The sequence below is a fragment of the Schistocerca americana genome, chromosome 2 (assembly GCF_021461395.2).
Source record: "Schistocerca americana isolate TAMUIC-IGC-003095 chromosome 2, iqSchAmer2.1, whole genome shotgun sequence".
NCBI classification, from domain to species: Eukaryota; Metazoa; Arthropoda; class Insecta; order Orthoptera; family Acrididae; genus Schistocerca; species Schistocerca americana.
The window spans coordinates 159,534,995-160,627,347 of NC_060120.1; the positions used below are offsets into that span (position 1 = coordinate 159,534,995).

General features: G+C 42.5%; 1 protein-coding gene and 1 non-coding gene across 2 annotated transcripts; one reads left to right on the plus strand and one right to left on the minus strand.

The window, feature by feature from the left end:
- The first annotated feature begins 389,310 nt into the window (after positions 1–389,310).
- LOC124593848 lies at positions 389,311–931,434 on the plus strand. The gene is made up of 12 exons (XM_047132196.1): positions 389,311–389,422; positions 513,185–513,337; positions 589,295–589,486; positions 669,410–669,689; positions 760,444–760,573; positions 785,765–785,989; positions 801,450–801,607; positions 867,220–867,308; positions 901,107–901,234; positions 901,355–901,535; positions 913,077–913,396; positions 925,672–931,434. Exons 1-12 carry the CDS (start codon positions 389,311–389,313, stop codon positions 928,006–928,008), a joined length of 4,305 nt encoding a protein of 1,434 aa, XP_046988152.1. The 3' UTR covers positions 928,009–931,434.
- LOC124596736 lies at positions 647,786–647,892 on the minus strand. The gene has a single exon (XR_006978376.1). It is a non-coding gene; the product is annotated as a U6 spliceosomal RNA (small nuclear RNA).
- Positions 931,435–1,092,353: the final 160,919 nt, after the last annotated feature.

The window sequence follows — 1,092,353 nt, forward strand, 5'->3', positions numbered from 1 at the left end:
TCCAGACATTTGTAATAGTAAGGATAGGCAACTTCGTTTTCTAATAACCCTTCTCTAAAATATAAATAAATGAGTCATATGCAATTTTACGTGTCAACTACATCAACTGCAGACGTCTGGAGCGGGATAAATTATATTTTCGTCATTAAATTAAAAAGAATATATTAACTCAGTATCCTAACCATACATAGTGTAATTTGTATGGGCACGTTTTCAAGTTGCATTACTTTTGACAGTTACGTAAACGTCAAAATTTAAGTACTAAGCACTTTCATTTGTTAGTCTCAACATAGGCTTTGCTAGTCAAGCGATGTTAGGTATTATCAGTGTTTCATAGCTAGCTATTTCGTTTTGCATAAAACAGAACAATTATTATTTCTTCCCCTTTTAATCATTTTCTGTAAAAATTATTGATCTAGCTGCAATAAAATGTTTCGAGCACAACTTACTTTCTTTAAAGCAAGGATGATGTGGTTAGAAGGTCTGAAATATCACTTTGTCTAAATCATAGATTTTCTTCTATTATATATTTGGGACTAGCCTGTGTCAAAAATGTCTCAGCCTATCTGGTAACATTACGATATTATTCATTCATCAGTTATATAAATTGTAATCATCTTTGTTATCTGAATCATTTTTTCTTCAATACAAAAACTGTTTACATTGCCTTTATTCAAAGCAATACTCTTAGATGGTTATGAATCGGATAATGATAGGTAAAATTATAGCTAACTTCTGTTCCCTATTCCGCAAGAGACATTACAAAACTCATGAGTATGGAGCATATTATCATTAACTACAGAACATCATGCATAAACTGAAACTGGGCTCAATTATATCGTCCAGTGAAATCTACGAAAATCACTTACTGCTCTAGAATGTATTATCTTCTTGATCTAACTTTAACTGTACTTGTAATTCCCTTAACACATCCACTGAGGGAACACCTGCCCAACCAACCGCAGTATTTCGCAGAGGAATATCTGAATAGAAAGACAGATGAGTAAATGAACAGTGTTCTTTCTCTCATTTTAACAAGTCATTATCGTTATTAGTTACGGCAAAGTAAGCTTTGCATTTTATTTGGAGTCTGCAATAATTCTGGATCTGAACTATCCATATAGATGATATCTTTATTATTTCAAGGAAATTTATTTTGACACGTTGTAACGCTGCGCTTTGTGCACACACGATACCCTTTAAAGCCTGTACTATGGTAAGTTGACGGGCTTCACCTTGTGAGAAAGGATTTTTGTATAGACTTACATCCACTCTGTAATAACAATGATACGTCAAGCAAGTCCGAAATGCAACTACATGTCAGGACGGACAAGAAACAACACAGAAGATGATACCAATTTGCTAACAATACGGTCGCCAGCCTAATTAGGCATTAACCGAGTTTCTTCCCTGTACAAGTTGATGTACGTTCATGCAAAACCACACGTAATAACACTGCATAATATGGTAAATTTTAGAACCAGAAAATCTACTGAACTGATAATTTCACTTTCTGTACTAATATGGATAAACCATAAATACATAACATTACACTATAATGTTTACTATAAAACTTCGTACTGTCTATATATCTGATTAAAATCGGGCATAGGTTACCCTAGAAATAGCACTTTCGAAACACACACACAATGTCAATTTTGATAAAGGTAAAACACTGATAAATTTTGGCCTTTATATTGGCTTTAACTTTGCTGGTCAAATCAGTTTAGAACACTTCAGAATTCAAATGAATAAAAAAGAGGGGGGGGGACCCTGAAACTGTTATGATCACTGTATAAAAAAAATTTAATTACTGAAATCATAGTGTGCTCAAACTTTCCACTATATGAGTTACTACTCTTTTTATCTTATTTCCTGCTCATTTAAATACCATTATATCTGTCTCGAAATAATTAAACTTCATTACTAAACCAATTTCAAAATTATCTTCCAACTTTGTCAGACCTTTGTTATTCGTCTATCAGTTCATTAACAACAAAGTTCTTTAAGCATCATTCTAACATAGCTAGGTCTGCAGGTAATTATTATTAACAACAACTTTAATTCTTCATTTCGGGACACTCGGATTGCACAACATTTGGAAAGGACCCTGGCTAGGTTAGTTGTGAGGATAATTAAATGATAGGACAGTTCTGGTAAAATTTAAGTTGTTATTGAACAGTATGGAACATAAGTAGCACTGGTCCACACGAATACAGTACCAAAAGTTTCAACCTGTTCATATCGATGCGGCGGTTGGCGAGCGGCGAGATGGCGAGGCACAGAGCACACATACAACCACAGCAATGGCTCTTGTTGTATCGGCACTTTATTTCTTCATAGCGTCGCAATACTTTTCCATTTAGTGCCTATGGAATTTTGCCATGCTGTATAGGCGTCGGAACGGCATATCCGAGGCTCAATGAAACCACGTCTTCCAGGAGAGCCTCCTCGATCCAGAACGTGTTGTTCAGACCAATGCCCAACTCCGACTACTACTGCTGAGCCCGTTATGCCGTGCAGCGCCCGTGTGCATTTTCCCGCGTTCGCCTGCCATCCACCTTTTACCGCTCCCTTACAGACAGGGTATTCACCAGAGGTTTTGCATTCTACATATCCTAATACATTGCCTACGTATGGACCAGACGCACAATTACAACTTTAACATCTTACAACAGTTTCTACATTTGTTACAGTTCAATTCTATTACAATAATGCTTGAAATTTGACATAAACATTAATATCCACATTGAAAATTGTTTACAGTTTTCTTAACACAATGACATGAAACAAAAAAGAAATGAAATCAGAACATCGATTACACTAATTTATCGAAAATCAGAAGAAAAAATTATGATATGTACAATAGTACAGCGTTGTTGTTGTTACAACGTCTAGCCGTAGTCATGGAGAAGTCACTGACGTCTGAATTTCTGAACTTATATGCATTCTAATGTTACAGAATAAAAACACACACGCAGAGTAAAGGGAGAATTCACATTCCAGTTTGCTGAGACTAAAAATACAAATCAATGGTGGTTTGCAGTTAGCAATGTTACCACACTTACCCCACTCATAGAATATAAGGAGGGATAATTATCACTTATTAACTAGCAGAGAAAGCATTTTGTTAATATTCTTACTAACGAAATGTCCAAAAAAGAATAACGTACTTTTGATTTTCTAGGTATTTATTTATCTGATTCTCTGTTCACCGAGGCACATAGTGAGATCCAAACCAATATGGAATTACGATAGTTCAACAGAAACTTTAGTGAAGTATAAAATGAGCATCTAATTCTGTGTTTGGAATTCTTAACCTAAATATATTTTGAGGCAACCTTTGGTCACCAGTTCAAACAGTTTCTGCTCTATTACTTACCGGTCCTATTTTCCCATAATATGTGCTTCAAATAGTACTACAGTGACACATTAACATGTGCGATACACTTGCAAATTGGGTGATCCGTTCTGCAATTTGCAAATGATGGTGTTAGTATTATTATTAAAAACTAAACTAAACACCTCCCGAATAGCCCATGAAGGCCCAACGGTACCGACCGGCCGCAGCGTCACTGAATGCATGTGTGGAGGGTCATGTGGTCAACACAACGCTCTCCCGGCCGTATGTCAGTTTACGAGACCGGAGCCGCTACTTCTCAATCAAGTAGCTCCTCAGTTCGTCTCAGAAGGACTGAGAGCACCCCGCTGGCCAACAGCGCTCGGCAGACCGGATGGTCACCCATCCAAGTGCTGTGCCAGCCCGACAGCGCTGAACTTCAGTGATCTGATGGGAACCGGTGTTACCACTGCAGCAAGTCCGTCGGCAGTATTAATATTCGAAAGGGTAAATAATAGTGAACAGGCTTAGAACGCCCAGAGTTAACTGTGCTATTGTGGTGCTATCTGAAACTGCGATTCAAATTCTTTCTTAGATAACTTTTATGGCTCTTACTAAATATTACACGAGGCTACGATACACCTCCCCTACAATACGTTTATCTCCTGTAACATATTCTCATAGTAAATATTGAAAAAGGATGCGAGTGCGTGCCCAGATTTTCCTACGTTTTGCACATTACGTCACGTCGAGAACTCCATTCAACTCGCGCCATGAAGCGAGTAAGTTTTGTATTGTTATTCTTTATTTACATGTCTTGTCGATTTTGTTAGTTGCGTTTGATATTAATAGTGTCGAATTTTGACGTAGTTGTATTTGAAAAATATAATCAGAAAGTAATGGTAGTAATATTACGTATTCCAATTTACCCAAAGATCCAGAAACAAGTGATCGATGAGTCCTACAGAAGACGTGATGACAGCAATATTCAGATTAAAACTATTGTCTGTAGCGTTCATTTTAAAGGGATAGTACTGCGTCTCCCACAACAGATTCTAAAGCTGAACGTGGTGCCTATTTTCACCTTATTAAACCAAGTCTTCGGCTGTTCCATTCTCTAACCAACAGGTATAACAATGCCCACAGGAATGCCCAACAAACTCGAAAACGTGAGCTTAAGACACTAACTTCGCTGTCACCGACGAAGAAACATGTGGATCAAAGTAATGCAACAGAAAACTGCCGTTTCCACGACAAAATTACAAGAGAAACTGAAATAGATCTAATGCTATTGAGAGAAAAAAATCAGAGTTTCATAACAGGAAACAGTACGCAGAGAACGAAAACACGAAGACAGGAGAAGCAATGCCGAAGTCCTCAATTTCTACACAGCTTCCAACTAATGACTAAAGTACACCAGATCTTACAGATACAAAAATTAAACGTCTGGTGAAATTCAAGAAGAGTGCCCATTGGAGTCGCAGAGTTTAAGTAAACCCCTGCTTCTACGCTCATTGTCCAGCAAAACTAATATCAATGTAAGGCACATAAAGATAGGGATATATTCCTTTTCCGTGTCATTCTGTCATATTGATTAATGCGTGTCGAATAATCTCAGGCTTCTGCACAGATATGCCTGTGTCAGGTAGTTGGATTTGTGTCCTCTTCAGGGAAAAGATTTCATACATTATTTCCGATTGCGACTCATAAATCGTCTTTATTGCACAAAAACCTTACTGCTGCGTATGTTTTACTACTGAATATGAAAGTGGGCAAGTTAGAAGTAATGCAACAGAAAATACTAGGTAATAGAATAAACAAAGGATCGTAGGTAAAATGGTCAGTATTCAGGGATATGAACGATAATTCGAAATACAGAATTCTAATAAATATGGGCTCTAAAATCAGACCATGCTGTGACCACTTCATCTTCGATACTATGAAGCAAATTTCTTCTGCTGCAAGTTCTTTGCTTTCAGTATTTTGGAGGGTGGTAATATTGGTCAAAACAAGAAAAAGTTGTCTAGAAAGCATAGGCTCTAAATACACGTCTTTGGAGCTGTGAGTCCTCGTTCAGCAGAAGAGACGTGTTTCACAGTAGATGTGTTTCACAGGGATGTGTTTCACATAGCTCTTCAGGCATGTACTTTAAGGCCCATCTCTACTGGTGTTTTTTTCTTGTTTTCGTGCACACTACCACCTCTGAAAATATGGGAAGTAACCAGCTGGCAGTAGAAGAAATTAGTTTCACAGAAGCGATGGTGAAGAACTGCTCATATCGCATAAGGTAAAGTTTTTGAAACCATGTTTACCAGACGTTTTTTCTTCGATTATTTGTCGCTGTCATATCCCTTAATATTGAACATTGCTACAAGGAAACCCTGTCTACGTCTAGAAGAGTCGTAGTTTCACTGTTGTCATTACAGGAAAGGAAGTATATTAGTGTCACGGCAGTAGAAAGCGGAGTAGTTATGTATGTTTCCATACTTCCCATAATCCATTGCATTGCCCTCCAGTTTTCGTCTAAGCGGAGTAGTACCGTGCCCGAACTTGATAGATAATACAACTCTGCTTGTTACCACTTCTAGACATCACTTCAAGCGGAAATTCCAGATCGCTGTCGAAAACATTGACCCAAACCTATAGGCTATATAGTAATCTCGGCCAACAGCTGTGGACTGCTGTAACAATGACTGCCAGCCCTATGCCAGACCGAAAAGTACTTGCACGCCACATACGCTGTGATGATGATTTACAAATAAGGTAAAACTCCTCGGTTAATGCGAATTGTCGGTCTTTATTAGTACGTTTGATGCGAATCGTCTTTCTTTATTGACTAAATGTTCGAATCAAGCACATTTTCTTCTTTCTTTCGATTCGTAAATTTTCAGCTGTGTTGCATACATGTCTGACATTGCTTCCGGTCATTTGTAACAAAACCAGTTATAGTTCCACCAAATTCGACAGATCACTACAGAACACTTTGCTTCATCTTACAATGGTCCTGTTCGGTTTCAAATCATGATTACACGTGGAAGAAAGTCCCAGTGTGTCCTGATTTGACTATGCCCTCCCACATACAAAGTTTTGACCCTACATCAACTTTAGGAACGAAATCTGACTACAGAACTTTTCAAGAAAATTAGCTAAGCAGTGAACACTTACTTCATGAGCGCAAAGATTCTTTTAGCAAAAAGAAACTGAACAATCATGTATCGTATCTTAAGTAGGATGAAAGTGTTGAAGCCACGTGGCTTAAAGCCATTTGTTGTGCTAGTGGACTGTACTCCCAATATGTTATAATGGTACACAAAAAGCATGCATGTAAATGTGATGTATAATATTCTTAAGGATTGCTACTGTTAATGATGAAAACAGCTATGAGGAAATCAAAGTATTCAAACGTCTGAAGTAGCTAAGTAACATGTGTAAGACCAAACTTTTATTAACTTACGAACAAATCTAGCTACTTCATTTAAACTGAAAGTTTAAGTGCAAACTCATACAACTTATCGCAGAAGGTGAGCAACTCACGACACAGACACTACTCGCATCGAAAGAATATGTGGCGTGTTAGTAGAAAGTATGATCAAACTGATTATATCGGCGATCGGCTTAATTGATTGCAAGCAGATTCTGTACGAAGCCTCGTAACATAGCAGCCTCACAAAGACACATAGAACCAGTAAACACATGTGGGACACTAGCCCAACACGCGGAAGTCTTAAAAAATTTCACACTGCAAATCAGAAGAAACGTTAAGTATGAAACACGCACATGTACGTCGTGAATAACTAACGAAATCGCATTGCATCCCTGCATTGTCTACACGAAATACATCTACATTTCACCATCTCACAAAGTAGGAAACTCATCGACCAGCGGTATCCAACGTCAAAGACGTCTTCTCCACGCGACAAAACAAGAGCGAGAGCTATTCAAAAGCAGACTCCCAGCATTCCCTGTGAGCGAGCTGCGATCTCATTGTTTCGTATACCAGGAAACCCAAAGACGATTTCTAGAGTATCTCTACAGGCATCTCGCAGGCTAATCCCCAATGATAGCAAACTTGTTTCGAGTCGATACTAGTTACAGAATCGCATCTTCGCAGCAATCCTGAGATACCTAGTACGTTAAAACAAATTAACTGTAAGAAAATGAAAGTGAGTATGGCAAGTTGCAATTCAGCACCGAACATAAAATCGTAGTGTGTTTGATACTACGTGCCGCTTTCTAGTGCACATCTTCTTGTACACACACGTGTTCAGTTTTGGAGCAAGTTTTCATGGTGCAGTCACCATGAACTTTTCATTCACATGTCATTTTGGTACCTTATTTTCTCACTGCTTTCTATTACATGTTTTCCTTTACTTAAATGTAAAGCTGCTAAGATGTTTTCAAATGTTTTCATGCTGGCTGAAGTGTCAGTTTTCAGTTTTTTTCTTGTACTGCTGCATAATTTCTGTCTTAGTTAACTTTCCATTAGTATACACCTAAAAATTATCTATGGACTTGAAAATAACCTAAAGTAGAATTTGTGTAACACAACAACAAAAAAACTGGTAACAGCAGGTGCCATGTAGTTATTTTAAAAAAGTCATTCTGTTCGTTTTTTCACTTGTGAGGCCCTAATAACAACACGAGATCGCTCGAATTGTTACGCTGCTGTGGCGTATTGGAACACAATGGTTTTTAGATCATGAACTGTTTGTTTACAACATTGCAAGATTCACCAAATTCGATTCACTGAGCGGTGCACGAAAATTTTCTCAACATGTGTTCTAGCACTTCACCTAAAAACCTCATGCGCCAGGTCAAACACAAAAGAAATAGACTGGTGCAGCACACGAGTTGGTGGTGATCGCCAGCAAAATACATCTAATTGGATTCTCCATATGTCTGTATTTACGTTTATTGTTCTATAAAATAGCTGCATACATGGAAATCTCCAGTGACCATCAAAGCTGAAATCCCAGTAAGAGTGCTAGTTTTCATTTCACAAAGATATTGTTAATGAAGTGTGGAAACATTGAGAATCAACTTTCTGTGTAGCCAAAGCTATTCACGTAATGTAGATCTATTCCTTAATTTCATGTATCCCACCTTTTGGCACAAATTATTGCAATAACACTCTACCTCTCTTTATAACGATTTACATGATAAATTTTAGCTCTAATGAAAATATAGTCTTTGATAACAATTTTGTTTATCCAATTTATGTTATACAGGATGAACCAGAACTACACCCACAAACTTCCGAGGACCAAAACAAGAAAAAAGTGTCGAGTAAACACAGGCTCTGAAATACATACGTTAAAAGCTATGACTGCTTGTTTAGTAGAAGGGATGCGTTTCACCCGTAGCGATGATGACCACTACGAAGATTAACAAGTGCTAATTTTTTTCTTGATTTGGTCCATGCTACCATCTCTGAAAGTTTGTAGGTGGAGCTACGACTCTCCCTGCACATACAGATCCGTTGGTTTATTTTGGGGGAGGGGACCAAACAGTGATGTCATCGGATAAGGAAAGGATGGAGAAGGAGGTCGGCCTTGCCCTTTCAAAGGAATCAGCCAGGAATTTGCCTGAAGCTATTTATGAAAACCACGGAAAACATAAATCAGGATGGCCGGACACTGGTTTGAACAGTCGTCCTCCCGAAATAGGCTCAAGTGTGCTAACACCTGCGCCAACTCGCTGAGTGCACGTAGAGAATAAAACTACAGTACTCTGGGAAAATATTGTCTGTCGTAGAGGATGCTTGAACTCTATGTTATTTAGTATGTTTACAATATATTTGTGTAAAAATCAAAAATTATAGAGTAATTTCAGCATAGATCAAGAGTGAAACGGGGTCTCGCAACGTGCGGGTACTTCAGAGGGCTATAGTTCTTTTTTTTCCTAGCTGTCATACTTTTTGCTGTTTGTGCAGCAACATAACTTTCATGTGGTGCGTTTGTCTTGAAACGTCGTGATTAAAACCCTCGAGTCAGTCTTGAAACCCGGCCGAAATGGCCGAGTGGTTCTAGGCGCATCAGTCCTGAACCGCGCGACTGCTACGGTCGCAGGTTCGAATCCTGCCTGGGGCATGGATGTGTGTGTTGTCTTTAGGTTAATTAGGTTTAAGTAGTTCTACGTTCTAGGGGACTGATGACCTCAGATGTCAAGTCCCATAGAGCTCAGAGCCATGTCAGTCTTGAAAACCCTCGCAGTTGTGATTTTACAAGGAAATAGGTATCGTAAACAAAAATATGAAAAACTGAAATACAGGTCGGCGATGGAATTTTAATAATAAAGGACTTAGGGACTTTAGACAGAAAGGCACACATGTCGTCCCACGCTAAGACCACTGCACATGAAGAGTGGCGCATTGTCAGATGAGAGCATACGCTCAGGGTTTTCTGCAGGCACATCTCTGCCGCAGTACTAGTAATAGCATCACAGCCTGCGACTGAAAGGGCCTCGTAACTGGAAACGTAATCCAAAGGCGAAGTACGCATGACAGTACGATTCTTGTGAACCAAACGTCTAAGATGCACACAGATTCTTGGTGATATTCTGGCGGTGTGGGGACCAAATACAGTGTTGCGTTCTGCCGTGCGAAATGCTGCCAACTATTTAATGAAGAACACACAGAAGTGAGTGATTCTGATCCGCCATGCGGTTCAGATCTCGAAGGATTCGACTTTCATTTTACGGCAAGGTGCAAAAACGTCTTGGAGGATAGAGATTTTCCAACAATGAAGACGTTCACACAGGGATTCTCGAATGGTTCCGCAACCAAGGAGCGGATTTCGATAGTCGAAAAACTGAATGACTGATGATTCCGCCTGTTGTTTATAGAGGCTTGGTGACTATGATGAAAAATATTTAGATGTGCTTGTGTCCCTATGAAGTGCAGTTTAGCGTTCAATGAAAGCTACGTGGCCTGCATGATAATGTGTAACTTCTTATTTGTAGTCCTCGTATGTTAATGTGTCTGTGTGCAAAGGGAAATCATTAATCATTCGTGAAAGAGAAACGCTTGTATTTGTTCCCTCCTCTGCCCGAAACTGCAATGGATGTTCTTTCTGTAGTGCTGCGAAAAGGTTCATAGTTTTACGTTGTAGCTATAGTGTCGTTCAAGATAATGCCTGTGTCCAGTGAGAGAAGCGCAGTAATAGGTCAAGACATGTAGTTCACTGTCTGGAGGTGCTTCGTTTCTTTACTGTCAGAATCAGTGTGGGATAAAATTACTGTTATTACTTACTAACTTTTTCCACTCGATATTTTTTCAGCCTGTACTGACAGTGCATGAGTAATACCTGCAGCTAAAATAATCTCTATTACACACAATCAAATTAAAGCCTAGGATAACTATATACTAAACAATGAAACATGTTTCATATACGTTATGACACTGAAAATGTCATGTTTTGTCTTTCATTTCATGTATTTCATCACTTAGGGCCTATATTGCTTCAAGGCGTGGTACTTTTGAAAACATTCACTCTGTTGAAGTTCTGGTTTTTCGGAAAATGTGTTGTAGTAGTAAACAGTTTCCCTTCCACCACGTTTTTCCCTGGTTTTAGCCGCGCGGGGTAGCCTCGTGGCCTGGGGCGTCTTGTACGGTTCGTGCGCCCCCCTCCCTCCGCCCCCCTTGGAGGTTAGAGCCCTCCAGCCGGCCAGAGTGGCCATGCTGTTCTAGGCGCTACAGTCTGGAACCGCGAGACCGCTGCAGTCGCAGGTTCGAATCCTGCCTCGGGCATGGATGCGTGTGGTGTCCTTAGGTTAGTTACGTTTAAGTAGTTCTAAGTTCTAGGGGACTTACGACATGAGATGTTAAGTCCCATAGTGCTCAGAGCCATTTGAACCATTTAGAGCCCTCCTTCGGGCATGGGTGTGTGTGTTGTCCTTAGCGTAAGTTAGTTTACGTTAAATAACATAGTGTGTAAGCGCAGGGACCGATGACCTCAGCAGTTTGATTCCACAGGATCTTACCACAAATTTAGAAGTTTCCTCCTTTTACTGCAAACAACACAGTCCTTACTGTTACCCATTAGTATAACTGAAATGTGGCTGCTTAGACAGTCGATCCTCGTCATCGAAAGTAAATAGCCTCCCCTCTTTCTTCCGTTTGCTTTCCTTACACTTCCAGCCAAAACTTTTGATTTTCTGATGGAGCAGTACGATGAACAATACTGATCGGATATATCTACTTCTACCATGTTTTTATTGTAGTCACACATGACTTTCGGCTTTAGAATTTGCTCCAGACAATACCGATATGCGGCCGACAAATGCGTTTCCTCGTAACTATATCGCTTACCGACAGATGTCAGAAAATTTTAGGGCAATAAGTACGACTGTGAGAGCCCAAGTAGACCAGTCATAGCGAATTTAAGTTTGTGTCGCGCGACCTCCGACAAGCGAATGAATTGCTCTATTTACGCGACCAGGTCTGCCCCGCCTGCAGAGCGCTGAGTATTAACCTCTATGATAATCGACAGAAATTTCTCATTATGAGAGATTAGAAATAGTGATCTATTATACTCGGTAAAAACATTCTAAAACCAAGATCTCTATTTACAAGCAATCTGTTTCGGCAGACTTTGCTGTCATCTTCAAATCTTAAAAAAATTATGTTATAAAACGTGTTCATTTTTATTTGGACCTCACATGAAGTTTCCATGTAGATAAAATGTAGGACATAGTATAAAGGTTTGTCGTAAATAAAACACTGAAAATGAAGAGGGGCCTTCTGCACATGGCCGAGTCCATATACGTTGCTCTCGCAGACTGTTACGTCAAAGAAAACACAGTATACAATTTAATAGACAATATCACATGTGTTAAAGTCACTGAAGATCCACCTGAACGGCGAATAAGGTAAAACACCTTATTGTTGGATTTGTTCCTTATACGTCGTTTAATGTGGGTCTTCAGTGATTAGAACGTGGTCCACTAACTTTAACAGTTGGCTACTGTTTATTAAATTATTAAATTGTGTAATGTGTTCTTTATGACGAAACAGTCATCTGACTGTCTGCGCTTAACTGGCATCAGTCTTGTGTACTCTGCTGCCGAGTACTGTGCGCCTGTCTGGTTGGAAAGTGTACATGTGAAGAAGGTAGACACAAAACTTAACGACACAATGCGCTGCATTACTGGCTCCATCAAATGAACCCCATGCCACTGGTTACCTGTACTGAGTCACATCCCTCCATCTCAGTTAAGGTGGAAACAAGCTCTACTGAAGGAGGCCAAGAAAATCTCTGCATCACCCTCTCTACCACTGCACCACTGCACCAGGAATTCTGTCATCCGCCACAGCAACGATTGCGATCAAGAAGACCAGCAAGTGTTACTGCAGGACAACTCATTGCGGATGATTTTGATCTAAATGAAAGCTGGAAGCATGAATGGTCAACAAAAACACTGGGATCGAGAGCCCATCATCTTGATCCCACAAAGAAGCCAAAAGGTTTTGACCTACCGAGGAACCTTTGGTGCCGCCTCAACAGGTTAAGGACTGGACATGGTTGTTGTAGGTACTTCAGCTACAAATGGGGCTGGATCAGTTCAGAAAAGTGTGAATGTAATCAAGAAGAGGAGACAATTGAACATTTAGTCCAACGCTGTCCACTTCATTCATACCCTGGAATTCCCGATGACTTGTTCACTCTCACACCCAGCTTAATTAACTGGTTGAAAAACACGGACTTTAAGGTTTAATCTCGTCTAATATCATATGTATATTGCATAAACTCATTTGCCTAATATCAACTGTATATTGTATAAAATCACCATACGATTAAATAAATAAGTCGTCTGTGAGCTCTACGTATACGGACATGCTCACGTGCTCAAAGCGCCTCTGGATTTTAAATGTTTTGTTCACGACTAACCTTTACACTAAGTGCTACATTTTATCTACATGACATCGTGGCGCGAAGTCCAACTAAAAATCAGTACATTTTATAATATAAATTTTTGAAGACCTGAAGGTAACAGTAAAGTATGTTGTAATCGGTCGTTTGTAAATAAAGAAATATTTCTGCGATCTTGGCTTTAGAAAGTTTTCACCTATTATATTTACCAAACTCATGAGCAGACTATAAAAAGGAGATGGCTAAGAAGTTACGTTGTGGCTAAGAAGTTACGTTGTTGTGAGCTCATGGTAACCGGTTACGACCCTAGCTCGCGGCAAAGGACTAAATTTTTTCCAAGGTGGCCAATGCCGTGTTAGTAAGTTCGGTAAAAGCAAACAATAGAGCCTTTCTAAAATTCAATTTGGCACAGCAGGCAACGGGGACCGTCAGCATAAATGTCCTCGAGGATACGGAGATAGTGTCCGTAGCGGAGCGGAGGATAATGGGGTAGCGCGAGGATCGTGCAGGATGGGCCCCGCAGAAGCGGATTAAGGCCAGGGATAGCCATGACATTGTCCGCTGCATTATTAACGACGCGGCTGCGGGAAGTTGCCGGGGCGAGCAGTCCGCCGGCGAAATTAAACTGCACGACATGCGCGCACGTCGCGGCCCGCGCGGCCGCCGGGTAGGGCCTGCCTGTGCTGGGAAGGGCAGGTCCTCAGGGCGGCCACTGGCGCCAGTTCACTGGACTCGACTGGGCTGCTCAGCCGCATAAACTCAGTTACACGGGGAGCCACTCGGCCAGTGGATTCATTCCGCGGAACGGGAGACTAGGCTCCCGTGGAGTACCAAGGACTGTATCGCAGCTGCTCAATCCGTTCCGGAAAGATACGGCAGAGAAGTACCAACAGTTTGCCTTCCTCTCCACGTAGATACTTACTATTTAGGGCTCCTTACGTCAGTCGATAAAAGTGGATTCCGTATAAGATCCTTTTTGTCCTTTGGGGTTTACAGTGTTAAATATGTCGTCTAGTAACATGATTGCTACGATGACATACCAGCTACACTGCTCTTTATACAAATTTTATGGAATAAATCATAATGAACTCATTTCGGCATATTGCCATCATCAGGTGTTCTGCAAATAATACGTGATAGTCCTGATATTGTTTACTGTGCTATGTTCGTAAAGATACTGCACATTCGGTTGAGGTTTTTGCCTTACATGTAATATCTACGCTACCACATGCTGTTATATCTGATTTTTAGACAAAGATTAGTGAATCTTTGACAGCTTGGATGATAGTGGATTAGCGATATTACGTGTATAAAAATTAGCACTGGAAGCAGGTCATGTGTGGAAATTATTACGTTTGGATTATTACGTTTGGATTATTTTCTTACGTTTGACTCTGATTATGGTTTTTACCCGAAATTTCGTCTAATTGGAGCTGAGATTATTATGTTTTATTTTTGTATTTTATTTTTTAATTATAATTCGGTTTTGTTTAATGGGTTATGATGCTTTCTTCGTGTTATATATTTGGTTTTTGGTGTTTATACCGTTACTCTGGATATGTGTAGGTACGAACCAGAGACTCAAAAAGGGTTCAAATGGCTCTGAGCACTATGGGACTTAACATCTGAGGTCATCAGTCCCCTAGAACTTAGAACCACTTAAACCTAACTAACCTAAGGACATCACACACATCCATGCCCGAGGGAGGATTCGAACCTGCGACCGTAGCGGTCGCGTGGTTCCAGACTGTAGCACCTAGAACCGCTCGGCCACTCTGGCCGGCCGAACCAGAGATACTACGTAACACCTGGCCTGGCGCCGAGGAGTCGCTTCGATAGCTACATGGAGAATAGGCAGGGACAATGCCTTCCGGGTACCTGCGGGTTAGCCGCGTGGGATTAGCCGAGCGGTCTACGGCACTGCAGTCATGGACTGTGCGGCCTGTCCCGGCGGAGGTTCGAGTCCTCCCTCGGGCATGGGTGTGTGTGTTTGTCCTTAGGATAATTTAGGTTAAGTAGTGTGTAAGCTTAGGGACTGATGACCTTAGCAGTTAAGTCCATAAGATTTCACACACATTCGTACCTGTGGGCTATGTGTCCACGTCCCCAACACAGCTATTCGCTACCCAGCCTCATCGGAAAGTTTCTCCGTTTGTTTCCCAGGCAGTCAACATCAGCCTGGGCTTCCTTCACACAACTCATATGCAACGAAATTCACAACAGTTAGCATAAACACACAGAAAGATGTTATTATCCAGTTTCCACTCCAGTGTACTCGCTGCTGTTACTGCAGTTCGAAAGCTTAACAAATAGGTAAAAGCTCAAGCAGAAAGAAAGAGAAAACTTCTATATAAAATATGAAGTAAATATGAAAATCAGGTGGCAAAACCCAGGCGCCTTTCACCCTTTTTACCAGGAATGGGTAGAGGTAATAAATTGAAATTTATGTAGAATATTAGGGGCTACAGTCCCTTGGTGGGCTATGTAATATAAGCTTGTAAGTCAAAGCAATCAAAGTATGCGGCCATATACATATCACAGAAGGTCAAGCCTAATTGCAAAATGATTTAGCCAAGATATCTGTATCGCGCAAAAACCGGCAATTGATCATAAATACCGGTAATGAAAAGTATGGTTTCATTCACATGATTACTAAAAGGAATTTCAGTTACACGATAAATCACACAAATCTAAGAGCTGTCAGAGAATTAGACCTACAGCTACTAACCGCCGGAAAGCAGTTGGCTCCGTATTACGTTCCTTGTGGGTTTATTCGCCTTATGACGGAAGGGCGACGTTCGCTTGCAATTTTTATCTTAATTCCATATGCTGGCGTTAAAGGACGGATGTTGGCTCACAACATTACTTCTTACGTTACTCTTACGATAGCCCACAAGGGCGAAAGATGCCATTAGCAATAAACAGGTAAACACAACTTTGAACCAAGATTGTCTTATTTCAAGAAATTCATAAATGGTTGCTGTACCAGGCATGCACTGTAACCAGTTTTATATAGATAACGTGTGGCAAACCAACATCTGCCTTTTTTTGGCGGAACACGTAGAAGGTGCAACAGTTCTACTACAGAGACTGCGTGCACTATGATCATCGGTCCTCTGCTAGAGTGTTGCTGTGCATTACGGGATCCATAGCGCTGACTGAGGACATCGAAAAAGTTCAGAGAACGGCAGCTCATAACGTATTATCACCACACAGCCATGGATATGCTAGGCGAGTTGGGATGGCGATCATGAACAAAGCCGTTCTTCGTTGCGGCGATATCTTGTCACGAAATTTCCATCTCCAACTCTCTATTCCGAACAGTAAAATACACTCCTGGAAATGGAAAAAAGAACACATTGACACCGGTGTGTCAGACCCACCATACTTGCTCCGGACACTGCGAGAGGGCTGTACAAGCAATGATCACACGCACGGCACAGCGGACACACCAGGAACCGCGGTGTTGGCCGTCGAATGGCGCTAGCTGCGCAGCATTTGTGCACCGCCGCCGTCAGTGTCAGCCAGTTTGCCGTGGCATACGGAGCTCCATCGCAGTCTTTAACACTGGTAGCATGCCGCGACAGCGTGGACGTGAACCGTATGTGCAGTTGACGGACTTTGAGCGAGGGCGTACAGTGGGCATGCGGGAGGCCGGGTGGACGTACCGCCGAATTGCTCAACACGTGGGGCGTGAGGTCTCCACAGTACATTGATGTTGTCGCCAGTGGTAGGCGGAAGGTGCACGTGCCCGTCGACCTGGGACCGGACCGCAGCGACGCACGGATGCACGCCAAGACCGTAGGATCCTACGCAGTGCCGTAGGGGACCGCACCGCCACTTCCCAGCAAATTAGGGACACTGTTGCTCCTGGGGTATCGGCGAGGACCATTCGCAACCGTCTCCATGAAGCTGGGCTACGGTCCCGCACACCGTTAGGCCGTCTTCCGCTCGCGCCCCAACATCGTGCAGCCCGCCTCCAGTGGTGTCGCGACAGGCGTGAATGGAGGGACGAATGGAGACGTGTCGTCTTCAGCGATGAGAGTCGCTTCTGCCTTGGTGCCAATGATGGTCGTATGCGTGTTTGGCGCCGTGCAGGTGAGCGCCACAATCAGGACTGCATACGACCGAGGCACACAGGGCCAACACCCGGCATCATGGTGTGGGGAGCGATCTCCTACACTGGCCGTACACCACTGGTGATCGTCGAGGGGACACTGAATAGTGCACGGTACATCCAAACCGTCATCGAACCCATCGTTCTACCATTCCTAGACCGGCAAGGGAACTTGCTGTTCCAACAGGACAATGCACGTCCGCATGTATCCCGTGCCACCCAACGTGCTCTAGAAGGTGTAAGTCAACTACCCTGGCCAGCAAGATCTCCGGATCTGTCTCCCATTGAGCATGTTTGGGACTGGATGAAGCGTCGTCTCACGCGGCGTGCACGTCCAGCACGAACGCTGGTCCAACTGAGGCGCCAGGTGGAAATGGCATGGCAAGCCGTTCCACAGGACTACATCCAGCATCTCTACGATCGTCTCCATGGGAGAATAGCAGCCTGCATTGCTGCGAAAGGTGGATATACACTGTACTAGTGCCGACATTGTGCATGCTCTGTTGCCTGTGTCTATGTGCCTGTGGTTCTGTCAGTGTGATCATGTGATGTATCTGACCCCAGGAATGTGTCAATAAAGTTTCCCCTTCCTGGGACAATGACTTCACGGTGTTCTTATTTCAATTTCCAGGAGTGTATTTTGTTGACACCCACCTACTTATGAAGATATTATCATTGTAATAAAATAAAGGAAATCAGAGCTCGCACGGAAAGATTTAAGTGTTCGTTTTTCCTGCGAGCTGTTAGACAGTGGAACGGTAGAGAAATAGTGCGAAAGTGGTTCGATTAATCCTCTGCCAGGCACTTAAGCGTGATTTTCAGGGTAGTGATGTAAATGTAGGTACAGATGTAGATGCTTAGATACTTGGAAACTCATCAAAAACTACTGATGAACTATTTATCCACATGGTGGCCCTTTGGGTTTAGCTGTAACGCGCGTGTCTGGAAATTGAGATATCAAAGGGTCGAATCTCGGTCTGGCCGTGGATTTTGTAGTGTTCGTCGTAACCCAGACTTCATTTCTCGAAGATGTGAGGAGTCGCCAGAAACAACACGTGGTTCGGGTGCGTTATTAAATTTTAGGACCCCTTTCCCCGGTTGGATAACAGGGTTAGATTAAGGAAACACAAGTCGTCGAAGTAGCGTTCAATAGAAAGAGCTGCACCAGACCATTGAGCCACACGAAATAATTATGTTTATATTATGTTTATTATGTGTGTCCGGCGCTTTTCTCTTCTTTGTCTGGTTTGAAGCCGTCTTTTCGTTTCTTGTGCCTACACTTGCAACAAGCATCCTCGATTATTAGATGGACGTGTTGCTGCCACACTCTACGGAACCCTCTACTACCATGAAAGCTATTCCCTGATATATCAAGACATTTCTTATCAGCCTGTACCTCCTTCTCGTCGGTGTTTTTCGCATATGTTTTTCCTCCCCTATTCTATGCAGGACTCCCTATTAATTTACAGCATCCTTCTGCTACATCATATCTCAAACTTTTCGATTCACTTCTTTTCCGGTTACGCAAAACTCATGACACACTTACTACAGTGCTGTGCTTCAGACTATAACGCTGCGTATTGCTCGCTAATCTACTGCCAGTTTCTTTAGTAAACAGATGTACTGATTATTCACTGTCTCCACAGAATTCAATCTGAGGCGGACAGATTTCACTTACTCCTCTACGCACAGAAAGCTAACTAAAATCAACATGTATTAGATGACCAGCTTGTGTCACAAATCTTGCTTCTTGCTTGTAATACATAGATCGCATGTACACATCTACACACGCATACACTAGTGTCCAAACTCAAAAAACACGCGAAAACTTTGCACATTTGCATTTATTTTGCCAAAAAGCAGTACAAGTGGGTGATAGTAAAGTATAAACCAATGTAGAGAGTACAGAAATTAAACAACTGCAACATGCACAACGGTAGACAAAAATGTTCTTCGGTTTTACGAACCTAAAGAATTTGCACACACATTTCGACAACTGGTTAATGTGCTCATTATGGAGTGTGACCATCTCTGGCAGCAGTGCAGGCCTGACAACGACGGGACATGGTGTGTATGATGTCATTAATCTCATGCCGAAACAGCAAGACCCATTCTTCCTGCAGAGCTGCTCGGAAGTCTTGTGGAGTGATTGGCGTATGCTGACGTGATGCTACCCCTCTCCCTAGTGCACCACAGACATGCTCTGTTGGTTTCAAATCGGGAGAACTGGCAATCTGCACGATGTGTGTAGTATTTTCCATTTCCAAGAAAACACCAACCAGCCGTGCTCCGAGAGGTCGAGCACTATCGTCCATCAGTACGTAGTATGGGTCCACAGCACCCTGCAACAACCACACATGAGGTCCCAAGATCTCGTCACGGTACCTCATAGCAGTGAAACGTTGCCAGTTCGCCTGCACAGTTTCATGAAAAGGTGTTCGAATGATCAACATAATCCACGCCCACACCATTGGGGATCCTCCTGATCACTCTCCAGACCAAATGAGGACTCAACTGTGAAAGGAACACTGGCTCACTGTTCGACCATCCCGGTGGCACGTTGATGACTCCACTCTAGACGTTCCCTTTTGTGAATCTGTCTCACCGGTACACACACAGCAGGTCTCTGACTGTAAAGCCCACTCTTCCGAAGCCTTCTGAACACCGTTTGCCTCGATACAACACGTCCAGTGGAAGCTGCGAGCTCACATGCCAGTTGCCGTGCAGTATCAAAGCTGTAACGTCGTGCCCTTACAACAAAATAACGGTTCTCTCTTTCAGGGATACAGTTTCATGGAGGGGACTGACACCCCATGTTGTTTTGGGTGGCACTATCACAGCAAATGCCTACATTGATATTTTATGTACCTTCTTGGTTCCCATTGTTGAAGAGCAATTCGAGGATGGCGATTGCATCTTTTAACACGATCGATCACCTGTTCATAATGCATTGCCTGTGGCTGAGTGATTACACGACTATAACATCCCTGTAATACACTGGCCTGCACAGAGTCCTGACCTGAATCCTATAGAATACCTTTGGGATGTTTTGCAACGCCGACTTCGTGCCAGGCCTCACCAGCCAATATCGATACCTCCCCTCTGTGCAGCACTCCGTGAAGAATGGGCTACCATTCCCCAAGAAACCTTCCAGCACCTGATTGAACGTATGCTTGCGAGAGTGGAAGCTGTCATTAAGGCTATGGATGGACCAACACCATACTGAATTCCAGCATTACCGACGGATGGCGCCACGAACTTGTAAGCCATTTTCGGCCCTGTGTCCGGATAGCTCTCATAACATAGTGTATATTACGCCATTATCATCTGCAACTGCTGTGTGTTAGTACATAATATGACGGGCACCTAGATACTTATATATGAAATATATATAAGAGGAGATGAGAGATAATGTTTGCGCATGTACAGTAGGAGTGTACGAATAACATTCAACGTTGTAGAGAGGCAACGTCAAATAATTGAAACAGTAAAAATAAAGTGGGTTTAAGAAAGTTGCGTGCCCAATGACATCATGAGAAAAATGAGAAATGGGCGTGTCGTATTTATAAAAACAGTACAATCCGATACTTTAAAATCGTTACATGGTTTAGTATTTTAAACATAGCTGCGCAACAGCAACGGTTCCACGTAATAGGATTAAAAACAGCCGACCAGTTGCAAAGGATAAAGTAATCTTTACCTAGGTTTCGATAGATTTAAATCTATCTTCTTCAGAAGGCGGCAGTATTACATTAACATGGAGTGATATGTCATTGTCGTTTTTACAAACATCTGCATAGCTCCATTAGTCCAGTCGCTTATGCGCTCTCCAACTTCCATGTACTTATTTTTATTTGTCTGACAAACCCTATTCCCAGGGCTATATTTTATTTGGACTAATGGAGCTATGCAGATGTTTGTAAAAACGACAATGACATATCACTCCATGTTAATGTAATACTGCCGCCTTCTGAAGAAGATAGATTTAAATCTATCGAAACCTAGGTAAAGATTACTTTATCCTTTGCAACTGGTCGGCTGTTTTTAATCCTATTACATGGTTTAGGTAAAGCTAATTATCTGGTGTGTTTTAGAATTACGTTGCACGCTTATCAGATAAAATGCTAAAAGTAAACGATAAAACAGCAAAGTCAAGTAGATTTAAAGAAAAACTAATTTTTTTTCTTTCGATGGCCAGGTCTCATACAGACTAAGAAACATATTTCATAGTCTGATGTACAAATCACACTTAAATTTCAACCATTACTTCTTCGCCTTTTAATTCACGACAACAGCACTACGTATGATGTACACCAAAACAGTGGCATGTACAAAATTCAATGATCTGACTGTAAGCCGAGGTCCATCGGGGAAACTGGCAAAAATTTCAGAACGCTATATAAAGAACACAAGCAATAAAAAAGAAAAAAAACACAGTATCGAAAGCAACCTTAAATTCTTCAAAGAATGACGCAGGGCTACTTTACGGACGTTTATGAAGAGATGGAAATTTACGCTCACAGGAAAAAAGCCAAGGAAAATTTTAATTAGCAATGTACATTAAGGAGCAGCAGTTTTCTCAGAAATGTGCCGCCGAGGTATTGATGGTTACCTTGAAACACCTTCCTCAGGTTCGAAGTTGCAGCTAGTTGATTGTAAAATACTTCTGCGAGCAATTGACGATGCATCGAAGATATGCGAGAGCCCTCAGTTGTTCCTGGTAATTCTAATTTTACTCGTCAGAGGTCGTACGTTTACGCTGGGCTAGGGCGCATTGTCCCTTGCAACTATTTTACACTTAATTTTGAAATACGTCAGGATATAACTGTTTTAAACTAAGTACGTTAAAAAATTGTCGGACTGTACAGATTTTTCCGGCCTGGGTGGCCGAGCGGTTCTAGGCCCTACAGTCTGGAACCGCGCGACTGCCACGGTCGCAGGTTCGAATACTGCCTCGGGCATGGATGTGTGTGATGTCCTTAGGTTAGTTAGGTTTAAGTAGTTCTAAGTCCCATAGTGTTCAGAGCCATTTGTACAGATTTTATAATTACGACACGCCCATTTTTCTCATGACGTCATCGGGCACGAAACTTTCTTAAATCCACTTGACTTTTATTGTTTTTATCATTTGATGCTGTTTCTCCACAGCGTAACTTAAGCTGTATATTATTTGTGTACGTCTACTGTTCAATCATATGTAAGCATTGTTTTTCTTCTCCTTTTTTTTAAAAAAAGTAAAAATATCTAGATGCTCATCATATTAGGTACTAACATGTGCAGTTTTAGATGCACTTGATAATGGCCTAATACAAGTGCCAAAACCGGTCGTTCAAAATGGTTCAAATGGCTCTGAGCACTATGGGGCTCAACTGCTGAGGTCATTAGTCCCCTAGAACTTAGAACTAGTTAAACCTAACTAACCTAAGGACATCACAAACATCCATGCCCGAGGCAGGATTCGAACCTGCGACCGTAGCGGTCTTGCGGTTCCAGACTGCAGCGCCTTTAACCGAAACCGGTCGTGTGAACTTAATAAAGTTCTAAAACAGAGCAACTGTAGCAGTAATTAAACATCAGTTGTGGAATCAGTAGCGTAATCGTCCTGACCTGGAGAAACTAAAAATATGAAGTAACGAGGCAGTGGATGTACAAAAAGGTTGTGGTATATGTTGCAGTTTCATTGGAAGTTTCACGGTTGTGTTCAAAAAGTTTGAGGTGAAGATGTGTCTCTCTCTCTCTCTCTCTCTCTCTCCTCCTAGAATGCGGTAAGCTGCGAATCGCTGAATACCTCGCAGACGCTGCGGAGAGTTGTCGCACCCGCCGGTAGTGAACCCTACGGCACGAGGGGGCGGAAGGTGGCAGCAAAGTTGAAATGTGGGCCTGCTTCCGGCAGAGCGAGGATTAGAGCACGGCGCCGCCCTGAGCGATGGGCGGTGGTGGGCGGCGGTGGGCGGCGGTGGGCGGTAGCTTCCTGGCCCGCTAACCGGCCATCGGCACGCATCCCTCACCGCCGCCGCCTGGCTCCGGGAACTGCCCGCAAATCCCGGCCCGGGGCGTCACGTACCACACAGTGTCTCTCGCCTTCCTGAATGGTTGCACAGTAAACTCTGCTAGATAGCCGGAATGGCTTTAAAGCACTGTAGGTGCAACCTAATCTATGGAATGGGGCTACTGACTTACTGAACTCTTTCTTCTTCTTATTCCTTTCATTCTTCCCTTCAAGTATTAAGCGTCTGCCTGTTACAGTGCCCATTCTTCAGTTCAGTGTTTATTCTGTCTAGCTGTTCACTCCCTTTCCCTCTGTTGCCTCCAATTTTTTCTTACTTTCGTTCCTAATGTAATAGTTTCATAGTCTGTGTACTCTGGTACATAGAAATAAAATAGTTTCCGGGTTAGTCACTTGTTTGTATTGCCATTACGCGCTACGATGGTTCACACCATCATCTTCAGGTGCAGAGTTGTTTATTTACCTTGTTGGTGTTGGTGAAGGGTACAGACTTCTTTTCACACTAGCCGAGCGGGCTCAGTGTAGGTTACGTCGTGTCTTTTGCTAATGATAAAAATTATGTATTTGGGAAAGACAATTTGGACGTTAAAACATGTATTTCTGACAGTTAAAACCTCAAAAGTTCCTTTTCTAAGTGATCGATTTTTATTGATAGCAAAAGACGGAAGTAACCTACGCTACCCTTGGTCTGCTGCTGTGAAAAGACGTTATACACTTCACCAACACTAGCTACGTAACTAGACTGTTCTGCGACTGAGGATAATGGTGTGAACCGTTGAATCGCGTAGTGGCAAAATAAACAAGTGGCTGACGCACAAACTGTTTTATTTATGTTTATCAACTGTAACGGCCCTCATAATACGGTCCCTTACGGACGAAATATTCGTACTCAGGTATAGCCTTTGACGGCCGCAAGAATTCTTATTTCAGCTGCCTGGATCTTACTTTCCTGTAGTTTGTAGAGGACTCGATGCACTTACGTAGAGTAATGTGGGTACGGTTATTACAAAGGGCAGCCAAATGAAAAACATACACTCACCATAACGGGACCATGGAATGATTCTGTTCAGAAGTAAACACCAACGGCGTTAAGAGATGTATTCCTCTCGGAGATGAGGCGATCAATTTCTATTTCGTAGAAAGCAGTCGGCAGCTGACGGTTCCACAATCTCACCCATTCTTACACTTCGTCGTCCGACTGAAGCCATATCTTCGTCAGGTCGCCACGGATGTGAAAATCACACGCTGTCGGACGAATTCATCGTGTCTCACGGTAACGCCCGCCCCACCCTGCCAATCGGACGAAGGCTATGCTTCAGTGATTTGGTTGGGAAACTCTCTAACATTCTCCGTATTGCCTGGACCTTTCACCGTGAGATTTTCATATCCTTGGCCATCAAAAGAGAGACTACGTGGACGTCGATTTTCGTACGATGAGGAAGTGAAAGAGCGGGTGCTGTTCTTGATTCGTTAGCGGTAGATTGCGTCCTGTGAAACGGAATTGATTATCTCGTTTCTTCGTGGGATAAATGTCTTAACGAATGTGGTGATTACTTTTTAATTGTCTATTTCATGAGCCCGTTGTGACCGGTGTCGGTTTTCATTTGACTGTCCTCATATTTTGTAAATTTACATTATTGTTGTTTTTGTACGTTTTTTCTCTGTACCTATACATGGTTCCACATATGTTTCTAAATTTTGCTACCTTCTGGTATGCGTATGTGGTAGGTAATTAATATGCCTGACCTGTCCTATTACGGTATAGTTCAGCACTGTTTTTGCTCCTTTGGAGTCCCTTGTTGGAAAAGCCATTGTTTTAGGTTTCTTCGTAGATGTAGTCTCATATAGCAGTCCTAGGATTTTCCATAGAAAGTAAATTCCTTGTGCTGTAGTATTCTGTGTACTTCATATGTTATTTTCGATAATTTATCGGGTCATATGAGACTATTCGATCAAAAGCTATGTGACCGTATAATGAGACACTACATAATTTACGAAGTCCTGCTTATAAAACTTAGAAAGAAACCAAATAATTAATAACTCATGATACAAAAATTGTGAGGGAGGTAACGAATGTCTTTCACTACAAAGTTATCGGCTGTCGTGAAGAACTCCTATACATCTTGTACCACAGAATGAGATGGCACTTTACAACAGCTTGCACAATGCCTTACGAAGCCCATTGATCACCCAGAGGAGGTTCCAGGGGAAAGGATACTGCGTCGAGGACCCAAAATGGCTACAAAAGAGCAAATCGCTTCTCGGCTTCTGACAAGATCAATTGTGTTTTATTCCTTGGCAAGATTAATACCTAGTGCAATCAACCATTCGTGAAGAAGGAAGAGGATAAACTAAAGAAGAGAGAAAAGATAAAAAGAAAGCGATACAGCATAAAGAGTGTAAGTGGGTTTTGAGAGATTTGGCAACAGTATTGGTCTAGCAGATTATAGCGTACATGAATTCAGCGAGAAACAAGTTAATTCAATTTTAAGACCGAGAGTTTCTCATATAATTTTTGTCAGTCCTGCTGGAAACTAGCTGGAAATGAAACCTACTCTCTACAATATTCAAACAACTTATTCAGATAGCATTTCCAAAAGGATCGGTCGTATTCTTCGGAAACAGACAATCAGCGTCGCAGAGGTCCAGTGTATTGAGCATAAGCGTCACACAGGCGCACAACAGCCGAGCAAACTGCTATTCCATGAACGCTGCCTTGGTCCCTTTCGCCTTGTGTAACATAACAATACAAATATTATGGCGTCCATGTCCAGCATGAGGTAGTGTTATTAACGAAAAATTTGAGATTAGATTAGCAAGTGAACTCATTTATACGTATGGAGGTGTAAATACCGCTTACCTGCTCTCGCCCCGGTCAAACAGTTGAGAAGAGTTAATGCTACTTAGTCACCTGTTTTTAATTAATATTCAGTATGGATAATTTCTGACATTTGCTATCTTTAACTGCACAGTGGCTCTAACTTCCTTCATTGCAAATCAAGTAGCTAAATAATTGATTCTCATTGTTAGTTTTTTTTTATTTTCCTCTCACGGTCTCGGGCTACGTTGTTGTTGTTGTTGTTGTGGTCTTCAGTCCTGAGACTGGTTTGATGCAGCTCTCCATGCTACTCTATCCTGTGCAAGCTTTTTCATCTCCCAGTACCTACTGCAACCTACATCCTTTTGAATCTGCTTAGTGTATTCATCTCTTGGTCTCCCTCTACGATTTTTACCCTCCACGCTGCCCTCCAATACTAAATTGGTGATCCCTTGATGCCTCAGAACATGTCCTACCAACCGATCCCTTCTTCTGGTCAAGTTGTGCCACAAACTTCTCTTCTCCCCAACCCTATTCAATACTTCCTCATTAGTTATGTGATCTACCCATCTAATCTTCAGCATTCGTCTGTAGCACCACATTTCGAAAGCCTCTATTCTCTTCTTGTCCAAACTATTTATCGTCCATGTTTCACTTCCCTACATGGCTACACTCTATACAAATACTTTCAGAAATGACTTCCTGACACTTAAATCTATACTCGATGATAACAAATTTCTCTTCTTGAGAAACGCTTTCCTTGCCATTGCCAGTCTACATTTTATATCCTCTCTACTTTGACCATCATCAGTTATTTTGCTCCCCAAATAGCAAAACTCCTTTACTACTTTAAGTGTCTCATTTCCTAATCTAATACCCTCAGCATCACCCGACTTAATTAGACTACATTCCATTATTCTTGCTACGTAGTATGTGTTAACACTCTTTCGTAGAAAACAGTCGCATCGTGAAACTGTAATGTAAAAAATTCTATTGAAAAATGAGTTGTTGCTGGGAATAGACATACGAGTACATTGAGAAAAAGTATTACCATGCTGTTAATGAAGAGAAAATGTCCATTTCCATCTAAAAGTAGCCGATAGGTGCAGCTGAATTCCCTAAATTTACATCATTTACACCCTAAATTTCCAAGGAAATGAGAATACTAGCAACACGAAACGAGTGAAAAACATGGAAAACAAACGCGCATGAAGTAAAATGATTCAAATGAGATGTACATAGAAAAAAAAATGCAGTCAGTAAGTGCATTTCACATTTATAGAGGAATAGTTGAATTTCGTGTCATAGTGTGGGTGTAATTCATCAGTTGATGTTGCAGGGGCAGACAAATCCTAGAATATGTTAATATCGTTCTTTGGAGAGGCTATTATGTGTAGCGGTAGGTACAAGGCATACCACTATCATTTCGCCTTTCTTCTCTTTCCATCTTCTCTCGCTCCAATGGTTAAGGTTGTGAAAGAACCAAGGAGTGTCGATAATGCTCCGTATGAGCCACATTTTCGGTGATTTTAAAGTCACGTTGGGATATATATGTGAGACGAAGTAATGCGTTATCTTATAGTATGCTGTCTTTTGAATTTCTGGATGGCAATTCAGAAACTATGTAACAATTTAGCAATACGCATGCCGATACTGTGCGACACAAAATCGAAATTACATCTCGGGCACTAGATGATTCGTTGAACATTACAGGTTTATAACAGAGTCGCTTTCAGTCATGAATACCGATGGAATTCCATTCCTCAGGATAAGTATTTTCTCCAGGGTGACGTACAAACTGTAGTTAATTCACTGAAAAGCAGACCTGGAACATGTAATTGACACAACAGCAGTTATTTGCAAAAACGTATTTACTATCAACCCCAGGTAGGGTTGGGAGGTGTCCGCCTGTAGCTGGAGTTTTCCAGCTTCGTACGGTCGTGTCCACCCAAATATATACAGTTCTGGCGTGTGCGGTTGTTGTTAGGCTTTTTAGCAACTAAGGCCCAGTCCCAGCCTACGAAGTTCCACGAAATGATTTCTAAGGAAACCAACCTTCTTCATAATAAAAAAGCACTCCGTCTTCAGGTCACGAGTGGCCTACCGGGACATCCGACCGCCTTGTCATCCTCAGGGGAGGATGCGGATAGGAGGGGCGTGGGGTCAGCACACCGCTCTCCCGGTCGTTATGATGGTATTCTTGACCGAAGCGGCTTTTTACTGATTGTACTTTCTTAATTTAAGCACTTTTAAGAACGATCTCGATAACAGCTGACTGCAATTGATTTTTAATAAGCGATAGTGAGTACCCAACTGACTTTATTTTCATTTAAAATCGAATATCTGGCTTTCAGGGCAAAATATCTGGCTACATATAACATGCACAGCTCCTCCATTTTTGGATCTAGCTACTCAAACCCCTCGGTCATTAATGTCTCTAATGACCCAGTCATTAGTGTCTCTAACTTGACCAGCACAATATCCTCCACAATAACACATACGCCAAGAGTCTATTCACAAGGGAAAAATAGCTGAAGTATATTTCATTCCGTCGAATATTTTGGGCTTCGTTTATGGATGTAAGACAGACATTGCCAGATGCTACGGTAGTGCAACGTCTTACGCTTCGATGAAAAAACTGGTACATTTCAGTTAGTAGTGTTGGCCCTTCGTGACGGAGGAGGTAGCTCATCGTAATTCCTTGCACGCGATTCCCATTTCATTTTGAAGATAGGTGGCGGAGATCAGGTATCCTCTAGGTAGGTTAGTGGGCGTCTGCAGCGGCGGGATAAATTCATGATCAAGAATAATTTGAAAACCAAACTGGAGACCTTAAGGTCTGCCTTCGTTACCAGGTTGTGTGATTCTGGAATTTCATGCGTGATGCAGAATTATCAAAAAACCTTTCATCCAAAAAATTTTGATCAGTTGTCTTATATAATTTCCTCGTGTGAAATGAGACGAATACGTGAGCAACTTTCCAACACACACAACTATACAATAGGCAGTAGCAGCAGAGGGGAAACTCAGATTCAATGTACCTTGTGGGACTAATACATTTTGGAAGAGGGGACACAAAATAACGTTGTACTGCGTGGTAAGATCCTGAGTATTTCAGATGTATCAGTTTCACACTCACGAGGAAAACGATTTGCCAGCGAAGTGTTGGTTCAACCAGTGTTCATTCTTCAGCATATAATTAACAAGTTAGTAAAGCAAGTGTATTACAAAACGACTTACATGTCTCCATCCTGGTTTAAAAAACTTGGTAATACCAGGCATCTCTACGGGAGCTATATAATACGATGAGGTAGATAGACATGATTGGTCGCTTTTGCCACCCATAGAAACAGCTATATTAACACCTGAGTTATGGGGGTAAACCTGAATTTCTCCCGGCGTATACAATATTCATATTACTTACTGAAATTCAGCCGGGTGCCGTCGTCGACAACCGCTGGTACTTCGACAGGTGACCTCCCTGTTATTTTCAAAGGAAAACTGCAGAAAGTAAGTGCTGTACAAGGGACTTTAAACACACACGCCCACAACTTTAAGCACAAGTGCCACCACACGACCAAAGATGACTGACGCAATAAATTATCGATACTGGAAACTGCTCCTAAGTTAACACAACAGGTGAGACAGCATTGCCCCCTCTACCCAACTCGTGCCCTCCGCTTTTTTTTTTTTTTTTTTTTTTATAGAAGAAAGTGAGCAGAATTTAAGAAAAACCCTTCGTCTCTATTTACCAGGTCGCTTGCTAATTCAGCTACAGCTGCTTCTTTAGTAATACTATCTCAATAACTTGAAGTGCATAACAGAATCTTTATGTTGTTTCATTCGGTACGATGAGCGGTGAAAAAAGAAGTTCTGCAACGGCCAATTTCCTCAGCTGTTGTAAGCGTTTGTGATGCTTATGCTCGTTAGACCGGTCCTCCACGGTCCTAATAGTCTGACCAATACACGACATGCCATAAGTGCTAGGAATACTCTACACAACCGTCTTTCGCAAACCAAGATCATGCTTAATGAAGTCTAAAGGGAACCTAATTTTATATAGTGATCGGAAACACATTTTATGTCATATTTCCACAAAATACGGCCAGTCCTGTTAGAAATACTCCTTCCGTAAGGGAAAAAGGCCGTAGAACTATGTACCAACTCGCTATATTCATCACTCACCCGGTACATGGTTGGCAATAGCGTAACGAACGTCTGATCTGTCTTTCATTACATTTATTATCACGAAGGGTGACCATAAGATGAGCTAAAGTAGCTGACAGTCTCTCTGGGTTGGAAATGACGTGGGCCGTGGGAATCAAGGACGGGAAGACAACCATCATTTTCCACCTCTATCGTCAAATTAATATTCAGGTGTTCTGAAAAATTAATTCGAAATCTCACTGCCACGACGCCAAACGACACATATGTGGAAAAAACACGCAGTTTCCAAAGCAAAAACTCCAAAGCACGTTCCCAGAAGTCTTCCATAAATTAACGAACCTGCTTGAACATGTGACGCCTTCCACTTACTTTTTATTCAGTGACCAGTACTATGAGCAGTCAGCTGGAATTCCGTTAGGAATCCCATTGTCACCTATTATGGCTAATTTGTTTATGGAAGACTTCGAGGAATGTGCCTTGGAGTCTGCGACTTTGAAACCAAAGTGGTATTTTTCTGATAAATAGAAGACTTTTTTTGTTTGGCCTCGGGTCAATGAGGATTTGAAACGACTTTTTAGAACAGCTGAATTCAGTCTACTCAAATATTCGTTCCAGATGAAGGTGGAAAAGGATGGCTGACTTCCTTCCCTGGATGTCTTGGTCGGGAGGAAGGTTGCAGATACGATGGGACCTGTTGTACGTAGGGAGCCTACTCACACTGTCTTGTATCTATAGGCAGACAGTTGTCACCATCCAGCTCAGCGTTACGGGGCACTTTGTACTTTGGTTCACAAGGCCCACGTCATTTGAGACACTGAGAGTTCGTCGATGTGCCGTCGATGATCCGTGCGCCGGCCGCTGTGACCGAGCGGTTCTAGGCGCTTCAGTCTGGAACCTCGCGACCGCTACGGTCGCAGGTTCGAATCCTGCCTCGGGCATGGGTGTGTGTGATGTCCTTACGTTAATTAGTTTTAAGTAGTTCTAAGTTCTAGAGGACTGATGGCCTCACATGTTAAGTCCCATATTGCTCAGAGTTAGTTAAACCATTTGAACGAAGCGTGCACCGAATGAGTGGTGATAATACGGATTTGGTCTACAGTCTTTGTGCCTCACGCCGGGAGCGTTTCCAACAAAATTGGTCATATTTTGTGAAAATATGATGCGAAATGTGTTTTAGGATCTGAATCTACTCCCTTGCGGCATATATATGAGACTGTTCCAATATTCACTGTTCATTAAATGCGGATCTACCACAGATGGAGAAGAAAGCAGTTACAGACAACGACACAGCCTTAGGAGATAGGAGGTAAGCAAACTTCCTCCTGTTGAGCTAGGGAAGAGAAACGGAAAACTGATACACCTTTTCATCATATATAAATGTGTGTTGCCGGCCGGAGTGGCCGTGCGGTTCTAGGCGCTACAGTCTGGAACCGAGCGGCCGCTACGGCCGCAGGTTCGAATCCTGCCTCGGGCATGGATGTGTGTGATGTCATTAGGTTAGTTAGGTTTAATTAGTTCTAAGTTCTTGGCGACTGATGACCTCCGAAGTTCAGTCGCATAGTGCTCCGAGCCATTTGAACCATTTGAACATGTGTGTTGGTCAGAGTATCAGGACCTTGGAGGATCGGTGTACTTAGCATAAGCGCCACAAGCGATTACAACAACCGAGAAAAGCAGCTGTTGCAGTACTCTGTCTTGGGATCGGTTAACCTATTGAATATAACAGCACGGAAATTCTGGCATGAGCTTCGAGCTAATAGGATAGTGTTATTATAAATTAAATTAGCAAGTTTTTGCTTAAATTCTGAGTGAAATATTGCTCTCTCCAATTTCAAAAAATAATAAAAATAAAAAGAATTAGGTAAGTTATGGCGTCTGTCATCTTTCTTTGTGTGCTGGGTTGTGCTTACACTGTGTGTGTGTGTGTGTGTGTGTGTTATCTTTCAGTAATTTCACTGATAACTGATATTTTAAATTCACTCGCACAGCGCCTACTTTATGACAGAGTGGTCACCTGTCGAAGTATAGATGGTTGACGACTAGGTCACCCTGCTGCATTCCCAGAAATTATTGGAGCTGAGTTATTTCCTATTTCACAGACCATACTAAACGTTACAAGGCTACAAATCGGTTATTGATATTTGCCGCCTCCACGAGGGCTCTTTTGCCCTTGCAAGAGTAGCTTCGGGGGAAACAGTAAATCACTTAGACCAAGGAATCTTAAAATACCTTACGGGATCTGTTGGTTTCCATTGGATACCAGGATATATTGGCATAAGAGTTAACGTGCTGACCTGTTTGCTAAACAACAGTTCGGACAAAAGCAAAAGAAGAATAATCATATTCTTGTAATTCGGAACCTTAAATTCAGAGGAACTGGATACTGGACTATCCAATTACACATATTGTGACCCTTATGTCACATGCATTCCGACGCTTTACCAATCACTATATGAAGGCTAACCATTCCACAAAGCGACAGATGATCATGAATCGTGGAAACGGTTTTATGCGTAGAAACGGTGTCGTGCTGGAGTGTTTAGACAGTGGTGATACACTTACTGGGCTTTCCACTAAGCGCATGACTTTATCTGTATTTCCTGTGGATATGTTTGTAAAGGGCTCGAACAACACGAAAGCCCTTACCCACACTAACAGCTGTTTAACTATAATTTCAATAATTCTAAACTCAAGTGCAAATCAGAATTAGGAATTTTAGATAATAATATCAGTCATTGCCGGACACAACCAACCAAACACAGAAGCTCCCTGACAGACTAGGCAGGCGCCAAACAGGTAGACGCCTCACTGGGAAATCTTCGGCTATCATTCTGAGAGGCAGCATATGTGTGGCATGTAAGGTTCGTAACCTCACGTAAAAATTAATTAATTTCTGACAATGTAGAATCCAGGATGGAATAATGAAAATATTATGAAAGGAGTAGTTGCTAATCACCTTGCAGGGGAGATTCTGAGTCGGAGATAGGCACAACAAAAGGACTATGAACAAATACGCTTTTAGCCGGAAAAGCCTTCATCAGAAATGGACAACTTACCCACACTTTTGCAAACACAACTCTCTAACACATGACCATATTCTCTGGCTACTGAGACCAGACAGCAGCGTCGTATGATTAGAGGAGATACTGAGTGGTGGGGTTAAGATGGATGCTGGGGATAGGAGGGGGAGAAATAGTATGATAGGGGTGGGGGCCGTAAAATGCTGCTTGTGGGAGCATACGGGTATGAGGTGGGAAGAGGGTAGGGTAGCTAGCTGCAGTTGGGAGGTTAAATAGAGGGCACGGAGTGAGGACAGGGGAAAAGGAGAGAAATAAAATGACTGTAGTGCGTTGGCAGAATGAGGGCTGCTTAGTGCTGGAATGGAAGCAGGAAACAGCGAAGTGGATAGGTGGGTTAAGGGAAACGACTAACAGAGGTTGTGGCTAGGAGGGTTACAGTAATGTAGGATATATTAAAGGGAGAGTTCCCACCTGTACATTTTAGAAAAGGTGGTTTCGTTGGAAGGATCCATATGGCACAGGCTGTGAAGCAGTAATTCAAATGAAGAACGTTGTGTTGGACTGCATGCTCAGCAACTGGGTAGTCCAGTTGTTTCTTGGCCACTGTTTGTCGGTGGTCTTTCATGCACACAGCTTTTTGGTTGTCATGCCCATGTAGAATGCAAAACTGTGGTTGCAGTTTAGCTTGTAGATCACAGGACTGGTTTCACAGATAGCCTTTGATGGGGTAGGTGATGCTTGTGACCAGCGAAGCCACAGTCTTTTTATTTCTCTACTTTTCCTCCCGACTGCATCTAGCTACCCTACCCTCTTCCCGCCTCACACCCGTATGCTCTTACAAGCAGCATTTTACGGTCCGCCATCACTACCATGCTACCTTCCCTACCCAAACCTCTTCCATAACACAACCATACAGTTGCTTCTCCCATCACACACTGCTGTTCAGTCCCACTAGCTGTTGAAATATTCACTGTTCGTTGGATGTAGTATCTGCCACCAATGCAGAAAAAAGCGTCGTATAGGGACAACGAGACAGCCTTAGGAGATAGGAGGTAAGAAAAACTCCCGATGAGCTAGGAAAGAGAAAGGGAAAACTGATACATCTCTTCATCACGAATTGGTCAACGTAGAAGTCTGTATGCAACAAATCGTAAAGCAAAGTTTGCGCAGTTATTATGTATGGCACAGTGTCGTGTAATGGCTGGAACATTCCTTCTCTCATCCTAATTAATTAATGAAGTGGTTACTTAGGAAGAGGTAGTGACGGAAGTGCTACAATACCTATTGCTCTATGGTTCCTTGATTTTAGTCACTAGCACCGTTAATAGTGTAAGACCAGGGCACATGGGTATCAACAAAACGAAATATCCGTGTAAGGTTACACCACCTCGAAAGTGCGTTCACTGGACAACTGAAGATGGCTTCCTGCATATTTTGTTGGAGTGTGTCAAATTTAAAACAAAAGGGCGAAGAGGGACTTACAATTATATCTTCTTGTATTTGCTACATGATTTGTTTCTGTAATTTGATTTCGTCATGAAAGAGTTTTAATTTAAGTGATACAGTGTTAAATTACCTACATTCACGGTAACGGAGCGTACACATATCAACTTCAAAATGCAGTATGTTTGTCCTGAGGATAAGTTAACAACAGTTTAATTACGTCTGATACATTTTGTATTACGTGGTTGTAGGAAGACATTAGGTGTAAAACAAACAAATGATTAAAGGGGTGCTGAGCATGTGGATGCCCTCTTGACAGATATCGTGTTAAATTCTGTCCGATTTGCGTCTTGATTCGTCAAAATCTCGAGGCAGCTGCAGCAGAGATCCGGCGACCTTGCTGGCCAGTGCAGTGATTGGTATGCACGAAGATAAGCAGTAGATGCTGTGGTCGTATTCGGGTGGGCATTATCTTGCTGAAATGTAAGTCCAGGATGGTCTGTCACGAAGGGTAACAAAATGAGGCCTGGAATATCGCTACACAGCAGTACGTCGACGACATTCTACGCCCAGTTTTGCTACCTGGGCCTACAGTTCAGCTAGATAAAGCTCGCCAGCACAAGGCTAGAGTTTCTACTGCTTGTCGTTGTGTTTCCCAATCCCCATTTTGACCAACAACGCCGCCAAATCTCTCCTCAATTGAGAACGTTTGGGGCATTACGGGCAGCGTCCTCCAACCATCTCGGGATGTTGCCTATCTAATCCAGCAACTCCATTAATCAATGCCCACTTGGCCAACTGCTTGCGTAGACGACAAAGGTGGACCAACCCGTTATTGACTTGCTCAATTTGTGAAGCTCTTTCTCTTGACTAGCGGTTTCTCTGTTATTGCTGTCATTCGTTTGTCTATTGAGTCACTGTTTGTGTCTCAATAACAAAAATTCTGACGGGTAACATTTTCGTACTCACATGTGATACTTTGCTTCGTCGTCAGTTTCTTTTTACTGGTTCGATGAGCCTCCTGGAGTTCCTCTCCTGGCCAACCTCTTCATATCAGAGTAGCACTTGCAAAAACCTCCTTTTTTTTGGGCGGTGGGGGGGTGGGGGGGTGTGAGGGGGGGTATCCTCCAATCTCTGTCCTCCCCAAAAGCGTTCGCCTTCTGCACCTCCATAAAGTCACTTGGACTTTTTACTTGACTTCTTAACCAAAGTCCGAACATCCTGTCTCTTTTCTTATCAGCGTTCTCCACGAGTTCCTGTCCTCGCCGATTCTGGGGAGAACGTCGTCGTTCATCTTAACAGGCCATCTAATTTTCAACATATTTCTGTTGCATCACACCTCAAACACTTCGAGTCTCCAACTGAGCCACGTGGCGCAGTGGTTAACACACTGGTCTCGTATTCTGGAAGACGACGGTTGAAATCCAGGGATATTCCGGGATGGTTCCTCTGAAAGGACACGGCCCATTTCCTTCCCCATCGTCCAACAGTCCGAGCTTGTGCTCCGTATCTAATGGAATTCTTCTCCAAACGTTTTTATCAGAGTAGCATTTGCAACCAACGTATCCAATCCTTATCTAGATGTATCCCAGTCTCTTCCTGTACACTTTTTACTCTCTTCAACTTCCTGTAGTGCCCACGAAGTTATTCTTTGATGTCTTAATAGAAGTCCTGTCATACTGACCCTTATTCTTGTCAGTGTTTCACATGTGTTTCTTTCCTCGTCGATTCTGTGGAGAACCTGTTCATTCCTTACCTTAGCACTCCACCTAATTTTCAATGTCACAATGCTTATGTTCTCTTCTGTTGCGGCTTTCCCACAGTCCTTGCCTCACTACCACATGCTGGTGTGCTCCAAACGTATAGTATAAGAAATTTCTTCCTCAAAGTAAGGTCTATAGTTGTTACTAGTAGAATTCTCTTGGCCAGGAATGCCCTTTTTGCTAGTGCTAGTAACATTTTTGTGTCCTCCATGCTACGTCCGTTATGAGTTATCTTGCTGCCAAGGTAGCGGAATTACTTAACATCATCTACTGCGTAATCAACAATTACGATGTTAAATTTGTTGCTGTTATCATTTCTACTATTTCTAATTTCTCTCGTTTTTCATCGATCTACCCTCAATCCATATTCTGTACTCATTACACTGTTCATTTCATTGAGCAGATTCTGTAATACTCCTTCATTTACTTTCAGGACAGCAATGTCATCAGCTAATCTTAACATTAATATTCTTTCATCGTGTATTTTAATGCCACTCTCGCTTCTTCGACGTATAGGTTGAACAGGAGGAGTGAAAAACTACTTCCCACTCTTACACCCTTTTTAATCCGTCCACTTCGTTCTTGGTCTTCCAGTCTTATTGTTCTCTCTCGTTTCTTGCACATATTGTAAATTACCCGCATTTTCCTACAGCCTACCACTATTTTTCTCGGGATTTCGAACATCTTGAACGTCTTGGCACTGTCGAACGCTTTTCCAGGATGACAAATCCTATGAACGTTTTCAAATGGCTCAAATTGCTCTGAGCACTATGAGACTTAACATCTGTGGTCATCAGTCCCCTAGAACTTAGAACTACTTAAACCTAACTAACCTGAGGACATCACACACATCCATGCCCTAGGCAGGATTCGAACCTGCGACCGTAGCGGTTGCGCGGTTCCAGACTGAAGCGCCTAGGACGGCACGGCCACACCCGCCGGCGATGAACGTGTCTTGGTTTTTCTGTAATCTTGCTCCCAATATCAATTGCAGAATCAGAACTGCCTCTCTGGTGCCTTTACCTGTCTCAAGGCCAAACTGATCGTCATCTAAAAAATCCTCAGTATTATTTTCCATTCTTCTATGCACTACTCTTGTCAACAACTTGGGTGTGTGAGCTGTTAAGCTGGTTCAAATGGCTCTGAGCACAATGGCACTTAACATCTGTGGTCATCAGTCCCCTAGAACTTAGAACTACTTAAACCTTACTAACCTAAGAACATCACACACATCCATGCCCGAGGCAGGATTCTAACCTGCGACCGTAGCGGCCATGCGGTTCCAAACTGAAGCGCCTAGAACCGCTCGGCCACACCGGCCGGCTGTTAAGCTGATTGAGCGATAATTATCGCATTTGTCGGCTTTTCCAATTTTGGAAATTATGTTGATGATGTTTCTCCGAAAGTCTGACGGTACTGCGTCAGTCTCATACACCCCACACAAACGTGAATAACTGAATTGTTGCCACTCCCTCCAATGATTTTAGAAATTCCGATGGAGTGTTACGCTTCGCTTCTGCCTTCTTTGATTTTAAGTCTTCCAAAGCTCTTCTAAATTATCATTGACGACAGTACTTGCGCTAAACAAAATAACTTATACGATTATATGCAAGTGATTTCTCTCTCTCTCCCCCCCCCCCCCTCTATCTCTCTCTCACTCTGTCTCTCTCTCTCTCTCTCTCCCCCCCCCCCTCTATCTCTCTCTCTCTCTCTCTCTCTCTCTCTCTCTCTCTCTCTCACACACACACACACACACACACACACACACACACACACAATACATACATATAGTATTACAAATAATGTAATGGAGTATGGACAAAAAAGAAAGTGTACGAGTGGATACGTGAAACTGTGATAGACTCGATCTGTGAAGAAGGTACGTTACAGTTCTGTTGATGGCGCCAAACACTTTTATCTTTTTTCCGATGTCATCACTTGATGCTTGAGGAAGATCAGTGCTCCATGATAAGAGCAACACTGGTGCAGTAGCTGGATTAAAGTATCTTGTAATTTAGCATTCACTACTGCGCTTTCTTGATGTTGTACGAATTCGTTTATTGGTCTCCCTAGAATATACGAAGGCTTTCAGTAAGTAATGTAACGCATATTTCTTAAAGGAAGTCGGTTTTATTCGCCTTTCCAGTACACCAAATTATATCCCATTCTTCCAGCTTTAATATCCTATTTTTCAACATAATATCAGTTCAATACGACGGCTTTTCGCCATCTTAAAAATGGTTCAAATGGCTCTGAGCACTATGGGACTTAACTTCTAAGATCATCAGTCCCCTAGAACTTAGAACTACATAAACCTAACTAGCCTAAGGACATCACACACATCCATGCCCGAGGCAGGATTGGAACCTGCGACCGTAGCGGTCGCGCGGTTCCAGACTGTAGCGCCTAGAACCGTTTGGCCACCCCGGCCGGCCCGCCATCTTACCTGGAGGACCTGTGTACCCCTCTACTGGTCGATGTCAGAGCCAATGTCCTGCTGCATCAGTCTCTCCGTCATTCGCTTACTGTTTCCCGCGGAGTGCCTCCGTCAATGGGCCAAATGGACGGAAGTCGAAAGGTTGCGCAGACTTGTGTGAGGTCTCGAGTTGTAACGGAGAAGGAGAAGTTCATTTGCTTTTATGCAACAACTAACACTCTGAAGTCATTTCTTCAATTTCCTAAGCGTAGCAAAATATACTATAGAATTGATCGTTACGCTGTGAGCGGCGAACAGAATAGTCCCTTGAGATCACAGAAGACCGTCGGCATGACTTTTTCTTTGAAGGAGATGTGGTGGGGCACCACGATGTGGATTGTCATTTTGATTTCGGTTCAGAGTGACGAACCTATATTTCATCGTCTGTGACGATGTTCAGCAAAAAATTACCACGATCAGCCTCGTAACATGCAAGCACCTCCACGCAGATGGTCCTTCGCTGCCCTTCGCAGTCTTCTGCTTGGCGACGAAGAACCCAGTGAACACACACCTCTGAGTAATCCATGTGGTGGACGACTGCGTCAGCAGTATCGACGGGGACGTCTAGTTGAGCAGTTAGATGTTTGACTGTGATCCGTCGATCATCTAGAATGAGAGTGTTCGACGTTCCAACACTGCAGGAGTCACAATTATGTGCGGCCTGCCGGCACGCATGAGGTCGGATAGGTTCGTGTGGCCTTGCGATAATGACAGGCGCCTCGCCCAGTGACTTATCATGCTTTTGTCCACTGTCTGGTCTCCGTAGACATTCTGCAAGCGCCTATTAATATCTGCGATGTTCTGGTTTTCCGCCAAAAGAAACTCAGTAACCGCCCTCTGCTTGGAAGGCACCTCCGTCACAGATGCCATTTTGAAGGCTACATATTTTGCCGCCACCTACCAGACCTTCATGAAACTATAGGGGCTGAAGCGGGAATAACTCACGATGTCCCAAAAAAATTGCGCATTTTGCATCTGATAGTGGCCGAGAAAAAGAAATTGTAGCATTGCCTACTGAACTCCCCCCGTATTTTTTTTTTTTTTTTCGCTTTCTGGTTTGAAGCAGTAATAGCTTTTCTTCCTTTGAGCGAAGCTGCCGTAGGACATTTTTAGCACGGCACGAGTGGCTAGCGAACAAGGTTTCTTTGCTCTTTCCTAACACTGAATGTCCCGTTTTCCCGAACAACCAGGAGGCGTGAGACCTACATACCGTGAGGGTGCTCCAAGCTCTCCTCAGAAAGCGAATCGAATCCAGAGCTCTTGGTTTCCTATTCACGACGAGAATGATTGCTCCCAGTGATCATCTAGAACCGACCAAATCCATTACAGCGGACTTTCGTTATTCCAGAAGCCAGTGGTGCACTTTCTTACAAATTTTACTACTGATAATAATTTTTTGGCGCCGAATGGCGTCGCCCAAGTCTTTCTGTTCTAGACCATCTTTTTTTCGTGTCCCTCACCTGCCCTAACGATCGTATTCTTTGGAGGAGCCTACAGCTTAACACGGAATTCGAACCAAGTGGCACACCTAGGAAGTTTTCAGATTGTTAAGAGTTGAAATCTACGTTAAAGAAGAACTGTAAAACTCCGTGCTCCGACCAGGATTGGATCTTGTGACCTTTCCGTTTCCAGACACACGCTTTGCCGCTAGGCCATTACCCACGGAACCAGCTTTACTCAACTTCATCAGTCACGAGTAAAGTCACTCACACTTCTCCAGTCAATTTCTATCAGCTCTTTTTCTTCTCTCGATAACGGCTATCATGTTCGGCCTCTCATTTCAGACTCAAGAGGCCCTGCTTGCCGAAGTTCCCCTTGGTCAGTAAACCAGTCAGTAAACGGTATACTATGCGGCAACACGATGGAAGCCTTCGAGCTTGGCAAATGTCTGGAAAACGTTACGTGTCATAATGAGTACTGCCACTAGTGAAGTATGGAGCAGGTGGTATTATTGTATGGGTGTATTTTTCTGTGCTTCCTTTTTGTGCTTAAGAAAACGCTAAGTGTGGGAGTACATGAACACCTATTACATCATTAGTTACTGCTTATCGCAGAGTAACAATTGGGCACAATGACTGCATCAGCATGACAATGCACCCTGCCGCAAACCAGCATATGTTAGGAAATTTTTTGTGTACAAAAACATTCCTGAAATAAACAGAACTGCCTGGAGTCCGAACCTGGACCCTAAGGAACACCTCTGTGATGAGTTTGTCGACTGCGCTCCGTATCGCAATGTCCTATGACACTACCTTTTTTGTTTCGGTTCTTCAGGGATAATGGCCTGCCATCGTTCCAGGAAAATCGAGACATCTTTTTGAAAGTGTCCCCAGGAGCCGTCATATAGGCGACAGGGGGACGCATCCCATATTAATGTCCACTAAAAGGTTCCGGGATACTTTTGATACAACAGTGTATGTGGATTTGATACATGGATCTGGAATTAAGCGCTCTAGAACAGCAGTGATGTAGCACCACATTCAGAAATGTGACTTGTATTAGACAATGTGTTACATCACATGTGTCATGTCTCTAATATGGTGTCCAGTCAACTGCTTCCTTTATTTTTTTCTTTTGCTTTTACCCTAGTTTGTGCGTTTGATGGCCTATATTACACTGTCAACTGGAAATGGCTACACAGTCAAAACAGCACAGCAGTGAATGCAAAATAGGTGCGTATTTTAATCCAGCCATTGTAGAAAATTTGTTAGCGGCTGTTCACCCTGCTGCAATAAAATAGTGGGCATAACACCTCATCGTTCAAATGAATCTTCTGAACAGCTGTTTGCACATTTTGTGGGACACAGTCCTTGCATGTAGTATCTTTGTTGATTCCTGCATCGAGTGCACCTCACCAGTCCGAATGAAATCACTTTGCCTTCTGCTATCTGAGCAGCATTTTATAGAAAGTGATTCAACTGCCTCTGCCTTTGGCTTTCATACAACCAGCTACGCCTTCAAAACCACATGTGAGATTTTCAGATTTTCTTGGTCTTTACGCGCAAACTGCTAGACCTACAGAAAATAAATGAACAGGAACTTATTTGAAGGAAATTCAACGAAGTTCATTTCGTATTGCAATACGTTTTCGCTGGAGGCCACGGTTTTCGAATGCCATCTTTCTAAGTTTCCTCGAATAATTCGAAAACTACGGCCTGTAGCGAAAACGCACGCATGTACAAAATTTAACTACATTAAATTTCCTGCAGAAATGTCATGTTAATTTTTTCTGTGGGACTAGTAGTTTGCGGGAATCTACCGAAAGAATAGGAAAATCATGTACAGGGTCTTAAATGCATTGCGGGGTGCATAAAATCTATAGAGGGAGTCAGATGAATCACGATGTATGTCAGTAACTTACAATGACAAAAACCTAACGACGGAAACTTGCCTCCAAGACCTTGTACTATATTGCTCCAAGGAAAACAAGACACAGAAATGTTTTGGTAGATGGAAATTTCCAGTACATCGGCTTTGAAAAACATTCTTCCGATGTCACCACACTATTTCTTCCAGAAGAATAAAGTTAGAAACTTGGGGGAAATTAAATGTTTGCCTTGGCGATAGGTGTAAGTTCTTGGTCCAAGCTATTGCCGGTAGTGGTCTCTCTCGCACACCTAGCTCTATCGCTCGTTCAGTACTAGTGCCCAGACGGTGATTACGCAACAACAAAATGCGTCAACACAATGAAGCACCACCGTACTGGCACTTGCGTGTGCATTAAGAATGAGCTGTAGGGAAAGACTTCATGTCTGTGCCTCTCCTTGTGAAGGATACACATACTCGCAGCAATGTGTTAAGTGTTCCACTCTCGTCTCGAGGAGGACATTTCCGAAAGGTAGTTGAAAACTTTGGTGGGACACGTAATTGTGAAAAGAATCTCAAAGTTGTACTTGCATACATGTAAGTCGGCTAATTTTTCCCAAATAAAGCAATTGTGAAGAGAGAAAGGAAAATTGGAGTTTAATTTCCCGTCGACAGCGAGATCTTTAGAGACGGAGCACGAGATCTCGTTACAAAAGGAAATCGGCCACGCCCCTTTCTAATGGAAGATCCCGGTACTTGCCGGCAGCAAATGAGGTTAATCACGGAAATCTGGATGTCCGGACGGAGGTCTGAGCCGTGTTCTTTCCGAATTAGAGTCCAGTGTCCTAACTACTGCACCACCTTGCTGGTGCTCATCGAACGACACACGTCCTCTACGAGCTGTGTGACACGTTGCACTGTCCTGCTATGCCATCAAATCGAGGAGAACAAATTGCATGTAGGGGTCGACATGGTCTCCAAGGATGAACGCAAACTTCTTTTGAGCCATCAGGGTTCCAGAATGACGGTATCACGCAGAGAATGCCACAAGAATATTCCTCAGACCGCAAAGCTCTCTCCTCTGGCATGGAACCCTCCGACGATTGCTGCAGGGTATTTGCCGTCAGACGTTTCAAGCCAACGGCCATCTGTCGTCTGGAATGGACACCTATCTCCACTCGGCGGACGTCCAGTTGAGGTATTGGCATGCAAATTCCAGCCTTCGTCGCCGGTGAAATCTGTAGTGGGTGCTTGAAACAGGCGCTTACAGCGGAGGCCCTTACGCAGCAATGTTAGCTGACCGGTCGTTAGCGAGACACTGTTGGTAGCGCCTTGGTTCATCTGGGCAGTCATTTTCTCTACAATTGCCCATCTATTCGCTCGTACACATCTCTCCAGCCGTCGTTCACCCCTGCCATCTATTGCCCGTGGTGCACCAGTTGCCTTAACACTGATTTTGGATAGCGGCATTTTGCAATGCGCGGTGTACTTTGAAACTTCCTGACAGATTAAAACTGTGTGCCGCACCGAGACTCGATATCGGGACCTTTGTTTGGAAGGTAGGAGAGGAGGTACTGACAGAATTGAAGGTGTGAGGATGGGTCGTGAGTCGTGCTTGGGTAGCTCAGCTGGTAGAGCACTTGCCCGCGAAAGGCAAAGGTCCCGAGTTCGAGTCTCGGTCGGGCACACAGTTATAATCTATCATGAAGTTTCATATCTACGCACACTCCGCTGCAGAGTGAAAAATCTCCTTCTGGAGACAGTGTACTTTAACCACGCTGGCGCACTAACAGATTAAAAACTTAGTTGTTTGTGAAATGCTTCCACCCATGACCCGAAAGCCAATGATCAGGTGCTTGCTGACGTCAGATATATCGCTCCGTTTCCGCATTACGACGACTTCCGTTCCTTTTCCTCGTCTCCCGGCACCCTTTGAATATCCTAGACTGTTAGTGCTGCCACGTGCAATCTGTGAGAGTTTATCGCACGTTGAAGTCTAACATAATGTGACTGGACCTTCTATTTGTTACAGTCCAAGTTCCTATCTTCATTCATGTAGAAGATACAGTCTTATGAAATCAGATGGGTCTTGGTGGAACAATTACTTTATTCCACGTAAAAGCAACGATAAGTACTACAAACTTTCTACAGATATCACATTTCATCATCTATACACATTCTACCGCTTACACGCCATTGATTTATTTCATGTGTTTCGTACATCTCACTTCCAGAGAGACTCAACATTCTACGTGCGTATATCTAGACGCAGTATTGGAAATGCTCTTGCGGCGCTTGTGGCAGTAAACCGAGTTTACTTTCGCATGCGGACCCAGTCACAAAAGCGGACCTCCCATCTTCACTTGGCCCCACACACCTAAATCCAATACACTACCAGTTGGCTAGAATACCCCGGGGCGCGAGGTTGCCCGTGACGCGAGAGGATCACGCCAGGACACTTGTCGCCCGCACTATACACGTCTGTGTGGCCTCGTACGTCTGTGTGCGGTCGAGAAGTGTGGGGCGCCGAACACAATTGCGTTCGACAAGGCAAACAGGCGAGCCCTGGCGGGCGCCGTCCCAGCTGCGCCCTCGCCGCGGGCGACCAATCTCTCGTCGCTTCCTCACCCCCACCCCCTACTGCCCCCCACCACCCCGTAGCACCGGTCACCACGCAGAACGACCGCTGTGTCGGCAATCACAGTGGCGTCTCCAGGGAGACCCGTCTGACAGCCGCATGAGAGGCTATCTTGGTTCGAGGCGAACCCAAATAAACACTTGTCTTATTCAGCTGCTTTAAACATAGCGTGCCAATATCGACAGTGTGCAGTGGAATGAAAATAAGAGTTCTAAAACAAAGGATCTAGACTCAGACACAGTAGACTTGGTTCTATATTTCTCTCTCTCCTACCCCTTCACCCGCTCTCAACCCCAGTCCCCTGCCGCTCCACTAAAGGAATTCTGCATGTCGAATGTAGCTAAAATATCGTCACGTCTTTGTGCTCTGAAAGACATCCTCATGATAAACACGCACAATTATTCCAAACCTGTAGGCATAACCCACATGGCACTGAGGTTAATAAGTAGACCTGGTAGTTGCATGATATTAACGTAACCAACACCAACATACTAAACAAGACCCCTGAGCTGTGTACAAAATAAATTTAACACCACACGGCATTACGTGAATGGATAAAGGATATTATAGCGCCATCAAGCGTGGAAAAGACTTTCTTATGAACAACAATAAATCAGTACAATATTTAAAATTTATAATAAAAAGAGACAACAATATTCAGAGCAAAAATGGTTTTGATTTGATTACTGTTGTCTCGTTCTATTATTATTCGTAATAAAGTTGTCGTCAAGCTTGACAACACTGTAATACCCCTTGGCCATTCACGCAACGCCATATGATGTTAAAATTTATTTACTTTGTGCACATTTCTGGATTCTTGTTTATCTGTTCATGTTGGTTACGTTAATATCACGTAACTATCAGGCAGACTGATTACCTTCAGTGCCACGGTATGTGGCTTATGTCTACACGTTTAGAAGAATTGTATAATTTAGTTGTGTAACTTTTTTTATTTCACGTATAGTTACGTGTAATGTTCTATTTTTGACAGATTAACGCAGAAACGCATCATTTAGGATCAAAAAAGTCTTTAGTATTCAGTTAATGACTCATAACCTTGCGACCTACTCGGCGTTCTATAGACTGTAAATACACCCTCATGAGTGTAATATTCGTAAATTTTCATTAGTTTTCATCAAATTTGGTCCTTTCTCAAGATGGTACAATATCTAATATATCACTATCCGAGATTTGTGTTCTGAAGCAATTCCCGTCTGCAGCGGCGCGGTGCTGTGCTGCTGCGAATGATGTTCCACTCAACTTGAGGTGAATCTCTTCTCACACGCATGCCTCCTTGACGTTGCTGAAATGCAACTCTCAGCCTGGAAAAGCTGTAGAAAAAGCAGCTGTACACCTCGTAACCACTAGAAACACTAAAAATAGTTTGGTCGGTGAAAGGTTAATAATTCTAAAATGAAAATATTTGTGTGCGTAAAATTTCTCTGTGTTACGGTAAGCTTGCATGCACCAACTACTACCAAGTCTTAATGTAAGCTATACAATATCTGAAAAGTCCATCCTCACACATCATTCATAACCGTAGCCAGTTTATGGTAATTATTAGTTAATCTTCACAGAGAGCTCACAAACGGATTGTTTCTTGTAGAACAGCTCGCTCAAATGTTGCTCTAATACCTCACGCAACCATATGTTCACGTTCGCCAGGAAGCAGCACACGGCGCAGAATTTCGTTATTTAAAATGTTGCCATAAGTTCTGATTTTCACACCGTGCATTAAATTGAACTCTCTTCCACCCTTTACGGCATTTCTCAAACAATTTGGTACCGAAATATCATAATATTAATAATTTTCGTTGGAGCCCCTTCCAAAAAGTCTAATCACTATGAGACCCAAGCCCAGACTCTGCTCATTTCTCTACAAGAAAGAAGTTTCTGATCCAAAAATACGCGCGAATATGCTGATTTCTGTCTGAAAAACCTCACAACCAATCGGAAAGCAGCATCAAACCTGCTCATCCCCGCACATATATACAGAACCAATCAAAATTTGTCACTGAATCGGAACAGTAAATTAACATAAACGAATTTTGAAACCCCACAAATATAAAATTAACTCCTTATAAACAAAACTACTTTACCGAAACCGTACTCAAATTTTCCCAGTACCATAAACTGACAAAATAGTTTATAACAAATTCCTCAGTACGAATGACTAACATACATGCCATTCCCGAAAATTCTTAACGAGACCACTTACTTTAAGGTCTAGAGTAAAAACTTAACATAAAACGTTATTTCACATTCACACTTTCATTCACTCTCATAACTAAGCACAATTATAATAGTAAGTAATAAACAATTAGAAAATTAAACAAAAAGAACTGCAAATAAAAATGACAATATTTTGATTGCAGCTCAAACAGTTTACGTCAGCTAGAGACCTCTACCAGATAACATCTCGGGTATCTGACGTCACCTGTCCTGCACGTGACTCATGCTGTACATCTGTTCACTGCTGTCACTATCTCAATAGGCACGATGTAAGGCGTTGCGCCTCACGTCGAATGCCAGAGAGTGTAACTTTAACAAACGTTCCTTACCTTCAACTGATGTTTCTGCTGTTAAATAGTGGGTGCAATCCGAGTGTCTTCACATCTGAGTAGGTGCCATGAGCGTTCTGAGTTTGACGCATGGAGAGGGTAATTTTTATTTTATTTTTATTTTATTTACTTTTTATTTCTTAAAAACTTTCACCATATGTCATAAAATAGTAACTATCCACTCTATGTCTCTGCCCCATAACTTTATGGGCTCTAATACAGATATGAGGTTTCTTGAAATGTCCCTACCATCTTCGCAGAAACAAGATGAGATATATAATTAACGAAAATCTAAAACAGTAACTTCCAGGATTTGGACCGCACTTCTGGAAGACAGAAAGACAGTATTCATGACAAGTTGTCTTCTCCTTTATCTTGGCAAAGAACAAAGAAATTTCTGTTAATCTTCTTTTCTTTTTCTTCTTTTGATTGTGCCTTTATCCCGCGGTTCCGCAGGGTCGGCACGGTTAGGGTCGGATGTGCCAAGGTTAATGTTAAGGGGTGGCCGGATGCCTTTCCTGTCGCCACCCCATAGCTCCCAGGATGGAATTAGCGTACACCAGCTGTCCGCATTCAGTGTAATCCATGGAATAGTGTGAACTTGTACAGATGTCTGCGAGTCATATAAGTGAGGCGGGACATGGGGACCAGCAGGGTAACCACATAGTAGGATGTGGAAAACCGCCTAAAAACCACATCCAGGCTGGCCAGCACGCTGGTTCTTGTCGTTAATCTGCTGGGCGCCAGGGCGCCTACCAGAGTCCAGGAAGCAGCGCATTAGCGCTCTCGGCTAACCTGGCGGATAAAGAAATTTCTATTGATGTATAACAAAAATTTACGAATGTTGTACTTCACTGGACTCGAAAGCACTGCTTCAAGGCGCAATTACACACTTGAGCCCGCTTGAGCTACATCCACCGTATTGAAATTCTTCAGAGGAGCAGTGCTAGGTAGTGAATTAGAAGAAGGGTGGGTGGTTAATTTCAGTTGTATCTGAGCTGTAATCTGCAAAATGCAGTCTGGAACTCCAATAGTAAGTGCATAACTTGTACACAGTTTTCAATTTGAAATTTAGAAAAGAAACGGCAGGAGGTTTAGCATTTGACGTCACACCGATGACGGGTTCATTGTAGACGAAGCACGAGAATGGATTTTCGCTTTGGGATGGACAGGGAATGAAAACAGATTTCTCAAAGTACCTTGCCTTAGTGCCTAAGAGAAACCTTGGAGAGTACCAATATACGTAAAATAGTGATTGTTCATGCAGATGAAGATTTTGAGGTAAGTACAACCATTCGGAGTTATATCCCCCACACCATAACAACTGGACCACCAGTACAATCATTATCGACAATATTTCTGCGTGCGTTGTATGTCCCACCTCTCCTCATGTGAGGGCGCTTGCAGAATCACTAATAACACTGAACATGGTCTCTTCCAAGAAGGGCACAAGTCTCCACTCACCATTCGTCCACTACCTTTGCTCTCAGCACCGTCCCAAATCACTGAAAACTGTACACACACCGCCGACGTCATTGCGACACTGTGTCCCACCTCTTGCGCCTCTTGTACCCATCAAAGTGTACATTCAGAGCTGATTTCATTTTTGTGATTGACAACGCTCGTCCGCATCGAACACTACACGTAGAGGAGCTCTTGGAACGAAAGAATATCGGCTAGTGGACTGACTTGCCAGTTCAACCGAATTAAATCCAATTAGTCACATGTGGGAAGCGTTTAGGGAACTTCCTGCAGCTCTTCCACAGACAAAAATGACCGCAAAGTAGAAGTAATCCGTGTTCTTGGAGGAATGGAGCACCCTACCACGAAAACTCCTTAACAATCTTGTGGTCAGTATGGGAGCAGAGCATGCACTACGGTCCGTGATGATCACACGCCCTGTTAAGAACCATTGCTATGTCCAGGGGAGTAGCACCAGTCTAGGTGACTTCAATGTATTTATTGCCTTTGAATAAAATGTCTTTTCTGTTCGTCTCATTGCGTCTTTCTTCCAGCTGCATCATGAACTTTACTGTAGCAGTGTTTTCCATGTATGTCCAAGTTTCATCAAGCTATGTCAGTTGGTAATGACACATTAAGCGAAAGTTATTTTCATCCTTAAGTTTTGCACACCAGTGTAATTATTTGCTCGTTAAAAATTAAATTACGATTTTAGTCTACTTACATTCCGTGCGAGTGACAAGAATTATCATTGTTGAATGCTTGAAACTTCACTGATTTGAAGATAAAATATGCGTTGCTGATATCTATAAGGGCCTTGTGACATGTCCCTCCTCCAGATTTTTCCGCACATTTTGTAGGTGTATCCTGCTTCCATCGTACCAGCAGCAGCCTTGTATTTCAGCCTTTTCTGTTTCTTTTTACAACTACCGAAAGCTGCCGCAAACGGACGTGAGAGCTGTTCTAGGGCACTGTCTCCGTTGTCTTTGTATCATATACTGTGCTGACTGCAATCCTTTTGATATTGCGAAGGCAGCAGGCACAAAATACAGGTAGTGAAAGGTTGAAAGGTATTTGCTTGGAGCGAAAACCTTTCATACCGCAAATTCATGCCTGTCACTTGTTAAGCGCAAATGATCGACAGTCACCTGCCTGTGTGCTAGTGCAGAGCATCTCTGGGTAAATATTGCAGGGTATGTTGCGACCGTACGAGCAAGCTTTGACAAGCTCCAGGCAGGCAGAATGTTGAACGGCGCACTACGGATTGCAAAGCCTCGTGGTCACAGCACAAAGGGACTTCTTCTGATTGTGCTACCATGAGCCTGCCCGCGCCTATGTTCCTTGTAGTACAGGCGCTCTGTCCTGTAATCGAAAAGTGGGTTGCATTCAATAGCCTTCTGGTTTGTGATGAGATTGTTGCATCCTTTTCATATTTGCGCGAAATTATGTGATTATAAATTACCTGCCCTATCAGATCATACAGAACTGTGTTTCTTTTCGCGACATACACTACAATCCTATTTGGCGTGGAAAAGTTAGTCTTTGTACAGTTTTCAACTTCTTTAGAATACGCGTGGGATCAGTATTCATTTCTAATTTATCCATCCAAGGTTTCAAGTGGCTTATCTTAATCTTCCTCCACAATGTTTAGAAATAAATACTAAGAACTTCATATCGTTCTTTCTCATATGTGCTGACGATGTAAAGCATATGGTCTGTTGAATTTTGTTTATCCTTCTATATTTACATTTACATCCATACTCCGCAAGCCACCAGACGGTGTGTGGCGGAGGGTACTTTGAGTACCTCTATCGGTTCTCCCTTCTATTCCAGTCTCGTATTGTTCGTGGAAAGAAAGATTGTCGGTATGCCTCTGTGTGGGCTCTAATCACTCTCATTTTATCCTCATGGTCTCTTCATGAGATATAAGTAGCAGGGAGCAATATACTGCTTGATTCCTCGGTGAACGTATGTTCTCGAAACTTGAACAAAAACCCGTACCGAGCTACTGAGCGTCTCTCTTGCATAATCTTCCACTGCAGTTTATCTATCATCTCCGTAACGCTTTCGCGATTACTAAATGATCCTGTAACGAAGCGCGCTTCTCTCCATTGGATCTTCACTATCTCTTCTATCAACCCTATCTGGTATAGATCCCACACTGGTGAGCAGTATTCAAGCAGTGGGCGAACAAGTGTACTGTAACCTACTTCCTTTGTTTTCGGATTGCATTTCCTTAGAATTCTTCCAAAGAATCTCAGTCTGGCATCTGCTTTACCAATGACTAATTTTATATGGTCATTCCATTTTAAATCACTCCTGATGCCTACTCCCCGATAATTTATGGAACTAATTGCTTCCAGTTGCTGACCTGCTATATTGTAGCTAAATGATGAAGGACCTTCCTCTCTATGTATTCGCAGCACATTACACTTGTCTACATTGAGATTCCTTGAGGCCTGTTATCCTGTGCATGAACTTTGATTACTGTACTGTATTGAGTACAGGTGAGATTTAACCAATTTATAATCCTCCTGCCTGGTCTTTGTTCACTGAAGCTTTGCATGTGTTCCATACATCCAAATGCGTTCACTATGGAACTACGTTCTCGAAATGTACACCCATTCATTTTAATTCTGCCTCAAGCTGAAGTGAAGCAGCCCCAATTGAGCAACGCTCTCTATCACATAATGTAAGAATGTTCAGCTACATTGTTCATTGTTCTGTTTCGTTGTTGACGACGGAGTCATCCAGATGTTTCTGCTACCACATAGGCTCACGGTTTTTTTATTAATTATTTGGCAGCGTAGGGCACTGATAGCAAAAAATTTGTTCTGCAGAAACTGTACAGCACACTCAATATATGCTGGAGGTTTACAGTGAAGGCTCCCATTTCAGTCTTGACTTGGTACTGTCCTCCGTTGCGTTTTAAGAAAGTTCTTGCCACACAGTAACTTTAGTCATCACACAAAGAATGTGTTTATTTACAGTATGGTTCAAATGGCTTTGAGCACTATGGGATTTAACATCTGAGGTCATCAGTCCCCTAGAACTTAGAACTACTTAAACCTAGCTAACCTAAGGACATCACACACATCCATGCCCGAGGCAGGATTCGAACCTGCGACCGTAGCAGTTGCGAGGTTCCGGACTGAAGCGCCTAGAACCGCTCGGCCACATCGGCCGGCTATTTACAGTGTGGAATTCAGGCCATAAAGGAAGGGTCGTAATCTCATAAAAATTTGAAGGTTACCTGTTCATTCCGTAATTTAATTTTTACTCACTACATTTTGTTTTTAGTAGATCGCGACTGTTGAATTTTTCGGTCTTTACGAATCAATTTGTCTTTTTACCAATGAGAAGCTTTCACAGCCTGCAACCCACGCGGCCGTCTTCTTTTGAAATAGCAGTCGCCATTCTAGTTCCGGATGCCTTATTTGGAAGAGTTCTGTTCTGTGCTCTGACTTGGGAAGAAGACTGTTTTGTCTGGTGATGATCTGTGCTGGCGTGGAGATTCTACAATGATGAAAGCACTGAGTGAGACATTTTCAGATAACTTCCATAATGTAATCGAAGTGGTTAGGTTACTTCGGGACTGTTTGCTAAACCTCTAGCGAGAGAACGTAACATTCTTATCGTTCCTTGTTAACGTCTATTTTATATATGTTTTTGTAGACATTGTGCTTCTTTTTCAGAATTATTTCCGTCCAATCCTACTTATCTCCTTGTTACTTATGCATTATGTAGCACAACATTGCATGAACCCCGTAGTGCTGCACCTTTCCAATCACGGCCAGTGAGTATCCTAATGTTTCAGAGGCCACACACTGAACTGCATCACCAAAAATTGGTTCTTACTTCCTCTTTGCATGCCATCAAGCTACAGACGCAGAAGCATTTGTCGTCTAGCGCTGTTTTGTCGATCGCTTCTTGCTGTATTTGCTGATTAGTGATCTTACACATGTCGCTGGTATTAGATATAAATTATATTCACAATTTATGTGTTAATCCTGATGGCTCAATTACTCTTTCGCGCTTAGAGTCAATGACAAAAAAACAGGAGAATCATCCTCATGACCACTGTTTGACGCTATATGCATAACGAAACAAAAACTATTCAGTTCTTAAGCACGTTTTGATGAATCATTATTCGCTACTCAATTTTCAAACGGTAGCAATGCAGAGTCTATCCATCTGAGCTAGGCTATATATGCGCGTGCATGTGTGACTACCTGTATAAACGTAACGAGTTAAATTGTGATTCAGAATTTTTTTCTGGGGCATGATGATGCACGCTTACTGTGTAGCTTAAAAGTTCAGGGCTGTCTGTCAACCGTTTCCAGTATTAGATTAGGGAACTAGTTTCAAACCTTACAAGTCCATTTTCAAATCTGATCTACTGAGGTCCCAAATAAAAAAAAATAAGAAAAATAAAAAAAATTAAAAATACGTAGTTGTCAGCGCACAGCGAATACAAAAATGGAATTACGTTATAAATTTTCAAATGTAACAGAGATCAATTATTCTGAATATGAACATACCTGTAGTGACAGTGACCGGACTTAAACATCAAAGAACGTACTGTCAATTATTTTGAATACGAACATACCTGTAGGGACAGTGACTGGACTTAAACATTAAAGAACGTGCTGTTGCCATGCATGCACTAAGACTGGCGGCCGTCACTTCGGAGCTACGTTTCCGTTATGCTGTGTACGCTGTGTATGTCTATAACATAATAACTATGATGCTGCATCCAAGTGTGAGACATCGGTATCAGCACCTAAGTTGTACGTCTCCATTTGGCTGGCTGGTCAAGTGTTAAATTCGGATCGGATGTGACAGTGGCGCTCTGTTGGACCGCATGGGCAAATGAGGGCAGGCATACTCTTCCTTTGTGGGTCTGGTCCACAAGTTTGCCCACCACAGTGGAGGGTCACTACTCTGTTCATAAGGTACATCGGCACCCGTGCATGTCACCCCTCCACATTTCCGACTGCCATTAGGGAACACGCAATGGAACCTCTGCAACAGTCTTTGTCATCCCGCACCCATGTTCGGCAACTAGCAGCAGCCAGATTAGTGAGTTACCATCCCATGCGAAGGCTACCAGTAAGACCACAAGTGGCTGCAATTGATCTGATGCTATGATCGTGAAGCGTAGACTGATAGTGTATAATGTAGCTGGTATTCAGCGATGAATATCAGTTTGGCACAACCCTGGATGATCAACGACGGCGAGTATGGTGACGATCTGTGAAGAGGTTACATTCTTCTTTGCAGGGGCACAGCTGTGTGACTCCTGATATTATAGTGTCTGGAGCCGTCGGGTACGACTTCAGGTTTCACCTGGAAGCTGCTCTGACGGTACAAATGTATGGCAGGGACTTGTACTCATGTGTTATTTCCCATGCAGCAGAATCGTGGTGCCATTTTCAACAGAACAATGCAAGTCCACAAACGATGTGTGGTTCTATGAATTGCTGCGTGATGTTGTGGTACTCCCACGGCCAGGAAGATACACAGGTATGTCCACGATAGAACCTGCTGGACCAGCTCGGCCGCCAACCTAATCACAGTGCTACTCCACAGGGTATCAAAGATCAGTTACAACGTGGTCCTCTTTGCCGCAGGAGAGGGTACAACGGGCTTAAGATATCATTCCGCACTGTATCAGTGCTTGGATCCAGGCAGGAGGGGGTTAAGTGTCGCACTGATAAGTCGGCTCACATTACCAAATTCTTATAATTATTGTAAACACGGAAATAATATTACATTCCTTCTGAAACTATAAATTCTCATCCCCATTTGGGCGCTTCACTTTTTCTGTCAGTCCGTGTCTGTTCGATCGTGTTCAGTAGTTTTCAAAGCAGCTTTCGGTTGTAGTGTTATTTCGAAACTCGCGGGATTAGTGAGCGTCGCTGGACTAACAGTTCAGCCGTGCCGTTGTCTATGTGCAGCGTGTGAGTTCGCAGCTGCGTCGCACTGCGGAAACGCTTGTGAGCATTCACTGCTTTTGGTGATGTACTCTTATTGTCACACCAGGTGCGGCAATGCAGGGAATAGTGCGTTTCACACAAGCGTAATCTGCAAATGAAACGCAACGCTATGTTATGTGACCTGTAAATTCTCGCCTAGCGGATTATAGCTGTTCGCTGAATAATAAACCGACCATGTGCCCAGAGCACGAGGCAATTGTCACCACGTTTTGACGCATTCATTACTGTAGGCCGGTTCGTAGCGCCGTATATGAAAGGTACCGCGTCACTGCAGTCCTCATTGCTTCCATTGCAGATGGCCGGCTGTATTCTCGTGCGGAGTACGACCCAGCCTTTTTCCACACCGTCTCCTTATAGTTAAACTTCGTTTCGAATTCCAAACAATGGTAGAACAAGAGTTTCATAATCGATGACTTATTACTGTACTTGAAAACATTTTACCTGTTAATCTGATGGTAGACAGGATATAAAACGTAGACTGGCGATGGCAAGGAAAGCATACCTGAAGAAATTTGTTAAGGTCGACTATAGATTTAAGTGTCATCGAATATTTTCTAAAAGTATTTGTATGGAGCGTAGCCATGTATGGAAGTGAAACATGGACGATAAACTTTTTAGACAAGAAGAGAATAGAAGCACTTGGGTGGTGCTACAAAAGAATGCTGAAGATTAGATGGGTACATCATCTAACTAATGAGGAGGTAGTGAATAGAATTGGGGAGGGGGGGAGGGAGGGGAAGGATCTTGTGGCACAACATGACTAGAAAAAAGGATCGGTTGGTAGGACACGTTCTGAGGCATCGAGTGATCACGAATTTAGTACTGGAGAGAAGCGTGGAGGGTAAAAATCGTAGAGGAGACCAAGGCATGAATGGACTAAACACATTCAGAAGGATGTAGGTTGCAGTAGTTATTCGGAGATGAAGAGGCTTGCACAAGATAGAGTAGCACAGAGAACTGCATCAAACCAGTCTTTAGAAGGAATACCACATCAACAACAAATCTGATAGTAGAGAAATCACTAGAATGGAACACGGTAAAAGTAATAGTTGTATGGTCATAAGAAAAACACAGTTTCATTAAAACTAGCTCGGCCACATTACATATATTTATCTAATAACGGTTCTAGGCTCACGTCCCGTTACACAGAGGAGCATTCCACATATGATCTCACAAGGAAACATCACCAAGTTGACCTCATATTTCAAACAGAAGAAAGCTCGAAGAGTAAAAAAGCACACTTGCGTGGAATCATCTCCTGCAATCAATACTACACGGATATTCGAGCCATAATTCTGATAATATGCTATTTTGACTTTCTCAAAGTACAGGTTTTATACTTGCACGGACAACGGTTATTTCTCACCCTCTCCGCCTCCTACAGCCGCCTTATGCCGGAGTGCGAAGTACTGTATAGGGTGGCGAGGAGGAGAATTGTGTTTACAATATCGGTGAACCATCAAACGGTTGTGTGCCACTTCCAGGTGTGGTATGGAATGATAGTCGGTTTGTTGCGTTAAAGGTCGAAGGTCGAGAGCACCTGAAAGTCGTGACTAGTAAACTTCACTTTATGCAGCTATTCGACTAGCTTTTATGCAAGCCAAAAGAAAGCATACGGGATTTTCTTTATGTTATTTTCTACCTGCCAGGTTTTTATAGATATCATAGACAACTTTGAGAATGAAGACCTGCTAGATATAGAGCAAAGTAATGGACTGACGTTCGATGCTTATTTACAGAAGCTGACGGTGATAAAGAGGTGCCCTTTCGCAAAGACATATTCTTCAAACAGTTTCATTGATAAAACGGGACAACGATGTAAAAACGAAGAGATAAGATGTATGTAACAACGTCGTGTACCACTTTGCTCTGGTCTGTAAGTGGGGATAGCATGAAACCCGCTGTCGCCTTGTGGCACACAGGAAAGAAGTGAAATCTGTCTTGCAGGATATACAAAGGGTTTTTAAAACAAAAAGGGGAACTGTACAGAAGACATTACCAGAAATTTTCCAAGGTCCAAAAGAATCTGTCCGTATAAATTTAACAATGCATTAAGAAAAGAGATGCCTATTCAAAACATTAAAGCCCCTGCTGGGGGGATCTATACTTTCAAGACGAACCGTGGCATTGTGTCGGAAAAAAAAAGCCCATGTTAATACAACTAGATGGAAACTTGTGGAAAGTTCCTATGGAACCAAACTGCTGAGGTCGTCGGTCCCTTGGCTTGCACACTACTTTACCTAATTTAAACTAACTTACGCTAAGGACAGCACACACACCCAAGCTCGAGGGAGGACTCGAACCTCCGACGTGACGAGCCGCGCGAACCTTGGGAAGGCCGCGCGACTATCCCGCGCGGCAACACGACTAAAAGGCTGGATGAAGAGACAACGATACTGACTGCAAGTGAACTGTTTCTCGCTAATCCCAGAGACATTACGGAAGAGGACGGTAAACTGTGTACGACGTGGATCAGACAGACTATCACCGAGAAATCACGTCCCATCGAATTCTTGCTGAGGAAAGTGACGAAAGACGTTTATAAAGTGGTGCAGCCCATCGGTAACACGTCTCACAGCTACATAGTAATACCAACGGTATCTGCGGATGGACACTTGCTGTCACCTTTGTAGTTTAAAAAGAGTCGACCGGAACGTTTGGACTTCGAATCAGACAAAGTTTCTTTCATGGACTCAATATTGTAGCAGTCGCCTCGTCTACGGGAAAAATGAACAACGAACATTTATCAATGTTGCGACAGGAGACGTTTTCTAAACTGTACAAGATGAGAGCAAAAAATTTTAACTGTGGACTCGTTTTTCCACACAAATTCTTGTCAATGCATGAGAATCAAGGGGCACAAAACTCTGCAGTGTCTCAATTGTCAATTGATGCCACCTGGGGGAAAAAGATTGTGACAACCGTTGGATGTACTTGGCTTCCGCTATTTCATGAGTTTTGTCCACAGGTTTTCGAAATCGGCTAGACTTTTGGGCGTCGACGTGAACTCCGGTCAGTGTAATGACAGACTTCAAATGCAGTCTCATCTTTCCAGGCAGTTTCGTGCACCAGTTTTTCGGTCAGTCTTCCAGCGCGTGTGGTATGGGAACTGCTGTATCAGCGACCGGACCGGACTCTTTGAACATCCACTGAAATACTGTTTTGACATTGGTAACGTGCATTGTTAAGTGTGTCAAAGTGCGTGGTTTCTAACCTGTGTCTGGTGCCAGAGATCTCTTTGCTCTGAACACCTCTATCTTCTTGAAGAAATAATAAGCGTTCGCTCAGTTACAAACTGGATGGTTTCAATCTTTATAAAATCTTCTTCAACTTCTTCAGAAGGATTAAGTGGCAGCCTAAACCCTAAACAGGTTAACAGTGAGGACACACACAACATACAATTATCGATTTTCTCTAGATTTCAGTGATGTCTCGAAAGAGCCACGGACCGTTGAGATTAAAGAAGTAAATCCATGCATGTCTCATTGGTTGATTACCTCTGTGTCATAACGAACCTGCAACTAATATTGAGATATGGGGACCACCAGACAGTGGTGACTAATTGATTTCTTAAATGAAGGTGGCAGTAGAGGAAAAATACGAGGTGGGAAAGAACAGGCGTATTACTCGTTGCTGTGAAAAGGCCATATTGAATGGAGAGGTCTAAAGGAAGACTTCTTAGGTCAGATGGCTGATGACCATAACCATAGGATGGAAACATCAACTGTTTACTTTTACCACTACCAGCTATATTCAGTGTAATTTACGTTTATTTATATCGATTCCCTACATATTTTGAAACCTTTAGTAATATTGCATCCTTCAACTACTCGTGTTTGACGTTTGTCAAATTATGAACATCACATGATCAACAATGTGTCAGATATCGAAAATGAGCAGTGCTGATACATCCACTGTTCTTCATTTCAGGTATATTCTCTTCTACATTTCATAGGACAAATTGAACTCCTACCTTAAATCCGTTGTTAGATAATCAGTCTTTCTCTGCACAATTACGATCTATAGTAAACTGAGATCTCTTTAATTTTCCTGTAGGCATTATCTATCTTACCTCCCATTATATATGCCTCTACATCCTCACACTTGTCCTCTACACATTCCTGCTCAGCGACTTTTGAGACGTTTGTATTCCCTTTCGCCTGCTTAATTTACTGCATTTTTATATTTTTTCCTTTCATCAGTTAAATCCAATACCTCTTGTTACCCCTAGGATTTCTACTAGCCCTTGCCTTTTTACATACTTGATCCTCCGCTGCCTTCAGTACTTCATCTCTCAAAGCTACCCATTCTTCCTCTACTGTATTCCTGTCCCCTGTTCTTGTCAGTCGTTCTCTAATCAGTCGTTCTCTAATGGCCATTCTGAAACTATCTAGAACCTCTGGTTCTTTCAATTTATCGAGGTCCCGTCTCCTGGTATTCCTGCCTTGTTCTCAGTTTATTCAGTTTTAATCTACAACCTATAAATTGTGGTCAGAGTCCACATCTGCCCTGGAAATGTCTTACAATTCATAACCTGGTTCCTAAATCTCTGTCTAAACATTATATAATCAGTCTATAGCCTTCCGATGTCTTAAGGTCTCTTCCCTGTATAGAACCTTCTTTCATGATTCTTAAGCCAAGGGTTGGCTATAATTAAGTTATACTCTGTGCAAAATTCTACCAGGTGGCTTTCTCTTTCATTCATTTGGCCCAGTCTATATTCACGACAACTTTTCCTTCTCTTCCTTTTCCTACTATCGAATTTCAGTCCCCCACTAGTATTCAATTTTCGTCTCCCTTAACTGTCTGAATAATTCATTTCATCTCATCGTACATCGCTTTAGTCTTATCATCACTTACAGATCTGGTCGGCATATGAACATGTCCTAGTTTGATGGGTGCCGGCTTTGTGCCTATCTTGGCTACAAGAATGCATTCACTATGCCGTTCGTAAGAGCTTATCGGTGTTTCCAGTTTTTATTCATTATTAGTTCTATTCCTATTCATTACTAATCCCATTCCTGCATTAACCCATTTTGATTTTGTGCAGATATGTAAATGAAATACCAGAACATGAGCATTTAAAAGATTATAACTTCTGAACATACGGTACACACATATGTAATATATGTATGATACTTATTGTGAAATTCAATTGCAATTTTACAATTAATAAAACGCCCTTGCATCCACTGGTTTGATAAGAAACACTCGTATAGCAGTAACCTTCCACGGACATGGGTAGGTAAATTAAATCAATAAAAATATGATAAAATATGTAGAAACAATAATCGGGTTTCCAAGATAAGACTCAAAATTAAAAAATGCCGAGATTTAACCACTGTGTCACCATTTCGACGCAGGCTGTCACAGGGTAAAAGGCACATAAAACACCTCGAGAACACCTCGGGAACTTTGACCGTTGTTTCTTCAGAAACGGTCGAGTATCTACGGATAAGCCGAGAAACATGTTCGCTTGTTTTGACTCTTCGTCGAATGAGCGAAGTTCCTGGGAAATCAGGTTGTGGCACTTGTCGGGTCTCCTCGTCAGTATAAGCAAGCTGTGAGCAAGTTATATTCCGTGCGAATGAAGTAGCAAGAGTTTATCCGCTTACCGCGCCGTGGAAAACTTCGTCAGCCTGCGAAATATAAGAAAAATTTCTGCCAGATGACTGAGCAGGATGTAAACGGTCAGCCAGTATCTCTCGCTCCGCAACCTACGAGATCTCATTTGTGACAGTTGAAGCGACAACAACACATCATAAACTATGTAGTACTGCGTTTCTCATAGATTCATCTTTAGCGAGATATTGCGAATCACTTGGTGCGTTACTTCGTGCTTGGACACAATGTAGAACTGAACAGAAAATTCGACCACGTCAGGCATTACGCTCTTACAGGACTCTCGTTGTTTTGCAAACAACAGTGTCAGTTGATACTGAATGGATACTCTTTAATGAATTTCCCGCTTTTCGTATTTTCTTTCCGGGGCGCTGATTTGCCCTGCGGGCGTGTTTTGTTTCTAATTATCTCAGGGCTGTTTGCGACTGGCGCAGTTGGTTTCTGTTCTCGTGCAAGACGGTGTGGACGGGAAGGGGAGGGATGGGTGGAGACGGCTCCAGCGGCACGATATTTCAATGAAGCGAAAGACAGTTCATTAAGGCCGCGCAGGAACAGGAACGTCTTGTGTTTGCCTGGAGAGCCCTCTGTTGCAGCTCTGCTGAGTCGCCTGTCCGTTCGCTTGTTGCCTTTCCTGCTCTTACGAACTCTGTCGGCTGTAACCCCTCCCCCGCCCCCTCCCCCACCACCCTAGCCCTACCTCCCCCTCCAAACCGACGCTTTCTACGGAGGAAACTCGTGGGCGGAGGGCGGCGACACAATTAAGGAGGCTACCCGCTTTTGTTTACGCAAGTCGCACGTCGCCCAGAAGCGTCCTCCCAGGTGCTGGCGCCCGCCCAGTAGTGCCGAGTGGAGAAACTACAGGCCGCTTCTTCCGCTGGCGCCATTGGAAGCTGCGCCAGGAGAGAGAGCGCAACTAAGTGCTGTTGCGCCAGCAAACGCCATTTGGGTCCCAGCACTGCCGCTCTCGTACTAAAGCGACTTTCGCCCTCCCGCCGTCAAGACAAGCTCTAGCGGCGTCGGTCGTGGAGTGGGATTTGACGTTTGCTGCATTTCTATTCTCAGTAGGTAACTGGTGAACGTGGGGCATAGGAGTAGAAACAATACTTAGAACATCAACGACTGTACACGCTGCCTTTCCGTAGATCACCTCAAAGTCTTCATAGCATCTTGTGGTTATGTGATAGTGAACCAGTTTCGCGTTTTTAATGACCAGGGTTGGACCTAGAAAATTTTTCCATACATTTTGCGTTATTTTGGGTGCACCATTCTCTGACACATAGACTCTTTATAAGATCTAAGAAAACAATTTTAATATCAGTGATCTTCAAAATGGTTTTTTTTTTCCTTTCAACATCAGTACTGTGTAGACATTTGTCCGTAAGGGTAATGAACTTACGAATCTTAATTCTGTGACAGTGACTGAAACAAATTACAATTAATTTCCATTAAGGTAATTCCTGTGACTCTATGTTGTCAGTAACTCTATCGCCGATTGACGTTTGGAGTCAACAGTCAGTTCCCGCACCCGTAGTCAATCCCCTGCAGCTCCGTTTGCATTTTACTGAAGCATTCAGCCGCTGTTTCTTTCTTATACAGAACTACATACCGCATGATCTGCGAACAGCTTCGTGGTCGGTTCGGCGTCGTGCACTAGATCGTGTATACATTTAATTAGTATCGCTCCTATCACTCTTTCTTGGCGTACTCCTAAAATTTCCTTTACATCAGTCGATTTTGTCCTGTAAAGAGCAGGTATGGAATTCCACCTTCAAGAAATTACTTAAATCTGTCACAAATTTAGTTCGATACTGGGCAAGCTCTTTTTTTTTCTCTAAACAACAATGCGGAACTGTCCATAGCGCTATATATTCTTCTAAAGACTGCTTGCTCTTTATTCTAATCAAATCAAATGATGTTAGTCAACAGTTTGGGGAATATCTTCTATAGGCTATTTCTGAGAGTGTGTGACTGGTTTATAATCTCTTATACTGGGTGCATTGAACTCCAACGATAAGATTCCAAAGGTTCAAAAAAATGGCTCTGAGCACTATGGGACTTAACTGCTGTGGTCATCATTTATCGCCGGCCGCGGTGGCCGTGCGGTTCTAGGCGCTCCAGTCCGGAGCCGCGCTGCTGCTACGGTCGCAGGTTCGAATCCTACCTGGGGCATGGGTATGTGTGATGTCCTTAGGTTAGTTAGGTTTAAGTAGTTCTAAGTTCTAGGGGACTGATGACCACAGCAGATGTGCTCAGAGCCATTTTCATCATTTATCAACAGCCGTACAAGTTCTCCGTCTGCTTCCCGGTACACCAGCATGGGGGTCAGGGTCAGCTACACACTCACTGTCACCCATCTTAAGCCGGCTGGAGGCCCCGTTACCGATTTCTCAGAGTTTGAGCCACCCTAAGCTGCCTATTGTCGCTTCCCTTAGCCGCTCCTCCAGCGGCCACGGTCAGTTCTGAGTACTTCCCTGGGATAAACTAGCCTCCAGTAAATCGACGCATTTCCACAAAGTTTTCATGTCGTGTGAATTACTTTAAAACCGTCACCTGACATTAATTATTTCAATACATCCATACTATACCCTCTACAAGATGCATTGTGCCTTGTCAGTCATTTTTGTTCAGCCCTACTGTTCGCTCAACGTGAGTTAGGTGATCTTTAATGACTTCATGTAAGGGGCATAGTTCTTGCCATCTTACACCATAAATGTTCGATGGGATTCATGTCGGTTGATCTGGGTGGCCAGATCATTCGCCCAGAGCGCCCAGAACGTCCTTCAAACCAATCTTGAACGTGGTCCGGTAAAAATGGAAATGAGGGTATGGCGTCATTGGCCGGGAGGCCCGTTGTGGGGCAGGTCCGGATGCCTTGGCGCAGGTCTTATTACATTCGACACCACATTGGGAGACCTGCGCGCCGGATGCAGATGAAATGATGACGACGACAACACAACGCCCAGTTCCAGAGCGAAGAAAATCCCCGACCCAGCCGGGAATCGAACCCGGGCCCGTAGGAGAGCAATCCGTCACGCTGACCACTCAGGTATCAGGGTGGACAACATGGCCCGATGACAAGGCATATTGTCATCCACAAAAATTCCCTCGTTGTTCGGGAATTTGCAGTCCACAATGGCTGCAAACGGTTACCAGGCACCCGAAAATAATCATTTCCAGAAAATGATCGGTTCAGTTGGACCAGAGAACCCAGTCCATTCCATGTAAACACTGCCCACACCATTATGGAGCCATAAACAGCTTGCACAGTGCCTTGTTGACAACTTGGGTCCATGACTTCGTGTGATTTGCGCCACACTCGGACCTTTCCATAACCTCTTGGCAAATGAAATCGTGACATCTGATCAAGCCACGGTTTTGGCATACGTCATGTGCTATCATAATCCATTAACGCCAAATTTCGCCTCACTGTGTTAACGGAGACGTCTGTCGTACGTCTCACATTGAATTCTGAGGTTATTTCAAGCAGTGGTGCTTGTCTGTTAGCAATGACGGCCCTACGGAAACGCTGCAGCACTCGATCGTTAAATGAACGCCGTCGGTGAGAGGTAATGCCTGAAATTTGATCTGAGACTGTGGACCTCGGAATATTGAAGTCCCTAACGATATCCGAAATGGAATGTCCCATGCGTCCAGCTCCACTACCATTACGGTTCAAAGTCTATTAATTCGAGTCATTCGGCTGTAATCACGTCAGAAACCCTTTCACATGAATGAACTGAGTACAAATGGCAACTCCGCCCGAGAACTCCACTTTTATACCTTGTGTATGCGATACTAGCGCCATCTGTATATATGTGTATCGCTGTCTCACCTCTTTTGCCACCTCAATGTATACGAACAAGTCGGTGCCATCCTTCCCCACAGACTACTGGCTTATTGATTAGATTAATGTGTGATAAGAAATCAATTGTAACATGTAACGTGATGAATCGAACTCCAACGATAAGATTCCGAAGGTTTTTTCACGCTTATTTTGTAAGAGTTTTGGTAGAAAGAGCTCTATGGCCTCCTTTTGCAGGTTGCAGAGTAATAATGCAGTCATTATTTATTCGGTTTCTTACCCAGCTACCTCTGTTTCTGTGAAAGTACGTTCATAGCGTTGAGTAAGTTGGTAATATTAGTCACCAAAACTTGCAAAACAAAATACAGGGTAATGCGATAGACACTCTTTCGACAACACTTATACCACCGTGCAATCGTTGAATCCAAACACGTGGTACATGTCGCTGAAGTCCTCATGAGAGAACCTACCCAAACTGCTGTGTATCATGACTGACGTAGAACTAACTTTGTAAACCCGGCAGAGATCCGTTTGAGTGATATCTGTAAAGCTGGCATTATTTTCGTCAACAGAAAGTAGCAGGAGTGAATGGAACAAATTTGTTTGCCAATAAGATACACGTCGCCTGTCATCGAAATTTTCATTGTTGTGCCGATTTTTCCAGCATAGTAAAAGGTAATTTGAGGGTAAGAAAGCGAATAAAATGCTGTTACCCTGTAATCAGCCATTTGGAAATTTTTGTTGTGGAGGTCGCGTTCCGTACTCAGAGATCTTTCCTGGTCAAATGTTTGAGCGGGGCGAAAATAATACTTCTTAGAAGGTATGCTATGGAGTTTCATACGAAGTTTATACCTAAACGGTAGGAAATGTACAAAGTGATTATGACATTGATCAGCCTGAGATCTAATTGAGAAATAAAGGTTTGATTGCTTGAAAGTAACCAGGGTTAATAGAAAAAAACTGAAGTGAGCACATCGGGTGTAGACAATGGTAAGGGATAGACGATGAGAAACAGAACTACTGCATCTAAAACACGTTAACCGTTGTGCTGTAGAAAGTTCCGCGATAAACCGAGAAGTGTCAGCTCTATCTCTAGTTTCAGTTTCTCGCTAATGGCAGTTTTGTCTGGGTGAGTGCATGTAATCAGTGGTAAGTACCAAACCCATAATTGCCAGTTGTAGTAGCATGTGCGGCGTTCGCGCCAGGAATTTGCTTTCCAGCAACGATTTGTACGAATCTGAGGATAATGTGCGTAACTTTGACTCAGGTACACGTCCTGAATATGTTCCTGAACACGAATGTGCCTCATAAATTGTTGCTGAAGTTGGTAAATGATAACATTTATTTAAGGATGTAACAAAGGTAAGTGGTGTCCCTTACCATTGCTTAAGTGAACCCACGTGATGGTGTGAAGACGGACGTATGAAGGCCCATCTTCAACATCATTTATGTGCTGTAACGAGGTGCTTCCCAAAATTGATTTTCTATTGTGCTGAATCATAAATTAAATTTTGACTTTTTTACGCTTCATTATTGCAAAATGTTTAACCTATATCTTAGTGTCAGAAACAGAAACAATTCGGGAATTTATATTTGTATTTTAGAAAGGTTTGTAGTAATGGTGCGTTCTTCGTCCAGTAAGTTAACAGTGATAAGACAATACTAAGCCATCTTGAGCGCAATCAGTTTTCAAGTAAATAATTTTAAGTACCCACTAACATAATTGTATAAAACTGGCAGTAGAATTATCATTTTAAAAATATGCCGCTATATACAGATTGTTACAAAAAGGTACGGCCAAACTTTCAGGAAACATTCCTCACACACAAAGCGAGAAAATATGTTATGTGGACATGTGTCCGGAAACGCTTACTTTTAGAGCTCATTTTATTACTTCTCTTCAAATCACATTAATCATGGAATGGAAACACACAGCAACAGAACGTACCAGCGTGACTTCAAACACTTTGTTACAGGAAATGTTCAAAATGTCCTCCGTTAGCGAGGATACATGCATCCACCCTCCATCGCATGGAATCCCTGATGAGCTGATGCAGCCCTGGAGAATGGCGTATTGTATCACAGCCGTCCACAATACGAGCACGAAGAACCTCTACATTTGGTACCGGGGTTGCGTAGACAAGAGCTTTCAAATGCCCCCATAAATGAAAGTCAAGTGGGTTGAGGTCAGGAGAGCGTGGACGCCATGGAATTGGTCCGCCTCTACCAATCCATCGGTCACCGAATCTGTTGTTGAGAAGCGTACGAACACTTCGACTGAAATGCGCAAGAGCTCCATCGTGCACGATCCACATGTTGTGTCGTACTTGTAAAGGCACATGTTCTAGCAGCACAGGTAGAATATACCGTATGAAATCATGATAACGTGCTCCATTGAGCGTAGGTGGACGAAACTAAAATGTGCTCTAACATGGAAATTAAGCGTTTCCGGACACATTTCCACATAACATCTTTTCTTTCTTTGTGTGTGAGGAATGTTTCCTGAAAGTTTGGCCGTACCTTTTTGTAACACCCTGTATATATAAGAACAATGACTTACCTAATTAAAAAATTATATATCTGAAACATCTTACTTATGAAAGTTTATTGAAGCCTTACTTCGCAATTCGCCAGAACACCCACTTGTCGCTTACCAATGAGTACAGAAAAAATTTTCAGTTACTGAGTGGAAGAAAAACTTTTCTTCGAATTTGTATAACCAAACTAAAAGTGTTAAATTGACAAATGGCGTATCAAACTGTCCAGTACAGGATCTAGTACTGTGACAGAAAACAAACAACAAATCAGGGGTAGTATTGAAAAAAAAAAACAAGTCAGAGTAATTAAGAAAAATTTGTTTAGTGATTTGAGGAAAACTGAAATATTTCAAAAAGAGCTCCTGCTAGCTTTGTAACGGACTGTGAAAAAGTTAAGCTCTTTAACACCAAGCTATTTTGCGGTAAAAAGCTCCATTGGCGCGATATTTAAATGTCACAAAAATTGTGAATAGAAAAATTGACAAATTGTTCAAATACCCTGTGGAAACGATATGTCTAAAAGTAAGAGATAAAATAGATTGCAGAAGCATTTGAGGCATCTTTGAATGGCGCCACACAACAGCAACTGCACAAAATCCACCACACAAATATCCCCTAGTATACCTTAAAATTCTAAGACTCTAAGTTAAACATTAAACTTTAAAGTTTCAATCAATATTTTATTTGCTGTACGTGAATTCGAGCATAATTCAAAGGAGCATCAAATGTTCCTCCATTTTATTTTATTTGTTATTTCTCAGAAAAATCGTTTCACAAGATATTTGACGTTTTTTTCCCTTTTTTTAATGCTGGTTTCTCAGGTTTCTTATGTTGTGCTAATCTCTTGTTTCAGATGTTCAATGTATGCCGTCTATGCGAAGATTTCATCTTCGCTTGAGTGTAACGTGCGCCGCCTGTACGTCTTTTTCTTTTTTTGCGCCATGTGTTGAGAAAGTAGTAACCCCTGACAAAAGAGACGCTGGGTGCCCCTGACAGGAGGGCAGACCCGCGTGACCCGACGCGCGGTGGGATATAAGCCGCAGCGCAGCCGCACAGAAAACATAAGCGGCTTTTTCTGCGGGGCGGAAAGCGCGAGTGCGCGAGCGGCCGGGTCGGCGGCTCGCACAGTGGCGGCAGCGGCACAATGGCGGGACGCGTGGGCTCGCGCGCCACTGGCCGCCGGCCTGCTAAGCCCGGCTTTGTAGCCGCGCGATCGCCGATCATCCGACCGGGAACAATGGTCGCGGGACGCGTAATTAAAACGCGCGCGCATTGTGCCCGCCTGTCTTTTACTGCAACCGCCAGCCGGCGAACGTCACTTGATTAAAAAAGTATACGCTCGAGTCCGACTCGTCTGTTTGGCTGTCGACTCCCGCACTGCAGCCGAGTGCCGCGAACGTCAGAAAGGGGGCCCACACGCCACTGTGATGCAGCCTCACTTCGCAGTGGTCACGTATCTCATGTCGTTTAAAACCCACTTAAACATCCAGTTTGTTCGACCCGGTGTACCTGAACATTTCGTTTCATTCGCTCCACTACATCTAAGTACACACACAGCAAGCCACTATACAGAGGATACCTTGTATCACTACTAGTCATTGTCTTAACCGTTCCACACCCAAATGGAGCTAGGAAAATACGTCTATCTAAACGTCTAGGTAGAGCCCTAACTTCTCCCGCCTCGCCTTCCGTGTACACCTCCCGTCCCCCACGCGGATCCTCTATGACCTCATTCCTTTCCCCCATCTGCTCCTATTTCTCGAACATATCCGCATACTCTACACCTCCCGCCGCCTTGGTCCCCCTCACCCTCTCCCGCCTTGCTCCTCTCCTCTCCCATCCCTGCCCCCTGCCATGCCTTCACTGTTGTGTCCCCCCTACCCCCCATCTCTACACCCTTCATCTCCTTTCTCAAGATGGCTTCCATCAACTCCCCATCCCGGATGATGCCCTCTCTCCCTCCATTTATCCCTCCTATCAACTCGGATCTTAACCCCCCAATCTTTCCTCTATCCTTTTCCTGGGCTCCCTCTCGCCCCCCCCCCTCCATCCTCTTTCTTCCCCACCTACCCTCTCTCTGCCCCCCTTCTGTCCCCCAAGGCCGCTTACATTTCCCTCCTCTGCCATTTCCCATTCCCTCTCGCGTCTGCCCTGCCTCTCCCCCCCCCCCCCCCCCTTTATGAGTCCTCACCCTCCTTCGGTTCCCCCCCTTTCGTTTTTCCTCTCCTCCCTCTTTGTTTTCCCCCTCATCTGTCCAGGTCCCCTCCCCCCCCCCCCATCTCCCTTGGCTATGGTGTGTCATCTTTATGCCGACATTTTAGTGCAGTGTTTGCAGTGAGTGCTCAGTGTTGTGTGTCTTTTCCGAAGTGTTGCGAACGGACATCATACTGTCGCTGGGTATGACTTTTATATCTCTTGCGAACACAAACCAGACTGTCGCCATGATTTTTAATTGTCTGTCTACTATGTTACCTGTCTGCTTCCTGTGTCTTTTATTAGCATTGCCAACCCTTTGCTTTATGTTTTAACTTTCCACAATTTTCCGCCGTTTTACAATTTAGGTCATCGTTTTATCGCCTGCTTTTATTGTTTCTTACCTTCTTCCTACGTTTTAAAAGGTCAGTAGGCTGCAGAGCAGCGTACTAAGCTGCTGCCAGCCCGCTCCCTTCGGAGGGAATTGAAATTCAATAAAGGAAAAAAAAAGCCCTAACTTCTCTTCACTTACGGTCCTTACTTGAACTGTACGTTGGCAGCAGTTACGTCCTGTAGTTCTACACTGAGTCATGGTATAGGGATATACACATATGCAGTTGGCGGTACTATCGCGTACACAAGATATGAAAGGGCATTTCATTGGCGGAGCAGTCATTTGTAGTCACGCGAATGATATGAAAAGATTTCTGACGTGATTATGGCCCTACGAAGGGATTAACTGAGTTTGAACGCGGAATGGTTATTGGAGCTAGATGCAGAGGACATTCCATTTCGGAAATCGTTAGGGAATTCAATATTACACAGTGTCAAGAGTGTGCTGAAAATACCAAATTTCTGGCATTACCTCTCACCACAGATAATGTAGTGGCCGACGGCCTTCACCACTACTAAGCTCGAAAGCTAGAATTGTCAGTGCTAGCAGACAAGCAGCGCTGCGTGAAATAATTGCAGGGATTAATATGCGACATATACAGAACGTATCTCTCGGAACACAGCAACGACCTTTGACTGTAATGAGCTACAGCAGCAGACGACCGACGAAAGTATCACTGTTAATAACACGATATCGTCTGCAGCGCCTCTCCTGGGCTCGTGACCATATCGGTTGAACAATGAACGACTGTTTATTAGTGACCTGAACTAATGAGTCCCAATTTCAGTTGGTAAGTGCTGATCGAAGGGCTCGAATGTGGGTGAGACCCCACGAAGCCATGCATCCAAGTTGTCAAAAGGCACTGGTCAAATAGGTGACGGCTCAGTATTGATGTAGGCTGGTTTACATGGGATAGGATCCGTTCTCTGGTCCAAGGAGATCGCTGGCTGGAAATGCTTATGTTAGGCTACTGGAGACTATAGACTTCATATTCTCAAATCGCGATGGAGTTTTTATCGATGTCAAGGCGCCTTGTCACCCGGCCACAGCTGTTCATGACTGGTTTGAAGAACATTCTCTTATGCGACTGGTACGAAATCGGAATAGACATCATCTCTCAGATGTAGGAACACGCCAAGCAACTTTCGTTTATGTCGCCCAACTCTTTCTTGGTGCTGTATTTTTTATCTCGTCAGTGTTTAATCACTGAGACATAAAGTGCTGTAATATCTCCAAATTTCTTATAAAAAACTGTTTTTAATTTTGATGAATCGCTTCCACCAACTGGAGTCACGTAATAACTTAAAGTTCTCTTCCTTCTTTGTTGTTGTTTCCTGTTTTGCCAGTACTACTTCTGCTCCCAGTGTTGTGTTTTCATTTTTCCTGTCTATTTTGTTTGCTACCTCGAATTTTTATGCCTTGGAAACATATCAAATTTAGTATTTTACTCTTATAAAACTTTTACTGTCTTATTTGCTGTTCTTTGATTTTGTTTCTCCCTAGTTATTTCCTCATTTTTGTAATCCATGGTATTGTTGATTCTTTTTCGACATATACATGAATATTTGTCTCGTTAGCGTGTTCTCGGCCATTCGGTAGTAGTGGCCAAAGAAGATTAATTTCCCCTTTGTAATTACTTCCGGTAATTTCTAGAGTTTCTAGATGCCATTATTTCCCATTTTTAAACCATCTGTCATTAGCAGTACACCCATTATTTTTCTAATAACTGAACTTTCAGGTATCTCTGTTGTCCAGCTAATAGTAAATTTTTAAATATTCTGGTCTTACCACTGCGGTGTGCTTCTGTTTTTATTTGTAGAGGTGCGTTTTTAGAAGTAGACATTGTAGTCAAACCATTTACTCTCTTCATTACACGATCTATGGAAATATTTTTAGTCCGTTCTGCTCTATGGTTCTTTCAGAATATTCATATTTACAAACCTGTTTTATCTATCTACGTTTCTTTATATTTTACCGTATTTTATTGAATTTAACTTGAAATTTTTGTCAGCTACAACTGTGAGTCCAGTTACTGGCTAGTGTTTCTGAATGTAGCCGGAACTGTGAGATTTTCGGGAAGCAAAAAGGCTGCAAAAATTATGGAGTTTGTTTTAGTTCCATTCGAGTTGACTCCTACAATTCCTGGTTCAGTTTTGTGAATTTTAACCTTCAAATTCCTGATATTTACGATATTCTTCTGAATAAACAATGAAGGTTATAAGCTGCCGCCGTGGTTTTCACTAATTTTTATTTCTGATGGCTAAGAAATTTTTTACAAAACTATCATGTGACCTGCTTTTAAAGTATTCATTAAGAAATAATATCTTACAAGAAGTATTAATGAAATTGTTGTAATGAACATTAACCTTATTAAACCGACATGTTATGTAGAATAATCATTCGCTAATGGAGACATACCACGTTGCACGCTATGGGCGATAAATACGGAGAGATCTAAGACTTGTTGATTACGTTTAGGACCTCCAACAGCTGGGTGATCAACGCATGTGAAGAACTAAAATGAAAAATCTACAAAACTGATCCGAATGAATACAGAATGGGTCGGCATGCTTCTACGATGTGTATGTTCATACGTCTATTTCTAACACATCTGCGAAATTGAGTCGAAGCAGTTTTTCTCCTTTCCTCTTCTGCTGTTCGCAGCTGTTGTTTAAAAGCTCCTGAAACACAAGTAGAGGGAAAAAATCAAAATTGGTTGGCTCTGAGCACTATGGGACTCAACTGCTGAGGTCATTAGTCCCCTAGAACTTAGAACTAGTTAAACCTAACTAACCTAAGGACATCACAAACATCCATGCCCGAGGCAGGATTCGAACCTGCGACCGTAGCGGTCTTGCGGTTCCAGACTGCAGCGCCTTTAACCGCACGGCCACTTCAGCCGGCCAAAATTAATGAATCCAAATTCTGATTTCATTGCATTGCTAGAAGTGTGGTGTCGACAAGTCTGATGATATCGGCTTTATAAGAGGTGGTCGTTGGCCTAGTAAAGGATCTTCATCAGAATTATTCTGACAACAATGGAATATGAGGCGCATTCATTCCACGACTTATGTTCATATGTTAAACACTATAGATCAAATGAATATTGCAATGAAGATATACCTATGCGTTTTATGTGTGATCATAGACTTCCGAAAGATATTTTGTGAAATTATCGTCAACAAACTATCCTCAAGGGCGAATTTTCAGCGACACACCATCGAAGTCACACATTGGTGAACAATTGCGAAGATAAATACTGGTGTGTGGCGAAAAGAATAACTATTCTTATTTCATTAGTTTACGAAACGTGTTATTAATGGAGAGTTTCTTTTCATTTATTACTGCGTTACTACAACGCGAACTGTTTCATGATAACTTTTGTTCTGGTCTTAAGGTCTCTAAAGTGTGTTTCCTTAACACTGGCTACATTGCGATCTGAATACATTACATATCACAAAAAATCATTTATTTATGTTTGTGTGTGCCACTGCCGTTCGTAGATTGTGACAGACATTCTGGCAGGGCCAAATAAAACAGCTAGAACGCTACAACGCTTTATAACCGTTTACAGACACCAAGATGCCAGTCAAAGCATGCATGATAATTTACACCCGAAAAGGTGGGAAAAACATGAATTATACTGTGACCTATGGCCTGAAACTGGATAGTAGCAGAGTATACAAAGAGTAATTAAGGATGTAACAGCCAATGCAGTTACATTCAACGTATTTTACTGCTACTAAGAACTAAACTGCGCAACAGAATTAAAGGATCAGTTTTTCGAAACCCCGTAAATGACTCCCAATCCGACGCATAAATTTGACATTTGGCACAGAGGTTTCTACATCCTTTCTCCGATATGCGAAAGCATGACACCCTGCGACGCCACCCTTAGGCTCGACGACGCTTTAGACGATAAGTTTTCGACACACGCAAAAGATAAGCTCAGAGCTTAGAAATTCATGTAACGTGTAAAGTGGGTTAATGACGTCACACTGGAACTTAATTTCACCATAATTCTGACTTAGTGCCACTGTGGACATGTCACAAGATGTGGAGGTCGTTACAGCCCCATCTACCAACAACTCATCCCTTCCAGAATGAGATTTTCACTCTGCAGCAGTGTGTGCGCTGATATGAAACTTCATGGCAGATTAAAACTGTGTGCCGGACCGAGACTCAAACTCGGGACCTTTGCCTTCCGCGGGAAGTGCTCTACCAACTGAACTACCCAAGCACGACTCACGCCCCTTCCTCACAGCTTTACTTCTGCCAGTACCTCGCCTCCTACCTTCCAAACTTTACAGAAGCTCCTGCGAACCTAGAGCACTTGCCCGCGAAAGGCAAAGGTCCCGAATTCGAGTCTCGGTCCGGCACACAGTTTTAATCTGCTAGGAAGTTTCAACTCATCGCTTGTTTCCACGCCTCAGCGATGGATGTCAGAACCGCGACGCCTAGGATTGAAGCCTACGGCTGGCCGAGACAAACATTTTAGAATGACCGCCATTCAGAATCGACACGAAATGCCCTAAGTGGATGGCATAGAGGGCGTCAATGAAACCATCCCTTTCCTGGGACGTTGGTTCCCACATATTTCCTGGAAAGCAATGATATTTCGCAGTGCGAAGAGCAACAGGAAGTCATTCTTGACAACCTTTGAAACTGCTGACACCCTCGGGCGTTCAACTATTCTCGGTGGACATTGGGGGGAGGGAGGGGGGCCGGGTGCTCCATCTCAGTTGAATGTGATCGCACTCCTTTGGACTGTATTGCAACTGCAGCAGTTTTTCCCTCGTGTACAGATCGGAACCTTCAAGCACCATTCAAGACCATTCGATGATATTTTAAAGCAGGGCATCCCAACCTTTTCAGCTAGTGGACCGCTTCTTCAGTCGAAAATCCATGGCAGACCCCTAGTCAGTCAAGAGCACAGTAACTTTAAATTTCAGAGCAAAACCCATGGGAACTGAAAGCTCCTTAATGCAAGTTCCATGTTCCCAATGACCCCCCCCCCCCCCCCCCAAGTATCAATAGTCTTTGGTTTAGAGACGAATGAAAACAACTTTCAAAAATTGACTGACAAAGCAAGTTTAACATTTAATGATGCCTGGGGCCGCATACGTGCCAGCGAGCGCTGTGATTGGTCGACAAAGCTCGCTCCGCGCATGCGTAAAAGGTATCAGCGCATCTAGCGCCGTGAGCCAGCGCACAAACAACCCCATATTGTTGCGAAACAGTCGATCAGAGAAGCCGCATTCTCCGGCACTAAACTGTGTATGCGTTGTCACTTAGGAACTGCAATCGCACAATCAGCTTAACAGCTCATGCATCGAAGCTGCTTACGAGAATAATATACAGAAGAATGGAAAAGAAAATTGTGCTAGGTGACGATCAGTTTGGCTTTAGGAAAAGTAAAGCGACGAGAGAGGCAATTCAGACGTTACGGCTAATAATGGAAGCAAGGATAGAGAAAAATCAAGACACTTTCATAGGATTTGTCAACATGGAAAAAGAAGGGTGTAAGACAAGGCTGTAGACTTTCGCCCCTACTCTTCAATCTGTACATCGAGGAAGCAATGATGGAAATAAAAGAAAGGTTCAGGAGTGGAATTAAAATACAAGGTGAAAGGATATCAATGATACGATTCGCTGATGACATTGCTATCCTGATTGATGAAGAATTAAATGATCTGCAGAACGGAATGAACAGTCTAATGAGTACACAGTATGGTTTGAGAGTAAATCGGAGGAAGACGAAGGTAATGAGAAGTAGTAGAAATGAGAACAGCGAGAAATTTAACATCAGGATTGATGGTCATGAAGTCAATGAAGTTAAGGAATTCTGCTACCTTGGGAGTAAAATAACCAATGACGGACGGAGCAATGAGGACATCAAAAGCAGACTAGCTATGGCAAAAAAGGCATTTCTGGCCAAGAGAAGTCTACTAATATCGAATACCGGCCTTAATTTGAAGAAGAAATTTCTGAGGATGTACGTCTGGAGTACAGCATTGTATGGTAGTGAAACATGGACCGTGGGAAAACCGGAACAGGAGAGAATCGAAGCATTTGAGATGTGGTGCTACAGACGAATGTTGAAAATTAGGTGGACTGATAAGGTAAGGAATGAGGAGGTTCTACGCAGAATCGGAGAGGAAAGGAATATGTGGAAAACACTGATAAGGAGAAGGGACAGGATGATAGGACATCTGCTAAGACATGAAGGAATGGCTTCCATGGTACTAGAGGGAGCTGTAGAGAGCAAAAACTATAGAGGAAGACAGAGATTGGAATACGTCAAGCAAATAATTGAGGACGTAGGTTGCAAGAGCTACTCTGAGATGAAGAGGTTAGCACAGGAAAGGAATTCGTGGCGGGACGCATCAAACCAGGCAGTAGACTGATGACCAAAAAAAATATCTGAATTTTTCCTGTCTTGTGTAATGAAAATACGACAGAAATTCTCGGCAGCCAAAATAATCGACTAAAAAACTGCTGTTCGTAATATTAGGACTTGTTGTATGTAGGAATCATTTATATCTCTGAAATCAAAAACTTCATTTAGTTACCGTTTTTATAAAAATGATTTCTTAATTTCGGGGTGACGCTTTAACTGCTGCTCGTTGCTGACTAAAGCATTTAATTAGCTGTTATACTCTGACAGCATGAAACGTCCTATGAATGAAGGCCATTACTAACCTAAAACATATGCCGTATCTTATTTCCAACGAAATGATACAGCAGCTTCCACCTTAGTTGCTTTTAAAGTAAAGAAAGTCGATTAAAAAATGTAAAATTGAACGATAAAAGGATGTACATTTTGATTTCCGGATATAATTCGAAAAGCTTCTGGTGAAAAATATTTCTCCTCTTGAAACATAAGCATATAATGCACTTACAGTAAATCATGTTCCCCTACACGGGTACTGGGATAGACGAAAGAATTTGAGATGTTCTTTGCAGCATCCGGGGTGGAAGAGCGGGAAAGAAACGACATAAAAGCCCCCTTAAGGCAAAAGTAATGACGTGGCATTAAATTCCATTGTTGTCACTTCAAAGCAAATGCAGTCTCCACATAAAAGCAACGTTCCTTTGCGTCGCGGATTCGCGTGATGGAATTTTCCCCCGCTCTGTTGTGCGGGAGACAGAAAGACGCTCCAGAAGACAGGGTCTAATGTTTCCATCTCGGAGACATTATCCCGTACTACATGCTTGTCGGCACCCAATTGTGCCCAGCGAAGGAAGGAAACCCCCGTCGCAAAGGGTGCTTTCGTAGAAACTTCTGTTAACTCTTTTTCTGCTTCTTTCGCGCCACAGCAAGCAAGACTCTCTTCTATAGCGCGCTTTAACTAGGATACTAGCGGCGACAGTTATGTTCGCTTTAAAATCATATTACTGTACGTACTGCATTTTCTTTGATCACGCTAGCTGACAAAGAAAAATAAATAAGACTACTGAAAGTGAAGAAGACACCACGCCCTGACGGATTTTCAATTAGAGTATACTCCGAATATGCCGCCGTATTAGTTACTTTCCTAGCTCCTGTTTCCAGGGAAACTCTTGCGCAGCAAACAGCCTTGCGTGACTGGAGAGGGATGCAGGTCTTGATTCAAATGGCTCTGAGCGCTATGGGACTTAACATCTCAGGTCATCAATCCCCTAGAACTACTTAAACCTAACTAACCTAAGGACATCACACACATCCAAGCCCGAGGCAGGATTCGAACCTGCGACCGTAGCGGTCGCGCGGTTCCAGACTGAAGCGCCTAGAACCACTCGGCCACAACGGCCGGCTGATGCAGGTCTCGTTAGTTTACAAACAGGATAAAATATCGATGCACAAATTTACAGACCAATTCAGTTGGCGTCGGTCTGCTCCAGGATCCTAGAGCATATTCCAAGCTCAAACGCTGTCATGTTCCTGGCTGGAAAACAAACTTGTCTCAAACAGACAGCGCTCATTCAGAAAATAGCCACTTCTGTGAGGTACGGAAACAGGTAGATTACGTCTTACCAGACTTCAGAAAGGCATTCGACACTATACCCGTTGGAGAAAGACTTCTGTTGCCGCGGGTTGCACCCTTCTTGGAAGTCACAGATAGCTTTAGTGATGGGTAATATACGTTATTTTTGTTTCTGCTATTTTCAGATTTCTGTTATTCATGGGCAACATTATCCACGAGAGTTTGAAAAGAATGTACACTGCCTGGCAAAAAGATCGAAGTATCCAGTACACCCCATCGACCGTAACGGACGAGTACATGACTGGAGTTGCGATTCTCTGTGACAAGCAGAAAAGCTACCAGAGTGCATTGTCCTTCTTCGTGTTTAGTTTTGTTACAAGGCTTGTCTAGTTGTATAATGGACCTGAACGCTGTCAGATATTGAGAGGTCACTGCGCGAGGGGGGTGGGGGAGCGATCATTATGTGTCTCAAACTGGCCGTCAAGTTAACACACGGAGTGCTTCATTCATACACAACATCCTGCAAACGAAGGATACCGGAAACAGGTAGATTACGTATTACCAGACTTCAGAAAGGCATTCGAAACTGTAACTGTTGGAGAAAGACTTCTTTTGCCGCGAGTTGTACCCTTCTTGGAAGTCACAGATAGCTTTAGTGGTGGGTAATATACGTTATTTTTGTTTCTAGTTGTGTGAGTAAATGACTGCTATTTTGAGATTTCTGTTATTCATGGGCAACATTATCCACGAGAGTTTGAAAAGAATGTACACTGCCTGGCAAAAAGATCGAAGTATCCAGTACACCCCCAACGACCGTAACGGACGAGTACATGACTGGAGTTGCGATTCTCTGTGACAAGCAGAACAGCCTCTAGAATGCATTGTCCTTCTTCGTATTTAGTTTTGTTACAAGACTTGTCTGGTTGTATAATGGACCTGAACGCCGTCAGATATTGAGAGATCACTGCGCGAGGGGGGTGAGGGAGCGATCATTATGTGTCTCAAACTGGCCTTCAGGTTACAGGTATTTGTTTGGAATTCTGATGTGACAGTGGACCGATGCTAGAATGCTTGGGAACGAAAGGGAAAGCAATCTTGTGGTCAAGGTTGCTGTTTGATCGTTATAACGGAGGATCGCCGTATTGTGCACGACGCATATTGTAATCCCTTCGTATCTGCGCGTACCATCCAAGAACAAATAACAGGCTCCCTACAACATTCTTTGTCATCCCGAACCACTGGTTCGATCCTAGTAGCAGCAGGACGAAGAAACTACTTTCCCATGCATAGGTTGCTGTCAAAACCACAAAACAAACGACTGCGTTTGGAGTGGTGCCGTACCGCGAAGCATGTACTATTGACGAATGGCGTCGCATTCCGTTCAGCAATAAATTGCGGTTCAGCACTACCCGAAATGAACATCGTGTATGACGGCAACCTAGGTAGAGTTCCCATTTCTCCAATGTTTGGAGCGACATAGTGGTGCTACTCCTGCCATCATGGCGTTGGGAGCCATCGCCTATGACTTCCGGCAACAGTTGGTAGTAATTGAGGGAACGCTGACGGCAGAACGATACGTCACTGATGTACTGCTTCGCTGTGTTTTACATATCATGTGATCGTACTGTGGTGCCGTTATTTAACAGGTTCGTCCTCATATAGCGTGATTCTCTATGAACTTTCTTCGTAACTGTGACATACACCCAGGGTCAGCAAGTTCCCTGGATCTGACCGTTATACAACAAGTGGGGGACCAGCTCGGACAACAAACCCACGGTAGTGTCAGTATACAGGAAATCAAGGACCAGTTACAATAGTTGTAATAGTTGTGCGCCATCTTACCGCAGGACAGGGTATAAAGGCTTAATGACACGTTTCACAACCGAATCAGTGCAATATCCATGGTGCAACGTCATAGTGACAAGCACGCTCATACTGCCAAGTTCTTTGACAATATGACTCGATTTGATGGTCAAATACTCTCTCAATCAGTTAAGTTTCATTTCTTCCCCCCCCCCCCCCCCCCACTCCCCAACACGCCACCCCCTCCATCTTTCTGGGTGCTTCACTTTTCTTGACAGGCATTGTATAGTCTGAAAGTTCGGATACAGCAGTTATTTCTTTATAGCCAGCCTAAAACATGGACATGGTTAAACGTCGTCTATTATTCTCACTGATTGCGTTTTACAAAGTCTAAATATGTTAGCGGCTCCTATCACTCCGCTGTAGAGGTCGGTCAAGCAGATTTACCTGAGACTTTCGAGCCACTGTCCAACTGAAAGAGACTGACAGAAAAAAAAGTGTGCTGAACCAGGACTCGAACTCAGAACCTAGCCATTCCCGGGTGACATTCACTCAGATCCTAGCCATTCCCGGATAATATTCTTCTTTGGAACTAACCTGTATGCTGTGGGAAGTCTTTGGTAAAGCCTGTTCTCCGCAACAACCTTTGTATCGGGAGTTCTAGTCCAGAAAACTGTGTGGAAGTGCTTCTGGAAAGTGTGTAAAATAGGAGAAACTTGTTGACCAAATTAAAGATGTGGGGACGCGTTGTGGGTCGTATCTGAATACCTCATTCACTATGGGCACCGCCTGCAAAAGTCAAGGTTCTGGGTTTGATTAACAGTTTGGCGCACAGTTTTAATCTCTTAGGAAGCTTCAAGACACTGCAAGCTCCGTTGCAAAAGGAACTCGTCACTTGTTGCGGTTTGGAATTGATGTACAATGCCGGTACATAAAATATTTCACCTCAAGCTCTGTCAAGTATACTGTTGTCGAAGCTATTTTCATAAACACTCACGTTCATATATGAATGAGTTTCATTCCGAACGTTCGGACTGTCACATCATATGCCGCAAATTTCCATGTAACCGTACGTTAACAAGTTGCCTTGTTAGTCAATACTGCCACTTATACCAACCAGTGTGCAAGTGTGCCTTATCGTTTAGCGTGACTCAGCACTTCTTGGATCTGCACTACTCTGTTTCACAGGCCAAGGACGGTTTCATTTGTATCGCCATAAATCAATTATTCTGGCTCTTCTGTGCAACAGAATACCACCGAAACCATGTCCTACCGACGGATCATAAGCTTTATGATCTCTGTAAATAAAACGCAGTGCAATTTAGCCCTTTGCAAGTATTGTGCGATTTAGTATTTTTTGTCTGCAACAAAGTTCTGTTTTACTTAATGTCGTAATATCGTATTACAATATTTCTCTGTCATATTTTCTCTAATACCCTTAAGAAAGTTCAAAATTTGGTAAAGTGGTAAATTTTGATCTGTTGTACCTCCATAGCAGTAATTTGTAGACAAATTAAATTTTTAGACCAAATCATTAGCCACGTAATACCCTATCCGTGACTAATTTTTGTTTCTTCTCTTTTTTTCAGGTAAGTCAAGATGGAAGATCTACTTCGTACGATTCTCCTCCAACCTATGGTAATCGAAATCTCCTACAAATATGAAAAAGACGTTGGTATCTACTAAGGTACAATAAACGCAATCCTAATATTATGAAAGTGGATAACACAGAGCATCATAATCCCATGTAAAAGAAAGCAACATTTTTATCACTGCATGTAACACTATTAAGCGCCTCGTCGCAAAATACTATTAGAGAGGCTAACAGAGTCTCTTTGCAAGTAGGGCTGATAAATTTCTGAATGATATAAAATGAATATCAGATGCAGCGACAACAGTATCAGGCAAGGAAAATAGTTACCTTGGCACTTAAATGGGTTAATGAATATATTACTAAGATTAATAGCAAATGATAAATATTCGATACCTGCTTCATTGTAGTGAGCAAATATAGCAACAAACATTCTTACCCGATGTATTACATAGATTTCATACAGAGTGCCTCTTAAGACAGCTGCAGATATGGGGGTTACTGGGGATAACAAAAAGCTGGAACACATAATACTTTATTCTCTGAAGTACAACCATTCATGTAGTTATTACCAGCTAACAAATGAAATATAGAAATTTCGCACAGTACAGGAAACAGAATCGTAACATTTCTGACACTGAAACGTGTTTTATGATTTTCTTGTTTTTCTAAAAAGTGATGAAGGGTACAGTTTGCTTTAGCTCTGAACACAAATTATTAGCAGATGTTTCAATACGATTATACAGATAGCTCTTCAGATGACTTGAAAATTAATTCACTCCTGCACGAGACTGTAGAGATTACTTGATTGAAAAACATTTCACACAATAGACTAAGACGTATTATTAAATAAACTAGAGCACTATTTAGGTAAGGATACGGCATGTGGTTGGTTCCAGTCTTAACTGAGTGTTGAGAATTAGTACGTTCCCTACACTCCTCAGTAGTAGGAATTGTGCTGGAATCGAGAGTTCCAAAACCCGTACATAAAATTGGAACAGAGATAAACATAAACATCATGGTTGAAATGGATCTGAGCACTATGGGACAACTTCTAAGGTCATCAGTCCCCTAGAACTTAGAACTACTTGAACCTAACTAACCTAAGGACATCACACCCATCCATGCCAGAGACAGGATTCGAACCTACGACCGTAGCGGTTGCGCGGTTCCAGACTGTAGCGCCTAGAGCCACTCGGCCACCCCGGCCGGCAGTCTTAACTGAGTGTTGAGAATTAGTACGTTCCTTACACTCCTACGTAGTAGGAAATGTGCTGGAATCGAGAGTTCCAAAACCCGTACATAAAATTGGAATAGAGATCAACATAAACATCATGGTTGAAATGGATCTGAGCACTATGGGACAGCTTCTAAGGACATCAGTCCCCTAGAACTTAGAACTACTTAAACCTAAGTAACCTAAGGACATCACACCCATCCATGCCAGAGACAGGATTCGAACCTACGACCGTAACGGTCGCGCGGTTCCAGACTGTAGCGCCTAGAGCCGCTCGGCCACCTCGGCCGGCATAAACATCATTTCCGCCCTTTTTATTGCTCGTGAAAACCATACACTGCATGTTGTACCACCATGCAGCGAGACCTTCAGAGGCGGTGGTCCAGATTACTGTACACACCAATACGCCTAATACCCAGAAGCCCATTCTCTTGCATTGATGCAAGTCTGTATACGTCATGGCATACTATCTTCAAGCTGATCAAGGCACTGTTGGTCCACATTGCCCCACTCCTCAACGGCGATTCGACGTAGATCCCTCAGAGTGGTTGGTGGGTCACGTCGTCCATAAAAAGCCCTTTTAAGTCTATCTCAGGCACGTCCGATAGGGTTCATGTCTGGATAACATGCTGGCTACTCTGCTAGAGCGATGTCGTTATCCTGAAGGAAGTCACTCACAAGATGTGCACGATGAGGGCGCGAATTGCCATCCATGAAAACGATTGCCTCGCCAATATGCTGCTGATATGGTTGACTGTCGGTCAGAGGATGCCATTCACGTATCGTACAGCCGTTACAGCGCCTTCCGTAATCACCAGCGGCGTACGTCAGCCCCACATAATGCCACCCCAAAACAGCAGGGAACCTCCATCTAGCTGCACTCGCTGGACAGTGTGTCTAAGACGTCCAACCTGACCCGGTTGTCTCCAAACACGTCTCCGACGATCGTCTGGTTGAAGGCAAAGGACGTCGTGCTACGACTCAAATTAAGCGTAATAGGCTGCATGACGAACAAATTCACTCCCGACGTCCATGGCGAGGTCCATTTTTGCAACCACGACACCATGCAGCGCGGTACAGATTGGCCCAAGAACATGCTGAATGGACCGCTCAGGATTGGCATCACGGTCTCTTCATCGATGAGAGTAGCGTATGCCTTCAACCAGACAATCGTCGGAGACGATTTGGTCAGGCTGAACGCCTTAGACACACTGTCCAACGAGTGCAGCTAGGTGGAGGTTCCCTGCTGTTTTGGGGTGGCATTACGTGGGGCCGACGTACACCGCTGGTGGTCATGGAAGGCACTCTAACGGCTGTACGATACCTGAATGCCATCCTCCGACCGATAGTGCAACCCTGTCGACAGCATATTAGCAAGGCATTCGTCTTTATGGATGACAATTCGCGCACCCATCGTGCACATCTTGTGAATGACTTCCTTCAGAATAACGACATCGCTCTACTAGAGTGGCCAGCGTATTCTCCAGAGATGAACTCTATCGAATGTGCCTGAGATAGACTTAAAAGGGCTTTTTATGGACGACGTGACCCACCAACCACTCTGAGGGATCTACGCCGAATCACCGTTGAGGAGTGGGCCAATCTGGAGCAACAGTGCCTTGATGAACTTGTGAATAGTATGCCACGACGAATACAGGCATGCATCAATGCAGGAGGACGTGATACTGGGTATTAGACGAACCGGTGTGTACAGCAATCTAGACCACCACCTCTGAAGGTCGCGCTGCATAGTGGTACAACATGTAATGTGTGGTTTCCATGAGCAAAAGAAGACCGAAATGCTTTTTATGCTGATCTCTATTCCAATTTTCTGTACAGGTCCCGGAACTCTTGGAACCGAAATGATAAAAAATTTTCTTGATGTGTGTACAATGTAGTCTTATCATAATCTTTTATATTTTTACCGTTATCTACTCAGGCACAAATATGAACATTTTTAACCTATTCTGTAAGCGAGTTGTAAGGTCGAATTAGCGTACTGTACTCTCGGAAACTTGCAGTAGTAGATGGCGTGCATGCTTAGTACGCTTATTGTCATCCACGCAACACGCTGGTCTACAGTGTTTTGGTGTTCAGCTGTAACATGAACTCCACCTGTTCGACAGGGATGGTGTCGTCTTTTAATCCAGGAAGCCAATTTTGGAGGCTCTACTACTATGCGGAATCGATGTTCATTCCACATATACATGTATAGCATCACTTTCTGGTAAGTGCCGCCCTTAGATCCTGTTTCCTTTGTATTATTTAGAATGGTGAGAAATTTTACCTAAGAAAGACTTTCATCTTAGGAGGACACCTACCATTTTTGATGATATATAGGTGTTATCAAAATGGGAGTGGTGGACGCTGATGCAGTCTTCATATTCAGATGTTCATCAGTGTAGCCTATTTTACGTCACCACATCTGAGTCCGATATTATTACTTTAATTATTCTTCCATTTGGGTCTACTTATACTCTTAGTTGCATCTTCCATGCCGTTAGTTTTATAACACTTTTATTTTAAGTATGTCGGCGTTCTGCGAACGTAAATTGACAGTGACAATTGGCTTTATTAAGTCTGACTTTCATTGGTGGCTGCATCAGTAGTGGTCCTCATTACACCATAGAACACACGTCAAGCCATTTAGATAACATGGGACATTAGACCTTGCAAGTAAATTCATGACAGCGGCTCATACCGTTTGTTAATAGTTCGTATGCCAAGATTTTAATTTTGTAGTATTAAGATTTCTGAACTTAGTAAATCAGTAGTACGGTTCTTATAAAGTTTTGTATAAAAATTTTATTTAGAAATACACCTAGGGTTGTACCTTCATCGTACGAAACCAGTCTCTGAGAGACTTCAGCCAAACAGCTAACGCGCCAAAATGGTCTCTCAATCAGTTCTACCAGCATATCAACTATTCAGTATACTTTAATTTGTTTGGCTGTTGCTTCCAGTATGTATTATTATTTTAAATGTGGATGCCCTACTTACAAGAGTGTACTTACAAAATTGCTACAAAACGCTTCTGCTTCGCCGCTGTATGAACCATTACTCCACTAACGTACAGCCACCTACCCATACCATCTTTCCACTGGCAACTGCCTCGTTCTTCACTTAAAGAAGATGGATAATTGAAATCTAACAGGCACAGTACTTCACCACACAAACCACTCCAATTACATTGCATTATTCGGTACGTTAATGCTACAGAAAAGAATACTAAAAGGAATGCGTTTACATATAATGTTTCCGACATTCTGATTATATCTGCCGTGTGTATTAAAAATTTGGTATACATGTATGTACTAATTTGACACTGGTGCGAAAAATAAGTAATAAAACAGAGATTAACGTCAAATTGACTAGATATTATATGATCCGAACATTCTGCTCGCAGTGTAGTGCTGAATATCTCGCACTAAATTGGGAAATTACTGTATGCATAAACAAAGTTAGATACGTTTCACACAACGGCGAGAAACAACGGTCATGGCAATCGTTCTTGAACTCCATCTCCACTAGTTCTACGAAAGTATGGGAAGCCATCAGGAGGATTTCCGGTTCAAAATATGGTTCAAATGGCTCTGAGCACTATGGGACCGTAGCGGTCGTGCGGTTCCCGACTGTAGCGCCTTTAACCGCTCGGCCACTCTGGCCGGCCAGGATTTCCGGGAAACTCAGCCAACTACCTGTCACGGCATTGCTGCATCAGGGTTGTCCACTCACGGCGCCGATAGACATTGCCCAGACACTGGCCATGTATTTTGCCGAATCTACTGCCACTATTAACTGTGATCCAGATTTCTGCCGCTACCGCACTGCCATCGAGAGGGATCACTTGGACTTCCGGTCTCCAAATTCTGAACCCTACAAATGCCCCTTCACAATGTGGGAACTGGATTCGGCGCTGTCTGTGGCTCATGATACTGCGCCAGGTGATGATCAAATCCTGTACAGCATGCTGCAGCACTTGTTGCTGCCATCCAAGGAAGTTCTCCTGAATTAATATGATATGGTCATCCGGCACGTTCCCTGACTCGTTTAGGGAGGCGATTTTGATTCCCCTCCTCAAACCGGGGAAGGACCGAATGCATCTCAGTAGTTATCGGAGTATTGCTTTGACGAGCTGTGTCGGGAAGACATTGGAACGCATGGTCAACCGTCGCCTGGTTTGGCTGCTCGAGACCAGGCAGCTCCTTAGCCACTCTCAGTGTGGCTTTCGGACATGTCGTTCAACTATAGACAACTTGACCCTGCTTGAGGCGGCCATCCAGCAGGCCTTCCTACGTAACCAGCATTGTCTAGGTGTATTCTTTGACATTAATAAGGCGTATGACACTACTTGGCGCCGCCTTATCCTCAATCAACTCCATCAGTGGGGCTTTCGTGGCCATCTCTCCATCTTCATTCGGTCCTTTCTTTCCCGCCGCCTCTTTCGATATCGGGTTGGTAATGTGCTATCTGATTTGTACGTGCAGGAGAATGGTGTTCCTCAGGGCAGCGTTTTAAGTGTCATCCTCTTTGCCATCGCCATTATCACGTCCACTATCCGGAGTCCTGCCCAGTGCTCCTTGTTTCTGGACGATTTTGCTGTTTTCTGTTCGTCCTCCAGTCTTGTCACTGCTAGTCGGCAGCTGGAGCTTACGATAAAGCGATTAGAGGCATGGACTGCGAAGACGGGTTTTACCTTTTCTGCGGACAAATGTGTGTGTGTTCATTTTAATTGTTCTCGACGTGCTTTTACCTCCCCTGAATTGCGTCTGAAGGACACCATTCTTCCTTTTAGAGACACTGTGAGGTTCCTGGGCCTCACTTTTGATTCCAAGTTGTCGTGGTTGCCGCACCTTAAAGAACTCAAGGTGTGGGCCCTGAAGCCGCTGAATATTTTGAAGTGTCTGAGCCATCGGTCCTGGGGAGCAGATCGGGCGCGTCTGCTGCAGTTTTATAGGGCTTTCGTCCGATCGCGTCTTGACTGTGGATACATCGTGTATGGGTCAGCGAGGCCTTCGTATCTGAAAATTCTTGACGCAGTACACCATGAAGGTATCAGGCTGGCTACTGGTGCCTTCCGTACCAGTCCCATCCCCAGCCTGTGTGCTGAGGCAGGGGAACCGCCGCTCGCCATCCGGCGGAAACTCCTCATGGTGCGACGGGTGTGTCAATTGCTTGCCTGTCCTACCTCCCCTACGTACCCTACTGTTATCCGACCGCCTATGGAACGTCTCTTTTCCAGTCGTCCAACGGCAACGAGACCATTTGGGATTCGTGCCAAGCATTTGCTTGAGTCCCTTGGTGTGGAGCGTGTGGCATCCCAACTCCAGGGTTTTACCCACCTGCCTCCCTGGTTGCTCCAGAGGCCCAGCGTCCTTTTAGACTTGTCAGAGTACCGGAGGAGCTGCACTCCTGCGTTTGTTTTTAACTCCTTATTTTACGATATTTTAAACCAGCATCCTGACCATGTACCAGTATTTACGGATGGCTCTGAACTGGGGGACTCTGTAGGTTGTGCTGTTGTTTTCCGTGATCGAGTCGTCAAGTTACGGCTTCCTGCGGCGTTTACCATCTTTGATGCCGAATTGTTTGCGATCTAGCGTGCATTGGAGCAGATGAGATGTGTTCCCAGTCTTAAGTTTCTCATCTGTTCTGACTCCCTGAGTGCCCTTCAGACCATGCAACACTTGTACCCAGCGGATACGGTCGTCCAGAACATCCACGATGCCCTACTCCACCTGCAACGGCAGGGGAAGGAGGTTTCCTTCTGCTGGGTGCCGGGGCACGTGGGTATTAGGGGAAACGAACTGGCGGATGTGGCTGCCAAAGATGCATGTTCCCTCCCTCACGTTGTTGAATGTGACGTCCCCCTCCATGCTGTTATCTCCCTTTTGCGTTTTCGTGTTATGCGTCAATGGGAAGAGGAGTGGCTGGCAGTCGGTGAAAATAAGCTGTGTTTGGTCAAGGCCACTACGCGGCCATGGCGTACGTCCTACCAGTCGTGCAGGCGGGATGAGGTTCTCCTCACCCGCCTCCGCATCGGGCACAGTCCCTTAACGCATGGTTTTTTACTCCGGCGGGAGGACCCCCCAATCTGCAGTGCTTGTGGCGTCCAGATTACCGTTCGCCACATTTTACTTGACTGTCCTTTATTCTCTGACCAGAGGGTGGTGGTTTCCTTGCCACCGGATTTGCCCTCTATTTTGCAAGACGATGCAACGACTGTGGTTGGGGTCTTACGGTTTTGTGTCCTGTCTAATTTGTTGCCTCGGATTTTAGGGAGAGGATTTTAATGTGCTGCTGGGTGACTGGCTCACCCAGGTTTTAGGTAAGAGGTCCGCCAGTCACGATTACCTAATGGTTTCACTTCGATTTCTGTTCTCTTTTCCTTGTGTTTCCTTTCCTTTTTTAGTGCGTTTATTTTCCTCTTGTTTTGCCTCTGCATAAGAGGATTTGGAACTGCGTCAGGCCTGTGTCCTTTAGCCGTCCTCCCTGTTCGCTGTCCGTCTTCGTCCCTTCACCGCATGTGTTCCTGTTTATATGCGTTTGGGTGCTGATGACCACGCTGTTTAGCGCCCGAAAACCTCAAACCACACACACACACACACACACACACACACACACACACACACGCACACACACACCGCTTATCTCGCGCCTTTGACAAAGTTTATGTTCATCCCGGGTGAAGCTCAGAACATGCCCAACAAGCAGGTAGCAGACGAATATAAGCGGCATGGGTCTGTAATTCTGTGCACCTTTTCTTTTATCCTTACAGAACAGATTTGTGGTTTTTTTCAGTGAGTCAGAGCTATTCACTGCGAGAAAGATTATCAATAAACATTAACTTTGCGTGGGATTAACTCCGGAGCGTATTCAAAGTAGAATCTAACACGAATTTTATCACGTATGCCAGGAGAGGCTGAGTGGAAGTATAATTTCGGTGTCACACATTTTAGTGGTTTCGCTCCACATTAATTGTCACGCAGCAGATGTTCTTCTTACCTGTTTCACCCTTTCGTGCAGATATCTCACCTTCCGGATGTATAGTGCGTAGTGCTGCATTGAGATCTGACGACCAAAAGAGTTAATAAAGTAAAAACAAAACAAAATCAAGATTAGAATAAATTTCTTTTATTTCCACCCATGATCACAAAATTATTAGGTCCTTGGACTACCGGTTTCGGCCAGCCACAAACATCTTCAGATACGCAGAAAAACATGCGAAAACTAGATACAATTAGAGGACTGTCCAATTTTGAAGCAATAAAATAGGCCATAATGAAAAGTGACATGTATGTGGAAACCATGCGCTTAAAATATGACGAGATATAGCTGTTTTCAAATTTGTCCCAATATAATGAAACCTTAATGGCATCGTCAGAAGATACACACAAAATCAACATACTTTCGTCGCACGTATATAAAGCGTAGTATGTACTAAGCCACAATATTGGTGGAATCATCTTGTTAACAGCGCTACTGTTAATGAGAAAATGCACTACACCAGCCAAAAAATGTTTAATGTTTGTTTCGTAAGCTCGTTAGATGTCACTACTGCAAGCCTACACATTTTCGCCAATTATAGAATTATACAAAATGCAATAAACAGAAGAATAAAATAGGTAAAGTTAATTCAGTGACAAAATGCGATAAATTAAAAATATCGCTGAACTTAAGTTTAGATTGTTTAAAGGAAATGGTAATGCTGATAAAAAAATACAAATTATTGTTTTGAGTCATAAGTCTTTTGACTGGTTTGGTGCAACTCGCCATGAAATAAAGGTAATAAGGTACATAAGAACGAGCCAACAGACTAACATAAAAATGATAAAATAAATAGAGAGAATCCAAATAGAGGAAACAACAGATTGTAGTAAGCAATCAGCGCCCTCTGTTGACGTGGCTTCCGGAATGTAGCATAGGCGAGAAGTGGTCACAGGTACTTCACCGGCACAGGGTCTCTCGTACCCTGCGGCACGCCATTCCTAGAAAAGATTGACAAACACCGTATCAGTCAATTAATAAGATTGCCTAGTAAATGAACTGCACTATAAAACTGAGCAGGAACAAGTAAACACGAGAGTAATACGCTCAACGTAGTAAAGTAAAACCAAGTATGAAATCCACTCCATAATAGGTAAAGACAAAGACCAGATACACATAACAGAAGTGTTCGATGATTAAAACAAGGTTCAAATGTGTGTGAATTCCTAAGGGACTAAACTGTTGAGGTCATCGATCCCTAGACTTACTTAAACTAACTTAAACAAACTTATTGTAAGAACAACACACACAACCATGGCCGAGGGAGGACTCGAACCTCCGGTGGGAGGGCCGCGCACTCCGTGACATGGCGCCTCAAACCGCACGACCACTCCGCGCGGCTGATAATTAAAACCTACCAGCAGGCCGAACCTATGGATTACACTCCACTATTCTCTACGCCTACAAAACCCTGATCCAACTCATGCTCTGCTATGCAAATGCTGCGTTTATCTCCACCCCACCGAAATTCTATAAGTCTGTCCAAACACTCGAACGCCACCTGTACACCGTCTCGCTTTCCACATCCTTTTACCTTCCCCCACCTGGATACTCCACCATTTAATCAAATTGCCACCCCTACTCATCCACATGGAACAATTCCGTATCTCCTATACTATGAGCAAACTAGATTGTGATTACCCCATTGTCAAGCCTGAAATCATCAACCCTAGCATGTTACCGCGCCTTCATAAACACATTCCTCCATCCATACACCTACACACACACTCCACAGCCTATCCCAATGCAACTTCAACCAACTCCATCTCCCGCCTCGATATTTACCCTTCCTGCGAACTTTAAATACCCCTCTCCCCTATCCCATTCCACATCACGGCTACGCTCTCCTTTCCCTCTCCATCCATCTCCATCCCTTTCTTCTTGTAACCGCTGCCCTACCCACACAACACATTACTCCTCATTCTCTTGCTTTCCTACCGACTGCATTTCCCACTGTCCACCTCAACTGCTACCTGTAATATCCACAGTTTTTCCTTCCTAACAGACACCTATCTTTCTACCAACACCCCTCAACCGTATGGAACGTATTCTCTCCTCCGGCAATATTTCTCACCCTAGTGCAGACCCTTCAGAATAATTTCACCTTCCTGGGCATGTTTTTAAAATGTATATATTTTCCTTTTTTTAGCTCTCGGTCTTTGAATTTTAATTTAAAATAGAAAAGTACAGCAAATTTTTCTACTATTTCTTATTATACTTCCTTTTTTTTAATTAGCTTGGCTAAAGGGCAGAGACCTGTACCGCTGAAAGTCAAACCCCGTCCATATGCGGCCAAGGTATGAAATAACGATTAACAACAGTCAATGGTTAAAACAGAACTTTGTCAGAGAAAGCTAATGAAATTTCGGTGGAAGTTAGAGTATGCACAAAGTATCTTTCGTTTGGTGCTTTAGTCATTTTCATTTAAAACTTCATTACTCGTCTCAGTGATGATATATCATTCGATATATTGAGCTCCTATACCTCTGTTTGTGGCATGCATATACGTAGCACAGTCATTGAGTTTTGAAATTGGGCCTATGGCGGCGGTGTAGTGCAATAGAGCGAATAGGGAACCCTGGGGTTGGTACCATGTCAGCTTCTCGTCCCAGCAAGAGAAAGTTGAGTGCATGCATAATGAGCAGAATTAGGGTTGCTCTTGTGAGTGATTTGACTGGGTCTGTCGGAACTCGAGTACGCCGCAACGGACACACATAACGTTCTGCCAGAAATTGGGCAAAACCGCTGCTGAACTGGTTCAAATGATGCAGAGAGCTTACAGCGACGACGCGTTGAGTGGCAGTTTTATGGTTAGGTGGCACCAAAGTTTTTCACAGTTTTTCACGAGGGAAAGACAGTTTAGAGGACGATGTGCGTGCTGGGCGGCCACACACTGCTGCAGCTGAAAACGAAGAGGTTGCTATGTTGATGGGTGCCGGCCGCTCTCAAACGGTAGACAGTCTGGCAGCAGCATTAGGTGTCAGCCGGGTACGTGCTACAGAACTTCGACTGATGACTGGAAAATGTCGCATGTTACCCAGCACAGTGTGCCACGTAGCCTGACGCAAGGCGAACCTGATGATAGTACAATGGTATCTCAGGACCTGATGATAGTACAATGGTATCTCAGGACCTGATGATAGTACAATGGTACCTCAGGACCTGATGATAGTACAATGGTGTCTCAGGACCTGATCCGTAGTGCTGACTGTGGTCCGACTTCTTTCAGCCGCATCATAACTGGAGACGAAACATGTTATTACCTCTACGAACAGCAAGTGAAGCGACAGTCCATCATCTCGACACGGAGGCCCAATTAAAAAAAAATGGTTTCCACTGTGGTTGTATAGCCTTCAGACCAAAATCCAATAAAAATAAATGAAAATGTGTACGCCACAATACGCGATATCTTGTGAGACATCAAGGTTGTTATGGATGTCTACTTCATAGGCGTCAGTTTCACAATTTAATAACCGTGGTAGTATTGTTTACTTGACAAACAAGGAAAATACGCTCCGATCACTCACAATCAGTCAACCATCTTCAGTAGAAGGTATGTATCAGTAAAACGCACACCAACGAAAAGACAGGGCAGCTTGTGTGTTCTTTTGCTTGCTTTTCACTCGTGTAATTGGACGAGGTTCATTACCGAAGGTGTCTGCTCTGTGTGCTAGAACAGGCATATCTAAGTCGATTTTGTGTTACGCTTTTAATAATCTTATGGCGAAATATCGAGCTAGTGGTACAGTGAAAGTCAAAAGAAACTTTGGTATTTTATTGACACTTAGTAGTCCGATACACAGAAACAACATTAGTTGAATAGTCATATCGCGCTTTATCAAGGTAACTGATAACCATAATTGAAATAAACATTTCATAGACATACTTTGAGGAAACGTCTCATAACATGAACCAGTTTATCTCATATTGCCAATAACATGTGCGCTGTCGAATAATACTCTACAGACCTTTAAAATTGCTACAACAAGAAGAAATGCAGATGATAAACGGGTATTCATTGGACAAATATATTATACTATAACTGACATGAGATTACATTTCCACGCAGTATGGGTGCATAGATCCTCAAAAATCAGTACCCAGAACAACCACATCTGGCTACGGCCTTGATACACCTGGGCATTGAGCTTGGATGGCGCGTACAGGTACAGCTGCCCATGCAGCTTTAACACGATACCACAGTTCATCAAGAGTAGTGACTGGCGTATTGTGATGAGCCAGTTGTTGGCCCACCATTGGCCAGACGTTTACAATTGGTGAGAGATCTGGAGAATGTGCTGGCCAGGGAAGCACTCGAACATTTTCTGTATCTAGAAAGGCATATACAGGACCTGCAACATCCGGTCGTGCATTATCCTGCTGAAATGTAGGGTTTCGCAGGGATCGAATGAAGGGTAGAGCCACGGGTCGTAACACATCTGAAATGTAACGTCCACTGTTCAAAGTGCCGTCAGTACGAACAAGAAGTGACCGAGACGTGTAACCAATGGCACCCCATACCATCACGCTGGGTGATACGCCAGTATGGCGATGACGAATACACGCTTCCAATGTGCGTTCACCGCGATGTCACCAAACACGGATGCCACGATCATGATGCTGAAAAAAGAACCTGGATTAATCAGAAAAAATGATGTTTTGCCATTCGTGCACCCAGGTTCGTCGTTGAGTACACCATCCCGGGCGCTCCTGTCTGTGATGCAGCGTCAAGGGTAACCGCAGCCATGGTCTCCGAGCTGATAGTCAACGCTGCTGCAAACCTCGTCGAACTGTTCGTGCAGATGGTATTTGTCTTGCAAATGTCCCCATCTGTTGACTCAGGGATCGAGATGTGGCTGCACGATCCGTTACAGCCATGCGGATACGATGCCTGTCATCTCGACTGCTAGTGATACGAGGCCGTTGAGATCCAGGACGGCGTTCCGTATTACCCTTCTGAACCCACCGATTCATATTCTGCTAACAGTCATTGGATATCGACCAATGCGAGCGGCAATGTCGCGATACGATAAACCGCAATGGCGATAGGCTACAATCTGACCTTTCTCAAAGTCGAAAACGTGGTGGTACACCTTTCTCCTCCTTACACGAGGCGTCACAACAACGTTTCACCAGGGAACGCCGGTCAACTGCTGTTTGTGTATGAGAAATCGGTTGGAAATTTTCCTCATGTCAGCACGTTGTAAGTGTCGCCACCGACGCAAACCTTGTGTGAATGCTCTGAAAAGCTATCATTTGCATACTACAGCATCTTCTTCCTGTTACTTAAATTTCCCGTCTGTAGCACGGTATCTTCGTGGTGCAGCAATGTTAATGGCCAGTAGTGTACCTGCTGCTACGACTGACACGCTTGTCGTAAGATTATACCAGGTTTCCAATACCCTCGTCATAGAAGGCAGACGCCTGCGCTTTCTGCCAATTCTCTACGCTGACATGCAGCTTGTTGTAATGACGTCTTCACGTCCTCGTGCTTAACTGAGTGATACCTCTGTAATAATGTGTATACTCTTTTTAAAATAAAAGAAGTTCTTCACATTATAAATCATAGTTTGACGAAAATTTCCTAAATTAGAAGACGGTCTTCATCAAACACATACATCAGTATCTCTTTGAGAATTACTACAAGTGAACAAACAACACATACACAGCTTTTTACATTCTCCGCTTTTCGTCTCCCACAACTTTTATGTTCATATACCCGGGATGAACAAGTAATTACCCATCCCCCTTGACCAGTCAGTTTCGCAAAATTACTCATACCACTTCTGTCTGGGCTCAACATCGATAAAAAGAAAAATACAAGTCAACACAGCGTACCTCAAACAGTGATCAGATTGAAAGTTGTTCAATCGATCGCACCAGGTCATTGAATCACCTTTTTCAAGAGTGTTTCTGTCAGCGGTTTTCTCAACATCCTATCCTGCTTCTGGAAGTGTCACGTTCGTAACACTGTTCTACCGCGCTGTTCAATGACCACTTCCTTTGGCTGCTCTCGGACATCACAATGCCCCAGAGGTTCCAAATGTCGGCGCACAGTGCGTCTGTCCAACGTAGTCGACCTCCACTTCACGTGCTTTGTATTTACGGTGGCAACCGTCAGTCCTTTTGCATTCCTTGGCACACCTCGGATCCGATGTCGTCACCTGTGTAGAGTCCGAATACTACACCGTTCCGTTCGTCCCGCCTGCAGGCCCACTCAACACTCTTCTGTCGTGCGTCCTCAGTGGTACTCTCCGCCACCGATCACAGGCCGATTTCCAACAAAACTCAATAATTTCTCTTCCGTTCGAGCGTTAATCCGGCGGTTATATTCTGCATACCAAAGTGAATGTCTTGGGACACTTCTCAGATATGATCAGAAAATAGTCGGCCATGTAACATGATTCACTTCACGTGAATATATTTCTGAACAGTTCTTAAGGAGAATAAGAGCATTATGGAATAAGAAATTGAGAGTGCTGCTTAAAAATAGACGTATCGCTGTTCATATCTTCTTAGCGAATGAAGTTACAAGAAAGACTATCATGCTGATTAATGTCCATCTGGTAGCTAAACAACATGTGCTTGACATACTTTTTATTTCGCCTCTGGAGAAAACGGTTTTCGAGGGGTCTAGATACGGGGCCTGTGGAAAAACAATGAGACTGACAATTGACTGATCTGCGAGCGAACTGGTAACCATAGGATGTTCTACTTCTGTAGACCGGTGTGTTCATTCCTTCCAGATGTTCAGTCCGAGTTTCAGCTCCGTACAGCCATCACGTGATTTTTGAGAATGTCATCAGTGAAGCTGTGCTTTTGTTGTGTGTCACGAAAATGGAACAGAGGAATTTAGTTTATGACAAAGTTTTGTGTTCAGCTAGGGGAATACACGAGTGTGACCTTCGTAAAGTTGAGACAGGCCTATGGGGAACAATCCTTATCAAGAGCACAACAGTTAGTTGGTAGAAATCAGTTTCGGAAGGACGAGAACACGTTGGAGATGAAACTCGCTAAGGGAGACCTTCAAAGATGTGCGTGCTCCTGTGAGATCAGACCGACGTTTAACAGTAAGGACCAACTGCCAACCAGGTGTTTTATAAAGATGTCCGTGAACGGCTCAGGAGAAGGTTGATCGAGTGGGACCCCAGACTGTAGACAAGTGGGTGCTGTACCAAGACAACGCCTCATGTCACACGGCCACTTCCATCACGGATTTTTTGAGCTCAAAAGGTATTCCTCTTGTTCCACAGCCTCACTATTCACCTGATGTGAGTCCGTGTGACCTTTCTTTTCCAGAACTTGAAAAATGTCTTAAGAGGACGGCACTTTGGGACTACGGAGAACGTTCAAAAGGCCCTACAAGCTCTTTTATTAAGCCCCGAGATGTGAGTCAGTGAGACAATTGGTATCGATTAATTCTAACAACATTTTACTTATATTTACAGAAAGATGAATTAATTTTCAGTACGTCACGAGTGCTACCTACTACAACTCCTCCTCACGAAAGAAAGCTAATAATACACATTGATGGTAGATACTTATTACAAAACATGCTATCTCTGCATCACTCCTCTCCCTAGTGAAATTTGCTTCACTGACATCTGCAGCCACATCTTAAAATCAACCAAATCAAAGCGCGTACACTAAACCTACAGTTTGTGTAGCAGTAGATTCCTGGACTCTTTACCCCCGAAATGGTGGAAATTGTAAGACTTTAGGCTGGCAATGCTTTGCGTCTGACCACTGCGGCACAGCAGTGTAGTAGCCATTACATAATTACAGCCGTGTTCTGACATCAATTGGACCGCTTATTGTAACGAAGTGAATAATGAAGCAATTTTTGAAAGTCTCTACGGGTTTGCTGTCGGATTCTAAAATCAACTTCACTCGATATTTCGGCTATCCAACTGTTCGCCATCTTCAGGAAAATGCTGCTTCTGCTGATGAGTTCCGCTGAGAACTGACGCCAGGCTGCAAATCGCCGTCCTATACAGGCCACCGTTCAGTACACGGCGCATGCGCCGCCCATCACGGTTGATGCCCTCCAAGACTGGAAGGTGGCGCCGCTCTTAGTGGAACACTGCTGCCAACGATATATCGCACTCAGGGCCGCACCGAAGAACGAGATAATACAGGATTCCACGTCTTGCTAAGAGGAAACCCTTTCAAAAATGGTTCAAATGGCCCTGGGCACTATGGGATTTAACTTCTGAGGTCATCAGTCCCCTAGAACTTAGAACTACTTAAACATAACTAACATAAGGGCATCATACACATCCATGCCCGAGGCAGTATTCGAACCTGCGACCGTAGCGGTTGCGCGGTTCCAGACTATAGCGCCTAGAACCACTCGGCCACTCCGGCCGGCTTGGAAACCCATTGTCTCTGTTGGTTAAATTATCCGCCAACCTAATTTCAATCGCCTATTTATAGACACTGTTCCAGAAACCGGAAATATTGGCCACTACCACAGTTCCATCAAATTTCATACTGTTTCCCTCATTTAAGCAGTGTTCTGCTACTGCCGATTTTTCCGGCTGTTGTAGCCTCGTATGACGGCGATGTTCCACACATCTGTCATGCACTGTGCGAATCGAACGGCCAATGTAAGCCTTCCCACAAATATCGAGTCAAGTTAATTTTAAGATCCGGCAGCAAACCTGTAGAGACTTTCAAGACTTATTACGCCGGGAAAGCCTACGTAATCACAATCAAGCGATTTCCGGCCCATTGTGAGAGCTAAATGCATGCGGGAGAAGACATTTCATGAGGTATTTAAGCATATACGTATCATTTGTACTGCCACACATGTATAATGGGACGTATACTTGCAGTAGGTGGACTATTTGATGCACAAGAAAGATGATCATACATTCGTTTCACAAGTCTCCAAAGTTAATGCAAGTATTTGAATGTAATTCAAATGGTTCAAATGGCTCTGAGCGCTATGGGACTTAACATCGGAGGTCATGAGTCCCCTAGAACTTAGAACTACTTAAACCTAACTAACCTAAGGACATCACACACGTCCATGCCCGAGGCAGGATTCGAACCTGCGACAGTAGCGGTCGTGCGGTCACAGACTGAAGCGCCTAGAACTGCTCGGCCACACCAGCCGGCCAAATAATGTAATAACTGGAAACTTATTTATGTAATCAGTATTACAGTTTAACTAAATAATGATGATAATAACAACGATCTTCTGAAAATAGTTCAGTTTACAGACCCAAGCACCAATGAACCTTTTTTTTTCTTTACGCCTAAAAAAATTTCCTTTTACCGTTCAAGGGGTAATCACCCTCAGGTTGGGAATCGCTGGTGTAGATCCATGAGAGTAGTAGGCACCTGTAACATATGCAGAGCACATATACAAAAATAGCCTGATCTCCATCTCGTAGTTGAAGCCGTGTTCCTGATTCAGACGCTGTTCTCAGATTATGGAGACGGCACCGCGGCAACTGCGTGTGGCAGCCCGGTGTGGCCGCAGTTTTAATCGAAAGTAGCATCTGGCAGCAGAAGTGAGAGACAGCGCAGGCCGGGGGCGACCCGAGATTAGGAGCGGGGGCGGCAGAAAAAGGGGGGCGGAACGCAATTGCCTGTCAGGCTGGCAGGCGCGGTGGTCTGCATTCGCATGCAGCGCGCGCGCCGCCGCCGCAATGAGTTCTGGATTGTACCCGCTCACCCATCCCCCCCGCCAACCCCCACCGCCCACCACGACCACCCCACTACCCTCTCTCTCTCTTTCTCTCTCTCTACCAGACAACCCTCGCTGTCCGTATTATACCGCGGCGCCCTCGCACCGCGGTCTTCAGATTCGAGGACGGGCTGCGAGCCGGCCTGCCGGTTTTTCTCCGCTCGTTACGCCCCCACCCTGCGGTGCAACTCTGGCGGTGGTAATCTGGAGCCTCTGGCCGCCAGGCTGCGGGGGCGGCATGTGGTCAGCGGCGGCTGTGGCTTCGCCAGAAGTCATTACGGCGCGAGCGCCGCCCCGACTGCAAAGTGTCGCCTAATGTTCCGAGCGCGCCTACCCCCCCACTTGCGCGCAGTTCCCAACTCGGGCGGAAATATTTGTAGCGGCGGTGCCGCGCTGGAAGGCGGGCAACTTCATTCGCAGCGCCGCTCGGCCGCAGCCTTTCCCAGGGCGCCAGCGAGTCGGATATGGCGCACGCACGTCATAACGCTCGGAGTTATGAATGTGGTGCTCCAGTGCGGTATCATACCCGTCCCTGTGCAAGCGCAGCAATGTCAACTGCGGGGAAAATCAACGCAAGAAGGGCACCATGAATCAGTAACTGGGACAGGGTGCATCATTTAATTCAATACCTTCTCTTGCTGACAGTACGGGTAATGTAACTGATGAAGATAAACAGAAGGCCGAAATTCTAAACCTAGCTTTCAAAAACTCGTTTACGATAGAGGACTGCAGCACCATTCCCCTTTTCAACAAACGAAAGGATGGCTGACATAGGGTTTAGGGTATCTGGGACTGTAAAACAGTTAAGATCCTTAGACGCCAGAAAGGCATCTGGACCAGACGGTATCCCCGTAAGATTTTATGTTGACTATGCTACAAATATAGCACCATTCTTATCCGTCACCTATCAGAGATCATTGGAACGGCGGGAAGTTCCACGGGACTGGAAGAAGGCCCAGATCATAAAAATCTATAAAAAGAGTAAAAAATCAGATGCACATAATTACCGGCCAATTTCCCTGACATCGATTTGTTGTAGAATCATGGAACATATTTTGTGTTCAGTCATAATGACCTTTCTAGACTCTGAGAAGCTCATCTGCAGAAACCAGCACGGTTTTAGGTTCAAATGGTTCAAATGGCTCTGAGCACTATGGGACTCAACATCTTAGGTCATAAGTCCCCTAGAACTTAGAACTTCTTAAACCTAACTAACCTAAGGACATCACACACACCCATGCCCGAGGCAGGATTCGAACCTGCGACCGTAGCAGTCCCGCGGTTCCGGACTGCAGCGCCAGAACCGTTAGACCACCGCGGCCGGCACGGTTTTAGGAAACAGCGGTCTTGCGAGACACAGCTGGCCCTATTTGTGCATGATATACAACAGGCTCTAGATATCGGCTCCCAGGTAGATACCATATTTCTCGACTTTCGCCGGCCGTAGTGGCCGTGCGGTTCTAGGCGCTACAGTCTAGAACCGAGCTACCGCTAAGGTCGCAGGTTCGAATCCTGCCTCGGGCATGGATCTGTGTGATGTCCTTAGGTTGGTTAGGTTTAATTAGTTCTAAGTCCTAGGCGACTGATGACGTCAGAAGTTAAGTCGCATAGTGCTCAGAGCCATTTGAACCATTTTCTCGATTTTCGAAAGGCGTTCGACTCAGTTCCGCACTGTCACTTGCTACAAAAAGCGCGCGCGTACGGTCTATATGCGGTTGGACAGAAAGTTTTCTAATAGACAGGGAGCAGTATGTCGTCCTGAACGGGGTAACTTCAACAGAAACAAGAGTACCTTCAGGTGTGCCCCAGGGCAGCGTAATAGGTCCTCTGCCTTTTACGATTTGCATAAACGATCTGGTTGATGGTATTGACGGCGGCCTTAGACTATTTGCCGATGATGCCGTAGTCTACAGGAAAGTAGTACCACACGAAAGTTGTGAATAAATCAATGAGGATTTGCAGAAAATAAATCCTTCGTGTAATGACTGGCAGTTATCTCTCAATATTAGTAAGTGTAACCTACTGCGTATAACAAGGCGAAAATCCCCATTAATGTATGAGTACAAAATAAATGATCAGTATTTGGAAGCGGTAATATCAAGTATCTGGGTGTGACTATTCGAAATGATCTCAAATGGAATGATCAGATTACACAAGTAACAGGTAAGGCGAACTCTAGATGGCGGTTTATTGGTAGAATCCTGAAGCGATGCAGTCCTTCAACAAAGGAAATAGCATACAATACGTTAGTTCGTCCAGTCTTAGAGTATTGTTCGTCTGTATGGGACCCTTACCAGTTGGGTCTCATTAAAGAGATTGAGAAGGTCCAAACAAGACCGGCAAGATTCGTGACTGGTACATTTAGTCGTGGCGAGAGCGTTACAAATCTCACAGGAAGTTTGAAGTTGGACACATTTGCCGATAGATGACGCGCTAAACAGAAGGGGCTGCTCACTATATTCAGAAATGCAGTCTTCACCGAGGATTTAGAGCATATTATTACCACCAACTTTCAAATCGCGTAATGATCATCATTCAAAGATAAGGGAAATTAGAGCTTGTACTGAGGCGTTCAGACAGTCGTTTTTCCCTCGCGCGATCCGCGAGTGGAACAGAGGGGAGGGGGGGGGGGGGGAATATGACTTTGGCGCGAATTGTGCCCTCCGCCACACGCCGCTTGGTGGCTAGTGGAGTATATATATAGATGTAGATGTAGATTTATTCTACTTTTGTACTACATATTCACTGATTTAAGGACGAAAGTGTCACTGCCAACTAACAATTCGACGAAACGGACCATACGTAGGCAGGACTGCTACGGTATAGAACGGAAGGCAATGAAAGAAATACAGAATGAGCTTGGCGGAAATGACACTATTCAAGATGAAAGGCAGCTAGCCCTAAATGTGGAAAAATGTAAGTTAACGTGGATGAGTAGGAAGATAAAACCTGTAATGTTCCGACACAATATTGCTTTTGTCCTATTTGACATTGTCATGTTGTTTAAACATCTGGGCATAACGCTGCAAAGCGGTATGAGGTGGAACGGGTATGTGAGAACTGTGGTAGGGGAGGTGAACGATCGACTTCGGTTAACTGGGAAAAATTTAGGAAACAGTGGTTCACCTGTAAACAAGACTGCATGTAGGAGGCTGGTGCGACCTTCTTTTGAGTACTGCTTGAGTGTTTGGGATCTGTACCAGGTTGGACTCAGGGAAGACATCGACGTAATTCAGAGACGGGCTCCCGGATTTATTACCGGTAGGTTCAAACAACACTTAAGTGTTACGGAGATGCTTCGGGAATTGAAATGGGAAAGTGACTTTCTTTTCGAGATACACTATTGAGAAAATTTAGACAACCGGCATTTGAAGCTGACTGCCGAACGATTCTAGTGTCACCAACATACATTGCGGGTAAGGACCACGATGATAAGATACGAGAAATTAGAGCTCTTACGGAGGCATACAGATAATCGTTTTTCCCTTGCTCCATTTGTTAGTGAAACAGGAATGGAAATGACAAGCAGTGCTACACGGTACTCTCCGCCATGCATGTTCGGTGGTTTGTGGAGTATATATGTTGATGTAGAGGTAGAATATTAAAATAGCCGTCAGCTGTAAGTTAATCTCCAATTCATTTTATAGGCTACCAGTTTCGGCGATACAATATGGCATCATGAAGGTCCTCTTTTCTATATACATAGCGTGTGACAGATGATGATGGTGTTTGGTAGATGATGGTGCATTAGATCACTGAAACCGGTAGCCTGTAACATAAATTGGATGTTAACTTACAGCTGACTGTTTTCTTGATATTTATTACATATGTATCGGCGGCTATGCCAACGTCCAACATGGATGTACCTATGATACGATGGTAAGAAGTTCTTCTACTCGAGAAAAGCATAACATTCACCAAACCTGCTTGACTTTAATAATGCTCCTTCTTTACATATGCGGATGAAGTGTATTGTCAGTGCCTCCGTCAAGATCTCCAGACTATGTTTTCTCTTCAGAATCCCCAGACAAAATGATGCCTCCAGAATTCCTTGACCAACTGCTCTCTACCAAGAAAAGACTTCTCTCTCCTCTCTACAAGCGCACCAATGAAAAAAGGCTCTGCGGAATGGTTGTTAGTGATATCATTGTTATGACAGTGACTAGCTCGCTGCCTAGCAAAATTTCTGCAATTTTAACCGATCGCCTAATTCCCACGTACGTAGAACATTTCTGTGTTACACTCCCACTCTTCAGTTGAGTTTTTTTAATTTCAAATAGCACACTAGTTTCCATGTTCGAATTTCTAGGAAACTGGTGTCCTTATTTTCCTTTTTCCCTTCTTATGTTATTTTTTAAGAGTAACCAATGAGGAGCCCATTTATAACGTTTTAGACAAGAAGGTGTTCACGCCACGTAAGGTGGCGCCAAAAAGTCGGCACACTGCTTTACCAAGACAGAAAAGAGTTCCTGAGCACACTGAAACTATGCCGCTTCACGGAACACAGGGCTGACATTCCGTTCCATAGCATTCTAGGAAGGTCAACCGTCGCATCGCGTCGGCGAAAACAAAAGGAATTCTTTGAAATGTATTTCGGCCGAATGGGACAGCTCGTAAAACCAAGATTCTTTTCTAGCGCAGCTGCTCTTCATGGCACGTTATATTTCTTTGAAGGGTGGTCAGGACCCATATTGTGCAGGGCACATCATGCGGAAAACTCGCAGGATGCGACTCCCAGGCAGCCGGGCTAAACAGTTCTTGGACAGTAGCTTGTGACTGCTGTGAGCCGACACTTCACATCATCCACCTCGCATTCTCCTCCAAAAGGTGACGCTAAGCTACAGAAAATACCAACGAAGACCGCTACCAAACTGAGAATGAATTGTTATAAATGTATATGGTTTAATTCTAGCGATAGCTGAAGTTCTTTAGTACAAGTGCCAAATATTTATTAACCGGCATGGATAGAAATCACACGGCGATGATGTTAAATCAGTTATGTATGAAACATGAGACATGCCAGTCCTGCAATGGGTTGATACGTATCACTACCATCAGTTGATGATGACTTCACCTGATATTTTCCAACTCCCTAGATAATGGTGGCAATAAGATCCCTCATTTCTAGCACGGATTTCAATTTCCAATTGCAGTTAACTGAATGATAAAGAGAACAGGGGGAGACTACAGACCAGTGACAGACAGCTCAAGTAAAACTGAATACATTCTAGAAAACATATAGAAATGCGGGGCAGTCTCGTTATAGAAAATGGTGTGAACTTGACAGTCCACAAAGTCTGGCTGCTCAGGCTATCGCCAGCCTTGCTATGGGCCAAGTCAAAAGTACATGAAAACACATAAAATACGAGAGGAATAATGATAACAAAGCCAGCATCTAGAGACGATATTGATCCAAGAAGTTAGAGAAGAATCTGCGGAATAAAAATAACAAACGAAGGTAATGAACCATGAGTAGGTACTTGCTGCGAGAACACAAGCAGGATCTGTACAGGAGATGTCACTTCTCTAGCATTGTAGAGAGCGTGAAGCTTCTTTCTCGCTGTGCCTACTGCGTATCTGCAGTTTAGTGGTGGGCGAACGTGCTACTCAGGACCTCGCTCACTGTGTGCTTCCTCCGACAGCAAAAAAGTCCCCTGCAGCTGACTAAATTGGGGTTAATGTGTTGATAGTCACGTAGGCTTTCTGCTGAGGTCAGTTTGGCCCACCTACATGCAGGTTGGCGCTCTTAGGGACGGCGCCATCTCTGTCTGAGGAGAAGGATTGACATCTCTCCACGAAACTGTTGCGTCCACTTGAATTTGAACTAAAGGCCACTGCTACTTCAGTAGATTTATACCATCTTGTGTATTTTAAGAATTAAATGATTGGTGATCACTGTAGACCTCTACTTAGGCAAGGTTTCGGTTGGTTTGGGAAAATTACTTTTAATGCATTAATAAGCTGATTAAATTCATCGTGTTTTAAGAATTAATAGAAATGTTTATCTGGAGAATTAGAAAATCATCCATATCCGATAGGAAATCCAATCAATAATTTCGAAAAGAACTTGACAAAGTATATTTTCATCATATGTTGAATGAAGTGGGCCTCTATCACCGTGAATATTTCATAAAGAAGTTCTTTGAGGGCAGTGTACTGCCATCCTTTCCCTGATCCAATTTTTTCCCTATCTTTCCTATCAGTTCCTGACAGACATCTCCTCATTTCTTGTTGAGCGTTCGAAGTTTGTGATTCATTAGTACACTGAACGAAAAAGTACCACTTTGTCGTAAGCCAGGAAATGTCCCCATTGCTACGCTTGCGTTTAAAATTTGGCTCAAAGAAGTTTACAATATACTTTGGGCAAATGCGTGGCAGCCTGCGACGTCTCTCTGAGTTACAGGATATCGAAAAAGTGATACTTTTTATGCCCGGTGTGTAAGTCAAAACTGACTTTACACTCCGACTGTAAGTTTTTCTTTCCACACACAACAGAAGTTTAACTGTAGAAACCCTATTTATTTAACACTCTGTTTATTTCTATCGACGGAAAAGGGAAAGTAATAGAACTGTGATCCGGGAGAAGAGGCTCATAAGCTCCAGTCAGTGATAGCAAGTCTAACCAGCAATTTCGAACAAATTTTTAAAAAAGACGCATTACAGCCATTCAATAAAATCGAAAATGGAGAAGGCATTTAATGCTATGATAATCTCTTATCGAATACAATCGAGAATAAAATCCTGAGATGATGATAATGTGACAAACCTAGAACACCCTTATTGCTACGTGTAATGAGTGGTGTAAACAGCAGCAGCAATTAATACTGAACGCTTTCGTTGGTGAGGGAGAGGCAGGCTTGTTTCTATCAAGCGGTAGTGGTGATTACGAACCGATGATTTGATATTTCATAAACTGACTCTTCACAAAAATTCAACAAGTTTGTAAGATTAAGCATGCTGTAATAGCACCAAGGGCAATTTCCGTGCGCACACCAATACATTACTATTTTCAGTAAACGGCATCTTGCACACGCTGACTGAACTAGGCAATTACTCGTGAACACACAAGTGAATTATGACATGCTGGCCACCTGCCATCCATTCTTGATATACGAGTGACATGAAGCACTACGGTATCTATAGTATGCCGAACGCGTGTACTGAACGAGGTGTGACCACTGAGAGCCAGTCTGAATGCAGACTCGTAAATTTATGCACAAGCATGACAAGCTCAGTGAATACGTAAGCAAATAACCATTTGCAGTAAACTTTAATACTTCTGTCGTACGTTCTAAACTAAGAAAATGTCCGCGAACACACCACAAAACTATGTTTACCGTCCATCTTCCTTGAGTTCGTGACTCTGCATGACCTATGGATTGAATACGTCAATGATGTATCCACAAAACGTACTTAATACTGGTCACCAAAATACAGGGTGATAATTATTTAACTACATGAAAAAATTTAGTTACAAAATATGGCGTGCACACACTTTATTTAACATGTAAACGTCACTACAGGTATTCTAACTCAGGTTCTGACATGTTCGCTTTGTCTGCCATCACTGGATCAAACGAATAGGGAAATTCTGCATGACCTGCTGAAGTGTCGGGACATCGATGCTGTCGATGACCTCCTGAATATCTGTTTTCACCTCAGAAATGGTGTTGGGGGCGAATCGAGGCACATGCCAGTGGCCTCTTGGTACCCCAGAGTCAGAATGCTGTCTCCAAAATGCTCCTCCAGAACATGAAACACTCTCCAGCTTCGATGGGGTCGAGCTCTGTCTTGTATGAAGCACATATTGTCGAAATCAGAGTCACTTTGGATATTGTGGAAGGAATCATCTTCCAAAATCTTCACGTACCCATCGGTAGTCACCGTACAATCAAGGAATATCGTACAGATTATTCCGTGACTGGGCATTGCACATCACACAGTCACACGTTGAGGGTGAAGAGACTTCTCGATCGCGAAATGCGGATTCTCAATCCCCAAAAGCGCCAATTTTGCTTATTGACGAACACACGTTGCTAAACCAAACAATGCATGCTCATACTAATTCAATCACGCCCCGCGGCCAACCGTGCAGTTTGAACATCCTAAAGCAAACTGCTCAGAAGATATGACGATTTTATTTCATATCGTTTATAATTGTCACCCTATTCATGAAGAATTAAATGGATATTAAAGTTACAAACAAGTAACTGGAGAGACTTGTTTCACTGAAATAAACCTTTCCTCATTTTTATGCTTAGAAAAGTTGGTATATTCCATAGAGAACGGTACTAACCAATATATACAAGAGCAGAGAGCGGACAGTAAGAATGCGAAACAAAGACAAAGTGATTTCATTAAGGTGGCAAGAACACAGTATTTTTCCTGTCCTGATCAACTTATGCTGCAAAGAAGAAATGAAGAATGTAAAAGAACGATTCCGGGTGAAAATATGTCAATGAAAAATTCACTAATGCCATAACTGTTCTGTGTGAAAATAAAGAACACTTACAGGATTTGCTGAGTGAGATAAACAATGTACCGGACACAGAATAGATACTGGGGGTAAATCAGTAAGATACAAGGAACTTTTTCAGATGAAGAGTTTGGCACTGGATAGGACGTAGAGGCCGGCCACTGGATGTGAGATGACAGAGAAGATGAATTCGAGATGGGCCTCATCATACCAATCAAAAAGACTGATCATCCAAAACAAGTAAAACAAAAAAACAAAAAGAGCGAACAGTTACTAAATGTCGAGGTATGTCGTGCTCGCTCATACAGCAAGTGATATCAACTGCTGCTTAATGAGAGCAATCAATCTGTACCGCAGGCAATGTTGAAAGTACTACTGCACAGAATTTCAAAATTTACGAGAACTCACGTGGCGTTGAATTGCGGTGATGCTCTCTTCGCGACACTCGAAAGCGGTCTCCGTCCAGAGAACCGAGTGAGAGACTACTTTATCTCCAGGATATACCACTCAAAAGGGAGCTATGCCTTCGGAAAGTATAACGACTGTAGTTTCTCCTTGCTTTCAGCCGTTCGCAGTACGAACACAGTAATGAAATGTCGGCTAACGCTACAAGACCAAAAAGTTTTCTGGCCTTCTTCAGAAACCATATACTAGTCTGGCCTCTCCACAAAAACCCTTCCGTTGTGCTTACGGCTGTCTGTACAGTTGAAGAACGTAACACACCCTATCTTCGCAAAGACCATGGTTCCTCCTGTATGTAAGTCTGTATGTATGTATGTAGTAAACCGGGGACCTGGAATTGACGGAGAGACTTCGTCCTGCCGTAGCCATCAGTGGTTCAGAACCGAACAACAGGTCACAGCGGTCCACCCACCCCACCACCACCCCACATCGAACCCAGGGTTATTGTGCGGTTCGGTCCCCAGTGGACCGCCCTGGGGACGTTTGATACCAGACGAGTGTAACCCCAAAACTTTAAGTCGTAGAATAATTATGGTGTACTCGTACGTGGAAACGGTGTTTGCGTAGCAATGTCCGACACAGTGTAACGGAAGTGGAATAAGGGAAACCAGCCTGCATTCGCCGAGGTAGATGGGAAACCTCCTGGAAAGCCATCCATAGGCTGGCCAGCACACCGGACCTCGACACTAATAATCCGGGTGAATTCGTGTCTGGAACCTCACGCCTTCCCGCTCGGTAAGCAGAGCGTTATACCGCGCGGCTAGCCGGGCGGGCTTCCTCCTGTAAGTCATCTACTGCACCATTATATTATGATTTCGCCTTCCTCTTGATACTAGGAATCCAGATATGAGCTTCACTGGTCTATCTATCACTTTCTGTATGGCATGAGTCAGTCGTTTCTTTTTCTCTCTCACTTCATAATCCTATCCCATTTAACTTTCGAGTCACCTACTCTATGTGATCAAAAGTATCCGGACCCCCCCCCCCCCCCCACCCTAAAATATACATTTTTCATATTAGGTGCATTGTGTTGCACCTAATGCCAGGTACTCCGTATCAGCGACCTCAGTAGTCATTAGACATCGTGAGAGAGCCGAATGAGGCGCCCCACAGAACCCACGGACTTCGAATTTAGTCAGGCGATTGGGTGTCACTTGCCTCATACGTCTGTACGCCAGATTTCCACCCTCCTAAACATCCCTAGGTCCATTGTTTCCGATGTGATAGTGAAGTGGGAACATGAAGGGACACGAACAGCACAGGCCGGCCGAAGTGGCCGTGCGGTTAAAGGCGCTGCAGTCTGGAACCGCAAGACCGCTACGGTCGCAGTTTCGAATCCTGCCTCGGGCATGGATGTTTGTGATGTCCTTAGGTTAGTTAGGTTTAACTAGTTCTAAGTTCTAGGGGACTAATGACCTCAGCAGTTGAGTCCCATAGTGCTCAGAGCCATTTGAACCAGCCAACGAACAGCACAAAAGAGTACAGGCCGATCTCGTCTGTTGACTGACAGAGACCGCCGACAGTTGAAGAGGTTCGTAATGTGTAATAGGCAGACATCTATCCAGACCATCAAACAGGAATTCCAATCTGCACCAGGATCCACTGCAAGTACTATGACAGTTAGGCAGAAGGTGAGAAAACTTGAATTTCATGGTCGAGTGGCTGCTCATAAGCCACACATAACGCCTGTAAATGCCTAACGACGCCTCGCTTGGCGTAAGGAGAGTAAACATTGGACGACTGAACAGTGGAATAACGTTGTGTGTGGTGACGAATCACGGTACACAACGTGGCGATCCGATGGCAGGGTGTGGGTATGGCCAATGCCCGGTGAACGTCATCTACCAGCGGGTGTAGTGTCAACAATAAAATTCGAAGGCGGTGGTGTAATGGTGTGGTCGTGTTTTTCTTGGAGGGGTCTTGCACCCCTTGTTGTTTTGCGTAGCACTACCACAGCACAGGCCTACACTGATGTTGCAAAAAGCACCTTCTTGCTTCCCATTGTTGAAGAACAATTTGGGGATGGCGATTGCACCTTTCAACACGATCGAGCACCTGTTCATAGTGCACGGTCTTTGGCGGTGTGGTTACACGACAATAACATCCCTGTAATGGACTGACCTGTATAGAGACCTGACCTGAATACGACACAACACTTTGGGGATGTTTTGGAACGCCGATTTCGTGCCAGGTCTCACCGACCAACATCGATACCTCTCCTCAGTACAGCACTCCGTGAAGAATGGGCTGCCATTCCCCAAGAAACCTTCCAGCACCTGACTGAATGTATGCCTGCGAGAGTGGTTCAAATGGCTCTGAGCACTATGGGACTTAACATCTGAGGTCTTAATTCCCCTAGAACTTAGAACTACTTAAACCTAAGTAACTTAAGGACATCACACACTTCCATGCCCGAGGCAGGATTCTAACCTGCGACCGTAACGGAAGCGCAGTTCCAGACTGAAGCGCCTAGAACCTCTCGGCCACACCAGCCTGCCTGCGAGAGTGGAAGCTGTCATCAAAGCTAAGGGTGGGCCAACACCATACCCAATTCCAGCATTGCCGATGGAGGGCGCCACGTACTTGTAAGTCATTTTCACCCAGGAGTCCGGATACTTTTGATCACATAGTGTATTTCTGACTAGTTTTCACATGAAAAGTAGAAGTTTCCCGGTTATGAATAAAAACCAGTATTACTACCAGACTGAAACGCTCTCTTCCTACACTAATTTAAACTTTACTTTAGAAAACACTATTCAGCTATCCAGAGCAATTTCTATTGTTCTGCCTATTTCCATTCATATCCTTGCAGCCTTCGTTTTCAACTCTCACAAAAACACAGTCTCTTCTCTTGGTTCTACGACTTCGTTGGTAATTTGTACCTTCTTTTCGGTCAGCTGTTTGTAAATTAGGTCAGTCGTATTCATTATCACACCTGCTTTTAATCTTGCTCTGCTAAGTAATTCTGTTCGTTGATGAAATTCACTTCCTCTATAGAATAACGTTAGTATTAATGCAATTTCCTATTACCGTTTCAGATTAGCCGTTTAAAAGTTCTCGGACAGTTGTTTCCGCTGCATGTTTTCCCTTCCGCAATCGATATACGCTCCTCTGTAACATCTTAACCGTTTTTGAAGCGTGCTTGGGTTGAGAGCTCGTGTTGTCATACAAAATTACTGTTTAATGTGGACATAGCGATTTTATATCGAATGAAGTAAAATGCGGAGTAGCCTGTTGACCAAAACGTTGTTAATTTCTTTGATTTTATTGAAGACAACCACATTTTATCTGGATTTATGGGTAGAGCTTCCGTGATGATTTAAATACAGCATTACAAATATCTCATTGCCAGTAATCTAATACTCTGCACTGCTGCATGATTTGTAACGTTCTATAGCCTCTCTCTTCTACACACTGCGCTGGTGATAAAACATAAGCGAGTTATGGACGCAGGAATATGGATGTATTTGTAATTACTCCTGAGTTTTTTTTTCTAGCTACTACAAGTCTTCAAAACGTTAGAACAGTGCCGTTTCGCAATATTTTCCATGACGTGCGTTATTTAGATGGGTAAATAAAACAGCACATAAATTATTATTTGCCATGTGTAATATTTTTAAACATCTGTTCTGGAAAAATTTACTCTTCGTCCTACGCTGCGTGAACTCATACCGGTAAAAAAAGCTTGCTCTATCTTTATCTGAAATATTACGAAAGTACTGCTAGCCTCTATTCATAGTGTAGATGGGATCTGACAGTAGATTGGCAAACACCATTCATGTAAAGCAACTGACTAACGGAAAAACTATGCTTGATCGAGATAGCTGATTCAAGTCCAGCCTATCATATAAACACGGCAGTGAAACATCGGTTTTCGACATTTGGTTTTCGTCCGCGTCATATAAAAATCGTGCACGCCATCATCAAAACCAAGATGCTTCAGATGTGTTTCGGAAACATGTATCTATTCCTGTCCCTGTTTAAGGATCTGAAACTATTCTCTAGGACTCGCTGAGTAATGTTCAAACTGTGAATTACTGACTACTATTATGAAATTTAGTGTACAACTGTTAGCTCAGTGACATGTTTGTTGATTTGCCACTATAAATTAAGGCAGCTCACACTGAGTTTGTGCAATAAGGACTGTCCCATTAGAATCTTTCGCTGTACATGAACGGATATACGTTAAGTAGTTTCTGCATAGTGTAGGTATGACAGGTACACGTATGGCCTCATTTATTTCAGTGCCCGAAGCGTTGTAATGTCTTTCTCACTGATGAATGTTACATACATTCGATAGTATTTCTTGTTCCAACAAATGGCTTGCTGCAACTATACACCGGAAGAAATGTCATAGTGACCCAGGCGGTGATTATTTTCAGTGATTGCATATTCCATGGAACATCATTTACTTACTTATAAAGTATTTCAAACCTTGACGCTATCGCACATGCGAAATCTATTTTTTATAAACTAATGTAATATTTCCAGTCCTGTGCCTAATGTTTGTTAATCTATATTAATTTCCTGTCATTTAGCAAGCTTCAAATTGCAAGAAGCACAAGAACTTTCCACTGTCGCTTACGAAACAACAATTCTTCTTGTATTAGAAAAGTATATATCATCTCTCCTACTAGAGGGGCCACGAATGAAAGAAGGCAGCTTTCCCCTTAGATCAAAGAGAGAGAAAAGTACACATTAATGTCTCATAATTTCTCTGTAATGTGTTCCGCAGCTAACAGGAAACAGCAAAACCCGAGACTCAGCTGTGTGTAAAATATCAGCGCTTCAGTTCAGATCTTAAATGCGAACAAAGTTCTACAAAAATACTAACGAGATCAAAGCAGCTGCTCCTAATGTAGTAAATTAATGCACCATTCTCAAATAATCGGACGACCTTTGAAACATAAGAACGAGCCGTCCCTTTTATTTCATACGCGTGGCATCCACCAAGTATAATTTAGGTTCTTCATCGTACAGCTTAAGATGAGCTTCATTGAGCGAAATTTAGCGCTAAATGCGTTTGGTTAAATGACATTAAGTGGACGTTAAGCATGTTTCTCGAACACAAACTTTGTTTAATACTTTCCGTTTCATAGTATGTCTGTAGAAGCTTTGTGGTTGACAGTCATATTTTAAAAGAGAGAGCGTAAGGAGACAATTTTCATGTAATGTTTCAGGTTTCGAAACAGTTTATTCAGATTCATTCAATTTTGTTCCAACATGCCTTAAAATACACTTTTCCATTTAAAAAGTTGTTAATTCTTCACAATGATCACATCTGTTTGTGATGTGAAACATTGTTTCGGTGGTGTCTCATATTTAATACTTTGTTCAAGTTGACAGCAAAATAACAATATGCTCTCCATCCGTCACATCTCTAAATATATGGACAAAGGCTATGATTACAGATCTGATAGAAAGGCATCATGGTGATGATTAATACGTGATGTTGTAATTCAGTGCAGTATAAATTAATTTAAGGTCATGTGTCAACGTATTCTTTCCATCTTTTCTTGTTTCCCAGTACCAACTGCCCTCTCCCCCCCCCCGCCCATTCCCGCTCACAAAGATAAATGAAACAATAAAAGCTTGTATCTATAGTTTTCTAACATCTTGTACATACCGGAACATTTCACAGCCTTATAATTCAGCCAGTCGTGTGCATATTTCAAGTGCAGTAAAATCTGCATTGAATAATTCCGTTATTCCAACATCTGGTAAAATGTTAGGGAATGAAACGAAATGTCTGGGGCGAGGGCCTCCCGGCGGGTAGACCTGATCGCTTGGTGCAAGTCTTTTGAGGTGGCGCCGATGAGGATGGTACGATGATGATGAAGACGACACAAACACCCAGTCCCTTCGTTCGTTACGTAGCTCTTGTTTGTAGTGCCATTTATTTTTGTTATAGGAGTTCACGTATTTGTTGATGGTTTGCGTTGTATGAGTTCAATTTCCTGGTTTAGGTTATACTACCTGTCGTTATGATTAAAAATGAACAGGGACTGTGCCTCTCGTGTACAGATGATGGGAGGACTGGCCATTGTTTGTAAACAGGTGGAAGCTGTGTTGGCCATAGTCAACATTCTTCACGTTGCTACTCTGGACGGCGGTGCGGTCGGGGCATCTGAGACGAATGCCTGGGCACCTCTGGAGCCTACGGAGTCGCCTGGGATCCCTGATGGTGCTGCGTCTCGAATTCACGAGTACCGGACGGTCGAAACGTACCTGTGGGTGACTGACGAACAGTGGCGGGGTCGCGAAACTGTGGGAGGATGGTTAAAGTAGGTACCAGTCGCACGGATGTCCCCTTACGTCTTAAAAAAGCGAGGGACACTCAATAAGTAATGCAACATATGTTTTTTGAGAGCAGGTTCTTTTTATTCCGGATTACAGTATACGATATTACTCCCCACTCTTTTCGCTGCAAAACCCTATTTTTTACGTAATTTCCGCTCAATACTACGGCCTCACACAATTTTACTGGGAGGTCGTGTATCCCGCATGGTACCACTCGATTTGTTGACGTCGGAGCCAACGTCTTGATGCACTAACAACCTCCGCATCATCCACGTACTGTTTCCGGCGGAGTTCATCCTTCACTATGCCAAACTGATGGTCGTTGGTGGCTCTATATGGTCTTGTGTTAGGCAGCGAGGAACCGAGCGTGTACACGCCTTCGAGTACTCCAACTGGTGGACGAGTGTGTCAGCTCTTCTAAAAAAAAGACGTCCAGTTGAACAGATAGGTGTCTAATTCTGATGCGTCGGTCACGCAGGAGTCAAAGCTGTGTGCGCCATCCCGGCACCCGACCTTGTTGCGATAATGAACGAAACCTCGCCCAACGTATCACTGTGCTTTTGTTCACTGTCAGGTCTTCACCGAAATTCTGAAAGCTTCTATGAACATGCTCTGATTTTCCGCCAAAGGAGACTCAGTTCTGTGCTTTGAATGCACCTCTGATACGGACGCTATTTTGATGGGTGCTCCTAGCGTCGCCACCTATCGGAATTTCATCACACTGTAGAGGCTGAATAGGGAATAATCCACAATATCCCACAACAAATTCCGCATTTTTTCAGCCAAAATCCTGCGAGAAAAAATTTGTTACATTAGGTATTGAACGCCCCATTTAGGTTTGAGGCACTGCCTGCTGCTGGCAGTACATTTCAACCAGCAACAGACGCTTCAACTGGTGGCACCTTGACCGGTGTTACTCAGAGGTCCGGACAAGTGCACAAGGTGAGATTGCTTTGTCACTGGGAGCTCCACTGTTAGATGGATGATGGAGCCAGTTAAGAAAGTACCATGCAGACAGGTTGGGAAAGAAGGTAGTGTGTACACTGTTTCTCTATTGGGCGGTTGGGAGGAGGCTCTGCGAGCGGTCATTGAGCATATTTGCCACATCTGGCAACAAATCGTGGCTGTTGTAACCAAGTTACGCCCCTTCTGCTACGGTTCAGACGCCATACTCGGGTGCTAGAGGTGGCTGGCTGATTTGGTGAAGACAGCTAGACTCGCCTGAAAGGTGGAGGCTGCATCGTTCCCAGAACCAATTGCGGTCATGTTGTTTGGAGCAAAGGTTGAAACCAGAGGCCTAGACGATTCTACGGTACTGGAAGCACCTCCGCTATCAGGTGGGTGACAATAGGTGTAAAAAAAATGGTTCAAATGGCTCTGAGCACTATGGGACTTAGCTGCTGTGGTCGTCAGTCCCCTATAACTTAGAACTACTTAAACCTAACTAACCTAAGGACATCACACGCATCCATGCCCGAGGCAGGATTCGAACCTGCGACCGTAGCGGTCACGCGGTTCCAGACTGTAGCGCCTAGAACCGCACGGCCACACGCAGTGCGCACCACACGCAAGAAGCGGACACTGTGGTAGTAGAGTTCGTTTTGTGTGCACATGTTGGCTTTTTAAGAAAGAGAAATCTCACTGTCAATCCAGACAGAGAGGCATTCGTCATAGCAGGTCGGAGAATGAAAATGTAAATAAATTATGAGTTAACTACAAGGGTGTCTGTAGAACCCGGAACAGATCTCTTTTGTAAACGGCAACAGTTCGTAGTTTTAGGCAGAGATTTTAACTTACCAGCTATAGGCTGTGATACTCAAGTGATTAGGTCGGGCTGTAGGTGTAATGGACAGAGAGCTAGGTGCTTGGGGTGTGGTAGATGGTAGGCAAGAACGACTCATACCCAGCACAGCTTCACAGTACTGGACGTGCCGTTCTACAGGATCCAAGTGAATAGCACACTCACTGGTACTTCCAAAACATGTAAATAAAATAAATTTAACTAACGCACAGTAATCAATTCACAAAGCGAACAGGTCTTTCAGATTCCACAAATTACAAAACGGTTCAAATGGCTCTAAGCACTACGGGACTTAGCATCTGAGGTCATCAGTCTACTACACTTGGAAAAGGACATCACACACATCCATGACCGAGGCTGGATTCGAACCTGCGACCGTAGCAGCAGCGCGGTTTCTGACTGATGCGCCTAGAACCGCTCGGTCACATCGGCCGGAACACAAATTACACATTGCATGACCAGCCCCGAGACTTTCATTTAAAATGAGGTTTCGGGGTACTGATAAATAATATAAACCCCACAATTAAGAAGAAGAACAAATCAAGACAATGGTACTTGTGCCTGGTGGCAACAGCTATTAATCCTCCAATAAAAAACCACCAATAACAGGTCCTGGTAAAACTGGTACAAGGTACAAGTGTAATACAGCTAGGTTGAAACTTCAAAGAAACAGATCATGTAAGCCTACACAAATAGAATCAAACAAATGTACAGCATCTACTAAAACAGGTCACAAAAAACTCACATAAAAAACTTTAAACCAGACTAGTTCTCCCAGCTAAATCAAACCAGCTGTGCCGCTCAAATCTATTCTATCCATTAATACCAATAATCAACTGCTAAATGCGCAGTTTAAACCTTAATATAAAAATATTTCATTCCGATCCATGTACAAATTACTGTCAGAAGCCACGTAACATAAAATACCGAATAAGCAAGACTTATAGAATGTGTCGGAATCAATTACGAACACCTACTAAGTAAACCGACTGCCAGTCAATGGGAAGTCAAATCAGATAATAATACTAAACATATTAGACTGTATGTTTAAGTCAACTGAGAAGGAAAGGTGCACTGAAACATGCTCACCAGGTTTAGTTCTTTTAGGTTCAACAGGGACCGTCCCAAGTGGCAACCGGTTCACCAGTCTATGCCCGCGCACCGCAGCCTCGCGATTACTTTTCCCAATGTACAGCTCCCCAATTCGCCTCCTGTCCGCACGCTCACTTAGGCCCCGAAGCGGACGCCGTGCAATCGGCCTTGAGTTGCTCTGAAGGTTCCCACCCAGCTCAGCTGCTGGTAGTGGAGACGGTGCACTTGTAGCCAACCAGAAACTTGACCACCAGCCCGAAAGTACCTTAAGTGAGTACGGCTTTAAACAGTTCGGAACTCGCCGAATATGCAATCTGCGGCGCTACGACAGAGAGTGAGCACTCACAATATCGATAACAGACGACATGACTCAGCAGGGACAGAGAATCGCCTGGAATGTTGTAAGTTCTTTAACCGAAAATTACCCTCAGCAGTTGAAAAGTGACTTGTGAATATAACATCTTAGACATGCAGCTGATCTGAAATTTTCGACTCAATTAGCCTGCAGTAGGGAATCGAGAATGATAAGGCAGTTACAGCACCACACAATGTGGCAATAACTACGAATGTACAGAAAGGCAGGGAGATAATGTAAGAAGAGCATCAAGAAATAGAGTTCAGATTACCTTAGCGGTTAGCACGAAAATTTCATTTCCAGCACTAACAAGAGGAAGGAGAGCTTCATTGCAAATTCAAACGTACCCGAAGCCACACAGGTAAGCAGAAAGTAAACGAAGCAAAAATTAGCGCAAGGAGAGGCATGCGGGAAGTATTCAACGAATTCGAAAGTGAAATACTGTCTGCTGACAAAAAAGTCAAGTTTTTGTCTTATGTTAAATCAGTAAACTGACCAAAGCCCTGTGTCCAGACACTCTGTGACCATAATGGCACTGAAACGAAGGACGACTTAGAAAAGGTCGAAATAGTAAATGGTGTAACACTGCCCGGGGCTACAAATGGCAGGGGACCCTTAAACTGTTTTCCCACTCCGGATCGTGCACCCTGTGCACACCACGTTCCTGATAATCCCGCGGCGGTCGTATTGTTCTGGTCCACACTGTTGCTGGCTTGCCTGGAATAATAAATCTACTTATGCAATCGTGTTTAGGGGAGCCAATCAACGTCAAACACAACACTGTCCTACGTATGGTATGGACATCTATATACTGAGACGATAAGAAATCGCAGGTTGCACTGCTTACATAAGTTTGATGTCTTTTTTCTAGATGGTTATGTGTCCACAAAATCACTTGGACGAGCGTACGCGTAATCGAGCACGGAGCGGATGATTGTTGATGATGCGAAATCCGAATGTTCGAACGAAGGTTCTTATGCTGGTCACACGTATGGATATCTGGTGCCAGTCCTCCTTGACACTGCACATAAAGTTAATTTAGAGTTCTCAGTTCTCAACTGTACGAGCCTGCGCGTAACCGTCGCGGGGCGGCTGATTGTCGATACGCAGAAACGCGATGACCGAACGCACGTTATCACACTCACTACAAGACACTGGCACTTAAATACTCTCTTTTTTTGGTAAATAGCATTACTGATCTTTCAGATTCCACAAATTACAAAACGGTTCAAATGGCTCTAAGCACTACGGGACTTAGCATCTGAGGTCATCAGTCTCCTACACTTGGAAAAGGACATCACACACATCCATGACCGAGGCTGGATTCGAACCTGCGACCGTAGCAGCAGCGCGGTTTCTGACTGATGCGCCTAGAACCGCTCGGTCACATCGGCCGGAACACAAATTACACATTGCATGACCAGCCCCGAGACTTTCATTTAAAATGAGGTTTCGGGGTACTGATAAATAATATAAACCCCACAATTAAGAAGAAGAACAAATCAAGACAATGGTACTTGTGCCTGGTGGCAACAGCTATTAATCCTCCAATAAAAAACCACCAATAACAGGTCCTGGTAAAACTGGTACAAGGTACAAGTGTAATACAGCTAGGTTGAAACTTCAAAGAAACAGATCATGTAAGCCTACACAAATAGAATCAAACAAATGTACAGCATCTACTAAAACAGGTCACAAAAAACTCACATAAAAAACTTTAAACCAGACTAGTTCTCCCAGCTAAATCAAACCAGCTGTGCCGCTCAAATCTATTCTATCCATTAATACCAATAATCAACTGCTAAATGCGCAGTTTAAACCTTAATATAAAAATATTTCATTCCGATCCATGTACAAATTACTGTCAGAAGCCACGTAACATAAAATACCGAATAAGCAAGACTTATAGAATGTGTCGGAATGAATTACGAACACCTACTAAGTAAACCGACTGCCAGTCAATGGGAAGTCAAATCAGATAATAATACTAAACATATTAGACTGTATGTTTAAGTCAGCTGAGAAGGATATCACTACGTCTCTACCTACAATATGCAAAAGAACTTGCCCCTCGTCTAGCAGCAGTGTATTGTCGGGCTTTCGAGGAATGAAGTGTTCCTGATGATATGAAAAGAGCCTTTTCAAAAAGTATCTACCAATATACTCACGAAACTGTAGTCCTAAACGTCAGACGTCGGTTTGTTGTAAAACTTTGGAATGTATTTTATGCTTGCGCGGTATGACATTACTGGTGGTGGAAAAATCTCCTCGGTAGGAACCAACATGTCTTTTGGAGACTACGATAGTCTACAACCCAGCTCGTTATTTTCGTCCACGAGACCCAAAAAGCAGTAGATACAGGCACCCAGGTGGATGCCGTGTTCCTTGACTTCCAGAAACCATTGGATACAGTTCCATACTGCAGCCTAATGAACAAAGTACGACCGTGTGGAACATTAGACCAACTATGTGATCGGCTTGAAGAGTCTATAGCAAACAGAACACAGCATGTCATTCTGAACGACAGAAGTCTTCGGACGTAGAAGTACCTTCGGGCGTGCGCGAGGGAAGAGTTACAGGATCATTGATTTACACTGCGTATATATGACCTAGAGCATAACATCCAGTTCCATGAGGCTTTTCACGGATGATGCTGTTGTATACAGAGAAGTCAGGACGTTAAAAACTGGAAAGAAATGCAGGAAGATCTGCAGAGGACCAACGCATGGAGCATGGGGTGCCAACTGACTCAATAGAATCAGACGTAACGAATACATAAAGAGACACGTTGTTTTATGATTACACAAATACAGAAGAATCACAGGAAGCAGTTACTGCCATTAGACATCTAGGATTATGTGTGCGGAAGGATACGAAATGAAACTACCACATTAAGTTAATCGCGAGTAAAGCTGATGCCAGACTGAGATTCTTTGCAAGAATGCTCAGGAAATGTAGTCTGTCAACAATGGAAGTAGGTAACAAAACACTGGTTCGAACAATACTTGAATATTGCTCGTCAGTGTGGGATCTGTACCGGATAGGACTGCCAGAGGAAACAGAGAAGAATCAAAGAAGAGCAGCGCGTTTCGTTACAGGTTCATTCAGGAAGCACGATAGCGTGACAGGTAAGGTCAACCAACTAAAGTGAGAGGGGCGTTATGCATCACAGCGAGGTTTATTGTTAAGGTTCCGAGTTCTTACGTTCCAAGAAGAGTCAACCAATGCATTGCCTCCTCTTACGTATATCTCCCGAAAAGGTCATGAATATAAGACTAGAGAGCTCGTACAACTTTATGATATGGGCAGCCACGGCCATTGGAATTAATGGCAAATATAACTTGAATAAAACCGGAAATAGCCGGTCTAGCTGTGTTAAAACAGCATCCTCAGAATTGTCCGTCTCTGTGGCCTAATCTACATCACACTACTAACCACCTGAAGATGCTGCTTTTAATTAAGTGAAACCGGTCGTGAATAAATAGTCAGTTAACTGCTGTTTCCAGTTTTATTCAAGCTATATTTATCAAAAATTAGAGAGATTCGAACAAACGCATAGGCGTACCGGAGTCTTTCTTACCGTGAAACATTAGCGACTGGATCGGGAAAGGGTGAAGTTGCAGTGAAGCACAAAATACCTTCCCTCACAAATCGCAAAGTGGCTTGCGCAATATAGATGTAGAATTGCAGAGAGCACGTAAGGTCGGTAGTAGGGAAAGCGAATGGTCGATTTACAGGGAGAAATCTAGGAAAGTGAAGCTCATCTATAAAGAGACCGCATATTTGACACAACTGGAACAATCACTTGAGTAATACTCGAGTGTTTTGGATCCTCACCTGGTTGGATTAAAGAAAGGCGACACAGCAGTTTAGAGGTGGGCTGCTGTATTTGCTACAAGTAAGTTCGATCACTACGCTACTGTTACAGAAATGCTTCGTAAACTCAAATGGGAATCCTTGGACGGAAGACAACGTTCGTTTCGCGAAACACTACAGAGAAAATCTGCAGAACTGGCATTTACGGCTAACTGCAGAACGATTCTATTGCTGCCAACGTTCATATCGCGTAAGAACAGCGAAGACAAACTAAGGGAAATACGCGCTCGTACAGAGGCATATACTGTAGACAGTCGGTTTTTCCTCGCTCGATTTGCAAGTGGAAGAGGAAGGAGATTGAAAAGCAGTGGTACAAAGTACCCTATGCTATGCAACCCGTTACGGTACCTATCGGAGTACGTATGTGGAAGTAATTGTAAATATTTAGCAGAAAAAACCCGAAGATCTACAACAGCCCTCCCTAGTCCCACGGGTTGGAAGTGAAAGAATTAAAAAAGTTTCGTCTGCAACGTAACCTGTTACAGAACGTTTTGTTCCATTATGAGATGGAAACCATCAAGTTTAATGTTGTCTTAAAATCTAGGTCAACTCCGATTTTCTCACCACTGGATAATTTCTCTGCTTACTGCTTGTAAAACATTCTGTAATATTTTACTTGGCCGTATTTAACCCGGTGGCTTGCTTTTGCTAGTGGAAGAGTGTGTTGCGAAACTAGTTATACTACAGTAAATGACAAAGTAAAGTTTTTATTTCTTTGTGTCTTCACTCTGGCTGGTTTGGTGTGCACGCCATGTTTTCCCCTCCTGTGACAACTTCTTCATTTTAGAGTGGCACATATACCTAAATTCAATTATATGTGGTGTTTATTCCAGTCTATGTCATTCGCTGCAATTTTTCTCTTTTGTGCGAAATCATTTCCTAATATCCTAGATTCTTTTCTTACCGGCTGTCCCTGTTAGATTAATTTATACAATTTTCTGTGTTCAGAACCTGTGTTCAGTTTCAATACGGATGCAGGTCGACGTAAAAGCACACCCGAAAATGCAGGAAATTCATCCAAAGTTAATCTACTGAATTCCAGTAAGATCTGACAAGTTGACCACTATCCTTCTGGATGGTTAACCGATACGATAAAAAAAATTGAACAATATGTATGTAGTTTTGCAGGAGAACGTCATCTGACACTGCAAGATACGGTCACTTGCAGTAAGATATCCATTTGTCCTCCAACTGTCCTCTTCCACCGCACAGTCACATTTCTTCTCTTTTCTCAGCTTCTTCTGCCATTTAATTCGCTTTAGTTTTCTTCGTCTTTTCAATTACTGTATTCCACATTTTTTTTTTTCAAATTTTTCCTTCAATTCCTTTCACATCTCTCACGGCGTGCAGTGAAAATGTATCTTTATGATACTTGTTAAGTGTTAAGTGTCATATAATACCAGGTTAGCACATGTGTCATCATTAACAAAATACCCAAACGAGTGCCTGGTTGGATGTAAGATAAGCTATAAAACCCCTTTACATGCAGGAATAAATATATCTACAAATAAAATTAAATAAATAGGTGACCTGAAACGACCTACAACTTCATATTCCGCAAGGAAATTAAGTTTAATGTTAAATAGGACTGCCAAAAGGTATTACTGATCGTGTTGCATATGAGTGCAGGATATTAGGCGGGCTGCCTCATCGCAAAGTTCTCTGTGGTTTTAAATTGTGGATTTGTTGAAGGCTGACAGAGACAGTTTGCGGCAGTAATTGAGAATCCCTGTTCCCTTTCCGTAACTCGCATTTCCTTCAAGTACGGCAGTAATGATCGAGATTTTGCTACCTCACATCCTGAAATGAATAACGGAAGAAGTAGTAAATCGCAGTCGTGCTCCGACATACAGCCCCCATCACCCACTTGGGTCTATGACAAGCACAAATTCTTCCTTTAACATCAAGTCATTGGAATGGTTCACTAATTGCCTACGTCGTTAAAGAAAATTTCACTTCTTTTTAAAACTGCAGCGTTTTGTTAGCACACAAAATAGACAACTTCATCTCTGGTCTGTTTTAAATCATCATTAACAAAATGCGAGAGCTTATCTTAAATTACACATCGCTTATAATAATAAGAAAAGGAAATAACAGAATTGATTTTCTCAGGATACGAGATAGGCCGTGTTCGATGAAGTTTCACTTTAAAATTATACTCCTTAGAATATATTCTGTAGAATATTATTAGTATTGAAAGTTAGAGTTATAACCACTCCAAGTAAGTAACAAATGAAATGCCTCAGTTATAATATGATGCAAGTAACGTGCAGTGAATGAACGTGTTTTTCAGCATTTCATCACATGTTTCTTGCTTATTATTTTTGACGTTGTCCTGCAATTTCATCGTGATGAAATGTGTTCACCGTTTTCGTAAGACTCCCTTAGGATATTTCTGTCTGTCTTTCCAGTATTACAAAGATTACCATACATATGCATTAGTTAACGAGCATTGTGAAACTGCTCCCAGTCACGACAAAGCCAGCGTGGTGGATATATGGCCTATTATTTTCGGTTCCCTCGAGGAACCGTGTGACTTTCGCATACGTGACAGCGGTCAGTTTAGGCACTGAGAAGGTTTTTTTCCCTAGCGAACGCAGGGAGAAGCGGTCACCAAAATTCAGGAAAACACGAACTGCGTAGTTTATTAAATAGCACTACATATTTATAAATAGAAGTGCTAAACAATAAAGTTATTAAGGAAACCAGTTTTGGGCTTTACAAGGCCGACATCAGATCCAACAGACTGGTGTCATCAAATAGAATATATTAGCAATGAAAATTTTTGGGAAAAATATTACACACGATTAGTGAGGTGCAGAATGCGTAGCTGTAAGATAACTGAAAGTATTTCAGCCAAACTGTACGTTAATATGAAAGGAACATACCAGAAAACGTAATTAAACAATATATATATGAGAGAGGAAAAAAGAGAGAGAGAGAGAGAATATTAACGATCTTGTGCTTTTCTGTGGTACATCTGAAGTGCTTCTACTAAGCTAGAATCGGTTACAAGAAAACTCTACTTGTATGGCTCGGTGATTCACAAAAACCTGTCTTCTAAAGGTTTACTTTTGCAGTTTTGTAGATTGAGACAATGGTTCTGAAATCTCACACTGCAGCCGTCTTTTAGAACCTAAATCAAATAGCTTACTTCGTGGAAAACTAATGTCTGATCATTGAGCTGTATAAGCGTTCTTTCGGAATTTACTGCACAACTCAATGGGGGTGGACTTCCTATGTATGAATAATCCCGTATTATTGCAACGGTAGCGAAGAAAACTATGTCATAACAGTAATCCATCTCTCCTCTCCCTCCTCTCTCCACCCACCCCCTCTCCCTCTCTCTTTTCTCATAAACTTATATCTGACATATAATTGTTTGGTGATGACAACAGCGATAGGCAGGCTTTGCACGTTGTGAGCAATGCGTTTTGAATTTGTATTGCACACAATATGCAAAGCTCCTCTCTCGTTGTTGAGGTCTTTCTTCAGTTTTGTTTTCGGTCAATCTACGCTTCGTTACGAAATAAACCTGACCATGTATCTAATATGAATACGTGTCTCTTTTACTTTCCAAATATTGAAGTTACTAAATTAACGAATGAACAATGTCACCTTAAATAATAACACTACAAGTCAAAACACTTTCTTTTAGTTTCCCATTTGCACGTAACAAGTTTCCCCAACAGCCTTTAAGCTCGTCCAGACTCGTTTAACATTTATGTTTGTTTCACAATCACAGTGAGGTAATATTTTCCACGTTGCTTTTCCACATTAATAGAGCAGATAACCACGGCTCACGGAAGCCTTTTCATTTACGTTTTACTGTCAATACTTTTCTCTTCGACAATTATTGATTCTCATACACAGCACCGTATCAACCACAACGCTCATAATTATTAATCACGCGCGCCTTTCCGCGTTGAGTCCATACACCCGTTTTTTGAACCTTTCCCACTGCATGCAAAACGTTGGACGATAGTGGAATGATCGCAGTTTATCCAGTTTGCCGGTGCTGGAGTACACTGACTTGGATCATTGTGAATTAATGAGTTTAAACGAAATTCATCGAACTCCGGATGTCTCCCTAAACGTGGAGAGACACTAATGTCAAAACGATCCTCTTTTAAACGAGAAAATCAACTTCTTCCCGCGCTCTGTTCAACGGTGTTATCCCTATACACGGTGCAGATGTTTCTGGCTGGCTTCGCTGCTGTCACCCCTTTATTGAACTCAGGCAGAAGAATATGAAGAAACGTTCAGATTTCTCCACTTAGCACTCCATTTTTTAGCATTCACAGCTGCACTCACTATCTCAAAATGACAATATGTAAACTCTGAAACGTCCCCTTTCAACAATTTATACAGGACTGTGCTTAACCTGACATACAATATTTTTAGCGCAACGCAATCTGACTTTCAAAATTCCCTACAAAAGAATGGCCCTGACTAACATTAAACTATACCTTTCACAAATTACTTACCTCACAAAAATCTTCGCTGCTCAAGCTACTGCAATACAGCGAGCGCCACTACTGCCAGCTAAATAAAAGATTCAAACTATGGAAGGCACTAACTACTGATAGGGATAGTTAGCAAATGAAAGATATTAATAGAGAACGAACAATGTATTTACCTTGATATCATCACAAGTCATAATATATATATCAGTTCATGACAAATTACAAACCTCCGCCATCTCTCTCCCCACATCCACCACTGCTGGCGGCTCACCTCCAACTGCGCAACGCTACACGCTGTTCACAGCCAGCTGCCTAACACTACAATGGCAGACAACAATGCAAACTAGCCACAGACTGCACACAGCACAGCCAGTGATTTTCATATTGAGCGCTACGTAACGTTGCCAATAAGAAAACATAAACAGCCTACTTACATAGAGAAAACATAAACAGCCTATAAACAGCCTACTTACATAAAGAAAACATAAACAGCCTACTTACATAGCCCCCATGCTCCCCACAAAAAATTTTTACAAATGGTGTTGGGCACTGGCCAATACAGATTTGACAAAAATTTTTCACAATTACAGTAACAAAGATATAAAATGCACACACTTACTAATATTATGTTGGTCAAAAGATCAAAATTTCTCACAGTCCATAAAGACAGTCCTGATCATTCATTACGGTAATCACAGGTTTTTTTTTCACAAAGTCTCATTAGTAAAAGAAATTGCACACAGAAGTAGTGGATTTCCATGCAGTCTTGAAGAAGTAGTGTTGTCCTTCCAACGGAAAGACAGTGCTGGCTCTTGACATGCTGACAGGTAATGGGCCACAATGGAGCAAACCCACAGCAGAGTCATTCGAAGTTTTGAAGAGTATTGGTAGGTAAGTCATCACAGAGCAGACCCACTGTAGTCCTGGTAGAGATTACGGTATTGGTGGGCCACCAGAGGTGCAGACCCACTGCAGTCCTTGTAGAAATAATGGTATTGATGGATCATCAAAGATGTAGACCCACTGTAGTCCTTGAAGAGATGGCCAGCAGCCATCTGTTGTGACTGTGCAGGTGCACAATCACCATTGAAGAGTCTTGCGGATAATATAGCAAGTCCATAAACCACCACTTGTGCACTCACAAAGTTTTTGGAATTGTCCTTAGATCCAGCAATGCTGTTATCCAGTCCCTTGCTGAGTTATTAACACACGTGCAAACACTAACAGTCCCTACTTCTCACATATTGTCCACATACTATGACCAACAGAAACGTGTGCAGTGAAAGGAATGCTTACAAGTTACTTAATTTGATGAACTGGTGTCAATTACAATATTATAACATGAGAATACAATTACAAAGGTACAAAATACACCATTAAAGAACATAACAATACAGATAACATTTGTAGTAAAACAGGCGTTACAAATGAATAGAAATAAACATATACATCAGTGTTACAAAAATAGTGGCATAAGTACATACATAAAATAATGAGAATAGTTTTCGAAACATTAATTTCACACATGAACATTGAAACAGAACAGAATTGTAAACAACTTTACAAAGAAAATAACATATTATTAATGCAACTTATATTTGAGGATAACAGTATTCCTCCTCATAGTGAATGTAGCTTAATATTAAAAGAGAAAAAAATTCTATGAAACTACACAGAGACAGGAAGAAAACAAATACACAAGGGTACACAAACATATAGTGGGATAACACCAATAGGAAAGGACAGGGTTCGTTTTCAGTGTAACATTTGGTACTGCAGTCCAACCCAAAACTTCATATATCTTTCCTCTTATTTCATCCTTTGTTTCCACCAAAAAAATTCTATCTAAGCATGCTTTCTGTATTTATATGTTCACACATTTCTTACCTCATTTATATTTTCCATTATCTTACCTCATCATTTATTTCCAAGAAAATCCTACCTAAACCTGTTTTCTCAATGCATTTCTTCCAATTCATCGCAACTCATTCTCTTAGAGGCTACCCCCTCTTAAGCTAACTTAAATCTACTGAGCTCAGATGCTAAACTAAGGGACGAGGCAATGCAGCATCACATAACAAATCAACACAAACAGCAATGCAAAAAATGCAAATTGGCAAAGCTAGCAGCATAAATGAGCAAAAGTCAAATTCAATAACACTATGCCTGGCAAACAGCAGCAACTTATACCTAAACATGACATAGCGCAAGCAGAAAAAATATTACACTAAACAACAATGCAGATAAGGGAAATGTATCATCTTAATGTCTATGTAATTAAAGTGGTGCACCACAAGAAGTTATTCTACCAAAAAGTTACCAATTACTTGAAAAGAAAATTATGAATGCAGTTATGTGGCATTTCGTAAGTCAGTAGCTCTCAATTCTCGTAGAAAGACACTTGTCATTATCAGGTTTGCAGATGTAAGAATATTTCCGAGGATAATGGCCTTCCCTTTTTTTTTGTTCTACCTGTGCCGCTGAAAAGGGCTCGCAATAATGGCTTTTTCTCCAGGCGTCTGACACAGCTGGGTGCCCGCGACGCATTACGTGCAGGTGGTCACTTAACTTTCGTACGGAAATATTTACGACAGGAGATTCTGCTACCGTGGTAGTCTCATATAAAAATATTTCACAGGTCAAGAATTAGCGTTGCAAATCTGTAGAAACAAAACCCTATAAATATAACAGTGTCCAAAAAAATTTTCAGTGGCATTGTGATACATTCATGCATATACACACACATTTCATAACTCTTAAAGTACGTTTCTTGGTTTCCAACATCCTTTTCATAAATCAGAGTCCCTAAACACTACTCATTATTCCTTACCTCATTATACATATACATATTCGTCGACACTTCTTCAATATTTCATCATGAGAAATACGTAGCATAATAAACATTCCTCAACAACATAATACACATCATCGTCGTAATAATAACATCATAACACCTCAGTCAAATCTCAAAATCGTCGTAACTTCCTCCAATAATTTCAAAACGTAAAAAAAATTCTCTGTTCATTTCAATAGTGTCATCTACCTCAAACGTACTTTAAAATCATGCTCCCTTACCAAATATATCATTCAAATCTCTCATAGTATCACAATGGTTCCGAAAAATGTGAGCATTTCTCAAAGTACAGACAAAATACAATTTCGTAAGTGTGAAGTTATCCAACTGTGTAATTACGTAAACATCTGTCACTGATGGAGTAAAATAAATGTTTATCTCTCAGTTAAATGATCAGATAGCTGTGTAATTTGTGTGTTAGAGAAATATGGTACCGATGTGTAAAGTTGTATAAGCAAATACCATATTAGCTAGGGTTCCTTGTGCTTGCCAAACACATGGTACACAAAGTAAGCGTGTACCCCCCTGAGGATTAATGTAATTATACCCTCAGGTGTTACAGATTACACCAATGGAATGAAATATATCACGGAAAACTTTCTTTGTAATTCAAAAATCTTTAAAAATAAATGTTTTAAGTATAAAATTGATCACTGAAATGCGTGTCCTGTAGCGCTAAATGTGCATCTTGTTGTAAGATAATCTCTGTGGAAGTGTCGTAGTTATTTTCCTCCAAAAGCTAAGTTCTGCAGAAGCCAATGTACTTACCTCATGATAAACAAAAGTGAAATGCTTTGCGTATAGATATCGTAGTTATTATGCTTATTGGCGTGATGAAGAAAGTACTGTACAGTAACGTAATGTTGTGCCACGAAAAAGGGTGTCTCATTGTTGCTATACCACAAAAGTTACTACTAAAACATGTTTTACTTTCGAGAATAATGCAGAAAACTGTGCAGATATAAAACAGATACACCGCGAAAGCAACATTGTAAATTGTCACTCATTAGTAGCGTCGTGATAAAAATCGTGTAGCTGTCACATAAACTAACCTCTGTGTCATCTGGTATCTCTCAGAAAGCACTTTAAATTCAGAATGTATTTTCAAATAAACCAAAATGTTGCATTAAAATCTCATTAGCAGTACTGGTAAATGTTCTAATCGTACAACTAACAAGCAAGAATGTACACACACAATTACACTGTGTCGTCTGTTCGCAATAACAATGCATTCGTAATTTCTGTTTAAATAATTTCTCTTGGTTCTTGGCTGGATATTGAACTTCAAACATTGTTGCATGGTAACAGTTTCTAAAGCATACTAGTAACGTGAAGTGAAACGTTTTATGGCAAAGACAAAGTTAAAAGGCAGATTATCTGTCAATAAATGGTTTTACATGAGAAATGTGGTGTAAACCTTTACTCTTCCTAGTACGCAGAGTTTCAACTTCAATGCAATTATCATGTGGTATACGTCGGTAAAGAATGCTAAATCTTTTCTCAAGGCTAGCGTCTTTGTTATTTTTCCCTGAGCCAGCGGGCGCACGCGGCTGCCTGCTGTGCGAGTCATTGTCTGTCTCTTTGTTGGCGCGCGCCGTTATTCGGGTTCGGAGACCTAACTTCTACAAATTCACCGTGACGAGAGGGCCCTGCTCTGTTTGAATCCCGCCAGTTCTGATGCAATTGACGTCTGTCGTTATGATCATATCGTCTGTCGTCATTTCGGTAGAATCCGTAGTTTCTTCCTTGTCGGTCACGTGGTGGAGAATTTCTCCCTGAATCGTAACTCCGCGCTGAACTGTTGCGTCTGAAGTTATTCTGTCTCCCCTGGTAATAATTGTTTTGGTTCCCATATTGTCTGTTTCTCTGATTGTCTCTGTGATAGTCATTACCATGGAGCGGTGATCTTTCCCTGTAGTTATTACTACTCTGCCAACGGTTGTCATACGGGTGGTGTCTATTTTGGTCACGATTTGTGTTGTGAGAATAGCCTTGTCGTGTCCAGTTATTACTTCTTTCATCGCGGATTTGCGACGGATGTGACCTGTAATTGTTGTGTTCCTGGTTTTGCGTTCCGCGATTGTCAGTGTCAATTTGTAATTCTTGTAACAGTCCCTGAAAAGCTTCAATGTCGTCTTTGCAACGTCCTGCTAAAATAATATGTCGTAAATGTTTAGGCATTTTGATTAAGCAAATGCGGATGAGTTCTGAGGGGCTGTATGGGTTTGACAGGTATTGATTCTTGTGGAACATGTCTTCAAAATATTTCACAAGACTGGAAAATTCAGATTGTTCGAAGTGTTTCATCATTATGATGTTATGTTTTACACGGTCTTGTGTAGCTTGAGACCAATATGCTGAGAGGAAGGCATGGTAAAATTCTCCTTCACTGTGGCAATCGTGAATGACCGATCGCATTCTTACAGCTGGTTCATTCTCTAAATAGCCACACATGAATTCTAATCTGTGTTCTAACGACCAGTTGGGAGGAAAACAATGAGAGAATTGATGGAGCCATGCTTGTGGATGAATGTCGTTGCCAGAATTCTTAAATGTTTTGAATTTACGTGTAGTAATGAACAGCTTATAGTCAAAATCATCATGTCGGCAAGTCGCATGTCGGTCATTGTTACGTCGTTTCGGCGGTTCCATCTCAAAATTCGGCGTACCTTGCCAACTTCTTTCACAATTTCCGAAGTGCCCTGTGTTGTTATTTTGTGTCTGTTCCGTATTTGTATGTACCTCTTCCCGTATTGGGGCGCGAGTGTCCTCTGAAATACGTAATTCTTGTACTACTTGTGCCAACTGATCTTGCACTTCCCGGATTTCTCTTTTGTACTGTGTATTGATTTGATTTTGATTTTGTTTGAATTTTCTAATTTGTTCATACTCTTCTGTGTCAGTGAAGGCTACAGGTGTTGTGTCATTCAGATCATCATCTACCTTTGTAGATAAGTTAGTGAACTGATCTGAAAGTTCGGCTACTTTATCCGATAGTGAAATCATTTCCTCTGTATGTTTTTCTGAACCAAGTTTCAGAGTGTCCATTTGTGTTGCAATCGTGTCTACTGTGTCTTTTAAGTTTTCTTGACTTTTTGCAAGTTGCGTAACCGAATCGGTAGATGCAACTGCGTCAATTTTAGCTTGCAAGGTGTTGTGATTTTCATGAACAATAGTTTGCAGTTCTTTTATGGCTGCTTCGTGATTCTGTAATGCATTTTCATGACGCGAAAAAATAGGTTGGAAATGCTCACAAATTTGTGTTTTTACGTCGTTACAGACTTTTTGACATTTCGATTCAATGTGATGTAACTCAGCAGTTAAATCCTCACGTGTTCGTTCAAGAGTTTGCTCCAATGAGTCTAACTTTTTAAGATTTTGTTCCATTGTGTCTAACTTTTGAAGCTTTTGCTGTGTTTGTCTCTGATTTTGTTCCATTGTGTCTAACTTTTCAAGCTTTTGCTGTGTTTGTCTCTGATTTTGCTCCATTTGTTGCATTAATTGCAATAATAATGTATTAGTGTCTGGAATCTGTTTCTCTACGCTTTTCGGCAGTGCATTTGCACCGACAACATTCACATTTTGACAAGCAGAAAATGTATCTTGACTTATTTGAGAAAACGGTGATGACCCAAAACCTGAATCTACAGTATTTGCGAAATTGTGTCCTGTTATTTCTGATTCCTGAGGCGAGCTGTTGCCGACCGATCGATCGATAATGCTTCCCTCTTCACTAATTGTTTCACTGTCCACGCCATTGTTTGTCGCCCGCTCCATTTCCCTATGCACAATTACCAAATTACTACTTTGAACATCAGTTAATTCATTACTCGGTGGCGCTAACATACTGCTTTCATTTTCACTGTCATTTCTCAGTTTACTTTGGAGCCTAGTATTACGTTTTTCACACGCCATTATTGTCACAGTATTTCACACGACAACACAGAAAAACACAATTTGAAGAGCAAAAATAAGAGAACACATTAACATAACACTGAAAATAATATCTAGTTAATTACAGCTGCGAAATACTTGGTGCAGATCTATATGCATGCCACAACTGTTTTACTGTACAACAATGAAAGGCTACAACTACAAAGGAGATTCTCTCTACAATTACGCGCTAGCAATAAACAAAAGCTACACTAAATACACAAACTACAAGAAAAATCAGAAGATTCCAGTGAGGTATCCTAGGCTAAGGGTCGACATATGAAACGTCCCCTTTCAACAATTTATACAGGACTGTGCTTAACCTGACATACAATATTTTTAGCGCAACGCAATCTGACTTTCAAAATTCCCTACAAAAGAATGGCCCTGACTAACATTAAACTATACCTTTCACAAATTACTTACCTCACAAAAATCTTCGCTGCTCAAGCTACTGCAATACAGCGAGCGCCACTACTGCCAGCTAAATAAAAGATTCAAACTATGGAAGGCACTAACTACTGATAGGGATAGTTAGCAAATGAAAGATATTAATAGAGAACGAACAATGTATTTACCTTGATATCATCACAAGTCATAATATATATATCAGTTCATGACAAATTACAAACCTCCGCCATCTCTCTCCCCACATCCACCACTGCTGGCGGCTCACCTCCAACTGCGCAACGCTACACGCTGTTCACAGCCAGCTGCCTAACACTACAATGGCAGACAACAATGCAAACTAGCCACAGACTGCACACAGCACAGCCAGTGATTTTCATATTGAGCGCTACGTAACGTTGCCAATAAGAAAACATAAACAGCCTACTTACATAGAGAAAACATAAACAGCCTATAAACAGCCTACTTACATAAAGAAAACATAAACAGCCTACTTACAACTCAAAGAGCAAAAGTGAACTACAAATCAAAAATAACAATCGATAAATAAACCCATAATAGCCGGATGGCCAATGCGCAAGACTAAAACGCTACTAAAACGCTCCAACCCGACAGTTGCGGCTGCACACGACCGCTCCGAGCAGGAGCTCAACAACGACTCTTTCTTCACACACCAAGACGGCGCGTGACCATTAGCGCTGGGGCGTTGTCACTATATAATGCTTCCTCAGATAAAAGGTGCTCCCGGATTCGAAAGTTCCAGAAACCAGCGATAAGTAAGGAATACAGCATCGATACGTCATGACTTCAAAGATAGCAGTCCTCCTCAGTAAGGGGAGGTGGCGCTCCAGCCTTACTTTGTTTTGAATCTGGCGCCGCCATGTTAGTTTGTCCAAAACATCAGCAGATGATTGCTTGTTGTTCTTAATTTATGTCGCGTGCACCCAACAGTTGTTTTAAACAGTGTGTGTTACATTGCTTTTGTGAATAATACAGCATCAGGAAGACATTTTCAGAAGATTTTCTGGTCTTAACTTTAAGTGACGAGTGTCAGCCGAATGACGTACCGTTGAGCCTTCCGAGCCCTGTTCGGACTTAGTTCTAGTCTTAAGCGCCTACCTGATCAATTAACACGACGCCTTTCGCCTCGTTAATGTAACTTTCTATCTGTTATACGTTTAGAACAACCGAGAAATGGAACATTTTCCTTAATACAGACTGACGAAACTGATGTACGGTCAGTTTACCTTTCACGACAAAGATGATATATTTTCGGTCTTTGGTCGGTTTCCAGTCTTTCCTTCACACAGCGTTCATAAGAAAGATTTTGTAGTTGGATTGCTAGGAAATGTAAATAACACAAATAAAACATTACAGTAAAATAAGCTGTTGTGATTGTGGTCCTCAGTCCAAAGACTGGTTTGATGCAGCTCTTGATGCTACACTATCCTGTGCAAGACTCTTCATCTTCGAGAAACTACTGCAAAATGCATCCCTCTTAATCAGCTTAATGTAGTCTTCACTTGATCTACCTCTACTATTTTTAGCCCCAATGCTTCCCTCCAGTACTAAAATGATGATCCCTTGACGCCTCAGAATGTGTCCTACCAACCGATCCCTTCTTTTAGTCAGGTTGTACCACAAATTTCTCTTCTTCCCAGTACTGTTCAGTACCTCCTCAATAGTTATGTGATCTATCCATCCAATCTTCAGCGTTCTACTGTAGCACCACATTTCAAAAGCTTTTATTCTCTTCTTGTCTAAACTGTTTATTGTCCGTATTTCACTTCTGTAAATGGTTACACTCCATACAAATACTTTCAGAAAGGACTTCCTGATACTTAAATCTATACTCGATGTTAGCAAATTTCTCTCCTTCAGAAACGCTTTTCTTGCCATTGCCGGTCTACATTTTATATCCTCTCTACTTCGACCATCATCAGTTATTTTGCTTCCCAAATAGCAAAACTCATTTACTACTTTAAGTGTTTCATTTCCTAATCCACGAGTAATTCCCTCAGCATCACCCGATTGATTCGACTGCATTCAATTATCTTCCTTTTGCTTTTGTATCCTTTCAGGATACTGTCCATTACTTTCAACTGCTCTTCCAAGTCCTTTGCTGTTCCCGACAGAATTACAATGTCATCGGCAAACTTCAAAGTTTTCAATTTTTCTCCCTGGATTTTAATTCCTACCCCAAATTTTTCTTTGCTTTCCTTTACTGCCTGCTCAACGTACAGACTGAATAACATCGGGATAGGCTAAACCCTGTCTAACTCCCTTGGCGACCACTGCATCCCTTTCGTGCGGCTCGACTCAAGTAATTACCATCTGGTTAGTGTACAAATTGTAAATAGCCTTTCGCTCCTTGTATTTTACCCCTGCCACCTTTAGAATTCAAAAGAGAGTATTCCAATCAACAGTGTCAAAAGGTTTCTCTGTTCTTGTTGTTGTGGTCTTCAGACCAGAGACTGGTTTGATGCAACTTTCCATGCTACTCTAATCTGTGCAAGCTTCTTCATCTCCCAGTACCTACTGCAACCTACATCCTTCTGTATCTGTTTAGCGTATTCATCTCTTGGTCTCCCTCTACGATTTTTAGTCTCCGCGCTGCCCTCCAATACTAAATTGGTGATCCCTTGATGCCTCAGAATATATCCTACCAATCGATCCCTTCTTCTAGTCAAGTTGTGCCACAAATTTCTATTCTCCCCAATTCTATTCAGTACTTCCTCATTAGTTATGTGATCTACCCATCTAATCTTCAGCATCCTTCTGTAGCACCACATTTCGAAAGGTTCTATTCTCTTTTTGTCCAAACTATTTATCGTCCACGTTTCACTTCCATACATGGCTACTCTCCATACAAATACTTTCAGAAAAAACTTCCTGACATTTAAATCTATACTCCATGTCAACAAATTTCTCTTCTTCAGAAACGCTTTCCTTGCCATTGTCAGTCTACATTTTATATCCTCTCTACTTCGACCATCATTAGTTACTTTGCTCCTCAAATAGCAAAACTCATTTACTGCTTTAAGTGTCTCATTTCCTAATTTAATACCCTCCGCATCACCCGATTAATTTGACTCCATTCCATTACCCTCGTTTTGCTTTTGTTGATGTTCATCTTATATCCTCCTTTCAAGACACTGCCCATTCCGTTCAGCTGCTCTTCCAGGTCCTTTGCTGTCTCTGACAGAATTACAATGTCATCGGCCAACCTCAAAGGTTTCTCTATGTCTACAAATTATATAAACGTATGTTTGCCTTTCCTTAACGTATCTTCTATGAGAAGTCATAGGGTCAGTATTGTCTCGTGTTCCAATATTTCCCCGGAATCCAAACTGATCTTCCCCAATGTCGGCTTCTACCACTTTTTTTCCATTCTTCTGTAAAGAATTCGTGTTAGTAATTTGCAGCCGTGACTTATTAAACTGACAGTTTGTAATTTTCGTACCTGTCAGCAGCTGCTTTCTTTATTATTGTTATTATTACATTATTTTTGAAGTATGAGAGTATTTCGCCTGTTTCATACATGTTGCTCACCAGATGGAAGAGTTTTGTCACAGCTGGCTCTCCCAAGGCTATCGGTAGTTGTGTCGAAATGTTGTCTATTCCCGGGGCCGTGTTTCGACTTAATTCTTTCAGTGCTTTATGAAATTCTTCACTCAGCATAATATCTCGCTTCTCATCTTCATCCACGACCTTTTACATTTCCATAATATTGCCCTCAAGTACATATCTCTTGTATAACCCTCTACATACGCCTTCCACCTTTCTGCTTTCCTTCTTTGCTTTGGAATGATTTTCCATCTGAGCTCTTTATATTCATATAAGAAGTTCTCTTTAGTTCTCTTTTCTCCAAGGGTCTCCTTAATTTTCCTGTAGGCAGTATCTACCTTACACCTAGTGATATATGCTTCCAAATCCTTACGCTTTTTCTTCTAGCCATTCCTCCTTAGCAATTTCTCTCTTCTTGGCTATCTCATTTTTTAGACTTTTGCATTCCCTGTTGCCTGCTTCATTTATTGCATTTTTATGTTTTCTCTTTTCCTCGATTAATTCAATATCTCCTGTGTTACCCACTGATTTCCACTACCCGTCCCTAATGGATCCACTGCTGCCTTCACTATTTCATCTCTCAAAGCTACCCATTCTTCGTCTGTTGTATTACTTTCCCCTGTTCTTGTTAATCGTTCCCTAATTCTCCTTCTGGAACCTTTTACAACGTCTGGTTCTTTCAGTTTATCCAGGACCCATCTCCTTAAATTGCTGCCTTTTTGCAGTTTCTTCAGTTTTAATGTAAAGTTCATAACCAATAAATTGTGGTCAGAGTGCACATCCGCCACTGGAAATGTCTTACAATTTAAAATCTGGTTGCTGTATCTCTGTCTAACTATTATATAATCAATCTGAGACCTTCCGGTGTCTCCAGGTCTCTTCCACGTATACAACCTTCTCTCATGATTCTTAAACCATGTGTTAGCTATTGTGAAATTATACCCTGTGCAAAATTCTGCCAGGAGGCTTTTTAACTTCTTTCCCCCACTATATGTTGCCCTACCGTTTTTCCTTCTCTTCCTATTCCGACTATCGAATTCCAGTCCCCCATGACTATTAAATCTTGGGCTCTCTCAACCATCTGAATAATTTCTTTTATCATATCATGCATTTCTTCAATCTCCCCGTTATTTGCGGAACTCGTTGGTATATCAACTTGCACTACTGCGGTGGATGTGGGTTTCGTGTGTATCTTGTCTACAATAATGCGTTCACTTTGCTGTTCATAGTAGCTTACCAGCGTTCCCATTTTTTTACTCATTACTAGACCTACTTCTGCATTACCTATATTTGATTTTGTTTTTATAACACCGTATTCAACTGACCAGAAGTCCTGTTCGTCTTGCCACCGAACTTCACTAATTCCCACTATATCTAAATTTCACCTATCGATTTCCCTTTCTAAATTTTCTTTCCAACCTGCCTGATAAGGGGTCTGAAGTTCCGCACTCCGCTCCTTAGAACGCCAGTTTTGTTTCTCCTGATAACAACGTCCTCTTGAGTAGTCCACACCCGGAGATGCAAATGGGAGATTATTTTCCTTTCGGAATATTTTACCCAAGAGGATGCCATCATCATTTAACCATACAGTAGAGCTGCATGACCTCGGGAAGAATCACAGCTGTAGTTTAACCTTGGTTTCAGTAGTTACCAGTACCAGCACAGCAAGGCCGCTTTAGCTGATCTTACAAGGCCAAATCAGTCAATCATCCAGACTGTTGCCCCTGCAACTACCGAAAAGGCTGGTGCCCCTTTTCAGGAACCACACATTTGTCTGGCCTCTCAACAAGTGCCCCTCCGTTGTGATTGTACCTACGGTACGGCTTTCTGTGTCGCTGAGGCACGCAAACCTTTGCACCAACAGGAAGGTCCATGGTTCATTGGCGGGACAAGTAACTAGCGCAGCTAAAATTCATCTATAAGGAAATTATATCTTGAACGATTCCCACTTGTGAATGATCAGAAAGATTAGAACACCTTTAAATTGTGTGATCTGGTATTATTTATGAAAACATTTCCACCTGAAGCTGATGTTCTGGCAAACTAACAGGGGACGGATGATTTAAGTTGGTGACGTCATGACACCTCGCCTGACCTCCAAGTTCCAAACAGCATAAATTTCTTTGCAAACACTGGGTCTCTCTCTCTCTCTCTCTCTCTCTCTCTCTCTCTCGCTCTCCCTCCCTCTCTCTCACTACCTTCCTTTCGCTGTCAGTCATTTTCGTCCAAGCTTTTGAGATGAGAGTGTCTTGGTTGCGAATTATTTTTATCTATTTATTGGCAATGAGACGTTTCACCCTTGTGGGGCACCTTCAGATTAACCCAGAGATGTAAAATAACATTGTGAGGGCGACGTTTCGTTACAATTTTTGTCTTAATGCCATATGCCGGCATTAAAGGACTGTTGTTGGCTCGCGACATTACTTCTTACGTAAGTTCACAGTTATTATTAGTTGCAGAGATGGCTACACAGCCTTGTGAACCTTGCCTCATACTACCTCCATCCCCCCATTTTTATTGTACGTATGCCACACAGTATAATTATACTGCTCTAAGTTAATCTCGAGCTGACCCACAAGGGCGAAACGCGTCATTGCCAATAAATAGATGAAAGCAGTTTGCAAAGTTCAAATGGCTCTGAGCACTATGGGACTTAACTTCTGAGGTCATCAGTCCCCTAGAACCTAGAACTACTTAAACCTAACTAACCTAAGGACATCACACACATCCACGTCCGAGGCAGGATTCGAACCTGCGACCGTAGCGGTCACGCGGTTCCAGAGTGTAGCGCCTAGAACCGCTCGGCCACCCCGGCCGGAGATAGCAGTTTGCAACTAAGACTCTCTGGTTTCACAAAATTCATAGCCGATTGCTGTACCAGGCGCACAGCATGGAATGGAATCAATTTCACTTTTCATGTAAGTGTTTGTATTAGATATCGTATAATAATTTAGTATCTATCGTTCTAGAAGTCTGATTTACTAATCCCTAGAAAGCGCTTCTTCCACATCCAGCTGAGACAATTTGTTGTGAATTATGTCACGGATAACCACTGGACAGGACGTTACGAAAATTAAAAAGAATATTTTGTTAAATCGTTTGCTGGAAGTAATGCAAAAAGTTTAGAATTTTTTGGAGCCGTCAGTGATGGAATTGTGAACCGCTGTTACGCATATTTAGTTGGCAAAGTAAATTTACTCAAAAATTTGTAGCTGTACTAAAGGAAGAAGAAATTTTTCTCGAACGATTCAAGAGTTGCACGAAAATCTCTCGTTTTTCTTCTTGTAGCTGTCAATATGTCACACGTAGATTTGTTGATATTTACCTGTGTTAACACGTGAAATTATATGAAATGATTATCTTTTTGATATATTAGTTACATATTATCTTAGTTTTATTATGACGGTATTTCACCACCTTTTCAGTCACGCTTTTAGGCTGGACCGTATTTTCCCGAAGGTTATCACCTTTGGACGTCAATAAAATATTTTCCAGTAGCAAAGCGGCGTACATCAAGTATATCAGCATAACATGTTTTACTCCTTCTTTTTTCCATTTTATGGACCTGCAGACTTCTTCTACGACTGCTGAGAATAGATTTCCTGCCACGAACTCTTGTAAGATTCTCCTTTCAGTTGTCTATTTTTGTTCATCACATTTATGAAATACACTCATCAAAATATCCACGGGTGTACTGCCGGTCTACAGTGTCCAACGGGCACAATATTTCGACGACCATACATGTCGCCATCATCAGGTGAACTGACGGACTGAGCTCCTGTGAACGTGCCGGTACGGAGATCCGTATGGTATGGCTGCTCAGGGGGAACTGGGTTCGGTCGCGGCGGCGGCCGATTTAAATACCCTCGGCCCGCGGCGCACTCCCTCCGCCGTTCGCGCCCCGCGCCAGAGTCGCGCGGTGGAACAGATTGCGACGGCGTCTGAGATGACGTCGGTGTGATGGCTCTGTCCGCCATGGTCGTCACAACTATACGTTTGCTCGATTTACTCTTGATTAACCCAATCGCTGTTTCCCAAGCATTGCTAAGATTATAGCTACAGTCACGGTTTATGAGGTCGTCATTGGTGCGAATTTCGATGGCCTCTCTAACAACGCTGTCCCAGTATCTCGACGTCTGTACCAGAATCCTCGTGCGTTCATACTCCATAGCGTGATTGTCCGACAAACAATGTTCAGCGACCGCCGACTTGCTCGGATACATCTGTCGAGTGTGCCTCTGGTGTTCACGGCATCGACCCTCGACGGTACGCATCGTCTGACCAAGATAAGACTTGCCACACTGCCACGGAATCTGGTACACGCCGGCCTTCCTCAAACCGAGGTCATCTTTGGCGCCCCCCCCCCCCTTCCCCCAGTGCACGAGTTTTATTCGGAGGACAAAACACAGTTCCGATCCGGTGTTTCTTCAAATTGCGGGCGATTTTCCCCGAGAGTGCGCCTGTATATGGAATAAACGGAGTGCCTACCTCCTCCCTCGGATTTCATCCATCTCCACAGGTTGTGCTGTAGTGGTTGGGCGGAGAGCACGTTGAATCTGCCAGTCTGAGTCCCCATTTTTTTGAAATACGGTTCTGAGATGTTCCAATTCCTGGGGTACACTCGCTGCGTCAGAGATGGTGCGTGCCCTATGTACTAGAGTTTTAAGTACCCCATTCCTCTGTGAAGGGTGGTGGCAGCTGTCTCCGTGCAAATACAGATCAGTGTGCATTGTCTTCCGATTCACCCCATGACCTAGGGTGCCGTCAGCCCTTCTCTTGACCAAGACGTCAAGGAAAGGTAGTTTACCCTCTGTTTCAGTCTCCATAATGAATTTGATGTTGGGGTGTATAGAGTTTATATGTGTAAGGAAGTCAAGGAGTTTATCCATACCATGTGGCCAGATGACGAACGTGTCGTCCACGTAACGGAAACGTTACGTAGGTTTCCATTTGGATGACGACAGGGCTTCCTTCTCGAAGTTCTCCATGTACAAATTCGCTACTACCGGTGAGAGTGGGCTACCCATGGCGACTCCCTCCGTTTGTTCGTAGTATTCTCCATTAAGAAGAAAATACGTGGAAGTCAAGACATGCCTAAAACGTTCAGTGGTCTTCTCGTCAAACTTCTGATTAATCAATTCTAGTGACTCTCGTAGGGGTACCCTCGTAAACAAGGAAACGACGTCAAAACTCAGCATGATATATGACTCATCCAACCTGAAGCTGTCAAGGCGTTTAACAAAATCCACAGAATTACGGATGTGATGAGGGCATTTACCTACATAAGGATTTTATATTCCCGTCAGGTATTTGGCCAACCAATATGTAGGTGCCCTGATGGGGCGTAATGGTACCCCCTCTTTGTGAACCTTCGGGAGTCCATATAGTCTAGGCGGTACCGGACCTTGGGGTAACAATTTCTTAGCGTCACCCTCCGGTAAATCTGCGTCCTCGAGAAGCGACCTCGTCTTGTTCTCAACCTGCTTTGTAGGGTCAAAGCTGATCTTCCGGTAGGAATCGTCATTTAGCAGGCTCTGCATCTTATCAGTATAGTCCTTGTGGGAGACAACAACTGTAGCATTGCCTTTGTCAGCCGGTAAGACAACAATTTCAGAGCGCTCCCTCGGATCACGAATGGCCACCCTCTCTTTACTGGTGATATTTGACTTCATCGGCTTGGGTATCGTCAACGCACGACAAGTTTCATGACGCATTTCCTCAGCTGATTCAGGCGGAAGTCGAGCTGCAACCTGTTTAACAGCACTAACAATTTCTGCGACCGGAGTGAACTTGGGGGTGGGAGCGAAGTTGAGACCTTTCTGCAAAACCGAGACTGCATCATCACTCAACACCATGCCACTCAAATTGATGACAGTCTTGAACGGAACCTGCAGAGATGGTTTGTCAAGGAGACGTGAGAACTTAGCTGTTTGACGTCCCGTAGCCTTCTTATGGGCGGAATCAGCTGACACCCAGGTGGCACCATCAATCCAATCCCAGGAAAAAGAAGTGAAATTACTAGCCAGTTGCAAATGTAGTTTGAGTAATTCCTGTGAGATAAACTCAAGGCTCCGGCGGGTGAATTGCACTCTCTCACGTACCAATGCGAGGCTGGCTCGTTTCTTGATTCTCTTAGATGCTGCAGAATCGGTGTGATGCATAACCTTAGCTAAATTTAGAACAACATTCTCGCAACGACATCTCTTTAGAAAGGCAAGAGTACTTAGCAAACGACATCTACGGTGGCGCAAATTTCTTCATGCTGCGGTACATCTCCTGCCCGTAAAGGTGTATGATGTGATTCTTGTGTTTCTCCCGGCGTATATTGTGCCTGTTGGACACTGCGGACCGGCGGTACAGCCGTGGATATTTTGGTTATCAAATACGCCGGGAAAAACTCAAGAATCACAAATACACTCATGCTCATAAATTAACGATAGTTGCAGAATGTGGTGCCACACAACGCGGCACTACAAAAAACTGGCGCTAATAGCATAGGGACATAGGGAACACACACAACACAGATCTGTAAGACCACGGTAATGGTGATAAGTTGAGAAAACCGTCCCAAAACACATGTGCTACAAAACGCCACTTTTTCCTGCGCATGTACCCCGACATCATAATGGGATATGATCACCATGCACACGTACACAGGCCGCACAACGCGTTGGCATACTCTGGATCAGGTGGTCGAGCAGCTGCTAGGGTATAGCCTCCCATTCTGGCACCAGCGCCTGTCGGAGCTCCTGAAGTGTCGTAGGGATCTGAAGACGTGCAGCGATACGTCGACCGAGAGCATCCCAGACGTGCTCGATGGGGTTTAGGTCTGGAGAACAGGGAGGCCACTCCATTAGCCTGGTATCTCCTGTATCAAGGTACTCCTCCACGATGGCAGCTCGGTGGAACCATGCGTTATCATCCATCAGGAAGAAGGTGGCACCCACTGCACCCCTGAAAAGCGGACATAGTGGTGCAAAATGACGTACCGATACACCTGACCTGTTACAGTTCCTCGGTCAAAGACATGCAGGATGTACGTGCACCAATCATAATCCCACCCCACACCATCAAATCACGACCTCCATACAGGTCCCTTTCAAGGACATTAAGAGATTGGTATCTGGTTCCCGGTTCACGCCACGTGATAACCCGGCGAGAATCACTGTTCAGACTATACCTGAACTTGTCCGTGAACATAACCTGGGACCACTGTTCTTGACACCAGGCTTTACGGGCTCTCCCAGTGACCAGAGGTCAGTGGAATGAGCCGGCCGAAGTGGCCGTGCGGTTCTGGGCGCTGCAGTCCGGAACCGCGAGACCGCTACGGTCGCAGGTTCGAATCCTGCCTCGGGCATGTATGTGTGTGATGTCCTTAGGTTAGTTAGGTTTAACTAGTTCTAAGTTCTAGGGGACTAATGACCTAAGCCGTTGAGTTCCATACTGCTCAGAGCCATTTTCAGTGGAATGAACCTCACAGGCATCCGGGCGAATAAACCATGTCTGTTCAGTCGTCTGTAGCCTATGGGTCTGGAGACAACTGTTCCAGTAGCCGCAGTAAGGTCCCGAGCAAGGCTACCTGCAGTACTCCGTAGCCGTTTGCAGGCACTGATGCTGAGATATCGGTCTTCTTGTGGTGTTGTACACAGTGAACGTCCCGTATTGTAGCGTCTGGACACGTTTGCTGTCTGTAGGAATTGTTGCCATAATCTTGAGATCACACTTTGTGGCTCATGAAGGGCCCGTGCTACGACCTGCTGTGTTTGACCAGCCTCCAGTCGCCCTAGTATTCTACCCCTCATAACGTCATCAATATGTGTTCTTTGAGCCATTTTCAACACACGGTCACCATTAGCACATCTGAAAACGTCTGCACACTTCCTCACTGCACCGTACCCTGACATGCACCAACACACCTCGGCTGCCAGCGCCACCGTGCGACGACCGCAGATCAAAGGCACAGTATGGTCATACCCGGAGGAGATTTAAACCCGCAAGCCGCCCACCAGAGTGTTGTTTCACTACGTATCAGCATTATCCTTAATTTATGAGCATGAGTGTATAATGGAAAGTACAGCATCCAGGCATGTATCCGTAGCACAAGATGACTTCTTTAGTTCTGGCAATGTCAAGCAAAGAACGTTGGGCTCCACTGTTGTTCGTAGTCAAAATTAAAAAAGATGACGCGGTTTCGATTGGACTATGGAAGAGGCAGTTACTGTGGAAAATGAAAATTCAGTATCTCGTTAACACACAAAATTATTATGCACAAATATAAACTGCGTTTCTGTGTTTTTTATCTGTAACTTAATGTTTCGGTTTTTAGCCATAAACGGGTCAATTGGGCCCGACCGATCGCCACGCCACCCTCTGCCAGTGGTGCCACTGGATACGGAATTGAGGGGCATGTGGTCAGCAACAAGCTCTTCGTGTCATTTTGTGTTTCGTGACTGTGGGGTCGCTACTAGTCGTTCGAGTGAACATTTACGTTTGTTGCTGTGTCATGTTTACTTGAAATTATATATAACTATGACCTGCAAACCTTTAATTTGCCCTGCTGAGACAGCTGAACTTTGGATAAACACAACTTGTCAACCTATCCGCCCATTTGGCTGGGAAAGACGCGACGCCTCTACCATTTTGGTAATTGCCAGTGCTCTTTTCCTTCTATTCTCGATCGTAGTTTCCGCGACTGTAGAAACACACGATGCAGTGAGATAAACTGTAATAAAAATTCTACCTCATTAACGACATTTTCCTGTCACGTCAAACGCAATCTGTATTTGGAAAACTACGTCAAAAGAAAACCGCACACTGCCAAAGAATTTGATAAAACTAGTGAAGTTTGAAAAAGGTATTGGTTAAAGGGGCTTTATGCTATGTAACAGACAGTAAAGCTATGAACTTTAGCATAATGAAAAGGTGAGTGATCTCACGAATTCCATCCCCTGTCGTACACATTTAGCGTAGCAGTCATAGACTGTGGAACGAACGAAAAAGAAGATATTCAGTACGTTTGAAATGTGATGTTACATAATAATATTGAAAATTAAGTGGAGTAATAAGAATTGAGCATTTTCTCCACAGAAACCACGAACAAGGGCAAACGAGGAAAAATAATGTTCTAATGTGTGTGAAATCTTATTGGACTTAACTGCTGTAAGTAGGCTGTTTAGGTTTTTTTATTGGTAACGCCACCTCTGTATGAAAATCACTGGCTGTGCTGTGTGCAGTCTGTGGCTGCTTTGCATTGTTGTAATACTCGCCATTGTAGTGTTAGACAGCTGGCTGTGAACAGCGCGTAGCGTTGCGCAGTTGGAGGTGAGCCGCCAGCAGTGGTGGATGTGGGGAGAGAGAGAGATGGTGGAGATTTGAAATTTGTCATGAACTGCTATATTTATATATGATGATATCTAGGTAAATACATTGTTTGTTCTCTATTAATCTCTTTCATTTGCTAACTATCCCTATCAGTAGTTAGTGCCTTCCATAGTTTGAATCTTTTATTTAGCTGGCAGTAGTGGCGCTCGCTGTATTGCAGTAGCTTGAGCAGCGAAGATTTTTGTGAGGTAAGTGATTTGTGAAAGGTATAGTTTAATGTTAGTCAGGGCCATTATTTTGTAGGGATTTTTGAAAGTCAGATTGCGTTGCGCTAAAATAATATTGTGTATCAGTTTAAGGACAGTCGTGTATAATTGTTCAAAGGGGACGTTTCATATGTCGACCCTTAGCCTAGGATACCTCACTGGAATCTTCTGATTTTTTTCTTGTAGTTTGTGTAATTAGTGTAGCTATTGTTTATTGCTAGCGCGTAATTATAGAGAGAATTTCCTTTGTAGTTGCAGTTTTTCATTGTTGTACAGTAAAACAGTTGTGGCATGCATGTAGATTTGCAGCAAGTTTTTCGCAGCTGCGCTTGCAATTAACTAAATATTATTTTCAGTGCTATGTTAATGTGTTCTCTTATTTTTGCTCTTCAAATTGTGCTTTTCTGTGTTGTCGTGTGAAATATTGTGACAGTAATGGCGTGTGAAAAACGTAATACTAGGCTCCAAAGTAAACTGAGAAATGACAGTGAAGACGAAAGCAGTGTGATAGCGCCGCAGAGTAATGAATTAACAGACATTCAAAGTAGTAATTTGGTAACTGTGCATAGGGAAATGGAGCAGGCGGCAAACAATAGCGTGGACAGTGAAACAATTAGTGAAGAGGGACGCATTATCGATCGATCGGTCGGCAACAGCTTGCCTCAGGAATCGGGAATGACAGGACACAATTTTGCAAATACTGTAGACTCAGGTTTTGGGTTCTCACCGTTTTCTCAAATGAGTCAAGACACATTTTCTGCTTGTCAAAATGTGAATGTTGCCGGTGCAACTTCACTGCCGAAAAGCACTGAGGAACATGTTTCAGACACCAGTGCATTGTTATTACAATTAATGCAACAAATGGGACAAAAGCTTGAAAAGTTAGACACAATGGAACAACACCAGAGACAAACACAGCAACAGTTAGACACAGTGGAACAAAATCTCAAAAAGTTAGACACAGTGGAACAAAATCTCAAAAAGTTAGACACTACACTTGAACAAACACGTGAAGATTTAACCACTGAGTTACATAACATCGAATCGAAATGTCAAAAGGTCTGTAATGACGTAAAAACACAAATTTGTGAGCATTTCCAACCTATTTTTTCGCGTCATGAAAATGTATTACAGAATCACGAAGCAGCCATAAAAGAACTGCAAACTATTGTTCATGAAAATCATGAGACCTTGCAAGCTAAAATTGACTCAGTTGCATCTACCGATTCGGTTACGCAACTTGCAAGAACTCAGGAAAACTTAAAGGACACAGTAGATACCCTGAAAATTGGTTCAGCAAGACACATGGAGGAAATAAGTACACTATCGGAGAAAGTAGCCGAACTTTCGGATCAGGTCACTAACTTATCTACAAAGGTAGATGATGATCTGAATGACACAAGACCCGTAGCCTTCACTGACACAGAAGAGTATGAACAAATAAGAAAATTCAAACAAAATCAAAATCAAATCAATACACAGTACAAAAGAGAAATCCGGGAAGTACAAGATCAGTTGACGCAGGTAATACAAGAATTACGTATTTCAGAGGACACTCGCGCTCCAATACGGGAAGAGGGACATAGAAATACGGAACAAACACAAAATAATAACACAGGACACTTCGGAAATTATGAAAGAAATTGGCAAGGCGCAATGGATTTTGAGATGGAACCGCCGAAACGAAGTAACAATGACCGACATGCGACTCACCGACGTGACGATTTTGACTATAAGCTGTTCATTACTACACGTAAATTCAAAACATTTAAGAATTCTGGCAACGACATTCATCCACAAGCATGGCTCCATCAATTCTCTCATTGTTTTCCTCCCAACTGGTCATTAGAACACAGATTAGAATTTATGTGTGGCTACTTAGAGAATGAACCAGCTGTAAGAATGTGATCGGTCATTCACGATTGCCACAGTGAAGGAGAATTTTACCATGCCTTCCTCTCAGCATATTGGTCTCAAGCCACACAAGACCGAGTAAAACATGGCATCATAATGATGAAACATTTCGAACAATCTGAATTTTCCAGTCTTTTGAAATATTTTGAAGACATGTTGCATAAGAATCAGTATCTTTCAAACCCATACAGCCCCTCAGAACTCATCCGCATTTGCTTACTCAAATTGCCTGAACATTTACGACATATTATTTTAGCAGGACGTTGCAAAGAAGACATTGAGGCTTTTCAGGGACTGTTACAAGAACTGGAAATTGACACAGACAGTCGCGGGATGCGAAAACAGGAAAACAATCACTACAGGTCACATCCGTCACAATTCCGTGATGACAGAAACAATAACTGGACACGACAGGTCTATTCTTACAACGCAAATCGTGACCAAAATAGACACCACCCGTACGACAACCGTTGGCAGAGTAGTAATAATTACAGGGAAAGATCACCTCTCCGCGGTAGTGACTATTACAGAGACAATCAGAGAAACAGACAATATGGGAACCAAAATAATTATTATTACGGGAGACAGAATAACTTTAGACGCAACGGTCCAGCGTGCAGTTACGATTCAGGGAGAAATTCTTCACCACTTAACCGACAAGAAAGAAACTACAGGAACTACCGACATGACGACAGACGATGTGATCGTAACGACAGACCTGAATTGCATCAGAACTGGCGGGATTCAAACAGAGCAGGGCCTTCTCATCACGGTGAATTTGTAGAAGTTAGGTCTCCAAATCCCAATAACGACGCGCGCTAACAAAGAGACAGAAAATGACTCGCACAGCAGGCAGCCACGTGCCCCGGCTGGCTCAGAGAAAAATAACAGTATTCTTTACCGACGTATACCGCATGACAATTGCATTCAAGTTCAAACTCTGATTGCTATGAAGAGTAAAGGATTTTACCACATTTCACATGTAAAACCGTTTATTGAAAGATAATCTGCTTTTTAACTTTGTCTTTGCCATAAAACGTTTCACTTCACGTTACTAGTATGCTTTAGAAACTGTTACCATGCAACAATGTTTGAAGTTAAATATCCAGTCAAGCACCAAGATAACTTATTTAAACAGAAATTACGAATGCATTGTTATTGTGAACAGACGACACAGTGTTATTGTGTGTGTACATTTTTGCTTGGTAGTTGCACGATTACGTAACGACTATAAGGCTCACATACTTAGAACATATACCGGCACTGCTAATGAGATTTTCATGTAACATTTTGGTTTACTTGAAAAGATATTCTTTATTTGAAGTACTTTCTGTGGAATTAATGATGACTTAGCATTTGGTTTCTTTGACAGCTACACGATTATATCACGACGCTACTAATGAATGACAATTTACAATGTTGTTTTTGCGGTGTATCTGTTTTATATCTGCACAGTTTTACTGAATTCTTCTGGAAAGTAAAACAGGTTTTAGTAGTAACTTTTGTGGTATAGCTACAATGTGAGGGCCTTTTTCGTAGCACAACAATACTTTACAGTATAGTATTTTCATGATCACAGTAATGTACATAATAATTACGATATCTATACACAAAGCATTTCACTTTCGTTTATGATGGGGTAAGTACATTGACTTCTGCAGAACTTAGCTTTCGGAGGACGATAATTACGACACTTCCACAGAATTATCTTACAGCAAGACGCACATTTAGCGCTACAGGACACGCATTTGAGTGATTAGTTTTGTACTTAAAACATTTATTTTTAAAGATATTTGAAGTACAATGATACGAAGTTTTTCCATGATACATTTCATTCCATTGCTGTAATCTGTAACACCTGAGGGTATAATTACATTAATCCTCAGGGGGGTACATGCTTACTTTGTGTACCATGTGTGTGGCAACCACAAGGAACCCTAGCTAATATGGTATTTGCTTATACAACTTTACAAATCGGTACCATATTTCTCTAACACACAAATTACACAGCTATCTGATCATTTAACTGAGAGATAAACATTTTTTTTACTACATCATTGACAGATGTTTACGCAATTACACAGTTGGATAACTTCACACTTATGAAATTGTATTTTTTCTGTACTTTGTAAACTGTTCATATTTTTTTTGGAACCATTGTGATACTATGAGAGCTTTGAATGATGTATTTGGTATGGATTCATGATTTTTAAAGTACGTTTGAGGCAGATGACACTTTTGACATGAGCAGAGAATTTTTTTAATTATTGGAGGAAGCTACGACGATTTTGAGATTTGACTGAGGTGTTATGATGTTATTTTTTACGACGACGATGTGTATTATGCTGCTGAGGTATGTTTATGATTAATAGGCTGAGGCTATATGAGTTATTTGATTATGCTTCATATTTATAATGACGAAATATTGACGAGTGTCGATGGATACGTATATGTGTAATAAGGTAAGGAGTAATGAATAGTGATTAGGGACTCTGACTTATGGAAAAGGATGTTGGAAACCAAGAATCATACTTTAGAATTATGAAATGTGTGTACATGTGTGAATCATGTGTGAATGTATCACAATGCCACTGAAAATTTTTTTGGACACTGTTATATTCATAGGATTTTGTTTCTACACATTTGCAACGTAAATTCTCGACCTGTGAAATTTTGTATATATGACTGTCACTGTAGCGGAAACTGCTGTCGTAAATATTTCCGTAAGAAAGTTAAGTGACCACCTGCACGTAATGCGTCGCGGGCACCCACCTGGGCGACAGCCGCCCGAAAAAAAGCCATTAGCCTTTCAGCGGCACAGGTAAAAAAAAAAAAAAAAAAAAAAAAAAAAAGGGGGGGGGCCATTATACTCGCTATTGACATTTCCTTGTCGAAAGCATACTGTGGAGCTCGTAATTTATGATATTTACTGAAATGCTTATAAACTGATGGGAAATATTCTTACATCTACAAACCTGATAATGACAATTGTCTTTCTATGAGAGTTGAGAGCTACTGACTTACAAAATGCCACATAGCTATTAATGATGTTTTTATGCTTTGGTTTGCGTAATTGCTTATTTCATTTGACATCTGTTTTCCAGCTGTGTTGCAGCATTGGTTTCATAAAATAAAATTAAATGCATTTGCTAATATGAACACTTTCTGTCAACAGATCTATTAAATAATAATTTTGTGATCCACATTCTTCAAAAAAGGAGCACTTGGAAAGGAAAGAACAATAAGAAGGGACTAGTAACAGTAACTGCATACATAATATTCTTTTCAAGTACATGGTAATATTTCCTTTTACAATCAGTTGTTGTGGTGCACCACTTTAATTACATAGACATTAAGGTGTAATTATACATTTCCCTTATCTGCATTGTTATCTTTAGTGTACTATTTTTTCTGCTTGAGCTATGTCATGTTTAGATATAAGCTGCTGTTTGCCAGGCATAGTGCTACTGAACTTTAATTTGTGTTACTCTGCTAAGCCAGATTAATTTTTTTGTTTGCTGCGCATTGCCTCATATTAGTTGTAATGTTGAATTGCTTGGTAATTTAGATTTACTGTAGCTTGCTTTGCGATTTTCCATTTTTTTCATTGCTGTTTATATTACTTATTATGTGCTGCTGCATTGCCTCGTTCCTTAGTTTAGCATCTGAGCTCAGTAGATTTAAGTTAGCTTAAGAGGGGGTAGCCTCTAAGAGAATGAGTTTCGATGAATTGGAAGAAATGCATTGAGAAGTTATACAGAAAAAAAGTACAGAAAACAGGTTTAGGTAGGATTTTCTTGGAAATAAATGTTGAGGTAAGAAATGTGTGAACATATAAATACAGAAAGCATGCTTAGATAGAATTTTTTTTGGTGGGAACAAAGGATGAAATAAGAGGAAAGATATATGAAGTTTTGGGTTGGACTGCAGTACCACATGTTACACTGAAAACGAACCCTGTCCTTTCCTATTGGTGTTATCCCACTATGTGTTTGTGTACCCTTGTGTATTTGTTTTCTTCCTGTCTCTGTGTAATTTCATAGAATTTTTTTCTTCTTTTAATATTAAGCTACATTCACTATGATGAGGAATACTGTTATCCTCGAATATAATTGGCATTAATAATATGTTATTTACTTTGTAAAGATGTTAGATATTATTAATTCTGTTCTGTTTAATGCTCATGTGTGAAGTTGATGTTTCGAAAGTTACTCTGATCTTTTATGTATGTACTCATGTCATAATTCCTGTAACACTGATGTATATGTTTATTTCTATTCTTTTGTAAAGCCCCTATTACTACAAATGTTATCTGTATTATTATGTTTTTAATGATGTGTTTTGTACCTTTGTTATTGTATTCTTATGTTATAAAATTGTAATTGTCACCAGTTCATGATATTATTAACTTGTCAGTTACATTTCACTGCACACGTTTCTGTTGGTCATAGTATATGGACAATATGTGAGAAGTAGGGACTGATAGTGTTTGCACGTGTGTTAATGATTCAGCAAGGGACTGGATAACAGCATTTATGGTTCTAAGGACAATTCCAAAAACTTTGTGAGTGCACAAGTGGTGGTTATGGACTTGCTATATGTGTCCGCAAGACTCTTCAGTGGTGATTGTGCACCTGCACAGTCACAACAGATGGCTGCTGGCCATCTCTTCAAGGACTACAGTGGGTCTACATCTTTGATGATCCATCAATACCATTATTTCTACAAGGACTGCAGTGGGTCTGCACCTCTGGTGGCCCACCAATACCGTAATCTCTACCAGGACTACAGTGGGTCTGCTCTGTGATGACCTACCTACCAATATTCTTCAAAACTTCGAATGACTCTGCTGTGGGTTTGCTCTGTTGTGACCCATTACTTGTCTGTATGTCGAGAGTCAGCACTGTCTTTCCGTTGGAAGGACAACACTACATCTTCAAGACTGCATGGAAATCCACTACTTCCGTGTGCCTTTTCTTCTACTGCTCAGACTTTGAGAAAAACACTACTATTTTACCGTAATGAACGATCAGGACTGTCTTTATGGACTGTGAGAAAATTTGAGCTTTTGACCAACATTGTATCAATAAGTGTGTGCACTCTGTGAGAAAATTTGAGCTTTTGACCAACATTGTATCAATAAGTGTGTGCACTCTGTGAGAAAATTTGAGCTTTTGACCAACATTGTATCAATAAGTGTGTGCATTTGATTTCTTTGTTATTGTAATTATGAAAATTTTTTCAAATCTGTATTGGCCACTGCCCAATCCAATTTGTAAAATTTTTTGTGGGGAGCATGGGGGCTATGTAAGTAGGCTGTTTAGGTTTTTTTATTGGTAACGCCACCTCTGTATGAAAATCACTGGCTGTGCTGTGTGCAGTCTGTGGCTGCTTTGCATTGTTGTAATACTCGCCATTGTAGTGTTAGGCAGCTGGCTGTGAACAGCGCGTAGCGTTGCGCAGTTGGAGGTGAGCCGCCAGCAGTGGTGGATGTGGGGAGAGAGATGGCGGAGATTTGAAATTTGTCATGAACTGCTATATTTATATATGCTGATATCAAGGTAAATACATTGTTTGTTCTCTATTAATATCTTTCATTTGCTAACTATCCCTATCAGTAGTTAGTGCCTTCCATAGTTTGAATCTTTTATTTAGCTGGCAGTAGTGGCGCTCGCTGTATTGCAGTAGCTTGAGCAGCGAAGATTTTTGTGAGGTAAGTGATTTGTGAAAGGTATAGTTTAATGTTAGTCAGGGCCATTCTTTTGTAGGGATTTTTGAAAGTCAGACTGCGTTGCGCTAAAAAAAATATTGTGTATCAGTTTAAGGACAGTCGTGTATAATTGTTCAAAGGGGACGTTTCACTGCTAAGGTCATCAGTCCCTACGCTTAAACACTACTTAACATAAATTATCCTAAGGACAAACACACACACCCATGCCCGAGGGAGGACTCGAACCTCCGCTGGGACCAGCCGTACAATCCATGACTGCAGCGCCTGAGACCGCTCGGCTAATCCCGCGCGGCGCAAACGAGGAAAAACTGACTAGAAAGAAAAACGTGGTGTTAACAGAGAATAACTTACTTGGTGATGGAGAGAGCGGTAGAAGGAGATTTTGGTATAACGTCCAAGTAATGGAGGTGGTTGGCTATCAATAGAAATCTGAGATTATTAAAAAAACAAAAACTTTGCAACATTGAACCGTGATTTTACTTTCAAAATCTTTTCTTAAAGAATTTACTTTATTTCCTAGCGATTCATCAAGAACATTAACACATTTAATCACACTATGTGAGCGTGGAAGTAGTTGCCAGTGGGTAACTGATGAAAACAAATTTCTTTCAACAAATGGAAATTTTATTCCTAAAAACCCTTTTTAAAAAAAGAAAACAAAAAAAACAGATTTAAAAATTATAATCAGAAAGCACCATCTAAATATCAAGTTACAATTTATTCTAAGGCAGAAAGAAACAGTTTTTTGACTGTATGAGCTTTCGGACTGAGAACCTTGCCGCTCCCTTTTGACACGGCCGTAGCGCCGACTGCTCACGACAACCTCTGAAAGACTACACTGGTGCAAATCTGCAGCACACCAGATTACTTTAAACTAAAAATTTTAACAACTCACGCAAACACATAAACTACGCACTACAAAACACTCACATTAAAAAACAATTACTTACCACCGAAAGTGCAACTTGTTTTTAAAAGAAACCTCTTACAGTGCCAGGGTGGCAACTTTATATACTAAAATGACCATATAAATAAAAACCCATGAAATGCAGTCTTACATAATATGTACAACATGCTCTACATTACACATATACCGCCTCTCAAGATGATAGGCACGATAAAAACATATTACTGGAATTCGGCCTTTACACCTTAAGTAATAAATTCGTTAACACCGAATCCGACAAACATGACAGAGGCAGCTATCAACGTATGGCAGACAGACAGAAAGACAGACACTAACTGCCTAACAAATGCGGACGAGAGGCAGACAAGCAAGCTGGGGACGAGACACTGACCAAGAAAACCAGTAGACTTTAACAAGTAAATGAAACAACATATCACGAATAACTTAACTTCTAATAAACCGCGAATTCTGGCGAAGACCTCGCGCAGCACCCCAAAACGCTCTCCCGAACCGTCCGCTGCCAGCCGCTTCAACGGACGCAGGAAGGTGCGCCGATCTCGCGTCTTACGGCGTCGCAGCTCGCGCCGGCCAGACCGATGTCGTGGGTTGACTCCTGTTGCTCTCGTGTCGGCCGCGAAGCCACTGCCCCTCGCTATACGGCGCGGCCCACTGGACTGACGTGGCGACCTCACATGCGCCGACGCTCAAGACGGACAAGTCATCATGTGTCCCAGTGCGGGACCGACCAACCGATCGATCCAACCTCCAATGACCATTGCCTGAACAAACTCGAGCAGACTGGCGGCCTAACACATACTAGCACTCCGGACGACAGACAGACACTGACTGCCCCACACTGTCCCGGCTGACCAACTGACCAGACTCACCCTCAGCGAGCTCATCGCGCCGCTTAAATGCACGTGAACAGGCTACCTTATCCCTTTCACAGCAGAGGGAGACACCAAAGCCGCGATTTCCACAGTGGCGCCACCGCCAGAAACGGACGGCGACTGCTTTACACTACGCGCTGCGGCACGCTCTCCAAAACAGCAAATTTTACCACTGCTCAAACATGTCCACTGATCTTGTCGACGTTCATAGACCCCTGCAGTACTACCGCAGTGTCTATACTTTATTACTTCTTTACTGCTTTACTGACATTCCCTCACTCCAAAGTCCTCAGTAAGCCCCACGATAATATGCTTTTGCTCGCGTATCATGTCATTTCTGGAAACCCAGAATCTACTATGTAGGAATCAACATGGATTCCGGAAACAGCGATCGTGTGAGACCCAACTCGCCTTATTTGTTCATGAGACCCAGAAAATATTAGATACTGGCTCCCAGGTAGATGCTATTTTTCTTGACTTCCGGAAGGCGTTCGATACAGTTCCGCACTGTCGCCTGATAAACAAAGTAAGAGCCTACGGAATATCAGACCAGCTGTGTGGCTGGATTGAAGAGTTTTTAGCAAACAGAACACAGCATGTTGTTATCAATGGAGAGACGTCTACAGACGTTAAAGTAACCTCTGGCGTGCCACAGGGGAGTGTTATGGGACCATTGCTTTTCACAATATATATAAATGACTTAGTAGATAGTGTCGGAAGTTCCATGCGGCTTTTCGCGGATGATGCTGTAGTATACAGAGAAGTTGCTGCATTAGAAAATTGTAGCGAAATACAGGAAGATCTGCAGCGGATAGGCACTTGGTGCAGGGAGTGGCAACTGACCCTTAACATAGACAAATGTAATGTATTGCGAATACATAGAAAGAAGGATCCTTTATTGTATGATTATATGATAGCGGAACAAACACTGGTAGCAGTTACTTCCGTAAAATATCTGGGAGTATGCGTACGGAACGATTTGAAGTGGAATGATCATATAAAATTAATTGTTGGTAAGGCGGGTACCAGGTTGAGATTCATTGGGAGAGTGCTTAGAAAATGTGGTCCATCAACAAAGGAGGTGGCTTACAAAACACTCGTTCGACCTATACTTGAGTATTGCTCATCAGTGTGGGATCCGTACCAGATCGGTCTGACGGAGGAGATAGAGAAGATCCAAAGAAGAGCGGCGCGTTTCGTCACTGGGTTAATTGGTAACCGTGATAGCGTTACGGAGATGTTTAATAAACTCAAGTGGCAGACTCTGCAAGAGAGGCGCTCTGCATCGCGGTGTAGCTTGCTGTCCAGGTTTCGAGAGGGTGCGTTTCTGGATGAGGTATCGAATATATTGCTTCCCCCTACTTATACCTCCCGAGGAGATCACGAATGTAAAATTAGAGAGATTAGAGCGCGCACGGAGGCTTTCAGACAGTCGTTCTTCCCGCGAACCATACGCGACTGGAACAGGAAAGGGAGGTAATGACAGTGGCACGTAAAGTGCCCTCCGCCACACACCGTTGGGTGGCTTGCGGAGTATCAATGTAGATGTAGATGTAGATGTAGATCAGACTGGTCGCCGTGGCTTGATGACATCTGTTGTGGAAACGTGCCTGCCAAGAGCAACAAAGAGCGCAGGCACAGCCGCCTCAGAAAGGCCTGTACCGTAGGGGACAGCCCGTTAAAACAGAAAAAAGCTCTGTAATGGGCAACGACCCTCCCGTCTGCGGTGCCAGACCGGAAGGCGTCGAGCCGGGTGCAGGAAATGGAAGCGGCCCCGGCAGACGAACGGACGAGACGGCGGCGCCGGGCCTGCCACCTAGCGCCCCGCCCGATAATTAAAACGCAGCCCACTCCCGGCGTGCCTCGCGGTCGCTCTCCCTTTATCCGGCAAGACGGCCCGCTAAAACCTGGCAGGCGCGCGCCAGAACTTCATTGTGGGCTTTAATAACTAAATACGAGTACGCGACCCGGCTGCCGCTGCCCGCAGACCGCCAGTCTGCCGAAACAAAAAAGGAGTCTGGCCGGCCGAGGCGAATATTTACGGCGCGGTTACCGGACCCCCCGCGAGGCCCCGTTATCGTCGTTTTATGCAAATTCGAACGGACTCCCCGCTTGTTCGAGCCAGCTTAATGATCGTTTTAAATAGGAATTTGGATTCCGTTCATTGTAAACAGTGTTGTTAACAGTGTCGACTTTTTTTTTCATTCTCGCTCGATACCGAAAAAAGCGCCAATTTACATAGGCTCAACAAGGTCGTTGCGATCTGGTACAGAATCGTCGTAAGACTGTCAGTACATGTATTTCCATTTTTATGTCTGATGTACTTCGACGAATTCTGCATAGAAATTAAATTCCTGGCCAGTGTACATTGGCGAAACTGGCTGAAATGGGCGCGGGGATCCTGGTATCACCCACGATTAAACATGAGTTACAATCGTGTGACGTAACTTACTAAGCATGTCACGTTGCTGTAACTGAGAAAGGATAAAACAGACTTTCACCCATTATCTTCTCCTTTTTCATAAGGAGAAATGTGTAGATGTATAACTGACAAAGTATTTTTTTGGAGACGGGATTTCCGCACTTACACTGTTTTTCTCTTATTTATTTATTCGCTGCTAGTTTCAGGATCGCAGGACAACTCTTATGCGCTTCTCAGTTTCGGCAGAAAGCAACAAATTTGAGAAAATTAGAAGAGAAGTACAGATACTACACTGAGAGAAATGTTAAAATTCCTGAACCAAGATGGAATAAGAGAAATATGGAGATTATACAATAAAATATATGACAGTGGTGAATGGCCTGAGGACTTTCTGACAACAGTAATGGTTCCATTACCGAAAAAACAAGGAACCAAGAAATGCAGTGAGCACAGGACAATCAGCCCCATTTCACATGCAGCCAAAGTGATGTTACGAATAATTAATAAAATACTTGAAAAAGTAATGGAGGAGAATCTTGGCGAGGAGCAGTTTGGCCTTAGACGGAATACGGGCGCCAAGATTGTACGTTTCTAACGCAAAACTAGCAAAATGAATACTCACGCAATTCCAGGTTTGTCAGCTGGTACTATATAATACACGACAACTGATAACAACTTATGTCTTTACTCTTTTCCACACACCGGTGTGCGTCAACAGGAAGTTTATGGGCAGTAAATAGTCTAATGCTGTTGTCTCCGTTCTTTTGCGATTTATATGGAAGTGGCTGTTATCTAATTCGAAATTTATAACATCTACTCTGGAGTTTTTCAGCATATCTTAACAAGACGTTAGGTGTCATCTTTCGAGCTGCAATGGAACGAACGTTCGCGGGATAGCCACATGGCATGACGTATGCACGGGCGGCCGCAAAAGTACACAAGGGAAGGTTCTAGTTGGAAGTAATAAGCAGTCAATCAGATGATGGATGTGCTGATATGTACCGATATATTGAGGAACCAAAATCTAGAAAGAGATTTGGGTTGCGGTCATTTTGAGAGATGTTAATAATTTTATCCAAAGACTTGCAACGGTTAAAGGAGGTTTTAATTGGTCATCCCTCTTCCTCGAGGAGCTATAGAGATACAGTGATAACTTCGTTTTCAACTGAGCATGGGTAGGAAACCTCTCTCCGCAAAAATACATGGACAGCTCTTACGTCTCAATAAATGGGCTTGACCGCTGTGCTCCCATATAGCTTGCATGTCGGAGATTTACTAGTGTTTTTCGCCTGTAAATGACAAAGTCCTACCCATTCAGCTTCGAGATGGATCAGCACTGAACCCTCGTCATCGTCGTGAACCCATCTTACGGCAGGCACTTACCGCCTTGCGGTTAGTAACATTTTAACAGTTCACCACCATGAACAGAACACTGCAATGTCACTCACGTTCGCACGCCATTTCGTTCGCCCAGCCAGTGCAAGAATCTTGTCAACGCATGAATCAACCTGGTAAGATTCATTGGATTCCCCCGTCTCTCCCTTTTGTCATCTTGCTCTGTACTTTTGGTTCATTACTCTCCTTCAGACTTGATAGAACTGGCGTGTGCTTAGTTGCTGTTGTAGTTCATGAGCTCTGTGTCGTTTATCATTGTGTAAGGTCAGTGAAGCTTGTCATCTGCTAAATATTGTGATTTTCTTAATTTTAATCTCAGAATGTATCAATATTTTTGATACTCCTTCCTTAGGACCAAACACATTGGAGGCCTCCTGGAAGAACAAACGTAGTCGACGCCCTATACAGCCGAATACTAGATAACAAATGAATTTAAAATATGATGGCCCGTTAATACATACCGCGTCCGCAAACGTGGCGCAAGCACAGTTAATTCTCGCCGCCTAGGATTGTAGGAGCCCAGGAGAACCGTGAAGTTCAGGTAGCCACATAAGGCCTACCAATGCGCCGACCAGTTATCTTACGGGCGCTTAGTCTAGGAACTATCTGGGCCAACTAGCATTTAGACACTTTCTACCTACAGTTACTGGAATTGAACCACTGTCGGAAAATGAAACAGTAGTCACCCAGTTCAGACCAGAATAACTGTTGGTATTTTACAGTGAGATTACAAAAGTCACGGGATACGGACTAATGAAGCAGCCAGATGTGGCGTGGACTCAGTAACTCGTTGTAAGTCCCCTGCAGAAATACTGAGCCATGCTGCTCTTGTAATCCTCCACAGTTACGAAAGAATTGCCGGTGCAATATTTTGTGCTCGAACTGACCTTTCGGTTACGTCTGGCAAATTCTCGATGGGATCCATGTCATGAAATCATGGTGGCCAAATCTTTCGCTCGAACTGTCCAGAATACTCTTCAGACTAATCGCGAACAAATGTGGTCCCATGAATTCTCATCCAAAAGAAAATCAATGGTTGTTTGGGAGTATGAAGTCCACGAATGATTGCAGATGTTCTTCATCTAGCTGAACATAACCATTTCGAATCAATGAGCGGTTCAGTTGGACCAAAGAAGCCAGTCTATCCCACTTAAACGAAGCCCACACGGTAATGGAGCCACCCCCCAGCTTGTACAGTGTATTGTTAACAACATCGGTCTATGGCTTCGTGGGGTCTGCACCACACTCGACCCATACCATCAGCTCTCGCCAACTGAAATCTGGGCTCATCTCACCAGGCCACGGTTTTCCAGTCGTCTAGGGTGCAACACGTATTGTCACGAGCCCAGAAGAGGCGCTTCAGCCGATGTCGTGCTGTCAGCAAACGCACTCGCGTGGGTCGTCTGCTACCATACCCCAATAACGAAAAATTTTGCAGCACTATCCTAACGGATTCGTTAGTGGTACGTTCTGCATCGATTTCTGCGGTTCTTCCACGCAGTGTTTCTTGTCTACTAGCAGTGACAGTTCTACGCAAATGTTGCTGCTCTCGGTGTTAAGATAAGGCCGACGGCCACTGTGCTCTCTGTGGTGAGAGGCAATGCCTGAAATTGGGCATTCTCGTCAGACTCTTAACACTCTGGATCTCGGATTGTGGAAATCCCTAACCATTTCCGAAATGGACTGTCCCATGCATCTAGCTCCAGTTACCAATCCGCGTTCAGAGTCTGTTAAATCTCGTCGTGCGACCATAATCCCGTCGTAAACCTTTTCAAGTTAATCACCTGAGTACAAACGACTTCCGCCAATGCACTGCCGTTTTATACTGTCTCAACGCAATAGTAGTTCCACCTGTATGTGTGTACACAGCTTTTCCATGACTTTTAAGGCTCTTTGTAAGGCTGTTAAGAAGTTCTTATGACACTCTAAGGAACACAACTAATAATATACTTATGGACATAGTGAAGCATTTAAGTCATCAGCAGCATGAATTATTTCTCACTGGCAACATTTCTTTTAAACAGAATTAAAATGAAATGATACGCATAAACTAATTAGTAGTCCACTGTAAGCATTTGAACGTCATGCTAAGACGGAACTAACGTGATCTTAAAAAGTTACTATTTGACGCCAGTTGCAAGTTAGCGGAGCCGAACAAAGTGGTAAATCCACTTGCCATCGAAGAATCTAGAAGATGCTAATGATTTCTTGCCGGGTATTCGTTAATTACTCCCTCAGACTCATTATCAGATTCTAATTTAATCTCTGATCATTAACGATTAGTGCTGATTATTCCGGACAGGATGAGTTAATTAGCAGCCCCGGCTCGCAAAGATAAATGACCTGTCTCTTGCCGTCCTGGTAGCCTCTATCCGAACAACGCTGAAGATTACTCTAGGCTGCCAGTTTGGGAGCAAGATATTTGCTTTAATGAAGGTAATCCTGATATCGCATTACGGCGTCCGCTAGTGAAATATTACAGTCGAAAATCGTAAAAATCCATCATTGTCCTATGTAATGCCCGAAGACGGAGTTGCACGAACAAACTCCACTAAGGCTGCTGATAAATTACTAGCGTTTCGGAGCTAGTAACTAATTATGCGCTGTCTACTCGCTTCTAATATCCTTCTTTTTAACCAGTCCTGCTTCCTAACTGCTTCAGTACCATACATGATGGTGTTCCCGGGTGCAAACCGGTAACGACGTGTGCCACCCAAATATTCTGTAAATATTTTGTTGTTGTCGTCTTCAGCAGGAAGACTGGTTTGATGTGGCTCTCCACGCTATCCTATCCCATGCAAGCCTCTTCACTGCCAACTGACTACAATCCTGCTTCCATCCGTTTGAACCAACTTGCTGTATTCACCCCTTGGTCTCTCTACAATTTTCGCTCCTCATATAAAAATTAAATATAAACTTATTATTATTTATAGAATTTTCCGTCCATACTTTAAGGAACATAGACATATTAGGAACTGATGTATCACTCTAATATTTATTAAATTAAGTTAGTTGTTTAGTATTAAGTTGGCCTAGAAATCCGAAAGCCGGTTCATAACGAACTATTAAGTAAATATTATTGTTGAACATCAATGCGGTCTATCAAGTCTTTGATGAAGTTATTAATTTACAAAGAATAATTGAAGATCACAGAACTCCCTTATAATGATGATAAATTAGTAAGATTGATGTGTGAAAGGTAAATACGTGCGATGAGATCAAATAGTCTATAAAAATATCATTTTTCGGGTTCCATAACTGAGTCGGTAAAAACGCAACCCTTGTTGGATCCTATTGTTGTGTGTTTGTCTGTTTCTCCGTTCGACTGTTAAGATATCTTTTTCATAGGAATTGATGAAGATATAAAGTAGAAATTTATATTACCTAGGAAGATAGTTGGTCCCTTGACGATGTGAAAAATTTAAGCTTCTTCGTCAACGTAATCAAAAGATGCGACCGTTTATCTCCCACATTTCGATACTCGCATACGGACTCGTCAAAACCCTTAGGGCACCTCCCGTTGACGTAAAATCATGATATTTGACAGGAAGCAAGATTTCACAGTACAAGTACAGGATAAAACGTAATTATATGACATAACAAGGTATCAAGTTGAAATTTATGTCACGTACTACGGTCCCTAGGTGCTGTACATAATTTACGTTTCTAAATCAACGCAATGAAAAGATACGGCCATATATGTCACATATTTTGATATTCGCTAGCTCGCTCAGTAAAACCCTTCGGTGCACTACCTCAGTACGTTTTGGGCCTGGTGGTCTCACAGAAAGGAAAGGGTGAAGCGCGTCCCTGGAAACCGAGAGGTTTGGGGGATCGAATCCAATGAATTTTTCAGTCTTAGTTTTAATCTCTCAATGAAGAGTCGCCAGAAACAAAACGTGTTTCGAATTCCACATTAAACTGTTGGCCCCATATCCCCAGTTGGATAACTGGGGTAGGATAGGCACAACGCATGTCGCCGAAGTTGCGTTCAATAGAGACTTGCACCAGGCAGTTGAGCCACACGAAATCATCATTGTTATCTATATAAATAATTACGTTTGTATACAACCCTTAGACCGCGAGTACTGCTGGCAACTGTCCGGTTTTTTTCTTCTATTCTTGCGGTGATTCGAATATTATGCTTCTCAAGATGGAAGTACTTTTTCCTTTACCCTGCCTGTGATTTCCAAAAGATCGTCCATTCCGTTGCTGAGTGAAGATTAATTGTGGCTGATGGAGAGACTGCTTAGAATTCACCTGTATATTGGAATGGTGTGCCATTTCCACCATATTGGCTGGTGGTAGCATCCTAAGCTTGACATGACGTTACTGGAAATGCTCGGTTGGTTGGTTTCTTTGAGGAAGGAGACCGGACAGCGAGGTCATGGGTCCCGTCGGTATAGGGAAGGATGGGGAAGGAAGTTGGCCGTACCATTTCAAAGGAACCATCCCTGTACTGGTGCTAGAAAATCTTCTCTGCAAAAATCAACATGGGTTCCGTAAACATGGATCTTGCGAAAGACGGTTGTCCCTGCAAACGACCTTGTTCTCGGGGCATTCGCAGACAATTTACTCCCTCCTCTCTTCTGCTGGGAATGTAGACGCACATAGTTGTGGCACGTTACCTTGGCTGTAGCACAGGTCGTAATTTTAACCTTCGCAAAAGCTGTCAGCGTACACAAAAGATTCGCCCTATCACTCACTGGAGAATTTGCACTGTATTTATTTGGGCAACTAACAATATTACTACCTTTATTTACAAACTGAACCATGTACGTAGTAAATAGAATGTTGTTAACTCTGCTGTTCTGTTTACTTTTAGTGCACAAGTGTACTGTTCGGGTCAGTATGAAAGACATAATAAAATGCTCCAAGAGACTTCTATTTGTGGTACAGTTGCAAGCTGTAAGTCTTCGACCTTGTTGTTATATTACAATATGTTGTTAATAATAATAGTGGTGATGACAATAATAACATTAATAATAATAATACACAGAACTTCACTAAAGAAAATTTATTATTTTAATATTCACGCAGGGTAAATCAGAAACAAGAGATGGATCCATTAAAGACTCATTCTGAATATCCATCCGTCCGACCGTTCGTTCATATCAGTTTCACTCCTTCTTATTCGTTGCAGTTTGGACACAAGCCGGTGACATGTGTTTTGCATACATGTTTAATAGAATTTTCACATAATACGTTCGCTTTATTGTCGTGCACGTTTAGTAACACTTCTTATTGTTATTGATTTGTGCACACCTGCCACTGTTTCGGGGTCTTGGATGCTCCTAACCATTCTCAGAGAATTTTCTGTTTTTGGAAAATGATTCTTTGATGCAGTCTACTCTGCCGCTAAGGACTTTCCAAGTTCCTCCAAAAAACATGTTCTCCTTCTAGTGAATTTTCTATATATATACCCATTTGGTGACAGAGGGTACCTGCAACTCATTTTGTTGAATTGTAATCTAAAATCACTTTCGTCTTCTTATCAGCCCTGTCACTAATTTCCCCATCATGGTGGAGAGTTCTTGTTTCTCTTAAAAATATAACTACCCACCGCAGAGTCATATGTGAAGTAAAATGAAGGACTATGAACGTCCTTGTTGGTGTTCCTGTCGTTGTCAATTTCCTTCAGGAGGTGCTGTCCCAAATTGTATGGCGTAAAATGTTATTACATGTTATATTCTGACCTCGCAAATCAGAGATGGTATCAGCAACTTCTCTCATTCCCAGACTTTTTTTCTGATGCCGACCCGCTCTCCTTTCCTGCATTAATATGGGCTTTCAGTACATTTGCATATCTGATACCACATATTTTGAACCCATATTTTGCTGGTTTCCTTGGGATGTACTCAAATGGTTCAAAAAATGGTTCAAATGACTCTGAGTACTATGGGACTTAACATCTGAGGTCATCAGTCCCCTAGAACTTAGAACTACTTAAACCTAACTAACCTAAGGACATCACACACATCCATGCCCGAGGCAGGATTCGAACCTGCGACCGTAGCGGTCGCGCGGTTCCAGACTGAAGCGCCTAGAACCGTTCCGCCACCGGCGGCCGGCTGGGATGTATTGCTTGAATGGACAGCGGCCTCTGAATGCTACAAACTGCTAGTCGACGGTCACATTTCCTCGTAGATTATACAGTTTAGGAAGGGCTTTTAAACACTTCACCCAGATACTAGGAACTGATGAAAGTCTATCAGTATGTCGTCTTTTCTATCGTTTTATCTAATCGCAAGACACGTGACATTTTACGGAATGTTTCAAGGGTATGGTTGTTCAAAATATGTTCCACCCAGTATCCTTATCCAACAATCTTTTTGTAGATTTCCCATGTGATCGATACACACCTGCAAAGAATAATAGTCTTAGAATACGTGAAAAACAGAATGATCAACGCTTGTCTGTTGTTCGTCATAAACTCGTAGCCAATCAGTATTTGACATCTCAATTATTTCATTCATTCACAAAATACTACTTCAAATTAATTTTTTATTCTGCTGCTTGTGCATCTGGTAACTCCCAAAGTGCACTTGATGACGTTAGAAGCTGGTAGACGGACGTGTTGCGCTGGTGGCTGCAACTGCCGTTCTATGCTCCAGTTTTTAGAAATAGAAGTATGTACACTACTTTGAACAGGTTGTGGACTAGAAAGAGATTTTCACGCTACAGCGGAGTGTTCGATGATATGAAGCTTCCTGGCAGATTAAAACTGTGTGCCGGACCGACACCCGGACTCGCGGGAAAGTGCTATACCAACTGAGCTACCCAAGCACGACTAACAACCCGTCCTCTCAGCTGCCAGTGCCAACGTCTCCTACCTGCCAAACTTCACAGAAGCTTTTCTGCGAATGTTGCAGTACTAGCACTCCTGCAAGTTTGAGAGAGAAATTATGAATAATGAAATTCATTACTACTATAAAATGTAATAGACAACCAGAAAGTATTTGGCATTAGAGAAATCACATTTATGTCAGGCCAATATCACCCTAACGTTACAAACGTGACTATTAACGTTTATGACCAAACGACTTAAAATATTTTAAAACATTTTTAAACACGTACTGCCCTTGAATTTTCAGACAGTGTAACCTACTTTCGTAAAATCATACTGATATTTAAATAATAAGAAAAATTTATAACCACTTCAGGCCATGTAGACCCGAAAAAAACAGCAGAGTTAACAATTAAGGGCACTGACTTATAATTCTGAAGTAACTGATAGATGTAGGGGCAAGATCGTAAAGTTCACTTCCTACGACAAGAAAATTGCCGTAATCATAGCACTGTCCACCTTCAGTATCGTTTTGACACTGTGAATACTACCATCCTTTGAACAGTCAGAGTAACAGGTGCACAGAAAGATAAGTTGTGTCTTACCTTACTAAGTCTTCTGACAAAAAATTTATGTCTAGGTTCTTACGGTCGCAAAACTCTGAAGGAGTTAATATGTTTGTATTCAAAATTATAAGGGTGAAGCAAGCCAAAGTGATTCTAATGCCATATTATGGTAGCCATATTTAGTGTATTTTAGATAATTAATAATTGAAATTATTAATTGAATTATGAATTTTCAGTAGGGAATATGCTTCAGCAAACGTAAAAATAAAAGCAACCAATTCATAGGCACTTAAAATTCCTGTTTCAAAAAGGTATTGTTAACATTGTATTCTGGGAATACTATTACAATTTATAAATTGTAATTTTTATTCAAGTTATCATCTTAAATAAAATGGCAAAGGATTAAGGATAGACCATGATGTAATTATCAAATGAAAGTCCAAACACTTTTGCTAACAAACTATAATGTTCATATTAATTGTTGTTCCACTTTGACATAACCTGACTAGTATCCTTTACATCATGCTACTGAGAAAACTTGGAGTCTTGCGTTGACATGGTTTGTGCCAACGGAGGTGCGACTGTGGTCGCATCATCATAACTGTGGTGGACGATTATCTCACACATGTTCCACACTAGCCTCAGGCCCACAAGTGTGCGTCCACGATTCACATACAGACAGAACTTACAATCACGGAAGACAACACAGCGCCATTCAACTCTCCATTTAATTCGTTCACGACACCACAGTAGCCACTTTGCGTGTCGTCGTCTCAGAGCTAACCTACCCAGAGGCAAATGTGATCTTAATCCTCTTGTAGGCAGACAGTTTCCAGTCGTCGCTGATACAGAAGGTACAAAATGAGCCGGGCTGGATGAGAACTTAATGCACGCCAAGCAATATGATGCGCCTCTAAGCCATTGTTCCAGTGTCAGCTATGTCTTACGAAACTTTAGAGTGTTATAAATCGGGAAATTCTTGCATCCGCAAATAGATCATTGCAGGGGACTTAACGGCGCTTAAGTAAGAAGCCACACCACTCTAATGAATATTCGACGCACTTTAAGCATCACAATAATTTTACATTCGCAGCCATCAACGGGCCTCTAAGCCTTACAAAGCCTAGCCACTGTTTTTGTTTTTTTATGGCCACGCACAGCACCATCGAGCGCGCCAAGCCAATCATCCAATCCGATTCCTAGATCTTCGCGCTTTAATTTTTCTCTTAAAAAACATCAATTAAATCTTTGGAGTAGAGCAGTCATTATAATTTGTGAAATTATATGTTGCATCCTTCCATACATTTTAAATAATGGGGATATAAATAGTAATAGATTTTACAAGTTTACAAAGATATCTCCATTTCCTACCTTTATGTATTGTTTCGAGACTAATCGATCTATATTGTATTGAAAGTGATTTTTTTTCCACTTAAGTGTTTGGTTGTACGGTATAGTAGTTTCGTTACAACCTCTAAATTCAGTACATTTACAGCCAGCAGAGTCAAAACAGAGAACACACAGACAGGTCTCCAGAGCGTCATTTTCTCGATGACAGCGATGAGTGAATCACTGACATTAGAACACCTCACTACGCATGTATTATACTCCGGTGCAACTGAACACTGTTCTTGAGGGTGCTGCATTTATTTTTCCGCCAGTGTAGATCCCACGTCGATGAATTCCGTCCGAACAGGCCTCGAAAGACCCAATGGTACAGACCTACCGTCGTGTTATCCTCAGTCGACAGATGTTAGTGTATGTGCATACGGCCAGCAAACCGCTCTCCTAGTCGTCGTAAATTTTCGTGACCAGAACGTGTACTTCTCAATCAAGTTTCCCTCAGGAGGGTTGAGTGAACGACGTTTTCCAACATAGCCGGGCAGACTCGGGCGGTCACCCATCCAAGCGCTAGCCAACTCGACAGCGCTTCACTTCAATGATCTGACGAGTACTGGTATTACCATTGCGGCAAGGCCGTTGTCCGCATGGCTGTGCACTAAGAAAAAAAAACCACTGGTCTGTTATTTGTGGAATTGTGGCACTATATATAACATTAAATACAGGAGTTCGGCTGAAGCTATAAATATTAGTTCTGATCGCTGTAAGCACATCACCCGCCCACTGGCATCAGAAGCCACAAAGCACCGAATAACACGCATTTATACGAATGCATAGAAAACTTGAATTAATAATTGCGGTGGCTGTGTGTGTTTGTGCGATACGGCGGTGCCGCGCTATCAATTTGCCGACAGTAAACGGTTGTCCGCGCTCACAACAAAGCATAACCGCCGGAGGGCGGCAATTTGTGGCTACCGCAGGCGCTGCCTCGGCAGCCCCGCACAGCTGTGGTCGATTAGCCGTATTTTTGGTGGCGCTGGTGGGGTATATTCGTTATAAGCGCTCTCGCTAGCTGGCTTACGTACCAGGTGACAAGTGACGGTAACGGGATATGAGGACGCTGTGACAGTTTTTTGTCCAGTAACGACGTCAATAGCGGACAAGTTCAAAAATATCCGTGCTGTAACCGTAAGAGGAACGGCTATTAAAATAACGCTGCAACATATTGCTGTAGCTTACGTACCACCCCAACAAGTTCACCTGAGCGGGCTATTAGCCACCATCTTCAAAGAGCACACTGTCCATTTCGTAGCGTTGCAGATGGTGTTGAATTTGCACCAGGCGGTCACGTGACTCTCCACCTCTGACGTGAGTCATGGAAGTGGAGTGGTGTTTAAGCGCCATTATGTTTTATGTTCACAAGTTAACAGACATCTAAAATGCCGAGAAGACGTTACGCTCGTCGTCGCTAATATATACTGTGGCTTAAGGGCCATTGATCCTGAGCTTTCTGTCGTGAAAAATAAACAACAGATTATAGTATATCAAAATATTGGATGTCAGTTTGACACACACACACACACACACACAGAGAGAGAGAGAGAGAGAGAGAGAGAGAGAGAGAGAGAGACAACACGCACACACCTGAATTTTGCATAATGTTTAGGAGAATCCGAAGTACCAGAATTTTTGCAAAATGTTCAAAAATATCTGAACTATTTCAATTATATGCCACACTCAAAAGTGACTGAACAATCATAATTTTGCGCCATGTTTAAAATACTACAGTATATCCATGTCAAAAATAATTAAGAATCACATAAATTGTGTAAATAGGCACTATCTAAAAACTATCTGAACGATTTGAATTGTGCGCCATGCTCAAAAGTGTGCAAACGGCCATTACTCTCTATAAGAAATACGAAAAAATGTTTACCTCAAATGCCATACCTGCCGTCTCATATGTGCACACACAACATCAGAAAATGTGGAATGGGTGTAACTTCAAAAATAGATAACCACCTAAATTTCTCTCTTATCAGGAAACACACTCTCTCTCTCTCTCTCTCTCTCTCTCTCTCTCTCTTTCTCTGTCTCTCTTTCTCTCTCAGCCCCCCCCCCTCTCTCTCTCTCTCTCTCTCTCTCTCTCTCTCTCTCTCTCCCTCTCTCTGCAAAACGCATAATGCTAAGAATAAGATGCCAAGAGACAGCAGTCACTTCATTTTTACGCCTAAATGAGGCTATGTACAAAAATTGGACAGGTGCGAGTAGCACTCTAGCATTAAGGGTTCCGTACGAACTTATTTATGAATATAGCCAGTTTATCGATCCGGGAATCGAATATCATGACGATTTTTGCCTGTTGTCGACGTTCATAAGGGCAAGATATGGGTCCCACGGATTCCAAGACGTTCGAGAATGTTGTAATTTCAAGTTTGAAGTCGGATAACTAATGACAAAAGACATATAAAAGACATCATATTTACGTCAGTAACTGTAACATTTTCTTTGTTTCACGATTGTAATTTCGGCCTTAGGTCATATCAACGGCATATAAATGTGTCAGGTCGCTTTATGTTGACATGGCCTAATAGCCATAACATCTTCACTTGATAATGGCCTAACGCCGAAATTGCAGTCGTGAAATAAAGAAAGTGTTACAGTCACTGGCGTAAATATGATGTCTTTTATAAAGTTCTACATGACTGTGGATCCCAGGTATAAAAAGTTAATGACAAAAGACATATTTTTTCGTATCATGTAATTATAAAGTAACAATAACTAGATTCTTTCGCTTTGCTTTTTATCTGAAACGTTTCTTATTGCCAAATTTCGCACTTCTAGACTTACGAGAAGTACCCTATAGGTTTTGATGCGTGAGTTTGTAACAGAAGCTGTGACGCAAATGGCCATATCTTTTGATTGCATTGACATACAAGTTTAAATTTTGTACAACGCCTACGGTCTGTAGACGTCAAGATAAGAGACAGATTTCAGCGTGATACGTCAACCCATCCCTGAGAAAAGAATTCTTAACAGACACAGACACAGACACAGACAGTCTAACAAACAACAGCAAACTTTTAGTGTGATATTGTTGCAGATTCAAAATTTTGGGATTTGGTCTTTTCCTTGTATTTTGAAGCCATGTTTCTCGCAAAGTTTCATCATTCTAGGTCAAAGGCAAGTAGCCTCTAGGTTTTGATGAGTAAGTCTGCGAGTATCAGAATTTGTGACATAAATGGCCGTGTCTTTTGACTGTACTGACTTAGAAGCTTCGCCTTTTTACTTCGCCAAGGGCCAGTAGACCTTAATGTGTGATACAAATCTCAACTTAATACACTTGCCCGTTCATGAGAAAAAGTGTTATGGATGGTCGGACAGATAGACAGACAGAAAGACAAATGGACGGACGGACTATAACGTGTATCTACAATGATTCCGTTTCTACAGACTGAGGTACGGAACTCAGAAAACGAACTTTCGAGGAAGCTGCAATATTTGCTGATCACAGGTATGGTTCCAAGGTTCTAAAGTGTCTGGAACATTTATCAAAATACGTTCCAGTCCGAGCTAAATTCTTCTGCCCACTACATCACGTATCTGCCTTCTTTAAATCTTTTTCGATAACAGAAACGCGACTTTGGAATAGCTTCTACCATGTATTCGAGGACTAATTCACATCTCGAATTTAAAAGACGGCTACTGACGTATTTGAAACAACAACATTCTTGACCAAATATTTCTCCTCTTCATGATTGGAAAGCTGAATTCTCATATTCATTCTTGATTTTACTTTCTTCACTCTCGGCCAAAGAAATGATTTCTTTCAACAAGCATTGATTTCATTTGCTGGACTTGATTTCGAGAAAAATTGGAAGCGTTTGCCGAAAATGTGCAGAAGGTGTAAATAGTATATCTCCCAATATTTCCCGGTTTCCTCGGAGATATAGAACATTGTCAAATCTTATGGAAAATTCTAGAACATTTTGGAACATTCTACAACATTCTCCAAAATTTTTGAACATTAAAGAAGGAACATTCTGGCCAGTCTCGGCCACTTCGACACTCGATTTCGAGCTGCTTCACAGTCTTCCCGTTAGTCCATTGGTGCGATGTCCTGTTTAGACACCCATGTGTTTGAACCCAACCCCTGCAGTATCAAATCAAACCTTTTTCATGAATGGGGGATTAAGGGCTACCATAGCATAAAATTCCCACAGGGCTGTGAAATTCCCCTCCGAAGTTTTGGCGACATGCACAGACAAACCACACACATCATATGGGGTATCCTAGATACTTTGCGACAAACTTCCAGGCGTTGTAGAGGGTGTCTTGAGGAACAAATCGAGGATAGGAACCTGTGCCCGGGAATGCCAACCTACTACGCGACAGAGCATCGAAATTATAGGCTCCAGCACCTTGCACTAGTCCACCCCTTACGTATCAGACGTGACTATCTACGCTGATGGAACATAGGTGAAATGTCTGGCTATGCTGGTCATTATTCAATAATCGCGACTGATTGCCAAAATCGACAGAGGAGAAAATGGAGCTTGCTGCTGCTAAGAAAGGCCCTGTCTCTATGAATTTGATTCTCTGGTTCCACTGTCGATGACAGTTTAGGACCAAGGATTCCATCTCTAGATTATTTTTCTCCTTTATGTACAAAACATCGGAGATTTCAAAGGAGTCCACGAGAAAAATAAGATGGTAAACCTGTGTCTGAAACTGTCATCGACCTAAAGCAACAGAGCATCACATTCGGAGGAGACATGGCCTATCTACGCAACATTTAGCTCTACCTTTCCACTGATGATCGTGACAATCACTCGCAATCACTGAATAACTAACAACATTGAGAGACGTTCCGCCTGCAGCTGTAAGTGTAGAAAGTCACATCTGCTGCTGAAGGGCTGGCCTAGTGGCACGCGCTGTGGCATATAACTTCGATGTTCTGTAGTGTCGTTGGATGATGTGTCGCGACACGTGTTCACATCCACAATATGTTCCTCAAAGTCTGATGCAACATCTCTAGGACACCCTGTACATTCTGGTTATTATTATTATTATTATTATTAGTAGTAGTAGTAGTAGTAGAAGTATTAGTAGTAGCAGCAGCAGTAGTAATAGCAGTAGTAGTAGTAGCAGCAGTAGTAATAGCAGTAATAATGCAATTATTAATGCTATAATACCCACTAGTTTCTAGCAACAATTTTTCTAAATAGGATTATTTATATGTATATCACTCTTCTTCTTTTATTACCACCATTATTAGTACCATATATAGTGTGATAATTTCCATTAATTAAGGAAATTATGATGTAAACAATTATATAAGCATAAATTCCCAGTTTTTTGTAAGACACGGCCGGAAGACCCTTGTCTCATCAGGTTAAATAAATGAATAACAGAATGGTATGTGACTCGCATGGCTATACAGGATCATCTCACAGTAGGTGTGCGACATACTTACAATTGTGTCATCAGCTGGTAGGGCCTGTTACCACGTTGGCAGGGGTATAAACTGTCACCAGGGCTTCTCAGGTGAACAAATATTGATATTCACCGTCCAGACTAAACCATAACTCATTCATGAACTGTCGAGGAACGCTGTGCATGCGTGATGGGGACGCATTGGCCTGATTCGTCAGCATACAGACAAACACCTCTAAGTTGACCTTGCAGAGTGTGCTCAGAGAACTAACAAAAAGCCTCTAGATATTTCTTGTCATTGGTTGGTTGGGCTTCTTGAAGTACTTACGTCTGTCCTGGTGAATCCCACATCAAGGTGAGTAAAATCACGGCCTCTTAATGTTTCATTGTACACGAAGGACGATTGTTGGTAAGCCTCCACACTCCCTAATTTTACCTTCACGTCTTTTCGTAAGGTGTGAAAGGGACACTACATTGCTTGATTCTAGGAACGTATACCCTTCAAGCAGTTAATCGCATCTCGAAGCACTTCCCCTCCCAGGTAGCGTCTGCCAGCATCTCAGCGACTCTTCCCACTTACTAAGAGAACCTGTGACGAAACGTGCTGGTCTTTTTCAATCCTTGCAAGATGTGTTGATACTCTGCAGGTCTCCTTGCGTGTCGCTACAGTTTTCTAGCATTTCGATGTCCAAGTATACAACTGCATCACCCATACACTGCGCCATGGAGCTTCCGACGTTTTCGACTTAGCACACTTAGCTCATAAAACTCGGTAACGTTAAATATTATTCACAAAGAATAGTGTATTGCCTTAATTATGGGCCGGCCGCTGTGGCCGAGCGCTTCTAGAGGCTTCAGTCTGGAACCGCGCTGCTGCTACTGTCGCAGGTTCGAATCCTGCCTCGGGTATGGATGTGTGTGATGTCCTTAGGTTAGTTAGGTTTAAGTAGTTTCTAAGTCTAGGGGACTGATGACCTCAGATGTTAAGTCCCATAGTGCTTAGAACCATTTGAACCTTAATTATGTTTATGTGAGTGTCTGTGCTCAACCAGACCTGTTTGAGTGTACATCTATCCAGTGAACATTAAGAGACAAGTGCCAACTGAAACGCTGGCGAGTGAATGCGGGGCAAAGTGAGTGAGAAACCAGTGTTAAAGATCACACAGTGGACTTCTTTTTCCCGCCACCTGGGAAGGGTAGAAAATATGGCATGCTGACCCCAGTCGAGATATGGTACAGTTTTTAACAGAACACGGACGCTATGCACCTTCATCAAGTCCGCCTCGGACAGGGAAAAGGATCCCCTGAGCATATACGTCAACACTGTGCAGCACACATGCAAACCTTATAAACATTTTTCACACAGTGAATCTACGAACGCGTTAGAAACGCTGACGAATGACAAGACCTGAACAGCGCCACTGACGCACCAAATACACTACACAACGAATACATAGACACAGAACTGTATGGACGAATCAGACATTTATCCGAAATGAACATTTCACAGGTGAAGTATCAGACACAGAACAGAACGCAACAAATTCTGATTATGGCAATTTATGATTAACGAACGACGCAGTGGAAGTGAATTTGGCACACAACATCACATCAGTAGCTGAGAGATTGACAGCTAATGCTCCCGATCAGGAGACATCAAGAAGTAGCATCGGTAAACTACAGCTAGCTGTAACCATGCTCGATTGTGTCCCATATAAGCACGTTCGACTTGTGATATGTAGAGTGTACAAGTAGTACGAATAGAGTATTACATCGCATGTAAATCAAATGTACTAGCCCTACACTTGGAACGATATAAGGAGTTTGTTTAAATGAGAAAATAAAATACAATATGATGTAGATATGTGATTACAAGCCGAATCGATGAATAAAAATTTGTACCAAGAGCGAGATTCGAAACCTGGGGTCTTCCGCTCACTATGTAGATGTTCTAATCACTACGCCATCCTGGCAGACTGACTTTGCGAAGCTGTTTCAGTGTCTATATACGTCTTAAATGTTCCAGGCTTCAGAAAGTCTCTGCCTGGGTTTCATGCAGGACCCCTCATTTCTTTCGATGTTGAGGTTCTATTCCAGTTCAGCTGTAAAGCCTGTGCAATCCTGTTCGAGTCTGGGGCGAGTAGTAAGTGGTTTGAGGCGTGAGTAGAAATTGAGGGAGGTGTGCTAGGGTAGTCCATGTAGTTGTGCAGTGCTATTGTGCCAGGGTGGTGTAGTGATTAATGCGTCTGCCTAGTGAGCGGGAGACCTAAGTTCTAAACCTGGTCCACTTACAAATTTTCGTTTGTCGCTTCAGTCTGCATATATACGTCTTACACATTTGAGATTTGAAAAGGTCTCTGGAACCATTAGTGCCGTTATTAGCATTACTGGTGGCTCCACGATAATTTAGAGATGCTTCTCAACAGTCAGTATAGGTTTAAAAATCAGTATGCCATACAGAGACCAGTGATTCCAAGTGTACCACCGAGACCTTCGCATTTTGAATGGCACTGATGATGGCTCAAATGGTGCAAATGGCTCTGAGCACCATGGGAGTCAACTTCTGAGGTCATCAGTCCCCTAGAACTTAGAACTACTTAAACCTAACTAACCTAGGGACATCACATACATCCATGCCCGAGGCAGGGTTCGAACCTGCGACCGCAGTGGTCTCGCGGTTCCAGACTGTAGCGCCTAGAACCGCTCGGCCACTCTGGCCGGACACTGATGGCAGGATCGTAAACATACTATCCTGTCTTGTCTCTTAAAAATGAACAGTCAGAACCGTAAGAACTTTTTTTTTTTCAAGAGGTTGCCGTTTCGGTCTGTTTTAGACTATCTGCAGACGTCGCACCATGATGGTATACGGTGGCTGTGAACGGATCAGGCGCTACGATTCGACAAGCGCTAACTGCTGATGTGAGGTCTGAAGATGGTCTAAAACAGACCGAAACTGATAACCTCATAAAAAAGAAGTTCTTTTGTTTGTGACTGTTCACGTTCATTTTTAAGTAATAAAAAAAACCGCATTGAGCTCCAAGAGAAATGTTCTCAAAAATTACTTATCTTGTTTACTTTTTCTCCCTTGCCACTAAAATAATCTTAATTTCTTCCAATTTCTCAGAATGATGATATTTATTTGTTTTTATTTCATTGTTAAGATTATAAGTATGTACCAGGTGGTTATAATTAAAGTGCAGATACTCATCGAGATCCAGTGTGAGTGTAGTTATCGTATGGAAGCAAAACTTGATAGATATTCTAACACGTTAATGCAGAACCTCTTTAGGCTGAGAAAAAAGTAGTTCAAATGTTGGCCATTGGGTGCAAATCTGGTTCTATGAATGCAAGAAAGAGGTATAGGAATATTTCTATGTGTAATGGATTAGAAACGTTACATGCTCAGAAAAGGTCACTCGGTTACAACAAACGTATCATTTGCACAAGCTGTAAAAAGTATGTCATGCAAAAAAGGTCCACTTAATTAGCTACGTGATGGACTATCAGTAAGGATGCTGGTTACTGTAAACAGCTATCCACCGCAAAGATTGATTGTCCGAGTTTCAGCTGTCGTCAGCGCTGCAACGCAGTCCTACTTGCGGGGAGTGAGCCAGTGCAGGAGAGTGTCCAGTAAAAAAAACCACGTGAGGGAGAGGAGCCAGAGGACTCGCCACTTTGGTGCGGCGCGACCGCCACCGTATTGGCGCGGACAGTGGTCCCATTGGGCGCGAGCCGCGCCGCGCGCCCCTGCAGCGCCGCCGTGCCGTTGGCCTGCGACCAGGCAATCCCTCGTTCAATTTCTGCGATGGGCGTCCCTGGCAACCCGCGCTCTCCATCAAAGACGACCCCGGCGCGCCGCCCCTTTAATCTCTACCGCCCCCCCCCCCCCCCCAGAAGCACCACACAGCCCGATTCCCAGCGATCCGCGGCGTTCCCACTCGCCTTTCTCCTCCGCCTTTTCCTTCTGATTCAGGTAATCCATCCTCTGCGCCGTCCGCCATTCATCTCTCATTGTTCGTGTCACACTCTTAGCCCTTTCCTCTTTTTTCATTTCCCTAGAGGAGGGATTCCTCTTTATGACGTAATCCACGCGTCGTGCTTAATTTCCAGGAGTGGCAGTTTCCGCGTCCCCTTGCTCGCCTTTCGAAGCTGAAGGGAATGTAAGGCACCTTAGCGTGGAACGTATTCCCCTGTTGCACTTTTTTGGTAGCAGTGATAATAATCACACGGAATTATAATATTTATAAAACATGTGGCAGGGATATGTTTTCTAATACATATCCATAGCTAATATTATGATAGCTGTCTACATAGCAGCAGTTTCGGAACGTTTGCTCTTCAAAATATACAGGAATTTACAGATATCACGCATCTACGGACGGAGGTCAAGCACATGTTATGCCACTGTGGCATTATATTCCCGCAGACAACCTTGTTGGTGGGGCAACCACAGGTATGAGTATTCATCTTGGGTATAAATAGCCACTTTCGTGGAGTTAAAACTACTTCTTCAGGTGACAGATGATTAAAATATTAGAGCGGGAAATCTCGGAATCTTTCTTCCCCAACATTCGTTGTCCGTCAAATACAAAACACTGCTAAAAGACGGTATCTCACGGATTACAAACTGCCAAATTCCTAATTAGTGGATGGGTCCAAAACAAGTCGCATCACAGTGATCGCTTCTCCAATCTACTCTCACGCTCATAAATCAAGGATAATTGCAGAATGTGGTGCCACACAACGTGGCACTACACAAAACTGGCGCTAATAGCATAGGCACATAGGGAAGACACACGACACAGATCTGTAAGTCCACAGTGTTGGTGATAAGTTGAGAAAACCGTCCCGGAACACATGTGCTATCTACTTGTTTGTCCAACATAAACTGAATTACTTTCTTGACACATGAGCTGGTAGATCCCAAGCGTGTTGTGTTTGTCTGTGTAAAGACTAACACTAACGTAGACACAACACATCTGGGATCTGCTAATTCATGTGTCCAGACTACAACTCATTTAATATTATAATGCATAAATTCTTTGCACACTATTCAACGTATAGTAATACCCACTGAAGATAAAGAAACTTCTCCGAAATATGCATCGTCAGTAAAGCAAGAAAAATTGTGTTTGCTGGATGCACAACCATATTCCTTTATTAGTTATTCCCATCAGTAAAAAAACACGATCAAGAAAGAGCTTCTCCCATAAAGCCTTGATGATGAAACTGTCCCTTCGAAATAGTGTATTAAAGATGCAGTAAATACAGAACGCGGATTTTGTCAATAAGGTTCCAAATTTTTTAATATTATGGTGATTCATAAAGTTCACTCTTTTCTCGAGCGGCAGCTGACAAGCCGGAGAGTGCTTGAACAGGGCAGATTAATTTGTCGCTATGAATGGCCATTACAGCCGGTCGTTGATGTGCAGAATTGCACGCTACGCGAAAATTTACCTTGTATGGTGACGTGTAGATCAAGGAGAACCCGGAGTCTGTTCGCGAAACGGTTAGGGAAAGTATCAGGGAAGCCTCTCAGTCATGGAGTGTAATTGTGGCATTACTGCTGAGCAGAAAACCTCGAGTTTGCTTAAAAAAACCTAGGAGCCCAATAACCCCGGTGTATACAAGGAAGTATGAAACAGTACGATGTTGCAGAATAGTTTCTGTACCGCAACAAGTCAGTCATTCGGCGCTTAGACATGAATCAACCGAGCTGTCTGTGTAGGATATGAGCTGAATACAATGTGAGACAGTCAAACGGGACGATTTGAGGACTGGTTGCCGTGATGGTGTGCGGCTGACATCAACTTGCGAATCTACTAATCTCAAGGTTACAGTAACTGCAAACTCTTTTTGTCCACGCTCTCCAACAATGTGTGTAGAGCCAACGATACCATCTGGCAAGGGGAGGCCAAGACTTTCGGATCAAAGAGTTACTTCAAACTTTGTACAGTTTTAGTGGTCCGTTATGACAACATAACTGGTGGTGAGGCGTTCTACTTAGACGATTTCCAGAATATCGCAAGAGAAGCTTTAAGGGTCACTGATGTACTGTACCAATACGTTGCTATCCTGTGCACAAGCTGGAAGCGGTCATATGGTTAGCATTCATGGTCTGTAATTTTTTTTTTTTTTTTTGACTGTATGTTTTTCAACACTAGTCATATTACTTCATACATTACACATTGGAAAGATAATATGATGAAAACACAAGAGTATTTCATTGCATGAACTTTTATTGAATTTCCTATGTTACTTGGATGTTTGCTCATTTTATTATGCCTACAGATATTATATTTATAATTACCTACAAATAAACGACCAAACGCATAAATCTTTCCTGAAAACGTATGCATGTCGTGATTCCCGAAATCCCTTACACCTGCAGTAGTGTAAGGTACAGAGAACTGATTTGCATGTGGACGCTTCTATCTGAAGACACAGATTTCCCGGACGAGTAAGAAGCTCGGATGTCCCTAGTCGAACACAGATAAATAAGAGCGTAAGTAACTGTATTCATTAATACAATGAGTTACAAAGTGCCAGAGTATGAGGGTAATTTACCACTAATCGTCCGATTGCTTTCAACGTTACAAGCTGCAGAATGTTATTTTTTCATGCAGACACAGAGAAAATAAATTACAACGTCATCTACTACATGGAATGAATGCAGTTTTCCCGCATGCACAAAGAATCTTCAGAGTTTCTAAGAAAAAACAAAGCATGATGACATTTTGAAAAATTTTTCTTCCTTCCGATAATTTGTACGCAAACCACGCGTAAAGCTACATTTTCGTAAGCATAGGTGCCGAAAATCGGCGATGTACGTTTGAATGATCTTAATAGTATGTTCAAGACAAGCAGTTTCTCATTCGTGGTCAATCACATGTGAACAAGTGTAAAGGCGCCTGAGAAAATTTTAAACTTTCCTACAGAATAAAAGTCGCAAATATTCGTTAAAATAACAAAAATAATTAAACAGATGAATAACATTGGAAATTCAGCAAATGTTCGTGGAAATACACGCGCCTTTTCATCATGTTACCTTCCAGATGTAATATGTATGAAATAATACGACTGGTGTTGAAAAAAAAATAATTAAAAAAGTGAAATCAGCGGCATTCAATCCAGCGATCCATAGACTACTGAGCTTGAACGTTAACCACAAGACCGCTCGTACTCAGGGTGGCAACAGCCTGTACGAATACGTCATTGAGGCGAAAAACTTCTCATGCGATTATTTCGAAATCGCCTAGGCAGTACCGCTTAATACTTGCTCATTATTTTGTCCTACTGCGCTATTAAAAGTGTACGAAGTTTGAGGTAAATCTGTGATCCGAACTTTGTGGTCTCTCCTCGCAGTGATACTGAGATGCTACATGCCGCCACTGATTACGCGAAACATTAAAAACAGACAAGAGGGTGCACATGCGTTCTGTTGAGACGTTAGCAGCGGCTGATTTGACAGTGAAGAGGTTGTGAAGGCTTGGCTGGACCGCAGGAGCTTGGCGGTGCCATCAGTAGCTTGCGGCAGCCTTTGAAGCACACTGATTGACGGACGCTCTGAGTTGAGAAATTTAGACCGCCAGTCAGGTAAAAGCCGCCTTTAACAGTTTTAACCACGTGGTCGGAAAACTCCCGTCATCAACGTCAGACTTGGAAAGGTATCCGCCCTGGCCGACTTGACATACTAGAACAAATGTCAGATAAGGCTAAATCTAATAAAATGTAATCTCACCTAACGACAGACACGCCAGTAACTTTTCTTTTTTAAGTCATCAGTCTTCTGACTTTAATGATGCGCCCCCCCCCCCCCCCCCACCCCAAGAATTCTTGTCCTGTGCCAGTCTCTTCCTCTCAGAGTAGCACTTGCTACCTCCGTCCTCAATTATTTACTTACTGGATGTATTCCAATCTCTGTTTTCCTCTACTGTGTTTACGCTCTACAGCTACCTCTAGTACCATGGAAGTTATTCCTTGATGTCTTAACAAATCTGCTATTATTCTGTTCCTTATTCTTATCAGTGTATTCCATATATAGCGTTCATCTCCTATTCTGCGAAAACCTTCTCTTTCCTTACCTTATCAATCCACCTAATTTTCAGTATCTCAGATGCTTCGATTCGCTTCTGTTCCAGGTTTCGCACAATCCAAGTTTCACTATCATAAAACGCTGTGCTCCACACGCATGTTCTCAGAAACTTAATCCTCAAATTAAAACCTATTTGGCACAGGAATCATCTTTTTGCCAGTGCTCGCCTGCTTTTGATGCACTCCTTGTTACGTCCGTCACCGGTTATTTTTCTGTATACATAGCAGAATTGTTTAACTCCATCTACTTCGTGACCATGAATCCTGATATTAAGTTTCTCTCTGTTCTCATTTCTGTTACTTCTTATACTTTCGCCTTTCCTCCATTTCCCCTCAATCAGTGTTCTGTACTCATTATTCATTCTATTCAGCATATCCTATTATTCTTCTTGAATTTTTCTTTTATTTTCGTCATTTCTTCTTCGTTGTATAAATTCAATAGTAGGGGTGAAAGACTACTTAACTGTCATACACCCTTATTAATCCGAGCACTTCGTTCTTTGCCTTCCGTACTTGTTGTTCTCTCTTGGCTCTTGTACATGTTGTACATTACCCGTCTCTCCCTGTAACTTACTCCTATTTTCCTCAAGATTTTGAACATCTTGCACCATTTGACGTCGTCGAACGCTTTCTCCAGTCGAGAAATTCAACTAACATGTTATTTCTTCTTTCATCTTGCTTCCGTTATCACCTGCAAAAACACAAGTACCATCAGGGATAGGATGGGAAGTAATAGTTTTCACCTTCATTTCATTTTTCTCCTCGACCCCAAAACTGATTTCAATATTGTAAATGTCAGGTGAATAAGATAGCAAAGTAGTTGAAATAAATCGTGATATTCAGTTATCCTTAATCATTCTTTCAACGCATTTAAGCGCGTCTTCTTCAGAAGGATAGGAAACAAACTTCACATTAGCAAGCAGTCAGTTAGTAAAGAAATCTAGCATCCGCACATGAGATGTGTCAGATACCTTCTGTTCACCCATTTCTAAAAGTTAAGGCTGCTAAAATCAAGGGCACGTCACATAAGTAAAACAAGTAAAGTAAAATTCTGGATCACATTAGAGGTACATGATGACTAAATGTCAAGTCTTTCTCTTGACTCTTTGAAGAAGACGTGTTTAAATTCATTGGAATCCTGGTTAACGTTAATTGCATACCACCATTCATTGCAACTGTTTGGCTGTCTTATTCACCTTCTGTTCTGTAACCGTTGCTGAATTGCAGCCAATGTTCAACATATTATCAATTTTCTTGTTGAATAAACTGGTTTCTACCGGTTATTCGCGTCTGGAGGGAACGGCTTCGGACGGAACGCCTAACACGGCACACCATGGTAACAGAGCGTCCTAAATTACAGAAGGACTTAAAGGACGACAGTCGGAAGATAAAACGTCTAGCACGGCATGTAAGTCATTCAGAACTTAATTCAGCAATGCGGACAACGAATAGTAACCACAAAACAGGCGCACGGCGTTCGTAACAGCTTCTGCTATTGGTCGGCGCACACAACGGAGAGAGCCCCGGACGCGGCGTGGACCGCAGAGGGAGCGCCTAGCACAGCAGAGATGTAAATACCAGACACATTCCACACTGTAATCAGTATGAGACAGCACCTGAAGAGGACTGCGAGTCACGAAGTTGAAATATAGTGAAGGAAAGACTCCAATAACCGCCAGAAAGCCTCACCAGGTTAGCCTGAAGAACATTACATCAGTTTTCTTGTAAACAACAGCGCGTGAGCGCCGAAAACGTGTAGAACGAAGCATATCTGTGAGTCGTTCAAAGAAGTTACTTGCCTGTGCAGCAGCCCGATCCAGACTGGCAATGCGACCAGATGAGGTCGCGCTTATATATGCTCGACGTTATCAAAGCATCGTTTTTCGGCTTTTGGTAAGATCAATATTTTTGTGGGTGTGGAATCAGAGTTCTTTATTTATGATAATATACAAGTTAGGTACATAGTCAAGTGTGAGTGAAAATGAAACTTTGATATAAAGTGTAATTTTTTAGTTATTGATTTTTTAATATTTTATGTGTACATAATGATCTTTAAAAATTATTGTCTCCTTAACGCCTTAAGCGATTGTTACAGACACAGTGTCTGTGAATAGGACGGAATGAGCACTATCAAACGATCGCAGTAGTAAATATCACCTATTTTAAATAATTGGCCAGAATGTACAATCCGAGCATAAAAATCTCAATTTTCTCATGAATAAGACATGAAACACTGAAGGTGGCAGCATTACTAAGTGGATTTAATTACTGGTAAACGAGTGTAATTAGTTTTAACTGTTTACATGAATTGATAACATATCAACACAAAGTAGCTTTTAGATGGACGAAAGCATTATTTGTGATTAAACTATTTAAATTACGGGCAAACTTAGAATACCACCAAAAAACGGAGGAAAATTACCTGAAAATTTATTTATTATGAATATATATTAAAACGAACTCATCGACTAAATTTATCCAAACATGCTTCACAACTAAACCAATCTGAACTGAGTATTTGAAACGGCAATCTTGGCAACTAAAAATAATATTGCCGACGATATCAACTAAAATATTCAAAACAAAATTCCCGGTGAAGAGAGAATGTACAAATCGATTTACACGATGGTAAACGTTGAAGAAAGTTTTATTCCAACTACCACATAGTCTTATATCAGCTAGTTATATTACATAGAAGCTACAAAAATTTATAGCTTATGGCTGTCCAAACATTCATTAGACTGTCGTGTGAAAATTGGAAATAAAACGGTCAAGACATTTTCGAGACTTCTGGTAGCAACACACACACACACACACACACACACACACACACACACACACACACACACACAAAATGATGAGCCAAAACTTTGGAGTCGACAGGTACTTGATATATTTCCAAAGGTTTGTGGTACCAGATGCCTACTCACAGGTCACAAAGTACCCTTAATTTGTAGGTTGTTGAATTGTGGGCGCAGAGCTGGCACCTGATAGCGACCCAATTGGATTTCATCGTATTTAGATAAAGCGAATTTGATTGCCAGGACATCAACTTGAGTTCACTTTCATGCTCCTCAAACCATTCCAGCACGATTCTGGCCTTGTGACACGGACAGTTGTCCTGCTGGAAGATGCCACCGCTGTTGGGGTAGACATGAAACGTAAAGGGTTACAGGTGTTCCCTAATAATGTTCAGGTGCCTTCGATTACTACCGCAAGTTCCATGGAACCCAGGTGAATGTCCGTGTCGGGCATCCATTCGTCTGGATGACGGGGTATCTTGGCACGACCGTCGGCCTGGATTAAGAATAAACGGGATTCATGCGACCAGGCGACACGATTCCATTGATTCGCGGTCCAATCTCAATGATCCTGTACCGACTGCAATCATGTTTGACGATGTTGTTGGGTGAACATGGAAATACGTAGGAGTTATCTGCTGCAGAACACCATCCTCAACAAGGTGCGCTGAACGGTGCTCAAAAACACTGCAGTCTGTTTGTCGGATTTGCCACAGATCGAAGTCTATCCTGCTTTAGAGAGCGGGTAAACCTCCGTGGCGAGTTATGGAAGTCCTACGTCCTGTCGCCTACCCGTGGTTTCAGCATTCTTCAACCAATTTCCATACATGATCACGGCAGAAACACGCGAACAACCTAGCAGCTTCGTCGTTTCCGAGATGCTCGCTCCCAAGCATTTAGTCACAACAATCCGGCTTTTGTCAAAGTCACTCAGGTCAACTGATTTCCACATTTGCTAGAATGACCCTCCAATGGTCTGTACTCCGCTCATATACTTCTTTTACCACGTCACGTGCCATCAGCGCCACCAGGCAAAATACAACTTTGCGGTGGGCAATGGTCGCAATGTTTGGATCATCACGGATCCTAATCTTAATTATAGTTTTATGGAAAAACTTGAAGTAAGTCGGTCAGGAACCTTACGAGATTTTTGGTAGCACCGAATCCCATTTCTATAATACAAGTATTATTTTGCAAAAACAGACATAATGTCTTATGGGATAACAGCAATCAGTGATTTTATAATGTTACTTTAAATCCGTCTTGATTGCAATCAAGGCGGATTTAAAGTAACATTACAAGTATTATTATACCTATGTGTGCCGTGGGCGGCTCGTGTTCATGCCATTTGTTGTTTGTCATCTTCTCTTCAGTTACTGCCGCCTCGTTCGCTTATTCCATTTACTGGCGTCACTAAATTCCTGCCTTACCTGCCCGTGAATTGCAGCAGCAGCGCTTATCGATAAGTGCATTATTGTACCATCTCTGGAGCGACAGATAGTATGTTCGGGTCGTCGTGTGTCGGGAGCTGAGTTGCGGACGGACCAGCACTGGAGTAAGTCAGGGAGACGGACCAGCAGTGAAGTCGGGGACTGAGCGCCAGTGAGGTGCGGACAGCCAGTGCTCACCGACCGCTGGCGACACACATGAACTGTCCGACAGAAGGAGACTGGAGCGGGACGACCGTTGGTTGGTCGTTCGGTTTGTTGTCTCATCGGGCGACGTGTATTTGGTCCTTTGACCGTTTCTGGGACTCGTCAGTTGGTCATCTTGCCGGACGTGTGTCGGTTCCTTCTTTTTGTGCAGAGATGTCGTGGCCAATGAGCAAGACTTACCTCTGCATGGTTGGGTAACGGGCCAGTGTTCCCGGGTCCGAACAGACATCGAGTTGAGTCGGGTTGGAGCTGCAGTCGGCTTCGGATAGCCAAGACTCGCCCGACCGTTTCCGGCACACGTAACTTCAGTGGGAACGACCTGCGTTGGTCGTTCGGTCCGTCGTCTCTTCGGACGACGTATATTTGGTCGCCGACTGCTTGTGAAAACTCTCTGTGTGTTGAATTGATACGTCCTTGTTGTTCCACAGTGGTTGCTTTTACGATTGTTCGAGATCTTGTGCAAGTGTGTTTACGTGAAACTGTGTGTAGCTTCTGTATTTTCCACTGAGCAATTGAATCTTGTCTGCGGACTGGAGTAGGCAGTTGGTCGGTTGCCACAGAGGGAATTGATTAGGTAGTTGGTTGGTTCTTCAGCCGTCCCTGGGTCCTGTTGCCACCTGATTATTTAGTGTTACGCTTGGCTGCCTGTCTCATCTAAACTGTTGTTAGAGTTTCCTCCCCAGGCCGACCCTTGGAACACTTCTGAGCACCACTGTTTGTTGTTTGTGATTGTCATTTTATTTGGCTGAATTCTTGAAACGGCCTTCAGCCGTGTTCTGTAAATGTTTATCATAGGGTGGTCTGTAATTATTCTTGAGTAGTTGTTTGGGCCTTCAGCCGACAAGATACTTCAAGTTTTCTTAAGATGTTTTTGTTGTACTGTGTAAAAGCTTATCTTTAAAGCCTCTCTTTTATTATGTAACAAATTTTTTGTTGGGCGTCAGCCGAAGAATTTATTTGAATTTTCCTCAATATGGCCTTTAGCCGAAAACTGTAAATGCTTGGCTTCTAAAGAATTTCCTTAGCTGATCTGAAATATTATTTCGCCCTTTAGCTGAGAATCGTTCGAGACTCGAAAAGGTCTGTGGAACCACATAGTTTCATTTTATTAAGAAGCATCTGTACTTGGGTTTCAGCCAGGATCTTCGGTTTCCTTAGATGCTGAGGGCCATTACATTTGAAGAGCCTCTGGAATGCCGTTAGAGTTTAGCGGTAATACCAAGTGAGGTGAGGCATGAATAGGAATTTTGATTGACGAGGGAGGCTTACTAAGGTAGTCCGTGCACCTGTGTAAAGCCACTCTGCCAGAGTGGCGCAGTGGTCAGCGCATCTGCCGTGTGAGCAGGAGACCCGAGTTCGAATCCTTGGCTTCGTACATGATTCCATTTGTCGCTTCAGGCTGCATATATACTTCACAGATGTTTGAAGCTTGGTGCTATAGTCCGTAGCTATTGCAATTTTACTTAAGTAAGGCCTTCAGCCGTTACTCTAAATCCTGGTGTTTTGAAAGGAATCATTTAAACTTATTCTGGAGTAGTTACTTGGTCCTTAGCCGTGAAGTGATCTTTGTTGGTTTAAAGAGAAAATTGTGCATTGGTACGAGGAATAAAGTTGTGCTTTCTTGTGTAACTAACAGTAATTGACATTGGCCACTTTTCACAACTTGATCCGCTCTGTCCTGCGAAACCGGCTTTGACTATATGCATTAGATATACTGCAAATACCATGTAGCTTACGCCCGTTCGAATATTCTATAGAATGTCATGTAAAATTCTGAAGCTCAAGAATTTTTCGAGATTTTTGGTACCAACATTTCCCCTTTGTGTTACATATATATTTGTAAGTTAGATACATTACAAAAATATATAGCCTGTGTCTGTCCAAATGTTCATTATAGAAACGTGTACAAAATTTCAAGTAAATGCCTCAAGTATTTTTCGTGAGTTTTGCTAACAACTTTCAACAACTACTTGTCTTTGTATAGTGGTATAGATGTAACTTGAGAAAAAAATTACCAGCTCGCAACTAGAAGGACGGAACTGCGATGCACACGTCTCGTCAATCACGATGTTGCATTCATGAAGCTTCCCAAGAACGTACAATAAGCATAGTTTTGCGGCCGCCTTGTGCGCAGTTCTTACTTAGTTCTGATTTTTACCTATAGTGGTATTTAAAAGTGGAAGTGCACGAAAATATCCCCGACCAGGTAGACCATGTGAGGGAGGACATGATGTTATAGTTCCGTGTAATATTATTTTCAGAACGTAATTTCAGCAGCACAAATATGCAGAGCGATGCGGTGAAGGGAATAACGTAAAGTCACGAGAGAAAGTACACAGACCTGTCTGCGACTCCAAAAATTTCTCATTAGCAGCTACTCACGGCTAATAAAATATCGCTGGCCATATCGGTGTCCCGTTCTCAAATATTTCCCGCTGCACTCGGGTTCTGGAGGACGACGGTTTAACTTCCTTTCCAGCCATACTGAATTAGGTTTCCAGTGATTTCCATAGATCACTCCAGGCGAATGCTCAGGGGTTAATATAAAACACATGGACAATTTCCTTCCCCACTGGTTGGTTGGTTGGTTGGTTGGTTGGTTTGGGGGAGGGCACCAAACAGTGAGGTCATCGTTCCCATCGGATTAGGGAAGAATGCGGAAGGAAGTCGGTCATGCCCTTTCAAAGTAACCATCCAGGCATTTGCCCGAAGCGTTTTCAGGAAATCATAAAAAACCTAAATCAGGATGGCCGGACACGGATTTCAACCGTCCTTCTGCCGAATGCGAATCCAGTGTGGTAACCGCTGCTCCACCTCGCTCGATCGTTCCCCATTCTTTATTGATCAAAGCTTGTACCCACTGAGCAGACTGACGGTGAGCTTAGAACAGTGGATTTACATTCGGGTTAATGAAGCTATTGCGAGGTGCCCAATGACTCGACTTGGAATCCCGTCTCAGTTGAGCGTGCTTTACTTTTACTCCACGTCTTTGGGCTTCAAGTAACGCACATACCCTTTTCCACGAGAATCCAGATAGTGCTTACATATAACATTAAGGTCAGAGTTTTAAATATTGCCGGCCTGTGTGGCCAAGAAGTACTAGGCGCTACAATCTGGAACCGCGAGCCCGCTGCGGTCGCAGGTTCGAATCCTGCTTCGGGCATGGATGTGAGTGATGTCCTTAGGTTATTTAGGTTTAAGTAGTTCTAAGTTCTAGGTTGTTTTTTTTAGGAAAAAAGTTTTTTTAGGAAAAAAAGAAAAAAAGAAAAAAAAAGAAAAAAGTTCTTGGGGACTGATGACCTCAGATGTTAAGTCCCATAGTGCTCAGAGCCATTTGATTTTTGTTTTTAAATATTATGCGGAAGACAGACGGAAGTGTTTTCGCAGAATGCATGTCGATGCAAGGGTTTAAATAGCAGCGGTCATTTTCGTGCATGGCTTTTACACACTCAAAAAAAGTTTTGCATCACCTCGGTTCCTAGAGTTCGGGAACCTGTACAGAAAATTGGAATAGAGATCTACATAAACATCATTTCCCGCATTTTTATTGCTCATGAAAACTACGTATTACATGTTGTACCGCCATACAGCGAGATCTTCAGAGGGGGAGGTCCAGATTCCTGTGCACACCGGTACCTCTAATACCCAGTAGCACGTCCTCTTGCATTGATGTATGCCTGTATTCGTCGTAGCATACTATCCACAAGTTCATCAAGGCACTATTGGTCTACACTGTCCCATTCCTGAACGGCGATTCGGCGTAGATCCCTCAGGTGAGTTGGTGGGTCACGTCGCCCATAAACAGCCCTTTTCAACCTATCCCAGGCACGTGTCGATACGGTTCGTGTCTGGAGAACGTGCTGACCACTCTAGTGGAGCCATGTCGCTATCCTGAAGGAAGTCATTCACAAGATGTGCACGATGGGGCCACCAATTACGGCCCATGAAGACGAATGTCTCGCCAATATGTTTCCGATATTTTTGCACTATCAGTCGGAGGATGGCATTCACCTATCGTACAGCCGTTACGGCGCCTTCCTAGACTACCAGCGGCGTACGTTGGCCACCCCAAAAACAGCAGGGACTCTCCACCTTGCTGCACTCTCTGGACAGTGTGCCTAGGGCGTCCAGCCTGACCGCGCTGCCTTCAAACACGTCTCCAACGATTGTCTGGTTGAAGGAATATGCGACACTCCTCAGTGAAGACAACGTGATGCCAATCCTGAGCGGTCCATTGAGCATGTTGCTGGGCTCATCTATACCGCGCTGCATGGTGTCGTGGTTACAAAGATGGACCTCGCCACGGACGTCGGGAGTGAAGTTGCGCATCAAGCAGCCTATTCCGCACAGTTTGAGTCGTTCAAAAATGGTTCAAATGGCTCTGAGCACTATGGGACTTAACATATACTGGCATCAGTCCCCTAGAACTTAGAATTACTTAAACCTAACTAACCTAAGAACATCACACAACACCCAGTCATCAAGAGGCAGAGAAAATCCCTGACCCCGTCGGGAATCGAACCAGGGAACACGGGCGTGGGAAGCGAGAACGCTACCGCACGACCAGGAGCTGCGGACAGTTTGAGTCGTAACACGACGTAGTGTGGCTGCATGAAAAGCATTATTCAACATGGTGGGGTTTCTGTCAGGGTCCCTCCGAGCCATAATTCGTAGGTCGCAGTCATCCACTGCACTAGTAGTCCTTGGGCAGCCTGAGAGAGGCATGTCATCGACAGTTCCTGTCGATGTATCTTCTCCATATCCAAGCAACGCTACTTTGGTTCACGCCGAGACTCCTGGACACTTCCCTTGTTGAGAGCACTTCCTGGCACAAAGTCACATCGCGGACACGATCGAACAGCGGTATTGACCGTCTAGGCATAGTTGAAGTTCAGACAACGATAGTCGTGTACCTCCTTCCTCGTGGAATGACTGGAACTGATAGGCTATCGGACCCACTCCGTCTAATAGGCGCTGCTCATGCATGTTTTTTTTATGTCTTTGGGCGGGTTTACTGACATCTCTGAACAGTGCTGTGATACAATATCAATATCCAACGTCTATCTTCAGGATTTCCGGGAACGGGGGTGATGCGAAACGTTTTTTGATGTGTGTATATTTCGTGCTTCAGTTGGTACCGAAATCTCGAGGAGACAGGAGTCGCCTTACGAATGAGTCGGAAGATCTGTAAGCATCTGGTTGTGGTCTTGTGATTTTCAGATATGTCGACAGTGAGAACACTGAAATATTTCAAATTGGGGGACTTACAAAATGATTTGGCTGACAGGTTTGGCAGCAATCTGTAGTTGTTTGCTGATGATGCCATGATGTACGGTAATGTGTCGAGGCTTTGTGACTGACGGAGGATACAGGAAGACTTACATAAAATTACTTCAATTATTACTTCAATAATTAATAATTGTGATAAGTTGAGATATATTTTTGAAATAAACTTAGTTCGTTAAAATTTAAAACACTCTGATAACTGAACATCATTTCACCGCAAATTCTGCCTGCTTATGTTGAACTTGTGACTGATGTGACAGATGGTTTGGTTGGTCCATGGACAGTAAAGTAGCCAAGACTTAGATAATGCAACCATTCATTAAAAAGACCTTACCAGCAGTGTTTTCTTGATCGCATAATTTTTTATTCATGTTGATGCACGTGAGATCTCATAGGTCACTGAATGAACAATGATTTGGTACAGTACGAATAAAGGACATCCAGCCAGTTGCAAAAATGGTGGTTTTCAAATAACCCTGACCACGGTTTCGATGGATCTAAATCCGTCTTCTTAGGACAGGCAAGCTCACTTTAGCAATTCGCTCAGTAAAAGCTGTTTACACGTGACATGTATTGGCAACGGTCTGCATGTCCATATGTAAAAATTATGGCTCCCAGAAACAAGGGCTTGTCACATTAGGAAAAACCATCACTTACAATAACAGACCATTTAAGTAGGTACGTGCAGACATGCTGGTTATCTGGAAACCACCATTTTTTTGCAACTGGTTGGCTGTTCTTTATTCCTGCGTTCCGTAACCGTTTCTATAGTGCAGCCAAGTTCAAAATAATGAATTGGTGGAAGTAACTGGATTTAGATTATCCATTCTTCATTCTTTGATTATTTATCCACCAAGGATCAGCAAAAAGAACATTTATATATTATTCTATCCGTACAGTCGCATATATTGTGCTAGTCTGTGATCAACAAGATTTATCTAGGGGAACATATTTACAATATTTATTTTGTCCCTAAAGTCGCAACGTCTTTTCAAGGTAATTATTAATTTCCTCTCATGTGTTCTATATTCGTGAATAATTTAATTCTCAAGTTTGTGAGAAATTTTTTTAATTTTTCCACTTGACTGCCTCACCCTGTACTTTTTTTCGAATTAATTATGTTCGAAAATATCAAAAAGTGAAACTGTGTTTTTCTGATATAAACTCATTTTGACAGTATTTCGATATTCAGTCAGTGTAGTAGTGCCATGAGAATCCATATTTTATATGTTTACAGTATGATAGCGCTAACAGCTGTGAGAGATATTATCATAAGTACTGAAACTTTGAGAATATTGTCTAAACTGAAAAACGAATATGGACAGGAAAGACTTTTACAGAGACAGTGAACTTTTCTTAATGAGGATCACACGCTAAACTGAAAAATGACCTGTAGATGACTGATACAATTTTAATGTAACATTTCACGTAAAAATAAAAATGTTTTTGTGGCAAGAAATAAACAGCTTTCTCAATACAGAAAAATATTAGAAATTAAAGCACATGAAACAACACCCAATGATGTGTTGAACCTGGCGTTGGGTGGGTATGTGTTTCTTCCAATCTTCTATTATTTCTTCCTCAATCCCTCTCTCTCTTCCATCTCCTCCTTCCTCCTATCCGTGTCCACTTCATATTCCGCTCTCTCTGTCTGTCTGCTCCTCCTCCCTCCCCGTCTGACCACCTTACTTATCCCTCTGTCCATTTCCGCCTTTTTCCTTCCTCTGTCCTTCTCTCTCTCTCTCTTTCCATCTCCTCCTAACATTTCCTCCTCCTCCTTCTGATCCTTCCCGTCTGACCATCTCCTTCCCCCCCTGTGCAATCTTCTCTTCCCCATTTATCTGCTCCTGTCGTCTCTTCGTACCCCCTCTCTCTGTTCATTTCTTTCTCCCTTCTCTCTGTCAGCTTACAACTCCTCGCTTTCCCAATCTCCATCTCCTCCTCTTTCCTTTATATCATCCTCTACCCTCTTTCTCCCCTACTCGCCCACTAGTTAAAACATCTAGATTAAAATGCATATAATCAAATCCCAATAAATAACTAAAATAACAAAAGCATATCAAATTAAATAAAACCAGATATATGTGAAATTGCCTGTATATGAAGCAAAGTATTGAAGTATTGATAGCTTGCTATATAGCGAATCAAATATTCCGTCAAGGCCTCATAACGTGCAATAAATTGACTAAAATTTAAAGTGCATGAACAGCACATGCTCTCAGTAATCAATCAGTACAAACATCAAAGCACTAGAAACAGGAATCGTGATAAAACGTGGAGATCGCATACAATGTCCAGTCTTTATACACTAAAAAAAGCAATATAAATAAACAGATACAAAAAAAACAGATAAAAATAAGCCAACTACAATAAAATAAAGTCCTTGAACGCCCCATATCAGTCATCCTCCTATCTTCTCAATATACCAGAAGGTCAATGCTAAAACAGAAAGCCGCGCTGGGTAGCCGTGCGTTCGAAGGCGTTTTGCCACGGTTCGCGGCTGCCCCCGTCGGAGGTTCGAGTCCACCCTCGGGCGTGGGTGTGTGTGTTGTCCATAGCGTAAGTTAGTTTAAGTTAGATTAAGTAGTGTGTAAGCCTAGAGACCGATGACCTCAGCAGTTTGGTCCCATAGGAACTTACCACAAATTTCCAAATTTTCCTAAAACAGATAACAATGCGTGTCAGTCACCTGTATTCTAAGAAGCGGTAACAATGAGTATTAATAGATTTGATATTTTACGGATCAGTTGATCTTCCAGCACATTATCCTTATCAGAATGCAGGTGTTTAGCAACTTCCAACTCCTGCTGAGCACCCTGTAGTATTCTCAAGTTTTCCAGAATGAGAGAGTAGTGCTTGCTTCACTTAAGATTCTCGGCAAAAGCTCAATGCTGTTTACGCTGGCCATATGTAGTTAATAAACGCTCACTAAAGCTCGTTGAAATGTGTTTCTTATAGGACAACTATCCGAGGAGTTCCACCCAATAATATCCAAACAGCAGACTCTGTACACAATTTATTAAATTGCCAATACTAAACTCTTTTAAATAACAACAAATTCATATAACTTACAGAACTTAACAAGTGATTAAAAGACTGAGCTTTAAAAACAATAACGGCGGCTTGCCACCATAAAATCAAACAACCTTTTACAATAGTGCTTTTAGAGTTTACCCAAGAGACAAAATCCAATAATAAGTAAACTTGGCATTACAATTTAAAATGATTTATATAAAAAAAACTTTGAGAAAGATAATAGCGCTTGACACCATAAAATGAAAGAAGCGCAGCACACAACCAATAAATATAATAACAAAATAATAATTTGATACAACCAAAGGGTGAGGGCAACTCCCAACGTAATCACAGACGAGCAAGCTCTCAACACTTCGGAGCCTTTCCACTAGAAACGGTCCCCGAAATAAACCGCTGAGAGCTCCCCGACTTGCCTCCCACAACTGCCCATCACTTATGCGCCTTGGTTATGTTCTGTAACACACGGCAGATAATATCAACACAAGATAAAATTAAAAAATACAGTATAACATCGCGACGGCACTTGATAGCCACGGCGCCGTTAAGTCGGGCGCTCTTGATAAGTGCCGGAAGCCAACACACACAAATCTCAATAAACAATTTTCGCTTCTTAAAAGGAAACAATAGAAGTCAAGCGCACATGCATAGTCCAATCACAGTCTTAGAAGTGCCTTAACGACAACCAAGGCGACTATTCCACCAAGTTAATAATAACACAGTGAGAAAAATACAGAACACACCACTAAATGCTGTTACACAACCAAATAGAGGAGATCGTGTTGTTCAGGTCCCTGAAGACCAGATATACCAAGCGGCAGTAATTTACTATGTATATACTGTACAAAACCGCCCTTCTTAGGAAGACTTTACCTAACACATGGAATGCCAAAATACATGAACGCAACTCCAGGCACGACTCCAGTTGATCAAACAAATTAGTACCAACAAATATCATAAAGAGCCACGCACACACAGCAAAAAGTTCCAACAACGCCGTCCCACATTAGAATGAAGTTCAGAAACCGCTGCTGGAGCTTCCAGGGGAAAATCTGACGAGCCAACCGAGCCCACACCCTAACCTGGCAGACGACTCCAAAATTCAGCAACTAGTTGTCTTCGGGTCAGCGTATCACAGGATGCCACTGGACCTCCGCATCAGACAGGTAGGCAGAACAAGTACGCCGACTCCAATTAATCACCACCGCATGGGCAGCACAGCCGCGAGTCACCTCCGCCCCGGACCACTCTGCTCATATTGCGAGGCACAACAACCTTAGCGCTAGTCACTAGCAGATATGGCAGAACGAACTTCACGTTCCGTGCAATCCCCGGAAACCAACCACCCTCTCGCTTTCCGCCGGCCACCGAAACACACGCCAGCGACGTCATAGCAAATCACCACCGGAGCGCCACCCGCACCAGGACAGCGAACTGTAATCGATTACAGTGCGCGCTCTGAACAAGTTCACAGGATAGCGGCGCGCGGCATATCACTCGTCTTATAGATTCTGCCGGTCTGGGTTATTTAAAGCCACTTCGCAGTCACTGAATTCTAATTTATAAGTACCAGATCTTGCAAACTTATCTCTGTGGAGGCAGAATATAATTGTGCTGAATTTTAGTTCCGGTAGTGAAAACAGAACGCTTGTTTCTTTTTTTTTTTTTTTTTTTTTTTTTTTTTAAGAGGTTAGCCGGATCATAGTAACGATTACCCCCGAACGGGATCGTCACAAATTTGCATTCTAGTTCCAGGTTTGTTATACACTTTATCAACTATTTCAGGATTGTAAGCATTGTTCACAGCGATGTGTTTCAAATTCTTAATTATTTTTCTATGGAATATGGGCTGAGTGGTATGTCAAAATGTTCCATACGTTACATGGTCATTTATATATCTTCAGTTTGTAGACGGTTCACCGCTTCCTGTTTCTGTGGGAACCTAACTGATTGCGTACGCAAACGTAATGATCGAAATGAGGTACGCCCAATATATATGCAACACACCCAACCTACAGGTAACGAGGTCACAATCTTAACTGACTAAAGCTGCCAGGAAAACTACTCTAGTATACGCTTACTTATGGCAGGCTCCAGTAGTTTTTAATCTCTAGTAGTCAATACATAGTTAGGGATCAGTCTGTTTGACAGGCATCATTAAATCTTCAGAGAGGAATTACTGGTGTTTGCGTTAATACCTACATATTTGAGTCTCTTTCCATTTGTTTAAGAGGTTATAGATCTGTGCTGTATCATTTGCCAACGAAATACTCAGACAAAAGTCACGACCCCTCTCGATCGTTCACCGTAAATCCCTTTCAGTGAGATAGGGGTGCCGTTCGGCGTCGACGGCGGAGTGCCATGAATTTAGTTCCCATCGAGGCGCGCGCGGGCCCGCAGGAAGTGCTACGACGGCGGCAAAGCGATACTTGCAGCGGCCGTAAAAGAGATGTGCCGCCGCCAGCCCTCTCTGGGGGCGGGCTGAGCGTTTTATGCCCGGGGCGGGGAGCGAGATGGCCGTTTGAGGGATTTGCGGCACGTCGCGAGAAAGCTCTGGAAATGGCGTCGGCTTTCTCCTACCGTGTCCAGCTGCCATCCGGCGGGCGACCGCATGACCTCGCCATATCGCCTCCGACAGATTCCTTGTTCACCTTGAACCCAAAGGTGTCTCAAACGGCACCTAAAAACACGTCGCTGAGCAGTCTCAAACGTTGCTGACTCAACATATTGGGAACGGAATACAGAAAGATTGCCAATTTATTTTTTCTGCAATCCTCATGAGATCACGTTCGTGTTATAATTTATGTCGACAATACAACATGGTTTTCTTGTAGTAATACTGGTCTTCTTTCTTCTTCGATGATTTTGGAGTGAGTAAGAATCCATCTAGTTTAAGGTTCTCGAAACAAATGGTAATTTAGATTATAAGTGACCTGTGCGTGTAATTGATCAGAAGGATAGCAGATATTCCAACTGATGAGAAACTTCCTGGCAGATTAAAACTGTGTGCCGGACAGAGACTCGAACTCGGGACCTTTGCCTTTCGCGGTAGGAGGTAGGAGACGAGGTACTGGCGGAATTAAAGCTGTGAGGACGGGGCGTGAGTCGTGCACGGGTAGCACAGTTGGTAGAGCACTTGCCCGCGAAAGGCAAAGGTCCTGAGTTCGAGTCTCGGTCCGGTACACAGTTTTTATCTCCCAGGAAGTTTCATATCAGTGCACACTCCGCTGTAGAGTGAAAATTTCATTCTAGAAACATCCCTCAGGCTGCGGCTAAGCCATGTCTCCACAATATCCTTTTTCCAGGAGTGCTAGTTCTGCTAGGTTCGCAGGAGAGCTTCTGCGAAGTTTGGAAGGTAGGAGACGAAGTACTGGCGGAATTAAAGCTGTGAAGACGGGGCGTGAGTCATGCGCGGGTAGCACAATTGGTAGAGTACTTGCCCACGAAAGGCAAAGGTCCCGAGTTCTAGTCTCGGTCCGGCACACAGTTTTAATCTGCCAGGAAGTTTCATATCAGCGCACACTCCGCTGTAGAGTGAAAATTTAATTCTAGATTCCAACTGATATTTGTGTTGATTACGAGTAAAACGCCCCTTTTTTTCTTTATGAATTTTGACTCAAAGAAATAATACGATAACTCAGTCTGACCTAACAACTGAATAGCGTAACACTCGGAGCAGTTATTTCATGCAAGGGTTAACAGAGCATAGGGAAACATTACTTCAGTTTAATGACTAAATTCTGTATCAGAGGAATTACCATTTGATTTCGTAAAAGTTTAATGTATTCTACACTATAGGCTAAAAGCGAGCAGTGAGGACACTTGGCTCTTAAATGTGATTTATGTTCATACATGAACCTAAAAATACTGAACGTTCGAAGAAGATTGTCTGTAACATAACATAGCAATATAGCATCTTCTGCTCAAGAAATCTCAACAGAACTCTGAAACTATAACGATATTACTGAAGATACTGCAAGTAATTTTAGGCTAACTGAATGACAGCTGCGCATGAAAAATAACTGTTCATGAACAGAATGCGACCATAGCCTCATGGTTAATTTACGAGAACTGTACGGACCATTGCGAAATCGTACCCCAGTACAAAATTTAATTACATTAAATTTCTTACAAAAGTGCCCTGCTCATTTCTTTCTGTAGAAAATATATTTTGCACATTGTGAGCAAGAGAATACGAAAATCTTACTCTTGCTATTTGAAGGTAATGCGGGTTGCATAAATGCCATGGGTGTGGGGAGCTGAATCATCTTGCATGTACGTGGAGAGAGGTCATAAATGGTCTAAAAGGCTCGTAAGGGTGTTACATAGTAATTTGTGCAGAGAAACAATTGTTAAGAAAAACAAATTCGTTACATTGCACCGTTTCAGATTTAATTAGCCAATCAGATCGTTGTTTGTGCAAATTCAAACAGCCTGCGAGAGACTCTGTCGCCAAATCTCCTCTTCATTCGGTTTCCTCAAACCGAACAAACGTAGCTTTTCATCACCTAGCTTAAATTTGTCACCTCTGAAAAACGCACACTTAGATGGTAATGAGGATCTGAACAGCCGCGCGGGATTAGCCGAGCGGTCTGGGGCGCTGCAGTTATGGACTGTACGGCTGGTCCCGGCGGAAGTTCGAGTCCTCCCTCGGGCATGGGTTTGTGTGTTTGTCCTTCGGATAATTTAGGTTAAGTAGTGTGTAAGCTCAGGGACTGATGACCTTCGCAGTTAAGTCCCATAAGATTTCACACACATTTGAACATTTTTGATCTGAACTAGTGATAACTCTCGGACTCATTGACGTCTGTGCGTTACCGCATTTTAGCGCGTGCAACTGCTTGAAACTCCGGCGCAACGACATGATTGGCTAAGATCAGTGCTAATTTAATCGGAAACAGCACAACGTATCGAATTTGTTTCTTAGCAGTTATAACAATTAATCCTCAGCACAACCATACCTGGAATATTCTTAAAAGCTTTGCAGACTCTTTATGAGTACCCTGTACATGTTAAATTTTGTACTGAGATGCGTTTTATACTTATTGAAGATGAAAGAGGAAAAGTTAACGCGTTTTTCCTTAATAACTCCAAAACCGTGGTATCCACTAGAAACTTATCCAGTCCAAAATTTAACTAGATGAATTTCCCTACAAAGAGGCCCCAGTCATTATCTGTGTGGGACTAACAGTATGCGCTTAGTGAGCATGATATTTGAAGGCGTTGCAGGCTGCGTAAAACCCAGCAGTTGGCACAGCTGAGTGACTCTGTCACAATAGTTTCCATTTGCTGCTGCACAATCTGTGGGCTTTTCTCAATGGAATTCCGCTTGGCTATCGCACCGTTCTGCTCTGCCTTTTGTGTAGCCAAAGAAGGTCTTTCATATTTTTCTGGGTACAGTATGGATACACTGTGCAACAATATATATACATAAACAAAGAAGCAATTCTGACAGCTCGAATGAACGGGGCATCTATCCGAGAGAGAGACGTCATCATAATGGTGACCGCATAAAGTTTCATAACCAAACCCATGGCGGAAGCAGGAGTAACTATTCTGATACATTGAAGTTTATTTACCATGGTAGTAACTGCGTGGAGCAGGGAGCGGAAGTACTGGCTTCTAGCAGAGTAATGTATTAATGCAGTAATTGCTCTCATTTCCCAGAGACCTCCAGAAAGGACATCTGACGCGATCATTTAAAAGATAAATTCCAGATACTTTAATGCAGTTTCAACAAAACACTCTGAGCTAACCACCAATTGAAATCAAATAAAACACATTATTATAGTTCGAAGTAAGCAATTACAGGTATCAAACTGGTTTTAAACCCAATGGAAGTATAAAGTAACACATTTCAATTACAGCTTTAAATACTTAGTTACCAGCAGACTGGTTTTAAAAGAAATAACTGATTGAAATGCTTGGTTAATAGCAAGGCTGACAGGGAGATTTCAAAGGAAACAACAGTTTGTTATCAGCTCCTCCATAGCAAGGGCACCCAATCAACTTACTAAATAAGCTTGGCTCTGTACAGGACGTGTGTATGCCTCACAAGTAACGAATACCACTAGCGCCAATAGACCAGCTGATTGCAACGTACAGATAGGAAACTTATGGAGCTGACACACATGTTAATGTACGTAAAAAGCACAACCACTCAATGGATATTCAAATAACAATTACTTTCCAGGAATAATTACTATTAAAGCTGTCGTTCGTAGTTCACTAGAGTTAATAGTTGGCTCGTACTTTACGTTAACAGACTTCCGGGAACTAACCCAAATACAAACTGATTTCACTACAAGAAAATGCGCTCAAACCAATGTTCAACGGGAATACTCCAAATAGACCAAAGTATGGCCAGGAAAAGTACAGGTGAGATGGATCCCCCACGGAACGAAACACACTAGCGCAGATTAACAAATGAAACCTCACCAGATTCAATACAATACTACTGCGCAGATGAGATGGCCCGCAATTCACCAGTGAGTAACCTCCGTGACCTGCGGCCTTGCCTGGCTGAGAACTCCAGTTCAAGCAAAGCAACACGCTATCGGACGACCCAGCTCGACAACACTTCTCCTCACGGTTCACCATACACCGACAAACAGTCGGTACAAACTGGCCACTGCGAAACGTGGCGCCGCTGCACTCTTCCGCACAAGGCGGCGTACCAAAGAAGAGCTCTAGTGCAACATCCAGGTGAGCAAGACTTCTTTCGCTCTTCGCCGTGCGGCGTTAAATCCTCACTTTTCCTCTTCGCGCGCCTCCTGTCGGACCGCGCTTAAGACCATCGCACCGTGGTGCAGCAATACGGTCTTCGGCCGCTTCCATGAGATATCGATAGGAGTTGTCGACAGGCTCATATTCACTATGCTGATACTGCAGAACAGTATCTGAAAGGTAAACTTGTTAAACCCTGATGTAACAAGAGAGGTGACGAGACGAGAAATGTAGGACAACTAAAGTAATTGTTGCCTCACAGAAGTACATTAGATGAGCCCAGAGGAACTGTGATTGGTGTTTTTACGGTAGATAATACGGTGAAAGGACTTGAAGCTCTCAATGAAGTTAGTTGCGTTGCGCGTGTTGTGAATTATGAAATACGGCCGCATTTACCTCTGAAGGTTCAATGACACTTGGGGTGGTGCAGCCTTCTCGAATGGGAGAGGAAAGAAGAGAGGAAAGAGAAAAACTGTAAGGCTAATGATCGAGCTGACAAAACTGAATACTTTTCTGAAAGTATGTCTGAGAACCAGGGTATGTTTGACGATGTTCGCAATGTTGTAGGAAAATAAAAAAATCGTGTAATTGATCCAGAAAACTCAGCCAAATGTTTGTTGACATCGTGGTAGCGGAAGGAGTCAGAGGCAAGGGTGTGTTATCATGAAAGCAGAACCCCCTGAACTGCTTGTGGCATCATTATGATGCAACACACATCTATTAAAAGACCAGGTGAAAGGATATCAGTAATAAGTATCACTGATGGTATTGCTATCCTCATTAAAATGATGAAGAATTACAGGATCTGCTGATTGGAATGAATAGTCTAATGCATATAGAGTGCAGATTGAGAGTACATCGAAGAAAGACGAAAGTAATGAGAAGTAACAGAAATGAGAACAGTGAGAAACTAAACATCAGGATCGGTGATCAAAAAGCAGATGAAGTAAGGAATTCTGCTACCGAGGCAGAAAAATAACCCTTGATGGACGGAGCAAGGAGGACATCAAAAGCAGACTAGCACAGGAAGAAAATAGTATTCCTGGCCAAGAGAAGTCTACTAGCCTCAAACATAGGCCTCATTTTGAGGAAGGAATTTTCGAGAATATACATTTGATGCACAGCATTGTGTGGCAGTGAATCATGAATTGCTGGAAAACTGGAATAGAAGAGTATCGAGCTATCTGACATATGGTGTTACAAAGTTGAAAATTGGGTGGCATCACAGATACTGAATGAGGAGGTTGTCCGCAGTTTGGAAGAGAAAGGAAGATAAGGGGCGCACTGACAAGAAGAAGGGACAGGACGACAGAACATGTGCTAAGACATCAGGGTATAGCTCCTGCGTTACAAGAGGGGGCAGTAAAGGGAAAACAGAGATTAGAATATATCTAGCAAATAATTGAGAACGTTGATTACAAGTGCTACACTGAGATGAAAAGTGTGGTCACTTCAAACCAGTCACAACACTGTTGGCTAAAAAAGAAGAAAGGTGGGGGTCAAGTGCTGACGAGCACAATGAAGTTGTTTGTAAAGATGTAAGAAAGCATGGAGCATGGCATTGCAAGGTGAAGTCAGTGAGTAAGTAACTGCAAAATGAGAGAGATAACTGGAGCTGCTGACCAGTTTGTTCTATGTCGGAGCGCCGTAATACACTCAAGAGTCAAGGAATGGCCTAATATCGTGTAGAGCCCCCGCGAGCTCTCATAAGTGCAGCAACACGACGTGGCATGGACTCGACTAATGTCTGAAGTAATGCTGGAGGGAACTGACACCATGAAACCTGCAGGACTGTCCATAAACCCGTAAGAGCACGAGGCGATGGAGATCTCCTCTGAATATCACATTGCAAGGCAAGGCAAGGACACGCTCAATAACGTTCATGTCTGGGGAGTTTGGTGGCTAGCGGAAGTGTTTGCACTTAGAAGAGTGTTCCTGGAGCCGCTCTGTAGCAATTCTGAATGTAGGGTGTCGCATTGTCCTGCTGGAATTGACCAACTCCGTCGGAATGTACAACGGACATGAAAGGATGCAGGCGATTAGGCAAGATGGTTGCATACGTGTCACCTGACAGAGCTGTATCTAGACGTATTATGTGTCTCATAACACTCCAACTGCAGACGGCCCATACCATTACAGAGCCTCCATCAGTTTGAACAGTCACCTGCTAACATGCAGGTTCCATGGTTTCATGAGATTGTGTCCATACCCGTACACTCTATCCGCTCTATACAATTTGAAATGAGGCTCATCCGACCAGGCAACATGTTTCCAGTGATCAACAGTCCAACGTCGGTGTGGACGGGCCCAGGCGAGGCGTAAAGCTATGTGTCGTGCGGTCATCAAGTGTACACGAATGGGTCTTTTCTCCGAGAGCCTATGTCGATGATGTTTCGTTGAATGGTTCACTCGCTGACACTTGTTACTGGTTGATGGCTCAGCATTGAAATCTGTAGCAATTCAGACGGGTTGCACATCTGACACTTCGAAGGATTCTCTTCAGCCGTCGTTGGTCTCGTTTTTGTAGGATCTTTTTCTGGCCGCAGCGATGTTGGAGATTTAATGTTTTACCGGATTCCTGATATTCACGGTACATTGTGAAACGATCGTACGGGAAAATCCCCACTTCATCGCTACCTCGGATATGCTGCGTTCCATCGCTCGTGATCCGGCTACAACATCACGTTCAAACTCACTTAAATCTTGATAACCTCCCATTGTAGCAGCAGTAACCGATCGAAAAACTGCGCCAGATACTTGTTATCTTATATAGGCTCCGCCGACCGCAGCGCCGTATTCTTCCTGTTTACGTATCTCTGCATTTGAATTCGCATGCCTATACCAGTTTCTTTGACGCTTCAATGTTGTTTTTGGGTAAGCTTAGTTCTAAAAATTTATATTTCAGGGATAAAGTGTAGATGAAGTATTCGGTGTGCTGAGAGCCCACCGGATGGACAAAGAAAAAGGCCGACCATTAGAAAATGCTAGTGGAAACGTTTTCTGTAGAGGAAGAGATTTTGTAATTTTACTTTACTAGCTTTTGATATGATGATTTGATGGGGTAGTGTTTATGTTAAAAATGACAGATGCTCACTGGTTTATAAAGAGAAGGCAGCCCGCATCTCGTGGTCGTGCGGTAGCGTTCTCGCTTCCCACGCCCGGGTTCCCGGGTTCGATTCCCGGCGGGGTCAGGGATTTTCTCTGCCTCGTGATGGCTGGGTGTTGTGTGCTGTCCTTAGGTTAGTTAGGTTTAAGTAGTTCTAAGTTCTAGCGGACTGATGACCATAGATGTTAAGTCCCATAGTGCTCAGAGCCATTTGCAAGAGAAGGAAGAACAGTTCAGAAAACATTAGAGTAATGATTTACCTGTTAAGTGACGAAGAGACCATACGATTCTGAATTACAGAGTGTTGGTGAAGCTATGTGAGAAACGATTGTATTGGTGTATAAGTAATAATTTAGACGAAACGTGTACATATAATAATCTGCGTTAGCTGGACTAAGTTTAAGAAAACTTGCTTTTAGTATTAAGAGCATAATTGAGGAACCATGTGATTCGAATAAGACGGAATGAGAGAGGAATCAGGAACATTACATATAATTATATTCTGCTCATGTATGTCAAGTGTATTTCAGAGGCGCCTAAGGCAAATCAGAGATAGCACCAAAGACCGTTATTAAACAAACACAAGAAAAAAGGTTCAAATGGCTCTGAGCACTATGGAACTTAACTACTGTGGTCAAGAGTCCCCTAGAACTTAGAACTACTCAAACCTAACTAACCTAAGGACATCACACACATCCATGTCCGAGGCAGGATTCAAACCTGCGACCGTCGCGTTCGCGAGGTTCCAAACTGTAGCGCCTAGAACCGCTCGGCCACTTCGGCCGGCAAACAAACACAGATAACCACGGAGTGACTGCTCCAAGGATATCGCCCAGAAGGCACAGATTATCACATCAAAGCCTGCTCACGATATAACGGACACTTAATCATCAGAAATTTGAAGCTGGCAAATTTAACGGGTGACTTCCAAGGCAGAAGGACCAAAATGAGTTTCTAGGTGACGTCATGTTTCTCTTCATGCGTGTTTTTCAGTAGTCAGTGGTTCGACTCCTTTGCTGGTAGTGAATTCCTGTGCGCAGTTCATGTTACCTTCCCACTTATAAAATTATCTAAAGGCAGATGAGAACCTTACTTTGTAAATAATATGTCTGTCACACCACAAATACTTGTCTGCCTTCCTTGTGATTTATAGGGACGCAAGGAAACTCAAATACTTTTGCACTGATTAATTTCCTCATTTATCGGTGAAGAATTGTTTTAATTCATGAGTTCCGCTTCAAAATGAACCCCGATGACAAATGAAGACATGTCTGGGGACGCCCTGGACAGAAGTGGGATACCAGGAACCAATCTGACTGTTGCCCACCGTAAGGTACGACAACCAGGAGCGGTTGTCTGGGTGCCATTTCTTTTAATAGCAGGACCACTTTGGTTGTCGTATGCTCCACTCTTACAGCACAACGGTATGTCGAAGATATTCTAGGCCTCGTTTTGTTGCCCTTCATGACAAACCATCCTGCGCTTCAGTTCAGCAAGTTAATGCCCGCCCGCAAACGGCGGAAGTTTCTACTGCTTGTCTTCGTGCTCGCAAAAACCATATATTTTACAGATAGGTCACCGAATCTCTCCCCAGTTGAGAACGTTTGGAGCATTACAGGTGGAGCCCTCCAATCAGTTCGAGATTTTTAGAATCTGACGCCCCAATTGGACAGAATTCGGCAAGGTATCGCTCAGCAGAACATCTAGAAAACTTGTCAGTCCATCCCAAGCAGAGTAACTGCTTGCATAAGGGCCAAAGGCGGGACAAAGTGTTATTGACTTGCTAAATTTATGAAACTCTTCCTCTTGAATGAATTATCCAATTTTTCTGAAATTACAATCATTTGTTTGTCTCTGCATGTACTATACGTTTACTTTCCGACCCCTTCGGATAATTTCTTCGTGATGAGTCGTTGTTTCGTCTTAGAGTGTATATGATGCGAGCGTAATTCTCTTTCTATATGCTAATTTTGTTTTTCCTTATTTTTACCTGCCACGAAGTTAAAAGATATCAGTTTGGAACTTTTGGTAGTAAGAAATAATAAGTAATTTCCACTGTTACCAAATGATTTGCTTGTAGGCAACAGGGCTACAAAATGTAGTCGATGACGTCACTGTTGTCGCTGTCGTGTACGAGCAGTTACTTGCCCGGTGCTGGCTTGTGTGCACAGGCGTCGATTAAATATGGGCCGGCAAAGCGGGGATAATGCAAATTTGACGCGCTCGCTCATAGAGATTAATACGTCATGGGTGCAGAGTAGGCCAGCGCACGCAAACAGGAGAGATGTGTGTGTGTGCATGTGTGTGTGTGTGTGTGTGTGTGTGTGATATGAAGAGACAGTGAGAGAGAGAGGTGGGAGTAGGTGAAATAGAGATGGGAGGCAGATGAAGCACACTGTGCTGTGACCAAGGTGAAGATAATTTATTAATGCGTCTGCGAGGAACAAGCGCGCTGGTTAAGACAACATCATCAGTTGTCTAGCTGTTATAATCGTATTAGAGAACACGTCTTTTGTGTACCGTAACGATTTATCGAAGTTACGAATGAAAATGAAGAAGGAATGGTAACAGTGAGGGATGGCAGGAGTGAAGTAACGGCCAATTAAAAAGGATACCGTTCTTGTTCCAAGCACTGATCATAGCTTTTGATTGCAACTGTCTAAACGACGTTGTACAGTCACATTAAAAAACTTGAATAACCACGTTTCGCAGCGCGAACTGCTGCGAGAGATGCAGGAAGAGAAGCCACGCCGACTCCGTTGTGGGGTGCGGCACTAGGTTCAAAATGGTGCAAATGGCTCTGAGCACTATGGGACTTAATTCGAAGGTCATCAGTCGCCTAGAACTTACAACTACTTAAACCTAACTAACCTAAGGACATCACACACATCCATGCCCGAGGCAGGATTCGAACCTGCGACCGTAGCGGTCGCGCGGTTCCAGACTGTAGCGCCTAGAATAGCTCGGCCACTCCAGCCGGCTACGGCACTAGGTTTCTGGGTTGAGGATTCATGGCACGAAGAGGTCGTCCCACAAATTCTCGACAGGGTTTAAACACGGAGAACTTGGTGGCCACAGAAGTATGGTAAACTCATCCTGATGCTCTCCGAACCATGCACGTAAACTGTGAGCTGCGTGACACTTTGAATTGTCCTGTTGACAGATACCATCGTGCCAAGAGAAAACGGACTGCACGTTGGTGTCGACTTGGTTCCCAAGGAGAAATGCATACTTGCGTTGATCCACTGTGTCTTCCACAATGATGAGATCACCCAGGGAATGCCTTCCGGCCTGACTCGTGCGTCGATTGTTGCAGGCTGTTTGCTTTCAGACGTTTCACGCTGTACACACTAATTGCCGTCCGTCAGATGGAGCATAAAACGTGAGTCATCTGAAAAGACCTCCTATCGCCACTACACTGACGTTCAGTTGCGGCAGTGGCGTGGAAATCCTAGACTTCATCCCCTATGAACACCAGACAGCATTTCAACATGCGCCTGCTGCAGAGATCCGTACGGAGCGACGTTCGCAAGACGTTCGTTGAAGACATAATGCCCCCTGGTTTATTTGGACAGTCAGTTACTCAACAGCTGTGCTTCTGTTAGCCCATACCCACTTCACAGCCGTCGTACCCCTGTTTTCCATGGGTTTTGGGTAGCTCCAATTTGCCATCCATGATATGCTTCAACCACGGTGGCACTCAAACAGTTTCCAAATGCTTCCACCCTTGGCCCGAAAGCAAATGACCGTGTCCTTTCGGACGTCAAATAAAGGGCTCCATTGGCGTATTACGACAATGGCTGCAATGTTTTCCGCCCCCCCCCCCCCCCTACACGCTTTATATACCGTCCACAACCAGTACTACCAACTGCCGTCTGTGAGCGGTTATTGCACGTTGACGTCGACCACAGGGTGTCCTCAAATTAACTGACTGGTTCTTGCTCATGTCAATAATTAATGCCAGCCGCAGTGGCCGAGCGGTTCTAGGTGCTTCAGTCCGGAACCGCGCGACTGCTACGGTCGCAGGATCGAATCCTGCCTCGGGCATGGGTGTGTGTGGTGACCTTAGGTTAGTTAGGTTGAAGTAGTTCTAAGTCCCATAGTGCTCAGAGCCATTTGAACCATTCAATAATTAATATTCATTAAACCTCGTTTACTACGTAGTTAGTCTCATATTTACAATGCCTTCATTTCAATTGTCGGCAGATGCATTGCATACTATTTCCTTTTCTGGTCATATACCAGGGACGATGCCATATCTCGGCTTAAAAACCGCATATGACATGGTAAGCAAATGAAAATATCTGCCGCGCGGGATTAGCCGTGCGGTCTTGGGCACTGCAGTCATGGACTGTGCGGCTGATACCGGCGGAGGTTCGAGTCCTCCCTTGGGCATGGGTGTGTGTGTTTGTCCTTAGGATAATTTAGGTTAAGTAGTGTGTAAGCTTAGGGACTGATGACCATCAGAGACAGTAAATTTGTAAGACTGGATGTCATTAAATGATATATATAATGACTTATGAACACATTGTTTGTTCGCAATCAAAATCTTTCATTTGCTAAGTATAGCTATCAATAGTTAGTGCCTTCAGTAGCTAGAATCTTTTATTTAGCTGGCAGTATTGGCGCTCGCTGTATTGTGGTAGTTCGAGTAACGAAGATTTTTGTGAGGTAAGTGATTCATGAAAGGTATAGGTTATTGTTAGTCAGGGCCATTCTTTTGTAGGGATTATTGAACGTCAGATTGTGTTGCGCTAAAAATATTGTTTGTCAGTTTAGTGTTGGTCAGAATAAGTAAAGAGAGAAATGTCTGAGTACGTTCAGTTCTGCTCAGCTGTTTGAAAATCAAATAATGTGAGTGGTTTATCAGCACAGTCATTTATAAATTTTTCTAAGGGGTGTTTCAAATTATCAGGCTTAAAAACCGCATATGACAGGGTAAGCAAATGAAAATATTTGATGTATCATATACAGGTGATAACCGAGAGATTATCTTTCACTGAGATTGGAAAATAGCTCATTATTCTTCTATTTCTGCATTTCTGTTTCCAATTTCGTTACGATTTTTCTTTTTTAATTAGATAATAGAATAAGTTCTATTTTTCTCTTGAATTTCTACTGTAATATGTTCCATCATCCCCTTTAAGGATAAATTCAATGATGTTCTCGAAACATGCAAATAAATAATCGAACAATTGCTTTGCTAGCCTGGTATATCAATTCGTTATCAATTATAACTGGATCCAGCCCTTTGTGACTCTTCTTTTATCATTTCTAACTACTGAGTACTTTCTGGTTACTTTTCGCCCACAGGTTGTGTGAGCGCCACACAACATTTTGAAGTAAGACCGAGATGAGGGATGTTATAAGTAGTTGTCAACTACTTCCTTAACTAATCGTGTAATTTTTTCCATAAGTATTATTTATATCACAACCAATTACTTCCACAGGCAAGTGGAATATTGAGTTCACCAAGAACCTATATGTGCACTAGATTTGTTGGTAATCAGTACTAGGATATCACGTTTAAACATCATTAGGGTACAATACTTTTTCAGTGACATGTCTTAGACAGCGGTTTTATTCTTAGCTCCACACTGAGCAACTACACTGCGCAACAAAAGTAAAGGATCACGTTTTCGAAGCCTCGTAACTGTCTCCCCCTAAGAAGCACAAGTCTGAAATTTCGCTTATTGCCTGCAAACTTCCTCTGTAATGGTTCAAAACCACGGCCACCTGCGACCTCACCCTCGAGGTCGGTGACGCTTCAAATATCGAAGTGCCGATACATGCGAAAAAAAAAGAACACGGCTCAGAGGTTCACGTGAGCTGCAAGGTGGATTAATGATGTCACATTGGCACCGAATTTCACTACAATTCTGACCAACGACCCGGAGGAAACCCCATATTTCAACACTTCTTTTGACGTCTCTGCGATGGAGGTCATAACGGCGAAACCGAGCGTTTAAACCACGCGGTTTTCCTATGTACGGCCGAGAATAACATTTTAGATCCATTGCCGCTCGGAATCGACGCGAAGAGGCCTCAGGAGTGGCAAAAAGGGCGTCAATGAAACCATCCCTTTCCCTGAAGCGTTGATATACATTCATCTGGCGGTCAGAGACGACGGTTCGTAGAGTGATGAGCAGTAGGGAGATGTTCCTGAAATCCATTGACACTCCTTACACTCAATGACATTCCGATCCTTCTCAGTGGATATTATCGGGCTGCATCCCCATTGAACGTGACAGCATACTTTTGGAGCGTGACCGCAGTTTTTGTTGTAACCACTAGGGAACTTTCCAAACCACTCGACGAAATGTTAACGTGATCCAAAGGAGTAGAGGGTACTTACACTTTCTCAGCCTTCCTGTTTTCCACCCTCCTGTGACGCGAGCGCCTGCCGCTGTGGCCGAGCAGTTCCAGGCGCTTCAGTCCGGAACCGCACTACTGCTACAGTCGCACGTTCGAATCCTGCCTCGGGCATGGCTGTGTGTGGTCTCCTTAGGTTAATTAGGTTTAAGTAGTTCTAAGCCTAGAGGACTGATGACCTCAGATGTTAACTCCCATAGTGCTTTAAGCCATTTGAACCATTTTTTTTTCTTTGTGACGCGATCACGCAGGAGATCAGCTTCAAGATTTGTGTGAATAAAACGGTCAAGGCTCCCTTTAGGACCACTAGTTCGGGAGCACCCTCGGAGTCGCCTACACAACTTTCATGGGTACGTTAGAAACGTACCTGTCAGAAATTTCTAAATCAAACCAACTTGGCGACCGTTCTGGCACCTGAGTATTCGGCAACTCCGTCGACACACTGGGGTGAGGTTTTTCAGGCGATAGAGTAGCCGCCAGGCAGAGTTAGAGTCGAAGTTTCTGGCAGTTCAGTTGCAAAAATTTGGAAATGTGTGGTAAGGTCTTATGGGACCAAACTGCTGAGGTCATCGGTCCCTAAGCTTACACACTGCTTAATCTAACTTAAACCATCATACGCTAAGGACAACACACACACCCATGCCCGATGGAGGACTCGAACCCCTGACGGGGGAAGCCGAGTAAAGTTGCGTTGAGTTCTCTGTGTTGCAGAACTGCGGTCTTAGAGGGATCCTTTGCTATTTTTGAATGGTTTTCAACGGTCTTCAGTGGTTCCAACCTTTACACGAGAGCAAGAATTGCTGTCTCGCTCACTCCAAACGGTTGCCATTACGTTCAAAGGGGATTCAGTCTCACTATGTCCTGGTTGAAATGTTCTAGGGCATCAGCAGTGCCAACAAATTTCGGGAACCTCTTCCTATTGCTCATCGCGCTGCGAGCAGTCCTTTTCGACCGCCAAGTGTGTGGGAATCAATGTCCCAGGGAAATGGTTAGTTTCATTCACACAATTTTTGCCACCCCTGTGGCATTTTCGGGCCGATTCTGAGCAGCGGTATGTCTGAAATGTTTTCCTCGGTCAAGCATAAGATAACTGCGTAATTTCAACGCTGGGTGCCTCGGTTCTGACTTCCATAGCAAGAGTGTCAAACGAAGAGGTGAAACAGGGGCACGGGGGACTGTGACGAACTTCTTATCGTGTAACACATCCACAGTGAAGTTGGGCAAAGCTGTGGTCAAATTTGTTGCCAATGTAACATCATTAAGCCATTGAATTATCTCATTTTGAGAAGGCAGAAGGAGCGATTTGTTTTACTTGCTAAAAATAATGTAAATCTAAGTGCGCATAAAAATCTTGGCATTAGATTGTTTTTACCATTCACTCACTTGAAAGCTTACATGAACGCCCAAGCTATGGCCTTTTTTCTGGCATATGACGACACCTTGCAACTTGAAGCATCACCGAGCCCGATGGTGACGTCGCAGGGCGTCACACATTTGCGCAGTCACAGAGGAAGATAGTAGACACCTTTGAGCGAAAGTTCAAACTTACACTTTGCAATGAGAGGCAATTCTGGGGTTTCGAAAAGTGATACTTTAATTCTTTTGCAGTGTGTACTTTTATGTAATGCTGCTTTGCCTCAAGTTGAATAATGTTGTGAAAAATAAGTTGTTAGCCCAGTATGGAAGGTAGTTGTTTATGGGCATTATTTTATTAAATTATGCACCTTCAGAAACATCTACACCTACATCATACACCGCAAGCCACCTAGTGGTGTGTGACGGAGGGTACTTTTGGTACCACTTTCTGATCCCTCCAACCCTGTTCCACTCGCGACTAGTGCGTGGGAAGAGTGATTGTCGGTAAGCCTCTGTATTGGCTCTAATTTCTCGAGTTTTCTCGTCGTGGTCAATACGCGAGATGTATGTGGGGTGAAGTAATATGTTGTCCGACTCCTCCTGCAAAGTGCTGTCCCGAAATTTCAGTAGTGAATCTCTCCGTGATGTACAACGTCTCTCTTGTAACGTCTGCCAGTGGAGTTTATTTAGCATCACCGTTACGCTCTCTCGCCAGCTAAACGATCTCCTGACGAAACGCGCCGCTCTTCGTTTGATCTTCTCTATCTCCTCTGTCAGTCCTACCTGATACAGATCCCAGATAGATGAACAATACTCAAGAATCGGGAGAACAAGAGCCCTATAAGCCACTTCTTTCGTGGATTAGTTACATTTCCTTAATATTCTTCCTATGAACCTGAATTTAGTGTCTGCTTTCCCCACTATCTCTTTTACATGATCATTCTACTTAAGGTCGCTCTGGATAGTTACGCCTCGATATATTACGGAAGACGCTGTCTCCAACTGTTTGTCATCAATAGTGTAGCTGTATAGTAGTGGATTTAGTTTCCTATGTATGTGCAATATGTTACATTTATTTTCGTTCAGAGTCAACTGCCAGAGTCTGCACCATTCATCAATTCTCTGCAGGTCGTTCTGCAAATTCTTACTAACTTCTTGCGTTGCTACTTTGGTATAAACTACTGCATCATCAGGGAAAGCCTTAAAGAACATGCGACGCTTTCTACTAGATCATTTATATATATTGTAAACAGCGACGGTCCTACCACACTTCCCTGTGGTACTCCGGACATTACCTTCAAATCTGTCGATTTAGTTCAGTTAACAGCGACGTGTTGAGTTCTATCTGCAAGAAAGTGCTGAATCCAGTCTCAGGTCTGCTCCGATACTCCGTATGCTGGTACATTTTTCATTAAACGGCAGTACCGGTCGGTGTGAAATGCCTTACTGAAATCAAGGAACACGGCATCAACCTGAACGCCGTTGTCCACTGCGCTGTGGATCTCATGGAGAAAGAGAGCGAGCTGAGTTTCTAGGATCTCTGTTTGCGGAATACATGTTGATTTTTATAGAGGAGACTTTCATTTTCCAAGAACGCCATAATTCTTGAGCACTAAACATGTTCCATAATTCTACAACAGTTGATGTCAACGATATAGGTCTGTAATTGTATGGATCTGTCTTACGGCCTTTCTTAAAAACGGGAATGACCTGCATTTTTTCCAGTTGTTAGGTACCTTTCATTGCTCAAACTATCTGCGATAAAATACTACTAGAAGGGGAGCAAGTTCTTTCGCATAATCTTTATAGAATTTTATAGGTCTCTCATCTGGTCCTGAAGCCTTTTCACTACTAAGCGATTGTAGCTGCTTTTCAGTTCCGCGATCGGTTTTCTCAATATCTGCCATTTCGACGTTCGCACGACGATTGAAAGGAGAGACAGAGTTACGATCTTCAGCGGTGAAACAACTTCGAAAGACTAAAGTCAATATTTCGGCCTGCTCTCTGTTACCTTCCGTTTCGGTGCCGGTGTGGTCGCTGAGAGGATGAATAGATGATTCTGACCCACTTACTGATTTTATATACGACCAAAATCTCTTACGGTCGGTTGACAACGTCTTACTTTCGAAATCATTGAGCTCTTCTCTCATTGCTCTCCTCACGCTCATTTTCGCTTCATGCAGCTTTTGTTTGCAGTTAGGTTTTTGGTTTTTACTTCTCTTGAATTTGAGATGAAGTGCTCTTTGTTTACATAGCGCTTCTCTGACACGGCTATTAAACCATGGTGGATCTTTCCCACGCCTTAAACATTACTCGGAACATACTTCTCTAGGGAATATTGAACGATGCATTTGAATTTTTTCCATTTGTTCTCCACATCTTCATCTTCATTACCTGATCCTGGCTGTTGAGATATTCTGAAATTTGTGTCCTGTCACCCTTGCTGAGCAAATATATCTTCCTACCTTTCTTAATATTCCTTGTAGGACCCGTCGTCATAATGCTGTCATTGCCTTATGATCACTGATACCGTCCTCTACGTTAAGTGATTGGATAAGTTCAGGTCTGTTTGTTGCTAGGAGGTTTAAGACGTTACCCTCACGAGTTGGTTCTCTAACTATCTGCTCAAGGTAATTTTCTGACAAGACATCTTGAGCAATGCCACACGATACCCTGGATCTGACACCATATACTGTGACCACGTTACCACTTAAAAAACAAAACAAAAAAAGAGGGGGCAGGGGTCGAAGTATTAAATGGAACAGACGTTACCCACGCGGAAAGGAAACAGAAGACTGTGTAAAACAAAAGAAAAATAAATAAAATTCTTGCATTTACGCTGGGCACTCCCATCCGCGGAGGTGCGACAAGTGCCCTCAACTACAAGCACTCGAAGGTAGTTGGCAAATAATGTTCGCCATGCAAGTAGGTGCAGAAGTCGAGGCGGGATTTTCGTCCATCACGGAATAGGTAGCCGACTACCCACCCCTTTACCGAAGTAATGGCATGATATTTGGCGGAGGGAAAATGTTAATGGCATGATTTTTGGCGGAGGGAAAATGTTTGTCCTCTGGGTGTAGAAACGTTCGCGGTTCGATTGTGTCTGGTGGCACTCGGATACAGCAGGCACTCATCTGCTGCGCGAATCGCCAGACGCCGTGCGAAGAGGCGTGAGCCAGATGGTGGTCATCAGTGTAGAGTTTCTGGCAAAGACGACAAAGAGGGGAATTCGACAAACCAATGTTGTGCAGCCGCTGTTGTGTGACAAATGTCCTGTTGACTATGTGACACCACATCGCCCTGACATCCGTATGGAGGAAGGGCCAGTGGATGGTACTCCACACTATTACGGGCCAACGGGTGGAGGGATATTTGATCTCTATGACATTACGGAGAACACGTCGCAATAGTGGGTTGTAAAAATCCTTAGTCCTGGGCGGACGCCTATCTGGGAGGCTGGAATGTGTGTAACTGTAGTCAACTAAAAAAACCGAAATGTGAGACCAATAAGGGGCGATATGGCCGACAGACATCGGTGGTAAGGTGGACGTAGGCAGGAGGACCTCAAGTAAACTGCGCGTTAGGGATGTGCCGGTCCAGTTCATTGCCTTCTCATAGTACTCACATACAAGGCATCAGCTTGCGTACGGACGTCGACCACCGCGTTGACCATCCCGTGGGGGCAGTGGCTACGGAGGCGGACGCTATTTAGGGCTGTAATTTCTCTTTTGGAGTGCAAATTCTATAGTCGTGCTTCAGTTTTTCAGCTATGGTTGTGATTGTGATTTTGCAGCCAATTCTACTATATCTATTCAGCGTATTGCACATATTTATGAATGCTGAGTACGCCTATGGTATTTCTGAATGGTATTTGTAGAAAATAGGGTAGATTACCAGATTTTCGACGTTTACTCGTGTTTTGACGAAACTGAGTGAGACTGGTGTAGTGCCCAACGGTCTTATTTCATCCGAACGTGCAAATGAACTGGGCCTGGATGAGGTATGAAACGTTTCTCAACTGTTAGAGCGTAGTCCATTAACAAGTTCGCACACAATAGCTACACGTATAAGTGTTCCACACACAAGAATGAATCAACTGATCGTATGGACCATTTATAGCGGATTAAATATATTCGAGAAAGAGATGAAGACAGATGAGCCGGCCGGTGTGGCCAAGCGGTTAAAGGCGTTACAGTCTGGAACCGCGTGACCGCTACGGTCGCAGGTTCGAATCCTGCCTCGGGCATGGATGTGTGTGATGTCCTTAGGTTAGTTAGGTTTAAGTAGTTCTAAGTTCTAGGGGACTGATGACCTTAGAAGTTAAGTCCCATAGTGCTCAGAGCCATTTGAACCAGCCAAGACAGATGATGGGAACTTTTCGTTAAAATCACCCAACAGTCACATTAGTTTGTTGGTTGCCCTTCATCGCATATGTTACGCAGTATTTGCGAGGTGACAATCCGTTTGTTGCTACTCATCACATTTTTCTTCTTTGCAATCTGGCACTGTGCTGTCTCTTTAATGAAAGACGTCTTTTAATCGGGCGATCCTTATTTGACGTCGACTTACGCATGATTTACGCCTGTATCAAACTTCTAAAGACAAAAGATTAATCTACTGAGACCGGTAAACATAAATAAAAATGTTTGTGCAGCTGACGACAGATTTTTACCTTAAATTAATTCTGTTTATTGATGAAGACGTTTTTACTCTTGGCATCAGTGGTTCCGACGAGAGCCGTCGTGCCTTTGTGGAGAGACAAGTTGTGGAACTCTTCTCTGTAAAATAATCGTGTGGTATCGTAGACAGTCAGTTGATTTGCCCTTTTATTTTACTGAATCGTCTAGATTTTCTTCAAAAAGGGCTTCCAGAATTACTGGGAGAGGTTTCTTTGGCTACTCGGATGGTTATGTTCTTCCAATATGACGGTGCATGTAAAAATCCATGCCAACGGTGACATATCATCTAAACATAACATTCCCTGGCAGATGGATCGCCAGAAATTGTCACGTTTCTTGGACACGATGATCCCGTCGGAAGAGAAAAGGAAAAGGCTAAGAAAAAAAAACTGCACAAAGAAGACAAACTGAGCTGACTATGAACCTTGCTGCCCTCGTAAAATACCCTATTAGGTCCTCAAGAGAGCGATATGTAGTGCTATGAAAAGAATTCTAAGGAGCTTCAAGTCGAACATGAAATTTGTTACAAGCAACTTAGAGCTTAATCATTTTGCTTAACAGCTTCTTTGGGTATTTTTTTAGTTACATTCCAACAGCTGTAACTTTGTAGCCGATATTAAATGGACAGACGCTATACGGAGTGTTCTATACTAACACAGGAAAACCCTGCACAGCTGTTGAGCCATACCCATAATACTGAGCGCTTCAGTTTATTATGGCCTGTAGATGACACTGACGTACGAAATAGTTCACGGATAAACATATGAACTGATTACCAGTCCAACAGTGCGCCTGATGATGGTAATATGGTCAGTTGCCTAAATGTTGTGCCTTTTGGACACTGCTAGCCATCCGTTCACCCGTGAACTATTTTGTCATGAAGTACACCGGGAGAAGCTGAAGAATCACACGACACTTGCTTCAACAATTTCTGATTGTGTATGCGTGTTTAAGTCGCTCGCTTTTACTAAGGCACCTAAACCTGGACATTTCATGATCTTCATCGAGTTCACTTAGACAGAATGTTCAAGAAAACGGAGACGTTTACCAACAAACTAGCGCAAAGCTTCAGTTATTGACTTTATACATCATTCCCCTTTTGGAATATCAAAACAAAATCTTTTTGTTAATGCGCGGACAATTATGTGTTTATTTATTTGATTATTTAGGAAAGTTTCTTTCCTTCATGACATTAGAATCTTCACACACACCCTTACATCAGGCCAGGACCTTTACGTATTGATCATATCTTTATGGGAAGAAATGAAAGTACTTTTTTAATTGTAAAAACAGTAGCCTAACATGAATTTTACAGCAAAGGACGAAAAAAAAAGGAATAAGAGAAAGAGATTAAAGTAGAAACCAACTGAATCTGAGACTGCAAATTTTGGTATGCATCGTCGTAGTGTGAAGTAAAGGTAGTAACAACATTAAGAGACAGTCCCTCCACATACCTTTCAAACTTGGTTAACGCATAATAGTGGCAATTGTGTCTACGTGCCAGTAACAAATATACTACCTTATAGGACGGCGTAGGGAGTCATATAGTTACGAGTCTGTTGCCTATGTAACACAGAATTTCAGATCGAGGTCAAAGGAGTTGGGAAGAATCCTGATCCACAACTGAAACGACACTCCACAGGAACGCAATTTGATTAATAGCCGCGTATGAGGAACGGCGTCAAAAACCTTCTGGAAATCTAGAAATGCGAAACAAGTGTTAAATCCCCTATCAATAATACTCACTCCACGATTTGGAATTTGTCATCACTCTGCTGATAAGCTTTCTGTGTCTACAGATAACTCACCCTCAGCAACGCACATTTCTTGTTTTCGTTGGGTGAGGCTAGGTTAGGTTAGGTTAGGTTAGCTTAGGTTACACATCCTATCCATAAACAGGAAAATTTCTCTGTTAAAGTTCATGGCTACATTTCTATCTTCTGGTCTAGCACTCCGCTACAGTTTAAAGTCCTTCATATTGTCACAGTAGCTGCGATGACAGTATACAGAGGTATCATCGTTTGAATATTTCGAATCTTACTACTTCAAAGATTGATAAAAAACCAGAACACACACAGACACACACAAGCGCCCGCACGCGTTTGTGTGTATGTGTGTGTGTGTGTGTGTGTGTGTGTGCGCACGCGCGCGCGCGCGTGTGTGTGTGTGCGTGTGTGTGTGTGTTTGTGTGTGTGTGTGTGTGAGTTGCGTGTGCGTGTGTTTGTGTGTGTGTCTGTGTCTGTGTGTATGCATGTTGCCTGATTTGTAAAAAGAGATTCGTGTACTGTGACTATCCTGGAGGTGATTGGAAATTTAGCCGTCTTAAAACTTTGCTTCATCACTTTTCTGAGTATTTTATAAGTGTGAATACAACATTCCAACTGGTAAAAAATAAAACGTCCATGTGCACCAACAATTAATTATTACAAGTTTTACTAATTCAGTTAAATATTATTTCTCATTAGGTGATTACACCTAAATTTCTATTACAAGGTACTGAAAAAGGGAAAAAATCATAATAGATTCAACTTACAGTTTATAAAAATGTCCATAGCCGTCCACTAATTACCATATTCATTTGCGGATACTCTCTCTCTCTCTCTCTCTCTCTATTTCTCTCTCTATACACACATACACACACACACACACATACACACACATTCACACACACACACACACACACACACACACACATACATACATACACACACAGATTCACTTGATGAGACTGGAAATGTCTTGGTAGTAGTTGCCAATGGAAGCAAATGTGTGACATACTTTCTTTTTTTTTCACAATTTGCCTCAAAGTCCTTTCAGGTGCCAAAAACATACTAAATGCTTTAATCGTAGCTCCTTTGTTCATCTGAAAGCGAACTGTAACTGACTGAACCACTTCTCCTCCAAATGTATTGTCTATAATGTCTGTGGACACAGGGCTGAACTGGCCAAAGCTGCATCTTCCCCACTCAACATTCTCTTTTCAACCTCTTGTGGAAGGTTGTCATAAAAATCAACAGGGGTAATGGGCAATTCTTCAGTTTTTTTCATTCAGTTTTATTTCCACAAATCTTTTGTTGTTGACACGTGTCACAGCCCGCTCATAATAATTTCATTGGCTGCCTTACCGAACAATAAATGCGATAACCAACATCAGGAGATTTTTATTGGCCCGAAATATGTCTACATCTTGGTGTTGCAGGTCCTCGTTAACGTCTGATAGTTCATGAAGTGCATTACTTATCCACGTTAAATATAAAACATCGATGATAATTTCCTGAATAGGTCTTTACGTGTGCATTTGTCCGAAGCATCACGTGTTGGGTCTTCTTTAGCTGTTACAAAATGGTTTTTAAGAACGTCATATTTTCCCAAACTGGTGAAACTGTACGAAAACTGGGCAAAACACATATTGTGTCTAACACCCTATCAGTTTTCAACGGCTGCTAACAATGCAATTTTCGGCTTTGTGTGGAGAGGCGTGGTGTAGAACAAAGTTTTTCAATGAATACTTTAAATAGATTCAAACTTCTCATTTTCTTTACCACGTCACTTACGAAAGTTCCATTGTACCACATCTCGAAATCTAAGGTTCTGATTGTTTTTCGTCAGAGGTTTCTTAGGCATACAAGTTAAGCACTACATAAATGAGAGAGAGAGAGAGAGAGACAGAGAAAGAATAGAGTAATGTCGTACTTGATATCTTAGAGGGGCGTATTAGTGGAAGCAGTGAAGGAATTCTCTTACCATGTAGGTAAATTTGCGCAAAATGGCCGAAGCATAGAAATTAGTAGAATTAGATAGTTACAGGCTATGAAAGCATTCTTTAATAACAGAAATCTATTGCTCTAACATATGGATGTGTAACTGAGGAAGAATTTCCTGAAAGTAAACTTCTGGAGCAGAGTACTGAACAGAACTTTAAAATGGGTATCGAAAATATGCCAAGAAGAAAGGAGAGTGTTTGAATGCAATGTTATCAAAGAATTTTAAATATTTAATGAGTGGATAAAGTACAAAATGAAGCTGTGCTAAAACGAATAAGTGGTATTAGAAGTCTATGGAAGACTCTCACCCAAAAATTGGAAAGGTTAATTGAACATCTGCTAAGGCGTCCAAGAATAATTAACCTGTTGTTGTAAGGGCAACAGAATGGAAAAGCAGCAGAAGAATACCTGTATTTACGATAAATTATAGGAATAATTGAGTGGATAGTTACCTAGAGATGAAAATATTGGTAGAATGGAGATGGAGGGCAGGATCAAATCCGTCGAAATACTTCTGATTAAAGCAAAAGATGCCTAATTTGCAGATCCCATAATAAACAGATGGGAGAACTTCACTAACAAGGTTCATGGCTACTTGTCGATTATCTGGTCTATCACTCAACTATAACTGAAGCCCGTTCATATTTCGGCAGTAGTTATGGTGACGAAATACAGACGATACACCGTTTGAAAATCAGGTAAATAGCAGTGGCATTAGTAATAATTCTTGAGGAAGACTTATATCCTTAGATTTTGCTACTTGTAATACGTATTAGAACCATTGCTGATCCTTGTGACAGAATCGTAAATTATTCATTTTTGCTGTTAGTGTATCGGATCTCTAATTCTTGTCGACTTTAACGATTGTCGACTTTAATTTCATATTGGCTATCTCTTTGAAGAGCCAAGTTGTTCCTAATAGATGCGTCATTATTGCTAAATAAATTAGTATTTATTTAACTGATCGTGTGTTATGTACGTGCATTTGACAAAACTGGAAGAGTAGGTATTATTAGATAACGAGAGGGAAAACTCGTTCTGTGATTATTAGGTAGAGGCTGTCTTAGGCAATGCTTACAAACTGATAGAAATATAAGGGAGGGCATGTAGAAATATAGTGCTAGCGGGCAGTGGAGCAAGATGTGAACAGGCAACAAGACCGTATTAAAGCATCTACGCTGCCACCATCGTAAGTCTTGTTATGCTATTTCAGTCGCAGACTGATTGGGGATGTTTGTTTATGTAGTACATCGCTATTTTAGAATTATCTGGTCTAGAACTCTGATATAGTTAGATTTCTTTCATGTTAATGCAGTAACTACAGTGTAAGAGTACAGAAGAAGCAGACTAATGTGATAACCTGTGCAAACGCTGAGTAACCACCTTGCACAGTGCGAACCACTGCGAGGCGTGCAAGAAAAGATTCAGTGAGATTCTGGAACGTACGTACAGGGATGTTGATCCATAGTGACTCCAGCGTCATGGCCAGCTGTGCTAGGTTTCTCGCTTAATGATCCACGGAGCGAACAACCTGATCGAATGGTCTCAAAGATTCTCGACTTGGTTTAAATCCTGGGAGTTCAGTGTCTAGTGGAATATGGAAGTCCTGGTGTTTTTCGAACCACGCTTTTGCAACTGACACCTGTGTGACAAGTTCTATTTTCCTATTGGTAGATGCCATCGTGCCGAGGAAAAAAGAACCACATCTAGCGGTGGACATTGTCACCAAGTAGAGATGCGTACTTGTGTTAAATGACGAGATCACTCAATAAGCACGCAAACATTCCTCACACGCCAACGTTCCCCTCTCTGACCAGGATCATTCCAACGATTGTTGCGGGAAGTTTGCTTTTAGACTTTTCACGCCGATGAAGCATAACATGCGGTTCATCTGGAAAGACCACCTATCGCCACCCATTCGACGTAACTACGGTACAGGCGTGCAAATTCCAGCCTTCGTCGCAAATGAACAGCGATCAGCATTTGTACAAGGACCAGGTGCCTGTTACGGAGGCACACACGCAAGAACGTTCGCTGAACGATCATTGAAGAACCCATTGGTTCATCTGGGCGGTCAATTGCTCAACAGTTCCACGTTTATTTGCCTGTACACATCTCTGTAGCCGTCCATCGCTCCTGTTATCCATGACCCATGGTGTACCATAGCTTCCTCGGCGCCGGTTTTAGATACCATTGCTTTGCCATGCACAGTATACTTCAACCACGGTGGAATGCGAACACATTATAAACTTAGCCGTTTCGAAAATGCTTACCTTCTTGCCCCGAAAGCCTATCATCATACCCTTTTGAACGTCGGATAATTCGCTCCTTTCTACACTACTGGCCATTAAAATTGCTACACTTCGAAGATGACGTGCTAGAGACGCGACATTTAACCGACAGGAAGGAGACGCTGTGATATGCAAATGTTTAGCTTCTCAGAGCATTCACACAACGCTGGCACCGGTGGCGACACCTACAACCTGCTGACATGAGGAAAGTTTCCAACCGATTTCTCGTACACAAACAGCAGTTCACCGGCGTTGCCTGGTGAAACGTTGTTGTGATGCCTAGGGTAAGGAGTAGAAATGCGTACCATCAGGTTTCCGACTTTGATAAAGGTCGGGTTGTAGCCTATCCCGATTGCGGTTTATCGTTTCGTGACATTGCTGCTCGCGTTGGTCGAGATCCAATGACTCTTAGCAGAATATGGAATCGTTGGGTAATACGGAACGCCGTGCTGGATCCCAACGGCCTCGTACCACTAGCAGTCGAGATGACAGGCTTCTTATCCGCATGGCTGTAACGGATCGTGCAGCCACATCTCGATCCCTGAGTCAACAGATGGGGACGTTTTCAAGACAACAACCATCTGCACGAACAGTTCGACGACGTTTGCAGCAGCATGGACTATCAGCTCGGAGATCATGGCTGCGGTTACCCTTGACGCTGCATCACAGACAGGAGCGCCCGAGATGGTGTACTCAACGACGAACCAGGGTGCAAGAATGGCAAAACGTCTATTTTTGGGATGAATCTAGGCTCTGTTTATAGCATCATGATGGTCGCATCCGTGTTTGGCGATACCGCGGTGAACGCACTTTGGAAGCTTGTATTCGTTATCGCCATACTAGGGGAATCACCCGGCGTGATGGTATGGAGTGCCATTGGTTACATGTCTCGGTCACCTCTTGCTCTGATTGGCTGCACTTTGAACAGTGGACGTTACATTTCAGATTTGTTACGACCCGTGGCTCTACCCTCAATTCGATGCCTGCGAAACCGTACATTTCAGTAGGATAATGCATGACCGCATGTTGAAGGTCCTGCACGGGCCTTTCTGGATACAGAAAATGTTCGACTGCTGCCTTGGCCGGCACATTCTCCAGATCTCTCACCAACTGAAAACGTCTGGTCAATGGTGGCCGAGCAGTTGGCTCGTCACAATACGCCAGCCACTACTCTTGATGAACTGTGGTATCGTGTTGAAGCTGCATGCGTAGCTGTACCTGTACACGCCATCCAAGCTCTGTTTGACTCAATGCCCAGGCGTGTCAAGGCCGTTATTACGGCCAGTGGTGGTTGTTCTGGCTACTGATTTCTCTGTATCTATGCACCAAAATTACGTGAAAATGTAATCACATGTCAGTTCTAGTATAATATGTTTGTCCAATGAATACCCGTTTATCATCTGCATTTCTTCTTGGTGTAGCAATTTTAATGGGCAGTAGTGTACATTACGACAACGACTGCGTCCCCTGGACAGGCTTTATATGCTCTGCACTGCTAGTACTACCAACCCTGTCTGTGAGTGGTTATTGCACATTGAGGTCAAACATAGGCGGTGGTCACGTGGATGTGACGAGACCGTGTATATTGGTTAAGTGTAATAAAATATTGTAGACGTAGCAATGACAATTGAGCGATATGTGTGTTATATACTGCGGTTTCAACTTTTCCTAGTTGTGAGATGTGATAAAAACCATAACTGCCAGAGTTACAGAGTTCAATTTTTTTTATTTCGGCAAATAGTATCTCGAATCCGATGCTGAAAGTTGTAATGAAATACGGAATTACTGTCGGTTCTTAGTAATTTACTATAGCTCATGTGCTTCCGTAGCCTAGTTCTCTATTTGTTCGTGAGCCGCAACGGTGGAGGAAAAAGTATTATGACGCAATTACAGGGGAAACTTCATCTGTGCGCGTTCGTGATTTAATAAGCTACGCTCACAATCAGCTGGGAATGTTCACATCTTAAGAGGATGACTGAAACTATGCCTGGCTACAATGAGGCATTAGCAGTAGGACTGGTCCTTTCCCGAAAACATCGACCGGCAGTGTAGGAGAGGAAATGTAGTGATGCAGTGCCAGTGGTGAGTGCGGGTAGGAGGTGGACAGGCAATAATTCCGTATTAAAGCGATTCCAGCTGCGCTGCGAATAAATAAAGGCGCAAGGCTCAGCGGGCGGCGAGCGACGCTGGCCACTAGCCAGAACCAACCCACCCACTTAAAAAGGCAGGCGCGGGAGGAGCGAAAGAGAGGGGAAGGAGAGCAGCAGCAAAGGGGACAAAAAAGACGGCCGCGTGCGCTTATTGTGTGCGCAATCGCGCGCGCCGCACCAGCTGGAGAGGATAATACACCCACTCGGGCGCCACCGTTCGAAACTCGGCGTCTGGCATCCGACTGCGGTTACCGAAAAACAAGATACACTACTGCGAGGTCTTGTGAACTCTTGCTGGGTTGTTATTGTTGTGGTCGTGAATCCGAAGACTTGTTTCATGCATTTTTCGTACATAGTGTATCCTGTGCAAATCTCCTCATCTCAGTATAACGCCTGCAACCTATATCCGTTTGAATCAGGTTACTATTGTCAGGCCTTGGCCTCTCGCTACAATTTTTACCTTCCACATTTCCCCTTATTGCTAAACTGATATTTTATTGATCTCGTAGCGTGAGTCGTATCAACCGATCATTTCTTTTACTCAAGTTGTGTCATAAATTTCTTCAGCTCCCTAATCTGATTCAGTATCATTTCATTAATTTTACGATCTACCTATCTAATTTTCAGTAATCTTCTTCGGCGCCTCATTTCAAAGGCTCCCATTCCCTTCATGTCTGCATTCTTATCGTTAATGTTTCTCTTAAGGCTACACTACACACATAAACTTTTAGAAAAGACTCCCTAACATATAAATTTATATTCGACGTTAACATATGTCTTTTGCTAGGGGACCGGTTCATGATGTGATCAGTCTGCATTTCATATTCTCTTTACTTCTACTATCGCTTGCCGTTTTACTACCCAAATATCAAAAAACCGTTTAAAATGTTTAAAGTCTCATTTGTTACATTAAATCCGTCAGCATAGCCTGCTCGACTACACTTCGTTATCCATGTTTTCCATTTGCTGATATTAACCTCATAACATCTTTTTAACACACGATGAATTACATTCAAATGTTCTCCCAAGTGTTTGGCTCCTCTGACTAATTATAAAGTCATCTGTAAAGCTAAATGTTTTGTTCTTGGACTTCCTTTCGCCTTCCAAGTTTCTCCTCCCTTTACGGTCTGTTTAATGTACAGATTACCTAACAAGGAGGATACGCTACAGGCCTTTCTCACTCCCTTTTCAATCACAGTCTCACACTTATCATTTGGTATTTTTAGAATTGTAGTCTGCTCTCTATAAAAGTTGTAGAAAAATGCTTCCTGCATTTCATCTCTGATACATTCAGAATTCCAAACAATGTCTCCCAGTTATCATTATCAAAAGCTTTTTCTAATTCTTTAAAATCTTTAAATATGGATTTCATATCTTCAAATGCCGGCCGCGGTGGTCTAGCGGTTCAGGCGCTCAGTCCGGAACCGCACGACTGCTACGGTCGCAGGTTCGAATCCTGCCTCGGGCATGGATGTGTGTGATGTCCTTAGGTTAGTTAAGTTTAAGTAGTTATAAGTTCTAGCTGACTAATGACCTCAGCAGTTGAGTCCCATAGTGCTCAGAGCCATATCTTCAATGCATTTCCTGTGAGAAGTTTCATGTGTTCCTGGATTTTATCGGAATAGGGAGACAGCATCAAAACAACTGAAAGACTGAGGAATTAAAAAAGAATCCTGCTTTGTTGGTTCAGCCTTAAACAGAAGACAGAAGTTCGCTAATTAGGTTCGTGGGCGCATTCAGATTTTGTGGCCTAGCACACAGCTACTGTTGATGGTCGTTTAAATTGCGAAACCGAAATTGATCCTCCCCAAGATCGACATCTACTACGGGTTCGATGCATGTATAACTAATTTCAATTGGTATTATGCAACCATGACGTACTACACTAATAGTTCAGCACTGTGTATAGTTCCTCTACCAGCCTTCTTTGGTTTTGGTATTATTTCGCAATGAATATCCTCCATATATTTACTGGCGTTCATTCATCACAGTATAAAATTTGTTTAGGCAATGAATGTATTCTGTTAAATGTAACAAGCACCTCTATGGCAACAAACGTCCCAGTTATTTTTTAATTTCATTTCCATCCTTTAAACCATTTCAACGTAAGATCTCTTTAGACACACAAGACAATTTTAATGATCACAGCCACCCTATAGCATTAAGTCAAGCAGTAAAATTATAATGTTTCTAGCTACATGGTACTAACATTAAGTTCAGTATTAATGTAGATTTATAGAGTGAGGTGGCGTTCTTGTAAAACACTAGATCAGTGTTCAGGGTGAGTGGGTTTCAAACACACGTCTGGTCATTCTTATGTCAAGGTCTACCTAAATTTAGTTAAACAGAAGCTGGGATGGTTGCTCTCGAAAGATACAATTTTTCTCGTTCTTTTGTTTCATCTGAGCTTATGTGTCATCTCTAATGACCTCATCTTCGACTAGATGTTCATCTTCTTTCATTCTTCTTTGATATTACTGAGATACAAGGCATACGACCATGTATTCTCTGAGACATTTTAATTAAACAGTATCTGCCAACGATCAAAAGTCCTTTCTCTCACACTGTGAACGAGATTTCAACTTTAATGTAGACTACAGAAAATTATTACTTTTTTCATTAGGAACATAATTGTTGACTATCTTGTTCATGATAATCTTTTTTATGACGGATTTCGGCTGCTAACCGACGTAGCATTCTCATGAATCTGTACTGTAATGACTTTAAGCCCAAGAGGAACCACACTCGTCGCTAAAATTTTATTATTTCACAAAAATGAAAATAGTAGCTAACAGGCATTGTAACACGTCTGTAAAAGTATAGACTGAAGTCAGTTAACGCAATTACTCAATCGTCGAGGTTATGCGGTTAGTGGGACACTGTAGCAGATTGGTTGTCACACAAAACTAAACAATTACAACTCATAAATCTATTGAGAGTTTTGGTAATTACTTTGGTAATTAATCTAAAGTAATTACCAAAACTCTCAATAGATTTATGAGTTGTAACTGTTATTTAGAATTACCTACATTTTTCTTAATCTTAGTCGTCTGGAGTATCAAACGACATTCATAACTGAATTTAGGATTTCTTCGTATGGAGTACCCAGCAGTATCGAAGCGCCTTAGGAAAATGTTTTGGGACCTTTATTGTTCATAATATATATTAACTGGCTAATATGCAATACTAAAAATAACCTCAAAGATTTTGTAGATGATGCAGTTATCTTTAATGGAGTACAATCCAACAAATGCTTCAGAGATGTTCAGTCACACCTTGAAAAGGTTTCAATGCGGTTCAAGGGTTGGCAACTTGCTTTAACTGTTCATAAATGTAAAACTGTGCACTTCACAAAACATAGAAATGCGAATCTCAGCTAGCAGTTATTCATACTTCAGGACAGATGCGTCATAAAAGTATTGGTGATTTACTGAGGATAATTAAGTCGACCCCAGACAGCATGTTTGCAAATTGTAAAACTCTGTGGATTTATATTGATTTTTCGTGCATCCATTGCTTCAGTTGAGAGAAACGTCTTGGGACTAAAATGGATATAGATCAATGTACGTAGTTCCTACACTCAAGAACATGTTACAGACGTAGATCTGTTACCAATGAAAAAAGATTTCTAACTCCAGGTAATTAAGAATTCGTCAAAAAGGAGAGAATAATTCATTTGCGTTACATATAAGATAGTTTCACATACGAAAATAAAATAGTAGTCTTTGTAGCTGTTTACCTTAACGAAAATTTCTGTATACGCCACTGCCTCCAGTGTCTTGTGTTACCCTTATTTCATACTATCATTTCATATTACTTCACCGTGTTTTCAAGATTGTTTTGAGAACGTAGCAGAAGTTTCAATGGAAAGCTGTTACACATACTCCACACAGAACCAATCTCTCCACGTGTAATTTCCATATTTTTCGGGCCCTGAAGACGAAGAGGTGCACACCTGTGTATAACCATAGTTCCGTGAGCAAACGCCTACATTTTCTATGAAAGCATTAACCATGTTGTCTCACAGAAGGGTAAATGTATTACATTATGGCGATTACTTTTGCAGTATTAAACAGTTTGTTTATTATTTTTCCATTTGTCTCATTTTCGTCTGACTGTCCCTTATGTACAGGGTGTAAGGAGCAGAAGTGCAGCTACTTTTATTAATGATTGATGGCAGTGTACTGAACAACAATACAGGAATATTAACTTAGTTTTTCAGATAAATAATTTTAGCTATTATGAGTATTAAGTTTTTAGATTGATTAATAGCTACAAGTACATAAGGAATTAGTAAGCCATTAATGTTTATTTTTACCCTCGGAGGCAGGTCCAGTATTGAAGTGTAGGTGCGCGGAAGCAACACGGAAAGTCTATTCTAAGAGGTGTAGTCCACTTCATGCTTCAGTTATGACCATGCAGAATGCATTAGGTAGAAGATTATGTGACAAGTCTGCGGTAAAACTATTTGACACAAAGAAAAAACAACTATCACAGTGTATTGGGTATATATTATGGTACCTATGATTGCACCTACACACCCAAGATCCTGTATAGTTGGATGCAGTGATGTGGAAGCTATAGTGAGATCTGTGCAAATGGATTTCCTTTAAATGCAGAATTTGTGTGTACTACCTTCATTTGTGACATTTAAGCCAAGGAAATTATTACCCCTTCACATTAATGTTCAACTGCATATTTTAGTTTGGAACAAAAACCAATAAGCTTTGTAGCAACATTCTTCCTTTTTTTCTTTCTTAGGGCCTTGTCCCGCCTCACGCAGGGTCGGCCGTGTTATTACGGATTTGGCAGTGTTAGTTGCAGAGGGTGGCCAGATGCGCTTCCTGCGGCCACCTCGAACCACCTGGGACAGAATTAGTTTCCCCCATCTGCCTGCGTCTAGTGTAAGCCATGAAACAGTGCGAACGTTTTCAGATCTCTGTGAGTCGTGTAACTGAGACGGAACATGGGGACAAGCCCCGTATTCATCTAGCAGGATGTGGGAAACCGCCTAAAAACCACATCGAAGCTGGCCGGCATACCGGCCCTCGTCGTTAATCCACCGGGCGGATTCGATCCAGGGCTGGAGCTCCTATCCGAGTCCAGGAAGCAGCGAGTTAGCGCTCTCGGCTACACTGGTGGGTAAGCTTTGTAGCAACATCACTGATTTAATTTACTTTTCGTTTGAATAACAAAAATTAATCATCAGCATATCGGTAATAATACAGGGTGATTGATGAAGATATGCAAATATTTTAGTATGTTATTCTAAAAGTAAAAGTAAAGAAATAAGTTCATATGAACATAGGACCGCAAATGTTTAGTTACGGTGTTACGCCTAACAACAGATTTTGCCTGAAATTTAGCAACTTCGCTAATATGAAGCCATCGTAAAATTGTACAACGTTATTTTGTTGCTACTGATCCGGTAAATCTAATAAAACATATTCCAGACGTGTATCTGCAGAAGTTTTCCCAAACATCCAGACAAGCAAAAAAGTAATTTTTAATTTATTAACTACTTGGTCCAATTTGTTTTTTTTTTTTTTTTATAATTGCTGTAAATTGTACAAAGTTTCCAGCAGGAGTTGTAGAGAATTTAATTTTGGAAAAGTGATGGTAATACCGTTAACTGATACTGTATGTAAATGTCAGATAATCTGCTTTTATTAATACTATAGCACACCTGAATGCATATTAAACCGGAAAAAGAAAGCTCAGTGTTAAGGAAGTTGTACAGTGTACATACAATTTCACAATACATTCACAATAAATGTTCAAAAATGTCTTCACCAATTTCAATGCATTTAGCTGCAAGTGTATGAACAGACTTGGTTGCTCGTTTCAGTTTCACAGGGTTGTTCTTAATTTCGTCTATTGCATTCATAATGCAAGCAAGTAATGCCTCACCTGTATTGCTTTGTCTTCATAAATTGTATCTTTCAGCCATTCTCATACATAAAAATCCCTTGGTGTTAAATTGGGCGATCTGGAGTGCCACAGACGTATAGCACCACGACAAATCATTTCTAGGGAAAATGTTCATTTAAATGTGTAATAACGGCGCTGGTGAAATGTGTAGGCGTGGCGTCATGTTGAAAATGCATTTTCAATCACGTAGTAAATGGAACATCTTTGAGCAAGCGGAGCACTTCATCTTGAAGGAGTTGTAAGTACGTCTCGCCAGTTAGACGTCCTGGGAAAATGAATGGTCCAATAAGGTTTATGTCGATTATACCTCACCACACATTTACGCTAAATCGCTGATGGAAATTGCGCTGCGCTCTTGCATGTGGGTTTGCTTCAGACGATACGAGCTCGTTATGTAAATTGTTTATATCATCTCAAGTAAACTGTGCCTCATCAGTAAATAAAATGTATTTGTGCAACTGCCGATTTTTACTCGTATTTAACCAGTTGCACAACTCAAAGCGAAGGACAGGAGCTCCCGGATGTAAGTGATGCACTTTTTGTTTATGGTAAGGATACAGTGTACGCCGTACCTCAAATTATGGAATGCCTAATCGTTGAGAGATACTTCGTGTACTGGTACCCGTTGAACAGCATCCATAATATCATCATCATCGTCTTCACATATCGAGCGAGCGCTCGAAATGATTATGCACGCTTGATACAGAACTTGTCCTCCGTAACATTCGAAAAACTCCACTAATGGTTCCTCCTAGTCGGATCACGTACGCGATATTCGTTAACTGCAGCCGTAGAATTACCACCACATTTGCCATAAATAAACACCATCTCGGCGTATTCCTCTGTCGTAAATTTGAAAGGCATCCCTATTTCATAAGTAATCTACAAATTATAACAGTTACCATGTTGTTTGACTTAAATACTCTGTTGTTATTATGTTCTTTCACTGTAAAATACAGAAAACTAACTTGTTTGAAGGTTAGGAAAATACTGAAACAACTTACTAACGGTTGAAAACATTGACATAAGCGTTTCTACATTCTTAATGAAAAGTAAACAGATTTACTTGTATAATAATCTTTGCTTCTCTTGATGTTCTGGAAAATTACTGGAGATACACTCCATAACTAAACATTTGCGGACCTATTTTTATTTTAACTTTTTTCTTAAGTTTTACTTGTAGAATGACATATTGTAATATTTGCATATCTGTGTGAATTACGCTGCTTATTATTTTCTTAGCTAACTGAGAAATCGCGTTGGTTCATGAATATTTGAGCCGTGATACCTGCGAAGGCCTTATCCATTGCTCAACCTTCTGTCAATAGAGAATTAATTGTAAGTCTACAACTATTAATTGTGTATTACCGTCCGGAAAGAGGAGTGGCTGAGCACTTTCTGCTGCAGAGATAACAAAAGTTCTCAAAATTATTCATCGTTTAACAATGAAAACAGACGATCGACGGCGGCGACTGGGGACAGGCAATGTCTCCGCCAGCCAGACGCACTGGTATTAATGTGCTTCTCAAGCAGACAGCACAGTAGCAAGTGGCCTTGGCTACAACCACACCCCAAGCAGCTGGCTGTTGCTGCTCAGGAACGGTTTACATAGGCCCAGCTCGGGTAGCTAGAGCGAGACAAGCTGGTGACTTCCCTACCGAGAGATGATGAACCTTGGACCAATAGCTGGGACGTTCCAACTCAACCATTACACATCAAAGCTGCTGAGCTGAGAGAACCTCAGACTTGTACCTCTCACCATGAAGCAGCAACAGGATGCCCAGCTTCCATTCCCATGGTGTTGGCAAAGTGAAGGCAGTGGTCGTTGGCTGGCAACCTAGCTGCGTCAATGACAGCGGCGTCAGAAGTGTGTTGGCAACCGCTGGCCGGGCTGGCCGAGCGGTTCTAGGCGCTACAGTCTGGAACCGCGCGACCGCTACGGTCGCAGTTTCGAGTCCTGCCTCGGGCATGGGTGTGTGTGATGTCCTTAGTTAGGTTTAAGTAGTTCTAAGTTCTAGGGGACTGATGACCTCAGATGCTAGGTCCCATAGTGCTCAGAGCCATTTGAACCATTTTTTTGTGTTGGCGACCTCATGGCAGAATCAGACACAAGGGGGAGCGGGGTGTCAATCCATAGCTCAATGGTACTGACGACCTCCTTAGCTGCTCAGGCTTGTATATGGAGCCAAAGGGGTACTGTTAACGTGGAGGATATTACTGTGGCATACTTCAGCTCTGTCAAAATTACCTGAAGGCTGGTCATTGCCCAGAGAACTGAATCATTGTTGACGAAACTGCAGCTATAACGAAATGTTGCAGTGGCTGGCCAGAACACACGCCCTTAATGACAATGCGTGTCTTACAGTCGAGTTAAAAGTGGCTGCAATTGCACCGGTTGTCTGACGCGTGTCCTGTCTTGCCTGTTACACAATGTAGCGATCATCTGCTACTGTTGCTGATCATCGTCGACCATCTGTTGTCCTTCTGACAGCTGTACCTGTGATTCTAAACATTCCCCATTCATGTGCAGATATGTTTTGAGCAGTACCAAGCTCCTGGGCTATACTCAACACAATTTGTCCTTGTTCTTGTTTCCCGATGAGTCTTCCCCATATGAAGTCACCCAAATGTTGTCTCCGAGGCATGATCTAATGAATACAACCTGCCCAGAACAGCGTAATTCGTTACTGATTGGCACGCGATGTGTTTTTTTGCATCTTGAACTGCCTCGTTTAGTGGGGCCAGCCCCATTTGCTGCTACAGTTACACTGACCTGACGGTAACATCAAGCCATGTTCCGCCCAGCTATCCTTACAGACGTCTGGCAACATACTCCCGCACTGTCGTTCATTTCACTGTTATTGCCTTATTTTGCTTTATCGATCTCTTCCTTTGGCTTTGTTGAGCCGTGTACGTGGACATCGCCTGCAAATCGTGGCCCGCATCTCGTGGTCGTGCGGTAGCGATCTCGCTTCCCACGCCCGGGTTCCCGGGTTCGATTCCCGGCGGGGTCAGGGATTTTCTCTGCCTCGTGATGGCTGGGTGTTGTGTGCTGTCCTTAGGTTAGATAGGTTTAAGTAGTTCTAAGTCCTAGGGGACTGATGACCATCGATGTTAAGTCCCATAGTGCTCAGAGCCATTTTGCAAATCGTGAAATGTCACTTGAGATAATCAGATAAAGTACCCTATCTCCTATGTGCGCTTCAGTCATTAGCGACATGACACGTTTGCAACAGCCCCACTGAAAAAAAGGCAGTCTCAGCAGCCCGCACACTGGCTGGCAGCGTGCCAGGGCGAAAGCGTGGCAGCAAACCCGCAGGAAGACTGCACCCACTGTAAATAAGGAGGAAAAGCGCCTCAGATGCCTACTGGTGAAAAATTCGTGTGCTCAGTGTTTTAGTCCAGAATCAAGAATCTGAAAAAAATATTTCATATTTCAGTGTTAGGTTCATTATCTAAATTGATTCTAAGTTCTAAATTAAGAAAACTCATCAAAACAGTTTTGCATCACCCCAGTTCCCAGATCTCCTGAAGACAGACGTTGACTGTGGATATTGTATCACAGACACAATGCGTTAGACTGTTCAGAGATGTCACTTAACCCACCCAAATATGTAAACAACCATACATGAGCAGCGCCTATTAGACGGAGGTATCCGACAGCAGATCTTTCTAGTCGTTCCACCAGGAAGAAGGTACACGGCACGTCTTGTCTGAAGTTCAACCATGACTGAGACAAATGTAAAAGGGCTGTTTAAGGACGACGTGAACCACCAACCACTCTGAGGGATCTATGTCGAATCTCCGTTGAGGAGTGAGACAATCTGAACCAACAGTGCCTTTATGAAACGTCCCCTTAGAAAAATTAATGAATTTCTGTGCTGATAAACCTCTTACATTATTTGATTTTCAAACAGCTGAGAAGAACTGAACGTAATCAGACGTTTCGCTCTTTACTTATTCTGATCCTCACTAAACTGACACACAATACTTTTAGCGCAACGCAATCTGACTTTAAAAAATCCCTACAAAAGAATGGCCCTGACTAACATTAACCTATACGTTTCACAAATCACTTACCTCACCGAGCGAGGTGGCGCAGTGGTTAGCACACTGGACTCGCATTCGGGAGGACGACGGTTCAATCCCGTCTCCGGCCATCCTGATTTAGGTTTTCCGTGATTTCCCTAAAATCGTTTCAGGCAAATGCCGGTATGGTTCCATTGAAAGGGCACGGCCGATTTCCTTCCCAATCCTTCCCTAACCCGAGCTTGCGCTCCGTCTCTAATGACCTCGTTGTCGACGGGACGTTAAACACTAACCACCACCACCACTTACCTCAGAGAAATCTTCGTCACTCGAACTGCTGCAATACAGCGAGCGCCACTACTGCCAGCTAAATAAAAGATTCAAACTACTGAAGGCACTAACTACTGATAGGCATTGTTAGCAAATGAAAGATTTTGATAGAGAACAAACAATGTATTTACCTCAATATATATATATATATATCAGTCCATGATATCCAATATTACAAATTTACTCTTTATGATGGACGCACGTCCAGATCGTCCGCTCTCAAAATTCCGCCATCTCTCTCCCCGCATCCACCACTGCTGGCGGCTCACCTCCAACTGCGCAACGCTACGCGCTGTTAACAGCCAAGAGCCCAACACTACAATAGCGAATATTACAACAATGCCACCCAGCCACAGACTGCACACAGCATAGCTAGTGATTTTCATACGGAGCGCTACATGGCGTTACCAATATAAAAACCTAAACAGCCTACTTACACCTTGATGAATTTGAGTATGCCACGACTAATACAGGCCAGCATCAATGCAAGAGGACGTGCTGCTGGGTATTAGAGGTACCGGTGTGGACAGCAGTATGGACCACCACCTCTGAAGGTCTCGCTGTATGGTGGTACAACATGCAATGTGTGGTTTTCATGAGCAATAAAAAGGGCGGAAATGATGTTTATATTGATCTCTATTCCAATTTTCTGTACGGAGGTGATGTAGTACTTTTTATGTGTGTATATTTGAACTGGGGTTAGGTTCAAGGATTTACAACAAGAGTCACTTGCAGTTCTGTCCAGTCTCTTTAGACTTTGGACTGGGCGAGAAATTTACGATAAATGCAAGCTGAGTAAAGAACTAACCTTCCCTAGTGTTCCCATGCAGTCCAACCTAGAGTCACTGTTCCGTCCGGAAGCCTCCCAAATCTGCATACTGCCGATTTAAGCAGCCGGCTACAATGTTTCATATTTATGACGTCATATCTCGTGAACTAGGAATCGTACAGTCATAAAATGTTTCAGGTATTTTCAGTGGTGCACGTGGATGCCGTCTGAAAATTCTTTGCTCCGAGAAATAATTTGAAATGTCATACCTGATGCTGTTTTACAGCGTGAACACCGAAAATGTAGTAAGAGTCAAACTTTGTTTCCTTTCTTCATTTCGTAAGGGTTATCAGCGAGAAAACGTTTCCAAAAAGTTTGAAATTATGTTCAGAGTAACCAAGTGCTATCTTTCTCAGACATCGGATGAATATAGTGTGGGTGATTTTTGCGCACTACGTTAAACTGCCTCAAGGCTTATACACAGTTAAATATTTGACTGTACGGTTTTGGTGCCGTCGGAAGAATGAGGCACCAAAGAAACGTTAGCGTCTCGGGTCAGAACCACAGAAAATTATATTCGCTGCATTCCGCATCGACGAGAAACCACGCTAACTGGAACTTCCTTACGGCAGCACAGTCGATTGTCTAGTTACGGGTGAGCAGTGGAACGCTCGGCCCAATTCGCAGCCACTAATCAAGACACAGATTCGTCTTAAAGAGGCCACCAGTGTTATAACTATCTTAGGCAGAGCTTACTATGAACATTATGCCAATTTCTCTTCAAGTGAAGAATCTTCTAAATTTGTCTATGTCAAGTGACGCTTTAATATTCAAAGACAGTGGTAACTACTCAGAATATTCCTGTGGAAATGGGTTGCACAGATTTAAGTGATTCTTCATATCTATATTGTGATAAAACGAACTCATTTTTTCTACTATAGTCTCGTTGTGACAACCAATTTATCTGCCAAGGTCGCTGTGCTAACACAGTTACTAGATTACTAGTCTCCCTAATATGTATTGCCATCTTTAGAGCTATAACTAGAAAATATACCGAAGGTGCAGGTTTACAGCCACATAAAGCATGTAGAATCTCAAATAAAACAGCTAAATGACAGATATTACATACCCATTAAACCATGCAGTGGTTGGCACATCTCACAATGTTTAAACCACTGTGTCAAATTAGGGATACACAATAGGCTTTAAAATAACAGTCGTAAAATTCTGCTTATGTGAACCGATATAGTCCACAATGAAAATACATTAATGAATATTTCTAAAAAGTAAAATGTAACTAAAGACATACCTTTAGAAGGTCGAGGCATTACAATGACGTACCAGTTGTCGTATGGTAATGTATGTTCAACGTTCGGCTACGAATGGCACGAACAGGATACACATGCCACATCTTGTCTCTTCATGTTGGCTGCCAGAGAGTAACGTCTGGAACTGGAGTATAGGAGAAACTGGTGCTGAGAGGTACCATCAGGTGGTATATTGCACTGCATGTCGTCATGTCAACTAATGTAACTGCGTCACACTTTTGTTTAACAAGGGAATTAATAGAATGAATGAAGTATAATAGTTGTTCCCACTGTGTAATGTTACAGGCAAAGATTACACTAACTGTATATAAAAGTCGCAGCTTGCTGTAAATTGTCGTAAATTGCTGCCTACGCCATCAGGTAAAAATTATAAGCACGTTGTAAAGTAAAAGTGACATAATATGTTTAAAAATTTCTATCATACAATATGCGTAATAGAATTAGTTTTAGGGACAAGACATGCAGTAGACATTTATAGAATTATGAAACTATTAGCTGGTTTCAATGCAGAAGTAGGCTGACAGTTAAGAATTATGTAATAGAAAACTGTAAAACTCGCCTCTACGCAATAAAATTCAGTTCAAGTACAAAATATTATTAGTAAAAACGTGTTGCAGTATAAAATTACGCATAAAATATACCTTCCTTTTTTTAATATTCATCTTTATATCAACGCGCCATCGCTGTATGAGTGGAACTGTAGTTGGTTTATGACCGTTGAACATCATTTCTTAGGTTACATCGTAGGACTATTTATGAGGCAAGTCAACATTATGTTACACTTACCGGCAGACTACTTTATGTAACTGTGGACATACCTTTTTTCACATCACGAATCTCTCAGCATGAAAAGCAAAATAGTTCTTTTTTTTTTTTTTACTTTAATATTCGTATTGTATCGGTGAAGTACTTGTGGATTTATGGATTACGTATATACCAGTAACCTGCATTATAAGTATTATGCTATTCTTATTGTCACAAGATCTACGACACATGCGATGTGAGAATCTCTTTTAGTAGTGCTTAGGCGTGACGTACATCACAGATTACCTTCTTGTAGCAGGCTGACGATTTTGACGGAATGGGAGTGATACTCGCCAGCTTAAGCTTCATATATGAAGCAATCTCAACACCAGCTTCCGTTATTCTCTGAATCCAGTCGTCAGTTACCTTGTCGTAGCCAACATGACATTATGGCACGAAGAGGTAAGATGTGGTGAGTATCAAACTTGTTCGTGCCATTCATATTCCAAGTTGTACACGCATTTTTATAGCACTCCCGCCTTGTCTTTGTAATGCCTCGACTTTGTTACGGCACGTTTGGTTTTAAATTTTACTTGTTAGAGTATTCGGTATTACACACTCCTGGAAATGGAAAAAAGAACACATTGACACCGGTGTGTCAGACCCACCATACTTGCTCCGGACACTGCGAGAGGGCTGTACAAGCAATGATCACACGCACGGCACAGCGGACACACCAGGAACCGCGGTGTTGGCCGTCGAATGGCGCTAGCTGCGCAGCATTTGTGCACCGCCGCCGTCAGTGTCAGCCAGTTTGCCGTGGCATACGGAGCTCCATCGCAGCCTTTAACACTGGTAGCATGCCGCGACAGCGTGGACGTGACCCGTATGTGCAGTTGACGGACTTTGAGCGAGAGCGTATAGTGGGCATGCGGGAGGCCGGGTGGACGTACCGCCGAATTGCTCAACACGTGGGGCGTGAGGTCTCCACAGTACATCGATGTTGTCGCCAGTGGTCGGCGGAAGGTGCACGTGCCCGTCGACCTGGGACCGGACCGGACCGCAGCGACGCACGGATGCACGCCAAGACCGTAGGATCCTACGCAGTGCCGTAGGGGACCGCACCGCCACTTCCCAGCAAATTAGGGACACTGTTGCTCCTGGGGTATCGGCGAGGACCATTCGCAACCGTCTCCATGAAACTGGGCTACGGTCCCGCACACCGTTGGGCCGTCTTCCGCTCACGCCCCAACATCGTGCAGCCCGCCTCCAGTGGTGTCGCGACAGGCGTGAATGGAGGGACGAATGGAGACGTGTCGTCTTCAGCGATGAGAGTCGCTTCTGCCTTGGTGCCAATGATGGTCGTATGCGTGTTTGGCGCCGTGCAGGTGAGCGCCACAATCAGGACTGCATACGACCGAGGCACACAGAGCCAACACCCGGCATCATGGTGTGGGGAGCGATTTCCTACACTGGCCGTACACCACTGGTGATCGTCGAGGGGACACTGAATAGTGCACGGTACATCCAAACCGTCATCGAACCCATCGTTCTACCATTCCTAGACCGGCAAGGGAACTTGCTGTTCCAACAGGACAATGCACGTCCGCATGTATCCCGTGCCACCCAACGTGCTCTAGAAGGAGTAAGTCAACTACCCTGGCCAGCAAGATCTCAAGATCTGTCCCCCATTGAGCATGTTTGGGACTGGATGAAGCGTCGTCTCACGCGGTCTGCACGTCCAGCACGAACGCTGGTCCAACTGAGGCGCCAGGTGGAAATGGCATGGCAAGCCGTTCCACAGGACTACATCCAGCATCTCTACGATCGTCTCCATGGGAGAATAGCAGCCTGCATTGCTGCGAAAGGTGGATATACACTGTACTAGTGCCGACATTGTGCATGCTCTGTTGCCTGTGTTTATGTGCCTGTGGTTCTGTCAGTGTGATCATGTGATGTATCTGACCCCAGGAATGTGTCAATAAAGTTTCCCCTTCCTGGGACAATGAATTCACGGTGTTCTTATTTCAATTTCCAGGAGTGTATTTTGACTGTGAATTTTATCCGACCATGTGAACAGAATTGTACGTCAGTTGTTTTATTTTACAGTAAACTATACAGTGCTGATGTAATAGAGTGGTTTAAGCGTTTATATGATGCAACTGCCCTTATATGATGCAACTACCCCTGCCCGATTTTATGGGTATGTAATTTTTGTCATTTTACTGTTGTGTTAAGCTTATTACCTTTTTATGTCAGCTTAAGCTCGTAAACTCGGCATTTTTATAGCTCTGAAGATGGCAATACATATTTCCGAAACAAGCAATCCGGTAACTGCGTTAATATAGTGATCTTGGAAATAAATTGGTTTCCATAAGAAGTTTACAGTACATACTTATAGATAGCCTTCTGCACGAAAAGATCATTCCAGGTAAACAAAATATTTTATGTGTTATTTTACAGCGAACTGTACAGTGCTGATGAAATAGAGTGGTTTAAGCGTTTATATGATGCAACTGCCCTTATATGATGCAACTACCCCTGCCTGATTTTATGGGTATGTAATTTTTGTCATTTTACTGTTGTGTTAAGCTTATTACCTTTTTATGTCAGCTTAAGCTCGTAAACTCGGCATTTTTATAGCTCTGAAGATGGCGATACATATTGCCGAAACAACAGTCCTCTCCGGGAGAAAACCGAAGAACCGACCTTTGTACCGGTGAGCGTAATTTCGGTTGGTTGGTTGGTGTTTGGGGAAGGAGACCAGACAGCGTGGTCATCGGTCTCATCGGATTAGGGAAGAATGGGGAAGGAAGGCGGCCGTGCCCTTTCAGAGGAACCATCCCGGCATTTGCCTGGAGTGATTTAGGGAAATCACGGAAAACCTAAATCAGGATGGCCGGACGCGGGATTGAACCGTCGTCCTCCCGAATGCGCGTAATTTCGGCCGGCACAACAAATGTAAAGTATATTAAGAGAGTATTTTAAATTTTTGATATCTGTCAATAATTATATGGAATCCTGAATATCAGATACTGTTATTGCCGAAAGATGTTAGAAAGCTGACCTGTAACTAGCAGCGGGTGATACCTTCAGCTGTTTAGTAAAATAAATATAATACACTAATGGCCATTGAAATTGCTACACCAAGAAGAAATGCAGATGATAAACGGGTATTCACTGGACAGATATATTATACTAGAACTGACATGTGATTACATTTTCACGCAATTTGGGTGCACAGATCCTGAGAAATCAGTACTCAGAACAACCACCTCTGGCCGTAATAACGGCCTTGATACGCCTGGGCATTGAGTCAAACAGAGCTTGGATGGCGTGTATTGGTACAGCTGCCCATGTAGCTTCAACACGATACCTCAGTTCATCAAGAGTAGTGACTGGTGTATGGTGACCAGCCAGTTGCTCGGCCACCATTGACCAGAGGTATTCAGTTGGTAAGAGATCTGGAGAAAGTGCTGGTCAGGGGAGCAGTCGAACATTTTCTGTATCCAGAAACGCCCGTACAGGACCTGCAACATGCGGTCGTGCATTATCCTGCTGAAATGTAGGGTTTCGCAGGGATCGAATGAAGGGTAGAGCCATGGGTCGTAACAGATCTGAAATGTAACGTCCACTGTTCAAAGTGCCGTCAACGCGAACAAGAGTGACCGAGACGCGTAACCAATGGCACCCCATACCATCAAGTCGGGTGATACGCCAGTATGGCGATGACGTAAACACGCTTCCAATGTGTGTTCACCACGATGTCGCCAAACAGGGATGCGACCATCATGATGCTGTAAACAGAACCTGGATTCATCCGAAAAAATGAGATTTTGCCCTTCATGCACCCAGGTTTGTCGTTGAGTACACTAACGCAGACGCTCCTGTCTGTGATGCAGCGTCAAGGGGAACCGCAGCCATGGTCTCCGAGCTGATAGTCCATGCTGCTGCAAACGTCGTCGAACTGTTCGTGCAGATGGTTGTTGTCTTGCAAACGTCCCCATCCGTTGACTCAGGGATCGACACGTGGCTGCACGATCCGTTACAGCCATGCGGATAAGATGCCTGTCATCTTGACTGCTAGTCATACGAGGCCGTTGGGATCCAGCACGGCGTTCCGTATTACCCTCCGAAACGCACCGATTCTATATTCTGCTAACAGTCATTGGATCTCGACCAACGCGAGCAGCAATATCGCGATACGATAAACCGCAATCGCGATAGGCTACAATCCGTCCTTTATCAAAGTCGAAAACGTGATGGTACGCATTTTTCCTCCTTACACGAGGCATCACAACAACGTATCACCAGGCAACGCCGGTCAACTGCTGCTTGTGTATGAGAAATCGGTTGAAAACTTTCCTCATGTCAGCACGTTGTAGGTGTCGCCAACGGCGCCAACCTTGTGCGAATGCTCTGAAAAGCTAATCATTTGCATATCGCAGCATCTTCTTCCTGTGGCTTAAATTTCGCGTCTGTAGCACGTCATCTTCGTGCTGTAGCAATTTTAACGGCCAGTAGTGTATTTCCGCTCGCCTTGATAGTTGCGTTAACAGTCACTGAAATAGCGTTAGAAACTAATACACTTTTAATAGCTCTACTGGCAAAGGGTTAAAATATGACAGCATCTATGTTGCTAGCACAGTAACCATAGATTTTATTGAGCGAAGTGCCAGATGTTTGTAGTATCAGAAATTCTTTACGCATTTGCTCCGCCGACCTTGGTGATACATCTTTAAGTCCATTTCATAAAAGAGTAATCTTTTAATCTGTCTGCAGAGCAATCTGGCGTGGCATTAGCTTTTTGCGAGCGCTAATCTGGGTTCGCGTGATAATCCCCTCTCGCACATAACCAGCCCAGCCAGACCCTCAGAAGACAGCGCGGAGCAGCTGAGCTGGGCGGCGGTCTGGCGAGCGCCTGGACACGCTTGCTGCATTAAGGGATTACCCCCCGAGCAGCTAACTGCCTCACCAAAATCTCTTTGTCAAACGCTGCGAAATTGCACCGGAATCCAAACAGCGAGAACCGGGAAGCGCTTAAGAGCTTGTGCACACCAGACTTGGTGCTGGTTTCTATTTCCTTTGCAGCGAAAGAAACAACGGAACGACAAATGTAACTAACCTAAATATTATTGGCGTGACGCTCAAGACACAATATTCATTGGTGGTTATTAACAAAGGATATAAATTCCCGGATGGACCGATAAGACACCTGAACGGTACCAAATCTGTGTTAGTAAATAAAGTGAGGTAATAAACTAAAAAAACTTAAATTTTATAAGCTTTGGCTTGCCGGCCGGAATGTCCGAGTGGTTCTAGGCGATACAGTCTGGAACCGCGCGACCGCTACTGTGGCAGGTTCGAATTCTGCCTCGGGCATGGATGTGTGTGATGTCCTTAGGTTAGTTAGGTTTAAGTAGTTCTAAGTTCTAGGGGACTGATGACCTCCAGTCCCATAGTGCCAAGAACCATTTTTTTTTGTTTCCGCACTTATCTACGGTGGTGTGATCTTGACTTACAGAAAATGACAGAAAAAGAAAAATTCGAATATATGTAGTGAGATTCCTAAGAGGCATAATAGAATGTACGAAACAGAATAAATTAGAAAAACCACAAAATTCCGAAAGGGTTAAAACATTAACCAGCAGACGACATAACAAAATGACGAAAGAAGAATTTAATAGCCAGAGCGGACACAGCCATTAAATTTGTATCACATTAAAAAAGAAGTTGAATAAAGATACGGTACGAAGAAGAGACAGTCATCATACCTAAGTCCTGGAAGAGCAGAAGAATTTTTGGGAATAATATTGTCTTACTGTAAAACTGTTTTGCTATTTTTGCAACTACGCAACTGACGAAGGTGTTAGTCTATATATAAAATGCAGACTGACAACAGCAATGAAAACTTTTCTGAAAAACTGGATTTTATTAACATTCTTTATGTGCGAGAAAAAATTTAAAAGTATTTCTCTTAAGTGAGTCCTATGGCGACTTAAAACGTGTTTGATAAACAACAGAGACATGAAGAGAAAACAAGTTTTTGAAACGCGGTGTTACAGCAGAATGAAGAAAATTGGGAACATCGAGTAAAAATAATGAAGACCCTATAAAATACTTATTGTAACACAGTTGCAAATAGACGTACTTTCTAACTGGATTAGGTCGCACTTAATTACCGTCTTCAGATTTAAAAACAAAACAACATCCAATAGCAATTTCTGCAGACAACGGAGACTGAAATCATTGAAAATCTGAAATTACTGAAACAGTACCTGTTTAATCACCGAGCAGTGAAAAGCAAAAATTCTTTTAGAAGATCATGGTCATAAGATAGAACATAAAACGAACAGCGCTACACCTCATAGCGACTAGCATTTTACTAAACCCACTACGCATCTTACAGACCTATGCGTCATGGATGGTGCGTAAGGGAGAGAGGAAGGTAGGACAGGGAGAGGAGAAGCACTGGTACCGTGCCCTATTAAAATGAAACATATATGTTGTTTACAAGATATAATATACACACATAAAAAAAAGTTATGTATCACCTCGGTTCCGAGAGTTCCGGAACCTCTCCAGAAAATTGGAATAGAGATCAATATAAACATCATTTCCGCCCTTTTTATTGCTCATGGAAACCACACATTACATGTTGTACCACCATACAGCGAGACCTTCTTTTTCCTGACAGCCGAGAATTAATTACTGTTTCAGGTACTGCATTTTCATTCATTCTTGTAGCATGATCGCTCCAGTTGCTTCAATTCTCTTCCATCTATACATTTACTTTTGAACTGTCATTTATTAAAGACTGTTGTATTATTTATCATATAAGATAGTCTACAGCCATCTGCTCTTTTCAAAAACCTAATTTCTAAAGTAGAAGCCAAATTATTTTTTAAAAAGTCTTACCAGAGTTTTCAGCACATTGTGTGAAACAGATATTCTTCCAAGATCCCATTTTTCTTCTGAACGTGTTGTTCAAGAACCTGTGCAGCAACAGTAATACTTCGTTAATAAGGTGCACTGTAGTCCTACACACTGTGACTTTCTTCACGTATCAGTTTCCCATGAGCACGTGCATGGCGAACAATACCAGCGGAAAATTTGTATCTATTTCACACACAGCATGTCTACAATCATCAAATTGGCGACAGTGCCACACGACATATTTTTTATCATTGATTAAATAACAATTGTCATTTGCTTCCATTAATGATATTCACTGATAAATCCGTGACTCCGCGGATTTGAATAAACAACACAAGTAAGGATCATCGACAGTTGCACGAAAATCTACACACTAATTTCCGAGTTCGTGTTTGGATCACTGTTTGGTGCAGCATGATCAGAAAAACTTTGATCGGTCTAGTCATTTTAGAAGAACGAATGATGGGACAATATTACATGCATTTTTTTCTTTTCTTTTTTGAAATCACCTTTGTTGAACACCTTGGCGACATTCCTTTGGCCACATGGACGGTGGGTGCGTGTGTGTGAATTCCTAAGGGACCAAATGCTGAAGTCATCAGTCGCTATACTTACACTCTACTTAAACTAACTCTTGCTAAGAACAACACACACACACACACACACACACACACACACATACACACACATACACTATGAAACGTCCCCTTAGAAAAATTATACATGACTGTGCTTAAACTGACAACAATATTTTTTTGTAGCGCAACGCAATCTGAGTTTCAATAATCCCTACAAAAGAATGGCCCTGACTAACATTAACCTATACCTTTCACAAATCACTTACCTCACAAAAATCTTCGTTACTCGAACTACTGCAATACAGCGAGCGCCACTACTGCCAGCTAAATAAAAAATTCAAACTACTGAAGGCACTAACTACTGATAGGCACAGTTAGCAAATGAAAGATTTTAATAGAGAAAAAACAATGTATTTACCTTAATAGTGTTCAAAAGTCATAATATATAAAGCAGTTCATGACATCCAATAATACAAATTTACTCTTTCTGATGGACACACGTCCAGATCGTCCGCTCTCAAAATTCTGATATCTCTCTCCCCACATCCACCACTGCTGGCGGCTCACCTCCAACTGCGCAACGCTACGCACTGTTAACAGCCAACAGCCCAACACTTCAATAGCAAACAACAATGCAAACCAGCCACAGACTGCACACAGCACAGCCAGTGATTTTCATACAGAGCGCTACGTGGCGTTACCAATATAAAAACCTAAACAGCCTACTTACAACACACACACACCATACACACACACACACACACACACACACACACACACACACACACACACCCCCATGCCCGAGAGCGGACTCGAATCTCCGGCGGGAGGGGCCGCTTACCACAGTGTACTTTATTCATGACTGAGCTCCTCCACGTATTATCATACATACGAGAAAACATTTCAGTTGCACTTACTGAATTGTTGGATTCATCATGGTGGTACCACTAACTAGCTTCCATGATCGGCAGATATCACGCCATTACATTTTTGTTTATGGGTGTACGAACGAAGGGTGAATACTTGAGTTGAACAGTTTGGTCGTATCATGAACGCCGCAGCCCTCTTTAGGGAAACTGAAGAAGCACTCAGACCAGCAACTCAACATGTCATTCTGGAAGTGTATATGTTCTTTGAAATGTAAAGAAATTTTCATAGCCAAGATATGGGTCAAAACTATTTTTATTGACTGTTCTTGACAGGTAAGACTGTCATCTTCAAATCTTTAAAAACTTTTTTACTGTACGTTATGTTCCAGTGCGTATTCAGTGCTTATGCCATATTAACATCGTCGTGGAAGTACATTGCATATCCCTCACAAGGTTTGTTAAAAATGAAATTGAAACAGATACATTGCTAGTAAAAATATACACAGTTACAATGCACCTAGTGGGACATGGCGTGTCTACATATGAAGCACTCCTTTGATGTTTGTCAGTTCTTAAAATACACAGTAGGTAGTAAAAGTACACATTTCTTCCAGTGTTTACATTTACATGAAGAGTGAAGCACATGTTAGAATCTTCTCGCTCAAAATACGCAGTGTAACAATGTTAACGTGGCATGAGTAATGAAATCACAATGGAGGATAACGTACAACCACAAAAGTTTTTAAACATCTGAAGATGACAGTCTTACCTCTCGAAACCACTCAATAAAAAATAGTTTTGATCGCGATCTTGGCTATAAAAACTTTCTTTCGAGTACGTATAGATTGCTCCTTCTCATTACTCATTATGAGAAACTTCAATCACATTCTGTGACGTGCCTTGTACGATAATGCTTAGGGGGAATACTTAAAAACATGCATGTTTCAGCTGATACTCTGTAAAACGCATGTTGTAATATTTACAAACTGTTGTACATGAATGCCTGGGTAAATCTGAAAGTGAATTGAAGAATACAGAAAATTAATAACAATATCCATTAAATATGTTCTATCTTGATAACAATTTGGAATAGGGCACATTTCCGTATGAAGCTTTTTTGCTAGAAATGATCGTTCCTCTCGCATCCCTGAATATTGACCATTCCTCCTGGAACACTCTGCATATGGGTCAGAAGTTTAGAAAATAAGAGAGAAAATGACCAACTGCTATCAATGGAAATGGATTACTGGAGATGAAGTGATGAGGGCTCAAGGTTGTACCACATTAGAAATGAATATAATCAGAAATATTATGGAAATTAAAGCTACTGAGATAAAGAGGTCACTATAGTTTGGCCATTTATAACTGATTGTAAGGGCCAAAGATGGCATGGAAGTTGATACGTTAAGGAAAATGGAAAATGATGTCAACCACCTAGAAAATAGGTGACAGATTGTAAGGAAGTTACGAATTGAGGACTCTCCAAGAAGTGCATTGAGAAGACAGTAAAATAAGGAGCTTGAAATGGAGACACGGCACCCACATTGTCTTTTATATGAAGTTGAGAAGGGGGTGCATTGTAGAATAACATCTCACCTTAGCAACAATAATATCATCAGCAAATTACAACTTAAGTTTCAGAAGAGAGACTCTACTGAGAGCACCTTTTACATGTTCACTCACCAAATTATACAAGCACTAAATAATAAGATAGTGCCAGTTGGTATTTTCTGTGACCTGTCTAAGGCATTTCAGTGGATGAGTCACAACAATCTCCTACACAAATTGGTTTATGGGTCTGATGGTATGACCAATCAGTGGATAATGATATAGCTAATCAAAAAGAATGTAGAAATTTGTATTTATTAATTCACCCAACATAGTCTGGGGATGTCATCCTGACTGGGGGAGCAATCACGAATGGTTTCCCCAAAACTCAGTCTTAGATCCACTATTGCTCCTCATAAACGTAAATGATCTTACATAGAAGAAGAATTAGTTCTTTTTGCAGGTGACACTGTTATTGTAGTCAATCCATCCGTACATCCAGTAACAGAAGAAATGGTAAACAAATTACTTAAAAGTATGATCCACAGGTTTTCTGCTTATGGCCTCATACTCAATTACAAAAAGGTACGAAAGATTCACATCCGCATATCTAGGAGTAGTAAAGCAATGATAAATGTAAAGGATGGTGAGGCCATAATTGATCGGGTGGAAACATCTAAATTCCTAGACGTACATACAGTTGAGAATTTAAACTGAAAAAAAAAAAACAATTCTGAACTCCTCAATAAACTTAATTCAGCCACATTGAAAACCTTGGAGGCGGAGGGGGGTTACGAATCAGGAAGTTGACATACTTTGGCATATTTACATTCAGTGATGTCATATGGAATAATGTTCTGGGGTAACTTATCTTTAAGAAAGGAAGCCTTCCTTGCTGAAAAACATTCCACGAGAATGGCGTGTGGTGCTCTCCTACGATCATCTTGTAGACATCTGTTTAGGGGGTAGGACGTCAAACTGGCCAACTTGGAGCAGGAGAGGCACCACAGGACATTTTAATTTCCACAGTCTATACTTTTACAAATAAATTCATAAAACTTTGTCAGCATGACCAGGAAGGGTTAAGGATTCACGCTCATAGCAGTGGAGTTCAAAAATATAACAAAATACATATTTTTTACATGTGAAATGTAAGGCTGCATTCGTTGCTATAGGTACACTTTTTTTCATAAGTAAGGGAGATTCTTCGATGAATTTTGCACAGCATACAAACCATACTTACAGGTGTATGAAACTCTAGTATATTCCAAATTTATTAAAAACTATGCTAAAAATTGAGATAATTAACCATAAAATTTGAGTTTTTTCTAAACATGAAGTTTAAAATGTAACAGCTCATTCATTTTTTTCATTTATTAAATAAATTCTAGAGTTTCGTACACCTGTGAGTAGGGTTTGTATACTGTGTAAAGTTCATCGAAGAATCTCTCTTACTTGTGAAGAAAAGTGTACCTATAGCAACAAATGCAGCCAATAGTAAGTGAAAAAAAGTGATGAAATTTCACATGTAAAAAAAAATTATTTTGTTATACTTTTGAACTTACATTGCTATGAGTTTGAATCCTGAATCCTTCCTGGTCGTGTTGAGAAAGTTTTATGAATTTATTTGTAAAAGTATAGACTGTGAAAATTAAAATGTCATGTGGTGCCTCTCCTGCTCGAAGTCGGCCCGTTTGACGTCCTACCCCCCCTTAAGGAGCTCGTCATTCTGACTACTACTTCACAGTATACTTATTCGCTCATGAAGTTTGTTCTAAGTAATCCACTCCAGTTCAAAAGGATCAAAGATGTACATAATTACGACACTAGAAGGAAAATGACTTTAGTACTCCACATTTAGGTAGTTTTTAGCAATAAAAGGGGTGCAGAATACTGCAAGAAAAATGTTTAATCACATACCCACTGATTTAACATGTCCGACGGACACAAAAGCAAAATTTGAAAACAAACTTAAAAGGGTTCTCCTCGATAACTCCTTGTAATCTGTAGACGAATTTCTATTATTATAATGTGTAAAAGGGAGTGGGTAGGAATTAATAACTCATATTTGCTGTTAAAAAAAGAGTCTTAGAAATGTTTACCACGTAACCATATTTACAAATTAATTTGTGATATGAAGGTAAATTGACTCTATCCACATCATTTCGATTTATCTCCCAAAACGATCGGTGGAACGTGAAACTTAGTACCTAACCAACTACAACTGTAACAGTTTCGATATTACGATCTAACGTGGAGGAGATAACATGAAGTATTGCCGAGTTGCATTTGGTAGCATCGTCCTGCCTCCTTTCCGCTTCCTCATGGCGCTGCTTGTGCTCGGGACGGGTGAACGAGAAGGCCGTTGGCGGCGGCGTTCGGCCAGGTGAGACGCGCGACAATAGAGGTATCTGGTGTCACTGCCGAAGCTATACTGCTGGCGCCGCAGGAGGACAGGGCACTGCGTGTGACGTAGGGCGACACGGACGGCCAATCAGAGGCCGGTCCGCCCGTATCAGGTGACCGCCAGCGCCTGGCGTACCCCTCATTACAGACAGCCCGCCGCACCCATTGTACCACAGCCGACAACAATGACGGCTGCGGCTGCTGCGACAAAAGGCGCGGCTGCACCTCAGCCACAGGTAACATTCTCTCCCCAGTCCGGCCTCGTTACCAAAGACGTCTAGTCTCTCCCACTGCCCCCGCGGCGATGAGGAAACCCGTGTCAGCACTGCAAGGCTGTGTTCGCTCCTATTCTACCTTCCTGCTGGACACGGGGGGTGGAGGGGGATAGTTTCTTAGACGCGCTCTGTTGAAACATGCTGTTCGAAACAGTGGTGATTTTACAAATTGAAGCCTCATTGACTTAACTGATCGTGATCGTTTCAAAAAAATAAAAATATGCAGATGTTGTTCAGAAATGGTTACCACCCACCAATTTTTCTTGCTTTGCCCAAATCCACACACATTTAAAAAATGCATAAATGTGTGTGTGTCGTCGTAAACTACAGGACAGATTCCAACCGAACTTGGTACACATTTCTCTTATTATCGGGTAGTAATCACTGTCAAGGTAAAATCCACCTACCTGTCACAGTTCACTAGATATGACGTCCTAAAGAGTGCAGTGCGTGAAAACCTGCCGCGTCATGCATGACATTTAAATTTATTACTTGTGTGTTACTATCCTGATTAGAAATAAATTTCGCAGACAGTATCCACGTATGCCGCTAAACGCACCTACAAAATTATATCATGATACCATACACAGTTCAGGAAATATGATTTCATAAACAACACAGTGAGTACAAAGCTGCTTCATTGTGCATGATGTTTAAATTTATTACTTTTTGCTAGTTACTTTATTCGCAACATATTTCGCAAACAGTATACACATGTGCTGGTGAATGTATCGACGCAAATAAATCATTGTACGACGCATAATTCGAGAGATACGACTTCGTAAACACTGAGATGGGTGAAAAAATGTCATATCATACGTGAAGTCTTAATACATTTATTTGGTACCATAGCATTCCAACAGTCGAGTCAACTTAAGGAAATCCCTTATATCTGGTAGTGCTTTTGACAGCTTTCAACTGCGAAGCCCATACGGCTGTGGGCGTAAATAGTAGACATCTATACAGCAATAAGAGGCGTTACGAAATAACGTTGTTGCCACGCGAAGCAGCTTAGGTGCACGTTTGAAGATTATGCATATTTATTTGCATGACTGCTTCATAATTTGAAAGGTGTTACATTTTTTCGTTATTCCACTACAAACACAGTTAATTTTTTGTTTCTGTTTCTAATAGAAAATCAGCAAAATGAATATCCAGACAATTCCGGATTTGCAGCTAGTTATTTAAAGAAACAACCTTATTTTCATCTACAATGGAAGTACAAAAACCATATAATAAAAGTATATCAATATTGTTCTTTACAGTTTTCCATATGCTGTAGCAACTTTTGTGCATATACCACAATAAGACTGCCGTTTCATATGATCGAAGATGGATCTGGCACATTCCACGACCATTCGGAAGAGCTTAATTACCTTTTTATACTTTCGTTAAACATTTTGCATTGGTATTATGGCCTGAAGATGGAGTCTGCACCTTGAATCACATTATTTTATTAAATAATTTAATAAATTAACACAACTTCGTGACTCATAGCGGTCCCTGAAGAGCCCTTTCATAGTGATTCTATCTACACTGTGTGATTAAGTTTACCTGTCAGTTGTCTACACCAAATATGACACTGATGATTACTGTACAAACATCTTTGTGAGCGAGAACTATGGAACAGGATGTAGAAAGAACTTACATTTACCAAGGAACTCATAACCGCATTTTGTACCATGAAATGTAGCTTTACAATGAACTGCCCAAGAAAATAAAAGATATTACCAAAACGAACTTTTTTAAAAAAGGCTTTTAAAATGTGCGTGTCAAGCAATACATTGTATAGAATGAAGCATAAATTAGGTAACAACGAGTAGGAGGTTGGTAAAACATATTATGCAGTAAAACAATAACAATGATAATTATAATAAAACATCTACCTTTTTATGTAACACATTCATATTACGTTTTTTATTCTTTTTATTTTATTTTATTTTCTGTAAAAACTTACTCCGAAAACTACGGGACGTACAATATTGACAGTAATGGCAATTCATTCTCTTCTGAGTTCAGAGGGATGCTGACTCGGTTTCTTCAGGCTAGCAAATGTTGTTGTTGTTGTTGTGGTCTTCAGTCCTGAGACTGGTTTGATGCAGCTCTCCATGCTACTCTATCCTGTGCAAGCTTCTTCATCTCCCAGTACCTACTGCAGCCTACATCCTTCTGAATCTGCTTAGTGTATTCATCTCTTGGTCTCCCTCTACGATTTTTACCCTCCATGCTGCCTTCCAATACTAAATTAGTGATCCCCTGATGCCTCAGAACATGTCCTACCAACCGGTCCCTTCTTCTTGTCAAGTTGTGCCACAAACTCCTCTTCTCCCCAATTCTATTGAATACCTCCTCATTAGTTATGTGATCTACCCATCTAATCTTCAGAATTCTTCCTTAGCACCACATTTCGAAAGCTTCTACTCTCTTCTTGTCCAAATAATTTATCGTCCACGTTTCACTCCCATACATGGGTACACTCCATACAAATACTTTCATAAACGACTTCCTAACACTTAAATCAATACTCGATGTTAACAAATTTCTCTTCTTCAGCCATTGCCAGTCTACATTTTATATCCTCTCCTTCGACCATCATCAGTTATTTTGCTCCCCAAATAGCAAAACTCCTTTACTACTTTAAGTGTCTCATTTCCTAATCTAATTCCCTCGGCAGCCTGGTAGTGCGTGAAAGCGTGGAGTGACTTGGACACAACTCACAGTGACCCCTCCCCTTCCCCCATGTAATTTAGAGTGAACGTGAAGGACGCACACCATAGCAACTTCCCCTCCTCTACCCTTGTGAATGGGAGTGTAGACCGAAAGCCACAGCGGCTACAACCACGTGTGTAAAAATGAAATTGTCATATTTTGTGAAATTCTCTTTCAGGTTTAGAAAAGACTGCTAAGATATAATCATCTGTTTATGTATTATGAATAACTGTGTTATTTTCTTTGAATTTGTGTATGTAAAAATGTATTTAATGGATTTAAGATATTCATAATTTTACATATTTTATGTGTTTGTTCGTCTAAGGCAATATGTATGCCAAAGTGTTTCATTGATTTTGCTTAGATTTTGAGGGATAATGTTGCTTAAGAGGCAGTGAACATGCCAGCAATTTAAATAATTGAAGTAGGTAATCAGTTTTCTTTTAATATTTCTATATGTTTATATTTAAATTTTAATTTCCATAGGGAGTTAAGCTGTACTCTTGCTTCCCTTTCTATAATTAAATTTTTTTTCGTTCATTAACATTGAAAAAAAAGAATAAGTAGAGGGTGATGTAGGGAAGCAGCCTACTCACGCCGTATAAAATTCACCTCAGTCTTTCCATTGTTTGCCAGCCTAGCTCTGACGTCATAAATGTAGTGCAGTACTTTTAAAGTCAAGTAAATAACGTGTCTAGCATGTAAGGAGTAATACTAAAGTAATATGTGTTGAATATCAGTTCAATAACTTTAACCTTTTTCGAAATTTGGACGTTTTTCTGTAATAATCATTGGCGCAGCAGAAAAGAGCTAGAAACTTAAAAATGTATATTAAGATTCCTTTTTCATAATAATTTAGTAAAAACAATATTTTGGATCTCACAAATTAAAATTTTAGTTGAAAGTCATGATTTTCTGGTTTTTGTCTTAAAAATTAAGGAAGCAAGATAGATTAAGTAAGTGATTAAATAAGGCTAAGATGTTTAAATTTAAGTACAATAGAGATCCGCTATAATCATAAAGATGTGAGAAATTTCAATTGAATAACTATAAAACTACAGCGATAGCGAATCTCCAAAGGGCAAGTTCAGAGCTCGTCTACTGCGTGTAGTGTAATTAAATTAATTCTCTCGCCCAAAATATTTGACTTAGCCACGTCAGACTTTTATTATTATTACTTACCTGTGTGCTGAATGCACATTTAAATTGAGAGCTTCATCGGCCATCAGCAAAGGAAGCGATGATTTATTCAATAACTTAATGTGGTGCATTACTAGCCCAGCGGCTGGTTGGGAGAGCCGATTTGATCAGGCGTTCCCTTAGCCGTCCGCACCGCGGCTTTATATATAAGAACGCTGCGCGAGGAAGTAATGCCCAGTTCTCTCCAGACGCTGAATAGCACACAACCTGTGCCTGGAGTCGCGTCACGTCGGTATCATTGTATAAACAGCCTCGGATGCCGTAATAAGTTACTCGGGATACGTGTAACCATGAAATCGTTTTCGAGTGAAGTGTTAATTCTGGGATAACTTCAATGATCTATCTTCAGTTTGTGTATGTCGTATTTTCTCGTGCCGCCGCGGGACAGACATTCTACCATTATTTAGCGTGGCGTTTGATGAACATTATCATCAAATTATGGCGAGCATTGACTTAAACATTTAATTTGGACAGTTATAGTTGCATCAGCGCATTAGACTCTGAACTGCTCTGGTATTTGGATTGCGTGGATCCTTTTTTTTTTCATCTGTGGCTTTCAGAATATAGCGAACGTTTTTACAGGATCGTTTTTGATTATGAGTCCCAGACAATCTCCTAATTCCTCAGAGCTATAAGCTGTAGGTTTAAGTGTATTTCTCAGATGTAGTGGGCACTAGGAATTCTAATTACAGGCTTCGCGTTTTGCTAATCACTTTCTGGTTTCCAATATTGTAGTTAGAGAGCCAGTGTTGAGAACGGCAAAAGGCAGCATAAATAATAGGAACATTTATATAACAATTAATTCCACCCGCCGCCCCACAGATGGTTAACAGACCGGGAAATGCATCTTTTCTACATTACAAACACAAAATATTACTAACAACATACATTCAACCAGCCGCCCCACAAAGTGTTAGCTATGATTAAGTTATGCTCTGTGCAAAATTCTACCAGGCGGCTTCCTCTTTCATTTCTTAGCCCCAATCCATATTCACCTACTATGTTTCCTTCTCTCCCTTTTCCTACGCTTGAATTCCAGTCACCCATGACTATTAAATTTTCGTCTCCCTTCACAACCTGAATAATTTCTTTTATATCATCATACATTTCATCAATTTCTTCGTCGTCTGCAGAGCTAGTTGGAATATAAACTTGTACTACTGTAGTAGGCGTGGGCTTCGTGTCTATCTTGGCCACAATAATGCGTTCACTATGCTGTTTGTAGTAGCTTCCCCGTACTCCTATTTTTTATTCATTATTAAACCTACTCCTGCATTACCCCTATTTGATTTTGTATTTATAACCCTGTATTCACCTGACCAAAAGTCTTGTTCCTCCTGCCACCGAACTTCACTAATTCCCACTATATCTAACTTTAACCTATCCATTTCCCTTTTTCAATTTTCTAACCTACCTGCCCAATTAAAGGCGATCCGTAGAACGCCAGTTTTTTTTCTCCTAATATCAATGTCCTCCTGAGTAGTCCCCACCCATAGATCCGAATGGGTGACTATTTTACCTCCGGAATATTTTACCCAAGAGGACGCCATCATCATTTAATCATACAGTAAAGCTGCATGCCCTCGGGAAAAATTACGGCCGTAGTTTCCCCTTGCTTTCAGCCGTTCGCAGTACCAGAACAGCAAGGCTATTTTGGTTAGTGTTACAAGGCCAGATCAGTCAATCATCCAGACTGTTGCCCCTGCAATTACTGAAAAGGCTGCTGCCCCTCTTCAGGAACCACACGTTTGTCTGGGCTCTCAACAGATACCCCTCCGTTTTGGTTCCACCTACGGTACGGCTATCTGTATCGTTGAGGCACGCAAGCCTCCCCACCAACGCGAAGGTCCGTGGTTCATGAGGGGGGGGCTAGCAAATAGGAAATTTGAAATACACAGAACGGAAGCCAAACATCATTTCTGTGGTCGATATGTCTGCTGATAGTGGATGTAGTGATTCATTACGAAATAATGTGTGCACAGTCACTGGGACTGAGAAATGAATGAACAATGTGGCACTAGCCTTCTTCATTATTAAATGACTTCTTCACAGAACAATATTGTACCTAGGTATGAACCGAAGGAAATATCGTTGTTTTAAACAGAATATAACAAACTGTGTTACCCTTCCAGAACTGAAGCTCGTAGTGACATATTAACTATAGTATCTGTATTTTCAAAGGGATTTGATTGTTTCATTTGCATTACTGGTTGCAACTGCAATTTGTTTAATGCTTGTTGTCATTTTAATAAAAAAACGATCGAGAGAATAATACCAAGAAATATCTCTATTTTTTCGTCTTTCGGATGAAAATCGAAACAGACAGAAAGTCACTAATACTTATAAGAAATACCTGCCACCATAACTTGCACAGAAACTTGCCGAGTATTTATGGGCCTTTGAGTAAGAAAGTAGACAATGTCCGATATTGCCATTAATTTGGCATTGATTCCTATTAAAGAAAAGCAGCATACGACCAGGAATGTATACTTCGCCTCAATAGATTAAGGGATTTGACCATTTCCAGGAAATTATATACCTTGGCTCAGTAATATAGTGGGCCCTGTCCATCAGCTGTTGAATGTGGTGCATTATCACTGTAAATCAGAAAGCCAATTTCCAGTTTACAGTGATAACTGGGTCGAAATAAAATAGTATACCCTCAGAACTGTGTTGCCTATTTTTACATTCTATGATTTAAGTAACTTCTTTTGTACCAGAATACGAGATAACATACAAAAATGTTCAAATGTGTGTGAATTCCTAAGGGACCAAACTGCTGAGGTCATCGGTCCCTAGACTTACACACTACTGAAACTAACTAAACGCTAAGGACGACACTCATATCCATGCCTGAGGGAGGTCTCGAACCTCCGGCGGGAGGGGCGGCAGTTAACATAGAAACTTCAGCATTTCGCTTTAAGTTAAAATGACCTGTGTCACGGTCTTCTGGTTGGAAATATAGTGGTGACTGTTAATGAATGGGACATAGTGAGGAAGAGAATAATTAAAGATCTTAATCACTCTTCCCACATTCCAAAAATGTGGCACTTGCCAACTATGTCATACAGGTAACATTAATAACCAGGTAGCAAACGAAGGACGAGGGGATACACCAAAGAATACTCATGGGCTTGTGTGTGTTAAAAAAATGAACTAATCCCTTGATTTGCGAAAGTAACGTCCAGAACTTTTAAGTTACGCAGAGAGGATGAATCTTTATGCCCCAAAAAACAATTTAAAAACGCAGTCTGAACTCCCACTTTTAACTGAATAAATACCGCAAACACACATTTACAAAACCTAACCACGGCGAAAATTTATTTTGCGTAACTTCTGTTCAAACATGAAATGATAAATGATGCATTAAGAACTTGAGAAGAGTTTAGTAATGTGTTTGTTTTTGGCCTATAGCTGCCAACAGTGCACTGATGATGTCGCCTAAGGTACGTAATCATTTATTCCAAGCATGAAAGAACAACTGAAGCACCAAGATCACAGAAAGTTTCGCCTCACTCTGTAGTACACCTTTCTGCATCTGGAACATACATTCATTGAAAGAGAAAATACGCATTGTCAATTTTTTTGCAGTTGCAGCCTTAACTGAGTGGATCGCCTCTGATGCATCAGAATATTTACGTGGAAAAGTTGGCAACATGAGTAGTAGCAATATGGCGGCTTGGCGGCGTGCAGCTGCTTCTCGTATGCGTAACACAGAAATGATAATACAGAAATGATATCCAGAATGAGATTTTCACTCTACAGCGGAGTGTGCGCTGATATGAAACTTCCTGGCAGATTAATACTGTGTGCCGGACCGAGACTCGAACTCGGACCTTTGCCTTTCGAGGGCAAGTGCTCTACCATCTGAGCTACCGAAGCACGACTCACGCCCGGTCCTAACAGCTTTACTTCTGCCAGTATTACAGAAGCTCTCCTGCGAACCATGTAGAACTATTTTTTTTTTTTTTTTTTTTTTTTTGGTCATCAGTCTACTGACTGGTTTGATGCGGCCCGTCACGAATTCCTTTCCTGTGCTAACCTCTTCCTCTCAGAGTAGCACTTGCAACCTACGTCCTCAATTATTTGCTTGACGTATTTCAATCTCTGTCTTCCTCTACCGTTTTTGCCCTCTACAGCTCCCTCTAGTACCATGGAAGTCATTCCCTCATGTCTTAGCAGATGTCCTATCATCCTGGTCCTTCTCCTTTTCAGTGTTTTCGACATATTACTTTCCTCTCCGATTCTGCGTAGAACCTCCTCATTCCTTACCTTATCAGTCCGCCTAATTTTCGTCTATAGCACCACATCTCAAATGCTTCGATTCTCTTCTGTTCCGGTTTTCCCACCGCCCATGTTTCACTACTCTGTAGTGTACATGCTGTACTCCAGACGTACATGCTCAGAAATTTATTCCTCAAATTAAGGCCGGTATTTGATATTAGTAGACTTCTCTTGGCCAGAAATGCCTTTTTTGCCATAGCGAGTCTGCTTTTGATGTCCTCCTTGCTCCGTCCGTCATTTGTTATTTTACTACCTAGGTAGCAGAATTCCTTAACTTCCATTGACTTCGTGACCATCAATCCTGATGTTAAGTTTCTCGCTGTTCTCATTTCTACTACTTCTCATTACCTTCGTCTTTCTCCGATTTACTCTCAAACCATACTGTGTACTCATTAGACTGTTCATTCCGTTCAGCAGATCATTTAATTCTTCTTCACTTTCTCTCAGGATAGCAATGTCATCAGCGAATCGTATCATTGATATCCTTTCACCTTGTATTTTAATTCCACTCCTGAACCTTTCTTTTATTTCCATCATTGCTTCCTCGATGTACAGATTGAAGAGTAGGGGCGAAAGGCTACAGCCTTGTCTTACACCCTTCTTAATACGAGCACTTCGTTCTTGATCGCCCACTCTTATTATTCCCTCTTGGTTGATGTACATATTGTATATGACCCGTCTGTCCCTATAGCTTACCTCTACTTTTTTCAGAATCTCGAACAGCTTGCACCATTTTATATTGTCGAACGCTTTTTCCAGGTCGACAAATCCTATGAAAGTGTCTTGATTTTTCTTTAGCCTTGCTTCCAGTATTAGCCGTAACGTCAGAATTGCCTCTCTCGTCCCTTTTCCTAAAGCCAAACTGATCGTCACCTAGCGCATTCTCAATTTTCTTTTCCATTCTTCTCTATATTATTCTTGTAAGCAGCTTCGATGCATGAGCTGTTAAGCTGATTGTGCGATAATTCTCGCACTTGTCAGCTCTTGCCGTCTTCGGAATTGTGTGGATGATGCTTTTCCGAAAGTCAGATGGTATGTCGCCAGACTCATGTATTCTACACACCAACGTGAATAGTCGTTTTGTTGCCACTTCCCCCAATGATTTTAGAAATTCTGATGGAATGTTATCTATCCCTTCTGCCTTATTTGACCGTAAGTCCTCCAAAGCTCTTTCAAATTCCGATTCTAATACTGGGTCCCCTATCTCTTCTAAATCGACTCCTGTTTCTTCTTCTATCACATCAGACAAATCTTCACCCTCATAGAGGCTTTCAGTCTATTCTTTCCACCTATCTGCTTTCTTCTCTGCATTTAACAGTGGAATTCCCGTTGCACTCTTAATGTTACCACCGTTGCTTTTAATGTCACCAAAGGTTGTTTTGACTTTCCTGCATGCTGAGTCTGTGCTTCCCAACTTCTGTGATGGCCCTTTTTAGAGATGTCCATTCCTCTTCAGCTGTACTGCCTACTGCGCTATTCCTTATTGCTGTATCTATAACGTTAGAGAACTTCAAACGTATCTCGTTATTCCTTAGTACTTCCGTATCCCACTTCTTTGCGTATTGATTCTTCCTGACTAATGTCTTGAACTTCAGCCTACTCTTCATCACTACTATATTGTGATCTCAGTCTAGATCTGCTCCTGGGTACGCCTTACAATCCAGTATCTAATTTCGGAATCTATGTCTGACCATGATGTAATCTAATTGAAATCTTCCCGTATCTCCTGGCCTTTTCCAAGTATACCTCCTCCTCTTGTGATTCTTGAACAGGGTATTCGCTATTACTAGCTGAAACTTGTTACAGAACTCAATTAGTCTTTCTCCTCTTTCATTGCTTGTCCCAAGCCCATATTCTCCTGTAACCTTTTCTTCTACTCCTTCCCCTACAACTGCATTCCAATCGCCCATGACTATTAGGTTTTCGTCCCCCTTTACATACAGCATTACCCTTTCAATGTACTCATACACTTTCTCTATCTGTTCATCTTCAGATTGCGACGTCGGCATGTATACCTGAACTATCGTTGTCGGTGTTGGTCTGCTGTCGATTCTGATTAGAACAACCCGGTCATTGAACTGTTCACAGTAACACACCCTCTGCCCTACCTTCCTATTCATAACTAATCCTACACCTGTTATACCATTTTCTGGTGCTGTTGAAATTACCCGATACTCATTTGACCAGAAATCCTTGTCTTCTTTCCACTTCACTTCACTGACCCCTACTATATCTAGATTGAGCCTTTGCATTTCCCTTTTCAGATTTTGTAGTTTCCCTACCAGGTTCAAGCTTCTGAAATTCCACGCCCCGACTCGTAGAACGTTATCCTTTCGTTGTTTATTCAATATTTTCTCATGGTAACCTCCCCCTTGGCAGTCCCCTCCCGGAGATCCGAATGGGGGACTATTCTGGAATCTTTTGCCAATGGAGAGATCATCATGACACTTCTTCAATTACAGGCCACATGTCTTGTGGATACACGTTACGTGTCTTTAATGCAGTGGTTTCCATTGCTGACTTCTTATGCCGGAAGTCTTCGGCCGCCAATGCTGATTATCTATCAAAATTTAGGTAGTGGCTGGGATCGAACCCGGGACCGAAGGCGTTTTGATTATGAATCAAAGACGCTACCCCTGAAAGAAAGGAGTTCGAGTCTCGGTCCGGCACACAGTTTTAATCTGCCAGGTAGTTTCATATCAGCGCACACTCCGCTGCAGAGTGAAAATCTCATTCTTGAAACATCCCCCAGGCTGTGGCTAAGCCATGTCTCCGCAATATCCTTTCTTTCAGGAGTGCTAGTTCTGCAAGTTTCGCAGGAGAGCTTCTGCAAAGTTTGGAAGGTAGGAGACGAGGTACTGGCAGAAGTAAAACTGTGAAGACGGAGCGTCAGTCGTGCTTGGGTAGCTCAGTTGGTAGAGCAATTGCCCGCGAAAGGCAAAGGTCCGAGTTCGAGTCTCGGTCCAGCACACAGTTTTAATCTGCCAGGAAGTTTCAGAAATGATTTGTTTTTAACGTAAATAATTCAGAAAAGGAGTCATTAATATACAGATATATTTTCACCAGTTTAGGTAAAGAAGGTGCTTCTTTCCAGCTCCTGAAACAAATCAGCAGTAGAAGAAAGCTTGTACGCGAAAGCCTGCCTATGAAAGTAGCAAAGCAGATTTTCTTCTTATACAAGAAAACTTCATCACGTAATCTTACAGGTGGTGATCTGCTCAGACCAAATAACTTTTTTCGAGCGATGAAACCGTTAGGCAAACACGAGGTATAGATGATTTATTAAATTCTTTTGGTCGAGGTTAACAGTCGTGTAGAACTTTTTAAAGAACTTAATCCTTGCCATTGACTGAGAAATTATTTATATCACAATCGCGATTTCCACCTTTGGGCCATTTTTAAGTGGTAATGCAAAAGATTCTGCTTCTGAACATGTGAAACTTTAAAGTCCCCCGATGTGTATACATGTCATCGTCAAAAACAGGCCTCTGATACTACTGTAACTCTACAGCGAAAAGGGCCATTTTTGTCGATGACGTGTATACATGTCGGAGAATTTTAAAATCTGATATGCGCCGAAACAAAATCTATTGAAGCATCACTTGCAAATGGTTCAAATGGCCGAAACTATAATAGTGAGATAAACAATTTCTACAGTCAACGGCGTGTTTCATGTCCTTCAAAAAACTAGTAAAGAGAATGTCAAGTCTACTGCACACCCAACAGTCGGGAAACTAGTTACCTTACGGAAACTTCATATAAAATAAACAGTAAAGGAGAATTTGTTTCACTGTTTTACGCAAGAACATATAAATATTGCAAAAAGATATCGAAATTTTACGAATTGCTCCCTGTATACGTCCTTGTGACCTCTGGAATGCCTCACAATGCATGGTGTGCAAATATCATGCTAACATCAACTTCCTCATTGGTGCTACTCACCATTATCCTAAAATTAACTGAATTTCTATAACTGGTGCGTTAGACAGTAAACTTTTTCGTGTTTTTTGTCACGGTGGGCCACTAAATGCATAGTTACATCGTGAATTAGCTGCGTGCTTAACAGCTTACCTTTCTTCAAAAGCCGGCCGGTGTGGCCGTGCGGTTGTAGGCGCTTCAGTCTGGAACCGCGTGACCGCTACGGTCGCAGGTTCGAATCCTGACTCGGGCATGGATGTGTGTGCTGTCTATAGGTTAGTTAGTTTTAAGTAGTTCTAAATTCTAGGGGACTGATGTCCACAGATGTTCAGTCCTATAGTGCTCAGAGCCATTTGAACCATTTTCTTTCTTCAAAAACAAGTTTATCTGAATATACGTTTCTCCTCTTCAAACTCAAAAACTAAATCAACATCCATAGTAGCAAAGAAATTTAAATCGCTGTCTACATAAAAGGCAAACCCATCGTTCTCCATCCTCATCTGCACAAGTGCCAACTTCGGATAATGATTTTCCTTCAAGTAATTTTGTAACTCCGGTAATTTTGCAGGGCGCTAAAATTTATTTTCTGTATATTCAGAAGGCTATGAAATATATTACATTTAAAAAATGATAAGCCTTAGACTGAGTTTCACATTAAATCCCTAATTTCAAATGAAAAGCACAAATACGTTTATCTGCTTTGTACGTTAGTACAGCCATAACGCTTACGAAAGATTTTTTCCCAGCCATAATGATGGGAGCAAACAGCGTGAGTGGGGGACTGCATACTCTGCCCGACAGCCCCTGGGGCCCTGCGCTGCTGCTATTAGTGGTTCGCGGACGGAGCCCTGCGGAACGCAGCATCGACCGGCCGGCGGGCCCCGTTTTAATAAGCCATTCAGCGACTCTGATGAGGCGGACCGCCGGCCGCGTATTTGGGCAACCTGTTACCGTCGCTGCCGCCGCCCCCTGCGCCGTCCATCGCCGCCCACGCTCCGGCGGTCTGTTATATTTCACCCGCGGACACGGGCGCACGCGACGTGCCCGCACTAGCCTCGTATCGGCCACTCTGGCGACGAAAACAGTGCCGCCAAAATTACATGCATCGGCACTGGTGATAACGAGTTATCTCGCGCTGCTTAATTCGCTTCAATTGGATTGTTGGCAGGCGCTGTGGGTTGGGTAATGGTCGCCACTCCCCCTCCCCCCCCACCCCACCCTTTCCCCTGCTCGCGGCAAGCAGCTGTCCGCTCGTACAAGCACGTACGTATTCCCTCCACCAGCGACAGAGATTTTGTACTTTATGCAGACAATCGTGACCAGTATTGTGATTAATTTCGTAAAGGGAATCCCATGCACATATACTTCAGCTGAGTAGCTAGTGCAGCCGAGATAACAAAGCTCATTGAATTCACGCTGTGTGCTGATAAAACTACTCCAGCTTGGGAAGAGGAGGTAATGACAGTAATGAATATACTACTGCCGCCGCATGAGGCGCAATTATCTGAAAACATATCCACGTGTAGTCAAAGGTGTGGCTAACACACCAGCGACATGTATGTAAGTCGTGCAGGGGTTCAACAATTACTGTTTTATATCACTACTTAAACACGTAGTCTGTCGACAGTTCAGCGCTTTCACCTGACTATAGCAACGACAGTGTCCCCCCCCCCCCCCCCTCCCCGAAGTGGTGGGTCACCCTCCATGTTGTTAAGCTGTTACGCTACGGCCTTGGTGTGGTGATTCACTGAAGCATTATTCTGCGCTTTCTGTGTCGTTTGTCACGGAATTGGTAGAGTCAACTAATAACACAGGGTTTCAGTCACATGAAGTCCATCTTCAGACCAGGAGGTAATTTTGAAATCAACAACGTAGGCGATGAATAATTCTGCTATTCAGGTTCATAGCCATAGAGAAGTACCATAGTTACAAAATTTAAAAAAAATATTTAAGTAGCACGCATCACCAATGGGTTTTGACCAGTACTACCATCTGTACGAATATGTGACTCTTTCTTAACAGACTCTATACCTCGTTTAGTGAGAACTTCCTCGTCTTTCATCTGTATGAACGCACTATTACCATATGTTAAACAGTTCTGGAAATATTTTAGGTGAGCATGTTAGCAGAATCGCCCCGTATACAGGGAGTCCCAGGAGGAATGGTCATTATTCGGTGAGATGACAGGAACGCTCGTTTGAAGCAAAAAACTTCGGAGAGAGATATGTCCTATTCCGAATGGTTTTCGAGATGGTACACATTTAAAGTTCATTTGTTTTTGGGCTGGTGGTGAGCACATATGTGTCTTACCCCCCCCCCCCCCCCCAACTTCTTTGACGTTTTACTCCAGCCAAACTTGCCTCGTTGCTCTGAGCATCTTTGCCCGGAATGTCTTTCTATCATTAAACTAGCTTGTCCAACACACTGCGGCCCATGGTGTGTTGTGCCTGAAGTAGTACGAGGTGTTGAGAACGTATGAGAAACAACGGTTAACTATGTTTCACACGCGTTGGCTAAAACGCCACACTCCTAAGTAAAGGAAGAATATGCATATACGGTGTACAATTACTGTTTTTGCGATGGTAGTGATTTCGCTGCTCTCGAAGAATACCGTCGGCTGTTTTCGACACGTCGGATTCCTAATCGTAGAGTGTTACCGGAGTTTTCAGCACATTGCATAAAACATATATTCTTTGTTGTTCTCATTCTTCTTGCTACACGTATCATTGCTCCACAAAGTCGAGTGTGGCGAAACAACACACTTGGAAAACTTTTACCCATTTCACATACATCGTGTCCACAATCATCACACTGGCGAAAATGGTACACAACTCGAATTTTGTCATTGTTACACTGAAAACTGTTGTTTGCTTCCATTAATACTATTCGCTGATGATGCCACGTTTATAAGGAATGGAATCAAGAACACATGTAACAGTCAGCGATGGCATGAAAATCCCATTGCTACAGAGAATACAAATTTCCGAGCTCTTTTTTCGACGAACGTTTGGTGCGTCATAATCTGCGACATGTTGCTAGCTCCAATCATCTTAAGACAACGAAAGACCGGACACAATTACTAGCACTTTTTCGAAGATTCGTCTGTTGAACGCCCTGACGACGTTTCTGTGACTACGCACACTGCAATGTCCTAACAGAATGACAGAGCCCCTCCACGTTTTACCAGACGTCTGGGAGACAAATGAAACTAATCGCTGGTTGTTCGTGGTAGTACGGCTGGATGCCTAGATAACGGGGAGTGCTTGCCTGATGATGTGATAGGAGAAGCAGGTATCGATCGGGATCAGATGGGGGATCCAGTATTAGAATAAGAACTTATAAGGGCTTTTGAAGCCCTAAAATCAAATATGGCAGAAATAATAGATAACACTCCACCGGGATTTCTAAAATCATTCTATGAAGTGACAAAAAAGTGGTGTGTAGAATGTATGAGGCAGACAATACACGCCGGCCGCAGTGGCCGAGTAGTTCTAGACGCTTCAATCTGGAACTGCGCGACCGACACGGTCGCAGATTCGAATCCTGCCTCGGGTATGGATATGTGTGATGTCCTTAGGTTAGTTAGGTTTAAGTAGTTCTAAGTTCTAGGGGACTGATGACCTTAGATGTTAAGTCCCATAGTGTTCAGAGCCATTTGAACCATTTTGAGCAGACAATAAATCATCATATTTTCCGAAAAACAACGTCCCCACAAATCCCAAGGCTGTACAAGCAGCTTATCTGCTCATGCATTATTCAAATTGAGTAGGTGTGGCTCTCAGCCATTCTTCTGAGTAAATAACATTCTTAAAGAAAGATGATAAAAGTGCTTTCCCACACTTTGTATATAAATGTCATTAACAGGGTTCCTATCCATAAAAGGTAACATCCTATTCTGAAAAGGTCCCGAAAATTTGTGTATCAGTTAATAAATAAAAGTTTCACTTGATTTTCTTAAATTTTGCAATAATAATATTTTCCATTCGTTTAATGTTTTTCTTACACTAACAAAGAATACTCCAGTACCCAAGTATCCCACTAGGTACGTAAGAAAATAGAATATTTTTGTGTCTTTTCCTTACAGCAGACGACTCCAGAAGATATTTATTGCTGAAAGTTTTTCAGGCATTTCTTTTTAGTAAGTTGGGATCGTCTGTCTGACTTCTGAAGTAGTATGGGGTAGAAATTGCTTCTTGCAGGAGCCAAAGGGTACTTGTCAGATCAATCCCTTGTACAACTCGTCATTATAACACCCACACACTAACATGGCTACAGTATTAATAACTATCAGTTAACTATACCCATCAAAGTTTGAGAAAGTAGCTATTCTTTCATCGTATACTCGACGTCTTTTTTTTCCTTTCTTCAGGTTCTGGAGAAGGTGTCTGTTATTAACTTCATATTAACTTCACTACTCACCAATAATTTTCATTTTTGTTTTCCTGGAGAGAATTGATGCTTCTAGAGGTGGAGATGTTTGCGACGGCTTAAGGATCCATCAAGAAGAGGTTCCCTGGCACCTACGCGGGCAGATCTGCCCTCTGATTACAGAAGGAAGTCTGTGCTAAGCTCCCAGCAGAGTGAATGTCTTATCGTAGAGCTCGTCTGAGGCTTCTGCTGGGAAGCCCACGCTAGTCCCTGGGAATCCTCCTGATTGCTGCTGGGTAGATAACAATCACTCGAAGCAAGTGCTCCACGGCTAAACTCCGAACCAGATCGAACAGGTGTTTAGCTACAGCACTACTGGCAATGACAGCGTGAAAGCAGATAACAATGATATGATCAGAGCTGAGTACATTTTGACACAATCGGGTCAGTAAGACTCGTACCTTCAGAGCTAATAAAAGCTTGAAGCTATAGAAAATTAATAGCAGTTTTCATTTTTCCCCTTAGTTGCTTCTGTGTTATTATTATTATTGTAGTCTTCACGTGTTTGCCAGCGGATCACGTTGTGCAAATCTTCAGGTGATTCCTGGCGATACCTAGCCACCAGCAAGGTTGAAAAACCTGAAAATGTCGGACAGCTGCTCCGAGGAAATATTGTTGAATTTGCACAGCGCGATCCGGCGGCAAACCCGTAAAGACTATTTACAACACATCCGCCGGGAAAATTTGAAGAGTCACATTACTATTATTATTATTGTTGTTGTTGTTATTACCGTTTTAGAGATGTGCTCTAACCTGTGCAACTAAATAGGGGTCTGTTTTATGTCACATTCGTTTCTCTTTCTTGTTGGCGCAAAAACAACGCTGAATTCCAATCTGTTATGAGTAGGTTTACTTTGATCTCATGCAACTTGTCCACAGATGTGATAAAAGTCATGGGATAGCGACATTCACATAACACACAGAAGGAGGTAGCTTTGTATACAGAACGTGTAAAATTGCAGTGTATTGCCAGAGCAGTCATTTGTACTTGGGTTATTCACGTAAAAAGGTTTCCGACAAGATTATGACCGCACGACGGGAATTAATACATTTTGACCGTGGGTTGGTAGTTGGAGCTAGACGGAAGGTCCAGAGATCCAGAGTGTCAAGACTGTGCCGAGAATACCACATTTAGAGCATCACCTCCCATCACAGGAACCGCTGTGACCATAACTGCCAAAGGGTTCCTGGTGCAGTAGTTGTGCACGAACTGATCTCTCGATTTTGTCCCATACATGTTCGACAGGATTCATGACGAGTGATATGCGTGACCTTCACTTAATGACCTAGAGCAACAGTGCCTGAGTAGTGTTGTCAGTGCTAACAGACAAGCACCACTACGTGAAATAACCGCAGAAGTGAAACCTGAACCAACGATAAACATATCCGTTAGGACAGTGCGGCGAAATTTGGCTGTATTGGGCTGTGGCAGCAGACGACCGTCGCCAATGCCTTTGCTAAGATCACGCCATCACCTGCAGCACCTCTCTTGGGCTCGTGAGCGAATCGCTTGGACCCTAGGTGACTGAAAAACCGTGACCTGGTCAGGTGAGTCCAGATTTCTGTCTGTAAGAGCTGATAGTAGGGTTCAAGTGTGGTACAGATCCAACGAAGCTGTGGCCCCAAGTTGTCGACAAGTCTGGTGGTGGCTCCATAATGGTGTGGGCTGCATTTACAGGGAATGGACTAGGTCCTCTGGTCCAACTGAACCGATCATTGACTGGAAATAATATCTTCGACAACTGGGAGACCATTTGCAGCCATTCATTGACTTCATGTTCCCAGACAACGATACAATTTTTATGTAAGACATGGCACAGAGTCAATGCCCACAATTGTTCGCGAATAGTTTGAAGAACGTTCTGAACACGTCGAACGAATGATTTGGTCACCCAGATCACTCGTCATGAATCCTGTCGAACATGTATGGGACATAATTGAGAAATCAATTCGTGCGCAACTCGTGCACCAGCAACATTTTGGCAGTTACGGAACGGCTACAGGGGCAGCATGGCTCAATATTTATGCAGGGCGCTTCCAACGGCTTGTTGAGTCTATGTCACTGCGAGTCGCTGCACTTCAACCGGGCAAAACGAGATCCGACACGACGTTACGATGTATCTCATGACTTTTGTCACCTCTGTGTATGTTCACCAATACAACGTGTCAGTTACCTAGTTTAAGAACTGCAATTATTTTTTACAGGTAACATCGAAAGATGGTGTCGTTCTTCGTGCATACACATTAAAATTCTTCATTAAAGTTCTGCGTAATTTTTGTCAAAGTGTCCTGTGAAACAGCAGCAATTTCTTCATGTATTACAACCTTCAGATCGTTGTGTGAACGAGGGCTGTGGCAATAACTTCTGCATTTTAAATGCCCTTCCTCTTAAGAAGAAGTCGCAAAACTGAAATATCTGGCAAGTGCGCAGGATACTGGAGATCACCGAAACGTGAGATCAGCGGTTGAGGAAACATTTCTCGAAGAGCTGCCATCGACACATAACAGTATGGTCTGTGGCTCCATCTTATTGAAACTATGTTTTGTCATTTTGATCAGCAAAGACCCAAAACCTGCATAGCATTGTAACCTAATGTTTTTAATTTACTCCACACCACACGGTCTTTTTGGAACTGTATAGTGGTTTATAATGTATGTGGGTCGCTCTACTGCCCAATAGCAGCAGTATCGCTTATTTACAAAACCGTCCAACTGAAACTGACCTTCATCGCACATCATTAACAAAACATTATCAAGAGCATCAAGCATTCTCTCACTAACAGATCCATTCTTCAAAATCACTTCCGTAAAATTTCTGTACGATCATAATTTTATAGGATTGAAACTGTAAGTCACAGTTCAGGAGCGAGCGACGAGACATGCCCAAGCTCGGAGCACGCCTTCCAGTCGAGCAGCGAGGACTTTCAAGGAGAAACAATCCTATTTTGTCGACATTTTCTGGAAATCATGGCATATCAGAACCACCAGTCGACTTTTTCTTCGTATCTGATCATTTGTGCGAAAAGAGTTAATCCAACGAAGTGTTGTGTTCCTGTTAGATATCGAACCGTTACGCTCAACATTGCACTGTGTACAGAAAAACAGTTTAACGGTGATAACAGATTCATTAGTTTTGAAATAATATTCAACAAAGACTCCATGATGCTGAAGGGTCCGCTGCTCCTTTGTTGCTGAAAGTGGATGCTCTATACGACGGAACAATGGCGCTAGAAGTTGACTGACCGCTTTCCTCAACTTTCACTACTCAACTCAAATCCATTCGTTCACTTACCTTATACCGCCCCCTCCTCCCCCCCCCCCCCCCTTGCACATATCTGTTGTATGCGCATAAACAACATGAGTTTTAGTGTTCACGGATATATTGATATATTATTATATTTTCGTTACTCTTTTATTGTTAGGTAATAAACACCTACTGGAGCGTAATTTCGTAAAGTAAAGCTATGGTTCAGTTTCTGAGTTTTGGGATCTTATTATCACATATGTGTCGTCCATAAATTGTACCTCTTTGTCACGCGTACACCAGGATGTCCCATTTTAAACGTTTGTAAGCGCATTTCATTCACACTCTTCAATTGCTATGTGTCGTTTCTTTTTAACGTGTGTTGGTTATGTGTTTTTATTGTTTATAGTGTTGTCAATAGTCACAGATACCACAAAGTGAGCAAGATGCAACTGAAAAACATACAGAGCCATTTGGTAACACTATAAACGGTAAAAAGGGAAAACCAACACAAGTTTTTTAAATAATTATTGAATGAAAGAGAAGTATTCACGTGAAATATGTTCGCAAACGCCGACAGTCTACCACCTTAAGCGAAGCAGGATAACGACTTACAATTACTGGGGGGCAAATATGTAGTAAAAAATTCTAAAAAGATCGTATGTAGAATCTAATAGTCGTTAGACATTACGAGAATGGCACTTCAAAAATTCCTTTCTTACATAACAATAAGAGAACAACGAATATAGAAAATGTATCTGTAAACATTGTATAACACATTTATTATATGCATATAACAAACATGTATTACAAGCCTCTGTAGACGCTTCGTTTATAAAAGGAAGCGAAACGTGTATGATATAAAACCAAACAGTCTTTTATTTAATTATGTCAAACAAGCTGCAGTCAAAAGATATTTACAAACCCTAGTCAGTTGTTGGTAACTTAATGTTACCTTAACTAGTGTTAATGGTACCTTAATGTGACATTACTCTCACTGACTGATGTGCGAGGCGTGCACACAAACCGCAAAAAGATTATTTAATTACTATTTCATAATTAGTAGAAATTGTGCCCGTTATAGTGAGATGTGTGAATACTTACTATGGTTTTACCGTTTTTCTGGTCAAGTAGTTTCAAGTAAATTTTGATTGTATAAATGGTCGTTGCGATTTTACTTCTTCACGGTTAATAAATTGCCAGTAAATCGAAAGTTTAAAAGGAAAGAGTTCCGGCAAATTGTTTAGCTGAAAGTTATTTGTTAGAGCATATAGTCCTCTAAAGGTGTACCCACAAAGGAAGATTGTGATTAACGATTTAATAATTTTTAAATGTTTAATTTTAACGAAAATTTCGGAATCTCAGTCTGTATTGCTAGTACCCAGTCCTCGCTCCAGTTACCTTCTGGTACGACAGAGAGACTGGTCTCCCCCCAGATAATCTTTTTAAACAATAACATGGTGGTCACACGCTATAATTTAGTCAATAATACAGAACTAGAAATGTACATTAGTCTCAGATACGCCTGAACACAGGATTAGCTCAAACACTGTTTGCTAATAGTGTGAGTAAAACAACAACAACCCCCCCCCCCTTTTTTTTTAGAATACCCCTTTAGCATGCTTAAATACGTTTATATACATCTGTATTTGAATGTTTGTCACTGTAATGCAAACCTTAAAATAGCTCTACTTGTATCACACACAAACACTGTAAGCAGGCTGTTTAGGTTTTTATATTGGTAACGCCACGTAGCGCTCTATATGAAAATCAATGGCTGTGCTGCGTGCAGTCTGTGGCTCGGTGGCTTTGTTGTAATATTCGCTATTGTAGCGTTGGGCAGTTGGCTGTTAACAGCGCATAGCGATACGCAGTTGGAGGTGAGCACCCAGCAGTGGTGGATGTGGGGAGAGAAATGGCGGAGTTTTGAGAGCGGATGATCTGGACGTGTGTCCATCAGAAAGAGTAAATTTGTAATACTGGACATCATGGACTGATATTATGACTTTTGAACACTATTAAGGAAAATACATTGTTTGTTCTCTATCAAAATCTTCCATTTGCTAACTATGCCTATCGGTAATTAGTGCCTTCAGTAGTTAGAATATTTTGTTTAGCTGGCAGCAGTGGCGCCCGCTATATTGCAGTAGTTTAAGTAACGAAGATTTTTGTGATGTAAGTGATTCATGAAAGGTATAGGTTATTATTACTCAGGGCCATTCTTTCGTAGGGATTTTTGAAACTCAGATACCGTTGCGCTAAAAATTATGTGTGTCAGTTTAAGCTCAGTCATGTATAATTTTTCTAAGGGGACATTTCAACACTTCATTCCACATCCGTCGTTAGCAGCAAAATGTTTAGAGAATGCTTATTTGTGATCATTAGTGTCCACACAATCAATACGCAAAGAAGTGGGATACGGAAGTGCTAAGGAATGACGAGATACGTTTGAAGTTCTCTAACGCTATGGATACAGCAATAAGGAATAGCGCAGTAGGCAGTACACTTGAAGAGGAATGGACATCTCTAAAAAGGGCCATCACAGAAGTTGGGAAGGAAATCACAGGTACAAAGAAGGTAGCTGCGAAGAAACTATGGGTAACAGAAGAAATACTTCAGCTGATTGATGAAAGGAGGAAGTACAAACATGTTCCGGGAAAATCAGGAATACAGAAATACAAGTCGCTGAGGAATGAAATAAATAGGAAGTGCAGGGAAGCTAAGACGAAATGGCTGCAGGAAAAATGTGAAGACATCGAAAAAGATATGATTGTCGAAAGGACAGACTCAGCATACAGGTAAGTCAAAACAACCTTTGGTGACATTAAAAGCAACGGTGGTAAAATTAAGAGTGCAACGGGAATTCCACTGTTAAATGCAGAGAAGAGAGCAGATAGGTGGAAAGAATAGACTGAAAGCCTCTATGAGGGTGAAGATTTGTCTAATGTGGTAGAAGAAGAAACAGGAGTCGATTTAGAAGAGATAGGGGATCCAGTATTAGAATCGGAATTTAAAAGAGCTTTGGAGGACTCACGGTCAAGTAAGGCAGAAGGGATGGATAACATTCCATCAGAAAATCTAAAATCATTGGGGGAAGTGGCAACAAAACGACTATTCATGTTGGTGTGTAGAATATATGAGTTGGCGATATACCATCTGACTTTCGGAAAAGCTTCAGCCACACAATTCCGAAGACGGCAAGAGCTGACAAGTGCGAGAATTATCGCACAATCAGCTTAACAGCTCATGCATCGAAGCTGCTTACAAGAATAATATACAGAAGAATGGAAAAGAAAATTGAGAATGCGCTAGGTGACGATCAGTTTGGCTTTAGGAAAAGTAAAGGGACGAGAGAGGCAATTCTGACGTTACGGCTAATAATGGAAGCAAGGCTAAAGAAAAATAAAGACACTTTCATAGGATTTGTCGACCTGGAAAAAGCGTTCGACAATATAAAATGGTGCAAGCTGTTCGAGATTCTGAAAAAAGTAGGGGAAAGCTATAGGGAGAGACGGGTCATATTCAATATGTACAACAACCAAGAGGGTATAATAAGAGCGGACGATCAAGAACGAAGTGCTCGTATTAAGAAGGGTGTAAGACAAGGCTGTAGCCTTTCGCCTCTACTCTTCAATCTGTACATCGAGGAAGCAATGATGGAAATAAAGGAAAGGTTCAGGAGTGGAATTAAAATACAAGGTGAAAGGATATCAATGATACGATTCGCTGATGACATTGCTATCCTGAGTGAAAGTGAAGAAGAATTAAATGATCTGCTGAACGGAATGAACAGTATAATGAGTACACAGTATGGTTTGAGAGTAAATCGGAGAAAGACGAAGATAATGAGAAGCAGTAGAAATGAGAACAGCGAGAAACTTAACATCAGGATTGATGGTCACGAAGTCAATGAAGTTAAGGAATTCTGCTACCTAGGTAGTAAAACAACCAATGACGGACGGAGCAAGGAGGACATCAAAAGCAGACTCGCTATGGCAAAAAAGGCATTTCTGGCCAAGAGAAGTCTACTAATATCAAATACCGGCCTTAATTTGAGGAAGAAATTTCTGAGCATGTACGCCTGGAGTACAGCATTGTATGGTAGTGAAACATGGACTGTGGGAAAACCGGAACAGAAGAGAATCGAAGCATTTGAGATGTGGTGCTATAGACGAATGTTGAAAATTAGGTGGACTGATAAGGAAAGGAATGAGGAGGTTCTACGCAGAATCGGAGGGGAAAGGAATATGTGGAAAACACTGATAAGCGGAAGGGACAGGATGATAGGACATCTGCTAAGACATGAGGGAATGACTTCCATGACACTAGAAGGAGCTGTAGAGGGCAAAAACTGCAGAGGAAGACAGAGATTGGAATACGTCAAGCAAATAATTGAGGACGTAGGTTGCAAGTGCTACTCTGAGATGAAGAGGTTAGCACAGGAAAGGAATTTGTGGCGGGCCGCATCAAACCAGTCAGTAGACTGATGACCAAAAAAAAAGTGTCCACGTCGGCCCCTGGTATCTGAGTGGTCAGCGCGACAGAATGTCATACCTAACGGTCCGGGTTCGATTCCCGACTGGGTCGGAGATTTTCTCCGTCAGCCGGCCTCTGTGACCGAGCTGTTCTAGACGCTTCAGTCCGGGACCGCGCTGCTGCTACGGTCGCAGGTTGGAATCCTGCCTCGGGCATGAATGTGTGTGGTGTCCTTAGGTTAGTTAGGTTTAAGTAGTTCTAAGTCTAGGAGACTGATGACCTCAGATGTTAAGCCATTTGAACCATTTGAACTTCCTCCGCTCAGGGACTGGGTGTTGTCCTTATTATCGTCATTTCATCCCCATCGACACTTAAGTCACCGAAGTGGTGTTAACTCGAAAGACTTGCACCAGGCGAACGGTCTACCCGACGGGAGGCCCTAGCCACACACATTTCCATTTTATTAGTGTCCACAACAAGATCCGTAACCAGAAATGTAGGCATGCGTCATACAGCAGAAATATAGGCGTAGAACACCCGATTAGACGTATCGCCTTAATCCTTTGCTGTCCATTGGTTACCCAGCTTACTATTTCGTACCAAAATCAACAATATCTGCCTAAGGCCACAGTTGCAAGACAACCGCATATGCTTACCCGACAGACAAATTCGAAAATACATGTCACCATTGGATTTTGTATGAATCTCATGTTTTCACATTTCCCTACTTCACGGATGAAAACCACTTTTAAACATGAGGTAGTCCATATACAATAATTTTCCTTGTCCCTAACTAGTCCCAAAGATTTCAGGACCAACACAGACAGCACCTAGCATACACCAAGTAACATAATAATAAAACATTTTATTTGTACACTGTATGAATTCGTATGATGAATATTAATCTAAATGTCATGTCACCCACTGACTAGGTGAAAATTAGTAAATTTAAAATGTGACTGTCAGATAGCTGTAGGTGATATTGTCACTTAAGGCAGTCACAAACATTCTAAGGCTGATTATGTAGCATGACACTTACGGTCCAGAGGAAGCTATAATTTGTAACCTGCACCTCATCGAATAACCATGAGCCTCGCTACCCTACGCAATGTATTATTTAAATGATTATCTGCCCCTATATAAAAGTTTGTATATTGACAGCTATTGCTAAGGTACAATCTTTATAAAATGTCTCTAATTGCCGGCCGAAGTTGCCGAGCGGTTCTAGGCGCTACAGTCTGGAATCGCGAGACCGCTACGGTCGCAGTTTCGAATCCTGCCTCTGGTATGGATGTGTGTGACGTCCTTGGTTTAGTTAGGTTTAAGTATTTCTACGTTCTAGGGGACTGATGACCTCAGAAGTTAAGTCCCATAGTGCTCAGAGCCGTTTGAACCATTTTTTGTCTCTAATTTTCGTAGCTTCGGATCTCGACAGTACAAATTTCAACAAACCGAATGGTACAATATATCTAATGTAAACGTGAACTGTAACATCTGCGCCACTCTGCCTCTAGCGGGTATAACAGGTTGCTTGCCTATCACAGTGCCCGACTTAAATGGTTCAAATGGCTCTGAGTACTATGGGACTCAACTGCTGAGGTCATTAGTCCCCTAGAACTTAGAACTAGTTAAACCGAACTAACCTAAGGACATCACAAACATCCATGCCCGAGGCAGGATTCGAACCTGCGACCGTAGCGGTCTTGCGGTTCCAGACTGCAGCGCCTTTAACCGCACGGCCACTTCGGCCGGCTGCCCGACTTAGTGCAGCTCCAGATGAGCCTTTGTGCTGTCGCACGTAATTGGCGAAAGTCGCATGGCACCATGACTGTAAACAGTATCTAACGACATGCTGATGACGTGCGATCTGCCTGCTGGTTGACCCTGCATTTCCAAGCTATTGAAATTTTCAACATTTACAAAATATATGGCATAATTTAGCAATAGATGAGTATGTTACCTATGTGTAAAATGTTATGTATTTCTTTACTACTGGCATAGAAAATTTGTTTACATGTGCAGTGTGTGTCTATGTCGTATTGCAGATCTGAGGATGACAGGAAAGTTCTGTTGAAACTGGTCATCAACACAAAATAAATGTTTAAATGCTATCTTGGCTCTGAAGTATTTCTTCAAGTATTACACTCTGCAGATCTCCTCCTGATCAGAATATCTGTAATACAGTCAGTTACATTAGAAACTGTAAACCATAATTTTAAATGTAACATATGCAGCTACATCCCTGCTAGTGGTCTCGAATCTGTGACCAATGCGCTTTTGCGTAGTGTACAGATAAACAGTATGAGAGTTGAATGTTATCTTTTGTGGGTTGCAGTTTAAAATCAGTTCAAAGTATCTGAAGCCTCACGAGGCAGTTTACCTTGTAAATCGTCCAAGGGGACTAGACCTTTCATATGGAGCTGCTGCTAAAATTCTTAAAAAGTCAAAGACATTCGTTGCGTAGTGGCTCACACGATTTTTAGGGTTTGGAAACGTGGATGATTTACAGGAGAGAGGGCTAAGATGTCCAGCTATAATCGAGAATGACGGCGATTGGATTAACTATTAGGCAATAGTGCTATTTGTAATAACATGTATTTTCATATAAACATTATTTATAGTAGTGTATTTCATTTCATACAGATAATGGCTTACACTTTCTTGTGGAACTGCCTGGATACTGGGTACGAAGTCTCTTGTACGTAGATGAAACCACGACGGGGACCTAATTGCTGCAGAGTAAAGGCAGCATCGTGCTACAGCTGCTAAGCACGCCAGCGTATTTGGTTTATTACTGTTCCGCGGGACAGCAGGGGCGTAAAGCCGCAACCACTGGCGGACTGTCCTCGGTGGAAGGCAGAAGGCTGCGACGTAGCTTGCCCGGGCTGCGAAGGCCGGCTTTTCCTCTCGAGGAGGCACCGCGGCCGAAAGAGATTCAAATTTCACACGTCGATAGCGCAATTAACATGCAGATTCATGCAAAACACCAACGGCGACGTTGCCTCAGGGCCCCTAGGTGCTGGCCGGCCCGCCACGGTCCGAATATAATTTAGTGCCCGCCCGCGTCCGGCGCTGGACGGACTCGCCAAAGGACCAAAGAGACCGCGACGTGCTAACAAGGCCCGGCCAGTCCGCTCTCTGCCGCGTCGCCCCGCTCTGTCCACACCACCCTCCGCCCCCCACCACCTTCTCCACCGCCGCCCCTTCACCTCGACTCTTCCCACCCACTCGTTCTCCTCTGGCTTTTCTCCACTTCCGTCCGTACTCAAGGACGCAGAACGGGCTGTCCCCTCTGATTGCCTTACAGATGCTAAGCGAGTCGTGTAGTCGGGATTAATTGCCACTGTACGCCAATAAAATTTTACGAGCAAGGTGTAAACCTGACTTAACGAACTCGGCGCAAAAGCTTCGGGATGGGCGTTGCCTTTCGTCCAGTGACTGGAAGAAACGAGTGAGTGAAATTACAATTCGATTGCCTGCCTGGAAGAACAACACAAAGAGAGAATTAACTGATGTGTTTTATTCAAGATTTCATTTTTAACTCGGCCTTTACATTATCCCCTGTTGAAACACACGAGTCCACCTACGCTCTTATTTCTAACATAAACGTACATAAGTCTTCTCCTCTTGATTCGCTATATTGCAATAAATGCGAATTCGAAACGCTGTTTAGTAGTTTACGTGCTACCGTTTCCAGTGTAGTAAATTGAACTTTAATAAAACAGCTGTTAAGCAATGATTTATTCACGTCCCGTGTCGCTGCATTAAAGCAGCATCTTCAAGTGGCTCTACATGGAAAGAAAAGCATCCTTGTAATCTATATACGTAAAAAATTAATTAAGCACAGCCAGTAAAAGTAAACCTAAATAAATGCACTTTGTGCATTGTCTCAAGGATTAGCACATGGAGATACCCCAAAGTTGCTAGTCACAGAATCCAACATCGCGAAGAAGGGATGTTGACAACAAACGTCATAATAATCTCCAGAGCACCGATGCGAATAGTGCAGGGGATGAGGCACCTGTAGATGGTTGCCGCTGTATACAGCTGACTGACTTTACCTCGCGGCAACCAACTCCACGTCCTTATCCCATGCACTATTCACCCTAATGTCATGCCGGTTATTGTTTGTTGAAGACTTCCCCTCTTCATGAGGTTGGATTCTGTGACTATGAACGTTGGCGGAATCTCTGTGTGCTATTGGGTTGGATTGGGTTGTTTGGGGAAGGAGACAAAACAGCGAGGTCATCGGTCTCATAGGATTAGGGAAGGATGGGGAAAGAAGTCGGCCGTGCCCTTTAAAAGGAACCATCCCGGCATTTGCCTGGAGCGATTTAGGGAAATCACGGAAAACTTAAATCAGGATGGCCGGACGAGGGATTGAACCGTCGTCCTCCAGAATGCGAGTCCAGCGTCTAACCAATGCGCCACGTCGCTCGGTCTGTGTGCTATTCTCTGCGACACTATTGTTAAGTGATTTATTGTCTGTCCTTAATTAATTTCTTAAATATGCAGATTAAAGAGCGCTTTTCTTTCCACGCAGTACCACCTGAAGATGTTGTTTTAACGCAGCTAAACCAGTCCTGAATAAATCATCACTTAACAACTGTTAGCGGTTTTATTCAAGTTCGATTTGTCATGAGTTTCAACGGCTCTAGCTGCCAACATTATGAAACTGCTTGCATTTCTAGTGTATTCAAACTTGTATTGAACCATCAACGGTCATAACACGTACGGTACATTTTTTCCCTATCAGTATTTATGTGTGGTTACAAATATGACGCTTACGAATACTCAGCTGCAACAACATGTATTGGTAATGTGAGACAGTAGTAATCTTGATTTTTAAGAGGGAAGCATACAAAAGTCAAGATTACATTTGCCAAAAATGTCTGATATTCCTGTAGCACAATATTTGTGAACGTTTCGGTCATAACAGTACACAAAAGCTGAGACAATGAAAAAAAAATTGTGCTAATGGTATTGTGTAACGACCGAAAGAAATTATAAAATAAAATATTTGGAGGATTCGTTGCTGGTTCATTGCGACTTACAACAAATACTTAGCGAAATGCGGCTGGTCCCGGCGGAGGTTAGAGTCCTCCCTCGGGCATGTGTGTGTGTGTTTGTCCTTAGGATAATTAGGTTACGTAGTGTATAAGCTTAGGGACTGATGACCTTAGCAGTTATGTCCCATAAGATGTCACACACATTGGAACAATTGGATCTTAGCGAAAAATTTTCAGTGCCTCGTTTCTTGGAAACTTGTTGTTATGCGGATGCACAGCCTCCAAATATCTCGTACAAGAAAACATTAATCACTGTAGGCTGTGTATCCTTATCGTTTATATTGTACTATTGGCCAGTTTCGACTAGTACGTCATTGCCAATCATTTATACAGTAACATAATGCACTATGACACACGAGCTGTTGCATTCAAATCAAATTATCGATCCACCTGTGAAGCTACATGTGAATAACAGCATGCTGTTTATGTAACACCATCGAAAGGACAGTAAAATATGTAAAAATTATCCATGTGCAGCGTAACTTGAGATCAAAAACTCTGTCCATTCGCTACAGAATCACGTCATATCATGTGTGAACCACGAAAGATACAGTAGTAAGAACAGTCTGCAGATTGAAGTAGTCGTCATCAACACGAACAACAAGCAGTCTGGCATTTTCTTGTTGATACAAGTTGCAGAAGTCCCGAAGGAAAGCTACTGCGAGTGGTGTTACAATGTGGGAAATCTAATGGCAGCTGTCCGAACTACTAACAATTAAAACCAAAGGTGATACTGTTATGTACAAAGAAATCCAGAGCAACAAGCGCTCTTGTTGACACAGTTCGCAAAAATCCAGAAGGAAATGTAACTTTAGCGGCGTTAGAACGTCATAAATGCGACAGCAGCTATACAAACTACGAGTACTAAGAGTTCAAATCAAAGATGATTTTGTTATGCACTCATTAGTACCCCATACCTTCAGCCTAGGCTTTTGTCCCGTAGGGCGATGACATCTACACCTTAGTATACACATATACTCAGGAAGCCATCGTATGGTGCATGGTGGAGAGTACCTTGCACCACTGCTAACCATCTCATCTCCCGCTCCATTATAAAATTGAACGAGAGAAAAATAACTGCATACTTGCCTCACTACGAGCTCTAACTTCTCTCACATATTGTCTTCACGGTCCTGACACGAGCTGTACATCGGCGGCCGTGGAATCGTTCTGCACTCAACTGCGAATGCAAGATCTCTAATTTTTTTAATTATTGTTCCGCTTAAACCCCTTCGTGTTTTAAAGTTTTATTTTTGTTTCCAGAATGAAAATATGGCCCAGATGTGCTGTATTACTTTTACTGTCCATGCGGTTGTATGTTAACATATAGCGTATGTACGTGTGGTTGCCTAATTTTGTCCCTGCACCGAAATTCTCACGCCTACAAATGATAGAATCGACCTCACCGCTGACCAACTACACCTACAGATTTCCATAAAAATAGTATCGAGTTGTGGTTTTCCTTCACTCCACTTTAGCAAATGAAACCAGTTATTCCTATTGGGATGCTACTAGAATGAATCACGACTTGGACACCCTAAGTGATTCATTCTCAGAAAAAAATATAGAGTGCTGTAGTTGTAAAAATATAAGATACACACTGTCAGATTCTATCCTATATGTAATTTCGAAATTGGCAGAACATATGTTTGAGTATCTTTAGACCGCGTCCGGTTTTATTAGATGTAATCCTACTTGGCTGATACTGATTGACGGCGAGAAGAGAAGACCTGCGCCCTGGATGGCACTTTCAGGAAAAGCTCAGTGGACAAGCAAATTGGAAATCAACACATTTTCTGTGAGAGTTTCCGTATCCACCAAACCAAAGTGCACATACCATTTACTGAAGTACAGACTGCAGTTATATTGCATTCATGATCTGCTCGTTTGAGCATTGATCAATGAGCAGCTGATGTACGTGTGTATCTAGAATTCTCTGCCTACATATTGGACACAATATACCGATTGCAAACTCCTAGGGCTGAAAGTACATCAGTATGAAACAAAATACGAGTTAATGTTTCTGTTTACTCACTAGCCAGGAAAAGAAAATCGTCTCAAGCATTCTTCCGGAGCACTTCAGTGAGTTTCAGACGCCAAAGAAAGCTAGAGAATCGTCTCTCGAGTAAACAGAATAAGAACTCTGTTGACATAGGATCTACCTCATGTGCTTCTTAAATCTAACTACCAGATTCTCCACTCTGGCTCTAGCCAGAGAAGTCTCTAGGACTATCTTAGGAGGGATTGATCCCCACAAGTGTCTCCGCGCCATGCATCCATTTCCTCTTGGACATGTGGCATTAACGTTTCCACTCAGATGACGAATTCCAACGGCTATTACAAAACTATTACCTCCCACTGCAGGGGTCGTCAATCTTCCAGTCAATAGCCTGAAGGTAATCAAATGGTTCAAATGGCTCTGAGCACTATGGGACTCAACTGCTGAGGTCATTAGTTCCCTAGAACTTAGAACTAGTTAAACCTAACTAACCTAAGGACAGCACAAACATCCATGCCGGAGGCAGGATTCGAACCTGCGGCCGTAGCGGTCTTGCGGTTCCCGGCTGCAGCGCCTGTAACCGCACGGCCACTTCGGCCGGCGCCTGAAGGTAATACTCCTTTCCAAAGATTATCTGAAAGTTCCCATTTCCCCTCCTACATCCTTGCCACTTTGCCAATCAGATTTATTATATACTATCAGGAAAATAGTATGACGTTGTTGGCTGAGATTTTGGAGAACTCCCCTTAGTTAAACTGGATTTGTTTGTTCCACTGTTATATTGCCTGTAAAGTGATGTAAGGGACAGCAAGTCATATCTTTTTAGTTTGATTTGGTATATAACGTATTCCCTCAAGGATTTTCTTGAGTATTCTTCTCGTGATCTTTGCATTCCATTTTACACTTAATATGTTGGTTTTTGACGCTGTGACAGCCAGTTATATCACCTGTAGTGATAATACTTAGGCTGTAGGTACGCACAATATTGTGTACTTGGATGAGGATAGCATAGGAGTTTTTCTCGTATGTAAAAATTATGCAGGATTTTTAAACAAAAAAAGAAAAAAATTGACAAGCTTCGTTCAACGGAGCTTCTGCTTGTATATTGTCTGTTTCTTGTCTTTTTGAAGTTCAGCATGTTCTCTTACAAATCCGTGACGTTAAAATAGTTTCAAGGCTAACAACTATGTACACATATTTCATCCTCTTGTGCTGTATGTATATGGGAATTTGTCTTAATGCTGCTAATGTCATTTTGTAGTTTTAAGTGTTTTTAATACTACTCACCGCTTTCTGTAAACCTTGCTGTGGTACACCTTGAGGCACACTACATGTATACTCTTTTTATTACGTAGGGGCCCTAGGAAGGTATAATGAATAGCCGAAACTGGTAGCGAAAATAAAATAAAATAACTTTTCAGTTGCATGGCTGTTTGGCGGATTTCATTGTTAAATATTTGACCAGCCGCTTTCCCATGTCCACAACGGATCAACAGGTCCTGCCCACATTGTCCACGCCACAGAGGTTCTGCGGCCTCCAGCATTGTAAAACACCACCTTCTGCTCTTCTCTCTCTCTCAGAACAGTAAATGTTCACCACTTCAGAACACAGATGTCGCCCTTCCTGTCAGAGCTCAGCTGCAATTAACTCCCAGACGTTCAGTACTACAAAAAGCTACTGAAATGATTAATAATCCAACTGTGCATCATGAACAGTGATCTAACATACGAGGGATGGAACTTTAATAGTGGCAACTATTTATTTACAGCTCGTACAAAATAGATACGTGTTTCAATGTTTTACTGAACTTCAAAGTAGTCACCAGCATTGTGTATAAGCCGTTGTCAGCGATGTGAAAGTCGTAGGATACTCTTAGCAGTTCCATTTGTGTTGACATTTAGAATGGCGCCGTCTATAGCCCGACGAATTTGCAGCAGTTCTAAAGCGAATGCCGTGAAGTGTTTCCTTCAGTTTAGAAATCGAGTTGAACTTGCGAGGGCTTAAGTCAGGGGAATGCAGTAGGTGGTACAGCACTTCGCAGCACCATCAGTCAAACTAATCAGTAACAGCTTGAACTGTACGTGCTTCAGCATTGTCCTGCAAAATGATGGTCAGGTCCTGCAGAAAGTGGCATCACTTCTGTCTCTAAGCTGATCGTAGGTTGTGTTCCAAAAATGAATAGCATAAAGACAGAAGTGATGACACTTTCTGCAGGACCTGACCATCATTTTGCAGGACAATGCTCAAGCACGTACAGTGCAAGCTCTTACTGATTTGTTTGACTGATGTTGGTGCTAAGTGCTATACCACCTACTGACTCCTCAGACTTAAGTCCTCGTGAGTTCAACTCGGTTGCTAAACTGAAGGAAACACTTCACACCATTCGCTTCAGAACTGCTACAAATTCATCAGGCAACTGACCTCGCCGCTCGAACTGTCAACACAACTGGCACTGCTAAGAGTATCCTACGACTTTCACATCGCTGGCATCAGGTTATAAACAATACTGGTGACCACTTTGAATGTCAGCAAAACTTTGAAACAGGTATTCATTTTGTACGAGCTGTAAGTAAATAGTTGCCACTATTAAAATTCCACCCCTCGTAAATATAAATGGAAAAGAATTTACAGGTTATTAAATGTGTGGTGGCAAAATGTCGTCACTCCACATCGTCTTACCTCCAGGGATTGATACTTGAGTACACGAAACATGTTTGTAATACTCGCTTACTGATCGAACCTACCTGTAACAAGTCCAGCAGCACGCCTCTGAAATTGCTTCAATTTCATCCTTTAATTTGTCCTTGTGGAGATCCCAAACACTAGAGCCAAGTCAAGAATGGGTTATATGCAACCTGTCAATATTTCTATCCTTGGAGCCTCTACACACGGGTAGTTTAATGATGGAGCTGTATGCAGAACTGCGTCTCGTCTGAAAAATTATGTGTCCAGTTTTGTCGTAGTTGCCCCAATGTCGACACACCTATCTCTGCTACAGCCCCAAGGGACGGAGCTATAATGGCAGCCAATTTGACAATTCGTGGTGCTCGTCGCACTGTCCCGTTGGATATTTTCTGCAATCAAGGTACTTGACGTGGCTGTAAAAACCTTCAAGCTGATAAACCAAAACATCTGTCTTTCCTCACACTAGTCGTATGGGGCCGCTGAGAATGGAGAATGGCACTCCTGAAAATATGAATTCCGCATTCATATAACTATTCTAAGGCACTGACCAACGTGAGGAACAATGACGTGGTAAACTGTGGTCTAAGTATACCAAGATCCGGCCGCCGTTCAGCTTGAATTGAACTGCTACTAAATTAGTGATTCGAGGGGTTAAGCTATAACATTGGAACTCAGGTCACAGATAAGTATTAACTTCCGACGAAACTGTTTAAAAGTTACGCAAAGCTTGCCACGGTCAAGAATGAGGAAAGCAATCTTAATTTTGAATGCAACCTTTGCCTATGTATATAGTAAGTTCATAAAATTATATGATCAGTTTCGATTACAATGTTGTACAATCAAGTACTGAGTCATTGTCATTTGGTTTACCAGCGATCTTGCAAACCAAAATTATATTGAAACTGATATCACTTTAATTAGCAGTAGATCTAAGTCAGGCACTTTAATTTCCGAAGTATTTAGCACCCACCAGTTGTAGCGCCGAAATATTGTAACATTAGTACTGAGAAATAGAGAGACGCTGTATAGAAAGAGATATCCGTTAGCGCAATCACTTAGCTGAATAAATGTGTAATAACCAATGTCTGTAAAAGCCACTTCGTCCCAACGTCTACTTTAATTTCATTTTAGAGAAAGAGAATCTTCTGGGACCCCTCTCTTTACAGAAATACACACCTGCCGAAAAAAGCTGCCTAACCTTACCTCTGTATTAAGGTGCAGCTTAAATTCAGCGACTCGGCACAGACAAACCAGTGGAACTATAGCTCTGAAAATGCTGGAGCCACTATATGAAACCTCCCTCATTTACGTACCTCGGCGTCTTTTATTTCTCCGTGCAGCCGGAGAGATGTTTTTTCCAGACATCTCTGAAACGTTCCCCTAGGAAAATAATGAAAGGCGGTATAAAACTGCCAGCAGAACTGCAGCTAACTACATCTGTGACGTTCTCACTTCTTTCGTCACCTGTGAGCATCACAACCACGTGCTTTCTTATCAACTACTGCTTCTCCCATTTTGTTTTTAAGTGTAAACCAATTTCATCAGTCTCACTGGAATTGATCTTTTGAGGAAGAATCCGAAACAGTTTATGATGAACAATATGGAACACAAAAGAGGAGACAGGGGAGTGAGGAGGAAGATAGTTGGCGCAAACAATAATAGCAGTTGTTTCAGTTTGGTGTCTGGAGATGAGCAAAGATAATATGAAAGAGGAAAGTACAACTCCCATATAAATAGGGAAATATGGCGAGCTGTGTAGGAACGGACGCCACGGCTCTCCAGGAAGGAGACAAGTTTACCATGAAGAAATGGAAGAAAGTAAACAAAAATTTGCGATAACCGCAGTTCATACAATTTGATGATGGTGAATGATAATGTGAATCCGCTGATTTCAAAATGGTTATTATCAGTGGTTAAACCTTCCGCACCGCCAGTGGGTTAGTAACCAATCTCTGAGTATCTTTATAAGAACGTAGGCTTCCGCGGCCGGTGTCATAGTGATTAAAATTCTTCTGGGTATTATGCCTCGTCATTGCTAAAAACTAACGACAATAATAAACCAAAACCGACGTTTCGGCCGAATTGCAACGGTCTTCCTCAGGGCACGACTGGTTTTGCATGCGGATATGTGCTTCTGTTTATTACAGTCTATCGATGTCTAACGTCACTGTTGTAAAACTTGTAATTGGCCCTCTAATATGATTGGCTAGTCGTGACGTAAGGGGAGATGTAAGGAAAGAGGTTATTCGTGGATGTCCATGTCGTCAACGACTGGTAGCTGTCCGCCAATCAGCGTTCGGCTTCTGGTCGGCAAGTTTTCCTCCGGGTGTTCGCGGAAGTGGACTGACAGTTACTCTACAGCTGTTTGTGCAGATACGTCCGTGTCCCGTGTAGCTTCTGCCCCCGACCGCTCGCGGCCCGTTGGACTGGGTTGGCCGGCAGCCACGACGCCGGGAGTTTGTAGCCATCTTCTCTGTTGATAATGTCAGGCTGCTTCATAATTTCGATCACCTGTCGTATTTTGTGTTCTCGCATCCACGATTCTTTCGCCAGTACTCGGGCTTCCTGGATCCTGATAGGATGTCAACAGTCACGGTGGTGTTCCGCTATCGCCGACTTATTATGTTATTGTAATCGTACATAGCGTTCGTGTTCTGCTGCTCGTTAGCTGACAGGTCTCCCTGTTTCTCCTATGTAGGCAGCTCCGCGCTCACACCGGAGTTCGTAAACACCTGCAGTGTTAAGATTGTTCACTTCATCCTTGGTGGAATCTATCATTTCGTGGATCCTGTGACTGCTTCGAAAAATCGGTTTGAAACCTCGTCGGCGGAGGACGTTGCCTTGCCGTTCACTGACGCCTTTTACATATTATAAGTGTAAGCCGGCCGAAGTGGCCGTGCGGTTAAAGGCGCTGCAGTCTGGAACCGCAAGACCGCTACGGTCGCAGGTTCGAATCCTGCCTCGGGCATGGATGTTTGTGATGTCCTTAGGTTAGTTAGGTTTAACTAGTTCTAAGTTCTAGGGGACTAATGACCTCAGCAGTTGAGTCCCATAGTGCTCAGAGCCATTTGAACCATTTTTTGATAAGTGTACCAGTGGAAGCTTCTCTTCTTTGCCTTCTTCTCGTGTTCTGCTCCCTTTGGTTTTAGCTACCTTGTCATCATAGCCGTTGGCACGAAACGTGTGTTGTAGCTCCTTTAATTCTCTATTAGAGGGCCAATTAAAAGTCTTACAACAGAGACGTCAGACATCGAGAGACTGCAATAAATAGAAGTACATATCCCCATGCAAAACCAGTCGTGCCCTGAGGAAGGCCGTTGCAATTCGGCCGAAACGTCGGTTTTAGTTTGTTATTGTTGTTAGTTTTTAGCAATGATGCGGCGTAATACCCAGAAGAATTTTAATCACTCTAAGGTGTTTAGGTACCTTTGTTTACCTTTGACAGTGTATCTGAAAACATTTCTTTTTCTTCATTTTTGTAAGATTCACCAAGTTCTTCAGCTAAACAGTGAAATAGTGTTGAAATATCGACGGTGGGTCAGGCACAAGATTATTCAGGTGTAATAGCCGTAGAGGAACCACTCTTTCCTGGTAAAGGCGTGTTATTTGCTGTTTGTTGTCAGCACAATGCTTTCGGTGTGAAGGAAGGACACTTCTAATTAAACTCGTAAGAAAAGGAAAGGCGTATTTAGCGGCCACCAGCAGCCTGAGTGAGGTCTGACAGCCTTATTTAAGGACAGGAGCCAGAGCAGTGTCTCCAGAGTACACAGAGGGCTGCGGTGGTGAGTTAGTGGGAAGAGGAGCGTGTGGAGTTTAGGGGCGATACTGTCCCCGGGGGCGTGGTTGTTTGCACAGCGCAGGGACCTGCGGCCGGTCACGCGCAGGACGCAATCAGCCGGTGCTTTGTCAGCACAGTGGCGGGCGATGGGGGAGGGAGAGAGAGGGGGGAGGACCAGCCCCGTCCTCCGTGGCCAAGTCCTCCTTCCTGCGGACACCGCCTCCGTCCTCTAAACAACGTTTGAGTTCGTGGCTAACTTCCTTCAAAGAGCCGAAACTCCTTGGCCAGTTCGGGAAGAGAACTGGCGGAGGACGCGCTGGTAACCGAAACCAACCTTTCAAAGCTTACGTAATCTTGTGAACTTGCACTTTTACTCCGGTCCGGATTCGCTGTGGCAAATTTGCTGTGGCACGAGTAGATCTGACCGTGACTGCACTTTGTCCTTCGGAGTTTTCCACCGGTAATTTAAAGAACTCTGACAAGTTCACGTACGCAAGAAACTTTATTTTGTCCACAGTGTCGGTAGCAGGACCACCTTGACGACTGTAAGTGTTGTCGCCATCGAGTGAATTAGTTTCATAGAAAAGAAAACAAACTGCCATAAGTCATTAATCGCGACATTTTATTTCAATAGGCGATGAATTTCGAGCCATAAGGGCTCATCTTTGGTTGCTTGATTAGTTTTTTTTTTTTTTTTAACCGGTTACTATTGGTCGGTTTCAAGAGTTGTTGCATAACTTCATAGGTGCAGCTTGGGTAAACATGTTCGCATCCATAGAGACACATAGTACCACCACCCCCCCCCCCCCCCCCCCCCCGGTTATTGCTATTGATTTGAAATTTACGGTAGCTCTGGTTCAAAAAGCAACACGCAAGTCCCGGTAGTAATTTTTTTTTTTTTTTTTGCCGTAGTTAAAACGTTCAAATGGTTCAAGGGGCTCTGAGCACTATAGGACTTAACATCAGTCCCCTAGAACTTAGAACTACTTAAACCTAACTAACCTAAAGACATCTCACACATCCATGCCCGAGGCAGGATTCGAACCTGCGACCGTAGCGGTCGCGTGGTTCCAGACTGAAGCGCCTAGAACTGCTCGGTCACATCGGCCGGCTGAAACGTTCACCGTTGCACCGCAAGGTTCGACAGGCAACATCCGAGCACTACGTCAGTAATATGGTAATAATGAAGAAGAGCTCCCAGTCCTTACGATTAGCTAGAAAGATAATACTTTATGTTGCAGGTACGAGCAACCTTTCGCAGTTCGTAGGACAAGTTGTAATTCCGCCTTTGAGTAAGCGTTGGGCTAAATTATTAAATAAATTAAATTAATATTAACTGGAATAAGAAAAGTCTATGCTTTAATTTCATTTATTTATTGTGTAACGTTTTGACATCTACATAATTTTTTAAATCTAATGATTGAACAAAAAATGGCAACTCATCGGTAGTGGCTACATTACTTAAGATAATCGTAGGTTTTCATCCATTAATGTGGATCGATTTCTTCATTTATTGCTTCCACTAAAACCCTTCGTAGTTACGTGCTCTCAAAAGAACAGACGAGTTTTCCAGAAAAAATTAGATATATTTTAAGTGATACACAAATGTTCGAATGGAATCTGGTGGTGCGAGGAGTCATCTTTTCTCCTTGTGAAACCTGTTTTTCCTTGACTTCAACCTGTAAGTGCGTAAGACACTATAAGCTGAATTTTAATGACCTGATACATTCCTCTTTTTAAATGAAATCTGACCCATAAGAGAACGGCAGCCCGATACGACTAACTTGTACCTAATGTGGTGTAGTGACCTGAAACTTTCTCATGGAGCAACGGAGTAGTGAAAGGTGTTCTAACACAACATGAACGAAGGTAATTTGACACAGTGATCTTTCTAGCAAATTTCATGTAGTTATTCCATATCTATGCTGCTGACTCCCTCCTTGCATTTGTACAATGCAAATGCAGTCGCACATCGTATCCTCCAACACTTGATAAATTGAAAACGAGCTCATATGGTAGCTAAATATCGACTACTTCACTGAAAACACGGGCTTGAAAGCTACACTGGAACATACACTTACTTTCTTAACTGAAAACTGCATTGAAAATTTGAATACTCTGCCGGCTGAAGGGAGATCAACCACTTTTTCCGAGAAATAATATGAAACTGAATACAATTCGTTCGTGAACGACGTTTGTAAGGCATCAAATCTCAGAATATGAGAAAGATCAGAGAGTTGAAAATTAGTTCGTGGGAGCCGTGCATTCGCGAAAACTGAATAAGTATTTATAAATTATCCAGAAAATGAATAAAGTCTCACACGTTACATATAAGGACACTTTAACGGACCACATGACTTTATATCGTACATTTACGAAAGCCAGAAAAACAATTCTGTATTCTAACTAACGGCCTTAGTATTATTGAGTCGAAAACCAATGCGATATACTCCTTGCAGATTCAGATCTGTGAACAGGAAACGGAAATCAGTTCCCACGTGTTCAAATAATTCGTAAAGCTGAACAAAGTAACTAACATTGCTCACGTGAAATGTGGTTCAAAATTAGCTCGTGTGAATAAATCTGAAAACAACGCAACAGAATTATGAATAGGCAGCACAAGAAACCATGCGTCTCACCACAAGTCTGGCTGATGTCGCTTCATTGTGTCCATTTCAGTATCACAAGAGAAGTGTCTATACTAAATAGTTAGGCACGCCCTAGAAGCAGGGAAAACAGTACTTTTTCACGGCCGCAGGAGGAAGTCTAGTGTGTCCGTTTGTCCCATACGCCAAGCGGGGCTCTGTTTCTGATTCTCTGCGCTAATCAATACTACTGGCTGACTAACCTCAGAACTTAAAGGGGCCTCCTCTCTTTCAATATTTATTGACAATTCTTGTCTGTCAAACTTTCAATATACTGAAGCGACCTCACAATATCAATAACACTGACAAAAACTGTCAGTTGACGATGTGGTTTTACGAGATTAAAATGTTGAATACTGGAAAGAAGGGATGTGCTGCAGTTACATTAGCTACAGCTTGCAAGCGACAGAAAACAACGAAAAAGACGAAATGTATCCGGGAATGGTTGAGAAAAACTGAAAAGACTGGTCACGCGTTAATTTACTGACTGAGGACAGAACTAAGTACCCGAAACATTTCATAAATTACTTTCCAATGAGCCCTGCATCGAATTCAAGTTATCAGTGTTGATACGAGATACAATAGAGAAGCAAAAGACACTAATGGAAGAAGCAGTCGCAGACGGCAAGACATTAGGAGTCACTCAGAGATTTCTGACGATAGACAGCTCATTTTAATGTTCGAAGTTTAGTTCCGTAGTATCAGCTGCCGCACTTAGTAAAATTCTATGGAAACCTGGGAAGCAGTTAGATCTGCCTGGCAAGGACCTGTTTGAGCAATCAAAGTAAAACAGTTTTTTTAACGATTTGTGCATTTGTGCATTTCGCAGACCTCGAACTGGTCACTGTAGATATATGGCGTATTTTTCGAACTGGGAGCGTTTTTCCAAACTGCTATGTAATGCATCAGTCTGTACTACATTTTCAAATTGGTTGGGCGAGGGGAACAAACAGCGATCGTTTTCAAATTAATGGTGTAAGCATTGTCGTAGGGCATCTACCGTTAACCGCCTTAAACGGGTATATGCCTTGGTTATCCTTGAATAGGCCTATTAAATTTCTTTTGTATTAAAAGCCTTCTTAAAAATTGAATCTTCGGTATGATAACCACGACAACGTGTTGAAAAATAAAGAGTCCAGATGAAGCCAGGTAGATGGTTCCTGAAGCTCAGTCAACATCTGAATGGAGAATATTGTCAAACTGACGATACCTAACCTAACACGTTCTGCATGTACTGACAATTCTGAGAATATTCTGAGGTCAATCAGTACTGCTCCTCACTGTTTCTAGTATTGACAATACTCAATACGCGTTCTCAGATGGTCAATATATTGACAGTTTGACAATATTATTGAACGTATTACGTTTTCTTACGGTTCTTAATCAAAGATGAAATTATTTTAGCAGTCAGAAGACTTTCATATATTCTATAAAACGTGGAAGTGCTTATCGATATCCGTAAGAATACAATTGCTGTATAAAAAGTGTCTGTAACAGACAGCTTTAACTTGCTTTTACAACATGCAGCGTTTGTATATGGATACACTCAGAAACTTACGGATACGACAACTTAGTACCATCACCTAACCGCTAGAATAATCCATTAAAATATCATCACTGAACTGTGGTTCCAGTATCAAATTTACCTGAGGTTCAATACATTCCACCTGTTTTATGGTGCTTTAGTTGCAACATCCTTTAGAGGAACATGTATTGAGAATTAATAAAAAGTATGAACCTATCAGTACTGGAACTACGAGGGTTGTTTTTTAAGTAAGGGCCTTTTTTATTTTTAAAAAAAGATACAAATACTTTTGTAAAAAAAATTTATTTTCTGATTCTACACACTTTTACCTATTTTTCTACATAGTTGCCTTGTTTATTTAAGCACTTGTCATACCGTACAACTAAGTTTTTAATTCCCTCTTCAAAGAATTCGGCCGCCTGCTCCGACAGCCAAGAGTTCATGGCCGCTTTCACTTCATCGTCGTCATTGAAGCGCTGCCCGCCAAGATGGTGTTTCAGGTACCGGAAAAGGTGAAAATCACTAGGAGCAAGGTCGGGGCTGTATGGTGCAGCCAAAAGAATCAATCAAATCCCGAGTCTTTTGAGAGGTGTGAGGCTTAGCGTTATCGTGCAGGAGCAAAACTCCTTTTGTCAGCATGCCGCGCCTTTTGTTTTGAATTGCTCTGCGGAGCTTCTTTAGAGTTGCACAGTAGGCGTCTGAGTTGATTGTCGTTCCTCGTGGCATTAAGTCCACTAGTAAAACACCGCGCCGGTCCCAGAACACAGTTGCCATAATCTTGCGCTTTGACAGCGTCTGTTTGGTTTTGACCTTGACAGGTGAGGTTGTGTGTCGCCATTCCATCGATTGTCGCTTGCTTTCGGGAGTGATATGGGATACCCATGTTTCATCTCCAGTGACAATTTGACTCAACATGTCATCCCCTTCTTCCCCGTAACGAATCAAAAAGTCCAATGAAGTGACAAATCTCTTCCCTTTGTGGTCCTTTGTGAGGAGTCTGGGTACCCACCGAGAACACAGTTTCTTAAAGTTTAGGTTTTCAGACACAATTTTGTACAAAACCGATTTTGAAACTTGTGGAAATTCCAAAGAAAGAGTGGAAATTGTGAATCTTCTCTCCTCACGAATCTTTGTTTCGACTGCAGCCACCAAATCATCAGTGATCACAGAGGGCCGGCCTGAGCGTTCTTCGTCATTGACGTTTTGACGGCCATTTTTAAACTCTCTAACCCATTGACGCACTTTACCTTCACTCATTGCATTCAAGCCATAAACTTCTGTTAACTGACGATGAATTTCTGCAGCTGATAGGCTTCTCGCGGTCAAAAAACGTATCACTGACCGTATTTCACACGCGGCCGGCGCTTCAATAATCGTAAACATTATAAAGTAGCACAGCACAATGATGATCCCGTATTGACAGCTATGCTGCAATCCCTGAACTAGTCAAGAGAAAATGAAAAATAAATAAATAAAATAAGAATATGTAAAGTATATCTGAGCGTATTCTGTCTCGTAAAAAAACACTTTATAACCAACCAATTAGCCAACATGGTCCTTCTTATAAAGTAATGGAGATACTGATGGGAAAAAAACTGGTAATACTATCAATATGGACTTTCTCTAAAGTGCTTTTCGTAACGTTAGCATTCAGACGACAGCATGTGCGGAAAAATAAATTTTTCGTTCTTTTTTATTTTTGGAACGAATGATACCTATCACAGACAACAAAAATTCTTATGAATTACTTTTTGTTGTATATTAGTTATTGGCTGTACAAGTTCTGTTTCAGTCTACTCACGTCGTATCCACTGTAAGTGAATATAAATTCGTAGCACATCAGATATACGTGTTGATTTTTGTTCAAGACAAAATGATAATTCTCGGTCTCCTTGTGTTGAGACTGATGATTCTGAACCTTAAAAAACAACTCTCTGACGTCCTGAATCTAAAATTATAAGCTATTTTCACAATTATACAAGAAACAGTCTCCTACGTCACAGGTATAAGGTATGGTGTCACCAAGAACCAGTTCAGTAGCTCCATCACTTCTGTTCTTTGTTCTGTGAAGACAATAATAAAGTGATAAATTTATGATCTCTACCTTCGACAATGATAGATGTTGGCTAGTGGAAATGTATGTTTTACGCTTAATGGTTTTTTAGATTAATGAAATCTCCGTCCACGCTGTTTTCAAGAGTGTTGATAGTATGTCCCTATGGAGAAAAAGTTTAAAGGAGATTTTGTATGAGCTCACATCCATTCATACGAACATCCAGTTTATCTTGGAAACATAAAAGATAGTTACCAGCCGTTGGTGGATATTCTGGTTTGACAGAAGAATGAGTCATTCTTTTAGCTTAAGTTCAAACACTCTGTTTTACATTTACAGTTAACGGATTGCTATCACAAGTTACAAACCATGAGCGTACATAAAACATTTGCACATACGGCACGCACAGTTTCTGGTTCTGTGAATCTACCTCGGAAGCTCGCCCGTCTAAGAGCAATCTACAAAGAAAATGAATACTCCACCCGGGGAGACCAATATGGTGTTATTAGTTACAGCAAAAGATCAACAATCCGTCTGATGTCAATACAAACTCGTTCAGCAATCTATCACAATGCTGCAGTACACTGGATGATCATAGCGATTATGGCGGAGACTTGGGAAGAGGTCTCATTCTTCCAATGTTTTGGAGAGGCACAGCGTTGTTGATCCTGGCTTCATGGTGTGAGGAGCCATCGGGTACGACTTCAGCTCACTGCTGGTGGTGGTTCAGGGGTCTCTGACGGGAGAACAGCACGTGTAAGACACCCTGCTTCCTCATATATTGCCTCTCATGCGATAGTATCATGATGCCATTTTTCAATACGACAACGCTCGTCCGCATGGCACGTATCTCTATGTAGTCTCTACGTGATGTTAAGATACTTTTGTCGCAAGCTAGATCCACAGATCTGTCCCCAATAGAACATGGGTAGCACCAGCTTGGATGTGAACTCTGTCCCAATACCATCATCCAGGATCTCAGTGACCAAACATTTAGGGCCACCTTGCCTCAGTAAAGAATACATTGGCCCAACGACACCATTCTCTACTGAATCCCCGCCCGCGCCGAAGCGAGAGAGGCCGTGACGTCATACTGATAAGAGCACTCATACTGCCAAGGTGCGAAAATTACTGGTTTAATAAGTCATGGCTGCAAAATACTAACACGAATTCTTTACAGACGAATGGAAAAATTGGTAGAAGCCGCCCACAGGGAAGATCAGTTTGGATTCGTAGGAATGCTGGAAAACGTGAGGAAATACTGACCCTTCGACTCATCTTAGAAGATAAATTAAGAAAAGACAAACCTACATTTACAGCAATTGTAGACTTAGAGAAAGCTTTCGACAGTGTTGAAAGGAATAGTCTCTTTCAAATTCTGAAGCTGGCAGGAAGCGAAAGGCTATTTACGATTTGTACAGAAACCAGATGGCAGTTAAGAGAGTCGAGGCCCGCGAAAGGGAAGCAGTGGTTGGGAATAAAGTGAGACAGGGTTGTAGCCTATCCCCGGTTTTATCCAGTCTCTATATTGAGCAAGCAGTAAAGGAAACAAAAGAAAAATTTGGAGTAGGAATTAAAATGCTTGGGAAAGTAATATACTCTTTGAGATTTGCCGATGACATCGTAATTCTGTCAGAGAGGGCAGAGGAGCTGAACGGAATGGACAGTGTCTTGAAAGGAGGATGTAAGATGAACATCAACAAAAGCAAAACGAGGATAATGGAATGTAGTGTAATTAAATCAAGTGATGCTGAGGAAATTAAGAAAATGAGACACATAAAGCAGTAGATGAGTTTTGCAATTTGGGGAGCTAAATGACTGATGATGGTCGAAGTGGAGAGGATATTAAATGTAGACTGGGGATGCCAAGGAAAGCGTTTCTGAAGAAGAGAAATTTGTTAATATCGAGTATAATTTTAAGTGTCAGGAAGTCTTTTCTGAAAGTATTTGTATGGAATGCAGCCATGTATGGAAGTGAAACATTCGCACAGAAGAAGAAGATGGTCAAAAGGCCGGTGAGCCTTAACTATATATATATTGAGATGCTCAAACAGTGCCCGAACTCTTACGGGAATTGGCAACGGAGCCGCGAGTAATGAGTATAATGGGCGGGGGCACTACGAATGTAGTGCGGGACAGTACATTGAGAATGTGGGTTTCGCGGGAGGCGTGCTAGAGATAAATCCCTGCAGTCACGCTATGCTCTGTGTCCTCGGTGGCTCAGATGGCTAGAACGTCTGCCATGTAAGCGGGAGATCCCGGGTTCGAGTCCCGGTCGGGGCACACATTTTCATCTGTCTCCGTTGACGTATGTTAACGCCTGTAAGCAGCTAAGGGTGTTCATTTCATTGTAATTTCATTAGAATTTACGATCTACTCTCAGCAAAGGAAACAGGGTACACCGAAAACCACGATGAGTGGTGACGCACCAGACAGTAGAGATTTTAGTTTTCGCCGTCGAATGCGCTGCCTTCTGGTAATTGCAATGACACAAACACAAAAGGCCTACAGATGCTAACAATTTATGTAACGTGTGTAGCTGATGTCAAGTCTTGGATGTATCATCTAATATTTTCTGGCATGCGAACGATAACAACGTCCTCAGGGCTTGGCGGAGCCATCGGTCACCCTCCCCAGTTCCGTTACTGGATGGAGTGTGGAGGGGCATGGGGTTAGCACATCGTTCTGCAGGCCGCTGTCAGTATTCGCGACCTGGAGCCACTACTACGCTCATGTTCAGAATGAAAACAGAACGCCTTGAACGACTAGAGGTGGCACTTCATATTCACGGGATATGTACAGTATTACGTTCTCCAAAAACTATTAGTATTTGAACCATGTCTCCCTGAGGATTCAAAGTCAACATCGACATTGGGGCGCAACACCACCTATTGGTAAAATGTGCCTGCGTCTCTTGTCGTCGCTATAAACTGAAGGCAATGGATCAGTGTGACTTGAGCAGACATGCAGGGTGCCTGGAAAATGTACGAGGGAACATTACTGTCACATCAGTGAGTAGTGCAACGAGTGTGTGCAGAATGGTTCACAGAAAGTCATGGAACACGACAAAACCCGAGAAGATCGACACCTCAACTGCATATCATTGTAGGACATACCTGCGTCCTTCTCGGCTCAGGCGCGACAGTGGAACAGTGGAACACATGATAGTCTGTCGCTATTTATTACGGCAGGGGTTAGGTGCTCGTCATCTACCTCTGCGCTCACTTTTCACCAAAGTGTTTTAGGACGAATCCAGGTTCCGTTTGTCTGAAAATGATGCCCGCACTTCGGTTCGCGGCACACAGGGAGAGCGGCATCACAGTGACTGCATATGCAGGAGACATACAGCACCAACTCAAGGCCTTATGGTGTGGCGTGTTGTTGGGTACAAACACAAATCACAGTTGGTGCGTGTCCACAGCACTGTGACCATTGTGACCTACATTAATGACGTCCTGTGACCTTTAGCCATTACAGTTCCTGCACAACACACCATACGCTATTTTTCAGCAAGACAATGCACGACCACATGTACGACACGTGCAGTGCTGTGACCCAGTACCATTTTCACAGACGAACTTTGGAACCAGGTGAATGCAGCATGGATGGCTACACCAGACGACACCATTCGCACCTTACACAAGTCAATGCCATCACGCATGGAAGAAGTTATCAGAGCCCATTGCGGATCCTGTGCCTACCAGGCACAGGACACACACTCAACCGAGGTGACTGAAATGCTAATCATTTCTGCATAACATACTCATGTCCTGTGACATACTAATGTCCTGTGAATACGAACGTACTATCTCTATTCGTTCAAACTGTTCTGTTTTTCCTAGACATGAGTGTACTTGATCCTCAATTGGCATAACGAAACTGAATGCTCTCCTTTCCAGTCCTCCTGCCAAGGAAAACCCTCCTGGAGCACCAGGAATCGAACCCATATTCTCTGCATGACAGTCAGCCGTACTGAACACTCAGCTATGGACATGGATATTTCTAGCAGGTTCCCAAATAAATAAAAGTGAATAGCGACAGGCTGCAATCCTGAAACCTTATCCGGTATTCAGTACGCCGGGGTATTTCAAGATTCAATCGCTAATTTAGGTTTCTCCATAATTGCTTCTAGCAAATTTCGGGATGGTTCCATAAAAGGATAGTCTTATTTCTAACCCGTCCTTGTCCAGTCCCGAATTGTGCTCTCTATTTAATGATAACGACATAGACAATACGTAAAACCACAAATCGCCTTCTTTCAAATCCCTGTTATAGTAGAGATGCTACACAGAAAATGCTTCCTTCCATTGCGTCATGCTTTTTTTTTTTTTTAGCGTGTTCATTCGTTCAGGTCTCTATCCAATAGACAACTATTTTCTAAGTGTTGCAGTTCTTTTCTTTATTTTACTGGGTTTTTCGTGGTAAAGATACGTTGTATTCAGTTAATACAAATGGACAGGTAATCCTAATAACTGCAGCTTGTTAATGGTCACCATTAGCATTATGTTATGCTGTAGATTGCAGCATGGTCCTTTACGACCCAATCCATAATCATGTTTTGTTTCCTGTTGTACCTAACCGATAACGGCTTTTTTCCGTTGTTCCAGGTAAGCCACCACGGATGTTGCACAAAAGTGCAGTCGTCGAATTCCACCACAAAAGAGAGACTAACGCAGCAACACCGATTCACAGTAAGCAATGAGCATTCCATGGAACATTTTACAAGGATTAATTCCTCTAAATGTGTGCAATGATTGACGTACATTTAGCTTAAATGTAGAAAAGATACAGCAAGGAGAACCTCAGTGAATGAGGTATCAATACATGTAAACACACAATTTTGCACTTTTAATAATATTAACAGAGATGCGATTCTGGGATGAAGATACTCGCCTCCTTTCTCTTAAAATTTAAATCTCTGTATACGCGATCGTCAAGGTAAGTGACGCTGATGTAAAGATTGAGAGTGCTATATAAGATCAACGTCGTACTACATATTTCGGACAGAACAGTAGTTGCTCGAGAAAGTATAAGGCACATTACATTATCGTATTTTTCTCTGTTTTCCGTCTTTCCCTTATTGCTCTAAATTCATAGAGTTATGTACCATCTATGCAACTAATTGACGGCAGTTTATTGCCATAAAGGTTTCGCTTCTTTTATTTGGGAAGAGTAATCAGTGGCCTGAAATCCATGTTTCCTTTAATACATACAACAAACGTATTATTTCATAGATATTATATTTTGTCATGTTTTTATCTTGTTTACTAATTTAGAACCCACTTTTGTAGCACAAATTCCGTAATGTGCACTTATCGGTCTTTGGTGGTGGAGGTGTATTCGTTAGTTTCCATTCTCCAGTTGGCCAATTTCTGGCGTCCTTTCACCCACATTTGTCACATCGCATATATCACTTGCACTTTCCATTTTTGTCATCAACGTACATATGTGTGTTTTCGGTAAGTAGTGTTGCCAACTGTTATTGTGTGTTTTGTCTCCTGTTAGTGTTGTGTTGTGGTTTGATATGTTTCATTTGTTGTGTGAGTGTATTTTGCTATGTGTAAATGGTTTTCTTTATTTTGTTTAATAAATGTGAGTTTATGTGTGTGTGTCTGTGGGAGAGAGAGAGGAGAGAGAGAGAGGGAGGGAGAGAGAGAGAGAGAGAGAGAGAGAGAGAGAGAGAGAAAGGGGGGGGGGCAGAAGGGGACTCATTAATTATTTATCCTGGTTAAACTTCGGTTTGTTACAGTTTTGGTGACTAGCGCGATCAGTGGAACGGAAAGGATGGCACCCAACGACCAAATCCATACAAGCAATCACTATCTGATCATATTAGCCACCAAAACAATAAAAAAACCGAAGTGTAACCAGGATAAATAATTAATGAATCCCCTTCCCTCCCCCTAGTCCCCAATTCTCTCTCTCACTCTCTCTCTCTCTCTCTCTCTCTCCCCCCCCCCCCCCGCCCACACACACACAGACAGACAGACAGACACAGAAACTCATATTTATAAAATAAAATAAGAACCTATTTACACACAGTAAAATACACACACACAAACAAACAAACACAAGACAAGAAAAATATCAACCCACAATGCAACACAAACAGAAGACAAACACACAACAACAGTTATCAACACTATACACCGAAAACACACAAACAACAAAATGGAAAATGCAAGTGATGTATGCCATGTGGCAAATGTGGGTGAAATAACGCCAGAAATCGGCCACCTGGAGTACGGAAACTAACGAAGACATCTCCAACACCACACACTTGAGTTAACAGCGCTGGAAATCGTAAGTAACACTGAACAATAAGTTCACATCACGGAATTTGTGCTAGAAAAATTGGTTCTAACTAAAAAAAAACAAGATAGAAACACTATAAAATGTAATATAGCAGCATATTGTATCTACCACATGATACATTTATTGTATGTATAAAAGGAAACATGTATTTCAGGCCCCTGATGAACTTCCCAAAGAAATGAAGCGAAACGCGTATGGCATTAAACAAACTGCCTTCAATTAGTTGCATATTTGGTACATACCTCAGACATTATATTAGTTTATTTTTTGTTGCTTTCTGAAACCATGCCCTTCATTGTGTTTAAAACTGATTAAATTCATTATATATTATGAAAACTTTCTATAATGTAAGGTTCCCCGCCACTTCTAGGATTTAAGGACACTATATAAACTAGCCACTGTTTTAGAAACTGGCCTACTGTAGCAAGTAGTTTCTTTCGGGCATAATTTAGCGAAGTTATACCGTGTAAACAGTAAACTCATTACCGCAGTTTTTCTTCGCGAATAGAAAAAGGAATGGTCACAGTAGCACACACTTACAACTATACACATAGCTACTAAGTTTCAGGTACAGCGTATCTAAATGAACGTATACTACTGTGAAAGTCACTCATAAAATTTGATCACAGCTGTATAGGGTAAAAGCGATGAACTTGCAGCTGAACACGCAGCAATGGGATCGTGGTCCTCGGTTGTGATCATAAAGCTTGAAATGAAAGTGACTAAATGTCGATAATGCCTAACCAAATCAATTGAATAATGATCTGCCTCGAAAGTGAATTTGTATGACCTATTAAGACATATTAGGGATCAGTGCCATATTTTGTGCAAGTTATTTTTTCGAGACATTAAAAAACACACACTGTGCAGAAATCTGCTACTACAACTCAACTTCCAGGAACCATTATCGAACTATAACTGAAGTTTATAGGATCTTAAAACGGGATATTTATCGTTATTAATGTAGGAAAACTGTATACGAATTGAATTACGTCATGTCGGCACTATTTGTAACCTCTGACAAGGAAAGATGGGAATGCTTGCAGCGGGTGTGTACAAGATATCGTCATATACAGAGAGGAAATGTACCATAAATACGTGGAAATAAGCCATCGGCACACGGACCGTGCATCAGAACGCTGAGCGTTGAGCTTGCCGAGTTTCTGACGTCATAGCGTGGTTTTGCACGTTCGGCAGACTTTCCGAACGTGCAGAGCAATATCTAGCATGTCAGATATTGTGAGTGTGCGTCTGAGCGTTGACCAATGGGATGGCACAACGCCACCTACGTCACATGCATGCCATCTCCCTTCAGCACAGAGCTGTGAGGCGACATATTGGCGTTCAGTTCAAGCCCATACGTATATATGCCGTTTCTGAGCACCAGTAAATTGAGAATCACTCGAAAACCCGTTGTTAACTGTGTTATTCGTTGCAATAAAATAATGAAAAACATCATATTCGTGGCAAAAGAATTATTGTAATGTGCGTATTATGGGAGTTTGTCATTTGAAGGTAGCGACACACTGAGGATCCACCAAAAACACATTTTTCTTGGTACAGTTTAAATTTTTGTCCCCTCATGTTCGCATATTTAATAGTTTCTGATGCTTTATTATTAGTTTAATGTAAGTGTATAATAGAATATTTGATGTTATGTAAATATAAGTTCACCCTATTTAGGAGTTTCATCGATAGGCTTAATCTACAGGACAGCTTGGGCTACTTGGATAAAGATATCTTGTTCCTATTTCTTTTGAGTTTCGTAATTCACATGTTGTATAGATTCTGCTTATGGGTAGGAACAGTGATCAAGTAAGAATTACCTTAGGGTTTTACTAAAACGTGGAAAAGATAAAATAATGTTTATCTTGTGTGGAGAACTATTGCAAATTTGTGTCGCACAATTTGTAATGGAATTCTTATAAGCCACTGTCCTTATTGATTGGACATGGTAGTTTCCTTTTTGTCTTAAAAGATGTACATCGATATTGAAGTTTTTATTTGTGTATATTACATATAGAATAACGTGACTAGGATACGGACAATGAAGGAAATGAGCGTTTTAATAGAGTTAACGTGGGAATTTTACTCGCGGCCGTTGAGTAAACAGTGTGATTTGCGAACTAGAAACATCCCACAACTGTCGCTGAAGTGCTTTGCAATCGCGTATACCACGTTGGGGACCACTTACCGTATGCACAAGTCGCATCGTTCCTGAGCATTCAGCAGCACGTTGAACTCAGCACGCTCAAGGTTGACGTTCGACAGCATGGTCCATGCGCCGACGGCTTTACACACACATTGTCGACATAACACTTGCAATATTGTTAACGTAGTGGTAATCCATTATTGTGCTGCATGAAATACATCAAACCATTGTTATTCTCATCATTCAAGCCTTCGCCGTTGTTCAGTCAATGTGTTTACATAGTGAGAAAAATTCGTAATTTTTAGATGAATCAAAAGTGTACTATGGGAGGAAATTCAAGTTCATTTACCGTTCACAATGTGCTTTCATCATGAGGCAGCAATGCTTTTGGAGGCTGTGGTAAGTTACCTTTCATTACTCACAGTAAAATGAGTCATCTGGATATTTGTGTGGGTGTACTCAATCGCAAGTTAAGCCCATTCACTTAGGCGTAATTTCGTAAATGTACTGCAAAAAATGACAACCGTATTAATGAAATCAATTATGTGGCAACTGAGGATGCCGAAAAACTGTTGAACTCCGTCAGTGATTCAGAATTGGATTTCTAATCTGTTGACTCCATAAAAGATCCTAATAAGCAGTCACCAACAAAGGACAATAATGATGGTGAGGGCACGTACAACTCGGCAGTGTTAATGCAGCGGAATCGGAGATTACGAATGACAATACAGTTATTTATGCAACAATAACACCCAAAAAATTTCTGTTTGACTATTAACGCTTATTTCGCATTGTTGTATAAGAGTATACAAGTGAATAATGTAGACAGCAAACAGTTAGTAATTAGTTTTGCTTCTCTAAAAAAATGCACAAATACCTTATAAATTTAAGAATATTTATTTTGTAAATTTGTCGCCCCCACAACACATACCGTCGGTAAATTATGCTTTTAACATTTTTTGGACACTCTGCGGCTTCTCTTCATAAATCATCAAACATTCTACCTCCATCCAAATACTGACGTACAAACCAGTGCTACTGGCAATCAAAATGTCATCTTGGAAGAGGGAATGAATCTGAATGAAATGTTAGATCTGGATATTTGAGAAACTTTCAGTAACGGTCGAAAGATGTTATTAAATGAAAAATGAGACGAAGTGAATGAGCCAAAGATAAACATCAGGAGAATTTCCCAATCTGAATAAAGGAAGAGAAACGACAGGAAGACGAAAGGGAAATCAGGGAAATCATATATTTCTTCCAAAGCAAAATTGATCCCTGGACAGTCAATTAAACTAAAGGGAATGCAACTGTAACTTCAGCGAGGCTGATAGACTGAACATTCTTGAAAGGTTTTGGAATTTAGGTGATGCAGACAAGCACCGGTTATACATCAGATCACTTTTAGAAAAGGTGGATAAGTGCTGTAATACGACCTCTACAGGCTTGTCGGGGAGGAACCTCCACAATAAACATATTTTGAACAAAAATTGTCAAAAGGTACACGTTTGTCAATCTTTCATTCTTGTGACATTGGATCTGACTGAATAATGCACGTAAAAAGTAATGAGTAGAACATAACTCCCAGAAATGAAAGAGAACAGAACAAACCAGTTGTAGCTACACTCCTGGAAATTGAAATAAGAACACCGTGAATTCATTGTCCCAGGAAGGGGAAACTTTATTGACACATTCCTGGGGTCAGATACATCACATGATCACACTGACAGAACCACAGGCACATAGACACAGGCAACAGAGCATGCACAATGTCGGCACTAGTAAAGTGTATATACCACCTTTCGCAGCAATGCAGGCTGCTATTCTCCCATGGAGACGATCGTAGAGATGCTGGATGTAGTCCTGTGGAACGGCTTGCCATGCCATTTCCACCTGGCGCCTCAGTTGGACCAGCGTTCGTGCTGGACGTGCAGACCGCGTGAGACGACGCTTCATCCAGTACCAAACATGCTCAATGGGGGACAGATCCGGAGATCTTGCTGGCCAGGGTAGTTGACTTACGCCTTCTAGAGCACGTTGGGTGGCACGTGATACATGCGGACGTGCATTGTCCTGTTGGAACAGCAAGTTCCCTTGCCGGTCTAGGAATGGTAGGACGATGGGTTCGATGACGGTTTGGATGTACCGAGCACTATTCAGTGTCCCCTCGACGATCACCAGTGGTGTACGACCAGTGTAGGAGATCGCTCCCCACACCATGATGCCGGGTGTTGGCCCTGTGTGCCTCGGTCGTACGCAGTCCTGATTGTGGCGCTCACCTGCACGGCGCCAAACACGCATACGACCATCATTGGCACCAAGGCATAAGCGACTCTCATCGCTGAAGACGACACGTCTCCATTCGTCCCTTCATTCACGCCTGTCGCTACACCACTGGAGGCGGGCTGCACGATGTTGGGGCGTGAGCGGAAGACGGCCTAACGGTGTGCGGGACCGTAGCCCAGCTTCATGGAGACGGTTGCGAATGGTCCTCGCCGATACCCCAGGAGCAACAGTGTCCCTAATTTGCTGGGAAGTGGCGGTGCGGTCCCCTACGGCACTGCGTAGGATCCTACGGTCTTGGCGTGCATCCGTGCGTCGCTGCGGTCCGGTCCCAGGTCGACGGGCACGTGCACCTTCCGCCGACCACTGGCGACAACATCGATGTACTATGGAGACCTCACGCCCCACGTGTTGAGCAATTCGGTGGTACGTCCACCCGGCCTCCCGCATGCCCACTATACGCCCTCGCTCAAAGTCCGTCAGCTGCACATACGGTTCATGTCCACGCTGTCGCGGCATGCTACCAGTGTTAAAGACTGCGATGGAGCTCCGTATGCCACGGCAAACTGGCTGACACTGATGGCGGCGGTGCAGAAATGCTGCGCAGCTAGCGCCATTCGACGGCCAACACCGCGGTTCCTGGTGTGTCCGCTGTGCCGTGCGTGTGATCATTGCTTGTACAGCCCTCTCGCAGTGTCCGAAGCAAGTATGGTGGGTCTGACACACCGGTGTCAATGTGTTCTTTTTTCCATTTCCAGGAGTGTATATCGATATTGTGAAAGAAGGAATTAGACACCATATCAAAAGCATAAAAAACTCCCTGCCCATTATGCTAGGAAGGATCTGGAGAAGGAGTACTTGTCTGACGAGTGAAATCTTTGAAAAATGTACCAAGTACCTTTTGGAACTTGCGAAAAGAATCACATCACCCATGAAAAGTGATCTTGTTATAGAAACATTTAATATTGAATGTAGCCTGTCCTTCCATGTACTTAACAATAACATGTGTGACACAAGCTATAGGTTCTCTCACATGAATGCCACAGATAAATAAATTCCCCGCTCAGAGCAGGATGGTCACATTGATCTAAAGTGTTTATCTAAGACCAACAAAGATAGCATAAAGTTGGAAGCTGCATCAGGAAAAAAAAACCTTTTAGCCGAATTTGATCAGGAGGCTGTCTGCTACTGGCGACAGGCAAATGCTAAGACATTGTTAAGGTGTGTACAACCCAACTGTATACAATAAAGTTTCAAGAGAAGCTACATGCTACATGTGAATTGAAATGGCAGCCAAACTTGCATCTTCAGAAAGTGCTTCACGATTGTTTAACTTCCTAGAAACAAATGCAGATGGCAACGACTGGAATTTCTTTTCTGATGCATATGAACGACAAAACATAAACTCAAATATGTATGCTAAATTCCTGTATGCTGTTAATCATCTTGATATACCTGTAATAACCATATGTTCTTTGCTCCAGATCATTCTAAAGTAGAGTACGACTCAGTTCGTGCCCCAATAGACAAAAAGACAAAATTGCCTGATACATCCGATCCATCAGGATGATTCTCTGCCGTCATAATGACAAATAAAAAATACCGTGTTACTGAAGTTCGGCAGAAAATTCTACTGGCTTTCCCAGAAGCGAGACGCTACAAAATAAAGAACAGGAAAGTTGACACTTACGGAAAAAATGTCAACTGGCTCAAGATTTTGTGGTTTCAATATCAAAAAGAGAAATCAGAACACATTTATTTTAAATACAGCAACAGTACTTCTGAAGAAGTTAAACGAGTGGAAATCTTCCGCAGAGCTAAAGCGAGGTTGCAAGGGTCTTTCACACTTCAGTCTTTGTAAAGTGTGCAGTTCCCATACATGCACATCGTATTAGAAGGTATTATCATTTTACAGGCCCTTAATTGCAGATACAACAGCTCAAGAGGAAACAGAAATTAATGTTGATGATAATGATGGTTCAAGTATTTTCAGCTTTCCTTAAGTCTACTTTACTGTTTCTTTGACATCTTTACAAATAAATGCTATAATTACGTTGTGTTTCACATATATTTTGTCATTTCCTCATGGTGATTACGATTTGAGTTGTTTAAAGTCAAATGGCAATATAATTATAAGCTATGTAATTTGTGAAGCAGTATTAAACACTTATAAATCTTTAAAACAAATTGTTTGGAGTTTTTAACAGACTTAAACATAATAAAATTTGAGCACGAGTGCATTCTATTTCCACTATACCAAATGTAATTACCCTAAGAACCAAGACGTTTAATGTCAAACAACGTATGTACAACAGTGCCTACGTTTTTATTGTATAGCACTTAATTGAAAAGATGTTGAATGAGTGTAAACACTCTCTAACACCCTTGAGGTAGCGTGAACTTAAGTGGTAAAGATGATAGTGTTTCCACTGCTGAACAACTTCTTTTGCCTTTATGTCAAAACGCACATTTTGTAAATGCGTCGTTTTGACTCAAAGACCCTGGAACAGAAAGTGCCGTTTAACATTTAACTTTCAAATTTTCACTTCTTTCGCCTTTGGCAGTGTTCGTTAACGTGAAAAATGTAGAGTTATTCCAACGTTCGGAATCTTCATAAGCTTTAAGTTCCTCGTGGTAAGTCAGAAGGTCGGAGGAAAGCAACTGTATACTACCTCCAACAGGACCTCGTCTAGCGTAGCACTGCGGTGTTCAAACCAACCCTCGGGTTGATAACATGTTTGCCATCTCTTTCCACTACAATGAGAACACATAAACATAGCAATTAATTAGAAAGTATATGAAACGAAAAGAAGAATCATGAAACAGAAATGCATGTATTAAGTTGCTTCTAATGTTTCTACAGAGCGCAACTCGAAGAATGAGGTGCTCGGATCAAAATAAGATGTAAGACAGGCATGTATTCTTCCACCTATACTGTTCAATCTATATATGGAAGGAGCAATGACGGAAATAAAAGAAAGGTTCAAGAGTGAGATTAAGAGGATATCAGTGAGAAGATTGGTGGCATTGCTATCCTCCGCAAAAGTGAAGAAGAATTATAGGATCTGTTGAATGGAATGAACAAACTAATGACCACAGAATAAGAATTCAGAGTAAATCGAAGAAAGACTGGACTAATGAGGATTAGCAGAAATGAGAACATTCAGAAACTTAAGATCGGAATTCGAGATCACTAAATTTGGAAATTTGTGATAAGTTCTATGTGACCAAACTGCTGAGGTCATCGGTCCCTAGGCTTACACACTACTTAATCTAACTTAAACTAACTTACGCCAAGGACAACACACACACCCATGCCCAAGGGAGGACTCGAACCTCCGACGGGGGCAGCCGCGCGCACCGTGGCAAGGCGCCCTAGACCGCACGGCTACCCCGCGCGGCTCGGGATCACTAAGCAGATGTAGTTAGGGAACTCTACTACCTAGGTAGGAAAGTAAACCATGATGGACGGAGCAAGGAGGACATAAAAGTCAGACTAGCGCTGGCAAAAAGGCATTCCTCGCCAAGAGAAGTCCACTAGTATCAAACATAGGCGTTAAACTGAGGAAGAAATTTCTGAAAATGTACGTTTGGAACAGAGCGTTGTACCGAACTGTAACATGAACTGTATGAAAACTGGAACAGAAGAGATTAAAAGCGTTTGAGATGCGACGCTACAGAAGAATGTTGAAAATTAGGTGGGCTGATAAAGTAATGAATGAAGAGGTTCTCCGAGGAATCAGTGAGGAAAGGAAAATGTGGAAAACCCGGCCAAGAAGGAGGGATAAGATGAGAGAACATCTGTTAAGACGTCAGGGAATAACCACCAGGGTACTAGAAGGAGCCGTAGAGGTAAAACGGGAGGAAGGCAGAGATTGGAATATATCCGCCAAATAATTGAGAACGTAGGTTGCAATTGCTGCTATAAGATGAAACGATTGGCACAGGAGAGGAATTAGTGACGGGCCGCCTCAAACCACTCAGAAGACTGATGACAAAATAAATAAATAAATCGACAACGTGCTCGATGGCTATCAGCTCACCTCGGTATAGAGATTCACGGTAGTGAGTATCAGCTGGGAGCCAAATTAGTCACTTTATGTTATATTTCCATTATGACTCCAGTTCTTCCAACGTGATTGTTCCAGAAGTTCTATTATTTTGATGTGAATTTGGCTTAAACTTTTGGTTTCGATAAAGATACCTTCATAGTTTCATCTACATACTGTCTAAGCTGCCTAAATGCTTTACTTCAGTTTTTCTGAAGGCTATTAATGAGGAAAGAAATTTCTTAAACATGTCGGCGGTAATGAGTAAAACAGTCAAAAAAATGGCTCTGAGCACTATGGGACTTAACATCTTAGGTTATCAGTCCCCTAGAACTTAGAACTACTTAAACCTAACTAACCTAAGGACAGCACACAACACCCAGCCATCACGAGGCAGAGAAAATCCCTGACCCTGCCGGGAATCGATCCCGGGAACCCGGGCATGGGAAGCGAGAACGCTGCCGCACGACCACGAGATGCGGGCGTAAAACAGTCCATATAGTGTTACGTCTTTATATTTATTTCTTTTCAGCTTCTGCTATAATCGTATATAATTACATCTCTACATCTACCTCTACATTTACACACCGCAAACCACATTGTGGTGTAACGTAGAAGGCACTCTGTGTACCACTGTCACTTCCGCCCTTTCTCGTTCGAGTCGTGAATACTACCCGTGCAGAAGTGTTGTTAGTCTACCTCCGTACGAGCTCAAAATAACTCTACTTTTACCTCCATGATCTATTCACGAGTTGTACTTAGATGCAAGTTACACGTTTGCTGACTCATCTGGGAACGCAACTTCTCGAAATTTTAGCAGCAGACATATCGGTGATTACAACCCATCTATCGTAGTGTGTGCCACTGCAGTTAAATGAACTCGTCAGTGGTGGCTTCATTCTTACTAAGTGAACCTGTGATGAAACGCACTACTTCTCTGGAACTTCTCTATTTCTTCCATCAGTCTCACCTAGTAAGAGGCCCAAGGTAATGAGTAATACTCAACTATCGGTCGAACGATGGTGATGATTTTTTCCAAGTAACTTTGTCGTTCGACTTTAAATCGCTCCTACGAATACTGACAGATGTTCAATGTACATTACGGCGTCCAATGATTATTCGTCAATCTTGTAATCATATAATAGTCTTACTTTCCTCCTACTTATTCGTAATACTTATATTTGTATATGTTGTTAACCGGTAAGTCCCTGCATCAAGCGTCTATCATCTACAGATTATTCAGCATGTCGCACTAATTTTCTGCGTTGCAGCTTTTCTATGTACAACAGGATCATCCCCGAGAAGACTCGTGTTCTTGAGTGGGTCAGTTATAAAATCTGTTGAACGTAATGGTCCTAAAACACATTCAGTGGGTACTGCGTAAGTTACTTTCACGCCTTAGTTACTAGTTCCATGCATCATATTCGCGATAAACGTTTTGAGGTGAAACATGTCATCAGGAAAAATGACACACACACACACATATACACACACACACACACACACACACACACACACACACACACATACATACCCACATTATATGAATATCAAAATAAAACTGTCCTGGAAAATATTTATAACACCGACACGGACCAGTCGGTTAGTGACCATGCGCACCTCGCGACCCCCTCAAACTCCATCCTTAGTGCTTGGTTAGGCTATAACGTTTGAGTGGAGAGAGCAAATATGTTTAACGACCTGTTGAATGTGACACAAAGCGGTGCTCACGATGTTCATTTCTGAGGCTTACTCGAGCACAATTGGCTCAAAATGGTTCAAATGGCTCTGAGCACTATGGAACTTAACTGCTGTGGTCATCATGAAAGGGTACAGTACCGCCCGACATTGAAAATAGGTACAAAATACTTCATTATTCTTGTATGAACAACATATTTCTTGTAAAAATAACTCAATTTCAATTAATACAGCGAAGTCGGATACCAGTGTGGGAAAGAATGACAATTTAATTATTTAATTGATCACATGTGCACTCCTACAAAATAAATCCCTACATCCAGTTTGGTGAGATCTGTGAAATGAATGAATGTATGGTCGTCTGCTAACCGCAGATAGTGAATGTGAATATATGATCATCTTTGAGACGATCCTTTGGCCACCTTTGGTGGGACAAAGAGATGAAATTTACCTGAGCTTTGACCGCCTGAAATGTGGCTGACCAATACGATAGCAAGGTGCTCCCCCACTTCGACAGAGGTGCGAGAGGACCTGAAGAACGGCCATGTTTCAGCACTCTGCCGCTGGATCTTGTGCTGTTAAGACCTGTCTTAGTTGTGCTCCGTAAAGACAAAAGAGTGGAGACATGGTATGCATGTGGAATATTTAAGAGTAGTTGGAAATAATAATTTCTCTGTTTCAGGAACTTTATGTGGGGAGAATTAAATATGAGGCAGGTAATATTAATGGGATCGTAGTAATCTTCGGAAGTGACCAACGGTCACAATGAAACCACGTGTAGCAATAAGTTGAAATACTTCCGTGTGCTTAAGTTAAGCTGAATTACTAGCGTATGTACTATAAGTTGAAATATTTAAGAAATAGCGTGTGCACGACTTGAAATTGGAGGCGAGTACTTCCACGTGGTGAGTACTGTGTGAGTCTCAATCTGTGTATGAGACAAAGGATAAAGAGAAGTACTCGTCCATGGTATCAGTTGAGGACTCGTGGGTGTGATGGATATGTTCTTAATATTACTTTGCGTAATATGTTTCCGTGTGACGCTTGATTCAAACTATAATACTCTGAGAGAGAAGCAAGGTGAGTCAGCCGTCTATCCAGCAACGCCACTTGGCTTGCATTGCATGGGAAGACGTGCATATATCTCCAGAGTTCATAGTAGGAAAGTAGAATTACGAAGTGGGGCAGTGTCGTGTGAAACTGGGATAAATATTAATTGAAGTGGGAAAGCTGAAAGTGATAATGTTGTGACTATTCCCTGTGTTATATTTCATGTTGTAGTGTGGTGTATGTCATCTAATTTCAGTATGTGTGGTTTGCATGGAAGAGTAGCAAGGTAGTTTCAGAGGTAGTGGGTTATGCGTGTTCCTTTTGTACCGCTAGGTCTGGAGGAAAGTTTCGAGATGATGATTGTGAGAGTCGAAGTGTGAGATATAATGAAAGATCCACCATCCTATCCAGAAAGTGCACTGTAGCGTTAAATAATTACGATACCATAAGATAGAGAATCACCAAAGTAAAGCCATGCCTACTGGGCGGAATTTCTCATGTGTTATTGTTGTAGGTTATAGAATTTGTGTGTTTAGGTTATAGAATTTATCGGAATAAATAAGATAGTGAAAAGAAAAAGATTGGTGGCCTTTTCCTTCGAATTGTATGTTGCCATGATATCCAGAATTTATAATGTGTGCGCCACTCATATTCAGTGCGATGGCCACGTGTTGATAAAAGCCGTTAAATAAAAAAAAGAAAATGTGGTATTGCCAGTGCGTAGTGAACACTCAGAGTTCTGTAAATTACTCATAGTCAGATGTGCGTTTACGTTGCGTATTATTTTTACAGGAGGACAATTTGTAACTTAATTGTGAGTACGAGAGTTCATGTTACTCGATAAATAAGAATGAATCCACTCGCTTGGCAGACCACTCATCTTGCAGGCCTGACTGCTTGATGCCACAGTATGAGCAAGGCATGTGGGTGCCTCTCAATCAGTCCCCTAGAACGTCAAACTACTTAAACCTAACTAACCTAAGGACATCACACACATCCATGCCAGAGGCAGGATTCGAACCTGCGACCGTAGCGGTCGCTCGGTTCCGGACTGTAGCGCCTAGAACCGCTCGGCCACTTCGGCCTTACAGACTTTAAGTATTTTATGTATTTTGGCAAAACGCCGAGTGAAGTCTGCATTGCAAAACTTAGTGACAAAATGATGTGGAACGGCCTCTGTATCGAATGAAAGCTGTAACTCAACGAAAAAAGATCGTACACCAGAGAATACCGCTCAAGTGAAGGAAAGCCTGCCGTTTATCAGTGCAAGTGGGAATTAAGAGATCGTTGTGTGACTTTTGCCGGTAGTTTCTGACTTTTGTATCTGCCGCTTTTCATTTCTCCAAATGAGGCCTTGTTGCGCATGTCATGGTATGTAAATTACCACAACATGCGCCACAGTGCATAAGAAACTCAAGATTGGTGTTTGGTGTGCAATGTCTGGTGTCCATACCATAACACCAAATTGTTAAAGCCAGCCAACAACGTTGTCAGGTGTGGATGAAATCAAATGTACTCAAACAGTCGTCGTACATAGAAGCAGATACAGCACAACAGTGAAAACATTAATGCTCTCACAAAAGACGAAAGAGTCTTTGGATATTTTCAGTAAGACCCATCGCTTAGACAACATTGTCGAGAGTAGATGAGGACAGAAGTACTCACACAGTCCTCAGACACTAGAAGAGCTACAGCATGACATTGAAAACACTAGCGCTCTATCTCTCAGGCAGAGCTGCTACTCATGTCTCACAGTCTGATACATCGAATGTGGCACTGAATCAATAAAATTATACGTAATGTATGTTCATAAATTCCTCTGTGGTACACAAGGGATTGTTAAAGAGGAGCATCTTCAATCTACGTCTTAAAACGCTTCATAACTGTCATTATATTTCCTTGAGTAGTTTATCAAAGAGGTTCACTGCTGCACGTTTCATCCATTTCTGTGCAAATGTTAGGTCATTAAACGATAATACAGATTATTTTCTTTGTAGTATTCCATTTGTGAATATCTCTGTCACTCTTAAACTCATATGAATTGTTGATTGCCAATTTCATAAGTGAACAAATTTACTATGGGGAGTACCCGTGGTCTAGGGGTAGCGTCTTTGATTCATAATCAAAACGTCTTCGGTCCCGGGTCCGATCCCCGCCACTACCTAAATTTTGATAAATAATCAGCATTGGCGGCCGAATACTTCCAGCATAAGAAGTCAGCCTCATTCTGCCAACGGCCTTGTCAAAGAGGGAGGAGGAGCGGATAGAGGTTCAGGGCACTCTCTTGTCCTAGGGGTGGGAAATTGCCACTAAAGGCGGAAGAATCAGCAATGATCAACGACATGAGGATGTAGAAGGCAATGGAAACCACTGCATGAAAGACACGTAACGTGTATCCACAGGACATGTGGCCTGTAATTGAAGAAGTGTCATGTTCATCTCTCCATTGGCAAAGGATTCCGGAATAGTCCCCCATTCGGATCTCCGGGAGGGGACTGCCAAGGGGGAGGCTACCATGAGAAAAAGATTGAATAATCTATGAAAGGATAACGTTCTACGAGTCGGGGCGTGGAATGTCAGAAGCTTGAACGTGGTAGGGAAACTAGAAAATCTGAAAAGGGAAATGCAAAGGCTCAATCTAGATATAGTAGGGGTCAGTGAAGTGAAGTGGAAGGAAGACAAGGATTTCTGGTCGGATGAGTATCGGGTAGAATCAACAGCAGCAGAAAATGGTATAACAGGTGTAGGATTCCTTATGAATAGGAAGGTAGGGCAGAGGCTGTGTTACTGTGAACAGTTCAGTGACCGGGTTGTTCTAATCAGAATCGACAGCAGACCAACACCGACAACGATAGTTCAGGTATACATGCCGACGTCGCAAGCTGAAGATGAACAGATAGAGACAGTGTATGAGGATATTGAAAGGGTAATTCAATATGTAAAGAGGGGGCGAAAATCTAATAGTCATGGGCGACTGGAATGTAGTAGGGAAAGGAGTAGAAGAAAAGGTTACAGGAGAATATGGACTTGGGACAAGGAATGAAAGAGGAGAAAGACTAATTGAGTTCTGTAACAAGCTTCAGCTAGTAATAGCGAATACCCTGTTCAAGAATCACAAGAGGAGGAGGTATACTTGGAAAAGGCCGGGAGATACGGGAAGATTTCAATTAGATTACATCATGGTCAGACAGAGATTCCGAAATCAGATACTGGATTGTAAGGCGTACCCAGGAGCAGATATAGACTCAGATCACAATATAGTAGTGGTGAAGAGTAGGCTGAAGTTCATGACATTAGTCAGGAAGAATCAATACGCAAAGAAGTGGGATACGGAATTACTAAGGAAAGACGAGATACGTTTGAAGTTCTCTAACGCTATAGATACAGCAATAAGGAATAGCGCAGTAGGCAGTACAGTTGAAGAGGAATGGACATCTCTAAAAAGGCCCATCACAGAAGTTGGGAAGGAAAACATAGGTACAAAGAAGGTAGCTGCAAAGAAACCGTGGGTAACAGAAAAAATACTTCAGTTGATTGATGAAAGGAGGCAGTACAAACACGTTCCGAGAAAATCAGGAATACAGAAATACAAGTCGCTGAGGAATGAAATAAATAGAAAGTGCAGGGAAGCTAAGACGAAATGGCTGCTGGAAAATGGCATATGGTTCAAATGGCTCTGAGCACTATGGGACTCAACTGCTGTGGTCATCAGTCCAACAGAACTTAGAACTACTTAAAGCTAACTAACCTAAGGACATCACACACATCCATGCCCGAGGCAGGATTCGAACCTGCGACCGCAGCGGTCGCACGGTTCCGGACTGCGCGCCTAGAACCGCGAGACCACCGCGGCCGGCGGCTGCAGGAAAAATGTGAAGACATCGAAAAAGATATGATTGTCGGAAGGACAGACTCAGCATACAGGAAAGTCAAAACAACCTTTGATGACATTAAAAGCAACGGTGGTAACATTAAGAGTGCAACGGGAATTCCACTGTTAAATGCAGAGGAGAGAGCAGATAGGTGGAAAGAATACATTGAAAGCCTCTATGAGGGTGAAGATTTGTCTGATGTGATAGAAGAAGAAACAGGAGCCGATTTCGAAGAGATAGGGGATCCAGTATTAGAATCGGAATTTAAAAGAGCTTTGGAGGACTTACGGTCAAATAAGGCAGAAGGGATAGATAACATTCCATCAGAATTTCTAAAATCATTGGGGGAAGTGGCAACAAAACGACTATTCACGTTGGTGTGTAGAATACATGAGTCTGGCGATATACCATCTGACTTTCGGAAAAGCATCATCAACACAATTCCGAAGACGGCAAGATCTGACAAGCGCGAGAATTATCGCACAATCAGCTTAACAGCTCATGCATCGAAGCTGCTTACAAGAATAATATACAGAAAAATTCAAAAGGAAATTGAGAATGCGCTAGGTGACGATCAGTTTGGCTTTAGGAAAAGTAAAGGGACGAGAGAGGCAATTCTGACGTTACGGCTAATAATGGAAGCAAGGCTAATGGAAAATCAAGACACTTTCATAGGATTTGTCGACCTGAAAAAAGTGTTCGACAATATAAAATGGTGCAAGCTGCTCGAGATTCTGAAAAAAGTAGGGGTAAGCTATAGGGAGAGACGGGTCATATACAATATGTACAACAACCAAGAGGGAATAATAAGAGTGGACGATCAAGAACGAAGTGCGCATATTAAGAAGGGTGTAAGACAAGGCTGTAGCCTTTCGCCCCTACTCTTCAATCTGTACACCGAGGAAGCAATGACGGAAATAAAAGAAAGGTTCAGGAGTGGAATTAAAATACAAGGTGAAAGGATATCAATGATACGATTCGCTGATGACATTTCTATCCTGAGTGAAATGGTATGCTGAACGGAATGAACAGTCTAATGAGTACACAGCATGGTTTGAGAGTAAATCGGAGAAAGACGAAGGTAATGAGAAGTAGTAGAAATGAGAACAGCGAGAAACTTAACTTCAGGGAAGTTAAGGAATTCTGCTACCTAGGCAGTAAAATAACCAATGACGGATGGAGCAAGGAGGACATCAAAACCAGACTCGCTATGGTAAAAAAGGCATTTCTGGCCAAGAGAAGTCTACTAATATCAACTACCGGCCTTAATTTGAGGAAGAAATTTCTGAGGATGTACGTCTGGAGTACAGCATTGTATGGTAGTGAAACATGGACTGTGGGAAAACCGGAACAGAAGAGAATCGAAGCATTTGAGATGTGGTGCTATAGACGAGTGTTGAAAATTAGGTGGACTGATAAGGTAAGGAATGTGGAGGTTCTACGCAGAATCGGAGAGGAAAGAAATATATGGAAATCACTGATAAGGAGAAGGGACAGGATGATAAGATATCTGCTAAGACATGAGGGAATGACTTCCATGGTACTATAGGGAGCTGTAGAGGGCAAAAGCTGTAGAGGAAGACAGAGATTTGAATATGTCAAGCAAATGATTGAGGACGTAGGTTGCAAGTGCTACTCTGAGATGAAGAGGTTGGAACAGGAAAGGAATTCGTGGCGGGCTGCGTCAAACCAGTCAGTAGACTGATGGCCAAAAAAAAAAAATTGATTAGTATTCCCAGTTGTTTGAAGAGATGGCTGCAAGATGTATGTCTGCGAAACTCATGAATAATTCTAATTAATTTCCTTTTGTGCAATGAATGCTTTTTCCCTAAAATCAGGCGCGTCCGGCCATCCTGATTTAGGTTTTCTGTGATTTGCCTAAATCGCTCCAGGCAAATGCCGGGGTGGTTCCTTTGAAAGGGCACAGCCGAATTCCTTTTCCGTCCTTCCATAATCCGATGAGACCGATGACCTCGCTGTTTAGTCTCTTCCCCCAAACAGTCCAATCCCGAAAATCAGGAAACTGTGTGACAAGCTCCCAACTTTGAACTGCACATAGTTGTTCTGGAAACGACGTATTACATGAAAATATATTGATCTATCTACATTCATATTTTCGTAAAAGGTTTAAAATATTGATGGTAAAGTAATCAAGCAGAGTAATTCATTATAAACCCTTCCTCTGGCATGTTTTTAAGAGTACCCCATGGGCTCTGATTTATATTCGCTCTGGTTTTAGAAATTCTTAGGTCTTCTTTTAACCTTTCGGCAAAGCACCTCTCATAAGTCTTACTGTCGCAACCTTTGTCACAAATATCTCAAAGTTTTGATCCTTATACTTCAGTCGGTAAAGGAAAAGCCTTATAGGATCTATTTGTTGTCCGCCTACTTGTCCCTATATTAAGACCGTTTTATTCAGGCATGGGAAGAGGTACTAAGCTGAAATATATAGCAAATGTTAAGGTCTACGACACCTTGGCAGTATAAAAAATTTAAGCTTCTAAGTTAGTTCACTCAAACGATGCGGCCATTTATGTCGCATATTTTAATGGAAATTCATTCATCGAAAGCTATAGATGAACTATCTGTGTACATAATTACGTGTGTACGGAACCCACATAGCGCGAATTCTATTCGCAGTTCTCTGGTTTTTTGTGCCAAAGGCTACTCTCCATTTAATATTTTGCCAGTCTTGCTCTGTATCTATATTCTTATGGCAACTGAACGATGGCCGGTCTTCTCAGTATGGTCTGGCATGTCCATTTCGTAAACTAATTGAAAGGGTTCCTTCATTTTTGTGTTTACAAAAATTATGATTTTGGTTTCGTCAGCTCTGTTGTACACTAAAACTATCAAAATATTTGTAATACTTAAGTCAGTTTTTGTATATATTTTCTGTTAACATTATTCTGCATTAGTATTATATGACTGATATTGTTTCCTGGCTGTACGAGTAGTATTGGTGCTGTTAAATTACTTTTAATTGTGACCAGGTACTTGTCGCATTATTCTATTGTATTTTTCTGACTTCCAGAACATAAATGCTGTGTGTGTCAAGTTTCTTGGCGAAATTAATTGACGAAAGGACTGTGTCAACGGCGAAATGGTAGTCGTACTCGTTCGTATTGCCAGCATTTCCGGCACTGGCACTAATTTCTGCGGAAACCCAAAGCTCCACTGAGAGAAGCCGCAGTGGCCGCTGAAAACGACGCAGTCATCAGCGGGCCCGCACCGGCGAGTGAGGGATTAGGAAGGCGGCGGCGTGGCGGACGTGGTATGAGTTCGTCGCCCGCCGCGCAGCCAAACCCTGTCCATGCCGCTGGGATTACTGGCGGAGCGGATTAATGCGCGCCCGGCTGCCTACCGCGCAGGCGCCGGCGACTCGCTGCCAGCCCCGTCCCCAGGCGTACCAGTAACGCAGCTCCCCCACCTCGCATCGCGTTGACGCGCTTTCGTTTCAGCGGTTAATGCTACTACCAATGTTGTATAGTGTTCATGCGTGAAACAGAGCTTCCTGGTGAAATCCGAGTAGAGAGTGCCGAAATTATAACTGGCAAAGGTATCTTACAAATGTAGCTCCTACATCTATCAAAGTTACAGGACCTTAATGTCAGTGCTACAACATCAACGTCTGAAAGCAGTGCGCTACGATAGTAAAATAAATAAACATCCGATCAATCGTATGTGGAAATTAAATTAGAAGACTTTCATCAGCCGTTTAGGAGGGAATGTATGAGGTACTTAACACTGTTGTCTGTAGCTAAGTGTGTAAAACGTGAACTAACAGCAAAGTGGTAAGTTCTAATTTCGATGCTACTTTTCTTTTTACTTTTATTTAAGTTCCACGCTATTAACAAACAGAAATGTTAGTTAACTAATTCTGCATTATACTTTTTTTAATAAAAGAACATATTTAAATATTTAATGATTTGTTGCATGAAAGTAAAATAAAGTTTCATAGATATGGGTTAATGTGAATTGTGAAATGATCGAATATACTTTATATAAATTAGAATGTTCTATTTTTTATTTCATGTTTCTCAATTTGTAACAAATTTTAGTAGTAAATGAAAAGCACAATATTGTGTATGGTCTACAGAATTCATTTAGCTAAGCAATCTTAGACTTAATGGCCAGTATGAGACCCAATTACTAGCCAACAGTGGGGTATACAAATTTTTTTGTCTTGCTAGTCATAGGTTTATGTTGATTGTGATGTTCAGGCAAAGACTTTCATCTTTTGTAAGAATGAAGAAAGCTGAAGAGAGCACAGCAGTCCGAAGGGTGACCTTGTGTCGTACTATCAACAACAACGAAGCTTGACAGATCAGCAAATTCTTGGTTCTAATGTGTGGGACGACTCTAAGAAACAGAGCTCATTTTTTTTCCCTTTCTTTTCTTTTTTTCCCCCCTAAATGGAGCCATTTTGTCGCTTTTCTTTATTACATATCGTCCAAAGGGTGCGGGAGGGGTGGGGGGTGGGGGTATCTGCCCTTCAGCCATACCGATGCTGAACCCACTACAACCGAATATAAATATACAAATTCGTAAAAACAGAACGAATTTCATCAACTGAAACACGTGGCAACGGATTTCAGCGGATAGTTAAACCGTCGTTGTAATGCTGTTGTCGATGTTAGAATAGTGAAGTTTCATTGAAGGTCGTCTTTCGTGGTGGATGGCCATCTCTTGGTAAGAAAACTCGAATTGAATGGAAGAGCGAGTGGTATTGGTGGAACGCTGAAATGTGGGTGTTTGAAACACGTCTTTCTGCAGTTGGGGTGATGTAATATAATTTATGCTTATGGTGGCGAGGGAGTGCAGGGCGAGATGGGACTGATATTAGACAATGGTATCTGGAGAGGAGAAAGCCATCTGCGCGTGATTCTGGATGTAGGTGGCTGTGATATTAAGGTGAAATACGGAGGAGACTGCTAGTGTAATTTGTTGGAGGATATGATACAGCTCAAAGCAATGGATATTTCGGGGAATTGTGGCTACAAAACGGATGCGTGGATGCGGTTCGTATGGAACTGCCTGGATAAGGAGGGAAGGTTTATCTTTGTATTTATTCGAAAACTTTGGGTAGGATGTGTAGCAGATGATACAAAGAGGTAAAAACTTTTGTAAAAGACGCCGGCTTTGGTACAAAACACGTATTACGCAGCATATAGAGCTGCAGTCACCTCTTGTCTGCTAAAGCAGCACTCCTCTCGAGGGAAACTGGAACGTACCCTGCCAGACCGTAGAGTTTCCAGGGTGGATTAATAAAAAGTACATAGAAGTTAAGATGATAGTTTTAATACTTCAGGTGTTCTTCACGGTCTTTTTCCACTTGAGTACAACTCACAGAATGTTCATACATTCACATGAAACTGTTACAAAAGTCCTTCTTTGGAATGTTGTCCAATTCGCACGTCACGTTGGCTTCATTGTCGCTTATGTCGTCAAAGCGTTGACCCTTCATGTGAAATTCTGCACTTTTTAATTTTGTGGCAGCTTCATATCGGTAACATCAAATCTCATCACTCGTGATGATTATTTCCAGAAAAAAATTTCCACTTTTCGCGTTTCAGTCAAGTCGTGGCGGGTGTCCTTAAGTCACTGCTTTTGTTCGGGGGTCAAGTGTCTGGGACGTTCTCTTCTTCAGGACAGTCTGGAGAATGGAATGAAAAGTTCTCGGTTTACCTGCCGTGTCAAATAAGGATCCCGAGTCTTCGATGACAGCCTCCATCATTGTCGTCTGGGACTAAGTCGACTTGTCGTGTAACTTGTGAGGCTCCACATTTGTGCCAGAGGACAGCGTCTTATTGGCTGGATTACGCCTTGATGACATCACAGAAATGGCACGTCCAGTGGTGGCGCTACCTAGACAATGTTTGTGCTCTCTGTCCAGCATCGCTGGCAACAATATCTCTCACGTCGGAAGACAAACTACGACAAATCTTCCTCTGTGCTCTTTCTTTACCAACTGCATGGTTCAATCCGTTGCTAAGTGTATAGTCGGTGTCTCTATTGTTGGGATTAGACTGTATGTTTTAATAGAGACACCATACGAATGGAAGCGTGAAGAAAGCGTGACTTGATAAAGCAGAGCAGATAGGAAGGTTTCTCGTAGTTTACCAACCGAAACGTTTGATGGTGCTGCAAGCAACGCTGAGTAGAAAGCTCAAAGTCTATGGCTGTAGTGAGTGCCACTACTTGGAGTACGCGCCATGTCTGATATGTCGTCATGACGTAATCAAACTAGCAGGCAGAGGCCGTCCCCTGGGCATTAAGGCGAGACCTTCGCCAGTTACACGACAGTGAGGCCTGGCCTCTGACGAAGATGATGGAGGCAGTCATCGAAAGCTCGGGATTTCACCCGCATTTTACACTGCAGGTAAACCGAGAATTTTTCATCAAGGGACTCCGTCGTGAAGGATTTCGTAGCCAGACTGTAGAATTTCTTGAACCTCTAATTTAGTGTCGTTGCTCCATTGGATTCGTGACACAACAGCTGTGAGGTACTTCTGCCACACGTGCTCTACTAAACAATGGACACAGCTGATTGGTCGAAGGTAAATCCGTTATTTAAAGTTTTTAGTTCAAGTAGCCACCAGAGTTACTGTGCTGAAGCCGCTTGTGCACCAGGAACAAAATCAGTATCAAAACTTTCTGGACGGAGAGGGTAAGTCTTGATCGGTTGTGTGAATCCGACAGGAGCCAACCAATAGGAATGCTAGGCATCAGAATTCTGGAGGCCTCCTAACCCGCACAAATAGGCATTCTACCTCTTTGGTGAGTAGACGTGAAATAGAAGCTTTGTCTTGCGGTGGTGGTATAAACACTTTCACCTAACTTCGTTTTAACTACTGTTGCTGGCCTTGCACATTGGCACTACGTTTACGTAATTTTGGAATATGAGTGCTTTCAGAGCATGGAGAATTATTTATCCATTTGTGATAAACACTAGTGGCCATTAAAATTGCTACACCAAGAATAAATGCAGATGATAAACGGGTATTCATTCAACAAATGTATTATACTAGAACTGACATGTGATTACATTTTCACGCAATTTGGGTTCATAGATCCTGAGAAATCAGTACCCAGAACAACTACCTCTGACCGTAATAACGGCCTTGATAAGCCTGGGCATTGAGTCAAACATAGTTTGGATGGCTACCCATGCAGCTTCAACACGATATCACAGTTCATCAAGAGTAGTGACTGGCGTATTGTAACGAGCCAGTTGCTCGGCCACCTTTGACCAGACGTTTTCAGTTGGTGAGAGAATGTGCTGGCCAGTGCAGCAGTCGAACATTTTCTGTATCCAGAAAGGCCCGTACAGGACCTGCAACATACGGTCGTGCATTATCCTGCTGAAATGTAGGGTTTCGCAGGGATCGAATGAAGGGTAGAGCAACGGGTCGTAACACATGTGAAATGTAGCGTCAACTGTTCAAAGTGCGATCAATTCAAACAAGAGGTGACCGAGACGTGTATCCAATGGCACTCCATACCATCACGCCGGGTGATACGCCAGTATGGCGATGACGAATACACGCTTCCAATGTGCGTTCACCGCGATGTCGCCAATCACGGATGCGACCATCATGATGCTGTAAACAGAACCTGGATTCATCCGAAAACATGACGTTTTACCATTCGTGCACCCAGGTTCGTCGTTGAGTACACCATCGCAGGCGCTCCTGTCTTTGATGCAGCGTCAAGGGTAACTGCAGCCATGGTCTCCGAGCTGATAGTCCATGCTGCTGCAACCGTCGTCGAACTGTTCGTGGATTTGGTTGTTGTCCTGTAAACGTCCCCATTTGTTAACTCAGGGATCGAGACGTGGCTGCACGATCCGTTACAGCCATGTCATCTCCACTGCTCGTGATACGAGGCAGTTAGGATCCAGCACGGCGTTCCGTATTACCCTCCTAAACCCACCGATTCTATATTCTGCTAACAGTCATTGGATCTCGACCAACGCGAGCAGCAATGTCGCGATACGATAAACCGCAATCGAGATAGGCGCCTATCCGACGTTTATCAAAGTCGGAATGGTGATGGTACGCATTTCTCCTCCTTACACGAGGCATCACAACAACGTTTCACCAGGTAACACCGGTCAACTGCTGTTTGTGTATGAGGAATCGGTTGGAAACTTTCCTTATGTCAGCACGTTGTACGTGGCGCCACTGGCGCCAACCTTGTGTGAATGCTCTGAAAAGCTAATCATTTGAATATCACAGCATCTTCTTCCTGCCGGTTAAATTTCGCGTCTGTAGCACCTCACCTTCGTGGTGTACCAATTTTAATGGCCAGTAGTGTATTATGCAGTCGTATTTGTTACAGACAATGTTATGTCTTCTCTTGTGTTTTCAAGCTCCACAGAATACATGTTACGGGCATGTTTTGGAAACGATAACTTCGAGCGCACAGGACAGACCAGAAAACTCTTTCAGCATGAAGACAATGGGATTCGGTATGCAAGGGCAGACACTGCACGTCAAAGCTTCTTTAGTTGAAATATAGTCTATGGCAACAAAAACATTAAATCGTTATTACGTGGCTACAAGCACTAAATAGACAGTTTTATACTCTAGACTTAATAATCAACAGTAGTTCAGTTAATATATGTTTGGCTTTCGGTGGCAGAATAAAACCAGATGTTTAATTTCAAGTGTATTATATGCAGGATACGGTAGCTAAATTTTAAATTCACTGTAAATAGTGGTATTATAAATTGCACACATTTCTGGCTACGGTGTGCAGATGAATGACACTGACGAGAAGCAAGCTAGACAATAAAAATGAAAAGTGAGACGAGCGTAACAAGGAGAGCTATGTGCTGGCGCACGTTCAAATGAAGTCTGGAAGTAAATTCCACGCTGTACGCCAAACAAAAACTAGACGCGTGCTTTGTCCGCTCTACATGTGTACGGCCCCAGTGCAGGCGGCGCTGGCGTGCAGATGTAGCTGCAGCGGGAGGATCCGCGTGCCCACAATGACACGCACTCGCCGTTCCCAGAGGGCTGACATGGCATCGCTGTTATCGCGTTCTGCACTGCAGCTCGTAAAACGCCACTCCAGCCGTTTGACAGCATAATTAGTGCCGTGACGTCGGCGACAGCGAGCAGCGCTAATTAGTACGACTGCTCGAAAACCTTTTTGTTATTTACGAAATGCCATCCTCCTTCATTTTCAGTGATTTATAAAACGAACGAATCGCCGTTACAAAAGATTTGCTTTCGATCAGCAACGTTTCGAAAAGTGCAATTAACAAGGTGAACTCCGTAATTGCGTTTAAGTACTAACGGGAAATTTCGCGTCATGCATTCCATTACGTAAAAAATACGTAGTCTCACTCACGACTTCTCCTGTCTATGTAAACCAAGGCAATTTTATGCAACACTTTAGTTTTTTCAAGAGTAGTTCGACTGCATCTACAGATACAAAAAAATGGCTCGGAGCACTATGGGACTAACTTCTGAGGTCATCAGTCCCCTAGAACTTAGAACTACTTAAACCTAACCAACTTAACGACATCACACAGATCCATGCCCGAGGCAGGATTCAAACCTGCGACCGTAGCGGTCGCGCGGTTCCAGACTGTAGCTCCTAGAACCGCTCAGTCACTCCAGTCGGCCCTCTACAGATACATCCACACTATGCAGTTAACTTCAAGGTATGGCTGAGAAATGCTTTTCATTTAAACATGTGCTCAATTTATTTCACTATTCCATTAGTATTGGGCCAAGGAGGGTTCTGCACATTGTTGCCAGATGTATCCAAGAGGGCCATAATGACGTCATCCAAAATGGCGGCATGCAGACATGGTAACAGCACATGACATCATCCAAGCTGGTGGCGATAACGTCGTCCAAGATGGCGGCTTTTGGTAGGAAGTTTGAATTTTGACACTATGATAGGCCAATTGGGCAACGTACGCTACCCTAAGTCACCTGACCGCCACCTCTTTCTAGGAATTGGCGGTAAGTTTGAATTTTGGAGGGAAGATGGGTCAATTGGCCTACCTCTACCTGCCTACCTAAGAAAATGGTGAGAAAGAAAGGGTACTGGGATTATCTCTATTAACCTAATAAAATGATGGGGACGGAATTTCACTTGCGCTACCTCCACTAACCTGTCACCTGACTGCCACCTCTTCCTATGGATTGGCGAAGAGAGGACTCGACCTGTGCTGGACGTAAGTCCTTATTTTGCAAGCACAAGTCTTTATTTAAACAATTTGATATGGTACAGACATCCAGTGTGTTCATCACGAGGTCTGGACTCTGGACTCCAACTGGCCTAGTACACAGTACCACAACCAGAGGGCACTGTCATCAGTTCCGTGGCATAACCCAAGATGGTGGGGGGGAGTGGTGAGAAACAGCGAGTCACCATGAGGTATGGACCGAGTACACAGTACTGTCACCAGAGGGCATAGTGATCCATTCTGTGATGTAACCCAAGATGGCTGTCTGGAGGGGAAAATGACTCAGCCTGCGCTGGATTGCTGAAGAGAGTGTAGAGGGAGTGTACTTTATTTATTTTGCAATAATTTATATAGGAGAAAACTGTGAGATAGTTTTATCACACTGATACAAAACACACGCTATGACATACTTGGGGTCATGCCACACAGCCTACAGACTTGTAAACTACTCCTAAATAACGCTCTGCAGACACGCACACATGCAAACTTCTTCTAAATAATGCAGTACACTGATGTGTAGACATGCTCAGTACTCATAAACTGTCCAAATAGCGCATAGCACAGCCTACAGACCTGCTCACAAAATAATGCAACAGACACACACAGGCACTGCCCACCACCCCCTATCCAATGGACCACACACTCTCCAAGAAGTCGAGATGCACCAACAGTCCTGCAAAGTGACGCAGCCACCAGCTGCCAAGCCATGCACAGGTGCCTTTTCAGATCACTCAAGCATGAGGTGGCGACGTGCCTTTCAGACTTGGTACCTGAGAAATTTCTATCGAAATACGTGTTCACCTATGCATTATTGCTGACACAACCAGACAGGAGCGAATGCCTATTTGAAAAGTGCGTTGACGCCGGACACAAGCCAGCGTGAGCCATCACTCTCACTCCACTGCCAATGGCATGTCAAAGTTCTTTGAATATTATACTGACTCCACATGTCTATCTAAATAAGCACCAAGTCATCCTCTGGACCGCACGTCCATATGTTTACCATTGCTGGCACAATGACGCATAGCTGTGGTGCGGGTCCAGTGGGAGCACCATTCGCCATTGTTTTCTGCAGATGAGACTTTCAGCAGTAAAATTATTTTGCACAGATCGCTAAATTGCACTCACAGTTAAACCCACAAAATTTGTCTACAGATTATCAAATACACACAAGACACTCAAGAATATTGGAAGCCAGGAACATATTTACCAGTGTAACTACAATTAAATATTACGATTGGTGCTACAGTCTAACACCGATCAATGTTCAGGTAATTTCTCCTCTTGACGGCTGAGGTTCTGGAACAAATCTAAGTATCTATAGCGCACATAATTTTCCAAGTAAAAAATCTCATACCCTCACAGTTATTGATGTGCTGAATCTATACATCCCTCACAAAACGACACACACTCATCTTCTCTACTCATGCCACAACATAAGCCACAGTAACTTTACAATGCAATATATACACATTTTACACAAACTGTGCAGTTATCTTTTATATCTGTATAGCACTCAAAAAATTATGGTAGACATACACTCACACCGGCTATATGTCTTGATTCTACTCAGTCCTTGGAAATTATGTAACAAAATTATACAATCAGCGCTTCTGGAAGGTGCTGTATCCTGCCAAGAATCTTTCAAACGAGTGTTATGAAGCACAGGCATCAGGCACTATGAGTGGTAATGAATACTACACCTGTGGACGTAATGCTTGGAAATACATCACCGACATGGGTTGGTGTACTGTAATCATCATCATCATTATCGATAGAACAACAAGGAAAATGCGAATTCGTTCTTCCTCATAGTCCTAACGTGGCTCCCCATCCATCACGTGTTACTCTTGCTGCTTTCAACACACGCAAATGTTCTCACAGCTATGCAGAGACTCCTATGTCCCACCACAAAGGACGTCTTGTCAATCAATGGGGGATTATGATTTGCTCTTATCGAATTTACCTGCTGAATTACTTGTGCCATCAGTGTGGAAGCACCATCTGCCTTTCTTTTTCTTTCTGCAGACGAGACTTTCTGTGGCAAAAAACTATTTTACACTGATCGTCATATTGCACCAACCAAAAAGGGGGCTCTGAGCACTATGTGACTTAACTTCTGAGGTCATCAGTTGCCTAGAACGTAGAACTAATTAAACCTAACTAACCTAAGGACATCACACACATCCATGCCCAAGGCAGGAATCGAACCTGCGACCGGAGTTGTCACTCAGCTCCAGACTGCAGTGCCTAGAACCACACAGCCACTCCGGCCGACTTGCACTGACAACTAATCCTTGCAATGTGCTCTACATATAGTAAAATAAAGAAAGACTCTTCTTCAGTTACACTGCTCTCCCACTGAGGACAGGAGCTTGAATATTAGAGCATGAAACCAATCTCCAAACCAGCAATATATCACCCACATGCCATGTCGATGTAGTAAACAATTTGTATCCTGCACATACAAAATCAGCCCTCTAACATCATTCGTACATATGCCATGAAGACAGACAGCACCACATGTACCCCTCAGAGCACTAGATGTTTCCCCGCGAGGTCTGCAGTCATCTATTCCTGACGGGTGTCCAGAGTACCCTCTGTGGACCGAACTCACAGAATAGTTCTACAAATTTAGGCTCATTCCCTCTGGACACAATCGTGTTTGTGTTTCTGGTCTGGACCTGCTTATCTGCTTGCGTTTTTCTACACCCCTCTCCAGACTCTGGGATTACAAGAACAAATATATTTTCGCTTTGTTTGCACACAGCAGTATACTACCGACTGCTTGCACAACATAATTCCAAAGATGCAGATTGGGAATGACTTCTCTACAAACCCAAATCTTTAGCTAGGTGGAGTGTGCTCTAGACCAGTGAGTAACTAAAAACTTATCCTGTCTGCAAAGACCTTTACGTGAGAACTCGAAACGCATAGAGGAAATAGATATATCCACTCACAAATACCGATGTCGGTGATGTAACAGATTCCAAATCATCCCTGTGATATACAAAGTCAACTGAGGTGTTTCTCATATTTAGAGAACTGGCAAATGTGTCTTCCACCCACTAGATGCACACACCACAATCGATGTTCTCTCAACTGATGGGAAATGTGAAGAAACAGTCAACTGAGCAATTTACATGGGAGGGAATACTGGCCCTGCGCAAACCCATGTCCACATTGAATCTTCTCATATTCTCATTTGATAACGAAAGCTATCCAACACATATTAAGTTTTAGTTTGGTATTTGGCTGCCCCCATTCAGACGGCCTCTGCCGTTAGCTGGAAACGTGAATCATCCCCACCACAGGCCATGCATAGATGGAATAATCCTACGAAATCGGTCACATATATATTTGATCGCTATACTTACAATTAAATGTTACATTAGCGGTCTCAGGTGAATGACATTCGACAACAAGCGAAGTATTGGAAATACACCCTGCTGATGGCTGTGTCTATGGAACTAGAAATATCTGCAACATCTGTATCACTTTACATACTCTTTACTCTGCTATCACAGTATCACATGTCAAATCCACACCTTCCACATGTCTGACCACAAACACATACTTTATAAGCCCGATGCTCAAGCTGAACCTTTCACCCATCACCTACTACTACTAGGTATAATATTTCACCAATAAATGATTGACAACGATATGAAATAATACTGAAGGAAAACCAGCGATGGACATGTCTCATAAGTTTTTCTTGAGAATAGTACCACTCTGTCGTAGATAGATAGGCATAATCGGCCAGATGTTAAAACACCTGATCGCAACAACTACTGCATGTTACTGTCACAAGCAGTCTTGGTTCTACAGTTGCACACGCCAGTACCCATGTTAAAGCTATACTTGCTTTATAAATCTAGGTATGACATTATCTCTGAATGAGGTGGTTTTTCTACCAAGACAAATACAGAGATGGTGATCACTGGAGTGTATATTATCAGACCAGTCTGATTACATGTAGCCCAGGATGCAACCACATGATAAAATCTCTGAATTTTGAAAGTGATTTGGCTAAGGAACGTGGTATGTTACCGGTATTCGGAACTCCCTCACGCTGCTAGATATTTCTCCAGTATGTGTCTCAATACCATGTCAGAGGTTCTGCGATACATCCACTGAGTTATAGGCGATGACTGATTGAGAAGGATGACAAAAAGTAGTAGATGGTGTGTTGATTGAGGACATAAGAAATGCACACTAGCTTTTCAGATGTCTAGTGTTACGCTGACCGCTTGAAATGATGTCTATGCTTTGGAATCAAGTCCTCCCATTCAACCACATACCTGTGTTGTATCACAGCCACAAGTTTTCTGGCAAGATTTCTGGTACTCTCATATCTCAAAACGAGTCACCTTTCTCTAACCTATCTGCTACAGTCAAAATCCAACATGGTTTTAGTCAGTCCCTATAAATCATGCAACTGCCCCCTTTTCTGCAGCTTTATCCCAGTTTAAGTCGGCACTGATCAAAAGTCGGAGAAAGCTATATGCACCACCTTCTGCAATCTATGTAGAAACAGAACGACCTGAGTTAGTGCAACAGGATTGTGTTTTGACCATTCGGTGGAAATGCCCGCATTGAAGTGTGTCTCCAAACCAGATACAGATACTACAGTCTGAAGCAGATCCGTGTCCATTCACATCTATCGCCCCAACATGCTATCATCATTATTCTGTACCATCCAACAGAGAAAAATTACTAATTATAAAAGCTGCACTAACTTCATCCGATATAGAACTCACCCAGGCACCGATGCTGGCACAATGACTCATAGCTGCGGCTGGGATCCAGTGCAGAGAGAGAGATGTCGCAATGCTTCCCCGAATAGTGCAGGGTACATTCCTTCTAGCAATTCTAACGGGCCGGATTTGAACACTAACTCGCTGTTAGTAGTAGTTAATCCTGTAGTGAAATACAAGTGGATAGTTCCTGTGAATTATTATGGGTGGAGGTTATACTCAACAACCGAGCTATGGTAATAATTGGCTCCTTTTACCGACCTCCAGACTCAGCAGCATTAGTGGCAGAGCAACTGAGAGAAAATCTGGAATACATTTCACATAAATTTCCTCCGCATCTTATATTCGTAGGGGGAGATTTCAATTTACCAGATATAGACTGGGACAATCAGATGTTTGGGACGGGTGGTAGGGACAGAGCATCGAGTGACATTATACTGACTGCACTATCCGAAAATTACCTCGAGCAATTAAATAGAGAACCGACTCGTGGAGGTAACATCTTGGACCTACTGATAACCAACAGACCCGAACTTTTCGACTCTCTAAGAGCAAAACAGGGAATCACTGATCATAAGGCCGTTGCAACATCCCTGAATATGGAAGTAAATAGGAATATTAAAAATGGCAGGTAGATTTATCTGTTTAGCAAGAGTAATAGGAGACAGATGTCAGACTACCTAACAGATCGAAACAAGAAAAGAAAATGTGATGTGGAAAATCTGCTTTCGCTATCCAGAATTTTCCTTATAATGGACTGACGAAACTGATGCTAAGTCTATGTCATCTTCTGGAAAATGTTGAGATCATACTTGGTTACGTTTCGTCAGCTCCCAATCATTCCTTCTCACAGCGTTCACCCGGAGAAATTTTCGAGTTGTACTGTTGGGTAACCTACGGCCAAATGGCAGAAATAAAATCAGTACAGTAAAAGTACACTGCTCAGCCAACATTGGTGTATATAAAAGAAAATATCACTTGAATCAGTCCACTTACAAGTTGAATGTAATTCCTTTACACTTTTAACTATAATCAGAATGATTAGTAAACCCGTAAATGTCACTAGCTGGCTATTTTGGTCAAAACCCTTCCACCAGAATCTAATGTTTGTGCATCTAACTTGGCGGACGTCGACCTGAAGTTTGTGTCGTCATGACACCTCCCTTTATTATATCTATTCGTACATGGGTAAATAACATGTCGTTTTATCTCTGAGATCGTAGTCATTCGCGACTGCACTGTCGTATAAAAGATTATCGTACTTAAAAAATCAATAAAAACAGTCTCGATCGCGTTTTCAAATTTTTTTATTTGTTCGAAACGGTACTTCTACAGATATCGCTCCGTCTGTTGCCACTAGCAGCCATAATGGCGGTGTACACCTGAAGATGGTCCGAGGAAAGGGCCTAAACCGGTTGCCAACAAAAAATCTGAAAACGCGATCGAGACTGTTTTTATTGATTTTAACGCTTTATATCGATAACTGTGCTCCAGTCCAGAATGCTCACTAAAATTTTAAATTCTCGGTCCTCTTGCTGCGTCAGTTACCTCCGCCGTCTTTGTCAAAAGAACATTTGACGTCAAAACTGCTGCTGTGGTGCCCTTGTACAGACGATAGACGGCTTCTGGTCCCTCGGTAATTACGTCGCAAGTGGTGTCAACGTCTGCGAAGCTGGCGCCACCGTTCGCGCCGTAGCGTAAACATTGCGGCGAATATCTCTGTCTCTTGAAGAATGAGATTTTCACTCTGCAGCGGAGTGTGCGCTGATATGATACTTCCTGGCAGATTAAAACTGTGTGCCCGACCGAGACTCGAACTCGGGCCCCGAGTTCGAGTCTCGGTCGGGCACACAGTTTTAATCTGCCAGGAAGTTTCATCTCTGGCTCTTCTTTGCATCGAGAGCTCGCTTCTATGCACCGATAAGATTATATTCGCTGTCACGGTTGAAGACTTTCTCACGCATTCTAAAGTGCCGATGCAAACTGATTTGTATCTTAACACCCAGAGTATTCACCAGGTAGTCCAGGAGACAGCAGCTTTAAATACACTGGTACATAGAGCAAAATTATTCCTGACGACGACTATTTGGATTCTGAAATTCATCGTGTGAAATACGTGTTGCGATACGACGGCTATGGTTCACGTGATATGAAGTCAGCGTTCTCCAAGAAAAGGAAACGTGAAAATATTGAACATTCGCGTGATCCACCGATTGCACTTCTTCCTTTCTGCTGCGCTACATCCAACAAAATATGCAGAATCCTGAGATGGCGAGGTATAAGAACTGTTTTTCGACCTTCTGAGAAGAGAACGGAGGTGCAACGCCCGCTTAACGACAGTGTCGGCCTCAGGATCCCTGGGATTTACAACGTCCTCTGTGAGCACGGGCACCAAATACATCGGTCAGTCCATCTGCACCGTTTCCAGTCGCTGTGCAGATCAGCAGCATTTTAAGAATCGAGAACTCGAGAAATATGCAGTTGCTCGACGGAGCCTCACATACTGTCTGATGACACAAAAGTTTTGTCACAGGCTCCTACATACTGAGGCTCTGTAATTAACGTGGCTGTAAAAATAAGAATGAGTGAGAAATTTTCAACCATGATGGCGGATATAATCTTAGCTGTACGAGGGAGCGACCTCTCGATGCAGAGAAGAGCCACAGATATTAATAGCAATGTTTACGCTACGGCGGTAGCAGTGGCGCCACTAGCGGACACGTTCACACTATCTGCAGCAGCATTACGTAACTACCGAACATCCAGAAGTCGTTTATGAGCTATATGAGGCCACCCTAGTAGCCGTTTCATTTTATCTGTGGTTACCACTTTCATTTGTCACATGACGGGTAGCCCAAGAAGCTCTTTTTTAATATTATTGTAATTTTTTGTGAATTACCGACAGAAAATTCAGTTAAACATTCAGCTGTTGAGCGACTCGCTTAGATTTTGTGACATTCATAGTCTTTACGGAAGTTGGCGTTCGTGTCATATGCACGCCCGGGTTCCCGGGTTCGATTCCCGGCGGGGTCAGGGATTTTCTCTGCCTCGTGATGGCTGGGTGTTGTGTGCTGTCCTTAGGTTAGTTAGGTTTAAGTAGTTCTAAGTTCTAGGGGACTTATGACCACAGCAGTTGAGTCCCATAGTGCTCAGAGCCATTTGAACGTGTCATATGCTTTACGGAAGTTGGCGTTCGTGTAACGCAGCACTCTGTTGTCTCTAAGATTCACACCTATCAAAATTACGGTCCCGGGAGTGGCTTTAGTGTAATGAGGTAATTGTTTTAATGGCTCTTTTGTCCACTAGTGGCTCAAGTGGTTTTAGGGCGGGGCGTCGAAGAATTACCAAGCGGCCGCTGTAAATCGACGCCCACCTCGGCCGCGGACCGGCGCCGCGGCTATTCTATTCGCCTGATTGCCCACGCCGACCTGACGGCTGTCTCGCCGGAATGGCGATTTCCAGCAGCGGGTAACAAATGGGAGCGCCGGGCCATCGCGATTTGCCATTCATTTGGCTGATGGACGGCCGCAATGGCAATAGCAACGGCGGCGCCATTCTACCTGTTACTGCCGCAGTCACCGGAATGCTGTGACAAGTAGCTCCCTCCAGCGGCCTGTTCCCGACAACACGGGGCCGGCGACCTCGGACTCAGCTAGTTAAAATGAACTTTTACCTCGATTTCCGTAATTAAAGTTTGCAGAGCACACTGCTTTCGACGATTTAGGGGACAGCGGACCTGCGAGCAGGAGGATAGTACAGACATGTCATCGTAGGTCCAACGCACAGACCACCGTACTAAGAATATAGACGGAAAGAATTGAAATAATAAGTCGTCAGGGCTGAACGGAACATCATTTCGTTGTTACAGAGAGCACTCTTCGGCCTTTCGGCACTCTTTGGCTCTTCGGCACTCTTTGACCCCTTACTTAGCTTGTACGAGGGCTTGTACGAGGGTTGCTCAGAAATCAGTGCTCCGCTTTTCTTTTTTTCTCAGCAGAAAACCATGCTACGAATGCAAAACGTTACGTATGTATTATTTTTAAGTCTCCTGAGTGAGACCGCCAAGTTTTCGTCACTTCCGAGAGATAGCGTAGCTGCAGGACGGTTTCAAAATGGCTTCTGTAGGTAATGTACGTTACAAACAACGTGCCGTAGTTGAATTTCTCACTGCAAAGTCTATGGTGCACCTGATGGCGACGGATGTGCAGTTAGTCGCTGGGCACAGACAGTGAGGTCATCAGAAGCGGTTCTGCGGAGCTACACGGTTTGCAGCGATCGGAGAGACCATCCACGGCTGTCACTCCTGACAGCTCTGACCTAGCCCCCTCGGACTTCCACTTGTTTGGGCCATTAGAGGATACCTTTCGTGGAAGCCATTTTGATGAGGAGGTGATTCACACAGTGAAGCACTGCCTCCGCCAACAGCACAAGGATTGGTACTGACAGGGCATACATGCCCATCTTTCGCGCTGGAGGAAGGCCATAGAACGGAATGGAGATTACGTGAAAAAATAGGGTGTGTAGATAAAACACCATTCTTTCGTGTGTGTAATTATCATTATGTTCAATATAGAATTGTTAAAGAACAAAGTGCGGTGTATTTATTTCTGAGAAACCCTCGTATTTATCGTGAATCACTCATCCAAAGTGAAGTCTTAAGCATACAGAAAAATGCGCAGGCAATTCCCGAATATGAGAAGGCAAAGGAGCGGATCCGCAAATTGGAAACCAATATCCTTTACTTCGGTTTCTAAGTTGGAATTAAATAAATTTTCCCATGTCCACATATCATCTTGTATTTTGACGTCATCGTACCTGTGAAACACAGCGTCCCCCCCCCCCCCCCTTTTTTTTCATGATTTCCTACAAACCATGGTTGAAGAGAAAGGAGACATTACACATTTATACATTTCCGGACACCGTTTGACACAATGCCACACTGCAAACTGTTAACGGAGGCCTGATGATACGGAGTAAATTTTAAGTTGCTTGTACTGGACGGCAGGTATTCATCCGACACAAAGATATCCTTGGGTGTACCCCATGAAAGTGTTGTGGGGTAGCTCTTGGTCTCTACGCAATCAAGATATCGGCTAAAGAGAGCAGCAATCTGCTACTGCCTCCCGATTGTGCTGTATTGTAGATGAGCGACTGTAAGCTGACACAGGATTAACTGGATGGAATTCGTGGTTGGATTAAATCAGCCGGAAAGAACAATTGAACTATAAAGTTCCAATTAAAAATAATCTTACAGTTTTCGAAAACAGTATTAGTTTTGTGCAGCTTCAGACAGTCACGTCAATTAAATATCTAGGCTCAACGTTCCAAAGTGAATTGAAATGGAACCAACACGTAATGTCGCTTCTAGGGAAGGAGAATGACTTTGCTTCATTGGGAAAATTCTAGGGAAGTGTAATTCAACCAGAAAGCAGGCCACGTAAAGAACATGCGTGCGACCCATTCTCGAAAACTGGTCGATTGTTTGGAGTCCCCGCCTGCTCAGATTAGGCATCAAAGCACTTCAGAGGCGTCCTTTCCGCGAAACACTGTTGATAAATATTAGGAAACCAGAATTCGCGATGTACTGCAGAACGATTCTGCTGCCACCAAAGTATATCTTTGTTCAGGATCGCGGAGACAAGGGGAATCGGGGCTGCTACGGAAGCATATAGATAGTGGTTTTGCCCTCGCCCATTCACGAGATGGAGAGGATAATGAATGACTTGGCAGTAGTACAAATTACTCTCCGCCGTGTACCAAATTATGCCTTGTCGAGTATGTATGTAGATGTATATTTATATGTAGAAGAAGAATACGTACACCACCTTCAGTGGATACGTTCCCGAAAGTGTGTGAGACACACATACTCCTGAGAAAAATGCTCTCGACGGGAAAGCGGCAGTCAGTATGGGTGTACATTGGGGTATATCACACTGCGGAACAGTACGTGTCAGCGATACGATCACCTTGTAAATATCATAAATCAGAACACCTTTTGAACATACTTATCCTTCGGCAATAACATCTACATTCATACAAATTCTCCGCAAGCCACTGTTGAGTATGGTGGAAGATACATCGTACCAACATTATGAGCTTTATTTCCTATTCTGTTCGCACGTTGAATGATGTAGAAAAGGCTGTCTAAATGCCTTTGTACATCCCCTAATCTCTCTTCTCTTTTTCTCATGTAACCACGCGAGATATACATTGACTGTATGGTAAAAATAGTACACCCATTATAAAATACAGCTTCTATTTGAATTTTCAAAATGTTCAAATGTGTGTGAAATCTTATGGAACTTAACTGCTAAGTTTATCAGTCCTTAAACTTACACACTACTTAACCTAAAATATCCTATGGACAAACACACACACCTATGCCAGAGGGAGGACTCGAATCTCCGCTGGGATCAGCCGCACAGTCTATGACTGCAGCGCCCCAGACCGCTCGGCTAATCCCGCGCGGCATTTGAGTTTTTCTCTCTCACCTACACCGATCCTAGTAATCGCTGTCTGTTATCATGTAGGCTGCTCAACAGAGTATTCAGAAAACTTTACTACCATCACGGTGACAAAAATTTCTTTGAATTAAATATAGTTGTCATTCAGTAAACTTGTGGAGTTTTCGCGACACAATTGCAAGTTCCTTCACTAATGTTAAGTTCACTTCAGATGTTAACAACGTATGAGGCATACCATGCCACAATCTCTACCTGCTGGAAGATTTCGATGGCTGCCTGACAAGGAAATCCACAGATTTGATAAATTCTCAGATGAACCAGCAAAAAAGTGCAATAGGATGCATTTTAGAGGTGGTTTTTGATGTAACCTAATACTTTTCTTGATATGCATAGAGATTTGCCACCATGTACAGAGCACTGAGTTCCATAAAATAGTTCCCACATCAAGCTGGTGGGAAAAACAAATTACGTAACACATTATCACAATCTCCAGCAAGGTCTCAAACTGGGGATGGAACTAGGTAGAGTGGTAGAGTCAATCGTCTTATTTCCTTCAAGGAGTACCGCTGGTTGAAGGAATACATATACGTAAATACCAGAAACTGAGATTCTGTGATACGTTCATTTAAGAAAGATGTATACAAATTTATGAATAACGAATTTTCGGTAAAACTAAGGCGAATTTTTGAGACCACTGTAAAACTCACGCAGTTACCAGCTGGAAGAGTCGTTATAGAGCAGTAGGTGAAAATTTCAAATGCATCACAGTCTTCAGGTTACAGTAGAGTTCACGAATCCTGTTTATCTAGGTATGTGTGTATTACACGTTTCTAAACTCCACATGTACCAGCTCATTATAAGTATGCGAAAACTCACTCAGGAGATCCTAAATTTCGTTATGTGGATACAGATAGCTTCATCTATTTACTTATATAGATATGGTGTCTGTTCTTTCGGACATGTCCGAAAGAACACACCATTGGTAACTTGCAGCCGCTAGAACGAAATTAGAATTACATTGACGGGCATTGATATTTCAACGGGGACAGGTCATAATGTGTACCCGACAGGGACTCGAACTCGGGATCTCCTGCTTATATGACAGAAGCTCTATCCATCTCAGCCACCGAGGGCACAGACGATAGTGTGACTGCAAGGACTACCTCACGTACGCTTCCCACGAGACCCACATTCTCACCATATATGTCCCCACACTACATTCGATGTGTCCCTACCCAACACACTCATTACTCGTGGAAGACGTTCTTACCTCCCTCGGTGGCTGAGATGGATAGGGCGTCTGCCATGTAAGCAAGAGATCCCGCTTTCGAGTCCCGGTCGGGGCACACATTTTCACATATCCCCGTTGATATATTTCAACACCCGTCAGCAGCTGAAGGTATTAATATATGATCCTAATTTCGTTCTAGACAGCTGCAGGTCACCAATGGTGTCTGTTCTTTCAGACATGTCCGAAAGAACAGACGCCATATAAGTATATAGTTCTGGCAACACCGGAGATGACCTTCCTCTTCTGTGCGCATGCTCACATATTACCCGAACTCTTATGAGACTTAGTAAGAATGTCTTCCACGAGCTATGAGAGTGTTGGGTAGCAACACTAAGAATGTAGTGTGTGGACTTATATGGTGACAATGTGGGTCTCGCGGGAAGCGTACGATAGATAGTCCCTGCAGTCGCACTATCCTCTGTTCCCTCGGTGGCTCAGATGTATAGATCGTCTGCCATCTAAACAGGAGATCCCGGGTTCGAGTCCTGGTCGGGGCACACATTTTCACCTGTCCCCATTGATATATATCAATGCCCCTCAGCAGTTGAAGGTATTAATATATAATTCTAATTTCGCTTCATCTTTTGGTGAAAATTGCTGAAAGATTACGTGAATGGGTCTTCGATTGTGCCATTTGTAGGTCTCCGCTCAAAAATATACATGGGATGGATAGGCTAAAGGGCGCGGAACACATTGTTGAAGACTACTTGATGTGGCAGCGTTGGGAGTTCTCCATTTCCCCTTCCGCATTTGGTGGGTCATGTTAGCATTCAATGACACAAACACTGGGCACGTAGACATGAGTATCATACAGTATCACGACTACGAATTTGGTATTGGTGCCACGACGACAACCAGAACATTTGTGTTGATGGTATCGGAGCCCTACCGCGAGCCCACTATTGATTTAAGTGGTACAGTGTATGTATGTCTGAAAAATTTGTAAACATACGTGAGTATATATATATATATATATATATATATATATATATATATATATATGTATGTATGTATGTCTGGGTGTGTGTGTGTGTGTGTGTGTGTGTGTGTGTGTGTGTGTGTGTGTGTGTGTGTGAGTGTATGCATGTAGGTATGTGTGTGTGTGGAACAGTATGACCCGAATGTTTCCAGAAGGCGGTGTGGACAGGACCACTCGTTCTTCAGGTGCTCCTAGCGTATGTGGATTAGATTAATGCTAAATGTGTCTCCCCAGATCAAGTAATATGACATATTTCCCCTTGAAGTCAACAGCCTACTAGAAAAATTAACTGCCACGCGCACACGGAAACCTTATTTGATAAGATCCTGAACTCGTCTGGGGCCTTGCCTGTTGCTTATGGACTGCGGGAAAATCCGAACAGAAGAGAATCGAAGCGTTTGAGATGTGGTGCTACAGACGAATGTTGAAAATTAAGTGGACTGATAAGGTAAGGAATGAGGAGGTTCTGTGCAGAATCGGAGATAAAATGGATATGTGGAAAACACTGATAAGGAGAAGAGACAGGATGATTGGACATTCGTTAAGACACGAGGGATTGGCTTCCATGGTACTAGAGGGAGCTGTAGAAGGCAAAAACTGTAGAGGAAGATGGAGATTCGAATACATACAGCAAATAATAGGGGATGTAGGTTGCAAGTGCTACTCTTAGAGGAAGAGGTTAGCACAGGAAAGAATTCGTGGCGAGCCGCATCAAATGAGTCAGAAGACTGATGACCCAAAAAAAAAAAAAAAAAAAAAAAAATGCAGTCTCTGTGTTGTACTCAAGCAGGTGGAGACAACGTAGGAAACCTGAATTTTTAAAATACCCATTTGAGCGTGAGTTTTTGGAGTGCCAGGGTGTCCTCGGTAGCCACCTTGCTGTGTGTGGTGGACAGTACTTCCTTCCACCATCTGTTGCCCCTCCCCCGTTCCATTCGCGAATGGCGAGTGGCAAGAATGTTTGTCAATAAACCTCGGTATCAGGTGTTATTACTCGGTTTTAGGGTCTTTTAGCAAGACGTATGTACGTATGTGGAACGAAGTAATATGTTGCGCGACTCATTCCAAAACGTACTTTCTCGGAACTTCAATCACAAACGCCTTCGTGATACACATTTGGTGTGAATCACCGTACTACTTCTAAAATAGTGGAATCACTAGTGAACAGTAGTTTATATTATTGAGCTGTGTTTGTATGGTTTGTCGATGCCTGCTGTTCCGAGGTCATAACGAATGATTATCACGCTGTGTCAAACTGTCCATAGGGGGTAATTTTCCCCATGAGTTATGCACTTGAGAAAGATCACGCACTCAAAACTAGGTAGTGTGTTTAACAAAGTTCCCTTTAAGATATAATCTTTGTGGTATCGGTGTTGTTCATGGAATTTATCGAAGATATTGTGAATACCCAGAAAATATCACATTTCAGTGATGTATCATCGAAGTGATTGCTATGTAAGAGTCATACTCGCATCTGCATCGATTTGGACTCTACTAATTACTTGTATGTCTTTGTAACAAAGCTGTATTCTCTCTAGTTGAAAAAAAAAACGGAATCAAGCGGAAAAGAAAGAAAATTCGGGCTCAGCCAACACCATAGGCGGCTTTGGAAAGAAGAATAATATGGAGGGTAAAGCACGGCTATTGAAATATCCAGTCTCCGCACGTGGTTTACGATCTGTTTGTACCCTTTGTTACGTCCCTAGGCCCAGCGGCATTAAACGTCTCCTTTTAGGGATAATAAATGTACTTTGTGTGCTGCCCCAGGCAAACTTTCAGCTTTGCGTTGTTTCTCTCGTGCGTGCAGCGCCGTAGCAAATGGGGGTAGGCGCAGGGTGGGGTTGTCGGCGTGCTTTGTAGATGGCAGCTGCGGCTTCCGTCGAGGGCGGAGGAGGTGGTTGGAGGGCCGGAGTGAGGGAGGGAGGAAGCCTGTGGTCGGAGGAAAAAGAGTGCTGTGCTCTGCCTGCCCCGCCGAAGTCTGCCGGAGGGGCGTCGACGGCGTCGTTGTCGGCGGCCATAAACGGGCCAGCACCGCGCTGCCGGTGACACAGTCTGGTAATCGCGGCCATTTTGCGTCACTGAGGGCCTGATTGATGTCCCGCCGAGGGGCAGCAGGGCCAACGGAGCCGAGCCCTGCCGGCGGGGTGCACACACACACACACACACACACACACACACACACACACACAGATGTGCGGCACGAGTGCCTTCCATTATGGTGAAGGATGACCGACGAAAGATTGTAGTTCGATAGCGTACTCGAGGAAGTACACACACACACACACACACGCCAATGTTTGAGGATGCACGAGAGCGGAAGGGAATGGAGGAGTTCTGTGTGCTTGGGTGACAAGGATTGGGCACTGTTTGCGTGTGAGCTCAGGGCGAGCAAGCGTGCTGTAGGGTTGGACGATAACTGTCAGGCACGGACATACGAATCATTCGGCGACAGTCGGCAAACCTCGTCAACGTGCCAGGTTATTGTGGAGATGGGCAATTCTACAGAACTGCGCAGCGAGCGATACGGAGTTGAAGGAGGCATCTGTCGCATCAAGATTACATTATTTCCTATTATACTTATTTCTTGAAAGGTGGACATCGATAACCACAAGAATTATTCCTACTGAATGCCAGTTCTTCTTGTATTACCTTCTCTGTATCATTTACTCTACTGCATTATAATTTGAATTTAAAATACGGAATTGAACATCTGTTTGTACCGATGTGCTCTTTAGGTTGACTTTCCCAGTGTGTGCTACTTTCTGCTCTTACTCCGTTTCGTCCTTATAACTTTGCAACAGTTTCTTTCGTCACTCCACTATGTCCTGAGAGTTCTAATTTACAAAACCGCTCCTGTTTAACAGGCTATATTTTACTAATACCTAATTGGACATGTGGTTTACTTCGAGGTGCAATACAACTGTATTCATAGATACTCTATGTGTAGTTGCTACAGCCTTTTGTTTCGATACTTGTCGAATATCGTTTATAGTCAATCGTCGATGCCTGAAATTAGCCTAAGCGCTGGCGATGATCATGTAAATTTTTTTGGTGCAAGTGCAGCTGCTATTCCATAAACCTACGTTAATTTTCATGGTGAGAACATTCAGTGAGTGAATTTGACAGCCATATCGTTCACTGACTGTGACAATTGCAGTGACTAAAATCTATTGCCGAAGAACTTGTTATTATTGAGTTTCAGAAGGTATGGAAATGCCTGTCAGATTTATACAAAAAATTAACGATTATGATATAACCTACCGTCGGCAACATGGTCATTGACAATACGTAAAAGACACATCTGGGTGATTGCCTGGGTCTTTCGGATCCAACTCCTCCAAACCTGTATGTTGTAATGTAATAAAAATCCACAACCGACAGCAATGGTGCGTACTACAACATGAAAAAATTCAATAATGCAGAACATTTAAGTTCGCCTTCTTCACTGACTAATATTTAGTATTTTTCGGCAGTACAAGGGGGTACCAATCATGTTATGGAGCAGATAAAACATTGAAATCTGTCTGAAATTCGTGTGGCCATCCTGCTTCAATTAACGACTGTGCCACTCATAAGTGGAGCTCGATGTCGTGATGGGTGATACGACAAATAAGATACTATGGCAGATATTTTAACTTCTGTGCTCCCAAGAACGGCTCTACGTTCAGGCCATATATGTTTGTGGGTTAGTTTTTCTGGAATTCTCCCATCACAACATACAGTTATAGAGTGAATACTTCCCTCTGTAGTCGAGTACACATTGTTATACAACTTCCTGTCCGAATAAAACTTACCGGCCGAAGACACGGTAACTACACAAATGATAACTAATTTCCATAGTTCTATCAAAGTTTCTGTTGTACAGATGCCCGACTTGTAAGAATACTATTAATAAAACAGATTGTAAACGAAAATTCTATGGAAAATCAGTGGCCCAGCTTGTTACAAAGAGATATTGAAAGACTTCATCCCGTACCGTGTCCTAATGTGATCACTTGTTGCACTGAAATGCCTGGCCTTATGTACAGAATAGTTGCACCTACATTGGAACGTCGCTTCTCATGCAAACGGGTTCAGCATTTCGATAACTGTCCCTGTCTGTGGCTTATAGAAGCTCTTCCATGCTTTTCTAGTAAAATTCAGGGCTAGATTCTCCATGGCGTATAAAATTTATATTTCATGTAGACAAACAACGGTTTTCTTATTGTTGTTGTGGGCTTCAGTACGAAGACTAGTTAGATGCAGCTCTCTAAGCTACTCTGTCCTCTGCAAGCATATTCATCTCCGCATAACGACTGCAAACTGCATCCCTCTTAATGTGCTTACTGCATTCGTCTCTTGGTCTCCCCCTACAATTTCGTAATTTCACTCCCACATTTCCCTCCAGTGCTAAAATGGTGATCGCTTGTTGTCTCAGATTGTGTCCTATCAACCGACCCCCTTTTTTTTTTTTTTTTTTTTTTTTTTTTTTTTTTTTTTTTTTTTTTTTTTTTTTTTTTTGTCCTATAGTGCCACAAATTTCTTCACTCTCCAACTCTATACAATACCTGCTAGTTTCATGATCTACCCATCTAATCTACAACTTTTGTCTGTAGCACCACGTATCAGAAGCTTCTATTTTATTCTTGTCTGAACTGTTTTTCTTCAATATTTCACTTCTATACATGGGTACACTCCAGACACATACCTTCAGAAAAGTCTTCCTAACAATTAAGTTTATATTCGATTTCAGCTTGTAACACTGCGCTAATGCACACGATACTCTTTAAAGCCTGTACTATGGTAAGTTGACGGGCTTCACCTTAAGAGAAATGATTTTTGTATAGATATTGACCGCGTGTACCTAAATGGAGGCAAAATCAGACTTACACCCATTCAGTAATAACAATGATACGTCAAGCAATTTCGGAGTGCAACAACACGTTAGTACGGACAAGAAACAACACAGCAGATGCTACCCAAGTTTTTGATAATACGGTCGCCAGCCTAATTAGGCTTTAACTGAGTTTCTTCCCTGTACAAGTTGATGTACGTGCATGCAAAACAACATGTAATAACACTGCATAATATGGTACATTTTAGAACCAGAAAATCTACTGATCTAATACTTTCACTTTCTATACTAACATGGACAAGCCATAAGTACACAACAAAACACTATAATGTTTACTACAAACTTCGTACTGTCTATTGATATGATTAAAATCGGGCATAGGTTACCCTAGAAATAGCACTATCGAAACACACATACAATGTCAATTTTGAAAAAGGTAAAACACTGATAAATTTTGGTTTTATATTGACTTCAACTTTGCTGGTCAAATCAGTTCAGTACACTTCAGAATTCAAATGAGTAGAAAAGAAAAGAGGGGGGGGGGGGGGGGGAGGGGGACCCTGAAACTGTTATGATCACTGTATTGAAAATTTTGATTATTGAAATCATTAAGCACTCAAGATTTCCAATATATGAGTTACTACTATTTTTAGCTTATTTCCTGCTCATTTAACTACCATTATTTTTTGTCTCAAATTAATTAAACTTCATTACTAAACTAATTTCAACATTATCTTCCAACTTTGTCATACCTTTGTTATTCACCTATATATTCATTAACAACAAAGTTCTTTAAACATCAATCTAACATAGATAGGTCTGCATATAATTATTATTAACATAAATTTTAATTCTTCATCTCGGGACACTCGGATTGCACAACATGTGGAAAGGACCCTGTCTAGGTTAGTTGTGAGGATAATTAACTGATAGTACAGTTCTGGTAAAATTTAAGTTCTTATTGAACAGTATGGAAGGAAAATAACACTGGTCCACACGAATACAGTACTAAAAGTTTCAACCTGTTCGTATCGCTGCGGCGGTCGGCAGGCGGCGAAATGGCGAGGCACAGAGCACACATACAATCACAGCAATGGCTCTTGATGTATCGGCACTTTTGCTTCTTCTTAGCGTCGCCATACTTTTCCGTTTAGTGCCTATGGAATATTGCCATGCTGTATAGGCGTCGGAAACGGCACATCCGAGGCTCAACGAAATCACGTTTTCCTGGAGAGCCTCCTCGATCCAGAACGTGTTTCTCAGACCGATGCCCAATTACGACTACTACTGCTGAGCCCGTTATGCCGTGCAGTGCCCGTGTGTATTTTCCCGCGCTCGCCTGCCATCCACCTTTTACCGCTCCCCTACAGACAGGGTATTCACCCGAGGTTTTGCATTCTACATATCCTAATACATTGCCTACGTATGGTCCAGACGCACAATTACAAAATTAACATCTTACAATAGTTTCAACGTTTCTTACATTTCAATTCTGTTATAATATTGCTTGAAATTTGACATAACCATTTAGATTCACCTCGAAAATCGTTTACAGTTTCTTTAACATAATGGCATGAAACAAAAAAGAAATGAAATCAGAACATCGATTACACTAATTTATCGAAAATCATAAGAAAAAATTATTATATGTACAATAGTATAGCGTTGGTGTTGTTACAAGCTAATTTCTCTTCTACAGAAATGCTTTTCTTGCCATTGCCGGTCTAAATTTTATATCCTCTCTACTTTCAACAGCATCAGTTATTTTAGTGCCCAAATAGAAAAACTCACCCACTACTTTAAGAGTCTCATTTCCTAATATGATTCCGTCAGCATCATGTGATTTCATTCAGCTACATTCGATTATCCTTGTTTTGCTTCTGTTATTGTTCATCGTATATCCTCCATTCAACACACTGTCCATTCCGTTGAACTACTCTTCCAAGTCCTTTGCTCTCCGACAGAATTACAATGTTATCGGCAAACCTCGAAGTCTTTATTTCTTTCCCATGAACTTTAATTCAAAACTCCGAACTTTATCTTCTGTTTTCTACTAGCTCACTCAACAGATTGAATAGCATCGCGGATAGGCTACAACCCTATCTCATTCCCTTCTCAACCATTGCTTCCCCTTCGTGCCCCTTGACTCCTACAACTCCCGTCTGGTTTCTATACAAGTTGTAAATAGCCTTTCGCTCCTTGTATTTGATCGTTGTTACCTTCAGAACTTCAAAGAGAATATTCCTGGTATCTCCAAGTCTATAAAGCTATAAACGTAGGTTTCCCTTTCCTTAAATAGAAGATATAATACTCCGTGAAGAGTTTGACAGAGCACTGAAAGACCTAAGTCGAAAAAAGGCCCCGGGAGTACACAACATTCCATTAGAACTACCGACAGCCTTGGGAGAGCCAGGCCAAACAGAGCTCTACCATTTGGTGAGCCAGATGTATGAGACAAGCGTAATACCCTCAGACTTCAAGAAGAATATAATAATTCCAATCCCAAGGAAAGCAGATGTTGACAGATGTGTAAATTACCGAACTATCAGTTTAATAAGTCACAGCTGCGAAATACTAACGCGCATTCTTTATAGACGAATGGAAAAACTTGTAGAAGTCGACCTTGGGGAAGATCAGTTTGGATTCCGTAGAAATATTGGAACGCGTGAGACGATACTGACCCTACGACGTATCTTAAAAATAGATTAAGGAAAGGCAAACCTACGTTTCTAGCATTTGTAGACTTAGAGAAAGCTTTTGACAATGTTAGCTAGAATACTCTCTTTCAAATTCTGAAGATGGCAGGGGTAAAATACAGGGAGCGAAAGGATATTTACAATTTGTACAGAAATCAGATGGCCGTTATAAGAGTCGAGGGGCACGAAAGGGAAGCAGTGGTTGGGAAGGGAGTGAGACGAGTTGGAACGATCATAGATTGTTAGCTGAAGTCGCATACACAGAGACTGATAGAGAAGGCAATACACAGGGTACTAAATTTCTCACGCCTAATGGGAACGGAATGGCGGGATTGTTGTTGACACTCATGTTGAAGAGGTACTTGGTACATCTCAAGCGGGCACAAAGGGGACTAAGGCACCATTGCGGCCGCACGTAATCCCTTAGGTCTGGAAACCACAACTTCAGAATACGCCGAGCAGCTCCTGAGAGCTGCCCCAAGAATGCCATCCAACTAGAGGAAAGATATTCTGCTGCACCTCCACTGTATACACGGGTTGCCCGGGAATCCGCTTGATAACTTGAGAACCTTTCAGTCACCAACCACCAGATAATAACGCTACCATTATTCATGGCGAACATTAATAAAACCGACAATCAGCAAGGACTGATTCCTTACTGGAAACAGAGGAAAAAAGATCATTTGAACATGTGACCGGAAATGGACGGTGTGCGTGCAACAACAGATCTTCCCGGAACACGGAATAGAGCTGCATCGCATCCATGTCACAACAGAGGTTCAAAAAGTGCCCTCCATGGGGCGCAATGCGCGAGTTCACACGTCGCATCATGGATTGCGGCACTGTTGCGCACGTCCCAGCCTCTCTCCGAATAGCGTCACAGACGTTGTAAACACGCTGTTGAAGGGTCTGCATATCAGGAACTGATTCAACTTCAGGAATGCTTTTCAGATGCCCCAGAGGTAGAAATTCAGTGGGTTTAAGTCCGGTGATCTAGCAGGCTATGCTTAGGGGCCTCCATGGCCAATCCAACGTCCAGGCCAAATGTTGTTGAGGTGACGGTGAACTGTAATGCGAAAGTGGGGTGATGCTCCGACATAAACTGTCATCTTACCAAAGGCACATTCTCAAGCAGAACCAGGCAGAGCATTTCGCAGGAAATCCAGGTACGTTCCTCCGTCAAGATGTACGGAATAATAACCGGTCCAAGGATGCTGATAATCCTTACACTCTTTGTATGGTTGGGATAGCAGCGGTTTTCATAATCGTACTTTGGATTACACCATGTTGGCGGGCCACTTGCGTGGAGCTTGTATGAGGGTTGTCTCAATAGCCCGTAGAACCCGCTCCTCCAAATCTGGTGTACGCGTAGTCCGCCGCCTGCACCTTCGTCTGTCTAAAGCAGCCTGCATCACAAAACCGCCCCAAAGGGCTTGAAATGTGTGATGTGTTTGGTGTCTGTGAGGGTGCTTGTTTTAGTACAGTTATGCTGCTCTCGACCGTTTCCAGCTACTTGGCCGTACATAAACACCATCTCGGCTTGTTCCCAACAAGAATACCGAATCATTCTACTGGTTACAATCACACAGCCTTCAACACACAAAGAACATGTCGCTCGTGGTCAAAGGAACTTTAATTCGTCAGCGCCATTTACCGCGGCAACGATGCATTTCCGGACACATGGGACTTTTTTCCTCAATTTCCGGTCATGAATCCGTCCCTGCAGGTTGTTAGTTTTACTAACGTTTACGCTGTATTGCGATGGGATCGTGAACGATGTGTACCAGTGTTGTTACAAGCCGAAACTAGAGAACGTAGTTACTTCGGACGCTAATCCTGAAACGACGTATCTATTCTAATTTATCCCGAAAGCGTTCCACGTTCAGTTCTGGGAACGTTATTGCCTCACCCATGCTGTTTTATAACAGGGTGCCTTGTCATGATCATACAATTAATCATTGTTTCCCAAGTGTTCCTCTACGCTGTAATGTTGTAAAATGTGTTTATATCTACAATATTTAGCGTTTTCTTAAGTGCAATAAGGGGACCACACCACAACTACAAATATAACCCAATACCATAGCCGCATCTCCTTCTCACTTAACTCTTGGCACTGCACTTGATAGCAGATAAGCTTCTTCAAGCATTCGCGAAACCCAACACTTTCCATCGAATTTCCATAGCGGATATGATATTTCATCAATCCATATCGCTAGTTCCCGGTCATTCACTGTGTAGTGGCAGCGTCCATTACACCACCTCCAGCGTCTCTTGGGAATCACTACAGAAATGTGTGGCTTATGGGGCGATACTCGAACACTTTACCCCGTTATTTGCAACTTTCTGCTCACTGTCATTGTGGTAGCTAGGCTACAAGTAGTAAACTGGAACACTCGAGTGATACTTTCCGCTGATTTTATGTAATTTTTACAATGCTCCGTCTGTACAAGAGGTCTGGCTGGTCCTTGTTTAGCTGCGGTTGTTCCTTCACGTTTCCACTTCAGAATCACATCACCAATAGGCGACTTGGACAGCTTTAGAACAGTTGAAATGTCGCTGATGAATTTGTTACTCAGGTGACACCCAGTGAATAATATTAAAAGACAGTCCTAGGATGCAGAATGCTTTTTATTGGCTCAAATACGACGCGCCTCACCTGGATATGGCAGTTTCAGGTTATCCAGCACAATCTGCAGCTGCATGTACATAGATACTCCGCATGCCGCCGTGCCTATGGGCCATCAATCCCAGTGGCTTGTTCACGTCTGAAAGTCACTGAACTCTCTTGACGGAACCATTCTGAGCCATTCTGCTGTTACTGTTTGTCTGCTGACAACACAATATTCCCCCGCCTCCTTTCGTACTTGTGGGTCCACCTTTCATGACATCTAGTGACCAGTTCTGCATTAATAGGGGTGTCCGAACACTTTTGAACACATCTTGTTGTGATTGTGTAAGGACACTTCGGTTGCCCAGAAACGACAGCTAGTCTGAGCTTTTTCAAGAGTGTTTTATTTTCAAGCTTCATAATGTCCTTGGAAATTAAATTTGGTTCAAATGACTCAAATGGCTCTGAGCACTATGGGACTTAACATCTGAGGTCATCAGTCCCCTAGAACTTATAATTACTTAAACCTAACTAACCTAAGGACATCACGCACATCCATGCCCGAGGCAGGATTCGAACCTGCGACCGTAGCGGTCGCACGATTCGAGACTGAAGCGCCTAGAACCACTCGGTCGCACTGGCCGGCATTAAATTTGGACTCGCTTCTGTCGTATTGAGCTAATGGCTCATGTGAAACAAAAGTAAATACTAATTAAAACGACTCAAATGGCTCTGAGCACTATGGGACTTAACATCTGAGGTCATCAGTCCCCTAGAACTTAGAATTACGTAAACCTAACTAACCTAAGGACGTCAGACGCATCCATGGTCGAGGCTGTATTCGAACCTGCGACCATAGCGGTCACGCGGTTCCGGTCTGAAGCGCCTAGAACGGCTCGGTGACAACGGCTGGCTAAATAGTAACTATTTCTATTTCATTCCTGCAAGTAGCATTTTTATATTTGTATAACTGCACATGTTGTTCTCAAGAGCTTGTATATGTCTAACAGCTAATTAATTGTCTGCCTGCTTAGCTGTGTGGTTACGTGCTTGCCTCGCATGCAGCGGGCACGGGTTCGATTCCCGGCCGGGTTGGGGATTTTCTCCACTCATGGACTGGGTGTTTTGTTGTCCTCGCCATCGTTTCATCCTCATCACCGGCACGCGAGCTGTCCAGTTTCGCGTCGACTGTGGTAAGACTCGCACTCAACAGCCGAACTTCCCGGATGGGGTCTCCTGGGCGGAATTGTCTTACGATCATTTCATTTTTTACTAATTAACTAGCAAGTAATTTTCTACTCAAAAAGACACAGAATGAAACACCAAACAACTGAAATTTATCTTAGCTACGGAGGCCGACTGCATTAACATGGTCAGAAGCAGTGCACGATCAGCTGCACATCTCGTTTCTGTCATATTCCCGCTGGTAAACTCAGGTGAATCATCAGGCGTACTCCTAGGTACTATTATAGATATTGTGCGGTGCATGTGTGTAACTGCGGCTCCGCGTCTTTGTGGCAAAAGAGATGGCAAATTTTAAGCCTCTCGGACTTTCATGTCTGAAGATCACTGCGGGTCTTGCGGAAACTTACGTTTCTCTTTTGCGCAACTGGATGTAACACGAGTAATATGCCCCAAAGCAAAAGCCTTTGGTATAAAACTTAGGAGTTGGCAAGCCTGTTGTACACGTGTATGTTATCACAGTTGCCCATGCTGTGAGGAAAGACGTCTCAGCCAATGGGCGCTGTCCCTCAGTCCGCCTTGTCTTGGCACTGGTTGCGCTGCCAACATCTGCTCCCGCGGATCACCGAGAACCACAAATAAACACGGAGGTTTTTACTCTGACGTTAACTGACACGCAGTCTGCCAGACTGCTAAGTTCGAACACATTAGGGAGGACAAGACGGGCTCGATTAAATAAAACAGCAATCACTAACTGCCAAATTTAATTGAGAACATTTGCATCTTGTCACTTCCTTCAAAGACATTTCCCCAGGCCCTAACTAACCAAACTTCAGTGGTTTCTACAGTTTATGAGGGATTCTTGTCCCTGCACTCCGTTAGTAGGTTTATACCAGTCAGATTTGTGAGACACATCATCTGCTGCAGTGCGTGTGATAGACACTTTGAATTTATTACCAGTAAGGATCACATCTACTTATTTTCGCTATCGTCAATTATCAGATCATGTCCTACAACAGTAGTACCAATCCTGGTTTCGAAGTATCTTCAGATTGTGCACTACGACAGTAGCGCATTTAATCAATAAGCATACCGTATGGTATGTTGTGTCATAGTTAAAAATTTTTAAATAGCTTGTAACGCAGCGTATTTTACGGACTATAAGACACTACGGACTGTACGACGCACCTCCATTTTCAAGCAATTTTTTTTAAAAAAAGTATTTTACCAAAAATTCTCAGTTTATAAAACCGAAATAAACTTTAAAATCCCTGACAATCTTCATCTTCTGGTTTTGGCCATTTTTCATTCTCTCCTAGATTTACACATTTCGTCTTCCTCGTTTTTTTTTCAGTTCTTCGTTACTAGCCCACCAATTGCGAATGGTTTTTTTCTGTTGGTGGAGCGCCGAAAAGCCACTCAGCTACTCTGTACCTATGCTCTTCTGCATATGCTATTACTTTCAATTTATAGCCCGCATCATATGAGTACTCTTTACTTTTTCTTTTTTCTATTACGAAACTGTGCGACCCGGTAGCTGAGTGGTCAGCGTGACAGACTGTCAATCCTAAGGACCCGGGTTCGATTCCCGGGGGTCGGAAATTTTCTCCGCTCGGGGACTGGGTGTTGTGTTGACCTAATCATCATCATTTCATCCCCATCGACGCGCAGGTCGCCGAAGTGGCGTCAAATCGAAAGACCTGCACCAGGCGAACGGTCTACCCGACAGGAGGCCCGAGCCACACGACATCTCTCTCCATTACGAAACTAGCTACTGACAAAAATATTGTACTGTTACCAATAACACAAAATCACTTTCAATTCAAGCCCACTGGCAATGCAGTGGCGTGTCATAGGCTAGACAGACTTCTGGGTTTGTGATTGGCGGGGCGAGAGGGGGACAGTGTTAGCACTCTTTTCAATTCCCGTTAACTCACGTTCGTCGCATCGATACGCTGCTGCTACCAGTTGAATCCAGTGCTGTCAGACAAAGATAGGTATCCCGCGGCATCGAATATATGGCCATTTTTAAGATTGGAGGTAATTTTAAATCAAACGCTTTACATCCTAATATTAATTTCGAGTTTAGATGCACCTGAATTTTGGTGGCAATTTTTCGAAGAAAATAGTTCGTCTTGCAGTCCTCAAAATACGATAATAAGCTTAATGGTTACACCTGCTGCCGTAGTAGTGAAACCTGTGAAGATGCTATACATATGGGGTGTCTGTTCTGTTGGAGATATGCGACGGAACAGGCACCATTGTTTTCCATATAGCGGTCGTAAATATCAATATTTTGAGGTCAGCCGCAACTGAGCATTGAAATAATTCAGTGACGAGAGCTGAAAATTTGTACCCGGAAATCCCGGTTTATGCAAGCGGTCGCCTAACCTCTTCAGACATCCGGACACGCTTCACGTCCGACCCAGATTCTCAACTTGTCACACGAGACTAGCCTGCACTGTCCATTCACCTAACTGCTCGCAGCGAGTTCTCTATTCCGGATAGAGGTTTGGACCCTAATGTGCATCTGCACTGAGGATATCGTAGCAGTCAAGCTTACAGACATGCCATATATATCGATGGTGTGTGTTCTGTTGGACATGTCCGACAGACCACACACCACGCATAAATACAATAGGGGCCGAAACTCTTGTAGGAGTATAGGAAACGCTGCAAGCAACTGAGATAAATGAACATTCAGGTTTGAGATCTGGTCCGACACAAATTTTTGACTTTCGCCATTGAACCTCCCACGAAATATTGTGAAGATCGTTTGTTATACAAGTCGAAACGGCATTCAGAAGTTGTAAAGGATAGCGAGGAAAATTAATTATGCTGCAGAAACAAAAACTATTGTCTCAGACATCATGTCCGCTAACAACTGAACTTCGTACACGTACAGCCCATCGGCGGATATGTACACGATTAGAGTTGCAATTACCTATGGCAGGCAAAATTGCTACAAGAGTGCATTAGAGTTATCCATGTTTTGTATTCATATGAGGCCTGTTGAGGTATATGAGGGGTGTGAATATCGACAGATGTTGAGTGGTCACTGTGAAATACACAGAGATGTGGTGTACTCGTTTGTGACAGCGCTATCAGCACTTGAAAGAGATTGGAGGTGGTCTCATTGTGAGTCACCAACTGGCCGGCTGGTCGAAACGTGGACATTTGTGAGGCAGTCGTATGTGAAAGTGGCCGGACATTGGCTTGCATGACAGCGTCAGAGGAGGCATACTCATCGTTGAGATTACGGTCAACTACGTCTAAAAATCACAAGGGTGGATCGCCATATTGAGCACAGATGACATCGTAGCCGTGTAATGTTCCTGCTAGGTTTCAAATACGTATTACGTATGAAAGTATGAAAGCAACATACCATGCAAAATACAGTTCTTACATCCACGATTCAGATAGTAACGCGATCTGGCTGCAAAGTGTTGTAAAAAATTACCTAGACAGTAAACACTTACTTTTTTGCGCAACGATTTAAAGAGGGCATAGCAAAAGGAAATTCAATTTATATGAATATGAACTATACCACCAGACATCTCACCAACCATAAATATGTATAAAGCAACGTTGCTTACAGCCCCATGATGCGCAGTGAGCACAGTCTCTTATAATAAAGCACAGATACATGGCATCAGATGACTAAATTGTATAGTCAAAAAAAAAAAATGGTTCAAATGGCTCTGAGCACTATGGGACTTAACTTCTGAGGTCATCAGTCCCCTAGAACTTAGAACTACTTAAACCCAACTAACCTAAGGACATCACACACATCCATGCCCGAGTCAGGATTCCAACCTGCGACCGTAGCGGTCTCGCGGTTCCAGACTGTAGCGCCTAGAACCGCTCGGCCACTCTGGCCGGCACGCACTGTTCCTCTGCTATCTCCAACATGCAGCTGTGGCTTGAGGTGAAGAGTGTTGAATTCTGTACTACAGTAGTGTGCTGGGTGACTTACGGACAACAAAGGATTAAGACGAAACGTCAAATAGTGTGTTCTGCGCCTTTATTACTGCTGTATAGCATGTGCCTACATTTATAGTTAGGCAGCCTCTGTAGATACTAGTGATAACAAATTAGTATTCTGTTATTATTTTTCTACGAACGGTTGTGCTTACATCACCAGATTGACTCTTTCTTACTCTGCCGTAACCTTCAAGGTTATATGTATGTCACATGCCACGCCTGAGCAGATGGATGCGGAATGAGATAATTCTATATGATATAAGCAGAGTGAGTTTAAAGATTCGCATTCCACTTGAAAACATTCAAATATAGATTAATATAGAATTAGATTTATGTAGACTCTGGTACTGAAGTATGCTGAGAGTGTATTCTTCGATTTAAAAAAATTAAAGAGGCGCTAGTTGTTTTGACGAAATTATAACGTGAGACAACTATGATATCGTGAAAAAATTCAGGAGGAGGCTAGTCTCCCAGTGATGACATTAATTTTTTCGCAACGGTAAAATCTTGTAGGTATGTGCCCTTGTGGTACTGCTTGTTTTCAGATTACCTGATGAAATGTTTAATTTAATGTTCCATTCTTGGACCTCCAGTGAATATTGTCACTAATACTAGACTGGATCTTATGCTGCCGCATGCTGCATGACAATAGTCTATAAAGCTTGTCTGAATCAAGTGAGGTGTCTGTATTGTCAACCGAGCTGCGGTCAAAAGAAATTCACTAATCCTAGTAAAGTGTTGGTAATTAATGTAACATTAAGGGTTGGTCAACCCTAGCTAATTATGAAAGTGCGTGAGATGCTTCCATTGTCTGGTGTATGAGTCATGGGCATAATTTTGTAAATAAAAAAGAGGTTTCTTAATTGTTATTTCATAGTTACTATAAACTTGTTCCTTTTATATTGAGCTGTGTAAATAATTATTATGGTTTTACGGTTCTTTGCTCAAGCAGTTTCTAGTAATTTTTCATTGTGTAAATGGTCTTATACCTTACAGTTTTTGCGTGTGTACAGGGTAATGTCAACAGGAACAGAAAACGAGGAGAACCCGTTATGCACGGGAAGGTATTACTGTGAAGAGTTGAGTGATAGCGTTGTTCTCATCAGAATCGACGACAAACCAACACCGACAACGATGGTTCAGGTATACATGCTGACGTCTAAAATTGAAGATGAAGAGATACTGCATATGAGTAAACTGAACTTGTAACGCAGTAAGTAAAGGGCGATGAAAATCTAATACTCGTGGGGGGACTGAAATGCTGTTGTAGGCGAAGGAGCAGAAGAAAGGCATATGGGACAACATGGGCTTGGTACTACCAATGAGAGAGGAGAAAAATTAATCGAGTTCTGTAACAAATTTCAGCTAGTAACAGCAGTACTCTGTTCAAGAATCACAAGAGGAGGGATACTTGGAAGAGACCGGGTGATACTGGAAGATTTCAATTATATTACAGCATGGCCAGACAGAGATTCCGAAAACAAATACTAGATTGTAAGGTGCATCCAGGAGCAGATGCAGACTCAGATCAGAATGTAGTAGTGATAAAGAGTAGGGTGAAGTTTAAGAGATTAGTGAGGAAAATTCAATGCACAAAGAAGTGGGATATGGAAGTACTAAGGAATGAAGAGATACACTTGAAGTTCTCGGAGGGTGCGATGAGGAATAGCTCAGTCGGGAGTTCAGCTGAAGGGGAATGGACAACTGTAAAAAGGGTAGTCACAGATGTTGGAAATAAAAACATAGGTGCGAAGAAAATAACTGCAAAGAAAGCTTGGGTAACAAAAGAAACACCTCAATTGATCGAAGGAAGAAGGAAGTACAAAAACGTTCAGGAAAATTCAAGTGTACTGAAATACAAGCCGTCGAGGAATACTATAAATAAGATATGCAGGAAGCTCTTGCGAAAAATATGAAGAAATCGAAAAAGAAATGACTGCCGGAAAGACTGACTGAGCATAGAGAGAAGTCAAAACAAGCACCGGTGAAATTTAATGGTTCAAATGGCTCTGAACACTATGGGACTTAACATCTGAGGTCATCAGTCCCCTAGAACACAGGGCTACTTAAACCTAACTACCCTAAGGCCATCACATACATCCATGCCCGAGGCAGGATTCGAACCTGCGAACGTAGCAGCAGCGCGGTTCTGGACTGAAGAGCCTCGAAGCACTCGGCCACCGCGGCCGGCTGATGAAATTGAAAGCAATGGTGGTAACATTAAAAATGCAACGGGACTTCCACTGTGAAATTCAGATGGGAGAGTGGATAGGCTCAAATGGCTCTGAGCACTATGGGACTTAACTACTGAGGTCATCAGTCCCCTAGAACTTAGAACTACTTAAACCTAACTAACCTAAGGACATCACACGCATCCATGCCCGAGGCAGGATTCGAACCTGCGACCGTAGCGTCCCGCGGTTCCAAACTGACGCGCTTAGAACCGCACGGCCACACCGGCCGGCAGTGGATAGGTGGAAAGAGGACACTGAAGGCTATGATGGGGAAGATTTGTCTGAAGTGATAAAAGACGAAATAGGAGTCGATTTAGATAACATAGGGGATCCGGTATTTGAATCAGAATTTAATAGAGCTGTGGAAGACTTAACTCCAATTAAGGCAGAAGGGACAGACAATATTCCATCAAAATTTCTAAAATCATTTGGGGGTGGGGGGTGGGGGAAGGGGGTTGAGTGGCAACAAAACGACTGTTCACGTTGGTGTGTAGAATATCATCCACACATTCCCGAAAATTGCAAGAGCTTACAAATGCGAGAATTATCGCACAGTCAGCTTAGTAGCTCATGCATCCTAGTAGCTAATAAGAATTATGTATAAAAAAAAGGGAAAAGAAACTTGAGGATGTGTTAGATGACGATCTCTTTGGCTTTAAGAAAGGTAAAGACACCAGTGAGGTAATTCTGACGTTGCGGTTCATAATGAAAGCAAGAGTAAGGAAAAATCAACACGCATTCATTGGATTTGTCGACCTTGAAGAAGCGTTCGATAATTGCCAATGGCGCAAGGTGTTCGAAATTCTGAGGAAAATAGGGGTAAGCTATATAGAGAGATTGGTAGTATACAACATGTACAGGAGCCAAGAGAGAATAATAACAGTGGAAGACCGAGAATGAAGTGCTCGGATTATAAAGGGTGTAAGACAGGGACATTGTCTTTAGGCCCTAATGTTCAGTCTGTACATCGAAGAAGCAATGATGAAAATTAAAGAAACGTTCAAGAGTGAAATTAAAATTCAAGGTGACAGGATAACAATGATATGGCTCGTTGATGGGTGATGACATTGCTATCCTCAGTGGAAGTAGAGAAGAATTACATAATCACCTGAGTGGAATGAAGAGTCTAATGAGTACAGAATATGAACTGAGAGTAGACGGAAGTAATGAGAAGTAGCAGTAATGAGTACAAAGAGAAACTTAACATTAGGATTGACGGTCACGAAGTAGATGAAGTTAAGGAATTCTGCTACGCAGGCAGTAAAATAACTATTGACAGACAAAGCAAGAAGGACATGAAAAGCAGACTAGACTGACAAAAAGGCATTCCTGACCAAGAGAAGCCTAGTACTATCAAACATAGTCCGTAATTTGAGGAGGGATTTTCTGAGAATGTAAGTTTGGATCACAGCGTTGTGTGATAGTGAAACATGGACTATGGGAAAGTCAGAACAGAACAGAATCCAAGCGTTTGAGATGTGTTGCTACAGACGTATGTTGAAAATTAGGTAGAGTTATAAGGTAAGGAATGAGGAGGTTTGGCTCAAAATTGGAGAGGAAAAGAATATGTATGTGTAAAACACATACAACAAGAAAGGACGGAATGATAGCACATCTGTTAAGAGATCATGGAATGACTTCCATGTTACTAAAGGGAGCTGTAAAGGGCAAAAACTGTAGAGGAAGAGAGAGATTGGAATACATCCAGCAAATAGTTGAAGAGGTATATTGCAATTGCTACTCCAAGATGAAGAGATTGACACATACTACTAATTTGTGGCTGGCCGCATCAAACCCGTCCAAAACTAATAACCCAAAACAATCAAGTAAATTAAAATCTTTAAAAAAAAGTAGTTTACTTAGTTGAGAGTTGTATTTAACTGGAAGGTATCTGCTAAATGTCCACAGGGGTAAATAATCCACGGAACGCGTACCCAAAAGGGAAGATTGAGATTAACGATTTAATGATTTGTATGGATGTTTAGTTTTAATAAATATTTGGAATTTTTAGTCCGCCTTTCTAACACCCAATTCTCGGTCCGTATTTCCTTTGTTATATAATGGTAACTTAGTGTGGCTGTGATCCATGGACTTCTGGGTTATAGGCCGAGCAGGGTCCCACTGGCCACAGTCGCACGACATTTCCATATACATACCCGACCTTGAAATCTGGATAAATACCACTCTCTCTCAAGGTCCGCTGAGTGCCTTTAAGCAGACAGTTTCCACGCCATCCATACAGAAAGTGCCCAGAAGAATCCCGCTTCCTCCTTGTACCAACTTACAATGACTCCACTCTTCCTTCTAGCTCTAGTTTTCACCCCAGGATGGCGATACCGCCACGTGTTAAAACGGCACCACAAATGTGCCTCTCCACACTACACTATGTTTCCCAGAAACGTAAATGTGTTTTAGCAGTGTTCCTACAACTATTACTTGTGAACAGGACATTATCTGAAACCGTAATCGTAAATAAATAAACACATAGTACAGGAGGCAGAAACGTCATTTCCTTAATACTGCATGACTTACAGAAGGCAATCGAATTGTACCCTTCATTTTACGCTAAAAGTATTCACACTTTATCCGTCGGGAAAATATGAATGTACATCTACATCTACATGGATACTGAAAATCACATTTAAGCGCCTGGCACAGGGTTCATCGAATCACCTTCACAATTCTCTATTATTCCAATCTCGTATAGCGCGCCGAAAATATGAACATCTATATCTTTCCGTACGGGCTCTGATTTCCCTTACTTCATCTTGGTGACCGTTCCTCCCTATGTAAGTCGATGTCAACAAAATATTTTCGGATTTGGAGGAGAAAGTTGGTCATTGGAATTTCGTGAGAAGATTCCGTCGCAACGAAAAACGCCTTTCTTTTAATGATGTCCATCCCAAATCCTGTATCATTTCTGTGACACATACTCCCATATTTCGCGATAATACAAAACGTGCTGCCTTTCTATAATCTTTTTCGATGTACTCCGTCAGTCCTATCTGGTAAGGATCCCACACCTCGCAGCAGTATTCTAAAAGAGGACGGACAAGCATAGTGTAGGCATTCTCCTCAGTAGTTCTGTTACATTATCTAAGTGTCCTGCCAATAAAACGCAGTGTGTGGTGAGCCTCCCCCACAACATTTTTTATGTGTTCCTTGCAATTTAAGTTGTTCGTAATTGTAATACCTAGGTGTTTAGTTGAATTTACGGCTTTTAGATTAGACTGATTTACCGTGTAACCGACGTTTAACGAGTTCCTTTTAGCACTCATGTGGATGACCTCACACCTTTCGTTATTTAAGGTCAACTGTCAATTTTCACACCATTCAAACATTTTTTCTAAATCGTTTTGCAGTTTATATTGATCTTCTGATGAATTTATTAATCGATAAACGACAGTGTCATCTGCAAACAACCGAAGACGGCTGAATATCTCACACGGCAGGTGATTTTACTTGTGAAAAGCTACATGGATATTTGTCGTTCAATGCAGAACTGTTGTTCCTGTTACTACAGTTTTATTGACGCAAACCCATGCGTTGATTATTGCGATGCGCCGGTGGAGACTTTCTTCGTTGCAGCAGTACGTTTCAGATAAGAGAGTAGGTAAGGTAATTATCTCGCATCTCCCCGGATGCTGTAACGTTTTTGCTTCCCAGCGAGGTAGCGACCGCCTTACTAAATGTGTACCCCTCGGGTCGAGACGGGGAACCTTTTTTTGCACATTTTCATACCTGCAAAAACCTCCTTTAATTACTTTTCTCGGGAGCGGCGGTCTTTGCCAGGTTTCCAGCTGCGAAGGCTTTTAATTTCGTTTCCGGACCCGTGAGGAGGACAAAAAAAAAAGACATTCGCGGGGCGTGGTCTGTGACCCCGGCCATATACCAGCAGCAGTGCTGCCTCGGCCACCACCGTTACAGTGCATCAGCGCGCTTCATTTGTTACGCGAGAGCCGGAGCTGCGAACAGAGCGCAGGTCGCCTGCCGTAATGAGATCAAGACGGATGCAGCCGCTATCCGATTGTGGCGCCGCCATCGTTCAGGACCCGGACAGCCCGACAAACGACGAGCGCGACGCCTGCATCCATCGTCCATTTCTCTGCGCCGTGTCAGCACTCACTAATTCACTAACAGCAACCTGCGGGTAGCGAACGATACGCATCGGCGGTTCCATCCGTCTATGTCGTGGTTCTGTCCTTTCACACAATCACGATGAATGTCTTAGTTTGAGAGAGGAAAGAACGCTGCTGTTTCCAGTCATGTTGAACGAGTACAGGCACTACAAGGAGTGGTTATAACGTTTTACTTATCAGGTCGAATAATTCAAAATACTGAAATAACTTTTTGTTTGTGTACAGATGAAAGTCTATAGTTCTGATGCACATTGAAATTCGGATGCCATAGTACCGTAGCAAGCCAATGGAAGAAGAAAAATAGATGTCACAGGCCATCTCTATTTTATGAATGGGCTGCACTATTTTGCTTTCGCTTTTCTAGCTGCAAGAAAAGATATCAATGATAATACTCGCCTATCTTCGGTGAAAGTGAGGATCAACTGCAAAAACTATTGAATGGACTGAACAGCCTAACAGGCAGGTAGTATGGATCGAAAAAAGTACGATGACCAACAACTCGTTCCCCATTTTTACAACCGTTTCAGTTAAGAAAAAAATGTGTAGCACTACTTATCGAACGCCCCTGTTGGAAGATAATGAGGAGGAGATGAAATGAGTACAACGGTAAACCTTACATCAAAATAAATGGTTCAAATGGCTCTGAGCACTATGGGACTTAACATCTGAGGTCATCAGTCCCCTAGAACTTAGTACTTAAACCTAAGTAACCTAAGGACAGCACACACACACATCCATGCCCGAGGCAGGATTCGAACCGGCGACCATAGCGGTCGCGCGGTTCCAGACTGAAGCGCCTAGAACCGCTGGGCCACATCGGCCGGCCTTACATCAAAATTGTGGGCGTAGTCCAGAACCCATACGCTGGTTAGAATGGAAGTACGTAGCAGAGCTGTAGAGGCTTGCATATCATTGATTCGCGTGGACAACTACATCCAACCAGTCATCGGACTGAAGACCATAATAGAGTAGTACGTCAGTATCAAAAGACTAAGAGTTCACCACGGCTTCCCAGCTCCTTATCGTGTTACACATGTATATTTGGAGTTGTAAATGAAACGACACACTTTCAGAAACTTGACTGTTCTCATACAGATATGATTTTATGCATATAGATTGTAGCCGCGCGGGATTAGCCGAGCGGTCTTAGGCGCTGCAGTCATGGACTGTGCGGCTGGTCCCGGCGGAGGTTCGAGTCCTCCCTCAGCCAGGTGAGTGTGTGTTTTTACTTAGGATAATTTAGGTTAAGTAGTGTGTAAGCTTAGGGACCGATGACCTTAGCAGTTAAGTCCCATAAGATTTCACACACATTTGAATATTTGAACTCATATAGATTGTACTGGCAAGTGAAAATTTGTGCCAAGGCGAGAAATCGGACCCGGATCTCCTGTTTACTAGGCAGTGCGTTAGACACTAGGCCACCTTGGAAAAGCGGTTCAGACAACTGCACGCATTACCCTGACGTGCCTCCCTCCTCAGTCCAAATTACCCCATACACACGAACAGAATTGCCGAGACTCTCAACTTTCTGGAGTAGGCCCTCAATATCGAACATAAATGAGGAATACAGCCTGCTTTGTGACTAACGCACCTGCCTAGTGTGCAAGTCATCTAGGTATGTGTCCCGGTATATAAAATCTGTATTAGAACAGTAAAGTCTCTGATACTTGCCATTTCATTTCTATAAACAACTGTTCCCGGGTTCCAGGTTGGATTCCCCATTTAGGTTCGATGTTGAAGTGCTATTCTGGGAAATGGAGAACCTCAGCAATCCTGTTCGTCTGTTAAGACGGCTGTGAGAAATTGAATCTGGGAGGGAGGCTTGCCAGGTTAATGCATGTTGCCTAGTATCCAGAACTGGGTTCGTTCCTGACCTTGGCACAAATTTTCCCTCGCCGCTTCAGTCTACATATAGAAAATATTTTGAGCCACACCATGTTGCTATTCGCATCGCTATTCTGATTCTTGACATAAACACAAAATCTTTGCCACTGCAGCTGTTGCACCATCTACAAAAAACACATTTTGTAGTTCACAAACTTGAGCCCTTAGGAGCACGCACTCGTGATACATAATACAGTACCACACGGCTGACATTTAGCAGCTGACTGTAATAGTACATTCTACAGTTACCGCAATGATACAGACACGCGACTCACAAAACATGGAGATCCATCGAGAGCTTAGCGGTTTGAGACCACCTTGAGACCGTTTAAAGAACTGTAGGCTGTTTCCTTTCAAACGTCCAATGGTGCTGTTTGCCATACTGAGCCATTACTCAGTCTCTGACGCATCATCGCAGGCTACACACATCACACCTCTTTCGTCCTTGCGAAAGTTTATCGTGGCACATATAATTCACCAGCTCCACCACCGCATCGGGCAGTACATATTTCCTACCCTCCCAAACTCTACATACAATTTCACGCAATAGCCGGCCGGTGTGGCCGAGCGGTTCTAGGCGCTTCAGTCTGGAACCGCGAGACCGCTACGGTCGCAGGTTCGAATCCTGGCTCGGGCATGGATGTGTGTGATGTCCTTAGGTTAGTTAGGTTTAAGTAGTTCTAAGTTCTAGGGGACTGATGACTTCAAATATTAAGTCCCATAGTGCTCAGAGCCATGTGAACCATTTTTTCACGCAATACTTCCCTAAATCATAATCTCCTTATGATGAGAAGCGGTTGATTCTTAACGTGGTATTTGTCTCCAAACTGAAAAAGGAATTCACAATTCAGCAAGTTGTATACCGTTATGCAACTCTGTGGTAAGTTAAAATTTTACTGTGGAGAGTATCTGAGTGCAAACTGGGTTCACGGTTAGAATCCCCCAGAGAGTTTAAAATTACAAATAAATCATGTTCTTATTACTATTTCCACAGATCTACACTGAAAATAACAGAATTTGCTTTAGAGTAAAGCTCCTGCTTTTCTCGACCGCATTTATATTTCTTCGCATTGTCTGTATACTCGTTATTCTGTTGTGTGTTTTACGTGTCGTATGAACTGTAAGTGAACTTAGACGCAATAATGTAATTACAGTTCAATACATAGCGTGAGCAGGCATGATGGACCCCATGGAAAGTAAAACATGATATTTCTACATAGATGTATTAAATTATGATGAATTATGCTGTACTACACTGTATCATCTATAAACCTGCAGTATCTGTTTCAGTAACTAGCCCATCTAAAACTACTGTATCATTGTTTATGGTGCTCTAGAGCTATGGATTAAAGGTTTTAATTGTTCCCCTATTTTAATGCAGTTACGTTATCTGTATTAATAATATCTCTATACAACGACTGCAGACGCTACTGCTACTACAGTCTCCAGTTAAGCTCAGAACAAAAACAAAGAGCCAATAACTTTTTGTTAATAAAGACACTTCAAATCAAATCAAATGTATGTTGACTTGTAGGCCATGTAAAACATATGAATGAGTGGATTTAAGATAATTACTATACAATTGTAGTCTGAGAAGGAATACCCACCCAATGACGGGAACAACGAAATCTCGCACCACTGTAAAAATTTCTTACAAACATGTTAAGGGAGACGATGATAAATGTCTGTAAAATTGCTCAGCAGAATGTCACACGAAAAGAGAAGGTTCCAGAAACGTATACACAGATATACATGAAGTGCACAGCATGAGACAATGTATGGAAATTTATGTAGTGGTCGCTGCAATATTTCTCATGTACGTTTTGAGGATATCGACTTATCAGTGCAGGATATCTGGGAAGAACGAGGAATCAATTAACAACGAAACAGGTCACATATCGTTTTGCTCCATATCTAATGCACTAGCTGTCGGCGGTCTGCTAAATCGTAATTTTACTTCGCAATTTCACATCTGCGTTGTTTCTGCACTCCATTACCGACACAATTTTGCTAGTGTACCACTATGTTTCGCACTATTGACATATTAAGTTACAATACGATATCTAAGATGATATTTACTGACATACTCATCAGAAGCCTGAAATGTTCACTAAAGCAGTGTCTGAATGTATAGATGATATACGTAGAAGCTGAAATGACTTCAATATTTTACTTGGACAAGTACGTTCGTAGTCGAAATGAAAATTTTATCAATGAAGGGGGCTGCACGGCAGCGCTATTGGGCCATTATGTAAGACAAACTTTCAGCAATCCAGAACGTCGCTCTGGTTGTTCGCGTCCTCATAACAGAAATAATTTTGTCACTACAAGCCCATTTAGATGATAAACTCAAATATAAAGCACCTCTTATTTTGAAGGCGGTGCCTTGGCCGTAAATCCAGCAGTTTATGTGTTTTCGTGTTATTTATTAGCTGCTAGCGGACAGAAACTGTCTCCGCTATATGTGGTGCGTTCTCGTCCGTTGGTAGGCGTATCATTTACGACGGCCACTGGAGCGGAACACCTATTTATAAATGGCTAGAAAGGTTATGCGCAATGGCTTTATTTGACGCAAGTAATACACTTTCCGTAACCTATGAATGATTACTAGCCACAATATTAAATAGTCAGTAAACAGGGAAGCAAATGAAGCTGTTAAAACGGTTGGTTGCATATGAACGAAAGTGATGCCATGACGGACTGTGATTTTCATGTGGTATCCTCGTAAAAGTTTTGAAAGCAACTGTTATCCTTTGACGAATATTCGCGACGATATAGCTGGCAGACTGTGCGTATTAGTTCATTTGGTCAAAGAAGGAACGTAAAACAGAGCAGAAACAGTGACAAGGAAAACAGCACGTCCCCTGCTTGAAGCAAAAAAGTGTTTCCAGGCTAATTTGAATCTGGATACTTTCATACGATTTTGTGATGACTTCATTTAAGTTTTCTTTATTTAATGCACGGTAATACAATTCGACCTCTGGTCATTTTCAAATATCTAAAAGTAAGGCATTGTTCAGTACATTCGATGCATTAGTATCTCAAGAATTTAGCATAGGAACAAGTTACATTCTACGGCATATTAGGAGGATTATAACTTACCTTCTACAGGACTCGTTAATGGTATATTATGCCACGTACATCTTTCGTTTTATGACTGCATGTAATTCTTATACGATAAATTGGAAACAGCTTTTCGTATTCTTAGCAGCATGTTGATATTGAGCAGTTGCTGCTAATCTCCTATGTATAAGATCATTGTTTTTAACGAAGATTACAATTGCTTTTTTAAATTAGTGAATTAAGCCATGTAGGTCCTTGATCTTTTGTATAAGTACTCATCATTCATTTTTGGCTTCAATATGATTGCATGTAATTTCCATAAATTAAGTCGGAAATATTTGTTCTACTATCACTTATTAACGAATGTTACATATGTGAGGAAGAATACACTACAAATAGCTCTTATGATTCGTCAATAAAATTAAAAATATAAAAATAACAGGAAAATAGAATATTCTAATCGCTTGGCACTGTAAAATGTATATAAACATGTAATAACAGAGACAATGGAAGTTCCTAAAAACAACGATCTCAAATATAAGAAAATCACCCAGGCAGAAGTTTATGAAATACCGGAACTCCTACAATAAATTACTCGTTACAATTACTTTCGATTGAAGAACAAAAATTATCTCCAATTGGATGGGGTTTCAATGGGTTCATACCTACAGGGGACATTTCATTTACACTTTAGAAGAAAAACCGTAAGAAGTGAACTTGAATAGTCGAAAATGTGCTTTGTTATTATGGATTAGTCGACGACACGTTAATCCTAATCGATAACAAAACAGAACACAGTAACGTCATGTATTCACAGTCCTATAGTTTACATCATAAGATTACATTCAATATGGAAAGAAAGAAAAGTATCAGCATAGACATTTTAGTTTTAAAAACTCCAAAAGAGAAATCTGAATACGCATTCGACATTTTTTACAAACTATCCACAACCAATCATGGTACACGAGAACGTAAGAATATGCACTGTATGATACGTACACTGGTCCACTCACAACTGGAAAAAGAAGTAATTGAAAAGGGGACAGACATTCTCCGAAACTTGGCTATAAATAACAGTTATCCTACAAATTCAGTGCACACATTATTCGGAAAGAAAACCAGTAAAACACGCCACAAACAGATTAAAGAGATTTAATCACAGACAAAAGTGCGTAATAGAAAAAAAAGAGGTTTCGTGTGGCCGTATTCATGCATTGCTTCCGTCAAAAGTACTAGATGTTTCAAGAAAACTAAAAACTAGTTAAATTAACTTTAACAATCCACAACGATTATTGAGACATATAAGAAATAATAGCCCTTTTCACAGTCAGGAATATACAAAATTAATTGTAAAGAACGCTCAAAATTTTATATTTTACATACTGAATGGAAAGTATGAACACGATTTAAAAAAACTCGCGACAATAGCTGACAACAGGCCAACCACCTATGCTGCACACTTAAAGGATGCCAACAACAATTTCTCTAATATTCATTAACCGCTACAAATATTACATAAGTTACAGAATGGTAAAGTCACTGAAATGATGGAATAAACTGAAACCTATATGCATCTAAAAGACCAATCGAACTTAGTTCAAAATGAACAAAAAAGAGTTGCGAAGTGAAAACTTTCTAGTCACCTTTTCTCCAGTTTTACGTTCAAGCATTATAGAACCATAGAATGCATGGTTATCTCTATGCTCTAACAAATGTGACCGTAATACGAAATATCATGTAACGATAAAGTAGATCATGAAAAGTTTAATTCGATTTTCATGTTTCCATTGCTGTTTCATTTCACTATTGTGATTGATTTTGTGTTATATATTATCTTTGTAACAACTGATTGAAAATGTCGTGCTCCCATAAGAGCGGAACAAATATTTCCAAATTATTTTATGGAAATTACTCGCTGCCATATTTACACCAAACACAAACGAATCTGCAAAATGATTTAAAGAAGATATCGGGATGGTGCGAAAAGTGGCAATCGAATCTAAATGATGATAAGTGTGACGTCATCCCAATGAGTACTAAAGGCAATCTGCTAAATTTCGGCTACACGATAAATCACATGAATCTGAAGGCTGTAAATTGGATGAAATATTTAGGTATTGCGAATAACTTCAATTGGAACGATCATGTAGATGATCGCTGTGTGGGATGACACCGAAAGAGTTCAAAGAAGGCAGCTTGTTTTGCTTTGTCGCTAAATAGGAGAGAGAGTGAATTGAGGTAGCAATCATTAAAACAGGCGTTTCTCACTGCAGCGGGATCTTTTCACCAAAATTCAAGCAACAGCTTTCTCCTCCGAAGGCGAAAGTATTTTGTTAGCACCCAGCTACATACGGAAGTATTATCACGGTAATTAAAATAAGATAAATTAGAGATCACTCGAAAAGACTTCAGTGGTCGATTTTTTCTGCCCGCTAGTCGAGAGTGGGACGATGGAGAAATAGCTTCAGTGTGATTCTGTGAGCGCTCTGCCAAGTATTTAATTGTAAATCACGGAATAGAATGTAGATGTTGATGAAGATAAGCAAAGTAAGAAAAGTTGAGTTTCAGTTGGAGATTCGCTTATCCTCTTTAATCCGAGTGGTAAAATAAGTAATGAAAAATATTTTCATCATTTGTTTTACTGTTGGTACACACAGTTGCATTCTAAATTGTACTGTTTCAATTATTATTTCTTTTCAAAATTATGTGAGGTACGCACATGTGACTTAAGCTCTTAAGTAGTAGAAGAAAAAAATTATTTTATAAAACATATTAAGATTTTTTCTAGGAATTTTAAAAAGTGATTGTTTTAAAAACAAACAAATATGTATTTCACTCTCGTACATGGTTCTAGTGCATGAGCTACACCATTCATAGCTACAATTGAAGGCATTCTTCGCCAGTCATCTTGAAAAAATCTTATGTGATGCTGCACGCCGAGACTGGTGCGATCTGGCAGAAAAACTGAAACGACGTAACCTGCAAAAAGGTATTTAGCTGGTAAAAACGGTTTATTAATTTTACGACGCGAATTATCGAAATTCATACAAGCTCGTCAGACAAGGCTTAACAACTCAGCTGTGCGTGCGCACTCAGTGCAGTGCACACGCACAGCTGAATTCTTAACCGTTTACACAGGGCACAAGGATAGCGTCACGTGCTCAGGCGCGCACGCACACCGCCTCTGTGTGAGCATAAGAAGCTGCGATCAGTGACACATTTATGTAAAAGTGGGTAAATGTCAGGACTCGATAGAATGGCAAAAAGGGGCGATAATGTTTGCCCGTGCTCTTGGCCATATGGTGGTCGAAGTTTCTGGATTTGTTGGTGGTGGATCGTTCAGAGTGGTGTAACTCAGGTGGCCACGAAACACGATGCCAGAACTGTGACCGGAAAAACATCGTGACTGAGAGGGACCGGAGGAGTATTTCACGGATTGTAAAACAAAATCGCTTCAAAACCGGCCAGGAATTGTTGCAGACAGTGAAGGAAGATCCATCCCCAAGGCTGCGACGGGAAGAGTGTGCGATCAACAGTAGAAGGGGGGTCACCTCGCAAGAGGCCATTGCTCACACAGGCACATAAAAGTGCGAGCTTTCAGGGGCTAGAAATCATTGACAATAGCTGACTGGCGGAACCTAACGTGGTATGTCGAATCACGTTTTTGCCTATATTCAGATGAGTGCCGGAGGCTGTGTGAAGCATTTCGTCCTGAACGTGTGTAACTTCAGGTTCAAGCTGGAGGTGTTTTTCTTATCATTGGGCCCTCTCACTGAGGTGACAACTAATATGTTTACCGAAACGTTCTGAATGATCAGGTGCTGCCTTACAGACAACACCTGAATGATGTGGATGCTACTGATACTACTACTTTTTTTGACGATAACGGTAGAGTTCAATGGGCTGGAATATCATATGTCTGGTTTTTTGGACACTGCCCCAGTTTATTATGTTTCGGTTGCTCTGTAAAAACGTAAATGAACGCCATAAAAATGTGTGGGATATGTTGTAACAGTGGCTAAAATGTCAACATCAACATCCCGCATCAACATCCACACAGTTTGGTGGAACTGCACTATCTAATACTTAACCTGCATGCGACGTACCTGTACAACCTTCTAGATTCACGTCCTAACCGAATCAAAGCGATATGAAGTTGTAACGGGACAAGTTCATGAATGCTTCGACACCATTAACAGCTTAGCAGATTGTATACTACATGATCCACAATATTTAATGGACAAATGTTAGAAAGTATGATTTCTCTTAATTTCCACCAGCAAAGTAAACTATATGGTTCACTTATACAGGGTGTTACAAAAAGGTACGGCCAAACTTTCAGGAAACATTCCTCACACACAAAGAAAGAAAATATGTTATGTGAACATGTGTCCGGAAACGCTTACTTTCATGTTAGAGCTCATTTTATTACTTCTCTTCAAATCACATTAATCATGGAATGGAAACACACAACAACAGAACGTACCAGCGTGACTTAAAACACTTTCTTACAGGAAATGTTCAAAATGTCCTTCGTTAGCGAGGATACATGCATCCACCCTCCGTCGCATGGAATCCCTGATGCGCTGATGCTGCCCTGGAGAATGGCGTATTGTATCACAGCCGTCCACAATACGAGCACGAAGAGTCTCTACATTTGGTACCGGGGTTGCGTAGACAAGAGCTTTCAAATGTCCCCATAAATGAAAGTCAAGAGGGTTGAGGTCAGGACAGCGTGGAGGCCATGGAATTGGTCCGCCTCTACCAATCCATCGGTCAATCTGTTGTTGAGAAGCGTACGAACACTTCGACTGAAATATGCAGGAGCTCCATCGTGTAAGAACCACATATTGTGTCGTACTTGTAAAGGCACATGTTCTAGTAGCACGGGTAGAGTATCCCGTATGAAATCATGATAACGTGCTCCATTGAGCGTAGGTGGAAGAACATGGGGCCCAATCAAGACATCACCAACAATGCCTGTCCAAACGTTCACAGAAAATCTGTGTTGATGACGTGATTGCACAATTGCGTGCTGATTCTCGACAGCCCACACATGTTGATTGTGAAAATTTACAATTTGATCACGTTGGAATGAAGCCTCATCCGTAAAGAGAACATTTGCACTGATATGAGGATTGACACATTGTTGGAGGAACCATTCGCAGAAGTGTACCCGTGGAGGCCAATCAGCTGTTGATAGTGCCTGCACACGCTGTACATGGTACGGAAACAACTGGTTCTCCCATTGCACTCTCCATACAGTGACGTGGTCAACGTTACCTTGTACAGCAGCAACTTCTCTGACGCTGACATTAGGGTTATCGCCAACTGCACGAAGAATTGCATCGTCCATTGCAGGTGTCCTCGTCGTTCTACGTCTTCCCCAGTACTGAGTCATAGGCAGGAATGTTCCGTGCTCCCTAAGACGCCTATCAATTGCTTCGAACGTCTTCCTGTCGAGACACCTTCGTTCTGGAAATCTGTCGCGATACAAACGTACCGCGCCACGCCTATTGCCCCGTGCTATTCCATACATCAAATGGGCATCTGCCAACTCCGCATTTGTAAACATTGCACTGACTGCAAAACCACGTTCGTGATGAACACTAACCTGTTGATGCTACGTACTGATGTGCTTGATACTAGTACTGTAGAGCAATGAGTCGCATGTCAACACAAACACCGAAGTCAACATTACCTTCCTTCAATTGGGCCAACTGGCGGTGAATCGAGGAAATACAGTACATACTGACGAAACTAAAATGAGCTCTAACATGGAAATTAAGCGTTTCCGGACACATGTCCACATAACATCTTTTCTTTATTTGTGTGTGAGGAATGTTTCCTGAAAGTTTGGCCGTACCTTTTTGTAACACCCTGTATAGCAATTCGACATCATCAATATTATTTCAGATCATTTAAGTGTTATTAATAGAAAGTTATACTTAGTTAGGAAACCAGATGCTGTGAATGAACATAGTGTCAAGAGTATCAGAAAAATTTATAATTCCATTCTCGTGATTGCAGTATTACATTTCCATAGAAATGTTAGTAGAAATATTTGTGTTGTAAATAAACCAATAATCAATTAGCAGTATTCGTAAATTTCAAAATAACCTAGAATACAGACTTTTGGAATATTTATCAATCATCTGACACATTTAATGTGACTTGGACACTTTATATAACGAAAAACCAATTTGACCAGTTGTAATTAGATTCTTGAACATTCTATTAAGTTTCATTGCTTTTGATGCTACGAAATTATCATACCGAACTTTAACCACAAATTGTGCGTCAATTAATGTTATGAATGAATTTAGAAAGGTATTCACAATGAATCACCATTTATTGTCCTTAAAACCGTACTAACAATTTCTTGTAAATCGTTATCTTTTCATTATAAATCGTTAAATGTAATTGTTTTTGACAATAGACCAAATAATATACATTGTTAAGATAGGATATGCATTGAGCGGTGCAAGGCACTTGAAGTCAGCTTGGCTAATGTAATGATGCAAAGTATGTTACAGTTGTTGTGTGTGCAACTTTGTAAATACTTACGGAAATATATCTCTGTTAAAGGGATTCATGAGTGTGTTGTAAAACATTATTTTAACATTCAAGTTATTCTTCTGGTATCTAAACTGAAAGCAGAATACATTGGACGCTTTAGTAACATTTATGAATTTAACATAAGAAGAAGTTATATCCCGTGATATAGTAAGAATATTAGACCTTACTTCTTAGTATATTCATTAATAGTGTATCATTCCAGGTACGTCTTTTGCCTTATGACTGCATGTAATTGTAACAGCTTTTCGTAATTTTACGAATATGTTGCTTTTGAAATGTTACTGCATAGTTCTTAAATATTAGTTCACTGTTTATAACGAAGATTATAATTATGTTACAGAAATTACTCAATTAAGCTATATAAATCTATGTTTTTATGTATATTTAATGCAAACAATATACGAGGACTGCTCAGGTTGTCTCCTAAATCGTTCATATAGATTAGGAACTGCAAGGAACTGCAGAAGGCCTGTAATACTTCCTAGGGGAACGGGATGTCACTTCCGTTTTACTCGATGATTTTCCGTCGATTACAACGTACTGTGACCTTTCTCACAGGAAATCAAGCATTTAGTAGCACAACTGAAGCGACGCCCCGTAGATACGAAATTTGATTAGACGTTCCTTGTGAGAAGCGGTGTGAAAAGCCTTCTGGAAATCGAAATCATGTAATCGATTTGAGAACCCCTGCGATAGTACTCATTACTTTGTGTGTTTCACAAAAACCATTTTTGCTAAATACATGCTGAATGTGTATCAGTAGACCACTACTTTCGACGTGATTCACAATGTTCGAACATAGGATTTGTTCCAAATTCTATGACAAATCGACGTAGCTTCTGTTTCTTGTCTTGAGTATTGGTATGACCTGTGCAACTTCACCGTCTTAAGAGACGTCATGAGAGAGGTTGAGAAAGATTGCTAAGCTTGGAGCTTTTGTATCATCATAGTCTGAAAGGAACCTAATTGAACAGGGGGGCTGCCTTTTATTAAGTAATTCAAGGAAACTGCCTACACTACGCTTGTCCGTCCTCTTTTAGAATACTGCTGCGCAGTGTGGGATCCTTACCAGATAGGACTGACGGAGTATATCGAGAAAGTTCAAAGAAAGGCAGCACATTATGTATTATGGCGAAATATTGGAGAGAGTGTCACAGAAATGATACAGGATTTCGGCTGGAAATCATTAAAAGAAAGACTTTATCGTTGCGACGGAGTCTCCTCACGAAATTCTAATCACCAACTTTCTGCTCCGGATGCCAAAATATTTTCTCGACACCGACCTACATGGGAAGGAACGATCACCACGATAAAATAAGGGAAATCAAAGCTCGCATGGAAAGATATAGGTGTTCATTCTTTCCACGCTGTACGGGATTGGAATAATAGAGATTTGTGAAGGTGGTTCGATGAACCCTCTACCAGGCACTTGAATGTGATTTTCAGAGTATCCATGCAGACGTAGATGTAGGCTCCTCCGCTACACCAGGGGGTATATACTTACGTTTGCACTTGTTCTTGTTTCGATATCTGGAACTTTTACTTCGTCTTCCATGATTACGAAATTTCGGGAAACCGTGTTTGGTAACACCGCTTTAGTGGCACTATCATTGGTAATACTGTTAGGTGGTGAAGGTATTGATTGTGTCATACCGCTGGTGTACTTGAAATATGGCCAGAATCACTTTGGATTTTCTGCCAGATTGCGAGACAGAGTTTTTTGCAGAAACTATTAAAAGCATGTCGTATTGAATACTGCGCAATTTCGAGCTTCAGCAAAACATCGCCAAACATGGAGATTTTGCTCTCTTAAATGTGGCATGATTTTTTCGTTCCTTCGGCAACAGTCTTCTGTTTACCTGTTTCGTTCACTATGTATGGCCAGTATCATTTCTTCTTTTTTTGTATACAGTTGTCAATTTCCGTTGATACTATTACTCTGAAAGTAAGCCACATGTGATCAATGTTTGCAAAGTCAGCTTAGAAGGAATGGAGACGGTCTCTTAGGTAGACGACGAGCGAATTTTTATCTGCTTTTATTTTTGATGGATTTGGCTGTTACATTATTCAGTCCTGCTACCATGATGTTCTGCTCTTATTCGTCATGATGCTCCCTATTTGATCCTTTGTAAAAATAGATCTTTTGGAAAAATTGAGGTCTAACTTACCTCCAGCTTTCAGTAGCTATAACGATTTGAACTTCAGTGCTTCTATTAGCGCTGGAAGCTCAGTTCTTTCCCAACACAGCTACGACAATTTACAGCTGTTGCCAGGTCTGCCATCTCCCTGTGTTTGCCCTGCAACTTTTTAAATTGACGCACTTTCTGTAGTTTCCCGAGATACTCTAACGTGAAACACCGCCCAGTCCTCTCCACTCCGCCCACGCCAGCCTGTGCAGCCGCTTCGTGTGCGTAATTGACCCCTGACCTATTAAGCAGAACACTAAAACCCACCATCCTATGCAGCAAGTCGAGGAGTCTGCAGCCTAAACGGCTGCAGAACCATCTGGGCCTCTGACCCAGACCCTGCGCTCGGCTCTGTACCAAAGGTCCGCAATCGGTTCTGTCGGCGATGCTACAGGTGCCGGGCTGTGGCCTCATTTCGCAAGCAAAATAGACAGCTCTTAACACTTCAGGTAGCCGCCCGAAATCAAAGAGAATCCCTTCGGACCAAAAGCTTCACACTCTATAGGTCCTCCAAAGGCATCACATTTTGGGGAAACGTTATGCACTCGAGGAGAATACTCACTGCCTAGGATCAGTTGTTGACAGTAATTTTGACTCGTTAAAAAGGAAGTGTAAGATGCATTCAGTGAACACTTGACGGGAGAACTATTTGCACTTTGATGAAGTTTCCTCAGTCTTTATACAGAAAGTCGTAAAATAATCGTGAGGTTTTATTTGCAATAGGTTCCCAGCAGAACAGAAAAACTTGAGTGAGGAACTGCAAGTCTCCAAATCTAGGGTAAATTGTATCATTATGGCGCACTTCTTTTGTTCTGTATAAGAGCTCCAGCTGAGAATTTTGCTCTGTAATGTGTTATTTGTTCGTGTATTCTCTCACAAATAATTCTCTTGTTGTATTCATTCTTCAGTTCTTTATTAATAAATTTTCTATTCGGCTTCGTGTAAATTCTGTATAGACACATTCCACCGCTTTGGCTCGCACGTCCCACGGCACCTGAGAAATAAGTAGAAACAACGTAACCTCGTTTGTTCAAAGGCACATTTCTTTTGCCTTTTGTCTGCTCCAGTGGGAATAATGTCTTTCTCATGAAATTTCAGTTTGAAGATAGAGAGGATATGGGTAACAGTTGCCTGGGTTTTGTCATACTCGGCTTTCCTTAGACCACGGGCAACTGAATGTTTTGAGTTGTGTCCTTACGCAAAGCATATTTACTGTCTACCTTCACTGCATCAAGCTGTTTCACAGATGGAGTATTTACAACCTTTCTTAAGTATGCACATACCTTTTACTGCGTTTCGTATTTCTTTGGTGACTTCACCAATTTATTATTGACAGATTACAATGCAGGCCATATATTTCAAAATTCGAAATCAGTTCATTATACAAATGTGATTTCGTCGTGGCTGTACATACAACTGCACTAACAGATCTTAAACACATCCTTCACTAATACCAACTCATTACGTCCAAACTCAAAGGTAACAAACGCTCATGGCCGTGCGTATTTTAAGCCATCCTGTTCTGCATTCTGATAGTGGTACCACTAGCGTCAATCTTATCCGACTGGCGCCAAATTTCAATGGACGTCATCTTTTGGATGTAGAAACATACCTACCAACTTTAGTTTATCTCGCACAACTGCTTCTTGGAGCTGCGATTTTTTCCGTCAGCGTATTCATTTATTTGTATCTCTTTAATAATAAGCAACGGCATCCGGACACAGTTGGACTGCATTGGTTGACTGCGCCATTGGCTGCAAGTTCCCCCGTCTTATAAACGGCACCAAACAGCGCCAAAAGATTCCTACAATGATCTCAGGGCTCATTGTGGTACATAAAAGAAACAAAAATAGCTTATATGCTTTGTGGCGTTTGCAAGATACAGTTAATGTAAAACAATCGTCAATCATATATTGAATAAAATAAAATAAACTACTGTACCATGTAATATGATTGAGGCGAAATTCATAGAGACCATTTTACAAGCTGAAAAATTTTACGGTGGTGGTGTGTGCCACATCCATTACTTTCCTCATTTCATTTTGGCGTTTAGTCTTCCTCTCGACCATCAATTCGTGGCTTGATCATCTAAAACGAAGGGATTAGTTTAGCCTTGATTTTTTTTACCGTCACCCAACGGCTTCGCTGTTTTAAGTTCTTTCATACATTTTAACTTATGCGTGTTAAATAGTTACTATAGGATTTTTATTGGCGACTCTCTAAGGCAGTTCTAAATGGAGCATGTTCATAGCAATAAAATCTAGTTATCTTAACTGTGATGCACATAGTTCGGGGTTGTTAACCGCTGGTTACCTTGGCCGTTTGATAGCCACTCCTACTGTTGTGCACTTGTTACACACAGAATGTTAAGTGTGTCCGTTGAGTGAAAGGGCACGGATGTGAATGGAAGGGTTGGGAGCAGTTGTGTTAGGTCGTTATAAAGCAGATCTCGGTCTGCCGGATTCCATAGGTAACGGTATTCTGCACCATCTAGCACGGCAATGTCGAGGCATTGCACCCTAGTAATGGAAGTCACACCATATACCATTCTTACGTCGCTACCCGGACTGTTTTGCCACACATTCTACGCCGATCTCCCTTCACACATGACGACCCAGAGCCGGATTTTCTTCGCCACCACACTTATTCCTTTATAATACGTGTAATGGTTGTTATGAAACGTCTGCTATTATTCCAGTTAGTAAGCCGTGGACGTAATGCTAATTTAGGTTGCAGTGAGCTGTAGTGTGCTCCGTTTGAGATCTTGGTGCAGTCCCATTGCGTTTGTCAATCGTTTCTCTCCGTTTCATTCATTAACTTCAGAATTTCAGGAACTCTCTCATATACGATTTCGCTTCACTGTGCTGTCTACAGTGTCATTATGAAAGATCCCACTGTGAGTGTTCTAAGGCTTGTTGGCGACTGGTATCCCACTAGGAATCAGCGTCCAGCTTGTGGGGGCCGAGTTTTCGCGCTGTTTGTTGCCGAGAAACTATCACCAGTGCTCTCTCCGCTGTTGTTTAGATAGTCGTGGCATTTGTGGGGTGGCGGATAAATATTAATCATTTGTTTGTTCGCCGTTTTTCTCACGCCAGCCTGGCAACTAATTTTGTAGTCAGCCAGAAAGCGAAGGGAAACATACAGACCTTAGCTTCCAGTCTGCACGGCCACATTCTGGTCCAGCTCACTGAAAGATAAGTTTCTATTCTCTCATTTCTTTGCGGAATCAGGACTATGATTTTAAATTATAGTATAAAGTTCCAATCAAAATTGTATTGCGTAAAGTTTCTAACATACAACACTTGGAAATTCGCTATTGGCAATTGAAAGCAAGTCTTTCTATTCTAACAGCACATTTAGCAGTTCAGAGGCGACCTCTACGGTACGTGCCTACCAGATTGTGTTTCGCCCTGACTAAAATTACTCAATTAAAGTTTGCAATAAGTGTTCCAAATTAATGCTCGCCGTAAAAGTGGAAATAAAGTCACCACTTGCCACGCGGAATGGTAATTCACAAGGACGACACACCGTTACACTGTTATTCTATGCGATCCAGGACGGTGTACAGTCCTCGCGAGTTCACTATCCGTTTTACCGCAAAATACGCGCTTTGACACAGTTTGGCTCTGAAGTCATCAGAGGCAGAGCGATATCCGACGTTTAATAGACGTGGATCTTACCGTAGCTGCGTGCGAAGTGAATCTTACTGCTGCCTCTCGGGCTGCATTTATGTAAGTGCCCGAGCGGACGGCCGCGAGAACATCTTTTGTCTACAGCTGCCTGCATACTGCAGTAGCCTCCGAACGACCGCTTTCTCGGGCACATAAGCTTTAATAATATAGTTACAAATTACTTCCGAAATGTGACTACGAAGGCTTTCCCGGCGTAATAATTGATAATATTTTTCTCGGGTATGCAGCCGGATCATAACGTCTTCATGACACAATATTTCCGCGGTCCAACTGGCCGCCATCTTCAGGTGAGAGTGCTGGTGCACAATCTCGCCGGAACTGACTTCCCAGCGCAAGTGGCGGCCCCTATATAGGCCGCAGAAGACCCACAACGCGTGCGCGAGAAGGTGCCGTAACTGCCGTCTAGCGCAGTAGACATACCCCGCCGCCAGTGGTGGAAAAAGGCGAAATCGAGATATCGCTGTCAAAAATTAAAAATATTTATTCCGACGATCGAACCACAGATCGTTGTTTTTTAATGTCAGGTAACACCGGGTCCCAAGTCTTACTTAAAAGGTAACCCTTGTCTCTATTAATAAGATTGTCAGATGAACGAATCTCTATGGATTCTTTTAAAACACAGTCCCAATAGCGAGATGCAGGGGCAACCATTTGTGTCTCGTCATATAGCATTCTGTGTCCCTCGGTGAGACAGTGTTCCGCCACAGCAGATTTCTCAAGTTGAAGCAGCCGTGTGTGCCGCTGATGCTCAACACGTCGGTCCTGAATGGTCCGGATTGTCTGTCCAATATAAGCCTTCCCACAGTGGCAAGGGATCTTGTACACACCGGGCTTCCTCAAACCCAAGTCATCCTTAACAGAGCCAAGGACCGCTCTAATCTTGGCTAGCGGACGGAAAATACTTTTGATATGATATCTTTTCAGAATCCTTCCTATCCTCGAGGAAATGCTCCCAGCAAAAGGCAGAAAAGCCACCGATTTGCACGTATCTTCTGGTGGTTAAGGCGAAGGTCCAAACTGGAAAGCACGACGAATCTGATTATCTGTATAGCCAATCTGCTTATCACAATCTTAAGATGGTCCAATTCTTGTGTCAAACTTTCTCCATCTGAAATGGCATAAGCTCTTCTCGCCAACGTCCGCAGGACCCCCGTACGCTGAAACGATGGATGACAGCTAGAAGCATGTAGGTAACGGTCCGTGAGCGTGTGCTATCGATAAACACTGTGTCCCAGTGCCCCATCATCCTTTCTGTACACCAGAACATCCAGAAACGGAAGCTTCCCATCACTTTCCACCTCCATGGTAAACTTGATGCTAGGATGCAGGGAATTAAAATGATCTAGGAGGCGGTCAAGAGCTTCTCTCCCATGAGGCCACACCATAAACGTATCATCAACGTACCTCCAAAAACAGGTTCGTTTTAAGAACGCCGTTTTCAGCGCCATGTCCTCAAAATCTTCCATAAAAAGATTGGCGATTATTGGGAACATTGGGTTCCCCATAGCCACTCCGTCAGTCTGTTCAAAATATTTGTCATTGAATAAAAAGTACGTCAACGTCATCACGTGGTGACACAGCCTGGTTGTTTCCTCATCCAGTTTCTCACCAATTAATTGCAAGGATTCTTCCAGAGGAACCCGGGTAAAAAGCGACACGACATCAAAGCTCACAAGCAAATCCCAGGGACTAAGTGTTGTGGACTGGCCGGAGACCAACCCATTAAATTGAGAGGAAGCCGAAAGGCACGCGTTTTAAGCTCACGCAGGCTGGCGTGAGGTCTGGAACAGGACAAGGAATTTAGACTAGCAAAAAACGTACGTAACTGGTGGAATACTTAACTTTAATCCATTAATGTTGAACGTAGCTCTTGTCTGTACATTATTTACAATATCAATAGCAACTGAACATGGCGCCTTGCTAGGTCGTAGCAAATGACGTAGCTGTCTCGGCAAATGAGAGCGTATTTTGTCAGTGAACCATCGCTAGCAAAGTCGGTTGTACACCTGGGGCGAGTGCTAGGAAGTCTCTCTAGACCTGCCGTGTGGCGGCGCTCGGTCTGCAATCACTGATAGTGGCGACACGCGGGTCCGACGTATACTAACGGACCGCGGCCGATTTAAAGGCTACCACCTAGCAAGTGTGGTGTCTGGCGGTGACATTACACTAAGAGACAAGGACTTCAATCTCTGAATAAACACCATAGAACTGGAAATGTGATGTTCGCATTTACCGACGTGAGGGCCAAGAACAGATGCTAAATACTTGGCTAGATTGTAGGTTGTTGTTGTTGTTGTGGTCTTCAGTCCTGAGACTGGTTTGATGCAGCTCTCCATGCTACTCTATCCTGTGCAAGCTTCTTCATCTCCCAGTACCTACTGCAACCTACATCCTTCTGAATCTGCTTGGTGTATTCATCCCTTGGTCTCCCTCTACGATTTTTACCCTCCACGCTGCCCTGCAATACTAAATTGGTGATCCCTTGATGCCTCAGAACATGTCCTACCAACCGATCCCTTCTTCTGGTCAAGTTGTGCCACAAACTTCTCTTCTCCCCAATCCTATTCAATACTTCCTCATTAGTTATGTGATCTACCCATCTAATCTTCAGCATTCTTCTGTAGCACCACTTTTCGAAAGCTTCTATTCTCTTCTTGTCCAGACTATTTATCGTCCATGTTTCACTTCCATACATGGCTACACTCCATACAAATACTTTCAGAAATGACTTCCTGACACTTAAATCTATACTCGATGTTAACAAATTTCGCTTCTTCAGAAACGCTTTCCTTGCCATTGCCAGTCTACATTTTATATCCTCTCTACTTCGACCATCATCAGTTATTTTGCTCCCCAAATAGCAAAACTCCTTTACTACTTTAAGTGTCTCATTTCCTAATCTAATTCCCTCAGCATCACCTGACTTAATTCGGCTACATTCCATTATCCTCGTTTTGCTTTTGTTGATGTTCATCTTATATCCTCCTTTCAAGACACTATCCATTCCGTTCAACTGCTCTTCCATGTCCTTTGCTGTCTCTGACAGAATTACAATGTCATCCGCGAACCTCAAAGTTTTTATTTCTTCTCCGAGGATTTTAATACCTACTCCGAATTTTTCTTTTGTTTCCTTTACTGCTTGCTCAATATACAGATTGAATAACATCGGGGAGAGACTACAACCCTGTCTCACTCCCTTCCCAACCACTGCTTCCCTTTCATGCCCCTCGACTCTAATAACTGCCATCTGGTTTCTGTACAAATTGTTAATAGCCTTTCTGTCCCTGTATTTTACCCCTGCCACCTTCAGAATTTGAAAGAGAGTATTCCAGTCAATATTGTCAAAAGCTTTCTCTAAGTCTACAAATGCTAGAAACGTAGGTTTGCCCTTCCTTAATCTCGCTTCTAAGATAAGTCGTAGGGTCAGTATTGCCTCACGTGTTCCAACATTTCTACAGAATCCAAACTGATCTTCCCCGCGGTCGGCTTATACTAGATTTTCCATTCGTCTGTAAAGAATTCGCGTTAGTATTTTGCAGCTGTGGCTTATTAAACTGATTGTTCGGTAATTTTCACATTTATCAACACCTGCTTTCTTTGGGATTGGAATTATTATATTCTTCTTGAAGTCTGAGGGTATTTCGCCTGTTTCATGCATCTTGCTCACCAGATGGTAGAGTTTTGTCAGGACTGGCTCTCCCAAGGCCGTTAGTAGTTCCAATGGAATGTTGTCTACTCCGGGGGCCTTGTTTCGACTCAGGTCTTTCAGTGCTCTGTCAAACTCTTCAGGCAGTAACGTATCTCCCATTTCATCTTCATCTACATCCTCTTCCATTTCCATAATAATAAAATCGCCCTTGTATAGACCCTCTATACACTCCTGCCACCTTTCTGCTTTCCCTTCTTTGCTTAGAACTGGGTTTCCATCTGAGCGCTTGATGTTCATACAAGTGGTTCTCTTATCTCCAAAGGTCTCTTTAATTTTCCTGTAGGCAGTATCTATCTTACCCCTAGTGAGGTAAGCCTCTACATCCTTACATTTGTCCTCTAGCCATCCCTGCTTAGCCATTTTGCACTTCCTGTCGATCTCATTTTTGATACGTTTGTATTCCTTTTTGCCTGCTTCATTTACTGCATTTTTATATTTTCTCCTTTCATCAATTAAATTCAGTATTTCTTCCGTTACCCAAGGATTTCTACAAGCCCTCGTCTTTTTACCTACTTGATCCTCTGCTGCCTTCACTACTTCATCCCTCAAAGCTACCCATTCTTCCTCTACCGCATTTCTTTCCCCCATTCCTGTCAATTGTTCCCTTATGCTCTCCCTGAAACTCTGTACAACCTCTGGTTTAGTCAGTTTATCCAGTTCCCATCTACTTAAATTCTCACCTTTTTGCAGTTTCTTCAGTTTTAATCTACAGTTCATAACCAATAGATTGTGGTCAGAGTCCACATCTGCCCCTGGAAATGTCTTACAATTTAAATCCTGGTTCCTAAATCTCTGTCTTACCATTATATAATCTACCTGAAACCTGTCACTATCTCCAGGCTTCTTCCATGTATACAGCCTTCTTTTAAGATTCTTGAACCAAGTGTTAGCTATGATTAAGTTATGCTCTGTGCAAAATTCTACCAGGCGGCTTCCTCTTTCATTTCTTAGCCCCAATCCATAATCGCCTACTACGTTTCCTTCTCTCCCATTTCCTACTACCGAATTCCAGTCACCCATGACTATTAAAATTTTCGTCACCCTTCACTATCTGAATAATTTCTTTTATTTCATCATACATTTCTTCAATTTCTTCGTCATCTACAGAGCTAGTTGGCATATAAACTTGTACTACTGTAGTAGGTGTAGGCTTCGTATCTATCTTGGCCACAATAATGCGTTCACTATGCTGTTTGTAGTAGCTTACCCGCATTCCTATTTTCCTATTCATTATTAAACCTACTCCTGCATTACCCCTATTTGATTTTGTGTTTATAACCCTGTAGTCACCTGACCAGAAGTCTTGTTCCTCCTGCCACCGAACTTCACCAATTCCCACTATATCTAACTTCAACCTATCCATTTCCCTTTTTAAATTATCTAACCTACCTGCCCGATTAAGGGATCTGACATTCCACACTCCGATCCGTAGAACGCCAGTTTTCTTTCTCCTGGTAACGACATTCTCTTGAGTAGTCCCCGCCCGGAAATCCGAATGGGGGACTATTTTACCTCCGGAATATTTTACCCAAGAGGACGCCATCATCATTTAAACATACAGTAAAGCTGCATGCCCTCGGGAAAAATTACGGCCGTAGTTTCCCCTTGCTTTCAGCCGTTCGCAGTATCAGCACAGCAAGGCCGTTTTGGTTATTGTTACAAGGCCAGATCAGTCAATCATCCAGACTGTTGCCCTTGCAACTACTGAAAAGGCTGTTGCCCCTCTTCAGGAACCACACGTTTGCCTGGCCTGTCAACAGATACCCCTCCGTTGTGGTTGCACCTACGGTACGGCCATCTGTATCGCTGAGGCACGCAAGGAGCACCCAAATTACTCACGGTCGGACGAAGCGGGACCCCTTTCTTATGAATCTTCGGTAGACCGTATAATCTCGGTGGCACGGCAGCACCAGGACGAAGTTTTTTCAGAAAGTCGTCAGGTAAAGAACTCTTCTTCAGCAGTGAAAGCGTCTTCCGTTTTATCCGTTCAGTTGGGTCGTCCTGCAATGTTCCGTATGCTGAGTCTTCAAGTAAGAGATCCATCTTTCCCAGATAGTCATCACGTGACAGAAGAACCGTTGCGTTCCCTTTGTCCGCTGGTAGAACTATCAGATCTTCGTCTTCTCTAATGGACCGGACGGCTGCCCGTTCGAGAGAGGAGATGTTGCTCCGTGGAGGCGGCGCCCGTTTGATAAACTTCTTAAGAAGAAAGGCAAGTTGCTGAGTGCCCTCACCTTTTTGCTGAGATGCCGCGATGGAAGAGTAATACCTAAGTTTGCTAGCTTTGTGCATTTTATTGATACGAAACATCAAGAAGCGTGCCAGTTTCGCCTTAGTCAATGAACATTATAACACAAAACTATATTTTAACAAAGTTTAAACTTATATTTTGATTTTTAATTTCATACTTAATTGTGGTGCAATACTTCCGCGCTACGCGCAGTCGCTTTAAGGTGACGTGGCGCTACTAGCAGTGAACTGGGGTAAGTCGCGGCACATTGCTCGCCTGTGTATCTCACACACGATACAGCGCTTGCTTTGCTTCACAGTGGCCTTTAGGACGCAGCCCTGCGATCACACGCGACCCGTCTTATGAGGAGACCGGGGCGTGTTAACGAGTATTTCTTTCTGGATTTTTTAATTTTCTTTTGACAGATATATCATGTGTAAAGTTGTTTACTCTTATAATACGTTCTTAAACTACAACTTCGTACATTTGGCTCTAACTCAACAGTACATTTAAGAGAGCAAAATAGCTGTATATGGCCTCAAATAGCGATCGTAAACGTGCCCCGGGTAAGCGGCAAGCCTATGCACCCATGAAAGCACGGTTTACGCATATAATAGAACACAGTAATGAATAAACAAAACACACTGCTAAAATTTTCAAAAGAAGTTTTACTGGCAGTAAACAAATTTACAGGTTTACTTCCACTCATTAAGACGGTAAAACACAAGAGTTTTACTGGCATTGAGCTAATAATTCGGTGAACTTTCACCTGTTAGCATAATATAGCCTAATAGTAGTTTTAATGTTGATTAAAGATTTCCTCATTATCACTGTGTGAGTTGCAATTCAAGCAGATAAAAAATAGCGTGTTTTCTCTGGCAGAGTCGTCGTGAGCCCACCTTTTACACCTAAGGCGCTGGACCCAATTTTGATTTCTTTTTGAAAGGTTGTATCGTTTCAAGCAGTAAATCCAAAGGTAGTTTTCACGTGAAAATGCACTTCTCATCTCTCTTACTATGTGATGGGCATCCACGGTTGTCTTGCAAGTATCTGTGCTTCTTGAAATTTGATAGCCTGTCGTAATGGTGGTTCGCTAGTACCGATCCGTTGTGCTGTCCCAATCGAACTCTACCGGTTGTGGCATTACTTTCGGACGTTGGCTTTACATGGACGGAGATAACCTCTGGTGTCTGACAGTTACTATGTTTTCGTCGGCGGAAAACTGCCAGAATATTTTATTCAAGACTTTCAGTTTTGAAAAGTCAAAATATTGTCTTATTGTATGTAGCAGGGCTTGCTTTAATTGTAAAGAAAAAAGACAAGATTTGCTACAATGCAGAGTCAATGTGGGGAATGCATTTGTTAAGAAGTAGCAGTTAAGGATTGGATATTTCTTGAAACCAAAGAATATTTTCCTTTCTGGATTCTATTGGACTGGTTTTTCTAAGTTTTGGTGTAAAAATAACTTTGATCAATTACATATACATCAAATGATCAAATTACAGTTGTACGTTCTGTTTTGCTCCAGCTATAGACACCATTGGGTTTAATGTCCAGTGCCGTCACAGAACACAGCGCTATGCAAGGGCTAACAAGCCACTTTCTCCAATGCCGGCAGCAAGTCACCCACACTGTGTCTCGTATGCAGAGTCGCAAAAAACAAAATTGGTTGCACGGGAAATCTTTATGTCCCACACTGGACAATCTCTGCGAGAACAGCCACGTCACTATTTGTGGCAACACTTTCGCCCCGTTAATGCCTTCTTCTTCTTCTCCTTCCTCTTCTTGCGGATTATCTACGGCCGGTGCCGCTTCTTCACCCTCAGTCGCCATCGTCTTCTGTCTTGCCTTTCCTCAACGTTCGTATTCCGTGCTTCCATTGCCTTTTCCACATCATTTTGCCAATTGCGTCGTGAGCGACATTTTTTCATCCACCGGGATCGTATCCATCTTATTATCCTATTTGGTATACTGTCTTCATTCCTCCTACTCACATGGCCAAACCTCATCAGCTGTTTTTGTTGGATGTCGTCACAAATATTCCTTTATATTTTCATCCTTTGTTGGATTACGTCACATCAGCTGATTTCGTTTTTATGTTGTCACAGATATTCCTTTACATATTCATACTTTGTCGGATTACGTCATTTCTTATCCTATTCATCCTAGTACAGGATGAGCTTCGTCTTAAATAATCCGTCTCAGTGACAAGCAGTTTATTTCTTTTGCTAACGTCCTAGGCTACTGCTCCGCACAAAACTACTCTCTGGACTATAGTCTTACATATTCTCTTCTTCATTGTTCTTCTTATCTTTTTGTTCCACAGAACAGAGTTCGTTACCCCTGTTACAGCTCGTCATTTATTAATCGTACTATTGGTTTCATAATCACGTGTGTCCTATTTAAAATAGGTATTCCAAATAACGTTGGAAACTAGACGGCTGAAATGTGTTTCAGTTGATAATCCTGACCATTTCTATCCTATATACTGGTGACGAAAAAAGATAATTTTATGTTGACATAAGGAAAAGAAAGGACAGGATCAGCCCAAACAAAGAGGTAACTTATCTGTACAAAGACGTTGGAGTATTCACGAGAGGTACTGCTATGCGTCTGGTGGAACAGTGACGGTATGGTGTACCACGATTTGCTTCTCCGACGTGTAACCACCACTGCTGATGCTAACTGCCAACAACTAAAAGGTATTGGCGGATATGGTGCAAGAACAGTGACCAGGAAGAATGCATGGAGTGATGCTACCCCACGATAATGCAAGCCCGTATTCTGCTAGATTGACAAGAAACACTAACCTCATTCATCTGATCTTGTACCCTCAGATTTTCACCTATCCCACTCCCAATCGAACAACCTTCAACGTTGCCTGAAAACCATGTGATTTCTAGAGTCGCAGACTGTTGTAAATAATGAAGGAGAATATATGATTGATGACTAAAGTGTCTGTTACGTGTATTTATTGGAAAACATCGTTCCTGTGAAACGCAAATAGCTCTTTATTCACGTGAAGTGCTGAGTGCTATTGACAAGGGATTTCAGATCAATTCCGTATTTCTGGATTGTCAGAAGGCTTTTGACACTGTACCACACAAGCGGCTCGTAGTGAAATTGCGTGCTTATGGAATATCATCTCAGTTATGTGACTGGATTCGTGATTTCGTGTCAGAGAGGTCGCAGTTCGTTGCAATTGACGGAAAGTCATCGAGTAAAACAGAAGTGATTTCTGGCGTTTCCCAAGGTAGTGTTATAGGCCCCTTGCTGTTCCTTATATATATAAACGATTTGGGAGACAATCTGAGCAGCCGTCTTCGGTTGTTTGCAGATGACGCTGTCGTTTATCGAGTAATAAAGTCATCAGAAGATAAACTGCAGAACGATTTAGAAGAAATATCGGAATGGTACGAAAAGTGGCAGGTGACCTTAAATGACGAAAAGTGTGAGGTCATCCACATCAGTGCTAAAAGGAAAGCCTTATACTTCGGTTACACGATAAATCAGTCTATTCTAAAGGCCGTAAATTCAACTAAATACCTAGGTATTACAATTACGATCAATTTAAATGGGAAGAAAAACACAGAAAATGTTGTGGGGATGGGTAACAAAAGACTGCGTTTTAGTGGCAGGACACTTAGAAAATGTAACAGACCTGCCTACACTACGCTTGTCCGTCCTCTTTTAGAATACTGCTGCGCGATGTGGGATCCTTGCCAGGTAGGAGTGACGGAGTACATCGAAAAAGTTCAAAGGAAGGCAGCACGTTTTGTATTATGGCGAAATGTGGCAGAGAGTGTCACAGAAATGATACAGGATTTGTGTTGGAAATCATTAAAAGAAAGGCGGTTTTCGTTGCGACGGAATCTTCTCAGGAAATTCCGATCACCAACTTGCTCCTCCGAATGCGAAAATATTTTGTTGACACCGACCTACATAGGGAGGAACGATCACCACGATAAAATAAGGGAAGTCAGAGCTCGTACGGAAAGATATACGGGTTTATTCTTCCCACGCACTATACGAGATTGGAATAATAGAGAATTGTGAAGGTGGTTCGATGAACCCTCTGCCAGGCACTTAAATGTGATTTGCAGTGTATCCATGTAGATGTAGATGTAGATGTATTAAAATTATGGAAAATCGTTACGATTTTATACATCAACCTAACAGATTCACTCAACCCATAAGCTGGAGTTAAAAATCCTGTCTCTGCCGCTCGTACATTTCGTACAACCCACACGCTGAATCTTGCTGCTGCGAGTGGCGGACAAGCTGCAGAGTGATCGGTGTTACGAACGACCCGCAGCAGAGTTAGAAAGTTATTACGAGCCGAGAATGATTGGACAAGTTTCGCAGGGTCCGCGTCCGCGTACGGGGGATTAATGCGTGAAAATCAGAACGCAGCCTGCGCGGCCGCTGCGGGCGGCCAGTCGCACTGCGCGTCAGGAAATCCGGGCCGGGCCGGCGCGGGGCAGCCCCGGCGTGACGTATCACCTGGCAGCGGCGCGTCACGGCGCGCCCAGGCGCGGCCCAATCGTAAATCGCTCAGGCGCGGGGCGCGGCGGCGCCGCCGACGGCCCGCCCGCGGCATCTGCCGGTGACGTCATGTTTCGTGTGGGTGGGAGGCGGCGCGCGTGTCGCCGACACATGACTGACGCCGGCGCGCCTGACGCGCCGCCCTGCGACGGCGGCGGCAGTTACTGCCGGTCTGCGGCCACCGCAGCGCAGCGCCGCGCGGAGCGGCGGAGGAACCTCGCCGGTGACAGCGCGCGACCGCCGACTGCCGCTAGCGTCACTGATTAATGGGCGTGGTCGGCGGTCACTAGTGGAAGGGGGCTAGTCCAGCCTTGTACCTCGTCCCACAACAACCAGCATCCTCAATCTTATATGACGCCGCCGGTAAAGACAGAGTTTACAACGACACCGCTTTTAACGACGTATTGGCGAAAACAACGAAGTCTGAGACAGGTTACTCACTATTACATAAAATAGAGCAATTTTTATCTGAGAGATATGTATAGACACGCTTCTGCAACAAAATCGCAGAACTTTTGACTCCCGTTTGAAATGGCTGACACGAGACAATTTTTGGACAAAGTTGCTCAACATTTCGTAGTGTGGACGTGTTGTTAGACATGGCCGCCAGTTATTCTCTCCGCGACATGGAGAAAGTGTCGTCGGATTTTTATAATTTTTGTTTTTCTTATTGCCAGACATCACTTATCAAGAAACGGCCAACGGAGGAAGTGTTGTACGTAGCTGAGCATTTTCACACAGCATCATATTTTGTGGGATGAATATGAAAATCATAACAAGGAAAAGTTGACCATCGAAGAGCTGGCCAAAAACAAAACAAAAAAGAAAAATGTTTTACCAGTGAGTGCTGTTGAAAAAACATGCTATCTTGTACTTCAGATTAGTATGTAAATTACAGCCGAAACAATGGCCCTCCACAAACCGTTTGCATTTTACAAGCGTCTCTTTCAAAAATGGTTCAAATGGCTCTGAGCACTATGGGACTTAACTGCTGTGGTCATCAGTCCCCTAGAACTTAGAACTACCTAAACCTAACTAACCTAAGGATATTACACACATCCATGCCCGAGGCAGGATTCGAACCTGCGACCGTAGCGGTCGCGCGGTTCCAGACTGAAGCGCCTAGAACTGCTCGGCCACACCGGCCGGCACGTCTCTTTCGATTTCTTTCAGTATTCATTATCATTACTGCACAAGCCGCGATCCCAGCAAGGTCACCCATATTTAACAAAATCAAGAAACAAGGCATTCAGGTGTGTACATGAAACGAAGTACTTAAACTGTCTATATACACAGTCTAGCAACATGTCTATAGACAGTCCCTCTACAATGTCTATACACAATCGCTCGATTTTATGTATAAGTGTGTACTTATCCGTAATGGTTTCGTCTAAAACCTATATAAAAGCTACGTTTAAAAAATCGCTTAGCACGACATCTCTTACTGCGAATTATCGCATGGAATGACATATTTTGTATTACATTTTCGGAGAAATATATCAGCTGTTATGTCCAGTGTTCATTTTTATTTGTTAGGGGATTACTAACAACAATGTAACTTTTTTTTCAACCTCCAGTATTCTGGAGATGGGTATTAAAACGAATGCATTGTCAAACACAAAATGTATACGAACATTTCAAATGCAAAAAGCAAACAGAGATAACTGATTACCTTAAGTAGGACAGCATGCTACAGCATGCGTTACTGTATTGAATTTTAAATTTAAAGCAACTGGTTACAAAACTAAACGACTCTACCATTGACGTGACTGTAGAAAGTTAGAAAACCGAATTCCAATATGTGTTCTTTCTTTAGAGTACAGACGTGGAATAATAGTGTGTTCGTTTTCGATGCTTCGTGGTTGTCTATGTCAGATCTTTTTAGTGTTTTATGTGCAATACATCACGTCTGAGATGCTGAATTTAAATGATGAAAAGAGAGAATTTAAAAATGCCGCAAAAGAAGCAGGCGAAAGGGAATACAAACGTTTAAAACATGAGGCTGACAGGAAGCGCAAAATGGCTAAGCAGGAATGGTTAGGCGACAAATTTAAGGATATAGAAGCATATCTCACTAAGAGAAATATAGATACTGCTTACAGGAATATTAAAGAGGCCTTTGGGAAAAAAAGAGGCAGCTGTATGATTATCAACAGCTCGGATAGGAAACCAGTCATAAGCAAATAACGGAAAGCTGGAAGTTGGAAGGATTACATAGAGGGACTATACAATGGAGATGAAGTTGAGGGCAATATTGTAGAAAGTGACGCGGACGTAGACAAAGATGAAATGCACGATTTGATACTCCGAGAAGAATTTGACAGAGCTTCGGAAGACCTACTGATAGCCTTGCGAGAGCTGTCCATAGCAAAACTCTTCTGTCTGGTGCGCAAGATGCCTGAGACAGGTGAAATAACCCCAGACTTAAAGAAGAATGTAGTAATTCCTATTCCAAAGAAAGCAGTTGCTAAGAGGTGAGTGAATTAGCGAACTGTCAGTTTAATGAACCGTGGTTGCAGGATACCAGCACGAATACTTTATAGAAGAATGAAAAAACTATGGGAAGCAGACCTCGGGGAAGATCAGTTTGGATTCCGGAGAAATGTAGGAACACACGAGGCAATACTGACCCTACGACTTTTCATGGAAGATATGTTAAGGAAAAACAAACCTATGTTTATAGCACTTGTAGACTGAGAGAAAGCTTTTGGAAATGTTGACTGGAATACTCTCTTTGAAATCTTGAAGGTAGCAAGGGTAAAATACAGGGAGCGAAAGGGTATTTCCAACTTGTACAGAAAACAGACGGCAGTTACGAGAGTCGAGGGGCGTGGAAGGGAAGCAGTGGTTGAGAAGGGAGTGCGACAGGGCTGCAGCCAATCCGAGATGTTATTCAGTCTGAACATTGAACACGCAGTAAAAGAAACTAAAGAAAAATTTCGGTTAGGAATTACAGTTCAGGGTGAAGAAATAAAAACTTTAAGGTTAGCCGACGACACTGTTAAGAGACAGCTACAGACTTGGTAGAGCAGTTGAACGGAATGGACATTGTCTTGAAAGGAAAATATAAGATGAACATGCAATAGAGCAAAACAAGAATAATGGCATGTAGTCGAAGTAATCAGGGTATACTAAGGGAATCAGATTAGGAAACGAGACAATGTAGTAGATGAGTTTTGTAGACAGCAAAATAACTAATGTTGGCCGAAGTGGAGAGGATATAAAATGTAGACTGGGCACTGACAAGAAAAGCATTTCTGAAACAGAGAAATTTGTTAACATCGAATATAGATTTAAGTGTTGGGAAGTCTTTTCTGCAGTTATTTGTACGGAGTGTTACCATATATTGAAGTGAAACAAGGACAGTAAAAAGTTCAAACAAAAGAGAATGGAAGCTGTCGATACGCGGTGCTACAAAGGATTGTCGAAGATTAAATGGGTCGACCACGTAGGTAATGAGGAGGTACTGAATAGAATTGGGGAGGCACGAAATTTGTGGCACAACTTGACCAAAATAACGGATCATTTGATAGGGCATACTCTGAAACATCAAGGAATCACCATTTTAGTAGTGGAGGGAAGTATGGGGGATACTACGAGATGAATACAGGAAGCAGATTCAGAAGGATGTAGGTTGCAGTAGTTATTGGGAGATGAAGAGGCCCGCACAGGATAGAGTAGCATGGAGAGCTACATAAAACCAGTCTTCAGACTGAAGACCACCGCAAAAACAATGATGTTACATCTGTACAACATTTTAAAGAAAAACGTAGGTGGAAGTGTAGGCTTTCGTGTAACTGATGAAGAGAATACTGCTTTTCATTTTGTTAATGTTGATTAGTTTTTGTAATACAGTAACTGGAACGAAGCTACGTCATTCATGACTATTGTTCTATAAGACGCGTACAGTAAGTTTTAAACATGCTCAACATTTTATCTTATTCATTATCCACGATCGTTTCCAATATTACCGAAAAAATTTCATTGTTGCTACTTCTCTATTCACACATTAAAGGTTCTTATGTTTTGGTAACATTTTATTTCTGTACGTACTGCATAAACAAAGGAAAAGGTCCTCTTCAGTCCCTCTCTACAAATACCTTTTTGTAACTACTGTAGGTGTACCATGTTTCTGTTGCATTTTCAAGTGTTAATTCCGAGGGACCCTAAAATAAACACACATGAAACTTTTATCAAAAAACGAAGTGAAAACTCTGTTTGTCCGACTATCGACTATAACGATCATAAACGGTCAGACCCTTCGACGTCGTTATAACCATTTTCTACGGCGTTTTGCTCATTCTATGTCTGTACCCCCCTGTCAACGTATACAGTAAAAAGTGAAGAGGGGCATCGTTTTGTCGCGGCTGTTATCACAAAACAGTACGTTATCAAACCGTTTTCAGTAACAAAATCATGCCCAACTGGCGTTCCTTCATACATACTAAGACGCTTTTCAAGAATTTATAGCCATTTCCATTTGCTACGGGAGTTTAGACATCTATTATACTTAATATCTTTGTGTATGTGTGTTGGTCTGCTTTTCTTGCCCAGCTTATCAGTTCTTTCGAGTCGTAATTTCATCATTTGATGATTTCGCACCGCACTCGGTAAAAACGGAACCCTTATAGGATCAAATATTTACTATCAAAAAATCACAAATTATTTATTCCCGTGACCCGATTCGACCACAACTGTGGTCATCTTCAGACCTACAAGTATTATACAAAGCTTTGATTACAGGTCTAAATACATTAAAGGAAATACATAAAGCTACAAAGCTATAAAACAATGAGTTACCAGCGAGTAACAACCTCCTTCTGGCGGTACAACACTAATGGAGAAACCAGTGCACGTCTTACTATATATACTGTAGGCTCCACCCACTTCTGACAGAATGAAGTCATTTCTAACCAACGGCTTAAAGGTCGAATAACAACGTATATTTTTTTACTTAAAAGAACGTTGACAAGAACGGAAAATAAACACACATAAAACTTAGCTTGTGCAACAACTATTTTCAGTTAAGAAGACTTAAAAATATTTAAACATCTAGGATAAATGAACAGCGTTTTGACACTACATGGGTTGCCCTCTCAAGGTCTGTTAGTGAACAATTTGGAGCCACTGGTTGCCATGGTGAAGTTAGACGCCGTTCAAAAGATGTGGCAGCAGGCTTCTTTCCACTGAAGTTGTTGTAGAGTCGATAGGCAAACCAGTGGTTGCCATGGTGCGGATGGGCGCCTTCCCAAAGATGTGGTAGCAGGTTTCTTTCTAACGAAGTTGTTGTGAAAGTGAAATGGCAAACATTATCACGTCAGAAGATGTACTATTAAGCAGCAACAAGTCTTTATTGAAACGACAGACGCTCTATCAGGGCGCTTTTCAATGAGGCGGCTGCAAAAATCGTTAACTGACATGTATAGTACCTGCTACACAGACACGATTTACTAGTGTAATAAGAGACTTCCATTTACATAGACTACCCGGTACATTATAATTAATTCTTACACATCAATACTAAAAAAAAGAATCGAGAGGGCACAGTAATTGTGCATATTTATGAAATATTGTCTATGAAGCTCCTTATGTACATTCAAATTTTTTTTCAATTTTTTTACATGTGACTATTTTTAAAAGGCATTGATATGTCTTATGTTGCGTGCCAGTCTTATAAACAAATAAAAATAGTGAAAATGGAAGGAATTTTAAATTATAATACTACAAACTGTAGTGTCAGAAATAAAAGGATGTGCATTAGCAATATTCAGTCTTAAAGCATATAAGCAAACATTCCAAAAACCAATAGTCAGTCATAAAATAATATTTGACAAAAGAAAATTACAAAGTAAAAATAAAATATTTCATAAAGGCATCAATAATTTAAAAAAAAACGAGGGACTGAGTGAACATTCTAAAGCAGATCGTCAAAAAGCTCTATGAAATGTTTGTCTAAGGCCTCAATAATCTAAAAAAAAACGAGGGACTGAGTGAACATTCTAAAGCAGATCGTCAAAAAGCTCAATGAAATATTTGTCTTTAAATTCAAGATGCTCATTTAAAACAGATAACGGTTTGCTTTTATAAAGTGTATAGATTTCAATTTTTCTAAAGTCCCTTTGGCACAGTATGTAATATTTCAAATTGTTAAAGATGCAACCCTCAGAATGTTTGTATTCATCAAGATGTGGAACAAATATTGATTTGGTTCGTCCAGTACCAGTAGTATGTTCCTTACAACTTGTTAGAAAGTTATGGCCAGTTTGGCTAATATACTGTTTCTCACAGTCATTACTTAGTATTTTGTAAATACGTGATTTTTGGTATATCTTTGATTTCCCAATTGTGTGATTAAGTTTAGTCTGTAGTGGGTTATTGGTTTCGAATGCTATTGTCACACTTTTATTCTTAAATAATTTAAATAATTCTTATTTGAAATCTTGAATTTGGGTCTTTATTAACCTCAGTTATTCGATTGGTGTTAAAACTTCAAACAAAAATCTGATTGATGATAGTGACTTTTTATTTCAACCTAAAGAGAAAATGACACTTAAGGTTGTCAGTCCCACTTTACCTAAGTTGAGATCACAAATAAAATTACACACACCAAATTTACCAATTCGTCCAATTGTTAACAATATCAAGATCCCTCTTATAACCTGAACAAAAAGCTTAATCAAATCTTAAAATCTTTTAAATTTGTGACCAAAATTATAGCATTAAAACAGGTTTGAGTTAGCTAAATTAATTTATAATGTGGAAATTCCAAAAAATGCAAGGTTCGCATCGTTGGCCATCACCAAACTTTATACAAACATACCTATTCAAGAGCCTATCTCTATTATTAAATATAACTCAATGCATCATAAAATCATGAGCCCCAAATAGATAGTAGAGTTCACTAAACTGTTAAGAATTACTCTGGATTTCAATTTTTTTCATTTAATAATAAAATACGTATTCAGAAAGATGAACTTCCAATGGGGAATTCCCTGGCTACCACTGTAGCAGGTACCATCGTCAATTACGTTGAAATATAATTTTTCAAAAATAATCGAGAAATAACGAGTAAAATTATATACTACAAAAGATATGTTGTTGACACATTGCTAGTATATAAAGGTTATAAGGAAGAAACTAATGCTTTCACTAACAACATAAATAATTTACATCCAAACTTGTATTTACAGTGGAACATGAAAGTAACAATAGTATTAATTTCATAGACCTCACAATTGCAAACAGGAATGGAAAACATGATATTTCTGTTTACAGAAAACCCACATACACCGTAATAAAAATAAATGCTACATCATGCCGTCCATTAAAATACAAAACGGCATTTTTTAAAACACTGATACATAGGATATTGAGATGACCTCTTAAAACTGAAGCAATCCAGAAGGAAATTGATACCATAAAACAGATAGCAGTTGCGAACAATTGTAATGCCCATTAGGTTGATCTGTTACATCAAAAATTACAAAGAACTAATGATGCTTTTATAAATTCCAAGAAATGATTTATTAAAATGACATAAATGGTATCTATTTCAGATAAAATAAATAAATTATTTAAGAATACAAGTGTGACAATAGCATTCAAAACCAATAACCCACTGCAGATGAAACTGAAACACACAACTAGGGAATCAAACATATACCAAAAGTCAGCGTTTACAAAATACTATTTAATGAACAGTTTATTGGCCAAACCAGCCGTAACTTTCTAACACATTTTAAGGAACATACTTTTGGTACTGCACGTACCAAATCAATATTTGGTCCACAACTTGATGGAGACAATCATTCTGAGGGTAGCATTGCTAACAATTTCAAAATATTACATACTGTAACCAAAAGGACTACTGCAAAATACTTCAGAAGAAATTAAATTCTCTACACATTACAAAAGTAAACCGTTATCGGTCTTAAATCAGCAACTTGAATTCAAAGACAAACATTTCTTTGAGCTTTTTGACGATCTGTTTTATAATTGTCACTCTGTCCCTCGTTTTTTTTAAATTATTAAACCTTTATGAAATATATTATTTTTACTTTGTAATTTTATTTTGCCAAATATTATTTTGTGATTGGCTATTTGTTTTTAGAATATTTGCTTATATTCTTTAAGACTGCGTATTGCTAATGCACAACCTTTTATTTCTGACACTACGGTTTATAGTATTATAATTTGAAATTCCTTCCATTTTCACTATTTTTATTTGTTTATAAAACTGGCATGCAACATAAGACATATCAATGCCTTTTAAAGATTGTCACATGTAAAAAAAAAAAAGAAAAAAATTGGAATGTACATAGGAGCTTCATAGACAATATTTCATAAATATGCACAACTACTGTGCCCTCTCGATTCTTTTTTTTTAGTATTGATGTGTAAGAATTAATTATTATGTATCGGGTAGTCTTTGTAAATGGAAGTCTCTTATTACACTAGTAAATCGTGTCTGTGTAGCAGGCACTATACATATCAGTTGAGGATTTTTGCAGCCGCCTCATTGAAAAGCGCCCTGATAGAGCGTCTGTCGTTTCAATAAAGACTTGTTGCTGCTCAATAGTACATCGTCTGACGTGACAGTGTTTGCCATTCCACTTTCACAACAACTTTGTTTGAAAGAAGCCTGCTGCCACATCTTTGGGAAGGTGCCCATCCTCACCATGGCAACCACTGGTTTGCCTATCGACTTTACAACAACTTCAGTGGAAAGAAGTCTGCTGCCACATCTTTGGAATAGCGTCCATCCTCACCATGAGAACCACTGGTTAACCTATCGACTCTTCAACAACTTCAGGGGAAAGAAGCCAGCTGCCACCGCTTTGGAACGTCGTCTAGCTTCACAATGGCAACCTGTGGTTCCAAATGGTTCACTAACAGTTCTTGAGAGGGCAGCCCATGTACTGTCAAAACGGTGTTCATTTATCCTACATGTTTAAATATTTTTAACGCTTCTTAACTGACAATAGCTGTTCAACAAGCTAAGTTTTATGTGAGTTTATTTTCCGTTGCTGTCAATGTTCTTTTAAGTAAAAAAAATTTACGTTGTTATTTGACCTATAACCCATTGGTTAGCAATGACTTCATTCTGTCAAAAGTGGGTGGAGCCTCCAGTATATATGGTAAAACGTGCACTGTTTTCTCCATTAGTGTTTTACCACCAGAAGGAGGTTCTTACTCGTTGGTAATTCATAATTTTACTAGCTTTGGAACTTTATCTATTTTCTTTAATGTATTTAGCCCTATAATCAAAGCTTTGTATAAGACTTGTATGTCTGAAGATGACCACAGTGGTGGTCGAACAGGTCACCGGAATAAATAATTTGTAATCAAGACTGTTTTTGATAGTAAATATTTGTAACAACATTGATCACTGTTCACTCCTACAATGCATTCAAAAGTAATATAATAGGATCAATTTGTTGCCTTTATCTCTGTACCCCTTTTCTCAGGGGCGGATGCAGGTATCAAGCTGGAATTTATATCGTTTGCGGTTCCTTGGCTGTGTGAAAAATAGAAGCTTTTACGTCACTCCAATCAAAAGATTGGAGTTACGTATTTTGACACTCGCAGACTCACTCTTCAACACCTGTAGGGTATTTTCCATTGACCTAGAATCATAATATTCGGCAAGAAGCAAGGTTTCACAATACAAGTACAGCAAAATATCTGACAAATGGTTAATTTATAATTATACTATATAAATGTTTCCATTTCTTATCCATCTGCTAGTCAGTCCGACTGTTAAGACCTCTTTCCCTCAGGTAACAGTACAGGTACAGAATTGAAATTTATGTAACACACGGACGTCTATGCTCGCTTGGTGGCATAAAATATTTCAACTTCTGAGTCAATGCAGTCAACAGATGAGGCCCTAGGTTAAAGTGCTGGTACACTGTCCGTGAATTTTTACGTAACCTGCACATGTTGGTAAACGTCAGAATAAATCATGGGAAGTGGAAGGTGGCCAATCAGCAGTGAAATTCAGGTAGCCTATGAGATTCTAGGTTTTCATTAGTTCGCGGCTGTAGGCTGTTCGTTATATCAGCAACATGTTGCTTTGGACACTGTGTTCTTTTTGATACGAACACGATTGCTATTTAGATCATGCGTAATAGTGTAGGCTATTGCATTAGGTTTCTGCCTAATGGCAAACTCCAAAATCATCATGTTATTAGAAGACAATGAAGTAGTTAGCCACGCCAGATTACAATTATATGTTGGTTTCACTCGCAGTAATGGATGCAATGCTATTAGGTTTCTGCTCAACCACATACTCGAAGATCGTCATATGTTGCAGTTTCTCATTTATTTCACACCGTAAACAATACTGCTATCGTCCAGTGCTTTCAGCAATGTTGCGTAGGACACAGTGAATGGAGTTCCAAGCAAGTATGTTTTGTGTATGTTTTACTTGCAGTAATTTAAGCTGTGTTATTAGGTTCCTGTCCAACCACAACCTCGAAAATCGTCATATATTCATAGAAACAAGAGAACTATTTGTGACAAAGAAGACCCTAAGAAATTCGATTGCTGTTCGTCTCACTTGCAGTTATTTTTAGCTGAACTATTGGATTGCGGCCTAAGCACAACCTCGAAAATCGTCATATACTCTTTGAAAACGGTGAAGCATTTTTAGCAAGCAAGACTGCAAATATGAAAGAAGCTCGTTTCACCCGGAGTAGATACGGCAGTTGTTTAGAAAAACGATGCAATGTTTCTTCAGACATGCATGCAGACCTTGGACTATCACGTTTATCCTCCGATACCAGACAGCAACTATAGCTTAAAATATCCTTCCTTTTTAACGGGAATTATGTAACGTGTGTACGATTACAGGCTGTGACGCATCAATGACTATGTATGGAAGCTTGAGTCTGGGCCACATGCGTAAACGAATAGCCAAAGCGTTTAAGGCGACCGCTCTTGTATAGTGGGAAATACAGATTCTACTCCTGGTCCGGCACAAAAGTTCACTTTCATCATTCCATTGTACACATGATAGTTTTTCGTATTTGCAATTGCGAATACATGTCATGTATCACTGGGAGTAATTTCAACTGTACTGCTATGTTCATGCATAGCCATATCCTCGAAAATCATCATATTTTCTTAAAAAACATTGAAGCACTTTTGACAAGCAAGATATGCCATAAAATTCCAGCCTAACCACAGAATCCTACATCGTTATGTAAATGTCAGTTTCAAAATATCAGCAACTGATAGTCGGCCGCCAGAAAACCAACTTTGATCGTGTATACTAAGACGAGAGACGTATGAAACTTCTTTTCAGCAACACCAGTGAATGCCATCCGAAGGAGGTTTTATACTTCACGTTTTTTGCATATTCCTTTCGTACCCTGCAGCCCTCCTTGGAAACACCATCCTACATTTCATCCTGCAAATTAAATTCAATATGAGTTACCATTAACTACAGAATTTCTAAAATAGTGCCACAAATACACAGCACAACGACTTATACGTAAATATCCGGCCGACATTGTAGTCCATAATAACCGATTTCGCTCACGTAATTTGGAAAAAGTCATGTCGAGAGACTTTAAACAAAAATTTAATAAGCTATGATCTTCTGCAAAAAAAATTATAAAAAAATGGAAGATGTTTTAAACTACTACAGACTACCACGACATCAGAATAAATAACATCTAAAAGATGATGTTTGTTCAGGTTTCACGGTAGCCGCGTAAGAATGCTTCTAGTAGCGACACTTACTCTTGTGACCATAATAAGAGTCCAGGCTCCATAGGCAAACAGCCAGCCGACATTAAGAAATAGTCCACCAGGACGTAGGGACAAGATAAGCGGCGGAGGCTGCCAAGTATGGCTTGTTGATCAAATAACTTAATGTTTGACTTCCTGCCAGAGAGAGTTGCGTAAATCACACTTGCGCAATGGAAGACGCAATCACCAGGGCGATAAATGAGAGAGAGAGTCAGTCACGTGCGGAAAAGACTCGTGTGGAACCAAATTAAGTTGTGTGCAGCTAGAAACGAAAGTGTCGTGTGGAACCGAAGGCATTCTTGCGCAAGCCGACCAATTAGAAACGCGAGTGTCGTGTGGAACCATAGGCATTCTTGTGCAATCCGATCACTTAGAAATGAAAGGGTCGTGTGAAACAAATTAACTCGTGCGCACCCAAGTACATGAGAAACGAAATAAAAAGCCAGGCAGCGGAATAGCTAGAAGCAGAGATTCAGATGCAGATTCAGAGCCAGTGCCGGCAGTTTGGAGATTCCGCAGCGAGACGCCAGCGCGGCCGGGTAGGCCCACAGCAGCCGATACAGCTGATAAAGACTTCAACTATGAGAAGACGGTGACAGAGTCTGGTGGACACTCAGGAACTGCAGGTCAAGTAGGATTTTTAGAGTTTCATTGGAACAGTGTTGAACAGAGGCTGTCAGTGTTTGTCTCAATTACTTAGAGAGATTTCACTGCTATCCAAGAACAAGTGATTGCTTTGTACTTGTTTCTTATATGTACTGGCAATTAGCTTTGAAGTAGCAAGTCCGAATATATAGACTGAATCTTACTAAGGGGTTTATGGTCAAACACCTCACATAAGTATGTGTGAGAATAAACTTGATGGAAACTAACCAATCTTTTCTGCCTATTGCAATTCTGTAACATGTTTTCAGCAAACTTATTTGCTTCAAACCAAGGAGATTCTCTCCCTCTCATCTCTGATATAGAGGCTGACAGCAATTTATAACTAACCCATTGTCGTTAACGTCCAAATTGCTCTACGCAGTTCGCACTTACTTCATTCTGGTATAGTGAGGCTGTGCCAGTACGCGACGGAATGCCAATACCTGTAAGACGAGAAAGATGCCATTGCCAGCATCTCACTGAGTTTGAACGAGGTCGCATAACAGGGCTACGAGAATATGGATGTTCCTTCTGCCATACTGCAGAAAGACTTGGCAGGAAAGTGACCACAACATGTGATTGCTGGCAGCAGCGGTCTTGAGAAGAACTGTCGCAAGAAGACCGGTCTTGGGACAGCCACGTGGCAATACAGGGAGGGAAGACCATCGTGTTCGGCTTATACCTCTGGAGCACCTGCAACGGCAACAGCAAACTGAGCTTCAGTTGGCACCACAGTGACCAATCGAACAGGGAAAATTCGAAACCAGACGCCCTGCAGCGTGCATTCCACCAACCGCAAATCACCGCCATTTGCGACTTCAGAGGTGTCAGCAGAGAGTTCACTGGAGGGCAGGGTGGAGGTCGTGTTTTCTGATGAAAGCAGGTTCTGCCTCGGTGAAAGTCATGGCTGTATGCTGTTTAGGAAGGGGCCAGCTCAGGGCTTGCAACCAATCTGTTTGCACACCAGATCCTCTGGGCCTACGTCTGGAGCTGTGATCCGCGTTGCGATCTCGTCTGACAGCAGGAGCACAATCGTGGTTATCCCGCGCACATTGAATGCAGGTTAGTACGTCAGTCTGGTGACTTGTTCCGTTGTGCTGCAATTCATGAAAAGCAGTCCTGGGGGTGTTTTGCAATAGGATAACGCTTGCCCAAATACCGCTGTTGTCACCACATATGCTACATAGGGCGTCAATATGTTGCCTTGCCTACTCATTCATCACCATACCTGTCTCCAGTCGAGCACATATGGGACATCATCAGACAACTCCAGCGTCATCCACAAACAGCATTAATTGTCCCTGTAGGGACCAACCAAATCGAATAAGCATGGAGCTCCATCCCACAAACTGACATCCGGTAGCCGTACAACACAATGCATGTAAGTTAGCATGCTTGCATTCAGCACTCTCGCAGTCATACCGGTTATTAAAGTACCAATATTTCATGCAGGCAAAGGCTTACTTCGGGCTGACATTAAACTATGATCTTGGCAATGTTAACCGCTTAAAAGTGTTACCTAGACGAGTGTATTCCAGAAATTACATTACTCTGCAATAATGATATTTGGTGTTACGATCTTTTTCCGTCAGTGATACAACTATCATTCTAATCCGCTATCTGCATCGGACTCGTGATTGGTCGTCTCATCGCCGTGCTGTTACGAACATCTAAGCTTGATACAGAAAACCTCGACACCGTAACTACATTTTAATCAGGCCGTCTTTTTGTCAGGAACAGATGGAAGCATCAAGCTGAAATTAATGTCAAATACTAAGCTATACGGTCCCTTGACTGTGTAAAGAATTTAAGCTTGTAAAGTAATGCAGTCAAAAGACACGACCATTTATGTCTCACGTTTTTATACTCGCAAACTTATTCTTAAAAACCTGTAAATGTACTCGTATTGTCTACAGACTTGTCTACTCTTGTGGTCTAGAAGTGCCAACACGGTAGCTTATTGTGTTTGGTCAAAGATCTGGCTGCTCTCTAATACATTTAAAAAAAGAAGAAAAAAGTAAATTCAGCGTTCAACAATGGAACTTGGACGGTTGTCGTGTGACGTCCGCCTAGACTAAATGATGAGAACAGTGATGAACAAAATGAAGAATTAAAAAGGGTCGAGAGAGAGAGAGAGAGAGAGACAGAGAGAGAGAGAGAGAGAGAGAGAGAGAGAGTGCTAAAGCGCGAGCTTGCAAGCCATGAGGTCGCGGGATCGTGTCTCGGTTGGACCACGGCTTTTTAAGCCTTCGTTTTAACTTAGCCTTCACCTCTCAACGATGTAAGCAGTAGCCAGAAACAGTAAGTGGTTCGGATCCCACGTTAAACTGTAGGTCTCGTTTTACCAGTTGGATGACTGGCGTAGTTTGGGGACACGCAAGTTGCAGATGAGAATGACTCTACGGCAGCTCGCGGAGAACGTGTGTAGATGCAGTTGCAGACTGTTTGAAACTTAAGACTCATGAAGATGCTGAAACTGAGAAGTCCCGCGAATCCTGCTGCTCTCATGTTCACCGCTATTGCCTTTATGCCTGTTCCCTTCCCCGTGCCCTACACTTATCCTTTCAGTAGAAAGAGTTGGACCAGGACACTGAGCCGCACGAAATTTTTATTATTATTATTATTATTATTATCTTTAAATATATAAATAATTATGTTTATACAGAATCGTCAGATAGTGGGTCCTCGCACTTGTCCATATTCTTTCTTCCCTTTTTTTCTAGTTACCTTCGACAATGTAGAGTTATCAGTGCCATACCGTAAGCCTTCCCATTTTAATTTTCAGCTTAATAACGCTTTGTTTTCTTCCTGGTTTCTCTGTTAAAATATTCAATAAATAAATTTACAGTACCTATGTCTATATATACAGGGTGAGTCACCTAACATTACCGCTGGATATATTTCGTAAACCACATCTAATACTGACGAACTGATTCCACAGACCGAACGTGAGGAGAGGGGCTAGTGTAATTGTTTAATACAAACCATACAAAAATGCACGGAAGTATGTTTTTTAACACAAGCCTACGTTTTTTAAATGGAACCACGTTAGTTTTGTTAGCACATCTGAATATATAAGCAAATACGTTATCAGTGCCGTTTGTTGCATTGTAAAATGTTAATTACATCCGGAGATATTGTAACCTAAAGTTGACGCTTGAGTACCACTTCTCCGCTGTTCGATCGTGTGTATCGGAAAGCACCGAATTACGTAGGGATCCAAAGGGAAGAGTGATGGACCTTAGGTGCAGAAGAGACTGGAACAGCACATTACGTCCACATGGTAACACCTTTTTCTTGGTCTTTTTCACTGACGCACATGTACATTACCGTGAGGGGTGAGGTACACGTACACACGTGGTTTCCGTTTTCAATTACGGAGAGGAATAGAGTGTGTCCCGACATGTCAGGCCAATAGATGTTCAATGTCGTGGCCATCATTTGCTGCACACAATTGCAATCTCTGGCGTAATGAATGTCGTACACACCGCAGTACATCTGGTGTAATGTCGCCGCAGGCTGCCACAATACGTTGTTTCATATCCTCTGGGGTTGTAGGCACATCACGGTACACATTCTCCTTTGACGTACCCCACAGAAAGAAGTCGAGAGGTGTAAGATCAGGAGAACTGGCTGGCCAATTTATGCGTTCTCCACGTCCTATGAAACGCCCGTCGAACATCTTGTCAAGGGTCAGCCTAGTATTAATTGCGGAATGTGCAGGTGCACCATCATGCTGGTACCACATACGTCGACGCGTTTCCAGTGGGACATTTTCGAGCAACGGTGGCAGCTCATTCTGTAGAAACGCGATGTATGTTGCAGCTGTTTGGGCCCCGGAACGTCGGAGGTTTCAAGCGTCAACTTTAGGTTACACTATCTCCGGATGTAATTAACATTTTACAATGCAACAAACGGCACTGATTACGTATTTGTTTATATATTCAGATGTGCTAACAAAACTAACGTGGTTCCATTTAAAAAAACGTAGGCTTGTGTTAAAAAACATACTTCCGTGCCATTTTTGTATAGTTTGTATTAAACAATTACACTAGCCCCTCTCCTCTCGTTCGATCTGTGGAATCGGTTCGTCAGTATTTGATGTGGTTTACGAAATATATCCAGCGGTAACGTTAGGTGACTCGCCCTGTATTAAAGAAAGTCGTGTTAGTTACACTATTTATAACTCAAGAACTGCTGGACCGTTTTCGCTGAAAATTGGTGGAGAAGTAGCTTAGAACCAGGAGACGGACATAGGATACTTTTTATCTCGTTCGACCGCTATAAAACGTGGTATAACAAAAACGCATCTGGCATTGCGGTTGCAGTTGCTTCCTCTGGAATAGCAGCCACATTGTTAGAAGGATGGCGTACGGCTCATTCAGCATTAAAATTACCTTTAAATCTTCAAGCTATTGAAGAACCAACATGTAATATTACAAAAGACTCAGCAATGGCCAAAGTGTTATCAGCATCCAAGATCATCATCTGGGACGAATGCACAGTGGCGCATAAACGTGCATTAGAGGCACTTAACCGAACACTGAAAGATCTACGCAATGACTCGAGATGTTTTGGAGGAGCAATGATTTTACTGTGTGGCGATTTCCGCCAAACACTGCCAGTACTTCCAAGATCAGCGTCTGCAGACGAAATAAATGCTTGCCTCAAATCATCGAATCTATTGCGCTATGTGAAGAAACTTCAGCTGACAACAAACATGAGAGTAGCATTGCTTAATGATACATCTGCTGAAGATTTCTCTGTGCAATTGCTATCGGTATTGGTCGAGTACCTGTCGAAGAATCGAGCGGATTGATTTCATTTCCTCATAATTACTGTAACTTTGTCTCATCGAAAGACGAACTTATCAACAAAGTATTCCCAAACATCATTACTAACTACAAAAGTAATGAATGGTTGAGTGAGCGAGCAGTTATAACGGCTAAGAATAAAGATGTAGATGACATAAACTACATAATTCAGAATGAGATCATTGGTAAAATGCATTCATTCAAAACTATTGACTGTATAACAAATGAAGATGAAGCCACCAACTATCCAATGGAATTTTCGAACTCCTTGGATGTGCCTGGCTTACCAACGCACAGTTTAAGTCTAAAAGTTGGCTCCGTAGTAATCATGCTTCGAAACATAAATCAACCAAAACTGTGCAACGGTACGCGTTTGGTGGTAAGTAAATTGATGAACAATGTTATTTGCCCGACGATACTCAAAGGAAAATTCGAAGGTAAGGAAGTTCTCATTCCGAGGATCCCGTTGATCCCAACCGATATGTCGTTTGAGTTTAAAAGACTTCAATTTCCGATCCGTCGTGCATTCGCCATGACCATTAACAAATCACAAGGCCAATACTTGAAAGTTTGTGGTTTAAATCTGGAATATCCATGTTTTTCACATGGTCAATTATATGTGGCATGTTCACGAGTCGGAAGACCATCTGCGTTGTTTATTCTTGCGCCTTATAGTAAAACAAAATATGTCGTGTATCACAAGATACTTAATTGAAGAGTGGAAGCTATGCACCAGAAAACATAAAGAATAAAGAGTCATTAACATACTTAATTTTTTTATTTGTATTGCCTAATAAAAAAATTTAACTGAATATCCAAAATCTGATTTGGCTTTAAGGCGGAACAGAGTTCACCGGGTCAGCTAGTTTAAAAATAAACACAAGCAAAGGTTTCGACAAAAAATTTGCCTATTTCGGCTTCTGGAACTGCTATTATATGACAAGTGAATTGTTGGCACCACAGATAAAATGACGTGCGATTTTCACAGATGTTACTGATGCAGATACAGGGTGGACATAAAATGTTAAGATAAAAAGTGTTTAGTTTCTTTTATGTAGTTCAGAAATTGTTAGTTTTAACGAAAACGAAAATTAAGCTTTTATGGCATGTTCCGAAAAATTACATTTTTCAAGATATTATATGTTTCTAGTCCTTCTTCTTTCCTATCTGACACTGAGGCTGATATGCAGCAGTACGCCATTCCACTCTATGTCTGCCTTCCTCTTTGTTTCCGCATGCGTAGCGCATCCCGCATCATTTATAATGTGCTGCACCTTTAACATCCATGGTCGTCCTCGGCGATTCCTTCTCTCAGTAGCCCCGTGTGCTATTGTTCCAAAAATGTTATTGTGTCTTGAACTGTCTCCTACGAGTTTGTCTCTTTTGTTTGGATGTGCCTCCACAGAGACCAGTGATCTGGTTTCTTGCACTGTTGTCATCACCTTTTCATCGGTAGCTCAATCTCTCCCGCCGTGCTGTTCTAGGCGCTGCAGTCTGGAGCCGAGCGACCGCTCCGGTGGCAGGTTCGAATCCTGTCTCGGGCATGGATGTCTGTGATGTCCTTAGGTTAGTTAGGTGTAAGTAGTTCTACGTTCTAGGCGACTGATGACCTCAGAAGCTAAGTCCCATAGTGCTCAGAGCCATTTGAACCATTTTTCTATCTCTCCCGCTGACCTTCGTCAGCCTTCTGTAGCATCAAACCAGCAGGAATTGCAGCCGTCTTCTCTCTTTTTTACCTGCTGCCCAAGGATCACATACATACAGGGCCACACTCCAAGAAAATGCTTGGTTGAACCGTTTTCCTTATTTCCAATTCACTCAACTGATAATTTTTTTACTATCATGCATCCAGCACACGCATAAGACTTGATATTCGCCCATAAGAAAATATGAAGGAGAGACTCATGAGAATCTTTCGAAGAAAGTCGACGTTATTCCTGTTGGTTATAACACAGCTCAAAAATACAGCGCAGTTCACTATACATTCATTTTATGACTACCAATCGAAAGTAATTCACTTCATTGACAAAGGTATAGACTAATTCGTCTACGCTAAGGTAACGACTACCTCCACCGTGCTTATTGTGTAGATAACATGACAAGATAATGAGGGTTAGACCTGTATCTAATCACTTAGGAACTCACAGCATGCTGGAGTAGCTTGGATCAGCAACATCTGGTAATTGGTAGAACGAAAAACAAGACCAAGTTGCCATTTTTTCTTTTTATTCATTCGATGACTAGTTTCGGGCCGAGACCCATTTTCAAATCATCTTCATATAGTCGAAGCCAACGGCCTTGCCGCAGTGGTGACACGGGGTCCCGTCAGATGACCGAAGTTAAGCGCTCTCGGGCTGGCTTAGCAATTGGATGGGAGACCATCTGGTCTGCCGAGCGCTGTTGGCAAGTGGGGCGCATTCAGCCCTTCTGAGACGAACTGAGGAGCTACTTGATTGAGAAGTAGCGGCTCCGGTGTCGTAAACTGACATACGGCCGGGAGAGCGGTGTGATGGGCACAAGCCCCTCCATATCTGCATCCAGTGACGCCTGTGGGCTGATGACACGCCGGTCGGTCGGTACCGTTGGGCTTTCCAAGGCCTGTTCGGAGTTTTGCCATAGTCGAAGATGGCATTTCCAAAGATATAAAAAATGAGCAATGAACATTTACAGTGCATACACATAACAGTTACCTGTATGCACTGTAAATGTTCGATACACGTTTTTGACATCTTCGGATATGCCATTTTCTGCTACGTTATGATGATCTGAAAATGGGTCTCGGTCCGAAACTAGTCGTCGAATGAATAAAAAGTAAAAATTTGCAACTTGGACTGGTTTTTCGTTCTACTACATTTAATCAGTTGAGTGGGCGATGAATCTGATGATACCTTGGTATTTAATTTTTTATTTATGCCATTAGTATACATGACACTTAACAAAACAATGTCAGGTTACCTTCCATTCAGAAAACTGTTGCGACTGTTATATTGACTTGTAAATTATAGATTGCAGTGGTCAGTCGTCCTTTTTAAATTTTATTGTTCAGATCTAGATTTCGGCTAGAAGCTAGCCATTCTCAATGCACTATTATTTTCGCTCAATGCATGTACTGCCTGTTGGTCGGGCTTCACCCATAATTCAATGAATTTTCAAGACTTAACTATTAATTTACAAGACTTAACAATGTGCTAAAGTTGGCCAAAAATAAAAATAAAAATTTTAGTAACTTGAGGCAGCCTCAGGAGAACAACGGCGTCTTTTAACAGAATAGCTTGTTTATTGGAAATGTCTGCGTACTGTGGAAAACAGATTTCAAAAAGAAATTACATATAAATATTTGTTATACTTTCCCTCGGAATCTTTACAACTACATTCTTGTTATGAATCAGTCGTACCGTAAGAGTATGACAAATGAATGATGAGAACCTCTTTGAGTTTTAGGTTCCTAGTTCTCTTCAAATTCAAAAAATGTCTCTGAGCACTATGGGACTTAACTTCTGAGGTCATCAGTTCCCTAGAACTTAAAACTACTTAAACCAAACTGACATAAGGACATCACACTCATCCATGCCCGAGGCAGGATTCGAACCTGCGACCGTAGCGGTCGCGCGGTTCCAGACTGTAGCGCCTAGAATCGCTCGGCCACCCCGGCCGGCTCTCTTCAAATTCTTTAGTTTTAACATCACATCAGTAAGCGTGAGTCCTGGGACCAAATTGCTGGCTGCTTCCTAATACAGGTTTCTAACGGCCACTAGAGTGATAGTTGTAAATCAAGAGCCACAATAATGAGTCTTGTAAAGGTAAAGCATTTATGAGATACGACTAACATTGAAACAGAGCTGCGAAACGCAGAGGATACAGATAAGCACTGAAAACTATACTCTCAAACAGAAGTAGCAGAAGAGAATCACTCTACGGCAGCTCTCGGTGTACGTGTGTAGATGCAGTTGCAGACTATTTGAAACTTAAGACTCATGAAGATGCTGAAACTGAGAAGTTCCGCGAACCCTGCGGCTCCCATGTTCACCACTATTGCGTTTATGCCTGTTGCTTTCCCCTTGCCCTACACTTATCCTTTCATCTCCCATCCCTCCCATGCGACAAGCTGGGGGGGGGGGGAGGGGGGGTTGCTCCATTCCCAGTGAGACCAACGCCATCGACGCAATTCTCCTGCAGCAAACAGTGACAGATATAATTTAGTCTCAACGGCCGCCTGGGAAATTAGGAGCCGAGCGGTGTTCATTGGTACGAGTCCACGCACCCAATCTGCTCTGTACTCGTTTCTGATCGTATTTGTATTTACTCTTCCACACCGTTCCAATACATCACTCCGATGCCGTTGCTTGGATACAGGTGTTTGCTGGAGCAGGAATGATCTGTTCTGCAGTATCTCAATAACAAGCACACCGGGTCGATCTTCTCACATAGCCAGATTTCCAGCATATAATGGAAGAAAAAGGAATAAGACTTACTAATTAATCCGAATACTCGGTAAAGAAACGAGAAAATAGGCTAACAAGTGTCATCTTACACTTAAATAATCTTTCTGTTTAGAGTTTAACGAAAAACAGTGTACATTCTGTGACTGAATGACTGTTCATAAAAAAACTTGGGGGGACGTTCTTCAGTTCCACAACAAGATAAAATGTCAGCTTTACAACGTGCCACATTTAGGTAAACTTGTTTGCAGAACGTCGCAACATACATGATTTAAGTAGTGATGTGATGAACCTGAAAAACGATGAACACAGTATACATACTCTTTAACTGTAACAAAACGTACATCTCATTACAAAACGATCATATTGAGCAGGTAATTCGAAATCGTCAGTACAAGTATAGCCTTACTCTCCTTGAACAGTTGACATGGCAGAAGATAAGGTAGCAGATAATGAAGTGAAATTAGAAATAATTCAGTATCCAGCCTCCGAGGACTTACTAATTCGCAAATTCGCCAATACCAGTGCGCTGAGCAACACGAATTAACAAACACAGAAATCTCACCCTGTAAACTGCACTTCAGTACAAAATTTAAAGTGGACTGATATTACCTCACATCTCTCACACTATTCAGTAACATGGTTCAACACCAAACAGAAGTAACTTCGCCAGAACAGCATGCACCCTCAGAAACAACCGAACCAAAGGCGCCTTAAATCTGCAATGTACTGTACAGCAGAAACACAACGAGAATAATGGCTGACTTCTTTCGAACAAGGCACTCACACTGCTTGCTAGCCACCAAAGAATAATCAAATGATATGGGCTGATGGCCAACCTACACTCCAAAGACCTACTACTGATGCAGTGGTTTAGCAAACTATTAGCATCGAAACATTGAAAATGGTTATTGCAAGACCTCAAAGATATTAGTAAAATAAATATTAAAAATCATGAAAACCAAGTAAAAACTGTTGAGAGGAAATGAAAGGGCCATCAAGCAGGCACCTTTTAGAATAGCACATTGTTTACAGTACGCCTCTGAGTCACTTCTTTGGGGTACTTGCGAAATTTCTTGTACACCTTTTAAGAATAACGATTTAAGTTCGATTCGTAGGAAGTTCAGAATATAATGATAGTGTTTTAAGAAGTACATGTTATGTTGTGCATGAACTAGATGTGGTACTGTTGTTAATTGGTGGAATGTTCTCTCCATTTGGTGCATTCTGTTTATGTTCCCACTGCTAGTCCAAAAAGTTCACGTTGAACCGACTGTTTCATCGATTCTGCCATGTAACCTGCGGTAAGAAAAGACACACTTGTGAACTGGTGCTTTCAGTACCCTGTACCGAAGAACTGGTTTTGAATGCTCACCAGTTGTTACTGCCCAGCACTGAATAGCAAGAGACTTTTTGTGGACAATTATAACACTCGAAGGCCAACTGAGAACCATACTACCAACACCTTTTCTTCCATGAGCGTGCACTTGGTCAGTGGTGCTTTTCCTCAGACTAATGTAACGATGGGACCTTTACACACAGTAGCATGTGAAACGTCTGTACGGCATCAGAAGTAACAAATGGGCACTAGCTAACAGATAATGATCAGTTGCATTGATATCGTGAGAAATTATTGCAGGACCTGTTGAATGGATAGAATAGTCTATTGAGCACTGAATATGGACTGATTGAAGTGAAAAAGGACTAAAGTACTGAGAAATAACCGACATGAGACTGATAAACTTAACAACCAAACTGAGAACCACACAGCAGAAGAAATAAGAGACCACTGCTACCTTGGAGAAAATAATGCATGACGAACAAGAACGTAAGAAGCAAACTGTAACGGTAGGCAGTTACTTTCACATGCTGCTATGTGATACTTTTTTCATTTTTCTGCCACGGTTTCGTTTTTATTTTATTGAGAGTACTAGGCATGTTTACTTGGGGGATGGTTCGCGTTTTCCTTATTGGTAACGTGCGATTTCAGTGTGACCTCTAGTTTCCGTTTGACAACAGAAAGCAATGAATGAGTTTCATTAGGAAGTGTAAACATCCCCGGAGAGCTGGGCAGTTTCTCAGAAGTGGGGATGTGGCCTGATTTATGCTTTTGTTTGCTAGAGCAGGCGTCTCAGTGAATGCAAAAACTGCTATACCACCACTGCTGTCCCCAGAGAATAACTGAGGATGACATTTTTGCGATTGCTGTGTGGACGTGAAAGGACAGGTTGCCGCTGCCTGAGCAGCGTGAGAAGTCCAGTTGCTTTTGCTACAGTTTTTTGGTGTATACTGTCGAAAGAGTCACCTCTGCCACTGAGCTTCGCACAGTGAGATTGAGCAGTCGCTGGGATACTGCTCCAGGCCAGTATCAACCTCTTGCTTCTTAATGTGCATTTTGTATGTCAAGAGTGAGAAGTTTCTTCTGTGTTCCACGCTTTGTTTTTTCCGTGAAGTAACCAATATTCTTAGTCATCACATTGACAACTGAACTGGATCCGACCCTCCATGTGGCTATTTTTTAGTTAGGAGGTAGGTGTCCCCCATCTGATGCTATATGGCGCACATGAACAGAATTTGAGAAAACGTAAGCGATCCAAGTGTGATAGCGCGATCTATATTCTTAACACTTCACAACTTACTTGTTCTGTCATGCATCTTGTGTGGCCTATTTGATTACAATTGTAGTTTCCGTAAATTTTATGTGGAATGTGTACATCACAAAAAGGAAACAACAATCTATTAGTTCTCACTTAGAATTCAAGATCCCTTAAGTGTTCTACAACGTTTCCATAATCAGGCGACCCACAATTAACTTGGATCATCTGCTTATACCGAAGCTGTTGTTCTCACTGTAACTGTGCTTCCACTGTGTATAGAAGCCAAACACAGCCAACAGCTCTTCAGAGATAAAGAAAGGATCATCAAGTCTGAACTCGAGAAGAGGCCGTGCTTAGCTATAACAAGTCTGCTAGTATTAAATACAGGCCTTAATTCGAGGAAGTAGTTTCTAAGAGTGTACGTCTCAAGAACACATCACTACGTGGAAGCGAATCAAGTGCTGTGTGAAAACGGAAGGATAACAGAATCAGGGAGCTTTTAGATGTGGTGCTACAGAAGAATGTCGAAAATTAAGTGAGATGGTAAGAAATGAGGATGTCCTCTTCAGAATCGGTGAGAACAGTAATTTGAGAGAAAGACTAGAAGTTGTAGGATGATACGGCACTTGTTAAGACTACGATAATGTTGGGCAACGATCTGTCATATCCATTAAATACTCAAAAGGACGCTGAGTGTTAGTACTCTGCGATGAAGACGTTGGCACAGGAAAGTAAGTCGTGGTGGGCCACGTCAAAGCCATCAGAAGGCAGTGGAGAGAGACGAATAAATAAAAGTAAATAGAACAGAGGTTTATAGTAAAATACATTTCTGAAGGTCATTACAGAGTACATTGTAAAACCACAGGCACAAGTATTTCATTCCAAGACAAGCCCGCGACAGTAATCGTAAGTCTCTCCCGTAGGCGAATCATAGCAATACTGCCGTTACAGGACGTAGATACATTGGGATGTATGGAAGTTTCGGTCCTGAAGGAGTATTCAGATGATCAAGGTGGTTAAGGCGGCCGCTCACTTTAAGTGGGAAATTCTGCTTCGAGTATCGTCCGGCACAAATTACGTCACCATTGTAGCTGGCGTCCGATCATATTCACAACTGGGAATAAATTCGTGGTATTTCATACAGTAGTTGCTTGGAGCAATGCCTGCTCCTTCAGACGTGCATGCATGCCTGAAGGAATTGCAGAGTACATCATAAAACACTGGAATTGGAATATCTACATCTACATCTACATCTACAATTATACTCCGCAAGCCACCCGACGGTGTGTGGCGGAGGGCACTTTACGTGCCACTGTCATTACCTCCCTTTCCTGTTCCAGTCGCGTATGGTTCGCGGGAAGAACGACTATCTGAAAGCCTCCGTGGGTGCTCTAATCTCTCTAATTTTACATTCGTGTTCTCCTCGGAAGGTATAAGTAGGGGGAAGCAATATATTCGATACCTCATCCAGAAACGCACCCTCTCGAAACCTGGCGAGCAAGCTACACCGCGATGCAGAGCGCCTCTCTTGAAGAGTCTGCCACTTGAGTTTGTTAAACATCTCTGTAACGCTATCACGGTTACCAAATAACCCTGTGACGAAACGCACCGCTCTTCTTTGGATCTTCTCTATCTCCTCCGTCAACCTGATCTTGTACGGATCCCACACTGATGAGCAATACTCAAGTATAGGTCGAAGGAGTGTTTTGTAAGCCACCTCTTTTGTTGATGGACTACATTTTCTAAGGACTCTCCCAATGAATCTCAACCTGGTACCCGCCTTACCAACAATTAATTTTATATGATCATTCCACTTCAACTCGTTCCGCACGCATACTCCCAGATATTTTACAGAAGTAACTGCTACCAGTGTTTCTTCCGCTATCATATAATCATACAATAAAGGATCCTTCTTTCTATGTATTCGCAATACATTACATTTGTCTATGTTAAGGGTCAGTTGCCACTCCCTGCACCAAGTGCCTATCCGCTGCAGATCTTCCTGCATTTCGCTACAATTTTCTAATGCTGCAACTTCTCTGTATACTACAGCATCATCCGCGAAAAGCCGCATGGGACTTTCGACACTATCTACTAGGTCATTTATACGTATTGTGAAAAGCAGTGGTCCCATAACACTCCCCTGTGGCACGCCAGAGGTTACTTTAACGTCTGTAGACGTTTCTCCAATGATAACAACATGCTGTGTTCTGTTTGCTAAAAACTCTTCAATCCACCCACACAGCTGGTCTGATATTCCGTAGGCTCTTACTTTGTTTATCAGGCGACAGTGCGGAACTGTATCGAACGCCTTCCGGAAGTCAAGAAAAATAGCATCTACCTGGGAGCCTGTATCTAATATTTTCTGGGTCTCATGAACAAATAAAGCGAGTTGGATCTCACACGATCGCTGTTTCCGGAATCCATGTTGATTCCTACATAGTAGATTCTGGGTTTCCAAAAACGACATGATACTCGAGCAAAAAACATGTTCTAAAATTCTACAACAGATCGACGTCAGAGATATAGGTCTATAGTTTTGCGCATCTGCTCGACGACCCTTCTTGAAGACTGGGACTACCTGTGCTCTTTTCCAATCATTTGGAACCTTCCGTTCATCTAGAGACTTGCGGTACACGGCTGTTAGAAGGGGGGCAAGTTCTTTCGCGTACTCTGTGTAGAATCGAATTGGTATTCCGTCAGGTCCAGTGGACTTTCCTCTGTTGAGTGATTCCAGTTGCTTTTCTATTCCTTGGACACTTATTTCGATGTCAGCCATTTTTTCGTTTGTGCGAGGATTTAGAGAAGGAACTGCAGTGCGGTCTTCCTCTGTGAAACAGCTTTGGAAAAAGGTGTTTAGTATTTCAGCTTTACGCGTGTCATCCTCTGTTTCAATGCCATCATCATCCCGGAGTGTCTGGATGTGCTGTTTCGAGACACTTACTGATTTAACGTAAGACCAGAACTTCCGAGGATATTCTGTCAAGTCGGTACATAGAATTTTACTTTCGAATTCACTGAACGCTTCACGCATAGCCCTCCTTACGCTAACTTCGACATCGTTTAGCTTCAGTTTGTCTCAGAGGTTTTGGTAGCGTTTAAACTTAGAGTGAAGCTCTCTTTGCTTTCGCAGTAGTTTCCTAACTTTGTTGTTGTACCACGGTGGGTTTTTCCCGTCCCTCGCAGTTTTACTCGGCACGTACCTGTCTAAAACGCATTTTACGATTGCCTTGAACTTTTTCCATAAACACTCAACATTGTCAGTGTCGGAACAGAAATTTTCGTTTTGATCTGTTAGGTGGTCTCAAATCTGCCTTCTATTACTCTTGCTAAACAGATAAACCTTCCTCCCCTTTTTTATATTCCTATTAACTTCCATATTCAGGGATGCTGCAACGGCCTTATGATCACTGATTCCCTGTTCTGTACATACAGAGTGGAGAAGTTCGGGTCTGTTTGTTATCAGTAGGTCCAAGATGTTATCTCCACGAGTCGGTTCTCTGTTTAATTGCTGGAGGTAATTTTCGGATAGTGCACTCAGTATAATGTCACTCGATGCTCTGTCCCTACAACCCGTCCTAAACATCAGAGTGTCCCAGCCTATATCTGGTAAATTGAAATCTCCACCTAACACTATAACATGCTGAGAAAATTTATGTGAAATGTATTCCAAATTTTCTCTCAGTTGTTCTGTCACTAATGCTGCTGAGTCGGGAGGTCGGTAAAATGCGCCAATTATTAACCTAGCTCGGTTGTTGAGTGTAACCTCTACCCATAATAATTCACAGGAACTATCCATTTCTATTTCACTACAGGATAAACTACTACTAACAGCGACGAACACTCCACCACCGGTTGCATGCAATCTATCCTTTCCAAACACCGTCTGTACCTTTGTAAAAATTTCGGCAGAATTTATCTCTGGCTTCAACCAGCTTTCTGTACCTATAACGATTTCGGGTTCGGTGCTTTTTATCAGCGCTTGAAGTTCCAGTACTTTACCAACGCAGCTTTGACAGTTTACAATTACAATACCGATTGCTGCTTGTTCCCCGCATGTCCTGACTTTGCTCTGCACCCGTTGAGGCTGTTACCCTTTCTGTACTTGCCCAGGGCCATCTAACCTAAAAAACCGCCCAGCCCACGCCACACAACCCCTGCGACCCGTGTAGCCGCTTGTTGCGTGTAGTGGACTCCTGACCTATCCAGCGGAACCCGAAACCCCACCACCCTATGGCGCAAGTCGAGGAATCTGCAGCCCACACGGTCGCAGAACCGTCTCAGCCTCTGATTCAGACCCTCCACTCGGCTCTGTACCAAAGGTCCGCAGTCAGTCCTGTCAACGATCCTGCAGATGGTGAGCTCTGCTTTCATCCCGCTAGCGAGACTGGCAGTCTTCACCAAATCAGATAGCCGCCGGAAGCCAGAGAGGATTTCCTCGGATCTATAGCGACACACATCATTGGTTCCGACATGAGCGACCACCTTCAGATGGGTGCACCCTGTACCCTTCATGGCATCCGGAAGGACCCTTTCCACATCTGGAATGACTCCCCCCGGTATGCACACGGAGTGCACATTGGTTTTCTTCCCCTCTTTTGCTGCCATATCCCTAAGGGGCCCCATTACGCGCCTGACGTTGGAGCTCCCAACTACCAGTAAGCCCACCCTCTGCGACCGCCCGGATCTTGCAGACTGAGGGGCAACCTCTGGAACAGGACAAGCAGCCATGTCAGGCCGAAGATCAGTATCAGCCTGAGACAGAGCCTGAAACCGGTTCGTCAGACAAACTGGAGAGGCCTTCCGTTCAGCCCTACGGAATGTCTTTCGTCCCCTGCCACACCTTGAGACGACCTCCCACTCTACCACAGGTGAGGGATCAGCCTCAATGCGGGCAGTATCCCGGGCAACCACAGTCTAGTCCGATCGGGGGATGCGTGGGACGAGCTGGCCGTCCCCGACAAACCCCCATCCGGAACCCCACAGTGATGCCCATTTGCTACAGCCTCAAGCTGTGTGACCGAAGCCAACACTGCCTGAAGCTGGGAGCGAAGGGATGCCAACTCAGCCTGCATCCGAACACAGCAGTTGCAGTCCCTATCCATGCTAAAAACTGTTGTGCAAAGAACGTCTGAACTAATCTACAGAGAGCGCAAACAAATCAACACAAAATTTAAACGGTTATTAAAATACAAGATTGCCTAGTAAACGCAGTAATGCTGCTACTTGCGCGCTGCTGACACACTGCTCGGCTGCGGAAGGAGACTATGCGATTTTACACTATTCAGGTACTAAAACGCGATGCTACAGCTCTCAAATACTATAATACGCCAGAAATTTATGAATTAGACAATGCAAGTACCAAAAACACGCAAAGAAATTAAGAATTAAACTATGTAGCAAATGAGTGAGCTAGGAGTATACGACTTGCTGCTGCAGCTGCTTATCCAACGACGGCAGGGAGCACAGTGACTGTGACCAACCGACACTGGTCGTTCAAAACAAAAACAGAAGACAAACGGCTACGCGAATTTACACTATTCAGGTACTAAAAACGCGATGCTGCAACTCTCAAATACTATAATACGCCAGAAATTAATGAATTAGACAATGCAAGTACCAAAAACACGCAAAGAAATTAAGAATTAAACTATGTAGCAAATGAGTGAGCTAGGAGTATACGACTTGCTGCTGCAGCTGCTTATCCAACAACGGCAGGGAGCACACTCAAAGACTGAATAGTCCAGAACATAAGTTCGAACACTTCACTAAAAAACAGAAGGAGAATCTTGCTATTCAGTACAGCAGTCAAGTAAAACGTGTAACGATAGAAAAATTATAACCTCGGATAAGGAAACTGATCATATGCGGCTCTGCCGATCTTTCGCGCCTGTTGTCACTGAAGCTAAAATCTCATTACTTTTGACATAAAATCCTACACATGTTCTGTTCAAATAATTTAGTCTTGCCTTAGTCACTAAAATTGTTATACTTTTACCTCTGACGTGTTTCGCTATAAATTACTCTCAGATATGTGGTACAAGAAATAAGATAAGAATGGGGTGGAAAACAGACTTTATACATTAACAAGATGTGGCGTAAGACTTGGTGATGCGTTAAGTTGAGTTAATGAAACTGGTGTACAGGATCTAGTCATAACTGAACATCTTTACTTAAGATCAGAGGTCAAACTGTCTCACGAAGTGAGGCGTATTAGAAAGTATACACACTAACTCACCAAGTGGCGTTAGAGCCAATCGAAATACATCAAATTATGATCTCTGTGGCACGTACATTTTTAATTATGAACGAGTTGTATAATTTTCTTAAATATTTCAATAACTTACCAAACTTTATCTAGCATGGCTTGTTCATAATTTCCACAAGTTGTCATAGTACGTTAGCACTGCACAAGGTCAAGGATGCTAGCATAGTTTTCAGCCACAACTACAGGCTAGAGCCATATTGCATATACTGATTATTGCCATCATCTACTTCACGTTAAGTTAGTTACTGTAATCATCTTGCGTTCACCTAAATAAAAATTATAGTGTGATTCGCATTTTTGTGTAATATATTTAAGGAAGGTTTATACATTGTAATATATTTAAGGTACGTTTATAAATTGTCCATACTCAAAAAATCTGCATGTAATAATTAGTTGTATGACGGTTGCCTCTAACTCGATCTGGTGGCTTAATATATTTACTTATTACCACGATGCGCGTTGTGAACCAGTTCGGCCTCTGACGTTAAGTACACACATGTCCGGGAGAACAGACAGCACACATTCATATAATCCGATAGGCCTAGCTGGGCAATGAATCCACCTTCTTCAGTCCGCATGCACAAATACGTCCGACCTGCTGTGGGAATCTCAGAAGAGCGAATATGGGGGAAATGGTCAGCGGCTGCGGATAGGTGGCGCTCGATGGGAGTGTGGGCTGACCGTGAGGCGAACCGAGATAGTCCGTGCAGTTGCGATCAACACTGTGTCCCGGGTGGTGCAGTGGTTACTGCACCTGCCTGGTAAACAGGAGATCTGGGTTCCAATCCCGGTCCGATAAACATTTTCGCTCGTCGCCGACGACTCCGAATAATGTCCCACTGCAGCTGACAGCTGTGATCGCTCTCCTTTCCAGTCTTCCCCTCTCTGCCTTGAATTTACGTATGAAATCTTATAGGTTCTTAGGCCATGTCATGTTCATCTTCAGATTTCTTCTTACCCACACGACGTTTCGACTTCCGTGCTGGTATCTTCTTCAATCTCCGATTGTTCCCGGTAATTGAACACTATGTTCAGCTTCTGCAGTTACCGTAAGATACAGAAGGAAGTCCTCAAAATGCGTGTGTGAATTCCTAAGGGACCAAACTGCTGAAGTCATCGATTCCTAGAGTTAGACACTACTTAAACTAACTTATGGTAAGAACAACACACACATCCATGCCCGAGGGAGGACTCGAACTTACGGCTGGAGAGGCGGCGCAATCCGTGACAAGGCGCCTCAAACGGCGAGTCCACACCGCGCGGCAAAGAAGTCTTCATCGAAGTGGTCTGAACGTTGTAACACCTCCCTTTTTATCCTAACTTGATGTGATCGAATAGCGGTCCAATATTTATTATTAACATGACCGTGAACCTAATGGGGCTAGTGATCGGAATTGACTGCTACGGAAGTTTTTACTTTCCAGTTCGTCCTGTTCAATACCATAATACTGAATGTATGGTAATAAGGAACACCAACACAGTTTTACTAATTACGAACTTATATTCTTCTCAAAACACAAAAAGGAGACAGCCACTGCCATCGTCATACATATCTAATTACGGCTAATCTCAGCACAGGCTTTTTTCATTTGCCATTATCGTCACACGCTAATCCATCACTGCATCCAACACTGCAATCCAAGGTTAGGTCAGCGCGGTAGACGCGAAACTAAATATCTACATCTACATCCATACTCCGCAAGCCACCTGACGGTGTGTGTTGGAGGGTACCTTGAGTACCTCTATCGGTTCTCCCTTCTATTCCAGTCTCGTATTGTTCGTGGAAAGAAGGATTGTCGGTATGCTTCTGTGTGGGCTCTAATCTCACTGATTTTATCCTCATGGTCTCTTCGCGAGATATACATAGGAGGGAGCAATATACTGCTTGACTCTTCGGTGAAGATATGTTCTCGAAACTTTAACAAAAGCCCGTACCGAGCTACTGAGCGTCTCTCCTGCAGAGTCTTCCACTGGAGTTTATCTATCATCTCCGTAACGCTTTCGCGATTACTAAATGATCCTGTAACGAAGCGCGCTGCTCACCGTTGAATCTTCTCTATCTCTTCTGTCAACCCTATCTGGTACGGATCCCACACTGCTGAGCAGTATTCAAGCAGTGGGCGAACAAGCGTACTGTAACGTACCTCCTTTGTTTTCGGATTGCATTTCCTTAGGATTCTTCCAATGAATCTCAGTCTGGCATCTGCTTTACCGACGATCAACTTTGTATGATCACTCCATTTTAAATCACTCCTAATGCCTACTCCCAGATAATTTATGGAATTAACTGCTTCCACTTGCTGACCTGCTATTTTGTTGCTAAATGATAAGGGATCTATCTTTCTATGCATTCGCAGCACATTACACTTGTCTACATTGAGATTCAATTGCCATTCCCTGCACCATGCGTCAATTAGCTGCAGATCCTCCTGCATTTCAGTACAATTTTCCAATGTTACATCCTCTCGAACACCACAGCATCATCTGCAAAAGTCTCAGTGAACTTCCGATGTCATCCACAAGGTCATTTATTTATATTTTGAATAGCAACGGTCCTCTGACACTCCCCTGCGGCACACCTGAAATCACTCTTACTTCTCTCCATTGAGAATGACATGCTGAGTTCGGTTATTTAGGAACTCTTCAATCCAATAACACAATTGGTATGATAGACCATACGCTCTTACTATGTTCATTAAACGACTGTGGGGAACTGTATCGAACGCCTTGCGGAAGTCAAGAAACACGACATGTACTTGGGAACCTGTCTATGGCCCTTTCAGCCTCGTGGACGAATAGCGCGAGCTGGGTTTCACACGACCGTCTTTTTCGAAACCCATGCTGATTCCTACAGAGTAGATTTCTAGTCTCCAGAAAAGTCATTATACTCCAACACGTGTTCAAAAATTCTACAACTGATTGACGTTAGAGATATAGGTCTATAGTTCTGCACATCTGTTCGACGTCCCTTCTTGAAAACGGGGATGAGCTGTGCCCTTTTCCAATCCTTTGGAACGCTACGCTATTCTAGAGACGTACAGTACACCGCTGCAAGAAGGGGTGTAACGCCGGAAATGCATATCCTCCTATTTCCATCAATTGTACTATAAATTTTTTTCCTCATTTTGTTACCTGGAGATATGACATTTCTGTGTCTTTATATATTGTAATTGTTCTACTATTTGTATATATATTTACGCATTTATGTCGATGTATAATTGGTTTGTTTTGTAAATATTATTTGTATTTTTACGCTGGGTCTGGCCTAGCTATCTAACGATTACATCGATAGGTCGTGTGGAGAACCAAAGTGTTTAGGATCTTTGGTAGTGTTAACTCTGCCGCATGGAGTGCGGGCAGAGAGGGTCTGGCTGGAGTAGGGCGGTGGAGCAGATGTGTTGTGTGACGCTCCCGCGAGTTGCCGCGCTTTCGGGGTTTGGCAGCATGTAATTGCGCTCGACTTGCTATGATAGTTTTTGATACGGTTTCGCGGAAGGGAAGCATTAGCTGGCGCACGTCAAGAGCCCGTTTCGCCTGGTGACCGTGTCGAGAAGAAGGCGCGCCAACATCCAGCTTCTGCAACAGCGACGACCGACAATGAGTGACCGTCGCCACCTCCTCGATCGACGACTTCAAACCTTCAATCAACCAACAAGGAAGACTGGAAGCACGTAATGTTTTAGAACTGTATGGCAGACCTCAGCCTTTCAAACTGTTCAATGTACTTCAAAAATTACAGTAACGTAGCATGAACATTTGTTGCTCATTGTCCCAATTGCATTACCAAGCAGGGTCTCTTCCTTTTCCGGAATGAACCCGATTGTCGTTGAAATTCAAACGCCAGCAGTAAAGTAATATCATTCCATTTCACTGCTTTAATTTCAAAGTTCAGTTAAAGTATTCGTAGCTGGATACAATATTTAGATTACACAAGCACAAATTAAGAGTGCGAGTTTTGTTACCATATTTTAGCTTACCTGTGACTGCAGCTCAGCTTGGTACGTACTAAATTTTACTATTGTTAATTGTTCAGAATCATTTAATTCAAGTTCAAAGTTAAATCTCTTATTTCTAAATTGCGTAGATTCAGGTAGCTTTTGAAATAATTGTTGAGGTAGCCCAAGACTAACCTTATTTTACTGAATTTCGTAGTGCTTCAGAAACAAAGTTCACTATTAATTTCAGTCACTAAATTAACTTTCAATTTTCCGGTTTTATTAATTCTTTAGGTAAATTAAGTCAGAGTGTAGCGAAATTTATTACTTCTGACAAACATTCAGTTTCCACACAACAGGTGTCAACCTTCAGTTGCCACGCTTTTAGTGCATATTATTTCTTTTTCAGTTATTATAGTAGTTGTCCATAGGACTGGCGACCGTAATTTTCCCCAAATCTCAAATATCTAATTAACGCCAGTTAACTGTTAACGTAACGACCGCACGTTTACTTTCTTTATTAACTGTACCCCTTTTCAAAATTAATTTCCACCAGTTTCATTTGTATTTTTCCTTTCATTTAGATGTAACCCTTTCCTCCCTCTTTACCGACAGATTAACTTCGGTGACGATTGCTTTTCCCAAATTTCCATTAGGTACACGCGGTTTAATTTTTCACTGTCATTAACGTCGATAAGAGGGGGGGGGGGGAGGTTACAGGGGGGCAAGTTCCTTCGCGTACTCTGTGTAAAATCGAACTGGTATCCCATCAGGTCCAGCGGCCTTTCCTCTTTTGAGCGATTTGAATTGTTTCTCTATCCCTCTGTCGTCTATTTCGATATCTACCATTTTGTCATCTGTGCGAAAATCTAGAGAAGGAACTACGGTGCAGTTTTCCTCGGTGAAACAGCTTTGGAAAAAGACATTTAGTATTTTGGCCTTTAGTCTGTCATCCTCTGTTTCAGTACCATTTTGGCCACAGAGTGTCTGGACATTTTGTTTTGATCCACCTACCGCTTTGACATAAGACCAAAATTTCTTAGGATTTTCTGCCAAGTCAATACATAGAACTTTACTTTCGAATTCATTGAACGCCTCTCGCATAGCCCTCCTCACACTACATTTCGCTTGGCGTAATTTTTGTTTGTCTGCAAGGCTTTGGCTATGTTGATGTTTGCTGTGAAGTTCCCTTTGCTTCCGCAGCGGTTTTCTAACTCAGTTGTTGTAGCACGGTGGCTCTTTCCATCTCTTACGATCTTGCATGGCACATACTCATCTAACGCATATTGTACGATGGTTTTGAACATTGTCCACTGATCTTCAACACTATCTGTAATTGAGACAAATTTTTGAGTTGAGCCGTCAGGTACTCTGAAATCTGCTTTTTCTCACTTTTGCTAAACAGAAACATCTTCCTACCTTTCTTGATATTTCTATTTACGGCTGAAATCAGTAACCGCTTTATGATCGCTGATTCCCTGTTCTGCGTTAACTGTTTCAAATAGTTCGGGTCTGTTTGTCACCAGAAGGTCTAATATGTTATCGCCACGAGTCGGTTCTCTATTTAACTGCTCAAGGTAGTTTTCAGATAAAGCACTTAAAAAAATTTCACTGGATTCTTTGTCCCTGCCATCCGTTATGAACGTTTAAGTCTCCCAGTCTATATCCGGCAAATTAAACTCCACCCAGAACTATAACATGGAGGGGAAATCTACTCGAAATATTTTACAAATTATCCTTCAGGTGCTCAGCCACAACAGCTGCTGAGCCAGGGGGCCTATAGAGACATCCAATTACCATGTCTGAGACTGCTTTAACCGTGATCCTCACCCAAATTATTTCACATTTCGGATCTCCGTCAATTTCCTCCGATACTATTACACTTCTAATCGCTGTAAACACGCCTCCCCCTTCGCTGTCCAGCCTGTCTCTGCGGTATACATTCCAATCTGAGTTTAGGATTACATTACTGTTTACGTCTGGTTTCAGCCAACTCTCTGTCCCTGGTACTATATGGGCATTTGGCCATGTATTAATGAGAGCAGTTCCGGGACCTTCCTATAGACGCTCCTGCAGTTTACTATTAGCACATTAATATTGTTATTCCCTGTTGCGTTTTGCCTACTCCTAACTTGCCGCGTCTCAGGAGGCGTCTTGTCGGGCCTAGGGAGGGAATTCCCTAACCTAAAAAACCCACATGTGCACTCCACACGTACTCTGCTACCCTTGTAGCCGCTTTCTGCGTGTAGTGCACGCCTGACCTATTCAGGGGGACCCTACATTTCTCCACCCGATAGCGGAGGTTGAGAAATTTGCACCCCAGATCTCCGCAGAATCGTCTGAGCCTCTGGCTTAAGCCTTCTACTCGGTTCCAAACCTGAGGACCGCGATCGGTTCTGGGAACGATGCTACAAATAGTTAGCTCAGATTTCATCCCGCGAGCGAGGCTTTCCGCCTTCACCAATTCCGCCAACCGCCTGTACGAACTGAGGATGACCTCTGAACCCAAACGGCAGGAATCGTTGGTGCCGACATGAGCAACAATTTGCAGTCGGGTGCACCCAGTGCTCTCTATCGCCGCCAGCAGGGCCTCCTCCACATCTCGGATGAGACCCCACGGCAAGCAGACAGAGTGAACACTGGCCTTCTTCCCCGACCTTTCCGTATTTTCCTAAGGAGCTCCATCACCCGCCTAACGTTGGAGCTCCCAATAACTAATACACCCCTCGCCCCCTGTGCCTGCTCGGACCTTGCTGAAGGAGCGGCCACATGTCCACTCACAGGCAGAGCGGGCGATGCCACACGGCCAGCCTCCACATTGACCCTCCGTCTCGTGCGCCGCGAACGCCGCTGAACCCGCCACTCCCCATGGGGAAGTATCTTTTATAAAGATATTTCATCACTTTCCCGGTATTTATTTATTATTTAGGGGTCTAACCACGGCGATGGTGACACCCTTCTCGGTTAAAAACCTTGTATTCCAATAATGGCCTCCAAACACACACCAGTCCCGCCAACCACTCTGGCGCATCTCGACACTCGCTCTCGCAACACGTCACAATCGATTGTTCGCCCTATCGACCTGTGCCGAGTGCAAAGTTATAGTAAGAGCCTACGGACCCCTTACAACGTCGATAGTGTAAGAAGAAATGTGAAGAGGAACATGTCGCGGCCTGACAACTTGGAACGCTTTAATGTAATTTCTATAACTGGAGCGAATATCAGAACAAATTTTTCACAAATAATCTGACATCATACGCAGTTATCTGTCTCAGATTATGATGTCGCCTGCACGGTAAACAGTAACATATAATTAAGATACAGCATTTCCTGAAGAAAGATGAAAATACTGGCCTTTTTTTATGTGTGTGCGACGGTGTCCTAAATTTCCCACAGGCAACATAACTGACGCTGCACTGCCACTGAAATGCGTTAAAACTATTATTTCGTTTGAAATCTGTTCCTTCCTTCTCCTCAGTTTAGATTCAGTGATAAATCATAATATGTGGCTTGTAATGTAATCATTCGACATCATTAGCAGTAACAGTATATAACTTCCTTGTGCGAGACCGGATCCTCACTCACAGACGAAAATCAGTTCAAATCTTTTGTGTGATTTTTCAACATCATTGCTACAGTTGTCAACAAAACTTGTTTCCATTTCAGTTACAATTATTTACCATTAAGAATCATTTGAGAACACAACACATGTATAAGGGAATAAAGAGGAAGCGACATAAATTCCAACAAGATAAAATATGCCTCAAATAGTACACTAAATAGGTGTTGTGACACGCGCAAATAGTGCTATAAGGAAACTGCGAGGGTCTAATCTCAAACATTGGCAGCATAAATTAAGGTACAACAGTAAACACAAATGTAGGTGAAACTCCAAACCACAAATGAGAACGTGTGCTACCAGGAACGCGAGACGTAATTTGTACCAGTAATGTACACCAGTTTGGTATTGTTTACAAAATAAAATACTAAAATCGCAGGAACTGCGGAAGTTCTAAATATATAACGGTATAATCTAGTGCTGCGATCACAATCTATAATAAAACCAATACCTCACTGGAAAGCCATGTGTGTAACTTAAACGCATGATTCTCGAGGCCAAACGCGCCATGTGATGTAATACTGTCTATCTAATACTGTCTATCCTAGCAGGCCCAGCATGAAACCATGAAGTAAATTTCAAATATGTTGCATCAGAAAAATACAGCTTGAAAATAGGCATATTCAACTTCTCCTGCAAGATGTATGTGAACATAAAGACACGAACAGCACTACATGAGGAATGTGACCTGTTTGAATAGGTGTAATTGAGAACCGTTTTTAAGGTGTTATGGTACTTTAATTTGAGCTTCACACAATGGCTAAAAGAAAGTACGGCAAAATGGGGTTTCCACCGTTGTAAAGTTAGCTTTAATATACCAAATTTTCACAAAACTTGACATTACATTTTTCAAGATTACACGAAACTCCACTAATCCTTCTTTTACACTACATGGTAGAAAATTTAGAAAATTAAATTCAAAATTTAAATCTATCACCCTTTACACTCGCATGTGTTTATTGTTGGGCAGTCGCACAACATCCTGCAATGTTTGTTAAGCATTCTTTTAACAACAATGCATACTGTCCCGCTTAATTCACTTTTATATTCAGTCACTATTTTAGTACAACATTAGTAGCCCTTGTAGCGCGTTCTTGTTGGAACTTCATTATTACTATAAGAGTAAATTCAAAATGTTATGAAGTAATTCAGGAGGTGAAAAATGCAGGAAAAAGAAGTAGTGGTCAACGTCGGAAGAGTGAGAACTCTACGATTACACCCTCGAATGAACATATGAATACACACTGTAACCAACTGAAACAACAAAGAAAAGAGATTGCAAAGCAGGAATTTTTTTCTTCCATATCTTCATTTTAAAGAGCCTATATATTAATAAAACAAAGTTGAACAGAGGAATTTCTTGCTACGATTAGTGTATGTAAATTAACATTCGCTGGCCGGCAAATATGAACAAGCTGGAAATAATTTTAATCGACGCTGAGTATCCCGAATACAGATTAAACGAGTTCGCCATGGTTTTTGGGCTTGCTAAGCTTTTGGTGGCCGAAAAACTACAATTTTTTTAATTCTTCAGGTTTTTGCTTATAACACTAGAACAATACAGCGAACAGAAACTTCCGGTAACACCACAACGAAAGACCATATAGTTTCACGTAGAACGACCCACTTAAGGGCAAAAATCGTTTCAGCAGTCCGGCCGTAATCGATCGTCAAGAGCCGACAACTTTTACCAGATTGTCGGAAAAATGGGTTATACTCACTTTCCAACGCCTGTAACTCAAACACGGCGACCCCACATGAAAAGTGCCTTGAATGAAAGTTGTAGAGCATCAATTTCTGTGTAAAACGAGCTTTTACATTTTGGAATTCACTCTCTGATTTGCAAAGATACAAATAAAATTGTAAAAGCATACGTAGCGCTAAAGAAGAAACACGCATGAAAACGTGCATACTTCGAGTTTTGTAAAAATTTTGTAATTTCTAACATTTTTTTCTCAATAAAGGAGGTCAGTGATGAAATTCAAATTTTTCGTTCGTCGTTCCCTGTCTACATTGATGACCGGTGTTACATTTTTGTAATTTTTTTACTCAACCATATTGAGAACAAGTAAAAATACTTATCCTACAAAATTCTACTAACGGCGTTTGTTGAGTTTTGTTAAGAGGATCCCTAGTTAGTCCCTAGCTAAAAGTATTGCTTAAGAGCTTCAAATATCTCTTTATTCTCTTTTCTTGTTTTATCCCCTGTTCCCACGAGGTCGGCATGTTAATCAGGATTTGGCAGTATTCGTAATAGAGGGTAACCGGATGTAATTCCTGACGCCACCCATACTCCACAACTGGGACGGAGTTTGTGTACCTCATCTGTCTGCGTCTTGTGTTATCTCACTCATCTCAAGGTTTTTGAACGTTTTGTAATTTTTTGCGAATCGTGTGACTGAGGCAAGACATGGGCATCAGCTGGTATTAAACTGGCCAGATGCGCGAAACCGCCTAAAACCACATCCATGCTGGCCCGTAGAACGGTTATCGTCGTCAATCCACCCGTCGGATTCGACCACGGGCCTGCGTGCCTCCCCGGATCCCGGAAGCAACATGCTAACGCACTTGGCTATCCCGGTTGACTGATCATTTAGAATCACTAAACGAATGTAAAAAGGAACAAATATAATTTCCGTTATCACTTAGGGCAAAGTAATTTAAAAAAAGGTCGAGAAACGTCTCGTGCTGTCCACATAGTAACTGCAGAGAAGAGTGATCTACCTATGGACTAGTGTACCTAGGATCACATGATATTTTTCTTGGTACTTTAGTACAGTGACTGACTTTACAATCTCATTAAGGAATGCACAGTAGAAACTGCCATAGGCAATTTCCGTAATTTTCTACGGTTTTTTCTTCTTGTTAGCATTTGTAAACATTTCACTACCACACGTTTAAGTGCTGTACAATCTATTAAAGATATTTTAATATACCGATAATTTTTTCCGGTACAGAATGTTACGATGAACAAAATACTATATTAGGTATACAACTTTCTTTTCGCCGTTTTGCAGCAGATGGCAGTAGCGGCAAGTAGTGATGAAGGTGATAGGCCCTAAGTGTCGTACTATACGTTTAGCCATTTGTGAACATATCGCCATCAAAATACTAGTCGATTTGTGACAGCATCATAAAGTTATTCTTCATTTATTATGCTAACTTATGAGCCCACTTCTCGTCATTAGCGGGAAGCTTTCATTTTCTGTCTTAACATGAAGAAATCTGCGGCTGCGGCTTGGAAATGCTGAATAACACCTATGGTGAGACACATATTACAGAAAGAACGTGTAGATAATGGTTCCAATGTTTCCGGAACAGTGATATTAAAATCGAAAGCCGGTATGGCGGTGGAAGACAGGTTTGAGAATCTACCGAAACCGACGGAAGCAGTCACAGGAGCCCATATACGGGATTGGTATGCTGCCCAAGAGATAGAAGAAAGTAGTGGCCAATGATGGCCAACACTTTAAACCGTAAACTTTATGTAAGTTTTTCATAATAAAGCCTCGAGCTTCCAGATAAAACGCAGGAAGTAAAGTTGTATACTTTATACATTTTTAGAAATATTTGTGGAATATGTGCAAAATTAAGCCCTACTTCGAGGGTCGTGCCCCATTTTGTACCTTGAAAGCGAAGAAGTAATTTCACCATAGAACATGTGATATTTGAACCTAAACTGAGTTTTCTTGAAAATGGACATTTGCGTTAATTTCCAATAGCTCATACATCAAAATGTATTTACTCTATAACTGGTTGTTGATAATATCTCTGCTTAATTTAATTTCACTTACTCATTATTGCTGGTAGCCTAGCAATAATGTAACAGTACTGACAAGATTTTTTTTCTATTGCTACGCTTTTAACTTTCAATAGAATATTTTCTCCTGGTTACATGACCATGTTGTACCTTGGAACATATTTTCACATTAGGTGGAGTCTTAATTTTCCTCAATATTTATATTGAAATGTCGGAAAAATCGCAGCACATAAATAGTGGACGTTATAATTTAAACATGGAATAAGAAAGCACATTTATTAAGCCTCTTTTACATGGCTGGCAGGAGAATAAATTCTCAGAAGTGAACCAGGGTACAACACTCTTCCCTACTATAAATTATTCTTGATGAAAACTAGGTATCTATTATATGTTGTATCAGTAAGCTCATTGAAAATATGTTACAGTTTATCTCTAAATGCTCCGTACATTTCGATCTTCCTAGGGTACTCTGCAGGTTTCAAACGAGGAATTTGTAGCGGACTCCACCTTCGATTTGTGACTGCTCGTGCGAATATGTTTGCTAAATAAGGATGTATAATTTTCTCTAGTATTAATATGCTCTTTTTGTAAGAGATGTGCTTTTACCACACCGCAACACGCACATGAATCGAACAGAAAGGAAACTACAATGGAGTAGCGATTTCTTCTATAAACACACCCATGCTAGCCCGTAGAACGGTTATCGTCGTCAACCCACCCGTCGGATTTCACCACGGGCCTGCGTGCCTCCCAGGATCCCGGAAGCAGCATGCTAACGCACTTGGCTATTCCGGTTGGCTAATAATTTAGAATCACTAAACGGATGCAATTAGGAACAAATATAATTTCTGTTACCACTTAGGGCAAAGTAATTTAAAAAACGGTCGAGAAACGTCTCGTGCTGCCCACATAATAACTACAGAGGAGAGTGATCCACCTATGAACTAGTGTACCTGGGCAGCATTGAATTCTGACTGCCATAGCTACCGCTCGTCCCAAAGTGCATAGTTAATACACAGCTAGGAGCGTCTACACAGATGAATAATTTTCTCTAGTGTTAATATGCTCTTTTTGTAAGAGATGATACGTGCAACGTGTAGGTTACTCCAGGAATTAGGTTAAACGGAGAGTCACGTAATTTTCCACAAGGCGGAACTATTTTCTTTTTTCCAAATGACGCATCCAATTTTGTTAGTTTCATCACTCGATGTCAGTGCTAGCTAAAGGGAGAGAACCTGCGGCTATTGGGATGAAAGGCGCTTGTAGTTCGATTTATGCTCCCAAAGGACCTAGTGACATTTTCAATATGCCGGCAATTTATCATTCGCGGGTTTTTTTTAAACTTGCTACGACGCGGCGCGCTCATCAATCACTGGTGCCAGTGCCTGCTTGTTCGTCAAAGCCCGCCGACAATGGCCGAAGGATCGTCACAGCGTCAGGCAAGATTGCCAAGAACGCATGAGGCGTTACAGTAGCACAGTAGTCCGGCGTAAACGAAAGGGGGTCAGCGTCAACTGTGCAGCGCGTAGTTATCTATAGCAGAAGCTGAGGCGACAGCGGCGGTGTTGGCGCTTTCCAAGCCGTCCCACTGTTTGTTCGAATGCGTCATTCAGAGCGACGCTTTCTTCGCATCGACCTCTTAGCTGGCGCTAATTCTGACGAACGCCCCGGCAAACAGGCTTTAGGCGCACCCCCAGGGATCACAGAACGGAAAGGTCTTTTATCAACGGCGGAGACATTCAGAAGTTCGGCAAGCAAGGCAAAGTTTGGGATGGCTCGTTCACAACTCAAACAGCGGTGGGAGTGTTGAAATACATTTGCGTAGCTGCCGAGACGTCACAAAAGAAGTCAGCGTACACGTACCGACACACAAAATTTCTCCTTCACCATCCCTAGGCCTACATACGATGTCGTCTTGATGCTCACAGTTATTGAATGCGTATTCCGACTTACATTTAGGACAGCGCACAGGATGAACCAACTAAGGCCATCCTATATGCATCGACAATGACATAACTGTATCTACTTCTAAATCTATGTCTACATCTGCATGATTACTCTGCAACTCACAATTTTTGTTTCTCAGGGTGATCATCGAACCACCTTCAAGCAATTTCTCTATCCTTCCATTCTCGAACAGCACGCGGCAAAATCGCGCACTTAAATCTTTCTGCTCGAGCTCAGATTTGTCTTATTTTCTTACAAGGATCATTTCTCGCTATGGAATTTCGCGTCTACAGAATATTTTCGCAGTAGGAGGAGAAAGTTGGAAGCTGGAACATCACGAGAAATCTTGCCGAAACGAGAAAAGTCTTTGTTCTAATGTTCATTTCTCCAATTCACGTATCATGTCCAAGGCATTGTCTACTTTATTTCGCGATAATACAAAACGAGCTGCGCTTCTTTGAACTTTTTCAATGTCCTCCGTCAGTCTCATCTGCTGCGAATCCCACACCGCATAGCAGTATTTCAGAAGAAGGAGGATAACTGTAGTGCAAGCAGTTTCTTTAGTAGAGCTGTTGCACTTTCTAAACTCTGCCAATATACTGTAGTCTTTGATTATCATTACCCACAACATTATCTATTTGACAGTTCCAATTTAAATTGGAATGGTTTTCGCTAAGTTATAGCGGACAGTGCGGCAAAATTGACACCGTAGTGCAAAGAAACTGGTAGTGGCATGCGTATTCAAATACAGAGATGTGTAAACAGGCAGAATATGACGCTGCGGTCGGAAACGCCTATATAAGACAACAATTGTCTGGCTCAGTTGCTAGATCGGCTACTGCTGCTAAAATGGCAGGTTATCAAGATTTAAGTGAGTTTGAACGTGATGTTACAGTCGGTGCACGAGCGGTGGGACACAGCATCTGCGAGGTAGCGATGAAGTGGGGATTTTTCCGTATGGCCATTTCACGAGTGTACAATGCATATCAGGAATCCGGTAAAACATCAAATCTCAGACATCGCTGCAGCCGGAAAAAGATCCTGCAAGAACAGAACGAACGACGACTGAAGAGAATCGTTCATTGTGACAGAAGTGCAATCCCTCCGGAAACTGCTGCCGATTTCAGTTCTGAGCTATCAACAAGTGTTAGCGTGCGAACCATTCAACGAAACATCGTTGATATGGGATTTCAGAGCCGAAGGCCTACTCGTGTATTCTTGATGACTGCACGACACATAGCTTTACGCCTCGCCTGCGTGCGTCAGCACCGGCATTTGACTGTTGATGACTGGAAACATGTTGTCTGGTCGGACGTGTCTCGCGTCAAATTGTGTCCAGCGGATGGTCGTGTACGGGTAAGGAGCCAACCTCATGAATCCATGGACCGTGGCCGCCCGGTGTGGCCGAGTGGTTCTAAGCGCTTCAGTCTGGAACCGCACGACGGCTACGGTCGCAGGTTCGAATCTTGCCTCGGGCATGGATGCGTGTGATGTCGTTAGGTTAGTTAGGTTTAAGTCGTTCTAAGTGCTACGGGACTGATTACCTCAAATGTTAAGTCTCATAGTGCTCAGAGCCATTTGAACCATGGACCATGAATGTCACCAGGCGACTGTTCAAGCTGGTAGAGACTGTTATCGTGTGGGGTGTGTGCATTTGGTGTGTTGATGAGGGACCCCTGATACACCTTGATACGACTCTGATAGGTTTCACGTTCGTAAGCATTGTGTATGAGCACCTGCATCCATTCATGTCATTGTGCATACCGACGGACTTGGGTAATTCCAGAAGGGCAATGCCACACCCCAAACATCCAGAATTGCTGCAGAGTGGCTCCATGAACACTCTTGTGACTTAAAACACTTCCGCTGACCGTCAAACTCCCCATACATGATCATTATTGAGCATATCTGCGATGCCTTGCGACGTGCTGTTCAGAAGAGATCTCCACCCTCTCGTAGTCACGGATTTATGGACTGCCCTGCTGGATTCATGTTGCAGATTCCCTCCAGCACTTCTTCAGACATAAAACGAGTCCATTCCATGTCTTGTTGTGGCACTTCTGCGTGCTCGTGGGGCGCTGCACGATATTAGGCAGGTGTACCAGTTTCTTTGGCTCTTCAGTGTATGACGTACGCATGTAGCTTTTAGTGTATGTATTTGTCGAATGATGCCACTGACTTCTTTTTAATGAGATTATATTTTGAAAGTAGCCCGTTAAAATTGCCAACTTTCAGTTTACCATACTTTAAGCGTCTGAAATCTTGCAACTAGTCTTTGCTAAAGATATCTGTGCCCTCTAGTCGATATCTGTGTAGTCGCTCCTAGCTCTGTATAAACTATGCACTTTGGGGCGTGCGGTAGCTCAGTCAGTGAGAATTCGATGCTGACAGAGGAGAAGGCATACATAGCCTCTGTCTTTGAAGAAGAAATCGTTACTCCGTTGTAGTTTCCTTTCTACTCGATTCACGTGCGTGCTGCGGTGTGGTAAAAGCGTGGATGTTCTGACATGTGTTGAGAAGGAAGGAGAACGATGTGTGACTGCAGTTTATATAACTAAAATTGTAAAAAACGTTTCTCTTTGGCCAAGCAACAGCAACAAGGTAATATTTGCTTGGCGAGAGCAATGTAAAAAAGGTGTAAGAGTCTGTACTGGTCCACTATGAATAGCAAAACAGGACTTTCGGTTAGTGTGGGTTGAGTAAATATGTCCTTCATTCACCTTATACACTAAGAAGAATGAAAATCACCACGTAGGCATTATATGTATTGCTCGCAGATTCCTTTTTTGTCATCAGCCGTCTCACTGGTTCGTTACAGCCCGCCATGAATTCCTCATCTGTACCAACCTCCTCATCTCAGGGTAGGACTTGCAAATCTAGGTCCTCGATTATTTGCTGGATGTATCAGTCTCCCTCTACAGTTTTTGCCCTCTACAGTTCCCTCTACCTCTAGAACCTGTCCCTTCTTCTTGTCACCGTTTTCCATGTATTCCTTTCCTCTCCGATTCTGCCCAGAACCTCTTCATTCCTTATCTTTTCAGTCCCCTTATTTTCAACATTCGTCCGTAGCACCACTTCTAAAATTTTTCGATTCACTTCTGTTCCGGTTTTCCACAGTCCGTGTTTCACTAGCATACAATGCTGAGATCCAAACGTACATTCTCAGAAATTTCCTCCCAAATTAAGGCCTATGGTTGATACTAGTAGACTTCTGTTTCCCAAGAATGGTTTTTATGCCAGTGCTATTATGCTTTTGATGTCCTCCTTCCATCGACCGTCACTGGTTATTTTGCTGCCTAGGTACTAGAATTCCAAACTCCATTTTTTTCATGACCATCAATCCTCATGTTAAGTTTCTCACTGTTATCATTTCTGCTACTCCTCAATACTTCCGCCTTTCTTCGATTTACACTTGATACACATTCTGTATTCATTAGACTGTTCATTCCATTCAGCAGATCATGTAATCTTCTTCACTTTCACTCATGACAGCAATGTCATCAGTGAATCGTATAATTGATATCCTTTCACCTAGAATTTTAATTTCACTTCTGAACATTTATTTTATTTACTGTCGAACGCTTTTGCCAGGTCAGCAAACCGCATGAACGTGATTGATTTTTATTTTTTTCGTCTCACTTCCATTATCAACAGCAACGTCAGAATTGCCTTTCTGGTGCCATTGCCTTTCCTAAAGCCAAATTGATCGTCATCTAACGCATCCTCAGTTTCCTTTTCCATTCTTCTGTATATTATTCTTGTCAGCAGCTTGGAAGCATGAGCTGTTGATTGTGCGATAATTCTCATATTTGTCAGCCCATGCTATTTTGTCCGCAGCTCGTGATCTAGTGGTTAGGGTTGCAGCCTCTGTATCACGGGGGTTCCGTGTTCTATTCCCGGCCGGGTTGGGGATTTTCTCTCCCCTGGGACATGGTGTTTGTGCTGTCCTCATCATTTCATCATCATCCTCATCATTTGTGTCAGTGGCTAGAGAGGGCTGTGAAAAAACTGGACTGTGAAACAATTGGAACTTTGTACGGGCGCTGATGACTGCACAGTTCAGCGCCCCATAAACCAACCATTATCATCATCTTGCAGTCTTCGGAATTGTGTGGATGGTATTTTTCCGAAAGTCAGACGGTATATTGCCAGACTCATTCATTCTACAGACCAACTTGAATAGTAGTTTTCTTATGACTTCCCCCCAATGATTTCAGAGATTCTGATGAATGTTATCTATCCCTTCTGCCTTATTTGATGCTAAGTCCTCCAAAGCTCTCTTAAACTTTGATTCTAATTTCTTCTATCACATCAGACATATTTTCTCCTTCGTAGAGGTCTGCAGTATACTCTTTCCACGTATCCGCTCTTTCCTCTGCATTTAACAGTGGAATTCCCGTTACACTCTTAATGCTACCAACCTTGCTTTTAATTTCATCAGAGTTTGTTTTGACTTTCTATCATGCACAGTCTGTCCTTTCAACAATCTCTTTTTTTCGATTTCTTCACATTTTCCTTGCAGCCATTTTGTCTTAGCTTCCCTGCACTTCCTAGTTATTTCATACCTAAGTGACTTCCATTTCTGTATTCCCTTGTATTTCCCTGAATATTTCTGTACTTACTTTTTTCATTGATAAATTGAAGTATTTCTTCTGTTACCCACGGTTTCTTCGCAGTTACCTTCTTTGTACCTATGTTTTCCTTTCGAGCTTCTGTGACGGCCATTTCTAGAGATGTCCATTCCTCTTCAACTCTACTACCTGCTGAGTTATTCCTCACTGCTGTATCTACTCTTAGAGAATGTCAACCGTTTTTCGTCATTCCCTAGTACTTCCATATCCCACTTCTTTGCGTACTCTTCATGGTCTGAGTCTATATCTGCTCCTGGGTACGCATTACAATCGAGTACTTCCATGATGCAATCTAACTGAAATCGTCCCGTATCACCCGGCGTATTCCAAGTATAGCTCCTCCTCTTCTGATTCTTGAACAGAGTATTCACTATTACTAGCTGTAATTTATTACAGATCTCAAATAGTCTTTCTGCTCCCTCTTTCCTTGTCCCAAGCCCATATTCCCCTGTAACTTTTTCTTCTACTCCTTCCTTCCCTTACAACTGCATTCTAGTACCACATGACTATTAGATTTTCAACTCCCTTTACTTCCTGTATTACCCTTTCAGTGACGTCGGCATGTAAACCTGAACTGTCGTTGTCGGTGTTGGTTTTCTGTCGATTCTGATAAGAACAACCCTGTCACTGATCTGTTCGCAGTAACACACACTCTCTCGTACCTTCCCCTTCATAACGAATCCTACACTCGTTATACCTTTTTCTGCTACTGTTTACATTTCCCTATACCCATCTGACCAGAAATCCTTGCCTTCTTGCCATTTCACTACACTGACCCCTACTATATCTAAATTGAGGCTTTGTATTTCCCTTTTCAGATTTTCGTGTTTCACTACCACGTTTGAGCTTCTGACATTCCGCGATCCAATTCGTAGAGCTTTATTCTTTCGCTGATCAGTCAATCTTGGCAGTCTCGTCCCAGAGATCCGAATGGGGACTAGGGACTATTCCGGAATCTTTTGTCAATGGGGAGATCATCATGACACTTTTTCAATTACAGGCCACACGTCCTGTAGATACACGATATGTATCTTCAGTGCTTTGGTTTCCTTTGCCTTCTTCATCCTCATGGCGTTGATCAATGCTGATTCTTCCGTCTTAAGGGGCAATTTCCCAACCCTAGGACAAGAGAGTGCCCTGCAGTCTGCATGATATCTAGCGCATATGGAACGGAGTCCATGATGTTATGGTGTGCGACGTTCTGCTCACCACGGTCATCTGGAATGGAGACTCGCATTATGCAACTGTCTCGTAACACACTGGCGCAACACATAGCGTCCTTTAGCCTGTTCCAAGGCTGAATTCAATACTGAAGCTCACAGCCACTATAATTTTAACTCAAACGTGGTCTAACGAGGGCGGCCTTGCAGTGTAAGTCCTCAACACTCACTGTCGGTAGGAACAGCTTCTACACTCATACCGCACCACTTTGACTCGGGTGTAAACGTCGACTAACTTCCAAGTTACCACGACTACTGCACGTAATGTCATGGCGCGGACCCGGTTATCGATCGCCATTTCTTTTATGGCAGGTTGCATGTTCACTCTACTGTCCCACAGACGACACTAATGCGTCCGTACTATTACTTTACTTTCAATTGAAATGCTGCAATCCATCTGAGTGTGGCGTTCTACCCGTAGGTATCTCTAATGGTGTGTGTAACGCTCAGATCGAAACAGGACTCATCACTGACAACAATTCTACTCCAGAGCTGAGATTTTCACTCTGTAGCGCAGAGTGCGCTGATGTGAAACTTCCTGTCGGATTAACTGTGTGCCGGACCGACACTCGAACTCGGGAGCTTTGCCTTTCACGGGCAAGTGGTCTGCAATGTGAGCTACTGAATCACGACTCACGACCCGTCGCAGAAGAGCTTCTGTGAGGTTTGGAAGCTAGGAGACGAGGTACTGGCAGAATTGAAGTTGTGAAGACGGGTCGTGAATCGTGCTTGAGTAGCTGAGGTAGTAGAGCACTTGCCCGCGAAAGGCAAAGGTCCGGCACACAGTTTTAATCTGCCAGGAAGTTTCACATCAGAGCACACTCCGCTGCAGAGTGAAAAATCTTATTCTGGGAACATCCCCCAGGCTGTGGCCAAGCCATGTCTGCGCAATATCCTTTGTTCCAGGAGTGATAGTTCTGCAAGGTTCGCAGAAGAGCTTCTGTGAGGTTTGGAAGGTAGGAGACGAGGTACTGGCAGAATTGAAGCTGTGAAGTCAGGTTGTGAGTCGTGCTTGGGTAGCTCAGATGGCAGAGCAGTTGTTCGCGAGAGGCAAAGGTCCCGAGTTCCAGGCCGGCCGCGGTGGTCTAGCGGTTCTAGGCGCTCAGTCCGGAACCGCACGAGTGCTACGGTCGCAGGTTCGAATCCTGTCTCGGGCATGGATGTGTGTGATGTCCTTAGGTTAGCTAGGTTTAAGTAGTTCTAAGTTCTAGGGGACTGATGACCACAGATGTTAAGTCCCATAGTGCTCAGAGCCATTTGAACCATTTTTGAACCGAGTTCCAGTCTCGGTCTGGTACACAGTTTTAATCTGCCAGGAAGTTTCAGTTCTACTCCAGTCAATGAGATTGCACACCTAAGAAGATGGTACGCAGAAGACATGTTTGGATACGCCAGGGACACCGGTGGGGTACCAACCCGCCACACGACCCGACAGCGGGGGCTGACGGTCTGCAGTACCATTTCTTTTCATAGCAGGACCCCCTTGGTTGTCATCCGCGGCACCTTTACAGCACAGCGGTACGTCGAAGATTTTATACGACCCGTTTTGCTGCCCTTCACGACAGTCAATCCTCGAATTACATGTAACCAAGGTAACGCCCGCACACGGCGAGATATTTTATTACTTGTCTTCGTGATTGCCAAAACCTACCTTGCCCAGCAAGATCGCCAGATCATTCCCTCAACTTAGAATATTTGGAGTTTTATGGGTAGGGACCTCTTACCAGTTCGGGTTTAACGATCCAAGCACCAATTGGGCTGACTTTGGCATTTGATGAAATGTAGCACTATGTCCCTCAGGACGACATACAGCAACGCTACCGGTCACGAATAATTGCTTGTATAAGGGCCAAAGGTGGACCAGTGCGTTATAGACTTGTGACACCTTAACTTTTCCCGGAGAATTGAATGTTCAAATAGCTTACGGGTTTGCTGCCGGGTGACGTCGTCGACCACCGCCGATATTTCGACAGGAGCACACCCTGCACAGCTGCAAGGAGGAAGCAATGTGCAAGGAAATTTAATACCTCGGTTCAAAGAGTAGAAACAAGGAAGATACCACACACAGAACAAGTAACCGCAGAGTCAACACAAAAACAAAGAAAACCAACATCATAAATATCGATACTGACTTAATCAACAGGTGAGGTAGCACTAATCCTGTCCCTCTGTTTTTTGATGAGAGACAGAGCTGGATTCCGACCAGCATTAATCAGAATCCACCATCTCTGTTTATGAGGTTGCTTGATAGTTTGATTTCAACAGCTTCCTTAATAACACTATCCCAATCGCTGGACGTGCAAGCCAGAATCTCCGTGTTATTGTATTCCATAGGATGACCGGTGTCAAGGCAATGTTCTGCAGAACATTTAATGCAAGATGTCATGCCATATGCAAGTGAAAATCATTTTGGCACGATTTTAATTTTATTGTACTGCAGCACAGCCGTGACAAATGGACTTCCTATCATTGTAGGAGTAATAACAGTAAGACTCCGTGATAGTGGATCCCAGTAGAAGACGAAATTCTCATTTGTACATACACACGCATTTACGAGTTACCAGATGTAGAAATGCAGTTTGTCTCCTTAGTTGAGCGAGCGAGCGAGCGAGCTCGGCCTGCCTTCTTTACGTACGCACCGCGGCCTGTCTTTCCCGTAGGCCTCGGGAGACATCAGTGTCACCGACTTAAATACTCTATTGTGCTCAGCAGTAAGAGTGATGTTGTTTTTAGCTCTGGTTCATTTTAAAACTACTACTGTGCTCATCAGTGAATTTAAAACAATTGCGTAGCAACTTAAGACTGCTCAAATTTAGCGATTAAATAAATTATCAGATCAACATAAAAACAATTTTCACCATATAATTGTTTCACGCCAGATATTCTGCACAAAGAAACGCGGGTTTAAACTAGGGGTAGTCAACCTTTCGTACCTCCCAGCCACTTTCGTATTTCTTTTAGTAGCAAAATTTTCTAACTGTTTACCGGCTCCACAGTACTAATGATCTATGAAGTAGTGAAGTAATGTTTCTCCATAAAAATTTGAAACAAAGTTACAGCAAATTAAAGTACATATATTTACCAAATATTCTATGTCAAATTTTTATAAAAACCTAATGAAAATGATTTGAAAACATCTACCGCCTACCGCCAGCCATGAAAGCTGGAACGCCCAATAGTGGAGGGTAGGGACCAGTTGGACAATGATTAGGAGAGACGCAGTCAAGACCTGATTTCTACTTGTTACATTCCGCTTAACAGCTGACAAGAATACTATACGGAAGAATGGAAAATAAAATTGAGGATGTGTTAGATGACGATCAGCTTGGCTTTAGGAAAGGAAAAGCCAGCAGAGAGGTGCGGTTGGTAATGGAAGCAAGACTAAAGAAAAAACAAGACACGTTCATACGATTTGTTGGCCTGGAAAAAGCTTTCCCCAGTGTAAAATGGTGCAAAATGTTCGAGATTCTGAAAAAATAGGAGCAAGCTACAAGGAGAGTATGGTAATATACAAAATATACGAGAGCCAAGAGGGAATAATAAGCGTGGACGAACAAGAACGAAGAGCAAGGATTAAAAAGGGTGTAAGACAGAGATATAGTCTGTTGTCCCTACTGTTAAATCTGTACATCGAAGAAGCAGTGATGGAAATAAGAGACGGATTCAGGAGTGGAATTAAAATTAAGGGTAAAAGGATATCAATGATACGATTCGCTGGTGACATTGCTATTCTGAGCGGTAGTGAAGTATAATTACACGATCTGCTGAATGGAATGAACAATCTGATGAATATAGAATATGCATTGAGAGTAAACCGAAGAAAGACCGCAGATATGAGAACAGCGATAAACATAACATGGTTAATGGTCACGAAGTAGACGAAGGTAAGGAATTCTGCTACCTACGCAGTAAAATAACCAGTGACGGAGAGAGCAAGAAAGACAAGGCGGAATAGCTTTCACAAAAAAAAGGCATTTCTGGCCAAGGGAATTCCACTAGAGTCAATCATAAGCCTTAATTTGAGGAAGAAATTTCTGAGAATGTACGTATGGAGCACAGCATTGTAGGGTAATGAAACACCGATTGTGGGAAAACGGGAACAGAAGAGAATCGAAGCATTTGAGATGTGGTGCTACAGACGGAAGTTGAAAATTAGGTGGCTGATACGGTAAGGAATGAGGAGGTTCTGCACAGAATCGGAGAGGAAAGGAATGTGTGGGAAACACTGACAAGGAGATGGGACAGGATAATAGGATGTCTTTTAAGACATTAGAGAATGACATGATGCTAGAAGGAGCTGTAGAGGGCAAAACCTGTAGAGAAAGACAGTGATTGAAACAATGCAGCAAATAATTGAGGAGGTAGGTTGCAAGTGCTACTCTTAGATGTATTCGTGGCGGGTCGCATCAAACCAGTCTAATGACTCAAAAAAAAAATATATATTCAACTCTCAACGAAGGACGAAGCAACCTCAGTATATTCAGGCAGGTAAGAATCTTTAACAGAACTCGAGTAGACCTGTTTAAAATTTTCGATATCTATTCTTATTTTCGAAAAGAATACTACTGATAGATGAATAAGTAGCATCTACAGGCGTAATATTTCAGGAAAGATGATCTTCAGCTTACCTGTAACAGAAAAGTAAGCAGCATATTACGGTATCGACGTAAGAATGACTAGCGAGCTCTTAGGAAGGAGGGTGTAAGACAGGAAATTAGTTTTCACCTGTAATATTTACATGGAAGAGGCAATGACGGAAATATAAGGAAAATTCAAGCATGGGATTCAAGTTTGTGGTGAAAGGATATGAATGATAAGATACGTTGACGATATTGTTACTTTCAGTGAAAATAAAGAAAAACTCGAGGGCTTGTTGAGCGTAATGGAGTACAGAGTATAAAAATAATTATGAGTAGCAGTATTGATATTAGCTATAAAATTGGCAACACTGGGAACCACGAAGTAGATGATGAAATTCGGCTGCCTTGGATGCAAAATAACACATGACGGTCGGAGTGAAGTTGACATAAAAAGCAGATTAGAGCAGGTAAATAAGACTTTCCTGGCCAAAAGAAGTCTACCAGTATCGAACTTCGGCCTTGATCTGAGGAAAAAAATTACTAGAATGTACGTTTGGAGCATATCATTGTGTGGTAATGAATTATTGACTGTGAGAAAACCGGAAAAGAAGAGAATCAAAGCATTTGACATATAGTTCTACAGAAGGATGTTGAAGATTAGGTGGACTGATAAGATAAGGGATTCGGAGGTTCTCAGGTGACTCGGCAAAGAACGGAATAGATGGAAGACTATGACAAGAAGATGGAACAGGATTATGGAATAAGTGTTAAAATATCAGGGAATTACTTCAATCGTATTAGAGGGAACTGTTGAGGATAAAAACTGTGGGGAAAACAGAGACTGTACAAACCCCAACAAATGAATGAGGATGTAGGATGCGACTGCTACTATGAGGGTCTATTGTAACCAGTGAGAACCCTGATGATTCAATAAAGGAATAATAATAAAAAGAGCTGGAAGGAGCTGGAATAGGCATTGTAGTTTTTGTTTGCGATTTTGTTATTGTGGTCTTCAGTGAAAACACTGGTTTGATGCACCTCTCCAAGCTATTCACCCAGGTGCAAGCGTCTTAATGACCATGCCCTTTTGCTAATTGATTGGTTTCCTGTTTTTACAATCTGATGAAGTCTAAAAATGGGAAAAGACGTCATTGACCTTAAATAATTTCGCAACGAAAACTGTTTTTTATTCTGAAATGAAAGCCTGTATTTTATTAACTACCTCCCACCACCCCCACCCCCACCCCCAATTCGTGTCTAATATCTGTGGCACACACTTCTCTATTTCGCGATAATACAAAACGAGCTGCCATCTTTGGACTTTTCCGATGGTCTCCTTCAGTCCCATCTGACAACGCACAGCAATACTTCAGAAGAGGGCGGACAAGCGTGCTGCAAGCTATCTCTTTAGTAGACCTGTTACTTTTTCTATGTGTTCTGCCTATAAATCGCAGTCTTTGGTTTGCCTTCACCACAGCATTATCTATGTGATCATTCCAGTTTAAGTTATTGTTAATTGTAACCACTAAGCCCTTTGTTGAATTCACTGCCTTTAGATTCGTGTGATTTAGTAGAAGGCGCCTGGTAGAATTTTGCACAGAGCATAACTTAATCATAGCTAACACTTGGTTCAAAAATCATAAAAGAAGGTTGCGTACATGGAAGAGGCCTGGAGATACTGGAAGGTTTCAGGTAGATTATATAATGGTAAGACAGAGATTCAGGAACCAGGTTTTAAATTGTAAGACATTTCCAGGGGCAGATGTGGACTCTGACCACAGTCTATTGGTTATGAACTGTGGATTAAAACTGAAGAAATTGCAAAAAGGTGGGAAATTGAGGAGATGGGACCTGGATAAACTGAAAGAACCAGAGGTTGTAGAGAGGTTCAGGGAGAGCATTAGGGAACGATTGACAAGAACTGGGGAAAGAAATACAGTAGAAGAAGAATGGATAGCTTTAAGAGATGAAATAGTGAAGGTAGCAGAGGATCAGGTACGTAAAAAGAAGAGGTCTAGTAGAAATCCTTGGGTAACAGAAGAGATATTGAATGTAATTGATGAAAGGGGAAAATTAAAAAATGCAGTAAATGAAGCAGGCAATAAGGAATACAAACGTCTCAAAAATGAGATCGACAGGAAGTGCAAAATGGCTAAGCAGCGATGGCTAGAGGACAAATGTAAGGATGTAGAGGCACATATCACTAAAGGTAAGATAGATACTGCCTACAGGAAAATTGAAGAGAGGTTTGGAGAAAAGAGGACGACTTGCATGAATATCAAGAGCACAGAGGGAAACCCAGTATTAAGCAGAGAATGGAAAGCAGAAAGGTGGAAGGAATATATAGAGGGTTTATACAAGTGCATTGTTCTTGAGGACAATATTATAGAAATGGAAGAGAATGTAGATGGGTTCCCGGGTTCGATTCCCGGCGGGGTCAGGGATTTTCTCTGCCTCGTGATGACTGGGTGCTGTGTGTGTCCTTAGGTTAGTTAGGTTTAAGTAGTTCTAAGTTCTAGGGGACTGATGACCATAGATAGAAAGAGTAATAGAAGGCAGATTTCAGACTACCTAACAGATCAAAACGAAAATTTCTGTTCCGACACTAACAATGATGAGTGTTTATGGAAAAAGTTCAAGGCAATCGTAAAATGCGTTTTAGACAGGTACGTGCCGAGTAAAACTGTGAGGGACGGGAAGAACCCACCGTGGTACAACAACAAAGTTAGGAAACTACTGCGAAAGCAAAGAGAGCTTCACTCCAAGTTTAAACGCAGCCAAAACCTCTCAGGCAAACAGAAGCTAAACGATGTCAAAGTTAGCGTAAGGAGGGCTATGCGTGAAGCGTTCACTGAATTCGAAAGTAAAATTCTATGTACCGACTTGACAGAAAATCCTAGGAAGTTCTGGTCTTACGTTAAATCAGTAAGTGGCTCGAAACAGCAATTCCAGACACTGCGGGATGATGATTGCATTGAAACAGAGGATGACACCCGTAAAGCTGAAATACTAAACACCTTTTTCCAAAGCTGTTTCACAGAGGAAGACCGCACTGCAGTTCCTTCTCTAAATCCTCGCACAAACGAAAAAATGGCTGACATCGAAATAAGTGTCCAAGGAATAGAAAAGCAACTGGAATTACTCAACAGAGGAAAGTCCACTGGACCTGACGGGGTACCAATTCGATTCTACACAGAGTACGCGAAAGAACTTGCCCCCCTTCTAACAGCCGTGTACCGCAAGTCTCTAGAGGAACGGAAGGTTCCAAATGATTGGAAAAGAGCACAGGTAGTCCCAGTCTTCAAGAAGGGTTGTCGAGCAGATGCGCAAAACTATAGACCTATATCTTTGACGTCGATCTGTTGTAGAATTTTAGAACATGTTTTTTGCTCGAGTATCATGTCGTTTTTGGAAACCCAGAATCTACTATGTAGAAATCAACATGGATTCCGGAAACAGCGATCGTGTGAGACCCAACTCGCTTTATTTGTTCATGAGACCCAGAAAATATTAGATACAGGCTCCCAGGTAGATGCTATTTTCCTTGCCTTCCGGAGGGCGTTCGATACAGTTCCGCACTGTCGCCTGATAAACAAAGTAAGAGCCTACGGAATATCAGACCAGCTGTGTGGCTGGATTGAAGAGTTTTTAGCAAACAGAACACAGCATGTTGTTATCAATGGAGAGACGTCTGCAGACGTTAGAGTAACCTCTGGCGTGCCACAGGGGAGTGTTATGGGACCATTGCTTTTCACAATATATATAAATGACCTACTAGATAGTGTCGGAAGTTCCATGCGGCTTTTCGCGGATGATGCTGTAGTATACAGAGAAGTTGCAGCATTAGAAAATTGTAGCGAAATGCAGGAAGATCTGCAGCGGATAGGCACTTGGTGCAGGGAGTGGCAACTGACCCTTAACATAGACAAATGTAATGTATTGCGAATACATAGAAAGAAGGATCCTTTATTGTATAATTATATGATAGCGGAACAAACACTGGTAGCAGTTACTTCTGTAAAATATCTGGGAGTATGCTTATGGAACGATTTGAAGTGGAATGAACATATAAAATTAATTGTTGGTAAGGCGGGTACCAGGTTGAGATTCATTGGGAGAGTCCTTAGAAAATGTAGTCCATCAACAAAGGAGGTGGCTTACAAAACACTCGTTCGACCTATACTTGACTATTGCTCATCAGTGTGGGATCCGTACCAGATCGGGTTGACGGAGAAGATAGAGAAGATCCAAAGAAGAGCCGCGCGTTTCGTCACATGGTTATTTGGTAACCGTGATAGCGTTAAGGAGATGTTTAACAAACTCAAGTGACAGATTCTGCAAGAGAGGCGCTCTGCATCGCGGTGTAGCTTGCTCGCCAGGTTTCGAGAGGGTGCGTTTCTGGATGAGGTATCGAATATATTGCTTCCCCCTACTTATACCTCCAGAGAGATCACGAATGTAAAATTAGAGAGATTAGAGCGCGCACGGCGGCTTTCAGACAGTCGTTCTTCCCGCGAACCATACGCGACTGGAACAGGAAAGGGAGTTAATGACAGTAGCACGTAAAGTGCCCTCCGCCACACACCGTTGGGTGGCTTGCGGAGTATAAATGTAGATGTACATGTAGATGTTAAGTCCCATAGTGCTCAGAGCCATTTGAACGTAGATGAAGATGAAATGGGAGATATGATACTGCGTGAAGAGTTTGACAGAGCACTGAAAGATCTAAGTCGAAACAAGGCCCCGGGAGTAGACAACATCCCATTAGAACTAATGACAGCTTTGGGAGAGCCAGGCCTAACAAAACTCTATCTTTTGAGTGAGCAAGATGTATGAGACAGGCTAAATACCCTCAGACTTCAAGAAGAATATAATAATTCCAATCGCAAAGGAAGCAAGTGTTGACAGATGTGAAAATTACCGAACTATCAGTTTAATAAGCCACGGCTGCAAAATACTAACACGAATTCTTTACAGGCGAATGGAAAAACTGGTAGAAGTCGACCTCGGGGAAGATCAGTTTGGATTCCGCAGAAATGCTGGAACACGTGAGGCAATACTGACCCTACGACTTCTCTTAGAAAATAGATTGAGGAAAGGCAAACCGACGTTTCTAGCATTTGTAGACTTAGAGAAAGCTTTTGACAATGTTGACTGGAATACTCTCTTTCAAATTCTGAAGGTGGCACGGGTAAAATACAGGGTGCGAAAGGCTATCTACAATTCGTACAGAAACCAGATGGCAGTTATTAGAGTCGAGGGGCATGAAAGGGAAGCAGTGGTTGTAAAGGGAGTGAGACAGGGTTGTAGCCTCTCCCCGATGTTATTCAATCTGTATATTGAGCGAGCAGCAAAGGAAACAAAAGAAAAATACGGAGTAGGTATTGAAATCCATGGAGAAGAAATAAAAATTTTGAGGATCGCCGATGACATTGTAATTCTGTCACAGCAAAGGACCTGGAAGAGCAGTTTAACGGAATGGACAATGTCTTGAAAGGAGGATATAGGATGAACATCAACAAAAGCAAAGCGAGGATAATGGAATGTAGTCTAATTAAATCGGGTGATGCTGAGGGAATTAGATTAGGAAATGAGACAAAGTAGTAAAGGAGTTTTGCTATTTGGGGAGCAAGATAACTGATGATAGTCGAAGTGGAGAAGATATAAAATGTAGACTGGCAATGGTAAGGAAAGCGTTTCTGAAGAAGAGAAATTTCCTAACATCGTGTATAGATTTAAGTGTCAGGAAGTCTTCTCTGAAAGTATTTGTGTGAAGTGTAACTATGTATGGAAGTGAAACATGGACGATAAATCGTTTATACAGGAAGAGAATAGAAGCTTCCGAAATATTTTGCTACAGAAGAATGCTGAAGATTAGTTGGGTAGATCACATAACTCATGAGGAGGTATTGAATAAAATTAGAGAGAAGAGAAATACGTGGCACAACTTGACTAGAAGAAGGGATCGGTTGGGAGGGCATATTCTGAGGCATCAAGGGATCACCAATTTAGTGTTGTAGGTCAGCGTGGAGGGTGAAAATCGTAGAGGGAGACCAAGGGATGAGTACACTAAACAGATTCAGAAGGATGTAGGTTGCAGGTGTTACTGGTCGGATGGCTCTGAGCACTATGGTACTTAACATCTATGGTCATCAGTCCCCTAGAACTCAGAACTACTTAAACCAAACTAACCTAGGGACATCACACAACACCCAGTCATCACGAGGCAGAGGAAATCCCTGACACCGGGAATCGAACCCGAGAACCCAGGCGCGGGAAGCGAGAACGCCACCGCACGACCACGAGCTGCGGACAGGTACTGGGAGATGAAGAAGCTTGCGCAGGATAGAGTAGCATGGAGAGCTGCATCAAACCAGTCTCTCGATTGAAGACCACAACAACAACAACAACAGTACTCACGTGGATGACTTCACACTTTTCATTATTTAGAGTCAACTGCCACTTTTCGCACAATACGAATGTGTTGTCTAAATCATTTTGCAGTTGATTTTGACTATCTGATTACTTTACAAGAAGGCAAACGACAGCGCTATCGGTAAACAGTCAAAGAGTTGCTCAGATTGTCTCCTATGTCGATTAGTTATATCAGGAGCAGCAGAGGGCCTATAAGATTTCCTTGGGGAGCGCTAGATATAACGTTTTACAGTATGACTTCCCGTCAGTCTCTAAGAACTGTGACCTTTCTGAGAGGAACTCACGATTCCAGTCGCACAGCTTACTCGATACTCCACAGGAAAACAATTTGATTTTAAGTCCGTTGTGAAGGACGGTATCAAAAGCCTTCTAGACATTTAAAAAGTATGTAATCAGTTTGACATCCCATGTCGATCACACTCATTATATCATGTGAATAAAGAGCCAGTTGTGTTTAAAAGCACAATATTTTCTGAATCCGTGTTGTCTATTTGTCAATCAATTGTTTTCTTCTTGGTAATTCATAATGTTCAGGCATAGTATATGTTTGAAAACCCTGCTACAAATCGACGTTCGTAATATGGATGTGTACTTCAGCGGATTATTCCTATTTTCTTTCATGGGTATCTGTGTGTCCTGTGCAACTATCCAATCCTTACATACTGAATTGTAACAGTAAATTGTTTATTTTGTAATGCTATCAGTCGCATTCTTATTGTTTTTAATACGTTGGCACACGTTTAAACTTCTTTCGCTAATCACCAGCACGCAAAATTGAAACAGAAATTACTGTAATTATTTGAAATTAAATATTTGATAACTCACAAACTAGGTGTAATCTTCATGTAGATGTTTCTAGAGGGGAAATGGGGTGGGAAGAGATTTCGTGGAGGGTAGCTGAAATATTCGGAACACCTTACCTTGCCGCCAGTGCAATTGCTTGTGTTGGGCCCTTGATAAAGTTTTCATGACAGTTACTTCGTTACACTATTAAAGATTATCACTGCTTGTCAGAGGTTTTCCTTTCGATTTTTGCGTTTCAAACATGGAGGAACAATAAGGAGAGAATGCCCAATGGGCTAACGCTGTACGTTGCTTTAAACCGGCGCCTCCATATATAATGCCCCAAAACGTTAACAGACTACGGTTCAAAATCGTTTCTTGTTCTTAATTTCTGTAGGTGTGCATAAGCGGTTGTTTTAAATAGTAACTGTTGGACTGCTTTCGTGATTAGCATTGTTGCAGGAAGACATTTTTATTAGTTTCTTGGTCTTAAATGCATATCTGATCCAGTAAAACGACGCATTTGGTCTCCTTGATCTAACTTTCTTTTTGTTATACGTTCCAAATAACGAGGAAGAGAAGAATGTGACGGTAGAAGGCTATTTTCGCGACCCAGCATTTTCCTTGACGTGGACTGACAAAACATTTCTGTCTGTGTCCTTTTGCCTAAAATGCTGAGAACGTAATGTTCTATGTTTGAACGGTTTTCAATCTTTCATTCTCCAAGAGTTTTCCCTGAGACGTTTTCGAGTTGGACTAAGAGTAAATCTTAAATCAAATGACAGAAATAGAATCACCACCGTAAAAGTAAACAGTACAACAACAACTTCCGTATATACAAGGAAACATCGTTTGAATGAGTCCACTTGCTAAACAAGTACAATTCATTTACAATTTGCGCTGCAGTCAGGACGGTTTGTACACCCATAAATGAGGCAAGCGGCCATTTTTTTCTCAAAACTACCAGAAGTTATCATTTGGGGCAACTCACATGGCAGATATCGGCTTCAAATTTGTGACGCCATAACAAATACCCTTATTATACTTCCGAGCTTCCAAATTTCTGCGTGACAAAGTCCGAAGTAAAACCTCTGCCATGCAAAGAGAATACTACATAAGTAGTGCAACATTCATTTCCTAAATACACAAAATGCATCCCAACACCATACCAACAGTAGTCGATAACACCATTCCGTCCGTATCCTCCAATCCTCAGCCATCAGCATCAAGATTACATTACACAGTTATCAAATAGTTAATTTCGGATTACTTCGGTACATTGAATTTAAAATAAAAAAATAAATAAATTAAAAGCTAAAATTTTCTGCTCCTCAGTACGTCTTTCTTTGGTTGGTTCTCAACCCACTTATCAACCTTTCTTTTAATTTCTTCATTGTCTCTTTGAATACAGAGTGCACAGTAGAGGAGAAACACTGCACCCCTGCCTTAAATTCTTTTTAATTCTAGTTATTTTCTCGTGCCCTTCCATTACTATTGTCTCATCCTGACTGTTGTAGGTAGTAGTTTCATATAGTGGAAAAATATCTTAAGTGGCGATATTTTTACTTATTATTCATCGCAAAACTTGGAAATAAATATGAGTTTCGTATGCGTGAACAGCTTGTAACAACAAATGTACATATAATAATTTTTTTCTGATTTTCGATAAATTAGTGTAAGCAATGTTTTAATTTCATTTCTTTTTCTTTTCGTGTCATTATGTTAAAGAAACTGTAAGCAACTTTCGAGGTGAATATTAATGTTTATGTCAAATTTCAAGCTATGCTATAACAGAATTGAAGTTTAACACATGTTGAATCTATTGTAACATGTTTAAAATTGTAATTCTGCGCCTGGTCCATACGTAGGCAATGTATTAGGATATGTGGAATGTAAAACCTTTGGTGAATACCCTATCTGTAGGGGAGCGCTAAAGGGTGGATGGCAGGCGAGCGCGGGAAAATGCACACGGACGCGGCACGGCATAACGGGCTCAGCAATACAGTCGGAGTTGGGCATCGGTCTGAGGAACACGTTCCGGATCGAGGAGGCTGTCCTGGAAAAAGTGGTTTCATTGAGCCTCGGATGTGCCGTTTCCGACGACTATCCAGCATGGCTATATTCTATAGGCACTGAATTGAAAAGGATTGCGACGCTAAGAAGAAGCAAAGTGCCGATACAGCAAGAGCCATAGCTGCGATTGTATGTGTGCTGTGCGCCTCGCCATCTCGCTGCCCGCCAACCGCCGCATCGACTCGAACAGGTTGAATCTTTAGAATTGTATTCGTGTGGACCAGTACCAGTGTTAATTTTGTTCCTGACTATTCAATAATAACTTAACTTTTACCAGAATTACCCTATCAATTAATTATCCTCATCACTAACCGAGACAGGGTCCTTTCCACATGTTGTGCAATCCGAGTGTCCCGAATTGAAGATGTAAAGTTTATGTTAATAAGAATTACCTCCAGACCTGTCTATGCTAGAAAGATGTTTAAGGAGCTTTATTGTTAATGAAAATATAAGCAAAGAACAAAGGTCTGACAAAGTTGGAAGATAATTTTGGAATTGGTTTAGTAATGAAGCTTAAATAATTTGAGACAAAAGTAATGGTAGTTGAAAGAGGAAGTAATAAGACTAAATGTGTAGTAACTCATATTTTGTAAATCTTGGGTGCTTAATGTTTCCAATAGTTAATTGTTTCAACACAGTGATCATAACAGTTTCAGGGTCCCCCCCCCCCCCCCCTTCCACTCTTTTCTTTTCTATTCATTTAAATTCTGGAGTGTACTGAACTGATTTGACCTGCAAAGTTAAAGTCAATATAAAACCTAAATTTATCAGTGTTTTATTAAAATTGACATTGTATGTGTGTTTCAAAAGTGCTATTTCTAGGGTAATCTATGCCCGATTTCAGTCGGATCAATAGACAAAATGCAGTTTGTAGTAATCATTGTAGTGTAATGTTGTGTATTTACAGCTTGTCCAAATTAGTACAGAAAGGGACAATATTAGTTCAGTAGATTTTTCTGGTTCTAAAATTTACCATATAATGCAGTATTACTACGTGTTGTTATGCTTGTACGTACATCCACTTGTACAAGGAAAAAGCTCACTTAATGCCTAATTAGGCTGGCGACCGTATTATTAACAATTGGTAGCATCTGCTTTGTATGTTTCTTGCCCGTCCCAACGTGTAGTTGCACTCTATACTTGCTTGACGTATTATTGTTGTTACTGAGTAGGTGAAAGCCTGATTTTGCCTCCATTCAGATACACGCGGTCAACATATTTACTAAAATCCTTTATTATAAGGTGAAGCCCGTCAACTTATCATAGTACAGGCTTTAAAGAGTTAACGTACGCCAGAGCGGAGACGTTACAAGCTGTCGTAGCTAAAGTATAGTGTGTTCAGTCATGCGCCGAATACATCTCACTTAAAATGGTAAGTAACAGCTAAAACAGTGTTGATTTTTTCCATTAGTATTACAGCCTCATGTGAAATGATAACTGAGTTTAGCGTTGCAATTTAATACAGAGCTAGATTAATAGTACAATGCAAAGAACGCACATCGTGTTACAAACGATAACATCTCGTAAGCGCGAAATACTACCTTTAAATCAGTATGATTGTTACTCTGTACAACTTTGTTTATCTTTCTGTGACGGACAAATTTCGTTAAACTGTTATCATGAAGTAGACGTTAAAATTATGAAAAAGCACAGTGTTTCTGAAAGAGAACACGAATAGTTAAAGAAATTCCAAAATGCGACTCACTTCGCGTCATTAGGAAAATCTGGATAATTGTGGTAATATCCGCAATAGACGCTTATATTTAAGTAATTTTTGTCTGTTATACAACAAATAACGTGGTGTATCGCTCAGGTAAATTTTGAAAATACAGAATGCTAAACATTTGTATAATTCAGTTACAGGAGTATGCAGGTAAGCAATTTGTCATTATAGAATTTTTCCAGATTGTTCACTTTTAAATACGAGGATGTCAGGAATTTTTCATTTCGTCGTTTTGAGCGATTGCCGCATTCCTGCCCCAATATATCCTTTTTTTTATTTTTTTAAGCAGATCTTTATTCGGTTCGGCGAGAAGCAGCAGCTAGTTCAACGCGCTGCCGCAACGAGCGCTACATGTCAGTATCTGTTGCAGGATCCATCTACCGGAGGGAAGGCGAACTTTTTATTATGTGCCGCACTTTGCAAATAAAGCTGCGCCCATGCTATAATTTCTCTTTTTTCGGAATAATAACACTGCTATATAAATAAACTTCTCACAATGGTTAATATACACAATACTCTGCCCCAGAGAGAACGTACATCTCTCCTGCGGTGACTGAACATGATGGCCGGAATCGAAAATCATTTATTTCATGCGTCATCGCTTGCTGACCATTTGTTACTGTCAAGGTAATTTATAACGATCGTGGGCACAACTCATTTTACCGATAATTTATAGTACCGCATTTTCCTGGTGACTTTTATTGCCCTATTTTGCCGGTAGAAGGTCAGCGAAACCACAGAAACGAAACAGATTTTGATATGTACAACGCGCTTGCAAAATAAAGCGTAATGGAGCTGTTGGCCACTGGTAGCCTTGCAATCCCGGTCTTGTATCAGTACTTTTTTCACGAAACGTTATACGTTTATGAACAAAATACACAAAGAAGGTAACAGATATGCTAATATAGTGCATAATTAATTCCTTATGGCAACGTAACATCAGACGCTCCCGAGGAATGCATGATAGGACTGCTACCCTCCTCAAGGCGATTAGTACAATGATAAATGTGAAAAACAATTTTTTTAAATCTTTGTCTTAAAAATTCTTCGTAGTTTTCTGAGCAATAAAAAAGTTTACTTCGAGGAAATAGTACCCGAAATTAGAGGAATTTAAAAGTGTCTGCACATATGACGACGCCCCCATGTCACGCAGACACTTCAGTTAAAAACGAAATTTTGTTCTCATTTGTTTGTTTTCTATGACATTTTAGGCTCGAATGCCATAGTGACAAGAGTATTAGGGAATTAATTATCGGGTGTACTCAAAACCCAAATGAGAGTGTTAACAATTGTACGTGGGAACGCATACTAAAATCTGTTCCGGTAGGACTAAATGATTTGAAAATAGATGTGCTCTGCTATGTTTCAGTGATGGTGCAGAGTCAAGATTTAAGGTTACGGAATTGGTGGGAGTCCCTGGTGGACTAAATGAATAAAGATCTTTAAATGACATTGGCTGCAGTAGACTCTTCGAAGCGGAGAAAGAAGTGTTGGAACTCACCACAGAAGCAAGAATAAGATTAAGACTGAAAAAGAAAAGGGAGGGAGAACAACACTAGATACAGGATTATCATGGATCTTGGATGCATTAGTGTTATGTAGGGTAGCTTTAATTTGAGTTTCTCGGAAGTTCCCTTTTATGATGTTCTGGTACACAACTGTAAAAACTATTAAACTTAGCTAAAACGAAGACTACTCTTCTGAGTTAAACATGAAAATTAAAGCCATTTTTAAAGAAAAATCATGAGTCAGTACTGAAATTTTTGATAACCATTATTAACAATTTTCTGAGCCTAATTTATGGAAGCAACATTTTCTTAAAAGTTGTTTTAAACATAACAGCGTATAGAACTTCCAGTATAAAAATCAAGCTTTCTAGATATGTGTACCTATGTTGCAAGTAATTAAAATGCTTTATTTCACTTGCAGTACGAAATACAGGGTGTTACAAAAAGGTACGGCCTAACTTTCAGGAAACATTCCTCACACACAAAGAAAGAAAATATGTTATGTGGACATGTGTCCGGAAACGCTTACTTTCCATGTTAGAGCTCATTTTATTACTTCTCCTCAAATCACGTTAATCATGGAATGCAAACACACAGCAACAGAACGTACCAGCGTGACTTCAAACACTTTCTTACAGGAAATGTTCAAAATGTCCTCCGTCAGCGAGGATACATGCATCCACCCTCCGTCGCATGGGATCCCTGATGCGCTGATGCAGCCCTGGAGAATGGCGTATTGTATCACAGCTGTCCACAATACGAGCACGAAGAGTCTCAACAGTACATTTGGTACCGGGGTTGCGTAGACAAGAGCTTTCAAATGCCCCCATAAATGGAAGTCAAGATGGTTGAAGTCAGGAGAGCGTGAAGGTCATGGAATTGGTCCGCCTCTACCAATCCATCGGTCACCGAATCTGTTGTTGAGAAGCGTACGAACACTTCGACTGAAATGTGCAGGAGCTCCATCGTACATGAACCACGTGGTGTGTCGTACTTGTAAAGGCACATGTTCTAGCAGCACAGGTAGAGTATCCCGTATGAAATCATGATAACGTGCTCCATACTGACGAAACTAAAATTAGCTCTAACATGGAAATTAAGCGTTTCCGGACACATGCCCACATAACATCTTTTCTCTATTTGTGTGTGAGGAATGTTTCCTGAAAGTTTGGCCGTACCTTTTTGTAACACCTTGTATAATCCATATAAGAGTGTGAGATCAAAAGCTCTGGTTCATACATCAAATACTTCCCAAAAGATCCGTTGAAAAACAGTAAGCATTACGTGGGCTTGCAACTCTTATTCTTTGAGCAGCACTATTTAGAAAAAGCAAAATTTTAAATGCCCTCTGTTCACAAACCAGTACCCTTAAGGTGTTTGGGGACATGATCTTATTCACTAACTGTGTGCTATGCATGACTGCAAGAAAGGAGGTAGCGTTGCAGTCAGTCCGGTAACACCACATAACTCGGTTAACCCACAGTAGCTGTCATATAACATCAGAAAATCTACCACTTCAACCGAATTTCGGTTAATCAGATTTACAAATTGAAACACAGGTTCCAAAACACTGTCAGATCCTAAAGTTACTCTCTTATCGATAATATGTTTAAGTCAGAAAATTAAGACGAGTATAGCAAGCTGTTCATTTAGCGACAATAGCAGGCACATGAGGCCAACTGAATATGAAGATGAAAAACTGTGAGTAGCCAAGATCGTATGAATTCGTCTTTTATTTTAGAGAAACGCTATTGACAGGTGCAATTGTTGTTCTCTTGTCTCCAGAAGTAATGAATGTGTTCATTGTGAGTTAGAGTCTAATGCCACGTTGTCATTATGGTGGATAAAATGTATAGCACCTCACACAAATGTTTGTCAGAAACGCAACATTTGCAGTTAAAAAGCAGCTTGTGTTCAAAGCCGTGTCCGTACACTTACTGCTCACAGACGATGATTAATTCAGAAACATCACAAAACACAGGGAAGTGCCACCTTTTATCCACCGTTATGACAGGGTGTCGTGAAGCTCCAACTCACAATGAACACCTTTACGCTGTCTTGTTTACTGAATGTTTTTTAACAAGTACAACAGACCGCTCCTTCTGTAACACTTTTTCCACCAAATGTAACTGGGTTTTCTCTTTTCATGCTAGTCAATTGTGAGGATGAGCATTACTGCAAAGGGCGTTTGATTCTAAAGCATTATGTCAGGGTGAAAATACTAAATAAATTAATTTTTGTCTCTTAACAACATGTGGGCAGGGTGGGTTCTTCCTTGGCTCGGGTATGAGGTAGAATCAAACAGCATTTTTACATAAGATAACTTTTATTGAAAGTTTTGTACAACTGTTTCCTTACTGGATATTCTGGCTCGGAGAGCGGCAGCTGTGTCGTTTGTGAAGCCTTCTGCTGCGGCAGCGGCGGCGTCTGATTACGCGTGGCGGTGTGTATCTCGTGTCGCCGTCTCGCCCAGTTGACTCGAGACGCGCATCGTACTGTGGCCCGTTTAATTATTGAGAGCGAAGTCGTGCATCTGATGGTGATACCTTGGATGTGGCGTCCCAGTGTTTCTCTTCTCTAAGCGGCCACGTGTGTCAATGTTGGGCGTCGGCCAGCGGAGCGGCAAGACGGGGATGGCCAGTGTCCCGAAATCGAACAACAGACTCCCACTTGCCAGTCTTCGGCTGTCAGACCTTCATCCCAGCTCACAGGTGACTGCTGTTGCGAGGCCGTCTCCTTCCCGTCCTCACGAGTCACCGGGGTACGTAAAATCAGTCTTCAAGTACCTTTTACTTCTGTCTGCTAGTGGCGAGGCTGAGACTTGCTATTCCATCACAGCGGCGGACTTGGTGCGTCTGTGTATGATGTAGTCTCTTCTTGCATGACGGTCTTCAGCACCGAAACTGACTGAAAACTACTGCTACTCTTGTCGGGCCCATTGCGTCTCGCGAATTTATTCACTTCAGTTCAATGGAGGTGAACGACTTCACGGTCATTGCCTCTTCTGTCACGTTGAAAAGCTTCTCGAAGAATCTTCTTAACGTAGGTCATTGGCTCTTGGAATGTAGGCGAGGGCCTTTGATCACATGTGACAATTGAGAAACACGTGAGCCGGTCATTGCCTCTTCTGTCACGTTGAAAAGCTTCTCGAAGAATCTTCTTGACGTGAGCCAGTCGGGCGATGCCCTGACGGCTGAATCGACAGCTTCCACTTATGTGGGGAGGGCGATGGCTTCTCCAGAACGTGCTGACTTCACGGTCATTGGCTCTTCTGTCACTGCTGCTCTGCCCGCTGTTTGCCAGTGTGTAATTCTTCTAAACTAAACTGTTTTTCATTTATTTTCTAATTTCTACTTCGCTTCACATTGATTTCACTAATTTATCTAACTATCTTAAGTACCACTCAACACTTCTAATTTCGCGGCCGGCCGGTGTGGCCGAGCGGTTCTAGGCGCTTCAGTCTGCAACTGCGCCACCGCTACGGTCGCAGGTTCGAATCCTGCCTGGGGCATGGATGTGTGGGATGTCCTTAGGTTAGTTAGGTTTAAGTAGTTCTAAGTTTTAGGGGACTGATGATCTCAGCTGTTAAGTCCCATAGTACTCAGAGCCATTTGAATTTCTAATTTCGCAATATGAGAAATTTCAATTTAACGTGTAGTGATTGAATAGTTACAAGACAGGCGCACGCAGAAAATTCCATTGTCCAGCTCCATGCTTTAAGAAAATGCTCGTGAAATCGCCCATTAAAAGGGAATTTATGGGGTGTGTGTTCTGATGGCTGACAATGACGTTCTCAGAAGAGAAATAGAATCAATATTTTCGGTATCTGCGGGGAAACACATAGAGCAAACGAGGAAGATGGCAATGGGTGGGAGCGGGAACTTCAGTCGAAGCCCTCTGATTTGTGTCATCCAAGATATGTGCTTAATATGGATAAGCCGGCGTTTTCTACAACTTGATGCTTGAAAAACACTACATGTCCAAGGCGGTAAATGCCATAGAGGAAGACGAAGCAAGGAGAGATTGACCGTGGTCACGATGATCTTGTCTGGAAGTTCAGATGGTTCTGAGAAGCTAAAACCATTCGTGATTGGAAAATACATAAATCGACGTTATTTTAGAAATGTCAGTCTGTTCAATCTGCCACGCTACTACGGGAATAACAATAAACCTTGGATGATCAAATCTCTGTTACGCAGCTGGCTCTTGAAGGTTCTTCTACAAATGGCTGCGAGGAAGAGAAATGTTTTGCTAACTCTGAAACACTGCTCGACAGGTCAGTTCGATGTTTTGAGACTTGCGAACACAGTCGTTTGAAACCATGAGCAGTTTTCAGCCAATGGATCAAGGAATAATAGCTTCGATGAAGCGTAACTACAGACGCCGACTGGTTAAGGCTGCCATCAGACAAATCAAAGTAAAAGAGACAATTCTACATTGGGACGTACGGTAGGCTACCTGTATTATATCTCTTGTTTGGGAAACAGTTATATTAGAGACTATACATAACTGTTTTAGGAAGGCCTGGAGAACAACTGATAACGCCGCAGAAAATGAAGAGGAATCCGATGACACAACATCTGAACTTACAAATGTGGATACAGCTGTGCATTGCGATACTGCTCCTTCTACAAGCTTACACCAGTTTGGTGCGCTCTTGTAGCGCCAGAATGGAACGGTGTACGCAGACAGACAGCAACATCTGTGTTGCTATAGAACCAGTCATCAGTTCTGCTGATAATGCGGAACAGAATGACAATATATTCTGAGGAGGAACATGAAGATTGCCACCCCGCGCTGAGTTGCAGCTGCAATTGCCGTTCCTGCGAGATGTGCTGCCTCTTCTGATGTCTCCATGCCATTTCAGGCTCTTCTGGGTATGGTATCTACAAACAGTGCCATAATATTACTAACAAAAGTCCTAAATACAACAATTAATGACTTTTTCAAATGATAGTATGGAATTAAAATGTGGAAAGGATTAGAATTGCTGTTGACTATGAAGTGTATTCTCATTAAAACTTAGTACTCTTAAGAAGGGTACATCAAAGTGTTCTGTTAGATTATCGTTTGTTGTATTACCTGACGCACTAAGTAAATGGGTACAGTACTGCTCCACAATATGTATGTAACAGTAATCTTTGCCGGCCGCGGTGGCCGAGCGGCTCTAGGCGCTTCAGTCCGGAACCGCGCTGCTGCTACGGTCGCAGGTTCGAATCCTGCCTCGCGCATGGATGTGTGTGATGTCCTTAGGTTAGTTAGGTTTAAGTAGTTCTAAGTCTAGGGGATTGATGACCTCAGATGTTAAGTCCCATAGTGCTTTGAGTCATTTGAACCATTTTTGAACAGTACTCTTTGAAAACAAATTATCACAAGCATTTGAACAACATGTACATATCCTATCTCTATTAAACAAATATCATAAATGCGTTATACATATACAGTGAAGTTATTTTTATTTTTTCTTAGAGGTGATGAAAACAGATCGTCCTCACTGGCTAGTACCCTCAACAAGAGTAAAAGTGAACTCAGCAGCCTAAATTTTTACAACGAAACCCGTTAATTCAGGCACTTTACAAATTGCTCCATTCCACATAGACCTCCTAAAGGGAAAAATTAACTCTGTTGGAGAACTTTGAATTAACGAAACACTTTAGATCATCGGGTCACTTAAAGCTTAATGACCAATTGGTCAGTAAATATCAAATTCCCTATCATACCATGATCTCCTCATTGCCAAAGTTTGCTTCATTTACTTTCGGATTTATCCCATGCTTGGTTTTGTGTCTCTCATGTACCTGGCTCCCACCACTGTGTTTCGGTGTTCACTTACGTTTGTCCCCTGAATCTAACCAGTTGCTTCCCCGTCCCCCTTTCCACCTACAGAGGATAGGCAAAATAATGTGAATAATGGTAGTAATGGGGTAGTTATGTTTGACAATCAACAACGCAGGTAAGGCACGTGTCGCGCTGGACTGCGAGTGTTCAATACGAACTAGGCAACAGTGCCGGTGGTTTACGAGTAGTGCGCACTTTGTACTTGCATTCAGAGGCCGAGGTCGACGTGCAATGAAAGACCTAACTGAGTTCCAAAGACGACAGATTGTGGGGGCCCGATTAGCTGGAGCATCAGCAACCAAGACAGCCAAGTAATTGCATGTTCCAAGAGCAACTGTTTCAACAGTCATGACAGCCTACACAAAACATGGAAATACATCATCGTGTAAACGTAACAGTTGGCGTAAATGAAAACTAAATGACAGAGATCGTCGTGCGATAACACGAATTGTGTCAAAACTACACTCAACTTACAGCGGCTAAAGTGACTGCAAAGCTCAATACCCATCTTAGAGACCCCGTATCTATCGACAATGTCCGCCGGGAACTCCATAAAGCGAATATTCATGGACGAGCTGCTACACCGAAACCATTAGTGGACGACAACCAACGCAAAGAACGTAGCGTAAATCCTGGACGGCTGATCGGAAAAACATCGGATTGTCCTACGAGTCAACGTTTTCGTTATCTCCAACTTCGGGCCGGGTTAGCGTCTGGAGAACGCCAAAAGAAGCTTATAATCATGATTGCTTGATTCCAACGGTTAAGCATGGAGATGGATGTGTGATGGTATGGGTAGCCATATCATAGCATTCTGCTGGTCCCATCATTACTACCAAAGGCCGTGTTACAGCCAACGATAATATGAACATTTTAGGAGATCAGGTGCACCCCACGACTCAAACGTTGTTCCCCAGCAATTATGCCATATTCCAAGACGATAATGCACCAATTCACACAGCCAGGACAATACAACCGTGGTACGAGGAGCATGTAATTGAACTGCAGCGTCTTCCCCGGCCAACACAGTCCCCTAAAGTGAACATTATCGAACACTTGTGGGCGGTATTGGAGTTCAAACTCCGCAGCAGATTTCCGCCACACTCGTCATTCATAGAAGAGTGGCATAACATGCCACTGGAGACTCTACAATCAGTATATGGCAGTATTCCAAGAAGAATCGCAGTTGTATTATGGACAAATGGAGGTCCATCTCCTTATTAATAAACCATTACCAAGTAAGTGCAGGTGTTCACATCATTTTGCCTATCCCCTGTACCTATGTCATATACCAAACCGTCTTTCCCCTCCCGTCTATACCCTCCTACCTTTCCTATCCTCATCAAACCAGCTTTCGCCTCCCCTCATCCCCTTCTGCTACCACCTTTCCCCTCTCTTCCCACCCTCCCTCCTCCCCTCTCCCCTTCTTTTCTCCATCATTCTTTTTTCACAATTTTCGTTTTCCTGGGTTTTTTCTATTCCATTTTATTCCTTTACTCGAAGATTTACGCATTCGATTACTATTTTGTTATTGACCATTGTAATTGTCGTTTTATTCTTGTTTACATCATAGCCATCACTGTTCTCACTCTGACTCACATGTTATAACTCACACTGTTTTTCATTTTTTGCTTATTTATAAGAATTATTCCTATAGGCTAACTTCCTAACTTCTCGATTTTATATCACTTACTGATGTGTATTTTATTATTTTAATATCATCAGCCTACATAAGTCATTTAATTCATTTTACGCTCACTACTAGCACCGCCACTCGTCGCTTCCCATCAACTTCCGCTCTCACCTCGCTTTACCCCGCATCCTCCATGCCTTATTGTTCTTTCCATCGTCTATAGTACTCGTAGTGAAACATGTGCGTATGTGCCTGTGAACGCGGGCCTAGCAACACCGTTTGCTACTGGTGCTTGCTAAGTGCATGTTGAATACTCGGCTTCGCGTGTATTTCGTGGTTTGTCGTTCCTGCATGGTCTTCTTTTTTTGTCGTTTCAGAATTTTTATCTTCAGTCTGATGATTTCCTTTACGCTTCAACTATTTTTTCCACGGTTTTAATAATGACTAAAGTCACTACCACCTTGTTTTTTAATTCTGATTACTGCGGTCTCCGCTGCCTTTTTAAGGTATGTTTTCATCCTCGTACGATTAGATTATTCTGCCATTTAATAGATTAGATAGGTTCGCCTATCAAAACTTTTACGTAATAATGTAATAACTACGTTGTCAGGTTTTTCTGTTAATCTTATGATGCGCTGTTAATCATAAATTTTGTAACAGAGTCTGTCTTTCATTTGCAACATCGTTAATTGAGACTTCGCTAAGCTGAAATACCTTTCTTTCGGTCCCTCGAAATTCGGTCAAACGAGGATCTACTGTGCGATGAACAAAAGAAAGAAATCAGTCCTCTGAGATTGTAGTGTTATTATTAAGCTCGTAAAGCTTGTCACGTTGTTTAGATTTTTGGGAGAAGCTTTTCGAAAACAGCATCGATTGGAACGCATACATTTGGGAAGCGATAGTTGAGTAAAACTGTGTGACAGTTCCGTCATATACCTCGTGTAGCTATGAAATGAATAGGAAATATTGGGAAAAGTACTTACGCGTACCGACAGTAATTTTCCTGCAGTCTCAAATGCGAAGTGAACAGGATATGGAGTGTCTAATACATATTGGCGTGTACTGCATGTACATTTATATGTAAATACAGATTTATAGCGGGTGATTCAAAATAGCGATTACAAACGGATATGCCACATCGGACATACAGCAAGATAAGCAATCACACAGGGACTGGCGATCGCATGGGCAATCCTGGGCTACGTGCAATGATTTAATCACGTGCTACAAATGGACGCGCACTACAAGAGAAGCTCAAACTTTTGTCCGAATGCATCGAGATACGCCTGTCATCAAGCAGCATTGAACGACCCACACTTTCAAAGATACATGATGTATCTCAAAAATATCGTGCTGCCGCAACATCTGTGACCATAAGGTCGTCCTGCGATGTAATAGGTTTTCGCAGACAAGGATTATCAGATACTGCCACAGAAAGGAACCAATTGGGGACAGATCGGGTGATGGTGGTGACCATGGGACCTGCCGACCGCAACCAATCCAGTGGCCGGAAAAGCTTACCTGCAGATGTGCCCTCACTTGTCTGGTGAAATGTGCGAGGGCTCCGACGTGCTCAAATCGAATTCGGCCACGAATAAGCATGGGAACATCATTCAGCACGTCCGGCAGAATGCGACCTTCAAGTCAGTCCTGGAGATTGTCCGGCCCAATTAAACAATCTCCTACAATGCCAGCCTACAAGTGAAGGATACGTTTGTGTTGTGAGGTATACACAGCACGAGGGTTCATATCCGCCCTCGTGTGCAGGTTGCGAACGTTCATCACATCCTCGAGAGAGAACGCAGCCCCGCAGTTGAAGAGGGCACTCGCTGTAAAGCTTTGATCTGCAGCGGATCCCTGGAGAAACCTAGTTGCAATACCCGGACGCCTTGGAAATGAAACGGCTGCAGTGTTTCGTCATGTAGAGCACGGAGGTCAAGGGAACATTAGTGGCACGGGACAAACCTCGTCACTTGTTGACTGCGTACACGGCATGCTTTCGAGAAAGCTTTCTTCCGCTGCAACTGTCCGTGTAATTACTGATCCTTGTTGTATGCCTGATGTGCCATGTCAGTTTGTAAAGATTTTTTCAATCACCCTGTATCTAGACACACAAACAGCATTTCAGGCACTGAAATCATTGGGTCCAAATTCAATAGCCAGAGTAGCTGAGATAGTAAACAGAATTTATGACACACAAATTTGCCCCAAAGGTGTACCGTCTTTACTTAAGAAGTGAAACTCAAAAGAATGCAAAGAATATAATTAATTAGATTTATGAGTGAATTTCTAAAGGCAGGTACGAGAGGCATAATTACGAGAGCTGAAGAGAAAATTGAGAGACACGTTTGAGAAGACCAGTTCGTGTTCAGAAAGTCTAATGGAACAAGAGATGCTTTAAGTTGTCTCAGGATGACTGTATAAATAATGATAAAAATTAATAAGTAAGTAGGTATATATTAATTTTATCGAATAGGAGAAGGCATTCCAAAGTATCAATCGGAGTACACTGCTGACAATTTTAAAATATTTTGGTGTAAAATGGCAAGAAGATTAATAAAGGACGTGTACACTAAGCAGAAAATGACAGAGTAGGGAAGGAGGAGACAGAAGAGATGACCAGTGGAACGGATGTAAGGCAATCATGCTCACTGACGCCGAAGTTGTTCAACATACACGTGAAGAACTGGTATGTAGGGTAATAAAGGACGCAAGCAGTACTGTGATTTGAGGATAAATGATAAAGACTGTAAGATTTCAGCAGTAAATAGAAATATTAAAAAAGATAGGATGATTTTTCTATTTAGCAAAAGTGACAAAAAGCAGATTTCAGAGTACCTGACGGCTCAACACAAAAGTTTTGTCTCAAGTACAGACAGTGTTGAGGATCAGTGGACGAAGTTCAAAACCATCGTACAATATGTGTTAGATGAGTATGGGCCAAGAAAGATCGTAAGAGATAGAAAAGAGCCCCCGTGGTACAACAACCGAGTTATAAAACTGCTGCTGAAGCAAAGGGAACTTCACAGCAAACATAAACATAGTCAAAGCCTTGCAGACAAACAAAAATTACGCGAAGCGAAATGTAGTGTGAGGACGGCTATGCGAGAGGCGTTCAATGAATTCGAAAGTAAAGTTCTATGTACTGACTTGGCAGAAAATCCTAAGAAATTTTGGTCTTATGTCAAAGCGGTACGTGGATCAAAACAAAATGTCCAGACACTCTGTGACCAAAATGGTACTGAAACAGAGGATGACAGACTAAGGGCCGAAATACTAAATGTCTTTTTCCAAAGCTGTTTCACCGAGGAAGACTGCACTGTAGTTCCTTCTCTAGATTGTCGCACAGATGACAAAATGCTAGATATCCAAATAGACGACAGAGGGATAGAGAAACAATTAAAATCGCTCAAAAGAGGAAAGGCCGCTGGACCTGATGGGATACCAGTTTGATTTTACACAGAGTACGCTGAGGAACTTGCCCCCCTTCTTGCAGCGGTGTACCGTAGGGCTCTAGAAAAGCGTAGCATTCCAAAGGATTGGAAAAGGGCTCAGGTCATCCCCGTTTTCAAGAGGGGACGTCGAATAGATGTTCAGAACTTTAGACCTATATCTCTAACGTCGATCAGTTGAAGAGTTTTGGAACACGTATTATGTTCGAGTATAATGACTTTTCTGGAGAATAGAAATCTACTCTGTAGGAATCAGCATGGGTTTCGAAAAAGACTATCGTGTGAAACCCAGCTCGCGCTATTCGTCCACGAGACTCAGAGGGCCATAGACACGGGTTCCCAGGTAGATACCGTGTTTCTTGACTTCCGCAAGGCGTTCGATACAGTTCCCCACAGTCGTATACTGAAAAAAGTAAGAGCATATGGACTATCAGACCAATTGTGTGATTAAATTGAAGAGTTCCTAGATAACAGAACGCAGCATGTCATTCTCAATGGAGAGAAGTCTTCCGAAGTAAGAGTGATTTCAGGTGTGCCGCAGGGGAGTGTCGTAGGACCGTTGCTGTTCACAATATACATAAATGACCTTGTGGATAACATTGGAAGTTCACTGAGGCTTTTTGCACATGATGCTGTGATGTATCGAGAGGTTGTAACAATGGAAAATTGTACTGAAATGCAGGAGGATCTGCAGCTAATTGACGCATGGTGCAGGGAATGGCAATTCAATCTCAATGTAGAAAAGTGTAATGTGCTGCGAATACATAGAAAGAAAGATCCCTTATCATTTAGCTACAAAATAGCAGGTTAGCAACTGGAAGCAGTTAATTCCATAAATTATCTGGGAGTGCGCATTAGGAGTGATTTAAAATGGAATGATCATATAAAGTTGATCGTCGGTAAAGCAGATGCCAGACAGAGATTCATTGGAAGAATCCTAAGGAAATGCAATCCGAAAACAAAGGAAGTAGGTTACAGTACGCGTGTTCGCCCACTGCTTGAATACTGCTCAGCAGAGTGGGATTCGTACCAGATAGGGTTGATAGGAGAGATAGAGAAGATCCAAAGGAGAGCAGCGCGCTTCGTTACAGGATCATTCAGTAATCGCGAAAGCGTTACGGAGATGATAGATAAACTCCAGTGGAGGACTCTGCAGGAGAGACGCTCAGTATCTCGGTACGGGCTTTTGTTAAAGTTTCGAGAACATACCTTCACCGAAGACTCAAGCGGTATGTTGCTCCCTCCTACGTATATCTCGCGAAGAGACCATGAGGATAAAATCATAGAGATTAGAGCCCACACAGAGGCATACCGACAATCCTTCTTTCCACGAACAATACGAGACTGGAATAGAAGGGAGAACCGATAGAGGTACTCAGGGTACCCTCCGCCACACACCGTCAGGTGGCTTGCGGAGTATGGATATAGATGTAGATGTAGAAATGAAAAGGGACCCACGTCAAAGGGCAGGTGCCATTGCAATCACATTCTATAGGACTGTGGGGCACTCAGCATTACCGGATTCCTGGGCCAGTGTGCGCACACTATAACATGGCCGGTAGATGCGTTACCGGCAGGGCACAACATGGGAAGAGACAAAGTGTGCGAGTTACAGGCAGGCGCTGTAGGGGGAATGCCGAGCGCTGGAGGGGAATTCCGTTCTAAACTGAAGCGTATCTAACACATTTTTGCAAATATTAAGCGGAACCCACCCTCGCCCACACTTCAGCGGTCACCATTCAAACGTCACCTCTGCTTTGGTTAGTATATAAAAAGGATTGCACTGAAAATGCAACAAAAGCAGCGACACATTTTCGCGTGACTTGTCACCCATTTGTAACATTCAGAGAAATGTTATGAGGGGAGAATTTTGAGTAAAACATACATTTTTCTCGTTGCCATGTGAAAATTGCCTTCTGTTGCCAAAACGCAGCGGAGCTTACACAGTATCACTTCACTGACGTGTTGTGCAGACGCAACTGTGAGAGACTTCTGAAAGAGTTGTTTATCAAGTTTATTAAGTGAGGAACTGAGGAAAGTAAGGTCAAAATGGTTCAAATGGGTCTGATCACTATGGGACTCAACGTCTGAGGTCATCAGTCCCCTAGAACGTAGTACTACTTAAACCTAACTAACTTAAGGACATCACACACATCCATGCCCGAGGCAGGATTCGAACCTGCGACCGTAGCGGTCGCGCGGTTCCAGTACGTAGCGCCTAGAACCGCTCGGCCGCTCCGGCCGGCAAAAGTAAGGTCAATAGTTCATGAAAAAGCACATCCTCAGTACAAAAATAAGTGTTTAATGTTTTCACCCGTGTTGTTCCAAAACCCATAGCATACCTAATTTAGGCAGCTATCGATTGCCCTTAAAAATTACGTTTTTTTTTATCTATGAAGTCCGTATGTAGTGGAATAATGTGGTAGATAATGAAGTTTTGTGTAACAACCGTGGCGCAAAATTTGTGTGGCATCATTTGCGAAAATGTCATTTCAATATTTCAAACAGTTTTTGAAACATGAGGAATGTTGTGGGTATTTCACTCTGGCTTTATCGCTGGCGCATACGATCGCAAATGAGTGTGCTACAACAGATCAATTTTCTCAGACTGGTGACAAATACAGACCTTCACCCTAGCCTAAAGAAAAATTCAATATGTTAACTGTATTTCATTCGCATGTAATAAGCACCAAACGAAAAATCATGGTGACATCTGTTCTTCATTGCAAACTTTTTGACGTTTCACTCAGTGACTTACTTCAACGTAAATATCACAATAACTATGAGCATTAATGAAATGAGGGGCACATTATCGTGAAACTGACAATTAAAACTATAAGCAAAGTAAAAATGAGTTTTATCTACAGAGTAGTTTCTGTAAAATCGTTTCAGAAAGACTGGAGGGTGCACGTCAGGATAGCGTCGAAATCCTGCGCGGGCTCTACTCATGTCACACATCGTCCTCCTTCCAGTTACCCGATGACACTCGTGTGAAGCCGTTCAGATGTTGTCTCCAGGCCATGTTGTAACGAAGAACGCCATCACATTTAATAGTCTCTGCTCGCTGATTGACACACACACACACACACACACACACACACACACACACGCAAACACACAGTCTTTTCCAGTTCCTTCAAATGCCTAGTGTTACGAGGCCAGCCCCATTTGGCACTTTCCACGCTCACCTCACGCTAAGTGACGTCCAGCTTTCTGTGCATGATTGCGAGACTTCTGGCAACATGCTACCACTCTTTCATTCATTTCCACCGAGTTGTTAATGTGATACCTTACTTTATCTCGTTCTTAAATTCTGCAGGGCACTGTAGAATACTTACCGTTCATACCAACCATAACTATTTTCTTTTTCGGTTCTTCTGAAATTTAATAAGTTACTGGTCGTTTCCTTCACATGTAGCATAAAACTTATTCTGTTAAGCAGTGACGTACAGCTAACATGTCAATATAAACTTATGCGATATGTTATGCATTTCTCTCCCGCTTTTTCCAATGGAAAGTGAAAAAACTTGTAAAGTATTGCTAAACTTTTATATTTTCCTCTTAGTTTGATAATGGCCCATTTTTATTGAAGCTAGAATAATACAGTAGATCTAGTTCCTGTTAGATTTGTGGAGAGCACACACTATTCGAAAGACTTCTACGGATGCAGTTATTATAGGGGGCCTGGATTAGGGGGCCTGGATTATGTTAACATAGTACTGGAGTATTTCAGACGTTCCCCAGCGTTGAAACTAGTAGCCTAAAAACTTTATTTAGGCTACTAGTTTCAACTACTGATAGTATATGTTTCTGCAAGAGTAGGACCGGCCGCTGTTCCTCACTTCATATACTTTTATGATAGATTTACGATTAACTAAATCAGGCGCCTTTGCAGATGTTAAGTGAATATGATTAGTGAACTCATCACCACCGGCTACAAATGGTTTACATTGTTTGCATACTTTAACGAATTTTAGTAAAGAATGTGACAACTCCTACACAGAACATTCTGAGCGGTTCCTTTTTTACTTGCAAGTTCATGAACGTGCTCTACATGCCTAATAGACACTTGTTCAACAGCAGTTTCCACAGCACTCTATTTTAGGTCTGTTGGATACAAGTCCCCAAACAATACATATAAAATTTCTAATACACTCATTACTCTCATCTTATTTTGAGAGCCTAAGATTTGCGAAACTGAAACATGGTAACACACACTACACATTCTTCTGAGGCGAATTACTTTACTCCCAAGAAAATCTACCTAAAATGCACCAAAAAAACTAACATTTGCAGCCTACACACGTTTAAGTAAATTCTGCCTGCTGCTCTTTGGGTCAGTTTTCTGATACGAGTACAGACAAGTCTAGAAACAAACTCAACTCTAACAAAGCTCAAACGCAACACATTATCCTCACAGAAAAGTTAAACGCATACTGAAAGCATCGAGCCCACAAACACAGCCTATGCTGTTAGGACTTGCCTCCATCCTAGGAGATTTAACTCTCACAGGCTCGGCACCTATTTTGTGACGTCACATACGCTTCGTGGCAGCTGTCGGAGACAACGTGTTGTCTCATTGAATACCCGCTCCCCGTCATATTATTGAAGTTAGGTAACGCCTAATGTGCCCGAAATTTCGATAGGTAAACCGCTGGGTACGTCAGGCGCTGTTGGCAGTTTCCCTTTGACTTTCCAGCAAAGGGGAGTTCCTGATTATCAGATTTCACGCCAGTGTCATGGATTAAACACCAAACCTCTCCGCCTTGTCTCGTGAAGTACGAATGCGATACTGTCGACGGGCACCTTCCACCGGAGGGGATATTAAGGTCGGTGGCATCCTTGGTGCTCTTCGAGAGAAGCAGGCTATGTGCCAGCACCAGGTTTCACGCTCTCCCTTTTCTCATCATCATACAACTCAAACAAGACGAAACACTACACATCCGTCCATTACAGTAGTCTACACGTATCAGATACACTTAAAAGACACTCCTTGCACTTAACGAAGTAAAGGTGCCAGTGTGCACCAGGAACAGGAAAAACCGTTCCAATTAAGCAGCTTAACCTGCCCTTCGAGGTCTCCCAGCCTACCGTAACGTACAATTTTTAAAACTCTTCCCTCCTACTTTCTACAAATGTTCATTACAAGAGGGTTGGAACTTTAATAGTAGCAACTATTTGTTTACAGCTCGTACAAAATAGATAATTGTTTTAAAGTTTTACTGGCCTGCAAGGTAGTTACCATCATTGTGTATAACCCGCTGCCAGCGATGTGGAAGTCGTAGGATACTCTTAGCAGTGCCAGTTGTGTTGACAGTTCGAGCGGTGCGGTGTTATTGCCCGACGAATTTGTATCAGTTCTGAACCGTGTCAAGTGAAGTGTTTCCTTCAGTTTAGAAATCGAGTTAAACTTACGAAAGCTTAAGTCAGGGGAGTGCAGTAAATGGTACAGTATTTAGGAGCCCCATCAGTCAAACAAATCAGTAACAGCTTTCACTGTACGTGGCTGAGCATTGTCCTGCAAAATGCAAGAAAAGGCACGAACGGGTGAGACATTGTTGAAATTAAAGAGAACATTTTTAACCGCTTCAAGAAGAGAGTGCCAACGGAGGCTACAATAGAGGCTACTCTTCGGAAACTGGGAAGAAAGGCCTTTTCAACTAGGTCTCTGACAGATGTAACAAGCAGTGGAAGACCCGAGACATATGACAATGACACTGAAGTCACTGAAAGCTTAAACGCATCATTGCTTCGTTCGCCAGCTGACGCTGCGATTTAACTGAGGAGATAGACTAAAAAACAGAATTTACAGATTTAGTACATGCCTTAGCCTGTCTTGACTGTGACACACTCTTTGGAATTAAGAACTTAGCAGGAGTAAACCACAAGGAATAAAAAGTTATGTGCAGGATGTATAGAAACCATACTGCACTCATAAGTATCGAAGGACATTAAAGGGAATCAGTGGTGGAGAAGAGACTCAGACGTAGCCTGTCCCTATCATTCGCAAGCTGTAAAGGAGACCAGGAGAAAATTGGCCACGTGATTTAAGTACAGACAGAAGAAGTAACAACTTCAAGGTTTACGGATAACTCGTAATTTTGTCAGAGACGAGAAAGGGCCTGGGAGACGGAATGGATCGTGACTTGAGTAGAAGTTATCTGGTGAACATCAAGAAAACTAACTCAAGAGTAATGGAGAGCAGTAAAATTGTGTTAGGTGATTCAGAGGGAATCACATTAGGAAATGGTGCACTGAAAGTGGTGCACGTGTATTGCCCTTTGAGTAGCAAAATAGACGATGTTCATAGTAAAGAGGATATAAATAACAAGCTCGCAATAAAAAGACACACATTTCTGAGAGACAGAAATATTGTAACATCTGATATAAATGTTAGGAAGTCTTTTCTGAAATTATAGTTATTTATCTTGAGTGTTTTATGGATGGGAACGATGAGTAGAATAAAAGGTTTCGAAATGTGGGGCTACAAAAGATTGCTGAAAATAAGATGAGGCAATTCTGAAGAGGCTGAATTACAGAATTGGGTGAAATCGCTTGACCGAAACGTCCTGAGGCACCAAGGTGCAGTAAATTTGTTTATCGAGGCGAGTGTGGATGATAAAAACAGTGGAAAGACACTACATAGTGACTACAGCAAATAGGTACGAGTTGATTTGGAGATGAAGAGGCTTCTACAGGAAAATTAGCACTGAAAACTGCATCGAATAAGTCATCGAGCTGAAGGCCACAACAACAATCGAAGCGATTACACGGGAATTCTCAAAAGGTGGCATTACGTACAGATAAATACATTAGATAAAAACCTCTTCTGTTTTCTGATAATGGGCTCAAGTGTTTACGCAGATCTACTAAAAAAAGACGATCGGAATACTTTGTTTCACGAGCAGCTGCGCGTTCGTAATCCTGATTCAAACTGTGACGTCGCACTGCTGTGGGAGGCACACCGGAACCGTAATTATGCAGCTATGGCGGGGAATAACCTCGAGACTCGTAAACACATGCACACCCACGCACGCAAAAACACGCACACATACAGAGCAGTGTTTGGAGCTTACCGCCCCGCGAGTGCTGCTCAACTTAGAAAAGAGGCTTACCACAGCTTAGGTTGGCAAGTGGGTAACTACTTCTGCAGCGCCCCAGACGCCAACTAGTCCAGACCGTGTAGCACCCCCGCTACCCACCCGCCTCCCGCCCCCTCTGACCAGATTTACCTCCTGCGCGGTGCATTTAACTTGCAGGAGAACAGGTGGGCGTAGCGAGCGCTGTAGCTGCGCTGCAGCAGCAACGCTACATGAAAAACTCGTAGCGACATGGCCATTCTTTTCTTTTTTTTTTACTTGACTTTGCAAGCAACGAGGTCAGGTGTTTTATTTTCTTGCAAATAAAAATTACATTTTCGCTACGGATGGGAAAGTAAATCAGTTGTGTGTCGCATCTGGGCACACATTTAACAAGAAATATTTGTATATGTGGTGAAAATCTTCCACGGTTCGCAATCTAAACGTCTGCTTGTGGTATCGAAGCATTCAGCTTAGAAAGTAACTCACGTATCAACTACTGTAGATGGAGGTTCTACCTCTGTCGTATCTCTGTGAACTACCAGCGAGTACTGTGGTGTCCCACTAAAGCGCCCCGTCGCCCGCCTTTTAGAATGCTGTCCGCACTGTCTTACTCTCACAAACAGAGATCCTTAGCAGTGGGATCGACTTTTTGAAATCAGCTATGCGGTGACGTACACTCAAGTGCATAAGATACTGGTACAGGCATGCGTATTCAAATACAGAGATATGTAAACAGGCAGAATGCGGCATTACGGTCAGCATTGCGCATATGAAAGCAAGTGTCTGGCGCAGTTGTTAAATCGATTACTGCTGCTGAAATGACAGGTTATAGAGATTTAAGTGAGTTTGAACTTGGTGTTATGCGTGGCGCACGAGCAATGGGACACGACATCTCCGCGGTAGCGATGAAGTGGGGATATTCCCGTGCGACCTTTTCACGAGTGTACCGTAAATGTCAGGAATCCTGTAAAACATCAAATCTCCGACATCACTGCGACCGGAAAAAGATCCTGCAAGAATGGGACCAACGACGACTGAAGAGAATCGTTAAACGTAAAAGAACTGCATCCCTTCCACAAATTGCTGCAGATCCAATGTTGGGCAATAAGTCTCAGCATGCAGACCATTCAAAGAAACATCATCGATGTGGGCTTTCGGAGCCGAAGGCCCACTCGTGTACCCTTGATGACTGCACGACACAAAGCTTCACTCTTCGCCTGGGCCCGTCAACATCGGCATTGGACTGTTGATGCCTGGAAATATGTTGCCTGGTTGGACGAGTCTCGTTCCACATTGTATCGAGTGGATGGACGTGTGCGGGTATGGATTCCATGGACCCTGTATGTCAGCAGAGGACTGTACAGGCTGTTGTAGGCTCTGTAATGGTGTGGGGCGTGTGCAGTTGGAGTTATATGGGATCCCTGATACGTCTAGATACGACTCTGATAGGTGACATGTACGTAAGCATCCTGTCTGATCACCTACATCCATTCATGTCCATGGTGCATTAGGACGGACATGGGCGATTCCAGTAGGACAATGCGACATCCCTCACGTCCAGAATTGCTACAGAGGGGCTCCAGGAACACTGTTCTGAGTTGAAACACTTCCGCTGGCCACCAGACTACCCAGACATGAACAATAATAATGAGCAATCTGAGATATCTTGCGACGTCCTCTTCAGAAGAGACCTCCACTCCCCTGCATTCTTACGGATTTATGGACACGCTGGAGGATTGACGATCTCAGTTCCCTCCAGCACCACTTCAGACCTTAGTCTAGACCGTTCCACGTCGTGCTGCGACATTTCTGCGTGCTCGCGGGGGCCCCATATGATTCTAGGCATGTGTACCTCTTTCTTACGCTCTTCAGCATAGATTAAAGTACCAAGTTTCACACCCTCCAGTCATTCGTGCTGCTGTGCTCTTGTTTGCGAGTAATCAACGAAAAAAAATTCTGTAATTTGGCGTTATTCTCTTCAGCTTCGAAAAATGTGCGTTAAATAGCTTACTTGAGCAGCATAACAATTCATGTACAGGCCTCATGTGCCAGAGGTTGAGGTATCCGATCTCATCAGAAGCTCTGGAATTTTTTATTTTTAAATCTTTATCATCATGTAAATTTGCTTATCATTTTTATTCAGTTAATTGAATTAAATGTAATTTTATATGTGATTTGTTTTGCCGGATCGTTTTAATCAGAGTGCTCTCATTTTTCTTCCTATAATTCTATTTCCACTTGGAATATTTGTGTATGTGATTTTAATTATTTTTGTGTATAACTTCGATTTAATTTCTTCCGTTTTATCCCCCTACATTTTTGCCTACGTTATTCCATCCACTATTACGTCCTTCATTTTGGCTGAATTTCGTTTTATGTATAGCCCCTTCTTTCGTTTAAATCTTTATCTGCGTAACTTTGTCAGTAGTGGAATAAGAATTAATATTTTAAATATTTTTTTGACGTTAAACACCCAAAAAACTATATCTTGTAACGGGAAATGCACAGTTGCACAGGCTTTTGATTTTTAACCTATTAATCGGTAGTTTCAAATGTTTGAATATTATGGTAGATAAATGGAAATAGCTACATGCACATGCACAAGGATCCCAAGTGCAAACTAATGTATGGAAAAAAAATTAGAGCAGTTGTAAACGTCAATACATCGATGAAAATGGTGTGTCAAAGCAATAAAAATTTAAAAAAATACATTTTGCCAATTAATTGAATGGAAATAATGGTCAAAGTCATTTCAGTAAAGACTAAAAAATAAAACACTACAAAGCATTTGATGAGATGTTAACCGACAACTTCTTGTACTTGTGGGTTGTGCCTTCACCATCAACACTACGCATCCAGTCTGCTTAACAGTCCTTCTTTTAAAGCTGCAGTGCATCATGCGAAATTCCAAAAGTTTTTTCGTCTATTCCTGGTAAACGAGGGCCCATCAGGGAGAATAGCTGCATTGTACGAAACTTGGGAACTTAACTTACATCACCCTGTACATGATTTAGAAACCTCGATACCACCGATGGGTACCTCACCTTGTGAGTCGGTGTTCGTCGCCAAGTACATTTGAGTGTCCCTGTAGCTATCCAGTGGCCACTCCGAGCCCCTGTTGTGTGTCGCGCTGTTCACTCTAGCCCGTTAGAAGAGGCGCACCCGCTGCACTGCATTTTGAGGAAACTTCCTGCTGGTGACGGACCGAGGCGAGCTGCGTCTAAGGAACTAGATGTTTGCGACTTAGTCCAATGCACAGCCAGCGGACCGCCGAAGACAATTGATTTGGTGAGAAGCTTAGCTTAAAACATTGTCGTTCGGCCATTCTGTGTCCCACAGCCAATTACTGGTGAATTGGCAGAAGACAAATCTTGTGTAAATTTATTTAAGTTGTAAGGTTGCAGATCACTGCCATTAGGTTTGATATTCGTACATCCATCGTAGGTTATGTCTTATGTTTTATTTATGCTCTGGATTCCGCACTGTTTGTTGCCCCTTCTACGTTTTTCAGAAAGTGAATAGCTTTTATTGAGTAATTACAGACTTCCGTAAATATTTACTTAGAGCACCGAAACTTTTGTCGGCTCGTATGTTCTGTACGTAATCTGAACTCTGTTCCCACATCGTTATTATTTGTTATTTTTCATCCATCCGGATTGTTTTATGAGAACTGCGTTATAAATTATATAGCTGGCGTGTACGGCAAGTTGCTGAGTGGAATTCTCGCCTGCATTAGGTGGGGTGCACGTCCAGTCCCGGTGACAGTGAATGGCTAATGATTTCACTAAAAACACTGCCATAAATTAAAGTAGCGTTTTCGAGCCTATCAGCAACTGAACTGTGCAGTTTTATTTGTTTGTGCAGTACTGGCTTCAAGAAATAATTTTTTTTTAATAAATATTTTCCTGCTACTGTTAAACCTTTCGGAGTGTAAGGTCGTGGTCCACGAGATTCTTCTGATCCTAACGTTTCGTCCGGAACTGCGCTAAACTTCTTCAGAGGCGTTGCTTCTCCGTTGAGTCGGCAAGACTCAGCGGTGGAGCGACGCCTCTGAAGATGTCCAGCTCAATTCTGGACGAAACATTAGGATCAGAAGAGTTTCGCAGACCACGACCCTATAACCCAAATGGCTTACCAGTAGCAACGTCATCCGGTGGCGAAATCCTTCAATCAAAATATTTTCTTGGCCTGGCAACTTCAAAAATGGTTCAAATGGCTCTGAGCACTATGGGACTTAACTGTTGAGGTCATCAGTCCCCTATAACTTAGAACTACTTAAACCTAACTAACCTAAGGACATCACACACATCCATGCCCGAGGCAGGGTTCGAACCTGCGACCGTAGCGGTCGCGCGGTTCCGGACTGTAGCGCCTAGAACCGCTCGACCACTCCGGCCGGCTGGCAACTTCCATTCTAGCTTCTCGCTCTCAACCTTGCAGAAAGCCTTTTCTTTTTTGTATCCGACTGTGATTCGAATTCCTCACCCAACCCGAGGATCGATACAAAAGACAGGTCAGAGATATTCAGCCAATACCGCAGAAACAAAATAAAGCAGTGAGTGAACTGAAGTCTATTGAATGGAAAAAGGCAGAGGCAAACATTTTATTTTTTTTCCTGCCACTATGGATTATAAAGGTATTCAGCTCTTCATCCTGTGCCCTCTCTCCATTTTGCACTTCATTTAGACACTGTTATCTGCAAGGTATTGCATTCCAAGACACTGAAACTCAGAATTTCGCAAGTAGAGGCACAGTCTCTAGTCTTCGCTGTCGCCTCGCGTAATGCGGCTGTCAGACATATTTAATTAAAGATGCTGCAGTCTTCCACATGAAACCTGGAATTTACCTACATCAATACTGTAAAAGGTATTCTCTGTTACCTCTGAAGCCTAAGAATATCAGAATTGTTCTATACTGGTTTTGCAGAGGAAAATTATGTATGTAAAAATTGGTAAAGAGAGAATATGCACTTAATCCTAAACTCAACCAGTTAAAACAACGACCTCCAGTGTACGATAAACGCACCATTGCCCACTTACATGCTTCTCTTCTTACTCAGTTATTCATTACTATTCATTAATTACAGAAGTCACAATAGATAAAAGTACAGTTGAAGATACAGAAAACGCTAAGAGCAAATGTCAGGCTACCAGAAAAGAACTGTTGCGCGTCCACATCTCTATAGCGGATACTTTCCAGTCAGGACGAAGGATGGGAGCTCTGGAGCAGAGTCGATGTTCCCCATTTGTATTTCTCATATACGGTAATCCATCTGCTCCCTGATATGGGCGTTTACACACATTGCAGTTATAGATGAGCGACGTAAACAGATGACGAGTAGCTTAAGAGCTCTGGTTCAAAGCGATAGGATTCTCATCAGGACTGAGAACAAACCAATATACGGAAGCCAGAATCCATAGTTCACACATACATGATGATGTCACACGTAGGAGAGTTAGAGCAAAGGAGTTGAACGACTAATAATTAAGAGGGAACTGGAATTCGTTAGTACGCTGTTTTTCTTTCAAAGCATCAGAATTTCTTCCTTTCGTCTACTACGTGGTCTCCAATTGCTGATTTTCCTCATTTCTGTAGTCTTTCATCAGCTTCTTCTCAGTCCATTTTCTGTGCTCATCAGATCGTTGACTGCATTCAACAGGTCCTGAAATTATTCCTCATTTTCACTGGTAGCATTGTTATCAGTGAATCATGTATCCCGGCGGAGGTTCGATTCCTCCCTCGGGCATGGGTGTGTGTGTGTGTTTGTCCTTAGGATAATTTAGGTTAAGTAGTGTGTAAGCTTAAGGACTGATGACCTTAGCAGTTAAGTCCCATAAGACTTCATACATTTGAACATCTGAATCTTATAACTGAGATCCTCTCACATAGACCTTTAATCCCACTCGTAAACCTTTCATTTATGACTATCATTACTTCTTCGATCTGTAGACTGGACGGTGCAGAAAAAGAGACTGGAGTGGTGCCGTAATACCCTTTCAAAATAAAAAACTGTCTGTTTGTTTTTCATTCTTATAATTCTGTGTTCGATCTTATGCAAAAAATGAACTCTATGTGTCACATTTTTGGCCGGGAGTCCCCTTCCACGGAGACTGGCCACGTGATCAAAGTTTCTTTGCGAGGGGTGTTCAATAACTAAGGCAATACTTTTTTATCGGCATATTTCAGTCGAAAAAATGCGGGATCTGCCGTGGAAAGTCGTGGAATATTCCTGCTTCAGCCCCTATAACTTCAAAAGTTCCGGTAGTTGGCGGCCCTGTAGGTACCTTTCAAAATGGCTTCTGCAACGGAGGTGCGTGGCAAGCAGACATCAGTCCTTGAATTCCAGAGTATGACAGATATTCATAGGCGTTTTCACAGTGTCTGCGGAGACCTAGCAGTGAACAAAAGCACGGTGAGTCGTTGGGCGCGGCGCCTTTCATCACCGAAACGAGGTTACACCGACGTGTCAGATCTCACACGTAGGTGGTCAGCCGTAGACAGCTGTGACTCCTGCAGTGTTGGGACTTGCGGACGCTATCATTCAAGTTGCTCGACAGATCGCAATCAAACACCCCAATGCACAACTGTACGTCTCTGTTGGCTTGCGCACCCCAGCGTGACTCACAAAACTTCATCGGTCTGTTTTTCTTCATTCACCCTTCGCCTTGGTCTCGCATTCTCGGACTTCCATCTGTTTGGCCCAATGAGTGATGCACTCCACGTGGACGATGGAGAGGTTACTGATGCGGCAAGACGTTGGCTCCGACATCGACCATCAGAGTGGTACCATGCGGGCGTACGGGCCCTCCCAGTAACATGGTGTAAAGCCGTCGCGTGGAAGAGGTTATGTTGAGAAACAGAGTTTTGTAGCCAAAAGAGTGGGGAACAATACGGTAAATCGGAATACTGAATAAAACCAATCAGCTTTCAGAAGGCTTACTGAAGGCCGCTCTTATTTGACGCTGATACGTGATTCCTTAATCGTACCACACTTACACACCATATCTTAAATACCATAAAAGAAGAAGCGGGATGGAATCGTGGTTGGCAGTCACAATTTATAATTAAGACAATTTATTGACATTACCCTTTTAAAAAATTTGACAATTACAAATTGTGGACGAGCCACTGGATAAAACTTTGCAAATACAGTTAGAAACCAACGTACTCAGTACTCTAACATACAATTCCAAATTAAGATAACAGGGTTACTGACATACTCCCAAATATAACTTCCCTCAAAATAGATATAATGAAACAATTAGAAGTAAATGGCGACTTAATAACACTAGAACATTAGTGCCAAGCTAAGATGTCATTACATAACATGAAAGAACCACTTAAATCAAGAAACTACAACAGAAACACTGATCTTAGAAACATAAATATTCACGTACTCAGACGTGTTTAAAAATTTATTAGAAAAAGCTGCACAAGGAACTCAGCAGATGTTATGCAGTTTATTGTTTACCCAGTTGCCAGTCCCTAATATTTAAGAAAACAAGTTCATACACAAACAGGTTGCATACAATATATATCTATACATATACCAGCTGGGGATTTTCACTGCCTCGGGATGGCTAGGTGTTGTGTGATGTCCTTAGGTTAGTTAGGTTTAAGTAGCTCTAAGTTCTAGCTGTTAAGTCCCATAGTGCTCAGAGCCTTTGGAACCATATATACCAGCTTAACCCGCCTTGACGGAAGGAAGATAAATACTAAACCTAGAAGGGCGATATGTGAACAACTCCGGTAGTGGCCAGGTTCTTCAACACTGCCAGGCCTAGACCTCGGATGACATTTCACTCCCCGCCAAGGCGCTGGCACAATCAAAAGTTTCTGCCCGAATCACAAAGACATTCCAATGACTCTGAAGCATAGTAAAACTCGGGAGAACCTTTGACTCACTTACACAAGGACAACTGTATTAGTAGAATGCAGGCCTTAAAAACGGAAACATAAAATAATTTGATTGCAAGAGATACAAAGCACTAGTAAAACTCCTGAGAAGATTTAAAATATCTGCCACCATTTAACTAGACCAACTGAACTCTTCCACACCGTCTTAAGGTTCAGCTAAGAAAGTCTCACCATAATAATAAGTTTAAAATCTCTGAATGCGTCGGTGAACAAACAATTAAGATGACTTACTCCATATCAGGTACACAATACGAGGGAGCGGGTTCCACAGCTTCACCGTTTCCCTTCAAATTTTGTTCCCAGCGAAGTCACAGAACTTTTACCTCCAAGCAAAACGCCCAACCAATTTCACACCACAACGTGTAACGGCCATCACGCTCGTTCGGCAGCCGTTGACACTCGTCTCCCCGCAATTGTCACGAGATCTCGAGGGTTACCCGTCGAAGGCTAACAACCAACTCGCTTCGCCTGCCAAGCCACAAGATAAGACACGCGAAAAGCAAAGATAACTTACCTCAACCAAAATCGATCTCAACGACACGTGAACAAAATAAGACTGGAGCCACCACGCCACGGCTCAGACGTGACTTCGGAGAATTGCGTCCACAATGATGAAAGGACACACACAAACACACACACACACACACACACACACACACACACACACACACACGCACGCACGCACGCACGCACACGAGACGAGCTTGCGCGCACACATTCCAGAGTGGAGGTAAGTCCTGACTGGGCTGGGAATCGAACCCGGGGTACGGCAAGAAAAAAGGAATAAAAGTGAGATAGTGTTAATACTTTCATCCATCTTTATCTCCTCTGCAGTACATGCAGTACACGCGAGGTGCCTAGTTGTTTCCACTGCCATGTGTGGAATACATAAGTTCTTGTACACTTCACCAACCTGCTGTCTTCATGATGATGATGTCCCCACTGCAGAAAACAGCACGCAGGTCGTGGATTCTTTTTCGTGAGGCTGAAATTGACTTCACAAGGAACTGCTGCTACGAATAAACTATAACTCATTTGGGATGCCACTCGCGTTTTTATTGATGTAGACACGAGAAACTATTCTTGATCTCAACGTAATGAACATATCTTTCCACAGTCATTATATCTGGCTAAAATAACATGAAATACATCCCGCCACAGACAACATGTCTGTCTACTGGAACCGTCAGAACTGGAGAATAAAATTACATGAATCAAATACTTCTATTACAGACAACATGTCTGTAACTAGCGACGGTCGGAACTGTAGTAAATAAAACTGCATGAAACAAATACTGCTATAATAGACTACATGTCTGTCTACTGGAACGGTCAGAACCGGAGAGCCGGACTGCCCGAGACACTTCGCGCGCCAAGCGAGCAAGGCGTGACCCGAACGCCACAGAAGTGCTTCGGCAGTAGTATCGTCAGTCTTTTGTTTTAGTAATACTTCGATTTTAATAATTTTGAAATGACTGATTGATAGCTGGCTGTTGAGAGATGTTTATTTAAAAAAATGAAGTAATTTGGATGACAGGTTTAATTAATAATAGCAACTAAAGTTGAACGTTTAGGCGCCCTACCGCCGAACACAGCGGCCAAGCACAGAGCAGCAGTATCATGCAGGCGGTCTTCTCACGGGAATGGTACCGAATCTAACATCTGTCACCGGTACCTCATCCCACATTGCCTCATCTCTATGCTTCTTGCATCTCCACTGCCCTGGGAATAGCTTCCTGGAGCCTAATAAGATGGGTCAATAAGCCAGAAATATTACAGGGGTCCTCTGGTGCAGAGTCATCAACGCTAACCCCAAGACCAATAAATGCTGACTGTATTTGTACAAACAATATATTACCCGTATTTCCTTATAATGTACATCTATTTTTCCAAGAATTTCAACACCCCGCGCTATTTTACGTCGTCGAAGTCATTTTCTTGGACGTCACATCCTGTGTGAGTGTCCCGTTTTTCTTCAGACCTGTCCAGTATTATGAAACGTAACGTCATGAGAGCCTCTTTGGTGACTTCACCTTTCTTGAAGCCAGACCGACCGCCATCCAACATATCATGAATTCCCTTTTCCGTTCTTCTGTATACGATTCATGTCAGCAACTTGTTTCGAGCGATCTGAAACAGGGAAAATATAGTTCCCAAGTGCTACGATGTAGCTTACCGCCTCTTGCGTATCTCAGAGCCAGAGTGCGCTGTGACCTCCGCACTGCCAGAGTGCAGCAGCTCCTGGGAGGCCTGGTAAGTGCAGAGCGGGCCCGCGCAGCGGCTAACAGCCCCCCCCCCTCCCCCCGCCCCCATGCTCCTACCCCGCTCCAGTTGCTGCGCAGACCGCCACCATCCCTCTCTGGCCAGAGGGCGCAAAGTATGGCAACTAATCGGCGGCGGTGCCGTGTTAGGCTTATCGCACTGCTACTTGTACATTAACTGATACATTGTATTTAACCTTTGTTAGTCCCTGACGCGAACAAAAAATGGTTCAAATGGCTCTGAGCACTATGCGACTTAACTTCTGAGGTCATCAGTCGCCTAGAACAGAACTAATTAAACCTAACTAACCTAAGGACATCACACACATCCATGCCCGAGTGACGCGAACAGAGGGGTGTTACAAGCTTAACGTCTGTATCAGTCTGTCTTTGTGTGGTATCATAGTTCACAGAAGAAAAGTCAGATTTTAATTCTATTTTTTAATATGACAGGTGTTTTAATCGGGATGGCTCTTAGCTATGTCCCAAGAAAGTCTGTTCAGCTGTTTAAATTTCATCAGCTAAATTAAGTAACAATGCTTTCCCTTCAGCACGCCGTTTTCTTACGCGCAACGTAATACGTAAGAGCTACATCAGGTTACGTAGTAACATACTGTAGAACTCAAAAACGTCCAAATAAAAGCCCAGGACAACATATGTTTATCTTTTACGGCTCGCCAAGAATGATTATTTTTTGCTTTAAAAGTCGCCATTTTATCACCTAAAAAGCAGACGTTTGGATAAAAATACTGTAACCTTCATGTATAAATAAAAATGAAAATAATTAAATTAGGATAATTATATTTTGACCTATGGGAACTGATAAATCTTACATCATGAAAAACTGAAAAATTTTGACGTAAGCAGCGCTACGCCATGGCCCTGTGAAATCAATCTGACTCTGTCCGCCGGCCAGAGTGGCCGTGCGGCTCTAGGCTCTTCAGTTTGGAACCGCGTGACCGCTACGGTCACAGGCTCGAGTCCTGCCTCGGCCATGGATGTGTGTGATGTCCTTAGGTTAGTTAGGTTTAAGTAGTTCTAAGTTCTAGGGGACTGGTGACCTCAGATGTTAAGTCCCATAGTGCTCAGAGCCATTTTTTTTTTTTTTTTACTCTGTCCGTGAGAAATAAAATGAAAAATTCTTACCTCGTGATGGTGTCTCCGGATGACGCTGTCTGTACATCTGCTCGTAAATGGCACTGCTTAGTGCAATGCTGGCCGATCTACTAACAGTGGATAACATTTGTCTGATATCTGAATTACAAGAAAAACTGACCCTACTTAGTGACACAGCTGGTCGTCTGATTACCTAAGAGCACATGACTATGGTCTGACAAAATTTCTGGAATATTTTAATTTGGATAAACGACTTGATCGGGACTGGCAATGACTTAGGAGAAATTATACTATTATAGTTGACTGGTAGAAACAATTACATTCTGCAAATTTTTTACTTTATTGATAAAGATCTACAATTCATTACACGGGAAAATTGAATATTTTTACAAATCTGGGTCAATGGTGCTGGCGAATGACAAAAGAAAAGATTGAACCAAACTCATATTAACATCTCAAACAAGTGACTTAACTACGCGCATACCAACAAAAATAATAAAATTTACATTACAATAGATTGTTGACTTAATTACACTGTTGATTTTTCATTATATTAACAATTGGTTCACATGGCTCTGAGCACTATGTGACTTAACTTCTGAGGTCATCAGTCGTCTAGAACTTAGAACTAATTAAACCTAACTAACCTAAGGATATCACATACATCCATGCCCGAGACAGGATTCGAACCTGCGACCGTAGCGATCGCTAAGCTGCAGACTGTAGCGCCTAGAACCGCACGGCCACTCCGGCCGGCTATTAACAATTATCCATTTGTTCATCCTTATCTCATTCCATGGTATCATTTAGCTCTGGGGCTGATCAAAGTTATTATTCAGTTCCATATAATAAAATTTTACGATTTGTTCTTCACTGTGACTTTAACAACTACTAACTGTAAACTGCGCTGTACCAGCTACAGACAACGACTACACTGTAACAGCGAGTGACTACAACTGCCGCAGAGACTGCTCTGACCTGCGACTCAATTGCAGCTCTCTTTTAACAGGGCAAAGATATTTTGTGTCTGAGGCAGCGCCTGTGAATTGTCGTTCCAGCAAGTGAGCAATACATCGAGATTACATTTGCTCCAGCAGGGTGGTGAACCCTTACAATACTACCACTTATATTAAAGTAAAATGGGCATTACATATTATTTTTTACTTCTTAGAGGGTTTTTGTGTCAGAGCTTTCTTTTTAATTTTTAATTTAAGTTTTCTGATTAGAGACGCGAGCTTAGGTGCCTCATGTGTTGCTAACTGAACTATGACTCGATTGCAGCCGATGAAGAACTGCAGATGGCGACAAGCGTTGGGTAAGAAAGTCGTACGACGTTAATACTCTGCATTTAATGTGACAAAGGGGCAAACATACGGCTCTGAACAAAGCTAGGACCGTAAAAATCCTAGGGACGAGCCGTACGACGTTTGTTTACGCCCTGTACCAGTGTTAGTAAAATAATTTACTAAAAGATGATCATGCGGTCGAACAGCTAATAATAGTTATGCGGATTACAAATTAATGGACACAAACAGAGAAATATTTGAAATAAACGTATAGCAACACTGCAGACTGAAATTTCAAAAACAGATAGCCTATTCAGTACGAAGTAAACTCTTTCTGTTCCTGTGTTAGTAAAATGATTAACTAAAAGGTGATCATGTGATCGAACAGTTAATGGTAGACAAGTTATGCGAATTATAAATTAATGAACATAAACAGAGAAACATTTCTAATAAACGTAGGCAACACTGCAGACTGAAATTTCAAGAACAGATGACCTATTCAATACGGTGCAAACTCCTGCTGAATGGCGGTCCTACGAGCAGTTGCCGGCCGGAGTGGCCGAGCGGTTCTAGGCGCTACAGTCTGGAACCGCGCGACCGCTACGGTCGCAGGTTCGAATCCTGCCTCGGGCATGGATGTGTGTGATGTCCTTAGGTTAGTTAGGTTTAAGTAGTTCTAAGTTCTAGGGGACTGATGACCTCCGAAGTTAAGTCCCATAGTGCTCAGAGCCACTTTACGAGCAGCTCTTTTATATGTAAATAAAGCTAATTACTGAAATATATCAACAGTACTGAAATCAAAGTGTGACATTTGATCGATACACAAGTTCCTTCACCCGCATTCTTAGATGCCCGTAACCAAGAACCGATAAGTGATCCGGACTGTCTCTACCTGAATAAAATCCACACCACTCTGCCGTATTCTCCGATGGCAGAAAGCTATTGCCTCTCATTTTCGCTCAGTGTCCTGAACTGCTCTCTTTCCTCTTCCTCCCTCCTGCTGCCAGGAGCACCTTTTTCCCCCTCAACATCCACCAACGTCATCACACCTCTGCAGCTCCGTACCAGGTTACACACTTCGTACAACGCTTTGACATACATACAAACTGCACTAATGGTCAGGTTATGTCATGATGTGTCTGCTGACAGCAGTTTTTACCGTTTTTACTTGCAGATTTGTGCTTCTGCCGCACCCTCATTTATACTGTTATGTGCCTGCTAATTATCATTTGTTATCATTTTTAATTGCATATCCCATTAACAATGACATACTTGCACATTGACTACAACATTGACTACAGATTAAAAAATCGATTCACTAATAACTGAATACTGCTTCATTTTTTCAGTGTCGGTGTAGAGAACGGTCTGCTTCGATACCCTTATATACAGGGTGTAAATTCTAAGTTGACAAACCAGAATAACTTGAAGAATAAGCTTCTCACGAAAAAATGTGTAGAATCCAAAGTTGATTATTTTTGAGGGGGGACATCTGCTGGTGCTAAAGTTAGCCCGCCACCCCAGCCCCCTGGGAGTGGGGCGGAAGGCAACTTAAAAATTTCAAATGGGACTCCCATTTTTTATTGCAGAATCAGATTCTACATAATAAACTACGTACGTTTTGTCTTAAACATTTGTTTTGATTCTTGGTAGTTGGCGCTGTAATTCAAGAAAATCCATGTTCTCATTGTTGGGTGGAAAATGATTGCGGATAAATAAAAAGTACTTATTTACTTCCTAAATTTTGAATCGCTAAAACTAAAACTCTCCCTCTCTGCCCATAGGGTGAGGTTTGAGAGTGAGGAATTAGGGAGTTACAAACGTTGAAACCAGGGGGCAGGGGTGGCAGTCTAATTTTAGTACCCGCAGATCTCCCCGTCGAAAATAATCAACTTTGGATTGTACACATTTTTTCGTGTGAAGCTTATTCTTCGAGTCATTCTGGTTTGTCAACTTAAAATTTACATCCTGTATGTAAACTCACTATTATATAATTTTTTATATTCGTTGTTTGTACATGGTGATGGCTTCTTTGCATTCCAGTTACCGGACATAAGGTTTATTGTGTATCATAAAATCATTTATCACCAAGTGTTTGTAAAGATTTGCGGTGGAATGAGTGGTTTGATTGTGAATATTTTCATGAGCGCCCTTGGTAATTTTATATACAATGTATTCCATTCGTTTGACTGACTCATTGCTCTATCATTTGCTGTACCAGCCTTCCTGGCTCATTTCAGTTTGTTAAAGTGTCTGCTATGTCTGTCATAAGCCAGCTAATGCTCTCTTGTCCGTGGGCCCTCTCATTACCTGCTCAGCGGATACCATTTCCAACCTCCTTCTACTCAGCGGACTTAAAATCCACATAAGTATGTGTTATGTTCCTCTGCAATTCAGGGATTCTCCTAACACCCATTAAGTTAAGGTCTTCTATTGTAAGCGCTGCCCAGTCGCACTTGCTGGGCGGACAATATATCTTGACCTTTCAACACAGATTAACTACTTGTTATGGTCAGTTACATCCTAGGGCTTCTTCCTAGAGTAGGTACTTGATAGTGGGTCACACTTACTGGGCGGACACTATATCTTGACCTCTCAACACAGATTAACTACTTGTTATGGTCAGTTACATCCTAGGGCTTCTTCCTAGAGTAGGTACTTGATAGTGGGTCACACATACTGGGCGGACAATATATCCTGATCTCTCAACACAGATTAACTACTTGTTACGGTCAGTTACATCCTAGGGCTTCTTCCTAGAGTAGGTACTTGATAGTGGGTCACACTTACTGGGCGGACAATATATCTTGACCTCTCAACACATATTAACTACTTGTTATGGTCAGTTACATTCTAGGGCTTCTTCCTAGAGTAGGTACTTGATAGTGGGTCACACTTACTGGGCGGACACTATATCTTGACCTCTCAACACAGATTAACTACTTGTTATGGTCAGTTACATCCTAGGGCTTCTTCCTAGAGTAGGTACTTGATAGTGGGTCACACTTACTGGGCGGACAATATATCTTGACCTCTCAACACAGATTAACTACTTGTTATGGTCAGTTACATCCTAGGGCTTCTTCCTAGAGTAGGTACTTGATAGTGCGTCACACTTACTGGGCGGACGATATATCTTGACCTCTCAACACAGATTAACTACTTGTTATGGTCAGTTACATCCTAGGGCTTCTTCCTAGAGTAGGTACTTGATAGTGGGTCACACTTACTGGGCGGACAATATATCTTGACCTCTCAACACAGATTAACTACTTGTTATGGTCAGTTACATCCTAGGGCTTCTTCCTAGAGTAGGTACTTGATAGTGGGTCACACTTACTGGGCGGACACTATACCTTGACCTCTCAACACAGATTAACTGCTTGTTATGGTCAGTTACATCCTAGGGCTTCTTCCTAGAGTAGGTACTTGATAGTGGGTCACACTTACTGGGCGGACACTATATCTTGACCTCTCAACACAGATTAACTACTTGTTATGGTCAGTTACATCCTAGGGCTTCTTCCTAGAGTAGGTACTTGATAGTGGGTCACACTTACTGGGCGGACAATATATCTTGACCTCTCAACACAGATTAACTACTTGTTATGGTCAGTTACATCCTAGGGCTTCTTCCTAGAGTCGGTACTTGATAGTGGGTCACACTTACTGGGCGGACAATATATCTTGACTTCTCAACACAGATTAACTACTTGTTATGGTCAGTTACATCCTAGGGCTTCTTCCTAGAGTAGGTGCTTGATAGTGGGTCACACTTACTGGGCGGACAATATATCTTGACCTCTCAACACAGATTAGCTACTTGTTATGGTCAGTTACATCCTAGGGCTTCTTCCTAGAGTGGGTACTTGATAGTGGGTCACACTTACTGGGCGGACGCTATATCTTGACCTCTCAACACAAATTAACTACTTGTTATGGTCAGTTACATCCTAGGGCTTCTTCCTAGAGTAGGTACTTGATAGTGGGTCACACTTACTGGGCGGACAATATATCTTGACCTCTCAACACAGATTAACTACTTGTTATGGTCAGTTACATCCTAGGGCTTCTTCCTAGAGTAGGTACTTGATAGTGGGTCACACTTACTGGGCGGGCAATATATCTTGACCTCTCAACACAGATTAACTACTTGTTATGGTCAGTTACATCCTAGGGCTTCTTCCTAGAGTAGGTACTAGATAGTGGGTCACACTTACTGGGCGGACAATATATCTTGACCTCTCAACACAGATTAGCTACTTGTTATGGTCAGTTACATCCTAGGGCTTCTTCCTAGAGTGGGTACTTGATAGTGGGTCACACTTACTGGGCGGACGCTATATCTTGACCTCTCAACACAGATTAACTACTTGTTATGGTCAGTTACATCCTAGGGCTTCTTCCTAGAGTAGGTACTTGATAGTGGGTCACACTTACTGGGCGGACAATATATCTTGACCTCTCAACACAGATTAACTACTTGTTATGGTCAGTTACATCCTAGGGCTTCTTCCTAGAGTAGGTACTTGATAGTGGGTCACACTTACTGGGCGGACAATATATCTTGACCTCTCAACACAGATTAACTACTTGTTATGGTCAGTTACATCCTAGGGCTTCTTCCTAGAGTAGGTACTTGATAGTGCGTCACACTTACTGGGCGGACACTATATCTTGACTTCTCAACACAGATTAACTACTTGTTATGGTCAGTTACATCCTAGGGCTTCTTCCTAGAGTAGGTACTTGATAGTGGGTCACACTTACTGGGCGGACAATATATCTTGACCTCTCAACAGAGATTAACTACTTGTCAGGAATAGAAAAGCAACTGGAATCACTCAATAGAGGAAAGTCCACCGGACCTGGCGGGATACCAATTCGAATCTACACAGAGTACGCGAGAGAACTTGCCCCCCTTCTAACAGCCGTGTACCGCAAGTCTCTAGAGGAACGGAGGGTTCCAAATGATTGGAAAAGAGCACAGATAGTCCCAGTCTTCAAGAAGGGTCGTCGAGCAGATGCGCAAAACTATAGACCTATATCTCTTACGTCGATCTCTTGTAGAATTTTAGAACATGTTTTTTGCTCGCGTATCATGTCATTTCTGGAAACCCAGAATCTACTATGTAGGAATCAACATGGATTCCGGAAACAGCGATCGTGTGAGACCCAACTCGCCTTATTTGTTCATGAGACCCAGAAAATGTTAGATACAGGCTCCCAGGTAGATGCTATTTTTCTTGACTTCCGGAAGGCGTTCGATACAGTTCCGCACTGTCGCCTGATAAACAAAGTAAGAGCCTACGGAATATCAGACCAGCTGTGTGGCTGGATTGAAGAGTTTTTAGCAAACACAACACAGCATGTTGTTATCAATGGAGAGACGTCTACAGACGTTAAAGTAACCTCTGGCGTGCCACAGGGGAGTGTTATGGGACCATTGCTTTTCACAATATATATAAATGACTTAGTAGATAGTGTCGGAAGTTCCATGCGGCTTTTCGCGGATGATGCTGTAGTATACAGAGAAGTTGCAGCATTAGAACACTGTAGCGAAATGCAGGAAGATCTGCAGCGGATAGGCACTTCGTGCAGGGAGTGGCAACTGACCCTTAATATAGACAAATGTAATGTATTGCGAATACATAGAAAGGAGGATCCTTTATTGTATGATTATATGATAGCGGAACAAACACTGGTAGCAGTTACTTCTGTAAAATATCTGGGAGTATGCGTGCGGAACGATTTGAAGTGGAATGATCATATAAAATTAATTGTTGGTAAGGCGGGTACCAGGTTGAGATTCATTGGGAGAGTGCTTAGAAAATGTAGTCCATCAACAAAGGAGGTGGCTTACAAAACACTCGTTCGACCTATACTTGAGTATTGCTCATCAGTGTGGGATCCGTACCAGATCGGTCTGACGGAGGAGATAGAGAAGATCCAAAGAAGAGCGGCGCGTTTCGTCACAGGGGTATTTGGTAACCGTGATAGCGTTACGGAGATGTTTAATAAACTCAAGTGGCAGACTCTGCAAGAGAGGCGCTCTGCATCGCGGTGTAGCTTGCTCGCCAGGTTTCGAGAGGGTGCGTTTCTGGATGAGGTATCGAATATATTGCTTCCCCCTACTTATACCTCCCGAGGAGATCACAAATTTAAAATTAGAGAGATTAGAGCGCGCACGGAGGCTTTCAGACAGTCGTTCTTCCCGCGAACCATACGCGACTGGAACAGGAAAGGGAGGTAATGACAGTGGCACGTAAAGTGCCCTCCGCCACACACCGTTGGGTGGCTTGCGGAGTATCAATGTAGATGTAGATGTAGACGTAGATGTCATGGTCAGTTACATCCTAGGGCTTCTTCCTAGAGTAGGTACTTGATAGTATCCGTACTTCCAGCCAACACACGATCTGCAGAAAGTGAGCTCGCGTGTGGGACAACTCGAAGCTTTCCCCCCATTGTGGTGACATTCGCTGATGCCACTGCGTCGACTTTCACGTAGAAGCGCCGTCTTTAAAGATTTTATAGACATGATGAAAGAAATTATGTTAGTGCAGATTGTTCTAGGAAATGGCTCTGAGCACTATGGGACTCAACTGCTGAGGTCATTAGCCCCCTAGAACTTAGAACTAGTTAAACCTAACTAACCTAAGGACATCACAAACATCTATGCCCGAGGCAGGATTCGAACCTGCGACCGTAGCGGTCTTGCGGTTCCAGACTGCAGCGCCTTTAACCGCACGGCCACTTCGGCCGGCGCAGATTGTTCTATTGTTTCCGAAAATACACTCAACTCAAAATTATGTTGGAAGTGTTTCAACAATTACTCGAAATAAATGTCTACATTTTTATAGTTGTACTTCAAGAACATGGTCTAGGAAGCATGCAACAGTTCCTCGAAGTGATGAAAACTGCAGCAGATGAATTTTAGTTTTTTGTTTGCAAGAGAAGGGATAGGGGCCGTTAGGTGATTTACTGGATAAATACGGACAATGAGACATTAATCTGACACACGTACATAGAACTTCTCATGCTACAGTAATAAATTATTTAGACCATGTGTGTTTAACTTTTTTCAAAGCATCTTCTGTAATTACATTAGCAATGTCGTTGTTCTTAAAAATCTTTTTGTCAAGATCGAAAAAAGTTATCATATTCTAATTTACTATTGTTTATTGGTAAACAATAGTAAATTAGAATACTGTCCTGGTCATTAGTCTTCAGACTGGTTTGATGCGCCCGCCACGAATTCCCCTCCTGTTGCAACCTCTTCATCTCAGAGTAGCATTTGTATTCCAATCTCTGTTGTATTATATTTAAAAAATTACTTGAAATTTTTTGTTTCCTACGCCATCACTAATGTTCTGCTGCATATATGAGTTCGATTTTAGTACACGGCACTTCCACTGACACTGAATATACTTCCACTGTCATGTTGTGTAGATTCACTTGCGACTCGTTACATTTTTGATATTGTTGCAACCGAGTCTTTTCTTGTGATTTTGTAGTTGTGGAAGCGTCTGCTACTCCTCTGAGTGTATGTTTATATCTTTCTATTGGTATGTGTGTGTGTGTGTGTGTGTTTTCGTGATACACCAGCCTGGCACCGGATCCGTTTTTCTAAGAAAAGCATTTCCCGCGAAAAACGGCGTTTCATCCAGGTTTTTGTTTGAGCAGAGAGACCGCTCTGCAAAAAAAAAAAATACTTATTCTGCGCTGGCCAGATGCCTGGCACCGTTAACTGTACTGACTCTTTTCAGACTCTGGGGCCCACGGCTAGTGGGATCTCGACCGCTTGCCGGACAACACAGGGTCATGCAAAGGTCTAACTGCCACTGTCCTGGTCACTCCACCTGCTCCGAGAGGAAGGACTCGCCCACTCCCCTTGCCATATTGTTTTCGTGCCTACTCTTCCTGCTACATTGCTGTCGTAGGTACTTTTCGTCACCGCTCGTCCTGTAGTCATCGCATTGCCGCTTTGCAATTGGTCCTTACGATGTTGCCGTCATCCCAGGTATTCCATATTTCTCAAAGTTCGAAATTTGCAATAAGCTGAACTTGTAACACTTCTGGAGAAGATGTTCTGAGATCCCCATCTGGAAAGTTGCAGTAACTTTACAAAAACCCAACAGTGATCATATTCTCACCCAGTCTTCATACGGAGGAATTGCTTTTTTCTCTTCTGAAATTCAGAATACAAAAGGCTCAAAGTTTTTCCATTACATCCCACTCGAGCATATCTTTGGTAACCTTGGGTCAATTTCAGCCAGTGAAGTATAAAATCTTAACAAGAAATTTTTGTTAGGAAACTGTTTAAGATTTCTATGTTTTAGTTAAAACATTTGACAGACAAGACTTTCCATGTCTTAAGGACAATAATGTTGAGTGGTGCTGCGTCTTATATGCGCACTACACATGAATCCTAACTATTATACCAGTACAATGCATCTCTACATAATTAACCGTCATTTATCGGAGACTAGTACTTTGAGACAATATATATGATAGGTAGCTTTTCGTGTTTCTCTCTATTCCTTAACAAGCCATCCACACACATTATAAAAATGGAAGCACATATATGTATGTATGATCCACATCTCCTCTTAAACTACTTGTCCGCTTTCAAGCTAGCTTGGTATGCATATTACTTACTGTGTGGAAAGAAACGCTGTGGCGGTAAGACCACGTACCTATCAAAGGAGCGCAAGTTGGTGTGGAAGAGCAGTATAGCTCATGACACTCGAATTCGTAGACCTCATTCATCCAATATTTGACAATGAGAGAGCTTGGCGACTTGCAACGAATTACACATAATATCAGACCATTACAAAACTTTTCCTCGTGGAGAACCGCTACATAATGATGACAAGAAAGAAGGTAATCACTCACTACGTTTTGCTCGTTCAAGCAGTAAAACTGCAATATTTTTGCTACTAACTGATTGACGACGCATTTTGCAGGCAATATTCACATGTAGCCTTAAATGGACCTGCAAAATTTTATCACTGCACGACAAAAAGTTCAGGACAAAAACGTTATAAACGCTGAGGTGCGTGAAAAAAACTACCGCATTGGGTTTAAATTAATTACTACCTTGATATTAACTCTTCTCACAACAAATTCCTTAAAATGTATCCAAGTATTCCGGTAAATGCTCTACGAAGTTATATCATTGTACGATACATAGTACAGGAGATATGGGGTCGTAATTAAAGAGACGCGTGACAAACTGCCACTTCATTCATGATTTTTAAATTTATTACATCTTTACAACTTACTCTGTTCGCATCAAATTTCGCAGATAGTATCCAAATATACCACTGAAAGTACCTGCGAAGTTATGTGGTTGTATCACACCGTTTTCCAGAGATATGACGTCATAGAGATTGAGCTGCGTGCAAACGAAACCGCAGGTCGAAATTAGCTACAGATACCGGTGAAATACGTGTACTAATACGCGTTAAATAAGTTGAACACATGTGACAAATGCGCACCCTAGCAAAGCCGCAGGTAGCTAGCTCCTCCTAAACACCTGAGCCGATTTCTTACCAAATTTGGTACACATATTATTTACTATCTGGAATGAAATAATGTGGGTGAAGGAACCAACAGCCTCCTATTGTTGTGGGGGTGGGGAGGTGGAGAGAGAAGGGGGGAAGAAATAGATGCATACACAGAGAGAGGGAAGTAAGTCATGACACGGATATGAGAGAGGTGGAGATGTTCTGACTGAGAGGGAGGTGGGGGGGGAAGTACAGAATAAAAGGAGGTATACAGAATAAGAGAAGGAGATTGTCAGAGAGGGGGGAGGTGGGTACGGAAAGGGGAAGGAAAGAGGAGAATATGGACAGAAGTAGGAGAGGAGAAGATAGAGAATGTGGAGCAGTGATGGACATAGATAAGGGGAGGAGGACATAAATAGAGAAAGGAAGGAGGAATGGGAGGAGGCAGAGGGGACACGGAAAGGAGAGGAGGAAATGGACAGGGGGAGGAGATAAAGGGAGTGAGAAGAAGGTAGAGGGGCAGGAAATGGACATTGAGGACTTAGAGAAGGGTAAGAGGAGATGGGCAGAGGTTGCAGGAGTAGTTGGACAGGGGAGGAGTAAGTGGACAGAGTGGTGAGTAGCAGATGGACAGAGTAGCAGGAGGAGATTAGGCTGTGTCGGGGATGAACAGAGAAAAAAGAGAAAAGGAAATGGGCAGAGAGGGGGAGTCAGAAAATTAAGATGTGACGGAGATGAACAGAGGAAAAGAAGATGGACGTAGAGGGTGGCAGTGGAGATGGAGATAGAGAGAGGAAGGAGGAGATGGGCCTATAGAACTGGAGTAAAGACTCGCTCGAAAACGTCGGCTACTCTGGTAGTTTATCCAGTAATACAGACGATCCCTAAATGCAATACTTTTTTGTGGCTTCTAGTTCTGTTGTGGTTGAAATTGCTATTGGTGCTTATTTTATCCGTTCCTTGAATTTCCTCTAGAATTTTTATCCCCACACTTCCCTCTATTACACTCTTCCCTCTGTTACCAAGTTCACGATTCATTCATTAGGATGTGTCATTTTTCTAATCAAGCTTTGCCATAAATTTTTTCTATAGACAATTCGATTCAGTATCTCATTAGTTATTCGATCTACCCATCTAATCTTCAACATTCTACTGTAGAACCACGTTGAAAAATCTTCTATTCTCTTTATGTCTGAACTGCATATCGTCCACTTCCATTTCTGTACAACGCCACATCCCTGACAACTCAGAAAACTCACTTGTGCTGTATGTTTCTCACTTCACAACCGCACAAACAACACTTCGTACAGTATTTTCAAAACTTCTGTTGATCGCAACCGATGCAATCCTGGGGAGACCACATCTGTATAACTTAATGTTATGTTAGTTCGGAAGAGATCCTTATAGTATCCAAAGGTACTCCATGGTTTACTTTTGAAGAACTATGGGAACAAATATTTGTTTCAGTCATGGACAGATACTTCTGCAAATAACTTTTTCCTGTAAATATTTTCAATATTATTTATTTTATGGAAAGTAACAACATTTCTACTAGATGCTAGCATTTATTTCATCGACCAGTTTTTAATCACGCCAACTGAATGTATTAAGGATTATTCTATCTGGCTGACAATAATGCCAAAATTCATTACTCGTACAGAGCGAAATGGCGCAGTGATTGCCACATAGGACTCGAATTCGGGAGGGCGGAGGTTCAATTCACGATCTCGACATCCAGACTTAGGTTTACCACGACTTTCCTAAGTCGTGATCCAAATATGGGGATAGTTTCTTCGGAAAGAGTACGGCCAATTTGCTTCTCTGTCCCTTCGTAACCCGTACTTCTGCTTCGTCCCTAATGACGGCACTGTCGATGGGACGTTAAATTCTAATGTTCCTTCATTCCTTTTTATTATGTGTACATAATTCCTATCCTTAAGATAATGAGAAACCACATAACGAATGTTTGTAAAGACAATTTTCTGCAATGAACATTTTAAATAGAATAGCTAGTGAACAGTTTGTAGCCGGGCACATACTTCTATACTTAAGCAAAAATTACGAAATGTATTTGTAGTTACAGAAATAATGGATAATTTTAAGGGAGAGTGTTTTAGTAACGGAATAAAAATTAATACAGCTTGTCATTTATAAAACTCTTTGAATGTGGACTTAACGGTCTTATACGTCCATTTATCTCTATTTCGTTTGATCTCTAACAATGGAGGCTTTTAGTTTCTCCGCTCCTGTGACTTTGCATCAGCATCGCCTTCTCGCTCGAATATTTCACATGCAGAAATTTGTCTTTCATATGATGTGCGAAAATTGGAAGTTCAATGAAAACTGGGAACAGCGCTATTAAGGAAGAACTGAGCGCAAAGTAAACTGTAGGTGACAGAGGCGGAAATATATGGCCAAGGTATTCAAATTTATTCGAGAGGGGGGGAAACGATTTTCTGGAAATACTTCTTAGACTTTGCCATTTAAATTGGGAAAACATTATAGCCTTCTCCACTTCCGTGGTAGCTTCCTTCTGCATATTCTCATATTCTCGCTTTAACTTCATAGAAAGGATTTCATTTTGAAGAATTTGCTGCTCTCAAGCAAATATTTGCGGTCGCCCTGTTCCTTCTGCTTTATACGAATACTTCTTGCTGTCGTCTGCTGGCATTATACCGTCTGTTCCCCGCAACTGATCTTTCTTATCAGGAAGTACTTGAATAAAAGAAAAAAATGGGATGACTTAGAATTATTTTTTACACCTGCCAAGGGACCAAAGACATAAATTAATAAATTCTACCCGATCCTGAGAAAAAGGGGTCTTTACAGACTGGCAGACAAACAGATAACCTTTTACATATAAATATATCGTGTGGTATAATTATAAATTAACAATTTTCTGATTTATTCCTTTGGTTGTACTTTGGAATCTTGTTTTGTGCCGAATTTCATGATTCTAGATCAACGAGAAGTGCCCTGGAGGTTCTGGTGAGTGAGTTTGTCAGAATGAAAATATGTGACGTAAATAGCCGTACCTCAGAAGCTTACATTTATTGTGCCGTCAAGGGACATAAATTTCAACTTTGTACTTTTACCCGTTCTGTCAGGCAGACAAACAGACCAACAACAAGAAAGACGGACAAGAAGGTGATCGTATAAAGGTTCTGTTTTACCGATTCAGGCACAGAACTCTAAAAATGAACTGTCGTACGGTGTTATTGGCCGGGAAACCCCTTCGGAGGTAGTTCGGCTACCTAGTGCATGTCATTTTATCTGACGATAATTAGGCCCATCCCTTTCAAAAAGTATTCTTATTTATTGCCCTCGGCACTCTGAATTCTTCTGCGGCCTACGACTTCCTCTGGCCCATATGTTCTGCCCAGGCTTTATTTCCACTTTTAGTATGTGTTCATTTGCAATATGCTACACGCAATCTTCATTACACAATAGTTCCTAGAAGACGGTTCTTTTATATATATATATATATATATATATATATATATATATATATATACTGTGCCTGCACTCGCACCATACGTAACACCCAACACTCTGCTAACCTACGAGGCACATCCTCCAGTACGCGACTCTTCCCATTACGTTTAACCACTCATTTTATTTGGGGTATGTTTCTTTTTGAAACATATTTTGATCTACTTTCTGACCCTAATTGAAACGTACACTTCACAGCACATTACAAGAAATGTTTCTTTTACCTTGAAAATCGGCAGCTTGTATTCATTTCACAGTTTCGTGACGTGGTATATCGTTGTGGACATAGGAAAATTAGTCTCAATCGCCTTATAAATTTATATTTTTGCTGTAATTACTTGCAGTTCATACATTCCAAAGAACTGCGAGACAGTCGGCTGTCCCGCATATTGGGAGATCCGTCGGATGTCATCGCTATAATTCACTAACATCAGAAATGTGACTCTCTGGAACCGTTATAAAATGAACCTGGGTCTCTGATCTACACTATTCTGCGAAACTTATGGGCGAAAGTCAACTTCGCATGATGTGTCACTGCCAAGTAACGTTGTTTCATGAAATATATCCCATAAATAGATAGAACTACTACAGAGTTCTACAAAAAGTAACTGAAAGAAATACGCGGTGACACGAACAGAAATGACACTTTTATTCAAAGACAATAATTACCATTAAGAAACTTTTCTGGCAGAGTAAAACTGTGTGCCGGACCGAGATTCGAACTGGGGACCTTTGCCTTTCACGGGCAAGTGCTCTTCCAACTGAGCTACACAAACAGGACTCGTACCCCGCCCTAACAGCTTTACTTCTGCCAGTACCTTGTCTCCTACCTTCCAAACTTTACAGAAGCTCTCCTGCGAATCTTGCAGAACTAGCATTCCTCAAAGAAAGGATATTGCGGAAACATGGCTTAGCCACAGCCTGGGGGATGTTTCCGGGATGAGATTTTCACTCTGCAGCGGAGTGTGCGCTGATATGAAACTTTTCTGCCAGATTAAAATTGTATGCCGGACCGGGAATCGAACTCGGGACCTTTGCCTTTCGCGGAAACATCCCGAGTTCGAGTCTCGGTCCGGCACACAGTTTTAATCTGCCAGAAAAGTGTCATATCAGCGCACCATCCGCTGCAGAGTGAAAAATCTCATTCTGGAATTACCATTAAGTCACCGCAATTTTTGATAATGTCTTGGATATTAAAAACGGTGGGACTTGGCTCTTAATACGTTGTATGATCACCACACACAGCAGTGTATCCTCTGCAACGTGCTCGTATGCTGTCCACAAAGTTGACACGGAGTTCTTGTGGTAGGGCGTTCCATTACTCCATCGGCGTGGGTGAAAACTGCTATATGGTTGTAGATGCATGGGGACGTTCTGCAATACGTCTCTCCAATGGCTCCCAACTGTGTTCGATGGGATTTAAGACGAGAGGGAGGGTCAGGCTAGTCCAATCGCCGAGTATCTTCTCATTGCAATAGCTGCTCCATATGCACAGTTCGATGCGGTGACGAATTGTTATCCACCTGGACCACCAGAGGGATCATGTTCGATAATGTTGGAGGTATCTTGAAATGGCGAGAAGTGCGACCACGTAATGCAACCAGGAGCGTTGTCAAACATATTCGCTCTAATGGTCCTTGTGTTTTGGCGTGAGGACGAATAAGGTTGTATGACCGTACTGACATCCAAATCTGTGAACACAGCACATCAACCGGTCAACCTTATTGCGACACTGCACGCCTGCTCTATGTGCGTCTTTCCAGGGCCGCATCCGCTCCTGACTTGATATTTATGGGTGACAGATAATTCGCGACCACTCTGAACAGCGCAGGTGTAGGAGCTCTTGAAACGGGAGCATATCCAACGACGGACTAGCCTGCACATTCCCCCATCTCAAATCCCTTCCAGCACAAGTGCGATGCGTTGCAGATACGTGTAGCAGCACGTTCACATGCACCAACGACAGCACTGGCGGAGGAATGGAAAGCACAACTTCAGTGCGGTAGAATGAGTATGATACATAGGCTTTAAGTGAAACGAAATCACAAAACACACACACACAGCCGGCCGCTGGTGGCCGAGCGGTTCTGGCGCTACAGTCTGGAACCGTGCGACCACTACGGTCGCAGGTTCGAATCCTGCCTCAGGCATGGATGTGTGTGTTGTCTTTAGGTTAGTTAGGTTTAAGTAGTTCTAAGTTCTAGGGGACTGATGACCTCAGCAGTTGAGTCCCATAGTTCTCAGAGACATTTGAACCATTTGAACACACACACACACACACACACACACACAAAACACAACTCACAACGAATCAGCAGACAGTAAGAAACTAATGGCGTATTAATGAGTTACAACAACAAAGTTACACAAAATGTGGGAAATTAACTTAAGAGACACGGGCTCAATATAGCACACAGAACCAACAACACAATACGGTAGAGACTTGGAAGAAACACAATCAACACTAACAAATACAGCCAGTCTGGGATATATCAACTAGCTTGCAACTGCTGTCAATCTGTATACGTGAGTCAAACACGCAGGCATTTTAGAACGAGGTATGCAGAACACCCCAGAGCACTGAAAAGCAATAGCTCAAACTCAACGTTTGCAGATCACGTAATGGCACCGAATCACCACCCAACTAACACTGAAACCGACTTAAAAATCCTTAAACCTAGTATTAAACTTCTTAAAATAGAAGAAAACTATCATGACCAAAAATCAATAACTCAGGGTAATGAAATACTAAAGGAATATACAACACTGTGAAATAAAAACCTCTATAAGAGCTGTATAAGTAACACCCACCTCAAAACTGCACATCATCAACCTCTAAAATTAAATTCCCTCTACCCCACACTGCACACCATTCACACCACAAGCCTATCCACACTTACCTTCTTATATCTCTCTCTCTCTCTCTCTCTCTCTCTGTCTCTCTCACTCTCTCTCTCTCTCTCTCTCACTCCCTCTGACTTGGAAACACGCACACACGCACGCGTATATATATATGTCTGGGTGAAAACAAAGCTGTACAGATGTCTTGCATAAGGCCGAATTCTTCTACAATTGTGACGTATGTATTGTGACGGTGCAATTAAAATTCCTAGCTTCTTGATGAAATACTTGCATAACGAATGCAGGTGAACACTACATGTAGTTCTTGCTGATCGCTTTTGTGCAATTAATACCTTCTTTATGAGCGGTGAGTTAACCCGAAAAATTGTTCTGTAAGACATTACTGAATGGAAATGTGCAAAGTATGTCAGGAGGTTATTTGTATATTTCAAATACTAGCAGTTATAATACCAACAGCAAAAGTCACAGAACTTAATTGTTTGAGAACCTCACTAGTACGCTTCTTCCTGTTCAAATTTTCATCAATATATTCACCCAGACATTTACCCTATTTACTGATTTCTGTTCATGTGCGACATCGATTGCTGGTATGACTCAAATTGTGGTTCAGAACTGAATGCAGTAAGATATATGAAAATGTAGGAATACACCATCTTCGATTAGGATTTTTCTTTTAGAAAATATCATCAATAATCTCTTCTTTGGCTTTCTCTCTTATGGAATTTGTTATAACACTAGTATAATCTGCAAAAATACCGACAGTTGAATGTTATTTGGAAGATCATTCACATACACAAGTGGATCGAAAATTGAACCCTATGGGAGTTCCTTTGCAATTTCTCTCTAGTCTAAAATTTTCTACTATTCCCTGTTTGAATTATTCAGCGTAACGTTTTACGTTCTGTTTGTAAAGTATGGTTCAAACTAGTGGGGTGCAAAGCTACCAAAACCATTAAACTTAAGTTTTTCTGAGAGCGTATCGTGATTTGCACCAGTGGTCACGAAACTTATAAAGCTTTCGAGCTGTCGTTCCGTTTTTGAATCCTACTGTGAGCCGCCAATAGAAACGACAGAAATAATAACTTAAAAAAATATCTTACAGTTGTTTATTGCCTGTACACTTACATTTCCAGTACGGTTAACAATGAATAAAATTTAATGAAATCAGATATGAGAAAAATAAATTGAAATCGAATTGTAACTAACAAGGAAACTGAAGTATACTTAGTAATAAATTACAAATGTAAGAATCAATTTTTACAAGATATTAATTTCGATGAGAGGGATGGCAGAAGTCATCAAAACGTTTTCTAACACTGGGAGACCAGCTAGTGACTGTGCGGATGAAATAAGCAGTTATTAGCGCGGTACGAGTTCAATGGAGCAATCCAGGTTATCTAACGTGACCGTTCATGCGATCTACCGAAAACGACTGAACTGTGCCGTCCATCGCCTTCACAAGATCACAATAAATTCTAGCTGGCGTATTTTATTACTAGCTGTTACTCGCAGCTTTACTCACATGACAGTAAAATTAAATGCAGTGTGCTTACGGCTTTATTGCCGAGGAGACCCCATTTGGGACTTGCTACCGCTTGCTGCAAGTAAGTCTTTTTATTTGACGCCCGTTCGGCGACGCTGTGAAAAATACGAACTACCAGTTTAATAAGTCACGGCTGCAAACTACTTACACGAATTCTTTAGAGACGACTGCAAAAACTGGTAGAAGCCGACCTCGGGGAAGATCAGTTTGGATTCCATAGAAATGTTGGAACACATAATACAGACCCTACGAATTATCTAAGAAGATAGATTAAGGAAAGGCAAACCTACGTTTCCAGTATTTGTAAACTTACAGAAATCTTTTGAGAATGTTGACTGGAATACTCTTTTTCAAATTCTAAAGGCGAAAGGGGTAAAATACAGGGAACGAAAGGCTATTTACAATTTGTACAGAAACCAGATGGCAGTTATAAGATTCGAGAGGCATTAAAGGGACGCAGTAGTTGGGAAGGGAGTGAAACCAGGTTGTAGTCTATCCTCGATGTTATTCAATCTGTACATTGAGCAAGCAGTAAAGGAAACAAAAGAAAAATTTGGAGTAGGAATTAAAATCCATGGAGAAGAAATAAAAACTTTGAAGACTGCTGACGACATTGTAATTATGTCGGAGACAAGAAAGGACGTGGAAGAGCAGTTCTACGGAATGAAAAGTGTCTTGAAAGGAGGATATAATATGAACATCAACGAAAATAAAACAAGGATAATGGTATGTGGTCAAATTGAATCAGTTTTGCTGAGGGAATTAGATTTGGAAATGAGACTTCTCAAGCAGTAAATGACTTTTGCTATTTGGGAAACTAAATAACTGATGGTGGTCGAAGTAGAGAAGATATAAAATGTAGACTGGCAATGGCAAGGAAAGCGTTTCTGCATAAGAGAAATTTTTTTAATATCGAATATAGATTTAAGTGTCAGGAAGTCTTCTCTGAGAGTATTTGTATGGAGTGCAGCCTTGTATGGAAGTGAAACATGGACGATAAATAGTTTAGACAAGACGAGAATAGAAGCTTTCGAAACGAAGTGCTACAGAAGAATGTGAGGATCGTAGATAACATAATTAATGAGGAGGTACTGAACATAATTGGAGAGAAGAGGAATTAGCAGCACAACTTGACTAGAAGAAGGGATCGGTAGGTAGGACATGTTCTGAGCGATCAAGGGATCACCGATTTAGTACTGCAGGGCAGCGTGGAGGGTAAAAATCGTAGAAGGAGACGAAGGGATGAATACACTAAGCAGATTCAGAAGGTTGTGGGTTATAGTAGTTTCTGAGAGATGAAGAACCTTCCACAGGATAGAGTAGCATGAAGAGCTACATCAAACCAGTCTCTGGATCGAAGACGAGAACAACAACTACCTGAAGCCACGAATTGTTGACTCTTAGCAGTAGTTTTGTTACGATGAGTGATGATGATGGTACTAAAATAAAATGTGGACTTCCTAAAATTAATAAATAGCTTAAAATGACGAAGAAAGGAAATAAAAAAATGGTAGTTCAATGCAGCGCAAATTTGCTAGCATTTGTATGTGCAGTAAGGTCACATGCCCTCACGTATCTGCCTATCAACCAAGGCTACATATTATCACTTGCATATTGTCTTCAAATGCAGCCTCACTAAAAGCCTCCCATGATCTACATGTAGAGGTACGACTTCTCTCTGTATCTCGTGCGGCTTTAAAGGACTTAGTTGTTGTTAGTCTTCAAGTGTCTCCGAAACTATGAGAGACGCGTGAAGTTCAGCGGCTAAAATGCGACGTGCTTGTGTCTGAAATTAGAACAGAAGTATGGATTAAACACGTTGAGGCTTGTACAATCGTTGTATTCGTTACGTTTAAGCGTTTTCTAAGTAGCGTACAAAACAATAAAATTTGTAAACGTGACGAAGTTCAAAAGTCAAAGTGTAAGTAGCTTTTTTCGAAGAGTAATTATTGTTCCATATTTCACGTTATACCCTTCAGATGTATAAATACCTTGTACTACCAACTTTCTAAAGTAGCCTGTGCCCTTCCCCAGGGTTGAAGCTATTTGCATTTTGCGCACCAAATTTCATCAAAATCGGTTCAGCGGTTTAGCCGTGAAAGCGTAACAGACAGAGTTACATTCGTATATATATCAGTATGGATTCAAGGCTTGTAATATTTGGTGAATAAATGTATAATTAGTATTCTCAATCGAGATAACCTCTGGAAATCAAACTGAGACATGCTAAGAAATTCTCCCTACTTAAATGTGTGGGCATTACTTTTTCGAATATTTTCAAAAATGGTTCAAATGGCTCTGAGCACTATGGGACTTAACATCTGTGGTCATCAGTCCCCTAGAACTTAGAACTACTTAAACCTAACTAACCTAAGGACATGACACACATCCATGCCCGAGGCAGGATTCGAACCTGCGACCGTAGCAGTCCCGCGGTTCCGGACTGAGCGCCTAGAACCGCTAGACCACCGCGGCCGGCTCGAATATTTTCGAAAAAAATGTTAGTATGGAAATAAAACGATGATTAGGTAAGTCCTTTTGATATATATATATATATATATATATATATATATATATATATATATATATATAGAGAGAGAGAGAGAGAGAGAGAGAGAGAGAGAGAGAGAGAGTACTATTCACTTCAGTGACGGATCTTAGTGCTCCTTCTAGTTGCTTAAAGTTTTGTGGAATGACGTTTTTAATATATTCTCTTCAACTGAACGATATAATCGTATTTCTGCTGCTGCATTTAGAAAGTGATGGTTAAAAGTTCTCGCAGGTTGCGAGCTATCGGTCACAACATTGTCATATTATTTAATTATTATGTTATTTTGTACACTGACTAGTTGTCCTGTCTCAGAATATCCCGTACAATTTTAATGTTATTCTGTGCGTCATTAATTTGTATTAGGACGTACATTTTCATCGCAATATTTACACTTTCCAACCCTTTATTCGTAGTAATTTTGCTTTAGCGTTTTAAATCAGCTGTTCATTATAGTCGCGTACTTCATTTCATGTTTTTCGTAGTATTTTCATCTCTTTCTGTGTTACACTAACCCTCGTTTCAGTTGCCTCTTTTTACCTCTTTAATATTAACCTGTGTTAAGTTTGGTTAGGGGTGCCCAAAGATTTATTTGTTTACCTGAATTTTAAAAATGATTTATTTGTTTACTTGAATTTTAAAAATGAACGGTATCTATTAGATGAATTACTCAAATTTATCTTGTGTTGTGCTGTGGATAAAGAGCCGTTAAGCCCTGAAAATTCATTCCCATGGTGGCAGGGGGGGGGGGGGGGGTGGTCGCGAAGTTATCTTTGGGATAGCAGAGTTGTTTCTGGTACCCTGTGTTGTGCCGTAAGCCCTCCATTGCGTGCAGTCCAGTGACTGCTTACGGAAGCGAATGGAGGTGTGGACGAGTGCCGTCAGTTGGTGGAGAACCAAGAACAGAACGCCTTCTCCGAGCTGGGACACCAAGGAGCTGTCTACTGGACCTCTTTTGATAGTCAGCGAGGGGCATGGCCGCAGTGTGGACACAAACGACCCAGTGGGGTGGCTGGTGTCTTTTCCCGGGCAGAGGACCGCGATTCCAATGGAAACAGAGACAAGGGCTTCCAGATTGCAAGAGTAGTGCTAACTGGGTAGTTCAGTGACCTATAGCAATATTTTAGTCGGCTTAGTGTTGTAACCTAAAGTACTGTAAATACAGGTTGTGCATTGAGGGTATTGGGTGATCAGCATTATTGCACTTGGGAAGTCCGACGGCGCAGTGCGGTGCGTTATGATTGTTGTGGGGTGGCACGCTGGGCGTACGGATCTTTTCTCTAACAGCAAGAGCCGCATTGATTTTCTTATTTATGCACCATGACCATGATTGACATCGTACCTGTCATTGTGGAGAAGGTGATCACATTATTATTATGCTGTCAACAAGACTGATTTTGTTTATGCCATTTTACAGAAAATTATCTTGTTATTTTACCCTGTGAGAGCGATCTGTTCTGTATGTCATATTGTACATGAAACAGCATTGAGAAATTTGCCTAGACAGTCCGATAGAAGCTTGAATGTAGCTTCGCTTCAGTTACTTCTTAGTGACAGGAATGGGCGTAGATCTTTATTTAGCTGAGTTCTAATGTAATTATCCTTAGTTAAGACAGAGAGTTGCCTACTAGTTTGTTGTCTTGCGGTTAATTCCCGAGGCCACGGACCAGATATTGTGAAGTATTATCGGCTCACTTAAAGCTGGGGAAAAGTCGATTTGAATTTGTTTTTATTATGTTAACGGTTTTTTATGAAGAGTTTTTCTTGTTGAGTCCTGCCCTCAAGAATCGATTGAACTGTGAGTTAAGTTCTGTTTTGTTATCATTTCTTTTTTGTCGAGAAGAATATTTTCTGTTCAAGAAGTTCTTTGTAAAATTGAGCCCAAGGCTGCACAACCCCCAGCCCAAACCCTGTTCCACCCACATCCTACGTTATTTCGGTGTAGGATAAAGAACTAACAGCTGCTTCGCGTAATCTTCTGCAGCACTTTTACGAATATTAACCCAAACTAACGCTAATTGTAGCATACAAAATCGATCTGTGGTTAATTTTCTTTTCGGTCTGTTCGGCATCTAAGCAATTACAGTATGTGTTTTACGATGATGCCGTGTACTGTTATAAGTCGAGCCTCCGCTGGGACTTTCACGATGAAATTTAAAAGCCCTCCCTGCTGCTCGGAGACTTTGCAAATCACGGAGGGGTAATTCATGTTCGAGGTGAAAGGGGAGGGGGCTGTGGAGTAAGGGTGGGAGGGGGAGGGGGGAGGGTGGCAGGAAGAAGACTTTTTCGAAAGTAAACAGCCGTTTTGATATTTATAAAGGGCTGCCCCCGATGCGACGGAGCTGATAAATGGGCGATTTCTCGCTCAGCAAGTTTTTAAATTTCAGCTTCTTAATCGAGTTTCAACCGCAGTTCCGTGTTCCTTGACGGGTTTAATTTCCTGGTGACGCATTACTTAATCTTTGAAACATATTTCTCGATTAAAAAGTTCCTCAAATGGGATGAAATACTGCCAAAAGTCTTATTTAGAATTACTTGATAATCAGGTACTTAGTGACCTGCCGAGCTGAGCTTTCAGAGATTGTGCTAAATGTGAAGCCTTACTAGACAACATTATTCCGCTTTCGTCTTTAGAAACTACTGACTATTAGTTTTTGTTAAAATCCTTCCTGATACTCGTAATTTGGTCTCTAGTAGAAGTTGCAGCTGCTCGTGCAAACTTACCACATTTCGAACACGCTTGTTAACTAAAAACCGGTTCCAGATAAAAAGGATAAAACACGCCTGGTAATTTTTAAAGACAAGTATCTTTGTGTAGGACCTATCATAAACGCAGAGGATCAGGCTGTAAAAACTATATAACGTAACCTGAAATACTATAAACCCTATCCTCGTGTGATGCGTAGTCAAGATTTAATCATAGTACATCATCAAGCAAAACTGTTTCCATTATTTTGCAAGGTATCATACGAAATCTCTTTATCTTGTAACTAGTAGGTCCCGTACACACTGAAACTGAGATGTAAATTCAGGACTAATCTGAAATTTAAGAAATGATATATAGTAATGTGAGTTGAACCTGTCTAAAATCTGATATTCATATACTGAAACAAGCTGTTTGTTTCGTTTAGTATAAATATAATTTATTTGCTTTGTCATCAGCCTGCTACTTTTTAGTACACTTTCATCCTGTGCTTAGAGAAAGGAAGGCCTCGTCGCCTGTGAACGCGATGCTCTGTCGCGTTGGTGGATGACTCTTTTGTACTTGCGTTTCCATTTGCAGTCTATTTTTCTACCGTATATTGGCGATTTTAGAAGGTTCAAGGAGAAAATTAAACTGCAAATGGAAACCCTTGTATGAAACCGTCATCCATCGAGGCAACAGAGCAACGCATTCGTTGGAGACAAGGCCTTTCTATGCACCAGCCAGCTCCTTCTTCTCCACTGGCAATTGTGATAATCAGAGCGCAATAACTGAATAACATGCAACGTGGCGAGACGTTGCGCCTACTATCAGTCAGCGTACAAAGTCACGTTTGCTGCCGAAGGGGTCACGTAGTGGCAGACGCCGGCACCTACGACTAGGACACTCTGTATCGTCGTTGGATGACGTTTCCGGACACGGGTTCTTACCCTTGATATCTGCCTCAAGACATCCTCTACAATCCTTCGGACAAGGGCTCCATTTATGGATTTGTTCCTCAAGACATCCTCTACATTCCCTCGTAGTCTGTCACAACATCTCTGGGACATCCTGTATATGGACAAAGCTGCTTGACCCTTTTTTTCTGCCGGCTACAAATTTTACACTCTACAGGCCTGTCACTTGATGTAGTCGTGTACAGCATATACTACTGATGATAAGCAATGTGGCGCTATACCAGCTTGGAAAACAAATTCTTTAAAGTGCAACTGATGATGTACCACAAGATGTGCTTTATAAAATTCAATTTTTTGTGTTTTCTATGTGTCTTGTATATTTAAGACCGCTTACGAGTACGAGGATTTTATTTCATTATTTAGAGATCTGAAAAAAACTTCTATTTATTTGTGTAAGATCTACGTACTAACAAAAACATATGTTCAGTATTATCTTGAAAATTTCCGATACCAAAGCCTTTGACACATGTGTTCCATATTTGACTGCTGTAGACAATTCTTTGTTGTTACGTAGAAATATTGGTCAGTATTCCACATATTTCAGACATTGAAAGATGGTCCACACCTCTACCGACTCTCAGAAGGAATGAACGTCGTCTCAAATTGTGTTTCCGAGTTCCGTTTGCCTCTTTCCGGTGGGTATGAAGTGTTAAGAATTTCAATGTACAGTGAAGTGCTTTTCCAGTTATTTTATCATCGGCTATCCGATTTTCTCGATTTCAGGCCATTCACGTCAGTACCAAAAAAACAAACATAAAGAGTGTAGGTTGACTACATCTATGGTCTCATAAAAGATTATTCGTACATACATTATACACGTATTATGTACATACACTGTGTCACGTAATTATATAAAAAATACGCTTTCAAAAACTGTTTTACTGCCTATTCTACAGTTGAAACGCTTAGACATTCTAATAGGTTCTGCTATCGCATAGTATGCTTTATATATAATATGATGTGTCCTAGCTTTAATTCGTCTTCCTGTTACTATTCCCTTATTCTAGTTCAATGGAGAAAAAGCAGCTTATTTGGTCGGTTGAGCGTATCTACTTAAAGCTGCTGCAACCTCTACTCTACAAATGCTTCAGCGTGAAATGTAGCCCAAATTCACCTCCCAATCTATGAAAAATCTACCTACTACCAAAACTATGTATCCACAAACTGTTATTCAGCTCAAACTCGTATACTAACCTTTGACTACACAGAACGTAATCTGCATTGAACTTTAACTGGTCTGAATACCATTTGTCTTTATATTAAATGCGCAAATGAAGTAAAACAACTAGCTGGCTCTAATCAAAATTTTCACTTACCTCTCGTCTTGACAATATTGTTGCAGATTTATCGAAAGCACAACAGAGAACAGCAAGCAGGCAGCGACTAAGTTAGATTTCTATTTTTATGTAAAATTTCAAGTCAATATTCAAACTGTTGCATGCCGTATGGTGCAATGTGGTAATGCGTAAAGATAAACCAGCTATCAACAGTGAGATGGGGACAGCAAGACAGCAAGTATTCCTACGAAAGGATACTCCAAGAAAATTAATTTAGAATGAAGAACGTATTCAAGAAGACAGAGTAAATTTCGCGTGATCTTCACACATCACGATGGTCTGAACGATAATATGCTTGACAAAGTGAACAATGATTTGAAAATGATGCAATGTTAACAGAGAATTTCTTTAAACACCAGACAGCTTAATGAGTTGGTATCTCAACGCATGATTCAGTGAAGTGGGGTGACCTTTCTCTTAGTTCTGAGCAAGTTAACCAGCCGCCAATAACCATTCGACAAAGTAGCTGCCCAGTGCTGCAGTATTACCTCAAACTTAAACTCTTCAAAAAATAATAACATTATTCAAAATTTGTATTCTTGTCGCCTTCCAGTTTATACATCATATTCATCCTTTCTATCCTTCACAATAAAATTTTCTTCATCTAACAGATATAATCACAAGCCAACACAGCACTACTGAAGACGTCCATCACCTACCACTTTTCAACTAAGACTGCACAGAGAATGTGTCTCAAGAAGACCAAAGATTTTTTAACAGTAACAGAACTTGCTCTCTCTCTCTCTCTCTCTCTCTCTCTCTCTCTCTCTCTAACGTGCATATCGGTAACTTACAAAAGTCAAAATGACATGCCCATCTTACACTGTTTCTGGTGACGTGAAGCACTGCGCGTAATGTAACAAGTTTCCAGAATGAGATTTTCACTCTGCAGCGGAGTGTGCGCTGATATGAAACTTCCTGGTAGATTAAAAGTGTGTGCCGGACCGAGACTCGAAGTCGGGACCTTTGCCTTACGTTGGCAAGTGCTCTACCATCTAAGCTACCCACCCACTACTCACTCCCTGTCCTCAGAGCTTTACTTCTGCCAGTACCTCGTCTCCTACCTTCCAAACTTTACAGAAGCTCTCCTGTGAACCTTCGCAGACTGAAAATCTCATTCAGGAAACATCCCCCAGGCTGTGGCTAAGCCATGTCTCCACAATATCCTTTCTATCAGGAGCACTAGTTCTACAGAAGAGTGAAACTCTCATTCAGAAACATCTACCAGGCTGTGGCTAAGCCATGTCTCCACAATATCCTTTCTATCACGAGTGTTAGTTCTGCAAGGTTCACAGAAGAGCTTCTGTAAAGTTTGGAAGGTAAGAGGCGAGATACTGGCAGATGTAAAGCTGCCAGGATGGGGCATGGATCGTGCTTGGGTAGCTCAGATGGTAGAGTACTTGCCCGCGAAAGGCAAAGGTCCCGAGCTCCGGTGCGGCACGCATTTTTAATCCGCCAGGAAGTTTCATGTAACAAGTTGTTGTCCTTCTACAATGTACAATAGCATAATGAAAAAGAAATAGGACATTTAGATTCGTTAAGTGCTTATTTTAAGCAAATCATTTCACAACAATATTTAGCAGACGCGGGCAATCACGTCTTAAGGCTTAAGAGATTTTGGAGGTGGATAATAATTGTGTCACGTTGAGAACAACGTACACAGCATGTAAGACTGTACCGAGTGGTTAGCCGTACGCGTGCCTTTCTCTGTGCAGTGTCGCCGCGAGTGCGGGAGAAGTTCCCCGTACTGGTGTTCATCCACGGCGAGTCGTACGAATGGAACTCGGGCAACCCGTACGACGGCACCACGCTCGCCAGCTTCGGCCGCATCATCGTCATCACGCTCAACTTCCGGCTCGGCATCCTCGGTAAGTACTGTGCAAGTACGCGTGAGTGACTTCCTATACGGTTGTCGACAAAGAGTGTGTTCATCCTGAACCAGCTCTCACTTCCTTCCCTTCCTGCAAATATTCCTTTACTTAGACGTGCAAAATTACCTCTTTCGCAAAATCATCGATATTGCGCAACTCATAAACAACAGTTTCTCGTGGAATAATATGGTACGTACAAGACAAACGCGGCCCAATGCAGTAAGCAACCCACTGTGGTTTTACAAACAGTCCTGTTGGAGGAACATCCGCAACTGAGCATTATACCAGAGGTTGAAATCACAGCTACAGTTGTAAGGTTCGTTTATTACACACATGACCGGTTTCGTGTTCTTATACGCTCATCTTCAGGTATCTCATGCTCTGCGCTCGCTGGTAGAGCACCGCATCTTGTAGGCGTCCACCGCGGCGCTCGGGGTCACAGCACCAAGTCACGACACCTGAAGATGGACGTATAAGAACCCGAAACCAGCCGTGTGTGTTTCATGAAACAACCTTACAACTGTAGCGGTATTTTCAACCTCTGACACTGTGATTTTACTTTTTCACACTCACCCGAACTTCCAATTACGTGGCCGGCATGCCATTTGTCGCAGCAACTGTTGTTATTTATTCCTTGACAGCGCTGTGACAGTCTTTACAATAATTTAACTGTCCGGCACAATCACATTTACAACATCTGATCAAAGTATCCATACAATTCTGCGTAATGCGGAATTGACTACTACAGTGGTGTCCTAAATCAAAGCAACAAACGGAAATTTATCAAGTTTGCAATTATTTTGCCACGAAAAGGTATAAAAAGGCGACAGTAAAATAGAAACAATGTTAAGAATACATAACGTTCTGGCTGTAGAGAAGCACTATCACACGCGCTTGTTCAGAGAAGCTGTAGAAATACAAAAACACGCGAACAGTTTCAACAAGAAAGAGGAAAGCCTTAAGGTAAACGGGTCCTGGCTTCCCGTACTGCAGCGAACGACCGTCGCAGGTAGCAAGAGGAGAACCGCACCGGAAATGACCGCGGAAAAGCCCTCGGACGTTGGCGCGCCAGGTACATATAGTCTGCGGCCGCGAGCTCGCCTCCAGTTCACCACCGGCAATGGAGGGTGAAGCTTTGACAATGCCAGCCACTCGTGCTGGCGAAACGTCAGAAAAATCATTAGATGAACGTCGGCCGAAGAACCCGAGACAGAAGCCAATAGGCAGTTTGTCAACAAGTGGCTACGAAAGCCTTAACAATTTTGTATAACGTAAATAATTGCAACATGCATAACAGTAGACAAAACTGTTTTCCGTTTTTTTGTTTTTTCAACTTAACGGATTTGCACACGCATTCCAACAACTGGTTAATGTGCTCAGTACGTGGTATGGCCACATATGGGAGCAATACAGGTCTGAGAACAACGGGACATGCTGTGAATAATGTCATCAATCTCAATTTGAGGAAATAACGCCCATTCTCAGTGGAGAGTTATACACCGTCTTGGGGTGTGGTTGGTGGCTCCAACCCGTGTCCCTAGCGCATCTAAGAGGTGCTCTACGGGATTAAAATCGGAAGAGCGTGCAGACCACGACATCAGTTCAGTATCTTCCGTTTCAAACAAAACATGGGTCATCTTTTCTCTATTAGATCCAGCATTATTCTCCATCATTAGGAAGTCTAGGGCGCATGAGCTCCCAAGATCTCGTCACGATACTTGACAGCAGTTAAACCTTGCCGATTCACCGTTACAGTTTCATGAAGAGGTCTTCGTGTGTTCAACATAATCCGTGCGCACACCATTAGGGATCTCCTCGATATTGTTTGCTTTCCACAATGTTTGGATCCAGAAAGATCCACGTTCCCTCCACATGAGAATCCATCGAGAATCATTCTCCGGACGAAACTGGGACTCATCTGCGAAAAGTACATTGGTTCACTATTCGACCGTCCAAGTAGGATGTTGATGACTCAGTTATAAAGTTTTCTTCTGCGAAGACACATCAGAGGTACACATGCAGCAGGTCTCCAATAATAAAGGCCACTCTGCCGAAGCCTACTGTACATCGTTTGCCACGATACAACGCATCCAGTGAATGCTGCGAGGTAAGATGGCAGTAGCCGTGAAGTACTAAGGGCGAACCGTCTTGCCTTTACAGCTATCGTCAAACGTGGTCGGCCCTGCCCTAGTCTTCGCGATACAGTCTCGGTCTCTCTAAACTGTCGCCACACCCGGGAAACAACTGAACGATTCAGATTAAGCCAGCGGTCCACAAAGGGTTCGGGACTGTCCTGCTTCCATTCTTCCTAGATCCTTCACCTCAGAGAATCAGGTAGACGTCTTCTCTGTGCCATGCTGCATCGTCTGTGACTGTGTACACAGCGATTGTGGATGTGGGACTACCCGGCGATCACTATCCAGTTTGATAAGCGCGCTAATGTCATCGTGGGCGTGTTTGTCCGTTGCCCGGTTCAAAATGACTCTAAGCACTATGGGACTTAACTGCTGTGGTCATCAGTCCCCTAGAACTTAGAACTACTTAACCTAACTAACCTAAAGACCTCACACACATCCATGCCCGAGGCAGGATTCGAACCTGCTACCGTAGCGGTCGCGCGGCTCCAGACTGTAGCGCCTAGAACCGCTCGGCCACTCAGGCTGACAGACAATCATCGTTTCCTAACTGTTCCTCTCCTATACTCAGTATACTATGCCGCAAAATATATTCATATTCTTCCACATTTGACATTTTCTTAAAGGCAATAATGAAGCCATTTTAACCTCTAAAAAACACCCCCCCCCCCACACACACACACACACCGTAACAACATCTATTCTCCACGTAAAGTTCGTCAGGAACTCGTCATACTCGAACCCTTCGATCGGATTGCTACAGGATGCAGCGTGATTCATCACGCCAAACCACTAGTTACCAGACATCTGCCGCGCGGGGTAGCCGCGCATTCTTAGTCGTCCTGTCACTGTTCGCGCTGCTGCCCCTGTCGGAGGTTCGAGTCCTCCATCGTGCATGGGTGTGTGTGTTGTCCTTAGCGTAAGTTAGTCTAAGTTAGACTAAGTAGCGTGTAAGATTAGGGTCCTACCACAAATTTACAAATTTTTCGGTCATCTACTGTGCAGTGACGTCGTTGTTGACACCATCTCAAGTATAGCATAGCATTGGCTACAGAAATGTGTGGCTCATGAGGATCTACTCGACCACTGATCCATTCTATTTAACTCGCTACGCACAGTCATAGTGCCAGCTGGACTGGTAACAGTACCTTGAAACTCAGGAATGATTTCACGCCATTTTTTACAACCAACCTCCGCACTGTTCGACGGTCCTTGACCATCCGTTCAGTGAGGTCTTCCTGGGCTTAGTTTAACTATGTCTGTTTCTTCTCGTCTAAGTTTTACAAGCACATCACCAACAGTCATTCTGGGCAGTTTTAGAAGGGTTGAAATGTCTCTGATGGATTGTTTACTCAGGTGATATCCAGTGGCTCGTACACGTTCGAAGTAAGGGAGCTCTCCTGACCAACGCTCTCCGCTCTTACTGCTTCCCTTCTGGCAACACAATACGGCACGCCTGATTTTATAAGGAAGAAAAATTAAGGAATTCGATGAATGAGCGACACAGCACTAATCTGAACTGTTGGCGCAACGACGGTAACAGGAATTGCGGGTCTGTCTGAAGGCTGTTGCATATTTTGTGTTTTGTGTTGTACGTTTCGGCGATTACGTATTACAAAGTGTTTTCTGTTGAGAATGTATTTTTGTGCAAACATAGGTAACTGATGTAACAAATCGAGTAAATCATGATTAACATTATTGTTCTCTAACGTTCGTCTGGAGACGAAGGGTTCCTTTTACCACAATACTCAGAAGTATCTCTTAACCTGCTCCGGACATTTGTCGATCGATTTCGGGTTCATTTTACACAACTTACCTAATGGCTTGCATCTATGATTCTCAGCATATCATGTGTAATAACGGCCTAGTTTGTTCCATGGGAGCAGTGCTTTCTGAATCAAAACTGAATGAGAGACAGCAATTATTATCCAGTTAGTGGAAAATAAAACACTGACAACTCTTTTAAAGAGACGAATAATATCGACCGGTAAAAAGTATAAATTAGTTTCAGGACCTGAAGCCTACGAAACGTTCATAAGTATCAACGCTGGTGGAAGAGTCCTCTGGGGCCGCATCGCTTAAGTACTACGTTTACCCTGGGGAGTTTGTTTATTACCTGTCTTTTTCTCTACATTTTTCTCCGCGCTCTCTACACATCCGGTGACCACGGACATACGTAACAGCATTAAGCCTACCTCAGTGATACGCTTTCAGGTGCTCTCCGGTGACGGCTTTGAACGCATGCAGTATTCATCGCGGTGTCAGCGAGTGCAGGAACTGACGGCATGTTCGGCCGCCACGGAATTGGTGGCGCCGCGGCGCGGCGGTCGTGAAAGCGGCGGTGCGCCTTGAAACTCAATCCGCAGCGGTCGGCCGGTCCATTAGTTCCCTACCCCCTCCCCCCTCCCTCCAGCCCTGGCCACCCAGGCGTCGATAAACGTGGTTCCCGGGGGTACAGCGGTCAGCGCCGGCGATCAGAATGACTGCCTGCCTCGTCAGCCACTTGACCGCATCACTCTGCTATTGGGTGGGAGTGGGGGTGCCGGTCGGCGAGCTAACGCGATTGGCTTGGCTGGAGCACAATCAGACACCCCACTAATAGATCTGAACCTCCCTCCTCCACCTCCTCTCCCCAGCCTTTCCACACAACTTGTATAAGTCCCCCGTCTAGGTTTAGAATTTTTTACAATTTGCTCTACAATCAGTTTACCTTTAGTTTACTCACTATGTTTTATTTCCCACAGCAGATTACCTTTCATTATGTCCACGGCAGACATCGAATGCTGTTGCAGTTTTTATGCGAGGGTGAGTCAAATGAAAACCTTAAATTTGTAATAACAAATCGAAATTTCGGGCCGTTATCCTATATGTTGGTAAGCGTGCTACAAACAGCGTGCAAAATGGCCTGTAGGTGGCAGCATAGTGCAGATGCACACATACCATCGCAGTGTCAGTATGAAGATGGCTGCCCCACTTGCGACTTGCACCAGGGAAGAACAGCGTTCTGTTATTCGGTTTTTGCGTAGTGATGCTGTGAAACCTATTGAAATTCATCGACGAATGAAGGTTCAGTACGGTGATGCATGTTTGTCACAGCAGCAAGACTACGAATGGAGTAGGAAGTTCGCAAATGGTGTGACTTCAGTGGAAGATGCTCCTCGTCCAGGTCAGGCACAACGAGTTGTGACTCCACAGAACATTGCAGCAGTTGAAGCCATAGAGAAGGAAAACCGCCGAGTGACGCTGTATGACATTGCAGCACGTTTACAGATTAGTCATGGGTCAGCACACCACACTGTGCATGATGTGCTCCAGTTTCACAAAGTGTCTGCAAGATGGGCGCCACGGCAGCTGACTCCTGAAATGAGAGAACGACGTGTTGATGCTTGTGAAGAACTTCTTCGGCACTTTGAACGAGAGGGTGATGGCTTCCTTGCAAGAATCGTTACTGGGGACGAAACCTGTGTTCACTTCCACCAACCGGAAACGAAGAGAGCGAGCAAGGAATGGCGCCATTCCTCATCACCAAAACCAAAGAAGTTTCGAGCAGAACCATCGGCAGGGAAGGTTATGATGACTCTCTTTTGGGACGAAGAAGACGTCATTTTGGAGCATTAAATGCCTAGAGGGACCACTGTCACTAGTGCATCATACACATATCTCCTAAAAAATCTTCTGCGGCCTGCAATCAAATCAAAGCGACGTGGATTGCTGTCAGCAGGTGTCCTTTTGTAACATGACAATGTAAGGCCCCACACTGACCGTACAACAGTTGCAACAATCACAGACCTGCATTTTGAGTGTCTTCCTCATCCACCATACTCACCAGACCTTGCCCCAAGTAATTTCCATATGTTTGGACCACTCAAAGACGCAATGGGAGGAAACAGGTTCCGTTCTGATGAAGAGGTACGCCACGCGGTGTATAAGTGGTTGCGCAGACTAGGAAAAGAATTTTTTTCTAAAGGAATTTATGCCCTTTGTAAGTGCTGGACGACTTGCATTGAGCGTGGGAGAGATTATGTTGAAAAATGATACAGCTTTGTACCTCTTCTGCACAATAAATAATATTTTACAAATATTTTAGGTTTTCATTTGACTCACCCTCTTACAATAGCTACCTGTCTGGCAGTGCTTGAAAGAGAATCCTTAGAAGAAAGACAACGTTCAGATCTCAAGGGTATCCAGCCATCTGTTAGCGGACATTAGTATGGGGTGTGTCCATCATTCACCTTAACGACCACTTGAACTTTCCTGGAGACATGTTAAGTGTGTGTGTGAGAGTGCCTGTGAAGGAATGCAGCCTATTATTTCCCAGGAGCAAAACCAGACAAGGTATTGTCCACTGGTGTTGACAATCCATTACATCAACAAAGTTTCCAGCTGGGTTCATTTCAGGATTCTGGGCAGGCTAGCCTATTTGAAAAATGTTATTTTCCACAGACCTTAGGCTAGCAGACGCTGCTTTACGAAAGGGTGCATTGTCATGGTGATACAATCATCATCCCCAAATTGTTCCTTTTCTCAGTACACAACGCAGTAAAATGTATTTATATGCTTCCACCTTAGTGTCTTCTTAAGTGCAATTAAAGGGCCAAACCCTACCCATGAAGGAACACCCTCATAACATAGCACCACATCTTCGGTGTGTTACTCTTGACACTACAAGTGGTAGCAGATAACGTTCCCCAACATTCACCAAACTCAAACTCTTCCATAGGACTGCCACAGGGTGAAGGCTGATTCATCACACCGTATCACTCGTTTTCAGTGATGCATTGTCCAGTGGCTTTGCTCTTTACATAGCTTTAAGCCTCACTTAGTATCGACTACAGAAATGCTCGACCATTCCACGCCATTCTTTTCAAGACTTTTTTTAACTGCCTATAGGCAGTCACTGTACTTTCTGGACTGTTTCGGGTTTTTAAAACCACACCTCCGCAATGCCTTACGGCCCCTGTGTGTCTGTACACGAGGCCTCCTTGGTCGTGGTCCTGCAGCGGTTGTTCCTTCACGATTCTTCACAACTACTTCGCAGACAGTCTACTTTGGCAACTTAGAAGGGTTGAAACGTTCCGGATGGGTCTGTTACTCAGACGCCATCGAGTCACTAAGTTCAAACTTACTGAGATCTCCTAAACAACCAGTTCTGCTTTTCTACTGACAAGATAATACTCTCTGCCTCATTTCATATTGGCTTGCTTGAATCTCGTGACATCTGGTTGTCAGTTCCGCCTTACAGGGAGGTGTCCGGAAACTTTTGATCAGACAGTTTAGTTATGACGAAAGGTTGTGCGACAAATGTAGAGAACTTGTGTTCGAAGTAGACTGTACGACCAGTACCTGGCAGCAGCTAACATTATGATCATGAGAATATGGTAAAGTAGATTAGGACATACGAAAAGAAACTTCCCCCTTTCCCTTTAATCAAATGGAGTAGTTACACTACTGCCCATTAAAATTGCTGCACCAGGAAGATGATGTACTACAGATGGGAAATTTAACCGACAGGAAGAAGATGCTGTGATATGCCAATGATTAGCCTTTCAGAGAATTCACACAAGGTTGGCGCCGGTGGCGACACCTACAACGTGCTGACATGAGGAAAGTTTCCAATCGACTTCTCATACACACAGAGCAGTTGACCGGCGTTGCCTGGTGAAACGTTGTTGTGATGAATCGTGTAAGGAGGAGAAATGCGTGCCATCATGCTTCCAATTTTGATAAAGGTCGGATTGTAGCCCATCGCAATTGCGGTTTATCGTACCGCGACATTGCTGCTCTCGTTGGTCGAGATCCAATGACTGTTAGCAGAATATGGAATCGGTGAGTTCAGGGGGGTAATACGGAACGCCGTGCTGGATCTCAACGGCCTCGTATCACTAGCAGTCGAGATGATAGGCATCTAATCCGCATGGCTGTAACGGTTCGTGCAGCCACGTCTCGGTCCCTGAGTCAACAGATGGGGACGTTAGCAAGAGAACAACCATCTGCACGAACAGTTCGACGACGTTTGCAGCAGCATGGACTATCAGCTAGGAGACTATGGCTGCGGTTACCCTTGACGCTGCATCCCAGACAGGAGCGCCTGCGATGGTGTACTCAACGACGAACCTGGGTGCACGAATGGCAAAACGTCATTTTTTCGGATGAATCCAGGTTCCGTTTACAGCATCATGATGATCGCATCCGTGTTTGGCGACATCATGGTGAACGCACATTGGAAGCGTGTATTCGTCATCGCCATACTGGCGTATCATCCGGCGTGATGGTATGGGGTGCCACTGGTTACACATCTGGGTCACCTCTTGTTCGCATTGACGGCACTTTGAACAGTGGACGTTACATTTCAGGTGTGTTACGACCCATGGCTCTACCCTTCATTCGATCCCTGCGAAACCTTACATTTTAGCAGGATAATGCACGACCGCATGTTGCAGGTCCTGTACGGGCCTATCTGGATACCGTGGCCAGCACTTTCTCCAGATCTGTCACCAATCGAAAACGTCTGGTCAATGGTGGCCGAGCAACTGGCTCGACACAATACGCCCGTCACTACTCTTGATGAACTGTGGTATCGTATTGAAGCTGCATGGGCAGCTGTACCTTTACAAGCCGTCCAAGCTCTGACTCAATGCCCAGGCGTATCAAGGCCTTTATTTCAGCCAGAGGTGGTTGTTCTGGGTACTGATTTCTCAAGATCTATGCACCCAAATTGCGTGAAAATGTAATCACATGTCAGTCCTAGTGTAGTATAGTTGCCCAATGAATACCCGTTTATCATCTGCATTTCTTCTTGGTGTAGCAATTTTAATGGCCAGTAGTGTACTTACTCTTACTCTCCTGGCCCTAATAACCGCAGTCGGTTTTTGGCTTCGTCAAGTAGCCTCTCCTACGGTATTCTGTCTTCGGCATCTTCTTTTCTTGCTCTCAGGACCTCAAGATCCTTGGCAACCGGGTCTCCTAGAGTCTTCGTCCTTCCGGCTTATTTTCTGAGACTTCTCTCAGTAATGATCCCTGCTCTCTTCTATAGACGTGGCCGGCACGTCTTAGTCTTCTTGGAAAGCGGAAATGAATACGAAAGAAATATAATATTGACACGAAGCACCTTCGGTCATGTTCTGTACAGTGTCTTGCGGAGTGCTTGCGCTCATTGTCGTGACTTTTACTAGATTCTTGTTTTCTTATTACACATTTGCCGTGGCGCCCTAGGCGGGAGGCGCCGACGACACCACGCGCAACACATACAGGGTGGTCAGAAACTGTTTGAAACACTTGTATGAATATTGCATGGCAGCTTGTACTGAAACGTAACTGCTGAGAAAAAAATGCGATACGTTGCGCATCTTCAGAGTTATTAGAATTGAAATTAGCCAACCGAGACTTCGCGCGCTGACATTCATGCAGCCTGCCAGGGGCGGTGTTGCCCAACGAATGCGTTGTTTGATCAGCTGAAACCTTCATTTGCGCGCGACGGCCTCGCTGTCTAATTTTTCTTGACATTTATGACTCAGTACAACCTACATCCCTACAAGCGTTTCCTTTCTGACGACCCTCTACATAGTGCGGAGTAGTAAGCTGACCTCCTGCAGTTCAAACGATGTGGGACTTTGCAGCCTCAGAACTCAGCGTATAGGCCAGCATACGGAATCAACTACAGTCCAGTCAGGCCACCATGCGGCGTACACGGTGATGACAGAAGTCGTCGCCAGACACACATGTCTTCATGAATCCGTCGTGTCACGTGCTGAAAATAGACACGCAAGTATCCCTCCACGAGGGCCTTGAGCTCCGGACAGAAGTTCCGTTGCAGCCAGCAGCTGGATGACATTCACCTTCGCCGTTCCAAAGACTCAGCCGCCGCATTAGAAAACACTCCGCTTCCACGACCACGGGACTCTTACGTGATCGGCAGCGAGCCATCTGCGACTAGGAATCATTTGTGCTGTTGTTCTACTGACGAACAAAATAGTTGCAGACTTCAAGTTCTCTATCCCCGTTGGACTTAAAAAGTTTTCGTGACTGTTGTAGCCGGCCAGTGTAGCCGAGTGTTCTAGGCGCTGTAGTCTGGAACCGCGCGACCGTTACGGTCTCAGGTTCGAATCCCGCCTCGGGCATGGATGTGTGTGATGTCCTTATGTTAATTTGAACATACTAAAAGATTTTACCTTTAGAACTGCGGTATCTCAAACGGTTCCTTAAATATATGAGGAGAACAGTTTAACTGAATCGCCTTGTATGAGGAAAACATCGTCTGAAAGACAGGACAGGACTACAGTACAGGTGTTACGACGTCGGAGAACATCTTCCACGACCGCAGAAGACAGAAACTTTAGTGGAAGACAGATATTGGAATTTATACAACAAATGATTTGGGACTACTGGTATTAGTGTCAGTCTGAGATAATCTTGGCACAAGAGAGGCAGTTGTGGCGGGCTAGATCAAACAAGTGAGGAAACTGATGAACAGAGCAAAATCAATAGCGAGTAAAGTGTCCCAATGTGTACTTTATGGGCTTGGATGACTCATCAGTTTCATTAGGAAAAATATGCGAAAACTGGGTGTGTGATGAGTGCGTTGAGAACAGAGCAGAGTGGGGGGTTTGTAACGCGTAGGACGCACGGCCGGAAATGGCGTGTCAGATCACAGAGCGCTGCTCATGCGAACGCCCGGTCGTCATTAATCCCGCAGCTGTCGACATGCAAATAGTCTGCGGCTACGCGGCACTTACCCCGGCGCGGGCATTCCCAACTAGTGTTGCATAATTTCGCGCACTGCCCGCTGTTCCTGCCTGCGTCTAGCACGCGCTAGTCGCCCTAGCAAGCTGTTGACGAGGCAGCTTAAGCGCTGTGTCGCAGCACGTCATCTAGCTGGCGCACTAAACATCAAGTACTGAACGTACAGCACGAGCCGCTGTTTGCTTCTCATATCAAGTCACCACTCAGTCTATACTTCCTAATGCACCACATAAATGTCTGCTTGCAGACTCATTCCTGAATGTTTCCTCACTCTTACTGCGATCCATTACTACTGAATGTAAATCTCTTCCTGTTTATATTAGGCCTGTTACCCTATTGTCTCGTGTTTCTCGCTTTCTGATGGGCTGTTACTCATATAATTTTAATTGTCTCATACAATAACTTTCGCATGCTTTTCCATTGCATCACTGTTTTACCAATACAGAACAGATATTAATTCTTAGTTCGTCTAACATCTTCCTTATCGGAGACATTACGTAACCGTAACTGTGACCATCACTTTTGATGCTATAGCTCCAGTTCCTCAAAAAATTATATATTTACAAGACCGGTTTCGACCCCAAGGCTTTTATCAAATGCTCACTTACAAGAGGAGTAGTTTTGTGAATTGACGACAAACTGCACATGGTTCTATGTCTTACATTGGCGCGAAGTATTCCATCGTATATTAAATGTTTTTCTAGTTTGTACTAATCTTTCCATCTTGCACATAAAAGAGATCAAATTAATACTCCAAAACGCTTTACTAAAATTTATTCTACTAATTTTGTGAAATTCTTGGATAACAACAATCTAAATATTATTATTTTTACGGACTCCTTTTGACTAAAAGCAACAATAGCGGTAAAAACGTTTAATCAACGCAGTTCCCAAACAGGAGTTGGTTACCCTGACCACATCTTCATATTTTATTGCTTGAGTGATTTTGTTTACTTATTTTATTTCTTAAAAGTGACTGGTTCCTGAATTGTACTTGAGATATCAAGTGCATTTCTGACACAGCTTCCAGTCTTGAACCTTCAGGGCCCCAATACGTTCGATTGGGTTCAAGCTTTGAGATTTTGTGGGCCATTCGAAGACCAGTACCTCCTGGTATTTGTTCAGCCAATTTTATATTTTCGATGTGGGCACGATGATGTTGTCGTAAACGAAAACAGGCATCTCTTCTGTTGGATAAAGAGTTTCAGTAGTTATCAGCATACATTCCTCCAAAACGCGCGGGCTACGTGTGTGCGATGCATTTAGTGTTTGCAAGTTACGTGCTCATCGTGCCGTCTCCCGCTGCGTGACGCGGATAATGACAATCTTTAGATCTTCGTAACTGTGTGAAAAGGTATAAAAAACTATGGATACCCATCCGCGAAAGAATATTTTCATATTTTCTAGATTGGCCAAATGCTCTAGAAAAACAGTACTGTATAACTAACATCCTACATCAAAGTAAGAAGAGAGCAAGTAGAAAATCTACAATTTAATCATATCTTTGCTCTTACTCACTTGTTAGTGTGCCAGCAAGTAATCTGTGAGTGTGCTGGTAGCTTTGAGTTAACATTAGCGACAGGTTCTATCTCAAAGTTTATCGTTAGTCCAGTGGAAGGAAACTTGACGAATATGAGTGTTTTTAACATTCCTACGAAAGTTCGCAAAGAAGCAATAAAATATGGAACCTAAAATATCTATCAACCCGTAATTACAATAGTATTAGGGGCTATCAGGTATAAATTACATACTATCAGTACGCTATACATGTAATAAAACACTATTCGTCAAACAGGACTGTCCTAGACGAGAATTTCGTCTTGAACTATAATTAATTGTAAATCTTTGTTTCCTGACCGTAAGAAATAAGTAGAGAACCGGTAGGACATGTTGCCACATCAGTTGAAAGTAATTCAGTTGTTATTAACAACCCCGAAACTAAATAATAATCTTGAACACAGTGGAGGCGTCCAAAATGCTTTAAAACAATGTGCATTTCCACCTTTGGGAGTACGCAGAGAGAGCAGTGAGAATTTAAGAACGTGGGATAATGATTCATTACCTAACAGTCAAGGCCGGCTAGTAGTATAACTGCAGTAATACTGGGGCAAAAAACTGTAGAAGTCCCAACCATTAAAGGGTCATTACAGTCACTGTCGGACAGTTTACACCAAACAACTCAGAAACATCCGCGATAGAGGTCGTTCAGGGTAACGCGATTGCAGTGCTACGGTGATAAGTCTTGAAATTCGATCGATGGAAGATCCGGTGGAAATTTCTGGAAATTGGCTATCTGGAAGAACAGAACATCTGCTGACGGACACAACGGAGTCTGTTGGCACAGAAAAGCCGAGTCAAGTTCTGACTGAAGTCTAAAAGGAATATGCCTGCAAGTAGAAACGAGGAGTGACAAAGCAACGTAAACAAAGAGCCAAGAACTTCTAACAGCGCGACTCAAGATATAACAGTATGTGACTCGGAAGCGAACGCCCATGCCGATCACCATTGGTTCGAGGGCAGTAGTAAAGGAGTAAAGAAAAGGACAGAAGCTGGGGATTGCAGAGTCAATTAGAACCAAGCGGAAATACAGGAAAAGAGAGGCGAAGCTTCCAATCATTCCTGAAACCAGACTTATTAAAATATCAGGAACAACAAGTACAGACTACGGAACTGAAAAGAAGTAATTTACACTCACAAAGGACCGTATTGATTGATCAAAGTTATAAAATTTGCGCTTCAAGTGACAACAAAATATCAGTTAAGCTAAAACCGACGTGTCTAAAAAGACTCTTGTAGTGGCGTGTAGAGCCCTCAGACTTTCCTTTTTTATTAATTTTGGGGGCTATTGGACAAGAGTAGGTGAAGCTAATGCCCACCCGGTTAGCCGTCGGTCTAAGGCACTGCTTCACGGGCGGGAAGACGTCACAGTCCCCGGCACTAATCCGCAGGGCGGATTAGCGTTGAGGTACGGTGTGCCGGCCAGTCTGTGGATGGTTTTTAAGGCGGTTTCCCATCTGCCTCGGCGAATGAAGGCTGGTTCCCCTTATTCCGCCTCAGTTACACTATGTTGGCGATTGCTGCACAAACACTTTCTCCACGTACGCGTACACTACCATTACTCTACCACGCAAACATTGGGGTTAGACTCGTCTGGTGTGAGACGTTACCGGGGGGGGGGGGGGGGGGGGGGGGAGGGGGGAGAGGTCTACCGGGAGCCGAACCGCACGATAACTGTGGGTTCGGTGTGGGACGGCGGTGGGGTGAGTGATCTGCTGCAGCCTGTTGTGGGGCTGTGAACCACTGAGGACTACGGAGGGGACGAAGCCTCTCCGTCATTTGTAGGTCCCCAGTTCAGTACAATACAATGGGAAGCGATATGGAGGAACATTCTTTGTTGCTGAATGAACCTGACAGTGTTGCCTAATATGAGCATGTGGTCTCTTTTACTTTGAAAATATTAATGATCCTCAGTAAAAACGGAAAAATTTGACTATGAAACAATAACAGTGCTAATCATATTATTTCGTTCTATTGACCTTTTGGCACGTAAAACACTTCCAAACAATGGCTAGGTCAACCACGCTTGTATTACCTGTAAAGCATGTTCCACTTTTAAGCTAAAGTTGCAGTTGCTGTAATGGGTTTCCGAATTAATCTATCACTTTATCACTTTTAACAGCTGCCTTTTTATGATATTTGATAATGTTTCCCATCAGCCTAAGATACAGAGCAACTACGACCAAACGATTTCATCAACAGATTTCATAAATACTTGCTTAAAGCTTTCATGAATAAACTGAATAACTAATTAACGTTTCCTTACCAACCGAAGTAATACTTTCAGTTTCGTAGTTGCTCACTTCAGCAAATTATTCATAGAAGCTTTTGCTCCTTACGAGCCGTGAACGATGACTCTGGTCACATAACTGCGTGTGACCAGTAGTGCTTGGGCACTGTTGGCGTGAAGAGCAAGACAATGTCCCCCACCAGGGAAAAGGCATGCTCAGGTCCAAAAGTTCCAGAAACCGGTGATGTGTGAGGGAACTATTTACTTCTTTAGCTCACCAAAGATACATCATGCTTTACATCCACCACAATATATTTTTTTTCAAAAAAAAACAGAAAATTTTGACCCAACAAGAAGATTACCAGAAAAAGAAATAACTGCACACTCACGAAAAGTCCAGTGCAGTGTCGTCACAGTCTGGTACACTGCTTTGCGAAACTTAAGGACGACGTGGATAAAAGAACGTAACACAGTATTTGCTTGGTGACAATGAATGGAACTGCTGTAGCATGTTGCCAAAGGTCATCAAACTCGCACGTCACACGACGTGAGTTGAGCTCGACTAAGGAGCCAAATGCCCCCCCCCCCCCCCCCCCCCACTCCTCCGCCCACCAGATACGAAGCAGTTGAAGGGACGGGAAAAGACAGCGCGTGCCAGACAGCGAGCAGGTATGGTGCAAATGTGGCTGTGTTCTTCATTATGACATGCCCAGTGACAACACCTCGATGACAACATTTAAATGACGCCACACGTCGAAGAATAATCGAGAATCTAGAAGAAGGACGAAGTGTTGTAAGTGCAACCCGGGGCTTTGGTATTGCTCATAACACTGTTTTACGTTCATGGGGATAGTTCCAAACCATAAACACAGCTTCTCGAAAAGAACGGAGATGGTTGAACACGGTCAGCTACAGCCTTATATGACCGCAACACAGCGTAACAGACGAGACGGGACCCACGTAAAACAGCGGGTGCAATGGAAACCACATTTAACAGGACAGCAAGGTACACAATCTCACGATGCACAATGATATGGCCACTGCATGGGGGTGGCCTCTGTGCCCGGTGACCAACATGTTGTGTTGATTTACGTTGACAGTCGCTTATCGATGGCCTCGTTTGCGATGGAGCCAAGAGCATAGAAACTGGTTCAATCAGGAGTGCAGTCACGAGCTCTTCTCGGGTGAGAGGAGATTTATTCTGTACAGCGAATCTGGACTACCATTTCTTTAGATGCACTAGTTACAATCTTTGACCCTACAGATGTTTCAAGGCGCGCGTATTTACGAACTTTGCACCTGAAGATGGCGGGACAGTGGAAAATCGGTGTGTAAAACGGAATAATAAATATTGTAGAATTTTATAGAAATGTCGAGTCTGTTTTCATTCATAAAAGTAAATAGCTCATGAAAGAAATATGTGGCGATTTTCTAACAATAAGCAGCCGAAAAAGTACCCTCTGGCCTACATTTGGCGCACATAACGAAACTTGAGGACTCTTTTTCCTCCTCCTCGAATGGTCATCATCAAAGCGAGAGACGGCGTTACGTGATGGTAACGTGATGTTCCCTGGTAGACAGTGTGCTTATACACCTTGATACAGTTCATCCGTTGCACATGAGGCAGTCTCTCATTCCAGTGCCAAAAGTAATGGGCGAACGAGGAACACTTTTATTGATGAATAATAGAAGAAAAAAGCTCTGTTTACCGGTACTATCCCAGCCAGTCCTAGGCGGAAGAAAGTTTTCGGTATGACTGTACGAGCATCGTTCACATATTATTTATGTAGCAGTGCGACCCACTCGTGTATGGTATAGGTAACAGAGATGTGAGCCGGACCTGGATCGATACTACGCCACAAAGGAATGACCGTTATCCTGCGAGACAACGGCCACCCTGGTTACGAATTTACTCGGCTTTTCACGCCCACTCACCCTAACACGGTGGCTGTTGTTCTTCACGACCCACGCGGGTTGCGTTCGCAACCAGTTCAAACATCGAAATGCACTTTGCAAATGCTAAATAAAGCTACAGAAGTCAGGGATATCCAACTTTAAGCAAATTTTAAGGCCATTTTGTGGTTCCGAAAAGGTCGGTCACCTACGGATATAGATTTCAAACTCAAAAATAAATGGCTTTTCTTCATTTGGTAACTGAGCATGGGATATTGGATACGTAATGAGATCATCGAATTTAAACACCACAGCAGGCACGCACATGCAACTCCATCATTAGCAAAAAGAAAAAACAACGGTCGGGGGGGGGGGGGGAGGGGGATCGATTATGAAAACAACCCTAACTATTAGATCATAGTCTGGTTTTCGTGACAGGCTAAATGTTTTGCCTCCATCGGTGGAGGATATCTGTAAACAGTTCGTGGCTTTTATTTTCTCGGATCACAGTAGTTAGTTGCCAGCTGAAGTGTCTCGTGTTAGCCGTGATCGTTGTGCCTGCTCTTCACATGTCAGAAGCCGGATATCATTAAACGTAACGCCACCCTTATTCCAATAGACTCTGCAATCGTGTTTAGCAAATTCAGTTGCCTCTCTGTAGTTCGTGGATTTTCAGCTAACATTTATTAAACACAGTTCTGACTTTGGCAAATTCTACTCTCTCAAATGTGCCGAAGCTCAAGCAGAAAAATATTCACATTGACAACGGAGTAATTTTTGGAACTAGTTCTCTGTGGCTATAAAAAAGATCGCTAAATATCTATGAAAAAGTCGTGATTTGTGTAATTGATTAAATACTGCTGTATAAATCATTGATTACTGACAGACTTGTTGTCTGTGTGGATGCTGACTTTGCCGTCATCCTAACTTGTAATCTTTTCCTTAAAATGTGAATAACTGATATACGAGTATGTATAAGACTGCTCGTCTTAGCTTGTGATTCACCCTCTGTCATTTTATCTGGTTATGTGTTCCATTTATCGTGTTTTCTGCCATGCTGCAGGATGGCTAGACGACAAATGTGAGGATGCAGAAGCATATATCACGAAGGGTCAGATAGGTACGGCCTACAGGAAAATTAAAGAGACATTTGGAGAAAAGAGAACCATCTTTACTTATATCAAGAGCTCAGATGGAAAACCGGTTCTAAGCAAAAAAGGGAAAACAGAAAGGTGGAAGGAGTATAAAGAGGGTCTATAGAAGGGCGATGTACCTGAGGGCAGTGTTATTGAAATGGAAGAGGATGTAGATGGAGATGAAATGGGATAATGATATTGCGTGAAGAATTTGACAGAGCACTGAAAGACATAATTCGAAACAAGGCCCCGGGAATAGGCAACATTACATTAGAACCATTCATGGCTTTGGGGGAGCCAGCCAAGACAAAACACTTCCATATGGTGAGCATGATGTATGAGACAGGCAAAATACCCTCAGAAATTCAAGAAGAATATAATTATTCCAATCCCAAAGAAAGCAGGTGTTGACAGGTGTGAAAATTACCGAAGTGTCGTTGCAAATACTAACACCAGTTCTTCACAAACGAATGTAAAAAGCCGGCCGAAGTGGCCGTGCGGTTAAAGGCGCTGCAGTCTGGAACCGCAAGACCGCTACGGTTGCAGGTTCGAATCCTGCCTCGGGCATGGATGTTTGTGATGTCCTTAGGTTAGTTAGGTTTAACTAGTTCTAAGTTCTAGGGGACTAATGACCTCAGCAGTTGAGTCCCATAGTGCTCAGAGCCATTTGAACCATTTTTGAACGTAAAAACGGGCTAGCTCTTCTGGTGCTCCGTTTGGCGGCTGCGGTTCTGATATGATGTGTGACATTCGCAAAAGATGGTATGATTCGGTCCTCTCGGCATCTCGTTAGAAAGACAAGGGTGGCCAAAATGCGCATCTTCCTGCTCCGAAGCTTGTCCAGCTTCTTGATTTTGGTGTGCATCTGCTCCTCGTAGAGGTGCTTGAGGTGTGGTCTAAGGTTTTCCCAGCGTACAGAAATCTTGAAAATTTCTGGGGTATTCAGCCAGGTAGCGTCGTCCAATTGGCGCGATATTTCGGCAAGCTGACTTCTTGCAATGTCAGGCATTCTTAGAGTCTGATTGATCTCTGACGGATGCTGACTTTATATAATCTCGGCCTCCCTCGGACTGTGAAGACTAGCAGCTGAATTGTAGCTCTTGCAGGCCGTGTTCGGCACGAACGGTTATAACAATCGGCAGATAAAACGCTCCTTAAGACCGGAGAAGCCGAGACCGCAGCCTTCCGAGGACGAAGACAAACCGGTTGCGACGGCGATAATACCATATGTTGGGAACACATCGGCAAAGATGGGCAGAATACTAAGAAAATATAATGTGAAGTAGGTGTTTCGCTCTCCATCCAAAACGAAAACATTATTAGGATCTGTTAAGGACGACTTAGGACTCCGATAACCGGGAGTTTACAGCATCCATTGCCAGTGCGGGTAAATGTATATAGGCCAGACCATCCGGACGGTACAGGAGAGATGTAGTGAACATAAACGCTACACAGACAACGCACAGCCGATCAAGTCCGCCGTGTCAGAGGACTGCATCTCACACGGACATGACATGAACTACGATGGCACACAGGTTTTACAGCAATCGAACACCTTCTGGGATTGTATCCTTAAAGAGGCAGTGGAGATCTGGTTGCATGAGGAACTAGTAAATAAAGACAGCGGTTTCCAGTTACGCAAAGCCTGGGATTCAGCTTTGAGTAAGATGAAACACAACGACAGACTACATGGAAATCCGCTCGTGCCAGGACATCTGAAGAAGAAGCATTGTCACCACGACGGCGGAGTTCTGCAAGCGGCCGTAGCCGCGGAAGGACTGCGGCCCATGATCTGTCGCTTGTTCGCCGCGCTTCCCCCACCACCGAGCGTAGTCCCTCCCCCACCACCGGCCGCGGACCGCTCGGAAGCGCCCAGAAGGAGGCTGTGAGAGAGGGGTCGAGATTGTATAAAGTCGGCAGACTCCAATAACGCCTGAATATGGCAAGAGTCGGCTTGCCGAAATATCGCTCCTTTTGGACGAAGCTACCCAGCTGAATACCCGAGAAATTTTCAAGATTTCTGTACGCTGGGAAAACCTCAGATCACAAATCTACTACTGTCAAACATAGACCTTAATTTGAAGAAGAAATGTGTGAGAATGTACGTTTCGTGCACAGCATTGTATGGTAGTGAAACATCGACGGCGGGGCAAGCGGAACAGAAGAGAAATGAAGTATTTGTGATGTGGCGCTAACGACGGATGTTGAAAAGTAAGTGGACTGTTAAGTGTAGGTGTGAGGAGAGGAATATGTGGAATACACTGGCAATGAGAATGGACAGGATGAGAGGACATCAGTTGGGACATCAGGGAATGACTTACATGGTAATAGGAGCAGCTGTAGAGGGCAAAAACTGTAGAGACAGACAGAGATTGCAATACACCCAGCAAATAACTGAGTACGTAGGTCGCAAGTGCCACTCTGAGATGAAGAAGTTGACACAGGAGAGGAATTCGTGGCAGGCCACATTGAACAAGTCAGAAGACTGATGACTCAGAAAAAAAAAATGAAAAAACAAGAAAAGAAACGACCGGCCAGCTGAAACAGGCATGGGACTCCGCCCCACAATCTGTCATCGGCTACCTGCACAACACAATGCATGCACGTTTGCGTACTTTCATTTAATATTCTGTCGGTTACATCGATTATTAATGTTTCGGCATTTCACATTTGCACTGACCTACCTTGCGCTTAAATTAAGGTGCGACCTTACAACTTTAATCCTCTAAATATGTCCCAAAAATTCACAGCTCTACGTTAATTATTTTTCTGGTGTTGCGATTTTTTTCGTCAGTGTAGTTCTATTATATACTGTACCCGACTGTCAAATTACCGTATCATTGTAGACTTCTAGGCTTTCAAGCGTGCATGGCCCGCTGTTGCTCTAGGAGAATCACGACGCTCAGTCGATGTTACGTCAGTGCAACGGATGAACCTGCAAGATCAAGCAAAAGCGGAGAGTGCAGATTTCAATTTCTATTTACAAGAAAGTTTACCTTCGATAACTTAGTACGTTTGTTTCGCGAGCGGAAAAATGAAAGGACAAGCGTTTCATAGACCTGCCTTGGGTAAATGTTACAAAACGTGAGTAACCACAGGAAAACACCTACACAGTTAATCATTTTATCTGTAGCGTGGACATGAAAATATGAGTGTTCAGAAACAAACAGACAAAACGTTTAGCAAATAGGCAAAAGGATTTTATACCATAATTTCTTTCTTTTCCTCCTCCCAGAGCTGCGTTTTCCATGAATACGTTTAATTAAGCTGTCCTTTCCCCTCGTCACACCTTACCTAGAATGTTTCACTCTTTTTTTCTTTCTAGTACTGCTTCGCTTCATTCTTCAAAGGCCAAACACTTCTTTATGCAACGGAAATTGTTTCCTCTAGTTTCACCTAAGCTACGAGTACGCAGTGCTAATCTCGCTTGATGCAATCTCAGCCAGGGAAATAATTTGATAGTAACAGTATTGAAATCCTGAATGCTGACTTCAGATGTCAATGGTACTGCATCCCATTACTTATTAGAATAATCTCATGAACCATCAACACTGGCCCTCACTTCTAAAATAATAAAATATGGACTCTACTTGCGACTGTCACTTTAGCTACCAAATAACCTTCTCCCTCAATCACTTGGCGTGTGAAATATTTAAGACACTATACTCTTTTCATATGTTATATAACACGTATAATTACTGTTATAAATGTGTGGAATAGAAGAAAAAAATTATCAAGACTATACTGTGAAACATGAGGAAAGGCAAGATGATATACATAGACGACGTACGCTCTTATGCTGATAAGTTCCCAGGGGAGCAGAATCCGATACTGTTTGAAAGGTAAGAGAGTTAGGTGATCGTAAACCTATATAAATATAATGTAAAGAGTGTGAATATCGTTTGCTGGTCAGTCAGTGGAATCACCCACAACCTACAAGTACCTAGGAGTTTCTGTTCGAAGTAATTTAAGGTTTAAAGACGTCTAGGAGTGTGTAAGGTCGGTAACAGACTCAAATCCATTGGAAGATAAGGAACCGTCGCTCAACTGGCTACTATTGTTTATCGATCGAGTACACTTTCCATACGTGGTTAAAATATTCAATGAGGATTCGCATGATTCGACAGCGGTTTAATTAGCTGACGTGGGAGTCATTGAAATGTATAACGAGCTGCAGTGGAAGACATTCGAAGGACAAATATTTTTCCATTAGTCTTCTGACTAGATTCTAGATTAGTGCAGCTCGCTACAACTCCCTCTGCTGTGCCAATCTTTTCATCTCGCAAGGGACATCTCTCGGTACGAACAGGAATTTGTATTTAAACATTCGTATGCAGACGCATCTCACACTCCTAACCAAGCCTGCGATGGAGTGTAATTGTGTTTCGCTCTTGGGCTGTACACATCAGCCCTAGCAGTCTTTGATAAGGAGCGGGGGTGGGGGGGGGGGGGTGGATTCACGCTTACAGGCTATCAGCTACCACAGGAAATAGTTGTCGTGTTTAGTATACTTGTGTCTGTACTGTCGTATACATATACAGCAAAATGGAACGAAATCGTGAATGTCTGGAACGTTTTAAATATTTTGGTATCGAAGTTAAGAAGGCGGTATCCAACGGAAGAACAGGAGAACTACACTTTCGCAAATCTTTTGGTGGATCGAATTATTCAAAAAAATGAATATTCATTTCACCGTTCAGCTGAAGTGACGTTGGATAGGAAAGCGGATGACGAAAACGACTTTATAGACGATAACGTGAATAACAGTTGTAATGGAAATGGAAATGCCGTGTTGCTAGGGCCTCCCGTCGGGTAGACCGTTAGCCTGGTGCAAGTCTTTTGAGGTGAAGCCACTTCGGCGACTTGCGTGTCGATGGGGATGAAATGATGATGATTAGGAAAACACAACACCCAGTCCCTGAGCGGAGAAAATCTCCGACCCAGCCGGGAATCGAACCCGTGCCGTTAGGTATGACATTCCGTCGTTCTGACAACTCAGCTACCAGGGGCGGACAAGATTGTAATGCTAGTGGCAGTGGCGAAAAAATACTTGTCTTAGAGAAGCTAACAGTTCTGGCGAGTATGAACCTTCATAAGAACATACTGTTAACACTTAAACAAAATTTTCAGAAGAACGTGTTGAATGTATTTATGGTGTTTTGTGATGAATAACATACGCCTCCACGTACAGTTGCGACCTAATTCTCGTCTCTGAAGATACATCCTTCTATTAAAATCACATCGGAAAACTAGTATTTGATTATGGAGGAAAAAAGACGTAATGATTATCCATTTCAAAGAAATAAGGTGATCAAAGAACTAGAGGTAAAACAACACATTATATCCCAGTTTGACAAGAAATGAGGCAAACGCGTCAATTAAAGGGACCTGAAATTTTGGGCAATGCAAAAAGCAAGAGAAATTGGGCACATAAAGTTTCAATGTTCTTCAGCTTTCCAGAATGAGATTTTCACTCTGCAGCGGAGTGTGCGCTGATATGAAACTTCCTGGCAGATTAAAACTGTGTGCCCGACCGAGACTCGAACTCGGGACCTTCGCCCTTCGCGGGCAAGTGCTCTACCATCTGAGCCACGAAGCACAACTCACGCCCGGTATTCACAGCTGTACTTCTGCCAGTATCTCGTCTCCTACTTTCCAAACTTTACGGAAGCTCTCCTGCGAACCATGCAGAACTAGCACTCCTGAAAGAAAGGATATTGCCGAGACATGGCTTAGCCACAGCCTGGGGGATGTTTCCAGAATGAGATTTTCTCTCTGCATCGGAGTGTGCGCTGATATGAAACTTCCTGGCAGATTAAAACTGTGTGCCCGACCGAGACTCCAACTCGGGACCTTTGCCTTTCGCGGGCAAGTTCGAGTCTCGGTCGGGCAAAGAGTTTAATCTGCCAGGAAGTTTTCTTCAGCTTTCATAGTACGTCTCAAGAAAGAACACAGAATGTGTTGTAGATACATCATTGTTTTCATGACAGCCAGAGACGTGTTGGAAGACCAAGATATTCGACAGACTGGGGCTCGTTTCGTCGAAGAAGTAAACCAGAAATCTGCAATGCATTTGGACCAGTGATCAAAGTGGATTTAAATATGAACTAGGTTTTGATGCGACACTATCTAGAAATGGGAATAATCAACAGTTACCTCGGTCCAATCTGCACACAATAAAACTCATAGCTATATTGTAGATGTTAATGACATAATAAATGTTGTGCTTTCAGTGAGTGGGCGCCTGACAAAAATGTATATTTGTTTTCAGGAAAAAAAATTCGGCCCGAAATTTGAAAAGGCTACTGAAGACAAGTCTTCAACCAAACATACATTTGGGGGCTAACGAAAGTGGAAAACTGTCGAAAGATACTTAAATGATATTTCGTGAATGCTGTTAATGACAATGTCGCAAATAACCAGAAGTGTATACTGTTTTGTGATTTTTGGAATACTCACAAGGACACATTAATAGTAAATGATTCATTTGCGGGTAAAGGCATTGAATGCATGCTCATTCCGCCAAAAACAACAACTTACGTACAGTCTACGGAGGTATATTTCTTTCGCCAACGCAAAATATATGGAAAAAGTATAACAGACTCCGTAAGGACTCTCTGCAGTGATTTCCGCACTAAATTAGGAAGCAGAATTTTGACAACGAACATACATTGTATTATTACTAACGAGCTGTCTGCTCTAGTGTATCAGCCGATGATTCAATATTTTTAGCAAGCGGTTGGGTACACTATTCCCGCAAATACTGCTGAATTCAGGAATGTGATTCAAGTGACGTTTGACTTTGCATATCAAGAATGTTATTCTGACGACTGTTCAGGTACTGCTTTCGCCAAATATATTGTTCCATGCATTTTGTTGACGAACCTCACGTACATATTTAAAGTCCAACAACGAGCAAACTAAGAATGACGAAGGCAATGCTTTCACTTTTCTCATTACAGTGACACATAAACCTTCTAAAGACAACTGGAACACCGAATTCGTGTTCGAGCCTAAAGACTTCCCTTGTCGGAGCAGCATTTACACGCAACGTCCTACGTTATTTATCGGATGTATTCTTCTACGATTTTCCCCTGTCCTTCTAGCATCATAGAAAGTATTCCTTTATATCTTAACACGTGGCCTACCATGCTGTTCCATCTTCTTGTCAGTATTTTCCATATGGTCCCTTCTTAGTGAACTGTGGAGGAGCTCCTCATTGTCCAACTTAGCAGTCCGCCTGATTTTCAACATCCTTCCATAGCACAACATATCAAATACATCAGTTCCCTTCCTCTCCGGTTTTCGAACTGCCCCTGATTCACTACCATACATTGCTGTGCACCTAATGTACATTCTCAGAAATTTCTTCCTCAAATTATAAACCTGTGACTTTTCCTAAATATTTTACATACACGTGGAGAAGCCATAGTGAACGCTTCGTTGCGTCCTTACAAAGAAAGATGACGCAATTATTAAATTAATATAATATCCACTAACAGATTCGTACAGCATGGGAAATAACGAGTCCAATGAGCGCAATCATGAGTCGACTGCGTGCACATTAAATGAGTTGTAAAACTAAATACGCAAAGTTCTTGAAGAAAATCAATTTTGTTTGGGTTTCTGGACCCGCCGATGTGTTGCTGCTGTGCAGGACTATCGAATTATAAGATCAGAATAATTTTGATACCCACCAAGCATGTTGAAAAAAAGGCTCAAGATGGCGTGGACCATTGAAGGAAAAAGAGCTTTTTAGTTCAAACTGGCTTTGCGACCACCCTAGCCGGAGGAAGACCTTTTTTCTAAGTGTGCCCGAGTGGTGCCATCTCGAAACGGACAACTTAACAGCCTGGAAGTCGTTCTTGACCCGCCGCACAGAAAGCCGTAGGAGTGACCAACGCAGCCTCCCCTGTAAGGTTGGCTGCGGGAACTACGTTTTACTGGGAAATGCACACCGTCAACGCAGTAAAAATAACGAAAATTGTTCTTCCACGCACTTTGATAGTCTGTTGTCGATGCATTTCGTTTTTGAGTCGTTCGTGGATGGTTCAAATGGCTCTGAGCACTATGGGACTCAACTGCTGAGGTCATTAGTCCCCTAGAACTTAGAACTAGTTAAACCTAACTAACCTAAGGACATCACAAACAGCCATGCCCGAGGCAGGATTCGAACCTGCGACCGTAGTGGTCTTGCGGTTCCAGACTGCAGCGCCTTTAACCGCACGGCCACTTCGGCCGGCTGAGTCGTTCGTGGAAATTGGCACTGAAGTCTGTCGGCATTTTAGCTAGCAACATGTTCTGGATTCCATAACCTTGGAGTCAGTTGTCTATAGAGTGATCACCGTAGGATCCAGTCTCCCTGTGAGGGGAGGTACGCGGGAACGACTATCACCAAAGCTACGCCCGCAAGCAGTCCGCTCTGAGAGCCCACTGCACACCATACTCCGGCGCTACTTTGGTAAAAGATGCTGTAGATGCCGTCCTTTGCATACGAATGTTATTAATCCGCATGGTCAAACAAGGTCTCTCCACTTTACCTCACAGCTCTTCTCTGGTTTTTTGCTAACTTTGGCTCCCCGGGGGCTGGACGAGCTTCTTATCCATCTTCTGGATTTTTATTTTATAAATATATGGCACATGGGACGCAGGAGATTAGTGCAGAAAATCCGGCATTGTGGGCTAATGTGGTCCCATCTTGCAAAGACTACTTCGATTTTCTTCTTTTATACGCAAAAATTAATTGACACTCAGCCTCTTTATTACTTGTTCGTGGCCTTGCCCTGTTCCCACTTCTGCAACTCTTTTTGGTCGAAATATCTGCTGTAGCTTTCGTTCTACGATGTTACCACTGTCAAGCAGACAGGAAGATCTTTCAGCTAAGCTATCACGTATCTGGAGGTAGTGGGAGGAAGTTACAACTGGGGCAGCAGGTCTGATAGTTACGACCAACAGCATTAGACCATTTCATTTGCTACCATATGTCGTGATTTTTTAGACTAATTTCATTTAATAGTCACCTCTAGAGTTGCTAACGCAATGGAGAGAAATTAATAAATTGTCCATTGTTGTATATAAAATGTCCTCCGAAAGGTCAGCGCTGCTGACTGCCATGCGGAGGAGCCGGGTTCGATTACTGGTACTGTTAGACATTTCTTCCTTTGTGAGAGGACTGGTTCAGGATGCACTCAGCCTCGTGTGGCCACCTGAGGAGCAACCGGACCGAGTAGTAGCGATTCAAACGCCAAGAAACCCGACAACGACCGAGCGTGCGGTGTCCTGACCAGACGCCCTTTCCCCTACCCCCCCCCCCCTTTCCAAATACCGCATCCAGGGACGCCAGTGGCAGAAAATGATACGGCAGTCGGTCGGGTCCAATTGGACTGTCTAGAACCACAGCCATAAAAATAAGACCTGTGGCTGATACTAGAAGACTTCTTTCAGCGAGTTATGTCCTCTTTGTGAATCTTAGTCTACTTCTTGTACCATATTTTCTTCGTCCTTCGATCCTTACTTGTTTCCATTGTAACAGAATTCCTTCATTACATCATCAACGTTATCCCCCAAATGTGATGTTAGGTTTATAATTTGCCTCATAATTAGTCTCTAATAAGTCGCACTGCTCTCCTCTCTCTTAAAGGGTTCATCTCAATCCATTTTACCTGTTCATTCCATTCAACCAGTCTTGTAATTCTTCCCCAGGTATCCGCGGATGTGCTCTCGTGCCACCGTGAATTTTAATGCCTCTCCCCAACTTTCCATTTACTTTCGTCATTGCTTGTTCGATGTGAGGTGTTAAACAGTAGCAGAGAAATATACCTCTACTATTTGTTCCACATAATACGTCCCCTTAGAAAGAATTGTGTATTACTGTACTGGTAAACTTCCTGCGTTATTTGATTTTCAAACAGGTGAGCAAAACTGAACGTACTCAGACATTTCTTTCTTTACTTATTCTGATCGTCACTAAACTGACACACAATATTTTTAGCGCAACGCAAAATGACTTTCAATAATCCCTACAAAAGAATGGCCCTGACTAACAATAACCTATACCTTTCATGAATCACTTACCTCCCGAAAATCTTCGTTACTCGATCTACTGCAACACAGCGAGCGCCACTACTGCCAGCTAAATAAAAGATTCAAACTACAGAACTGACAGTCATAATTAGCAAATGAAAGATTTTGATAGAGAACAAACAATGTACTTATATATCAATTCATGACCTCCATCTTTACAAATTTCCGTTTTCTGGGTGACACACGTCCAGATCGTCCGCTTATAGTAACCTCTCAAAACTCTGGCATCTCTGTCTCCACATCCACCACTACTGGCAGCTCACCTCCAACTGCGCAACGCTACGCGCTGTTCACATCCAACTGCCCAACACTATATAAGCGAATATTCCAACAATGAGTCCAACCAGCCACAGACTACACACAGCACAGTCAGTGATTTTCAGAGCACTACGTCTCGTTACCAACATAAAAACGTAAACAGCCTACTTACACACAGTGAAAACGGTACAATTCAAACAGACTTGTACCGGCAATCTCCGTTCCCTTGTACCTTTCTCTACTGGAATGGGAGTGAGGCGTGAAACGGGGAAGGGGCAGGCAGGGACAGGGGCAATGATACTAGAACGCTGAGTATGTTCAGTTTACATCATGTACATCATGCGGACGGAGCCTTGTGGATTACATGTCCAGATCTGATTACGTAAGATAGGTTGCCTATCCTAAGGTGCTTGGAATACTTTCCGAGTTAGTTTCCTTACGCCCAGTCTGTACTAAATTACCGAAAGCTTTTCCTAGGAAAAAGAAAAAACTTAATGAAAATGAGAGTAAGTGTGCAATGTTCGTTAATGGACGACTTGACGAGCATTATAAAAATGAATTAATAACTCGTAAATATGTGAATTCGGTACAATAGAATCGAAGGAATATGTGTAATGTGTGAGGTGCCCTTATGATTACATCGAGGCCAAGCACTCATTTTAAGCCCACACTTACAATAAGATAAACGGTAAATCATACACTCAGTGAAACTCGTCTATAAATTAGAACATCTGGAGGACTTTTAGTGTTACATAATGGTTGGTCCTCTTTCAGCTACGTTCATATTGGCGGAGAACGGTAAATTAATATGGATAACGTACAGATACACTGTCTGATACAAAAGTAAAGCACCCAAGGGTGAAAGGGAAACAAAATGTAACTTCACGTGTTGAGAGTGTATGTGATGTTGTTGCAGTGTTCAAAATGTTCAAATGTGTGTGAAATCTTATGGGAATTAACTGCTAAGGTCATCAGTCCCTAAGCTTCCACACTACTTAACCTAAATTATCCTAAGGACAAACACACACACCCATGCCCGAGGGAGGACTCGAACCTCCGCCGGGATCAGCCGCACAGTCCATGACTGCAGCGCCTTAAACCGCTCGACTAATCCCGCGCGGCGTTGTTGCAGTGTTTACAACATCAAGTCGATTTGACAAGTAACCTGACTGGGTGGTCTATCTATCAGTATGACGTTGTAACCTCCTCTGTCCTGGATGGTGTACTCTGATACTCGAGGGAAGTATGTCATAGTGCCTTTGACCTACAACTGCTGTAACTGGCCCTACATACACTGCGACAGAACTGGTCCCACACATATTCTATCACTGACAGATTTGGAGATCTCGCCGGCCTCGGGAGTGTCTCAGCATATGCACACAGTTCACACTGACATGTGTCATCCATGGACGGATATAATCCTGTGCCGGCCGGAGTGGCCGAGCGGTTCTAGGCGCTACAGTCTGGAACCGCACGACCGCTACAGTCGCGGGTTCGAATCCTGCCTCGGGCATGGATGTATGTGATGTCCTTAGGTTAGTTAGGTTTAAGTAGTTCTAAGTTCTAGGGGACTGATGACCTCAGAAGTTAAGTCCCATAGTGCTTAGAGCCATTAGAACCATTTATTATGCTGTTGAAAAATGCCACCAAGATACTATTGCATGAGACGCAACACTACCAGCCGTAAGCTGAAGACATACTGGATGGGTCCCGACAGGATGACGCCAGGATTAACACCGTTCTTCCTCGCCAAAGCACTGGAAAAATGGCATCTTCCCCATGTCGTCGCCATTCTTGACGACGAGGGTCATCCAGGATAGTAATGAACCGTGCTTCACCACTGAATCACGAATTCATAATTCCCACTCACGGCACCTCACCAAATAAAGCCGTTTGTGTTTTATTGTTAACGGTAGTTTGCGCATTGGACAGTAATTCTAACCCGGCTGCTGACAGTCTCCAATAATGGCGTGGGATGATACAGTTCGATGCAGGGAGACCATTACTTGTTTTCGGAAGGCAGGCGCTCATGTGAAGGGTATAATGTTATTGGAGCATAATACAGCGATACTCGCCTGTGATTGTCAGACGTAGTGGACTGTGGTGCTTCAAAAGTGAGGATATTGCACGAATCGACCAACCGGCCACATGGTGCAGACCGTCGATGATGCTCCTTTCAAACTCTATCAGTTACAAACAACGCTTTCTTACTCGAGTGCGCAGCATCTCCTTATCACCACAATGATAAAAAAAATGGTTCAAATGGCTCTGAGCACTATGGGACTCGATATCTGATGTCATCAGTCCCTTAGAACTTAGAACTACTTAAACCTAACTAACCTAAGCACATCACACACATCCATGCCCAAATCAGGATTCGAACCTGCGACCGTAGCGGTCGCGCGGTTCCAGACTGAAGCGCCTAGAACCACTCGGCCACAGCGGCCGGCCCACAATGATCACACGACAAGTGACGTATGCCCTGTCAGACCTGGTAACAACTCCAATGCTCTCTGTTGGTCGTTCTATCTGTCACTGAGAAATGCTGCTCTAATCATTCACATACCCGCCGACTGTTTGTTCGTGTACGAACTTATATTGACGTGGACAGTATCTTCTGGTCGCGTCACGTTTTCTAACAGGCAATGTATAATTATTATTCACTCTTATTAACTTTTCTAGTAGTGAAAAGGAACCAAGTGCTATTCTACGGTGTTGTGTGAACATAGATATCTATAATTTAGCGTCACATTTTTCTTGTTTTTATCCCAGTGGTACAATCTTTAGCATTTCTTAATTTAAGTGGAAATGAACATAAAGAACATGTAGCACTCTCAATTAAAACACGCATATTATCATTATACTCTGAAAGCAGTTAGTGGCGAACTGTCGTAGTTCCTCAGATTTAATATTTATTTCATCGAAATCTGAGAATATGACATTTATATTAGAGTAACTGTTCACCTGTACCAGTTCTTTTATTCTTTTAAATTAATATTTTCCACAAGTTTTTAAGTAACTTCTTTTTAATAGCCGTCCTTGACAGTCTAATTTATAAGATGTTAGAAGGTAAACGTTAAAATTGATATCCACGAAGAAAATATTAATATTAAGAGAGGGTTCTACATGTTTTTGGAAATATTAACCGGCGTGAAAGCAGCGGAAAAGTTATTACGTGGCCTGGGAGCTTGAGTACAAGCGTTTAGTGGGAACTGAAAAGCTTTGAAAACCGCCTGTTATTTAAAGATAACATATAAACCGCAACAATAACGCGTTCCGCATGGGACCGCTCGCAGATACACGTGTATCGGCACGTACGTAAAAGAGAAAAAGATCACACGTCAAATGCTGAAATAATGATTGTTTTCTCTGAAAGTAAATTACTTTCGCTGCTCCGCGAAAGGTCGAAACAATGGCACGAAATCGGATTTCGCGGGCAAGTTCAGAGAGTTTGAACCGTCAGTGAGTGCTTTCACAATGTCATATCCAAGCCGAATATTGTTCGTGCGCCATTTATGCAGCCGTACCTCCTTTATTTCTTTTTTCCTTTTATTTTCGTCGAAAACGGGGAGTTTCAAAAACTCTGCACGCTCGATAATGAACAATGCAGTTGGCGTAGTGTGGTGGTGAGGGCAGTGCGGCGATCAGACCAGGGGGCTGCGGGGGAGGGGGGAGGGGGGAGGGGGGGGAGAGTGGTGGCTGAGTCCGAGAACAAGTGAAAAGCTGCAAAATGTTGGCCACGGTGCTTTCGAGGGGCGGTGCGGTAACGGGGCGAGTTTGTGGCGAGCGTATATAACAACGCTTCCCGATCGCTGGATTTCATCAGGGCCCATACGTGTGTCTAACGCAGCAGGTGGGACAATTTTAGAGGCTTTCTGAATCGCTCTGACGTCTGGCGGACGTCACAGGACGTATGTTCGTAGCCGCCATGTCGTCACGTTTCCGACGCGCCACAACAATACACAGTGGCGTGTAGTGCGTGTCGAGTGCAGCGTAAATCACGAGATGGAAATAGGCGGTCTGTGTCCTGAATCCAGAGTTCGCCCGAGTGAAAAGGGCCCGGAAGGCTCGCACAGTCGCGGGCGTGAACGACAGGGCGGTGTGGTCAGCGCAGTTCGTCGCGAACGCTACGGTGCGTGTAAGCCCGGCAAAGAGCGTTCTGTCACGCAGGAGCGGCTCCGAATGTCGTCGCTGTATTCACTAGCGTGTAACCGCAGGGCTGCCGCGTGTCAGTGACCTCTGAATTAATGGCCGAGTTTTCCTAGAACGTATGTCGTTGAGCAGACCCACCACTCTGGCAGAATGGGCACCAGGCAACAGTGGATCTCCATGACCGCACCATGGTTTGGCGGAACTCACTCGTCTGCAGTGCAGGCATCCCGCTGGTAATTTCAGTATTTTCACTGTAGCACTAATAGTGAATAGTGGGGTATTGGGACAGTTTTTGAAAGACTAATCAATTGGTGTGCAGAAAAACTAACGATAACAGAACACAAAACAGTTTATATGTTAGTAAAAGGAACATTATCAAGGACGAGAAATCCCACAATCAGAATAAATGACCACCCTGTGAAAAGAAAAGATGTAGGTATCTTGGAATTAACATCGACGGAGAGCAAAATTTTCGTACACATGTAGAAAGAGCGTGCCAGAGACGAAAGCGTTACGGAGATGATAGATAAACTCTAGCGGAAGACTCTGCAGAAAAGTTTCGAGAACATACCTTCACCGAAGAGTCAAGCAGTATATTGCTCCCTCCTACGTATGTGTCGCGAAGAGACCATGAGGATAAAATCAGAGAGATTAGAGCCCACACAGAAGCATACCGACAATCCTTCTTTCCACGAACAATACGAGACTAGAATAGAAGGGAGAGCAGATAGATGTACTCAAGGTACCCTCCGCCACACACCGTCAGGTGTCTTGCGGAGTATGGATGTAGATGTAGATGTAGAATTAAAACCCTGAAAAAAGAAACAGGAGCACTTGGCCAAAGAGGATTTCAGCTGCCACTAAGCGCAATTAAAAAGCACCACAACGCTTACTTATTCGATATTGTGGGCTGTTGGTCACACGTTTGGACTTATAGTCACGAAGGTAAGGATAGTACAGGATCTACGGCGAGCACAGAGACGTGTACTCCTGCGCCTTACAGACGCATACGGAACAACACCGACCGAGGCGCTGTTCGTAATATTAGGCCCATAGACATAGCCGTAATAAAGAGACGTGCACAATATTGGCTCAAAAGAAGCGAATATGATAAGCTACCGGAGACATAGAGCCGTGTCGTATTAGGAGATAAAGGTATGCATTGATAGAGAGTGACAAGAAATATGGGACAGGGCAGAACAGGGAGCACAGCCTGTAATTTCCTTCCTAACATAAAAGAAAGAACCAGAACGTGTGACGCTGTTCTCTCTAGACTCGATAGTGATGGGTGTGCCAGTCGATATGACGTGGAACGGCGTCCGTCGATCAAAACGCCAATCTGTAACTATTAAAAAAAACTTCTCGCGTGGTTTGGTTACTTTCAGATACTGTACCTCGAAAATGATATCACTGTCTCGATGGAGCAGCGCGCCGAAGTGTGTGCACCGCCCTTTCTTGTAACGAAAGCAGTTGCGTTCGTTGTCTGTCGATGTTCGTCACTTATAAATCTAGCAACTGCACCACTCAATAACGCGATGCCTCCATTGATCTGAAATAACCAAAAGCCCCTTGCGTGTTCGCGACAGACCCTTCAGTTTACGCGAACTTGCTGACTATAGTTCTTATGCCCGGTTTGAGAATGGTTATTCAAACGTTGAAAAACAGTGTCTTGAATCAGCATTCTATCACCCGAGCCGAGGCCACATTATGAATTTTGCGAGGATATTAGATGGGTTAATTATTATTCCGTCGTCAAGGCGTCGCTACGTCGCGTATTCAACAACTGCATGACGTCACTCCAGAGTTAACATACCCTCGAGCAATGTTCAGAATGCGTCGTAATTTTGGTGTACAGCTATTGCTGTTCACATTTCAATTATCACTAATTCACTTGGCACTTTATGTTATCAGAATAATCAGTTAATTTCACGAATACATTTTAAATGTCCGTGAAATGATGTAGGCGACACGGATAATTAAAGTTGAATTTAGGTTTATTGTTCTTCGTAATTACTGTCTGTCCCTACGCTGAGCACACACACCGATGTGTCATTTAGGGAATTATGTCCGTTAACATCAGTAATCCTGACTTTGACGATAACTTCTGACAATACGGCGAAATTGTAATCTCTTCGTGATTGCGTTTAGTTGTGGCCTACTCAAGTCTAATAATCGAGTTTAAGTCGGCGATCAGTCTCTTTCGATGTCCTTTGATGTTCTTGACTATTAAGTATCACGAAGGCTAAGTCCCATCACAAATCGATAATCACACGATTTACTTTTCTGTCACATACATCAAAATCCCGTTATTTGTCTAACGGGAAACATGATCCTATTCTAGTCCGTCTTCTGACTAATATTGACAGGCTAAATCGTATAACTTTATACTTCAAGTCAGTTTTAAAACAATCTAGCAACGCTTAAAATGCGTGCTACTGTTGCAGAATACAAGAGAGAAGTGAAGTTAACATATTCATTGCCGAGTTACATTGTAGTCTCAGAGAACTTAATGCGGCTACAACTCTCTTCTAGGATAAATGTTATCTTTGGCCGATTTATGGTCTGGATATAAACCTTCGTCAATAATAATTTTTGAATTCTTTCTTTAAAGTTTCTGTTTTGTATCACATGGTATTCTTTCAGTCAGTCCTTTCTTCATGATAATCAGTAGTATTTATATAACTTCCCTATTACTCAAACTCTCAAGAGTGTAACTTTTGTTGTCAGAAGCTGCTGTCACTGTGAGGATGACTAATTTTGCTATTTCTTTTGCAACAAAAGGGTGGTCATTATGGGTTCTGTATTTGGTGTGTTACATACTTCCTTCTGGGTTAAGGGAGCTATACACTATTTTTCGGGACATGTTCCGTATCATAGCTGCTTTCTAAAAATACGACATCACCCTACACACTCTGTAAGGCTCCGCATTTTATGGACGTCTTACATGAAGTAATTAAAACAGCACTTGTATTTAAATTTTGGTTAAAGATCGAGTACAAGTTATTTAGAACATGGACATGTGTGGGCAATGAGGATGATGTTATTAATCCTCCATATTGCATGCTGAAGGGATAATTGCAAGCCAGAAGACGGCACAATATTTCTGCTGTGAAACCACAGGAAACAAAAACGGGTATTGTGAACTTGTAGGCTGCTCTGCGCTGTGTGGCAGGGACGGTAGCATCTCTGTATGGGCTGCCTCATGACAGTGTCGCTGCGGACGGCCACGTTCCGTAGTCAGTGACACTGCAGCCTGCCGGCTGAAAGCCAACTCTTAGCAGTACACGTTAGTATGGGCTCGGGCCGTGAGAGTTTGCGGAAGGTGGAGTGGGAAGCGAAGGCTGTTGCGGCTCCAGCCACCTGCAATCCATTGGCCACAATTTAAATTTAAAAAAAAAATACAACAGCCATCGTCTCTTCTACAAACTAGGCCGGAGTGGGAGTTTTGCTGGAAATTTCCACTGAACTGCTACGTGGACTAGCACGGATTGGCGGAAGCTGTATGTCTCAAAGTAGGAAGGGGGAAATGGCTTACAGACGAGCCCTATGATTGAACAGGCAACATCTGTCCTTCTGCTGTTCATTTTCAACAGTAGAGAAGTGTTCTGTGTCAAAGGGAGTCGGGTCTGAGCGTTCTCGGTTAGCGGAAAGGACGTGTCTGTGTGTGCGCCATTTCGTGCACAGTAGAGGCACCTAGCGTCCGATTGATTATTGAGTGGATGTACCAGCGCGTCTCTGTGAGCTGTATATTCGACTCTCTGTAAGCAGATTGGGGGAATTAAGGAACTCTAAGAGCAGTTGGACGTTTGAAGTACCATTTATCCTCGCGTGCCTGTAGTGAGACTATATCTAGTCAGTATGTAAGCAGCTGATCTCACTTGTACATGGCACGATACCAGAGCTTTCAAAGGGAGGAGTATTACCGATAATATTAGATCAAGTGAGTGGGCACCTTTCAGAGCTGCAGCGAGTGTCAGCCGATGGTGCGCGAGTCGCTTTCACTGTTGTTCGTTCAAAAAATGGTTGAAATGGCTCTGAGCAATATGGGACTTAACATCTGAGGTCATCAGTCCCCTAGAACTTAGAACTACTTAAACCTAACTAACCTAAGGACATCACATACATCCATGCCCGAGGCAGGATTCGAACCTGCGACCGTAGCGGTAGCGCGTTTCCTGACTGTAGCGCCTAGAACCGCTCGGCCAACCCGGCCGGCCACTGTTGTTCGTTTTGGATATCGTGATACCGCAGCTCGGTAGAATATAGGGCATTAATTTAATAAATTTGTTGAGTTACATGCCATTGTGCCGTATTCCAAAGCTGTCAGATACATTTAGGCGTTGGTTACTTTTCTTGCTATAACTCGGAGTCGTCCTTTTTTGTCAATATTTAGTCAGATCTCGCAATTTATTTAAGAGGGCCAATGAGTTCAATATGTATTAATACTAGGGCAAACTTAGAGTGTATTTAAGGATCGGAGATATTCTTGTCAATCGAAACTTTCAAGTGAATACAAAAAATGATTTTGACAATACTTCTTTTGCACATTTATAATAGGTGGTTATAATTAAACTTGTCTGTAACACGTTATAACATGGAAACTAATCACTGTACACGTACCAAACTAGGTAGCATTAATGTGCAGAGTATGGGAAGCATGATTTCCGTGCGTCACAGCGCCACCGTCCAATTTCAACTATGCCCACCAAGTGCCTTCATCAGTCATCGTGATTCATAGTCTCAGTCGCACTAAGCTGACCAGTCCAAGTGCACTTGCTGACATGTCAACATGAGATTGGACACAAGGAGCAGGGCATTATTGGTGAAGCTCTGTTATCAGAACAACAGTAATATTGCGGCTGCACTTCGAGAGTATCACTGGCTGAAGGGTTACGTAAGGGTCCTCTTTCTCCACCTGCTGTGTGGAGCATGACGAAGACGTTCGAATCAACTGGAGAACTTGGCATCGCTCTGGGAAAAGGCCGATGACCGGTTGCACCACAAATGGTGATGAAATAACCGCTGCTACGGCAGACAATGCTGCACGAAGTTCCTGATCATCAGGCAGTACGTGTGCTGTGTCGTGGCAGTTGAACATCCCATGGTCCACTGTACGGAAGGTGCTTCGAACCATTCTCAAATGATATCCAAACAAGATCCGTATCATACAGCAGTTTTGACCACATAACGACATGTTGACTTCGCTCTCCACTTTCTCGCAACGATAAAAGTTGACGAGGGCTGTCCATGGACCATCTTATGGACAGACGAAGGTCGTTTTTCTTTGATAGCTGAGGTGAACACACAGAATTGGTGAGTGTGGTGATCTTCACCTCAGTCACTAAACATGAAGTTCCTCTGCGTGGTGAACATGTCACCATATGGTTGGGCTTCACAGTTACGTTCATCATTGGCCCATTCTTTTTTCAGTAGTCTATCACTTGTGAGACAGGTTCAGATCTGTCTTCCTAACGCAGTTGTGCAAGGGCGCTCTGTGAGTGTTTTAGGAATTTGGTGTTGACCCTACGGCATGCAGGGTAGGAAGGTACTATCTCTTGCATGTAGAGTTCAGAAGAGAGCAGCAGTACAGACAGTCTTGTAATCAGACAGTGATCTCAATGTTGGTTCCGCTACACTTCCTGTAAAGAAAATGTTATCACTAACAGAAATTAGTATGTGCATTCAGGTGTAACTATATGTCAGCAAAAAATGAAAACCTTAGATAATCGTTATTAAGGTTTATTTTTACTGTTAAGTATGACTTTATGACATAGCAATGTTGGCAAAATTACGTGCAGGATGGTAAAATATTGATACAGGGTGTTCACAACTGTGAAGCCAAATTCCTAACTGTTATAAGGTTCTTTAATGGTAAGATGGTTAATGACCATGTCTAGGTGTCGATAAAAATACAAGCAAATTAAATAAATTGTGGCCAGAGAATCAATTACGCTAAAATGCACAATGAAAATACCCAAAATTGTATGGGGGTCGGTAAAGAGCATTCAAAAAGAAGTACACAATTAAAATCATTCCGTAATCTAAGAGTATAAAGCATTCTACAGTGGCTGATCAATGCTTTTCATTAGATCAGATATCTCGTGTTTCTGCTTCAGTTAAGCCCGACAATCATGAATATGTTTAACTACAGTTCATACGAGAGCTGTTAATCTAAGAATGTATTCTAAATCTCTCTCAACTGTTAAACACCAGTCTGATACATTTCCTACAGCTTCTGTGAAGCCGAGTATCCTGTTTACACCCTAGGCAAAATAACTGGCATAGTACACGCTATTTGGTTAAATAGTGCATACATCATTGCCCTCAAATCGCTCGCAAGCGTTAACTGTCAGTGCTGCGATTCTCCATGCTAGGAAGCTTTGCAGTTTAACTCCTTACAAGACGAGCCTGTGAACAAGTGTTCACGTAAGTACTCTCGCAATCGCCTCAGGGCAGTGCGAGTAGCCTTGCTGAAACACTCGACTTTTTTCTGCAAGAGAAGTAGCAAATTGCTCTGTCTACAATTTGCCTGTATCAAAGCTTGTAGCCACGTGTTTTCTTTCTGGCCAATCAGGGCGCTTGTACTTATCATATCTCTACCCACTAGAGTTTTTGTAGCCAATCACAGATGTCGTTTCTTTCGTAGGGCACAGTTTAACATCTGCTACGTAATACTGAGATAAACAGCTATTTCTTTCGTGAGAGTTTTAACGTACGTGGCTACAGTTAGTCACCAATGTTTTGAGTTGGGTTTCTCCGGATGTTTATCTGTGATCTCTGGCCATGTACCTGTAGAAAGGCTTTCCAAATGGTCGTCATTACAAGCAGGGACTTGGGCTGCTTTGCCAGTGACCTACGCAGGGGCTGCGGTGCCTCATTGTGTCCACTAGGTGTCCCGTGGCGAAGGTGACACCACCGAAAAATTCTCCTTCCGCCTCAGAACTGCATCTCGTAGATCAGGTCAGGGAAATTACTTGCGTGTAATTACCAGTATGAGTGTTAGTGGTTTATACTCACGAAATGACAGTTTGTTAATTTGCTTTGCTTTGCCTATCAATAAAATTCGTACATTTTCACGTAATTATGTCGTGTGACATATTGAGTTAGCTGGAACTGTTTCAGGAATTCAGTGTAAGGTATAATATTTATTTGACACCTTAGAATAGCTTCGCGCTCAAGGGCCAAAGACGTCCTATGTGACTGGCCAGCGTTACTGCTATATGCATCTTCAGCACATCATTCCCGCCCTACAGGAGAGAGATGCATTGAACTCAACAGTTTTCATGCAAGATGTGGCCCCACTGCACATCACCAATGAAGTTCACCTGCTTCTACCGAACACATTTGGAAACGATCGAATTAGCAGCCGATCGTTTCCAAATGCTTGGCCAGCATGATCATCTGATCTCACGCCCTGTGATTTCTGATTGTGGGGCTACTTGAAGGACAGGGCTTACCAAGGGAACATTCACACATGTGCTCATCTGAAGCGCAGTGTATCAAGAGAGGTAGCCAGCATACCTATGGACATGCTTTGTTCTGCTGCGCAGATAGATGCTATACTGAGCCCCTTTTGTAACAGTAACGGGACTGGTATGTAATAGTGTGATGTACCATAGCAACACATTAAAAGTTTTTCAGTTGAATTGGTTCTGCATTATTTCCCTGTCCCATGTGGCTCTGAGCACTATGGGACTCAACATCTTAGGTCATAAGTCCCCTAGAACTTAGAACTACTTAAACCTAACTAACCTAAGGACATCACACACATCCATGCCCGAGGCAGGATTCGAACCTGCGACCGTAGCAGTCCCGCGGTTCCGGACTGCAGCGCCAGAACCGCACGGCCACCGCGGCCGGCCCCTGTCCCATGTCCTTGACATTAATGCACTAAGCTTGGTACTTGTAATTAGTTTACGTGTTATAACTTGTTAAATAGGGAAAGTTTAATAATAACCACCCAGTATATAAATTCTTTTCTCTCTTGATCATTTCCCACCATCCCCTTCCAACTTGTGAATGTGAAGCAGTCGGCACGACTGCTTCACATTCACAAGTTGGAAGGGGATGGTGGGAAATGATCAAGAGAGAAAAGAATTTATATACTGGGTGGATCACATCGTCTGGGAAAAGTATTATTAGACAACGTGTTAGAGACAAGGACAGGAAAGCATTTGGTAATACGACAGTCCGTAACAAAATAAGGAGTGAGGAGCCATGGCATAAGTTGAACTCGCTGACAGCTAAAATACCGGCTTATGAACTGCAGGCCTACATGACTGAGAGACCACCAAGAAGAGGCCAGGGCAGAACATCAATCTACAACAATCTTCTGGAAGCAGTGAGAAAATAAACCTCGAGGAGGACCAGGAGAGATGTCCTGAGACCCTGACAGCAGCGCAATCCATGTGATTCCTTAGTTACACCTCAGCGCGCTGGGGGCTAACCATCCCGACAAATGAGAAATACAACTTGGTTCTGTTGCCAATTACAGCAGTGTATGGCTGGCTGTGAGCACTATGGGACTCTACTTCTGAGGTCATTAGTCCCCTAGAACTTAGAACTAGTTAAACCTAAGGACATCACAAACATCCATGCCCGAGGCAGGATTCGAACCTGCGACCGTAGCGGTCTTGCGGTTCCAGACTGCAGCGCCTTTAACCGCACGGCCACTTCGGCCGGCACAGCAGTGTAATGCAGCGTTGTGTAGTGTAGTGCTTTGTATGTAGTGTTGTGTAGTACTGTAGTCCAGAATTATAAACTACAAAATTTGTGATCTGCCAGTGCTGCAGCAGCGTGTGCCTTCAGGATTCTGGATGAACAAACGAGGCGTATTCGGAAAATAAGGCCCAATTAAGCGCGAAATGGAAACCACTGATGAAAATCCGATGAAACTTCGCACAGATGTGTTGCGCAGTGTCATTAGTGTGCCTGTCGATCGCTTCACATAGAAGCGTTTCCCGCCAAGGATGGGGATATAGTGAAAGATTTTGCCTGGAGCTATGCTGCCCACATAACATAAATGTCATGCGTTTCTTTCTTCAAGACAATTTTCAGCTGCATTTTGCCAGGGCAATGAAGATGCTTCTGCATCGTTTTCGTTGGAAAGTGTTTGATCACCCACAATAAAGCTCTTAATTTGGTCCCTCCGTTGTTCATCTCTGCTGACATGAACCGCTGGCTATGAAGACAACACTTTGATACAAACAACGAAAGGCAGATACGGGGAGAGAAATGATGGAAAGCACAGGCGGCTGCTTTTTGTGACGAGGGTACTACAAAGTTTGTACAACGCCACGACGTATGTCTAAGTCGGATCGGCGAACATTTAGAGAGGTAGCTGGAAGGTGTGGCTAACAGTTGCAAATAATTTTTTTTTTTTTTCTCTGTGGTTTTCATTTCGCGACCAATCGGATGTCCTATATCTATGCGATAGATGGCCAAATAGTAGTAAGTAGACTCGTTTCTTAGTTGTTATTATTTCTCTTTTATGTAGATATTCTATACATATTTTTTCCTTTAAACAGCATAATGCTTAGTTATTGGCTGGTTTGGTTCAAATGGCTCTGAGCACTATGCGACTTAACTTCTGAGGTCATCAGTCGCGTAGAACTTAGAACTAATTAAACCGAACTAACCTAAGGACATCACACACATCCATGCCCGAGGCAGGATTCGAACCTGCCACCGTAGCGGTCGCCCAGCTACAGACTGTAGCGCCTAGAATCGCACGGCCACTCCGGCCGGCTTTGTTACTACTAACTCATTTCTAATTAATTATGTCAAATTATTATGTACTATATTCATGCCAATTCATGTGCAACGTTCGGTCTGTTCTTTTATGTAGATAACAGACTAAAATTCGGAGTGAGTGGAGGGAGGTGTTACTGCAAACAACAGCTGAAGGCACCAAGCCTACTTACGGCGCATCATCATTATCGGGCCGTCAGTGAAGCATTTATAACGTGGTCGCGGTTGTGTTGACCGCTATGCCGATACTAGTGGCGCAGCGGAGCCTCTTCTGCCTCCAGAATGTCCTGTGCGGCAAGCTGTGTGGATGGGATCTTCCAGTACCACGGTGTGTGTCGATTTAAGAAAGTTTTCGACACTCCTCACACAATAGGAAGGTTGAGGCCCACGTGATGATCGTGGCACATAGTCAGTCAAAGTAACAGCGGCTGACAGCGATGGTAGACCTGTTGACGGATGGCGGTTGTCCCATTCGCAGCACTGCGAGCTTACGACCGAACTTTCTTATTAGGACCGCGGCCAAAGGAGTGTGTGCAGACGCCCAGAGTCGAACCTAGGTCGTCTGAACAGTCAGGCTGTGGCACCCAGTGAGAGATCTCGCAGAGCCATAATAACTAGCTTACAGCTCGTTGACCGACGTCGTCATTCAGATAAGGGTAGGCCACGGCATGCGAAAACACAAGCGAGGATGTTGAGCTGCATGAGTGGAAGCCAAAGCACGGACTGTCTCAACTTTTCTCGGAAGTACTCGGTACAGCATGTCATTTCATTTAGCACTGCGAAGAGGAATTTTTCGGTCGGCACGACTTTCTTCACTTCGTCAGAATTGCGGTGTCTGCTCTGTTTATTCTTCCCTATTCCTTCGTGGTATAATGGGATAGGCAAACTGGCTGTCTGCACCAAAGGTGACACTATAATCAACTGTTATCCCAAGCTTTTAAAAATGACCAGGAATGACAGAAGAATTATTCAGTAGCATAATCAAAGGGTACCGCAGATTAGCTATGAAACAGCATTGCAGCACCCCTCAGAACATATTTAAAGGTTTAGATGAAAGAGGAACAGTAAAATGTCACAGGGATCGACAGAATGGGTTCATTGTTATGATTATCAAGAAAGAATTAGAGCTAAATTTGCGGGTATGAAGTACATGATGAGATTGATGGTACAAAAGGTAAATTTTCAGAAGTCAAATGGTTCAAATGGCTCTAAGCAATATGGGACTCAAAATCTAAGGTCATCAGCCCCCTAGACTCAGAACTATTTAAACCTAACTAACGTAAGGACATCACACACATCCATGTCCGAGGCAGGATTCGAGCCTGCGACCGTAGCAGCCGCGTGGTTCCGGACTGATGCGCCTAGAACCGTTCGGCTACAACGACCGGCCTTCAGAAGTCACAAGTACTATAACAACTGCTACAGTTTTCGATTGCAATGAATGAGGAATATGGAGACTTTATGTAGTAATGAAAGGTACACTGGTTAAATCAAGGAGCATGCCTGGAGCTACTTCGCCACCTACAACCCACTATTGCTTAATTTACAAGGGAAAAATGAAAGCAGGAACGACCATTACAACGTCTAGAATGGATTGCAGACCTCTCGTTTTAAGCAGACTTCGCTGCCCATTCCCTGCAGTAAGACGCCTCAAAGACCGACCTTAGATGCAATAGGGCAACGAAATAACTCGATGGTGAAAATTTGTGCCGGACTGGGACTCGAATGCAGTTCTCCCGCTTGATGCGAGTGGTTTTCCTTAACCACCTCGGCCATCCGGACACACTTTCTGTCTGACAAGAATTCTCAACTTGATACGCACTAGTAACGTCCTCTATCTATTCAGCTACTTGCTCGTAGCGAGTGCCATACTCCTGGCCATGACTGCCTTGGTAACTTCAGTGCGGATGCACAACACGGTCCGAGATGCTCGTGGGAACGCAGGGCTCGCTGCAAGCAAGTAAGTGAATGGCAAGTAAGTGTGACACGTTAAGAATTTGGGACAGGTGGGAAGTGTGTCCAGCCGAGGTGCTAAAGACAGTTGCTTGCATTAAGCGGGAGATCCGCGTTCGAGTCCTCGTCCACCGCAAATTTTCACCTTTTCTCCAACGAATTACTTCGATGTCCGATTGCGACAGGCGTCAGTCCCTCCTTCAAATTCTGATGTATACGGCCGCTGTATAAAAAAAACAGTACGATATCTGTTCCGTCGGGCAAGTCTGACAGGAAAGACACCATATTTATTTTTGATTTGATAGGAATGCATTTAAAAAGTAACCGCACTGAGGAAGGAATAAATTCTGACTGTCACTCATATGTACATTTTTGAGCATTTTTCGCGGCATTTGCCACTGTATATGTGCAAATGTAAAAAAAAAAAAAAATGGATCGTCAGTGTAATTCTGGCTAAATAAAACAAATCCTCTTACTTTAACACTGTTCAGTACGCTTAAGTTGTTTTCCTCGGGACGAGTTTCCCCATCTCCATAAAGAAGGTGCAGACGTTGTAAGATATTTCGATGAACATGTTGTTGTTGTTGTGGTCTTCAGTCCAGAGACTGGTTTGATGCAGCTCTCCATGCTAATCTATCCTGTACAAGCCTCTTCATCTCCCAGTACCTACTGCAGTCTACATCCTTCTGAATCTGCTTAGTGTATTCATCTCTTGGTCTCCCTCTACGATTTTTACCCTCCACGCTGCCCTCCAGTACTAAATTGGTAATTCCTTGATGCCTCAGAACATGTCATACCAACCGATCCCTTCGTCTAGTCAAGTTGTGCCACAAACTCCTCTTCTCCCCAATTCTATTCAATACCTCCTCATTAGTTATGTGATCTACCCATCTAATCTTCAACATTCTTCTGTAGCACCACGTTTCGAATGCTTCTATTCTGTTCTTGTCTAAACTATTTATCGTCAATGTTTCACTTCCATACAAATACTTTCAGAAACGACTTCCTTACGCTTAAATCAATACTCGATGTTAACAAATTTCTCTTCTTCAGAAACGCTTTCCTTTCCATTGCCAGTGTACATTTGATATCCTCTCTACTTCGATCATCATCAGGTATTTTGCTCCCCAAATAGCAAAACTCCTTTACTACTTTAAGTGTCTCATTTCCTAATCAAATTCCCGCATCATCAACCGACTTAAATCGAGTACATTCCATTATCCTCGTTTTGCTTTTGTTGATGTTCATCTTATATCCTCCTTTCAAGACACTGTCCATTCCATTCAACTGCTCTTCCAAGTCCTTTGCTGTCTCTGACAGAATTACAATGTCTTCGGCAAACCTCAAAGTTTTTATTTCCTCTCCAAGGATTTTAATACCTACTCCGAACTATTCTTTCGTTTCCTTTACTGCTTGCTCAATATACAGATTGAATATCATCGGGGAGAGGCTACAATCCCTGTCTCACTCCCTTCCCAACCACTGCTTCCCTTTCAAGTCCCTCGACTCTAATAAACTGCCATCTGCTTTCTGTACAAATTGTAAACAGCCTTTTGCTCCCTGTATTTTACCCCTGCCACCTTCAGAATTTGAAAGAGAGTATTCCAGTCAACATTGTCAAATGCTTTCGGTAAGTCTACAATGCTAGAAACGTAGGTTTACCTTTCCTTAATCTTTCTTCTAAGATAAGTCGTAGGGTCAGTATTGCCTCACGTGTTCCAACATTTCTACGGAATCCAAACTGATTTTTCCCGAGGTCGGCCCGAGGTCCGTCTGTAAAGTATTTCTCAGCTGTGACTTATTAAACCGATAGTTCGGTAATTTTCACATCTGTCGACACCTGCATTCTTTGAGATTGAAATTATTATATTCTTCTTGATGTCTGAGGGAATTTCGCCTGTCTCATACAACTTGCTCACCAGATGGTAGAGTTATGTCGGGACTGGCTCTCCTAAGGCTGTCAGCAGTTCTAATGGAATGTTGTCTACTCCCGAGGCCTTGTTTCGACTTAGGTCTTTCAGTGCTCTGTCAAATTCTTCTCGCAGTATCATATATCCCATTTCATCTTCATCTACATTCTCTTCCATTTCCATAATATTGTCCTCAAGAACATCGGCCCTGTATAGACCCTCTATATACTCCTTCCACCTTTCTGCTTTCCCTTCTTTGCTTGTAACTGGGTTTCCATCTGAGCTCTTGATATTCATGCAAGTGGTTCTCTTTTCTCCAAAGGTCTCTTTAATTTTCCTGTAGGTAGTATCTATCTTACCCCTCATGAGATAAGCCTCTACATCCTTACGTTTGTCCTCTAGCCTTTCCTGCTTAGCCATTTTGCACTTCCAGTCGATCTCATTTCTGATACCTTTGTATTCCTTTTTGCCTGCTTCACTTGCTGCAGTTTCGTATTTTCTCCTTTCATCAATAATATTCAGTATCTCTTCTGTTACCCCATGATTTCTACTAGCCCTCGTCTTTTTACCTACTTAATCCTTTGCTGCCTTCACTATTTCATCCCTCAAAGCTGCCCATTCTTCTTCTACTGTATTTCTTTCCCCCATTCCTGTCAATTGTTCTCTTATGCTCTCCCTGAAACTCTGTACAACCTCTGGTTTAGTCAGTTTATCCACGTCCCATCTCCTTAAATTCACACGTTTTTGCAGTTTCTTCAGTTTTAATCTACAGTTCATAACCAATAGATTGTAGGCAGAGTCCACATCTGCCCCTGGAAATGTCTTACAATTTAAAATCTGGTTCCTAAATCTCTGTCTTACCATTATATAATCTATCTGAAACCTTTTAGAGTCTCCAGGGTTCTTCCATGTATACAACCTTCTTTCATGATTCTTGAACCAAGTGATAGCTATGATTAAGTTATGCTCTGTGCAAAATTCTACCAGGCGGCTTCCTCTTTCATTTCTTAGCCCCAATCCATATTCACCTACTACGTTTCCTTCTCTTCCTTTTCCTACTGTCGAATTCCAGTCACCCATGATTATTAAATATTCATCTCCCTTCACTACCTGAATAATTTGTTTTATCTCATCATACATTTCATCAACTTCTTCATCATCTGCAGAGCTAGTTGCCATATAAACTTGTGCTACTGTAGTAGGCGTGGGCTTCGTATCTATCTTGGCCACAATAATGTGCCGGCCGCGGTGGTCTAGCGGTTCAGGCGCTCAGTCCGGAACCGCGGGACTGCTACGGTCGCAGGTTCGAATCCTGCCTCGGGCATGGATGTGTGTGATGTCCTTAGGTTAGTTAGGTTTAAGTAGTTCTGAGTTCTAGGGGACTGATGACCATAGATGTTAAGTCCCATAGTGCTCAGAGCCATTTGAACCATTTGAACCACAATAATGCGTTCACTATGCTGTTTGTAGTAGCTTACCCGCATTCCTATTTTTTTAATTCATTACTAAACCTACTCCTGCATTACCCCTATTTGATTTTGTATTTATAACCCTGTATTCACCTGACCAAAAGTCTTGTTCCTCCTGCCACCGAACTTAACTAATTCTCACTACATCTAAATTTAACCTATCCATTTCCCTTTTCAAAATTTCTAACCTACCTACCCGATTAAGGGATCTGACATTCCACGCTCCGATCCGTAAAATGCCAGTTTTCTTTCTCCTGATAACGATGTCCTCTTGAGTAGTCCTCGCCCGGAGATCCGAATGGGGGACTATTTTACCTCCGGAATATTTTACCCAAGAGGATGCCATCATACAGCAAAGCTGCATGCCCTCGGGAAAAACTACGGCCGTAGGTTCCCCTTGCTTTCAGCCGTTCGCAGTACCAAAACAGCAAGGCCGTTTTGGTTAGTGTTACAGGGCCAGATCAGTCAATCCAGACTGTTGCTCCTGCAACTGCTGAAAAGGCTGTTGCCCCTCTTCAGGAACCACACGTTTGTCTGGCCTCTCAACAGATACCCCTCCGTTGTGGTTGCACCTACGTACGGCTATTTGTATCGTTGAGGCACGCAAGCCCCACCAACGGCAAGGTCCATGGTTCATGAGGGGGGGGGGGGGGGGGGGGGGGGAGTGTCGATGAACATATGTGATTGAAAGCCATTTTTAGATTTTGGAAATCACTATAAAATGGCAACCTGAAAGAGAATGTCTGCATCTGTCCATATGCCCACAATTTGTACCTGATAAAAATTATATTACGTCTTCAGTGCGCCAAGAGTAATTAATTAATACTGAAAATGTGATCTGATTGAGATCTACGTTGTTGAGATATTTGAAATATAAAAGTAAGTCGTAGGCAGTGTGAGAGCATTGCCATCTAAATGCGGCACGTTTGCTCGATCCCCGTATTCCCTCTCCTCATTCTTAGACATCCTGGAATGTCAATGTGGAAATGTGTAGCCAGGCAAGAGAGCCACGCACGCATGCAAGAGCACACATTGCTCGCATGCTGCATTCTCGGCGGCCCTGTCCTGGACGAAATACTTATTGAAGAAGCTACTTGGCTGCCTATCCGACTGATATGACTGGTTCTCAAACTGCACCATACAAGATAACAGTGCCAGTGGAATTAAACTACTGGCTGAACTAGGAGATGTATATACTTACCATGCGCAGGTGTGTTATGAGAGGGGCTCGGCTCCTATCACGTGACTGCGTATGAAACATTGCTTTACGGTACAGCATGTAACATTCCAGCTCACCGCTACTGTAGACTTCAACTTTGACGAGCGCTATTCCAACATCATTGTAGTGCACAACTGCCCAGTTAGGTAGTTGGCTGGACTGTGTAACCCTTGGCTAGTCACTATGGTCTGCCTAAGGCTGATGCTGCGTAATATACTTCTGGCCATTAAAATTGCTACACCAAGAAGAAATGCAGATGATAAACCGATATTCATTGGACAAATATATTATACTAGAACTGACATGTGATTACATTTTCACGCAATTGGGGCTGCATAGAGACTGAGAAATCAGTACCCAGAACAACCACCTCTGGCCGTAACAACGGCCTTGATATGCCTGGGCATTGAGCCAAACAGAGCTTGCGTGGCATGTACAGGTACAGCTGCCCATGCAGCTACAACACGATACCATAGTTCATCAAGAGTGGTGACTGGCGTATTGTGACGAGCCAGTCGCTCGGCCACCATTGACCGGAAGTTTTCAATTGGTGAGAGATCTGGAAATGTGCTGGCCAGGGCAGCAGTCGAACATTTTCCGTATCCTGGAAGGCCCGTACAGGACATGCAACATGCAGTCGTGCATTATACTGCTGAAATGTAGGGTTTCGCAGGAATCGAATGAAGGGTAGAGCCACGGGTCGTAATACATCTGAAATGTAACGTCCACTGTTCAAAGTGCCGTCAATGCGAACAAGAGGTGACCGAGACGGGTAACCAATGGCACCCCGTACCATCACGCCGGGTGATACGCCACTATGGCGATGACAAATACACGCTTCCAATGTGCGTTCAAGGATGCGATCATCATGATGCTGTAAACAGAACCTGGATTCATCCGAAAAAATGACGATTTGCCATCCGTGCACCCAGGTTCGTCGTTGAGTACCCCATCGCATGCGCTCCTGTCTGTGATGCAGCGTCAGGGTTAACCGCAGCCAAGGTCTCCGAGCTGCTAGTCCATCCTGCTGCAAACATCGTCGAACTGTTCGTGCAGATGGTTGTTGTCTTGCAAACGTCCCCATCTGTTGACTCAGGGATCGAGACGTGGCTGCACGATCTGTTACAGCCATGCGGATAAGACGCCTGTCATCTCGACTGCTAGTGATACGAGGCCGTTGGGACCCAGCACGACGTTCCGTATTACCCTCCTGAACCCACCGATTCCATATTCTGCTAACAGTCATTGGATCTCGTCCACCGCGAGCAGCAATGTCGCGATACGGTAAAGCGCAATCGCGATAGGCTACAACCCGACCTTTATCAAAGTCGGAAACATGATGGTACGCATTTCTCCTCCTCACACGAGGCATCACAACAACGATTCACTAGGCAACTCCGGTCAACTGCTGTTTGTGTATGAGAAATCGGTTGGAAACTTTCCTCATGTCAGCACGTTGTAGGTGTCGCCACCACCGCCAGCCTTGTGTGAATGCTCTGAAAAGCTAATCGTTTGCATATCACAGCATCTTCCTCCTGTCGGTTAAATTTTGCGTCTATAGTACGTCATCTTCCTGGTGTAGCAATTTTAATGGCCAGTAGTGTATTAAGTAACTTACGTCAATGAATGTTTCATAAATACTATTACGGTGTAAGCAGTTCGACACCAAGGAAAAGTTCATCACTGTCGTCGTTGAAGATGGAACTAGTGCTGCAGCCGACAGAAGTTACTATTCTTTCAGAGGTCCAACAATTTGTGGTTTCTTAGGACGTTTATATGAAAGTGTTGTTCATCTGTAAAGGTGAGAGTGTATAGAACTTGTGTGACCTATTCTTGAGTACAGCTCGAGTTTTTTCGATCCCCTCGGCACATATTAAAGGCAGGCATCGGAGTAATTCCGAGGTGTTACCAGGAGATTCGATCAACACGCGAGTATTATGGAAATACTCCGTTAACTCATGTGGGAATTCCTGGAGGGAAGTAGTTCTTTCCATGAATCATTACAAGTTTAGAGAACCGAAATTTGTGACTGACTGTAGAACAAATCAACTGGCACCATCGTACATATCTGGTATGGATCGTGAAGACGAAAATAAAATGAGTAGTAGTAGTACCTTATACACTGTGTGGTAGCTTCCGTATTATACCGGCTGTAAACGGCACGAGCTACCAAAATTATAAAGACGGTACATCTCGACATGATTGACAGAAAAGTCTAATGAAATATCGTTGTAGCATGTTCCTTATTTTCGTATTTCTAAAAGAGATATATTTGTAGGGTAGATAGTAGACGCATTTCTGTTTACATTTACAACCGTCGGTACACGACGTGGCTTGTGGATTATCGACATCGACACGGCGGTCAGAGGAAGGTAATGGACGAACCAGATCAATGTAAAAGGTGGACGTGCACAAATGGTTAAAATGGAACTCAGCAGTGTGGTACCTAACATCTGAGGTCATCAGTCCCCTACAACTTAGAACTACTTAAACCCAACTAACTTAAGGATATCACACACATCCATACCCGAGGCAGCATTCGAACCTGCGACGGTAGCAGTCGCGTGGTTCCGGACTGAAGCGCCTAGAACCGCCCGGTCACCGCGGCCTGCTGGACGTGCACAACGACGCGGCGTGGCGGTCAGCTGCTGCCGAAACAAGCAACGTAAACAGTCAGTGGGTTGTCAAAAGCGTGTATTTCGGTTTACATAAACAACAAATTAAGTACAACCAGACGTTTTCTCTTTTACAACATTACCATAAAGAAGGGCGTCGTAGTAAAGAAAATCTGACATTAAATAATATGTGTACAAAATCAACCAGTACCACGTCATTCTTTGTTCAGTAATTACAATGAATTGTTTCCTCTTTTACAAAAATACTATAAAGTTAATTAAATTCAGATTGTGTTCCTTTTTTACAATAGTACCGTAACTAAAATGAGACCCACATTCTTTTGCATCCTCTTTCACCCGTACTACAATAAGTATTCAAAATGCGCAATATACTATTGACAAAGGCTTCATTACGGCGAACCCAGCTGCGTCGCACTCCTTCAAAAATGGTTCAAATGGCTCTGAGCACTATGGGACTTAACTTCTGAGGTCATCAGTCCCCTAGAACTTAGAACTACTTAAACCTAAGTACCCTAAGGGCATCACACACATCCTTGCCCGAGGCAGGATTCGAACCTGATACCGTAGCGGTCGCACGGTTCCAGACTGTAGCGCCTAGAACCGCTCGGCCACTCCGGCCGGCCGCACTCGTTCAAACACATGCAACATCGAAAATCCTCTGTGTAAGTTTGTCCACATTATTTATTTGTCGAGTGTAAGTTTGTTTCTTCATATGGCCCACAAAGGTTAAAATTCCGTGGATTTAAATCAGAACTGCCTGCCGGCCATCGACATGGATCAAAACGTCCTATCCATTGTCCTGAAAATCGTCTACTCGAAAATCTTCGTACACTGTGATCAATATGGGTTGAAACACCATCGTGAAGGACCCACATGTTATGACGCATGGCTGACGGATTGTCTTCTAATAATGTTGGTAGCAATGTTTCCTCTACAAAGGTTCGGTAATTTGTACCAGTCAGTCGTGCAGGTAATACCAAGGCGAAATAATGTAATCATCGATGACAGCCGCCCCTACATATCCGGAAAAGAGATGCTGAAAATGTGTTGTTACTACTTGTCGCGGACTGTGTACACTCCACGTGTGCACGTTATGGAAATTAATTATTCTGTCGCGATTGAAACATACTTCATCTGTTACGAGCATTTTATTTACAAAATCATGCTGCGCACTTTGTAACAAAAAACCACTCTGAGAACTGTCGTTGCGGAGGGAAATCATTCTCTTCCAACGCGTGTGCACGTAGATGAAAATCGTTTGGGTTTCCAGTTGTGTGGCAGTACTATAAAACCACGACGTTGCTATGAGTGACATACTCATCATCTTCTGACGAACTATCGACATTTTGCTGATGCAATGTACGTGTTAAATGTGGTAAGGCCGCAGACGTTCCTCTGTGAAAGTGCGGTGAAAGATTGCGAGCGACGCTTCCAGTACTCTGGCTGTGGTCTTTGTTCCTCAGCTTCCAATGCACGTTCTTCGCGTTATTGGCCTCTGCCATCTGCGCAGGACAGTAAAGCGCCAGTATCTCTCAGAATATTCAAATTAAATACGTACTCTTAAGTTGTATTCCCTCTCGTTATATTTAACAATAAAATGAAAGCGTATCAGAACAGACAATACATTTCACATACATTAAATGTAAAACGGTTAAGGTAACTATTGTACTTCGTTACGAATGAATTAGAAAGTAATGGAGTAAAAGTAGAGAATTATGGTGATACAAACTTTTGCTGGAAAACCAAGAAATGTCGATCGTGCAGGAATTTTTCGTTGTGGGAAGCCTTCTTGATAAATTCGTACAGCTGGCTTCACAATACTTTTTACCTTGCCATAAATCAAATGAATGATGCTCAAACAGCGATGTTAAACCTCCATTCCGTCCCAATGTTTAACGGAATTGCAATAACGTCTGCACAGGTAACTCGACTACTGTCGACGATCGGCTTACTACAATGACTCAATACGCAGGCCGTAGTTGCCCCAGTGTTTGCGAGGCACGCTGACGATATTAATACGCGCAGCAGTAACTAAGACGAACCAACTGCTTAGATAATTGGACCTGTGTTGGAAAAGAGCGGAGCAGGTGCCCTGTTGTGTTTTAATCCTATTTGATGAATTCTCCCAGTCCACTGTGCATAATGTTTACACAAGTCACGTCAAACCCGGGTGCACAGTCCATTGTCTACTTGTGCGAAACCGTTGTCCCGCAAGGAAGTATTTTTTTTTGAGACAAACGTAGGAAATACCATACTGCTGTGTCTGTGTTTTTCTGAATTACGATGTAAAGTTTCTTTTGTAGACGCATGGTTGACGACATATAGAAGTTTGGATTTCACCGTGAGTCGTGCACGGATAGCCGAATGGTAAGGCGACCGCTCGCGATGAGCGAGAAATCTGGGTTCGAGTCCCGGTCTGGCACAAATTTTCACTGTCGTCATTCCGATCTGCAGCCGATGGTTGTCCATATTCACAGTTTCAAATACATAACTTCTGTTCTATTAATAGAATTTTTGGGCCCCATATATCGTATATCCTGTATACTCGTATTTGGACTCAGATGTAGATGTGCTGCGCACAACTCGCAAGCTGTTCTTCCATCAGCACTTACACGTCACTGAGCTTATCTTTTTCTTGCCACGTAAACTTTCACCTGTGCTCGTATGAGTTCAATAGAACTGAAAAGAGCATGATGTGGTGGACGACTGATAATACGCTCTGTCCTTTCGCCACGGTCAGTTCTTCGACATACTAGCGTGGGGATTTTGGGTTGTACAGTTTTACAGGATCCATTAATTTCAACTTATTCAACGCGGGTTCGGTTTTGAGGATTCTGGTTTGTACAGCTTTTCACGTTCTATTAACATTTTGCAGTCCGCACGTCTCGTACAAATTTATTCGCTTGGCGCTGGCAGCCCTAATTTGGATTACTTGTTTTGTAGCCGGCCGCTTGTCACCTTTCCGCTGATGACAAGTTTCAAACACATTGACTGCTGCGCGCTTTAATTTTCCCGGAAATCCTCTATTTTGCCGTTTCGTTCCACAAACTCAAATTTTCATTTCAAGTAACTTCTCTGCAAGTTCTACTCTGTTATAATAATTATCAATGTATAGGTGATGCCACTTTCCATAAGAAGGTGTCAATAGTTCCCTCACTTTTTTAGCTAAAGGTTGTCCAGCGCTGGAATATATCTTGAATGAGGAAATGTATCCCGTACTTGAATCACACAGCATCAGAATGAGTATGCCGTATTTCGTTATTTTCAACGGATTGTAAACTCTAAAATTTAACTGTCCACGCCACGGTATCATTCTTTCATCAACTGAAATTTTTTGACTTGGATTACACTTTTCTTTAACCTTTATCGAAAAGTGATCAATTATGAATTGCACAGTCTGTCTTCTTCGTCTGATTCGTCCGAATCAGTTGGGAACCGTAGCGTTCGCCGAATTCTTCTTGGACGTATTTCACTATCTTCCGACGACTCTGCTTCATTTTCATTTTTGATATCCAGTGTCTTCTTCCCAATCGCTCAAGTTGTCCGGAACGTCAGACAAGCCGTCCGCGCGTTAATCGTAAATAATCGTACCGTCTCATTCGTCTGAAATGTGCACAAGCATTTATAAAAAAATGTCTTGTTGACGTGTGTAACTTATTTTTACCACAACAAAACACGAACAGAATGAAAACGATACTAAGTGCTGTCACCGGCCACTGCGCGGTACTATGCACACGACACCAATGCGGTGTCGCCGGACGGCAAAGTGTTAATTTCACCTTGTTGATTGCAGGTTCAGTTTTGGGGATTTTGGCTTACACAGATTTATAGTTTCTATTAATTTCATCTTGTTCATCGCGGGTTCGGTTTTGAGGATTTCGGCTTGTACAGCTTTACAGAGTCTATTAATTTCTCCTTGTTCATGTTAGTTCAATTTTCTCCGGCGGAGTACTCCTATGCGCCCAGAGCAAAATAGCCCCTTTCCTCAACTGCATTGTCGGAACCACGACTCGTACAAGGAAGAGGTATGGTTCATTGTCCGTTACTGTCATTTGAAAGGTTACTGCTTTTTACTTAATTAATTTTGATTGGCGTGCTCCGTGTAATTCTGTTCGTTACGTTTCATCGTAAAGCTCAGCTTTAATGTATTTTTATGGAAATGTTCATTAACAATCTTACACGTTGCTCAAGAAGAAAACAATGTAAACTGATATTGAAATTCATTAAGATCAAAAACGCGTAACGCAAGAATGAAACACCACGTACTGTTGACGGAACAAGTACGTCTTTCTTTTATCATCATTTATTTGCTCTTTGCTTTGCTACGTTCTTAGGCTCTCTCGACAAAAAAGTAAATATTCCTGGGTACAGTATTATCTTTATGGGTCAATAAAGAATGGGGATAATTGCAGTGAAAGAGGAGATATTTCACAAAAATGCACATTTATTCCTTACACTGACTGTCAGAAAGCATTTTAACTGACAATAATATTCATGTCCACTGAAGATGTAAATGGTAATGGCTTTCACTAATCTTTATATTGGTCTCCTAACACATAAGGGAAAACGTCACACAAAATTTGAAAGTGAAGTTAGGACGGGATCTGTTTACTACATTCATCATTATAGAAGACGTGGAGTCTCACAAACATTCACATGCGATTAGTGCGACACTGGGTGTGTATCCAGAGCTACGTGATATCGCCACAACGTAAGCAAAGTTATAAACTGTCAAAGCAAACAGATACTCACTGCCCCTTGACTGCAGCCTCTGATGTTCCACATGCAGTTGACAACATGTACTTGAATGAATTTAGTCTGGCGCTTCACGTTAACCCATTCATTTATCAGCATACAGAAAAAGATGATGCGTAAATCTTGGACATAAGGTCACATGTCTGACACTACCATACGGGGGAGGGGGGTGGAGATGTGGTACATTGAACGCTATCGAAAGTGCATGGAATTATTTTGAAGAACTATTTTCGCTAAAGTTTGAACTTTGTAACAACAGATACTTCGTACAAGAATATTTATAGTACTGACACGATTAGCACGAAGCAGATACCTGCACAGCAATGGTGGAAACATGGTCACACACCAGTTACCATGAATCTCATTAAAACTGCTAAAATCTTTCTTGAAATGGGGCCAGATCCATATTCCTTGAATCTAACTCTTGATGGAATTAAACTCACTCAGTTAGTTCATTAGGACCCAATTAATTCACAGCACAGAAAAATGACGGTTGCGGAGGAACGGGGGAAGGATTATCCCAAATATCATTAATATTAACAGACAAACTCATTACAGCCTCATTGATTTCAAATTAACAAGCCTCTAACGTATGAAGGACCACACGAAAGCGTATTCTTGACACTAGGCAATCTAGAACATAGGTGATGGCGGAAACATGTGGTTTAATGCCACTCACCAAGAAATTTCCCTTAAATTACTGTGTGTTACTGTGAACAGTTCAGTGATAGGGTTGTTCTTATCAGACCGACACCGATAGTTGAGGTATACATGCCGACGTCCCAAGCTGAAGATGAAGAGATACAGAAACTATACGAGGATATTAAAAGGGTAATACAGTAGGTAAGGGCACACGAAAATATAATAGTCATGCAGGACTGGAATGCAGTTATAGCTGAAGGAATAGACGGAAAGGTTACAGGAGAACATGGGAGTGGGACAAGGAACGAGAGACGAAAAAGACTAACTGAGTACTGTAATAAATTTCAGCTGTTAGTAACGAATTCTCTGTTGAAGAATCACAAGGGAAGGAGGTGTCCTTGGAAAAGTCCGGCTGACACGGAAATATTTCAGTTAGATTAAATTATGGTTTGAAGAGATTCCGAAATGAGATACTAGATTTTAGGGCCTACCCAAGAGCAGATCAGACTCAGATCACAATTTAATAATGATGAAGAGTAGGCTGAAGTTGAAGAGATTAGTCAGCAAGAATCAATACGCAAAGAAGCGGGATACGAAAGTACTAAGGAATGTCGAGATACGCATGAAGTTCTCTAAAGAATAACCCAGTAGACAGTACAGTTGAGGGCGAATGGACATGTAAGAAGGGCAATCATAGAATTAGTTACAAAGAAGGTAGCTGCGAGGAAGCCAAGGGTTACAGAAGAAATACTTTAGTTGATCGATGAAAGAGAAAAGTACAAAGGGAAATTCAGGTATACAGAAACAATTAGGAAGTGCATGGAAACCAGGAGGAAATGCCTGCATGAAAACTGTGAAGAAATCGGAAAGGTAATGATAGTCGGAAGGACTGACCCAGCATATAGGAAAGTCAAAACAAGCTTCGCTGACATTAATAGCAAGCGTGGTAGCATAAAGCGTGCAACGGAATTTCCACTGTTAAATGCAGACGAGAGAACGGATAGTTGGCAAGAGTACATTGAAGGCCACCATGAGGGGGAAGATTTATCTGATGTGATCGAAGAAGAAACAGGAGTCAATGTAGAAGAAATAGGGGATCGAGTATTAGAATCAGAGTTCCAGAAAGCTTTGAAGGACTTACGATTACAACAGGCAGAACGGATAGATAACTTTCACTAAGAATTTCTAAAATCATTGGGGCAAGAGGAAGCTTAACCACTATCCACGTTGGTGTGTAGAATGTTAGACTCTGGGGACATACCCTATGACTTTCGGAAAAATATCATCCACACAATTATGAAGACTACAAGAGCTCAGAAGTGAAAGTATTATCGTACTATCAGCTTAACAGCTCATGTATCAAAGTTATTTACAAGAATAATATACAGAAGAATGGAAAATAAAATTGAGGATGTGTTAGATGACGGTGAGTTTGGTTATAGGAAAGGTAAAGGCAACATTCTGGCCTTGCGGTTGATAATGGAAGCAAGACTGAAGAAAAATCAAGACACGTTCATAGCATTTATCGACCTGGAAAGAGCGTTCGATAATGGAAAATGGTGGAAGATATTCGGAAGTTTGAGAGAAATAGGGGCAAGCTATAGGGAGAGACGGGTTATGCGCAGTATGTAGAAGGACCAAGACGAAATAACAAGAGTGGACGACCAAGAACGAAGTGCCCTGATTAAGAGAGGTGTACCCAGGGATGTAGTCTTTCGTCGCTACTTTTCAATCTCTACAACGAAGAAGCAATGATGGAAATAAAAGAAAGGTTCACGAGTGGAATTAAAATTCAAGGTGGAAGGATATCAATGATACGGTTCGCTGATTTCTATCCCGAGTGAAAGTGAAAGAGAATTAAATGATCTGGTGAATGGAATGAACAGTATAATGAGTACAGAATATATATTGAGAGTAAATCGAAGAAGGACAAAGTAATGGGAAGTACCAGAAATGAGAACAATGTTAAAATTTAACCTCAGGATTGATGGTCACAAAGTAGATGAAGTTAATGAATTCTACTACCTTGGCAGCAAAATAACTAATGACGTAAGGAACAAGGAGGGTATCGAAAGCAGACCAGCACTGGCAGAAAGGGAATTCCTGGCCAAGAGAAATCTACTATTACCACACATAGTCCTTAATTTGAGGAATAAATTTCCGAGAATTTACGTTTGGGGCACAGTATTGTATGGTAGTGAAACATGGGCTGTAGGAAAACCGGAACACACGAAAATCTATACATTTGAGATGAGGTGCTATAGACGAATGTGGAAAATTAGGTGGACTGATAAGGTAAGGAATCTGGAGGTTCTGCATAGAATCGGAGAAGAAAAGAATACGTGGAAAACAATGGATGAGAGGCCATCTGTTAAGACATCAGGGAATGACTTCCATGGTACCAGAGAGGGCTGTAGAAGGCAAAAACTGTAGAGGAAGGCAAAGATTGTAATACATTCAGCGAATAATTGATGACGTAGGTTACAAGTGCTACTCTGATGTGAAGAGGTTGGCACGGGCGAGAATCTCGTTCCATGCCGCATCAAACAAACTCAGAAGAAAACAACAATTAAATCTTCCCTGTATTTTATCTGCTTAAACTAATGCTGAAAATTAGTCATTATCGTTTTCTGTCACTAACCAGCGCTTTTTAATGCCTTTCCTTTTACCTTTACCCAGGAACCTTACGGCACGCCCGCCCTCTACACCCCCCAGTAAAGTAACTTCAGTATGGTCGAATCGCAGAGACAACGTTTCCCTATTCAAACTCCTTGGAGGGGTAGGTTCTTATGGGCTCCCTTATCTTTTGTGTAAAGTTCAATTTGCTGGAGTTAACTACTTAGGCTAGGTTGGTACTATTTCATTCTATTCCCACTATCTACGGTTAGCTCTAAGCTTTCCTGTCTTTACCTCATTGTAGCCCAAATACTTGCATACACAAACACACTGGAGTGGAAATGGATAAAAGGAAATGGAGTGACACATTATAGAAATGGCTTCATATTTCTGTCAACTGAGCATAGTACATAGGGTGTTACAAAAAGGTACGGCCAAACTTTCAGGAAACATTCCTCTCACACAAATAAAGAAAATATGATATGTGGACATGTGTCCGGAAACGCTTACTTTTCACGTTAGAGCTCATTTTAGTTTCGTCGTCCACCTACGCTCAATGGAGCACGTTATCATGGTTTCATACGGGATACTCTACCTGTGCTGCAAGAACATGTGCATTTACAAGTACGACACAACATGTGGTTAATGCACGATGGAGCTCCTGCACATTTCAGTCGAAGTGTTCGTACGCTTCTCAACAACAGATTCGGTGACCGATGGATTGGTAGAGGCGGACCAATTCCATGGCCTCCACGCTCTCCTGACCTCAACCTTCTTGACTTTCATTTATGGGGGCATTTGAAAGCTCTTGTCTACGCAACCCCGGTACCAAATGTACAGTTGAGACTCTTCGTGCTCCTATTGTGGACGGCTGTGATACAATACGCCATTCTCCAGGGCTTCATCTGCGCATCAGGGATTCCATGCGACGGAGGGTGGATGCATGTATCCTCGCTAACGGAGGACATTTTGAACATTTCCTGTAACAAAGTGTTTGAAGTCACGCTGGTACGTTCTGTTGCTGTGTGTTTCCATTCCATGATTAATGTGATTTGAAGAGAAGTAATAAAATGAGCTCTAACATGGAAATGGCTCTGAGCACTATGGGACTTAACATCTGTGGTCATCAGTGCCCTAGAACTTAGAACTACTTAAACCTAACTAAACTAAGGACATCACACACATCCATGCCCGAGGCAGGATTCGAACCTGCGACCGTAGCAGCCAGGCGGTTCCGGACTGCGCGCCTAGAACCGCTAGACCACCGCGTCCGGCTAACATGGAAAGTAAGCGTTTCCGGACACATGTCCACATAACATATTTTCTTTCTTTGTGTGTGAAAGTTTGGCCGTACCTTTTTGTAACGCCCTGTATAAAGGTAATTAGAGTTTATCATTCAGATACCATTTAATCATATTAACTTAGGATCATTTGAAACTAACAAGCCCGCTCTGCGTTGTATTCAGCGAAACATTTAGGAGCAGTGATTTGGAAATCGGTTCCGTGAAACCTGCAGAGTTCGTTTCGTCATGATTGTCGTTTAGCTTCCTGGAACGAAAGAGCAATAAGCTGTTCAGGAAGCAGCAGCTCACCGAGCCGGCATGGACAACGACTGAACTGCCAGATTTTCTTTCCAATGCATATTGATTTTGCTGTTTGTTAAACTGTGCGCTCCGTTCAGCCTTATGTCAGAGTATTAAGTCCGTGAGAGAATGTAATGCTCCTCATAGCACACAGATAGCGGCATTTCCTCTCTATCAAACTTGTAATAGATAAATTTTTATTACTGGAAAGCAAGGTCATCGAGACAGTTTCGAACACGCTACTTACTCCCATTAAATAACTTCGTTTCCTTCAGACTGAAAAGATATTTGTTTAACATATGGTGCCCCTTGCGCTAATAATAAACATACACATGCATTGAGATGAAATGTGTCCACATTGGTTATCTAGTCTGTCGCGTTTCTTCTTGCCCGATGTTCCTCACGTTGCATCTTTTATTTCTGCCGTACAATTAACAGCACCGTAGGCCTGTAAAAGTATAGTGCGGAAGCTGTTCAGTGCATCACTTTTAAAAAATCTAAAATCGGGTTCCCAATATTGCACTCCACTTCAAAGTACTCTACTAGAGATCATACAAATTTCCTTTCCAACTTTCGATACCTGTGGAGCTGGCGAACGGAATCTCCGCTGTTTATTTATTTATTTACTGCAGTCATAAAATCTGCTCTCCTTTGTATCTGACCAGGTCGCACAGTATATCAGCACACTGTAAAGATAGACGCCTGTTTTTACGATTTTCAATTTCAATTATGACAAAACGTATTGGCACCAAGGCATGATAGAATGCAAAACGTAAGTTGTGACTTTTTTTTAATAACTTTTGGCTTTTTAGAAATCTATCAGTACCCATTTAGGCACTTAGATAGTCGGCCATTCTGTAGTGTTTTGAACATGGCCATTCACTTTGCATTTGTGATAACAAGTGGAAATACTTTTATTGCACATTGTAATAATGTCTACTGTATTTACACTGTCTTTTTATAAAATGTTAGTAAGGTAATCCTAGGTAATAAGACCTGTCAAGGAGGAACACTTATATGGATTGAAACCTAGGTCAAAAGCTTTTAACTACTATCTTTCGCAGCTGGTGGCTGTTTTTACTAAATATATTACATTTGCACAGTTGCTACTGCAGCCATGCTTGAGATTCTGGACATGGATTCGATGATTTCCATTAATCTGACCTGGTGGGAATCCCAAACACTCCAGCAGTACTCAAGAATTGGTCGCAAATTATCTCTCTATAAACCGGCGCTCACAAATCGGCTTCCCTACACCCGATTTTTCGCGCTCATGATACTTCGTTGCACTTTGCAACAATGCGCTTAGATATTTGATCGATCTAATTGTCTACAACTGCCCTCAACTAACAGTGTATCTGAGTATTAAAGGATTGTTTTCCCCTACTCAACTACATTAACCCACAATTTTACGCATTTACAGCAGGCTGCAATCCATCACACTAAATCGAAATTCTGTCCAACTCATCTTATATCGTAGAGTAACTTAATGTGACCCTTTCCTATAGACTAGAGCGTTATTAGCAAACTGTCAGAGTCTGCTGCCCAATGTACCGACAGATCATTTGTGCATATAGAGAACAAGAGATGCCCTACCATACTTCCCTGAGGCACTAAAGACGATACTCCTATCCAGGACAAAGTACGGAGCTCTATTTTAAAAAAGAAGTCTTCAAGACACTCGCCTATGTGAGAACCTTTTCTGTATTCTCTTTGACATTCTGTAGTGAGGCAACTTGTCGAACGCTTTCGGGAAATCTAGGTCAATGGAAGCTGCTTGCTTGCCTTCATCCAAGATTCGCAGGATATCGTGCCAGAAAGGGATCAGTCGAGTTTCGCACCAGCAGTAATGCCTGCTGATAAGTGAAGAGAACATTTTCTCTCTCAAAAAAATTTATTGTATTCGAAGTTGGAATACAGCGATGAATTCTCACGGAACGTGTCAGTACATGAAATTACAATATAAAAGTAATAACAGATAAAAGTGAAATGTTTATGAACCCGAAAAAGCCAAGCTATAAGAGTAAGTGAACATAATCAACAATACAAGAAGAATCACCTTAATTTTTCTAGGAACTCGTTGACAGAGTAGAAGGAGCGACCCATGAGGAAACTCTTCAGTTTCAGTTTGAAAGCGCGTCGATTAAAGAGGGACAAGATTGCGCACTTAAGGTTTAAATAGCGATATACTGAAGGAAACGTCACAAATTACAGTTACATTTTTACTGTCATTTCATCTGAATTTTGCCTGTTATATGAGAGAGTCTGAAAGTCGTAGAAACAATTTAAACTGTAATTCGCACTTAGTAAAAAAAGTGAAGCAAATGCGCAATCTTACCCGACCGTGGGGTAAGAGTGCGTTTCTAGTGGGGTAAATCTGCCCATCATTATCAGATGAGAAAACCATACGTATCATTTAGTTCTTCGTCTTTTATTTAATTTATAGCGTACATAAACGTAATATACCTTGTTTCTCAGCATATAACAGTTACTGTTGATAGAATATTTGACCTAATGAACAAATTTAGGCCTGTCATCAAAAAAATGCAGAAATATTCCTGTCGCACGAAAATATTTTTAACAGAGATCACAAATGAAGTGTCCAGAACCTTAATAACAAGAGCAGGTTTCATGCCACCACTCCTCGCGCTTGAGACATTGACTCCAGTCTTCTGTTCGTGGATTATTGTATTTTTCATTACAGCCTGAACAGTGAAACGTTTGTGAGTTTTGTGAGTTTCTCTGTTGGTTTCCGATATATTTTCATGCCAGTAGCTGCCAACACCCTTCACAGACCATAGGTGTCCTTAAGACCTCAGTGCATCGGGCGCACTGTATATCCGATAAAGGCAATTTGCAAGAAGAGCTCACAAACCTCAAGAACATTTTTAAATCGAATGGATTTTCTCCGTAACTAATTCGTAGAGCTTTCGATGCAAAACCTAAAATGCAGGTATGTGATGGGGAAGAAGATAGTACTTCCTTCAGATCTAGTGCGTTTTTGCCCTATGTGGATGCTCTTTCCTTGAAGATAGGCCGTATTCTTGAGAAACACTGTGTTAAGGTGATCTTCCGGACCCCACGAAGATTGCAGCTTTACTCGGCTCTGTGAAGGACGATTTACAGCTTCGTAAAGCGGATGTGTATCAGATTCCTTGCGGAAATTGTGAGAAGTCGTACATAGGTCAAACAACACGCACCGTTCATGAGAGGTGTGAGGAGCATCGAAGATGCGCACGCTTATTACAGCCAGACAAATCAGCTGTGGCCGAACATTGTATTGATACAGGGCATTCCCTGAATTACAGTGACGTGAAGATTTTAACATCCTCCTCTAATTTTTGGGAATCTGTCCAAGGAAGCTATAGAGATTAGATTAGCTAATAATTTAACAAATAGAGATAAAGGCGTAATTTGGACAAAGCATGGAATCCGGCTCTTGGGGTAATTAAACTGCAGAGGAGCCGTCATGGTGACACCACCGCCGATCATACATCCATAAGCGAATCGAATGTCTGTACGCATTCGTCACAGGCGGCGCATGTGTAAGCGTATTTCTCTGCCACCGACCAGCATCTGTGACCCGCATGCGCAGTACCGCCGCGATGGGGCATATAAGGCCGCGCTTGGCATCTTGTCGTCGGTCTTGTGACTCACTCTGAAGATGGCCGGACGATACGCGGCCGAAATATCAGTGGAGGAAATTATACACTCCTGGAAATTGAAATAAGAACACCGTGAATTCATTGTCCCAGGAAGGGGAAACTTTATTGACACATTCCTGGGGTCAGATACATCACATGATCACACTGACAGAACCACAGGCACATAGACACAGGCAACAGAGCATGCACAATGTCGGCACTAGTACAGTGTATATCCACCTTTCGCAGCAATGCAGGCTGCTATTCTCCCATGGAGACGATCGTAGAGATGCTGGATGTAGTCCTGTGGAACGGCTTGCCATGCCATTTCCACCTGGCGCCTCAGTTGGACCAGCGTTCGTGCTGGACGTGCAGACCGCGTGAGACGACGCTTCATCCAGTCCCAAACATGCTCAATGGGGGACAGATCCGGAGATCTTGCTGGCCAGGGTAGTTGACTTACACCTTCTAGAGCACGTTGGGTGGCACGGGATACATGCGGACGTGCATTGTCCTGTTGGAACTGCAAGTTCCCTTGCCGGTCTAGGAATGGTAGAACGATGGGTTCGATGACGGTTTGGATGTACCGTGCACTATTCAGTGTCCCCTCGACGATCACCAGTGGTGTACGGCCAGTGTAGGAGATCGCTCCCCACACCATGATGCCGGGTGTTGGCCCTGTGTGCCTCGGTCGTATGCAGTCCTGATTGTGGCGCTCACCTGCACGGCGCCAAACACGCATACGACCATCATTGGCACCAAGGCAGAAGCGACTCTCATCGCTAAAGACGACACGTCTCCATTCGTCCCTCCATTCACGCCTGTCGCGACACCACTGGAGGCGGGCTGCACGATGTTGGGGCGTGAGCAGAAGACGGCCTAACGGTGTGCGGGACCGTAGCCCAGCTTCATGGAGACGGTTGCTTATGGTCCTCGCCGATACCCCAGGAGCAACAGTGTCCCTAATTTGCTGGGAAGTGGCGGTGCGGTCCCCTACGGCACTGCGTAGGATCCTACGGTCTTGGCGTGCATCCGTGCGACGCTGCGGTCCGGTCCCAGGTCGACGGGCACGTGCACCTTCCGCCGACCACTGGCGACAACATCGATGTACTGTGGAGACCTCACGCCCCACGTGTTGAGCAATTCGGCGGTACGTCCACCCGGCCTCCCGCATGCCCACTATACGTCCTTGCTCAAAGTCCGTCAGCTGCACATACGGTTCACGTCCACGCTGTCGCGGCATGCTACCAGTGTTAAAGACTGCGATGGAGCTCCGTATGCCACGGCAAACTGGTTGACACTGACGGCGGCGGCGCACAAATGCTGCGCAGCTAGCGCCATTCGACGGCCAACACCGCGGTTCCTGGTGTGTCCGCTGTGCCGTGCGTGTGATCATTGCTTGTACAGCCCTCTCGCAGTGTCCGGAGCAAGTATGGTGGGTCTGACACACCGGTGTCAATGTGTTCTTTTTTCCATTTCCAGGAGTGTATTTGCGTGGCTAAGTGACCGAAATTTAATGGACTCTTCATTACGCCACGACAAGTTGAAAATAAACAACAGTTAGAAGTTTAGTTTCACTAAATTCAACTGCGCCTGCACAACATTCAAACATCTGTTCAATGCAGTGTCGTGATACGTCTATCGACTCAAATGGAATACTGTTTTTTACTCCCCCACCCCGCAAGGAACTTCTTGAAAAACAGCCGGCTGAACCGTATCCTAGTAAAGGAAGCCTCTGAACTGTCGAATTTTTTAAGTGGTGCTCCTACATACCAATAATTTCGCAGTCAACATCTATAATCATTTCACTAACTTTATCTCTAATACCTCTTATATTTGATGAAATGTGCTAATTCCTTCTCTACTTGGAAAGATGACATCCTCTGAAGGTGAGCCCTTAGTTCGAGGGACTTCCTTTAAGCAGGTGTACCTATCAGGTGACATCAATCTAAAAAATTGCAGCTCCAACACGAACTACTACAGGAATTTTTGTTATCTGAATAAACATAAATGTTGTTTTTCTGCTCAGTACTAATGTGATTATTTTGCAGATATACTTGTTTAATAAAATATTTGGTTTGGAACCGTTTTATTTGAGCAAAACAACGAGAGAACGATGCTCGACAGAAGGTTGAGCACTTACGAATGATAACACGTGCACCAGTAGAGATGGACGATCGATGCACCAGCTGGCAGGCACCGAGTAAAACCGACGGCCGTAGGGGACGAGGCATCTCATCCATCCTCAGAAGAGAAATGTAAATTGGCCGCCTGAAGCCACGAAACTTCGCGTAAGTTTCCCTGCATCCAACGCGAATACTCTGGACACGGTCGGTTGTACCGATTTTGCCGCCCCTACAGAATTTTCAAGCGCCGCCTTCCCCCTCTCCCCCACTATACCCCCTCCCGTTCTAACCCCTACTTGTATTACCAGATATAATGAACTTTTTTCACAATGTCATTCATCCATGACCTCTTATTCCCACGTATCACACTTACTCATTCGTCTATTTGACGTTTACACGCCCATAAGACCAGAGCCAGGTATGGGGAATCACTCAGTGAAGCAGAAGTGAAAATTTGCAGTGTCTTGCATCTTCAAAAATGGTTCAAATGGCTCTGAGCACTATGGGACTTAACATCTATGGTCATCAGTCCCCTAGAACTTAGAACTACTTAAACCTAACTAACCTAAGGACATCACACACATCCATGCCCGAGGCAGGATTCGAACCTGCGACCGTAGCAGTCCCGCGGCTGCGGACTGAGCGCCTAGAACCGCAAGACCACCGCGGCCGGCTTCCATCTTCAGTTATAACTGCAAAATTAATCATGGAACGAAAACAGTGTCCCTCTGAGAACACAGAACTAAAATCCGTTCACTTTTTCTCGATCCCTGAGCAGATGGTAGCGTGGGATGTGGGACCTGTTACAACCAGCACAGCCGAGTACCGTATCTTCGATAGTATCGTCTTCAGCCGTTCAAAGTTGAACATCACAATATAGCGCGTTCCTTAGATATAAACGCCCAGTTTGTTGAAAGAAGTATATAATTCACCAGTGACCGTTTACTGTGTCCGTAGTGCATAAAGGAAAAACGGCTAAATTCGATCGAGATAGAGAACTTTTCGTCATACTACGACCGTGATTCACTGCACAAAACAAGCAGTTTTGAAAGCACTTTACTGTATGGAAAATTAATAATTATGTAAACAGTTCGTGCAGGTAATTTTAGTTGCCTTAGCTCCAAAATAAGCTCTGACAGTTTTCCGTATTATTTTAAACACTTAGGAAGAAAAGGAATCAGGGAAAAGTTAAAAGAAGATACAGACTAAACAGAAAAAACTAATTAGGGAACTTGATGATGATGATGATGATGACGATGATCACGATGGTGTTTGGTTATGCGACGCTCAACTGCGCTGTTATCAGCGCCCGCACTATATCCGAATCTTTTATCAGTCCAATCTCGCCACTTTCATGGATGATGGTGATGATGAAATGATGAGGACAACACAAACATCCAGTTCCCGGGCTTAGATCGGGGGCAGTGGCAAGAACAAGAGCAATGTAAGTGGTATTAATGGCAGATTGAAAGGAGAGGAAATGCTGGGGAGAGAATGGCACACATCTTTCCACGTGTAAAAGCCCCTTAATCACAATGTTTGGATTCAGAAGGCTGTGGCTTCTCAATTTATTACAAAGTGTTTTTTTGACGACAGCGCTATAGGTATTTACGGAATATGTTATACTGACATTTACCTTTATTTCTTTATTATGAAGTTTTTCGCATCCGCAGGGGTTTACAAGCTGACGTGTTGTGTAGGAGTGGGGCAGCAATATAATTGCCAACACTGCGAGTTGCAATCTTTACTGTCTGAAAGACGCAGCCAAGCAGACCAACTCCAGCTCATCCTTTGTCAACTGTTTCCCAATACCATAGACAATTTCCAATAGGGCACTCTATTTTATGACTGATTTGTATTTACAACTTATTCTCAAACTTCTTCTTTTATACAAAACTTCCGGTGTTTAATACATTCTTTTGTAACCATATTAAAATTTACGATTTCCCCCAAAAACCTGCTGCCTTGGAAGGTGGCACGATTTGAGCCTCCTACCTTTATCCCTCGAGCCGGCCCTTCTTCTGTAAGAAAGGAGAGGGAGGAGATTATGGGAAAGTTATCGGTGGAATCAAAGCTGTGAAGACGGTACGTGAACCGAGCATGGATAGCTCAAAAGCTAGAGAAATTGCCCTCGAAAGCCGAAGGTATCGAATTCCAGACTCGGTCCGGCACACAGTTTTAATGTCTCAGGAGATTATATAAAGTCATCCGGGGAGAGCTTCTCTTATTGTGTGTGTTCTTTATCATCTATCACTTCCATGTAATGCTACACGACAGTGTTAGTTCTAGCTGCAAATACCCCTATAACTGACGTAAGTACTGTCACACTTTCCAGTATGACCCTGATGTTCATGTATCGTGATTCTGTTGCCCACTGCGTGACATAATTATCCTAATCACCTTCTTACTTGAGCAGATGGCTTTAATTATTGCGCTTCGCCCAGATGGCTTAACTGTAAAGTAGACTCATGTGTCTCTACCGGTATGAAATAGACATTCGGCCAAAGGTATGATTATTCACTCCATTCAAACGATGCTGTTATTGTTCCTCACATTCAGAAACACCGCACACGATTAATGAATGAGGGGAAAACTGTGAACGTCTTAAAAAGATACTCTATTTACAACTAACGTAGGCTGTAGACAATCTTTCAACTGTAATAAAAGTCTTATTTAGACCAAGCGTGTTTCGCTCTCTTTCAAAGTATCTTCAGGGGTCACTCACTATAAGAGTGAGGTTTCTCTTATAAATCCGTTTGCAAAGATCGTAAACAGTTCTTATGCCTCAAATTACACCTATTAAACAGTATTAAAATGATATTACAATTTATGGTTTTTCTCTAACTTTCTTCAACACGTTTCGGGTTTTACTGCATTGCGTTTCGTTGACATGGAATATATATTCATTTGCAGAGAGAGAGAGAGAGAGAGTTCGCCTGTGGGCTCGTTTATGTACCTCACAGAGGAATAGCAGGTGCTTTCACAACCACAAAAACAAAAGACGACCACATTCCGCAACATCAAAACAAAGCACACTAGCTGACATTCTCTTTATCTCATGTACGATTGTACAACTTTGGTCTTAGGCCGTTTTCAAGTATTTTATGGATTCCCTAATTGTATATTGCTCCTATCACTCCAGGTAATTGTCATAAAGGAGTTGGAAATAACTTTTCGTTATTTTAGGAACACGTTATCTTCGTCCGTAAAATTTTTGAAAATGTTCAATCATACGACAAATAAAGAGAATGTCAGCTGAAGGCATCATAAAATAGTTCTAGAAATTCATCGCAGCTGGAGGTACTGCCACAGTGAAGATTATAAAACACTAGGTTTAAGCTGTCTCCATACCAAATTTCATGGAAATCGGTTCATTGTGTTAGTTGTGAACGCATAACAGACAGAGTTACCTTCGCATTTATAAAATTAGTATGGACGGTGCTATATATCTTGTTCAAAGTGAAACCTACATAGTAAAAAATTACTGGTGCAAGTAAGCTAGAAGCCGGACGAAGTGGCCGTGCGGTTAAAAGCGCTGCAGTCTGGAACCGCAAGACCGCTACGGTCGCAGGTTCGAATCCTGCCTCGGGCATGGATGTTTGTGATGTCCTTAGGTTAGTTAGGTTTAACTAGTTCTAAGTTCTAGGGGACTAATAACCTCAGCAGTTGAGTCCCATAGTGCTCAGAGCCATTTGAACCATTTTTTGAAGTAAGCTAGACAAACTAGAGGTCGCTTAAGTGACTCCCAACTACAGATACGATTCGTTAGTTACTAACTGCTCACTGGCGGTCGCAAATATCGGTAAATAACCAGTGTGACAGTGAAACTAATAATGGACAACCTCTGTGGCCTGCTCTCGTGGTCTGTTCAGCAAACACATCGACGAATTCACGTACGATGTATCAACTGTGTATAGCTGTGTGTTGAAGTTGGTTTGACTTTGTAATTGAGTTTCCTAGTATGTAGTATTCCCCATTTTCCCTTTCTCTTTAGACGACTCATTTGATGGTTACTTCCCATGAAATCGACTACGGTAGTGATATCAGATGAACGAAATGACTTTTGTGCATTAGGACTAGGATTTTAAAAAATTTTTACTACGAACTTCATTTTAAGTATACAGCGGTTTATTCTAAAGACTGGCCGAAAATTCATGAACTCCGACGGCACAGAAGAGAGCCCTCTGACCGAACAGGCTGAGCTACCATGCCGCGCCGTTTGGCTCTCCGTCCTCGGCTCACGACCAAACCCCAACTTTCATATGTTGTCAGCCATGCTTGTACAGCATGTACTCGTACATCCATTATATGTTTTCCAGTACAGGCGAGACATTTTACTTGAAAGTTGCTTGCCCTATTTCGACGGACAAATACGATATTGCATGCATGTCCAATGGAACTTGACGACGTAATTCAGAATAATACAGGCACTGCAATATCGTATAGTAAAAACGGGGTGAAAGAAGCATTGATAGGACGAGAAGGAGAGGGATGGAGTCTGTCTGATTCTTTTTCTTTTACTTTGGGGGAAGGGCTGTAACGAAACTCAAGTGAAACAATGAACAGGAAAATAGAAGCAAATATACACGTAGATCCATGAACTCAAATATTCCAATACTTAAACCTCTAGTCAGTGCACTTAACTTGACAGAGCAGCTAGACAGTACTCACAGTCAAACAAGTGACTACGGTGTTGCTAATTTTTTTTTTTTTTACGTTCGCTTTCTACCAAAAATATTGACGGGAGAGTTGTACTGTTAGTGCACGAATTCTGGATCAGTCTATGTACACTGATATAAATAAATATCCCAACCACAACAAGGAATTGTGCGTAGTAAAGAAAAGCTGGTAGGCGCGTTCCTACATCATAAAATTGACGTCTAATCAGATTTTACGGTAATCCCATAAGAGTGGCGCAAGTAGCACCACTATGAGGATGCAAATCAGATTGGCTGTAAATAAACGCTGTGACGGTCGGTGAACCATAGTTAGCCGGCCGGGGTGGACGAGCGGTTCTAGGCACTGCAGTCTGGAACCGCGCGACCGTTACGGTCGCAGGTTCGAATCCTGCCTCGGGCATGAATGTGTGTGATGTCCTTAGCTTAGTTAGGTTTAAGTAGTACTAAGTTCTAGGGCACTGATGACATCAGATGTTAAGTCCCATAGTGCTCAGAGCAATTTGAACCATTTTTGTTAAACAGTGAATGTACATAGTTTTGTACCAATCTTGCTTCTAAAATCATTAAAAAGTCACCTAAGAGCATTACAGCATAAAGAATAAATTTCCTTCAACAGAAAATAATTTCAGATCTGACATGAATATAAACAGACGGAAAAAATCCCATCATCAAGCAATATTTAATGTAGAGCAATAAATTTCGGCAAAACATTTGTCTTGGAAATATATTAACATCGTAAGATCACTAGCTAAGGGGTACACGAGAAAAGCCATTGTAAATGTAAATGCTAGTATACACAACTGGACATTAAAATTGCTACACCAAGAAGAAATGCAGATGATAAACGGGTATTCATTGGACAAATGACATGTGATTACATTTTTACGCAATTTGGGTGCATAGATCCTGAGAAATCTGGCAGTAATAACGGCCTTGATTCACCTGGGCATTGAGTTAAACAGAGCTTGGATGGCGTGTACAGGTACAGCTGCCCATGCAGCTTCAACACGATACCACAGTTCATCAAGAGTAGTGACTGGCGTATTAGGACGAACCAGTTGCTCGGCCACCATTGACCAGACTTTTTCAATTGGTGAGCGATCTGGAGAATGTGCTGGCCAGGGCAGCAGACGAACATTTTCTGTATCCAGAAAGGTCCGTACAGGACCTGCAACACGCGGTCGTGCATTATCCTGCTGAAATGTTGGGTTTGGCAGGAATCGAATGAAGGGTAGAACCACGGGTCGTAACACACCTGAAATGTATCGTTCACTGTTCAAAGTGCCGTGAATGCGAACAAGAGGTGACCGAGACGTGTAACCAATGGCACCCCATACCATCGCGCCGGGTGACACGCCAGTATGGCGATGACGAATACACGCTTCCAATGTGCGTCCACCCCGATGTCGCCAAACACGGATGCCACCATCATGATGCAGTAAACAGAACCTGGAGTCATCCGAAAAAATGACGTTTTACCATTCGTGCACCCAGGTTCTTCGTTGAGTACACCATCGCAGGCCCTCCTGTCTGTGATGCAGCGTCAAGGGTAACCACAGCCATGGCCTCCGAGCTGATGGTCCATGCTGCTGCAGACGTCCTCGAACTGCTCGTTCAGATGGTTGCTGTCTTAAAAAGTCCCCATCTGTTGACTCAGGGATCGAGACGTGGCTGCACGATCCGTTACAGCCATGCGGATAAGATGCCTGTCATTTCGACTGATAGTGATACGAGGCCGTTGGGATCCAGCACGGCGTTCTGTATTACCTCCTGAACCCACTGATTCCATATTCTGCTAACAGTTATTGGATCTCGACCAATGCGAGCAGCAATGTCGCGATACGATAAACCGCAATCGCGATAGGCTACAATCCGACCTTTATCAAAGGTACGCGTTTTTCTTCCTTATACGAGGCATTTCAACAACATTTCATCAGTCAACGCCGGTCAACTGCTGTTTGTGTATGAGAAATCGGAGAGTTTCCTCATGTCAGCACGTTGTAGGTGTCGCCACCGGCGCCAACCTTGTGTGAATGCTCTGAAAAGCTAATTATTTGCATATCACAGCATCTTCTTCCTGTCGGTTAAATTTCTTGTCTGTAGCACGTCATCTTCGTGGTGCAGCAATTTTAATGGCCAGTAGTGTATTAAGAGCCAGAGTAACCGCCAGAATGTTGAATGCAAGCATTCAAACTTCCATGCACTGTGTTTTAGAGTGCTGGACGTCAGTGGAATGGAGTTCCTTGCCTGTTGCACTTGGTCGGTCAATACAAGGACGGTTAATACCAGTTGTGATTAACGCTGAAGCTATCGTCCGATGTTGTCCTATACGAGCCTGATTCGAGACAGACCTGCTGATGGAATAGGGCAAGGCAACACGTCGACACTCTGTAGAGGGTGTTGGGTTGCAACAGCTGTATGTCGGCAAGCGTTATCCTGTTGGACAACATCACCTTGAATGCTGCTCATGAACGGCAGCACAACATATCGACCCACCAGACGGAAATACAGATTTGCTGTCAATATGCGTGGAATAACGACTAGAGTGCTCCTGCTGTCATACGAAATCGTACCCCAGACCACAGCTTTAGATGGAGTCAAGCGTGTTTAGTACGCAGACAGGTTGGTCGCAGGCCTTCACCCATTCTCCTTCTAACCAACATATTGTCATCACTGGCACCGCGTCGGAATCAGCTTTCAGCAGAAAACATAACTAATCTCCACTCTGTCTTCCAGTAACTTCTCGCTTGTCACCACAGAAGTGCAAACGGCGGCTGTTTGAGGTCAGCTTCCTTGAAGTAACCGAGTAATAAAAGTTCGTTGTGTCAATGTGGTGTAAACTGCCTCTCGAATTGCTGCTGAACACGCAGTATGATGCGCCCACACCCATGCGTCGAAACCGACGGGCTTTCCTCTCCGTAGTGTCACGTGGCCGACCGGAGCCCGGTCTTCTTGCGACCCTACCTTCCCGTGACCACCGCTGTTAGCAGTCAAGCACAGCCGATACATCTCTCTCAAGTCTTTCCGTAGTATCGCGGAAGGGACATCCAGATTCTCGTAGCCCTGTTACGCGAGGTCGTTCAAACTGAGTGATCTGTTGATAATGGTGACTTTGTTGTTTTAAAGGCATTCCTCACTAACATCAACTCACCATGTCCAATCTCAAAGGTAGCGGTCGCGCGGTTCCAGACCGTAGCGCCTACAACCGCTTGCCCATCACTGTTGTGACAAATTGACTGATCATTCACTAACTACCAAGCAAAATGGCAACAATAATATTCAGTTATACTGTGGAGTATAACTAATCAACTACTTACATGTATTCTGGCACAAGCTGCTGGAAACCTGCTACATTGACTTAATATACACTCCTGGAAATTGAAATAAGAACACCGTGAATTCATTGTCCCAGGAAGGGGAAACTTTATTGACACATTCCTGGGGTCAGATACATCACATGATCACACTGACAGAACCACAGGCACATAGACACAGGCAACAGAGCATACACAATGTCGGCACTAGTACAGTGTATATCCACCTTTCGCAGCAATGCAGGCTGCTATTCTCCCATGGAGACGATCGTAGAGATGCTGGATGTAGTCCTGTGGAACGGCTTGCCATGCTATTTCCACCTGGCGCCTCAGGACCAGCGTTCGTGCTGGACGTGCAGACCGCGTGAGACGACGCTTCATCCAGTCCCAAACATGCTCAATGGGGGACAGATCCGGAGATCTTGCTGGCCAGGGTAGTTGACTTACACCTTCTAGAGCACGTTTGGTGGCATGGGATACATGCGGACGTGCATTGTCCTGTTGGAACAGCAAGGTCCCTTGCCGGTCTAGGAATGGTAGAACGATGGGTTCGATGACGGTTTGGATGTACCGTGCACTATTCAGTGTCCCCTCGACGACCACCAGTGGTGTACGGGCAGTGTAGGAGATCGCTCCCCACACCATGATGCCGGGTGTTGGCCCTGTGTGCCTCGGTCGTATGCAGTCCTGATTGTGGCGCTCACCTGCACGACGCCAAACACGCATACGACCATCATTGGCACCAAGGCAGAAGCGACTCTCATCGCTGAAGACGACACGTCTCCATTCGTCCCTCCATTCACGCCTGTCGCGACACCACTGGAGGCGGGCTGCACGATGTTGGGGCGTGAGCGGACACTTGACACTGACGGCGGCGGTGCACAAATGCTGCGCAGCTAGCGCCATTCGACGGCCAACACCGCGGTTCCTGGTGTGTCCGCTGTGCCGTGCGTGTGATCATTGCTTGTACAGCCCTCTCGCAGTGTCCGGAGCAAGTATGGTGGGTCTGACACACCGGTGTCAATGTGTTGCCGGCCGCGGTGGTCTCGCGGTTCTAGGCGCGCAGTCCGGAATCGCGCGACTGCTACGGTCGCAGGTTCGAATCCTGCCTCGGGCATGGATGTGTGTGATGTCCTTAGGTTAGTTAGGTTTAAGTAGGTCTAAGTTCTAGGGGACTGATGACCACAGATGTTCAGTCCCATAGTGCTCAGAGCCATTTGAACCATTTTGTCAATGTGTTCTTTTTTCCATTTCCAGGAGTGTATCTTTATAGTGATACCCAACGGTTGCTAGCACTTGTATATTATGAAATGACTGAACATTCACAAATGTGTATATGAGGTTTCCGTTGTGGAATCATATTTCTGTTGCAGCTAAGACACACTAAAAGACGATGTATACAATTGTAGCCAGAAGATCTTGAAGAGTTAAGGAATTTGTATAGGTGTGTAACGTGGAGTATCGCGCTGTTGCAGGTTTCCTGCGCCCGGAGTTCGGTCCGGACTCAGCGAGCAACCTGGGGCTGCTGGACCAGATAGCGGCGCTGCAGTGGATCAAGGACAACATCGCCGCCTTCGACGGCGACCCGACCAACGTGACGCTCATGGGCCACGACACGGGCGCCGCCTGCGTCAACCTGCTGCTCGTCTCGCCCATCACGGAGCAAGGTAAGCGCCCAGGCGGTCAAGTCCGAGGGAGCAGTGCCGAGGATTTGGGAGCAGCCAGCGCAAGGTCGGACCGTAAGCCCCAAGGAGTCAGCGCGTTGATTAGTTTGGACTACACTAGGAGCTACAGTGTCTCGTTCTTTGATAGTGCGAGGGTTGTTCAGTATGTAACCTAACAAGATGTTAAATCTTCCAGCTTGTTAGACCGCATCCTGTTGGTCTTCAGTTTCTTCTTACACAGTCCACGTTTGAACCCTGTGCTGGAATACGAAAGAAGAGGAACCGCCTTCTCTCTCTGTTATATTACCGTTAATTTCTGGATTTGCTGACCGCAGAATTCATTGGAAAAATTGGTATGAAGGCACATTTTTCAGTCATAGAAAAATAAAGAAACCTTTTACTCAATCACTTCCTCACTACGGATGTCTGTAAAGCGAAGTGTGGCTGTTACTAAGTGCACATTATATGACCAAAAGTGTGGGGACCCCCTTATAATGTGGAACTGATCGTTGCATATCGTGAGCGGTAGATCCACCAGTATAAAAGGATGCGAGGGTTATTATGTTGTCAGTAGGGATGTGGTAGCAGCAGAAAGATTCGATCAGCAGAGCTCAGTGACTCTGAACGTGGAGTAGTCATTAGATGTCATCTGAATAACAAATACATCGGCAACATTTCAGTCGTTCCAAAGCTGTCCAAATTGAATGTTGGTAATGTGACTGTGAAAGAATGACCACAACTAAACCAAGACCAGGTAGACTACATGGAAGAGATAGCGGGGCAAAAATGGTCATTGCGGCAAAGTAGTCATAGGGGTTCTAACAACCCTACCGCAACAAAGGTCAAAAATTAATTAAGATTGTAGTGTTGCTCACGCTGCTAAATATTGCATTTTCGGGCAAAAACAAAGTTATATTATGTGGCAGGTGTCATTAGAGCATAGTTAATAAAGTCATTTCATGAAATGATGGATAAACTAGGCACTCATCTTTACGTGTTTCCCACGCTGGTCTCGTTGTGAACTCATGGCTCAATCGTCGAAAATATAGGTGGTAATGATTCCAAGCTCGGATGCAAAGAGGCCTAGGTGTTATTCTGCGATATTCAAAAGTTTTATAGATGTGTTTCATAAACCATTCTTGAAGATTAAACTTTTGCAAGTTAGCACAATGGTAATGTAAAATAGTAATCAGCCCTCCGAATTTTAGTTACACTTCTTCTATATTACTTTTGTTGCAATATCACGTAACTCACAAAACATCACTTCAAAATATAAAACATACTTGAAAATATCTTACCCACTGTTAAAGTTCACATTTTATAAACTGACTAGAATTTGCGTCTTTTCAACATGACGACCAAGACTTGACTCTCTAATAACAGCTTACGCGCCCAAAAATCAGAGTTACAAGTACGATAAACATCATAGTGACAAACGAAAGAATACACATAAGAATAATATCATTGCAACATAAACATATCGATGTATCAAAGTACCTCTACATTAATGAAATCAAATCTGAATGCTGTCTCAGAAATATGTTAACTACTTTACAGAAACACGGTAGAACATTGCTGGTATCGAGAGGTTGAGGTGAGGTGCCGCAATGGTTACGTAATTCAAGTACCATTACAGGGTGGTGGTGGTAAGTTCTTATGAGACCAAACTGCTGAGGTCGTCAGTCCCTGGGTTTACACACTACTTTATCTAACTTAGACTTACGCTAAGGACAACACACACACCTATGCCCGAGGAAGGACTCGAACCTCCGACGGGGGTAGCCGCGCGAACCATGGCAAGCCGCCCTACGCAGCACGGCTACCCCGCGCTGTTGGTCGTGGGAGTACTGGGGGCTAGATGGTGCTCACGGGGTGTGGGAATTTCTATAACTTATTCTACCTGGAGGATCAAATCACCCTATGAAGCCTAAATCTTCTGCTGTGTTACTCCTTTGAGTTGTGGATTTCAGTTACCCTTATGTAAGGTAATTGGTTAATTTTATTGCTGTGGAGAGGAAATGTGCATGTCTTTTTTAACGAAATTGTTGACTCCATAATCGTACCTTAATTACTGAAAGTTCGGTCATGGTATTAGAGGGTATAAAGCTTTTATGTAAAGGCTTCATTGCTGGCAAAGTGGCCTCTCGACGACGGCTTCTGGCTACTTTGTATAACGGGAAAAGTAAAAGCAGGGGCCGAAAGGAGGGCTCCGCAGCCATACTTATAGCAGGTCCTTATAAAAGTGTATTAGAAAAGAGAGGGAAAGGAAAATAAAAGGAAGAAAAAACGGAAAACAGTTGCAGAGAAGAAAGATAGTAAAAGGAAGACTGTGAAGAGCAGGAAAACCAACCCCAGAAGAGCTATTTTTCACGACAACGACCAAGACAGAGAGTGCATGTACTGCAGAAAAATGTTTTCAAATTCAAGGCCAAAAGTGCAGTGGATTTAACACCGATTGTACTCCCTCTGATCCCCCAAACTTTCTTCAGGAGTTCAGGGACGCAGTTTGACTTTCTTGTATAATTAGAATCAAATTTCACATTGAAATATACACTGAAGCGCCAAAGAAACTGGAACAGGCACACGTATTCAAATACAGAGATTTGTAAACAGGCAGAATGCGTCCCTGCGGTCACCAACGCCTATATAAACCAACAAGTGTCTGACGCAGTCGTTAGATCGGTTACTGCTGCTACAACGGCAGGTCATCATGACTTAAGCGAATCTGAACTTGGTGTTAATAGTCGGCGCACGAGTGATAGGGCACAACATCTCCGAGGCAGCGATGTAGTGTGGATTTTTCCGTACGATCATTTCACGAGAATATCGTGAATATCAGGAAGCCGGTAAAATGTTAAATCTCCGACATCTCTACGGTCGGAAAAAGATCCTTCAAGAAGGGGATAAATGACAACTGAAGAGTATCTTTGAATGTGACAGAAGTGCAGCCCTTTCGCACATTGCTGCAGATTTCGATGCTGGCCGTCAACATCGACGCGCAAGTCGCCGAAGTGGCGTCAAATCGAAAGACTTGCACCAGACGGGCGGTCTACCCGACGGGAGGCCCTCGTCACACCCCATTATTATTATAACAAGTGTCAGAGTGGGAACCATTCAAAGGCCAACTCGTGTACCCTTGACTATTGGACGACACAAAGCTTTGCTACTCGCCTGGGCCCGTCAACACCGACATTGGACTACTGATGACTGGAAACATGTTGACTGTTCGGACGAGTTCGTTTCAAATTCTATTGAGCGGAGGACATCTACGGGTATGGAGATAACCTCATGAATCGATGAACCCTGCATGTCAGCAGGGGACTGCTCAAGCTCGTGGAGGCTCTGTGATGGTGTGGGACGTGTGCAGTTGGAATGATTAGGACCTCTGATATGTCTAGATACGTATTTAAGCATCCTGTCTTATCATCTGCCTCCATTCACGTCCATTGTGCATTCCGATAGGCCTGGGCAATTCCAGCAGGACAATGCGACACCACACACGTCTAGAATTCCTACAGAGTGGCTCCAGCTACACTCTTCTGAGTTAAAACACCTCAGCTGACCACGAAACTCCCGAGACATGAACTTTATTGAGTTTATCTGCGACGCCTTGCAACGTGCTGTTCAGAAGACATCTCCACCACCTCGTACTCTGACGGATTTAAGGAAAGCCCTGCAGGATTCATGGTGTCAATTCCCTCCAGCACTACTCCAGACATTAGTCGAGTCTACGCCACGTCCTGCTGCGGCGCTTCTACGTGCTACACAATATTAGGCAGGTGTACGACTTCCTTCGGCTCTTCAGTGTATCTAGTTCTGCTTAAAGCAGTTTTTATATTTAGTTTTTTTTAAATTTAAGGCTTAGTAGTAGCTTTGCCCGCTTATTTCTGGCAATGTGTCCATTTTGCCACTTTGTGAAAAATGAATTGTCTACGTACTTAATTTGATCCTAAGCTTGTTAAACTAGCCGATAATACGCTTCAGTGGTGGCGGATTATAATCGCTCTTTTCTGTGCATTGCCGTCTATTGCTGCTTTGCTTAAAATACGGGAATATCTTAGCCTTGACACTCTGGCTCGCTCTCCTTACTGACAGACAGTGATCGTCAAGAATTGCGGATGATGACGATGACGTTTGGTTTGTGGAGCGCTCAACTGCGCGGTCATCAGCGCCTGTACAAATTCCCAATTTTTACACATTCCAATTTTTTCGCAGTCCACTCTACCCACTCACGAACGATGATGAACATCATGATGATGATGATGGAATGATGGGGACAACACAAACACCCAGTCCCCGGGAAGAGAAAAATCCCCAAACTTGCGGGGAATCAAACTCGGGACCCCGTGATCCAGACCACGAGCTGCGAACAAGAGAATTGTGGAGGATGCTCGTAAATAGCCGTATGAAGTGAGGGGAAGGAATCAATCCTTAGTCCCAAAGTTCTACCAGCAGTCCCTCTAGCATAATGACTGTGCAGAGGGAATTAAAAAGTATGGGCTACAGTGGTCGAGCAGATCTTTGTAAGACACTGATTTCGGTAGTCAGCGCTAAGCGACACTTGACGTGGTGTTGACAGCATTGCCACTGGAGCCAGTTACTGGAAACCAGTGATTTGGAGTGACGAATCACTTTATATTTTGCAAAATCCGTTGGTAGGGGTTTGATTTAGCGAGTGCCAGGAGAACTGTAGGGGTCTCGTGTTTAGTGCAAACAGTGAAGTACGGAGGAATTGGTTTTAAAGAATGGAATTGTTTTTCTTGGTTAACACGTGATCGCATTGATGCGCTTGAGAAATCGCTAGGTATGGAAGGACTTGACTATTGCGTGCTGCATACAGTAGAGGTACAGTTCGAAGACGATGATTGTATCAGCGTGATAGCACACTCTGCAATTAAGCAGTTTCTGTGAGGCTACGGTTTGTGGACAATATTATTCCTAAAATGGCACTGGTCTGCTCAGTGCTCAGTCACGACATACCTTTGTGATGAGTTAGAACGTGGACTTCGCTCTAGATCCCAGCATTACTAACTTCTCTCGTTTCCGTTCTTGAAGAAGACTGGCAAAAACACATTTAAAGAATGCGAGAAGTGAGAATACCTAAAATAATGTACAAAAACGCACATCAAGGAAAAAGGAACGTCGGGATTCCTAAGAAGAGCTGAAAACGTAGCTGCAGTTTAAATTGGAACCGGTAAGGACGCCGAAAAGAAACTGGATATGATAATGATGCGGAAATGGAAAGGGCGATCTCAGTCTTAAAAAGCTGTAGGCACACGATGGCAGCTGTCCCGTTCATGAAACGCCATTAACGGGTAAGCTTGCGCTGCCGTGCGCCTCAGTACCTAGAACACTATACGGGGTTATTACAAATGATTGAAGCGATTTCACAGCTCTACAATATCTTTATTATTTGAGATATTTTCACAATGCTTTGCACACACATACAAAAACTCAAAAAGTTTTTTAGGCATTCACAAATGTTCGATATGTGCCCCTTTAGTGATTCGGCAGACATCAAGCCGATAATCAAGATCCTCCCACACACGGCGCAGCATGTCCCCATCAATGAGTTCGAAAGCATCGTTGATGCGAGCTCGCAGTTCTGGCACGTTTCTTGGTAGAGGAGGTTTAAACACTGAATCTTTCACATAACCCCACAGAAAGAAATCGCATGGGGTTAAGTCGGGAGAGCGTGGAGGCCATGACATGAATTGCTGATCATGATCTCCACCACGACCGATCCATCGGTTTTCCAATCTCCTGTATAAGAAATGCCGAACATCATGATGGAAGTGCGGTGGATCACCATCCTGTTGAAAGATGAAGTCGGCGCTGTCGGTCTCCAGTTGTGGCATGAGGCAATTTTCCAGCATGTCCAGATACATGTGTCCTGTAACGTTTTTCTCGCAGAAGAAAAAGGGGCCGTAAACTTTAAATCGTGAGATTGCACAAAACACGTTAACGTTTGGTGAAATGCGAATATGCTGCACGAATGCTTGAGGATTCTCAACCGCCCAGATTCACACATTGTGTCTGTTCACTTCACCATTACGAAATAATGTTGCTTCATCACTGAAAACAAGTTTCGCACTGAACGCATCCTCTCCCATGAACTGTTGCAAGCGCGCCGAAAATTCAAAGCGTTTGACTTTGTCATCGGGTGTCAGGGCTTGTAGCAATTGTAAACGGTAAGGCTTCTGCTTTAGCCTTTTCCGTAAGATTTTCCAAACCGTCGGCTGTGGTACGTTTAGCTCCATGCTTGCTTTATTCGTCGACTTCCGCGATCTACGCGTGAAACTTGCCCGCACGCGTTCAACCGTTTCTTCGCTCACTGCAGGCCGACCCGTTGATTTCCCCTTACAGAGGCATCCAGAAGCTTTAAACTGCGCATACCATCGCCGAATGGAGTTAGCAGTTGGTGGATCTTTGTTGAACTTCGTCCTGAAGTGTCGTTGCACTGTTATGACTGACTGATGTGAGTGCATTTCAAGCACGACATACGCTTTCTCGGCTCCTGGCGCCATTTTGTCTCACTGCGCTCTCGAGCGCTCTAGAGACAGAGACCTGAAAGCGGCTTCAGCCGAACAAAACATTATGAGTTTTTCTACGTATCTGTAGTGTGTCGTGACCATATGTCAATGAATGGAGCTACAGTGAATTTATGAAATCGCTCCAATCATTTGTAATAGCCCTGTATAACACAGCGAAACCAGACGTCTTAGACTTGTAGCGTGGAAGGTAGAAGTTCTCAGAACCGGCCATGGTGGGGGTTAACATTGAAGTGCAGCTGCCTTCGCTGAATTCTAAGTAGCGGGACCCATGTGGGAGGAAGCATCGAGGTCCGGGCGGAGGACAACTGAGATACCTGCAGAACTGACAGAGTAAATCTGGCACTAAAGTCACCACCATTCCGTGCTCAGTTACACAGGGTGAGTCTTACCGGCTAAATAGAAAAGTTGCCTTCATTTATTGTAAGATTTCCTCTCTTTTCGCAGTCGCATTTATACAAGTAATGTACAGGCGTAGCAAAAGATGTGGAAACACGAAAAACACACACATTACTGTGTCTAATACAACGTAGAAAAATCGTTGACATTGAAACCGGTTTCCAGACATCACGGAACGGATAAATGCAAGTCCTGTATGATATTGAGCGTACTAAATAATGGCAATTCCAGGTAACGACGATGGAGGTGGGTATCGGTATGCATCCTTCTCTCCAAATTACACCACAAACACTCAATGTTACTGAAATCTGGAGACTGTTGTGGTCAGGGGTGACGTGACGATTCATCCCAAAAACAGTGCTGGAAGAGGCTTGCTGTGTGGACAAGGACCGTGTCATCTTGGAACACAGCATCAGCAATGGGGAACAAATATTATTCTGTGGGAAGCACCTGATCTGCCAAATGTTTGACAGTAATGCGACTCTGCAAAGTAACCATGGAGCATACGGAATACCGATATGGTTGCCCAAATTATCACCGAACCCCCACTATGTTTAGGGACGTAAACACTGCCACAATTTGGAAATAATGTGAAACAAGGCTCATCCGAACTGTCACTTTCCTCCATTTCTCCAAGGTCCAGTCCAGTTTATATGACTACGGCACCATATTTGCCAGTTACGGACTCCTATACCACTGATGAGTGGTTTTGGACTTCCAGCACGCAGTTTAGTACGCCTTTTGACTTAGCGGATAATGTTTTTCCGGGTTGCCCGTGTGCGATATAAATCTTCGATACAGTGCCTTTTGAAAGTCCAGACACTTCAGCTCCAGTGGGTGCGGAAGCACTCAGCATACGAACGCTAACGATTTGCACACGTCCCCATTAACTTAGCTTCGACATACGCACCCACTGCACGGAAATCTTTTCTGACGACGACTGACACTTGAAGAGTATTGAGGACATTGTTCTGGCCTTCGCAGTCAAATATAACAGCACAACCCTCAGGCTTGGGTCGTATCTGCATTTATGCTCAAGCATGCATTTCTCGCGGTTTTTCCTTGTCAAAATCCTGTAGGTTAAAACAGTCTTTTGGAACCGTAGTAAGAGTCATGTTTGGACCACGGCCTAAATAAGACTTTAACTACAATCGCAAAAGATTGCTATAATCTATATTTCTTGCATCCGAATACGTCTAGAAAGGGTAATTATATATCCTGCGGATTTCACTAAGTTATATCGGACGATGAGGAAGTTTGTGTAATTTATGATGTTTATAATTCCCCAATTATGACACCGGCAATGGTTTTTTTCTTCTTTTTCTGTGGAAATACTCGATTTTATTCTGACACTAAAAAGAGCTTTAAGATTTAAAAATACAGAAAGCGTAGAACTCAATCAAATAGGAGCAACGAACGCCGCAAACCTGTCTTGCCGTCAGGAGGAGCAGTCCGTACCACATGTGAGCAAACCCGTGCCTCAGGCACGGTTTCTTGTTTGTATCATCGTGACTGCAATATCACGTGTTCACAATACTGACGTAAGAGTTGACAGCCTTCACGCTACAAAGCGATTCTGGGCCGACGTTACTGCACGCGGAATTTCATCCGGATTTATCGGAGCGCAGACAGGTGCTGCACGGCAAGTGATGTCTTCTGGAAACGTGTTTCCTTTTGACATCTTCATTTAAATTTATCCACACAGAAAATGCCAGATATGCACGCACAGAGGACGCAGGCCATTTTGTGTTTCGCGAAGACAGATCCATTTCCCTCAAAATGTTTTGTTGAGATGGTTTGTAATTACCTACGTGAAGTGGACCGGACATCCGTCTTGGGTGGTACCACACGGATGTCTTATGTTCCGTAGAGTACCTTGTTGGTGAATGCAGTTACTTGTGCCTTCTAGATGGGATCAATGATACGACTGCTCAAAATCCCACACCATGCGTTAACCACTATTGTAATTTACCGGCTTCTCTCAGCCAACGTGAATTTACTACTGACCAGTAGTGCATATTGCGAATGTTCATTTGTCCATGTAAACACTGCTGCACTCGTAGACATAATCTAGCATAGAGTCACAGCATGACTTTGCAGTTTTGTATTCGCTATTCGTATGATTTTAACCAGTATGAATATCGTTGCCTTGAAGGTTTTGCTGGAGTGAAATGCTTTGCAATGTACTAGTACTCGCTGAGCACCCCTTCGGATTATCCATTCAGCACAACAAAGCTATCTCATAGTGACATGTGCCATATATATTACCACTGATAAGTATAAGGGTCCTTTTATAAACTTAAATAATTGCCTCCTTATGTCAGAAAAATCGGCACATTTGCCGCTACACGTTAGCGAAAACAACACCCCTATATATCTTGGTCTGCATATGTTTAAGGTACTCTGCCTTAGCTGTGGTACTGACAACGACGTCACTGTGAAAGCCTCCTACTTATTTTGTGAACTAAAACGAGTACATAAAAGATGTAACTTCAACAAAATACCCTGAAAGTATTCCCCTTATTTAAGATTTGACCCAAGAATAACCATTAACACTATATAACCTCACTTTAATTGAAATATTCAGCAGTAAAGAATGCTTTCGTTGCACACCGGAGAGTAAAAGTAGAGCGTGCACGAACATTTAAAAGAACGTAGTACGTAAAAGTACACCCTCTAACTTCCTGGCACTGCCTACAAGTTCCATTATGGGTCGCCCTGTAGGCAGATCACGTGAAGTGAGGATTTTGGACTACAGTTTGTAAGCCTAACGCCTGTCCATCACAAACGACATGAAATATAATAGCCAAGTCAAACACAGTCTGGATCAGTTTCAACTCTCAAAGTCTTTCCAATACTGATTTACCGCGCTGGCTGTAATATACATACAAAGAATTCAAAATATTTGTGTTTGATGGCAACTCGCTTTTGAATTATGATTCCGCGGAAGGCAGAATATTTGTGGTAGGTTGTTCTCAGGTCCAATAGCGCTTCACATAAAAATATACGAGCACATAGAAACAGTTTTATCAGTTATTGTGGGGTGAAAATAAATCGGAAGCACTAATAGAATTGCTTGTTGTTAACCATTAATAAGCAGTGAAAACAACAAAGCTACATTTGACCTATGGTGGACCTCGTGTACTACTATTCCGAGGAACCAGAATAAAAGTAATCTAGAATAATCGGAACAGTATTAAAATAGTGGAATGCTATGAATTCGTTAGGCTACTGTCATGGGTAGACAATTGAAACATAGATGTTGCTCCGTGAACGTTGAACCTAAACTCTCTCTCCTTGAAGAGAGAATATGTCTCGACACGACGGAACTTACATCCGTAACCTTGAAACCACTGCTCACCAAATGTTAGGCCAACGTTCACTAGCAAAGCCACGATCTCACCATAGTTCTTGCAGGTTACAGCGTGGAAGTGAGCATCGAAAAGTAACATCGACTTAATACAGGCAGCGTCATCACGGCGCACGTGGCCTCAACGACTCTACCAAAGAAAGCCAGCTCCGAATAATGCGCAGACCTAACACCACCAAAAAGAAGAAACTGTCTCTGTCTGGCGATCACAGGAGCATGCTGCCACCGAACTTTACCACAAGGATATATGGCTAGTCAATCAACTATCCTTCCAAAGCTATCGACTAGAGGTACACCTTCACTTAAGTAGCAAAAAACTGTAGTATGTGTAGCAGTCGAGGACCAGAGTACTGAATGTACTTGCATTAGTTTCGCCACCTATAACCCAGGTAAAAATAAATTATGTGAAAACAGACTTTTAATGAACGGCCTTCAGCAGGTCCTCAGTACAATGGGATACAAGACAATGTTTTCGTCCCACACCTACCAAACCAGCTTCGATTTCGCGATGGCCTGTTTCTATGCTGAGTTTGCAGTCGCAGTCTTTACTGAGGGTGTTACCAGACATTTCGACCATCTATAGTTTCTCATATTCAGCTAAAAACAGAAATCAGAAGTCTCAGAAAAAAGCCGGGATAAATACATTGCAAAACACTTGCCAGCTCTGAAGATCGGCAGGTCTCATTACTACCAGATGCATCCGTATTCAAGAAAGAGGTTGAATTAATAGTAGAAAGACGGCGCAGAGATTACATCGCTATAGTGCGTCCTTCGTTTGCTAATGGTTCCAGTGTGATCACAGCCGATAGTGACGTATCCTGATGTAGCTCACTGAGAGAGAAAATCACAATATTAAAATTTATATGCAAATGATCAACGGAGATCAAAAGATGTGGAAGCGTAACAGATTCCTTAATATGATGACTAGGAAAACAAGTCTCGAACAAAGAAGAAACACGAATATATGTTCGATGAGCTACTATCATAACTTACCAAAACTCAATGAGAAATGCTTCGCATGCACATTACATTTTTACACATGATGAAATGCAGACTGAAGAGCATGAGAACAACTTCAATCATGATCTAAAGAAATATCGGCAAAAACAACTTAGTTGGTAAGGAAAATTATAATTGATGTTTCCGTTGGAGATCTCATGAACAATTTCAAAATACACTCCTGGAAATGGAAAAAAGAACACATTGACACCTGTGTGTCAGACCCACCATACTTGCTCCGGACACTGCGAGAGGGCTGTACAAGCAGTGATCACACGCACGGCACAGCGGACACACCAGGAACCGCGGTGTTGGCCGTCGAATGGCGCTAACTGCGCAGCATTTGTGCACCGCCGCCGTCAGTGTCAGCCAGTTTGCCGTGGCATACGGAGCTCCATCGCAGTCTTTAACACTGGTAGCATGCCGCGACAGCGTGGACGTGAACCGTATGTGCAGTTGACGGACTTTGAGCGAGGGCGTATAGTGGGCATGCGGGAGGCCGGGTGGACGTACCGCCGAATTGCTCAACACGTGGGGCGTGAGGTCTCCTCAGTACATCGATGTTGCCGACAGTGGTCGGCGGAAGGTGCGCGTGCCCGTCGACCTGGGACCGGACCGCAGCGACGCACGGATGCACGCCAAGACCGTAGGATCCTACGCAGTGCCGTAGGGGACCGCACCGCCACTTCCCAGCAAATTAGGGACACTGTTGCTCCTGGGGTATCGGCGAGGACCATTCGCAACCGTCTCCATGAAGCTGGGCTACGGTCCCGCACACCGTTAGGCCGTCTTCCGCTCACGCCCCAACATCGTGCAGCCCGCCTCCAGTGGTGTCGCGACAGGCGTGAATGGAGGGACGAATGGAGACGTGTCGTCTTCAGCGATGAGAGTCGCTTCTGCCTTGGTGCCAAGGATGGTCGTATGCGTGTTTGGCGCCGTGCAGGTGAGCGCCACAATCAGGACTGCATACGACCGAGGCACACAGGTCCAACACCCAGCATCATGGTGTGGGGAGCGATCTCCTACACTGGCCGTACACCACTGGTGATCGTCGAGGGGACACTGAATAGTGCACGGTACATCCAAACCGTCATCGAACCCATCGTTCTACCATTCCTAGACCGGCAAGGGAACTTGCTGTTCCAACAGGACAATGCACGTCCGCATGTATCCCGTGCCACCCAACGTGCTCTAGAAGGTGTACGTCAACTACTCTGGCCAGCAAGATCTCCGGATCTGTCCCCCATTGAGCATGTTTGGGACTGGATGAAGCGTCGTCTCACGCGGTCTGCACGTCCAGCACGAACGCTGGTCCAACTGAGGCGCCAGGTGGAAATGGCATGGCAAGCCGTTCCACAGGACTACATCCAGCATCTCTACGATCGTCTCCATGGGAGAATAGCAGCCTGCATTGCTGCGAATGGTGGATATACACTGTACTAGTGCCGACATTGTGCATGCTCTGTTGCCTGTGTCTATGTGCCTGTGGTTCTGTCAGTGTGATCATGTGATGTATCTGACCCCAGGAATGTGTCAATAAAGTTTCCCCTTCCTGGGACAATGAATTCACGGTGTTCTTATTTCGATTTCCAGGAGTGTATATAAAAGCGCTCCGGCAGCTGTATACAATCTTCATGACGAAACCACTGCCCATTTTTAAGTATTGTAACACTGAACATATTGCGTCAAAATACTCAAAAACTACATGACGCTAGGTGTATTAATATCATATGCATAACAAAAAAATTGACGCGTTATTGAGAGTGCTATGCTTTCATTTGGTGCATGAAGTAATAGTAAAATTCATTCCTTTAATCGTCTGAAAGTTATATTATTTGTTAGCTTACCGTCTCTGATGGAAATGTCACACGTTTTTATACTATAATACGTAAATACAGCTAGACAATAACTCTCGCTGCTGACACGGGTAACCGCATCATGGTGTAAGGTGAGAGCCTAGCCGACGTCGCATATAGTGGCACGTGGGTACGTCACTGATGATCTGTCCATGAAATAATGCTCTGAAATATCCTGCCTTCCACATTCAGTCTTCGTCTATCATTTACAATGCCTGATGACTTCTCCAGTACGATTCAATTCAACTACCTCTCATGACGGGCTGGGAGGAAGTGCCTAGTCTTTAACGAGATGAGTAACTCTAATTGAATTTTTTACATATGGAACTGTATTAATAATTAACATCTCTCACAGCTTCATACGATTCATACGAACTCACCTGTCCCGTGAGTCAGCTCCCCTTGTACTCTGGTGATACTAGTAGATATGTGCCTGGGTTTGTATTACGTGTATACAATCTGTGTGCAACAGCAGCTGATGTTACAGTAGAGAAAGTTTATCTGCAGCCGAGGTCGCCAAATTAGATTATTTTAGGCTTTATTGTGTTCCAAATCAGAGTGTAGTGTCTGCCGACAAACTGAATGCTGGAAAAATTTGCGTAAGTTCCTAACACAAGTGTAGTTACCAAAGACATCGGTACAGCATTCTCATGTACTGGGGTATTTTAGGTGTAGAAATTGTGAGTTACTAGTACTAATACTTTGTACGAAATAAAGTTTAAGCACTAGTGACAATGGGTGATGCATGACTCAGTTTATAACTCTGGCTTGATAAAGGGTCGAGCAACACATCACTGCTTTCATGCCCAGCAGCTAAACTCGCAGCAGGAAATATTTGTAAACTGTGTTCTTCAGTGTAATTATCCAAGCATTTTCATGCAATTCGAATTTTTAAATAAAAACGAGTTGTAATAAAATAGAATAGTAATAATAACAACAATGACGGAATTGTATCCTGCTGAATAAATCATTAGTACACACAAAAGTATTTAAAGTTGAATGAACTGATCATTTATTCAGTCACAAAAAGCAATGAAATCGTTAAAATGGTGCTCCTTCAGTAAGTCACTAACATGAAAATAAAAAAAAATATTTTCAAATGCAATAAAGTTTCCATGTATATGTAATTAGAATGGTAGAAGATTCATCAAATATTGTTTAAGTATCCCTCGTATGCAAAAGACAGTCCCATTCAGTTAAATACAAAATATTGCTGATAAATACATAAAGTGTACTATTTGCCATCAGCATATCAAAACTCGCGAAATCATTAGCAGATTTCGCATTCTGTCCAGTATCAGTTCCAAAATCCAACCTGGATAATTGATTCCTCATGAAATCTTAAAAGTCCTAGCCATCTCCCAATGTTTGAAGCCCACCTGGCTGGGGATTTTTCAAAATATGAACCAACAAGTAGAAATTTAAGACTAATCAATTAAAACATGAATGTAGTTAATGCATGCTTATGAAAGAAAAATTTGTTAAAATACGTAGAACAGTAAAGTTGGCCAGTTCTATAGATAGATCTCTTTATGCTTTATTCAGTGTTGGTATCAAATATTACACAAATTACCACTTTCAAATTACGAATGTCCTTAGCACAGGCCAGATTAAAATTTCATTAAATAAACTAGAAATCAAGTAACACTCTAGATGTATGTAGCGATAGGTATAAGGATTGCCATGCTGTATTCATTCTTATGTATCTCTGGAGAATATGATGATCTGATGCACTCACATAACTAAAAACATATAAAATATGTATTAACTCAATAAATAAAATAAGTGTAATAGTGTTTCTTTCAGGCATGATAGCCAGTGTCCTAAGACATCATCCAAAATTAATAACTGTATTAATTTTTAACAGTTTTTGGAAGATTATTCGTTTATTGTAGTTTTCGTGATATTTGAAAATTAACATTTCAATGCATGCACCTCAGTGCGGTGTACATGCTGCTGTGATCGGTTGTGTCTTGCAATGAAGCTGTGGATTACTACTGAATTTCGAAATATTTAAAAGCAGTCATATTCTGCCATGTTGTGAACACCGCCATCTTTGGAGCCACATACACTTGGACCACGCTGTCCAGATGGCTAAACACGGTCCTCCGGAGGTCATAGGGGTTGAGGCCCCTATGACCTCCGGAAGACCGCCGATTACCTGCCGCTGGGTGTTCCCTTGCCGGCAAATCTGTGGTTTAGCATGACAATCCAATGGCTCCCCTCACCTTTGTCTCACCAGCCGAACAAATACTTACAATACCATGACTTAATAACTTTTATTTGATTTAATTCTCGCTTATTGTGCAGTATCACTCGAATTTTTTGAAAATTGTATGACATGTTTCGATCACTGTGGATCGTCTTCAGATCTAAATAGTCAAACAGACAAGACACGTTGCAGACACATCTACTGAGATCTGAAGACGATCCAGAGATCTCGCAACATGTATACAGTTAAACTTTTGAAACTGAAACTGAACAGTAATTGCAAATAACGAGTATTTAAAATATCTGTACAGTTGCTGTTTCGCTCGAGACGAATAGTTCGGCTACATTGAGACGTTTTATTTGGTTGATAGCTCGCCAGCATATGGATTATGATCCAAGTCTATTACGAAGGTATGGAAGGATTTAGCATTCCATTGATGAAGAGATATTTAATGACGAGTAATTGTATCTGACTGTCGCCACTCTTTCACAAGTAATCTGGACTACTGGTTTCTAATCAGCTAATTACTGTGTGAGATCTTTGGTTGTCGATCTTGTACCCTGTGAATCCGAAGTAGCAGACTGAGAATAAAATCTTCTCGGTTTTCAAGCGGCCTGAATTCGAATAAAATTCTGGAGCTTTCGATGGCCATCTCCGCTATCGAAAGCTCAAGAATATTATTCGAACTGATGCGTCTTGAAAATCGAGAAGATTTAATTCAGACACGCCGCCGTGAAAGACTCCAAGGACAAGACACTGAGATTCCCAAAACCGAATTATACAGAGGACATATCGCACTCGTGAAGTAGTTCTTCTCAAATCATTTGGAAGGAGCATTACACGTAGAGATGAGTAATGGCAGAGATAGAGAATCGGATTAGAGGCTGATCATCAAACACAGGTTGTCTTATAACTGATAAATAACCATATTGGTTTTTTTATACTGTAGCCTCGTACTTATATATTACGATACATCATACTTTTCTTTATTCTATTGGTATTACTGATGCACGTCAAAGTGTGGCGTTACGGTTGTGCCAATTGAAGACTCTTTCGTGCAGCATTACGAACTGTTACAATTGTGAACTATTCTTTTGCTTTTCACAAGCTGCACATTTAAAAATGAAAATGTAAAGACCTCGGATCCCGAAATCTCCACAACATATTTTCCTTCTTGCTGAATTATTGTGCTTTTACTCTTTCCGAGTATTTTAGTTTTTTCCCTCCCGACGTCCATTTCCAGAGAAACACAAAATTTGCTCTTAATCCGGGCTCCTGAAACGCACAAAACCGCGGCCACGGGGTGGAGCTTTATCAGATGATTTTTATCCTCTCGGCACGGAGAGCTCTCCACAGTGGCCTAGCTCGAGCCGTTCTTTTTTCCTTGAGATAATGTCCATTAAAACGTACATCACAATGTGAAAAAAATATTTTTAATGGCCGTGCATTCTTGTACAAAAGTCCCTCATTTGCATAGGCGTAAACTCCGCTCATAAAAAACCGCTCAGGCGTTGCTCGTTAAATACAGGCATCTTTTACCGGATTCACAGATCTGAGGAAGGAATCTGGATCGCTGTTTCCTGTGAAGTCTTCTGAAATTAATAGGAAGCAGGTATATTTTACTACGTCACCTCATTTAGCCTGTATTCCGGTGTAATCGCCGTATGCTCTATTAATGATTCTCACCGTTCTTCCGTCCCCTTTCCAACACCATCCAACAACTTTTTTCTCATTTTTCTCCACCCTTTCCATCCACATTCGTATTCTGCAACCCACTGTTAAGTGCATGGCAGAGGGTACTTCCAACTGTACTAGCAATAGGACTTTTTCTGTTCCTTACGACGCGTAGGAAAAATGTTGGAATGTTTATGTGCGCGCCTTAATTGGCCTAACCTTGGCCTCGCCTCTGCTGCAGAACCGATACGTAAGGGGTTATAGTAAGAGGATGGTTTTATAAGTCCGATAAAAAAGAAAGAAAATATGTTTAAATGATAATTAATTGAAACCCTCAGCTGCCGACTAGTGTTGTTAATATACCTCGATGGGGACAGCTGAAAATGTGTACCCCGACCAGGACTCGAACCCGTGATCTCCCGCTTACATGGCAGACGCTCTATCCAGCTTTTTTTTCACAGCTTTTTTTTTTACCCCTAGACCCCCCTTTTTTTTATAAGACTCCAATTCTACTGGTATCTCCGTCCAGTAAACAAAAATGAGTCTCCTTCGTCTTGTTGGCGAAGAAGCAATCTTTTGGAACAAATTTTTTTTTTCCAAAGCCAAACTCAAATTTCTTTTTTCCTTTAAGAACAAATTGTGAGGAATAAATAAGGAAAAGTTTTTTTTCCCAAAAGAAAACAAAGACTCCAATTCTACTGGTTTCTCCGTCCAGTAAACAAAAATGAGTCCTTCGTCTTGTTGGCGAAGAAACAATCTTTTGGAACAAAAAAAAGTTTCTCAAAGCCAAAATCAAATTTCTTTTTCCTTTAAGAACAAATTATGAGGAATAAATAAGGAAAAGCTTTTTAAGTCGTCGTGCCACTTGTAGTTAAAGTCCAGTTCTTACAGGAGCTCCTGAAGTGTATCCGCCTACAGCATGCCAGCTCGTCCAAACGTGTCTTCTCATAGCGTAGGCGTGGGTTCTGGGTAGCAGATCTATTCAGTTCGGTTCGTTTTATACAGTTTTCAGCTTCTCAGGGCTTGGACGTTCCAGCTACTAGGTGGGTCATCGAAAGTGCTCCGTAAGAAATTGGAAAAATATTGTTTATAGCGTGGGTTGCGTATCAGGACGCAGTGTCGTTCGTTGAGATAAGTCCAATATCCTAGCGTAGACTTGTCGCCAGAAGTAAAAAGATAGCGGATCGTGTGGCCACAGATCCAATTCACAGAGTTAGTTTTGGCGGAGGGGTAGAAAGTCTTATCGGGGTACAAAAGCATGTGGACGTCGATCTGAGCCGGTGTCTGGCGAGTAAGAAACGCCAAAATTCGCCGCGCAAGGGTCCAGACGTCTAGCGCTGTGCCACAGTGGAACCGGTGGACATCCGTGTCATCCACTCCACAGTGGGTGCAGAGGGATGAATCGGCGAGATGGATGCGGTGCAGACGATTTCGGTTAACTTGTTTGCCATTCACGGTGATGTACCATGCTGGTTGAACGTCTGATTCGACAAAACGCGCATGGATCGCCTTCCATATGTGGCGCCACACGTACTGTGGATACTTAAGTTCCATGGGGTTGGACGGGCGGCACCGTTGTAACAATTCGGAGACTGATTTCGTGAGGTACAAACGTGTAAGTGGTAAGGACCGGTAGATATAACTGAACTCCAGGAAAAATCGTTGGATGTAATAAAAGGGGGTTGGAACGGTCGATACCAGTACTGGGGCGGACAAGGAGGTCAGTGCAAAGTTGTGAAGCAGGAGGCTAGTAAGGCTCTGCGGGCAACGATGCCAAAGTTTTAGTTGGGAGCTGACGTATAGTGCCTTGACACGAGTCGGCACGTGGATGAGTCCCACCCCGCCACGATCTCGTGACAGTGCAAGGGATTCATACTGCCCCTTGAATAACATCCCCGAGCTGACGAAGGAGCCGAAAGCCATCAACAGTCGTCGCGCCAGGAGATTTGGGACTGGTAATACTTGAGTCACGTGTGGTATACGGGAAGCATGATACATGTTCACGTACTGCGCGCGTTGGATAACGTCGAGAGCTCGTAGCCGGTGATCTGCGAGATTTGCTCTGATTGTCTGTAGCAAGCGTCTACCATTGATAGTCGCTGAGCGGCGCAGGTCTGCTGTGAAATCAAGTCCAAGACACCGTATGGTGGCGGCGACACTAAGGGGGGCAGCGCATCTCTCCGGCAAGCCCTCACCAATGAGCAGGACTTTGGATTTGGACACGTTGAGGCAGCTCCCCGACGCTTCTCCGTAAGTCGCCACCCATGTCAGTGCTGCTCGTACTTCATCTTCACTGCGCAGATATAGTACTATGTTGTCTGCGTAGGCTGTACAACAGAAAAGGTGGCCTTGCACAGCCATGCCTTCCAAACGTTGGCGCATGCCCTGGAGCAGGGGTTCCAAGGCGAAAGCATACAAAATTGTGGAAAGAGGGCATCCTTGTCGTACAGATCGTGCGATGACCAGGGACGGTGTAAGACGACCAATGTACATGATTTTAGAGGTTGCACTACTCAACAGGCGCATAACCACTGTGACAATACCGCCAGGAAAACCCATATGCTGAAGAACTGTCCGTAAATAGAAGTGGTCAACACGGTCGAAAGCCTGGCTAAAGTCCAGTGAAGCCAAGGCGCCAGGGAGACGCTGATGATGCGCTAATGCTATCATGTCTCTGTAACGGCAAAGGGCCGTACGGATGTTGTTGTCGCCTCGTAGGGAAGTCTGGTCGCAGGATGTGACGTAACGTGCGACCTTGTTGAGTCGCGATGCCAGTAGCCGTGTGAATATTTTCATGTCGCTGTTGAGCAAAGTAATAGGTCGATAGTCCTGGACCCTCGATAACCCGCGCGGTTTATGTACGGGGATAATAATTCCTTCTAGAAAGGCGCTCGGGACCACTGTCATCGGTGACATCAGCTCTTGTGCGATTGCCGCCCACGTGGAAGCCAAAAAATAGTGAAAACTTTTATAAAATTCGATGGGTATACCGTCAGGTCCAGGAGATCTGTTATCGGAACCCGCCTTGATAGCGTCTACCACTTCATCTGTGGTTACGTCATCTTGGAGGTCATGCACTGCATCCTCCGGAAGAGTGTTCGTAGTAAGCTGAGCGACTTCTGTGACCAGTGCTGCAGAATGCGGTACGGCTGCGTAGAGCCCGGCAAAATGAGCATGGAGAGCATGACCGATGCTTTGTTGGGTGTCGTGCCGGCGCCCTTCCACGTCAGTGAGGACTTGGATCAGAGCTCGTCGTCGTCGTTGTCTTTCCTGAAGGAGGTGCTACATCGACGGACGTTCTTGAGGGATTCGATTAGAAGCTCGGGAACGGACTACAGTGCCTTCCAAGTTACGCCGCATGATCAAGGAGATCTGCGCCTTCGTGCGATGGACCATCGACTGCCGGGCTGGCGAGAAAGGCATCGTCGCACAGTCACGTAGAATGGTGTAGTAGAAGTGCAGGGTATTAGTTTGCCACGCCTTTAATTCCTTCCCATAACTCATCAGAGTCTTCCTGAGGGTCGGCTTTGCACAGGAGAGCCACCATGATAAGGTGGAGCCATAGGGTTCTCGACGATGGTGGCAGCGTGCCCACGCTTCTTCGACCATACGGCGACAGTCTGAGGAGGTCAGGTGAGTAACATTGAGTTTCCACAGACCACGACTATGCCACACTTGCTGTCGGGCGAGAGCGACGTCACAGAGGTACGCATCATGGTCTGAAAAGGCCAAGGGCCAGACTTCCGCATGACGTGTGCCATCAGCAAGGGAGCGGGTGACGTAGATGCAATCTATGCGGCTTGACGAGTGAGAGGTGTAGAATGTATAGTCCGGTTGAATTCCGTGGAGCTTCTTCCATGTGTCAACAAGTCGGAGACGATGACCACTGAGAGAGATGCACAAGGGGAATGTCGCGGGAGTTGGTCCGCGGGCTCTTGTGTCGAGTTAAAATCCCCACCGAGTACCAAATCGTTCTGCGGACCGGTGAAGAGGGGTGTGACGCTTTCGGCAAAAAAAGGTTTGTCGGTCATGACGGCGGCCAGTGCCGGACGGAGCGTAGATATTAATAATACGCACGTCGAACAGTGTGAGGGCCATACCTCGCGCAGTGGGGAGGTAGATGACGTCCTCTGCAGGGAGTCCGTCGCATAGCAGGATGGCGACGCCGCTACCGGTATCGGATGAGGGGGAAACATGGGCGTTGTATCCGGTGGGAACTAGGAAGTCAGCCACAAACACCTCTTGTAAGAGTGCTATATCCACATCCGCAGAGTAAATAGTGTCTCTGAACATGGCCAGTTTATGGGGGGCACGAATGGTGGCAAGATTCATCGTGGCGATACGATATTGCTGTGTGCGGCCACCCTCAGTATTTGCAGAACGTGCAGTAGATGTAGCCGGCAGGTGGAGACCCGCCGGTGGTCCCGCCGTGGTGATAATTACTGGCGGGGCGCCAGCCCCAGTGTCGCCGAGGTGGACTCCTGTGCAGACACGCTGGCAGTCTGTTCCACTTCTTCTTCAACGTCATCGGCCCAGGAAGCTGACGACGTGGACATGTGACGGTCACGTACTTCCGGAACGGGTGTTGTGGATTCCGCAACATGAGTGGCGGGGGGACCGCCGTCATCATTCGTTGACAACGGCGAGGACACGTCCCTGGCTGGGAGAGTAGGCGTCACAGGAGGGGTCCCTGTTGCTGCCACATCGCGTGACTGGACGCAATGTGGGAGATCACCGTCAGACATCAGGTCGACATCTCGTGGGGCCGTCTGAGAAAGGGCGTCATCGGAAGGCGTTCGTCGTCGTTTCCTGTGTTTGCGAGGCGACCGCTGTTTTCTGATGTGGCCTTCTGAATCAGAATGTGATCGCCCGTCGTCTGACGCCGAACCCGTCTGGACAAAGGCAGACGTCGGCACGACACCGAGGTCGACGTCCATGGTTCCAACAGGAACATCGGTTTCGGTCTGCAAACCGGACGGTCTTGAAGCGAGCACTGGAGGCGACGCCGTGCTTGTGTCCTCGGCGCGTTGTGCTGCGGCGGGTGGCGTTGACGATACTGCTGGCGCAATCGAGATTGGTACGACGGGGTCCTGTGCAACCTTGACGTAGGTGATGGGTAAGGACGTGACCGTCGAAGCCTGGGTCTCTTCACGTAACGGCGTCTATATTAAACGGCGGTGTAAGCATTCGGAACGTACATGTCCCTCCTGGCCCCATCCTGCGCACGTTCGTGGCTGTCCATCATACATGACGATGGCCCTCACACCGCCAATCAGCAAGTACGATGGGACATGTTTCGTCAGCTCAATTTTTATTTGCCGGACGCCATTTAATACGGGGTAGGTCGTAAATGTTTGCCACTTCTCCGCGACGTGACCCAAGACGGTGCCATATGGTTGGAAAGCGGCAATGGCCACATCCTGAGGCACCTCGAACGGGAGCCCAAACACCCGCAATGTTCGGAGACCGAATCCAGCATGGGCGACCGTCACAGCTCCCATTTGTCCATCAGAGTGTTTAAATTTCAGTCCGGTGGCATGACGGTGAATTTTGTCATTGCAAATTTCCTCCGTCGACATCTTGATGTAGACAACACTTCCAGTGATGGAAAAATGTATGCCGATTACGTCTTGGGGGTTCAAACGTAGATCCTCACGTAATAGCTGTTCGACTTCGAAAGCTCTGGGTCGTGGATGTTCGGCCTGAAACGTTACTTTGATCGTTGCACGGCGGTACGAGTGCGCCATGGTGTACTTTAGTACAGGACTCGATAGACACAAACACCGCAACGCGGAAGTAAACACAGCCGAGAGCGGAGCGTAGGACGGCGCGCGGAGCAGCTCCGCACGCTAGCACGGCTGAGAGCCGACTGACGATCCAGCTGAGCCACCGAGGACACTGATAAATAGCACGACTGCAGGGACTTATCCCTTGCACGCTTCCCGTGAGACCCACATTCCCAACTGTCCACAATCTACGTACGTAATTTACCTAATAGGTATTTGCCCATCCACTCGTTACTCGCGTACACTAAGGTAACGATTCCCGAAAGAGTTGGGGCAACCTGTGCGCGTTCACCCATACGAAGGTCAATGGCTGGGTAGCCTTTAACTATGTATATGAAGATAGTAACTGTTCTCGAAAGAACAGATACCATTGATGACCTTGCAGCTTCTCTAGAATAAATGAGGGTTTCAATTAATTACCATTTATTCTAGAGAAGCTGCACGGTTATCAATGGTATCTGTTCTTTCGAGAACAGTTACTATGTTCGAAAACATGTTTGTTTCTTAAACAACTAACCTTAATTTCGACATAGTCTCCTTTGACGGACGTACACTTGGTCCAGCGAGCCTATATAGTTTTTTCGGTCCATCTGAAAAACTGGTTCCGTCAAACTCTGCAAAGTACTCGTTGACTCCAACTTTCACTTCCTCATTTGCTGAAAATTTCTTCCCAGCAAGTCAAGGTTCCAATTTACGCAACAGAAACAAGTCACTTGGGGCTTCGTCGAGTGAATGGGGTGGATGGGAAACTCATTTAAAGCCGATTTCATGAACTTTCGCCACTGTTATCGCGCCTGTGTGGGTTGGTGCATTGTTCTGGTGAAAGAGCTCTTTTTTGCGTGCCACCCTCGATCTTTTTTCAGCTAACTCTAGTTTCAAACGATCCAACAGTGAACCATGCTAGGATCCAGTTACGGTTCTGCCTTTTTCCAAGTAATCTGTGTTGATTATTCACTGGAATTCCAAAAAGCGGTGGCCTTTGCCTTACTCGTTGACAAAATAGGCATATTTCTTCTTCGGTGCACTTTCACCTGCCTCAGTCCATTGTTTAGACTGGCGTTTTTGGCATGTATTGACAGAACCAGGTTTCATCAACATCGTCCAAGAAATTCTTGCCGATTGTGATTTAATATCGCTAACCACTGTGTTGAAATTTTTTGCCGGATAGGCTTTATGTCGACTGTGAGCAGTCACAGCATCGACTTTGCACCCAATTTCTTCATTGTCTGTTTTCGGTGAAGGGTATAATGCACTCACTCAGTTGGGGTGCCAACGGTCTAATTAATCTCTCGAATCTTTATTCGGCAGTCTTGTACTGTCATATCATGGACTTGGTTAATGGTTTCCTTTGCAATAACCTCAAGTGGACAGCTGGAAAGCGCTTCGTCTTTGGTGCTTGCCCGACTACGTATAAATTCAATAATTGGCAAGTAAATGGCCTTCAATAATGGTGCACAGCCCAAGTGAACTTCACACAATTCTGTTTTGATTTGTGCGGCAGTCCAACCCTTCAAATGAAAATGTCTAACGAAAGCACAGAACTTATTTTCCTCCATTTTCAATGTCAGTTGACACACTGGCCAGTTCAGACGGCTGTCAACAATAAATTTCACGACGTACATTGTTGAAACTCTTTTATACGATACTTGGAATAATCAAGCTTACGGACCATGAAGCTGCAACAAAAATGTTCCAGTTTTTAATGGAAATTTACCAAACTTATGAAGCCACTCTCGTATATTTCTCGATTCATCACAGCTGATTCTTGAAATTTTGTAAGTAGGCTTTCTCGCGATAACATCTCCCTCCATGCGTCTGCCAGTTTATTGAATAAAGCATCTCTCTGACACTCTACTAATTGTTCAACAAACCTTTAAACGTTCGTGCTGCCCTTCTTTCTACACGTTTACAACACACTACCAGTACAATTTGATTCGGGTTCCACACACTTCGGAAACAGTGTAAGATGTATCGCATAAGTATTTCATTAGAAAGTCCCTGCATGTAACGAAGTCTGCCACCTGCTTTATTTACGACTTCGCCCATACCACCATTCCGTTTCAAATCCCTACAAATTGCTACGTCCAGGCATGAGTTGATCGATTCCAGTTGTGACTCATCCACACTGTACTCGCAAGATACTTAATCTTTTCTGTGTTAACTATTCTATTTTATATTCCTGAACATTTAAAGTAAGTTGTAAATACTTCAGCCACTTTGAAATCTTATCAGTATCCGACTGAGTATTTGTACTGTTTTTTTTTTTTAAGACAGGAAAATAATATCATCTTCTGTGGAAAGTCTGAGACTGCTGTTAATTACAAACATTAAGTGATCAGGAAGAAAAGAGAAGGTGTGGACTTTCACGAAGCTGGAACTTAGACATCATCAACTGTGCAGTGTGATAGTTTCGGCAGTCTGTGGTGCTAGCGGTACGTTCCTTTTGTTTTTTTTTTGTCTTTTTTTTTTGTTTTTTTGTGGACACAATGTGCTTACAGTAAACAGAAAACGAGAACGAAACCTTCCGAGGCCTTCAGCCGCATCAGATAGTTATATATCTACGAGCCTTCGGCCGAGTGCTTCTCAGGTGCCTAATTGCTTTGTTCTCTATCTCTCTCTCTCTCTCTCGCTCTCTGTCTCACTCTCTCTCTCTCTCTCTCTCTCTTACTAATTATGGGGTCGGAGGGCCCAACCATGCTACGGATAAAACAAGTGCCGCAGACACGGAATGGGCACATTGCCTTATTCGGCGATGGACTGAGCAAGTGGCGTCACATCCGGTATCCTAGCTGTATAAGGACGAGGCGAGTAAACGTACGGCATTATTTTTAACCTATTTTCCTTACGGACTGACGAAAAAAACGGCTCTGTAAGTTCTCAGTATTACTATCACACCCGCTTCCACAGTTCATCCAATTCAGTTGTAAACTGCATTGAGCTGTAACAGTCGATTTTTTCTCAAAGAAAGCGTAGTTCAGTAATTACTGCACACCTTCACTCTTTTGGGGGTTTCTTGGTGTCTTTAGGAATGCAGTACTTGATTTGTAGGTCCATCTTGATGCGAACACTTTTTTGTTATCCCCGAAAAGGGCGACATGAACTATTACGCTTTATCAGAGTTGTACATATTCGTCACTGTTAAGCTATCATATAATTATAGTGCGGAGAGTTAAGTGCGTAAGATATAAACTTTCACGGCAGAAAATGTCACAGTAAAATATTCCGGGCTGTCATGCAGTCTTCGAACAGATTTCACATTGTAACCAACCGTTTCGTCCCCATTTGAGGGGACATTTTCAAGGGAAATCGTAACTTCTTTAAGTGTCCGTTCCACACCCTGGACCGCTACCAACTGCAGAAAAATTCCGTTTGCGAGTGCTGCTGCGCAGTGGTGTGACGTCAGATTCTTTGCTACCCGAGCTCAATTGACCGTTGTTTGTTGTCAACCTCCGCTGTTGCTATCACCCTGGTACACATCTTCTTCAGCACCAGGATCCAGATGTCAAGAGGAGGGCGTAAATCGCACACTTAAAGTAGCTACGACCACCCTGGAAATTTCATGAGCAGATGGAGATGAAACGATGGGTTTTAATGTGAAATGAATTCGACCAGAGCATAATAGCCCGGAATATTTTATTCATTTTGATTTAAATGTGTTTTCCAGAACTAAGGAGGTAAGATTAGGATATACGGTCCCGTCGACGACTTAACTAGAGACGCATTAGGGGAGGACGGGAAGGAAATCGACCTTGCCCATGCAAAGGAACCATCCCAACATTTGCCTTCAGCCATTTGGGAAAGGCATGGAAACATAAATCTGTATAGCTGAACTGTGGGTCTGCATCGTCATCTTCTTGAGTACGAGTGCAGTGACTATTCACTGCACCAAATCGCTCTGTCTTTTTTCTATAACGATGAGGACTCAAAGTATACATTAAGGTACTCGAGGACAACTCTTGAAGTACTGTATGAGGAATCACAACACGCTAAAGACGTTGTAATGTGTGAGTAAACCAAGTTCCGAATTCGATGAGTTCGGCCGGTTATGGAGCATATTCTCTTTCAGCGCGACCTTCCCAGACCATACATGCGCACTGCGACATCTGCAACAGTCCATCGCCTTGGGTTAACTGCCATCGACCCGGTCTGGCCCCATCCGACTTTTATCTGTTTACAAAACCTAAAGAACATCGTAGAGGACTTCACTTTCATAGTGATGAGGCAATGCAAGCAGAGATGAGGCTGTAACTCAAACTGGTCTCTCGTTGAGAGAACTGTGTTCGTTATCAAGGAGGTTATGTTGAGAAATGGAACGTACCGGGTGTTTTCTTAAGAGAGTGCAAAAATTTAACAGGACATAGTGGAAGCTCCTCTGAACATCTTGAGGTAGGGAACCTTGGGTGCCGGCCGAAGTGGCCGTGCGGTTAAAGGCGCTGCAGTCTGGAACCGCAAGACCGCTACGGTCGCAGGTTCGAATCCTGCCTCGGGCATGGATGTTTGTGATGTCCTTAGGTTAGTTAGGTTTAACTAGTTCTAAGTTCTAGGGGACTAATGACCTCAGCAGTTGAGTCCCATAGTGCTCAGAGCCATTTGAACCATTTTTGAACCTTGGGTCAGAGAAGCCAGCTTAAGGAGGTAATGGGAATAAAATCACATTAGCGTACCTTTACGTTAATTACAGCTAACTGTATATACAATCATTGACACAACGAACATACCGTTTGCACTGTATCTCACAAAATATGCTGAAACTGACGGCCGTCAATCTAAATGCTAGCATGACATTGGCGAACAAGATTCTGACGCACCCTAACAAATGCCCATGGTGTGTTTCGAATCACATCACAGGCAGCTAAAATTCGGGCAACTAATTTCATCTCCGGATCCACTAGGTCCCGTACACAAGTGCCTTTGATATCCCCATAGGAACTAATCAAGGAGACTGAGGTTAGGTGACGTGGTAGGCCATGAAATAGGACCGCCCCTTCCTATCCAGCGACTGGGAAATACAGCGTTGTTATGGTTGCGGATATCCACACTGAAGTGAGCACGTTCACTCTCTTGTGGTGCCCACACGAACAGCCAAGGATAAGTTGTCCAACAAGTCAGTTAGAACTCTTTGTACCTACCTCAAGTCCGCAGCTCGTGGTCGTGCGGTAGCGTTCTCGCTTCCCACGCCCGGGTTCCCGGGTTCGATTCCCGGCGGGGTCAGGGATTTTCTCTGTTTCGTGATGACTGGGTGTTGTGTGCTGTCCTTAGGTTAGTTAGGTTTAAGTAGTTCTAAGTTCTAGGGGACTGATGACCATAGATGTTAAGTCCCATAGTGTTCAGAGCCACCTACCTCAAGTACTGGGCCAATGAGATTCTCGCCTACAATGCCGACCCAGATATCCATAGCAAAACGTACTTGATGATTCCGTCATGGGACAATGTAAATACGATACAACAGCGCCACCTTGTGGACAAGTAAAGTAAACAAAACCTGCATCATGGCTTCTTAGTAGTCTGGCTCGTCCTCCTTGTTTCCTTGTGGGGCATAAATAGTGTACATGTAACCTTGTACGCGTGTTAGTTGTACATAAGCTGGAAAACAGTATTCCTAGACAAATCGGTATACAAGTGTACGTCCATAGCTCCCTAAGCTGTCTTCCCCCTGCATCCCCCCCCCCCCCCCTTCCCAGGTTCCCCATTTTCGAACTGTTCAGGGGAGCATTCTGTATGTCCTGTTACATTTTTTGCACTATCTTACGGAAACACCATGCATAGACCTGAAGAATAAATATCTAATATTCTTCCGGAATGAGATTTTCACTCTGCAGCGGAGTGTGTGCTGATATTAAACTTCCTAGCAGATTAAAACTGTGTGCCAGACCGAGACTCGAACTCGGGACCTCTGACTTTCGCGGGCAAGTGCTTTAGCATCTGAGTTACCCAATCACGACTCAGAAAAGCTTCTGTGACGCATACGCAGACGGATAAAAGCTTCTGTGACGCATACGCAGACGGATAAAAGCTTCTGTGAAGTTTGGAAGGTAGGAGACGAGGTATTGGCAGAACTGAAGCTGTGAGGACGGTTCGTGAGTCGTGTTTGAGTAGCTCAGAGACAGTCTGGCTTTAGCTGTCGCAGCGGTCGCACGCTCCTCAAGTTTGCTCCGTGAACGTTCAGTGTTTACGCCAGTGTTTTCGTGTTTCGTGACCGCTTATTGACGTTTTGCACGTGAATTAAGCGCTATCAACTGAGCGTTTGGTCTTCGTTCGTGTCGTCTTTCTACGTAGTGCCGTTGGGATTTCGGCGTTGTCTGGGATTTCTTCGCTGCAGAACACCATGGCAAACTTCGTGAGAAAAAAACACCGTGATTTTCACCTTCGACAAGTACACCCGTCGAGTACAGCCCTCTGCACTTGAAATTCACGACTGGGTAACCGAGGTAATTGGCCTCCATTCTGAATCTGCTCATACGATGCAGCTAGACTGTGATGAATACTGCATTTTTTAAAGTTTAACGATTCTGTGAGTGTAGACCGCTTTCTGGCAAAATTTGGTTATGAATCGGAATTTATACACCGTGATGGTACTAAAAGTACTGTCAAACTCTGGAATCCCGAGTCTGTAATTAGGAATGTTAGGGTTTTGAATATTCCCATAGACAACTCGAAAATTAAAGACGTCCTTTCAAAGTATGGGGTTGTTAGGCAAATAGTCAACGAAAGGTGGGCTTCGCATTTCAAGCTGCAGTGCTTTAACGGCATTCGTTCCGTGGAGATGGAAGCGAAGGCAAACATTCCCTCCCACATCTTTGTTGACGGGCACAAGGCGCATGTTATGTACTCAGGACAAACCCCTACATGTCATGTATGTAACGAGTCTGGTCACCTCCGTCAGGACTGCCCTCGCCGTGTTTTTGTGCTAACAAATAACCTTACGCAACGCCGGAAATTAACACTCAATGATTTGTTGCCAGCCAGTAATACAACAGAGCCGGCGGCTATCGCGGATCCTGTTACTACCTCTGAAAATGTTTCACTTAATATTAATGACTTTCCGTCTTTAAAACCTGCATTAACTGCTGAAATTCCGTCCCGTGACAGCGAGATTCCCACTAAAAAGCGTCCTCTAGAGGACACTGAAAAAAATTGTTGAAGAGGACTCTTCCTGTGAAACACCCGTTGCCAGGAAGCCGAAGCCCATTCCTGCAGATCTGTTGGAAGTGGAAAAAGGAGATGAAATGCAGGTCGATATGCCTCCCACTTCCGCACAAGGACTTATACCGCCACGAACAGATAGTGACGCAGCTGGTAGTGACCTTTCACGGAAATGTGACCCTGAGCCTGAGGTCACAGCTGCAATAACCGCATCAACTGCATAGTCCATACAGTGCGAACAGTACGAGGAAGTACCAAGTAAACAACCTGCTGACTCCGAAGCGCAACGCCGCGCCGAAGGAGGAAATAAACAAGCATTACCGCCTCGCCAGCAAGACAACACAACAGACACCACGCCAGAAAGATCAACAACCCAATTTCAACTACTCGCCCCAATTAAAAAAGTTAGTAAGTGATCTACACCTTCAGGATGTGTGGGAACTTCAGCACCCGACGTTAGTCGGGTTCACGTATATAACCAGCCACTCCCGCAGCAGACTAGATAGAATTTACGTGTCACCAAATTTGCACAATTATTTATTAAACGTTAAAACTATTCCCGTGTATTTTAGCGATCACAGTACACTTTTAACTTGCTTTAATTTAAGTGTACAGCCAACCCGTCGATTCAGAGGCCAATGGAATTTAAATATCTCTGTTTTAACTGTCGAAGAACTGGAACAGGAAATAAGAGTAGCGTGGACTATGTGCCTCCGCACGGTAGACAAGCACCCAAGAGTCATTGACTGGTGGACTAGGAGGGCTAAACCAAGGCTGCGGAAAGTGGTCATGCAGTTTAGTGCAGCGAGGCACAGGGAGTTGCGGAATACAATGGAGTTTTATTATAAAGTTTTAAGAGACTTACATCAACAGGCCCATGATGACGTAATTCGTCTGAATGATATCAAAAGAAATAAAAGCCAGTTTATTAAGCATTAAACGGCAACAGATGGTGGGACTAAAAATTAAATCGAAAGCCACATCAGTCGTAGCAGATGAAACAGCTTCTCTGTATCACTTGGTGCGGCATGCTAAAAACAGAAGTCAAACTTTTATTCATGAAGTCCAGATGCATACTACGAGGCTCACATGCCAGACAGAAATACTGGACGAAGTCCACAGGTACTATGAAACCTAATATGCCACGGCCACAATGGAAGATGCAGCTCTCGAGGACTTTCTCACTATTTTAGGTCCACAATTGTCGGGAACAGACAACACTGACATCTTGTCACCTATTACTAAAGATGAAGTGCATGAGGCAGTGCGTAACTCACCTCTCTAAAAATCTCCGGGACTTGATGGCCTCCCTGTGGAGTTTTATGCCCGCTACTGGTCTATAATTGGGAACAAGATCACATCCATGGCAAATGAGGTCCTCAACGGAAAAACGGTCCTTGCGGAGTTTAAGGAAAGCAAAATCGTACTTATTCCTAAGAGTAAATGCAAAACCAACTTAAACAATTTTCGGCCTCTTTCGCTACTAAATTCTGATTACAAAATAATTTCGCTTATTACGAGTATCAACAAAACACTCACTGCCTTTTCCAACAAAATATTGAGTCATCATCAATCTTGTTCTGCGACCAGAACGATATTCGAAAGTCTATCTGCATACAGAGAGGCCATTGCAATTACCACAGTGACAAGTATAAAATGTGCTTTAATCTTTACAGATTTCAACAGAACATTTGACCGCGTTAGTCATAGATACCTCTTTGCGACGCTGTCAAGAATGGCTTTCCACCCCCAGATCGTCAACATGCTAAGAAATATTGCAACAGGTGTAAATGCGAAAATAGCAATCAATGGCCAAACTTCTAAACCCATACGGATAAGGCGAGGGTTTCTTTAGAGCCCTTCCTCCGCACTGTCCAAGCAAGATTGACAGGCATAACATTGAGTGGTGAGAAAACTTGTCATTCGAGCTTATGCTGATGACGTGGGCGTTGTAATAAGGAATAAGGAGGAGACAGTTACACTGGAAAGACAAATCCAAAGGTATTGTCTAGCGTCGGGAGCGACAACAAATGAAAACAAAAGTAAAATATTGAATCTACGGGGCCTAGATCACCTTCGACTGGCATGGGCAAAACAAGACAACAAACATAACTCTTTGGGAATAACCTTAATGGCATATCCGATGAGGATGGCTGCTTTTAACTGGACGGAAACTAGGAGGAAAGTTCATGGTGCTGTAATGGAGAACATCCATCGAACTATGGACCTTTTGCAAAAAGTCAGATTCATCAACTCCTGCGTTTTGTCTAAAGCGTATTTCACTGCACAGGTATTTCCAATCCCTAAACTAGTATCGAAAGGGATCATGTCCACTGTTACCAATTATTTATGGCGAGGAGACATATTCAGGGTTGGTGCGACTACCGTTGTACTGGATGTCAGAAACGGGGGCCTTGTTTTGGTGGATATTCGCAATAAAGCGTCTGCTCTGTTCCTCAAACGGATTTTCCATATACTCAGAGAACTTCCACACTGTATAACCGCAAAGCTCTTTGAGGCTGTGACACCCCATAGCCTGCAAGCACCGATTGATGAGCGAAAGGATTAATGCCCGTCTGCAGTGTGTGAGGAAATTTTTCCTCGAAGCAAGTTATCTTAGTGACGAAATCAGAAGCAACACATTTATCACGGCGCGATACATCATACTTGAAAGGAAGTAAAATGAGGGCAGAAACAAAATTGAAACGAAATTCCCAGATTGTAACTGGAAAGCTGTAAGCGGAACATAAACTATGCCGGGCTATCTACAGACGCTATTTCCGCATGGTACAAAACAGTTAACAATGTCATCAGCACCAACGAGAGACTATATGGGATCGGTTTAAACCACACACACCTTTGTGGAAAATGCAATCTGGTGGACACACTCATCCACAGATTCACGTGTGGTGGCAATGTGCATAACTGGAATTGGATCAGGCAACAAATCGCCCTTCTCACCAGATCTTCTACGAACTATATATAACGCTATCGCTCCTCCTGAGACCAGACATGACATACTTTCCGAAATTAAAAACCAACGCCATTAGCTGGTTACTGGGAAAAATATCCACAAACTTGGGTCGGACAACGAGATAGAATTCCGCGTTTACATGAAGTGTGAATATGCAAAAATCAGCACGTATCGCAACCACAAGAAGCACTACGGCAACATGCTGAAGCTCATTTTTGAAAGAATGAGTGTTGGTTAAATATGTGGAACCACTACAACACCTTGAACGAGAACGAATAGAAGAAAATTAAAAGTCACTTGGGTTCTTATTATTATTTTTTGCTATTGCCTTGCTTCAGGAACTTCAAAACATTTTGTTCAGAATTACTCGTGTTCGACTTCCAAAGTATTTGTGTGATTCAAGAAGAATTGTTAAGTTTTTGTCAGTGTTCGTTTTCTACTCAGAGAAGAGGTTTCTTTGTCTTTCTTACATCGGAGAATGGGAATTTTGTGTTTCCATTTCTGCACACTTAGTGCTATGACCTAACAGGGAACATGAAAAAAGGGGTGGGAGGGGTTTGGGCCTCGAAGCACTGGCAGTGCCGAGAAGAGACCCCACTGATAGTGCGGCGTGTACCACGCCCTGACCATCCTGGAAAAAAAATTTAAAAATAATAAATTAAAGTGGTTAAAACAAATTGGATTGCTGGAAAAAAAGGATGGATAGCGCGTCTGCAAAAAAAAAAAAAAAAAAAAAAAGTGATAAAGCACCTGCCCGCGAAAGGCAAAGGTCCCGAGTTCGAGTCTCGGTACGGCACAGTTTTAATCTGCTAGGAAGTTTCATCTAGAATGTTAATAATGTTTGTTTTGTGTAAAGACTTTAGGAGTTTTCGCCTAAAATATTCGGAGACAGTACTTTTCAGCACGCCCTTGTAGAAGAAAACCTTACTGCTGAGTTCAATGATACACTTTTGCCGCTTGTACTGCCGTCTAGCGTAGACATCGCCAATGGTCAGGTCAGTTTCTCCAGTATAGACTGTTCCCTGTCGACGACTGTGTAACTGCATTTCGGTGTGCCTATCTGGACCATCAGTCTCCTTTGTTCAGGGCGTGCCGGTAGTTGCGAGACACCGCAGAGAGCAGACAATTGATTCAGCCGGGCAAGCTCCGTGGTGAACGGAGTGCATATTATTGTTTCTTGACATTTCCTACATTAAAAGTGTTGTACGTCTAAAAAACATTGTGTTCTGTTTAAAAATGTGAGTGGAAATAAGTGAAGACTGGAGACCAGTGAGTACTGCTGCACCATACACTACTAAATTAGTTGTAAGAACGCAGGAAAAAAATGTTCAAATGTGTGTGAAATCTTATGGGACGTAACTGCTAAGGTCATCAGTCCTCTAGCTTACACACCACTTAACCTAAATTATCCCAAGGACAAACACACACGCCCATGCTCGAGGGAGGACTCGAACCTCCGCCAGGACCAGCAGCACAGTCCATGACTGCAGCGCCATAGACCGCTCGGCTAGTCCCGCGCGGCACGAACGCAGGAGCCACAGACCTGCGGCAGAAGAGGTGCGTGCACTTACTAAACGTTGAGAAACAGTCACCAATACTAGTTCGGGTGTGAGAAAGAAAGCGCGTACATCAAGGCAGACCCCAAAGGCCGCGTTTTGTTTTAGCAAGGCATTAGAGCGTATGAGATGGGGAAACATGCGAGTTAAGAAGAAAAAACATGGATCATTGGAAGGCAAAACTTCATTCATACGTGTGCAGTGTTTCGTATGATTCCTGCGCGCAACTACTTTAAAGTGTGAGTAAAATGTAAGTGACGGTGAATCTTGGTTAAATTTCGACTTCCCTTACCAACTCATGTCATAAATGACTCTGCTGTACTTCATTGCACTAAGCAGTGTGTTGTGATGCGCAGTACTCTTCAGTTACCAGTAATTGCTGTTTATTGCACGATCGGTTTCGATGGCTAAGCTTGATCTTCAGGTGCCACCCGATAATTATATAATCATAAATGTATAGTGGTCGAGACAGTCAATCACCAACGTCAAAGTAAAGCATGATAAGGCATGACCAGCAAACGAGGCCCCTGTCTCGACAGGAATAGACGACACGACACGAAATGAGGAAATTAAAAGCTCCAGCAAGGCGTATTGGCGGGTGCCTGCAAACGCACTATTCTGCACTTCTGCCTCGTCTCTCCCTCCCGCTCTCTCTCTCTCTCTCTCTCTCTCTCTCTCTCTCTCTCTCTCTCACACACACACACACACACACACACACACACACACACACAAACACTTTCGAAAGTGGCAATACTGAGCGATCATAGCTGCCTAGTTCGAACGCTATCAGAGCGTCAGTAGCGAGACAGTGTGTAGATCTTCGCGTAACTCTTTACAATTCCTTACTGAGTTTCTAGTTTCGGCAGTTTGAGTAAGAATATGTATTTTGCGATGTTATTTGCGCAATTTATTTAGTGAGTGGAAGCGGTCGAGAACTTGAAAATGGAAAAGCGGGATGAAAGAGAGACTTCCTCTGTGCCAACTGGCCGGCCGGAGTGACCGAGCGGTTCTAGGCGCTACAGTCTGGAACCGCGCACCCACTACGGTCGCAGGTTCGAATCCTGCCTCGGGCATGGATGTCTGTGATGTCCTTAGGTTAGTTAGGTTCCAGTAGTTCTAAGCTCTAGGGGACTGATGACCTCAGAAGTTAAGTCCTATAGTGCTCAGAGCCATTTTTTTGTGCCAAGTGGGTCGAGTTTCAAAACAACTACAGCAAGATACACTTCGACGGGAAGAAGACGGCGACTGAAAAAGGCAACTGATTTTAGGCGGCAAAGTAAATCTGTAATGCACAGTGTTTATGAATAATTAAAACTAATTGTGGACAACGGTGGTGAAATGTTGGCATCTGTATGCAATCTCATTGCGGAAGGCAGACGTAACGAATAATGATGATATCAAGAAATACAATGATATGTTACCGAAAAAAACAATTACTATAAGAAAAAAAGCATTGCTGCCGACCAGGCTGTTTGTGACGTTGGCTTAAGAACCATGCTGCGTGCATGACGTGAGGGACAATCCCCGACGTTCAGTTCTGCAAGGAAAAATATTTAACAACACAGCACTTAACCAAACCAAGCGATTTTGATAAACACGTTGTCAGTCGGACAGTCTATGAGTTTTACGACAGTGGCGAATACTCGATATCAGAAATATTTCGAGAAAATTTAATTGAAAAATAAATTTTACCGGCTCTCCTGGCTCTATGAGAAACGTATTAAACGATGTAGGTTTTAAATACAAGCATCCGAATGACGATAGACGGTTTCTACTTGAACGCAACGACATAGTGGCATCCAGAACTAAATTTTTGCGGAAGATGGATTCGCTGGGTACTTCAGGTGACATGCGACCTATATTCTATTTGGATGGTTACTCACAAACATTCACTAAAGCTCTTGTGGCAGAATCCCAGCCAAAGTGGCGGTCTGTAGGCACGTGTTGAGAAAGCGCCCACACAGATTTTCTTAATGGAAGTAAACTAGTTTACAGATGTTGCAAAAGGAACATGTTAGGAAATTACCATCCGGGAATGAACATAACTAAGTTTGACCAATTGTGCATTCTCGTTAGCATGTTACTTCGGTCGATATTGGGGTTGTTATATTTTTCACTCTAATATGCGTTTTTGTCAATGGTTCACATCCATTTACACTTCACATGAACATATAATACCTAATGTCGTCTATAATAATCGTGTTGTGAATTTTCCATTACTTCTTATTTCCATGCTCGCTCTCCGGCTGTCTATAGTAATTTTATGCGTTGTAGACTGCAAATATGAATCGAATAACCAGGCTTTTAAAATGTTCAAATAACGTCCATGTACATTGCTTCCATAACGATATGATTGACACAGCGTAAATCAATATTTTACCGCAAAAACATAGTTATATTGATTTTGACCAAAGCAGGAACTATTGTAATGAGTAACAGAGGGGCATGTGACTGTCAAATGCTTGTGACACACGGCCTGGCAACATGGTACTAACAGCCACTTGCCAATATGTTGCCAGAGCTATAGTCACATCTGTGTCGTGCCGTCAAGTCGGGTATCGCGACTCGTAGTCCTATGCTCCACGCTGTTGTTTGATGCGAATGAGTAACTGGCCCGACCCCCACACATTTATGTTTCCACAGTTACGAGTACTTGGTGGCACCTGAAGATGAAGCTTTAGGTCTCTAAGCCGGTCAAGCGTAAATAGAAATTACTGGCAATATATGTTCCTCAGTTGCGGATATTCCTCAGATCAAATATTTCCTGCTTCACAAGAGTATTATAGTATACGTTACATGAATGACATAACTTATAATAAGACTATGAAGTATTTTACTTTCAAATTAATCATCTGTCTGCATCTACGTGTGTATGCATACTCTGCAATTCACAATTAAGTACCTGCCAGAGAGTTCATCGAACCACATTCACACTATCGTTCAACTCTCGAAGAGCTCTTTCATGCTGAACGAATATACCCATCCTTGCAGCCTAAAGATCCTCTTCTACAATAATAATGCTAGAAGCCCGTTCTCCAGGAAGTGTAGATAGGGGTTCGCTATAAGACGTTGCGTTAGCACAACAATTCCAATGAACTGTCGAAATGTAATAACTCACCAGACCTTTACACAGAAGCGTTCTTGAAAGTGTGTATCGACGAAAACGTGTGGGTTTTCGTTGGACCACCGATGAGATTTACTAGATATACTGATAAGGTCATGAGCGAAAGTACTTCATCAGTATTAATGGAATAACATGGCGATTCGCAATTAGCCAAGAGCGTAATTCCAATGGGGACAGTACATTACAAATGCTGAATAGGTCGCTTAGTAAAACGGCTGTGCCGGTGAATGAATGACTAATATTACGCGTTTCAGGATGTCGCATCATCAAATATTAGTCAGATATGAAGTCATTAATGCGTCAGTTGTTGACGTTTTACTAAGTGACCTATTCAGCATATGTGCAGCATTGTATCAGGTATACATATCTTGTGGTCGTATGCTTTCTGCTCGGCTTCTTGTCGCATCTCCAAATAATTCCTGCCGTCTGCATTCATTTCGTTCTGGAAGATGTTTAAGTCGATGTAAATAAGCATAGGTACTGCTTACGTAACGGCCATCATATGCACGTAAGTGAAATATCCATAGGTTTATAATTTCTGCGTCTGCTTGTTGAAGGAATACGCTCTATCATCTGAATAATGCTTCCTTCTTCATTCACACTCCGTCCTTCTGCATGTTCAGATTATATACGACTCCTCCACACAGCACTAGTTTCACTCAGATTAGCGACAACACGAATACACACTCTAAATCTGGAGTGTTAATTTCTCTGTATGCTATTGGACAAATATTATTAGTAATTCCAGAATCAGCAGTTGTAATAGTTCAAACTTAAGTCTTCTCTACTCTAAGAACACTTTATTCTGGAGAAGCATAATAATCAACAAACAACTCGATCAAATCACCCATTTCACTTGCTAGATTATAGACATCGTTCTACCTCAGTGGTTTCCAAGCTTTCTGGGTCCACGGCTGATTTGATCTGAACATAAACACACGCCTACTGAAAAGATCTTTGATCAAGCTTTGTTCATCAACATGGTCTGGAAAGTACTTCTGATAGTAATCACTGAGCTCAATTAAATGATCCTAAATATAAACTTCAATTCTTCACTCAACTGAAAGACAATGTCTTCCCAAACAGCGTGAGGAGTAGGGAAAACACATGTGCTCTTGCTTTGCTTGCGCCGTTTTTCCCGCGGATACAAAGGGTCGGCATGGTTAATCGGATGTGGCAATGTTAGTTGAAGGGGTGGCCGGATGCACCTCCTGCCGCCACCCCGTACCCCCTGGGAAGGGATTAGTGTACACCAAATGTCTGCGACTAGTGTAATCCATGGAATAGTGCGAAAGATGTTCAGATGTCTGCGAGCCGTGTAACTGAGGCGGGACGTGGGGACCAGCCCGTTCTTCATATAGTGGGATGTGAAAAACCGCATAAAAACCATATCCAGGCTGGCCAGCACACCGGCCCTCGTCGTCCATCCGCTGGGCGGATTCGATCCGTGGCCGGCGCGCCTACCCGAGTCCAGGAAGTAACGCGTTAGCGCGCTTTTTTTTTTTTTTCATTTTTGTTCATTATTGATCGTTGCGTTCGGTCGTTGCGGACGTCGCAAGACATCCTGTTCAAGTTCGGAGGTTGATCCTTCCACTCAGTTTTTTTATTGCAGAGGTCAACTGGCTCTCTGGCCGAACACGCTGAGCTACCGTGCCGGCTGCAAAACGCGCTCGGCTAACCTGTCGGGTGTAGAGAAAACGCATGTATATACGAGTATTTATCGTTTAACATTTTCTTCCACAATAGCAATTTCCTTCTCGAGGGTGAAATTCTTCTGCCAATTGTAGAATGGTGGCCTCATTACCTTGAAACCATATATTCGAATAATAGAGTTCTTCAAAGATGTCACAAAAGCTACTTCAGCTTCAAAACAAAATCACTGTCTATGAACTTTTCGGAATTCATATGTTTCTTTCACACAAGGAAAGAACAAAATACAGTCCTGAGTACATACACCAATTTCTAGCCATTTACACATGAAAGTGAGTGAGAGTTACTGAAATAAATTGAGGGTAAACTCACATTTTCTGAAAATGCACTGCGACAGAACGTTAGTACACTCTATAAGAGGTTTCCCATTGACTCAAGATTTAATTTTGCAGGAGTATATATAGAGTATACGAATGAGTACATTTACAGATCAATAGCCCAAGCAGTTCTGAGACACCGGTATCGACCCATGCTGAAACACCCATACTGTAACATGATGTAGCCTCCACGGGCGGCAGTGCAGGTGCTGACTCTGGCAACCAGTCGATCGTACAGATGACAAATACTGTCCTTGGATACGTTATACCAATGTAGCTCGATCTGTTCACGTAGTTGTGGAAGATTTGAAGGTTGACGACTCGTACGAGTCACTTCTCGTCCCCTCATATCCTGCATGCGCTCAACAGGAGGTAAGTTCAGAGATCGTGCTGGCCAGGGAAGTTGCTATACATCTTTCAGAGCACGTTGAGTCTCATGGGCAGTGTATAGGCAAGCAGTATCCTGTTGAAACAACACATTACCTCCCTGTTACGATAACGGTGAAAGGACGGGTATAACAACTTTCTATACGCACCGAGCGCTGTTTAGCGTCCCGCCCCCCCCCCCCCCCCCCCCCCAGAAACAACAATAGTGATCGAGAGTTGTAGCTTATAGCACCCCGGACCATAAGGCCTGGGTAGGGGCCAGTGTGGCTTGGACGATTGCACTCTAAGAGACAGTCGTCATCAGGTCTGCATCGTAAGCCCAGATGACCATCTAACAAAACTAAACTCTTGCCGCACAGGCCATGAAGACCCAAAGGCACCGACTGGCCGCCGTGTCATCCTCAGCCCACAGGCGTCACTGGATGCGGATATGGCGGGGCATGTGGTCAGCACACCGCTCTCCCTGCCGTATGTCAGTTTCCGAGACCGGAGCCGCTACTTCTCAGTCAAGTAGCTCCTCAGTTTTCCTCACAAGGGTTGAGTGCACCCCGCTTGCCAACAGCACTCGGCAGACCGGATGGTCACCCATCCAAGTGCTAGCCCAGCCCGACAGTGGATAACTTGGGTGATCTGACGGGAACCGGTGTTACCTCTGCGGCAAGGCCGTTGGCAGACGACGATTACTTGCATGCAAACAGAATCTGCTTTCATCGCTGCGGATCACGGCATGGTCGAGCCGCGCGTCGATGCTGCTGCGTGACTGGAAGACGGAGGTGAACATGTCTCTAGTCCCACTGCTAATAACCGATTCGTGCCGATACGTCTGAGCCCACAACCCCTCTTATCTGTGCTGTGGTAGCCATTGCTGTACGATCTGCCAGTGCTGCCCTTACAGTACGACGATCATAGCGGGTCTCTGTGCACCATGGACGTCGAGAACTTCATCTACAGGTGTGAGAATGTTCACGTGACCACAGACACAGCGTGTGTAGCTTATGTGGCAATTCTCCGAAAGGACCATATCACAATTTGACCCGTTTACAACTCGCTCAGCCGGCTGTAGGAAGCACGAATTTGTCTCCTTGGCCTGCTTGCTTCACACGTTTGCACAACACTGAGCCTTCGGGCTGTGAGCATTCCCTGTTACAGTGTGGTTACACATGACGCTCTGTTAGCTATCCCACTACGATGTCTGTTGGCGAACGACGATGAAACCGTTGTCAGTACATCTACTATACCCCAGACGGCACATGCCGTATTCGGATAAAAACTGACGTTTTCTTTCCACGTGTATTACTTTTTTCCGGCAACGTATCTCGATTTAAATGGCCCCTTTTTAATAAAGTCTACCACCTCGAGCGCAGATTAGAGGATCTCATGAAGGGCAGAAGCAAGCTTTTTGCTCTCATTGATCCTCGGTGAATAAATCAGTGTGTACAAATAGCGACAGGAACGTCTTCACAAATCAGAGCTTACAATTTAGTGTAACAGCCACCCATAGTAACCTCCTTCTGTACACACACCATCACGAGTTTGCAGTTAGTATTGTTTACTTGCACAAAAAGTGTACTATTTGAAAGATATCTGTTGTTTTAGTTCCAAGTGTTATTTTTCGTAGAAAAGAAGAAGTTCATGAGATTTGTTGTTATATATAAGCCGCTCGTAAGTAATTAGATGCGCTCGTCCTGGCTGTCTGCAGCTTCATCAAAGTGATAGCGAAGCCACCAATACCTTCGAATTTTTCAAGCAACTGGTCTTTACTGTTGTCAACCATATCGAATATTCGACTAATAATGTCTGGTAAACGCCAACTTGTTGGTAGCTTGTCAGTTGACTCAAAGACCATGTCCAGAGTAGCTAGTAAAATATGGAGGCTTCTTGCTCTTTGCTGTACGGTAGGAAACTTTGTAAGCAGGAAAAAATGCCTTTGTAGGAAACGTAGCTTGTTTAGTGAAAGGTTGTTTTCTTTCTTCTATTACTTTTAGCTTATGAGAGAAATATTGTTGTGGTTTGCTTACCAGACTACTGAGATTCGACTACAAAGGTAGTTTTATTTCTTTAGGAAGCATGCTCTTAGTAACTAGTACATTTAATGCGAGCTGTGGTCCTTCTTCATTTCGAATAGTAGTATACTCATAATCGAACTACCGTCGTACACCTGCAGTTTGGCTATTCGTGTCTCTAAAACAACTTGACACTATTGAAATATCACTTTTCTTAATCACATTAAAAAAAATATGATCCCTGTTGGCAAAGATACACAAGTCACAGATGACAAAGAACAATTATAAGCGATCTGCCTTCGACAAAACTCATCTTCACACTGATTGTTAATAAAAACAAACAAGTCACGTAGTAAGTTTCGGCTACCGTAATAACAACCTTTACTTGCCAGCCCGTTAGACGTCACTTCTAGCGCGCACTTAGTTCCTTGCTTCAGAAAGGAAAATAAACTAAATTACCATTTTCCTGAAATCACCGTGACGCTCCTAATGCAAGAGCACATGACCCACGGTCTGAAAACTCATGTTTACCATAAATTCTCTACAGCCTCGTTTCCGTTACAAAACCCGTACACAAGTTCCTTATCTTCATACTCAGCATGTGAAAATAAATACGGCATACTTGAAGCGATAGTCTAGAATTATCCAGGAAACCCCGATCAAAGTCAAAAATTTTAGTTGTATAATCGCAAGCACCACTTCACGGTTTGAGTAAACCCATAGCAACTTGGGTAACAACATGAGGAATGAAAACTTATCTCTGTTATCAGCTGTATCTCAGAAAAGAATAAAAATTGAATAAGCTATGTTGAAGGTTTGGTTCAGATTTCTTGATCCTACCTTCTTCTAAGATATCTATTATTCCTCCTTCATTTCGACAGCCTAATTACACCCCTAACACAGATCATCTTCAAATACGCGTGAATAACATTGCGAAGCGCAGCTTGGCAGTGGAACGAGGATTCACACAAAACTCTGAATTCTTCCCCTATTCAGAAGCTACGCTTCGCAGTAATACTCATATATATCTGAAGATTACCTATGTTGTGGGCAAAGGTGAATTTAGGCCTAGGCAGTCTAGGCGGCTGCCTAGGGCTAGTGATGGGGCGATTGGCTGTTTTTAACAAACGATTGGTTAGTCGATTGTTTTTTTCATTCAGCCGGTTTTTGCAGTCGAATTTCACAAGCGTATGAAACTAATCTTAGCTGCCATGTCAGTTATATAAATATTTTCACTCACTCATCGTGTCTGAGTGGTTTCATTCACTGCGAGACAACCGACTGAAACAAGTCTCCGTCGGTTGCGTCCGTTATATGAAAGTTTTCACTCACTCACGGGATCTGAATGATTTTATTTAATACTTTTTCAGTCTTTAAGTTATACCTGAAACATGACAAGTGTTGATAGCTTTTTTAAAGACAAATAAATTATCTTATTTCACGGAGATATGAATAAAGAGTATATTTCTAAAACTAAAGTAAATCCCAAATATGTCTATTTACTTAATGAAATATGAATTTTCGTACTTGTGGGATTAAATATAAATTTTTTGTTGCTTTTAAGAGTTTAATATCTGGTGCTGCATTGTACGTTTGTGTATATATAAATGAACAATCATTTTTTAACATGCTTTTATTAGGTCAGTTTCTTGTCCTTTTTTCGGTACAAATTTTCAATTGATTTTAAACTAGTTTGCCGATAAGCTAGCGACTTCCAACTTTCAAAGTAGCTCTGAACTGGATGATACTGTAATAATAATTTGCTTTCGAATCTGGTGTGTCGCGGATGGTGCTTTGTTTTTCGGTCTGTCTGTCCCTGTTGCTAATAATTTGGCAATTGATTTTAAATTGACTTACTGATAAGCTATAGACCTGAAACTCTCAGCTCGGAACTGGATGACAATGCAATCGCTTTCTTCTCTGGTTTGTGGCGGAGAGTTGGTACTTGCTGTGAGAATTAGGTTTGACTGCCTTATTAATTCTCTTTCGAATCTGGTGTGTAGCGGAAGGTACCTCATCTGCTCGGTACAAATTTTGCAACTGATTTTAAACCAACTTTGTCATAAGCTATAGACTTGAAACTTTCAATTTGGCTTATAACTAGATGACAATGCAATATTAACACGTTTTTTCTGGTGCATCATGGAGAGTACGTGATTGGTGTACCACTGCCATTTCCCTGTTGTCTTGTCCCAATGGCGGATGTTTCGCACTTAAGAACCACTGCTGCTAAGCTTCCCTGTCAGCTCTATTCTCTCTTGTTTTTACATTCGCGATCTTTTCGCGAGATATGCCTATGAGGAAGCAATACACTGATTTGAACATAAACTGAAATAAACCTTAAGTTTGCCGTATATCTTGCTGTTATCTCATCACAATGTTTGAAATCAACTGAAAAATTTAACACAAACAAGACTAAAAAGCAGAGAATAGCTATTCAAATAGAAAAACTCTTTAATATAACATGGTTTTAAAACGGACTAATAAAATTAAATAATCTCTCCTAGCGTGATACAGATTCCTAACGCCGTACAGAAACCCCAGAAAATCTGTGCTTGTGAATTTTTAATAGCTATGACATTAGCTGTAAAACTGAAAACGAGCGGCGTGAATATGTAGCTACTGACGTAGATTTCTGTATAACATATTTACCTTCCATACATATAAATTGCTGAATATTCAAATGATATTGCGTTGGTGCTCATCATCATATGTTGCCTATAAAATGGAAAGCAAACTGTCGCTAAAAGGAGGCAAGGTTCCCTTCTTCTTCATATAACCTTAAGGGATCCATTGTGCTCACCTTTGCACCCTCAACTAGGCTGAAATACGTCCGGATTTCCCCGGTTTGGTCCTACTTTTGAAGTCGTGCAGAGACGTGCTGTATGGATTTTTATACAACTGCCCGAGGTAAACCTGGACCTTTTCTCGTGCCTGCGGAAATTCGATTGATTTGAAATGGATTGTAATAAACCTTGATTAAAATTCATTGAAGGAAGACTTAACTATAGATAGTTTCTTCGTTTTAGTCTACTAGAAACGCAATGGCAAGCACGCTTAGCCACTGTCCTATGCACATACCACTTTGATCACGTATGTGTTAGAAACGTGAATAGATAGAAAGGTCCGGTTTGCGGCGTAAGGTTCACGCACACTTGAAGCTGTTTTTTTTTCTTATTTTTCCCATGTTAGCTATTCACTGACCACCCTCCAGCAGTTGGTACACTGCGTGGAATGGTTTGTACAGACCAGGTCTGACACCCAGGTCCTGTGGAATGACATTACATTTTTTTCTTCGGCCGGGGCTCGTATTAACTGTGAGCTCGCATCAGAGCAGCAACAGCACACTTTAATGAGGACATCCTACGCTGGACGTGGAATATCGCTTAGATAACCTGTGTGCTACAGACGGCGCACACATTTAAGTTGACCATCCGTCCCCCCGTCCTTCCGTCCCCCTTTTCTCGTGACAGTCACGACTTTTCTAGCTCTGCCCCGAATTTTTTCAACAGCATCTCAGGTCTCCTATTTGTCCCGGAATGAACAATTATGAAACGATTTATCTCCAGTTGTATGTTCATCTCGCCTGCATCAGTATGCTGTTACTGCAAGCGTGTTTTCCCAAATGAGTATTATACGGAGCAGTGATAAAACACAATTTTTTAAAGAAACAGTGAAAGCAACTTTAGTGGCTAGAGTGAATTATTATGAAACTTGAGTTCAACATTTTCGTAAGGCAGTTGAAGAATACAGACATGCTGAAGAAAATGCACCGCATTCATAAACATTAAATGGCTGCTCGCACTCCTTCGTGTTAGAATGTACTAATAAAATATAAAGTAATGGACTTTTGTGACGAATTAAAGTAATAGTTGGGACTGGTAATAAATTTTTTTTGTGTGTGTGTTAGCAATGCACTGCGTTGGGATCGATAATTACTGGGGCATGAAAATATATGCTTTTGACCTATTGCTGGAAATAAGGATTAATAACGTCATTCGTCATGAGTCAGCTGTAGCAAGGTTATGAAACAAGTAGAGTATATGTGATCACATTCATAAATGATAGACACAACTGGGTAAAAAGAAATGCAAATACTATAACAGGTTTAATGACTAATTGCTTACAGCACATTAATTCCATGAATAGCTTCTCCTGAAAAAAAAAATACAAAATGGATTATTGAGCTGAAAGAAGAAACGCATATTATGCTGAAAAGTAGTGAACTTCGAATTAACAGGTAATGAAACGTGTACTCAATATGTATGTACTGTAGCTGTCTTTTCCAAAATATTCAGTCATTATACCATGCGACATAAGACATACTGTCAAAAGGAACTGCAACAAATACTTAAATAACTACATAGCATTTCTTAAGTAATAGTAAATATATAAACCTCATCATTATTCTCATCTGCAAAGAAAAACTTCATTATTCATATTACCATATTCTTCATATAACTATTCATCATCATTTATTATCATCTACAAAAAATAGACACTTCTTTATTCATATTCATATTACCATTTACTTCATACAACTATCCATTGTATAGAGTTTCTTATTTCTAGCATATTTCATCACTAAAACTAAGATGTGTGGTTCTGTCTGACAGCCTGCATCAATCGCCTCGTATTCTGAAAAAAAAAAATAGTCAAGACTGCTATCATACGATGTGTATAGTATATTCTGGTTAATGCTTGTTAATTCTGAGCCATTTACTCTTCATGACAAGTTATTGCATTTTCTTTCGTTCAATCCGAAGGTGAAATTCCCATTTCATAGTAAACCACTGTGGTTTGTTTAATTTACTTCTTTTACACGTCATTGCTTTCTGAAAATGATGAATATGGATTAATATCTTGCATTTCTGTCAGATACTCCTTAAATAAAAACTTGTTTCTAGTGATATAATTAAGCGTACAGCATAGCATGACACAAAACGTATTAGGCCAAAAACATAGGCAGTTTTCAATTGAAAATATGTACACACAGTATCATAATGTAGTAGCAAAAAATGTAAAATAGTCACGATGTTGAGATATCATAAGGCAAAATATCAATGTCAACTGGTGTTTGTTATATCTTAAAGATTACATTGTGCATACAGACAAAAATTCTACTTTCGATAGGAAAACAATCATACATACACAAAAAATGGAAAATGTGCACGGTCTGATATATAACGACAAGAAAAGCGACCTGCTAACCTTACCTTGCCGGGCACTTGCCAAGAAAAAATATGATAATCATCAGTAAGTGTTCATATAAATATAATTGCATAAGTGGTCATATAAAATTCAGGAAATGGCATTACAGTGTGATAAATCATAAAGTATATTCATTCAATAAAGGGTTTAATATTGGACACAAGATGATTGCCCTTGCTTTTTCTGGTTCTCAAAGTTTCAACATGTACTACATTGGGGTGAGGAATGCTGCGAATTCTGTATGGACCTGCGTATAGAAGCTCAAATTTACTGCATCTACTCTTTTCTCTGTTGGATAAATAGTGTGTACGTACTAATATCTTCTGTCCTATGTGAAAGTCACGGCGTGTACAAACCTGTTTTTGCTGTCTTCTCCGGCGCTCTGCGGCACGTTTGATGTTGTTGAGCGCAATGTCAATTATTTCATGGTGGCGTAGTCGACGAGATGTAGGAAAGGATACTAATTCTTTAATTTTGTTGGGTGGTTCAACATTTTTCAATATAACAGTCGGAGGTAGCATAGTAGATTCATTTGGTATGGAGTTAATTACGTCCTGGAATGAGAGTATGTGTGCGTCCCAATCAATATGTTTTTATGGCAGTATATTCTACATAGTTTACCAATTTCTTTCATCCGTCGTTCGAAGATGCATGATACCTGGATGTACAGATCGGAGAAATCTGATGACAGATTGCGACTTGCAAATGCGATGTTTTTAATTACTGTAGTACTGTCTTCTTCAATTTCCTGAAAAATGTGTACGCCTAAAGCGGTGTTACAACTGTCGGTGGCAATGGAAAAATTTCTAGTTAGATCTGGGTGTGATGAAATTGGTGCATTCAACAAAGCTTGTTTCAGATTGACAAATTCAGACTGTGCTTGGCTATCCCAGTACCAAATAGTGTTTTTACCCGTCAACTGGCATAATCTAGGGGTGTCTAAAGCAGAGTAATGAATAAATTTGCGGAAAAAGTTAATTAAACCCAAAAAGCAGCGTAGTGGTTTCTTCGTCGTAGGAACAGTAATGTCACGTAAAGCTTGAAGTTTTTCCGGGTCAGGCGAAATACCTTCTGCTGAAATTACATGTCCAAGAAATTTTATGGAAGTTTTGCCAAAGTGCGATTTGCTAAGATTAACTGTGAGTCCTTGTGAACTAAAAGTTTGCAACAATTGTTCAAGAATCAGATTGTGTTCAGACCAGTTAGCTTCTGCAATAAGAATGTCGTCTACATACGTTGTGATTCTGTCTTTAAGTTCTTTCAGAAGTATACTATTCAAACTGCGAATAAATGCTGCTGAAGAAATAGTTAAACCGAACGGTAATTTGCAAAACTGATAACAGTCACCAAAACAGAGAAATGCTGTGTACTTTCTGCAGTTCGGATGGAGCTGGATTTGCCAAAATCCCAATTTCAAATCTAATGTGGAATAAATAGCAGTACCATGAAATTTCTGTAAAAGTTCTTCTAGTGTCTGTGGGCGATCTGTTTCATTAATAATAATGTCATTGATGTGACGCGAATCAAGCACGAGGCGAAGTGAGCCATCCTTTTTCTTAACAATATGGAGAGGGTTTATGTACGGGCTAACTGTTGGTTCAATAATTCCTTGGTCAAGCATAGCTTGCAATTCTTTCTTACTTGTTCTCTGTGAATCTATGGAATGGGATAATGGTTGGCTTTAAACGTGTCGTGCTGTTTAACTTGAAATTCATGCATAAAACCGGATAGACTACCAGGGATGTTGTCAAAAACTGAAGCTTGCTGTAAAAGAATTTTGCGTAGCTCTGTACGCTCGTCGTCTGTATTTGCACTGCTTTGCTTTGCTTTATCAGAAATCATTTGCATAACGTCATAGTCGGCTTCGTCTGGAGTATTATAGTTGTGTACGTACGTATCTGTGAACAATGTCAAATGACAGTCTATGTAACGCTATGTAGAAATGACCTCTGTTCGATTAATTGTTATTTCTTCTACAGATAAAGAGTGCTGACATTCTAATGCCACTTATACATTTTCATCCTTTAACATTAAATAGGAGTTTTGAAAGTTAATAATAGCGTCACGTTGTACCAGAAAATTCGTACCTAAAATAACGTCTGTTCTCAATAAGGGAACAATCCAAAAATTTGAGTGAAACGTATGACCTGCAATACAAAATGATAAGTGTGTCTCTAACTTTACATCTACTCCTTTACCAGATATTGCTCCTTTTACTTTATTTTTGCCTAATGGTAAAGTAGGATAGGTATTCTCTTTGTTACATTCGTTGAAAGTTTCTTCATTTATAACTGACATAGGTGATCCAGAATCGATTACTGCTGAAAATTTGGATGATCCAATCTTTACTTCAATGGCAGGGTGGAAAATGGTTTTTTGAATAACTGGTTTTTCATGCAGAAGTGTGTCTCGTATGTCGTCCAAAATAATAACATTTTCGTGAACATGATTCTCTGTGTCAAATGTATTGCTTGCGTTGCTGGAAGATGCAACCTGTACTGTATCTAGTCAAATTCTTTCTGACGTGCTGTTATTTGCGGGAGGATGCTGTGGCATTTCAACTATTTGTACTGTTCTGTTATTTCCTCCTGACGTATTAGGTTCGGGATGATACCGACTATCCGGTTCATTCATAATAATCTGTTGTTGAGGTTGACTCTGCTGCTGATAAAACCTACTGATGTTATATGTGCGCTGAAAACAGTGTGTCTGTCATGATAGTCATTACTATACGGCGCATTGTGATAGAAGTTGAAATGGTGTGTTTTCTGTACGTAGTGATTTCCTTGTTGCTGTGCGTTACTATTTGGTGGAGACGACGCTACACGTGTAGGCGGCGAAACATTAAAGCTTGGTTGACCGTGCAGATTACATTGTTGGTTAGGTATGCTAACTGGCTGGTTTTGTTGCTCTTGTGGTGAAAAACCTCTATTATTGCCAAATGTGTCTGCGATTGCTGAAAATTTTCTACATACCGATGATTAAAATTTTGTCTGATATTAAAATTACGCTGGTAGTTCTTATCATTTCGGGAGTGTCTAATCAAAACTGTCACTTTCAGGTAAAACTTGTCATATCAGGTTTTCTTTACTCATTCTTAATCCTAGATAGATCGATAGTTGAAGAGTTGTTTTGACAGATATAAAGGATAGTAAAAGAGAAGGCAGCAGTGCAGAAAACTAAAGACGAAATAGCACTACTACGGCTCGGGGCCCTGTGCATGCTACGGCACATATTCATCGAAGTGTAAGGAATCCCCTGAGGTCACTTACGCGCTGCAAATAAAATTTAGTTTCTGCGTTACAGGCAATGCCGATGAAAATTCGAAAGAAAATTGTTGCATCCAGTCCCAAGGGTGAATCTGTGTTTTGTCATTATTTAATAACTTTAATTTTCTCACTGATAGAAAGTGCTTATAATCAAAAATATCATCTCTGAGTGTCTGAGTAGGTTTACGATTGCATGAGAATCTGTTTGTCTGTGTCTCTTCGGATTCTAAGTCACGTAGTCTCTGCAAATATCCTAAATTATACTGGCTGTGTGAGTCTGACAAATGTTCAGAGAGTGACGTATGCTGTGATGTGTTAAAGGCTGAAATATTTTTCATCTCCGTCACTTCTTGCTGTAAAGATGACAATTTTCTACGTGATGTATTATTGGACGAACCTATCTCACTGATCGTCTGCTGTAAATTTTGGAATTCGGGTGTTTGATTAAGCGAAACTGGTGACGTATCGTCTGATTTGGTGTCATCATTATTTTCGCTAACATCAATACGACTGGCCAATTCATCATATTTTTCAGTCAGTGCTTTTACCTGATCATCGTTTTTAGTATCACAAGCATTAATTTGTTTTTGTATTTTACGTGTGGTTTTGTTCAATTTCTTAACATCTGCTTTGATGGCATCGGGATCCTGTATTAGTTCCAACTTTTCAAGTCTGTTGGTCATTGTCTGGAAGTCTAATGTGTGTGTGTCTGTTTTTGTTTTAAGATCGGAGATTTCTCCATGCAACTCGGTGTTCAACTGTTTGATTTCGTCTAATACTGTAGCAATATTGTTGTCTACGTATGTTTTAGCTTTCGTAAATAACTTACACTTGTCTTCCTGTCTCTGTGCCGTAATTGTTTCCATGACTTGTTGCTTTACTTTATTCTGTTCCTGTATAAATTTACTGTAACGCGTTTCATTGTTTTGTAGGTGGTGATTAAAACGTTCGTCAATTTGGCTGTTCTGTTGGTCAAATTTCGCGTCTACTTTCGCATCCAGTGTGCGTGAAAGTTCTGCTGACATTAATTTAAACTCGTCGCGTAACTGTGTTGCGGTTTCAGAACATTGTTTAGCGACTGCACTAATTTCATCTCTAAGTAATTTCGTTGTGGCTGCATGTGTATTACTTAAGTCTTGTGCCACAGATCTAATTCCTTCACTACTGTTCCTAGCACCAGCCTTAATTTCCTCACGTAATTGTTCTTCAGTTTCATGACATTGCGCGGCAACGGCTGTAATCTGTTCACTAAGTTGTTTGTTCTGTTCATTAAGTTGTTTGAAATTGTTGTCTTGTTTATCATTAAGTTGTTTGTAATTGCTGGCTAGTTTTTCATTCAACTGTTTGGAATTGTTGTCTAGTTTTTCATTCAACTGTTTGGAATTGTTGTCTAGTTTTTCATTAAGTTGTTTGTTCGATTCATTAAGGTTGTCATGTTTTTCATTAAGTTGTAGCACTAATGCCATAACTTGATCCATGCCAAAATTAGTTGCTCTATTCTCTGTGCTGTGTGATGGTGTATGTGCATTTGTCACGTTTTGTGTACCGGTAACCATTTGGTCATTGTCTGCTTCACAAAAAGGTTTGCTAATCGAATGTTCTCTGTTGGTCACTACATTGGAATCAAATAAATCTGACGTATTCTGACTACATTGTTCATCTTCGTGAGAAAAATTTATCTGTTCACAATGCATTTTTGTAAATCGGGTGTGTTAAACTGGGCAGCGTTCATTATATCGGAACATGCCGCGTCATCAATTGTTACATTTACTGTGGTCATAAATGAATTTGTTTGTTCATCATTAGAATTAAAATCATTACTAGTGGTCGGTACGCACTGATTATCAGTAATTAGAAGATTATCACTATTACACTGACTGTCGCTAGTATGACCGGTCAAATTACTCGAGTCGGCTATTTCACTCATTGCACATCGCAATCTACTGTTAACAGTTTTTCGCGGAATTTTCACAAATCAAAATTAAGCACAAAATAAAACAAAGACGAAGCAAAAATGGAACAAATACAATTACAAACAAGAGCAATAAATTGCCGATGATCAAGTGACAAGTTAGTAAATCCGTTGCGCCAGATGCAAACTACATTTAAGTAAATAAGAGCACATATATAACTGACTACTTCTCAGAAATTCCCAAAGAAATACGATCCTGGCCGGTTGTCGCCAAGTGTAACTTCCCCACAAAAATATTATATAAATAATATTCACATTTAGCGTAACTTCCCCACAAAAATAATTCACATTTAGTGTAACCTCAAAACAGAAATATTCCTAAACTTCTCAACAGTAAAAATTATAATTATGTCGTTCACATTCAGTATAACGTCCCAACAAAAAATAAATTCACTAACCTGGTAATAATACAATGTAACTAACCTCTCAATTAAATTGTCGCTCACTTATAATTTTTCAATAATTGTCTGTGAATTTAACCGGGTAAATTTTGGACGTCAGCAGTGCTGCGTCATGGCCCTGAAAGATCATTCTAAATAAAAAAAAGAAAAACTCTTACCTCAATGAAGTCGCCGGATAACACATATATATCTGCTCCTATAATAAATTTTTCTGGCACAGCCCTGTGCAATGCTGGCCGATAGATTTGTCATTTATGAAAAGAAACAACTGATTTTTCTTTTGCAATAATCGGGATGATCATGGATTGGACAAAATTAGTAAATTCTTTAACTTGTAATGAATGGTTGTTAAAAGTTACTTTTTATGAGAAAGATTTTTATTAGGAGATTTTTTCAAACATTTACATGGGACTTGAGATAACAATACTACATATGCGCGAAGCTGCTTTTTACCTTATACAATAATGCTCAGGCTGCGGCATCGCTGCACCACGACCGGCCCAGCCAACACGATACACCAGACCAGACTAGACTGCTCGCTAGCAACAACTTACTCCTACAGCTACACAGTTCCTACTGCAGTCAACATTGCTCTCTGGTCTGAAATTCTCTTATACCTTACATATCGCAGGCAGCGCGTGGGCAATACATCGAAATTTCATCTGCTCGGACCTCTTACAGGGTGTGAGGTCCATTGCATAGTTTAACACTAGTACTCAACAAAGTACGAATATTGAGTCACTTATCATTCTGCCTTTTGCGATATTAAATCAAACTGTTTAACAATCCGAAATAATCCGTCACTGCACTGTTCTAATATGCTGTTTTAGAAAATGTTGCTCTGTTGTAAATACAAACCTGAATCATGCACCAAGAATTTATATCAACTGTACGCACAAATCTGTCCTCTAGTGGGTCCAACACTCATCTGCCATAACAATACTCGAGGCCGAGTATTTGTGCTCTTCCTACAATGTACTACTGGTTATAATAATGTGAAACATAATTTATAACATTGAAAAGTTTAACAACATTATCAAACACTCTATAATATTCCCTACTTTGCTAGAACAAGTTTAAGACATTTTCTAAACATAAAAATCACATTAATATTGAAATAATAGAAACAAGCATTATAACAATGCTAAACGATAAGTTATGTGTATTTTTTTAATTAGGCCCGAGAGTTCATTCCTACCATTTACAGATGATGAGAACGAAATATATTATTCTTTTATATAAACATTTTCCATATACTAATTTCCTGAATCTGATTTTGATTGTTTATGGTACAAATGGTATTGTAACTACTATTGTTTGGTATTGCTATTATTCTTCTAAGAGACTTTTTCCTCTTATCGAAAAGTGAGTATAATTTTAGCCGGAGATATAAGAGTATTGAGCTAGTAATACATAACTCTGCGGCGGTAACCACAAGCCTGGAATGTTACAAACCTTAGATGTGTACAAATAATATGCCAAAAACCGAACTTTTCTATTTATCCCCGTTTCTGTAATATATTTGATAAAGACAGTTTGGGAACATCCTGTATTTTCCATCCTTCTTTCTTGAGACAATGGGAGGCCGACGACAGTGGGTGATCGCACATACCGCGACACCACATCGCCCGCCAGGGTACTGAATATCTTAAATGTCATTTGCCTTCTACTCATTGAGCTGTATAAAACTTTCATTTACGTTCAATTTCGTTACTACAAATTAGTACTACATCTGAATATGAACGTCTCTATAACGCGCTTTCACAAATCCTTGTTACTCTCATGTGTAATTTATATCTCCTGTTCTGCAGGAGGCGCGCACCCGCTGTCATTGTTAGCACTGAAACACGAGCAAGGAAACATCGCCCCCCTCCCCCCCCCCCCCCCACTCGCATGTCACTGCTCCCCGCGGAACATCGTGCCCATCGGCCGACTTATGGTATGCAGACTGTTTGTGTCCGGGAAAGTAATCCGATTTGACCCACATGTCACGGTTTTCCAAGTTTTTGCCTGGGGTCGGCAATTTATGTGATGGCAGGCCTACCGCAGTGATACGTCAGGTTAATTAGTCACGAATTCATGGCAAAGTTTAACCCTCAACAGTATATGAATCAGTTTTTAATGATGAAAAGAAAAATTAGTCCACTCAGTTCATAATTAAATGAACATGTATACTGCTTATGTTAACTTCGGCATATCTTCACTTAGGACCACCCTCTGTCAGTATGATGTAGCATTTTTTTAGTTCTGCTGATTAAAGTATTGCAGGCTGGTTTCAGTCAGAAAAATGAGTGGATAGCTCGGTCAGCTAGAAAACTAAAGAGCAGTTTCAGTTAAAAGAATGAGTAAGTGATTCAACCAACAGAAAAATTAATCTCTGTTTTCACTTCAAAAGAAAGAATGAATTTTTCAGTCACTATGCAAAGCTACAACGGTGTCGAAACTTTTCATTCGATTGCTCCCACTGACTGCTTACACTCTAAAAAACTAAATAAATAATAATCCAACCGACACGTAAAACAACAATCAACTGACAGATTGTTTTCATGCGTGTGCTCCCGCAGACTGGTTTCACTCGAAACAACGAATGAGTAGTCCAGCAGACTAAATCGATTGTGTTAATTCGGTTGCTCTCACAGATGAGTTTCACTCAAAAGAATGAATGAATAATTCAACCGATTTAGAGAGTGATCCATTGATAGTGACCGGGGCAAATATCTCACGAAATAAACATCAAACGAAAAAAATACAAAGAACGAAACTCGTCTATCTTGGAGGGGGAAGCCAGATGGCGCTATGGTTGGCCCGCTAGATGGCACTGCCGTAGGTCAAACTGATTTCAACTGCGTTTTTTAAAAAATGGAACCCACTTTTTATTACATATTCGTTTAGTACGTAAAGAAATATGAATGTTTTAGTTGGACCACTTTTTTCGCTTCGTCATAGATGGCGCTGTAATAGTCACAAACGTATAAGTACGTGGTATCACGTACCATTCCGCCAGCGCGGACGGTATTTGCCTCGTGATACATTATCCCGTGTTAAAATGGATCGTTTACCAATTGTGGAAAAGGTCGACATCGTGTTGATGTATGGATATTGTGATCAAAATGCCCAACGGGCGTGTGCTATGTATGCTGCTCGGTATCCTGGACGACATCATCCAAGTGTCCGGATCGTTCGCTGGATAGTAACGTTATTTAAGGAAACAGGAAGTGTTCAACCATGTGTGAAACGTCAACCACGATCTTCAACAAATGATGATGAACAAGTAGGTGTTTTAGCTTCTGTCGCGGCTAATCCGCACATCAGTTGCAGACAAATTGCACGGGATCAGGAATCTCAAAAATGTCGGTGTTGAGAATGCTACATCAACATCGATGCCCCCGTACCATATTTCTATGCACCAGAAATTGCATGGCGACGACGACTTTGAACGTCGTGTACAGTTCTGCCACTGGGCACAAGTGAAATTACGGGACGATGACAGATTTTTTACATGCGTTCTTTTTAGCGACGAAGCGTTATTCACCAACAGCGGTAACGTAAACCGGCATAATATGCACTATTGGGCGGGCAACGGAAAATCCACGATGGCTGCGACAAGTGGAACATTAGCAACCTTCGCGGGTTAATGTATGGTGCCGTATTATGGGAGGAAGGATAATTGGGCCCCATTTATTGATGGCAATATAAATGGTGCAATGTATGATGATTTCCTACGTAATGTTCTACCGATGTTAGTAAAAGATGGCTCACTGCATGACAGAATGGCGATGTACTTCCAATATGATGAACGTCCGGCACATACCCCCCCCTGCTGTTGAAGCACACCCTGTATACCTGTATAACTACAAAGGAATGAGTCGACTCTTTTCAAACAAACAAATTAATCGATTGCGTTCATTCGGTTGTTCCCATCACTAACTATGGGGCGGTTCGTAACCCTACAAGTGTGGCCTGGGTCAGTCAGACCCTGCAGATTTTTGTTTGCCACAACAAATGTAAATTCAGTCCTGAATGATACCCAGCAGATGGTGGATGTTCGAAGTTGTGAGACACTGATGTCGAATTAATGTGGCAGAAATCGGTAGGTGGTATACGGGAAGCATTGTCAGCAGAACCCAATAGTGAAGGCGACATAAGTGACTCTCCTAATGAAAGTAATTCTGAAAGTGATGCTCCGCAGCATTTATGCACAACACTGAAACTGATCAGTCTGCCGAATTTTCTGACAGCGATGAAGAAAATACGATTGTCCACGATGAGAAAGGACACTGTTAAAACACAACACTCCCTAACAGAAGAGGCCGGCCAGCTCTTAATAACTTTGTGGTCCATTGTTCAAGAGTATGGAAACAATGAATGAATGGATTTATGAATAACTGAGAACATCTCAATGTGTGTAATATATGCAGTTCATTAAAAAATGGTTCAAATGGCTCTGAGCACTATGGGACTTAACATCTGAGGTCATCAGTCCCCGAGAACTTAGGACTACTTAAACCTAACTAACCTAAGGACATTACACACATCCATACCCGAGGCAGGATTCGAACCTGCGACCGTAGCGGTCACGCGGTTCCAGAATGAAGTGCCTAGAACCGCTCGGCCACAACAGCCAGCTGCATTTCATTAAAGGAACTGCATCTTCACCTAATTAAACTGCAACTAAAATCATTAAAGCCGTGTCAGTTTCAAGTTTCAACACTGAAAAGCTTCCAAGACAGTTTTATCTTTACCTCGAATTCTGGATGCTTTAATACTAATATTGATTGAAAAAGCACATACCAGACGTGAAACAAAATGAGTTTCACATATGAGAGTCTAATTTCGTCAGAAAATATTGTACATTCAGGCAGTTTCTCCAGGAAATAATTGAGTGTCACTGTGGTCTTGTGTACTGTTCATGTGACAATTTCAGAGATGTATACTTCTAGGGTTAAGAGGTGGCAGATTTTAAGGGGGGGGGGGGGCTTATAAGCTGTTACTGTTCCTTTAAAAAAAGAAAAGAGAATGCGAACTTAACTCTCAATGAAATGGATATGAATAACATTGGCGCCAGTCAGCTCCAATTTCATGACCGGTCGGTCAGGCGACGGGAAAAGCACAGAAATTAGAATTATATTATACCTTCAGCTGCTCACGGGCGTTGATATATATCAACGGGGACAGGTGAAAATGTGTGACCGGGCCAGGGATCGAACCCGGGATCTCCTGCTTACATGGCCATTTTTTCTTCCATTTTGTTCGTTGTTGATCGTTATGTTAGGTATTTGCGGACGTCACACGACATCCGTTGAAGTTTGTTGTTGATCCTTTTACTCAGTTTCTCTTATTACAGAGGCCAACCACCTCTCTGGCCGAACACGCTGAGCTACCGTGCCGGCGAATGTGGAAAGCTTCACGATTTTGCGTGTCATCGTCGCGCAGGAGCCGTGCTAATCTTCTCTGTATCGTTCCAATTTTAGTATATGTACCGCCGAAGCGAGTACATCCATCTCAGCCAACGAAGGCACAGTGGTTAGTGTGACTGCAGGGAGTATTTTGCGCACGCTTCCCGCCAGACCCACATTCTTACCTTGTATGTCCACACACTACATTCGTAGTGTCCCACCCCAACACACTCATTACTCGTGAAAGACATTCTTGCCAAGTCGCGTAAGAGTTCGGGGAATATGTATGCATCCGCACAGAAGAAGAAGGTCAAGGCCGGTATTGTCAGAACTATATACTTATATGGATATGGTGTCTGTTCTTTCGGACATGTCCGAAAGAGCAGACTACATATCCATATAAGGAAAAGCATAGGTTTAGTGTAAGTAATGACGCTATGTCGTGTCAATGTGACCATTATTCGCCTTATTCAATGCCGTGCCTTCTCCTCTGGTATACGTTAGGAAGGCAAATCTCATTGATCGCATCTAAGCTTTGTGATGAGAGATGCCGTTAGAAATATCATAGCAGCAGCCAGTGTCGACACTCAACAATGACTACTCGAAACTTCAAATTCAAAGAAAATGCCACCAGTCAATCTAACAACAAGCTACCCTAGTGTCAGTTTAGTTTAATTTGTGAAGAGTGCTGTTGTCTAGTTTTAGTTTCTGATTCATATTTTATGCGTTACGAAATGAATCACACACAACAGTGGCGTAATATACTACAGTATTTATTATTTATTTCACAAACCGATTTTCGGCCATTACGCCATCATCAGGTACAAAGATAAGTATCGAATTATTTTAGTATTACTTAAAATTAATGACATTTGGAGAACAGTAAGATGTTCTCGGTACCGGAAACTCGCGAAATAGGAAGCAAAAAAGAAAGCGAAAATTGTGAAAATGAATGCAAAACTCGCTGTCCTATCTAAAAATGAAACACAGCACTTAGTTACAGCTCGAACTCGAGTCTGTAAACGTCAGGGTGTAGTACTGTGGAGTATGATAACGCGGTGAACGATTTCTAAAATAGTGCAGCGTTTGGTTTACCTGAGTCAGGCGTTTCCGATGTTAAAAACAGTAATAATGACGGAAAAAAATAATTTCAGTTAACCGAAATGACGTGTATAATGCAATGATGATAGTAATTCAACGTAATGGATAATAAATGAATTCCTTCGAGATCATATCAGTAAACATGGTGGCACAGAATACGGATTGTGATTACAGTGATTCATGATGCAGGCAATATAATTACTGACTTTACAAGGTAAATAAAGGCTGGTTTAACAGAACCAAAAAGAATGGCGAAAAACAACTAAGTCCGTTTTAGTTTACTCTCAAAGCAGGGATAGAGTACTTTGTTTCACGTGTTTATTGTTTATTGCAACATCACAGTTTGCGAAACTGAACTTGGGACTTAATGTCTGGAAAAACGATCAGTCCCGATTAGCTGCCCATGAAAATTCAGCTGAATGTAGGAAATGTCCGTTAACTTTAAAAATAGAGGACAAATCACGGAGAGAATAGGTAGGATATTAACATCTCAGCTTGAGACAGAAGTAAAGTATTGGATGGACCTGTTGAAACGAGTTGTTACTATGGTCAAAAACTTTTTCATACAAGGCCTGTTTTTTAAGGATCAAAACCTTGGATCTGCGACAGCAAATTTCGGAAATCAGAGGCGGCACTACAGCTAATGGCAGAATTCGGTGCTTTTCTAGGGAAACAAATACAAGGGCAGCAAATCGTATCTTTCCTTTCAAACGTGTTAGGTATTTGTGTCAATTCTGGTAGGAAGGGTACTGAAATACATTTTAGAAAATGTGAAGGAAACTAATCATTTTTCCACTCCACCTACGGGATTACACATGTTAATCAGCTGTCTTTTATTATTCCTGCGATATTACGGTCCACAACCAAGCTTGCTGGAGGCCATGTTTTTAAACTACGTATTCTACATCTACATCTACATACATACTCCTCAATTCACCATGCGGTGCTTGGCGGAGGGTACCTCGTACCACAATTAGCATCTTCTCCCCCTGTTCCACTCCCAAACAGAACGAGGGAAAAATGACTGCCTATACGCCTCTGTAAGAACCCTAATCTCTCTTATCTTATCTTTGTGGTCTTTCCGCGAAATGTAAGTTGGCGGCAGTAAAATTGTACTGCAGTCAGCCGCAAATGCTGGTTCTCTAAATTTCCTCAGTAGCGATTCACGAAAAGAATGCCTCCTTTCCTATAGAGACTCCCATCCGAGTTGCTGAAGCATTTCCGTAACACTCGCGTAATGATCAAACCTACCATTAACAAATCTAGCAGCCCGCCTCTGAGTTGCTTCTATGTCCTCCCTCAATCGGACCTGACGGGGATCACATACGCTCGAGCAGTACTCAAGAATACGTCGCACCAGCGTTGTATAAGCGGTCTCCTTTACAGATGAACCACATCTTTTCAGAATTCTACCAATGAACCGACGACGACCATCCGCCTTCCCCACAACTACCATTACATGCTTGTCTCACTTCATATCGCTCTGCAATGTTACGCCAAAATATTTAATCGACGTGACTGTGTCAAACGCTACACTACTAATGGAGTATTCAAACATTACAGGATTCTTTTTCCTATTCATCTGCATTAATTTACATTTATCTACATTTATAGTTAGTTGCCATTCTTTACACCAATCACAGATCCTGTCCAAGTCATCTTGTATCCTCCTAGAGTCACTCAACGACGACACCTTCCCGTACACCACACCATCGTCAGCAAACAGCCGCACATTGCTATCCACCCTATCCAAAAGATCATTTATGTAGATAGAAAACAACAGCGGACCTACCGCGCTTCACTGGGGCACTCCAGATGATACCTACACCTCCGATTGTTATTGTTTTGGTATATGTGAATGCATATAATTGCTTTCCAATGCTAATTCTCTGTTTTTCACAACTACTTGAAGATGAATGCAGAAAGCAACTGAAACTAGTTTTTTTTTTTTTTTTTTTTTTTTTGAGCATTAATAAATCCATAGCATGCTGCTACAGCTTGCGGAATACAAATTCTCCTGTTAAAATAAACATACTATTGTACATATACGCCTGTAGTGACAGTTCGTCACGCAGTACAAGTTCGGAAGCAGCTGATTCCAGCGCACGCGCAGTGGAAGGCAGGCACTGCGGCGGCTCGGCGCCTTCCAGCACCGGCGACGGCGCAGTTTCCGCACGCTGCCGCTAGAGTGTGCCACCCGCAGTTGCCGGCGCCTCCTCCACGTCGCCGCCGCCCCCGACGCCGCCGACGCCGCCGCTGCCGCCGCCGCCGCCACGCAGCCGAGTTAATGTCAATAATGGCCCGCAGATTGGTTTCATGCCCGCGGCTGTACTTCAGCGACAAAAAGCTGCCTCCGCCTCTCGCAAATACACGCGAAATGAAAAAAATCTGCACCGAGGAGGACCAGTTCCATTAGACACTGCGGTGGGAGCGGGCTACGGCCCGGTGACGTCGGCATGAGGGCGGGGGGGGGGGGGGCAGGAAGTGAGTGGTATGTGGCGGGGGGAGGCAGAGGCGGGCCTCCCATGTCCAGCCGGCGTTCTTCTGCCGCTGGCGACTTGCGACCCTCGTCCACATACCACCCAGATAGCCGCCACTGGCTATAGATATCAACTTTATCCATTAGCTCTCAGAGTCATTATTGAAATGAGAATCGGTCGTTGGTTTGGAGTGAGGATAAATATCGCAAGAGTACCTGCCGTCGGGGCGGTACGAGAGAGAACTCTGGAGGCAAGGAAAGAGGAAATGTGTGTGTGTGTGTGTGAGAGAGAGAGAGAGAGAGAGAGAGAGAGGGGCAGGGAGAGATAGAGAGTATGAGAGGTGTTTGAAAGGAAGGGAGAGGGACTGTTCAGTGATGAAGAAGTGGTGTAGGTGATGTGAATTGCCTCTGATGATAAAACTGCCGGAGCAATGTTTGGTTTCTTCCCTTCCAGGGGTAGCATGCACCCTTCTGTTTTTATGTTCCCAGGCAATTTGTGGGTGAAACTTATGTAACTGATTTTTTTCATCTGTCCCCTAAATGGTTTCATACTGCCGGCGAACGCTTCCTCTCCTGTGCTAATCATTCCACATCGGAGTAGGATTATTGGCTGGATATATTTAACACCTTGTTTTGCTTGTGATTTAACCTGTGTCTCATCATCTCATACCATCTTTTATTTACTTATGTATTTATTACCCTGAGCTGATTAGCGCCATCTAGCCCTCTCTTCCAACGGACCGGGGTTTCACACATACAGTATCTATTACATCACAGTTACGTCAGAAAATAACGATTTTAGTAGAACTAGTATTAAAATGATTTGAGTATCTGAAGTGGCGGTATGAGTAAATTATACCGATTATGAACTAACAAAGTTAATGCTGGCATTTCTTGTGCTACTGCAGCTGCAGCGACTAATAGTGATAATATTAATAATAACAATAATAGTAATAACTGTGACATTAACAACGACAATGACATTGCCTGACATAAGATGAATTTATAGGACTGCAATATAGAGGTTTTCTGATGTAGCAAGATCTGGGAAAAGGAAATTTAAGGACAATAGCAAGTTCTGGGAAAAGGAAATCTAAGGAGACTACTTCGGCTAAGAATACTGGGAAACGAGGAAGATTACGCTGGAAAGGGGGATGTACAGGGGTAAAGAGTGCGTAAGAGGACAATGGTAGTCTTAGTGTTGCTTTAGTAGATTAGATATTTCCTGTCTTCTGAAGCAGGAGAAGTTATTTTGTACTCTAATGTGATGCGGGAGGTTGTTAGAGAGTCACGTTCCTGGTACTGAGAAAGACTCCGAGAAACTGGCTGAATGATGGAGTGGGTCAGAAAGAATTTTGCTCTGATGAGAACGGATGTTTCTGTTGTGTTGAACATAAAAGAGCTTTTAAGTCGAGGAGAGATATAAAGGACAGTGCTCACTGGGCAAGACAGCAGAGAAGACAGAGGATATGCAAATCTCTGCGCCTGTCTGCACGCACCCAGGATATCTGTGAATATAAAGGTTAAATATGAGCAAAGAGTCGAACATGATAGATATAACGAACACATGCAGTCATAACCACATTCATAGGCATTATCCACCTAGACTATAACAAAAACAATTACATATGAACAGAGTTATGATCCTGTGAAAGCAGTTTTAATTAAATGTTTGTTTTACAGGGTAAATCATGTAACCCTTTTATTTCGTGAACGCTTACTCATTTTCGGCAAATGTTACAGCGTCGAGAGGCACGTATTTCTTTTTTTTTGGTTAATGTTTTTAGCGCCTGTATCATCGGAGGTCCTGAAGCAAGTACGTTTAAATGGAACCGTATATTTTTTATTTATGTTATTTATAACTGTATGCGATAGTTCTTGAGAAGTTACAGTGATATAACGTTTGTTAATGTTGATGTTGAAACCTGTCGTAAAAAATTCGAGAAATATCCTAGAATATGAAAGCATGGCAGCCGGAAACGGCATTTGCGGTACAAACACTGCCAAGCAGACGTCTCGAACCACGCTGTTTAGTTGTATGCCTTAAGGTAGAACTGCGCTACGAGAATGAAGCTCTACTTTCCCTTAAACCACCTTACGACCAAGATGCAAGTTCACCTACGAAAGCAGTGTATGAAAATACCACATAGGCTGGAATCTGGCGTATCACAAAGGGCTTAGGAAAACTATTTCACATTTGTGTATCCCCCAAATTTACTTGAGCTGAAACAGAGAAATCAAGTATATTCGATAGATAGTGTAAGATACTGGAAATTCTCATGCAAATCGTTATAAGCTGTAAAAAAAAAAAACACACAAGTAACACAATGTACATATGCACACGACCGACGATGGATGAATAAGAATGGAATACCAAGTGCTTGGATTAACTAGGACGCAAGACAGAAAGCAGTCTTACTCTCTTATTGTTCAAATCGCTTTACGCAAATGCCGGGATGGTTCCTTTGAAAGGGCAACGCCGACTTCCTTCCCCATCCTTCCCTAATCCGATGGGACTGATGACCTCACTGTTGGTCCCATTCCCAGAAATCAGCAAACCAACCAACCAGGCCTACTGTTCAACCTGCTCATCGAATAAATAATCGCGGAATGAAAGGGAAGTTTTAGGAATATAATCAACATTAAGGCTGGAAAGATATGATGGTACTGCTATCCTCAGCAGAACCTGTTGTACTTTATTACCAGTGAAACTTTAACTGGTTGGTGACATGCTATTGAAATAGTGTACTGCTAAAAAATGGAAACCTTTTTGGATCAGAGAAAGTGACCTTCAGTCACTGATACTCTTCGTATTCCAGGTATCTTGATCTTTTTTTTTATTATTATTATGGGGTCGTCCGTCTTCTGAATAGTTTGCTCAGACAATCATTATGACCAGTGCCCGCGGGACTAACTTCTACGTGGTGGCGTTGCGGGCGGTGGGCGTGAGAGAAACATGGGCCCTGCAACGAACATGTGACGTCACACTAGTCGGCTTGCCCGCCAGACTTGCGAAAGCTCGACTCCGTGCAGGGCTCACGGGAAACTGATGTGATATTAAAAGGTACCCACGAAAGGTGTAATAGTCTGCGCACGAGCGAGGGGACACGGCATCTCCAAGGTAGCGATGATGTGGCTACTTTCTCTACGACCATTTCAGGAGTGTATCGTGAATATCAGGTATCCAGTAAAACTTCAAATCTCCGACATCGCTTCGTCCGGAAAAAGATCCATCAAGAACGGGACCAACGGCGAGTTAAGAGAATTGTTCAACGTGACAGAAGCGCAATCCTTTCGCAAACTGCTGCAGATTTCAGTGCTGGAACATCGCAAACTGCTGCAGATTTCAGTGCTGGAACATCAATAAATGACGACGTGCGCACCATTCAACGAAACATCATCGATATGGGCTTTCGGAGCCGAAGCCCCACTCGTGTACCCTTAATGACTGCATGACCCAATGCTATATACCTGGCCCTGGCCCATCAACACCGACATTGGACAGTTGATGACCGGAAAAATTATGCCGGGTCGGACGAGTCTCGTTTCAAGTTGTACCGAGCGGATGGACGTGTACGGTTATGGAGGCAACCTCATGAATCCATGGACCCTGCACGTTAGCAGGGGACTGTTCAAGCTGGTGGAAGATCTGTAATGGTGTGGGGAGTGTGCAGTTGAAGTAATACGGGACCCCTGATACGTCTTGACGAGATCACCTGCATCAATTCATGTCTATTCTGCATTCCGACGGACTTCGGCAATTCCAGCAGGACAACGCGGCACCCCACAAGTCTAGAATTGCTACAGAGTGGCTCCATTAACAGACTACTGAGTTTAAACACTTCCACTGGCCACCGTACTCTCCAGACATGAACATTACTGAGCATCCAGAAGGCAAAAGGTCCCGAGTTCGAGTCTCGGTCGGGCACACAGTTTTAATCTGCCAGGAAGTTTCATTACTGAGCATGTCTGCGATGCCTTGCAACGTGCTGTTAATAAGAAATCTCCACCCCCTCGTACTCTTACGGATTTAAGGACACCCTGCAGGATTCATAGTGTCACTTCCTCCCAGATTTACTTCAGACAATAGTCGTGATCATGCCACGTCGTGTTGCGGCACTTCCGCGTGCTCGCAAGGCTCTACACCAGGTGTACCAGTTTCTTTGTTTCTTCAGTGTATTCATATAATGTGCTTTAGGACGGAGAAACCACAAGTACACGAGTAGGGGACAAGTTGATGGACTTCCACATCTCGTCACAAAATGTGATTAGGACAGACAGCAACCTGTGGAAGAAGCGACGACAGCTTGTGCAGAGACAAGTGTTTCGTAGCACACTGTAGAGCGCACTTTGTTGAAGATGGGGCTCCGCAGCAGAGTACCCGTACGTGTTACCATGTTGACCCTATGACATTCCCAATTACGATTGCAGTGGGCACGGGTGCATCGGTATTGGCACGTGGATCGATGAAAACGTATCACCTACTCGGGTGAATCACATATGTTGTCACACCAGGTCGTTAGTCGTATCCGAATAAGACGGCCGCTGGAAACATTCGCCCTGGACTCAGGCGGTTGAGTATATTATGCTATGGGGAACATACATTTGTTGTTCATGGGACTTGTGGTAGTAATTGAAGACGCCATAAGAGGGTAGGATTACGTGAATAACACTCGGTTTAAGCATATAGGCAAACGAAAGAAAAATTCTATTTAAAAACATATTTCTAACTTGTTGCCTTAACTCTCTGGAAGGTAACTAAATACACAATGTTCACAACTCTGGAGAAAGACAGAGGTTTCTTTCGATTTTATATCAGAATAAATACTCTTTCATTCATTATTTTGTAAGAAATAAGAATTATTTTGTAAGAAATACAACTAATATGAAACAATTTTTTATTTATGTAGCTAGAAAATACACTATGTGATCAAAAGAATCCGGATACATGGCTGAAAATGACTTAGAAGTTCGTGGCAACCACCATCGCTAATGCTGGAAGTCAGTATGGTGTAGGCCCACCCCTAGACTTGATGACAACTTCCACTCTCGCAGGCATACGTTCAATCGGGTGTTGGAAGGTTTCTTGGGGAATGGCAGCCCATTCGTCACGGAGTGCTGCACTGAGAAGAGGTATAGATGTCAGTCAGTGACGCCTAGCACAAAGTCTCCGTTCCAAAACATCTCAAAGGCGTTCTTTAGGTTTCAGGTCAGGACTCTCTGCAGGCCAGTCCATTACAGGGATCTTTACTGTCGTGTAACCACTCCGCCACCGGCTGTGCATTATTAACAGATGCTCGATCGTGTTGAAAGATGCAATCGCCATCCCCGAATTGCTCTTCAACAGTGGGAGGTAAAAAGGTGCTTAAAACATCAATGTAGGCTGTGCTGTAATTGCGCCACGCAAAACAACAAGGGATGCAAGCCCTTCCATCAAAACCACCACCGTAACACGACCGCCTCCGAATTTTACTGTTGGCACTAAACACTCTGGCAGATGACGTTCACAGGGCATTCGCCATACCCACACCCTGCCATCGGACTTCCACATTGTGTACCGTGATTTGTCACTCCACACAACGTTTTTCCACTGTTCAATCGTCCAATGTTTGCGGCCCTTACACCAAGCGAGGCGTCGTTTGGCATTTACCAGCGTGATGTGTGGCTTATGAGCAGCCGCTCGACCATGAAATCCAAGTTTTATCACCTCCCGCCTTACTGTCATAGTACTTGCAGTGGATCCTGATGCAGTTTGGATTTCTTGTGTGGATATTACACATTGCGACCCTCTTCGGCTGTTGGCGGTCTCTGTCAGTCAACAGACGAGGTCGGCCTGAATGCTGTTGTGCTGTACGTGTCTCTTCACGTTTCCACTTCACTATCACATCGGAAACAGTGGACCTAGGGATGTTTAGGAGTGTGGAAATCTCGCGTACAGAATTATGACACAGGTGACACCCAATCACCTGACTATGTTCGAAATGCATGAGTTCCGCGGAGCGCCACGTACTACTCTCAATGTTTAATGACTACTGAGGCAACTGATATCGAATACCTGGCAGTAGGTGGCAGCACAATGCACCTAATATGAAGAACGTATGTTTTTGGGTGTGTCCGGATACTTTTGATCACATAGTGTATATTACGTGTGCGACCACGAGACACAGCAGACAAAAATATATTCAAAGAGAACAGTTTGTCAAACAAATATGAAACTGCGGAATTGAACAGTAATGCGCATCCCCTTTACAGGTAACCATCCATAGTCCCCCAATATAAAACGAGACCAAGTAACACAAAAGATTTGCGAATATGAACACCGGCAATGCGCCGTCCGGTAAGTTTGAAATTTGAGTCGTTCACGGGCCGTGTCCGGATGGCTGAAGAGGTTAACGCAACTGCTCATGAGAAGCTGTATATCCGGCTTTGAGGTCTGGTCTGGCACAAAGTTTCAGCTTTCGCAGTTCCACTAGCAAAGTGCACTGTTTAGATGGAAGTCACGAATACCCACCAATCCCTCCCTTTCTTTCCCCATTCCTGATTCGTATAAATTACATGTGATATACAACTCAACATTTAGAAATACTTCATTCCAAAAAATGATCACAGAAATACAGCAACAAAGACAAGTTTCAGGCAAACAGATCTAAACCATGAGCTAGATATGAGGGAAGCGTTTCATATGGTGTCACACTGCAAGCTGTTAACGACGGTACGAGCGTATGGAACAGTTTCACAGATATGTGAGTGGCTGGAAGACTTCTTAAGTTACAGAATCCAGGGTGTCGTCATCGACTGCGAGTGTTCATCAGAGACGCGGGTATAATCAGGAGTGCCCCAAGGAAGTGTGGTAGGACCGCTATTATTCTCTATATGCAAAAATTATTTGGAGGACAGTGTGGGCAGCAATCTGCGGTTGTTTGCTGATGATGTTGCGATGTTCGGCAAGGTGTCGAAGTTGAGTGACTGCAGGAGGATACAGGATGACTCAGACAAAATTTGTAGTAGGTGTAATGAATGGCAGCTTCTCTAAATGTAGAAAAATGCAAATTAATGCGAATGAGCAAGATGAACGAATCCGTTACATTCGGATACAGCATTAATAGTGTCGTTTAAATATCTGGGTGTAACGTTGCAAAGCAATTGAAATGGAACGAGCATGTAAGGTGTGTGGTAGGAAAGGTGAATGGTTGACTTCGGTTTATTGGGAGAATTCTAGAAAGTGTGGTTCAGCTCCAAGGGAGATTACATGTAGGACGCAAGTACCACCTATCCTTGAGTACTGCTCAAGTGTTCGGGATGCGTACCAGGTCGGATTAAAGGAAGACATCGAAGCAATTCGGCGGCGAGTTGCTGGATTTATTACTGGTAGCTTCGCACAACACGCAAGTGCTACGGTGATGCTTCGGGAACTAAAATTCTAAGTAGGCTGTTTAGGTTTCTTTATTGGTAACGCCACGTAGCGGTCTATATGAAAATCACTGACTGTTACAGCGAGCGCCACTACTGCCAGCTAAATGAAAGATTCAAATTACTGAAGGCACTAACTACTGATAGGCATAGTTAGCAAATGAAAGATTTTGATAGAGAACAAACAATGTATTCACCTTAATAGTGTTCAAAAGTCATAATATATATAGCAATTCATGACATCCAGTCTTACAAATTTCAAAACTCCGCCATTTCACTTCCACACATCCACCACTGCTGGCGGCTCACCTCCAACTGCGCAACGCTACGCGCTGTTAACAGCCAACTGCCCAACACTACAATAGCGACTATTGCAACAATGCGGACCAGCCTCAGACTGCACACAGCACAGTCTGTGATTTTCATATGGAGCGCTACGTGGCGTTACCAATAAAGAAACCTAAACAGCCTACTTACAAAATGGGAATCCCCGGAGGGAAGGCGACATTCTTTTCGAGGGAATAGTATTGTGAAAATTTAGAGAACCGGTATCTGAAGCTGAATGCCGATCGGTTCTGTTGCCTCCAACATATACTGCTCTTAAGGACCATGAAGATAACATACGAGAAATTAGGGTTAATACGGAGGCATAGAGACAGTCATTTTTCCCTCGCTCTGTTTACGAGTGGAACAGGAAAGGAGGGGGCTAGTAATGGTACTGGGTACCCTCCGCCAGCTCGATTGCGGAGTATCACCGTAGATGTAGATGTATCAGCGATAGACATGAGAGAAGCGATCGAAGTGGAAGACAAAGAGTAACACAGTGATTAAAGATGGGTGAGACGGTGGCTTATTGGTTATGTTGCAGCCTATGAGCGCAAAGTAATTGAATTTAATACAAGATCAGTTCTATGATTTCTGTACGTTACTACACTTCTTTCACAACACGTCTGCTAATGTGAAAAATGGTAAGCTGCACCGTAGTTCGAGTGGACGTTAGATTGTACAGCTCTCTATAACTGGTTGGCTAACTCAGTTCGGTCAACGGCATACCACCTTCAACAGGACCACGTCTAGTGAAGCACTCATGGTTTCAGACCAACCTTTCGGCTAACATAAGCTTTATTTTTAGGGGCAAAGGGATCTGGGAAATGAAAATAGGAAGAACTGTAACTGGGTGAAGTTGGGAACATGTGTTTTGCTATTTGACGCAGGGGAAATTGGCTGTATATGTTGATTTGTGGGGAAACCTTATGAGGGTGACATTAGGAGGTGCCTCTGCTCTTTCTTAAACACGACAGGGCATTGAATTGTGCGCAGAGGTCACGATAGCTTGTTCCAGAGGTGGAGATCAGTAACAGAGAAAGAATTCGTGAATGTTTTCGTTTTGTACATGGACACGGGATACTAGGTGTCTGTGAGGAAAATTTTAATATGGTCAGGTGTGTATAGAGAAGCGTTATACTAAAACTGTCCGTCCCTGAGCAAGAATCCACTCTGGATGGGAAGTAATTTCACTGCGATGTGTTCACTTCGTTATTTCGAAACCCATAGATTCAAGGCTGAGCTGACCGTTAGAGCCGGTCAGCCTACCCTTTGCACTCGCCCGTAAGATCTAGCGAAAGAAGAAATAAAGTAATTCCTGTAATCGGAAAATTTTGTTCAGGGGTATGAAGGCGTGTCAAGAACAACATATTAAATATCACGATTGGTGGGGGCTGAGCGCAGTGGTAAGAGAGCGTTTGAAAGGATTTTTTTTACATTTTTCTTGAATAACTCGACAGACGGCCTCTAGCGGAAGCGTAATCCCAGCATAAATTTAAGCTACATTTAATGTACATGTGATATGAAGTTATACAGAGGCGGATGACCATTATATAATTCAGTCAGACTAGGTTGCAAAGGTAAAAGTCAGACATCAGGCAAGAAAGGACTTCGCTTCTCATAAGACGCGTTATTAATTTATCCATCACCAGATATCTACAAATATCAAATCGAAAAATAATTTACAAAACACAATAATAAATATCTACAGAAAACCACATTTATTTAAATCAATTGGCACAAACTGTACTACACCTACCCAGGAGCGATAGCTGCACGTAGGTATGGTATTTCAGGTTGTATGGTTCAAATGGCTCTGAGCACTATGGGACTCAACTGCTGAGGTCATAAGTCCCCTAGAACTTAGAACTACTTAAACCTAACTAACCTAAGGACAACACACACATCCATGCCCGAGGCAGGATTCGAACCTGCGACCGTAGCGGTCGCGCGGTTCCAGACGGTAGCGCCAGAACCGCTCGGCCACCAGCGGCCGGCTCAGGTTGTATGGGAAATAAGCATTCGCAGACTAAGATACAACTCTGGAGAATACACACCGAGAAGATATTTTTGCCATCAGGTGGCATTACAAAATATATAATGGCACAAAGGCGCTTCAACAAATGTACATTTATTACACCGTCTGTCTGATGTACAGAACAACTGTGTGATAGGTCAAGGAACATAAAATCAGAATATAAAATTGGAGCACAAGCATATGTTCCAAAGTTAGATAAAGGAGGCAGAAAATGGCAAGGAGAATACAATATTTTCTATGAAACTAGGGCAGAACTTCGATATAACTCAAGTCCGATAGTAGAAAGTACCCAATAAGCGCCACTCCTCTCACATAAAATCGAAAAACCAATTTCTGCTAATGATTACTATCAGTTTATTATAGAACATGGGAAATATTTTTGTATAAAAAGCCGGCCGAGGTGGTCTATCGGTTCTAGGCGCTCAGTCCGGAATCGCGCGACTGCTACGGTCGCAGGTTCGAATCCTGCCTCGGGCATGGATGTGTGTGATGACCTTAGGTTAGTTAGGTTTAAGTAGTTCTAAGTTATAGGGGACTGATGACCTCAGATGTTCAGTCCCATAGTGCTCAGAGCAATTTGAACCATTTTGTATAAAAAATAATTAGTGGTGGAAGATTATACGTCATGATTTTAACGTTTCACTATGCAATGCACCAATTAATAATTCCTATTTTTAAATGAACGTGTCGTGTATTCTCCCCCCCCCCCCCACCCCTTTCATCCGTTTAAACAAACAATTTGTGTCACTGTAATTTCGTCATTACTATCTGTATAAATAAAATATTTATTTTATGTCTATTGTAATAAGTTGGTTCACAGCCATAAGTTGCATTGTATAACATTAGTTGACGCATCTTGATGTAGGTACACATTTTGCAATGGCACCTATTGGCAAAAATATCTTCTTCGCCCTCACTCTGCAGAATTGTGTCTGTTGGCTGCCAATGACTATTTCCCATAAAACTTGTAACACCATATAAACGTACAGTAGTAGCTCTTGGGTAGGTGCAGTACAGTTTGTGCCAAATGATTTAAATTAATGTGATTTAGCTATCCATTGCTGTGTTTTATAAAACATTCTTTTATTTAATTTTTTGTAGATATCTGATAATGGATAAATTCCGAAACGCGTCATATGAGTCTGATTTTAGTCTCTTATCTTTGCGACCCAGTCAGCCTGGATGCAGAACTAATGATTAAACTACATTTAATTTCCTACAAAAGAGGATCTATTCATCTTTTCTGTAGAAGTAATAGTTTGTGGGGTGCAGAGTAAAGAAAAATCGCAAGTTATTGAATGTGTTATTTAATGCAACAGAATTTATGTTTATTGTTAAATGAAGTTGGGATAGTACTAATGTCAACTATGTTTCCCCACATGTAATTCCAGCAGAGCCATCTTAGGGGATAAGTTGTTTTTTCTGGGAGTGTGCTGAGGTGGCGGAAGGACGGAGATGGGATATTGGTGGCTAGAAACGGAGGGAAGGTAGGAAGTCGGAATGTGGTCATGCACGTCCCTACTTTGCACGTATGTATACTGAAGAGCTACCAGGCGGGTCCGTGATTATTCTACACCACTACATCACAACAAGCAACGCGGGTGTTTCACAAAGTTATATCGACCCTTCCGCAGCAGCAATGATTTGTGCCAATTTGCTCACTCTTACTACTGTAAGCAAAATTTCGACCACACGATTTATCTCTGATATTCGAACTTTCTTGGTCTTCGTTGAGTGGGAAATCGCTGCAGCGGTCATATTCACAGCCACGAGGTGGAGTGGGGCTAGAGGTGGCGATGGACATTTGGCACAGCGACCCTTCAAGTTCTACTATGCTCGTAAAACTCGTCAACACCCGTCTACCGTTTGTCGCAAAGCTATGGAGGCGAAGGGGCCCGTACTAAGAAAGCTGACAGACAGGTTGCACTTTCTAGTGGACGAATTCGGAATAAGCCATGGTAGCTAGAGCTAATATTATTCGAAGCTACTATTTGTTTAATTTTATTAGGAATTTGCATCACTTGATGTTAGATGAACAAGATGCCCAAGCCTACGTTTTTTTTTTCTGAAGATTTTCTTATTCATTAGTACAACCATTTGAAACAACAGTACCTAAATTTTCATACAGTTTTTATTTGCGGAATAGTATTCGGTTAAAGTTATGAAGTCTGGTGCAATTCTTTCGCTCATTAGCTTCACTTATCTCGAGTCCACAAAACAGCTAATAATCATCTAATAAAGATTAATACAACCAGATGTCGGAGTAAAAGAACTTAAAATGGAAATTAGAATGTAAAATAAAATTTTATAAAGAATTTAATGAAAAGAGTAACTTTGATTTCGCCAAAAAGATTCCCAAACTTTTTTTTCTTTTTTTTTTTTTACTGAAGGAGTCGTCCATCAAGTTTCAGCTCGAAATTATTATGGAAATGATCGTTACAATGTTTTCGTCTCTGTATTTTTTCTTGTCCTCAGCTATTCTTATCAACATCCTGAAGAGCACTGTTTGTTTTACTGAACAGACATGAGACTATAGCAGACATATATCTTGCTTCTAGGCACATGCTCAACGAACATAAAATTATAATAGTTTGATCTTCCAGGCAGAAGGTCAAAAAAACGTAGAAACTGAAACACAATTATTATGAACTAATACATTTATTAAAGGTGTACTTATCATGCATGCAGTTGTCACTGCAGGTAAAATCATTCATTGTCGCACTTTACTGATTTCCCTTCCGATACAGCCGGCCGCTGTGACCGAGCGGTTCCAGACGCGTCAGCCCGCGACCGCACTGCTGCTACGGTCGCAGGTTCGAATCCTGCCTCGGGCATGGATGTGCATGATGTGCTTAGGTTAGTTAGGTTTAAGAAGTTCTAAGTCTAGCGGACTGATGACCTCAGAAGTTAAGTCCCATAGTGCTTAGAGCCATTTGAACCATTTTGAACTTTCCGTTACAACAATGCTCGAGTGCCGCACTCATAAAGCTCTTGCATTTGGAGCGACGAGTTTTCTCACAACCTCACTCCCGAGCAGCTGCCAAGGTCGCTAGAAACGAAAAGGTTGGATGTATGGAAACTGTGCCCAGTGAACATTGCGCCCAGTGAAATTTTCATGCATCAAAAAATCTGTGAAATTTGCATTTAGCGTTCCTGGAAACTACCTGCTCACTACGTGACGGCTTACCTGTACCCTTTGCGTTGGCCACCGGAAACACGCTCTAAGCCCCACAGTGAGGTGCTGAACGACGAGCAGCTTATATATCCTTTAGCCAGAAGAAAAGCGTCACGAATGGTCGAAGTAACACTCTACGATCAGCGCACTTAGATATGCATATTGAAGAATACGGATGTTCTATTTGTTTAATCCTAGCAGTAACAAGAAATTTTCGACAATGGGCAGTACCAAGGATGGAGGGGGAGGAGTTACTTTAAGTGCGACCGAAAGAAATATTAAAAGAACATAATTCGTTAACTGCTGTTGAATCATATAGAAAGCATACTTCTTGAAGAAGTACCGATGTGTAATTAGAGTCCAGAACATGATAATACCTTCTAGCACTCTCTTAGCAATATTAATAACGGCCTTGCCGCAGTGGATACACAGGTTCCCGTGAGATCACCGAAGTTAAGCACTGTCGGGCGTCGTCTGCGCTTGGATGGGTGACCATCCAGGTCGCCATGCGCTGTTGCCATTTTTCGGGGTGCACTCAGCCTCGTGATGCCAATTGAGGGGCTACACGACCGATTAATAACGGCTTCGGTCAAGAATACCATCATAACGACCGGGAGAGCGGTGTGCTGACCCTCCGCCCCTCCTATCCGCATCCTGCACTGAGGATGACACGGCTGTCGGATGGTCCCGGTAGGCCACTCGTGGCCCAAGACGGAGTGCTCATTAATATTAATACCCGTTCAGTAACGTGTACTGCTGGCTTTATGACCACCACAAAAACAATTTAAAAATGAATTTCGTTCATTGTCGTTCACTTTTACTGTCAACATACTTTCTAAAGAGATATTAATGTGTAAGTAAGCTCCGAACCTGAAAATACAGAATACAACTTTCATTGGGGAAAATTAATTTATGATTTATTCTCTAACTCTTCAAAGTATGTCTTACAATAGAATTTGGCAAGGCTCGCATATCTTAAACTTGGCAGTCCTGGTAAGGATATGCTAATCATAATTATCAAGATAATTCCTACCATGTTTTGAAGTCAAATGCAGAGGGAGCAACAATGTAATGGAACGAGTAGGATAAGAAGCCCTGTACAAGTTACACTGAGGTGCGAGCGTCATGGAGTAGTGATGTGCACACATACAGATGGCGGTAGTATCACATATACAAGGTATAAAAGGGCAGTGCACTGGCAAAGCTTTAATTTGTGCTCAGGTGATTCACACCAAATGTTTCCAACGTGATTATGGCCGCACCGCGGGAGTTAACTGTCTATGAACGCGGAATGGCACTTGGAGCTGGAGGTGTAGGACATTCCATTTCGGAAATCGTTAGGGAATGCAGTATCCCGAGATCCACAGTGTCAAGAGCGTGCCGAGAATACCAGATTTTTAGGCGTTACCTCTCGCCGCGGACAACGCAATGGCCACACAGCCTTCACTTAACGACCTACAGCAGCTGCGTATCCGTAAAGTTGTCAGTGCTAATAGACGAGCAACACTGCGTTAAATAAGCTTATAAATCATGGTGTGATGTAGGACGAACGTATCCGTTAGGCGTTAATGAGCCATGGCAGCAGACGACCGATGCGAATGCCTTTGCTAACAGCACAACATTGCCTGCAGCATCTCTCTTGGGCTCATTATTGGTTGTCCCTTACACAACTGGAAGAATTGTTTCCCCGTCAGTTGAGTCCCGATTTTATTTATTAAGCGCTGATGGCAGGGTTCGGTTGTGATGCAGACTCCACGACCCATTGGCCCAAGTTGTCACAAGGCATTGTGCAAGCTGATGGTGACCCCAAAATGGTACGGTTTAATTTACTTGGAATGGACTGGGTTCTCTGCTCAGACTGAACGAGTTAGTGACTGGAAATGGTTATTTTTAGCTACTTGGAGACCATTCGCAGCCATTCATGGACTTCATACTCCCAAATAACGATTGTGAATTATGCGACTGGTCTGAAGAATACTCTGATCAATTCGATGCGAGTGATTTGGTCACACAGATCGCCCGACATCAATCACCGTGCACAAATTCCTACAGAGGGAACGGCTATAGAGGCAGCGTGGCTAAATATTTCTGCAGCGGACTTCCAGCGGCATGTTGAGTCCATGTCACACGCCGAGTTGCCGCACTAAGCCCGGAAAATGTAGATCCGACACGATCTTAGGAGGTATCCCATAACTTTTGTCACCTCAGTGCGTGTTACCTGCGTGCATGAATAATCCTGGGCCTTCAGTAAGCATGAGGCCACATATCATGTACAAAGCACGTACATTACGCTGCTACACAGCTATAGACCACTTTTAATTTTACGCTGCTACATGGCTATACATCATTTTTAATTTTAAAGTATGCTTTGTCAAGTAGAAAAATACGACATTTGAATTCCCTGTCTGTAACTTGGTCATTGCGTTTTCAATAGTAGTTTCAAGATTCCGCTGAGAAGTTTTGTGATTCTATTATATCAAAAATAAATCTGGCTAGAGGACAAATGTAAGGATGTAGAGGCATGTATCATTAGCGGGAAGATAGAAACAGCCCCCAGGAAAATTGAAGAGACCTTTGGAGAAAAGAGAGCCACTTGTATCAATATCAAGAGCTCAGATGGAAACCCAGTCCTAAGCAAAGAAGGGAAAGCAGAAGGGTGGAAGGAGTATATAGAGGGTCTATACAAGAGCGATGTACTTGAGGACAATATTATGGAAATGGAAGAGGATGTAGATGAAGATGAATTGGGAGATACGATGTTGCGTGAAGAGTTTGACAGAGCACTGAAAGACCTAAGTCGAAACAAGGCCCCGGGAGTAGACAACATTCCATTGGAACTACTGACGGCCTTGGGAGAGCCAGTTCTGACAAAACTCTACCATCTGGTGAGCAAGATGTATGAGACAGGCGAAATACCCTCAGACTTCAAGAAGAATATAATAATTCCAATCCCAAAAAAGCAGGTGTTGACAGATGTGAAAATTACCGAACTATCAGTTTAATAAGCCACAGCTGCAAAATACTAACGCGAATTATTTACATGCGAATGGAAAAACTGGTGGAAGCCAACCTCAGGGATGATCAGCTTGGGTTCCGTAGAAATGTTGGAACACGTGAGGCAATACTGACCCTACGACGTATCTTAGAAGTTAGATTAAGGAAGGGCAAAGCTACGTTTCTAGCATTTGTAGACAGAGAAAGCTTTTGACAGTGTCGACTGGAATACTCTCTTTCAAATTCTGAAGGTGTCAGGGCTCAAACACAGGGAGCGAAAGGCTATTTACAATTTGTACAGAAACCTGATGGCAGTTATAAGAGTCGAGGAGCATGAAAGGAAAGCAGTGGTTCGGAAGGGAGTGAGAGAGGGTTGTGGACTATCCCGATGTTATTCTATCTATGTATTGAGCATGCAGTAAAGGAAACAAAAGAAAAATTCGGAGTAGGAATTAAAATCAGTGGAGAAGAAATAAAAACTTTGAGGTTCGCCGATGACATTGTAATTCTGTCAGAGACAGCAAGCAACCTGGAAGAGCAGTTGAACGGAATGGACAGTGTCTTCAAAGGAGGATATGAGATGAAAATCAACAAGAGCAAAGCGTGGATAATGGATTGTAATATAATTAAATCGGGTGATGCTGAGGGAATTGGAGTAGGAAATGAGACACTTAAAGTAGTAAAGGAGTTTTGCTATTTGGGGAGCAAAATAACTGATGATGGTCGAAGTAGAGAGGATATAAAGCGCAGACAGGCAGTGGCAAGGAAAGCGATTCTGAAGAAGAGAAATTTTTTAACATCCATTGTAGATTTCAGGAAGTCTTTTCTGAAAGTGTTTGTGTGGAGTATTTGTATGGAGTGAAACATGAGCGATAAATCGTTTCGACAGAAAGAGAATAGAGGCTTGCGAAATGTGGTGCTGCAGAAGAATGCTGAAGATCAGCTGGGTAGATCACGTAACTAATGAGGAAACTGTGGTGTCACCGCCAGACACCACACTTGCTAGGTGGTAGCTTTTAAATCGGCCGCGGTCCGCTAGTATGCGTCGGACCCGCGTGTCGCCACTATCAGTGATTGCAGACCGAGCGCCGCCACACTGCAGGTCTAGAGAGACTTACTAGCACTCGCCCCAATTGTACAGCCGACGTTGCTAGGAAAGGTTCACTGAGAATTACGCTATCATTTGCCGAGACGATAGCACAGCCTTCAGCTAAGTCAATTGCTACGACCTAGCAAGGCGCCATTTATCCTTTGCTATGTATCTAATGAAGCATGTACAGTAACAAGACCAATGTTCACCAATTGTGGATTAAAGTTAAGTATTCCAGCAGCTACGTACTTTTCTTTATAGCATTCATTACGTATCCTGTTTCAGACCTCACGCCAACCTACGTGAGTTTAAGCGCGTGCCTTTCGGTTACCCGTCACTGTGGATTGGCTGCCTTGCCAGTCCACAACAGAAACAATGAATAGAACTGAGAGAAGAGGAATTTATGGCACAACTTGACTAGAAGGGACCGCTTCTTAGAACATATCTGAGGCATCAAGGGATCACGAATTTAATATTGGAGGGCAGCATGGAGGGTAAAAATTGTAGAGGGAGACCAGGTGATGAATGCACTAAGCAGATTCAGAAGGATGTAGGCTGCAGTAGGTGCTTGGAGATTAAGCTAGCACAGGCTAGAAAAGCATGGAGAGCTGCATCAAACCAGTCTCTCGACGGAAGATCACAACAACAACAATATAATAAAAAGATTGCCATTTCGGTACGAGCACTCCTGTCCTGATCGTCAGCAGCTTCTGTGCAGTTAAACACCGCCTAAGAGACCTAGCCTCTTCTACCAGCGGGATAAGTTGCGGAATTCAGATAAGGGGATTAGCCGACTTTCCTCGACTTTTTTATGGGCGCTGATTTCACTGACCGAAGTTCACAGGATGTCGAGTGAGCTTGATGTGCGTGCTGCTCGCTCCCGCTGGCCTTCTCTGACAAAATGTAATGTACTTTGTACCCAGATAGCGGTATTTGTAGCGGTACACTTGCTTGTAACTAGCGTAGCGCTTCTGCAGAACGTAACGGCGCGCCGCTTCCCGCCAGGGCTGTTCCAGCGCGCCATCCTGATGAGCGGCTCTGCGCTGTCCGACTGGGCGCTGACGGCGAACCCGCGGCCGGTGACGATCCAGGTGGCGGACGCGCTCAACTGCCCCACGCAGAACGAGCTGCTGGCCTGCCTGCGCCGCCAGAGCCTCGAGGACCTGATGGCCGTCCAGGTGAAGGCGGCGCCCTTCGTCTCGCCCTTCGCGCCCGTCGTCGACGGCACCTCCGTCCCCAACGACCCCGAGCAGATCATGGGCGTCTACCATAGCCTCTTCAGCAGGTACCGCCGTCCTACTCCATTTACTTTACTACTGTCACATCTGTTTCGTAAGTCTCTTTCTTCAGAACGAAATTTTCACTCTGCGGTTGAGTGTGCGCCGATATGAAACTTCCTGGCACATTAAAACTGTGTGCACGAGCGAGACTCGAACCCAGGACCTGATACTGGCGGGACCATAATTGTGAGGACGGGTCGCGGATGGTTCTTGGGTAGCTCAGTCGGTAGAACACTAGCCTGATAAAGGTTCCGAGCTCGAGTTTTCTTCCGACTCATACTCTATGTGATCAAAATTATCCGGACACCCAACCAAAACTTACGATTTTCATATTAGGTGAATTGTGCTGCCACTTGCTGCCAGGTACTCCATGTCAGCGACGTCAGTAGTCATTACACATCGCGAAAGAGCACAGTGGAACGCTCCGCGAAACTTCGAACGTGGTCAGGTGATTGGGTGTCACACGTGTCATACGTCTGTACGCGATTTTTCCACACTCCTAAACATCCCTAGGTCCTCTGTTTCCGATATGATGGTAGAGTGCAAACGTGAAGGGACACAGACAGCACAAAAGCGCACAGGCCGACCTCGTCTGTTGGCTGACAGAGACCGCCGACAGCTGAAGAGGGTTGTAATGTCTAATAGGCAGACATCTTGATTTCATGGTAGAGCGGCTGCTCATAAGCCACACATCTGGACTGTTGATGCCAAACGACGCCTCGCTTGCTGTAAGGAACTTAAAGGTTGGACGATTGAACAGTGGTAAAACGTCGTGTGGAGTTACGAATCACGGTACACAGTGTGATGATACGATGGCAGGGTGTAGGTATGACGAGTGCCCGGTGGATGTATGTCAGCGTGATTATTGCCAACAGTAATATTCAGAGGCGGTGCCGCTACGGTGTGGTCGTGTTTTCCATGGAGAGGGCACACCCCCCCCCCCCCCCCCCCTTGTTGTTTTGAGTGGCACTATCACAGCATACGCATAATTGAATGTTTTAAGCACCTTCTTGCTTACCACTGTTGAAGAGCAATTCGGGGATTGCAAATTGCAACACGATCGAGCACCTGTTCAAAAAGCACGGCCTGTGGCGGAGTTGCTACACGACAATAACATCCCGGTAATGGACTGGCCTGCATAGAGTCCTGTCCTGAATCCTATAGAACACATTTGGGATGTTTTGGAATGCCAACTTCATGCCAGGCCTCACCGACCGACATCGATACCTCTCCTCAGCGCAGCACTTCGTGAAGGATGGGCTGCCATTCCCCAAGCAGCCTTCTAGTACCTGACTGAACGTATGCCTGCGAGAGTGGAAGCTGTTATCAAAGCTAAGAGTGGGCCAACACCATACTGAATTGTAACACTACCGATGGAGGGCGCCACGAACAGGTAAGTCATTTTCATCTAGGTGTCCTGACACTTTTGATCGCATAGTGTATCAGGGTACACTCCGATGTAGAGAGAAAATTTCATTCAGGATGCATCACAGGTCTGGCTAATTCAGATTTCCTCAATATCCCTCGATAGCCTTTTTTCAAGAGGTGCTAACCATGCAAGTTCCGCAGAAGAGTTTCTGTGGACTTCGGGAACTAGCAGATGAGGGACTGGTTTGGGTAGCTCAGTCGGTAAAGCAGTTGAACGCGAAAGACCACGAGTTCACGTATTGGTCCATCACACTGTTTTTATCTGCCAGTAAGTTTGAAGTCTCTTTCTTACTTATAAGGAACTGTGAACTGAAAACCGAACACCCTCACAACGAGATCATGGGATGACTGCATTCAATAGTATTCACGACACGCGTTCTAAGACATTTGCCCCACTGGGAAACAACAGGACCAACTCCGGTTTCGTACAACGCGGTCGGTCGCTGATGGACCCACAACTCCACCCGCTTTTGCACTACCTCGTCCGAGTGAAAGCGCCTTCCACGTGTGTCGCCAAGGATGTGGAAATCACACGGTGAAAGATCCGAACTGCAGGGAGAATGTCTTAGCGTTTCCCAACCAAATCGATGTAGCATAGCCCTCGTCCGATTGGCACTGTGAGAGCGGGCGTTGTCGAGCAATGAGATGCTCCCCTGCTCGTCGACTTCCTCGGGCGAGAAACCACAATCAACTTGCCGCACTATGAGGACGCTTTGCAGTGACTGTGACAAGCCATGAAATCAAAACGCCCAGAAATGCTGTCGGACGGAACAATAATGTACGATAACGCGCGCCCTCACACTGCCAATCGGACCAAGGCTACGCTTCAGCGATTTGGTTGAGAAACGCTGAAACATCCTCCATACAGCCCGGATCCAACTTCTAGTGATTTTCACCTCAGTGGTGACCTGAAGGCTTCCTTCGATGTTAGTCGTAGTCGGACGAGAGAGTGCTAGAGTGGATGCAAAGTGCAAGGGTGGATGTCATTGTGTATCAATCAGCGGCCGACCACGTTCTACGAAACAGGAATTTATCATCTTGTCTCCCACTGGGGTAAATGTCGTAACACGTGCTGTGCTTACTTTTGGAAGGAACCATTCCATTGTACAGTTGTGGCAGGTGTTCGGTTTTAGTTTGACTACCCCTGACATTAGGTAAGCACTTTTAACATTTTTTGACAATTATTTGGTTCCATTCCAGGCAAAAATGAGCTTTGAGAAATTAGGGGTCAGCAGGGTAAAGGGAAAGAGTGACCTTGTGCTTTAAACACGGATAAATCAGGAGAAAAAATACCATCAACTTTGCAATATATGACTCATGCATCATAAACCCATTCATTACTTAATGTAGGGCAGTATTCACCCTATTTTCGTTGAATGTGCTCTCATTTTACATATCACGTTTGTTTAGTGATGTGACACGTCAATGACCCAAGGACAGGTAGAGAGAGAGTGAGGAAGGTGGTTGTGAAAAATCGGATGAAATCAGCGCAAGGAATCACTCGCAAATTCCAAACAGCTGCCAGGAATCCAATTAGCACAATGACTTTGCGTATTGAGTACAGTCTGCAGCAGCTCCACATAAGCCATACATTTCTTCAGTAATTGCTAAGCGACGGTTAAACTGATGTAAAAGCGATTCCACAGGACAGTGAATGAACGGAAAAAGAGTGATTTGGGTAACCCAGTGGCAATCCGAAGTAAGGATTTATGTTTGGCGAATGCCCGGGGAAAATTATCTGCCATCATATGTAATGCCCATAGTGCAGTACAGAGGAGTTAATGTTACGGCATGTGGGTTTTTCTCGTGGTTAGAGTGTGATCCTTGTATTGCGCTAAATTCTAAAGGATATGAAAACGTTCTACAGCATGACGTACTCCGTACAGTACAGAAACAGTTCGGAGACTACAACTGTCATTAAACAGCATCTGCGACTGAGTCGTTTGTGGACACTAACACTCAAGAAATGAACTAATCTGTTCGGTATGCCGAACTGAACATAGAGTATCATCTTTGGGATGAGTTAGAATGTTGACTTCACTACAGACCCCAGAGTTCAGCATCGCTACCTCACGTGTTTCGGACTCTTGAGAAAGAAGCGGGTGCTGTTCCTCCACAGATTTTTAGTGGTATTACTGAAAATGTTTGCAGCAGTGTTCAAGCTGCCTTAAAGTGTCCGGACACTTTTAATCACAGAGTTTATTTACTTTGTTATTGTTTGCGTGAAGTAACTAGAAATAAGCGACATTTGTGAAATAAACGTCTACATTCTGCAGATGGGTAGATTAACTGTGCATCAAAGTTGAACACTAGAAGAGTGGGAAGAGATGATTTTCTGGGGAGGAGTACGCTTCCTGCCACAGAAGCAGCGAAGCTGCATACCAAAATTAGAAGCTTTGTGTCAAAAGTATAGGGAATTATGGAATTACGTTGGAAGATCATAATAGGTTCATATGCGAAAGGAAACTGAGGAAGTGGCACACGCCAATTCTTTGATTATAATTACTGCTATACAAGATGGCCACATCAACGACAGAAAAGAAGACCAGGCTCGATGATCATGATATCTCCAATGCGACTTTAAAAAAACTGAAGAATGTATTATGTTGTGTCTTGTTCTGTCCCCGTGGTCACTTTTTATTCTAATTATTCTCCTGAATAAAAAATGAAACTTGTCCTTAAGTCCTCTAAGAACGACTCCACATCCTCAAATGACCTTCCAGAAAAGTTAACGATCACGATTCGTCCTTAGCTGTCAACTGTCCGTGAAGCTGAGTCAGACTCCGCTGTCAGCTGCGTCACTATTTCTAACGCGCTGCTTTTGACACAACACAGATTGCGTCTCTCACTGCCACTGCGGTGCTCTTACACTCCATTACACGTAGTAATACAAAAATAAATTACAATACTAAAAGATCGTTACAAATTAGTTCTTACGTCATCTCATGAGCTCTCTATTCTCCACACTGCCCAGCGATACACCCACATCGACGACACATGTAACTAGTTAGAAGTACTAACGCTGTGCGTGGCGGAGTATATGAAATTACGTTACATTGTTTACATCCTACAGACAAGAAGTAAAGCAATCTGCAAAATGATGCTGCAGTGCCGGTGTCGTTCAGAAGTGCGATACATGTCAGAAGGAAATTTTCATCCTACTTCTGAATAACACAGACACTCCTGTATCGTATTTATCGGCTGACACCGAGCAAGCGTCTTTCATTAAATTGTCTCCCCTGCATGGGAATATACAATGCATATATGGGTGTAGGTTGCACACACATGTCTGTAGACATATGGAAGTTTAAGTCGTGCTCGGATAGCGTAATGGTAAGACAACCACTCGCGATAAGTAGAAAATCCGGGTTCGATTCCTAGTCCGCCACAAGTTTTCATTGTCGTCATTCGATTATACAACCAATGGTCGTCCATATTCGCAACTGTGAAAGCATTTAACGAATTACCCTTAAGGATACAGAGTACTTATAAATGGTGGAAAAATCGAATTTTTTTATGACTTTATTAAATTTTGTAGTCTTTCCTGATTACATTGATATATACAATATAGGGTTTCAAATGAGAAATGACCTATATATACCAAATTTTTAAGTTACGGTCATGCATACCGCCATGCCCTCTTTATTTCTGTTACAGAAACCAGTACTGTTTCGAAAAGAACTGTGAGCTTTCTGTCCCCAGCGATTGTACGTATGATACAGTGTATATGTTGGTAACAGTGCAGGTTTCTAGTGTCTGTAAATGATTATCTTTGCTAGTATTCACTTTTGTTTCGCTGAAGCAGTTTACTCACGCGTTATTGAATATTTGTTGCCCAAGTGCTACATATATTTGTGGAAGTACATATCCTTTAGTGTGCAATAAGTACGAACTATGCCACGCATCATGAAATTCGATAAAAGGAAATTCCGTGGTAACCAGTTCACAAACAGAGCAAGCCACACTGTTGAAAGTAAGCTATGTATCAGTTCTTCAGCGAAGAAACTCCCACATGGCACGCCTCCTGATGATTCAGTTTTTTGTGTTAACAATGGCACTGTTTGTAGTGGATCTGTTGTTGTTGATGTGGGCATTTTATCTTCTTTGGTAAAGGATGTGGCGAAATGTAAATAGTGTGATAGGGTAGGCTGTTGGAAATAACTGGACAACAAAGTAGCAGGAAGGGTTTTGCGCCAAAATTAGTTGTTCTGTGTATATCCTGCAATAAATTTACCTCGAAAATGACTTCGAACATTGTGCATAATTCATATAATGTGAATTTGAAGTTAGTGTATGCAACGTGTGCAATAGGAAAATGGCAGCTCAAACGTTCTGTGGTTTGATAGACCTTCCTCTCCTCCCAGTAGGTTTAGCAAGTACATAAAAATACTTTTAGCTACCTTGACGGTTGTGCCTAAAGCATCTACGAAACGTGCACTAGAAGAAACTGTAAATATTGATGGAACCAGAGACATTCTCTTCTGGAGCCTGTTATGAATGAAATAAAACCAATTCTTAGAGACCTGAGTGACCCTGTTTTGCTTAGTAAATGTCTTCATGGGGGCACCCAGAATACAAATGAAAGTTTCAAACATTACATATCGGAAAGATAACCTAAGAATGTTTTTGTAGGTCTAAAATCATTACAAGTTGGTGTACTAGATGCAGTGATATCTTTCAATGATGGAGTGATAGGAAGCTTGAAAGTCCTGAGAAATTTATTCATAAAATGTGGCTCTGGTATGGAAGATTAATTGCTTGCGTGTGACAGATAGTGGGTGCATGAAGCTGAAAGATTCGCTCTTCAATTTACCAAAGAAGCAAGAAGTGCTAAAAGGAATGCCAAGGGGAAGCTTGAAGATGAAGAAATGCCACAGGATCAAGAATATGCTTCAGGAATGTTCTGAGGCACAGTTTCGCTATTTCCCTGAAGCTGTATTTTTCAGAATTCAGGTACAAATATATCCTAAAGTTTATAAAGCATTGCTCCAATTTATTTCTGAAACTTTCAATAGTGCATACATATGTAGTAGACCTAAGCTTTATTGCAGAATGAACTAAATTATAGAAATAATAACATATTTATTAGAAAAAAATTATAAAAATTTAAATGTAGGATGTGATATTTTTTGACTCTTATGATATACATAATACGTCGAATTAAATATATGTAGTGCCTCAGCCATTATGTCATTAATATCTGGTAAAAATTTGATCTCCTTCAAATGTATAACATTGGATTAAATGGTACCTCAATTTGAGGAAGCATTCTGGGAAAAAAATGCATCAATTTCCTTGTAATTTTTTTGATAACCCTAAGCAGGTTCAAATATATTCAAATACTTCTCATTCGTTTAGAAAGTGTGCTGCATTACCTGATATCAACAAAAAATCTGTAAAACATATACATTATAAACAGTGCCTGAAAGAAGTAGATGTTGAATTTTACGTAATATTGAGCCGGAAAAGCACCCTGTAGCCTTAAATTCAGATAAGCCAGTCGGCACCTCCAGCCTGAACAATGTAACCTTCTAGTTACGATGGCCGTCACGTGTCACTTCCATTTCTGTAACACCTTCCAAAACATAACCAAATGTTTCAACACTCATACACCTTGTTGGCACCGTAAATCACTCTCCAGACTCTGTGCTGCAAGAGGACGTTGACGTAAATTCTGAGGCCGAACTACAGCACTTCCGGTGAGGGGTGGGGCCGCTATCAGCCAGGATGGTGCGAGCGGGTGTTGGAGGCGGCGTGGGAGCCCAGGAGGCCCTAGAGAAAAGTAGCTGCAAACGAAAACAGCTCTTGTACTGACGCGTCTGCGCTGCTTCAGACCGGCCACTGAATTCTGCTGGGCTGGCTGCATGCACGCCCTGTGATGCTGACGCCAATACTACACCGTCTGCAGATGGCTCACTGCATAAGCTGGCGGTGCGGTTGCCGCGCCGGTGGCGTTTGCTCGACGATGGCGTATCTACCTGCTAAGGCCCCGTGTTACACTTGGCTGGGTCATGATAGGGGGATGCATACCACCTGCAGACACCTGTCTGGCGATGGTGGTGTACTCGGGGCGCAGCCCGCTGCCCCTGGACAGGAATTGTCCGTGCTGCTGGAGGTGACCTGGGGCGCCAGCTGTGCCATGGTACTAAGTCTGAAGAGGAAATTAGTGCAGAGAGCTGTTACCCTGCCATGACCTGAAAATAATGACTTCTTGTGGTGTGTATACTGTGAGACCTTCGGTACACACACCATCAGATTATTTGACTTGTCGCTCTAACGAAGTAGGCGAGTGTCAGCAATATGTCTCGTGGTCTTACCGTGGCGTGTTTATCTTCTGCCGTTAGGTCAGATTATAGAAATGCCACTTGCAGGCTTAGAGTAGCAGATTGACGGTGACCAACTTTCAACAGAACTTGATTAATTTTCACACACATTGATTAAAATGATAACAAGCATAAACATTACGTAACTTGATTCTGGATGCTATTTACAATTGACAATCTGAAGTTCCTTTGGTCTTGGTACGTTAATCTTATTCTCACATATCTCTGATACTTGACAAAGTGTCTATACATTTATCTTCATGGCTATGTACAGGAATATGGTAATCTTATTAGGCGCAGACTGAAACTTGACTATAGACTGGTACAGACTAATGTAGACTGGTACAGACAAATGCAGACTGACTAATCGGATGTCTGTACACTCGTTATAATACCTCGCGCTTTCAGGTATCACTGCGCGAGTGTGATCCGCGAGGAGAAAAGGTTCTACGTTACCAGCAATCTCATTGGCTGCGTTACATATTAATACCCGGATCGACGGAAGCAGAATTTGGTCCATCTCTAAGGCAGAGCCATCTCGTAGTGCGGAGACGGACGAGCGCTGCGCCTGCGCTGTTGTGCTTAGCGGGGCGCGCTCTAGTGGGAAAGTTGTGTACGCGCTGACTACACGGAACTATGTACACAACACTTCTCGTGACAGATCCACGTAGCTTCCTCGTACGACAGAGTCCCGTGGTCCTGTTAGGGCTAAGAATAATTCCATTGCAAAAATGTACAGTACAGTACTTTTCGGAGGAATATTAGGTTAAGTGATATGACAGCTGGCGACTAGAATGTGCTCTGCGCCCACCATGCTGGAATAAAATAACGGGCCTCTTAACCAAAGGAACGTCTACCCTTAATGCTCGAAGTACTTTTCGACGAAAGTTCGGACAACAGTGCGCTGGCAGACGATGTCACACAACAGGCCAAAGCAACTGATTGCCCGTCTCCTCAAAGGCATGTCGGCTTTCATTGCACCACGAACGTGAATATGCGTCACTACAGAAAGTAGGATTGCTTGGCGATTTGCAATTAGCAATCGACAAAATTTTAATTGTGTACTCTCATCTCCATCTCCAACGTACTGATAAGGGCAGAGGCCGTCCATACGTAATACCAGCAATATCCTTGTCATATAGAAAGAAACGTGGTGAAATTGAGTGTGTACTTGTTGGAGAAACTATCTTCTACAAACTCAATAATTTGCTTCACTTCATCCACCCTACGTTCATTTAAACGTTGGAAGAGATATGACTTCTGCGTGAAGCATCAGTTTAGTAGATACTCTTGAATCTGGCGTCCTACGGTTAGGAAATCATTTTTCGTATTCTCTACAGGCAGCAGACGTTTTCATTGCAAATGCCGTACACCAGTGACATATCGACACACTCAGTTTTTTAGACACGTGCAGCATGTTTAAACATTAGAAATAGCCAAGAAATTACATTAACAATTGAAAAATTCGATTATATGAACTCAGTCACAACTTCACTTCTTGAACGTAAAACGAAAATGCCGATCTATAAATCATCCCATGGCAACATGCTCGCCAACACGTGGAACTAAATTCTGTAACCACCTGTATCTACTTATTAAATAAAAACTGGACTCATTTGTATGAAATTTTTTATTCAGATTTGTCTATACATCCACCTCCTAAAATATTTACCATTCCTCGTGAAGCAGCCTGTGTATTAGAAGTACAAAGTCTTCTGGGAATGCTGGTATTGAATACAGTGATTGTAACATGTTGAAGTTGCAATGAATTTTCGTTAAGGCACAAATACTCTATTCACAGTTAGCTGTCCAAAATATAGCCAATAAAATTAGTTTTCCGGTTAAGCTAATGGAGGACGTGCCAGTTCTAAAAATAAAGCACAATGTTTTTGGTAGCTATCAATATATTTCGGGTAAATTTTATTGCTTATAAATCGTTACTGCTTATAGAATTACTTCTGAGAATATTTCACAGCTGATAAATGAATACATTATTTGAAATTACTAACTAAGGGAGTATATTTTACATTTGTGGAGAGCAAGTTCGTGGAAACTACATCCTTGGAGGAAGCGAAGTAAGTAAGTTGACCTGTTTTAGATACTATCATTCACACTTTTCTATAAGATGTCATTTTAGGATAACCGTTCATTTTGATGAGAAATGTTTATTGAGGGAAAAAAATTCATGTTATTATGTGTAGTGTTAACATAAATATTATACTTTGAGAGTAACATTGAAATACAAATGCAGCACTAGAAGCAAAAATTATCTGTACTTCAATTAGTCAATTTGAGTACCCATCAGAAATGACTGAAATGCAGAGGTATAAAATGCGTTGACACCCTGTCCAAAAGAAATAAATCGTAAGAGAGCTGTGGTGATTTAAATGCATTTTGGTATCTCCACTACAACTCATTCTGCGCTAGGGATGGGCTGCACTAATGATTACGAGTAATAGGTTAGAATATTCCAGTTTCAGTCAGGCAGTTTGAGATTCCTAAAGCTACAATTTATTTAACAGGTTCGCATGTTGGGCATGAGGTATGCTGAAACCATCGAAATGCTTCACATTGCAGTAGCATTGTTTCCTAAGTGTTTGATAACTTTATGGTTAAGAAATCATTTTGAATTTAGGTTGATGCCAGATTTATTTGAGAGTGTGAGCGATGTGTTCATGTTTCATTAAATAAGCAAGACCTCAAAGTTCCAGACAAGATTATTTCCACACGCAATATAGGTTGTAAAACTACGACAATTGCCATAGCGTATCAGGTCTGCATTACAAGCCAGTGCAGGACTGCTCTCAGGAACGCACGGAATAATTTTCTCCCGACATCCTCAAAGGAACGCTGGCGTGGCTAGGAACTCAGCACCTGCAGTGCCTAACTGTTAGCGAGGAAACGAATACATTTTCACTGCGAGTAACATCCCGTCTGCGCCGAACTACTTGCGTAATATTCTACGGGGTGGAACTCAGAGATTATCTTATACAGTAACGGGCAACGAATTTGACTGCTTTGCTCAATATTACTGAAAATCTTGCGACTGAAAGAAAATTAGTCTAACAGACATTGACGGTTTCTCATAGTTATCCAAACCATGGCGAATGGCGAAGTCGCGCCTTACTATTGGTGAATCCTAACACATTAATTTTGTTTCTATTGCAAAGCGTAGAACGAATTACTCATTCAGTTGGTACGATTCAGCAGCAATATTGTTTTAGTAAGAACGATAAACATCACATATCTCTAGTCTGTACAGCACAATAACTTTCATTAGGTGCGAAAGATTTTACGTGATCAGGAAGTAAACACATAGACATAAGCTGAAGGGAGCAAAAAATTAGTCACCTCTAGAGAAATCTTTATAAGCATCATTTTATATCGTGTAATTCCGCCTCTGGACTTAATAACCGCCGGCCGCTGTGGCCGAGCGGTTCTTGGCGCTTCAGTTCAGAACCGCGCTGCTGCTCAGGTCGCAGGTCCGAATCCTGCCTCGGGCATGGATGTGTGTGATACCCTTAGCCTAGTTAGGTTTATGTAGTTCTAAGTCTAGGGGACTGATGGCCTCAGATGTTAAGTCCCATAGTGCTTAGAGCCATCTGAACTTAATAACCACCTGTATTTGGTTAGGAAGTGAGTCCAGTCGGACGTGCAGGTACGTCACTTCCAGGTTGAATCACTCGCTGAGTTTCTTTCATCACGCAAATCCACCAAACTGAGGGGATACTGACGTCCGCGTTTTAGCAGCTGTCCCAACATGTACCATAGATATTTATCAGGTTCGAGTCAGCTAATTTTGCAAGCCAATCGCGATGTTGCGGGAGTGTTCAGAAAAACAGTCATATATTCTTCCAGCGCGATGGGATTCTCTGTTGTCATCTTTATGTGCTTGTGTAAGCAATGTCCTCTTACGAGGTGCCTGACTCCAAATGTTCACTGCAAGCGGTTTCTGTCGCAATGTTATCTCATTAACAGGTTGAGATGGACCTGCGTTCACTGTCTGGAGCAATTCCTGTCAGGTTTGGAAGCGAGTTTGATCCACAAGGCGTGAAACGCGTCTCAGGTCCCTCTGAGTCAGGATATTTTTCCGACCGCAATTCTGAGGTCTAGTTTCGTGACTAAGTGCGTTACACCACTGTCGTTAGACACGTCGAACAGTTAACCGTGGAACACCAACAAATCGAAGAACATCTCACACCGTATAGCAATGGCCACGGCCAAAGGCGGTTGCACCTTTTTGCCGCTCTGTCACGTCTTTGATTTTACCTATGTTTACGTACAAGTCCGCTTGAAACATGAATGTCTCACTGATCGTTCCTGCCTTATGGTCACGTAGAGGCAGAGCACCTGAGTTTGAGCACATTACTCCTTCACTGTGCCACCTGTGAATGCTTAACGATTCAACTGCTCGTGCGCACTCCGGTGTCTGTTTCTTTTTTTCTTTTTGTGCTGTGAGCTTATTTTTTGTTTTGTATAGATGGTAAACTACGAAGGGCATAATGAAGTTACTATTAACACTTCGAAAAAAGTCAAGTTGCATTCACAAAACTTGGTTTAAGCTCTTCTCCCGATATTCACCTCCAATGCGACTAACTTTTCCAACGATGACTGACGTGGTGCATAACTTAGTCTTCGAAGTCTGCATTTTGTCGGTCCAGGTAACGTTCAGCATCGTTAGTCATATCGTCGTCAATCTGGAAATACCCGCCACATTATCATTTCTTCTTCCAAAAACACATTAAGAAGCTTTTTTCTTTTAATTTTCGTGGTAGAAGTCTTTGTTGTCGAGTTCGCTTGTAGGTGCTAATCCTCGTTCATTGTGGAATCAAGGTTTCGCGATAGTGAATCGCATCTTCAGATTAAATATATATCAACATACTTACGAATTCGAGGCCAACAATTGAAGAAAATAATAGACCCTACAATGAAGGAACAGAAAAGTACTCACTTGGTTGGACTGCATTAAGCCATTAAATCATTACGATCTCCCAACGTTGAGTAAGGCACATATCCTTTTGTCACAAACAGCAGTGGGTATTGAAAGATCCATCGATAATCTTAGATAATTGTGGGTAAGCACTGAAGGATTTTCTAATTTGGATCTGGAAAATAGGTGGGATAATCTGAAGAAACCGAGACCATGATATCAGAATATCGTAAATATAGTACGGTAGCAACTTGCCAGTGTTGAACTCCTGATAGTGCTTAGAAACACACCTGCAGCGAGAAATGACAAGACAGTATGCAGACGCAGCCGCTGGCAGTGGGCCATACCTACCGCACTAGTGCTAGTAGATACCGGTCGGGGCATAAGTGGTGTACCTTATTTTCCGATGGGCGAGAGTCGTTTTACAAATGAAATTGAGAACAGAAGATAAAATATACAATAACAATGGATGTAGCTTATCGTTGGTAATACGTATTAGTAATACTTTCAACAAGGAAAAATTCTATGTAGTGTGCTTTCTTTAGGTGTAGTACAGATCGTACTAATTAAAAACTAGAACTGGTGAAAAAAGAGTTATTAAAATTAGTTTTGGGTCCCAGGAACAACGGCGTCAGATAAAATTAATGATTTCGATTGCTAGGTACATTAGGAAAAAAGTTAAATTTTACAAACGGGTCGCACTTCATAACGATATATGGTAAAACAAGGTAAAGAGAACCAAACATCAAAATGCAGTGAATCTGATATACTGCAATTGTTACTGTAAAGGAGCTACTGCTGAAGTAGGGCATAAGCAATTCAAATTTGAGAGAGTAACTCTGTACCCCAGGAATTAGCGTTCTGTTTGGGAGTAGTCTTAGGGAGTGCGCGATACGGATTTCTTCGAGAACATAGAGAATATTGCCCTTGCTTCAGTTACATACTGTCTTTAAGTTGGTTGGTGGATCCGTAAGCGCATGCCCAGTATCACGCAGTAAGAAGACACCGAGACGGGATCAAATTTGATACCCCAAAGGAGCAGCATGTGAGACTATCCTGCGCAGCAAAGGCTGTGACATTTTTGTGTAGCAAAAACACGATCTTGGACAGCTTTTCGTCAAGTTTCGTCCTGACAACTTCCCGTAATCTCGTCAGGAGTTTTCGGGATGATTCTCCCGTGACGGTTTGCTCCTTACAAGCATAATCCACACCATCATCCATCAAAAAAAAAAAAAAAAGCCCAGTGTGCCCCATGACTATTAGGTCTTCATGTTTTTAAGCGATGATCAGTCGATATATTTCCCATCGTTTGCTTTGCTCCTCTGGTCTCGCAGTCAAAATGACACTTATCCATGGTGATCAGGCAACTAAAGACGTCGTCTGGGTGCTCGTCACACAGATGAAACATTTCCACTGTCAATGATCTTTTCTTCGTAAGGAACCACAGCAATATAGAATTTTTTGAAGGAAATTTCCGCCTTTTAAGGCTTAATTGTTCATTTATTTTACATAATAATTATTTCGGCTTTACAGTAATTCTGAAGTGCATGTTGAAATGTTAAAATACACCTGATATATCTGAGACATGTCATCGTCGAAACAATAAATTTCTGGTTTTATCGACCAGTTGTCGTATTGCATTATGTGAATAGATATCGAAGATGCATAATGTAATTGACATTGTACACACTGAGAAACCATTAACACCCAGTATGGTGTTTTTAACAGCCGATATACTCCTGTGATATGCGTTCGTCACTTCTGTTCATCAAATGACATAAAGTGACGAACTGCAGAGATGATATGCGCGTCACAGGGGCATATCGGCTGTTAAATAAGCCGTACTGGGTGTTAATGGTTTCTTAATGTGCACGATGTCAACCATACTATGTATCTTCGATATGTGCTTACATTTCGAAATATGACAACTAGTCTATAAGACCAGAAATATGTTCTAATTTAGCATTTAAACATTCACTTGAGAATCGCTGTAAAGCCAAAATTATGACTGTGTAAAATAAATGAACAATTAACAATCAAATAGAGAAATTTCTTTCGAAAAAAAGAAAATGTCCACTGCTACCGCCAGGACGCGGGCTTGTCAAATGGGTGTAGGTCCTCACGGAAACCAGCGCCCGATGACGCACGCTGTATTCAAAATGTTGCACAAGATTCTGAAAACTGAATCGGGAATGATTTTCACTTTTTCTACAATCGCCTATATTGTTATGCGCCAGTCATCATCAGGACCTTGTAACGTGCGCGTGAGGCACACAATACTCGTTAAAGCCTGTACTATGGTAAGTGAGCGGGATTCACCTTATGAGAAAGGATTTTTGTATAGATATCGACCGCGTGTACCTGAATGGTGGCAAATCAGACTTACACCCACTCTGTAATAACAATGATCCGTCAAGTAAGTCCAAAATGCAATTACACGTCAAGATGGACCAAAAGCAACACTGAAGATGCTACCAATTTGATAATAATACGGTCGCCAGCCTAATTAGGCATTAACTGAGTTTCTTCCCTGTACAAGTTGGAGTATATTCATGCAAAACAACACGTAGTAACACTGCATAATATAGTAAAATTTTAGAACCACAAAATCTATTGAACTGATAGTTTCATGTTCTGTACTGATATGCAAAAACCATGAACACATAACGCTACACTATAATGTTACTACAAAACTTCGTACTGTCTGTTGATCTGATTAAAATCGGGCATAGGTTACCATAGAAATAGCACTTTCGAGCCACACACAAAATGTCAATTTTGATAAAGGTAAAACACTGATAAATTTTGGCTTTTATATTGACTTTAACTTTTTGCCAGTCAAATCAATTTAGAACACTTCAGAATTCAAATGAATAAAAGGGCGGGGGGCGGACTTTGAAACTGCATAAAAAAATTGATTACTGAAATTATTATGCGTTCAAGATTTCCAGTATATGAGTTACTACTCTTTTTTTTCCTGTTCATTTAAATACCTTTCTATCTGTCTCGAAATAATTAAACTTCATTACTATATCAATATTAAAGTTACCTTTCAACTTCGTTAGACCTTCGTTATCCATTTACTGGTTCATTAACAAAACAGTTCTTTAAACACCATTCTAACATAACTAGGTCTGCAAGTAATTATTATGAACACAAAATTTAATTTTTCATTTCGGGACACTCGGATTGAACAACATTTGGAAAGGACCCTGTCTGGGTTAGTTGTGAGGATAATTAAATGAGGGGAAAGTTCTGGTAAAATTTAGGTTATTATTGAACAGTTCACTCTATGGTCCATACGAATACAGTACTAAAAGTTTCAACCTGCTTGTATCGATGCGGCGGTTGGCGAGCGGCGAGATGGCAAGGCACAGAGCACACATACAACCACAGCTATGGCTCTTGACGTATCGGCACTTTAATTCTTCTTAGCGTCGCAATACTTTTCCATTTAGTGCCCATGGAATTTAGCCATGCTGTGTGGGCGTTGGAACAGCATACCCGAGACTCAGTGAAACTACGTCTTCCAGGAGAGCCTCCTCGCTCCAGAAGGTGTTGCTCAGACCAATGCCAAACTCCAACTACTACTGCTGAGCCCGTTGTGTCGTGCAGTGCCCGTGCGCATTTTCCCGCGCTCGCCTGCCATCCACCTTTTACCGCTCCCTTACAGACAAGGTATTCACCCGAGGTTTTGCATTCTACATATCCTAACACATTGCCTACATATGGACCAGACGCACAGTTACAATTTTAAACATCTTACAACAGTTTCAACATTTACATTTCAATTCTGTTACAATATTGCTTGACATTTGACGTAAACATTAATATTCACATTGAATTGTTTACAGTTTTCTTAACACAATGGCATGAAACAAAAAAGAAATGAAATCAGAAAATCAATTACACTAGTTTATCGTAAAATCAGATGGAAAAAAAATACTTTTATGTCAATAGTGCAGCGTCTTTGTTGTTACACATGCCCCTGTTTCCAGTAAATTTCACTAAGTGCAAATTTGATGGGAACACTGAACTTTATATTTATACAGGGGATCTGAATCTTTGTGTGAATTTGCCATCATAAAATTTTGTATCACTAAACTTCCTTTCACTTAAATTGTAGAGGTCTATACTTTTTAATATATCGAGAACATTTACCTGTTATTTACTTAAGTGCCTTTGGCACAGTCCAAGCTCCTATCACAACATGATTTAAATAGCAAATTACTTATCATTATTACATTTCTCAGAGAAATAAAATCAAAGTCTGGAACACAAACACTTAACTACAAAGGAGATACAAATACCTATATACAGTATAAAACAATTTTTTGCTGCTTGCATTGAATGGCAGTCATTTCCTTTTTTTACTAATAAACACACAATACTATTTAGAAAAATCACTGCATATATTTGCTGCCTATTATTCAGATTTGTGCAGTCCATTTAGCATCATTTTATCACATCACCTGTACCACACTTACAATTCTCCTTTGACTATTTATCTGCCTTCTTTGGTGTTTGGCAGTCCTTTATATCACGACTCACATACTGCCCACTTTGATGTTTGGCAGTCCCATCTGTTATTTGGCTTGTGGCATTTGCTTTTTCTTTTCAGCCCTTTTTTCCATACACCTTTACATTTATAGTACATTTGGTAATCTGAAACTTACATAAGTACATTAGCACACTGACATTAGTAAACATACATTTACAAAGATTTGTTACATTTAGAATAAAATAGTTTCATCGTAAGATACGGCACATTTACTGCAGATTGCTTTCTGAGTGTACTTAGGTCACTCACTCCTAGGAACATACAGTTTCAGGTCCACAACGTTTCTTACACCTAAAGGTCTTTTGGATTTTGGGTAGATCAGTAGTAAGCATTATCGTGTGGAATGTTCTGTTTTATATACAGTCCATTACAAATATATTTAAATTTGGAAATTTCGTGGTTCAGTTCACTAGATTTTTCGTGGGTTTTTAAAAGAACATAATCCCCAATTTTAAATTTTGAAACTTTCAGGTTTTTATCATGTCTTTTAGATCTAGATTCAGCTTTTTGCTTTGCCCTTTTTCTGACTAATTCTTTCTTTTGACTAAACCCCAAGCTTGTACAAGGCGGAAACTCTAGTTTTTCCTCAATTAAACTTTTACTTCTGCTGCTTAACTAAATTTCTTCCGGTGGGAACCCAGTAGTTTCATGATGTAAGGTGTTCATAACATTCTCAAAGTCCAATATATATCTGCCCCAGGTTCTAAATCATGCCTCTTCCTGTTTTTTCCACAACACACCTTGGTCGACTGTGACTTAGTCCCAAGATACGTTCCTGACCTGTGAACCATTTATATCTGGTGGCTGTCTAGGTTTCTGGAGTTCAAAGTCTTTCCTTACTCCAACTCTTTTCAAAATAGTCACTGAGTCGTCAGGTGGCTCTTTCTTTCTGTGTTCGGTCTCAATATCTGGGTTTTGTTTCGAAACTTCGTCATCATTAGGTACAATATCGCATGTAGCTGTATTCCCATTATTTTCGCTAGTATCGACATACTCGTCATCTGAACTATCGTCAGAATCCGACCATTCTGGATCGCTTTCAGGTTCTAACATAAAAGCTTTTCTGAGACAGGCACTAAGTTCTTCCTCTGCATTTTCATCAGGCTTTGATTTTAACCCAATATCCTCTTTAGGCAAATCGACCTCATTATCAGCTTTACTCACACCCAATGTTACTTCATATTTAGTGTAATCCTCGTGAACTTCAGTTACTCGTAGGTAATTACCTGCCCCTTCCCCAAGGTGCCTTTCGGTAACAGCTTGTATTGTTGGCGGATCGTTAACAGAAGTTACTTCCTCGTCAATGCTTAGGATTCCATCCTCCAATATCTTCCTATCTTTAACCATCGTTCTATCGGCAGCACGCGTACTTTGCGCGGCGCTATTTACTCTCTCCTCTTTAAATTCGGGCCACGACACGTTATCGACGTCCCTACTATTTCCTTTTTCACTAATTAACCTCCTTGCCTCATATTCCTTCTTAAAATCCTCCCACTCACATTGCTTGAGGCCCTTGTACAGATCATCGATCTGCACACACCAATCAGTTACTTCTACGAATTCATTCTCGCTATTTACTTCATTGCTAACACTGCTAACCGCACTTCTCTGTGTATCCACTGTTCCATCTACTATTTCCTTCGCCACGGAATTACCACTCGTAATGTATTCACCAACTCTTACGGCAATGTTCGTGCCTGATTCTGCCGCTTTGCTAGCGGCTTCTCTCTGAACAGCTGATCTGCTAGGCTGGGCCGTTGCCCTCTGATGCTCCACTCGCCTGTTAACATGTAGCACTCTGCGCAGCGAAGATGAATCATCTGCGCACGCACCTGACGCTTGTTTCGCAACGACACGCTGCGTCATTCCACGCCTGTCTCTAAGCTGTCTCATAACTTTACTGCCATTCCGGTAATGTTTCTTAAATCGGGGCCCGTTTGTTCTGTCCGCTTCCGTTAGGCCCGCAACGTTCGTGGAAATCAGTTTCCCGCATCGTTATTATTTTGCGCGGTGTACCCTCTACCGCGACCTGTATAACTCCCTCTTCCTCTTCCTCAGCCACTAACTCTCTGTATCATGTTGACGCAAAAACCATCGCCGTCATTCCTCTCGTCATTATTACGATTATTCCTGTTATTAAAATTCTGATAATTGGCATGACTTTCGCGCCAGTGGTCTTCGTCTTCGACCCTTTCGAGAAACGCTTGGAAGCTGCGATGATAGCTTCCCATATATCTCTTCGAATCTTCTGGAAGCTTTTTAAATAGCTCCCATACGATTTCAGAATCGGATCTTCTCGCTCTGAAGTGTGGCAACTTTCGGTACCAATATTCGCAGAAATCTTTCAAAGAATTCCTGCCCCTGTTATCATGAAGTTTGGCCATGATAAACTAGCGCCACAAATGATCCTGTTTTTGTTCGGACCAGTATTCTTCTGTAAACTTTTGTTTAAACTCTTCGAACGTCACTAGTTCGGTATTCAAGTTAATTCCCCAGCGCTTAGCGTCACCTGCTAAGGCGCTAATTACTACGTTTGTTTTCTCCTGACCAGATAAGTGTTAGGAAACATTCTCTCGCAATTTTTGATGAAATCCAACGGATGCCATCCGTTATGTTTTTTGGCGGGATTGAAGCGTTCCTCACCTTCCAACAGCTTCGTAAGTGGCGTGCCATTACAGACAACACCAGGCCTATTTTTGATTTTATTCTCGAGATCGAAAATTTTGCCTTGAATTTTCGATGTATTTTGTTCACACTTTTGTACACATCCAGTAACTTTTTCGTCTAAATCTCTTTCAGCATATGAAACGGGCTTTTTCAACTGTGATATTCCATGTTGGCATTCGTTTACGATCTCAGTTTTAAGACCGAAAACTTTTTCGTCTACTTTTGTTTCAACTAGAGGCTCTACTTTCTCTTAGATGTTGAGAATTTCAACAACAAACCTACTGTTAATGTCGTCAATTTCCCCCTGCATAGTATTCATATATTTATTAATTGTGTCAATTTCAGACTTCATAGTATTTACTGCAGAACTTAAATTACCCACTTTTTGTTCTACCTGTTCTATTTGTTTACTAATTTTAATTCCTTGTTCTTTGACCCGTGCTTTAAGCTGACCAACTTGTGTTTTAAGCTGCTCGTCAATGTGTGTGGTAAGCTGACTAACCTGATTACTAACTTGTTTTTGAAGCTAATCATTCTGTGTTTTGAGCTGCTCACTCTGTCCTGCAATTTGTTTGGTTAATCGTTCAAATAAATCGTTCATGCTTAAAATTTTTACACTGTTTTGTTCTACGGAATCGGTGTATTCCGATCCTACTTCAAAATTTTCTTTCGGTTCTTTCTTTATCTGTGGTGAATCAAACTTCTAAGTGGATTGGTGCACGGACCCACTATCATCTACAAAGTCATCCTCTACTTCCTGTTTCATTCCTTGCTGTATTCGAGGCGATCTCGACACTTCAATCTGTTTGTTAACATGTTCGTGGTATTGTATGTACGCCAATTGTCTTCCGCTAACGCCATCTGTTATCTGGCCGCGTAAACTCCTGTCATTGCCAGCGGCATCTTCCATTACGCTCGGCACATCTACCGTGTCTACGTTCTTGTCCATACTGAACGCAAATTACACATCATTACCGTACTTGACGTTCACTGCTATTTACTTTACTGAATAATATTGCAATTCGTGCCACTGAACATCCACTGTTCGGTATTCACGTTAATTTGTGACCGACAACAACTGGATGTCCTGTCACCGGGAGCCACTTGTAACGTGCGCATGGGGCACACAATATTCGTTAAAGCCTGTACTATGGTAAGTGAGCGGGATTCACCTTATGAGAAAGGATTTTTGTATAGATATCGACCGCATGTACCTGAAAGGTGGCAAATCAGACTTACACCCACTCTGTAATAACAATGATCCGTCAAGTAAGTCCAAAACGCAATTACACGTCAAGATGGACCAAAAGCAACACTGAAGATGCTACCAATTTGATAATAATACGGTCGCCAGCCTAATTAGGCATTAACTGAGTTTCTTCCCTGTACAAGTTGGTGTATATTCATGCAAAACAACACGTAGTAACACTGCATAATATAGTAAAATTTTAGAACCACAAAATCTATTGAACTGATAGTTTCACGTTCTGTACTGATATGCAAAAACCATGAACACATAACGCTACACTATAATGTTACTACAAAACTTTGTACTGTCTGTTGATCTGATTAAAATCGGGCATAGGTTACCATAGAAATAGCACTTTCGAGCCACACACAAAATGTCAATTTTGATAAAGATAAAACACTGATAAATTTTGGCTTTTATATTGACTCTAACTTTTGCCGGTCAAATCAATTTAGAACACTTCAGAATTCAAATGAATAAAAGGGGGGGGGGGGGACGGACTTTGAAACTGCATAAAAAAATTGATTACTGAAATTATTATGCGTTCAAGATTTCCAGTATATGAGTTACTACTCTTTTTTTTCCTGTTCATTTAAATACCTTTCTATCTGTCTCGAAATAATTAAACTTCATTACTATATCAATATTAAAGTTATCTTTCAACTTCGTTAGACCTTCGTTATTCATTTACTGGTTCATTAACAAAACAGTTCTTTAAACACCATTCTAACATGGGCATGGATGTGTGTGACGTCATTAGGTTAGTTAGGTTTAAGTAGTTCTAAGTTCTAGGGGAATGATGGCCTCAGATGTTAAGCCCCATAGTGCTCAGAGCCATCTGAACCATTTCGAAGCGTGAAGGATATATGTCTCACAGAAGGAAGTTGTCTTAAAAAAGACTCTAACCTCCGCCATCAGCATCATAATCGAGTAATTGAATGTGGCAATTTTTCTTGTAAAAATGTACATTACACCCAGGACACTAAAAAATGTACATTAAGCCCAGGACATAGGTAAGATGGTTTTATGGTATTAAGTATGTTATATATAGTCTAAATTTAGTGTAGACCAACCTAATCTCTGTTTTTAGATATAGGCATTCAAAAATATCCGTAACAGAAAATTGGAGGATGATAGCGAAAATCTAGCTGTATTCTTAGATTCCAAATTTGTTAGGTCCACCATGTTTTATCTCTGTACCTGAAAAAGGTTGTTGTTGTTGTTGTATAGTGTCATTTTTACTTGCTCATATTTTCCGTTCTGTCAATATCGCGTACCCAATTTAATGACCATACTTAATAGCTTCAAGTATCTCTGGCAAATTTACGTAGTTCTCTTTCATAGTCACAAAGTACCCTACTGGTAGAGATGGAAACGTATTACCATTATGCAATATTACAGCCTTCAGACTAGTCTTGGAAGCGTCAATAAATAAGTGCCACTCAGCAGCATTGTATGGAATGTTTAACTGTTTCAGTATGCCCTACTACATCACTACAAGCACAAACGTTGCCCATCATATGGTAATATGTCATCCTATCTTTATTACGTTGATTAAAGTGAGTAAATCTTGTTTCTTCATGAAGGAAGTTCCATTCCTTAAGACGTGAAGATAAAATTTCTGCATGCTCCTAGGATAAGTATAAATCACGAACTACTGTAGGTCATTCAAGTCGGCTTGTGTAATGAAATGTGGTATTTGTTCTGGAAAGTGCTCCTCTTCACTCGATTGGAATTGTGCTTCCTCAGCGTTTGTAGATTCATGATCAGAATTAGGAACTTCTTCCCACACTAGTGGAGGAGTAGGAACAGGCAGGTCTTCACCGGGGGGAACAGGTCTAATCGCTGAGAGCGGTTAACGGTACATACTATTCTTCTTATTCTTTGATGAACAGCCAGTTACATCAGTCAAACCGAGGTAGCAATCATCAACATGATTTTGAGTCACTCGCCAGATCATTGGTATGCCAAATGGTACGTGTTCATTTTTTCTTTCAGCCATTGTGTTAGTTTAGAATTATGCACCTAGCGCAAGTTATGTAAGGTGTCCAATCTTCATCCTGATCTCCCAGTTGACATTTGGAGTAAAAATGATACGACATCTTCAGTAAGTTAGAAATTGGTCGTCTTTTTTTCCTTGTCGTGAATTCACCACATATATAACAGAATGAATCTGGATGGTTTGTACATCCACGGTTTGATTGCTTCATGTTGTATATACAACGCCTACAAAACACTTTTCTGTCTAATGAACTCAGCCAGATCAGTTTCTGAAAAAAGAAAAGAAAACTTCAAAGACTTGAGATAATATAGAAGGGAGAGTAAGCAAATGTATGTGACTGGAGGGTTTAAGTACGCAATGTAAAATACAATAATGTTACATATTACATTTAAAAAGTAGTTCACATTAAAGTTAAGAACAAAAAAGGTCACTGCATTAACTTTTATCACACTCCTTTCAAACACAAAGAACTTAAAAATTATACTGTTAATTCAACTATGTTATATAAATTGCAGGCCATAGTCTTTAATCCTGACGCGATGGAGACTTTGTGATTTCACATTTTATGTCTCATTACAATATAGAATTAAGTTTTATTGTACTTTGTCTGTACCAAAACCACTGTTGACTGGTGAATTATCTGAGGCTGCGAAATGGTTACTTTTGTGCAAATCTGGGACCACAGACCTTTATTCTACTCAACCTTTTGCCGGTTTACAGCTTCCAATGGGTGCTACACGTGTAAGGCGTATTTTGTCACACGGTAAACAACGCAGATTCTAGAAACGACTTCAGAAGCCTGCTCTAAGACCCAGGCATAAACAGGCAAGATTGGAGTTTGCTGAAAAACATATGTCTTTGACTTTGACTTCAGAATGAGAAAAATAATCTTCAATGATGAGAAGAAGTTTAATTTAAATGGTGCAGATGAATTTCAATACTATTCGCATGATCTGACACAAGAGCAGCAGTTAAGAACGAGCAGAAATTTTGGTGGAGGAAGTGTTGTGATTTGGGCAGCTTTCTGCGCTGTAGGTAAATCACGCATTGCTTGGCTGAACACTAGAATGAACTCTAACATGTACAGTGAGATGCTAGAGACAGGACTGATTAGAATGTACGAAGAGGTAGGCGACAAAAGTCTAATGTTTCAAAGACATAATGCATCTGTACACTTTTCTGTTATAACCAAACAGTGGTTGAAGATAAAGATATCGATGTCTAGCCTGGGTCTGCATCTAACCCGGGTTTGAACACCATGGAAAAACTTTGGGAAATACTTAAAGACTTGTTTGTAGCATGGAAAGCAATTTGAGGCCATATGCGAGCTGAAAAGTGTGATACGAGAATGGTTGGCAACAGTTCCACCGCAAGAACTACAAAGCCTTAAAAAATCAATGCAAAAGGGAATTTGGTAGGTAATTAGGAAGAACGGAGGACAAAGTACTAACAGTGCAATAACAAAACAGGACAGTTAGTGCCTTTGTACCAATTTTATCCAGGAAATAAAAAGCCTTATTTTGTTATTCATGTTGTGAAAGAAACTACATAATTCCGTCTGCTATTTACTAACTTATTTAATAATAAATTCAAAATAAGTGGCTCTATGCTTCAGACATTGTACTAATACTTTCGTAGGAGCCCCGCCTTCATAGTGATTTCCACTACTATACCTCCTTGAAACTAAAAATTAAACATGTAACTTTGATTTCTCGTGGAGACTGCTAGAATTCTGTGATTACGCTTCGTATAGGTTGAAGACCGCCCCTACGTTATAAGTTTTATGACGTGTATGATACCTGAAACTTGCAACTAGCCACTTTCTTCTAGCGCCAAGCATATGCCAAACACTCTTCTTCCGGCACTGGTCACCCTTTTGTTGTTCTGTGCGTTGTAAGGAACTAGATAATAAGCTGCTGGGTTATCGACTGGATCGCTGCTCTAAATTCCCGAGCCGCCCGTATGAACGTGTGTGACGCAAATTGCTCGCGAGCTCTGGGTCGCTATAGCGAGGCAATAGAATGCTCGTTAATAATGCGTCCATCGCCGTTGTAACAATTCAGTGATGTTTTGCAAAGCCTGTGTCACGGCGGCAGATTGATTTACGACCGTTCGAAATAATTGGACCGGAGGTTGATTACTCTCTAGCGCGTAAATTATGGCAAAATGGTGCATTTTGTATGAACGGGAGATTAACGGAGAAAGAAAGGAACGACTGCTCGTCATAAATTTATCCACAAGTTGTGCAATGGTTCCCAGAATTCGGAGTGCGCTACTGAGTGAAATTTTGCGTTATTTCAGAACCAAACATATACAGCCTTTTAGTAGCACTTATTGTTGATCGTGTTCGGTTTGAACTGACGCTTGCAGCCCAAATAGGAAGAAGTATTCGGAGGGTGGCGTCAGCGTCAAATAATAACCGTACATGACGGACGATGTTCCCGATTTTCTTCTTATGTATGTATGTATTTCATGGTATTGGTTTATTTGTTTTTGATTTCGACGCTATAATGCACAACCTTCAGGCCCCTCTATGATAAACTTGATGATTACTGCTAGCAGGAGGTCTTGTGGATATATTGGCGCTGTCGGTACCGTAAGCTGGAAGGAGGAAATTCATCCTCGCGCACATCTGTCTGTCTGTACCCTATGTCAAGGTGTGTTACGGTGGCTACCCGATTATCCACATATTACCAGGTTTATCGTAGAGGGGCGTGGAGATGGTGGCACATGGTAGCGTCGAAGAGGTATGCAAAGAAGGTGAGACCTTTCCAAAAGAGCTCAGGGGTTCATTCATTTTAAAAAAAGAAAAAGAAAAAAGAATCATAGTACCTTCAGGCATCCTCCGATCTATCTGAAGATGGATATGCGCAGAGTATGATTCTGGTATTTAAATACCATTCATAGCGGAATTTGAGACTCGATTCAGCATGGCGACTTTTAAATTCGACTAAGTGAGATGATGATCATCAATTCATAGAAAACTTCTCGTACTCCCCAGTATCGTTCTCTGTAGACTCGCCCCTTTCTTTATGGAGGCTTTTATGCAGGGGGAATATTGTGTAAGGGGACCAAATGGTGTTTCCCGACAGCAAAATGGACGAATAAGTTCGTATCTCTGTATGTCCGGTAAAGCACAGTGAATCTAAATGAAGCAAGTAGTAAGTCCTGCTGGTACATTAGATAGCACTTTACGCGTTTCAAAAGATATTCGAAGGGGTGCAATACGAGCGTTCATACGCGCATCAAGGATTGCTTCACTCTTTCAAATGTTCTAGGCTACAACCGAATAGCGTCAGAGGCTACCCGAACTATTGTTTTAATAATCCGCTCGTCAGCAAGTGGTTGAACTTACCAATACTTTCCTGGTGCTCCCACAAGCCAAAAATCAAAGGGTTTGGTCTCAAAGTCGTGCAGAATCTGTTGTTCTACAAATGGTGTACGAACATCTTGCAGTCACCCAGGCCGTTCATCTGTCTGAAAGCACCCATTCCCACAGAAACATCGATAAATGGTTGCAAGATTTTGTGAGTTGGCCAAGCTACGTGACTTCTAATTAGCCGAAATCACCCAACCTAAAACACAGAGAAAAACTGCTTCATGAATGCCATCTACACTGAAATATGTATTAATTAAATGATCAATTAATGCATTCCATAGTGTAATGTAATGTACCAGTAATAACTGCTTTGTCGCAGACTTAGTGCTCGTTTCCAGACCTATTGTGAGACAACCTTTTTCCCTTTCCAGTCGAGAATAACCTCCTACAGTCTTTTCCCTTGATTAATATTGGTCTATATAAAACATCAAATCAAAAAGACTTCGTTTAATGTGACATATGTCGTTGCTCATGGTACATCGTATGAAAGTGCAGAATGTTACATTGACACAAAAAGAACTCGAGAATTTTCAGATTGGTAAGGAATTCTTTATCATGATGTGTAGTGCGCATCTTCTTACCATTCGTGAATTGTACCCAAGTGCATTCATGTATCACAGTAAAGATGACTGACGCTGCCAATTTACGTACTTCCTCAATATACTCCACTGATGGTAGGGGACATTCGAGTCCTCCCACTTCTCAAAACAGGCAAACCAGGCAAAATATTTTTCACCCTAGGGAGGCATCAGGCTAATACATTGTAACCACGTCACTATCTCTGCCAATGGGCTCAATGAAGTTAGAAAGAGTATCCACCACGTCATTAGAGGGCCTGAAGATGGCGTAATATATCGCCGAAAGTAGTAGCCCATTTAATAACAGTTTGGAAATTGGACGGCTGAAACGCGTCTAATTTGACATTCTGAGTATCCGTAAGTTTGTCATGTCCAAATGGAGCTACTGCTTGCTCATTAGATCCAAAAGTGCTACCAGATTGAGAGAATGTTGCCAGATTTCCGCTTTTATTTATGACATCACACACCTATGTACAAAACGGAGGGAAATTCATAAAATACTGGGAACATAAATAATGTCGGTAAATTCAATTGTGTTCTATAGGGTTTTCCCCTTCACTCCTACGACCTCACTTTGGGAGTAGGGCCGTTGTCCTAAGCATAAACTGACCAAAAATTTAAAAAAAATTTCATGCTGGCATACAAGATGGTTAACCAGCCTGCTGTCCGATTTTATGTTTTCCCCTGATTGCACTCACCTGAAACAAATTACATTTTTATCCCTTTCTAGTCCAATCCTGCCTGCTAGACAAAAGTTGTTTTTCTCATGCCAGCCTGTGCCTGGAACGTGGGGACCAGCACTGTTGTCTCCCGCTGTACCACATCTAGAACAAAGAGCATTAACTCACTCAAGACAATGAAATCCAATATCCACTGACATAATGGCAAGCAAGATGGCTACTGGTTTATTATTTTTTTTTTTTTTTTTTTGCCGCCCTCCTACAAGGAATATTCGTTTCCCTGGTGCAGTTGCAAATCAAAAGGTGTTTATTTTCCCTGTAGGTTAAAGCCTCTCCATTAAACAAAGAATGCCAGTCTGAGCCTATGGAAATGTAAAAATATTTTCTTTGTATACGCTGACAGTAACTGGTCTGCAGACCTACTTTCAGTGACATCAGAAACCACTTAGTTTCCCAAAATTATTATACATTCAATCCGACAGGGCTGTTTATGTAACAGTCAGGTCACTTGTATATTTCAAGATCACATTAACATATTGCTTTTCCTAAGTTAAACTCCAATTCTCCTATGTGGACATATCCACTTATGGTGTACTGGGAAAGGTTGAGTCTCTACACCAAACCAAGCTCCCCCCCACCCCCCCACCCCACCCCACCCCACTTCTCTTGCCACCCCAAACAGGGCTGGGATGCTGGACCAGGCTGTATGTTACCGATGGTGGCCAGAGATCTCTGTAGGGTCAGTCTCAGCTGTGGTACCAAGCGCCACGGGTTTCGAAACCTCGCCAGGCGGCATGGACCTCGATTACCACTAGAGGTCTCTGTAGCCGTCGCGCCGTAAGCCGTGGCTGTGCGCGCTACTGGCCGGCGTGTAATGTGAGGGCCCCACGGTGGAGCACGTGGTCCCAGCGGCCAATAGAGATGTACCCTATCATATATTTAAGCGCCTGCCTTTCACTCAGCGAGGCTGGCATCCCGGTCTCCTGTTTAAACTCCAAACTTACGCCCATCCTGTCAGCTACACCTGTCTTATGGCCTCCTTCCATTACCGCCGCCCCTCCTATGTTACCATCCATAATGCCAATTCCCACACCTTCCACCCCTCTGCAGGTGTGCCCCAGGGCTCTGTCCTCTCCCCTCTCCTCTACCTCCTGTACACAGCAGATATGCCCCAACCCCCCCCCCCCCCCCCAGTACACCTCTTGCAATATGCCGATGACACCGTGTTCCTCGCCCTCGCTCCTACCCTCCAACAGTCCCAACGCCTTCTCCAGAATCATCTTCACTTTTTTGCTGCATGGTGTAACCAGTGGCTCCTGACAATCAATCCTTCCCAAGCAATCATCATAGGTCATACCACTCACTCCTTCCAGCTCCTGGATTTCTCCCTTACCATCTGAACCCATCCAGTCCGCCTCCTCCCCCCCCCCCCCCCCGCTCTCACCTACCTTAGCCTCACTATTGATTGTCACCTCACATGGATCCCTCATCTCCACTCCATCCAATCCAAAGCCCACAACTACGTCCAACTCCTCAAACTCCTCTCTGGCCGGATACGGGGGTTGCACCCCTCTACCATCCTCCACACCTACAAATCCTTAATCCATCCCATCCTCTGTTATGCCAGTCCCGCCTGGATATCTCCCCCACCCCCCCAAATTCTATAAGTCCCTCCAGCCAGATCCTTGAGTGTCATGCACTCCGCCTTGCCTTCCATATATGCCTCCCCCACATGGATCCTCTATGACCTCCTTCCTTTCCCCCATCTGCTCCTATTTCTCAAACATATCCACATACTCTACACCTCCCGCCACCTTGATCCCCCACACCCCATGGCTGCTCCTCTCCCATCCCCTGCCACGCCTTCACTGTTGTGTTCCCCCTACCCTCCATCTCTACACCCTTCATCACCTTTCCAAAGGTGGCTTCCATCAACTCCCCATCCCAGATGATGCCCTCTCTCCCTTCATCTATCCCTCCCATCAACTCTGATCCTCCTTTCCTCCGTCCTTTCCCTGGGCTCCCTCTTCCCCCCCTTTCACCCTGTTTTCTCCCTGCCAAACTTGTCCCTACCTCCCTTCTCCCCCCCCCCCGAGTCCATTTGTATTCTCCTCCTCTGCCTTCCCCACTCCCTGTCGCGTCTGCCCAGCACCCCCCCCCCCACCCCTCTTATGGGTCCTCATCCTCCATCGGCTTCTTTCCCTGCTCCCCCCTTCACTTTTCCTCTCCTTCCCCCCTTTTTTACTTTTCCATTATCTGTCCAGTTTCCCCCCACCTGCTCTCGGCTGTGGTATGTCACATTTGCCAACTTTTTAGTGCGGTGTTCCTGTGAATGTTCAGAGTTGTTCGTCTTTCTAGTGTTGCAAACTTTTTAGTGCAGTGTTCCAGTGAATGTTCAGTGTTGTTCGTCTTTCTAGTGTTGCGAACAGTAACCATGTTGTCGCTGGGTGTGAATTTTATGTCTTTTGCGAATAGCAACCAGACTGTCGCCGTGTTTTTTTAACTGTCCGTCCATTATTTTACCTGTCTATTTCGTACGTATTATATTAGCATCATCTCCCCTTTGTTCTAGGTTTTAAGTTCCACAATTTTTTATCCATGTTACTATTTAAGTCTTCGATTTTATCACCTGTTTTTATTATTTATTCTCTTCATCTTATTAAAAAAAAAGTCTGTAGGCTGAAGAGCGGCATACTAAGCTGCTGCCATCCCGCCCCCTTCGGGGGGAATCGAAATTCAATAAAGGAGAAAAAAAAAAAGCTCAGCGAGGCAGGGTGACATCCGCGTGAGTCTATCGACATCTCGCCTAAAGACAGCGTGTTAACATTACTTTGTTTCAGTGTACGAGTGGACGTTGTTGATTCGTGAGGTTTCCCCTTGTGATTCCGTTGCTTTTTGGGTGTGGTTGTTCGTAAGGTCTTGCTCGGACGTCCGTCATTGTTCGTTTTCGTCCTTTCCCGTTCGTTTTGTTTGTTCGCGTGCCGCTTCCGTTTGGTCCCGCCGCGCTTTCGTTCTCGGTAACCCTGCGACCGTTCCGGTCATGGTTACATCAGCCATGCCAGCCGGACCCCGACAGCGGTAGTACCCACACCAACTGATGCGTACGCTACTCTCGTACCGCTGGTATCGCCCCACAGCACGCAAGCCCACCATGCACAAGCATATAGACTTGAAAGTGAACCAGGTCAATTTGTTGTAACCATTCCTTGGTTTAGTTGCCCGAGTATGTGGTAAATTTTAACTTCTAATGCAAGTACTGTTCATGAATGTAGAACATCTGAAGCTCTAGTCAGTACCTGTACTTCTATATTTATTTGTAGAACTGATTGGATATCTTCACCTAGTAATCAAGGTACAGGCATGGCGTGTGACATCACACCAATGGCAGACCGGCCAGCAGCTCCCACTTTCCCCATCGCTCAACCAAATACGGGACTCTCTGCACTGAATTCACCTGCAGTGTGACCGTGCGAGAGAGATACGATCGCCAATGTGACTGGTTCTGCCATATTCTATTCAAAGCTGAATGGGTTGTCATTGATTGCCAGTAAAAAAGATCTTTCTTTTCCGATATGGGTAGCAATCTCCCTGCTAGCCAAAGGTGTGCGAGGGTGATTTTGTGATTTTTCCCCAACCTGTACAACATTCCAGCACGGAAACGAATGGCTGCGATTTGTAGTCAACATTATGGATGTTTGCCTAAACCCAATGGGCATTTCCACGTATGGTCACTCTGCTGTCTGCTATATGGGGTGTTATAAAATTATGCTGACTAAATTCTAGGGGTTGTAGAGAGTGTCTTGAGGAATAAATTGAGGATAGGCGTCAGTGTCCAGACAAATCATCTAGTGACGCTACAGAGCGTCGAAGTTATGTGTGCTGGCCCGTGCCGCTACGCCATCCCTTACGCAGCAAACCAGACTGCGTATGTGGACGGACTGTAGGCAGAAAGGCTCGCAATGTTGTCTGTTATTCACTGTTCGCGATTGAATGCCACAGTCGATAGTGGAGAAGATGGAGCTAGCCACTGCTTGGACGGGACTTGTCTTCTATGAATTCGATTATCTGTTGCCTCAGTGGATGGCGGTTTTGAACACAAGTTTCCCTTTGCTGTTTATTTTTCTTCTGAAACCCTTTCACAACTTTTTCGGTGTACAGGAGAAAAATAAACTGAGCTTGAAAACTTGATTCAGAAACCATCATTCATTAAGGCAACAGAGCATCACGTTCATAGGAGACAAGGCCTGCCTCTGCAGTGCTTATCTCCATCTTCCCGACTGGCGATGGTAACAATTACTTGCAGTCACTGAATAAGTACAAAACTGCAAGACTTCCACCTATGGTCCGTCACATCACGAAGTCACGTTTGCTACTGAAGGGCTGGACTAGCAGCAGATGCCGGCACTTGTAACATCAATGCTGTGTATATGGCTAACGTAATATTCAACAAGGAGTGCTAGTTCTACAAGTTTCGCAGGAGAGCTTCTGTGAAGTTTGGAAGGTAGGAGACGAGTTACTGGCGGAATTAAAGCTGTGAGGACGGGGCGTGAGTCGTACTTGGGTAGCTCAGTTAGTACAGCACTTGCCCGCGAGAGGCAAAGGTCCCGAGTTCGAGTCTCGGTCCGGCACACAGTTTTAATCTGCCAGGAAGTTTCATATCAGCGCACACTCCGCTGTAGAGTGAAAAATTCATTCTAATATTCAACAACATGGCGAAAAACTAACGTAGGTACGATCGAGGCTTTCTGTGCCTTAAAATACACACTTTCATCTACTTTCCTCTGTCACACAACTACCCAATTTCAACTACTTCGCAAAGTAAACATAGAGGTTAGATGTAGATTATCGTAAATATGAGACTTCAAATGAAACCATTACTGCTATGTGTGTGTGTGTGTGTGTGTGTGTGTGTGAGAGAGAGAGAGAGAGAGAGAGAGAGAGAGAGAGAGAGAGAGAGTGAATGTATTTGCATGTGTGTATTTTGTAGGGTAGATGCCCAAAATTAAAGCAACAAACAGAAATTTTACAAGGTTACACATCTTCTTCCACAAAACAGTATAAACAGGTGATAGTAAAGAAGAAACCATGCCAATAATATAGAAACTGATCAGCTGCAACATGTATGACCATAGACAAAAGTGTTCTTAATTTTTCCAACTTAACGGATTTGTACACACATTCTGCAAACTGCTTAATGTACTCAATGTACTGAGTATGGGGCGTGACCACTCCTGGCACCAAAACAGGCCTGACAACGACGGGGCATGCTGTGAATGATGTCATCAACCTCATGTTGAGGTAATAACTCCCAATCATCCTGCAGAGCTGTTCACAAGTCTTTGACAGCGGCTGGTGGATGTTGACGTGGTTCAACCCGTCTCCCTAGTGCATCCCAGTATGATCTACGGGATTCAAATCGGGAGAGCGAGCAGGCCACACCATGTGTGAAATATCTTCCGTTTCCGAAAAAAAAAAAAAATCAGCCACCTGTTCAATGTGATGTCCAGCATTATCGTCCATTAATACGAATTCTGGGTCCACAGCATCTCGCAACAATCGCCCATGAGATCCCGAGATCTCCTCATGGTACCCGACAGCAGTAAATCTTGCTGATTCACCTGTACAGTTTCGTGAAGAATTGTTCGTGTGGCCAACATAATCCCTGCCCACTCCATGAGGAATCCTCCTCGGTTTTGGTCCCTTTTCACAATTTTTATGTCCAGAAATCGTGTTCCACGTGCCCTCCTGATGCGCGTCCGTGGAGAATCACTCTCTATGCCAAATCAGAACTTATCTGTGAAAAGAAAATTGGCCCACTGTTCGACAGTTCAGGTGGCATGTTGACAGCTTCACTCTAGACGTTCCCTTCTGTGAAGACACCTCAGCGGTAGGCAGACAGCGGGTCCCCATCAATGAAGGCCAGTCTGCCGAAGCTTTCTTTACAACGTTTGTCTCGATACAACACGTCCAGGAGATGCTGCGAGGTCAGATACTAGTTGCAGTGCAGTAGTAAGGCGGCACCGTCGTACTGTGAAAGCTCTTTTTCGCATGTGTGTAGTAGTGTAGGGACGCATTTTAGTTTATTTAAACAACAGAAAAGCACATCAACAGACCACAGCAGCCACTGATGCACAGATGCGAGGATACCATGACTGTCTGCAGATGTGACCATGCCTCAACGCAACTTGAGATGATTACTGTTGCATACTGAAAGTCTATAGGATACGCCCTCTCCATAATCACACGAAATGGTAAACATCATTTGGTGCAACACATACTTCTGCACTAGCTATGTGTCTTATTAACATTCCTATGCCATCATTATCGTTACTTCAAAGCTGTAGGCGTACCACAGCCATCCCACGAAAGATCTGCGTCGCTGATGTTCCAGTCGCATAGAGATGGGGCTATTAATAACTCCCAGCTGCAGCAGCACACACCGTGCCATCAGGCAACAGTTGCACTACAAAGTGCCACAGTGTGGATCAAAAAGTTTTGGCGTTTCATACCTTGTCAGTCAGTGTAGAATTTTTATCTGTTACTTACGAGTTCTTTCGACTGTGTTATTATCTATTCATATAGAGTGAAACACTATGGTTATAGATAATAGCCTAATACCATCTTATTTTAGGGGAATTTATAATTTGATAAGATGGCAATAGAATTATTGAAAGTGTTGGACCACATATAACCGATCTTCATGTAGTCAGCAACCTGTATAGCAAATATAGTAAACGAACTGTAGTTTTAAAAACTTGTCAAACTGATTTCCATCTTCCATGTGCGCAGTGTGATCTTCTTAAAACCCAGTGGACAGATCGCACAATACTCTTTTCTAGTGTGATAAATACCTAGCAGCACCGAATAATTAGAAACATCAGGTTAATACTATGTTCCTTAGCCAGAAATGTGTATCTTCCTTGGCCAGAGAACATAGTATTACCAGACTGGAAGCTGCGATTTGTAACTATAGAATCGATGGTGTATTTAACCATAAGAAATATTGCCTCATGTATCAAAACCACCAAACATTATTTACGAAGTGCTTCACTGTATTCTGTGATAATCTCTTCTATGTACTGCAATCAAGTCGACAGCCTACAGAAGAGTTGTTGCCTTGTGTTTAGCAGTGTTCTGCAATTTGTCTATTGGGATAATAACAATACTCGAAACTTAACTGGAGTACAAGTAAACTTTTCAGTAAGTCAAAGCTGAAAAAATAACTACGTTGTTTGTGTCTGTAGCTTTAATCATTTGCCTGCAGAGTATGTGGAGGTTGTTAACACAGTCGCGAACCAAGACGTAGCAGCATCATACGAAGTGTTGTTACTAATCTGGAGTTACATATTTTTCTAAAATGCACTGTTCTCTAGAATAGCGCTTAATTTAGATATTGCAGAATTAGGATTGGTTCCCACACATAAAGTAATTCAACAAATCTTAAGGAAAATAACTAATGTATGAAACAGTCTTAAGCCACTCCCTATTAAAGAAATTACTTCTTTAAGAGCATTGAATGTGTTGCACACAAACACAAAAACTTTGAAAGGAAAACATTGAAGTCAACAAAAGATAAATAAAGTATTTGATGAGAATAACTGCCTTGAAGGAAGACAATAATCTGCTACTGGAAAAAGAAAAATCCATTGCCAGTGTGTAAGCAAGTCCTACAAGTTATTTTATACACAGTATGTGGAAAAAAACTGGAGATTAATTGGGAATGCTAAATTACAGTGTTTACTGTAAATTACAATGGAAAGTGGCCACATGTTGGTGTAGCTTGCCAAAAACGATGGATTTATGGGCTTTTACAACATTAGAGGGTACACAAAATCTGTTTATAAATCTCCATTTGCATTTGAATTTGCTTCAGTAGGATTGTTATATTGCATCAACATGTGATGGACTGGACATCGTGCATCTAGCAACCGAAGAGACTTTAGCAGAGTTTAAAACTGTGGAATAGCTGTAGTTAATGATCATTAATTTCTTTAAAGTGACCAACGTAAAGTTTTGTATGCCACAAGACCTCCACAAGAACGTGTAGAAGAAGAGTTGTCAATGTACATCAAAGAAGATGGTAAAATGGAAAAACTACAAGGCAAAATTAAAATTCACAGATGCTGTAACTTAGAAGAATTGCAAGAAAGAATGGAGCTAATTTTTAGAACCATATGAGAGGTGGTTTGTAGGAATACAATTAGATATGTATTAGAATTTTAAAACTTAATTTCTTTTTATCTATCGAATTACAGGCTGGGAAAGATTTAAATGATTCATATGTAAATTTAAACTATAACTTAAATATTAGGTCAGATGCTGTTAAGGACACACCATCAAAAATGGGGAGAGAGAGAGAGAGAGAGAGTCTTGGTGTATATGGTATGTTCAAAATTTAGTGAAGATTTTGTGTAGGAATATCTTTTTTCTTGTTCATCAGCCTGTCAAAAGACGGAAAAAAGTATAATTTTACAAATTGTTATCCACCTTCCAGTCTAATAAAGTCCTGTGATATTCCTTATTTTCTTGACTAAAGAAAATGGTATTACCAAACTGAGAGCTACGATTTATAGTTTCAGTGATTGACCCCACACATGGAACCATTGTCTACAATGCACTGCATGTTTCCATGTGGTATAAACTATTGAACAATGTTCTGGAATGCATCCACTGGGCCATGGCCTTAGAAATACGTCTGTGTTCTAACGCAAATGGTATCTTAAATGTAAACTTAGCGCATCAGAAACTGTACAGCTTTTGAATAGTTGCTTGTAACTATCTGTTGTACCCAAGTGCATTGACCAGAGGGACTGTTATCCTCTCCTAAGTTCAGCCTCGGTAGATGTAGTATTAAAGCTGATAGTTGTAACTTCTCATACTGCTAGGTATTTATCACAGCAAAAACGTAGATTGCGTAAGAGTGTTCTGCGATATATCCACTATAAGAACACCTAATTGTGCAAATAGGAGGTGGAAAGTACTTTGCAGAGTTTTTAGACCTGAAGAATAGGTACATTTAGCGACGAGTCGTTTTCTATAGTGATGAATTGACATTTAGACTGCGTGGCAATCAGTAACAAAGAATTTAATATCATCATTCAATCTATCGCCATCTTATCGAATTTGAAAGTACAATGATTACAGAAATGGATGTTATTAGGCTAATACGTTGTTTGCTGCAGATATTAAGAGAGTCTAAAGAAATGGCAAATAACAGGTGCAAATCCTATGACTGACTGATAGTGTACTGAATATCGAGACTTTTCAATCCATTTGCAATTTCTAGCACAGTAATATAATAATATACACCAACAGCTGTTATATTGTTATTATTTTATTAGGAGACCAGTTTCGACGCTCCAGTCACGTCATCTTCAGGCCCATCGCATAAACAACACCAAGTACTACTCATGTATGTATAAGACAAGGCACCACTATTCATATCTGTTTCGGTAGACGTCGGAACTTCATGAACATGTGTGAAGAGCACAGATCACAGATGGTAACACCTGCCCGTGGTAATAGTGTAACTTTTTAACAGAAAACTTTGTATCACCTGCAAGAGCTAATTAGCATCCCTCTACTGACCAATGATGGTCATGAAACAAGCGAAGACAATTGTCTACAGCATACTTTCACATATGGTAATGTTTGTGATATGTCTGCAGACCCTAATAGCTTATCTTCTTAACAGGGTACTTGGTATCAATTACAAAGAGCTACTGACCAAAGTCGTCAGTTTAGATATTCTACTAAGCTCTTTGCAGTTGAAAGAGAAATCTATGTTAGAAAGATACTCTTTTACAGCCAGCAGATGTATCACAGGCATTATCATATGTGAGGTAGTGGTACAGACAATTGTCTTTGGTAGTTCCAGGTATGTATTTTTCATGACGTTTGCCCCTTCGACATTAATTATTGTGAAGCATGTTTTCGCTTTATAAATACATATATGTATGTCATTTCCGAATCCTTGTTTTATATTATTATTTTTGTGTAAATTTGAGAGTGTTAACAGATGTCCCATGATTATGGTCTATGACTGAAACGAGAAGACATGTAGATTTTTGAAATAAACAGCTGATGGTTAAAAATGCATTTTGTCATACAAAGGTTGTTAGGTTTCAACAGTACAATTGTCTCATTGGTTCATTAGTCTCTGCATTAATGAAGCACCCACAAAAACTGAAAATCGATCAATCGATCATCTTTCGTAATTTTAAAAGTATAAGTGTCCAAACAAATTCTTGTTATTTTAAAGTTTAGTTCTATGTTGAGGTTGGTCATCATTGGGGGAGTGGTGGTGGGGGGTCGGAGAGGAGAGAGGCGGTGGGTGTGAGGGGACAGGTAACAGCTAATATCTGACTGCACTCAGGGATAATGGTCTAAGAAAGGTTGGCAACCACCACCCTATAAAGTTACTGCACGGGAATTTTATCCTCGTAAGGTTTGTGACACTAGTGTGTGGAATGCTACAGAGGCAAACCTTGATTGGAGAATTTATACATTGGAATGTTATTAGCGTTCAGATGACTAAGAAGCCAGAAACCGCACATTTCTAAAAATTACACTAGGTTTAAGGGCAAAATCATGTAGTTTTAGAAATACATCTGAAAGCACACCAGCCATTGTGGGGACGGTACACCGTTCATAGCTAACACTCAGCATTTGCCTACATTCCTGCCCGATGACATGGCATTGGTATGTCCACATACATGTAGTGCAGGTAGAAGTTGGGCCACTTGACTGTGTGGTTTGGTTGGAGAGTACTACATGGTCATGCCCAAACTGTCTCTGCAGCACATGAGCTCTTGATGTCGGGAGTCAGCGTGCAGTGCATAGCTGTGATTTTCCTATCATCAAGTGGATTCAGCCTCTGTTGGCGTTTGGCGCATGCACACTCCTCATGGGGGGCTGCGGCGTTGGCAAGGGCAGCATGGAAGAGACCTCCCTGTGTGGTATCTGTTTCAACAACCAAATGTTCTTGCCCTGTTCTATCCTGTAATAAAACACAAACACACACACACTTTCAGCACTAATCGCTAAAACATTAAAAATCTCGTATTTATGTTAATTTACATATGTCTTTGGATGGTTATCTAGAAAAGTGGTTTATACTGTGTAATTAGACAACACTGAAAAGCAGTCACAAATGGGTGGTTGAATACACTGCATGGCTTGTTTCTTCCCTATATGACCGAATAATAGCTTGGGGAATACACGCTAATTGATTTTTCATGTCACTGAAAGACTGAGACTGGGGAAATCACCCTTTGTCCAGGTAAGGGATATCCTTTATCTGATAACTGCTACAAGGAGGGAGAGAGTGAAATTTAGAGATTACATTCTTTTTCACAGAACCATAGGCACAGATTGGCATGAGAAAAAAAATCTTTCGTTAAAAGGCACTCTTGAATATGCAGGGAAACAAAGGTCACAAGAGAATTATGTCATGGGAAAACTATAAAATCTGGCAACAATACACAGCATGTCAATACCCCAAGTCAGTCATTTTCAATTCCAGCAGGACGATGCCCCATCTTGCATTTTTGAATTTCCCTTCAATTTATACTTAGAACAACTCTACTTCCAAAGTGTCATTATAGGAGTTGGAGCGAATCCTATTATCACAATTGGTCAGTTTTTGAATTTCCCATCAAATTATGAATTTCCTGCCATTTTGTATATAGGTTAATTTTCCTATTATGAAAAATGCACCAAAAATGCATGAAGTCATCGACGACTTCATTATGGGAAAGTGAGAGGGCTGGGGGAGGGAAGGTTGGAGAGGTGGTAACAATACAAAGCGTGCCAGAACCATCACTGCCTATCTACTAGGCTACATGCTAGAAATATTCAACAGACTAGACCACACGAAATATTTCTTTATTTAAGGTAACTGTTTTCAACAGACTTTGCTGTCATCTTGTGGTCGTTTTGTGGTCTTAAAAATCTTTTTTTTACGTACATACGTAAACTTGTTTATTTCACGTTGGACCTCACAACCGTATGACAACTTGGAGTGAGGTCCAATGTAAAATTAACACGTTTCACAAAGAAGAGAGATTTAAGAATTGAAGATGACAGCAAAGTCTGTCGAAACCGGTTGTCTTAAATAAAGAAATATTTTATGCCACCTAGGCTGCTGAATATTTTTAGCAAGTAAAACAGATTGCTCCTTCAGTATTCACAAGATGAGAAAATTCTTCTACTAAGCTATATTCGGCTGCTGCAAAACTTTCCAAATACCTGCTTCAACTTTGATGCTGATCCTCAACACGGCTTTCGGTAACAGTCCGTGTAAATGGTCTATGTAACATCTGCCACTCATTCAAGGAATATTATAGGGACCTGATACTCTCAAGTCGAGATCAATTTTAAGGAGTAGCAACATTTCTTTAAATATCCTTGCTTGTTTAGATCTTACTAGCTGCTGTACCCATGCGGCGGTGGCAGTTTCTAATCACATCCCACACACAACATTAAATATAGTCTAATCAGATCTGTTAAAGAAGGAGTCTTATATTCTCTTTCAGTTTTACTGACAAGAGAATATAGGGTGCATTAAAAAGACTTTACAAGAGAAAATGCATATCGATGTATTCATTATACATACAGACATTGTTTTGGTGTCATTTCATAGAAAAATACGTCAATTGCTTCAGCATATACCTAAAAACAGTTAAAAGTGCTTCCATTGGTTATGTGGCACACATCCCATCTGAAGTCGATTTCTTGACAAATTAGCTGCAGCATGTCACGCGTGACGTGTTCGCTAGGGAGGTAGATTCTGACTCTGAGCTCTGACAGAGAACCTGGTAAGGATGGGACACACACGGTGCCCTTAATCATTCCCCGAAATAAAAAGTCGAGAGGTGTCAGATCTAGTGAATGTGAGGAACATGGAACTGACACATCTTTGCTCATTCGCGTGTGTGGAAAGAAGACATTTATGAAAACTCAGACGTCTTACCAAACAGTAATAATTGGGTCTGTTATCCTTTAAGATGACACCAAGACTAGTCTGTAAGTCGTATGAATAAATTTGTGCAAGTTTTCGAAGGTGTAAAGTCATTTTTGATATATCCTATATATGTGATAACTTGGCCAAGACGAGGCTTTAAGCAATTCTGAAAATGTTTCAAAAACAGAACTTAACATTTATGACCTGTCAAACATTTCAAATGATTTGTTAGAGTGCTATAAATATTACTGTCTTCTTTTACACTAAGGTAAGCTTGTTAAATTTGCTTAAGTTTCACACACGACAGCAGTGCCAGGACCCATGAAGAATCGTGCAACAATTTTACCAAACGTTCTGAGCATCGACCAATTGCGTGCTAATACGAGTCATGTTTATTGAGCTCAATACATCAGGTTAATGTGCCAGTAACGACTCAATAGGTTTCATTAAACATTATACAATTAATTTCAACACAGGGAGTTATAACAACTTTCATGGTATACGCCAAATAATTTAAAAGAAAAATCGATTGAACTATAACACTGACAGGCTAATCAGAATACAAAGGAGCTAATCGCTCTTCCAGAGCTGCAACCGTGTGCCACCGAGACTCAGATTGTTTGCAATCATTCTACCAGTAATGATAACAATAAACCATAGAATATCGCCAGTACAGAACGTGGGCAAAAAGAGACAAAACGGGCATACAGCAGTCACGGGCAACGTCCAAAGTTAAAGCCTAAAGCAGGATGGCGAAGTTCAACCAAGAAATCTGTCACCTTTACATTCTGTTATTCTGCATCCTTATGGAGCTCTGCCCTGCACCATATTACGTAATACAGACTACAGGGCAGGTCGGGGGGCTGACAACACACCCTACCCCTTCCGTCACGGCCGCAGGCCCACTGCCAATGTGGGCCGAAGTAGCCGAGCGGTTCTAGGCGCTTTAGTCTTGAACCGCGCGACCGCTACGGTCGCAGGTTCAAATCCTGCTTCGGGCGTGGAGGTGTGTGATGCCCTTAGTTTAGTTAGGTTTAAGTAGTTCTAAGTTCTAGGGGACTGATGACCTCAGAAGTTAAGTCCCATAGTGCTCAGAGCCATTTGAACCCACTGTCAATATCAATAAGCCACGGACAGCCAGGGTCCCCACATCGCACTCGCGCTTCCTCGTCCAGGCTACTCTCCACTGTACTGTCTATAACATTCCTTAAAAACCCGTTCCTTAAAGGCCGCCAGTACCTAGAAACCCAGAAGGTTGTTTCGACAGAAGCGATCAAAAAGAACAAGCTAAGAAGGATTGATACTAGAGGACAAGTCGAAATGATTACTGGCGCAAGGCACCAGCCCATGACGATGATGCGGGAAGTAATCACCGAAAGCTTGGCATTTTACTTGAAATTGACTCGGCAAATAAACGAAGAAGCTTCTGTCCAAAGTTCAGACTGCTTGAAATCTATAAGTAGCCCACTAAGTGAAGACTTCAGTGGAAAAAGCAATGTAAGGATAATGTGCCTCCACATAAACGTTTATGTTCAATTTGTGTATTACCTCGATAAGTACATGTTTCTCAAGTTAGTTGCGAAACATGTAACAGATAATTTCACTTGATCTAGAGAATGACATCTTGTCAGAACTGAGAATAAGTGCATGAAGAACGATATTTCTGGCACCTTTGAACAGGCCTTCCACAGGAAGATAGTTAATGGATACACTACATGAAGCTTTAAAATGAATCTTTCACTCTGCAGCGGAGTGAACGCTGCTTAGAATCAACGTGACGGACTAAAACTGTATAATGGACTGACATTCGAATCTGCGATTTTTGCCTTTCATAGCTAATACTATACCGACTGATATACCGACTGTTGTCTTCCAACTGCATTCCTCCCCCACTTTCTAAACTTGACAATAGTTCTACACCATAAGCTAGACTAGCCCTCCTGGGAGAATGAGTATCACGGATAAATGTAGTGACTTCCTATAAAGGCAGGTCTTGAGTCAGATTTGTATAGCTCAGCCAGTAGATCATTCCTCGCTAAAGGTTTGGTTCTGGGTTCGAGTTCCAGTCCAGAACACAGTTTTAATCTGCCAGGAACGTTAAATGTGTGTTGCCATTCGCAGGCAGAAACGCATTACTTAGTATGACCAAGAGTTCCTCTGTTCTCGATACTTTAAACTTCGTTTCTTTCTACGCTGCCTGACAAGTAAAGTGAAGACACGATCGGAAAACAATATACATCCTACACGTAAACGCCATCGGCGGATACGTAAATGATTAGAATTGTAGTTTTCTGTGACAGGCAGAACTGCCAGTAGGATGTATTACTGCTTTTCGTGTTTAGTGCTGTTACCAGACCTATTAGGATATATAAGGGCCCGAACAGCAGCAGATGAAAGACACCTAGATACTGCGTACTCGTTTGAGAAGCGTTATCAGCACCTGACAGAGTTTGAAAGGGGCCTCATAGTGGCTCCTGACTTGACCATCTGCTCAAATCGTGCAATATACAGATTTGTGGGGCATTTACATATGCCACTGATGAAATTTTGTAATGCATGAGAACACGAGGGCAGGCGTATTTTTCGTCAAGATTCCAGTCGACCACGTCTGACCACCAAGGAAGGTTCGCCGTACTGCACACAGAACACATCGTAACTCCACCACGCCTGTGCCAGCCATCCGAGAACTAGAAATGAGCTCTCTGCAACATAGTGTCATCTGCCATCCTGATGATAATGATGTTTTTTTTTTTTTTTTTTTTTTTTGTGGGGCGCTCAACTGCGCGGTCATCAACGCTCGTACAAAGTCCCAATTTCACCCAGTCCAGTTCTGACACAATCCAATCTACCACTGTCAGGAATGGTCATGATGATGAAATGGTGAGGACAACACAAATACACAGTACCCAGGCCGAGAAAATCCCCAACCCGACCGGGAATCGAACCCGGGACCTCGTGATCCAGACGCCACAATGCTAGCCACTAGACAACTAGCTGCATGTGGTCTGTCATCCTGTACCATCAATCGGAGACTAGCAGTAGCCATACTGTGGGATTATTGTCCCACGCATAGGCTGCCGTTAATACCACAGCACAAATGTCTACGCTTGGAGTGGCTATGTGGTGTTGGATGAGCAATTTGGCATACCCCTGTGCTGCTACAGAATCTGTTCCCAGTGTCCTGCTTTGATAGATTGCGCCCATTAGATGTTGCGCATTAAAAGGAAACAAGGTGATGTGATAAATAACGGCTTACATGATTAAATATCCAGGGGTGGTCCAATTAAATGAAACATGAAACCTCACTCAGAGATTTTGATCTTTGGATCAATCAATGTACGAAAATACGAGAATAGCCTTTTTTATTACTAAAAAAATAAAAATTGTTTTATGCACCTAATCAAGGATACAGTCCTCAACAATTCAATGAGTCCGCAATTCGTGGTTTAGTGGCTAGCGTTGCTGCCTCTGGATCAAGGAGTCCTGGGTTCGAATCACGTTCGGGTTGGGGGTTTCTCTGCCCGGGGACTGGGTGTTTGTGTTGTCCTCATCACCACCGTCATCATCATCATCATCATATGTGACAGTGGCTAGATTGGACTGTGTAAATGAAATTGGACTGTGTAAACATTGGGACTTTGTATAGGCGCTGATGACTATGCAGTTGAGCGCCCCACAAATCAAACATCATCATCATCAATTGAATGAGGGATTGCAAACACTTACGAAAGCCTTGGCCCAGGTGGGTGGATGCACAATAGAAATGATATAAAACTGTGCTCACACATATGACCAGTGACTGTGGGAAAAGTTAAGGAGTTAAAGGAAAGTCCCAGAAAAGCATGAACGAACAGCAGTAATCTCTTTCAAGTGCAGAGTCGGTGCAGCTTGCTGGTTGTTAGAATTAGATCAGCAAAACGAAATCCTGATGCAAGATAATTCGCTTCGCACTCGCCTCATCTCTGTGGACGTAATATGGCCCATTGTTACCACTCTAATGATGTCCAAGATCAGAAGATGGAGGCAGTAATGGCCACGAATTTTAAGTTCATCCCCAGCATCTGAGTACTACTCTAAGTTGATTTCGCTCTGCAGCTCCGTGATGTCCCCAGAAGAAGGGTTCTCTCCAGTGTACCCGCAGCAAGTGCTTTCTTACTCTCCTCTGCCAAACTTAGCTGGTTCTCCCAGGATCAGCATCTCAACAACCTACTGCAACAGACCTCTTGAGTTCCAACCAATGGTAGTTTAATAAACATGTTAACAAATACCCTACTGTTATGGATTAACCGATGAGGAATGAGAGCACGCGGGGGAGTAAGGCCTCCGATTTTCTTACGCGAAAACTCTCAAGCTTTTTAAGCGAAACAACCGTTATCAATGTTTATTCTTCACGTCTATATATTTGCAGCCCTCTGCCGATGGAGGGCTCTGAATTGTGGCCTATATTTACACGTTAGCATGCTACAATCGAGTTTCGGTTCGAAGAATTCATCCACACATGGAGCACCCTCTCGTTCTGCATGACAGTGACGTGTCGCACACAAACGCTGCGACATCTGCGGCAATTCGATGCCTTGGATTCATGTCGTCGATGATCCACCGTACAGTCCCGACTTGGCTCCTACCGATTTTCATCTGTTTCCAAAACGTAAACCTTCGAGGACTTCAATTAGATAATGATGAAGTGTTGCAACCAGAGGTGAAGTTCCGACTACACCAACAGACTCAATCATTCTACGGCGACAGTATCAAAAAACTGATCTCTCGTTGGGAGAATTGTGTTCGTCGCCAGGGTGACTGTGTTGAGAAATAACTATGTAAACATGAAGAATAAAGGTGTAGACTGCTAATAACGTTTGTTTTTGTGGTGTCACCGCCAGACACCACACTTGCTAGGTGGTAGCTTTAAATCGGCGTCCATTAGTACATGTCGGACCCGCGTGTCGCCATTGTTAGTGATCGCAGACCGAGCGCCACCACACGGCAGGTCTCGAGAGACAGACTAGCACTCGCCCCAGTTGTACGGACGACGTAGCTAGCGATGCACACTGACGAATCCTCGCTCATTTGCAGAGCAGATAGTTAGAATAGCCTTCAGCTAAGTCAATGGCTACGACCTAGCAAGGCGCCATTAGTAGTTTATTGCCTGAATCTACAGAGTCTCACTTGTATCGTCAATAGCGATGTACAACAAGGATGGATTAAAGTTAAGTATTCCAGCAGCTACGTACTTTTCTTTATAGCATTCATTACGTATCCTGTTTCAGACCTATCTCTAGCCTACGTGAGTTAACGCGTGCCTTTCGGCTACTTCCGAGTGGCGTGGCTGTTAACCTACGCCACAACAGTTTTTTTTAAAGAAAAGCTTTCAGAGGTTTCACATAACATTTCGGAGGCATTACTTTTCAGGCACATCGTCGTATATTCCACTCTTCGAGCAGGGTAGAAGGGAAAAAATCTAGTTATAGCCAGTGAGAAGTTGTTCGCATGCGTGCATGCGGAAACTCTCCCCCATCGCTAAAATAATTACTGTGAGCGATTCAGAGATCATGTTACTAAATTTTCAACAAACTCTCCAGCTAGCCTCCTAAGGGCATAACAGCTGTTTCCTTGCTAACAGCATTGTATTTTCTTTTGTCCTTCAGATTCTTATCTTTGCTAAAAGCAATTCATTTCACTTCATGCACAATGAAGATTTACAACAGGCTCTTCCCGCTCGCTAATAACGCCTGAAACATTCGGTAATCAGACTTTGTTTTTCAGCAGAAACGTCCTTACAACCCACGTTGGTCCCAGTGACGCTCAACAGCCACCAACCAGGTAAAGAACCCAGGTTGCTGCACTTTACAAGATTCTTACAGCATACCGAAAACAAAAGAGATTTTGAGTTAACTATAACTGCAATTTTTGACATTTGGTATTACTGCCTGCAGTTTTCAGGCAGCATTAGTGTCTTGATTTAGTAGTCGAATATTCATTTTGGACCTTTAATAATGTTATGGGACAGTGCCCTACTGGGAAGCATGGGCTGTTGATGAATGACTTCACATTGTATTCACTGATGACTTCACTACCCGAGATGACTATTATAGGTCAGTATGGGGCGACCTGGATAGTTGTCCAACCTTCCAATGTTTTGGAGGGACACAACGGTGTTACTCCTGTCAAGTAGTGTGCGGAGTCTTCGAATATGACTTCGGGTCACAGCTGGTAGCGACTGACGGATTTCTGATGGCGCAGCTGAAAGTGACAAACATCCTATCTACTTATTTGTTACCTGACGTGTGACAGTATAATGGTACCATTTGTTAACAGGACAATGCTTGCCCACACATTGCACGCAGTTGCATGAACTGTCTGCATGACGTTGACATACTACCTTGCCTAGCAAGATCCCGAGACTTTTACCCGATGGAACGTGTGTGCGACCAGGTCGGATGTCAGCGCCATACCAGTGGCAGTATTCAGGAAGTCAAGGACTAGTTACAAAAGCAGCGGATCCGCTAGAGTCAGGAGAGGAGATTACGTCTTTATGACTCTCTTCTCAGGCAAGTCAGTGCATGCATCTGGACCACACTGCAAGTTCGTTGTAAATTTTAGTCGATTCTGTAATCACTGAAATTACATCTCTCACTTTCTTAATAGGTGAAATTTAATTTCGATTCCTCCTCCGGTTCTGGGTGCTCCACTTTTTTTTGGTCAAGCAGTGTGTGTTTACGATGTCTTTGCCGGTGTTATGAACAGATTTGGGGGCCAACTGGAGCACTGCACTTTAGTTCGGCGATGTGATTGCTACAAGGTGAGAACGCGTGCCGACATATAGGGGACTCAGGCAGTTACCAGGGATATTTACGAGCTTCTCACAGGAGAGCGACGAAAGCCGCGACACAGTTTCCGATGAAGCGCTCCAGCGCCGGGTGTGTCGCCATCTGCGGCCACCCGACGGACGGGGACCGCCACGTAACACGTATCTAATATAGCGTCGCACGAGCCCGGCCAATTTATGTGTGCGCGGCTGCGGGCGGCGGCGGCGGCGTCGCGGCGGCCAGCTGCCGCGGCATATTGCGGCGGCGCCGGGCCAGGGGTCAGCCGGCGGAGCGGCTCATCTACATATCTGGGGCCGCTCCTGCCTCTCTGTCTGCCTGTGCACGCCGTGCTTCCGACTAGCCAGGGGAAACACCACGCAGGCAGCTCTGGGCGCTCTCTGATCAACTTGGCAGCACGCGACTGTGCTTTCTGACTAGAGCACAGACAGAACGTAAACACACACACACACACATATTTTGGTGTGCGTACTGTAAGACCTTCGGTACACACACCATCAGATTATTTGACTTGTCGCTCTAGCGAAGTAGGCGAGTGTCAGCAATACGTCTCGTGGTCTTATCGTGGCGTGTTTATCTTCTGCCGTTAGGTCAGATGATAGAAATGCCACTTGCACTATTAGAGTAGCAGATTGACGGTGACCAACTTAAAACAGATTAATTTTCACCTTACTTAACTTGATTCTCGATGCTATTTACAATTAACAATCTGAAGTTCCTTTGGTCTTGGTACATTAATCTTATTCTCACATATCTCTGATACTTGATAAAGTGTCTATACATTTCTCTTCTTGGCTATGTACAGGAATATGGTAATCTTATTAGGCGCAGAATGAAACTTGACTATAGACTGGTACAGACTAATGCAGACTAATGCAGACTGACTAATCGGAGGTCTGTACACTCGTTGTAATACCTCGACCGTTCAGGTATCGTTGCGCGAGTGTGATCCATGAGGAGAAAAAGTTCTACGTTAGCAGCAATCTCATTGGCTGCGTTACGTATTAATACGCGAATCGGCAGAAGCAGAATTTGGTCCGTCTCTAAGACAGCGCCATCTCGTAGTGCGGAGACGGACGAGCGCTGCGCCTGCGCTGTTGTGCTTAGCGGGGCGCGCTCCATTGGGAAAGTTGTGTACGCGCAGACTACGCGGAACTGTGTACACAACACACACACACACACACACACACACACGCACACGCACACACACACACATATATATATATATATATATATATATATATATATATATATATATATATATATATATATAGGGTGGTCCATTGATCGTGACCAAGCCAAATATCTCACGAAATAAGCATCAAACGAAAAAACTACAAAGAACGAAACTCATTTAGCTTGAAGGAGGAAACCAGATGGCGCTATGGTTGGCGCGCTAGATGGCGCTGCCATTGGTCAAACGGATATCAACTGCGTTTTTTTAAATAGGAACCCCCATTGTTTTATTACATATTCGTGTAGTACGTAATGAAATATGAATGTTTTAGTTGGACCGCTTTTTTCGCTTTGTGATAGATGGCGCTGTAATAGTCACAAACATATAGTTCACAATTTTAGACGAACAGTAGGTAACAGGTACGTTTTTCAAATTACAATACAGAACGTAGGTACGTTTGAACATATTATTTCGGTTGTTCCAATGTGATACACGTACATTTGTAAACATATCATTTCTGAGAACGCATGCTGTTACAGCGTGATTACCTGTAAATACCACATTAATGCATTAAATGCTCAACCTCAATGCATTTGGCAATACGTGTAACGACATTCCTCTCAACAGCGAGTAGTTCGCCTTCCGTAATGTTCGCACATGCATTGACAATGCGCTGACGCACGTTGTCAGGCGTTGTCCGGTGGATCACGATAGCAAATATCCTTCAACTTTCCCCACAGAAAGAAATCTGGGTATGTCAGATCCGGTGAATGTGCGGGCCATGGTATGGTGCTTCGCCGACCAATCCACCTGTCATGAAATATGCTATTCAATACCTCTTCAACCGCATGTGAGCTATGTGCCGGACATCCATCATGTTGGAAGTACATAGCCATTCTGTCATGCAGCGAAATATCTTGTAGTAACATCGGTAGAACATTACGTAGGTGATCAGCTTACATTGCACCATTTAGATTGCCACCGTTAAAATGGGGGCCAATTATCCTTCCTCCCATAATGCCGCACCATACATTAACCCGCCAAGGTCACTGATGTTCCACTTGTCGCAGCCATCGTGGATTTTCCGTAGCCCAATAGTGCATATTATGCCGTTTTACGTTACCGCTGTTGGTGAATTTCGCTTCGTGGCTAAATAGAACGCGTGCAAAATATCTGTAATTGTCCCGTAATTTCCCTTGTGTCCAGTGGCAGAACTGTACACGACATTCAAAGTCGTCGCCATGCAATTCCTGGTGCATAGAAATATGGTACGGGTGCAATCGATGTTGATGTAGCATTTTCAACACCGACGTTTTTGAGATTCCCGATTCTCGCGCAATTTGTCTGCTACTGACGTACGGATTAGCCGCGAAAGCAGCTAAAATACCTACTCGGTCATCATCATTTGTTGCAGGTCGTGGTTGACGTTTCACATGTGGCTGTACACTTCCTGTTTCCTTAAATCACGTAACTATCCGGCGACGGTCCGGACACTTGGATGATGTCGTCCAGGATACCGAGCAGCAAAATGCCCAACGCCCGTTGGGCATTTTGATCACAATAGCCATACATCAACACGATATCGACCTCTTCCGCAATTGGTAAACGGTCCATTTTAACACGGGTAATGTATCACGAAGCAATTACCGTCCGCAGAGGCGGAATGTTACGTGATACCACGCAGTTATACGTTTGTTAGTATTACAGCGCCATCCATCACAAAGCGAAAAAAGTGGTCCAAATAAAACATTCATATTTCTTTACGTACTACACTAATATGTAATAAAAAATGGGGGACCCTATCTAAAAAATCACCGTTTATATCCGTTTGACCTATGGCAGCGCCATCTAGCGGGCCAACCGTAGTGCCATCTCGTTTCCCCCTACAAGCTAGACGAGTTTCGTTCTTTGTAGTTTTTTCGTTTGATGCTTATTTCGTGAGATATTTGGCTCGGTCACTATCAATGGACCACCCTATATATATATATAATGTTAACGCCTGAGCAGTGTAACAACGGATGGAATCTTTGCGTACGAGGGATGCGGACTGAATTCCTGGTTTACGTCAGATCGAAAATGGCTGAAGTCGGGTGTTCCTTATTCGCGGCACTCCATTGTCTGATACACCAGGAGGCACATTGTGCGAAGATTGTCAACATAAAAACAATAATCCCTACAAAAGAATGGCCCTGACTAACATTAACCTATACCTTTCACAAATCACTTACCTCACAAAAATCTTCGTTACTCGACCTACTGCAATACAGCAAGCGCCACTACTGCCAGCTAAATAAAAGATTCGAACTACGGAAGGCACTAACTACTGATAGTCATAGTTTGCAAATGGAAGATTTTAATAGAGAACAAACAATATATTTACCTTAATAGTCATTATATATATAGCAGTTCGTGACATCCAGTCTTACAAATTTCAAAACTCCGCCATCTCTCTCCCCACATCCACCACTGCTGGCGCCTCACCTCCAACTGCACAACGCTATGCGCTGTTCACATCCAGCTGCTGCTGCCCATCACCACAATGGCAGACAACAATGCAAACTAGCCACAGACTGCACACAGCACCGCCAGTGATTTTGACAGAGCGCTACGTAACATTGCCAGTAAGAAAACATAAACAGCCTACTTACATAGCCCCCATGCTCCCCACAAAAAATTTTACAAATTGTTTTGGACAGTGGCCAATAATGATTTGATAAAATTTTTCATAATTACAATAACAAAGACATCAGATGCACACACTTATTGATACAATGTTGGTCAAAAGCTAAAATTTTCTCACAGTCCATAAAGACAGTCCTGATCATTCATCACAGCAAAATTGCAGTGTTTTTCTCAAAGTCTGAGCAGTAAAAGAAAATGCACACGGAAGTTGTGGATTTCCATGCGGGCTTGAAGAAGTAGCGTTTTCCTTCCAACGGAAAGACAGTGCTGACCCTTGACATGCAGACAGGTAATGGGCCACAACAGAGCAAACCCACTGCAGAGTCAGTCGAAGTTTTGAAGCAGACCAACTGTATTCCTCGTAGAGATTATGGTATTGGTGGGCCACCAGAGGTGCAGACCCACTGAAATCCTTGTAGAAATAATGGTATTGGTGAGTCATCAAAGGTGTATACCCACTGTAGTCCTTGTAGAGATGGCTAGCAGCCATCTGCTGTGACTGTGCAGGTGCACAATCACCATTGAAGAGTCTTGCGGAGAATATAAGAAGTCCATGAACCACCACTTGTGCACTCACAAATAATTTTTTTGAAATGTCCTTAGAACCAGCAATGCTGTTATCCAGTCCCTTGCTGAATTATTAACACACGTGCAAACACTAACAATCCTCTTTTTTTCACATATTGTGCATATACTATGACCAACAGAGATGTGTGTAGTGAAACGAATGCTTACAAGTTACTTAATATGATAAACTGGTGTCAATTACAATTTTATAACCTGAGAATACAATTACGGAGATACAGAAAACATCATTAAAACATAATAATACAGATAACATTTGTAGTAATACAGGCTTTACAAATGAATAGAAATAAACGCGTACATCAGTGTTACAAGAATCATGACATAGGTACATCCATAATAGATCAGAATAACTTTTGAAACATCAACTTCACACATGAGCATTAAAACAAAACAGAATAAATAATGTCTAAACATCTTTACAAAGTAAATAACATATTATCAGAAACATTCTACAATGTAAATATTATTAGCTAAACACATAAAGACAGGAAAAACACAAATACACAAGAGTACACAAACACATAGCAGAATAACACAGGAGGAATGGACACGGTTTGTTTTCAGTGTAACGCATGGTACTGCAGTCCAACCCAAAACTTCATTCCATAGATCTTTCGTCTTATTTCAACATTTGTTTCCACCAAAAAATCCTATCCAAGCATGCTTTCTGTATTTATATGTTCATATATTTCTTACCTCATTATTTATTTTCCATTATCTTACCTCATCATTTATTTCCTAGAATATCCTACCTAAACCTGTTGTCCCTAAACCCTACTTTCTTTGTTCATATCTACTTTCAAAATACTTTTTTGGCCAAACCATTTTCTTATAGCTTCTTAATGCATTTCTTCCAAGTCATCACAACTCGTTCTCTTATATAGCCTACCCCATCTTAAGCTAACTTAAATCTACTGAGGTCAGATGCTAACCTAAGGGACGATGCAATGCAGCAGCACATAACAATTAACGCAAACAGCAATGACAAAAAAATGCAAATTGGCATAGCAAGCAGCAAAAAATATAAATTAGCAAGGCAATATGCAGCAAACAAGAAAAATAAATCAGTAGTAAAACTGGCTTAACAGAGTAATACAAAGCGAAATTCTGTAGCACTATGCCTGACACACAGCAGCAGCAAATGCAACATCTTATATCTAATCATGACAAAGCTCAAGCAGAAAAAATATTACAGTAAAGATGGACATGTCTAATACTTATGTCACAACTTAACACTAGAGTGATGCATCACGAGAACTTACTCTAGCAGACAAGCTACCAAACCGCTAAAAAAATTATTTATGCAGTTCCTGTAAAGGGAAACGTCTATTTGCGCTCTCTTTTCTAAGAAAGTACATCGTATTCTTTACTGGGTCTGTAGACAGAAAATAGTGATATTAGTACATCTATTAAATTTCATTTTAACCAATGCTGCAGTGTAGCTAGAAACCAGATATTAAACAAATTGAGCAATCTCTCAACTAGAAAAACAATAGACGTAAAAATGTTTCTCATCATTTCATTAGGCATTTTAGTGAATATCATAAATTAAGAGCTCCACAGTGTAATAATATGATTTCAAGTTTGAGCGTGTCGTATTTGCGATGCTTTCTACAAAGGAATGCCAATAGCAAGGATAATGGCCCCTTTTTTTTTTCTCCACCTGTGCCTCTGAAAGGCACACACTAATGGCTTTTTTCCAGGCGACTGTCGCGCAGCTGGGTGCCCACGACTCATAACGTGAAGGTGGTCACTTAACTTTCTTACTGAAATATTTACGACACCAGTTTGCATTACAGTGACAGTCTCATATAAAAAATTTCACAGGTCGAGAATTTGCATTGCAAATGTGTAGAAACAAAATCCTATGTATATAACAGTGATCAGAAAGTTTTCGTTTGTGATACATTCACGCATTTACACACATTTCGTAACTCTTAAAGTACGATTCTTGGTTTCCAACATCCTTTTCCACAAATCAGAGACCCTAACCACTACTCATTATTCATATATGTATTTGTCGACACTTCTTTAATATTTCATCATAATAAATAAGTAGCATAATCAAATTCCTCATATACAGTAGCATCATATTATTGATCATAAAGATACCTCAACAGCATAATACATATCGTTGTCGTAATAATATCATAACATCTCAGTCAATTCTCAAAATCGTCGAAGCTTCTTCCAATAATTTCAAAACCTAAAATAAATTCTCTGCTCATTTCAATAGTGTCATCTACGTCAAAAGTACTTTAAAATCGTGATCCCATACCAAATACATCATTCTAAGCTCTCATACTATCACAATGGCTCCGAAAAAATATGAACAGTTCACAAAGTACAGACAAAATACAATTTCATAAGTGTGAAATTATCCAACTGTGTAATTGCGTAAACATGTGTCACTGACATAAAAAAAAAATGTTGATTCTCTGTTAAACAATCAGATAGATGTGTAATTCTGTGTTGGAGAAATATGGTACCGATGTGTAAAGTTGTATAAGCAAATACCATATTAGCTAGGGCTCATTGTGCTTGCCACACACATGGTACACAAATTAAGCGTGTACCCCCCTGAGGATTAATGTAATTATACCCTTAGGTGTTACAGATTATTCCAATGGAATGAAATGTATCACAGAAAAACTTTGTATCATTGTACTTCAAATGTCTTTAAAAATAAATGTTTTAAGTACAAAATTAACCACTCAAATACGTGTACTGTAGCGCTAAACTGTGTGTCTTGTTGTAAGATAATCTCTGAGGAAGTGTCATAGTTATCGTCCTCCGAAAGCTAAGTTCTGCAGAAGTCAATGTACTTACCTCATGATAAACAAAAATGAAATGCTTTGCGTATAGATATCTTAGTTATTACGCTTATTGCTGTGATGAAGAAAGTACTGTGCTGTAACGTATTGTTGTGCTACGGAAAAGGCTGTCACCTTGTAGCTATACCACAAAAGTTACTACTAAAACATGTTTTACTTTCCAGAAGAATTCAGAAAAACTGTGCAGATATAAAACAGATACACCCCAAAAGCAACATTGTAAATTGTCACTCATTAGTAGTGTCGTGATAAAATCGTGTAGCTGTCACATAAACTAACCACTGTGTCATCTGGTATCTCAGAGAAAGTACTTTAAATCCAGAATGTATTTTCAAGTAAACCAAAATGTTGCATTAAAATCTCATTAGGAGTACTGGTAAATGTTCTAAGTATGTGAGCCCTATAGTCGTTATATAACCATGCAACTAACAAGCAAGAATGTACACACACCATAACATTGTGTCGTCTGTTCACAATAACAATGCATTCGTAATTTCTGTTTAAATAAGTTCTCTTGGTTCTTGACTGGATATTTAACTTCAAACATTGTTGCATATTAACAGATTCTAAGTCTGACAAAGCATACTAACAACGTAAAGTGAAATGTTATATAGCAAAGACAAAGTTAAAAAGCAGATTATCTTTCAATAAACGGTTTTACATGTGAAATGTGGTGTAAACCTTTGCTCTTCCTAGTACGCAGAGTTTCAACTTCAACGCAATTATCATGTGGTATACGTCGGATTCTGTAAGGTCCATTATAAACTAGAAAGAATTTGTGACTCAAGTGTTTCTTCTTATGTGACAATGAATGAGCTTTAATGAGAACTTTCTGACCAACATATAATTTCTTTGCATTTGCTTTACCGTGTAGTTTTCTCCTTTTGTCTGCTGTAGATTTTATATTTATAATAGCCAAATCAATTATGTCTTTGTGGCGAAGTTTACGTGTATTCGGGAAAGGTAGAAGCTCTCTGATTCTGTTCGGTGGTTCTTCATTCTTCAGTACAAGAGTAGGTGGTAAAGCAGTGGAGTCATGAGGCATTTCATTCAGCACGTTTTGAAATAAGTGTAAATATCTGTCCCAATGCTGATGCTTTCTGTAACAATAAAGTCTGCAAAGCTTATTGATTTCTTTCATAATCCGTTCGGAGGGGTTACAATGTGGTGAGTACAATGAAATAAAAACAGGTTTGATTTTATGATTCCGAAGCATGATAAAATTCTCCTTCACTGTGACAATCGTGAATGACCGATCGCATTCTTACTGCTGGTTCATTCTCCAAGTAGCCACACATAAATTCTAACCTGTGCTCCAATGACCAGCTGCGAGGAAAACAATGAGAGAATTGATGAAGCCATGCTTGTGGATGAATGTCGTTGTCAGAATTCTTAAATGATTTGAATTTACGTGTCGGCGAGTCGCACATCGCTCATTGTTACTTCGTTTCGGCGGTTCCATCTCAAAATCCAATGGTCCTTGCCAATTTCTTTCATAATTTCCGAAGTGCCCTGTGTTATTATTTTGTGGTTGTTCCGTATTTCTATGTCCCTCTTCCCGTACTGGAGCGCGAGTGTCCTCTGAAATATGTAATTCTTGTATTACTTGTGCCAACTGATCTTGTACTTCCCGGATTTCGCTTTTGTACTGTGTATTGAGTTGATTTTGATTTTGTTTGAATTTTCTAATTTGTTCCTAGTCTTCAGTGTCCGTGAAGGCTACAGGTCTTGTGTCATTTAGATCATCATCTATCTTTGTAGATAAGTTAGTGAACTGATCCGAAGGTTCGACTACTTTATCCATTAGTGAAATTATTTCCTCTGTGTGTTTTTCTGAACCAAGTTTCAGAGTGTCCATTTGTGTTGACATCTTATCTACTGTGTCCTTTAAGTTTTCCAGAGTTTTTGCAAGTTGCGTAACCGAATCGGTAGATGCAACTAAGTCAATTTCAGCTTGCAAGGTGTCGTGATTTTCATGAACAATAGTTTGCAGTTCTTTTATGGCTGCTTCGTGATTCTGTAATGCATTTTCATGACGCGAAAAAATAGGTTGAAAATGCTCACAAATTTGTGTTTTTACGTCATTACAGACTTTTTGACATTTCGATTCAATGTTATGTAACTCAGTAGTTAAATCTTCACGTGTTTGTTCAAGTGTGGTGTCTAACTTCCGAAGATTTTATTCCATTGTGTCTAACTGTTGCTGTGTTTGTCTCTGGTGTTGTTCCATTGTGTCTAACTTTTGAGGATTTTGTTCCATTGTGTCTAACTGTTGCTGTGTTTGTCTCTGGTGTTGTTCCATTGTGTCTAACTTTTGAAGATTTTGTCCCATTTGTTTCTGATTTTTTTCAAGCGTTGTGTCTAACTTTTGTAGCCTTTTTCCCATTTGTTGCATTAACTGTAATAACAGTGCACTGGTGTCTGAAACATGTTCCTCCGTGCTATTCGGCAGTGCATTTCAACCTGCAATATTCGCATTTTGAAAAGCAGAAAATGTGTCTTGATTTATTTGAGAAAACGGTGAGAACGCAAAAGCGGCATCTACAGTATTTGCAAGATTGTGTCCTGTCATTTCGGAATCCTGAGGCGAGCTGTTGCCGACCGATCGATCGATAATGCTTCCCTATTCACTAATTGTTTCACTGCCTACACCATTATTTGCAGCTCGCTACATTTCCCTATGCACAATTACCAAATTACTACTTTGAACATTAGTTAATTCATTACATGGTGGCCCTAACACACTGCTTTCGTCTTCACTGTCATTTCTCAGTTTACGTTGGAGCCTAGTATTACGTTTTTCACACGCCATTATTGTCACAATATTTCATACGACAACACATAAAAACACAATTTGAAGAGCAAAAATAAGAGAACACATTAACATAGCACTGAAAATAACATCTAGTTAATTGCAAGCGCAGCTGCGAAATACTTGGTGCAAATTTACATGCGTGCCACAACTGTTTTGATGTACAACAATGAAAGACTGCAACTACAAAGGAGATTCTCTCTACAATTACGCGCTAGCAATAAACAAAATCTACTCTAATTACACAAACTACAAGAAAAAATCAGAAGATTCCAGTGAGGTATCCTCGGCTAGGGGTCGACATATGAAACGTCCCCTTTGAACAATTATACATGACTGTGCTTAAACTGACACACAATATTGTTTAGCGCAATCGGACTTTCAATAATCCCTACAAAAGAATGGCCCTGACTAACATTAACCTATACCTTTCACAAATCACTTACCTCACAAAAATCTTCGTTACTTGAACTACTGCAATACATCGAGCGCCACTACTGCCAGCTAAGTAAATAAAAGATTCGAACTACGGAAGGCACTAACTACTGATAGGCATAGTTAGCAAATGAAAGATTTTAATTGAGAACCAACAATGTATTTACCTTAATAGTCATAATATATATAGCAGTTCATGACATCCAGTCTTACAAATTTCAAAACTTCGCCATCTCTCTCCCCACATCCACCACTGCTGGCGGCTCACCTCCAACTGCGCAGCGCTATGCGCTGTTCACATCCAGCTGCCGCTGCCCAACACTACAATGGCAGACAACAATGCAAACTAGCCACAGACTGCACACAGCACAGCCAGTGATTTTCATACATTGCGCTACGTAACGTTCCCAATAAGCAAACATAAACAGCCTACTTACGACGGGTTTGGATATTTTTCTAGTCGTGGAAATCGTGTTCAAGTCAGTGGGTTTAAAATGTTAACGCCTGAGCAGTGTAACAACGGATGGAACCCTTGCGTACGAGGGATTCGGACTGAATTCCTGGTTTACGTCAGATCGAAAATGGCTGAAGTCGGGTGTTCCTTATTCGCAGCAGTCCATTGTCTGACACACCAGGAGGCACATTGTGCGAAGATTGTCAACATAAATAACGTTATGGACACAGTTATTCGAACGGTTAATTATCTTCGGTCGCATGGACTCACATATTCCCAGTTCTAAGAATTTCTGGCTGATATCGAAGCGGAATACCCGGACGTCCCTTATCACGCCAAAGTAAGATGGCTGAGCAGAGGGAAGGTGCATCATCGGTTTTTCTCCTTGAGGGACGGAATCAATACCTTTTTTGGCAATGAAAGGACGTCCAGAAGAATTATTTCGTGATCCTAATTGAGTGGCGAATTTGGCTTTCCTGAGTGACCCAACTAGTGAACTTTGAACATTTCACTCCAGGGCCAAAATCACTATGCTGTTGATTTAGTGAAGACGATTCAAGCACTTAAAAATACTTGTTTTGTGGGAAATACAGCTGCGTGAGGAGAATTGTGGACACTTCCCTGTATTAGGCAGTGTTAAGGAAGATGTGGATTTTTCAGATTATGTTCAAATCATTTGAAATCATTTGAGAGTTACAAGAAGAGTTGGAAAACAGATTTTTGGAGATAAGTGAGCTTCAACCGACCTTAGATATATCTCTTCGCCCGTGTTCCCTTCGGGCAGAGGATGTCTCACAAGTGTTTCACCTAGAGCTGATGGATCTGAAGTGCGATATCCGTCTGAAGGATCGCTTTTTTATGTGTAAAAGTTTGGATGACCTGTACAGCTGTTTTACACGAGAGAAGTATCCTCTTTTTCACGGGAGTGCGGCCAAAGTTCTCTCACGAACAGTAATTGTTACCTAAAGAGTAGATGGTTTGCTTGTTTTACGCTTCCTCGACCTCTTTTACAGAGCTGCGCTTCCTCTGTTATTTTGTTTACGTTGGATCTGACCGCGGGGCAGTCCAGCGCAGAGCAGTGCTGTGCGGCCTCTCTCTCTCTCTCTCTCTCTTTCTCTCTCTCGCTCCTATGCCGACACTAGCGACACACGGTCGCGTACGGGGCGCTGAACTACACTGCCTTGCGCGCTCGGAGCGTGGCCACGCCCGCCGAGCGCAATTCTTGGATAAGCTTGATACAGATTCAAGATAAAGCACCGTAAAGCACTATCCCCCCTTATGAGAGCGTACACAGACGTCTGCCGCTTCTAACAATACCATCACTTGCAAGGTAGGTTACAAATCAGATTAATAGTGTTGCTCACGCAGCATATGTTCGTTTTATCGGGCAACAACAAAGTTATTGACTGTGGATGGTATCGTCAGAATGGAAATAATGAAGTCACTGTAATAAAGTCATTAATTTTGGCATTTATCTTGAATACAGCCTGGAACCGCGCGACCGCTATGGTCGCAGGTTCGAATCCTGCCTCTGGCATGGATGTGTGTGATGTCCTGAGGTTAGTTAGGTTGAAGTAGTTCTAAGTTCTAGGGGACTGATGACCTTAGATATTGATTCCCATAGTGCTCAGAGCGTTTTGAACCATTTTTGACTGGATTCCCACGTAGATATCGTCGAAGTTGTTATGGCTCATCTTGTTGATTCTAGGGTGATTCCACTTTGACTGCTAGAAGGTCCAGATCTGGATTTTAGCAATATTTGAAGACCTAACAACTGCGTTTTTCAGGAAATTCTTAATGATCAAACAATCCCAGATCAGAACAATGGTATCGTAGAAATAAATTTTGGCTTGGTGTTCAAGATCCACATTTTTATTAAACTTCTTGTAAATTCACATATACTTCTTCTTAATTGTCACATCATCAAGAAAACAGTTTTGTATCAATCTTCATATATTTAATTTGCACTTTAACCAAACACAAGACTTGACTGTTCTTTTAAAAAGCGAAATAACAACTTAACTTCTGCAAAGTGAAACAAAAACTGGTCTGTGCGCATTCGCGCCAAAACGGTTACAAGTAAGACAAAGATTATGACAGTCTCACAGAAATGAATACACACAAGAACCATATCACTATAATATAATGATACATCTGACTACCTACACATTAATAAAACCAAATGTGAATATTGTCACAAAAATATGTCTGTTACTTCGCAGAAAAGTAGTGCGATATTACCGGTATCGAGAACTGGGGTTGGAGTGCCGTAATGGTCACGCAAATAAAGAACTATTACACGCTCCTAGGAGTTATAACAGCTTTTGCGGTTTTTAATTATCTTGATGTACTGCGCGTGATGACTTTGTGTGTTTGTCATTGAGAGGAGAATTCACTAAGGTCTGTATAATGAAATTGTGATGAAAGCGTCATTTCTTGACTCCATAATCCTGTTTTAGTTCTCGAAAGTTCGGTCATCCTCGTGACGTATATATAGCTTTTGCGTTCAGGCGTCAGTGTGGGTTAAAGTGGCCGCCTCGGCGGTGGCTTCTGGCCTCTTTGTGCACAGGGAAAACGTAACAGCAGCGGCAGAAAGAAATGTTCCGAGGCGATACTTACAGGAAGTCCATATCGGAATGATCTAGACGCTTCAAAGAAATTAAAAGGAGAAAGGGAAAGTAAAAAGAAGGGAAAGCGGAAAGCAGCAGAAGAGATGAAAGGTAGTAAAAAGAAGAGTGCGAATATCATAAAACCCAACCTTAGAAAAACTCATTTTGGTGATAACAATGAAGACACACAGTGTATGTACTAAACAGAAACATTTTCAAATTTAGAGCCAGAAGAACAGTGGATTAAGTACCAGTTGCGCTCTCTCTGGTCTCACGAATGTTGTACGGGAGCTGAGGAATACAGTTTGACTTTTATTTGTGAAAAAGTATAATTAGATTCTTGTTGTACGGTAACATATGTTTAGTTCTTTGTCACAACACTTTTATATCTCTTATCTTTGACTTTAAAGCTAAGTAGCCAATTTTGCCCGCTTATATCGGGCAACGTGGCCGTTTTGCCCCTTTGTGTAAACTGAATTGTTTAAAGTACTTAATCTGAGTCTAAAGTGATTAAATTATTCTGTATTTTACTTCAATAGCAGTAGATTATAATCACTGATATCTAATGCATTTCCGTCCATTGCTACTCAGTTTAGGAAATAGGGATACCTTAGCCTGGGCCCTTAGCCCAGCTCTCCCCTATCTAAACTGGCAGGCGCTTGAAGGCAGACGCCAACATTACCGTGAAAATGCACTTAAATGTATCAGAAAAGAGTAAGTACTCCGCTCTTGGAGATGATAGTCAAGGACAGAAATCTGTTGTATAAAACTGTGGTCGATAACTGGAAGAGAGAGATAATCTACTAAAACAGTCTCAGGAACCAGAATGAAGTGAGGAATGAAGGATCGTATTACAAACGCCTACTTATCTCTCCAGCAGTAGTTACAGCGCGCTCAGAGACATTTAAGCAGTCGCTCTTTCCACGCTATAATTATGAATGTAATGGGAGGTTGACCTACTAACTGCCGGCCGCTGTGGCCAAGCGGTTCTAGGCGCTTCACTCCGGAACCGCGCTACTGCTGCGGTCGCAGGTTCGAATCCTGCCTCGGGCATGGGTGTATGTGATGTCCTTAGGTTAGTTAGATTTAAGTAGTTCTAAGTCTAGGGGACTGCCATTTGAACCTACTAACTGATTCTATGTCAAGTAACCTCTGTCATGCACTTTAATGTGGTTTGTAGAGTACTGATGCAAATGCAGAGGATCATCTAAACTAAATGGAATTCATTGCGAAAGTCAGTACCCCATCCTTAAACATATTATGCCAATTCCTTCGACTCAGCAAACAGTGGTGAGACGGCGTTTTCCTCTTTCGTAGTCTGCTGGCTCCCTGATTACAGGAGACGACACGGCGCCCCTGTTCCGAGGCAACATTTTTCGTTGCCGATGAGGTGTGCAGCCGCTGGTTGGCCCGCGTCACCAAGGGACTGGCTCCCTAGTTCCATAGGTGGCGAAATATGAGCCTACAGCTACGCTTCCGCTTGATGTTGCAGCTATGTTCGCCGCTGGAGGGCTGTTGGATGTTCATCCGCAACAGGTGCCCTCGCTGCAACTCCAACTGACGTGTGTTGAAGCGGGGTTGATTGATAATGTGGCGAACGGCTGAAGCCGTTCTAGGAATGGCGTCGGCGATATTGGTTCAAAATGGTTCAAATGGCTCTGAGCACTATGCGACTTAACTTCGGAGGTCATCAGTCGCCTAGAACTTAGAAATGATTAAACCTAACTAACCTAAGGACATCACACACATCCATGCCCGAGGCAGGATTCAGTAAAGAATTTTTTAGTAGATTATCTCTCTCTTCCAGTTATCGACCACAGTTTTATACAACAGATTTCAGTCCATGACTGTCATCTTCAAGAGCGGAGAATTTATTCTTTTCTAACATATTCAAGTGCCTTTTCACGGTAAAGATGGCGTCTGTCTTCAAGCGTCTGCCAGTTTAGATAGGGGAGAGCTGGGCTAAAGGGCCAGGCTAAGGTATCCATATTTCCTAATGGACGGAAATGAATAGAAATCAGTACTTTAAACAATTCAGTTCACACAAAGGGGCAAAACGGTCACGTTGCCCGATATAAGCGGGCAAAGTGGCTACTTAGCTTTAAAGTCAAAGATAAGAGATATAAAAGTGTTGTGACAAAGAACTAAACATATGTTACCGTACAACATGAATCAGACTTTTTCACAAAAAAATCAAACTGTATTCCTGAGCTCCCGTACAACTTTCGTGAGTCCAGACAGAGTACAACTGGTACTTAATCCACTGTTCTTCTGGCTCTAAATTTGAAAATGTTTCTGTTTAGTACATACACTCTGTGTCTTCATCGTTATCACGAAAATGAGTTTTTCTAGGGTTGGGTTCTATGCTATTCTCACGCTTCTTTTTACTGCCTTTCTTCTCTTCGGCTGCTTTCCGGTTTTCCCCTGTTTTACTTTCCTTTTCTTCTTTTTATCTCTTTGAAGCATCTAGATGATTCTGACAATTACCAAATATAGATCACATCCGATTCTATAAAGAACAGTTAGTAGAGGATCTGAACACTCTTCTTTTATGAATAGTAAGAGGATCAACAGCTTGACTATAATTTACAAATTTCGTGTGTTAATCCCGCTAAGCTCCACAGCCTACAACCCTGGCGCTGCAGTCGCTGCATCCAGGTATAGCTCCAAGGAACAAGAGAACTACACAACTTTTGCTAGGTATGACAGACGACGCGGCAAGGCGCTCCTATATATATATAAGGCTCCAGATCAGGGGAAACGCTCTAAGATTGATAGAGATAATTTTAATGGTCTTTGTCGTACACAATAAATGCACACGCCTCTGTCTAGGTAAGATGATAAGCGAGTACATGTAACTGACAAGGTGCAGGTACACACAGAGCATTTGCAGTTAAACCCCCTGAGGTGCGAGTAAGTATTGCTAAAACGCCTTAAGAAACACCAGTTAAGGTGAGCTTAAGCAAAGCAGAATATTTCACTCAGTAATAGCCCTTCGTAATTGAGTTATGACTAAAACACATTAGTGAAGGTTAGAAAAAATACATTTTACTTAATTACAATTACATTTCAAATTCATACCCAGTACCTGATACAGTACGATGACATTGCCACCGGGTACAGTGCCACTCACCGGTGTTGCCACTTCAATTCATAACATCGCACCACAAGGGGTTCACATAAGCGGTTTACCAATTAACAGAATCACGTGGCTTTGAGGAAGACGAACTATAAACTATTGGCCACTCTCAAGCCAAGGCAAAATCCAGAACCAATAAATACATGTTATTCGCTGAAGAAGAGACAATAATATTGTACCAATTTTCCCCTGTGGTTTTCTTGTTTACGGTGCACTCTCCCAACGTCAATTATTCCTTCAAAATGGTGCAAATGGCTCTGAGCACTACGGGACTCAACTGCTGAGGTCATTAGTCCCCTAGAACTTAGAACTAGTTAAACCTAACTAACCTAAGGACATCACAAACATCCATGCCCGAGGCAGGATTCGAACCTGCGACCGTAGCGGTCTTGCGGTTCCAGACTGCAGCGCCTTTAACCGCACGGCCACTTCGGCCAGCTAATTATTCCTTCAACTGCTTTTCAAATAACAGAAGCAGGCCCCCGTCACTAGATTTCCAGAGCACGATCCCTGTCACTTTCCTTAGGGGCTACCCAACATTCGACAAGTCACTCGGCTATCCGGCTGGGCACATGCGTTGGCAAACCAAATCGACCCAACCAAACCCCGCCGCCAGGCACTGCTGCTCCTGCCCTCCTTCTTCCGTCACGTGCCGTTCACAACTCACTCCGCCGTGCCAGGCCTCCAAACCTCAACCAGGAAAACCGAAGATAAGTCACGAGGGAGGTGACTATAGATACCGATGCCAGAGGTAGTTAGGCCTGCAAACCGAGCCACCACGGCTCACCCATTACCGTCAAAAAGTATGAGTTCCCTATAGCTACAGTTCATATGGGAATAAAGAATAGGATTTAACGTCCAGACCCTCTCGCGATCATTTTGAGCGGTTAGCAGTTCAGGATGGTCCAGGATGTTTGGTTCTCTCCCAACCTCACCGTAGGAGCAGTACTGTATAAGGATATGACAAGATTCTGCTTCGGAGATTGCGGATGACAGTAATAGGGAGGGAGATGGCGCCTAGAACTATTTCCTGCGGTTCCAACCAAGTGTTTCCCCCCCCCCCCCCCCCCACCCCCGACGACTGTGACCAAAATGAGCAATGCTGTATACATAAGCACTACAGCCGAAACAGTTATGACATTTTGTTATTAACCAGCTACCTCCGTCTCTCATTCAGTCCTGCAGTTGTACCGTACTGGTATTTTCAGAAGATAGTGCCCCACAGCCAAGAGCTGCTGGTTCAGTTTCGGTCTTCGGACTATCATCAGATTCGTAAAAGCATTTACATAATGACACGGTAAGCGATATAAAATCATTGTCGGCAGATAATAAAATCGAAGAATTCTTCACTGTTGTCACATAGTAACATAAACAACATCGTCAGTCATGTGCCAGACAGTGCAGTCTTTCGTGTTATATCGACAGTCAGCATTAACGTTGAGAACGGTTACATTCTACGTACATAGAATACGCCTTTGTTCCTAACATTAATACTGATATTGCATGAATGAGTGCACTGCTGGCACGTTTTATGATTGACGACGTGCTTAATTATACCATGCGACAATAGCGACGAATTCATGGATTTTATACCTGATACCATTGATTTTATGTCGACTTGTGGGATGTTATAGGATGATGGTCCGCCGGTCGGTGTGGCCGTGTGGTTCTAGGCGCTTCAGTCTGGAACAGCGTGACCGCTACGGTCGCAGGTTCAAGTCCTGCCTCGGGCATGGATGTGTGTGACGTCCTTAGGTTAGTTAGATTTAAGTCGTTCTAAGTTCTAGGGGACTGATGACCACAGATGTTAAGTCCCGTAGTGCTCAGGGCCATTTGAATTTGATGATGGTCCGTGGATTTGTTCAACAAATAAATTTTATCAGCAGCTCTTGGCAGCAAATCGTGACGTTCCTCAAAGTATTGCAGTATCTTTGTAAATCACTTCATATTCATTTGTAACGATTCTTTTTTATTTACTTTCGCAATCTCGGATTTGTACCTTTTTAAAGCATCTATGAAATACCACACAACGTACTGATAAAAAAGGTGGGTTTGGCGGTACCCACAACCACATTTTGTAGTTTGTTGAGATTTATACACTTACAAGATTTGATACTATAGCATTTCATAGAAATGGGACTATGTTACTCTTAATGATAGTATAGTCATTGATATTTACTAATGACATTGCTAGGTTTGTTACTGACATGGTGGTTGTAGTTGCGAGAGGTAATAACGTAAGACGTTGAATATCAAAGAGCAGCTACTAATAGTAAATTACCGATCAAGGTTCTCCATTTTATTTATTGTAATCTTGAGTTGACTTTGTAGCTATATCACCTTGTGGTTTACGTATCTAAAATAGTATGCTTATATTACATTACAGTAAATGCCTAGAAATTTTTTCACTCTGAGGTCCAATCGTTCATCCAGTATGTATTTCGTTGTTTTTCGAGTGCACTATAAATCTCAGTTTCTTCTACAGAATCCATTAATCTGACATACTCAACCCTATGCTATGCAATACTTTCAACGATTCCTCTCGGCATAAGAGGACTCTTAACGCACTCAGGGACGTTGTAGAACATGATCGTTTTGCTGGTCCAGGTGTGGCGGTGTGGGGTGGCATAATGTTGCATAGGAGCTGTACGGCTACTATCTTCTTTTCACGTTCAATGAAAGTGATGCGAGCTCCCTTTTTATTGGATCTGAGCAGTATGGGACTTAACACCTGAGGTCATCAGTCCCCTAGAACTTAGAACTAGTTAAACCTAACTAACCTAAAGACATCACACACATCCATCCCCGAACCTGCGACCGTAGCGGTCGCGCGGTAACAGACTGAAGCGCTTATAACCGCTCGGCCACTCCGGCCGGCCGCTCCATTTTTACATTATATTTCATATTTGTACACTGGATATTTTTCAAACAGAAGTCTTCAATAGTCAATATCTTACGCCACGGAGCTTCTGAGAACAAGGAAAGTAATCCTTGGATGTCAGCGACATTGTTATTTCCAGTAACATTCAGTGAGAAGTAATTGAGGGAGTTGGGTGATCGTAACGCTGCAGTGCGCTTTGGAAGTAATCAGCTTAGCACAGATATGTAAATGCTATTTAGATGGCAAAATATAATTTGGTACAGATTGGTTTGAGTACTGTGAAGATACTTATGTAAAGTTGTCGCTGTATTGCTTGCTCGTGCGTAATTTATGATGAGTTTAGGGTGATTTTCTCTTTGTTGGTTCGAGTCACTTAGGTTATTATTCAGACGTGATCAGATAAAAGTACGTGTTCACATGGTTTTTGCTCAGCGTTGTAGACGCACCAGTGCTTTACCATTCTGTTAACTAATTTCAGGGAAAAGTAATATTTTTAATAAGAAGTATTTTTTGTGAAGATGATTGTAATTGTTAAGGAATGAAATTAGCAGTGTAGTTTTTGAGTGCTAATCTCTTCTGCATCATTCAGGCATTCAGTATATGCAGTTTCTACCACTATCCCGTCACGCAAGTTTTATCCTCTAACTGTGTTTTGGCGCATTGCACGCAGTAGAATACAGTCATTAAAAGATATGTGTAGTGTGCTTAACATAGCTGTACATTCTTGCATTGAACTTGTGAAGGACTTTCTTATGTTTAGCTGGTTTGCTGCAGGGCTCCATTTTAATGTTAACTACTTTATAGCAGAACCTAATTTCTGTTGACCCAGGTAAGTCACAAAATTTGTTTGGGACTGTTTAACACCAGTCTGGACAGAGTAAGCTCATTCACAGTTAATCTTTGCATTTCAAAATTATTAAGTTCAGTTTAATATACCTGTACATCTCAGACATTAGCAGTGAAGTGCTACATTCCCTGGTGTGTCGCCTAATGTCTGCAATTTTATTTAGTCAGTTTTGGTACGTAGATGAAAAGGCCACTTCTATAGCAGAATTTTGTAGAGTTATTATTTCAGAATTCATTTTGCAATTTCATGTTGAATTTTTGCTCTGTTTGTTTTGTGTGTTGAAGCCGCAAGTCATGTACTGTGGCGTCACATATTGCAGCACTGTTCACTGCACTGTGCAATACACAATTCCACGGGACACCTTAGTTAATATGCAGTTTTACTTTTTGTAAAAGATAATTGCAATACAGTTATACAATTTCAGACATTTGGCGACTTTTATCAGACAGCGCTTACGTAAGCAAACCAGTTGCATTGTTCAGTGTAACAATACTGACATGCGCTGAAATTTTGAAGAATAGGAAACCAGTCCAGTATAGTTCACAACAACAAAACAACATAAAACATGAACACTTACCGAGTACTGACCTCCAAATCGTCGAACTGGGCACACTCACTGGTCGGCGTTATTGTGGTACTGTATTCGTTCCCTGTGTGCGTCTTTTTATGGGTGCATTCGGCCCTCTCTTCATTTTTATGAATGGCAGTGTGTGACGGCATCAAAATGTACAGGTGAAGGAGCCCTTGAGACGAGATGATATTCGACTGCTGGACTAGCTTGTTCCTTACCTCGACTTAAATCCCATCGAGCACGTGTGGGATGCGTTATGGGGACGTACTACTGCACGGTTACACGCAACAATGACCATACAGCTGCTGTCAACCATGCTGGTGGAGGAATGGAATGTCGTTCCGCAAGAACTCATAACGAACTTTGGAACCATCATGAGAGCACGTTACAGAGCATGCAGGTGGAGACCATACACCCTATTAAGAAACACTTCCCGTCATCTGCAGTGTTCAGGGAACCATCATTTTTGGCAGTAGCTTTAGTGTAATTATTGTCTTTGAATAAAAGTGCCATTTCTGTTGGTATCATTTCTCATTTCTTTCACTTAATATACTGTAGCAGTTATTTCTATAAACGGTCCAAATTTCATACATCTACGTTATTCGGCAGTGACACTACATGCGGAAGTTGTTACGCCATCGCCAAGGTAGCCCCTGCGGGCCGGCAACACAACTAACACCACACGGGACGGAGGTTGTCTATGCCCAAGGCGTAAGCAGTGGTAAACATCGGCTGTTTTGGAAACAGACATTCCGTGTACTACTTCCTGCAGCGGGAGGTCGAGATGGCCTGCAGGAAGTATTACTACACCAACATCTGATTGACTGGCCAATACTATTCAGAGGCTAGAACCAGCACCGAACGTCTACACCTCCTTCCACCTTGATCCCCCTCACCCCCTGGTTGCTCCTCTCCACTACCATCCCCGCCCCCTGCCACGTCTTCACTGTTGTGTCCCCCCTACCCTCCATCTCTACACCCGTCATCTCCTATCCCAAGGTGGCTTCCATCAACTCCCCCTCCCGGATGATGCCCTCTCTCCCTCCATTTATCCCTCCTATTAACTCTGATCCTCACTCCCCCTCCTTTCTTCCTCTGTACTTTTCCCGGGCTCCCTCCCCCCCCTTCCATCCTCTTTTTTCCCCACCTTCCCTCTCTCAGCCCCCCTTCTCTCCCCCAAGTCCTTTTGCATTTCCCTCCTCTGCCTCCTCTCATTCCCTCGTGCGTCTGCCCTGCCCCTCTCCCCTTTATTAGTCCTCTCCCTCCTTGGTTCCCCCCCCCCTTTTTCGTTTTTTTCCTTCCTCCCTCCTTGTTCTTCCCCCTCCCCCAGGTCCCCCTCCCCCCTCTGCCTTTAGCTCGGGAGTGTCATCTTTGTGCCGCCATTTTTGTACAGTGTTTTACAGTGAATGTTTTACAGTGAGTGTTCTGTGTTGTGTTTTTTTTGGAAGTGTTGCGAACGGCCATCATACTGTCGCTGGGTGTGCTTTTTATCTCTTGTGAACGAAAACCAAACTGTCGCCGTGTTTTTTAATTGTGTGTGTACTATGTTATTTGTCTGATTCCTGTGTCTTTTATTAACATTGCCAACCCCTTTTGCTTTCTGTTTTAACTTTCCGCATTGTTCCGCCATTTTGCACTTTACGTCACCGTTTTATCGCCTGTTTTTCTTGTTATATAGCTAGGGAAGGCAGAAATGCACGCTATAAGCTCAAGCAGGATGGCGTGAGGTCTGAAACAGGGTACGTAATGAATGCTATAAAGAAAAGTACGTAGCTGCTGGAATACTTAACTTTAATCCATCATTTGTATACATCGTTCTTGATAACTATCAATTGCTATGGCGCCTTGCTAGGTCGTAGCCATTGTCTTAGCTGAAGGCTATTCTAATCTTCTCCGCAAATAAACGAGGCTTCGTCAGTGTTGCATCGCTAGCTAAGTCGTCCGTACAACTGGGGCGAGTGCTAGTAAGTCTCTCGAGACCTGCCGTGTGGTGGCGCTCGGTCTGCGATCACTGACAGTGGCGACACGCGGGTCCGACATGTACTAATGGACCGCGGCCGATTTAAAGCTACCACCTAGCAAGTGAGGTGTCTGGCGGTGACACCACATTTCTTGTTTCATTTCTTCTTCCATTTTTAATATAAAAGTCTGTAGGCTGTAGAGCAGCGTACTAAGCTGCTGCCAGCCCGCCCCCCTTTGTGGGGAATTGAAAATCAATAAAGGAAAAAAAAAAAAAACACCGAACGTCAATTCACGCCGAATACCGACCTTAAGGACTTCTCCGCGGAAGACTACCTCTTCGCCATCGGAATAGGACTTGTAATTAAGTGTATGTGTGTCACCAGGGACTCTTGTGGGGAAGTTGCCTCTAGTAGGAACTTCTTACTGGCTTTGTGATTGACTTTTCATTGTTATTCAGTCATTTCCATGTAGACTTACATAAATAAAAGTTGTGTTGTAAAACTTTGAAATTGTAAGTTACAACAGAAGTTATTTTCGTCTTTATGTTTTGTTTCACTTATCGATCTGGTTCGACTAATATAAAATACGTAGTCGGCTGTGGCCTTACGGAAGGAAACATCGCTGCATCTTCCTCAATAAATTTAGTACAATCGTGAAAAACCTAATTCATTGTGGTCGTGTTGGGATTAGAGCGTCCATCCTCTCGAATACTAAGCGAGTCTGATAACAATAGGACAACTTCGATCGGTTCATCCCTAATGTACAATACTGTCTCGTTTATACAGAGATGCAAAGAAAATTTCGTATTGTAAAAAGACCGTGTCACACCATTCCTTTGTTTCACAAGATCGTTCACTGCACATACGCGACACACATCATTCACACACTATCAGATAACACTGACTGCCTGTCCGCCCCCGGTAGCTAAGTGGTCAGGGAGACAGAATGTCAATCCTAAGGGTCCGGGTTGGAGGGTTCGATTCCCGGCTGGGTCGGAGATTTTCTCCGGTCAGGGACTGGATGTTGTGTTATCATTATTATCCATCCCCATCGACGCGCAAGTCGCCGAAGTTGCATCAAATCGAAAGACTTGCACCCGGCGAACGGTCTGCCCGACTGATTATTGCATAAAGATGATGTTTGGTTTCCTTTTTGCATATCGCTAAGTCCTATGAGAATGCCTTTAGGGCTATCATTTTAAAATTTCAGAAAATAGTACCTAAAGTTTCTAGGTAAACAACATCTTCAGCAGTCGTCAGTTTAAAGTACAGCAAGGTGAAAAGAAGAGCAGATGTCATTGACTCAGTGATGGCTTGCTTCAAGGCTCCTTTCTTGCTCCAGTGCTATCCAGTCTACACACAGCAGGTCTGCCGAACCTCATCTGCCGCAAATTCCAATTTGCAGATGGACCTTGCAAATTCAAATCAGAGAGAAGTTCTTTCTGATTGCGAAGAATCCCTAACAAAATGCCTCACTATACTTTATGCGGTTTTTCAAGACCGGACGACTTAGATTTAATGCTTGTACAACAGAAGTATGTCTTTTCCGCCTCTCGTACCCTCTATCATCAGCAAAGATCAGCCCACGGATCGGTCCTCTTATCATAAATACAACGAGAAGCTAAGGTACGATGATTTAATATTAGCCAGAAAGATGAAAACGCGTTAACAGCTCTTCAACACAGCGAAGAAGGCACCTAGTGGATGATAGTACGCAAGGAACAAATTCATCAGTTCTCTGCGGAGCATCCGTTTTGTTGGTATTCTCTGCAGCAATACACTGTGCACTCCGCAGCGCCCATGTGAAGAAAGTTGACTTTCATTTGAATGCAGCGATGTGAACCTTTAGTGGTACATCAGACTCACAACTAAATGCTGACTAACAATACCGTCGAACATATATCCAGCTCATCTTCGTCGAAAAGTGGCACTCCAGAACCTCTGTCAAGAAACTACTAAAAATGTATCAATCCCTCTTCACAAATATTTATTTACACTGTCTGGAAAATGCCTCAAATCCAGACGACTGTCGTATGAATTAGTAGTCCAAATGCTTTCCACTGGATTCAACAGGGACGTTGAATGGATACGTGAGTGCCAAGCTACGGGAACTCGGAACCACGAACATCTTGACAAATCAGCTGCTTAAGTTCCAGGCTTTCATCAGCGTGTAGAGGTGTGGGTACAGCTTAATAGACTCCGTACTGGAGAAGGTATGCGCAAAAACAGCATGCACTAGTTGGGCTTTTGCATTGACATTGCAAGTGACCGTGGTGACATTCAGACAATGAAACACATTGTAAACGGGTGCCCTAACAGACGTTTCTCTGATGTTCTCAAGAGTCCACGTGAAGCATTCGATGAACCTCTCCACAGGATGCACTATTTCAATATTAGTATGTTGTCTGAGCCGTTGAATGTTTATACACTACAAACAATTGTACATATGTACTTTATGTTGTAGGACCGTTCAGTTGTTATAAAATGCATACAATACCACTACTAATGATAATAATAAATATGGGTGCCTCTAACATCGAATCATTATTCCTCCAATGAGTGACATGTTCAAGTACAGAGGTGTGATGTAAAGGATTCCAGGGAAAAAAATATAGTGTTCAACGTGTTCTATTTTTATTTATTTGTGTTACATTATTTTAATGAACATTTAACCTGTGCCATGTATATAATCATTCACCGTATACAATATATTGCTCGAAATTTAATTTTTAAGTATTTAAGTAAGTTTATCTTAGTAATCCTTTTAGTCTCCTTAAGAGACTAATTCTACAACTTTATACCATGGTATGAAATGCTATTTTTATCAGTAACTATCAAGGCTTTTTGGTGCTTGCATGTGCTACGCAGAAGTAATCCATTTAAAATGCTCAGTGTCTTAAAAAGATCTTTACGATGAGCAGGATTACTGCTTTTGGGACTTATTCTTAATGTCTTTTCGTGGTGGGCGTTTGTTTCTTCGAAAACAATAATCGAAGAATTGACGGTATGTACGACTAACATCAAGGTGCGCTAGATACATACACTAATAACACGTTCAAATGGTTCAAATGGCTCTGAGCACTATGGGACTTAACTTCGCAGGTCATTAGTCCCCTAGAACTTAGAACTACTTAAACCTAACTAACCTAAGGACATCACACACATCGTTGCCCGAGGCAGGATTCGAACCTGCGATCGTAGTGGTCACGCGGTTCCAGACTGCAGCGCATAGAACCGCTCGGCCACCACGGCCGGCTATTACACGCATCTTAGAGCATAATATACTGATGAATTTGCAACTATGTATATGTTTTCGTTTCGCCTACATTCATATGTAAAAGTTAAGTGTTTAATAAGCAGTCTATAGAGATTATAATTAAGAGTCTCATTTTTTCCTGATTAAAGCTGAAGATCATGTCATTTGTTCCGTGGCACACAAAGGGCATTCGGAAAATAAGGCCAAATGTGGCTGGAATTGGAAATCACAGTGAAAATCCGATGGAGATTTGAACAGATGTTTTGGGCAGTGTGTCTGGGATGCCCGTTGAGCACGTCACCTCGCACTTCTTACTTCTGAGCGCATAGTGATGACATAAAGATGCCCGCATGGTACCACTCTGATGGCCTACATCTGATCCTGCATCTTACTGGGTCAATTACTTCCACATCATTCGCGTCCTGCTTCTCCGCGGAGTGCATCTTTCATTGGGCCAAACAGATAGAAGTTGGAAGGTTCGATATCCGGACTGTAGGGTTAATGCAGAAGTACAGTCAAAAGTAGTTCCATGAACTCGTCCAGGTTGCACAAACTTGCGGGTTCATGGAGAAGGAGAAGTACAGCGTTTCCGATAGGAAGTGTTTCATAAACCTCAATACAGATCGTAACTGGCTCATCCTCAATTCCGTTTCTTTTCACATGAAATGTCGGTTATCAGGTCAACATTTTGGCACATATGAGCTGTAGACGACCGTAGAGAATTGGAGAAAGCAATGGCGGCTACGTTGTATGACGAAGGTATTGGAAAGTTGTACAACGCTACGACAAATATCTAAGTCAGAGCGGTGACTACGTAAAGAACCAGCTGTGGGTGTAGGTAACTATACGAAATAAAACATTTTTGATTTTGACAGTGTCTTCCATTTCGCAACCGATCAACGTTACTTTGCAAATAGCTCTCATATTCAATGTGAAGATTCAGTTATTCTTTGCTTGAATATCACAGAATGTATATCATTAGTTTACGTTTAGTAGGATGAAATTATTTGCAATCACTTTCATGAAAGAGAACGATGTGTCAAGTTCCGTGTGAGATGAAACCTAGTCGACAAGAGATGGATCAGATATATTCCATAGTGGAAGGAAACACCTACCTACGGCAGTAACTGAAAAAGTAGAATTTTGGACCGAATTATTCTTAAGTAGAATATTACTTATTACATTCGCTTTTTCCGAACGTTTATTTGCAATAACTTCCTGTAAACGTACTCTCTGCATTCTTTTGGCACTTGTTGCCATTTGAAGATGTCAAGCAATGCCTATTGACCTTAATATTGCGACTATATCCTTTTCGTACTCTCTGGTCTAGTAAGGAGAAATGCTTCACAGACGACGGGTGTTTGCCATGGTGAAATCTGCAGCGACCTGGAACATACCGAAAGACCGTAAGAGGAAGAGAAGTGAGTGGCGAGCGCGCAAATTCTAGCACTAACGTAGAGGGCCATTAATTCTCGTTTGCGTCTCGGTACCTAAGAGCGTTCTGGCAGGTATTTGGAAAGGATTAACTGGCTGTCAGTGTAAATACTCATCTGCTGCTGCCATAGGTGACAGATTTATGCACAGTAGCCTCGCGTCGCCGAGCTAGTAGTGCATAAATAAATTTAGATCGTAGGTTCGAGAATAATTCATACCAACGTCCAATCTGCGTTCTGATTTTGTTACTGTTTCCACTCGTAGCGTTTGTTGATTTTCTGCTTTACATGTTTCACGACTCATACATGCTTCTGCAGGATGACGTATCTGAATTGTTTGATTTCTTCGTAAGATTTCTGTAATGAATAGAGCTAATAGCAGATATAGCAAACCTGCGTATGATAAGGCTATCCTCTGAAGGGAAAAATGGATGAATATCGCGATGTTTCTCATGTTGAATGTAGTAATAATCTTTACGAAGCCTACAATGTCTTGTTATTAATCAGTATGCGTAAAGAAACACTTGAGATCCTTGAAATTAGAAAAAATTGTTTTTAGCTAAACGTGATGCAAAGAATTTAATTGATACCACAAAATAAAAAACACAGTTTGGTCAAAAACCATATGTACACGATTATAAGCAATATACAAATTCATACTTACTTTTATGTAAATACAGCCGTTTCCACTTGTAATTACATATTTCTTAATTTTATTCTGGAGTCGAATAGTCCAGGACTCTGTCTGAGCCAAAGGCAGATGCATAAACGCATGTGTAATTAACAACGAATATAAAAAGTGAGGTTGATGGTGTGTGACACGGAGTACAAATAGATGGAAGTCGTAAAGTGCATGACTCAAACAAAACAAGCATGCGAATAGCTACTGTACATAAGTAACGTGCTGCCTTTCGGCGTTCGTCGTGGGATATTCAGCAGATGGTCGTGTATTGGTTTTCTGGCGTTTCCTCAGCACGAATGGCTGGCAGTGTTTAAGGGCTGCTGGCGGGCGTCTGGGATCGAGCTCGCAGCCACAGGTTACTATGCACAACGGGCGTTCAATAAGTAATGCTACACATTGTTTTTCTAAGACAGTTCTGTTTGAACAACGCAGAATTTATTATGAGAAATTGTGCAATATTCCCGCTTCAGCCCGTATTTTCATGAAGTTCCGATAGGTGTGGGCGCTATACGTAGTGCCGGCCGCTGTGGGCGAGCGGTCCTAGGCGCTTCAGTCCGGAACCAAGCGGCTACTACGGTCGCAGGTTCGAATCCTGCCTCAGGCATCGATGTGTGTGATGTCCTTAGGTTAGTTAGGATTACGCAGTTTTATGTGTAGGGGACTGATGACCTCAGATGTTAAGTCCCATAGTGCTTAGAGCCATTTGAACCATTTTTTAAGCTATACGTAGCCTTCAAAAATGGTTCAAATGGCTCTGAGCACTATGGGACTTAACATCTATGGTCATCAGTCCCCTAGAACTTAGAACTACTTAAACCTAACTAACCTAAGGACAGCACACAATACCCAGCCATCACGAGGCAGAGAAAATCCCTGACCCCGCCGGGAATCGAACCCGGGAACCCGGGCGTGGGAAGTGAGAACGCTACCGCACGACCGCGAGATGCGGGCACGTAGCCTTCAAAACGGCGTCTGTACAGGAGGAGCTTCCAAGCAGACAGCTGTCACTGGATTTCTTTCGGCGGAAAACCAGATCATCGCATTCACAGGCGCTTGCAGAATGTCAACAGGGACCTAACAGTGAACAGAAGCACGGTGAGCTGTTCAGCGAGGCGTCTGTCGTCATCACAACAAGGTCGCGCCCTTCCTGTCCGGTCTCCCGCGTGCCGATTGGCCGCACAGCTGTGACTCTTGCAATGTTGGGACGTGCGGACACTCTCGTTCGAAGTGATTAAAGGATAACAATCAAACACCTCGCTGCGAACCTGGATGTCTCTGTTGGCATTGCTGATCACACTCGTTCACCTTTTGGGGTACTCAAAGATGAGGGCCTGTTGGGCTCCTCGGCGACTAATAGAAGGCCACAAAGAGCAACGAAGGACCATCTCCGCGCAACTCTTCGCGCGTTACGAGGCTGATCGTGACAATATTTTGTCAAAAATCGTCACAGGCGGTGAAACATGGGTTCATCAGATGGAACCGAAACAAACCGGCAATTCAATTCCTCCGAAGAAGAAGTTCAAAGCCGCACCCTCAGCCGGTAAAATCATGGCGAAGGTCTTCTGAGTCTCTGAAGGGGTTATGCCGTTTGACTTCCTCCCTCGTGGTGCAATGAAAAATTAAAGTAACCACTTCAGAGTCCTCGTCACCACAACAATGCAAACGAAGTTTTCCTTTTCCATGATAACGCAAGACCAACTCACCCACCCGAGATGAGTTCACTAAACTTCATTGGACTATTCTTACTCATCCATCATACAGCCTTGATCTCGTACCAAAACAATGGTTCAAATTGCACTGAGCATTATGGGACTCAACTTCTGATGTCAGTAGTCCCCTAGAACTTAGAACTAGTTATGCCTAACTAACCTAAGGATTCGAACCTTCGATCGTAACGGTCTCGCGGTGCCAGACTGCAGCGCCTAGAACCGCTCGGCCACTTCGGCCGGAAAACGGATCTCGTACCTTCCGACGTCCAGCGTTGCGCACCGCGGGAAGCAGTAGGTGGATGATAGGGAGGTTATTAGTGCAGCAAAACCAGTAGTTTGGTGCCACGGTGGTATACAGGCCCTCTCAGTAACATGTCGTATGTCAGTCGCATTGAAAATAAGATTTGTAGCCAAAAGAGAGGTGAATAATACGTTGCATTGGAATGCTGAATAAATCCAACCTGTTATCAGTAAAACATACATTTTGCATTATTTATTGAACACCCCACGTGCTTGCCGCGCTGACATCTGTGGACCCTTATCAAGTCATTAATATTGTCGTTCACTTCTAATTACCAGCAATGGTGGTTCATTGGAGAGAGGCAGTGCAGGCACCGTTTATCTTGAGAGTTTTCTGTTTCTAGTTGAAACTGTACTTCTGCTTGTGAATTCCGACAGCTGTCCAAAGCAAATGGAGTGTCAGACCTCCTCTGCAGCGAGAACCAGCGTATAGGCGTCTCTTATTACATGGTTGTTGTTGTTGTTGTTGTTGTGGTTTTCAGTCCAGAGACTGGTTTGATGCAGCTCTCCATGCTACTCTATCCTGTGCAAGCTTCTTCATCTCCCAGTACCTTCTGCAACCTGCATCCTTCTGAATCCGTTTAGTGTATTCATCTCTTGGTCTCCCTCTACAATTTTTACCCTCCACGCTGCCCTCCAATACCAAATTGGTGATCCCTTGATGCCTCAGAATATGCCCTACCAACCAATCCCTTCTTCTAGTCAAGTTGTGCCACAAATTTCTCTTCTCTCCAATTCTATTCAATACCTCCTCGTTCGTTATGTGATCTACCCATCTAATGTTCAGCATTCTTCTGTAGCACCACATTTCGAAAGCTTCTATTCTCTTCTTGTCCAAACTGTTTATCGTCCACGTTTCACTTCCATACATGGCTACACTCCATACACATACTTTCAGAAACGGCTACCTGACAAATGTATACTCGATGTTAACAAATTTTTCTTCTTCAGAAACGCTTTCCTCTCTACTTCGACTATCATCAGTTATTTTGCTCCCCAAATAGCAAAACTCCTTTACTACTTTATGTGTCTCATTTCCTACTCTAATACCCTCAGCATCACCCGACTTAATTCGACTATATTCCATTATCCTCGTTTTGCTTTTTTGGATGTTCATCTTATATCCTCCTTTCAAGATACTCTTCATTCCTTTCAGCTATTCTTCCAAGTCCTTTGCTGTCTCTGACAGCATTACAATGTCATCGGCGAACCTCAAAGTTTTCATTTCTTCTCCATGGATTTTAATTCCTACACCGAATTTTCATTTTGTTTCCTTTACTGCTTGCTCAATATACAGATTGAATAACATCGGGGACAGGCTACAACCATGTCTCACTCCCGTCCCGATGACTGCTGCCCTTTCGTGTCCCTCGACTCTTATAACTGCCATCTTTACCCCTGCCACCTTCAAAATTTGAAAGAGAGTATTCCTGTCAACATTGTCAAAAGCTTTCTCTATGTCTCTTACGTGGTATGACTCAAATACTACGTGCTCAGCAAAGGCCGATTTCTCCATATACTGGAACCAGCAACGCCGTTTATATTCGATGATCCTGGTACTGAGGGATCGTCCGCCCGTTCCAGAACAGCCTTATCCACACGTACTTGATTTCAGGTAAACTCCCGTCATTGTTAGTGGGGCTCGTTTGTACTTCGATGGTAGCAAGAGTGCCTGACGTTGCGAAGGACCAAAGATGAAGCAAGGAACTCGCCATAAATTTATACACAAGTATCCAACCATTTTATTTCAAGTGACGAAAGCGGTTATTAAGATAGTTTACGAGGAACTTAGGAGATAATTGCATATTTTTGTTAATGCTAATACTGTAGGATTTAGATTCATTTACGAGAAGCTCAGTTAGAGCATCCTGTTTGCCACAGTCGCCACAGCTACTGAGGAATTGTTCTGAAGATAAGTGCACAAAAAGGAGAAAAAATTTGAAATGCTCAAGAAATTTACTAGCTACGTGTCCGACTAGAACGTACCTTTAGCTGTAACCGCCACAGATATTCCTACGTTTTGCATACCACGGTTTGTTCTGTTTTTAATGTCGTAGAAGTGCTTTTCCTGTTTTCTCACCTACTTAATCAGTGCTTTTGAACCTCATCGAATTCTGTCGTACTTAACACCAAGATTTATCTCCAACTCAACCAAACAGTGAACGTATTTTGGTAAAAAATCTCGACAACAGGATGGATGGTGAAAAATACTTGGTCGAAAGGTGCTATATACAATGCACTGGCAGATTTATCCTAGTTACTGATTGCGAATAACTGCTGAAGCCATATCAACTATTCGTAGTACACTTATTTTTGGCACGCTATTTTCTAAGTAACTAATTACATGTTTACAAGGTACATCTGAACACAATCAACACATATTTGTATATCGTTCACGGACATTGATGTAAGAGACCAGTAGTCTCCGATTGCTCGTTTCACAGTAATAAAGTAATTACATGAATATAATAATTCCAATCCCAAAGAAAGCAGGTGTTGACAGATGTGAAAATTACCAAACTATCAGTTTAATAAGTCACAGCTGGAAAATACTAACGCGAATTCTTTACAGGCGAATGGAAAAACTGGTAGAAGCGGACCTCGGGGAAGATCAGTTTGGATTCCGTAGAAATGTTGGAACACGTGAGGCAATACTAACCTTACGACTTATCTTAGAAGAAAGATTAAGAAAAGGCAAACCTACGTTTCTAGCATTTGTAGACTTAGAGAAAGCTTTTGACAACGTTAACTGGAATACTCTCTTTCAAATTCTGAAGGTGGCAGGGGTCAAATACAGGGAGCGAAAGGCTATTTACAATTTGTACAGAAACCAGATGGCAGTTATAGGAGTCGAGGGGCATGAAAGGGAAGCAGTGGTTGGGAAAGGAGTGAGACAGGGTTGTAGCCCCTCCCCGATGTTATTCAATCTGTATATTGAGCAAGCAGTAAAGGAAACAAAAGAAAAATTCGGAGTAGGTACTAAAATTCATGGAGAAGAAGTAAAAACTTTGAGATTTGCCGATGACATTGTAATTCTGTCAGAGACAGCAAAGGACTTGGAAGAGCAGTTGAACGGAATGGACAGTGTCTTGAAAGGAGGATATAAGATGAACATCAACAAAAGCAAAACGAGGATAATGGAATGTAGTCAAATTAAATCGGGTGATGCTGAGGGGATTAGATTAGGAAATGAGACACTTAAAGCAGTAAAGGAGTTTTGCTATTTAGGGAGTAAAATAACTGATGATGGTCGAAGTAGAGAGGATATAAAATGTAGACTGGCAATGGCAAGGAAATCGTTTCTGAAGAAGAGAAATTTGTTAACATCGAGTATAGATTTAAGTGTCAGAAACTCGTTTCTGAAAGTATTTGTATGGAGTGTAGCCATGTATGGAAGTGAAACATGGACGATAACCAGTTTGGACAAGAAGAGAATAGAAGCTTTTGAAATGTGGTGCTACAGAAGAATGCTGAAGATAAGGTGGGTAGATCACGTAACTAATGGGGAGGTATTGAATAGGATTGGGGAGAAGAGAAGTTTGTGGCACAACTTGACTAGAAGAAGGGATCGGTTGGTAGGACATGTTTTGAGGCGTCAAGGGATCACAAATTTAGCATTGGAGGGCAGCGTGGAGGGTAAAAATCGAAGAGGGAGACCAAGAGATCAATACACTAAGCAGATTCAGAAGGATGTAGGTTGCAGTAGGAACTGGGAGATGAAGAAGCTTGCACAGGATAGAGTAGCATGGAGAGCTGCATCAAACCAGTCTCAGGACTGAAGACCACAACAACAACAATAAACAAAGTAATTACACCGACTGAACAAAGATTGTAGCGGCCGCAAGGGGAGGAGTAATCAAAATGAAACTTCACAGTTTTAGAAGGTCTGTCACGTTATTTCAGTGATCACAAAATCGAGTCATCAGGAGGAAACTACATGTAACATCTTGACTCGAGGGATTATGTGAAGTTGCTGCAGTGAGTAAGTAATCGAGAGAATATTACAGAAAAAGTTGCCAATATTATCCAACTATGTAGTATGACGTTGCAGCCCCTCCACCTGGGATGCATGTGCTCGTTTGGTGTGGCGAAATGGACCCGTTTTACCCGAGCTTGAGGATAGCTGGCGCCCAACTGGTGTAACTGATCCTTGATGTCTTGTATTCGACACTGGGACTAAGGGGACATCGGAGCTGTTACCGACACGTTCTGTCGTGGACAGAAATGAGGTTCTAGCGGTCACAGGAATACCTCACTATCACGCAGGCAATTCGTGGAGACAAGTACCATGCGTGGACGAGCATCGTGCTGTTGAGAAATGGCACCACGATACTGTTGCATGACAGGTGACACATGAGGACACAGAAAGTTCGTGACGTGTCGTTGTGCCTTCAGAACCCCGACAATCGCTACCGGCCGTGACCTGATATCATAACCGACGGCTTCCTATGCACCATGGCACCACGTACCTCTCCAAACCATTGGAAGGATGGGATCTCAACCGAAGGGTTAAAATGTACCTCGTGCACAATATGGTACTTGTCTCTTTTGGTGCTCATACGTGGTGGAGGACAGTCTTAATGGCTAGCACACCACCCCCAGTTTCCCATGCAGTCCAAAATCGGGCCATTGTCAAATCCGAATGCTCCAGAAATCTGAATAATGCACTAATCCACCTTTTGACCTGGGGAAGACCCACAATGAGGCATCTCCCAAAATCTGTCAGATGCTCATACAACTCTCTCTCCAGTACGCGGTACCTCAGTGACTTTTACACTGATCACCTGTCATGTAACGCTGTTCAAACCCCTGATACACTGGGGTGACAAAAGTCATGGGATAGCATATGCAGATATAAAGACGACGGTAGTGTCTCATTCCCAAGGCGTAAAATGGCAGTGTATTGGCGGTGCTGTCATTTTTATTCACGTGATGCACGTGAAAAATTTCCGACGGAAATTAACACACTTTGAAAGTGGATTGGTAGTTGGAGTTGGACGTATGAGACATTCCATTTCGGAAACTCCAATATTACAAGATCCACAGTGTCAAGAGTGTGCCGATAATACCAAATTTGAGGCATTACTCTCATCTCAGACAACCCAGTGGTCGATGGCCTTCACTTAACGACCGAGAGCAGAGGCATTTGCGTAGAGTTGCCAGTGCTAACAAATTGGTATATCGGAGCGCCACTTAAATAATTTGACAATTCAGAGGCTTCCTTTACCAGGATATAGATTATCTGGCTGTTTATCAAGGAGTTCCTTGCCGGGTGTGGGAGTGGCCATGTACGTAAAAACAGTATTCCATTTGAGTCCATAGACGTATCACGGCACTGCACTGAACAGATATTTGAATGTTGTGCAGGGACAGTCGAATGTAGTGAAACTAAACTTCTAATTGTTGTTGTTTATAGGTCCACTAACTCTGACTCCAGAGCATCTCTGCTCAACTTAGAGAGGGTTCTTGATTCACTTTGTAGGAAGTACCAGAAATTAGTTATATGTGGTGACTTCTATGTTAATTTCGTATATGACTGTGCTAGGAAAAGTATGTTGGTAGATCTCCTAAATTCATATGATCTGACGCAGACTGTGTTTTTTCCAGCTAGGGTGCAGGGGAACAGCAGCACAGCCACAAACAATATTTTTATTCATTCTTCATTCCTAGATTGGTATTCTGTTAGTAAAAGGGTGAATGGCCTTTCAGACCATAATGCAAAAATTGTAACACTAGAAGGCTTTTGTACACAAATAAATGTCACATATATACACAAACTATGTAGGGAAGTTAATCCAACAGCAACAGAGAATTGTGTAAACCTCGCCAAAGAACGAGAGTGCAGGATGTTTAGGTGGCGATAACACAGATGACAAATACAATGCTTTCCTTAACAAATTTCTTATGCTCCTTGAGAGTTGCTTTCCTTTAGAACGTTCTAAACGGAGTACTAGTAGTAAAAGGAAGCCTGGGTGGCTGACTAGTGGTATATGGACATAATATAGAACAAAGTGGGAATTATATCAAAATGCTACTAGAAGTAGTCACAATCAAGCAACAGTGACCCATTACGAACAGTACTGTAAGGTGCTTAAAAGTGTTATTAGGAAGGCAAAGCGTATGTGGTACGCAAATAGAATAGCTAATTCACAGGATAAAATTAAGACCATACCGTCAGTTATGAAGGAAGTGTCTGGTCAGCAGCACAACGTCGACGATATAAAGTCAGTTACTGATAAATCAGATATATGTACAGTATTTAACAATCATTTTCTGAGCACTGCTGCTGAATGAAATAAAAATTTAATTTCTACAGGGAATCATGTAACTCTCTTGGCAAATGCCTTTCCGTGTTTGATGTCTGAAATACTCCTCTATAGGGTGAGATTCAGTCAATAATTAAATCACTGAAGACTAAGGACTCTCATGGACATGACGGAGTGCCTAGCAGAATATTAAAATACTGTGCTGCACATGTCAGCCTTGTATTTAGCCATATCTGTAAGTTTTCCTTTAGAAATGGTCAGTTTCCTGAACTATGAAAGTACTCAGCAGTAAAGCCGCTTTATAAAAAGGGGTAATGGGATAATGTGGACAATTTTAGATCTATTTCTATGCCATTAGTGTCTGCTAAAGTTATAGAAAAGGCTGTGTATTTAAGGATAATTGATCATTTTATACAACACGATTTGCTATCAAATGTATAGTTCGGCTTTAGAAGTTGTTTACCTTCTGAAAATTCTATATTCTCTTTTCTCTGTGAGGTACTGGATAGGTTAAACAAAAGGTTTCGAACCCTAGGTATATTATTCGATTTCACTAATGCATTTGATTGTGTTGACAATGAAACATTGCTCCAGAAGTAAGACCATTACGGAATATGGGGAGTAGCCCACCTCTTACTTCAGCAACAGACAGCAAAAATGTCATTAATCACAGCGTTCAGAATGGGTGTGGTGTGGGGTCTGCGTGGGGTGCATTCAAATGGGGGGTGCCCCAGGGATCAGTGTTGGAGCCATTCCTGTTCCTTATTTATATAAATGATATGCCCTTTAGTATTACAGGTGACTCTAAAAGATTACTGTTCGCTTATGATATTAGCATGGTAGTAAAGGATGTTGTGTGCAACATTGACTCGGTTTCAAATAGTGCAGTTCATAACCTGTAGGAAATAAAGTAACGATAAATCATAGTAAGACACAATTTTTACGATTTCTAACACACAATTCAACAAAGCTTGACGTTTTAATTTCACAGAATGAGCATATGATTAATGAAATTGAACAGTTCAAATTTCTAGGTGTTCAGATAGATAGCAAACTGTCTTTTTCAAAGACTTAATGCTGCCATTTTTACTGTTTGAACGGTATCTGAAATGGGTGATCGTTTGACACGAAAATTAGCCTACTTTGCCTATTTTCATTCCCTTATGTCGTTTGGCATTATATTTTGATGTGAATCCTCCCATTCTAAAGAAATAATTTTGGTTCAGGAAAGGGCGGTTCGGGCAATAAGTGGTGTAAATTCACGAGCCTTTTGTCGACCCCTGTTCGCTAGTCTGGGTATTTTGACATTGGCTTCTCAATATATATATATTCCTTAGTGTCATTTCTTGTTAACAATATTAGCTCATTCCCAAGAACAAGCAGCTTTCACTCAGTTAATACCTGGCAAAAATCATACTTGCATTTAGATCGGACTTCCTTAACTCTCGTGGAGAAAGGTGTGCAGTATACTGCTGCTTCCATTTTCAGTAAGCTACCACAAGAATTCAAAAATCTTAGCAGTAATTCACGCGCTTTCAAATCGAAACTGAAGAGGTTCCTCATGGGTCAGTCGTCCTATTTTGTGGAGAGGTTCCTTGAAAATTTAATCTGATTCTTGTTGTATTGTTGATTGGGTTTACTTAAACTTTACTTGCCTTTTTTGGGTTCTTAAACATTTCATTATTATCTGTAATTACTTTTATGTTGTAATTTCATGTACTGAGACGTTCCACGACCTTGCAGATTAGCTCCTGAATTTGGTCCTACGGAACCTGACTTGTAAATAAATAAAATAAATAAGACATCCAACACTGCGTGAAATAATCTCAGAAATCAATGCGGGACGTACGACGAACGTACCCGTTCCGACAGTGCAGCGAAATTTGGCGTTATTGGGCTATGGCAGCAGACGACCGACGCGAATGCCTTAGCGTACAGCACGATAGCGCCTGCAGCGACTCTCCCAGTCTCGTGACCATATTTGCTGCACCCCAGACTACTGGAAAACAGTGGCCTGGTCACTCCCTATTTCAGTTGGCTAGAGCTGATGGTAGGATTAGCGTGTGCTGAAGAGAACGCGAAATCGTGGACCCATCAACAGGCTCTGTGTAAGCTGGTGGTGGCGCCATAATGGTCTGGGCTGTGTTTACGTGGAATGGACTGGGTCTTTTGGTCCTATTCTACCGGTCATTGACTGCAAATGGTTATGTTCGGCTACTGGGAGACCATTTGCAGCCATTCATGGATTTCATGTTCCCAAACCGCAATGGAATTTTTATGGAGGGCGTATCACGGAGCCCCATTTGTTTCGGACTGGTTGGAAGAAAATTGTAGACAATTCGAGCGATCGACATGAATTCCATCGGACATTTATGGGACATATTCGATGGTTTGTTATCGTTCACAAAATCCTGCCCCGGCAGCACTTTCAAGTTGTGGATAGCAACTGAGGCAGCATGGCTTAATATTCCTGCAGGGGACTTGTTGCGACCATGCCACGCTGAATTTCTGCTCTGCTCCATGGGAAAGGAGTTCGACACAATTTCAGGAGGTCTCCCATGACTTCTGTCATCTCGATGTTTGCCCTACCAGGCCCGGTAACAACAGTAAACACGAACAACACTAACTTACTTATTTCTGTCACAGAGAATTTCAGTTCTAATCATTTACATGCCATCTGATGCTGTGCCCCCGTAGAAATTTTCTATGACTTACGACTATCTATTCCGGGTGCTTCAGCTATCAGTCAAACATTGTATGATATATTCGATTTGAGATCTCAGTTACTTTTGTTTCATTGAAAATACCTTCATAACAGTGAAAAGTCCTAGAACATGCAATCACCAAAAAGTGTAATACAAAACATAGAATAATGTAACAACGCATATGTGCTAAAGTACTGTGATGTTTTTGTTGTCGCTACGAAAACAGTTCAGCATAGCGTCGATGTGCTGCGCGTTCACTGCATTCAATGAATCAGCACCGAATATGTATCGTGGTCTACTCTTCATCACCAGTAAACCCATGCATACTGTTGTTCATCACAGTTGACGCCCAAGTAACGCAGACCAACAAACACACTGGAGACAGAACCGATCAATAGTGAAGCAAGAAATCGAGCGAAACCCAATTACTATTTCCCGATCCACCGAAGGCCACGAGTATCTTCCACCAAATACTAAAAAATGTCCATGAACAACAATCAAAATTTTGTCCCACTACTAGTAGTGTACTCTGCGGATTATTATGGCTCAGGAATCGGATCCCCTGCAGCAATATACACTCCTGGAAATTGTAATAAGAACACCGTGAATTCATTGTCCCAGGAAGGGGAAACTTTATTGACACATTCCTGGGGTCAGATACATCACATGATCACACTGACAGAACCACAGGCACATAGACACAGACAACAGAGCATGCACAATGTCGGCACTAGTACAGTGTATATCCACCTTTCGCAGCAATGCAGGCTGCTATTCTCCCAAGGAGACGATCGTAGAGGTGCTGGATGTAGTCCTGTGGAACGGCTTGCCATGCCATTTCCACCTGGCGCCTCAGTTGGACCAGCGTTCGTGCTGGACGTGCAGACCGCGTGAGACGACGCTTCATCCAGTCCCAAACATGCTCAATGGGGGACAGATCCGGAGATCTTGCTGGCCAGGGTAGTTGACTTACACCTTCTAGAGCACGTTGGGTGGCACGGGATACATGCGGACGTGCATTGGCCTGTTGGAACAGCAAGTTCCCTTGCCGGTCTAGGAATGGTAGAACGATGGGTTCGATGACGGTTTGGATGTACCGTGCACTATTCAGTGTCCCCTCGACGATCACCAGTGGTGTACGACCAGTGTAGGAGATCGCTCCCCACACTATGATGCCGGGTGTTGGCCCTGTGTGCCTCGGTCGTATGCAGTCCTGATTGTGGCGCTCACCTGCACGGCGCCAAACACACATACGACCATCATTGGCACCAAGGCAGAAGCGACTCTCATCGCTGAAGACGACACGTCTCCATTCGTCCCTCCATTCACGCCTGTCGCGACACCACTGGAGGCGGGCTGCACGATGTTGGGGCGTGAGCGGAAGACGGCCTAACGGTGTGCGGGACCGTAGCCCAGCTTCATGGAGACGGTTGCGAATGGTCCTCGCCGATACCCCAGGAGCAACAGTGTCCCTAATTTGCTGGGAAGTGGCGGTGCTGTCCCCTACGGCACTGCGTAGGATCCTACGGTCTTGGCGTGCATCCGTGCGTCGCTGCGGTCCGGTCCCAGGTCGACGGGCACGTGCACCTTCCGCCGACCACTGGCGACAACATCGATGTACTGTGGAGACCTCACGCCCCACGTGTTGAGCAATTCGGTGGTACGTCCACCCGGCCTCCCGCATGCCCACTATACGCCCTCGCTCAAAGTCCGTCAACTGCACATACGGTTCACGTCCACGCTGTCGCGGCATGCTACCAGTGTTAAAGACTGCGATGGAGCTCCGTATGCCACGGCAAACTGGCTGACACTGACGGCGGCGGTGCACAAATGCTGCGCAGCTAGCGCCATTCGACGGCCAACACCGCGGTTCCTGGTGTGTCCGCTGTGCCGTGCGTGTGATCATTGCTTGTACAGCCCTCTCGCAGTGTCCGGAGCAAGTATGGTGGGTCTGACACACCGGTGACAATGTGTTCTTTTTTCCATTTCTAGGAGTGTATTTGCATGTTGATGTTATGTGGCAGTTCGAACCACTTGCCCTTAGGCATCACTTCCCAGGGACAGAAAGCGAACAAAAGTTTGAAAATATTTTTGTGAAGCTTGGTCATCAAGATTTCAGGGTTGCAGCCGGCATCTAGCCAAGATACTTCGCACCTGATGATGGCGAAATGGCTGTCAATCGAAATATTGCGGCAAGATGTCGAAGTCATCAGAGTGTTTTACATTCACATGAAGATGGCTGAACGTTTGTCAGTCGAAATATCTTGGCAAGATGTCAACGTCACTGGGCTACAATGCCGGCCGGTGTGGCCGTGCGGTTAAAGGCGCTTCAGTCTGGAACCGCGTGACCGCTACGGTCGCAGGTTCGCATCCTGCCTCGGGCATGGATGTGTATGATGTCCTTAGGTTAGTTAGGTTTAATTAGTTCTAAGTTCTAGGCGACTGGTGACCTCAGAAGTTAAGACGCATAGTGCTCAGAGCCATTTGAACCATTTTTGGGCTACAATTTCAAAGCCTTATGGACTAGTCATTACTTCGAGAAAACTTCAAGCATCACCTCACATAGCGATATCAGTACTGAATACAAGCCTGAGTGAAATGGGCATTGTTATTAGCAACGGCTACGAACGCGAGTGGAACAACTTTGTATCAGAACAAGACACACAGCTCACAGTGACATTTGCGCTTTTAAGCAGATATTTTCAGTGCAGTATACTTACCAGGACAAAGCACAGCTCACACCAGTGACGTTTGCCATTTTAATCAGATATTTTCAGTGCATTATACTTACCAAGACAAATGGGAGCAGTAAATATGAAATAAACGCAATTACTCTGTGGCGAGCAACAGAATACCACCAGTCTCTTGTATCAAATGCCGAAAACAGACGCCTGAAAAATATCCAAAATTTTCTCGCTGGAGTTCGGGTTTACCTTATACACATACCGTCACCACTAATGTACCTCCGGATTACTCTGGCTCAGGACTAGTAAGGGAATCCCATGAAACTATGCAGCTACCTGGCTGTGTTATGTTGCAATGGAAATCACTCTTCTGAACTGTCCAGAAAAGTGACCTTGGGCATCTTCTTCCGGCTGGGAGAAACCAAACGGAAGTCCGAAAACTGTTTTTACAAAAAGTTAGTCCGCGAGGTTTCGGGACTGCTGCCGGTTGAAGTGACACATTGCCGCAGTATTTCTGTAGATAAACATTCAGCCGTCGCACCATAAGATGAATGAATGGTTGTCCGCTGAATTATCGTGGGAAGATGCAGAAGTCATCCGAGTGTGTTACACTCACCTGAAAATCGCTGAATGGTAGTCAGGCGAAATATCGTAGCAAGATTTACAACGTCATCGAGTGTTTAGCACTCAATTGAAGGCGGATGAATGGCTATCGGCCGAAATATCGCAGCAAGATTTCGATCTTATTCCTGTGTTTTATTCTCACCTAATGACGGCTAAATGTCTGTCAACCGAAATATTGTGGCAAGATGCCGACGTCATCCGAGTGTTAGACACTCACGTGTTGAGGGCCGAATCCTTGTCATCCCAAATATCGTGGCAAGATTTCGTCGTCACCGGGCTACAATCCCGAAACCATTGCTCCTGAAACCGGGAAACTCCAAACATCACGTCGTATAGCGAGATTTTAGCAATCTCCGCAGAGCTCGTGCTTGCGGATGGTCGTCGACGTGCAGTCCATGGTGTATTAAAGCCGACATTGCGGGCAGCGTGGAAAAATCTTGAAGATGTGCGTTACCTTTAAACAACAAAAGCCGACCCATCGACTAAGACATACTCCCCTCACGGATCTGTCCTCGTTTGTTTCAGGTACGACCTGATGTACGGCGTGACGCAGATCGAGAGCTACCAGCTGTTCGGCAAAGAGGCGCTGGTGTACGGCATCCTGGAAAAGGTGTGCCTTGAAACGCTGAAAGATTACATGCAGGCGAGGTTTCAGGTCAGTGGTCCCATCCCACGTGGCTCACACCTGCTGCTTGTCACTGCTTCGGCCTTTCCTATTCCTCGCCTGAAAGCCGCTTCTCTTCTCAGTTTGAAAATTGTTTCTCAGACAATGGTGTAGGCCAAGTAATGAGATGTGTCCTTTGTAATGACATGTGGTCTATGATTTTCTTACAAGGCATTTCAAATTAACACTAGCACTTAGTTTGTGGGCACTTAATTTGTGGCACACAAAACGTCTATGCTGGATCGAAACTCGAACCGGGATACCTACCATGTACGAACAATGCGCTACTAATCGCACTATCTGTACAGAACTCACGGTCTACCTCGATATTTCAACTACTCACTTGTTTCCAGCCTCACTTTCCAATCTCAGCAGATGCCTTACTCCCGTTCTTGTCGACTAACACGTGTCAGAGAAAGGCTAGCACGGAGAATTCGACCTAGTGCATTGATCCACATACACTGCATGTCGAGCTGCATTTGTGCAGACGTTCCGGCCAAAGGGCCTTGTAGATCGTTCCTCACCCAACCGCAGTAGGGCGACCACGAAGTGTCTGTTAAGTAAAATAAAACACTTTTCGATTATGATCCCACATGAGTCTATAGCATCGGATGTTCCATATTACTTGTGATGAATGGTATGGTTGTTTCCACTACTGCTAATAAATGGTGACAGTTCTCACGTATCGCCTCAAGATTGTAGTACGATCTCGACAATGAAGTCTTGGTGCTGCTTAATGTTACTAGCGCTTCACTCATACGTTCGACTGTCCAGCAAAATAGCGCCATGTAAGCAGTAGAGACTGGAAAACTAGGTACTATTAAAAAGGTGCCACATATTCCTAAATGAGATAGTATTGGCCAGAATTAGAAGAAATGATGAGTCCAGAACCCAATATCTGATGAGATACTGGCCAATCTTCACTCTTTTTCCCATGTGTCACACAGAAATAGACCTTATAGGCAGTAATGCAAAAAAATGTTCACATGTGTGGGAAATCTTATGGGACTTAACTGCTAAGGTCATCAGTCCCTAAGCTTACACACTACTTAACCTAAATCATCCTAAGGAGAGACACACACACCCGTGCCCGAGGGAGGACTCGAACCCTCACCGGGACCAGCCGCCCAGTCCATGACTGCAGCGCCTAAGACCGCTCGGCTAATCCCGCTCGGCGAGCGATGCATGTGGTTACCAAGCGGCCTGACACATCTCTGAGATCTGCTTCGCTACATCACAGTGAACGACGCTAGCTTCCCAACGCAGTTGGATTCTTTCTGACTGTGTCATATGCATGGTCGCACGTTCTTGTAATGCCTGCACATTCTCTATGGGATGTGAGTGCGCCAATGACATTAAATGTTGCAAGCTTGCTACTCTCTTTTAGGATCTGGACTTAAATAAAAATAGCAAGGTAATGTTAATCAGAACACTGGGAGAAGTTGTGATCTAAATGACAATAGATTTATTCAACCTTAACATCACAAGACAAAATAAATGAATAAGGAAACGTCACACAAACATTTTTATTTGACAGATTCTTTAACTAACATGGGGTCTATGGTGGACAAATTGATCAGTCTGGGGTCGACACAGGACACTACCCGGAACACTAATTGCTATATCTCACTTCATATACATGAATCCGGCTTGTGGCAACTAAACTGCGCCACAATCAAACATCTATACTCTACTATTCCTAAAAAAGAAAAATATAGTTCGAAAGAACAGGGTGCCGAGAAACATATATTGGAGCCCTACGCAGTAACAGCGAATACTTTACCCTCCTGCTGGTCAGGGCAGCACACCACGATGCATTCGGCGACTGAAGTCATGGACGGCAGCAGTCTGTTATTAATGGCGCACGCCCGAAAAATGCAAGTACGCGGTCTCGTGTTCGGTTAATTTGGAACGCAGGTACTTTACCATGAGCTTCTGAAACCCCGGTGGATTCCAGTGTGCAGGTGTACCCGACTGCTGGTCTGACAAGCCAATCTGACTTCGTGCCACGACTATGCGTGATGGAATATGTCAAATGTTTAGACGGCCGACTCAAGGCAAATAAGTACACCCATGCATAACTCAATATGTGCATGATGCTAGAAGCAATACCTCTGATGGTTCAGAAGGTGACTGGCACAGGCTCTAAGTGGCATACTAGCAAAGGACACCAGTCTCACCGTTTAGGCAGAGACCTGCAGTTCTTTACTAGCGAAGCTCTGGTACAAGAGTGATCTTCTCTTTCTGTCCGCTTTCTTCCTCAGCTCGGTAGTAAAAGCTCATTTACATCTTAGACTCCCTCCACTTTAGCACAAGCCAATCACGAGCTGGAGCATGGCATTCGAAGCTCAGAGAGCGCCCCTTGCTCTGCATACACGGATTTGACCAATTGGGAGAAAAGGAAAAAAGATTCAGTTTCGCAGCCTTTTTCTCACGCGTTTGCGCCATGTCTTTTGCTAACAACATGACCAGGATGGAACCACAGCCCTCCATAAAAAGCCTTTTATCTCTTCTGTTGCGTCCATTTCGAAGTTTCCAAAGAACGGCCATAAACTCGCTAAAAGCCTCACGTTTTCACAAATATGTTTTGTAACAGAGTCTGGACGTCTGGGTGCCAGTGACCTGTCCCACCGAAATTCACAGAACGCACACAGATGTCCCGTCGGCTTCCTGCCTAATAAGGCCCCATCCTCTTCTTTATTGCCGGTCTACAACTCGCTGGCCATTGCAGCGGCGACTTGTCGCCGCTAGTCAGTCTACCTGGACACAAATGCTGACTGACTGGCGCCAACCAACGTGTTCTCACAATGAGGCCGCAGAACTCAGCCGTCCGGAAATGCTTCCACGCAGGTTCCGCAGAAAAAACGAGCTTCCCTGGCCCACCGTCACCATGCTTTTACAGCAGTCATTTAAGTCGGCACCCTATTCCTTTGAACGCAGGTAAAGCTTACCGTTATTCTTTCCCTAGAGCATGCAAGCGAGAGCATTAACCACTGCCCACCATTCAATTGACGTGTGAAGTCAAATTGCAAATCATATTCCCTAAGAAAAAGAAGCGGCATAACACTAAATCAAGAGTGAGAGTGCCCTGCAATCTCTCAATGTTCCCTGAAGCCAGGAATCCGACGGAGTCAGGACGGCCAGGAGTTGGCCACGCTAAGGGACCTCCAAGCTAGTCTATCGCCCATGAAATGTGCAGTGATGTACTGTCGTACAATAAGTAGAAACCGAGAAGGAGGGGGTGAGGGCGGGGGTGGGAAGTGCCTCGTATTTGAAAAACCATAATCGTCCTTCCACAATGGTAACATTCTCCAAAAGCGCTGGTAACACAGTGCGCAAGAACATTAAGACAGCTTAGATTACTCAATACTACAAATTGCTGGTCAGAAATAAAACAGTCTATATCTTAACAGGTATTAATTCCCGGACATGCAATTATAGGAACTTTTCTTCTAGTTTTCACCAATACTACCTCCTATGGGAACATGTGACGTTTTTTTAATAATCCTACATTATTACCGTTTTTAATACAAAGTGTCACAAATCAGCGCAGACGCTCCTTAAACAAAGTAGATATAGTTTCACTTAACATGCCACTACTGATAATAAAAAATTAAAAATGAATTGAATAAATGTTCATTTAGTGTACTGTGATATTAAAATATGCAGGTGCTTTTCAGTTTGAACCAATATACATTATTGCATATTTAATAATGCCTATCACAATTTATGTTGCCACTCACTGTAATTCAGACACGTAATCCACATGCGACAATGCGTATCACTCGACAGCACAGTTAATATAGAATTTTCTGCATTCCTATGCAAAACATGCGTTCTATTTTCACAACAGAGATGTGTGTATCAAGTGACAGTTAGTAGATTTCGGCAAAAGTGTTGCAAAACTTAAAGGATAAACACGCAGACAATACAGAACACAGTAAATATTTCCGGTGCACCAAATGTTTCGTTATCATTTGCAGAATCAATACCACTAGAGATGACATGCTTAGCTTATGTGAAGGAAGATAACGTTCTGGTGTGTGGGCTGCCTTATAATAACCTAATGGAATGTTGTCGAATTAAGTCGGGTGATGCTGAGAGAATTAGATTAGGAAATGAGACACTTAAAGTAGTAAAGGAGTTTTGTTATTTGGGGAGCAAAATAACTGATAATGGTCGAAGTAGAGACGATATAAAATGTAGACTGGCAATGGGAAGGAAAGCGTTTCTGAAGAAGAGAAATTTGATAACATCGAGTATAGATTTAAGTGTCAGGAAGTCGTTTCTGAAAGTATTTGTATGGAGTGTATCCATGTATGGAAGTGAAACATGGACGATAAATAGTTTGGACAAGAAGAGAATAGAAGCTTTCGAAATATGGTGCTACAGAAGAATGCTGAAGATCAGATGGGTAGATCACATAACTAATGAGGAAGTATTGAATAGAATTGGGGAGAAGAGGAGTTTGTGGCACAACTTGACTAGAAGAAGGGATCGGTTGGTAGGACATGTTCTGAGGCATCAAGGGATCACCAATTTAGTACTGGACGGCAGTGTGGAGGGTAAAAATCGTAGAGGAAGACCAAGAGATCAATACGCTAAGCAGATTCAGAAGGATGTAAGCTGCAGTAGGTACTGGGTGATGAAGAAGCCTGCACAGGTTAGAGTAGCATGGAGAGCTGCATCAAACCAGTCTCAGGACTGAAGACCACAACAACAACAACAACATTGTAATAATGTGCTCATCTGATGGTTTGCTGCTTCAAAGAGTGTGGCAGTCGATGATACTACAAGACATCAAAAGGTAAGTTAAACATATAGACCCACACTGCGACTACTAGGCTTCAAGGGCGACACTTAGTAACACTACTGTGCATCAACGGTGGCGTGTCCAATGTTACTAGGAGACATCAAAAAGTAAGTTATGCATATCGCTCCACACTAGGACCACTGTGCATGAAAGGTGGCGTATTACCAGAAAAAATGACCTGTTATGGATTTCCATTGTGCAGTGTTCTGGTGCGATGTGGGATAACAGGTGCATCACAGCGTAGGAGTGAAATGGCGTGGAAGACTACGCTTCTTGGTGCAAAACTTCTAAACTGCACACGGATTCACGTCGAAATTCTGGCGGTTTATGGACCCAATCCATTATCGTGTCCGTTACGTAGTGAAATGGGGGCAGCCCCGAATCCACCCGAAACCATGTAGGTAAGCGGGTAACAGGACCGAATCCTCCAAAACTGACACATTGTATGTTGTATTATAGCCAATTATATAATTATCTCTGCCGTGTTCCATATCTCCTTCCCCTACACCTCCCATGTTTTAAACATTCACTTATACACGCTTTGCGCGTGACCTTGAGCGGGACTTAGTCCCTGGCGCTATGCTGGTTGGACTTTATCTCGATAAGATAAAAGATAAAACTTTTAAACATACTCACAATACACGCGAAAAATTTTTACATCTTCTACTGTAACTTCATATGCTTTCCTTTGCCTACTTGGAGTATTCATAACATTTAGAACTGCTTCCTGCTTCAAACGGGAGGATTCAGTCCCATCGTCTTTCAGACCCTTGCGGGCTCGGGTGGATTCTGTACAATTTTTCTGATCGCGGGAGGATTCGGGGCTGCGCCCAGTGAAATGGTGCCAACAGACTTGGGTGAGTGTAATCGGAAAGGAAGGACACCGACCACAGAGAACCTCGTGTAGGCAATCGATGAACTTCTTAGCACGAGTCGCAGAGTGGCAACAGTGGACATTGTTCAGTAGATCCGCATCCCAACAGGCAGTGCACATTACACAGTCTGAGATCGTCTGCAGTATCCGAAACTGTGCTCACACTGGATTCCGCGATCACTATCACTTGCACACAAACGTGCGTAGTGTAGGGCGTCTCTAAATTTCCTTGTGCGTTACTATATGAATGATAATGCTCTCTAAGCCGCATCGCTACGAGCGCTGAGAGGTGAGTCCATCATTTCACACCTTCAATAAAGAGAGCATCCTTGGAATGGACCTCCTCGCCTCGCCTATGCGGAAAAAAATGCGAAGTTGCTTCACCTGCAGGTAATCTGAGGGAAAGCGCATGACCCACCGTTTTCTTCAACCGTGAAAGAATTGCGTACACGAGTTTATGGCAAAAGGCAGAAACATTAGTGCCGATTTGTACTGTGCAACAATGATATCACTGTGCAGGGCCATAAAGAAGAAGAGGCGTGGAAAATTAAGCAAAGACATCGTTCTCGTTCGCGACAGTGAGACATCACACTGAGCTCACAAGTTTTGCTGCAGCAGTCCATGTTTTGCACTAACCTATTTTCAACATTTAGGCAAGCTGAAACAGAGTATGGGAGGAAAGTGATTTTCCATCAACGCTGATGTTAACAATGCAGTTGGAGCGGCTATGAGGAGGTATTAAATGAAGAGGTGACATGTTGAAATTTCTAAGCTGACCGTTCACTATAGGTATACACTCCGCTGAGCAGAAGATCACAGTCGTATTAAGTTTACGTCACTGTTAATTTCGAAAAATCGCTAAACCTAACAAGGGTTGGGTAGCACGATTGTCAGCCAGTTTCGATGCGCTTTAAAGTAATGACTGGGAACCAAGTGGAAAGATCGAGGTAATTAAGCATTCGTTTTCGGAAAGGTAATTTCTCTTTTTCGTCGGTGAAGTATATTTTTCAATTGTTCGTTCTTTCAAGCAAAGCGATGGCGTTGCACTTACCACGATAAGCTACAGACGGATTCGAGTCAATCGGAAGATGAAGAGCAGAACGAAACAAAACCGACCTGGACACAGCACACGGGAAAGGCCAGGCCAGTTTTCGGCAACTGGTTCAGAAATAACTGAAACCGTGGCCTACACGGAAGAGCGCTTATTCCCGGAAGTATCACAAAACAGTTCTTCACAAGCGCATAGAAGACTGAGGGGATAATCTCATGCAACACTGACGTTATTACTATTACAGTGATGAAGGGTTGACTTAATTCATAATCGTTCGATTCTACATGTTAGTTAAGATGTTACTGCACGTACACTGCGCAACACAAGTGGTCACTTACATTTCGCATGCTAGCAGGCGCAATTTCATCGACGTAGCGCTACCCAGCTGTGGAGTGACGAAATGTTTGCACGCCACATGGGAATCAGTGAATATCCATCTCCATACAGGCAGATTTTTAAAGTTCCCAACTAAGGCGCGGCGGTGGCACTGGGTAGTCATAGAAAGACCCTAACTTGTTTCGTTCACACCTGTGTCAAGGTCGCATTGCCCCCCCCCCCCCCCTCCTGTGATCACGCCTCAGGAGGGCTGAGAAAACATAAACAACCTTTGCTGCTTCAGATCACATTAAACCTTCGGTGAACGATTTCGAAAGGTTCCTATTGGTACCACTGTGAACACCGGAGCAAAAATTTGTGATCGCGCTACACTCCAGAGAGGTCAGATTACATCCAGTGGAGTTGCAGGCCTACAATGTCCTTGGGTGTTGAATGGTCAATGTGGGGAGGAGAGGGGGGGGGTTGCTGAAGTGTCAAAGTTGTTAAGAATGTCGTTCTGTTGCACATTGCCCTGCAGACTGCTGTTTTCGACGGCAAAACGTGTGAATGCTTTATTGGCCGGTCGGGGTGGCCGAGCGGTTCTAGGCGCTACAATCCGGAACCGCGCTGCTGCTACGGTCGCTGGTTCGAATCCTGCCTCGGGCATGGATGTGTGTTATGTCCTTAGGTTACTTAGGTTTAACTAGTTCTGAGTTCTAGGGGACTGATGACCTCAGCAGTTAAGTCCCATAGTGCTCGGAACCATCTATACCTTATTGCGCAAGTGTTGACACTTTGGTGTTTGAAGCGTTTCCGTGCCTGAGGCTGACGTCAAAGGGCGCTTCGCTTTTTCACAGAGGGAGATTGTGGGCACCTCCGAGTTCAATTTCCAACTTCTGCAACGCAATGACAGATAATTATGGGGTCAGGACAAGTGACCCTTTTTGTTTTGCACTGTGTTGTTTAGAACACACTCTGTTTGATATTATTTGACTACGCTATAGATTTAAGCCATCGAAACAAGATTTACTGGAAAGAATGATGATCGTAGAGGAGTACTCTTATTGTATTTGCATTTAATTACCACATAATAGAACATGGAAGAATGGGGGAAGGGGGAAAAAGTGAGTGGGGAGCTGTAGTGCCGTGGTTTACGCACTTGTTTCGTCTCTGGACTGTACTGAATCAAAGTTTTGTTTGTAGGCACTTCTCTGGTCTTGTACATACTGAAATTCCCTTGCAAAATTACCATAGGATTCAGATAGATGAGTCAAAACAGAATTACACAGCTCATTGGTAATGTGAATATTCGGTAATTCGTTTCCAGCAACAGCAGAAGTGTATCTCTGTGTCAGGGCAATCCTGGCGATTTCTTTAGCCATCTGGAATGGCAAGACACAGCTGTAAGTTTAGTGACGCTGCCTAAAGCGCGGTAACTGGAACGAAGAAATAAGTAATTAAGTAACTTGTATGACTGGTGTAACGCAAGATTTTCATTTATGATACGTCGTCTGGTTCTGAACAGTATTAGTGTTGTAGAGCCTAAGTTGCTGTTGTAATGCAGTTTTGCAAACGTTATTGCTATACAGGATGAACCACCAAAAACTTGCGCCCCTGATATTGCAGAAATGAAAAGTACTATTGATGGGCGGTTTTCACAGAATGTATTGGTAGTTAGGGGCTCGTATTGTTAGCCGATAAACAGATTATAGTAATACTTGTGTATTTTTTGTGCAATTACACACTTGTTTGAACGGAACATGGCCTATTGGCATCAACAGACGAAAAGTAGGGTAAATTAGAATGTCAGTGGTGTTTTTTGCAGGATTCTAGTGCGAGCAGTTTACGAGGTATCGTGTTTTGCGAAGTTTCCAAACCGTCACTTGTTTCTGACACACAACCTGCGTAGTTGCTAGGTACGATGTCCTTATTTTTTTGCTTACAGGGTGCTTGTGTATTCCTTGAGTGCGTTGCAGCTTGCTAATCAGTTAGTGCGTGACAGTCCATGCACTAGGTCGTGAGTGTACGATGGGATCTACCAATGCAGAAAAAGCCGCCGACGTGCTCATGGTGTATGGAGAGCGTAGGAAGAATGCAGTTCGTTCTTGTACGGAATATGCGGCAAGATATCCCAATAGACGTCAATCATCTCGGCAATTACTTATCAACTTCTTCACCCAGTTACGTGAAAGCGGAAGTGTAGACCTAGACAAAGAGAAAGTAGGAAACAAGTGAGGACGGAAGAGGGGGAAATTTATGTTCTTGCTTTTTTTGGAGTTGATTTGCACCACACGTAGAAGTAGTATGAGTCAGCAGAGTATCCTGCGCATTCTCTATCGACATAGGTTCCATCCCTGTGGCACCTCTCTCCATCAAGAGCTGCGTACAAACTATTGTGAGAATGGTATTAACATGGGCATTAAGACACAGTATTCTAGACGTATCATGTATCTATTTACCTGTGAAGTCACATTTACCAATCACGGCCAGGTAAACCGCCGAAACATGCGCTACTGATCTGTGGACAATCCTAGTAGGCTTCGTCTGGTGGAACGTCAGCGTCCATGCAGTATAAACATATGGTGTGGGGTACGTATAGACACTTGTTTCATAGACGGAACACAACGCGCACAAGAACCGCAACCTAGTAACACACCATCTTCCATGGATGCTAGAAGACGTTCCTCCGCAGATTAGGAGGAACCTCTGATTACACCATAATCGCTGTGTGATCTTAGGCTTTTCCGGCGAATTAACTGTTTGTATTGTTCTCGGGTGTCCAGCCGGGTGCAGTCGTTTTCGAACCACGATATTTCGACAGCGTTCCCTGCCGTCATCTTCAGGTGATAACTGCAGACTAAGCGTCTCCGATGAATTTCCTCCCCTTTATACTGTGATCGCTCCCCACCCCTTCCCCCGCGTCATGCCGCACGCAGCACTGCGTGGAGTGGTCGTAGGGAGGGGCGGACTGCTGGCTGCTGGATGCGAACTGCGGACCATCAGATGTCCTGTGGCCTTCGTCGGGCGCGGAAGTCGCTTTGGGTCGGCGCTGTGCTTTTAGTTGGCCGAGTTCTGGGTCCCCAGGCTTTGCTGAGATTTAACCCGGCGTCTCTGTGGATCAGCCCGCCCCTCCCCACCACCACTCCACGAAGCGCCGCGTGCGGCAGGACGCAGGGAAAGGGGTGGGTAGCGATCAGAGTACAAAGGGGAGGAAATTCAGCGGAGATACTCAGTCTGCGCCGGCCGAAGTGGCCGTGCGGTTAAAGGCGCTGCAGTCTGGAACCGCAACACCGCTACGGTCGCAGGTTCGAATCCTGCCTCGGGCATGGATGTTTGTGATGTCCTTAGGTTAGATAGGTTTAACTAGTTCTAAGTTCTAGGGGACTAATGACCTCAGCAGTTGAGTCCCATAGTGCTCAGAGCCATTTGAACCATACTCAGTCTGCATGTATCACCTGTAGATGATGGCAAGGAACACTGTCGAAATATCGTGGTTTGAAAACGACTGCACCCAGCTGAAGACCCGAGAACAGTACAAACACCATAATGGCTGTTCAGCCCTTCATACACGAAGTACTACAGCGTGTCTTCATTAATTGTTTCCAAATCTTTGGTTTGGAAGCAGATGACCTGTACTTTGGCCAGTCCATTCCCTGGATTTGATGCCTGTAGACTTTTTTCTGTGTGGAAAGGTGAAAGACTCTGTCTAAAAGGACATACCAACTATATTCGATGATATACAACGACGTGTTCTGCAGCCCACTCGGACACGTCCTCTGAAGTACTAGCGTGTGTGCAGCAGTTGTTCCATACCAGACTGGAAGCGTGTACTGCCGCTGAGGGTGGTCATTTTCGAACACAACCTGTGATGGTCAGTTTGTCTCGCTACTGGTCAGAATGTATATAACTAGTGTATGCACTTGTGTTACTCTTCAGTGTGTGCTACTGCAGGCATTGCACAAGTGTCGGTGTGTGAACTTTTCAAAGTACGATGTCTCTTAAACGACTTGCACTATAACCCTGCAACAAACACCATTAACATTCTTATTTACCCTACTTCTACTTTGTTAATGTAAATTGGCATTGTTCCATTTAAAGAAGTGTACATTTGCACTACCTATTGACTGGATAAAAAGATGAGCCTCTGAATACCAATCCAATGTATGAGAATCGCACATCAAAAGCACTTTCTCTTTCCGCTACATACATACGGTAACATCACCTGTATTTTATCCTTCAGGCTGATTAGATAGTGTACAAACAGTCCGCAACCGGTCATCAATAAATAAATTGCCTTCCGGTGCGACTTAAGACAGTTTTCCTGACAGTTTTTAAAATCAAAAAAGAACTGCGGATACATTCCAAAGCCAGCATACAAAGTAACTCAACTTTTTCGCGGTGCTGATTGAAACATAATATCCTCCTCACGTCACTGCTGTAAGGTGTTCTCCAGATTCCTCCGATATATACTACCTGATCAAAATTGTATAGGCTCACATTAGTGGGTGTGCCCACCCTTAACCTATATGACGAATGAGAAAACTTTCAGTGATGCTTCTGAATGTCTATAGAGGAATGGTAATCTGTTCTTCCTCAATAGCCGAATCCAAAGTATATAATAATGTTGGGTGATGAGGTTTAGAACAAAGTCGACACTCTTTATGCAAGGATTTCACGAAGGAGGATGCCTTGGTTATAGTGGGTGGTCCGGGAAATAGCATTGACAGAGACTCTGAATATTCCATAGAGAGTGACCTGGTGAAGATAGCATCAGCAACGAAGCATACGAGTGTGGGATTTGTGTCTGTGTTGAGACGCCATGATCGGCCTCATCTGAACTCTTCTGAAGAGAGGATGAACTTGTAGTTGGAGTGGCTGCTTAGGACGGATATAGGGTCCCATATTGGTTTGATTCCTGTGGATGCTATTGATACGTGGGACTACACTAGGCATGGCCTTCACCTCAATAGGATAGGGAAGCGAAAACTGTCTGGGTTGATTGCAGAAAACTTAAGGGGGCACACTGTCACAAGTGGCAAAGTACCAGTGGTCACAGGTGTCCGAGGGATGCCTTTTTTAGGATAGGGAAGGGGGATAGAAAACGAGTTTTAAGAGAGATTGGCAGACACACTCAGTTTGAGAAAACAGATGAACAGGAGTCAGATTTTAGCATACAGCCTCCATTTAAACAATGTTTTACAGAAAGTAATCAGAAACTGCCAGTTCATCTTCACCAAAGCAGTTATAATCCCATTAGTATGCAGTATCAGTTATCTTTATTACACCAGAACATTCCGGGACTCAGAAATGAAGTTGATGAACTACTCATTTGTATCGATGAAATGAATTCATTTAACCAAATTGACATAATCTGCCTCTCCGAACATCAAGTGACCACTGGTATAGATATGTTAGAGATTTCAGGATTTAAGCTAGCTTCCTACTTCTGCAGAGTAGATATGGATGTAGGAGGAGTTGCCACATTTATTAAAAACTGCCATAAATTCAAGAACATGGACATTAATAAATTCTATTTAGAGCAGCATCTAGAAGCATGTGCAACAGAAGTAGAGTTCCATAACAGATCCTATATAGTATTAACTACTTACCGAGCACCTGCAGGAAATTATAATCTATTCATATATCATCTAGAAGCTCTTTTGGGTTATTTAACAGGAAGAAACAAAGAAATTTTGATTGCTGGTGACTTTAATACAGATTTTCTAATGCAATCTTTCAGTAAACATTTACTGCAGTTAGTAATGTTGTCTTTCAATCTAACTCACAATGTAAACTTTCCAGCTAGGATCTCTAAATCCTCAAGGACAGCCATTGATAACATTTTTATACACAAATCAAGGGAACAAAATCATATCATAAAACCTGTAATAAATGGACTATCAGATCATGACATGCAGCTCCTTGTTTTAGATGTAAATTATTAGCAGATTATCAAGACTGCTAAATCTGAGTACAGGAGAGAATTCAATCAACGAAAAATTGAGTGTTTTAGAGAACTTCTCAAAGATATGAACTGGAAAGATGTTTATAGTGCTCATGACATGAATGAAAAATATAACACATTCATGAACAATGTCAGTAGCATGTTTGAAAACTGTTTTCCTCTAAAAGTTACTCAAATTAAACAGAAGTCTATAATAAAACCATTGATCACACAAGGAATAAAGATTTCCTGTAAGACAAAAAGGAAAATGTATCTGTCGACCAAGAATAGCTCCAATGCTGATGATTTAGCTAAATACAAGGAATACTGTAAAATATTTAAAAAAGTAATTCAGACATCTAAACAAATGCACTACGAGAAGAAGATAGGAATGTCAGTGAACAAAATAAAAACAATATGGGATATAGTGAAAGAGGAGACTGGTAGAACCAGAAAGGAACAGGAGCAAATAGCACTAAGGGTAGATGACACATTAGTAACCGATGGGCATAGTGTGGCAGATCTATTTAGCAAGTACTTTATATTTGTTACAGATAGAATTGGATTGTCAGGATCAGTAAATAATGCCCTTGAATATCTGAAACTAGCCTTTACAAATAGCTTCAGTTACATGAATATGTCACTCACTTCACCAAAAGAAATAACTTCCATAATAAAATCTTTAAAAACAAAGCATTCTAGTGGTTACGATGAAATATCAACAAAGTTAATTAAGGCATGTTCTTGTGAGTTTAGTACAATTCTAAGTTACTTGTGTAACCAGTCAATTATAACTGGGACATTTCCTGACTGGCTGAAATATGCAGATGTTAAGCCTCTATTCAAGAAAGGGGATAAAGAGATGCAATCAAACTACAGACCGATTTCTCCTTTGCCAGCATTCTCAAAAATTTTAGAAAAAGTAATGTACAGGCAGCTTCTCAACCATCTGACCACAAATAACATATTATCAAGAACACATTTTGGATATCTGAAGGGTTCTGATATCGAAAAGGCTATTTACACCTACAGTGAAAATGTACTTAATTCATTAAATAACAAGTTACAAGCAACAGGTGTGTCATTTGTCAAAGGCATTCGATTGTGTAAACCATAACATCCTCTTAAATAAATTAGAAATTCTTTGGTGTCCCGGGTGGTGCTGCAAAATGGTTCAAGTCATACCTCACTAACAGGAAACAGAGGGTGTCAGTGCAAGGGAATAGTGAATTAAGTCATCAGTCATCATCAGAATGGGTAGAAATTACATGTGGTGACCCACAAGGATCCATCTTAGGGCCATTGCTTTTTCTTGTGTACATTAATGATCTCTCATCAGTTACACTGCCAGAAGCAGAGTTCGTTTTGTTTGCAGATGACACAAGTATTGCAATAAATAGTATGTCGAGTGTATTTCAAGAAAGATCTGCTAATGATATTTTGATGGATATTAGTAAATGGTTTACAGCCAACTCACTGACATTAAACTTCGAAAAGACTCACTACATGCAATTCAAAACCTGTAAGAGGTTTCCACCCAGCATATGCATAAAATACGAAGAAGAGCAGACAGAAGAGGTTCACAGTCTTAAATTCCTGGGATTACAACATGGTAATAAATTCATTTTGGAGGAGCACACCACAGAACTGCAGATACACCTTAACAAGTCTGTATTTGCAATTCGAGTGTTAGCAGACATAGGCGACATAAAAGTGAAAAAGCTTGCATACTTTGCCTACTTTCATTCCATGTCATATGGTATAATATTTTGGGGTAACTCTTCAAGTCAAAAAAAAGTTTTCAGAGTCCAAAAGCGTGTAATACGTATTATTTGTGGAGTAAATTCACGGACGTCTTGTAGAAACCTCTTCAAAGAACTGGGTATACTAACTACTGCCTCTCAGTATATTTACTCCTTAATGAAATTTGTCCTAAATAATATATCTCTTTTTCCAACAAACAACTCAGTTCATACATACAATACCAGGAACAAAAATGATCTGCACAAGGACTTAAAACCACTTCCTTTAGTTCAAAAAGGGGTCCACTACTCAGGAACACTCCAATAATTTTCCAGCAAACATACAAAATTTAGCTACAAATAAAGATCAGTTTAAAAGGAGCCTGAAAGACTTACTAGTGGCCAACTCCTTCTACTCCATTGACGAATTTTTTAATAGAAACAAATGATGTATTGTATATATTCATACTATTAGTACTGTTATTTCAGCTTTTTTAAAAAAAAGTAGTGACATGTTCCACATCCACGAGGATCTCCTTAACACGGATCTATGGAACGAAAAACTAATCTAATCTAATCTTACTCACCCCAATGGTGTTCCGTTGGTTTCAGTTCGAGAATAAGGACGGCCAGTCAGTTTTGGGAGTGTTACTGTCCACACACCGTTGCCTCACAGGTTCTACATTACGACAGGGTGCATTGTCATGCTTGCAAAGTTATCATCTCCAAACTGTTCCTCAACTGTACGCAATACACACCGCTGTAAAATGCCTTTTTATCCTTCCACATTTAGCATTTTCCCAAGCGCTGTAAGGAGACCGCATCCAGACCACGGAAACGCTTCCATAACCTCACACCACCACTCCACACTTCACTATAGACACTACTCATGACTGTACATAACGTTTTCCAGATGATCGCCAAATACAAGCCGTTTCATCAGATTGCCAAAATGTACTGAAGCTCACTCGTTTCTAGTCATACACAGTCGCTCTCCACTCCACCTCGAGCGTCTCTTAGCACTGAGTACAGAAATGAATGGAATATGAAGATCTGCTCGACCACTGTATCCTATTCGTTTTAACTCGCTATGCACACTCATAGTACTAGCTGGACTGCTGGGGGTACTCTGGAACTCAGAAGTGATTCCTTCCGTTGATGCATGCAATTTTGTATAATCATCCGCGGATCCGTGTCCGTCAATGCGTGAAGTCAGCGTGGTCTCGGTTTATCCGTGGTTTTCACTTCACAGACACATCACTGCCTCGGGGTGGACAGTTTCGAAGGGTTGAAATGTTCCTGACGGGTTTGTTATTCAGGTGACAACCGGTGACTAGTCGAAGTCACTGAAATCTTCTGGCCAACCCATTCTGCTGTTAGCAATAATAGCCTCAGGTGACATCCATTTCATTTCCGCATGACATAGTGTGTCCGGATAGTAGCGAGTAGATAGTTTAGGGTTCATTATTGATGTCGCTGCTTCACATGGCATTTAACGCCTAGACACGTAACAGAATCCTCCGTAAATATTCAACTGAAAAAAAATTATTAATAATCATCACATACGAAAAAAGACGGACCTCATGAGAAGTAGCAGAAATGAGAAGAGCGAGAAATGTAAATTTAGGATTGATGGTCACGAAGTTGATGAAGTTAAAGAATTCTGCTACCTAGGCAGGAAAATAATCAGACGGAGCAATGAGGACATCAAAAGCAGACTAGCAGTAGCAAAAAGGGCATTCCTGGACAAGAGAAGTCTGCTAGTATCAATCATAGGCATTAATTTGTGGAAGAAATTTCTGAGGATGTATGTCTCGAGCACAGCGTTGTATGGTAGTGAAACAAAGACTGTTAGAAAATCGAAAGAGAAGAGACACGAAGAATTTGAGACGTGTTACTACAGACGAATGTTGAAAATTATGTGGACTGATAGGGTAATGGAAGAGGAAGTTTTGCGCAGAATCGGAGAGAAAAAGAATTTGTGGAAAACACTGACAAGGAGAAGGAACAGGATGAAAAGACATCAGTGAATGACTTCCATGGTACTAGACGGTGATGGAGAGGGCAGAAACTGTAGAGGAAGACGTAGCTTGCAAGTGCTATTCAGAGATGAATGGGGTTGGCACAGGAGAAGAATTCATGACGGGCCACTTCAAACCAGTCAGATGACTGATGGCTCAAAAAATAAATAAAAAACGAAGTAAAATTGAGGTCAGCAGCGTTATGCCTCAGAAACTTAAGCTCAACACAAATTGCAGGCGACTCGTGAAAATACCATACCACAGGGATTTACAGATAATACAAAATAAGAGGAGCTATTGCACACAGTGAACATAAGAAATTTTAGTTTAATTTGTCTTTGGAGAGTATGTATTTTTAAGTAAATATTACTCTCACACTAATGACAGCTTTCCAGACATAGGTTGAATCGTCTTTGTCAGAATGTTAACTTTACAGCTGAAACCTTCTTTTTTATTATGAAATGTGGCCTTTGTCTCCCAGGTTGCTTCTAGAGCTAACTTAAGCTCACGAATTAAATAGATAACGCTGCATATATCCTAGGAGTTTCTTAGCTACTGGTTTTTCTTCTAATAGTATTTAAGGCATTTTCTCCTAACAGCTTACTAAAACACCTATTTTCATGAGGTAGTTTTAGTGTTTTTTCGTATTAACGTTGTAATGGGAGTCCTCGTTCAGTGGCAATAATTGGTTTCTTTCTTATTGCTTGCTGATTTCGCCTCGTGATCTGACAATTCACCTATGACACTTCTTTCGCTCGCCAGTTCATAGCGCCATTGGCATTGAGATCGTATCACTTTATCCATCAGCCAAAATAGCATAGCTCATTTACTGGGCTGAAACGAAATTTTTGCCTTTCCCTCTCATGAGAAAGTACCTGTACCTCCGAGGCAGAAGGAACGGATGGCAGATACCGTTGTATTGTATAGGTCTGTTGTTATTTCTCATGTTCGTCTTTACCCTCAGTATGCAGTGGTAACACGATAGTTCCCTGATAGTGGGACATATGCGCTGTTAGAGTAAATGACTGTCATGGACTTCCACTGGGACCCATCAAAAATAATTTATTTACTGTCGCCTTTAGACATTTTGTCTATATTTATGTAACAGGTCATAGCTAGAACGTGTGAAAACATGTCGTATGTTCTGAGAACAAATAAAAGAAGAAGAAAAATTATGTAATGCTAAAAGTAGTATATATTTGCACCAACATTAATTGAGTGAATGTATACATACTGGCTAAAATGAGGAACATGAAAATTTAAGAAGCAGCTTTATACTAGACATACAGAATTTAACAGTAAGACGCATTTAAATAAGATACTGAATAAGAAGCCTAAGAGAGAAGATGAACAATAAATCTGAGATGCACCACAGTATAAATTTATGGGTGCATTTTTCCTGGGAAGTGGTGCCTGAGCACGTTGCTGATCTCTCTTTGCTGTATCCGTTACCTCTTCTTTGGCTTTGTGTGTAAGAAGACTGGCAAAAGTATGGGTACTGTTTACGGAACTGTATTACACTTCATACGTTATGCACCTTGCTCTGAAGTTCTGTTTCTTTTCTCCCTCTCTAGAATTCAACTGGATGTCTTAACGAACCTCAGTGCTCGAGAAGTAAGCAGGTAATGCTGATTATTTATTAATTCTCCATCCTTTTTATCGCCCCTGGCCTCTGTTTGCTGACGTAGTCATGCACTCCCTTCGGTCGCACTGAAAGGGTACAGTACCGCCCGACGTTGAAAATAGGTACAACATTCTTCGTTATTCTTGTCAGAACAACATACTTTTTGTAATAATAACTCAATTTCACTTAATACACCGCAGCCGGATCCCAGTGTAGGAAAGAAGGACAATTTATTTATTTAATTGATCACATCTGCACTCCCACAAAATAAATCCCTACGCCAATTTGGTGAGATCTGTGAAATGAATGAATGTACTGTCGTCTGCTAACCGCAGATAGTGAATGTACATTATATGATCATCTTTGAGACCGTCCTTTGGTCACCTTTGGTGGAACCAAAGAGATGAAATTTACTTGAGCTTTGAGCGCCTGTAATGTGCCTGACCAATACGGTCGCGTGGTGCTCCCCCACCTCTGCGGAGGTGCGAGATCACCGGAAGAACGGCCATGTTTCAGCACTCTGACGCTGGATCTTGTGTTGGTAAGACCTGTCTTAGGTGTGCTCCGTAAAGAGAAAAGAGTGGAGACAATGGCATGCATGTGAAATACTTAAGAGTAGTAATTATTTCTCTATTTCAGGAACTTTTGGGGGGAGAGCTAAATGTCAGGCAGGTAATATTAACTGGATCGTAGTAATCTTAGGAAGTGACCAACGGTCACAATGAAACCACGTGTAGCAATAAGTTGAAATACTTGCGAGTGCTAGTACTAAGCTGAAATACTTCCGAGTGCTAAAGTTAAGCTGAATTACTGGCGTGTGTACTATAAGTTGGAAATATTTAAGAAATGGCGTGTGCAGGACTTGAAATTAGAGACGAGCACTTCCAAGTGGTGAGTACTGTGTGAGTCACAATCTGTGTATGAGACAAAGGATAAAGAGAAATACTTGTCCAAGGTATCAGTTGAGGACTCGCGTGTGTGATGAATATGATCTTAATATTACTTTGCGTGTTAAGTGTCCGTGTGACGCTAGATTCAAACTCTAATACTCTGAGAGAGAAGTAAGGCGAGTCAGCCGACTATCCAGCAACGCCACTTGGCTTGCATTGCACGGGAAGACGTGCATATATCCTCTAGAGTTCGTAGTAGGAAAGAAAAGTTACGTTAAAGGCGCTGCAGTCTGGAACCGCAAGACCGCTACGGTCGCAGGTTCGAATCCTGCCTCGGGCATGGATGTTTGTGATGTCCTTAGGTTAGTTAGGTTTAACTAGTTCTAAGTTCTAGTGGACTAATGACCTCAGCAGTTGAGTCCCATAGTGCTCAGAGCCATTTGAACCATTTGAACCAAAAGTTACGTAGTGGGCCAGTGTCGTGTGAAACTGGGATGAATACTAACTGAAGTGGGAAAGCTGAAACCGAAGTGATTCTAACGTTGTGACTATTCTTTGTGATGCAATGTATGTTGCCAGTGTGATGTAGTTCATGTAATTTAAGTATGTGTGGTTTGCATGGGAGAGTAGCAAGATAGGTTCAGAGGCAGTAGGTTCTGCATGTTCCTTTTTGTACCGCTTGGTCTGGAGTAAATTTTCGTTATGGTGGGTCTGAGAGTCGAAGTGTGAGATATAGCAAAAGATCCACCATCCTGTCGAGAAAGAAATAGGAAACAAATAATTTTACTTCTTAGGGCTATCACAATAAAAGTAAAAAAATCTTGACAAATCCCATCAAAAAAAATCTTTTGCTATATCGACGGGCTGCCCTTCTTTGCACTTTTTCCATGTCAATCCTACCTGAGAAGGATCTCACACAGCGCCGTAATATTCCAGCAAAGGAAGGACAAGTGTAATGTCTATTTAGTGGGTTTGTCGCATCTTCTAAGTGTTCTGCCAACGAAGTGCAGTCTTTGTTTCGCCTTCCCCACAATATTATCTATGTGGTCTTTCCAATTTAAGTTGCTCGTAATTGTAATTCCTAGGTATTCATTCGAATTGACAGCCCTTAGATTTGCGCGATTTATCGTATACCCAAAATATATCGGATTTCTTTTAGTACCCATGTGGATGACCTCGCACTTTTCTTTGTTTAGTGCCAATTGCCACTTTTCGCACCGTAAAGAAATTCTCCCTAGATCATTTTGCAACTGGAATTGATCGTCTGATGATTTTACTAGTCAGTAAATTACAGCATCATCTGCAAACAATCTAAGGGGGCTGCTCAGATTATCACCTAGATCATTTACGTAAATCAGCAACAGCAGAGGGCCTATGACACTACCTTGCGGAACGCCAGGTATCACTTCCGTTCTACTCGATAATTTACCGTCTGTCAGTACGAACTGTGACCTCTCTGAGAGGAAATCACGAATCCAGTCATACAACTGAGACGATACTCCATATGCCATCTATTGATCAATTTTCACACTATTTTTTTATTCTTCTGGCATAGGTTTCCCCTTCTGACAATATTCCGTTGCAAAATGGTTCAAATTGCTCTGAGCACTATACGACTTAACATCTGAGGTCATCAGTCCCCTAGAACTTAGAACTACTTAAACCTAACTCATCTAAGGACATCACACACATCCAAGGCCGAGGCAGGATTCGAACCTGCGACCGTAGTAGCAGCGCGGTTCCAGACTGAGGCGCCAAAACAGCTCGGCCACACCGGCCGACTATTCCGTGGCAATTTTACATCATTCTGACCAGTGGTGTTATTTCTACGGCGTTTTGAAAGTTTAATTATACTTACCCTGTACATAAATGACATGACGGACAGGGTAAGCAACAGTAGGTAGTTGTTTGTTGATGACGTCGTAGTTTACAAAACTAGTCAGTGGAGAGTGACTGTAGGAGGGTACAAAATGACTTAGGCAAAATTTCTAGTGGTATGAGGAATCTCAGCTTGCTCTAGACGTAGAAAAATGCAAGTAATTGTACATGAGTAAGAAAAACCGTCCTTTAATGTTCGAATACAGCATAATTATTGTGCTTTTATAACGGGTGATTATAATTAAAATGCAGCTATTCACGGACGTCCAGCGTTGTAATAAACGTATGGCAGCAAAACTTGGCAGGTATGTTACCGCGTTAATGCGAAACCTATTTACGCTGAAAAAATTTTGACGACCGCATGAATATCTAGCGCTGTGTAACATCTCGTCGACGTCTCCGGCGCTCGTATTCAGCTGATAGTGTAAGTGGCAGATACACATATCAAAAAAGTTTTGCATCGACCCTGTTCCCAGAACTCCTGAGAATAGACGTTGAGTGTGGATATTGCATCAGAGACACAGTCCCTCTGACTGTTCAGAGATGTCACTAAACCCGCCTAAAGATGCAAACAACCATGCGTGAGCAGTGCCTGTTAGACGGAAGAGGTCCGACAGCCGATCACTTCGGGTCATTCCAAGAGGAAGTACACAGCTCGCGTTGTCTGTAATTCAACCATGCCGAGACGGTCAATACCGCGGTTCGATGGCGTCCGCATTGTTACTTTGTGCCAGGAAGGGCTCTCAACAAGGGAAGTGTCCAGGCGCTCGGAGTGAACCAAAGCGATGTTGTTCGGACATGGACGAGATACAGAGAGACAGGAACTGCCGATGACATGCATCGCTCAGGATGCCCAACGACTACTACTGCAGTGGATGAAAGCTACCTACGGATTATGGCTCGGAAGAACCCTGACAGCAACGCAACCACAATAAATCGTGCTTTTTGTGCAGCCACAGGACGTCATGTTACGACTCAAACTGTGCGCAATAGGCAGCATGATACGCAACTTCACTCCCGACGTTCATGGCGAGGTCCATCTTTGCAACCACGACACCATGCATCGCGGTACAGATGGGCCCAACAACACGCCGAATGGACTGCTCAGGATTGTCATGACGTTCTCTTCACCGATGAGTATCGTATATGCCTTCAACCAGACAATCGTCGGAGACGTGTTTGGAGGCAACCCAGTCAGGTTGAACGCCTTAGACACACTGTCAAGCGAGTGCAGCAAGGTGGAGGTTCCCTGCTGTTCTGAGGTGGCATCATGTGCGGCCGATGTACGCCACTGGTGGTCATGGAAGGCGCCATAACGGCTATACGATACATGATTGCCGCCTTCCGACCGGTAGTGCAACCATATCGGCAGCATACTGGCGAGGCATTCGTCTTCATGGAAGACAATTCGTGCCCCCATAGTGCACATCTTGTGAATGACTCCTTCAGGATAACAACGTCGCTCGACAGGACCAGTATTTCCTCTAGACAGACATGATCCCTATCGAACATGCCTGGGATAGAATGAAACGGGCTGTTTATCGACGACGTGCCCCCCCCCCCCCCCTACCACTCAGAGGGATCCACACCGAATCGCTGTTGAGGTGTGGGACAATCTGAGCGAACAGTGCCTTGATGAACTTGTGGATAGTATGCCATGACGAATACAGGCATGCATCAGTGCAAGAGGACGTGCTACGTATTAGAGGTACCGGTGTGTACAACAATCTGGACTACCACCTCTGAAGGTCTCGCTGTATGGTGGTACAACATGCAATGTGTGCTTTTTATGGGCAAAGAAAGGGCGCTAATGATTTTTATGTTGATTTGTATCCCAATTTTCTGTATAGGTTCTGGAACTCTCGGAACCGAGGCGATGCAAAACTTTTCTCGATGTTTGTATTTACGACTGGAACAGGAAATCAAATGACTAACAGTGGTAGCGTACTGTCTGCCATGCTCCATACGGTGATTTTCAGAGTAAGAATGTAGATGTACTTGTAGAATATGGGGTTCTTATATACTACTTCGAGAGAAATCTAGATATTTTGAATGTAGTCAGCTATTTCAGCCATGCTCCTTACGAAGATGGAACCATGTCATCACGGCGCTACCTTGCTACATGCGAGCAGCGAACGTCCTACCCGACACTATGCAGAGTGGCGTAATGAAACTGCTCCTGAAAAGAAATATGTTCATGTTATTTAATATAGGCAACATAGCTTACACCATCTGCATCCTGTACAAACCGAGGTCGTACACTATGTGATCAAAAGTAACCGGACACCTGGCTGAAAATTACTTACAAGTTCGTGGCGGCCTCTATTGGTAATGCTGGAATCCAATACGGTGTTGGCCCGCCTTTTGATGACGGCTTCCACTCTCGCAGGCATACATTCAATCAGGAGCTGGAAGATTTCTTGGGGGAACGGCAGCCCATTCCTCACGAAGTGCTGTACTGAGGAGAGGTATCGGTGCCGATCGGTGAGGCCTGGCACAAAGTCGGTGTTTCAGAACATCCCAAAGGTGTTGTATAGGATTCAGGTCAGGACTCTGTGCAGGTCAGTCCGTTACAGGAATTTCATTGTCGTGTAACCACTCCGCCACAGGCCGCGCATTATGAACAGGTGCTCGATCGTGTTGAAAGATGCAGTCGCCATCCCCGAATTGCTCTTCAACTGTGGGAAGCATGAAGGTGCTTAAAACATCAACGTAGGCCTGTTCTGTGATAGTTCCACGCAAACCAACAATGGGTGCAAGCCCTCTCAATGAATAACACGACCATGTCATAACACCACCGCCTACGAATTTTACTGTTGGCACTACACACGCTGGCAGATGACGTACATCGGGTTCAAAAGTGGCTCTGAACACTATGGGACTTAACTGCTGTGGTCATCAGTCACCTAGAACTTAGAACTACTTAAACCTAACTAACCTAAGGACATCACACACATCCATGCCCGAGGCAGGATTCGAACCTGCGACCATAGCGGTCGCTGTAGGCTGTAGTGCCTAGAGTCGCTCGGCCACCCTGGCCGGCCGTTCACCGGGTATTCGCCATACCCACACTCTGCCATCTGATCGGCATATTGTGTACCGTGATTCGTCACTTCACACAACGCTTTTCCACTGTTCAATCGTCCAATGTTTACGCTCCTTACACCAGGCGAGGCCTCGTTTGGCATTCACCGGCGTGATGTGTACCTTATGAGCAGCCGCTCGACCATGAAATGCAAGTTTTCTCACCTCCCACCTAACTTTCATGGTATCTGCAGTGGATCCTGATGCAGTCTGGAATTCCTTTGTAATGGTCTGGATAGATGTCTACCAATTACACATTTCGGCCCTCTTCAATAGTCGACGGTCTCTGACAGTCAACAGACGAGGTCGAAATGTACGCTTTTGTGCTGTACGTGTCCCTTCACGTTTGCACTTCACTGTCACATCATAAACAGTGGACCTAGGGATGTTTAGGAGCGTGGAAATCTCGCGTACAGACGTCTAACACTAGTGACACCCAATCACCTGACTACGTTCGAAGTCCGTGAATTCCGTGGAGCGCCCCATTCTGCTCTCTCACGATGTCTAATGACTACTGAGGTCGCTGATATGAAGTACCTGGGTGTACGAATGTAAAATTAGAGAGATTCGAGAGCGCACGGAGGCTTTCCGGCAGTCGTTCTTCCCGCGAACCATACGCGACTGGAACAGGAAAGGGAGGTAATGACAGTGGCACGTAAAGTTCCCTCCGCCACACACCGTTGGGTGGCTTGCGGAGTATAAATGTAGGTGTAGATGTAGGTGGCAGCACAATGCACCTAATATGAAAAACGTATGTTTTTCGATGTGTACGGATACTTTTGATCACATAGCGTAGCTCAGGCGTGTAACGTCGTTATATTCAGACGTAATTTTGCCATTCTGTGTGTGTTTGTGTGTGTGTGTGTGTGTGTGTGTGTGTGTGTGTGCAGCGAGAGACGGCCAGTCGCAGGAGTGGTGAGGTGAGTGTGTGTGCGCCTGCCTGCAGATCCGGACGGAGCTGGCGGTGGGCGAGGCACAGGCGCTGTACAGCCGCGGCGACTGGGACGCGCCGCTGGACGCCGAGGACCACCGCGACGCGCTGCTGCACATGCTGACCGACGCCCGCGTCGTGGCGCCCGTCGTGCGCACCGGCGACTACCACTCCAGGGTCAACGACCGCTCCTACTTCTACGTCTTCACCCACCGCACTGTCTACGGCGACTACTCCAACGTGAGTGCCATCGTCTGCTGCCTGCTTACGCTACTCAGACACGTCTACTGCACAGCTCACCCTTTATTTAAACACTAAGAGCCGACTGTTGCCTTCTAAGTTCACTACGTCCGAACAAGCCTTGGGAACCTCAACGGTGGCGACCGGCCGCCGTGTCATCCGCCGCCCACAGGCATCACCGGATGCGGTTTACGAGCTCGGAGCCCCTAGTTCTCAATCACGTAGCTCCTCAGTTCGCCTCACAAGGGTTGAGTGCACCCCGCTTGCCAACAGCGCTCGGCAGATTGATAGTCACCTATCCAGCCCGCCCGGTTGACCGTGCGGTCTAACGCACAGCTTTCCGGGCGGGAAGGATCGCCTGGTCCCCGGCACGAATCCGCCCGGCGGGTTTGTGTCGAGGTCGGGGAACCGGCCAGTCTGTGGATGCTTTTTAGGCTGTTTTCCATCTGCCTCGGTGAATGCGGCTGGTTCCCATTTTTCCGCCTCAGTTACACTACGTCGGCGATTGCTGTGCAAACACGTTCTCCACGTACGCGTACACCACAATTACTCTACCCCGCAAACATAGGGGTTACACTCGTGTAGTGTGAGACGTTACCTGTGGGGTCCACCGGGGGCCGAACCGCACAATAACCCTGGGTTCGGTGTGAGGCGGCGCAGGGGTGGACTGCGGTAGTCGTCATGGGGTTGTGGACCACTGCGGCTGCGGCGGAGACGGAACCTCTCCGTCGTTTCTAGGTCTTCGGTTAACATGCAATACAATACAATACAATACAATACACCATCCAAGTGTCAGCCCAGCCCGACTGCGTTTAACTTCGGTGATCTGGTGGGAACCGGAGTTACCACTGCGGCAAGGCCGTTGCTTTCTAAATTAACTACGCAAACAAATTATGAACGTTATTTGGAAAATAAGGTCCGATCGGCCGCGAAATGGAAACCACACAAAAGAAAAGTAACAGTTAGCTACATTTCTCGTTGCAGTGTACCAACTTTCCAGTACCCTCGGCATAGAAGGCACTCGGCTGTGTTTTTTGCCAATGCTCCACACTTCACTGCAACTTGCCTGTGCTGCCTCCATAGGCAGCGGTTCACATGAGCAGAGAAGAAAATTGGGCGGAGCCAAGTTCGGGCTGAACGGTGGGTGATCAAACTCTTCTCATCCAAAACGCTGCAGAAGCGTCCTCATTGCCCTTGCAGTGCCCGACCGACAATTATAACGAAGAAGGAAATGCATGACAGTTACGTTGTTTGGGCTGCATGAAATCAGGCGAAATCTCTCACGGGCCTTATTCTTGCCGAAAGACACTAGTTTCGAGGTACCTTTATGTTCTCGCTGTGCACTCAGAAAAGAAAAGAGCGACTGGACATGATCGACGGGCATAATAGAGACTTGGTCCAGCACATCTCTACGAAGCTTCATTGAGTTTTCACTGTGGTTCCCAATTTGCAATCGAACTGACCTTACTTTCCGAATAAAACTAAACTCCGCCCAACTGTACAGACCAGTCACCCTGTCATCTTCAGCCTACAGGCATCATTGGATGCGGATGTGGAGGGTCATGTCATCAGCACACCGCTCTCCTGGGTGTATGTCAGTTTACGAAACCGGACCCGCTGCTTCCCAATCAAGTAGCCCTCCGCAGACCGAATGGTCACCCATCCAAGCGCTAGCCCAGCCCAGCAGCGTTTAACTTCGGTGATCTGATGGGAACCGGTGTTACCACTGTGACATTACCGTTGGCTGCTTCGCAAGTAGGTATCTTAAATCATATGTTACTGATCTCAGCCATTTCCCGACAAGCCTCGGTGAAAACGCCTCTGGCATTATATTTGCTGACGACAGTACACCTCCACATACGCAATGAAAAACAGATTCACTTGCCATAGAAAGAAATTATTAGTTAGCACTCCAAGGCGAATATGTGCAATTAAGAGGTTTCTAAGTTTGTGATGTAATAATGTAATAGAGATCGCCTTTTAGATGGTCTTCCGTGCAGTGCACACATTTATGCATTTTATGTAATCTGAAACTACTCTGAACCTTACTTAAATGAAATCTCTAAAGCTTCTGAACACAAAAAAAATCTTTTCTCTTAGAACTGGTGGAAGTTGAATCCAGCGTGTGTTGACTGCGCTGCTGTATTTGCTTTCAGCCTGCTGTACAGGTACTCACCCTGAAATGCAGGAAAATCACGTAATAAATAATAATACTCATGGTGTTGCGAAATGTACCAGGTATTTATGAGCGCTTGTGCAATTAAACAGGGAATGATACTATTCCGTGTCCTGTTGCAAACCATGAGCTTACATAGCAATGTGGTTGCGAAAGCAAAATTTAAAAAACAAACAAACAAAAAACGAACACATCCACACCACTTGCTGTATCAGAAAATCGTTCCTCTGACTAAGTACACACACGTACGTGAACCTCCTTATTCTACATCGAAATTCGAACTGAGCGCAAAAGATACAAATCATTCTACAATATACATAAAAATTTAAAAAAAAACTGACATAACTTGTTATTGATTTATTTGGGGTTTTAATATCTACACGATCATGACTGACCATAAAATGTACTAATACAGCGGTCACAAGACAAAATAAAATCCACAACATGCATCTGCTCCAACCGGATATGACGTAGGAAGCATCTCATCTTGCACATGCGCAATGCCTGCTCTCACCTCCTCTTCTGAAACTGCTAAATATTTGCGGTAACGGAGTATTGCCATATATTTGCTGCTTGTTTGACTCACAACATTTTAAGCTGTCCTCTTAGGTTCATGCCTAACCACAAATTAGGAAATTGCCACGTACTCGTAAATAAACAGTGAAACATTTGTGACAATGAATAATATGAGATTCATTGCTGCCCATTACACATGAAGCGATTTAAGCTGCCTCTTAGGTTCCTGTCTAACCACACACTCTGAAATCGTCACATATTCGATAATAAACAGCCTAATATTTATTACATTCTTCGTTTTCTAATCAGACAGAAGTATAAATAACATCGAATATTGCAGAACATTCTTGTACGACATTCATAAGGAAGTATCAGAATGTGTAAACAACAATAAATAATATGACGGGAAGAAAGTACTTGCACATAGTTCTTCCTTCGCCTATATAGTCCACAATATTACCCATTACACTGTATTGTAGTCGTATGATTTCGGTCTTTTGGCATGGTTATCACATTACCTCTTGAAGGCTTATATCATTGATGCATTATTAACTGACGTGTAATGATATAGATAAGACGTTAGTGATAGATCTTCAATGCGCCGTTGCGGTGATACGGCATACTTCAAGTTATAATACAAAACAGCTAAACATGCCTCTATAATTATGGTGCCTGCCGCATCGAGTCACTTCCATTTGGAAAAGATGCGTATTGCAGGTTTAACGTCTTCAGTTGCTGTCGACATGGACACGTGACTCAATCTAGACCACAAAAAACAAAGTCCGTTTTCAGTTGGAATGCCAACTAATGTGAACAGGTGTACTGTGTGTGACTGCGACATTGGAAAACAAACTAATCCCACATGAATATAGCAGATTACATTTGCAGTGCATTGCTTAACCCAACAGCATATTTTGATCTCACCAACAGATTTGGTGCAGCGTGATGTAGAACAGCAATTTTCATTGCACCGCCGAACAGAATCAAGGCAGCAAGAAATGTGTAAGCTTCTCAAGCAGCCCAGTAACTGGCAAGCTGTCTGACTGGCTGCCACAAACCAAAGAGCCTCCCACAAGACATTTCTCGCATCTGGCCAGTCCAGAGAGCTACAGTAGGCGGTACACCATTGATCCCAGAGTGTCAACAAACATGCCCTTTCTATAACACAAGATAGCGCCACGTTAGCTTACCAATGAAACGAGTCGACGTGAAATCAGACGTGTTTCGAAATATAAAGAGACTCTAATGAATATCACCTGCAGTAGTAGTCTAGGCGCAGTTATATAATGGCTCCTTTTTACATTTCCAGGTGGCTTTATACATCTTACCTCACAAGGGGCATCTAATCAAATTGTGTATTTATGGAGTATCGTCTCATTGTGGGACTGGATTCATGATTTCATGTTAGAAAAGTCACATTACGTACTTACTGACGGAAAGTCATCTAGTGGAGCGGAAGTGACAGCTGAGGTTCCCAAAGAAGTGCTATAGGCCTTCTGCTCTCCTTGACCTATATAAACAAACAGCTGACCAAGCTGGCAATGCCTGAGTGTCCACTATGCCAATTTTCTATCAGTATTAGAAACGAAGAAATTCCATTTCCATGTTCTCGTGAAAACACCATTGAAATTGTGAAGCAATCTTACGAAGAAACACGCATAATGGACGAATGTATAAGTACAACTGATTCTTATGTGTACAACGCGATTTTGCAAATGTCTCTATGGCAACGCTTCTTCGTAGCTCTGTAGATGGCTGTTTTTTCACCCACAACCAGTGGATAGCTGTGGATAGCTGTCAAAAGCACTGGCAGGTACCAGACATTTCATTAAGTTCACTCAACTGCAGGAGTGTCCACGCATCTCATTGTTAATGACGTCATACCTCTTCGACTGTATGTCCTACAATGATATACAGGGTGTTCAGAAATTTAAGTTACAAACTTTTAGGATTTGTAAAGGGGAGTCAGTACACAATCTTCTGAATGGGAACCTGTGTCCGGCGCTACAGAACTTCGAAGTTATAGGGGCCGGCGCCAGTAAATTATGTATATACAGGGTGATTCCGTAATGACGTTAAAAACTTTCTAGGATAATGGAAGATGACAAAAGCATCAATCTCGTGTAAGGGTCCCTCTACTGAAAACGAAAGTGTCGAAAGTTATACGCAAAAACCGATCTAATACCTCTGACCGTGTAATACATGTGCCGGTACCGTTCTTGCTAAGAGTGTAGGGTAGGCAACTTTCAGTGGTGGTAGTACGGACAAAAACAAGAAAAAAAGTTCTAAAATGCATATCGTAAGAGCTATGAGCACTTCTTCATCTTCGATAATGTGAAGAAAATCTCTTCTACTGCAAGCTCTTCGGTTTTCATATTATTGGAAGATATAATATGGACATTACCTCACTAGAGGAGATGTGTTTCACACTAGCGAAGACGAACAAGTACCCATAGCTCCTCAGGTATGCATTTTAGAGCCATCGTTTACTCGACATTTTTTCTTGTATGTATTCCACTGTCAGAGGTATCAGAATGATTTTCCCTTATAACTTTCTCCTCGTTCATCCTCAGCACAGTGCCCTTACTTGAAATTGATACATTTAACCTTCTCTATAGTCCTATAAAGTCTGTGACATCTTCACGGTATCCCTGTATATACATACATTTACAGGCTCCGGCAAATATAACTTCGACGTTCTGTAGCGTCGTTTCAGGACACGGATTCCTCGTCAAAATCTTATGTACTAACTCCCCTCTAAAAGTACTACAAGTTTGTAATAGAAATTACCGAAAACGCTGTATTTGTTTAGGTCTTTCAGCGGCTATTGTGAATACTGACTGCGAAATAGTTAGCAACAAAGAAGTAATAAATTTAAACTTCGTATACGATGCGACAATTTTTCACGCGTCTCAGTGTTTATGACGTTATGTCTCCTGAACTGTTTGCTGTGCCGTGACATAATTTTACAGATACATTTAGCAGCATTTGTGGATAGTTTACGCGAAACTTACTGCTAATACAGTTAGCAGCACAGTAGTAATAAATGTAAATGTCGTGGACGATGAGACAGTTTTTCACGCATCTCATTGTTTATAAAGTCGTATCTTCCGAACTATAATAAGTAGGTGGTTCCTAACCCCCCAGCGATATTTATGTCAAGCTTTGCTGATACCGATCCAGTGGTTTAGGAGGAGATGTGGAGCTTATAGACAACATACATCCATTTTTATAATATGGATAGATTTAGGACACAATTTGAATAGCCCCCTTAGATTGTTTGCTGATGACACTATCGTCTACCTTCTAGTAATAAGAACATCAAAACTAACTGCAAAATTATTTAGATAAAGTGCCTTTAGTGTGAAAAGTGGCAGTTTCCTCTAATCAACAAAAAATGTTGGATCGTCCACATGTGTACTACGAAAATCTTAAATGTCAGTGATATGATACATCACAGTACTGCTAAACTTGTCTAATTAAGTACATAAGGATTAGAGAATAACGAGCAGCTCAAGTTGGAACCGTCACATAGAAAATGTTGTGTGGAATGTGAACCAAAGACCATTTTGTTGGTAAAACACATACAAGCTACAATAAATCTGCTACATAGATTATCTACACTCCGTTTGTCTGTCCTCCTTTGGATTATCGTCATGTGGTATGGGATCCATGCCAGCAGGACCGACAGAGGACATGGAAAAAGTTCAAAGGAAGTCAGCCCTTTTCCTATTATCGCGGAAAGCGGAGCGTCTGTCGCCAGTATAATTAGCGAGTTGTGGTGGCAATCATTAACACAAAGGCGTTTAGTTCATTTTGGCCTACTTAGGACAATCAATCAGCCGGCAAAACGAAGACCCCCAATGTGGTCTCTGTCTACATCTATTTGGAGACTCTGCAAATCACACATAAGTGCCTGCCAGAGGGTTACCGAACCGACTTTAAAATAATTCTCTATTATTCCCCTGTCGAAAAGCGCGCGGAAAAAACGAACACCTATATGTTTCCGTGCGAGCTCTGATTTCACTTATTATGATGATCGTTTCTCTCTACGTAGGTCGGCGTCAACAAAATATTTTCGCATTCGGAGAAGAAAGTTGATGATCGAAATTTCAAAATGGTTCAAATGGCTCTAAGGTGTATGGGACTTAACATCTGAGGTCATCAGTTCCCTAGACTTAGAACTACTTAAACCTAACTGACCTAAGGACATCACACACATCCATGCCACAGGCAGGATTCGAGCCTGAAACCGTAGCAGCAGCGCTGACTGAAGCGCCTAGAACGGCTCAGCCACAGCGGCCGGTGATCGAAATTTCGTTGGAAGATTCCACTGCAACGAAAAGCGCTTTCGTTTTAATGATATTCACCCCAAATCCTGTATCAAGTCCGTGACACACTTTCCCCTATTTCGCGATAATACAAAACGTGCTTCTCTTCTTTTATCAATGTACTCCGTTAATTCTATTTAGTAAGGATCCCAGACCACGCAGCAGAATTCCTAATAGAGGACAGACAAGCGTAGTATAGGCCTCTTAAGTAGATCTTTTTCATTTTCTAAGTGTTCCGCCAATAAAACGCAGTCTTTGGTTTGCCTTCCGCACAACATTTTCTGCATCTTCTTTCCAGTTTACGTTATTCTCAGTTGTAATTCCTAGGTAATTAGTAGAATTTGCCGCCTTTAGATTTGACTGATTCATCGTGTAACCGAAGTTTAACAATTCCTTTCAGCACTCATGTGGATGACCACACACCTTTAATTATTTAGGGTTAATTGCCAATTTTCGCGCCATACAGATAGGTTTTCTAAATCGTTTTGCAGTTTTGATCTTCTGATGACTTTGCTAGACTATAAACGACAGCATCAAATGCAAACAACCTAAGACGGCTGCTCAGATTGTCTCCTAAATCGTAATCTAGATAAGGAACAGCAGAGGGCCTATAACACTATCTTTGGTAACGCCAGAAATCACTTTTTTTTACTACGTATATGACTTTTCGTGACCTACCTCTCTGACTGGGAATCACGAATCCAGTCACATAACTCAGACGATATTGCATAAGCACGCAATTGCACCAGAAGCCGCTTGTGTGGTACAGTGTCAAAAGCCCTCCGGAAATCCAGAAATAACAGAATCAATTTGAAATCCCTTGTCAATAGCACTCAACACTTTATGCGACGAAAGAGCTAATTGTGTTTCACAAGAACGATATTTTCTAAATCCGTGTTGACTGTGTGTCAATAGACCGTTTTTTCAGCCGGCCGGTGTGGTTCAAATGGTTCAAATGGCGCTGAGCACTATGGGACTTAACATCTATGGTCATCAGTCCCCTAGAACTTAGAACTACTTAAACCTAACTAACCTAAGGACATCACACAACACCCAGTCGTCAAGAGGCAGAGGCCGGGGTGGCCGAGCGATTCTAGGCACTTCAGTCTGGAACTGCGCGACCGCTACGGCCGTAGGTTCGAATCCTGCCTCGGGCATGGATGTGTGTGTCCTTAGGTTTAAGTAGTACTAAGTTATAGGGGACTCATGACCTCAGAAGTTAAGTCCCATAGTGCTCAGAGCCATTTTTCATCGAAGGAATACATAATGTTCGAACACAATGTATGTTCCAAAATCCTACTGCATATCGACGTTAATAGTATTAACCTGTGATTTAGTGGATTACTTCTATTGCCTTTCCTGAATATTGATGTGACCTGTGCAACTTTACAGTCTCTGGGTACGGATCTTTCGTGGAGGGAGCGGTTCTATTATGGTTAAGTATGGAGCTATTGCATGAGCATACTTTGAAAGGAACCTAATTGGCATACAGTCTGCACCGGAAGACTTGCTTTTATTGATTTAAGTTGCTTCACTACTTCGAGGACATCCACATCTAAATTACTCATCATGGCAGCTGTTCTTGATTCTATTGTCAGGTGACGATAACGTAGTCTCAAACTAGTACGAGGTATCTCAGCATTTTTCATAATCATTGCTCAATATCTGTGACCGTTAACCCCCCTCAAATACCCTACCAGACCTAGTAGCAACACTGAACAGGAACGACTCTGATGTATCCTTGTGCCCATTCTATCTGTCACAGAGAGTTGCAACTCTCCATCATTTATAAATCCACCGATGGTGTCTATGTGTGCGAAGTTGCTTTGATTTCCGCCCATGCCTTCTGGGTATTTCACTTTCTTGTCCGTCAGCGTAATACAACCAATTTGAAAGTTGGTCTTAAAATGAACAGCGACAGGAGCAAAATATCTATAAGAAAATGCTACGTATTAACATGGAAGTCATAGAATCAGACGATAAATTTTTTAGTTCAATGCAATATGATGTTGATACTGCTAGCAAAGGATATAAACACAAGAATAGAAATGACCTGCAGTTCCTTTGGTAAACTAGATAAGGTTTTCAAAGCTTATCTTAAGGTTTGCGTTACAAAAGAATTTACATAGAGCACGTTTTAATTATTGATGTGGGACTTCGACTTCTTTTAATGTGAAAAGTCATTCAAATACGAGTAATAATGGTTCATTGAAAGCTGCTGGTAAGGGTGTTCCGGAAACGAACTATGTCTGTAATTGCGTGTGTAGATGCACGGCCTGTAGATGGCTATTACTGTTGTAAAATTCCGGGTCTACCTTTTACAACATTAACGAAGTTCCAGTACATTAACTGCAGCCATTTAATGCAAGTGGCAAAGCAAGCTTATTCATGGTACTAGCGTTCGTACTATTTCCGCCATTTCCACATATAGCCAGAGATAGCAATTAATGTAGTTAATTGTTAATTCATCCTACTGATTTTCTCTCTGGTACCTACTAATTTTCCCTTAACGTATACGTTTCTTACTCTTAGAACTTGTCCTACGTGATGTGGTCTACAGAAAACGACATAAGAGTGAACCACTGAATGAATAAGACATCTATGAAAAAACAAAATTCTGATCATTATGTTCACATTGCTTGGTTCTCAATCACATATTCAGTTATTTCAGCTGCGGAGTGAACAGAAATTTAAAATAGGCGCCTACTCTGCATGTCGCAAATGTGATGCGATTCATATGCCTCATGGGAGTTAAGCTCCCGACTTTTATATTCGTATCTCCTCTTTCGTTCTTTTCATGGAGTAGATATTCTCCAGAGACAACATCAAGCACGCTGCATATTATCCATCCATCATTATTTCCGAGAAAGATACGCGTTTCAAATAACCAAATTTTCGTGCTACTTGCTGTAGTTTATCGTGTACTCCGACGAAGTAACTGATGTAAATACGTTCTTTCCAATGAGCCTATAAAAATAATTGAACAATTTTAGCTTTAGAATGCGCAGACTTTCGTTTTACTATCACCCATTATTCTGCATTGTGTCACTACAGCTGTAGATAATTAAAAACAAGGGGACGTTCTGTTCTTCGTCTCCACTACACTTTTCGATCACTACAAACAACCAGTCTCCAACACTGCGTTTTCACTCAAACGTTGTTACCATCAGGAAGAATAAGAAGCCGGGAAGTAATTTATTTCACTTGTTGCAGCTTTTCTAAAGCTCTTCATTACCTACTCACCAAATATGGGACCCGTTCACGGTGACCCAATAAAACGTCGTACTCTTTGATCGCTGTAGCCCTTCCAATAAAAGGGCGACGGGATGTAGGGGTCGGCGCTTCCTCTCATCACTCGCTCAGCGTTTTCAGTCGCTCGGTCCACAGAGGGTAGCAGGCCTACGCCGTTGAAGTGTTTTTCAATGACAACAACTTTGTTATTGCAGTGCAGAGAGCTTTTCCCTTTCAATTTAACGTCCCGCTTTGGGAAAAAACGCACGTAGTCGACCATAAAAGTCTCGTACTATTGAGAATATCGAGTCTGTGAAGTAGTCTGTTCTGCAGCCCGTAAAACGTTTTGCAAGAAAACTTCCTTCCTTGGGAAGTGTACGAAGAATTTAACAGAAAGCTCTGCTTCTTCACTAACGTAAAATGATGACTGTCCGGCCGTATTACCGTCTGGAATTCGGCTGTTCTGAGGACAATGTGAGGATGTGGTGGGGAATGGGGGGGGGGGGGAGATGGGGGCGGAGGGGGCTATTTTCTCACACGGTGATGTTTCTACATCTGAATAATGAGTAAAGATTGGATCTGAAAAGATTCCCCTGTGAAAAATTTGGAACTGACATGAATTATTTACTTGTTAAAGAAGGCTTTCAATTTTATGATCTGCGGAATTAAAAACCAAACAAAAATTGTAACACTGCAAGCTGTGTTTGATTCAGTCATTTTCTTCAGTAAAGACAAGTGATAAATTTTAGTGATATTTGTTTTAGGTACACTTCTGTTTCTATAGCAGAAGTAAAATTTGTGGGATAACACTATTTTATTACTAAGTACACTTTTAAAATATATAATTCTTTATACTATATAATACTTTATGGCAGCTTACAAGTTTAATAGCGCAAGCATTAAATAAAATTTAAATCGCAGCTTAAAGAAACTATTTCACACTTGACTGTAAGCAAAAGCTATCTCTGAGGTTTTTCCCTTACCAAATTTAGGATGTAACTATTTGATCTGGTGTGGCACCTCACGAGACACACACATACACAAACACACACACACACGTATTTCGACAAATGGTGACATTTAGAAGAGAAAGGGAAAGAAGATAAGACTCAGCACTGTTTCAGTTTAAGTAAAGAAACTGAAAGGGACTGATTTTGAAAACACGTGTTCAAGTTCTTAGTAGGAAGAATATGTTATACCCTGCAAAAGTATACTGATTTTTGGAACTTCGTTTTAAACAACGGCGAACAATTCTCTTGAGGAAATCTACTGCGGAAACATTTCTGAATACAAGAGAAAAATACGCTCACCAGCTAGCGGAATTTTAGAACAGTTGATCATTTGCCATAAGGTGCTTTCTTCCGTGCGCCGTCGCTCTTGCCATGAAGTGAACGAAGAAATAACGAAATGGCACTCGTTTTGATTCTGTGTGCATCTCGAGGCGAAAGAAGAACTACCGATCTTGAATTTGCACAGCGCCATAACACACGAGTGGCATCTTCTCAGAAGCAACCTTCCATACGGCCTACCAGAGCACACTTCACCTTCAGAGTCTCCCGCTACTCATCCCAGAGTGCCGACCAAATATATCTCTCCTAACGGCTACTCCACAAGCTGCGTGGAGGGAGACAGATATAGACATAACGCTACAACCGGTGGAAAGCTGGTATTTCGTGAAGCGTATTGGTTAGTTACATGTACCATAAATCATCTGAACGATTCTTTTATCAAAATACTGTGGAGTGAGTCAGCTTAAAGGATATGTACTCAAGCTTAATGTCAATATTAACGAACCAATTACTTTTTTTTATCCTACCAATCCAACTACACTTAAAAGTGAGTTTTTTAACAAACCACCAGTTTTTAATTAGAAATCCTTCAATGGAACAGAAAAAGTTGTCCAGAAGTGAAGATTTTAGGTTAGATTTAAATTTGCTTCGCTCTGTCCGTCATTTTATGTTATTTGGCAAATGATGAAAATTTTCTTTTCTGCATTCTGAGCTCCTTTCTGAGCCACTAACAGCTTTAATAATCCTCTAGTGTTGTAGGTATTTTATTCTCAAATTGTGATGTATTAATTGTGTGGAATTTCATCAGCGAATATACGTAATGTGTCGGAGCAGTTAAAATGCCTAACTCCTTGAAGAGATACCTAAACGACGACCACGTGTGGATGCTATATATTAATCTTACTGCTTGCTTTTGTCCAATCAGTATTTTCTTTTTAATTGATGAGTCAACCCAGAAAATTATCCCATAAGACTTTACTGTGTGGAAATAAGCAAAATATGTCAGGAGTCTGATCCGTTTGTTTCCAAGGCTAACAATTGTGCAAAGAGCAAAAGTAGCTGAACTGGTTGAAGAGTTCAGTAATACGCTTCTTCCAGTTCAAGTTTTCGTCACTATGTACACCTAAAAATTTGGAACGTTTCATCTTATTTATTGACTCCTGTTCACGTGCTAAATCAGTGTGATGACTCTAGATATTGCACATCACTGAATACAGTGTTCCTTTTTCCAAAATTTATAGAGATTCTATTTTCAGAGAACCACTTAATAACTCATTGAGAAACATCGTCAACTTTCCCTTCTGTTGCTTTCACTCTAATGGGATTTATTGTAACACTAGTATCGTCTACAAGAAAAATCAGTTCTTCTTGTTGAACTTTAAGTGGTATGTCATTCACAGATCTATGACTATGCCACCTCATACACTTCTGAAAAGAAAGAAAAGGTGAAAAATGCAATTCGCTGTGGATACATCTACAGGTATATCACGGACTTACACAAATGGGAAGGGGCGGACAATCGATAAATGTGCACAAACATAACATTCAGCGCGACGTTATGCTTCTTTAAACGGCGCAAGTTTCTTTTTTTCCTGCATAAGTGATAACTGGAGGTACAGTTAGTGTTAGCAGAGTTGGTTTGACCGCACTAAACCTTACAGCTTCTGGGCACTTAGGGCGCCACCGTAACGCCGTAATAGGGTTACCTGCACTGTACCGATCCTGCTGTAGACTATTATTGCTCTGCGACTTGCGGCAGAAACAGTACGTCCACGAATATTTTGTCTTGTTTCGTTCTCAGGAATCACCGTGCGGTTTGATATACATGTTTAGAAACACTATAATAATAACGTAGTGTGACGACACTGCAGTAGAAGAGATGAAAAGCAAATCACCAATCAGCGATGTTAAATGTGATATGGCAGGTCATTATGACACATTTATTTTCAGATGCTAAACTGTGATATGGTCACTGAGAAGCGTCCAGTGAACTAAATCTACACATGCACTCCGTAAACCACAGTGAAGTGCAAAGCGGAAGGAGCTTTCCACGTATTGGAGTTTCATCTTGTTCCTTTGGCCGGCCAGTGTGGCCGAGCGGTTCTAGGCGCTTCAGTCAGGAACCTCGCGACCGCTACGTCACAGGTTCGAATTCTGCCTCGGGCATGGGTGTGTGTGAAGTCCTTAGGTTAGTTAGGTTTAAGTAGTTCTAAGTTCTAGGCGACTGATGACCTCAGATGTTAAGTCCCATAGTGCTCAGAGCCATTTGAACCATTTGATCTATCTCGTTCCATTCATGTAAGAATCTCGCGAAGCCGCCATTAGCGCTATAATTAATCCAGCTGCGTCTTCACGGCACCTACAGAAGCGGTAAAGCCGGCCGAAGTGGCCGTGCGGTTAAAGGCTCTGCAGTCTGGAACCGCAAGACCGCTAAGGTCGCAGGTTCGAATCCTGCCTCGGGCATGGACGTTTGTGATGTCCTTAGGTTAGTTAGGTTTGACTAGTTCTAAGTTCTAGGGGACTAATGACCTCAGCAGTTGAGTCCCATAGTGCTCAGAGCCATTTTGAAGCGGTAAATTGTGGAATATGGCGCGCCCCCATTTAATATTTTTTCTCGAAATTTTGTAACTAGGCCTTCGCAAGTTAGCTGATGTCTGTCTTCAAGTCTCTCCCAATCCAGTTTTCTCAGAATTTCAGTGACGCTCAGTAGTGGTTCAAACCATTCGTGCTGCCCTTCTTTATACGTTCAGTATACTCTCTTAGTCCTTTTTGGCATAGTTCCCACACACTTAAGTAATGGTTTAGGGCGGATCGTACCACTGATTGTTAGCAATCGACTTCGTAGATATATTGCATATTCCCAGTATCAAACCAATGAACCTACGTCTACCATCTTCCGTCTCTTCAGTTTGTTCAAAATGGTTCAAATGGCTCTGAGCACTATGGGACTTAACTTTGAGGTCATCAGTCCCCTAGAACTTAGAACTACTTAAACCTAACTAACCTATGGACGTCACACACATCCATGCCCGAGGCAGGATTCGAACCTGCGACCGTAACGGTCGCGCGGCTCCAGACTGTAGCGCCTAGAACCGCTAGGCCACTCTGGCCCGCCTTCTGTTTGTTACATCCAGTTGTTTGTATGAGCTGGCTCATTCTCACTGATACTTATTGATGCTTTAGTCTGTGATATCACGTAACTTGAGTTTTGTGAAGTACAAAATCTTATATTTATGAGCATTTAAAGAAGGTTGTCAAGCATTACGCCATTATGAAGTCTTATCATGATCTGACAGAAAAAATGTGTAGTTATTTTCGTTTTTTTATTTTTTTATTTTTTCTAGGCAGTACTTCTTAACAAATAACATTGAGGTTAACATTATTACTGTTATTATTATTATTATACTTTTCAACACGAATAGCTGGGTCCCAGAGACTACGCTAACGAAATATGGAAGTTAGTTGTAGACCTGTTGATGACTTTCCATCCAAGATTATGAGCTGCAATTTTCTTGCTAAGAAATGATCAGTCCACTCAGAAAATAATCTTCACTTTGTTGACCACTACACACGAATTGACACTGATTTTAATTATTAATGAAAACTGCCTTAGCTGTATTACTAAACGTTTATGGTGCAGCAAGATATCTTTTAACAAATTGCATCTACATGACTCTGTGGAATCTGCATCATTCTTCGGACGCAAGAGTACTTTATGTTTCATTTGATTACTAATGTCGATTAACTATGATCATCTTACAGCGGCCAGTGTTAATAAAATCGTGTGAAAAACCGCAATTTTGTAGCCAAGAATGATGTCATTAGTAAATATGCAACATGACAGCACGGAGAAACTACTTCTCTCATTTTCAGCTGAAGCGACTTCAGAGTTCGACGCCCGTGTTTCTGTGTTTCAGTCCAAGCCGCAAGGCAGCATAAGCGGCGAGGAACTGGCGTACGTGTTCGGTGCGCCCGTGGAGGGGAGCCGCCACCAGCACCCGCACATCTTCACGCCTTCCGAGAGGATCCTCTCCGAGAACGTCATGACGCTGTGGACCAACTTCGCCAAGACTGGGTACGTCACCACCCACCACACCTTGTCTGCTTGTTGTTGTACTCGCCATCAGATGCGCATGATGCGCAATGCAAACTGTTTGTCCACTTACGTTAATTCGTCGTTCGACTCAACTGAAAAGATACTTCTCTGTAGCTGAGCCGTCCGCCCCCAGTAGCTGAGTGGTCAGCTCGACAGAATATCAATCCTAAGGACCCGGGTTCGATTCCCGGCTGGATCGGAGATTTTCTCTGCTGAGGGACTGGGTATTGTGTTGTCCTAGTCAAAATGGTTCAAATGGCTCTGATCACTATGGGACTTAATAGCTAAGGTCATCAGTCCCCTATAACTTACAACTACTTAAACCTAAGGACATCACACACATCCATGTCCGAGGCAGGATTCGAACCTGCGACCGTAGCGGTCGCGCGGCTCCAGACTGAAGCACCTAGAACCGCTCGGCCACTCCGGCCGGCTGTCCTAATCATCATTTCATCCCCATCGACGCTCAAGTCACCGAAGTGGCGTCAAATCGAAGGACTTGCACCCGGCAAACGGTCTACCCGACGGGGGCCCTAGTCACACGACATTTTTACTTTTGTAATTGAGGCCCCGCAGACGAAAGATTCCACTCGTGAAGTGTAAGTCCCTGTCTACGAATAGTTATAATAATCGTTATACAGGGTGTATCATAAATAATAGCGCAATCGCATACAGATGAATGTATGGGATACTTGAGCTGCGACTGTTTAGGTTATCAGCCTCTACTGACATGATGCTGGTCGGTGGTGTGGTCTTTTTTTACACGTTCTAGACGTGGAGTTGCAAACAAAATGGATAAAATAGCACAGCACACAAAGTGCCACACATGTAAGTTGTCTGCGAAACGTCAGTCTTGCTGCACACATGGCACATTACAGTAACGAGGAGTATGCGGATCTCCATCTACATCTACATCCATACTCCGCAAGCCTCCTCACGGTGTGTGGCGGAGGGTACCTTGAGTACCTCTATCGGTTCTCCCTTCTATTCCAGTCTCGTATTGTTCGTGGAAAGAAAGATTGTCGGTATGCCTCTGTGTTGGGTCTAATCTCTCTGATTTTATCCTCGTAGTCTCTTCGCGACATATACGTAGGAGGGAGCAACATACTGCTTGACTCCTCGGTGAAGGTATGTTCTCGAAACTTCAACAAAAGCCCGTACCGGGCCAATGAGAGTCTCTCTTGCAGAGTCTTCCACTGGAGTTTATCTATCATCTCCTCAACGCTTTCGCGATTACTAAATGATCCTGCAACGAAGCGCGCTGCTCTCCGTTGGATCTTCTCTATCTCCTTTATCAACCCCATCTGGTAAGGATCCCACATCGGTGAGCATTATTCAAGCAGTGGGCGAATAAGTGTACTATAACCTACTTCCTTTGTTTTCGGACTACATTTCCTTAGAAGTCTTCCAATGAATCTCAGTCTGGCATCTGCTTTACCGACGATTAATTTTATGTGGTCATTCCAATTTAAATCACTACTAAAGCCTACTCCCAGATAATTTATGGAATTAACTGTTTCCAGTTGCTGACCTGCTATATTGTAGCTCAATTATAAGGGATCTTTCTTTCTATGTATTCGCAGCACATTACACTTGTCTACATTGATATTCAATTGCCATTCCCTGCACCATGGGTCAGTTCGTTGCAGATCCTCCTGCATTTCAATACAATTTTCCATTGTTACAACCTCTCGATATACTACAGCGTCATCCGCAAAAAGCCACAGTGTACTTCCGATGTTATCCACAAGGTCATTTATATATATTGAGAATAGCAACGGTCCTACGACACTCCCCTGCGGCACACCGAAAATCACTCTTACTTCGGAAGACTTCTCTCCATTGAGAATGACATGCTGCGTTCTGATATCTAGGAACTCTTCAATCCAATCATACAATTGGTCTGATAGTCCATATGCTCTTACTTTGTTCATTAAACTACTGTGGGGAACTGTGTCAAACGCCTTGCGGAAGTCAAGAAACACGGCATCTGCCTGGGAACCCGTGTATATGGCCCTCTGAGTCTAGTGGACGAATAGCGCGAGCCGGGTTTCACGCGATCGTCTTTTTAGAAACCCATGCTGATTCCTACAGAGAAGATTTCTAGTCTCCAGAAAAGTCATTATTCTCAAACATAATACGTGTTTCAAAATTCTACAACTGATAGACGTTAGAGATATAGGTCTATAGTTCTGCACATCTGTTCGACGTCCCTTCTTGTAAACGGGGATGACCTGTGCCCTTTTGCAATCCTTTGGAACGCTAAGCTCTTCTAGAGACCTACGGTACAGCGCTGCAAGAAGGGGGGGCAAGTTCCTTCGCTTACTCTGTGTAAAATCGAACTGGTATCCCATCCCTTGTCACGTAAGGTAGTGCAACGGTTAGGCTGCACGCTTATACCAAGAAGCATACCCCTGCCAGAAGGAATCCCGAGAGCCGAATGTTTACAGAGGTGCATCAACGCGTCCGAAATTTAGGAAATTTATGGTAAGTTCCTATGGGACCAATCCGTCGAGGTTATCGGACGCCCTAAGCTTACACACTACTTAATGTAATATAAACTAACCTACGCTAAGCACAACACACACACACACACACCCATGCCCGAGGGAGGACTCGAACCTGACAGAGGGAAGCCAAGCGAAACGTGACAAGGCGCTAGAGACCACGCGGCTACCACGCGCGGCAGCGCCTCTGAGAAACTGTCAGCTTCGCACATGCTGCAGGAGAAGTTAGGCCTACGCGACTGACACCCACGCTTGAACATGTGGTATTGGAAACAGTCGAACACTCTCCACGATTCCCGACAAGGAGATTTGTCACTCAAATTCCCTGGAAAGAGCCATGGTAGTATTTAATGATTAGACATAATTAATTTCTCGTTCTATGTTTTACCTCAAGTATCCACATTCAGTTTGTGGATACGTGTGCTTTATGTTTATTTCCATGTATGGAGTGCGAACATCTTTTGTTTGGTTTTTGTGGCAGTGACAGCATGCCTATTGACAGGTCTTGCTGTTCAGCTTTGTGTTTCTACATATGCTACATCTCTCTCCCTCGATCCCTCTCTCTCTAATATGTGTGTGCACGTATGTATGTATGTGTGTGTGTAATATCTTTTTAAGCCGTCTGGGACAGTACGAAAGGAAGGGAAAAGGGAATGGAAAGTGGAAGGGAGAGTGTATGACCTAACTAGTGTGTCTTTGTGTTGTATGTTGTGTGAGAGTCCGTGAGAGGTCCAATTATTACTTTACTACAGCTGTGTATTATGGTACTGGGAAGGGTGCTCGTGTATGGTTTAGATGAGAAAGTTTTTATGGTGGCTAGAGGAGGATTAACGGCATAGTCCTCATATTGTGACTGCGGAAGAGAGACCTCAAACTCAAAAGACAACATCTACATTGAGTTACGTTTGTTCTGCAAATCACTGAGTGAGGAGGCGCACTGCTCTCGCATTCTGGAGGACGACGGTTCAAATCCCCGTCCGGACATCAAGATTTAGTTTTTTCCATGATTTCTGAAAATCATTCCAAGAAAATGGACCCATTGGAATGGCAATGCCGATTTCCTTCCCCATTGTTGATGCAATCCGAGTTTATGCTCCGTCTCTAATGACCTCGATCTCACCGGAACGTTAAACCGTAATCTCCTTCCTTCCTTCCGACTAATCATATGAAGTTTATTTATTTCAATTTAATTTATTCACTTACTTGTTTAAACTTGTATGATTAGGGCCATTACGCCCTCTCTCACAGCGGACCAGGGTTTCACACATATGGTATCTATTACGTCATAGTTACCTTAGAAATAACACAGGTATAATCATAGAAGCGTAAACAGACATGTATGTGCCATGCTTGTGCACTATTAAGTTTATTTTGCATCACTAAATGGAAATAAAAGTGAAAGTATGCCAAAGAGCTGAGCTCCAAATGCAATAAGACTAGAAAAACGTGCTTCGGGATATAAGTAGAAAACAGACGAAAATGCTACCACTTGCGGTATTTTGATACAACAATACAAAAGGCTTATGTTAGAACAAATAGGACCTCTTAGTGGTTGCATAGACGGGTTTAAAATACTTTAAGTAATTATGTAGTAACAACAGAGAGAAAGACCTCGCAAACAAAGGTAGTTACCGTATTAGCAGTCTGTCTTTGAATCTCTAGCAGTTGAAGCATGTAAGCGTATCGGGTATACTGCCTCACGATACAACCACAGCTGCCAACGTTCTCTCTGCCTTTATTTGTATGTCTTTGATGGCACCTCTTTGTGTGGCACTTGAGCCGGACCCCAGTACGAATCGTACAAGTGCTTTTTTGTTTTGTCCCTTTCTAAAGTAAATATCAGTTTTGCAAATTCTACTAATACATCCAATCTTGCAATTTGTTTGATCTACGAATGAGTCTGTGTGATGGTTCTGCTGCAAACATTCACCCTCCGCTACTTCCAGCTATTGACGGGATACGACGGAATCCACTTGTGACTCATTAATCTTACAGAGATAAGCATTTTTTTTTAAACAGAGGTACATAGCCAGAAAGCAAAATGTTAACAATTCGGTCAGAGATAAACGAAAGATGAAATTCGCCTATATCACATTTTCGGAAGACTGAATCATCGATCTTTGGGCATTTGAGAATCTATAGTTCCATGACAAAGGATTGGTTACCGTCCTTCACTTATATGGTCTGTTGCAGCAGGACATTATAAAACCACACTCGTATACCCAGCGTGTGGTGCAACACGCTCCAATAATAGCTCCATCTGCCCTTAGAAAACAATTTCATAGTTGTGATCCTTCATGAACACAGGGAACACATCAATTCGATCCATCCCAGTACAGAATTCATAGTGGAAATATGAAGAGACCGACAGCTACCTTTTCTCGGATCCGTGGCACATAGTGGCCGCTGGATGTGCACCCACCCGGAACTCTTTCGGCATACCGTGAGCCAATGTTAATAATGTTGGTGTGACTCACGTGTCCTGGACTGCTGTTGAAATTGTTTATACTTCAAAAAGTTTTAGTCTTCAGATACTTATTTTAAAGTTTGTTTGTGTTAATATTTGCTGTAAAAGTAACTTATTAATGTATTTTCATTAATCCACGGTCTTCCTTCCTGTGTTATTGACTCGAGTGGTCTGTTATTCGTGAGTATGCTTACGTCGTACGTCCAAGCCTCACGCCTCAGTATTGTGTTTACGTTTTGCGGCGTGCAGTTGCAGCTGAAGCGGTTATAAAGCTATGTACTGACGAAGTTATTTGTGCATTGTTATACAGTTATTAAATTTGATAGTTTTCAGCGGTGTTTCGTGCTGTTTGTTGCGAAATAACGCTGTAGTTAACTGTTCGAAACATTCACTCGCTGCGTTTTTTAGAGTTTTTTGTACGTTGAAGTTGTTTAGTAAATTTTGTGCTTTAGTTTTCAGCTGAAGTTTCTTATTGTTTATAGTGAAATATTTCAGTAAAGTTTTCATTCACTGTTTTAACTTCGCTGAGTCTTCCAGTGGTCGCTTGAACATTTGTTTAGCTAGTAATTTTGTGAAGTTTTGTTGGTATTGGTAGTAATTACGGTTTAGTAGTATTACTACAAGTAGATGCTTTCTTAGTAGACAGAGAATTTCGAGACCGCTATTGTTAGTTCTATAAATAGTTCTACTGGTGTAACTGTACTTAAGTTACGTAGTTGTATAGTTTTTTTCAGTAACTGTAAATTTTTACCATGAGTGAGAAGTGTGGGCTCTGTCGTAGGTTTGTAAGTAGTGAATTACAGTAACGGATTTGTTCAAAGTATTTTCATTGGGGGGAATGCACTGTGGAAGCCAGTGGGCATTCTAGCGAGATCCTCTCCTGGGAATGCAAAATCTGTAGTAGAAATGATAGAGGAGAAGGGGCTTAAGATCTGTGCCCTTCAGGTGCAGTTACAATACGCAAAGGAGGAACTAGAGAGGTTGAGGAGGGTGAAGGGTGCTGGGGAATGGGAACTGGCAGTTGGCAAGAAGGCAGCTAGGAGGAGGAGATATTTAGATAGTTATACTTTGCGTGTATGCAATAGATTTGACCAACTGTCAGAGTTGAGTGGAGAGGAGCCTCGTGTAGCTGTAGATGCAGGGAACATACAGCAGTCCTCAGCAGTTAGGGGGCCTAGGTCAGTTGCAAAGCCTAGCAGGAAGAAAGAGGTTCTGCTGCTAGGTAGTTAGCACGGTAGACGTGGGCCAGCAGTTGCAGGAAGTGTTGGGGAGTGATTAACAGGTCACCAGCTGAATCAGGTGACTGACAGCATATGAGACTTACATAAGAATTTTACGAAGGAGAATCAGGTAGTGGTAGTAAATGGAGCAGGGAACAGTCTTGATAGGGACGGGGAATTTGATGCAGGTGGTGACATGGTAAAGATAGTTACTCAAACTGATGGCACCAACGTGCAATTCGTGCAACTGTTTCAGCGTCTTGATCGGCCTCATCTTAATGCGGCTGTTAAGAGTGTTAACATGGGACTTGAGAGGGCACTGGTGCCAGAGGGCATGGGTCACGTTTCAGTGGTGCCAGTTGAGTCTATCAGTAGATCGGATTTCACTAGGCATGGCCTGCACCTCAATAGTTATGAGAAGGGGAGGTTGACAAAGCTTATAGGTGACAGCGTAATGGGTAGTGGTGGGCTCACTCATGGAAATATTCCTGTAGTAGTTGGTGTTAGAGCTGCTCCTTTTTTTAGACTGAAGTCAGCTGATAGTTGTACCTGCTTACAGGAAGTCTCTCTTACAGGGCTCACCTGAGGAGGGCGTCATGTTTCCAAGAAGGGAAGGAATCAGCATATTTCATCAAAATTAAGCGGTATTAGAGATAAAGGTAGTGAACTACTTACAGATGTTTACTCTGAAATTATTGGTATATCGGAGACCCACTTAAGTAATTTGACAGTTCAGAGGCTTCCTTTACCAGGATACATATTAGCTTCCTGTTTTTCAAGGAGTTCCTTGCGGGGTGGGGGAGTGGCCATGTACGTAAAAAACAGTATTACTTTTCAGTCCATTGACGTGTCCCGGCATTGCACTGAATAGATATTTGAATGTTGTGCTGGGGCAGCTGAATTTATGGAAACTAAACTTCTAATTGTTGTTGTTTATAGGTCCCCTAACTCTGACTTCAGAGCATTTCTCCTCAAGCTAGAGAGGGTTCTTCATTCACTTTATAGGAAGTACCAGAAATTAGTTATATGTGGTGATGTCAATATTAATTTTGTGTATGACAGTACAACGAAAAGGATGTTGGTACATCCCCTAAATTCATATGATCTGACGCAGACTGTGTTTTTTCCAACTAGGGTGCAGGGGAACAGTAGCACAGCCATAGACAATATTTTTATTCATACTTCATTACTAAATGGGAATTCTGTTAGTAAAAGGGTAAATGGCCTTTCATACCATTATGCACAAATTTTAACATTAAGAGGCTTTTGTACTCAAATAAAAGTCACATGCATATACAAACTATGTAGGAAAGTTAATCCAGCAGCAACAGAGAGTTTTTTAAACCTCGCAAAGAAGAAGAGTGGCAGGATGTTTATAGTACCGATAACATAGATGACAAATATAATGCTTTCCTCAACACATTTCTCATGCTCTTTAAGAGTTGCTTTCGATTAGAACGTTCTAAATGGGGTACTTGCAGTAAAAGGCAGCCTGGGTGGCTGACTATTGGAATAAGGACATCATGTAGTAATAAGAGGGAATTGTATCAAAATGTTAGAAGCAGTCCCAATCAAGCTACAGTAACCCATTACAAATGTAAGATGCTTAAAAATATTAATAGGAAGGCAAATAGTTTGTGGTATGCAAATAGAATAGCTAATTTACGGGATAAAATTAAAACCATATGGTCAGTTATGAAGTAAGTGTCTGGTCAGCAGCGCAAGGTCGACAATGTAAAGTCAGTTCGTAGCAAAAATGTTTCTGTTACTGATAAATCAGAATTTACCAATCATTTTCTGGACATTGCTGGTGAATTAAACAAAAATTTAGTTTCTACAGGGAAACATATAACTCTCTTAGCAAATATCTTTCCGAGATTGATGTCTGAAATAGTCATCTGTGATACAGACAAGGGGGAGACTGAGTCAATAATTAAGGACTCTCATGGACATGATGAAGTGCTTAGCAGAATATTAAAGTACTGTGCTGCAAATGTTAGGCGTGTATTTAGCCACATTTGCAATTTTTCCTTTAGGAAAGCCGCTCTATAAAAAGGGAGAAAGTGATAATGTAGACGATTTTAAAACTTTTTCTATGTCATCAGTGTTTGCTAAAGTTAGTAAAAAGGCTTTGTATGTAAGGATAATTGATCATTCTATATCACACGATTTGCTATCAAATGTACAGTTCGGCTTTAAAAGTCGGTTAACAACTGAAAGTGCTATATTGTCTTTTCTCTGTGAGGTACTGGATGGGTTAAACAAAAGGTTTCGTACGCTGTGCATGATTGATTTACTAAGGCGTTTGATTGTGTTGATGACAAAATATTGATCCAGAAGTTAGACCTTAAGGAAATGGGGAGTAGCATCTTACTTTAGCAACAGAACAGACAGCAAGAGGTCGTTATTCACAGTGTTGAGAAGAACGGGTGAGATGTGGGTCTCAGTAGTTGGGGGAGTGGGGTGGGGGGAGGGGACCCCCCCTAGAAAAGATTTCTGTTTGCTGATGACACTAGCTTGGTAGTAAAGGATGTTGTGTGCAACATTGGCTCGGTTTCAAATAGTGCAGTTCGTGACATAAGCTGATGGCTTGTAGAAAAAAAACTAACGCTAAATCGCAGTAAGACTCAGTTTTAACAGTTTCTAACACACAATTCTAAAAACTCGACGTTTTAATATCACAGAATGGGTATATGATTAGTGAGACTGAACAGTTCTGATTTATAGGTGTTCAGAAAGATAGTCAACTGTCGTGGAAAGCCCACGTTCAGGATTTTGTTCAACGACTTAATGCTGCCATTTTTACTTTTCGAACGGTATCTTAAGAGAGTGATCGTTCAGTACAAAAATTAGTCTACCTTTGCTTATTTTCATTCGCTTGCGTCACATGGTATTATATTTTGAGGTAACTCTTCCCATTCTAAAAGGATATTTTTGGTTCTGAAACTGGCGTTTCGGGCAGTAAGTGGTGTAAGTTCACGAACCTCTTGTCGACCGCTGTTCATGAGTTTGGGTATTTTGACATTGGCCTCTCTATATATTCCTTACTGTCATTTCTTGTTAACAGTATTAAGCAGCATTAACCTACTTAATACTCGGCAGAAATCATACCTGCATTTGGATTGGACATCCTTAACTGCTGTATACTGCTGTATCCATTTTCCACAAGCTACCACTAGAATTCAGAAATTCTAGTAGTAATCCACGCGTTTTCCAATAGAAACTGAAGAGTTTCCTCATGGGCCACTCCTTCTATTCTATCGAGGAGTTCCTTGAAAATTTAGATGATTCTTGTTGTATTGTTGATTGCGTTTACTTAGACTTCTGGTTTCACTTTTTTCGGGTACATAAACATTTTATTGTTATCTGTTATTACTTCTATGCTGTAATTTCTTGTGCTTAGACCTTCCATGACCTTGGAGATTTGCTCCTCATTTTGGTCCTATGGAATTTGACGTGTAAATAAAATAAATAATAAAACCACGATCCTCAGACACGATTTGTGTGATAAGAACAGTGGATCACAGAGTATGCACGCTGTCAGACGAACGAAGCTCTGCTAAATAAATATGGAAATGCCGTGTGGCTAGGGCCTCCCGTGGGTTAGACCGTTCTCCCGGTGCAAGTCTTTCGAGTTGACGCCACTGCAGCGACTAGCGTGTCGATGGGGATGAAATGATGATGATAAGGATAACTCAACACCCATTCCCTGAGCGGAAAAAATCGACGACCTACCGGGAATCGAACCTGGGCCCTTAGGTATGACATTCCGACGCGCTGACCACTCAGCTACCAGGGGCGAACTCGTTAAAGAAATGAGACATTTGAGGAGAGTCTTCCGGGAGAACGATCACTTAGAAAAACAGTTATAGGACGCCCAGCAACGCACTGCAAAGACAACCTACACAAATAAAGGATAAGCCAAAGACGCACACCTTCTGTACGCTGGCGCAAATATCGGCTACATATTAACACGATATCTGATGTACAGGGGGTGCGTAAAAAACATGGAACACCAAAAACACAGCTCATTACCTGGCCTAATACCGTGTAGGAAATCTTTTGGCATTCAAACGAGCTTCCATGAATTTGTAAATGTAAGTGGTGTATGGTTTGCAAGGGAATCTGATACCATTCTTCCTGCAAGAAAGTAGTAAAGGCAACGACGATGGAATTGGCTAGCGATCACGCACCTTTCTCTAAACTGCAAATCATAAAGGCTCAAAACATTCAGACCTGATGACTCTCGGGGTCAGGGGAGAGGCAAGAAGCGACCATTCATTGTCGTGCTGACAAAATCATTGCTGGACGATGCGAGCTGTGTGGGAAGGTGCCCTCTTGTCTTAGAACACAGCATCGGACAATACGAGACTGGAATAGAAGGGAGAACCGATAGAGGTACTCAAAGTACCCTCCACCACACACCGCCAGGTGGCTTGCGGAGTATGGATGTAGATGTAGATCGACATTGTGAAACAAACGTTGTACATTGGGATGAATCTGATCAGCCAAAATGGTCACATAAATCTTGGCCTATGGAAGACTACGATATGGCTGGCAAAATCATCGCCGCACCGCCGTCACGTTTCACTTTTGAGAGTTAAACAAGGTCAGAAGCTGAAAACAGTGTAAAACAGGACTCGTCCGACTACGCGACTTCGTTACATTGCTCCCTATTCCAGGAATTTTTGCTTCGGCTCCAAGTTTCCCAATTATGAGAATTCCCATCACTGATGAGTGGTTTTGGAATTCCAGCTCGCCTTGCAGTGGTCTGATTATGGCGTTCCCTTCGTGTTGTTTTGGGCTGACAGAGTTCGTGACTGCGACATTCGGCTCTGCAGCTGTCATCCTCTTATTTTTCGTCACGGTCCTCTCCAGTGATAGTCTTGTCACGCTCTCTCAAAATACAGTTTCGTCAGCATTGTAATTTAGCAGATGACATTTTTACGCTTTCCCTGTATGCGGTGTAAATCTTCGATACGGTGCCTCTTGAAGCACCGAACACTTCGGCTACCTTGGTTACGTAAGCATCCACCATACGAACACCAGTAATTATCTCACGTTTTAATTCTCTTGGATCCAACATTGTTTATTCATAACTACAAAGAACGCTGTTCTCACTACGACAGTACGACAGAGCCTTGCAACGTATTGAGGCCACTGCAGAGGCGCCGTTTGTGACCAAATACAACAGCTCCGTCCACAGGCTTGGCTAGCGTCTACATTTATATCCAAGCATACATTTGTCTGTGTGTTTCTGTATTTTTGTCCCATATCTGTACATCGATCCATCGATGCTAGAAAAGGTCTACTTTCTTGTATAAAATACGACACAGGGCTGCGGAAACCAAGTGTATACCACAGTTGTTTAGTCTGTGACATTGTGTATTGGACACAGTCTATGAGCTGTTGAATTAAGATGTGAAGAACATGTTATAACTTCCTTGCACGCTGTGTGGTTCTATAGTGAATACAGGAACGAGGAAGAGATGCTGTTCATGTACAGAGAATGCTGATATTAATTTATTCTACATCTAGCGTCAAATAGTAGAAATAATGCATAACTTTGTTGCTGTAGTTGCAGCGTCAGTTGCTAATAGTAGCTTTGAATGTTGAAACATACACAGATAACGGAGATTTAGAAATCAGTCCGTCTTCAATACACTAACTACTCAGTAAATCACGAGCCCTGGCCACAATGAAAGTCTGTAAATGTTATTCAACTGGCAAACGCACAAAAAGGCCTCAGTGCGCGAATGCTCAAACTGAAGTACACCTACCTCTGGAGTCCCGAAGAGGGGATGCTTGAATCTAATTGGCACCGGCGTAATCGTTCGCGGAAGCGCCCTCGTGCCGTAGTGGCGGCTTTAGGAATCGCCACGGCATATAACTGGCGGCGAGCGTATTTGAAAGTGCAGCCAACCGGATGACCTCTGGGACAGTGTAATAAACGAGGCAATCGAGTTTAGTGTGGTGGATAATTTATTTACGTGAAGAGTAGCTTTAACTTAGGTAAAACGTGGGATCCGCCGAAGAGTAAATGTGCTGCTGCCTGCTGAGGGAGGGAGGGAGGTGAATATTTATGATAACTACCGACAACTACTCTTGGAAACACTTGTCACTAGTCAGTATCCATTATGCGGTTCTATTTTCTTCAAATCAATACTGAACCTCCAACCTCAGCCCCACTGTCAACAGCTGGTTACGCAATGTAGTTTGCTTAATTACGTCCGAAAACAATCTCAGTGCTCCATCTTTATTCGTGCCTATAAGAAAGCAAAGGCTGTAAATCATTCTTCTTGTGTGTAGTTTCTTCGTGTTAACGCATGCCCTTCCCGTTTTTGAATTTCTGTTGACTGTTTTATCGTTCAACTGGGCCGAGGAGCACTGATAGGCCAGCACACAGCGTGTGCGTTCACTCTCTAGTTGGGGTCCAAATAGCGCTCACTCCGTCTTCAGGCCACGACTCGTCTACCGGGTCCATCCGACCGCCATGTCATCCTCAGTTGAGGATGCGGATAGGAGGGGCGTGGGGTCAGCACACCGCTCTCCTGGTCGTTATGATGGTATTCTTGACCGAAGCTCCTCAATTGGCATCACGAGGCTGAGTGCACCCCGAAAAATGGCAACAGTGCATGACGGCCTGGATGGTCACCCATCCAAGTGCCGACCACGCCCGACAGCGCTTAACTTCTGTGATCTCACGGGAACCGGTGTATCCACTGCGGCAAGGCCGCTGCCATTGGATCTAAAGAGCACGAAAAAAAATCTATTTTCGGAGCCTGAAGAGGGCTGTTGGGGAAGTTGCTGAAATACTTCCCCTTTCCATCTTCAGACTGCTGACTGGTCTGATGTTTCATGTGGATCGTCACGACTTCCTTTGCTGTGCCGACCTCTTCATCTCAGACTAGCGCTTGCGCCCAGTGACCACAATTTTTCGTTGGAAATAATCCAGTATCACTCTTCCCTATTGCTTCTACCCTCTTCAGCAACATGTAGTATCGTAGAAGTCATTCTCTGAATCTATACAGATATCTTATCGTCTGGTCTCTGCTTGTTGTCAGTCTTCTTCCTATGTTGTTTCCGGCGCTGTTTCTGCAGAGAACCTCTTCATTTCTTACCTTATAAGTCCGACTAATTTTCGACGCCCTTCTATAGCACTGCTGGTCAAACGCTTTGGTTTTCTCATACTGAATTCCACATGCGCTGAGGTGCTAAATGTCTTGGGACAACGATATGCAAGTATACTGATAGCTGTAGCGTCGCGTACATAACACATAAAAGAGCAGTGCATTGGCGGAGCTGTCGTTTGTACTTACATGATTCGTGCGAAAAGGATTCCGATGTGGTTATGGCCGCACGATGGGCATTAAGATACTTTGAACGCAGAATGATAGACCTAGACACATGGGACACTTCACTTCGAGAATTGTTAGGGAATACAATTTTCCGAGATCCACAGTGTCAGGAGTGTGCCGAGAATACCAAATTTCAGAGTCTGCCTTTCATCACGGACAACAAAGTGTCCGACGGCCTTCACTTAACGATCAAGAGCTGCGGTGTTTGCGTAGAGTTATCAGTGCTAACAAACAAGGAATACTGTGCGCAATGACTGCAGAACTCAGTGTAGGACGTTTGATGAACGTATCCGATACGACAGTGCGGTGAAATCTAGGGATATTGGGATACGGCAGCAGACGACCGACGCGAGTGCCTTTGCTAACAGCACAACATTCCCTGCAGCACCTCTCCTGGTCTCGTGACCATATAGGTCACAGATGATTGGAAAACTGTTGGCTGCTCAGATGAGTCCCAATTTCATTTGGTAACAGCTGATGGTACGGTTCGAGTGGCGCAGGCGCCACGAAGCCATGGACCCAAGTTATTTACAAGGCACTGCGCAGGCTGGTGGTGGCTCCATAATGGCGTAGAATGTGTTTACATGGAATGGACCGAATGCTCTGGTACAACTGAACCGATCATTGACTGGAAATAGTTATGTTCGGTTACTTGGAGACCATTTGTACACTACTGGCCATTAAAATTGCTACACCACGAAGATGACGTGCTACAGACGCGAAATTTAACCGACAGGAAGAAATGCTGTGATATGCAAATGATTAGCTTTTCAGAGCATTCACATAAGATTGACACCTACAACGTGCTGACATGAGGAAGTTTCCAACCGATTTCTCATACACAAACAGCAGTTGACCAGCGTTGCCTGGTGAAACGTTGTTGTGATGACTCGTGTAACGAGGAGAAATGCGTACCATCACGTTTCCGACATTGATAAAGGTCGGATTGTAGCCTATTGCGATTGCGGTTTATCGTATCGCGACATTGGTGCTCGCGTTGGTCGAGATCCAATGACTGTTAGCAGAATATGGAATCGGTGGATCAGGAGGGTAATACGGAACGCCCTGCTGGATCCCAACGACCACGTATCACTAACAGTCGAGATGACAGGCATCTTATCCGCATAGCTGTAACGGATCGTGCAGCCACGTCTCGATCCCTGAGTCAACAGATGGGGATTTTTACAAGACAACAACAATCTGCACGAACACTTCGACGACGTTTGCAGCAGCGTGTTCTATCAGCTCGGAGACCATGGCTGCGGTTACCCTTGGCGGTGCATCACAGACAGGAGCGCCTGCGATGGTGTACTGAACGACGAACCTGGGTGCACCAATGGCAAAACTTCATTTTTTCGGATGAATCCAGGTTCTGTTTACAGCATCATGATGGTCGCATCCGTGTTTGGCGACATCACGGTGAACGCTCATTGGAAGCGTGTATTCGTCATCGCCATACTGGCGTATCACCTGACGTGATGCTATAGGGTGCTATTGGTTACACGTCTCGGTCACCTCTTGTTTGCATTCACGGCACTTTGAACAGCGGACGTTGCATTTCAGATGTGTTACGACCCGTGGCTGTACCTTTCATTCGATCCCTGCGAAACCCTACATTTTAGCAGGATAATACACGACCGCGAGTTGCCGGTCCTGTACGGGCCTTTCTGAATACAGAAAATGTTCAACAGCTGCACTAGCCAGCACATTCTCCAGATCTCTCGCCAACTGAAAACCTCTGGTCAATGGAGGCCGAGCAACTGGCTCGTCACAATACGCCAGTCACTACTCTTGATGAACTGTGGTATCGTGTTGAAGTTGCATGGGCAGCTGTACCTGTACACGCCATCCAAGCTCGGTTTGACTCAATGCCCAGGCGTATCAAGGCCGTTATTACGGCCAGAGGTGGTTGTTCTGGGTACTGATTTCTCAGAATCTATACACCCAAATTGCGTGAAAATGCAATCACATCTCAGTTCCAGTATTATACATTTGCGCAATGAATCTGCAATTCTTTTTGGTGTAGCAATTTTTATGGCCAGTAGTGTATTTATGAAATTCATGTTCCCAAACAACGATATCATGTCACTGGGCGCGATTGATCTGAAGAACATTATGGACAACTCGACCGAATGATTTGGCCATCCAGATAGCCAGACATGGATCCCATCTAACATTTGTGGGACATAATCGAGAGGACAGTTCGTGCACAAATTCCTTCACCAGCAACATTTTCGCCGTTGTGGACGTCTAATGAGGCAGCAAGGCTCACTATTTTGACAGGGGACTTCCGACGACTTGTTGAGTGTGGGCCACATTGAGCTTTTGGACAACGCCGGGAAAATGGTGGTCCGGCACAACATTAGGAAGTATGTTCTGTCACGTCAGTGTAATGCTGTGATACATATGAAATCTCAGAAATTTGCTCCTCAAATAAAGGACGAATTTGGATACTAGTTGGGTTCTTTTGCTCAGTAATCCCGTATTATTATATTGTGCGCATCCAGAAACCTGTAGACTATCATTCAGATGGTTGATAGAGATATTACTGGATATTACTGCGTTGTACGATAACCCTCCCATAACGAAGTAGCCTGGATAAAAGTTTCTAGACGAGAGCTCCTCCGCCATAAAGGTATAATGCCTTCAGGCCGGTTCGTGATAACCCAGAGACCAACAGGTAGCGGATCTGTGGGACGCCACCGCACAGTGCGGCGCGCCCTGGTTTTGGGGTGGCAGTGGCAATTAGGCGTGGCGCGCTCAGCCATCAGTCAGCCGTGGCCATTGTCGCGGCGCGCGATGGAGCGGCCGATAGCTGCGCCCCAGCCCCGTCCAGGTCATTACGCGGCCCGCTCCCTCCCCCCTGCCAGTAATTGAGGCGCGGTCGGATTTCCGGCAGCCGGCCAGGACGGCAGCTGCGGGGCGAGGACCCCCGTATCGTCGCGTCCCGGAAGCCCCCGCCACTGTGCTTGGTGCCGCTCAGTGACTGCTGGTCTGAAGCGCCACCTCAGGTGGAGAAGGCAGTACCTTGACGTTTTCCCCTAAGATTGCCACAGAACGAAAACAGCCGTGCCGAGGATTACAGTTCATGGAGAAGAATTAGCAATTGTAAAGATTACTGATGACGCTCCAATTCTGTCAGACAGTAAAATGCCACAGAACGAAAACAGCCGTGCCGAGGATTACAGTTCATGGAGAAGAATTAGCAATTGCAAAGATTACTGATGACGCTCCAATTCTGTCAGATAGTAAAAGGACTTGGAAAAACATAAATTATTGGCGATGTACAGCAACCAGCCACAAATAGGTATCGAGTTCCCAGAATGAGATTTTCGCTTTGCAGCGGAGTGTGCGCTGATATGCAACTTCCTGTCAGATTAAAACTCTGTGCCGGACCGAGACTCGCAGGAGAGCTTCTGTAACGTTTGGAAGGTAGGAGACGATGTACTGGCAGATATGAAGCTGTGAGGACAGGGCGTGAGTCGTCCTCGGGTAGCTCAGTTTGTAGAACACTTGCCTGCGAAAGGCAAAGGTCTCGAGCTCGAGTCTCGTTTCGGCACACAGTTTTAATCTGCCATGAAGTTTCACATCAGCGCACACTCCACTGCAGAGTGAAAATCTCATTCTGGAAACATCCCTCACGCTGTGGCTAAGCCATGTTTCCGCTATATTCTTTCTTTCAGGAGTCTTAGTTCTGCAAGTTTCGCAGGGGAGCTTCTGTAAAGTGTGGAAGGTAGGAGACGATTTACTGCAGAAGTAAAGCTGTGAAGACGAGGCGTGAGTCGTGTTTGGGTAGCTCAGTTGGTAGATCACTTGCCGACGAATGGCATAGGTCCCAAGTTTGAGTCTCGGTGCGGCACACAGCTTTAATCTGCCAGGAAGTTTCATATCAGCGCACACTCCGCTGCAGAGTGAAAATCTCATTCTGGAAACATCCCCCAGACTGTGACTAGGCCACGTGTCCGCTATATCCTTTCTTTCACGAGTGCTAGTTGTACAACGTTCGCAGGAGAGCTTCTGCAAAGTCTGGAAGCTGGGAGACGATGTACTGGCGGAAGTAAAGCTGTGAGGATGGGGCGCGAGTCGTGCTTAGGTAGTTCAGTTGGTAGAGCACCTGCCCGCGAAAGGCAATGGTATCAAGTTAATTTACTCAAAAACTACCGTTACCGGTTTCGAATTTTTACAATTCATCATCACACGGTTTTTTCCTTCTTTCAACAGTACATAAACTAATGCGTCAAAGAAACTGGTATAGGCATGCGTTTTCAAATAGAGAGATATCCAAACAGGCAGAATACGACGCTGCGGCTGGCAACTCCTATATAAGATAACAAGTCTCTGGCGCGGTTGTTAGATCGGTTACTACTATTACAATGGCAGGTTATCAAGATTTAACGAACGTGGTGTAATAGTAGGCGGACGAGCAATGGGACACGCGTCTCCGAGTTAGCGATGTAGTGCGGATTTTCAGGTACGAACATTTCACGAGTGTATCAGAAATCGGCCAACCATCAAATCTCCGACATCGCTGCTGCCTGACAAAGATCCTGCAAGACCGGGACCAACGACGACTAACGAGAATCGTTCATCATGACAGAAGTGAAACTCTTCCGCAGATTGCTGCAGATTTCAGTGCTGGTCCATCAACGTCGCCGTGCGAACTATTCAAGGAAATATCATCGATATGGGCTTTCGGAGGCGTGTACGACTGGTCTACACTTGATGACCGCACGACACAAAGTTTTACGCCTCACCTGGGCCCATCACCACCGACACTGGATTGTTGAAGACGGTAAACATGTTGCCTGGTCCTACGAACCTCGTTTCAAATTATATCGAGCGGACGGACGTGTACGGATATGGAGACAATCTAATGAATCCATGGACTCTGCATCTCAGCAGGGGACTGTTTAAGCTGATGAAGGCTCTGTAATGGCATGGGGTGTGTGCAGTTGTAGTGATATGGGACCCCTGTTACGTCTAGATACGACTCTGATAGGTGACACGCACGTAAGCACCCTGTCTGATCACCTTCATGTCCATTGTGCATTCCGACAGACATGTGCAATTCCAGATGGATAATGCGACACTCCAGTAGTTCAGAAATGCCACATAGTGGTCCAGGAAAACTCTTCTGATTTTAAACACTTCCGCTGGCCCTCAAACTCCCCAGACATGAACATTATTGAGCATAATTGGGATGCGTTGCAACGTGCTGTTCAGAAGAGGTCTCCAGACTTATGGACAGCACTGCAGCATTCATGGCGTCATTTACCTCCAGCACTGCTTCAGACATTAGTCAAGTCCATGCCAAGTCGTGGTGCGCAACTTCTGTGTACTCGCGAGGGTTCTGCACGGCATTAGGCAGGTGTACCAATTTCTTTGGCTCGTCAGTCTATTATACATTGGGTTCCTGTAAGATGCCTTAGGATAAACAATAATTTACAGATTACAAACGTGTAACGAAAATGGCTGCGCCACGTAATTAAATTGTAATGCGTGTTACCTGAAATGTCCACCTGGCGCATTTTTATTAGATGTTTTCTTGCAATTAAATATATTCTCAATGTTTGTATTTTCACAGTCATAAATATTGCACTGCACTGTTAACCACTTTTGTACGGTCACAAAACGAGATTTCAATGTGACCGAACGAAAGTGGTTTACAATGCAATGCAACGTTTTGACTGCTCAAATGCAAACATCCTTGGGAATGTATTTCACTGCAGAAAAACTACTAATACAGGTGAACGAGATGGACATTTCACTTAAGCTGCAATACAACACACATTTGTAAGTTATTGTTTATTCTTGGGCAATTCACAGGAGACCAATGTATAGTATGTATTGATGAAAGTATGAAAAACCTTATGAAACGTCCCCCTTGAACAATTGTACAAGACTGTGCTTAAACTGACATACAATATTTTTAGCGCAACGCAATCTGACTTTCAAAAATCCCTACAAAAGAATGGCCCTGACTAACATTAAACTATACCTTTCACAAATCACTTACCTCACAAAAATCTTCATTACTCGAACTACTGCAATACAGCGAGCGCCACTACTGCCAGCTAAATAAAAGATTCAAACTACGGAAGGCACTAACTACTGATAGGGATAGTTAGCAAATGAAAGATATTAATAGAGAACAAACAGTGTATTTACCTTAATAGTCATAATATATGTAGCAGTTCATGACAAATTACAAAACTCCGCCATCTCTCTCCCCACATCCACCACTGCTGGCGGCTTACCTCCAACTGCGCAACGCTACGCGCTGTTAACAGCCCAGCTGCCCAACACTACAATGGCGAGTATTACAACAATGCAAAGCAGCCACAGACTGCACACAGCACAGCCAGTGATTTTCATACAGAGGTGGCGTTACCAATAGAAAAACCTAAACAGCCTACTTACATAGGCCCCATGCTCCCCACAAAAAATTTTACAAATTGTTTTGGGCAGTGGCCAATAATGATTTGATAAAATTTTTCATAATTACAATAACAAAGATATCAAATGCACACACTTATTGATACAATGTTGGTCAAAAGCTAAAATTTTCTCACAGTCTATAAAGACAGTCCTGATTCATCACAGTAAAATTACAGTGTTTTTCTTTTTTTTCAAAGTCTGAACAGTAAAAGAGAATGCACACAGAAGTAGTGGATTTCCATGCAGTCTTGAAGAAGTAGTGTCCTTCCATCGGAAAGACAGTGCTGACTCTTGACATGCTGACAGGTAATGGGCCACAACATAGCAAACCCACAGCAGAGTCATTCGACGTTTTGAAGAATATTGGTAGGTAGGTCATCACAGAGCAGACCCACTGTAGTCCTGGTAGAGATTACGGTATTGGTGGGCCACCAGAGGTGCAGACCCACTGCAGTCCTTGTAGAAGTAATGGTACTGGTGAGTCAGCAATGGTGTAGACCCACTGTAGTCCTTGTAGAAATGGCCAGCAGCCATCTGTTGCGACTGTGCAGGTGCACAATCACCATCGAAGAGTCTTGCAGAGAATATAGCAAGTCCATAAACCACCACTTGTGCACTCACAAAGTGTTTGGAATTGTCCTTAGAACCAGCAATGCTGTTATCCAGTCCCTTGCTGAATTATTAACACACGTGCAGACACTAACAGTCCCTACTTCTCACATATTGTCCATATACTATGACCAACAGAAACGTGTGCAGTGAAATGTAACTTAATTTGAAGAACTGGTGTCTATACAATTATAAATTTACAACATGAAAATACAATTACAAAGGTACAAAATACATCATTAAAAAACATAACAATACAGATAACATTTGTAGTAACACAGGCTTTACAAAAGAATCGAAATAACATATACATCAGTGTTACAGGAATTATGACATGAGTACATACATAAAAAATCAGAGTAACTTTCGAAACATCAACTTCACACATGAGCATTAAAACAAAACAGAATAAATAATGTCTAAACATCTTTACAAGATAAATAACATAGTATTTGAAAAATTCTACAACATAACAACATCAGCTAAACACATAAAGACAGGTAAAACACAAATATACAAGAGTACACAAACACATAGTGGGATAACACAAGGAAAGGACAGGGTTTCTTTTACTGCCGTATTTTGCAAACAAAACTTTCTTTACTTCTCGGAGATCTCCCTTCGTTCTTCATTATTTCCAAAAAGTCCTATCAATACATGCTTTCTGTACTTTTTTCGTATGGCTTCTCAATGCATTTCATCGCAACTCATTCTCTTATATAGTCTACCCCTGTTAAGCTAACTTAAATCTACTGAGCTCAGATACTAAACTAAGGAACGAGGCAATGCAGCAGCACAAAACAATTAACACAAACAGCAATGATAAAAAATACAAAAGGCAAAGCAAGCAGCATAAATTACAACTAATATAAGGCAATGAGCAGCAAACAAAAAAAATAAATCAGTAGTAAACTGGCTTAGCAGAGTAACACAAATTAAAATTCAGTAGCACTATGCCTGGCACACAGCTGCAGTAAATGCTATAACGTATACCTAAGCATGACAAAGCTCAAGCAGAAAAAATAGTACACTAAAGACAATAATGCAGATAAAGGTAATGTATAATCGCATCTTAATGTCTATGTAATTAAAGTGGTGCACCACAAGAAGTTATTCTACCAAAAAGTTACCAAGTACTTGAAAAGAAAATTATGAATGCAGTTCCTGTGAAGGTAAATGTCATTTTGTGCTCCCTCATTTTTTTGAAAAAATTATTATTTACTCGATCTGTAGACAGAAAATATTTATATTAGTACATCTATAAAATTTTATTTTAACCACTGCTGCAGTGCAGCTAGAAACTAAATATCAAATGAAATAACCAACTATGTACAAAGTAAAGCATAAGAACATCATTCAGTAGTCATTAGGCATTTCATAAGTTAGTAGAAAAATCTCTCAACTAGAGAGACAGTAGTCATAATCAGGTGTATAGACATAAAAATATTTCTCATCATTTCATTAGGCATTTTAGTAAATATCATAAATTAAGAGCTCCACAGTGTAATCATATGTTTTCAAGTTCGACCGTGTCGTTTTTGCGATGCTTTCTACAAAGGAACGTCAATAGCAAGGATAATGGCCTCCTTTTTTTTTCTAACTGTGCTGCTGAAAGGCACACGCTAATGGCTTTTTTTTTTTCGGGCGACTGTTGCCCAGCTGGGTGCCCACGACGCATTACGTGCAGGTGGTCACTTAACTTTCTTACCGAAATATTTACGACACCAGTTTCCGCTACAGTGACAGTCTCATATAAAAATTTTCACAGCTCAAGAATTTGCGTTACAAATATGTAGAAGCAAAATCGTATTGATATAACAGTGTCCAAAAAATTTTCATCGGCATTGTAATACATTCATGCATTTACACACATTTCACGATGTAAGTATCTTTCCAAGTAATGAGCGTGTCGTATTTGCGGTGCTTTCTACAAAGGAATGTCGATAGTGAGGATAATGGCCTCCCTTTTTTTTTTCTTCCTGTGCTCTGAAAAGGCACGCGCTAATGGCTTTTTCTCCAGGCATCTGACACAGCTGGGTGCCCACGACGCATTACGTGCAGGTGGTCACTTAATTTTCTTATGGAAATATTTACGACAGCAGTTTTCGCTACAGTGGCAGTCTCATATAAAAAATTTCAGAGGTCGAGAATTTGCGTTGCAAATGTGTAGATACAAAATCTTATGAATATAACAGTGTCCAAAAAATTTTCGCTGGCATTGTGATACATTCACGCATTTACACACATTTCATAACTCTTAAAGTACGATTCTTGGTTTCCATCATCCTTTTCCACAAATCAGAGTCCCTAACCACTACTCATTATTCCTTACCTTACTCGTCGACACTTCTACAATATTTCATCATAACAGATACATAGCATAATCAAATAACTCATATAGCATCAGCTTATTGATCATAAACATACTGCAACAGCATAATACACATAGTCATCGCAATAATAACATCATAACACCTCAGTCAACTCTCAAAATCGTCGTAGCTTCCTCCAATAATTAAAAAAAATTCTCTGCTCATGTCAAAAGTGTCATCTGCCTCAAACGTACTTTAAAAATCGTGATCCCATACCAAATATATCATTCAAAGCTTTCATAATATCACAATGGGTCTGAAAAAATACGAACAGTTCATAAAGTACAGACAAAATACAATTTCGTAAGTGTGAAGTTACCCAACTGTGTAATTACATAAACATCTGTCACTGATGTAGTAAAGAAATGTTTGTTTCTCTGTTAAATAATCAGATAGCTGTGTAATTTACGTGTTAGAGAAATATGGTACCGATGTGTAAAGTTGTATAAGCAAATACCATATTAGCTAGGGCTCCTTGTGCTTGCCAAACACATGGTACACAAAGTAAGCGTGTACCCCCCTGAGGATAAATGTAATTATATCCGCAAGTGTTACAGATTACAGCAATGGAATGAAATGCATCGCAGAAAACTTTCTTTGTAATTCAAAAATCTTGAAAAATAAATGGTTTAAGTACAAAATTGATCAGTAGATTCAGGTTTTGGGTCCTCACCGTTTTCTCAAATAAGTCAAGACACATTTTCTGTTTGTCAAAATGTGAATGTTGCCGGTGCAAATGCACTGCCGAAAAGCATAGAGGAACAGATTCCAGACACTAATACATTATTATTGCAATTAATGCAACAAATGAAACAAAATCAGAGACAAACACAGCTACAGTTAGACACAATGGAACAAAATCTTCAAAAGTTAGACTTAATGGAACAAAATCTTCAAAAGTTAGACACAGTGGAACAAAATCTTAAAAAGTTAGACAGAATGGAACAAAATCCATGCTTGAACACACACGTGAAGATTTAACTACTGAGTTAGATAACATCGAATCGAAATGTCAAAAAGTCTGTAATGACGTAAAAACACAAATTTGTGAGCATTTCCAACCTATTTTTTCGCGTCATGAAAATGCATTACAGAATCACGAAGCAGCCATAAAAGAACTGCAAACTATTGTTCATGAAAATCACGACACCTTGCAAGCTAAAATTGACTCAGTTGCATCTACCGATTCGGTTACGCAACTTGCAAAAACTCAAGAAAACTTAAAGGACACAGTAGATTCGATTTCAACACAAATGGACACTCTGAAACTTGGTTCAGAAAAACACACTGAGGAAATGTGTTTACTATCGGAGAAAGTAGCCGAACTTTCGGATCAGGTCACTAATTTATCTACGAAGGTAGATGATAATCTGAATGACACAGATGAGTGCAAACAAATTAGGAAATTCAAACAAAATCAGAATCAAATTAATACACAACACCAAAGACAAATCCGGGAAGTACAAGATCAGCTGACACAGGTAATACAAGAATTACGTATTTCAGAGGACACTCGCGCCCCAATACGGGAAGAGGGACATACAAATACGGAACAGCCACAAAATAATAACACAGCGCATTTCGGAAATTATGAAAGAAATTGGCAAGGTGCACCGAATTTTGAAATGGAAACGCCGAAACGACGTAACAATGACCGATATGCGACTCGCCGACATGATGACTTTGACTATAAGCTGTTCATTACTACACGTAAATTCAAAACATTTAAGAATTCTGGCAACGACATTCATCCACAAGCGTAGCTCCATTAATTCTCTCATTGTTTTCCTCCCAACTGGTCATTAGAGCACAGATTAGAATTTATGTGTGGCTACTTAGAGAATGAACCAGCTGTAAGAATGCGATCGGTCATTCACGATTGCCACAGTGAAGGAGAGTTTTACCATTCCTTCCTCTCAGCATATTGGTCTCAAGCTACACAAGACCGAGTAAAACATAGCATCATGATGTTGAAACGTCCCCTTTGAACAATTATACAAGACTGTGCTTAAACTGACATACAATATTTTTAGCGCAACACAATCAGACTTTCAAAAATCCCTACAAAAGAATGGCCCTGACTAACATTAAACTATACCTTTCAGAAATCACTTACCTCACAAAAATCTTCATTACTCGAACTACTGCAATACAGCGAGCGCCACTACTGCCAGCTAAATAACAGATTCAAACTACGGAAGGCACTAACTACTGATAGGGATGGTTAGCAAATGAAAGATATTAATAGAGAACAAACAGTGTATTTACCTTAATAGTCATAGTATATGTAGCAGTTCATGACAAATTACAAAACTCCGCCATCTCTCTCCCCACATCCACCACTGCTGGCGGCTTACCTCCAACTGCGCAACGCTACGCGCTGTTAACAGCCCAGCTGCCCAACACTACAATGGCGAGTATTACAACAATGCAAAGCAGCCACAGACTGCACGCAGCACAGCCAGTGATTTTCATACACAAGTGGCGTTACCAATAAAAAAACCTAAACAGCCAACTTACAGTATTGATGAAAGTATGAAAAACCGTCTGATCGTGAATTGTAAAAATTCGAAACCGGTAACGTTACTTTCTGAATAAGGTAACCTGAAACCAATTTGTGGCTGGTTGCTGTATACCATCAACAACTCATTTTATGTAACAGTCAAGGTCTCCAACCATTTCTATATATGACAAAATTGCACTTGAAAAAGAGTTTATAAGACAAATTTAATGAAAATACAATACAATAAAAATAATGGAGTTTAATACAGATATCTCAGGTGGCGGTGAGGGAATTAGATTACGAAATAAAACACTGAAAGTAAGCAGACGAGATTTGCTGTTTGGGTAGCTAAATAACTGAAGTAGCAAAAGTAGGAAGTATATTAAATCCAGACTTCCTGTAACAACAAAATATCTTCCAGAAAAGGGAAATATGTAAACTTCTAATACAGTTGTGAGTGTTAAGATCTCTTTTTTGAAAGTATTTATCTGGGTATTAGTGAAATACAGACTATTTTAGTGAAATACAGACTATGATCAGTGAAGACAAGAACAGAAGCTTTTAAAATGTACTACTACAGAAGATGCCTGAAGATTAGAAAGCCGGCCGGAGTGGCCGTGCGGTTCTAGGCGCTACAGTATGGAACCGAGCCACCGCTACGGTTGCAGATTCTAATCCTGCCTCGGGCATGGATGTGCGTGATGTCCTTAGGTTAGTTAGGTTTAATTAGTTCTAAGTTCTAGGCGACAGATGACCTCAGAAATTAAGTGGCATAGTGCTCAGAGCTATTTTTGAAGATTAGACAGGTACATCACATTGTAAGGCAGCAACTTTTTTCCACCATACATTTAATATTCTGTGAGTCATTTTCTATTTATAGTCATATTAGATCACTGTTTACAATGCACAATCAGATTTTTAATCATTTCTTTACTGATACCAGCTAGTACCACGTACTAACAATATCTTTTCTACCCCATCTCTGGGAGTTAATCGGAACTGAGCACTGACAGAAAGGGCGACGTGGACAACGAGTTCCTCAGAAGCTGCTTTCCGGCTAACGAGGGGCTGGGAAGAGAGTTGTCATGTTCTGCAGGGGTGAACGTTTACTACCCTCAGACATACCGTAGCGAGGAGATGGCGATTTACAAAACTGGTGGCCGCAGAACCCCCGCAGAACAGGTAGTGTATGCAGGAGGTTACACCTTGATGGGGACAAGATGATTTCAGAATAGTGTACCCGGCCAAAGATCATCAGGAGTGGAACAAGGAGAAAGTACTTGGAACAAGGAGAAAATACACCCTTTTAGCATGAAGGAATGCATGGGGTCACAAACGATAGTCGCGAGCTGACCGCCAAGGGATCTTATCATGAGAAGTGCCGGGGCATGTTTCCCACTGAAAAGCAGATATGTGTATTTGACTGGTGGAGTGTCAAGAATGTAGGAAAAAAAAAAACTTCGAGGAAGTCTTCTGGAAGGAGTGTGAGCTTCAGGCGATTGGCTAGCATGTTCATGGCCCACTGTACAGTCAGAGAATTGCAAATTCACACTGATAATCTGCTCGTTGGCACAATGGCTACGATACAGATATGTGCATAATCTGCACCGTGGTCAATGGGCCAATGAACAGATCATCAGTGTAACTGCTGTCCATACTTCACTAGGTGAAATTACCAAATATGCTGCAACCAGTCGCCAAATCATGTTTTATTTATTCACTTTTGCAAATCGATTTCAACTGATCAACAGCCATCATCGGTGCTACAAATACAAGAATAAAAATAATTAATAACAGTGACCAAATTAATAAACGTACATAAAACAACGTAAACCAATTAAATGTATATAGACGCATTAAACAATTTAAAATGAACATACAAATTTACCTTGTAGCCAATATGTGCCCTAAGTAGTAATACTGTCTTACGCAGAGGTCAAACATAAAGTGATTCATCGAGAATTGACTATGACAACGAGAAACCATAAGGGGGCGCTGCAAAGAAAACCCGACCTCTACGCGAAAAGATACAACTAATATAAAAATGAGAAGAAGAAGAAAGAGATATGACATACAAAGTGAGGTAAAATATAATTATATAATACTAAAATATTTATATGAAATGGATATATTGACAAAGATTTCGTCAACCACATAGTACAGTTATGTATGCCAAAAAGTGATTGTACAAATTAGTAAAAATATTTTTATCCAACAGCAAAAGTTAATCATAATGCCAAAACGTAGAACGATGTTGGCATCCATCTAGCGTACAGTTAATGACAATCAGGAAGATCGGACCCTTTTAGGCAGATGGCGACACATTGCTGAATGCACATGTAATGTAAAGTAAGTTGAGATAAGAAAATTACGGACTCGAACGAAACAAACGTATTAACGCAAACAAGGCAAAATGCAATTGGGCAACCTAATACGACCAGTCCAGTAAGTAAATCGGACTGTAATTTTTATCCAAGAGTGGTAAACTTAACTGAAATAGGTTTTAGCACAGATGAACAACAGTTGCTTAACATGGGTTTGATGTATAACGTGCATAGCAGGTTCAATACAGATGCAGTAAAAGATACATTAGTCCATGCACGGTTTGCGTTAAATAGTTTAAAGGTTAATAAAGTTGAAGAAAGCTATGTTGCTGTTGCATTTGAAAAAGTTATTTCTAAGGAAGTAAATACAATGTGGTCTACGGAAAACAGAACGATTAAGAGTATAAATAGTAAATTGCATAAAAATAAAGCGATCGTTACTAAAGCCGATATAGGGAACACTGTAATTGTAATTAGCAAAGATGAGCACATTAAGAAAACTAAAGAATTCTTTGCTAATAATAACATTGTGAGAATTGAGAAAGATCTTACTGGTGACGCACAGAAAAAACTTAATGATAAAGACATTGTTACACCGTTTGAGAAGCTGACTTTGCGAAACATGAACCCACAGACACCTACTTTAAGGGCCCAACTCAAGGCCCATAAAGAGGGTTGCCCTGTGAGACCAATCGTGAACAATATAGGGGGTCCCTTCAGTAAAATTTCGCGAAACTGTTTAAACATATTAAAAAACACTTTCGATTTCGTAAACAATTTTCTGTGAAGAATAGTAAACAATTAATTGAGCAGGTTAGAGACATCCCCACTACAGCTAGTGTGAAGCTGTTGTCTCTGGATATTGTGAATTTATACACTAATATCCTGATAGATGAGACTATTGACATTGTGAAAAATAATTTAATGCTGAGTAATTTGACAGACAATGAAACTGAGGAGTTTATAGACGTTTTGTCTCTTATGCTTTTTCCGGTTCAAAGACGAAATTTATGTGCAAAAAGACGGTCTCAATATGGGAAATGCGATTACTGGTTTTTTAGCTGACGTGTTCATCAATCACCTTGAAACCAGATGGTTTCATGAGAATGTTGAGTTGGCAAAGAATATTGTCTTTTACGTTAGGTACGTTGATGATACATTATTGCTTGTGAATGGCGATGAAATTGACATTAGCGAAATTGTGTCTTCATTTAACGCCTTACATGCTAAAATAAAGTTCACATCTGAACTTGAAACGAGTGGGATTATTAGTTTTTTGAATCTGTACATAAGGAATAGTGACGGAAGGCTTCATTTTGGCATATTCCGAAAAAAGACTTATACTGACTGGCTCATAAACTATCATTCAGCCCATCCTAATCAGCATAAAATGGTGTTTGTCAGATTTGTATTTAGTCGTGTTTTCTCTACCCCACTTTCTGAAGAGGATCGTAAAACTGAGTTAGGCATTATTTTTTCCGTAGTTTAATATAATGATTATCCGCTACCCTTTCTTGAAAAATTTTATTAAAAGTTTGCCAATAAATATAAAGACATGGGAGCAAATGAAGTAATGTAGGGAAAAATGAAACAATGAAATATATTTCTTTACTATAATATCGGGTAGTTAGTCTTAAAGTTGCCGCTGTTTTTAGGAAACTCAAGGTTAAGGTTGCCTTTTCAACTAAGAATAATTTGGGACAAATAATAGATCATGGCGTAGACAAAGAAGAAGTTTTGCACCAGTCGAGGGTTTACAAAATACTTTGTCCGAGCTGTAAAGCATCTTACGTGGGTCAGACTGGACGAAAAATTGAAAGTAGATTTGCTGAAGAGGAAGCCGTTGACAGAAAGGACGCATCTGATAGGTCGAATTTTGCAGCCAACGTTATAAATAGTGGACATGAACTTCCTCGAATTGAGACGCATGTGAGGTTATTGCATAGAGCAGAAAAGGGAAATTATCTTGATTTGCCAGAGGATGTGGAGATCTTTTGTCATCATATATCATCTAGCATGTGCCTTCTCAATGAGCAGGTAGCGGTGAGGGAAGTTCATTTCTGGGAGCTCTTCGCCGAGCATTTGCTTGATGGGAATGGAAATGAGAGTACAATAAAAGACGAGAGGGGGGTGGGAAGAGTGAAAGGGGGGGGGAGATAAATAGATTGGTGATATGAATGGTGTTATTGTAACTTAGTTTGCGTTGACGCCCTTTAATTGGGCTTTTGCTGTCTTGTCGGCTGCACCAACAGACATATGGTGTATTTTTTTTTTTTTTTCTTTATTGAATTTCAATTCCCCCCAAAGGGGGCGGGCTGGCAGCAGCTTAGGACGCCGCTCTGCAGCCTACAGATTTTCTGACAAAGAGCAGGAGAATAAATAATAATAAAAAACAGGCGATAAAATCGGGGACTTAGTGAGTAACAAGGTGAAAAGAAAATGGGGAAATTAAAACAAGCAACAGAGGGATGATGAAGCGAATAAAAATACATACGGAGCAGACAGGGAAAACAACAGACAGTTAAAAAAAAACACGGCGACAGTCTGGATTCTGTTCGCAAAGTATATAAAATTCACACCCAGCGACAGCATGGTTTCTGTTCGCAACACAACACTGAATAGGCACTAGAACACAGCACGAAAAAGTCGGCAAAGGTGACACCACAGTCGAGAGCAGGTGGGGGAAACTGGACAGGAGATGGGAAAACAAAAGGGGGGAAAGGAGAGTAAAAGCGAAGGGGGGGGGGGGGGGGGAACCGGGAAAGGAGCTGATGGAGGATGAGGACCCACAAGAGGGGTAGGGGGCAGACGCAACAGGGAGGGGGGTAGGTAGAGGAGGGGAATACAAAAGGACTGGGGGGGAGAAGGGAGGTAGGGAGAGCCGTAGTGGGGAGGAAACAGGACGGAAGGGGGGGGGGGAAGAGGGATCCCAGGGAAAGGACAGAGGAAAGGAGGGGGAGGGAGGATCAGAGTTGATAGGAAGGATAAATGGAGGGAGAGAGGGCATCATCCGGGAGGGGGAGCTGACGGAAGCCACCTTGGGAAAGGAGATGGAGGGTGTAGAGATGGAGGGTAGGGGGGACACAACGGTGAAGACGTGGCAGGGGGCGAGGATGGGAGAGGAGAGGAGCAACCAGGGGGTGAGGGGGTTCAAGACGGCGGGAGGTGTAGAGGATGCGGATATGTTCGAGGAAGAGGAGCAGATGGGGGAAAGGAATGAGATCATAGAGGATCCGCGTGGGGGACGGGAAGCGGATACGGAAGGCGAGGCGGAGTGCATGACGCTCAAGGATCTGGAGGGACTGATAGAATTTGGGGGGGGCAGATATCCAGGCAGGACTGGCATAACAGAGGATGGGACGGATTAAGGATTTGTAGGTGTGGAGGATGGTGGAGGGGTGCAACCCCCATGTCCGGCCAGAGAGGAGTTTGAGGAGGCGGAGGCGGTTGTGGGCTTTGGAGTGGATGGATCGGAGATGAGGGATCCAGGTGAGGTGACGGTCAATGGTGAGGCCAAGGTAGGTGAGGGTGGGGGTGAGACGGACAGGACGTGCGCAGACAGTAAGGGAGAAATCCAGGAGCCGGAAGGAGCGAGTGGTACGACCTACGATGATTACCTGGGTCTTGGAAGGATTTAGTTGCAGGAGCCATTGGTTACACCATGCAGAAAAAAGGTCAAGGTGATTCTGGAGAAGGCGTTGGGACCGTTGGAGGGTAGGAGCGAGGGCGAGGAGACATATGGTGTAGTTTTATATCTCATGATATATGGAAACACCGTAAGAGTTCTTACGAGTTCTCAATCCACCCTATCGAGCCAGTGTCAATTTTCCCATGTATGAAGTGTGCTAGCACTTTATTCTTGCATTTGGCCTTGTTTTCCTTAATACATTAGTTTCATTCGTGTCCGTAATTTTCTTATCTCAACTTAGTTTACATTACATGTGCATTCAGCAATGTGACACCATCTGCCGAAAAACAAGTCCGATCGTCCTGAAGGTCATTAACTGTACGCTAGATGGATGCCAACACCGTTTTACGTTTTGGCATTATGAATAACTTTTGCTCTTGGATAAAAATACGATAAATAATTTTTAAAAATTTTAAAATTTTTAAAAATTTTTTTCCATTGGTTGCTTCTCATCTATGTTTGTTCCTTTTTACTAATTTGTACAATCGCTTTTTGGCGTATATAACTGTACTATGTGGTTGACAAAATCTATGTCAATATATCCATTTCATGTAAATATTTTAATATTGTATCATTATATTTTACCTCACTTTGTATGTCATACCACTTTCTTCTTCTTCTCATTCTTATTTTAGCTGTATCTTTTCGCATAGAGGGCGCGTTTGCTTTGCAGCGCCCCCTTATGGTTTCTCGTTGTCATAGTCATTTCTCGATGTATCATTTTATGTTTGACCTCTGCGTAAGACAGTATTACTACTCAGGGCACACATTGGTTGAAAGGTAAATTTTTATGTTCATTTTAAATGGTTTAATGCGTCTATATACATTTAATTGGTGTACGTTGCTCTATGTACATTTATTCATTTGTTCACTGTTATTAATTATTTTTATTCTTGTATTTGTAGCACCGATGATGGCTGTTAATCAGTTGAAATCGATTTGCAAAAGTGAATAAATAAAACATGATTTGGCGATTGGTTGCTGCATATTTGGTAATTTTATGGCTTACGGTCGCTGCACGACTTGGGAACCACATGGAGACCACCACTCACTCACAGTAAATGTGTTGAGTTCCATTCGCTTTTCTGCTGACATTTTTCTGGAAGTTCCAGTCAGGGTGAACAGGTCTTTTGTTTCTTGCCGCTGATAAGTATCAGCACAGTTTGTATCCGTCTAATAAAGGTGGGCGCAGTCTAAAGAGAGTCAAACATACGTTCTGCGAGTCTGAAATTACATTTCGGGTGGAATCTGACATGGTATACTTCACCTTTATACAATTTTTGGAGTCTGTAAGTTTTTTGAGAATTAATTCTTTATGGTATGCAAGTTGTGATTCGTTCTAGTAACATCCCGATAAGATCAATTGGTTTTATTTGCTAATCTGAAGTGAAATAAAACCACAACATGAAACTTCTTTTTATGGAAATCCCTAGGTGTAGTTCAGCAATGGAAGAGTCGTTTTAATCCTTTGTAGGCACAAGAATTCCATTTCGGAAACTATATTTCCAATCACTCATACACACGCTGTGTAACGAACACCGCGGTGCTTACATAACGAGGTAGTGAAGGAAGAGGTCCCGAATCTAGCAGGGAGCAGAGAAATTTATAGCATAACGTGAGATACGATCGGTTGATGGAACACATTCCGAGGCATGAAGGAGTAGTTAATATGAAAATCGAGGGATGTATGGGGATACTAAAGGTTACATCAGGGTGTGACTACACTAAGTAAGATCAAACGGACATAGTGTGCAGCAGTCACGCGGATATGAGTAGAGCTGCACAAGGCAGACTAACGTGGTGAGCTGTATCAAACCGGTCTTTGGACTGAAGATAATAAAACTTGCCTGTTAATTTTTAATTACATTCAACCTTAATTCTGAACTTACGCGCTATTCTAAAAACGTAATACACCTTTTGCCACGTCTAATGGACTTGGTGCAGCTATCGTGATTTCTATCACGAGCAGGTAGTTTCTGTCTATACGTAAATTGCACAAAGTGCAATGCCGCCTGTATGTAGTACGAGAGTATATTACGATTCCATATGGAGGTTGATTTTTTAAAAAATTCAACTGACGTCAGGACGGGTATCATAAAATAGACGGGACACAGTATATGTTGTGGATCAGAAATCGAACACTGGCTGTAGCACTGGAACGAAGACAACTGAAGATAAATTAACCAATAATACCCAAGAATTGCGAGTGGCTTATGACTACTCATACTGCTCAAGAAAATCTGTGGAGTAAAAGTCAGGGATCCTAATGAGGGTGGATAATGAAATCCAATTAATGTTTCCAACCTTGCAAAGACGAAATATGAAGAATGTGGTGTCCAGTCAAAATCATGTACTTCTTCTGAAGACCTAAATTCGTGTTATTTATTAGTTAATTTCTTCATTCGAATAAAGCCAACACGTCCTTAGAAATTGTGGAAAAATTAGGAGAAACTAGAAATAAATCGCACTGCTCCGTGTATTGTGGTTCGATGACTGTTGAGTTAATTATTGTCCAGAACGAAAACTCCAAAATCTGAAAAGATGACGGTCCAATCCAACATGTCGAAACCCTGAAAGTTTCTAATATATGAAAACTACACCAAAAGAAATACAGTGTCAGAATATAAGGTGTTAAGACACTCTCAGAGCATTTTTTTAAAATGCTGAGCATGCACAGTATGGTGTGCTCACGTCCTTAGTTGAGGATAATCGGTAAACAGATAACATGGCACAACTCTATCGTAAATTTATAAGGGAATTTCAGTTTCTGTTGACTGTTTCTCTCACACAACTGTACACAGCTACTATTCGCCCGAATATGCAACTCATTTAATATCCACAATAATTGGCAGTGGTTGGTAACAGCATCAGTCATTTTCTATGTATCAGAATATTACAGTAGTGTGGAATCCAATTACGTACAGTTTTAAACCTAGCAAACATGGAATATTAGGAACGTGGTGTCCAATCAAAATCACTTACTTCTACTGAAGACCTACATACATTGAATCAAAGTAAGCGCTGTATCATGTGTGAGATACAGAGTCGAGTGAGTGTGCCGGGGCTTACCCCAGTTCACTTCTTCAGTCTGCATATATACATCATAGATGACTGAAACTTAAAAAGGTCTCTGAAACCAGACAGTTCCCTTTGATTGAAGAGGCTGCCAAATTTTTGGATAAAAAAGGGGAGAAAAATCTTAAATTTAAGCCGCGTGCAAATCCCATTTCCTTTAGTAAATTGAACATGAATGGTATAAATGGGAGAAAGAGTTATATGAAAAACGAAATATGCGCCAATTTAAAATTCGCAAAAGCGTGAAAGAAAAAGTATTCGAAAGATTCAGAGTTTCTCTTGAGAGTCAGTGAATGGTTACCGAGCGAGTGCTACGAGATTTAATGCTCTGAATTAAGAGTGAGATGAACATTACTGAATTCCAGGCTTCTTTGGCCTGGTTAACTAGATTCAGGAGCTTACACGGAAAAGCAAAAAGCAAAATTACGAAGTTTACCTCAAGTAAAGGTGCAGAGCAGATCTTACTGATAGAGAAATAGGCAGCTGATGTGAATACCAAGTTTCTTGTTTTCCTCTAAAATCAGTCAGATTTCGTGCAAAAACTGCTTGTAAACCGCACTTCATTATTTCGATCGAAATAAGAGAGAGTCGCTTGTGCAACCAATGAAACCTATGACACATTCGCATACAACAGTGCCAGTGATAATCATTATTGGATTACTATTTCTGTCTTCAGCAACAGCAAGGCAAATCAGGACAGAAATTAAGACAACTGTTACTTACAAAAGTCTTGCAATCTTCGTGGCAAAATCTGGAGTAGTGGGAGAGGGTACCACTAACTGCAGAAAATAATTCATTGCTTTTAGTGGGCACTTGGGCTGGGCATAATGACAGTTCAATCGCTAGGAGGGTGGCGGAAACACTGTTAATGTAATATGGGTTCCACCATGAAGAAGTAATGTGATTCAACCTTTCGATAAAAAAATTTTCATCCCTGTAAAGCATTTTTCAGAAAATGGTCAAACAATATAATTTCTGATAGCTCTATGTGATTTCAGGTGTATCAGGGTAACAATACTGTTAAACAAAGTTGTTGAGGCTTTCGTGGCCACTTGTTGACAAACTGCCTATTGACTTCTGTCTCGGATTCTTCGGCCGACGTTCATCTAATGAGTTTTCCGAAGTTTCGCCAGCACGAGTGGCTTGCATTGTCAAAGCTTCACCCTCCAATGCTGGTGATGAACTGGAGCCGAGCTCTGCTCTCATCTTTTACTTTCCCCTCTTTGAGGATGTGTGAGGGAGAGTTTGTAGCCTTTCGGCTTTTACTCCCCCGTGTACTTGTGTGTGTGATTATGTCTGTACTTTTTGGTGTCTGTGAAATGTGATGATTGTTCTGTGTGTGTGTCTGGTACTTGCCTGAGGTTTGGCGAGATAATTGTAGTTATTTGGGTAGGAGCACGATTTGGGAATGGATATTGGGATTTTCTCTCCGACTTAGTCGTCGAAGATCGTCATGGGGCGATTGTGCTTATCGCGGGACATGTCATACCGACCTAGGGAGTGGATGAGGGCGCTTCCCGACCTGGAACAACCTTCATAGAAGGCCCTTGCCAGGTCTTGAAAACGCTCTCTCAGGAGTGGGATTTCAGCAGTGGCGTGCAAATCATCAATGGGGAATCCAAGAGGTAAACGCAGTGCCCTCCTGAGGGCGCGGTTCTGCAGCCTCTGGAGTTTGTCCAGGTGCTGCTTCGCCGCGTATCCCCAGACAGGACACGCGTATTCCATGACTGGCCGGATCAGGGCCTGGTATACGTTCACTCCTACTGAGCGGGGAAGGGAGCTGGATGAGTTGAGTATTGGGTACAGGATGGACATTCTGGCGCAGACCTTCCTGTGGACCACGTCTATGTGGGGTTTCCACGTAAGACGAGAGTCCAAGGTTACGCCAACATACTTGGCGGTTCTGCGCCAGGGGAGTTGGGTTCCGTTTAGGTGAAGATGGAGGGGGAGGCGTTGAGGAGGTTCGCGCCTTCCGAGCCTACGGGTAATCAGTATAGCCTGCGTCTTTTCGGAGTTGATGGTGATGGAGCCGAGCTCGCGGCCGAAGACTATATGTACCTGGCGCACCAACGTCCGAGGGCTTCTCCGCGGTCATTTCCGGTGCGGTTCTCCTCTTGCTACCTGCGACGGTCGTTCGCTGCAGTACGGGAAGCCAGGATCCGTTTACTTCAAGGCTTTCCTCTTTCTTGTTGAAACTGTTCGCGTGTTTTTGTATTTCCACAGCTTCTCTGAACATGCGCGTGTGATAGTGCTTCCCTACAGCCAGAACTTCCGTGTCGGCGAATTTCATTACGTGGTCGGTCTCATTCAGTGCGTGCTCTGCCACGGCCGATTTCTCCACCAGCCCCAACCTGCAATGTCGCTTATGCTCTTTGATCCTGGTGTTAATTGATCGTCCATTCATTCCGACATAAACTTTTCCGCATGTGCATGGTGTACGGTATATTTCCGACATTGCAAGTGGGTCTCTTTTCTCCTTCGCCGAGCTGAGACACTCTTTCATCTTCCTTGTCGGTTTGAAAATCGTCTTTACGCCTTGTTTGCGCAATATATGGCCGATTCTGTCCGTCACTCTGGGAATGTATGGCAGAAAGGCTGTACCCGACATAGCTTTCTCTGGCTCCTTACTTCGCCGAGTGTTTGGCTCTCTTACACTTCTAATATAATTTGTGGAGTACCCATTGCTCCTCAGAACAGTTTCCAGGTGTTGCATTTCTCGTTTGAGGTGTTGCGGCTCACATATTCGTCCTGCTCTCGTTATGAGCGTACTAATCATGCCTCTTTTTTGGCTCGGGTGGTGGTTTGACAGTTTGTGCAGGTATCGGTCAGTGTGTGCCGGTTTTCGATACACGCTGTGTGGCAGGTTTTAGCCGTCCCTTGTGACCATCACATCTGGAAATGGCAGTTTCTTGTCCTTTTCTACTTCCATGGTAAATGTTATGTTGGCATGGAGGCTGTTCAAGTGTCTTAGGAAGTCACCGAGCTGTTCTTCACCATGGCTCCACATCACGAAAGTATCATCGACGTACCTGTACCACACCTTAGGTTTGCAAGTCGCCAAGTCCAGTGCCTGTGCTTCGAATTTTTCCATGAAGAAGTTGGCCACCACTGGACTAAAAGGGCTACCCATGGCGACGCCTTCCAGCTGTTCGTAGAAATCGCCATTGCACGTGAAATAGCTCGTGGTGAGACATGCATGGAAGAGCTTTTTGATGTCTTGTGGGAAAATGGAACCGATGTGCTCCCGAGCGTCACTGAGTGGCACTTTCGTAAACAACGAAACAACATCAAAGCCGACCAGGATGTCGTTTGGTGCAAGTTTCAGTTTCTTCAACTTCTCAATGTCAATACTGTTAAAGTTCAGTGAAATCTGCATTGTCAATTTGTATCACCACATTTTACAAATGGAATCAAGTATGCCTCGTAAGCGGCACAGTATGCAGAACAACAGCCACGACCATTCCTTATTCCATTCCTGTTTTGTGTAGATAATACTTGTAAGTACTGCGAAGTGGCTGAACGCATTGATCTCTCGTCAGGTGTGCCTGGTATTACGAAAGTGTTTTGTTTTTGTTATCCAATTGCCGTTTTGCACTTTTGTGACGCTTACAGGGAGTAAACGTCGACCTGTTTCATTGTTAGCAAAATATACATTATTCAAACATTATCGTAAGAGCTGTCCGACAGGAACTGTCATAAAATACTTAATTCCTACGAATTAAAGTCCAGATCGATGGAAGTCGTATGTAACGTACACTGTTTTGATTTTCTTTCCTTTTCTAGTCACTTTCGTAACAATTACATCTGCAAGAGTTAGGTGTGGATGTGAACAGCAAGTTATCCAAAAAATTTATTATTTGAGATATTTGTGGCATGGTTTAAGTACTTAAATGGTTCAAATTTCTCTGAGCACTATGAGACTTACCATCTGAGGTCATCAGTCCCCTAGAACTTAGAACTGCTTAAACCTAACTAACCGTAGGACATCACACGCATCTATGCCCGAGGCAGGATTCGAACCTGCGACCGTAGCAGTCGCGCGGTTCCAGACTGAAGCGCCTAGAACCGCTCGGCCACACCGGCCGGGCTAAGTGCTTAAAAATAGCGTGTGTGCACTTTAGACTCCGTGATGCGTGGCACAATGTACTGTTGCCACAGCGGCGTATACTTATTCCCCGATTGCATGCTAGCAGGAACGGCTGTGCAAACCGCCATAATAAGCGATACATCGTGAGGCAAAAATGAGGAGCTTTAACATTTTCCAGAAAAGTACTTGCAGTTCATCTTAGCAGCTGAAATGTTTACAGTTCATTTCTTTCGGTGTATTCCTCCTGTGCGAAAAACGTCAAAGTAGGTTCTGCCATATCGGGTTCCACCATTCACTTGTAAGTTGAAAAGTGATAAAATTTACACATGCGAAATTCGGCTGCACAGCTCCCTTAATAACTGAATTTAATTACTGCACGGATTTCCTACATAAAAAGGACAACTAACTGGATTCCGAACCAAAATGTTTAATCGTAGGGGCACTCGAGAGCAGCACATTCACCAAACAGTCAGATCGCGAATTACTGGTACTGAAAAACTTTCTGAAGCATCCCAGACTCTGTATTGTGGTGCAGCCTCCATGAGTGGGGGTGGCCACCAGCCACGTATCGCGAAAAACGAACCCACAGCACCAGATGCTTCACCCGATCAGGTGGATGCTGAACATTCCAGCCCCCGTTACTCTACCTCCTACCAGTTTTCGGAACAAAAATTCGAACAAGAGATTAGTAGAAAATTCCGCAGCTCCTGCGTAGGCCTGACTGATGAACTTTCAAAAACCAATGTGTAAGCTGTGGTCTCCTGTCTGGTCACGCCACCAGCCAGCTTTGAAAGTTAAAAATTCAGTAGACGTTCAGTGCTTCTACAGCGAGAACAAAGAAAGCTTTGATGAATCTACAATTGCACATACACTCCCAATTTACCATACATTCGCAGAGTTAAACGAGATTAGGCTACAGGTATGGGTGATACAGGATGTTGATAGCAGATAAAAGGAAATAAATCAATAAAATTAGTTCCCCACAAAGTACTTCTCCCAGGCATGGATGTATGGTAAGCAAACAGCCGGAAAGCAAACTTCTGGACTAGGTGGGGTCAATTTAATGATCACAAATAATACCTTCATGAAAGGTGGCTCAGACAGACGGCTTCCAATAACCACAATGTGGTATAGACTAGAAACAGAGTGGGAGGTATTTTAATTTTTCGCATCAATGAAGAGTAGGGAGCAGGCACACTGACAGCGAACAATAACTACTTTACATCACAATATCAAGAAATATCCTTCCTGAAGAGAAATTGGAAGCAATGGCAATAACTTACAAAAAATACGTAACAGGTCGCAGTTAAATGTAGGGACCCCTAGGTGATAATGAAGCTGATAATGTTAATTGTCCTTAGAGCGAGTTCATCAACTCATACACGCTCCCTTTCACCTTCACATGGATGTAGTACGTCCCCTAGACGACGCCAGAGATAACTGTTTGCTCACAGCTCTCGCTGTTGCTGCAGATTTCGAAGTGATGGTTTGTGAACCCTGAACTACCTCTCGGTAACTTCCATGAAATGTTTGGCAGAGTTGATATACAGTTAATTATGGTGCTGGAATTCGCCATCGGTGTGTCTAGAGAGCAATATGACCGACTTCGACCATCCAGATTTAGTATACCAATAGCGCGGAGGGAAAAGTAATGAGATAAAGACACGGATATAAAGCTTTTATCAGCGCCTCGAAAAAATCGAGTTGCGGCAATGAAAACTGATGATGTTGTTAATCATTCCTACGAATACTCTTCAACACATTTTTTTCAACTACATGGCGTTCAGAATTATTCATCTCTCGCCATGCATCCGACGAAAGAAAAGGAAGTCACTTTTAGCCTTGTTACTAATGGAGAGGAAAAATGTATACCCCAAATAACCAGAATACATGATTGTGTCATGTGCAGAATGAGCAGGCCCACCTCAATGGACAGTTTCCCACGGCACTTCATCTTGACAGCCTCGCACACATTCGTCAGGGGATTTCGGGGTAGTATGCATCTGAGACGGTTTGTCCCCTACAAGCATAAGCTACACTCTAAGGGAAAAAAATAACTGGTGACGCACCAAGAAAGAATTATCCGAATGATACGGAAATCGATATATGTGACGTACTTCAGCAGACAAACAAATCACTACAATTTCAGATAAGCTGGATGATTTATGCTGCAGACAGATCTTCATAAACTGAGCAAATCAATAACGCGTTGGCCCTCCCCCCCCCCCCCCCCCCCCCCCTATGGCCCATATTCGGCTTCGCACTGATTAACAGAGTTGAGGGATATCGCACCAGATTGTGTCCAACGGGTGTGTTAAATCGTCAGAATCCTGTCCATTATGCTCCAAACGTTCTCAATTTGTGGACCTTGTTGGCCAAGGGAGGGTTTGGCAGGCACGAAGACAAGCAATACCAACTCTCGTCGTGTACAGGCGTGCATTATCTTGTTGAAATGCAGGGCTAGAATGGTTTCAATGTCCCGCTACGCTGTACGAGTAACGCTGATAACAACCAAATGGGTCCTGCTACGAAATTAAATGGCATCTTAGACCATCACTTCTGATTATCGGCACCTGTGGCTGGCCGCGGTCAGGTTAGCATCCTAAGGCTGTCTGGGGAGTCTCCAGACACGTCTTCGGCCTGGAATTTTAATGACGGCAATAAAATTGTCTTCAGATATGAGTCCCGATTCGAATTGAGCCCCGAGGACTAGCGAAGTCGTGTCTGAAGATACCACGGACAGTGGTGGGATGCCAAGCTGACTGTTACCCGCCATACTACCTGATAACCAGGAATGGTTGTCTGGCGTGCCATTTCGTTTCATAGCAAGACCCTTTCGATTGTCATCCGTGGCACCATTGCAGCGCAGCGGTAAGTCGTCATATATTCTAGGCCCCGTGTTGGTGCCCTTAATGGCAAGCTCAAAACGAGTGGCTCCAAGCACTATGTGACTTAACATCTGAGGTTCAAAAATGGTTCAAATGACTCTGAGTACTATGGGACTTAACTTCTGAGGTCATCAGTCCCCTAGAACTACTTAAACATAACTAACCTAAGGACATCATACACATCCAAGCCCGAGGCACGATTCGAACCTGCGACATTAGCGGTCGCGCGGTTCCAGACTGAAGCGCCTAGAACCACTCGGCCACACCGGTCGGCTAATGCCAAGCCATTCTGGGGTTACAGTTTAGGAAGATAATGCCCATCCGTACACGTCGAGAGTTTTTACTGCTTGTCTTCGTGTTTGCCAAACCCTACCTTGGTCAGCTAACTCGGCGGATCTCTCTTCCCTTCGGAACGTTTGGAGCATTATGGGCAAGGCCCTCCAGCCAGTTCAGGATTTTGACGATCTAAAGCGCCAGTTGGAGAGAATTTGGTACGATATCCCACAGGAGGAATCCAACAGCTCCATCAGTCAATGCCAAGCCGAATAACTGACTTGCTCAACTTGTGAAGCTCTTTCTCTTAAATAAATCATCCAATTTTTTTCTAGAGACTTTAATCATTTCTTTGTTAGTTCATGCACATCACATCCAACAATATCCGTCCCATTTGTATAATTCCTTCGTGTTTGCGTATTTCTTTTGTCATACAGTGTAATAACACAACACCACGGTAGTCTCAAAAAACACTCAGCACCACGTAATGATGCCAAAACGAAACCAGCTCTGTATTAACCCCACACCACGGTAGTCTCAAAAAACACTCAGCACCACGTAATGATGCCAAGACGAAACCAGCTCTGTATTGACACCACACCACGGTAGTCTCAAAAAACACTCAGCACCACTTAATGACGCCAAGAGGAAACCATATCTCCTATTGTCGTCATTGAAGTAAAGCATTGTTGTCTTGTTGAAGTAAAGCTAAAAGTGTTATACAAGCGGGTAATTCATCTCAATAAACGCTAGTTAGTGGTGCTGACGTGTTTTCTTTTTATTCTGAATGTGGCTGTTGGTCTACAGGAGTGAAGTAGAATTAATTGATTGAGGCCGTTAATAGCAAATGGTTGTAAATGACAAAACTGAATAATTTAAAATACGTGCAGTATATTGTGGTGGAAGACGCAATCTATTTGGTTTGCTTCCTATCGATTACCCGAAGAACTGGGCAAGAAAAAGTGTTTCCCCTTTGGACGCAAAGAGATGCAAATGCATATACATGTCATTGTCAAAGACAGCCTAACCATATGGCAGATCACTGGTAATAAGGGTCCAAGCACACATTCTGCTGATGAAGTAATGCCTTCTGATGATGCTATGCTGGAGTCGGACATTTCCAGTAATAAAAACGAAAGGGAGTATCTGTGTATTTATGTGCCAAGAACTTGCTTGGAAATTCCTATCTCCGTGTGTGACAGTGTTTATTCATTTTTCTTATCTGCTCCATTACATTTTTAATTAATGAAAGTTACGTTTATGGATTAATTCCATACGTGAAAATGAGATAAAATATTGTATTACATTGTTGTGGGTCGTTTCAGACATAATATTATCTGGAGCTAAAGGGACTGACATCTTTGGAGGCAAAGGACTGTGTGTGTTGACTAGATTATTGGTAGAAACATTCTAAATTTAATTCACCGATATTGTATAGATATATGTATAATTTCATTAATGACCACTACATTTGATACTTACTGTGGGCAATATGACAAATCAACAAAGAATTTTAAATTTCATACAAACTTTATATTTCATTTTCTGAGATTCGTGTTTTTGTCACACCCCCATTGCTTTTAACTGCCTCATTTGTGATTCCGGCTGAACTTTTAAATGAGCCAGACCAGCAACACGCATTGTGCCACTGTTCATTAGATGACAGTGCTTGTTACAAAGTACATGAAGGTATGTAAAACTGAAGTAGGAACAACAGAAATTGTCAGACTCCAGCACAATATCAGCTGTACTTCCATTGGGACTCAGGCACAAAAATATTAGTATGTGATGAGAGGCACCCACTTGCCTTTCTCATACTGTGGCATCAAGCAGTCAGGCCTGCAAGATGAGTGGTTTGCCAAGCGAGTGGAATCTTCCTTTATTTATCGAGCAACATGAATTCTCGTATCTTACTATTTAGTTACAAATTATCCTCCTGTATGAATAATACGCAACGGAAACACGCATCTGACTATCAGTGATTTATAGAACTCTGACTGTACACTACGCACTGGCAATACCACATTTACCTTTTGTCTTTGATTTAACGGCTTTTATATAAATTCGGGACATTACAATAACATACAATTTAATGAAAAAAGGCCACCAATCTCTTTCTTTTCACTATTTGATTTATTCCTAAACACACAAATTCTACAACCTACAACAAAATCACATGAGAAATTCCGCCCAGTGGGCATGGCTTTACGTTAGTGAATCTCTATACTATGGTCTCGTAATCTATTTACCGCAACAGTACACTCCCTGGATCGGATGGTGGATCTTTTATTATACCTCACACTTCGCCTCTCACAATTATCCTCACGAAACTTTCCTCCAGATCGAGCGATACAGAAGGAACAGGCATACCCACAAATCTTTCAAAACTACCTTGCTACTCCCATGCAAAACACACATACCCAAATTACAAGACATACACAACACAACAATATGAAATATTACACAAAGAACGGTTACAACTTCATCACTTTCCGCTTTCCCACTTCAATCAATATTTATCCCAGTTTCACACGACCCTGCCCCACTTTGTAATTCTACTTTCCTACTGTGAACTCTGGAGATAAACGCACGTCTTCCTGTGCAATGCAAGCCAAGTGGCGTTGCTGGAAAAACGGCCGACTCACCTTGATTCTCTCTCAGAGTTTAAATTTAGCGTCACACGGAATGATATTTCTTAAATACTTCAACTTATGATACACACGCTATTTCTTAAATATTTCAGCTTATTGTACACACGCTATTAATTCTTAGATATTTCAGCTTATTGTACACACGCTATTAATTCTTAAATATTTCAGCTTAAGCTCACGGAAGTATCTCAACTTATAACTACACGTGGGCTCTTTGTGACCGTTGGTTTACTACAATCCCCTTAAAATTACCTGCCTCACTTTGTAATTTTCCCCACAAAAGGTCCTGTGAAAGAGAAATTATTAATTCTAACTACTCTTAAATATTCCACATCCATACCATGCCTCCACTCTTTCATTACGGAGCACAACAAAAAAAAAACAGGACTTTACAGCAGAAGGTTCAGCGGCAGAGTGCTGAAACATGGCCGTATTCCGATTCTCTCGCACCTCTCTCGAAGTGGGAGAAGCACCTTGCTACCTTATTGGTCAGCCACATTTCAGACGCTCAAAGCTCTGGTAACTTCCATCTCTTTGGTCTCACCAAAGGTAGCCAAAGGATCGACTCAAAGATGATCATATATTCCGATTCACTATCTGTGGTTAGCAGACGACCATACATTCATTCCTTTCACAGATCTCACCAAACTGGATGTAGGGATTTATTTTGAGGGAGTGCACATGTGATCAATTAAATAAATAAATTGTCATTCTTTCCCACACTGGTATCCGGCTTCGCTGTATTAATTGAAATTCAGTTACTTTTACACAAAAAAATGTGTTGTTCTGACAAGAATTTCGTACCTATTTTCAATGTTGGGCGGTACTGTACCCTTTCACCACCGGCTACCCATGCAGAAAAAAATGGCACGGTACTATCCTTGCAATGCGAGGGTAGTTCCGAACATTTTTTTTTTTTTTTTTTTTTTTTTAAGAAAATTGTATTAAAACAAACGTAGCAATTCATCAAAATAACCAGGAGGAGACCTTAGCCCCTGGTGACCTCAAATTGACGACCAAATGTTGTTACTTTACCAAATTGGCAGTTGTTGCATTATTGTACTCTCCACAATCCGGAGTAACGTACACATACTAATTTACAACAATCTACATGACAAATAAAACATCACATCATAGAAATGAAAAAATAATCTTGAGATAAAATTTTGCTTTAGTTACTGGGATCTTCGTTATTTTTATGAGTAATCCAACTTTCAATAATTCTAAAACAAATAAAAAATACTTTCTCTGTTGTCACACATATAGACGACAAGAACTTGCATTTCGACTAGCCTTCGTTACACTTTAATGTGAAATGTCACCACTGTGATAATAAAAATAAGTGGCTTCAGTCAAAACACCAACAAGATTATTACTATGGACGACATCAAAATACATCAGTTAATTCCGATATTTGTTGTGCAATGCAAACTCTTGTCCCCTGTGACAATCTTACTGATCAATGCTACATGAACCGCTACGTTAGTATTACGCCACTGGCTTATAATTAGAGCATCATTGTACCAAATATTCTAATAAACATGCTACGTGAACTTGATAACCCAGAACAGACAAAAAACAAACACTAACTATTCTAAACACAAATGTTGATGAAATACAATTACACTTGCTGTCCCTTCAAGAATGAAACACACAAAAAAAACATTTACACAATCACAAATACATTATTCCCTATCTTGCGAGTCACACGGAAACCTTTCATTCTGTGATTTTCTTGGGGTCAAAAAGTTGCTGATAGTTTTCCTAGAACCACTGTCTCGGTGTCAAAGCTCTCCCATGGTTACCCGGACGAAAGTCTTTGAGTCACTCAAATCGGCATTTTGAACACGCACTGAACAGTAAACTGTATCTCACATTAAAGACAAATGTCATAGTCACTGTCAGAGTACCATCCACACGAATCTGTTCGTCCAAAAAAATGGCCCTACAACTACTATTACCCACGGTTCTGTCCTTTCAGTTCATGGTGTAATTAAAAGTCGTAAGTTTCAACAAACAGCACTTATTCCCGCACCAGTTCAAGAAATGTCTCGTACTACAGACGCAAATGTCAATGTCCCACTCTAGTTTCTTGCCTTCATACAATAATTGTTCACCAAACGACAACTGTCCTCTAAGTATACCAAGTGTCCCACGTGCAATTCACAAAGCACACTTAACAAGTCACTGCCAAAAGTTTATGGATCCCACCATTCAGTGGTCAAGACAAAACAAAACGATCGTCCTGTCTGCTAAAGACAAAATCTTTTCCACCACCCACAACGTGGAAACACCAGTCCTTCACTTTCCACATTATGGAAAGTCGCAGTCATCTTGTTTCACGGCTCCACAGTCCAGTACTAGTTATTAGCTGCTGGTAAAAAAAATGCTCGCCGGGCTCTGCCGCGCCTCGTCCATTCTGCAGTAGCGCCGCTGCGCGCGCCGTTGAGCAGAAGAAACCACCCGCTGTTGCCTCCGCGGGATACCTTCCCCTGTCGTAAGGGTGGCGGAACTCATGAATGGCCAGTGGTACGTGCGTGTCGCCCCAGGCCGTTGACCTGCTGTAGCGGGCGCGTGGAGTGTACCCCGTCCGACAGTGGAGTGGGGAGTGCCGCGGCTCTGTCGCCTGTCGCCATGGCATCGTCAGCTCGGCCCGCTAGCGGTATGGGCGTTACGACACCCAATCAGTCAGCCTTCCGTGCATCTCGCAACAATACAGACAAAAGGAAATTCTTACATTAAAATTATACACCCTAGTTTTCTACACATACAACATCAACATTTATCTCTTTTCTATAGACAGCCCACACTCGTGCTATTCATTGTACCTGTCGTCCCTCATACAAAACATGAAAGTGTAAAAAAAAAAAAACAAAAGGAATAATAAACAATCTATACAGCTCATAATTACAATATCAAATAGTAGGCTACTCTAACGTCCTATCACAGTGAAAGTATTAGAAACTTTATCCTAAAACTACAATATACAATGAACTTTTGTGCTCGTGACAGACTGAAATTAATACCCCTTGAAAGTGTTCTAACAAAAAAAATAAGAAATAATCTACACAGCTCACAATTACCTACCACAGGTTATTAAATATTAAACTACTTTAACATCCTAACACAACAAACATTTTTAGAAACTGATGACTCTAAATCTACAACATACAATGCACCTTTGTGCTTGTGACAGATTGAAATTAATACCACTTGAAAGTGTTCTAACAAAAAAAATAAATAATCTATGCAGCTCACAATTACCTAACACAGGTTATTAAATATTAAACTACTTTAACATCCTAAGACAATAAACATTTTAGAAACTGGTGACTCTAAATCTACAACATACAATGCACCTTTGTGCTTGTGACAGACTGAAATTAGTATCTTTCTATATATTTTACCTTTTTATTATATATAACAACATTTCTAGGACATGTATGAACCATCCACATGATGTCAGATCCTGACCTGCCATCGAGGTTCATCCCAATCAAACAATACATAATAATGTTGTAGTTACAGAACGGTAGCATCCCCTTTACAGGAGTGTGCGCATTGATCACACTACTCTACGACTCTCACTCACCAGACATCACATTTTCCCTCTCATTCAATCCATAGATACACTAACAGAATAGGTCTAGCAGTCGGCTAACCTTAACACCACCACACTCACGACAACATACCATACCTTAGCTCCCTTATACTCAACCACATAACACATGAAGCTGTTTCAGAGATAGCATTCCAGTCTCCGAATTCGTCCTTTCACTCTGGCACCTCTCTCCATCGGCTTACCTCCGCATTCGCTTTACCCATTAATCATTCTGCTAAACACCAACTTAGAATTGCGACATTTCATCTAAGAACAAAAAATACACAAATTAATCAACCTGCAAAATAACTGTACACATTCTTGGTACCGTTTTGATTGGTTATACTGGTACCAGGCTTCAACAACAACAAAAAATATTTTTTTGCCCAATCGCAAATGTTATGCTAAGAATTAGATCTTACACTTATATTACATCTTACGTCAGTGTTCCACAACGTTCACCACCTGGATCTCATACTCCCTTTATGTCCTTTCACATTGTGCAGTTGTCCTCATCTCTTCATTCGTATTTCGGCTCTCCGTCCGTCCATTACTCCATCATTTCCTGGTCTTCCTTCGCCATTCGCATCAATCTCTATTGCAGCATACACAGGTCTCTCTGTAACATACATCTAAGACATCTCCACATTATTCAGTTCTACTCACCTTTATTTACCACTATTTCATCACGTCGAATCTCTATTTATTAATCACACTGCTTCACGTCGCTTCTTCCCTTACCTACCACCTTTATCCACTACTATTTATCACGTCGCTTCTCTATCTACCATCTTTATTCACTCATAAATCATCACGTCGTTTCTGCTTGATCCTTATTCATACGACAAAAAATACGTACATACACCACTCTGTCGACTCCTGTTCATGACTCATCTGACCAGTCTATTCCGTCATACTTCCTGACATCCCGCCTGAAAATTCTTATGTTCGATTTGACTCTGCACAACGTTACACACCACAAATAAATACACTGACTATCTACCATAAATTGCCTACTTTGGATCTATCCTTAACTTTTCCACAATTTGATGTTTGAAATGTGATGAAGCCCACGCGATTGTTTTTCCCTTGATCGTCTCAATCAGTACAGCATTTTCATGGACAATCCGCCTCGCTCTGAATGGTCCACTATAAAGAATTTGCTAGTTAGGAATCTAAGCTTACATGAAAATTAAATGTATGCAGAGAATATACAAGCTGGGAGAAATGGGACAGCCCAAGTGTTAGAAACTTTGGTGCTAGTAGCCTCTTTCACTAACACCAGAATCCGAACAACCATACACAGCACCTCATTATAACTGTCACCACGACTATGACATACTATAGATCAGATGGCATCTAATTTAAAAACTTCGATCACATTACTGATGTTACCTGTAACAGCAGTATAAACGTACCCTATTCCATACAGATCACAATGTTTACTTTTTACATTACGTGTTAAGTACCTGCAATAGTAAAATCGCAGTAATTATACTGGACTCCTTGGCATTATTACATAACATTTTAGCAACTGGTTTCTTTGAAGAAACAGTTCTTTTACTTTACAGTTCGAAATAAAAATTTGCAAATTTTGCTCTGAGAGACCAGCCTAACAGATGCCATTACTGGTGGTTTATTCTCTGATCAGAAGTATGGTATTTGCACTCCTACATATCAGTAGAGTATGTCCGCTACATAGACAATTTTCAGTGCCAGCCGCATGTGTTTTAAGGCAAGATGCTAAGGGCTGATATGTTGGATTTGTTTCTCCTATCCATCAATCTATTACGACAAGAAAGAAATACCAGGATTCCATGCTCTCCTGTCATTCTGATAGTTTCTGCCGTTCCTATCCTCGACTCTGTCTGACCTATGAGTCGTGTCTCCGTTTACGATATTGCTCTCATTACCCAATTCTTGTAACAAGTGCTGAAATGACGCAGAATCGTCTAAGCCTCTGCCTGCTATCACTATATCTCTGCGCAATTTCACTGGCAACTTCGCTCTACAGATCCTAATGAGCTCCCCAGGTTCGTATGTCACATCCAAATACCTATTTCCTCTCAGGATTTTCTGATAGCACGACACTGGATCTCTTATACCACCTTCGTTACAATTTGGCATCATCAATATGCTTTGCTTAACCTGGTCCTGCTTACTTTTCGACCAGAATTCATTTAAAAATTTGTCACAAAACATCTTGTAGCTACTACAGTCTTTAATAACTTCCTGCATTTTCGCTCTAGCCTCGTCCCTCAAATGGTTACACACAAACTTCATTTTTAGGAGCGGTCCCCACGATGAAGGTAATGAATCTTGAAATTGAGACAGCCACAGGCATGGATGTTGGTAATTATCAGGATCCGGAAAACAAGTGTACGTTTGTACCGACACGAAGTGTCTCCTACATTCTTCTTCCGCATTTATGTTTTCCGATCTTGGGCTATACCCAGTTGGGTTTGCCACCTGTTTTATCCGACACAACCGTTCTTCTGACTCTCTGAATTCGTCTTGCTCTTTCTGCCTATTTTCGCTTTTTGAGTTTATCTCACTCTCCCTCTGCAATCCACCTGGTGGTGTGTCACCTTCGCTACTGCACGCTAATTGCAACTGTGCTAGTTCTTCCCTATGTTTCCTATTTGTTTCCAATTGTGCCTCTTTAAACTGTAATAGTGATTGTATCTCCTCCTGGTCGGCATAAACCTTTCGCTGCGTACTGTCAGAGCCTGTTTCGCCTCTTATACTGATCTTTTCTACATCTGCGCTAATCGTATTCATTCTGACCACTACCTCCGCAACTTCATCCCTGTGTTTATTTAGCGCCATTTCCTGCCGTGTGACTTGAGCTTCCACGCTGTCTAATGCCCCTTGTTTATCTGCCAGTAAGTCCCCCACTATCTCTTTGATTCGCTCATCCGGCCACACGCCCCTATGTTCTGTAATATCGCTTTCTATTGCACTTATTCGTACCTCCAAATTATTGGCTTTTTCTTTCACAGCATCACATTCTTGCTGCACCGCATCCAGATTCTTCTCCCCCTCATCTAACCGATTATTAACTGCGGACAGACGCTCATCGATAACTGTGTGTAGCTTCCTCATTGCCTCTTTATTTCCCTTATCAATTGCCTCCAATCTTTCCTTATTTGCTTCCAATCTCTCCTTAGTCTCCCTATCCATTGCTTCCAATCTCTCCTTAGCCTCCCTATCTCTCTCCTTATTCTCCCTATCTCTCTCCTTATTATCTCTATTGATTGCTTCTAATCTTTCGTTAGTTGCTTCAAATCTTTCCTTAGTCTCCCTACTCATCGCTTGTAAAAACTGCAGTATCACATCGTTATCATCGTTATTTCCTACTTTCGACGCGCTCACCTCGTTCGCCTGAGAAACCGTAGCTTCGCTAAGGGTAGCTGCACTTTCACCGCACACCTGGCCTAGTCTCGGCTCGCCCGCGTCGTCGGGAAAAGCCCGCGTTTGTGGACAAAGCCCGCCGCATAAAGGTTCCCCTTGCAGCGGTCCACTGAACAATACAGCCCCTTCGGAGCGTTTGTCTTTCTCGCTCATTAACCCATGGTCAACAGCTACTTCCTGCTGCACTGCTACGTCCACCCCAGAATCGCTATTCTCCATGGTGGCTACACTTTTCGACTGCGACCTAGTTACTACGGACATTACGCAAAAAAAATTATGAAACGATCTTCCAGCCTTGTGCGATATAGCAATTAATTACATAAAATAAAATAAAAGATCCTCACCAATCCAGAAAGAATTTGCAAACAGAAAAAATTTTACTTCTTAGCGCTATCACAATACATTCCATAAAAAAAATCTTAACAGCAAACCCTAACAACAAAATATCCTAACAAAAACGATCCTGGCAAAGGAATCCTGGCAACAAATTAAATATCCTGGTAACAAAATTATCGTGGCAAAAAACGAAATCCTGGCAACAAATTAAATATCCTGGTAACAAAATTATCGTGGCAAAAAAAACGGGATCCTGGCATCAAATTAAATATCCTGGTAACAAAATTATCGTGGCAAAAAACGGAATCCTGGCAACAAATTAAATATCCAGGTAAAATTATCGTGGCAAAAAAATGGAATCCTGGCAACAAATTAAATACCCAGGTAACAAAATTATCGTGGCAAAAAAAAACGGAATCCTGGCAGGGTCGAAATTATGAGAGGCACCCACTTGCCTTTCTCATACTGTGGCATCAAGCAGTCAGGCCTGCAAGATGAGTGGTTTGCCAAGCGAGTGGAATCTTCCTTTATTTATCGAGCAACATGAATTCTCGTATCTTACTATTTAGTTACAAATTATCCTCCTGTATGAATAATACGCAACGGAAACACGCATCTGACTATCAGTGATTTATAGAACTCTGACTGTACACTACGCACTGGCAATACCACATTTACCTTTTGTCTTTGATTTAACGGCTTTTATATAAATTCGGGACATTACAATAACATACAATTTAATGAAAAAAGGCCACCAATCTCTTTCTTTTCACTATTTGATTTATTCCTAAACACACAAATTCTACAACCTACAACAAAATCACATGAGAAATTCCGCCCAGTGGGCATGGCTTTACGTTAGTGAATCTCTATACTATGGTCTCGTAATCTATTTACCGCAACAGTGCACTCCCTGGATCGGATGGTGGATCTTTTATTATACCTCACACTTCGCCTCTCACAATTATCCTCACGAAACTTTCCTCCAGATCGAGCGATACAGAAGGAACAGGCATACCCACAAATCTTTCAAAACTACCTTGCTACTCCCATGCAAAACACACATACCCAAATTACAAGACATACACAACACAACAATATGAAATATTACACAAAGAACGGTTACAACTTCATCACTTTCCGCTTTCCCACTTCAATCAATATTTATCCCAGTTTCACACGACCCTGCCCCACTTTGTAATTCTACTTTCCTACTGCGAACTCTGGAGATAAACGCACGTCTTCCTGTGCAATGCAAGCCAAGTGGCGTTGCTGGAAAAACGGCCGACTCACCTTGATTCTCTCTCAGAGTTTAAATTTAGCGTCACACGGAATGATATTTCTTAAATACTTCAACTTATGATACACACGCTATTTCTTAAATATTTCAGCTTATTGTACACACGCTATTAATTCTTAGATATTTCAGCTTATTGTACACACGCTATTAATTCTTAAATATTTCAGCTTAAGCTCACGGAAGTATCTCAACTTATAACTACACGTGGGCTCTTTGTGACCGTTGGTTTACTACAATCCCCTTAAAATTACCTGCCTCACTTTGTAATTTTCCCCACAAAAGGTCCTGTGAAAGAGAAATTATTAATTCTAACTACTCTTAAATATTCCACATCCATACCATGCCTCCACTCTTTCATTACGGAGCACAACAAAAAAAAAACAGGACTTTACAGCAGAAGGTTCAGCGGCAGAGTGCTGAAACATGGCCGTATTCCGATTCTCTCGCACCTCTCTCGAAGTGGGAGAAGCACCTTGCTACCTTATTGGTCAGCCACATTTCAGACGCTCAAAGCTCTGGTAACTTCCATCTCTTTGGTCTCACCAAAGGTAGCCAAAGGATCGACTCAAAGATGATCATATATTCCGATTCACTATCTGTGGTTAGCAGACGACCATACATTCATTCCTTTCACAGATCTCACCAAACTGGATGTAGGGATTTATTTTGAGGGAGTGCACATGTGATCAATTAAATAAATAAATTGTCATTCTTTCCCACACTGGTATCCGGCTTCGCTGTATTAATTGAAATTCAGTTACTTTTACACAAAAAAATGTGTTGTTCTGACAAGAATTTCGTACCTATTTTCAATGTTGGGGGGTACTGTACCCTTTCAGTGATACTAAGAAAATAAACAAACCCACTGAGAACTTTTTTGGGTGATAAAGACAAAGAATTTCTGTTTTCTTAAGGTAAAACTATATTTGCATAATTGTGCACATTTTCTTATTATTCACATTTTTTGTGCTTCACTGGTTCCTGCCTAAGCAGTATGTAAATTACTTAGCATTTTTTTAACATTTAGGTGATAACTTTTAGGTAGTTTATCTATTATTAAAATGCTGCCATCTCTTAGTCTATACTGGTATTCAGTCCTGTCAGTTTCCACACTTAATTCCCATTCTTCCGACGATATCGCCAATAGAGTTGTTTTCTTCAGAATATGCTCGGTCGGAAGCAAATTACGTAGCATTAATAGATAACAACTGTTGACCTATGACACTCTGGTCTCTCCACAACCCTTAAATATGACAAAAGTAAATAAAAATTTCCTTACAATAAAATCGTTCTTTTTTCATTTGCGTGAGTAGTCTTAGGCATGTTAGCAGCGATGCCTTTTCAGTTACATTCAGGGCATTGTGAGGAATTATGACAGGAAAATACTTGTCCCTCACATTCTAGCTTCGTGGAAGAACGTTGCAGAAAGAAATCAGTCGACATCATTTCACACACAACGTTCCTGGTTTTGAACGTAGAGACTACCACTAAACAGAGAACCTGAATCTCACTGTGGACTGCCTTTTTTCCATTTTCTTAGTTCTACAGCTGGTTCAACAAATTAGTCCTACATACGATGAATGATAGGACAAATGGCGAGTTAAAAGTTCACAGAATTTTTTACCTTACTTTTTTTTAGTTTTAATTCAAGTACATCTTTCTGGGTCTTCAGTTTTCACCGTTCCTTCTTAATTTTTTTTCATACTATATACTATCGGTGTTTAGAGCCTTTCGTAAGTGACTATTTACAGCTGTCAGATAATATGAAAAAAGTATATTTGTACCATCAGATGTAGAATTTTATGTTTATTGTCTTCCGGTTTCGCAAGAGAAAATAGAGAAATGTCATTATTTAAAACCTTAGCACTTACTGAGTGTGCCGGCCGAAGTGGCCGTGCGGTTAAAGGCGCTGCAGTCTGGACCCGCAAGACAGCTACGGTCGCAGGTTCGAATCCTGCCTCGGGCATGGATGTTTGTGATGTCCTTAGGTTAGTTAGCCATTTGAACTTACTGAGTGTGCGTTAATGGATCAAGCATACATTTTCATCATATATGAGCCAACTAAAAGTAGAACATATACAACTGTGATAACAGTACGTCTGAAAACAGTCTGTGTACCTGTAAACGCACTGTGTCTTTTTTTACAGTTTACTCCTGTTCCGACAAAAAACTTGAAATAGGTAGAGAATAAACATAAAGTACAGCTGAAGGCAAAAATATGTAGTTTTTTAAAATTACCGTCTTTTCCTATGGCACATTCCATTTTTCTCAGAATTTCAAACGCCCTGCACCATTCTTGCCAAACTTTTTTATAGGTCGAACAAGCCTGTGAATGTGTCTTGATTTTCCTTATGACTTGCTTCCTTTACCATTCGTGAAGTCAGAACTGCCTCTCTAGTTCCCTTACCTTTCCGAATGCAAATTGATCGCCATCCAACAGATCTTAAACCTACCTTTTTAGGCTTTAGTATGTTATTCTTGTCAGCAATTTGGATGCATAAGCCGTTAAGTTGATGTGCATTTTTTTTTTTTTTTTTTTTTTGCATTGATCTATCCTTGTTGTCTTCGAGATTGTATGAAATTTTCAGAATGTCTAATGGTATGTCTCCAGACTAATACGTTCCACAAAGTAACTCTAACACTTGCTTGGCTGCTATTTACCTCCATTATTTGAGAAATTCCGAAGGAATGTTAGGTATTCCTTCTGTCTTATTTAATATGAAGTCTACCAAAACCTTTATTAAACTATGGCTCCAATACTGGATCCCCTATGTCTTCCACATCCGCAGACACGCCATTAGAGAAGTGCTTCCTTCGTAGAGGCCTTCAACGCAATCTTACTATCTATCTACCCTCTTCTCTACGCTTAACAGCGGAATTAACATCGCACTTTTTATGTCGAAGCCCACATTTTTATTTTCAATGATTGAGAGTTTTCTACATTTTAAATCATTTATACCGACGAAGATTTCGTCTTCGGTTCCTTCATATTTTTCCTGCAGCCATTTCGCCTTGGTTTTCCTTCGCTTCCAACTTACTTATTTCCTAAGTGACACATATTTCTGTGTTTCTAAACCTCCATATACATTTTCGCACTTCCTACTTTCTTCAATCAGTTGAAGTATTTCTTCTATTGCCTATGGTTTCTTAGCAGCTACCTTCCTTGTATCTTTATTTGTCTGTCCAAATTCTGTGACTGTTCTTTATAGAGTTCTCCATTCTTCTTCAATTAAACCACATATTGTAACATTTATTATTCTACTGTCTACAATATAAGAAAACTTAAGAAGCTTCTCATCATTCCTCAGTACTTCAGTATCCCACTTCAGTGCACATTGGCGCTTCCGGACAAGTCTCTTAGAGTACAACATTTTTACACAGTTACTGAATTGTGATCGCAGTGTATACCTTCTCCTGAGTGTACCTTATAATATAATATTTGGTTTTGGAATCTCTGTCTGGCTATGATGTAATATAACTGAAATCTTCCCGTATTTCTCGGCTTGGAAAACTAGTCCTCCTCATATTGTGACTCTTAAACGGAGTATTCGCTGTTACTGTTATTGTAGAACTCAGTTACTTTTTCTCGTCTCTCATATGCTGGCCGCTTTGTCCAAGCGGTTCTAGGCTCTTCAGTCCGGAACCGCGCTGCTGCTACGACCGCAGGTTCGAATCCTGCCTCGGGCATGGATGTGTGTGATGTCCTTAGGTTAGTTAGGTTTAAGTAGTTCTAAGTCTAGGGGACTGATGACCTCAGATGTTAAGTCCCGTAGCGTTTGAGCCATTTGAACAATTTCTCTCATACCTACTACCAGGTCCATATTCTCCCGTAACCCTTTATTCAGTTCCTACCCCTACACCCGCCTTCCAATACGCCATGATTATTACACTTTCGTCTTCATGTATGGAACTGAATTGCCTGTTTAGATCCTCACATACTTTTTTGTCTCTCTTTATCTTCTGCTTGTCCGCCTCGACAGCTGAGTGATCAGAGCGGCGGTATGCCATGCAAGGGCAAGCATCAACTAAAAAGACATGCACTAGGCGACTGGTCTACCAGACGGGAGGTGCTAGCCACACATTTCGTTTCAACTTCTGCTTATGAAGTCGGCATGTATACCTGAACTATTGTTGGCGGTGTTGGTCTGCTGTCGATTCTGATGAGAACAACGCTATCACTGAACTATTCACAGTAAGTCACTGTTTGCCCTACCATCCTATTCGTAACAAACCTTCTCCCGCCATACCTTTTTCTGCTGGTGCTGATATTACCCTTTACTCGTCTGACCGGAAACCTTTGTCTTCTTTCCATTTCACCTGACGGACCCCCACTATATGTAGACTGAGCCTTGGCATCGACCGTTTCAGGTTTTGTAGCTTCATTACCTCGATCAGACTTGTCATTCCACACTCGACTTACAGAACGTTACCTTTTCAATGATTATTCAATCATCTTCTCATTTTATCTCCCCCTTAGCAGTCCCCTCACAGAATTCTGAAGGGAGGTATAACACTGAATTCCTTTCCAACGAAGAGATCATAAAACTTTTTTCAATTACAGGTCACATGTCTGTTGGATACACAGTGTGTGCCTTTAATGCAGTGGTTTCCATTGCCTCCTGTCTCCTCTTGCGGTTGGTCAGTGCTGATTCTTCCGGCTTTTAGGGCCAGTTTCTCGTTTCATTCACAATCTTGCTTGACAAGGCCTTTAGCAGAACGAGGGTGACACTTCATAGCGGTAGTCTTCGGCCGCAATTGCTGATGATTTTTGTTCATAATAAAAGCAGTTATACTATTCAGACCCGGGATTCAGGACGTTTTGATTACAAGTCAAAGACGCTACCCTTAAACGAATGGCCTGACCATGACTTGAGCCCACCTAATCATCGGAAAGTATCCTTGAAAAAATGACGTCATGTACACGTACATGTGAAGCAGCTATTCAATTTGGTCTTTATCGTGCGATCGCTTTCGGTCAAAGTCCATTATAAGGTACCTGTTGTATTCATACGTAACACACACAGGAAAACTTAAGGCAGAAAGTATGTATCTACATCTACATTATACTCCGCAAGCCATCTAATGGTGTGTGGCGGAGGTTACTTTCGGTACCACTATCTAATCCCTCCAAGCCTATTCCTCTCGCGAAGAGTGCATGGGAAGAATAATTGACGGTAAGGCTCTGTATTGGCTCTAATTTCTCGAATCTTCACCGAGTGGTCAATACGCGAGATGTATGCTGGGGGAAGTAATATCTTGTCTGGCTCCTCCTGAAAAGTGCTGTCCTCAAATTTCAGTAGTTAATATCTCCGTGAGGCACGTCGTCTCTCTTGTAACGTCTGCCAGTAGAGTTTGTTTAGCATGTCCGTAACGCCCTCGCCAGCTAAACTATACCGTGAAGAAAGGCGACGTTGGATCTTCTCTATCTCCTCTATCAGTCCTACCTGACAGGCATCCCAGATAGATGAACAATACTCAAGAATCGGGCGAACAAGTGCCTTATAAGCCACTTCTTTCGTGAATGAGCTACATTTCCTTAAGATTCTTCCGATGAATCTGAGGTTTGTGTCTGCTTTTCCCACTATCTGTTTTATGTAGTCATTCCACTTAAGGTCGCTCTGGATAGTTTCGCCTGGATATTTTACGGCAGACGCTGCCTCCAGCTGTTTATCACCAGAAGTGTAGCTGTACAGTAGTGGATTTCTTTTCCTATGAATGCACAATATGTTACATTTACTTACGTTCAGGGTCAACTGCCAGAGTCTACACCATTCATCAATTCTCTGCAGGTCGTTCTGCAAACTGTTTCTATCTTCTAGCGTTGCTACTTTGGTATAAACAACTGCATCATCTGCGAATAGCCTTAAAGAGCATCCGACGCTTTCTACTAGATCGTTTATATATATTGTGAATAGCAACGGTCCTATCACACTTCCCTGTGATACCTCGGATATTACCTTTACATCTGTCGATTTAGATTTAGAGTTTTGTGTGCAAGGAAGTCTGAAATCCAATCGCTGGGCGTTTTGAAATGCCTTACTGAAATTAAGGAACAACGGCATCAGCCTGTGAGCCTTTGTCCACTGCGCTGTGGATCTCGTGGAGGACAAGAGCGAGCTGAGTTTGGCAGGATCTCTGTTTGCGGGATCCTGTTGATTTTAATAGAGGAGCTGTTCATTTTCAAAGAACGTCTCAATTTTTGAGCATAAAACATGTTCCATAATTCCACAACAGATTTACGTCAACGATATAGGTCTATAATTGAGTGGATCTGTCTTACGGTCATTCTTAAAAACAGGAATGACCTGCTCTTTTTTCCAGTCGTTGGGTACCTTTCGTTGCTCAAGCGATCTGCGATAAATTACTGCTGGAAGAGGAGCAATTTATTTCGCATAACCCTTATATAGTCTTATACGTATCTCATCTGGTCCTGAAGCCTTCCACTACTAAGCGATTGTAGCTGCCTTTCAATTCCACGATCGGTTATCTCAATATCTGTCATTTTGACGGTATCACGACTATTGAAAGAAGGGACAGAGTTACGATCTTCCTCGGTGAAACAACTTTGGAAGACCGAATTCAGTATATCGGCCTTCTCTCTGTTATCTTCCATTACCCTCACGAGTTGGTTCTCTATCTGCTCAAGGTAATTTTCGGACAAGACATCCAGAACAGTGCCACACGATTCCCTGTCTCTGGCACCAGTTTTGATGGCACAACACCCCACATCTATACCTGGCAAGTTGAAGTCACCCCGTATTACAACGGCATCATCAGGAAATTTACTGATGCTATTCTGCAAGCTCTGTCTGAAGCACTCTACAACTACAGATCCTGACCCAGGTGGTATATAAAAGCATCCGATCACCAATTTTGACCGTTCTTTGATACTCATTTTCACCCAGATTAATTTACATTCGGAATCTGTGATAACCTTGCTAGATTTTATCGAATTTTTTACTGCAATAAACACGCTGCCACCATTGGCGACTAACCTATCCTTATGATACATATTCCAGTCTCAACTTAGGATTTCGTTATCATTGACGTCTGGCTTCAACCAGCTTTCTGTTTCCAATACTATCTGTGCATTATAACCTTCAATAAGCGATACTAATTCTGGGACCTTTCCCTGGATGCTCGTGCAGTTTACTAAAATCATATTAACCTTTTCTATCTCTGATCTGCGAGGTCCAAGATTCTCTGAGATCACTGTGGCTGATTTAACAGGCAAATCGTGTTTGCTCCCAAGGGAGGGGTCCTCTAACTTAAAAAAGCCCCGTGTGCGCGCCACACGTATTCCGTCACCCTAGTAGCCGCTTCCTGCGTCTAGTGCACGCCTGACCTATTACGGCTAACCCTACAATTCTGCATCCGATAGCAGTGGTCGAGAAATTCGCACCCGATACGTCGCAGAGCCGTCTGAGCCTCTGGTTTAGACCTTCCACCCTGCTCGAAACCAGAGGACCGCGATCAACCCTGGGTACGATGCTACAAACAGACAGGCTGCACCCTGCGTGCGTTGCTAGTTGCCTTCACCAAATCAGCCAGCCGCCGAAAGGAGCCGAGGATAGCCTCAGAACCCAAGCGGCAGGCGTCATTCGTGGCGACATGTGCCACTACATGCAGCCGGTTACACCCAGTGCGCTCGATAGCCGCCGGCAGGGCCTCCCCCTCATCAAGGGTTAGACTACCCGGCAAACATACCGAATGCACGCTAGAATTCTTTCTCGCCTTGCCTGCTGAGGCGCTCCATAACCCGCCTAACATTGGAGATCCCAATGACTAGCATATCCCCCACCCTCTGTACTTGTCCGGACTGGGTAGGAAAATAGACCGCTGGCCCAACAGGAGAGGCATCCCGTGCTGGCTCAAAGTTATCATCAACACTGGGAAGCACCTCGTACCTGTTGCTAAGACGTAGGGAGCCAGCCGTACGGCGTGCTCCCTGTTTCGCCTTCCGCCCAGTGCCCCGCGAACCCAGTACTGTCTGCCACCCACTCTGGAGTGAGGAGGGACCGGTCAAATGTTACGTATCGGAAGCCGCAGTCACAACCGGGCCACCAGGGTATTCCAATGACACCAAAGGTGTCGCAGATCTCGTCACTGGCACCCCGACATCACTGCAACTTCGAGCATTAGCTAGAAGCTTGTCGACCGTAGCCAACGCAACTTCCAGCTGTTTACGGACAACAGCCACCTCTCCTTGTGTCCGCTCACAACAAGCACAGTCCCTAGCCATATCGTACCATGTATAAAATAGATATGAGTTCTCAAATGGTGCTACTAAGTTTGAAAATATACCAAAGAAGAATAAAGTAACACTAAAAATTGATGAGCAGATTTCTCACTGAACTCCGAGACTGCAAGATATTAAACAGAGATAAATTTCTCTGCACGGAAAATTTACACTGCGAAGCTGCCCTACACAACGATATTCACAGGACTTGAGCAAAACCAAAAAAACTACGATTAATTTTCTAAACTCTAATCTACACAGAAAATACACACGTACAGTTCACTTCTTTGCAGAAGCATGTGAACAAAAAACAAAGACTGAATTAATCGACGTTGAACACACAAGTGCTGCTACTGCTGCTCTGCTGTGCGTCCTATCGGCTCGGTGGTATCGTAGTAACCATACAAGAATTGCTGCCAGAGTTTTGCTAACAGCAAGTGTTAGAGACATACAAAATACAATGTCAAAAATATAACAATAAAAAATATTTAGTCATGCAGAGGGAGATGTATGGAAATAAATTACATTTGCGTGACTAAACATTATTTACAAATACCATATTTCTCACATTGTGCTTTTCTTTAAAGTATGTATGCACGTCATCGTACTGAAGTTCACAAATGGAGGCGGACTCATTACTATAACTACATAACAAAGCTCACAAGCAATGCACAATTAAGCGTGGCAGAGACCTTAATGGACACGATCTCGAAGTAGGTATCCCCAGATCAAGCTTAATAAACAACTCATCTATATTACCAAACGACTAATTCGGTCGCAGTGACAGACTACCTAATTAATGGCTTTCAGGAGCAACAAAAATTTGATTTCCAATATTTCATGTAATTAGTGAACGAATTTAAAAATTTAAAATACCGTCATAAACTACTCATATAGTAATCTTCTGTTAAAAGTTTAACACTGCAAGATAAGTATTATATTCACAAATCTTGTACATGTCTTGGGGCAGTGCAGCTCACCATACGCAAATATCCAGACTATATTCATCCAGTATTTGCGAAACAGATCACTTAGCAACTTTTAACAAACTTTAATCATAATTTCTAACCTTTATGACAATTTTTACCGCTGGCACTGCTCGCAAAATAATGACAGGAAAAATATTTACTGCTTATTACATTTTTTCTATTCATGCAGTATACAACTTCAGTGTTAGGCATTCATTACTTCTTTATTATTAACTATATTGGCAAGACATTTTGCATATAGTACCCACATATAGCATATACCTGCGAAATTATACCACTGTACTTACAATTCAGGAGGTTTAACGTCTTCATTAATGAAATGCGTTAAAAACTAGCTGTTGCTTAAATCGGAATGCAGATCACCCAGACTATACTCGTCCAGTGTTTCATAAGCTACAGCCACATCAGTACTCTGTAAGCCATGTGACGGTGTATAGCGGAGGATACTTCGGACATCACTGACTGATCCACCCTTCACTTTTGCAACTGGCAAATGGGAAGAATGATTCTTGCTAAGCCTCTCTATTAGATCAAATTTCTCGAATATTCTCCTTGTGGTCATTTCGCAAGGTGTATGTGGGAGAAAGCAATATGTTGGCCGACTCTTCCTGGAAAGTGCTCTCTCGATATTTCAACAGAAAACTTCTCAGTGATGCACAATGCCTCTCTTGTAGTGTCTGCCACTAGAGGTGGTTTTCTTCTGTTTTTGGCATTCCTGAAACGCACTCGGGCAACCCAAACGGTCCTGTGACGAAATGCGCCCTTCTTCGTTGGATATTCTTTATTTCTTCCACTAGTCCTACCCGGTAACGGTCCCAGATTAATGATGAATACTCAAGAATCGGTTGAGCAATGGATGAGATAGATTTTCTTAACATTCTTGCAGTAAGTCTGAGTCATGCATTTGCTTTTCATACTTTTTTTTTTTTTTTTTTTTTGTAGTCATTCCACTTAAGGTCACTCTGGATAAATACTCCAAGATATTTTACGGTACATACCGTTTACAGCTATTTGTCATGAGTTATGTAGTTGTACAATAGTGGATTACTATTACTGTGTATGCACAGTAAGTTACATGTATTGACGTTCAGGGTCAACTGCCAGAGTCTCCACCGTTCAACACTCCTCTTTAGGACATTCTACAAATCAGTAATGTCTTCTGGCATTGCTACTTTCCTGTAGGGAACCGTGCCATCTGAGAACAGTCTTAAACAGCTCCCGACTCTTTCTACTAGATTATTTATATTCACCGTAAATAGTAACGACACTATCACATTCCCTTAGGGTACTCCGGAAATTACGTTTACATCTGTCGATTCTGTTCCGTTAAGCGCGACGTCTTGAGTTCTGCCTGCAAGGAAGTCTTGATTCCAGTCGCACATCTAGTCCGCACGATATCGGCGAACAAGGTTCTAACCCTGACAAATATCCCAGGTGAGCTCCGAATCACATCACAGGCATCTACGATTCTGGCAACCGATTCCATCTCCGTATCCACTGTGGTCTCACACACAAGTGACTTTAGATATCCCCACAGTAAGTAATCAAGGGGATTCAGGTCAGGTGACCTCGCAGGTCATGGAATAGGATTCCACTTCCAATCTAGCTATCAGGAAATACTGCACCAGTACTGCTCCATCGTATTGCACTGTACGCCTCTGAATAGCACTGATTAATGTATTGGTCTGTCGTTGATTCCTAGCACGTTCTGTCATGGGACAATGTAAATACGATACAACAAAGCCAACTTATCGACAAGAGAAGTAAGCAAAACCTACCTCACGGCTTCCTGGTAATCAGGCTCCTCCGCCTTGTTTCCTTTCAGGAAAAAAAAGGGATTTACATGTAAATAAACAGAACAGTACGTGTAAACTTGTAAGCATGTTAGTTGCAAATAAGCTGAAAAACAGTAACGCCAGACAAAGCGGTAGATAAGTTTACTTGGATATCTCCCTAAGCTGGCTTCTCTGACCTCAGGTTCCCTGTCACAAATTTTTCAGTGGAGCGTTCAGTACGTCCCCTTACATTTTTGCATGTTCTTACGGAAACATACTATATATAGCTGCAATCACTGGATCGGTTTTGATTTTATCTCTGGTGTAAGTCTGTTTTCGGAAGCAACCAACAGTACTCTTTGTATGAAACTGTGTTATCACGCTTTGCAAAGACGCAGTGAAGACTTGGCAATACTAGAGGATGGGCTTTACTTTAATACAGCTCCTGAATGTAGTATGAACTTCCTCTTGTTCGGTAACTGGCCACTTTTTGCTGTCTGAAAAGCGTCCTTTGGAAACGGAGTGTTTGTGTGAGTGATGTGTGTGTGTGTGTGTGTGTGTGTGTGTGTGTGTGTGTGTGTGTGGTGGAGGGTGGCACATGTGTGGTTGGTCCATCATCAAACAGACCACTTTTCAGACAAGAGGAATGTTTAAAGAATTAATAATCTGTATGAAATATTTGCGAATCCGGAAAATCAAACCTGAGTTCCATCACATCGTATCGACACTCCACCTGGGGAAAATAGAAAAAAAAACAAAAAAAATTGCCCATTGGCTCATTCCGCTTTTAGAAAGGGTGTGGGGAGACTGAGGTTTGAAACAACGGATTGCAGCTAAATATTTAGCCTCCGGATGAATACTTTATTTGCGGCATTTTTTAAAATTCAAGCACGCAACATGTTTCTGACTTCTGGCTATTTCTGCTGAAAAAGATATCGGAAATAAAGCAGATGTGCCATACGAATGTTGCTCTACTATATTCCCTATGTACCATCGACGATTTTTGTCGCATCAGTCTCATATGGTCACATTTTCTTCCGGTTCCGATGTTAGCTTGTTTTCTCTTAATGAATATATTTAGTTAGCAAATGGAATTCTGTGCTTTTTAATTTATGCAGAATGTGGTTTGCCCAACATTATACTACAAATAGTTTGATATAAGCATACATAACTGCATACAATTCCAAAATTACAGAAATCAGCTGAAGTCTATATAAATTATTAACATATACAAATAATTTATACGTGTTATGATCTGTTAATTTTGGTGCTTTTACTTGTAGCAACTTATCTATCATATTTCAGTAATTAATAATACTTATTTTTTACTTTAAAATTGTTATTTCCATTCCTGTGCTCTCATACGATGTACAATGCATTCGGACAAATTATTTTAGTTTCAGAGTCAGTTGTATCATAATTTTTGAAGTTCCTCCACAATATGTTACTATATTTCCAAAACGTTTGTCTTTTGCAGGAATCCAAACGAGCCACACCCTGTGACGAGCAACGAACCTGTAGTGTGGCCCAAGTACGACCGTGAAGGTCAAAGGTTTCTTCAGATAGGTAACCTCTGCACTTCCTTATTTCGTGAGAACTTTCCTAGCAGCCAAATAATAACGAATTTATACCAGTATAGTTATTTAGGAACAACGCATATTACTCTACAGCTCCTGCGAATCTCTCCTGCAGTTTATCAGAATAGTCTGGTAAACATTAATGACAGATCTATCAATGGAGTAATGTGGGTATTAGTAGATTTGCGATAAAGTTCAGGTATCCAGTCGACTGCCTACTTAATGGCTAACTATGCTAACGGAAGGGTCTCGTATCGCCCGAAAATAGTGCAGTTTTATTGCCGTATGAGGAACATTTACCCACAGTTTTAATTTGCCAAGACGACCTTTCACATAATAGATACCTGGTAATAGCTAGAAACGTTTAGTCCATTAAATGCAACTGTTCTCTTAAGACAATCTTATTTCTGTTACTCACGACTCGGAATCAAAGATGAAGATTGTAAATTTGATAGATAAAATATTTTGATGAAATCTGCTCTCACAACAGCAATGCAGTAAAGGTATTTGGATCTCGCAGCCTGTTGGCTGAATGTGATATTGCGATATAGCATTCATATTTAAAATGTACAGGGATGAACGTAAACAAACACAGCAAGCACGACGTGGGCTGTACTTAGTCATTCCGTTTGTAATTCTGATGCCTGCTCGTTACTAAGACGAACACGATGGAACTTCATTCTGTTTCCACTGTTGTGATTACAGATTTATTTCCTTTTTCATATTCTTTACAGTAGAATCATTAGACATATTCGCAGATTAGCTTCCCATGACATTGTTACAGTAAGGATACATATACATACCGCAACCAGTTATGTTGTTTAAGAACTATATCTCTATTATATTAATTTATTAGTGAGATTTACAAGCTACTTGTGCTCATTACCGCACATTAAGGCACACAAATCACTTACATATCAGCTAAGTACATTCTGTTTAATTTTACACTTCAAGTAGGTTTTTCAGTAATCACGGAAATAACTGAATACTAGACTTGTTGGTTCAGAACAAACATTAGTTATATTTATGATCACTTTTCAGTAACAATGTTACATCAAGGGATGCTTTTTTTTAAATTTCAAGCTTTGTTGACTGTTAATAAACGCTACTGAAACTAATAAGCAACACTGTGACTGATTTTGGGCTATATATATACCTCTTTCAGAAAGCATTATATATATATATATATATATATATATATATATATATATACAAACTCCTGGAAATGGAAAAAAGAACACATTGACACCGGTGTGTCAGACCCACCATACTTGCTCCGGACACTGCGAGAGGGCTGTACAAGCAATGATCACACGCACGGCACAGCGGACACACCAGGAACCGCGGTGTTGGCCGTCGAATGGCGCTAGCTGCGCAGCATTTGTGCACCGCCGCCGTCAGTGTCAACCAGTTTGCCGTGGCATACGGAGCTCCATCGCAGTCTTTAACACTGGTAGCATGCCGCGACAGCGTGGACGTGAACCGTATGTGCAGTTGACGGACTTTGAGCGAGGGCGTATAGTGGGCATGCGGGAGGCCGGGTGGACGTACCGCCGAATTGCTCAACACGTGGGGCGTGAGGTCTCCACAGTACATCGATGTTGTCGCCAGTGGTCGGCGGAAGGTGCACGTGCCCGTCGACCTGGGACCGGACCGCAGCGACGCACGGATGCACGCCAAGACCGTAGGATCCTACGCAGTGCCGTAGGGGACCGCACCGCCACTTCCCAGCAAATTAGGGACACTGTTGCTCCTGGGGTATCGGCGAGGACCATTCGCAACCGTCTCCATGAAGCTGGGCTACGGTCCCGCACACCGTTAGGCCGTCTTCCGCTCACGCCCCAACATCGTGCAGCCCGCCTCCAGTGGTGTCGCGACAGGCGTGAATGGAGGGACGAATGGAGACGTGTCGTCTTCAGCGATGAGAGTCGCTTCTGCCTTGGTGCCAGTGATGGTCGTATGCGTGTTTGGCGCCGTGCAGGTGAGCGCCACAATCAGGACTGCATACGACCGAGGCACACAGGGCCAACACCCGGCATCATGGTGTGGGGAGCGATCTCCTACACTGGCCGTACAGCACTGGTGATCGTCGAGGCGACACTGAATAGTGCACGGTACGTCCAAACCGTCATCGAACCCATCGTTCTACCATTCCTAGACCGGCAAGGGAACTTGCTGTTCCAACAGGACAATGCACGTCCGCATGTATCCCGTGCCACCCAACGTGCTCTAGAAGGTGTAAGTCAACTACCCTGGCCAGCAAGATCTCCGGATCTGTCCCCCATTGAGCATGTTTGGGACTGGACGAAGCGTCGTCTCACGCGGTCTGCACGTCCAGCACGAACGCTGGTCCAACTGAGGCGCCAGGTGGAAATGGCATGGCAAGCCGTTCCAGAGGACTACATCCAGCATCTCTACGATCGTCTCCATGGGAGAATAGCAGCCTGCATTGCTGCGAAAGGTGGATATACACTGTACTAGTGCCGACATTGTGCATGCTCTGTTGCCTGTGTCTATGTGCCTGTGGTTCTGTCAGTGTGATCATGTGATGTATCTGACCCCAGGAATGTGTCAATAAAGTTTCCCCTTCCTGGGACAATGAATTCACGGTGTTCTTATTTCAATTTCCAGGAGTATATATATATATATATATAAAGATTTTGAAGTCTGAGAATGCAGCGTTTGAACATAGGTACGCAATTTCCAATTCAGGTAATATAGGTAGCAATCTTGTACTAAATACTTTCTAAGAGAAAAAAACACTTCAGCAGAATGTAAAAAGCTGCATAGTCTTATGAGAAGTCAGAAAGATTATTTTTCTAAAAAATTGTATTCTTCTTCCTCTACTGTCTCTACCTACTCCACTTTGTTACAATTTTGTATCACTAGCCAGTCCTGATTTCACGAGTGTCGAATTTCTATTCAGTCATTTGTTATAATATTATTACAATGACCCCTCACCAGTCAAAATTAACGAAAAACTGAATTACAATGCTCATTTTATTTGTTCAAAATAAGTTTGATTATTTCAGATATTGATATTTTCATGCAAATTTTTTTCTGAAACTCATAGACTTCCAGTTATTTATTTTTACATTAATAATTATTGATATTTTGTTGACAACTTTTCAGTTTGTGTTTTGCAGGAATGGAAATGATTGCTGCAAAGGAACACATCTGTAATATTTCAAGAGAGCGGAAGACTTTTGTTGAATGAGTTAGCTGGTAATGCAATCACAGAAAAGTTCATTCTCTACAACTCAATAGAAGCACAATGTTACACAAATAACGCCTATGACTGTAAACACATTTCAGATGTTTTCTGTGCAGTTAATGAGTAAATGAGATGTTAAGCAATGACTGTAATTATTTTCCAGAATTGACTGTTGTTTGTATCTTATGGAATTTGCAGAAAATTTTCGAATTGGTTCTTTGTCAGCTGGCATGCATACTGTAGGCATGGAGCTGTAAATAGGTAAGCAGAGCTTTGTCTGGTGCAATTATTTATGACTCTGATCCAAACAAACCACAACTGTCATCGTTATCTGTTATTTAGGATGCTGTGATTCTATCCTACTAGTTATGGACAAATATTGGGGTTTATTTAGGACATAATTTATTATCCAGTAAATTATCCTTACCACTATACTTTATGATCTGAGATGGCTGCCTCTATAATTATGTTACCCATATCTTTCTCACTATAGTTTTTGACCCACTATGGCTGCCAGATTATTTCCATGATAGTCTTACCTAAATAAGTATAATTTCTGACCCAATATGGCTGCCACATGTTTCCAAGATAGCCTTATCTTAATGGTATCGTGATGGTCCAATCAGGTGCGGCTGCTCAAGAAAAGTGAGCCCGTAAGTCATTCCAACGGTCATAACCCTGTGCAATAACAACAGGTAATTTAAAGAATGGATGACAGTTTTGACGTGAAAAACAACTAAAGTATTATTATAACTTTTTAGTGTAACAGGAATTTTTTGAAGATGTAGCCACTGTAAGGACTTCCATACGAGATCTTCATCCAAAGACAAATGTAGATGGTCGCTAATCTGAGGCTTTTAATGTATAAATAATTACCACTGTATGTTTACTGTAGGAGAGATAGAGACAGGTATGCTTGCCTATTGAAACCAATACTGCTAACACACTTCCCCAGCCTCCAGCTGGCTAAAGCACTCACTGGCCGCCGCCGCTGCCGCCGCCGCTTTTGGTGAAATCGAAGGTCCAGATTGGAATGACTTCCAACAGCACTGCGTGAACCTGGGGGAACTACCGGCTGTGCACCTGCATAAACACATTAAATGTATATATGTTGCAACAATCCTAGAACTTATCATCTTGTCATCTTTCCTCTGTTGGTGTCATCTCCTTCTTACGGCTAGCATTTGCGTTAAAACCCAACAGCTTCTGTTGCATATTCCGATAACTTATCTGCATACTGTTTTTCTAAGTCTACCTATTAATCAGTGTAATATTACTAAAGTGGTAATTATAAGGGTTTCTGACAGCTGACAGATCTTTGCAATAATATATATATATATATATATATATATATATATATATATATGTGTGTGTGTGTGTGTGTGTGTGTGTGTGTGTATATATATAGTGTGTGTGTGTGTGTGTGTGTGTGTGTGTGTGTGTGTGTGTGTGTGTGTGTGTGAGAACAGAAAAAAGAAAGTTCATGCACAATATAACTGATGAAATCTAAAAGGGAAATAGAATATTAGACGGCAGGATAATGTTTCAGATGTTGAAACATGTGAGGAATGGTCACAGAAACGACGCCTTAGTTATTAATGATCAGGATGGAAATACGGTACCAAACAAGAAAAAAATCCTGAACAGGTAGAGAGAATATGTTGAAGAGCTATTAAATGCTGAAGACCCAGAGAGTGGCTTTCCACTTGAGAATAATGCGGAGGGTGAATGAGAAGCTGCAAACATTCAGGTGACTCAGCAAGATGTAGAAAGAGCAATGAGGAAATTAAACAATAATAAAGCAGCAGGAGAGGATAGAAAAATGGCAGAGATGCTGAAGGCAGGAGGAGAAACACTTCAGGAAGAGCTATACAAAAAGAAATATGGGAAAAGTAGGAAATCCCAGAAGAGTGGAAATCAGCCGTCATTAACCCCCTGCATAAAAGGAACATTAATAGTAATTGTAACTACTACAGAGGCATTTCTCTCCTAAATGTACCTTATAAAGTTCTGTCTTTAATAATACTTGAAAAACTTAAGCCATTTGCAAAAGATATTGTAGGAGAGCACTGGGCAGGCTTCCAGGAAGAACGATCGACCATCGATCAAATTTTCACCGTTAAGAATATCTGGGAAAAGTGCTAGGAATTCAGCCGTCGGTTTGTGGTGACGTTGTTAGAGGACTTCTCAAAGGCTTATGACAGTATCTACAGATTAAGTATGTACAAATCCTGAGATAGCTTGGTATACCAATGAAGTTAATAAATATGGTCAAGGTGTGCACAGCGAAGACAATAGCCAAAGTCAAATACCAAGGGGAGCTGTCCGAGGAATTCCATATCAGAACGGGTGTGAGACAAGGTGATGTTATTTCACCACTGTTACTTAATCTGGTCCTAGAGAAAGCAATCTGAGAAATGAAAAGAGAAAACAAAGGGGTGACGCTAAATGGTAGGACAGATTTATTGGGCTATGCAGACGACTTCGCAGTTCTAGCAGAATCAGAGGAAGAGATGGCAGAAACTGTAGAGGGCCTAGCGCAAAATACAAGTAAGATCGGGTTACGGATTAATGCGGGAAATACCGAGGTAATGGAGGTATCAAGAGAAGCCCCTAATGATATCCCATTATAGGTAGGGATATGGAAATTTGCTAAAGTGGAAAATCTGAAGTACCTTGTTACATGGTTCAACAGGCAAAATAATTTAAAACAAGAAACAAACAAACGTATTGTGAAGTGTTCTAAAACTTATTTCAGTCTAAAGCAGATAATTTCATCCAAGAATATGTCAATTAAGACGAAACTTAATGCTTACAATGCCGTGATAGTGCCAGTATTGTTGTATGGAACACAAACCCTAAGCATAACAAAGAAGGATTAATAAAACTTGTTGATCTTCGAAAGAAAAATTATGAGAAGGATCTTTGGACCTGTCCAGGAAGAGAGCTCGTGGACATGTAGAAAAAACCGGGAACTGTATGAGCTGATGAGGAAACATCGTTCAAAAACTGAAAGCGCGGATAATAAGCTTGGCACACCACATTGCTAGGAGACCAGACACCTCTCGGGCAAAAGCCGTACGTAAGGGAAGACCTGTTGATACCCGTCCAATGGGAAGACCCAGAACGCGATAGGAGGATGAGCTACAGAAACACCTTTTCTAGCTAGAAGTCCGTGACAACTGGAACCAAAGTGGACAAGATCACCATCTATGGAGGAGCGTTTTGAGGTCGGCACATGATCTACAGGGTCCTCGATCGCCGATTTGATGATGATGTTGATTAGAAACAAAGTTAGTTTATAAGCAAATTCATTACTTACATTTAGCTACAAAGATGGAACCTCTGCTACATCTATCATTTAACCCCCATCACTGTCCCATTTGTGAACAGCACATGATAGGAATGATTATTGGTAAACCTCTGAGTTGGATCCAATTTCTCGAATTTTCTCATTGGAATAATTTCACAGGATGTATGTGGGAGGAAATAATAAGTTGCCCAGTTCTTCCTGGACTGTGCTCTGTAAGATTTTTTTCAACAATAAACCTCTCCAACATGCACAGTGCCTCTCTTGTAGTGTCTACTACTACAGCTTGTTTAATGTCCTTAACAATCGCGTGCCTGCCAGTACAAATTGTATCTCGTCTACCTGTTTCATTAAGGCGACCTGCCAAGGAACTCAGAGTCTGAGACTGACAAATCATACTCAGCATTCGGTCGAACAAGCGTTTTGTAAGCCCCTTCTTTAGTGGATGCATAACATTTGCTTAATATTCATCCAATGAATCTGAGCCTGGCATTTGCTTGCCTATTACTGTTTTCAGTGACCTTTTCTCAGTGGTGTAATAGCAAAGGGGTGAGTCTCTTCGTCTACTTATGAGCAGCACGTTACATTTACTTGTATCCTGGTCCAACTCCCAGTTCCTGCAGCAATCAGTGAACTGAAAGTATTCCTGCAATTCTGTACAGTTTTCCAATGTTACTATCTTCTAATAGACAACCACATCACCTGCTACCACTTGCATGGAGCTTCCATCATTATTCACCAGCTCATTTATATTGGTGTGGCTGTTTTGCGCGTCAGCCATAACCAATGAGTAGTGATTTTGCCAGTAATAGTGTCAACATATCTCCATATCCAAATCCAGTGACACCTATGGGCTGAGGATGACACGGCGGCAGGGCGGTACCGTTGGGCCTTCATGACTTGTTCGGGTGGAGTTTAGTTTTTAGTGTCAATATGTGATCGGAGTATATTTTTATTTACTCCTATAGAACAAATAAGTTACAGCAATAGCACGAACTGCGTTTCATACTCGAAATATGTATTTTTTATAAATTATAACAATACAGAAATTTTATTTTGACGTAAGATAGATTTTTTAGTTCTTGATCAGAGATCTGCAATCATACATGCAATCCATGTTTTTGTGTACACGTGCTATTACTCTCCACCCCACAATACCTTCTTAGGGAAGAAATTTAGCAGTATATATGTATTAATGTGACATCACTTCACACAGTATTGTAGGTTCACAGCCATATTGCATCACTCTGTGGTAAAGCGATACATATTGCAAAGCTCCAGTCTATTTGCAACGTTTTTAATGATTGTGATCACATACAGGAATCACTGACTGACTAGCGAAGTATCTGTGGATGATAAACTTATTACAAAAACGTGCTATATGTAGTACTGTGTCACAGATCCATCTGCTGTATGCAACAATTTAAGAAAAGCTTGTACAGCAGAAGGCCTTTTCCATACAAGAGTCGAAGGAAGCCATTCCACACTTTATTATTTATGGAGCATAGCTCCTCTGCCACTGATTCTGTTGCTTATAAAAGCAGTAATGACACCATTTTTATGGAATGAGGATGATCATGACCTTTTTAAAAATCTTCGAATTCGCCATTGCTGTGTAGTTTCCTTGCAACATACAGTGACGCAGTTGTAATTTCAAATGGATATAGCATTCTGCTACATATCCCTAAGGTGTTGGAAGCATGATTATTCTGCCTACGCGTTAGTTTGTTACAATTTTTGCATAACATTGCGAAATATGGAGAAAATTACCACAGTCCTGTTTGCTTACCTTAAGCAAGACTACTCCCGGGAATCCTAAAAGAATCTATTACATGAACCAATTTAACATAAGATTCGTTGCTTTCGCTACTAAGTCAAAATGCAAAATATTTTAATGCATAATTCTGATATCTTAATAGTTCGTTGTTAAGTTCTTTACTTTTACAAAATATGGAGGAAATTTGTAGCATTGCATATGTGTTAAAGTGTAGATACATAGTGACATTTCTGCCTTACATCTAGTATTTAAATTAAAGTTTCCCAGCTTGTGCTACAAATTCCATTTACTTTCTTTGAGTATTGTATCTTCCTAGTATACCTACAAATCAGTGTAAGCTTACCAAAGCATGAGTTTTAAGTAATACTGAATTATGGGTATGAACAACGAAATATAGCTGTTATGTTAAGGATGCCCCGCATCGTACTGCAGTCTCACGTCATCGGGCCTCACTGGAAATCTGTTGATGACATACGGTATAGAACTGTGTAGTACATGTCTAAACGTCTTCACAATTTTACTCTGGAGCACTGTCTTCATCGACATACAGTGGTATTGTGCAGACTCTTGTCTGACAGTTTTACGTTTTGGCACTGAAATCAATGTTATTTAGTATTGGCCAGCTTTTCTCGAAGGAGGTGTTAAGATCACGAAGTAATCATACCTATCATATTGCGAACTGACCTGTCTAGATATTATCTGTATCAACGCAGAATGTTGATAAATTGGGTCTAATTTTAACGAAACAGCCTGATCCCTAGGGCACATAAATTATAGAGCATGTTGCTATCTCCAACATAGGAGGTGCGACAGTGTACATCTAATGCAACGTAAACCTTGTAGCATATCCAGAATGTCTGTTTACCCTCTATTTTTCTCATGTCCACTGTACTATATAAACTGATGTGTACTGCCATATTCCACCATAGTAGTGCACATTATCACTGGAACCCTTATAAGATGGAACGGAACTACTAAAGAGAATGCATGTGCTACACCTGCCTGTAACCGACAGTTTTTGAAGATTTTAATTTTGCACTTTATTTCCTGCATTTTTTAAGTAGATCCAACTGGGCATGGAGCTTTAAAAATAGATCTTGTTTTGAATATCGTCTAATGTAATGCAGGAAAAGCGTCAAACCCATCTTTTCTGGCATTACACCAACTTGTGATCATTCTTCATTAGTATTTACACTTGTATTTTAGAGTATATTTGTATTCAGAGTTTTTCAATACACTATGTTTAAAGTAATTTGTATTCCTTGTTTGCCAACTGGCAATGCTGCTCTTTATCGAGTTGCTGTTTGTAGTTATCCTCTTTGGAAACTGTTTCCGCCAAATACACCAGTTTTCGTTTTTTGACCTCAGTCTGTCCCATTTCCGGTTTTCCACATTAATTAGGCCTAAAGGAGTAATTTCTTTAAGAGGGACCAGCATAACTCTATTCTGCACACTGCTATTTTTTCTTAAGTTATGTTGAGTAACATTTGTGGTAACAGAAAAAGTTTAAGGTATTTTTTTCTGGTGACCCATGGAATAAGAAGATGCACAACGTCCAGTCCACTACTGTCGATACAATACAACCATCTTTTTTTCTTTTTAACAGATCCAAACAGGAATAGAGGTTTATAAGCATCATTTGTATATCCCCTTGCGTAGTAAACACCCTCAGCTGCACCATTTTCTGGAATTGCTGCACTCTGTGACCTAATTCCATCAGAATTTACAGTAATTGCAGACATTCTATACTGTCAGTTTGCACCCTTTTGCTATATCTGTGTGTAAATGCATGTGCAATAGTTAATAAAGATCTTTGTACAAGAATATTTGTATTATTTTTTACCCGACCAGGTGTAGCTTGATTTCTTTAGTGTCCAACAGCGATTCACATTCCCTCATCCAGCCAGAGTATCTACAAAGTGTTTACAGCTGGACTTTGTCTTCTTCTTGCGAATGTGTACTCAGAAAAACTTCTATAACTAGAATTTCAGGTGTCAAAAGCCAACCCCTTAAAGCACATGGACTGTGGTGGAGGTTTAACGCATTACAGTGTTTCCAGAATGAGATTTTCACTCTGCAGCGGAGTGTGCGCTGATATGAAACTTCCTGGCAGATTAAAACTGTGTGCCCGACCGAGACTCGAACTCGGGACCTTTGCCTTTCGCGGGCCAGTGCTCTACTATCTGAGCTATCGAATCACGACTCACGCCCGGTCCTTACAGCTTTACTTCTATTAGTATCTCGTCTCCTACCTTCCAAACTTTACAGAAGCTCTCCTGCGAACCTTGCAGAACTAGCACTCCTGAAAGAAAGGATACTGCGGAGACATGGCTTAGCCAAAGCCTTAGCCCGGGACCGGGCGTGAGTCGTGCTTCGGTAGCTCAGGTGGTAGAGCACTTGCCCGCGAAAGGCAAAGGTCCCGAGATCGAGTCTCGGTCGGGCACACAGTTTTAATCTGCCAAGATGTTTCATATCAGCGCACACTCCGCTGCAGAGTGAAAATCGCATTCTGGGAACATACCCCAGGCTGTGGCTAAGCCGTGTCTCCGCAGTATCCTTTCTTTCCGGAGTGCTACTTCTGCAAGGTTTGCAGGAGAGCTTCTGTAAAGTTCGGAAGGTAGGAGACGAGGTACTGGCAGAAGTAAAGCTGTGAGGACAGGGCGTGAGTCGTGCTTCGGCAGCTCAGATGGTAGAGCACTTGCCCGCGAAAGGCAAAGGTCCCGAGTTCGAGTCTCGGTCGGGCACACAGTTTTAATCTGCCAGGAAGTTTCATTACAGTGTTAGTTAGAGGTATGCGCTTACTAATTACCACAAAATGTTATTCCATGGAAGCCTAACAAAGGTACCACTCATTTTTCACTATCTCTTATGTTTGTAACACAGAATATTCATACTACAGCTATCAAAGCTTCTTATATCCAAGATCTGTGTAACCAAAGGATACTTATATTCAAGGAACTGACTGTATCCAGTTGTAAAGTCCTAACACAATTGCTCTATATCATGTGATCGTATGTGTGTGTGTGTGTGTGTGTGTGTGTGTGTGTGTGTGTGTGTGTGTGTGTGTTGATTTGAGATAGTATCTGTGGACGGATCCACTAGCAGTAGTCCTGGAGTAGGGTCTGGTGTTACCTACAACACACACACACACACACACACACACACACACATTGGCAGACACAAGCACAAACAGAAAAGTGCTATTTGGTTAGGAGTTTCAGTTGGATAAAGTCAGTTCCTCGAATATTATTTCTATCGGTTCGCACATGCACACAGGTCAAATGGCGGAAATTATAAGCTACACCCACCCTAAAATGTACATAAAAGAGTATAAAATCACTACTGCTAAAGAAATGTCTCAGTGTCTGTATATAAAAATAAATGAGGCGCGATCTATGCTATGTGAATGCTCGTCGTAATATCAAATACTTAGCAGCAGCTACTGCCCGCCCTACTGTGTTTAAGCAAAGTGAAGACATAGCACCCATCCTCTTTATGTGCGCACCGACTATAACAAAACAGGTTGACTTTCAGAACAGTAGTTGGGCTGGACATTTCGTAAGGCTGGCTGAGTGACAGCTCGAAGACATTTCTTATCTGTTCCTGATGCGGTACAGGGTGAGCGCTTAATGTGTTTATCTAGATGCACTGCCAACAGCTCCCTCAGCCTTGTGCAGTGCTGTGGGCAGCGATATTAAGGTCATTCCAGAATGAACCTCTGACTTAGTCAAATACGGCAGCTGCCAGTGCCTGCTTTTGCTGGCCAGAGGCCGAGCGGCACAGCACATTGGAAGTGCTGTATCTATCCCTTTTGTAGGTAATGTTAGTTACAAATTAGGGCGTTTGCTTAGAGCCTATAACTTTAGAGTAGCCTTTTCCACCAACAATAATCTGCACAAGAATTTAATCCACTCGTTGCAGATCACAGATGATAAACTGTATCAGTCTGGAGTGTATAAAATTTCGTGCGGTGACTGTCCGAAATTTTACATAGGTCAGACAGGCCGAGCTCTCATGACTAGATATAAAGAGCACATCCCCACTAGAAGCGGTGATGGCACAAGGGGTTTCACTTATGCAGAACACCTTATACAAATGGCTCATGTGCCGAGTCCTCCGTCTAATATCGAGTTGCTTCATGCCGAAGTTAAGGGTTCAAAATTGGACATCTTAGAGGAAACGCTGATTTTTAAACACCTGCAGTATGCCAAAGACGATGTCCTTAACGATCAGCTCCAATTAAAAAACAGAAATTTTGTTTGAAGGTTTCGGTCCTTACTTAATTCTTCACATTAAGTTATATGACGTCGAAGTTGGTTGATGCACGCGCACGATGTTGATTGTTCACGGATGGTAACGACGCCCCCTCTCCCCCCCCCCCCTTTTTGGTACGTTTTCCCTCCTACTGAGTTGAGAGTTTGGTTAGCCAAGAAGAACACCATTTGTATTTTCTTGTTGCTGCGCGGTTTTAGGAGGTATTTTATGTATCTACGTTGGCTTCTATGTAATTATAAGATCATGGAGCCAAGGTAAGTTATAAATCTTTAACGTCTTCTGATTACGGCCTGGTCGGTCGCTTAGTATTATGGTGATGTACCGACTAAGGTTGTTTCTGCTGCAGATATTATTAGAGCGATTTTATTCCGTTAACAATAACGTCCTTAGCATAGCTATCTTTTTAGTTTAGTTGTAATTTTTACCTAATTCTAGGGCCTCCATATTAGCTTGTGGCTGATGTACCATCCGTGCACAAAGTTTGTCGTGCGTTGCTATTAAATACGTCTTAATTCCCGCATTATCACTTTTATCATTTGCTCAATTTATTATTTGTGCGACGACTTTCGGCAATCAGTCAGGTCCCGATCCATGTTAACTTTGAAATCCGCTCCCATGCATAAGAAGAACGTTTCCTGGCCGCGTGAATGCGCAGTGATTTCGATAGCGTGGAGAGCCTGTGACCATCGTCCGTTGGCTGGGGCGAGGCAGCACACACATGGTTGAGATAAGTAATATTATTGACTTGGTACACGTGTACCGTGTATTTGTAAAACGTTTTTATGGGGTCTTGCCGCTGTAGGTGGTGATATTAGCCTTTGACTATGCCTATTTAGGCAAGCTGTTTTATATTTGTTCTGAAGAAGGTGTGGTTACCCACGCTGAAACGTAGGTAAACACAAGGTAGTTTGTGCAGTCGAGGCGGATTTTTCATAATTATTTCATTGGAAGTGTCGTCTGATTTAGCTTGTACTGGTAGCACTCGACCACATTGTTAGGCATCTGTCGGTGCGTGGCCAGCAGAACAGTAGTGGCCCCAAGCGGAATTTGTTTCGATAAATAACCATTCTTGTCCCATTCTATCCTACAACATCCTTGCAGTGGTAGCCGCTTTAACATTAAACTTCTATCTGGATATGAAAGGTAGTCCTGGTAATATTATCAAATGCCTACTCCAACTCCTTACTGTGGCTACATTTTATTTATAACAATGCAAAAAGTTATAATAAGCCTTTAATTTTTAAATAAGAGAACGAGCTCGCATTTTTTGTATTTCCTGCCATTTTTACACTACGTTATGTCCAATAGAATTTCATAGTGATGAAAGTATTTTGCGGAGCCATTTTTGATTGTGGCATCATACTGTGTGGTAAGTTATACTGATTAAGATGAGGCTGTCTTGCAAAAATATCCAGCAGCCATATAGAGTCACAGCTATAACAATTAAGATAAGACTATATAAAACATCTGGCAACCATCTTGCGTCATAAATTATAGCATTAAGAATAGCTGACTGTGTAATAAATTAATCCTAAGTAAACACCAAAGTCTGCGCTACAACCAGCGCTGTAACACCACAGGGTCATATATACGGAATAACAGCCTCATAGCGTGACGAGTGAGGTAGAAGAGGGAAAAGAGGAGGGGATGCAGGGATACCAGGTGCCTGTCTTTAGGAAAGTGTCACAAATTATTGCGCCAGAAACCGCTCTTCCCACCTACTGTTGTCTGTCTTCCTTAAGAGCTTAAAAAAAATTCAAATGGCTCTGAGCACTATGGGACTTAACATCTATGGTCATCAGTCCCTTAGAACTAAGAACTACTTAAACCTAACTAACCTAAGGACATCACACAACACCCAGTCATCACGAGACAGAAAAAATCCCTGACCCCGCCGGAAATCGAACCCGGGAACCCGGGCGCGGGAACCGAGAACGCTACCGCACGACCACGAGCTGCGGACTAAGAGTTTAAAATTTCAGGGACTGCTCAAGTACTGCACAACATCTATTGATCGATTTCTCCGCACTCACTGATACATCCTTTCTCATGGTGGTGATGTTTGGACTTCGAGGCTAGGATGAACATAGATGGAAGTGTTCAAATAATTTACGGGTTTGCTACCGGGTAACGTCGTCGACCACCGCCGATATTTCGACAGGAGCACACCCTGCCATTCTCAGTGGCAGTTGTGCCTTGAGAATGGCAGGATGTGCTCCTGTCGAAATGTCGGGGTGGTCGATTACGTCACCCGGCACCAAACGCAAAAGTTATTTGAACATTCAGTTCGCCGGGAAAAGTTAAGGTCTCATAGATGGAAGTTTTAAACTCTACAATCATGTCTATGTTCTGAAATTTCTCTGCTAGTCTCTATGGTTTAGATTCATTTGTAGTAAAATGTCGACAAATTCTCCACATAACATTCTCCGCAACTGTAATATACAGATTGAACTCCACTGACATAGTTTCAGAGGTTGTTCAGGATTACGTTCCTTGTATTTTGATATAAGGCACACATTGTCTCCAGCGGCTCTCTGTAGAGTTATTGCATTTCGTTTCACGCCTTGCACCAGTTAGCTTTGTACCGGTACTGCACTACAAACAGCACACGGCAGTGCAGATGACGGTATGCGCTGCCTGTCATGTTGCCTTTTAATCAAGTTACCTGCCGTTGACAATAGTAATGTCCTCTACAAACCGTTTCCCTCAGCTTTGCATTTATTGCTGCTTGGTTCTGTCTACGGTTTTGTTTCCGGCACTGTTAGTTGCGCATTAGGTCTGATACAAAGTAGTGCTGTGAACAGGTTTACGGATGAAGAGTTGGCTGGTATCTATTTCGAACATGCGTTCACTGAATGCAGTGAAAGAGCGGCAGAACGACATAAACTTCATTTGTCCCAGAGGTGACGCAAACCGTGTCATTTGTACATAGTCGCCTATGAGGAACCAAATCTTGTGTTTTGTGTCTTGTTTTTTTGGCAGTTTAATATTACAGGGTTTTTTTATTGTTGTGGAAGTATTTTCCGAGAAACAAAAGTAACTAGCGTAACAACGTAAATAAATCATAATTACCTAGTTATCTAATTACGAGCATCCATAAACGGAGCATTCCTTATACCAAAACACTCAGAAGTTATCCCTGAAGAAGCTTTGAAAGTTTAAATTCTTTATTAGTGTGGCCATAGTGTCCGTAGTTACTTTATAATTCTTGAGGGTATTTTTGGTCTGATGTTGCAACCGCAAAAATGCATCATTTTTCACCAGAGATAAAGCATCATCAGTGGTCTGTAATTAAGTTATTTACATTTTGATTTGCTTCTTAGGTAGAAAAACAGTTACTTAATGATAGATTTATTTCTACTTACGGTGAAAGCAGTCGAAAAGTCACCGAGTCTCGGTCCGGCCAACGGTTTTAATCCCACAGCAAGTTTCATATCAGCGCAATCTCATTCTGGAAACATCCCAAAGGTTTTCAATAGGATTTAGGTCAGGACTCTGTTCAGGCCAGTCCATTAAATGCATGTTATTGTAGTGAAACTACTCCGGCTTGCTGTGCATTATGAACAGGTGCTCGATCGCGTTGAACGATGCAATCGCCATTCCCGAACTGCTTTTCAACAATGGGATGCAAGAAGGTGCTTAAAACATCAATGTAGGCCTATGCTGTGATAGCCCCACACGAAACAACATGGGCTACAAGCCCCCTCTATGAAAAACACGGCCACACTATAACACGACCGCCTCCGAATTTTACTGTTGGCACTACACACGCTGGCAGACGACGTTCACCGGGCATTCGCCATACCCACAACCTGCCGTCGGGTCGCCACATTGTGTACCGGGATTCGTCACTCAACGTTTTTCCACTGTTCAATCGTCAATGTAGATGCTCCTTACACCAAGCGAGGCGTCGTTTGGCATTTACCAGCGTGATGTGTGGCTTATGAGCAGCCGCTCGACCATGAAATCCAAGTTTTCTCACCTCCCGCCTAACTGTAGTACTTGCAGTGCGTCCTGACGCACTTTGGAATTCCTGTGTGAGGGTCTGGATACATGTCTGCTTATTACAAATTACGACCCTCTTCAACTGTCGGCCGTCTCTTTCAGTCAACAGACGAGGTCGGCCTGTACGCTTTTGTGCCGTACGTGTCCCTTCACGTTTCCACTTCACTATCACATCGGAAACAGTGGACCTATGGATGTTTAGGAGTGTGGAAATCTTGCTTACAGACGTGTGACACAAGTGACACCCAATCACCAAACCACGTTCGAAGTCCGTGAGTTCCGCGAAGTGCCCCATTCTGCTCTCTCACGATGTCTAATGACCACTGAGGTCACTGACACGGAGTACCAGGCAGTAGGTGGCAGCACAATGCATGTAATATGGAAAATGTATGTTTTTGAGGGTGTCTGGGTACTTTTGTTCACATTGTGTACCTCTGGCGTGACATGATGAAACACTTACATGTCAAGTTACCCACACGACATTACTGCCGAGTAGCAGACAGTGAGAGTGGTTAGACTCTGCAGAGTTATTATTTACACTCAGCGGTTCTGTTCGTGTAATGCCCCTTGTCGCAATAAGCAGCGCGCCGTCCCCGGTCGATAGATCGTTCACAGCCATTGGCAGTGATGTATCAAACTATTTAAGGTGATAAGACTTTTTTTGGTTGAATTGGGCTGGATAAATGGTTAAAACCATTCACGATCACATGGCTAATTCTTTCGCACGAGTTTGGCACGTCCATATAAAAAGTTATACAGTGCTCTTCCTCACAAAATTTATCTATGTACGTTAATCTGTTTCGTTTGCAGATCCGTGGGCGATCCTTAGACGCACACAACCGATGGCCACAAAACGTCGTCTCCCCTCCGTGTTTCCTCAGCATAGTAATTGTACTAAACCTCCAGAAATGGCTCAGTTTAGTCAGTGAGACCATAGGGGATGGCATAAGAGGCGTACAGTATGACTGGCGGTGCTTTCCCATTACAGTTTTGCGGATATTAAAACAATCCGTCCTTGGACTATCTTAGTAAGTCTTCGTGTAGGATTCTTTCTACCTGTTTTTCCGAGAAGCTCTCGAAGTTCATGTTCCTCGCAGAAGCAGTGTCAGCGCCGTCGGGTTCTCTGTAAAGTGCGACTCTACTTCCTGTGATTCTAACTGATGAAGCGGGGAGCTACATTATTTCGAATAATGTTCAAAAGCGATGTCAGTATGATTTATTTATTTACTAAATACATTAAACTGATAACAGCGAGACAATTATTACAGGTTAACTGCAAACTAGTGATTTCCTGAGAGCATGGTCTTACGACAGAAGTAGATCGAAAGGCATCCTGTCGGCGACTGACGGCTGTGGCACGCAACCTGTAACTCGCACTTACTCTCGTAATATTTCGCAGCCGTTCATACACTTTCGTTAGCTAAACATATTTGTTGAGATGGTCGATCTATGTGATTGTAAATTTGCTTTAAGAAAGTACTTACGATCTGTAGGCTTCTCCTAATATTCGTGATGGAAAAAGCGACTCATATTAGCAAATATTTATTAAGCAATGTCGCTTGCTTCGCGCCAGGATAACTATGCTTTCCCTGCGTACATCGCAGCTGACGTAATGGGCGCGTCACACCACCGTCCACTGGAACAGAAGAGATACTTTACAATCAGAAACCTCCGTTCTTCCTTACCCATCGAATTAGAATCGAGGAACCACCATAATTGGGTTTTTTAATTTAAAATTTTTTTAAATTTTTTGCCGTCAGCCTTCTGATTATTTCGAGGTGGGCTGCTAGAAATTTCTGTCCAGTGCCACACTCTTTATTTCAGAGTAGAACTTGCACCAAAAGCCTCAACTATTTGTGGACGTTGAACCCTTATCTTCCTTGCTCCTTTCAATTTTTATTTCATATATTCCAACCTCTGTCTTCATCTACAGATTTTACCCGCTACAACTCCCTCTCGAAATGTGAAAGTTATTCCCCTACGTCTTAAAAGACGTTCTACCATCCTGTCCCTTCTTCTTGTCAGTGTTTCCCAGATGTTCCTTTCTTCGCCGATTCTCCCGAGAACCTCTTCACTACCTTCACCTAATTTTTAACATCCTTCTACAGCACTACATCTCCCCGTCTTCGATTCTCTTCTTCTCTGATTCCTTATAAGGTGACAGTGCACTGTCTATCGTGGTCTCGAGTTCATTAATGGGAGATATGCATATGGATCATTGCCTTCTAAGTTAATAGGCACCTGTTATCTAGAGGTGGCCTGTGTTTTGGGGTAACGTCTTTGATTAGCAATCGTAACTTTCTGGGTCCCCGGTTCGAATCTCATCAGTGTTTAACTTCTAAGTAAAACTCATCAGCAACGGCAGAAGAAAACTTTTGGCACCAATGGCCACTTGAAAGAGGGCGGAAGTGTGGACAGAGGTTCAGGCCCCCACCTGCCCTTGGCGTGGAAAACAGCAATGATATGAAGGAAGAATCAGTAATGATCAACGACATGAGGTTGCCAAAGGAAATTGAAACCACTGAATTAAAGACACATAATATGAATCAAAAGGACCTGTGTCAGGATGATCTCCCCATCGGCAAAATATTCCGGACTTTTTCCCCATTCGGATCCCCGGAAGGGGACCACCAAGGGCAAGGTGACCTTGAGAATAATACCGAATAACCAACGAAAGGGTAACCTTCTACGAGTCGGTTATGGAATGTCGGAAGTTTGAACGTGGTACAGAAGCTAGAAAAACTGTTAACGGAAATGCTAAGACTCTATCTAGATATATTGCCAACGGCCTTGCCGTAGTGGCAACACCGGTTCCCGTCAGATCACCGAAGTTTAGCGCTGTCGAGCTGGGCTAGCACTTGGACAGGTGACCATCCGGTCTGCCGAGCCGATCGCTGTTGGCAACCGGGGTGCACTCAGCCCTCGTGAGGCAAACTGAGAAGCTACTTGATTGAGAAGTAGCGGCTCCGGTCTCGGAAACTGACATACGGCCGGGAGAGCGGTGTGCTGACCACATGCCCCTCCACATCCGCATCCAGTGACGCCTATGATCTGAGGATGACACGGCGGCCGGTCAGTACCGTTCGGCCTTCATGGCCTGTTCAGGAGGAGTTATCTAGATAGATTGAAGGTAGTGAAGTGAAATCAAAAGAAGGCAAGGATTTCTGGTCAGAGGAGTATAGGGTAATATCAAAAGCGGTAGATAATAGTCTAATAGGAGTAGTATACGTTATGAATAACAAGGTAAGTTACAGAGTGAATTAATGTGTACGGTTCAGTAATAGAGTTGTTCTCATCAGAATCGACAGCAGACCTACACCGACAATAGTTCAGGTCGATGTTGCAAACAGAAGTTGAAGAGATAGATAATGCAAATTACTGTACTATACGGGTAATTCAGTATGTAAAGAGAAGTGAAAATGTAGTAGAGACGCGAATGCGGTTGTAGAGGAAGGAGTAAGAGGTTATGGGAGAATAGGACTTAGTAGTAGGAATGAGAGAGGAGAAAGACTGGATTCTGTAGTAAATTTCAACTACTAGCAGTGAATACGCTGCTCAAGAAACGCAAGAGGATTACATAAACTCGGTAAAAGCCGAGGAATATGGGAAGAATTCCAGTTTGATTACTTTAGCATCGGGTAGAGACTTGTAAATCAGATATTGCACTGTAAGCCGTACCTAGGAACAGATACAGACTCATATCACAATTTAGTAGTGATGAAGAGCAAGCTGAAGTTTAAGAGACTAGCGAGAAAATTCAGTGTGCAAATAAGTGCGACACGAAGTACTAATGGATGAAGGGACACACTTGAAGTTCGTTGATACTATAGATACTGACACAATGAATAGCGCAGTAGCAGTTCAGGTAAAGAGTTATGGACATGTCTGAAAAGTCCAGTCACAGAAGTTGGAAAGAAAAACATAGGTACAAGAAAGGTAATTGCGTAGATTCCATGGGAAACGGAAGGAATAGTTGATACGTTCGGTGAAAGAAGGAAGTAGAAAATATTCAGGAAAATTCAGGAATACATAAATGAAAATCACTGGGGAATGAAACAATAAGAAGCGCAAGGAAGGTATGCCGAAATGGGTGAATGAAAAACGTGAAGAAATCGATAAAGATATGATTGTCGGAAGGACTGACTCAGCATATATAAAAGTCTAAACAACCATCGGTCAAACTAAAAGCAATAGTTGTTACATTTATCAAGAGTGCTACGTGATATCCACTGTTAAATGCAGAGGAGAGGGCAGATAGGTATAAAGAGTAGACTGAGGGCCTCTATGAGGGGGGAGGAGATATCTGATGACGTGGTACAAGAAGAACCAGGTGAAGAGATAGTGGATCTAGTATTAGAGTCAGAATATGAAATAGCTTTGAACGGCTTAAGAACAAATAAGGCAGAAAGGATAGATAACATTTCTTCGGAATTTCTGAACTCGTTGAGGGGGGGCGGGGGGGGGGGGGGGGTAGGGGCCACAAAAGGACTATTCACGTTGGTGAATAGAATGTACGAGACTGGCGAAATACCTTCTGACTTTAGGAAAAACATTATCCACATAATTCCGAAGATAGCAAGAATCAGCAAGTGCGACAAATATTGCACAGTAAGCTTAACAGCTTTTGTTGCTGATTAGAATAATATAGGGAAGCAAATCAAGGCTCAGTTAAGTGACGATCACTTTGACTTTAGGAAAGGTAAAGTCACCAGGGTGGTAATGCTGACGTTGCGGTTGATAGTGGCAACAAGACTGAAGAAAAATCATTACGCGTTCATAGGATATGTTGACCCGTAAAAAAGCGTTCGACAATGTAAAATGGTGCAAGATATTCGAAATTCTGAGAAAAATAAGGATAATCTATAGACAAAGACGGATAATATACGATCTGTAGAGGGAACAATAAGACTGGAAGACCAAGAACGAAGTTCTCTGACTGAAATTGGGTGTAAGACGGAAAAAAAAATTTTTTGGAAATTTGTGGTAAGGTATGAGGTCATCGGTCCCTAAGTTTACGCACTACCTAACCGAACTTAAACTAACTTACGCTGAGGACAACACACAGGGACGATTCGAACCTCCGACGGAGGGAGCAGCGCGGGCCGTGACAAGACGCCTCAGACCGCGCGGTTACAACGCAGACGTGTAGTCTTTAGCCCCCGTTGTTCAAGCTATACATCGAAGAAGCAATCAGCGAAATATAAGAAAAGTTCAAAAGTGGGATTAAATTTCAGGGTGAAAGGATGTCAGTGATACGATTATCTGATGACATTGCTATCCTCATTGGTAGCGAAGAAGAATTACAAGATCTGCTGAATGGAATGAACTGTCTGATGGGTACAGAATGGATTGACAGTAAATTGAAGACAAACAAATATAATGAGAAGTGGCAGGAATGGGACCAGAGGGAAACTTAACATCGGAATTGGGGGAATTTTGCTATCTAGACGGAAAACAACCCTTTGATGGACGGGGCAAGGAGGACATAAAAATCAGCCTACCATTGGCAAAAAGGGCATTTCTGGCCAAGAGAAATCTGCTAGTATCAAACGTAGCCGTTAATTAGACGAAGAAGTTTGTGACAATGTGCGTTTGGAGCGCATCATTGTACGGTAGTGAAAAATGGACTGAGGAAAACCAGAATAGAAGAAAATCGAAGCATTTGAGACGTGATACCACAGAAGAATGTTGAAAATTTGGCGGACGGACATACATGGGAAACATTGACAGGAGAAAGGATAGGATGACAGGACATCTGATAAGGCATCACGGAATATCTTCCGTGGTACAAGAGGCAAGTACAGAGGAGAAAAGACGTAGAGGAACACAGACATTTAAAAGGAAAGGTTTTACGTGCTAATCTGAGATGAAAAGGTTTGCACAGGAGAGAAATTCGTGGTGGGCGGCATGAAAGTAGTCAGAAGGTTGATAAGTCAAAAACGAAAATGGAAATATAACGTGTTTCATCTCGATGCAAGCCCGTGTCTCTGAGTACAAGCCGCTTTCCACGGTACATCATCTGAAAGAAGCTTATCCCTGAGACAGCTTCTTTGCTTTAGTTGATATGCGAGAGTAATTAGCTATCTCTTTAAAAGCTCCCTCGAACCCAGAGGCAACGGAACCAAATTCAAACAAATATGGCGGATCTCCTGTCCTTCCACACAAATTGTTACAGACGTTCTGAACAGAACATTTGAGAATCGTTGGATCTGTCAGTCGACATACACAATAGGGCATCAAAAACTTCACAACTATAGTCTTTATGAGTAACATTAAAATAAAAAGTCTAAAAAGCAGCAACGACGAATTCTGAAGACTTGTTGCGATCTAATTCAGCTGAAATTCATTGTTTAATATAGCCCAGACGGAATCGCTTTATAGCGTGTATCAGCGCACAAGGTTATATGACACACATAATAATAAACACTCGAACGGTATTTCCCGAGTTAAGTGTTCGTTTGTATTTTAATGCAGACGTTACGGTATTTTGCTTCCTGACGTCTGGACTGTGGTTTGCGGCGCGTTTATGTTGTCACTGTTTAATCAGGTTCCACAATTGTTACGTCACTGAACTCCTCTTGGAACACTCTTTCAACTGGCGCACGAAACAGTGCGTATTTTCGGAAAAAAATGTCGGCATCAAACACATCATAAAGACAAGGCTACCACTATTTGAATTGGTAAATAATAGACCTGCAAACATCAGAACGGGAAAGAGAACTTACCTAGGAAGACATAACGTCAGTTTCAGTTTTCATGTATCTGCCGCGCGTAACTAATACTTAGTTATCATAAATAGGAACATCAAGAAAGCCTTGAAATAAAGTAAATGACTCGTTGGCGTATTTTATTCTCTTGTTTACTATTTGCTGAAACAGTAAATGTCTTCCGTATACTTGCAAGAGACGTCCTCTGTCTACATGCCTCTAGACACAAGAAAAAAATGGTTCAAATGGGTCTGAGCACTATGGGACTTAACATCTGAGGTCATCAGTCCCCTAGAACTTAGAACTACTTAAATCTAACTAACCTAAGGACATCACACACATCCATCCCCGAGGCAGGATTCGAACCTGCGACCGTAGCGGTGCCACGGTTCCACACTGTAGCACCTAGAACCGCTCGGGTCACCCCGGCCGGCCTCTAGACACAGTACTCTATGGTACTCCCATCTAATAGCTAAAAGGACCATTTTTCCTCCTCAGCGGCTCAGACGTCACAATCTATTCAACCGAGCTTTCGGCAATCTGATTGGGGAGGTTTTGTCACGTGAGACCTATATTTTCGTACTTTGTCAGCCAATGGAAACTCTTTGCGTTGAAAATAGTGATCTCTGCCTAAATTGGACGTAAAATTCCAACCGGCTTGCGTGTTAGCCCCCAAGTGTCACTGGAATAAACACGTTAATAATTACCGACTCTGCTCTAACTTTTAATATCGTATTTTAAGAACTACTGGAGAAAGACAACATAAACTCATTCGGGGATAGAGCAAAAACCGGTGGTACTTTCGCTGTATTATTGTAAAAATATCGTCTGATACGAATATTGACAGGCTGATCAGAAAATAAATGCTGCATTCAAATGAAACTGCATTATTTGACTTACGGTTTAGTCATAAATTCCGTTGCCGTGCGAAAGAGCGACAAGAGATGCAGCAGAAACTAAAATTAGGTATTGTATTAGCTAAACTTTTAAATATGTGTAATTCGTAAAATCAAGAGTTGAGAAGAATGTGGAAGCGTCTTGAATGAAGTTGACATCTTTTGTTCACATATGTCACTACTGATAAACGTTATATATGAATAAAGCAAGTACTTAGTAAGTGTAACTGATGTTCAAGGGAATCTCTCAAACGACGTACATTTTTATATAGGACTACTTGTTTTCTGAAGTGATGGATTGCTTACTGGCGCTTAAGTTACGACACTATGACACAGAGACATAGAGGAAATGACACATAACACTTCCTTGGACAGGGCACTTAAAATTTACTTTTCACGAAAATTATGTGCACTTATCTGTGGTATACACGCTCCATTTTGAAATAATGTGTACAACGTGACAGATGATGAATTTCTGGAGCAGTGTCGCAAATGCATGTCAATTTCCTACAGGATGTACACAGTAAAGATACAAAGCCCACAAAATATTTCAAGCGCTTAATTTCCTCTTGCCATTTTGTAAAAAGAAACCACAAATATATTGTAAAACTCGTAGCTTACGTCGAGGAAGCAATTGTTCTGTTACCTTGACGTCTGCTAATGAAGAATTGGCATTTCGCGATGATCTGATAATGCGCTACTGCGGTTATTGTTATAGTCTATGACATAAGGTTCATAATATGAAATGGATGTGTATTCTTCATCCAAGTATAGATCGATCTAAGTGTTTTGCCTAACTACAATATGGCTGACGGTGCAGTCTACAGAGATTTTCGTACACGCTGCATTTCTATACCCGAACCAGTATCACTGGCCCAGACCTGAAGAGATTGAAAAGCCGTGAACCATAAACATGCAGGAAAGCCATAAAAACATAAGTACAAAATAAAAGCTAAAAGAGTCTAAGTCTACAATATAGAAAGAAGAAGTAATTTCTTTTCTTTTCCTACAACGTCCTCTCATCTGCCGTCCTCTGCCTTTCAGAGCATCCGTCATCCTCAGTTATTTATTGGACATATTTTCTGACATCCTCTGGAATTAAAAGCCCTTACAGCTCCCCCTAGTACCGCTCAAGTTATTCCTTATGTCTTAACGCATGTCCCATCATCTTGTTACTTTTTTTGTCAGAGTTCTCCATATGCTCCTCTCCTTATCTCCTCAGGCCTTATCAGCCCACCTGATTTTCAGTATCTTTCTACAGCACCACATCCCCAAAGTTCCGGTTCTCTTCATTTGGGTTCCCCACAGCCCGTGATCCAATCTCATACAATGTTGTATTCGAAATGTACTTCCTCAAAAATATCATCCTCAGAGTCTAGTATTATTTTCGTCAGCAGTTTCCTCTTTGACTGAATTAGTTCAGTTTTTGTACTCCTCGTTGAGACCATCACGTATTATTTTGCTACCAAGGTAGAAGAATTCCTTAACTTTGTGTACCTCGTGATCTCCAATTCTGATATTAAGTAAATCTATAATCTCTTTTCCTGTTTATCTCAGTACATTCGTCTTCCTTCAGTTTACCCCCGATCCATATTCTATACTTGTTAGAACGTTCATTCCATACAACTGTTCCTTTAGTTGCACTGAGACTAGGAATGTGATTTTGGGCTATCGGTTGTGGTAGGAACACACCCCTAAGATGTACAATACGAGATTATGGTGCATAACGGAATGAGGAACCACGCCAAATAATCAAGAAAATTAATGGAAAACAAGGGTACTATTGCACAATAGGAAACGTTGCCTTAAATTAGAATTAATAGAGATGGCACAATTAAGCATGAAACAAATGGGTGCAGCACCACTCACATAGTGGTGAGGGGATCTTCTAGCTGTAAGTGAAAGCAAATTGAGACTATAACAAATGGATTTATTGATTTTGGACATGAGAGTTACCAATTGAAATCTTAAAAAGAACCATTAACAATCAGAGAGCTGAGTACAATTAGAAGTATAACCTTGGCACAGATGGTTAGGGAGGATGGACACAGTTACGTTAATAACTCGTGGACATGGCCAGTGACTTTGTAATTGTGTGTATAAAGTAGATGGAAAGCTATCTGATAACACCATAACCAGCCGAAATGTGCACTGACACTAAAAAGTTGGATACATGACGTTAACGTCGGGTACTTGGCTCCTGAAGGGAGCGGATTAATTTCGCGCCTGAACGATGTCGGCGGGTGTGGCGATGCCTCATCGTACCAAAGGAAGCAGAGCTTGTATATGACAGTCGGCAGCAGTAGCAGCTGGAGAATATGACTGGCACCCTCTCTTTGTACTTATTGCTTATGTGATTAGTGACAATCTTGAAAAAAGGTGAGGACAAGGATCCCCTAGCTACAAAGTCATACAGACCTATCTGCCTTTTCGGTACCATAGGGAAGATTCTGGAGAAGCTGCTATACGATGTACTAAAAATACTTATTCTGGAATAAATTCGCAACAGTATGGATTCAGAAGCGGTAAGGGCACTTTTTGACCACCTGAGGGACTTGGATTGCCGACGATCATTATACAACTGTTTTAAGAATTACTGTGAAAACAAAGAAGCAACACTGTCGTGCCCAGAAGAAATTTCAGAAGGCTACCAAAAGGGGAACATTAGCGGCCCTGTTTTGGGCACCTAGTACTCTACCCAGTATTAGGAAAGCTGGGCGATAATGAAGATGTCGTATGAGTAGTGGCATATGCCGAAGACCTGATGATCCTTTTGAAGGGAAACTCCAGAAGAAACCTGGAAGAATGGTATTACATAGTCCTGTAACAGTTAACTCGGTGATTCCAACTGTTAGTAAAGCCTGAAAAAGAGCACATACACACCGTTAAAAGGGAATCTCCCAAGAAATCCGATCATGAAACTAAGCGACAGCTTCATAAAGAGAAAGACCGTCACCAGATATTTGGGCGTCTTCTTGGACGAACGATAAAATTATGGTGCACATATTGAAGAGTTGAGCAGGAGAGCCAGGAAGAAGGTGAACAAAATATTAGTCTCGCCAGTTACGATTGTAAGTTTCCAATGCAGACAAGAAGAACGTGTCACGACGTTATCTTAACTGTGATCGTGGAATACTGTGCGAGTGCTTGGGCCCAAAGACTTCTGCTCGTAAGGCCAGTTCCTATAGTTAACCGTGTGCTGGGTGAAATACTTGTATGGTTGACGGGAACTTCTGGCACTGTGACAGTTGAGGCGTTGCAAGTAAAACCTGGAATGTGACCACTCCATCTCCAGATACGGAAAAAAGCGGCGGTGTATTCGCTGAAGAAAAAGCAATACCATGAGCTGGCAAATTTAATGAGAATACGATCCACAAGCAAGCAGATCCTCTACCTAAGTGAGAAACGATGAGATGAAGCCTTAACAGCGAGGTGCACCTATGGTTTTTTGGCAAATACAAAAGAGGGTCTGGAAATGAAGCAACTTAATTTCTCAAGAGACCTGATGCATATCTTAACTGGTCATGGGATTTCTCCCGCATATGGCATCGCACTGGTGCAAGACAGAACTCTGAGTATGCGTGTGGTGGAGATGATATGCCAGAAGGTATTATCTGGGGATGTCCGCTGTATGCCGGTGTAGCTGCTTCTGATCGGCAACAAGTGAATCGCAGTGGAAGACTCGATGTCAAGGGATACTTCGTGGTAAAACATCGCAGACGCTATTTCAAGAAAGCCATGAGTAGCCCCTTACCTTATCAACCAATCCCCGTCTACCGCACTACCAGAGGTTGCGACAGAAGATCGAGAAGCAACGCAGCTAAGGCAGCTGGGGTCAACAGTTCCGGTACATGAACTCCCAACACCGTAAGCGCAGCCATTGTAACACCACCAGAGAGAAACACAACCATGGGCCGAGTCTCGTCATCCAAAGAACCAGTACCGGAGCGCCGTGGACCGGCGTGTGGCTGTGCTCGTCATCGGCAGCAACGACGCCCCCTCGGAACAGGGGAAGTCTTCCCTGCAACCAGGGAGCCAAAGAACAGTGGAAGAGGCAGATACGACCACAACTACCTCCAAGCACTAAGGGAACCGGCTAGGCATGCCTACGATCTGGGCAATGATGGAGTGCATTGTGAAGTGCGACAGACAAAAAGTTACCATAATAGCAGTAAACAGATTTGGTCCCAGGTGTAGCTTTTAACCTTAGAATTAAATAGTATTTCAATTATTTTTATTATTATCGTTATTATTGCTATTATTATTAATGGAAATAATTGCGGTGATCGGAGGTAGATTTTATAGGACAGAATTAAGTATTAATCTCTGTTACTAACTTGTGTGAGAATCAATACAATATGTATTTAAGTTAAAGACAATAGGCTGAAATGGAGTGGAATGAATAAATAAATAGTCCTTGAGTACAGGCATCCTCCCAACTGCAGCAATGCACGTCTCATTAGTGACAAACTAAAGCCTTTACTCTACAAAAGCTGAAAACATAATGTTTACTGCACAACAGGCGGAAAAAAGTGTGTTCTCCTAGAGCATTCCCAAACTCGGCTGACTTGATACTAGTACTGGAAACTGCCAGCAATGAGCGCGAAAATTCTGAATTCCAAAGTATGAAAAATACATAGCAGCAGTGTACAATCTCCCATCTCTTGTCTGTCATTACAGTTCAGCCTGTCGCTCAGAGGCGGGCAGTCGGGTCAGGAAAAAACTCCCTCTGCATGGCATGATTTTGAGATTAACTAATGAGAAATTCTGCATGTAGACACAGCACGAAAGAGCGGGTTCTCCCTAAAATTTCTGCGTGACCCAATCAGAAGGCTGTACCCTAAAAGTTTAAACTGAACGTTACTCCGAAGCAGCGTGGCGACGTTCCACGGCCTGAGTGAAGCCATACGCGCCTAGAGATCTTACATCTGGCTAAAAGGCTTCCGTAGAATTCCATGTTTCCTTCGAAACATGAATGCTCATTCCATAAGCCTCATGGACAGCGAGCTGGGGAAAGAGCAGGGCATCCCCGCAATCTGCGGTCATGTACCTGCCCAGATTACAACAGTTTTATACTGGCCAATTCCTCTTAAAGGACCCTTATTTCGGGTAAGCTTCCAGGTCTTTGAAAACTCCACCAACTGCATTGGATAGAAGAACAAACAATGAAACGAAAAACAGCCACTGGCAGTGCTAACCCAGATCTGCAGTTACAGAGCAGTGAAACTAAATGCCTACTTGATCAAGGAAATTTACGTATCATCCTCTGAAATGCGTTACTGTAAAGTTTCAGAGAAAAATAGCCCACTACTTCGACAGCTTATCTTATAACATATCCTTCCACGCTGCATTGTAACCAAACTCCTGAACCTTATTTTTATTTCCGACATTGCTTTTTCGATGTATAGTAGTAGCGAAAGACTGAGTTTTTGTCCGTCTGAGTGAAATCCGACCACTGTTCTTGGGCTTTCATTGCCATCGTTCAATCTTGATCCTTTACATACTGTACATTCTTTCCCTTTAGCTTATACTCATTTTTGTGAGAATTTCAAACATATTCCCCGTTTTATAGTGCTGAAGATTTATTCTGTGTCGACTAATCCTATGGCCGAGCGGTTCTAGGCGCTTCAGTCTGGAACCGCGCGACCGCTACGGTCGCAGGTTCGAATCCTGCCTCGGGCATGGATGTGTGTGATGTCCTTAGGTTAGTTAAGTTTAAGTAGTTCTAAGTTCAAGGGGACTGATGACCTCAGATGTTAAGTCCCATAGTGTTCAGAGCCATTTGAACCATCTGACTAATCCTAGTCAAAGTGATTTCCTTTTTCTTAAGACTTGTGTCCATTGTCAAGCGCAAAGTGAGAACTTCCTCTTTGGTGTCTTTATCTTCGCTAAAGCCAAACTGATTTTCATCTAACAGATACTCAAATTTATTTTCCATTCTTTCAGTAAATACAAAAGTCGTAGACATTGTGAGCTGATATAGACTGCCGGAAAAAAAGATTAGTTCACCTGGAAAGAAGACGTCGATATTGATCCGATGATGGCATATACCACCAGGGGGGTTGTCGATATACTGATACTGGTTTCAGCAGCGTACGCCAACAGGTAGCGTAATGGTATAACTACCAGAGCGCCCTCTGTGTCTCCCATTTAATAGGGAATGCTCACAGCCAGGACGCTTAGTGTGATGCAAACGTGTGAAGCAAACAGGCAATCGTGCCACAGGGACCCACTCGCTCTGTCTACAGCCAACTGAGCCTGTTTCAAAGGGCTCAGACTATGGTCTTCCGAGTGGCGGGATCGGCCTTTCGAAGAACTGCCACACATGATCGATGAGCTGCCTCAGTTGTGCAACAATGTTGGTGTCAGTGGTCAGGCGAATATTCTCACCCACAGATGACGTTCTGGACACCCACAAAGCACAGGCGTCCTACAAGACCGTCATATTGTAAGGGCAGCAGTGGCGGATTGTACAGCTACTACAGCACAGATAAGAGGGCCTGAGAACCCCAAACGCGTCAACTGAACTGTTTGCGAACCAGTTATTAGTAGTGCAACAGCAGACACCCTCACCTCTAGCCCATCTTCCACTCACGCCGCAGCATCGACGTGCACAGCTCCACTGTTGCCGTCAGAGGATCACCTGGAAGATTGGACGACGCGCCGTAGTCATCAGTGATGAGTGGTTGCACTCAAGTGATTGTCGTTTGCGCCTACGACGTAGATGTGGTGAACGCTATCTCATACAGTGCATTCGACTCTGTTCCCAACCCAGGCCTTATTTTGTGGAGTGCGATAAGCTAAAACTGTCGTTTAGATTTGGTTTTCCTAGCGTGGACGCTAACCAGCGCTCGGTACGTGCAGAATGTTGCTAGGCCCGTTCTTTTGCCGTTCTTGCAACAGGAAGGTTGTGTGTTGTTCCAACAGAATGGTGCTCGTCCAAGCGTATCCTTTGACACTCCAAGTGCTCTGCAAGGCGTGCAGCAACATTTATGGCCAGCACAGTTTCCGGACTTGTCTCAAACGGAGCGCGTGTGAGGTACGATGGGACGAGAAATGACTCGTGAGGCTCTAATCGCCCAACCACTTCTACAGGACTACGTGAATAGGTCGAACAGGCGTAGTAAAATGTATCCCATGACAGCCCTGGCCGGAATGGCCGAGCGGCTCTAGGCGGTACAGTCTGGAACCGCGTGACCGCTACAGTCACAGGTTCGAATCCTACCTCGGGCATGGATGTGTGCGATGTTCTTAGGTTAGTTAGGTTTAAGTAGTTCTACGTTCTAGGGGACTGATGACCCTAGAAGTTAAGTCCCTTAGTGCTCAGAGCCATTTGAACCATTTAAACGCATGACGGCATTAGCCGTCTGTACGATCGACTGGATGCAAGAGTCATCCGCTGCCCTGTCGCTTGTGAAGGCTGTACTAAAATGGGTGTTTTAACATGAGTCGATACCCGGCACCTCAGAACCGCTTGTGCTGATCAAATGGTTTAAATGGCTCTGAGCAGTATGGGACTTAAGTGCTGAGGTCATCAGTCCCGTAAGAACTACTTAAACCTAACTAAGCTAAGGACATCACACACATCCATGCCCGAGGCAGGATTCGAACCTGCGACAGTAGTGGTATCGCAGTTCCAGACTGAAGCGCCTAGAACCGCTCGCACACTCTGGCAGTGCTGTTGATCTGTATATGTGATCATTTCATGTTTTCCACATCTGGTGTTGCAATGACAAATCTTGAGTGAATTGGAAAGTTCTAAATGTACTGTTTTTTCCGGCAGTATATATCTGCAGTATAAGGTACTTGAGGCAAGTCGAATGATAAAAAAAAATTGTTATTGTTGTTGTTGTTGTTGTGGTGTTCAGTCGTGAGACTGGTTTGATGCAGCTCTCAAATTGGTTCAAATGGCTGTGAGTACTATGCGACTTAACTTCTGAGGTCATCAGTCGCCTAGAACTTGAACTAATTAAGCCTAACTAACCTAAGGTCATCACACACATCCATGCCCGAGGCAGGATTCGAACCTGCCACCGTAGCGGTCGCTCGGTTCCAGACTGCAGCGCTTAGAACCGCACGGCCACTCCGGCCGGCGATGCAGCTCTCCACGCTACTCTATCCTGTACAATCTTCTACACCTCCCAGTACCTACTGCAACCTACATCCTTCTGAATCTGCTTAGTGTATTCATTTCTTGGTCTGCCTCTACGATTTTTACCCTCCCCGCTTCCCTCCAACACTTAATTGGTGATACCTTGATGCCTCAGAACATGTCCTACCAACAGATCCCTTCTACTAGTCAAGTTGTGCCACAAACTTCTCTTATTTCCAATCCTATTCAATACCTCTTCATTAGTTATGTAATCTACCCATCTAATCTTCAGCATTCTTCTGTAGCACCACATTTCGAAAGGTTCTATTCTCTTCCTGTCCAAACTATTTATCGTCCATGTTTCACTTCCATACATGGCTACAGTCCATAACAGAACGCAGCATCTCATTCTTAATGGAGAGAAGTCTTCCGAAGTAAGAGTGATTTCAGGTGTGCCGCAGGGGAGTGTCGTAGGACCGTTGCTATTCACAATATACATAAATGACCTTGTGGATGACATCGGAAGTTCACTGAGGCTTTTTGTAGATGAAGCTGTGGTATATCGAGAGGTTGAAACAATGGAAAATTGTACTGAAATGCAGGAGGATCTGCAGAGAATTGACGCATGGTGCAGGGAATGGCAATTGAATCTCAATGTAGACAAGTGTAATGTGCTGCGAATACATAGAAAGATAGAGCCCTTATCATTTAGCTACAAAATAGCAGGTCAGTAACTGGCAGCAGTTAATTCCATAAATTATCTGGGAGTAAGCATTAGAAGTGATATAAAATGGAATGATCATATAAAGTTGATCGTGGGTAATGCAGATGCCAGACTGAGATTCACTGGAAGAATCCTAAAGAAATGCAATCCGAAAACAAAGGAAGTAGGTTACAGTACGCTTGTTCGCCCACTGCTTGAATACTACTCAGCAGTGTGGGATCCGTACCAGATAGGGTTAATAGAAGAGATAGAGAAGATCCCACGGAGAGCAGCGCGCTTCGTTACACGATCATTTAGTAATCGCGAAAGCGTTACGGAGATGATAGATAAACTCCATTGAAAGACTCTGCAGGAGAGACGCCCAGTAGCTCGGTACGGGCTTTTGTTGAAGTTTCGAGAACATACCTTCACGAAGGAGTCAAGCAGTATATTGCTCCCTCCTACGTACATCTCGCGAAGAGACCATGAGGATAAAACCAGAGAGATTAGAGCCCACACAGAAGCATACCGACAATCCTTCTTTCCACGAACAATACGAGACTGGAATAGAAGGCAGAACCGATAGAGGTACTCAAGGTACCCTCCGCCACACACCGTCAGGTGGCTTGCGTAGTGTGGATGTAGATGTAGATAAACGACTTCCTGACACTTAAATCTATATTCGATATTAACAAATATCTCTTCTTCAGAACGCTTTCCGTGCCATTGGCAGTCTACATTTTATATCCCCAAAAGCCAATCTCTTTTAACAGTATCTGTGCTACAGAACTAACTGCTCGGTTTGCAGACGATCGGCTGTCGGTGGGCAAGCAGTACCGGCGGCGTTACACGGACTTCTGGAACCGCGTGCTGCCCGAGAGGCTGAACAAGTCGTCGCGCGAGAGCTTCCCCAACACGATGTCGCCGCACGGGCCGGCGCGCGCGCCGCACCCCGACGTGCAGGTGTCCCCGGCGTGGAGCCCGCCGCCCGCCTACCCGCCGCTGCGCCACCGCCCGCTGCCGCCCCCGCCGCCTCCACTGCCCGTGCCGCCGCAGCGCACGCGGCCCTTCGACCCGCACTACAACTTCGAAAAGCCCTTCGGCGCCTCCTCCGGCAACAGATGGGCGACGCCGCAGCCGCCTGGGGGCGGCGTGCCGTACGGCGAGCGTTCCATCAACGACCGGCCGGACCACAGGGGCGCCAACGTCAGCGCCACCGACAAGCCGCACGCCGCAGGTAGGCTCCAGCGTATCGCACCTGAAACCAGTAATGGCCGACTCAATATCTGGATACTCTGGTTCCGGCGACGTGTTGTAATGGCTCTGAGCACTATGGGACTCAACTGCTGAGGTCATTAGTCCCCTAGAACTTAGAACTAGTTAAACCTAACTAACCTAAGGACATTACAAACATCCATGCCCGAGGCAGGAATCGAACCTGCGACCGTAGCGGTCTTGCGGTTCCAGACTGCAGTGCCTTTAATCGCACGGACGTGTTGTAATGTTCACGTCTCTTATCGTACTTGTTGTACCGTGTGTGAGCCGACCTGGGTTCAGAAGTCGTTTGCGCAAGTTGTCTGGCACACTCGCAAACTCAGCACACAAATGGCCAAACAAGCGACTCTGCAGTGTCTAACAATACCACCACTTGCAAAGTAGGTTAGAAATCAGATTAATAATGTTGCTCACGCAGCATATGTTTGCTTTATCGGGCAATAACAAAGTTATTGACTGTGGATGATATCGTCAGAATGGAAATAATGAAGTCACTGCAAAAAATTCATTAATTCTGGCACTTAACTTGAATGGATTCCCATGTAGATTTCGTCGAAGTTGTTATGGCTCATCTTGCTGATTCCAGGATGATTCCACTTTGACTGCTAGAAGGTCCAGATCTGTATTTTGGCAGTATTTGAAGACCCAACAAATGCGTTTTTCAGGATATTCTTAATGATCAAACAATCCCAGATCAGAACAGTGGTAGGTAGAAATAATTTTTTACTTGGTATTCACGATCCACATTTTTATTAAACTTCTTGTAAATATACATATACTTCCTCTTAATTGTCACATCATCAAGCATACAGTTTTGTATCAATCTTCATATATTTAATTTCCACTTTAACCAAACACAAGACTTGGCTGTTCTTTTACAAAGCGAAATAACAACTTAACTTCTGCAAAGTGAAACAAAGAATGCTCTGTGCGCATTCACGCCAAAATGGTTACAAGTAAGTCAAAGATAATGACAGTCTCATAGAAATGAATACACACAAGAACCATATCACTGTAACATATCGATACATCGGAGTACCTATACATTACTAAAACCAAATGTGAATATTGTCACAAAAAAATGTCTCTTACTTCGCAGAAAAGTAGTACGATGTTACTGGTATCGAGAACTGGGGTTGGAGTGCCGTAATGGTCACGTAAATAAAGAACCATTACAAGTGACGTCACAAAATCGTGGGATAGCGATACGCACATATACAGACGGCGGTTGAATCGCATACCCAAGGTATGAAAGGTTAGTGCAATGGCGGAGTAGTCACGTGAAAGGATTTCCGACGTAATTATGGTCGCACGACGGGAATTAACATAGTCTGAGGGCGTAACAGTAGTTAGAGCTAGATGCAAGGGACATTTAATTCCGTAAATCTTAAGGGAATTCAATATACCGATATCGAAAGAGTCATGAGTGTCCGGAGAATACCACATTTCAGGCATTACCTCTCACTACCGACAACGCAGTAGCCGGTAGCCTTCCCTTAACGACCGGGAGCAGCGGCGTTTGCGTACAACAGTCAGTGCTCGGAGACAAGCAAGACTACGTAAAATAAGCACAGAAATCAATGTGGGACGTACGACAAACGTATCGGTTAGGGTAATTAGACGAAATCTGGCGTTAATGGGCCATGACAGCTGACGCCCCACTTAAGTGCCTTTGCTAACTGCACGACATCGCCTGGGCTCATGACCATATCGGTTGTACCCTACTGGAAAATCTTGGCTTACACTGGACTCGCATTCGGGAGGACGACGGTTCAATCCCGCGTCCGGCCATCCTGATTTAGGTTTTCCGTGATTTCCCTAAATCGCTTCAGGCAAATGCCGGATGGTTCCTTTTGAAAGGGCACGGTCGACTTCCTTTTCCATCCTTCCTTAATACAGTGAGACCGATGACCTCGCTGTTTGGTCTCTTCCACCAAATCAACCCAACCAAATCCTGGCTTCGTCAGATGAGTCCCGATTTCAGTTGGTAATGGCTCTGAGCACTATGGGACTTAACATCTATGGTCATCAGTCCCCTAGAACTTAGAACTACTTAAACCTAACTAACCTAAGGACAGCACACAACACCCAGCCATCACGAGGCAGAGAAAATCCCTGACCCCGCCGGGAATCGAACCCGGGAACCCGGGCGTGGGAAGCGAGAACGCTACCGCACGACCACGAGATGCGGGCTTTCAGTTGCTAAGAGCTGATTTTAGGGTTCGAGTGTAGCGCCGACACTAGCGCCGACCCCACGAAGCGATGTAGACAGATTGTCAACAAAGACACTGTGCGAGCTGGTGGTGGCTCCATAAAGTTGTGAACTGTGTTTAAAGGAATGGACTGGGGCACTGACTGGAAATGCTTAGGTTCGACTGGTTGGAGACCATTTAAAACCATTCATTGACAACATGTTCCCAAAGAACGATGGAACTCTTATCGATGACAATGTGCCAAGTCACAGGTTGTTCGCGACTTGTTTGAAGAACATTCTGGACAATTCCACGGACTCATTCTGTCACCCAGTTCGCCCGACGTGAATCCCATCGAACATTTATGGGACTTAATCGAGAGGCCAGTTCATGCACAAAATCCTTCACGATTATGGGCAGCATGACTCAGTAGCTCTGGTGGGGACTTCTAACGACTTGTTGAGTTCTTGCCACGTCGAGTTACGAACTACTCCAGGCAAACGGAGACTCCATTCAACCTTAGGAGGTATCTTATGACTTTCGTCATCTCAGTGTGTGTAAGATAGAATGCAACACAATCGAAAAAATGTGAAATCGATAATTGTTCACGCTCCTAAACACTAATGCAGGTGAAGTTTCACTATCCACAAGACAACGTTTAATTCAATTCATGTAATTAAAAAGGACCCAGCTAACTTTCCGAATTAAAAGAACAGAAGATGTCTCTAGTAATGGCACCTGCATTACATTAGAGGCACCGTCAAAGTGAGACTTCGGTTCAATGAGCTAGAATCCTCTGATGATATTTATTTTTATTGAAAATGGTCGCCTCATCAGAACGTTAAGGGAGGAAACGATGACATGAGAAAAAATTATCTTAAAAAGATTAATTTATTTTGTCTCAGTCTATACTGCACAAGCTGGACTGATTCACAACTGCTTTCATCAAATAATGTAAACAGTAATATGCATAACTTTTCAGATTCATCTGAATCACCAGAGTGCTAATATACAGATTCATAAACACTGTATCTGTGCATAAGACACCCTAATGCTCTCCGGAAGGGATACAAATCACTTTCCAAGGTCTGGGCACCACACTAAAAGCACTAGATAGCATCGACAGATGAGTCCCGATTTTGCGACTTTTGATCCGAGTATGATAGAGAGCTAACGACAAAGACCAGTCACAAGTTGCGAAACTGACTCGCAGATTTTGAGCTACGCGTTGCAAAGAATGTAAATTCTAAACGCGACACTTACTTCAAAACAACTAAAGGAGCGGCAAGCTGAACAGGGCACGAAACAGAGACTCTCCAACGACAAGACGCAAACCGCGCTGTGTGCTTCCCCCAAAATGGAAAACTGAGTTCTGCCTCTCACACACTTCTTACACATACCATAGACGGCGAGGAAATCGCAAGGTTTGTCACAGTGGCAACCGAAAAGCTCCCTCTCTCTTCCAGCGTGCAGGCAAAGCTTGCAGAATTTTCTCCTCCAGCGCTTTTCGTATTCTCTGTGAACAAAGTAAAAGTTGACAGTGTACTGGCCCTCGCCTTATTACTGGCAGAACGATATCTGGGCGTGTAAATACAGCTCGCTTACTTGCACGACCACTGTCTTTGGGTATTCCTGGTAGGAAAACTCCCGGATTTCCGCTTTTGTCTACCCACTGCCTACAATGTAAAGGTGGCATATCTCACCACGTTTCATCAACTGGAAGAAACATGAACTTAAGTAAAGAATTCGCAGGACTCACTCTTCCGCTCAGAAAGTTTATGAGAATGCAACATAAAATGATCGTATGTGTACATTGTCACGCCGGCCTGGGTGGCCGAGCGGTTCTAGGCGCTACAGTCTAGAACCGCGCGGCCGCTACGGTCGCAGGTTCGAATCCTGCCTCGGGCATGGATGTGTGTCTGATGTCCTTAGGTTAGTTAGGTTTAAGTAGTTCTAAGTTCTAGGGGACTGATGACCTCAGAAGTTAAGTCCCATAGTGCTCAGAGCCGTTTGAACCATACATTGTCACTTAACGACATGTGACAAACCAGTATCATCACAGCGTGAGTGGGAATTAGTTACACCCTACGCGCGTTTCACTATTCTTACTACTGGAGGTGCTGTCACATGTAAGTGCATGATTCAGCATGAACCACAGAGTTCCGCGACCAAGTATCCTCACGAGCGCAACCTCACGAAGTGTGGAGGTGTGCAGTTAAGCGACCGGTCAGATGCACCTCGTACTTGCACTCCAGCGCATTAAGTGCCCGTTTACACATTCCATAAAATGTACAGCAAAGCGAGCACTAATGCAAATGAGAAAAGTCGCATGCGGTGAGACGCAGCACGAAATGCACAGCAGTAGCCAGTGAAAGCAGAGAGTGTCTTTGAGTCACGAAAGGAAATTAGCGGGATTTGCTTTCTCTGTGATCACTTCAATACGAGGAGCTTTCAATCAGTAACACAGCCTTCCTTTTTTTGCCCAATTTTGGCTGAAAATATGCGGAATCTGTTGTGGGACACCGTGAAACATTCCTGCCCCAGTCCCTATAGTTTCACGTAGTTCTGCTAGGTGACGTCTGTAGCGTAGGTGTATTGCAAGTAGAGTGCTGTCATTGAGTTTCGTTTGGCAGATATTGTTAAGCACTTGTAGAATGTATACGGTGACCTGGTAAGGAACAAAAGCACGGTGAGTCGTTGGGAGAGGCGTCTGTCATCATCCGTATGATGCTGCGAAAACCTCTCCTATCTTCTACGTGCCGGCCGGCCGCTCTTACTTGTAACTCTTGCAGTGTTGCAACGTACAGACACTCTCATTCGAAGTGATCGACGGGTCAGAAACACCTCGATACACAACTGGATGTCTCTGTTGGTAGCGCTGACACACTCGTCCACCAGTCGGGGTACTCGAAGGTGTTTGCCGCTGCATTCCCCACCGCCTAACAGAACACCACAAAGAGCAACGAAGGGCCGTCTGTGCCCAATTTGTTGCGCTTTACGTGGGAGATGATTGATGTAGCCAGACGTCGGCTCCGACGTCTCCAAGTGAAAGGGTTCCATGCGGGCAAACCTGCCCTCCCTCTAAGATGGCGTAAGGGGCGTCGCAATAAACGGAGATTATGCTGACAGCAGGTGTTCGCAACCAAAAGCGTGGAGAATGATATGGTGTGTTAGTATCCTGAATAAAACCTACCTGCTTTCATAAAAAAAAGTGTTGCATTACATACTAAATGTCCCAAGCTGCCTCATGAACAACACTTAGGTCTTCCATATGAGTACCAAAAGGAATACCCTTAATTTTCGGTTACACTATAAATCACTCAAAATTAATTCATTTGAACCCTTAAAGATAACAATTACGAAAAACTGAAACTGGAACCATCATACAGAAAATGTTGTGGAGAATGCGAAGTAAAGAGTGCGGTTTATTGGTAGAACACTTACAACATGCAAGAGATCCACTAAAGAGACTGCTTACACTAAGCTTCTTTTTCATGCGTGCTGTTCGGGAATGCAACGGCAGAGGCAGAGTCTGAAGGTGGTTCGATGAACACTCTCCCAGGCACGTATGTGTGAATTGCTGTTTCATCAAGTAGATGCCGACGTAGAAAAGAATAAAATTGTCATTTTGAGACAAAGAAGTGCACGAAAAGATGAGAGGAGAAGCTTAAACTTTTTCTCGAAAATAGCTGCCTTTAGAGTACTCGTTTCGAAATTAGTTAATGAAGAGTTAGCATAAGTATCGATAGCCACTGGACCTCGTGAAATACAAATTAACGAAGCTTCTTCTGAGAAGTTATCAATTAGTTTACGATTCCAAGCCACTGGTGAATCAATAGCTGTTGAAAAACTATACTTTTGGTAACTAAACATCCACAACACTTCCTCTATCTGAAGTCTATATGACATTTCTTTCTCATCAATACTGTAAACGCAGAGTTTTCGTTTTCTTTTTTATTTCTTCCAGTTGTCTGCGGTCTACTACCTTTTAATGTACAGCACATTTCATTTAATGCTGTGTACAGTTTGTTCCTTTTGTGATAATCTCAACTTCTGATAGCAAAATGACATTGCTCCACTTGATATTGTTCAATGAAAACACTCACACGCTCTTTCCACCGAATCATAATCCACATTCTTGTCGAAGTGACTTCGTCAGTGGGCCGCGGTAGCTGTGAAGTGAACAACAGCAGACTTAATAACCGCTTGAAGACACACTTTTTTGAGTGAACACTTCGGCTTCTACCGGCAACTTTCGTGTAACATCTTATGCGATTTCAAGCGTGAAAGAAGTGTTATCTTCGGCTCAGTGCAACACTCGGCACCTGGGTGTGGATAGCGAGTTTTGGCAGGCCGCGCAACTCCATGGACTTCAAAATGGTTCAGCTGGCTCTAAGCACTATGGGACTTAACATCTGAGGTTATCAGTCCCCTAGACCTAGAACTACCTGAACCTAACTAACCTAAGGACATCACACATATCCATGTCCGAGGCAGGATTCGAACCTGCGAACGCAACAGCAGCGTGGTTCCGAACTGAAGCGCCCAGCGGCCGGAACTCAGTGGACTTCAGTACACAATAGTGCTTGTGTGAAGTGAGAACTAAAGACTATATGAATAAGAATTTAAAACGTGGGCTTATGATATGATGGTTGCGTTTTGCAAAACCAGATTTCGGCAGAGGGGATCTTGAAATTGTTGGGAAAATGAAAGCAGCTTGCGGGACTAATCTAGAAAGGGCCTGAAGAAAGTTTGTGACAGCAACCATAGTGGCGGGTCTTCCTGCGCAATAGTGTGAAAAAAATTCGCATGGCGTGTCAGTATCAAGTAACATGCCCCGATGAAACTTGGACCATACATGGAAAGAACTGCTACAGTGTTGCACGGAAGGTAACTGTAAGAAATACGCGTTGAGACAAATAGAACAACTAAAACAACTAAACTCCTTCCGAATAAGCCTTGAAGGCTCAACGGTACCGACCGACCGTCATGTCATGCGCAGCCCACAGGCGTCACTGGATGCGGATATGACGGGGCATGTGGTGAGCACACCGCTCTCCTGGCCGTATGTCAGTTTCCGAGTCCGGAGCCGCTACTTCTCAATCACGTACCTCGGTCGTGTACCTCACAATGTCTGAGTGCACCCCGTTTGCCAACAGCGCACGGTAGATCGGGTGGTCACCCATCCAAATGCTAGCCCAGCCCGACAGCGCTTAACTTCGGTGACCTGACGGTAACCGGTGTTACCGTTGCGGCAAGGCTGTTGCCCAAATACAATAACTATTTTATTTAAAGACAGTAATTGCACTGAGGTCACCGAGATTTATGATGGTCCCCGGAATATTACACAAGGCGGGACATGGTTTTTCAAAAAATGGCTCTGAGCACTATGGGACTCAACTGCTGTTGTCATAAGTCCCCTAGAACTTAGAACTACTTAAACCTAACTAACCTAAGGACATCACACACATCCATGCCCGAGGCAGGATCCGAACCTGCGACCGTAGCGGTCGTGCGGTTCCAGACTGTAGCGCCTTTAACCGCTCGGTCACTCCGGCCGGCGGACATGGTTTTTAATAGGATGTGTTACCACCACGGACAGCTCTCATGCTGACCACAAGGTTGGTAAGGAATTATTGTAGGGCGTTCCATTACCCCACCAGCGTGGTACAAAACTGTGGGATGGTCGCTGGGGAATGTGGACGTGCCCACAGTATGTCTCCACAACGCATCCCACATGTGCTCGACCAGTCGGGGGGAACGGGCAGACCAGTCTGTTCGACGAATATCCTCTCGTTCCAAGAGCTCCTCAACCTGGGCTGTACGCTGCTGTCGCACATATTCATCCATAAAAATGAAGTCAGAGCCGAATGCACCCCTGAAGCAGTACGCCCATGCAGCGTTATCCCAGCCCACGTTACAATACGTGGACAAAAGAAAACGATAATGTTCGACAATGCTGAACGTACTCTCATATGGCGAGAGGTGGGAACACGTAACGGACCCAGGAACGTTACCGAATACGATTGTTATGGTGGTCCAGGTGATAAGGTGTTGGGAAGCATAATGTAGCATGGGCGTACTGGCCTCCTGGTCGTTGAACATGGATACTCAGCGGTCAACGTCTCCGTCACCACGTGCGTCATTTCAGGAGTGCATTCGACCCTGACTTCATTTTTATGGAGGACAAAGCGCGATCACAGCGAACAGAGCAGGTAGAGGAGCTCATCGAACGAGAGGATATTCAGCACGTGGGCTGAGCTGCCCGTACCCCCAGACCTAAATTGCATTGCACACCTGTGAGATGTGATGGAGAGATGTGTTGCAGCATGTCCGTATGCACCGACGATCATCCAGCCTTTGTCAGCTGCGCTGGTGGAGGGATGCAACGCACTACCAGAAGAACTCCTTTGGTATCTTGTGGCCAACATAGGAGCACTTTGCAGATCATGCGCTGCCGCCCGTGGTGACCGCATACCCTATTAAGAAGCGTGTCCCGGCTTTCGTAAAGTCAAGGGCAGCAAAATGAGTCGCGGTCACTTCAATGTAATTATTGTACTTGAATAAAAATGTCATTTCTGTTCGTCTCATTGCGTATTTCTTTCGGTTACATTCTATAATATACTGTAACAGTTCTTTACATACACGGTTCACATTTAATCGTGCTGTGTTGCTTAGTAGCGATACTTCGTGCGAAAGTTACTTTCGTCCACAAGTCTGTCACGTAAGTGTAACGCTTAACTCTTCAAAGAGGTACCTACAAGACGACTGCGAGTGAACACCACTTATTTTTCTTACTTCTCGCTTTTGTGCAATCAGTACTTCCTTTCTAAGTCATGAGTCACGCCAGACAATTGTTTGTAAGACATTATTGAGTTGAAATGTGTAAAATGTGTTACGAGGCTGATTCGTATGTATCCAAGACTACAGACTACGCTAAGTGCAAAAGTAGCGGAACTTAATTGTTTGAGCAACTCAGTAGTATTCTTGTCACAGGTCAGCTGTCGTTGAAAATGGACATTCCAAAAATCTGGAACATTCAATACTGTTTGCAGTCTCTTGTTCATGCGCTACATCAATTATGAAATGACTTTATTAGTTGTGCAGAAGTAACTACAATGAGCTTTGTCAAAATTTAGGGAGCGTCCACTTTCAGAGAAGACTTCTTCTTCTTGTTTCAGAAACATCATTAATAATTGCTTATGCCGCTTTCTCTCTAATGGTATTTATTTTAATAATAGTATCATCTGCAAAATGTGCCAATTCTGCTTGTTAAATGTTAAGTAGAAGGTCATTCACACATGCTTAAGGAGTAAGAGCAGTCCCTACATTCAGCCATGTGGAATCCTCTTTATGATTTCTCCCCAGCCATTAATATTTTCTACCGTTCGAACATTGTTTAAATTATTTAGCTCTATCTTTTGCATTCTGTTTGTTAAGTATTATGCAAACCAATTATGTGTCAAGCTATCAGTTCCAGAAAACGTAAGTTTTTCTAAGATAGTAATGTGATCTACAATTCAGACGCCTATTAAAAATCACAAAAAATACGAACTGGCGATATTTTTCTTCTAAGGCTTGTAACATGTGTTGAATTAATGTGTAAGTAGCCCTCTCAGTTGAGCTATCCTTCTAGAAACTAAACACTCATACGATAAGTGAATTGTTTCTACTTAAATGGATTAATTGGAAAGTTGTAAGTGTGCATATAGTGCGTATCGTAGACCCGAAACATACACGAAAAGAATAGAAAAATGAAAGTATGTGATAAAATTCACTGCCGTATATTTGTGAGTAGTTAAATAATTCAAATTTGATGCGAAGAATCATTATAAATCTCCTAGCAATATATGTACAGTTAATAATTTATGTTATAGGCGACTGATAATGGCTAACATGAAGAAGGTTAACATTTTTCGTCAGAAAAAAATATTCAGCTGCAAAAGACGGAATTTTACGTAAATGATCTAAGCTATATGATAAAATACAATGAAGAGCCAAAAAAACTGGTACATCTGTCTAACATCGTGTAGAGCCCCCGCGAGCACACAGAAGTTCCACAACGTGAAGTGGCATGAACTCCACTAATGACTGAGGTAGTGCTGGAGGAAATTTACACCATGAATCCTGCAGGCCTTTCCATAAATCCTTTGGAGTATAAGCGGGTGGAGATCTCTTCTGAACAGCATGTTTCAAGGCAGCCCAGATATATTCAATAATATTCATGTCTGTGGAGCCTGATGGGCTGCGGAAGTGACTAAACTCAGAAGAGTGTTCCTGGAGCCACTCTGTAGCAATTCTGGACATGTGGGTTAACGCATTGTCCTGCTGGAATAACCCAATTTCGTCGGAATGCACAATGGACATGAATGAATGCAGATGATGAGACTGGATCCCATATCACTTCAACTGCACACGGCCCACGCCATTACAGACCCTCCACCAGCTTGAACAGTCCGCTACTGACATACAGGCTCCATGGATTGATGAGGTTGTCTCCATACCCGTACACGTCCATCCGCTAAATAAAATTTGAAACGAGACTCGTCCGACCAGGCAATATGTTTCCAGTCGTCAACAGACCACCTTCAATGTTGATGGGCCCAGGCGGGGCGAAAAGCTTTGTGTCGTGCAGTCATTAAGGGTACACGAGTGGGCCTTCGGCTCCGAAAGTCCATATCAATGACGTTTCGTTGAATGCTTCGCACTCTGACACTTGTTGGTGGCCCAACACTGAAATCTGCAGCAATTTGCGGAAGGGTTGCACTTCTGCAACGTTGAACGATTCGTTTCAGTCGTCGTTAATCCGATTCTTGCAAAATCTTTTTCCGGCCACAGCGGTGTCGGAGATTTGATGTTTTACCGGATTCCTGATATTCACGGTACAATCGTGAAATGGTCGTACGGGAAAATCCCCGCTTCATCGCTACCTCGGAGATGCTGTGTCCCATCACTCTTGCGCCAAGTATAGCAACACGTTCGAACTCACTTAAATCTTGATAACCTGCCATTATAGCAGCAGTAGCTGATCGAACAACTTCGCCACATACTTAATGTCTTATATAGGCTTTGCCGACCGCAGTGCCGTATTCTGCCTGTTTACACATCTCTGTATTTGAATACTCATGCCTGTACCACTTTCCTAGGCGCTTAAGTGTGTAATCACTGGACTAGAGGATTGCATCGTTACAAGGTCTACTGGTAACACGCGACACGCTAAGGCCAGAAAACACCACTTCACGATGCTGTCTCTTCCGCAGGCGACGGAGGCGGCAGCGGCGACGAGTTCGGCGGCGAGGTGGAGGGGACGGCGTCGCCGGGCGCGCTCGCCGGCTCCTCGTCCGTGGCGCTCACCGTCGTCATCCTGATCGGCGTCTGCTTCCTGCTGGTCAACATGTGCGCGTTCGCGGCGCTCTACTACCAGCGCGACAAACTGCGCGTCCAGCAGCAGCTGATGCGCCAGCGCTACGAGGACGTCACGGCGCTCGCCACCTCCGACGAGGACGACGCCGGCGAGCGCTACGTCCACAAGAAGGCCGACGCAGCCAGGCCCGCCACCTCCGCCGCAGCTGCCGCCGTCGCCGCGCGCGTCGCCACCGTCGACCGTCGACTCCGCAGGAAGAAGGAGCTCGTGAGTCCCCTCTACATACGTAAACATACATTGAGGTGACAAAAGTCGTGAGATAGCTGTATGCACATGTCCAGATGCCTGCAATATCGCAAAAATTTGAAAATTTATGGTAAACTCCACTGCGACGAAACTGCTGAGGTCATCGATCCCTACGCTTACACACTATTTAATCATGATTAAGTCCCATACTCCTTGACAGAGCTTAGGGGATGATGCGGCAGACCGCGCCGCTTTACTAGGCAAGGTCCTAGAGGAAGTAGTTTGTCATTGCTTTCCTCCCACCATAATGGGGATGAATTATGATAATGATGAAGACAATACAGCAAGATCCAGTCATCTCGAGGCAGGTGAAAATCCCTGACGGTGCCAGGATTTGAACCCAGGACTCCGTGTTCGGGAAGCGAGAACGTTACCGCGGGACCACGAGCTGCAGACACACACTATTTAGTCTAACTTAAACTAACTTACGCCGCGCGGGATTAGCCGAGCGGTCTAGGGCGCTGCAGTCATGGACTGTGCGGCTGGTCCCGGCGGAGGTTCGAGTCCTCCCTCGGGCATGGGTGTGTATGTGTGTTTGTCCTTAGGCTAATTTAGGTTAATTAATCAGTAAGCTTATCAGTTAAGTCCCATAAGATTTCACACACATTTTTTTAAACTACCTTTCGCTAAGGACAACACACGCACCCATGCCCGTGGGAGGACTCAAAATTCCGAGGAGGGGAGCCGCGCGAACCGTGGCAAGGCGCCTAGACGGGATTGGTTACCCCACACGGCGCTATAGCATCGCGTACACAAGTTATAAAAGGGCAGTGCATTGACGGAGCTGCTATTTGTGCTCACGTGATTCCAGTGAAAAGGTTTCGGATGTCATTATAAAAAATGTTCAAATGTGTATGAAATCTTAAGGGAGTTAACTGCTAAGGTCGTCAATCCCTAAGCTTACACACTACTTAACGTAAATTATCCTAAGGACAAACACACACACCCATGCCCGAGGGAAGACTCGAACCTCAGCCGGGACCAGCCGCACGACGTCATTATAGCCGTACGAGGGTAATTAACAGAGTTTGAAGGCGGAACAGCAGCTGGAGCTCGACGCATGGCACATTTCATTTCGTAAATAGTTAGGGAATTTAATATTCCGAGATCCACAGTGTGAAGAGTGAGCCGAGAACACCAAATTGCAGGCATTACCTCTCACTACGGACAGCGCAATGGCCAACAGCCTTCACATAACGACCGATAGCAGCGGAGTTTACACAGAGTTGTCGTGCTAACAGACAGGCATCACTGCGAGGAATAATCACACGAATCAAATGGTTCAAATAGCTCTAAGCACTATGGGACTTAACATCTGAGGTCATCAGTCTCCTAGTCTTAGAACTACTTAAACCAAACAAGCCTAAGGACATCACATACATCCACGCCCGAGGCAGCATTGGAACCGGCGACCGTAGCAGCAGCGCGGTTCTAACATTCAGCGTGGTGTCTGTTGTTCTATGTCGTGTCTCCCTACCACTTTCGCGCAACGACGCTCTGAGCGTGTTTTTTAGGGAATTGACTAGTTTGAACCTGGGACCTGTTGCTGGTAAGGAGACGCCAGACCACAATTGACATGTAGAGTTCAGAAGAGTTCAGTGAGACTAGCGATGATATAACCAAATACTTAACGATTTCAACGTCAGCTCCACTGCACTCCCTGTAAAAGAATCTTAATACTAACTAAATTTAGTGGAAGGGGTTCAAGGCTTTCCTATTTTTAGTTAGCTGGTAAAATAACGTCGAAAAAGCAGTTAAGTTTACCATTGGAAATTTTATTCTACTCACAAAACATTGTTTATAAATTGCACTATTGATAAAAGGAAATGTTTTAATACAGGATGATAAAAACCAACTGCGTTCAACAAAAATGTGAACGAATATTCCCTGAATGGGTTTCCAAGTTCTACAATGGATCGAAGGATGACCTATGCCATATCACATCTATAATCTAGGTTTAAATTAAGTTTCACAAAAGGGAAAACTATCAAAATGGTCTACAGTGACCCTCAATTATCTTTAATTACTTATCTAACTTGTCGTAAATTGCAGTGGCTGATGTGGCTTCTCAATAACTATATAACAGAAAAATCATCGCGTTTCAGATTTTTACTTCAAGTGGCAAATGTGAACACCATGAGCTTTAATTGACGATCGACACTAGTATTACGCAAAAAGGGGGTGTAACAGATGGGACTTCTGCAGTTCTGAGTGAAGCTTTATGCACTGTTACGCAGCATCGCGTGCGTTCATTACCTTGTCGGTGTTGGTCAGGGGGCGGCGGCCGGCGCAGCTCCGCTCACCTCGCCGTCTCGGAAGCCGCTCTCTCCTAACTTCTCCTTACTACAATTTACCGATGTTGGTTTAAAAAAAGTATCTGGCTGTGTTTGCATCTTACCAATCAGGGTCTCAATGTTAACCTTAAGCTCCGCCTACAAAAATTCTGTCTATCCAATGAGAAACGTTATACTTTTCGTGGTGGGGCAATGTTTTTAAAGTTTGCAATGTAACAGAGACGCGAAAAAGTCTCACGCTGAAACTTGCAGCTGGTGTGGCCCTTTTTGTGTTATCGTAAGATCTAAACTGTTCTTCTGGAGAGCTCTAGCTTTTAACATGGGCTGGGGGTTGGTCCTGGTGGTTAGCTGGCGACGTGGGTGTCCGTCCCTTATCATAGGGCTTCTAGGTTAACAGGGTTCTGCTCTCGGCTTCTGTTCTCGTTTCTCCCCTCGGAGCTGCGTCCGTCTCACAGTGGGAAGGTATCACATGCATTTAGGCATTCTTGTGTTAGTCTGAGGTATTCCATTTGCTGACTCGTACTACTTTGGTTAATTTAATGTCACGATTTATTCGGAGCTATGTCACATACTACTGGATTTGCTTATCATGTCAGCGTTTTCATGGAAGGTGTTGGATTTGCCTGTCACCTTACATATCACCACCCTTCGAACTTAATTTTTGCACTGAAGTTAGACAATGATTGAATCGTTGTCTCAAGTCAGTCAAAAATTATTCCTTTATCTAAATTTATTGCCTACTGTTCAGCCACGTTATTCTGTTTCTATGCTAGTTTGTATTACCAATTTATATTTTTATATTCTTCCACATTATTCTCAAAAATATGTTTATATTGACAAGAAAAAAAATATTTTTATGCTATTATTATTATTATTAATTTTTAATTATTTTCTTTCTTTATTTAAGTGTGAAGTTTGTTTTTTAAGAAGTTTGTTATCGAAATATTTTTTATAAATGTAGTAATTAAGTAAAATCTATTCCTAACACATATTCTAAATATCATGTACAAGTAAAATGTTTTAGTTTCTAGACACCCATTTCAACATTGTTACACTAACAAATAAGAATTATTTCCAAGAATTGCTTTGACAAAGAAATATACATACGCAAGTATTGAGATATTATCCTAACAAAAGGTACAAATGTTTAAAAAAAAAGGGGAAACATCCAACAAGATAATTTTGTATTCTTTGTTTTTATAAGGAGAAAATAAGTAAAATATAGTTATTCTTTTATTTTTATGAGGAGAAAATAAGTGGCATATAGTTTTAGTGTTTATTATGCCTTACTTTTGTTCTTTATATACTGTCCATTTCAGATCTAATGACTTATTTTTATCGATAGTCTATTTTTTACTTAAGTCCATAGTCAATGACTGTTATTTTGTAGTTTATTAGCTGTCGGTGTGCTTATCTTATTTAGTTTTTCACACGATTCTTTTTGCACAATTCCTACATCACATTATTTGGTTTCACACATTCACACAATCCTACGAATGTTTAAACATGAGGTTGGCAAATGGTTTTGCACGAAGGTGATGGACTTCAGCGAGATGGATGTGGGCAAGTATTTGATGTACAGCTTCGTTCGTCGTTCCTTGTTGGCTTTGCAAGGGTGTGTTGCTGTTGTGGATGTCCCATAATGGAATGGAGCTTTGAGTGCAGAATCTCGTAGTTTACTGGCTTTGTATGCGTGAAAGTCATCGTTACGTGTCGCTGAAAGCGGTCGTTTTTCGTTGTAATACTTCGCAGACGACTAGTTTACAATGGGATAGGGATTTGGGAAGGTATGTCGTCTATTCTTCACCCATCTTCTTTCTTGGTCTCAATCTTGCGAATCTTCAACTTCTGTTCTCCCTGCTTTTTCTCTGCTTCTTACTTGCTTCTTGGTTCTTCTCTGGGCAGGATATGGAAATATTTATTGATAACTAGTCGCTTTGAAGTTCTCCTCTTAGTAACAGTTTGATAAATTGTTTGGGCGTGTCATTTTTACTTCGTGGAACGTTTCTTCAGTTTCGTGCATCAGCGTGCTGTTTAATAGCAGTATTGTGACTTTTACACTTTTTTTTTTTTTTTTTTTTTTTTTTTTTTTTTTTTTTTTTTTTTTGCCAGTGGTGGCTTGCCCAAGAGGTCTTCTCGTCGGGCCGTTTTTTTGCTCAATATTTCTGCAAGGGACCTCCAGGGACTAACTGAATCCATCCCGTCTCAAGCTGCTGCCCCAAGCCGGGCAAAAACAGGTCGGTCAGGTTATCAGGGGTTATTTGGGGGTCTCCATCACTTCTCTCACCTTAGTGTCCTTTTTTATGGATTTAGGGCAAGCTGCCATTCATCACACCAGATACATTGTCTAAGTCTATCCTACTGTCACTCGACGACGACACGTTTCCTGAGCCGGCCGGTGTGGCAGTGCGGTTCTAGGCGCTTCAGTCTGGAACCGCGTGACCGCTACGGTCGCAGGTTCGAATCCTGCCTCAGGCGTGGATGTGTGTGATGTCCTTAGGTTAGTTAGGTTTAAGTAGTTCTAAGTTCTATGGGACTGGTGACCGCGAATGTTAAGTCCCATAGTGCTCAGAGCCATTTCAACCACGTTTTCTGATACTATAGCGCCGTCGGCAAACAGACGTAAATTCCTGGTCGCTCTCTCTGTTCAGATCGTTAATGTATATTGAGGTCAAGAGCGGTCCTATCACACTTCCTCTGGGTGCTTCTCACCATATTCTAGGATTCAATGAATACTCGCCGTTTAGGACAACTTACTGGGTTCCATGACTTCAGAAGTCTTCGAGTCACTCTCGTATCTGAGAAACACTTGACTCCTTCTAAATAGGGATTACGTCAGCTGTAACTACGAGGAACGACAGTGTTTCCACCAGCCTGACGATATACAGTACTAGAGTTTAACAGAGCTCTCGCAGACTTGCGATTAAGTAAGGCGGAAGCCGTAGATAAAACTCTTTTGGAATTTCTAAAATCATTGGAGAAAGCGGCAACCAAACGACTACCCTGATTAGTTCGTACGATCTACGTATCGGGAGACATACCATCAGACTTTTCCGGAAAAATATCATCGGCAGTATTCCGAAGATACCAAACGCATATAAAGGTAAGAATCATCACAACTGATTGTGCATCCACGTTTCTATCAAGAATAATATACATCAGAATTCCAAAGAAAAGTGAGGGTCGATTAGATGAAAACTCACTCGTGTCACGAGATGACTATGTAGGAGCGTCTTACGAAGACGTTTGACGAAGTGGAAATAGAAGGATTACTTCTCAATAGTGATAGTGAGGATGAATTTAATTCTGTATCGCCCTCCGATGACGATGCAGTGGCTGTTGTTGATTCTGCTCCGGCCTTCTCAAGCCGATAAAGTTGTTCTGCACGACTCTCGCGCTCACTTCTCAAGAGTGAAACTGAAGCAGATGATAGCCGCAGAGAGAGTTCCCCTCCGGTCTGTGGACAACTTTTAGTGCCAGGTATAGATATCATGCCTTTCTCGAATAACTGCTTCAACAGCATATATTCTTAAAAGACCACCACATTATTAAGGTTACACGAAATATAGGAAATGCATTCGCAGTTGCGAATATGAACGATCATCGGCTTTACATTGGAATGACGACAGTGAAAATTTGTGCCAGACGGGAACTGGAACGCGGATTTTCCGCTTTACCCGAGCAGTAGCCTTAACCGCTTCGGTTATCCGTGCACGAATCACAGCCAGATCTAAACCTCAAAATGTCGTCGTCTGTGTGTCACAACCTGTACTCGTGTGTTAAAAAGACAACATTTGGACGTCTGGGTCTGGCCGTGATTTGTGGACGGATAGCCGAGGCAGTCAAGGCCACGCTCACTTAAAGCGAGAAATCGGCGTTCGAGCCCTGGGTCGGCACAAATTTTCATTGTCGTTATTCCTATACACAGCCGATGGTCATTCACATTCACAATTTCTCAACATACAGCCGGTGGCTGTTCATATTCGCAATTGCGAATACGTTTCCTATACCGGAAGCGGAGGCTGTGTGGCGTCGACTGGGCGGATTTTTAGGTTAGAAGGCCTCGGGAAAGTACGGGGTGGGCTGCAATCTCAAAGGGTGCATGGCAAATACAGGATGTGCTTGGATCAAGGAACAGTCGGAATTGTAGTTGTAAATTGTTGTAGTTGTGCTGGGAAAGTCCCTGAGCTTCAAGCGCTAATAGAAAACACAGAAGCTGAAATCGTTATAGGTACAGAAAGCTGGCTAAAGCCAGAAATAAGTTCTGCAGACATTTTTACGAAGTCTCAGACGGTGTTCAGGAAAGATAGATTAGGCAGAATTGGTGGTGGAGTGTTTGTGTCTGTCAGTAGTGGTTTATCTTGTAGTGAAGTCGAAGTAGATACTCCGTGCGAATTGGTATGGGTGGAGGTTATACTTAACAGCCGAACTAAGTTAATAATTGGCTCCTTCTACCGACCCCCCGACTCCGATGATATAGTTGCTGAACAGTTCAGAGAAAATTTGAGTCTCGTAACAAATAAATACCCCACTCATACGGTTATAGTTGGTGGTGACTTCAACCTTCCCTCGATATGTTGGCAGAAATACTTTTTCAAAACCGGTGGTAGGCAGAAAACATCTTCCGAGATTGTCCTAAATGCTTTCTCCGAAAATTATTTCGAGCAGTTAGTCCACGAACCCACGCGAATTGTACATGGTTGCGAAAACACATTTGACCTCTTAGCCACAAACAATCCAGAGCTAATAGAGAGCATCATGACTGATTCAGGGATTAGTGATCACAAGGTCGTTGTAGCTAGGCTCAATACCGTTTCTTCCAAATCCACCAGTAACAAACGCAAAATAATTGTATTTAAAAAAGCGGATAAAGTGTCACTAGAAGCCTTCCTAAGAGACAATCTCCATTCCTTCCGAACTGACTATGCAAATGTAGACGAGACGTAGCACAAATTCAAAGATATAGTAGCAACAGCAATTGAGAGATTCATACCTCATAAATTGGTAAGAGATGGAACTGATCCCCCATGATACACAAAACAGGTCCGAACTCTGTTGCAGAGGCAACGGAAAAAGCATGCAAAGTTCAGAAGAACGCGAAATCCCGAAGATTGGTTAACACTTACAGTCGCGCGAAATTTGGCACGGACTTCAATGCGGGATGCCTTTAATAGGTTCCACAACGAAACATTGTTTCGAAATGTGGTAGAAAATCCGAAGAAATTCTGGTCGTATGTAAAGTACACAAGCGGCAAGACGCAGTCAATACCTTCGCTGCTCAGTGCCGATGGTACTGTTACCGACGACTGTGCCGCTATAGCGGAGCTATTGAACGCAGTTTTCAGAAATTCCTTCACCAGGGAAGACGAATGGAATATTCCAGAATTTGAAACACGAAAAGCTGCTAGCATGAGTTTCTTAGAAGTAGATACCTTAGGGGTTGCGAAGCAAATCAAATCGCTTGATACGGGCAAGTCTTCAGGTCCAGATTGTATACCGATTAGGTTCCTTTCAGGTTACGCTGATACAATAGCTCCCTACTTAGCAATCATATACAACCGCTCGCTCACCGATAGATCTTTACCTACAGATTGGAAAATTGCGCAGGTCGCACCAGTGTTTAAGAAGGGTAGTAGGAGTAATCCATCGAACTACAGACCTATATCATTGACGTCGGTTTGCAGTAGGGTTTTGTAGCATATACTGTATTCAAACATTATGAATCACCTCGAAGGGAACGATCTATTGATACGTAATCAGCATGGTTTCAGAAAACATCGTCCTTGTGCAACTCAGCTAGCTCTTTATTCGCACGAAGTAATGGCCGCTATTGACAAGGGATCTCAAGTTGATTCCGTATTTCTAAATTTCCGGAAAGTTTTTGACACCGTTCCTCACAAGCGACTTCTAATCAAGCTGCGGGCATATGGGGTATCGTCTCAGTTGTGCGACTGGATTCGTGATTTCCTGTCAGGAAGGTCGCAGTTCGTATTAGTAGACGGCAAATCATCGAGTAAAACTGAAGTGATATTAGGTGTTCCCCAGGAAGCGTCCTGGGACCTCTGCTGTTCCTGATCTATATAAATGACCGTTGGAATTCGATTACGATTACTCGATAAATAGTACAATTCTCAAGGCTGTCGATTCAACTAAGTACCTGGGTGTTAAAATCACGAACAACTTCAGTTGCAAAGACCACATAGATAATATTGTGGGGAAGGTGATCCAAAGGTGCGTTTCATTGGCAGGACACTTAGAAGATGCAACAAGTCCACTAAAGAGACAGCTTGCACTACACTCGGTCGCCCTCTGTTAGAATATTGCTGCGCGGTGTGGGATCCTTACCAGGTGGGATTGACGGAGGACATCGAAACGGTGCAAAAAAGGGCAGCTCGTTTTGTATTATCACGTAATAGGGTAGAGAGTGTGGCAGATATGATACGCGAGTTGGGATGGAAGTCATTAAAGCAAAGACGTTTTTCGTCGCGGCGAGATCTCTTTGCGAAATTTCTGTCATCAACTTTCTCTTCCGAATGCGAAAATATTTTGTTGAGCCCAATCTACATAGGTAGGAATGATCATCAAAATAAAATAAGAGAAATCAGAGCTCGAACAGAAAGGTTTAGGTGTTCGTTTTTCCCGCACGCTGTTCGGGAGTGGAATGGTAGAGAGATAGTATGATTGTGGTTCGATGAAGCCTCTGCCTAGCACTTAAATGTGAACTGCAGAGTAATCATGTAGATGTAGAAGGATACATTCGCTTCTCAAAACTATGTAAAAGTCAAATTTTAAATAAATCACTTCGTACCTTAATGCAAACTGCGTCAGTGCATCTTCATTCCTTGTGTTAATCGCGTTTACATATTTCTTATTGATGTGCAACCCCATATGCATTGAAACACTACATAGTGGCTTAGGAAGTAGTATAGTTTTGTAAGAAATTGCTTTTCTACACTTTTGAGAGCATATTATTTCCCTAAACTGAAACGATTATTTTAAATTAATGTTGCTGCTGTTGTTTCCTGAAGAGGCACTCCTGCCGCAGACATGATAGCATATAAATTAATACATTTAATATTAACGCAGGCGGAAAATTTTGTCATTTCTAAGATGATGAAGGCATACAGAGCGTAACTGAAGGCATTCAACGACTTACACAGTGTTTAAAGATAAATGGAAATCTATTAATCTCCGGATCAGTTGTACAAGTGAGAGAGGAGAAATACTCCCAGAGCCGTACAGTAAGTTTCACCTAATAGTAGCAAATATACAATCCAGAAATCACATACTTTGAGATGGCCTGGAGACACAGAAACAAACCATTAGAATTACTTTATGGTGAGAAAGAGAGTCTTAAATCATACCCTGGACTGAAAAAAGTCATACTGTGGAACTGTATGGAGTCACTCATGTAATAACTCTTTATGAACCTGATTCGATCATTCGATCAGCTAGACACCATAGAATTATTTACAACTATACGAACAGCAACGTCCTTAAAGTTCCATGGGGGCTGTCTAAAATGTTTTATGATACCTGAAGATCATCATATGATCAAATTAGAAAATAATAAATATTTATTTCATTTGCATCTCTCTGCGTTTCTGGAATTTGACCTTTCTTCTTTTTCAAGTATTACAGAATTGTGGGAGCACCGACATCAAAAACGTATAGATTATAAGCTGTACCGAGGAGCAGAGCCAGCCGTTGTGACCGGGCGGTTCTAGGCGCTTCAGTCTGGAACCGCACCACCGCTGCGCACGCAGGTTCGAATCCTGCCTTGGGCATGGATGTGTGTGATGTCCTTAGGCTAGTTGAGTTTAAGTAGTTCTAAGTTCTAGGGGACTGATGACCTCAGATGTTAAGTACCACAGTGCTCAGAGCCATTTGAACCATTTTTTTGAGGAGCAGATACCAACTCAGATCATGATTCCATAATGATGGGATGCATGTTATAGTTTATGAAAATTGTCATGGACAATCAATCTGAAAGAAGTGGTATAGTGAAGTGGAATGTGCGTTTGAAATTCTCTGGGGATGCGAAATGAATTTCACAGCAGGTACTTCACTCCTAGAAGGGAATGTACAGAAGCTGGACAGACAAAAGGTAACTGGGAATAAGCTTTGGTTGACAGAAGAAATAGGCCTATATCAGTTAGGTCTACAGAAGAAGAAAATAAAAAATGTTGGGATAAAAGGACTGCAGCAATATGGCACCTATGAAAAAATCAAAATTTAATTGCAGGGAAGCTACAGCTAAATTTTTGCCAAAGGAAAGTAGCCAAACAGCCACATGTTTTCAGACGTTATTATATTTAGACGACTATTTTCGGCATCTCATTAATGCCATCTTGTGGCCTCTACACACTCCATATATAGACACTCAGATACATTGTTGTATGCATAAATTCAGCCATCAGTATCTGGATTTCTTTAAATTTTTGTGAGGCTTGTACCTCGAAGACTTGACACCAACTCAAACTCCACAAAAATCATGGACTGCAGATATTGATTGCTCCAGTTACGCACAATTTGATGTATCTCATGGTCTACACATGGAGTGCATAGGGACCTGAAGATGGCATTAATGAGATGCCGAAACTGATCGTCTAAATAAATTAACTTTTGAAAACATACGGATGATTGACGATATTTCTTAGGTAAATACCTTACCATCCGTTGTGCCGTATCAAAGATGGACAACAGGTAATAAAGCTAAAAGGCTTTGAAAATGTAAATAAAAATGGTTCAAATAGCTCTGAGCACTATGGGACTCTACTTTTGCGGTCATCAGTCCCCTAGAACTTAGAACTACTTAAACCTAACCAACATAAGGACATCACACACAACCATGCCCGAGGCAGGATTCGAACCTGCGACCGCGCGGTTCCAGACTGTAGCGCCTAGAACCGCTCGGCCACCACGACAGGCAAAAATGTAAATAAATCGCAAATAAAATCAAATGAAATTATAAGATTTCAGAGACCTTCTCAAGTCTCAAAAATATATCATGTATATAACTAAACTGAAGTGGCGAATGAAAATTTGTACCAGGGCTGTGGTTCTAACCGGGCCTCCTACTCACTTGGCCGATGCCCTAACCACTACGCCACAGAGGCTTTGATTAATTACACGGAGTACTCTCTGTCTGATATTCTCTCTAAACTTGATCAGCATTACAGAGGTTCTGCAACTGCATTATAATAGCAACTCAGAATCGCATTTAATCAAACGAAACTATATAGTTACACAGACTTTTCAAGTCTCAAACATCTATGATGTACATATGTGGAAATATATGGAGACAATAACATTCCTGAAATGGACTGGTCTGCCCAGAGTCCTAACCTGAAGCCAATGGAACAACTTCGTTCCAGACCAAAGTGTCCAACAACATTTCTTTCTATGAATTCGGCTCTAGAGGAAAAATAGGCTGCCATTCCTCCGCAAATAAATATCTCAATGAAACCGTCTGCATGAGAGTTCAAGTCGTATTAAAGACGTAACATCCCAGCGCCCCACAACAGCATCCAGTAGTAAGTGTCCGGATACTTTTGATTGGATAGTGTATATTATGACTGCTGATATGTACCTACAGGGAATCAAATATCAATTACGTCACCTTATTTCATTGAGATGATGATAATAACTTTATGACTAACCGCCTGGTAGTTCAGCCGGCCAGTGTGGCCGAGCGGTTCTAGGCGCTTCAGTCTGGAACCGCGCGACCGCTACGGTCACGGGTTCGAATCCTGCCTCGGGCATGGATGTGTGTGATGTTCTTAGGTTAGTTAGGGTTAAGTAGTTCTAAGTTCTAGAGGACTGATGACCGCAGACGTTAAGTCCCATAGTGCTCAGAACCATTTGAATTTTCGAACCTCGTAGTGCATCAATTGGCAGCATTTCGTATGTGTTCTGAACACGTATGTTTATTTTAAACAGATTGGCGTGGACGACGACTACGAAGCCATCCGCAGCGCCGGCCGCACGGTGGAAGGAGCAGTGGCCGTCGCGTCGCCAGAGGCCGCGCTGCCCGCGGAGGACCTGCCGCTGGCGGGGGCGGCCGGCGCGGGGGCGGTGGCGCGGCGCAGCGCCTGGGGGGCGGCGCGCCAGTACAGCGGCAGCACCATGGACCCGCACACCAAGGTGCGCGAGTGGATCGCGCAGGAGATCGTCCAGCGCTACTCGCCGCGCTTCCTCCGGCGCGCCAAGAAGACCGAATCGCACGCGCCGGTGCTGCAGTCGTCGCAGAGCATCCAGACGTCCTTCGACCAGGTGTCAACGTCCACGGCGACGCCCAGGCAGCTCAAGCGGCAGCACGCCATAGAGACGGCAGAGGTGGCTGTCTCAGCTACAGCCGCCGACGTGTCCGGGCACGGTTCCCACAGGTCCAGGCCGAAGAAAGTTTCCGTCGCCATTGATGCCACTCCGTCTGGAAGAGGCTCGAGCGTAGAGCACTCTATGAGCAAATCGATGGACGAGCTCGGGACCTGCGTCTCTACGTCCATGTTAACCCTAAAGAAACCCGCCCTCAAGCGGTCGCTGACCATGGCGGAGGACCTAGCTGTGGCGTCCACTTCAATTTCGCCGAGAAGCTCGTCTTCTGGAGAGCTGTTGAGCAGGAGCACTGCCAACATCAGCCTGAAGTACACTCTTCCCAATCAGCAGGCCCAAAATCTCGATGTCGTCAGAGTGGCACACGCTCATTCCAGATCAGATCCAGCGGCCAGTTCTAATCCACATGTGCCGTCACAATTGTCGGGCTCTATGAAGAGTGGACACTCTCAGCCAGCAGAACTTCATGCTGTAAACATCTCCTTAGATCCTCACACATCGCCATCGGTGATCTACGTCCCTGGTGGAAAGAAGCAGCAATTGCAGACGTTCCCAGCAGGAATTCAGCTTAGGTCTAAGGCTCTGCCAAAGAAAGATGTTGCAATTACTGCAACGCCCATTCCTGTGGACGTCAATGTGACGTCCAGAGACGGCAATGAAGAAGAAACAACCCATGTGGGTGATCCTCTGTCAAATATTCAGAAGAGAAAATTTCCAAAAGTGCTGCCAGACTTCCCACAAGACGCTCCTGCCAACGAGGTCGAGACGATGGCAGCCCAGGCGGCTAACTTCAAGAGGAGGTCGCTTCCACCCAATTCCCTCTTCATGGCGTTGCCAGTCTCAGAAGTACCTGGTTCTCAGTCATCTTCTGTTGCCTCATCAGCAGCTCCTTTCAAAGACATTCCAGGAAAGTCGAGTCTCACCAAGGTGCCGCCACCTCCACCGCCAAGGATATCCTCGACTCTGGGCCGAAAGCCCGCCAACACGGCTCCCATCACACCACTTCCCACCATTCCAGCTGGAGCTGTACCGGTTCACACCAGTTCCGAAAAGAAGACTCAGGCAGCTGCGGAAGTGCCTGTAGCAGCTACAGCTTCTGCACCGTCGCATTACCAAAGGATCGAGCCGAGGGTCATCATCAAGCCGACCATCACCAGTCCGCAGACGAAGAAGGCTCAGGCAGCCCGCGGTCTGCAGAGTATACCCCGCGTGACACCTAGCGATCCAGTGACGCATCCGGCACCCGGACCGCCGTCGCCGCGCTCGCCGGTGCAGGTGGATAAACAACCTCAGCTTAGGGCGGCTGATCCGTATGCGCTTCCTGTGGCCAGGCAGCTTCCGACAGTTGCCACTGTCCACCAAGCTCCGAGCAGTCATCAACAGCCTCTACAGAGCCTTCCAGTTGTTCAAGAGGAGGTTAATCACCCGCAGCAGCAGTCGGCTGTAGCTTTCGTCGCGCCCCAGCAGAAAGCCCAAGCGAAGCAGACAGCGGCGGGAAAACAGGCACCGTCCTCTCCGGGCAAAAAGCGCCTGCAGCCCGTTCTCAAAGTTGTTGCGGAGACGTCGACGGACCCGTTCGAGGACACCGACTCCAGTACCGGCACGGTAAAACGCGTGAAGCGTCCCGCAGCGAAAGCCGCCCAAGGACAGACTCAGACGCAGCGAAAACCAGCGACCGAGGCAGCGCAGCACGCGAGTCCGAAATCGACGAAGAAGGCTGCGCAACAGACGAAGCAGCTGACCGCTGCGCAGCAGACGACGCAGCCGGCGGCACAGCAGGTGTCGCCGCAAACCAGACCGGCGGCGGCTACGGCCAGCGCCACGACGAGCACCTCGGAACTGAGTTCGCCCTTAACCGAGGGCCGTGCTCACCCGCCGAAGAAGTGGTACAAGCAGTACCAGCACTCTTTCGTTTCCAAATCGGAGGACGACCAGAAGACATAATATTCGCGCGAGCAGTATTCGTATTTCCAGAGAGCTTATTATGCTTTTGTACAAAACAAAAACTTTTTTGCTTAATTTTTCTTTTGTAATTTCACTTTTTTTTTTCAACGTCTCTGCGCTCCTACCTTGAGAGGCGCTGTTTCAGAGGCGTATCGAGACACTTGGGCACGTCCTGTATTCCGTCTGTTGTACAAAACTCGAAGTATTATTATTACTACCTGTCCGTATTGCTGAGAAGTTTATTACAAGTTCCTTCCGCTGTAGACACTAACGTCGGTGATGCTGCTTTTTTTTGTATATTGTTGTCATTTGCGCATCGGAGCTGAAGCATGCGGCAGACAGAAACTGTCTCCCCACCTTTCCTTTACGCGCTGTTAACAGTAGATTAGTAGTAACGTCTGACCACATTAAGCACGTGTAATCATCTCCTCAATTTTTCCATAAGATGTTGTAACAGCACATTTAACTCTCGCATGTAAGAGAAAGAACCCGAATAAAATAAAACTTTGAATGTTAAGAGTAAATACAGTTTAACACTTTTGTATCGCTCTGTGTTTACCATGAACGCAAAACATTTACTACGCTGTGACCTTAGCAGAACTGAATATTGATGCTTTCACTGAAATAAAATATTTGTCACCCGTAACATACCGCCCAAATTTTGGTATACGTTGAAGTCTACACCAATTATTATGCAACATACAGGTTGTAGCTAAAACCCCTACAGAGTTTGAGGTCAGGTTCCCTACAGCAAAAGAAGAAAAGATATCTAGTACCATAATCTAAAATATCTAGTACCATGAGAGCTCTAAGCACTTCTTCGTCTTTGATACTGTGAAACAACTCTCCTGCTGAAAGCTCTTTGCTTTCCATATTACGGGAGGGACCAATACGAGAAAAAAAGTGTACAAATATGGCCTGTAAAATGCGTACCTCAGGAGATACGCGCACTTGACATAAAAGTTTTCTTAGTATCGTACCGCGTCATAATGCAAAAAAAAGAAAAAGAAAAAAACTATGCTGGAGAAACCAATGTTTCAGTCACTGCTACATTTACCTTCTTACGAGTCTACTGATGTTTTTTATCTGTGTGGAATCTCTTATATTTAGCCATTGTTGTTGACTGCGCATAACGTTACGTCATAATTTTGAAAGGTCGTTGTTGTGATTGGTCACTTGAGGCGGACGGAGCGGAAACTTTATTTAAATAGGTTGCTACGGTGCTGGAAGTGGGAATCTGCATTTGTCTATCGCTTCTTGCATTGTTTGCTACGATTGGTGCTCATCGGTAAATGAGGTGTGCGCTCCTGTTTTCCACCTGCTGGATGCAGGCCGCGTGGCTGCGGCCACTCGCCTGTAGGGCTCGCGTCACTTGTTGATCGAGCTGTCTGTTCGAATCTGAGGATTGGCAGCCAGGATGGGGCAAGCCTGTATCCAGCCTCTCTGCTCTTCTTCTTATGAGGTTTTATTATTTCTGTGGCTTCTCTGCTGTTGCGTTTCGAAAAGATCTACTACCTAGCCAGTATGGGGGTTTCTTGCCGCAGTTTATGGTTTATGGTATTTGGCCACTGCAGACATGCTGTGCTGTCCCAGACGAATGTAGTGCTCATGTTTCCGTACGCGCGTTGCCATGGCCTGCCAGTGTCACCGATGTGTACTTCTCCACACTGAACTTCTATACACCGACATTCCACCTAGTACGCACCTGCAGTGTGTAAAGTTTCTGTCTTGTCCTTCGTGGAGCCTAGCATATTCTGGACCTTAGAATTGCTGTTGTAGACAGGCTGGACGCCAACCCCTAGAACAATTTTACCAATGCAGTCAGTGACATTTTTCACGTAAGGTAAGCACGCTGCTGGCTGCAGTTTGTTGGTTTCTTACCTATCTCACTTTCTTTTGTTTGTTGCCATGGCTATTTGGATCAATTTATGGTTGTAGCCACTGACCACGAACGTTGTACACTGATTTTTAAGCTCTTGTGTTAGGTTTCGAGCACCGCTTAGACGCTGCGCATGGACGGCCAACGGGGGGATACCTGAGTTGTTCTGCATTGGGTGGTGGTTTGATTGGGTGTGCTAATACCTGTCCATAAGTGTAGGCCTCCTGTATACTCTGTGTCCCACTGTGACGCCCGTCGCAGAAAAGTTCGTTTCTCTAGAAATACTCGACAAACTTTTTATTTCAACTGATTCTGACCGAGGAATCCTACGCTATTACACCTAAGAGCACTTGTTCAGTTGCAGAGATATGTTTCACTGCATCAGGAACAGGAAGTGCTCATGATAGCTCTTAAAGTGAACTTTCAGACCCCATGTTTATTAGACTTCTTATTCTTGGTTTGGTCCATGGTACCATCTTCCCAAAATGTGAGAAGCAAAGAGCTTGCAGTAGAAGAGATGTGTGTCAATGCATAGAAGATGAACAAGTGAACGTAAGTCTAGAGGTATGCTTTTTAGAACCCAAGATTACTAGCCTCTTTTCCTTCATTTGGTGTAAGAAACCTGTCCTCAAAGTATGTAAAGGGAATTTATTTACACCCTGCATTTTGGAGTGAAATACGTTTTCACAACGCTAAGCAGCAGTTTTGATGCAATATAAATGGGAACTTAATATGTCTCGTAGTATTATCCTGAAGAAGTGTTAAAAACTGATTCATTCATCGGGATAAATGTACATTTGTTTGCTTGCGTTCAGATGTGCAACGGGTTTCGTTCTGAAGGGGGAACAGGCTTCATAAACATACATCATATTCACAATGGTTTCATAATTCCTGTTGCTGGGGTCTTGAAGCTGTAGAGAAGACTTAGTAGATAAAGTTTTGGTAAGGGAACAATAACCGGAATTGTACCTTTTGGATATGAAAGTAGTTTGTAGATAAAATCTCTTTGCAATCTTCTGGTTCCCAGCACGCACACAGTGGAGACAATGATCTCTCAGCCGCATACTCTGCAGGAAACCATGGCGTAGACAGTGTTTCGAGTATCAGTCCCATGGTTCTCGTCTTCATCACGAAGCACGTCCTTTTTGAAGTCGAGAGTGTGGCGGACCAGTTTCTCGCAGGCGTTGTTGTAGTCGGACGAAAGTAGTGTAGTTACAAGAGGCACTGAAGACGGAATCCTCTTTTCCAATTATGTGCATACCGTGAAACGGGACATTTGAAAGAGTTTCGATTCTCAAACTCGCTTTAGACCTAAACGGTACATTTCCGAACGTGGCTCCCTTGCCAAAATTCTATCTACTAAGGCCCCTCCACAACACCTAGAAGTCTGAAACAGGAGTTATCAAACAAATGAGGAAGAATCCCCACAAACATTAATCTAATGTAGAAGATCAAGGAGCTGCCATAGGCAATGGTCTAGAGTTACAAAAAAAAAAAAAAAAAATATCTCCACTCCGAATCCACTGAGAGGAGAGGAAAATAACGTCCAGTTTCGTTTACCATTGCCCTTTTCTACACTGTTTTCGCTGCCATTAACTGTTGACAATAAAATTAGATACGCCACAGTCTACGTTCCATTGGTGTCTGCTTGCAATACGACATAGTCACGCTCGGCCTAAACCTGCCTAAAGATAAATTTCTATGTATAATTGCTGCTCATATTTACTGGAGTCGCTGTGCAACGCAAGCTGTATTATCGAAATATCAGTTTCATTTGGAAGTGAAACGTAATTTGTAAAGAAATTAACTCTTAAATAACTACCTCATTTTCCAGAAACTATTTTCTAGTTTTGTAATCATATGAAAGTTAATTATTTGTAGATACGTTTATTCAAATGTGAAAACTGAAATTGTAATCTCTACAGAGCACATATTAAATTTACTGTACAAAAATCTGGAAATCCTAACTGTAAGACTCTTGTACAAAAAATACCCTTTTTGTTGTGTAACGTGTAGTCCTAATACGCAAAAATGCGCGGAAAAAAGGATGAATTCCATATAAAACTATCCTGAATCCTTCATGCATAAATCTAGTCTAAATAGAAAAGTATGATCTATGTTTTGCGACTGCATAGCTCAAACCAGTCTGTTAGTTAAAAAGAACGCAAATTGGTGTCTATTTTTCGCACAATTCTTAAATATGTAATCATTATATTGAAGTACCAGTCTGAACTGTTTGTTTTACTCTGCCGTACATCTCACCATTCTCGGTATAGATTATGACTGGGGAAAATCTGATCAATCTTGCGTTTGTTGAAAAAGTTCGAAGACTTCGAGCCCGATGCAGTGGCTCATGTCGTCTAGTTCCTTACTGAAATGAATGAAAAAACCTTTTACCTTATACCTTCCATTACAGATTAGGTATTTGTTAGATTACTACGCTGAGTGCAAGCTACGATGAGACTGCCACATGGTAAGTGAAGTAATCAATAATGAGCAGCGTTTTCTGTGACCACTGGTGCAACACACTGTTTCGTTTAACGTATGGGATAAACAGCTATAGTGGGTTATAAAAATTAAGTATTTACTATATCGACTTCATATCAAAGGAGAATACGATTTAATGTTACTGCAAGAGTTCTGAAGACTTGCCATGCATATGGAGGCTACAATTGTATGACTGAGGTCATCCAGTTCCATACCGGATGTATGACAAAAACGTTGCACATAATATCTTTCATTCCGTTATAGTCATTTTTTAGCTTAATGTCTTGGTTGTAAGCTACGATGAGATTGCCACATCAGTACCTTATAAAAACGTGGTAAGCAAAGTAAGATGAATGATGAACTGCCCTTTCTATACCCACTGGTGCACTAAAATGTTTCGTTCACCGTATAGGAATATTTACTGTATCTGCTTCACGTGAGCGGAGTAAACGATTTAATGTTATCCATTCTATAGCACTTTGGACAGCGATTGTTACACACTAAACGTATTAATATTGCCATGATAGAACATCTGACAAATTTTTAGTACAATGCGAAATTCTAAATTTAGAAGGCACTTGCACAGAAATCAGACGGTAGGTGTTAAAGGTATGAAAGGGAAGCGACGTGTCAGAAGCAGAAATTCCGAAAGGAAATTATGCTTTACCAACAACAATAATTTTTAAACTTCTTAGCAGGTTAAAACTGTATGCCAGACCGAGACTCGAACTCTGAACCTTTGTCCTTCGCGGGCAAGTGCTCTACCGACTGAGCTACCGAACTTCACAAAAGTTCTCCTGCGAAAGGTAGGAGACGAGCTACTGGCAGAATTAAAGCTGTGAGGACGGGTTGTGAGTCGAGCCGGCCCGGTAGCTCAGCGTGTTCGGTCAGAGGGTTAGCTGCCCTATGTAATAAAAAAAAATATATTAAAAAAATAACTGAGTGAATGGATCAACGGCGAACTGGAACAAGTGTCATGGGACGTCCGCCCCAAACAAATACAACGAACAATATGAGATCAACAAACTTTAAAAAGTCGGTAAAGCACTTACACGCGAAAGGTAAAAGTCCTGAGTTCGAGTCTCGCTCCGGCACACGGCCTTATGCTGCCAGGCAGTTACGTATCAGCGCACACTCTGTTGCAGAATGAAAATTTCATTCTGGAACAATAATTTTGCCGGAGGCTGCAAAGGACTTGGAAGATTAGCTGGACGGAATGGATAACATCTTAAAAAAACAACTTAAGTAAAACAAATATATGTTAAGCAGTCGTATTTGGATATGAAAGTAGCAGACGAGTGTAAGTCATGAAGTAGAAAAGCTGTAATGTGTAGACTTGCGGTAGAAATAAAAAAATGGTTCAAATGGCTCTGAGCACTATGGGACTTAACATCTATGGTCATCAGTCCCCTAGAACTTAGAACTACTTAAACCTAACTAACCTAAGGACAGCACAGAACACCCAGTCATCACGAGGCAGAGAAAATCCCTGGCCTCTCCGGGAATCGAACCAGGGAACCCGGGCGCGGGAAGCGAGAACGCTACCGCACGACCACGAGCTGCGGACGCAGTAGAAATAAAAGCTTTTCTGTTTAACAGAAACATGTTAACGTGTGCTACAAACTTAAGTCTTTGCAAGTCGTTTCCGAAAGTACTTGTCTGAACTGCAAACTTACACGGAAGTGAAAAGTGGACGATAAACAATGTAAAGCAGAAGTGAAAACGAGGTTTTGAAATGTGGTGCTACAGACCAGTGATGAAGATATGAGATCATTTGATAGAAAACACCCCGAAGGATCAAGAAAGCGTTTACCTGGTAATAGAGAGAAGTGTGAAGAGCAAATGGTGTTAAATTAGCCCAAGACTTTACTAGAGTAAACAGTCTCAGTTGAGTGTAGGCGCAGTTGTTGTGGATGGATGGCAAGGTATGCACAAGATAAATTAATCTGATAATGGAGGGACGTGTGGTGAGTAAAAGTGGCTATTTACAACTGTGTTAGAAAGCTGATACGAAAGGGAAGGGAGCCTCACTGCAAATGTAAACGTAGCCAAAGCCTCAAAGGCAAACAAAAAACCAACAAAGGCTAAATAAACGTAAGGAGACCCATGCGTTAAGCGTCCACCGAATTATAAAATAAAATTATGTCTGCTGCCGTGACGGAAAATACCATATGTCCAGACACTTCGGAACGGTAATACTAAATACGAGAGCACTGTATACCAGACCAGCTTTGCGACTGTACTGAAGAGTTTCTAGCAAACGGATCACAGAATTTCATTCTCAACAGAGTGAAATCTTCAGATGTAAATCAGGAATGCCCCAAGGAGGTGTTATTGGACCACTACTTTTCACAATATTATACAACGTAGGGAATTATGCTGATGTAAACAGATAAGCTGCAACAGCAGAAAATTGTAGCAAAATGTAGAAAGACGTGCAGAGGATAGGTGCAGACTGCAGGGGGTGTCAAGCTGATCCTCAACATAAGCAAATGTAACCTACTGCACGTAGACAGGAGGGAAGAAGCGTTATCGCATGATTACATTATTGCAGGACAATCAAGGAAACAAAGGAACCTACCGTGCATAAACAAGAAAAGACCCGTGGTCGTACGATTACAGTATTGCAGGACAATCACTGAAAGCTGTTACCTCCACAAAATATCTAGGAGTATGCGTACAGAAAGATTTGAAGTGTAAGAACTACATAAAATTCATCTCAGGTAGCTCAGGCGCCAGACCGAGATTCACTGGAAGAATCCTCAGGAAATATAGTCCATCAAGAAAGGAAATAATTTAGAAAAACACTCGTCCGATCAGTACTTCCTGTTCATGCTGACAAAGTTTTATGAATGTATTTGTAAAAGTATATACAGTTGAAATTAAAATGTCCTGTGGCGCTTTTCCTGCTCCAAGTCGACCCCTTCCCCCCTTTATGTACGCAGAACAGTGGATTGCCAAGGACAATTGAATGTGCGTGTTTCATTCTGAACACTGAATATGTTCGTTGAATACGATGATGTCGTGCCTTCTATCAATAATACACTCCTGGAAATGGAAAAAAGAACACATTGACACCGGTGTGTCAGACCCACCATACTTGCTCCGGACACTGCGAGAGGGCTGTACAAGCAATGATCACACGCACGGCACAGCGGACACACCAGGAACCGCGGTGTTAGCCGTCGAATGGCGCTAGCTGCGCAGCATTTGTGCACCGCCGCCGTCAGTGTCAGCCAGTTTGCCGTGGCATACGGAGCTCCATCGCAGTCTTTAACACTGGTAGCATGCCGCGACAGCGTGGACGTGAACCGTATGTGCAGTTGACGGACTTTGAGCGAGGGCGTATAGGGGGCATGCGGGGGGCCAGGTGGACGTACCGCCGAATTGCTCAACACGTGGGGCGTGAGGTCTCCACAGTACATCGATGTTGTCGCCAGTGGTCGGCGGAAGGTGCACGTGCCCGTCGACCTGGGACCGGACCGCAGCGACGCACGGATGCACGCCAAGACCGTAGGATCCTACGCAGTGCCGTAGGGGACCGCACCGCCACTTCCCAGCAAATTAGGGACACTGTTGCTCCTGGGGTATCGGCGACGACCATTCGCAACCGTCTCCATGAAGCTGGGCTACGGTCCCGCACACCGTTAGGCCGTCTTCCGCTCACGCCCCAACATCGTGCAGCCCGCCTCCAGTGGTGTCGCGACAGGCGTTAATGGAGGGACGAATGGAGACGTGTCGTCTTCAGCGATGAGAGTCGCTTCTGCCTTGGTGCCAATGATGGTCGTACGCGTGTTTGGCGCCGTGCAGGTGAGCGCCACAATCAGGACTGCATACGACCGAAGCACACAGGGCCAACACCCGGCATCATGGTGTGGGGAGCGATCTCCTACACTGGCCGTACACCACTGGTGATCGTCGAGGGGACACTGAATAGTGCACGGTACATCCAAACCGTCATCGAACCCATCGTTCTACCATTCCTAGACCGGCAAGGGAACTTGCTGTTCCAACAGGACAATGCACGTCCGCATGTATCCCGTGCCACCCAACGTGCTCTAGAAGGTGTAAGTCAACTACCCTGGCCAGCAAGATCTCCGGATCTGTCCCCCATTGAGCATGTTTGGGACTGGATGAAGCGTCGTCTCACGCGGTCTGCACGTCCAGCACGAACGCTGGTCCAACTGAGGCGCCAGGTGGAAATGGCATGGCAAACCGTTCCACAGGACTACATCCAGCATCTCTACGATCGTCTCCATGGGAGAATAGCAGCCTGCATTGCTGCGAAAGGTGGATATACACTGTACTAGTGCCGACATTGTGCATGCTCTGTTGCCTGTGTCTATGTGCCTGTGGTTCTGTCAGTGTGATCATGTGATGTATCTGACCCCAGGAATGTGTCAATAAAGTTTTCCATTCCTGGGCAATGAATTCACGGTGTTCTTATTTCAATTTCCAGGAGTGTATGTGCAGCGTAGTAGAAGTGACAGTTTATTTAAAAAAAAAAATAATTGAAACATTGAATTATCAAATAGGCTGCATGGCAAAAGCAAGAAACGGAGTTATTCAAGAAAAACTGTAATGCAAATTGTACGTAGATGACATTCAACAAAAAAGATATGAACCAGCTGTTAGCTTCGTTTACAATATTAATAATGAATTCTGCGAAAGGGACAAAGTGTCGTAGATTGTCTCCTACAACTATTTCCTTTAATATAATGTAAAGTCTTCCGTCATAACACATATATCATTAAAGTTTTAAACATGGCTGCATGGTCAGCGACCGTTTACAAAGCAAAATTAAAGCAATAACAGCCCTCGGTCGCAAAAATTATGTCTTTTGACCTGGTTTCGATACTACTATGAGTACCTTCATAAGAAGTAAAACGTTCAAACTGTCCTATAACATAAGAACAAAAATTATGGGAAATTTTTTGTAAGTACTGGCTAACAGTACAAGAAAGAAACAATATTTACATGTCGCGTATAAAATAAATATCAAGCGATAAAGCTTTAGTTACAAAATGCTTGTTTTAAAATTTGGTGACTAAAGCTTTATCGCTAGATATTTAATTTATACGCGACATGTAAGTATTGTTTCTTTCTTATACTGTTAGCCTGTACTTACACTTACATAAAAAAAATTCTCAAAATTTTTGTACTTATATTATAGGCCAGTTTGAATGTTTTACTTCTGATAAAGGCACTCATAGTAGTGCCGAAACCTCGTCAAAAGATTTGATTTTTACAACCGAGGGCTGTTATTGCTTTAATTTTACACTTATTATTTTTTGTTTTAAAAACGTTTGTCTTATGAAATTTTGCACTGAAAACCAGGACACTCATTTATGTACAAAGTCTATAGTAAAACCTTAGGTGCTCTTTATCTGGCAAATTATCTACCATAACCACTAAGTCTTTCTTTCTTTCTTGTATTATCCTATTGCTGACGCCAACACTTCCCTTGATGTCTTGAATGTATGTTTCTTATCATTCACTTTTAACCATGGCTCGAGTTCACTGAATATTTTCTTGATATGTGATACTGCAAGGTTTTCAGCCTCTATCCTTATTGCCATAGGTTTAGTTATTTCATTATGCTTGAAGATCAGCATCGCATCAGCTGCCTCTTGAATATTATAGAAATTTTGAGTTTCCATTCCAACTACTTGAAAAGGCTTGGAAAGTATTGCATATGTGATCGTATCACAGATGTCATCAGGTATGTATGCGTTTATGGCTCCTGCGCTTCTTTGCAGTAGTAAAGTCACGGTCACACAAGAGGAAACTGTGTCTTTTGGTAAGAAATTAGTGCTTAGCACATTCAGACATGCCAAGAGACACAGTAAAGACCAGAATAAATACTGGCATTCTATTCTCGTTCTAACCTGTGCAGTTATCACTCCACACAGTCAAGTGGTTCTTTCTAGTGAGACATGTTCAAAACAGTTAAAAGGCAGGAGGCTATTTCACTGCCTTTCCAGCGACAGACACATCCTACACGAACATGTACGCATGCCTAATATCACTTACATTAACACAGGAGCTGCAGAGAGAAAGCTGTCTTCTATAACGAATTTCAATGTGTGTTAGAGTAGGCACATATAGTACCTGTTCCAGGTCAATAGAGCTACAGCATAGATCCCCACCTGTTTGATGGGAAGCGGCTATATTCTCTCTCATCATTTTTCTTGCTCGTTCACGTTTGCTTAGATACAGTTCTCGGTTTGGTTTATCTACTGGATTCCTTGTGGTTTGAAGTCTAATTTGGTACTGCCTTATACGTGTCTATTCTAGTTTCTTGAAAGATAAATTCGCCAAGTCTTTCTTAAATACAGTGCAGTAATATTTGAAGAACAAACGAGAACTTGGAGGTCTTTTTCTTGAAAGCCGCATGCAAACGACTTATGCTTAAGTCACAGCTAAGGTTTTTTCTTCCTGATTTTGATCTAGTCCTATAGCTGATACCTCTTGAAATAGACTGAATGTGGTATCTGGCAAGCTGGCTGCCAGTGAAAGTAAACTTACAACCAACAAATCTCTTTCATGTATATAGTTTGTATTTCCCATTTTCTTCTTTCTTTCTATTGAAAAATTATTCCGAAATGTTTTTTGCGTACAGAGAGCACATTACCTGGACCATCAGGAACACCGTTGGTTACTGTTGTTTGTCTGCGACTAGCAGGTGCATTCTTGTGTCATGTCGCTTCCCCTTGACATTAACAGTATGCATGCACCTCATAATGTAATTGTTTTGGTTAGTTATAGTCTGCTGGAAGAACTCATTATGCAGTCTATTCTTCGTTCCTGCTACTAGTTCCTTATATTGCAAGTGGAATTTCCATATGACCTAACACAAGAATGTGTCGTCGCACATCAATATTCCAGAAGTTGTTAGTGCTAATATCAATTTATGTTGTTATTATAGCAACCATAATATATCATTGTTTTAGAAACACATACAGCTGCACTTACGTTTCATGAAAAACTAACCTGTGCAGATGGCCTTGACTATCCACAAACTGCTTCTTCCGTGTCGAGTATGGCTTCCCTGCAGTTTCCAATTTCCGTTGGTCAGAATAAATTAACTAGAATTAGGTCTTTTAGAGGATCTCGTAGAGCTCGTAGATTTCGACATAACTACGTATAACGGTGTCTAGAGAATAGCACAAAATGACGAACCAACACGAATACCAACACACCAAGCAGAACAATCAACACAACGGCACATGCCCCCTCTGAAACTGGAAAGGCTAATGGACTACGCACACTTGCCATCTATCCATACTGGTGTGAACTGCTTGCAAGGTTCACGGTACATCGCACGTCTGATTTGTAATGTCCGAAGGTTCTTTTCAACTATCTGATCGAAAAATATACGTTGTCGACCACAATGATACTTAGCGCCATTCATATTTCAATCATCAAATTATACTCGTTCAAAAACTTGCTTGCATGCCTTGATAATAATGACCAAAATAAGAATATCAAAAAATGTTCATTGACAGAATTATCGTTATGAACAGTCAGCTATCAGTAGAACTAAATCATTCTTCAACATATCTTAGAAAATATCACAATTCATAATTTAGTTATGACTCAACTCTACTAGAAACCCTCAGTCAGGGACTAACTCTTCATGTTAACTCTGAAATCCTAACCTAAGAGGTACAAGATGATATCACTCTTCTAACTTAAATTACAGAGAATAATAAAGTGTGCAATAGCAAACAAGGCATATCACGATGCGGCCTTGCCACATCACAGCACTCCACGCGCAGTCATCCCACGAACCAGGAAAACAACGTCGGGCCCACTCTTATGAAGAGTGCCGAAAGCCGTACACTAGGTGTTGGACGTCCACACATTATTACAGTAGGTGGAGCCCACTGGCTTGACAGCTCTGTGAAGCTGGGTAGTCAGCGATCTCTGTCAGGTCTGACGACAGCCACAAAGGTTGCTGCTGCGTGGTTCCTTTTGTCCATTAACCTGCATCTACCTGTGAACTCGCTGCAGTAGATCGCCGGTAGGGAAGCCGAGCAGAAACCTGCCGTACTGCAACTCGCACCAGGCTGCATAAAATGTAACTATTGTAAGAATCGGAAAAAGGTCTTCATTTTGAATGAAAGGTGGAAACACTTGCAAAACTTCGGTATATTCTGAAGCTGAGAATTACAGGCTCACTGCCAAGCCCGTGCTAATCTTAACACAGTCATGCACAGATCCTTTCATTCACATTAGCAAGTTCATGGTATATACCGAAATCTGAACAGCTACTAAGAACGGATTGCTTTCAAATGAAAATGCTCGCCATACTATTAAATTTAACGGTGTCTAATGCGCTCAAGTTTTTAGTCACCGCCGGCCGGAGTGGCCGAGCGGTTCTAGGTGCTACAGTCTGGAGCTGCGCGACCGCTACGGTCGCAGGTTAGAATCCTCCCTTGGGCATGGATGTGTGTGATGTCCTTACATTAGTTAGGTTTAAGAAGTTCTAAGTTCTAGGGGACTGATGGCCTCAGAAGTTAAGTCCCATAGTGCTCAGAGCCATTGAACCTTTTTTTTTTTGTCACCGATCTGCTCAGTATGCCACTTGGAATTACTGTCGTTTTCAATGCACAAAATTACTTTAAAAAATCCGTACTTTCTAAAAAAAATACACCGGAATAAATATGCCTTCACTTTAAAACACTTTTGAACCCTGTAGCACAAGTAAAACCGGCAAATTATAACTTCATCCGGAGCTCATACTACACACGACCGTATCACAGTAAGGTTGGGCTGCGACTCCTTTAGACTGCTGTAAGCATTCTATAGCTCCAAGACAAAACACGCGCAGAGAATACTCCGTTCTGATTGGTCAGATTTCTTTGAGGCCAATGTTGTTGTTGTTGTTGTTGTTGTGGTCATCGGTCCTGAGACTGGTTTGATGCAGCTCTCCATGCTACTCTATCCTGTGCAAGCTCCTTCATCTCCCAGTACCTACTGCAACCTACATCCTTCCGAATCTGCTTAGTGTATTCATCTCTTGGTCTCCTTCTACGATTTTTACCCTCCACGCTGCCCTCCAATGCTAAATTTGTGATCCCTTGATGCCTCAGGACATGTCCTACCAACCGATCCCTTCTTCTAGTCAAGTTGTGCCACAAACTTCTCATCTCCCCAATCCTATTCAATACCTCCTCATTAGTTACGTGATCTACCCACCTATTCTTCAACATTTTTCTGTAGCACCACATTTCGAAAGCTTCTGTTCTTGTCCAAACTATTTATTGTACATGTTTCACTTCCATACATGGCTACACTCCATACAAATACTTTCAGAAACGACTTCCTGACCATTAAATCTATACTCGATGTTAACAAATTTCTCTTCTTCAGAAACGCTTTCCTTGCCATTGCCAGTCTACATTTTATATCCTCTCTACTTCGACCATCATCAGTTATTTCGCTCCCCAAATACCAAAACTCCTTTACTACTTTAAGTTTCTCATTTCCTAGTCTAATTCCCTCAGCATCACCTGACTTAAGTCGACTATATTCCATTATCCTCGATTTGCTTTTGTTGCTCTTTCAAGACACTGTCCATTCCGTTCAACTGCTCTTCCAAGTCCTATGCTGTCTCTGACAGAATTACAATGTCATCGGCGAACCTCAAAGTTTTTATTTCTTCTCCCTGGATTTTAATACCTACTCCAAACTTTTCTTTTGTTTCCTTTTCTGCTTGCTCAATATACAGATTGAATAACATCGGGGAGACGCTACAACCCTGTCTCACCCCCTTCCCAACCACTGCTTTCCTTTCATGCCCCTCGACTCTTACAACTGCCATTTGGTTTCTGTAAAACTGTAAATTGCCTTTCGCTCCCTGTATTTTACCCCTGCCACCTTTAGAATTTGAAAGAGAGTGTTCCAGTCAACAGTGTCAAAAGCTTTCTCTAAGTCTACAAATGCTAGAAACGTAGGTTTGCCTTTCCTTAATCTTTCTTCTAAGATAAGTCGTAAGGTCAGTATTGTGTCACGTGTTCCAACATTTCTACGGAATCCAAACTGATCTTCCCCGAGGTCGGCTTCTACCAGATTTTCCATTCGTCTGTACATAATTCGCGTTAGTATTTTGCAACTGTGACTTATTAAACTGATAGTTCGGTTATTTTCACACCTGTCAACACCTGCTTTCCTTGAGATTGGAATTATTATATTCTTCTTGAGGTCTGAGGGTATTTCGCCTGTCTCGTACATCTTGCTCACCAGATGGTAGAGTTTTGTCAGGATTGGCTCTCCCACGGCCGTCAGTAGTTCTAATGGAATGTTGTCTACTTCCGGGACCTTGTGTCGACTCAGGTCTTTCAGTGCTCTGTCAAACTCTTCACGCAGTATCGTATCTCCCATTTCATCTTCATCTACATCCTCTTCCATTTCCAGAATATTGTCCTCAAGTACATCGCCCTTGTATAGACCCTCTATATACTCCTTCCACCTTTCTGCTTTCCCCTCTTTGCTTAGAACTGGGTTTCCATCTGAGCTCTTGATATTCATACAAGTGGCTCTCTTTTCTCCAAAGGTTCTTTAATTTTCCTGTAGGCTGTATCTATCTTATCCCTAGTGAGATAAGCCTCTCCATCCTTACATTTGTCCTCTAGCCATGCCTGCTTAGCCATTTTGCACTTCCTGTCGATCTTATTTTTGAGACGTTTGTATTCCTTTTTGCCTGCTTCATTTACTGCATTTTTATATTTTCTCCTTTCATCAATTAAATTCAATATTTCTTTTGTTACCCAAGGATTTCTACTAGCCCTCGTCTTTTTACCTACTTGATCCTCTGCTACCTTCACTACTTCATCCCTCAGAGCTACCCATTCGTCTTCTACTGTATTTCTTTCCCCCATTCCTGTCATTTGTTCCCTTATACTGTCCCTGAAACTCTGTACAACCTCTGGTTTAATCAGTTTATCCAGGTCCCATCTCCTTAAAGTCCCACCTTTTTGCAGTTTCTTTAGTTTTAATCCACAGTTCATAAACAATAGATTGTGGTCAGAGTCCACATCTGCCCCTGGAAATGTCCTACAATTTAATACCTGGTTCCTAAATCTCTGTCTTACCATTATATAATCTATCTGATACCTTTTAGTATTTCCAGGATTCTTCCATGTATACAACCTTCTTTTATGATTCTTGAATCAAGTGTTAGCTATGATTAAGTTATGCTCTGTGCAAAATTCTAACAGACGGCTTCATCTTTCATTTCTTAGCCCCAATCCATATTCACCTACTATGTTTCCTTCTCTCCCTTTTCCTACTGTCGAATTCCTGTCACCCATGACTATTAAATTTTCGTCTCCCTTCACTCCCTGAATAATTTCTTTTATCTCATCATACATTTCTTCAATTTCTTCATCTGCAGGGCTAGTTGGCATATAAACTTCTACTACTGCAGTAGGCATGGGCTTCGTGTCTATCTTGGCCACTGTAATACGTTCACTATGCTGTTTGTAGTAGTTTACCCGCAATCCTATTTTTTTATTCATTATTAAACCTACTCCTGCGTTACTCCTATTTGATTTTGTATTTATAACCTTGTATTCACCTGACCAGAAGTCTTGTTCCTCCTGCCACCGAACTTCACTAATTCCCACCATATCTAACTTTAACCTATCCATTTCCCTATTTAAATTTTCTAACCTACCTGCCCGATTAAGGGATCTGACATTCCACGCTCCGATCCGTAGAATGCCAGTTTTCTTTCTTCTGATTACGACGTCCTCTTGAGTAGTCCCCGCCCGGAGATCCGAGTGGGGGACTATTTTACCTCCGGAATGTTTTACCCAAGAGAATGCCATCATCATTTAACCGTTCAGTAGAGCTGCATGCCCTCGGGAAAAATTACGGCTGTAGTTTCCCCTTGCTTTCAGCCGTTCGCAGTACCACAACAGCAAGGCCGTTTTGGTTAATGTTACAAGGCCAGTTCAATCAATCATCCAGACTGTTGCCCCTGCAACTACCGAAAAGGCTGCTGCCCCTCTTCAGGAACCACATGTTTGTCTGGCCTCTCAACAGATATCCCTCCGTTGTGGTTGCACCTACGGTACGGCTATCTGTATCGTTGAGGCACACAAGCCTCCCCACCAACGGCAAGGTCCATGTTTCATGGGGAAGTTGAGGCCAATAGAAAACATTATTCTCCCGCCTTAGTCCGCACTTTTCATGTCCAACCAATCAGCAAATAATACAGTTTAGAACTGTAGTATTTCTCGAAATAAGTAACATTCTGATATTTTGTTTATATCTTACGTTAGTAACTATTTTCACTTGCACTCGAATCACCTTTCCTTTTACCATAAACGTACTTAACATATTATGATACAAAATTCCCCGTCGTGTGCATTCACAGCGTCTTAAAACTTCCTCATTCTCGTTCGTACAGTGTTTATCAGTAAAACAATGATCTGCATTTTTTACTTTAGACCACATTCAAGCACCTTTCACACAACTAAAACATATACAAAACGGTACAAACATAAATAAACAAAAAATCCTTCAAGAAATAAACAGAACAATTCACAAAAGCGTTCTCTTGACCTGTTTCTTGAATGTCTCTGTGCAGTACTGTCCTCTAGCATATGAAAATTAAACTACGTACTCGACTGAACGCCATTCATACCATGTGTCACTGTGCACGCATGAGTCATTCTCAAGATGCACAGGCTCTAGACAGGAGTGATATAAGGCCCCACGCCTCAGGGTGTTCAATAGGTAATACAAGACATTCTTTTTCCGAAAGCAGGTCGGTTGTAATCGGATTCCATACACCACATTATTCCCCACTCTCAACTGGTCGACGTCAGAGTCAACGTTTTAACGCATCAATATCGTTCCATTATCCACGTAGCGCTTCCCGCGGAGTGCGTCCTCCGTTGGGCCCAACAGGTGAAAGTCAGAAGGTGTGAGATACGGGTTGTAGAATGTATGCGAAACAACAGTCCAATGAAATTTTGGGAGCTCCTCTCGGGTTCGGAGACTGGTATGAAGCCTTGCACTGACGTAGAGAATGAGCAGTTTATTTCGATTTTTGTGGTGATGAAAATGCTGAAGTCGTTTCTTCAATTTCCTGAGGGCAGCACAATATCAAGTTAGTCGTTGCACCATGAAGGAGGTTATCGAACAAAGTAGTCGCTCCAGAGTCCCAGAAGAGCCCCGCTATTGTTTCAACGGTTGAGGGTGCGGATTTGAACTTTTTCTTCGGAGAAGAGATGTGGCACAACTCCCGGGATTACCGTCCCGCTTCAATTCAAAGTGATGATTTTTCATCACCTGTGACGATATTCGACTAAAAATTGCCATGAACAGTCTCGTAAACCGCAGGATATTTCTCATACATGGTGCGTAGGTAATATTTATGGTCTTTTGTTACGTAGCGAGGAATTCAGCAGGAACACACCTTCGTGTACTCCAAGAGGTGGATGAATGTCTCAGCGCTGTCAACACAGACGTCCGGTTAAGCAGCGAGGTGTTTGATTGTGATCTTTTGATCATCTCGAATGAGAGTGTCCGCACGCTCCAACACTATAGGGGTGACAGCCGTGTGCGGCCGGTCGGCACAGGGGAGAGCCGATAGGATGGCGCGACCTTGTTTTGATGACGACGGACGCATTGCCCAACGACTCATCGCACTTTTATTCACTTTCAGGTCTCCGCAGACTTCTGTAGGCGCCTTTGGAAACGATACTGTGGTTTTCCGCCATAAGAAACTAAATCACAGCTCTTTTCTTGGAACGCACCTCCTTTACCGGCGCCATTTTGGACGCTGCGTATAACGCCGCCATCTATTGGAACTTCATGAAACCATAATGGTTGAAGCGGGAATGTTCCAAGACGTTTCGCAAAGAATTCCGCATTTTTGTAACCGTAAGGCACAAGTGTTTCGGAGAACCTATCCGTTGCACGTTCTTCAACGTCGGACCGCTTCATGTATACACGTTGACCCCTAGACGTCAGTTATTATTGTTGTGGACACAGTATCATCGAGATCACCGTGGACCAGAGGTAACGTGTCACGTGATTGGACGTATCACGTTTCTTGTTACATCGACTTGATGATCGGTTATGGAAACGTCTTCATCCTGGTGAACGGTTGCTCGAAACATGCTTCGCACTGGTAACAAAATGCCGTGTGGCTAGGACGTCCCGTCGGGTAGAACGTTCGCCTGGTGCAAGTCCTTCGAGTTGACGCCACTTCGGCGACTTGCGTGTCGATGGGGATGAAATGATGATGATACGGACAACACAACACCCATCCCCTGAGAGAAGAAAATCTCCGGCAATCGAACCCGGACCGTAGGTATGATATTCCGTCGCGTTGACCACTCAGCTACATGGGTCGGACATCGCACTGGTGAGAGCAGCATTATGTTATGGGGGACACTGACCCGGTCATCGATGGGACCTGTGGTAGTAATCGTAAGCACCGTGACTGGTGCGGGGTACGTGAGTATTGTTGCAGATCACATGCAACCAGCTTTATGTCTTCCCCGATGGCAATGGTATCTTCGAGCACCATGACTATGCGTATGACAAGGCCAGTATCGTGCTGCAGTGGTTTGAGGAGCATGTTGGTGAACTCAGCTGATAAATCGGTCATTAAAATAGCCGGATCGGAAACCGACTATCAAGAGCCAGCTCAGTTCTCACGGGAATCACTTGACTTGTTCGTAACTGGAAACCTACCAAGGACTTCTGGAACCCAAGTCAGGAAGAACTGCTGCTGCATTACTTACCAAAGGTGGACGAACACCCTATCAAGCAGGCGGTCGTATGTTTTTCATCTTCAGTGTATCGGTGTGTGTCAATTATATGCGGTAACAACTGCTAAAATATTAATACCATTTGTTACTCTGGGGAAAAGATTTGTTTTTAATTATAAAGAAAAGAGATAATATTAGCGTTTATCCTTTAATGGACAGTAGGTCGTTAGAGAAGGAACGCAAACTCGGATTGGGGCTGTATCCACATCAACATCTACATGGCTACTCTGCAAATTACAAGTGTCATGTAGAGGATTCATCGAACCACCTCCAAAATAATTCTCAGTAATTTCACTCTCTAACAGCGCGAAGAAAAGAAACTAACACCTGTATCTTTCCGTGCAAGCTCTGTTTTCCCTTATTTTACTACGATGATCATTTCTCCGTGAGTAGGTCGGTGTCAGCAAAATATTTTCTCGTTCGGAGGAGAAAGTTGGTGACTGAAATTTCGTGGGAAGAGCCCGCCAAAACGAGAAATACCTTTGTTTTAATGATATCCACGCCAAATCCTGTTCCATGTCCTTGACCATCCATCACCTGTTTCTCGATAGTACGAAAAAACGTGCCGCAATTCTCTGAACGTTCTCGATGTACTCCGTTAACTCTATCTCGTAAGGATCCCACAGCGTGCAGCAGTACTCCAGAAGAGGACGGATATGTGTAGTGTAGGCAGTCTCTTTAGCAGATCTGTTGCATCCTCTATGTGTTCCGCCAATAAAACGCAGTCTTTGGTTCGCCTTCCCAACAACATTTTCTATGTGTTCTATCCAGTTTAATTTGTTCGTAATCGTAATTCCTCGGTATTTGGCTGAACTTGCGGCTTTTAGATTTGATTGATTTATCGTGTAACCTAAATTTAGCGGATTCCTTTTATCACTCATGTGGATGACCTCACAATTTTCATTATTTGGGGTCAACTGCCAGTTTTTGTATCGTACATATATCGTTTATAAATCGTTTTGCAGTTACTTCTCATCTTCTGATGTCTTTACTAGACAATAAACCACAGCATCTTCTGCTCACTATCTTTGACTGCTACTCAGATTATCTCAAACATCGTTTAAATAGATAAAGAGCAACAAGGGCTTACAACGCTACCTTGGGAAACATCAGAAATCACTTATGTTTTACTCGATGAGTTTCCGTCTGTTACTATGAAATGTGGGCTCGGGCAGAAAAATCACGAATCCAGTCGCATAACTGAGACAATATTCTATAAGCAAGCAATCTGATTACCAACCACTTGTGAGGTACGTTGTTAAAAGCCTTCTGGAAATCTAGAAAAAACGTACAAATGTAAAAATACGGACAAATTTGAAATCCCTTGTCCCCAGCACTTAACACTTCGCGAGAGTAAAGAGCGATGTTTTCTAAATCAGTGCTGACTGCGCATCAAATGGTTCAAATGGCTCTGAGCACTATGGGACTTAACATCTGTGGTCATCAGTCCCCTAGAACTTAGAACTACTTAAACCTAACTAACCTAAGGACATCACACACATCCATGCCCGAGGCAGGATTCGAACCTGTGACCGTAGCGGTCACGCGGTTCCAGACTGAAGCGCCTAGAACCGCTCGGCCACACCGGCCGGCACGACTGTGCATCAATAAACCGTTATGTTCGAGGTAATACATAATGTTCGAATACAATATATGTTCCACAATCCTGCCGTATATCGATGTTAATGATATGGCGTTTAATTTAGTAGAATACTCCTATTGCCTTTCTTGAATATTGGTGTGACCTGTGCAGTCTTTGGGTGTGGAACTTCCGTAGAGCAAGCGTTTGTGTATGATTGTTACGTATGGAGCTACTGCATCAGCGTTGTCTGAAAGGAACTTAATTGGTATGTAATATAGATCGGAGGAGTTGTTTTTATTAAGCGATTTGAGTTGCTTCACTACTCAGAGGGTGACTGCATTTCTTGAACCAACTCACAGTGAAAATTTCCTTCAACGTTTGACGGAACCGACTTCAAACCTAAATCTGGATGGTTGAAAGGGGATATAACTCCACTACTCCCCCATACGAATCTATTTCCAACAGCCACTACAGCGCGCGTGGTTATATAAATTGGCTAGTACGAGCTCAGTGCCTTAATCACATCGTCACCTCGTTTTTTAGTGTTCATTTCATCCGTGCATATACCATAGTTCCAATTTTTCAGTTCCAAGGGTGACTTTTTAGTGTTCGTTTCATCCGTGCATATACCATAGGTCAAATTTATCAGTTCCAACGGTGACATCGTAAAGATTTGCTGTTTGAGCCAAGGTGTTATCATTTTGTATAAAACTCAGGACTTAAATTCCGTGCTGCAGAAACGAATACGAAAAATAAGTCATCCAACATCGCGCGCCTGCTGAATGAAGGACGGATAGTAATGATGGTAAATGTGACAGTTAACACATCTGTGTCGAAAGGAGTCGCGTGGGAACAATGCTAAATGCAAAGCGGAAGGTCAAATGAACTTTATGTGGACATACACTCCGCACTGATGGGATTGAACTTTCACGTTTACTGAACAACAATAGTGAGTAAAAATTCGCGACACGGGAGACATTTCCTTCGTTCGATGCAGGGAATAGTTTTAGAAGACTAACGAGATACTTAGAAATTTGATAATTACCATAATTAATAAAACTATTACCTGACATTGTAAAATCGGAAGACATGCGATCTGCTATGTTGATATGTGTGGAAAAAAGTCCCAAGCCAGGATCGCTAAAATTCCTTTATGGAGTACTAGTTTCAGTTCATTGATGAGCCGTCTTCGCACCAAAAAAAATATTACTTAATTCAGCGCGTTATCGGCCTTGAGGCACTACACATTGTCGTAATCTATTGAGCTGAACCGCTCTTGTTGTCATGTACGCACTGAAGTAGGACGTCATGGTTTCAGAGTTTACAACGTTAGCCATACATATCCCCAGTTGTGATGAATGCTCTAAATTACGTAACCATGACGACATACTTTAGTGTGTACATGTGAACAAAGCGTTTCAGCTCAACAAATAATGACACACTTGTAGGGAAGCAGCATACTCACGCCTTATAAAATTCACATCAGTCTTTCCCTTGTGTGCCAGCCTAGTGCGCTGTAACTAGCTCTGACGTCATAAATATTGCGCAACACTTTAAAATGAAGTGAATAACCTGAAATGTTTCTTGCATGTCAGGAGTAATACAAAATCAATATGTGTTGGATATCAGTTCAATAACTTTAACCATTTTCGAAATTCGGGTGTTTTTCTGTAAAAATCATTGGAGCAACAGGAAAGAGCTAGAAACTTAAAAAATTTAGATTTAGATTCCTTTTGCATAATAATTAAGTAGAAACAGTATTCTGGATCTCACAAATTAAAATATTATTTGAAATTCATGATTTTCTGATTTTCGTCTTAGAAATTAAGGAAGCAAGATAGATTAAGTAGGCGAATAAATATAGCTAGGATGTTTAAATTTAAGTAGAAGTGAGATCCGCTATAATCATAAAAATGTGAGAAGTTTCAACAGAATAACTATAAAACTATAGCTATAGCATATCTCCAAAGAGCAAGTTCAGAGCTCGTCTACTGCGTGTAGTGTAATTAAATTAATTCTCTCGACCAAAATATTTGACTTAGCCACGTCAGACTTTTATTATGACTACTTACTTGTGTGTACCTGATTCCACAATTAAATTGAAAGCTTCATCGGCCATCAGCAAAGGAACCAATGATTTATTCGATAACTTAAAGTGGTGCATTACTAGCCCAGCGGCTAGTCGGGAGAGCAGATTTGGTCAGGCGTTCCCTTAGCCGTCCGCACCGCGGCTTTATATGTAAGAACGCTGCACGAGAAGGGAAGGCCCCAGTACTCTCCAGATGCTGATTAGCGCACCGCCTGTGCCGGGAGTCGCGTCGCGTCGGTATCGTTGATATAAACAGCCTCGGATGTAGTAATAAGTAACTCGTGATACGCATAACTACGAAATAGTTTTCGAGTGAACTGTTAATTCTGGGATGACTTTAATGATCTATCTTCAGTTTGCGTATGTCGTATTTTCACGTGCCGCCGCAGGACAGACATTCTACCATTATTTAGCGTGGCGTTTGATGAACATTATCATCAAATTATGGCGAGCATTCACTTAAACATTTAATTTGAACAATTATAGTGGCATCAGCGCATTAGACTCTGAACTGCTCTGGTAGTTGGATTGTGTGGATTCTTTTTGGTCTGTGACTTTCAGAATATAGTGAACATTTTAGAGAGAATGGATTTTGATTATGAATCCCAGACACTCTCGTAATTCCTTAGAGCTATAAGCTGTAGGTATAAATGTATTTCTCAGATGAAGTGGGCACTAGGAATTCTAATTACAGGCTTCACGTTTTGCTAATCACTTTCTGGTTGCCCATATTGTAGTTGCAGAGTCAGTGTTGAGAATGGCAAACAGCATAAATACAAAACATTTATTCTATTAATCAACCCGCCGCCCCACATATGTTGCTAATCCGCCAGGAAACAAACTGAGTAAAAGAGAAAGTGATTTTTAAATATTCGGATTCGGGAGTGAAATGCGACACGCAACTGAGTAATAGAATAGTGATTGAGTTACGTGTGCATGTGGACGACGCAATTGGATTAACAAAGCATCTGGATTGACGGAGCTGGCACTGAGTCTAGCAGCGCTGCCGGCATCGCGAGAAGCCAGTTTCGCCTCACCGCAGTCGTCCGCCGGGGCAACCGGAGCCGGCCTGCAGTTGCGCACGCACACACACACCAGCCGTCGAAGTGCCGTCTGCAGTTCAACGCGCCGCGTCGCATCAGTAATCCAGGAACGCCGCGCCAGCAACGCCATACGTCATGCAGAAGGAACTAAGTTAAGTGAAAAGCTGTTAAAATTTTTACTAATCTGCACTAAAAGACTGTCGGCGATGAACCCGCCAGAAGAAATTGAGGTTAAACTTAAATCAGAACCTATGTCTGTTGAGGGAACTGTAAATCCAGACAACGGTTCAAATGTAAATATGCATGAAAATAGTAATATTAAAATGAAATATGAAGTATTGTCTCCTGACAGTAGTGTGAAAAGGGGCAATGATTCAATAATAGAGACCCCTGTAGTAAAGCAGAAATCAGAAATTGTTAATTTATTCGATGATAGTTTATCTGATGTGTTAAAAACGAAACAGTCATCAGAGGTGGTAGAGTTTAAAAAGGATAAGTTAGATATGACTGATCAATCAGATGTTTCATTTCGTTTTGATGATTCTGGTATTGGAGCTAGTTTTTCGTCACCTGAGTGTGATAAAAAACCAGCTAGTGAGCAACCCAAAGATAATGGGGCTATTGATTCAAATGTTATATTACAAGCAATAGCTACGAGTAATGCTGAATTAAAGTATGAGATTGTGGCCAGCCAAACTAATTTTAATAAACGATTGGAGGTAATGGACAATACCTTCAAGGCTGGTTGCAATAAGTTGAAAGAAGATCTGGACAGTTTGAATTATAAAACTGACTACAATCATGAGGATATTAGGAAAAAGTTGCTCAACAATTTTCTGAAATGTATAAAACAGTAAAATCCAAAGTTGCTGACGTTCGCAAAGACTTCCAAATGAAAGATGCGAAGCTGGAGCACAAGTTAACAGAAAAGATCGAGGCGGTACCTGAACTGTGCTCAGATAGGTTTAAAGATGTTAATATAAAAGTAAACATATGTCAAGCAGAAGTAGATGCAATCAAAACTGATACTACTCATATTGTGCAAAGAGTAGATAATGTTGAAATGAGAGTAGAAAATTTTAGTACTAACATTGAGTGTAAAGTAGCTTCAGTAACTTCTGGTAATGGTAGTATACAACAAGTTGTAGCTGCAAACGCCGCATTTATCGGATGTCGGCAGTTCTTGCGGTTCGGTCCAGATAAAAATATCCATCCGCTAGATTTCTGTAACGATTTTGAAGATATGATTCCACCAACTTGGTCTGAACGAGAGAAAATCTCATGTATTAAAAGCCGTTTAGCAGGTGACGCCATGCGTTGGTCAGCTGATGTTATGTTGAAGTGTAAAACATTAGCGGAATTTAAAACATCTTCAATTAATGAGTATTGGTCTAGCAATAAGCTAAATGAAGTGTTGAGAGAATTTTGGAGTGGAAAACGCTTCAATGCAGGCAAGGAATTTATTAAAGAGTTTGCTAGGTCATGGATTTCACGTTTGTCACATTTGGCGGAAAAGCTGAAACCTGAAATGATAATACTAGGTCTTGAAGCCAAACTGCCATGGTATTGGCAAACTAGAATTATATCTGCCCCTAGAGACAATCTCGATCGTTTCACTGAGTATTTGGAACGTGTAGAGCGTGTTGCTGCCAATGAGGAGCAAGTACGTAATAACAGAAATGGTAATAACACTAGTAGTAATTTTAAGAACGAGCAGAATGGCAATGTAAACATCAGAACAGTAGGTGTTCGTCGTCCTAAGAGAGGTAGGAATTGGAGAAATAATTATCAGAACCAACAATGGCATCCAAATGATAGTAATTTTGTTCCAAACAAAATTATGCAAGCTGGCCGAAGTGGCCGTGCGGTTAAAGGCGCTGCAGTCTGGAACCGCAAGACCGCTACGGTCGCAGGTTCGAATCCTGCCTCGGGCATGAATGTTTGTGATGTCCTTAGGTTAGTTAGGTTTAACTAGTTCTAAGTTCTAGGGGACTAATGACCTCAGAAGTTGAGTCCCATAGTGCTCAGAGCCATTTGAACCAAAATTATGCAGGTAAACAACAGTGCGGAAAGCAATGCTGTGCCAGTTAACTATAATGGAAATAAAGGAAACAGTAGTAGGCCGAGGCAGGAAAACTAGTTCCTGTCTATGAGGACACTGGCGCTCACCAGGCAGTTACTTTTCCTAAGCCAGCAATTACAGTAATTGGTAAGACAGATCAGAATACTCAGACTGAACATGTAGATGAGGGGTCGGTAGAATCTAAGGATACTGCAGAAATATTAGATCACTCACAGTATTTAATAGATACTATGTTAGAAACGCTTTCTAAGTGGGAAGAGAAAGAGAAGGCGCAGGAAAGGGAAGAGCTACAAAATACTGAATTGTCAGGTGAAGAAGCACAATAAAATCCATGCTTATATTTACGATAAGGATGATGTGCTCTTATCTAAAGTGCCTGTGCAGGATGTTGATACTGTACTAATAGATTTGAGACAGGAGGCAAGTGAGAATGTGGGTCGATGAACCCAGCAGCTGTGACCAGTTGTCACTTGAGAAGGAACCCGATGATAATAGTGAACGTGGTTTAGCTGTAACTAGTGTTATGCCCGGTCTGGAGGCGCAGAATCGCTCAGACTACAGTAATTTGGGTCATGTTCAGCAAACTAAATGTAATGAAGTCGTGCGGTGTTTTGATTTAAAATTAATACACCGACTGGAAAAGGCAGCTGAAAATGGAATTCAGGAAACCCTTACACACTTTGACCTAAATGTAATGAAGACAGATGTCGATCACTTTAGTTGGAGACAAATCCAATAGAAACTATTGGATGACTTTGAGGAACCACCTACACAAACTAGAATAAGCCATCCTATAATAATAGTGAATATGTTGGGTATCAATGTACGTTGTCTCTTAGACAGGGGAAGTGAAGTGAGTGCGATATCTCAGTCCTTCTTTGATGCATTACCTAGTAAAGACAAGCTTACCATAATGAGGGTATCAGGACTAAGAATAATTGGTACTACTGGCAAGGTGTCAAAACGGTGAAACAAGAAACTTTGCTGCCTTTTAACATTAATGGTAACTTAATTGATCATCCATGCTTAATTGTAAGTAATTTCAGTATTGAGGTTTTAATTGGCATAGATTTCTTGTCAAAATATCAGAGTGTTGTTGACTTTCAAAGAAGCCAGTTAAAACTGGTCTTGCCGATAACGGAGTAATTACGGTACCTTTTATTGATAAACATGTAGTAACTAATGATGAAACTTGGGAGCTGCCTATACGAGTTCTGAAAAATAGGAGATATTGGGACGAAGGTGTTAATCTTAGTAAAAGTAAGCTAAACACAGAAGAAGAAGAAGCAATTATTTTGGACAAAATAGAAGCTAAATTGCAGGAAATCGATAAAATTTAAGCTAATCAGAAGGAAGAACTGAGACAGGTTTTAAAAAGGCATTATAAGGTATTTTCAAATCGACCTGGCGTCGGTCTCAGGAAAGTGATCGACCTAAAGAAGTTCATAGGTAGTGAATGAATTCTGTAGGGAGGAGGTTGTTCTGTAACCTCTACACAGTGTGGCAGCTGTGCAGTCCCAGCTGTGTGAGATCTTCTTTCCTTTTCAGGTCTCACTCATTCTTCATCTTTCCTATCCACCAAAATTTCGGCTCTACTCTCAAATACTAATATCTTCCGGTATGACTATCAAGCCAGCATTAAGCTAATGAATTCTGTAGGGAGGAGGTTGTTCTGTAACATCTACACGGTGTGGCAGCTGTGCAGTCCCAGCTGTGTGAGATCTTCTTTCGTTTTCAGGTCTCACTCAATCTTCATCTTTCCTATCCAACAAAGTTTCGACTCCTTCTTTGCAATACAAAAACTTTCCGTCATGACTATCAAGTCATGAGCTCTGTAACAATTCTATCCACCGATTAGTGAAGAAAATACCTAATGTGGCAAACCTAACAGTGACATAAACAACAGAGAAGTATGATGTAATTAAGATACAAGGGTATTTGAGTAACAAGTATGTATAGAACCCTGGTAATATTGTAAGTACAAAGTGTTGTTTTATTGGAAATGGTCCCACAATAATATTTAAAAAAGATATACAAATTCGTGTACAAGCAGGATCTGAAGTGGCAATGAGACCTAGTGTATGCATTAGAGCTAACTAATAAATAGTGAGAGAGAGTGCTTAGTGTTATGAAAAATAAACAGATAAGTTGTAGAAATGAACTCACCTTGTGTAGCAAGGAATGGCAGTGTAATAGAATTGAGTAGTGTTTGTGGTTGAGACGTGAAGGACACGTCCCTGAAGTATTTATAAGGTTGGAGCTGGCCATTATTTTGGTGTTGGGTGTGTGGTGACACACCTACATATATTGAGGTTATGAGTTGGAGGCGTGAATGTGGCCATAGGTACCCTTATGTTAGATGAGACAGAGCAGCTCATGCTGTCCTATAGGTTTAAGGAATTTAGCATTACGCTCGTCCATAATTACTTAATGCACTTTAGTGGTAGGTCGAGAGAGACTACCTGTGGTTTCAGCGTCCGATCGAGTGCAAATGGATTCCCACGTGAGTAGACTGATCAGCTGCAATACACTATAGATATGAAATAAATACGCTATCCTATGCTTTAAATTTTAATGGAGTGAGTATTACTTAAGTTCATACACTAGCAAAGTAAGTAAGTACATAATTGCAGATGTGGAACTGACACAGCAGCAGAACACCAATAAGTGGATTTAGTAATCAAATAAACGTAGTGTGTTTCGAACACTCAGAACTGTACTATTACCACAAGCTACTTACATGTACAAAGAAGCTGAGAAGACAACTAATAATCAAGTATAGTCATACTATCTCTAAGAATAAGGTAGTCGAAGATGAGTCAGCTACGTAAATAAAATACAGATTTGTCAGAAATGTACCGAGCATTGGTTCGGTGTTACGGCCCAGAAATAATAAACTGAGATTAAATAGGATTTATGATTGTATGCCTTGAGCATAAATTTTCTCTAGTACGTGACTAACGGCGTTTTGAGCCATTTGTTTACCGATTTTGTGACAGTTAAGTAACTGCGAGAGTGAAATTGAAAAAGTTCTGTTAACTTTGTTCCAGTAACACACTGAATGATAATATATATATATATCCCCATTTCATTGTGACCCTCCCTTAAATATTAAGTGAACAGAGTCTGAGGCACTCTTTTTGTTTGTTCTACAGGACAAACCAGATAATGGCAGCCTGGTAGCTGCGTGAAAGCGTGGAGTGACTTGGGCACAACTCACAGTGACCCGTCCCCTTTCCCCATGTAATTTAGAGTGAACGTGAAGAACGCACACCATAGCGACTTCCCCTCCTCTACCCTTGTGAATGGAAGTGTAGAACGCCAGCCAAAGCGGCTACAACCACGTGTGTAAAAATGAAATTGTCATAATTTGTGAAATTTTCTTTCAGGTTTAGAAAAGACTGCTAAGATAAAATTATGTGTTTATGTATCATTAATAACTGTGTTATTTTCTTTGAATTTGTGTATGTAAAAATATTTACAGACAATTTAATGGATTTAAGGTTTTCATAATTTTACATATTTTTATGTGTTTGTCTGTCTAAGGCAATATGTACGCCAAAGTGTTTCATTGATTTTGCTTAAATTTCGAGTGATAATGTTGCTTAAGAGGCAGTGAACATGCCAGCAATTCAAATAATTCAAGTAGGTAATAAGTTATCTTTTAATATTTCTAAATGTTTACATTTCAATTTTAATTTTCATAAGGAGTTAAGCTGTAATCTTGCTTCCCTTTTTGTAATTGAATTTTTTTCATTTACATTCAAAAAAATTAAGTAGATGGTGATGTAGGGAAGCTGCATACTCACGCCTTATAAAATTCACATCAGTCTTTCCATTGTGTGCCAGCCTAGTCCGCTGTAACTAGCTCTGACGTCATAAATATTGCGCAACACTTTAAAATGAAGTAAATAACCTGAAACGTTTCTAGCATGTCAGGAGTTATACAAAATCAATATGTGTAGGATATCAGTTCAATAACTTTAACCATTTTTGAAATTTGTATGTTTTTCTGTAAAAATCATATGCGCAACAGAAAAAAGCTAGAAACAGTATTCTGGATCTCACAAATTAAAATTTTAGTTGAAATTCATGATTTTTCCGGTTTTCGTCTTAGAAATTAAGGAAGCAAGATAGATTAAGTAGGCGAATAAATATAGCTAAGATGTTTAAATTTAAGTAGAAGTGATATCCGCTATAATCATGAAAATGTGTGAAGTTTCAACAGAATAATTATAAAGCTATAGCTATAGCGTACCTCCAAAGAGCAAGTTCAGAGCTCGTCTACTGCGTGTAGTGTAATTAAATTAATTCTCTCGACCAAAATATTTGACTTAGCCACGTCAGACTTTTATTATGACTACTTACTTGTGTGTACCTGATTCCACAATTAAATTGAAAGCTTCATCGGCCATCAGCAAAGGAACCAATGATTTATTCGATAACTTAAAGTGGTGCATTACTAGCCCAGCGGCTAGTCGGGAGAGCAGATTTGGTCAGGCGTTCCCTTAGCCGTCCGCACCGCGGCTTTATATGTAAGAACGCTGCACGAGAAGGGAAGGCCCCAGTACTCTCCAGATGCTGATTAGCGCACCGCCTGTGCCGGGAGTCGCGTCGCGTCGGTATCGTTGATATAAACAGCCTCGGATGTAGTAATAAGTAACTCGTGATACGCATAACTACGAAATAGTTTTCGAGTGAACTGTTAATTCTGGGATGACTTTAATGATCTATCTTCAGTTTGCGTATGTCGTATTTTCACGTGCCGCCGCAGGACAGACATTCTACCATTATTTAGCGTGGCGTTTGATGAACATTATCATCAAATTATGGCGAGCATTCACTTAAACATTTAATTTGAACAATTATAGTGGCATCAGCGCATTAGACTCTGAACTGCTCTGGTAGTTGGATTGTGTGGATTCTTTTTGGTCTGTGACTTTCAGAATATAGTGAACATTTTAGAGAGAATGGATTTTGATTATGAATCCCAGACACTCTCGTAATTCCTCAGAGCTATAAGCTGTAGCTATAAATGTATTTCTCAGATGAAGTGGGCACTAGGAATTCTAATTACAGGCTTCACGTTTTGCTGATCACTTTCTGGTTGCCAATATTGTAGTTAGAGAGCCGGTGTTGAGAACGGCAAACAGCATAAATACAAAAACCTTTATTCTATTATTCCACCCGCCGCCCCACACACTGATGAACCAAAATATTATGGCCAACATCTTAATAGCTTGTTTGTCTATTTTTTGTAATTTAATACATCGCTCATTCTATGTATCAGGGATCCGACAGTTTGTTGGTAGTTTTGTGGAGGTACGTGGCATTAAATGTCTACGCACAGGTCATGTAATTCGCGTAATAACTGGCCGCTGATTTGCGTAAGCTGTGATGGCGCCCGATAGCGACACAGATGGGTTCCATAGGAATTTCATCAGGCGAATTTGGACGCAGAGATATCAATGTGGCTTTACGATAATGCCCCTCAAACCACTGTAGCACGATTTTGGCTCCGAGACACGGACAATTATACTGCTAAAGGATGACATCGTCTTCGGGAAAGACATATGGCACGAAGGAATGCTGGTGGTTCGCTGTAGTCAGAGTGTCTTCGATTACTACCACAGGTCCCAGACAGCGCAGGAGAATGTCTTCCACAGCACAATACTGCTAACACCAGCCTGCGTGCGTGGCGCGCTGAACCTTTTGAGACGTCGTTCACTTCGATGACGGGGTTTGTGGAGACGTCCAGCGACCTAGTGTAGCAAAAATGTCATTTATTCGAAGAGCCGTCACATTTCCATCGATCGACTGTCAAATGCAGATGGTCCCGTGCCCACTGCAATAGTACACTACTGGCCATTAAAATTGCTGTACCATGAAGATGACGTGCTACAGACGCGAAATTTAACCGACAGGAAGAAGATGCTGTGATATGCAAATGATTAGCTTTTCAGAGCATTCACACAAGGTTGGCGCCGGTGGCGACACCTACAACGTGCTGACATGAGGGCCGGCCGCGGTGGCCGTGCGGTTCTGGCGCTGCAGTCCGGAACCGCGGGACTGCTACGGTCGCAAGTTCGAATCCTGCCTTGGGCATGGGTGTGTGTGATGTCCTTAGGTTAGTTAGGTTTAAGTAGTTCTAAGTTCTAGGGGACTTATGACCTAAGATGTTGAGTCCCATAGTGCTCCGAGCCATTTGCTGGCATGAGGAAAGTTTCCAACCGATTTCTCATACACAAACAGCAGTTGACCGGCGTTGCCTGGTGAAACTTTGTTGTGATGCCTCATGTAAGGAGAAGAAATTCGTACCATCACGTTTCCGACTTTGTTAAAGGTCATATTGTAGCCTATCACGATTGCACTTTGTCGTATCGCGACATTGCTACTCGCGTTGTCGAGATCCAATGACTGTTAGCAGAATATGGAATCGGTGGACTCAGGAGGGTGATACAGAACGCCGTGGTGGATCCCAATGGCCTAGTATCACTAGCAGTCGAGACGACAGGCATCTTATCTCCATGGCTGTAACGGATCGTGCAGCCACGTCTCGATTCCTGAGTCAACAGATGGGGACGTTTGCAAGACAACAACCATCTGCACGAACTGTTCGACAACGTTTGCAGCAGCATGGACTATCAGTTCGGATATCAGTTCGGAGACCATGGCTTCGGTTACCCTTTACGCTGCATCAAAGACAGGAGCGCCTGCGATGGTGTACTCAACAACGAACCTGGGTGCACGAATGGCAAAACGTCATTTTTTCGGATGAATCCAGGTTCTGTTTACAGCATCAAGATGGTCGCATCCGTGTTTGGCGACATCACGGTGAACGCACATTGGAAGCGTGTATTCGTCATCGCCATACTGGCGTATCACCTGGCGTGATGGTATGGGGTGCCATTGGTTACACGTCTCGGTCACCTCTTGCTCGCATTGACGGCACTTTGAACAGTGCTCGTTACATTTCAGATGTGTTACGACCCGTGGCTCTACCCTTCATTCGATCCCTGCGAAACCCTACATTTCAGCAGGATAATGCACGACCGCATGTTGCAGGTCCTGTACGGGCCTTTCTGGATACAGAAACTGTTCGACTGCTGCCCTGGCCAGCACGTTCTCCAGATCTCTCACTAACTGAAAACGTCTGGTCAATGGTGGCCTAGCAACTTGCTCGGCACAGTAGGCCAGTCACTACTCTTCATGAACTGTGGTATCGTGTTGAAGCTGCATGGGCAGCTGTACCTGTACACGCCATCCAAGCTCTGTTTGACTCAATGCCCAGGTGTATCAAGGCCGTTATTACGGCCAGAGGTGGTTGTTCTGGGTACTGATTTCTCAGCATCTATGCACCCAAATTGTGTGAAAATGTTATCACACGTCAGTTTTAGTACAATATATTTGTCCAATGAAAACCCGTTTATCATCTGCATTTCTTCTTGGTGTAGCGATTTTAATGGCCAGTAGTGTAATTGACGACGTCATTGGGTCAACATGTGAACACGTACGTGTGGTATGCTGCGAATCTCCACGTTCAATAACAGACGCTGAGGTCCGAAACACCTGTGCGTGCACCAGAATTGTGCTCTTTCGGTAGGGATGCCATAGATCACCATCTATCGTATTTTACAAAGCCGACAAGTCTCCGAACTCCACGGTCTGAGAAGAGTCGTGGACGACTAACCATTTAGCACCTAGTGGTAGTGTACTGTCCTGACTCTTCCCGTAGATGCTCACGACAGTGGCACTTGAACATTCAACAAGCTTCGCCGTTTCCTAGATACTCGTTCACGGGGTCTGCGTAATAATAATCAGTCCTTTGTCAAAGTCGCTTATCGCAGTGGATTTCCACATTTGCATCCCGTGTCTTCGGTAGGATGATTCCCGTCTCTAATGCGCTTACGTACTTTTCATAGCGCTTCACTGGTTCACAACGTCCCCAGACGCCATCCAACGTCGCGATGAGCAGTGATCATAATGTCTTTGCTTAGGTAATACCTGGTGGCTGATAACACACTGAATTAAGTAATAATTTTTATTGCTCTGAAGACAGCTCATCAATGAGCAGAAACCAGTGATCAGTAAAAGAATTTCAGCGATCTTGACCTAGGATCTTTAACCACACATTCTATCACCCAAAGAAACTATAAAAATGGATGTACATAAGCATGTATGTTTCACACCTCTTCCTTAACCACTGGATTGATTTCGACCAAACTTGGAGCACTTGTTACTTACAGTCTGGAAAGCGCCGCGCGGGGTAGCCGCGCGCTTTAAGGCGCCTTGTCACGGTCCGTGCGACTTGCCCCACTGGGAGTTCGAGTCCTCCCTCGGGCATGGGTGCGTGTGTTGTCCAGAACGTAAGTTAGTTTAAGTTAGATTAAGTAGTGTGTAGGCTTAGGGACCAATGACCTCAGTAGTTCGGTCCCATAAGTCCTTAACACACATTTTTCTTTTTGTCTGGAAAGAAGCGCTATGGGGGTAAGTACCACACACCTGTGTAAGGGGTGGGGGTGGGGGTGAAAAATCAGTGCAGCCCATCACGCCGAAGAGCCATAATTTAGTTGTCCAGCATTTGAAAATGAGTGCAGTTACAAACTTTCATCAAACCTTACACGTAATTTCAAACCATTACGAATATTCTTCTCGCTGCCGTCGCCCACAAAATTATAAAAGGAGAAAAGTTTATCGCTTCCTACATTTTCGCTGATCGTGTAGTAAAATTGGCGCATGAAGCATGACTTTTTAATTTATTACTTCTTATCTACCAACTGTATTCGTGACATACTTTGCAGACCGTATTCACGGGATACTACAGAGTGTACCAGGAAGCTACATCATTGTACGTCACTTACTTTAGGATATATGTCGTCATAACCATTGAGAAGCGATTACCTCGTTGCTGCTAACTCTATTCGCAATACATTTCTCAGACAGTATCCAGATCTGCCAATGAAGATATCTGCAAAAATAGATAACTGTACTACTCATAGTTTAGGTGAAACGATGTCAAATAGTGTGATGCGGGAAAATGCGGCTTCATATATGACGTTTCAATTTGTTACTTCTCTTCGCAACATATTCCGCAGACAGTATTCACATGTATCACTAGATATACCTGAAAAATTGTCATCGTGTGGCCCATAGCTTGGGAGATAAAACGTTATAACCACTGAGCTGCGTGAAAATGAAACTGCAGGGCGAAATTCTCTGCTCATTCCTGAATTATGTGTACAAATACGTGTAGAATTTGTTAAATATATATGTGAAATACTCTTGAAATTTGTGTCTGCGGGAAAAGCCACGAGTAGAAAGCTCCTCCTAAACCCCTGGAACTATTTCAGCTAAATTTGGTATACTTTTAGTTACAATCTGGAAAATAATACTTTCGGGGTAGGAATCAACAATCACCTACTGGAGTGAGAGTGGTAACGTGGAGAGTGAAGGGGAGGGGGCGATGGAGAAACAACAAGGAGGAAGGAGAGGATAGGCAGAGATAGGAGGGGATGGACAAGGATAGGAAGACGGATATGGACAGCGAGAGGGGTAGAGGAGAAGATGTGTAGAGAAAGAAAAGAGGAGGAAATCGAAAGAAACAGGGGAAGGAATAGAAGATCAGAGAAAGGAGATAGGAGACAGTGAGAGGGTGGGAAGTGTGGGTGGGAGAGGTGGGCAGCGGAGATGGACAGAGGGGAGGGGAAGAAAGAGATGAACAGAGAGAGGGGGGGAAGTGGACTAATAGAAGACTGTAATAAATACATCAATGGACAACGCCGGATACTCAATAATTAATAAATCACTCTCCTTATTTTATAAATTTATTTGTACAGTTCTGAGCATAAGTTTTTGAGCATGAGTTGCTATTACAAATCATATCCATTGGTCTTACCCACAGTTTTTCAGCCTGTTATTGTCAACGTATTCTTCAGTTCTAATACTGGTTCGATCCATCTCTCCACGCTGGTCTGTTCTGTACAACTTCCTTCATATCTTTGAAACTATTGCAATCTACCTCAGCTTCAACCTGCTTACTGTAGTCACGCCTAGGTGTCCCTCTACAATTTTTACCGCCCACACCTTCCAACATTAGCAAACTGATTATACCTTGATGCCTGTCACCAATCCCTTCTTTTGATCAAGTTGCAAGACCAATTTCTTTTCTCTCAGATTCGATTCAGTACCTATTCATCAATTATCCGAGCGCCCCACATACTCATCACTATCATCCAGTAGCACCACACACACCCTGTATTTCTTTCGTATGTACAGCATAGAACTGTCCAACATTATTGTTGTGAGACGGCACTGGCGATTTATATGGGTATAAGAAACAACCAGTCACTTTTTTTTTAAATTTCTGTACCGTTAACTTGGTTTGAAGCCACAGCAAGCACATCATTAGATAGGGGTGTTATAAAATACTATGTGGACCATTCTAGAAACTAGACACTGTGGTCGTGGCGGTATCAGAAATAACGGATAATTGATTACTGGTACCCAAAAGTTCATGAAACGAAAAGGTTTTAGGATACATGCATTGCTTTGCCTCGTGGTATCCGTCAGAAATTTATTCCGATGATGCATATTTTACAGGTTACGTACACAGTACACCTTATTTAACTGCACTCTGTTTCACAATCACTTACAGTAAGTAAACATGGAACATAGGCGCAAAAAAAAAAAGATATGCCACATACCGCAATTTACCATATCGTAATCTTTGACCTGAGATGCATTGCATTACAGCATAAACATTTAAAAGCACAGATTATGGATGTACGGGAACACTGTAAGCTGTAGGGGCGTTCACACGTTGCCAATATACATCTAATGCAAATCAGAAAGGTACACAAATGATAAACAGATACAGTGAATATTTTTGTTTGTAGGCCGTGCCAATGCAATTAATTAAGACGGAAATGTTATAAGTAAACGAAGTGACGTACTTGTTATACGTATAAGTGAATAAGAATTTATTTCGTTGTGTGAATATATCTTACTAGAATCTTTTTAAAAGTGTTTAGGTACCAGAATATCTCGGAAATTGCGGAAGATAAAGTTCTGTGATGATTGTTTTCATTTAGTATTTTCTGAAGCTGGAATGGTGTCTACACGTTTTATCGTAAATACATATGCTCTATAATGTCGTCATCATGCTCTTGCTTGCTGGCTATTTCTAGCTTACATATAAACTCTGAGCTCATTCTGTTCCTATACCAAACTGCTGTCTCTGTCTTCACTGTTCTTCACTTCTATGCAGATAGCACATTAAGGACTACTGCGCACTTGAACTGTCTCTAACACTTATCGTTAGGACTCTGCTTTCATAATAAGTAATCGGCTCACAGCACAAAATGATAAACAATCTTCCTTGTAATTGCACGCCTTCGGTGCCAAAAGCAGAGTGTTACAAGGCTAACCAAACGGGGAAAAACGGTTAAAGCCTTACAGGCTACAAAAATAAAAGGAATAGTAACTCGATAGCTAACTGGTGTAGATGCTTTAAATAGATCACGATTCTTCAAGACCATCTACAAGAATAGTCAACATTTTCAAATCTCCCTTTATAGATCAAATAATAACGAAACGGTGAAACGGCGTCCACATATTTAACCGTGGTAGCAGGTCTTTCTGATTCCAGAAATACCTCCTATCGTAATTAAATATGTCGTATGCCGCCTCTTCGTTTCGTTATTATTTTATCTGTAAAGTGAGGCTTCAAAACTGTTAATTGTTGCAGCAGTTTATCTTTAAAAGCCGTAATAAATAACTTCTATTTTTGTTTAACCACAACAATGAGGCTGAGTTATACTGCATTTAGAAAATTACGAATTACATTTTCTGATTGAAGAACGACGAAAAGATTGAAATAGGCCAGCGTAGAACATATAGTAGTAGTAATAGACTGCGGGAGATATGCCTTAGTGTTATATTAGTTAAGGCTTTCATTGACAGTATATAGCAAAAATCTTTACTGTTCACAAAAATATTATAATTGCCAACGTTAGTCCAGACTAAGTCTCCAGTAGAGCTTTTAGCTAAAATTTAGTAAGAAAATGTTTAGAAACTGTACTGCACAGCTTCTCTGCTGTTCTGAAATTGAAACAATTTAAATCGTTGCAGCTTGTGCGCCTTGTGCACGGTTAGTTTAAACTCGTACAGTATTTACCGCATAAATGCGGCGGGTGCAGCTCGTCATCGATGGTGCTTTAACACCTAGAAGTACTAAATGCTCAAAATTCTTAACGAATTTTACGTGAAAGGGTATTTACAATGCTTCAATATTTCCAGCAAATGCTCCATAATCATAAATTGAAATATTTAACAGATTTAGATGCACGGGCACACACACAGACACACACACACACACACACACACACACACACACACACACACACACACACACACGTAATTACTCAAACAGATGCAATTCGACCATTGACATCGAAAGCACACAGAAGAGAGAGCGAAATCTGTTATGGCACTCTTTCTTTAATAACGAAAAATGAACATGACCTCAAATATTCTTATAATGTAACTCTAAAACACATATTTTAACACACAATTTTTCATTGATGATTGCATTAATTACAAAAATAATATTACATTTTCAGCACACAATGATTCTTAGTGTTTTGTGAATGTTTGTTAGAAAAAAGGTTTACGTTATTGTCTATTATCATAGTTCATAAGGGAATGTTATGCCACCCCCTAGAATGTTACGAGCACACTTATTCAGAGTTTGTATCATACAACGACACTCAGTCTTGTTTATCGCTTCAATTTAAAGTTAATTTTTATGCACAGTTGATAAGTTCGTTGCACACCTTCGTTGTAAGACTTTGCTCAAACGGTCATAAGATGTGAGTACACACATAACAAAAAACACTGTATACAGAATTACATTAATGAGCAAATATATAACTGCTTTCTGTCACAAGTACTTTAACACATATTGTGCTATTTTCGGATCGACACATCATTTGGGATGGTCCGCATTGTTCAGTCCTTGGAAGAGTTAACTTCAGCTCCCCCATCCCGGGAAAAGTCAATGGTAAACCGACGAAAACCCGGACGGAGCCTTGGACTATCCACTTTTCACTTTCACTTTAAAATGTTTGTGATACACATGTTAAACGACATTTATAAGATACAATGTTGGTTTTGTTTGAAATCTTTCCGTAGTGAGATTCGAGCCACTATTAATGTTTCCCTTCATGTCACGTCTACATCTACATCTACGTGATTACTCTGCTAATCACAATAAAGTGCCTGGCACTTTCCAAAAGATGTGATACACTGTCAGGTTTATGTCAGTTTTTCATATAATGTTTCAAAATCACGAAACCTCTTTTTACAGGAGAACTTACAGAATTCTGGATTACACACGTGTGGCCTCATTAAGTTAATTTATGTGAAATGGATAAACGTATTTGGGTGTAAGTCGTATCTTGTGACGGCCGCCGAAGAAGTCGCCCGCCATCGCCACGCGTCGCATCACTAACACACCGCTGTCACGAAGGCAGCGCCCGGTTCGAACAGGAGTCGGGCGTCGATCCCGCGGCCTCCAGCGCTGCGCGTGGGTGGCTGCAAGCACCTCTGTCCGTCTCCGCCTGCGCCTCCTCATCTTGGATTGTTCACCTTGGCTGGACAGCCCCCCAGCTGTTACTTGAAATAAATTCACAGCAGCGTTACATTTCTGTTTACTAGCTGAGGGTTTTGCTGCGGGGAGAAGGCACGAAATGACTAGGTTCTTATTGTTAAGTGTAGAGTTAATTCTATAGAGATTTGTCACTTCATTGTGTAGGATCACTCTTGTCACACTGCCTAACCAGTTTGTCACAGAGTTTGCATGCGCCTTTTGATTATGAACAGCCACAATTATGTCACTAATAAGCACTTGGCAAGTGTCTGTCTATTTATCGGTGACTGACCGTTGATACACGCCATTGTACGAGGGTTGCCAAGTAAATAATGCACCGCATTTTGTTTCTTCAACAATTCTTTATCGAATATAATGAAAATTACACAAACGAAAGAGTGGTGTTTTATCTACGCACCCTACTCTTCCACGTAATCTTCATACCGTTCCTTGGCCTTCCTCCAACGCGAAACAAGGGCGTGAATGCACCGTCGGTACCAGTCCCTGCCCAGGTGGAGGAGCCAATGCTTCACTGTGTGAATCACCTCCTCATCGTCCTCAAAATATCTTCCACAAACGGTATCCTTTAATGGCCCAGACAAGTGGAAGTTCGAGAGGGCTAGGTCAGGGCTGTAGGGTGGATGGAGTAACACTGTCCAACCCTGTTTAGCGATGTGTTCAGCAGTCCTCAGACTTGTGTGGGGCCGAGCATTATCTTGTTGCAGCAAAACATCTCCTGGATTGCTGTGGCGCCGAAGTCCCAGAAGCGCGTCTTGTGTTTGTTAATGTGTTAACATAGGCTTCAGAATTAATGGTACCGTCTCTTGGTATCACATCAATGGGAATCACATCTTCACAGTCCCAGAAAACGATGATCATGACCTTACCGGCGCAAGCAGTTCCTCTGAATTTTTTTCTTCTGTGTGGAGTGGTAATGACACCATTCCATCTTTTGTCGTTTTGTTTCGGGCTCAAAATGGGGAAGCCAAGTTTCATCACCTGTCACAATCCGGGATAAGAAGTTCTCCCCGTCAGCTTCAAACCGTAGTAACAAATCAAGACAAATGTTTTTTTTCTGTGCGATTTGTGATCCACCGTAAGACACCGTGGGACCCATCATGCACACACTTTTGAATATCCAAAATTGCGGATAATTGCATCGACACTTTCTTTGCTGATTGAATGATGCAGTGCCATCAGCCGAGTCGTAACGCTTTTGCCCTCGCGAATGACATCAACCTGCTGCAACATGTCAGGCGTGACAGCCATGGATGGTCTCCCCGTCCGCTGCAAATCGTGGAGCTCCGCCGTACCGCCTTCTGATGACCTCACCCTCCGTGCCCAGCGAGTAGCTGTACTTCTGTCGACAGCAGATGCTCAATAGACTTAGCACACGAGTTTGTGAATATTCCGCACAGTTTCTTTCTCTGCAGTGAAAAACTCAGTGACGACACGTTGCTTGTAACTTACATCACCTACAGATGCCATTTTGAAAGTGCCCTGCAGCTACACTGTCTGTCGGAGGTGACGAAAACTTGCCGCGTTCACTCGGGAGACTTCATACAATACATACGTAACGTTTCGCATATGTAGCACTGTTTTCTGCTGAGAAAAGAATGTTGTACGTTACTTTTTGGGCGACCCTCGTAATAGCATTCGTCGTGGTGACTGTTTGCGTGTGCTGTGTTTAGCATCCGTTGTGCGTGCGAAAGTCAAATTGCTGCTCGAGCACAACTATTATCCACCCTAAAAGTGTTGACTGTGGTATCTTGTCCTCTATGCCACTGACCATACACTCAGGTTGTATCTGTTTCAAAGTTAGTTCACACTTTTTAAAGTCCACACTTCTTAAGCGAATGTTACGCCTCAGCGTTATTGTTCGAGGTGGTCTGTTGCGTACATAACGTTCTATATCGCACATCCACTTTATCACCGTTCATAAACAGTCACAATTTTGTTACTCCGTCGTTTTAGAGTTTATTCACGAAGCCATAATAATATTTATTACATTTTCAGTTATACGTGTGTACATACAGTCTTTACTTGCATAGACCTTTTCACATATATCCATATTCTGAGTATGACTATATTATATAAGTATGTGTGATGGTTGTACAGCCTTCCATGTCGAATTTTTGTCTCAGAGGAATCATTATGATCTTCTGGGCAGATTCTAGCCTTACTTTACAATATCATTTATATTCTATCTAAAATCTGAGATCTAGCCTTGTAATTTCATTTCTCATCTACTTAGAACCGCAGTACATGTTCTCTCCAGAGAAACAGCGCGCACCTATCGGTTCTAAAATTTTGGAAAAAGCAGTTCTAACAAATGCTTCAAGTTAGAAGCAGACATGCCATGAAGGCATGAGATCGACTCTAAAAAAACTATTAGTGCGTCATGCAGGCATTGAGAGCACACAGGAAGGCTTCTGGTGCCTCAAAACCCTGTTTATATTAGTTTATGAATTCCTACTGTACTATCTCGTATGACACTCATATCACATTTCACTATGTGATCAAAACTATCCGGACACTCCCAAAAACATACGTTTTTCATATTAGGTGCGTTGTGGTGCCACCTACTGCCATCGACCTCAGTAGTCATTAGACAGAGTGACAGAGCAGAATGTAGCGCTCCGCGTAACTCACGGACTTCGAACGTGGTCAGGTTATTCGGTGTCACTTGTGTCATACGTCTGTACAAGAGATTTCTACACTCCTAAACACCCCTAGGACCACTGTTTCCGATGTGATAGTGAAGTGGAAACGTGAAGTGTCACGTGCAGCACAAAAGCCTACAAGCCGCCCTCGTCTATTGACTGACAGAGACCGACGACAGTTGGAGAGGTTCGTAATAGGCAGACTTCTATCCAGATCATCACATAGGAACTTCAAACTGCATCAGAATCCACTGCAAGTACTATGACTGTTAGGCGGGAGGTGAGGAATCTTGGTGGCCGAGCGGTTCTAGGCGCTTCAGTCTGGAACCGCGCGACCGCTACGGTCTCAGGTTCGAATCCTGCCTCGAGCATGGATGTGTGTGATGTCCTTAGGTTAGTTAGATTTACGTAGTTCTAAGTTCTAGGGGACTGATGACATCAGAAGTTAAGTCGCATGGTGCTCAGAGCCATTTGAACCATTTTTGAGAAAACTTGGATTTCATACTCGAGCGGCTGCTCATAAGCCACACTTCACGTCGGTAAATTCAAAACGACGCCTCGCTTGGTGTAAGGAGCGTAAAAACTGGACGGTTGAACAGTTGAAAAGCGTTGTGTGGTATGGCGAATCACAGTACACAATGTGGCGACCCGATGGCAGTGTGTGGGTACGGCAAATGCCCGATGCACGGCATCTGGCAGCGCTTTTAGCGCCATCAGTAAAATTCAGAGGCGGTAGTGTTATGGTGTGGTCTGTTTTTCATGGAGGGGGCTTGCACCCCTTGTTGTTTTGCATGGCACTATCACAGCACAGGCCTACACTTATGTCTGAAGCACCTTCTTGCTTCCCACTGTTGAAGAGCAGTTCGGGGATGGCGATTGCATCTTTCAACGTGATCGAGCACCTGTTCATAATGCACAGCCTGTGACGAAGTAGTTACACGACGATAACATCCCTGTAATGGACTAGCCTGCGCCGGCCGGAGTGGCCGTGCGGTTATAGCTGCTACAGTTTGGAACCGCGTGACCGCTACGGTCGCAGGTTCGAATCCTGCCTCGGGCATGGATGTGTGTGATGTCCTTAGGTTAGTTAGGTTTAAGTAGTTCTAAGTTCTAGGGGACTGATGACCACAGTAGTTAAGTCCCATAGTGCTCAGAGCCATTTTTTTTTACTAGCCTGCACAGAGTCCTGACCTGAATCCTACAGAACACCTTTGGGATGTATTGGAACGCCGACTTTGTGCCAGGTCTCACCGACCGACATCAATACCTCTCCTCAGTGCAGCACTCCATGAAGAATAGGCTGCCGTTTCCCAATAAATCTTCCAGCACCTGATTGAACGTATGCCTGCGAGAGTGGAAGCTGTCTTCAAGGCTGAGGGTGGGCCAACACCATATTGAATTCCAACATTACCGATGGTGGGCATCACGAACTTGTAAGTCATTTGGAGGCATGTTTCCGTATACTTTTTATCACATAGTGTATTAATAACAAAATTAATCAACTCACTACACATTTAGCAAGAACACTACAAGATATAAAATAACTTTTACTTTTTATGCTAGTATCTACTACGATATTACAAAACTTGTGATAATTAAAATACGTAAACATCATAACATTCCATTCCCTGTATAGAATATACTAACAGGTATCTCTTTTAAGCAAAGTTATTTATTGACATTGTTTAGTGAAATAAATAGTCAAGAGTTTACATACATACTGGACAGAAATACCATACGCAGAAGAAATTAAAGACACCTATGACTACTACATACAAATACCAAGCTTCTGTTTACAAACAGTTCTCATTGTACTAATATTTCAGATCTTTGAAAGGACAGAGATATTTTATTTTGCCTGTTTGCACATCAGCTAGTAGGTAGCTGCTACCCTGTGAAATACGATCTATTTTATACGGTTCGGCATAACGTATATCGTCCGGCATAAATTAATTGTCACTTTTTATTTCTCTTGTTAAAGACTAAGGGTGTGTATTCAGTAACACCAAGTATCCTTGTTGCTATTGTGTATTATTCTCATTTATTTGCTTATTATATTTCATTTTTCTACTTTCTTTTGTAACTGCTACCTTTCTTCACCATGGGACGTAGTAAGCAGCATGGCAGGTTTTGTGAGGACATCGAAAAAGTGCAAAGAAGGGCAGCTCGTTTCTTGTTATCGCGCAATAGGGATGAGAGTGTCACTGATATGATACGCGAGTTGGGGTGGCAGTCATTGAAACAAAGGCGTTTTTCTTTGCGGCGAGATCTATTTACGAAATTTCAATCACCAACTTCCTATTTCGAATGCGAAAATATTTTGTTAACACCCACCTACGTAAGGCATCATAATAAAATAGGAGAAATCAGAGCTCGAACGGAAAGATTTAGGTGTTCCTTTTTCCCATGCGCCATTCGAGAATGCAATGGTAGAGAAGTAGTATGAAAATTGTTCGAGGAACCCTCTACCAGGCACTTAAGTGTGATTTTGAGAATAACCATGTAGATGTAGATGTGGAGGTACCATCTCTATAGTGTATGTGTAGCCTTCGATTATCCCGTAGTGCTCAGAAACTACACGTACATAATTGGTTAGTAACTGATTGAGATCGTTCTGTTGCTCAGTGATTAAATATTCAGTTTTCTTAACTTTTGAGCTAGTCCGTGTAGTTTGGCAGGTAATTCCTGTTCCGCGTCTGAGTAATAATATTCTCGCTCAGATAGTTCACGTGCAATACCTTCGGCCATTCAAATTTTAGTTGGATCCTCTGGCAATATTTATCATGGATTTCTTTTCCCCGAACCATTTCCCCCGGCCGCTATGGACGAGCGGTTCTAGGCGCTTCAGTGCAGAACCGCGCTGCTGTTACGGTCGCAGATTCGAATCCTGCCTCGGGTTAGATGTACGTGATGTCCTTAGGTTAGTTAGGTTCAAGTTGTAGTTCTAAGTCTAGAGGAGTGATGACCTCAGATGTTAAGTCCCATAGTGCTTAGAGCCATTTGAACCATTTGAATTTGAACCATTTCCAGAGCTACTCCCCTACCTCTGTCCTCGGGCGTAGTTCCCCAGTTGAGAGGTCAATTTTTGGTTTCTTCTGCTACAAGAACTCGCAACCAAGTATGCGGTGTACCACAAAATCCTTTACCACGAGAAAAGAACGTGAAATCTCTTTTTATCTTATTTAAATCTCCACCTGTAATTGGTGCTTTATAAGTGGTGACTGGGCGCCAACAGCACCGGTAACTTTACAGTTACTAACTGGAAATATCAGTGCTTTGTTACCTTGACCTTCCTTTTTGAAGAATTGCGTATCCATAACATTCACTGAGGCTCCGGCGCCAATAATTAAATTTACAAGTAGCTGACACATTTCTGTCTCAACCACTGCTTGTAGCAATCCAGTGTTGGATTTATTGCATTTGTTGTATTCAGTCAAAAAATCCTGTTCTATTCCGACGCCCTCACTGTAGCTCAACGTGCTAATTCCGTTTTCTGCATAACTGCTGGGGCTATCACGCCGTCCCACTGCCAACAATGGAGTTCGAATTACGGCCGTCTCTAGTTTGTTCGATACTAGGTCTCCGGACGGTTGTCATCCGTTATCTCCACGATCCGCCCTTGATGATTTTGATTGTACGATGGGGGCAGATTGCTTTATCCTTGTTGTGCAGAAATATTGGTTTCATTTCTTGTTGTATTCTGGTTATTAGGCGGTAGTATTTGCTTTTGTCCCCACTGATCCACTTTGCAATGATTATGTGTTTTCCTACTTTTGGAACTGCCATTATAATTTGTATTATATCGGTCATCATATCTACACTTCCTGTTGTACTGGGATTGGCCATTCCCGTTCGGTGACCTGTTGTTGTTGTTGTTGTTGTTGTAACCATTGCTTCTACCGTTACCGTTATTGTTACGGTTGGATGAATTATGCCCCTTTTCATGTCTGGACTCTAGCCACCACTATTTCCGTGACCACTGCATTAAATCGATGGAGTGTAGCACTGACATACCGTGTTCAGGGTCATGTTCTGGTACGTTAATTAACTTTTCCTTCACGTTAGACGGCAGCTGTGCCTTCAGCAAGCGAATTACGTCTCTGTTTGAGATACTCTCGTTCCAGTAACGGGTTTTATTTATGCACTTTTCAAACTATTTTCTCAAGTTGCCTTGTTTTGGATTCTATGCTTCGGGTCTATAGACTTGTTTTCTCAGCCTCTCTGCTCACAAGTACAACAGATGTCAGCAGTTTCCATTGTCCAAAAGGCTGTGTCATCCTGTATGTGCGAAATAATAAGTTGTATCTTTTGTCTGTCCGTTCTTTCTTACGGTAAAATATTTCTTTATGTCTCTTTCATATCACAGAGTGAATTGATCGTTTCTCGTTTGTGAACACTTGGAATTGTCTGTGCTTCTTTAAGCTTTCCTCCAAACTTGTATCTGTCGGGTTAGATACTGCTGCCACCATCTGAGTAAGGCGTTCTGCCGTGTTACTAAAATCACCCGCAGCGAATGCGTATGGGTACTCAGGTGAGCCAACCACACGATGTGCATTTTAGTATATATTGTTTCGTGACACATCTGTATCTATTGATCGTCTACTGGTTATCATTCCTTCATATTCTTCTGAGATACGCTTTATGACTTCATTCTTCCATATTGGTATCTCAGTCCTCAACTGGTTTTTAAATTGTTCTATCTCGGTTCGAATATCTTCGATATTCCCTCTGTTGCCTATTTGTAGCTTCGCTGTTGACTTCCCGTAACGAATCTTTCACTACAGTTTCAACATGCTCACTTATTTCACTATCCTTCCTTTCTAACCATAAAGTCACCTTTTGTTCTACCTTTTTATCCTGAGTTCTGCTCAATGTTCAAGCTAGCATCTGGCTCCAGGTTTGCCATTCTATCAGATAACTGCTGTACCTCAACTTTTATTACCGTTTGTGCAGACTAGTAAATTTAAGCTGCCTATTATATTCTTCTAGTTTGGGTACAGCCTATGATATTCTTCTAGTTTGAGTTCAAATTGTTTATCGCATTCTCTAGTTCGAATGGAAGTTATCTGTTGTACTCTTCTACAAATTGATAGACTTTTTATATTCAAATTGTTATATATTTGGGTCCCACATTTAGTGCAAGTTCATGCCGTATCTCTATCTGTCAATGTGTTAAGTTATAAAATGAGCTTTGAAAACTGTTAATTAATGTTGCACATTGTCTTCTGCGTAGAATAGCAAATGTTTTACTATTCACAAAATATTATAAGCGCTTACTTTAGTCCAGGCCATGTCTCAAGTTGAGCTTTAAGTCAAAACGCACGCATACACACACACACACACACACACACACACACACACACACACACACACACACTTGATTACTCAAACAGAGAACCATTAACATCGAAAGCGAACAGGAGAGAGAGCGAAATCTGTAATGGCACTCTTTTTTTTAATAACGAATAATTAACATGACCTCATATTTTATAATGTAATTCAAAGCTACGAGTATATCTTTTTAACATATTGTTTTTTTATTTATCACTACATTAATTTAAAACATTATGTGACAAATGAAATATATATTACATTTTCTAAACACACTGGTTCTTAGCGTTTTGCGAATATTTGTTAGAAAAAGGTTCAGGTTGTTGTTCATTATTCTTCGTTGGTAAGGGAATGTTATAGTGGCTAACCCAACAGTTGACTCCGGTAGATACTTTAAATTTGTCTGTAGTGGAGGGATGTGCCATGAAGAAATATGTCGTTAATCTCGTATGTTTCTGACACAGGCACTATGTTTGTTATCACTGTAAATTATTAATACTGTATTAACCCTAAACATAATTACAGCCACTCTGAGTAATAATAACAGTAATAATAATAACAATAATAAATATAACAATATGGTGCATAACTCATCTGGCGAAATAAAGAATTGTTTTTGTGGAGTTTTGTTGTTTTGCCCATAATTAAGTAGAGTTTGGGGCAATAACGAAATAATATGTAAGCTTTCACAACTCTCCGGTTCACATTTTTGTGTAATTGGGAGTTTTCGTGCTTTTCCATTTTTTCGGACAGATGTACAAGCTCCCAAACAGACGTCATAGTTCACAAATTTACTTCCGGACTGAAAATCAGATATTCTTACGCTGTACCCACACAACTTGTGCTAACTGTACACTTCCGTGTTAAATGTTCGCATGTAGTCACGCTTATTTGAGTTCGCCATTCTCTCAATCATAGGATCTGTTCTCCGAGGCCATAGTTCCTTTGCGCCAAACTTTTCCTCATAATTTACTTCTCTGTTCCCAGAATGAGATCGTCACTCTGCATCCCGAGTGTGCGCTGATACGAAACTTCATGGCAGATTATAGCTATATGCCGGACCTAGACTCGAACTCGGGACCTTTGCATTTCGCGAGCAAGTGATCTACCGACTGAGATGCCCAAGTACAACACACGATCTGTGCTCACAGTTTTACCTTCCTCTTAGCATTTAAAACAGGTTGAGATGTTTTCACTGCACACAAAAGCCAATTCCCGCACAGCAAACAACCAACTCCCAATACAAACTCAAGCAGTAATGTCCACCAAAACGATCACTTGAGCAGAATCCAAATGAGGTGCTGAGATCAATGAGGGCCTAAAGACACGCCTACGTCGAGCCCACATTTAAGAGACTATCAGAGGAACCAGCGATACAGCTTCTTGGGAATTTTCACGTGTTCACTGTGGGCCTAACAGCACAGATAAACCTGATTCATCATAACATCAACAGATTTCAGAAGTACAGATAAATGCTGCAATCTCACAATCTACCGTGATGTGCTTTAGGCTCTAATGATTTTCAATGCCTCCTATAGATTACTGTATGATAAAATCCATAGCTTTATAAACTACAGCACATTCAGAAACCCACAACACAGGTTTACTGTCAGTACAACTTAAACATATACTGACGTCCGATCGAATTTTACAATACAATGAGCGAATTAGCAGATATGAGGAGTGTGCTATCATCTAGTAGGATTTATGTCGAGCGAACGGAGATAGAGTCTGCCCAGTGTGGTAACACCTGGTGGCACTGGCGTAAACTTCTAGTTGAGTGGCAAGGGCTAACTACGCACATCATAAACAGTGCACATTGTTTATCAAATCCGTATATTTTGGCCCATAAGGCAATTACGTCTCGCGAGTTGCGCATGCGCAAAAGCTGCTTAAAACGCGCACAACTGAAGGTGAGCTCGTGACCCTGTTGCCAAGTTTCACGGAGTCTAGGGAGCAGTAAGTACCATATCTTTCAGATTGCAGCATCTGTTTTACATTTAATAGCGTTCATAGAAAAGTAACCAATAAATCAACAATGGGTCGAAAGTTAAGGTGTTCACGTGTTCTTATGCCCTTATACTGCAGCAGCCACTGACAGATTTACACTTTTTCGCTGCATTTGACATGGATCTGTTGGGTTCTAAAACTGAGCAATTTCTCGCTAGAATTAGCAGTTTTTATGCAGCAAGCCGTTAAAGGTTTCGTTGTTATGGGTATTTTGTGTCTGTTTTTAGCTTTTTGAGATCACTGAATAATCTTTGTACCTCAGTATTTGAAGATGGAACTGTTCGTAAAAGTGAAATGACCACTTCGAGCTTTTCGTAAATAAAGTCCAATTGGCTCTGAGCACTATGGGACTTAACAGCTGTGGTCATCAGTCCCCTAGAACTTAGAACTACTTAAACCTAACTAACCTAAGGACATCACACACATCCATGCCCGAGACAGGATTCGAACCTGCGACCGTAGCAGTCGCGCGGTTCCGGACTGCGCGCCTAGAACCGCGAGACCACCGCGGCCGGCAAAGTCCAATTCACACAGGCCCTCACGTTACGTCACGTCAAGACACGACCGCGTTTCGGCACTCTGTATTCACTCTGGCTGTCACGTCACAATGCGTCACGTTAATTTGCTTAGCCCAGTAACGAATGGCGAAAGCATGGTTGTGAATTACCATATATAATGTAAAAGTCGGCGTAAATTATCAGTATTGAGGAACTAACAACGATAAAGTTCATTAATGGCAAAAGCAAATTTCACAACGCATGTTCTCGATCAATTAAGTGTCGTAACGTTCTGAGAAACGGATCAACATTTCAAAACATCGATATTTATTTACCAGTATATATATATATATATATATATATATATATACGAGGCCTGTTCAGAAAGTAAGCTCCGATTGATTGCCAAATTGAAACCACAGTGAACATCAGAAATGTTTTACTTGTAACAATTAGCTACACCTTTCAGCTACTTCTCTAAGTAGTCGCCGTTCTGACTTAGACTTTTGTCATAGCGTTGTACCAACTTTTCAATAGCCTCATCATAGAAGGCAGCCGCCAGTGCTTTCCGCCAATTCTCCACGCTGGCCTACACCTCGTTGTCTGTGTCAAAATGTTGTCTTCAAAGACAGCGGTTCATGTGACCAGAGATGAAACTCAGGGGGAGACAATTGCGGACTGTATTGTGGGTAATCTAACATTTCCATTTGAAAACGATGCAGGAGCATCTTCATTGCCCCTGCAGAATGCGGCTGAGAATTGTCGTGAAGACGAAACAGCACGACAGTTATGTAATGTTAGCTGCATAGCTTCAGGCGAAATTTCTCACCAGGCCCTCGTACTTGGCGGCAGACACTATTTTCTAGACATCTTTACGCACTCCCTGCGAGCTCAGAAATGAGAAGAGCGACGTGATGCTAACTGGGGTTATACTAGAGACACTACCCAACACATCTGTGCAAAGCTTTATCGGATTTTCATAGTCGTTTCCATTTCGCGACCGATCGGAGCTTACTTTCTGAACGCCCCTCGTATATATATATATATATATATATATATATATATATATATATATATATATATATATATATGACCATAATACGACTGGGCGTGGCAAAAACTGGTTAACTTACGATGTGAGCAGATGACGATACAGCCAAATCTCCCTTTCTAAAAAACCCTGACGTGGAGTGACGTGACGTGACGTTGACGGACTGTTCGAGTGGCGCCATGCAATGTTTCGACGTGACGTGACGTGATGGCCAGTGTGAGCTGGCCTTAAAATTGCTGTGGTTATCCTTCAAGCTTACAGCCATGCCCCAATAAATTTCAGTTGCCACGTTTTTTTCGTTTTTTACTCATCTTCATACCACGAAAATTGGCTTCGATGGGAGCCTTAAGTCTCCACTCATTGTCTGGTTGCTTTTTGTCACCAAAAACACCTCTGTCAGAGACAGTTTCGTGCTACTTGAGAATCTGCATATTTCAATAAATCGGGAAGTTTATCATCCAAATCGAACTGCTGCTGTATCGGCAATATCTTTTCCACAGAAAATCCGCTACAACTTGCAAAAAATTGTTCATTTTTTTCTAATGAGGCTTTTGTCTTTATCTTACAGTGTCACATTCCCTGCCATTCTGACGTAAATATTGTCGTCATTTAGGTAAATTTCTGTTTCAGTGACCTCCAGTTTCATGAGGCTATTTAAATCAGATTTAGGCCTCAGGTACTCATTTTTGACGAAATTGCAGAGAAAAGATTCCATCATCTTCCGAATGTCTCACACATTATGTACGATTGTGGTGATTTTGACTGACAGTATTAAAATCATTGGTCACAGAGAGGACATAAGTCATGAGGTGTAACAATGCATTACCAAACAGGTAATTAAAACTGTTAAAGATATGTTAGTATTATAGAGGCCCTCAAAAACTATTTTTGTGAAAAATGGCTTCAGGTCATCATATTTCTCTAGCACCATGTCGATACAAGGTTGAAGTGACAGCAAAGTCGTATAAGCTAAAGAAAGTAATTTATGTAGATCAATCTTCAGGTAACCTTAAAAGCGCTTTAATGATTCTGTCCGCGTCAGGCTCATATGGAAGTATGCAGGCATCCTGCGACGCAAATCTAAATTAGTAGGTAGTTTGCGGAACGCATGTGATGCAAGTTGAATTAAATGACATGGGCACCATATAACGACAAGATGTGGAGGTTATTTCTTTAGCAAGGCCTGAACCAAACTGTGTATTCGGATCTTAACGTTCGTTGTATCCGATGTATATCCGAAAACATGAAAGAGTGGGAATTTCATCTTTTGCAAACTCGTCTTGTATTGTCTGAAAGGTGCCTTTACAGTTCCGTCAGTTGTACCGACCATATCAAAATGTCTGCGTTTCTCTTTTTATCACGCTGGTAAAGAATATTATAATGACTTCCAACTGTTGTTTCTTTGACAGATCTGTTGTTTCTTCGATTACAACATTAAAATAGCTGTTCTTTATATCACGAACTTCTCGTATATTGTAGTAACTGTTGCTATTTTGTTGTCATAAATGCACATTTTCTAAACATTTCGACTCCGGAAATAAGTTTCACATTAGTGCCTCAAAATCATCGACTAATGAAATAGGCAGATGTTTTGCAAGAAATCCGCACAATTTAATTGCATTTCCCACACCTTATCAGTATGAGTTTGTTTTCTGGTTAAAGATGTTGACGTTCCCACATTTTGATATGTTTAGGGCGTTTAACATTATTTGGTGTCTCAATGGTTCAGGCATTCCTCACACAAGACCACAATCGCAATTTTACTACAAGCTTCTGTCTCACTTCTGTCAGCTTCCAGCCAAGACTTATAACCAGGATGCTCCAACTAAAAAGTTTTAAATTTTTTTCTCCTATTTTTTTCTTTACTTGATGATGATCTTGATGATCCTGAACATTGAAACAAAGGAGGTGCTTGGTCATCATTCTCTTCCATTTTTTGTTGTAATAATCCTCAAATGAATAATCGATAGATTGTTTTGTGCAGAATGAAAAAACAAACCAACTCAATAACCACACGAGAAGTTTCTCGACTGGCCAAGAAACTGACTGTTAGAGGTTGGAAACAGTGCGAAAACTTCGAGTCGCCTAAGTTTTTGTAGAGTGGTAGCCAACTCAGCGACCTGACAGCTGTGGCAGTACTAATTGCGTGGAATTACAACAGACTTACTTTAATTTCATGTCCCTTCCTACAAGTAAGGGCCACTTACGAAGATGAGAGTCACTATAATTTGCATTCGGATTTTCCCTGCCTCGTGATGACTGGGTGTTGTGTGATGTCCTTAGGTTAGTTAGGTTTAAGTAGTTCTAAGTTATAGGGGACTGATGACCATAGATGTTAAGTCCTATAGTTAAAAAAAATAATAATTTGCATTCACATATCTAAATTAAAAGTAATATTTTTCCCCGTACCAGCCAATGAATACGAGGCCCGCACGGCCGCACGTTATCAGACAGGGGAACAAACATGAAAAGATTTCCCCTCTCGCGTCTCGACACCACGCAACAGCTTATCTGCTTGTCCTCTGTACTTCACACGCATTGGTACAATCGGTCAACTTTTCGTACCATTGCTGTAGGTATAATAGGAATAAGTTCCGATGTCACCCCTAACAGCGGTAATAACCCTCCTCCGTCCGAACAAGCTTCGCAAGGCCCAATCATACCGACCGACCACCGTGTCATCCTCAGTCCACAGGCGTCACTGGGTGCGGGTATGGAGGGGCATGTGGTCAGCACACCGCCCTCCCGCTCGTTGTCAGTTTCCGTGACTGAAGCCGCTACTTGACAGTCAAGTGGCTGCTCAATTGGCCTCACAAGAACAACGCAACCTGCTTGTGAACAGCGCTCGGCAGACTTCGGCGATCTGACGGCTTACCAATGCGGCAAGGCCGTTGGCACTAATACCTGTAATAGCACAATTAATACAGGAAGCTGAAATTAGACGGATTACATATACTGGATATCTACTCTGTAGGAATCAGCATGGGTTTCGAAAAAGACGATCGTGTGAAACCCGGCTCCCGCTATTAGTCCACGAGACTCAGAGGGCCATAGACACGGGTTCCCAGGTAGATGCCGTGTTTCTTAACTTCCGCAAGGCGTTCGATACGGTTCCCCACAGTCATTTAATGAACAAAGTAAAAGCATATGGACTATCAGACCAATTGTGTGATTGGATTGAAGAGTTCCTAGATAACAGGACGCAGCAAGTTCAAATGGTTCAAATGGCTCTGAGCACTATGGGACTTAACATCTATGGTCATCAGTCCCCTAGGACTTAGAACTACTTGAACCTAACTAAACTAAGGACAGCACACAACACCCAGCCATCACGAGGCAGAGAAAATCCCTGACCCCGCCGGGAATCGAACCCGGGAACCCGGGCGTGGGAAGCGAGAACGCTACCGCACGACCACGAGATGACGCAGCAAGTCATTCTCAATAGAGAGAAGTCTTCCGAAGAAAGAGTGATTTCAGGTGTGCCGCGGAGGAGTGTCGTAGGACAGTTGCTATTCACAATATACATAAATGACCTTGTGGCTAACATCGGAAGTTCACTGAGGCTTCCTGCGGATGATGCTGTGATACATCGAGAGGTTGTAACAATGGAAAATTGTACTGAAATGCAGGAGGATCTGCAACGAATTGACGCATGGTGCATGGAATGGCAATTGAATCTCAATGTTGACAAGTACAATGTGCTGCGAATACATAGAAAGAAGGCTCCTTTATCATTTAGCTACAACATAGGTCAGCAACTGGAAGCAGTTAATTCCATAAATTATCTGCGAGTAGGCATTAGGAGTGACTTAAAATGGAATGATCATATAAAGCTGATCGTCGGTAAAGCGGATGTCAGACAGATTCATTGGAAGAATCCTAAGGAAATGCAATTCGAAAACAAAGGAAGTTGGTTACGGTACACTTGTTCGTCCACTGCTTGAATATTGCTCACCAGTGTAGGATCCGTATCAGATAGAGTTGATAGAAGAGATAGAGAAGATCCAACAGAGAGCAGCGCGCTTCTTTACAGGATCATTTAGTAATCGCGAAAGCGTTACGGAGATAATAGATGAACTCCAGTGGAAGACTTTGCAGGAGAGACGCTCAGTATCTCGGTACGGCCTTTTGTTGAAGTTTCGAGATCATACTTCACTGAGGTGTCAAGCAGTATATTGCTCCCTCCTACGTATATCTCGTGAAGAGACCATGAGGATAAAATCAGAGAGATTAGAGTCCACGCAGAGGCATACCGCAGTCTTTCTTTCCACGAACAATACGAGACTGGAATAGAAGGGAGAACCGATAGAGGTACTCAAGGTACCCTCCGCTACACACCGTCAGGTGGCTTGCGGAGTATGGATGTGGATGCAGATGTACATGTACATGTAGATGTAGATAAGCGTTTGATGGAATCTCATTTAACAAATCGGTGAGGCCACAGACTATAGTAATACATTGAGTGCTGCCTATGGTAAATGATGAGGTTGCCACCTTAAGTTTGATTTTGCCCCAATTTTCCCTAAATCTTTAAAAAAAGTAACCCTAAACCATATATAATAAAAGACTTTCACCCTGAAATGGGACAAAAACCCTAAATATGGAAACACTGCTGAACCGCTAAATATTTTCACTGCTGATATACTGTTCATTATCTTAAAAACTTTAATTCCCAGACTGTTGTAATTAATGAAGTTTAAGTTACCATTGCCCATCTACAGCTTTCCCTTGTCGCAGTGGTAACACCGGTTCCCGTCAGATCACCGAAGTTAAGCGCTGTCGGGCTGGTCTAGCGCTTAGATGGGTGACCATCCGGTCTGCCGAGCACTGTTGGCAAGCTGGGTGCACTCAGCCCTTGTGAGGCAAACTGAGGAGCTACTTGATTGAGAAGTAGCAGCTCCAGTCCCGTAAACTGACATACGACCGGGAGAGCGGTGTGCTGACCACATGCCCATCCATTTCCTCACCCAGTGACGCCTCTGGGCGGAGGATGACCCGGCGGTCGGTCGGTAACCGTTAGGCCTTCATGGCCTGTTCGGGTGGAGTTTAGTTTGGTGTATCGACAGCCTTCATATAACCGTGGATCAGTTTCCGTTCTATTCTAGTTTAAGAAAAATAATTTTTCTCACCTTGCGCTGTCGGCACACCGCTATCTTCGTCCATTGATAATATGATATTTGGATACTAGCTCCGACGAGGACTAGCGCTGGTTGCTAATATGGCTATGTGTCGTCTCCAAATATAAACTATTTAAATGAAAATATCTTGAACTGAAACTACAACTCAGTACCACTGTGTGCTAACCTGAAATGCTTTATATCTCTTACGAGGAATTTGTAGATGGGTTGCAGTGAATTACTCGTTTTTCATAGACCACACACAATATTTACCGGCGACAATGAGCATCCACGTAGATTTTATTTTAGTTAATGGAGAATCAGTTTATTCATTGTTTGACTCTCAACGAATATGCTACGTCAATACATACATGAATGTACCTAAACACAGTCCAGCCACTTATCCACCGTCCAAATATACGTCTTCGTCTATATCGACAAATAACAGTGCTCCACCCGCATTTGAGGTTAAACCCAGTCTTCACTACTTTCCTCCACACATTATCAATATTAGTCCAAACAATTCTCGTTCTTTCGCTGTCTGCTTTCTTTTCTTCTTATCTGATTCTCTGCGTCGAGAATTTTAGTACGTACTACCTTTTCCATTTTCTTCTGGTTCTCTTCTCTTCTCCTCCGTACCGCCTCTTCTCCATCGAAAAGTAGAGAAACTGAATATTCTGCCGAGCTATTCAACGGTTCATTGTAACCACTAACACCACTGCACCGTCTCCGACATGCTTTTTATTACAGTGATACAATCTCCGAAAACATCAGTTCTCTATTTTCTCAGAACTATAAGAGTATTCCTTCAGCACTCTTTCGACACTTTACGGCTCATATATTGCCACGAAATATTGATTCCTGGCACAAATACAAACTGTTCCTCCATTAACAAACCTCTATGTCTCAGTCCATATTTCTACGACTGACACTCCCGGGTTCGATTCCCGGCGGGGTCAGGGATTTTCTCTGCCTCGTGATGACTGGGTGTTGTGTGCTGTCCTTAGGTTAGTTAGGTTTAAGTAGTTCTAAGTTCTAGGGGACTGATGACCATAGATGTTAAGTCCCATAGTGCTCAGAGCCATTCGAACCATTCATTCTACGACTGACTCCACCTTCCAAGTGTCTTCGTGAGCGTCTTTCATTGCAGAGATAATTTTTACCCCACTGGGCCATAGAACTAATTTTACAGACGATCTTACAGAGGAAAAATCACTGAGTTGACGATGGATGATGTGTGACACAAAACAGAGCTTTTTTAAGGTTTTGAGTCGGAGGGCATCTATATGTTCTCTGTAGCGGTCAACCAAGTGTCTCCCTGTCTGTGCCGTATAGAAACAAAAACAAGAGCATGTGAGTTTACGTACGCTGGACTTTAAATGCCAGTCTCCAATGGCTTTACTATTGTAAATGATTTGTTTTGGAGGGAAGGATATTTTTATGTTTTGCGGTCTGAAAATATTTGGAAGTTCGTATGACACTGCACTGAGGAATGGAAGATGTAAATTTTAACATTTCTTTTTCAACATGTAATGGTGGCAGTGGTTGCTTAAGGTTACTTTGGATTTGTTAAACTAGGGTTTTTTGATTATACCCATTATTGTGGACTATAGATTTAAGTATGTTCATTTCATTAGAAACGTCTGCTTCACTGATGGGGATGTGGAGCATGCAGTTTACAGCTGTCCTCAATGAAACAACTTTACATAGGTTCACTTGATATGAGGTCCAGACGCTCGTTTTTGGCAACGTCCGTGATAGTAGATATTCTACATATCTGGAAGGTATACTTTTTATTGTGACTGGGAAAGTAATGACAAGGAAATTACTCCTTCTGTTGTATGACGCTTAACACAGAACTGCATCTTTGGGTACATTTTATTCATTTCATTTACTACGTCAGTTAGTTCTTCCTTTCAGACATTCAAAAGTATTATAGTGTCATCCGCATGTTTTTTTTATAATGCATAACTTTACCTATAAAGTACGGATGAATAATAAGAATTTTAGTTTTTGGTAATGTATGAACAGCAAGCTGACCAGCAAGGTTACCACCAATTGCTAAATCATTGAGTTGCTTTGCAAAATTTGCTACTGGATGAAAAATAGTTCTGTGATAGGAGTAACTCAAGTAATATGATGAGTTAATGAATTTCTGCCTTGCTTAGCATTTTATACAGGATTAAGTTTTTTATGACAGGTGTGCTTTCCACGGTGTGTCTGAAGGTTTACTGCGCCAAAAGAGACAATTGTTGCTAACTAGTTTATAACTGTCGTTCATTGAAAAGTTTCTTTAAGTGTAATTTTTCTTCAGTCTATCATGAGTTTTTATGGTAATTTTATGTTCTGGGTGGTTTATGTCTTTTAGAGTGGGACATATGTGATAATAGCTTTAATGAATTTAGCCTGGGACACTGTGTGTTCATTACAACACACAGCTGGGCTTCATTATTCACAGTTGGTATATTGTTCATGATAACAATATTACAAAGTTAAAAATATACTTCGCTCAAAAGTATGCAGATAAGGTCAACAAACGACCTAAAATCTGTAATTTTCTACGGATTAGTAAGTAACAATAACTACCTTTCCATAAACTTTCCGTTACCGGTAACAATATTTGTGTTATTTCTGCCCGCACTAGTTGCATTTGATCCACATAATGTTATTGAAACACGCCCATGTGACGACAAGCCTGCAGTGGCGTGAAAACTAGTTGATGGTACAGAAAACAAATTGCATCAAAATTCAAAAAAAGGGACTGCTTCTATATTGCTCTCAAATAAACCGCCAGTTTACATCACAGTTGCAGTTCTCCATGCAGAATGGGTATAGTACCTTCTGTGTATTACTTAAAGGGTAATTCTGTGGGCAATGTAGCATTGTTTCACTAATACATGTTTTAAGTTCTCGTTTAGTATCTCGTCTTACAATCAGTACAACAACCGATGATGTTTCGACAGTCTAGTTACTTTTACCCAGAACAGTCAAATCGTTGAAATTAGGTGAAAACTGCCGTGACGAAGCACAATGGAATCTAAGACTAATCATGGTTAATTGTATGTGTTTGTCTGGGTAACGCTTAACGCAATCGTAGTGTACATATAGTATGGTTTTACTATGTTATATATCCAAAGACCCTGTAAAAAAGGCATAAAAACGTGGCCTTTAAAAATTTTCATTCATTGAGATTAGTGATATTAATTTAAAAAAAACTGAATACAAATCAAACCTTATCTTTGTGATAATTTTAATAACATTCTGTAACGACGCACGTTATAATGAGGTCTGAAGATGTATCTTATCGAAAAAATGTTCACTTTTGCGACAACGGAGGCATAGAGAAATGATTTCCAGATAAAAAGTTTTTTAATTTCGTTCGCAACATTCATGAAGGGAACTGTAAACAGATTTTCTCTTCGTAAGGACAAAGCACTGGTGACGTGAAAGCACTCTGCTCGAGATAAACAGCGCTCTTGGTCAAACAATGAAGACACCACCGCCAGTAAAACGAGTAGTAGCAGATTTGGGAACGTCGGGACTCAGCGCTTCTGTCTTTTAGCACTAAAGTAATATTTAACCAAGCTGGCTTCCGGTCACGGATTTCTGCATTCGTATTTTTAGTTGGGTTTCATACCGTTTTGTATTTCTGGAGTCGCAAACATGGGTGTACATCCATTCAAGTACGTTTTTACAATTCTCAGCTTCTAACTGAGGTTATGTTTTCGAGAAGTACAGCACAAAAGTTATTGATTGTTGTATTTCTCTTTCAATGAATGCAAACAACCTTTCCACTTAAAATCAGAGTTCGATGCAGCAGCAGACTGAAAGTAGGTATTACTCTTAAATCACCGCTTATGAATTCATCAGACAATGATTAAGCCACTTACACTTTCTGGGCAGAAAAATACGGAAATTAACTTCCGTTAGCTTCAAAAGCGAGTAATAATGTTTGGTCAAGTGTTTTTGCTCCGCTCAAACAAGACCCTCTCGAAATTACACTATGCACTTTTGTCCGAATTTTCCTAGCCAAACGAAGAAAGGAAAATAAACAAATCTTATATAAAATTGAGCAGCATGAGATATAGTTTTGCAAGAGAAAGTTCAATTACTTGAAAGTAATCGAGGTAATTAAGGGAAACTTAATTAGTGATTTGACGGAAAATTATAATGTCCGAATGGCTCTGAGCACTATGGAACTCAACTGCTGAGGTCATTAGTCCCCTAGAACTTAGAACTAGTTAAACCTAACTAACCTAAGGACATCACAAACATCCATGCCCGAGGCAGGATTCGAACCTGTGACCGTAGTGGTCTTGCGGTTCCAGACTGCAGCGCCTTTAACCGCACGGCCACTTCGGCCGGCATAATGTCCGAATGTTCATAGCATAACAAAGAGGGAGGAATGGACATAAGGGAACCAAAGTGAGCAGCGTGAAGTTTACTTTTGCAAAATAAGATTTAACTGATTGAAAATAATCACGTTAATTAAGATAATTTTAATCACTGATTTGACGGAAAACTTAAACATTTTATGAACTGCTGCCGCTACCTAGGTAAAAAAAAGTCAGAAGGTTCATCTCATTTATTTTGTGCATAAAAAGTTACATTGGTGCAGAAATTGTGAAATTCTTTCTTTCTTCTTGAGAAACTTAAGTAAATATCAAAGTACAGCATAAATTGAAACTTATAGATAGTCTGCCATGATGAGCACAATATTCTGCTACATTTGTAACTTCTACAGTTGTGACTTCTTTGACTTGCAATGAGCTATATCTGTGGCACTGTATGGTACATTTGCTTAAGGGGCCTCCCGCCAATAACACCAAACGCTCATTTCCATTTCATTTTCATCTATGTATTCGTTCCAGCTCCAGTTGCTCGTAAATGTAGTCCGTTGGTATTTAGTTGAAACGGAAGCCGGTAAATTTGTGAGATTTATCAAGCCAGCACGGTAGCTCAGCGTGCTCGGTCAGAGGGTTGGCCGCCATCAGTAATAAAAAAAACTGCGTTAATAGATCAACAGCCGGCCGAGGTGGCAGAGCAGTTCAAGGGGCTACAGTCTGGAACCGCGCGACCGCTACGGTCGCAGGTTCGAATTCTGCCTTGGGCATGGATGTGTGTAATGTCCTTAGGTTAGTTAGGTTTAAGTAGTTCTAAGTTCTAGGGCACTCATGACCTCAGAAGTCCCATAGTGCTCAGAGCCATTTGATTTTAATAGATCAACAACGAACTTAAAAGGGTGTCTTACGACGTCCGCCGCGATCAGATACAATGAACGAAGGCGAACAAAATGAAATTAAAAAGAAAAAATGGAAAATAAATTGGTGAGCGCAACGGAATGCCATGCAAAGGGCCGCGGCTTCAATTCCCGACTGGGTTGGAGATTTTCTCCACTCAGGGACTGGGTGTTGTGTTGTCTTCGTCATCATCATACCATGGTAATCCCAAATGTAAGGTCTTCTATTTTTTATAAGTACATAGACCTGTTTATTTCTACAATGGTTTCCATCAGTTTACAGCTTCAACATTTTGCTATTTTTCGACATAATCACCATTTCCGTCGATGCATTTTTGTAGACGCTGTGGCAGTTTTTGTATGCTCATGTCACACCAGCTCGCCGCCATGCCGTTCATAAAATTATGAACCTCTTATTTCACCTCGTCGTCGATTCTGAATCGCTTTCTGGCCAAATGTTCTTCTAACCTAGGGAACAGGTGAGAGTTACTGGGCGCCAAGTTAGGACTACAGGGTGGGTGGGTGATTATGTTCCTCTGAAACTGTTGCAGGAGAGCAACTGTTTGCCGAGCGATGTGTGGGAGAGCGTTATCACGCAGAATGTGTACGCCCTTGACAACATTGCTCTTCTCCGGTTCTGAATTGCCCGTTTGAGTTTTTTCAGAGTCCCACAGTACCTGTCAGCGTTAATTGTGGTCCCGGTGGGCATAAAGTCGACCAACAATAGCCCTTTCAGACCCCCAAAAAACAGTTGTCATGACTTTACCGGCAGACTGTGTTTGTTTGAATTTCCGCGGCTTTGACGAAGAAGGATGCCGCCACTGCAGTGATTGTTGCTTGGTCTCAGATGTAAAGTGGTATGCCCAGGTTTCGTCACCAGTGACAATTGAGTCCAGAAAGTTGTCCTGTTCGGCTGCAAGGCGGTGAAGAAATGCGCGGGAAGCATCAACTCGTTGCCGCATGTGTTCCTCAGTCAGCATGCGTGGCACTCATCTTGCGCACTCCTTCCGGCAGTTCAATGCTTCCGTTAAAAATTCTGTGAGCGGTGCTTCGGGAAACCTCAGGAACAAACGTGCAGAGATCATCCAGGGCGATCTGCTGATCTTCACGCATGCTTTGCTCAACCTTCAACACTGTCTCCTCCTCCTGAGCCAGTAGCGAGCCAGTGCGTGTGTTGGACCTTCCATCAAGCTACGGACCCCCTTGAAGATGTCTCCCGCAGTCGGAGACGAAACGTTGGGAATCACCACAGAATTCATCAACCGACCACGGCATAACAGCCCGGATAATTATAATGGACATGTTATTTCCGGCCGTGAAAGTTTACATTTTAGTGTCCTTAGGTTAGTTAGGTTTAAGTAGTTTTAAGTTCTAGGGGACTGATGACCATAGATATTAAGTCCCATAGTGCTCAGAGCCATTTAAAGTTATGGGAATCGGACCAAAAACGTCTTCAGCGCCATGTGCCTCAATTTAACAGGTACAATGGGATGTAATGGAGGAATATGTGAAGTCGTGTCTGACTTAGCTTTCTGGCAGATTTTACATGACGCTAAAACTCGCCGAAAAAGTTTCTCCACGTTAGCAAAATAACAGTTCTGTCTCAGTATAAGAAATAATTTGTGGCTCCGTAATGTGCGTAACTTAAAAGAGTATACCAAATTAATTTGTTAACAAGCTCGTCAGGAATGCAAAACAACCAGTTGTTGCTGTCAGGGTGCGAGCGGCGGAACAGAAAGTTCTTGCGTACAGTATAATGGTTTCTAATGGTAACGTTATTCCTATCTTGCCAAAGGTATTTAATTTCTTTCCATACGTTCTCTTTGCTTTGCTCTTGTGCTATGTCTCGTAATTATGACGAAATAAAATTTTCGAATGCAACTTGTTGAATATACATGACGCTAAAATTTGCTAGGCAGAAGTTGGTTGCGATGTCTTGCTGATTGATGCTGAGAGAACGGGATAGTGCGTCTGCTACAACATTTTGTGTACCGGGAGTGTGAACAATTGTAAAATTAATTTCCTGTAAATAAAGTTTCCATCTGCTTAATCTGTCATGTGTAAATTTAGTGGAAAGTAAAAACTGTATAGCTCTATGGTCTGTGATAAGGGTAATATGTCTTCCGTAAAGAAAATGCCTAAAGCTGGTAAATGCCCATACAACACATAATGTTTCAAGTTTTGTAACAGAATAATTGCGTCCAGCAGGTGACAGAATGCGACTTGCAAAGGCGATGTTTTTAATTACTGTATTACCATCTTCTTCAATTTCCTAAAAAATGTGTACACCTAAAGCTGTGTTAGAACTGTCGGTGGCAATGCAAAAATTTCTGGTAGGGTCGGGGTGTGATAAAAGTGGTGCATTCAACAAAACTTGTTTTAGATTGACAAATTCAGACTGTGATTGGCTATCCCATGACCAAATAGCGTTTTTACCCGTCAACTGGCATAGTCTAGGGGTGTCTAAAGCAGTTAATGAATAAATTTACGGAAAAAGTTAATTAAACCGAAAAAGCTACGTAGTTGTTTCTTCGTCGTTGGAACAGTTACGTCGCGTAAAGCTTGAAGTTTTTCCGGGTCAGGCGCAATGCCTTCTGCTGAAATTACATATCCAAGAAATTTTATACAAATCTTGTTGAAGTGTGATTTGCTAAGTTTAACTGTGAGTCCTTGTGCACGAAAAGCTTGCGATAGTTGTTCAAGAATCAAATTGTGTTCAGACCAGTTAGCTTCTGCAATAAGGATGGCGTCTGCATATGTTGTGATTCTGTCTTTCAGTTCTGTCGTAAGTATAGTATTCAAACGGCGAATAAAAGCTACTGAAGAAATTGTTAAACCGAACGGTAATTTGCAAAATTGATAACTATCACCAAAACAGAGAAATGCTGTGTACTTCCTGCAGTTCGGATGGAGTTGAATTTGCCAAACTCCCGATTTTACATCTAATGTGGAATAAATAGCAGTACCATGATATTTCTGTAAAAGTTCTTCTAGTGTCTGTGGGCGATCTGTTTCATTAATAACAATGTCGTTGACATGACGTGAATCAAGTACGAGGCGAAGTGGAGCTGATTTATGTACGGACTAACTGCCGGTTCAATAATACCTTGGTCAAGCATAGCTTGCAATTCTTTCTTAACTTGTTCTCTGTGAATATGCGGAATGGGATAATGTATGGCTTTAAACGTGTCGTGCCGTTTAACTTGAAATTCATACATGAAACCGGACGTAGTACCAGGGATGTTGTCAAAAACTGGAGCTTGCTGTAAAAGAATATTGCGTAGTTGAGTACGTTCAACGTCTGTAATTGCACTGCTCTGTTTAACTTTATCAGAAATCATTTGGATAGCGTCATAGTCGGCTTCGTCTGGTGTATTGTAGTTGCGAACATACGTATCTGTGAACAATGTGGAATGACAGTCTGTGTTACGTGATACAGAAATGACCTCTGTCCGATTAATTGTTTGTTCTCCTGCAGATAAAGAGTGCTGAAATTCTAATGCCAGTTGTACATTTTCATCCTTTAACATTAAATAGGAATTTTGAAAGTCAATAATTGCGTCGTGTTGTAACAGAAAATTTGTACCTAAAATAACGTCTGTTGTCAATAAGGGAACAATCCAAAAATTTGAGTGGAACGTATGACCAGCAATACAAAATGATAAGTGTGTCTGTAATTTTACATCTACTCCTTTACCGATACTGCTTCTTTTACTTTAGTTTTGCCTAATGGTAATGTAGGATAAGGGTTCTCTTTGTTGCATTCGTTGAAAGTTTCTTCATTTATAAATGACATTGGTGATCCAGAATCGACTACTGTTGAAAATGTGTATGATTCAATCTTTACTTCAATGACAGGGTGGGAAATGGTTTTTTGAATAACTGGTTTTTCATGCAAAAGAGTGTCTCTGATGTCGTCAAAAGTAATAACATTTTCGTGAACAAGGGTCTGTGTCAAAAGTATTTCTTACGTTGCTGGAAGATTCAATCTGTACTGTATCTAGTCAAATTCTTTCTGATGTGCTGTTATTTGCGGGAGGATGCTGTTGCATTTCCACTATTTGTACTGTTCTGTTATTTCTTCCTGACGCATTAGGTGCGGGATGATACCGACTCTCCCGGTTCATTCATGATAATCTGTTGTTGCGGATGATTCTGCTGCTGATAAGACCTACTGTTATTAAATGTACGCTGAAATCTGTAATCATTACTTTTACGTCTGTCATGATAGCTACTGCTATACGGCGCGTTGCGATAGGAGTTGAAATAATGTATTTCTGTACGTACTGATTTTCTTGTTGCTGTGCGTTACTATTCGGTGGAGCCGACGCTATACGTGTAGGCGGCGAAACATTAAAGCTTGGTTGACCTAGCAGACTACATTGTTGGTTAGGTATGCTAACCGGCTGATTTTGTTGCTGTTGTGGGGAAAAGCCTCTGTTTTTGCCAAAATGTGTCTGCGATTGCTGATAATTTTGTACATACTGATGATTAAAATTTTTGTCACTTACTAAAATTACACTGGTAGTTCTGGTCATTTCAGGAGTGTCTAATGAAAACTGTAACTTTCGGTAAAACTTGTCATATCAGGTTTTCTTTACTCTTTCTTAATCCTAGATAGATCGATAGTTGAAGAGCTGTTTTGATAGATATAAAGGGTAGTAGAAGAGAAGGCAGCAGTGCAGAAAACTAAAGATGAAATAGCACTACTACGGCTCGGGGCCCTGTGCACGCTACGGCACATATTCATCGAAGCGTACATAATGAATCCCCTGAGGTCACTTACGCGCTGCAAATAAATTTTAGTTCCTGCGTTACAGGCGATGCTGGTGAAAATTCAAAAGCAAATTGTTGTATCCAGTCAAAAGGGTGAATCTGTGTTCTGTCATTCTTAAATTTCCTAACGGACAGACAATGCTTGTAATCAAAGTTATCGTCTCTACATGACTGAGCAGGTTCAAGTTTGTGTAGCAATCTGTTTGTCTGTTACTGTTCGGGATCTAAGACACTTACTCTCTCTAAATTACCTAAGTTACATTGGCTGTGTGAGTGTGACAAATGTTCAAGATGTGGCATATGCTGTTCAAAAATGGTTCAAATGGCTCTGAGCACTATGGGACTTAACTACTGTGGTCATCAGTCCCCTAGAACTTAGAACTACTTAAACCTAACTAACCTAAGGAAATCACACACATCCATCCCCGAGGCAGGATTCGAACCTGCGACCGTAGCGGTCGTGCGGTTCCAGACTGTAACGCTTTTAACCGCTCGGCCACTCCGGCCGGCTGCATATGCTGTGACGTGTTAGAGGCTGAAACAGTTTTCATCTCCGTCACTTCTTGCTGTAAAGACGACAGTTTTCTACGTAATGTATTTTTGGAAGAACCAATCTCACTGATTGTCTGCTGTATGTTTTGGAATTCGGGTGTTTGATTAAACGAAACTGGTGGCGTATCGTCTGATTTGGTATCATTGTTATTTTCGATAACGTCAATACGACAGGCCAATTCATCAAATTTTTCAGTCAGTGCTTTTACCTGATCGTCATTTTTAGTGTCACAAACATTAGTATGTTTTCGGATTTTACGGGTGCTTTTGTTCAATGTCTTAACGTCTGCTTTAATGGCTTCGGGATCCTGTATTAATTCTAATTGTTCAAGTCTGTTGGTCACTGTCTGAAGGGCTACTGTGTGTGTGTCTGTTTTTGTTTTATAATCGGAGATTTCATCATGCAATTCGGTGTTCAACTGTTTGATTTCGTCTGATACTGTAGCAATATTGTTGTCTACGTATGTTTCTGCCTTCGTAAACATTTTACGCTTATCTACATGTCTCTGTGCAGTAATTGTTTCCATGACTTGTTTCTTTACTTTGTTCTGTTCCTGTATGAATTTATGGTAACGGGTTTCACTGTTTTGTAGGTGGTGTTTCAAACGTTCGTCAATCTGGCTGTTTTGTTCATCAAATTTCTTATCTACTTTCGCATCAAGTGTGCGTGAAAGTTCTGCTGACATTAATTTAAACTCGTCGCGTAACTGTGTTGCGTTTTCTGAATATTGTTTAGCAACTGCACTAATTTCATCTCTAAGTAATTTCGTTGTGGCTGTATGCATATTACATAATTCTTGTGCAACAGATCTAATCTCTTCACTACTGTTCCTAGCACAAGGCTTGATTTCCTCACGTAATTGTTCTTTAGTATCATGGCATTGCACGGCAACGGCTGCAATCTGTTCATCAATCTGTTTAAAGTTCTCATTATTTTGTTTGATCGACCTGTCGTGTTTTTCATTCGACTGTTCGAAACTTTCATTAAGTTGTTTGAAATTTTTGTCGTGTTTTTCATTAAGTTGTTTGAAATTGTTCTCTTGTTTTTCATTCGACTGTTTGAGCTGTTCATTAAGTTGTTGTTTGATATTTTCATGAATTGTTGTTTGAGATTTTCATTATTTTCATTAATTTGTTGTTTGAGATTTTCATTAAGTTGTAGCAATAATGCCATAACTCGATCCATGCCAAAATTAGCTGCTGTATTCTCTGTGCTGTGTGATGGTGGATCTGCATGTGTCACGTTTTGTGTAACAAAAAGGTTTGCCAATCGGATGTGCACTGTTGGTCATTACATCGGAATCATACAAATTTGACGTGTTTTGTGTATATTGTTCATCTTCGTCAGAAACATTTATCTGTTCACTGTGTAAATTTTGCAAGTCAGGTATGTCAAACTGGGCAGCATTTATTGTAACGGAACGTGCCGCGTCATCAATTGTCGTTAACATAATTGGATTTGTTTGTTCATCATTTGAAATAAAATCATTACTGGTGGTCGGCACGCACTGATTAACTGTAATTAGAGGATTATCACTATGACACTGAGTGTCGCTAGTATTATCAGTCAAATTATTGAAGTCGGCTTTTTCACTCATTACGGATTGCGATGTGCTGTTAGCAGTTTTTCGCGACATTTTCGCAAGTCAAATATAAGCACAAAATCAAACAAAGTCAAAGCAAAAATGGAACAAATACAACAAAGAGCAATAAATTGCCGATGATCTGTGAAAGAAAGAGTGGCAAGTTAGTAAATGCGTTGCGCCAGATGCAAACTACATTTAAAATTAAGTAAATAAGAGGAGATATATAACTGACTACTTCTCAAAAATTCACAAAGAAAATACGATCCTGGCCGGTTGTCGACAAGTGTAACCTCCCCACAGATAAATAATATGAATAATATTCACATTTAGTGTAACCTCCCAACAGAAAAGTTCCGAAATCTCCTAACAGTAAAAAAATATAACTATAACATTAACATTTAGTGTAACCTCCCAATAAATAAATTGCGTAACCTATCAATAATTAAATGTGACTAATCTCTCAATAAAAAAATTGTGACTCACTTATAAGCTTTCAATAACTGACTGTGAATTTAAACTGCTAAATTTGGACGTCCGCAGTGCTGCATCATGGCCCTGAAAGATCATTCTGAATAAAAAATGAAAATTCTTACCTCAATAAAGTCGCCAGATAACGCTTATATATCTGCTCCTATAAGAAAGTTTTCTGGCACAGCCCTGTGCAATGCTGGCCGATAGATTTGTCATGTATAAAAAGAAACAACTGATTTTTTTTTCAATAATCGCGATGACAAAGGATTGGAGAAATAAGTAAATTCTTTAAATTGAAATGAATGCTTGTCAAAAGTTACTTTTTATAAGAAACATTATTATTAAGAGATTTTTTAAAACATTTACTTGGGACTTGATGTAACAATACTACATATGCGCGAGACTGCTTTTACCTTGTACTACATCGCTCAGGCTCCGCCATCGCTCCCCACGATCGGCCCAGCCAACTCCACACACACAACTGCTAGCTACTACTACTACAACTGCTACATAGTTCCTACTGCACACAACACTGCTCTTTGGTCTGAGATTCTCTTATAGCTTACATATCGCAGGCAGCGCGAGCACTCCATCGAAATTACATCTGCTCGAGTGCGCTAGCAACAAATTCCTTAATCATGGACCTCTTACAACAGATTACATCCGTAGAGCTCGTAACATTTGCTCCGTTCACTGCCACCGTCTACCAACACGGTATGAAGTCTGAAGATGGTCAAAAACTGACCGAAACCGGTAACAACAAAAATAAACTTTTCTTGCGGTCAAGACTGTTTATGTTTATTTTAATGTGCTAAAAAAAACTCTGTTCTCCTCCTGAATGTTCTCAAAAATTGTTAAGTACATTGGTGACAGGAAACACATCGCAGTGTGAGTGATTTCAGGACAGTGGTGCGTATACCAGCAAGTGGTTCAGCGTGTCATCGTGAAATATTGCCATAAAAGTTCACGGTAGGCAGACAGCAGCGATCTCACTGTCAGGTCCAATATTATAGCGGTCGACTAATATCAATATGCTTCTTATTGTAGCCGAATTACGTAAACTGATGAACCAAACATAAGACCCACTTCCCAACACGAGACTAAACACCATCCGGCGCCGTTGCGGCCATGTGGCGCAGAGAAGCGGAGCAGAGAAGAATGGGGAACGGTTCTGCAGTCGGTACGTGCCGCGAAAGCGCCAATCGACTGATATACGCGACTTTGACAAAGGGCAAATGGTTGTGGCTCGGCACCTGCGAACGAGCGTCTCGGAAACAGTGCATCTGGTCAGCTGCACGCGTGCTGGTGCTGCTGTCGTGAGCATTTACGGAAAGTGGTTGAAAGACGGTAAGACACCCAGCAGGCAATAAGGTGAGAGACGTCCTCACTTCATCACTTCCTGTATCCTTAGGCTCTCCAAACCCAACAAGCCTCCATCGGATGCCTCTTTTTATAGTCCTATATGTCTCACCTCGGTGTTCAGCAAGCTCTTTGAATCCCTTCTTACCCCGCGCATCCATCACCACCTCCGCCGAAACCACCTCCTCCCAAACACCCAATGTGGCTTTCAACCTTCCTTCTCTGCCGATGACCAACTCCTACGCCTCACTCATCTTCTCTTCCTCCAGCTTAACTCTCGTCTCCCTCGACCTCGAAAAGGCCTACGACCGTGTCTGGCATCCCGGTCTCCTGTTTAAACTTCAAACCTACGCCCTTCCAGTCAACTACATCTGTCTGATAGCCTCTTTCCTCTCCCACCGCCCCTCCTACATTACCATCCATAATGCCGATTCCCACACCTTCTACCCCTCTGCAGGTGTGCCCCAGGGCTCTGTCCACTCCCTTCTCCTCTACCTCCTGTATGTGGCAGATATGCTCCAACCCCCTCCCCCCACCAGTACACCTCCTGCAGTATGCTAATGATACCGCACTCCTTGATCTCGCTCCTACCCTCCAACGGTCCCAACGCCTTCTCCAGAATCACCTTGACCTTTCTGCCTCATGGTGTAACCAGTGGCTCCTGAAAAATCAATCCTTCAAAGATCCAAGCAATCATAGTAGCTTGTACCACTCGCTCCTTCCGGCTCCTGGATTTGTCCCTTACCATCTGTGCCCCTTCTGTCCGCCTCTGCCCCACCCACACCTACCTTGGCCTCACCATTGACCATCACCTCACTTGGGTCCCTCATCTCCGCTCCTTCCAATCCAAAGCCCACAACTGCCTCTGACTCCTCAAACTCCTCTCTGGTTGGACATGGGGGTTGCACCCCTCTACCATCCTCCACACCTACAAATCCTTAATCCATCCCATCCTCTGTTATGCCAGTCCCACCTGGATATCCACCCCCCTATCAGTCCCTACAGCTCCTCGAGTGCCATGCACTCCACCTCGCCTGCCATATATGCCTCCCATCCCCAACATAGATCTTCTACGACCTCATTCCTTTCCCCCATCTGCTCCTATTCCTCGAACATATCTGTGTACTCTACACCTCCCACGACCTCGATCCCCCTCATCCCCTGGTTGCTCCTCTTCTCTCCAATCCCTGCCCTTTGCCACGCCTTTACTTTTGTGTCCCCCCTAACCTCTATCTCCACACCCCTTCATCTCCATTTCCAAGATGGCTTCCGTCAGCTCCCCCTCCCGGATGATGCCTTCTGTCCCTCCATTTATCCCTCCTATCAACTCTGATCCTCACCCCCCCCCACCTTTCCTCTATCCTTCCCCTGGGCTCCCTCTTCCCCCCCTTCCATCCTGTTTTTCTCCCCGCCTAACTTCTCTCTGCCTCCCCTCTCCCACCGCTGAGTCCTTTTGTATACCCATCCTCTGCCTTTCCCCACTCCCTGTTGCGCCTGCCCAGCACCTGCCCCCCTCTTATGGGTCCTCGTCCTCCACTGGCTCCTTGCCCTCCTCCCACCCACTTCGTTTTTTCCTCTCTTTACCCCCCCACCTTTCCTTTCCCGTCATCTGTCCAGATGCCCCCCATCTGCCCTCGGCTGTGGTGTATCATATTTGTGCCACTTTTGTAGTGCAGTTTTCAAGTGAATGTTCAGTGTTGTTCGTCTTTCCAAAGTGCTGCGAACAGAAACCATGCTGTCCCTGGGTGTACATTATATATCTCTTCCTATCAGAAACCAGACTGTCGCCGTGTTTTTCTATTTGTCTGTCATTTCTTTTACCTGTCTGCTTCATATGTATTTTATTAGCATTATCAACCCTTTCCAGAATGAGATTTTCACTCTGCAGCGGAGTGTACGCTGATATGAAACTTCCTGGCAGATTAAAACTGTGTGCCCGACCGAGACTCGAACTCGGGACCTTTGCCTTTCGCGGGCAAGTGCTCTACCATCTGAGCTACCGAAGCACGACTCACGCCCAGTACTCACAGCTTTACTTCTGCCAGTACCTCGTCTCCTACCTTCCAAACAGGAGTGTTAGTTCTGCAAGGTTCGCAGGAGAGCTTCTGTAAAGTTTGGAAGACAATATACAAACAATGAACACTGCATGACTATTTATCTGCACCTGTTACCCTCCTAGGAACAATGTTTCCTTTCCAGTTGGCATGGTCCAAACCCTTGACCTTCTTTTGGTTAATCACATTCCTCTTCCACAGTTCGGAGCGTCTTTTCTTCCTTCTAAATTCATGTAAATCGTCTTCGGACTCGTCTGACGGTTCCGTCACCAAAGCCATTTGGAAATCCCACAGCTAACTACTGGAAACCGCTACAGTGCTGCCCTCACGCCTCACTTTCTTCAGTGCAATATACTTGTCTCTGTGACAAGTCCTCTTTCTGAACGAAACGTATTTTCAACACTGGTTTTGACATGGAAAAATCACTGAACAAGTCCCATTTTAGAACGAACAGATTCGGATTCGTGTGAAAATACCAACTACAGTAATAACTCATATACCCCAAAAATGATGACAAGTCCCGTTTCTGATCTCAACGCCTCAATTGTTGCAGGCCCGTACAAGCCTGCGACAGTCTGTCCAATGGAGCATAAAACGTGATTCGCCTGAAAAGGCTGCCTATCGCTACTAAAAATGTCGTGTGACGAGGGCCTCCCGTCGGGTAGACCGTTCGCCTGGTGCAAGTCTTTCGATTTGACGCCACTGCGGCGACTTGCGCGTCGATGGGGATGAAATGATGATGATTAGGACAATACAAAAACCAGTCCCTGAGCGGAGAAAATCTCCGACCCAGTCGGGAATCGAACCCGGGCCCTTAGGATTGACATTCTTTTTTTTTATCTCATTGTGTTTGCTTTTGTCCGTTGCATCTGCTCGGGGCGGGCATCGTAAGACATCCGTTTAAGTTCGTTGTTTATCAGTTAACTCAGTTTTTTATTACAGAGGGGTGCGAACCCTCTGACCGAACACGCTGAGCTACCGTGCCGACAACATTCTGTCGCGCTGACCACTCAGCTGCCGGGGGCGGACTATCGCCACTCACTGGATGTCCTGCTACGGTACTGGCGTGCAATCTCTAACGTTCGTGGCCTATGAACACCAGTCACAATACGTGCATGAAGCAGGTGCGTTCTGTGAAGGCCCATACGCTGCAACGATCGTTGAACGATCATTGGGGAGACACTGTAGGCAGCCACTTTGCTCACTTGCATGGTCAGTTGCACAACAGTTGCAAATCAATTTGCCGGTACACATCACCGCAGCCGTAGTTGACACCTGTCATCTTTGGCCCGTCACCGTAGCTTCCCCGACGCCGGTTTTGCCATGCACGGTGTAGGTTGACCACTGCAGCGGGCGAACAGTTTGAACACTTCGCCGTTTCGAAATGCTTCCACCCTTGCCCCGGAAGCTAGTTACTATGCCGTTTTTGGATGTCAGGAAAGCTCTCTGTTTCCCCCACATTAGGACAACGCTGCAATGCTTGCCGATTCCACGCCCCTCCCCCCTGTCCCCCCCCCCCCCCACTCTTTCGTGCTCTACATACCCTCCACTCCTAGTGTTGCCACCTGCCGTTGTGAGCGGTTACTGAATGTGAACAAAGGTGATGTTACATTAATGTGACCGGATCGTATTTTTAACGCATTCATTCATTTGGGGAATGATGAGGTGTCTGAAGCTGTGTAAGTAGGCTGTTTAGGTTCTTGTATTGGTCACGCCACCGCTACGTAGCACTCTGTATGAAAATCACTGGCTGTGCTGTGTGCAGTCTGTGGCTGGGTGGCATTGATGGAATTTGCTATTGTAGTGTTGGGCAGTTGGCTGTTAACAGCACGTAGCGTTGCGCAGTTGGAGGTGAGCCGCCAGTAGTGGTGGATGTGGGGAGAGAGATGGCGGAGTTTTGGTAGCGGATGATCTGGACGTGTGTCCATCTGAGTCAGTAAATTTGTAAGACTGGATGTCATGAACTGCTATATATATTATGACTTTTGAACACTATTAAGGTGCGGTAGCGTTCTCGCTTCCCGCGCCCAGGTTCCCGGGTTCGATTCCCGGCGGGGTTAGGGATTTTCTCTGACTCGTGATGACTGGGTGTTGCGTGATGTCCTTAGGTTAGTTAGGTTTAAGTAGTTCTAAGTTCTAGGGGACTGATGACCACAGATGTTAAGTCCCATAGTGCTCAGAGCCATTTGAACCAACACTATTAAGGTAAATACATTGTTTGTTCTTTATCAAAATCTTTCATTTGCTAACTACGCCTATCAGTAGTTAGTGCCTTCAGTAGTTTGAATCTTTTATTTAGCTGGCAGTAGTGGCGCTCGCTGTATTGCAGTAGTTCGAGTACCGAAGATTTTTGTGAGGTAAGTGATTTGTGAAAGGTATAGGTTATTGTTAGTCAGGGCCATTCTTTTGTAGGGATTATTAAAAGTCAGATTGCGTTGCGCTAAAAATATTGTGTGTCAGTTTAGTGATGATCAGAATAAGTAAAGAGAAATGCCTGAGTACGTTCAGTTTTGCTCAGCTGTTTGAAAATCAAATAATGTAAGAGATTTATCAGAACAGTAGTTCATTAATTTTTCTAAGGGGACGTTTTATACATGGGAGTCCGTTTCTTTAAATAATTTGCGATTGGGGGACTACTGGTGTTGTCTAATAGCTTGGCATGAGCAGTTCGTCATATTACGTGTTTCATTCACTAGGCAACCAGCTGGCTTGAGCTGGTGCTTACCTCACGGAATCTTAGGGCAAGAGGCCATCATAAACCGAACATTTAAAGCTGAAGCCGGGTACTGCAGTGAAACTCGTCCAAGGCCGATGGGCCCATCCGCTCATAATGGAACGAGGAAGAGGATCAGTAACAGGCCCATAATGAGATCCGTGGCAGACGAAGCGCCCTGCGACAGTTCCCTTAGCGCCTCCTGGCGGGCGAAGTTATTTTATGCTTAATTCTCTACTCTGCGCGGACTTTTGTTTCACTTTATGAGGCGGACGCGGTGCCTTGCCGCGGACCCAATATAAATGCAAATACCGGCGCTGTTGCGAGCAAGTGCGACTATGCGGGCAGGAGGGATGGTCGCTCGCTCCTCTCTCCTCACTGCGCGCCCGGTCTCCTCGGCTCTGTGCGGTACGGTGCGGCCGAGAGCGGGCGATAAATCACCAGCGCGGCTCTGCCCCGGTCCAGAGAGGGCCGCTCCGTCACCGCGGCGGGCATCCATCCAGCCCGCAGGCAGGCTCCGGCGTGGCACGCGGCCGCCTTGCCTTGTTGCCGCGGCGCACAGCTTCCTTTTACGCCGGATCACTCGTTAAATCACCGGCGAGGCTTCGAGGGTAGCTGCGCGGCGGCACTCTGGTATACAAAAGCGAACCGTTAATCCGTCGCAGGGCGCTTCGTCTGCCACGGATCTCATTATAGGCTGTCTAACATTCTGTGTGGTGTCTGTTTGTTCCAAGTCGTGTCTCCCTACCACTTCCGCGCAACGACGTTCTGAGCGTGTTTTTTAGGGAATTGACTAATTTGAACCCAGGACCTGTTGCTGGTAAGGAGACGGCAGACCACACATGACATGTAGAGTTCAGTGAGACTAGCGATGATATAATCAAACACTTAATGGTTTCATCGTCAGCTCCACTGCACTCCCTGTAAAAGAATCTTAATGCTAAGTGGAAGGGGTTCAAGGCTTTCCTATGTTTAGTTAGCCGATAAAATAACGTCGAAAAAGCAGTTAAGTTTACCACTGGAATTTTTATTCTACTCACATAACATTGTTTATAAATTGCACTATTGATAAAAGGAAATATTTTAATACAGGATGATAAAAACCAACTGTGTTCAACAAAAATGTGAATGAATATTCCCTTAATGGGTTTCCAAGTTCTATAATGGACTGAAGGATGACCTATGCCATATCACATCTATAACCTAGGTTTAAGTTAACTTTCATAAAAGAGAAAACTATCAAAATGGTCTACAGTGATCCTCAATTATCTTTAATAACTTATTTAACTTGTCGTAAATTACAGTGGCTGATGTGGCTTCTCAATAATTATATAACAGAAAAATCATCGCGCTTCAGATTTTAGCTTCCAGTACCAAATGTGAATACCATGAGCTTTAATTGACGATCGACACTAGTATTACGCAAAAAGGGGATGTAACAGATGAGTCTTCTGCAGTTCCGAGTGAAGCCTTATGCGCTCTTATGTGGCATCGTGTGCGTTCATTACCTTGTCGGTGGTTAGGCAGCGTCAGGGGGCGGCGGGCGGCGCAGCTCCACACACCTCGCCATCTTGGAAGCAACTCTTTCTAACCTCTCCTTACTACAGTTTCCCGAAGTTGGTTCAAGAAAAAGGTATCTGGCTGTGTTTTCAACTGACCAATCACGGTCTCAATGTTAACCTTAAGCTCCACCTACAAAAATTCTGTCAATCCAATGAGAAACATTATACTTTTTGTGGTGGGGCAATGTTTTTAATGTTTGCAACGTAACAGAGACATGTATTGTCTCACGCTAAAACTTGCAGCTGGTGTGGCCCTTTTAGCGTTACCGTAAGATCTATACTGTTCTTCTGGAAGGCTCTATCTTTTAACATGGGCTGAGGGCTGCTCTTGGCGATGTGGGTGTCCGTCCCTTATCGTAGGGCCTTCTAGCTTACACGACTTTGCTCTCGGCTTCTGTTCTCGTTTCTCCCCTCGGAACTGCGTCCTTTTCATGGTGGGAAGGTATGACATGCACTTAGGCGCTCTTGTGTTAGTCTGTGGTACTCAATTTGCTCACTCGTAGATCGTATTACTTTGGTTAATATAATGTCAGGATTTATTCGGATCTGTGTGATATACTGCCGGATTTGCTATCATGTCAGGGTTTTCATGGAAGGTGTTGGATTTGCCTGACACCTTACAGCTGTTACATCCGTCTGCCGTAAGCCACTTTCCGATGGGTGGCGGAGGGTACTTTGCGTACCACTATCACTACCCGCCTTTCCTTTTCCAGTCGCAAAAGCTTCCTTTTACGCCGGATCACTTGTCAAATCACCGGCGAGGCTCGGAGCACAGCTACGTGGCGGGAGTCTTGTATTCAAAAGCGAACCATTATATTTGTCTACATCTGTAATCCGCAAGCCACCTTCCGATGCGTGGTAGAGGATACTTTCAGTACCACTGTCGCCACTCGCCTTTTCTTTTCCAGTCGCAAATAATTCGCTGCAAGAACGTTTGTTGGGCGCAAGATTTCATGGTCATGGTCTCTCCGTGGCACACGATGTGTGTCAGAAAAGTAATGAGACTCACAACCCTTCGAGCTATCTCGCAACGCTGTGGTGTTCTGTTCGTGTACACTGGTGTGTTCATCCCTTCCAGATGGTCAGTCCGAGTTTTAGCTCCACTGAGCTATCACCTGATTTTTGAGAGCCCCATCACTGAAGTTGTGTTCTTGTTGTGTGTTACGAAAATGGAACAGCGGAATTTAGAGCAGCGTTATGACATCAATTAGTGAGTTAAACTTGGGGATCTGCGACTGTGACCTCTGAAAAATGGAAACTAGCCTATGTGGAACATTCCTTATCAACAGTGCAAGTTCTTCGTTGGCACAAATCACTTTTGGAAAGTCGACAACGCGTTGGAGATGAAGCTCGCTGAGGGAGAACTTCAACTCGAAAACCAACGAAAATGTCAAACGTGTGTGTGTTTTTGTCAGATAATACTGGCATTTTACAAAGATGTCCTTGTAAAGCTCATGAAATTTGTAAATCGAGTGAGACCCGACATCGCAGACAAGAGGATGAATCATCAAGTCACACTGCCAGTTCCATCACGGAATTTTTGACCTCAAAAGACATTCCTCTTAAAACTTCCTGGAAGATTAAAACCGTGTGCGGGACCGAGACTCGAACTCGGGACCTTTGCCTTTCGAAGACAAGTTCTCTACCAACTGAGCTACCCAAGCACGACTCACGCCCTATCCTCACAGCTTTACTTCTGCCAGTATCTCGTCTCCTACCTTCCAAACTTTACAGAAGCTCTCCTGCGAACCTTGCAGAACTAGCACTCCTGAAAGAAAGGATACTGCGGAGACATGGCTTAGCCACAGCCTGGAGGATGTTTCCAGAATGAGATTTTTCACTCTGCAGCGGAGTGTGCGCTGATAAGAAACTTCCTGGCAGATTAAAACTGTGTGCCGGACCGAGACTCGGTTTGGAAGGTAGGATGCAAGGTACTGGCAGAAGTCAAGCTGTGAGGACGGGGTGTCAGTCGTGCTTGGGTAGCTCAGTTGGTAGAGCACTTGCCCGCGAAAGGCAAAGATCCCGAGTTCGAGTCTCGGTCCGGCACACAGTTTTAATCTGCCAGGAAGTTTCATATCAGCGCACAATACGCTGCAGAGTGAAAATCTCATTCTCGACATTCCTCTTGTTGCATAGCCCCTCTATTCACCTGATATCAGTCCCTGTGACTTTTTTTCTTTTCCCGAAACTGAAAAGTGTCTTAAAAGGACATTATCTTGCGACCATGGAGAACATTCTGTGACCGACATGTTAATGGTACTCCGCAGTTGAAGTCTTTCACCTCTGCTACGAAGACTAGGAACGACTCCGCCGGGGTATAGCCGCCTAAGGGAACTACTTTGAAGTTGACAATATCGTTGTTCGAAAAAAATTAAACCTTTGGTAGATAAAAAGTCTGTACAAAATAGTCTCTGACTTCTTGCCGCATCTATTCAGTGTAAAACCTTGAGCTTTCGACGATTTCCAGGAGTAACTGACTGTCGAAACTGCTTCTGTGGTGTCCTTATAGGGCCCAAATACGTCTTCTGATTGGTAGATAGTTACGCCAGGCTGTCGCAGATGGTGTCAACAGGTGCGCTGGTGGCACCACCGCCCCCGCCGGGGACTTCCGTGCACCGCTAAAATTATATCCGCCGTCACTGTTGAAGGTTTTCTAACACATTTCTCAGACAGTTGAAGGTTTTATCACACATTTCTACAGGCTCTTTGGTTATAGAGTCCCAGAATGTGGGAGATGGGACAAAACTTTTGTTTCGTCAACATTCGTTTGTGAAGCTGTGGTCTGCAACTGTAGATTTATTCAGTTTTCCATTTTTAATATGTCGTTGATGTTCTGCAGAGCGGTCGGAAACGGCGCGTAAGGACCGACCGATGGTTCAAATGGCTCTGAGCACTATGGTCCCCTAGAACTTAGAACTACTTAAACCTAACTAACCTAAAGACATTACACACATCCATGCCCGAGGCAGGATTCGAACCTGCGACCGTAGCAGTCTCGATGTTCCAGACTGAAGCGCCTAGAACCGCACGGCCACCGCGGCCGGTTCCGACCTATGGAATTGCTTCTGCGCTCATATGGAATGACATAAATACCAGTATCCTGAGGCTGACACTAACCTTAGAAGTCTGCAGAATCCGCTTTGTCTTCATAGGTCGGGAAATAGATGTGATACCTAGTCTTCCCAGAACTCTGCCTATTTTGGTGGTTGCAGCGCCGCAGAAGGTAAGGAATGTAATCGGCGGAGGGTGTTCAACATTTTCACGTTTACTTTTCTTGGAGAACACTGACTTGATATCACGTGACGTGTAGCTGTACTTTCGGAACACAGGCTCCAGATGATTACTTTCCGAATCCAAATGGTCTCTGTTAGGAACAGGTTTTGCTCTGTGTATTAGTGAGTATTGGGACAAGGCCAGTGCCACGCAGCGATGACGTCATCCAAGATTGCAGGTGTGACGTCATTCAAGATTGCGGCTTTTGGCGGAAAGATAGGTCAATTGGGCTACCTCCACTAACCTAACCCAGCCTCCCCTCCACCCCCCCCCCCACCCCAGAAAATGGCTGGAAGTTCAAATTCCATCAGGATAATGCATAACATCTGTACTAACCTAAGAAAAAATGGTGGGATGATAGGTCAATTGGGCTACCTCCACTAACCTAAGTCATCCGACCGCCACCTCTTCCTAGGGATTGGCGGGCAGTCTGAATTTTAGAGGGAAGATAGGGCAATTGGGCTATCTCTACTAACCTACGAAAATGGCGGGAAAGGAAGGGAACTTTGGCTACCTCCACTAACCTACGTCACCTGTCCGCCACCTCATCCTAGGGATTGACAGGAAAATGACTCAGCCTGTGCTGGACAGTTGGAGAGAGGAAGAAGTGTACTTTATTTATTTTGGATCAATTCATATAGGTTTGGGTTTTTAAAGATAGTATATTTATCACAGTGATACAGAACAAACACTGACATGCTTGGGATCATGCCACACAACCTACAGAGCTGTTAACCACTCATGAATAACGCAATACATTTACGTCCAGAGAGCCAAACAGCTAGTAAATTGTCAAAATAATAATCCATCTAAAAGACTATGCAAAAATGCTTGCTAATCATCAACTGTCGAAATCATGCACCAGTTTTTATTTAAGCAATCTGAGGCACTACTGCCATCGAGTGTGATTGCCACAACATCCAGAGTCCAACAGACCTAGTACACAGCACCACCACCAGTGGGTGCAGTCGTCCGTTCCAAGATGTAACCCAAGACGGTGGGGGAAAATGGCAGGAAACAGTGTGGTCGACACGAGGTCTCGACCTAGACACATTATTGTCACCAGAAGGCGCTGTTGTCCAATCTGTGACTTAACCTAAGATGACTGTCTGGATGGGAAAATGACTCAGCCTCTGCTGGGCTGCTGGAGAGTTTAAGGAGTTAACTTTATTTATTTTGGAACAATTTATTTCTGGATGGATTTTGAAGGATAGTATATTTATCACACTGATACAAAACACGTGCTCTTACACACTTGGCGTCATGCCACAAAGCTCACAAACCTGTAAACTACTACTAAATAATACTCAGCAGACACGCCAACAACTCCTAAATTACAGAAATAATTTCAGTGCAGTCATGTAAAGTCCTAAATAATGCAGTTCACTGATGTGCAGACGCAAAACTAACTCGTAAACTGTCCAAATGACACATAGCACAGCCTATCGACCTGCTCGCAAAATATGGTAACAGACACACAAACAAAGTGTGCACGCACCACCCATTAGCCCCTCTCCACTGGACCGAACAGGAGACTACCGCACATGCACCCAGAAGTGGAGATGCACTGACAGATGTCAATCAAAGCATAGGTGCCTTCAAGCATGAGGTGGCGACATTCCTTCATACTTGACACCGAGAAATTCCTCTCAACATACGTGATCACCAAGGCACCATTGCTGACGTGACTGGACGAGAGCGAAGACCTATTTGCAAAGCGCAGGCACTCCAAGGGCATGATACACCACTGGACACAACCGAATGCCACCATCATCCTAACGCCACTGACAATGGCATGTGAAAGTTCTTTGAGTGCTATGCTGACATCACATGTCTATTTCAATAAGTGCCAAGTCATCATCTGAACCATACTCATGTGTGTTCACTGGTGCTGACCTCATCCCCCTCTGCAGTCCAGCGAAGACCTATTTGCAGAGCAGCTCACCATCTCAAATGCTATAGAAAACTGTTCCACTGCTCGCGACATGTGTGTGTGACGCACACACTGATGTCACAGATTGTGCTCTAGAAAAACTGTTCCACCACTCACAACATATGTGACGCACATACTGATGCATTGCTACGCATAGCTACAAACTATCACAAGGACATCTAACAAGGTTCTGAATATTATACTGATGTCACATGGCTATGTAAAATAAGAACCGAGTCGACCTCTCAGAAATTGTATAGTGTCCCAGAAATAGTTAACAATCGATTTCATGATGTCTCAATTTGTATGCATGGAAATTCTTCCCTAATAAAACCTGTTTACGAAAATAGTTCAGAATAACCTCGAATGCATTCATCCTCACAGTCCTAACGTACCACCCTGACCATCACCTGTTACCCTTCATGCTTTCAACATACACAAACGTTCTCACCGCTATGTAGAGACTCCTATATCCCAGCACAAAGAACGTCATGTGAATGAATCAAGCCTTGTGATTGGCTCTTATCGAATTTACCCTCCAAATTACTGATGCAGCCGGTGTGGAAGCACCATCCGCTTTCTCCGTCTTTCTGCAGACGAGACTTTCAGCGGCAAAAAAAAAAACTATTTTACACAAATCGCCATATTGCACCGACAATTAAACCCTGCAAAGTGCCCATATAAATATGGAAAGACTCTTACTCAATTTCACTGCTGCTCCACTGAGGACAGGAGCTTGAATATTAGACTGTCAAACCAATCTCCAACCCAGCAATATATAACTGTCTACCATGTCGTTGCAGTAAACATACATATCCTATCCTGTCCAATACAAAATCATTCCTTTTACATCATTCGAACACATATCACGAAGACAGACATTTCTATATATACTCGCAGCACAAGATATATCCATGTGAGGTCAGCAGTCATCCACCGCCGACAGGTGAGCTCAGTGGACAGAAGTCACTCTCTGAACTGTTCTAGAAATTCGAGCTTGTTTCCCCTCGGCACGAACGTGTTACTGTTTCTGGTACACACCTGCTTGCTTGCTCGCTTTTCTACACCCGTCTCCAGACTCAGGGATTACTAGAACACATGTATTTTCGCATGGTTTGAAATAATATTATACCATTTTCGCGGTACTTCTCGATATCAAGCACATGGCAGCATCCTACCGATCGCTCGCGTAACATAATTCCCAAGATATAGACTGGAAATTATCTCTCTACAAACCCCAAAGTTTAGCGAATGGAGCGTGCTCTAGACCACTGAGTAACTGGAAACTTATCCCAACTGCGAAGATCTTTACTTGAAAACTCGAAACAAATAGAGGAAAATGATATTTCCACTCACGAATACTGATGTCGGTGATGTCACTGATTCCAAATTATGCCTATCATTTATAAAGTCAACTAAGGTGTTTCTCCTGTCTAGAGAACCGGTAAACGTTTCTTTCACCTGCTAGATGCACACACCACAATCGATGTTCCCTCAACTAAATACAGGCGCGAAATGTGCAGAAGCAGTCAACCAAACAATCTACATGGGAGGGAATAAAGGTCCAGTGCAAACACATGTCCGTATTCAATGTTCTCAAATTTCCACGCTATCACGAAAGCTGCCCAACACATACTAAGTATTACTTCGCTATTCTGCTGTCTAGAGGACTACACAGTTAACTCTGCTACATTGCTGCATTCCAACAGACTTTCACATTCGGACAGCTTCTACTGTTAACGTAAAACGTGAATCAGGCTCACCACAGACCACGAATAGACAGAATCATCCTATGAAATCGTTCACATATATTTTTGATCGCTATACTTGGAATTGAATGTTAGGGTATCCTTTTCAGTTGAATGACATTTGACAATGACTGAGGTATCGGAAATACACCATGCTGACGGCTGTGGCTCTGGAAATAAAAATATCTGTGCCATTCTTACGACTTGACATACTCTTCCCTTTGCTATCACAGTACTCCACGTCAAATCCACGCCTTTCTTACGACTGGACATAGTCATTTTCTTTGCACATGTTGCATCACAAACACGTACTTTATAAGCCTGATGCTGAAGGGGAACCTATCATGCATCCCCTACTACTACTAAGTATAATACCCTTGGCCAATAAATGATTCCAAACCATACAAAATAATACTCATAGAAAATCAACGATGGGTGGACATGTCACGTAAGTTTTTCTTGCGAGTGTTACCACTGTGTCTTTGAAAGAGTGATGTAATCATCTTACAAAACGCCAGATGTTAAAAAAACCAATCACAACAACTACAGCATGTTACTGTCACAAGCGGTCTTGGTTCTACAGCTGCACACAAGTATCCATGTTAAAAGCTATACTGGCTTCATAAATCGAGCTTTGGCATTACCTCCAAATGAATTGGTTTTTTTCCAGACAAATAGCGAGAAGGTGATCGTAGGAGTGTATATTATCAGAGCAGCAGTCCAGTTACACGTAGCCCAGGATGCAACCTCGTGATAAAACCGCTCAATTTTGAAAGTGATTTGGCTAAGGACGTGTTATGATACCGCAATCTGCAACTCCCACACGCTGCCCCAGCTAGATATTTCTATAGTCTTTTTAACGTATTCTGTCTCAATACTATGTCCTAGGTTCTGCGCTATATTCATTGATTTATAAGCGATGACTGATTGAGAAGGGTCACAAACAGTAGTAGATATTGAACTGATTGAGGTCGTAATAAATGTACACTAGCTTTTCAGATCTCTAGTGTTACGCTACCAGCTAGAAATTATGTCTATGATTTGGAATCAAGTCCTTCCATTCAACCACATGCCTGCGTTGGATCACAGCCATTAGTGAATCACATTTCTGGCACTCTCATATCTCTAAACCAGTCACTTTTCTCGAATCCACCTGCTGGAGTAAAATTGCAACGTGGTTTTAGTCAGCCCCTAGGCATCTTGCACCTGCTCCCATTTCTACATCTTCGAGCATGTGATCGTTCCCAGTTATGTCGGAACTGCACAGAAGTCGGAGAAAGTCATATCCACCACTTTTTGCACAGTGTAAATCATATTGCTATTGCGACTACCATAACACGCCACACTCACTGGATGATTTTAAATGACAGACAGTTACGACATAAGGAAACTGGAAGACTTTTGTCGCATTGTGGAGAGTTTCCAAACTACAGTCCACGACCTCTACATTTAAATACATCTGTCATAGTGATGGAATAGTTTGTCACCCTATATTCTGTTTAGACTGATTCATCATACTGCAGTCATGTACACAATCACTGTTTTGGTGCTATCCACCCGAGAAGGTGTTAGCCCTCCACCAAAACTCTCTGTCCAACTTAAACAAGCAACATCAGTCAATCATCATCTGCTAACCAACAGCATGCCTGTGGACAGATGGGAAGGAAAAGACACCATCGATGTACTCTAATAGTAAGCATCACAGTTGATAGTGCAAACAATTTTACCAATTATAGAGTAATTTCAACACGGACCAATAATGTGACAGCATGTTTCCCAATTTCAGCATCATAGCTAAACCACCCATTCTCCACCTTGAGTATCATTGCGAATGTTGACAGATGACTGTACAGTACGTCCATTCACTGTTAATTCTCAAATACATATACCATCAAAGTATCAGACAGGGCTCTACAAATTCCTAACCCCTCGAGCTTAGTGCTTAATTTACGATCTATCTCTCTGTGTAAGAGAGTCACAGAGAATTCTCACTGTCGTAGGGTAAACGTAGAGAGTAAAAGACTCCCCACACACTGTCACTGACCACCCGCCCTGCAGCACAGTTACCGGTTGAATCTGCAACCGACAAGAAGTAGACCGCTACTTTCCACGACTCGTGAATGAATGGAGCTTGCCGAGTACTCACCCATCCAAGTGCACAAGATTTCTCGAGATGTTCCCATGTCGAGGAGGTTAGCACTCTTTGTCGATGTACAGTAACAGATTTGAAAGTGTCGTGATGAAATAGCAGACGGTTACAAAGAACAAGAGACGAAGGATTTTTGTGCATGATGGATCTCCAGATGGATGAAATTCGAAGCATTTTTACGTAAATCAACCAAGCTATCAATTTTGAAGTATTATTCCAGACCCTAGGGTCAGTACCTGGAAGGCATTGGTAAGAGCAAACATAAACACAAGCACACCTAAGTCTAAAATGTTCTTCACTTAAAATGGCCTATAATGTTAGACCAGTGGCGTTTCCGATCTATCAGTTATATGGAATGTAGCGCTGTTAATACTCCAGTATAAGAAATACATTTCAAGTGCAGGACATACATCCTTCTTTCCAGTTTCTCTATGATAAACTATGTTACTGAACCGTAAAACGAAAAAACTTCTACTTTAAAACATTGGCTCCGTGTGATACAAGCACAATATAGCTTTCCGGAGATATATAGCATCCACTGTTCACATCCGATTACGGTTCAGAAATTATACTATGCCTGCCTCCGCCCTATATAAAATGATCGTTAGTAACAAGGAATACCTCTTACAAGGAAACAGATAAATGCACAACAGCAGTGTCTGATATGTGAAAATTACAAGTCATTCCGCCACGAACTCTGTAAACAGCACATCTGTCAGGTAAATGTATACATGGGGATTGCAGTGCCTCACAAGCACCCATTGCTAACCTAGTTATGAAGCTGAAGTCCTGATTTTACACGCATGATTCGATGGGGGATGGACTACATCGCAATCATATTCCTTTAGAGGAATGTATCACATTTCATCACACATGAGATGGAAGTCCTCTGATGACAGATCGGTTTACCATTAACCATCGCAAGTAGTGCTTGAAACTACATACAGAAAATGTGGCTGTATATGTGTAGAACACAGGCTATGTTATGTGACTGATGCGTCCTGACAGAACAGTGGAAAAACTGACCACAGCAACTTCTCCCTCTCTAGAATGGATCATCATTCCACCGTTAAATCATACCTCATTACAGCTCCATCTCAATCAATCACCCCATCCAATCTCTGTTATCCTTTAACGCAGATGCATGCAAGTTAAGAGGTGGATGGTTCTCTGTCTTCCTGAAAAGCGTCAAATACAGTAGTCAACTCACATGTATCGCCGGTACCTCAATAGACATACAGTATAATGCTGCCTCATTGGAGAAAAATTGACTGCTGCCCTGATTCCCTTCACTTCGATGTCGACGGTTTTGGAGGGTGAATTGGATAAGAGCCAATCATAATGTTCGATTAATTCACATGACATTCTTTGTGCTGGGGTCTACATAGGGGTGTGAACATTTGCGTATGTTGAAAGCATGAAGGGCAACACATGATGGTCGCGGTGCCACATTAGGACTGTGAGGAAGAATGCATTCGAGGTTATTCTGAGCTATTTTCATAAACGGGTTCTGTTAGGGCAGGAGTTTCCATGTGTACAAGTTGAGACATCAAGAAAGCATGCGTTAACTATTTGTGGGACACTATACAATTTCTGAGAGGTTTAGTTAGTTCTTATTTTACATAGCCATGTGACATCAGTATAAGATTGAGAACCTTGTTAGATGTGACTACGATGGTTAGCAGCCATGTGCAGCAATGCGTCAGTATGCGTGTCACACATGTCGCAAGTGGAGGAACAGTTTCTCTAGAGCATGATCTGTGACGTCAGCATTCACGTCATACCCATATGTCGCGAGAGGTGGAACAGTTTTCTATAGCTTTTGAAAGTGTGAGTCGCTCTCTGTAAATAGGTCTTCATTGGACCACAGAGGGGGTGAGGTCAACAGCGGTGAAAACGCGCAGTTGCAGTCCAGAAGATGACTCAGCACTTATTTAGACAGACATGTAATGTCAATCAATTGAAGAACTTTTACATGCCATCGGCAGCGACGTGAGGGTGATGGCTTGCAGCTGGTTTGTGTCCGGCAGTGGCTCACGCCCTCGGAGCGTCTGTGCTCCACAAACAGATATTCGCTCCTGTCAGGTGGCGTCAGCAATGGTGACTAGGTGATCACGTATTTTGAGAGGAATTTGTCAGATGGCAAGTACGAAAGGGATGTCGCTGCCTCATGCTTGCCGGCACCTGTGCGTGGTTTGACATCTGCCAGTGCATCTCGACTTCTGGGGGCATATGCAGTCCAGTGGAAAGGGGTGGTGGGCAGTGAGTGCGCACATTGTTTGCATGTCTGTTGCATTATTTTTCGAGTAGGTCTGTAGGCTCTGTTATGCGTTATATGGACAGTTTACGAGATGGTTTCATGTCTCCACATCAGTCTACTGCATTATTTAGGAGGACTTTGCATGACTGCACTGAAATTATTTCGATAATTTAGGAGTTGTTTGCATGTCTGTCGAGTGTTATTTAGGAGTAGTTTACAGGTCTGTGGGCTGTGTGGCGTGATCCCAAGCAAGTCAGAGTGTGTGTTTTGTATCAGTGTGATGAATATACTACCTTTCAAAATCCATCCCTAAATAAATTGTTCCAAAAGAAATAAAGTACACTCTTTCTGCTCTCCAGCAGCCCAGCGCAGGCAGAGTCATTTTCCCATCCAGACAGTCATCTTGGGTTATCTCATGGAATGGACAACAGCGCCATCTGGTGACAGTAAGTCCACACCTCATGGTGACCACACTGTTTCCCACCATTTTCCCCCACCGTCTTTGGTTATGTCGCAGAACAGACGACATCACACTCTGGTGGCAGTACTGTGTACTAGGTCCAGACATCGTGGTGAACACAATGTTTTCCGCCAAAATCGGCCATCTTGATAATGGTACTTGCGTCATCAACTTATGTCATGGCCACCTTCTTGGATTGTGTCACAGAATGGACAACAGGGCACTCAGGTGGTGGTGCTGTATACTAGGTCAGTTGGACTCAGAACCTCATGGTGAACACACTGGTGGGAGTGCCTCAAATTGCTTAAATAAAGACTGGTGCATGATTTCGACAGTTGATGATTAGCAAGCATTTTTGCATAGTCTTTTAGATGGATTATTATTTTGACAATTTACTAGCTGTTTGGCTCTCTGGACGTAAATGTATTGCGTTATTCATGAGTGGTTAGCAGCTCTGTAGGTTGTGTGACATGATCCCAAGCTTGTCAGAGTGTGTGTTCTGTATCACTGTGAGAAATGTACTATCTTTCAACCCATCGCTAAATAAATTGTTCCAAAATAAATAAAGTACACTTCTTCCTCTCTCCAACTGTCCAGCACAGGCTGAGTCATTTTCCCGCCAATCTTTAGGATGAGGTGGTGAAGGGGTAACTTATGTTAGTGAAGGTAGTCAAAATGTCCTTCCTTTCCCGCCATTTTCGTAGGTTAGTAGAGATAGCCCAATTGATCTATCTTTCCTCCAAAATTCAGACTTCCCGCCAAGCCCTAGGAAGAGATGGCGGTCGGATGACTTAGACTAGTGGAGGTGGCCCAATTGATCTATCTTCCCGCCATTTTTCTTAGGTTAGTAGAGAAGTTATGCATTATCCTGATGGAATTTGAACTTCCCGCCATTTTCTGGGGAAGGGGAAGGTGGGTTAGGTTAGTGGAGGTAGCCCAATTGACCTATCTTCCCATCAAAATCCGCTATACTGAATGACGTCACTTACGCCCTCTTGGATGACGTCGTCAGCTGACGTCACTCCCGCCATCTTGGATAACGGTACTTTGGTGTGGCAGAGGCCTTCTCCCCATTCTTTAGTGAATTTAAAGCTGCTCTCTTCTGGACATGATGGTGAAAACTCTGGAAGCTAGGATATAAATCAGTGTCCTTCAGTTAGCGATACACTGACTGGGCGTGACTTCCATCCGACTACCGTAACATCCATAAACGACTCGAGGGTGAACTGTATGTTTGGGTGTATGTTGTTTATATGTTCCTGGAAATGCTCATGAGCTTCTACACTGTGTGATCAGAGCATAAACGTGCCGTCAGCATAACTACAAAATGAAGATGGACAAAGAAGAGCCGAATTTAATGCATGTTCCTCAAAATGTTCCATAAAAAATTTAGCTGTTTCTGGAGAGGACAGAGAATCCATAGCCATACCGTCCATCGTTTCATAAAATTTACCTTTGTACAAGAAGTCGGTGGTCGTGATAACACGTCAGAACAACTTTATCGTTACAGAAGGAAAATGCTATGCCAACGGTTTCAACGTGTGATCCTCAAGCCCTTTTGTAAATATTGAGATCATATCCAGAGGATGTCATCAAAAATCTTTCAGCATTTGCTCCTATCGAATACCGACGGCAACAGAGTATTGCAGTTCCACCAGCGAGGGCGCTGTTGGTGGGCGATGTGGCCCTTCTGCCTCCGCGACTGCAACTTACGCGCGGCAGTACCATCAGAGCACTATATATGACGGAGCGCAGAACGTCTTCGTCAGTCCTCGTTCGGCTCACCTGAAGATAGCTGGCAGTTGTCCAGCCGAAATATCGTGCGATGAAGTTTACGACGACCGGCTGCAAGCCCGAAATCTTTTTCAACAGTTGATTCGCCGGAAAAATTTCAAATTTTACAATAGATGACGTATTCTCATGAGGATGCCGCAGTTTTATCAATTTTAAAACACGTTGTACACCATGATTAAACGTCATTCTTTGCAAACTCAGTAATGGTCTTCCATTCCAACGTAGAAGTACGAAATGTGACTCGTAGTTCCCTACAAACTTACTTTTTAACGGTACGAAAGCGTGGCACCGTGGGGCTTCACCCTCGGGCTCATCGATGCTTCAAACACCAATGTGTCAACATACGCGGAAAAAGGCCACGACTCAGAAGTTCATGTAAGATTTAAACTGCGTTAATAATGTCATAGCGGCACCAAATGTCACCCTATTTCTGCCCAAAGCCACCGCGGACGTTTCACATGATAGGAAGGTCGTCACACAGCCGATTACCCGCATTTCACCCCTTCTTTTGACGCCTCTGAGACGGTGGTCAGAAACGCAACGCTCGGCTTTGACACCACGCGGTTTTCTTATAGTAGCAGAGGAAAACGTTTCAGACATGCCGCTGTTCGGAATCGACACGAAAAGACGTCAGGGGATGGCAGAAAGGGCGTCAATGAAGTTACCCCTTGGCTTGGGGCGTCCACTTGCGCTCATTTCGCGGTCGGAAACGACAGTTTGCAGTGCGGTGTGCAACGGAACGACGTTCTTGACAAGTCTTGACACGGCTGACACCGCCAGACGATTCAACCAGTCTCTAAGGACATCGTGGGACTGCAACACCTCTCAACGTGATCTGAACGCTTTGAAGTGTAATGAGAACCCAGTTTTTGCTCTAATATACAGTGGGACCACTATGGGCCGCTCAAAACGATTCGACGAAATCTGAACACGGGACGGCGTATGCTTCATGAAAAAAATTCTTAAAAGACTACTGTGAAAACTGGTACCCTAAAGTAATTCAAAGGACGGGAATGAAATAAAAACACAAAATCGTAGAGGAGCTGTGGAAAAACTACTGGAAGAGTCCACGCGATTCGTAGCAAACAAACACAAGACTTTTGAGCATTTTTAGAGAAAGTTCAGGATGAAGATCACTGGTGAGATATAAGAGAACAGCAACTTCTTCAACATGTAGAAGTACCAGAGAGAGTAAAGATAAATGGGCTAGAGTTAAATGTAGTGAAGGGTAATAGTGTAGGTAATTATTCAGATTGTGGACGTGGTTGCTATGATTCCACAGAGCGAGAAATTCTTCGGAAAACTATGGTCCACACAGGGTCTGAACCGGTCAGATGCTGAAAGAAAGTAGGGGTTCGACCATGGTAAGAACTATATTATGTAAGATGCAGGGGAACTTTTCCGATAACGAAGGAATGTTCTTGTGACAAAGATAGGCGAAAGAAAGGTGGTTATCAGAGTGAATAACAAAACAGGAACAAGAAACATAGGTAGAATTACGATCGCCCTGAAAAATATTGAGGAAGTAAGAAATCTTTCGGAGCATGAGGAAAATAGCATGACAAAAGGTGTGATGAGAGAAACGTGCTACAGAATTTTGGAAGAAAGCAGCTTCTAGTGACAGCAGAATGTATCAACAGGATGAGTCTTACAAGGTTGGGTTAGTTTTAGGAACTTCATCAAATTTTTGACGGTATACGGGAACGTAAATTAGGAGACGAGGAGAAAACAAAGAAAGGAGATGGAGATGTAATTGATAATCCATCTAATCCAGTTAAAGAGAAGTGTAAAGAAGTAGTAAATCATATCACTGGACTGAAGGCAGAAGCTATAATTCGCTTCTCAGAGCGTGAACTTAAGAACAGCCCAGTTCAGAAAAAAGTACAGCTGAAGCTAGTCAACACGACTCTGAAATGATTCTAATAGAAATCCATGATGGTTACACTGTCTATTTAGTTCAAGCTGAAGCGTATAATAATTAGGGTGAGTCAGTTAAGGCGTGGAAATCTGAGAAAACTTGGTTGATCCCGACTATTGACCCTTTCACAAAATCATTACTACTGCTATTATTCATAATCGTGCTCATTTCTGTTATGTTGGTGTGGGATACATGTGTTTCCACACATTCACTTATTTGCTTATTGCACATTTTATTCTCGAGATTTGCTTTATATTCATTACGAAGGATTTCATTATATAAACAGAATTTTTTTCGTTGAATTCACTCTCAACTAACACAAATCTAAGTCGTACACATCTGCCTCAAATTTCCCCTTAACAGACTCATCCACATTATTATATGCTTCAGCTTGAACCTCACATACAGTGTTTCTAAATCGTCCTTACAAACCTCATACCTTACTTTTTTAATGAGACTGTCGCTATGCTCATATTCTATGAATGGAATCATACCTTCTTCTGCATGCAGATTATGGGTATGTTTTATTACTTACCCTCACTTCAGATTAAATGGATCATACATATTATCAATTACATACCTCCTTCCTTTATTCTCTCCTCCTCTCCTAATTTACATCTGTTAAACTTCACGCAACATAGTCACATTCATCCTCTTGATATATTCCAATGTGACTAGAATCTGTTGTGCCAAACTGCTGTAGCAAGATTCTCCAGCCGCCCTCTTTGTCACGCTATTCTACTCCTGTTCCTAAAGATTACTTACTTCTACATTGTTTTCCAGTGCGACTGTAATTGTACCTACCTCTGCTTCTTGTCCCTGTTCGTTGTTTACTCCTGCATCCACTTCACTTTCGCCTATCTTTATTACAGGAACAGTCCTTCGTTCTTGGAATCGTTTCCTGCCTCTTACAGTCTACAGTTTTTTTCATGGTCGAATCCTTTGTTTCTTCCAGCACTTGATCGGTCCAGATCATGTGTGACCCTTAGTTTTCGGTATAATTTCTCGCTCTGTGTAAACATAATTACCACGTCCACAACCTGAATAATTATTACTCCCATTCACGACGTTTATCTGTGCCCATTTCTCTCTCCTCTTTCTGGTACCTGTGCTTTCCTAAGAAGTTGCTGTTCTCTTATATCTCACCAGTGACTTTCATCCGAACTTCCAGGGAAACAGCGATTTCATAATATTGTAATTTATGTGGCAAACACAATCGTGGTCCCATCTGAGTTCTTGCTTTTTATTTTGATGACCGGTTTAGATCTACAACAGAAAGCATCAGCAAATCAACAATCTTTGGTGATAGTAGGCATCGATGGCGTGGAGCAGGTCCGTCCATGTTGGCACGGAAAACAGTGACCACTGTTCTCCACGCCAGCATAGATTGCCCTTCTCCATGGCGATCACCAAGGGTTGTAGATATAATGATGATCTCTGTAGTAGAACGAAACCGATCATCGAAAGAAAAAGTAACAACTCGTATGTGACCATGACTGTGTTTACTAAATAAACGAGAAGTACTTTATGATACCAGTTTTCACAATAGTCTTTTAAGGACTCTTTTTCCATTCGGAATAAGTGGTCTTACGATAACAGACTCACGCCACAAGCAGCTTTCTTTTTGTTCAGACCAATATTCTCGTAAAGACTCTTCCTTAAATTTAACAGTAGCTTAGTGTCACCAGATGGAACATTAGTTACACAATTGATCGTGTCCTGGTTACTTATATTCTGTGGCAAAACAATATCACAAATTTTAAAGGGTTCCTTAGGGTGCCATAATCCTGGCTTCAGTGGATGAAACTTCTCCTCTTTATTTATACATTTCTTATTTGCTACACAAGGTGAAAAATTAGATCTACTTTGGACTTGCTGTTGCGAAAGATTCAACTCTGTTGCTGACTTCCAAAGGCGTACTTTCATATGCACCTAATCATGAGCTGTGCTGCACTGCATTTCATATTTCAGTTTTGAAATTTTATCACCAAGTGCTCTTTGAATTAACTTTTTACTATTGTCGCTGACTGTAGTATTTTAGATTCTATCACAGGCGATATATACTGTCCATTCTCTGTACATCAAAATCAAACGTTGTATTTATCTGTGTAATCTGAGTCTGAACTTTTGTATGTCTTTGTGAACAGAAACCCGGCAAAATCTGTTTTACTTATCCTCCTTGATTTTCAACTCAGCTAGTTAATGTGCAGTTTATTTCCTTCACTTCCTCCATAAATTGCTTAATATTTCCGACAGGTCACGTTGGTTCTTTTCCATCTTGCTAGAAAGATAGCTCAGCTTCCTTTTCACCTTACCAGGCAATTTTTACATATTACTAGAAAGATCGCTCCCTGTTTGCTTGAGACTACCAAAGAAATTATGACAAGTTCCATGCCCTATTTTGCATGTCGCCTCTCATTTTCATCAATTTTATAAATGTTCTATGTCATTGCACGGTAGTAACAGACCGAAAAAGGTTATTGTATTGAGAGCTCAAAAAAATACCTTTCACTTGATTCCTAAACATGTTGCTTTACTTCCGTGGTTGGCCTAGGCGAGGCGAGCATCGTAGGACCCGGAACATTGAATTTCCGGTTGGGAGCTGCACTTCCCTGAATTCTGAGGGGTTCGTACAATAGGCTTAAGCGCCTGGCGGAACGACTGACGTTGGTCGAGTTTCGCCTAATGTATGCAGGGCGAAATGACCTGCGAGACGTCTGAGTGTCGCCGCAGTTTATGTGTTTACCGTTCCGGCGCGGCCGGAACGTAGATTCCTGGCACCAACTGACAGCATTGTCATTATGAGTCTGAGAGTACTTGTGGACTGTGCCCTGCTGGGTGCGACTGTCTGGCACTGGATGACCGGTGGTCAAGGGAGGTTGTTTTTGTAGCTGGTCAAATGGCAAGTTCAGTGCCCTCAGCTTAACTGCAGAGGCATGACTGGTCAACTTAAACTGAGGCTAGTTGACGTCATAAAGCCCTGCTCGAAATTGGAGGGAACGGTCGCTATTGGTGCGAATAATGTTCTGAGACAGTGTGGGGGAATTTTGGAATCAGAACTGAATGCTGTTTGGCGTTTTTCGAGGAGAGTAGGGAGTTGAGCAATGCTGGCGTAGTTCTTGCATCGCATCGGAGTGGAGATTCGGGATCTGATCTTCGTCGGAGTCGGATGGGCTTGCGAATTGGTCGCTCGTTTTCGGTAGAACTTAGAATTCTCGGACAGGCTTCGCGGCCAGGGGTTGATACACAGTTGCCGCACGGCAGAAGTCGGCGCCTACATTCAGGACGCTGCCTACCGACGGCGTGCTGCAGATTTCAGTACTGGTACGGCATTTTGCGGCTCCGGCATTGTAGGACCTTATCAATTTTATACTGAGTCCCTCAGCAGCACGCGCGCTCGCTTTGCTACAAGTCCACCTTGCTTGTTTCTCCACGTATTCCCATTGGAGCTCTCACTGCTAATTGCGATACTGGTATCTAGTCGGAAGATTAATATTTGATTCATTAGGAACTCCAGTCATTATCGTCAATCTATTGCCTCACAGAGCCAACTCTTATTCTCATAATATCTCAGTATATCTCGTTTAACCCACTGTTTGTGTCGATAATCATGTACATTTATGTTGTGATGTATAATAAATCTCATTGTATTATTTAATCCGCATATCATTTCATAGATATAGGCAGAATCCAGTTTCCTGTTGTTTATTATGATAAAGTTCTCCTTTTTTGAGTAGATTACGATTTTTATTAAATTATTGTGAGTGTGCACTCCTTAGTTTACCAACTAGCAGGATCCACCAACATTTCCTTTCTCTACCGTTGTGTGCATAATTAATTAGCTGGTAGATAAGGAGGGGGTCGAGTGCATGGTTTGTTCTCATGCAAAATTCGTCGGAATTAGAGAGGTACAACCTCTTCCCCACCCTGGAACCACGCAATTATTTCCCACGATAGTCATTTTCTGTCCAAAAGTAGCATTAATGTTTTGCAAAAAAGAATGTGTGTGAATTTTTACGGGACTTAACTGCTGAGGTCATCAGTCTCTAAGCTCACACACTACTTAACCTAAATTATACTAAGGACAAACACACACACACCCATGCCCGAGGGAGGACTCGAACCTCTCCCTGGACCAGCCGCAAATTTTTTTGCAACATTAACGTAATTTGCGCATTCAGTGGTGGCTGATGGGTAATGATATCCTGATTAATTACTGTATTTACCATCTCCCACTTCGGTTTTAAAATTTATTGTTACTTCTACTGGAATTTCCAGAACCAAGTTCAGTGTAGAACCATCGGAGACTTCGCGCCCGTGAGCTGTGTCGTGTCCCACTGCCCGTAATTCACTTTATAGGTCAACGGCCCCGTTACTTTTGTGTGAAGTCGTAAACATGTACTGAGTACCAGTGGCCGCTGAATGGCCCAGTTTAATGTCTACCCGCAGCCCGGGTGTCGTCGGCGGGCCATCCTCATAGACATCAATTACGCTCTACCCATTCTTGTCGAATGCCATTTGAGTTTACAACTTGTTCTGAATATTATTTCTTAAATTTCGGTAGATTTGTTCCTGTTATTCTTTACCCAGTATCATATCTTTCACTGTATTGGCCGATGTTTTTGCACTAGTCGCAAACTCTTGCCACTATTCCTAGTAAATTTCGATATTTTATTTGTGACGATGTAGAATACACTAAATTTGAAAGGTCCTGTCACGGACGCCATGTGTAACAATCCTATCCGCCTTATTTTTATTCTTGAATATAGTTTTACGTTTACTTCCATATTCATGAGAGTCTGGTCACTTCCGTGAAGCAAAATAACCTTGCTATGAATCTGATTGATTGCTTGATTGATTATGAGGAGTTATGGGACCAAACGGCGAGGTCATCAGTCCCGCTATTCCGAAATTAGTCACAGAAGAAAGAGGGTCCACTAAAAGTGGACGGATCCAGTCAGGAGAGTGACATTATAAAATAATGAGCATTAAACACACATAGTAAAGGTATAAAAGGTGAGACCAAACCTAAAAACAGGATAAAGGGGGGGGGGCGGTCATGGGGTCACAGACCGAGAAGACTGTTAAAGAAGTCCAAACCACAACCAACCTGCTCCAAGATTAAAGTAGAACCTTATAACTGGAAATAAAAACCACTTTCACGGAGAAAACTGAGGACCAGTTCAACCATCTGTGGGTCGTCTGCTAATATAACATTTAAGGAATCGGGAAGACCATACTTACCATGAACGGCCGAAAGAAGGGAATTCCACCAGTATGTGAAATATCGTCAGCCTGGTTCAACAACCACATTGTGGGGTGAGTCGTTACATAGGAGGAAAAAAAGGGTGAGCCGGGTATGACCAATGCATAAACGGCATAAAACAGTGGACTCCTTCTGAGAGAGCCGAAGGAAGAGCGCCAAATTGTAGTAGACTCCTTGACTGTGCGGAGTTTATTACCATGAGCAGTAGCGCTCCAGATGGCATTCCACTTTTGGGCAAAGAGAGATTTGACGTAGATCCGCATATCCGCAGCTGGAGTCATGGTAGGAAATGGGTGGTAAGGATCTGCTTCTCTAGACAAACGGACAAACGTTCAGCCAGTTCGTTCCCAGGGATGCGCACATGACTTGGGACCCAGATAAAAACGACTGAATATGCGGCACATTCAAGTGCAGAGAGAAGGTAATAGAAAGCAGAGACCAAAGGGTGAACGGGTGGCGGAAGTAGCATCGGTCGATAGCCTGCAGTCTGCTTATGAAATCTGAACAAATTAAGACACTGTGGAGCTCTGCTGTGAACACACTACATGATCCCAGTAATAAATGGCATTGGAAGTCACGTGAAAGCGTATCACACCTTATCGATCGTCTTAGAACCATCAGTGTAAAAGATGGTGCCACCCTGGAACTCTGCAAGGATGGCACATACAAGACGCCAGAAAACCACAGGAGTGCAAGAAATCTTAGAATCTTGGAATAGATCGGTCCTAGTACGTGGTCTACGCACCGTTCAAGGTGTGGTATGGGAGAAAAGATACGGAGTGCAGCCCAATGAATGGAGATGGAGATCCCGACAGAGGGAAGTCAGATGCATGCCAACCTCCAATCCCACCCATGGGCGGCTGTTAGGAGGAAGACATCCCTCGTTGGCAAAGAGCACAGGGTACACAGGATGGTGAGGGAACTGGCGAACGACGACTGCTTAAGGAACAAGGAATTGGCTCCGCATAGAGGGGAATCCCTGATTCTGTGAGGAGACTGTCAATGGGACTAATGCTAAAGGCAGCAATAGCCAAACGCGTCCCACAATGATGGACAGTGTCAAGCAGTTTCAAAGTGGAAGGAGCTGATGAGCCATAAACCCGACTACTATAATCTAGTCTGGGCAAGACCAGAACACAGTAAAGATGGAGAAGAGTGGAACAGCCTGCACCCCAAAATGTGTGGTCCAGGAGACGGAGAGCATTAAGCTTCCACATACATGTAGTCTTTAGGTGGCGAATGTGGGGCAGGCATGTCAGCTTGTTATCAAAAATAAGGCCCAAGAAAAAGGACTGTGGTACAATATCGAGGAGCTGGTCGCCTAAATAAAGTTCTGGATCGGGGTGTACTGTGGGTCGACGACAAAAATGCATAACCCGCGTTTTAGAGGGAAAAAACTGGAAGCCTTGGGAGGTGGCCCACGCAGAGGCCCGTCAGATGACGCCTTGGAGCCGGTGCTCAGTAGATGTACCAGTTGCAAATATCGTCGACGTACAACGCCGGGGTAACCACAGGCCCAACAGAGGCCACGAGCCCATCGATGGCAATGAGGAAGACTGTGCCACTTAGCACAGAACCCCGTGGGATACAGTTCTCCTGGTCCGGGGGGGGGGGGGGGGGGGGGGCTGAGTGAAGAGCCAACCCGCCAACCCGAAACCGGAAGAGCCGGTGAGATAAAAACTCGCGGATAGAAATCGGAACAGGACCACGGAAGCCCAGGTCATGGAGGGTAACTAAAGTGTGATGGCGTCAAGCATTGTCGTATGCTTCATGTGGGTCAAAGAAGACCGCGACAAGGTGCTGGCGGCGAATAAAGGCCTGTCGGATGGCTGATTCCAATCTGAGTAAATGGTCAGTTGGAGAGCGTTCCGCCCGGAAGCCACACTGATACGTGGACAAAAAGCCCCGAGATTCGATTGCAATGACTTTGTCTTCTATAATATCTCATTTTGTACTCAACTGAAGCACCAATATTAAACTCTGAATACCATATTAACGCAACCTGTACCATTTGAATAATAGTTGACTTTATGTTTATTTGATTGAATTTTAGTTTGGCTATTGAACTTTTCCTGAAGCGACTCGTAGACAAGCTATTGTGCCATTGTATACAGCAAGTTACATTTCACTTACCACGAGTCTCACTAAACACTGTGACTGCATTCATCAGTGAAACTCACCTAGAGAAATTCCTTATGAAATTTAACTACATTATTTACTATTTTCGCTCGCCACATATCGTTGGAAGCAATTTTGAAAATGAAAGCCTGATTTTCCACAACGACCATTTCACGAGTCTACAGTGGATACCCGGAATCCGGTATAACACCAAATCTCCGACATCGCTGCGACCGGAAAAATATCCTGCAAGAACGGGACCAACGACGACTGAAGAGGATCGTTCAACGTGACAGAAATGCTAACCTTCTGGAAATGGCTTCAGATTTCAATGCTGGGCGGCCGCGCGGGGTAGCCCCACAGTGTGACGGTGTGAGGCGCCTTGTCACGGTCGGAGCGGCTACCCCTCCCCCCCCCCCCCCCCCTCCTGCCCCGTTGGCGGTTCGAGTAGTGCCTCGGGCATGCATTTGTGTGTTGTCCTTAGCGTAAGTTAGGTTAAGTAGTGTGTAAGCTTAGGGACCGATGACCTCAGCGGTTTGGTCCCATAAGATCTTACCACAAATTTCCAATTTTCTTTTTTCAATGCTGGGCTATCACCAAGTGTCAGAGTGCGAACCATCCAACGAAACGTCATCAATATGGGCTTCCGGAGCCGAAGGCCCACTCGTGTACCCTTGATAACTGCACGACACAAAGCTTTACGCCTCGTCTGGGCCCGTCAACACCGACATTGGACTGTTGATGACTGGAAACATGTTAATTGGTCGGACGAGTCTCGTTTCAAATTGTATCGAGCAGATGGACGTGTACGTAGACCCTGCATCTCAGCAGAGGACTGTTGAAGATGGTGGAGGCTCTGTAATGATGTGGAGAGTGTACAGTTGGAGTGGTATGGGACTCTTGAAACGTCTAGATGACATGTACGTAAGCATCTTGCCTGATCACTTGCATCCATTCATGTCCATTGTGCATTCCGACGGACTTGGGCAGTTCCAGCAGGGCAATGGGACACCCCACACTTGCAGAATTGCCACAGAGTTGCTCCAGGATAACTCTTCAGGGTTTAAATACTTTCGCTGGCCACACGACTCCCCAGACGTGAACATTCTTGAGCATATCTGGGATGCGTTGCAACGTGCTGTTCAGAAGAGATCTCCACCCCTCGTACTCTTACGGATTTATGGACAGCCCTGCTGGTTTCATGGTGTCAGTTCCCTCCAGCACTACTTCAGACAGTAGTCGAGTCCATGCCATGTCGTGTTGCGACACTTCTGCGAGCTTGTGGTTTCCCTACACCATATTATGCAGGTGTACCAGTTTTTTTGGCTCTTCAGTGTATGACACTGTAGTTATCGTTGTTGCTGTTACTCAAGGCAATGATAAATTCTAAGACAAAAAACAAGTAAAATGAAAGAGTTACTAGAAATTTAACCGCAAAAACGTAGGTTTTACAAGCCACTGTATTGGCCAAAAATGCATTTGCTCACAGTACGTGCTGAATTAAGTGTGGGTTTTCTTTCACGAGAACAACAAATAAATAGTCTGTAACTTACTTTATCGCCAACGGCCTTGCCGCAGTGGTAACACCGGTTCCGGTCAGATAACCGAAGTCAAGTACTGTCGGGTTGGGCTAGCACTTGGATGGGTGACCATCCAGTCTGCTGATCGCTGTTGGTAAACGGGGTGCACTCAGCCCTTGTGAGGCAAACAGAGGAGCTACTTGATTGATGATTGATGCTGATCACATGCCCCTCCATGTCCGCATCCAATGACGCCTGTGGGTGAGGATGACACGGCGGCCGTTCGGTACTGTTGGGCCTTCCAAGGCCTTTTTGAACGGAGTTTAGTTTTCAGTTACCTTAGTTCATCAGACGCAGTGCAGTTGAGAAATGTGGTGACGATAATATTTCTGCAAATTCTTCACGTCTCTGATTAAAGTGATCGTCTAAAGGCGTCCAAATATCTCCACTTGATAAACTAAGTTGAGGCAAATAGGTGCTAACATCATTATACCTTTCTTTATCCTGGTAAGTCTTGCTACCACAGCTAATCTGGAAGCATTAACAAACGTATTCTTCCAATAATATGTGCATATGTTAGCACAAAACAATGATGTACTCCCCGCTGCCATGTATGTCTGTAATAATCTTCTTACCACACAAAAGTTATTGCCAAAAAAGGAAACCGGAAAGGCCACCTATTATCTCTCTCCGAACGCATCCAGTAAGGTCTGCCTGCGCGACCCTTTCCCTTGTAGAAAGGCGTTCACTAAACGGAATGAGAATGGCAAAAGGTTTTTTTCCTCAATCCTATTGGCTTCGTTTTTCTTTGGCAGAATTTTATATTTCTCGTAATAGTAATAACAACAACAACAATAATAATAATAATAATAATAATAATAATAATATCAAATTAAGGAGGAGCTCAAACCACACAGAAACGATTTGTTTTGTATCCTTAATAATAGAACAATAAACTAAATGTGCATTTTCATTTCTAACTAAACTTTTACAGATTCGTTATACAATATGATAGCCCTCGACAACACACTATGTGCGTGGAAGTGAACACCATTCCATTATACACTCCCTGATTGTCTTTAATTATCTTGTGAGGGTACAAGTTAAAAATTTCTTCAAGAAATTCTTCTAAAAACCTTCCGGAAAACGCATTAGCTGTTGATAATACTTTATTTCAAGATTATACAAAACCGGTTTTGTGATCCCGTAATTGCATGTTTAGGTGGAAAAAATTTAGCTAATTTATCATTAGTTCATTGGAACGGTATGGGTCTCAACGTTCGGATGGCATTTGTCATTAACATAGCCAGTTAAGATGGACGGCGAGTCATCCAGAAACGTAGAAGCGAGAATTAGTGATTGTAGACTGTGCGACCGAACGCTGTAGAGTCGCGTTTTTGGACCAGCGCTGTGAAATCCGTGAAAACAGTAGGACGTCACGTATAGTGACAGTGGCAATGCTGCAGCATGAAGGTGTAGATAGGGCCAAGTTTTGAGGAAAACGGACGTGGGGCAATGTGTTGCAAGAAGGCAAATTAGAATTAGTAGGTAGCAACATATCAAAATCAGTCGGGCAGACACACCAGCCAAATATTTGTCAAAAACATAGAGTAAATTGACAGTGTTTAAAGTGTTAATATTGTTGCTTCGGTTCGCAAGCTCGAAATTAGACTCTATGGAAGACCGACAAAGTCGTTACAATGCCACGCTGCTTCACAGATATAATCAGACTCTTGTGAACAGCACAGTAAGAACTTTGCATTTGCGAATAGGAAAGGGGATGGTTGGTTGGTTGGTTGTTTTGGGGAAGGAGACCAGACAGCGTGGTCATCGGTCTCATCGGATTAGGGAAGGATGGGGAGGGAAGTCGGCCGTGCCCTTTCAGGGGAACCATCCCGGCATTTGCCTGGAGTGATTTAGGGAAATCACGGAAAACCTAAATCAGGATGGCCGGACGCGGGATTGAACCGTCGTCCTCCCGAATGCGAGTCCAGTGTCTAACCACTGCGCCACCTCGCTCGGTGCACAGGAAAGGGGATGATAGGGTTGTTACATATGTACCGATAGAAAAGTGTTGCTTTCAAGATGGCGGATTCTAGGGCCTTTGTTTCAAAGTATTCCATGTGATCTAGTCAACAAACATAATTAGGGGAAAAATCGTGTTGCCGCAAATGTTTGTACACCGGTAGGAGAGAGTGTCATGGACAACAGGGTTGTTCTCATCAGAATCGGCTGCAAACCACCACTGACAATGATAGTTCAGGCATAAATGCCGACGCCGCAAGCAGAAAACGAAGAGATAGAGAAAGTGTATGACGATATTGAGCGGGTAATTAAGTAGCCAAAAGGAGAAGAAAATCTTATAGTCATGGGGAACTGGAATGCGGTTGTAGGGCAATGAGTGGATAAAGGGTTACGGGAGAATTTGGAACTGGTGCTAGGAATGAGGTAGGAGAAAGACAAATTGAGTCCTACAATTAATTTCAGCTAGTAATAGCGAATACTCTACGTAATAATCACGGACGGACATTTGGAAAAGGCTAGGAGATTACGTCATGGTCGGGTAGAGATTCTGAAATCAGATAATGGATTGTAAGGCGTACCCAGGAGCAGATACAGGCTCAGACCACAATTAGTAGCGATGAAGAGCAGAATGAAGTTTAAGAGACTAGTCAGGAAGAATCTGTGTGCAAAGACGTGGGATACGGAATTATTAATACGTGAAGAGATGTGTCTCAAATTCTCTAAGGCAATAGATACTGCGATAAGAAACAGCTGAGTAGACAATTTAGTTCAAGAGGAATGGACAACTCTAGAAAGGTCAGTCACAGAATTTGGAAAGAAAAATATGGGTACAAAGAATGTAACTGCGAAGAAACCATGGGTAGCAGAAGTAATACTTAAGGTGATCGATGAAAGAATGAAGTACAAAAATGTTCATGCAAATTCGGGAATACGGAAATACAAGTCACGTACTAATGAAATAAATAGGAAATGGAGGGAAGCTAAGGCGAAATGGCTGCATGAAAACTGTGAATAAATCGTAATGACTGTCATTACGACACACTCAGCATAGCACTCAAAAAAAAAAAACTCTCCGACTTCAGGCCACAAGTGGCCCATCGGGACCATCCGACCCCCGTGTCATCCTCAGTTGAGGATGCGGATAGGAAAGGCGTGTGGTCAGCACACCGTTCTCCCGGTTGTTATGATGGTTTTCTTTGACCGGAGCCGCTACTATTTGGTCGAGTAGCTCCTCAGCAACAGCACATGGCGGCCCGGATGGTCACCCACCCGAGTGTCGGCCACGACCGACAGCGCTTAACTTCGGTGATCTGACGGGAATCGGTGTATCCACTGCGGCAAGACTCAGCATGGCGAAAAGACAAAACAACATTCCGTGAAATTAAAAGCAGGAGTACTATGGAAATCCCACTGTTAAATGCAGAGGAGAGAGTGGATAGGTGGAAAAGAGTACATACAGAACTTCTACGAAGAGAAAGACTTGTCTGATGATGTGACAGAAGAAATGGGATTAGATATAGAAAAGATAGGGTATCCAGTATTAGGATCAGAATTTAAAAGCACTTTGGAAGACAAAATTTAAATTAAGGCAGATGGGATAGATAACATTCATCAGAATTTCTAAAATCATTGGGGGAAGTGGCAACAAAACGGCTGTTCACGTTGGTGTGTAGAACGTATGTGTCTTGCGATATTCCATCTGTCTTCCGGAAAAAAATCATCCTCTCAGTTCTGAACATTGCCACAGCAGAGAAATGAGACGATTATTGCACAATCAGCTTAACAGGTCATGCATCCAAGTTACTGAGTAGAGTACCATACAAGAAAAGCGAAAAGAAAATTGAAGATGTGTTGGATGACTATCAGTTTGGCTTTAGAAAAGGTAAAGGCACCAGAGAGGCAACTCTGACGTTCAGGTTGACTATGGAAGCCGGGCTAAAGAAAATATCAAGATACTTTCATAGGATTTATAGACCTGGAGAAAGTCTTTGTCTATGTCAAACGGTGTAATAGGTTGTAATTATTATTATTTCACAGGATTAATCAGTAAAAAGATTAATTAATAGCAACATCTTGTTGTATTCCTGTTATCCATCGCCAAGCCTCTTTATCCAGAGCATCTTGCCTGTCGATGCTGCGATGTTCCATTACTCCATTTAAGTGGTCTGTCCAAGAACGTCGTGGTCTTCCGCGCTTACATCTGCCAGGTGGTTTCCATTCATAAGCCATCTTTGGCCACCTATGATCTGGCATTCTCATCATATATCCGTACAATTTGAATGATTTTCTTTCAATTCTTTCAATCACTGTATCATTTGCCTTCATTCTAGCTGTTACTTCATCATTAGTTTTCCTTTCGATTCTTGATATTCTGGCCCTCTGCGCAAATAATCCGTTTCCACAACAATTAGTCTTCTTTTGAGATCCGCATTTAACTTCCATAGTTCTGATCCATAGCATAACACTGATTCAATCATTATCTTATCTCCTCATTTCTTATTGCTGTTGGAAATATTCTTATCCCACCAAAAATAATTCATACACCCTAACACTTTTCTGCATTGTTATATTCTATATTTTATTTCTGTATGGCCAGATCCATTTTTATCAACATGTGCTTTTAGATAGTTAAATTTCTCTACCTGTCTCATAACTGCTTTGTCATTGATGTGTACTTCAAATTTAGCATCACTATTCACCACCATGCACTATGTTTGGTTAGACTTACTAGTAGTCCCCATCTGTTGTATTTCTGATATAATCGTTGTATCATGAACTCAAGGTCATAATAATCTTGTGATATAATAGCTTGATCATCAGCGAAACATAATGAAAATATCTGTACATCGTTGACAGTGATTCGCATTCCTCTGCAGCTGTTCTTCCATTTTCGGAGAGCCACTTCTACATATAAGTTGAACAAGATGGGTGACAAAACAGGTTCTGATAACACTGATCCTCGTTTAATCTGTACCACATTATCTCTTTATATTTCAATAATAATTTGTAAAAGGTGATCATCCATACCTATATCTTTCAAAGCTTCCCACAGCTTAGATCTAGGGACTGTAACGTAAGCTTTTGCTATATCTACGAAGGAAATGTGTAGCTCCTTCCCTACTGCTATAAATTCCTCCATTAGTTGCTGTAAAATAAATAGGTTATCTGTACATGATCTGTTCTGCCTAAACCCGCTCTGGTATTCCCCACTATGGTGGCCAACACTTTGTCTAATTTTTCTAAACATTGTCTTTCTAAATAAGCGGCTAATTGTATAGTTGACACTAATGCCAGTATAGCAGTTTGTGTCTTTTCTATTCCCTTTCTTGAAAATAGAAACCATATACGAATTTTTCCATTCTGAGGGAATTTCAGTCCTTTTACAACAGTTGTTCATCACGCAGGTTATTCGTTTCTTCATATATCTTCCTCCAGCCTTCAATAATTCAACAGAAATGTTTCCTCGAACACGTGATTGGATATTTTCATTTTAATTAATGACAATTCACTTCCTCTATAGTAATGTTTATATTTCGATCACTTACTTCCATTTTCTCGTCATTCCCTGGAGTGTAATATAGCCTATATTCAGTTAAATGGTCTGCATAGGTTCGTAGTTCTCGTAAAAAAAATTAAGGGTAAGCTATAGGGAAAGGCGGGTAACATACAATGTGTACAAGAGCCAAGTGGGAACAATAATACTCGAAGATCAAGAACGAAGTGCTTGAATTAAAAAGGGTGTAATGCTGGGATGTAGTCTTCCACCCCTACTCTTCAGTCTATGCATCAAAGAAGCAGGGACGGTAATAAGAGAAAGGATCAAGAGTGGAATTAAAATTTTAGATGAAAGGAAATCAATGACAAGATTCGCTAATAACATTGCCTTCCCCAGTGAAAGTGAAGAGGTATTACAGGATCTACTGAATGGAGTGAACAGTCTAATGAGCGAAGAACATGGACTGAGTGTGAGTTGAAGAAAGAAAAAAGTAGTGAGACGTAGCAGAAATGAGAACAGCGAGAATCTTTACATCAGGGTTGGAGATCACGTAGTAGATGGGCTTAAAGAATTCTGCTACCTAGATATTAAAATAAATCATGATGGATCAAGAATGCACTGGCTAAGAGGGCATTCCTGGATAAGAGAAGTCTATTAGTATCAAACATATGTCTTAACTTGAGGGAGAAATTTCTGAGCACAACAGTGTACGGTAGTGCAACATGGATTTTGCAGAAGCTGGAACGGAAGAGAACCGAAGCATTTGAGATGTGATGCTACAGATGAATGTTGAAAATTAATTGCATGATAAGGTAAGGTATGAGGAGGTTCTTCGGCTTATCGAGGAGGAAGGAAACCTGTGGAAAACACTGACAAGAAGAAGGAACTGGATGTTAGGTTATCTGTTAAGGCATCACTGAATAACTTCCATAGTACTAGAGAAAGCTGTAGGAGCGTGAAAAATGTGGAAGAGGCCAGAGGTTGGATTGGATTGGATTGGATTTTACTTTCAATCCGATTGATCCGTAGTGAGGAGGTCCTCCAGGATGTAGAACATGTCAGAAAAACAACAATACATGACAAATATTTACAACTAAAATAAATAAGCTAATGTACCATTCCATAGCTCCCAAGTGGAATGATCGTCATTTTTTAATGAACACTATATGAAAGAGTCATTTTACAAATACTATTGCACTGAATTTAAAATAAAAAAGTTTTTTATTTATTTATACGATAATAAACGTGTAATACAACTACTATAATACTTATTTACAATGAACACAGATATATATAATGAACACATTACTGCACTGAAGTTGTGCAGAAGTTACATTGTACTTGTATACATATACATACATATCAGTTGGTTTTACTGAGAAATTCATCAATGGAGTAGAAGGAGTTGGCCACCAATAAATCCTTTAGGCTTCTCTTAAACTGAATTTCATTGGTTGTTAAGCATTTTATGGCCGCTGGCAAATTATTGAAAATGTGTGTTCCTGAATAATGCAAACCTTTTTGTACAAGACTAAGTGACTTTAAATCCTTGTGAAGATTATTCTTATTTCTAGTATTGATTCCATGAACTGAGCTGTTGATTTGAAAAAGTGATATATTTTTAATGACAAATTTAATTAAGGAATAAATATATTGGGAAGCAGTAGTTAGTATCCCTAGTTCCCTAAACAGGCTTCTGCAGGATGTCCTTGAGTTCACACCACATATAACTCTTACTGAACGTTTTTGTGCCCGGGAAACTTTAGCTTGGCTTGATAAATTACCCCAGAAAATAATCCCTCATGACATTATGGAATGAAAGTAAACATAGTATGCCAGCTTTTTCATTTTTATATCCGCTGTGTCTGACACAATTCGCATTGCAAATATCGATGTGTTAAGACGCTTCAGCAGTTCTGTGGTATGCTCCCCCCAGTTGGAATATATCCAGCAAATAATTGAGGACGTGTGTTGTAACCGCTACCCTGATATGAAGCTGTTCGCACAGGATATGAATTCGTGGCGAGCTGCATCAAACTAGGCAGAAGACCGAGTACACAGACATTTAATATCTCATCTTCTCAAACAATAATCTTCATTCCTTTGAAGTTCGCTCCGAGAAACCAAGAGGAAGGCCGAAGAAAATAAAATCTCGCTTGTAAGGCGACGTGCGACAAATCCTCGCGTCCAGTTTAAGGATGATGATGATCACATCAACGCGCTGCTAGGGCCAGAACGACACGGCTCGCAACCGGTGAGCTTGATGACACGACTCAGGCCTTCATAAACTCTCTCGTCAGACCCCCTGCTCCACTCCGGCGACCCCGCATCACTTCCTTCTCGCGAGCCACCTCACTTCTCTCTCCGAGCACCACTTGCCTTCCACGTTTGGTAGCCGACAAAAGATCCAGCTTTCGGTGGAAGATCTATTCTGAGCGATCCACCACGGCTCAGCCGTAGGTTTGTCTATGGCCCAAAGCGTATTAGCTGAAGCTTGTGCCGATATTTTGTGGATTTCTGTGGCTGATTTACCAAGTTTAAAACAGAACGTGATACAGCATGTCGGTAGTTGCAAAATTACAAACCCAGGCAAACGTCACAACGGAGAATTGCCATCCACCAAAAAAACTCATTCACTTAGATCTAATCCGCTAGACGTATTGATGTACGAAAAATTTAACGAAACATGTATTATGATGCTCCTGGCGGAGTTTTATTGTACTATCGTTTGTAAGCGCGGGTCACACAAATTTCTGGAACGCTTGTGTAGCACCTCGCATTTTCTGCACAGACACGCTGGAAGATTCGTTACTGTTTGAATACAGGACTGTCGAGCAATTACTGTAAAACTCATAACTGTTTAATATCAGTTAATAAGCGTTGAGGGAGATTTAAAGTGCAATGGCCACAAAAAAATTAGATGCACTGATTGTAGGTCAGAGTGAGAATCACTGGAAGATCATACTGAAATGCTGTTTTCCACAGAAGATTTAGCTTACAAAGTTCTAGATGGGCTGATAGTTATGTATTGCCCGTCAAGTCTGTGACTCTCACCAGGTAGAGGAAATACAGAAGATGCGAACAAGAGTAACGTGTTTCGTCACGTATTTATTTAAAAAATCGCGTGCTACTCACAGAGAGGAACTCCGTGTCCTACGCTAGAAGAGGGACGTTATGCATCACTGACATCCTTACTGTTAAAACTAAAATAGCGTACGTTAACATTCGAGCAATATATTACAGACGTCTCGTCAAAAGGACTCTCTCATCTTTTCACAGCGATCACTATTGCGACCTCCGAAAAATCTTTACGTGTGTTAGGATTGCTTTCACATCTTTTTCTTCGTAGCTCTTTCTTCAGCTACTGTTTGCAAGTACAGGGTAAAATTGTTTTCGAGCATACGAATTATCTAATGTAAACAGTCACGTTGTGATAGTAGAGGCATTGTTTGTTTAGCATAATTATGTTTGCGGAGGTAATTGTTGACATTATATGTATGTCAGGGGTTATCAGTGCGGTGCAACTTATACACGTGTAGTGCAGGATTCATGAAAACGCCGAATTTTCGGAGCAACGAATCTCTAAATAGTTTTTGTTGAATTGCGCGGCCTAGCGACGTTCGCAGGAATATTTCTGCGTTCATCCTGTCAGCTCACTATTGTCCATCTACGAACTCAGTGTTGCTTACCACTCTATAGTGGCAGCAGATATGACTGGTACAAACAGTGGCGTACCAGGAGGACTGTCTTAAGCTGCAACTTCTCCGGCACCGTTACTCTGTACCATAAGTTCTTTAAAGCAATCAAAAACGCTTTCTCCCATTGTTCTTACATAATGGTTCCTTCCCAACATCTTTTTTAGAGTCCGTTAGCGTCACAGATGAAGTAAATCGGAAAAGTTGTTGGGAAAGTTTCTGTCGTCAAATCTCAATCACTTTGCTCGCACTGAAGTTGGTTTATTCAAACTGCAAAAAAATTCTAAACAAATTCTTCACACGTAAACAAATCCACTTGCAATGCGGTACTTGCAAGTACGACGTCACGGAAAATATTTAACGGAAATTCAGAGTTCTTCCCAGAACTGGTTCAAAATTGTTCAGAAATGAAAGTCCCTTACTGTTCTACACGTTCGGGGCAGAGCACAGACAGACTTCGAAATTATATCAGGTCACAGACCTGACCCCTTCTCTAATGGTCAACGGTCTTAGATTTCTACTATCCGCGGGCAAATACTTCTTTCACGGACGCGGTCGACAGAGGGAGCACTCTGGTCGGAACAGTCAGAGCCCGTAATTACCCCTAGTAGTAGTACCCATGCTGACTGTTAAAATTAATCACTGTGTTTCTTTGAGACTTAGAGGTGACATAACAATTTTCAGATTGTGAGGAACTTTTTCCTGTGTGAAGCATAGTAAAAAACACTTAACCTAGTATACAAAATAAAATAAACATGATTTTTGAAAGACGTGACGCAAACGCTTCCAATTCCTGATTTTCGCGTTTAAAATGACGAAGTAATAATTCAAGTGACCGAAAGACTTATGGTATAATAGCCAAAAGCAAACCAATTTCTGTACTCTACAACTGATTACAAATTTAAAACTGTTAGCAAAACGAAGAAGGCGGTCCTCTACACTGAATCTACTATATTTTGCAAAGCATTCGGTTATGGAAAACATACTCTGACAATACTGACAATATCGTAAATGCAGAAAACTTAATTTAATGAAAGCATATTGCGCGTAAAATTCAAAAAATCATTAAAGAGCTATTAAGTAACTTCAGAATTCTTTTAATTTTCCATTTTGAAAATTTGACTTGCAACTTTTTTCACATACGGTATAGTGAGGTTAATGTTAGTATATAAAGAACTGTTATTTCCTTAGAATGACTGACGCCATGCAGTAGAATTCTGTGCGAATGGCCTGAATAAGAGCTTTTTCTCGTAATCAAAACCTTTCGGAGGCGGGAACCAAGTACAGAACACCTCGTCGTACTGGAGAGTGAGGTAGGGAAGGCCATACATGCGTCTCCACAATAGCAGACTCAGTATTTCTGTGTTTCTTCGGAGCTCACCATTTACTTTCTTCAGTCCGAAGACGGTTTGTACATCACTTCACGGTAGTATATATTGCGCAAAACTCTTCACCCCTGTGAAGCTAGTGCAATCTACGGAGGCGTACTGAAAAGTAATCCCTACGAATTTTTATTCTATTCTCAATATCGGCTGAGGTACTGCACTTCATACATATCACTCGATCGACTTTCCCGCTTCGCTGAAGCAAGTTGCTATCTCTGCCGCCGGTGGGCTCCGAACTGCAGCGCGAAACATGACGGTGTGTAATGTTACTATGTCGGTGTATTGCGAGACACTTAGGAAACTGAAAGCAAGAATTCGGCACGTGGAGCATGACAATTCCAGACCACAAACGAGCGCCGAGACATCTGCAACACTCTGACGCCTTGAGTTCACTGTCATCGACCATCCTGCGTAATGTCCCGTCTTGGCCCGCATGCAATTTTTCTAAAACTTGAAGAACACCTTCGAGGGGCGGTGGATGCAGAAGTGCGGTTGTGGATCCGTCAACAAGGTCAAACATCTGACAGTTACAATATCAAAAAATTTGTCTGTCGTTGGCAGAAATGTGTACGCTGCCAGGGTGACTGCGTTGAGAAATAAACATGCAGACATGAATTATAAAGACTTAGAATGTTAATAAAATTTTATTCACTGAAGTAACTTTAAAGGTATTCACATAAATCATCCTAAGGTATTACTTTTCAGCACAACCTCGTATGTCAATTTGAAATTTCTTACTGTTGTCAAGCCATGGTCTCCCTCATTATTTTAAACTTACCTACCTCGTCTCCCTCCTCGTCCTTCCATTACCAGATTGGTCAATTCTTGCTGTCTCAGAATGTGTACAATCAGTCGATCCCTACTTTTAGTACGCTTCGTTCTCGTCACCTCGGTTTAGTACCCCTTCTTTAGTTATTTAATCTAACCATCTAGTCTTCAACACTTTACCAAACGAGTAGGACTACATTTCAAATGACTGAGCTCTCTTCTTGTCTCAACAGTTTATATCCAATTTTCACTTTCGTCCGGGGTAGGCACCAGAGAAATACGTTCAGAAAAGACTTCCTAATACTAAAAATGAATTCCATATCAACAAATTTTCTGTTTCAGGACTCATCACCTTGCTATTAACAGCCTGTATATTTTTCCTCTTTATTTCGCCCATCAGCGTTTATTTTGCTGCTCAAATTTTGATGTTAACTTTAACGCTAATCTCATTTCCGCTACTCCTCTATACTTTCGTCGTTCTTCAGTTTACTCAGTCCATTACCTATACTCATTACACCATTCCCTTCAACAGTCCTGCAATTTTTCCTTACTTTTACAGACGATACAGTTAATATTGTCATTCATATCGTCGCCTTAACTTCGTGCCTATCTTGACAACTGCAATGCGTCCACATTGATTTTTATTACATACGGTGTTTCAAAATGAACACACAGATTTTAAGGCTTTGTAGCATTTATGACATTGAATTTAAAATTATGAATAATACATCAAATGAAAGAGCAAATCAGACGGTTTTTCTTACAAGTGTTCAATGCGACCACTATTCGTCACACATCGAGTCGATAACAGAGTTCTTCCCAAACCTTGATCAGCGTATCAGGACCGATTGCTGTAAAAATTGCTCTTCTAAGGTCAGGCAGATCAGCCAGTAGTGGAGGCACATACACATTATTCTTTATGAACCATATTGTATTTTGTATGCTGCATTTTGTATTTTGCATGCTGTATTTTGTATGCTGCATTTCCCCCCATGAACCATGGACCTTGCCGTTGGTGGGGAGGCTTGCGTGCCTCAGCGATACAGATGGCCGTACCGTAGGTGCAACCACAACGGAGGGGTATCTGTTGAGAGGCCAGACAAACATGTGGTTCCTGAAGAGGGGCAGCAGCCTTTTCAGTAGTTGCAGGGGCAATAGTCTGAATGATTGACTGATCTGGCCTTGTAACATTAACCAAAATGGCCTTGCTGTGCTGGTACTGCGAACGGCTGAAAGCAAGGGGAAACTACAGCCGTAATTTTTCCCGAGGACATGCAGCTTTACTGTATGATTAAATGATGATGGCGTCCTCTTGGGTAAAATATTCAGGAGGTAAAATAGTCCCCCATTCGGATCTCCGGGCGGGGACTACTCAAGAGAACGTCATAATCAGGAGAAAGAAAACTGGCATTCTACGGATCGGAGCGTGGAATGTCAGATCCCTTAATCGGGCAGGTAGGTTAGAAAATTTAAAAAGGGAAATGGGTAGGTTAAAGTTAGATATAGTGGGAATTAGTGAAGTTCGGTGGCAGGAGGAACAAGACTTTTGGTCAGGTAATTACAGGGTTATAAATACAAAATCAAATAGGGGTAATGCAGGAGTAGGTTTAATAATGAATAAAAAAATAGGAGTGCGGGTTAGCCACTACAAACAGCATAGTGAACGCATTATTGTGGCCAAGATAGACACAAGGGCCCATGCCTACTACAGTAGTACACGTTTATATGCCAACTAGCTCTGCAGATGATGAAGAAATAGATGAAATGTATGACGAGATAAAAGAAATTATTCAGGTAGTGAAGGGAGACGAAAATTTAATAGTCATGGGTAACTGAAATTCGTCAGTAGGAAAAGGGAGAGAAGGAAACGTAGCAGGTGAATATGGATTGGGGGGAAGGAATGAGAGAGGAAGCCGCCTTGTAGAATTTTGCACAGAACATAACTTAATCATAGCTAACACTTGGTACAAGAATCATAAAAGAAGATTGTACACCTGGAAGAATCCTGGAGATACTAAAAGGTATCAGATCGATTATATAATGGTAAGACAGAGATTTAGGAACCAGGTTTTAAATTGTAAGACATGACGAGCATTGCTTTGGATGGGAGGAGATTCTCTCTGGTTTCGGGTGGCTCCTGGAAATGGTAAAGACTGCCAGTCTTGCTTGAGAGATTAAGGTCGAGCTCACCATCTGCAGCTCGTCGATAGAACCGACTGTGGTCCTTTGGTGCAGAGCGGTGCGGTGCCGCGGCGCGGTTTAGGCGCGCTCGCCGCGGATGCGGCGCGCGAGCTGGATGTCCTTGGGCATGATGGTGACGCGCTTGGCGTGGATTGCGCACAGGTTGGTGTCTTCGAAGAGGCCGACGAGGTAGGCCTCGCTGGCCTCCTGCAGGGCCATGACTGCGGAGCTCTGGAAGCGCAGGTCGGTCTTGAAGTCCTGGGCGATCTCGAGCACTAGGCGCTGGAATGGCAGCTTGCGGATGAGCAACTCTGTGCTCTTCTGGTAGCGCCTGATTTCTCGCAGGGCGACGGTGCCCGGCCTGTAGCGGTGGGGCTTCTTGACGCCGCCGGTGGCGGGCGCGCTCTTCCTCGCCGCCTTGGTGGCGAGCTGTTTGCGCGGCGCCTTTCCGCCGGTGGACTTGCGGGCCGTTTGCTTTGTGCAGGCCATAGCGGTAGCGGAGCGGTGTGGAGGTGAGGTGCGGCGTCCGGTGCTGCAGATTGAAACTGAAGAAACTGCAAAAAGGTGGGAGTTTAAGGAGATGGGACCTGGATAAACTGAAAGAACCAGAGGTTGTAGAGAGTTTCAGGGAGAGCATAAGGGAACAATTGACAGGAATGGGGGAAAGAAATACAGTAGAAGAAGAATGGGTAGCTCTGAGGGATGAAGTAGTGAAGGCAGCAGACGATCAAGTAGGTAAAAAGACGAGGGCTAATAGAAATCCTTGGGTAACAGAAGAAATATTGAATTTAATTGATGAAAGGAGAAAATATAAAAATGCAGTAAATGAAGCAGGCAAAAAGGAATACAAACGTCTCAAGAATGATATCGACAGGAAGTGCAAAATGGCTAAGCAGGGATGGCTAGAGGACAAATGTAAGGATGTAGAGGCTTGTCTCACTAGGGGTAAGATAGATACTGCCTACAGGAAAATTAAAGAGACCTTTGGAGAGAAGAGAACCACTTGCATGAATATCAAGAGCTCAGATGGAAACCCAATTATAAGCAAAGAAGGGAAGGCAGAAAGGTGGAAGGAGTATATAGAGGGTTTATACAAGGGCGATGTACTTGAGGACAATATTATGGAAATGGAAGAGGATGTAGATGAAGACGAAATGGGAGATAAGATACTGCGTGAAGAGTTTGACAGAGCACTGAAAGACCTGAGTCGAAACAAGGCCCCGGGAGTGGACAACATTGCATTAGAACTACTGATGGCCTCGGGAGAGCCAGTCATGACAAAACTGTACCATCTGGTGAGCACGATGTATGAGACAGGCGAAATACCCTCAGACTTCAAGAATAATATAATAATTCCAATCCCAAAGAAAGCAGGTGTTGACAGATGTGAAAATTACCGAACTATTAGTTTAATAAGTCACAGCTGCAAAATACTGACGCGAATTCTTTACAGACGAATGGAAAAACTGGTAGAAGCCGACCTCGGGGAAGATCAGTTTGGATTCCGTAGAAATGTTGGAACACGTGAGGCAATACTGACCTTACGACTTATCTTAGAAGAAAGATTAAGAAAAGGCAAACCTACGTTTCTAGCATTTGTAGACTTAGAGAAAGCTTTTGACAATGTTAACTGGAATACTCTCTTTCAAATTCTGAAGGTGGCAGGGGTAAAATACAGGGAGCGAATGGCTATTTACAATTTGTACAGAAACCAGATGGCAGTTATAAGAGTCGAGGGGCATGAAATGGAAGCAGTGGTTGGGAAAGGAGTGAGACAGGGTTGTAGCCTTTCCCCGATGTTATTCAATCTGTATATTGAGCAAGCAGTAAAGGAAACAAAAGAAAAATTCGGAGTAGGTATTAAAATTCATGGACAAGAAGTAAAAACTTTGAGGTTCGCCGATGACATTGTAATTCTGTCAGAGACAGCAAAGGACTTGGAAGAGCAGTTGAACGGATTGGACAGTGTCTTGAAAGGAGGATATAAGATGAACATCAACAAAAGCAAAACGAGGATAATGGAATGTAGTCAAATTAAGTCGGGTGATGCTGAGGGAATTAGATTAGGAAATGAGACACTTAAAGTAGTAAAGGAGTTTTGCTATTTAGGGAGTAAAATAACCGATGATGGTCGAAGTAGAGAGGATATAAAATGTAGACTGGCAATGGCAAGGAAAGCGTTTCTCAAGAAGAGAAATTTGTTAACATCGAGTATAGATTTAAGTGTCAGGAAGTCGTTTCTGAAAGTATTTGTATGGAGTGTAGCCATGTATGGAAGTGAAACATGGACGATAACTAGTTTGGACAAGAAGAGAATAGAAGCTTTCGAAATCTGGTGCTACAGAAGAATGCTGAAGATAAGGTGGGTAGATCACATAACTAATGAGGAGGTATTGAATAGGATTGGGGAGAAGAGAAGTTTGTGGCACAACTTGACTAGAAGAAGGGATCGGTTGGTAGGACATGTTTTGAGGCATCGAGGGATCACAAATTTAGCATTGGAGAGCACCGTGGAGAGTAAAAATGGTAGAGGGAGACCAAGAGATGAATACACTAAGCAGATTCAGAAGGATGTAGGTTGCAGTAGGTACTGGGAGATGAAGAAGCTTGCACAGGATAGAGTAGCATGGAGAGCTGCATCAAACCAGTCTCAGGACTGAAGACCACAACAACAACAACAATGCTGCATTTGATCTTATAGAGCCATCTAATTAGTTGTGCGTGGGCCGTAATGCTCCAGTCACAAGGGAATGGTCCAATCCGACATGTCGAAACTACCCTGAAATTTTTCACACAGGAGGACTACGCCGAAAGAAATGCAGTGCAAGGCGCACTGTATGTCTTCCTCAAAAATTTTAAAGCTGCTCATATTTCACCGCACATTGTATTTCTTTCCATGTATTCTGCCTGTACAAAAAATATCAGGGCATTATTCAATACGTCGAACTGGACCATTCCGTTGTCAGTCCGCTGAGCCGTAACCAGCGATCCTCAGCGTGCAGCTCTCAGGCACCGCAGCTGAGTCTGCGGACTCCGTTGCCCATTCAGCATTATGTGGGGGTGGGTCCCCGCGGAGATCTTCTTTCCTCTTTCTTCGTGTAAATGACAGCTGTATCATACTTACAAAACTGTTACACATCATACTGGAAACAAAAAATTGTAAAAGAAGAATAAAAAACCAAAGATACAAGTTACACGGTGTCAGATCGCGTATGAACGCAGAGGCGCCTTGCGGCAAATCGATCGGTCGTTTACAACGGCGTTTAAACAGTCGCTTACTCGGTTATGCCACTGAGGCGGAGCACCATCTTGCTGCCAAATGAAGTTCCATGATTCAGCTTCTTCCAGTTGAGGAAAGAGCCATACTTGCAGCGCATCAATATAAGAAACAGCAGCTTCAGCTGCTTTGCCCGAAAAGAAAGGCCCATAACTATTCTGCCGCGGTACGTGCCCAAAAAATTTCATTTTAGTGGAGTCTTGTTGTAATTGTACCATTTCCTAAGGATCTGATGACCCCCAGATGCGAACATTGTGTGTGCTCTCATTTCCACTTAGGTGAAATGTCGATTTATCACTGAAGACGACTCGATCCAGAAAATCTTCGTCGTCGTGCAGCAACATTAAGTTTCCAAAGTTGGCAAGTAACCTATAGCCTGCCGGCTTTAGAGCTTGTAACAGCTGAGAACTGATTTCATGAGGCTACGCGTGAAAGACTGTGACACTTTCAACACGTCCTTCAATCACTCTTGGTCATTCCATAGTCTTCCCTTTGTGCACAGCCATACAAGCAAAACTGTTTGACTTGTTCTTTAATTTGAGGTATATTTTTAACTATAACTTGAAGGTAATAAGTGATATAACGCCTTAAGGCCATACATTCATTCTGAAACACACTGTAGCTCATGCTCATTCCCGTTTTCTTATACTTTATCAGTCCCACTCCTGCATGTCATAGTTTGATTTTGTGTTGATCGACCTGCGCTCACCTGGATACATGTCCTGTTCTTTCTACCGGCAAGCTGGTTTCAGTCTGGTTGTGGCAGCGGTTGTGTGCGACAGGCCGCGTCTCGGTGCTCTCTGCTGTCAATAACACTCCGCTGGGTATGTTCAGCGCCTCATTGCTGTTGCAGACAGCAAGTGCTCAACCGAAGGCGTTACTGACGTAGAATCCTATAATGTCACAACCATCACGAAAAGATTCTTCAAAATTCGTGTTCGGCTTTAACTTTACGAGACCAAAGTTTCAATCATGGCTCGAAGAATCTATAAAAATCACCTCTGGAGACGTAGTAGACATCCTTGCTTCACTTGTGAACTGTATTGTGTACGTAAATGAATCAATTATCTTGCCAGGGGTTAAGTCACAAAATGAACACTGTCAGGAACTCCAAAAAACCGTCTAAGGCAAACAACTAAGGAGTACAGATTTTAAACGGTGATGTAGAAATATTGTGGGTAGTGAATTAATACGCATCTAGTACTTACAGTATTTTGAACAAATAAAATTTTAAACAGCTTATGTTTACAAGTTTACACTCCAAACAAAAACACATTCTCAAAATAAACAATTGTCTTTTTCACCTTCACAAAAAGACAATAATTGTTTCACCAGGAAAACAAATATCTGTTGCTTTTACTACGACATTCCAAACAATTACTGACTTCCATCTACGTCTGCATCTACATGGATACTCTGCAAATCCCATTTAAGTGCCTGGCAGAGGGTTCATCGAACCACCTTCACAATTCTCTATTATTCCTATCTCGTATAGCGCGCGGAAAGAATGAACACCTATGTCTTTCCGTGCGAGCCCTGATTTCCCTTATTTTATCGTGGTGATCGTTCCTTCCTATGTAGGTCGGTGTCAACAAAATATTTTCGCATTCGGAGGAGAAAGTTGGTGATTCGAATTTCGCGAGAAGATTCCATCGCAACGAAAAACGCCTTTCTTTTAGCGATTTCCAGCCAAAATCCTGTATCATTTCTGCGACACTCTCTCCCATATTTCGCGATAATACAAAACGTGCTGCCTTTCCTTGAACTTTTTTTATGTACTCCGTCAGTCCTATGTGGTAAAGATCCCACACCGCGCAGCAGTATTCTAAAAGAGGACGGACATGCGTGGTGTAGGCAGTCTCCTTAGTAGGTCTGTTACAATTTCTAACTGTCCTGCCTATAAATCGCCGTCTTTGGTCAGCCTTCACCACAACATTTTCTGTGTGTTCCTTCCAATTTAAGTTGTTCGTAATTGTAATACCTAGGTATTTAGCTGAATTTATGGCTTTTATATTATACTGATTTATCGTATAAGCGAAGTTTAACGAGTTGCTTTTAGCACACATGTGGATGACCTCACACTTTTCGTTATTTACGTCAACTGCCAATTTTCGCACCATTCCGATATTTTTTCTAAATCGTTTCGCAGTTTGTTTTGATCTTCTGATGACTTTATTAATCGATAAACGACAGCATCACCTGCAAACAACCGAAGACGGCTGTTCAGACTGTCTCCCAAATCGTTTATATAGATAAGGAACAGCGAGAGCCATGTAACACTACCTTGGGGAACGCCAGAAATCACTTTTAAGATGAAAAAATAAGTCTTCCAGATGCAATAATTATTACTCTCTAACAATAGTGCTAACACACTTCCTGTTTAACGATATTAATAGGGTTAAACGGGTCCTCCGACGTTCCATCTGTTTCCCACTGAACAATGTCTCTACAGAAGGTCCGATGCTCATCGGGAGCATACTGCAGGGACTTGGTGATGTCGTGCATCTTGTTTGTGTTCATGGGCAGCAGTTGTTCATCACTGTAGGATTTTTCACGTGGCAATGATGGTTCTCTTCCTGTTAAGGAGGCAAGTCTGAAAGTATTTACCATTTTTCCATCAATGTAGTCCCAACTATTTGCAACATTAGGAGCTAAGCTGTTACATTCAAACATTAAGATTTGAATTGAGACTTTCCTACCTTTTGAAAATCATTTTCCAAATGATTCTGTAGAGAGGGCATTATTTTTACTGAACTTAAGCCGCAACTTATTGTAGCCTACGTCAAAGTTTGGCGTCTGCAAATTTGCAGAGTAAATTGGCACTAGCAACCAGTTCGTTGTACTACCCAGGACTGTACTTTCTATCCAGATGACATACTTTTCTTCCCACAACACCAAAATCTTTGTCGACTGGTAGGTACGAGTTACCTCTAATAGGAAATTACAGCGATGTTTTGTCAAATCTCCTTAATGAAGTCAATGCCAGTAGAAAACACACTACTGTGTTGATTTTTGTTTTGGCCTGCAAAACCATCAGCAAATACAGGGTGAGTCACCTAACGTTACCGATGGATATATTTCGTAAACCACATCAAATACTGAAGAACCGATTCCACAGACCGATCGTGAGGAGAGGGGCTAGTGTAATTGTTTAATACAAGCTATACAAAAATGCACGGAAGTATGTTTTTTAACACAAACCTACGTTTTTTTAAATGGAACCACGTTAGTTTTGTTAGCACATCTGAACATATAAACAATTACGTAATCAGCGCCGTTTGTTGCATTGTAAAATGTTAATTACGCCCGGAGATATTATAACCTAAAGTTGACGCTTGAAACCTCCGACGTTCAGTTGCGTGTTGTAACAAACACGGGCCACGGTCGGCGAGCAGCATCTCCAGGGACATGTTTACGATGACGACCGTGTTTACGAGTGTGGCTGTAGTGCACTGTTGTGGTTTGGTCTAGCTGTCGCAGTGTCCGCATGTAGCTCTTGCTGCTATTGTTATTCTGCATTCGTCTCCGCACGCAGACCAACTGCAGTACACCGTGCTACCAGACGTCTGTGATAGTGTAGTGTTGTAGGAACTGTGACCATGGTGTATTCGAACTCTGAAAAGGCGGAGATGATACTCATCTATGGCGAGTGTCGACGAAATGCACATGAAGCCTGCAGGGTGTATGCAGAACGGTACCCGGACAAAGTGCATCCAACGTGCCGCACATTGCAAAACATCTACCGCCAACTGTATGCAACAGGTATGGTCGTAGCACGCAAACGGGCCCGTAACAGGCCCGTCACAGGAGAAGCGGGTGCAGTTGGTGTGTTAGCTGCTGTTGCCATGAACTCACACATGAGTACACGGGACATTGCGAGAGCCGGTGGACTGAGTCAAAGTAGTGTCATGGGCATACTGCATCGTCACCGCTTTCACCCGTTTCATGTGTCGCTGCATCAGCAATTACATGGTGATGACTTTAATCATCGAGTGCAATTCTGTCAATGGGCATTAACAGAGAATTCGTTGCAGTTCTACCTGTTTACCGATGAATCGGGTTTCACAAACCACGGGGCTGTGAGTCTACGGAACATGCATTACTGGTCCGTGGACAATCCTCGCTGGCTCAGACAGGTAGAGCGACAGCGACCGTGGACTGTAAATGTATGGTGCGGAATCATTGGCGACCACCTCATTGGTCCTCACTTCATTGCAGGGGCCCAAACAGCTCCAACATACATCGCGTTTCTACAGAATGATCTGCCAACGTTGCTCGAAAATGTCCCGCTGGATACGCATCGACGCATGTGGTATCAGAATGATGGTGCACCTGCACATTCCGCAATTAACACTAGGCTGACCCTTGACAGGATGTTCGACGGACGTTTTATAGGACGTGGAGGACGCATAAATTGGCCAGCCCGTTCTCCTGACCTTACACCTCTGGACTTCTTTCTGTGGGGTACGTTAAAGTAGAATGTGTACCGTGATGTGCCTACAACACCAGAGGATATGAAACAACGTATTGTGGCAGCCTGCGGCGACATTACACCAGACGTACTGCGGCGTGTACGACATTCACTACGCCAGAGATTGCAATTGTGTGCAGCAAACGATGGCCACACATTGAACATCTATTGGCCAGACATGTCGGGACACACTCTATTCCACTCCGTAATTGAAAACGGAAACCACGTGTGTACGTGTACCTCACCCCTCATGGTAATGTACATGTGCGTCAGTGAAAAAGACCAATAAAAAGGTGTTAGCACGTGGACGTAATGTGCTGTTCCAGTCTCTTCTGTACCTAAGGTCCATCACCGTTCCCTTTGGTTCCCTACGTATTTCGGTGCTCTCCGATACACACGATCGAACAGCGGAGGAGTGGTACTCAAGCGTCAACTTTAGGTTACAATATCTCCGGATGTAATTAACATTTTACAATGCAACAAACGGCACTGATTACGTATTTGTTTATATGTTCAGATGTGCTAACACAACTAACGGGATTCCATTTAAAAAAACGTAGGTTTGTGTTAAAAAACATACTTCCGTGCATTTTTTTATGGTTTGTATTAACTAATTACACTAGCCCCTCTCCTCACGTTCGGTCTGTGGAATCGATTCGTCAGTATTTGATGTGGTTTACGAAATATATCCAGCGGTAATGATAGGTGACTCACCCTGTATATGACGTTCTTTGACAATTTTTGGAACAATGGTTTTTTTCTACTCATTCATTAAACAACACACTTCATTTAGTTTCTTTTGGCCGTATGTTCTCATGATACAAGCGAAAATAAGCATTTTCAGTTTTCAGAGCATGAATTCAAAAAGGAAAAACTCATACCTGTCTATAATAGAATAACTCCTGCACTGGTAAATGAGGTAATGAAAGGTTTTTAATAAAGTCTGTCGTAATTCCCATTACATTATACATCTACACGTTTATTTATATCTAAATGGATAATCTGCAGATCACTCTTAAGTGCGTGGTAGAGGGTTCATCGAACCAGGATAATTCTCTGTTATTCTAATATCGAACAGCGCGTGTGAAAAACCAACACCTATATCTTTGTGTGTGAGCTCTGATTTAGCTTATTTTATTATGATGATCATTTCTACCTATGTATTTCGGCGTCAACAAATTATTTTCGCATTAGGAGGAGAAAGTTGGTGATTGAAATTTCGGGAGAAGATTTCTCCGCAACGAAGAACGTCTTTGTTTCAATAATGTCCACCTAAAATCCTGTAACACGTCAGTGACACTCTCTCCCCTATTTCGCGACAATACAGAACGTGATGCAGTCCTTTGACCTTTCTCGATGTACTCCGTTAACCCTACCTGGTAAGGATGTTCGCCCCGCTAGCTGAATAGTCTGCGTGACGGACTGCCTGCCTAAGGGGCGGTTCCCGGCTGGGTCGGGGATTTTCTTCGCTCAGGGACTGGGCGTTGTGTTGTCTTCATCATAGTTCCATCGCCATCCGGCGCGCAGGTCGCCCAATGTGGCGTCGAATGTAATAAGACCTGTACCAAGGTGGCCGACCTGTCCCGAAGGGGCCTCCCGGCCAATGACGCCAAACGCTCATTTCCGTTTCCATCTGGTAAGGATCGCCGATCGTGCAGCAATACTCCGAAACAGAATGGACAAGCGCCGGCCGGAGTGGCCGAGCGGTTAAAGGCGCTACAGTCTGGAACCGCACGACCGCTACGGTCGCAGGTTCGACTCCTGCCTCGGGCATGGATGTGTGTGATGTCCTTAGGTTAGTTAAGTAGTTCTAAGTTCTAGGGGACTAAGTTCTAGGGGACTTATGACCACAGCAGTTGAATCCCATAGCGCTCAGAGCCATTTGAACCATTTTTTAGAATGGACAAGCGTAGTGTTGGCCGTGTCTTTAATAGACCTATAACATTTTCTAAGTGTTCTGCCAATAAAACGCAGTATTTGGTTTGCCTTCCCGGTAACATTTTCTGTGTGTTCTTTCCGATTTAAGTTGTTCGTAATTCCTAGGTATTTACTTCAATTAACGACCTTTAGATCTGACTGAGTTATCGTGTAACCGGAGTAGAACGGATTAATTTTTCCGCTCATGTGGATGACCTGGCAGTTTCGATTATCTAAGGTCAACTGCCAGTTTTCGCAACATACAGATGTCTTTTATAAATCTTTTTACAATTTGCTTTGATCTTCTCATGACTTTGCTAGACGATAAAAGACAGCATCATCTGCAAATAACCGAACACGGCTTCTCGGATTGTCTCCTAAATCGTTTAAATAGATAAGGAACAGCAGAGGGCCTGCAACGCTACCTTGGGGAACGCCAGAAATCACTTCTGTTTTACTCGAACAATTCTATGGTATAAATAGAACAGCATATGAGTGGTTTAAGTCATATCTAAATAACAGGAAGCAAACAGTCTCTTTATATGCTTCAAGGGATTCAAAGGAGTTTGTCACTTCACCTAACTGGGGCGAAATTACATTAGGTGTTCCACAAGGTTCGATCATGGGTCCCCTCCTGTTCTTGATATGTGTGAATGACCTCCCTTCTTATGTGAAACAAGATGCTGAACTGACACTGTTTGCTGATGATACAAGCAAAATTATTAATCCAGTAAAAGAAAGTCCGATAGAAAATGATACAAATAAGGTCTTTGGAAAAGTTATTAATTGGTTTTCTGCGAATGGGCTTGCTCTGAACTTTGAAAAAACACAGTACATCCAATTTTCTGCTGCAAAAAGTATAATTCCTTCAATAAACATAACACATCAAAAGAAGTCAGTAGCCAGGGTGGAGCATACTAAATTTTGAGTGTACATATAGATGAGAATCTTAATTGGAAAAGTCATATTTTGGATCTCCTAAAGCGACTAGGCTCAGCAATTTTTGCAATCAGAATAATTCCCAATTTTTAGGATGTAGAAATTAGTAAGCCAACATACTTTTCATACTTCCACTCTCCAATGTCATACAGAATAATATTCTGGGGCAACTCAACACTTAGGCAAAAGGTATTCACAGCTCAAAAGAAAGTAGTTTGAATAATGTGTGGGGTTCATAGTCGCACATCTTGTAGGCATCTGTTTAAGAGGTTAGGATTTCTTACAATTGCTTCACAGTACATTTACTCAGTAATGAAAATTTTTCCCAACAACATAGACCAGTTTAAAATCAACAGCGACATTCATGATTGCAACATCAGAAAAAAGAAAGACCAACACTATCCTTTACTTAACCTATCTTTGGCACAGAAAAGGGTAAAATATGCTGGTATAAAACTTTCTGATAAATTACCGGATGAAATAAAATGTCTGACAGACAGCAGAAATAGTTTAAAAAGCAAATTCAAATCATGCCTCCTTGACAACTCCTTCTATACTATAGATGAATTCTTGAATATGACCGAGCGAGGTGGCGCAGTGGTTAGCACACTGGACTCGCATTCGGGAGGACGACGGTTCAATCCCGCGTCCGGCCATCCTGATTTAGGTTTTCCGTGATTTCCCTAAATCGCTCCAGGCAAATGCTGGGATGGTTCCTCTGAAAGGGCACGGCCGACTTCCTTCCCTGTCCTTCCCTAATCCGATGAGACCGATGACCTCGCTGTTTGGTCTCTTCCCCCAAAAAACCAACCAACCTTGAATATGAGTAAATAAATCTGGAGATACGTTATATGCATTTTGTGCCATTTAAGGGAATGGGATAGATAATAGAAATATTTAGGTATAACACTATAACGTAAAAAAATTACTTCCTGTGCGCATTTCTTGTGCATTTGACACATTCCACATCATAAAGGTTTTTCCGTGCTATTGATCAATGGATCACGTACCTAATTAACTAACTGTGACCTCTCTGACAGGAAAACACGAATCTAGTCACATAACCGAGACGACATTCCAAAAGCACGCAATTGCACTATAAGCCGCTTGTATGGTACAGTGTCAAAAGCCTTCTGGAAATCTAGAAATACGGAAGCAATTTGAAATCCCTTGTCAATAGCACTCAACCCATCGTGTGAGTAAAAAGCTAGCTGTGTTTCACAAGAACGATATTTTGTTAATCAGTGTTGATTGTGTGTATATAGACCGTGCTCTTCGAGGTAATTCATAGTGTTCGAACACAATATATGTTCCAAACTCCTGTTGCACATCGACGTTAATGACATGGACCTGTAATTTGGTGGATTACTCCTACTACCTTTACTACCTTACTTAAATATTGGCGTCGCCTGTGTAACTTCCCTGTCTTTAGGTACGGATCTTTCGTCTTCATAGTGAAATTTCTGCCTTACCCCATAAACTTCATTGTAATACTTCATGTACCTTCGACTGTGCATCATCAGTTCTGCAGCTGCTGCTATCTTTGTATTGTCATTTAGGGTGTCGCGCCAGCCGCTGTGGACAAGCGGTTGTAGGCGCTTCAGTCAGGAACCGCGCGACCGCTATGGTTGCAGGGTCGAATCCTGCCTCGGGCATGGACGTGTGTGATGTCCTTAGGTTAGTTAGGTTTAAGTAGTTCTAAGTGACTGATGACCTCAGATGTTAAGTCCCATAGTGCTCAGAGCCATTTGAATCATTTTTTTAGGCTGTCACTTTTGTTCTGGCGTAAACACAGGCGCCGGAACAAAGATGCGGAACACAAGAGCAGACATGGCGTTGAAGAAACGGCGGCCAATGGTGCGCGGAAATGGACCGCGCTGCGCCAATAGCGGCACCTGGAAGAAGCGAATATAAGCACTGCTCCTGCTTGCCTCGGTCGCTCAGGTCGGCACCGGATCGGGGACGTTAGTTATCAGTAATGAGTGTCAACTTGCCTGAACAGTCCACATGTCAAGGAATCCAAATTATACTGCAAGTTGCCCCTCGTTTGCGGCTACAGTTTGTAAATCCACAGAGTTAAGCACTGTCAATTCCTTTCTAAAAATAAAACTACTAGTGTTATTTGTTTTAATTGTTGTATAGCATTCCGTGAACGCTGCATCGCGTAGGCAACCTATTAGCGACGAGTGGGTAAGACCCCACAACCTTTTAGTTTAGTTTTCAGCTCTTCACACTTCCTGCAGACGACTACCTAATCTCAAGGAATAGTTTTCTTTACTTTGAAGTAGTTGTAATAGAATCAATACGACATTGATTCTGGATTTTTTTTCTTTTAGAAAGACTATGCATGAGTTTTACATGTAGGTCAGGATTGAGGAACATGATTCACCGTATTGAATTATGGGCTGACTTGAACTCAGACGATTCTATGTGCTGAGCAACTTGTTCACATACTTCTGGACTCTTAGCCGCACCTCTACTGCTCACATTTATCCTCTTCCATCATTAGGTGACTTTTCAGTTTTTGATACATATATTAATCTTTGTATTAGTTTTGATGTTTCATCATGAATGCTACGGAAAGTTTTTTACAAACCTGAACATTTGGATCATCTTCCTCAGCAGAATATATCACTGAGAATGTTCTAGATGTTGATTCTTCTCCTTTCCTTAGCCTGTGCATTTTCGCTGGTACTAGCCTCATCAAATCTTGGAGGTAAGCATCTTGAAGAGCCTTACTTAAAGAATTATTGAATTTAGTGAGAATTGGTGTACAAGAACCCTCATTAAATATTTCAAAATATTTACGGAGGCGTCCGCAATGATAATTTGAACGTCTGGCACGAACTGTCTTACCTGAATATGAGACATAAGAAGGCTATCCAGAAAGTAAGTTCCGATCGGTCGCGAAATGGAAACCTCTGTAAAAATCCGATGAAGCTTTGCACAGATGTGATGGGAAATGTCTGTAGGACGCCTGTCGATGGCGTAACATCGCTCTTTTCAGTTCTGAGCGCACAGTGAGCACGTAAATGTAACCAGAAAATAGTACGAGGGCCTGGTGAGAAATTTCGCCTGAATCTATGCAGCCTACGTAACACAGCTGTCATACCGTTCCTTCTTCGTGACAATTCTCAGCTGCAGTCTGTAGGGGCAATGAAGATCCTCCTACTTCGTTTTCAGTGGGAAGTGTTCGATCACCCACAATACAGACCACAATTGACCCCCTGAGTTTCATCTCTGCTGGCATGAACAGCTGACTATGAAGACAACATTTTGGCACAGACAACGAGCTGCAGACCTGCATAGAGAGATAGCGGAAAGCACTGGCGGCTGCCTTCTATGGCAAGGGAATTGAAAATTGGTACAACGCCACGACAAATGTCTAAGTTGGAGCGGCGATTATTTAAACAATTATCTGGGAGTTGTGGCTAGCTGTTGCAAATAAAACATTTTGGATTTTTACAGTAGTGCCCATTTCGCGTACGATCGGAACTTACATTCTTGATACCCCTCGTATGTTTCGTCTTGAAGCTTGAACCTTTTAAATCTAAACTGTGTGTATGACCCTCCTCTTCTTATCTGTGTCTTTCTTTTCTTACTCTAACCCTCAGACATAGTATTATTGTCGCTTGAAGACGTTATTTCAGTACAGTTGCAGTATATCTCAATTCTGGACACAAACTTGGAACTTAACAGGGAAAATAACCGCAAAACAATAAACACTAAACAGTCAGCTGTTGCTATCGATATATGACTAAGCCCGTAGTTCTCTGCCGCATTTTGTATTACTGTGCTTCTACCAACTAACAGCAGAAGCTAGAAACGTCAATCAAAATTAAAACTTTCTTACGAGAGTATTTTTCTTGCTCAAAAACAAACAAAAATACTGACGTTGGTGAGCTCGGCTATGAGCTAAGTAAAAAGGTTGCCGCTTACGTAGGGGCAGAGAAGTATGTAGCGCGACCACTGCAGCACTAACAAAAGTGAGAGTGGGAGATTTTATTGTTTGTCTTCCAAAGCTGACAACTCACCAGCGTGCGAAACTAGCTCCGATCAGCTGCTATGATATAAATGTCAAATGGAAGGACGTGGACTCGTGAATGTCTATTATGGAGGCGGTCATCTTCAATTCTGGCACATGTTTGTCGCAAGTAACACGAAATAAAATTAAGGTTGTAGTAATACAATGCAATTAGTAAAAGAAAAATGGCACTCAAAAAATTTAGTAATCATTTGTGACCGTATCTCAAAATTGCAGTTACTATTATTAATTAATATAAGATGCTAATTTGTGTTGGTTACCAATTGATAATAAGATCTGTAGGGGAAGGTGTGGCAATGTGATCAGGAAGGGAAAAAGAGGCCACTGCGTATTTTTTGCTCTAAACAGCGCTGCTACCTGCCGAGAAATGCTCAGACTAGTTCTAATACATACCTCCACTGTCAGCGAAATTGATAGAGGAAGCTTGACCCGTTATTTTTTAGTAAAAACAATTTTTTTTACGTTTACGTACACACAGAACTAACAGGAAATTAAAACTGTTATTCAAAGACCACTGCCAAAATCAAACTGTGCGCCGCCCCCCCCCCCTTTCCAAAAAAAAAAACTCAAATTACATAGCAACACTATGAAACACACGCTGTTCACTGGCACATTAAAATTCTCAATAAAGAAGAAAATGCTTTGAATTTGAACAATGGAAACGTCAGATAAGACGCGAAGGAATCACCAAAGTATGAAAAGAATCTCACAGCAAAATCAACAACAATAGCCAGCTAAAATAGGCTAAAGTAAAACTAAACTATTGGGAGAATGATTGGGATGATTTTCTCATACATAAAAACTTCTTACCTCAAATGAAAATACTAATCCGTTCATTGTAATGGCAATAATGTATTTTTAATTTTTTCCACAAGAACATAAAACTCACAGAAAACCAGAAACTTACCCTTATATGCAAAAGTCTTACAAGGGAATGTTCTTACAATTACGCAGATTAAAATGAATGAAACTGAAATGACCTAAACTGAGTTGGCTACGTGGACTGTTGTGTTGCTAGAATAGCTAACATTATCAGTATGCGCCAGCAAAGATTATTACCTTAAAAAATTTTCCACAATGCGAATCCAAATCTCTCTGTTCCATAAATGCTGCGTCTGTGAGTCCTTCCGTCCTTGTTAGCTTTCTAAAGCAAAATTCTCTTCCAATATGCACTAAGCTAAAGGTTCTGCCAGCTTATTCCATGTCCGACACCCGACAACTCTCAGCTCTACTATTGAGCCAAAGATACACAAGCTCAGAGATATTACTGTCACTGCCGTAAGTCGACTATTCCACTCACTCTGAACTATCCGCAATTAAATGTCTGACCAAGCTATATGCACCCGCCTTTTCACAATATCAATATTTAAAAGACGTATATTGGTCTACAAATGTAGTTCCTTGTTACTGCTGTCTGATAGCCCTTTCTGTGAATCACTGATGTCGACATGACGTCTTATCGAGAAAAGTGGTCACACTATTACTTGGGAAAAGTGGTAAAGGTGTTCGGCGAAGTAAGGGCTAGTTACGTCCAACAAATACGCGTAATACAACAAATAAAACTGACTTTTAAACCATTTTATACACAAACCTATGATCTGACATTGCGCCTAGTTGTGACAGTTTTCAATTAATTAATTGAATTATATAAAACGGTCTCCGTTCTACTTGGACTACTAAAAATTCCGATAGAAAACGGTCTACTGCAGTCTCTTGGTGCTCTTTCAGATAGTAGGGCATGAAGACGCCCAGAAAAAGCGCCTAGAAATCAGAACAAACGTGGGATCCAGTTGGGATGGCACTCGTTATAGTACCCGCTTACGAAGGAAAATTGGTCACAATATAAGCCTTCAGAGAAATGCATGTAGTTCTATTATATTATTTTCTTTCTGATTTAAAATATTTGCTGTGATAGCTCACAAGCTTATAGATGGCGACGGTAAGAATCAAAGTATATCCAGAGCTACAGTTAACCAATCTATAATCTTATTACAACCTGCAGAAAATGACATAGCCTTGATGCAGGAAGTAACACTTATCCATTTAGAAAAACTGAAGGGCTACAGTGCCATAACCAATACGGTAATGGAACAGACGAAATAGACGTGGGAGCAACCAACCTCACAAGAGAAGAAATACATTTAAAACAAACGGAAAGACTGCCAAACATTTGAGGAATCACCGATATCTTCAACAATACCCGAACTATTAGTGTCTATGTATTGTCGGGAAGGAATAATAAGTAAGGGAGAGCTAGTTCTTTAAAGATGAAATAGTTCCTCTTTTCAGAAAACGTCTAGGAAATATTAATATCGCAGGAGGCTAACTGCATGTTTACTCCTAAAGGTCAAATATCTGATCTCAACAAACGCAAACAAATACAGTAGAACATTCAATCTAAGAACTACGGCTGAGAGATACATTGATACTGAAACAGTGCTTACAACCAGTCACTGAATCAACCGACTGGTCCGAATTTACGTCTTAGATACCTTATTAAAATATCGTGTCTTACAGTCAGAATTTTGGCTCATTTTTTTATCGCGTTGCATACATAACAACAACACAAGTGGTGAAACAAGAAATATACTGAGCAAAAGGATTGTGGAAACCAAACGTCACACAACTGCAAGAGACAGAATATTGCGAGGCTTTCCTGCACGTTTGGGAACAATGTGAAAACAAGTTCCAGACACGTAATTCGGCAATAGAATGGTCGTCACAATGCACAAACCGGACGGTCATAAAAATACTCATATCGTAATCAAGAGAACAAAGTTTCTGGAGCAAAACGACGACGAAATTCTACTTAAAGTTCATCAGAGGCTCGCTCCATTCAGACTAATGAGTAATAGGAAACTACGCGAAGGTAAAACATATTAAAGCTAAACTGATACATCGAAGAGGCAACAAGCATAAAACTACATAATATGGTACAGAGGGCAGAACACCTTACACGGAGAGGAAGCGTCTGTATACAGTCTCATACGAGAGAGAAAAAAAAATGTTCACAGAGCGTAAGCTAAACGATGGAACAATACTCACGAAATAAAGAGTTTTTGTTTTTAACTTATCAGACTTCAAACTGGTTTGATGCGGCCCGTCACGAACGCCTGTGTCAGCCTCCTCAAATCAGGGTAGCACCTGCAGATTATGTTTTCAATTATTTGCCGCACGTATTCCGATCTGCCTTCCTCTAGAGTTTTTACTTTCTGCAGCTCTCTCTGTTGTGCGAAGTTAGCGTAAGGAGGGCTATGCGTGATACGTTCAGTGAATTCGAAAGTAAAATTCTATGTACCGACTTAACAGAAAATGCTAGGAAGTTCTGGTCTTACGTTAAATCAGTAAGTGGCTCGAAACAGCATATCCAGACACACTGGATGATGATGACATTGAAACAGAGGATGACACGCGTAAAGCTGAAATACTAAACACCCTTTTCCAAAGCTGTTTCACAGAGGAAGACCGCACTGCAGTTCCTTCTCTAAATCCTCGCACAAACGAAAAAATAGCTGACATCGAAATAAGTGTCCAAGGAATAGAAAAGCAACTGAAATCACTCTACAGAGGAAAGTCCACTGGACCTGACGGGATACCAGTTCGATTCTACACAGAGTACGCGCAAGAACTTGCCCCCCATCTAACAGCCGTGTACCGCAAGTCTCTTTTCTCGGATAATGCTGTAGTATACAGAGAAGTTGCGGCATTAGAAAACTGCATCGAAATGCAGGAAGATCTGCAGCGGATAGGCACTTGGTGTGCAGGGAGTAGCAACTGACCCTTAACGTAGACAAATGTAATATATTGCGAATACATAGAAAGGAGGATCCTTTATTGTATGATTATATGATAGCGGAAAAAACACTGGTAGCAGTCACTTCTGTAAAATATCTGGGAGTATGCGTGCGGAACGATTTGAAGTGGAATGATCATATAAAATTAATTGTTGGTAAGGCGGGTGCCAGGTTGAGATTCATTGGGAGAGTCCTTAGAAAATGTAGTCCATCAACAAAGGAGGTGGCTTACAAAACACTCGTTCGACCTATACTTGAGTATTGCTCACCAGAGTGGGATCCGTACCAGGTCGGGTTGACAGAGGAGATAGAGAAGATCCAAAGAAGAGCTGCGCGTTTCGTCACAGGGTTATTTGGTAAGCTTGATAGCGTTACGGAGATGTATAGCAAACTCAAGTGGCAGACTCTGCAAGAGAGGCGCTATGCATCGCGATGTAGCTTGCCGTCCAAGTTTCGAGAGGGTGCGTTTCTGGATGAGGTATCGAATATATTGCTTCCCCCTACTTACACCTCCCGAGGAGATCACGGATGTAAAATTAGAGAGATTCGAGAGCACACGGAGGCTTTCCGGCAGTCGTTCTTCCCGCGAACCATTCTCGACTGGAACAGGAAAGGGAGGTAATGACAGTGGCACGTAAAGTGCCCTCCGCCACACACCGTTGGGTGGCTTGCGGAGTAAAAATGTAGATGTACCATGGCAGTTAGTCCCTGATATCTTAACAGACGTCCTGTCATCCTGTTCCTTCTTCTTGTCAGCGTTTCTCGTATATTTCTTTCCTCGCCGATTGTACGAAGAACATCGTAATGTCTTCCTTACCAATCCAACAAATTTTCAACGTTTTTATGAAGCAACATACCTCAAATGTTTCATTTCTCTTCTGTTCTGGTTTTGCCACAGACAATGTCTCACTGCCATACAATCCTGTGCTCCAAACTCTCAGAAATTTCTTCCTCAAATTAAACCCTGTGTTTGACACTAGTAGACTTCTCTTGGCCAAGAATACCCTTTTTCGGCAGAGCTAGTCCGTTCTTTACGAGCATGTCCTCTTTGCCGCGTCCGTCATGGCTTATTTTGCTGTCGAGGCAGCAGAATTCCTTAACTTTTTGTCTACTTCTTCACCACCAATTATCGTCTCATATTTGTCGCCCTTCTCATTTCTGCTGCGTCTCACTACTTCCGTTTTTCATCGATGTGCTCTCAATCCATATTCTGTGCTCATTAGTCTGTTCTTTCCATTGAATATGTTCTGTAATTCTCCCCCACTTTCACTTAGGATAATAATGTCATCAGAGAATCTCAACTATTATATCATTTCACCTTCAATTTTAATCCCATTCCTGAATCTTTCTTTTATTTCCGTCATTGCTTCTACGACGTATACACTGAAGAGCAGGGGCGAAAGACTACATAACTGTCTTACACCGTTTTTAATGCGAGCACTTCGTTCTTGGTCTTTCATTCTTATTGTTCCCTCTTGATCTTGTAAATGTTGTACATTACCCGTCTTTCCGTATGGCTTATCCCTATTTTCCTCAGAAATACATACATCTTGCACTATTTTACATTGTTGAACGCTTTTTGCAGGTCGACAAATCCTACGAACGTGACTTGATTTTTCTTCAGTCTTGCTTCCACTATCAACGGCAACCTCAGAATTGCCTCTCTGGCGCCTTTACCTTTCCTAAAGCTAAAATGATTGTTATCTAACACATTTCCAATTTTCTTTTCCAATCTTCTGAATATAATTCTTGTCAGGAACTGCACCAGCTGCATTGTGCTATAATTCTCGCGCTTGACGGTTCCTGGAATCATCGGAACTGTATGGAAAGCCAAATGGTATATCGCCAGACTCACATATTCTACACACCAACGTGAACAGGCACTTTGTTGCCACATCCACCAATGGTTTCAGACATGCTGATGGAATCTTATAATTCCTTTCTGCCTTATTCAATCTTAAGTCTTCCAAAGATCTTTTAAATTCTGGTTGTGATACTGGATACCTTGTCTCTTCTACACTGAAGAGCCAAAGAAACTGGTACACTAGCCTAATATCGTGTAGCCCCCCCCCTCCCCCCCCCGAGCACCCGAGCACGCAGAAATGCCGCAACACGACGTGGCATGGACTCGACTAACATATGAAGTAGTGCTGGAGGGAAATGACACCATGCATCCTGCACGCCTGTCCATAAATCCTTAAGAGTACGAGGCGGTGAAGATCTCTTCTGAATAGCAGTTAGCAAACATCCCGGATATCCTCAATAATGTTCATGCGGGGGAGTTTGGTGGCCAACGGAAGTATTTAAACGCAGAAGAGTGTTCCTGGAGCCACTCTGTAGCAATTAAGCACGTGTGGGGTCGCAAAGATATGCTAGAATGCACAATGGACGTGAATGGATGCAGGTGATCACACAGGATGCTTACGTACGTGTCACCTATCTGAGTATTATCTAGATGTATCAGAGGTCCTACATCACTTTAACTGCACACACCCCACACAATTATAGAGCCTCCACCAGCTTGAACAGTCCCTGTTGGCATGCAATATCCATGGATTCATGAGGTTGTCTCTCTACCCGTACACGTCCATCTGCTCGATATAATTTGAAATGAGACTCGTCCCATGGGGCAACATGTTTCCAGTCATCAACACTGCAATGTCGGGCCGGGCCCAAGCGAGACGTAAAACTTTGTATCGTGCAGTCATCAAGGGTACACGAGTGGACCTTCGGCTCCGAAAGCCCACATCGATTGTGTTTCGTTGAAAAACGCACACTGACACATGTTGATGGCCCAGCGTTGAAAACTGCAGTAATTTGCGGAGGGGCTGCACTTCTGTCACGTCGAACGAATTTCTTCAGTCGTCGTCGGCCCCGTTCTTGCAGGCTCTTTTTCCGGTCGCAGTGATGTTTTACCGGTTTCCCGATATTCACGGTATACCCGTGAAATGGTCGTACGGGAAGATCCCCACTTCATCGCTACCTCAGAGATGCTGTGTCTCATCCATCGAGCGTCGGCTGTAACACTACTTAAACACTCACTTAAATCTTGATAACCTGCCATACTACCAGTACCAGCAGCAACCGATCTACCAACTGCGCCAGACACTTGTTGTCTTATATAGGGGTTGCCGACTGCAGCGCAATATTCTGCCTCATTACGTATCTCTGTATTTGAATACGCTCGACCAGTTTCTTTGGCGCTTCAGTGCATATCAACTGATGTTTCTCCTTCTATCACGTCATCAGACAAATCTTCCCTCCCATACAGGCCTTAAAAGTGCTCTTTACAGCTATCTGCATTCCACTCTACATTAAACAGCGGAAATGCCATTGAACTCATAACATTACCATCGTTGCTTTTAATTTCACCGGAAGATCTTTTGATTTTTCTGTATGCTGAATCAGTCGTCACGACAATCATTTCTGTTTCCATTTCTTCGCATTTCTTATACCGCCATTTCACCTTAGCTTCCCTTCACTTCCTATTTATTGCATTCCTAATTACTTGTATTTATGTATTCCTGAATTTCGCTGAACATTTTTGTTCTCCCTATTTTCATCGTTCAACTGCAGTATTTCTTCTGTTACCGTTTCATACTTCGAAGTTATCTTCTTTGTATCTACGTGACCGCCTTTTTTTTAGAGCTGTTCATCCGTATTCATTTGAACTGCTTATTGAGCTGTTCCTTATCGCAATATCTATAGCCTCAGAGAACTCAAGCGTATCTCTTCATTCCTTAGTACTTTCGTATCCCACTTCTTTGCGCATTGATTCTACCTGACTAGTAATTTAAACTTCAGCCTATTATTCGTCATGGAACCGCAAGACCGCTACGGTCGCAGGTTCGAATCCTGCCTCGGGCATGGATGTTTGTGATGTCCTTAGGTTAGTTAGGTTTAACTAGTTCTAAGTTCTAGGGGACTAATGACCTCAGCAGTTGAGTCCCATAGTGCTCAGAGCCATTTGAACCATTTTTTATTATTTGTCACCACTTATTGTGATCTGAGTCCATGCCTGCTCCTGGGTACGCCTTACAATCCAGTATCTTTTTCGTGGTCTCTGTCTGACCAGGATGTAATCTAACTGAAATCTCTAAGTATCTCCCAGTCTTTTCCAAGCATAGCTCCACCTCCTGTGATTCTTGCACAGCATATTCGCCATTACCAAGTGAAATTTAGTGTTGAACTGAATTTGTATTCATCCTCTCCCATTACTAGCTGAAATATATTGCAGAAATGAAGTAGTGTTTCCTCTCTCGCATTCCTAATGTCAAGCCGATATTCTCCCGTAACACTTTCTTCTACTTCTTCCCCTACAACAGCACTCCAAACTGACATGAGTATTTGATTTTCTTCTCCCTTTACGTACCGAATTACCCATTCAATGTCCTCATATAGTTCTTTCTCTCTTCCTCTTCGTCTTGCGACCTCGGCACGTATAGTACAAACATATCACTTAACTGTTCACAGTAACTCACTCTCTGCCCTACCTTCCCAATCATAACGAATCGTACTCCCGTCATAGCATTTCCTGCTGCTGTTGGTATTACCCTTCACTCGTCTGGCCAGAAATCCTTGTCTTCTTTACATTTCACTTCACTGCCTCCCGCTATGTCTATATTAAGCCTTAGAACTTGCCTTTTCAGATTTTCTAGCTTCCCTACTACGTTCAGGCTTTTGAAATTCCACGCCTCGACTTGCAAAACGTAGAACTAAAGGATAACTTCCTACTAGTTGTGAGGCGTAGCGCCTTTGCATCGCTCCTGTAACTTGTTAGGACGATATCGTTATAGGCATGAGTCATCGACAGATGTCACCAGCTGACATGGACCTGAGTTACAGAGCTGCACATAGTGTACTAGTAGGCGGCAGAGGTCAGCAGTTGACGGACAGTGCTAGCAGTCGTAGTCAAAACAATGTTGTAAAGTTATGTGTGACTAATATTTAATGTATTTGCATAATTAGAATTGTTTTTTATGTGTAGTAATTTGCAGTATGAGTGAAGAAGAACTGAAGTATATGAAAATTGTTTTGTTCATTCACGAAGTACCAGTTAAACTATACAGGGGATTTACTATAACTAAATGTGCAGTCAGTTTATGGTACTAATAAATCGTGAATAGAACACAAATTAATCGGTAATTTCAGAAGGAATAATTTTATATTTGATACTTTTCTAAATTTATTTATTTAGCAATAGAAAGAAATGGTTTACTATGATTGGTCATTGAAGTAAAGCGCGGGTTAGCGCGGGATAATACTGCAACCTGATTTGCTGTTTGTGATATCAGCCAATCATAAAAATGCAGGCTCGCGCCAATCTATGCTGGGAACAAAGCCTTTGGTGTCATCTAGAGAAGTCGGGGCTGAGGGTTCGAACTAGTAACATCTCATTGAAAGCAGCTCTGACGAAAGTACTGTAAAATCTCGGAAAATGCTAAATACGAGTTCGCAAAGTAGTACAAAGTGTATTTAAGTGAACGGTATAGTGGAAGTCGTGTGGAATTTCGGACGGAATATCAAAATTATTGCTTTTGACTGTTAGTTAAAACCGCGTGGCGTGTTGTGCGATCTAAGACTGGAACAGGTATTACGTGTAGAGCAGAGTACACAACATTTGAGCGAGCATTTTCATAACTAAACGAACTAGTGAACTCTATCAACTTCCGCAACGGGTGTAAATACCATAAACTGGCTACGTGTGTGATTGTGGTTTGCGTGTGAACTTTACGTTGTGTTGCCACTTAGTACGGACTTGGCAGTATTAACTGTGATCTTTATCGAAAAAAATACACCTGAAACTTTACATTGCCAAGTGAAAACTTTTATTTCAGTACTAGCCACATCCCGTTTACCGGATAATTCTATATATGTTGCGACCTGCAGTAGACGGTAGTGGTCTAGTATTTTCTACTAAAGCCTTTAGCTAGACAAATGAACATTGCTGGACACTGGCAGGGCGGTAAAAATTAACGTGCTGCACCGCAGTTGGGGCGCACAATATCAGAAGTGAGACTAGGGAAGCTTTGTTCATCCAACTACCCACCTCCAGAGCTCAGTGTTTAGCGCAGATGTCTGTCATGCAGAGGGCCCGAGTTTCGATTCGCAGTGCTGCCAAGGAGTTTCCCTTGGTGGGACGATTTGTAGAGGGCGCACTCAGCCTCGCGATGCCAACTGAGAAGCTACTTGATCCACTAATTGCGGTTCCACCGTCTGTAGAGTCTGGAAAACTAGCGGGAAAGCGGTGTGCTGACCACATGCCCGTCGATATCGCATGCGTGTGACACGGCAAGGCAGCAGATGACACGGCGGCCGGCCAACATCATTGGGTCTTCATGTCCTGGACGAGGATTTCGTTTTCGTTATTTACGTTCAACCAATTCACAGCACTCATGACCAGCCAATCAGTCGATGATTAAGTTCGGCAGTTATGAGCAAGCAGATTACGATGAAGGCTGAGTATCAGAGTAACCTAATATTAACTATGGAAATCCGTGAAGACGAAGTTCGAAGACGCTATCATACAAAGTCCAAAATAAGCCAGCTGGAGCGGACGGTCTCCTTGCGGAGTTTATGGTCGGGCGTAAAGACCAAACTACTGTCCATTTGTAACGAGATAATAAATTTGAAGAACGGAATTTCGAAGGAGCTCTTAGAAGGAATGACACAAAATGGTTACAAAACAATAGGGAATCCAGGATTAGCGAATCTTGCAGGTATGTAATGTTTAGTTTCCACAATCCTTTTGCTCGTTATACTTCATGTTTCTCCAAGTTTGTTGTTGTTACGCATGCAACGCGATCGAAACAAATGATGGGACACGACTGCGGTGCGTATTATCAGAAATTCCACGTACTTCACATTTCTTATGTTAAGGGTATAAGACGTGTATATTTCTATTGTTTTTTGTCAAATCACAATTTATGAAAGCTGTTTATACACTCCTGGAAATTGAAATAAGAACACCGCGAATTCATTGTCCCAGGAAGGGGAAACTTTATTGACACATTCCTGGGGTCAGATACATCACATGATCACACTGACAGAACCACAGGCACATAGACACAGGCAACAGAGCATGCACAATGTCGGCACTAGTACAGAGTATATCCACCTTTCGCAGCAATGCAGGCTGCTATTCTCCCATGGAGACGATCGTAGAGATGCTGGATGTAGTCCTGCGGAACGGCTTGCCATGCCATTTCCACCTGGCGCCTCAGTTGGACCAGCGCTCGTGGAGGACGAGCAGACCGCGTGAGACGACGCTTCATCCAGTCCCAAACATACTCAAAGGGGGACAGATCCGGAGATCTTGCTGGCCAGGGTAGTTGACTTACACCTTCTAGAGCACGTTGGGTGGCACGGGATACATGCGGACGTGCATTGTCCTGTTGGAACAGCAAGTTCCCTTGCCGGTCTAGGAGTGGTAGAACGATGGGTTCGATGACGGTTTGGATGTACCGTGCACTATTCAGTGTCCCCTCGACGATCACCAGTGGTGTACGGCCAGTGTAGGAGATCGCTCCCCACACCATGATGCCGGGTGTTGGCCCTGTGTGCCTCGGTCGTATGCAGTCCTGATTGTGGCGCTCACCTGCACGGCGCCAAACACGCATACGACCATCATTGGCACCAAGGCAGAAGCGACTCTCATCGCTGAAGACGACACGTCTCCATTCGTCCCTCCATTCACGCCTGTCGCGACACCACTGGAGGCGGGCTGCACGATGTTGGGGCGTGAGCGGAAGACGGCCTAACGGCGTGCGGGACCGTAGCCCAGCTTCTTGGAGACGGTTGCGAATGGTCCTCGCCGATACCCCAGGAGCAACAGTGTCCCTAATTTGCTGGGAAGTGGCGGTGCGGTCCCCTACGGCACTGCGTAGGATCCTACGGTTTTGGCGTGCATCCGTGCGTCGCTGCGGTCCGGTCCCAGGTCGACGGGCACGTGCACCTTCCGCCGACCACTGGCGACAACATCGATGTACTGTGGAGACCTCACGCCCCACGTGTTGAGCAATTCGGCGGTACGTCCACCCGGCCTCCCGCATGCCCACTATACGCCCTCGCTCGAAGTCCGTCAACTGCACATACGGTTCACGTCCACGCTGTCGCGGCATGCTACCAGTGTTAAAGACTGCGATGGAGCTCCGTATGCCACGGCAAACTGGCTGACACTGACGGCGGCGGTGCACAAATGCTGCGCAGCTAGCGCCATTCGACGGCCAACACCGCGGTTCCTGGTGTGTCCGCTGTGCCGTGCGTGTGATCATTGCTTGTACAGCCCTCTCGCAGTGTCCGGAGCAAGTATGGTGGGTCTGACACACCGGTGTCAATGTGTTCTTTTTTTCATTTCCAGGAGTGTATTTTATTAATAGGATTAAGTAGGAATAATTAATATTTGTCATCTTGGAAATAATTGTGGTAGCAGGGAATATCTGCACCAAAGTATTGTTGATATAATTTAAAAAATGGCGGGAGGAACCGCATACGGATACATTTTAAGAAAAGAGCGGGAAAGACCGCGCATTGATACATTTTGTAATGGTAGCAGGGCTTGTCTGCACCAGAAAGCATTGTTGGCAGTAGAGACCGCACTTAAGCGTTCATAGGATGTCAGTAGTAAGCGAGAAGTGAAGCGAGTCGCTAGCAGGTCTGAAGCGAGAGGTTGAGAGGAGTGGTGTGCCTGCCAGCCACCAGCTATGATTTGCAAGATATTATAAACGGATGTAGAGACACATCAGCTAACTATTATCATAAGAGGAACTAATATTATTGAATTATTTTTTTGAGGGACTCAAGACTACTGAAGGTATGTCTGCGCATTGCTAGTTGTAAGATTATTGTAAAAAGTAAGTCCCATTTGAACGTTTGTAAAATCATTTCATTCAGAATATAATTTACTTTTGGCAGCAATATTGCATTTCTAATTATAATACATCCCCAAAACCATCAACGTCAAACTTTGCAAAATTTTATTGTTGTCAAGAAAAAGTTTAACTATGAATTACGTAACTTCAGTCAAATTAATTAAAGAATAACGTCAGCTTTGCTAATAAATACAGCCACTTATTATGAAAGCCCACCAGCAGCTAATAGAGTATAGTAAAACAGAGTAAGTATATTCATGTCGCAGTTCTATGTAGCAGTCAGATGGCGATCCAGTAACAGTAAAAAAGGTAAGGAACAGTTTTGGGTTATTGCAGATAACGACTGAGGGCCACGACGACGACACATTCTATGTTTCTTCGAAATAATCAGAAAATCACTTTTAATAAGCAGCATTAAATTTGTATGCGAAGATTGAGAAAGAGAATATATTTCAAAGGGAAGATTTCATTTGTTATTATTAAGCAAGAAATAGAAATTCTAAGGGGAGGTTACATAGGTTATTGTAAAAGGGAAGGTTATCATTAACAAAAGAGGTATAGAGGAGACGGGAAGGTTTCAAGAGCAGTGTAATTCTTCCCACTTAGCTACGCATTTTTTGTGTTAAAGGACCACGCTTTCAGCTCGCTGACGTGAGAAATTAATAAATGAATAAACATTTGCTCTCGGCAGTTCACATACAATATACACTGAGAGCATGAGCATCACGGCCATCTGCTAAATAGCTTGCTGGTACGCCTTTGGAATGCAATAAAGAGGCGAATGTGCATGTTGTGGATTACAGAAGTGTTTGGTAGGTTTCTGGAGGTATGTGGCACCAGAAGTTTACGCTCGTCTTAAGCGATTTCATAAATTACGAGCTGGAAGCTGGTGCTCGACATTGGTTTCAGTTCAGTCCAGTCTGGTGTCCAAGACATAGTGAGTTCAGTATGAATCTCCTCAAACCATGTAGCACAATTATAGCCTTATGACACAGACAAGTATCCTCCTGGAAGATGCCATTGCCATCGCCATCGCCATCGCCATCGCCATCAGGGATGACATCATACATCAGGCCTGGCCAAATAGCGCTCTACGATCGCGAGCACTCAGGGCGCGCTCTTGCCTAGTGCAGTTGCGAGTGGGGCTGAAGGGTGAGGATAAAGTGGATAATGAGGGCGGCAACCGTACACTGTTGGAGCTGGGCGGTCGCTTTGTCAGAAGCCGAACAGTCTGCTGACTAACTTGAGTTAAAGTAAATTTAAATTCTTCATTAAGAGTACTATGGTGTCCAAGTAATTGTCCAAATAATAAAAAAATTATAATCCAATTTTTCAGTGCCAGATCGTAACTGTTTTATTTTTTGTATCGTTTAAAGGCCAAGCGAAAGGCTTAGTTTGCCATTGCACTATTATGAGCTGGAAAAAAAATTATTGAAACGTCATTACACCACCAGCCACGAAGATGATATGATGCACTTTTTTCTGACAAACGACCGTGAATGCTGACTGAACTAAAGGCGGCCACTCGGAAATAAAATCGAGTTCAGAGTAAGTAATTATAAAACCTTTCATTGTTGACATCGCTAATTATTTGAATTCATTAACTGTCTTAATGAAAGGGGAGAATTATTTGGTAAAAATTATGGCAGACAAGATTGACGTTATAAAATGAAGATTAACTTTGTGGAAAAATGAGCTTCAAGTTAATGAGGTGAAACATTTCCTGTGACTCAAGGCAGTCATTTGCGAATCAGACACGACTTAATTGAAATATTTCATCATCAGTTTGAGAAGTGGCATGCCGCTCTCTCACTTTAACGACATTGTCAGTCAGATTTACATTCATGTTTTAGGTCATGATCTTGGTGTGCATGGTTTATGACTTTTTACATGAGGAAACTGTGGGCAGAATGTTCTTATAACTGCACATGTAACCTGTAAAGAACTTTTATCTGAGGTGCCGTAGTCGAGGTGACTGACAACAGGGAGAGAGATGGAGTGGGGGCCGTAAATTCTGTGCTGGGGAGTGATTCTGGAAAGCAGCACTCAGCGGATTGAACCTGCAGAGGACCTTTGGCAGCAGAACTCTGGTCCTTCCACTTGAGGTCAGACACAAAATTCTAAACTGTCCGTCTGGTTATTGACGTGTCTATTTGCTGTGTTCAGATTTGCGTCTGTGTCGTGGTGGAACGTCAGTTTGCAACAGTCAGGTATAAAGAAGGGACCTCCAGAGGTACACACCTCCTATTTGTTCTACACATGCACCTTATGTTACGACTCTTGCGTTCCGTTCTGGATGTTTTGACTCTTGTTATAACATAATACATAGCTGTTTATATCATGTTTTCATTTTTGTGAGAGGTCTATGGGGCATCTCACCCGCTCTCACTATTCGGCACCTTTACTTGAGACGGTAATATATTCTTACCACACGACATATTCGATAACCAGTGAATAGTATGACAATTGCCAAGAATACAATAGAAGAACAGACAAGTCAGTGACCTGACGCACAGTTCATAATTTTGTGAAACGAAAGAAATAATTTAAGTATGCTGGAGATCTGAACACGGATCTCCCGCGATTCAGTCCAACACCGAAACCACACACCCACAACGAATTGTTCTTCCAGTTGCTCGGATTTGCACATTTTGTGCTTGGACCGCTCAGAGTTTCTATTTTGCTTGTTTTATCACAGTTCAGCACGTCTTCTTCCAGTTTTCATTCTTGATCTGTGTTGAGTTTTGAGGGACTATCCACTGGACCATCTTACAGCTAAATCTGATTGGGTGCGATGGGAAGTTTCCCTTGGTTACAATGTATCCTCTGACGAAGTCGCTTACGTCAGTGGATTTCCCAATTTGCACCCCTTATGCTTTCAAGAATGGTTTCCCTTTCGTCTGCTCCGCTTACATATCTGTCTTACCTCGTCACGTTCCGTGTACGCCCACAGATCGTACTGGATCCAGAGGTTGAGGGACTTCACAGGGCGTTGTCCCTGTCAGCGTTGTACAGTATCTTCGAACAGCCACTGAACCCGACCTGGTAGTTGTGTATACTGTTGGGGTGTAGTGAAAATATACATTTGCAGCGGTAAAGGCGCCTTTCAAAGGCTGAGATGACATACGTGGTATAATCACAAAGGAAAGGGAATTTTATAATTTCGCGGGCTGTATACATCAAGTTTTATCTTGTTGGTACAAATGTTCCTGATCTGTGCTTGCAGTTTAAGCTGTTTCAAATATTTAGTTCATTGCTGACAGTTGAAAAGGTTATATGTGTTTTCGCCAGCTCGATGTTTTTTTTTTTTTTTTTTTTTTTTTTTTTTTTTTACTTTTGAAAAAGACTTATCAAAGAATTTATATTAAATTTTGCTTGAAAAATGGAATAAAGTGCAGCACCGAATTCGAAATGATGACTGTGGCTTTTCCCGAATATACTATGAATAAGACAAGAGTTTATGAATGATATAAACGATTCAAAGAGGGTCGAGGAGACGCTGAAAATGACGAGAGCCCCGGAAGCCCAAATACGTCAATTACTGACGACAGTGCGGAAGAAGTAAAGAAAATGGTTTTGGAAAATCGCCGAATCACCATCAGAGCGCTTGCTGATGATGTCGGCATATTTTATGACTAAGCCAAGCTAATTTTTAGGATGTTTCGGGCAGCAAAGTTTCTTCTGAAAATGTTGAATTCTGACCAAACATGACGTCGCTTTGGCATCGCTCATGAATTGCTGAATGAAGTTTCCAAAGATCCATAACTTCTAAAGAAACTTACAAGAGGTGATATGACGTCTAAACCAACGCCCAATCGTCCCAATGGAAACTGCCTGAAGAGCCAAGACAGATAAAAATTTGACGAGTTCAATCAAATGAGAAAGTTCTTCTCAATGTTTTCTTCGATTACAATGGCATGGTGCATCACGAGTTCCTGCCTTATGGTCGTATGCCAATAAGGAATATTACTTGGAAGTTATGCGCCTTTTGCCTGAGGTAAGCCGAGGAAAACGACCAGGATTGTGGCATAACCACTCGTGGAAATTGCATCATAATAAAGCTCTCGCTCACAACTCAATCCTCGTTCGTGATTTTTTGGCAAAAAACAAAACTTCTCGTTGCCTCAGTCACCGTATTCGCTGGACATGCCCCCCCCCCCCTCATTGTTTTGTCATTATTGAAGAGCTAAAAACAGAATCGCCTAAAGACCTGAATACCATAACGAAAGGTGAGTTCCAAAGTGCATCCACGACTGGAAAAGGCGCCGGCGGAAGTGTATTATATCTGAGGGGTATTGTTTTGAAGGGCACAAGATTGATCTTGATAAATAAATAACAATATTTTTTAAGGAAAACAAAAATTCCCGTCAATCACACGTCAACAGAACATGGGACGTTAACAGACGCAACATGCCATGTGAAGGAAAGCCTTCTAAGATTAACTTTCTTCGACGGAGACCATGGGAATTGTAGAAAGTTCAAAAGTTACGAAAGCTGTTGTAAAAAAATTTGATTGGCCAAACCTAGGACATGAGCTGATTATTCAGCTGCTTTAACACACCTAGAATGAGATCCTTACCGTGAGCAGAAGGCCGCTTATCCTAGTGGGCGATTCCCACTTCTAGGCTGCGAAAGAGACTCGGAAGAAGCAGTGGCGGCTCGTAGCTAAAATTAGTTGGGGTACTGCTCCAGAAATTTTTTAGCCTTTCTGTCAAAATTATATAAAAGGAAACAAACACGTGTAGCAAGGAAATTGATGCAGAAACTTGATAAAAACTTAAAAGAACAAAATCAAACGTATTTTACTGACTCCAATCTAAATTGTTACAATTCAATCTTGATCTATTCAATTAAAAATTAAATCCATTCTTCTTAATTTAATTTGCGCGAGAAAAACAATTTTCTCTTTGATCTCTCTATGACATCTGAGGAAATTCCTTCACTGAACGCGCTACAAATGCATTTAGTCTTTCCAAATTCATAGTGCTTCTTAGGAATGTTTATATTCTTTTCACTGCTGAAAAGCGGCGTTCTGTCTCTGATGGAGTGTGGGAACTGTTAACAGACTTTTGAACAATTTCGTAACATCATTAACAATATCATCTAGATTGAAACTTCCTGGCAGATGAAAACTGTGTGCCGGACGGAGACTCGAACTCGGGAGCTCAGATGGTAGAGCACTTGCCCTCGAAAGGCAATGGTCTCGAGTTCGAGTCTCAGTCCGGCACACAGTTTTAATCTGCCAGGAAGTTTCATATCAGCACACACTCCGCTGCAGAGTGAAAATCTCATTCTGGAATCATCTAGATTATTTTGCAAGATAAATTTCAACAAGTCAATAGTTTTGCAATATTCATGAATATCAGAACTACGGTAGTATATCTGTAGTTCACAATAAGCAATTGTTTGCCAATCCATAAGGTACGCTTCAGTAGTCAGTACTCTCTCTTATGTAGGATGTTCGTTCTTAAAATTAGTGAACCATTTCTTTAGTTTAGCAACTACTAAGTGTTAGTGGAAGAACATCTGTCCCATACAATACATACTCAGTCACACACTTCGTTACCTTCCACTATGAGTGGAAGGAGTCTCGTAGTGAAAAATAGTTCAGATGGCTCTGAGCACTATGGGACTCAACTGCTGCGGTCATCAGTCCCCTAGAACTTAGAACTACTTAAACCTAACTAATCTAAGGACATCACACACACCCACGCCCGAGGCAGGATTCGAACCTGCGACCGCAGCAGCAGCGCGGCTCCGGACTGGAGCGCCTAGAACCGCACGGCCACCGCGGCCGGCCCAAGTCTCGTAGTATTTTTAAATTTATAATATATACTTATATAAAACGCACTGATTTATCGAGATTGCATTTGATTGCAAATTATTTCGACGTGAGGCATAACCCGATGAAAAAGCCCTACTCGAAACCAGAAATTAGGAGCACTCAGGTAATTAGAAATTACCGTTGTTTCTGGAATGGTTTGATCTGCATTTGTTGTTCACTGAATTCTAAATTAGACAGTTTTTTAAAGGTTGCAAGTTTTCGTGTACTCTGTTTACATTTCTTGTGTTGAATTTCGGCCCTGTAGAGGATAGACGTGGAATGTGTCATTCACAAGCTTCTTGAGAACTGGCATACGTTTTGTTCTCTTGAGAAGAATAGTAGAATAGACAGAATGATAGAGAAAAATACTCCTGCGTTTTGTGTAATACTTGCTGCATTTCTCATTATTAAATTAAGTCGACGTGCATAACAATGAATTAAATGTGCGGTAAAAAAATTCTTTTATTTTTGCTTGAACTCGTGCTTTTTCGGTATTCATGGCATTTGCACCATCGAGTGTCTTAGCTATTAATTTTCCCCACTACCTTGAATGATTATGCCCAACTGTTCTAAAATGCATTGAGATATGTCACACGCAGTAAGATTTTCTGGAACAAACCATCCCAAAAAACGCTCAAATATTTTTCAGTTCATTGCATATTGTAGAACAAGGACAACATGAGTGTGTTCCACACATCTACTGTGTCATCATCCATGACAGCTGCAAAGGAAGCTTTTCTAATTTCTGTCGGTGTGTCCTCGTGTAGCAAGTAGTCAAGCATTGCATTTTGAATGGTCTTTGTAACATCTTTGAAGACTGCACTGGTTTGTAAGCGATACAGCAAATCTGAATTTAATTTAGACGTAAAATTTACAGTTTATCTAAAGACCACAGGCTTTACTGAACCGTCTTTTTCACCAAAAGCACGCAACAGGATTTTAAAGCTTCCACAAAATGAAACGAAGTCTATTATTTTGGGAAAAATTTCACGGTTCTTTATAACCTCTATATTACGCTCATGGACAAAGTCTGTATGTGTTACTAAATTCGTCCTTTATACTAACAGTTACTAAAATTTGCAGTGAAACTGCATTATCAATTTGCTTCTTCGGTTTTTCACGGTTTTCAGGTACTTCTTTAATTTTGTTTGTGTTTCTACACCAATATTTCGTGCACATTATACCACCTCCAAATAGCAAACACGCACAACAAAACAACGCGGTTTTTTACTTCACAACGGCAAAACCAACATTTTCGTTCGAATCATTCAGAATTAAAGCGCTGCAGACAATTCTTGTTGTTGCCTTTGCTGACTGGGATAACAGAGTATCATGTGTTGAATGTCCTCTTTCCTGAACTGTAGCTTTCTCATGGAGAATTACGCCTTTTGAGTTCGCTAACAGTCACAACTTCTTTCTTGTGGATGCAAGGCCATAGTTAAATTTTTCTGTAAAATAAAAGAAAGAAATGAAACAAATCGAATTGCTGGAAGCAGAGTAATAACCTTATTATCTAATCCCACTCTTGATCACATTCGAAAAAAATGAAATGGAATGATCGTATGGCATTTATTGGCCAGTATATCCCCTTCAGGGTTCGGCCGCTGTACTGCAAGTCCTTTTAGTTGCCGCCACTACGGCGATCAGTAATGATGTAAATGATTATGCAGAACACAAAAGGACACACTACACCCAATCGGCTGCCGGAAATCTAATATGGGTCATCTGCGTGATTGGCAGTAACGCTACCGCTGCGCTACGTTAGGTTGGTTGGTTGGTTGGGGAAGGAGACCAGACAGCATGGTCATCGGTCTCATCGGATTAGGGAAGGATGGGGAAGGATGGGGAAGGAAGTCGGCCGTGCTCTTTCAGAGGAACCATCACGGCATTTGCCGGGAGTGATTTAGGGAAATCACGGAAAACCTAAATCAGAATGGCCGGACGCGGGATTGAACCGTCGTCCTCCCGAACCCGAGTCCAGTGTCTAACCACTGCGCCACCTCGCTCGGTTGCGCTACGTTAGAAACTGGTTTCACGTACTGCACCATTCTCTCTCTCTGACGTCGCATGCAGCTTCGCACGAGCGCATGAGCACATCATCTAGAGACGGCCCCGCTGAAACTGTGCATAACGCATAGTTCCGAGCAACCATTTTTGTATTTCTTTTCCATTCACTTAACTCGAACAGCAAATAAATCCACTAAATGTAAACACATGATGTCAGAGTCAAAACTGGTTCTAGGCTGCTTGAACGCTAGTTGAACACTGTTTAGTGAGATAGCTCCAGTGCTGGTGCGTTTAGTAGGCCAATGACCGACAACAATACATAAAATTCTAATTAATATTTGCAAGTGATTGTGGAGTTAACTCAAATCTCGGTTAGGAAGCTGTCAGAGTGGATTATGTCGAAAGTCATGTTGGAGTCGTACATAAACATTTACACAGTTTAACATTAATAAAAAATAGTACGTTTGAGCTAAGCCATGCAGTGTGAATTCTGGCATTTTCTATATACTCCAGCCCAACACGGCTCCTACTCACACCTTCGCAGCTTCGTTCTCAAACTTCGTGTCCGCCTGTCGTGTTGTGGAGTAGGAAGTGCTTCCGATCTTAAATGCTTGCTGACTCACAGTAGTGTGAATCTTTCTACACTGTGTGATGAGGTACTTGTGGCCTGACAAAGCACGTAAGTGTGCGATGCTGATCAGTTCAAGGCCGGCCGCGGTGGCCGAGCGGTTCTAGGCGCTTTAGTCCGGAACCACGCGACTGCTACGGTCGCAGGTTAGAATCCTGACTCGGGCTTGGATGTGTGTGATGTCCTAAGGCTAGTTAGGTTTAAGTAGTTCTAAGTTCTAGGGGACTGATGACCTCCGATGTTAAGTCCCATAGTGCTCAGAGCCATTTGAACCATTTGATCGGTTCAAAAATGGTTCAATTGGCTCTGAGCACTGTGGGACTTAACTGCTGTGGTCATTAACCCTAGAACTTAGAACTACTTAAACCTAACTAACCTAAGGACATCACACACATCCATGCCCTAGGCAGGATTCGAACCTGCGACCGTAGGGGTCGCGCGGTTCCAGACTGTAGCGCCTAGAGGTGCTGATCGGAAACTGCACCACCTGAACTAAGCGATTTGCATCCTTTCGGTAAGCTAAAATAACATTTGAGGGGAAGAGACTTTCTGACGACGAGGACGTTCAAACAGTGGTTCTCGAATGGCTCCGTGTCCATGGAGCGAATTTCTATCGTCCAAGAATTGAACAATTGGTAGATCGTTCCGGCCATTGCTTACAGAGCCATGTTAAGTGTCTCACTATGAAGCGTAATGCAGCATTCAATAACAGTTACCAGTTACTGGGGATGCCATAGTAATTTGTGACATGTTTTATTAAGTCTCATAGTATTACGTAAATGTTGTAGACAACTACTAAATGAAATCATACTTACGAAACGTTAATACAAAACCAGTCGCTACAAGTTCCTTCTTTATCTGATGGAAATCTTTCACCAATATTTGTGATTACATGGAAATCGATGACAGAAAAACAGTACCAGTGGAATTACCAGTTCATAAGTCTTCACCCGTACCGTACCTTTATTAAACGAATACTTAACTACTATTATGATGAATTTGTAACATTACTAAACGACCATTATGGATGAATTTGTAATATTACTAAACGACCGTAATGGATAGAAGAATAACAGGAGGCATTTCGCATGTGCTTGGTAAAGATATAATTCATTAGCATCTGCTTATCATTCAATAAGTTTATTCTGAAAAAATAATTTTAAAACACTTTTGGACGAATTACTGCTCCCTTTCACATATTTTTCCCTGCAACCAAACGATACTCAAGGCCACAAATTTATCATAAATACGTCGCAACTGAAAATGTAATACTGAATAAAAATTGACGTTTATTCCATATGCGATTAGCAATTAGTACACACCATCATCTGATCGAGATGTTTGTTTCCTCTTACGTCACGAGCTGTCTGCGTTCTCTATACTACGTTTATAGCACGGTCATGTGACTGAATATATCGAGATGTAGCATTTAAAAAGCTTCCAGTGTATATGGTAGTGGTGAAGTTTACAACCTCTGCATTTCGAAGCGAGTAGATCAAAGATCTAGAAACAGCGTATCACGGAGGAAAAATATTATCATATACATTTTTGTTTTTTGTTGACAACAAGGCACACGCAAATAAATTCCAGTTTCGAACGTTACAACTGCCCTCAGTAAGATAGTGATAATATTACGTATTTGGTTTTCCTGGCTGTAAAAATACTGGTTTATGAAATAATTCCACAATCTGTAACTACCTAGCGACTGACAAAATGGTTCTCCCGTTACAGTGCCTGTCAGTTCAAACTCCTGAACTTAAAAGAGTATTTTAGGATTACGGAAAACGGTGCCGTTCTCCAATTACCACTGCATTATTGAAAGTTACTAAATGCTGAAGCAGAAAGATATGCATTTCTCTTGTGAAATCATTAATCTGTGTGATTACATTTATGGTCCTGCTGCTTTTCCACAAAATGAAATGTATTTGAGTGTCTACTTTTCTATCACAAAAGGAGTCGAAGCAATAAAAAAAATCCACAACATATTACTGATTCTAGGCGTCGCTAGATTATTCTCCTGGACCGAATACGTACTATACTAGTAAATCTTAGAACCTACTCCCATGTTCATTGTGTATGAGCGAAATTCATTACTGCAGACATCCTTGTAGGTGGGGCACCCACAGCTATAAGTAATTGTCGTGGGTATTAATAAAGCGGTTCAGCTGTATTTAGTCCTTCATTTTTAGATCACTAGCGGTTTCGTGTCACTAAAAGCCACATCTTTAGGTGAAAGTCTGTATTACAACAAATCCTGAAGGAATAATAACCCTGAGAAATCCACTGATATGATAATTTCCTAAAATTATTTTAAGATTTAAAAAAATTAAAAAGTATTTAAAATTTTACCTGGGAATATTACAGTATTTGTACTCACATAATTACAATAATAGAGCCAGAAAGCTCGGAAATTCGTACCCAACATTCGCTGCCCGTCAGAACAAAACATCGCTAAAAGGTGAATTCCAATCCAATATTGTCTATGGATTCTGAACAAATTATACCATAGTGATTCATTGGTAAGGTGAAAATAAGTGAAAAATATTAAGATCAAATTTGCGGTTAGCAGGAAGAGCCAATAGGTTTTTGACACAAAATGGAGGGATATTCTACCTGGACCAAAGCCGTCACGTAATTAGCTATTGACGGAAAAGCTGAACCTGCAAACCGCACTTACCGCTTCTCCGGTCAATACGCAATCGCGAACAGCGTACGCGGTCTAATGCTGCGTCATACTGACGGCAATAAAGTTTACAGCTTGCTTACAAAAGGCTCGCGCATGCGCATGCACTGATGGTGGTCTGTTGTGGGACACAAGAATGGTGACTGGGAACAAGAAATACCGGGATAAAAAGTACAAAACTTTTTTGAAAAACGGTCTGTAGAACATAATAGTGACAGTTGAACAGTATTTTCATTAATAGCGCCCGTAATCTATGCAAACCTGAAGGAATTCTTGAACGTTTAATGACTTCAAAGAGGCCATAAGATGCATATATACGACAACGAAACAGAAATGCCGGCTGTATGCACTGAATAAACTTTAAGAACCTTAAAATTCTAAAAATTATGGTTTTGTAATTTTTAATTCTTCCCCTTTTTTGTAGTTAAAATGATCCAAGACTGTATTGAATTTTGAGATTTTTTAACCATAGATAAGACTTGAGAAAATTTTTTAAAGTATAAATGAAAGGAATTTTTGCAAAATCTAATATAATAATGGGTGGTGCGTAGGAGGTGACGAGGTGATTTGGGGAGGGGGAGGGAAGGGCGAAAGGAGGAGGAAATTGGAAAAGCCCAGGAGAAACTAAGGGGAACTGGGTAAAGGGAGTACAGGAAGGGGAACTGGGTAAAGGGAGTACAGAGTATTACGTCGACCAACTTAGACTGTCGAAATTTACAAAAATGGTATGGTGCCTCAACTCCGTTTGTCCGTTCAGTATTTGGTGTGGAAAACGACGAATGGATCTCATAATTTCGACCTCCTCCAAGGTGCTTAAAGGATGACCGTTGTTTTCCCGATGTAAAGTTCTTAAATTACTAAGCAGCTCAGTAACGGAATGCCTCTACTCCAGAAAGTGGATACTCAAGGCAGATTTTAAGCCGGAAACACTAAGATGTTCTTTAAACCTCCTACTAAACCTCCTGCCAGTTTGTCCGATGCTCCGCATGGAGCAGTCATTGCAGGTGATGCTATATACGACGGCGGCATTATATTTTGAGAATGTAGCATGTTCTCTTTGGCCTATCCTTGTGCCAACTAATTACAGGAAAGAGGAAATCCGGTTCGGCGTTTTTAAAGCGCAGTTATCTGCCGATCTTTGCAGAAGTATTAATGACATATAGGATTTTAAGATACGTGATACCAGCGGCCCTCCGACTTTCGATAACACGTTCAGTTATCTTTCCTTCTTGTCTTTCCGATGATACCCAGGTTAATCCCTTTGACGAATTCTAAATTCTCTATCGAGGGCTTCCTTTTACAACGGGACACTACGGGACCTGTATAGGAGCGACTTGAAGGCTGACGTCTTGTACTTAATAGCAGGGTGATTGGAGGAGTTATAAAGCACTACATCAGTGGTGGTTGCCTTTCTGTAAATACGAAATCCGGCTTTCTACACACAATGTAAAAGATCCAGATATGGTAACGTACCCCCTAATTCTGCTGAGCAGTAAGCTGAATGCTCTCGCGTTACCCATTCAACTCGTCCACGAACTGGCAACATTCCTCACGTGTCCCTTTGGAGAGAAGGAGAATGTCATTATATGCCAGTAACAAGCTACGGATCTTGCTAGCATATATTGGAAACTGAGTCATGGCGTCCACTCTAAAGCTGTCACGAATATACTGGCAAGACAGTAGGGACAAGGAGGACCATACTGCCATAACTTTTTTTGTAAAAAGATATCATCCCCAAATATGAAGTAACTGAACCTTAGAACCAGTTCCAACAGTTCGAGTACATCATTGATTTTGTTGCTGGACCATCCGCTACGAGCCATTAAATTCTGAACAACAATATCCTGTACCTGATCTGCCGAAATACTGGTGTACATGTTCTTGAGATACAGTGACACCATGAATCATGAGTTCCTTGGGGGGGGGGGGGGGGATGGTAAACCTAGATAGTTTTTCAGTGTACTATCCGCAGCTGCGAATGTTAAAGCAAACCTGTTGGCAGTAATCTTGGTCATGGTACTTTGCAAGAAACTTCTGGTACTGAACCGAGCCCAATACGGGCGTTGACAACTGGTTGGCTCTGAGCACTATGCGACTTAACTTCCGAGGTCATTAGTCGCCTAGAACGTAGAACTAATTAAACCTAACTAACCTAAGGACATCACACACATCCATGCCCGAGGCAGGGTTCGAACCTGCGACCGGAACGGTCGCTCGGCTCCAGACTGCGTTGACAACTGGACGAGCCGGCAAGTCGACTTGATGTAGGTTAATCACAGCCCGGTGTCTTTGTGCTACTGGGTTCGTTGGAGCAATGCTTTTCTTCATGAACGGATTTAGTTAGTAGTTGTGTTAAGGGTCATTTTTAAGCTGACCAAATGTCTATTTATAGGATATACATTAGACTTAAGAACTGCATTATCTGCTACTAAGGTTTGCACTTTCATCACATACTGATCTTCATGTAAAATAACGGCTGTTTTTCCCTTGTCCGACCGAACAACTAGCGCTCGCCTTTTGCTCACCGAGTATCTTGCTGATGCTCTCCAAAACTGCTTTGCCACTGCAAAATCTTTCCTTGACTAAACCAGAGGCACTGTAGTCCTTATGACCTCCCTCGATTATCTTATTGACGCGAACAGCTACTTAATTGCGTTCAACAGAGGTTAGGTTGGCACCATCATGCGCAGAGACGGTGTGGGAGACCAACGAAGTAAACTATTGTTGACTGGTTACATCATTGACTTTGTACGACAATTCTTTCTCTAAAAATGAGGTTTTTTCGCATTAAAAAGTAACATCAGAAAGGTTGCGCACCCTAGGATAAAACTCCTAACCGCATTCACTGACATCCTGATGAACAATCTGGTGCCCTTACTAAGTAACCTACTCATTTTATTTTGATGTGCAAAACTAATACGGTCTCTAAACTGTCCCACTTCATCCCCAAAGTGTTCAAGGGACCAATCATACTGGTGCCAGCTAACTAGCGCGATAATTGAGCTAAATACAATCCCTTTGCAGTTCACATATGACGCAACATGTCATAACTCTGCGAACGTAGTGTTCAGACCTAGACAATGTTTTGTATAAATTGGGATGCAACCACTGTTGAGACAGATCTTATTGAACTTAACACGTGCTTTAACTTTAACAAAGGATTTCTGTTATTTAAAAACCTAAAGCAGGCCCTTATGGCCTCGTTTGGCATGCTTCTCTGGACAACCTTGTTGGTAGGGCCACCACAGCTAGCAGCAGTCATATTCGGTATTAATGAATTGACTCGGCTGTATTTTGTTTTAGTTATGTGAGTATAAAAGTTTTAATATTCACACGTAACAGTTTATAAGAATTTTTTTAATTTTGTAAAATCTAAAAATAAATTTAGAAAATTATCGCATCATTGGATGTCTCAGTGTTGTTATCCCTTCTGGATTCTGTATTTAATGTTATTCAGATGTTCACCTGAAGACGCCACGAAACAGGCAGTGATCTAAAAATAAACGACTGACTACAGCTGAAGCGGTTTATTAATACCCAAGAATTTTTATTACTCTTACGCAGTTACAAATGGACAACGAGTCGCTCCTACTATTCCTATACATCTGCAGTGCGAGTCATATCAGAGTCTACTGCACTTACCCAGTACCCATGCAGATACCTGAAGACTTACCTGCTAGTTTCTTGAGTCTCTTTCTTCCATACGGCAGCAAGCTTAGACCGGTGGTTTTCTTTGGATTGCCTATGAAAAATGATTGGCACAAATGGAAAAAGCGTCGGAAATACAAGTGCATGGATACACAGTTTTAATGCAAAGATGGTTATATTTCTCAAAGATTCACCCTTCCATACAACAACAGGAAATTCAACATTCTACTCTTTCGCCGCCAATTTTTATAGGCGGGAAGTCTCCCGTCTCCTCCTGAGAAACTTGTTTATATATCAATAATAATGAACACTCAATTACTACAGTATATGTTAAATTTGATGTTTAGAGAGAACACGTCTTTTAAAAATAATTAGTATTCATTTCAGCTCTCGTCATAGTATTCATGAAGTAATACTGTTCATTCAAGCTTTCAAGGACAACAAACTCGAAAAACAAACATTTCCGTTAACACTTCTCTACCCAGAAATAATTAGAAAAAGTGAGTGTAGCACTATTCCGTATGTTATAGAATTACCACCAGCACAATCGATATCCAAACGACACATTGTTTGTTTCGAATATCAGTGCATGCGCAATACATTCACTCACTCAGCCACTCGAATGTTTCACAACGGTAGTACAGTAGTATGTTAGTGCAGTATAGTTTTCTCCTGAACACGTTGATTATCGTGATATAGTCCTTGAATGCACAGTGAAATGTATGTGTTCATAGTTAACGCCACAATTTGGCACACACTTCTCCACGCGGTCAGACCAAAGAAATATGCTTGAAAAACTCCGAAAGTAATTACAGTCAAAACTGAAGTTACTCCATAACGCAACAAATAAATACGACAGTACAAGTAAATATACTATTCGATGCTACATGTAAGTAAACTGGATACCTTACACTGGTAACACAGTAAACATACAAATCTGAGTTCAATCTCTTATTTTTTTTCTTCAGTATGAATAAATAGTTATTTACACGAATGATATTACATCTAATTATGATTGAACATTTGATTAACTCTGAAATAGAAAGAAACTTATTTTAGATTCCTGCACGCTTATGTCTGCGCGAAACAATTGCACTCTGAATGGAAGGAATAAGGCTGACTTGTAGACTGTCAATGTAACAAGTATGTAAGTCTTTCCGTATCCCTAGAGTAATCACACTGTCAAAAATATTTCATTAGTATAGATTGTCTTTTTGCCTATTCAACCACAGGAACATTCTTTGCTTACACCTTTATGGTTAATCGTACTGGACACTGAAGAGAACAAGGAAAGGGAACCGAAACCAGCAGCGAGGGATCACAGTGTTTTTGATACAAAATGCACATTCGTACATCTGTGCCACATCCGAAACTTGAGGGAAACTGAAAAACATACCGGGACTCGATTCATGCGAATTTCACGTCACCTGCTACTGACAGAGGTATCTGCAACCAAGATTGCTACGCACACAAAGACTAGACCAGGATAATAAATTAAGGTACTATGCTAATAGTTACTTGGGGCAAAAGACCTCACTTGTTAGTCTCAATCTTTTCCTTGATAAATGCAAATGAAATGTCGCCCATGTTACAACGAATTCCATTTACAGAAATTGGGATTTCACGGAATTTTTCCTTCAAAAACCGTCTAAATTTTTTGACGCAGCCGTTGTTATACGTCGTTTTGTTACAACGTACTTAAAATCAGCTAGCTCCGTTCGTGGTACTCAGTAAAAAAGCACTTAAGAGAGTTCCAATTTAAAGACTACAACAACTTTTACCAAGAACATTTTAAACATCATTGCCGACCCACAACTTTTATTACTGCTAACTAATTTACAAATGCTCATAGAAAATGACACATGCCAATGGCAATGTGTTCAACTTACGCAGCAGCATATTGATGTCCTTGATGTACAAAATAAACAAGTGTAAATACCGTTTGTCGAAATATACAAATTTTATTTTATTTTATATTAATTTAGTAACTGAAGACGACGATCAAAGGGGAATCAGTTGGATAGGGATAGACTAATATTATTAACCAAACTATGTAGTAATTTTACACCGACGAGTTAAGGTTACGACATTTTTTTTGCCTTACTGATAGATTATAGCAGACAACAGAGACAGCTGTACAAACTAGCCTTCGTATAACAGCTTGTGGCAATCAGTCGCCGTTTTATCCGTGGACTGCACAGCGATGTGCTATTTTCGAGACCCTGCAAAGTGGACGCATATCTATAATATGTTAGATTCCCCTGTTCAGAGCAACCGACTCTTTGAAAAGCTGATATAAATTGTAGACATGACCGGCTTTAATAAACAAGTACCTCTGGAACGTTATCTGAAATTGAGACGCTACACAGCAAAGGTTCATTACGTCAACAGATGCACCCCAAAATCTTTCGAACACCATGTCCCTCGGTTGAACTAGCATTAACCGGAATATTTTATCAGTGGTGGCGTGCCTCGTAAAGCAATGATTTCCAACTTTCTACTGTCATCGGATTAAATCTAAATGTGCTCCGCAATAGCCGTAATCGTTACATTAAAAGAAATTATTAACATTTCTCCTTCAATTTTCGCTCCCAGAGAGAAACAAAGAAATTCGTCTTACTTTGACAGAAAGGCGAAGAAAATTGGGCTTTAACGTCCCGAAGACGACGGGATCATTGTAGTGGAGCTGAAGCGCAGATGGGGAAGTACGCCGGCAGCGTCCTTTTACAAACAACAATCCTGTCATTCGCACTAATTTATTAAAGAAAAGCACAGGTAACTTAAATCCGAGTGGCAATTAGAGTTCACATCCTTATAGTGGTGCGCACATTAAAAGCAATGAGACGCGTTCAGTAGCAAGGGGAAGTGTACCTCGTGATACATCAGCCAATGGCGGCATTCTGTCGCGTCTGTTTGTAACTTGCACTTCAGGCTGTGTGTAGAACACTTAGTGCTGCGGTGTCATGTTGTTTTATGTATGGTGAATGTACTTCGCCACTTTAGTGCTCATTGTGGGTGGCATAAAACAAATACGACAGTTATTATTTTAACATTCAGTTTTTTACTAAGATAAGATAATTTCCCTCTTTTGCAACTCAATGTTTATTTTGTTTCTAACCAAACATGTATTACTTATGCTAGGCATCATCAGTGTTCTTTAGTATAACGAAAATTATTTACTTATACATACATAATTTGCTATGAGATCTACAGTGACTGCTGACCATTATATAAATTATCATGCAGGCGTTCGTTTTCTATGTAATGGACAAGAAGTTTTGATCGGCCAAGACTTAAAAGTTGCGCGCTGGTGGGAATATGGGACGAACATAAAGGGCACTCGGAAAGGTCCCATTCTAGCACAGGGTTTGAGTACCATTCAAGCTGCCGCAGAGCGCTACGCTCTTGTTTTTGCCGAGCCCTGGGGAAGGGCCGAGGCAGTGTATTTACTGTGCGCAGTCCACTGCGGGGGCGGCAGGTGCACCTGATGGCCAATACATTTGGACCGCAGCTGTTTCCCCGCCTGGAAACAATGTGTGCTCCACCATTACGAAGTAAACAATCTTTCCGCGTGCACTGTAGGGCGTCCAGAGCCAACATTGCCATTGAATTCACACGGCCAGGGCGATGGTTTTATTGAAGACCGGTCCCTTCATAGGCTACCCGAGACCGGCATAATCGGTCTCTCTGACCACTCCAAGCATTAGCAGAAATCAAAAGAATGCGTTTTAGGATATGCACCGACAAAGAAAAGAGATTTCTTTTTCTGCCCTCTTGTTTGTCCTTATTCGGTAAAATGATGAACAGACAGTTAAGAAATCCATATTATTACGGGGTTCCGGAACCAAAACCATGTATTCTACAACGATCTAGAATATATATTCTAGAATTTATGGTTTTCATAAAATCTAACGCACCAGTTTATTATGAAGTGAAGAAGCAATATGGCACCAAGTGACGTAAGTACTTCTAGCACAGCTGCTTTCCTATTATTTTGTGGCTTCATGTAGGTTAAAAGTAACCATTCATTAATACTTCTGCAACGTATGTCACTTTATAAAGTCTTGCATTTTAAATGGCTCTCTTCAGAATATTTAACACTTCTCCACATTTTTGATGAGTTTTAAATTGCATTACGTCTATTACAACTACGGTAGGGGCGAAACACGTCAGAAACGAACATGGATGTAAGACACGCCAATTATCCAAGTATGGTGGAAGTTAAAAGAGTGAATACGAATTAAATTCAACAATAGGCTGCAGATTATTACAACCAAAATAGAACGTATAACATGCAAAATGATATTGTGACTGTTAATAGTGTTGCTGAAGCGTTCGTTATTGCGGATTCATAACGAAGTGGCAAGACATTTACACACATCGCGAAGCTACATTTAAACATCGTGACTGAATCAGTCACTCAAGGCAGCGTAATTGTATATGACTGCATCTTGATAATATTATAACATAATTTTAGGTGGCAAATAATGTTTTTCTACTATCTGTTGTATGTAACTATAGAGCACCCTGAAAATGTGTGTTTTATCTCTTGTTGGCGAATTCAGCGTAAGCCATCCTACACTGTACAAAAAATAGTGGTGGGATCTATGAAACACAGTGAAAGTAAATTAACAACAATTCTGAGAGCTCAAGCGATTTTGTAGAGATGCTTGTGATGCTATAAGAAACTATGTGGAGCAGTCGCACGAAATCGTCACTGCTAATGCACTATGCACGAATCTAACATTTCCAGAATCACTGAAAGAATGAACTTGCATACCGTGCTCACAGTTGAATTTAAAGAGGGAAGAGGTGCGTGCAGAACCGTAGCCTAGTTAAATAAACCTAGGCTCTTCTCAAAAAGTGTGTCGAGTTAATACTGCCTGTATTGTTGACGAATGACGTCTGAGAACGATAAACAAACTATTCCAGGGTGACAAAAGAGTACAGTGACAACAAAGTTTCGACACATAAGTTCATGAATTATATTCCAAGATGAATTGAGACGCAGAAGTCAAGGGGTATAGGCGACAAATTTTTAGTTTCAGAGGTAAGTGTAGATTTCAGTAGTTAAAGAAGAGACATATCTCCGTGACCAAGAGATACATGTAACAATTAGTCTGGTGTTGACATTTAGTGGCTGAACGGAAAACTGCTAAGACACAATCATATTCCCTTTGGAAGGCGAAGGGTATAAGTGCATTTATATCTCTTGGCTACCAAGTGATTTCAAACAGCCCTTTGTTTTCCTGGCTGAATATTCAACAGAAGCTATTTAATTTAAAATTATTATATTGGTTCTTCGTAATTGGTTCTACGTGATTTATTGCTGTCATTTTATTTTGTACACAGCTGGTTGATGTTACAGATGATTTTAAACAATTAAAAATAAGTGCACGTCTGTGGCAAATGTGTGAACTCTATAACGAGTTTTGTGCATAAAATACTGTACCATTTGTTAAAGAGAGTTACTATAGATTTGTGATTAATAGGGCCTTCAATCTGGGTTTCCACACACCTTATACGAATACTTGCGTAACATGTGAGAGCTTGAAAAATTTGATAGCTCATGGACACCCAAAAATGTTCCGACCCTGACGCCTGAAAGGGAATTACATTTGCTTACGGACAGGCAGCTATAGAGGAAAAATACAGGGCAAAAATTGTTCAGACTATGACAGTTGGGAAGTAGCAATATGTTTTGTCAGAGGACGTTCCCTACACCTATGCTTTCTTGCAGCAGAGCGTATTATGCAAGACAGCTGTGGAACTAGAATATTTGTACACACGGTGTAGTCTCTGGGCTTGCAAGAATCTCTATTTGGTATGAGAGTAAAGCTGCTCGTTGGTGCCAAGATATTGGTTCCTGTCTTTTACACTATGTAACGAAACTGCCCACATCAGTTAAACACATCAAAGCTTTTATTGACAACTCTGGGGGTCAAAATAAAAGTACACAAATTGTAAAGTCCTGGTATTAACTTATCCAGAATACACACACTGAAATTGCAGTTCACAAATTCATGACATCTTGCCATTCGTGAATGCAATTTGACCAAGATTTTGGAATTATTTAGAATGGTACCAGGAAAATCCTTGGATTCTTGTACCTGACGAGTGGGCACTGTTCAGTTCCAAGGCCAGAAGGAAACTCAAGGTAGTCCAGGTCACTGATAATGATTTCATCACGTGAAATGGAATCAATGATTATCCCAAGACCTCAGTGAAAGGTTTGAGGAAAATGCAGTGGCCTCATTTTCTACAGAACTCATCCTTCGTCTTGTGTTACAAAGAATCTCTCAGTGAAGAGCAAGAAAATTTTACAAATGTTAGTAACAAGAAACCACATCATTGCGGGAGAAATATCAGTGCCTTCCGTGCTCCAGAAATGAATAATGAAAAACGTAAGTTAAAATATCTGAAGTACAGAGACCTACAGACTCTACTTCCCTTTGTGGCACCAGCACAGGATGAATTTTATCAGAAACTTGCACACCGTGAAACTGCAAGGACATTGAAGCCAGTTAAACAGAATCATGAAGAAGTAGATTGTTATTCAGAAAATGAACAGACTTTGAGTCATGTTCAACTCAAGTAACTAGTTACTGCCTGCCATTAAAGTGCTCATATTAATGTCACTATGATCCACGATTCTAAATTAGTAATAAAAAATTACTGACAAAATTCTGGAAAAGACAGGCAGTACATCTTCGAAAGTTTGCAAATAATTACTTTTTCCTTAAGCTGTTAATGGAATTTTCTGGAATGTCTCAACTTCGAACATAATTTACTCAAAACTAAAATTTGGTTACTTATACCCCTTGGCTTCTAAGGGTCTCAACTTCAAACGGTGAAATTATGTAAAACATAAAAGTATGCAAACAGAAAGCTCATTACACTCAGTCCATAACACATGTGTAGTACCAGACGCAAGTGGGGAGTTGCTCAGTTTCGAACGAGAACATAAATACCACATTTCAGAATAATTCGCCAACTACATGGCAGTGCTGATTAAAAAGAGAAGCAGCCTGAAATATTAGATGGTGTCAGAATATATAACATGTACTTACACTGAGGTACGTAGAATCATTACTACCGAATGTCTGCCACTGTAGTTGAGTGGTCAGCGAAGAATCTACGCTAGATTCGCGGCTCTGTGTTTTCTGTAGCGGAAGGAATAGAATACGGTACATTGCGCCTTGCGCATTGCGCCCGAAGATCTACTTCAAGCTACAACCATGAAAACAGTATTCTAACCCTACATCTGCCCCATTTCTGACGTGACGTCTTTGGTTGAGGATGCTGAACGATCGGTTTGTAGCGTGTGGTCCACGCGGTTTCATCGAGTAGTTATTATAACTCTGCTGAGTACTTCTGAATCACCACAGTGTTATTTTGCTAGAAATTTCGTCTTTTCTTTCAGTATCGAAACCTACAATCGAAAGCCTGGGACATTCTGTTGGTTCTAACACGTAATGGAAACGAATTTTGTATCCTAATCATTCGGCCTAAGCCTCTGCGGTGTTGCAGATATGACGTGAAAAACGGAGGAACCTTGGAGCCCCTAAAAGAGCAATGCATCATTCAGAGAGAGAAAAATAATGCGGTAGTGGAAAGGTCCTCATATGCCCCACGAGGCACAATGTAAATGCTAAGTGCGATC

What these genes read in the sequence shown, in the direction of transcription:
- LOC124593848 (XM_047132196.1), top strand. Translation starts at nt 389,311, where the DNA reads ATGACTGACGCCGGCGCGCCTGACGCGCCGCCCTGCGACGGCGGCGGC. An exon ending in CTCGCCCATCACGGAGCAAG is followed by an intron (nt 589,487 to 669,409) that starts GTAAGCGCCCAG and finishes GCTTCCCGCCAG; the next exon opens with GGCTGTTCCAGCGCGCCATC. An exon ending in TCCGCAGGAAGAAGGAGCTC is followed by an intron (nt 913,397 to 925,671) that starts GTGAGTCCCCTC and finishes TATTTTAAACAG; the next exon opens with ATTGGCGTGGACGACGACTA.